Source organism: Leptopilina heterotoma, unplaced genomic scaffold (assembly GCF_015476425.1).
Source record: "Leptopilina heterotoma isolate Lh14 unplaced genomic scaffold, ASM1547642v1 Lhet_24, whole genome shotgun sequence".
Lineage (NCBI taxonomy): Eukaryota > Metazoa > Arthropoda > Insecta > Hymenoptera > Figitidae > Leptopilina > Leptopilina heterotoma.
Window position 1 is genome coordinate 567,702 of NW_025110956.1, and position 1,153,433 is coordinate 1,721,134.

Consider the following 1,153,433-nt stretch of genomic DNA (forward strand, 5'->3'; position numbering starts at 1 on the left):
CTTCGTTAAATGACATTGTTTTAATATTTCTATAAACCCTTTGTTCAGCTTCAATGTCGTTAATTTGTTAATAATCTTCTGACATTTGACCCTTAAATTATTCCCATTGTTTATCCGGACTATCTCGTTGGTTAAGGTTAAAATAATCCAGAAGTTTTGCATTTTTATTTAAATCGAAAGAAATGCCGTTACTATCTTTTTCTTCTCGAATAATAACATTCTTAGAACTTAGAATTCTCCAAACTGCCTCAACTGGACCAACATATCTATTTTCTTCTTAATGATGTATTTCATTGATTAACAGTCACCTTACCATTCGCAATTGTGATAACAAAAGATGCAGCATCATGCCCTTTGAGAATGTATTTATATTATAAATATTTAACAGACTTGATTCTCGAAACTATTTCTACATTAATATGGCAATTAAATATTTCTGAAAGTTAAGGGCAATACGGAACAACATTAGAATTATCAACAATAAATCCATTTGGTCGTTCATACGCTTTGTTATTATTTCTTCGACAACAATGAACATAGCAATTTTCTTCAATTGTAGTTTCTTCTTGTTAACTTTTTGGAAATTTTTTTGAACATTTCCCACCAATTAAACACTAATCTCCACAAGGTCTGTGAATATTATTTTGCATTATTATTTTATGTAAAATAGGATTGATATTTTCATCAGGAATTTCTGCAGAAATATAAATATAACGATCAACACTTTCAACTGTTAATATTTTAGAATTTTCTTTCAATATAACTAACAAATGAATTTGTGGCAATCCTCGTTTTTGAAATTCAATAACATAAACATAAGATTTGACCTCTCCAAATAATTTATTATTAACAATAAGTTTAAGTAGATGTTTTACTTTTAATGCGAAAACTCTAGTTACTATATCAGGTCTATCAGCAGCAGTTTGATACCGGAATACATTTTCCAGTATCTCTTTCCAATTTGGATTACACGTAATTGCAATAAATAAATCTGGTCTACCATGACGAGCACCAATAGCCATCGAATCCTGATATTGTTGCATCATATTGCGAGGTGATCCTATAAAAGTAGAAGGCTATATAAGCGTTTTTCCCACGTGTACATCATTTTCCAACTCATGATTGTGTAAATAATCCAACAGTCATTTATATGTTTCACTTCTCAATTGAGCTTGATTAGTTGCACAAAATCTTAATCTATCTTTTTGTATTTTTACATAATTGTCAACCACCTATTGTTAAAACAATCTACCACCATATAAAAATTGATTAAATTCTTTACCTCTAACAGCAATTTTGTATTTAATGTAGGCAGATCTAGAAATAGTATGATTTCTACTTCTGTAATCACTGTCGCTACGAATCATATTAATATTATAACCCTTATTTCCAAGTGGATAAAATATGGGATAAATCCATGGTTTAACATTCGGATCTAAATTACTAACCAATTTCAATTCCTTTGTAGATTTATTATAAACCGTTACATAAGATTCTGGTATTTCTCCTTCAGAGGTTGTATTAAAAATTGCAGTAACTTCATTAAAACTTTGAAAATTGTATCTATTTTTATCAAAGCCTTGTTTCAACGTGAACAATACTTGTAACTCAGGAATTTCTTTATTTTTTGTCTTGTTAACCCCTTCACAGTCGAGTGAAAATAAAGTTTTTGTGCCATAAGTGTTCAAAAAAAATTTTTTTTTTAAATCATGATATTGTCATATTATATGTTTTTGAGGTCACTGATTCAAAATCCGTGGTCGAAAAGTCAAAATTCAAAATGGCGGCTTAAAAATATTGACCAAAAAAATGGAAAAGTTAACGAATTCGTTAACTTAAAAATTTTTTTTGTCTCCTTTTTAAAGCTGCCATTTTAAATTTTGAATTTTTGACCACAGATTTGGAATCAGCGACCTCGAAATCCCCCGAGTAGGCATTTTAAAGCATTTTCACACAGATTCGTTAACTTAAAAATTTTTTTGGGCGCCATTTTGAATTTTGAATTTTTGACAACGGATTTGGATTCAGCGACCCCGAAAACCTCCGAGTAAGGATTTTTAGCCAGATTCGTTAACTTTTAAATGTCTTTTTTTTCGATGGCCCTATAAAGCCCATGGACATACAGGGCACGACATTTTTATGGCTCTATAGAGCCCACTGACAGTGAAGGGGTTAATTCAGCTTCTATTTGAATTACCTCTGACATCATCATGTAAGATTTTGTGTATGCATTAGAATTTCTCATAATATTTTCTATAGATTTTAAAACGTTTTCATCCAAATTTTCGTTACTTTTTAATCTGTATCTGATTGATTCCTCAGAGTCATAAATAAATAATTGACCAAAACATGGATCTTCACCTTTATCCGGTTATATAGCACTATTATTTTGATAGTAAATTTGACCTTGAATTTTGTAACAGAATGGTCCTCTTCTTCCATTAAAATTAATTACATTAGCTTTTAAAGATGCAAAAGAAAAAGAATTATTATACCGCCTTATATTCTTTTTAAAATGAACTGATTTTTTATGAAGCCCTTCTAGCAAAAGCCTTAATTCATCTGGATATTATATGGAAATTAAAACAACACCTCCATGACTACAACAATCATTAAAATTTACTTTTTTACCATCAATTTTTCATCTATAAAATGTTTAGCTTGACAATGTGTGCAGTAATAATTCATTAGACGTAGATCATTTTCATCATTATTTAATTTAACTGTTTTATTATCATCTAAATCTGTATTTAATATTTTTTTGGAACAAACATTCGAAGAATTTATACTATTATTTACCAGTTTCAACTCATTTTGAATTTGATGCTTTAATACACTTTCACAATAATTTCTTTGACATAGAGTATTCTTTGTTTTTGACAAAGACCTTGTATCACTACTTCTTTTTTTTAATTTAAGGTTTTCATAGCGAATTGCACGTTTAGCTTCATCGATAATTTTTTCAGTCAATATAAAATCGAACAACAAGTAGGGTTGATGCATCTTTGTTTTGCTCTTTTAACGCGACTAATAAAATCTTGTACCCCTATATCGTCTTTACCATTGAGGGTTTTAACTGTACGGATAATATCCTTATCAGGTAGCAAGCTAACAGGAACAACGTTCGTTTGAAGTACTGGAGACACTCAGTGTTACAGAGTAACAAATTGTAATTTTTAATATTTTTTTAATCATTTTATTTGTGGCTAAAAGTTTTAAATCTAAAATAAGAACAAAATTTGAAATGAAGAGTAATCAACTAAGGTAATCGACTAAGGGTAAACTTTATGTTTTTATTATGTTGCAAAAAAACCATCTTAAGGTATTACCACGTTTACAGAATTGTGTTAGATTTGTATAGAATTTTTAACTATCAACCAGATGCCTAATCCTACCGATCCTTAATATATTATTTTATTGCAGTAGCCTTTAACCCTCATCACTTTCATTACCTGCCTAAGCCACCTTTTTTTCCCACACCCACCTATCTCCATATTTCCAAAAAAGCATCGTTTCCAGATTTCTTAACTATTTTTCAAAATAACATTGTGGCCAAATGAAAACGACGAAAAGGTATTGTAACATCATTGATACCAAGTTCAGATTTCAAGTAACCACCGACGTTCGCACTACTAACGTCTGGTTACAACGCGCACAAAAGTAACAAAAATTCAATTTATCTTTTCTTTTAACTTTTTACGTTCACTTATAATGATAAATTAATACATTTTAATTAATTTAAATGTTTGTATTTTTTATCTCCTTTATTGTCACGATCCTAAACAAAATTTGGTCCTTCGAGCCGGATCTCATCAAAAACTCAGTGGTGAAGAATCCAGTGACTTGTGAAAGGAAGGAAGCAAACATTAAATAAACAAGTGAACGAGCCCTAGACATTAACTTTAATGTTTTGTTGTTTAAAAATGTGAACGCAAAATAGACATCAACGGCAATTCGGTATAGTTTCTAATACTACCGTGGCGTGAAGTGCTTAAAAACTGGTTCATATCAACTAAAGAGATTAATTACGGGCGTGTTACTGAGTCAGAAGATTAAAAAACGTGTGTGTTTTTTCTTTTCATAGACAAAACGACAATAACTTTATTTGTGCTTCAAGTGTGAATATTCAGTAAATTTTATTGTTCTTCAATAACACTAATTTTATAACAGATTTTAAAAGTTATAAACATTTGATTAAAACATTTCCAAAGTTAGAAAAGTGAGAACTTAGATAATAAGTTCACATAACCTGATAGAGCGGAACGAGTTCATCAATTAAGTTTCCTGCTTTCAACCAACGTCGTGCCAATCATCCCGAGAGTAGAAGTCCTGCCTTCAACCATCGATGTTCCAGTCATTGAGGGAAGTTAATGTAAGTCAAAGAACTATCCCTATCTATCCAATTTTCTAAAAAATCTAGTACTATTGCTTCAATTTCTATGATAATTTTATTGCCCACTTGAATTTTAAAATTTATCATAATGTCGGAAGAAGATCTTAAACCTTTAAGAAAAGAAAGGGGTAATATTAAGCGAGCTCTTACCGCGTCGGAAAATAGTTTATTAACAATAAATGAACAGACCGAATTTAAAACCCTTAATCTAGAAGTTTGATATGAAAATCATTTAAAATTGTGGGATCGATTCGAAGCTGTCCAAACTAAAATCGAATATTTAACTGATGAGTCCCAAATAAAGGCTCAATTTGCTGGGAGAACAAATTTTTGAGGACAGATTCCATCGTGTTAGCGGTTTGTTTAAAAAATACATAAAATTTCATTGCACGGTACAAGGTAATACCGTACAAGCTGTTTCATCGTCAGAGCGCGGTACTGAATTTTCTAATCACTCAACTAGTTCAAATCATGTAAACCATCAGGGTGAAATAATAGAATTAGACAATGTTACACAAAATAGTAATTCAAATCAAGCAATCAAAATTTTAATCCTTTACAATTACATGCTCGTTTCGAATTACCGAAAATTCAGACGCCAATTTTCCGCGGTACTTTTGACACATGGCTTTCATTTCACGATTCTTTTAGGTCTATGTGTCATGACAACCCTTCCATTTCGACCATTCAAAAATTTTACTATCTTAAGGCATGTTTACAAGATGAAGCTGCTGAAGTTATATCTTCGCTAGAAACCACTGCGGAAAATTATGACGTTGCTTGGAATCTTTTAAAGGAACGATTTGATAATAGAAAATTTATTGTAGAACGACATGTAAACGAGTTATTTGAAATTCCAAACGTATCAAAGGAATTTTCAGTTAGATCGTTATTGGATCATTGCGAACTAAACTTAATAATTATACTCGTGAAAAATGGGAAGAATCGGTTGGTAGTACTCAACTCCCCTCTCTGAAACGAATGCTCGAATTTCTTAAGCAGCGCGCTCTAATCTAAGGTTCTCAAACCCAATCTAAACAGAACAATTTAAAATTTCAATCAAAAAATTCTACCTCAAGAAATTTAACTTGCCTTACAAATTCAGTTGAACGTTCAAAGGAAAAATGTAAACAATGATGTCCATTGTATTCTAAATCACATATGTTTTACGCTTGCCAACAATTTCGAAATATGTCACCTCAGGAAAAATATGAAGTAGTTAAAAAATCTTCCATTTGTCATAATTGCTTTTACGCAAATCACAAAACTATCGAGTGTCACAAAAGAAATTGTTTTAAATGTGATCAGCGTCATCATACACTGTTATATTTTGAAAAGAAAAAAAGGTTGAAGAAGCTAGTCCAACTTCCACTACTGCTCTTGTTAATTTTCAAGATAAAGATTCTTCGCAAATTTTATTAGGAACAGCTATGGTAGATATTTTAGATAATAAAGGAAAATATCGCTCTTGTCGAGCACTTCTCGATTCGTGTTCCCAATGCAATGCAATAACCTTGAATTTTGCTGAAAGGTAAGGTCTTCCTAAAAGCAGGGTTAATATAAAATTAAAAGGAATAGAAAATCTTTAATCCAGTATCTCTCAGTCTGTTTCTGCTCAAATCAAATCTAGATATGACAATTCAAGCCTGCAATTAAAATTCTTTGCTTTTCAAGAAATTTCAGAAAATATGACGGGTCTCCCTATTGACAAAAAAATACTTGATATTCCTGATAGTATGTTTTTAGCAGATCCTACATTCCATGAGCCCGGACAAAAATATATTTTTCTTCATACCTCGGTCGAAAGTACGTATTTTCTGCTTCGATTTCGCAGCAGAAAGTCGAAGATTTGTGCATTGGTCGATGCACAAGCTCGCCCTCTGATACAGCGGGAGCAAAAGCTGTTAGCTGTTCTGCATTACCGGCAGAGAATTTAAAGCGCGAGTGATCCAGACGTATAGGGATTGACAGTTAACCTAAAAGCTTAATGTTTTTTTCTGGTGCTCTACTTTAAGAAAAAATGAATCAAAATGTAAAACTTTAGAATCTTTGAATATCGTAGAGAACATTCAATATGATCTCAATTTTGATGTAAACAAAAATTTATGTATCAAATACATAAATTGTATATTTCATAAAAAAATTATAAATAATTTTTGTACTCTATCAGATTTGAAAAATAGTTAATACAATTATTAAATAAAAAAACTTAATTACATTTGTTATTTATAGTATAAGAAATGAAGAAAAGGTTTTAAAAATTGACTATTTCTTTAAAAAAAAATTTTAGCTATATATTTGTCTATTAACATGGTTTTTCGATACCTGCTCCCGACATTTATTAATTTTGATGAATTAATTAATTTTTTTTTAGTTGTGACAAAAACTAATATTTTATATTAGAAGGTTGTTTTTTATTACTTTCATTTATTCCTTTAGTCATTTATTGCAATTAATTATTTATTTAGTTGTTAAAATTGTAGTTATATTTGGATTTTGCTTGTCTTTTCGATGCCGGCCCCCCCCCCGACCAGCAGCACTCGCTTCGCTCGTGCAGCAAATGTCGGGGCCGGCATCGAAAGTTAATAACGGCGTCTTTCTTTTAGAGAGAGATAGAGAAAAAGCCAGAGCTTCAGGAGTTGCCGATGACGGCGCTGAAGCGGGGAACAAAAGTAAAAGATGGCCGGCTGTCAAATCGAACGCGATTGCAAGATTTGTAATTAATAAATTATTAAGCGTACTTTCGGCCGGATATAAAGAAAAATAGTATACATTACACGGGCAAAAAGTTCGAAATTCCTGCATCGCGATGATGCCCTCGGCTTTGCCTCGGGGATCATTTCACGCGATGCAGGAATGTCGAACTTTCTGCCCTTATAATGTAATATACTATTAATTTTATACTCAAACTACAAAACGACTCGACTCAGGTAAATATGAGGTCGAACTACCTTTTAATGATAAAAAGAATTTATTAGTAAATTCGCGAGACGCAGCCTTTCAAAGATTTTATGCGATGGAAAGAAAATTTGCAAAAAATCCTGATTTAAAATCACAGTATGCAGAATGTATTCAAAGGTATTTATATGCAGGACATATGTCTCAATTAGATTTAGAAGATGCTTTGAAACCTAGATACTATCTGGCTTGTTGAAATCCTGCGCTTATATTGCGCCAATGTTACGATTATTACGTTCCCAAACCAGAAATTTTTTTTTACCTTTACATGTTACTTCAAACGACAAATGAAAAAATTTCTAACCGTTTTTGGGTGGGACAACATAACAGGGCGCTAGATAGGCAAATTCAAAGACTGTTATTTTGAATAAAACTAACGCCGGAACATGAAAAATGTTAAAACTCCAGTATGTGAATTGAAATAATAACTAATTCTTATTCCAATAGTGTTCAGACGGGACAACATAACAGGGCGCTAGATAGGCCAACTAGAAACCTGTTTTTTTAATAAAACTAACGCCGGAACATGAAAAATGTTAAAACTCCAGTATGTGAATTGAAATAATAACTAATTCTTATTCCAATAGTTTTCAGACGGGACAACATAACAGGGCGCTAGATAGGCCAACTAGAAACCTGTTTTTTTGAATAAAACTAACTACGGAACATGAAAAACTTTATTACTCCAGGATATGAATTGAAATGGTAACTAATTCTTATTCCAATAATTTTTAGATGGGACAACATAACCAGGCGCTAGGTAGGCGTATTGGAAATCTGTTATTTTGAATAGAACTAACTCCGGAACATGAAAATCTTTAATATTCCAGTATGTTAACTAAAATGGAAACTAATTCTTATTCCAATAATTTTTAAACAGGACAACATAAATTTAATACTAATTTTAATTTTTATAATTATAGGAAATTGAAATTGTTTCAATTTAAAATTCTTATAAAATTTCAATTTTAAATAAATTTAATAAAAAACAGAACTTACATTTTTAAAAAAATTTCAATAATTTAAAATCTTTTGAAGTAAGTTAAATTTTAATATGTATTTAATTAATTATTTAAAATAATGAATTTATAGAGTAATATAAATTAAAAACACTAACAAAAATTAACTTGTGGAAAAAATACAAATGATTGCAGAAATTCAATTATTTTTAAAAGTAATACAATTCTTTGAAAAACTAATTTAGCTATGTTTAAACATTAAAAAAAATTCTCGTTCAAATTTAAATTATTAAAAAATTTTTATGCATAAAATTCTTTTTAAGAATTCAATTATTTTCATATAGATAATAACACATAGGAATGAACAGTGTTAACTGTTTCTATTATGTCATTTGTTTTTTTAGTGAAACATTTACCATGTAACTTTCTGTCAAAGTAAAAAAATTTTTTTTATTTTAATTTTATCATGACAAACATCAATTCATCTTTGAAAGAAGTAAATATTGATAGACCGATTTCAAGTTGGGCTTCTGCAATATCACATAATGTAGAGAACATAAGTGAAGTAGACTTTTCGTGTTGTTCTCAAACATCTCTATGTGGAAAGGTTAAATTATTTTATTATTATTATTATTTTATTTTCTAATTTTGCTAGTCTGCTTTATTTTTAAAGCGATTGTTTTCAATAGTTGTACTTTTATTGAGTTTACTTTAATAACAAATGATTTTATTAAAAATATTTATTAAAATAAAATATCAACTTATTGTCTATTTAAAAGTTTGTTTTGTTTGAGAATCTACTTAAAATACACACGTATGGTTAATATTTTTCTATTGTTCCATGGTTAAATATTTTACTATTTAAAATTTAGGACTTTTAACCTTGAAAATATTAATTTATGATAATGTCATAAATTGAAAATGATTTTAATAATTCAATATGATTTTTAAGAGAAATTAGGAGATTTATAAATAATATTTGTAACATAAAATTATACAAAATGTATTGAATTAAAAATATTTTCTATTTTAATCTTTTATTTGTGTATAGATTTGCAAGCACTTGAAAAAACCTTATAACAAAAAATTCGTTAAACGAATCGTTCGTGCGTGGGAAAAAAATACATGTGGAATTCGTGAACTTACTTCAAACCTATTACAAGATCAAAGAAAAGTAATTGTAGATGATAATAAGGAGACTGTACATGGCAAGATTACAAGTGAGCCAGACAGTGAAGAACACTCTTTGACAATTAATAAACATTTAGTTAACAATTAGTAATATTGTAGTAAATTTATTTTTATTTTTTATAGTAACTAATATTTTGTTTGATATTGTCCAATTTTGTAACTTGCTGGGTTAAATAAGTAATTACTTATTTCACCTATTTATATTTTACTTTTATAATAATTATAATTAATATAAATTCATTAAAAGCAAACTTCTCTTTAGTGAGTTCTAAAAGAAACTCTGAGAAAAATATGACACAATAATATTTGCAGGAGATTTTCCTCGTAGTGTACATTATCTGTTTCTACAAAAATAAAACTCTTCTTTAAAATTTTTTTTTTCTATAATTGTTTTTTTGAGAATTCTACTTATTGAAAAATAATAGATTTATGATTATTATCTTGCTTAGAAAAATTAAAAACTTGAGAACTTCATGTTCTATCGATATCCCAAAATATCCGCAGAATATCTTAAGATATCCAAAGGTTATCCACATGATATCCTAGAATACCCCAATGTTATCCGCGGGATATCCAAACCGCCGATTTGTAGGATATTTTAAGGATACCCCTAGGACGTAAGTGGGATGTTCTCACATTATCCTGGAGTTATCATAATGATAACCTGGAGATATAAACAGGATAATTTGAAGATATCCTATATACGTCCTAGAGATATGATAAAATTATTCTACAAATCGGTGGTTTGGATATTCCGCAGATAACCTTTGGATGTACTAAGAAATCGTAGGATATCAAATGGTTATCCGCATGATATCCTAGTATATCCAAAGGTTATACATGGGATAAAATGTAGGATATTTTTAATATATCCTTAGGAGTTGTGTAGGATATCCTCAGGTTGCCCAGGAGTTATCATCAGAATAATCTGATAATATCCTGAAGATATCATCAGGATAACCTGCTGGGTATCCTACGCACGTCCTAGGGATATCCTAAAAGTATCCTAAAAATAGGGGAGACTAGGTGCGGTTGTTACGCTGTGCAGTTGTTACAAATGGAATATCTCAGAAAAAGTTAGTTATAGAGATAGGGTTCCAAAGAGAAAAATGTTAAGTTTTTATGTAAGAACTTACTGCAATATGTTTAAAAATTATGTGCAAGCTTTACAAGTAAAAAATAGGTACATTAGTTTTTTGAGGCCAAAAGTAAATATTTCTCTGTCTGATATTTTTTAAATAATTAATAGACCTTTATACTTAACAAAGTTTTTTTTAATATCAATTATATGAGGATTAAGCTTTAAAAAGCTTTTTTTACGGTTTTTTAGTAATTTATAATTTTCTAAAGACAACTATTGTAAATATTTTTTACTTTTTAACATAAAAAAGTCATTTTTATATTATTTTCATTCAATTCTTTTATTTTTACATATGTTACATAACAAAATTTAACGATTTTGAAAAATAAAAATTTTTTGAAAAAGTTGTCAACTAACAAATTTTTATAAAATATGAAGCTACTGAAAAGCTCAAGTTGTAATAACAACTTGAGCTTTTCAGTAGCTTCATATTTTACTATTTTTTTTATTATTTTTTCATATTTTACTTTGAAAAAAAGTTATAAGAAAAGAAAATTTTTGTAGCGGTCTATGAGACCGGCATATTAGTTTAAAGGTTAATGAAAGTTGTTATAAGAAATTATTTGTCTTCAATTTAGAAATGTTATAGATGATTCTTGGTATTGTCACAACCGACAATCACTTTGTGCAGTTGTTCCAATTTACAAGCTGTCACTTAAATGCTTCGAGTTAATTAAATAATAGATATAGAGCTAAATCAATTGTGGCCTTTTAAAACTAGATAATATACCTTTGATTTAATCGTTTAACCAAAGAAATTGGAGTTAAACTCTAAGCACAGTAACTGTTTTTATCAAAACTGTAACAACTGCACCTAGTCTTCCCAAGGTAGTTTGGATATCTCATGGATAACTTTTGGATATACTAGGAAATCATGTAGATAACCTTTGGACATCCTGAGATATCTGCAGAATTTCTGCAGATTTTTTTACTTGGGAACTAGATTGTATACTATGAGGAGAATTAACCATTACTCAATAATATTATCTCGTGTGGAAGATAAATTTTGGGCAAAATTTAACAAAATTCATCAAAATACATCAAAATATGGACGAAGTGAAGTACAGTACAACATATTATGATAATATTTCATACGGAAAGAGTTTAGCAAAGTTTGGGTGGAGAAATAAAAAGTTTTTTGTTAAGAGACTGATCCTTATACACAGAAAGAAATGTGTTAAATTCGTTACGTGTTGTTTTGAGATGGTTTTGTTTTCAGACAATTTTTTTTGTTGAAAATGCTGCGTGTAGTTTTAACACCACTCTTAATGTTAAAATAACATTTCTTTTTTCGGTTTTTTCATAGAAACCGTTGCACGGTAACGAATTTTAAACAACCACATAAAAAAACTTACCTACAATAACTGTTTGTAAACAACAAATTTTTAACAATGATCCTTTGAAGACCGTTTACGTTACGTCAAAGTATAGGTCAATTTTGACCTATTTTTAAACCTATGGATGAAAAAGAGGCCTCTGATTAGGGCCATATTTACCTCAGAATTTAGATAAAATTTGACCTATTTTGTTGCATTTTGCTTAAAGTTCCTTTTCAATGAGAGATGGAAAACATTATTGTGTTATTATAATAACCTCTATATGCTACAACGCCGATAGCATCCTGATATTCAGGATTTCCTGCAGATGTCCTAGAAATAATCATTAGTCCGGAAATTAGGATATTCCCAGGAGATCCCGTGTATATCCTAATTTCGGATACGCCTAAGACGTCCATAGGATATCCTGAAGTATCTGTTGCTAATAGGAGAATTTCTCATTTTACATATCAATAATTTTCATTTTCAGAAGATAATGAAGAAGTATTTAAGACATCAACTCCGAAAAATTTACCAGAAAATGGTGTCGAGAATTGCTTTCAAGATTTCTTTAAAGATAATTTTTCCACGGAACTTTCAGACATTACAGTTAATTTGCGAAATAATTCTTTTAATTCATTAGAAGAAACAGCTTCTAAGTATCAGAAAACACTAAATGAAATTGAAGATTGTAGAGATTTAAGTGAAGAAATTAATGAGAAATCAGAAGAATTATCAGAAGATAATAGCGTTAGTAATACTTCGTTTTCATCTACTGAATCTGAAAATTTTGAAGGTTATATTGAAAATGATAAGGAATCTCAAGCCAATGTTAATAAAATCAGGGACCATCACGGAAATCAAATTTTGATTTCGTTACGATATTCCAAAACAAAACGAAATTATTAATGTATTTTGATTTTGATTCGGTAAAGAAACAAAATTTACTTCCTGTTTCGATTCTGATACTGTAACGAAACAAAATTTACTTTCTATTTTGATTCCGATACTGTAACGAAACAAAATTCACTTTCTATTTTGATTTCGATACTGTAACGAAACAAAATTCACTTCCTATTTTGATTCCGATAATGTAACGAAACAAAATTTACTTCCTATATTGATTCTGATACGTTAACGAAACAAAATTTACTTCCTATTTTGATTCTGATATTATAATACTGCAATTCGGTTTTCTTATAGAAACAGAAGTCGATTCGAATTCTATTTCAGATTTCGTATGTAAAAACGATATTATCTTCTGATATATTTGACATTTGCAACAAAATTTAGGTTCAATGAGACTTATACACGCGCAGTAGTATTTTATCAAAATTAAAACAAAAAAGAATTTTGATTTTGATATTGGAATCAAAACTAAATAGAATGGAATTTTGATTTTGATATTGGAACCAAAACAAAATAGAATGGAATTTTGATTTTGATATTGAAACCAAAACGAAGTAGAGTTCAATTTTGATTTTGATATTGGAACCAAAACGAAATAGAGTTGAATTTTGATTTTGATATTGGAACCAAAACGAAATAGAGTTGAATTTTGATTTTGATATTGGAATCAAAACTAAATAGAGTGGAATTTTGATTCTGATACCCATATCCGAATCAAAACAAAAGTATTTTTTTTTTTTTTTTGATTCCGTGACGGTCCCTGAATAAAATGAAAAGACACGTAACTCCTAAAACGATACCAAAAACAGATGCGAAGTACAAATGTGAGTTAGGATATTTTGAAATATTGACTGAACTATTTAAAGATGAAATGGGTTATTTTTCTGATGAATATATGAAACAAGAATTGGATAAAGCGTTGATAAATTTTCTACCGAGCAGATGTCTTGTAAGGTATAAAAGAGGATTTAAACTTAATAAAAATGGAACCATGACAGGTTATGGATATTGTGCCTATGAGTCACACGATCAAGATTTTAGATTGATTTTGACAAATGTTTGGACTGAAACAACCAATGTATTTATTTCCTGTACTAAATGGAATACGGCAAAGCACTTAGGGCAACCAATATTTCAAACGCTCCGTGGTAAAGAACGGTTAAAGGTTCAACTATAGATGCAGAAAATGACTCCTAAACAATTACAATTGAAACTCAGCGAAGAAGTTGATCCAGAAGTAGCGCACAGTGGACACAATCAACACTTAAGAAGTTTAACAGTATACCATAAAGCAAATTCAGAATTTAGGCATCGAAATGATTTAGTTCTTGCATCTAAAGATTTAAGTAATTTATTTCAACAAAAAATTGAGGAGTTAAATAACAATAATGTTTATATCCAACAATGCAGTTTGCCAATAAACATTCAAATGTATTCGAAAAATCAATTAGAAATTCTTAGTCCTGAAGATGAGGTCCTATTTTTTGATGCTACCGGTGGAACTATAATGAAACCAAGAGATATCCCGGCTTGTAAAATTCTTTGGTATACTCTCGTCCTGAGAAAAAAACAAATGTTTATCCCCTTGGCTGAAATGATAAGCGAAAAGCATGATGCTACTACTATTGGGAACTTTATGGGAAGTTTTTTGTACTTTGCCAAAAGTAATGGATACAATTTGTCTAACGTAAAAGCAATTGTTGTGGACTGGAGTTGGGCCTCAATCATTGCAATAAATAAGGAGTGGAATGGACTGTCAACATCGCAATATTTAGATTTGGCTTTTAATTGTATCTTAGATGATGGTATTTTCCCTAAATCTACAAAAATAGTTCACATTTGCTGCTATTATATAGCAAACAACTTCAGGCTAACAATTCGAGCAAAATTTAGAAAATGTTGGCTAAATATTGATTTTTATTTAGATTGTTTATCACGCATGATACTTTGCACAACACTGGAAGAATTAGATGTAGTTTTCAAAGCGATTGTATCTGTCTTATTGACTACTAGCCGCGAAGAAGCTTCTGCTAGCATTGCAGTTTTAGCAGGTTTTGAATCTTTATATCCCTGAAAAAGTAATTGATCCTGCTATCTCAGATGAAAACAAAGTTCTTTATAGTGAAAATAAAAATGTACACAACACAATTTATCAAAACTCAGCATTTTGGAAGAGATATAAAAAAATATTAGATTCTGTACAAGAAAGTGTTTCAGCTGATGACGTTAACAATGAGTATCATTGCCCAGCATTAGCGCATTTTATAACAAATAATTATATACCATATGCTTGTATGTTTACAGCTTTACTTTTAAAAGGAAACCTCCCTTCAGTACCACGACTAAGTAATGGAACAGTCGAAGGATTTTATGGATTTGTGAAAACAAATTTATTTAAAAACCAATTACCTACGACTATTTCGGAGTTTGTGTTAGGAATGAAATCGTATACTAATCAAAACTGTCGTATATTTATAGAGAAATTGAGTTTAAAAGGAAGAAATCATGTAAAAGTAAATCAAAGGACAACAAAGGGCGAAAGGACTGAAAAAGAAACTAGTGACGAAGGAAAAAAATCTAAACAATTTAATAAAAACATTGAAACTGAAGGGCTGAACCGAAATGTGGAAGAAGAAGAACCAAACGAAGATAATCAGATCTTAGTACACCATCATCCTCCAGCAAATCCAAAAGAAGAATGGAACAAACCAAAGAAAAGAAAAATTCCTACACATTTTGATGGTCACACTCTGAAAAAAATTTGCAAGAATCTAGAAGAGATAAAAACTCGCCCTCTAGATAGAAGTGATTGCTCTACGCATCAAACAGCAATGAAGAATACTCTGTTTCATGACAGAGAGTATTATAACAAGTACACTTCGGACAATTACATAATTGGAATTTATCTAAGTACAAGGTCAATTGGTGATGTAAATTTTTATTTAAATGGCAACGCTTATCGAACTTTAGATACAAAAAGTGAAGGCAAATCAGCATGGATTGATGGAGATGTCATAGACTGCTTTGCTGTTCTATTGTAAGAGAATTTTCTAACAAAACTATGGACGAAGACAGTCCCATATATAACATCAGCCTACCAAAAAGTGGAAAAGTTTTCATGCCTTATCTATACGCAGACCATTGGAGAGCCATGATTATAGATGTAGACACAAGTGAGGTAATGGTTGTCAATTCTCAAAGCATTCAAAAATGTCTTGATAGTGAAAGAGCATTTACAGCATTTACAAACTACATTCAATCTGGAAACCACAAATTCAAATTACTCAATAAAAACTGGGTATCAAGTGATCCACCAAGAGGACGTCCTTTGCAGACAGATGGATATAATTGCGGCGTATACGTAATGAATTACTTAGATTGCATAAGAAAAAATAGAACTTTCAATTTTAACTTTAAACCGAACCAATACAGACTGAAAATAGCTGATAATCTACTGAAGAAATCGAAGAACTTAAAAGATAGCTGTCAATATTGCACAAACACAGACCCAAATAAAACAATAGTAATGTGCGATTTATGTAGAAGATGGGCACATACAATTTGTTTAAAACAAAAATTTAGAGACAATACAGACTACAAAAAAAAATCAACATTTTATACGTGTGAAGCTTGTACAAAGGCATGCAAAGTCTGTCCTCATGAATGGATGTATAAAAAATAGTTTCTACGCAATGCTATTAGGATTAATTTTAATTAATTTATAGAACTTAAAACATGTAAAACATTATTGATTGAATTAACAATTCATAATTATTAAAAAAAATCTTTAAAATGTATATATTCGCAAATCAAAAAATTTTGAAAATACAGTTTCGTTATGTTTAATAAATTAATCAAAAATAAAATAATAAGAGTTTTCTCATTGTGCTATAAAATCTGCCATTATAAAAACTAATTGTAACTTAATCATGTAATATTTAGAATAACGTACATTAGTCCTAAAATTTTAAGTTCTCGAATAGGTTTTAAACAAAAATAAATCATCTATAAGTCGACCATTTGAAAACTATTGAAATTTGAAAAAGTTGCCATTTGAAGTAATCTAGGGGAGTCTTGCAATTTTTCAAGTTATGAAGTTAGTTATGTACAAAATATAATGTCCACGGAATTAGTTGACCTAGCGCCGGTTGTCTTCCCTTCTAAAAAATATTGCAATAAAAATTACTCACCAATTAATTAAAATGCAGAGAACAATGTTTGTCAATTATTTGTAGAAATTTAATTATTGTATTATAAGTTAATCCAAAATTTCTACCAGTTTTTGGAGTTACAGTGAAGTCAAATTCGAACTAATTGTATCAGCTGGGAGTATAATAAATTATGGATTTATAATAAACAAAATTTACAACATAACTACTTTTTAAATATCCAAACAAAATTTCCATCCACAATTAATTGTATCATAATTGCTAAAATCTAAAATAAGACCTATATTGCAGGCTGAATTCACAGTTTTTCCCGATTAAATTAAATTCCTGCATATTTCCCGTTTTTTCCAGTTGGTAGAACCCCTGTTAACCCTTAAACCGCACCCTGGGTGTGCGACACCCATATTCTAGCTTTTTACTCTAATATTTCGGTAAAATTCGTAAAAATTGAACATGTGTCGTTATTGGTCGATACATTTTGTACTTAAGTTTATGTTCCGTGAGGGACATTAGTCTCCCAAGTGTCTTTGTGTATTTGATAACTTTATGAATTTGTCGGCGAAAAATTTCTGCTTGTTTGACACCCAGTTTTTGGTTTAGGGTAATTTCAGTAGTTTTAAAAAACTCTTTTTTAATTATTAAAATTAAATAAATCATTATGAAACTTATTTTCCTTCAAAATAGATGTACTGAGCTATATAAGATAATTTTTCCAAAAGATAATATCCTATTCCAGCTTGGAGAACATACTTAAAAGTCCCCGGGTGTCGCACACCCAGTGTGCGGTTTAAGGATGGATTCGGCAGTGTGCGGTTTAAGGGTTAAAAGTATTAGTAAAAACAAAACCCGTCGAAGAGTATTTTCATAAAATAAGTGAATTTTTGTAGCCATTTGTAGATTTATTTAATGTTAATTCTTCTCAAGAAAATTTATATTTGATGAGAAAAGATACACCTGTAAAAATTTGGACAAAGCTGGGAAAAACCGGATAGTTTGTTAAACAAAAATAATAATAGACACCTTGTTTAACTTTTGCCTTTACATAATGCTCAAAACATCCCTAAAAGTTAAATCAAGAATTAAAATAACAAAACTTTTTACTATCTAAGTTTTTTCCCAGTAGCATAATGCAAGTATCGTATCACAGGTATTCTTGAATTTCTGCAGTATCAATTTTATCATAAAAAATCTCCATTTTTAATATTTTCGAAATTTTTGCAATTGAAAATTGTTGATTAATTGGATAAACAAATAATTCTAAATTCCATTATTTTAAAGTCAAAAGTTTATCAGAGACCCCAAAAATACTACTGAATTAAGCTTGATAGTAATTGGTCTGTCAATTATAATTTTTCAATTTTTTTATATTAAAAACATTTTCATACTTATACTTCCATCTTATGGTTATAGGACAGTATTTTTTTCAAAATTATGCTAAAATATGACTTAATAACATGTACTATTTAATTACAGAAAGTTTAAAAGATATACAATAAAAAAAATAAAATTTGGAAATTTTCAATTTTTTGAAAAAATTGAATACCTCCCGTTCTAATTAATATGTTTAAAATCTGTAAATTTATTGTTTATATATATCTTATATATTGATACTGATTAATTTACAGCAATCTGTCAAAATTAAAAAAAAAAATTTCGAATTTTTTGGAAAATTTATAATTTTTTTTCATATTAATATTATTTTTTAATTCAATTTATTGTTATATATCTTTATAATCATTTGAATTATTAATAAATTAAAAAATGTCTGCCTATCTAGCGCCCGGTTATGTTGTCCCGTCTAAAAACTATTGCAATAAGAATTAGTTACAATTTCAATTCATATCCTGGAGTATTAAAGTTTTTCATGTTTCGGAGTTAGTTTTATTTAAAATAATAGTCTTTGAATTTGTCTATCTAGCGCCTGGTTATGTTGTACCGTCTAAAAACTATTGCAATAAGAATTAGTTACAATTTCAATTCATATCCTGGAGTATTAAAGTTTTTCATGTTTCGGAGTTAGTTTTATTCAAAATAATAGTCTTTGAATTTTCCTATCTAGCGCCTAATTATGCTGTCCCGTCTAAAAACTATTGCAATAAGTATTAGTTACAATTTCAATTCATATCCAGGAGTATTATAGTTTTTTATGTTTCGGAGTTAGTTTTATTCAAAATAATAGTCTTTGAATTTGCCTATCTAGCGCCCTGTTATGTTGTCCCTTCTAAAATCTATTGGAATTAGAATTAGTTACCATTTCAATTAACATTCTAGAGTTTTAACATTTTTATGTTCCGGAGTTAGTTTTATTCAAAGTAACAGGTTTCGAATTAGTCTATCTAGCGCCTGGTTATGTTGTCCCGTCTAAAAATTATTGCAATAAGAATTAGTTACAATTTCAATTCATATCCTGGAGTTTTAACATTTTTCATGTTTCGGAGTTAGTTTTATTCAAAATAATAGTCTTTGAATTTGCCTATCTAGCGCCTGGTTGTGTTGTCCCGTCTAAAAATTATTGCAATAAGAATTAGTTACAATTTTAATTCATATCCTGGAGTATTAAAGTTTTTCATGTTTCGGAGTTAGTTTTATTCAAAATAATAGTCTTTGAATTTTCCTATCTAGCGCCTAATTATGCTGTCTCGTCTAAAAACTATTGCAATAAGTATTAGTTACAATTTCAATTCATATCCAGGAGTATTATAGTTTTTTATGTTTCGGAGTTAGTTTTATTCAAAATAATAGTCTTTGAATTTGCCTATCTAGCGCCCGGTTATGTTGTCCCGTCTAAAAACTATTGCAATAAGAATTAGTTACAATTTCAATTCATATCCTTGAGAATTAAAGTTTTTCATGTTGCGGAGTTAGTTTTATTCAAAAAAACAGGTTTCTAGTTGGCCTATCTAGCGCCCTGTTAGGTTGTCCTGTCTAAAAACTATTAGAATAAGAATTAGTTACCATTTTAATTCACATTCTAGAGTTTTAACATTTTTTATGTTCCAGAGTTAGTTCTATTCAAAGTAACAGGTTTTGAATTTGCCTATCTAGCGCCCTGTTATGTTGTCCCACCGAAAAACTGTTGGAAATATCTTTATTTGTCATTTGAAGTAACATGTACAAGTAAAAAAAAATTCTGGTTCCGGAACCTAATAATCGCAACATTGGCGCAAATTATGCGCAGGATTTCAACTAGCCTACTATCTTCCTCATCATGCAGTGATAAAGGAAGACAGTATCACTACCATAACTCGAGTGGTCTACGATGGCTCTTCTGAAACTTCGACTGGAGTTTCGTTTAATGATACATTTTTCGTTGGGCCTACACTTCAAAGTGATTTGGCAACAATAGTTACACGTTTTCGTTCTCATCTATACGTCTTAACTGCTGATATTCAACAGATGTATCGTCAAATACAGATTGCAGAAAAGGATAGAGTCTATCAAAAAATGTTGTTGCGTTTCTCTTCCGAAGAACCTATCAAAATTTATTCCCTTAATGCAGTCACTTTTGGTACATCTTGTGCCCCTTTTCTCGCAATTCGAACACTTTATTAACTTGCTCAAGATGAGAAGGATAATTTTACAGAAGCTTGTTCAATTTTAAAGGATGATTTTTACGTTGATAACCTTTTAACAGGGTCAGAAACTGTAGAAGGCGCTCGCAAAATTCGAAATGATTTGAGTATTCTGCTGCAAGAGGGTGGTTTCACTTTAAGAAAATGGGTCTCAAATCATGCCGATTTGTGTAGTGACCTATCAAGTGACCCAACTGACAATTTTATGTCATTAGATCTTTCAGATACAATTAAAACTTTAGGATTGTATTGAGATCCGAAATCCGATAATATTTCATACACGGTGAATCAAGATAATTTTGAAAATAAAATTACTAAACGCGTGATCCTGTCTGAGTGTTCTAAATTATTTGATCCTTTAGGTTTGTTAGGACCCGTTGTTATTGTAGGAAAAATTCTCATTCAACAATTACGGAAACAACAATTAAACTCGGACGACCCAGTACCAAGTGATATTCAAGACTTTTGGCTTGAATATAATAACAATTTACCTCTTCTCAATCAAATAAAATTTCCGAGATTCATTAGTGTTGAAAATCCTGTTGAAATTCAATTACACGGATTTTGTGACGCTAGTGAAAAGGCTTATGGGACTTGCTTGTATCTTCGATAAACAGATGATCAAGGAAAGAATCAGGCTCACCTTATATGTGCAAAATCGCGAGTGGATCCCTTAAAAGTCATTACTCTTCCAAGACTGGAATTATGCTCAGCTGCGTTGCTTGTTAAGCTTTATACCTTTATTATTAACGCTCTTACTATTAAAATTCAAAAAAAGTTCTTTTGGACTGACTCGAGTATAGTTTTAAATTAGATCAATACACCACCTTACAAATTTCTCACATTTGTAGCTAATAGAGTATCAGAGATACAAGCAGGGACAAGTCCAGACGATTGGAAGCATATTCCTACTCAAGACAACCCTGCAGATTTTATTACTCGGGGTCAAGAAGTTTCTAAATTCATAGAAAACGATGTGTGGACAAAGGGACCGTCATGGCTTAGTAAAACTGAGGAATCTTGGCCTCAATTTGACATACAAATCCATGAAAATCCAGACACTCGTCAAAAACAAACCTTATCGATTCTTAAAATTACTCAATTCAGTAGCGATCTTTTAAGACGATATAGCTCATTGTGTAAATTGAAACGTATTATCGCATATTGTCAACGTTTTATTAATTCAAGCAAAAGCAAAAATTCTAATGATAGTAAAAAAGGTGCTCTCACACCACAAGAACTCGAAGACGCAATGAAATTAATAATAAAATTAGTTCAACTGGAGGCATTTTCTCCAGAAATAAATTTGTTAACAAAAAATCAAAGGATAGATAAGAAAAGTTCACTTCTTCATCTTGACCCGTTTTTAGAGGAAGACATCATCAAGGTAGGGGGAAGAATAAATAATGCAATGGTTCCAGAATCACAAAAACACCCAGTAGTTCTACCAAAACGTCACCCTATTACGAAATTAATTATTCGCGATGAACATATAAAAAAATGCATGCAGGTGTAAATGCCACTCTTTACGGTGTTCGGGAGTCTTTTTGGCCGATCGATGGTAGAAATGCGACCAGGCACGTCTTAAGAAAATGCGTACAGTGTTTTCGAGCGAAACCTCGCGAAGTAAATTATATTATGGGTATTTTACCAATAAAGCGAGTTTCATTGTCTCGACCATTCCTTCATTCTGGTGTCGATTTTTGCGGTCCTTTTTATACTAAGGAATTTCGTTTCAGAAATAGGACAAAGGTTAAAACGTAAGTGACAATTTTTGTATGCTTTGCTACAAAAGCTGTTCACTTAGAATTGGCCAATGACCTATCAACCGAAGCTTTTTTGGCATGTTTGAAACAATTCTTTGCTCGTCAAAGAGTTTCACAGTCAAAGCATTCTGACAATGGAACAAACTTAGTAGGTGCTAATAAAGAGTTAAAATCCTTGTTTCAACAAATCGATTCCACAATTGAAAATGATTCAGTTCAAAATTATTTAACAAATAAAGGTGTAACTTGGCATTTTAATCCACCTAGAGCCCCACATTTTGGTGGACTATGGGAAGCGGTGGTTAAATCCTTTAAGACGCATTTTACGCGAATCGCTGGTAACTCACTTCTTTCTTATGAACAATTACACACGTAAGTCGTAGAAATTAAATACTCAATTCACGTCCTTTATCAACACTATCCTCTGATCCAAATGATTTGATTCCTTTATCTCCTGTTCACTTCCTAATTGGCAGTTCTATGACAAGCATTCCACAAGATGATTTGCGTGACATAGCAGTACAACGTCTCAATTGTTGGCAAACTATCCAACTAATGCGACAACATTTTTGGGATTGATGGCATCAGGAGTAATGATTGCACGAAGCAAGTGGCAATCAGCAACAAATCAAGAAAATATCAAAATCGGAACTCTATGTGTGATCAAAGATGATAATTTACCTCCAATGAAATGGGCTCTGGGCAGAATCATCTCCACACATCCTGGACAAGATTTGAAATGAAGAGTTTTCAACTCAGGTAATCGACTAAGGGTAACCTTTTTTTTTATTATGTTTCAAAAAAACCATCTTGAGGTATTACCACGTTTACAGAATTGTGTTAGATTTGTATAGAATTTTTAACTATCAACTAGATGCGTCTAATCCTACCGATCCTTAATATATTATTTTATTGCAGTAGCCTCTAACCTTTATTACTTTCATTACCTGTCCAATCCACCTTTTTTGCCTATACCCACCTATCTCCATATTTCCAAAAAAACATCGTTGACAGATTTCATAACTATTTTTCAAAATAACATTGTTGCCAAATAAAAACGACGAAAAGGCATTGTAACATCATCGATACCAAGTTCAGATTTCAAGTAACCACCGACGTTCGCACTACTGATCTTCTGGTTACATCGCGCACAAATGTAACAAAAATTCAATTTATCTCTTCTTTTAACTTTTTACGTTCACTTATAATAATAAATTAATACATTTTAATTAATTTAAATGTTTGTATTTTTTATCTCCTTTATTGTCACGATCCTAAACACTCAGTGTCCTCATCTTTGGTTAGCAATGCGTTGTTTTGTCGCGCTAAAATTTTTATTTTCTCTGTGCGTTTTAGGTTTTTGACGTGGATCCCGAGGCTTGAATTTATTCTATTTTGGTTTTCCTAGATTACTGTTACTTTAGAAACAATTTCTTTAAGTCTTTTAGCCATTGTCTAAATTTACTGTTGTAATTTTTGTGTTAGAAAGATTAAAGAATTGGATTAAATTTAGGTTGATTGTACCACTGATTATTAGCTAATTTGTAGTCGGATAAATGCCTAATATAGGATTTAAAAGCCAGCGTAATAAAATTGTATTAAATATAAAATTTTCCTAAATTCTTTTATTATATATTTATTTTCGCAGCATAGACTATTTACGAAGTTAATGCAGTCTAGACCAGTTTGCAAGGGAAGTGTTTCCTGTGATAGTCAATACTATCCTTGAAAAAGAGAAAATGCAGCCCCATGTTACAGGAGAATACTCTTTTGAAAGATTCTGAAAATTTGGAAAAGTATTCTCTAATAAATTTTATTGAATGTGGAGAACATAAAATACTGTTGACGAGACGAATAATTAAATTTCACCTAACAAAGAGAATGTTATTCGTATATAAGGAGTATAATAAAATACGCAACGAACTTAAACAAAAAACTAGAGCCAACCGGAAAGATGCACACCTTATTACTGAAAAAGTTTTGATGTATCAAAAAATAATTGTTGCGATTCTTATGAAAAAAATGTCCAGAAGGACCCTCAATTGTGGGATGATTTTTAAACCGCGTGAGATCTCCTTATCCAACTTTATGGTTTTATTCAATTTAATGATTTCTCTTCTTCACGTTAAGTGGGTGAAATTTGCAAAATCATCATCGAGGTATAATGATGTGTACCGTTAATTATTGTCCGATACACACCATAAGAACTCGACTGTCGATAAACCGGTTGTACTCAGGAGAGGTTTTCTACAGTTTCCCTCTCCACTGGCGAGAAAACCCATTAGACGGGTGGTCCAGGCTAATGCGAGTACTCCTAATTTCAAGCCGTTCTGTAGACGCAAAATTTTTAGCATTTAAGTTTAATAAAGAAAAATTAGTAAAAGAGAATTACGAAAATGTAAAAACACTTGTATAGCCAAGTATGTAAGACAGGTGTATAAACCAATAAATAAATAATAAGTTACAATAAATATATGACAAAATACACATATATTTTGAAGTAATGTAACAATCGTTTTTGACCGTTTGTTGACTTATAATTCAAAAATTAGGTTAAATTTTGACATATATTTTGACCCTTTTTAACCTGTAGGTCAAAAAGATTTTGACGTAATGTAATAATCGTTATGGACAGTTTCTTGACGTATCTGTCAAAAATTAGGTTTATTTTGACATTTATTTTGACGCTTTTTAACCTGTAGGTTAAAAAGACGTCAAATTTAACATATGTGACTGTCCACGAGAAAACGCGGCTTAGCTTCCAAACGTGAATTTCACAGGGCGAGCGATAGAAGTACTACTATTAAAGTTAACTACGCTTGACATACCCATCTTTAAAACAATATATTGTCGAAGGTAATTGATATTTTTAACTTTTGACTTTTGCATTTGAAAAAGCAACATAAAATCTGTCGATTACTATAAAAAACTCAAATTGATATTTTGGACCTGAGTCGTGTTTTGTCGTGGACAGTCAACGATTGAAGTTAACTACGCTTGACATACCCATCTTTAAAACGATATATTGTCGAAAGTAATTGATATTTTTAACTTTTGCATTTAAAAAAGCAACATAAAATCTGTCGATTACCATAAAAAAACTCAAAATTGGTTTTTTGAAGTTTGCCATCTGACCTAACACTGCAAGGTAATTTTAAGGTTATGTTTGGTCTCCCACCTATCATTTTGACCAAATTTTGACGTTTTATTTCTGCTCTCTTATCTATAGCTTTTAAACTAATTTTGGAGTAATGTTTACTGTCTGAAATCTGACCAAATTTGATGTTATGTCACAGGTTATGTTTTCCCTGTGACTTATGATCTATGACCTAATTTTAAGGTTATGTTCGTTTCTTGACCTATGATCTTAACCTGGTTTGAGGTTATGTTCGTCTCTTGACCTATGATCCTTGACTTAATTTTGAGGTTAAGTTCGTCTCTTGACCTATGACCTATGATCTTTGACTTTTGACCTTTGACTTCAAAACACTGAATCCGGCGGCGAAATCTTTTTATAATATACAGAGAAATAAAATTTTATAAACAAATTAAGTTATTTTAACTTTGGGTATGATACATTTTTTTTAGAAAACATACCTGGAAATGCTAACAAGGTTTTGCAAAAAGCTTCAGAGTGGGCCTGACAAGTTTGATGGGTTTAAATAATTAATTAAGCTAAAATTAGAAAAATTTTGAAAATTCATAACTTTTTTTCCGGCCTTGGCTGCCTGCCAACTTAACGCGTTTGTATACTCTCGTGATATTTGTAAAGAAATAATATATTAAGTTCAGCGGTAATTTACCTTGTGAATTAGTTTCATTACTAATTCACTATAAAACATATTTGGATTGTGTGAATTGTAATTGGTGATAAAATTGGTGAATTTCATTGAAATTACTATTTCAAACTAACTTTTGTAACATCAAAACATGTGCTCCAAGGACAATATTTCCACGAAGTTATGTGAGTTGTGCAGAAAAAAAGTAACTGAGAAAAATGCCATTTTTTGCAATCTTTGTTCGGCTCCTTATCATCCTTCTTGTGCAACTCGAACTACTGAGATTCCTAATGGTGGATATTACAAATGCTGTGGACCAAAGTCTCCTCAGCCTTTGTCTCAGGCAGATCCGAGCACTTCTGTTTCATCACAGGACCGTATTAATACCCAGGTCATAACAATTGATAGCATAGAATCTATAGTCAACAGGGCAATTAAGGGTCTTCAGGTGGGACTGGATATGAACTTTTCAACAGTGTCAAAAACAATTAATGACTTGTCAATTAAAGTGGACAATATAGGTTTGAATGTTGATGAAGCTATGTCTATTGTTGCTGAACATTCGAAAAAAATCACAGTAATTGAAGGTACTCTACAAAAGCTTAACCTTAATACATTGTCTCGTAATTGCATGTCAGAGATTTGTGATCGTCAATCTCGACATCGTAATTTAATGTTTTTTGGTCTTGCTGAGGATAAAAATAATAATTCTCTCGAAAATTCTAAAGATATTACTTTTGATAAGGTTTCGCAACTTTTTTCAAAGTTTTCCTCTCTTGAACTTTTAGAGAACTCTAAAGTGTTTGGAATTGGTGTGTTTAAACAGACACAACAACATCCCAGACCTCTAAAAATTATATGCAGTTCGGTAGAGAATGCAAGACTGCTTCATAAGTCATTTTTGGAAGCAAAGAGGAATGATACCTACTCACTTCTACTTCAAAACATGCGTTTGTCGGCAGACTTGACGAAAATGCAATTGGATGAAATGGCAGCATTGAGAAAGGAATTGGAAGTACGACAACGTTCAGGGGAAAAAAACGCTCGCATTGTCCATCGCCATGGTGTCCCAGTGATCGTTTCAACTGCCCATCGTCGGAAGCCGTAGGACAGTGTATGGGTCTCATGCTATCTGATGATTTCAGTGTTGGTGTTGATATACAATGTGATACAGCTGATTCATTACGTATTTTTCTCCCGTGTTTTCTTTGAGATTAAGAAAAATTTCTAATTATTTCCCTAATTTTTTTCCTTCTCTATTATTCTTTCCCAATGGTAAAAATTATTATAATGTGTAATTTCAAAATTTGTTATTTAATTTCTTAATTCATACAACAATAACTTTATAACGCAGCCAAGTAACTATTTTCGTGCTAAATTGTGAATCTCGTTTAAATTAGTACTTTGTACGAAAGGGCTTTATGCCCGTATGTTTTCTAAATAAATAAATAAGCTTAAAAATTTGCCTTTCAAACAAATACGTATCTGTTTTTTTTCAATGCAGAATAGAAAAAAAATATTTTTGGCCGATCTTAAAAGGTCGACTGAAATCTCACTTGGAATTGCCCATATATTGAAAAAAATAAATCTGATGACAACAGTCTTTGAATCTTATTCATTAAGTTTAACTATAACTATTTTTTCTGTGCTTTTATTTAATTTTCCAGCGCTTTTTGAGACACAACTTCTTACTCCATATTGAGCATTTTTCGTTCCTGTTAGTCAAAGTTATTAATATTTAAAAATATAAACTTTGTTGATTTTTATATTGAATTAACATTTAATTTTTATGTATTAATTAACTAAATTAAGTTGAAAATGTATCAAATGACTTATTTTTTAATTGAATTGAAATAAGGAATGACAAAAATGCAACTTATAATATTCATAAAATGATAATATTTAAGAGGAAGCAAAATGTTCATGAAATGAACAAAAAAATTCATCTTTAATTTTGCAGCGGTTTCTTGTTTAATAACACAATGCAAAAAAGCTTTTAAATTAGCTGTTACACACGGAAAGTACAACGCACAATGATTTTTTGGAAAAAAGATAAGAAATTAAAAGAAGATGAAAAGAACTGTACCAAAGTTGAAGAAAGAGGGGTGAGTGTTTCGAAAACAGACGAGTTTGAAATCAAGACTGTTCTTCTAGCACAAGAAAAAGAAGTAAAAGGAAAATTGCGATTTTGCAGTTTCTAATAAATATTCATTTCTCCTTGCCGATGAATCAGGGAGCTCCAAGCTTGCGCTCCAGGCGGTAAGTCGCGTTAAGAGCGCTAACGAGCGACCCCTCTGAGAACTGAGAGGACGAATGACAATAAGAAAAACACAAGGAGAAAGATAGTCAGAGAAAGAAGTGAGGGCGGGGATGAAGAAAAGAGACTAAGTAAAGGGAGAAAATTGTCTCCTTACTCCATTCATTCTTTTATTTCCTTTCTTGCTCTAACTGATGATATACGTCCTTCAAAAAGGAGACCCTCTTCGAACTAATTCCGCAGCAACCACTCTCTCCGCTCTGAGTTGTGAGAATTTGTTTAATTAGAAGTTAGACTGGCGATACATTAGCAATGTAAATACCCAGCTTACCCTTTCTATAAAAACCTTCCACTTTGAAGAAAATTCTCGTCATCCCTTGAGAAAATGAAACACCTCTGACGACTAAATCTGTGCTCGTTTGAAAACCTCAGATCCTTACTTAAATTATTGTAAGCTCTTTTCCTGATAGAAAACAATTTGGAGTAAATAACTTGTGACAAGTTTGCAGTATAATTTTGGGCAACCTACACGTTAAGATTGCATCAATTCTGCGCCGAGAAATAAAATTAATTTCCATTTATAAAAATTTTCATTGCAAACTTACAGAAAAACTGTTAAAATTATTTAAAAAAGTGAATCTTAGAAGGAGCTAAAAAAATTTCATTAATTTTTTATTGATAAATTCTTTAAAGTTTAAATTTTTTAAAAAATTTCATTATAATGTACGAAATTTTTTCATCTTACATAATCTTGATTATATTAATATTCAATTTTGTCTTCTAGTTTTGGTTAATTTACTTATAATTTATTTTATAATTACAATTGCTTCCTCATAGAGGAAGGATTGTATTAGCAAAATTTACGATTGTGATTTTTTGACATATTTATAATTTTTTTTCATTATACCTAAATACCCCGATGTGAGGGTGTATGTGTGTGTACTAACATTACATTTGCCTCAATATCTCAGAACGAGAAAGAGCTGAAGGCCTCAATTTTTTTGAAGTTGTAAGTCTCCCTGGGGGACATAAAATGAGAGTATTTTCAGCCCGATTCATAAAGTTTAACTATATTTTTTGGCATTTTTCATTTTGTAAAAAAACGTTTGTTGCCCATAACTTAAAAAAAATGTTTGGACACCTACAAATGTGTTTCTTTAGTTTTGTAGAGTTTTTTCTGTCGCATCTTTTGAGCCTTCATTGAACATTTTTCGTCTATATTAGCCAGAGATATTAAAGTTTTAAATATCTAAATTTTTCAAAAATAACACTTTTTTGAAAATTTCTGTAGAAAAATATAAAAGTAACTTAAAAAGTATAATTACCAACTTGTAGAGCATTAAAAAAGGCTTCGATTAATCTATTTTTGAACTTGATTCGGTCAAAAATTATCAAATTATTGGTATTTGAAAAATAAGAAATTGTGAAAAATATCATTTTTTCAACATTCTTGTTTATTAACTTATGTGTAATTATTAAAGTATTATAACCCTCTTATATAAAATATAAAAACCATTTTTTGGACCAAGATTTAATGATTTTTAACTATTTTATAAAAATCAATTCTTATATTTCAATTATTATTATTTCTATATGAGGAAGCAAAGTGTTCATGAAATTAAGACCAAAATTATAAAAATTTACAACTTGGCAGCGGTTTCTTATTTTTTTATTACAATTTAACGTAATTGAAATATTTTAATATATTCGTCTTGAAATATGTCTCTGAATTTGACGCGATAGCTACTTATTTTTGTAATATAAAAGTTAGCCCTTCTTCAGGTTGTAAGTCTGAATATACATTCATTATGTACGTCAAAATTATCCCGAGAACTATTGTTAACGATCAATTTCGTGAACAACTCAATCTGATAGTTTAAGGAAAGGAATTAATAGACACAGTTTACTTAAACTTTAATTTATTTAATTTTATTTTTAAATAATGAATATTGGATAAAGTGAATTTAAAAGTGTGAGTTAATAAATTGAGAAGAGCTTACAATTAACGACTTGCTCTCTCAAGAGTGGCTAGGTAACTGTCGAATAAAAGATGGAGAAAAGTTTTCAAAGAGGTTAAAATGAAAAATTTGACAACGTTGTATACAATTTAGAAATTTGTCAACAACGCATACAATTTTGGAAAACGTGAGAAAATTTTGAAGATAGTAGATTTTGAGAAAAATTGATGTATTCCTTATGCCATCTTTTCCAGAATTCTTGTTGTTCTTTCTGGATAAGTTCCCAAGTTGATAACCTATTGATTGCTGTCTTTTCGAAGTCAGGTTCAGGTAAGCTCATTAGTGAATTGCCAGTTAGGAAGTGACCAGGAGTAAGTGCAATTAAATCATTAGGATCTGTGGAGATAGGCGTCAGAGGACGGGAATTTAGAATTGCTTTGATCTCGATTATTAACGTATTGAATTGTTCGAATGTAACTAATTAATTACAAATTCTTTTTAGATGGTGTTTGAATGATTTGACGCCGGCTTCCCATAGTCCCCCAAAATTTGGTAAAAGTGGTGGAATAAAATGCCAGTTAATACCTTTTTCGCTTAAATGTTGAAAAACTGTATCATTGTGCGTTTTCGATTGTAAAAATGGATACAATTCATTTATTTCGTTGTTTGCTCCTATGCAATTAGTCCCATTTTCCGAGTAGATATTTTTTGGTTTGCCACTCCAAGCTATGAATCGTTTAAAAGCTCCAAGGAATCCTTCTGTACTAAGATCTGAAACTACTTCCAAGTGTACTGCCTTTACAACTAGACAAACAAAGACACATACACTACTTTAATGCAGTTCTTGTTGCGATGTTTTTTCTCTTTGATATAAAAGTATCCACAATAATCGATTCCTACGTTGTGAATAGGTTTAGCTTCAGTGATTCTCACTTTTGGAATGTTGCCCATGATACTCTTCGGAGGATCGGTTCTAACACAAGTTTTGATAATTTTTCGAACTTGTTCTCTGCCATTTACAATCCAATAATTTTTTCATAGAGCATATAATGTAGTCTGTGAACCAACATGACAGTTTGTGATGTGTTCATTTCGTATTAACAATGTAGTGATGTAATGATCCTTGGGTAGTAACCGAGGGTGTTTTTCAGAGTCAGGTATATCTGAATTTTTTAATCGTCCACCTACACGTATGATACCATTATCATCGATGAACGGATTAAATCCTTTCCATTTATGGTTTGGAGATAGACCTTGTTTTCTTTTCAGCTCCTTTATTTCCTCAGAAAATACAGATTCTTGTACCGACTTAATGATTCTTTCGTTTGCTTTCAGTTGACATCCCTCCACCAGATTTTTTGATATTTTCTATCTTCGTTTCTGATAAAAAATTGACGATACATTTTGTCAATATCACAGGTTAAAACATACTGATGTGTAAGGAAACGAGTTAGCAACGAAAATATATCTGGTTGTATGACAGGTCCGATCATCAAAGTGTCGTTGAGAGAGAGAGAATTTTCATCTTCTGTCGATCCGTCATAAACAACTCTTAAATCCGTAGTGAGGCTAGACAGTTTTAAAACTGCATGATGTGGCAAATAGAAACCTTCTTCTTCGTAAAATTCTTCTTCAATTGCTGTCATGTGACCAAGGTCAATATACTCTTGCATTACAGCTGAGTATTTTTCATCAATTTTCGGATTACGTTTAAATTTTCACAGAAGAGATCTGAAGCGATTTAGAGCTGTTTGTTTTGATTTTCCTAAATTGGCTTCTTTTCCGTTGAAAGGTAAAGCAACAATATATTTGTTTTCAGCATCTTGTTTGACGTTTTTTATAGAGTGTTCTTCACATGTTTGCTCTTCTTTGGACCAAATTCTCATAGAAGAAATGTCATCCATTTCCCAAAAATTTTTTAATTTTTTTTCAATACCTGTTAGTTGATTTTGTAACAGGACCTTCGTGTTGTGTGCCGTACCAGATAATACACTTCCACCGATGATCCATCCAAGACGTGTTTTTTGTAATATCATGTCGTAGCAGTTGGATTTCGACGCCTCCCGTTCATATAATGCTTATTGAAAAACAAATGCAAGATCATTCTTATTCAGTTTTTAGTGCAAGACAATTCTTATTCGATTTTCCGTGCAATAAAATGCTTATTCAAAATTGTGTGCAAAACAATTGCCACTGACAGAACAATAAATGTAACCCTAAATCATCTTTTTAATATTAAATTGCAATTAAATATCTGAGAATTTCAGTGCGTATCTATTGTTATTAGAAAATTTAATACTTGATTATCTCTTACGTATTAAGAAATATTGTTTAAGCAATTGTAATTAAAAATTATATTCAATTGAAAATTTTATAAAACTCATAGTGTAAGCTAATTTCAGATTGTACTTTTTAGCATAGAATTTTGAATAAGCATTTTATTGCACGGAAAATCGAATAAGAATTGTCTTGCACTAAAAACTGAATAAGAATGATCTTGCATTTGTTTTTCAATAAGCATTATATGATCGGGAGGCGTCAATTTATTCAATCTAATTTGACCTTGACAAAATAGCGTAAGAGTCGTACCGACACTTAAAACATGTCTACAGGAGCAGGTTGATAAAATTTTGGATCGGCTAGTTGTAAACTCTTTGGAATATCAAGTTGTTCGCGAATGACTGGCTCGCTAGGAAACAAACTTCCAATTTTCGGAACAGTCAAAAAATTTAATGTTTTTGAATATTTGTTGACTCTAGAATTGATTGTTGCGGTGATTAGATAATTGGTTTTGGATTAAGAGTTAGCCATTCCTTCAATACAAAGTTCTAGTTTTTTCAAAGGTATGTTTAATCTTCTGGCTAGATTTTCTGTAATGAAGTTTGAACTAGATCCAGTGTCTAAAATCGTACGGCAACGAATTGGTTTTTGGTTTACATCCAATATAGTAATAAGTGCAGTAATAATAATATATCGGGACGGTAGATTGGCAACAAGAGCTGTGACTGCAGGAACAATGGATGGTGAATTTGATAATAGTCAAGATGAAGATTGTCTTGATTGTAATTGTTCTTCATTTAAATGAACAAGATCATTGTGTCTCTTTTTGCAAATTGAACAATGAGAGGCCTTACAAAAACGGGTCCGATGATTATTTTGAAAGCAATTTAAACAGAGACGAACGTTTCTTGCTGCTTGAATCCGATCAGGTGCATTTAGTGCGAGAAATTTATCACATTTATCCACTGAATGATTTCCATTACAAATAAAACACTGTCGTTCTTCGGTTGAAAAGAGAAGTGAGTGAATTTTTTCAGTGTTTTTGCTTTTATTAATCGTACCTTTATACTTAGTGTTTGGGTTATTTGGCAAATTAACATTTTGATTTACCGACGTTGTTCTGATAAATGTTAAGCGAGTACCTTGTTCTCTTAAAAAATTCAAAATATCTTTATAATTTGGAACTTTATTTCCCTGCTTTGAACGATTCCACTCTCTTTCCGTCTCTTTGTCTAAACTACGTAAAATGACACGCGATATAATAATATTCCAACTTTCAATTTTTTCACCGAATGCCTTCGTGGCAAGTAATTGTGTTTGAATGTGGTTAGTTAATTTTCGAATTTCTTCGGCTGAACTTTTTTTCATCACGGGAGTTTCTAACAGTAAATCGCAATGACGAAAAATAAGTACGTATTCTATGTCGTACGTTGATTCCAGCAATTTCCATGCAACAGGGTAATTTTCATCCGAAGGTTGAAACGCGTTTATTGTTTTTTTTACTTCTCCAGTGAGAGTTCTTTTTAAGTAGTCTAATCTTTACGCATCTGTCAAGTTTTTACGATTGTAAATAGTTTGAATGAACCAGTCTCGATACATTCGCCAATTTTCTAATGTGCCATCAAATTTTTTAGTCTCTATTTTTGGAAGAGAAGAGAGATAATCAGATGATGCTGATTGTGAATTGAAGTTGCACGGTTACGAAGCTCTGTTTCGAGGTTGGGTTCCTTGAGTTTTCTTATTAAAACCTTAATTTCTTCAAAATCAAAATAAATATTTTCTTCCTCTTCTTTATGATATTTGTCGGGCTCAAGTTGAATGAGTTCTAGTTGAATTTGTACTAATTTTATTAATTTCGAATCGATTATTGACATGTGACGTTCTGCATTATCCGCACTTGCATAGACTCCTCCTTCTTTTAAATAATTTAATAATTTCGTGATTCTACGCTTTAAGTTGCCGCGGTTTTGAACTAAAGTGCTCCATCTGGCCTTTTGAACTTCGGTTAATTCTGACATTTTTATTTATCGAGATCGAGAGGACAAAGGAGGAATAATGATAGATATGAAGGAAAGACAATTACAACAATATACTGAGCTTACTTTTGCTGGTCGTTGATGATTGTTGATAGGTGGATGGCGATGTTCCAATCTCAGCTCCTTCTCAATTCTTGACTGCAGCTGCTTCACTTGTAAATTGTCCTTTTTGTTAACAGTTAATATTCTCAATAAATTAATGAGAAACACTGTCCACTTTACACACTTGATTTCTTTCTCAGTAAATGATTTCGAATCTCAAATAACGAAAATAAAGTTTTACTAATTAATTTGTTCACTATCCGGCTGGAAGAACCATGATAAATATCTCTGAATTTGACGCGATAGCTACTTATTTTTGTAATATAAAAGTTAGCCCTTCTTCAGGTTGTAAGTCTGAATATACATTTATTATGTACGTCAAAATTATCCCGAGAACTATTTTTAACGAATCAATTTCGTAAACAACTCAATCTGATAGTTTAACAAATTTTAATTTTATTGCTCTCATTGGCCAGGATGTCGCGACGAGAGTCATAAAGGGCTTAAAATTCAGGCCTGAGTGGTACAGAAAAAATTGAGACTACCTGGATTCATTTCTAGCCTATTCCCGAAGTTTTCAGCTTTTTGCATTTTACACATGTTGACCAAATGTTCTTAAAATTTAACAAAGATATTTCATGTCCGTTGCCGAAGAAACGAAAATTCTCCTTTTACAATGTTTTTGAAAATAAATTGTTTAAAATGTAAGAAAACATAAAAACAAAGTAATCATTGTTTGAGATTAATTACAAAATTATTTATTTTGTGGTAATTTTAGAATTGAACACTGAACACGTCTTGTATATTAAATTAAGGAGGTTGTTTACAGGTATGCACACCTTCAAAAAAAATATTGAATTGACATTAAAGAATTTTTTAATATTATTGTTATTCGTATCTTCTGGAAGAAAAAATTTCAAATTTCAAGAAAAAAATTTGAAACTTACAAAAATGGTTTATTTAGTCATTTTGCATATGGGTCAAATTTTCTCAAAAAAATCAAAGTTGGTCATGGGTCTTTCAATTTTTGTGAAACTTGGTATAAAGGTAGTGTTTTATGACAAAAGATTTTAGGAAAAAAAGATTTTTAAAAATTTTCAAAATTGTGGATTTTACCGGGCATCAAACATTAAAGCACATTTTTTTAAAAAAACGAATAACTTTTATCCATTTTGTTAGATTTTGTTTATATTTTAGGTAATAATAGTTGATTATCTAACAATTTAAAGTGCAGTATTAAAAAAAAAAATCCAAAATTTGCCCGGAAATAAGTCAAAAAAATTTTTATTTCATTTTTTCGGGCATAAGCACCCCTTCGATTTTTTTGTAACTATAACTTTTGGATTCGTTATCTTCTCCAGAATTTTTTGCAAAAAAGAAATCCCTGCAGACTTTAAAACTAACCGAAATATCGAATTTTTTGTCTCGAGGTGCACAGATATCGATCTCTCGTAAACACGCCTGAGATGTGCACCAAACGTTCTTAATCGTGAATTTTCGCATTCTAATATTTTTTTGTTAATCTTTAGTAAAAAGGGAAGGTTTAAAAATTAAGTTTTGCAATTATAAATTTGTTTTTAAACAATTTTGAATCTCAAAATGTGTATGTAATATATAAGGGGCAAATTTTCTCAACTGTACCAAAGTTAAAATTGCAAGTTGTTAGATCGGGCTAATAATTTCACAGTATTTAGAACTATAAATGAGTACTTAGAACCACCAAGTAATTATGAAATTTTATAAAAAATTGTAGGCGGAGGGGGTTCAAGATTTTGGATAAGTATAAACAGTGAGTTTTATAAAAAATCGTAGCTTTTATATAATAAAGAAAAAGCAATTGTGACCTATATGTTTTTGGTAGGTTTTTTTCTGCTCTTTCAAATGGTGAGAATTTTTTTTCCAAAAATTCAAAATTGAACCCTTTTTAAAAAATTAAAAATTTTTTTGTAATTTTTTTTTAAACTAAACTTCTCGGCTTAATATTTTTTGACATTTTCTAATGTACTTTAGAAAATGTCAAAAAATATTCAGCCGAGAAGTTTAGTTTAAAAAAAAATTACAAAAAAATTTTTAATTTACTTTAGAAAATGAAAAGAAAGTACTTAGAAAGTACTTTAGAAAATGTCAAAAAATATTAAGCCGAGAAGTTAAGTTTAAAAAAAATAACAAAAAAATTTTTAATTTTTTAAAAAGGGTTCAATTTTGAATTATTGGAAAAAAAATTCTCACCATTTGAAAGAGCAGAAAAAAACCTACCAAAAACATATAGGTCACAATTGCTTTTTCTTTATTATATAAAAGCTACGATTTTTTATAAAACTCACTGTTTATACTTATCCAAAATCTTGAACCCCCTCCGCCTACAATTTTTTATAAAATTTCATAATTACTTGGTGGTTCTAAGTACTCATTTATAGTTCTAAATACTGTGAAATTATTAGCCCGATCTAACAACTTGCAATTTTAACTTTGGTACAGTTGAGAAAATTTGCCCCTTATATATTACATACACATTTTGAGATTCAAAATTGTTTAAAAACAAATTTATAATTGCAAAACTTAATTTTTAAACCTTCCCTTTTTACTAAAGATTAACAAAAAAATATTAGAATGCGAAAATTCACGATTAAGAACGTTTGGTGCACATCTCAGGCGTGTTTACGAGAGATCGATATCTGTGCACCTCGAGACAAAAAATTCGATATTTCGGTTAGTTTTAAAGTCTGCAGGGATTTCTTTTTTGCAAAAAATTCTGGAGAAGATAACGAATCCAAAAGTTATAGTTACAAAAAAATCGAAGGGGTGCTTATGCCCGAAAAAATGAAATAAAAATTTTTTTGACTTATTTCCGGGCAAATTTTGGATTTTTTTTTTTAATACTGCACTTTAAATTGTTAGATAATCAACTATTATTACCTAAAATATAAACAAAATCTAACAAAATGGATAAAAGTTATTCGTTTTTTTAAAAAAATGTGCTTTAATGTTTGATGCCCGGTAAAATCCACAATTTTGAAAATTTTTAAAAATCTTTTTTTCCTAAAATCTTTTGTCATAAAACACTACCTTTATACCAAGTTTCACAAAAATTGAAAGACCCATGACCAACTTTGATTTTTTTGAGAAAATTTGACCCATATAATCAAAGTTTTCTTCATATTAAAAGGTTAAACTTTTTCAAAACTGATTTGATTTAAGTCAATGATGGCTTATTTTTTTCAGAAAATGGTTCTCTATAACTTGACCGCTCAGATTCATAAACAAATACACCGTTTTGAAAATATGCTTATTTGTTAAAAAAAATTTATATTAAATTACTTTTTTTTTAAAAATAAGCATATTTTATAACCAAAAAGTTTAACCTTTTAATATGAAGAAAACTTTGATCATATGCAAAATGACTAAATAAACAATTTTTGTAAGTTTCAAATTCTTTTCTTGAATATTGATAATTGTTCTTCCAGAAGATGCAAATAACAATAATATTAAAAAATTCTTTAATGTCAATTCAATATTTTTTCTAAAGGTCTGCATACCTGTAAACAACCTCCTTAAAGTTCAGAATCAAACCAAAATATTCAACTTCTTCCCTCTTGTACATTTTCAAATATGATTCCATAATATTTTATGACATAAGTAGTCACTAATAATAGTAAAGTTTGTGGAAATATTAATCCGATTTTGACAACATTTACTTTTAAGTACAAATTCCTGAAGTGCCCCCCCCTATTTTTATATGATTGCAAAACATAAAATAAGTTTTTGTATTTTCAAGCACTATAGTATCCTTATTAATAAAATCAGACTTTTGTCTGTACATTGCATAGAATTCAAAATTTCTATTATATTCCTTATTTTTACACTCTAAGGAATGCGAAAATACTATTAAGAAAATTATGTGTGTATGTGTATATGTGTGTATGTGTGTATGTGTGTATGTGTGTATGTGTGTATGTATGTCCGCAAATTTTCGACCGCGTATCACGGAAAAACGGTTCGATCGTTTGAAGTGAAACTTGGCAGTCTTTTAGGCATTAGCCTAACTTAAAATCCTAGCGATAGTAGATTAAAAAATATTAATATGGACGAAAGTTATGCCATTTTTTCAAAAATTCGAAAATTCGAAATTTTTAGTTTTTTCATATACTTTAGTGAATTGTACTTAAACTTGGTACAGGGTTAATTTCAGTGTTTCTTATTAAGATTTAATCGTCAGAATAATAAAATTTTGAATAACAAATAAAAAGTGTTAGATTTAAATATTGAAAAATTAAAAAATTAAAAGTTTAAAAATTGAAATTTTTTTGTAATTAATTTTTATACGGTTGTATTTCTTAGGTCAATAATAAAAATTTGTTGTTGAAATCATAAGTTTACTTTCATAAAAAAATTTTATTAGGTCAGAATATTAACAATATCCATATAATTAATATGAGACTTTTGTCAGTATATTGCACAGAATTCAAAATTGCTATTATATTATATTAATTAATGATCAAAAAATGAAAAACTCAAATTTCATTCTGATGACTAAATTGTAATAAAAAATACTAAAATTAACCCTGTATCAAATTTAAGTAAAATTGATGACAATAATTATTTCAAAAGATTAATTTTGAATTTTAAAAATTTTGATAATATATAGCTTTTTTTGATTTTTCGAATTTTTTGGAAAAATGTCATAACTTTCGTTCAAGTTAATATTTTTTAATCGGATAAGGCTATGATTGTAAGTTACGTTAATACCTAATAGTAATATAATATCTTATTTAAAAGTTTTTATTTCGATCTAATAAAAATTTATTTCGTTTAAATAATTTTATTTAGTTAAATCAAATAAATCTTAATTGGATTAATTAAATAAATACTTGACTCTAATAAATGAATTTATTTAACACAAATAATTTCTAAATTTTATATTTTTTTATGGATTGCTTCTAAACTTTCTATAGTTGAGTATTACATGTTATTTATTAACATTTTAGCATAATTTTGCAAAAAATAATACTTATCAATTGAGCTGAAGAACGAAACGTTAAAACATTAAGGAAAACAAAAACGTGATTATTAGTGTCTATTAAAATGTGTTCCAACTTTCATTGCTACCATTCGAAAAAACGTCAAAAACTGAGGCAGAAACAGTTGGAACTGTTTTATTATAGGGCCAAAATAAGTGAAACCGTCCACTTAAAAAATTTTTATCTACAATTTTTAAGTTATCTATGATTTTTGCTAGATATATGAGTACACTTTTTCCTCCTACAATATTTTTCAAAGACAAATTTTATTTTTGAAGTAATAAGTTCAACGATCGCATTTTCAGTGTTATTTGTTACCCCTTTCCGATGCCTATAATGAACAGATCTAATCGTTTCTGACTCTTATTTTTATCGCTGTTTCAAATGGTACTAATAACATTTCGAACACATTTTAATAAACATTAATAATCACGTTTTGGTTTTCGTTAATATTTTAACGTTACGTTCTTCAGTTCAATAAGGTACTTTCTGATGCTTACATTAAAATTTTCAAAAAAAATGTTAACTCCTATTTTTCAAAATTAATTTTTATTTTTGATTTTTGACCGATTTGGGTCAAAGAAAAATTTTCCCCAAAAAAATGTGGTGTCGGTTTCGAACCACCCATTTTATAAGAAAGTTAAAAACGTAAATTTTCACTTTTTCTTTATATTTCTTATTAATGACAATGAGAAACCTCGGTAACCGTCAGAAAACATTGAAAAATAGTTCCTTTACTCAAAAAAATTTGACTAAGAAAAAGAAACATATTTTTGGCACATTTTTAGCCTTTGCAGTTTAGAGGGTCGGTAAGGGACCACCCTCTCTTATTCATTTTATAAAAAATCTCAAAGGAAAAAATGATGCACCTCTTTATTTCCTATAATGTAGAACATTTTAGAAATTAAAATTTTTACTTTTCATTTTTTCCACGTTTTTGTGCGATTGACTGGCATGGAGCCGTGTAGCCGAGCGTACGATCGGTTATTTCATTGACATGCTCAATTTTATAATAAAAAAAGTGAAAAAAATATTGAATTTTGGCGTAATTTGCGCATTTCTCATGTGGGATCCCCCTTAAACAACATGATTGTGATTACTAACTTTAACCCTTTAATAGCCGAGTTTTTTGCCGTTATTATTAATGTATAAGTTTAGTAAATTCGATTATTCTATTATTCAACACTGAAAGAATTTTGGGCAGGCTGCTGGCTTTCATGTCCGAAATTAGAGCTCCTGTCACAGGGCGTAGGTATATTACTACCAAAAAAAATTGATAATTAATCTAAGTTATAAATTAAATATTTTTTAGCTCCTGTCTGCTTTATAATTATTTATAAATATTCTCTGGTTGTTCAAAAATGAAAAATAATTATAAATAACCACTTGAACACCACCCTCAAAGTCAAATAGCCACCCCTTGACGATAATTGTTTTCGTAAATATTTAAAAAATCTATAGATTCTAAATGCATCTAAATTATAAAAAAATATTTCTAAGTGACACAAATATGGATAATAATATTAAACACCCCTCTTGGAACCCACCTCTATTTCATAATTATTCTTACATACTGTCAGTAGTTCTAAACAATTAAAAAAATAATTTTTATTGATTCTATACGTTTCGCAAAAACGAAAAAATATTTTTATGATGACTAGGTAATGATAGTAAATGTAAACTACTGTTACGTCACCGTAACCCATTTTCAATAATAATATGTAGAATAATAATTAATAATAATAATAATCATGATAATTAACAGTAATAATTAATATAGTAATAATCATAATAAAAGTTAATAACAAAATTGTTATTTACATATTATTATAAATAATAACTATAAATATTAATAGATAAATATAACAAACAATAACAATAAACAATAATAATCAATAATAAATTGTAATAATAAATATTAGCAAATAATAACAAAATGTAATAAATAGTTAAATATAACAATTTTAACAAACTTTAACAAATAATAATAAACAATAATAAATTGTAATAATAAACATAAACAATAATAAATTGTAATAATAAACATAAACAATAATAAATTGTAATAATAAATATCAACAACAACAGAATTGTAATAATAAATAATATAAAAAATAATATAATACGATCTATAGTCTAGAAAAGCAGTCAAGAAAATGTAGTCGTCAACATTATAAGTCTCAAAATGAGAAGTGGTGCTCTGCACAATTCAGTCTAAAAATTTTATCTATAACAAGTGGTTCTTCACGACACATGCTCTATATAAACCCAGTCTTAGTGGTGGTCATTAACTCTACGTGTATTTCAAAAGTGCATTTTTGAAAGTCAATCTGGAAGTCAAATTTGCTGTTATAGTTCCTGTCTCAAGTCACACAATACTACAACCACTTAGTCGACCATTATTTGACTAGTGCCATTATACCTCAACGACCAGGATCACCCATTGTTCAATGTACTAACCACTTATAGACTCATATTAGAAAACACGTGTTTATCTCTTATTTTTCATCAATTTTCTTATTTCAAAAAAAAATATATATATATGTATATCTGTTCAACTAAAATATTTTCTTGTTTTTACCAAACCCCATCCCTATTTTAATTAATATTAAAATAAAATCGGGAAAACACTAGGGATATAATAATTAGGATCGTAACACTACCCTTTAAAAACAACCCTAAGGTCAAATAACCACCCCTTGTTGATAAAAGTTTTTGTGAATGATAAAAAAAATCTATACTCTCTAAATGCTTCTAAATTATAAAAAAATGTTTCTAAGTGACACAGATATGGATAATATTAATAAGCACCCCCCTCGAAACCATCCCTATTGCTTAACAAGATTCAGGCGAATCTCACAACTTTTTTTATTTTTTTTGTCCGACATATTGGATCCGCCATTTTGAATTTTTGAAAACTGGCATCGGATTCGTAATCAGCGACCCCGAAAATCCCTGAGTAACAATTTTTAGACGAATCTGATGAATTTTCAATTTATCGTCTGCCATATTGGATCCGCCATTTTGAATCTTTGAAAACTAACATCGGATTCGTAAACAGCGACCCCGAAAACCCCCGAGTAACAAATTTTAGGTGAATTTGGTAGATTTTTTAATTGTTTCGTTTTTTGGGATAGTTTTCATTAATTTTTTTTACCCTCAGGTAAAGTTTTGTTATTATTTTTTTTACAAAGTTTACAATATTTTAAAACATGTTACTTTGAAAGCCGAAAAAAAAATTTTTCTGGAATTTATACCTTTTTTTTATTTTTGTCATTTTTGCGTTTTTTGAAGGGGTATATTTCATAAAGGGTAGTATTTTGTAAAATGGCATTCATATGTATTTGTTACTCTCGCTCACCCCTTCAAAATGAGACCTTAGCGGAGTTGATCCGTTAAGTTTTAAGAAAGTTATGCTTTTTTGAAGTAGCTCCACTAAAGGGTTAAGTGGTTAAGTGCTTTAGCTCTATTAAAGGGTTAAGGTCATATGCTCAAATTAATGCGATTATAATATTAAGGTCCTGTGTTCAGATTAATACTTAGTTAAGAAAGTACATGTTTGTTAATTTTGATTGTAATATTAAGGATTAGTGTTAGGATTAATATTTAACAAGAATAAACGTAATAGTTAGTTCTAGATTTTTAAATTCTAGAGACAAACAGATTTTTAAAAAAAAATTTAATAAATTTATTTTATATCATAAATAAATACCTTGTCTTCTAAACATCTACAAGAATATCTTCGAACAAGTGAAATATTAAACGAACTTCTTGTGAAATTTATTCTTTTTCCTGCTTCCCACTCTGCTTTAAACTTAAGTTGTATAGATGGGACAAGTGGTTTTTCATCTTCCTTATATATCTAAACTGTGGCGTCATCTGGTGACTAGTCGCGATACTACAAGTAAGAATTTCTTTTACTTTGTGATCAAATTTAGAGAGTATAATAGTTGAAGGGAGAAATTTTTTTAACTTTAAATTCCCTTGTCAGACACATCATCACAAAACTTTAAATCTAATTTATAAAGTTCAACTACGTTTTTTCATGTTTTCAAATTGAAAAGAACTATTTCTGCAATTATTTTCAGAGAAATGTTTTTTGCATACTTGTTCGAGGCCTTAACTAAAGGAAAATTAAATGTATTCTACTTACCACTTTATTTGTTATTCTTGAAGAAAAATATTTAAAATATGACGTTGCCCATTAGTTATTTAAATAATAAAAATTATATAATATTAGAAGTAGAATTAAATATATAATTTACTTTTCAGTTTTGAAAAAAGTTATAAATTATCAAACAACTATTTTTTAATTTGATTGAATTTAATAAATAAAAATTTCTCAACTTAATTTATATGCTATCAGAAAAGGTTTTATGAATAGGATACAAAATATTAGTTTATAACATATATATTTATTTGAGCTTTAATTGCATTTTAAAATACAACCGAAATAATTAAATAATGATAAATCTGGTAAAATGATTTCCAAGAGTCGCGTATACATGATGCATATCTTTGTGAATCCATGTGTAGGTACGTTCGTGTGTTTCATGTGAATGCGTTACCTTACTCGTATGAGTTTCGAGCGCGCGTTTTTTGACGCGTTTATTTATTTCCATCTAATTCTATTTCCATTTTTTATTCGTTCATCACACTCTCAGCAGTCGTATGTAATTACAATATTAATATTATTATGTTGATAAATACTTTAAAAGTCCGCGATGGAAGAAGTAGAGTTTACAAGAAATACGTATACAAGTGTTTGTCACTTCACCCTTCTCTCACTTTTTCTTTTTTATTAATCAAGAACCACACATTACTCTACACTTTCGTTACTCTGTGCTGTCTACTCGTACATTCATTCACAGTTTCTCTCTCATTTTTCCCCTCTATAATTTTCTACTTGCCTCTCCTTCAGTTTCACTCTTTTAAGTCTTTGTTTTTATTATTAATTTAATTTATTAATTATTTCTTGGAGTCTCAGTTTATTTTATTCATTCTGTAATACATATTCTTTCTTTGTTTTTGAATCATCTACTTTCTTTAATGTGTTACTTCGCTTACTCTTGAAATTTTTTCTTCTTTCATTCACTGAATGTTTCAAAAAACATTCATCAACATTCATTCCGATATCACCGTATCTCATTGATCTCCAATTTAAAATGTGTAATTAATTAATTATATAATATACACAATATCGCAATAATTCGAATGATAATAAATGACAATTTTTACACGTTAATGACACATGGCTCATTTTGTCGCGTTAATAAATATCATTTAAACAAGGAAAAATGTACAATTGTCATACATGACACTTTGCCTGTAAAAAGGCATGCTCCAAAAATTAAGGAGCGCTTGTTTCTATAAACGCAGAATAATATAGTTTAATGAAATTCGATATTGCACTGCGACGTGCGCTTTATTTACCGCTTCTCGCTCACCGGCTGATTATCACCCGGAAGACAGTAGACATATAAAACTAGTTCTATTTTTTAGAAATTAGCGAAGCGCATGATTATTCCCCAAAATGGCATTTGATTGAACTGACATTTTATCCAACTGCATTTGACCGATCTGTCATTTTAACGAAATGGCACTTAATCCAACTGTCTTTATGACGAAATGACAATTAACCGAATTTCCGTTTTAACGAATTGTCAGTCTTACGAATTGTCATTTGTTCAATGCGAAATTCTTACAAATTCTCTTGTTATATTGGCGATTCGTGTAAATGGTATTTCGCTATAAAAACTGTTCGGTTAATTGACATTTCGTTAAGATGACAGTTCGGTCAAATGTCATTTAGGGAAATATTCATGCGCCTCGAAATTAACAACGAAATATTATATATAAAAAAAGTAAATTTCTAAAATCTGTTGAATTAATTTTTTTTATATTTTAATCAAGATACGGAAAAAATGATTTCTTGTAAAGAAAATTTTATTTGACAAAATAGACAATCTATTTTTTTTGCACTTTTTGCGCAAGCTTTCAGAAATATTATGATATTTATATGAAGGCGAAAAAATATACAGAATATAATTCATATATTTACAATAATTTAAAAATGTAACTAATATGTAAATTCCTCATATATTCGATCTAGATTTATAAATCTACTAATTCCCGTGGTAATAAGTATCAACAAAAAAAATTCCTATACATGGGCAAGGAGCCTAATCTAGTCTATACTAATGACCTACAACTTATTCTACAGGTATACATGCTGACGATCGACCCTATGACAGGTGATAAATAAGCCTTTTTATTCCAAAAATTGTTATCTTTAGATTTATTGCTTCTTGTGCATATGCGCCGAGAAATTGTTATATTCCAATCTTGAAATTTGCGATTAAAAATTGTTTGACTATGAACAAGGGATTACAGTGTTTTAAAATTAGAAACTATAATTTTATATCAATTTCAGATCGCAATAATTCCAAGTTTGGAATTTTTTGCCTAGAATTTGAAAAAAGTGTCTTTTTATTTTTCATAAATATAAAGAAACAGATAGAGTATGAAAAATTTGCAAAATGGATGAAGTAAAATCGGCGCCTATTACATTTATGCTTTCGATTCCTGTTCCACTCACCTTATCGTCTGTATAACATAGAACTTCTTAAGAATTTATTATAAAATCACATACTTGGCCGCGCGCCGAGCCCCATGACTCAGCAGTGCCGCGAGATATGGTGGCATCACAATTAATTTAATCTCATCTCCTAACTAGCCGCTTATCGTCACTATCGTAGTCATCATTGAACCCCCAAAGTTTACATTGAACGTTGTAAAAATTCAAATTTTCGTAGACCGACATTTTGCGCAGTGACAATCACATTATAATTAATATGAAAAAAATCAATTCTCAAAGCATTGAGTTGACATTTTATAAAAGAAGGTCAATTTTCAACTTAAACCAAAAAATATATGATTGAATTTTAACAAAATTGAGCAACAATTTGTTCATACAGTTTTGTTATAAACTGATATGAAACATAATCAATGAAGATAGAAACCTTATGTATGGAAAAATATATTTACCAAATTTTTAAGTATATGCTTGCAGAATAATAAAACCTGACAATCAAGTACACAGCTCTTTATTACAAAAATTTATGAATTTATTATTTTAATACTTTATTCATCCCATCAACTACTTTTTTACTAAATGAAATTTTTTGTTATTTTACTTCGATAAGTTTCAAAAAGGCCAAGCATTTATCAGTAAAAGTCGAATACTTCATTTGAAATTAAAAAAAGTAATAATTTTATTCATGCTTTGTATTGATGGAAAAATTTCAAAAATATTGAAATATTTTTCTTTTTAATTCAGACTTTTCGTTTTAAATTCTTAAATAATTTGAGAAGAGGAAAAATGTATTAATTTTTTTTGAGTATTTAATTTTTTATTTATAAAACAGTAAGAAATGAAATTGTAAAATTTGTTATTTAAATTGGACAAAAGTGAGTCAAAACGACCAAAAAATGTATGCTTTCTTTAAATTTTTTTTCATAAAATAAAATTTTCTTATTTAAGAACTTTCGTATATTAAATTACATTATAATGTGAGTAACTTATTGAAATTATTTTTCAAAAGTATTAAAAATCAGGTCCATAATAATAGGTTCTTTGAGATCCTTTCCGAAAAAAGAACTTGTGCGTTGGTCACTATATCTTCAGATAGCTTTATCGAAAATTAAGAAACAAAATATTGTATGTTGACAGATTTTTTTGTTTAAGTTGTAATATTTAAGTCATTATAAAATATAAAAATTTGACATCTGAGAAAGCATGTTATTCAATTCTTAATTCTGGTCGTTTTGGTCTCTTGTAACCAAGTGTACAATGCTAACAGCATGAATATTTTTGAGATTTTATCAATACACAGCCATAATTATCAAAAAATAATAAATTGAAAACTTGTGTCTTTTGGTTTTTTCAACTTGATTTCTTTAAATGATAGAAAATTAACCTTCAAGTAATATAATTTTTGCCTTTTAAAGATTGAGGGGAGTCCACTAAATTTAAAATAATTTTTTTACAATGTTCCAGAAGTTGGAAATATCTTGTAAATACATGAACATTTTAAAAATTTATAAATCATGAATTCGACGAATAAAACTAAAAGAAAATTATATTTCAACTATTTTCGAATTTAATTAAAGATTTTCATGGAATTAGAATCAAGTAAATTCTCACACGACGTAAAAAATTGTTATTGATAATTTATTTTACAATTCAGTTAATCTCATTAAGACTTTGTCAATCTGCACGGAAAGAAATCTGTTACTAAAGGCGCAAAGTCTACTGGTTCACTTTTTTCATTAGCCACTATTGCGAATGCGCTTTTAGTAACAGATTTCTCTATATGCTTAAGTAAAACAGTAGAAGCAGAATAGAATTAATAAAACACCATTTGACTGACGATAGTCTTATTTGCTACTCAGGAACGAGAAGATGCGATAAGCATCGCATGGTCTTGATTGGAAGGTTTGTATTCTTTTTATAAATCGAAATTGTTTTTTTTAAGATACTAAATTGTTTTTAGATTTTCGACTAAAAACAATCAACCTTCCAACCGACAGTAACTTTTTCACTGGAAAATTTTTATTTTATTTTTTGGTAAAATGCGCTGATTATGTGTTTACACATTAATATGCTTTCAACATGTTGCACATATTAAAGTTTTAAAATTTAAATTGAAAAGACAAATTTACTCTACATAACTCTAGGATTATCATTTACAAATAGTATTTATGAATTATATAAATCTTAAGTTTTATCAATTTAAACTTTTTAGTCATTAAAAAATTTATCCGCTAAATTTCATAAAATTATATATATATATTTATGTATATATATTATAAAATTTTTTGTATTCATATGAATCAAAATAATTTTGATTAGTCATGATAATTATAATGAATTGTATAAAAAAATAAATAATTTCCATTAGATCAAATATTTAATACACAAATTTTACAAATAATTAAAAGCTTAGATTGAATATTACACAGGCAGACAAAATAAAAAAAATTTCGAGTGCGAAGACTGCCATGTGATAGGTTCTCTTCCTTATAATGTGTCTTAAGCAAAAAACGTAGTCTGACATCGAGTTTGGTGCAATTTTTATTTTACAAGTCGATATATTTTGATTTATGCTTTATATTTATAATTTTAGGAAAACTCTATTCTTAAATTAGTTCAACATAATTCTGAATTAAGGAACATTGTTTTTACAATATATACTTTATATACTTAAATCAATTTTTATGTAAATAATAAGATTTTTGATTCGTCTTCATATAAGAAATAAGATTTTATTTTACAGTAACATAATTTTTAAATTTTTACCCAATTTTGTTAAAACCTCTTCGAGTTATCGTTTTCACAAAAAGGGATCCACTCACATATGTACATCCGGACATTTTTCAAAATCTTATATAACATATTCCATCACTTTGGGGTTTTTGTTGTCGCTGAAGACGAATCTAATGTTGGTTTGCAATATTTCTTAAAAACGGATCCAATATGACATTAAAAAAATTATTCAAATAAACGAAATCAATTGAAATTTGTTATTCGGAGGTTTTCCGAATCGCTATGTTCGTATGTAACGCGAAATTATAAAAAACTCGAATGTCTAATACAAAATTTTATGTTATGCTAGATTTATGTCCTTGTGTTTTGAATACCTTACTCTTTGATGAATTTTTTATTTTTTATTCTGACATATTGGATGTGACATTTCGAATTATTCAAAACCGACATCAGATTCTTAATCAGCGACCCAAAAATCTCCGTAGTAACAAGTCTTAAAGTAATGCGAACAATTTTTTTTAAATCTGCTTTTTAGGACCGTCATTTTGAATCCAACATTTTTAATTTTGTTATATTTTTAGTTTTTACATAATTAGAGTCACTAAGTACAAATTATCAGTCAGATATAAGCGTAAAAGTTTTAGATATAAAAAGTAAGTAAACCATGCAAATCAATTTCTTCTTCTTCACACTCCAGGTTTGTAAAAATAAAAACAAGCAACAAACTCGATGTTAGACTACATTTTTCTCTTTAGATACATCAGAAAGAAGAGAACTTATGATATTTCAGTCTTCGTACTCGCAATTTTTTTATTTTATGCGCCGATGTTAATACATAATTTATTGAATAAATACTGAAATTTATAAATTATCTTCAAATTAACTCCTTTCAAGTACAAATTTTTTCACCTACAGGAAATATATTGATTTGCATTGCAAGAAAAGTATGTTAGTTTCAGATGTTTCGATAGTCATTTTAAAAATGCTTTTGCAGTTGTTTTTTAATTTTTGGAAATGTTTTTAAAATTTTAACTTCTTTACAATATATTACATATTTATGAGGAAAGAAATTTTGATGTTAGCTTTAGATGCTATGTACGATACCTTATGTATAATAATATTTTAATAAAATTTATTTCATTACTTAAAACATCTTATGACATGACAAACATATTAATCTAAATACTCTTGCAATTTCACAATGTAAATAACGAAATGACGAATTTTTATCCTGCCATTCAAAGTTGATGCTTGTCGAAATTATATATATTACTTTTGGATTAAATCTAGACAAATTAGTGTAAATTGAAATTTACTGAACGTTATACTTGAAAGTATTAATGAATAAGAGATTTATAATATTTGATACAAACTGTACTTTCTTCCAGTGAAAGAGTACTATAAAGACCTAAAGAAAACAACGAAACCGTATCGTCGTCGGCACGACGGACTTAGACTAATCTATCTTGACTTCTCTGAACTCATTACAATATAAATACACTTATGTACAAATGGCACCGCTACTTACGGGGCTCGGACTATACGTATTTACTGGACAATTGTTTAGCCAGTTCCGTATACTTAAGAAATTTTGAATGAGGACTTTCTTCAAGAGAAGAAGCTGCAGATTGAGATGGACTTCCATTTGCCTGATTTGGAATAGGAGGTGACTTGTTTCGCTGTGAAGGTAGAGAAGATGAACTAGGACCACTGGAACCTGATTGGGATAGTGCCGCAGCCGATGCTGCAGATCTTCCAATTGTCAGGGGATCCGGAATGACACCATCCTTAACGAAATGCATTTTTGACAAATGATGCCTGTAAGCACCCTTGGAAATGAATGGAGTATCGCAAAACGCACACTTCATTATTGAGTCCGCTGTCACGACAGCGTCATTGCAGGCCCAACTGAAGGCCAGAATTGCCCCAGGCGTAGGACCAGAACCTGCAGCGCTTGTACTGGTGCCATTTCCACTCCCGGCGCTTTGAGATGAGCCAGTGGAACCTGAAGCGTTCCTGCTGCTGACGGAAGTAGAGCCACGAGTTTCTGTTTTGTCACAGAGCTTTTGAAGAGCAGCCAAAGGATGACTGCTGGTTTTTCGGCCTTGGGAATCTGTATTGCTAGTGCTTGTCCCTCCGCCACCACCTGAGAGGTTATCAAACATAGAAGACAATGCTCCGAGGCTACTTGAAGCTTTGGTATCAGGAGTTCCTCTAGGTGTCACTGATCTATCACTACTTGCTGGACTACTTGTACTATTTCTACATGGACTTCTGGTCGAGGGTTCAACCTGTCCAGTAGACCTTGGTGTTGGAGGATTCATTGGTGGTGAAAGAACTTCTCGATTCTCATCTGACAATTCCTGTTGAACAGTTCTTCTATGATTAAAGTTTGTCTGATCTTCCTCTTCTCTCGACTCATCTACTACTTCTTTCTTCACTACAACTTCCCTCGAACCTTGCTGAGGCTGTTCTGTCTCGGTTGTCGCTAAGTTTTCTGCATCCTCTTCCCTCGGTTCCTTTTTCACAACAACAGTCTCTTCGTCTCCGGATTCTTCTTGTACGTGTCGGTTCGTTAAAGGCGTTTGCTTCTCAGGCGTCGATCGATGATGCGTGTGAGAAGACGAGACCGAAAGCCTTTCATGGCCAGAAGAAACTTCAAGACGCCTCTCAGGTGTCATAGCATCCGTCCTACCGCTCCCTCGTTCCGAAATTGAACTCGATTCACTTCCACTTCTTTCTCGCCTGGTTGCATTTGAACCAGTATTGTAATGATGCTGCTGATAGGAACGCAGGAGATTCATCGTTTGAGGGTCTACGAGGGGTTTGGTATAATCTACACTTTCGTCAATTCCTAAACGCTTTAGAATGCTAGAACCCATGGGTGCACCAGGTGGAGCATGATGCAGACCGGACGCGTTATGTCGAACCCTTGAGTCAAAACTTTTCTCGATAAGTTTTTCAATTGCATTCAACACTGAAGGAGATGATGTTCCCGTAGGTTCAACGGTATTTGGTGTAGAAGTGTCTTTTCCAGGAGTTGTGGCATCACTGGCAGAAGAGGGGGACCGATGATGCCTCGACGAGACTGGTGATGTATCTTCAGTCACGCTTTTTCTGCCAGATTCTCCGACTGGCAGCGCTGTTGACATGTTATTTGACATTAATGCATTTTTGAGAAAGTTCCGTTGATTAACACCCACTGTTCCAGCACCAATGCACTGACGAATATGCTCCACAAAAATAGTTGTTTCAATCTTGTCACCGCACTTTTCGCACGTGATCCTACCAGCATGTTTACTTAAGCTGTGTCCAATACTTGCTCCAGTGTCACCATTTTTAAACTCGTTCTGTGCCCGCTCCAGTTCTAATAACTTTCGCACAGGAAGGGACTTCTTTCGTTTTTCTCTAGTCTGTCTTCGTCGTCCTCCACTCTCCGTAATCGATCGCATTATGTGCTCTTTGTAATGCGAATTCTTTACCATATGATTACTTAATTCTTTTAAGGAACTAAAAGCCTGATCACAAACCTTGCAAGTCAAAACAGCACTAACGTGACTACTCGTTGCGCCAGCTCCCGGACCACTACCACCTCCATGTGGACCACTTCCACTTCCTAGAGGACCTCCGGGACCACCGGTGCCTCCACCGACACCGCCTCCTGTGCTTCCCGATCCCTTACTGTCATCCGAAGATTTCCAAGATATTATTTGTTCTTGGGAGATGATATTTGTATAATGTTGCGTTTGCTGCATATGTGAAGTCATTTCAGCCAAAGATCGGAAACTTTGACCGCACCACATGCACTTTAATATCTGTCTTGTTTGCTCTGCACCTTTCCCTAACCAGACATCTTGACCTCGAACAAGCTTCCTTGGTAATGGCATTGTTTCTTTAATAAGTAGATTCAGTTCGGAAGGACTTTGCTTACTTGGAGTGGAAGTTCCGTTATTTCCGCCGCTGGTTGAAGTTTGTGGTTGATGTTGAGGTGGGGCTATCGAAATGTTCTGATGATGACTAACCGAAGGAGGAGGAACCGGCATGTTAACGCCACAGTGTTTGGCTTCTTTCATATGTGTCGTCATGGCAGCGAGTGTGGGGAAACTTTGTTTACACCAAACGCATTTCAGTACGTCCTTCGCTTGGTCAGCTCCTTTGTTAAGCCAGTGAGACTGCCAGGCGCTGTGTCGACTCCCAGATGTGGCGGAAGGATTTCCAATTCCTCCAGGAGATGATCGAAACAAATCATCACCGCCAAGTTTGCTCAGTTCGCTCATTTTTTCGAGGGCTTTTGTAGCTTCACTTGGTTGATAAGATTTTTCCATTGCTGATGGTGGTTTCATCTTGCCATTCCAAAGTTGATGGTGATCCACTACTCCGCCTGTGCTTTTCGGCGAGAGTTGCTGTTGACTAGTAGCAGCTGCTGCGACCGCTGCAGCAAAATATGGGAAGTGTGACGCCACTACGGGTGACGTCCAAGGGGACACAACTGATCTACCATACGAGGATGCAGTTGATGAGGTATCCTGATGACCAGTGGGAGTTGATGACGCGTGCCTAGATGATTTACGTGGTGGAGGTGGCGGCGAATCTTCAGGACCAGGTCGTTTCCTATTGGAAACTGACAAGTCGAGCGGTCCATTGTTTGTTTCCGTTGAAGAAGATGGCGTGGGAGGTTTACTAAGATTTAAAATCTGCTCGTCTTCGTCTTCAGTTGATGAAGCCTTTCTCGTACTGAAGTCAAGAACCGCTGGTAAAGGAGTTGCAACGGGTGATGTTTCTCCACCACTCGTTGGTGAGATCAAGAGACCAGGAGTTGCGGCAGGTGGTGAACAAGAAGACGTAACCAGAGGTGACACAGATCCACGGGATAATGGTGAATGACCTAGAAGAAGACGCTGATGCGTTTGCTGAAGGTAGGCTGCCATCACTGCCGCCGAATGAGAAGGTAAGAGTGGATGAGTCCCAAGAGGTAGAGGAACAATGCTACTAGGACTGACGGGACTGGCGCTATTTCGGATTGCTGGTGGTGGAGGACTTCCGACAGCTGGACCAGACGATTCCCGAGAGTCTCTCGAAGGACAACGAGGACTCATTGGTTCCCTACAACAAAACAAAACAAGCGTTTATTTATATCATCAAAACTGCAATATTTTTCTATCTCATACAATTTTCAAGAGTAAATAAATTAAGTGCATTGTATTCAAATTTGTTCCTCTAACGATTTTAGTTTTTACGTCCAAAAATTGATAAATCATTTTTAAGACATATGTTTTCCTATCATTTATTATTAAAATACCTGCAGAATTACAATGCCTTTTTTTAAATAATGGTATAAATTTGAACAAAAAGCAATAAAAAATTGAGGGTAATAATAATCAAACTTGTCGATTGTGTTAGAGTTATTGTGAAAAAATTATGTATTCCAAAAACAATTTATAGAAGTTGATACTAAAGATAACGGATGTTATTAATTTAAACGCAAACAAATCATAGCTATTGAAGTGACAATAAATATGAACGGTCGTAAATCAAACTATCGGGCGTTATATGCCGATTTTACTGCTGCAGAGACAAAATCAATTCCTCTTTGATTCTAAAATAAATTTTTTTTATTTAGGTTTTCTTACAAAATATTTATACAATCAATGATTTTTATATATCTGGATAACGTAAAAATATATTTTAATCGAGTAAAATTAATGGATTTTGTTTTTATAAATTAAATCAATATCATTAGTGCGAAATTAGGTAATATATTACCTTATATGTAATGTTATGTTATAATATAATTTATTTGAATATAGTATATTATAATATAATGCAATATTGGGTCAAGTGGGGTCATTAGGAACAAGACGCAACACTAATTATTAGTGTTGTCTCGCAGGACGAGACAAGATGCGATTCTTTTCAATCTTGTCTCGTTTGGAAACGTCGAGATGAAAAAAGAGTCTTGTCTCTTGAATATACAGTAACTTTTACTATTTACAAAGTAAACCCAAAACTGTATGGGACTTCTATGCATTTCTATCAACTTCTACTATTTTCAAAGTGAATTTTGCTACACTCTAAGTGATTTCACTTCAAAAATAGTAAAAATTAAAAAAAATGTGCAGAAGTTTCAGTAAGTGTAAGTTTTACTTTGAAAATAGTAAAAGTTACTTTATTCAAGAAACAGGCCGGCGCAGCGAACGTTTATCTGTATGGAATCTCAAGTGACATTTAGCCACTAGCTTAACAAAAGCACATAGAAGAACTGTCGCTGCACCGGCCTGTTTATTAAAACTTAGATATAATAAATAATGAGGAATCTTTTTGAAACTTTACAGAAAACTTTCTTAAATAGTAATAAACAAATATCTCACTGAAAGTCAATATTGTTTTATTTGATATAACTCAAAAGAATGTTAGTGAAATTTTGTCTGATAAAACGAAGAGAAAATAATTAAAACTAAATGTGATTAAAATTAAAGAAAACTGAAATTTATTTCAACAATTTTTAATTTTCAATAAAGGTAATAATTAAAATTATAATATTTAAATAATTAATCATTGTAATGTTGAATAAAAAGAATATTTTATATTTCTTGCTTCATTGGATAAGCGACCTTGGTGACAATCTTGAGTTGAAACTATAACCTGAGAGTTAACCGTCGCCACCGATGCTGCTTGCTGTACAATGGACCGATATTGAGTAAAATGCATGAGATTCCAAAGAAAAAGTTAATTTACACTTATTAATATTTATTTAATAGTATTTATTTTTTATCTCATATATTTTACGTTATATCCCCCTATTGTTTAGTCAGCACCATCGGGGTGGGTTAAACAACAATTTATTGATTTATTAAGATAATGTTTTAATTAAGTACTTTTTACTCTAAACTTTTTATTATTATTATTGTCTTCTAACTTTTTAAATTACAAAATGTTATTTTATTATAAAAAAATGTTTATTGCTGCCTGCGTTGCATATGAATACTTTTTCACTATCACAGCAAATAGGTTAAACAGTTTTAGTTACACTTAACTAAGGGGTCGTCCATATACCACGAGGTCAGTTTTAGGGGGAGGGACGTTCAAAGCAATGTCCACGTGGAACCAGTAAAAAAGTCCGTTACATTTTATTTATCCTAATATCAAATTTCGCACCACTGTTTTTGTTCAATTTTAAAAAGATTTGTCATCAAAAAAATTATTTTTAGTAGTAAAAACTGTTAAAAAATTTGGAAATGTCGTAAATATTTCTTTTATTAAATGTCAATTTAATTACCATCATAAAATAAAAAAACCTTTTTTATAGTTATAAGTTTTCATATCCTACCAAAGATATTAATTTCTCACCAAAAAATTTCCATGTGGATAATTATATAGGAGGTGAGGGGGGATTGTCAAAAGGACATGATTATCTACAATAGATGAAGAGGGGGGGGTCAAAAATTAATAAAAAATTGTTCCTAAGATGATAAGTGTGGCCCCTTCCACTATTCGTTTTGGCTATAGTTAAAATAACAATTAAAACAGTAGTTTTCTAAGATACGATGTAATATTTATCAAAATATATTATGGAAAATGTAAATTTTATCGATTTGGAAAATTTTATGATGAATAATAAAATAATTTAGTTTTTAATGTATGAAATAGGAAAAATAATTAACAATATTTGAGAACGGCTTTCTATAAGCCAAAAACAATACATTTCAAATAAAATTACCTTAAATAGATTTTTGTAACTATTTTTTTAATTTTTCAGTGAAATTTTGAATGGTGGACACTTTGGGGCCACTTTTTTTAAGGCAAAATTTCATCTGTTTTTCCAAAGTCATCAAAGTTTTATTTTCCTTCGTAAAATAAAAAAAATTTTTTGCTAAAAAGTTAGCTAAGGAGATACAGTTTCAGGGTATATACTATTAATTATGTCATATAATACCGTTTAGAAATTACAGTCGTTCAAAAGACCTTTGGGCCCCTTACCCTACACAATTAAAAATTATTATTTATTCTTATATTTCGTAAATTTATATACTAATAATTTTCATAGTTAAGAATAAGTGAATATATTCATTATTTCTTCAAAGATTTGAATTTCTGAATTTTTATAAATTATTTGTAATTTATTACATAGTTTCTATTTATTAGTTAATAAACTATGAAAATATTTTTAATAATTTTTTGTTTGTTTTATGACAAGTCTCTAGCACGTCAAAGTCGCTGATTACAAAACTAAAGTTTTATGCAATTTTGAGAAATTTTGAAAAAAATGTCCGCCATATTGGAACCGCCATTTTGAATTTAGATAATCTAACGAGCGAACCTAAAAACCCCTGCGAAACAAGTTTTATGTAAATTTCAGCAATTTTGAAAAAAATGGCCGCCATATTGGATCCGCCATTTTGAATTTTGAAAATCTGACTTCGGATTCGTAAGTAGCATTTTTAAAAAATGGATTTCGTGTTAGCAACATGTAGTATTATTTTCGTTATTGACATGAAAAAGTAAAACATTTTATATTAACAAAAGATTAAAATAAATCAATTTTCGGATTATTTTTCCCATGCAAATAATGTGTCTAAATCAAAACCAAATCATTTTTAAAATATTTTGAAAAAATAATCTTTCGATGTTTTATTTTAATCCTTGATGGATTAAAAGCGTTGCAGATTATTTTAATCCATTTTGGTGATAAAATAGTACCCCACAATTTTCTGTATTATATTAAAATATTTATTTGAGGTTTGATACAATATGTACTACTTTAGTATTATTTTTTCATTATACATATTAATTGTAACCAAAAATTAATATATAAAATAAATAAAATCAAAGAGAACCGAAAAACAAACAAAAATCAGCAACTGTCCTATATGGTGCTGTTTTATCAGACTAAAACTGAAATAAAAAAAAACACTTTTTCATGTCAATGGCGAAAAAATACTTTATTTATTATGATAATTTCTATGAAATACTTGAATTTAAATTTAATCATATAAAAGCATAATGAACATTGTCTATCAACATGAACAATGTAATTTAATAACAATGCAATACAAAAAGAGGAACCAAAATAAATTTTATTAATTAATGAAGAAAAAGTTGCATCACTTGTGCGAAACAAAGTTACTGAAGAGTCATTTCAGAATTAAAAAGGGTAATAAACTTTTTACCTCTAAAACCGATTTTATGCGTCCGGTCACGTGGTTAAATCTTGGTTGGCGGACATTCCAAAATAAAAGTATTAAAAGTTTTATGACACAAATTTAAGTAGTAGACCTGTCGACGACTGGTTCGTAACTGAATGAGCTCGAATGCGTGCCAGGAGTTGTAAGGGGCCACAACCACGCATGCAGGGGAAGTTTTTGGACTTGCGGGGAGGGGAGTGTGTGTGATGCTATGCGAGGGTGCTGCTCTGCAATGTACCTTTTTAATGGGGGGTGGGAGAGACACGAGTGCTGCTGGAAACATGCGCCTATCTCTATTAGCTGAGTGACGCCACGCGGCAGCCACTGATATCACAGTCGCCTGACACGGCTGGCTTATTTATCCCATCCGCGGCGATTTGTTGGCCTCAAACAGCACGCAAACTTTACACTACCTATCTACCATTGTCGGATGCTTCAAAGACAGCCGTTCTTTCGTTGGCTTATTTTGAAATAAATCAAAAATCCATCATCTCATTAGGAAGTCCTTCACATTCATTGAATTAAGTGAAATTCATTTTATGTCACAAAACAATTTACCAACTCTTAATATTTCTAATTCCTAAAAACATAAAGTAACATTTTTCCATATCGTAAATTATTTGCATTTCAAGATCAAAATTTGGATCCAGATTTTAATATTTTTGGATATAAATAGTCACCAAAAGTAAATTACTCGGAATATTTCATTTTTTTAAAGGTTGACTATTATATTTTAAATTCCAAAAAAGCAATAGTAATTTAAAGAATAAAAAATTCTGTTTTTTGATTATTTCCACTACTTTTGGCTAATACTAGAAATTAAAAAACTATATTATCAAAAATTATAATCAAATTCTTCAAAACGATTCAATTATTTACAAAAAATATTCGAAATTCAATTATTTTTAATATCTATTATTTTCATAAAAATTCGCAAAAGAATTCAATTATTAAAAAAATTGATAAAATTCATTCAAAATTCAATTATTTTCATAAATAATAAAACTCATCGAAGAATTTCAATTATTTTTATATTATTTTAAATCAATTAATCGATCTACAAGAATTCAATTATTTAAAATAAAATTTTCATAATATTTATTATATTTCAAACAAATTAATTATTTAAAACAATGTTTATAAAATTCTTATGAAGAATTCTATTATTTTCGAAAATAACAAAAATGTTCACAGAAATTCAATTCTTTTTAAACATTTTAAAAAAATTTTTCGCAATAATTCAATTATTTTCATAAATAATAAACTTCTTCTTAGAAATTCTATTATTTTTAAAAATTTTAGTACAATTCTTTGTAACTACTATTTTCAAATATTTTATTTAAATTATTTGAAAATAATCGATAATTTTAAATACAATTTAAATGAAATTTTTTTGAAATAATTCAATTATTTTCACAAATATAGTTTTACTCAAAAATTCAATTATTTAAAATTAAATTTTCATAATACTTATTATATTTCAATAAAATTGATTATTTAAACAATGTTTATAAAATTTTTATGAAGAATTCATTATTATTCTTAAAAATAACAAAATTTTTCACAGAAATTCAATTCTCTTATTAAACATTTTAATCAAATTTTTCGCAATAATTCAATTATTTTCATAATTAATAAAATTCTTCTCAGGAATTCAACTATTTTTAAAAATTTTAATAAAATTCTTTGAAACTATTTAATTATTTTCATAAATAATTAAATTCATCGCAGGATTTCAATTATTTTTCATACAATTTTACAGGAATTGCTCAAAAAATGTAATTATTCTTTCAAAACTTAATTTCGAATCCTCGAAAATATCAATTATTTAAGAAATGTTTTTTTAAAATTCTTTATAAGAATTCAATTATTTACTAAAATGTTAGAATTTTTCAGAGGAATTCAGTTATTTTCAAATATTTTAATAAAATTGTTCGAAAAAAATCAATTATTTTAAATACAATTTTAATTAAATTTTTTTATTCTCGAAAATTCAATTATTATGAGGCATTTTAATAAAATTCGTTTTGCAAAATTCAATTATTTTCATAAATAACAATATTCATCACAAGAATTCAATTACTTTTAAAAGTAATAAATTTCTTTTCTGAAATTCAATTATTTTTAAAAATTCTTATAAAATCGTTTGGAAGAATTCTATTATATTCATAAAAAATAAAATGCTTTTTAGCAATTCAATTATTTTCAAAAAAATTTAATAAAATGCCACACAGAGATTTAATTGTTCTCAAACATTTCAATAGAATTTTTTGTAAAATTTAATTATTTTTAAAAACTTTTCGCTATTCAATGATTTTAATATCTACTATATTCATAAAATTTCCAAATAGAGTTCAAGTATTTGAAAGATTTTCTGTAAAAATCTTTGTAAGAATTCAATTCTTTTCATGAATAATAAAAATTTCTCAGGAATTTAATTATTTAAATTAGAATTTATAAAATTAGAATTTATAAAATTCTTCGCAAGAAGTAAATTATTTTTATAAATATTTAAATTCTTTCATGAATAATAAAATTCGTTGTAGGAATTAAATTTATTAGCAGAATAAGAAAGAAGTAAATATTTTTGATGAGAATTAGGAAAAAGTCAGGAAAATAAAATATAGAATGGAATTTTTGTCAGTTTTTTGAAGTGTCTAAAACGAGTTTTTTTGGTCGTCAAGTTTAATTTTCCGTTTGATACTTTTTTACTACTTTTTTTTAATTTATGAAAGCTGCTTTTTGCTACTTTTTTTAAATTTAATTATCAAGTGCGAAGTATGATATTGTAAATCAACATGCTCGTGAGCATGACAAATAGTTAAATAGAAGTCAATAAATAAAATGGATGTAGGCTAATCAAATTTTAGAGTTTTAACACCTTATCCTAATCTTGAGAAGTGATTTTTCGGGAGGATGTTTGCGAGTAGTAATAAACGCCAGACGGATAATATACTGTTATGAGGTGCGAGTTTGTTGTCGTAATGTTAATCTGACATGAACCAACATTAAATTATGCAATGACTTGTAAAGCGAGCAGTAACTTTTATAAAGTCGTACAATATTTACCTATCTGGAGGACCCGTATCTCTTATGGCGGCAGGGTTCAATCGTGCTGTGATAGAAGAAGGTGAAGTCAGGGGACAATTTCTTTCATCATCTTCTTCATCACTGACTTCTCCATTTTCGTCTTCTTTAACTGCTGGTGCTCCAACCCTTTCATTCGGACTATTCGGTCCATCTTCATCCATGCAGTCACCCTCCTCACCTTGCAGGTCTGTCCCGGGACCCGAACTTTCGACGCCGTCCTCCCCTAAAACGAAAAATAAAAAAACACTTAATTTAATTTCAAGTAGCTTTCAACAACAATTAATTATAGATATCAATATTTTAACATTAAAATTATTTTTTAAAAACGTTAAGAATATATTTTCATTAACATGATTCACAAGACGCTTCCTGATACATTTTGGAAATATAAATCAATTTTATTACCACTTTGGCCTGTACCGAAAAATGATTAATACACTAAGATTCGTAATTAGGTTTTTTCTAACAAAAATATGTTTTAAAAAATGTGTGGTTATAATAATAATTTTATATATCAAATAAAAGATTTAATAGGGACGACAAAATTTTTGTTGGCGACACTAAACAGTTTTGAGTGAATATATAATGTGTACACTTATCATAATGTATATACATATTTTTACTTGGACTCAAGTCATGAAGAAAGAAAGAGACTTTAAAGTCGCGGAAATGACGGCAGATGCAGTCTGTGATGAGAATTCATGGAAACGATATAAAGGTGCAGATGGCGAATAACAATGGTGCTATCGGTTCATTTATCAGCCGTTGCCACAACGATGTCATCTACCCAGCCGTCAGATGCATCTTCGATGAAGACGCAAAAGCATTGTGAAGCAAGTCAAGCTCTTCCGTCATTAACACTATGAGTTTTAATCAAGTCATTTCCATTTTCGTTTTAATCATAGGAAAATGCTTAAAATGAAAAGAATTATAATATTTACCCATTTCAATCTGACGTTTTCATTTTGTTTCTTTTCATATTGTTATTTTGAAAAATTAAATCAACTTTTTATTAAGAGACATAAATGGACTGATAATAGAACCCAGGGACCTGAACTCTTCTTAGGGACAAATTAAAAACAAGTTCTTGAAGAAATCAAGTGAAGGGTGACTCCCTCACAAGTCCCTCAACTTCCTCTGGCGAAAAATTTACGAATTATCCAATTCGATCACACCCACGTAAATGAGATTGATCAATGTAAATCAGATGCACCTGAAGATTTATAGCCTTTGTCCATCATCTTGATATTTTTTCTTATTTCCGAGACTCTTGTTCTCGGTGATTTACAAGGAGGTGGGACAGGTGTGCGATGCAAATAGATAAAAAAAAGGACGAGGAGATATAGGAGAAGAATAAGGGATATATAAAAGGGCTCCAAAAAAGAACTCCTCCCGGATGAAGAAGCCGATGAAGGAGCACGCGTGTCCGCCATCTTGCACCAATGCGTCCTCCTCCAGGAAGGAAGGGAGTGTCGTCCTTCACCGGTAGCTAGTACATACTTCAACTGGGACAGAAGGACGGACAAGACTTCTTCGGGTGGGGACGACGAGCACCGTCCTACCTTGCCAACTGACCAACCAAACGATCGTTTGTTCCCGGTCGAAACAGTCGAGGAGGGAGAGAAAGGAGATCGCACATTGATCCGCGGGGGCATCGGCAACTAATTACGCAGATTTATGTCCCCATTGTCCATTGTCTACTTAACTGACCGGACGAGAAAACCGAGAACGGAGGCAATGCAACTCTCCAACGAACGACCAAATGGAAGAACGTCTCGAAGAAGGACGGTTCGACTCCGAGCACGAAGAAAAAGATTGTTCATACAACACTTCAGGTTTTTCAATGCTCCTCGAGGCCATCGGAATACGTGACCCCACCCGAATCATGATCTTGAAAACAAAACAATCTTCATTTATATTCCAACTGTATTTATTACATTTATTATTCTGAATTTTAGTTCTAAAAAGTTCTGAAAATTTCACAAAGTAATTATGCTGCCATAGCGAATTAAAAATGTTTCTATATTATACCCTACGAAGGATTACCACAAACAATACGAACCCTTGAAAAATAGGATTAACTCCCAGAACCCAAATAATATTTTCTTTCTCCATTCATCGCATGGAAGACTATGGATAAAAGACTTGATATAAGAATATCTCTTTTCAAATTTTACCAATTCTTCCTTTTTCCAAAACGATAACATGTCTTTCTTTACCTTATTTGCATATCTACTCTTTTCATATAAGAAATTAAATAATTTTGGATAATTATTGTCAAAGGTAATTATTGACAAGAGAATTACTTTTCATACAGAGCAGAGTATGGTCTATGTGAAATCAATTGCGAAATTGACGAATGTTGATTGCTGGAAGTAAATGCCGGAGCACGAGGAGAATCGTGCCTCGATTGGCAATCCACTAACGAGGAACTATAAGAATTGGCTTCTCGTGAGCGGAAGACACGAGGGACTATGGTATACCTGGCAAAGAAGCGAGTGCTGACACCAGAAGATGCTGGAGCACGATATCCGTTTCCACTGTCCTTGACTCACACGGATTAGGTGTATGTTTCTTTTTTATTTATATCACTTCAAATACATAAAGTTGTGCCATATTCTCAATCCCCTTCACATCCCTCTTCTTCTATATGGATTAAAACAATTTTTAGGGTATGTCCTTTTGCTTTAAACTGATAAATTTTTTTCTATAATAATTCTGGGTTGGTGTTTGTTTAACAATCTAAGTTGAATAAGAACAGTCACAAATTTGTAAGGAGTTTTCAATTCCAAATATTTCGGAGACTATTATTCATAATATTTAAGTTTAATTAAACCCTTCAACAATTGGTTTTTAAATAATTCTTCGGATTTCTTTACGCTAAAACGCCAATATTACATCATAACTTGTGTGACTTGCAGAAGAAACAAAAGCGCGAATAAAAGAAGGTGATCATCAGTCGTGAATATAAGAGAGTAAAAGTTAGCCGCGAGAGAGAGAGAGAGACGAAATGAATTTCTAATACGAGAACTGACAGGAGACTGGATGAGAAGAATGACAGGAGGTAAAGGCGAGACGAACGGATGGACATACGGTCAGACTGATAGACGAACAGAAGGACGTAGGAAGAGAAGACTCGCATTGTGATTCTCTAACTGCCAGCGACTGACTGACAGATGAATCCTTGCCCATCCGTACACCCTTTTCTCCTGGACAGGATTTGAATCTTCATTGAGACAGACCATTACTACCAGGAGCTAGAGCTTTATTCTCTCGAGATTAAACAAATATTTTAATCTATAAAACAAGACATTAGACAATAAAGACTTAAAATTTTTGCAATTAAATTCTAGAAAAATGTAAATCCAACAAAAATTATAGTCTAGTATGTAAAAAGAAAATCTTAATTTCAAGTTTCTTTTTTTTATGAATAAAACTTGAAATTTAAAACAAGAAGGAAAAGTTTATAAAATGGTTTGTTGTCTACAATAAGAATGTAGAGTGAAAAGAGAATAACAGATGATAAAATAGACTTTCAGGTGTCCTATATTCAAACATGACTAACCTTCTCGATGAAAAATCTAAAATTATTCACATGACAGGTGAAGGCATCATATGTCCCAGTTATAATGATTGATATACACATGAGTTGATAAACAGACCACAATCATCGGGTTTCGTAGAGAGCCTACTTGTCATTTTGTTTTAATTTTTTTTTCCTTTATATCTCGAGGTCGTTGGAGTGTCAGCTAAGCAGATTTGTGAGTCACTTAGCGGTCTTACCAGAGGGTGAGTGAACAGGGCAAGACGTCAGAAAAAGAACCAAAGACAGAGTATCTACCTACCGTATTCTACCTGACTGATTGACCGATGAGGCGACTGTTATTCTAAGTCAACACTCAATCCATCAAGTAGCTGAATTCTCCTCTTTCCTTTACCTAATTCTAACCAATGAAGCAATCAAAATTGTTCGACATCAAATCCATGCTGTATATTCATTTCTTATCAATATTTTCAATTTGGTTCAAATCTGTTCAATAATATGTCTTAAAAATTAATTTATAAAGTCTCGTAAACTTTAGTGAATTTAATATTACTGTTTATTACATTTCCACAAGACGACAACACCGAATCAAGTAATATTAAATAACAAAAAATCTGTTTCTTTTTTTAATTTTTGATATTAAAATTTAGTTCAGGAGGTTTACTATACTAAATTGCAAAGATACAAGTTTTTAGATAGAAAATTAATTTTGTAATCGAACACGTAAATTAATTACGATAGAGGTGCAAAGAATGGTTAAAATTCAAAAGAGAGTAATTGACATAGAAAAGACAGTGAGTGATGGGTAGAACCTGTCGCAGAAACTAAACCAGTCGCTATGAAGAAATATAGTGTCGCAAAAGTTTTAGACGAAGAGTAAGTACAAATGACACATCTATCTCTAATGCCTTGACTTAAGTTAAAATTCCCTTACTTATACAAATCTCTTTTTAGTTTCACCTTCTAGATAAATTTTCTATAAAATAGTATCTTCTAATTTGAAGAAACAATATTTTAAAATTCAATTCATTACAAAAAAATATTCAATTATATACAAAGACCTTAAAACGAAGGAAAAAGAAATTCTGAAAAATGTCATTAATAAATTAATAAACCATAATCACCTATTGCATTTTTTTGTGGCAAAATGTTTTCAATAGAATGTGAGACGCATAGGGACAAAGAGCTAAAAGCTAATGATCTAATCGGTTGACTGACTGATGACGCAGTTTGCCGACAAACTCATTTTATTAATACATAAAGCATAGGGAGAGACAAGACCAGCCAGAAAGCATAGGCACGATGAGAGGATGATGGATGGACGTATGTACTTATGTCCAAACGTTAGTTCTATCGTTGCCTATGCAACAGGCTACGATGATGATCGATGTGAAACAAACTTCAAAAATGCGAAATTTTGCGAATTCTTTTTTTTAGTTCTGAAGAAACATTTTAAAAATTACTCTCATCGTATATATTGTACATTCCATCGTAATTTTCAATGTCTAATCTAATCTTGTTTGAATTTAATAATTAGTGAACTTCGACTATAACTTTTTAAAATCACATTTACAATTAATTTGAATGAGGTTTTAAAACTAAGTTATGAAAGTTAAGTTATGGAAAAAAATACAGGTAATTGCTTATATGCTGTCCTTCCGGTTTTCCCACTTCTTTAAGAACCGAGGCATTTCTATTACAATCTTATTAGTTCAGGACTAACGTCATAAATTTGACACGAACTAATATCAGTTTGGAGAAAAATGTAGTGGATTTCAAAAAGGCGTGTAAACCGGAAGTACAACATATAAGCAGTTACCTGTATTATTAAAACGATTAATAATAACACTAAGCCTATACTTAAAACAACGTCGAATAATAAAAATAAAGAACCACTAACTTCTTTCAGAAAATAAAACAAGTCACGAAATCTTGAAGCTATTGTTATAGCCTTTACTAACTCTGGTCTTGATTAAAAATCATAAATAAATTTTTTCGGATAAAAACTTCTTCCTACGACAATAGAAATTATTCGAATTGTTTTACACTCAGTCCGAAATCCGAATTTTCATTTTTCTCGTTGGAGAAAAATAGGCAATTACATTTAATTAATATATTCAATTCAAGGCAAATTACATTCATGGAACATTGTTTATGTTTCTAAGACGTAAATTTTTATTATAGTTGATAAAAATATTTTTTATAATGCTCCAGATATTTTTTTATATTGCACTTGAAGGTTTTTTTAATAAATTGGAATTTGACGATGAAGCGATTGGAATCGAATCCAATTTATGAGCGCGACAAGGAACGTCTTTCTAGATTAAACGAAACTGAGAGTTCTCAACTCGGACACAATTCTTTTCCTTAACTTCAATTTGCTATAGGTATAAATGACATCGGCGTCGTCTCAAGACGCAAGGTCTAAACCGGACACGAGTAGAGAAGAAGCCGAGAAAGTACAGATGTCAACGCGAACGAGAAAGCTAGAATTTCTGATAGAGAAAGAGCGTAGATGACAGGAGAACGCCTTCATCAAGATATATCTGTCAGTGTTTCATTTTATTTTTCTCTATTCATTTCATCTCTCACTCTTCTCTTTTCTTATTTTTTTGTTTTCTTCCTTATTTGTTACTTTTGTCAAAAGTGTCTCTCATTTCTTGTTCTTTTCTCAATCTATCGGACACCCAACTCTCAGGACACCTCTCTCTCTCATACATTTTCCGTTGCTGTCTTCCGACATGTCGTTTCTGTTACCGACTGCAAGTACCGTGACTGTATGATAATTGTTCGCGAAGTAACGTCTCTTGTGTGAAGAAAAGAGACAGTGATGGAAGAATCTGATAGAATTGGAGAAGGGGAGGAGAGAGCAAGAGAGTAAACCATAGAGTACGCGCTATTATGGGATAGCAACAAATACGAAGCAGCTGGTGTCAATCTGTTCTGTTATCGTTTGCTTGGGCTCACTAAAATTTCTCAAAGGAATTGCAAAATTCTCTCCTTCTCCTCCATCCTTGCTTAATATCACTCAAGATCCAAAGATATAACTGTATCACTAGACATCTAATTGAATCGCTTCAACTTTGAATGGAAATTCAATTTCACTTGACACATTATTTAACCCTTCGTACAAATCGGTTTTTATTCAATTTAAAATTTTATCCATTTTTAAAACAACCATTTTCTTCCCCGCATTTTTTTATTTTTTCAATGTTGAAGTTTGCAGAGAATAAAAACAATCAGTGTGATATATTTTCAAGAGCGATATAAAAATGATAAACCTAATATTGTAATCAGTTTACAAGGTAAATCACGTGGTCTTTGAACTCGCTGTAAATATTGGACTACAAATGATCTACTTGTACAAACACGACAGAGTAATTGCCATGATAAAGAGCCACGTTAAGATGTTCGTGTTTGCCGAAACCTTGTGGTTTATGGTAGACTCTCAAAATAATACAAACGCACTACACATTTTTTTGTTTATTTATATTCTCCTATTGGATTTGTGAATTAGATCAATGTTTTTGATTTTAAGAGTCTTGAATATCCCCACTTTTACGAATCTATCTTAATGGGAAATTCTCTATATCTTTTGATTGTGTTAATAGATTTCTGCATATCGTCTAATAAATCACTAAAAGGGCAAGTGGGAAAAGATGAATGATTATTGAAATGCTGATATAACTATTCTGTTGCAGACGAAGACATTTGAAAAGGTCGGTGCTAAATCGTTTCTTAATCTTGCAAGAGTCTATAGGTACATACGTTAAATCGTAAATTAGAAAAGTGCATCAAGAAAGAAAGAGAGGAAATCATCAACAAAAATGAAAAGAAAAAAAAAGCAGTGATGCTGTAGTCCGTTTTCTTCGTCGCTGCCCGAAATAGGATGGCGAGCCGTGCGAATGAGCCGACGCACCGATCCGTTCTAATAAATATTGTGTCAGCATAAATAAGTGTGATGCCTCGTGGGATACATGTGTATGTAGTTGAGTATAGCAGAATATAACGTTTCGAGGGGCAGAGTGAAGAGAAGCGAGTGGATGGAGAGGAAGAACATGAGCCGCCTTGTCGTCTGGATGACGGACGTTTGATGTAAAGGAGGACAGGTGCACCTTGCGGTCTTCCTCTTTGATTACCCGCATCCTCCCCTCATCCTAGAGAACCACCTATCACTCTCTGTCTAACAAAAGCACTAATAACTGTTTCTCTATCTGCTCACTTTCTTAAGTTGACTTTATAGTCACTTTATAGACACGAAAAACAGCCTTGTCACTAGTGTGCTTTTGTCTTACAGACATTTCAGATTTACTGCCTACCATAAAGTAAACGCCTTTTCAGTATATGAGAAACATATCTAACTGTTCGCAATAGGTTATACTATTCTAAAATAGGTTACACGACGTCCAATAGATCAAAAATAAAATCCTTAAAACATCTAATTTTTAAGACAAAACTTTAACAAATTTAAATATCATTTTTAATAGACTATATTGTTATTTATTCCTATTTTGTAAAGTACTTGTTGAATAACTTTTCTTGACAAAGCAATATGATTATGTTATCATTTGAGTATCGTTTTTTCGTATAGAAACCGCTACTGAAGAAGCACATTCCAGTGTAGGCTATACGTATACTCTTAAGTAGTAGGTAGGTACTCTCTAGTATAGTTTAGTGTTCCCTTAGAAGATCCACTCACACAGTGGACTGCTGTCTAAAAATAACAATTCTGTAATTCGCACTACTATGAGTTTCACCAAGAGTCATCATCCTACCAAGTTCCAGGATTGACACAATTAGCGAAAGAGCGGTTTTTATCGTATAAAGAAAAGTATTACTTTAATTAATGTTGAGATATGCATTTGGCTAAATATAACTTCTGAAAGCGACGACCGTGTCAGAAAATACAGTTGTACAATTTATGAGAAATAATTGTTGAATGATGTAACATTTATTGTAAAAATTCTGGATAATTTTAAAAAGATTCACATTTATCATGTCTGCAACATCTCATAAATCTTTTGTCACAGTTTATCATCCCGAAAACCTCAATTTAAAAAGCATTAAAAACATGATAGTGTTTAATAATAAAATAATAATGTTAATAATAAAATGCAACAAAGCATAGCCTTCAGGTGCAAACTAATTGTAATGAAAGGCGGATGAATTCGCGCGATGGAACATCGTGTCAATTTGATAAGATCTCTACTGAGAGAATCTTTGTGCAATAAAGAAAAAAAGAAAAGTTGAAAAGCAACAAAAAAAAGTGGAGTTGGAGAAGGTACAATCGTAAAGAGATGTAAGGGAGAGAACGGAGATGAAATAGAGGGCGATGAAGGATAGTAAAAGAGGAAGATGACAGTCAGTCAGTCAGTCCGCAGTTGCTTGAAGCGAGGTTCCAGCAAAGTTGTAAGAGAGGGCTGAGACCCAAGGTTGGAACAGATTTATGCGACACACATGCGACAAGGCGTATAACTCACTCGCTCGCCCATAATATCCTCCCTTCACCTTACTTTCCCCTCGCTAAACCATTAACCCCTCTACCCGCGCCATTCCCGTTCGATCCATCGCATCGAACCAGGATAAGAGACAGACGAACGCACCAATACTACGAACCGCCAGTACGATATTTATTACGTATCGAGATTATGTTTTCCAGAGGTTCTCATCTTCGCGTATGCTTCATAAGAGACTTTGTATAAATTCAAGTTCATTAACGAATCGCTTTAGGATGAACAAAAACAATTCTTGATGATATGGTATACAATCCAGTGTAACGATGTGCTGACTCTTATCAAGTTTTATTCTGATTGATCAATGTTTATTAGATATCAATACAAACCCAATAACTTACATAATAACTGACCTTTCTAATCCTACAACACAGTCACTAGTTTTTTCTGCTTTTCTATATTAATCACTGACACAGTGAAAAATTACCACCTCTCTAAAGAATCCAATTATTACAATTTAGGTAATCTGAAAATTCTTCTAATCCAATTAAAATTCTAGAAAGATTTCAAAAATTGTTTGATATAAATAGACATTTAAAAAGTAAAGGATTGTGATTTAGTCATTAATTTAAAGAGTGAATCAATTTTTTTAAAATGTGTTCTACAAAATACAACTTAATATGTTGATGCGTTACATATATTATTTGTATAAGAAATGAAATTGAACCATTTGAGCAGCAAATAATTGCTATACTTGTATAATAATAATAATGATAATAATAATAATGATAATAATAATAATAAGTTCTCGCAAAACCTGCTGTAACGATCGGTTTGTGGCGACACCAGCAATTATATTACCTCGACATAGGATGCAATTAATTTGCTCCTAATGCACGAATATAATTATGCGCTCGTTGGACACACCCTTTCAACGTTCTTCGTTATTCAACTCTGACGCGCTAAATACATAGAGATACCATAAATGAGTTAAATAATTTTTCAGGTTTTCCAACCAACAATGTAAAATTAACAAACAACCATAAAGTTTTCCGAAAAACCGTTTTGTGATGAATAATGATGACAAACGTTAATCAGAGAATCTGAGTGTGATCTTGAATTTTTTGTAATTCGATCCTATGATGCGAAGGGTCAAAAATAGTAAACTCAATACGGACAATTTGATACTTTTGCAAGTAATTATGAATGAAATGGTGTTCGTATATATAAATTTCTGCTTCACTTTCGTAGACCATTTATTTCACCTGTGAAAATAAAAGTGTCCGCAAACCAAATATATTGGGAGAGTGCGATAAATACGAAAAAAAAGTGTCAGTAACGGGATCAAAATATACTAGCATGAAATTGAGCACATCTGTTGATTGACAATCCGTTTGTTCTAAACATGATGTTAGGAATAACACTAACCTCATAAGTGTTAGGCTAAAATACAAGAAATTGATTATTTGTATCAAGACATTTCTTGGGATTTCTTAATTTTTAAAAAGCTAACCTTGGATTGGCAACCAATGACCTCGAAAACTCCTGAATAACAATTTCTAACGATTTTATAAAGCAGATATAAGATTTTGGTCGAAGGCGTCACGCGACACACGATCCTGGCTAGTTACACTCATGATAGTTATAAGCGTCAGTGACACTCAAAGGTTAATATTAAAATTCGATTTTCTTTTGCTTCTGGGGTAAAAGAATTATTTGGAAGTGTATTAAAACAACATGTTTGGAAGCAGTTGAAAAATGTTGAGCAACTTAGAAAAAAGTTAAAATTCAAGTTGAAGCAAAGAATGGCTTTGAGATCTGGACATTAGATCGAAGCCTTTGTTTGAGCAGATCACCCTCATAAGCACAACATCACCATCGGCAGTGTGCGACCATCGCCGTCGTAACACACACCATCAGATTCGTATACACGTACGCATATGCCTTCTATATAATACTCAAAGAGGCGAGCGTCCTCGTACTCACACCCTGTACCGCAGCAGTAGCCGTGGCATTATATCGTGAGCACAGAAGTAATTTATAGTTGCAATAATTTATTGGGTACCATGGGGTTTATAGTTGCCTGACGCGTAGCCATCCGTCACCGTCAGTGACGTCACCTCCCTCCACATAATGACTACCTAGGTCTCCCTCCCCTTACGTTCTATCCGTAACCCAAACTCCCTACCACGCAGTATGCTACAAACATACCCCTCTTCACCTCCCACTCCCAACAAAGACCAACGACTCGTTCACTCCGTTACAATTCACGTTTCTACCATGATTTAACAACAGACTTTAAGAAACCTATCGTTATCGGTTTTATATTGACGGGATTGGATTCGGTTGTCGAAAAACCAGCTACTCACGAAAACCTATGTTCAATGTCAAAAACATTCGATTGATTCTTTTGTGAAAATGTAGGTCTTGCAAGAATACAAAAATGTTTCAATCTAACTAGTTCTTTAATGCTACTATTGAAAACTTTAATTTTTCATTTTTAACTTGTATTATTTTTGCTAATACCAAAAACTTTAAACAATTGTACCAAAATTCATTCTCATTTTTTTTGGAAAAATTGTGTCAAAAATGAAATAAAATTAGAAAGCATTATTGATGCATGTTCATTGATTAAATTAGAATAGAAAAAGGTTGATAATTAAAGTTAACTTTTCCCCTGCCTCACAGTTATCATAACGGCATTAACATCGACAGTTCGTTACCATCAATTACAGTCGTCACACCCAGGTATTGATTTACAACCTCACTCAGTGTTTTATTACACTCTGCGTGACACTTTAGTGGCATACTATTTTTTCGGAGTATATCATCTCAATAGTTGAATCATCTAGTTTCTAAATAAATTAATACTTACGTAATCGAATAGATTAGATAAGAGATGCATTATAATTAATTTCGTTTACACTAATTAATAGCTACATTCCAACTAGAATGTAAAACAGAAGAAGAAAAAATAGAATAGAAGAAAGAATAGTTATTTATCAATTAACAGTAATTCGGTATATAAAAAATGTAAATGTAATTTAGCTGCGGAAATCCGAAACGAAGATGACAATTTAATGAATCTCATGAAACTTAATAACCGCCTTAGTTCACAAACATGTCTAGAATATTGTGCGCATTGATCAGCTCGTGCAGAAACTTGAGCCACAGGATTAATGTCCACTGAACGTCCAGTTAATCTATTTACGTTGGCAGATTCGTATATGAACCAAGACTGATGGTACATTATGGTAGATAGAAGGACGATCCTTTTGCGCGTTAGGTGGTCGTCACACCTACACATCTCCTCGGTTTTCCACCATTTTCATCTCAAGGGTGTCAGAGAACGGCTACAACTGTATAGCAAGCACAGAGAAGAGCGACGGTGGGTATTATTTGCCGAGGACAGTGACAAACGCCCGTCAACGTCACATCCACTCGTGTGTCTGCACTATCTCTCACCCTCTCTTCTCTTTCTCTCTTCTTCTTCTTCATCATCATCCCAGCTCCAGCGACTGTTGGCAGCGTCTTTCTTTCTCTTCTCCACTACCCCGTCATTTTCTCAGAAAGTGAACGAACCAGAGACGTGACGAACATGTCTAGATCTGGACCCGAATCGTCAGCATTGCAAGCCATCATCTATATAGGTTGGTATACGCTCTGGTTACATTGCTTTCAAGTTTGCTCGCTTCGCGAAGCTCTCTCAACCGTGGATGTCGTTTTCAAGTTGAATGACGTATCGTGACTCACGTCATTTTCCATCAATGTCCTCATGTGTCAATCGGCAGAATTGCAATAGTCAACTTTTCAAAACTTTTACAGAATACTAGCACTAATCGAACACATCCCCCTTGCAGAAATTTCTATACCTTTGTTCTTCATTTCCCGCACCTGGCCGCGATCCAATTTTCTGATTTTGTTCCGCGTTAGTAATTTTTAGGGGCCCCAAGAACAGAATTGAGTAAAAACAAACTTGGTACATGTTGTCATTAAGGGTTCATACCACTCTGTCAACACAGATAAAACCTTGACTTATTTTTGCTTCTTATCATTGTGAGTTCTGTATTAAATATTAGGTTAAATTATAGATTTTACATCTTTCTAAATCTGAATCACTTATTTTCACGTTTGAAAACTGTGCCACATTGAAATAAATGAATAATCAGACATCAAAAAGTGAATTGTATAACTTTGGATTTTTTCATTTTAATGCAAAGCATAACAGTAATGCTTTACAATTTTTGTGAACAATAATGGATACATTTTTTGTAACGTTAAAAATGTTATTTTATTATCTTTAACGGTAATGCACTTCGATTTTCAGACATGGGCTGACCTTGACTAATCACAGAAAATACAGGTGTTAAAATAACACGCAACAAATTTACTCTCATATAGGTATAGCTTAAGATTAAATAGCATCCAAAATATGTAACAAGATTATTATATACTAGTTAACTTCTTCCTTACTTTTTTGAAAATAAATTTATCAATTTTAAAAATAATAGAATTTAAAAACTTTGAATTAAAATTCTTTTTATAAAAATAAAATATGAATTGGAATATACTTAAATACTTTTAGTACTTTATGTACGAATGGGACTTAATGACCGTAAATGAATAAATAAATAAAATAAATAGTTTTAATACTATTACAACTATAATAATCATATATTCTAAGACGGAGAATTCAGACAAAAGTCATGGATTTTTAATAAAAGTACTGGAAAATATTAAATTTTTGGAATTCATAAGAAAATTCTAAATTTTGGTGTCTTTTGTTTTGTAAACTATTGTATTTACCACGAATTCTAATATGAAACCTTTAAATTTTTTTATTTTTGACAATAATTTAAATAAAAAAATAAATGACAATAAATAAATTATTTAATGAATAATTTTACTTAAATATTTCAAAATTAATTCAATTTTGAAAGAGTTGCGTTTACAGTTTTCATAAGTAGATAAACTTCAAAAAGGTTTCAGTTTGAAATTTTGAAAAATTTCCATTTTCAATTAATTTAATTAGAAATCTCAAAGAACGTTTATTTTTTAAAACATTAATAATTCAAATTCTTCTGAAATTAATTAAAGTTTGTAATATATAAATATTTAATTGATTATTAAAAAATAATGGATTTACAGAAGAATTCTAGTTGAAAACACTAAAAGAAATTGAATTTGAAAGCAATTACAAATGATTGCAGAAATTCAATTATTTTTAAAAGTAATAAAATTTTTCTCATAAATCCAATTATTTTCAAAAATTTAAATAAAATTCTTGGCAAAATTTCAATTATTTTTAGAAACTTTCCTTAATTTAATGACTTTTAATACCTATCTACTACTTTAATTAAATTTTACTAAAGAATTCAATTATTTAAAAAAAATTTAATAAAATTCTACGCAAACATTTAATTATTTTAATAAAGTTGAAATTATAAATTTGCCGAGTGATAGCTTTAATTATTATTTATTTAATTATTTTCATAAATAATAAAATTCTTTTTTAGAATTCAATTATTTTTATAAATAATAAAACGCATCACAGACTTTCAATTACTTTTAATATAATTTTAATTAAATTCCTTGAAAAATGTAATAATTCTTAAAATTTTTATTAAAATTCATTAAAGGAATTCAAGTGTTTTAAAAACCTTTGCTACAATTTATTTATTAGAATAATAAGCATTATTTTCAATACGTTTTTTACATAAATTTGTTCAAAGAATTAAATTATTTTCAAAAATTTTAATGAAATTCTATGTAACAATTCAATTTTTTAAACATAATTTTAATAAAATTCTTCGTAGAAATTTTGTTAGAAATTTAATTAATTTCAAATATTTGTCAAAATCCAATTATTTTCAATATCTACTATTTTAATACAATTTCACAGAAGAATTCAATTATTTAAAAAGAAATTGCAGAAATTCAATTATTTTCAAAAGTAATAAAATTCTTCTAACAAAAATTTATTCAATAAAATTTATTAAATAATTTAATTATTTACATTCGTATTTAAATAATTTAAATCTCGTACAATTTTCTAATAAAAATTGATTTAAAAATAAATTATAGTTTAAATTTTAGATAATAATCGAATATAAAAAGCATTAGGCATAGCGTGAATTTTTAGAAATCGAATTTTGAAAAATTTCCAAAATGAAATATTTGAAGATTTAAATTTTTCATACTTTTAATTGGCAATTTCTCTAGAATGAATTTTTTTTAAAGTTTATTGGGATTTTTTTTTAAATTATTTGAAGTTTTTATTTTTTAAATATATGTTTAATTGAAGAACTTTCGAATAATCAAAATTTGACCTAAAATTGAATTACAATCAAATGGATTTGAAAATTCTTAAAGAACTTTTTCAAAAACTATTAAAAATAGTTGATTTAGAGAAGAATTTTAGTTAAAAATTCTGGAAAATAATAATTGAATAATAATTTTGAAGAAGTTACAGTTTTCTTATATATATATAAAAAAAAAATTTATAAATTTATAAAAGTATTGTTATAAAACATAAAGAAATCGATCACTCCGAGTCGAAGACTCGGAACAAGCGATATCTTTATGTATTATAACAATACTTTTATAAATTTTTTAATTTCGAAAAAGTTTGAATTTGAAATTTTTGAAAATCTTAATTCCTGTGGAAAAATAATAATAATTAAATATTTGCTATTTCTAAATCATAATTTTTTATCAATGAACAATTTTATTTAATATTTTTATTAATAAAATAGAGAAAAATTTTTATAATTTAGATCAGTCAAATAAAATTTGTTATAGAAAAAAGCATATAATAAACAAAATTTATTTTCAAAGTGTGGACGGACAGAATGAATGAAAGAATGAAATACGAAGATTACACAAGCCTGCAAAAAAATAAAAATTTCCGTTGTCTGAGATCAAGAAGTCATTTCCCGCAGTATTTGGTGCGCTGAATCCGAATCTGGCAACAAAAATCTCCCATCACGTCAGGATTTTGAGAAAAGTGGGGGTAAATTTCCAAAAATCAGGTTTTTTGCTGTTTTTTAAAATTTCTACCGGGTAAATCCGACGTGCTAGAGACTTGTCATAGGAGTCAAATTAAAGCTTGAACCCTGTACTTTAAGAAAATAAAGCGATATTGCTGACAACCAACTAAATTAGCCGTCAAAAATGATGTTTTTAAATGTTGTCAAGCTTAGAAATTGACTGACACTGTCCGTAAATTAAACTATTTTGAAAAATGATTGGATTTGCTTAAAATTTGTTACTAATGGGTTTTTTGGGGCGCTAATTATAAATTTTTAAAAATAAAAAATCTGTAGATAGATTCATAATCAACGACCCAAAAAACCCCCGAGTAACAAGTTTTAAGTGAATTTGATCAATTTTGGAAAATAAGTCCGCCACATTGTATATATTTTGAATTTTAAAAATCTGACAACATATTTATAATCAGCGCCCCAAAAAACCCATTAGTAACAAATTTTTTAGCAAATCCAATCATTTTTCAAATTAGTTTAATTTACGGACAGTGTCAGTCAATTTCTAGACTTGACAACATTTAAAAACATCATTTATGACGGCTAATTTAGTTTGTTGTTAGCAATATTGCTATATCTTCTTAAAGTACAGGGTTCAGGCTTTAATTTGACTCCTATAAAAAGTCTCTAGCACGTCGGATTTACCCGATAGAAATTTTCAAAAACAGCGAAAAACTTGATTTTTGGAAATTTACCCCCACTTTTCTCAAAATCCTGACGTGATGGGAGATTTTTGTTGCCAGATTCGGATTTAGCGCACCAAATACTATGCGGGAAATGACTTCTTGATCTCAGACAACGGAAATTTTTATTTTTTTGCAGGCTTGTGTTATTATAGTTAATTATTTAACTAATAGACTATTATAAAGTACTAATTGACTTTTTGCTTTTGAATTAGTAAATGTTTCTAATAAGTAAGTATATTTATTAGTAAAATTTTCTAATTCAAAACCGAAAAATCAGTAAGTAATTCAAATTAGTTTTTACTAATTCAGATTTTAAGAGTGTAGTATAAATATTTTAGCTAACTTGCTGGCTCCTCAGTACTGGTGCAATACTACAAGTGTTGTAAATATCGACATATGACAAAACATTTTGTTTTCAGTATTACTTTTAATACCAATATATAAGATTAGAAGTTTCTTGAAAAAAGAAGGAAGCCGCTAAAATAAAGATGACTTTTTTTATCAAAGTTTGTTTCGATGTTTTTATATTACGAATACAGAACTACATAATTGACATAACAACATAATTGACTTTTCTATAATGGAAAGTCATTAAAAAATAAAGACCTTATTTTATAAAAGAATTTCTAATGTTACGCTAGTATATTTTACAGCGCGTTTTATGTAAAGGGACAAAAAATAATTCATTCACTTTATTGGTCCTTTATGAACGATAAAATGAATGTCCTTTAGCTTGTGACGAACAGAATTTGCGCTTTGTAGTTAGTGCGAAACGTTAATTTGAGAGTACGTTTCGAGCACCCCTAGCAAGAAAAGATCTAAAAGACAGGAGAGGGTTGTTTCAGGAGAAAAGAAACGGAATAGAGAAGGGAGAACAAGTAAGAAAAGTTCGTCGACAGCCGTCAATCGATTGTCAACTGGGTCAACTATCCTAACCTTAAATGTCGAATCTCTCTCTGTATTTCACTTCTTAAACAAACCACGATGTACAGAATATACTTTTCGCTTGATTCGCACAATGTTTCATAAAAAAAATACATCCAAACAGCTCTGTCCGCATTATACTAAAGTTGTTCACCTTTCAACAGATAATTGCTTTATCATTATATAATTTTCCCAAAATTTGTAGAAATATTAGATCTAAAATTCAGTTAGAGGCTTCATTATAATGACCATAAGGTTCATCTTTCGGAGAATTTCGTCTGGAATCATAAAAATCAAGGCTGTCATTAGGATTGCTTGATTGCTCTACGAGAGTTATATATGATTTTGCTGCGCGAAAATAACCCATGTGGATAGTTTCCACTTTGGTAAAAAATTATTCTCGCATTATGTCTCGCTAATCAAGTCTTAATTACCGAAAGGATAATAAGACCCTGATAGTTATTTTCAACCCTATTAATTTAATTTTTCTTGTTACATTACAATGCCATTTCTTTCCGAATAAGTATAAAAATAAAAAAATGTTTTCCTTTTTCCCATGTCGTCAAATGTTTATCTTTAAATCTGCTTTACAAGCTTCGTACCTGAAGAGGTTAATATTGATTCAAACTTCGAAAATTTGTTAAAAGTCTCTAAATAATGAAAAATTCTTTCAATTATCTACAACTTAAAGTTTGAGTTAGGGTTCATCCTCTACTTGTACCCTTTGTTTTCATGTACAATTTAAAGTAATTTACAATTTTAAGCTGAAGCATTTGAACCCGAGGAGAATCTACAAAAGATAAAGTTTAAGCCCCACCTCTCTAGTTTTATGAACACTTGGATTCCTCTTGAATTGCTTTCAACTTAGCTTTCAATGAGGATCAAAAGAAATCCAATCACTGTTGACTGATGAAATCTGAACTGAAATGCATTGATTAAGACCCACTGTATTGTAAAGTGTTTTAGAAGCAGAGTCTAGAGATAAAACGAAAATGAAAGTGAAGAGAGAGAGAAGGAAAAAGGAACTCTTTCATGGAGTGGTCTGTCGGGGGGTGTAATCAGTCCGGGATGGGACATAGGGTGACGAGCAGTCTCCTGAAGTGACGGGTCGCAGTTTCACCCCCTCCCGTTCCCCTCACACACAGTACCTTTTTAAAGCTGCTTCCCCGACAGCCGACACTGTACAGGACTCCACTGGATACGTTCCGAAAGGAGGTGAGTACCCCTCAACCACCTCTTTTCACCCCCAATATCAAGACTGCCGTCCGACAGATCAATGCCGTGAGCGGCGACGACGACAACGCCTAGGCGTCCACCACTCTCTAATCAACAATTGATATATTTCAATTCTAGAGTATTTTCACAGACTTTTAATAGACACACTTTTTAATAGAAGAATATGAATGTCAAAAAGTCAAACGAATAAAATCGATTTGTCGTACAAAAAAATATCTTTTTTATTTACATATAAAGAAATTTTCTCCTCTAATATTTTTTTACAAGCCTCAAGAGTCACAGATTTCTTACACCAGAGTGATTGAAATGATACTTTTATTATTCTTTCCCTACAAGAAGCTTATGCATATTTTCGGTTAGCAGAAAAATAAGGATTCTCTCCACAAAATGCAAATATTCAACCAACTTGGCAATAGTGTTCCAGTCTTGTGAATTTGCGTATAAGAAGCCACGCGGAAACCAATAAACTACCGTTCAATGTATAAAGCAGGAAAGAAGGAAGGACTCGAGAGTGACTGGATGTCGGATCCGTGAAAGTCTTTACGGAAGTGGAGAGGAATGAGACTCAAAACAAAATCCTCCAACTCTCGATGCCCGGCCGTTGAATATGCAATGAAGGCCAGGGGTAGGTGGTTTCGTTAGTTACATTCGTCTGTTTCATTCCTTCGATCGTTCGATCGCTGTCACCCTTTTTCATTTTGAATACGTTCTGTCAATTTTTACTTTCTCATGTAGCAGCATTGTACTGTTGAAGATTTTCTAAAAATAGGTTGTGACCTTATCCAAAAAGTATACGAGTTTTAATTTTTATAAAAAATATATCATGAAAAAAAATTTGTTCTCGATTGCTGAGAAATTGTTATGATTACATAATTCCCTTCTTTAACAGTTGAAGGAAACATCACAAAACACTGCATTTCTGAAGATATACTGGAGACCTCAAAACACGTTGTCACCCACAAAAACTATCATGTATCAGCTGACGGGGTATTACATTTCTCGAGGCATGTGCTAGAAAGTCTATGTCAGAAAAGTGATTAATTCCTGTGCACCTTGTATCAGGAATGACGACACCATTTACATATCGTCAGTCTGAGCACCTTGTTTTAAAATCGGGAGCCAGATAAACAGGTTTTTCATGAAACAAGAAGATGCTCACACATGAATGTGAGCTGTATCTATTATCGAATCTCCTGCTTCATGAGCTTGAATGACAGAATATGAGATTCAGTAAAAACATTCATACTCCCTCTTCCTCACAATTTAGCGTAATTTGCAAAAACCAGTTGCAAAAAGAAAAATGTTTTTTTCAAAAGCCAAATACAATTTAGAGAGTTGAGAATGAAAGAAATCCGGCAATGTTTTCGAACGGGTCGAATGGTTGGACATTCTAGTACGAAATCCGCAATGACGAGAGAGGAAGCTAAGTGAGAAAGAGGATTTAGTGGAAAGAGCGAGACGGGAGGTTGTTTCATCTGTCACCTGCAGACACCGCCTTCCTTTCCGTCATCGTCCCTCTCGCCCAACACCCATATACCCACCCCTTTAATAATAACAACAATAGAGCCGGGCTAGTGGCAGTCGCTCGTCGTCCCAGTCGTTGAGGCATGTGAAGGTGGACGAGAGGGAGCGGGTGAGTCAGGAAGAACTCGAGGTAGGGTGTTCTAGTTCAACGGGGGCTAGAGGGGAGTTGAGCGGGTCACAAGACGGCCGTGTCACGTCCGCTTCCAGCTTCAACCCACTCTCCATCTGGTCCACCCTGCTTGTCAACTTCACCAACTCCCTACCATCCCAATCTCTTCCTTCCTTGCACAACGACCAACTACCCACCTCACCCTCTCAATCCTCCTTTTCCCTCAGTATGTCCGTCCACGTCTCTCGGCAACCCTTATTACACGTCGCGGATCAACTTCATCAGAGGGATGTCACCACGCCATGTATACTGCCGACTGAGTCTCATATTAACATACATAATTCTACACTCTATGTGTACATACATGTGGAGAATGTTCGTTAACGAACATCACGGATTTTTCTTCTTGGATATTCATTAAGGCAAATGTAAAAATTACCAAGTAATGTTTTTACATTTTTTATACATGCATTGTGTTGTAAAACAGTTTATTAAAAATCATGCTCTTATGTTGATAGAGTCCTAGTCTGATGAACCTATCTGTAGTCGAGAACAAATCTTTTTATTTAAATTACTAGTTTAATATTTTACTAATGAAATAGTAGTTTTATGAACCTTGACTAATGAATCCGTAGAATGTCAACGCAAAAATATAACTAATTCAAATTAGTAAGAGTTTTTACATTTTTGATTAGAAGTTTTTACTTTTTGATTTAGTAAAAGTCACGTGACGCGAAGGAGCGCTCTTTGCGGTCAGTTTCGGTAATACTAAACAGCCAGTTGATACCTGTTCTGTAGTGTCAAAGGTTTTCCCACAGCAAGCTGCAATCTATTCCCAAGATTCTTAAAATTTACAAAATATTTATAAAAACAAGATGTGCGTAAAGTAATATAGAAATCATCCTTCATCACTTTTTTAGTGACTTGGTAAGTCTGTATACACATTCGAAAAGGAAAATTTTTTGAGGCTATTTTCTTTTTTTATGCGCCAAGAATTATTGCTTACTCAAAGAAAAATCATCAAATCGTTTTTGAAGAATCTTGTGTTATATTAAAGACGGTAATTATTCGTAATAATTGTTTTTATTTCAATCTAAACTGTAACATTAATAAAACTATTTTACTATTACAGAAAATCGACGTGCCTTGATCCTCTTCTCGGAAATTCTTTCTAATTCTAATTTCAAAACTGGATCCAAAGAAGATGACCGTAAAAAATGACAGGAAAAGAATTAAATTTATTTCTAGCTATAAGTCAATTAAAATTTTTGTTTTTAATTTTAGGAAGTAACTAATGTTGAACATGCGACAGCGGAATACAGGAAACAAAAGAAAACAAATGTTCAACCCTACATGATTTGTGTGAAAGGACAAGGGAAGGACACTTTTTTTGTTCAAGGCGACGGATTTTTAATTTCTTTGTCAAAAAATGCTGGTCCTCTTGAGGCATTTGATATTCTTTTTAAAATTCACTACATTTTAAACGTTCATTTCGCAGACTCGTTAGTCTACTTTTACAATTTCGTTGAATGCTTTTTGTATCAAAGTATCTCAGCCAAATGCGTAAAAAAATCAGTCTCTTCACTTCAAATAACTTTGAAAAATGTCTATCTTTAATTGACAAGTTCTACTCCTTGAAATAGCAAAGATGTTGAAGATGTGGAAAATTTAATTTATTTAAGAAAGCTTTTTGTATGAAAAGAGTTTGTTAAATGTTTAATACATTATTTTTATTTCATATTGAAACTTGACGTTCAAAGTTTTTAAAAAATTCTATAAGACTTTAAAAAACTAGAATACTTTATGGTTATAATAGCATTAAATGTTAAAAATAACAATCCGAATGTGTTCACACTATTTAAGTAGGTATTTATTTTTATTTAATAAGTACTAAAAGTAAACTGAACTTTTAAAAACTAAAATACTTTATAAATAATAATTAAAGCTATCACTCGGCAAATTTATAATAATAAAGTTAAAATTATCGATCACTCCGAGTCAGGTTGAAAAAAAATATAACAAATTTTATATTTTTTTTTATTTTACGTTTCAACGGCACAGCCGTCCTCATCAGAAACTAAAATTTTATTATAAACAATTATTAAATGAAATTACATACACAAAACGAAAAATGTTTTACAAAATAAACAATACAAATAAAAAATACATAAATGAAAAAAATTATTAAAATTTCTTTTACCAGTAAAAATATTTTTAAAAAAATAAATAATATTAAACATCTAAAAATTTGTCGTTCCGATCAATGCAAATTGCTACTTGACACTAATCAAATATAAAACTATTACACAGTCTGTCAATGATAAATAATCGTCGTCATTAAACTAATTACAATAAGTGAAAATAAATAGGAAACGTCACAGTACGATTAAACAGTGGAAATCACAAATATTTCCTATCGTTAAGAAAATGTATATAACAATTACTAAGATTTTGAGTGTCATCCTTTTTGTTTATCGAATTCTTTTGCAAATTAATATGAATCATTTCAGAAATTAGGCGTTTGCTTTCATTAGTTTCTTTGTCAAGTATATGAAATCTTTCCCAGTCAAAATTATGATTAAGTGAACTTCTATGAGTTGCAGTGACACCGACTTTTGAATTTTTGTGTTCATTAATTCGTACCCCCTACCATTCTTTTAGTTTCACCAACATACGATGCGGTACAATTTTTGCATTGAATTTTATAAACAACATTAGTTGTTTCGGATTTTATATTTTTATCCTTGCCTTTTTTATTAACACTTATTAACATTAAGGATCGCATTTTCGCTAAAAAATTAAATGAATCTAAAAATTTCTTAAAAAACAACGAAAATATATTGTTTACTACTGCTGATAAGGGAAACGTCACTGTCGCATTGGACAGGGATGAATATATTAAAAAAGCGGAAATATTATTATCGGATACTGAAACATACAAAGTTATAAATAAAGATCCTCTTTCGAAATTACGCACAAAAACCTATAATATTTTAAAATATTGGAATATTAATGGTTATCTTAATAAAATATACAACCATTATTCTCTTACTCAAACTAATACTAATCTTTCAAAATTTTATGGCTTACCGAAAATTCATAAAAAAGACTGCCCATTCAGGCCAGTTGTTTCTGCCATAGGTTCACCAACATATTTTTTATCTAAACATCTATATAATATACTAAATGAGTCACTTCCGAAACCTAAATCATATGCCCGCAACAGTTTTGATTTTATTGACAAGATGAGGAATTTTACTATTCCTGATGACCACATTTTGATTAGCTTAGATGTCAAATCCTTATTTGCGAATGTTGGATCGGAACATGTAGGTGATTCTATAGTCAGAAGATATTCTGTTATTTCACAAAGTTTAAACATACCTCTAGATGACTTGATTGATGCTTGTTCTTTTCTTTTTAATAATATATTTTTTAAATTTAATAATAAATTTTATCAACAAACCTATGGCACACCAATGGGTTCATCTATATCCGGCCTTTTTGCTGATATGGTTATGGATGACCTTGAGGTTGAATGTATTAACAAATTGTCATTTAAACCTTTATTTTTCTATAGGTATGTAGCCGATATATTATAATCACTTGCATCCCAAAAGATAAAATTTCTGAGACATTGGACTCTTTCAACAACTATGATGAGAGATTGCAATTTACTCATGAGATTGAAAATAACAACTCAATTAATTTTTTGGACGTTCTTATAATTAAACAAAATAATAAACTTATAACTAATTGGTATCGAAAACCTACATTCTCTGAAAGAACAATTAATTTTGACTCTAGACATCCTTTCTCTCAAAACATTGCCATTGTTTATAATTTAATTGACAGAGCATTAAAATTATCTAATAAAAAATTCGACTCTGAAAACATTCAGTATGTAAAAAAAATTCTCTTAAGAAATAACTACCCTATTGATTTTATTGATAAGTACATTTTGAAACGTATTCATTCTATAGAATCTAATACTCAAAAAAATAATGTTAATTCATTTTTATATAGTAGACAACCTAAAGTTTTTTTACCATATGTTCAAGACTTATATGAGAGAACGTCCGAAACGCTTAGAAAATATAATATTTTATCTGTTCCTACTAATAACCATGATTTTAGTCACAATTTAATAAAAAAAGGCAAGGATAAAAATATAAAATCCGAAACAACTAATGTTGTTTATAAAATTCAATGAAAAAATTGTACCGCATCGTATGTTGGTGAAACTAAAAGAATGGTAGGGGTACGAATTAATGAACACAAAAATTCAAAAGTCTGTGTCACTGCAACTCATAGAAGTTCACTTAATCATAATTTTGACTGGGAAAGATTTCATATACTTGACAAAGAAACTAATGAAAGCAAACGCCTAATTTCTGAAATGATTCATATGAATTTGCAAAAGAATTCGATAAACAAAAAGGATGACACTCAAAATATTAGTAATTGTTATATACATTTTCTTAACGATAGGAAATATTTGTGATTCCCACTGTTTAATCGTACTGTGACGTTTCCTATTTATTTTCACTTATTGTAATTAGTTTAATGACCTTTCGATTATTTATCATTGACAGACTGTGTAATAGTTTTATATTTGATTAGTGTCAAGTAGCAATTTGCGTTGATCGGAACGACAAATTTTCAGATGTTTAATATTATTGCGTATAATAATAAAGCGTTTATTATTATTAAAATACTTTATGTATAAAATACTCGACGTTAAAACGTTAAAAAAAACAATCATGTGTTCACACTATTTAAGTATTTTCTTCTGCGCTTGTGAGAATCGTTATAAATGAATATAACTTTATTGTTTTGACGAAATTTCTTCTTTAAATATCACCTACTATTTTCTTATGCTTAAGGTCAATTTTTAAATTAACAAAGAATGTCATAATTTAATTGAAAAAACGTTAACACTCAAAAAATACCTTGCACCCGATTCCAAGGAATTGACTATTTTACCATGATAGTAAAAGGGCCAAGTAGGAATAGTTAGTTAAAATCACAAGAAGTTTAGTTAGTTACCAAAAAATAATCGAAGTCCGATTCCGAGTACCTACTGACCCTTCAATTAAATGATAAACTATAGCAAAATATGCGTTGAACAAAAGTTTATAAAATAAAATAATAAAATTATTTTAAATCAAAAAAGGTTCACTGAAAGTATAGCTTTATAAAATCAAGAAATTCTCCAAATATATCCACACAAACCGTTTATTAGTGAACAAGTGCCGAGTTTAATTTAACGAAAAAAAAAAATTTCTCATTCTCCTTTTAAGTGAATTAGCACACATGACAATAATTTAAAGCGTTAATTTCTAAAAATTACAGAATATTTCACTGACGAATGATCCACGCGAATGTCGGGCTTAATAATTGAGTGTGTGCGAATAAATAGGGCAGTCGTTTGGTGTTTCAGCTATGGAAGGAGTCCATTAGCAGCGACGCGAGGGCAGTCCCGATGATAATTAACTCGGTCGACCTCGGACGGATTCACCCAACGAATACGAAATGTCGCGTGCGGCCAATTGCAACCGCGTTATATCCGCACATAGTCACACACATGAACACGTCAAGTCGTCATTTTCGACGATCAAAAGCTTCATATAAAATGGAAATAATTCGATATAAAACCAGTGCCTGCAGCTCTCATATAATGATGTGGCGTGATTTTCCACGACCCCCCCCTCCCACCCTCATTCTTCTCTCTTCATCCCGCGGCCCTAACTTTCAAGCCCGACTATATTTTTCCCCAAAAGATAACCCAATCGAGTACGATGATTGAATTATTAATCGAATGATCCGCGTGTATGGGGTCACACGAGATTTGTACTATATAAAAAAAGCTCTTGATGAATTTCAATATCTAGAAAAGAATGCTTCGACAGAAATATTTTTTTCATCAGTGTATAAAACTTTTTAAATTGTATATTTTTTAGTTTGGAAAAATAATTTTATCATTTTATATATGTGTACCATACATAACACAAGTCCTGCACTAATGATGGTTAAAGATTTACTCATGTTCATGATTTTTTTGTCTAACTTCCACTACAGGTATATCTTAACTAAACCCTAGAACACACCTATTTTCTCGATTACGGAGGACACTCTGGGTTAATTTGACCCAAAGGCTTTTTTTTACCAAGTATAATTACAAAATGACTGGATCGGTTGCTATAAAAATTCTCTGAGGTATACTTTGGAGGCAATACAAATAATTTATGCGATATACAGTATACGAATACAAAATTTTAAATGATATCCTTTTATGAATTTAATCCCTCGAAAAGGAACATCAAAAGTTTGAAACTAATTGGCAAAAATATTTGAAATCAAATAACCGCATTGGGCATTTTTATTACACACTTAATTCACTTTTAGAGTAGGCCTTCAAAAGAATATATCACTTGATCAAGTGGAATGTATTTAAATAACTTTAGTCGAAAAGTAAATCTTTGTAATTTTCTTCACAAAACCCACATATTTCGCAAAAATTTTGTAAATTATTTTCAGATGACTACAAATTCAAGAATAAAATGTTTAATATCAAAGATTGTAAAAAAATTTGATATTGTGAATGGAGTCCCAAGTTTTAACACCGATTGACCTTGAATAATCTCGTTTTTGGAAATTTGATCGATACTAGTCAAACTAGTTGAGAAAAGTTGACGAGATGTGCACTCAATGTTCTTTATATCGGGGAACATGGACAGAGGAGAATTCACGTATGAGAGATGGCCGCTGCCACTCATCGATGAAGACGAAGGAGAGATGCACGACCGGAATAACTCGAAAAGTGTCAGAACGATAAGCTGACGCTGGCGATGTGATGGATAGAGCGGACAGTCCTCGCTCTCCTCTTTGCTTATCCTCCTTGCTCACCTCCACCCTCTCTTTCTTCCACATCAACTCATCATCCACTCTTCACCGTACTTTCCTCTTCCTCCGCCAACCCAATCTATAAAGTTTCTTCGCATTTCTTCACAAGTCCATCAAACCTCGATTGAAATATTCATTTTAATTCCACTCTGCTTCTTTTGTATCTATAGTAGATTTTTGATTTTGAAAGATTGTATTTATAGTTTGATGCGATTTCGACACTGATTTTTATTTAGCCTTCGAAATTCATGTATTTTTGGATATTAATTGCGAATTATCATTCACAATGTCAGTGAATAAAATATGTTGTTGTTGTTCCCTTGGAATAAAAGTATTTTTGAACCTCTGGAATAAATCTTGTTGGTTTGAAAAGAAAAATCTTTTTGCATGTTAATATATTTTTACAAGGTTGTAAAATGATGGGTTTAAGTGAAATCTATGAGTGACGAGAAGAAAATTACAAGTTTATGACCGACACGAAGATCATTGAACTCGTCCCGAAATACCCTGGTGTCGTTCCGATTTTCAATCTACTCTGTATCTTGTCGTGGCTTGATGAGATCTTGGCCGATGAGTACCAGGTGCATCATCAGATCGGGTCGTCGCGAGAAGGATATTAATTGCAGTGTGGTGAGTGTGGAAGAAAAACCTACATCGAAGTGACATTCTCCGTCTTCCGTATATCTTTCATCACTTTCCATCTTCCGCAACAGAAATCATTCAGTTTCAGAGCAAAAGAAAAAAAGGAAGACAGTTTGCGCCCTAAAGGAGTCACTTTATGCGCATAGATATTTTGAACATTAATCATCCTGACGAAATCAACTAACTTCATCATTGAGGCAAACTTCACATTGATTTGTGGCAGCAAACTTGTGAAGCAAATTGGTCCTAGTAATCTGTTTGCGGCTGCCAAGTTCTAACGCTCGCAATATTCATCAACTGTTGCGCAAATCTTTATACCAAATATCCCTTCGATTCGCTAATTCCTTGAAACATCATTTTGAATAAATCGTCACAACCGCAAGTGTCTAATTCCCAAAGAAACACATTGCTCATGTGGATTAAGGTCATTAATTGTAGGTGGATGAATGAATTTGTATTTCTACCATTAGTAAATTTTTTTCGCAAATTAATGGAGGACACTTATGAGCAAAGTTAAAGATAAGATCTCCTACGAGATTAGTAAGTCCCCGTGGAGAATTAAAAATGAGATTGTCCTGTGGTATAGTGGAAAAACATTCAAGGGAAGAGTGAAGAGTGGAAGAAACAGGAAAAAGCAGAAGGACACCCGCCAGCAGGTGGAGGAGGACTGTATTATTCCTTATCACTCGTTCTCGCATAAATCTTCTCAGACACGCGAATGCCGTAGCTTCGTGATCAAGTGGTTGCTGCTCCTTTCATTCCCACTTCCCCGCAATCCTTATATGCACCCTAGTATCTACCACCTCACCTTCACCTTCTCTCATCCTTTTTCACAAAGTTTCTTTTATCCGTCCGTAAGCACCGACGAATTTTTCTCTCAGCTGCTGCTCGTTATTTACCGATGTGTCCGGTAAAACGACCCACCATCGGTCACCAACTCAAAGGACCGAGGAACATAACCTCTCACTACTTTTAACCCGCAGATCTCTCCATACTCGCTACTGACTCTAATTCCTATTCTTATACATGTCACATGTCAAAAAATGGCGAAAATTATAACCTGAGTTCTAGGTGCTTTGGGAATAGTTCTGTAATGGTAAAAAACGCAAATGTAACGTAACAGTCTTTTTGTAAAATCCAGAACTTTTAAATAAACGCATACATGTGTCATGAAATATAATTCTCTACTAATATTTCTTATGAATATAACATTTTTTGTACTTCTTATTTAAAAGTAATGAACGTCAGTGTTTGAACTGGATAATTAATTTTAAAAAAGTAGCAAAAAGTAGCTTTCAAACTAAAAAAAGTAGTAAAAAAGTAGTTATCAAAAAATTAAACTTGACGACCAAAAAAACTCTTTTTAGACACTTAAGAAAACTGACAAAAATTCCATTCTATATATTTTATCTTCCTGACTTTTTCCTAATTTTAATCAAAAATATTTACTTCTTTCTTATCCTGCTAACAAATTGAATTTCTGCAACGAATTTTATTATTCATGAAAGAATTTTTAAATATTTATAAAAATAATTTAATTCTTGCGAGGAATTTTTAAAAAAATTATAAATAAGTTTTAAATTTTTAAATTAAATATTAAATAAATTTTATTTTTCGACTAATTTACAATAAATGAAATGAAATAAAGTAAAATTCCTGAGAAATTTTAATTATAATAAAAAAAAATTTTTTATACAAAATTTTTTAATTAATTGAATTCTGTTTGGAAATTTTATGAAAATAGTAAATATTAAAAATCATCGAATTGAGAACATTTTTAAAAATATATCAATTTTACAAAAAATACTATTAAAATTTTTGACAATAATTAAATGTCTATATGTGGTATTTTATTAAATTTTTTTTAATATAATTGAATTCCTAAAAAGCATTTTATTATATTTATGAAAATAATTGAATTTTGCAAAGAATTTTATCAAAATTAAATTTTCGGGAATAATTTTGTTATTTATCGACATAATTAAATGCTTTCGAAGAATTGTTTATGTAAAATCATTGAAGTCTTAGAAAAAATTAAATTAAAATCTAAAAGAATAATTGAATTATTTCAAAAACATTTAATTAAAATTGTATTTAAAATAATTTATTTCTTTAAATCAATTCTTGTAAAATTGTATTAAAAATAATTGAATTCTTGTGAACGATTTTATTAGAATTTTTTTAAATAATTGAATTTCCAAGAAGAAATTTATTACTTTTCATTTAATTGAATTATTGTGATGAATATTGTTATTTATGAAAACAATTGAATTTTCCAAAGAATTTAACAAAATGCCTCAAAAGAATTAAATTTTCGGAATAATTTTGTTATTTATCGACATAATTGAAATCTTTCAAAGAATTATTTGTGTAAATAATTGAATTACGGGGAAGAATTTTATTAAAATCTAAATGAATAATTGAATTATTTCAAAAAAATTTAATTAAAAGTGTATTTAAAATAATTGATTTCTCTAAATCAATTCCTGTGAAATTGTATTAAAAATAATTGAATTTCTGTGAAAAATTCTAATATTTTTGTGAACAATTGAATTCTTCCAAAGAATTTTAAATAAACAGTTTTTAAATATTTGATTTTTTCAAGGAATTGAAATTAAATTTTTAAGAGTAATTACGTCTTTTGAGCAATTCCTATAAAATTGTATTAAAAATAATTGAATTCTTGCGCACGATTTTATTACAATTTTTTAAAATTATTGAATTTTTAAGAAGAAATGTATTACTTTTAATTTAATTTAATTCTTGTGATGACTATTGTTATTTATGAAAATAATAATTGAATTTAGCAAAGAATTTTATCAAAATGCTTCAAAATAATTGAATTTTCGGGAATAATTTTTTTATTTATCGACATAAATGAATTCTTTCAAAGAATTATTTATCGACATAATTCAGTTCTGAGGAAGAATTTTATTAAAATCTAAAAAAATAATTGGATTATTTTTAAAAAATGTAATTAAAATTGAATTTAAAATAATTGATTTCTTTCGAACAATTTTATTGAAATATTTAAAAAGAATTGAATTCCTATAATAAATTCTAATATTTTTTATTAAAATAATTTAATTTTTCCAAAGAAATTTAAATAAACATTATTTTAAATAATTAAATTCTTGAGGAAAACTTTATTTGTGAATATAATAATTGAATTTTTATGAAAATACTAGATATTGAAAATTATTAAATTTTGAATATTTTTTTAAAATAAATGAATTTTTTTAAAGAATTTGATTAAAATTTTTGACAATAGTTTCGATTTTTGCGACTTTGATCATATTTCTTTAAAATTCTGACAATTAACTGCTAAAAACGCAATATAGACAAATTGGTTTCTAACTTCATGTAGTACTATTATTTTCATAAAAAGATAAAATGTTTTAAGAGTATTCCTATATGGGGGTTCTGGTTAAATATCTGCACAAACATTGTTAACAATAAATAATTCTTAAACTAATAATTCGAATTTATCGAGTCGATGACATTCGGAAAAATAGTGACTAATTCAAAAAAGTAATGCTAACTAAATTTAAAGAAAAGTTTCTTCTCCTTTCTTACACTCCACAGGTTCTTTGATATTATAAAATGTATAAATTATGATAATGAAATGAATATTTTGCTTCAAGAAAACCTGTTTCGCTTCATAAGTAATGATAATTCAGAAATATATACAAAGTATCAAGCCAATTTATCTCTGAAATTAAAAATAAAATTTTTGTAAAACAGAAGAACTTGGCTAAAATTATAAACCGATCGCGTCTTATGTGTATAGTTTATCTGCGAGAATGAGTATTTTTTATGAGATCGATTTAAACCGCGTTCACTTTTTTTTAACATTTTTCGAAACAAAATTAATATTTATAATAATTAATTAAAAGTGCCACTCATAGTCAATTAATTAATATAGAGAATAACACCTTGAATTAAAAAGTTGTCTCAAAACTAGTTGTTCTTAAAATAAGTCTCTTTTATCAGTGTCTCAATTTTCAGATGAGATTTGACAATGCTGCATATAATTACTGTTATTATTATTATTATTATTATGTATAGCATAAGAAACGAGTCGCTGGAACGATCGAGCAAAAATGAAGCAAGATTCGCGGCGCGAGTAATAAAGAATTGGCGAGAACGATGTGCCTCCACGCCTGCAACTCGTTCGGTCTACTGTCAAGTCTTGACGGGCGCCCTTCACTCCTTAGATTCCTCTTGCAAGCCACTCGAGTAATCACCGCAAGGCCAGAGATTCGTGCGCTGAGCAGCGAACATTGACTCCAATGAGCAGATTGCTTGCGCTCGTTCATCTGTCTGTTTTTTCATGGCACATGCATTCTGCATAAGAGCGTCGAATCTCCTTCTCGCTGCCCCTAAATGTCAGTGATAAATTCCAACTTCGTGTTCACGGAATACAGAAGCAAGGATTAGCTGCATAAATATAAAATCTTAGCCTCCATACCTATTCGGCCTTTCACGCTTTTCAAATCCCGTTAATGTAATCATTAGTGGCCGATTTCATATTTTCGAGCCTATTATTTATAAACCCGTATTTATTTGTTTTAGTCACTTATTCAGTCTTCAAACATTATTTTAGTAGAGGAGTGTGTCCAGTTGTGAGACAGTCGATTTTTTTAACACGCAATATTAAAAAGCCAATTGCGTTTTTATAAAAACATTTCTTTTTATATGATCCAACTTTTTCGTGTACGCCGAAGCGGTTTAAATTTTAAATTTTTTAAGAATATTTTACTTCTTCAAAATTATTTTCATAATTACAAATCAATTATTATTTTTAAGAATTTTTCACTAAACTTTTTCTTTAAATCAATTAATTTTCAAAAAGTTCTTCGATAATTTTCAAAATCCATTTATTTATAATATTAGAAAATAAAAACTTGAAATAATTTAAAAAAAAATTCAATTAAACTTTTTCAAAAGAATTAATTTCAAAATTCAATTATTTCTAATATGTAAAATTTTAACTGAAATTCATTTTTAAATCAATTTTTATTACAAAATTCTACTAGAATTCAATTATTTAAATACAAAAATAAATAATTTATTGAATAATAAAATGTTTCTTAAAATTCGTTTCCCATAAAGAATTTTATCAACAAACTTTTAAATAATTGGATTCTTTCGACAAATTTTAATACATTTTACCAGAAATTTGATTAAAATTGTATTAAAATAAAAATAATTAAAATTCTGCGATAAGTTTTATTATTTGTGAAAATAATTGAATCCCTAAGAAGAATTTTATTATTTTTGAACAATATTGAAATTCAGCGAAGAATATTATTATTTTTGAAAACAATTTAATTTCTGCAACAATTTGTAACTTTTCCAAAATAAAAAATTTTTTTTCGTGTTTTTAACTAAAATTCTTGCATTATTTTTAATAATTTTTTAAAAAGTTCTTTGAGGATTTTCAAATTTATTTGTTTACAAATTAATTTTACAAAACTTCAATTATTCGTAAATTCTTCAATTAAACTTTCTCAGAAAAATTAATTCCACAGAATTATTAGTTAAAAATACGAAAAATTTAGATTTTCAAAGATTTTAATTTTAAACCATTTCAAAATTCAATTATTTCTTAAAATTAACACTATATTGCATTTAATATTCAATTATTATCTGAAATTTTAACTGAAATTCATTTTTAAATATCAATTTTTATTAGACAATAAAAAATAAAATAAATAATAATTTATTAAACAAGTGAATGTTTCTTAATATTCAATGCTTATAAAGAATTGAATCAACATATTTTTAAATAATTGAATTCTTTCGATGATTTTTAATAAAGTTTTTAAGAACAATAAAATTACATTTTCTGAGAAATTCGATTAAAATTTTATTAAAAATAATTGAAATTCTGCATTGAGTTTTTTTTTATTTATGAAAATAATTGAATTCCTAAAACTAAAATTTTTCTAAAAATCCATTATTTTTAATAATTTTTGAAAAAGTTTTTTGTGAATTTTCAGTTTAATTTTTTTTTAACTGAAATTAATTTTTAAATCAATTTTTATTAGTAAATTTGGAAAATTTTATTAAATATTAGATATTGAAAATCATTGAATTGAGTAAAATTTTTGAAAATAATTGAAATTTTGCCAAGAATTTTATAAAAATTTTTGAACATAATTGAATTTTTGCGAAGAATTTTATTACTTTTGAAAAAAATTGAATTTCTACAATAATTTGTAATTTCTCTAAAATTCTCCAAATTATATCGTACAATTTACGAACTTTTCGTTCTTTTTTGAGCAAATTACGTACTTTACGAACCATTTTTTATAAAAAAAATAACTTTTACGGACTTGAAGCAAATTTACGGATATATACTGGATTTTTAGACCTAGTTCGAGCCCTGTAGTAACCATATACAATAATATAATGTTAAACAAATTATTTCACGAAATTCATATTCTTTTTAATTGAAATTCACTAAAATTTAGTAGAATATGTAGAAATTCTATAGAATCGTTCTAGTGAAATTCTATAGAACTTTTTCTGCTTTTCACTACTGGCTTATAGTGAAAGTTAAAGTGAAAAGATAAAAGTTAGCGACATGGATCTATATTACTCTATTAATATTATTTTATTTCTAAAAATAAAACTGCTGACGCAAATTATATTTCCAATTTTAGTACGTGAAGAAAGTATATGGAGGATAGAATGAAAGTTTTTATTCGAAAAAGTCTGACGAGAATCAGTAGAGATGAAGAGCAATAAAACACAATCTCCGCCACTCAAGCATCCACTGGCAGAGAAACAGAAGGACAGATGAGTGACAGGTGGCAAAGCAGAGCTACATTGCATGGCGTTCACAAGTAGTACAGGCCAAGAATCGGCTAATTTACACGCTCTCTACTGACAAGCAAGACCAGATGCTATATGTTCTTATGAAATGTCATACACGAGGTTGCATACATGCTCCAAGCGTTCAAAGTCGGCCTGCCTGCCTGCCTGCCTGTGCGATGCGACCTGACATGTAATCAAGCATTTTACTTACCACCTCCTCATACTGCTACTTTATCGATACTTTGTTTCTTGCCCATAATCCACCTTCAACTATATATTAGAAGGGCAGTTCCATTCAAATATTCTTTAAAACAACTTTAAATTATTTGGCAGATTGGGTAGAAAATTTTTAACCCTCTCATGGGGTCATTCAGACCCCACGTTTTTTTGCGAAAAGCTTTCTATCTATTGTTTAATATTTTTTATAAGGATTTTAAAGTGTACAGACTTATTTTACAGGTTGATTAGATGAACAATTCAAAATTGGTTGAGCATTGAAAAATGATCTAAAAAAGAGGTGTGTTCTCCGAAGGTTAGCATTTAACAAAATTTTACTGCAAATAAAACGTACTTGAATTTAGTAAATGGATAAAGTCAGGGGAAGATGGCCATAATTTTTCTTAAGGATTGTTAAAATGATCAAAGAAACGATTTTTATCTAAACTTTTATTGATAATTAAACAGTGAACAGTTTACTTTAAAATAAAGAAAAATAAAAAAATTTCCATAAATTCAATCTTAAAATTTACATTTTTTAAAAAGTGTATATGGACATTTTTTCCGGAATGTCCAGGAGAGATGGTCAATATAGCCAAAAATGTCAAATACTGTATTGAATCCAAAGAAAATCGCTTTAGTCGATTAGAAATACAAAAAAAAGTCATTCACTTAATTCATTGTTATCACAAAAATTTTATTTTGTATCTCCCTGATTTAAAATGTAAATTTTTAAAAATTTTAATTTACTTTTTTCCAAAATAATTAAATCTTAAAAAATTATGATAATAAAACCATTCTAAGAATTAGTTTTTTAAAAATATTGTAATTTAATTTTCCGAAATTAATTGAATTTTTTAAATGGATTTTTGTATAACTTCAAACAAACTAATTTATTTTTTGAAGAATTTTAATTAAAAATTTTAAACATGATTCTTTTCTCCAAAATGTTAAAAATAATTTTATAAAATTTTAATATTTGTATTCTTTTTTGTACCTATGTATATGTATTTGAATATTTCGAGAAATTTGGTGTGACACACACTGCTGACATGAATATTACTACTCTTAAATGAACTTAACAACATCCTTTAAACTAAAAGACTGGAATCAAGAACCAACCACTACATTGCAAACATCACAAATATCAGACAAAATAATAAAGATCAACTGAAATGTGAATGTTTAAAATAATTGAAAGAAGACAATAAATAAGCACATTTTTACATCCTTTGACGTGTTTATTACACGTTTACTTAAGTCCACAAGAAAAATACTCAGGCGCTAAGGATTTAAATAGTCTGTTATTCTTTATAAAAAATAATATGAAAAAATACAAAACACAGTTAAAGTAAAGAGAGAGTTTGGATACAATTTTAACAATATTAAGATCTGCTTAGAAACAATTATTTTTATAGTAATTTTTTCCAAGGAATTCAATGGGCAGAGAATGTATTTGGTCAAAAAATTGTATCTAATAAAAATGTATTTTTATGTGTTTAAAAAAAATTATGGACAAAAAATTCTTATTTTTATTACTTTTAAAGCATTTGAAAACAGGTTCTTCGCTTAAATGCTTAAAATATAGTTATAATTAGAATTAGAGGAACTTGGAGCTATGGTTGTAACAGGGGTAAGAAGTAATACGTAACTTTTATCGGTATTTTCACTATTCTGAATTGAAATATTTGACTCAATCTTATCCTTATTACTCTCCGAAATACGTAGGAACAAATAAATTTCATTTAATGACGCAATGAGATAAAATATGCGAAAAGAAAAATAATCCTGATTTGGACATCCCACAAAAATTATTTTTAAAATGTATCTAAAAAAATGTATTTAAAAATCATTTTAAAAATAATTTTTGTGGCATGTCCAAATCAGGCTCATTTTTCTTTTTGCATATTTTATCTCATTGCGTATTTTAAAAACTATGGCCAAATGCATTTTAAAAGAACGTAAATTTTAAGACTGTTGTTATGAAAATATTATATATTTCAATGTTCAACGTTTAATTATCAATAAGAGTTTAAAAAAAGTCGTTTTTTAACATTTTTACAGGCTTCGAACTAATCTACTAAAACCTACTATATTTACTACTTTTTTTACGTTATGCTACTATTTAGGTACTTTCTTTAAATTTCAGCCACTAAAAGCTACTATTTCTGTTTTTTTTGTTGAGAATTTCCACTACTTTAAATTCGCTAATACTAGAAACCAGAAAACTATTAATATTCAAAATTTAATTATTTTCCATGACTAGTATTTTTATAAAATTTCGCAACAGAATTTAATTATTTGAAGAAAATTCATAAAATTCATCCAAAATTCAATTATTTTCATAAATAAGCAAATTTACACACTAGGAATTCAATTAATTTAAAACAGCATTTTCAAAATACTTTCGAAAAAATCAATTATTTAACAAAATCTTTATACAATTCTTCACAATAATTCAATTACTTTCACTAATATAATAACATTTTTCTTTGAAATACAATTTAAAAAAAAAAATTTTGATAAAATTCTAAGCAAGAATTCAATTATTTTCATAAATAATAAAACTCATCGAAGAATTTCAATTATTTTATTTATTTTCCGAATGTTTTCGTTTAATTTGCCTTAATTTATAAAGGATCTCGGATGTTAAAGAATATTTAACTAATTTCAATTATTTTTAAATACTAGGGGAGAGTGGGGCAAAATGGGGTAGGCGGGTCAAATGGGGTACCTCTGTTTTTCCATGATAGGTACTTTTAATTTTTTTTCCCTCGACATATATCATTCATGTTGATAAGAAACTGTTATTAACTATGAAGACACTCCAAAAAAAATTTTTTTTTGAAAGTTATACAACTTTTAAGTTTTAAGCAAAAAAAATATGAATTTTTTTCAAAATTAAAGTGCTCTCCAAACTTTTTGGGATAATGCATTTAATTTGGCAAGTGTGGGATCTTTTTCAGTACTTATTCTAGAGTAATTTCCAATAGAATAGATTGTTTAATTGTTTACAATAACTTGTAAACATTGCATTTTGTTTTAATATGCAGTGTGGGGCAGAATGGGGTACCTAAGTGTGGGGCATGCCGGATGCTACGCCGTTTCATTAAAACTATTTAAAAACATTATATTATGCATATTTAAAGGTTTCCTGCAGAAGAATCAATATTTTTGCTTTGAGGCATTTATACTATCGATGTTTCATTATCGATATATCGATATTTTGCAATATGTTAAATTCTAATAAATATTACTTGTTTTTTCATAGTAATAAAGAATCCTACTTTTTGTTTGTATTTATAATCTCATACAACAAGAATTTAATGAATTTTGAAAAAATACTCAATGTTTTGTATAGTTATTTGATGCCACCCCATTTTGCCCCACGGGTGGGGCAAAATGGGATTTTAGCACTTTCTTAGAAAATACGATATAAGTTCTTTCAAAAATTTTTTTCTCCGCTATAATCATAATTTCCTCAAAGCTAAGTGTACAAAGAAGAATTCTGAAGTTTAGCTGAATCGATTTATTCGTTTGGTTCTCTGTAAACAGCCAATTTCAAAAAGGTACCCCATTTTGCCCCACTCTCCCCTATGTTAAATTAATTAATCGAAAAATTCAATTATTTTTACAAATAAAGTTTTAATTAAAATAAAATGTACATAATAATATTTATTTAAAAAAAATTAATTATTTGAAACAATGTTTATAAAATTCTTATAAAGAATTCAATTATTTTCAAAGATAACAAAATTTTTCACAGAAATTCAATTCTTTTTAAACATTTCAATAAAATTTTTCGCAATAATTCAATTATTTTCATAAAAAATAAAATTCTTATTAGGAATTCAATTATTTTTGAAAATTTTAATGAAATTCTGAGGAACTATTCAATTATTTTCATAAATAATAAAATTCATCGCAGGATTTCAATTATTTTTAATACAATTTTACAGGAATTGCTCAACACAGTAAAAAAAAAGTCTGACTCCGTTTACACCTTAAATTCAGCCCATGTATTTCACATAAGTCTGTCCTTGTTTAACGGGGCTGACTCCGTTTACATCATAAATTCAGCCTCAAAAATAGGCTGAAAGTAAAACTTTTTTTTTAGTGTGAAAGAATGTAATTATTCTTAAAAATTTAATTTCAATTCCTTGAAAAAATGAATTATTTAACAACATGTTTTTTTAATTCTTTGGAAGAATTTAATTATTTACAAAAATTTTAGAATTTTTCCCAGGAATTCAATTATTTTCAAATGTTTTAATAAAATTGTTGGAACAAAATCAATTATTTTAAATAGAATTTTAATTAAATTTTTTGAAATAATTCAATTATTCTTTTAGATTTGAATAAAATTCTTCCCAAGAATTCAATTATTATTTACATAAATAATTCTTCGAAAGAATTCAATTATTTCGATAAATAACAAAATTATTCCCGAAAATTCAATTATTTTGAGGCATTTTAATAGAATTCTTTGCAAAATTCAATTATTTTCATAAATAATAAAATGCTTTTTAGGAATTGAATTACTTTCAAAAAAAAAAAATTTAATAAAATGCCACACAGATAATCAATTGTTTTCAAAAATTTTAATTGAATTATGTGTAAAATTTAATTATTTTTAAAAACTTTACGTAATTCAATGAATTTCAATATCTATATTATTTTCATAAAATGTCCAAACAGAATTTAATTATTTAAAAAATTGTTTGTAAAAATCTTCGTAAGAATTCAATTATTTTCATGAATAATAAAAATTTCTTAGGAATTCAATTATTTAAATTAGAATTTGCATAAAATTAGTAGAAAGAAATCAATTATTTAAAATATTTTATAAAATTCTTCACAAGAATTAAATTACTTTTCTAAATATTTAAATTTTTTGATGAATAATAAAATTTGTTGTAAAAATTCACAAGAATTAAATTATTTTTAATACAATATTAATAAAATTTTTCGAAAGAATTAAATAATTCTTAATAAATTTTAATAATATTCTATATATGTACGAATTGAATTATTTCCAATGCAATTTTAATTTAATTCGTCATAATTAAATAATTCATTTTTCTGTAATTTTAATAAATTCTTCGAAGAAATTCAATTGTTTTCATAAATAATACAATATTCTTTAGATGAATTCAATTATTTTAAATATAACTTTAATAAAATTCTTCGAAAGAATTCAATTATTTTTGAAATTAATAAAATTCTTTAGATGAATTCAATTATTGTCATAAATTGGAATAGAATTCTATGTAAAATTATATTATTTTTAAAAACTGTTTGCAATTCAATAATTTTCAATATCAGCTGTTTTCATAAAATTTCCAAACAAAATTCAATATTATTTAATTTTTTTTTTAAATTCTTTGTAAGAAATTAATTCTTTTCATGAATAATAAAAATTTCTCAGGAATTCAATTATTTCAATTAGAATTTGCATAAAATAAAAATTTGAAGAAAATTAGGAAAAAATCGTGTAAATAAAATATAGAATGGAATTTTTGTCAGTTTTGTAAAGTGTCTAAAATGAAATTTTTTGGTCGTGTTTTATTTTTCGATAGTTACTTTTTTACTATTTTTTTTTTTGTTTTGTTTGAAAGGTACTTTTTAATACTTTTTTAAAATTATAATTATCGAGTGCGAATTCTGTTTTTAAAATCCTTTAAAAAAACTATGGCCATCTCTCCGGACTGAGCCTATAAAATATTCAAGGTCAAAGGCAAATTCCTTTGATTAATCGTCCATGTCAGCGGCGTGTTTTTCCTAACTACCCGTAATTCTCGGGGAATCAAAGCTATCTCTTACTCGTCAAACCCCTTCCAGGGACTATTCGTTAACTCCTCGCAACCCCTCAACACTATATATAGTTGTACGACTAATATTTCGTTCTTTTGTTGCGTTTCACGGCAATTCTCTTGCTTCTGCGACTCGCAACAAATTTCGGGCTGATTATTCAGGGGCGACGAGTGACGTCGGTCGGTCGGGTGGATTAAAATTCTACGAGTGGAGACGAGATGGAGAGAAACGACTATGTATTAAGAACTAAGGAGAGAGAGAGAGAGAGAGAGAGAGAGAGAGAGAGAGAGAGAGAGAGAGAGAGAGCGCGAGAGAGAACTTGTTGTACGTTGAAGTGGGTGAACCAGAACTAGGAGAGAGAGAGATAGAGGGAGGACATCACCCGAGGGTTGAGAGTTTAGAGGGTTTGCTCGTGCCTTCATTTCTCCCTGCATCTTCCCCAACCACCTACATCTACTCGTTGCGTTCTGCTCTCGTTTCATGTGTTTTCTACTTTTTTTATTTTTCTTGCTCTATTTTTCGCGGTTTGTCGGCTTGATGCTTGTATACATTTTTTGTTGTTCCTGCTTTTTTTGTCAGAGTTAATGTAGACTAAGAATATATATAAAAAAAATACGCTTTAGGGGTTGACTACTAACTGAACTTTAGTAACATAATGACAATTTAAACAAAAATATAATGCAAATTTTTTTTTGCCATAGCACTTTTGATCTGTTGTATTATTTAATTTTCACTTTAAATTTAGTCGTGAGTAAACTTTAAAATTTTTCTTACAAAAACCTGAAGGAAAAGAAATATTTTGAAAGAATATGACAAAAATTGGATGTTTCTCTTTTTTTTAGAGAATGTTTTAATCTCTCAATACCGCGAGCTATGTTTTAAGAAACAAATATTGCCACATTTTTTACGTCCAGGCTAACAAGTCGTAGAATTTAAAATTACCTACAGTGTTTAACTTGCCTGGGATAATAGAGACGCATGTTGCATTTAAAGGGTGACTTTTCAAAAATAAAAAGAACAATGGCAAAATAAAATGTATAGTTATACGTATAAAAATGTGCCCACATTTTTACTGAGACTTGCTCTATAGTGAAATGTCCTCCTCTCATTCAAATTAGTAATTTTTATATTTCTCCGAAAAATTTATTTTCGATGGATTTTCTTCAAATTTTGAAAAAACATTTTCTCAAAATTTGAAGAAAATCTATCGAAAATCAATTTTTTCAAGAGCAGCAGCCGGAGGACTATCTTAAGACTGAAAAAAAGTATCAGAAAATAGCAAAAAAGTAATAAAAAAGTATAACAACTATCAAAAAATTTAATTTGTCAACTAAAAAACTTATTTTAACCGATTCAAAAAATTCATAAAAATGTCATTCTATATTTCTTTGACATTTTCTTGATTTCCATCAAAAATGTTTTTTCTTGATACTAACTTCAATTCTAAATTCTTCTAAACTTCAATTATTTTCTAAACTTTTAGTTAGAAATTTAACAAAGTTTAGAATTCTTCAAAAATTCGATTATATTTCAAAATAATTTTTAAAAGTTAAGAACAATAATTTTTGTAAGAAATAAAATTTATTTCAATTAAATTTGATAATATTTTCCATTAATTAGAAATTTAAATAAATATTTTTGATTTTTTTAAAATTTTAATTAAAATTTTTCAAAAGACAAATTTTTGTTTGATAATTATTAAATTAAATTATTCAAATTTCCAAATTTTTGTTTTACTTATTTATTTTTCCACAGGAATTGAAATTTGAAACAACTTTAATGTAAAACCTTTTTCAAATTTATAAATTTAAAAAAATAATTCAAATATTTCGAATAACTTAATTAAAATTGGATTAAAAATAATTGAATTTTTGCGATGAATTATTTTACTTATGAAAATGGTAATTTAACTATTGTAAACAAATGTTGTCAAAAATTTAGAATATAATTAATTTTTTACAAAGAATTTTATTAAAATTTTTAAGTAATTGATTTCTTTCGAAAAGAATTTTTGAAAATTTTATTTCACACAATTACTTTGGAAATTTTATTAGATGTGTTCATGATATTATTTGAATTTTTGCTTTGAATTTTATTAAATTTTTAAAAATAAGTAAATTAGTTTGAAACAGTTTGTGAAAATTTTCGAAAATAATTAAAACTAGCAACATATACCTCACTCGCTAACGCTCGTTCGGTTGTATTTAAACTTATTAGTTCTTACTTATTTTTTTTTTTTTATTTGAACTAAGTAAATATTTACTGGACATAAATATTTTAATTTATGGTATCTATTAAATAGTTATTTGAACCAAATACAAATTACTTAAGTCAATTAAATAGAATAATTTAATTTAATAAATATTGCTTTAAATCAATTATAAAAATTACTTGATTAAATAATGCATAGTTTTTAATTAAAATAAACATTTATTTGCATCAATAAAATAATTTTTTTGAAATAACTAAACTTAGAAGGTTAGATTTTGAATGTTAGCCTGATTCTCTGAATAATTAGTAAGAAAAGAGCGAAGATACGTCCATTCTTTTCTTACTAATAGGATTTTCTGTAGGTAATGATCAGGGTGTTTTTTTGAAATTTTTACTGCACTATTCTTACGCATGTCACCGTCACCAATATTGTTACAATATATATTGTAACAATATTGTTACAACAAAGTCTAGACTTTGGGTTTTTGCAAGTCTAGACAATATAGTTGTATAATAATATAAATTTTTCTTTCTAAACCAGAATTTGAACATTTACAAAATTAAAACCTTATAGTGGTTAGAAAATGTAAAAAATTATTAATATTTATAAAAATATAAATTATTTTATTTAAAATCATTGTGTAATAAGACAAAAATTATGAAGTGACATTTACAAAAAATGTCATTGTACATTATACGAAATGTTATTTTTACGTATTCTCTTACTAAACCTTTCATTTTCGTCCGCTATCCTGGATTCGCCATTTTGTATTTTTAAAAAGTGACTTTGGATTCATAATCAGTGGAATTTTACTGAAAATCAGTTGAAAAGTACTAAAATATCAGTCATTCTTCACTGATTATTATTTTATTGTGATTTATTTATTAATATTGTAAATTTCTGTCAAACAAATAATTTTACTAAAAGTCAGTTGAAAATTACACTTACAGTAGTGTTTCATTCGAGCAACACGATCCGAGAAACGAACAAAAAACGATTTTCTTTTTGTTTTGATAACCAAGCTGTCATGTTCGCTCGTCTTATTGAAGTAAATTTTCATAAATGTTTATTTACATTATTCGAAGATAATTAAATCTTAAAAAATTACTATAAAAAAATTCTAATAATATTAGTTTTTAAAAATATTATAATGTTATTTTTCGAAAATAATTGAATTTCTTAAAATAATTCTTATATCCTAATTTACCTTTAAAAATTTTTTTTTAATTTTTGGTAATTCAATTATTTTCAAAATTTGCAATTAAAATTCTTCAAAAAATTGTAACAAAATACTTGAAATAAATTAATTATTTTCAATTAAATTTTGCACAATTTCAACTATTCAAAAAGGTTTCTATTGTAGACATATTTGAAAAATTTAATTGTGTTAAAAAATTATTCAAAGAAATCTAAGTATACTTATTTTTAATTATCTATAACTTAATCTATTGAATTTAGAAAAATTACATCAAGAGGACAAAACTTTGTTCTTTCGTCTACTTTTGAATAATGTTTAGAAAACTAAATTTTTATTAATGTTTATTAAAAAATTATTTTATACCTAAAAATGTTAAATTTTTTTAATTTAGGCATGATTACAATCACAGGCACACAAAAAAAAAGTTGTCTGTTCATTGAACAAGACCTACATTAGAGTGGTCGTTAATTTGCGAAATTTTGAATTTCTTTCATTCCACCCCCTAATTCGCTTCCAAATGTGATAAAAATGAGCTACGCGAAAGAAGAGCTCATTTAATTAATATTAACCCGTGCCTGTAGAGGGTTAAAGTTTAAATGGGGTTTAACATAGGTTTAGTGCATTTATTCAGACTTTATATTCTAACTTTTGTTTTTATTGATTTTTTTGTTTACAACTCTGCATATTTACAGTTTAGGATGTGCTAAAACCGAATATGTAGCCAAAAATAAGTTTTGACAGGTGACAGCTGTCAAAAATGCTGTCAAACTTTTGACAAGGAGTATTTAAGTATTTTATTTAATTATTTTACATTCATTTAAATAAGTTTAAGTATTTTCTAGACAATTGAGATCAAACTAAGTGGCAACATGTCTTTTTGACAGTTGACAGCTGTCAAAAAATGTCAAACTTACAAAATTTTAGTTTTTTTTAGAAATTTTACCTTTCTTTTTTCAAATAAAATTATTCTTTAGACTACTGAGATCAAACCGAATAACGGAATATCATTTCAACAGATGACAGCTGTCAAATATGCTGCCAAACTTTTGAAAATGAGATTTTTTGAAGTATTATGCAATATTTTACTCAATTTTAATTTTTTTTAAACACTAAGATTTATTTAAATGGCAACATGTTATTTTGACAGATGACAGCTGTCAAAAATGCTAACAAAGTTTTAAAAACGAGATTTTTAAAAGATCCTTAGGTCAAATAGACAGTAATTATATTTTGCTATTTATTTACTTGGGAATATGTTGACAGTGGAAAATAAATGAAACGTAAGTTTAATATGATTTATAGTTTATTAGAAAACTTTACTAAAATAATAGAATTACATGGTATTGGGCTGCGCTATTTATGGTTAGTATTAATAGACCTAGCTATCAACAGTTGAGCCTTTTTTTTCTTTTAAAAATCTCGTTTTTAAAACTTTGTTAGCATTTTTGACAGCTGTCATCTGTCAAAATAACATGTTGCCATTTAAATAAATCTTAGTGTTTAAAAAAAATTAAAATTGAGTAAAATATTGCATAATACTTCAAAAAATCTCATTTTCAAAAGTTTGGCAGCATATTTGACAGCTGTCATCTGTTGAAATAATATTCCGCTATTCGGTTTGATCTCAGTAGTCTAAAGAATAATTTTATTTGAAAAAAGAAAGGTAAAATTTCTAAAAAAAACTAAAATTTTGTAAGTTTGACATTTTTTGACAGCTGTCAACTGTCAAAAAGACATGTTGCCACTTAGTTTGATCTCAATTGTCTAGAAAATACTTAAACTTATTTAAATGAATGTAAAATAATTAAATAAAATACTCAAATACTCCTTGTCAAAAGTTTGACAGCATTTTTGACAGCTGTCACCTGTCAAAACTTATTTTTGACTACATATTCGGTTTTAGCACATCCTAAACTGTAAGTATGCAGAGTTGTAAACAAAAAAATCAATAAAAACAAAAGTTAGAATATAAAGTCTGAATAAATGCACTAAACCTATGTTAAACCCCATTTAAACTTTAACCCTCTACAGGCACGGGTTAATATTAATTAAATGAGCTCTTCTTTCGCGTAGCTCATTTTTATCACATTTGGAAGCGAATTAGGGGGTGGAATGAAAGAAATTCAAAATTTCGCAAATTAACGACCAGTCTAACCTACATGTCTTATAGTATTTTGGCCCCCTGAATACGAATATGAAGTCAGAATTGCTCCAGCACCCTCTGTTTTTTTTAAATCGAAAAAAACTACCCTTAAGTCTAAAATTCAAGAATTAAAGTAAAAAAAAATAAAAACACGGCTTTCTTCGGAGTAGAAGAATATATTTGTGCGTTTTCTTCTTTCAACAACTCAAATAATGTCAAAATTGCTCCACCACCCCTGTTTTTTTAAATAGGAGAAACTACCCTTAAATCTAAAATTCAAGAACTAAAGTCAAAGAATGAAATAACCACTTTTTTGCGAAGTAGAAGAATATATTTATGCGTTTTCTTCCTTCAACCACTCAGAAATATTGTCAAAATTGCTCCACCACCCCTGTTTTTTTAAATGGGAGAAACTACCCTTAAATCTAAAATTCAAGAACTAAAGTAAAAAAATATGAAATAACCGGTTTTCTTAGGAGTAGAAGAATATATTTATGTGTTTTCTTCCTTTAACCTCTCAGAAATAATGTCAAAATTGCTCCACCACCCCTGTTTCTTTTAAATGGGAGAAACTACCCTTAAATCTAAAATTCAAGAACTAAAGTCAAAGAATGAAATAACCAGTTTTTTTGCGAAGTCGAAAAATATATTTATGCGTTTTTTTCTTTCAACAATTTAGAAATAATGACGAAATTGCTCCATCACCCCCTGCCCTTAAATCTAAAATTCAAGAATTATAGTAAAAAATGATATAACAGGTTTTTTCCAAAGTAGAAGAATATATTTATGTACTTTTTAAAAAAGCATCAGCATTGCTTCATCACCCTCTTATTGATTTATATTGAAAAAACTACCCCTTTAAGTATGAACCCAGAGTATACTAACAACAATAAAAACAATTAGTTTTAGACAAAAGCATACGTTCCTTTATTTTTGTTCTCATAACTAAAAAGCAGAATCAGAGTTAATTTATCATTATTTGTTGTTGAAAGAAGAAAACGCATAAATATATTCTTCTACTCCGAAGAAAACCGGTTATTTCATTTTTTTTCACTTTAGTTCTTGAATTTTAGATTTAAGGGTACTTTCTTCGATTTAAAAAAAAGTAGGGGTGGTGGAGCAATTTTGACATTATTTGAGTTGTTGAAAGAAGAAAACGCATAAATATATTCTTCTACTCCGAAGAAAGCCGTGTTTTTATTTTTTTTTACTTTAATTCTTGAATTTTAGACTTAAGGGTAGTTTTTTCGATTTAAAAGAAAACAGAGGGTGATGGAGCAATTCTGACTTCATATTCGTATTCAGGGGGCCAAAATACTATAAGACATGTAGCTCTTGTTCAATGAACAGACAACTTTTTTTTTTAATAATAAAAATTAAAAATAATTATTTTTAATTTTTATTATTTAAATACACAATTAAAAATAATAATAATACTCCGCAAAAAAGCCCAACTAATAGAAAAATAAAAAAGTAGGTTAATTTTAAATTTAGATCCAACTATTACAATGTTATAGATTTATTAAGTAATATATAACAAGTAATATTATATATATTTCTCTAAATAAAGATGTCTATTGACTTTTTAAAATTGATTTTCTTAAAAATTTCTTTATTAAAAGTATTAATATTTAAATTTTATAGTAATTGCTGTTTTAAAAAATCAATCCGGGAATATTTATTTTTGGTCCGGGAATTTAAAAATAATAATTCACTAGACACCTTGAATTAATTTTTAACTTGATATAATAATTTTAATTCACTAAAATGAATTTAATTTTAGTTTTTAATAGAATTAATAAAAAAGAATTTAAATGTTTTTGGATATCGATTTTTTTCAAAAAATAGGTTATTACTGTATTATTTTTAGTTGTCAGTTATGGGAAAGTCGAGAAGCAGTCGAGAAGTTCGGTCGATGACAATTAGAAAATTAGACGATACGATTTGACAATTAACAAAAGAATAAACAAGATGATCGTTTGAAAACCAAAGACGATAACCAAATAATCGCTCGAAAAAATGAAATTCGCGGATCGAAGTGAAACACTAACTTACAGAAATATAAGTCATTTTTCACTGATTATCCATTTAAAAAATTATTGTTGATGTCTGCCAAACAAATACAGGGTTGCCACGGACCTGGAAAACCTGGGAAACCCGGAATTGTCATGGAATTTTTTTTCAGTCATGGAAAACCTGAAAAATCTGGAATTGTCAGGGAATTTTATAAAGCCTGATACTAAAAGCTCAATTTTTTGTATTTGAGTCGTAAAAATTTCAAGTTTTCAAGTTGACATACAACTTTTTGATTTTAAATTTAGTGCTTACAATTGAAATCAATATGGCATTTCTAAATTTTAGTTTCTTTTGGTCTCTATCTTCCTTTAAATAATTTTTAAATTAATACATTTTAGAAACCCCAAAATGTTATGAAACTGAAGCTACCAACTTTTATGCAATGAAAATTTTTTCTTTTGCTAATTGTTTTTTAATGTAAGAAGCCCTTTAAAAAATTGCAATCGAAAAAAATTGCTTCTGAAGCAAGGAAATAATAATTTAGTTAAAATTTCGGGATATTTGGAAAATCTACGAAAAAATAATTAAAAATCACTAATTTCCTTGCCTTCCTTAGATCCTCTTACAATTTTTTTAAATGACTTGTCACATTAAAATAAATAATTTGTAAAAGAAAAAATTGCTTATGAGGTGAGGAAATAATAATTTTGTTTAAATAATATATGGATTTTTCGAAAATCTGTGTAAAAAATCAAAATTAATAATTTCCCCGACTTCGATCTTTTAAAATTTTTTAAAAGGCTTCTAACATTAAAATAAATAATTAGCAAAGAAAAAATTGTCATTGAATAAACGTAGGTAACTTCAGTTTCATAAAATGTTATTAAAATGCTTTTTAAAATACTGGTTTAATAATTGTGAAAAATTCTAAACTTAACTAAATTTTTAAATTTAAAAAGATTTGCTCCTCATCTTTCTTCGGAGCGTATCTCAAATAACCTTACAAATTTTAACTTAATTTTTTGTTAATAATGAAATTAAAAATTAATAACTTATTTTGTTAACAATTTACTTAAAGGATTTTATACTTTTTGTCGTAATTAGCTAAAAACATACCAAAACAATTTTATTTCTGGTTTGGAATTTTTTAAGAAATGGTCTGGAAAACCTGGAAAAGTCATGGAATTTTAAAATCGATGTCTTGTGGCAACCCTGAAATAAATAAGTAAATACACAAGTAAATAAATAAGTTCCATTACAACACAGACAGCGCAGCATTAGCGAGTGAGGTATTTACGTATATTTAAAAAAATTTCAACAGACACTACGTGCATCAACGAACCTTAAAAAATTCAACAATTTATATTATCAATCGTTTATTAAATCTATACATATATGTGATTTGTGTATATGTAGGAGTTTATATCTGCATATGAGCAGTATACATGTGTATGTAATTTATGAACATGTGTGAGTATACATGTACATGTGATTAGTGTATATGTGTGAGTATACATGTGTGGGTGTTATGCGCGCATGCTTGATATTCATAGAACACTACTGCGCATGCCTGATATTCATAGAACACTACTGCGCATTCCTCACATTGATAGAACACTACTGCGCATGCCTGACATTCATAGAACAATAGTGCGCATGCCTGACATTGATAGAACACTACTGCGCATGCCTGATATTCATAGAACACTACTGCGCATGCCTGATATTTAAAGAACACTACTGCGCATGCGTAATATTGACAGAACACTACTGCGCATGCGTAATATTGACAGAACACTACTGCGCATGCCTAATATTGACAGAACACTACTGCGCATGTGTAATATTGACAGAACACTACTGCGCATGCGTAACATTGACAGAACACTACTGCGCATGTGTGACATTGACAGAACACTACTGCGCATGCGTAACATTGACAGAACACTACTGCGCATGCGTAACATTGACAGAACACTACTGCGCATGCGTAACATTGACAGAACACTACTGCGCATGCGTAACATTGACAGAACACTACTGCGCATGCGTAACATTGACAGAACACTACTGCGCATGCGTGACATTGTGAATATGTATACATTTGTGTTAATATTATTTTTAAAAGATATACATATATATACGGCTAGGGTCGGTCGGTCGGTCGGTCGGTCGGTCGTTCTTCAACTTAATATAATAAGAGATATTTCATAGAATTGAATTAAAATTGTTTTGAAAATAATTGAATTTCTCTTGAGAATTTTATTATTTTTTAATATAATTGAATTCTTTCGAAGAATTCTATTAAAATTATTTTTAAAATAATTGAATTCGCATCTTAAGAATTGTATTATTTATGAAAACAATTGAATTTCTACGAAGAATTTATTAAAATTGAAAAAAATGAATATTTGTAAATTTTTTCGACGAATTAAATTAGAATCGCATTATATAGAATTTTATTAAAATTGTATTAAAAATAATTGAATTCTTGCAATGAATTTTATTATATTTATGAAAATAATTTAATTCCTGTAAACAAATTTTTAGAAAATAATAATCTTTTTAAAGAATTTTATTAAAATATTTAAATAATTGATTTCTATCAAAAAAATTTCTTTAATTTATTTCCCATAATTGAATTATTATGTGAAAATTTTATTATTCATATTATTTAAATTTTCGCTTTGAATTCTATTAAATTTTTTATAAATAATTGAATTCTTTGGAGACATTTTATTAAAATAGATATATAAATTTGAATATCTAAATAAATGTAAATAGAATTATTGAAAAAATTTGAATTTTATTATTTGTGAAAATAACTGAATTCTCGCAAAAGATTTTCGAAAAAATTTTTGAAATAATTGAATTGTGTCAAACAATTTTATAAAAAAAATTTTAATTGTTTCTAAGAAGAATTTTATAAAAATTTTCAAGAATATTTTTTTTATTATTATATTTCTTTAATCGCTATTAGCGAATTTAAACTCGTGAAAATTGTGAAAAATAAGAAAAAGTTGCTTTTAGTGGCACAAATTTAAAAAAAAAGGATATCCAAATAAGTAGCTACACGGAGAAAAATATAAAGTAACTTTTACTACTTTTATAGTAAAAAATTTCCGGTAAAGCATTTCTGGTAATTTTTACTACTTCTGGAGTAAATTTTGCTACGTTCGAAGTACATATTTGTAAAAATTAGTAAAATTTACTTCGAACGTAGCAAAATTTACTCCAAAAGTAGTAAAAATTACCAGAAATGCTGTACCGAAAATTTTTTACTATAAAAGTAGTAAAAATTACTTTATATTTTCCTCCAATTATAATCGTAAAAATAGTGGATGAGTTCGAAGCCTGTAAATACTTAAAATTTAGTGACTATTAGATAATTAATGGGATAGAATAATTATCGTATAAACTCTTTCTTTCAAATAAAAAGAGTAATTTTATTATGAAGGGAAATATTTTTGTTGCGAGATAACAGGAGAAGAGTAATGTTGTACATTTTTATATTAGTGCTTACATTTTTTCTGGATGTAGGATAAAAATGTAAGAATTGGAGAATTTAATCGATAAACCTGAAATATACATATCAGTTGGCTAATAAAATAAAGTTTCGAACTAAAATTATGGCGCTGGAAGAGGTTGAAGAATGTGATATAGGGATATCGAAAACATGGTCGATCGTCATGGAAGCAAAGTGCACGAAATGTTCACGCAAATCATGAGAATTAGTTTATACACTACAACCCACGAGTACATCTCGCAACGACCAGGCTCCATCGTTGGCAATAACAATAAAAATACGTGCCTCACTTTACGACTATCATAAAGCGGAAAAAGCCTCGAAAGTCTCTCGAGAAGACAGAAAGACAAGCGGTTGACACACGTGCGATGTCTCTCGTTTCGCGAAACGCGATACGAATACGATACAATACCTACACCTGTATACTCAATTTAAAAAAAAAATTTCGAAAAATTATAGCCATAACGTATTTTAATTTTAACCAAATATTCCTTTTTAATTAACTACATGAAAAATTCAGTTTATAACGAATCTCGAAATTATCTCTTCCACACATGTTTTATGATGAGAAATTGAATTTCGATAATTGCTCTCTTGTTAAAATGTTTACATTAGCAAATTATTTAAGACGAAAAATGATTATTTAATTGGGTTATTTTTAAAATTCAACGATTTTATTTCATTTCATATAAATATTTTATTGTATCATGTCTCGACCTCATTTATATATTCAAGAAAGTTGATAGAAATTATAAAAATAATTTAAAAAAGTGAAACGGCTCTTTTATGATAGTAGTAAAAACATTGTAATGGCCTATGATTGGACGATGACGAAGGTACAGACCAGTGACAGATCTGTCGGTTTGCTTAAATAGGAGTTAAAGGGTTAATGGATCACAACATAACCTAATTGCGTGCAAGCCCCGACTGGCATCTTAATGGAAGCGTTCGTGTTAGTCAGAACAATTTAACCATTAACGCAATTGCAAGGTTACAGACATTTCTAATTGTATCATTCAATTACATAAATATAAATATTATATTAACAATGTTAAATAACTGAAACTTTGTTTACAAAATTAATACAATAAAATAATCTTAAAACTATTACATGTCGCTTGTTTTTCATAATTAAATAAAATATTATGGTCTTCAAAATTTGTCAGTTATATCGGATTCTTTTAAAATTTTTAAAACTTACTTTGTAGTCCTATAATCAGCATCTAATGATTTATCAAATCCAAATTATAATTCGCAATTCAAGTCCTTAAAAATCTCTAAAAAAAAATTTCATACAGTTTGACACATTATAATTTAATATTACGTAATTTATTTAAATTTATTTAAAACTAACAACAATTCGCGCATTACGCGCGCGGCTAACTTCTCACTCACGTTTTTAAATAAAATTAGCAATTTTAAAAAATAAAAATAATAGAACGTAAAAATTTTTAATTCAAATTTTTCTTTATAAAAATAAAATATGAATTGGAATATAAAGTTTTAATATTATTATAATCATAATAATCATATATTCTGGCATAGGGAATTCAGGGAAAAGTCAGGAATTTTTATTAAAAGTACTGAAAAAAAATTAAATTTTTAGAATTCATGGGAAAATTCTGATTTTTTGTGTCTTTTTTGTTTGACTCGTAAACTATAAAATTACCACGAATTCTAATACAAAACCTTTAATTTTTTCAACATCTGACAAAAATTTCTCTTTAAATAACTTAAATCTTGAACAATTATCATGAAATAAATAAATTATTTAATGAATAATTTTACTTAAATATTTCAAAATTAATTCAATTTTAAAAGAGTTGCGTTTACAATTTTCATAAATGAATTAACTTCAAACGGTTTCAATTTGAAATTTTATAAAATTTCAATGCTGAATCAATTTAATTAGAAATTTTAATGAACTTATAGATTTTTGAAAAATTTTAATAATTCAAAATCTCAAATTAGTTAAATTTGTCAATATATATTTAATTATAATTATTAAAAATAATGGATTTATAGAAGAATTTTAGTTAAAAACACTAAAAAAATTGACATTTAAAGAAGTTGCGAATGATTGCAGAAATTCAATTATTTTCAAAAGTAATAAAATTATTATCACAAAATTCAATTATTTTCAAAAATTACAAAAAAATCTCGACAAAATATTAATTATTATCTTTATAAATAAAAAAATTATTCAAAATTCAATTATTTTCAAAAATTTTTATAAAATTCTTGTCAAAATTTCAATTATTTTCAAAAATTTTCCTCATTGCAACGATTTTAAATATTATCTATTTTAATAAAATTACCCAAAAGAATTCAATTATTTCGAAACAATTTTATTTATTTTTTTTTTTTTAATTTAATTATTTTCATAAATAATAAAAATTTCACAGGAATTAAAATATTTACAAATTTTTTTAAAGTTTTTTCTCAATAATTCAATTATTTTCAGAAATAAAATTTTTTACATGGATTCAATTATTATTTTCAGAAATAATAAAACTTATCGCAGAATTAGAATTATTTTTAATTTTAATACAATTTTAATTTCAATTCTGTTGAAATTAGTTGAATGTTTTAATATGTATTTAATATTATTTTTAAAATTTTAACGCAATTCTTAGAAAGAAATCAATTATTATCTTGATGAATATGGAAACTCTTCCTAGAAATTCAATTGTTTTCAAGAATTTTAATAAAATTCTTGGTAAAATGCAATTATTTTCATAAATAACAATACTAATCAGAAGAAAAAAATTATTTTTAGAAATTTAATTACTTTCAATTATCTTTATAAACAGCAAATTTCTTTTCTGAAATTCAATTATTTAAAAAAATTGTAATAAAATTCTATGCAAACATATTTAGTTATTTTCATAAATAATAAAAATTTAGCAAGATTTCAATTATTTACAAATTTATTATAATTTTCTTCGCAATAGTTCATTTTTATAAATAATAAAACTGTTCTCAGGAATTTAATTATTTTCATAAATAACACAACTCGTCGTAGAATTTTAATTATTTTTGATACAATTTTAATCAAATTCTTCGAAAAATGTAATTATTCTTAAAAATTTTTTGATAAAATTCTTTAGGAGAATTCAATTTTAAGAAACATTCAAGTATTTAATAAATTACTTACTTTTTTATTTAAATAATTCAATTCTCGTAGAATTTTCTAATAAAAATTTATTTAAAAATGAATTTCCTAATAAATGATTTATTTTTTTTATATAATTGAATTTTGAAATTTTGAAAATTTTAATTCCTATTGGAAAAATAATAATAATAAAATATTTAAAGAAGAAATTGTTTTCGAATAATTTTACAATTAAAGATATTCGTAAATAAATTTAACAGAACATTTTTTTCAATAAAATTTTTCCCTTTCTTTTCTAAAAATTCAAAAATTTTCAGTTTCATTTTCAATTAAATTTTCTAATTGACAAATATAATTTATAAGCATTTTTTTGCTTTATTTTTTAAAACTTTAAAATTTATTAAAACAATTGAAATTAAGAAATAGAATTGATGCAAAATATTTCTTTATGAAAATTGAGAATTTTCTACAAAAATATTAAGAAACGGGGAATATCTAATGTTTTTCTTCCTAAAAGAAAAAAATGAGTTGGTAAACAATATTGTTATTGAGAAATAAAAATTATGCATAAAATGGGTATATTTCCTACTTCTTAATCAAAATTTTTTAACAATTAACAATTTTCTAGTATTTTTTATAAATAAAAAGAAGAATCCCGTGTAGAAATCACCATGCTATGCCTAAAATGATTATTGGCCCTAGCTTGGACCTAACTTGGCAACCCCTTTTTATATATCCTAGGCTGGTCCTAACTTGGTACTAGCTAGGAGATCCAGTTATGACTTAGAAAAATTTTTAGGAAAATAAAGTGTCAAAATTGATACATGAAAAACATGTAAAAATTGATAAATATTCTCAATTAATATTTATAAAATTAATTGATAATCATATTTGTTTAAACAATTTATTGTTTGACATAAATGAGAAAATTATACAAATACTATAAAATAAAGTTAATTTATTAATTTATTAATTCAGCAATTGTTTAAACAAATAATTGTTATTTACTAACTTTTTACACAATCAACCTAGAAACTAGCAGTTTTTTCTAATTTTGCAATAAGTAAATACTCAGATTAGTTAATTGCAAAATTTTAAAAGACTACAAGTGTCTAGACGCTTTATTGTCTTAAGAATTAATAAATAACAACAATTTTTTGTTTAAACAAATGCTGAATTGTTAAAATTATAAATTATCTTCATATTTCACTACTCAAGTGTAATAATCGCGAAGTTAGATAAAAACTGCAAATTTTTAAGTAATTTGTTACAAAAGTTAATATAACAGCAAAATTTATTTATTTATTTAAACAGATACAGACTGCAATATAATTATCATTAGTAAAATATATTTCTAATTTCGTTCGCTGATTTTCAGTTTCGTTTAAGTTGGTGCTAAACACTAAGAGATATTGCAATTCGAATGTGGGCTGACCCACCCAGGTCCAACCCAGGACCTACCTGGGCTTCCTAGTTTCATTAGTAAAAATTTCTAAGTCCAAGTCTAAAAAATTTTTTGCAACAAAAAATTAATGCTTAAAATGATTTAGAATAATGAAAAACGTGTTTTTAACATAAATTTTTTTGACATTTTTTTAAAAAGTGGATCACCCGCTTAATTAATTAGGAAAAATTTCCAAGTCCAAAAGACGAATATTTTTTTTAGACCAAGAAATTAATGTTGAAAATGATTGAGAACAATGAAAAACCTGTTTTTAACGAAAATGTACAGATATTTTTTTTCTTGATATAATATAAAAATATTAATTTTTGAATTTTTATATTTGGATATTATTTTATTATTATTGTTGTTGTTAAACTATTTTTTTATTTATTATCGTGTATTAGTGTCAATAATTACTATATTGAATCATCAAAAGCAAGTTCACAAGTCACTGACAATAAAAATTTTGATCTCAACTAGTTTCATTAGCATAGTGGTTAGGGCGATGATGGCCAGTTTTTCTCCATGCGGTGTTTCTGGCTAAATAAATTCTTGCTTGTGGGCCATGATTTGGGTTATGCAATCTAGCATTATAGTGTGTTAATTTTTTTATTGTGGAAAAATATGTATTTTGAAGTGTCGTCGAGTTTTTGACCACATTGGTCCGAACGATGAAAAGGTGTTTTTATGTACTATTGTTTTGAAACGCTCTTTGTTTGTTTATTGCGTTATTTGTTTGTATATATGTATTTAAATTTTGTTACAAAAATAAATGAAAAAAAAAAAAAAAAAAAAAAAAAAAAAAAAAAAAAAGTGGTTAGGGCGTTAGTCTCGTAGTCCGTAGGTCGTAGGTTCGATTCCCGCGTGCGTTAGATTTTATTTACTTCTTAGGTTTGCGTTTATTCCGATTTTTCTGCGTTGTTTTCGTATAAGTAAGCAATTTAATGATTATATATACTGTAAAATAATTTAATTAACAAGTTTCTAATTTTTTTTATAATTTTTAATGTATATATTAGAGGAATATATATTAATCTCTACATATACTAACATTATTTATGAATTCGCTTTTGGTCATCACTTAATTAAAAAAAATTATAATTAATTAAAATTAATACTTATTATTAATAATTTAGGTTATTTCTTTAACAAATATTATTAACTAATTAAAATTATAATGAAATAGAAAATACTGTCTGAGATGGTCCTTTCTAGGTCCTAAAATGGACCCATAAACTGGTCCTAACTAGGCTCCCAAGTTAGGACCAGACTAGAATCGCATCACCACCCATTTTTGGTCCAACCTACACTGCCAACCTAGGACCAAGCTATTAACAGGGCAAAATAGGTAGGACCTGGCTAGGACCAATTTTCATTTTCCACACGGGATAATTTGCATAATAATTCAGATCAGTCAAACGAAATTTGTTGTAGAAAAAAGCATATAACAAACAAAATTGGTATATTTTTTATTTGTTAATCATAATTTTTTTTAAATTTTCTAATTTGTAATATTATTTTATTATAAATCATAAAAAAAATACCTGCATATTTTCAATTTGTCAAACAATATTTTTTTAAAGAAAAAAAAACAAAAGCATACACAGAAACTAACTTCAAACTGCGGACAGAATGAATGAAAGAATACGGAGATTAATATAGTTAATAATTTGTAATTGAACTTGATAAATTAAATTTTGAACCTTACGCGAATCGAACCGAACCCAACAAACTTACTTTGTACAAATGTTCAATCAAGAATATAAAATATATACATTTGTGCTGCAAATATTTGTGGCTTGTTCTTATATATGTTGAGTAATGACCTTGAATATTCATTTTTTTCCATGTAGATGCGACTACATCTGCGGAGCTATAAACTTAAATGACCACCATAAAGTTAGGTCAATGATAATTTTATTGCAAGGTTCCGTTCGTGGGAAAGATGCCAATTTTTTCAAATTTTAACAACATAATACTGGTGAAATGTACCTGCATATTCCAATTGTATTATAGTTACAAGCTACTCAATTAAACTTGATGATAAAGTATATATTTATCAATGTGCTTTCGCGTAAGTAGTAAATATATATTTCTTTTCATTTAATTAAATATTATATTAAAAATAATAAATTTCTCTTATAAATAACCTCAATATCCAATTAAAAAATATAGGTACTTTGTTAAAAATATGAACTTAAAAAAAAATATCAAAACGTTTTATATATCTTTCTAATAAAAAAAATAAGGAAAAATCATATTCGCAATCAGTAATTATTCTAAAATAGATACAATTAATTATAAAAATCTAGGATCAAACAATTCTTAATTCTCAAATTTTAAGGATTATTATACATACATAGGGTTGTCATTTTTCTTTTTACTGAATTCGCTTGAAAATCGTTACTCGAGGGTTTTTGTGGTCGCTGAATACAAATCTAGGGTCATTTTTTAAAAATTCAAAATGGCGGATCCAATATGGCGGACATGAAAGTTTAAAATCGACTGAATTCGTTTGAAAATAGTTACTAGGGGGTTTTTAGGGTCGCTGAATACGAATCTGTGGTTATTTTTTAAAAATTCAAAATGGTGGTTACGTGGCAACCCTGTTATAATATATTCTGATAAACTTTCTAATTTTAATAGAACATTCAAAAAAATAAATATCTAAAGTTCTACAAAAATTCCAGACCAAAAAGAAAATACCACCATCAGTAACCATGCAATCATTTGAAGCTATAACTTCTTTTTTTCTGTTTGAAAGATATTTTTCGATTACACAGTGCAGAATTATAATTGAGAAAAATAAGAGGCACATCGTTCTTTAAATGTATTGTGCGCAGAAAGTAAAGTAAGGGTATAATGTACAATAGTGTATGTGACAACAAGGTCGTCAAGAGACAAGTAAATTCACTTCCCTCCCTCTCTGCCGTCCTCAGTCCCGGGCACAAATCGAGTGAAACGCACCAGTGACATGACAAGTGAAATCCTGTATCCCTATACTATATTACGGGGGCGGAGGTCATAGGATATCGGTGCACGTCTAAATGAACCCTCAACCTTCTGCTTTGATTTCAAAGAGGTCTTTTCTAACAGCCGAGAAATATCCATTTAAATACCTGCCAATATTTGAGAATCTGCGATGAGAGAGCGGGGGTGAACTTACATATACGTGCCAATCTTTTTTGACCTTTCCATACATGCTCACCTATATTCCTGACAAAAGATAATTAAGTTCGTCTGAAAAAATTCATCTAGAAAAGACTGTATGTTCTCTACCGGTTAGTGAACACAATAAATACAGATATTGAAAGTACTCAACTTGTTTGCTGAACTGAACTGAATATTTGTGAAATTATTGTTGATGTTTCTCGTCATTATTATCCTATTATGAAGATGTCAGCAATACAATCCACGCATCAGGGGAATTTTCAAGCTTCTGACGATTGGATAAATATTGGACCATATTACAGAAAGAAAGTGTGGCGTCGTTTATGTCTGATGCAGTGAATTATACCAAAAAAATGAATTTTTAGCAATGTACATACAAAAATATGAACTCTTTGATAATTTAGAAATGGTTAATTTATTTCGAAAATATTTTTGAATTTCTGTTAAAGGACAGTTGTACTGTCGATATACATGAAACTGAGAGCTTCAAAGAAAAATTAATTCGGAGAGGCTGCTAACTTCGTCTTCCACCTTTGATAAATTCTTACCGAATAATAAATTCTTCCTTAAATTTCAATATCAATCATTTGAAAAATTTCAATTATAAATAATTTAAAGTGACTTAACAAAAGAGCTTAAGCGTTTATATTGAGCTGCAACAAAAATAAAACTGGGTGTTATTTTTTAAAATTTGAAATTTTTTCATGAAAAAATGAACTGAATTTTCATAATTTGTGTATTAAAAGAATTTTATTCTTAATTGAGTTTTTAAACAAGTTTCTAATAAAAATTAGAATCACAAAATAGCTTTATTTTTCACTTCCAATGCAACCCAAATGAAGAACAAAAAAATTTTAAAGTTAATATTAATAATAAGTTAACCCCGTGACAGTCCATGGCTCATATAAAGCCCCAGAGCTGAATCTAGTAATTTTAATAGAGGGGGAGGGCATGTTTTTAATTTGACGCCCTTTTCTTTAATAATTTTTTTTATGGCTTAAATTAGACCCAGTGTGTATTTTATTGCTAAGAGACTACAAAATTAAAAGCATTATGTTTCAAATTAGATATTAAAATATATTTGAACCAACAAATATTAGAACCTTTCTTGCTGTTTTTATAGCAAACCTGCCTAAGTTAAAATAAAAGAATTCATACACAACAAAATAAGGTTTGAGATAATTTTCACAAGAAATAGTTGCAAAAATTGCAAATTTTACATGGATGATTTTTCAAAACATTTAATATTTTTAAGTTTGGATAGATTTTTATATATTTGGACGTTTTAAAGATTTATTTTATGGTTTTTAACCATTAGGGTGTCCGTTATTTACCAAGTTAGCTATTTTCATTTGGGTATCGTCAAAATCGTTTCTTTTTGACCTAAAAACAATTTTAGAAACTAGAAAAAAAATTTTACGATGCTGTTTTCATATTGTCGCAAAAAATTCGTTACATATGTTTTAAAAAAGTCAAAATTCATTTTCGTTGATTTTTCTGGTTATTTTGCGCTTAATCTACTTATTAATTAATTTTTGCTCTGAATTTTAAGTGAAATATTTTATTTTGATCTCTTATTAATCATGCAAACTATAAATGTAAATTTTGACACACAAGTTATTATTAATTTTATTTAAATATGGGACATTCCACTCCAAGTCGGGAATCATTTTGCTTTTGCATCTTAAATTTTTTTCAAATATTTTTTTTCTTTCAGTGCTCTTTGAAATGAGCTACTATGATTTTTTCAAATTTTTTCATAAAGCCATTTAAGAGATAAAGATTTTTGAAAGATTACGTTTTTTAAGTAATTTTTTTTAATGCTTCTAACTCTGCCAAAAATTGATCAAATTTGACGTTCTTTTAACGAAAATTTTTGTTTTCACACGTAGTTTTTAATAAAAATATAAAAAAAATATTTTTTTATAAAATTTACGATAAGATTTAAAAATTTTTTAAAAAATTTTATTTTTAACAATGTATGTAACTATCAATTTTTTTCAAAATTTTTTGTAAGAAACTATAGTCCAATTGGAAGCATAAAACAAGAAACTTCCAATGAATTACCGAATAAAAATTAATTAGTGAGTAGATTTATCAAAATAATGAATAAAATTAATAACAATGAATTTTTACCTTTTTAAAACTTATGTAATAAATTTTTCGCGCCAATATGAAAATTTCTCTATCTGAAGGAATCATAATAGAAGCAAAATCAAGCATTGTTGGTAAATCAAAGAGTATTATAAACGAAATAAAAATTATTTTCTAAAAAGTGCAAAAATCCCATGTTATGTGAAACTTGCATCAATATTGTCAATGTTGCTGCAAGTTTAGATGCTGTGGGGGTTGATTAAATAAGAAAAAACTAATTTCCCAGTTTTTCTTTAAATTGCATTTTTTTGTAACAATTAATGATAAAAGAATACATGCGCTTTTGATTTTCGACCCAATATTTGTGCAATATACCTAAAAACGACACTTGGCACTGTTTTCTATATAGATTGGTAAAAACCAATGTCAGTTTAATCTAGGGTTCAAGGCTCTCAAAATTCGTTCAATCTTCCGTAAATAACACTTTTCTGACTGAGTAATTCTCACACATTGTATACATCGACAGTATTGACATCAAACATTATCCTATATTATTATTTTAGCGCCACCTGCCAAATTGGAAACATTCCTTAATTTAAAAATAATTCTAATTTCGTCTTCGCATGGCACTTAGATGTAAAGATTATAAGAGTTATCGGATGTATAAAAATATTATGAAGAAAACGTAACCCGAATGATATTTATAAAAGAAAACAAATAAATGAAAAATGCATTTGTAATTAAAGATATCTTTAAATTAAACACGAGCACTCACTGGTTAGATATGATTTTTTTACACATTCTTAATTATCGCTCTTGGTAAATTGCATCGCTCTGGAGCTCGTTAAATAAACTGTATATCGTGATTATTGAAAAATTGAATAGTTTACGACTCATTGGCATACAATCGTCAATTTAAAGTAGATAAAGATGTAAGCTGAAGATGGGTTAAGCCGATTGTCGTTATCAAATTAATAGTGCCGGTAATACAAGTGTAAAGGTAAACGGCCGAGCTACGCAACGTATGGTTGTGTATGTGTATTCTCACAACCATACGTTAGAAAATTTTTTTTTTTTTATAGATTCTCGTAGTCATACAGATCATTTTAAGTTGATATTTGTATTTCAAGTGGAAGTAGAGGGTACCGATTTCGAATGTCGTTCATTAAACGAAATCAGTTTATTAATTAAGTAATTAATAGTTTGCATCTTATTATTAGATTTTAAAAATATAAGTATGACATATATGCAATTAAATATGACATAATTAATAAAAATTTCAGGGACTAATTTTTTCTTTTTTTCGAACAATAAATTCTCAATGAGTTAGAAAGAAAATGAATCGGTTGTGTGAAGGTGCGTCTAAAACGAATAGCGGAAGTGATTGAGTTTAGAATAACTATACATTTACAGTGTTGCGTTTAAAAGCGTGTTACTTGAGTAAAGACTATTGCTAGTAGGGTCAGAATTCACAGTGATCAGAGTCGACAGTGGTGAATGGAGAACCATTGACAATAGCGAGCAGGGCAATAGAAGAGGGGAAAATATATCAAGTAGGGATAAAATCAGCGACAGGTAGATATCGTTACACGCGCCATATTTATTATACGGCAAAAATGTAAAGTCAACCATTTCACATCTCTGAGAGTCAATGCTCATCATATTAAAATTTTTACATTTTTATACAATAAATATATATCTGACTTGAATGCATATAACTTATGTCAGTGACGGTACATGCATACTATATATACGTAATTTGGATATTATGAACATTTATACTGCGAGGGTGCATTATTCATGTGACGTAACATTGTCCCATACGCACGCGAGTCTTTTGTTTCGTAACAAAATTGTGTAAATCACATTGGTTGCCAATATTTTATTTTTGATGGGAAGGAAACCGAGTGATCAGGGATCAGTTATCGCATAAGCTGTAATTTCGAGCCTCGTGACGCTTGTCAACGTTGACTTAATTAATGGCGCAGTTTGAATGCATGGCAATACTCATTATTTTGATATTTCGGTGTGTCTGGAGAGTGACGTGTTCTCTACCAGATTGCATCGATTGCAGAGATCGCATCGGCGTCGTGTGAAGAGCGACATAAATTACAGATTTACGGCTCGTTTCGGGGCCAAGAGGTGATACTTGATCACCTATACGACTCACCAATGCATGGTACAATGTTCACTTCACCGGTTTTGCACACGTAAATCTAAATATGATTGTAACCTTCGAAAAATTTATCTCATTACGTGAACTTAATACACACACACACCCAGTTGACACGAATATGTAATATTTTTTACCAAACATGTAACATGTTCTGTCAGAAGCTTGTACTGATCATGTAGTGAGAAATATCAGTTTTTAAAACTGTAACAAATTTTTAGAACTGTTACAACTGATCTGTAACAATTATGCAATAATAGACCGATCCTTGTTTTTCAATCTTCATGTAACAACATTATTATAACATTTACCCGCGTAGAAACGGAAAAATGGCAAATTCTAGCTAACTATGATCAAAGACTTAAACCAAAGTATAAACAAGCTCCGAGCCATACATTGAAACATTTGACCAACAACTAAAACACCATTTTTATCACCGTTTCCCATACTACAAATTAATATGTATCACTGCTTAAATATATAGTAAACCATAGGCAATAGCTAAATTGGTTTAAACCTTAAAATTATTGTTATATTTTAACTATGGTCAAAATCTTGTGAACCATTTCCTACTTTAAATTTGCTAATACAAGGAATCAAAAAACAATATTCTCAAAAATTATAATCAAATTCTTTAAAACTATTCAATTATTTTCAAAAAATATTCGAAATTCAATTATTTTCAATATCTAGTATTTTCATAAAATTTAGCAAAAGAATTCATTATTCAAAAAAATTGATAAAATTTATCCAAAATTCAATTATATTCATAAGTAATACAATTTTCACAGGAATTCAACTAATTTAGAATAGCATTTTTCTAAAAAATTTCGAAAAAATCAATTATTTAATAAAATTTTTATACAATTCTTCACAATAATTCAATTATTTTCTCTAATAAAAAATTATTAAATAAATGAAAATCCATGAAGAATCTTGATTCTTCATGGATTCTCAAATTTTTATACAATTCTTCACAATAATTCAATTATTTTCTCTAATAAAAAAATATTAAATAATTGAAAATCCATGAAGAATGTTAATTCTTCATGGATTCTCAATTATTTAACAAATTTTTTGATAAAATTCTAATCAAGAATTCAATTATTTTCTTAAATAATAAAACTCATCACAGAATTTTAATTATTTTTTATACCATTTTAAATCAATTAATCGAAAAATTCAATTATTTTCACAAATAATGTTTTTCACAAGAAGTCAATTATTTAAAATAACCCAAATTTTTATAATATTTATTACATTTCGAAAAAATTAATTATTTAAAACATTTTAATAAAATTTTTCGCAATAATTCAATTATTTTCATAAATAATAAAATTCTTCTCATGAATTCAATTATTTTGGAAATTATTTATAAAATTCTTATCAACTATTCAATATTATTTTCATGAATAAAAAAATTTATCGCAGATTTTAATTATTTTTAATACAATTTTACATGAATTGCTCAAGAAATGTAATTATTCTTAAAAATTGAATTTCGAATCCTCGAAATGTTTTTTAAAATTCTTTAGAAGAATTCAATTATTTTCAAAACTATTAAAATTTTTCTCAAGAATTTAATTATTTTCAAATATTTTAATAAAAAACTGTTCGAAAGAAATCAATTATTTTAAATACAATTTTAATTAAACTTTTTTAAAATAATTCAATTATTTTTTTAGATTTTCATAAAATTCCTCCCAAGAAGTCAATTATTTAAATAAATAATTCTTCGAAAGAATTCAATTATGTCGAGAAATAACAAAATTATTTCCGAAAATTCAATTATTTTTAGGCATTTTAATAAAATTCTTTGCAAAATTCAATTATTTTCATAAATAACAATATTCATTACAAGAATTCAATTATTTTTAAAAGTAATATATTTCTTATTGGAAATTTAATTATTTTTAAAAATTCTTATAAAATCGTTCGCAAAAATTCAATTATTTTCATAAATAATAAAATGTTTTTTAGGAATTCAATTATTCTCAAAAATGTTAATAGAATTCTTTGTAAAAAATTATTTTTAAAAACTTTTCGCAACTCAATGATTTGTAATATCTTTTATTTTCATAAAATTTCTAAACAGAATTCAGTTATTTAAAAAAAATTTTGGAAAAATCTTCGTAAGATTTCAATTTCTTTTTATGAAAAATAAAAATTTCTTAGAAATTCAATTATTTAAATTAGAATTTGCATAAAATTAGTAGAACGAAATCAATTATTTAAAATTTTTTTATAAAATTCTTCGCTAGAGTTAAATTATTTTTATGAATATTTAAATTTTTTCATGAATAATAAAATTCGTTGCAGAAATTCAATTCATTAGCAGGAAAAGAAAGAAGTAACTATTTTTGATAAAAATTAGAAAAAAGTCAAGAAAGTAAAATATGTACGAAGAGAGAATATATATTAAATTTTATAAAAGTATTTTACAAATTGGGGAAAAAGTATTGTGAAATTTAGTAAAGTTATATATTAGAATTTAATTAATATTCTTGATAATTGATATAATTATACTAAATTTCACATAAGTTTTTTTACAGTTTAGTATTTTTTATATCAAAATTTTACTTTGTTGCACTTTTTCCCCAATTTGTAAAATACTTTTACAAAATTTAATATATATTCTCTCTTCGTGTAGAATGGAATTTTTGTCAGTTTTATGAAGAATCTAAAACGAGTTTTTTTGGTCGTCAAGTTTAATTTTTTGATAGATACTTTTTTACCACTTTTTTTTAGTTTGAAAGATACTTTTTGATACTTTTTTAAAATTAATTATCGAGTGTGAAGTCTGTAAATTTTAAACATGATTAAAGTCTAGCAAACCTTATGGCCAATGAAAAAAATATTTAAAACCTTCAAAATTTCTATATTTTTCGACATAACTAAAATCTAGCAAGTCATGTCCAACTATTAAAATAGTTTAAATCATGAAAATTTATATATTTTGATTTTTGACAATATCCACATTCCTTGGCCCTTAACTATTTTTGCCTTTGACCACGGTTTGCTAGATTTTAGCAGTGATACATATTAATTTGTATAAATGGTGTAAAATAAGTCGACACATTTTGAAAACAAAAAATTGTTTTAATAAAAAAAAATTAGTGAAAATTTCACGTAGAATGACCCATATTAGATAAAATTAGATATTATAAAATGATTTTCGTAAAAAATCACAGGGTCTGAGAGAGACCCATCAGAATATGCTCCGAGGATTAATATTAAGGTTATAAAACACTCAGTTTGGAATTATTCCGATAGGAATCTATTTAACCGTTCACCATTGGTCGATTTAGGATTTAATCATCGATTAACATTAAATCAGGATTGATGAAACCATATCAGTACTAACAATGCAAGTAGAAAGTGCAATTACGTGAATTGGATGATATCACTAATTCTTCAAATTGAAAAAATTGTTAAAGCAAAAAAAAGACCAAAAACTATTTTAAAAAAAACACCGTTTCGCGAAGTTTTTTTTTAATGAATTTAACGAGGAAATAAAGGCACTGATAATAATAAAATAAAGAAAATGGCACGTAGCGTATAGAAGACTGTAAAAATGCAGAATCGGCGGAAGCTCGTTGGACTTTGAGAAATAATTATGGACTATTAACGTTATTTATGAACTACTTCGGAGAAGTGAATTACGTATGGTAGGATTGAGGGTGTGTAACTTTGAAGCAACATACTTGGAACACATTTTGTCCACAACCCACGCCGGTTCATCGAACGATCGCTACGCGTTACCGATCGCGGTTTACTCGCTTATGGACGCCGTAAATTACCGATTTACGACTCGCTCCAACTCGTCGGGTGATGATAATCGGTTAATGAGTTGCAATTTGCGAACGTGACAGTATCACAACCGATAGTATTGCACGACATTGTCATATCAATTTCAATCACAAAAAATGCATTTGTTTTGACTGCGTACACACAGTTTTTCTGCAGATAACAAATTGAGACAAAAAAACGAATCAAAAGTGTTGCGAGGCAACACTTTTGATTCGTTTTTTTGTCTCAATTTGTTATCTGCAGAAAAACTGTGCATAATGTGATTTTTTCACTGTAACCTAACCAAGTCCTATACTTTGAACCCAAATTGCGTATTTTATTTAAAATTTATTACTCAACCAAAATCAACAAACAATGATTCCCTGGCCTTTTCAAGTCTTTCAACAAATTTTTATAATTAAGTCAATATTTTTTATGTAAATTGCCAAACGCTTTAATAAATAAATGAGAAATATAAATAATATAAATAAATAGAAACAATAAATAAATTAAATAGAAAACACTTTATATAAACTTTATACTTGGAAAGATTCCCTAGAATCTCCATGGGGGCACTTTCAGAAAAAACTTTCCATGTAGGGATAAATAAAAAGTAAGAAAACTTTAAACATTAAACTTCTCTCATTGGTTTAATTTGTTCATTAATATAAACTGTTTCTATCGTTGCATTTTGAAACATTTATCTCTTAAATTTTGATATTGCAATCTTTTAGGGATTTGAATTGCAGGACTCGAACTAGGTTCGTAAATCTCGTAAATGTCCGTAAATTTGCTTCAAGTCTGTAAAAGTCAGTTTTTTGAAAAAAAAGGTCCGTAATTTGACAGAAAAAAGACGAAAAGTTCGTAAATTGTACGATATCATTTTGAAAATTTTGAAAAAGTTAGAAATTATTGTAAAAATTCAATTATTTTTAAAAGCAATAAAATTCTTTGTAGAAATTCAATTATGTTCAAAAATTTTTTTAAATTCTTATAAAAATTTCAATTATCTTTAGAAATAATGAAATTTTTTTCCAAAATTCAATTATATTCAAAAATTTTAATAAAATTCTTCTCAAAATTTTAATTATTTTAAAAAATTCACATCAAAATTTCAATTATCTTTATGGAAATTATTAAATTTTTCTCCAAAATTCAATTATATTCAAAAATTCTTGTCAAAATTTCAATTATTTTAAAAAATTCTCATCAAAATTTCAATTATCTTTATGGAAATAATTAAATTTTTCTCCAAAATTCAATTATATTCAAAAATTTGAATAAAATTCTTGTAAAAAATTCAATTATTTTAAAATTTTTTTCTCAATTCAATGATTTTCAATATATCTACTATTTTAATCAAATTTTTAAAAAGAAATTATTATAAAAAATTTTAATAAAATTCTACGCTTATTTATTTATTTTCATAAATAATAAAAATTTCACAGGAATTCAATTATTTATAAATTTTTCATAAATTTCTTCGCAATCATTCAATTATTTTCATAAATAATAAAATTTTTACAGATATTCAATTATTTTCAACAATAAAAAAAACTCATTGCAGAATTTCAATTATTACATTCTCATTTTTAATTCAATTTTAATCGACTTTCTCGAAAAATCTAATTATTCTTAAAAATTTTATTGAAATTTCGTCAAAAGAATTGAATTATTTAAAAAAAATTTAACAAAATTCTACTCAATAATTCAATTATTTACAATCTACAATCTTGGCTATACAAGTGTTTTTACAACCGTAGAACATTCCTTACAAACATTTCTTAATACTAAATTTTTGCGCCTACAGAGCGACTTGAAAATTAGGAGTACTCGCATTTGCCTGGACCACCCGTCTAATGGGTGTAATTTGAATTCTAGTAGAATTATTTAATAAAAACTGATTTAAAAATGAATTTTAGTTAAACTTTTAAATTATAATTGAATATTAAAAGCATTATATTAGAGCGTGAATTTTCAGAAATAATTGAATTTCGAAAAGGTTTTAAATTAAAATCTTTAAAAATCTGAATTTTTCTTATTTTTAACTAACAGTTCTGTGGAATTAATTTTTTTGAGAAAGTTTAATTGCGGATTTTTTAAAAAAACTATTTGAAGTTTTTTATTTTCTTATATATATTTAATGAAAGAATTTACGAATAATTAAAATTTTGTTAAATTGAATTGTAAGCAAATAAATTTGAAATATCAAAGAAATTTTTTAAAAATTGTTAAAAATAATGCTTATATAGGGGAGACTGGGGCGAAAAGTTAAATTGTGAAAACAGTTAAAATTCATTATCTTTCGAACGGAAATAGTTAGAGCATTGCAATTTTAACTATAGAAGGGTGTTATCACCCTAAATAAATGTCCGGAGTTATGTGACATTCTGCTAATTTTTATGGTGTCCATATTTAAAGTTTGCTTTCACCCTACTTTTGAAAATTTTTTCGTAAAAGAAAATATCAACTTTTAAGTATATTTTTTGCATTTATCCTCACCGCGATTTTTTTCTTCATTATTTGGGTCCCCTGAAGAGATACCTAAAGGTATTTGCTAAATATCTTTAGTCAGATTTTTTATATTTGTTGTTAAAGCCAAAAACGCACCCTGGGGCGAAAAGTTAAATGTATTTTTACATATTATTAAAAATTTTTTTTTTATTTTTCGTTTTTTGGGTTTATTTGTTTAAAAATGATTTATTTGACATTAGGCAAGTAGTTTATCAAAAAACAAGACTGCTCACGTGAAATAAACCAAAAAAAATTTTTTTTTTTTTTTGAAATTTCAATTTATTAACTTTATAATTATTCTAAAGCTTTTGTTAAGTAAACAAAGATCTTTTATTAACTAAATTACTTGTTTACGTATACTTTAACTTATCTACTACTTAACACCTATCAGAAAATAGTTTTAGTAGGCTAAAAATAGAATTGAACTTTTTGCCCCAGCCATTTAACTTTTCGCCCCAGCATGGGGCGAAAAGTTAAAAAAGACAAAATTTTCAAAAAAGGACATAACATGTATTGTATGCGAAAATATCAAAAACTTTTTTATTGAAAGTTGTAGGGGACAAGATGCCCTACCACGGTGGTCCTCGAATAATTTCAACTTTGACTTTCTTCTATACCTCTGATTTTCTTTTTGGGAATGTTAGGGGACTACTTCAGGACCATTTTGTAAGAAAAATTAAAATCGAAGACTGAGCACTTTTTTTAATCGAGATTTTTCGATTTTTTAATAATTTTTTTAAAGAAAAATCGTATTTACTCACCATTTACTCATTATGTGATTATATTTGTTTACTTAGAAGTACACATAACCCAAAATAAAGAAAATTATGTAAATTTTATTTTAAAAAAATTATATTTATTAATTAAAAGTAATTTAAATGAACATAACGAACATTTTCAGAAAACATAAATAATTTAAATGTGTTGTGAGTTATATTTCTAAGTAAACAAATATAATAATAAGTAAACAAATATAATAATAACATAATGAGTAAATAGAGAGTAAATACGATTTTTCCTTAAAAAAAATTATAAAAAAAAATTTTTAAATCTCCATTAAAAAAAGTGCTCAGTCTTCGATTTTAATTTTTCTTGCAAAATGGTCCTAAAGCAGTCCCCTAACATTCCCAAAAAGAAAATCAGAGGTAGAAGAAAGTCGAAGTTAAAATTATTCGAGGACCACCGTGCTACAATATTGATGTATAAATATTTGCATCTAAGCGGATTATATTGTCTAAAAAAAATCATTTATGCAAAATTTAACTTTTCGCCCCAGTCTCCTCTATAGAAGAATTTTAGTTAAAAACACGAATAAAAAATTTAATTTTGGAAAAGTTACAAATTATTGCAGAAATTCAATTATTTAATTTAATTATTTAAAAATTTAATATTCTTCAAAAATAATAAAATTCTTCTTACGGATTCAATTATTTTCACAAATAATAAAACTCATCGCAGAATTTTAATTATTTTAAAATTGTAATACAATATTTTAATCAAATTTCGCGAAAAATGTAAATATTTTTAAAAATTTTATTTAAATTCGTCGAAAAAATTCAATTATTTAAAAATTTGTTGATAACATTCTTTATGGGAATTGAATTTTAAGAAACATTCAATTATACAATAAATTATTTATTTTTGTATTTAAATAATTGAGTACTAGTAGAATTTTCTAATAAAAATTGATTTAAAAATGAATTTCAGATAAAATTTTATATAATAAGTTGAATATTAAAAGCAATATAGCGTAAACTCTTAAAAATAATTGAATTTTGAAATTAATTTTTTTGAAAAAGTTATTAAATTGAATTTTATTTATATAACAAAAACAGCCTCAAACAGCCTCAAACAGCCTCAAAAACATGGCTCCAATCCATAATTTTTTCAATTTTGAATTTTCGAAACAAAATACTTATAAGTTAGAGATTTAAATAATTTTTATTTATTAGATTTATGGAACATTACCAAAAACATTTTGTATATAAAAAAATAATCTGCAATGTGAAGAGGTACAAATATAGTATAACTTCTTAAAGGTCAATTACTCAGATGAAGCAGAAATTTGTTCGTCAAGAGATGTCCAAATAATTCACATGCATGAAATATTACACATTTGATGATCGGATTGAGTTGCAATTTGCAATAACTCGAGTGAAACTTGAAGTGAAACGAGACAACTTCAGTTGAACCCAGAAGTCCGACACTTTTCATGTAAAACTGAAATATTTCAAAGGAAAATTCAATTTTTAATTATTTCTATAAGAAGTAATAAAAATATAAATGTAATAATTTTTAGTTTTCGGTACGCTCATATTTAAGTACATATAGTAACTTTTAAAAATTTTATACTGATTCTTATTTATTCAAATATTATATAATATGTATTATTCAAAATGATATATTTTCTCGAATACGTACTCAAATAATAAAAAACAAATTTTCCTTAAATTGTAGCATTTTATTTTAAATGTTCATAAGAAGATATTAAATGAAACTGATGATTTTCCTTCAGTATAACTTTCAAACATATTGTTATACTTTATGAATTGAACCGCCGTCGACCAAAGTCCTTTTGGTCGCCGGCGGTTCAATTGTTTAAACAATCTGTAAAGAAAATATTTTTTTTAATAAAACTAAATGTTTTTGGTTTAAATATCCTTTATTATTCACTCTCTTTTTTTCAATATTTTAAACTAATTCGGTATTTTTAAAGATGAGAAAAATTTCATTTTATGAATTTACTAAATAGAAACTTATGGGTTCTTGTTGATAAATGGAAAAAATCGTTTACTGAGCGAGGTGTTTTCAAATACTTGTGTATTTACCGGTAATGTTATCGCCGCGCTGCTGCGGCCACCGGAAGGAAGGCCTTGGCTGTTGCTTGCTTCGCATATCTCCCGTCCAGTACCGGCAGGGTCAGTGGTTGGTTTTTCTGTACGATTGGAGACCACTACTTACCTAAAAAATAAAGAACAAACATTATAATGCGCTCCTTCAAAAAAATCCAGTCATTAAGGAATTTTAGGATCATTTTATTTTACTATATAGCTTTAGGAAAAAAAAATGTATCAAACATTCCTTTCAATACAATCCTGAAGAATAGCTTATAATTATACAATATTAAATATTATTAAAATTAAATCATTTATGTTTTCTAATAAATAATTGCAATTATATTTATTTTGGTGAAATATAAAACACGAGAATTGCGGATAGGGTGTTTAAAAATCGTTAGTTCCAAAAATTCGTTCAGTTCTTCAAATAAAAACAAGAACGTATCATTTACCAACCATCCTTATCATTAACTTACTGGTCTTATGTTACTATTTTTCCTCTTTTTCCCTCATTGCTCTGATAATTACAAATCAGTAGGATTTTTGAATGAGTAAATATTGCACAATTATTGAATAAAATTGATCGAAAATGTTCAATGAGTTATAGCTCTTTGGAAAGACAGCTAACCAAGTAGCGAGTGTGTCCAAAACACCTTTCATAATCTGCCATCTGCAAATGGCGGTACTGACAGCTTAAATTTTGTGTGTGACGTTCGTTCGAAATGACAAGTCTACAATGTGAACGGCATACCATTTGGACATAATTTCGTCTCACAATCAGAGACTAGCCATCACTATACTACTCTGAAATCAGTATTTATAAATTGTTATTTATAAATAACAACTTTCGTGTTTTACTGCACAAGCCGGAAAATTATTTTTTTCGCGTTGTCTGAGAACAGTAAGTCATCTTCTTCAGTATTTGTTGTGCTAAATCCGAATCTGAGGACAAAAGCTTTTCACCACTTCAGGTTTTTGAAAAAAAGAGTGGAAACTCACAAAAATAACTTCTTTAGCAGTTTTTGAAAATTTGTAACTGTTCTTGACCCGTCAGGCAAAGCGGTATTTTCTAGAGTTTCATTCTCACTTTTCTCAAAATTCTTACATGATGGAAAGTTTTTTTTTGGTAAATTCGGGTTGAACGAAACAAAAACTGTAGAAAGTGACATCCCGATTTCAGACAACAGAAAAAAAATTACAATAACCCTTCAAAAATTCAATTATTTTCTATAATTTTGAACTAAATTTCATCTCTAAATCAATTATTTATATTAATTTTTAATAACTTTTGGAAATTTTTTCGAGAATTAAATTATTTCAATACAAAAATTCAATTTTTTATAATAATTGAAACAGTTTATTTTTCTTTTTAAAAATATTAAAGTAGAATATTTCCAAAAATTTTAATAAAGAAATTCTTAAAATTAATTTTTTAAAAATATTTCTAAATAATTTTTGAAAGACTTAAAATATGTCCAAAAATTTAAATTTGGTAAAATCTTTTAAAAAATAATGGAAATTTGGTAAAATCTTTAAAAAATAATTGAAATTTGATAACATTTTTTAAAAATAATTGAGCTTTTAAAAAAAATATTCAACATTTTGAAGAATTTTAATTATAAATGACTTTTTCGAAATTTTAATAAGTCTGAAAAAGTAAATTTAAAAAAATTTCAATTTGCTTTGTTCGAAATTTATTGAATCTTAAAAAATTATGATAAAATAATTCGAAGAATTAGTTTTTTTTAAAAATATTGTAATGTAATTTTTCGAAAATAATTAAATTTCTAAACAGAATTTTTGTATTAATTTTAAAAAAAAGTAATTAATTTTTAGAAGAATTTTATTTAAAAAATTTAAATATGATTATTTTCTCCAAAATTTTAAAAATGATTCTAAAAAATTTTAATGTTATTTTTTGTATGTATTTGAATTGTCGGAAATATGTAATCGAAATTATTGAAAATAATTGAATTTTAAAAAAGTAGAATGAAACAATTCGGAGAATTAGTTTTTTTTAAATATTTTAATATTATTTTTACAACCTAATTTTCTTTAATTTTCATTTTTATTAAATTTACACTTGACGATTTTTGATTAAAATTTTTGAGAATTCAATAATTATTTCCAAAATTTTAAATTGAAATTTTTTAAAAGATATTTTTCAAAAATTGTAATAAAACACTTGAAAAAAATGATTTATTTTCAATTAAATTTTACAAAATTTCAATTATTCAAAACCTTTTTAATTGTATATTTCAAAAATTCAATTAGAAAAATTATTCAAAAATAAATTTCCAATGATTTGTCCATAGTTATACTTTTCACAAAATTTGAAAGAAAGGTCGAAAAAGTCGCAATTTTTTAATAATAATAATAATAATAATAATAATAATAATAATAATTTTAAGAAAATGTATACATTTAAAAAAAAAAATCTGTTTTAATTGTCAACAAAAGCTTTAAATCACTGAGTTAAAAAAAAGAAAAATGTTTTAAAAACAATAAATTTGATTAAAGGGTAGAATTTTTCTCTTTTCCATTGTTTTCGAGTTTTTGCTTACAGTTAAAAAAGGTATTTTTTTTAAAACACAAATTTCATTAAAGGCTAGAATTTTTCTCTTTTCCATTGTTTTCAAATTTTCGCCCATTACACTTAAAAAAGGAAATTTTTTTTAAAACGATATATTTCATTAAAGGGTAGAATTTTCTCTTTCTCATTGTTTTTGCCCACAGTTAAAAAAATCATTTTTTTTTAATAACTATAAATTTTATTAGTAAGGGTAGAATTTTTCTTTTTTTTTTTTGTTTTCAAGTTAAGAAAGAAAAATTTGTTTATAAAAGTAAAAAGTTTCATCAGGTGGAAGAATTTTTCTTCTATCCATTGTTTTCAAATTTTTGCCCATAATTTAAGAAAAGAAAAAATAATTAGTAGGGAATTCGCCTATTACCCAAAATATAACAGTTTTCCAAAATTTATTTATTTAAATTGTGGTTGAAGATGAATTTACAAAGACAAAAGAGATATTTTTTTTAACAACAAAAACAGGAGATGGAAAAACAGAAAATTTATTTTTAAAAAACCCACCAAGTAAAGCTATTTATTTTTCCATTTTAAGAATATATTTCAATTCACGGAGAATTTTGTGAATTTAAATAATAATAGAGAAAAAGCAGCTATATGGTTATGATGAATATTTGCATGGGCAAACAATAAACTATTCAAAATTGAGAAAAAAAAAGATGGAGTAGAAGAAAGAAAGAAATTTTATTGGAACGCCCTTATGCCTATTATCCCCTTACATCTCTCTCATTCTCTACGGGTCCCCCCAAAAGAGGTTGACGTTGAGCGCGAATTAAAATGTCTCATAAATATCTAAAACAAAGACAGCACATTTTGGAGGGCGTTCGTCCGAAAGATATACGGCTAGCTACGATAGCGACAAAGTGAGAATTCCCGGGATGAGAGTCCAGCTTTCCTCCTGACTTTCTGATTTTCCCTGTTACCAAACGTTACATAAATTAACCTAACGTTCACAGGCGTGGTGGATATGGATTAACAAGAAAAATAATAACGAGCAGCGATTCGTCTCTCCCTTGAATGCTCAATGTATTATTGTTGTCCTAAATATATTTCGTTTCAAAATTGCCGAGAAGCATTTTCCTTCTCGCATAACTGCTTATTTATTCCCAATTTTTTCATCTCAATTTCATTTTCGCCGAATTCACACAAAGTGTTACTAACTAGCAACAATTAGCTGACTATTCACTCATTTTTTTAAAAATAAAATGAGCAGTTTTAAAAATAATAGAACATAAAAATTAAATTTAAAAATTAAATTTTTAGAATTCTTAAGAAAATTCTTAATTTTTGTGTCTTTTTTGTTTGACTCATAAACTATAAAATTATCACGAATTCTAATACAAACACTTCAATTTTTCAATTTCTGACAAAAATTTCTTTTTAAATAACTTAAATCTTGAACAACTATCATCAAATAAATAAATTATTTAATGAATAATTTTACTTAAATATTTCAAAATTAATTCAATTTTAAAAGAGTTGCGTTTACAATTTTCATAAATGAATTAACTTCAAACGGTTTCAGTTCGAAATTTTATAAAATTTCAATGTTAAATGAATTTAATTACAAATTTTCAAGAACTTAGATTTTTGTAAAATTTTAATAATTCAAAGTCTTCTAAAATTAATTAAATTTGTCAATATATACTTCATTAATTATTATTAAAAATAATGGATTTATAGAAGAATTTTAGTTAAAAACAATAAAAATATTGAATTTCGAAGAAGTTACAAATAATTTCAGAAATTCAATTATTTTCAAAAGTAATAAAATTCTTATCACAAAATTCAATTCTATTGAAAATTTACAAAAAAATCTCGACAAAATCCCAATTATTATCTTTATAAATAAAATTTTTTTTCAAAATTCATTTATTTTAAAAAATTATAATAAAATTCTTGTCAAAATTTCAATTATTTTCAAAAAAATTTCCTCATTTCAATGATTTTCAATATCTACTATTTTAATAAAATTACCCAAAAGAATTCAATCATTTAAAAACAATTTTAATAAAATTCTACGCAAACATTTAATTATTTTCATAAATAATAAAAATTTCACAGGAATTTGAATATTTACAAATTTTTTGTAAGTTTATTCTCAATAATTCAATTATTTTCAGAAATAAAATTTTTAACATGGATTCAATTATTTTCATGAATAATAAAACTCATCGCAGAATTTCAATGATTTTTAATACAATTTTAATTTCAATTCTGTTGAAATTAGTTACACTGTAAAAAATTTGGGGATTTTTCCCTGAGGTTCCTTGTGGAATATTCCACAAATTCACGGGGAAAAGTATTTTCACTACGATTTTGGGGAATTTTCCACAAATTAGTGAAATTTTGAACAAACTTGGGGAAAAGTGATAAAATATTAGGGAATTTTCTACAAAGCGAAGGGGAAAAAATTTTCCACTACAATTTTGTGCAATTTTCCACATAATAGTGAAAATTTCAACAATATTATAGGGAAATTTGTATATAATTTTAGGGAATTTTCCACATATTAGTAAGAAAATGTCATTTTATGAAAGCTTTGTGGAATTTTCCCAAATTTAATGAAAATTTCCACAAAGTTGAAAAAACTTTTTTAAATTTTATAAAATGGGTTAATTTTTACTAAATTGCATGTACAAAATTATTAACATTTTTACAAAATGTATGATTTAGGGGCTAAAAAATTAATATTTATATTACAGTGAAATGTTTTTTTATAATACTTCATTAAATTAATGTTTTAAACAAATGAGCTTTGTCTAATTTATAATTTAAATAACAATTTTTACTAGAAAAAGCATTTAGAAGAAATGAAATTAATTAAACTTTACAATTATTATAATTTTAATAATTTAATAATTATATAATAAAAAATACTTTCACTATAAACTACATAAATTTTTTGTTCTACTTATAGTAAAAATTTTATCTTAAAAATACAATTAATACTTTGGTAAAAAATTTTTTAATAAAGCATGTTTAACAAACAATTATAAACTATTTTTTACTTATAAAAAGCATTGCCATAAATAGTTAGGTTTATTAAAAGATATATACTATGGGGGGCCTTAAAATTTTTTTGCTCTTAGTCAAAAGTATAAAATGTTTTGAAGCATTTTCTCATTTTGAAAGATTTGGCACATCTGGTTTGTCTTTGGATGACCAACAATACCTAAGGGTTTCTCGTTGCAAGGGGACGTATTTTATGAGTTTCTCGCAGGACCCGCTTTTTTCTTATAAATTTATTTAGCTAGAATGTTTGAGAAATTCTCAAGAAGTCTTCTTCGAAAAGTCTTTCAAGATGATATTACATGTTAGTTGCTTTTCAGCCTTCGTAAGAGTAAAACCTTGAGTGAAAAAAATATTCAAAGTTATTAAATATATAGTGATGGTTATATGTATAATAGTGAAGTGGACAATTCGACAATATTTAATAATATTCTAGAACGATATTTAAGGATTATTTAAAAATTATTAAAAAGGTAAATAATATTTAAAGATATATTATAATTATATTGTAAGTGTAACATATTGTATTGTTAAGTTTTTTAAAACTATGTAGTACTTTTAATTGAAGTACTTATCGTTCACTGACAGTACCTAATATAATAAACAGTATTTAAAAAATTTGTTCAAGATTTATTCAACCTTACAAACCAATCTTCCCAAATATGAAAGGATAAAATTTACTGAAAAATTCTGTACTATTTTACAGTAAAAATATCCCAACGTTCGAAGAGAAAAATTCCATAATAAGTAATTTAAAAGAGAAATTTTCTAAGAATTTACAAGAAAAATTTTCCAAGGTTGCAAAGGGAAGATTCCCCAAGATTTCAAAGGGAACAGTTCCCAAGGATGCAAAGGGAAAATTCCACAAGATTTTAAAGGGAAATTTCCTCGAGTTTCTTGGGGAAAATTCCCCAAGATTTCAAAGGGAAAATTCACCAAGATTATAAAGGGAAAATTCCCCAAGGTTTTAAAGGGAAAATTCCACAAGATTTTAAAGGGAAAATTCCTCTAGTTTTCTTGGGGAAAATTCCCTAAGTTTTCTTGGTGGAAATTTACCTTTTTTGGTTAAAATTGCGTCACCAAGATTTTGGGGAATTTTCCCCAAAAATTTTTTACAGTGTAGAGAGAAATCAATTATCTTGACAAATATGGAAATTCTTCCCAGAAATTCAATTGTTTTCAAGAATTTTAATAAAATTCTTTGTAAAATGCAATTATTTTTATAAATAACAATATTAATCGCACGAGAATAAAATTATTTTCAGAAATTCAATTATTTTCAATTATCTTTATAAAGAGCAAAATTCTTTTTTGAAATTCAATTATTTAAAAAAATTGTAATAAAATTCTGCTTAAACATATTTAATTATTTTTATAATTAATAATAATTTAGCAAGATTTCAATTATTTGCAAATTTATTATACTTTTTTCGCAATAATTCATTTTTACAAATAATAAAACTGTTCTCAAGAATTTAATTATTTTCATAAATAACACAACTCAACGTAGAATTTTAATTATTTTTGATACAATTTTAATCAAATTTTTCGAAAAATGGAATCATTCTTAAAAATTTAACTGATAAAATTTTTTATGAAAATTCAATTTTAAGAAACATTCAAGTATTTAATAACTTATTTATTTTTTTATTTAAATAATTTAATTCTCGTAGAATTTTCTAATAAAAATTTATTTAAAAATGAATTTCCTAATAACCGATTCATTACGTCTATTTATGAAAATAATTTAATACTTGCATCGAATTTTATTACACTTTTTTTAAATAATTTAATTCTTTTGAGAAGACTCGGAGTGATCGATTTCTTTATGTTTTACAACAAAATTTGAATAAGTTGTTAATTTCAAAAGTTTGAATTTAAAATTTTTGAAAATCTTAATTCCTATGGAAAAATGATAATAATTAAATATTTAAATATTTAAAAAAGAAATTATTGTTTTCGAATAATTTTACAATATTAAAGACATTCGTTAATAAATTTAACAAAACATTTTTTTCCTTTATTTTCTAAAAAATTTTTTAGTAAAAATTAAAAAATTTTCAGTTTTATTTTCAATTAAATTTTCTAACTGATGACAAATATAATTTTTAAACATTTTTTTCCTCTATTTTTAAAAAACTTTGAATTTTATTAAAACAATGTAAATTAAGAAATATAATTGACGCAAATTATTTCCTTATGAAAATTGAGAATTTTTTACAAAAATATTAAGAAACGGGAATATTTAATGTTTTTTTCCAAAAGAAAAAAATGAGTTTATAAAGAATACAATAAATTTTTTAAAAATTGGTCAGCCAGGTTGGATCCGCCATTTTGAATTTTTGAAAACTAACATGAAATTCGTATTCAGCAACCACAAAAACCCCTGTGGAACAAGTTTCAGGCGAATTGAAGGAATTTTAAAAAAATTGACGCCATATTGGATCCGCCATCTTAAATTTTGAATATTTACGAGTTTCTTTGATGGTTTAACATTATATAATATTTTTTCACTGTGTTAAAGTTGTTTTTATAGAATCTTCTTGTTTATTTTTATTTATAATCTTGTTTGCAATCAGTTTTTGCGAATTTTATTAATTTCTGAAAAAACTATAGACGTGATGGCGAAAACCTGAGTTCGGATTCGAATTCAGCGACCCAAAAAACATGATCCGGTCAATACTTCCTTTAAAAAACTTTTGTGATTCTGTGTAAATAGAATGGCGCTAAAATATTCAAATACTTTAATATTTCTGTCTTATGTTCAAAAATACGATTTTAGTCCCGATTTTCAATGTTGAAATTGTATAATAGCATTTTCTTGAATATGTTTTGCAAACAAAAAGGAAAATTTTGTGAGTCTTTATCTTTTTTGGAAGTTGTTGCGCGTTCACTCGAGGAAGGTAGATTTAAGAACCCACCGTTTCGATTTAAATTACAGCCGGCAGTTAGAGGCGTGTAACAGAATCTCTAAATTATGGTGACTTAATTCTGGAGGCTCTGACTGTTGCAGATAAGGCTTAATCGACGATAAATTAATTCGAAATGTTTCCAGCAACCCCAAGTCACTAAATCTTGAGGAATTATTATTATCGCCGTGAGAATATCGATCTAGAGTTTGGATTTTTTGAGCTGTGTGTGGCTGCTGGAGCGAACTTCTTCTCCACCCCCGGAAAAATCAGATCTGGAACACAAAAGGTCGAGTGATTTGTGTCGTTCGCCATTCTTTTGACCGTGCGGTGCGGTATTCGGTTTTACTGTGTCTTTTGGAGTGAGTCTCTCGCTCTCTTTCTAGTAGATATGGCTGGGTAATATACGATCCCTGCATCTGTTCCCAGAGTGACGCAACGTCCCGCTATAGATCACACCCAGGCTTTTAGAGAGTGAAGGCTGTTAAGGAGAGTGCGAGAGACCATGATAAAGAGAATGAGAGAGCGAGAGACTTTAGATGGGCAGTCTGCGGGAGAAAGAGAGAGGAAAAGAAAGAGCCAAGAGAGACGGACAGGATGACGTACTGTTACTGTTAAACTCGCTGCCGTCGCAACGTGTAAAGAAGAGCTGAGCGGATCGTTTCTCTCTTACCCTCCATTGTGCTTCTCCTCTTCTCTTTCTCTTTTAAGCTCTTTCTTTTTCCTTGTTCTTCCTATCCATACATCCGGAAATTGAGAAGGGTGCCCAGCACAGAAAACATTGGAGGAAAGACGCAAGCGCGCAGGCCTAAGTTTGCTCTCGATTCTGACACGAACATGTTCAGACACGTAAACTGGACAGGTGAATTTATCACTTCGAACCAAATGAGCTTTCTTGTCGTTGAAGATTTACAAAGAAATATATTGTCATGTTTAGGCTGAAATTATCACAATGGAATGGTCTTTCGGAATATCGCATTATTATTTCGAATAATAAAGGTTACTCTTTTAAATAACTTATTCAAACAATAAATCGTTACTTACGCTAAAAGACTTTTTGTCTCAAAATTTAATATAATTCATATCAAACTTTAAAATAGTTCATTTCAAACAGGGGAAAACGATGATTTTAGGTTATTTAATCGTACGAACGTATCAGCTTCTGACAAAATATTACTAAAAATTTGTATGTTCCGTACCAATCCGTATGAACCATATTAATAGTTGATACGTTCATACGATGAGGTAACATTTAAGATGGTAAAGAGCCTAAAGATTTTGTTTTAAGATGTTAAAAGTATCTTCATAACAACACTTCACACATTTTCAGCACATTTTTTAGGAAAAACATTTTGTGGTCAACTGTGGGCACATATGTAAAACACTTTATGTACATATCTCAGTTTTTAGTAACCAATATATTCAAAAGTTAGTTTTTGGCGCATTTCACTCATCTTATGATTCACGATGAGTATCTTATCTCCAAACATCTTACATATACCAGAAATGTCTTAATTTCAGATCCTTTAAAAAACTTGCCGAAGTAGCATCCTTTTCTAAGATGGAAGAAGTATTTTAACCATGCTGTTAAAACGTATAAAGCATCTTGGGTATCAATAAGCAACTTTAGAAAAAACATTTCTATTCAAGATGTAAAATGTCATTTTTCATTACGTCTCATTTTAGGATATCAAAAAAGACACCTATTTTTGCAGTGTAAAATCAATTCCTAAATATTTCTCTCAACATAAAAGGGATATTGAAATATTTTTCAGATCAAATTTCAAAAATTTTGTAGTGCACGAACAAAAATTAGTGTGCAAAATAGTGTGCAACGAATCATTACGAATTCCAACTCTAGAAAAACTAGAATACAGTCAACTAAACTTTCGTCAACTTCTTCCATACTTTCTGTATAGTCATACAGTCTTCCGTGAATTCGATTTATATTCAGTTGACAATATTCTAAAGTTTAAATTGCTTATAATACATATTAGATATACCTCTTAAAGGCCTATTTGTAAATATTGTAAATAGTTCGAAATTAAATCAGAAACAAACGTTCATAAACTGAATTTTAAAAATATGACTTATTGTTCTTAATATTTCAATCATGTTTTTCGGTTATTAAAAACATTATAAGGTAAAATGTGACGAAAAATCGATCGCATTTAAAAGATTTCGAGAGTAACCTAAAAAATGTCGAATTTTTAAATTCTTCAAAGTTTTCTAACTTTCGAGTTCTAAAGATTCGAGACTTTGGTATAAATTCAAGAAAAGTTTTAAAGCGCAGGACTTTATTGTATTGCAAAAGTGTAAAGAGTCATTGTAACAATCTCTAGAACACTTTATAATAATAGCAGAACTCTTATTAGGACTTATGGAACTTCAAGTAAAAGGAACCAAATGATAAAATTATAATTATGTACTAATAATATTACTAATAAATTAATTCATAACACTATAAGAGGGTAAATGTCAAATTGGAGCCAATTTTGGGTATTCAATCGTCATTTGGTTCCATTTTTATATTTTCTCGACTCTAATTTACCATATCTTTTTACAGTGAAAAATCTAATTTTTGCGAGAAATTTAATCTGCAACAATTGATATTCAATATTTTAATACAAAAAATTAAATCAACCAATATTTTGAACCAAATATTGGTATTAATTCGTTGCAATTTGGTATTTTCCAGTTGACAGTGAGAATATTTTTAAAAGTTAGATTAAATAAAACTTAAAGAAAAAAAGGGGGTAAATTTAAAGACCTCTAGTCATTATGGGCCTATTTAAGGATTTCTAGTATGTTTTAAAATTGACATACCTTTTACGTGATTTCCACGTTTTGTATAGATATCCAAATAGAAGCGTACACAAATCAGAATATACACAACGTAAATCTGAATTAGTCACTTTTAATCAATTAACAGCGCCGATTCGTTGATTAAATGAATTAGTTGTCGTTTTGATTCATTCTCGTATCGAAATTATGATTCAAAATATGTTTTATTAGTCTTTGAAATTTGGATAAAAATGGATATTCTTTAATATATCGTTATTTGTCATGTCTGTTGAATATAGCTACAAACATTGATTTTTATACCGCACTCAAATAAACTTAGAAAGAACAAAATTTCATTAGTTGAAAGTGACTAACTCAGATTTAGAGAGTATTGGAAACTTATATTTGTTTATTTGTTAAAAAGACAATAATTTGTCTATACAAAGAAGTTGCGACTATAAACTTATATATTAGGAACTTAAATGTAACTTAAATGTATGTTTACATTGTTAAATATGTACATATTCAAGTAATATTAGCACTTAGAAAGAGTAAAATTACTGGACTACTGTCACACCAGCATAAGTCCGGTTTTGACTCCTATCTTCAAGGAATTTGTACAGTTCACGTATCCCGCATGTAGTTTTGCCTAACATTGTAACAGCAGCCAAGCGTTATCTAGATGCTTTTAAATAGAAACAGATTCCTCTTTTTCCTAAAAAGAATAACATGTTCAAAAATTCTAACGATATAATTCCGTTGGTCGACGGATTTTTCAAGCCAGCAGCTACAAGTCGGACAGTAGACGAAATGGAATTTATGTTATTTATGATATTTTACAAACATAACCATAAAATTAGAGATTACTTTATATGACATTAAGTAAACATGACCTCAAAATTAATTTGCAAATCTGTAGTCAGATTTTGAAATTTCAACATGTCGGATCCAAGATGGCAAATTTTCTTTTTAAAAATGATAGTTTTTTATTAAGGTTGAAACCACTAGGTTGAAAAACCTAGGGGGTCCTTGTTTTTCCTAGAGGTTCCCTAATTTGAAAACTGATTTGCAAAATTAATGATGTCAGTTTTGAAAATAATACTATTTTTCCTTTAACTCTCGTTATGCTAAAGCACTCTTTTTTCAAAAGAGTCTTTGTAACGGTATTCTTTCTAAGTTCAGTTGGCTTAATACAATATCCCTTTTAAGCATCCAACAAAAGTCGACTATCATATTTATGTCGCATCTGCCTTGATAAGGGCGCTCCGTTTCTTTAAGGTCTTGATGGAATCGCTCTCGCTGTTCTTAACTGTCTCCTAAATTTTCGGGGAGGCAATCTAGATGTGAGTGTACGAAACGCAACCTTCAAGCCATCTATTCTTCCTAACTTTGTAATCATACTGTTTACCATCACTTTCCAATTCTAGGACTCTCGCTTTTGTGATATCCTAGAAAATTTTCAACAATTGCATTAAAACTAAGCCAAACGGCTTTTTCTCATTTTAATGACAAATGTCTTATTTAATATAATTTTAATATTTAATATCTTAACATTTTTCGAATTTATGGACCATCAAAAACCCCTATATTTAGTTTGGAGTATTGCACTTGCTGATTCAAAAACCTTAAATTCCTGCTGCATAAATGATACCAAAGAACATTTTGCAGAAGTTTTTAAATTCTTTAACCAAATGTTTACCTAATTTCACGTAAGTCTATCAATTCTTAAACAATATGTCCGCTTTGTTGAACCCGACATATTACATTTTGAAAATATGACTTTAGATTCATAATCAGGGACCCCTAACATCCCTAGGAACAAAGTTTGATGTTTATACTTCACATTCGTATAATCAACGACCACAGAAACAACCGATTAACAAGATCATAAAGAAACAATATTCGAATTTATCCGTCATGTTTAATTTTCAAAATCTGACATCAGATTCGTAATCAGTAACTCGAAAAACACCTATATACCAAGTTTCATTCAAATCCATCAATTTTTAAAACAATTCGTTCATATCACCAAAAATCTGATGTTTTTTGAGGTTCGGAAAAAATCCTGACGTAATGTTTTGTCGAAGAACTTTGGATTTTGTATTATGGAGGAACTGAGTGCGGGGGAATGAAGCCCTCCTAGTATATAAAAATATATATTTTTCTATGACGTTCTAAAAGTGCAAGTGGCCCACTTGACTATCAAGTGGCTTTCTGTCATAAGATGTAAATACTTGGGCGTTGATGTAGACAAGACATTGATACATATAAAAAGCAGACGCGTTTTTGTATAAAGTAAAAGTTAATTTTTTTGTAAACGATATTTTTTATTGTTATTACGCAATACTATACGTCCCTTAGAAAGAAACGATCATTTCCCATTAAGATATAAAAAAATACGAATAGCGACTAAAATAAACAGAGATCATAAAAACTCCCACTGCTTTTATACAAAACACACTCCTTCACATTCAATCAGTTTCGAAAATAAACTGAATATTTTTTGTGAAAAATAAAAATATAGGATACTATAGAAATAAAAGAAGAAGGCGGAAAAAGAATGTATCGTGACAACTCCATACTTGCTCCTCGAGTGTATGTACATAGCAGGGGTGATACTGCACATCAGCGTGTAATGATATCCTTGGTGAAGACACTAGCCAACTGCCTAAGAGACATGCGAGAGAGAGAGAGAAGAGCGTGGGAGAGAAAAGGAAGTGGAGAAAGAGACGATAGTTGATCCAAACGGGATGGAGAAGAGAATCCCACGAAAACGCGCGTTGGCAGGGTAGACGTTTCCAGAATCTCATAAATCAGGTCAGGGTTTGCTACGGTGGTGGCTGCGGCGGTGAAGGAAGCTTGGTGGGGTGAGTTGTGCGATGCGGGAGGGTCGTTAGGTAAAGGTCGACGCATAACAGAGCCACACTGGCGACGACCAAGACGGCGTCGCGGCGCATGCTCATAAAGTACTTGGCGCCAATTCCTTCAAGACCAAACATTTAAACAACTCGGAAAAATCTACTGCTATCACTCGAATTCGATATTTTCTCTTCTTCCTCTCCTATATTCCTAGCGCTATTTATTTTCTCCATATTCTTTTCCTCCTATATTCTTGGGTTTGGTATTTAATTTATTGTTATGGTTATTTACTGCTTACTAATGTCGTGAATTTTAAAGTCTATATGCAACAACAATTCTTGTTCAAGTATTCTATTAATCCATCTCTTTCTAAATTCTTCCTAAAAATATTCTACCGAATGGAAGCTTTTACTTACAGGAGTCAATACAAAGTCCTTTAAAACTATCAATTCCTATATAAACCTTTCTAATAACTTCTAAATGAATCAAAAAAAACCAGAAAACACGATTTCGTATCTTTGCTCAATGAATATTCATCGTAAATTATCGTTTCTAGCAGTAATGAACAAAAAGAGTGCAAGATGGCAACATATAGCATCAGTAAATTGTAAAGTTCGTCTCTTTGAATACTTGCTGGAGGTCGTAAATTCTATTCATGTTTCGGAAGAAGACGTTTGGTTATCTTAAAAAAGTACGGATACAAAGTATTTATTCATATTTCGGAGAAAATCAACTAAAATGACAAAATGTAAGACTATTTTCAATCTTGACAGGAATTCCACTTTTTAATACAGGGCTCGAACTGCAGTGAAAGTATTTAAAAGTACGAACTTAACGAACCAAAATTAAAAAATTACGGGCCAATTACTGACAAAAGTATAACCAGTCCGAGTCAAATAAGAGAATATTTTACTTAAAACATATAAATTCAATTTTTATAATTACAAAACATGAAGATATCGATAACTCCGAGTCTTCGACTCGGAGTGATCGATTTCTTCATGTTTTATAATAATTAATGACCAAGTGATAAAATCATTAATTCAAGTACTATTTACAAGAATTTTTAACTAAAATTCTTTAAATCGATTATTTTTAATAATTTTCGAAAAAGTTCTTCGACAATTCTTAAATACATTTGTTTACAATATTCAATTTTACGAAATTTCATGGCCAACGGGAAAACTAGTTTGTATTTGAAAATCTCTATATTTTAACTATAGTTACAATTTAGAAAACCATGGCGAACCACAAAAATATTGAAAAACCTGAAAATTTATATATTTTAACTGTGGTCAAAATCTGGCGAGCTATGGTAAATGACATAAATATTTTTAACTCACAAAATTTCTATATTTTGATTATGGTCAAGAACTAGCTAACCATGGCCAACGATAAAAATAGTTTAAATCATGAAAATTTATATATTTTCATTATATATTAAGGCTTCGTACTCAATAATCTGTTTTAAAAAAAGTATCAAAAAGTAATTTTAAGACTGAAAAAATTTATCAATAAGTAGCATTAAGACTGAAAAAAGTATGAAAAATGGAGCTACTATCCAAAAATTAAATTTGATTACTAAAAAACTTATTTTAGACCATTCACAAAATTTATAAAAATTCCACTCTTTAAAGAGTGGGAATAATTATTTCTCTGATATTTTCGTGATTTCTATGAAAAATGTTTTTTTTCAGGAAATAATTTCAATTTTAAATTCGTCCAAACTTTAATTATATTCCAAACTTTTAGTCAGAAATTTTAGAATTCTTCAAAAAATTCGATTATATTTGAAAACAATTTTTTAAAAAGAATTAATTTTTTTGAAACCAAATATATTTCAATTAAATTTGACAGAATTTTCCATTAATTGTAAATTTAAATAAATATTTAAAATTTTTTTTAATTTTAATTAAAATTTTTCAAAAGACAATTTTTTTATAATTATTAAATTATTCAAATTTTTGATTGATAAGTATATAAATATTTATCTTTAAATCAATTCTTATTCAAAAATTGTACAAGAATTCACTTATTTAAATACAAAAATAAATATTTGATAGAATAACTGACTGTTTTTTAAAATTAAATACTAAAAAAGAATTTTATCAAAATTTTGAACAATAATTCATTTCTTTCAAAGAATATTAATAAAATGTTAGAAAATAATTGCATTTTTCGAGAAATTAATTTCAAGCTGTTTTCAAAATAATTCAAATTCTTTAAAGAATTTTATTATTTATAAAAATAATTGAATTCTTGTAACTAATTTTTAAAAAATTTGTTTAAATAATTGAATTCCTGGGAAAAATTTTACAATTTGTAAAAATAATTAAATTCTTTTTTTCATTTTATAAAAATTAAAAGAATAATTCAAATATTTCGAATAACTTAATTAAAATTGGATTAAAAAGTAATTGAATTTTTGCGATGAATTTTATTATTTATGAAAATAATAATTTAACTATTGTAAACAAATCTTGTCAAAAATTTAGAATATAATTCATTTTTTACAAAGAATTTCATTAAAATATTTAAATAAGTGATTTCTTTCGAAAAAATTTCCTGAAAATTGTACTTGACACAATTGGATTACACTGTTAGAAAAGAATTGAAAATTCAACAACTTTTCAATTACATAAGTTATTGAATTTGAATTCAATTCAGCTTGAATTGAAAATTAAAGAACTTGAAGTGAATATTAATTGGTTTGTAATTGAAAATACAAACGCAGTTATTGAAAATTCATTACTGTTATTGAAAAAATGAAAATCCATTGGTTTGTAATTGAAAAATACAGACACAGTTATTGAAAATTCATGACTGTTATTGAAAATTCGATACTGTTATTTAAAATTTTTGTTTTGAAATGTTTGTCACATCTGGTTTGGAAAATTTCTACAATTTCTTAAAAGTTTTTGACAAAAGGTCCTTTTAGCGTCAGTTGCTTTATAGCATTTGCCATAGGAACTATACATCCGCGCGTGAAACTCTTCTTGTTTTTACAGTGTTTTAAATAAAAAATGAGTGTTTAAAATTTAATTCAAAATAAATATATTATAATATTATATTTTATAATTATTTATTGAACAGCAATAGTGAATTTTTAATTTACTTGTGTACATCAGTTAATTTCGACGAATTTCAATTTCTAGGGATAAGTAATTTTATTGTTAGTGTGGGTTATGATTAATATAATATTGATACTATTTTATTATTGTTCTACATAATTGTTTGTTATGGTTTGTGAAAAATATTTTGTTAAATAGTTTTGTAATCAAACATATTTTGTGAAATAAAACGAATCTCTATAAACTACAATTATTTTCTTCAATCTTGGTAAATATTCATCATTAATTGTAAAATTCACAGAAAAGAAGAAATTTTTGTGAATTTTCTCTAAAAAATTTTTTACAGTGTATGTACCTTTACACAATACTGGTCAAACTTACTTAATTTTCAATTTTATGTTATTGAATTTTCAATTCTATATTATTGAATTTTCAATTCTATATTATTGAATTTTCAATTCCATGTTATTGAATGTTCAATTTCATGTTATTGAATTTTCAATTCCATGTTATTGAATTTTCAGTTCCATGTTATTGAATTTTCAATCACAGTTGCTATTGAATATTCAACTAAAAATTCAATGACACGGATTGATATGGACTTAACTTACATGTTATTGAAAATTCATATAGATATTTCTAACAGTGTATCCTTAAAAAATTTTATTATATTCATGATATTATTTGAATTTTACTAACTTTCTGATATAATAAGTAAATTAGTTTAAAACATTTTGTGGGAATAATTTTTGAAAATAATTTAAAAATTTTAAAGAATTGAATTTTTGTATTTAAAATAATTGAATTCCTCTGAAGAATTTTATTATTTATGAACAAAATTAAATTCTTTCGAAGAATCTTATAAAAATTATATTTAAAGGAATTGAAATCATCTAAAAAATTGTATTATGTATGAAAACAATTGAATTTCTACAAAGAATTTAAATTAAAATAAAAAAAATGAATTCTTCTAAACTTTCTCGACGAATTAAATTAAAATTGCATTAAAAATAATGCAATTCGTATATAGATTTTTTTAAAAATTTGTTTAAAATAATTATTCTTTCTAGAAATTTTATCAAAATTGTATCAAAAATAATTCATTTCTTGTGATGAATTTTAATATATTTATGTAAATAATTTAATTTTTATAAACAAATTGTTAGAAAATAATTAATTTCTTTTTAAATAAGAATTTTATTAAAATATTTAAATAATTGATTTTTTTCAAGAAAAAATTCTTTTAATTTATTTCAGATAATTGAATTACTGTGAAAATTTTATTATTATCATATTATTTGAATTTTTGCTTTGAATTTTATTAAATTTTTTATAAATAATTGAATAATTTCTTTATTCCAACTATTAACGAATTTAAACTGGTGAAAATTCTCAAAAATAGGAAAAAGTAGGTTTAGTGTTTACTGAAAAAAAATTTAATTGATTCAAATAACCGATTAATTGACTATTATCAATTGAATATTTACTTGAATCAAATAATATTTATTGGAGTCAATTAAATGGTATTTGAACCAACAATTTTAGTATTTGAAGCAAATACCATTTATTTGACTCCAATAAATATTTTTTGATTTAATTAAATATTTAATTGATAATAGTCAATTAATCGGTTATTTGAATCAAATAAATTTTTTTTTTCAGTGTCACAAATTAAAAAAAAGTATTCAAATAGTAACTATAAATGTAAAAAAGTAGGGGAGTCTGTCCAGTTGTGAGACAGTCAATTTTTTTTAACATGCAATATTAAAAAGCCGATTGGTTTATATAAAAACATTTCTTTTTATATGAGCCAACTTTTTCGTGTACGCCGAAGCGGATATATGAACTGTTTTTGTCAAATACCAACACTGTGTGTGAAAATCGACTAAAAAGCGTATTTTCAATAAATGCAAAGTACTTTTTTTCTAAGTTAATTAATTGGAAAAGGTAAATGTAATGCATTTTCTTTTAGTGTTTTCCTTATATTTTGTGATTCAATATTGCATTGTTCCAATCTACGATTGAAAATAATCTAATTTTCCTTTTTCAAAATAGCGCCAATTTCTGGGTGTGAGACACAGCATATCACCAGTTGTAAGACGGTGTCGACACCCATCTGGGCAGCATAAAAAATACGACTTTGCAGGCATACTATTTAAATGTTGTTTTGATTTTTTTTCTAGTATTTTTGGTCATGTCAAGTGGAAAAAAGTCAATTGATTCAGAAGAAATAAATTTTAATGCTCTTGTTGAAGCTATTAAATTGTGTTTATTTGATAGTCATATTTTGCCGAATAAATATTATTATTTAATATATAATAATATATATTATTAATATATTTAATTATTTCTACTAAACTTAACGTTTTATGTCAAACTTTTTAAATTTTAGCAATTTTTAATAAGTGTCTCACAACTGGACACATTCTTTTTGTGGTGACAAAAGCGATGTGCTCGGAAAATTGATCATAACTTTTTTCGAGTCCATCTGAACACTATACTTTCTTGGAATAAAAGTTGCGTATTTAAGTTACTTTTCGAACGGTATATTGTATTTACAATTTCGTTTACCCATTTACAATTTATGGGTCAAAAACAAAACCCGTCTTATACCTAGACACACTATAGTAAGTATAGTAGGTTTTAGTAAATGTATGCGAACTGCTACATCCAGATTCTTTGGTCCTAAAATATTTTTGCCTTTGACCATGGTTTGATAGATTTTGGTAGTGGTACATATTAATTCATAGTATGGGAAACTGGCCATAATAGTGTTTTACTTGTTGGACAATGTTTCAATGTCTCAGAGCTTGTTTACTTTGGCTAAAGTCTTTGGCCGCATAATTAGCTAGAATTTACCATTTTTTTTGTTTCTACGTGAGATAGTATTTAATAAAGGATTAAAGTGTTTGACTAACGGCGATAATAAAAAAATCACTGGATGAATATAGTTGATTTTCACATAGCTATGTTTATGATAACTATAGTTTGAGATTTACAATCAACGACCAAGCTTTACTTTCGTGGGAGCTCTTCATTTCGCCGTTTTATAAATGTCCCCGAGCAGTAAAGACACAGGATGGATTAGCCGTGGGCTTGGCATTCCACTGTAGTGGATCTATTCTGGTGATTTGAAGCCGGCACGCGCGCCCAATGAATCAATCGAGTGCCATCCTCACTCACTCTTCTGTCCTCGGCGAGAGGTTCTACCCTCCAGAACCTCTTTGATCTATTGGTGAACCCTTAACCTCTCGCCCTTGCATGGTTGGACAATGTTCCTTCGTAATTTGTTGGGTATTTCAAGCAGCTTTTGGTAATTTCTTCTCGTCGATAATCAGAGATTGCAGCCTCTAACGATGTCATTGATAGAACTTGGATTTTCATAGTACGCTGCGCTGAAGAAAATAAGAATTAAATACTAAAGTTATACTTTCTGTGCGTCATTTGTAAAGTGAACATGTTTTAGAAGACAAGATAAGAAACACTAATTTTTTCTTATCAACCTGCTTGTCTCCTTTGTTTCTCCTTGAAACAAAAAAAACTTAAATTTTAAAAATGTTAATATTTTCTGGTAAATTCACTAAAATTCAGAACATATTATTTATGTGAAACATTATTTTATTTCTTTTTTGTAACTTATTTCTACTATTTCGAATTCATGGACTTTTGTATAAATTTACGAATACAAGACGAATGACATTCACTTCGGTATATCCAGTTTTCCTTCTGTGTTTTCAAGAAACCACGTACTCGTCATAAATACTGCCCCCTTCGTATTCCTCTACACTTGCCTAGTGTCATTGACGTTTTTCAATATTTCCAGCTACAAAACTCTTTACGATCTTTTCTTAACTTCCCTTCATAACATTTCTTTTATTTTTCCTTTCTCAGTCTTGCAGGGGACCATCACGAAACTTTACGCGATAACGATTTGAGAATCGTTTTCGCATTGAACACGATACTTTGGGGAATGCATGAAAGACCAAGACAATACTTTAGTATTGGTCGAAAAAATCGAAAAAGAATTATTTCTCTTTCGTAATTTTAAATTACAAAAAAACATGTTAAAAATAAGTGTATTTGTTACAGAGGTATTGAAAGATGTTGGTATTCTTGTCAATATATTGAAAATATTCTTGTAGTTTGTCATTTTAGTGGATTTTCTTTGAAATATGAATAAATGCTGTGTATCCGTACTTTTTTTTAGATAACCAAACGTCTTCTTCCGAAACTTGAATAGAATTTACGACCTCCAGCAATAATATTCAAAAAGACGAACTTTAGAATTTACTGATGCTATATCAGAGTTTCCATAGGTCAAGGAAATCAAGGAAATTCGTTGCAGGAATTCAATTCTTTTTATAAATAATAAAATTCGTTGCTAGAATTCAATTATTTTTATAAATAAGTAATAAAATTATTTGGAGAATAAGAATTATTTTTAATACAGTTTAAAATGTATTCCTCTAAAAATGTAATTATTTTCTAAAGTTTTATTAATATTCTTCGAAAGAAATAAATAATTGTGAAAAATTTTGATAAAATTCTTTTTTAGTATTCAATTTTAAGAAACAATCAGTTATTCTATCAATTATTTATTTTTGTATTTAAATAATTGAATTCTTGTATAATTTTTAAATAAGAATTTATTTAAAAGTAAATTACAATTCAAATTTATGGCCATCTTTCCTGGACTTAAGTACCCTAATTGATTTCTTTTGACTTATTTTATGCAAATTCTAATTTATTTAATTGAATTTCTATGAAATTTTTATTATTCATAAAAAGAGTTGAATTCTTACAAAGATTTTTCCAAAAATTTTTTTAAATAGTTGAATTCTGTTTGGAAATTTTATGAAAATAGTAAATATTAAAAATCATTGTATTGCTAAAAGTTTTTAAAAATAATTAAATTTTGCAAAGAATTCTATAAAAATTTTTGAAAATAATTGAATGCCGTCTGTATAGCATTTTATTAAATTTTTTTGAAAATGATTGAAATTCTTGCAAACGATTTTATAAGAATTTTTAAAAATAATTGAATTCTTCTGATTAATATTGTTATTTTTAAAAATAATTGAATTTTACAAACAATTTTATTAAAATACCTCAAAATAATTGAATTCTTTCGATAAATTATTATTGTGAATAATTGAATTCTAGGGAAGAATTTTATTAAAATCTAAAAGAATAATTGAATTATTTCAAAGAAATGTAATTAAAATTGTATTAAAAATAATTGAAATCCTGCAATAAATTTTATTATTTATGCAAATAATTGTATAATTGCAAAGAATTTTATTAGAATTTTCAAAAATAATTGAATTTACAAGAAAAAGTTTATTACTTTTAAAAATAATTGAATTCTTGTGATGACTATTGTTAGGTATTTATAAAAATAATTTAATTTATGCGAAAAATTTTATTAAAATTTTTAATTAATCGATTTCTTTTGGCTAATTTTATGCAAATTCTAATTTAAATAATTGAATTCCTGAGAAATTTTTATTATTCATGAAAAAATTTGAATTCTTACGAAGATTTTTACAGAATTTTGTTTAAATAATTGAATTTCTAAAAAGCATTTTATTATTTATGAAAATAATTGAATTCTTGCGAACAATTTTTAAAGAACATTTTTTTTTTGAATAATTGATTTTTTCAAGGAATCGGAATTTAATTTTTAAGAATAATTACATTTTTTTAGCAATTCATATAAAATTAAAAAAAAAATTCTAAATATTCTAAAATTCTAAATTCTATTGAAAATAATTGAAATACTGTGATAAATTTTATTATTCATGAAAATAATTGAATAGTTGCAAGGAATTTTATTAAAATTTGCAAGAATAATTGAATTTTATCATTTATGAAAAGAATTGTATTATTGCAAGAAATTTTATTAAAATTTTTAAGAAGAATTGAATTTCTGTGAAAAATTTTGTTATTTTTTAAAATAATTAAATTCTTCATAAGAATTTTATAAACATTGTTTTAAATAATTAATGTTTTCGAAATATAATAAATATTATGAAAATTTTGGTTATTTTAAATAATTGAATTCTTGTGGAAAACTTCATTTGTAAAAATAATTGAATTTTTCAACTAATTGATTTAAAATAGTAGGTATATTTATTAAAAATAATTGAAATTCTCCATTGGAAATTTTATTATTTATAAAAATAATTAAATTTTGGATGATTTTTATAAATTTTTTTTTAAATAACTGAATTCTTTTGCGAAGTTTAATGAAAATATACTAGATATTGAAAATAATTGATTTCGAACATTTTTTGAAATTATAATTGAATCGTTTTAAAGAATTTGATTATGATTTTTGATAATAGTTTTTTTATTTCTAGTATTAGCGAATAGTAGTGGAAATTTAAAAAAAACAGAAATAGTAGCTTTTAGTGGCTGAAATCTAAGAAAAGTACTCAAATAGTAGCATAACTTAAAAAAAGTAGTAAATAGTAGGTTTTGGTAGATGAGTGCGAAGCCTGAAATATAGAAATTTTCAAATATAAACTAGTTTTCTTGTTGGCCATGATTAGCTAGATTTTCGGACGTGGTCAAAATATGGATATTTGGAAGAGTTTTAAAATATTCTTTTCGTTGGAAAAGAATTGTTTTCTTTTTTTTTCGTTCTCGTTCACTAGATTTTGTCCATAGTCAAAATATAACAATTTTAAGGTTTAAACTAATTTATTTAAGGTTTTAACTATTTTTAAACTATTTTATTTATTTTATTTAATAACCATTGCCCAAGGTTTGCTTTATTTAAGCATTGATACATATTAATTTGTAGTATGGGAAACGGTCCTAAGAAATGGTGTTTTAGTTGTTGGTCAATGTTTCAAAGTATGGCTGTGAGTTTATTTACTTTGGCTAAAGTTGACTTTATGGTCTTTGGCCATAGTTAGCTAGAATTTGTCATTTTTCCATTTCAACTTAGATATGGATCCTTCTGCTTAAAAAACAGTGGATTTAATATAAAGTAATCTGAGATAGCGAATTATTTAACATCTTAAATATTTGAATGGCGCAAAGTTTCTGGAAGATCAGGTATTTTTCAAGCGTAACAATGATCTCGAAACAGAAAGGATATCAAGGGGTGAATGCATTCCAGGACTATTTCAGGCGAGGGTCATTTCGGAGACTGGTAGATAATTACATTCGGCTTCATCCGGCTCGTAGTTTATTTTGGAGTGAATACAGTCCGAGCGGAGAATACATACACCTACACAGAATAGCTCGACAGGCAGATAGGTCGGTGTATAGGTAGGTTTGGTAAAGCGAAGGTGTAGCGAAGATAAGGTGCTCGTTGCGTTGAAACGTCCCTTGGCGGCCGTCCCGGAGCATCCCGACACCCTCCCAACGACCCTTTCTACCCACCCTGCTTGTAACGACCAGTGGGTCTTTCTCAACTGCCTAACCTAACCCAGCTCTCGTTTTATATCACGCTCGCCCTCTTTCTACCAAAGTCATCGTCGTTATCCAGACTTCAATACCTATATACATTTGACAGTTATACATATACATAGATAAAATACTTTTCCCAGGCTTACAACTTCCCAGACAATATACATTAACTAATTTCGATTCGATTTTCTCATTATTAAGGGTCATTATTCTTTTTATCCCATGTGAAACTTGCAATTTTTTTTGCATACGAAACCAATTTGCTTTTCATGCGCAATTACCTACAACTGATACAATAATTAATATTCTTAAGAAAAGTATTTTTTTCTCTTTATTATAAATATAAATTCAGTACCTATACGAGAAATGCAATATTAACACAATACTGAGCTCAAATCTTCTCTATGAGAAACAAAATTCGCCACTACTGCTGAAATCGTGAAATGTCCACGCCGATTCGATGCCATTAAGAAACCAATAATAAAAAAATGTTTTTAATTATTTCATATGTTAGTTATATATAAAATATCAAGAAAATTATCAATCCTCCAAGTTAAATATTAAAATAATAAAAACACAGTTTTTTTTTATCCCAAAATGTACCAAAAAATGTTTTCAAAAAATTTATTATAAAATGGCACGATCCAGGGTCAGCTTTAAGCGATGACATTTTTTTGGAGGTCCAAAACGGGCGAATTGGCTATAACGCCTTATATTTAAACCTGGAATAAAAATTCAAAATTTTTTTTTAATATATGTCGCTATGGATTCGCCCATTTTGAACCTTTAAAAAACGTCATCGTTTAAAGCGGATCTTAAAGCGGGCAAATTTAAAATAAAAAGTTTGTTTAATATATTTTTTGGTAGGTACATTTTGGAATATATTATAAAGTACTGAATACAAAATTTTAAAAGCTATTAATATTTAACCGAGTCAAATAAGAGAACATTTTACTTAAAACATATAAATTCAATTTTTATAACAATTAAATTTAGCAAATTGATAAAATCATTATTTTATATTAAATATTAAATTTCTCAAAAAAATCTTAACTCTTTCCAAACGCGTGTACACCGAAACGGTACCGGAAACGGAAGCCTTGTCTAATTTTATTAAAACTTGCATGAAAATAATTACTTTTTTCAAGGAATTCAATTAAAATTGCATGGAAAATAATTGAAATTTAGCGATGCGTTTTATTATTACTAAAAATAATTGAATTTCTAAAAAGAATTTTATTACTCTTAAAAAAAATTGAATTTTTGAAGTAATTTGTAGCTTTTTCAAAATCAAATTTTTTTTCTAGTGTTTTTAACTAAAATTCTTTTATAAACCCATCATTTTTAATAATTTAAAAAAAATTGTTTGAAAAAGTTTTTTGTGAATTTTTAAATTCATTTGTTTACACTTCAATTTTACAAAATTTCAATTATTAAGAAATTCTTCAATTAAATATATATTAGAAAATAAAATAAAACTTGAAATAATTTTAAAAAAAAATTTAATTAAACTTTTTCAAAAGAATAATTCTATAAATTCGTTTATTAAAAATATGAAAAATTATGAATTTTAATGATTTTAATTTGAAACCTTTTTAAAATTCAATTATTTCTAAAAATCTACGCTATAATGCTTTTAATATTTAATTATAATCTAAAATTTTAACTAAAATTCATTTTTAAAACAATTTTTATTAGTAAATTCAACGAGAATTTTAATAAATTTTGTATTCTTTAAGAATAATTACATTTTTTGAGGAATTCAATTAAAATTGCATTAAAAAGTAATTGAAATCCTGTGAAGAATTTTGTTATTTATGAAAATAATTGAATTCTTGCAACGAATTTTATTAAATTTTTTTTAAATAATTGAAATTCTATAAAGAATTTTATTATTTATGAAAATAATTGAATTATTGTGAAGAAATTTTTTTAAAAAAAGTTGTAAATACTTGAATTCCTGGAAAAATTTGATTATTTATGAAAATAATTGAATGTTTGCGTAGAATTTTTTTTCAAATGTTTGAAAAAAGTTTTGAAAATAATTAAAATTTTTGCTAGTAATTTGATTAAAATTTTGGAAAATAATTAAATTTCAGAGAAGAATTTTATTATTTATAAAGATAATGAATATAATTGAAATTTTGACGAGAATTTAAAAAAATTTTTGAACATATTTGAATTTCTGCAATCATTTGTAATTTCTCTGAAACTCTCCAAATTAAATCGAACAATTTACGAACTTTTCGTCCGTCTTCAATCAAATTACGGACTTTACGGACCATTTTTCAGAAAAATTGACTTTTACGGACTTGAAGTAAATTTACGGACCTAGTTCGAGCCCTGTTATAATCTTTGAAAAAATTCCCAAATTTGGCTTTTTTTTATACGCGCATGTTGGCTTTATCCCTTAAAATCGCATTGTTTATAATGTATTTAAAAATACTTTAATTTTTATTTAGTTTCTTAAGTTAAATTAATTAAAATTGTATAAAAATTGCAACTCCAATGATATAAATTATAAAATCCGAAAAGCTGACTTTAAAAACAAACTTATGTATTGGTCTATTTTCCATAACAATACACAGAAAAAAGGAGGTGTTTTTTCATGCTTGTTTAACCAATGCTAATTCGTATAGACAGTAGCACCCTCAATGGGTGGAAAATTGTTGCGTGCACCGAAAAGAAACAGTCAAATAATAAACCCAACTCGTTGACTCTGAAAGCGCGATCCAATTAATTAGTAGGATCAACTGTTTCTTGGAAAAAACCGTAAAACGTCTTTAACTTCAAGGTCCTCTATCTACTTTCAGCTTTTCCCTATTTTATCCTCCTTGAATAATAAAAATTATTAGCAGAATTACAGTAATGAGTGTCTCAACTAAAAAAATGGTTGTGGTAACCATATAAAATGGACATTCCGCATATTTATCAGTACCTACATTATTTAATAATTGGATATTGTAACCAATTTATTGGGTTGCACTCCAGAGTCCAACGAATTGGATATATTATATCCAATCATAAAAAACCAGCCATTGCATAAGGATGCACAATCCATAACTATATCCAATATTTTACAATGTAATACGACCATTCCTTTTCTTCCTTTTTTCACTTAGGCTGTAATTTCTGATCTAGATTAATAATATCCCACTTCTTTATTGGCTTATTCATTTCTTTGTTCAAAGTGATTAATTTCTCGTGAAATTTGAATTGTAAAACTAAATATGAACTCACGCATTAGATACACTTTACTGAAAGTTAAGTGCTACTTAAATATGTTGTCAAGCAGCCTCATTAGTCAGGTTTGTCCCCAGTGAATTGTTCAAGTAGAAATGAATAACTCAAGTGTAAGTCATTTATGTATTTAACGAATTTGAAAAAAATGTATAATTTATCATTCTAACTTTTTAACTTTTTTTGAAATTTAAAATTATATCTATATACATATCAATATTTAAAAGTTACAATAATTTTTATATTAACAGTTTTTAATGAAAAATTACAGACTCGATAGAAAATAAGGTTGAAGATAACTTTTATTTTTGTCGTTAAAGTTATCTATCCGTAAAATTACATATAAATCAATGCAGGTTTGCACGAGTTTCTATGATTTTAGTTTTTGTTGCTCACATTTCATTAACCACAAGCCAGACTTGCACACGTCAGCCATGAATGATTGACGTGGCATTTTACGTTCCTATGTGGGTCACGTCAGTCATTCGCCAGACAGGTTTTTTTTTACTTAAATTCATATTTTATGCAAATGAAAGTAGAACAAAAAGCATTTCACTTATCAAATATTGATATGTATACGATGTATGATACGGGTATTCTAATGGCAAAATATTTTTGACACATTGTGAAGTTATTATTAAATGCAACATTTATTTTTCGATATCTCTCACATTTATTATCATATGTAATAATTTCATCTGATTATAAATATTGAACAATTTTTTTTCACTTAATATTTATTCAGCTAATGTTGTAGGAACAGCTAGAATTGTTGTTACTACCCGCGTGGAAATATAGAAATTTTCAGATGTTAGTTAGCTAGAATTTATAATTTTTCCGTTTCTACGCGAGTAAAGAGATAAATTTTGCAATGTTGGTTAAATTTTCTCCACAAGAAAAGATTTTAATCATTATACTGCTGGGATGGACTAAGCTGTTCGAATCTTATTATTAGAGGTTAGGTGAGGAGGGCTATATATATATGTGCGCGTGTCTTATTACACGAATGATTATTTGGCGAGACCAGGCAACATCCGACGAAGCGAACAACTCGAACACAAGAAAACGAAGAAGGAGGTGGAGAGTTGCTTAAGAGGGTTAGGAGCGAGGTAAGTAGGTATAAAGGAGCGTAACTGGACGTGAGTTCAATACGCGGCCCTTTAGAGCAGCTGTCACAGACATCGCCGCAATCCGAAACTGACCACGACAGCTAACCTCAGTGCTGCTGAACCACAACGGCGGAAACTTATACCCGCCTTCCGATTGATCCGTCCTGGCCACTCACCATACGCCAAAGGGGACGAAATACTCCACTTTCTCAAAGGTGGTCTCATTCCTACTATACTTCACATCATACCAACCACTATACAACACAACTATATACCAAAACTCTGAATCCCACAACAAGAATTCAACTTTCTTGTTATTGGAGGGACGAATATTATTTTCCTCATCTACAATTTAGATGGAAATATTAGCTTCACTTCTTTCGTCGCGTCTTCATTTATTCCACACATCGTTGCGGTTGTTGAATGAAAACTGGGGAATGGTATTTGTTTTTATACTCACGATACGGTTTTGGATATGTACGAGAAAGGTTGCCAACTCACCTGTAACAGAAAAGAAATACATTTGTTAATTCAGGTCCTGAGAATGATAAATTTAAGGCTTACCTAGTGAACACCCAAAAACAGTTCCATAACTGTTACAGATTTGTTCCATATTTAAGTCATCCTAAACTTGTTACAAGTTTAGGTTGACATAGATATGGAACAAATCTGTAACAGTTTTGGAACTGTTTTTGTTATGTTACAATATGTATCAGTTATGGAACTGTTTTTATTATGTTACAATCTGTAACAGTTATGGAACTGTTTTTGTTATGTTATAATCTATAACATTTATGGAACTGTTTTTGGGTGTAACAGATTTATTCCATATCTGTAATAGTTATGGAATTGTTTTTGTTAGGTCCCAATCTGTAACAGTTATGGAACTGTTGGGTCATCCTAAACTTGTAACAAGTTTAGGATGACATATTAGATATGGAACAAATCTGTAACAGTTACGGAACAACTGTTTTTGGGTGCTGCAGATATGAAACACATCTGCAACAGTTATGAAACTGTTTTTGGGTGTTACAGTCTGTAACAGTTATCGAACTGTTTTTGGATGTTTCAGATTTGTTCCATATCTCTGTCATCCTAAACTTGTAACAAGTTCAGGATGACATAGATATGGAACAAATCTGTAACAGTTATGGATTTATTTTTGGGTGTTACAGATTTGATCCGTATCTATGTCATTCTAAACTTGTAACAAGTTCAGGATGACATAGATATGGAACAAATCTGTAATATAGTTAAGGAACTGTTTTTGTTATGACACAATCTGTAACAGTTATGAAACTGTTTTTGGGTCATCCTAAACTTGTAACAAGTTTAGGATGACATAGATATGGAACAAATCTGTAACAGTTAAGGGGTTGTTTTTGGGTGTTACAGTCTGCAACAGTTATCAAACTGTTTTTGGGTGTTGCAGATTTGTTCCATATCTCTGTCATCCTAAATTTGTAACAAAGCTGTAACAGTTTTGGAAATCTTTTTGATATGTTACAATCTGTAACAGTTATGGAACTGTTTTGGGGTGTTCACTGGATATGCTTTAAATTAATAAAATACTAAAGCGAGAAATTCATCAAGTTGAACGAATTGCAAACCGAAGGTCATGGCGCAAGAGTATGGAAACGCCGAGTCATTAGCTCATGCAGAAAATGAAACTGAAAATCACGGTAACTTATAGTCCAGCCGTAGATTAGCCGGATGAGAAGGCAAGAGAGAAGCAGCGGTGCGGGATGCTCGCGGCTGAGAAGAAAGTAAAGGTGAAAGGCGCTTCTCAAACCAAGGGGTGGATAATAGCCAACGGCAACTAGTGCGATAATGGCGATGCAGCAACAATGACGCGCAAGGATTGAATATACCTTCAGGAAGGAATAAGAAATCGAAATGTACGCTAGAGAGGAAAAGGTCACTACTTCACCATGGGGGAAAAAAGAGCGAATGTTGATTGATGTAACGTCAGTCATGGCCGTGCCATCAATCACCGAATTCGGACGCCAAACTCTTGGAGCGCACACAAATACTGTCGAGTTCTATATTTATTATTCCCCTGACAAGGTGGCACTCCTCTTCTGGGGGTAGATGTGTTCGGCTTGTGCATTTTCAGCTCTACATCGGCTCTAGCAAAAGGATCTCGATGACGCAGCACTGCCCAGGTAGTACTTTGCATCTTTCCGATCGATGTGTGCCGCACACATTATATGTACACTGCACACGCTTTATAAGTGGGCACATCGCGCACACACAAAGACACAATTCTTTGATGGACAAGTATTGGCCATATACGTAAGTATAATGCCAGTCCACGAACTCGTCTGCTGCGTCATGAAACAAATATCCGTCTGGCCAATCATCGTATACTTCATAAACTGAATGTTGCCGACGACGATTAGGATGACTCTCAGCAACTGTCAGTTCTGGACACTGGGCAGTATCTCCTTTCAAGTTTCCTTTCAAAATGTCTTCAATATCTACAGTACAAAAAAAATAATGTACAGGATCTTCTTAAATTCTCTGCAATTTTGTACTTGAATTGAGAAAAACTCTGAGGGAAATGAATAGTTGTGACTACTATTTTGTTAGTAGTGTTGCATTCGAGAATCTCTACTTTCATAAAAGAAAAAAGACAGAACAGGTATTCATTTGTTTATACCATGTTTTTTTGACGAGATTCTCGTTTTAGTTAGTAATGTGTAACTTATTTAATAGGTAGACCAATAAAAACGTAGTTGCATCAACTAATAAAATAGCTAAGCTTACTAATAAAGATGGTAACCCCAACAATTTTTTTCTTTCAGTAAGTATTCATTGAAATTGAGTCTTAACCCAAGAGGATCAATCTGTAGAAAAACTGGTATTTTACCCCTTTTAAACCTTTTAAATCATAAACCATACTTTCTGCCCCCGCACTATTATACTTGGAAAATTTAGCACTTCTAATCATATGACAGAAATCTATTGCATAAATTGAGCAAAAACCATCTCAAAAATATTGCATCTCAAAAATACAAGATTATAAGTCATCGAAATCAGGGAATTCCCAAAAATACTACAGAAAGTAATAAATTTCTAGAATCGAAAAAAAAAATCTTGTTTTTTGGTATCCAAGGAGTCGATTGGGTAACTTATTATATTTCAGGTTCCAAATTTCATATTACTCCTTCTAGATCCCAAATTCCGCATTCATAATTACACATTCTGTATTTAACACTTCGAATACCGGATACCACATTCCGGTTTCCGGATTTAACATTCCGTTTCCTCGTTAATTGTTGTTAATTTTTCTCACAAAATAGGCGAATATCGACCAAAAATTAAGAAAATTTTTAAAAATACAGTAAATTTACTTGATGTGATATTTAATTATTTTTAATTTTAAATTTATTTTAAGGACTTTAATTATAATTTTTTGTGACCTTTGGTCCAAATTTAATTAATTTTATTATATTGTTAGTAAAACTAAACTGCTTTCTTGTTTCAGAATTACTAGCACAAATAACGTGGGCGTGAAGTTTCTTGTTTCACTTATTTGTTATTTTGTTTCTAATAGATTCCAAGTTAAAATTAATTAATATTATTTTCATATCAATAACATTTGAAAAATTCAATTATTCAGAAGAATTCTACACAAAATCACAATTTTTCTAAATTTATTCAAGGAATTCAGAAAAAAGTCAAGAAATTTTGTCAAAAGTATTGGAATAATATTCAATTTCAAGAACTCATGAGAAAATGCTGAATGTTATTCTTCAGCATTGAAAAGATTTGATTTATTTGAAACTCTTCTTATTTTTAACAATAATTGAACTTTACAGATTTAAAATTAAATTTTTTGAATAATTTAATTTTTGAAAAACTATCGAGAAAATCTCGTCCGTCAAAAGAAGTATTTAATTTATTATTATGTTAATTATGTTAATTACAAATTTTTCATTTTCAAATTTATTTGTGAATAATTTTCAATTTAAAATAAAAAAATTTAACTTTAATAAATTTCTTCAAAAATATTCAATTTTCTTTTAAATTTGATAACATTTTTTGCTTGAGATTCAATTATTTTCAATATAGTTTCAATAATTTCTCTATAGAATTTAATTATTTTTAATATAATTTTAATAAAATTTCTCAAAAAAGAATTGAATTTTTTTTTAATTTTTCATAAAATTTTTTTATTAGTATTTAATTATTCTCAATACAATTTTAATTGAATTACTCAAAAGAATTTGATTATCTTTACAAAATTTCAATAAAAAATTCTTTGAAAAATTTATGAAAAGTTACAAAAATGTTATCTTTTAAAATAGAAAAAACTTCACATATTAACGCAAAAGTTAAAAAAAAAAACTTCAGGCGTGAACAGAATGAAAGAAAGAATACGACGATTATCATTTAAATAATATTATTATTAAATAAATAAATAAATTATTATAGTTAATTGCTATAAAATTAACTACAGCAATAATTTCCTAATAAATAATAAATTAACATTTTTTTTTTTAAATTTAGGAAATAAATTTCAAATTTTAGGGTGAAAATATTTCCAAATTTTTGGAGACAATTATTATTTCTAAAAAGATTGGAATTTATTTTATAAACTTGGAAAAATTTCCTAATATATATTTCCTAATATAATGATTTTTTATTATCAAAAAGTTAGGAAATAAATCCCAAATTCTGTTGGAAAAATTTTCGAATTTTTGAACTATTACGAAAAATTTTTCCCAAAAAATCTTAGGGAACACTTAACAATTTATTGGGGAAATTTTTTTCCTAAAACTTGTAAGGAATTTTAACAAAAAGTTTAGTTTCTTTTGCGTCAACAGAATTTTTGGGAATTTTCCCCAAAAATTTTTTTACTGTGGTAGAATTCTATTAAACCTTTAAAAAAATTTAATTTTTCTTGGATTTTTTTTATTCACCTTTATAAATTTTAAGTCACCACGAATTTTATAAAAAAAACTTTCAATTTTTTCTATTTCTTACAGTAATAATTATTCTTAACAGAATTTATAAATGAATCCTTTATAAATAATTTAATTCTCGACAAACTTTCATATTATTATTATTTATAAATTATTTAGGAAAAAATTTTACTTAAAAAATAAAAAACTAATTGAATTTTAACATTGATGAAATTTAAATTTACGATCTCTATATTTTATTTTATTTTTATTATCTTTATATTTTTCTATTTAAATTTTTATAAAGTGTTTAGAAGTTGTTTGGCACATTTTAAGAAAGACTCATTTTAAGGCAAAAGCGAAGTCCACAGACTTCGCTTTTGCCTTAAAATAAGTCTTTCTTCACTGCGCTCTCTAAATTTGAATCAGTTAGAAATCATAGTTTTAACTAACAATCAGTGACTGACTTTTTGCTCCTAAATCAGTTAAAACACTCTTCCTAAATTTTAATTGTTTCAAAATCCTATTAAAATTTAGAGAGAGTGTTTTATTTTTAAGTTAGAAAGAAAGTCTCTATCACTCTCAGCTTAGGAGAATAATTTTTTATAATGGTAATAATATTCCGTTAAAAAATATTCTACGCTTTAAGCAAAATGATTAATCCCCTTAATCTTTATTGGAATATGCTAATGAAAGTAGGTGTGTTATAATATAATAAATATAAACTCTTATTTACTTGAGATAATTAAAATTTTCTCATATTTTTCTCCATAATAATAATAATAATAATAATCAACGGAAGAGCATATATACGGGTAACCCTCGATGACAGCCAATAACTTGCATCTATATTCCCCTTATATTAACATTGTCTTCTGATTAATTGAGCACAACACGCACGCCTATCTTGGAAGATTTACACCGATAACCTGATGAATGCAACTTTATTAATTTTAAGTCATCAATTGTGACACACGATATCCGATAATCGTAGCACACTGTGTGGGAAATTAATACTTTTCTTTCTCAGTCTGCTTTCTCAATTCAATTATAAAAAGAAGGAATAACCAGTAGTATGTGTTTAATATCAAATTTGATTAATCTTGATGAAGGTAATCCTTAAATATATACATTCTACTTGTTAAAATTATGTTTCTATTAAAAGGACTTGGTAATCAAGAAATGCACAACCTGAGAGTAAAGGACAAAAACTGAAAAAATAAAGAAATGGAAGTAAGCGAGTAATAGGGGCGGAAAAGTTGTCGGTTTAGGCGGTTCATGTTTCCTTGGGCATTCGAGAAGACATTGAGCAACTCGATCTTTCAAGCCGGATGCAGGAGATATCTGCACTTGAGCCTCTTTAACAATTTTTTTTTTTTTTATTGTTAAAACTGGTTGATCGATTGTCCACGCTTATAACTTTCAAAATGATCCATCAGATTTCTGCGCAAATTGGGGATTTGATTTTGAAAGGTTTTGTTATTCGCGTTCAAGAATCACCAACAAATAATTATAATCTTTGCGAATATATTTTCTTTTATCGAATCTCTCAGTTTAAAGTTCTTAAACCTCATGATGATTGCATAATTACTGACTGACTTTTTGCTTCTAAATCAGTTATTTTTAACTAATTCGTGTTTAGAGAGAAGGATCTTAAATCAAAACCTCAAACTGTATTCATTTGTTACGATGAAATGTTTTGATTCTGTTATTGGTCAACAATTTGAAATCTTTAGGAAAACTATGAGCCGAACGCCCAATTTACTTCTAAAAATGTATATCTAATTAAAAAGGGTTAATAAAAATAGAATGGTCATATTTATTTAGGTAAATTGACTTAAAAGTAATGGGCATTGTTATGTAGAGGTGAATGGATGTGAACGGCACGTGTAGTGTATAGTAGCACTATAATAGGTGTACAATTGTATACACATGTATGGAAGAGGTGGAAGAGGTTTGGACTCGAGTGTGTAAGGTAGGTCCGGGAAGAGAGAGAGAGAGAGAGAGAGAGAGAGAGAGAGAGAGAGAATATATATATATATATATATATATATATATATACATCAGTGCGTATAGCACGTTGAGTGTCGAGACGACAAATGCTTCTGCTTGATTCATACATGCCAAGCCAGACCTATAATACACCTATATATGTATATATGATATTGTATGCTTTCCATAGCGCGTGTGTTGCGTAAATAGCAACGTTCATGCTAAAGAGAGCAATCATTTCATAATGAAACCGATTAAATTATGATGTCCTCAAATGATATGGTGTGAAAATTATATTTTTCAACTCAGTTTTCATCATAAACATCATTATCTACTAAATTATCATTATTTATGTCATACTTATATGACAATAGAAATAAAAAATTTATTTATTTATAGAGCCTAATTGTAACATAATTTTATGTGCTATAACACAATTAGGCTCTATAAATAAATAGATTTTTAAATTAAACAATTAGGCCAGTTTTCACGAAAGTATAAAATTAAGATGTTTCTGGTCCAATAGGATGTTTAGCCATAGATTACTTGAGATTCGTAAGATGCGAAAAAAATGTAAATTATACTGAAAACTAAGATGCATAACTTTATGCTTTATTCTTTCCAAGAATTGAATTGTTTACATAAATAATTCTTCGAAAGAATTCAATTATTATAAATAACAAAATTGTTCCCGAAAATTCAATTTTTTTGAGGCATTTTAATAAAATTCTTTAGAAAATTCAATTATTTTCATAAATAACAATATTCATCACAAGAATTCAATTATTTTTAAAAGTAATAAATTTATTCTTGGAAATTCAATTATTTTAAAAAATTCTAATAAAATCGTTCACAATAATTCAATTATTTTCATAAATAATAAAATGCTTTTTAGAAATTCAATTATATTAAAAAAAAATTTAACAAAATACCACAAACATTCAATTATTCTCAAAAATTTTAATAGAATTCTTTGTAAAATTTAGTTATTTTTAAAAATTTTTCACAATTCAATGATTTTTAATTTCTACCATTTTCATTAAATTTCCAAACAGAATTCAAGTATTTCAAAAATTTGTTTGTAAAAATCTTCTAAAGTATTTAATTCTCTTTATAAATAATAAAAATTTCTCAGTAATTCAATTAATTTAAAATAGCATTTTCAAAAAAATGTCGAAAAAATCAATTATTTAACCAAATTTTTATACAATTCTTCACAATAATTCAATTACTTTCACTAATAATAAAATTTTTATGGAAATTCAATCATTTAAAAATATTTTTCATAGAATTCTAAACAAGAATTCAATTATTTAAACAAAAATAGAAACTCATCGAAGAATTTCAATTACTTATAATATTATTTTAAATTAATTATATCGAAAAATTCAATTATTTTCGCAAATAAGTTTTCCATAGGAATTTAATTATTTAAAATAAAATTTTCATAATATTTATTATGTTTCAAAAAAATTAATTATGTTTTTAAAATTATTATGCAGAATTGCAATATTTTCAAAAATACCAAAATTTTTCACAGAAATTCAATTCTTTTTAAACATTTTAATAAAAAGCGCAATAATTCAATTATTTTAATTAAATAAATTTTTATTAATATATTTGGGTCAGAATTCGTGAAATTTTCACAGAAAATAAAAAGTATTTTTTTTAATCGAAATGTTAAAAAAAACATTTCTATTTGGCCTTAAGAATGTGTCCGCCAAAACACAGAAAAAAAAATTAATTTTCATAAAAGTTATTGCAAAATTAATTTTTTTGCAACTTTTTAAACAAAATTTGATTTCTCCTAAATGAATAAACCAAAATCTGTTGAAAAAATTTTGGAGCGACAATTATTTTAAAAGTTATAATGAAAATTATATTGAACGGAGATGCGATTTTGATGATTTTCAGAATAAAAACATTATTTTTAACTACGAAATGAACAAAACACTGTAAAATTAACATTTTTATTCAATTATATAACCATAAAAATTGATAAAAATGATCAAAAACTAATTTCAGCGTTGATGCACTACACCGCGCCAATATAATTTTCATTATAACTTTTAAAATAATTGTCGCTCCAAAATTTTCTCAACGGATTTTGATTTCTTACAGTTTTAAGTGTATGTTAATATTTTTTTCAAATTTTTAAAAGGCGTAGAACATTAAAAAAAATTAATTGTTTATAAAAAATTTATTAAATAATTATTAATAAATAAAGTTTTTAAAAATTTTCTAATTCTTGAACAAAAGTATATTTTATCCCCTTTATATTCCCGCTTGGTTCAATTAAATCGGTTCATTCATTTAGGAGAAATCAAATTTTGTTTGAAAAGTTGCAAAAAAATTAATTTTGCAATTACTTTTATAAAAAATAATTTTTTTTCTGTTTTTTGTTGGACACATTCTTAAGGCCAAATAGAAATGTTTTTTCAACATTTCGATTTAAAAAAAATACTTTTTATTTTCTGTGAAAATTTCACGAATTCTGACCCATTTTCTATGATTTATTATTAATAAATAATAAATAAATAAAAAAATTCTTCTGAGGAATTCAATTATTTTTTAAAAATTTTAATAAAATTCTTTGCAACTATTCAATTATTTTCATAAATAACAAAATTCATGGCAGGATTTCAATTATTTTTAATACTATATTTTACAGAAATTGCTCAAAAAATGTAATTTTTCTTAAAATTTTAATTTCGATTCCTTGAAAGAATCAATTATTTAAAAAAATGTTTTTTTTCAATTCTTTGGAAGAATTCAATTATTATTTACAAAAATATTAGAATTTTTCACAAGAATTCAATTATTTTTAAATATATTAATAAAATTGTTCGAAATAAATAAATTATATTAAAAATTAAATACAATTTTAATAACATTTTTTTGAAATTATACAATTATTCTTTTAGATTTTAATAAAATCCTTCCAAAGAATTCAATTATTCACAATAATAATTTTTCGAAAGAATTCAATTATTATAAATAACAAAAATATTCCCGAAAATATCATTATTTTGAGGTATTTTAATAAAATTGTTTGTAAAATTCAATTATTTTCAAAAATAACAATATTCATCAGTAGAATTCAATTATTTTTAAAAGTAATAAATTTATGTTTCGAAATTCAATTATTTTAAAAAAGTCTAATAAAATCGTTCGTAAGAATTCAATTATTGTCATAAATAATAAAATGCTTTTTAGAAATTCAATTTTATTCAAAAAAAATTTTATAAAATACTACAGATATTCAATTATTGGCAAAAATTTTAATAGAATTCTTTGTAAAATTCAGTTATTTCTAAAAACTTTTCGCAATTCAATGATTTTCAACATCTACTATTTTCATAAAATTTCCAAATAGATTGCAATTATTTAAATTAGAATTTGCATTAAAAATAAGTCGAAAGAAATCAATTATTTAAAATTTTTTATATAATTCTTCGCAAGATTTAAATTATTATTTTTCTAAATATTTAAATTCTTTCATGAATAATAAAATTTGTTGCAAGAATTCAATTTATTATCAGGATAAGAAAGAAGTAAATATTTTTGATGAAAATTAGGAAAAAGTCAGGAAAATAAAATATCCCAATGGGAAATTTACAACTGGCGGAGTACTGCGCCAGCACTGGCAGTACTGGCAGCTACGCTGACAGACAGCACTGGCATAACTCTGGGATGATAACGCTGTCTAACGCTGACGAAGTACTGCCTGCCAGTGCTGCCAGACATCGCTGGCTGAGAATATTGCCGCAATAAATGCCGTATTGTTATTAATTAGTCGTAAATTCATAATTATAAATAATTTAACAACAAAATGGTAAATAATATTAATAAATAGTTATTATTCATAAAATATTTCTCTTCTCAAAGAAATTGTATTAAAGATGGAGACTAACAATGGATATAGTAAATGAAGTAGAAAAAAATTGTTTATAACATTTAAAAATTAAATAATAAACAATTACAGTAAGTGTGCATTAGATTTTCATATTTTAGTACCTAACAATTGGAATCTAGAAATATCGCAAACCTATGAAAATAAACAAAATTGCTGACGAGGGGAATCGAACCGACGACCTACGGACTAACAGACTAACGCTCTAACCACTGTGCTAACGACACATGTGTACAGTAAAGTATTAATATCTCAGTATCATTCAGACATACAACTATTGAGTCAAAGATGAGAAAAAAATTGGGACACGTTAGAAATAATAAATTGAAATAAAATAAATTAAACTAAATTTTTAATAATTAAATTAAATTACTTTACTTATTGCATTTAACATTTTACGTAATTCTTAAATTACGTGGTAATTTTTTAATAATTTTTTATTTATAGTAAGAAGTATAATAGTATTTTAATAGGAACCAAATTATTATTGAGATTAAAGTTTAAATTTTGTTTATAATTTTAATTTGTTTAAATAATTTATTATTTTCAAAATTAGACAATTATGTTAAATTATTATTATTATTAAATTTAATAAAAATAAAAAATGAACAACTGAAAAGTAAAATATTAATTGTTTTCAATAAATTTATATTTATAAACATTCATAAACTTTTTTTATAATTTTTCTCAAGTTTATGTCAAAAAAGCAATGTTGGCAAAGAGCGTCGTGAACAATTTTTCTATACTCAGCCAGCACTTGCCGCCGTGGCTTGTCCAAGCTTTGGCGAAACAAAAATTCTCTACTGCGCCAGCACTAATTGTCGAAGCTCGGCTAGACTACGCCGAACAATCGTCTGAGTACTAAGCCAGTGGTGAACATCGGCACTACACTGGCATTTCCCATTGGGATAGAGTGGAATTTTTGTCAGTTTTGTAAAGTTTCTAAAACTTTTTTGGTTTTTTGGACCAAAAAAGTTTTTTTGGTCATCAAGTTTAATTTTTCGATAGCTATACTTTTTTTAGTTTGATAGCTACTTTTTTAAAATTAATTATCGAGCACGGAAGTTTGCTATGGTGAACCATGGGAGGAAGCAAAAACTATTTTTTTCATATTTTCAAACTATGGATAAAGTATAATTCGCCCATTAGTGGAAAAAAAGTTTCCCAAATGCAGTGAAATTTGTCGTTATTCTAGGTGAAGCTTTTTTCCATGTCTCAGGTGTTAAATGCCTTGACTAACGTATGTCTAATCTGAGATATAAAAATTTACCATTTTGAATAATTTTTAGATGAAATAGGTGCGAGTTAAATAGTTTGAGAATTCTTGGTGAATGAAAACAGTGACGTTGGGTGACATTTTTATACCCAAAAAAGCCCTGAAAAATAGTTTTCCATGCCGAGGGTCGACGTCAACTTCAGAGACATCCATTCTTGACGATTGGGTCTTTTAATGAAATACCTACTCTTCCCTCTTAATTTGAAACAGAGTGAGAATTGCACTAATTTCAATTCAGTGAAAATCCTCACCGTTTTCAGATTAAGAAAGTTACGTTAGGTATTATAATTATTCCGCACGTCAAAATAAAAAGAAAGGATTTTTCAAAAACTCCGCATGTTTCGCAGTCTTCTTTATCTTGATGAGCAGTGTATAGGAATATAAAAAAAGGAATGCACGCGAACAGAGTTATTATATGATTCCGTGAAGATGAGCGGCTGTTCAAATTGATTGATTGGTTCGATGTTTGCTCCGATTCGTGAGTACGAACGACGCAACTCGAATTGTCACGTCAATCGATTATTTCTGACACGATTGATCGATGGCCTATACGAAAAGCGATTGCTTGACGAAGTTGACGAATAACGCCACTGGAACCTGCTCCACCTCCAATGATAAATATGGTTGTTCATTTTGAATTTACTCTCTTTTCTCTTTTTTAATTTGTTTCATTGACCAAAAATTCAATTTACTGTTTTAGTGCTACATCATTGATTAACTTTTTTCAAAGAATTGATGACACTGAAAACGACGCGACGCGGCTATATTTAGGTCGTAGCTAATTTTATTAACTTTTTTTTCGAATCCCTATTTAATTTTTCAGAAACTTTTCAGTCGCAATATATTTATTTGCCTTTAATCAAAATTTAAGGTAAATTTATCTATCTGTATAAACAGTATATGTATTAACTTAAACTGTTATTAACTAAAAGATTTATGAGAATTTGATATTTTTTAAATTTCAAATTTCCTCCCCCTTTTGTATCGATTTTATATTAGTGCAATCATATAAAAGAATCAAATGAATTCAAATTTAATTATTATGTTTCATTGCATTCATAAACACTGAAATTTATCATTTTATATTGCAATAAATACATTTTTCACTGCCTTCTTTTCTATATAAATAATAAACTTCACAATATAATGAATTTATAAATTAGTCCAGTGAATAATTTAAATTGTACATTAAAACATAAAATACAGCAAGGCAGATAATGAATTTATGATTTAATAAAGCATGAAATAATTAAGGCCAAACTGAGTAATTATTATTATTATTTGTGGCAAAGTTGAAGTTGACAAATAAAGCAGGTGAAAATTGAAACTATTATCCGGTAGAAACAATTTTTTTTTAAAATTATTATACTAAAAAAGTAGTTTTAGTTTAATTTCCAAATTAATATATCTTTTAGTTTAATTTGTAAATTAATATACTGTTATGATTAATTTTATTGTCCGTATGTATATAATCTAGAGTCGCGTATGAATAATTTATTGGGATTAGATACGATGATTTACACATTTTTTAGTAATAATTTGCATCGACTGAATTTTGTTTATTATGTATGAGTTGTTGAGAGAGATAATCGATCAATGTTTCGCGCATCGTTTCATAATTATTGAAACAGTCTTCTATTGTATTGATCGAATGAATTACACATATAACTGCTGATGTCTTGACTTTTAATGATCGTTGAAATGCTCGAAAAGCAAATGCTTCGATCACGAACGAAATGGCCACAATAACCAATTGTCCCCTTTTGCATTGGGACTACAATGATAATAATAATTATAATGAAAGAGCGTTGCAATTGCCACGCCAATCGGTAATAATTGACTAACGATTTGTAGTCGCATCGACGGCATGCGTCTCTACTTTACTCTTCAAAGATGTACAGCTTGACATATTAATTTATAAAAGTTGTATTATTCGCAGCCATTCTTACTCTGCTTCTATTCGCCAATCCGATTTATGGTTCATTTAATTTCATGTTCATAATTCATTAATAGGATAATAGGAATCTGACAAGAAAGTTCATATTATTCGCGAGCGCTTTGTAGGTAACAGTATGGCCTTTGGCGGCATTGCTAAAAATATATTTTAAAAAATTATTTGTATTATTTCGAATTCCCTGATTTTTTCAGGTTTAAAAAACGGAATTTTTCCAAATTTTTTGCCAACAAAAATTTTATTTTATTTTTCCCTGACTTTCCTTTGAATTCCAGACAAAATTCTTACTTTTCTTTGACTCTAAAGAATATTCTGATTCAGTTCAACAATTATTAATATCAGAAAAAATGTTCTATTACACTTCTTTTTTAAATAAATATTTAATCATTATTATTTTTCCATAAGAATTAAGATTTTAAAATTTTAAAATTCAAACATTTTTGAAATTAAACAATTTTAAAAAAATTGTTATAAAACATGAAGTCATCGATTGCTCCGAGTCGAAGACTCGGAGTGATCGATTTCTTCATGTTTTATAATAATTAAAGAAAACAAGTGAAAAAATCATTATTTTATACTATAAGAATATTGTTACTGTAACTTCTTAAAAATTATTTTCATCATTTCAATTCAATTATTTTTTTTTTAATTTTTAACTAAAATTCTTCTTTAAATTAATTATTCAAAAAAATTTTTAATAATTTTTGAAAATTTTTTTGTTTACAATTCAATTTTACCAAATTTTATCAATTATTCAGAAATTCTTCAAACAAATATATATATTATAAAATAAAAACTTTAAATTATTTCAAAAAAGTTCCGTTAAACTTTTTTTTAAAAAAACACAAATTTCTGTCACACATATTGAAAATTTCAGTTATTTTTTAATTGCGGCCAATCAGTGAAAAATGACTGAAATTTCAATCATTTTTAACTGATCTTCAGTGAAATTTCACTGATTCAAATCGCGAGAATAGAGTCACTGAAAATCAGTCAAATTTAACTGATTCAGTTTTAGAGAGCAAAATTCAATTATTTTTAAAAATTAACGCTATAATACTTTCTCTCTAAATTTGAATTAGTAAAAATGTTTACTAGACTGATTTTTTGCTTTTGAATTAGTAAATTTTACAATAGAAACGACTATTTATTAGTCAAATAGCTGCTAATTCAAAAGCAAAAAGTCAGTCACTAATTCAAATTAGAAGAGTTTTTTTTATTGAATAATTGAATGTTTTTTAAAATTGAACTCTCATAAAGAATTTCATCAACAAATTTTTAAATACCTAAAAATCTTTTGACAAATTTTTATAAAATTTTTAAGAATAATTTCATTTTTCAAAAAAATAGAATAAAATTGTATTAAAAATAATTAAATCTCTGTAAAAAATTTGATTGAATTGAGAAAAGTTTTTGAAAATAATTAAAATTTTACCAAGAATTTTATTAAAATTTTTGAAAATAATTGAATTTTCAAAAAGAATTTTATCATTTATAAAGATAATTGAAATTTTTACGAGAATTTTTTTTAAACTTTTGACCATAATTGAATTTGTGCGAATAATTTTATTACTTTTGAAAATAATTGAATTCTTGAGACGAATTTTAATAATATTTCTCTTTAAATAATTGAATTCTTTTGTGAAATTTTATTGAAATATTAGATATTAAAAATAATTGAATTTCGATAAATAATTGAAATTAATAAAATTTCTACGAAAAATTTTATTAAAATTCTTTTGAAAAAAATTGAATTGTTAAAAAGAATTTTATTAAAATTTTTGAAACTAATTGAATTTTTAAAAAGAATTTTATCATTTATAAAGATAATTGAAATTTTTACGAAAATTTTTTAAAACTTTTGACCAATTCTTGAGACGAATTTTAATAATATTTCTTTTTAAATAATTGAATTCTTTTGTGAAATTTTATTGAAATATTAGATATTAAAAATAATTGAATTTCGATAAATAATTTAATAATAATTAAATCTCTGTAAAAAATTTGATTAAATTGAGAAAAGTTTTTAAAAAAAATTAAAATTTTGTCAAGAATTTTATTAAAATTTTTGAAAATAATTGAATTTTCAAAAAAAAAATTTATCATTTATAAAGATAATTGGAATTTTTGCGAGAATTTTTTTAAACTTTTGACCATAATTGAGCCTTCCAATTCTATAACTCGCCCGACGCTCGGGCTGGTTTCTCTTATGACAGTCAGGGCTGTAAAAAAAATAAAAAAATGAAAGTTGAAATTTTTAACTTTTAAATACACTACCATACAAAGCATAAAAATGCGCAACTATTTTTCCTTTGACATTTTTTTCTAGGAATTATATTGTCAATAATAATGGACAAAAACTAAAAAATTGTGATTTTTCAATTTAATTAAATTTCGAAACATAAATCGTCATATTTTGAACAAATCTGCATGAAATTAATTGATATTTGGTACACTTACTGATTCAGGTCTATAGATGACGACAAAATGATAAAAAATTTAAAAAAAGCTATTGTTTTTTTATTTTGTAATAAAAATAGTGGTGTGTCGGTAAAAACGGTTTCTCAACTTCAATGAAAAAAAGTATGCGGTGAAGTTTCAAGTTAAAGGAACTTTCAGTGAGAAAGTTGCTTATTAATATGTAATGAAGTTTTCTGGAAGTTTTTAGACTGATTCATTCAAAATTAAGCGAAATATGGACCATTTACCAAAATGCGCCACGCCGCGTATTGACAAAGAGGAACCGCAAAAAATGCCTGTTTTTTGCCCGTTTTTTGTACATCGACAATTATCACAAAACGTAAGTAAAAAAATTCGACCAAAAATCTTCTTAATCTGCGTGAAAATTGTAGTTGATCATAATTTTTGGTTTTTATTTAAGGGTAGCCAAACTCGTAATTCAACCCTCTAAAAATTGACAAATTATGAAATTCATACCACCATAAATTCAACAAAAATAATTAATTATTAACGGTAAAACTGATAAATAACGAAAATAAAAAATCCATTTCATAAAAAAACATTCTAAATTACCTAAACATCCTCAAAATGCTTTTCAACCCCCAAAAAACTACCCCTATTTGAAAAATTGACCAAAATAAACACAAAAAAATTATTACTCCGCAAAATCTTCACGAAAATTATAAATAAAATCAACTAACTAGTCAGACTTTAATTCCATGCTAGAGTTAATCAATCAACCCCAAAAAACTACCCCTTATTAAAAATTTTATTATATTCCACATTTAAAAAATTATTACTCCGCAAAATCTTGACGAAAATTATAAATAAAATCAACTAACCAGCAAGACTTTAATTCCATGGTAGAATTAATCAATCAACCCCCAAAAACTACCCCTAATTGAAAATTTTACTATATTATACATTTAAAAAATTTTTACTTCGCAAAATCTTAACAAAAATTATAAATAAAATCAACTAACTAGCCAGACTTTTATTCCATGGTAGAATTAATCAATCAACCCCCAAAAACTACCCCTAATTGAAATTTTACCATATAACACATTAAAAAAATTATTACTGCGCAAAATCTTGACGAAAATTATAAATAAAATCAACTGATCAGCCAGACTTTAATTCCATGGTACAATTAATCAATCAACCCCCAAAAACTACCCTTAATTGAAATTTTACCATATTACACATTTTAAAAATTATTACTGCGCAAGATCTTCACGAAAATTAGGAATAAAATCAACTAACTAGCCAAACTTTAATTCCATGCTACAGTTAATTAATCAACATCCAAAAACTACCCCTAATTGAAAATTTTACCATATTACACATTTAAAAAAATTTTACTCCGTAAAATCTTCACAAAAATAATAAATAAAATCAACTAACTAGCCAGAATTTAATTCCATGCTATAGAAGATCAATCAACCCCCAAAAACTACCCCTAATTGATAAATTGACCAAAATAAACAAAAAAAAATTATTACTTTCCAAAATCTTCATCAAAAATATAAATAAAATCAATTAACTAGTGAGACTTAATTTTCTTGCTAAAGTAGATAAATCCACCCCTTAAAAACTACCCCTAATTGAAAAAAATACCACAATACATATTAAAAAAATTATTACTCCGCAAAATCTTTACCAAAATTATAAATAAAATCAACTAACTAGCCAGACTTTAATTCCATGCTACAGTTAATCAATCAACCCCCAGAAACTACCCCTAATTGAAAATTTTACCATATTACACATATAAAAATTTTTATTCCGCTAAATCTTCACGAATATCATAAATAAAATCTATAACTAGCCATACTTAATTAACTTGGAAAAGTAGATTAAGCAACTCTTTAAAAACTACCCCTAATTAAAAAATTTACCATATTACACATTTAAAAAAATTTTACTCCGCAAAATCTTCACGAGAATTATAAAGAAAATCAACTAATTCGCCAGACTTAAATTACTTGCTAAAGTAGATTAATCAACCCTCCAAAAACTACCACTAATTGAAATTTTACCATATTACACATTTAAAAAATCATTACTCATCAATCTTTTCACAAAAATTATAAATTTTATCGACTAACTAGTGAATATTTTTCAGAGTAATTATTTTTTAAATGTGAAGATTTTGCGGAGTAAAATTTTTTAAATGTGTAATATGGTAAAATTTCAATTAGGGGTAGTTTTTGGGGGGTTGATTAATTCACTTTAGCAAGTAAATCAAGTCAGGCTAGTTAGTTGATTTTATTCATAATTTTCGTGAAGATTTTGCGGAGTAAAAAGTTTCTAAATGTGTAATATGGTAGAATTTTTAATAAGGGGTAGTTTTTTGGGGTTGATTGATTAACTCTAGCAGGGAATTAAAGTCTGGCTAGTTACTTGATTCTATTTATAATTTTCGTGAAGATTTTGTGTAAAAGAAATTTTTTAAATGTGTAATATGGTGAATTATTTAATTAGGGGTAGTTTTTGAGGGGCTGATTAATCTACTTTAGCAAGTAAATCAAGTCAGGCTAGTTAGTTGATTTTATTCATAATTTTTGTGAACATTTTGCGGAGGAAAAAGTTTTTAAATGTGTGATATGGTAAAATTTTTAATAAGGGGTAGTTTTTTGGGGTTGATTGATTAACTCTAACATGGAATTAAAGTCTGGCTAGTTAGTTAATTTTATTTATAATTTTCGTGAAGATTTTGAAGAGTAAAATTTTTCTTAATGTGTAAAATGGTTAAATTTCAATTAGGGGTAGTTTTTAGAGGATGATTGATTAATTCTACCATAGAATTAAAGTCTGACTTTCCAGTTGATTTTATTTATAATTTTTGTGAAGATTTTGAGAAGTAAAATTTTTTTAAATGTGTAATATGGTAAATTTTTTAATTAAGGGTAGTTTTTAAGGGGTTAATTAATATACTTTAGCAAGTAAATTAAGTCTGGCTAGTTAGTTGATTCTATTCTTAATTTTCGTGAAGATTTTGCGCATTAATAATTTTTTAAATGTGTAATATGGTAAAATTTTCAATTAGGGGTAGTTTTTGGGGGTTTATTGCTTAATTCTACAATGGAATTAAAGTCTGGCTTGTCAGTTGATTTTATTTATAATTTTAGTGAAGATTTTGCGCACTAATAATTTTTTAAATGTGTTATATGATAAAATTTCAATTAGGGGTAGTTTTTGGGGGGTTGATTAATCTTCTATAGCATGGAATTAAATTCTGGCTAGTTAGTTGATTTTATTCTTAATTTTCGTCAAGATTTTGCGCATTAATAATTTTTTAAATGTGTATTATGGTAAAATTTCAATTAGGGGTAGTTTTTGGGGGTTGATTGATTAATTCTACCATGGAATAAAAGTCTGGCTGATCAGTTGATTTTATTTATAATTTTCGTCAAGATTTTGCGGAGTATTAATTTTTTAAATGTGGAATATAATAAAATTTTCAATAAGGGGTAGTTTTTTGGGGTTGATTGATTAACTCTAGCCTGGAATTAAAGTCTGACTAGTTAGTTGATTTTATTTATAATTTTCGTGAAGATTTTGCGGAGTAATAATTTTTTAAATGTGTAATGTGGTAAATTTTTTTAATTAGGGGTAGTTTTTGAGGGGTGGATTAATCTACATTAGCAAGGAAATTAAGTCTCACTAGTTAATTAATTTTATTTATAATTTTGATGAAGATTTTGGAGAGTAATAATTTTTTTTGTGTTTATTTTGGTCAATTTTTCAAATAGGGGTAGTTTTTTGGGGGTTGAAAAGCATTTTGAGGATCTTAAGGTAATTGAGATTGTTTTTTTATAAAATGGATTTTTTATTTTAGTTATTTATCAGTTTTACCGTTGATAATTAATTATTTTTGTTGAATTTATGGTGGTATGAATTTCATAATTTGTAAATATTTAGAGGGTTGAATTAGGAGTTTGGCTACCCTTAAATAAAAACCAAGAATTATGATCAACTACAATTTTCACGCAGATTAAGAAGATTTTTGGCCGAATTTTTTTACTTACGTTTTGTGATAATTGTCGATGTACAAAAAACGGGCACTTTTTGCGGTCCCTCTTTCGCCGCTGTGTGAGCCGCTGTGGCAATGGCGTAGTGAACACGGCGTATTTGTCAACAAAAAACATGTGTTTTTTGTTAACTTTACTTAATAAATATATATTCTTTAATATAATGTAATAAACAAATAAATATAAATAAAATTTAAAATTCTTAAAATGAACAATATTTTTTTTATTAATTTATGATTTAGTAATAATAATACTGAATAATAATTTAATACAATATATTTTACAGTAAAACATTATTTTTTTAAATTGATTTCAGGTTTTATTGTTTAATTTTATATATTTATTTTATTTTTGTGTTTTTTTATGTGATTTTTTAATAATTATGAATTAATAAAAAAATTAATGATTAAAATTAAATTAAAATTTTATTTATTTATTTATTACATTAAAATAAAAAATTATGTATTTATTAAGTTTTTTTACTAGTTTTCGATTTGGACATGATGCAAAACGTAGACGTAAAAATACGTTGAGCTTATTTCGTTGTAAATTCTTTGCCACGAAAATAAAACACTAAAGAAACATGAAAACTAAAAACTTTTGTTGTCAATCTATAAAATAAGCACAATTTAAAAACCCTTTAGCATTTTATCTAAAACAATTTTTGACTCACATGTTTTTTGTTTACAAATACGCCGTGTACACTACGCCATTGACACAGCGGCTCACACAGCGGCGAAATTTGTCAATACGCGGCGTAGAGCATTTTGGTAAAAAGTCCATATTTCGCTTAATTTTGAATGAATCAGTCTAAAAACTTCTACAAAACTTCATTACATATTAATAAGCAACTTTCTCACTGAAAGTTCCTTTAACTTGAAACTTCACCGCATACTTTTTTTCATTGAAGTTGAGAAACCGTTTTTACCGACACACCACTATTTTTATTACAAAATAAAAAAACAATAGCTTTTTTAAAATTTTTTATCATTTTGTCGTCATCTATAGACCTGAATGAGTAAGTGTACCAAATATCAATTAATTTCATGCAGATTTGTTCAAAATATGACGATTTATGTTTCAAAATTTAATTAAATTGAAAAATCACAATTTTTTAGTTTTTGTCCATTATTATTGACAATATAATTCCTAGAAAAAAATGTCAAAGGAAAAAAAGTTGCGCATTTTTATGCTTTGTATGGTAGTGTATTTAAAAATTAAAAATTTCAACTTTCATTTTTTATTTTTTTTACAGCCCCGACTGTCGTTAGAGAAACCAGCCCGAGCGTCGGGCGAGTTATAGAATTGGAAGGCTCAATTTCAAAATTCTTTTGAAAAAAATTGAATTGTTAAAAATAATTTCATTAAAAGTTTTGAAAATAATTGAATTCTTGAGACGAATTTTAATTAAAAATGTATTACCAATAATATTTAAATTCTAATAAACAAATTATAGCACTACTTTTAAAACAAATTGAATTTCTTTGATGAAGTTTTCATAAAATTTTTAAGAATAATTATATTTTTTGAGAAATTCCATTAAATAAAAGAATTTTATTATTTACGAAAATAATTAAATCCCTGTAAAGAATTGTATCATTTATAGAAAATAATTAAATTATTGCAAAGAAAATACAAAATTTGTAAATAATAGAATTCCTGTGAAATTTTTCATATTTAATTCATTCATTTAAAATTAAAATTTTCTAAAATTTCCAATTAAAATCTTTTGAAGTTTATCTATTTATGAAAATTTTAAACACAACTCTTTTAAATTTGAATTAATTTCGATATATTTAAGTAAAATTACATTTCAAGAATAAACACAAAACTTTAGAAAACAATAAATAATTTTCCAGGATTCGGATGAAAATTCCTTGACTTTTTCAGGTTTTTTCAAGGTTTATAAAATTCCCTGACATTTACAGGTTTTCCAGGTTGCGTGGAAAAAGAAGTTTTTAAAAATGATTCGATTTTAATATTATTTGCAAAAAAAAATAAAATTATTAATTGGTCAAACGTAGATGTCAAGTGTTAATATTTTTTCCCTAGTTGTTCTGTTTTGAACTTCCAGTTTTCTCTGCTAACTCAGTGGTTAAATTGAGTAACTAAATAAGTAGATTAACTGCTACCTGATCCTAAAAATACGGCAGTAATTTAATTCATAAAGCAGCATATTAGACTAAAACTAAACTATATTCTGCAGCAACCGTTTCTTTCACTACAGCGATAAATGCAATCCAGTTAATGTAATTTAGGCTATTACTTTATGCCTGTAGTGTTTATTAGATTAACGTTAGAAGCAAGACGTTAAATTTAAGAGGAAAATATCTTGAACGTGTCGTAGTTCACTATGACAGAGATGGACGTTCTGGGAAGAGTGTTTCGCAGACATTCTAATATAGTATACCATCGAGCTCCCAAGTTGGACCTAACTTAGGTACACGTAGGTCCCTCCTAGCTTCTCCTTAGAATGCAGTCCGTCACGAACAGAGTGATCTATGCGCGCGGTTGCATTCGAGCCGAGAATGCACTATATGCTGACGTAATGTGCACAATTATTACTCACAGTTATCACCGTCCGAGCATACGAGATGGCATAGTATGTAAGGGGACGTTCGTATAGCCGTCCAGATGAGGGTGCACGACACATATATAGAGACACTTGTATCCAAGATACTACAGTCTGTAATGGTCCACATGTAAGGTCTGGAGAATAGAATCGCATAGCCCGTCTGTCATTTGCTGTATAATTGAATGCTGAGATGAACATTGACGAGCGAAAAACCAACTGCTGTTGAAAACATTTGAAATTTTCATTGTTGGTAGGTTATATCATTTTCACTTTTGTTTTTGACTTTCATTTGTCAATAAAAAGAGCGTTCTCTGTTTTACTAATCCTTCATAAAAAAAAAAATCTGCTTTCACCAGTGGCTGCACATAACAGGCTTTGTATAAAATGACAAAACTTTTCAATACGTGTATACCGTCATTTCTCGTTCTCATTGATAATTAAAAATGTTCAAACGCACTTACACGTTTGAAATGAAGCTGCTCGGAACTCAACTGGAAGACCCTGGGGGCAATTTTGGGCAGTCGAACGAAAGGCATCGAGGTCAGTATGATGATTCAAAAAGAGCCAAGGGGAAGAGGAAAATGATAACGAGATGACTAAAATTACAGCCCGTGTGTGTGTGTGCATGTGTGATCATTAACTAGTGTATTATGACTCGGTGAATAGCAATTGATACCAAAAACACAATTTTCTGTACGAACGATCAAACCCGCATTTACTCTACTATCACGTACACTCGCACTCTGTATCTCTCTCACACGCAAATAGGGTCTCTTTTCTCCACCCTGTGCGCAATTCCGATTCACCCCTTTGCTGAATCTCTACGCACGACCGCATCGCGATACTCGTGCTACATGTTTGCATTTTGACGGTCGGCATTATTGCTACCATTGTTATCATTATTATCGAGCCTACGAATTTACATCCTACCGTAAAAGCCTCTCTACTCTACGATTTACTGGACCAAGTGCAACATATATATTCCAAAAGCAATCCAAGCCACACATTTCGTGTAAGCCACTTAACGATAGTCAATTATTGTCAAACAGTAAAAAGGGTTTCCATGAAAATTAATCAACCATTAATTTGACACATAGGATAAACATAGGATAGATACTGCCATTTTGGACAGTTTTTCTCCCTGACATTTATTAAGCTCCTGTGACTAATACTTGGAAGCTAATACCGAAAAATAACCCATTTGCTACAGATAGTTTTTATTGGATCTCTTCATAAATAAAATGAAAGAACTTAAAGTATCAAATAGTTCGACAAAGGAACCTTTGTTCATAGTTCGATCTGAACCGGGAAAAATAGTACCACCTTACTTTTTATTTCATCTCCTTGCTATATATACTAATTCTGCTCGACTTTATTACAAAATCCTATAATAAAATGACGAACATGCAATATCATGCTGAATGCTACTGTTGTTATGAGTGGTCGGTGCACCAGCAGCCGTATGTTGCACCGAAAAAATTTTCCGTAAAGTAGTGAGACTAAAAATTATAGCACAACTGTCCAATCCCTTTATAATTACTACGACAAATTTCTACTAGGGTGCTGAAACAGTTAAATTTAACTGATTTACTAACGCATATATACGATAATTGAAATTATAGTGGAATACTTATCGCTGTGAATCTGTGAAATTTCACTAATTCAAATTTAGATCGTATACATTACCTCACCTATTACAAATGACATTTTATCCCACCTCCCTCTATGCTATCATGTTCGTGCCGCGACACATAGATGTCCTTTGCACGTACATCCATCCTATACGCGAGTTATTTCTCGCAAAAGATTCTAATGAATAGTTTAAAAATTTGACTAATTGAAAATAAAATTTCTAAGTTTTAGACACAATTGGATTGATTTAGTAAATTGGATGAATTTAAAACTTTCATAAATTTTGAGACCTAACAGTATCAGATTCATTTTAGCATTGTTGGACGATGTCGCGTCTACATGATGGGAGCTCGCGGCTCATGAAAATAATAATCAATTCACGTGACGTGTTTGTTGGGTAAAAGACATTAATGTGGAGTGCGCACCCATACGATTATTTATCTGAAGCTACAGCATGATTATGTTGTATATATACAAAACAAAAGTTATTTAACGTTATTTACTTACATATTTGTAATGTTATTTTTTTTTTTTTTTTTTTTTTTTTTAGTAAGTCGAACAGTTACAACGAATAACATTTATTATATGTGTAACGTTATTAACTTTAAATGTCAGAATTAACATGTTAACTTTAACATAAAAATAGGCAATGAATAATTTGATATTTTGACCATCGATCGATGTAATTAAAATCATTAAGGATTATCATTGGGGTGCGGTGCGGAGCAGCAGGGGTAACAAATACTCGACGCAGGGTAGATAATACTGGTATATTATTGGCTGTTTTCGGCATTCACTCAGGGTTAACCCCGGGTTAACGATGGTCCAATCATCAATAACATTCTGTTGGATCTAGCCAATCACGACTAACGCGGACTTAAGCCGGAGCGAACGCCGAAAACAGCTAGGATTGTCAGAGGTTAACCTCAAGTTTCCGAGTTTTAAAAATACAAAAATTATGATGAACAAAACTAGAAAAAAATTATGTGACAAAAAAATCGTAATAGTCATGAATTTACAATACAGAAAATATTGTTAATTTCAAGAGCAATAAACACAATGCTTTTAATTTTTTTTTATTTTTGAACCAAATTGGTAAAGTGTGGCAAAGCATGGTGAGAAAAAAAAAATTTTTTTTTTAATATTTTAAAAGTTTATTGTCAAAACTTTTAGACAAAGTATGGCAAACCATAGGAAGAAGAAAACAAAATTTTTTCCTTTGCCCATAGTTTAAAAATATGAAAAAAAATAGTTTTGCTTCTTCCCATGCTTTGCCATACTTTATCAATGGTTTAAAATTTGCTTTCGCCATTCTTTAACCATGAAATTCGCTCATCACAGACTTCGCACTCGATAATTAATTTTAAAATACATAGTAGCAAAAAGTAGCTTTTAAACTAAAAAAATTAGCTATCGAATAATTAAACTTGACGACCAAAAAAATCCATTTTAGACACTTCACAAAACTGACAAAAATTTTATTCCATATTTTTTATTTTCCTGACTTTTTCCTAATTTTTATAAAAAATATTTACTTCTTTCTTATCCTGCTAATAAATTCAATTCCTACAATGAATTTTATTATTCATGATAGAATATAAATATTTATAAAAAAAATATAATTCTTGCGAAAAATTTTATAAAAATTTTTAAATAATCGATTTCTATCGAATAATTTTTATGTAAATTCTAATTTAAAATTTTAAATAATTAAATTCTTGATAAATTTTTATTATTTATGAAAAGAATTGAATTCTTACGAAGATTTTTACAAGAAATTTTTTAAATAACTGAATTCTGTTTGAAAATTTTATAAAAATAGTAGATTTTGAAAATTATTTAAAATTAAAAAGAATTCGATTACAACTTTTTAGAATAATTGAATGTCTATGTGGCATTTTATGAATTTTTTTTAAAAATAATTAAATTCCTAAAAAGCATTTTATTATTTATGAAAATAATTTAATTTTTGCAAACGATTTTATTAGAATTTTTTTAAATAATTGAAATTCCAAGAAGAAATTTATTACTTTAAAAAAATTGGGTTCTTGTGATAAATATTGTTGTTTATGAAAACAATTGAATTTTGCAAAGAATTTTATTAAAATGCCTCAAAATAATTAAATTTTCGGCAATAATTTTGTTATTTATCGACATAATTGAATTCTTGGGAAGAATTTTATTAAAATCTAAAAAATAATTGAATTATTTCAAAAAAATTTGATTAAAATTGTATTTAAAATAATTGATTTCTTTCGAACAATTTTATTTAAATATTTGAAAAAAATTGAATTTCTGGGAAAAATTCTAATATTTTTATAAATAATTAAATTCTTTCAAAGAATTTTAAAAAAACATTTTAAAAATATTTGATTTTTTAGAGGAATCGAAATTAAATTTATAAGAATAATAAATTACATTTTTGAGCTTCCTGTAAAATAATTAAAAATAATTGAAATCCTACGTTGAATTTTATTATTTATGAAAATAATTGAGCAGTTGTAAAAAACTTTATTAAAATTTTCAAATATAATTGGATTCCTCAGAAGAATTTTATTAATTATGAAAATAATTGAATTATTGTCCAATATTTTACTAAAATGTTTTAAAAAAATTGAATTTCTGAGAAAAATTTTGTTATTTTTGCAAATATTTTAATTCTGCATAACAATTTTATAAACATTGTTTTAAATAATTAGTTTTTTCGAAATATAATAAATATTGTAAAAATTTTATTCTAAATAATTGAATTCTTGTGGAAATTTTAGTATTTATGAAAATAATTGAATTTTGGATGAATTTTATTAATTTTTTTTTTAAATAATTGAATTTTTTGCGAAATTTTGTGAAAATACTAGATATTGAAAATAATTGAATGTCGATTATTTTTGAAAATAATTGAATCTTTTTAAAGAATTTGATTATAATTTTCGATAATGGTTTTTTGATTTCTAGTATTAGCGAATTTGAAGTAGTAAAAATTCTAAAAAAAACAGAAATAGCAGCTTTTAGTGGTTGAAATTTAATAAAAGTATCCAAATAGTAGCATAACCTAAGAAGAAGTAGTAAATAGTAGGTTTTAGTAGATGTTAGTTCTATAATTTTTTATATAACGAGTTATTATTTTATGAATTTCGCATAAATCGAACAGTCTGAGAATAAAAATATTCTATAGGTACATTTAAATGATTAAATATTATGCGCGCAAATTGAAGCTTTTCATTGAGCATTAGCATAAAGCAGCTCTATATGCGCAAGTCTAAAATCGGGATAGCAAACAAAATTTGAGGCAATACGAAATGAAAATGATTTTCACCGACAACTCTGTCGACGCGGTCGAACGTGAAAAATCACATCAAGAAACACGCTCATTGATAATTCAAAGCGGACGATAACTTTTCATGTTCATCCGTCGAGTACCGCGCGTGCTATCGGTGCGTGAAATGGAAATCGAGCGAAATGAATCCGTGCTTGCACAAGCTAGACAAGTGCAAGCGGGGAGGGTTGCGAGTGAGAGCGAACGATGGAGGGGTGGAAAAGTGTGAAAAGGACCGCAAGAGGCATGAGAACCGCTTTTCTCTCTCGCGAGCGCGCCAAATCAGAACCCATTCACTAATATACCTTTAATCGCTTTTTTTGCCTTATTTATTTAGGTAATTGTTTACATAAGCGGATTTTGCGAATTTCCATTATTCTCACTGGAGCAACATTTTTTTCCTACCTATTTTAGTATCAAAGAGTAAATATCAGATTATCAGGTGGGAGAGCCTGAAAAATTAATTATTACTAGCAACAATTCGCGCTCTTACGCACACGGCTGACTTCTCGCTCACTTTTTTGAATAAAATTAGCAATTTTAAAAATAATAGAACGTAAGAATTTTTAATTCAAAATTATTTTCATAAAAATAATATATGAATTGGAATATATAGTTTTAATATTATTATAATTATAATAATCATATATTCTGACATAGGAAATTCAGGGAAAAGTCAGGAATTTTTATTAAAAGTACTGAAAAAAATTAAATTTTTAGAATTCATAAGAAAATTCTGAATTTTTGGGTCTTTTTCGTTTGACTCATAAACTATAAAATTATCACGAATTCTAATACAAAAAAACCTTCAATTTTTTCAATTTCTGACAAAAATTTATTTTTAAATAACTTTAATCTTGAACCACTATCATAAATTAAATAAATTATTTAATGCATAATTTTACTTAAATATTTCAAAATTAATTCAATTTTAAAAGAATTGTGTTTACAATTTTCATAAATAAATTAACTTCAAACGGTTTCAATTTGAAATTTTATAAAATTTCAATCTTAAATAAATTTAATTAAAAATTTTAATGAAAAATTTTAATAATCTGTAAAAATTTTGGTTTTTGATTTATCGGTTGATAAAAAATACAATTGGTCTTATTGACTTATTTTAATCACAACTCAAAATGAAGCAAATAGAACGCGGCGCCACCTATACGAGGTTAATTTTTGTTGCGCTTCAAATAAGGAAGAAACTTAAGTTAAAAAATGTAAAATGTAAAATCTCAATTGAAGTGCAAAGAAAGATATGGTTTTAAAAGCAAAATGTTATAGAAACTAAGTAATTCTGGACATTTACCGCGTTCTTAGAAACATTTTATCGGAAGCTAATTTCTACTGACTTAAATCACCATCCTTAACTCAAAATTGCAGCGTTTAATAGCGGTACACATTGATAGAGCCGTCATATTTTTTCAAGAGACAAGAAATTATTTCCCCTTTCGATAATAATGTTCAATAACAAATTACCAATGTGATTACTAATGGAAAGTGCAATCGTTTAGAAAAGAGTAAGCAAACGAACCGAAAATGTGCAATCATGGCTACTGAAACATAAATCTGTCATGACGGTGTTTGAGAACGGAAAATTATTATTATTATTTTTAAATTATAAAAAAATTTAAAATCTCTAAAAGAAATCTCCTCTTTTTCTCACATCACTAATGTGTGGACCCACTTTATTAATTTTCTTATAAAATGAAAGATAATAGCCGCACTGTATAAAAATAAAATGAGGAAAGAAGATGTTTTAAAAAAAGGATGACTAATGCTCAACAGGTGTGAAGGAAGTTGGTTGAAAAGTTATCATAATCTCTAACTTTCAAAGTGCTGAAATTTAAACGATATTCGCTTTAATGGAGTAGAAATATATTAAACTTTTCAACTTATTTAAAAAATTTTAATTTTCTACTTTCAAACAAGATAATTATTTATAATAAATTCATAGAATTCTGCTGGGAGTGGTACATATTACTATAGAGGAGCTATTTCAGAAACTTTGTCTCATCGAACTTTCACACTTTTTCTTCGTTTTTAATAATAATGGGAATATTTATGGTCAATATTCTTAAGAGATGAAATAGCAATATAATTGACATGAATTTTCAGTAGAAAAAATTCATAGCATTAGCTTTGTCACACCCCAGAAAGAGTATAATCTCATATTTTGAAGAGAATTCTTTTCTAATATCCTCTCAAAATAAGAATATCCCATATTGGAAATTATGATTAATTTCATATTTACTAGATCTAATAATTAATTTCGAATTTAATTAAACTTACTTTTTATTAATTTAAAATCTTTACCTAATATAATCTATTCATTTGGAATTACGAATCTGAAGTCAGATTTCAAAAATTCAAAATGGCGGATCCAATATGGAGAACGAATTTTGTAAAATTCATGAAATTCAGTTGAAACTCGTTACTCGGGGGTTTTCAGAGTCGCTGATTACGAACGTGATGTCGGAAAATTGATAACTTCTTTAATAAAACTGAACATTTTAGAAAAATGATAATTTTATCAATATTATATCAAAAAAATAATTTAAATATTCGATAAAATTATTTTTATAGTAATTTCTTGGGAGGAATTATTAATGTCCATAAAATAAAATCGGTAAGAAAATGTTATAACCACTTTCAAAATTTTGTTTTTCTTTAAAAATTAGTACATTTTAAATCCAATGTATAATTTTTTGTAGAAAATATGTTTTTTATGTATTCACAAAAAAATTGACAAATAAAAAAATTTATTTTTACCATTTTTGAAGCATTTTTGAAAAAAAGTTTGTTTTTCGACTGAAAATTCTAATTAAATACCATGATTATTCAGTTTTTTAAATGAAAAGTTCATTTTTTTATTTTTCTAACTAATTTCAAAAATCATATTTTTATCATAATTCTTCTTTATTTTTAACTTTTATGTAAAAAATTGATTAATAATATTATTAATATATTATCTGAAATTACTTAGAAAAATAAACAAGAATTTAAAAAAAAATTAAATAACTTTTTTTTTAGCATTTTCAGCATAAAAACAAAGATTTAAAAAGAATGCTTCGAAAATAGTAAAAATCAAATTTTTATTGGTAAATTTTTTTTGTCGAGACATATTTTCTACAAAATATTTGCTGACCGATTACGAATCTAAAGTCAGATTTTCAAAATTTTCAAAATTCAAAATGTTTGACATTTTTTTCAAATCTGATCTAATTTGCGCTTAAAACTTGTTATTTTTAATAAAAAATAAAAAAAAAAAATTTTAATCTGACTTCAGATTTGTAATCAACGACCCCGAAAACCCCCGAGTAACAATTTTTATGTAAATCTGAGCAATTTTGAAAAAAATGCCCGCCATATTGGATCCGCCATTTTGAATTTAAAAAATTTGGAAAATCTGACTTCATATTCGTAATCAGCGACCCCAAAAACCCCTGAGTAACATATAAGTTTCAACAAAATCCAATCGCTGAGTTTCTCGGGCGCACGAAAGGGTTAAAAAATAACAAAATTTTAAAATAGTCAAAAATTAAGAACATTCTTTGTGTAATAGTAAGATTATAGAAAATTGGATAAAATATAGACTCTTTGGATATAGGTAATGAAAATTCACAATATTATGAAAACAAAATTACATAGTTGTTTGCAAAAATATTCTAATTTGTTGGAAAATGACTAATTATTGGGGTTTTGGGGTCACTGATGATGAATCTAAGGTCAGATTTAAAAAATCCAAAATGTCGGATCCAATATGTCGGACTTTGTAAAATTTGCTTGGATTCATTTGAAACTTGCTACTCGGGGGTTTTTGGGGTCGCTGATTACGAATCTATAAAGTCCAATTTTCAAAATTTAAAATGGCGGACAAATTAGTAAAAAAATGCTTATGGATTCGCTCAAAATTGGTTATGTTTCTAAAAACCTGGGAAAAAATGATGAAGTTAATAAGGAGGGTGAAACTTATAGGAAACTAATAAGGGACATTTCGCAGCGTCTTGGTTTAAATGGAGCTAAATAGGTCAATTTCTGCACGGGCGTGAGTGCTTAAGTGGAATTGTCCGTGAATTTAAATATAATTATAACTCAACCTTTCTTTTGCTTTGACCATGTCATCGCAGTTTTGAAATGGTGTAAAATTTCTTGTACATTTTGACAAGACTTTGAAGTTTAAATAACATTATATAGGTAATTTGTAGACTGTCTTTGAAAATTATGATGTGTAGGATTGTTGGAGGATGAATCTTTGCTTTTGGAAATTGACAGGTAAATATTGTGGGGAAAAAATGAAGTGAAATAAGTTTATAAAGGATTGAGTGGATATGATGAGGAAAGGTTTAGAATTGGCTGTGGATGAGAGAATAAGAGAAAAGCGTGCTTGGTACAGCTTCTCGCCGAAGGCCCGAATATCGATCTCATACATAATTAAATACCAGCTCGGCAAAGCATCACAAAGAGAGCTTACCTCAGCTTTGATCTGCTGACAGACGGGTCCCGTCATCGCAGACTTCAATAGATGGGCGCGGTGCTTGGAGAGCATATACAACGAACGCAACGGAGGGTGGATAGTAAAGTGAGAGAGAGAGAGAGTATCGGCTCGGCGTCTTTGCCTACGTGTTATTGGCTCTCTACTCGTTTGTACTTGCGTAGACAGATCAGGGGTTTTGCAAATGCCTATACGTGTACCCATCGCATTTCTGCATATTCATATTAGCTACAAACAGGCGTCATATACCTCTTTTGCATTTCATATTATCCATCTTCTATATTGCCGATGGGTTGCCGCTAACGAACGCTTCAGGCCCTCTTCGATTTGCACGCCACTGAAAATTGCTAGCTTATGCTTTATCACCGATATACAAAGATGTCAATATGTTCTCTACTCCTGGCGTTTTATCTCCACATAAGAATACCATTCTTTTCCAAAACAATGACTCTCCATTACCTTCCCAAACCTTTGCGACTACCTTTGCGTTACGGATTTCTAATTTTTACATCCATCGCAAGACATCCCAAGGGAATGAGACAATGAAAATTTCACATTACTTTGCTTCGCGAACAACATTTTTAAAGTTAGGAACCACTCATAAACTACGTTATACTTTTTCAACTTTTATACCACCCCCTCTCCTCCAATGATAACCTCCACCCCTTCCAAGAAAATAACATTGAACCTCGGAATACTCAACTCTTTTTTAAATCATTTATCAAAGCTCAACCGATTTCAAACTGTTAATCTATTCAAATTGAAGAATTTTTTAAAATATCGTCTAAACTTTGTAAAATAACACGGTTGCCACGCTTTTGCTTATATTTAAAATTCCCTGATATTTTTGTTAAAAACAAGTGTTCTCCGAGGGTTAAATTTTTAATTATTATACTATACTTACATGAAGAAAAAAGTTAGTTATTTTATCTTTTACTGAATTTATAATAGATAGTATTTTTTAATAAATTTTTATATAGGTATTCATAATTTACAATTCTCAATAAATAAATAATGAGTTATTTGCTTCTTATTTATAAATTATATACTCAGGGAGACAAGTATCTTGTACATTGTTCGCATCATAAAAGACTACTCAATGAAAGATAAAACATTTAATTGACGTATGGTACTATTGCAGTATGACTTTTATATCACATTTCTCCTACTTTATACAATTTATCTACGTTTTCTTGGTGGAAAACAAGGAAAGAAGAACACGGATAATAGTAGAGAATACAGGACATTGGATGGATCAGACATGCGTCATTTTTCTGACAGTTTAACATGTTCGCCTGTCCATCTATCTAAGATGAAATAGACCCGCGTATAACAAGTCACAGACTTGAATGACACTCGTTTAATTCTATCTTTTATATACCCTCGGGTACCTTAATCATTTTCTATAATCTCTTACAATTTAGAAATCGCACAAAAATAAAATTCGTTATTTGACGTCATTATAACTTTCTACAGATATTATTCAATTAATAAAAAACAGACTTTAAAACAAACAGTTTAAATAAACTGTTTATAAATAATAAGTAAATAATGTGTTTATAAATTTTAAACTAATTTTTTTTAAGTTTCCACAGTAGTTTCCATTGGGGAAGAGTGGAGCAAAAATAGTCCGAGACTCTATTTTATTGCCTAAACGGCTCATTCAAAAAGCCCACCATTCGTCATGTGTACTCGCCTTGATGACAGAAGACGACGAAAAAAAGTTCAAGCTTTTCCGGCCGCCATTTGAAAACGCTACATATTGATTTGTGTCAAACATCGTTATTGGTAAAAATATTATCCGATTATTTATACCTATCAGTTTTTTCTGCACATTTTCTTCCATATACATTTATTTTAGCAAGTGTATTCTAAAGTGAAATTTTGTGCTGAAATATAATGTTCGTTTAAAAAAGGATGGTAGTGAAAATTCGAGAAAAGTGACCAGTAAAATATTATTATTCTGGCATTATTAACCCTTTCGGGCCCCTGGAAACCCATCCAGTGAATTTTATTAAAACTTGTCACTTGCGGGTTCTTGGGGTCACTGATTACGAATATAAAGTCAGATTTTCAAAATTCAAAATGGCGGATCCAATATGGCGGACATTTTTATATCAAAGTTCTATAAGCCTTAAAAAAATCTCCCAACATTTTATTTTATACCTAAGAATACTTTATTGCCCTAGGCTAATATAATGGACACTTTATTACCCTAGGGCAATAATGGACACTTTATTGACCGCCGGACTGTAAGGGGGAACAATAAATGCGCGTAATTAGGTCAATTCTATGTACAGAACCCAAAAAAGAAGAAATACTTTAAGTTGAACCAAACATTAAAAAATATAAATTCCCAAAAACTGAAAAATCTGTAATCGAAAAGGCAGCGCGCTGTAGATAATGCGAAAGGCTGTAAAATCGCAAAACTGAAAAGTCCTCTTTCGACAACTGATCCACTGTGATCTCTACTGCTTGAAGACGCAATCACAAGCGGATATGACTCACGTCGATAGTATATGCCGCTTCTGAGTGATTGCACACACATTCAGTTTAAGCGTTGTGGAATGACGAATACATACAGAAAACTCCTCGGAATCGAGCCAGTTATGCCTTGTAAACCGAATTCGTATTTCTTACATAATTTCAATTTCTAAAATTCTTTATAAATCATAAAAATTATTATTATTAACAGTTTTGAATCATTTCAAAATTTTACCCGTATTATGACAAACAAATAATGTCAATCTTCAGTGTGTTACTGCATAAGTTACTTAAGAAGTGATGTACTAAAGAAGTGTAAAATAAAAAATGTAACAATTATATAATCATAATTTAAATTTTTTCTGAATTAAGACAAACAAGACATTCCTTATTTGTATACAAAGTTTTAATTTTAATTTGCTGGAAAATGATTCATTTAAAAAATTTTAAAATTAGAACCCTTGAACAAATCGGTTAGACCCTTACTAACAATGAGTTATATAATCATAAATTATCCTATTCACATTTAGAATTTCAGTGTGACAATTTTTTGTGAAAAAAAAAGAATATTTAAGTCCACGTGTCTGGGGTGCGTTAGAATATTAGCTCTTTGGTTATATACTGCCATTATTTGGAAACATTTTCCAATCGAATTTTAGGACATTTAGTCACAGACAAAAAAATGTGTGATGAATTTTTTCAGAGAATCATAAATTTCGCGAGGAAGGTATAAACGTCAGGATTAAACATACGAATATAAATGGCAAAACAGAAAGCACAATTTGTCACATAGGCATGATTTTGCCAGAAATCATCGGATACCCCGAAGCGACAATAACTATAGAGAGATATGTGTATATATATTTAAAAATATATATCTTCCGTATACTCCCACGTTGGTTTATCAATCATTCGCATGAAATATACAGAGTGCGTCATCGAGTATATATGATAGAATTCGAGACGACTAGAAAAAGTCACAAAAACACATGTAAAGGACTCGCAGGTAAAAATAAATTGTTGTTCAGTTACTTTTTCAAGTTTTTCTGAAGATACTATAGACAATTTCTATGGCAAAAGAAACTTTTGGAAAGTGTCTGCTCTGAATTGTAACACGTTGTAATTCGAAGCTTGCGAACAAGTTTTTTTGGTCAAAATATAATGACTACGCTTGAAAAATACTATTAAACAAATTTAACACATTTTTTTGTGTAAGTAGTATCAAATAAGGCTTAAAAAATAAAGAAGGAAAATAATAACTATAAACTCATAAAACTTATCTAATATTTTAGTTTTTTTTGTCAACGATTAGGTACTTTGAAGCAAGATGGTCACAAGTTTCAGTTTATCAATTTCCCTGACATTTCCCTGACAATTTACTGACATTAAAATTATTTTTCCTGACAAAATTCTTTTTACAGGAAAATATAAAAGTTTACGGAAAATGAGTAAAATTTATGAATTTTAATAATTTCTAAAAATTACAATTATACACTTCCTGAATTCAATTAATTTTTACAATTTTCAACTAAACTTCATCTCTTAATCAATCAATATAAATAATTTTCCAAAAGTTCTTCTAAAATTGAATTATTCAAATACAAAAACTCAATTTTTTATAAAAATTGTAACTCTCCATAGTTTTTTTAAGCTATTAAGGTATAAAATTTTCAAAAAATTATAAAGAAATTCTTACAATTAATTTTTTTAAAATATTTAAAAATAAGAAAATAATAAAGATAATAGCTTTTTAATTTTAACAAGTTTCCAAACAATTCAAATTTGGTGAAATTTTTTTAAAATAATTGAATTTTTGAAAAATATAATTAAGAGCAATCAAATTTTTGAAGAATTTTAATTTATAGACTATGATTTCAAGACTATGATTTCTCAAAAATAAGTCCAAAAAGTAAATTTTTATAAATTTTTATTTACATTGTTCGAAGATAATTGAATCTTAAAAAAATTATTAGAAAACAATTCTAATAATTAATTTTTAGAAATATTTTAATGTAATTTTTCGAAAATAATTGAATGTCTTAAAAGAATTATTTGTATAATTTAAAAAGTAATTAATTTTTTGATGAATTTTTATGAAATATTTTAAACATTATTTTTTTCTCCAAAATGTTAAACATAATTCTAAAATGTTATTATTTTTTGTATAATATTTGAATTTTCGAGAATATTGAATTGAAAATAGGTATTTAAAATATTGAATATTAAAAAATTAGAAGCTAATTTTTATTAGTTTTTATTTTTAAATTTACATCATTAACATTTTTGATAATTCAATTTTTTTCAAAATTTGCAATGATAATTCTTCAAAAACAATTTTTGAAAGATTTGTTTATAGTTATTTTTTGCATTATAAATATCAAAATAAGTTGCACTTTTTTACTAAAAATTGTGGTATTTTGTTGCAATGTTTGGAAGAATAGTCGAAAAAGTGGCAATTTTTTAAAATAAGTGGAAAAAAGTCTGAATTTTGAAGTCTATAATTTTCAACTAAAATTCATCTCTAAATCAATTATTTTAAATAATTTTCCAAAAATTCTTCGAGAATTAAATTATTTAAATACGAAAACTCAATTTTTTATAATAATTGTAACTATATGTCCATGTTTTTTTCTACATTTTATCAAGGTATAAATATTTTAAAAAAATAAATATGTAATCAAATTTTTGAAGAATTTTAATTGTAAATATGGTTATGATTTCTCCGACTAAGTCCAAAAAGTACATTTTTATTTGTTTTTAGTCGAAAATAATTAAATATTAAAAAATTATGATAAAAAACTTGTAAGAATTAAGTAGTTTTTAAAAATATATTAATTGAATTTTTCAAAAGAGTTTTTGTATTATTTAAAAAATTAATTAATTTGTTGATGAATTTCAATGAGATATTTTAAACATGATGTTTTTCTCCAAAATGTTAAAAATAATTCTAAAATGTTATTATTTAAATTAAAAAATTAGAAGCTAATTTTCATTTTTAAATTTACGTTTAAAGATTTTTCATTAAAATTGTTGATAATTCTATTATTTTCAAAGTTTGAAATTAAAATTCTTAAAAAGTTGTTTTTCAAAAATTGTAACAAAATACTTGAATAAATTAATTATTTTTAATTAAATTTTACAAAATTTCAATTATTCAAATTTTTTTTAATTGCCTATTTCGAAAATTTAAATAGAAAAATAATTTAAAAATAATTTTTGAAAGATTTGTTTATAGTTATTTTTTGCACTATAAAAATCGAAATGATTTACATTTAATACTAAAAAAATATGATATTTTGTTGCAATATTTGGAAGAAAAGTCGAAAAAAATCTCAATTTTCTAAATTTCCCTTAAAAAAAATTTTTTTTCCAGATATTTTCCTGACTTTACTGACTCTACTGACATGTGGCTACCCCTGAGGTCAAAATTCAAAATGTCGGAACAAATATGGCGGCCCAATTTATGAAAACTTAATGGATTCGTTTGAAACTTGTTACTGCATTTTTTTAGTGTACCTAATTCTTTATTTTTTCATAAAATAGTTTCCAACTTTTTCAAAAGAGGAGTTTGTAAAAAAATGGTGAAATAATTTTAATTTCTAGAGAAATCATGGTCGTATCCAAGATTTGAGAACGAAGTTCCCGACTTTTTGGTGATATTTTTTTTCGTGTAAACTTCCCTGTACGCAGAGAAAAGGTTTACTATGTTTAAGCTAAAAGTTCGCAAATTTTGTTATTTAGAACAGCTAAAAAGTTTGCTGTGAGATTATAAAGTTGTCCTCTAATAGTGAATTTACTTAAATTTTTACTGATGCCATTTGTCATAGCAAACTATTCGGCTGTCTTTGCTAACATTTTAAATGTGGTAGATAATTTCTAGGAAATTGACAACAAACATCCGTTAAAAGCAGACCACATTTTATTGTTTCTCGTGTGACTTCCCTGGCCGCTGGAGACCCTGAAAACTTAACAGAATTTTGATAAAAAAAATGTCAATACACTTAGTCTCTAATAATAGAGTTCACATATTATATTACTATAGTAAATCCAAAAGCTATACTAATAATCTATCTTTGGCATTCACGAAAAAAAAATTTTAAAACGAAAATTAATTATATGGAACTTTTTTTTATATAAATTAAATTATATAAAGAATTACTAAAGAGAAGATTGACAATACACAATAAAAGAAATTTTATGTAGCATATTTTTAAAAACTTTTGATTTTGAAAAGAAATCAAGGCTTCCACTATAACCATGAGAAACAAAAATTGTATAATTTTTAATATTTTTAGAAATTTTATCACACTGGAGTGAGAAATACAAATATTCTCCAATTTCGGGCCTCAGATCGACTTTAAGGCTCAAAAAAAGTCGCTTCAGTTAAGATAAAAAAAAAAAGTCGTTTATTTAATTCAGTGTTGTCCAAAAAATTTTATTTTGTATTTCCTTGACCTTTCACTAATTTCTAAATTAAATTATTCAAAACTTTAATAGTTTTGTAAAATATATATTTAAATGCTTCTAAAATAAAAATAAAATTTAAAAAATTCTGAACTTTAATAATTCTAAAATTCAATTATTAAAATACAGAAATTCAATTTTTTACAATAATTGTAACTGGGACTGTCCATGTTTTTTTTAAATTTATTAAGGTATAATATTTTCAAAAAATCATAAAAAAGATATTTTTAAAATTAATTTTTTTAAAAATATTTTAAAATAATTTTTTAAGGACGATAGTCATTTAATTACGTATACAATTGAAAAATTTCCAAACAATTGTAATTTGGTAAAATCTTTTAAAAATATAAAAACTAATTAATCTTTTTAAGAATTTTAATTATAGATTATTTGAACATGATTTCCGCAAAATTTTAATAAGTCAAAAAAAGTAAATTTTTAAAAATTCTAGTTTTATACTTTGTTCAAAGATGCTGGAATCTTATAAAATTATGATAAAACAATTCTTAGAATTAGTTTTTTATAAATATTGTAATATAATATTTCTCGAAAATAATTGCATTTCTTAAAATATTTTTTGACCTATAATTAGAAAAAACAAATTAATTTTTTTAAGAATTTTAATTCAAAATTTTTAACATGATTCTTTTCTTCAAAATGTTAAAAATAATTTTAAAAAATGTTAATGTTAATATTTTTTGAATGTATTTAAATTTTTAAAAAATTAATTCATATTTTGTTGAAAATATATATATATATCTTAATAACTTAAGAAAAAAAAACATAAATAGTTACAATTTATAAAAAATTGAGATTTCGTATTAAAAATTTAAATAGTTGAATTATTCTAGAAGAACATTCGGAAAATCATTTAAAATAATTGATTTAAAGATGAAGTTTAGTTGAAAATTGTAGAAAATGGTTCTGAATATGATTTTGATAACTTTTTAAACTAAAAAAGTTTATAAAATTATAATTTTTGTAATCATGTTGTGAATTAAGAATTCATTTGTGTATACTTGAAAGTTCAAATTTTTCAAACTTTATTTGTTATTCTGGGTATTTTTTTACATGTGTATAATTTGAAGCATTGATTTCTACAAATATAAAATTTTTTGCATTCAGCGATAGTAGGCCATTTCTATTATTTTTAAATCTTATCAAGCTCATACAATATATTGGAACAAGTTTTTAACTTAAGCTTATTACCAATTTTATTTTACACACATATATATAAACTAACTTTCGATTACAAATATATTTGTCATGCAAGAAGAATAGTTTGAGAATTAATTTAAGAGCACAATTGTGGTACACTTGTAAAATAAAAAGTTGTATGTATAATTAAGCTTCTAATATAATTTAAAAAAAGCTATTTCTGAAATTTCACCACGGACGATAACTGTTTCTTGTCAATAAGTATGTTTGCTTAAATAATTTATAGCGAGGATGAGAATGCGAAGTGCCCGTGCGTGATGGATCGATGAATTATTTGTTTATTTTTCTAAACTCGGTTTCTTAACGGCTAAATCTGTCTACAAGTTGGATTATTTTTTTGGAAATGCTCGTATTATGAAAGACTGCTCATTCAATTGAAATGTATAAAAACATTCATTTATTTAAAATTTTGAATATACTAAAAAATGAAATATCATAAGTTGTTGGAGAATGAAGTGATTAAGGAAAGAGAAATGTTCGTTAATGGTATAGGTCAGTTATTTTTCGAGTGCCACAAAATCGGACGACACTGCTCAAAAATAATTTTCATCGCGGTATTGTACTCTCTCTCTCTCTCTCTCTCTCTCTCTCGCGTGTGCCAACAATATCACACACACATGTTTAGATGTATTCAGAAGTGCGATCTCGAATACAACGTGACTGCAGTTCGTAGTTTACTGTGTGTTATCCGAATGTCACGCTCTCGTACCGTCCAAGCGTTCTGCAATTGATCATGTTTTCATGTTTCATCCACAATGCTTTGTGCTTGTGATCACTTCTTGGCTGTTTGTCAGTTGATCTTCATCTCTCTCACTCTTTATTTCCCTCGCGCCATTTCTCTTCATCGACTCAGTGCCACTTTGTTTTTAATTAAAAATAATAATACACAGCGAAAGTCAACGATAAAATCTATTTACTTTATAATATTAACCCTATATTGCGACTTTATTTTTAATATCTGTCGAGACAGTTCTATTTATTGCAAAAATATTTTTCGATGTAATAACTTCTTGTAAACTAGGAATTAGACCATTACATGGTTATTTTATTTCGCATAAGTTCTAAGTCATTTTTTCTTTTTGGAAAAGAGTTTGGTTTTGACAACAAAAACACTTGGTTTTTTAAATACCAACTAGAGATGTTTTGTTCTGTTTATTTTAATCTGCAAAAAGTGTGCAGACATTCCTCAGACTATTTCAGCTGTCACTATTATTTTGACTTTCAGTTGTTAGATTATTTTGACAGCTGTTGAGCATTAGTAAAAAAAGGAATAAAGCATTTTTAAAAAACTTAAATAATTGACCGGCAATAAACTATGTACGAGTTACTCAAAATGATCTTTACCTGATAAAGTGTCAAGTCTCAATATTGTTTGAGATTTTACAGTTCTAATTTTGGAACGACTATAGTATTAATTACTATACTATGTATTAATTACAATTGAGGGTCTCGGATATAATGATTTTTCGACTGTTTTAAAAAAATGCGACTTTTTCCGACTTATTTTCAAAAACTTAAGTTTAATTGAAAAATATTTTTTGCTTCATTTAAAGAAATAATATTTTTAATTATGTTATGGTAGATAATTTCTATATATTAGGATTAAGCTTACAAACTAATTTCAATTAAACAAAGTCACTTAAAATTATTTTTCTATTTGAATTAAGTATAATGTTTTCTCAGTGTAATTAAAAAATTGTTGAATAATTGAAATTTTGTAAAATTTAATTGAAAAGAATTGATTTTTTCAAGTATTTTATTACAGTTTCTGAAAATCAACTTTATAAGAATTTTAATTGCAAATTTTGAAAATAATTATTAAATTCTTAACAATTTTAATGAAAAATCTTTAAATGAATATAAACATTAAAATTAATGAAAATTAGCTTATAAAATTATACACGAAAAGAGAATATAATTATATTCAATTTTGTAAAAGTATTATATAAATTGGGGGAAAAACTAAACCTCTATGAAATTTAGTAAAGTTAAAGAAATTAATAAATATTCTTGATTTTTGATACCTATAATTATACTAAATTTCACATAAGTTTTTTTAAAATTTAGTATTTTTTATATCAAAATTTTGCTTTGTCGCACTTTTTCCCCAATTTGTAAAATACTATAACAAAATTTAATATATGTATTCTTTCTCCGAGTATTAAAATATATTTAAAAAAAGTGATTCTTTTTTAAAATTCGATTATTTTGAATGCTGTCGATCAGATATTTCCGAATATTTAAAAACAATTTTTGAAAAATTAATAGTTCTTGAATTATATATAATTGAATTTCCAAACAATTAAAATTTGGTAAAATCTTTTGAAAATAAATTAATTTTTGAAAAATATAAATAAAAATAATCAAATTTTTGAAAAATTTCAACTGTAAATAATATGAAATTTTTGCTAAATTATAAAAAAGTTAATTTTACAAAAATTTTAATTTATTTTGTTCGAAAATAATTGAATCTTACAAAATTATGATAAAATACTTCTAAAAATTCGTTTTTAAAAATATTGTAATGTAATTTTTCGAAAACATATTGAATTTATTACAAAAAATTTTTGTAGGTATAATTTAAAAAAAAACTAATTAATTTTTTGATGAATTTTAGTTAAAAATTTTGAACATGATTTTTTTTCTCAAAAAATGTTAAAAATAATTTTAAAATGTTATTATTTTTTGTATGTATTTTAAATTTTCGGAAATATATGTAATTGAAAACACTAAAGGTATTTAATTTTAAAAAAATTAGAAACTAATTTTCATTAATTTTCATTTTTGAATTTACAATGAATGATTTTTTATTAAAATTTTTGATAATTCTATTATTTTCAAAATTTGCTATTAAAATTTTTAAAAAGTTGATTTTCAAAAATTGTAACAAAATACTTGAAAAAATTAATTATATTCAATTAAATGTTATAAATTTTCAATTATTCAAAATGATTTTTATTATAGCTATATTTTACAAATTTAAACATGTTAAAAAATGATTCAATAATAATTTTAGAAAGATTTGTTTATACCTAGTTATTTTTTACACTGTAAACATTAAAAAAAAATGTTGCATTTTATACTGAAAAATGTTACATTTTGTTGCAATATTTGGAAGAAAAGTCGAAAAAAGTCTTAATTTTCTTAATTTGTTAATTTCCCTGATAAAAAATTTTTTTCCCTGATTTTACTGATAAAATTTTGTTTTTCTGACATTTTCCTGACTTGACTGACATGTGGCCACCTTGAATATTATTAAAGCAGTATAAATGAAGAATAATATAAAATCGACCGATTCCATAGATTTGCTTGGAATTTTTTGTTGTTTCATAGGCTACTCATTTCGAACCCAGGATTTTTCAGTGTATGGTTAATAGATTTTAGTGGCTTAGAGGGACCAAATATTAATTCATAAATTTTGAAAAATAAAAAATTCTTTATAGCATTAAAAAGTATCATTTTTATAATTTGAGTACGTATGTAGTGCAAATTTAATTGAAATTGGCTAAATAATAATTGAAAATTTATTAGAGAATAATTTAATACACACAGAAAACACGTATAGTGGAACTTACATCCAATATTGCTATTTGATTCAATCGTCAATGCACCTTTGTCAAGCATCAACAGACGTGTAACAAGTGACAGGACGTCTTCGATCAACTGACATACAATCCACTTTGTCTGGATCCGAAAGCAGGTTTATTATTTTTTCAATTCTTCAATCTACATTTCATCTCTGTGACCAAATTAAAAATAAAATAAAAATATACTTATTTATAAATTTATATTTTAGTTTAGTTCCATTTTCATGCTTATAATTGTAACAATTTTTATTCTCTACCCTAATAAGATTTTTTGAGAAAAATTTTTCCACAACAATTATTTGGAATATTCTCCAAATCTTTAGTAAAACTTTGTTCCAAAAATTTTCTAAATATTCTCCAAACTCTTGGGAAAAATTATTCTTCAACAATTTTTTTTCAATTTTGAAATTTTTGGAAAAGTACTTCCCAATAAAAATTTTCCTAATCGCATTTGAGAATTTCTTCTTTTTTTGTGAATTTTACAATTAATAATAAATTTTCCCAAGTTTTAAAAAAATAATTGTACTGCATAGAGATTCTTTTAATTCCAGAAAATATTTTTTATTAATACAAAACTGTTTTACAAAATATTTTTCCACAAACCATAATAAACAATTGTGAAGAACAATATAATAAAATAGCATAAATATTATATTGGATTAATTATAACTCACATCTTATAATTAAATGTAATTCCGAGAAATAGACAATCGTCAAAATAACTAATAATACACACAAGTCGATTAATTAATTGAAAAAATTAACTATTGTTGTTCACTATTGTTCACTAGATTTATAAATAAAATGTAACATTTTACATATATTTATTTTGAATTAAATTTTAAACACTTATTTTTTATTCAAAACATTCATGTTGTATTTTTTGTACTATTAGTAAAGGTGTCAGTAGTCAAAGACATTTGTAGTCAGACTTATAGAATTATCTTTCATAGTTTTAGTGCGTCAGTAGTATAATTCATTTGTGACGCTCCACGAGAAAAGGGACCTTATTTACTCTTGTCATAAGGTCCCTTTTCTCGTGGAGCGTCACATTTGTATTTAGACACAATTTTCCAAATTTTCGCACTCGTAAAAAAATTAATTTTAATTTAACAAAAAATGTATACTTGTAATTTCGTTATCAGTAGTAAAAGTCAATTATAGAGAGACTTAAAAACAGCAAAAAAAGTTTGTTGTAATATTTTAACACTAAAATAAATTAAATAATGAAAATAATTCATCAAGGAATTATTTTTCCAAAATGTTTTACAAATGATTTGGTTTTGAGTTAAAAAGATTTTTGTTATAGAAAAAATAATCTAAAAATACATTACATATTTTAATCTTTTTTGGTGTAAAATTCGAGCTGCAATGCTTCTTCATACTTTATCGGTTACTATAAGGATAAAATAAATATTATATTTAACACTTTTTTAAAATTCTATATAAAATTTTTTTTTTATCAAAATAGTATCAGTAATATTTGAATCTGAAAAGTTTGACAATTAACGTACCTAAATGGATTTCAATTTTAAATTCACTCTAAATTAATTTAAAATTACCTAACACCTTTTGTTGCTAAAAAAAACTCCTAAAATTACAAAAAAAATGTTAAAGCTCTTTCAGTTTAATATCATTTTTAAAAATTTTGTACAAAAGGGTTTTTGAGATGTCTGATTACGAAATTGAGGTTAGATTTGCCAAATTAAAAATGGCGGATTTATTATGGCGGTTGTATTTTTTAAATTTACTTGAAATCGCTTGAAACTTGTAAATCGGGGGTTTTTGAGGTCGCTGATTATGAATTTGAAGTTGTATTTACAAAATAAAAATGGCGGATTCGAAATGGAGACCGAAAATTTTAAAAAATCATCAGATTCGCAACAAAAGGGATAGTTTCAACCCTTAAATCATCTTCTTTGCCGATAACAAAAAATATATCTTTTATTTTTCCGAGTTCTAAGCATGTGCCAAGTTTCAGCCAAATCGGTCACTGACACACTTGAAAAGGTTCACTTGTTAGACTGCGATTTTGACTAAAAAAACTTACATTATTTTTATTTTAAGCCCAAAAATGAGTTGAATTCAAGAAGAAACGTGTTTAAGCTGTAAAAGATTTAAGATATTGCTTTTACAGTGCTCAGTTCATAAAAAATGTCAGGGAAATTGATGAATTTTCCGGATATTTTACTGACATTAAAATGATATTCTCTGACAAAATTTATTTTCACAGGAAGTAATGAAATTTTAAGAAATAAAAATCTATAAAAAATATATATCAAAATTGCATATATAAATAAAAAAGGACGTAGTTGATAAAATCAAGTTTATTCTATATTTTATTAGAAAAATCACATGTTTGGTTTGAAATAAATAATTTTAATTTTTGTATAATTTTAAAGAACTACCCTGACGGAATAAAATACCCTTTCCCTGACTGCTGAGTTTAAAATTTATCAAGGAATTAAACTCACAATCAAATATAAAACTTCATGAGTAAAAAAAAATACAATAATAAAATCGAATTTAAAAATTTAAACAGAATTATTTAATTAAATAAATTAGAATTACTTTACAGAATTACTTTAAACAAGAATTATTGCAACTAAAAAGAAGCAAAAAATTATGAAAACAGCGTTGAAGATTTTTCTGTTTCAGTTTGTTTTTCAGCTTTCTCTAAAGGAAGGATTAATTTAGTATTTGTTGACAACTACTTAGGATGTGATGATAGTAGGTTAAAATTAGGATGGATGATATAAATGTTAAATTATTAATTAACTTCGCAGAAGTTACACATCATTAATAGAGAATATGATACATCATACACTGCAAGTTAGGTGAGGTTGAAATCCAAAACATTTTAAAAGACAAAAAAAAGAATTTTTTCCAAGTTAACTTTTCTCCTATTTTAATCCACACATTTTTGAAGAAATTTAGACTTTCTTAGGAGATATATAGTTAGCAACGAATGCAATTTAAGAAAGTAGACATTATTAAGAATTGCTGTCAAGTTTTATTATTAACAGTTTTATCTTTGTGATCATTTCATTAACACTTTGCTTCTTATTTAGTTATTCAAATTATTATATTTTTAATATCACTAAATCAACAACTTTTCATAACTAATTCATAAAATGTGCAATGTCAGGTGAATTGAAGTATTTTTAAATGTTCTATAAGTTGATTTGTATTAGTTAAAAAATTAGAAAAAAATTTCAAGTAAAAATTTAAAAGATTCTCTATTTTTTTGCATCAAATTTTTAAATACCAATAATTTAACAATATTTGAAGGTAATAAGTTCTCCAATAGGTCAATCGATGCGTTTTCCTATAATTGCTTACGATTGTTAAAAAATTTAACAAAGATTTTTTTATCAAAACAAGTCATATTTAAATTTTTTGATTTTTAAAAATTTAATATCATTGGATATAACATAATTGGAAAATGTTTGTTAATGTGTCTAAATATGCATCTCAATAATCTTTTGTCAAATGAAAGAAAGATATTTAAAGTTGACTGAACATTTTTTTTTTAAAGTTATAAGGAACTTTTTTCACGCAATGAAAAATAAAAAAAATATAATTGAGTTATGAATCGAACTCAAAATGCTCTCATTTTATGTTCTCCATGGGAGATTTATAAATTTAAAAGAAATTTAGTCTTGTATTTCTTTTTTGCTGTGAGCAATTTCACGTGAACTGATCCAATCAAAAAAATTAGATATTAAGGCATATTTATTTATTCAAATTGACTAAAGTTCTAGAAAAGTTAAGCGACTTAAATTTCTATAAAGTGAATTTTATTGCAGTTTTTCTGAACTATTCAATTTTAAGACTCTTTTTTCAAAAATCAAAGTCTCCAGCAAGGATGCGAGAAAAAAATCCCATCACTTTTTCCCTGACTTTTTACTATGACCTTATTCCTGCTTTCTTGGGACAAAAAAATGGTTACTAAAAGATTTAACAATAAATTAATATCACATAAGAGTAACAAATATAATAAAAACCATTTAAGTCTTGTTAGATTACAAAATTTTTTAATTCACAAACAATTTTTTTTTTTATAAATTTATAGAAATTTTCCTGACTTCCTGACTTTCCATGACTTCTCTGAAAATAAACCTTATATTTCAAATTTTACAGAAACTATTTCTTTTCTTATTTTTTTATAATTTTCATTGGAAAGCTGAGATTCTGTCCAATAAATTATGTAAAGTTGCAAAATGGGACAACAATGGGGTTTTAATAAAATAAACGAAAAGTGTGTAAATAGGTTTTTTTATTTTTTTAAAACCCACTGTTGCCTTATTTTTTATATTTACACAATTTTCTAGAAAAAATCTCAGCTTTCCAATGAAAATGAAAAAACATTTGAAGAAGAGGTAGTTTTTATTAAATTTAAATAATAAGGTTTATTTTTAAAAAAAGAGGGGTTAAAATTTTTTTTTTTTAAATTGATAAATACACAAACAATGCTTTGAAACTGACTTTAAAAAATTGAAATCTGTCATGAAGTTCAAGTCCACAACGTTGATCAACAAAAATTTATTTAATACATTCAAATATTATTTATAAATTTAATATTTAATTGTTAAAAAATTATCATCAATTTTTTTTCTAAATATATTTGTGGCAATATTGCTGCGTTATATCTATAATTAATTTACTTAATAAACCATTTTTTTTCGTTGATCAATGTTGTTGACTTCAACTATTGGTATCTGTCAAGTTTTGTCGAAATTATATCTGATTTGAAATTAATATTTTTGCTCAAAATGGCATAACTGCAATCCCTATTATTTACACAATTAATTTTTATAAAAGTTAATATATTACGATTTTATTTTTCTTATGCCGAACAACAATTTAACAAAGTTTTAAGCTATTTCTAGAAAATTAAAATTTTTACTTGATCGTTTCACGTGGAATTGCGCTTTTCTGAGACACTGAGACTGTTGTAATGTAAACACACACATAATACGGACACTTAAAAAAAAAAAAATTTTTGCCTCCTTAGGTCAAATTACGTCGAAAAATATCAAAAAATCACTATCGAAATTATCGAAGAACACAACACTTTCTTTATGATGAAGCAATTTACATAAAAACACAATTCCGCACTATTAATTATGAGAAGAGTATTTTTTGCAAAATTTTCAAGTGCGGCAGGATATTGTTCGGAAAGTGATGGAGTAATTAAGTAATCGCTTCACTGTAAATTTGAAACTATATTTCCCGCAAGTTGTGTCAAACATGGAAGGGGAGACGTGCTAATCATTCCTAACTCAACGATAGTTACATGTGTATCAATCACTGCACTAGATCATATCTTTGTACCACCACGTTTCACACTGTTTACTACGAATTTGTTCAATATTTTTTTATTTAATTTTTTCTATTCTGTGTAAAGAAAAAACTTTTATTTTTTTCCCGTAAGCTTACAAAGCTAAACTTAGCTTAAAAACAAATTAATGTTATAGACATTTTTTTGTAGGTCTGTCCGCACTGATTATATTAAATTGTTTACGATTTTCACTAATTTTGTTTAGATTTGAAATATTTACAAACGTACACAAAGATTTTTCTTATTTCTTCATTGATTTGAACAGTTCAAGATATGCCGGTTTTTCATATTTCTTCATTGATTTCAACAGTTAAAGATATGATATGTTTTCATATTCATCAGAAATAGGTTGTGAAATTAGGAAAACACAAATAAAATAGAGTAAGGAAGGATTTTCTTTTGCCGTGTTTTGTAACTTTTTTCTAAAACAAAACAATTTTCACTTTCACAAATTTTGTCACCTGACGGAAGAACTTTCAAAAATTTCCAAAAGAAGGAAAAAGATTAACATGTCTAATTAGAAACCTGAAACCATTTATCGACTTCTGCAATAACAATACCCATTGTCCCCACACTTCCCCGAACTCACAAAAAAAAAAAATTGCGCCGAATCACTGGAAACGAAAAAACACGAGTGCATTGAGAGAGGCTTGTGAGTATTCTTCTAATCGTGAATGTGCATCTCTTCACTGTCACAATCAATTCAACACCACGCGACTACACGTCTACTCATTCCCGCCTTTAGCGTTTTTTTTTAAATTTCTACCGCACACCCTTCAAAATTCACCTTCCTTTATTCACTTTAATTTATTCACCTTAATTTGCAAGAACTCGCAACAATTCATTAAGAAATTCATATTTCTTCAGTTCTTTATACTGAAGCAGTTCACGTAATTATGGGAATAAAGGATCCGGATCTTAAAAGGGTACACATACCATTCGAAATCAATGCTGCATGTACCCTTTTCAGACCTGGAGCCTAAAAGATTTAATTTTGTTTCTAGAATTAATTTCTAAAAAGCAAACAATCGGTTGCTTTGTACTTCATAAGCTGATAAGCTAAAATTACAACGAAGCAAACTTTTGGACTTTTTAACTTCATACCGCAGAACTGCGACATTTTTCACATCGGACCAACTATAATCTATTTTGCGTGTGAGAAAATGCTGGTTGAAAAAAGGAACGATTGTATTGACAGTGTAAATATGACATCACTCACTCACACTGAAGATAAGTATGCATCACCACTTTTGAGTTACGTCAATCTTATCTAGTTACGATAACAGTATCGAGGTAACATGTTGAGGTTTAACATGTTTCGAATTTAGAATCCAATGACCGCTGATCATTGGGAAAATAAATTAGCGAAAATCAGGAAATTAGTAAAATGCGGTGGAATTCACTCACCACAAGTAGTGGTTCCAAGAATACGTAATCCGAAGTGATCACTGAAAAAAATTAACAGGTATCAGGCCAGGAAGCAAGTGACCCGATAGTGGGGACTCTAAATGCACATCATCCCACCACAGTGACACCATATCACACTATAAACTGTTTCAACACTGTATAAGCACATATCACGAACCGTTGCGTAGTATTTAAAAATCAAGTTTCATTGAATTATCCATGTTATGAAAATAAAATATGTCATCAACTTGAGATGAGAGATTGGCACTTGCGTCACAAAGAAAAAACTTTGTCAATCACAATATTTTGCACCCGGGATGTCGTCACCCGAGTGAATCGTGAAAAAAAGGATACACATCCTTACGCAACGGCAGCACGTGGCGCACTGACGGCTCGGATCGCTCCGCGGCTCGCACCCCCACCACCCGACTTTTTTCCACTCCCCACCCGTTTGGCAATGTTAGTTCTCCTTACCTCTCCCTCCCACAACCCTGACCTATCCCCACTACTAGGGTGGAGCGCCGCGTTTCTCCCCACCATCTGCTTTCCACCCACGCCCCCATCTCACTTATCGCTAGTCCAGTCCCGCTCTTCTCTCCTTCTCTCGCATTTACTCTCTTTCTCTCTCTCTCTCTCTCACTCCTTCCTTCTCTTTCTCCTCCCGTTGATCCCTCTCTTTTCACTTCTATCACGCCTTCTCTCCGATCCTTCTGTCTATCTTCGTCCGCGGATTTCCGCAAGTTTGCTGCAGCAATTTCCAAGTAGCAAGGTTCTGTCTAGTTTTCCCAACTTTTTTCTACGTCACGCTCCTCCTCGTACTTTTCTCTCATTCACCAACTTCAAGAAACAAGATTTAAGAGACACTACTGCGTATATTCGAAAATCTTAAGTAATCTGATTGATTGGCAATTTTTTTTTTTTGTTTTCAAACAAAAGACTAATTTTACGTAAGTACGGTTTACATATTTACTTACAGAACTTTTTGCAGAGGAAAAATTTGCCAAAGAAGAGAATCTTAAACCATGATTGAACTTTGACGTCAGAACTAAAGATTCGGAACTATCTTTAAGAGGAGTATGTATTTCTATCTTCCAAATTCTTTTGTTTGATTTTTTTTAAATGAATTCATATCTCAAGAATTTTGTGTTAAAATTTCAAGTCGATCGGAGAAAAATTGAGGAAGTTATATGAGAATTTGACAGTCCATTGCTTCAGATCGGATTTCTGTGTCTGTTCGACAGCAAGCGGCGCACGACATTCGGAGAAGGAAGCGTTTTGCGTAGACAAATGCAAAAAGATTCTCTAGATTATCTTGATGAAAGGTCTTTATAGGTCTGGCATCGAAAACTGTGTGTGTACGAATATAAAAGAAGAATTTTATTTTCAATTTTTTAGTGTGAAAAACTTTAAAGTGTTTTATAACCTAGTTTTGAAGTCCTTGCAACTTAATTAAAAATCTGTCCCTTATCCGCATCTTAAGAAATCAGAACTTTACCTAATAATAAAAATTTTGATTCTCACATTTTTAGTACCAGAAAAATTATTTTGTACAGCTGAGAGTCTATATTTTTATATAGTAATTGTGCTAACAGAATAATTTTGATCCAGTGCTAGAAAACAAATCAAAATCGCCTGTCCGTAAGTTTCATATTTTTAAGTAATTACCGCAAATTTTGAATATCATACCTGATTTTTAAATAACCTAGTGTAGATAATTGCCTTATTAAGCGTTAATAGTATTGTTGATATGTATAGTTTCTTAAAAAAAATAACAACATTCTATCACGTCTATAATTTGTATATACGGTTGGTGGCAAAAAGTAATAGTAACGCTTCGTCGAGCACACCATGTCAGTGCGGTATCCCCATCAAAAAATTGTTCATATTCTTAATATGTTTTAAATATTATTGTATCTCATTTTCAGTTATTACATGTACTTTGAACACCGTAACGATTTTAACTTAAAAATAAAGTCTTTATTTTTCGAAATTGAGAAATGAAGCAAAATCTCATTGATGTCCCCTCAAAATTCTGTTTCTTGCATCTTATTATTTTATTTTTAATAAATTTGTGTTAAATTTACTTCTTATATACAGTTAATGAAGATTTGATACTGAATTGTAATTTATAAGCTGATTTTATTCTCATGATTCAAAAAAAATTATCTGTGCAATCTTTGAAAAATGTCAGTGCGGTGTCCCTCAATGTTCATATGTTTTTTGGGTCTTCAAAAGTATATCATTTATGGTAAAACTCATTACAAATATTTTTTTAGTCGCATGTTGAAACATTCATTATTGTAATTTGAAATATTTCCACTTTTTAAAGTTGTAAGAATTTATTTGAGAAAAAAATAAATAACAAAAACAGAAAATTTCTTATCATTTCTGCCTATCGTTTTTCACCTGGTGAAAATTAAAATTTGCTTCCACCTGCTCGACCACTATTATTTTTGTCCATCATATATTCTAGTCAACCAAAATAGAGTATCGTTGAGTTCAAAAACCAACATTGAAAAATCAAACTTTAGGATTAAACATGACATTTTAATTTTAATCACCCGTACGCATATGATGCAAATATGCAATGTCAGTTTTGAAATTTAATGTACATTTTCATTAAGATTATATACATTAATATACACTTATATTAAACTAGCTGTCGTTTATACTAATACATTTAATTTTTGTCTTAATATTGCTCAAAACATCTTTAAAAAATAAATCTAGAAGTAAAATAACAAAACTTACTAAGTTTATATACCTAGTAGCATAATGATAGTATCATATCACAGATGACTAATAATTCTTGACATCCTGCAATATCATTTTTTAGTTTATTTATTAGATGACATAATCTTTATCAGGAATCCAAAAAATACCCGTTCGAAAGTTAAATGCATAATGATTTACAACTTTTAGTTTTTTGATTTACGTTCATCAAATTGAATAGTAAACATTATAATCTTGTATTTTGTAATTTCAATATTAAACTTTCAGATATTCGAATCTAAAAATTTTGAATTTGCAATTCTGAATTGCATTATTTTGACGTTAAAATCTTAATCAGAGACCCTAAAAATACTACTGAATTAATAAGCTTGACAGTAATTGGTATCAATTACATATAATTTTTTCGGTTTTTCGATTTCGAAAACATTTTTATACTTTTACATCTTAGTTAGAGGATAGTATTTTCCGCAAAATTATGCTAAAATGTTACTAAATACGATGTAATACTCAATTATAGAAAGTTTAAATGCAATCCATTAAAACATGTAAGATTTGAAACTTTTCGATGTTTGGAATGTGTCGAAAAAATTTAATATCTTCCGTTTTAATTAATATTTTTCTAAATCTGTAAATTTATAAACCTAACTTAGGTCAAGATCTAACACTCTCCAAAATTTGGTTTCAATCTGTTTAGCCGTTTTCATGTGATGCGTGAATAAAGATTCTGTGACATACATACATGAAACTTTTTTCTTTTAAACATTTATTTTAAACTCTCATGTATGAGTATACGATTAATACTGAGCAGATTTCACAAAGTGCTTGCAATTAACTATGAAAAAGTTATTACTAGTAAATTATATTAAACGTTTTGTTGTAATTTTTAAATAAGAAATCAAAACAGGATCTAATAACAAAAGATCTTTGTACTCTACAATAATTTAATGCTGTGGGAATTTTTATAACAAATTTCCAATCTCTGAGCCTTTCGTAGGTCGATTCATTATAGTATTCCTAAACTCAAAAAAATCATGTAAATAGAGTATTAAAAATTAAACAAATATCTCACATAAAAAATTGTCTGCGAAATTTGCCCAAATTTTGGTAAATCAAACGAATACATATGCATTTAAAGATCTTTCCAACGTTTTATTCAAGTTATTGCTGATATCATCATAGACAATGCAATCAGTAGTCAAACAACAAGAATAAGTACTTTAGCTAATAATAATCATGTAGATCTTAGTTCAATTTTAAATCTTTAAATATTTTTGAATAAAAATGTACAAAAATATTGTTCAAATATTGTCCTATTGTATAAAAATTGGTTAATAGTATAACACCCTTTGTATCAACACAAAAAATTCTTAAAAACACGCTTTTTCACCGAATTAACCTTATCCCCCACCCTTTTAATATTACATATGCTTTGACGTCATTAGAACCAAAGATTCTCAACCATCTCTGTATAACATCATTAACGAACTTGAGTTCTTATCTCCAATTCTGAATCAAGTAAAATTTTAACTTTTTTAAATTAATGATTGACTTTTTGCTTTTGAATGAGTTAAAATTTCCTGATTCATCAGTCTTTTAACTTGAAAGTATCAAATTGGAACGAATTATAAAAACAAAAATATGGATCATATCTTTTAACTCGATTCAAAATTTATGTTATCAATTTGATTCAAATTTATGGTAACAATTAAGAGGGACTTGTTTACGATATGTGCATTTTTTCCATTTGAAAAGTGGAAGAAGCAGAATTAACAAAAAACAGAAAGCAAGATAAGGTATAAGACTTCGAGTAAGGAAGCAACGTTTTTTAAAATAATTGAAAGAGTCCTGGGAAAGAAATTAAAATTCACTGCCGAAATTTCGGGAGGTAAATTTATACATAATTTTTGGTGTCGCAGATAAAAATTACTCACATATTTTGAAAGTCAACTCTTGAAAATTATTTAACCCTTGGGCGGGCAACGGGGTCCATTGGACTCCGGTTGTTGTTTGTTAAATTTAGAATCTCAATAATTATTTTTATACTCTAATGCTTTAAAATTCATAATATAATAAAAGAAAACCACTTATACAAAAATCTACGTTTTTTAATTCACAGAAGCATCTAAATTTTACAGGGTCCACTGGACCCCGTACTTGCCCACTTAAATTAATATTTTCAGCTTGCCCGCCCAAAGGTGCCCAAGTGGTGCCATCTTCAAGGTTCACTTTTGTTGCACCTCAAAATGAGTCATTTTCCCAACTCATTTTAAGCTCAATTTTTTTTGTCTGCTTTTTAAAGAATTACTATATATTTGTTGATATTCTAAAAAAAATCCTAATTTTCGGTAATCGACACATCCTGAAATATCCATTCACTATGTGAGGGATTTTGCCTGTAACTCAATATGAAGTTAAAACGGTATCATTTTTGCTGTCGTTTAAATTGATTTGAACCTGTTTTTTGTGTATGTGTGATAGGTGCCATTTATAAAACTGGATTTATTTATTAGAATATTGCCAGCACTGTGTAGCGCAGTTGGCTCTAAAAAACAGAAATGCTCTTTGGATCCATTGCGTTAAATGTAAACAAACCTATTTTTTCGACTTTTTCGTTCAGCTAGAACATTAAGTACATGTGACAGGCCACGTGATTCAACACGTAGGTTTTTTTTACGTAAAATACTTGATGGATTGAGCTGAAATTTTGTGGAGAAGTTAAAAACAATAGATGAATTCACTGCAAATATATATGAATGGTGAAATAATGAAAAGGCGTCTACTATATCAATCAGTAAAGATTATCGCACTGATAATAAATTTATTCAGTTTCATCAACTGTCAGTAATTTCTTTAAAAAAAATAAGTGTATTATTTTATTAAAAATAAGAAATATTGTATTTTTTATTTATGAAGCAAACTGATTCATTTAGTACTTGTACTGATTAGTGAATATTCATTAATAAAATTTTAGGCTGAAAGTTGGATAATATTTGTTGATAATCAATTATAAATTTCACTGAAGAAAAGTCCGCTGAGGATCACGCATTTATTAATTGCTAGTAGAGTTTCATCATCAAAAGATGATTTACAAAAATGTATTTCGGTATTTTTATACTTTAATAACCCCAGTAAGGCAAGGCCATAAATCTAAATACCGCACACAGACGTTGAAGTTAAAACTCTTGGAAAGCCAAAAATATTCCTCTTTCTAGACTTTTTCTTTTCTAAATCATTGTCAGATCAGTTTGAAAAAAAACCTTGAAAGTTGTAAATCACCAATAAGAATAGATTAATACTGCAAAAAAAGAAAAAAAAAGGACAGAGGCATACTGTAAAAATGCCTTCTTGTCAGTCACAGTCCAGGAGTGCGAGTAAGGCATTCCTGTGCGACCCACGCAGAAAAGTAGATGTTCCAGTGCTTAGGACCAGCAAGATACCTACTATGCAGTAAACAAAGACTCATACCGGTACCGGCAGATTAGTACTGAGTCAAATGTATAAAATAACGATCGACTTAGTGCCACCTCAGTTTTTCTTGTTGATAAATGCCGGTACGGAACCAGTACTTAGAATTTAACTATAAATTCTTCTTCAAGAGTTTTTCTTCGTCAAAAGAGTTTTTATGGTTAATTTTTTTTAAGAGTATGCAGTTTACAAAATTAAATTGATCAATAATTGTTTTCTAAATTTAAACTTTTCATTTTGATTCATAGAAAATATAGTAAAATTAAAAGTCATTTTTTCAAACTATTAAACAATTTCTTGTTTTTTGATTTTCATATTTCATTCACACCGCAAAATTACTCTAATGGGACCACGTCTGAAAAAATAGTGTTATTGACCTAAAAAAGTTTTGCAATTATTTAAACAACTTTAAAGAAATTATAAGTTTAATTTTATCACTTGATGGTATTAATAATTCAGAAACTACAATAAAATTGAAAAAAAATAATTAACAAATTTTTATTCTTGTTATTAACAATTGGGGATTTTTATTACTTTTCTTGAAGAAATTAATTTCAAAAAAACTTTTTAGCCGATTTCAATGATTCAACCGGCATTATTTTTGTCTTGAATCCAACTTTCAAATAAAAATTATTTTGTTTAAAGATATTAAATTTTAATAAACAAAAAAATTGTTTATTTATAAAAAATATGTAAAAAACCACTTTACCCTTGAAATTTTAATTTGAAAAAAGTTCTACTTATTCTTTAAACCTTTCTGAACAATATAATTTTTTTTCAAATTAAAATTTCAAGGGTAAAGTGATTTTTTACATATTTTTTATATAAACAATTTTTCTGTTTATTAAAATTTAATATCTTTAAACAAAATAATTTTTATTTGAAAGTTGGATTCAAGACACAAATAATGCCAGTTGAATAATTGAAATCAGCCAAAAAGTTTTTCTGAAATTAATTTAAAAAAAAGTAATAAAAATTTTCAATTGTTAATAACAAGAGTAAATTTTTTTTTGGAAAATCCTTTTATATATAGTGATTTTTTACATAAAATGGTACAGAAAAATTAACATTTTAGGAAAAAATAAAAATTTAAAAGTTTTAGTTGTCACGTTTCAGAAATTCTTACTCAAATAAGATATTTTTGACAAATTAACTATAGAGTATTAATGCAATGTCTATATGTTTTGGAGTTAAATCGTATTCACGACATGATTTAAATATTCCATAAAATTATTTTTATAGTAATTTTTGGAGATGAAATCAATGGTCAAAAAATAAGAACAGTTAGAAAATATTCTGACACTTTTTGGATATTTATTTTTCTTAAAAATTGATGGATTTTAAAATCCATCCATAATTTTGTAGAAAATAGGTTTTTGTTTTCACAAAAAAAATTGACGAATGAAAAAAATTATTTTGTTATTTTTGAGAAATTTTTTTAATAAAAAAACATTGTTATCAGGTTGAAAATGCTAAATAAAACCCATTGTTATTCAATTTTTTATATGAAAATTCACTTGTTTATTTTTCTAATTATTTTCAAAATCATAATTTTTATTAAATAAAAAGTATAAAATACACTAAAAAATTATGATAAAATAATGATTTGAAATTAGTCGGAAAAATAAACAAGTGAATTTCTATATTTTAAAAAATTGAATAACAATGGTTTTTAGCATCTTCAACCTAAAAACAAAGGCTTTTAAAAAAAATGATTCAAAAATAATAAACATCAATTTTTTTATTCGGCATTTTTTTTGTGAATACAAAAACATGTTTTCTACAAAATTAAGAATGGACTTTAAAATCTATCAATTTTTAAGAAAAATAAAAATCCACAAAGGGTCAGAATATTTTCTGAACGATTTTATTTTTTGACTATTGATTTCCTCTTTAAAAATGACAATAAAATTAATTTTATGGAAGATTTAAATCATTTTCTTAATATAGTTCAAAATGCAGTCGAAGTCTCCCCTTAATTTTTCAAAATTTTTTTGACGGTTTTAACCCCTTCGCTGTGAAGAGAAAAATCTTTAAAGTAGGTCCAAAATGTTAAGAAATTTTTTGGCAACCAAAATTTGTGAGATTCAGTACACTTAAGTTTTGGGGGTCGCTGATGACGAATCTAAAGTTAGATTTTCAAAATTCAAAATGTCGGATCCAAAATGGCGGACGTATTTTGTTGAATTCATCGGATTAGCTTGAAACTCGTTACTGTAACTAACACGCGTAATAAATAAACGAAAGGTAAACACTTAGAAGTCGGATTAATACCTATTGTTTCTCGAATCAATTTGAGTAAATTAAATCCAAAGAATATTATAAATGTACGAGTGTCCAAAATTTTAATAAGACGAATATACGATAATAAGACGATTTTATTATAGAAAAGTTGATTAATGTAAAATATCAAAACAAAAGACGATATGCCTTGTGCAAATTACATTCTAAGAATAGGGAGTGTTCAGAAATCATGTCTTTATTTTGGAAAATCTCTGCTTTTATAAAAAAAGAAAGACTCAACTTAGGTATTTACTTATTTATCATGTATTTTTAAAAAAATTCTTATTTTTTTCGTTTTTTTACGAGCGATTTCAAGCGTAACGACTAGTTTCAAGCGAATCTGATAAATTCAAAAAATACGATCGCCATTTTGGATCCGCCATTTTGAATTTCGAAAAACTAACTTCATATTCGGAATCAGCGACCTCGAAAACCCCCGAGTAACAAGTTTCAAGCGAATTTAATAAATTAAAAAAAAATTAGTCCGTCATCGAAATTCATATTCGTAACCAGCGACGTCGAAAACATTTTGATATAATTGTGTGAGATATTATTTTGATATGATAATGTATGCTGCCTGAGATTTAATATAATAAAAGTATCATTCAAAACAGTCTACTGTTGAGCAGCCATATTGGATTTTGGTTTTCGAATTTTCGAAATTTGACTTCAGATTCGGATTCAGCGTCGAAAATACCATAAGTAACGTATGTCTGACGTAAATTTACTTGTTTTTTCTGCCTTTTATCAATTTTGTTGTATGTACGTCTATAGACGTACCTCACACTGGAAGCCCACTTTCAAATGTACGTCTATAGACGTACCCTCACAGTCAAGGGGTTAAACAAAAAAAAATGTTTAACATTAAAATTTAATTTTTAAAACTAAATGGGTGATGATAACTGTTTCAGCTTCAGATTTTATTTTTACTTTTATTTTCTTTTTCACTTTGACAGATTTTTATTTTCGCTTTCAATTTGCCAGATTTTTATTTCATTTCCACTTTGACAGAGTTTTATTTTTACTTTTATTTTTAAACATTCGATAGATTTTTACTTTCACTTAAATGTACAATTTGATAGTATTTTATTTTCACTTTCATTCTCACTTTGATCATAGATTTGCAGTTTTTGCAGTATTTTTTTCACTTTTATTTTCTCGCCCGTCACCTTAATAAAATTTTATTTTCACTATAATTTTTACTTTGATATATATATGCATTAGATTAAACTTGATTATCTACTAATTTTTTTTTTTAATTACTAATGTGAATTTAAAACCTGTTTTTATTGAAGATATTGGATGAAATAAACAGTTTAACATAAATAATTTTTTAATAATAATTGATTCTTTTTCTGTATTTTTAGTCCAAAAGTTATAAACGTAACCTAAAAATTTTTGCTTCTTATATAACTTTCTTGACAGAGCGTCTCATATTTCTTCACTTTCATTTTTACATTGACAGATTTTTATTATTCTTTTTTTATAAAAATGAATGTGAAAATAATAATCCGTGAAAGTGAAAGTAAAAATGAAATTACATAATCGACACAATCTTATAAGAGAAAGTGAATGTGAAAAGTGAAAATGAAAAGAAAATTCTATTTAAGTTAAAATGAAAATTGAAAATGAAAGCGAAAGTGAAAAAGAATGTAAAAATAAAAGTCTGTCAAAGTGAAAATGAAATTGAAAATAAAAATTTGTCGAAGTGAAAGTGAAAATGAAAGTGAGAATAAAAGTGAAAATAGAAATGAAATTCTGTAAATCGATCCCCAGATTATCTTGCCAGTGACTAAGTACCCGGACAGAAATTGGACCATTTTCTGATGAAAATCTAGAATAAAATATAATTTTTCCTAGATTTTATTAACTTTATTTATAATTAATTATTTATTTTTGTGTTTATTTTAATATTTAAGACTAATTAACTCTACAATGAAAAATTCGAACGCATTTGGGATCGAACCCTAGACCTTGAAAACCCAACGCATATGAGTTACCACGCAGCCACGGTGACCCGATGCTAATTTATCATAACTATCAGTTTAAGGGACAATTTCACCAACTGTGATTAAGAGTTAATCAATTATAAAAATCAAATTAAACGTTCACTTTTGGACGGTTAAGGCTTTAATCTTTGATTAACTTCCAATCAGGGTTGATGAAACCTACCCTAAGAACTGAAGTTCTTATTCCGATTATGACCATAATTTCTGGTCAATGACTTGTCAAATACAATGATCAGAAATCATGACCAGATAAACTATTCAGTCTCTTATCAGTGACTTGAGAGCTTATCTTGTCAAGTAAGACTCGCTCTCAAATCGAAAGCTACTGCTATATATCTACAACGAATAATTTATGGTCAAAGTCGCGAAAAACAAAACTTTTGTAGCGTAACAGTCTCTTTGAAAGGATAATAAATTTCAAATAAAAAATACAAAAATTTTTGTATTAATTAATAGCATGTGACTCTTTGAAATTCAATGGGAATTTTTTCGATCATTTTTCTCTTTAAATATATTTAATAAATTGAGCTGAAATTTCGTAAGAAAGTCTAAAATATAATAAAGAAGGACAGTGATGTGCAAGAGTTTTATTAATTCAAAAATAAATTATAATAAAACACTTTGAAATCGGTAAAGACGAGAAATTGATTAGAAGTGACCGTGACAACTGATAATTTTAAAGTAATTTGTAATATTTAATTATAAAAATATTAAAACTTTTGCACATCATTGCCCTTCTTTATTGTATTTTAGACTCGGCTCAATTTATTAAATATTTCAAGAAAAAAGTGGTCAAAAAAAATATCATTGAGAACTTAACAATCACATGCTGTTAATAGTAGAGAATTTTAAGATATACATGTTTATTATTACAATAAGAGTTTTAAAAAGTGTGTTTTTTACTAATTCTGCACCAGAATGTCCCTTTAAAAATTATGAATGTAAATTTTTTTAATAACTGACTATAAGTGATTGACTATAAATGTTGGCTTATTCTTATTTTTTTCTCCGTTTCCATGAAGAGTTTTTAAATCGAGGTTTTTATTTCTATTGCACTGCAAAAAGAAGTATCTTATTTAAGATGTTTTGGTAGTCATTTTTAAGTTGTTTGAAATATCTAAATTTAAGATGTTTAAAGTATCTTCGTACACATTTTCATCATATTTTTTGGGAAAAAAGCTTTGAGGTTAACTATGGGCTTATATGTAGACATTTTATGCATCTTCGTTTTTAGTAACTTAAATTTTTTTCGCATCATACAATTCACAAGTATATCTTATCGCTAAACATCTTATTGAGACAGAAACATCTTAATTTAAGATACTTTAAAAAACTTACAGAAGTATCTTACTTTTTTAAGATAGAAGAAATATCTAAGACGTATAAAACATTTTAAAAATCAGTAAGATACTTTAGAAAACATCTTATTTTAAGATATCAAATAAGACACTTATTTTTGCAGTGTATAACTTTCTTGATTTTAAAAACTGAATATTGAAACAATAATTTTTGTCTAAAAACTATGCAGCCCACGATGCATTTTTGCACTATTTGGCGATCAATTAGTAGAAATAAATTGAAAAATCTATTCAATATTGATAGAAAGTCAAAATAAAATAAGTCTTTATATGAGACGTTCAATGTGACGTAGGAACGTTTTTTGAAATGTGTCTGGTCACTTTTAGGGTTAATTTAGATGGGTTTAAGTTTAAAAAAAACAAAGACAATGTAGGGGAGCGTGGGATAATGGGAGCTTTTAAATTTCAAGTACTTAGAGGCTTTGAAATTCGCGGAAACAACTCGGAAAACTTGGAGAACCATTGTTTATGTCACACGAAGACAAGACAAACGATCATACTCTTGACTTTCTAGTAATGACAAGGGAAAATGCAGTTTTTGAGTTTTTGTTCTTAAATGCAAAATATTTTCAGGCATCACAATAAGAAGTTAAAATTTTATTATTCACTTCATATTTTGTCAATATATTATAAGTAAATATACCAATGTAGACTTGGGTACCTACATATTTGAAAATACATTGTAATAATAAAATTTGTTTGTTTTCATTATTTTATTCAAATTATGGCCTGTAAGAATTCTGTGGGGGTAATGAAAGAATGTGCAACATTTTGATGCTATAATGATTTCATTATATATAATATTTGTCATCTAATCGTCCGGATATTCATCAGAAACACTTTAGCGTGAATTTCAGAATTGACCACTCGCAATTTCTTCGACAAATAAGCGTCTGGAACGAATAGCTCGCCCTACGCAAGGTCACACGCGCTAATATTAGTCAAGTAGCAGACAGGATCTCTCGGCTATATAATAATAATTTTGTTACTGAGCATTTCGGTCAAATGACAATGCGTTTAAATGTCGTTTCGGTTAATTGGTAACACTATATCGAATAACAAGTTACTAGTTAAGTGGCCATTCTGTTACATGTACTTCATTTAAATGACAGTTCGATTACTTGTCAACTGAGGAATATTCATGCATCAGCAGAACGTTAATTTTTTATTATTAATGATAGAACATGCAAGGGACCTAACTTGGACAGAAAATCTGCTAATAATCATAATAAGAATTTCTCTCCAGACACTGATTTGAAAAATTTTTCAAGATTCTACTTAAAAAAACTGACCCCCCCACTGATCAGAAAAACTGGCCAAATGTGTCATCACAGTCATCACAAATGTGACATCGCAGAGGTCCTCAAAGGGTTAAATATTGATTAATTCTTGCATTAAGTTGGTATTGATGTTTTCTGATTAATTAATTAATTTGTATTATTGCTAATTCTAATCACAATTTTCTCATAAAAATAGAAACAAATAGGAATTTTAAATCTGAAATTTAAAAGTTAAAAAATTTTTACCTACAAAAAAATGAAGCTTCTGAATAAGATGTTTTTTGTTTTTACAAATTATGATCCAAGATAATTTAGTAATACTAAATTAAATGTTGTTTAAGAAATTCGACATTTCGAATTTTGAAAAATGTTGTTCAGATTGTAATCACCGACCCCAAAAACCCCCGGATAACGAGTTTTATGCAAATTGGAAAAAACCGTCATATTGGATCCGCCATTTTGAATTTTGAAAATTTGACTTCAGTTTCGTAATCATTGACCCCAAAAACCCCATATAAAAAGTTTCAATAAAGTCCACTCTCTGGGTATCCCGTGGACACGAAAGGGTTAACTTCAATGCAATAAACGTTCTTTCTATTCGAACTTATAGTTATTTGTCATTTTGAAATTCAAGTAAATGGTTGTTTCAGATTTTGGAAAAATTTCATACACCCGAACCTGGAAAATATTTAAATTTTTGAAAAAACAGTTAATAGAGGCCAAAAATTTCCATTAGTACAAAATCATGTCGGATCGTGAAATAATTTCATTCGTTTAATATTCAGAAAATATTAAATAAATGTGAAAATTATGTTTTGCGAAGTTAATGTTTTCCACTTAAAATTAAAAATTGATATATTTGAGTATTATTGGTGGACATATATAGATCTTTTATTGTAATGCTTCATTGCCACATTTTACGAAAACTACAATTTAAATACTAAAACGAATTTTAAAATAAAAAAAGTATTCATCTATTTTTAATTTTTTTTATTTAGGTAGGGGAAGAGGTTCGGTTGTGGGCATAGTTTCGTTTTTGACTCATAATTTGTGACCTTGTAGATATTAAGCAAACATATGTATATATGTATTTAAAGCTAGGGACCTTAGCTAACTACTGATGAAAAAACTAAATAGATTCCATTGACTAGAAAAATTTTATTAAAAATTCAATAAAGTGGGCATTTTTCTAACAAAGAAAATTTTGGTTCGGTTGTGGGCACTCTTGAAAAATCAAATAAAAATGCAAAAAAATTAACTAAGTAACCATTCATTAACTACGTAAGGATGATTTTATCTAATTTTGACATTACTTCCTCCCCATGTAAGGACATATAAGATTTCTAACACTGAACCTCAGCAGCATAGTCACTAGCTACGAACGACGCATAAAAATCAAAGTCTTGTCATATTAATTTCCGTGCTAAACTACGAAACTTTTAAAATTCATAAAACACTATTAAATGTTGTAAGGAATTACTTATGATTATGTCGACTACGATATTTCACGATTTGTCAAGAATAAGAGTGGTGTCCAGAACCGAATCAATTTAGGTGCCCACAACCAAACTTTACCATCATTTTGAAACATCATGAAAAAAAATTTGCTTGTGAACATGGTTTTGATATTTGGTATTGGAGCACAAAATATAACATATTTACTGTGTAAATACGCATTGAACTTATCATTTTTTTTTAATTCACTTCGATTTGTTGAATATTTAACAATGTTTAAAAATACATTTTTGTTATATTCAACGTGTCGAAAAATTAATTTAGATATAGTAAAAAGCACAGTTGTCTAATCACTTTTGTATTCGCATATCGATAACTACGTTTGGTCATAACACACACGTGACATTTGTCAGATTAGAAAAATCTCATTTCTGTCAAAAGTTCTGCGGGGGTGTCCACAACCGAACCTTTTCCCTATAATATTTGATGTTTATTTATGCATAAAACACATATTATACCTAATGAAGAACACATTAGTTTTTCGAGGCCAAAATAAATTGTTCTAGGGAGGTGAAATAACAACTTAATGCAAACAACACCAAAATTATTTTATTTTTCAATTTTTTTTTAAACTTTCTACATAATTCTTTGTATCTCTTAACATTTGCATACTTGACATTGATTTTCCCTTATACATGTTTTTAGAAACAAAATGCCTGTTTTCAGGCAAACAATGCCCTAAATTTTAGGATATTAGAAAAATCCCTGGTGTAAGTACAAGCAATTAGTTTTATACGATTTAATGTTACCTATATTTTCTACTATCCCATTAAATTGTTTCAGAGAAGTAAAAGAACAACTTAATGTAAAAGGAAACTAAAAGTATTTCGATTTAAGAGAAAAAATCACCTGATTGGTGAAACTTAGTAATTGTGTTTGCATTTACCCCAACTGACCCTACATTATTAGGTCTTTATACGAAGATACTTTTTCTTGTATAATATTAAATATATTTTATTACTATTATTTCAAAAAAATTTTAGAATGTTATAAATTTCAGTATATTTTGTCAATAATAATTTGAGCTATGTTTTAATAGTTATTATTATTTTATAGCTTATTCTCTTATTCTAAATCAAATTTAAAAATTGTATGTTGTTGATTATAAAATTAAAATGTCAATTTCATGTCCAGTCCGAAAATCTGGTATATTGGATCCTATAGAAAAGTTTTTTAAGTCAATTATTAATTTTCTTAATAATTCTTTCTATTTAAATTAATACTTTTTAGTCGCTAGAAATTCTTTGAAAAAATTAGACAGAAACTTAAGAGCAAAAGAGCTCAAGTGGCCAAAATTTTTATCTTGATTTTCAATATGTCGGACAACTTTTTAAAAATATTTCATGGATTCGTATAAAAGTTGGTATTTAAGGGTTTTTCTGGTCGCTGATTGCGAATCTGAAGTTAGACTTTCAAAAATTCAAGATGGCAGATTCAATACGGTGGACAACTTTTTAAAATATTTTTTGGATTAATATGGTATTTAAGGGTTTTTCGGATCACTGAATACTAATCTAATGTCCGATTTTAAAAATTCAGACTTGCGTACAACTTTTTAAAATATTTTATGAATTTGCTTAAAACTCGATAAATAAGTGTTTTTGGGTTCGGTGATTTTGAGGTCGTGAAGCATTTTTATCAAAGACTACATTTTAAAAATGTTTTTTTTCAATTTTTGAGATACAAAATAATAATATGAAAAATTTATTCAACACTCAAGAATGCGAAGCAATTTGACTCTTCATCTATATACATGATAAAGAAATGAATAATTTACAATTTATTTATAAATAAATTGACAATCTACAACTATTTCAATATGAAAAAACATGGCGATTGTCATTTTATCGCGAGACAAATGTTAAACTTTTCGTTTCAATAAAATAACACTAAGGAGTAAATTTTTTTTCCAAATTGGTCATCAGAGATCAATGCTCCTATACATGTCAGCTAACATTTTCTACAATATATCTTTGAAAATTATTTTGTTTCATTTGAAAAAACCCGTGGGAATTATTACACGTACTCATTGAAGTTGGCTGCTTCCACATGGCCTTATTTTTTCGAATATTTATGTTCTTATAATCATTACGCAAAATTGCCGATTTTAGAATTTCAGAAAATAAATAAGGATGTGAAAGCCAAGTATCATTGATATTTAGAAAATAAAAATTTGCTTCCATGTATTCGACAACTATTATTTTTGTCCATCTTCCCACACAGCACCGAAAATTTCCTGAAAGTTGAAATTAACTTGACTGCAACCTTCGGAATCTTTAGTTGCGAAGCTCAAGAAACTTGAAGTTGTCCTTTAAATGCCCGATGTTATTCAATGTTTGACGCAAAAGTTGCGACTGAGCATTACATGAGAGTTTAAGAAATTTTAAAACTTTCATGCAATGTTCATCAGTCAACTTTCGCGTCAAACATTGAAAAACAGTCGAAATTTAAAGAATTATTTCATCTTTAATAAGCTTCGCAACTGAATATTCCTTAGATTGTATAGTCAAGCTAATTTCAACCTTCAGAAAAGTTTCGATGTTGTGTGAGTTACATTTTAATTATTCTAATCAAACCAATAAAAAGAATATCGATAAGTTGGAATTCCAACATTGAAAAATCACAGTAGGATCAAAAATGAAATTTTAATGACCCATGTATGTTGTAACTGTACCAATCCTCCAAAAGTCAAGAGTGTATGAATAAAACACATCTTTTAAGTATAAGAGAATTTATACAACACAATAAATTTTCCGCTGATAAAAAGATTGATTCGTTTATCTTAAGAAACTTGTATCAAAAATGAATGGAATTTCAAGAAATTATTAGTTGAGTTAGTCTATGATTAACTCACTCCTATAGTAGATATCTAATTATGTTCGTACAGTTGATATTTTTCGCCGCAGCGCTATCGCGTAGGCGGGGTACTGACATATTGGTGAAATTCTCGGCACAATGTGCCAGTGCGGCGATACTTTCTTTTAAATATGTAGGTATATCTGTTGGATGTCGTTCCCAACAATTACGGATGTATACATATATAAATAAAATTGAAATGAATGACTGTGCAAGTCATAAGGTACCAAGATAATTCTTGGTACACGTGCAGGCTGGGAATATGTAATTCGAAATGAAACGGATCTTCGACTGAAATCGATGGCGAGAAACTCGGAATGGCGTAGAAGTTCTCGGCTGATATAGTGCCTTGGAACGAGTAGTGACGACGTGAGTGCCGTGAGCATTGCGAAGGGGTTGGCAAAGAAATCGGCGAGAGGGGAATGGAAGAGAAGAAAAGGGGAGCGAACCCCTCATCACTCCTTCCATTCCTTAGAGCATTAGGAGTTCGGTAATAAATCTCGTTGAATAAACACACACATTCACCTATGCTCGCGTACGTGGATATACTTTGCTCTCTCACTCTCTCTCTCACATCTCTACTTCTATATCTCGTTCACTTGGTACATCTGTGCTCACTCACAACTCTTTTCTCCAATTGTCCTCTTTCTTTATCATTCATCTTTAATGCAACTCTTAATTTATTCTTTCATTTGCAATGAATATTCACTAATGCGAAAAGTCATTCAAATATATATCTATGCGTCACGTGGACAGCATGATTATTAAGCATTATCATTATATTGGTCTACGCTAAATATACTAAATGCGCGCATATTTCGCGTAGACCAGCGCATTATGCTGAAGAAATGCTTTCCAGAGCTCGTTCCAGAGTGATGCTATTTCCGCATCATTGAAGTTCAAAGGTCAAGGAAAATGATTTCCCCAGAATTTAGCAGCGAAATATAGTGAAGGACACAAAAGTTTTTTCATAGGGGGAGGGGGGGGATGAAAAGAGAGTGTTTTCTAGACGCACAGAATAGAGAGAGAGCAGATTTTCGAGTTTTTTATAGCAAAAGGGGGTAGGGAGAAGAAAAATAAGAGGGGACCAATGCGAATGGCAGAGCGAACGACGATGGTTACGTTCTACGGATCAGGGAGCTCGATAGCGTGCCGAAGTCGAGGAGTACGGCAATAAATCCATTTTTCGTGAAGGGTCGGCAAAGGGGCGAGAGCGGCCAGGGTCTGATTAGCAGCCTGACTCGGTCGTACAGGATGACAGCCAGTGAGTTATAATATTGCCCATCCATCTATTTATCTACTCCATCGCTCTTTCCCTCCTCTTCTCCAACTTTACCCCCCTCTCTTGCCCCCCTCAATGCCTCTTATCCACAACATTCCCATCATGGCATTTCGTAACTATGATCCCATTCTCTCTTCCTGCCCCCCCCCTCTCTCTTTATACAGAAACCATCTTCTACAGCAAGAAGAGAACCTCTATTGAGTCGAAAATCTTTACCAGCAAAACTGTAATTTAGTAAACTACGATAGTTTATTTTGTCAAATTGTTCCCTTGGCTAAATAAAACGTTTGCAAATTTAAATAAATAATACAATTTGAAGATAAAAAAAAAATTATTAGTTAGCAAGACCAGTTATCGTTATCGCTAATTATTACCATATACGAGTTTAGCCTACCATATACAAATATAAATTATCAGCAGCTATCCTAACTTCAAAGAATGTCAAAGACAAAAGGATCTCGTCACTTATGCTTGATGAGTAGGTAGTTTTGTCTCCCCAGGGAAATCGAGCAAGTAGAAAGAGTGGATGAGATGATCAGTTTTATTGTTTGATTGTCAGCCGGAGAAATTGAACTTGAAGATAAAGGATTAAAGTTTCTTGTTCTTTTTACAGGTTTAGATGTCTTGTGAAGATGAAAAAGATGAAAATTTACTACTACCCAATGGGAAATTTACAACTGGCGTAGTACTGCGCCAGCACTGGCAGCACTGGCGGCAAGGCTGAGAGCCAGCACTGGCATGGCACTGGGATGATAACGCCGTCTGGCGCTGCCGAAGTACTGTCTGTCAGTGCTGCCAGACAGCGCTGGCGCAGCACTGGACCAGTGCTGGCTGAGAATATTGCCGCAATAAATGCCGTATTGTTATTAATTAGTCGTAAATTCATAATTATAAATAGTTTAACAACAAAATGGTAAATAATATTAATAAATAGTTATTATTCATAAAATATTTCTCTTCTTAAAGAAATTGTATTAAAGATGGAGACTAACAATGGATATAGTAAATGAAGTAGAAAAAATTGTTTATAACATTTAAAAATTAAATAATAAACAATTACAGTAAGTGTGCATTAGATTTTCATATTTTAGTACCTAACGATTGGAATCTAGAAATATCGCAAACCTATGAAAATAAACAAAATTGCTGACTAGGGGAATCGAACCTACGACCTACGGACTAACAGACTAACGCTCTTACCACTATGCTAACGACACATGTGTACAGTAAAGTATTAATATCTCAGTATCATTCAGACATACAATTATTGAGTCAAAGATGAGAAAAAAATAGGGATACGTTAGAAATAATAAATTGAAATAAAATAAATTAAACTAAATGTTTAATAATTAAATTAAATTACTTTACTTATTGCATTTAACATTTTACGTAATTCTTAAATTACGTGGTAATTTTTTAATAATTTTTTATTCATAGTAAGAAGTATAATAGTATTTTAATAGGAACCAAATTATTATTGAGATTAAAGTTTAAATTTTTTTTATAATTTTAATTTGTTTAAATAATTTATTATTTACAAAATTAGACAATTGTGTTAAATTGTTACTATTAAATTTAATAAGAATAAAAAATGAACGACTGAAAAGTAAAATATTAATTTTACTAAAAAAATTTCTTTTAATTTATATTTATTAACATTCATAAACTTTTTTTATAATTTTTTTCAAGTTTATGTCAAAAAAGCAATGTTGGCAAAGAGCGTTGTGAACAATTTTTCTATACTCAGCCAGCACTTGCCGCCGAGCCTTGTCCAAGCTTTGGCGAAACAAAAATTCCGTACTGCGCCAGCACTAATTGTCGAGGCTCGGCTAGAATACGCCGAACAATCGTCTGAGTACTAAGCCAGTGGTGAACATCGGCACTACACTGGCATTTCCCATTGGGTATTAAGATCCTAATCCGAATATATATGTTTATATTCAGCAACTTTTTGGATTAAAATGTGAATCCCAAGTAGAATTCGAACCAAAAGGTAGTATATAAGAGAAATTTTTTCTAAAGCTTGAGTTGCTGTACAGGTATATGCGCATTCGACTTGCGCTCTCGAGGTCTAGGGTTCAATCCCCAGCAGGGGATAGAAATTTTTAAAAAGTACTTTAAATTCGCTAATACCAGAAATCAAGAAACTATTCTCAAAAATTATCATCAAATTCTTTAAAATGATTCAATTATTTTCGAAATTTAAATATTTTCAAATATCTAGTATTTTCATAAAGTTTCGGAAAAGAATTCAATTGTTTAAAAAAATTGATAAAATTCATCAAAAATTCAATTATTTTCTCCCTGTTACGCAATTTCATGCAATTTCACATGTAAAAATACATTGTGTCACGTTTAGTAGAGACCCCCCCCCCCTTCCCCCAAAAACGTGACATCATTTGTGAACGCTCCCTTTAAAAAATATATCGAAAAAATCAATTTTTTAACAAAATTTTTTACAATTATTCACAACAACAGGGTTGCTATACACTTTTGTTATTTTCAATTTCCCTGAATTTTCCAGGTTAAAAAACGGATTTTTTCCAGGTTTTTAAAATAAAAATTATTCAAAAACATCAATAACTTCATTTTTAAATAAATATTTAATCATTATTTTTTTATAAAAATTAAGATATTCAAAAATTTGAAATTCAATAACATATAATAATTAAAACTTGCTACTTTGTTGCTGTAACTTCTTCAAAAATTATTTTCATCATTATGCGATTATTCATTTCTAAAATTTTCAACTAAAATTCTTCATTAAGTCAATTTTTTAAAATAATTTTTGAAAAAGTCCGTTGTGAATTTTCAAATTCTTTTGTTTATAATTCAATTTTACAAAATATCTATTATTCTGACATTCTTCAATTAAATAATATTATAGAAATTAAAAACTTCAAATAATTAAAAAAAATTCCATTAAACTTTTTGTGAAAAATTAATTATACAGAATTCTTAATTAAAAGTATGAAAAGTTCAAATTTTTAAAGATTTTAATTCTAAAATTCATTCTTAAATCAATATATTTATTAGAAAATTTTACGAGAATTCAATTATTTAATTACAAAAATAAACATTTTATTAAAAAATTGAATGTTTCTTAAAATTGAATTTTCATAAAGAATTTTATCAAATAATTGAATTCTCTTAAAAATTGTTAATAAAATGTTTAAGAATAATTTCATTTTTCGAAAAATTTGATGAAAATTAGATTAAAAATAATTGAAATTCTGACAAAAATTTTATTAAAATTTTTGAAAATAATTGAATTTTGGAGAAAAATTTTACTATTTATAAAGATAATTGAAATTTTGTAAATTTTTAAACACAATTTGATTTTTGCAAAGAATTTCATTAAAATTATTTTGAAAAAAATTGAATTGTTACACAAAGAATTTAATTAAAATTTTTGAAAATAATTTTATTCTTTAAAGAAATTCAATTAAAAATTTATTGAAAATAATAGTTAAATTCTTATAAATAAATTGTAGCAAAGGTTATTAAAATAATTCAATTTCTTTCATAAATTTTAATAACATTTTTAAGAATAATTAATTTTTTCGAGGAATTCCATTAAAATTGTATTAAAAATAATTAAAATTCAGCTTTGAGTTTTATTATTTATAAAAATAATTGAATCCCTGAAAAAAATGTTATTATTTATGAAAATAATGAAATGTTTGCGTAGAATTTTATTAGAATTTTTTTTAAATAATTGAATTCTTTTGGAAATTTTTATTAAAGTAGTAGATATTAAAAATCATTGAATTGAGGAAAGTTTTTGAAAATAATTAAGGTTTTGACAAGAATTTTGGTAAAATTTTTGAAAATAATTAAATTTCTGAGAAGAATTTTACTACTTTTAAAAATAATTGAATTTCTGCAATCATTTGTAATTGCTTCAAAATTCAATTTGTTTTAGTGTTTTAACTAAAATTCTTCTATAAATCCATTATTTTTAATAATCAATTACATATACATATATTGACAAAGAGGGACCGCTAAAAATGCCTGTTTTTTGCCCGTTTTTTGTACATCGACAATTATCACAAAACGTAAGTAAAAAAATTCGGCCAAAAATCTTCTTAATCTGCGTGAAAATTGTAGTTGATCATAAGTTTTGGTTTTTATTAAAGGGTAGCTAAACTCCGAATTCAACCCTCCAAAAATTGACAAATTATGAAATTCATAACACCATAAATTTAACACAAAAAATTAAATATCAACGGTAACACTGATAAATAACGAAAATAAAAAATCCCTTTCATAAAAAAACAATCTCAATTACCTTAACATCCTTAAAATGCTTTTCAACCCCCAAAAAACTACCCCTATTTGAAAAATTGACCAAAATAAACAAAAAAAAAATTATTACTCTCCAAAATCTTCATAAAAAATATAAATAAATCAATTAAGGAGTAATACTTAATTGACGTGCTAATGTAGATTAATCCACCCCTCAAAAACTACCCCTAATTGAAAAAATTACCACATTACACATTACTCCGCAAAATCCTCACGAAAATTATGAATAAAATCAACCAACTAGCCAGACTTTAATTTCATGCTAGGGTTAATTAATCAACCCCAAAAAACTACCCCTAATTAAAATTTTACCATATCACACATTTAAAAAATTATTACTCCTCAAAATCTTGACGAAAATTATAAATAAAATCAACTAACTTTCCAGACTTTAATTCCATGCTAGAGTAGATTAATCAACCACCAAAAACTACCCCTAATTAAAATTTTACCATATTACACATTTAAAAAATTATTACTCCTCAAAATCTTGACGAAAATTATAAATAAAATCAACTAACTTTCCAGACTTTAATTCCATGCTAGAGTAGATTAATCAACCCCCAAAAACTACCCCTAATTAAAATTTTACCATATTACACATTTAAAAAATTATTACTCCTCAAAATCTTGACGAAAATTATAAATAAAATCAACTAACTTTCGAGACTTTAATTCCATGCTAGAGTAGATTAATCAACCCCCAAAAACTACCCCTAATTAAAATTTTACCATATTACACATTTAAAAAATTATTACTCCTCAAAATCTTGACTAAAATTATAAATAAAATCAACTAACTTTCCAGACATTAATTTCATGCTAGAGTAGATTAATCAACCCCTTAAAAAATACCCCTAATGAAAAAATTTACCATATTACACATTTAAAAAATTATTACTACACAAAATCTTCACAAAAATTATAAATAAAATCAACTAACTAGCCAGACTTTAATTCCATGCTAGAGTTAATCAATCAACCCCCAAAAACTACCTCTAATAGAAAATTTTACCATATTACACATTTAAAAAATTATTACTCCGAAAAAACTTCACTAGTTAGTTAATAAATTTTATAATTTTTGTGAAGAGATTGATGAGTTATAATTTTTTAAATGTGTAATATGGTAAATTTTTTAATTAGGGGTACTTTTTGATGGGTTGATTAATCTACTTTAGCAAGTAAATTAAGTCTGGCTAGTTAGTTGATTTTATTTATAATTTTCGTGAAGATTTTGCAGAGTAAATTTTTTTTAAATGTGTAATATAGTAAATTTTTTAATTAGAGGTAGTTTTTAAGGGTTGATTAATCTACTTTAGCAAGTAAATTAAGTCTGGCTAGTTAATTGATTTTATTTATAATTTTCGTGAAGATTTTGCGAAGTAAAAATTTTTTAAATGTGTAATATGGTAAATTTTTAAATTAAGGGTAGTTTTTGAGGGGTTGATTATTCTAATTTTACAAGTTAATTAAGTCTGGCTAGTTAGTTGATTTTATTTATAATATTCGTGAAGATTTTGCGGAGTAGAAATTTTTTAAATGTGTAATATGGTAAATTTTTTAATTAGGGGTAGTTTTTTAGAGTTAATTGATTAACTCTAGCATGGAATTAAAGTCTGGCTAGTTAGTTGATTTTATTTATAATTTTGGTGAAGATTTTGCGGAGTAATAATTTTTTTAATATGTAATGTTGTATTTTTTTTCATTATGGGTAGTTTTTGAGAGGTGGATTAATCTACATTATCAAGAAAATTAAGTCTTACTAGTTAATTGATTTTATTTATATTTTTGATGAAGATTTTGGAGAGTAATAATTTTTTTTGTGTTTATTTTGGTCAATTTTTCAAATAGGGGTAGTTTTTTGGGAGTTGAAAAGCATTTTGAGGATGTTAAGGTAATTCAGATTGTTTTTTTATGAAAGGGATTTTTTTTTCGTTATTTATCAGTTTTACCGTTGATAATTAATTATTTTTGTTGAATTTATGGTGTTATGAATTTCCTAATTATTTGTCAATTTTTAGAGGGTTGAATTAGGAGTTTCGCTACCCTTAAATAAAAACCAAAAATTATGATCAACTAAAATTTTTACGCAGATTTAGAAGATTTCTGGCCGAATTTTTTTGCTTACGTTTTGTGATAATTGTCGATGTACAAAAAACGGGCACTTTTTGCGGTCCCTTTTTAATTAATTTTAAAAGATTTTGAATTATTAAAATTTTTCAAAAATCTAAGTTTTTTAATCTTTCTAATTAAGTTCATTCAACATATTGAAATTATTTAAAATTTAAAATTAAAACCATTTGAAGTTCATCTATTTATGAAAATTGTAAACGCAGTTGTTTTAAAATTGAATTAATTTTGAAATATTTAAGTTATTTGAAGAACAAACACAATAATTTTAAAAAACAATAATTTTTCAGGATTCCGATCAAAATTCCCTAACTTTTTCAGGTTTTTTCAAGGTTTATAAAATTTCCTGACATTTCCAGGTTTGGCAGGTAGTGTGGCAACCCTGAATAATTCAATTACTTTTACCAATAATAACATTTTTCATTGTTATTCAATTTCTTAAAAAAAATTTTGATTAAATATAAGAGAAAAACCTGGACTCATTTTTGATGAGTATCAAATTGATCCAATGTTAAATTACAGAACGTGGCGCCACCTACGAGGTTCATTTTTTCTGCTTACCAAAATGAGTATCATATGGGGATCATTTGAAGCTCAGTTTTTTCCGTGCATTATTTAAAAAAAATAAACTGAAGTATGGTTACTAATAACTTTTTTTAATTAATCAGCATTAACCAATCAAAAACAAAATCTTCAAAATCGTTAATAAATCTACTAACAGATGCATCACAGCATCAGTTAAGAAGAAACAATAGATACTAAATTCACGCATCAATATGAAATAAATGTTTAATCACTTTTTATCACATTCTTGAATCAATTCGATTTGCAATCCTTTTTGCGATACCCCTAAATTAAATGTGTATAAAAAAATATATAAATTAAAAGTAACATAACTCCGAATGATTCTAAATAATGCAGGTGAAATTAATCTACTAGATTGAAATAATATATATTTATAGCAGTGTAGGAGTTGGGCAGCAAGTTTGTTGACAGAAGTAAGGATGCTGGAAAAGGGTGAAGGAGGCATCGAGATCGGTAAGGGGTTGGCAGACGGCGAACAGAACGAACGGACAGGTCGCTTATTTATGGCAACCATACTTCAGATATATGAACTGGTTCCCGTCGAAAGTTCGGGGTGCATCTTTCCAGTTGAAAATGTATAGAGAGGTGTCCTGCCGCTCGCTTTCAGCGTAAGATTTGCGAGAGGTCCCCTTAATGTAATATTGAATGAGCTTCATTTTTTCTCTGTCTCGTGTACAGTCCAACTTCTCGATCAACTTTACATTCGTCCATTTCAACTTTTTTTATGACCATTTTTCAAAGCTAAATTAAAATATCATTGGTCGTCAATTTAAATCATTGTACAGCACCAGTGAAATATTTTATTAATTTTAATTTCAAGTATGTTATTTTTTATTGAACCAATTTGTACTGATGTGAAAAATTTGAATTTCATTTTCAAATGAAAACAAAATTTAGTATCAAACAAAATTAGGATCCATCCCAAAATATCAGAAATCTAATACTGGCATAGTACTGACTACACGGAAAAAAAAGTACGTGAATCCTTCCTTGAAAGTGCTTGACTTTTGGATAGAACACAAAGTACAAGGCTGTATCATATACTTTTTATTAGAAAATATAGAAAAGTCCTAGAGTTATTTTAGTACTAGTATGGGCAACAGTGTTTTTTAAATTTTTACGAAAAGTCATTTGTTCAGTTTTATAAAGTACGTGAAAGATTAGTTGACTGCGCTTGAAAATTCTGTAGAGCATGCGCAGTGTGCGTTGCGCGTTTCTACCCAAGGTAAATGCCAGCTGATCGTCTGTTTCCGTTTGTGTTAATTTCAGATGTGAATATACTATTATTTTATGAAAAACAAATAGTGTTAATATATATTTGTCTTCAAGAATTGACTTTCAAAAAAATATTTTTTGTTTTGTGTTTCTCACAAAACAGAATGTTATGTAAGTCTCAGTTTTCAGTGAAATAGCATGTCTCAGAAGTCGTGAAAAATTTCACCATGTGGTATATAAGAACAATTCGAAACGTACTTTTAAGTGTTAAGTGTGTGTTTATATTTAAGTTATACGCGAATATATGTGTGTGTTATAGGTTAGTTCATAAGTGTTGACGAACGTCGAAAAGTGATACAATAATTGTTCTTTGTTTGTGTGATTAATTATCCAAATATGTGAATGAATGAGTGAATTTCAGAAAAACGGTGTGAACAAGTGGAAATTATTTTTTTTATTTTACAGTTTTTTTGAAAGTCAATGAAATTCTCAAGCAAGGTACTAGAAATTTTCATTGACTGCTTTTGAAACTCTCATGCAAAAGTACTAGACTGTTTTTAGTATTTTGTGTCGTATCCAAAAGTCAAGTACCGAGTCAATGAAAAATTCACGTACTTTTTTTTCCGTGTACCAGTGTTGAAGGACTGACTCAAGTATGATTAATAAATGACCATTAGTACCCTAGGGTAATAATGAGTACTTTAATGACCTGTGTCTATGGTCAATAAAGTGACCATTATTGCCCTAGGGTAATAATGAGTACTGTATTGATCAATGAGCATGATCAATAACCTTATACTTTATTATTACTTCATATTATAAACATTGTACACAGAACACTTAGAATCACAAACAGACTTTGCACTCGATAATTAATTTTAAAAAAGTATCAAAAAGTAACTTTCAAACTAAAAAAAAGTAGTAAAAAAGTAGCTATCGAAAAATTAAACTTAACGACCAAAAAAGCTCGTTTTAGACACTTTACAAAACTGACAAGAATCCCATTCTACATTTTCTATTTTCTTGACTTTTTTCTAATTTTCATCAAAAATATTTACTTCTTTCTTATCCTGCTAATAAATTCAATTCCTGCAACGAATTTTATTATTCATGAAAGAATTTAAATATAGTTATAAAAACAATTTAACTCTTGCAAAGAATTTTATAAAAAATTTTAAATAATTGATTTCTTTCGACTAATTTTATGCATATTCTAATTTAAATAATTGAATTCCTGAGAAATTTTTGCTATTTATGAAAAGAATTGATTTCTCACAAAGGTTTTTACAGACAATTTTTTAAATAATTGAATTTTTTTTGCAAATATTATGAAAATTGTAAATATTGAAAATAATTGAAAAGCGAAAAATTGTTAAAAATAATTAAATTTTACAAAGAATTTTATTAAAATTTTTGTCAATAATTAAATGTCTATGTGGCATTTTATTAAATTATTTTGAAAATAATTAAATTCTTAAAAAGCATTTTTTTATTTATGAATATAATTGAATTCTTGCGAACTATTTTATTACCATTTTTTAAAATAATTGAATTTCTGAGAAGAAATTTATTACTTTTAAAAATAATTGAATTCTTGTAATTATGAATATTGTTATTTATGAAAATAATTGAATTTTCTTAGAGAATTTTATTAACATGCCTCAAAATAATTGAATTTTCGCGAATAATTTTGTTAATTATTGACACAATTGAATTCTTTCGAAGATATATTTATGTAAAAAATTGAATATTTGGTAAAAATTTTATTAAAATCTAAAAGAATAATTGAATTATTTAAAAAAAAAATGTAATCAAAATTGTATTCAAAATAACTGATTCCTTTCGAACAAATTTTATATAGAATTGGAAATAATTGAATTCCTGTGAAAAATCCTAATATTTTTTTAAACAATTGAATTCTTCCAAAGAATATGAAAAAAAATATTGTTTTAAATAATTGATTTTTCGAGGAATCGAAATTGAATTTTTAAGAATAATTAAATTTTTTGAGCAATTTCTGTAAAATTGTATTAAAAATAATTAAAATCCTGCAAAGAATTTTATTATTTATGAAAATAATTGAATTCTGTTTGAAAATTGAGGCATTTTATTAATTTTTTTTTTTTTTAAATAATTGAATTTTTAAGAAGCTTTTTATTATTTTTGAAAATAATTGAATTCTTGACAACGATTATATTACAATTTTTTTTAAATAATTGAATATCCAAGAAGAAATTCATTACTTTTAAAAATAATTGAATTTTTGTGAAGAATATATTTATAGAAATAATTGAAGTTTGCAAAGAATTTTATTAAAATGCCTCAAAATAATTGAATTTTCGCAAATAATTTTGTTATTTACCGACATAATTGAATTCTTGGGAAGAATTTTTATTAAAATCTAAAAGATTCATTGAATTATTAAAAAATATAATAATATTTGTTGACATTTTTGTTTATAATCTTGTTATTTATACTCTCTAAATCAGAATTAGTAGAATTCCGCACTAACAAATAATAAAATTTTACTAAGTGTTTTTATCAAGGACGACTTTTTTCTTTTTTGATTAGTAAAATATTACCAATATTGTTACTATAGAATTTTACTGATTCTTTAGTAGATTTTCACTATAATGACTGGTCATCTAATTTACTAAACAAAATTAGTGAAACTATTTTTTACTTTTAATAAACTATCTCAACTTATTATTTTTTTTATAAAATATCAAAACAATTCTAACCATTTTTCGTAAAATAAAAAATCCTGAAACAATCGTGGAACAGAACAACAATAATTACCAAGTTTTAAGGAAAAAAGTTAAGCCTTGAGTTTTTGATGCGATAATGATAAAATCGGTTTTGCATTTTCGAGAATAATTTACAACTGATAAAAACTTAAAGATTGCTGGTGGATTTCTTGTCGCACAGGAGCAATTAGGGTTGGTTCTATTGATTAAAAGTTAATCAATGATTAATGCCAGTTTAGCCGCTCACGATTGGTTGGTTAAACATTTAATCATTGATTGAGTATCAAGCGATGTTGGTGCGGTACCAACTTCCAATGGGTGATTCTTATAATATGTTTCTTACAAACCATTATTCTTGACAATGATAAATAATAATTTTTTACTCTTAATTTAAGATTTACAAATTGGACTCCAACTTTACACCGAAAGATTGAAAATTATATACTTTCAATCTTAAAAGGTGTAAATATACTTTCATTTTATTGGATTCACTAAAAACTTTAAGCCAATGAAATGCAAGAATTCTTTGCTAGATTGATATAACATCATTTCAATCTTTTTGGTGTAAAGTTGGAGTCAGATTTTTAAATTATCTTTTTGCATAAAAATGACATGAATTATATTTTCATTATATTTCGATCACTTTTTCGAATCAATTTCATCTGCAACACTTTTTCAGACATCTAAAATAAATTAATATTTAATGTCATTAAACACACTTGACCCAAAGTCATTGCGACCTAAAATTACATCGAAATATGGATTCTAATGTTCTTCATATTATTTAATTACGGTTTCATTAAATTTTATAGCGTAGAATTGTAAAATACTTTTCTGTTTACTAATTTTGAAAAATTTCAACGACTTCGTTTTTCACGAAAGCATTATCTTTTGTGGTGGAGTTGAAGAAAAATATTTTTGACAATCTGAAGAATTCCTACAGAGCAGATAATGTGTGATCGATGGCAGAGCTGAGAAAGTCTTATAATATGGTTATAACCAGGAAATTATTCATCCTGTTAAGAAAGTAAATTAACCACTATAGCTAACGGTTTAAGTCAGGTAAACCCCAAAATACGCCAAGCTACTGTGCGGTGAAGTCGATGAATGAGCGACAATTTGTATGGCGATTCTTCGTCAGACCAGTCCATTGTGACCCTCACTTTGAGAAAGTAGGGTTATGTATACCTTGCTGCTAATTCTCTTTTAAAAATATTTTCCTTTTTCTTACTACAAGAGAGAGAGAGAGAGACTTCGGTGTCTCTGAAAACAGAAATCAGTGTCAAAAAACAGAAATCAGTGTCAAAAACAGAAATCAGTGTCTAAAACAGAAATCAGAAGTCAATGTATACCTAATAACAAAGAATTGTCTTTTTATTATCTCCGCACAAGTGAGACAAATAAATAGACTAAATTTGAGAAGTGAGAAGGATAAGACTAATAAAATAAAAGAGGAAATGAGATTCGCGAAGATATCTGCACGATCTATACAAAAGGAATCAAAGGTCGTTCCGTGCTCTGTTTGGAGCACGATTCCTCGATGTAAAGAACGTCCGAACGTTATTAGAAATAGGAAGCGCCTCTTTGACAAATGGCATAGCTGCATTGTTGCGCATTTGGACCTCCGGGCCAGGCAGGAGGCCCGCTCGTAAATCTAGGACTTGAAAGACACACCAAGCTGACGGATTGGTCCCCTTGCACGATACACTACAACTTCCACATAAGCTCAAGATAAAAAAGACTCGCTCAGAAACTGTTTTTCAATTCTTTGGGGGGAGATTCGGCCAGCAGCCCCGGACACTCAAGCATTTTACTGAATAAATCCTCTGCTTATTCTGGGAATGTTAATTAAATTGTTTTATGGCGAAGGGACGTCAACCTTCAACCTTTAACATAAATTCAAATTTGGAAAATAATTAAACCAACACACTGAAAGACTTTTTGTTTCAAAATTTAATATAATTCATTTCAAACTTTAATATGGTTCATTTCAAACAGGGGCATAGAAAAAAATGATAAACTAATTTTAAGAAGCGCCTACTTAAATAGGAGCCAAGAATATTCCCTACTTAAATTAAGTGGGAAATATTCTTACAATTAGAATATCAATCTTATTGTAAGAATATTATTCACTTAATTTAAGTGGGTCCACTTAATTTAAGCAGGGAATATTCTTGGCTCTTATTTAAGTAGGAGATTCTTAAAATTAAATTATCGTTTTTTTTGCGTTGATAAATAACAAAATTCTTTACAAAAATCAAAGTATTTTTAGGAATTTAAAAAAAAATTCTTTGCAAAATTCAATTATTTTCGCATAAATAATAATATTCATCACAAAAATTCAATTATTTTCAAAAGCAATAAAATTCTTCGAAGAAATTCAATAATTTTTACAAATTTTAACGAATATCTCGTCAAGAATTCAATTATCACATTATAAATAGCAAAATTTTTTGCTAAAAATTCAATTATTTTTGAAAAATTTAAATAAAATTCTTTTGCAAAATATCAATTATTTTCAAAAAAGTTTTTTGCAATTAAATGATTTTCAATATTTACTATTTTCATAAAATTTTATCAAATAATTTAATTATTGAAAAAACTTTTTGATACAATTCTACTAAAACATTCAATTATTTTCATAAATAATAAGATTTCATTTAGGAATTCAATTATTTTCATCGTAGAATTTTTACTATTTTTAATTATTTTCAATAAATTCATTGAAAAATGACATTATTCTTAGAAATTTTATTTAAACTTGACGAAAGAATGCAATTTTAAGAAACATTTCATTATTGAATAAAATAATAAAATTCGTTGCAACAATTAAATTATTATTTTAATAAATAACTTTTCATTTGTCGCAGGAAATGAATTATTTAAAAAAATTTTTAAGCAATTCTGCCAAAGAATTCAATTATTTTCATAAATTATTATTAAGGTCCTAAAAACATACCAATTTTATTATAAATTATTATTTAAACTCATCTCAGAAATTCAAGTATTTGAAAAAATTTTAATAAAATTCTTCAAAAAGTTTTCAATTATTTTCAAAAATTGTTATAAAAATCTTTAATATAATAAATTTCAGTAAAATTTTAATTAAATTTCTTAAAAGAAATTAATTATTTTCAAAAGTTGTTAATAAAATTCTTTGTAAAATTTGAATGAAACATTCAATATTATTAAATAAATTATTTATTTTTGTATTTAAATAATTAAATTCTCGTAGAATTTGCTAATAAAGATTGATTTGAAAATAAATTTCAATTAAAATTTTAGATAATAATTGAATATTAAAAGCATTAGTGAAATATACTATTTTTAAAAAATCTCCTTAAGGGTAGATCATTAAAAATGACAAAATCAGCATTTGAATCCTAACAAAAATTCAAAAATAAAATAGGGTTTTTACAAGACTTTCAATATTGTAACGCGTATTTTTTGATGTGTCCAGACACTTTTAATTTAATTAAGTTAGAAGATTATCGATATTCAAAAAAAGAAATAAAAAAGTAAGTCGATGTATTAAAAATACTAGTTAAAATGTATTATATATGCCACTTTTAATTTCTACTTTCAATTATGAAAATACATTATTATATATAAAAATAAGAGTGTCCGAAGCTACCCAATGCCTAAGAAGACTCGAATTTTTTCTAATTTTTAGAAAAATTTTACTACAAAATTTTCATATTCCTTAAAATGTTTAGGTCGCACAGTGGGTGAAAATGACAAAAAAAAGCGACTTAATTTTTATTGTATTTTAATGACCTTGAGCTTAAAATATAACTTGAATGTAGGATCATAAAACTGAGGTGCGACTATTTTCCTTTAACCTATATTGCTTTTTTACATTGCCTTCGACTCAGGCAAAAAATGATTCAATTTTGAGAAATGCTAAATAACTGACAATTTTTAACAAATTTAATAACCCTTTTCTTCTTAACTTGTTTAGAGATCCTGCATTAAAAATGTTGCACAACATATTCAAAATTTAAAATTATTAAATTAAAATTAATTAGAATTATTATTATAAATAAATTATAAATGAATTCTATTACCTAATTACAATAGTAAACGACCTTAAAACGTATGTTTTTTTTAATAATTTTTTTTCAAAAAATAAATAAATTATTTGTTTTCAAAATTTATAAATCTGCTGTCCAAAGTAAAAACCTAGAAACCGCATTTTCCGTAAGGTCGTGATTTGTTTAGAAACTATAAATGTATAAATGAACTTCGATATCACGAAAAATGCGGTTACTAGGTTTTTACTTTGGACAACAGCAGAAATGTGGTAAATGATTGTGTCAACTGCGATATTCGCTGTGTGGAGGTGATACAATTTAGATGCTGACACTTGAATGCTTTTAGTTAATTAAATAATATATTTGATTATTTTAAGCAAAAAGAATAATATCCTTTGATTCAGCACATTAAAGTCGCAAATTGGAATCTTTATTTTTGGAATGTTCGCGGTATTAATTCAAAACAATTCTTTTTTTTATAGATATCAGGATCTATATTATTCCATTTTCGTTTTTACTGAGACATGACTAAAACCACATGTGCCGTTTGTGAATTATTTTAACCTTCTTTTTTTATGGTTTTTCGTACGAATCGTCAAGTGTTAAAACATTAGATCCACTTATGTTTATTGTTGATTTATAATTGTCCTACTTTTCTACAATTTTTATTATATCAATGATCCTAACAATTTAAAAAAAAATGTTTTAAAACGTTTTTTTATAAGTCTCAAATTTTGTCTAATTGCGTTAATTCTCTCAACTTATGTCAGGTTAACTCGACCCCAAACAAATTCTTACATCAATTCTTTAATTTTCGTTAGTTATTTTCTAATTATGTTAATTGTATCAAATTTTAGTTACCCATAAATGGTCCACTAGGACTGCTGGAACAGATTTTGTAACCAAATAAACTCTTGTCGCTGTAAGTTGTTTTCTAAAAATTTCACCAACTGCACCCAAGTGAAGATGTTCATTCCAAACAACAAACAATTGCCCAAAGATCTTGATGAATTAGAAAAAATAATTAAACCTCGAAATAAGAATGAAATCGCAATTGCATGTATATTAGCAAGTGTGAGTTAAAATTCCGTAAAAATAAAATTTGCATACGTGAATGGAGATAAAAGGAGTGCTATTATAGAGTCGGAAGTGTCGCTAATGCAGCGTTTCTTGCTTATTCCACGGAATAGTGATCAAACGCAGTCCATCAATTGGTCCAGAAACCAAGAGAAAAACGAGAGGACCTCTCAAGATGGCCGACCAGATCGACTATATATAGATTACTGCATTAAACTGTATCGCACACATACAATATGGACAGGGTTCTCGGTTAGCCTCGGCATCAGAGACTTAGCATAAATCACTCCCGCTTCGCTCCACTCGCTCCTCAGAGCCTGGCTTCGCTCGTTGCCGTAGGCCGACTTGCAGAATGCGACCGCGTACAACGTCAATAGGCACTACGTCTACTTTTGCGTCTATATAGTTGGCCTCCAGGAGTTAGTTCCACAATGCGATCCATGCCATGGATCGAATTGTTTGGTTCGACTTGCATTCGCGATATGGCACTGATAGGGACCCATAGCTACCAGTGTCGCACAGTGTCGTGACGCGAAGTCTTCGAGTGATTAAAGAACACACTTTGCTATATATATTAAGCGACATATCGCATACAATGTGCGACAATATGCAACATTTCATGACATTCACACAACCACCTGTTTATTGCATGTTTCAAAAACTTGTTTCTACCAAGTGGATATCGCCTTCGATCTACATGTTAGTTGTTCTGAACACTGTGTTAGAAATGTTATTAATTTAGTGAAAAGAAAGGTGCAATCGATAAATTTTATTTATAGGTACGCAGTGTGATTTCGAATTTAGCACAAAAACACACAGAAAAATCGGTAATCTAATTTTAAGAATAACCTACTTAAATAGGAGCCAAGAATATTCCCTACTTAAATTAAGTGGGAAATATTCTTACAATAAGATTGATATTCTAAATGTAAGAATATTTCCCACCTAATTTAAGTGGGGTCACTTAGGGAATATTTATGGCTCCTATTTAAGTAGGTTCTTCTTAAAATTAGATTATCGTTTTTTCTGTGCAGGGCTCGAACCAGTGAAAGTATTTAAAAATACGGACTTTACGGACCAAAAATGAAAAATTACGAACCATTTACGGACTAAAAATGAAAAATTACGAACCATTTACGGACCAATTACTAACAAAAATATAAAGTGGTCCTAGTCAAATAAGAGAACGGTTTTACTTAAAATTACAAATTAAATTTTCCATAACTATAAAACATGAAGATATCGATAACTCCGAGTCTTCGACTCGGAGTGATCGATTTCTTCATGTTTTATAATAATTTGAGATGGCCTAGTGATAAAATCATTATTTTATATTAGGGGCTGTCCATAAATTACATAAAATATTTTTTTTGGAAATTTTGGGGCCTCCCCCCTAGTAAGATATTTTACATACATTAGCGCCATTTTTTCTATTGTTGGTAAGAATTTGCTTACCCCCCCCCCTCCCCCTAAATGTCTTACATTATTTATGGACAGCCCCTTATAAGAATATTGTACTTCTTCAAAATTATTTCCATCATTTCAATTCAATTATATTGTTTTCAAGAATTTTTAACTAAAATTCTTCCAAATCAATTAATTTTAATAATTTTCGAAAATGTTTTTTTTTTTAACTCATTTGTTTACAATATTAAATTTTAGAAAATTTCAATTAATCGTAAATTCTTCGATTAAATGTATACCTATATGAAAAAATAAAATCTTCAAATAATATAAAGAATACAATTACTTTTCCAAAAAAATTAATTTAAAAATTCAATTAAATTTCTAAAACTTCACGCTATTATTTAATATTTAATTATTATCTAAAATTTAAACTGAAATTCATTTTTAAATCAATTTTTATTAGAAAGATTCTATGAGAATTCAATTATTTAAATTGAAATAATATGAAAATAAATAATTTATTGAATAATTGAATATTTATACAGAAATTTATCAAAAATATTTTAAATAACTGAATTTTTCGGAAGAATTTAGAAGAATTTTAGAACTTGTGATTATGAGTGAATTCTTCTAACGAATTTTATTAGAATTTTTTTTTAAATAACTGAATTATTTGGAGAAATTTCATTGAACTACACATACTAGATATTAAAAAAAAATTAAACTTCTACATATTTTTGAAAATTAATTAAATTTCTACAAAGAATATTCTTATAATTACTGAAAATAATTGAATTTGGACGAAAAATTTCATTAAAAATGTATTAAAAATAGTTATTAAATTCTATTAAACAGATTATATCAAAATTCTTTTAAATAATTAAATTTCTTTAAAGAATTTTAATAAATTTTTATTGAATAATTTATTGAAATAATGGAATGTTTCTTAAAATTGAATTCTCATAAAGAATTTTATCAACAAATTTTTAAATAAATGAATTCTTTTGACGAATTTTCATAAAATTTTTAAGAATAATTACATTTTTCGAGAAATTTGATTAAAATTGTATTAAAAATAATTAAAATTCTACGATGTATTTTATTACAAGATTATTTTATTACTCCTTGAAAATAATTTAATTTCTGCAATAATTTGTAATTTCGCCCAAATTAATTTTTTTTAGTGTTTTTAACAAAAACTCTTCTGTTAATCTATTATTTTTAATAATTTTTGAAAAAGTTCTTTGAGAATTTTCATATTCATTTGTTTGCAATTCAATTTTATGAAATTTTAATTATTCGGAAATTTTTCAATTAAATAGGTATATGTATTAGAAAATAAAAATTTGAAAAAAATAATGTCAAGTAAAATTGAAAAAAATTTAAAAAGAATTAATTCTCTTACAAAATTTTTAGTTAAAAAATATGAAAAATTAAAATTTTCAATGATTTTAATATGAAACCTTTTCAAAATTCAATTATTTCTATAAAAATTCACGCTATAATCCTTTTAATATTCCATTATTATCTAAAATTTTAACTGAAATTCATTTTTAATTCAATTTTGATTAGAAAATTCTACGAGAATTCCATTATTTAAATAAAAAATAATAATTATTTATTAAATAATTGAATTCTCATAAAGAATTTTATCAATAAAAATTTTTAAATAATTGAATCTTTCGATGAATTTTAATAAAAATTTTAAAAATAATTATACTTTTTGAGGAATTTTTTTTAAAATAATTGAAATTCAGCATTGAGTTTTATTATTTATAGAAATAATTGAGTTCCTAAAAAGAATTTTATTAACGAAAATAATTGAATAAATATTTTATTATATTTATAAAAATAATTGAATTATTACAATTTTTTAATATCAAGTTCCGAAGAATTTTAATTCCGAAATTTTGAAAATAATTGAATTCATTCTAATTTTTTGAAATACAATTATTTTCAATATTTTCAATTTCACATATTTCCGAAAATTTAAATACATACCTACAATAAATAATAACATTCAAAATTTTATTAAAATCGTTTTAAACATTTGGAGAAAAAAATCATTTTCAAAATTTTTAATGAAAATTCTTCTAGAAATTGATTATTTTTTTTTATATTTTTCAAAAATTCAACCATTTTTAAAACATTTTAGCAAATTTTAATTGCTTGGAAATTTTTTAATTGCATAGGTATTATTTTTATTTCTCAAACTATTATTTTTCAAAAATTATTTAAAAATATTTTTAAAAGATTAATTTTAAGAATTTCTGTATTAAAATTTTTTGCAAATATTATACTAACTTTTCAAAAAAACATGAACAGTTCCAATTATTAAAAAAATAGAATTTTTGTTTTTAAATAATTGAATTCTCAAAAAAATTTCGGAAAATTATTAAAAATAATTGATTTAGAGATGAAGATTAGTTAAAAATTGCAGAAAATAATTGAATTTTAGAAGTTTTATGTTGTATACTATTTTTAGAAATTATCAAATTTCAAAAGGTTTTTAATTGAAATCCATTTCATGAAAAAACAAATAAATAGCATTTAAATATTTATTTAACAACATTATTCAAGTTTTAAATAATTGAATTTACAAATCGTAAATATTGTTTTAATAAATATTAATTTATTAACGAACATAAAATGAAAAACCTTATTCATTGTTATAAGTTTTCATATTCTACCATCAAAAACATTAATTTTTCACCAAAACATGTCCACGTGGATAGTTATGGAAAGGAGAGGGGGGGTATCAAAAGTCCACGAGGGGGGTAGGGGGTAAAAAATGATAAAAAAAGAACAAAAAAAAAGAATAAAAGTGATAAAAAATTGTATATGAACGACCCATTATCCAGCAGATTATAGAATTCCGTATATTTTATATTAATTTGTCACTGATTCATCAGCGGATTGAAAAATTTTACATAAAGAAGATTATAAGAAGCTGTGAGATGAAAAGTGACGCATTTGTTTGATTTTATGTCAATTTCCAAGTATTTGAAAATAAACCATAACAGCATCCGGGCATTCAGGATATTCTAACAATAAAAATCCGCATGTGTTGCGATGGAGACATAATTTTAAATAACATCTAACGTCAAATTCTGTGCAATATTTAAAGTAATTCAATTGTCCATTTCTCCTGGACTTTACTTTGAAATAACTCAATAATTTATATTCTATTTACATTCGAAAGCGCAGAGGCTTCTTATTTCAAGTGTATTATATATGAAATAAAATTCACTTTTTACCGTCAGAATATAAATTTAGGGATATTGACGCTTTTAAATAATATTTGTTTAAGATATTTGCAAAGACTGTGTTGCCAATTATTTCCAAATAAGCAAGCTTTCCTACAACTTTATTACACCAGTCATTTATTCTAGAATTCAAAGTGGGATTAACAATTTAAAAAAAAGTTGGAGGTTAAACTTTGAAATTTAATGACAATAAAAATATCAATTTAAAGCCCTTCTTCGTATTAGTACAATAAGAATAAGATTGCGTAATTTATATAAAGAAGAAGAAAACAAGGACATAAACTTGAGAAACTTGTTTCTTATTCGAGACGGGCCAAAAAGACTTCTGATTCTCAAACTGAATTGAATTAAAGAAACAGAAGAGGATTTATGAATATAATAATTTTTCAGATTCTTTCAGAATGTATGAGCGATTCTGATGCTGAAGACATGTTAGGGATCTTTGATTTATAGAACATCCAACGGTCGGAGACATTTTATATAAGGGGGAAGGTCACTGTGTATACAATTCTATAAAAAAATTATATGTGTATGTCAGTCGACATAACCAAGAACAACTGCCTGTTAACTTCACGCCGGTCACAGAAAAGGAATTTATTACGCGTGAAGTGTTAAATTCGAATAAACTTTTTACGACTCAAAAGTTTGTGCAGCTTGAGATTCTGATTCTGGAAATTGGATATGAATTTTTTAAGATTTCAACTTAACGATGTCATTGCACTTTTCGAGGCACTTTTCGCGCTAGCTTTATGCAAATTCAAATTTTCAAATACAATTTACAAATATTTTTGACAATTAAATTTGAAACTGATGTTCTGTTCGTAACACAATGTTTTACTTTTTCATAACATTTCAGTCTATTCTCTATATCAAAACACGTCTGTGAAGTATAAATAAATTCACTTCCCAGTTTTGAACATACTTTGAAATGAGTTACTTCTACACATCGCAGACTGAATTTGCATTATGATTGTATGAATTTACGAATAGTAAATCAATAATTAAAAAAACTTTCATTTACATAAATAGATAATTTAATTTATTATTTAATTATTTCTTTATCAAATTTTCTAAATGTTTTATTTTAATTAACTATATATTAATCTCCATATTCTTTCATTTATTCTGTCCGCAGTTTGAAGTTAGTTTCTGTGTATGCTTTCGTTTTTTTTTCTTTAAAAAATATTGTTTAACAAATCGAACATATACATGTATTTTTTCATCGTTTATAATGAAATATTATTACAAATTAGAAAATTTAAAAAAATTATGATTAACAAATGAAAAATATACACATTTTGTTTGTTATATGCTTTCTTCTATAACAAATTTCGTTTGACTGATCTAAATTATTATGCAAATTATTCTCATTTTTAATTATATAGAAAGTTAATTTATCATTCGGCAGTTATATATTAAAGGTGAAGAAGCTATCAATTTTCCGAATCAATTTTTAACAAATAAATTAAATATCTTAAATAAATCTCTATGTGTATCATATGAATATGATTATATATTATATTTTATTATATCATAAATTGATTCGAAAAATTAATAGCTTCTTCACCTTTAATATTCTCATTTTTATTGATAAAAAATATTAGAAAATTGTTAATTGTTAAAAATTTTTTATTAAGACATAGGAAATATACCCATTTTATGCATAATTTTTATTTCTTAATAACAATATTGTTTAAAAACTAATTCTTTTCTTTTTAAGGAAGAAAAACATTAGATATTCCCGTTACTTAATATTTTTGTAGAAAATTCTCAATTTTCATAAGGAAATAATTTGCATCAATTCTATTTCTTAATTTCAATTGTTTGAATAAGATTCAAAGTTTTTTAAAAATAAAGGAAAAAAATGTTTATAAATTATATTTGTCAATTAGAAAATTTAATTGAAAATGAAACTGAAAATTTTTTAATTTTTAGAAAATAAAGGAAAAAATTTTATTGAAAAAAATGTTCTATTAAATTTATTTACGAATATCTTTAATTTTAAAATTATTCGAAAACAATAATTTCTTTTTTAAATATTTTAAATATTTAATTATTATTATTTTTCCGTAGGAATTAAAATTCTTATCAAAACATTCAAATTAAAACCTTTTTAAAATTAATCAACTTTAAGAATATTGTTATAAAACATAAAGATAACGATTACTCCGAGTCTTTGACTCGGAGTGATCGCTTTCTTCTTGTTTTATAATAATTAAAGAGGATCGAGTGTTAAAATCATTATTTTATAGGTATTACAAGAATATTGTTACTGAAACTTCTTAAAAATTATTTTCATAAATTGTATTATTATCTAAAATTTAAACTAAAATTCATTTTCAAATCAATTTTTATTATAGAAAATTTTACGAGAATTTAATTATTTAAATACAAAAGTAAATTATTTATTGAATAATTGAATGTTTCTTAAAATTTAATTCTTATAAAGAATTTTATTAACAAATTTTTAAATAATTGAATTCTTTTGACGAATTTTAAGAAACTTTTTTAGAAAAGTTACATTTTTCAAGAAATTTGATTAAAATTGTATTAAAAATAATTGAAATTCTGCTATGAGTTTTATAATTTCTGAAAATAATAATTGAATTTCTAAAAAGAATTTTATTATTTATGAAAATAATTGAATTTTTGCGAAGAGTTGTGTTATTTATAATGATAATTGAATTCTTGCTCTGAATTGTATTACATTTTTCAATAATAATTGAATATCTGCGAAGAATATTATGAAAAGTTTAGAAAATAATTGAATTTCTGCGAAGAATTTTTTGTAGTAGGGGAGGATGGGGCAAGGATAGTTAGTTGCTGTTATGCTTAGACGGCTTGCTCAAAAATCGCGTAATTCATAGTATATATTCGCGTTTTAACACCAAAAGGTGATTGTAAAAATTGCAAGTCAATCTGTCACCATTTGCGAAGTTGGGAGATTATTTTTGAAAAAAGTCTGTTTTGCTAAAATGTCAACGTAATGTTTATCATATTGTTTTCTACATTAGAATTTCAGAATATTTTTTACGTAAAATGTTTTCCGGAGTAGAATTTCCTGCTGAACACGAATATCGTATTTATTTTCAAATTAATTCACGTCGTTCCTTAAAATTTGGAATAAACTGAAATATGGGCTCATGGGGCAAGGATAGTTAGAGATAATACGGCACGGTAAAAGCGTGTTAATACCATTGAAAATTTTAAAAAAGTGTTTAATTGTTCTTTTTAGGTTGATATACATAATGTTGCGTAATTATATACGGAAAACGAAGCTTATGACCAAGAAATAGGTGGTCGTCTGAAAGAAATTGGTTAAACTTCTGATTCTAGTTCAGATGAATTTTAATATAATAATTGCAATTCAGAAAATGTCCCATACATATTTTTAATACTTGGGATATCAATATTGAATAGTCTAAATCCAGTAAAATAAAAAAAACAAAAATTTACTGATTTTCTATAACATTTTTGGCATTCGAATTCTTTTAACTATCCTTGCCCCGGTACTGGGGCAAGGATAGTTAAAAATTTTTGTTTACTTTTTCATTCGTATCTCGTAGGGATTTGAGTCTACAGTAAAATAATGTACAGCAAAATTATAGCCAAATAACCAGGCTTTCCAAAAATACTTTTCATTTGCAGATACATAATCAAGTTTGGCCGCTAGATCCGAAAAGGTCTTACCTAACTATCCTTGCCCCATCCTCCCCTATATTTGAAAATAATTGAATTATGTGAAAAATTTTGTTATTTTTGAAAATAATTGAATTTCTGCGAAGAATTTTTATATTTATAATGATAATTGAATTCTTGACAATAAAATTGTTATACAATTTTTAAAAATAATTGAATTTTTTCGAAGAATTTTGTAAAAATTTTTTTAAATAATTGAATTCCTACTAAGAATTTTGTTTTTTATGAAAATAATTGAATTCCCTCGAAAAATTTTGTTATTTATAAAAATAATTGAATTCTTGTCAAGAACTTTATTAGAATTTTTTAAAATAATTGAATTTCCAAGAAGAAATTCATTACTTTTAAAAGTAATTGAATTCCTGCGAAAAATTTTGTTATTTTTGAAAATAATTGAATTTTTGCGAAGAATTTTATAAAAAATATTTAAATATAATTGAATTCCTGTAAAATTTGTATATTATTTATGAAAATAATGAAATGTTTGCGTACAATTTTATTAAAATTGTTCTTAAATAATTGAATTCTTTTGGGTAATTTTAATAAAATAGGTAGATATTGAAAATCATTGAAATGAGGAAGATTTTTGAAAATATAATTGAATTCCTGCAATCATTCGTAACTTCTTCAAATGGTAATTTTTTTAGTGTTTTTAACTAAAATTCTTCTATAAATCCATTATTTTTAATAATTAGTTAAATATATATTGACAAATTTAACTAATTTGAGAAGATTTTGAATTATTAAAATTTTTCAAAAATCCAAGTTCATTAAAATTTCTAATTAAATTCATTCAATATTGAAATTTTATAAAATTTCAAATTGAAACCGTTTGAAGTTCATTTATTTATGAAAATTGTAAACGCAAGTCTTTTAAAATTGAATTATGTTTGGAATATTTAAGTAAAATTATTCATTAAATAATTTATTTATTTTATGACAGTTGTTCAAAATTTAAGTTATTTAAAAAGAAATTTTTGTCACAAGTTGAAAAAATTAAAGGTTTTGTATTAGATTTGTGGTAATTTTACAGTTTATGAATTTCCTATATCAGAATATATGATTATTATAATTATACTAATATTAAAACTATATATTCAAATTCATATTTTATTTTTACAAAAAAAAATGTGAATTAAAAATTTTTACGTTCTATTATTTCTAAAATTGCTAATTTTATTTAAAAAAGTGAGTGAGAAGTCGCAGCTTGTTGCTAATAGTGATAAATAAATGATAAGATGTTTTTATATATCTATTTAAAGTCTTTTATAACTAATTTTGATTCGAGGAATAATTAGAAAATGTGTTTGCTCAATACCCGCACTTAACAGTGCAAAACAGTAGTGTGCCCACAACTCGAAGCTCAATGCGACAAGCAGACCCTTGCGCGCACTTACAGCGGTGATATTTATGCATTTCGATCTGCATAAGCTTAACACACTTTAAGTGTGATGAGCTTATGCACTGAGTCGTTTACAAACTTCAATGTGTGTAATATATTGTCTGTGTCGTGGCTGTCCAAAAAAGAATAACAATGAGTAACTTGAATGGAATCTAAAAATTACAAAATATATCAACAAAAAGAAAGAAATTTAAATCGATGACTTGGTCCAATGGTTATAACATTGCATCGATAAAAGTATATTTTTGAATCGAAACATATATTTGGTTCAAAGTTAAATTTTATTTTTTCTGTACAGTCAAAAAGGATGACTTGTGGTTTGATATATAAATATAACGGATGGATTTTTAAAAAAATGATCGAACTCACTTAAACCTTGTTCGCTGAATATGTGACATAAAATTATAAGTATTATAAATATATAAGGCTAAGAAGAATATTCTTGACTACATAAAGTTTTGACTTTGAACGACTATTTTGCATATTTGCCTCACTTGCATTCTAAGTCTGAATTATTGACAAGCCGTCTACTGATTTAAATTTGTAAAACTTTATACTAATTTTATTTTATTTTCACTACAATCCAGGTGCAAATTTTTGGTCGGCCCTAGGTTGGTCCAACTTAAACTGCCAATAGTTGGGCCAACACTGGCGGCCAATCTAAATTCGCCCCTGGAAAGTTAAGTAAAACAATTTTCAACTATTAATTAAAATCGTCAAATTCTACTCTCTAAATCTGAACCATTTTATCGGAAAACAAAAAGTACGAGTATTTGTTTGATTGAAAATGTAATTATTCGAATGTTTATATGGTGGAAAAATCAAAAGAACAAAAGTTCGAATTTCAATTTCATCAAAATTGCTCAAATGATCAGCTAGATATTTGTAGGATATCAATAATTTTCTCTGTATATTTTATAAATGTTCCAGGAATATAATTCTTTGTAAGTGTCAAATTTAAATAGTGCCTACTAAATGTATAACAGATTTTTTTTAACAAAAATATTTCTGAAATAAATAAATAAAATCATTAAGACATAAAATCATTACATAAAATTATGGGTTCTTTTTAAATAGGATTAATGTTGGCCTATTATAGAGATATTTGATATCTATTATATAATTATTAAAAATGATGCCTCGTTAACATGACCCAGTATCATTTTCAACAGGAATATTTATTACTCTGTGAGACAATTATAGGAAACATGTACTTCACTTTCTTGTTTTACTCCAACGAGAATATCAACATCATCGATATAATTATTCATCGATAAATCAATTCAAGTGACAAACATAAGGGTATTTTATTCCCGTCTTCAAAAATTGTCTGTATTAGAATTAAAAATAAATTCTTTAATTAAAGTTCTAAAAAGGGAATTTAAAAAAAATTTTAAGAACACTTTAGTAGACAACAGCGATGATGTGTACTTAGATATATAAAAAATCTACGTCAAAATTTAATTTTTTACGAATTTAATTATCTATTAATAATTTAATTTAATTGTTGAGACAAAACACAAAATTATACTTTTAAAAATTAAACTCCCATTTTGCACCAGACACTTCACTTTCACTTTACTTCACTTCACTCCAATTTCACTTCATTTTCACTTTATTTTTATTACACTCCCACATTACTGTCACTTCACTTTTATATCACTGTCACATTACTCTCACTTCACTTTCACTTCATTATCACTTTATTTCCACTTCACTTTCATTTCACTCTCACGTTATTCTCACTTTCCTTTCACTTTATTATCACTTTATTTTCAATTCACTTTCACTTCACTCGCACATTACTCTCACTTCACTTTCACAATATCACTATCACTTTATTTTTACATCTCTTTCACTTCACTATCACTTTATTTTTCCTTCTTTTTCACTTCATTGCCACTTTATTTTCATTTCTCTTTCACTTCACTATCACTTTATTTTCACATCACTTTCACTTCACTTTCAATTTACTCTCACTATACACTTTTATTAGATTTTTCACTTATATTTCACTTTGACATTCATTATACTTTCGCTTCTATCTTACTTCACTTTTACTTTTTTCACCTTAACTTTGCTCGTATTTCACTTAACTTTTATTTCACTTTAACTCCAATTCACTTCTTTCTCACTTCACTTTTGTATCATTATCAAAAGTGAAAGTGAAAATGAAGCGAGAGTGAAGTGACATTTAAAAATTGAAACACAACTTCTTATACAGTTAAAGGCAAAAAAGTTTCATCTATAATTGTTCCAACAAACAAAAAAGTCCCCACATATAATTTGACGAAATAAACACCATATTAATGAATAATCACTTCACAATAAAACCAATTCAAAATATATTTTTTTCTTCAACAGTCGCCACTATACATCCACGATGGAACAGCATTTCTGAGATTTTCGAGTCACTAGCTGTTTGAGTAGAAAATAGGTCACTCGGTTGTTTTCACTTTTAACTTCATAAGTAACAAAGGGGAACGAAGAAGAGAAGGAAACAAAATAAGGGTAGCGGAAGCGTGCCAAATCCAAGACATGAGAATCGAGTCAAGTGCAATAATATCCACTATAATGATCTATTAAAAATACACTAAAGAATTATCAACTAAATATTAAAAATTAAACTTAATAAATGGACTAAATATCCCTAATGGACTAAATATCCCTAGGAATGGTTGTAAATAGGTACTAGGATCACTGAAAAAAAAGAATTTTTAAAATATTTTTAATATTTATTGTAAAATAAGCATCTAAAGCATATGAGGTCTCAAAAATTGTCACTTTTTTACCTATTAGAAAATATTTTAAAAATCACATAATTTACTATGAAAATGTAAAAAAAAATTATTGGAATTTATTAAGAATGACTTAATTTATTATTATAAACTGATAGAGACAATTAATTATGAGAAATATTAAATGAAAAATTATTTTAAAGTTCACTTGTCAAATAACCTAATTTTGCAAATTTTATCCACTAAGTGGGAAAGAGAAAGAAATTGAATGAAACCTTACCAAATATAAAGTTCCTGTGATTAACTTTTAGTTTTTCTTAGCACTGTTTTCCTTTTTACTTTATATAAATGTGAAGAAACATACAATTAAAATTGGCACTTTTCTTATTTTCACGATTATTAAATGTAAATAACTTTCATGAAGAAAAATGAAAAATTGTAAAAGTTTGGGCAATGGCAAATTGATCATTAAATACAGACACTGGGAAAAAATTCGCCTTGGTCCCGAAATTACTTTTCGAGATACTGAACTTTAAATTCTACACTATTTTTATCAGGTTAATACATTGTGATATTTTTAAAACTGAAGTTGGTTCAAAATGATTAACCAAGAAAACCTAACTTCGTCCTTTAAAAATCACATGCATTAACCTATAGCTGATAAACATAGTGTAAAGTTTAAAAATCATTATATCGAAAAGTAGCTTCGGAACCAAGGTGAATTTTTTTCCAGTGTCTGTATTTAATGATCAATTTGCTATTGCCCAAACTTTTATAATTTTTCATTTTTCTCCATGAAAGTTATTTACATTTAAAAATCGTGAAAATAAGAAAAGTGCCAATTTTAATTGACTGTTTCTTCACATTTATAAAGAAAATAGAAAAAAAGTGCTAAGAAAAACTAAAAGTTAATCACAGGAATTTTATATTTGGTAAGATTTTATTCAATTGAATGATTTCTCTTTCTCACGTTTAGTGGATGAAATTTGCAAATTCAGGTTATTTATGAAACTGAAGTTACCAACGTTGATTCAATGAAAAAATTTGTTAAAAAAATTTTCTCTCTAAAAAGTTCAGGATACAAATTTTTTTTCTTTATTTTTAACCCAAGTAAACCCTCCAAACGCTAAAATAAAAAAAGGTAGGGAAACAATAGTTCTTATTTTTTTCTCACGGATTTTCTAAAAATCACGAAATTTTAACTAAATTTATAATACCTCGCCCGGAAGCAATTTTTTCCTTTTGATAATGACTTCTCCTAATGTCAGAAGCCATTCAAAAAAAATTGCAAAAGGTTCCAAGTCGGGAAAAACAGTGATTTTAGTTTTTTTGTCAGAGATTTTCCGAAAATCCAAAAATTTCAAGTAAATTAATAATTCCTCGCCTCGGTAGCAATTTTTTTCTTTTGATAATTGTTTAATTTAATATTAGACGCTATTCAAAAAAAAAAATTCGAAGTGATTCCAAGTCGGGAAAAACAGTGATTTTGGTTTTTTTTCACGGATTTTCCGAAAATCCGAGAATTTCAAGTAAATTAATAATTTCTCGCCTCGGTAGCAATTTGTTTCTTTCGATAATTGTTTATTTTAATATTAGACGCAATTTAAAAAAAAAATCCAAGTGATTCCAAGTCGGGGAAGGCAGTGATTTTGAAATTTTTTTGTGTCACGAATTTTCCAAAAATTTCGAAATTTTAACTTAATTAATAATTCTTCGACTCAGTAGCAATTTTTTTTCTTGATAATTGTTTATTTTAATATTAGACGCTATTTAAAAAAGATTCCAAGTAGATCCAAGGCGGGAAAACAGTGATTTCGTTTTTTTTTGTCACGGATTTTCCGAAAATCCGAGAATTTCAAGTGAATTAATAATTTCTCGCCTCCGAAGCATTTTTTTTCTGATAATTATTGACTTTAATGTCACAAGCCATTTGAAAAAAATTCCAAATGGCTCCAAGTCGGGGAAAGCAGTGATTTTGATTATTTAAATGAAATTCCGAGATTTTTGGAAGATTTACGATAGAAAAATTCAAAATCACTGTTTTTCCCAACTTGGAACCACTGGGAATTGTTTTAAATATGGCCTTTGACGTTGAAAAAAACAATTATAAAAAAAAATAGCTTCAGAGTCAAGGAGTCATTAATTAAGTTGAAATTTCGAAATTTTTGGAAAATTCGTGACACAAAAAATTCAAAATCACTGCTTTTCCCGACATGGAATCACTTGGATTTTTTTTTAATAGCGTCTAATATTAAAATAAACAATTATCAAAAGAAAAAAATTTCTACCGAGGCAAGGAATTATTAATTTACTTGAAACTCTCGGATTTTCGGGAAATCCGTGACAAAAAAAAAACCGAAATCACTGTTTTCCCCGACTTGGAAACTTTTGAAATTTTTTAAAGGCTTTCTTACATTAGAATAAATCATTATCAAAAGAAAAAATTGCTTCCGGGCGAGGAATTATTAATTTAGTGGAAATTTCGTAATTTTTGGAAAATCCGTGAAAAAAATAATTTCTGTTTCCCTATCTGTTTTTTTATTTTAAATGTTTGGAGGGTTTACTTGGGTTACAAATAAACAAGAAACATTTGTATCCTGAACTTTTTAGAGAAATTTTTTTTTTATTTTTTCGTTGAATCAACGTTGGTAACTTTAGTTTTATGGTTATTTGACAGGTGAACTTTAAAATCATTATTTATTAAATATTTCTTATAATTAATTGTCTCTAACAATTTATAATAATAAATTAAGTCATTTTTAATAAGTTCCAATAATTTTTTTTACATTTTCATAGTAAATTGTGTGATTTTTAAAATATTTTCTTATAGATAAAAGTGACAATTTTTGAGACCTCATATATTTTAGATGCTTATTTTACAATAAATATTAAAATCATTTTAACAATTATTTTTGTTCAGTGATCCTAGTACCTTTACAACCATTCCTGCAAAATATTATAATTTTTTTAAATTAGTCGGCGACGACTTTAGTCGAAACATAATAGGCTTCGGTATGTTATCGAGATAAGTGTTTTTCCAACTTCATCAAAATTGGAAAAATGTTATAAATTAAGAAAAAACGTTATTGACCTGGTGGAGATTTGTTGTCTTATGACCTATTAAACAATCTATGTCTGTATAACAACAAAATTGGATTATTTCCTGTTTTCTCCTTTCGATTAATCATCAATTTCCGAGTCTCAGCGTGGGTAAGTCGTGTTCTTGTAGGTCGTGTTTCAACTTTTGCGGTTGTGTTCAACAATATTCGAACAGATTAGAAAAGAGAGGAGCTTTAGAAAAAGGGATCCACTAATACTAAATTATGTACACCCGCACAATGTTGCCAGTATCTCACGATAACTTCTTTCAAGGTGGGTATATGTGACCGCGTCTGAGAAAAGGGACCTTATAACCAAAAAATATTTTTCCCAAGTACTAATTGCATTACATTTTAAGGACCTTAAAGTGCAAGGAATCGTCTAATTCTAAAAATTGATTTTTTTGGTCATACGATCCCTTTTCTCAGACGTGGTCACATATAGGTGTAAAAAAAAAGTTTGTAACAAATATTTAGTAAAGTGTGTTTAAATATTATTCCATTGTGGGTCAATCTATATGGTGAAGAAAGATTGAGCCTCTCAAGGTCACTGAAGAAATGAGCGAAAACTTTTTGGGTGCGGTGCACCTTACACGGGGTTATAAAATCGGATGCTGGGGAACTTGTTCATTCTTCTCCGGTTTATCTGGATATATGATATTATAAGAGAAATCACTTGAGGGCCGACGAATAGATGAACAGACGGATGGATAGAACGATAAGGTTTGGACAGCTGTCTGCAAGCACGTCACTCAAGTTCACTGTCGGTTTCGCACTAGAATGAATGCCTTTTCATTATGAACTTTATCCTTTTTCAAATCTTCTTATTCTTCTTTTTTCTTTTTTCTTCATTCTTTATTTCTTCCTTTATTTCTATCGTTTTCATTTTCATACATATCTTTGTCTCTCAGCGCCTATTCCTTTAAAAACTCTTTTCTTGCGGTTGTTACACCTTTCACCTAACTCTTTCCTTCACCGCCTCTATTCTGATATTACTTCCTTTTCTTCTATATATACATAAATGATTGCGTATCTCTTTGTCGTGTGGTTCAACACTCTCTCTCTATGTCATTTTATTTTCTGTTTATCTCGTTGCGGTCTCACTTTTACTCAACTCGGCGTTTTTTTTTTTTATTTTTCTTTAAAAAAAACCTGTTTTTTGCTCATCTCCGAAAGTAGACGAAAGAGTGCTTTATGCACACTTGACACAAAACGGGGATATTATCGTTCGATGAACCTGACCTCGATCAAGAAATTTATAATACACATAAAAATAAGTGTGAATGTTGTTTTAAATATCATTGGGTGTAAGACACACACATAATATAGTTTTAACATTATACATGAAATGCATTTCCATAAATTCTGCAAATGGAGATTCTCTTGTCGATATTTTTTTTCACTCCCACGGCAATGAAAACAAAAATAACTGAGAAATATTTAAAACTGAATTTTAAAAAATACATCAACATGCCACATATGAATATGATGTTTCGAGAAGTATTTATAGAAGAGATGTGTATATATTTGTATACTCACAAGATGGTTGAAATTGAGAGTCGACTTACCTGAAACCAAAAAATTAGTCATTGCATTAGATATTTAATTATAATTTTAATTTTATTAATTTTATATAATACATAATATCAGGGTTGCCATGCATGCTTTTGTTCATTTGAAATTTTCTGACTTTTTCAGGTTAAAAAACGGAATTTATTTTTTTAATTTTTTTTAATACTACATTTATTTTTTATTAAATTCAATATCTCTAATAAATTTTTAAAAATACATGGAACTTTTTTAAAATAAATATTATTTAAATCATTATTATTTTTCCATAAGAATTAAAATTCATCAAAAGATTAAAATTCAAACCTTTTTGAGATTCAACAACTTTTAAGAATATTATCATAAAACATGAAGAAATCGATCACTCCGAGAGTCTTCGACTCGGAGTGCTCGATATCTTCATGTTTTATAATAATTAAATATGACCGAATGATAAATTAATTATTTTACAATTTATATTATTAGAATATTGTTAGTCTAACTTTTTCAAAATTATTTTCATCATTTCAATTTAATTATTATTTTCAAGAAGTTTTAACTAAATTTTTTTTTTAAATCAATCATTTTTAATAATTTTTTAAAAAGTTCTTTGAGAATTTTCAAAAACATTCTCCGAAAAGACAATATTCTAAATTTAAGAATATAATCCTGGCCCCTGTATAAGTATATTTTCCATGTATTTTATTCTTAAAGTTAGAATATAATATTATTAAAATAGGAAAAATTTTCTTAAAATAAGAATATTTTTGAATCTAAGAACTGTTTCTTATTTAAGGAATATTATACTCTAAGTTTAAGAATAAAATACATGGAAAATGGTATCCGGACAAGAAGTCCAAAATAAAAAGTCTAAACTAAAAAAATCTAAAGTAAATAAAATCCAAAAAAGTAAAAAAAAATAGTTTCACTTTGGACTTATTTTTTGGATTTTTGGTCCTGCTCAAAAAGTCCAAAAAATTAAAAATCCAATGAAAAAATTGAGATATAAATTTTATAAATTTTCTCTGAATTGTTGAAAATAATTGTATTTCCTGGAATAATTGAGCTCCCGCGGGCAATAACTCGATCTGCGCTCGGACGCAAGCGCTAGTACCAGTCGGGGAGCAGTGAGCGCCTCTGCGCCACTCACTGCCACCCGACTGGTATTAGAGAGTGCGTCCGAGCGCAGATCGAGTTATTGCCCGCGGGAGCTCAATTGTTTAAAAAAAATTTTTTTTATTTATGGAAATAATTGAATTTTTGTAAAAACATTTTTTATTTATGAAAATAATTGAATTTTTGTAAAAAAAAATTTTATTTATGTAAATAATTAAAATCCTGCGATTTTAACATTAACATTTTAAATTTCGATTTTATAGCGTAAAAAGTAAAAACGTGACTTTTTCACATGTTTCATTATATTTATTTTGGATGTTTTTATTTATTTTGGATTTTTTGACTTTGGACATTTTTATTTTGAATTTTTTGTACTTTGAACTTTTTTTCTTGTATTTTTCGGTCTTGATTTTTTTGATTGGATTTCTTGTCCTGTAATCATGGAAAAAATAGTTAAACATTTTAGAATATCGTTTTTCCGGTGTTTGTCTATACAATTCAATTTTACGAAATTTCGACTATTCGGAAATTCTTCAATAAAATATATATTAGAAAATAAAAACTTCAAATAATTTCAAAAAAAATTACTTCTACAGAATTGTCAGTAAAAAGTATAAAAAAATAAAATTTTCAAAGATTTTAATTTAAAACTTTTTAAAAATTTAAAAATTCAATTATTTCTAAAAATTTACGCTATAATGCTTTTACATTCAATTTGTTATCTAAAAATTACACTAAAATTCATTTTTAAATCAATTTTTATTTGAAAATTCAACGAAAATTCAATTATTTAAAAAATAATTTATTGAATAATTGAATGTTTCTTAAAATTCAATTCTGATAAAAAATTTATCAACTATTTTTTATGAAATTGAATTTTTTTTGACTAATTTTAATAAAATTTTGAAGAATAATTACAATTTTCGTTGAATTCGATTAAAATTGTATTAAAAATAATTAAAATTCTAAAAAAAGTTAATAGGTATACTCTTTCTGGAAAACAAGCATCGAAAAAAACATTTTTCTGGAACACTTATATATTTTAGTAAATTAGCGAAATTTTTAGTTGTTTCAGTTAAAACTTTCGCTACTTTAGAGAAACTTATCGCTGTTCCAGGTGAGGCTTTTCTACCGTGAGGAAATAGATAATTAAATTTTTGTGTTAAGCCTGAATAAAATAGGTTACTTTTTTGCACAATGAATTGATGACTAAAACGAATTCAATATAAAGTGTAAAAAAGCACACTTATCATAAGTTAAATCCCATGAAAAACTTTTACCCTTTTGGGACACAGTTAATATTCATCCAATGGGCTGTCCTTGTACGTATCTCATTTTTTTGACAAAAGTAAATTTTTGTGTGAGAGCTCAAAAATTCCAACTTTTGTAAACTAAGGACCACCCATGTCAACTAAACATTCTTCCCTTTGGAATATTTGATGGCCTTAATAACAATTTCTACAAACTAAGTCAATTTTCAATAAGTATTTAAATAAATAACTTTGAATAAAAAAATAGAATAAAGAGCGTTTAAATGCTACAGATATATGTCTTTCTATATTTTGTTTAATATAATTCAATACCGTTGACGTTTTTCTCAGAGTTAACAATTTATTAATTCAAATTTGTTTCCACAACAAAATTTTGTCGAAAAAAGTCATTGCTAGTCTTTTTTTTTACAAAACGCTATGTTATAGTCTCGATTTTTTTTCATTAGAATAACTGCATGGAGCGGGGTTGATCTGGTTGCACAATATGGAAATTGTTTATCAATGATTTATGGCCAAAGTGGTTAATAAAAATATGAATGCGAAGCATGTTTTCAAGCGATCCCCGCTTATGGGTGTAACTAAAACTTTTGATAAACGTTTCCTAATAAATAATTGAACATATAATAAAAAATGAGAATGTAATAAATGGAAACATATATATACTTTCTCTAAAATAAAAATAGATATGCATCAACTTAGAGGATAATAAAGTATAGCAAATAAAAAAATAAAAATAAAAATTGTTCTCACATCAAAAAGGAAAAACTTATCACAAAGTTCCTGTAAAAAAGTTGAATAAACATAATTCATTATAAGTGTCGATTACAACGGCTTGATCCACCTTTAGTCTGACTCGTAACAAGATCGTCGAGAATCAAGGACGGGTCTTGGGTCGAGGACTTGCAATACTTGCAAGTATTCGACTTCCACATAAATCTGTACTATACTTATATTAGGTACACGACATGTATGCGCAACACGTTAACACGTATCCAAATGATTTTAATCTTTCCAGTCGATCGGCTACAGTCGATGCTGTGCGATCCGAGCGAGGTTGCCAACCTATCCATGAGCGCATCGCATCGGTAGCGTGCAATAATTCAAAACTTTAAGAAAAACTATATAGTCTCCTGAGTTGTGTTATCTTTTTGGAAAGTCATTCAATTTTTATACAATCTCTGTTAAACAACTTCACTTTTCTCAATTTTTCATATAAAACTAATTAATGTTTATTTCCTCGACTCTTATTTATTTGTACAAAATATTTATGGGTTGCCACGCAACCTGGAAAACTGAAAAACCTAGAAATGTCAGGAAATTTTATAAACCTTGAAAAAACCAGAAAAAGTCGGGGAATTTTATATTAAAAGTGGAAAAAATATTCAATTTCCAAAATTCATAAGAAAATTCTAAATTTTTATGTCTTTTTTGTTTGCCTATAAACTATGAAATTAGGTACCACGAATTCTATAATACAAAACCTTCAATTTTTTCTATTTCTGACAACAATTAATTGTCGAGGCGCATGATTATTCCCCAAATGTCATTTTACCGAATTGCATTTATCCGAATTGTTACTTTAACGAAAAGTCATTTTTGCGAAATATCATTTTTACGAATTGTCACTTTTGCGAAAAGTCATTTTTGCGAAATATCATTTTTACGAATTGTCATTTTTTCGAATTGTCATTTATGCGAACTGCCATTTTTTCGAATTGTCATTTTTGCGAAAATTAATATAGTAAATCTATATATGCACACAAGTCACAAAAATGACATTTCGTAAAAATGACAATTCGTAATAATGTCCATGGAGTTTCCATGGAAATTCTGCAAGTTTTTTATTTTAAAAATATTTTAACATTTCCAGGGTTGTCATAGGTCAGGGAAAACCAGGGATTTTTATTAAAGTACTGGAAAAAATTAAATTTAAAAGAAGTAACAAATGCATTGCAGAAATTCAATCTATTTTCAAAAGTAATAAAATTCTTCACAGAAATTCAATTATATTCAAAAATTTTTAAAAATTACACGTCAAAATTTCAATTATCTTTAAAAATAATAAAATTCTTCTGTAAAATTCAATTATTTGCCAAAGTTTTAATAAACTTCTTGGACAAAATTTCAATTATTTTCAAAAACTTTAATAAAATTCTTGGTTTCAATATCTATTTTACAATAAAATTTTTCAAAAGATTTTAATTCTTCAAAAAAAAGTGTTGATAAAATTTAAAGCAAACATTAAATTTTTTTCAGAAATAATAAAATTTTTTACCGTGATTCAATTATTTTCATGAATAGGTAATAAAACTCAATATAGAATTTCAACTATTTTTTAATACAATTTTAATCAAATTCGTCGAAAATATAATTATTCTTGAAATTTTTATTAAAACTCGTCGAAAAAATTCAATTATTTAAAAATTTGTTATTAAAATTCTTTATGAGGATTTAATTTTCAAAAGCATTCATTTATTCCATAAATTATTTATTTTTGTATTTAAATAATTGAATTCTCGTAAAATTTTCTAATAAAAATTGATTTAAAAATTGAATATCAGTTAAAATTTTACATAATAATTAAATACTAAAAGCATTATAGCATAAATTTTCAAAAATAATTGAATTTTAAATATTATTGAAAATAATTACATTTTTCGAAGAATTTACATAAAATTGTATTAAAAATAATTGAAATCCTGTAAAGATTTTTATTATTTAAGATAATAATTGAATTCTTGTAAAGAATTTTTATTACATTTTTTTTAAATAATTGAAGTCCTGTGAAAAATTTTATTATTTATGAAAATAGTTGAATACTTTAAACGACTTTTTATTAAATTTTTTTAAATAATTGAAATTATGTAAAGCATTGTATAATTTACGAAAATAAATGAATTTATGCAACGCATTTTATTACATTTTTTTTAATTGAATTCATTTAAGAAATTTTATTAAAATAGTAGGTAGATTTTGAAAATATTTGAATTTCAGCGAAGAATTTCATTATTTGTAAAATGTAATTGAAGTCTTGGAAAAAAATTTTTGAAAATTATTATATTTTTCGAGGAATTTATTTAAAATGGTATTAAAAATAATTGAAATCATATATGAAACATTTTATTACCTATTTATGAAAATAATTGAATTGGTGTGAAAAATTGTATTACTTGTAAAAAATAATTGAATTCTTGGGAAGAATTTTATTAAAATTTTTGTAAATAATTAAATTTTTTTTTTTTTTTGAAAAATTTTATAATAATATTCCTATAAGTTGTTGAATTTTATGAAGATTTGAATTTGAAATTTTTTGAAAATCTTAATTTCTGTGGAATAATAATAATGATTAAATATTTATTTAATAAAGAATTTATTGGGTGTTTTGGAATAATTTTACAAATAAAGAAATTCGTATAATTAAAATATGTTTTTTGAGTATCTAATCATTATTAGAGTGAATCAGAATATCCTTTAGGGTCAGGGAAAAATTCAAAATTTTATCTGTAAATCAGGGAATCTATTCGAATTCAGACTATAAAGTTTATAATTATAAAAACAAGTTTACAGAATTACATATTTGGAACTTTGAAACAAAAACCTTTTACCACAAAGTTACAAAGTAAACTCTCTTTCATAATTGTAAGGAGGGGGTAGAAAAACTGTTTTATCAAGGTCAAAAGCAGCGAAAGCAAAGAGTCAAAAGTAGCAAGAGATAAAGCTCTCCAGGGAGTAATTATAATAGCGGATAAGTGGAATAAGACGAGCAGGAAACAAGATTTTTTTCAAAATTTTGATGTCAATAAACCTTTTTCGTTTATACATAAACTGGAAAATTTGTGGAAAATGGAATTCAATTACGATAGTCGACTATGCAGTATAAACTAGTAAATAAGTTTACTATGGTAGTGATGTTATTGAAAATGACAAGCAATCGATTATTTCCTTGTTGATTCTCAACTGAACACGGTTAGAGGTGCACTTCCTTATTTCTTCATGTGCGGCGATGATAAAAATAACGGTAACAGGTGCGCGAATGCAAAGCAGACTTTGGTGCTATATGAGAATTTATGTGTGCGCGAAAGCCGTCAGTATATGAAACTCCTTGGCACATAAACCTGCACCAAACTCCCCACGTGGTTACATGAAGCAGAATCAAAACGTTGACCAGACTGGCTGCACTTGATGCCTTTGACGATAGTGGGATGAGAGGTCGACCGGGGGTTGAGAGAATGTGAAAAGGTCGTATTTCAGGTAGAGCGACTGTATAAAGCACGTTATCACGCGCGCTCGTAACTACCAACAGTCAATCGGCAACAGTTTTCCCAATAGCCATACATATATAGTTAACCAATTGGTCTCGTCGCATTTTCTTCGTCGTCTCTCTTCTGTCGAACCGTCACTCTAAACAATTGACTTTGATCCATCCGTCACACGTAACATTGAACGCAATTACGGTCAATTTAATGGCACTCGACGACGCCACCACCGCACCGCACCGTTCCGTCGACTCCAATTGGAATCGATCTCCTAGGTGGCAAATATACTGCATCTGCTTTACATCGCTTGTTTATGCAGTCGAACCAAGTCTGTGAAAGTCTTTATTTCTCTTTTATTCGAAAAATTCGAAAAATTCTCAATATCAAACGAAATTTAGTGCCTCAAGCCTAATCTTCTCATAATTTAATTTAGTCATTTATTCTTTTACTCGAATTCAAATATTAAATGCCTGCAAATTTTCCTATTAGATTATAGAAGCAAGTACCTAAATTTTAGTTGAATCTTCCATAAAGCATTTTGTTTCTACATTTATATTACTTGAAGGTATTGCACTCATCTACTAATATCTACTATTTACTACATTTTTATGATTTGGTAATATATTATTTGGATACTTCGTTAAATTTGTGTCACAAAAAGCTAGGAGAAAGTGGAGAGAATTGTCATTACAATGACAATTATTGTAATAGGTTTCAACTATTGTTAACTTCTTCTTTCGTTAAAATCTAACTTTTTTACTAGTACTCGTCACCCCAACAAGCATTTGTAGTTCTTTTCCAGATAGTGAATCAAAATGTGTTTTAAAAAGTTTTTTTGTCACTTTAGGTTTCGGACATTTGTAGAAAGTTTTTGAAGGTAATCAAAAATTAATTATGAGTGATTCGAATGTTTCTGGTATTATTGCAAGTAATTACACTGACACACAAAAAAAAACTTGATGCTCTGAGCTTTAGGTCACACTAGGGTGCCCAAAAAAATATCCGACTTTTAATTTTTTTTAATGCAACCTCGAAATATTGTTCTTCAATGAAAAATATTGAATACGTATTTTTTCTTTTTTAAATAAAATCATTTTTAAAGGTCGCGCTAGTCCATTTTTCATAAAAAAATTGATTTTTCCAGCTTTAAGTTCTGGAATAGTAAAAAACAATGTAAAAATTAGTTAATATGCACGTAAAATTATTTTCATACTTCTACCTTAAGTTTACAATGTTTCCAGCAAAGGAATAAATTACTTGCAAGGCATAAAGGACCTCAGAGTTGGCCATATTTTAGTTTTTCCGTAAAAATATTTCCAAAATACCCACAAATAAATTATTTAAATGTCAAACATTGGTGGGATTTTGTTGTGGGATAAACATGCTTTCTCTAAATACTTTGTATAAATAATTAATAAAATTTTAATGGACATAAATCATCAAAAAGTGTAAAAATTGATAGTTTGAAAATGACCCATCACGTCGGGATTTCTTGTGATATTGACATAAATTTCCAAAAAGTGTCTAATTTAGCCATTTCACGAAATTTTTTTTTGGTAACCAAATTTTTTTTTTCATTTTGAAAAATTTCATCGTATAATTTGAAATTGTTTTTATTTAGGCTACATTTAGATAAATGTAGGTATATCAAACTTTTGAAGTTTAAGGTAAGTATATGAAACGGAGTACAGGTAAAATAACACAATTTTTAACAAAAATATATAATCAATTTTTATATTGGTAATTCATTTAAAAAAAATTGTTTAAACAAGTTTTTATACACAAATTAGAAAATATAACTTTACTTTTTAAAATCATGCATTACATTATTCTATACATTTTGTTGTTCAAGGAAAACATTCATTACGTTTAAATTCAGGTAATCCTTTTTTTATTAAAAAAACTAATTTCAAAATTCAAAATACTTACCTCATCCTTCATTGTTTTATATACCTAAGGCAAATTTCTCAACTGCCCAGGTCAAAAAAAAATTATGTTGTTGAATTTTCTCGAAACTTTGCCAAAATGTTACTATTATAAGTGGAAGTGTAAATATAAATATTATTGAATTTAATAAAATGTTTTTTGACTTACGGAGTTTCAAAATTTTGACCCTTATCAAAATATATATTTTTTGATTTAATATATTGATAAGTCAAATTGAATGAAAACATTTTTTTTTCATCGCCAGCTTGTAGTTCGTAAAAAACCCTTTAAAAATCACTATTCACACTTATAATTTGATTAATTTTGCCTATCAATATATTAAATCGAAAAAAATATATTTTGAAAAAAGTCAACATTTTGAAACTCCGTAAATCAAAAAATATTCTATCAAATTAAAAAAAAATTATATTTACACTTCTACTAATAATAATAGTGACATTTTAGCAAAGTTTCGAGAAAATTCATTTTTTGACAAAAACAGTTGAGGAATTCTGACTCACCTCAAATTTGCTTAAATAAAAACAATTTCAAGTCTACGTAACTTTTTTTAAAAAAATCGTAAAACGATTTTAAAAAATAGGTTTTAAAGCTTAGACGATACAATTTTTTAAAATGAAAAAAAAATTGGTTAACCAAAAAAGTTTCGTGAAATGACCAAGTTAGCCATTTTTTGGAAATTTAGGGCAATATTACAAGAAAACTTGACGTGATGGGTCATTTTGAAGGTCGGATTCGTCTTCTACATCGAAAATGCGTAAATTTAATCTAGATGTGATCTTTTATGTAACAGAATTAAGTCAAAATTTGCAGGCCAGTGTTATTTGTATTTCATTTTCAAACTATCAATTTTTACACTTTTTGATGATTTATGTCCATTGAAAGTTTATTAATTATTTATCCAAAGTATTTAGAGAAAGCACTTTTATCCCACCACAAAATCCCACCAATGTTTGTCATTTAAAAAATTTATTTGTGGGTATTTTGGAAATACTTTTACGGAAAAACTAAAATATGGCCAACTCTGAGGTCCTTTATGCCTTGCAAGTAATTTATTCCTTTGCTGGAAACATTGTAAACTTAAGGTAGAAGTATGAAAATAATTTTACGTGCATAGTAACTAATTTTTACATTGTTTTTAACTATTCCAGAACTTAAAGCTGGAAAAATCAATTTTTTCATAAAAAATGGACTAGCGCGACCTTTAAAAATGATTTTATTTAAAAAAGAAAAAATACGTATTCAATATTTTTCATTGAAGAACAATATTTCGAGGTTGCATTAAAAAAAATTAAAAGTCGGATATTTTTTTGGGCACCCTAGGTCACACAGTGATTATTTTATGTTTTTAGGGTCGCTGAAACAGGATTTGAAGTTCATTTAACCCCATCACGTCAGTGTTTTGAAATAACCTCAAAAAACTCAAAATTTTACCCCAAAATTTTTGAATCCAGAAAGATTTTTATTTTTAAGCTTAGTATCACTGCTTTATGTTTTTGGGATCGCTGAAGCTGAATTTGATGTCTATTTAATCCCATTACTACAGAGTTTTGAGATAATCTCCAAAAAAAATCCAAAAATTTGACCCTAAACTTTTTAAATAGAAAACATTTTTTATTTTAACGTCTTAGTATCACTACCTTATGTTTTTGGGGTCGCTGAAGCTAAATATTTATGAAGTTTATTTAACCCCATCACGCCAGAGATTTGAAATAACCTCCAAAAAAATCAAGAAAATTTTCGGATTTTTTTTTGAGTTTATCTTAAAACTCTGTAGTAATGGTATTAAACAAACATCAGATTCAGATTCAGCGATCCATAAAACATAAGGCAGTAACACTAGGATTTTAAAATAAAAATTTTTTGTTGATTTAAAAATTTTAGGGTTAATTTTTTGTGGATTATTCTTTGAGGTTATTTCAAAACCCTGTCGTGATGGGGTTAAATAAACTTCAGATTCAGCTTCAGAAACCCCAAAAAACATAAGGCAGAGATACTAAGACTTGAAAATAAAATTTTTTCATGATTTACAAATTTTGGGGTCAAATTTTTGTATTTTTTTTAGATTATCTCAAAACCCTGGCGTGAAGAGGTTAAATAAACTTCAGATTCAGCTTCAGGAACCCCAAAGATATAAGGCAGTGATACTAAGACTTAAAAACAAAATTTTTCTTGATTAAAAAATTTTGGGTTCAAATTTGGAGTTTTTTGAGGTTATCTCAAAACCCTGACGTGATGGGGTTAAATGGACTTCAGATCCTGTTTCAGCAACCCCAAAAAAATTAAGTAGTCACTGTCTGACCTAAAGCTCAGAGCATCAAGTTTTTTTAAAAATGATTAAAATTTTAAACATGATTGTTTTTTTCAACGATTCTAAAAAATTTTAATTTTATTTACCTATTGCGTATATAATAAAAACAACTAAATTATTTTCATATATATTATTAGGGTTTTTATTTTTTAAACATAATCAAAGTTGGCCCATTGTCAAGGTAGGCCCATCGTTATTTTTTTTAGGTAAAATCAGTCAAGGTAAGCATGTAGGAGTATTTTGGAATTAATGATTGAAAAAAAAAGTAAAAAATCGAATGCCAAAATTTTCTTTTTGGTTAGAATAATTCGGTAATGGTACTTTTTGACAAGATTGGCTCCTTTGTACTGTCAAAGTTTGCCCACCATTTAATATAAATTTGACAGATACTTTTTAAATAAATATACAAATAAACATTAGCACTCACACACATTTGGCCAAAGATATTAGAAAAATAATATTAAATCCTATAAATTTTGTTTATTATGTCATCAAGTTAGTTTAAACTGGTACGCGTTGCTTTTTGTAACAGTATAACGTATTACTCTTTTGTTTTTTGTATTTGTAGCACCTTACAAGTTGTAAACAAAAGGATAAATTTTTCGTAATGCTAAACATGTTATTTTATTTTTTGACGGTAGTGCCCTTTAAATTTCAAACATGGGCCAACCTTGACTACAGAATTTTTTTTTTGATATCTTTATCATTTTTTTATTTTAAAACTAATCAATTTACCCTGTTCAGCAAAAGTGTTCCTATTACACAGGACTTTCCAACAATGTACTTTAATTGACCAAATTCATTTTTAAAAAAAAGTTATAAACATATGTCAAAAAATGGACCGGCCTTGACTATATGTTACCTAAATAAAAGAAATTTAAAGAGAGGTGCATGATTATTCCCCAAATGTCATTTGACCGAACTATCATTTTACCGAATTGCAATTATCCGAACTGTTATTTTAACGAAATGTTACTTTTGCAAACCCCGCATTCTTACGAATTGACACTTTTGCGAAAAGTCATTTTTGCGAAATATAATTTTTACGAATAGTCACTTTTGCGAAAAGTCATTTTTTCGAATTGTCATTTATGCGAACTGCCATTTTTTCGAATTGTCATTCTTACGAAATATCATTTTTGCGAATTGACATTTTTACGAATTGTCATTTTTGCGAAAAGTCATTTTTTCGAATTGTCATTTTTTGCGAAATGACTTTTCGTAAATGTGGCAATTCGTATAAATGACGATTTGCAAAAGTGACATTTCGTTAAAGTAACAGTTCGAATAAATGCAATTCGTTAAAATGACATTTGGGGAATAATCATGCGCCTCGTTACCTAAATAAAAAAAATTTTTTTTAAAATATTTTCAGCTTGGTTTATTAATTTGTGTTTGTTTTATTTTTATGATCCTTTAATGAGCTATGCCCTGCCTCATTTTTCTCCAACCTGGCAGCAGGCATTTCCAACAGCCACGTTTTGAAATCGCATGGAAATTTTCTAATGAACTGAAATTCATTACTTAATGATATTAAATTTCGTTCTGTAATCTGGAGTAAGGGGAAAACATTTCCTCTCTACGAAATTACTTATGCCTCGACGTTTGTAACTTATTCAAAGATCTTTGGTTAACTTACACAAAGTTGGCCGGACTCGCTAATACTTTCGTTAAGTCGTTAGGAGTCAGTTGGGGGTCAGAGTTTGCTCTCTGCTCGGAGGACCATAACGAAGATGCACACTGTTTCGGTTAGGTAAATGCCAAACGTTAATTCTCATAACCTGAACTTGGTAAACGCAAAGTTACGTACACACATATACATATATTTAAACTCTATACGCGCTAAGATGAGACGACTGTAAAGCGTCATAACCTGTGGGAGAGAGAAGAAGGAGGAGGAGGAGGAGGAAAAAAACAACGTTACAGCACAAGTAGGTGAGTTGCAAAGGAGGAAGGGGGTTGGGTTGCGAGTAAAAGCCAAAGCAGTAAGCAAGGGACGAACTGCAGCCTTGCGTTGCACGACTTGATAATAATAAACTGAAAAAGGAGCAAAAGACGTTATTTTGAAAGGGAAATGCAGAGCGCCGCATTTTTATGTCTTCGCCAGAACTTTTCATCTCTCCAGCGCGCTAAAAGGGGGTTGTGTTGGGGGGTTGGGGGGTGTTTTCACTCGCGATGGAGCGAAACGGGACCTTGACGGCGAAGGGACTGAAGGGAGGGTGATTGCATGCTTCTAGGGCAGGGAGAGGGGCGCTGCGCTATCCGGAGGCTGGAAGGAAGCTAAAAACGCGAAATGAAACGGCAGACTGCCGCTGATGAAATTCATAATTTAGATCCAATGCGCTCTTTGTATCTCGTTTAGAATACACTGCTATTTATAGTCGAAATTTTCTTCTTCGAAACGATCTCCCCATCTGAACTCCTCACTCCGCACTGGAGCGACCCCGGAAATGTAAACTCGACACCCCCAGCTTCTCTTTTTCAACAACTTTTTAGTTTGCCCGCGAAGACAAGGAAACACATGCCATTTTCCTGCTCTGCGAATTTTATCCATTCTTATGACCATCGTTCCTTTACCTTCTAACTTTCTGCAATGACTTTTAACTTACGAATAGCATTCTGATTGAACATCATGCACTTCTTTACAACTTTGCCACATCCAAAATAAACACAAAAATTTACTCTTACTTCCTAAACATTCGAATATTTAAGGCTGTTTTGTTTTAACAGGGTTGCCACAGGTCAGGAAAATCAAGTAATTCAGGGAAAAGTCAGGGATTTTTATTAACAGTAGGTACTGGAAAAAATTAAAAGTTTAGAATTTTAAAAAATATTCCAAATTTGTGTGTCTTTTTGTTTGCCTCATAAATTCTATAAAACCATCTCAAATTAAAAAAAACTCAAATTTTTTCTATTTTTGACAATGATTTATTTTATATAACTTAATATTCTATTGAAGAACTGACATAAAGTTATTACTTATATGAATCATTTAATGAAGTGTTTTTAGAAAAATTTTAATTTCAATTCTGTTGAAATTACATATTATGAAGTAGAATTTATCACTCGGTCAAAAATTATATATATATGTGAGAAAAAATCTGTTAAAATTAATTTCAATTTTTAAATTTTTAACTCAATTCTTTGAAAGAATTCAACTATATCTTAATAAATATTAAAATTCTTTCTAGAAATTCAATCATTTTCAAATTATCTTTATAAATAGCAAAATTATTCGCAAAAATTCAAATATATTTAGGAATTTTAATAAAATTCATTGCAAAATTCAATTATTTTCATAAATAATAATAATCATGACAAAAATTCAATTATTTTTCCAACTAATAAAATTCAATTATTTTTAAAAAATTTTAATAAAATTCATGGTAAAATTTTAATTATTTTCAAAAATAACAATATTCATCAAAAGAATCCAATTATTTTCAAAATAAATTAATAAAATTCTTGGCAGCAATTCAATTATTTTCCATTTCTAAAAAAATTGTCGTTAACATTTCAATTATTTTCATAAAGAAATAACAAAATTCTTGGACAAAATTCAATTATTTTCAAAAATTAAAAAAAAATTCTCGACAACATTTCAATTATATTTTTATAAATAGCAAAATTCTTCGCCGAAATTCAATTATATTTAGGAATTTTAATAAAATTAATTGCAAAATTCAATTATTTTCATAAATACTAATATTCATTACGAAAATTCAATTATTTTTAAAACTAATAAAATTCAATTATTTTCAAAATTAATAAAATTCTTCGCATAAATTCATTTATTTTCAATTTCTAAAAAAATTGTCGTTAACATTTCAATTATCTTCATAAATGAATAGCAAAATTCTTCGACAAAATTCAATTATTTTCAAGAATTTTAATAAAATTAATTGCAAAATTCAATTATTTACATAATTATCATAATATTCATCACAAGAATTCAAATATTTTCAAAAATTTTAATTAAATTCAAAGCAAAATTTCAATTATTTTCAAAAATTTTTCTTAAACCAATAATTTGTATATATATGTATTATTTTAATAAAATATCTTAAAAGAATTCAATTATTTAAAAACAATTTTGCCAAAGTTCTACACGAATATTCAATTATTTTTTAAAATAATAAAAATTTCCACAGGAATTCAATTATTAAAAATAGAATTTGAATAAATTTCTCCAAAAATAAAATTAGTTGTTTGAAGCTGTTTTATAAAATTCTTCGCAATAATTAAATCATTTTCATAAATAATAAAACCTATTGCAGAATTTCAATTATTTTTAATTCAATTTTAATCGAATTCCTCGAAAAATGTAATTATTCTGAAAAATGTTATTAAAATTCGTCAAAAGAATTCAATAATTATTTAAAAATTTCTTAATAAAATTATGTGTAAGAATTCAATTTTAAGAAACATTCAATTATTCAAAAAATTATCTATGCAATTTTTGGAAATATAGTTTAATTTTTTAAAGGTTTTAAATTAAAATTTTTGGAAATCTAAATTTTTCATAATTTTAATTAAAAATTCTATGGAAATTTTTTTTTTCAAAAAGTTTATTTGAAATTTTTTAAAATTGTTTCAAGTTTATATTTTTTAATGTATATTTAATTGAAGAATTTCCGAATAGTCAAAATTTTTTATAAAATTGAATAACTGTAAACAAATGAACTTGAAAATTCTCAGAAGAACTTTGTCGAAAAATTATTAAAATTAATTGATTTAAAGAAGAATTTTATTTGAAAATTCTAAAAACATAATAATTGAATTGAAAAAATGAAAGCAATTTTGAAGAAGTTGCCAAGTATTAAGAATATAAAATAATGATTTTATCACTAGGTCATCTTTAATTATTGTAAAACATGAAGATATGGATCACTTCGAGTCGAAGACTCGGAGTGATCGATATCTTCATTTTTTATATTAATATTCTTATAATAGTTATCGAATTTCAAAATGTTTGAATTCAAAAATTCAAAATTTTTGAAAATATCATAATTTCTATGGAAAAATATTACCTAATGATTAAATATTTATTTAAAAATAAAGTTATTGGCGTATTTGAATAATTTTACAATTAAAGCAATTCGTGAATAATTGTAATAGAACATTTTTTGAGTATCTAATAAATAATTTTTATAGTGAATCAGAATATTCTTTAGGGTCAGGGAAGAAGTCAAAATTTTGTCTGTACTCTGTAAATCAGGGAAAAACAAAATTAAATATTTCTGGCAACCCTGTTGAAATAATTCCTTTTTGAAAGATAAGATGAAACAAATTAAACCCTTCGATGTTTTCTATATTGCAGGGGTCAATTGAAAGGTTTAAAAATATTTTCAATAGATATTTACTGTTTCGCGTTTATTTTAAAAAGACAGTGAATTGTAACTACATAATATTTGAAAATAAATCCTCTTCACGAGATAGATATAAACCTCTCAAACGGTGCGTGAGAAAGGCGCTCAAATTAATATCAATTCCAGTTTCATCAAACACCCGATCCTGAATAGATGGTCGTCAATCGTTGAGTTTCGTGTCCGAAGACCGTTAAAGCTTACGAATTCAAGTGGTTGTGACTCTTCGTATAATATTACATCCTATTAGGGATGGAATAACTGCCGGATAAAACGCGACAGCAAACGATAAACGGAAGAGGCAGTTCCTCAAGATGCGTGCCACCCAGTCGTCACTCCACGTCATAGAGTCCTTAGTGAATAATACACTTTCTATTTGCTAAAGGAAAGGAAGGTCTATACTCTATACGTCTGTCGATTGTTCCAACAGTTATCAACTTTTAAGGCTCAAGAACGACTCCCTTTCAAGATGCCTTAAACCATTAGGTATATAATTTTCTTTTTTTATTACCGCAGTAGTGGAGGTATTACTTTTACTTCTTCGGGCAACAATCGTTCCAATACAAAACACAGTTATAACATGGGAATATTAGATTTTCAATGTTAATTTTTCGATCATTTTTCTCATCCTACTTTAAAATTATGCACCACTGCGTTATTTAATTTTAAAAAGATTTGATATAAAAAAAATTGTTTTTAATAATACCTATAGCCTTGGATATTATGACCTGCTCACCTTTTTTCGACTATTTTCAACAAAAAATGCGACATTTACAAATTATTTTCAAAAATTATCGGCCCACTTTTTGACGTATGTTTATATAACTTCTTTTTAAAAATGAATTTTGCCAATTAAAGTATATTGTTGGAAAGTTCTGTGTAATGGAAACAGTTTTGCTAAACAGTGTAAATTGATTAGTTTTAAAATGAAAAAGTGATAAATATTTCAAAAAAATATATATGTAGTCAAGGTTGGCCCATGTTTGAAATTTTAAGGGCATTACCGTTAAAAAATAAAATAACATTTTTTACATTACTTAGATTTAAAAAAAACTTTTAAAACTAAAATTCTTCTGCAATTAGTTAAATTTTTTAATATATATTTAACTAGTTTTATTGAAAATAATGAATTTATAGAAGAATTTTAGTTAAAAACACTAAAACAAATTGAATTTTGAAGCAATTACAAATGATTGCAGAAATTAAATTATATTCAAAAGCAGTAAAATTATTCTTCTCAGAAATTCAATTATTTTCAAAAATTTTAATAAAATTCTTGACAAAATTTTTATTATTTTCAAAAACTTTCCTCAATAAAATTCTACTGAAACGTTTAATTATTTTCTTAAATAATAACATTCCTTACAGGGATTCAATTATTTTCATAAATAATAAAACTCAATGCTGATTTTCAATTATTTTTAATACAATTTTAATAGAATTCCTCGAAAAAGTTATTATTCTTAAAAATTTTATTTAAATTTATCAAAGAAATTTAATTATTTTAATAACCTTTACTAGAATTTATTTATTAGAATTAAAATATTATTTTCAATAAATCTTTAATTAAATTGTTTTAAAGAATAAAATTATTTTCAAAAATTTTAATGAAATTCTTTTCGTAACAATTCAATTTTTTCCAAAATAACTTTAATTAAATGCTTCATAGAAATCCAATTATGTTTAAAAATTAACAAAAATTCTCGTCAAAATTTCAATTATCTTTAAAAATAATAAAATTTTTCTCCAAAATTAAATTATTTTCAAAATTATTTTTATACTTTTAATTACGAATTCTATAGAATTAGTTTTTTTCAATAAGTTTAATGGAATTTGTTTTTAATTATTTGAGGTTTTTAATTTCTAATATATTTAATTGAAAAATTTCAGAATAATCGAAATAAATTTCGTAAAATCAAATGTAATTATTCTTGAAAATTTGATTAAAATTCGTCAAAAAAATTCAAATATTTAAAAATTTGGTGATAAAATTCTTTATGAGAATTCAATTTTTAGAAAACATTCAATTATATTCAATAAATAATTTATTTTTGTACCTGTTTAAATAATTCAATTCTCGTAGAATTTTCTAATAAAAATTTATTTAAAAATGAATTTCAGTTAAAGTTTTAAATAATAATTGAATTTTGAAAAAATTTAATTGAATTTTTATTGTTGAAATTATTTCAAGTATTTATTTTCAAAATATTAAATTGAATAATTTCCGAATAATCAAAATTTCGTCAAATTAAGTTGTAAACAAATGGATTTGGAAAGTATTCTAGGAACTTTTTGCAAAAATTATTAAAAATAATTGATAATTGTTTATTTAGTTCTTTCAAAGAATTTTAATAGAATTTTTGAAATTAATTACATTTTTCGAAGAATTTACTTAAAATTGTTTTAAAAATAATTGAAATATTGTGAACAATTTTATTATTTATGAAAATAATTGAATTTCTGCGACGAATTTTTATTACATTTATTTTAAATAATTAAAATCCTGTGAAGAATTTTATTATTTTATGAAAATATAACTGAATTCCTGCAACGAATTTTTATAACATTTCTTTTAAATAATTGAAATCTTGTGAAGAATTTTATTTATTTATGAAAATAATTGAATTTTTGCAAACAAATTTTGTTACATTTTCTTAAATAATTGAATTCTTTTGAGAAATTTTATTAAAATAGTAGATTTTGACAATATTTGAATTATAGCGATGAATTTCATTATTTATAAAATGTAATTAAATTCTTGCAAAAAATTTTTGAAAATAATTACAATTTTCGAAGAAATCATTTAAAATTGTATCAAAAATAATTAAAATCCTATGAAAAATTTTATTATTTATGAAAAATAATTGAATTGTTAAAAGGAATTTTATTACATTTTTTTAAATAATTGAATTGGTGTGAAAAATTGTATTACTTGTAAAAATAATTGAATTCTTGCGAAGGATTTTATTAAAATTTTTTAAAATAATTTAATTTCTTTTTTTCTGAAAATTTATATTATTATAAAACATGAAGAAATGTTCCTGTTTTATAATAATATTCTTACATCTTATTGAATTTCAAATTTTTGAATATTAAGATATTCAAAAATTTGAAAATTTTTAAATAAATATAGTGTTACACTCAAGTCGAATTATGTTTTTTTTTTGAGGTGGCCATATTATATGTGGCAACTGCGACAAAGGTAGCACAACTTTTTTCTGTCCTTATATGGGTCCTGGGCATGTACAGAAGTTAAATCAAATATAATTTATTTGAGTCAAATAAAAGTATATATTTGTCACAGAGCGCATTTAATTATTTATTTGAAATAAATAATGAATTTAATATGCTCTGAGACAAATATATAGATTTTTTTCTGGGTGTGTTGAAAATACATTGGAAACCACTCTGCTATAAAAAAAAACAAAAAAACAGACCATGCAGTCCTGATGTGTTATCAGATGTTCTGATCGGCTGGAATTGCGAATTGTCCAAATGTCAAATCAATCTGGAATGCAGTTGTGTAATTTTATTTTAATTTTCACTGAAATTCAATGTCAAAATATATTTATATATCGCCAAGTATATAAAACTTTCGACAAGGAGAGCATTTTCTGTCCAGTAATATATGCGGTCTGGATGTTGAATCTTTAATGACAAATTGTCAACGCTAGTAAAGTGTTCCAATGTCGTCACACTTTGATTCATTTTTGGCTGCGCATTATTATATGTTATAGTGGTGAATGCGTCGAATATTATAATTTCTGGTTATAGGTATTTGCTAATTGCAAAGAATATTTCGAAAGACAAAAAAAAAAGTATAAAACATAAAATCATTAAGATTTAAAACCATTTTTAATTACCATGCATCTCTTAAAGTGCACATTTTAATACGAAATGACTCATTCTACCCAAGATCTTGGCAATCTGGGAATCATCCTGCAATAAATAAAGTGAGAAAAAATGGACTTTTCGGTTAGTCTAAAAGGACCGCTTTCCAATAAATAACGTGATAATCTTAGGTGAAATCAAACGAGTTATGTCCTCCATAAAGGTTCATCCCAACACACACAGACAAATACGGACAGCAAACAGGTATACTACATATGTGGTGACTGTGACGCAAGGTGGTAAAGATTGATTTATCGATGATTGGCGGACATTCCTGATTTCTGTTGTGCTCGAGACGATAAAGGAAGGATAGCACACACACACACACACACACACTAACACTCACGTTCATATATCGTAGGATTTAACTTGAGACGAAGCTCGACGTGAGATTTCACCTTCCATATTATCATCATAATATTGCTGATGGTATTTGAGGTTTTTCTGAAGACAACGTGATGTAACTTATAGAAGGGCAGAATATGTCAATACATTGAATGACCATATTACCACCGTTTTTCGTTTCCTTTTTGGTGTTTGAGCTGAAACCATATGCCTATAATGTGTCGATAAAAAGCCTAGCCTCTTCTATGTTTAATTCGCGTTCAATTCGGACCAAAGTTTTAGCTGTCTCAATATAAAAGACTTATGGAGTATAACGCGATAAATACTGAATCTATGGTAAATCTTATACATATTACTAAATAAAGGTTCTTTCTTTTGTTCAGAGGTCAACAATTTTTTCAAAGTTCAGATAAATATATTTTATATTTTAGTGCTCCATCTGATGACTGAAAGCTCCTGTGTTGACTACATATTCATGGCAGTACTTGACATTTCTTCTTTATTCAATAACTTGCAGGTTTCTCACTCATCTACTAAAATCTACTATTTACTACTTCTTTTTAGGTTATGATACTATTTGGGTACTTTTTTTAGATTTCAGTCACTAAAAGCTATTATTTCTGTCTTTTTTGAGAATTTACACTACTTTAAATTCACTACCGTCAACAGGGGTAATTATGGAACGAAAAAACGCGATTTTTTGAGTTTCTTCTTCACTACAAATCTAAAGTGTACAAAAAAATTTTATTAGCTATTCAAATATATTGTGAACATTCTTCTAAAGATTTCCTTCAAGTTCCATTTACAAAAAAAAAATTTTTTGACGGAGTTATTTAAACATAAATATTTCTCCATAATTGTGCCTCGCATTTGGGGCAATTATAGAACAAATTATTATAATTAATTATAAAAGCAAGTATAACAAATTTTCTTTTTCTGTAAATTAAGAGAACTTTATTTGGTACTGCAGAGTAAAATAATAATAGATAATAATAGTAAACTAAACGCGAATTTAATTTGAAGAAATTAGTAGATTTTTACACTTTCGTCATTTTGTGAAATAACCTTTCCACTTTTCCAATGTTTAATAATTATTTTCTCGCTGCCAATGACAATAAAAATAAAAACATTTGAGTAACTTTGTAGGCAATATATTAAACTATTATTTATACAACAAGAACCAAATTAAAATAATTTACCACAAAAATTTTACATAAAAAAGAATTACGCGTTTTATATTTACCTCTGATGTTCCATAATTATACCCCTGTAGACGGTAATACTAAAAATCAAAAAACTATTCTCAAAAATTAGAATAAAATTATTTAAAACGATTCAAATTGTATATTAAAAAAATATTCGAAATTCAATTATTTTCAATATCTAGTATTTTCATAAAATTTCGCAAAAAAATTCAATTATTGAACAAAAAATTTATAAAATTCATCCAAAATTCAATTTTATTATTTACATAAATAATAAAATTTCCACAGGAATTCAATTAATTTAGAATAGCATTTTCGAAAAAATTTCGAAAAACTCAATTATTTAACAAAATTTTTATACAATTCTTCACAATAATTTAATTACTTTCGCCAATTAATATAATTTTTCATTAAAATTCAATTTTAAAAAAAAAAATTTTGATAAAATTCTAAGCAAGAATTCAATTATTTTCATAAATAATAAAACTCATCGAAAAATTCAATTATTTTCAAAAATAAAGTTTTTCACTAAAATTCAATTAATGACAATATAAATCATAATTTAAATAACTTAATTCTATTGAAGAACTGACATAAAGTTATTACTTATAAATCATTTAATGAAGTATTTTTTTTAAATTTTAATTTCAATTCTGTGGAAATTAATTTCAATTTTTAAAATTGAAATCGAAAAAAATTTTGATAAAATTCTAAGCAAGAATTCAATTATTTTCATAAATAATATAATAAAATTCATCGAAAAATTCAATTATTTTCATAAATAAAAATATTCATAACAAGAATTCAATTATTTTAAAAAAATTTTAATAACATTCTTCGCAGAAATTCAATTATTTTCAAGAAATCTAAAAAAATGTCAACATTTCAATTATCTTTATAAATGAATAGCAAAAAAAAATAAATAAAATTAGTTATTTTTAAAAATTTTAATAATATTAATGGCAAATTTCAATTATTTTCAAAAAATTTTCTTAATTCAATGATTTTCAATATTCTACTATTTTAATAAAACTTCCTAAAAGAATTCAATTGTTTAAAAAAAATTCTGATTCAATTCTACGCAAACCATTTAATTATTTTCTAAAAGAATAAAAATTTTAAAAGAATTTATTATTATTTAAAATAGAATTTGCATAAATTTTTTCGAAAAAATCAAATATTTTTAAAAATTTGGTATTCAATTCTTCGTAGTAATTCAAATTATTTTTATAAATTTTAAAATTATTTTCAGGGATATAATTATTTTCATAAATAATAAAATCATTCGGAGGAAGTAAATTATTTTCGTAAATAACAATATTCATCACAAGAATTCAATTATTTTCAAAAATTTTAATAAAATTCATTGCAAAATTTCAATTATTTGCAAAAATTTTTCTTAATTCAATCATTTGTATATTATCTATTATTTTATAATAAAATTCTTCTCAGAAATTAAATTATTTTTGAAAATTTTAATAAACTTCTTAGCAACTATTCAATTATTTTCATAAATAATATAATTTATCGCAGGATTTAAATTATTTTTAATACAATTTATCAGGAATTGCTCAAAAAATATTATTATTCTTAAAAATTTAATTTCATATTCTCGAGAAAATCAATTACTTAAAGAAATGTTTTTTAAAATTCTTTGGAAGAATTCAATTATATAAAAATATTAGAATTTTTCACAGGAATTCAATTATTTTCAAATATTTTAATAAAATTGTTGGAAAGAAATCAATTATTTTAAATACAATTTTAATTACATTTTTTTAAAATAATTTAATTATTCTTTTAGATTTTAATATAATTTTTACCAAAAATTCAATTATTTACATAAATGTATCTTCGAAAGAATTCAATTTATTGTGTCGATAAATTACAAAATTATTCCCGGACTGTCTTCCTTAACCGCAATATCTACTTCGAAATGCAGTCTCCATATTGGCCAGGTCTAGTCCCCACCGCCGATTTTGAAGTAGATATTCCGATTCGGAAAGACAGCCCGAGCGTATAGCTGTTGTTATTGCACGCTGCGGCTTAATTTTAATAAAATTCTTTGCAAAATTCAATTATTTTTATAAATAACAATATTCATAACAAGAGTTGAATTATTTTTAAAAGTAATTAATTTATTTTTGGAATTTAAATTATTTTAAACCATTATAATAAAATCGTTCGCAAGAATTCAATAATTTTTAAAAAAATTGAATAAAATACCACATCTTGTGTTTATTTCAGTTAATTTAATGAAAAATTAATTTTATTGTCGCTCATTAGCAACACTGTGCTCTGCTTTGTCAAACTTAGTGCCATATTTCGCCATCCTTTACCCATAGCTTCCCACAGTTTGCCATATTTTACCCATACTTCTATTTCCAAGCGGGATTTAAAAAAACATTTTCATTTCATTTATAAATTGCATTTAACGATATTATTTAAAAATTACAGTTACAATTGTCTATAAATTACAACATATGTAGGTATATACATAAAGTAATAGACATAAAGTACATAAAGTATATAAAGTAACTTTTGAAGAAAATAACTTGAACGGTGTAATACGATGTATAGAGATATAGGTACTAGAAAATAGAAGTGCACAAGCCCTATTTATTGGTGATGTCTCGGCAAAAAAAATATAATATAAATGACTGGAGGGCGCTAAGTAAGCCTTTATAATTCAACGAAAAAGTGAGAGCTCGAAAAAAAGGAGTCATGAAAAAAAAGCGAGAAGCGGCTTTTTTTCTTATTTTATAAGCCAACGTTTGTGTGTTGAGTATCGAATAAAATGAGAAGAAGACAAGCGAAGAACAGAAAGATGAAGAGAGAATGAAGAAACCAAAGAAACACTGTCGATCAAACGTCGCGAACGTCCAAGCCGCGTCTGCCTGGAACGACGACGTCTCCATCAACCGTCAGATCGAACTTCTCTTTTCTTGTTTTCGCTTTTATTATGCGCCAGGGGCGTACTTTTCATTAGAAATATTTTTCTCCAGAATAATACTGAATTTTTCAGTTGCTTCATTTATTTGAAAAATTAGGCAAAGAAAATGATATAAATTATCAATAAAAACTAATTTTTTTAAATAAAACCAATATGTTTAATTTTACTTATACTTTTTAAATCTTAAATCAAATGGATATTTATATTTGGATTTTCAAAAAATTTGTACACACTAAAAAAATTAAATGTTTAGAATTTATTAGAAAATTCTGAATTTTTGTACCTTTTTGTTTACCTCATAAACTATAAACTTACCACGAATTCTAAAAAAAACCATAAATTTTTTTCTATTTCTGACAATACTTTCTTTAAAATATAACTTAATTCTATTGAAGAACTACCATAATGTTATTACTTATAAATCATTTAATGATTTTTAATTTTTGTAATTAGTTTTAAAAATTTTAATTTCAATTCTGTTGAAATTAGTTTCAATTTTAAAAAGTATAACGCAATTCTTTAAAAGAATTCAACTCTCTTAATAAATGTTAAAATTCTTTCCAGAAATTCAATTATTTTCAAAAATTAAAAATAAAAATTCTAGTCAACATATCAATTATCTTTATAAATAGCAAAATTCTTCGCCGAAATTCAATTATATTAAAGAATTTTTATAAAATTCATTGTAAAATTCAATTATTTTCAAAAATGTTAAATATAATATTCAAGACAAAATTGAAATTACTTTTAAAAATAACAATATTTATCGAAAGAATTCAATTATCTTCAAAAATAATAAAATTCTTGACAAGAATTCAATTATTTTCAATTTCTAAAAAAATTGTCGTTAATATTTCAATTATCTTTAGAATTCTTTAGAAAACAGTAGCAAAATTGTTTTATAAAAATCAATTATTTTCAGGAATTTTAATAAAATCAATTGCGAAATTCAATTATTTTCCAAAATCTTAATAAAATTCATCACAACATTTTAATTACTATTTTTCTTTTAGTAAGCCAGTATAAATTGTTAAATATATAATTATTGTCAAAAATAACAATATTTCAAAAGAATTCAATTATTTTCAAAAACAACAAAATTTTTCGCAAAAATTCAATTATTTTTAATTTCTAAAAAAATTTTCGTTAACATTTTAATTATCTTTATAAATAAATTGCAAAATTCTTCGACAAAATTCAATTATTCTCAGAAATTTTAATAAAATAAATTGCAAAATTCAATTATTTTCATAAATAACAATATTTATCGAAAGAGTTCAATTATTTTCAATTTCTAAAAAATGTGTCGTTAACATTTCAATTATCTTTATAAATGAATATCAAAACGAAATAAAATTTAATTATTTTCAAAAATTTCTTTAAAATTGATGGCAAAATTTCAATTATTTTCAAAAATTTTTCTTGATTCAATGATTTTTAATACATTCTACTATTTTAATAAAACTTCCTAAAAGAATTAAATTATTTAAAAACATTTTTGATTAAATTTACGCAAACATTTAATTATTTTCCAAAAGATTAAAAATTTCACAGGAATTCAATTATTAAAAATAGAATTTGCATAAAATTCTTCTTAGAAATTCAATTATTTTAAAAATTTTAATAAAATTCGTCACAAGATTTAAATATTTTCATTAATAAAAAAAACTCATCGGAGGATTTCAATTATTTTTAAAACAATTTTAAATAATTTCCTCTAAAAATGTAATTATTCTTAAAAATTTTATTAAAATTTGTCGAAACATTTCAATTATTTAAAAATTTGTTAATAAAATTTTTTATAATAATTCAATTTTATGAAACATTCAATTATTTAATAAATTATCTATGTTTGTATTTAAATAATTGAATTCTCGTAGAATTTTCTAATAAAAATTGATTTAAATATTAATTTTAGTTAAAGTTTTAGATAAATAATTGAATATTAAAAGCATTAAAGCATGAATTTTTTGAAATAATTGAATTTTGAATAGGTTTTAAATTAAAATCTTTGAAAATCTGAATGTTTCTTGCTTTTAACTAGCAATTGTGTAGAATTATGTATACTTTTTTTAAACGTTATTTTATTAAAATTATTTAAAGTTTTTATTTTCTAATATATATTTAATAGAAGAGTTTCCAAATAATCACATATAGTTTCGTAAAATTGAATTATAGACAATAATTAAATTCTTGCAACGAATTTTATTAAAATTCTTAAAAATAATTGAATTGCTAAGGAAAACTTCATTATTTAAAAAATTATCGAATTTTTGCGGAAAATTTTATAAACATTTTTTTAAATAATTGATTTTTTTTCAATGAGTCTTATTATTTATAAAAAAAATTGAATTCTTGCAATAAATTTTATTGAAGTTCTGAAAATTGTTTGGTTTTTTATTTTCTAATGTATCTAGGTATATTTAATTAAAAATTTTTCCAATGATTCGAATTTCACGAAAAATTGAATTGTAAACAAATGGATTTAAAAATTATCAAAGAAGAGTTTTTTCAAAAATTATTAAAAACTGATTTAATACTTAAAGAATTTTGTTTAAAAATTGTAAAAAATAATAATTGAATTGAAATGATTTTTTTGAGTGAATCATTTTTAGAGTGAATTAGAATATTCTTTAGGGTTAAGGAAAAAGTCAAAATTTTGTTTGGAAATCAGGGAAAAACAAAATTAAATTTTTGTTGCAACCCTGAGATTGGATTAAGTGCAATATTTGACATTTTTACTATATGAAAACTGCTCCGAATTCTAGGATAGATTTTCAAAATGCGACAAAAAGAAGAGAAAAATAATGAGAACGACTAAATTTTTATAAAAACTATAGTCAACTCCCACGTACTTTATCCCACTCGTACGACAAAATTTGCCATATCATTTTTTGTAGAGTACCTTTTAATTATAATTAAAATTTCTTAGAAAAAAATTTTGAAAAATCTATTTACAATCGTACATATATATATATATTATATGTATAATATATATAATGTAAACCTATACACATATATACTATATTCTTGATTTGGTTCATTAGTCATTAGTCATCTGCCAATAATTCACTTGGAGTGAGATAATGTCAATCAAACGTTCACAGAACATGAGACTCAGACTCTCATGCTTTCATGTCAATCATCATCAATGAATCATTCTTTTGAACATCATTTGTTACGAAAGAGCCGTGGTGTTTAATCTAAATATATTTAAATTCTATTGTAAATAGAATGAGCATTGTCTCGAAAAAGTTATAAAATTATTTCTCATATTTGAAATATTTAAAAAAGATACAGAAATTTTAATTATTATAGGTACATAAATAAAATACAAAACATTCTATTACAAAAGTTTGTTATTCTTAAAATCTTTAAAAATCATTTCTAATTTTTTAAATTGAAATAACTAAGTCAAGAACTTTTTTAATCGGAATAATTTAAAAAAATAATTTTTAGAAATTTTGTATGTAAGTGATTTGTCACACGAAGAGACTAGACAAAAAAAGAATTGTTAAAATACTAACTGGTCTAAAAATATGTTAAATCAATGTTAAATAAAGTTTTTTTTATAATAGCGTGATATTTATATTATGAAATGAAAATATAAAGAAATATAGTTTCTTATTTAAAAAAATGCATTTTAACAAGACAATAACTAATATTTTTAACTTTAATGAGTATAATATTACAATTTTACTGCACGTACTGTCAATTTTATAGCATCTACGTTTGAACGTATTTGAATACATAATAGTTTATAATAACAAAAGCACGTGCTATTGATTCAGAAGCATATTGCATCGTCTAAAATATACATCTATGCAGACTGTAAATTCTATTTATGAATTTAACAACATTTTATTTAAAATAATTGCAACATTTATTTCAAACTAATTAATATTTTTTCAATAAAATTGTATCAACCCTACTTGTCAACCATTTTAAATATTTTATTAGACAACATTATACTTCTAGTTATAAATTATCAATTATCATATTTTAATAATATATTTACTTAATTCAATACAGAAATTTTTGCTTCAAAAAAATTTAATTCAATAGAATTGAAGCTATTCAACCAAAAGATTTTTTCTCAGTGTATAGCAGGATTATTTTAACCCTTTCGTGCTCCCGGGTAACCCAGCGATTGGATTTTGTTAAAACTTGTAACTCAGAGGTTTTTGAAGTCTCTGTTTACGAATCTGAAGTCAGACTTTCAAAATTTTGAAAATTCAAAATGGTGGATCCAATATGGCAGAAATTTTATTCAAAATTGCTCAAATTTGCGCATAAAACTTGTTACTTGGGAGTTTTCGGGGTTACTGATTACTAATTTGAAATCAGATTTAAAAAAATTTAAATGCTGACCCCGAAAACTCCAGAATAACAAATTTCAAGCTAATTTTAGTAGATTCGAAAGAAATGTCCACCATTTTGAATTTTGAAAATTTGACTTTAGATTCGTAATCAACGACCTCAAAAACACCTGATTAAGAAATTTTAAGCGAATTTTTAAAAATTTTGAAAAATTAGATTTTGATATTTTCTTATAAATATTTTACCTATTGTTTATAGTAATTATAATTGTACTATGTAATTTTTTATTTTTTTACAAATAGTAGTAACGTTCAGCGCCAGTTGGATATTTCCATCTGGGAGCATACATAATGTCATCTATCATCAGCTGCAACTACAACTATCGTCTTATGAGACTACCCATCACTTTTACGTAGAATAAAACAGAAACATATTAAAATTTGAGACTAGTTTTATGAAATAGTAGTATAAAATAAAAACCGCTGCCAAGTTGTATATATTTTTCGTCTTAAAATTTTTATCAAGGTATGGCCAGAAATATTTTTTTACAACATTAAAAATGCAAAAACAATATAATTTAATTAAGCTATATTTTTTGCATTTTTTAAATTAACAATGATAATATTAATTAATAATATAGGCTGAAAATAAAATTTAAAAAAATTGAAGTCTATAGATCTTTGTGGTTCTGAGATATTGAGGCTAATTCAATCCTTTCTCTATAAAGAAATAAAATTTAAAATAATTATGTTTGTGTTGTGAGGAAGTAACAAAGTTTTTATAAGGATATCAAATGGAGACAAAAAAATATCGAAACGTTGAATGGCAACAATTTTAATACATTTTTTGTCTCAATTTGATATCTTTAGAAAAGCTGTGTAATAAACATTTAAAAAAGGCTTACTACAAAAAATATTTTATAATACATAGTCTAAAAAATTTGTGTACTTAGTATTTAGAAATAGGAAACATAAAAAACTTGTAATCGAAAAAAATTTAGAAATTAAATTTTATAAATAAATGTAATTTATTAATATTAACGTATAATTTTAAAAATTCAAAATAGTGAACTTAACCCTCCGTCACAAACCTAGGGAGGGATTTCTTCTACGGTTTCAGTATTTTTTAAATAACTTTTGTTTTCCTCATTGAAAAATAAAATCAGTTTCTATACCTTTCGACAATTTACTCCTCAACACATTTTTAAAAAAACATTTAGTTTAAACATAATTAATATTTAATTATGAAGCTCCAAAGCCAGAAAAAACTCGAAAAAGTGAGACTAATATGTTAAATAAAAAATCAAGTTTTCAAAAAATTTTTTGTTCCACCGTTGGTTAATGACAAAATTATATTATAAATATAATTAAAATGAATTGTTTAATGATTTTTTTTGCTTATTTGTTAATGTTACATTATTTTTACATGTCAAGTGGAATTCCTTCGAAGATGATGTGCATTCGTGTAATTAATTTTTATTTTTGAGACCGAAAATTAATTTTATTAATTTTATAATTTAGAATAATTTACTACATATTTGTAAGTTTGTGTTAAAACTAAATTTTTGTTGATTCCTTTGTTTATGTTGTAATGTCGCTTATTTTACAATGTGGTGAGAGATTCCCTCTAAACGTGTGTAAAGTCGTAATTTTTTCTAAGGTGTGTGACGGAGGGTGAAAAATGACAGAAGAATTTTAAAAAACTAATCAGCTTTAATGTAAACTTTTTATACTGTTTATCTACTGTTTTAGTAAATTTATTTACCATTTTTAGAGTGAAATTAATTGGAACAGGTAAAATGTTAAAGATGAATTTGAATATTTAATATTATTTACAAAGTTAACTAGAAAAACTCTGATGATCATTTCGTATGAACGTAATTGCTCTAAGGAAACAATAAATTATTTGAAGGTAGTGGATCCTTTTTCTAATTAACTTTATTAATTCAATTAATTGAGTGAGAGCCCGGAAAGAATTTAGGAGTTGACATATTTTTATTATTCAATTTAGAAAGGAGACAAAATATTGTCGTGTATAGGTTAAATCAATAAAATGTATTCACAAGATAAATATATAACATATGCAAATTATATTGATCACAAATAATAAAGATATCCTTACAGTTTATTTGTTTTCTTCTTACAAATAGATTACGAAGTAAACTTCGTGATTTCACTGCAAAAAGAAGTATATCTTTTGGTTTTGGTAGACACTTTTTAGTTATTTGAAATATCTTAATTTGAGATATTAAAAGTATATCTTCGTACACATTTTCAGAATTTAGTTTTTAGGAAAAAAGTTTTAAGGTTAACTATGGGTTCATATGAAAAACATTTTATGCATCTTAGTTATTAGTAACTTACATTTTTGTCGCATCTTACGATTCAGAAATATCTTATATCGCTAAACATCTTATTGCACCAGAAACATCTTAATTTAATATAAAATAAAATAAAATAATAAGAAAAAAAGTTTTTAAAAAACTTACAGAAGTAGGTAACTTGCTTTTCTAAGATGGAAGAAATGTCTTGGTCACTGATAAAACGTATAAAGCATCTTAGAAATCAGTAAGATACTTTGAAAAACATCTTATTTTAAGATGTAAGATTCCATTTTTCCATCTTACATCTTATTTTATAAAAAAGACACCTATTTTTGCAGTGTTTTAATCTTTTATCACTGGCCACTCTTGAATGGGATTCAAAATGTATAACTATAACTTTGAGCATACATGTCGGATTCATTTGAAAATAATTATCTTGTTAAAATTCACTTTGTTTTATTCCTTCTTTTGTAGAACTGACCACTTAGATCTAGATTCTCCACCGCGCATATCAAAGTAGATGTTGCGGTTCGGACATACAGTCCGAGTGCCTAATGTCGAGAATCCTCAATTATCAATTGATACAGCAGAAACAGATAGCGTGTGTGTGTATAATAAAAAAATAAAAGCCTTGCCAATAATGCAGTATCGTGGTTCGCACAATACGTACATAATTCCATAACAGAACATTTATAAAAAAAATAAGAAATGTGCAGAAAAAAACTTTTATAATGAATAATATTCAAAATTGCAATGTTTCTGTGTATAGTGTATTTCTGTACAGTGGAAGGTATGATTAGCTGATCTCAAGGGACCTGCTGTAGACCCTGAAACGCAGCTTTGGCAAGGCAGGACGGTTATTAGCCGTCGTTTTTATCTTCGAGCTCAATTAGCGAATATCATTCTGTAATGTAATGTGACGTTAGCTCTCTTTCTCTCTCTCCCTTTTTCTCATTTTTTTTGTCTCCTTCTCTTGAGAGTCTGTATATCGATATAAAAAGAACGAGAAGGAGATGTCGTTTAAAAGGTAGCGAGAAACGTGTGAGATATGTTACCCGTTCAGTTTTATTGGGTATTTTTGAACTGACCGGATAACGTAAAAGGACGTTTGTAATAATTATTGTCGTTATTGCTCGACCTACGGATCAGCGTACATCGAATCAATTATCGATTCAAGAGACCGTTCTTTAAATTTACAGTAGCCAATCAAGGATCCACTTTTTTTCCAACCAAAGAGTATAGCACTAATTATCTCTACTTTTAAATGTCTCGTATTCAAATTAAGAATTAACATATCACCTCTCTTGCAATTAATTATACTAGAAAAAATACTAATTAAAATTTATTTTTATATGCGAATAATTGTTTTGCAAAAAAATCGAAACTTCTCTAAGTCTCGTAATCTTTTTTTTGAAAAATTTGAGATTAATTCATCAAGTGTGTATTTTAGAAAGAAAAACCTACCTGACTCTACATTTACATGTAGAATTTAAGCGACTTGACAGTCACATATGTCCTTAAAACAGATTGAAATAAAAGTTGCTAAAAGAATGTGGTTTTAATTTAATTGATTGCTAAAAATTTAAGCTTATTCGTCTTAATGACATTTGCTTCATTTATATAAGTGGTTTAAATTGTATGATATAAATATATGGGGCGAATATGTATATACGTAAGACTAATTGAAAGCATTGCATGTGAGACTAATAAATAACGATCTTGTATATGTAAGTATAGAAACAAGAAGCACATGAATCTCGTGACAAGTTTGTTTGAATCACGTAAGGATATTTTACTCAAAATGAACAATATATGATCACAATGTTGAGAGCGTTGATCGGTAATTCAAAATTTGCGCGCGACAATATATTCGAAGTATGTTTTTCCATATATAATAGGTTTAACAATTTAAACATTTGTTTGTATACACACAACTTTAGTTCAGATAAATAATTAATAATTATTAGAAAAATCTGGAAATTTATGGGTAATTATGAATTTTTCCGTAATATTTTACTTTTTTATTCGACATTTTTAACTTTTCTATATCAAATTTAAAATAGATTTTTTGAAATAGGGGAAAACTCTGGCAAAATATGAGCAACGGATATAATCAATTTTTGAAAAATTTTTTACTTTCCTATCAAAATTCATAAATTTTTCGAAATATGGGACTTTAGAAAGTCCTTAGTACATACTTGGTATCTAACATCGATTATATGTTATACAGAATGCATTTTGTAACATATGATAGATTTTATGATACTTTGGAGTCAAAATTTCTGAACTGGGTTACCAAAAACAAACTTTTTAAATTTGCATTATGTCTATACATAATTTGTTACAGCCGGGTGGTACAAAAACATTCCCGGAATGCGTTCTCGAAAATTTTAATTTTTCAATTGATTGTTAGTTGTAAACAATTAAACTATAAAGTACCTTTTTAAAAAATGTACAATTGCTTCGTTCTTTTTTGATAAAATTTAATAATTAGATGATATAAAAAAAAATTAAAAAAAAAATTGGCCCAAAAAATAACTTAAATTAAAAATTTAATAATATTTGGTAGATATATACAAAAATAATGCCTTTATTAATATTAACAAGAGTTTAAAACATTCATGATTATTTATGCACAATAAATTGCTAATTACTAAAACAATTAAAGTTTCAAATGACTTCTGGAATAGTTACGAAAAAAATTAAAAAACTACAAAAATTTATGTTTTCTACACTTTGATTAAAAAAAAAAATTTTTTATACCTTTAAAAATTATTGAGCTAATGACATAATTTTAAAGAGCTACGTGCAAACACAATTTTTGACCGAAAAGATTTTTCTTTTTTCTAAATCTTCGTAATTAAATTCTCTATCGATCTTTCGAGGTCGATTATTAATGATTATTAAATATTATTAATTTAAAAATTTAACCAAAAAACCCTATTAAAATAATGCTTAAGTGTTTCTGATGTATGACAAGAAGTATAACAATTTATTAAATTGTTCAAACAATTAATTTTTGTTAACATTTGTTTTCAAAAATTGTACTTAGGGCAAGAAATTTCACAATTGAGAAAAAATCTCAATTATGAAATTTGTCATGAGTAAAACATCTAGTAATGATAAAAAATGAATTAATTAACAACAATTAAATGTTGCTATATTTTTATAAATTATACTTTAAGCTAGAAATTACTAGTTTCTTCTCAATTGTGTAATTTTTCATGAGTAAAATATCTACTGATGGTAAAAAATTAAAAATTATTTATTTAAAAATTGTTTGAACAATTAATTGTTATTACTTTTGTCGTAAACTGTACTTAGGGCTAGAAATCTATATATAGTTTTTTCTCTATTGTGCATTTTTTTGTATAACTAAATAAGTGCAGTTTATAAAAAAATGACGACAATACATTGTTTAGACAGTTTTAAAATAAATTATTTTTTATTTTTTATCATTAGTAGATGTTTTACTTATTAAAAATTGCACAATAATTGAAGAAAAACTAGAAATTTCTAGGCCTAAGTACAGTTTATAAAGAAAATAACAACAATGAATTGTTTAAACAATGTTTAATTAATTAATTTTTTATTGTTTATTATTAGTAGATGACTCATGACAAATTGCACAGTTAAGAAAAAACTAGAAATTTCTAGCCATAAGTAAAATTTATAAAAATTTATGAAAAAAATTATGAAATAAATAACAACAATTCATTGTTTAGACAATTTTAATAAATTGTAATATTTTTTTCATATATATATCAGAGACATTCAAACATTATTTTAATAGATTTTTTGATTAGTTTTCTTAATAAATGACGATAAAAAAATATATTTTACAATTTTATTATTTTTTTAATACTATTGTTATTAAAAAAATGTTTAAAAACAAAAATTCAAAAATCGGGCTCGAAAGATCGATAAAGAATTTAATTACGAAGATTTAGAAAAAAATAAAAATCATTTCGGTTAAATAATTGTAGAAGTCATTTAAAACATTAATTGTTTAATTAACTAACAATTTATTGTGCATAAATAATCATAAATTTTTAAAATTCTTGTTCTTATTAATAGTCATTATTTTTGTATATCTCTACCAAATATTATTAAATTTTATAAAAAAACAACGAAGCAATATATAGTCTTGTTTTGAAGAATGAATAAAATTTGTATAAAAGTAAAACAAATTTACAAAAATTAATTCTAGTTATTGCCCATATACTTTGCCAGAGATTTAAATTGACAGTTTAGTAGTTCGTGACTTATTTATTACTCTCTAAATTTGAATCAGCGAAAAGTCGCTGATTCACCAGCCCAGAGTATGCAGCTGATGAAATAGCGTATATATACACTAGGGTGTCCCAAAAAAATAAAAAGTTTTTTTTTATTGGGTCTCATCCCCTAAAAATCTTTCAATTTGTGTAAAAATAAGAACACAATATTTGGAAATAAAAAATTTTAATATTAACCCGTGGTTCAGAGCCTTTGGACCATAAAAGCGTTAAAAATTTAGTGTTTTTTCATTTTTAACATAAATATAAATGTAAAAATATAATGATTAGGGTGTCATTGTAAAGATAATTAAATTACCTTTCGATCCATATGTCATAGTATAAGATTCAATGAAAATTAAGAGTGTTACAGTTGATTAAAGATCAAATTTCATGAAAATTTTGATGATTTTTAGACACTTAAGTAACTAGTACTTTCGTCACATTAAACAGTAAAAAATATTTAGATTTTAATTTTTTTATTGAGAGTGTAACATTACAAAAATCCGTAATTTAATCGTCGATTAAATTCGTCTCAAAATCCGTTACCCGATTTTGAGACGAATTCGATCGACTTTTATGAAGTTCTCCGCCATTTTGAAATTTGAAAAACTGACATTGGACTCTAAATCAGCGACTTCAGTATTTTTTTATCACTGATTTTAGTAAGTTTAGTGGTTATATTTAAATTTATTGTTTCAATTTTTGCTCCAAATGTTGAAGGAATGATAAGAATAAAAAAAATAGTTTCGTTCACTAAATCTAGTGTATAATTGTCATTTTCAATCAAATCGAGGTCCACAAGGGCTAAAAATTTTCGTAATGTTACAGACTCTCAATAAAAAAATTAAAACCTAAATATTTTTTACTGTTTAATGTAAAAAAAGTACAAGTTACTTGAGTGTCTAAAAAATAAAAATCATCAAAATTTTCATGAAATTTAATCTTTAATCGACTGTAACACTCTTAATTTTCATTGAATCTTATACTATGACATATGGATCAAAAGGTAATTTAATTATCTTTACAATGACACCCTATTCATTATATTTTGACATTTATATTTATGTTAAAAATGTAAAAACACTACATTTTTAGCGTTTTTATGGTTCAAAGGCTCTGAACCACGGGTTAATATTAAAATTTTTTATTTCCAAATATTGTGTTCTTATTTTTACACAATTTGAAAGAATTTTAGGGGATGAGACCCAATAAAAAAAAACTTTTTATTTTTTTGGGACACCCTAATATACACTGATAAAACAGCGTATATGCACTGATTTTCCAGCGTATACGCTGTTTCATCAGCTGCATACTCTGGGCTGGTGAATCAGCGACTTTTCGCTGATTCAAATTTAGAGAGTAGAAATATGTGTTTAATTTTTTCGTTTTATTTACAAAAATACAATTTTTTAGCGCGTCTAAAGTGGGTATAGATGACCCCTTAACGTCTATAGATATTAATTATTATACTATACGATTCAGTTTATTTCACTGAATTAACAAATTAATCAAAAACTTATTTTAATATTTTTCACCATTTCTTTGCAATTCTTCACCATTTTAATTAAATAAATTAAATACACTTATAAATATTAAATAACTAAATTAAAGTTTACAAAAGCATTGTGTTCTTATGTAAAAGAATAATTAATAGTATTCGATTAACTATATATGTGAAACAGTAGTAAATTTAATTACGTTTTGAGGGACAACAGCGAGAGCGTTTGTGTCAAATAGAAATAGATATTCTGATAGTGAGATGAGAAGAACATGTCGGACATATTTGGTTAATCGCAAATTTTGTTTCTCCACAATTTCCAACTTAATTTGCATTTGCACTTTGTATTTACAATCATTTCAATATGAGCATAGAATTTGATTTACTACCGCAGTTATACGTTTCATTTTTAATAAACAATTTCAGAAAAATTGCGCATCATTAAATATTAAAAACAATTTTACGCAAAAATCATAAATCCAAAGAGATTTACTCGTGTGTTTTTCCATAATGTCTTCATGATACATTGACATATCCGCCATAACAGAACCATCAATCGTGATTTAAGCATCGTTTATCATCATAATGCATTAAGAGAATTCGAAGCTGTTGACTTGAAATGACTCACAATAAAAATGCATTTTAATTTTTTTTCACACTTTTTGATTCTCTCGTGTTCTGTTAGTTGAATTTATAATATAAGTGCGAGGAAAGAGTATATAAAATATAAAACATAATATGAAGAGTTTAGAGAATATGAAAGAGGTGTTTGGCTCTAAACGAGAATGTTCAGAGGTAATAGAAATGTATTGGCTACCATTTCAAGTTTAATGGATCATTGAGAATGGTGTTGGCCAGTAGGTAAAGTAGCTGTGAAGTCTCTTAACACATGAGAATATTATGGCGAGAAGCAGCGGGCGGTCCCTTCTGTTTGACGAGAGTCATTCATCCTAATCCACCTACGTTGAAATGTCTACATGGTGCGAGCGAGCGCACGTGTTTCACCAATGTGCATCCATCCATCCATCCATCCATCACATGTCAGAAATAACGTTCTGGGCATACGAGTTCGATCGGTATTATCATGATACACATATATATGTGTTGGCTACCGACGACCTGCGTCCTTCGAAACGTCTTGGTCAAAATCGATCGACCCACGTTCGTAATGCAACATATACGCCTCACTACAACAATACCCCCTCAACTCTAGACCTTCATCAGTGCCTACCACACTTCATCATTCTTCGCTGTTTATTTCGATTCTTATTTTTATCTTCGAATCAATTTCTCAACTTATGAGCTTGTCTCCTGGTAAATTCACTTCTATGCGCGATGATTCCACAAAAACTATATATTTATTCGACATATCTAATTTTACAGAAATTTTTCCACTAAGAATTTAAAGTAAAATTCTGTTTGAAGAATAAATTACACAGTTGCAAGTTGATACTAAAATGGATCAAATTGATGCCATATATTTGGATCAATTTTTCATTTGATCCAAAATTTTTAGTATCAATTCGTTGCAATTTGATACTTTTAATTTGACAGTGTAAGTAAAATTCTGGTTAAGGAATAAATTAAGTAAAAATAAGATTAATTACATCATACTAAAGAAATAATTGTTGAAAATTAATATAAATGAGACTTTTGTAGTCATCCCTGACTTATCCCCCATTTCCAGACAAAATTTTGACTTTTTCCCTAATGACCCTGAAAAATATTCTGATTCACTCTAAAAATTATTAGATACTCAAAAAAATGTTCTATTACATTTATTTACCAATTTCTTTAATTTTAAAATTATACGAAAACATCAATAACTTCATTTTTAAATAAATTTTTTAATTGTTATTATTTTTCTATTGGAATTAATATTTTCAAATTCAAAACTTTTGAAATTCAATAACTTATAACAATATTATTAGAAAAGACCGAGTGATAAAATCATTATTTTATATTATAAATTATAATATAAGAATATTGTTACTGTACCTTCTTCAAAATTATTTTCATCATTTCAATTCACAATTATTATTTTCTACAATTTTCAAATAAAATTCTTCTTTAAATCAGTTTTTAATAATTTTTGAAAAAGCTCTTCTTTGTCAATTTTTAAATCCATTTGTTTACAATTAAATTTTACGTTCAATATTTCAATTATTCGAAAATTCTTCAATTAAATAACAATTAGAAAATAAAAAATCTTAATTTTCATATATTTAATAAAATTTATTGCAAGAATTGAAATTTTTTTATAAATAATCAGACTTATCGAAAGAAATCAATTATTTAAAAAAATGTTTATAAAATTTTTCGCAAGAATTCGATAATTTTTTAAATAATGAAGTTTTCCTTAGCAATTAAATTATTTTTAAGAATTTTAATAAAATTCGTTGCAAGAATTCAATTATTGTCTATAATTCAATTTTACAAAACTGCGATTATTTGAAAACTTCAATTAAATATATATTAGAATATAAAAACTTGAAATAATTTTCAAAAAAACTAACTCTACACAATTGTTAGTTAAAAGCAAGAAACATTCAGATTTTCAAAGATTTTAATTTAAAACCTATTCAAAATTATATTTTTTCTAAAACTTCATGCTACAATTCTTTTAATATTCAATTAAGTAAAACTTTAACTAAAACTTTAACTAAAATTAATTTTTAAATAAATTTTTATTAGAAAATTCTACGAGAATTAAATTACTTAAATAAATGAATAATGAAATGTTTCTTGAAATTGAATTATTATAAAGAATTTTATCAACAAATTTTAAAATAATTGAATTCTTTCAACGAATTTTAATAAAATTTTTTAAAATAATTACATTTTTAGAGGAATTCATTTAAAATTGTACCTATTAAAAATAATTGAAATCCTCCGATGAGTTTTATTATTAATGAAAATATTGAAATCTTGCGACGAATTTAATTAAAATGTATGAAATAATTGAATTTCTGAGAAGAATTTTATGCAAATTCTATTTTTAATAATTGAATTCCTGTGAAATTTTCATTACTTTCGTAAATTCGAGTAGAACTTTCTCAAAATTGTTTTTAAATAATTGAATTCTTTTAGGAAATTTTATTAAAATAATAGATAAACAAATTATTGAATTAAGAAAAATTTTTGCAAATAATTAAAATTTTGCAATGAATTTTATTAAAATTTTTGCAAATAATTGAATTCTTGTGATGAATATTCTTATTTATGAAAATAATTGAATTAGGTACTTCGATGAATTGAATACCAAATTTTAAAACATTTGATTTTTTCGAAAAAATCTATGCAAATTCTATTTTGAATAATTGAATTCCTTTAAAATTTTTGATCTTTTGGAAAATAATTTTATTTCATAATTTAATTTTATAATTTTATTAAAAATTTTTTTAAAGAATTGCATTCCAATGAAAAAATTTATTTGCGTGAAAATAATTGAATTCTGGAGAAAAATATTATTATTTTTTATGAAAATAATTAATTTCTTGTGAAGAATTTTATTCAAATTTTTGAAAATAATTGAATTTCTCAGAATTTTTAAAAACTTTTTGAAAATAATTAAATTCCATTGAGAAATTTCATTAAAAAATTGAAAATAATTGAAATCTGACAAAGAATTTGAAAAAATTTTGTTTAAATAATTGAATTTCTTTGAAGATGTTTATTTTTAAAAAGAATTGAAATTTTGGAAAGAATTTTATTAAAATTTCTTAAATAATTTATTTGTTGCGAAGAATTTTATTTTTTACGAAAATAATTGAATTGTTTCGAAGATTCTTTTACAAACATTTTTGACAATAATTGTATTCCTGTAGGAAGAATGTTATATTTTACGAAAATAATTGTTTTCTATATAATCAATTTTATTATAGTTTTTCAAATTTATATAAAGCTATTTTATCCAAATTTTTTAAAAATAATTGAATTCTCGAGAAAAATTTTATTATTTATGAAAATAACTGATTTCTTGCGAAGAACTTTATTCCAAATTTTACAAAGAATTTAATTCTTAAGAAGAATTGTATTAAAAATAATTGAATTGTTTAAGAAAATTTTAATAAAAATTGCAATTTTATCAACTAAATCTTGTAAAGAATTTTGTCAACATTTTTTTAAGTAATAGAATTTTTAAAAGAATTTTATTTAAAGTTTTCGAAATAATTGAATTTCTCAGAACTATTTTTCTTTCGATTCTCTGAATATATTTGAATTCCTTGGAGAAACTTCGTTAGAAAATTAAAAATAATTGAATTGGTTCGAAGAAATTTATAAAAAATTGGTAAGTAATTGAATTCCTGTGAAACTTTTATTAAAATTTTGTTTAAATAATTGAATTCTGTTGGAAAATTATATTAAAATAGTAGATATTGAAAAAAAATTTAAATGAGAAAAATTTTTGAAAATAATTGAAACTTTGCCAAAAATTTTATAAAATTGTTTGAAAATAATTGAATTTCGGAGAAGAATTTTATTATTTATAAAGATAATTGAAATTTTTACGAGAATTTTAAAAAATTTTTTAACATAATTGAATTTATGCGAAGAAGTTTATCACTTTTGAAAATAATTAAATTTCTGGACTCGCAGTTGTTCGAATTTTTTTCCCAGTGTCTGTATTTAGTGATCAATTTGATAGTGCCCAAACATTTATAATTTTTAATTTTCTCCATGAAAGTTATTTACATTTGAAAATCGTAAAAATAACAAAAGTGACAATTTTAATTGTTGGTTCTTTCACATTTATGAAGAGAAAAGGAAAAAAATGTGCTAAGAAAAACTAAAAGTTAATCACAGGTACTTTATATTTGGTAAGGTTTTCATAATTTTATTCAATTTAATGACTTCTCTTTCTCAGGTTTAGTGAATGAAATTTGAAAAATCAGGTTATTTGACAGGTGAACTTTAAAATCAATTTTCATTGAATATTTCCTATAATTAATTGTCTCTATCAATTTATAATAATAAATTAAGTCGTTCTTAATAAATTCCAATAATTTTTTTTACATTTTCATAGTAAATTATGTGATTTTTTAAAATATTTTCTAATAAAATAGTAAAATAAAAACTATTTGTTAAAAATACCAAAAAATTTCACAAAAATTAATTTTATTAGTTGTCCATACTTTGCAAAACTCTTCCCATAGTTCAAAAAATGTATAAAATTTGATAGAAAAGTAAAAAATTTGGGAAAAATTAATTCTAATTATAGTTGCATTAGCTAACAATAATTACTCTCCATAATATATTAGCAGTTGAGTTAGCTAAAGAAAACAAAGAATTCTTTCAAAATGAGTTTTTTCAAAAACGGCTCGACAAGTTATGGGCAAAAAAATTTGTAGGCACTATTTACGACCAAAAAAAGTGAAATCCGAGAGAAAAAATGATGTGCTATGACCTTTGATTTAAGGTTGGTTCAAGCCCACCAAGATTGAGAAAGAAGCTGAGAGAGAGAGAGAGAGAAACAGCAGATAGAGAATGATAGTGAGGTTTAGAATAGATGAAGGGATGAATGAGTGTTGGTACTGGTTAGGAAAGGATGAGGTTGTGTAGAGTGTGTGGTTTCGGGTTGGAAGATTGGGGACATGTATTAGAGAGGTGTGCAAAAGGGTCTAGCAGTGTGGATGAGGGACAGAGAGTTAATGCACGAGTAAGATGGATATTGTATGAGAATGGACAGGGCGAGAAATGGATAAGTGAATTGGAAAGAATGAAAGGGGGAGAAGAGAGATTTCAAAGTTAAAGCGCGTAGACGAATAATAAAGTAGTTTTTAACCAAGTTAAGGAGGTAGAACAAGAAATAAGCCTGGACATTAGCGAATAACATTTAGGTTATAATATTTGTCTAAAGCGTAGGGAAATATTTGCTTTGGTAAATAAGTTACATTACTTTAAGTTTAAGTGGATTTACAAATTCTCTTTTGGAAAACCTCTCTTTATAAATTCGAGGCTTCGCACTCATCTACTGAAACCTATTATTTACTACTTTTTTTACGATATGCTACAATTTCGGTACTTTTTTACATTTCAGATACTAAAAGCTACTATTTCTGTAGTTCTTTTGAGAATTTTCACTACTATTCGCTAATACTAGATATAAAAAAACTATTCTCAAAAATTAGAATCAAATTATTTAAAACGATTCAATTATTTTCATAAATAATAAAATTTCCACAGCAATTCAATTAATTAGAATAGCATTTTCAGAAAAATTTCGAAAAAATCAATTATTTAACAAAATTTTTATACAATTCTTCAAAATAATTCAAATACATTCACTAATAATAACTATTTTTTTATGAAAATTCAATTTCTTAAAAAAAATTTTGACAAACTTTTAAGCCAGAATTCAATTATTTTCACAACTAATAAAACTCATTGAAGAATTTCAATTATTTTTAATACTATTTTAAATCAATTAATCGAAAAATTCAATTATTTTCACAAATAAAGTTTTCCATGAGAATTAATTATTTATAAAATTAATTATTTAAACAATTTTTTATAAAATTCTTATGAAAAATTCAATAATTTTCGAAAATAATAAAATGTTTCACAGAAATTCAATTCTTTTTAAATATGTTAATAAAATTTTTCGCAATAATTCAATTATTTTTATAAATAATAATAATAAATTTCTTCTCAAAAGTTCAATTATTTTTGAAAATTTTAATAACATTTTTTGTAACTATTCAATTATTTTCATAAATAATAAAATTCATCGCAGGATTTCAAATATTTTTAGTAGAATTTTACAGGAATTGCTCAAAAAATGTAAATTCTTAATAATTTCGATTCCTGGAAAAAATCAATTATTTAAAAAAATGTTCTTTTTAAATTCTTTGAAAGAATTCAATTATTTAGGTAGATACAAAAATATTAGAATTTTTCCCAAGAATTCAATTATTTTAATAAAATTGTTCGAAATAAATAAATTATTTTAAATTTAATTTTAATTACATTTATTTGAAAAAAATTCAATTAGAATTTAATAAAATTCTTCACAAGAATTCAATTATTTACATAAATAATTTGTCGAAAAAATTTAATTACTTCTATTAATAACAAAATTATCCCTGAAAAATTCATTTATTTTGAGGCATTTTAATAAAATGCTTCACAAGAATTTAATTATTTTCATAAATAATTCTTCGAAAAAATTCAATTATGTCGATTAATGACAAAATTATTTTAAAAATTCAATTATTTTGAGGCATTTTATTTAAATTCTTTGCAAAATTTAACTATTTTTATAAATAATAACAATACTCATTGCAAGAATTCAATTAATTTTAAAAGTAAGAAATTTTTTTCTTGGAAAATATCAATTATTTTTAATACAATTCGACAGGAATTGCTTAAAAAATGTAAAGATTATTAAAAATTTAATTTCATATCCTCGAGAAAATCAATTATTTAAAAAGATGTTTTTTTAAACTTTTTTCGAAGAATTCAATTATCTTCAAACATTTTAATAAAATTGTTCGAAATAAATTATTTTAACTACAATTTTAATTATATTTTTTTAAAAATAATATTAAATTGTTCTTTTAGATTTTAATAAAATTCTTCCCAAGGATTTTAATTATTTACATAAATAATTCTTCAAAAGAATTCAATTATTGCGAAAAATAACAAAATTATTCCCGTTATTTCAATTATTTTTAGGAATTTAAAAAAAATTCTTTGCAAAATTCAATTATTTTCATAAATAACAATATTTATAACAAGAATTCAATTATTTTTAAAAGTAACAAATTTCTTCTTGAGAATTAAATTATTTAAAAAAATTCTAATAAGATCGTTCGCAAGAATTCAATAATTATATTCATAAATAATAAAATTCTTTTTAGGAATTCAATTATTTTCAAAAAAAATTGTAATAAAATGCCACAAAGACATTTAATTATTCATCTCAATGATTTTAATAAAATTCTTTGTAAAATTTAATTATTTTTAAAAACGTTTCTTAATTCATTGATTATTAATATTTACTATTTTCATAAAATTTCCAAACAGAATTCAATTAGGAAAAATTTTTTGTAAAAATCTTCGTGAGGATTCAATTCTTTTTATGAAAAATTAAAAATCTCTCAGGAATTCAATTATTTAAATTAGAATTTGCATAAAATTAGTCGAAGAAAATCAATTATTTAAAATTTTTTATAAAATTCCCCACAAGAATTAAATTATTTTTATATTTAAATTCTTTTATGAATAATAAAATTTGTTGCAGGAATTCAATATATTGGCAGGATAAGAAAGAAGTAAATATTTTTGATGAAAATTAGGTATAAAAGTGAGAAAAATAAAGAATTTAGAATGGAATTTCTGTCAGTTTTGTGAAGTGTCTAAAACCTTTTTTTTTGGATCGTCAAGTTTAATTTTTCGATACCTACTTTCTAACTACTTTTTTTTAGTTTGAAAGCTACTTTTTGAAAATTAATTATCGAGTGCGAAGTCTGAAATTCTCATATAATTATTTTTCGAAAACTAAGGAACATCATAAAGGGATTTTGAAGGTTGTTCAGGAATTTATAAACGACATTGTTATTTCGAGAACACTGTTATCTCCCTTCTATCAGATATCCTGAAAATCCGCTGTAGATATCCATAGAAAATCCTGCTGACGTCCGAAGGAATTTTTTTTTTTGCTGATTCAACAAATGTGATACGCGCACAAATTACTCGTACACTAGCGTGTGCAAATCAACAGAATACTTACATATCTGTGCCTCCTGAGAAATTGTAATATTGCGTTAATTTTGTCATGCTACTTTATAATATATAAAGTATAATTGGCGGCAGAGTTGCATTTGTGTTATTCGGAGGGAGAGTAAAATTATTATTAAAAAAAAGCCTCCCTTGTCTCGCCATGAATCTAAGTATAATAAGTATTGCATTTTATTGGAGCTGTTAGGAATTGTCCTTGAATCTTGAATGTGTATTTTCGCCGCATTATAAGTGTTTATAGTGGTAGAGAAAGGTAGAGTCACATAGTTTATGGAAAGCATGTGAGGAGACTCAGTCACAATCCTCATGGGTATCTTTGGTAGGCGTTGTCGATCGAACTCGAAACAAGGAGTAAGGCACAAACTACGAGTCACAAAGATCTCAGTGGGTGTAATGAGAGGGTGTCCGTAGAAAGAAATAAAATAAAGCTGGCGTTGCAGAAAGTCGGGGAATAAACGAGAGGAACGAAGAAGAAGATGAAGAAGAAGAAGAAAGAGTGTATACGATTGCGATGAAGTAAGAGTTTGTAGAGAACGACGGAGGAAGAAGGGTGACCGGTTTGCTTCTACGGTGGTCAGTCAGCTCGATGTCAGCTCGCTAATTGGCAGCCGTGTCGCATAGAGCCGGTTTGTGTAGTTGGTTGCTTGTCGCGTAATTCGTAAGCGGTTCTTACCCCTACCTTTACTCTTCTTTCCCTCACTTTTCACATTCCTTCCTCTCTTTTCATTTCATTTTATCCTCAACCACTAATAATTTCATAGAATTATTAATTTTCCTTCAATTTCAAATGAAATTCTCAAATTCATGAATACAATTGCAAAAGAATAAAGTTTAAATATTTCCAAGGGATACACAATAAATTTTTAGCTGTTATTCCTTCGTCTAAAGAAAATATAAATTTCATTAGACTGAAGTCAAAATTAAATTTTGTTTTGATTTGCTAAACAGATGTAGAGTTGGATTTGCCCAAGTTTATCCCAAGGGATATTTATCATAATAAAAGATTCTTCTCTTCCGCATCTCACATTTAGAGTTTTGTACTCTTCTCATCTGTGAAGTCTCCTGAGTATCTTCTTTCGGCACCATTTCCCTTTATGCGTTGCACGTTAGTGACTACGACGTAATGCGTGGGTAGCTGACGAGATTCAAGTACTTTGCTTTAGTTCATGCATAATACTATATATTTTATATGAAATAAATGTTAAGTATGTGCAAAATAAACATATAGAACAATACAGTAAAACATCACGTGCATTATAGATCACTGCTAAAAATTCATAATCGCCTTTACCAAATCACACAACAACAACAAGTATTTTGTGTTCACAGCACTTTTTTATTTATTTTATAATTACGGTCAGCAAAAATCAACGTATACCCTATATATGGCTGTAGATCAGGAATAAAGTGTGGAAGAACAAATCATACCTAAATTGAATCGATTTTTAAAAAAGAGACCGCCATATTGGATCCGCCATTTTGAATTTTGTAAACCTGACATCAGAATCTTAATCGACGACCCTAAAACCTATAGATATTTATCACATATATGCAAATTGAACAAAGAATACAAATAAAAAAATTAAAATTAAACCGTATAAGGTCTCGTAAAATTTATTACACAAAAAAAAATAATACACAAAAATGTTTCAAAAACTTTAAACGGGTTTTGACACTGCTACTCTCTAAATTTGTAATTTATTATATAAAAGATTTTATTATTCATCGGAAAATATTCGAAAATAAGATAAGTTAACTTTAAACTTATTAGCAACTATATTTGTATTCTTTTAGTCTACTACTGAGACTGACTACTTGAAAACTACCTAACCTCAAATATTTTTTGTTTTATTCGTTTTATTTTTCTCTATTTTGTCATCATTCGATTATATACTTTCTATTTCTTTGCATTATTTCAGTCATTATTTTCCATAAATGTAAAATTATAAATAAAATTATGTATTTTTCTTTAAATACCACTTTAATTTTATTTCACTAAGTAAATGTTATCAGTAACAAATTTCAATATAAGAATGATTTTTTATTATCCCAATTAAGAGTGCTTTTCGCTTTAATTTTTTTAATCAAAAACTTTCTTACCACCTCATTTTAATAAGTTATAAACAATTTAAATAATTTAATATTTAATTATTTAGACATTCATATTTCAACAATAGTAATGCTTTAAAAACATTTTTTCTTCAAATTCGAACCATCGACAATTTTACAGAAAAGAAATTAAAAAATTTCACATTATTCAATATAAGTGATATTCTGTTTCACTGATTTAATCAGCGAATATTCACTAATTCCTAGTGGTATACTTATCGCTATTTTAAAAAGTGACTATTTGCTTAGTATATATCTTCAAAGTATTAAATTGCAACAAATTGATAACAAAAATGTGGATCAAATTCAAAAAATCTCAATTTTTCAATTTTCATTGAAGTATCAATTTGATCCACTTTAGTAATTAAAGATTACGAATTTGATGTCAGATTTTTAAAATTAAGAATGAAATAACTTAAGTAGGGAATGGAACATTAATAATTTTAACTATATCAAGAAAATAATTTAAATATTCCACAAAATTATTTTTAAAGTAATTTTTTCTGAGAATTTCAATGTATAGGAATAAAGTAAAATCGATCAGAAAATATTTTGACTCTTTTTGAATTTTCATTTTATTTAAAAATTAGTGGATTTTGAAAGTGATGACTAATTTTGTAGAAAATATATGTTTATGAATACACAAAAAAATTTCAAATAAAAAAATTGATTTTTACCATTTTTGAAGCATTCTTTCGAAAAAAATCTTTATTTTTAGGCTGAAAATGCTAAAAAATACAATTAATATTAAATTTTTGTATATATATGCAAATTCATTTGTTTATTTTTCTAACTAATTTCAGATCATAATTTTTATATATGAAAAATATAAAATACAAAAAAATTAGGATATAATTATGATCTGAAATTAGTAAGGAAAATAAACAAGTGAATTTCAATATACAAAAATTGAATATCAATTGTATTTTTTACCATTTTCAGCCTGAAAATGAAGATTTTTTTCGAAAAAATGCTTCAAAAATGATGAAAATCAATTTTTTCTTTTGGTAATGTTTTATGGATTCAAAAACAGATTTTCTATACAAAATTACGCATGGATTTTGAAATCCACCAATTTATTTTTTTTATGACCATTGAAAAAATTACTTTAAAAATAGTTTTGTGGGATATTTAAATTATTTTCTTGATATAGTAAAAATATCGGTGTACCCTCCCCTTAAGTGTCTTCATTCTTGACCTTTAGGGATAATTTTAGTCACTAATCAAAAGTTTAAAGTCACTTGAAGAAAATTCAAAATAGTGGTAAATTACACTGCAAAAAATGGCGTCTAAAAGTAAGACGTTTAGACGTTTATAAACGTCTTATGTAAATAAGCGTCTTATTTGAGCGTCTTAAATGAAAAACATAACCTCCAAATACATGCATTTTAGAAGGCAAATAAGACGCTTATAAACGTCTTCAATGTGACCACGTAAACGTCTTAAACCAAGACGCTCTTTTTTTACAGTGTAAAAATGGTATTATTTAATTTTCGTAATAAGCGAATAAAAACCATTGATACCATTATACTAGAAAATCAGAATTTTTAATTTCAAGAATTTGACATCAAATTCGTAATCAGCTGTTCAAAAACTCCTACATAAAGATATAAATTTATTACAGATATAAATTCATTAGAAAATTTTTATTTTTTTTTGAAAATATTGTCATTGCAAATTTTGAAAATCGGACATCAAAGTTCGTAATCAGCAGCGACTCAAAAAACCTCATCATATGCGGTAAGTTTGAAAAAAATTATAAAATTTTAAAACTCAGGTTGCCATTTTGGATCCTCCATTTTGAATTTTGTGAAATATGAAGTTTTGTGAAGTTTTCATCTAATTTAATGTTGAAGCTCTCGTAAAATTTTTGAAATTAGTTTTTGTTTCATTGTTAACCGCAGGAAATTAAATTGGAAACTACTTTCTGGTCTGTATTTCGATTGGAAGCTGATATTTTAGAAAAAACCCTACAGCATTAAAAATTTGATGTTTTTACTTTTAATTTAAAATGATTTCCATCAAATTTAAAATGGATTTTATTTTTACTGTTTTTTTTTAAATTAAAAACATTGAAAAAGTTCCATGGACTGGGCAAAGAGAAAAGACAAAAAATTACAAAGTAACAAGTTTCAAATAGATTTGATCGATTGTTTTGAAATTGCAACTATAGATTTCTGAACTGTCAAAAATGTAGGTATTTTTTCGAAACAATATTTTGGAATGTGGCGTAATGTAAGTGGAAAAACAAATTGACTGATTTTATCCTAAAGTTTTTTTTATATTTCATCAAAAATATTATTTTTTTTTACACTATCGAAATTTAAAAAATTACGATCCAAAATTATGTTTTTAGTGTAAAATAGCTCTAAAATTCATGTTAAAATTTCATTTTTGTTCTTTTGGCTTCACATCATTATAATAGAGAGTCTGTTTTCAAGATTTAAAGGAATCTAAATTTTACATTTTGACACTTTGCTATGAATCTAAAGTTAATTAATAAAACAAGAAGAAAAATAGTAAGTCAAAACTTTTCAGACTATGTCAATTTGAATTAAACTAAGACTCATTTCTTAAGAAACGTTATTAATTGTCATGAAAAATAATTGTGCTCTAAAAAATTAAAAATCGAGATAAATTGCATCTGGTTGAGTGAAATATGATTGATTGCAAGATTTAGATGAACGCATTTAAATATTAGTACTTTTACGTGTAGATATTTTTATTATCTTTGTAAAAGTCTTATTTTATTACTGCATAAGCTTATAAACATAGATAATATTAAATTTTAAATATAGAAGTTTATGTGTTAAGAATTATTGAACATACTTTCTTAATTTGGATCAGTTAAAAATCTTAGTTTTAAAACTGAAAATCAGTGACTGACTTTTTGCTTCTGAATCAGTTATTAAAAATAACTGATTTTCAGTGAAAAAATAATTGAAAAATTAATTATACTTGACCAATTGAATCAGTCAAAAAAGAAATTTACTGAAACATTAGTTATTTTTAATTATTTGTCAGCACCTATAGAAATATTACTATTTGATTTAGTGACTGACTTTTTGCTTCTAAATCAGTTATTTTTAACTGTTTAATATTTAGAGAGTATAATAATTACCGTTTTTGAAGTCAGTATAATTAAGGAAATAAGGAACAAGGAATATATTTAAAATGTCCTAAGAAGATTCACATCAGTACTAAAGACGTGTTTTAGCCTCAGCTATAGAACGACTTAAAGACCCTTTCTTCGTACCTAAGCCAATACAGTAAACAACAACTTTCAACCAGCAACTTTCAACAACTTTCAATTTTCTCTATTACACTACCATTCACATTTTCTACTTCTATTCCTAACTATCACCATTTTCGTTTCTCTCCACAGATTCCTTTCTTTCACGTATTACTCAAACCCTCTCATCATCAATCTCATTCCAATTTCATTCTTCCTTTTCCCAACAGGACTTCTCCTGCCCAATCTTTCTTCCATATTAGTCATTAGCAAGCTGAACAAAATCGGACTCAGCGGACACTCCTGTATCAATTCTCTCTTCTCTCTTTCTATCCATGTTATCTTACCTAGTTTTTCTTCCACCTTGACTATTGCCCTAACATTCACATATAATTCCTTCATCCGTTCCAGCAATCCTTCCTCTTTTTCCCTCCTTTTCAATTCCCTTTGTGGTGCACCTTAATTTACTGACTGCAAAATCGACTGCAAAATCGACAAATGGAGACAATAATTTTCTTCTCTTTCACCACGAATTCCTACACGCCAAATTGTTGATATTAGAAATACTGTGTTTGCTATGTTTGTACAATGTTTTCATTATTAATGTATTCCTCGGTTCGTTTTGAAGCTGAGCTAAATCCTATCAAACTGAACCAGGAGGATTCGCGTTTTGAGAAACAAAGAAAGAAAATAGAGAATATATTTTTGAATAATAAATAATTTTACTATCACAGTAAATCGTGAGGTATTAAAAAGTGTTGCAGATTAAATTAACACCAAAACAGATTAAAAATTTAAAATAATCAATTTTGGTGTTATTTTTTACAATGAATGAAATTTTAGTTCATTAAATTTTATAATAATTAAAGATGAATAAAATCATTATTTTATATTATAAGAATATTATACTTATTCAAAATTATTTTCATTATTTCAGTTCAATTATTATTTTCAAAAAATTTTAACTACAATTTTACTTTATGTCAATTATTTTTAATAATTTTCGAAAAAATTCTTTGACAATTTTCAAATCCATTTGTTTACAATATTCAATTTCACGAAATTTCAATTATTCCTAAATTCTTTAATTAAGTGCATATGAGAAAATAAAAACTTCAAATAATATAAAAGAAAATTCAGTTAAACTTTTTCAAAAAAATTAATTTCAAAATTCAATTATTTCTAAAAATTCACGCTATATTGCTTTTAATATTGAATTATAATCTAAAATTTTAACTGAAATTCATTTTTATAAAATAAAAATCAATTTTTATTAGAAAAATCTACAAGAATTTAATTATTTAAATGCAAAAGTAATTTATTGAATAAATGTTTCTCAAAATTCAATTCTCATAAAGAATTTTATTAACAAATTATTAAAAAATTGAATTCTTTTGTCGAATTTTATTAAAACTTGCATACTTTTTTCAAGGAATTCAATTATAATTGTATGAAAAATAATTGAAACGCTACGATGGGTTTTATTATTAGTAAAAATAATTGAATCCTTAAGAAGAATTTTATTACTCTTGAAAATAATTGAATTTCCGCAATAATTTGTAACTTCTCTAAAATTAAATTTTTTTTCTAGTGTTCTTCACTAAAATTCTTCAATAAATCCATTATTTTTAATAATTTTCGAAAAAGTTCTTTGAGAATTTTCAAATTCATTCGTTTACAATTCAATTTTACAAACTTTCAATTATTCGGAAATTCTGCAATTAAATATATATTGAAAAATAAAAACTTGAAATAATTTCAATAAAAATCCTATTAAACTTTTAAAAAGAATTAATTTTTGTTAAAAATTATGAAAAATTAAGAATTTCACTGATTTTAATTTGAAACTTTTTCAAAATTTAATTATTTCTAAACATCCACGTTATAATGCTTTTAATATTTAATTATAATCTCAAATTTTAACTGAAATTCATTTTTAAAACCATTTTTATTAGTAAATTCTACCAGAATTCAATTATTTAAATACAAAAATAAATAATTTATTAATTTCATTTTTCTTGAAATTAAATTCTCAGAAAAAATGTTGTCAACAAATTTTTTAAATCATTAAATTCTTTGGACGAATTTTAATAAAATTTTTAAAAATAATTACATTTTTCGAGGAATTCGTTTAAAATTGCATTAAAAATAATTGAAATTCTGCAATGAGTTTTATTATTTATGAAAATAATTGAATTCCTAAAAGAATTTTATTATTTATAAAAATAATTTAATCCCTGTAAAAATAATTATAATAATAATAATTATGAAAATAATTGAATTATTGCGAAGAAGTTTATAAAAAAAAATTTGTAAATAATTGAATTCTTGTAAAAATTTTTATTATTTATGAAAATAATTGAATGTTTGCGTAGAATTTTATTCAAATTTTTTTTAATAATGGAATTCTTTTGGAAAATTTCATTCAAGTAGTAGATATTGAAAATCATTGAATTTTAGAAAACTTTTTTAAAATAATAAAATTGAATAATCAAATTCTTTCTTTAATCAAATTCTTGTCAAAATTTCAATTTTATTATTTTAAAAAAGTGAAAAATTGAATATCAGAGAAGAATTTTATTATTTATAAAGAGAATGGAAATTTTGGCGAGAATTTTTAAAAATTTTGAACACAATTGAATTTAGTAACTATGTTACTATGTTAGTTAGTAAGTTAGTAACTAATTTACTAACTTACTATTCTCCCTGGAGAAGCTGAATTCGTTGAATTTTTACAAATCGTTGACTTTGGTGTTTTATTTAAAGTAAAATTTCACTCATAGTTAAAATAACACCAAAATAGATTCTTTTAATCCTTTCTGGTGTTAATTTAATCCTAGGGGGATTAAACTGTTGCAGATTATTTTAATTCATTCTGGTTTTATTTTAACACCTCACGTTTTACTGTGATGTGGTTATTAATTTTGGTTCTTTAATCCACTTTTTACTTTAGAAAAAATTGATATTTCTTTCAGAATTTTAACAATTAGTACTATAATTAAAAAGTCGATTTTATTGGAAGGAACGAAATGTAACAATAGTTTTATGTAATTATTTTTTACTTTCAAGTACTCTCTAAATTTGAATTAGTAAAAATGTTTACTAATTAGAATTAATGACTGACTTTTTGCTTTTGAATTAGTAACTTTTACTAATAAACTTTCCAACTTTAGAAAGTGTTTTCATATTTTCCGATGCAAATAATTTAATTCTATGAGGGTATATTTTAACTTTTTAACTAACGTAGATTTAAAGAGAAGAAATGGAGATTAGAATTTTTTGAATACAACTGGATAGTGATGATTGAGTCAGTTTTCGTTGGAAGATTATAATAGAATTGCCGCTCATGTTTCGATGGCATTTGGATGACTGAGAGAAGAACGTCATTATAACAGCCGCTCTACTGCAGAGATCGGTTACGATAAGTGAGAATTGTTGAGCGATAAAGCAAAATAAAAAAATCGATCCTTTTGAACGCCTGGCAGAATACCAGCTACAAATCAAACGAATTATGTTACTATTTCACGCAGACTCTGTCTTTCGTGATAAATCAAGCCGCAGCAGGATTCACAATAAACAATAACATTCTAAATGGGTCGAGTTTCGAATCTTGGTTTGCTAAATTCACTCGCTTCTCTTTTAGTCTTTTCGACAATTGATCGCAGATTGTATGAGACTTTTTTCCACTCCCGAACGTATGTGTCATCTGTGCAAGGTGACATTCCTCGGAGGTAATTACCTGCAAGGTCGAAACAAAAGAGCCCCCTGGTGAAGAGAGAAATCCTACAAGGCAATCCGGACGAATCAAAAAAATATCAAAATATATGGGTTAAAAATCGAATGTCCTGCACATGCATTATTTCTCATTGTCAGGTGTATACATTACAGACTTCTCACTCGATAATTAATTTTCAAAAAGTAGCTTTCAAACTAAAAAAAGTAGATAAAAAATAGCTATCCAAAAATTAAACTTGACGATCCAAAAAAATGCTTTTAGACACTTCACAAAACAGACAGAAATTCCATTCTAAATTCTTTATTATTCTGAATTTTTCCTAAATTTCATCAAAAATATTTACTTCTTTCTTATCCCACGCTAATAAATTAAATTCCTTCAACGAATTTTATTATTCATCAAAGAATTTAAATATTTGTAAAAATAATTTAATTCTTGCTGAGAATTTTATTAAATTTTTTAAATAATTAATTTCTTTCGACAAATTTCATGAAAATTCTAATTTAAAAAATTGAATTCCTGAGAAATTTTTATTATTCATGAAAAGAATTATTGAATTCTTTTACAAAGATTTTTACCAAAAATTTTTTTAAATAATTGAATTCTTTTTGGAAATTTTATGAAAATAGTAAATATTGAAAATCATTGAATTGCGAAAAGTTTTTAAAAATAATTAAATTTCATAAAGAATTTTATTTGACAAAAATTAAGGTCCTGAAAACATTCTAAGTTATTAAAATTTTTGAGAATAATATTGAATGTCTGTGTGTCATTTTAATAAATTTTTTTTTGAAAATAATTGAATTCCTAAAAAGCATTTTATTATTTATGAATATAATTGAATTCTTGCAAACGATTTTATTAGCATTCTTTACAAAAATTGTATTTCCAAGAAGAAATTGATTACTTTTAAAAATAATTGAATTCATGTGATAAATATTGTTCTTTATGAAAATAATTGAATTTTGCAAAGAGTTTTATTAAAATGTCTCAGAATAATTGAATTTTCGGAAATAATTTTATTTTTTATCGACATAATTGAATTCTTTCAAAGAATGATTTATGTAAATAATTAAATGCTTGGAAAGAATTTTATTAAAATCTAAAAGAATAATTGAATTATTTTAAAAATATTTAATTGAAATTGTATTCAAAATAATTAATTTCTTTCGAACAATTTTATTCAAATATTTGAAAATAATTGTATTCCTGTAAAAAATTCTAATATTTTTTAAAATAATTGAATTCTTCTAAAGAATTCAAAAAAACATTTTTTAAATAATTGATTTTTTCGAGAATTTGAAATTAAATTCTTAAGAATAATTATCTTTTTTGATCAATTCCTGTAAAATTGTATATTTAAAATAATTGAATAGTTTCTGAAAATTTTCTTAAAATTTTCCAAATAATTGAATTTCTGTTAAGAATTTTACTATATTTATGAAAACAATTGAATTATTGCGAGAAATTTGATTAAAATGTTTTAAAATAATTGAATTTCTGTGAAAAATTGTGTACTTTTTGAAAATAATAATAATGAAATAACTTATCGACATAATTGAATCCTTTCAAGAATTATTTATGTAAATAATTAAAGTCTAGGGAAGAATTTTTTAAATTGTAAAAGAATAATTGAATTATTTCAAAAAAATTTAATTAAAATTGTATTTAAAATAATTGATTTCTTTCGAACAATGTTATTAAAATATTTGAAAATAATTGAATTCTGTAACAAATTCTAATATTTTTGTAAATAATTGAATTCTTCCAAAGAATTTTAAAAAAACAATTTTTTAAATATTTGATTTTTTGAGGAATTGAAATAAAATTTTTTTAAGAATAATTATATTTTCTGAGCAATTCATGTAAAATTGTATTAAAAATAATTGAAATCCTGCAATAAATTTTATTATTTATGAAAATGATTGAAATGAGATTGAATAACTTGCTAAGAATTTTATAAAAATTTTCAAAAATAATTGAATTTCTGTAAAAATTTTATTATTTAAGAAAATAATTGAATTTGCGTGAAAAATGTTGTTATTTTTGAAAATAATTGAATTCTTGCGAAAAATTTTATTAAAATTTAATTTTTATAGAAAATTTTTTGTTGTTTTTGAAAATAATTGAATTTGACTAACTAATTTAAAATAGGATTAATAATAATTGAAATTCTTCAGAGTTTTGTTATTTATAAGAATAATTGATTTCTTGTTTAGAATTTTATCAACAATTTTTTAAAGAATTATTGAATTTCCATATGAAAAATGTTATTATTTTTTAAAAATAATTGAATTATTGTGAAGAATTGTAGTAAAATTTTCAAAAATATTTGAATTCCTGAAAAGAATTTTATTATTTATAAAAATAATTGAATTATTCAGAAAAATTGTATTAAAAATTTAAAATGTTTAAAAATAAATGAATTTCTGTGAAAAATTCTATTATTTATGAAAATAATTGAATTCTTACAACAAATTTTCTTACATTTTTTTAAATAATTGATAATTTAAAAATGAGTTTTATTATTTATGAAAATAATTGAATTCTTTTTTAGAATTTTATCAAAAATTTTTGTAAATAATTTATTTCCATGAAAAATGTTATTATTAGTGAAAGTAATTGAATTATTGTTAAGAATTGTATGAAAATTTTGTTAAACAATTGATCTTGTCGAATTTTTTTTTTAAATACTATTCTAAAATAATTGAAATCTTGCGATGAATTTTATTATTTATGAAAATAATTGAATTTTGTATGAATTGTATAAATTTTTTTAAAATAATTGAATTCTTTTGCGAAATTCAATGAAAATACTATAGACATTGAAAATAATTGAATCGTTTTAAAGAATTTGATTATAATTTTTTCACAATTGTTTTTTTATTCCTATAGTATTAGCAAATAGTAATGGAAATTCTCAAGAAACAGAAATAGTTGTTTTTAGTGGCTGAAATCTAAAAAAAGTACCCAAATAGTAGCTTAACGTAAGAAAAGTAGTGAATAGTAGGTTTTAGTATAGATGAGTGAGAAGTCTGACATTATCTTATGGGGGAATCAATTAAACTCTGAATATTAATTTCATATACTTTCTTTCCAATTTTTACTGACAAATATAACTAATTAAACGATTATCTATTATTTATTATTGGTAGTGAATGGCTAACGGTGAACCGCTTTAGAAAACAGATGCAGTTCTTAAACAACTTTCATATATAATAACTACTCACTGTATCTTTTGTGTAACAACTGTACATTACTTTATTTTCATTGATTCATTATAAGACAAATAAAAATAAAGAATCATTTACACTATAAATGTTAGTTGAATTATTCAAAGTTGATTTGTAGATATAAATAATTATTTTCGTATTTCATACAGTATTTTTTATATTTTGTTCGCTTATAAGTCTAAGGAAGTGAAAAAAATATGAAAAAAGTGATAAAATGAGAAGTGATTTGCAACCAGTTGGTTAAAATGATAGTGTTATGAGAGCGGCTGTTGGGAAAATTTGTTTATCAAATGCCACTTCTTTTAGCATTTGCTCGGCTTAGAAACTACCTACCGGCTAATTATAGCCTCCTATTTATTTTATTTACGCGCGCCCTCGCGCACACTGCGCACCGCCGTAGTCATAAATCAAAATTCCATTTCAACGTTCTAACGAAGGATCAAATAAAACACTTTAATTGACATTTTTACGGCGGTCAGCAGCCGAAGCCGAACTCCTGCTTGCTGGCTTGAGTTGACCCTGTTCGCCTACTCTACACGCATATAATATACAAGCGCACGGAAGGCGGATCCAACACACACGAGACATGTATATAATGTACCTTACATAGAGTCAAGATCGAGAAAACAATCCTTCACACCCTCTTGAATAGCGATTTATTCCTTCGCTTCACTTCTCTTCAGCCCTATCTTTTCTTCACTAAGGAACAAAAGATATTACTTCTCTACTTCCGAGCTTCATTTTCAAAATTTTATTTCATCTCAATTCAAAGAACGACTCAGAAATATAGCTCATAGCGCAGAATAACTGCTAGTGAATTGAGAAAGTACTGCCTTTTGTTTACTGCAATGAAATTTCATAAACAAGTAAATAAAAAACTTCACTTCACACATATTCATCATATTTTTCGGGCAAAAAATTACCAAATTGAAGTCCACAACGTTGATCAACAAAAAATTTCTTCAAATATATTATTCAAAGACAATGCAACAATATTGTTACAAAAATGTATTAAAAAGGTTAGATTTTTATTTTTGCTTTAACAATAATTGTTATCTTAGACTATTCACAAGTATCTTATAGTTGAACATCTTAATGTGCCATAGAAACATTTGAATTTAAGACATACTTTAAAAAATTTGCCAAAGTAACTTTATTTTTCTAAAATAGAAAACACATTTTAATCATCTTTAAAGTTTAGAAAGCATCTTAAACATCAATAAGATACTTTAAATAAACATTTAATTTTAAGATGGACACTGACATTTATCTATTTTACGTCTTATTTTAAGATATCGAAAAATTAAGATTTAATTTAAGATATCGATTCGCTTGAAACTGGTTACCTGGGGGTCCCGGGGTCGCTGGTCACGAATTTTACATTAGCTTTTATAAAATTTTTGAATGGTACAATGTTTAATTAACATTAAAATTTTAGACAAAAATCGCTTTTTAATCATTTTTACCTACAACTATTAAAAAAAATTTGTCCATATCCCTGGACTTATCACAAAGGCATATTCTGGGGTCACGAATTAACAAAATGTTATAAAATATAAATTCATCTGCTAATGTTAGGGTATTTATATAAATTTGATTTTATCAAAAAATATTATATAAGAACGAAAATTTTTTTTCAAATAATTATCATATTAAATCCACAGGGAAAAAATTGAATTTTGGGTAAAATTTAAAATTATTTTTAAAAATAATAAAATTCTTCTAGAAAATTCAATTTTTTTCAAAAATTTTTGATTGTTTTCAAAAATTTGTTCACAATTTAATGATTTTCAATGTCTACTATTTTAATAAAATTTTTCAAAAGAATTCAATTGTTTAAAAAAAAGTGTTAATAAAATTCTAAGCAAACATTAAATTATTTTCAAAAGTGATATAAATTTCACAGGAATTTTACAATTTTTTTTTTTAATTTCTTCACAATAATTCAATTATTATTTGCATAAATATTAAAATTTTTTACAAACATTTAATTATTTTCATGAATAATAAGACTCAACACAGAATTTCAATTATTTTTAATACAATTTTAATCGAATTCTTCGAAAAAGGTTGTTATTCTTGAAAATTTTATTAAAATTCGTCAAAAAAATTCAATTATTTAAAAAATTTGTTTATAAAATTCTTATTGAGAAATAAATTTTAAAAAACAATCATTTATTCAATAAATTATTTATTTTCGTTGTTAAATAATTGAATTTGCGTAGAATTCTTTAATAAAAATAGATTTTAAAATAAATTTAAGTTAAAATTTGAGATAATAATTGAATATTGAAAATATAGCATCAATTATTTTAAATAATTGAATTTTAAAAATGTTTAGGTAATTGAATTTTTTTAAAAATTATTTCAAGCTTTTATTTTCTAAATATTTAATTAATGAATTTGTGAATAATCGATATTTTATAAAATTGAATTGTAAACAAATGGATTTAAAAATTCTCAACAAACTTTTACAAACAGTATTAAAAATAATTGATAATTGAATTCTTTCGAAGAATTTTTTTAATATTTTTGAAAATAATTTAATTCCTGCAACGAATTTTATTACATTTTTTATTTGATAATTGAATGCTTTTGAGAAATTTGTTTAAAATGGTAGATTTTAAAAATATTTGAAGTTCAGCAAAGAATTTCATTATTTGTAAAATGTAATTGAATTATTCTTGCCAAAAATTTTAGAAAATAATTACATTTTTCTAGGAATTTATTTTAAATTGTCGTAAAAAGAATTGAAAACCTATGAAAAATTTTATTATTTATAAAAATAATTAAATTCTTACACCGAATTTTATTCAGTTATAATTTTTTTAATTAATTGAATTCATGTGAAAAATGTTATTACTTTGTAAAAATAATTTAATTCATGAGAAGGATTTTATTAGGATTTTTGTAAATAATTAAATTTTCTTTGAAAAATTGTATGATAATCTAAATTATTATAAAACATAAAGAAACCGATCATTTTGAGTCAAAGACTCGGAGTGATCGATATTTTCATGTTTTATATAATAATATTTTTTTGGGGTTCGGAAAAATTCAAAATTTTGTCTGGAAATCAGAGAAAAACCAAATTAATTGAGGCGCATGATTATTCCCCAAATGTCATTTGACCGAACTGTCATTTTACCGAATTGCATTTATCCGAACTGTTATTTTAACGAAATGTCACTTTTGCAAATCGCCATTTTTGCGAAATATCATTTTTACGAATCGTTATTGTTCCGAAACGTCATTTTTTCGAATTGTCATTTTTACGAAATGTCATTTTTGTGAATTGTCATATATGCTAACTGACATTTTTTCGCATTGTCATTTTTACGCAATGTCACTGTTGCGAATTGTCACTTTTGCGAAAATTGCTATAGGTAGTAAACTTGTATGCATATATAGATTTACTATATTAATTTTCGCAAAAATGACAATTCGCAATAGTGACATTTCATAAAAATGATAATTCGAAAAAATGACAGTTCGCATAAATGATAATTCGTAAAAATGATATTTCGCAAAAATGACTTTTCGCAAAAGTGACAATTCGTTAAAATAACAGTTCGGATAAATGCAATTCGGTAAAATGACAGTTCGGTCAAATGGCATTTGGGGAATAATCATGCGCCTCAATTCATTTTTTGTGGCAACTTTTAAAAACTGAAGTCAGATTTATAATCAGGGTCCTCGAGAACTCCTTGCTAACAAGTTTCAAGCCAATCCAGTTAATTGTTTTTATATTGTCGTCCGCTAGATTGGATCCACCATTTTGTACTTTCCTTTTTAGGTCTCTATATACAAAAGTAACTTGAATTTGAAAAACCATTATTTTAGATAACAAATATGCAATTTTTTATAAACTATATTTATCCAAACGGATCCAAGTTTGGCACATTTTTTAAGGGTTACGAGAGGTATATTTTTGGAGAATGTTAAAAGAATTTGTTAATTTTTGTAGGAATTATTAAAGAATTTAAAAAGTGCCATTTTTATGTGTTCAAATTAATTTGCAAGTAAACAAATGGACTAATTTCAATTTAAGAGTGTTATTTAAACGATATTTGCGACCACTGCAGTTTTCAATAACAATTTTTTTTTGTAAAATGTCATTGTAGAAAGAATATCGAAAAACTGTTTTTTGACACCTCTAAAATTGTTTATAACGCGCAGCCTGAGAAATCTCGAGTGGGAAGCATACACATTCATTCTTCCACCCCACACTATATACATGAATCCACAGTCAAAAGTCAAGTATCAATTTCGTCACGAAAAAACATAGGTCGGCTGGAGTGTTTGCACCTTACTCAAAAGTAAGCTGAAATTAAGACTTCGTGCTTTTCTAAACATGAAAATATGCTCATAAATAATTACAAATTCTAATAAAATTATTGAATGTATTACATTTATTAATGTTACTTCTGTTCTGATAAAATAAAATTGTTTTTAATACTTACAATACTAGGGTAACTAAAGTCAGTAATTAAACGGCTCTACTCACCTGAAACAAAAGAAAAAATTATTTGCTAGAGTAGAAAAAAATAGTCTACTTGACAATTATCTAAGATTGTTTAATAATATTGGAATTACGTAAATAAAAATTTAGTTCTTATATTAGTAAAAATTGAGCAATATCTGACGGACATTGGACACATGGTAGAACCTTGAAGATTTAGAGGAGAAAATGCATAAGCAATTATGTATGGGAAGGGATCGAGTTATATTGTTATGGGAATATAGATTGTTTTGACGGTTTGGCGTACAAAGTAGACGATTATTGGTAATTTTATACTTTTTTGGAGGATCTGGCGTAAACATAGAGGTTCTAACCGCTTTAATATCGCTCCTCGCCGATCAATAATAATAACAACGGAATATGGAGCTTGTCTCGACGCCACGACGGTATACCTCAGACGTATTATAGTAATTTTGTTTCGAGGGGTCCGCGCTTCATAGTTTTCCAGACTGTGAACACTGAAGCAGACAGTATTGCCAACATATTATATAAACGCTTGAAAATTGGAATTTCCTTTCTATCTGGCGTCGCCATATTATTATCCTCATTAATTCTTTTTTTTATCTTATACTCGTAAATATTTAACTCATCATCGATGCTTCATTTCAGTTTATACTGTAATATTAGGTACTGTGAGCCTATATAAAAGGTTAGTTTAATATTAGTCAATTATTTCATATAGTGTGTTAAAATACATTAACGCTACAGTTAGTTGTAACTTAAAGCAGTGAACCAATATTGAGACAGTACGCTCGTGATCGCACTTTTCTATAGAAGTCCATGAAATTTCTAATCTGAATAGTTAATAACAAGTTCTACGCATTTGCAAAATTTTTAAAAAATTGACCGTTTCTAAAACAAGATATTTAAGTTTAAAGTTTGTTATTTAAGGTAGCTCTTCGGCTGCTACTCTTGAAAAAATTGATTTTCGATCAATTTTCTTCAAATTTTGAGAAAATGTTTCTTTGGGTGCCCTTTAAATGTGATAAAAATTTCAAAACCCTTCGCGATGCTAAATTTTAAGTTATTCAAGTTCAAACTTTAACTTTTACATGCGATTATGTTAAAAATAAAAAATGTCAACCACAATATCTCGTTTTCTGACATGACAAAGGGTTTTGAAATTTTTACCACATTTAAAGGGCATCCGAAGAAACATTTTCTCAAAATTTGAAGAAAATCAATCGAAACTCAATTATTTCAAGAGTAGCAGCCGGAGAAATACCTTAACACGGTCAACCTATAAAGTGTGCATATAAACGACATATTTCCTTTAATAACTTTTTAAATTTTCTATAAATTGTTTTAAAAAAATAATTATTATATTAAAAATCAATATTTGAAAAATTAAGAACAAAAGACTGTTTCTGTAACGAACTTTATTATTCATGAAAGAATTTAAATATTTATAAAAATAATTTTAATTCTTGCGAAGAATTTTAAAAAAATTTTTAAATAATTAATTTTTTTCGACTAATTTTATGTAAATTCTAATGTAAATAATTGAATTCCTAAGAAATTTTTATTATTCCTGAAAAGAATTGAATTCCAACGAAGATTTTTACAAAAACTTTTTTAAATACTTGAATTCTGTGTGGAAATTATATATGAAAATAGTAGATATTAAAAATCATGAAATTGCGGAAAATTTAAAAAAATAATTAAATTCTAATTTTAGGGGAGAGTCTCCAGTTGTGAGACACCTCCAGTTGTGAGACAGTCAATTTTTTTTAACATGCAATATTAAAAAGCCGATTGGTTTATATAAAAACATTTCTATTTATATGAGCCAACTTTTTCGTGTACGCCGAAGCGGATATATAAACTGTTTTTGTTAAATACCAACACTGTGTGTAATAATCGACTAAAAAGCGTTTTTTCAAAAAATGCAAAGTACTTTTTTTCCAAGTTAATTAATTTGAAAAGGTAAATGTAATGCATTTTCTTTTAGTGTTTTCCTTATATTTTGTGATGCAATATTGCATTGTTCCAATCTACGGTTGAAAATAATTTAATTTTCCTTTTTCAAAATAGCGCCAATTTCTGGGTGTGAGACGCAGCATATCACCAGTTGTGAGACGGTGTCAACACCCATCTGGGCAGCATAAAAAATACGACTTTGCAGGCATACTATTTAAATGTTGTTTTGATTTTTTTTCTAGTATTTTTGGGCATGTCAAGTGGAAAAAAGTCAATTGATTCAGAAGAAATCAATTTTAATGCTCTTGTTGAAGCTATTAAATTGTGTTTATTTGATAGTCATATTTTGTCGAATAAATATTATTATTTAGTATATAATAATATATATTATTAATATATTTAATTATTTCTACTAAACATAACGTTTTATGTCAAACTTATTAAATTTTAGCAATTTTTAATGAGTGTCTCACAACTGGAGACATTTTTTTTTTTTGAAAAAAGCGATGTGCTCGGAAAATGTATCGTAAAATTTTTTGAGTTCATCGAAACACTATACTTTCTTTTAATAAAAGTTGCGTATTTCTGTTACCTTTCGAACGGTGTATTTTATTTACAATTTCGTGTACCCGTTTACAATTTACGGGTCAAAAATGAAACCCGTCTCACAACTGGAGACTCTCCCCTACATTTTACATATTTTATTAGAATTTTTTAAAATAATTGAATTTCCAAGAAGAAATTCATTACTTTTAAAAGTAATTGAATTCTTGTGATTAATATTGTTATTTATGAAAATAATTGAATTTTGCAAAGAATTTTATTAAAATGCCTCAAAATAATTTAATTTTCTCGAAAAATTCTTTATGTAAATAATTGAATTCTTGGGAAGAATTTTATTAATATTTAAAAGATTAATTGAATTATTTAAAAAAAATGCAATTAAAATTGCATTTAAAATAATTGATTTCTTTCGAATAATTTTATTGAAATATATGAAAATAACACAGGCACACAAAAAAATAAAAAAGTCAAAACCCAGAGGTTACACCCCCCTATCCCCATGTTTTTGGGGTCGCTGAAACCGAATATGACCATGAAAAATTTTTTTCATCGGCCATTTTCCCGCTACCAACCCCTTATACCTGCTCCAGGGGGTTGGAATTTCAGTTTAAAAAAAAGTGGAGTAGGGTGTCTATTCATATGTTTTTTGGGTCGCTAAAACCAAAAAAGACTACCAAAAACAAATTCTTCCCTCCCTTAACCCCCTACAACCCCCTTAACACCCGAAAGGTGGGGGGTCGAAATTCGAATTTTCACGAAAAGTCGATTTCTGTGTCTAAACCTACGTTTTTTGGGTCGCTGACACCAAAAAAGACTACCAAAATCAAATCCTTTCCATCCCGACCCCCTACAACCCCCTGCAATAATTTTTGATAATTAATATTTAATTTTCAATTTCCCAAAAATCGTTTCGTTTTATTTGAAAAAAATTATTGCAGGGGGTTGTAGGGGGTCGGGATGGAAAGGATTTGATTTTGGTAGTTTTTATTGGTTTCATCGACCCAAAAAACGTAGGGTTAGACACCGTAATCGACTTTTCGTGAAAATTCGAATTTCGACCCCCCACCTTTCGGGTGTTAAGGGGGTTGCAGGGGGTTAAGGAAGGGAAGAATTTGTTTTTCGTAGTCTTTTTTGGTTTTAGCGACCCAAAAAACATATGAATAGACACCCTACTCCACTTTTTTTTAAACTGAAATTCCAACCCCCGGGAGCAGGTATAAGGGGTTGGTAGCGGGAAAATGGCCGATGAAAAAAATTTTTCATGGTCATATTCGGTTTCAGCGACCCCAAAAACATGGGGATAGGGGGGTGTAACCTCGGGGTTTTGAATTTTATTTTTTTGTGTGCCTGTGTAATTGAATTCTTGTGAAAAAATCTAATATTTTTGTAAATAATTGAATTCATTCAAAGAATTTTAAAAAAACATTGTTTTAAATAATTGATTTTTTGGAGGAATTGAAATTAAATTTTTAAGAATAATTTCAATTTTTGAGCAATTCCTGTAAAATTGCACGGAAAGAAAAAGTTCACGAATCTCTCGTGAACTAGTATATCACTTTTGGATGGGACACAAAATTTCAAAATTTTCATTCACTTTTGATTAGAAATGGCGAACGTCAACGAAAAACTGAAACAAAGTTAATGAATTTTTGATGAACTGTTAATGAAGAGTAGTTCGTCAAAAGTAGAGGTACAAGTTCACGAAAAAATCGTGAACTCGCGAGTGTCAGTAGTATGCGCAGTTCGTAATGCGCATCAAATATGGCTGATCAAGCATTCATCATTCAGTCGGTGCCATCGGTGTTTACATTCGGGAAAATTCTTTGATGAAAGTTATTATTTAGAATCAGTGTTTTTTATTACTTAGTGAATATTTTTGTTTGCTAATTTCCTTTGTGAAACAAATAATTCATAAAATGAATTAAAAGTTACGATAAGGGACTTTTTCTACTTTGCACGGTCCTGAGTTTTACAGCAGACACAGCTAATCGTTTCGTTTGTCGAAGGACAGTGTATCTAGATTTAGCCGTGGCGGTTAGTTGTTAGAAATATTATGTTATAGGGTATAGGTACTAGGTTCGAATCCCGTGAAGCGAATTACGAATTTTAATGGCGATAAAATTGTGTATTCTGTGTAGTTGGGTGCGTAATAGGCATCAAGTTATCAAATAAAGTGAAATACTATAAAAAAGTAGTGTCTGGAAATTATTTTTTCTTGTTTTTAGCATTTTTTAAAAGTTCACGAATTTTTCGTTAACTTTGACGAAAAGTTCGGAAACAGTACTATGTTTCTAGTGAAGGAGTTGGTGAGATTTTGACGAACTGTGTTTGTTGATTTTGAAGAATTTTGTTTCCCATCCAAAAGTGATATACTAGTAGTTCACGAGAGATTCGTGAACTTTTTTTTTCCGTGTGTATTAAAAATAATTGAAATCCTGCAACGAATTTTATTAATTATAGAAATAATTGAATAGTTGCTAAGAATGTTATTAAATAGTTTTAAAATAATTGAATTTCTGTGAAAAATTTTGTTCTTTTGAAAATAATTGAATTTTGAAAAGAATTTTATTAAAATGCCTCAAAATAGTTGAATTTTTGGTAATAATTCTGTTATTCATTGACATAATTGAATTTTTTCGAAGAATTATTTATGTTAATAATAATTGACTTTTAATAATTGACTTTTTATTAAAATTTAAAAGATTAATTGAATTATTTCAAAAATAAGTAGGGGAATGTAGTCAAGGTTGGCCTACTGTCTAGGTAGGCCACTCGCGTTTTTTTGTCAAGTTCACTAGCGCCACCTACGCGCATTTTTGTCGAAGCTTGTCTTAGTGAAACCTAACTTTTTGTTCAATTACATTTTCGGAAAATCGAAAATTGTGTTTTCTGTGACGTCGGTACAAAAAAAGCTCAAAAAAAGTTTTGTGCATAATGTGAAAAACCATTAATAAAAGATAAAAAACAAATTGAATCGTCAAGGCAAGTATGCAGAAAATTTGTGGGACTCATGGTTGAAAGGAAAACAAAGTAAAAAATCGAATCCCGAAACGTATTTCTTTATGGTTACAACAATTCGGTAATGTTACTTACTGTCAAGGTCGGCCACTATGTGTTTAAAATGCGCAAAGTTGAGGACGAGCTACTTCATTTGCAAAAACTGCAATTCTGTATAACTCATAATATAATTGATCATCTTATTAATATTTTTATTTAATTTTATTAATATTTTAGTGCAAAATTTTTTTTTATTTATATTTACTTTTTTATATTGTTTATTTTTATTATTTTATTATTTCATTAAGTTACAAGCTGTAAACAATAAAGAATCAATTTTCCGTAACTCCAAACATGTTATTTTTTTTTTTAACGATTAATGCCCTTTGAATTTTAAACATGGCCGACCTTGACTGTAATGGCCAACCTGGACTACAAATTTTTTTTTTTTTAAATCTTTATAACTTTTTCATTTTTAAACCTGTCAATTTACTTTGTACAGAAAAAATGTTCCTATTAAACAGGACTTTCCAACCATATACTTCAATTGTCCAAATTCATTTTTAAAAAAAAGTTATAAACAAAAGTCAAAAAGGTGGCCGACCTAGACTATGTTCCCCTAATTAAAATTGTATTTAAAATAATTGTTTTCTTTCGAACAATTTTATTAAAATATTAGAAAATAATTGAATTCTTGTAAAAATTATAATATTTTTGTAAATAATATTGAATATATTCTTCCAAAGACTTTAAAAAAATCATTTTTTTAAATAATTGATTTTCTCGCATGATTTCAATTATTTTTAATACAATTTTACAGGAATTGCTCAAAAATGTAATGATTACATTTTTGAGCAATTCCTGTAAAATCGTATTAAAAATAATTGAAATCCTGCGATAAATTGTTTTTATTTATAAAAATAATTGAATAGTTGAAAAGAATTTTATTAAAATTTTTAAAAATAATTGAATTTCTGAGAAGAATTTTATTATTTATGGAAATAATTGAATTCCTGACAAGAATTTTTATAATTTATGAAAATAATTGAATTTTTGCGAAAAATTTATTAAAATGTTTAAAAATAATTTAATTTTTGTGGAAAATTTTTTGTTATATTTGAAGATAATTGAATTCGATTAATTAATTTAAAATAGTATTAATAATAATGGAAATTCTTCAATGAGTTTTGTTATTTATGAAAATAATTTAATTCCTGTTTAGAATTTTATCAACAATTTTTTGTAAAAATTGAATTTTCATGAAAAATGTTATTATTTATTAAAATAATTGAATTATTGTAAAGAATTTTATTATAATTTTCAGAAATAATTGAATTCCTAAAAAGAATAAAATTTCATTATTTATGAAAATAATTAAATTCTTGCTTAGAATTTAAAAAAAAAAATTTTTTTAAACTTGAATTTTTATGAAAAATGTTATTAGTAGTGAAATTATTTGAATTATTGTGAAGAATAAAATTGTATAAAAATTTTGTTAAATAATTGATTTTTTCGAAAGTTTTTTAAAAATTTTATTCTAAATGAATTAAGTTCCTGTGAAAATTTTATTATTTATGAAAACAATTGAATGTTGGTTGAATTTTATCAATTTTTTTTAAATAATAGAATTCTTTTACGAAATTTTGTGAAAATACGAGATATTGAAAATAATTGAATTTCGAATATTTGTTGAAAATAATTGAATCATTTTAAAGAATTTGATTATAATTTTTGAGAATAGTTTTTTTGATTTCTAGTATTAGCGAATTCAAAGTAGTGGAAATTCTCAAAAAAACAGAAATAGTAGCTTTTAGTACAGCTATAAAGAATCGCCTTGAAATTTGTCTAAAGACAATCAGTAAGATTTCAAAGTCAAAGTAAGAAACTTAAGGCTCTCAATTGATCCACCACTGCTGCAGTCACCCTATAATACTTATAATTATTTTTTCAATAAATTTATTTTTTCACATTTATCTCTCCAGATAGATTAAAATAGAACGCCTAGTATAATTATTTCTTTCAGTTGCGGCGAGAATTTAAAGCAGAAATAGTCTTCACAAAAAAGATGCAGTTTTATCAGACCACGTTTTTAAATTATGCATTTTAATTAAAATTTTTGTTGATTGGTGTTATACTTTAAATGCTAATAAATAATTTGTTTCACAGACTGAAACGAAGGGCAAGTCAGATAAATAGGATTAACAGTAATATAGGTTCTAATGACCAGTCGAATTTACAATTCTCTTTGTATGTTGATTCTGAAGCAGCAGTGAAGGTTGAATTTAATATTTATTAATTACTAATTTTAAGACCTGACTTTAACATGTGGTACGTATGCTCTCCTTTTGTAGTTACCACTACTTTGAAGTCACAAGAAAGCTTTACTTTATTCACCATTTTGACTCTAAACGCTTAGAAGAAAACTCCTTTAAAATCCACTTTTTTCCGCTTAAGACTACATTTAAGGCCATATAGTGACTATATTATTTCAGTTTATCGACTTATTTTAAGAATAATTTTTTTAGTTTAAAATTGAAAAAAGACGCTTTTTAAAAATTAAAATTTTTAAAATGTGTATTACAAAAATTATTTTTTTTAATTAGTCAAGCGCTTTCAGCATAGTATAGGATAGAACTTTTTTATAAAATAAATTTTCCATTTATTCAAGTTTATAAAATTTTTTCATTATTTAAAGAATCTTGTTTAAATTTTTAAATATCTTACAGTTGAGCCAAAAAGTTATGTATATTCTTTTGAAAGACGCTTTTAGAATTTCAAAATTGAACAGAATATGAACTTAGAAGAATCTTTTAATTCCTTCCACGTAATATGTAGCAATGTCGAAAAAGAATTTTTGCAATAACTATAATACTTTCTTCACCATAAAAGTTTTAAAAAGTGTTTTTGTTTTTTGTCAATTCTAAACCAGAAAGTCCCTTTAATAGCTTTTTCGTCGTGCTAATTTCAAGACAAAAGAAGTTTGCTTTTTAGTTACATTGTAATAAACTCGTTTGTGGTCTTAAGTAAATTGTCTTCTCCAGTGAAATTAGCAATGAATTTGCGTCTCTGATAAAGAGATTAACAATTTTTTTCGAAATTTTTCGAAAAATAATTTGCAAAATTATTTTCGAAATAATTTTGCAAAGGTGAGAAATTTTTTCGAAAAAAGTGTTAAAAAATTTTATTTTTTCGTTTATTATAAATTAACAATTTTAATTATAAATAAGACTGCAAATTATTACAATTAAATTATATTTATTTCACATAATTTTTTGATTTTGGTGAATAAATTTATTTTAAAATTTTCACATAAAATAAATCAAAGTACATCACTGGTTTATCAAACAAAAATAACTTTAAACAATTCACTTCACAACAAAAAAATTTTGACTTAAAAATATTCATTTCACCACAAAATTTCAGGACGAAAGCTTGCAAAAAATTAATTCACAACGAAATATTAACTTTAAAATAATTTTCTCACTTGTGATTTTAGTGTCTTTCTGACAAATGCTAAAGAGCAACTGACGCTCAAAAGTCTTTTGAAAGAAAATTTTTACAGTCAACATTTGAAATTTACGAATATTTCCTGTTTGTATTTCAAACTTTTTTTTTAATTAACAAACCTTTGAAAATTATGAAATACTTTAAAACATTTTATAACTTTGCTTGCAAAAGGAAACTTTTTTTAGTTATAATAATAAATAAAACTGTTTATTTTAAGTGTTTGTAAAATAATAATTATTTGTAAATAGACTAAAATTATAATAAAATAAAAACTGTTCAACTATACTTATAAAAATATTTCTGAATTTTCGACAGTCAACATTTTCAAATAAAATTTATGATGAAAATGATTTTTTATTAATAAAAAAAAATACTTTGTTTACTCAAAAATTAATAACAAGGAAGAACTATATAATCAATTAATATAAAATTTTTAAATGTTTAATAAATTCATTCTTATACATGAACAAAATTTAAAAAAATCGCTGAACCACAATTTGTTAAAAATAAAATCATTATAAACAAATGGATAACAGAAAAAATGTCCCTTTTACATAAAAAAAAATCATTTTCTATAGTAATCCTTTCCAACTGTTGAGATGTCAATTTTTTTCTTTACTTATTATATCCTAAACTAAATTTGTAAATTTTTTTTTGGTAAATTTTCACTATCATATTTAACAATAAATTTCTTTATTATCTAATATTTTTAGAGAAAATTATATCCTATTTAAAAAAAGTTTCTCGGGGGTATTTCAGGTCGCTGATTACGAATCCCTTATTTAATTTTAAAAATTCAAAATGTCGGATCCAATATGGCGGACATGAAAATTAAAAATCGACTGAATTTGGTTGAAATTCGTTACTTGGGGGTTTTTAGGGTCGCTGAATACAAATCTTAGGTCAGTTTTTAAATATTCAAAATAGCGGATTCAATATGCCAGCCATGGAAATTCAAAATCGTCTGAATTTGCTTGAAACTAGTTTTTAATTTTCATGTCCATCATATTTGATCCGCTATTTTGAATATTTTAAAAATAAGCACAGATTCGTATTCAGCAACCCTAAAAATTCTCGAGTAACGAATTTCAACCAAATTCAGTCGATTTTAAATTTTCATGTCCGACATATTGGATCCGCCATTTTGAATTTTTAAAAATTGACCCTCGGTTCGTATTTAGCGACCTTAAAAACCCCCGAGTAACTATTTTCAAGCGAATTCAGTCGATTTTAAATTTTCATGTCCGCCATATTGGATCCGACATTTTGAGTTTGTAAAAACTGACCCTTGGTTCGTATTCAGCGACCGGACCCTAAAAACCCCTGAGTAACGATTTTTAAGCGAATTCAGTAAAAAATAAATATGCGTGACTCATCAAAGGGGTAAAAAATAAAGAATTAGTTCTTAATAAATAAAATAATAAAAATGTCTAACTTTGTGTAGCAAAATCATTTTCTCAGCATTTTTCGAAATTTATTTCTAACTGTTTGGTTAAGAAAAATTTCTAAAAATTTTTACAGTGAGAAAACTGAAGGAGCTGACAATGTTAAAAGAAGGAGAATAAACATATTGTCAATTTGAAGGTGCACGAAAGCATTTTGTGAAATTTGTTCCTGGCACATCTGTACGTGATATCTTGACAGAGAGGATATCAAAATATGTGTAGCGAAGCGGTGATCTTTTGCAGAGGTCAGTAATATAGAGTTGGCAAGCATGTGTGCTCGTTGGAGGGATATGTCGTCAGTTGATTGGCGACGGAGTTTTACGATTGGCGGCGCCGACGATCGGCATTGTGGGTGAAAGAGGTGGAGTGGACTCTCTCTCTGCTCAAAGATAATGATACTTCACAATATTCGCTTTAACCCTATTTTTTTGTCTAGTCCTTTTTTTCCTGCCATACATAGCAGCATCACTTTAAATATAAACATACATTCATAGATGTTTATATTAGTAGACACTATTAGACTCACACTATTATTCAGCTTCCTTCATTTTTTCCCCTGCGTCTTGGTCGCCTATCCTCGAATCTCATTCTTTTGCGGTTTACGACGGTTCGCGTTACAACTGATTATTAGTCTCTCCCCTCTTTCTTTAGGGCTGCGGTCTTCCCGCTCATTCACTCAGTCGTGCCCGGTCAGTTGCTCGCTCCATTATTATACGCGGCCATATACGACCATTATACCCTGGCTTCCAACTATATAGATATATACATATATACTATATTCAACACAGTCTCACCATAATGTCAGCCATAAAATTAAATTAGGGTTATAACACAATTTTTCACAAAGGTTCCGAGAGAGCCATGCACGCTTTCAACAGGCACATTACCGGGTCTATCTCTGTGGAAGTTGCGATGCTTGGATTGTGTGTTGAGCTGGAACGTGCATGTGGACTACAAACATTTTCGTGGAGCTTAGACGGGAACAGGTGAATCGGAAGATACCTGTCTGACTCTTTATGATTGTCTACACGAAGCATCACTCTTCATCTTTTGAATAAGTTAACCTTCACTGAGAATATAAAGAAAACTTCTTCATTCAAAATAAATGCAACAAATTAATTGATTTATTTACTCTGTGAAAATGCTCTCTAATCTAAAAAAATTATAAGCATAGATTCCAATTAGGGAATGTACGTTGTGAATTACCGAAATTCCACTAAAATTTCACTGATCATGATTAAGTATAGCGCATATGCGCTTTTTATAGAGGAGCATAGTCAAGGTAAGCCCATCGCGATTTTTTGGACAAAATCACTAGCACCACTTATGCGCTTGTTTGACAAAGCTTGTCTTAGTGACACCTACCTTTTGGTTCCATTGCATTTGAGGGGCTGGATCTTAAAACAATACATAAAATTTCAACAGCTGTATTCGTTCGCTTTTTTCAAAAACTTATAAATATTAAAAAATCATGAGAAGCAAAAAGATGAGCAAGGAAATTTTATGTGTTGTTTTAAGATCCAGCCCCTCAATTTTGGAGAATCGAAATTAGTGTTTTTTGTGACTTCGGTACATTAACAAGATCAAAAAAAAAGTTTTGTACATCAGGTGAAAAAGCATTAAAAAAAGATTTAAAAAACATAGAATCGACAAGGAAAGCATGCAAAAGTATTGTGGGATTAATGATTGTAAAAAAAGTTAAAAATCGAATCTCGAAACGTATCTCTTTTTGGTTGGAATAATTAGACAATTTTTTTGTCAAGGTAGGCCCACCATTTATAATATGAATTTGACAGGCATTTTTCAAATAAATATACAAATAAACATTGACACACAGACAGATACACACATTTTGCCAAAGATATTTGAAAAATAATATTAAATCTTATAAATTTTGTTTATTATTTCATTAAGTTAGTTTGAACTGTTACGTGTTACTTTTTTGTTTTTTGTATTTGTAACCCTTTACAAGTTGTAAGCAATAAAGGATAAATTTTTTCTAACGCTAAAGATGTTATTTTATTTTTTAACGGTAATGCCTTATGAATTTCAAACATGGGCCAACCTTGACTACATAATTTTTTTTTGAAATCTTCATAACTTTTTCATTTTAAAACTGATCAATTTACTATGTTGAGAAAAAGTGTTTCTACTATATTACACAGGAATTTTCAACAATATACTTCAATTGACCAAATTCATTTTTAAAAAAAATTTATAAACATAAGTCAAAAAGTGGGCTGACCTTGACTATGTTCCCCTAAATATTCGACATGCAGCACATTTTTAAAGACGATGACAATTTCCATTTTGTTAAATATGTATGTTTTTCTTCAATATTTTTCGATCGGAACTAAATAATCTTATAACAATTATTAAAGAATTTTATTTTTGCATTTCAGAGGAATTATACCACAATACAAGAAATTTTAAATTCATCAAAAATATTAATTTTTGTAATAAGTTTGAAGAAAATTTCTTGCCATTCTCTGACTTTTCTCTGAACGTTAAACAACCTCAGTTTAGAGTTTTGTAATGAAATGAAATTAGTTGTCTGGGTTTGAAGTACACCCATTTTGGAACTACTTCGGCTTTTAACAGTTTTCAAACAGTGCCAAAATAAAAATGGAGAATATTTTTCCAGAACAATATACATACAACAATATACACAATATACAATATACTACAATATCTGAAGAATATTGTATTAAATTTTTAGACCATTCAGAGCAAAACTAACGAAGTTATACAGTAGGTTATGACCGTACCTCTAACTTAGTTTGGCGCGCCTTTTTTGACCAAAGAAGGCAGAATTTTACGTAGAAAGGAGAAAAAAGCTGCCTTAGATGACGTTCTGTATGGACCCAGCATCGATGATGATACGTACGTATTTTATAAGAAAGTCCAGCTTTTTAAAGATATTTTCATTTTTTTAGTGTACAAAACTTTAAATCTATTTTCCCAAAAGTGTAATTTTTAAAGTCGGTGACCAACCTACCGGAAAAACTACTGAACCGATCGTTTTAAAATTTTGTACACTTATTCTACATATAAATAGCTCTCAAGTGACGTCGAGTTTTAAAATTTTTTAAAATTATTAACAATTTTACAATAACAAATAGGTCGATTTTTTCGTCAAAAATCGTCATTTTGACTTCAAAATGGTGTCAAAAATTGAAAAATTTAAAAATTTAAAAAAACTCTTTGTCATTTGAGAGATAAAGTAATAAACTAAACAAAACATTTTCACTTTTTGGTTTTAGTTGATCCAGTGATGCTGTAGGCTGGTCACCGCACAAACACTTTTTTTCTAGGCACCTGCGGAGATCTGCAATAACTTCGTTATTTCTATCTATTTTTTAACAAAATTTTTTTTAATATTCTTCAAATGTTACACTATCATATAATAATATGTAAAATAAATCGACAGCAATAATTTCTTCTAAAAAAATTCATGAAAAAAGGTTTTTTTTAGACGAAACAAACCTTCCCCCCCCCTTAACCCCAAAACGGAAATATGATTTTTTACGCCCTAACAAATAAGTGAAGTGATTTGTCAATCCAAGTTTGAAACATTTGTGAAAGATTTCTACTTTACTGAAATACAGGTTTAGAACTGTGAATTTTTTCGTTTTTCAGTAAAAGGAAGACGAAGATATTATTCATTATTTAATAAAGTAAAAAAGATGTACACTCACTTAAAAAATTCCTATATGAATTTTTAAAAGCTAAGTAGATGCACATTAGGAAAAAATTACACAAGCCTGCAAAATTCGCCAATTTTTTATTTTTGTTATTGGAGTGATTTTCAATGTATTTTTGTCCTCTGAATAAGATCGTGGATTCCAAAGTTATCTATTAAGTCAGGATTTTAAGAAATCTAGAATAAATAGCCAAAAAAACGAATTTTTGGTGTTTCCCCCCCTTTTTTTCAACATCTTATTTTTATTTTTAGGTTTTCGTGCGTCTAAAAAGTGCACGTTTCAAGATTTATAATTTAGCATCTCATGAAAGCTAGCAAGTTAGGTTAAGGATATGAAGGACATTGAAAACCCCTTAAAACACGTTTTTTGGGATATTTACCCCACATTTTTTAAAATGTTTTATTTTCTTTTGGTCTACTCCAATATCAAAAATAAAAAAAACCAGACAGGCCTGTATTATTCGAATTTGATTTATTGCAAAGAAATATAATTATTTGAATATATGAGAAGTGGTTAAAATTAAAGATGATGCGCTTGGGGAAAATAACAAAAATCAACTTTAAAATAGATTTAGTGAGGTAAACTTTATTAAAAATAATTGTTATACAAGTATAGAAAGTTAAAATAACAAATTATAAATGACAAGTCAGTTGTCTGAAAAATTCATTTACTTTTAGTCGGTAAACTGTAAAAAAAGGTTCCAATAAATTAGAGCTGATTTTGGTATTAAAATAGAACCAAATTACGATTAAGTACCAAAATTCGTACTAAGTTAGTGCCCTTCTTTTTACAGTGTATACCACAGGAAGAGTTCTGTTTTGAATTGCAGTGAAGCTTCGGGTTTACTGTCCCTAATTCATCTAAACTTGCAATTTTCGAACAAGTTCTTCTCTGCACAGAGGCAATTTTCACAAAATCTGCCTACGAATCATCAACACGTATTTTATTAGTTACCTAAATCCAAAAGATTTTTTTAATCCATCGAGAAACGTCGTTGAAAAATGGGAAATACCACAGTAATGCAATATGATAGGCAGCAGCAAGACGTGTATTACAGAAAATTGCCATTAGAGGGCAGAAGCATGCAGAGAGATGAAGGCTCAGCTGTCAATATGATTCGCATTACATTACCATGGTATTTCCCATTTTGCAACCGTGTTTCTGCATGGTTTAAAAAAATCTTTTGGATTTAGGTAATTAAGAAGATAAAAGTGACGATGGTTCGTGGGCAGATTTTGTAAAAAGTGACTCTGTGGAGAGAAAAACTTGTTCGAAACTGACTACTTACCAATTTCACGTCATTTAAACCGGTCCCGCACTTTTGTGAGTAAAGTTGGAGTCCGATTTTTAACAGTGTATGGGTCATTTTTTTTCTTTGCAATATGTTACATTAGTTAATGTAAATTAATTAATTGGTGGATTTTATTTAGTTTTTTTAAATAATAAACAAAATGAAAAAAACTTGATAATCACATCTTTCTGAGGTCACTGATTACGAATCTGAAGTCAGTTTACTAAAATTCAAAATGGCGGATCCAATATGGCGGATCGTTTTTTTAAAAAGTTAACGGATTTTCATAAAAGTTAGTTATAGGGGGTTTTTGAGGCCGCTAATTGCAAATCTAATGTTAGTTTTTAAAAAAATTTCGTGGCGAATCCATTAAAGCGAACATAAATCGTATAATATTTCTGCATTCGCTTGAAACTCGTTATTTAGGAGTTTTAGTTATCATACTCATTATGAATTTGTTATTAGTTTTAAAAAATTCAAAATGGCGGGTCCAATATGGCGAACACAACTTGCAAAGGCCAACGCGCAACTATGCTTCGCGAACGCAATGCATGAGTTAGAAAAGGTTCTTTTCTATCTCATGCATCTTATTTGCGAACGACTTTCGCAAATCAATTGTGCATTGGTCTTAAAATATTAAAACTCATTTATAATTATACTATTTTATACTTATTATTTTATTGTTCGTTATTTTTATTTAAATAAAAGAATTATTTTTCCCATTCGTTTGTTATTTTATTTTACACAGAATTTTAAGAATATTTGGATATCCAATGTGTCAAAAAAAATAAAATAAAAAAGGAAAAAATTCAAGTCGAGAGAGAGACAGAGATCAACAAAAAGAATTCGAAAGGCCACAAATCACGTGGTGGCTGAAAGCGTAGGAGAACGAAGTGCCAGAGGATATAAAGGTTGGCTACCAAGTGGGGCAAGATAGTTTTTGGTGGGAAAAGGAGCGAAGGGAGCAAAAGAGGAGGGGATTGAGGGGGGGGAGGTGAGGAGAGAAAGCACAAGTAGAGCGATAACAGGGGGAGAAACGAGGGAGTGGTGGCAGAGTGGTAGACTGCAGACGCGGGGTGCGACATGTTTTATGACGTCTGTTCATCACTTTGCCCCAGGATCATAAATTAGAAATCACCCCTTAGATAGGCTCAGCTCTACGCGGGCGGCAACGTCTCAGCGGTAGAATCGTCTCTCGATACGCTCCAACGACGTCCACCACGTTCTCTACTAAAATTCTACTATTCAACTCGCAGGAAAATCCAACAGAAAATAATTTAACTTTAAATTCCTTTTCAACCTTTTCTATATATATATATATCACTGTATTTTACTTTATTCCAAAAATAATTAATATAAATTTATCTCTTATTTCGTTATTATAACAATATTATTGCTTATTTAAAATTAATTTTTTAGCTTTATATCCAAACTGCCTGATAAATATTTACTATATATGGAAAGAACTCTGAATTAATTAATTTAATTTATTGTAGTTATTAGACTGTAAAATTCGTGAGATTAATTTTCCACATTTGTGTACTGAATAAATAATTAAAAATTACTCAATCTATTGAATCCAATAATATTTAAAAATACAGTTAAAATACATAATAATTGAATTTCTAAAAACAAATGTATACCTTTTTGGCAGACGCCTTTTTACGAATTTGGGTAAATTTACAGACACGCTCTGAATAATTATTTGGAAATTATTTTTGGTTCTCAGAAGTTTAAAGTATAATGGAAAAAGCGTTATTGATTTCATCTTGACATTTGCTACAGATGTCGGTAATACAACAGAAACGTATGAATGAACTGATTAAAATAATAAAAATAATGCAAAAATATCATAAAATTATCGTCTACAAATTATTAATTATCATTATTATTAATTATTATTAACTATATTTATCTCCATATTCTTTCATTCACTCTGTCTGCAGTTTGAAGTTAGTTTCAGTGTATATGCTTTTGCTTTTTTTTCTTTAAAAAATATTATTTGACAAATCGAAAATATTCAGGTATTTTTTCATGATTTAAGAAATTAGAAAATTTAAAAAAATTATGATAAACAAATGAAAAATATATCCATTTTGTTTGTTATATGCTTTTTTCTATAACACATTTCGATTAACTGATCTAAATTATTATGCAAATTATTCTCCTTTTTATTTATAAAAAATGCTATAAAATTGTTAATTGTTAAAAAAATTTTATTAAGATAAACAATATTGTTTACAAACTCATTTTTTTTTTTGGAAAGAAATATTATAGATATTCCCGTTTCTTAATATTTTTGTAGAAAATTCTCAATTTTCATAAGGAAATAATTTGCATCAATTCTATTTCTTATGTAATTTCAATTGTTTAAATAAAATTAAAAGTTTTTTAAAAATAAAAGAAATAAATGTTTATAAATTATATTTGTCAATTAGAAAATTTAATTGAAAATGAAACTGAAAATTTTTAAATTTTTAGAAAAGAAAGGAAAAAATTTTATTAAAAAAAATGTTTTGTTAAATTTATTTGCAAATATCTTTAATTGTAAAATTATTCGAAAACAATAATTTTTTTTACATATGTTTTAAATATTTAATTATTATTATTTTTCCATAGGAAGTAAGGTTTTTAAAAATTTTAAATTCAAACCTTCTTGAAATTAAACAACTTTAAAAATATTGTTATAAAACATAAAGATAACGATTACTCCGAGTAAAATTTTTAAATAATTGAATTCTGTTGAAAAATTTTATGAAAATAGTAGATATTGAGATTTAAATAATTTTTTGGGAAATTCAATTAAAATTGTATTAAAAATAATTGAAATTCTGCTATGATTTTTTTTTATTTATGAAAATAATTTAATTTCTAAAGAGAATTTTATTATTTATGAAAATAATGGAAGATCTGTAAAAATTTTATTATTTATGAAAATAGTATAATTTTTACGAAGAAATTTATAAAAAAATATTGTAAATAATTGAATTCCTGAGAAATTTTTATTATTTACGAAATAGATTAAATGTTTACGTAGAATTTTATCAAAATTTTTTAAAAATACACTGTTAAAAATTTCGGGAATTTTTCCAAACTTTTGCATGGGAATTTTCCTAAAACGTGTTTAGAAAAAATGTTTTCCCAAAAAAATGGTAATTTTCCTGAGTGTTCGGAAATTTTTAGATACGAATTGAAATTTTTCTAAATTTTGTTCGGAAGGGGATTTTTCTAATCGTTTGAGGGAATATTTACAAATTTTTAGGAATTTTTCCAAATTGTTGGGAATTTTTCTACTTTATTACATGCACTGTAATGTAATTACAATGCAATTAATTAATTAATATAGTTAGTTATTTTTTACTGATTAAAATTTAAAAACTGCTAAATTAAATAGAAAAATATTTTTCCATAAAAAATTTTCTGTGTATAAAGCATTTTTTTAAATATTTCTCAAACATCTTATTACATGTCATAAATTTAACAGAAACATGAAGAGAAAAAAATTAAAGAATAAATCGGTTAGTGAAGAAGTTTGAAGATATTGGATCTTTAGAAATTTAGAAGAAGTCATAAAACAGGGTATGGTCCACATGTTTCTTACAACTGATTCTTTGCAAGAGATTTTCATAGCCTCCCTTGGTCGAGCGCGTCTAGGCTAATAAAGCTTTTTTTGTAAATTTACTTTCATTATAACATATCAGAAAACAATATAAACAGTTTTGATTTTTTATGTAAATATTCAAATAATATTCAAAATTTTCCCAAACTTTTGGGATTTTTTCTAAATTCATAGGAAGTTTTCTATAATTTTTTAGAAAAATTCCCTTATTTATGTTAGGGAATTTTTCTAAATAATTAGTGGAATTTGCTTCCTAAATTTTTTTGGGAAAATTTCCAACATTTTTCTTACAGTGTAATTAAATTTTATTGAAACTGAAATTCATTATTAAATCAATTTTTGTTACAAAATTCTACGAGAATTCAATTATTTAAATACGAAAGTAAATTATTTATTGACTAATTGAAATGTTTCTTAAAATTTAATTCTTATAAAGAATTTTATTTACATTTTTAAATAATTGAATTCTTTGGACGAATTTTAATAAAAAATTTTAGAATAGTTAGGAAGGAATTCGATTAAAATAATTGTATTTAAAAAATAATTGAAATTCTGCGCGATGAGATTTATTATTTCAGAAAATAATTGAATTATTTAGAAGAAACTTATAAAAAATTTGTAAATAATTGAATTCCTGTGAAATTTTTATTATTTATGAAAATAATGAAATGTTTGCGTACAATTTTATTAAAATTGTTTTTAAATAATTGTATTCTTTTGGGTAAATTTATTAAAATAGTAGATATTGAAAATCATTGAAATGAGGAAATTTTTTTAAAATAATTGAAATTTTGACAAAAATTTTATTAAAATTTTCGAAAATAATTGAATTTTGAAGAAGAATTGTATTATTTATAAAAATAATTAGGATTTATTGAGATTGTTTTGTAAATTTTGAAAATAATTGAATTTTGTGATAAAAATTTTATTACTTTTGAAAATAATTAAATTTCTGCAATCATTCGTAACTTCTTCAAATGTCAATTTTTTTAGTGTTTTTAACTAAAATTCTTCTATAAATCCATTATTTTCAATAATCAGTTAAATATATATTGACAAATTTAACTGATTTTAGAAGATTTTGAATTATTAAAATTTTTCAAAAATCTAAGTTCATTAAAATTTCTAATTAAATTCATTCGACATTGAAATTTTATAAAATTTCAAATTGAAACGGTTTAAGTTCATTTATTTATGAAAATTGTAAACGCAACTCTTTTAAAATTGAATTAATTTTAAGATATTTAAATAAAATTATTCATTATAAATAATTTATTTATTTTATGATAGTTGTTCAAGATTTAAGTTATTTAAAAATAAATTTTTGCCAGAAATTGAAAAAATTGAAGGTTTTGTATTAGAATTCGTGATAATTTTATAGTTTATGAGTCAAAGAAAAATGACACAAAAATTCAGAATTTTCTTATGAATTCTAAAAATTTAATTTTTTTCACTACTTTTAATAAAAATTCCTGACTTTTCCCTGAATTTATATTTTATGTTTATGAAAAAAAATTTGAATTAAAAATTTTTACGTTCTGTTATTTTTAAAATTGCTAATTTTATTTAAAAAAGCGAGTGAGAAGTGAGCCGCGCGCGTATAAGTACGCGAATTGTTGCTATAGTAAAGAGATTAAAACTCGAATACGAGATAAACATGGATATATAGAAAAGAAGCGGGAATCGAACCGGATATTGGAAAATTTCAGTGAGCTAGGAGTCCAAGTATGATTAGAGATCTGTAATGAGTTGATTGATCGGCTCTCTGTCTGAAAGCATCATCGTTACATGAACCTGACACGTTGCTTCGTCCTCTGGCAAGGCGTTCACCCGCGTCACTGTCAATCCGAGATGTCAGTCCACTTTTCGCTTTCAACCCTGCTCGACTTCTCTTCCCCAGGCTTCCTATATATATATACACACCTCCGACCTCACCTGACACATAGGAACGACAAGTGCCGCGAACTCTCACCGAGCCAAATATGTTCTCGTCTACTTCCCGTTTGTGAGTTTGTGACTTCCACTCTCTTATATTCGACCCTCTTTTTTCTAATTTTTCTTTTTCCTTTCGAAAAATTATTCTCCCTCGTCTTTATCTCTAATAATCGTGTCTTTCATCACGTATTACACGTGTATGCTATAACTGAAATGCAGTTTTCTCCCAAAACGATTATTATCCCTTATATAAGGTTTAAGAAAGCAAGTGGTCCGCATCATTGTATGAACAAGCTTGTCAGGAACTGGGTATCGATTGGTCTCGTGTCGTCAATGGGTCACTTTTGCACCCAGACGTCTACAATCCCTGCCAATAATACATATTATCTTGAGCTCTCTTCGAATCACTCATTTCTAATATGAATCAATGAATTAAATCAGTGAATACTAATTGTTAGTTAATCTCAGCATTATGCTAAGCGCGCATATCATAGAAACGTCCGATAAAGGCTTTTTTCTTACATTTTAAAAAATGTTTACTGTTACTAAACTGTTCTAGTACAATTTTTGCGCCCAAATTACCAAAAAATTGGCATACAGTTTTAAGATAACATTTTGTATCGACTTTTTTAACAAAAAACTCAAAATTATGATTAAAAGACGTGAAATTGTATAAAAATCATAGATTTTTCAAAATATAGGTTTCTATAGAAGGTTAGTTCTATAGGTTTCGAGTTATACATTCAGACTAAAATTTTGTTAATTGTTTTAAGTAAAAAAAAAAAGATTTTTTAATATACAAAATCTCTTGGAGACATTTAACAGATGCTTCTTCTTGCAGTGATATTATAACTCTTAATACTAAGATGTTGAACACGTTATTTTAATATCTATATCTTTTTCTAAGTATCTCCTTTAAATATCTAATTTTCTATATATCTAGAATTAAATTATACAATTAAAAATAAAAAATTAGTCACTTATTTTATTTTAAAATTGAATCAATTACCAAATTAAATTTAAAGTCATATCAGAAGAATAAAATGTCACTTGATAATGTGATCAGTTCCTTGAAACCGGTGCGAGGTCGTGACAAACCAAATTGTAATGCATGCACGCAATCAGAGGAAGAAAGGGTGGGGAGAGAGAGAGAGAGAGACAGCAGATCGTTTAAACTTCATCAACACCGACTACAGCTCGGTTAAGGGATTAAATGCGACGCTTGTTCAAACGAAAGTACACGCATCCCCGCATGAAAACACATTTTTATGTACTGCTTTTACTGGAAAACAATTTTTTGCAACAGTCAACTCTTCATCTAATCCAAATTATGTTTTCAATTTTTCACTATAATTTATTGAATATTTGAATTATGATTCAATTATGATTCAATCATGTATAAATTATTATATAATTAAATATTACATAATTTTTTATATAAATGATTTTATAATCATTATTTAACTTACTAAAATGATTAAACTCAGTGATTCAGTGACAACTTTTCTTAACATATCCAAATTTTTATTATCTTAACCAATTAAGGACTAATTCCACCAACTCCGATTAAAAGTTAATCAATGATTAAAGTCAATTTAACCGTTCATGATTGGTCGGTTAAGGTTAATCATCGATTAACTTTTAATCGTTGTTGGTGAAACTGGCCCTAAATCCAATTAATAGTTCACCAAACAATTATTTGGTTCAAACAATCAAATTCTTTCCTTGATTGAAAAATTTGTCAAACTACTTTAATGACAACGTTCAAGGGCCTAAGATGCTTCTATTTTAAGATGTGTTATAAAATTAATACGAATTCAGTTAAAAACAAAGTTAAATACATGGTTGGAATGGTAATTAAATAAGCTTTTCAGCATATTAAAGATCAAGCCTCTAAATTTAAATGCTATAGACCTGGGCAACTGAAAGAAGTTTAGAAGTCTATTTACATGCCTCCGAAACATTGAAATATTGTTTTGTGTTGTCATCAGTTTGAGTAGTGACATTAGCATGTTAATGTTGCCTCTTCTTCTGTTTTTGTAGCAACAATAAGGTGTTGAACTTTGTTTCATCATTTGTATGTTTAACGACGTTTACCTGTTAGATTTGTTTTGTATTTATTTTCTTTTGTAGCAACATTAAAGTGATAGATTTTCTTTCGTCATTATAATCATTGGTTTACGTTTAGGACTTTAACATGTTAGGTTTGCTTCTTCTTTATTTGTTTTTGTAGTAACAATAAGGTGTTAAACTTTTTTTAATTCCATCCATCATATTAGATCGGCCATTTTCAATTTTTAAATTCTGACATCAGATTCCTGATCTGTGACTTCAAAAACACCCGACTAACGAATTTTCAGCATATACAATAATTTTTTTAATCTATCGGCCACCATTTAAAGTTTTTAAATTCTTTTGTCAAATTCGTGATCAACGAACCTAAATACATCAATATCAGAGCTGTGACCAAAAAATTCATATGAATCTTTTAATAATTATTCATTTAATTAATTTACTTAATTTTATTATTTTAATTTAATTTTTTTTCAAATTTTGTTTTTGCAAAATATTTAATAAAAAGTTATGTCCCATCGAAGTGACGTCCTTCCGAAAAACATTATTTGCGGTGACCAACACTATGGAAATTAATAGTTGGTCTGAAATCAAAAATTGAAACGGATCGGGATTTTGGAAGCAACTTTCATCTGCGGAAAAACTACTACATGGCCCAAAAATTGATGACTCGATCTGATGTTTAAAAGCAATTTCATCTTATTCCTGTAAAAGTAAGTTCAAACTTTAAACACGTTTTTCTCAAAACTACATTTTTAAAGTCGGTGACCACTCTTACTCGAAAACTACTGAACCGATTGTCTTGAAATTTAACATGTTTTTTAAATACATAATAATCTAGTATTTAATCAAAGGATTCATTTTTTTATGCAAAACTTTTCTTTTTACAGCTGAAAAACAATCGCTTTTTTTACGAAAATCAAACGTTCAACTTTGACAAGTCGACATTTTGTCAAATATATTTTTTTTAATCCTTCTATTAAATAATAGATTATCTTTCAATAAATTTAAATGCGTTTCTAGTTTTGATTACAGACGAACCATATTTCCATAGTGTTGGTTACCGCAAACCATGTTTTTCGGAAGGACGTCACTTTGACTGGACATAACTTTGTAACTACTTAATATTTTTAACTTTTTTTTTAAATTCAAGTTTAAATGATGAACTTTTAGATAAGAAATCGATATATAAAAAAAATTTAATGGTTTACGAGAAAAGAAATTCGTGAAAAAGTCTATTTTTGGCGCTACAACTGCGAGTGACCCACTATTACACTTCAGAATTTTTTAAAAATTTATTTTTTTTATTATATTTTTTAACCCCTTAAGGCTTCAAAGAATATTTTCTAAAGTGTTCATAACCAATTGTAAACAATAAAAATAAATTTTTTAGAAAGTATTTAAGAAATATAAGGAGCCATTGACAAATTGAGTAAGGCTTCATGGTGGGGTTTAGCTATTTGTTACGACCAGCAGAAACAGTGGTGCTTATGCTTATGCTCCACTTCTTAGTGAAGGGGTTTCAATTTCCAAAAAAATTTAGGTATTTTATGGATGGCCTCTAACGATATACATATAAGGTTTAAAAACGTGTTTTTCTCAAAATAACGTTTTCTCAAATAGCAGACACTTTTTCTCTGAATCTACTGAACCAATTTTAATAAATCTTAGATCGTTTTGTTTGTTAGCTGGTCCTGTATGTGAATTCACCAAAAATAGTCAAAAAATTAAAAACAAACATTTTTGCAGACTTGAAAAATAGTGAAAAACATGGTGTATTTCGAAAAAAGCTATTGGAACATCTGCTAGTTTTTTATTTTAATCGATTTTTCATTAACGGTGATGGATTTCTATGCATGACACTTTTCTTTTTTTTAAAAAGCAGTTTGCATTTTTTTTTAAATTTGTCAATCTTGTAATTAACTGTCCGCCATTAGACAATTAACTTTTTGGAGGTTCGAATTTGATGCTATCTGCAGAATAGGATATTAAATAAAAATTTAAAACAAACCATTATTTTTATTTCACAAATATGTATACTAATATCGGCAAAAAGTTTTTTTTATAGATTTATAATAAAAGAGCTAAGAAAAAATTTTTAAAAATTTGGTCTTTTAAGGAGTCAGTCTGGGTCTTTTGCACATGTTTTGAAGAATTTTTTTTTCATAGTGCAAAAGACGAAATCAAAAAATTCAAACGGCATATTAAAATATAAGTAAGTGGTTATAGCCCGAAGTAAAATCATAATTTTTGACCTGTTTTTTATACAATTTTAGTTGCAAAAGAAGGGTTAAAGTAGTCAAAAGTCCACCATTGTGTTATTTTTGAATGAAAATTTTTTATTTCACTTCCGGCTATAACCACTTACCTATATTTACCTATATTTTAATATGCTGTTAGAATTTTTTTATTCCATCTGTTCTGACTGGAGATTAGGGTCAGAATTCGTAAAATTTTCACAGAAAATAAAAAGTATTTTTTTTAAATCGAAATGTTAAAAAAAATATTTCTATTTGGCCTTAAGAATTTGTCCGCCAAAAAACAGAAAAAAAATTATTTTTTATAAAAGTTATTGCAAAATTAATTTTTTTGCAACTTTTTAAACAAAATTTGATTTCTCCTAAATGAATGAACCGATTTAAATGAACCAAGCGGGAATATAAAAAGGATAAAATATACTTTCGTTCAGAATTAGAAAATTTTTAAAAACTTTATTTTTTAATAATTATTTAATAAATTTTTTATAAACAATTAATTTTTTTTAATGTTTTACGTTTTTTAAAAATTTGAAAAAAATATTAACATACACTTAAAAATATAAGAAATCAAAATCCGTTGAGAAAATTTTGGAGCGACAATTATTTTAAAAGTTATAATGAAAATTATATTGAATGGAGATGCGATTTTGATGATTTTTAGAATAAAAACATTATTTTTAACTACGAAATGAACAAAACACTGTAAAATTAACATTTTTATTCAATTATATAACCATAAAAATTGATAAAAATGATCAAAAACTAATTGCAGCGTTGATGCACTACACCGCGCCAATATAATTTTCATTATAAATTTTAAAATAATTGTCGCTCCAAAATTTTCTCAACGGATTTTGATTTCTTACAGTTTTAAGTGTATGTTAATATTTTTTTCAAATTTTTAAAAGGCGTAGAACATTAAAAAAATTAATTGTTTATAAAAAATTTATTAAATAATTATTAAAAAATGAAGTTTTTAAAAATTTTCTAATTCTGAACGAAAGTATATTTTATCCCCTTTATATTCCCGCTTGGTTCAATTAAATCGGTTCATTCATTTAGGAGAAATCAAATTTTGTTTGAAAAGTTGCAAAAAAATTAATTTTGCAATTACTTTTATAAAAAATAATTTTTTTTACTGTTTTTTGTTGGACACATTCTTAAGGCCAAATAGAAATGTTTTTTCAACATTTCGATTTAAAAAAAATACTTTTTATTTTCTGTGAAAATTTCACGAATTCTGACCCGATATCATGTACTTTAAGGGGGGGCTGCTATACATTAGAAAGTCAAAAAATGAAAGAAAAAAAATAAAAAAATCAATTTTTTTCAGACATTATTTCCTTCTATGTGAATCAAAAGATTTTAATCAAAATTGAAAATTTTACATGGCTTTTAACAAAAATTTGTAATTTTCGCAAGGGGTCGTCCATAAATTACGTAAGACATTTTGGGGGGAGGGGTGGGTCTGCTAAATCTTATACGAACTGTAGAAAAAATGGCGCTAATGTATGTAAAAAATCTTACCAAGGGGGGTGGGTGGTCAAATTTTCCAAAAAAGTGACTTACGTAATTTATGGACGGCCCCCAAAAAAAATCTCAGTTTTTCTTCAAAATAAAAAGTCAAATTCAATTTAAATGTATTCCAAAAAAATTTAATTCATACAGAAGAGAAACTATTTATCTTCAAAACAAGCCTAGATAGAGTTTAATCGGTCAATTAGAATTTTGTCTATCGTGTACGCAAATTCGAAAAATTGCGTGTTGAGACAAACGCAATTGAAGAACATATATAAGTGCTATTTATTAAAAAGTTATACGGTAACCACAGAATAATCATAGTAATGTCAATTACATATATTACCTAACATTTTAGGAAAGTATTCTCTGATATAGTTGTAGTATAAGTTAATACTACTTTTAAAAAAATCGATTTTTCTTTGACCCGATAAAGTATAGGCGCCCCCCTTAACCATATAGATTACAATTAATAACACCATATAGATTTTCTTCAGTGTTGAAAGCTCAAGAATATGCTATATAATCGTATCAGCTGTGTCAACTACATGGAGTAAAGCATGCGCAGTTTTGTGTGTTTCGATTTACTAACAGTTCGCACCGCAAGGTAGCAAATATTTATATGTTAAATTGCGATGGTGGGGATAACTGTATGCGTTTAAGTTCAATTTCGCACTAGTACAGTTAGATGTTACAGCAATTTCTTTTCCCCTTCTCTCAGGATATGTTTCACAGTTTTACAAGTAAAAATTCCATTAAATACAAGTAACCAAATTTTAAACTTAGGTTAAAGTAACTTTTCGAAAGATATAAAGTTTCAAAAGTTTGATATTCTCGCAAGAAAGACAATTGGGTATTTTCAACTCTTATATGAAAGGACCAATGCTCATGGATCCAACGGGGATGATGTGTATAGAATTTTACATAGATTGGAGTTCGACTCGGCGGCGGCAAAATAATATTCTTTAGTAAAGAATGAATAATAAATTATGTAGAGAGGGTGGGAGGGAGAAATGAATGACATGTAAAATAAATGTGCAGAGACAACCTGAAATGCTTTATATATTGCATGGATAACCTGTCCATCTCGCGGTACGACATAGCAGAACATCGTGAAAAAGGAGGGGGGGGGAAAGAAAGATAGTGATAAGAAATACTAGGAAAGAGAGAGAGAGAGAGAGAAAGCGTGTCTTGCTAGAGCATTAGGGGCAAAGTGACAAGAGCAAGAGAGATAAAGCGAAAGATGCCTGGCGAGTGAAAAGGACCGTTTGGTAAGAAGAAGAAGAAGAATGGCGGGGGTGCGGGGATTCCTGAAAATAAGGGGTGGGGGTAGCTGTCGCTCGCCCGGGCATCGGAGGCAGCAGACGTCTTCTGACCCGGCCGGTGGCTCGACTCGACTCCGCACTAGACTCTATCCGCTATAGCGCGAAAGCTTGATAACGAGAGGAGGGGGGGAGAGCGTTGGGCAGAGGACTGGAGAGAAAACGACGCTCGCGGTGTGGTGACTAGAGAGGAGAGGTGATGGGGTTGCAGGACGCAGAGTAGAGCGGAGGGAGGGGGGGGGGTTCAAGGAAGTCGGCCGAGTAGGTGCATTGCTTTTCACAAGAGAAGGTGGCGGCGGGTGGGAAGCGTATCGATCTGAACCTGAGCTTGGCTGACGGCTGACGAGGCCGTCACGCGAGACAAGTCGAGACGAGTCCGACGGACGGAGAAGTCTCCCGACACCCCCGCCACCCACCCATTACACCTATATCTCGCTTAGAAAGCGGGGAAGGTGGAGAAAGTCTGCGAATCGCAGTGCGCGGAGGCTCCGGTGGGGCGCGAGGAGACGCGTTCTTTCTTTCTCCCCGTGCACCCCCGCGTGTACACTTCTCTGTCGATGGAACGACAAGCGTATTTTGAGCTGGCCGAACTTTTTGAGAATGAAATTTGCGCCCATATGTAGACTGGATGTGGAAGTCCTTTAGGATTGTAAAGTGCGCTCTTTAGTGTGGGGTATTGGGTTGCTTTTCGTCGAGGATTTTTTGAGGAGGATGATAAGCGGTAGCAGCGTTCAGACAGGTGAGCAAGCTGTGAGAAGAAAATAACAAGGTGAAAGAAAGAGTATAATAGTCTTTCAGTCGAAACAAGTAATCAAGGTCTATAAACTTTACAGCAAGAGGTAATAATTAGTCTCTCTCTCTCTCTCCTGTCGGTGAATATATAAACTACAGTTTATATATTCACCGACAATATAATATAATAATATTTATATTTTAATGTATATCATCAATCTGATTCTTCAACTGACCCTAATTTAACCCCCTTCTGCAATGCTAATGACCGTTATCGTCAAAAATCGTCATTTTGGCCGCCTAGTGGTGACTATCGGAGTTACGTTCCATGGCGATAATAGAGTGGGGATAAGTTTGCATCAACAGAGGGTTAAATAAGGCAAAGCGAGCTATCCTATGAAAATAAACAGAACTATACATCAGGATAATGAATTTTCTTTTTTTAATATATTTTCCACCCTCATTTAACCTTAGAAAGTTCCACATAGCTGCCTCATACATGGAAGTACAATTGGGGTACAAAAGTACCCCAAAATTGTTTTGTTGCTAGAATGTTCATGTTCAACGCAAAATAACTTTATTATATATCATTTTCTTCCTTTTCTCATAAGGAAGAAGATGGTGCTTTCTATTTTTTGATGGGATGAAGACTATAGTCAAGAAGATACAACAACAACAAAAATTTGCGGAAAATGCCATAATTAGCATTTTTCTGTGGGATACTTTTGTACCCAAGTTGTACTGTTTAGGGTTAATGGAATAAAAAGTGTTTAATTTTTACTTGTGTTATAAATAATCGATTGAAGTAAAATATTGTACCCTATCCATTCAACAAGTAATAATTTTTAATATCATAATAAAAAGTTAAATTTAAATAATTGAAAAATCAGTTTATAAAACTATATGAAAAAATGACGGACTAACTCTGCTGCGGGGATCGAAACCCCAGGACCTATCAATTCTCAGTTGATTGCTCTTCCACTGAGCTACAGAGGTCCACATCCGACAAATTTTCATAAATTTTTATTAAATTGACAATTGTTTCGTGAAAAATTGAAATTTTCAATTTTGTAAAGACAAGTTTTTTTACCATAATTTTGACAACTATTAGGACACCTATAAATGCGTTTTTCTTCGCTTTTTATTGTTTATCAGACGTATTTTTGACCTCTTATTGAACATTTTTTGTCCATGTTATTCGCAGATATTAAATTTTTTAAAATCTAAAATTTGGAAAAGTAAGACTTTTTGAAAATTTTGTTAAAAAATGTATAAGTAACTTTAAAAGTCTTATAACCCAGGCACCTACATCTTAGGGAATTATTTTCAGTTAGGGAGAAGTCAGGAAATGTCAAAAAATTTTAATTAAAGTTTTTGCAAAGTTTTTTAAACGGGTAAAAAAATTTGCAGCACAATAAAACTTGTAGTAATTAAGTGTTGAGGTCAACGATCACTCCGAGTCAAGCCAATGGAAAAATTAAAACATTTCCTTTATCGTTTTCAACGTTAAATTTTTAATTTTTCGATTGGTTTGACTCGGAGTGATCGTTGACTTCAACACTTAATTAATTTGAAAACCTAGTGATGGAATCATTATTATTATTAAAACTTATAGTACATTTTCATGCGTATTGTAAGAGAGTAAAAAATATATTTTTAACATGATTTAATGAATTGTTAAAACGTTAACCACCCTTTTCTTAGAACAACTTGATTTTATAATATCCAACTGGCGCAGGAAAGATTAAAAAAAAATATCGACTTGGAGCGAACCAAAGCTTCTTCTCTTAATTCAGTATAATATTCTCTTCTATTTGAACTAAAGGCGTTGCAAAAGAACTATTTTAACAAATTCTATAACAGGTTAAATTGATTTTTTTTAATCAAATTTAAATAAAAATTGAGAAAAATAAGATTGTATCGTTTGGTTATCTTTTTAACAATTAATTAAATCATGTGAAAAAAATTTTGTACTTTTTTACAATATGCATAAAAATGTACTATAAGTTTTACTGGGTTGAACTTCTTTATCCATTTAAAAAACTGTGACGTCATAATAGTTCAAATGCCCTTTAGTAATTTTTAAGGTAATTATCACAAAAAATATTTTTAGTTATTATTTAACAAAAGAGAGTGCAATAATTTTAATCGGTCCTCTCAATCTGAAACATGTGGTATTGAAAAAGAAGGGTTTAAAGTTATACGAGCATTTATATTCTTGACAATTTCCCCCCACTAAATTGTAATACCTGCACCACACATTTGGCTATCCATATATTCATACTTTTATATTGATTGTTAATTATTTTTTAGCCAATGTGTGCCATCCTTTTTGACGCTTTCATTCGACACTTAAACGACTACAATTTCAAAATATTTGGCCTTTTCGAAAAGTGGAAAAATTAATAATAAAATAGGATTTAATTTTTTTTTATTATTAGAATAAACTGAATATTATTTTTATGATCCTAAAATGTTTAAAATTTTCCAAAGTGCTCTAAATACTGAGAGTGAAATACAATCAGTGAACAAGTAAATTTGAATAAAATTTTTTTTTTAAAAACCTGATATTATACATGCATATTTTCTGTTTTTGTGGTAAGATTACCAAATCTGTTATTTTTTCAAAAATCAAAATGTCGAATCTAATATGGCGAATACAATAAATTAATATTTAATCGGATTTATATTGTCCCGCATTGGAATTAATATATAATATTCGTATACAAAAATGTTCAGGTATTTTACTAAAAATTACAATACAAAAAACGTAAGTAAAATTAATTTTAATCAATGCGAGGAATGGACCAAAAATTGATTATAGTAGACAAACAGGGTTTATCCACCCTATCAAAGCAATACCGAATTGAATAAAATTGATAGCAAAATTTTATTGGTATCAATTCGTTGAAATTTGATACTTTCAAGTTAGCAATGTAGGAGTTCGAAGTACAAAACTTGGGTACTTTATTTTTGCTATTAACATGAAGCTGTTGAACGAATAAAATTTTGTTTCGAAGTTAAATCGATTAAAAATGCTAATTTTTAAGGACTAATGATTATTAAAATGTTTTTAACTGTTTCTATATGTCTACAAATAAAATAAAATAAAACAAAAAAGGTAAAAAATGAAAGATAATATTTTTAGCCAACCCTAGTTGGTAAAGCTGCACAGTACTAATCTTATACGGTCAGGAATAATACATTAGGCTAACGTTAGGCTAACGTTAATTTAACGACATTTTTTGGCCACTAATCTCAGATTATAACGTTAGCCTAACGTTATAGGCTAACGTTATAATCTAACAAAAAATGAAAAAATCGACCAAAAAATGTCGTTAAATTAAAGTTAACCTAACGTTAGTTAACGTTAGTAGCATTAGTTTACGTTAACTGACGTTAACTTTTCCACCTGGGACCTTAATATTTGTCAAATGGCAATTATTGTAATATGTTTCAACTATTGTTTATTCTTTATTTATTGTGCTTTTCCAGATAGCGAGTTAAAATGTGTTTCAAAAAGTTTTTTTGACATTTTGTGTTTCGGACGTTTACACAAAGTAAGTTTTTTTTAGTTTTTTTTTATTTTACTTTCGATATAGTAAATGCAATTTTGCATAAAAATTCGATGTTTAGGTAAATAATTATATGGCTGTTTTGAAAATGTAGGAAGTATGTGCAACACATCAGTTTTAAGTAATATTTTAACCTAATTCGAATTTTCCATAAATTTTTGGTAATAATTATGAATGATTCGAATGTTTCATGTAATATTGCCTGTAATTTAAATATTGTCCTTTAACCCCTTGACATTCTATGGCACATATACAACCCATTTAAAGTAGAGCCACCACGAAAATAAAATTATAAATCTAATTTGATTTTGGTACACACTAAAAAAAAGTTTTACTTTCAGCCTATTTTTGAGGCTGAATTTAAGATGTAAACGGAGTCAGCCCCGTTAAACAAGGAAAGACCGAAAACAAAACCTGTTGTACAACTCTTCCACTCTTCCCTATTTCTCAAAGCAATAGTTTTATGTTTTGGTGTTACTTGAAGTGACCAAAGTCGTACTCTACGCGTAGCATCAGCCATATATAGATTAACGGCAATTTATTTATCTAAATATAGTATATTTAAGATCGCAAAGGATAAAATTTGCCGAGAATCTAATCGAATGTGATCGAGTCCTTTTAAGAACAGACAAAACATTCTAGAAGAGTTGAAAGTGCAGGTGTGGGTACAGTGCCTACGACAATCAATGGCTCAGAGAGTGTTCCTTGACGCTTTCACAGCGAATGTTCACGAATGTTGGAAGGTCCGCAGGAAAACGAGAAGGTAAGTGGAATAATTCTTCTGTTGCGTTCTGGCTTACACATGCATCGTGGGTGCCGCGAAGTCTTAAGTGACTTTCGGTGTTTGGTCGAGTGCGGGCATCTCTGCCGACAAGCCAACTAGAGAGTTTAGCTCGCGATATATACACCTATAATTCAATGCTTTCCAGCAGATAGCTAAATCACAATGACAAACTGCTCGTAATGTGTAAAATGAACGGGCAAACGTCTCCGCCGTGTGACGAGCGCTGAGTTTCGAATAGTGCGAGGAGTGGGATTTGCTTCTTCTATGACAGGATCAACTGAGAGCTCGTGCAAGCTTTATTTCCCAGAGCAGACACTATCTTAATATTAGATATAATAAGAGCACAAAATTAGTACAAAATTATTCTCAAAGTTGCATTAAATACAGTTGTATAGTTTTGATTTGGAAAAATATTGTTTGGATAATTTATCTTCTAAACCGCTGTTTTATTTCCGTTATGTTGGTGATACAATCATATGTATTCCGGCTGACAACATTACTGAAAGTTTACAAATTTTAAACTCATTTGACGAACGTTTACAATTCACACACAAAATTCAAAAAAATGACTCAATTAATTTTTTTGATGTCCTTGCCATTAGACATAATACTATTTTATAATTACTGACTGATTTTATGAAACCTGCTTTCTCAGGTAGATTTTTAAGCTTTGCGTAGTCTCACATCCAATTTCACAAAAATGAAATTGTTTATAATTTGACTGATAAGGCAATCAAGCTTTCTAACCATATTTTTCATCAAAAATATTTAAATATCTTTAATAAACTATACTTTTTTTTATCCAAACAAAATAACATCACATAATATTAATAAACTACGTTTTGAGAATGGCTATCCCATTAACTTTATTTACACACATAAATAAACGTATTCATTTTATGAACTTAAATCAAGATGTACCTGATACAGAATCTATTTACCGTCAATTAAAAAAGATTTGTTTACCCTATGAAAACGGATTTTATGAAAATACCTCTTTTTTATTACGTTAAAGCAATATAACAACCATCCTATCCCATGTACCTATAATAACAATAACAATATTAGAAAAGACAAAGACTTAACAGAAAATGTGATAAGAATAAAAACTCAACTGTAAGGATTGTTCGTCGTATTACATTGGTGAGTCGAAAAAAATGACTAAACATATGAAATCAAAAACTAAGTGATTTATCAACACAAAATTATTTTTAAACATGATCTCGACTGTGACAATTTTCAAATTCTCGTCATTGAACCTTTATGGCAAAAGAGATTGATTTCTGAGATGATTCATATTAACTTATACAAAAGAGATTGATTCCTGAAATGATTCATATATTAACTTACAAAAGAAATCTATTAATAAAAAGACGACATTATTTATAATTTGAACCAAAATTATAAAACTTTTTTTAAAAAGTCAAAAAGTTCTATTGTATTTTTTCGTTGATTGATTCTTTTGTTTTTGGCAATAAGTTTACTAACCCTTCATTTTTGTCCATTTTAGACTTCGCACTCGATAATTAAGTTTAAAAAAAGTAGCAAAAAGTAGCTTTCAAACTAAAAAAAGTAGTAAAAAAGTAGGTATCGAAAAAAGACCAAAAAAACTCGTTTTAGAAACTTTGCAAAACTGACAAAAATTCCATTATTCTGTATTTTATTTTCCTGACTTTTTCCTAATTTTCATCGAAAAATATTTACTTCTTTCTTATCCTGATAATAAATTTAATTCCTGCAACGAATTTTATTATATTCATGAAAGAATTTAAATATTTATTATATCAAAATATTTTAATTCTTGCGAAGAATTTTATAATAATTTTTCAATAATTGATTTCTTTCGACTAATTTTATGCAAATTCTAATTTAAATAATTGAATTCCAGATAAATTTTTATTATTCATGAAAAGAATTAAATTATCACAAAGTTTTTTACAAAATATTTTTTAAATAAATGAATTCTGTTTGGAAATTTTATGAAAATATAGTAGATATTGAAAATCATTTCATTGCGAAAAGTTTTTAAAAATAATTAAATTTTACAAAAAATTCTATTAAAATTTTTGAGAATAATTGAATGTTTGTATGGCATTTTGTTAAATTTTTTTGAAAATAATAATTGAATTCCTCAAAAGCATTTTATTATTTATAAATATAATTGAATTCTTGCGAACGATTTTATTAGAATTTTTTTAAATTGTTGAATTCCCAAGAAGAAATTTATTACTTTTAAAAATAATTGAATTCTTGTGATTTATGAAAATAATTGAATTTTGCAAAGAATTTTATTAAAATCCCGCAAAATAATTGAATATTCAGGAATATTTTTGTTATTTATCGACATAATTGAATTCTTTCGAAGAATTAATTATGTGAGTAATATTGAATATTTGGAAAGAATTTTATTAAAATCTAAAAGAATAATTGAATTATTACATAAAAATTTAATAAAATTGTATTTAAAATAATTGATTTCTTTCCAACAATTTTATTAAAATATTTGAAAATAATTGAATTCCTGTCAAAAATTCTAATATTGTTGTAATTAATTGAAATCTTCCAAAGAATTTTAAGAAACATTTTTTTAAATAATTAACTTTTTGAGGAATTGAAAATTTTTAAGAATAATTAAAATAATTATCATTTTTAAAGCAATTCCTGTTAAGTCGTATTTTAAAGAAATTGAAATCCTGTGATGAATTTTATTATTTTTGAAAACAATTGAATAGAAATTGAAAATTAAATAAATAAATTTTATTAAAATTTTCAAAAATAATTGAATTCTTGAGAAGAATTTTATTATTTATGAAAATAATTGAATTATTGCGTAAAATTTTATTAAAATGTTTAAAAAGAATTGAATTTTTGTGAAAAATTTTGTTATTTTTGAAAATAATTGAATTGTTTAGAAGAATTTTGTAAATATTGTTTTAAATAATTAATTTTTTTGAAATATAATAAATATTATGAAAATTTCATTTTGTATCATTCAATTCTTGTTGTAAACTTTATTTATCAAAATAATTAAATTTTTCGATTAATTAATTTAAAATATGTACACGGAAAAAGTTCCAGCACGTCAGATGTACAGGTTGTGTCAAATTTTCTTCTACATTTATTTTGCACGCCATCTGTGCCAGTTTGGAGTATCTGACGTGCATTTGTACGTCTGATATCTCGAAATGGCACCTCCCCAATGGGAAATGCCAGTGTAGTGCCGATGTTCACCACTGGCTTAGTACTCAGACGATTGTTCGGCGTAGTCTAGCCGAGCCTCGACAATTAGTGCTGGCGCAGTACAGAATTTTTGTTTCGCCAAAGCTTGGACAAGCCACGGCGGCAAGTGCTGGCTGAGTATAGAAAAATTGTTCACGACGCTCTTTGCCAACATTGCTTTTTTGACATAAACTTAAAAAAAATGATAAAAAAAGTTTATCAATGTTTATAAATATAAATTTATTGAAAAAAATTAATATTTTACTTTTCAGTTGTTCATTTTTTATTCTTATTAAATTTAATAATAACAATTTAACACAATTGTCTAACTTTGTAAATAATAAATTATTTAAACAAATTAAAATTATAAACAAAATTTAAACTTTAATCTCAATAATAATTTGGTTCCTATTAAAATACTATTATACTTCTTACTATGAATAAAGTAATTTAATTTAATTATTAAAAATTTAGTTTAATTTATTATTTCTAACGTATCCCTATTTTTTTCTCATCTTTGACTCAATAATTGTATGTCTGAATGATACTGAGATATTAATACTTTTCTGTACACATGTGTCGTTAGCATAGTGGTTAGAGCGTTAGTCTGTAAGTCCGTAGGTCGTAGGTTCGAATCCCCTCGTCAGCAATTTTGTTTATTTTCATAGGTTTGCGATATTTCTAGATTCCAATCGTTAGGTACTAAAATATGAAAATCTAATGCACACTTACTGTAATTGCTTATTATTTAATTTTTAAATGTTATAAACAATTTTTTTCTACTTCATTTACTATATCCATTGTTAGTCTCCATCTTTAATACAATTTCTTTAAGAAGAGAAATATTTTATGAATAATAACTATTTATTAATATTATTTACCATTTTGGTGTTAAATTATTTATAATTATTAATTTACGACTAATTAATAACAATACGGCATTTATTGCGGCAATATTCTCAGCCAGCACTGGTCCAGTGCTGCGCCAGCGCTGTCTGGCAGCACTGACAGACAGTACTTCGGCAGTGCCGGACGGCGTTATCATCCCAGAGTTATGCCAGTGCTGGCTCTCAGCCTTGCCGCCAGTGCTGCCAGTGCTGGCGCAGTACTACGCCAGTTGTAAATTTCCCATTGGGTCAGACGTGTAAAATGAAATGTACTGCTGTTGACACTGTCCTCGGCGCATCTAATGTCCCGGAATTTTTTCCGTGTAGTATTAAAAATAATTGAAATTCTTCGATGAGTTTTACTATTTATGAAAATAATTGAATTCTTGCTTACAATTTTATTAAAAAAAATGCCCTTTGCCGTGCTCTGTTTTATATAGCGGGTATAATAATCTGTAAAAGTTACACTCTGTAATGTCATGCAGTACGGCACAGAACAGAGTATATCCGCAAGTGTGAGGTAAAACCGGAAACTATATGCTCTCTAAATTTGAATTAGCGAAAATTCGCTGATTTGCAACTATAAGTATGCAGTTGATACAAACAGCGCAGCGTATACACTCTGTTTAAATCAGCTGCATACTTACAGCTATCCAATCAGCGACTTTTCGCTGATTCAAATTTAGAGGGTGTCGCTTTATCCTTCATGTAGATAAAGTTATGGCTTATTTCAATTTGGTATTAAATTATTCATATTGTTATACCACACTTTTTAGTGGTAGGATTTTTAAAATTTCTTCTCAGATTTAATTGAAGAGAAAATTTTTATGCTGTTTATTTGTAGTTGTACAAAGTTCGTCAATCATATCGTATATATGCAATATAATCACAGCTTTTACAGAATTTGAAATATTTATTATTTCTTCATGAATTTATTTATATTTCATTAAATATTATTCTTAAACTAACAACATTTTTTGAAATCGATGATTGTAGTTGAGAGAATTAATATTTTAGTCGAAATTTGAAAAAAAATTAAACTAGAGTTTTTAGTGGACTTTAGACATTAAGATGATGTCAAAGTCGATGGGATTGACTTAAATGATCTGAAGAGGATGCAAGAAAGCGTCGAAACGTTGTCAAATTAAAAAGGTTTTTCCGATTGCTACTCTTGAAAAAATCGATTTTCGTTAAATTTTCTTCAAATTTTAAGAAAACGTTTCTTCGAGTGCTGTTTAAATATGGTACAAATTTCAAAACCCTTTACCATGCTAAACTTTGAGTTATTCAATTTCAAACTTCAACTTCTAGATGCGATTATGTTAAAAATTAAAAATGCCTGCCACAAGATATATGTAATTAAAAACCCCCAATAAAAAACTTCTTAAATTTAAATAAAAACAAATCCGTATAAGACCTCGTAAAATTTACTTGACAACATTATGAATAAACGGACGTAAAATATTTCTCTAATTAAATAATTGTTAATGTTATATTTTATTTTACCGGTATTTGATTTTACCGGCATGAAGCGACATCTGTTATAGACATCTTAAGACGCTTCGACTTAGAGTTGTAATTTTCAGGTGATAATGGTATCGATGGATTTATCGACAAAAAATTACTAAATAAATTAATTTTGTAATCAATAATCAACAAAATAATCCGAATGTACAATGCACCCAAAAACATGCAGTTTCTTTTTAATTTTGCAATTAACTAATCTGAAAAGTATTAAATTAAAAATATTTTATGATTTAAACAATTTAGAAATTGTTTAAACAAATATTTGTTATATACAATTATATAATTGTTATTATTTATTAACTTTTGACACAAACAACCTAGAAAGATGCAGTTTTTTTTCTAATTTTGCAATTACTACAACTACTCTGATAAGCTAATTGCAAAATAAGAAATAACCTGCATCTTTCTAGATAAGCTGTGTCAAGAGTTAGTAAATAACAATTATTTGTTTAAACATTTAATGAATTGTTTAAATTAATAAAATAACTGCATGTTTTACTACTTAGATTAGTTAATTGCAAAATTAGAAAAAAACTGCACGTTTCTAGGTGGTTTGTGTCAAAAGTTAATAAATAACAACAATTATTTGTTTAAACAATTTTTGAATTGGTCAAATCATAAAATATTTTTATTTCATACTTTTCAGATTAGTTAATTGGAAAATTAAATAGAAATTACGTTTCTAGGTACTGTGTGTCAAAAGTTAGTAAATAACAACAAATATTAAACAATTTCGTATTAGTTAATTGCAAAATTAGAAAAAACTCCAAGTTTCTAGGTTGTTTGTGTCAAGAGTTATTAATTAACAACAATTATTTGTTTAAATAATTATCAAAATGTATAAAAAAAACCGTTATGCCTTGATAAGTTAATAATTGAATAAATAAATTCAGCTGGATAATTTCAAAATTTCGGAAAAACTAATTGTCTGTTAGTGCACAACAATAAAAGTTAGTAATTAAGAACAATAAATTGTTCAAACAAATAATGATTTTTATTATTATGAATTAATTGTAGATTGATTTATTATTATCAATAGTTATATTTAATTTTAAGACTTTTTTTTTATTTTAATGTTAATATTTTTAAAAACTGGGAATTCCAGGTGGGGCCCAGCTGGCCCCTATTTTTTAACTGGGCTAAGGCTTCGTCTATATATTACGTAACGCGTTCGGGGGGTCAAAATTTTCAAAAATTAGCGTTACGTAATATATATAGACGATTTTTTTAAACAAATATTGCATGTTTTTAAAACAACATGATTGTTTAAAAATTTGAAAGGTGACGGTGTAGAGAATCATTATCTTAAAGAAAATAATCCGTATTACATTAAAATCTAATCATTTTTAAAAAAATTCTACAAAAACGATATATGACAAAATATTTGGATCCTGTATGTGAATTGTGTATAAAAAAATAAATTTTTTGTTTGTCAATTTTATCAACTATAATTCATTCAAACTTTTAAGACACAGTCGTAAGTGCTAAATTAAAATCTTATTTAAGGTTTAAATTAAAATTTAGATAGGAATCGGATCTAGGACACGCATGACCTAACCTAATACCTGACCTAGGGTATCAACAATCACGACCACCGAACTTACTTGAATATTTATATTCGATCCGTCTATATAAAGTATAACTATATTAATAAAAAAAAGATTTTATAAAATATTCAAACTGTGGTATTATAGGTATATTAATATTGGATTTGACACTTTTAATTATTTAGCTAAAACTAATTGAGATTTAGTCAAAAAGTAAAGTATACATTTTTCCTTAATAAAGTGCAATTTTTTACAACTTATGGGTAAAGCTATTTTTTAATAACAAAACAATCCCAAACTTTATATATTAAAATGTTGTTGAAGTCCGCCAAATAACTTTAAGACTAAAGTAGTAAAATCTACTATTGAATGCAGTAGTTTACAACATAAATGTTGCGGAAGATAATAATGATGTTATTGAATCATGAAAAGTAGTACAATTTACTGATACTTAAATTTTATTCAGTTCTACAACTCACATAAAGGTATAATTTGCTGAATGGTTTTTCTTTTTTTGGAAATAACCGTAAGTATAAGCATAGAAGATATACAATTTATATGTGCAGAAAATTACAGTCTAACCACTGATATTGTTTAATTGTAAAAACTAGTTTTTTATGATTTTTATTTCTTATCTATTTGTAGACCTTAATATTATTTTTTATTCCTTAATATATTGGTTGTAATTTTTCAAGTTTATGCAAAAGTAAAAAATCACTTGTGCAGCTTGTTTAAAACTATAAATATTTTGAAATTCATGTAAGAAAAAGAAGTTTCTAAACTGTTATTCAAGTTTAACTCAAGATGATCTATTGCGCATGTGCACGTTCGAACAAGACCAGTTGATCGTGCAGTAAAGAGGCTGTCTTGATGAAACATATAAAACGTTTATATTTAGTTAGGCGAATGAAATCTCATATATAGAACACAGAATGTCAAAATTAGTTGTTTAGACGACAGGAAACTATCACGAAAGTAAGTTTCACAGGTGGGGCAACAAAATTTTCGTTAACACTAAACATTTTTCTATTTGCATCGCGTTTTGCCCCACTTTCTCCTATATGTATATAGTAAAATGCCTTTAATGAATTATCATGATAAAAGTGTCCATCTGCCAAGCAACTTTACTTTTCTTTCCGCTGGAGACATAAGGTCGATTAATGAAACATACAAGGCAAGTTTCCACAGGACTTATTCATCAGTAACGGGCTGCGTCAAAGTGAACACCGATGTATCCGCAATGATTTATATGAGAACAAGCAGAAAACATCTTCCCGCAGTATAATGTACGGCATTAGATGGCACGACATTAAGCTGTGAATCGCGAGATTAATTAATTAAATTAACACATTAAAAATTTTGATACGATTGAATCAAACTCATTTCGAAAATTTCAACAGGATAACATAGTTTAGAATTAACACAAATTCTCTACTTTCCCAACATGAGAAACTATAGCATTTTTATATTATTAACTATATTAATTTCCGTATTCTTTTATTCATTCTGTCCGCAATTTGAAGTTAGTTTCTGTGTATACTTTTTTTTTTTCTTTAAAAAATATTCTTTGACAAATCGAAAATATGCAGGTATTTTTTCATGATTTATAATAAAATAATATTAGAAATTAGAAAATTTAAAAATCATTATGAATAACAAATGAAAAATATACCCATTTTGTTTGTTATATGATTTTTTCTATAACAAATTTCGTTTGACTGATCTAAATTATGATGCAAATTATTGAGTACTCAAACTATTCTCCTTTTTATTTATAAAAAATACTAGAAAATTGTTAATTGTTAAAATATTTTTATTAAGAAGCAAAAAATATACCCATTTTATGAATAATTTTTATTTCGCAATAACAATATTGATTACAAACTCATTTTTTTCTCTTGGGAAGAAAAACATTGGATATTCCCGTTTCTTAATGTTTTTCTAGAAAATTCTCAATTTTCTTAAGGAAATAATTTGCATCAATTCTATTTCTTAATTTCAATTGTTTTAATAAAATTCAAAGTTTTTTAAAAATAAATCAAAAAAATGTTTATAAATTATATTTGTCAATTAGAAAAATTAATTGAAAATGAAACTGAAAATTTTTTAATTTTTAGAAAAGAAAGGAAAAAATTTTATTGAAAAAAATGTTCTGTTAAATTTATTTACGAATATCTTTAATTGTAAAATTATTCGAAAACAATAATTTCTTTTTTAAATATTTTAAATATTTAATTATTATTATTTTTTCGTATGAATTGAAATTCTTCAAAACATTCAAATTTAAACCTTTCTGATATTAAACAACTTTAAAAATATTGTTACAAAACATAATGAAAACGATTACTCCGAGTCTTCGACTCGGAGTGATCACTTTCTTTATGTTTTATAATAATTAAAGAGGATCGAGTGTTAAAATTATTATTTAATATTATCAGAATATTTTTACCGTAACTTCTTAAAAATTATTTTTATATTCTATTATTATCTAAAATTTAAACTAAGATTCATTTTCAAATTAATTTTTATTAGAAAATTCTACGAGAATTCAATTATTTAAATACAAAAGTAAATTATTTATTGAATAATTGAATGTTTCTTAAAATTTAATTCTTATAAAGAATTTTATTAACAAATTATTAAATAATTGAATTCTTTTGAGGAATTTTAATAAAATTTTTAGAATTGTTACATTTTTCAAGGAATTCGATTAAAATTTTATTAAAAATAATTGAAATTCTGCGATGAGTTTTATTATTTCTGAAAATAATTGAAATTTTGACAATAATTCTATTAAATTTTTTGAAAATAATTGAATGTTTGTGTAGCATTTTATTAATTTTTATTTTAAATAATTGAATTCCTAAAAAGCATTTTATTATTTATGAAAATAATTGAATTTATTCGAACTATTTTATTAGAATTTTTAAAAATAATTGAATTTTCAAGAGGAAATTAATTATACTTTTAAAAATAATTGAATTCTTGTAATGAATATTGTTATTTATAAAAATAATTTAATTTTGCAAAAAATTTTATTAAAATGCTTCAAAATAATTAAATTTTTGGGAATAATTTTGTTATTTATCGACATAATTCAATTCTTTCGAATAATTATTTATGTAAATAATTGAATTCTTCCAAAGAATTTTAGAATTAAACATTTTTTAATTGATTTTTACGAGGAATGGAAATTAAATTTTTAATAATAATTACACTTTTTGAGCAATTCCTAATGTAAAATTTATTGTATTTAAAATAATTGAAATCCTGCGCGATGAATTTTATTATTTATGGAAATAATTGAATAGTTGTTAAGAATTTTATTAAAATTTTTGAAAATAATTGAATTTCTGAGAAGAATTTTATTATTTATGAAACTAATTGAATTCTTCAAATGAATTTCAAAAAAACATTTTTTTAAATAATTAATTTTTTTGAGGAATTGAAATTAAATTTTTAAGAATAATAAATTACACTTTTTGAGCATTTCCTGTAAAATTTTATTAAAAATAATTGAAATACTGCTATAAGTTTTATTATTTTTAAAAATAATTGAATTATTGAGAAGAAACTTATAAAAAATTTGTAAATACACTCGAATCTTGATATAACGAATCTCGTTACAACGTTCTCTCGTTACAACGAACATTAAAACTCTCGATACAACAACAAAAAAAAAACACGAACGAATTTAAGAATTTAATTTAACCAAAATTTTGGTTAACTCAAAAAAAACGACTAAGTTAATCAACCCTTAACTTTATTTAACCTAAAGAATCTAGTGATGTGATTATTATTAAAAATTCTTACTTTTTCTTTAAACTGATTCCATAATGCAGAAACTTTTAATATAAATAAACATACTTTACGAAAATTTTTACACTTATTTGACGTTTTGTTCTGTTAATCACAGATAAATTCATGTGTTTGAATATAACGTGAAGTAGGATTCCTCCTTCCGTCGTAATATCGAGATTTTGAAGTCCCGAGATCGTCGTTATAACGAGAATCGAGTGTATTTCAATTCCTGTTAAATTTTTATTATTTATGAAAATAATTAAATGTTTGCGTACAATTTTATTAAAATTATTTTGAAATAATTGAATTCTAATTATTAAAATAGTAGATATTTAAAATCATTGAAATGAGAAAAATTTTTGAAAATAATTGAAATTTTGAAAAGAATTTTATTAAAATTTTTGCCAATAATTGAATTTTGAAGAAGAATTTTTTTTATTTATAAAGATAATAATTTGGATTTTGTCGAGATTTTTTTCTAAATTTTGAACATATAATTGAATTTTGTAATAAGAATTTTATTAGTTTTTAAAATAATTGAATTTTTGCAATCATTTGTAACTTCTTTAAAATGCAATTTTTTAAGTGTTTTTAACTAAAATTCTTCTATAATCTATAAATTCATTAAAATTTCTAATTAAATTCATTGAACATTGAAATTTTATAAAATTTCAAATTGAAACCGTTAGAAGTCCATTTATTTATGAAAATTGTAAATGCAACTCTTTTAAAATTGAATTTATTTTGAAATATTTAAGTAAAATTATTGATTAAATAATTTATTTATTTTATAATAGTTGTTCAAGATTTAAGTTATTTAAAAATAAATTTTTGTCATAAATTGAAAAAATTGAAGGTTTTCTATTAGAATTCTTGTCAATTTCATAGTTTATGAGTCAAACAAAAAAGACACAAAAATTCAGAATTGTCTTAGGATTTCTAAAAATTTAATTTTTTTCAGTACTTTTAATAAAAATTCCTGACTTTTCCCTGAATTCCCTATGGCAGAATATATGATTATTATAATTATAATAATATTAAAACTATATATTCCAATTCATATTTTATTTTTATAAAAAAAATTTGAACTACAAATTTTTACGTTCGATTATTTTTAAAATTGCTAATGTTATTCAAAAAAGTGAGCGAGAAGTGAGCTAGTTGTTGCTAGTTGCATTTAAAAAATAAGATTTTTATTTTGAAAAGTGCAAATATCAAAGATTTAGGTATACTTTTTACGCGGAAGGAAATTATAAAATGTCACTCTTTATTATTTTTCGTTATGTAGGTATAGACTGACCTCATTTGATATTCACCAATCTTAAATGTCAATCAAAATCTTAAAACAGAAGTTGAAAGAGAATCACTGCAATGTTTCTCGATGAGTTTATTAAAAGATTATTTGATTTTTCAATAATTGAACAAAGCCAAAGAAAATAAATGGAAAGTAGGATACGTCAAATTATTGTAAAAGTTTATTTTGCCTCGTGGATTATTTTCTCTCGAAATGAAAGATATTGGGAGAAAACATGGACGATGCAGATTAAAAAAATATATTTAATTATTGTTTATCCGTATCCAATTGAGGTGTAATTGATAATAAGAAATTTATGAAAAAACTAAAAGGGAAGCCAGTAATTTAATTGGAGCATTTTCTCTTCGCTCGTAAATTTGAAGACAATAATAAAGTTCGAGGGAAACGTCACACTCAATGGAAGCAAGAAGAAGTTAGTGGAGGGCAATAAACAGTGGGCATCAATTAAATGTCTAAAGCATTGCGGCTCTGTGACTCTCTTTGATGTACCATCCGTTCACACCCCCTCTCCCCATCCCTCGTCGATACACAAGGTTTCCTTAGCAGTTCGCAGCAGTTCTCGCAGTGAGTGCAGCGTCTCTCGCGTCAGCCATCAGGCATCTGTCATCCAGCCATCTTTTTCTTCGGCAAATTTATTAGCTCCGCTTAGATGGCAGAGATCCGTTCATGAGGGGAAGTATCCGCGAACGCGTTCGTCAGGCACGTTCAGAATTACACGCGAACCAACTCCTACGTCTGCGAGCCTAATTTTATACGATAGGGAGACTCAGACAAATACAATAAATTATAGAGGATATATAGCCAAATTTAGATAATACATTTCCGTCAGTCGAGCTAATATCTTTCTAACTAAGTCGGCACTCGGAGGGTTATGCTGGTACCGGCCTGCCTGGTCAAAATCATTCTAACTTGGTCAATATTTATTTTAAACTTTTCATTACAACTCTTATAAGCATGCTGATATAGAGTTATAGACTTTGATCAAGTAATAAGGGGGGAAATATGGCTAATTATGGCCAAAGACTTTAGCCAAAGCTTCTAAACAAGGTCTGAGCCATACTTTGAAACATTGGACAACCATTAAAATACTATTGCTTACGGACCATTCTACAAAATAATACTGCTAAAATCTATCAAAACATGTCCGAAGACAAAAATACTTTTAATTTCACTATAAAAAAAGGTTCTAAGTCAGAGCTGTTTTCGGTATACTAAAATAAAACCAAATTACGATTTAGTACCAATTTTGGTACTAAATTAGTACCTTTCTTTTTACAGTGATATTCAAAGTTAACTATTTTCACCTATGGACAAAATTTGGAAAATCATGGAAAAAACAATATTTTTAAACATGAATTTTTTTAATTTTTATGTATAGTGAACCATGTAAAAAGGCAAAAATAGTTAAAAACTTAAAAATTTTTGACTATGGTCAAAATCTGTTGAACCATGGACAACGACAAAAGTATTTTAAACCCTCAAAATACACATATTATGACAACGTGCAAAAATCTAGCAAACACTGGCCAACGGGAAAACTAGTTTAAATCTACGAAAATATCTATAATTTGACTATAGTCACAATTTAAGAAAATATGTCGAACAAAAAAAATATCTTAAAAACCTCAAAAGTTATATGTTTTAAACATGGCTAAAATCTAGCGAGTAGCGAACCATAGCTAACGACAAAAATATTTAAAAACATGAAAATTAATTTATTTTACCTGTGATCAAAGTCTGCCAGTATCATGACCCCTGACAAAAATTTTGACTATGGCAGGCTTCGCACTCATCTACTAAAACCTACAATTTAATACTTTTTTACGATATGCTACTATTTGGGTAATTTTTTTTAAATTCAGCCACGAAAAACTACTATTTATGTTTTTTTTTGAGAATTTACACTACTTTAAATTCGCTAATACTAGAAATCAAAAAACTATAATCAAATTCTTTATAATTATTCAACTATTTTCAAAAAATATTCAAAATTCATTTATTTAAAAAAAATATTCGAAATTCAATTATTTTCAATATTTTGTATTTTCATAAAATTTCGCAAAAGAATTCAATTATTTAAAAAAATTTTGATAAAATTCATCCAAAATTCAATTATTTCCATAAATAATAAAAATTTCCACACAAATACAATTAATTTAGAATATCATTTTCAAAAAAATTTCGAAAAAATCAATTATTTAACAACATTTTTATACAATTTTTCACAATAATTCAAATACTTTCATTAATAATAACATTTTTCATAGAAATTCAATTTTAAAAAAAAATTTTTTTTTTTTATTTCTAAACAAGAATTCAATTATTTTCAAAAATAATAAAACTCATCGAAGAATTACAATTATTTTTAATACTATATTTCAAATTAATTAATCAAAAAATTAAATTATTTTCATAAATAAGATTTACTACAAGAATTGAATTATTTAAAATAAAATTTTCATAATATTTATTATATTTCGAAAAAATCTATTATTTAAAACAATGTTTATAAAATTCTTATGAAGAATTTAATTATTTTCAAAAGTAACAAAATTTTTCACAGAAATTCAATTCTTTTTAAACATTTTAATAAAATTTTTCGCAATATTTCAATTATTTTCATAAATAATAAAATTCATGGCAGAATTTCAATTATTTTAAATACAATTTTACAGGAATTGCTGGAAAAAGGTAATTATTCTTAAAAATTTAATTTTAATTCCTGGAAAAAATCAATTATTTAGAAAAATGTTTTTTTAAATTCATTAGAAAAATTCCATTATTTCCAACAATATTAGAATTTTTCACAGGAATTCAATTATTTTCATATATTTTAATAAAATTATTGGAAAGAAATCAATTATTTTAAATACAATTTTATTTAATTGAGGGGCTGGATGCTATAATGTGTTACGCGTGAACACACGGCCAGTCAGTTGGGTTATGGAGAGAAAATTTTGAAGTTGTTCAAAATGAATTTAAAATTATTGTTTCTTGTTTAGAATTTCAAGGCGAAACTTTTTTTCTAATAAAATTTTTTTATATAATTGTTTGTTTTTAAGTAAATTGAGAAAAGCGTGATTTTCTAACCTAAGAAATTTTAATGAATTTTTGACTTCAACTCGTGATTACTTCGTTAAATATTAATATTTTTCCACGAAATTTACACACAATATTCTTCAAACTAGTTCAAAAGTGAAACAATATTTAGTAATTTTTCAAAAAATTCTATGTCTAAGTAAATAATTATTTAAATAAATGTGCCGGAAAAATGATGCAGCTATTTTCAATTGAAAAAGTTGAGTGACGAATTTTCGTTTTCGGAAAACTTCCAGTGACAAAAATATTCATCAATATGTTAGGAAGTTTTTTTGAAAATTTTTCGTCATTTGATAGTAAATTAAAGAAAATAGAGCAATTTTAACAGCGTCGTGCTCTGCTGTAAACGTAAACATTGACTCACTGTATACATTGGTCTTGTAATGGCGGCCATTCCACACGTGCGCGGCCACGCCGTAATTTTACAGCAGAGCGCGACACTGTTAAAATTGCTCTATTTTCTTTAATTTATTATCAAATGACGAAAAATTTTCCAAAAAACTTCCTAACATATTGATGAACATTTTAGTCACTGGAAGTTTTCCGAAAACGAAAATTCGTCACTCAACTTTTCCAATTGAAAATAGGATAATCATTTTTCCGGCAAAATTATTTAAATAATTATTTACTTAGACATAGAATTTTTTGAAAAATTATTAAATATTGTTTCACTTTTAAACTAGTTTGAAGAATATTGTGTGTAAATTTCGTGGAAAAATATTAATATTTAACGAAGTAATCACGAGTTGAAGTCAAAAATTCATTAAAATTTTTTAGGTTAAAAAATCACGCTTTTCTCAATTTACTTAAAAACAAAAAATTATATAAAAAAATTTTATTAGAAAAAAAGTTTCGCCTTGACATTCTGAACAAGAAACAATAATTTTAAATTTATTTTGAACAACTTCAAAATTTTCTCTCCATGACCCAACTGACTGGCCGTGTGTTCACGCGTAACACATTATAGCATCCAGCCCCTCAATTTTATTTTTTGGAATAATTCAATTATTCTTTTAGATTTTAATAAAATTCTTTCAAAAAATTTAATTATTTACATATAAATAATTGTTTAAAATAATTCAATTATGTCAACAAATAACAAATTTTTTTTCCGAAAATTCAATTATTTTGAGGGATTTTAACAAAATTATTTGTAAAATTCAATTATTTTCATAAATATCCATAGACATCACAAGAATTCAATTATTTTTTAAAACTAATAAATTATTTACATAAATAATTCTTCGAAAAAATTCAATTATTTCGATAAATAACAAAATTATTCCCGAATATTCAATTATTTTGAGGAATTTTAATAATATTCTTTGAAAAATCCAATTATTTTCATAAATAACAATATTCATCACAAGAATTCAATTATTTTTAAAAGTAATAAATTTCCTCTTGGAAATTCAATTATTTTAAAAAATTCTAATAAAATCGGTCGCAAGAATTCAATTATTTTCATAAATAATAAAATTCTTTTTAGGAATTCAATTACTTTCAAAAAAATTTAATAAAATATCACACAGACATTCAATTCTGCTCAAAAAATTTAATAGTACTCTTTGTAATATTTCATTATTTTTAGAAACTTTTCACAATTTAATGATTTTCATAAAATTTCTAAACAGAATTCAATTATTTAAAAAAATTTTTGTAAAAAGCTTTGTGAGAATTCAATTCTTTTCATGAATAATAATAATTTCTCTTGTATTCAATTATTTAAATATTAGAATTTTCATAAAATTAGTCGAATGAAATAAATTATTTAAACATTTTTATAAAATTCTTCGCAAGAATTAAATTGTTTTTACAAATATTTAAATTCTTTCATTGTTAATAAAATTCGTTGGAGGAATTGAATTTATTAGCAGGATAAGAAAGAAGTAAATATTTTTGATGAAAATTAGGAAAAAGTCAGGAAAATAAAATATATAGAATGGAATCTTTCAACAGTTTTGTGAAGTGTCTAAAACGAGTTTTTTGGTCGTCAAGTTTAATTATTCGATATTGAAACTAATTTTCGATAATAATTTACATTTCAAATCTAATTCCACAAAATATATTTACATCAGGAAGAAATTATATGCACCTAAAAATAAATATATTTTACAATACTAAAACTAACAGCAATAATTTATCAATTTATAATAGAAAAAATACAAAGTTCGTTCTTTTACTATATTATCAGTTTTTTTTCAGCAACCAATTTTTCGAAACGATTCTTTTCTAAAATTGGACAAGGTATGTACAAGGATACAATATGAATACCTCTCTTATCCCTCTAACTCTATTTTGACGTATTTCAGGTCAATTTCCGTCCATTGCGCAAAACTTTCTCCTTGAACAAAAGCAATAGAATTTTCAGGGAGCAACTTTCCTAGAATTTGAAGAACCGCGGACGGCAATAAATTTTGTCTTGAGTCACGAAAATCTGACATGCCCTTGACTAACGTTTTCCATGACGAAACAACACTAGTATCTGGCACATGTTAAAGTAGAAAAAAAACAGGAAAAAAAAATACTTGGACTCAGGTTTCGGATGAAGGCTATGCAGAGACGTTTCCCTTAATTTTCAGTTGTAACAAAGAGTCATAACTCATACCGCATTTTAATTCCAGACATAAAATCGACAAAAGTTTTCTTGGATATTTATCTCTTTATATAATAATGAGATTTATTTTAGCAGAGACATAAAAATTATTAATTAATTCTTGTTTAGAAAAGAGAAAAAAAATTATTTTCAAAGAAAAAGTAAAATCGGAAAAATGATGAAAACGAAATTCTCTTCTTGAACATAAAATGTAATTGTAGTTGAATGGAATAAATTTACGTATGGGTTAATATTTGGCATTTGATGCTTGAAAGCCGTCAGAGGAAAAATTAGTTGCAATTAGATCTTGTTGACGGTAAGAGAACGAAAATTGTAGAGACATTTGCATATCTTGATGACGTTCCTTTGTCTATTATTATACCACAGGTCATATTTCAATCTCGTATTTGAATCGAGGTCTGAATAAATCTCATATAAAGTTTCCTTTACAAACTTGGATTTATTAAGCACTGTCGTCCGATAATAGTGTACACGCGTAAAGCTATATGTAAGACCAAGATTGCGACGTGAAATAAATTACCAACTGAAATACACGCCGAGCAAAGAAAAATGAAAATGATCGTTGACCAATCTTTAAACTTAAAACTCGATTGACCTCTCTCTTATATTAATTTCTCTCTAAGGAATCTTTAATTCAAAGAAACTTGGAATAAGTCACATTATTCTTTTATACCAATATTCCTTGTTGCTTTAAAACTTGGTTTGTAAAAAAATATATCAACTTAAGTATAGTCTACTTTGATATAAATTGATTAATTGCCTTGAAAGAAATTTTCCTTATAATTACTTCCGATATTCTGGTAAAGTTTATCATATTGCATTGTTGCAGTTGTTGCTGACATGCGGATGATGCTAGAAAAAATATAAAGTAATTTTTACTATACTTTTATAGTAAAACATTTCTAGTTAAGCATTTCTGGTAACTTTTACCAATTTCGGAGTAAATTTTTCTACGTTCAAAGAACATGTTTGTAAAAAAATGAGTAAAATTTACTTCGAACGTAACAAAATTTATACTACAAAAGTAGTAAAAGTTACCAGAAACGCTTAACCAAAAAAGTTTTACTATAAAAGTATAGTAAAAGTTATATTTCACAAAAATATAACCAGTCCGAGTCAAATAAGAGAAAATTTTACTTAAAACTAAAAATTAAATTTTTCATAACTATAAAACATGAAGATATCAATAACTCCGAGTCGAAGACTCGGAGTGATCGACTTCTTCATGTTTTATAAAAATTAAATATGACGGAGTGATAAAATCATTATCAATTTAATTATTTTTTTCTTTCAACTAAAATTCTTCTTTAAATTGATTATTTTTAATAATTTTCGAAAAAATTCTTTGACAATTTTCAAATCCATAAGTTTACAATTAAATTTTACAAAATTTCAGTTGAAATTCTTCAATTAAATATTATTATTATAAATATTAATTTTATTAAAAATGCTTTTAATTTATACATTAAAAACATTAAAGCGTGAATTTTTTGAAGTAATTGAATTTTGAAAAGGTTTAAAATTAAAGTCTTTGAAAACATAAATTTTTCATACTTTTACCTAACAATATTCTGTAGAATCAATTTTTTTGGAAAAGTTTAATTGAAGTTTTTTAATATTATTTGAAGTTTTTATTTTCCAATATTTATATTTAATTGAAAAATTTTCAAATAATTGACATTTTGTAAAATTACATTGTAAACAAAATGGATTTGAAAATTGTAAAAAATAACTGAAATTTTGTAAAATTTAATTGTAAACAAATGGATTTGAAAATTTGAAAAAAGAATTGAATTCTAGCAGAATTTTCTAATAAAAATTGATTTAAAAATGGATTTCAGTTAAAATTTTAGATTATAATTGAATTATAATAATTGAAAATAATAAATAATAATAATAAATAATAATAAATAATAATAAATAATAATAAATTATAATAAATAATAATAATATAAAAAAAAATTAAAATCTAAAATTTTAACTGAAATCCATTTTTAAATCAATTTTTATTAGAAAATTCTACTAGAATTCAATTATTTAAATACAAAATAAACAATTAATTGAATAATTGAATGTTTCTTAATATTGAATTCTCAAAATAATTTTATGAACAAATTTTTGAATAATTAAATTGTTTCGTCGAATTTTAATGAAAATTTTAAGAATAAATATGTATTTTTCGAGGAATACGATTAAAATTGTATTAAAAATAATTGAAATTCTGCAATGACTTTAATTATTTATGAAATAATAATTGAATTCCTTAAAAGAATTTTATTATTTACGATAATAATTCAATACCTGTGAAATTTTTATTATTTTATAAAAAGAATTAAAGGTTTGCGTAGGATTTTATTAATTTTTTTTTTGAATAATTGAATTCTTTTGGAAAATTTTATAAAAATAGTACTCTCTAAATCTGATTTAGTATTAGTTTTCTACAAATGAAATAGTGCGGATTCGTTTACCAATTGAATTAGTAACTATTTGTACTAATTTTTAGTAGTTTTTTACTAATTTGAAATAGTAAAAAATATACGTTCTACTAATTGAATTAGTAATTTTTCTACTAGCAATTAGTAAAAAAACTACTAAAAATTAGTAAAAAATGTTACTAATTCAAATTGGTAAACGAATCCGCACTAATTCAGATTTAGAGAGTAGATTTTAAAAATCATTGAATTGAGGAAAATTTTTAAAAATAATTGAAATTTCGCAAAAAATTTTATGAAAATTTTTTAAAATAATTGAATTTTAGAGAAGATTAATTATTTCTAAAGATAATTGAAATTTTGACAAGAAAGTTTACATACTATAAGCGTATATAAAAGACGGGAGATTATTGAGATTTTCATCTTCAAAATTCTCTAAAAAGTTTTCATTCCAACTTTAAAGATTTTATTGAGTATAGACTCAATAAAATATAAAAATAGAATAGAAAAATTTTTATTTATTTTTTCCGTCTTCCAGACAGAATTATGACTTTTTTCCTTGATTCCTATAAAAAATTCAAAAGGACTTCTATAATTTACAAGAAAGAATAAAATTATTAATTAAGCAATCATTTAATTTCTTCACCTATATTTTAAGAACGAAATTCATTATTGTGTCAAACTTCTCACGAATATATTGGATTATTCTGACTCTTCGTAAATATTTAACTATTTAACAATTCTTAAATTAAAACTCTTTGCAAATTCGTTTTTTTAAACTCTAATAAAATTCTTTAACTTTAATTCTTTTCAATACAATTTCATAAAAATTCAATTAATTTGATAATTGAAACCTTCTTAAATTAAATTATTTCTGCAGATTGCAACTATTTTTAAATAGTTTTTTCCAAAAAATAAGATATTAAATTAACTAAAATTTCAAAAATAATTCTAGGCTTCAGGATGTCCAGAAAAAATTCCCTGACTTAACCTTATTTCTGCTTTTTAAAAACATAAATATGGTTAATAATAACATATTTAACAATAAAATAAATTTCGAATGAGAGTAACAAAATAGTAATAAAAACCATTTTTGTTTTGATTACAAAATTTTTCAATTAACAAAAAATTTTAATTTCTTTATAAATTTATATAAATTTTCCTGCCTTTTTAATAAAATTCCCTGACCTCTCTGTCCGTTGGACACCCTGGACTTGTAAGTTTTTTAAAAATATTTTTGAACTTCTGGAAATATCTAGAATTTTTTATAGTAATTCTGGAAGGTTATTTTTCTAGTACAAATTTCTGATAAAATTCCATGTGGTAACGTAAACAATTCAAAAATGCGTCCTTAGTTCCTAACGGCCCCCATGGGGGTCGTTACGTTACGTCATAGCATCCGTTGCTAAAATTCTGGTTACCATAGCAACTGAATCGAAATATATAAAAGAGTTTACAAATAATCGCTCAAATTTATTAACGGTGTAAGCGTAAAAAAAAATTCTGCTCCCTAAAAATAAATGTTTAAAGTTCGAAAGTGAATGTTGAATTTCTTACATCTATATAACAAGGGAAATTGCCAAGGTTGCTAAGGTGAGAAAAACTAACATTATTAATCTTTTATTATTTATACATTGATTAACCTTCCGTAAATAATTGTAAGCACCGACTTGACCATGGTATACTGGAAAAATGGTTCAATTCATTTTTATCGTCGAGTAATATATTTTAGTGGCTGGATTCGTACCTTCGAATTTTTAACACGAACAGAAAATAATTATTAGATTATTGTGAATTCTTATAATCACATAATATGGAACAAATTGTCAGTCAGTATATGGAAGAAAGTAGTACCAAAACTAATTCAGATGAACTAATAAATTTTTAAGTCGAGCGAAGAAAAGCTTCAATGACGTTTTTTGTAAAGCCAACAAAATGTTTTTGAAGGAAAAATATTTTTCTTGTGTGTGTCATATTATGAAAAAATGGATTTTATAAAATCCCTTACATACATAAAATCCCTTAGTATACCTAGCTTTTGAGTTATGAAACGGATTTTTCTAAATTGACTATTATCATTTTTTAATCATTTTTAAAAATTTTTGTTAATAATTTTAAAAAATTGGTATTTAGTTTAATCAAAATTATCTTGTAGTACTAATTAAAACCATTGGTAGATTGAACGAAATGGTTTTGCCATTTCAAATTTTTGAAAACTAACACTAGATTTGTAATCAGCGACCGCTAAAACTCCCGAGTACCGCATGTTTCAAGTAAATTATTTTAAATTTAAAAATATCCGCCCATTTGGATACGAAATTTTCATTTTAAAAAATTTTGTCAAATTTTATCCAATTTTACCCTTCAAAGCAAAGTCTACGGTTGTAATTTAAAAAATAGCTTCTTTCAACACAGCTTTCAACTGAAAGTAAGTTTTTCGAGGTTAGAAAAACATAACTAACCTTAACCTGGATGCAAAATTCGCGCATGCACAATTAGGAGAACGCGCATAAGCCCGTTCATGAACATCTGCGCGTTTTTAGCTCATAAACACAATAACCAAAATTTTAGCAAGCATAACTTGTACTCATGTTAAATGGGTGAAAATCGACTATTTTTTAAAAATGAATTTCATTGAATTGTAAAAACAAAAAATTGTTAAGCGGTTAAATATCAATAGGATGGAAAGTTATAATGTATGAGGAAGTATTTAGGTTACATCTCGGGTAAAATCTGGATAGGTATGTCGACTCGTGGAGAATATTACTCTTCATCAGAGCCTGGAGAACGATGTATCAAGTGCCAAATATGCAATTCTTGGTGCCGTATGTATGGCTCGTGCTGTTGTGCCAAGCAATATTAAAAGATTTATTCGCCAGCTATGCTCAGAACGGATATACGTCCCTTAAATAATATACGCCACTTTAAAAAGGTATGGTATTTTATCCGAATGTGCAAGGGGGATATGACGCTTGAGCTTATATTTAATAAGCTTCTTTCTAATGACAATTTAAGGAGATTAATATCACATGCACCTTGCTTCTCGGAAAGTTTATAATTTTACACTTTCTTGTCCCTTATTATTATAGTCATTCGTTTGTTGCTCTTGTAGAATCAGCAGATATGTATCAATTAAGTGAAACACCGATAAAACAGTCTGTAAGCACATAAACACTGGAAAAAGAGGTATGCCTTCAACTATAGTATAAAATCTTTTCCATGATCTTTTAACACTACTTTTAGTATTAAAGTAACCCTGTTCTTTAAGTTCAGCTGTAAATTATGAGGAGCCGAATTGCAGACTTTGCACTCGATAATTAATTTTAAAAAAGTAGCTTTCAAAACTTAAAAAAGTGATAAAAAAGGAGCTATCGAAAAATTAAACTTGATGACCAAAAAAACTCGTTTTACACACTTCACAAAACTGTCATAGATTCCATTCCACATTTTATTTTCTTGGCTTTTTCCTAATTTTCATCAAAATTTTATAAAATTTTTTAAATAATTGATTTCTTTCGATTAATTTCATGAAAATTCAAATTTAAATAGATGAATTCCTGAGAAATATTTATTATAAATAAAAAGAATTGAATTCTCATGAAGATTTTTACAAAAATTTTATTAAATAATTTAATTCTGCGTTTGGAAATTTTATGAAAATAGTAGATATTGAAAATCATTGAATTGCGAAAAGTTTTTAAAAATAATTAAATTTTACAAAGAATTGTATTAAAATTTTTGACAATAATTGAATGTCTGGGTGGCATTTTATTAAATTTTTTAAAAATAATTGAATTCCTAAAAAGCATTTTATTATTTTCGAAAATAATTGAACTCTTGCGAACGATTTTATTAGGATTTTTTTAAATGATTCAATTTCCAAGAAGAAATTTATTACTTTTAAAAATAATTGAATTTTGCAAAGAATTTTATTAAAATGCCTCAAAATAATTGAATTTTCGGGAATAATATTATTATTTATCGACATAATTGAAATCTTTCGAAGAATTATTTATGTAAATAACTGAATTCTTGGGAAGAATTTTATTAAAATCTAAATAAAATGAATTTTTTCAAAAAAATGTATTTAAAATTGTATTTAAAATAATTGATTTCTTTCGAACAATTTTATTGATATATTATTTTCGGGAAAAATTTTGTTATTTTTTGACATAATTGAATTATTTTAAACAATTATTTATATGTAAATAATTGAATTTTCGGGAAGAATTTTATTAAAATCTAAAAGAATAATTGAATTATTCCAAAAAATAAAATTAAATAAAATTGTATTTAAAATAAGTGATTTCTTTCCAATAATTTTATTAAAATATATGAAAATAATTGAATTTCTGTAAAAAATTCTAATATTGTTGGAAATAATGGAATTTTTCTAAAGAATTTAAAAAAAACATTATTCTAAATAATTGATTTTTTCCAGGAATTAAAATTAAATTTTTAAGAATAATTACCTTTTTCCAGCAATTCCTGTGAAATTGTATTTAAAATAATTGAAATTCTGCCATGAATTTTATTATTTATGAAAATAATTGAAATATTGCGAAAAATTTTATTAAAATGTTTAAAAAGAATTGAATTTCTGTGAAAAATTTTGTTACTTTTGAAAATAATTAAATTCTTCATAAGAATTTTATAAACATTGTTTTAAATAATAAATTTTTTCGAAATATAATAAATATTATGAAAATTTTATTTTAAATAATTCAATTCTTGTGGTAAACCTTATTTATGAAAATAATATAATTTTTTGATTAATTAATTTGAAATATAGTATTAAAAATAATTGAAATTCTTCGATGAGTTTTATTATTTATAAAAATAATTGAATTCCTGCTTAGAATTTTATCAAAATTTTTTTAAAAAATTGAATTTCCATGATTCATTATTAGTGAAAGTATTCGAATTATTGTGAAAAATTGTATAAAGATTTTGTTAAATAATTGATTTTTTCGAAATTTTTTTGAAAATCCTATTTTAAATTAATTGAATTCCTGTGGAAATTTACTATTTATGAAAATAATTGAATTTTGGATGAATTTTATCATTTTTGCTTCCTCATAAAGGAAGCTTTGTATTAGCAAAATTTTGGATTGTCATTTTTTGACATATTTATAAATTTTTTTTTATTATGCCTAATACTTTAGTACTTTATATATGCACAGGAACTCCCCGTATAAATGTTCTAAATAAATAAAAAAAAATTTCGATGTATTTTGAACTCCGAAGTTCAAAAAACAGATTTTAAAAATTTGTCCCGATGTGTGTGTGTGTGTGTACTAACATTACATTTGCCACAATATCTCAGAACGAGAAAAAGCTAAAGGCCTCAATTTTTTTTTAAATTGTAGGTCTCCCTGGGGGACATAAAGTGAGAGTATTTTCAGCCCGATTCATGAAGTTCAACTATTTTTTTTGCATTTTTCATTTTGTAAAAAAACGTTTTTTGGACATAACTTAAAAAATGTTAGGACACTTATAAATCTTTTTCTTTAGTTTTGTAGAGTTTTTTCACACGCATCTTTTGAGCCCTAATTGAACATTTTTCGTCCATATTAACCGGAGATATTAAACTTTTAAAAATCAAAAATTTTGGAAAATAAGACTTTTTTAAAAATTTTGTTAAAAAATGTAGAAGTTTAGTTTTGCTTTGTATTTAGTTTTGTAGAGTTTTTTTAGACGCATCTTTTGAGCCCTAATTGAACATTTTTCGTCCATATTAACCGGAGATATTAAACTTTTAAAAATCTAAAATTTTGAAAAATAAGACTTTTATAAAAAAATTTTTAAATGATGTAAAAGTAACTTCAAAAAATTATTACCAACTTAAAGAGCATTAAAAAACGTTTCGATTGACCTATTTTTTAACCTGATTCGGGCATAAATTATGAAATTATTGGTATTTGAAAAATCAAAAATTGTGGAAAATATAATTTTTTCAACATTCTTGTTTATTAACTTATGTGTAATTATTCAACTATTATTACCATCTTATAGAATATATAAAAACACATTTTTTGGACCAAGATTTAATGATTTTTAACCCTTTTATAAATAGTAATTCTTATATTTTAATTATTATTATTTCTATGAGGAAGCAAAGTGTTTATGAAATGAACACCAAAATTATAAAAATGTACAACTTGGCAGCGGTTTTTTTAAATAATTAAATTCTTTTGCGGAATTCGATGAAAATACTAGATATTAAAAATAATTGAATTTCGAATATTTTTTGAAAATATAATTGAATCGTTTTAAAGAATTAGATTATAATGTTTGAGAATAGTTTTTTTATTTCTAGTATTAGCGAATTTAAAGTAGTGGGAATTCTAAAAAAACCGGAATAGTAGCTTTTAGTGGCTGAAATCTAAAAAAGTACCTAAATTGTAGCATAACGTAAAAAGTAGTTAAAAAAACTACTAAAAAGTAGTAGGTTTTAGTAGATGAGTGCGAAGCCTGGAATTGTTGCAATTGCTACAGGATGAACTAAAAATTTTCTATCAATTGAGTGCAAGATTTTTTTTATTTAATTTCTTATTTTGATATATTATCGATCATTTATGTCAATGTCTTTTTTCTGAAAGGATGACTGCAATACTGACATTTTCAGTTTAGATGAAAAAAATTTAGTTCACTACAAGTAATAATTCAATAACATTCAGATAAATATATTCTCTCGCTAATTTATCAAAGTATATAAATTGTCTCATAGAGAGAAGAAATTGTAATATTGTAAAACTTGTTTTTTTGCATCAACGTCTTTTGGTATCATGAAGTGAATATTTCACGTGTGTATAATTTTTTTTAAAAACAACACTTAATCATCGGTGTAAAACGAGATTTATTTAACACACAAGCTCTTTCATAGGTTTCCTATCGACAACTTTCGCTGATGACTTTATATCGTTTCTCACGAAAAAGATATTTTGTATTCACTTCCGGTCTATGGAAAAAGGGTCGAGGTCGTACGTAGAGTAACTCTTGAATTTCAAATCGAAAGTCAAATGCCGCGACAATATATTATTTTTTTTTTAACGAGTCGCATCACTTCATTGTAAAAACTTATTCATTTCCGCTTTGCTGTCCCGATGCCATAAAATATATTACAATGCTTTACGTAATAAATTTCACGTAATATAAATTATTGAAACATATAGTTACACTAATATTCAAAACTTTCTCTTATTTTACCATAAATCAGAGGAGGAAAAAAAAAGAATTTAAACAAAAAAGTAAAATTATTATTTTAAAGATGACGCGTGTACGTAAATCAAGAAATCTGTTATTCATGCGCGATATAATGAAATAAAATAGATATACATCTTTAATATACTTGGTAAAAAAACGGGAAACTAAAATCAATTTTTCTTTTATCTGGAATGAGAAAGTTGATTTGATTTTACCTACATATATGAATCTCAAGATCAAATCATTGAAAATGCTCGTTCGTGCCTTTAGCGCCCAGCGCGTGTAATCGCGTATACAGTGTACTTGTCGCGAGTGTGGCAATAAATTAACCTAAGTCGTAGTTGGAAAAGTTGCGCTTTGATTGGACCGAGGCCCGAAGGACTTAGTACGATAGTTAATTGCTCGGCGTGTCAACTAATAAATTACGTCCAGAATGAGAAGCTTTGGGACTTATTTCTAAATTAAACTTAAATATATGACGTTCGTGAAAAACATTATTCCTGCTTGCGAAAGTGCAAAGAACTGACTTTATTTAAGAGGTGAATGAGAAACTTGGACTGAAGAAAGTTAACTCAAAAATATAGTTAACACAAGTTTTTCTTTTCATTATACAAAAAATAAATTTCATTTTTGGGAAAATTAACTATAATAATTTCAATGTTCTTTCATTCTTTCACTTTTTCTATCCCTCACACTCTGAAGGGGCTGTCCATAAATTACGTAAGACATTTTTTTGGAAAATTTGATCCCCCCCTCCCCCTTGTAAGATATTTTACATAACACCATTTTTTCTATTGTTCGTAAGAACTTGCTGACCCCCCTCCCCCCTAAATGTCTAACGTAATTTATGGACGGCCCCGAAATTATTTTTTATTTTCAAATATAAATTTTTTAAGTAATTTCATAATCAAAGTTTAAAAAATTCACTTACAATATTAATCACTACTGTTCATATTTTCAAAAATTTAAATAAAATTTCACGAAAGAATTCAATTATTTTCTAAAATTTTATAAATCCTTCTAAAAACAATTCAATTATTTTTTTAAATAATAAAATCTTTAAAAAAATTCAATGATTTTCAAAACAATTTTAATTGAATTCCTCGGAAGAATTCAATTTTTCAAAAAAAATTTTAATAAATCCTTCGAAAAAATTCATTTATTTTTATAAATAGTAAAATTTTTCGCAAGAATTCAATTAATTTTATAAATAGTAAAATTCTTTGCGCAGGAATTCAATTATTTTCAAAACAATTTTAATATTAAATTCCTCGAATGAATTAAAATATTTAAAAATATTTCCATAAATTTCAATTATTTCCTAAAATTTTAATAAATTCTTCAAAACAATTCAACTAATTTTATAAATACGAAAATTCTTTGAAGGAATTCAATTATTTTTAATCAAATCTAAATAAAATTACACGAAAGAATTTAATTCAAAAATTCCCATGAAATTCAATTTCAACAAGATTTTTAAATTCTCTAAAAAAAAATGATTCAATTATTCTCAAAATATTTTTAAAAAATTCTATATAAATATTAAATTACTTTCAATGCAATTTTTTAATATATTCGTTAAAAAAATCAATTATTTAAAAAAAAAATAACAAAATTCTTAGCAAGAATTCAATTGTTTTCAATTGAATTTTAATAAAATTCTTCTTCATAAAATCCAATTACTTTCAAAATTTTCAATTAAAATTATTAAAAAAACTCCATTAGTTTAAAAAAAAATTCAAAGAAATTCTTCAAAAGAATTTAATTAGGGTTTTTAAAAATTTTAATAAAATTCTTTGCGAGAATTCAGTTATTTTCCTAAATAATAAAATTCTTTGAGGGAGTTCTATTATTATCAAATTTTTTGTTAAAATTCTCTGCAACAATTCGATAATTTTCAATACATTAATTTTAAAATTGAATATATTTGAAAAGGAAAATAATAAATAATTTAAGAAACAAAAACGGAAACAACAACTAACTGCAAACTGCGAACAGATTACCGTATAACATGTACTTTATTATTATTAATAATTAATAATGTGTTATAATTATTTTTATTTTATAATTAATTCAAAATTGTAATGACAAATAGAAATCATCAGAGTTTTTTTCCACTTCTTTTCATTAAAATACTAACATTTTGTTAAATATTATGTTTTGTCAAATTGGAATTATGCAGATTTTTGTTCTTTACTTCTAAGCAAAATTAGAAAATTGTTAAACTATTAAAAAATTGTGATTAAGAAATAGAAAATTTATTTATCTTGTATTATTTTTGTATATGAATCACAATTTTTTAAACAAAATTATTATTCTGTTTTGAAAAAAGAAGAAAAATATTTGCACAATTCCTATTTTTAATCTTATTTTTGGAACAGGATTTTCCACAGAAATTAAGAAATTCAAAACATTCAAATTCAAACCTTTATTAAATTAAACAACTTATAAAAGTATTTTGTTATAAAACATGACCAAGTAATAAAAATCATTATTTTATATTATAAGAATATTGTTACTGTAACTTCTTTAAAATTATTTTCAGCATTTTAATAAAATTATTATTTTCTAGAATTTTAAATTATTTGTTATAAAAACAATAAATGAATTCCTTAAAAAAATTTTAATATTTATGAAAATAATTGAATTTCTGTGAAATTTTTATTTATGAAAATAATTGAATTTCTGTGAAATTTTTATTATTTATGAAAATAATTAAATGTTTGCATACAATTTTTTTAAATAATTGAATTATTTTTGGGAAATTTTATTAAATTAGTAGATATTGAAGATAATTGAAATTAGAAAAATTTTTGAAAATAATTGAAATTAGGAGAAGAAATTTTTTGACATTTATGAAAATAAAATTGAACTTTGGGAAAGAATTTTGTTATTTTTAAAGATAATTGGGATTTTTACGAGAATTTTTTTTTTGAAGTTTTGAACATAGTTGAATTTTGTAAGAATTTTTTTTTTTTTAAATAATTGAATTTCTGCAATTATTTGTAATTTTTCCAAAATTGAACTTTTTTACTGCTTTCAACAAAAATTTAAATAAGAAAATTTTTAAATTCTTTTTATATAACTGGTAATTTTATTTAAAAAAAGGTATAGTAAGAAATTAGCCACGCGCTTTAGCGTGTGAATTTTTGCTAGTTATTTAATAAAAGTAGTAACTATTTACTAAAAAAAAAATTTTTACAATAATTAATTACATTATCGTTATAAAGAACATTAACAATAAACTTTGGAATTATTCAACTTTAAACTAAGCGATACGGTTATTTATTAATATGTAGGTGGAACCACATTCTACACCGCTTAGCATTGATGGTTCAATTTAGTGCGTACGAAACAAAAATGAGTCCAGCTTTTTTTTTCATCCTAAATGGATATATGTAGGTATAACAAAACCTCACTTTATCACCAACGCAAACAAAAATTCCCCAACCATAAATTTATGACATTTTTCACTTCAAAATATACTTCCTTCAGTGTGAGAGGGTTAGCTACTTGAAAATATCCATAACCAGTTTCGTATTTGGTCAAAAATCCAATGAATTAAAAAAAATTCTGAATAAAAAGAATACATAAATCTTTGACTTCATCAAGAAATGCAAATTTCACAAAGGTTTGTGAAAAAAAATCAATTTTTTAACACATATATATACACATCTAGGGCAGGATTCCTGAAATGTTCAGAATTGGGACTAAGAATAGCATATAAAGTTGCTGTTGTCACTTTCTACTAATTTCAAACTATAAAGTAATTTTTGGCAGATTTTTAAGAAATTTTTTCCACAATTCATTTATATTGTCACTGTATATGTGGGAAGGTGAAATAACATGCTGGTATGATATAAGAGAAATTGTACTTAACCTTTAAACTGCTATGCGCCAAAAAATCTCGCTTAATGCTTTCTCGGTCTGTCAAACTGCTATTACTTTTTTTTATACATATTTCTGGATCTTAGTTACATAATAACTGTCGTATATCCTTTTTAATATTTTACATTGAAAGAAGTTTTCTTAAAATAACTTCAGTTGATTTTCGTTTTGAATTATTTAAATAATTTATTTCATATAAGATGTTGAGGTCTGATGAAGTGTCAATTTTCATTTAATAAGTCAATATATTCTCATAGCAGTCAATTATATGATTTGACTTAACAAAAGTAGTTTCGATACTTCACGTACATATGTGAATATATTATTGATATACTTCACGTATATCAATACATAACATTCATATAAAATAGTTAAAGAACTTAGTTACATATATTATACAATTTATGTGAGTCAACATGGTCAGACAGTAAATAAATTAACGTATAAAAAAACATTAATAAATAAATAAACAGTAATAAATAGATGTGTAAAAATAAGTCAACTGATAAAAAGTCATATGTATTATAATGCAAACATGACACTGACAGGTAGTCTTAAAATATTTCATTTTAACCCTTAAAGCGCACTTTGGGCGTTTGACACCCATACTCAAAATTTGCACTTTAATGAATCATTTAAATTTTTAAAAGTTGAACATGTGGCGCTAGGACATTTTGTACTTAACTTTATGTTCCGTGAGTGACATTTGTCACCCTTTTTGTTCTAATAAATTGATTTTATAACATTAATTGCAAAGTTTTATTTTCTTTTGTAAAACGTGGTTTTTTTTCTTCTTAAAAATAAATATACCTTTTTAGAAACGGAACTGGTCGATTTTCACTTCAAAAGATAAAAATTTTTAAATTCTTAATACAGCTTTTCGTTAAGGTTAAAATTAAAAAAAAATAAAATTTCGTTGAAAATGTTAATTTTCTTCGAAATTTATTTGAGAAAAACATATTTGAGCAAAAAATTTTAAAAAATAAAATGTGATAAATTATATTTATTTATTTACGATAAATAATATTAATATATTTATGGTTAGGTAATGTAATACTTAATAACCTACAAGTTTATTTTGACATTTACCTATATTTTTATTTCTTTAAGGGAAATTATTCTAACCGGTAAATTGACATGACATTACTTACATATTGATTTTGACGCAAGTTTAAATAAATAACAAATGAAAAGTTATTTAATTTTTCACATTGACTGATATGTTTATAATGAACCAATTAAATTTATGGTAATGAAAAAATGTTTTTTTTAAATTTTTAGTTATTATAAATTAGAGATAGAATTTGACGTTTGCATATACCCATAGAGCACCGAAAATTTTCTGAAAATTGAAATTAACTTGACTGCAACCTTCTGAATTTGTAGTCCAAAAGCAAGCTCATGAAACTTGAAATAAATTTTTAAATGTCCACAGTTTTTCAATGTTGGGCGCAAAAGTTGACTGAATATTGCATGAAAGTTGGAATCTTTTTTTTAAATTTAAATGCATATTTTAACAAAAAAAGAAAGTTTAATGATAAGAATATTAACTTCGTTACCTATCCTTGTAATAACTTCAATTATATAAGTTTTTTAAAATTAAATTTGCCAAATTTTCAGTTAAAATTCTCCAAAGTACGATAACTTATTTAAAAATAATTTTTAAAAGTAAAAGATAAAATTTATTTCAATGAAATTTGACATAAACTTTTCCATTGTTTCAAACTATTCAAATTATTTTTGAAAAGTCAACTATATCTTGGAAAAATCTTAAATTATAATTTATTAAAAACCTAATTTTTTTTATTTTTAAATTAAATTGTTCAAAACTTTAATCATTTTTGTTAAATTAATATTTGAACATTTATTATTCTATTTTTTTCCACAGGTGAATAATTTTAAATAATTTCAGTTTAAAGCGTTTTGAAATTTTATTATTTTTAAAAATTACAATTGCACTTCCAAAATCAATTATTTTTTAGAAGTTAATAAATATTTAAATATTATTATACTTTTGCAACAATTTGTAAAACAATTTGTAAACAATTAAAATTTTCAAAGCTTTAAAATTATAAGCCTCATGAAAAATTATTTTTAAAAATTCCTACTATACCTAACGCTTCTAAAAATTCAATTATTTTTAAAAATTTTAACTTAAATTCTTTTTTAATTTAATTCTTATATAATAATAATTGATTTTCTCTAAAAATTGCAACTGTACCTCTATTTATATAGTATTTTTTTATAAGAAGCACACGAATTATAAGTTATATTTTTGTATTATAGATTTATCTCGATTTAAAGTTCCTTTTTAATTATGCAAATTTAAAACTATAGTTTTTATTAAACATTTTGGATGTAATGAAGACTTGAACATCAACAATTTGTGATAGTAACTTATTTACTCTATAAATTGTGAACATAGTAACCTAAAATTTTTTGCTTCCTATGTACCTTTTTGGTAGCGCGTCATATAAAAAACAACACCAATACCGTATCTTGAGTTTAAACTAAAATCCTAACCATATTCGTATGTCAGAATTAAGAGTTCATACCACTTTGTCAACATCAAAAAATCAAAATTTTTTTTTACTGATTTCGAAAGTAAAATATGTTAAAAATCTGGTGTAAAATTTTTAGAATGATCCCAGCACTCAAAATATATTTTTGCACTGCTTTAAACGTATTTTTCTCGAAACCACATTTTTCCATGCTGCGTAATGTCGTTTTTCTCGGAAACTGCTAGAACCGATTTTTAAAATTGTTTTACGAAAATCTTCGTCACTTGTATGAGTATCGCCGGAACTAGCATTATTTAAAAATATTAATTTATACTATTTTTTTAAACCAAAACCTTAATTTTCGAAAATCTTTGTTTAAAATGCCGCCATTTTGTTATTTTTGCATAAAAATGAAAAATTCTAGTTCGGACGATAAGCACTGTCCTACTGAACATAAATCAACTTGAATTTTGTGGCTCAAATTTTTCTAACCGGAGAAATCAATTACGCAGCTGGTATCGGTACTTTTAGCAGGTCTAAAAGTATTGTTAAATTTTAAATAAACAAATAATATTTTTTCAATGAAATAAGGTTTTTTGTAAAGTTAAAGAGTGTATTTATTGAACTAAAAAAGATGCAGATCAATATAATCCATAGGAATTGTAAAAAAATTTCTAGAAAATAGCTTTATTTTCAAGCGTGTCTTATGAACCCTTAACAATATAATTTTTTTAATCTGTCTGTTCAAAACGAATAAGTACCATATTTAAAAATTTTAATATTAACTAATCACCGCTAACGATATTGCATAAAGTTTCTAGAGATGTTATTATTCAAAAGCAATGAGTAACGCCACTTTCAACAACTATCATGTCTTTATAATTAAGAGCACATCATTTTTAGCCTTCAATTTTCTTCAATATAATTCACCATCGTTTGAAATTGTTTCGTTCTATGCCAAAAGAATTGAAACTTGTATATAGCTACGAGTAAGAGACACTTGCTAAAGTATAGTAAAAATATGAAAATAATTAATAGAATATTTTTCAAATAAGAAAGATTTGTCAGTAACATGAAATCGACCGGTTCAGTGCGGATTCATCCACTTTCTAAATCTGAATATGTAAAATTTCACTTATAAGTTATAAGTCGCTCTTTTGGTCAATAAGTGCTTGTACACTCATTAGTAGTAAGTGAATTTTTCACTTATTTTAAAAAATGTCACTTATTATAAGTTTATATTCACTTATTTAACGGGAGAGCAACTTATAACTTTTAAACATGAAAAACTTCACTTGTAAAAATTTAGGGATCATGTAAAATAAAGTATATTTGTCATATGGCACAAACATGAAATAAGTGACAGATCTAGTTTCTTTATTTCGATATATGTTTATACAGCCTCGTATACAAAACATAAAACAAAACTCAATATAATAACTCAATATAAAAATATTAAAATAATGCGATAAAGAATCTGAAGCTGGCATCCGCACTTCATTTTGGATATTCAATTTTACAGTCAAATATTTTTTTGTAAAACCAAGAAATTTTTTTTTAAAAATTAAGTAGCTTTTGATAATTAAGACGCTTATAAAAAATATTTAACTTTAAAATTTAATGTATCAAAAATTAAGGTGCTGATATGTTAGTTTCAGCTTCATAATATGCGATAATGATTATTATCGGGTGAAAACACTTGTGCATCATAACACTATTTTAATGAATATACACTAAATCTTATACGCGTACATTTTTCACGAGAACAAAAGAGACAAGCGTGTGTCTAATGCGCATGCTCAATTTAGTTAAACGTTATTAGAATAATACTAATAATTATATTTTTCTGTCATTATGCAGTTCCTCATTATATTTATATATGCTTTTTTGTCAAAATTGTTCGATTGGGTTTTCTCTAAAAATTTGCCTCCAATACACTAAGATGAATATAAAAATTGAGATATATAGATACTCAAAAGCGTATAGATGAGAATTTTGTTTGAACTGTCTGACTGAGAGAAAGGTTATGTTAGTCTTTCGCCTTGTTAGTACTGCCATGCGCATGATAATGTAAAATCCATATGGCTGAAACCACCCAACGCTATAATAGTATAATACCCAGCAATACAATAAAATAGAGTTAGCCGGAATTATATTAGCCAGTAATTATAAAAAATTACTTTTACTTCTAGCGCGCGCGTAGTGCCTCCTTTTAAAATAAATTAATGGATAATGATCTTGATGAGAAATATGATGTATCTTTTAATACTGACAGTGCCAAAATGTCAATGTGTATATATACACATACATATATATATATATATATATATATATATATATATATGTATATATATATATATATATATATATGTATATATAGAATTCAGGAGATCTAGTTTAATGGAATTTCAACGAGAGTGCGAGGAAAACTTGCGACTCTCTTGGATTTATTCGTGGTCGCGACTTCGACCTGATTTATAGTAGCTGAGTATACGAGTTTTCATACGCAAGTGGGTATAAAGTAAATCGTAAATGTTTCCGGCAAAACTTCTCTAAAATGGCGTTACAGTACAGGCTTGAACGGAGAGGAAGAAAGAAGTTTAGTTTCGTTTACGCCTCGTGGCTTATTCCCACGTGCGGGGTTGTAGGTAAATTAGAAATAAAAAGGAAAATTAACAGTAATTAATTATATCATTCTAGATCAAGAATATTTATAAAAAAAAATTGTTATTAGCCAAAAAGCGTTATTAAGTCACAGTTTTCTTGAAAGTATCAAATCGAATTCATACCAAAAAATTTGAATCAATTTATACGATCCTCCGTTCGTTGCTATTTACTTTCAAGTTTTAAAGTTAAAATATTATTCTTGACTTAAAAAAAAGAAATAATTTTAATAACCCTATTAGTGGTGATATTATACATCTTTAAGTTTTCAGAACTATAAAATTATCGTTATAGAAATTAAATGATATTTCACTTTATTTCTTAAGGAATATCTTACAAATATCAATTCAGAGTAGATTCCAGGTATTGAAGTATAAAAATAAATGGAGGTCTTATAATACGAAAAATCTGTTCTGAATGGATACCCCTCATGACATAGGGAGAAGTTACACGGTAACGACGCGTATAGGAAGGTGATTTTGCTTTGGATATTGCGTATACTTCTAATGGCTCATTTGTATTGCTATGACAACTGTTTTTTCGAAAAATAAAATTGCGTTTTGTGCACTACTTCGAGCCATCAGAGATACTTATCCGAAGCCACCTTCCTATTAAGTATCATACGCCATTACTGTGTTATTTTCTATCACTGTGTTTTTATAATTCAACCAAAATTTCGACCATATAATTTTATTATAAGTTATTATTATTATAATTGAAATTCACTACAAATTGTTTCGTAGAACCCTTTTACATTTTAAATTCGAAAATTTAATTTCGCGTATGTAATAAATAATTATCCAAGTCCATGATTTTTTTTCTAATTTTTAACTTCCATGCTAGTATTAATGCTTTTCAGAGCATATTTTTAGTTCTTTTTTCTACTAAAAAAATACCGCATAGTTATTTTAACTAACATTGATTTAAACACAGGGAAAACTGGGTGTTTTTTTAACACCGAATTTGGTATAAAGCATCTTAAATATCAGTAAGATGCTTTAGAAAACATCTTATTTTAAGATGTAAGATACCATTTTTCCATCTTACATCTTATTTTAAGATATCAAAAAAGACACCTATTTTTGCAGTGATCAATTGTCGACTAAATCATTTTTCTAAAGTTGCAGTACTTTATAAAAAAGTGGTTTATATGTTATTAAACTAATTTGAAATCCTTATAATTCTGTCTAAATGGACTAGAAATTTTTAAATTGCTTCCATAAAATCTTTATAGAATACAGAAAAAAATACGTTTTCTACTTTCTAAATATAAATTAGTAAAAATTTACCTACAATACACTGATTGTGAGAAAAAAATACTATATTGAATCTATATAACACTTCATGTGCATACATTCGAAAGCAAGTGCAATTTACTTGATGCAATATTTAGTTAATTTTATAGCACTGCTTTTAAATCACGGAGGCAGTTTTCGTTTCAATAGCAATGCTATAAAAACAATTAAATATTACATCAAGTAACTTACATTTGCTATAACTAATTTACATTTGAACGTATTTAAATAGTGTTATACAGATTCAACAGCATATTTTTTAAAGATGTCAAAGGTCTTCCATCCTTGAAGATGAGTTTATGTATATATATAAACTTATACATATTACTAACCGCACACTTATTTTTCACTTATATCTTATTTTCTTTGGCGAAAGACTTTTGATATATTTTACATGGAAAAAAATATTTCAAAATTTAATAAACATTAAAACCTCGGTTATTCGATGTCTGTTACAAAATATTAATGGTGTCACTAGCAAACTGTGTCTGTGCCTTACAAGTCATCACCTAATTTTCTTCCTTTTAAAATTAAAAGATATTAAAAATATCATAGGACTATGGTGAAAATAATCTGTTTGAACAAATATGTAACGAGAGGCGATTTTTTAAAGCTCTTTAAATATATAAAAAAAATTCAAAAGCAGAAAAGTAAGTCACTAATTAAAATTAGTAAACGTTTTCTCACTGATTTAAATTCAGAAAGTTCTACATAATAAAATTTAATAAACATAAGAATAAAAAATGAATCAAATTAACTAAACTATTTTAAAAAGGTGCTAAAATTCTACTCCTTATAAGCATTTACGAGGCAGAATTTTAACACCCAGTTTATTCAATATTTCACTTATACTTGACCATTTAAACATTTTTTTTTGTTATCTGATTGAAGCACTTGTTAAACCCTATCGTATTAGGTAAATGAAAACTATTGTCTGAATATCATTAACACTATCATTTTTTACCCATGTATGCGGAGAAGTATTGTCCTACTGGATCTACTTCACATGCAAGTGGAGATTTTATATATATAGGTTGTTTTTCAATAACTACTTGAAAGCTGATGAAAAGTTTTGGATGTTGAATTCAACAGGCGGAAAAGTTTTAGGTGTTCAGTTCTCAACAACAGGTCTTTCGCAGTTCACACACTGTTTAGCAATTTTTTTTTATTAAATTAAAAATTAAAGTTGGAACTAACAGAATTTTTACATTTAAAAAATGCTTATTTGGAAAAGTTTTTTTTTTTGTAAATTTTTATTCTAATTTTAAAAAAATCTTTTGAAGAATAAAAATGTAAAATACTTTAAATTTGAATTAGTGATAGAACCACTCAGTTTTCTCGAAAGTATCAAATTGATAATAAAGTGGATCAAATTAATGGCAAAAATTCGGATCAATTTTTGATTTGATTTAAGTATCATTTCGTTTGCTGACAAATAGGGAAATATAACCGATTGTCAGTGAAAACAGTTCCTGTTTTTAGTTGTTTTTGGTATTGACATTTAATTTTCAATTAATTGTCACAGTTTTTCTAAGGATATCAAATTGAGACAAAAAACGAATCAAAATGTTGCTTCGCAACACTTTTGATTCGTTTTTTGTCTTAATTTAATATCCTTAGAAAAACTGTGGTATAGACGCTTCTAAAATTTTCTTTTATGCTTAATGTGACCCAGATAGAAGAAAATATTTTTAAATAAAAATTTTTTTTGTTATTTAATTGCATGGCAATAGTGCAATTGAGGGTTCGAATCAAAGAACCAATTTTAAGTTTTTTATGCTCAAAATCATTGAAAAAAAAACCCTGTAAAGTCAAAAATTAAACTGTTTTTAATCCCAATTTTTTGAGAAACATTTTGGTTTCAAGAAATGTTTTCAAGAAATTGAAATTTTAAATCCTTTTTTTATTTAGAGGTCAAGAATATTCTAAGTCTCAAAAACTTATAACCGGTTCTTTGATTGGGACTCTCAATTTTTATTATTCATAAAATGAAAACTTTCAGTAGGAAACAAACACTGAGGAAATAAGGTCTGGAACAGTTTGTACACTTTACAACCAAAATGATTCAAAAGTAGCCTATTTTGAAGCTTAAAACTAGAATAAGTTTTAATTTATGATACTTAAAATTAAACTCTCAAGGCTAAAATTCGGTCAAAAATGGTTGTAATATAGAAGATTTAAATCAAAAGTGAAAGTGTTTTTTTTTTATAATTCCCCATAGCATCTAAACTTGCAACAACTTTGACAAAATTGCTGAAAAGTTTCACAATATTACGGCAATGTTGACAATGTTATTGTAGGTTTAGATGCTGTGGGGGATTAAAAATACGAAATCGTAAAAAAGTGAATTGAATAAAAAAATGTAAGCTTTAACTTATAGTAGCTTGATCTTAATCTGAATCAGTAAAAATTAGGAATTTCCAATTAGGAATCAACTTCTCATTTTAATCAGTGGAATTTGAGTCATTTTCTCTGCAAATAAATGAAATTTCACTGATCCAGGTAGCCAGAGGTTTATTACTATTCGGTATGTAGTAAAAATTCCGCACTGATTTAGATTTAGAGAGTGACCCCAGGTCTTAAATTAAGCCGGCAGGTTGTAAATAAAGGAAAATGAAGATGAGGACATTCACTCGAATAACAAAGCAGAAAAAATAGTGTTAGTTTTATTGAAACAAAAAGGAATTTTTCTACAAATATTCAGCAAACTACTTTTTTTTGATAAGCTTATTTCTAAAGAAACTATTTTTTAAAAATTCAATATTGTCCTTACATTTCATACGTTGCGGAGCGTGCTGTTTCCTGCGGGGCATCTGAGTCCTGCGGGGGGGCTCGATTTTCCTTGAGGCCTCCAGGTCTTCTCTATTAACAATTTGCAGTTTTCTTCTTGAAAAATCTTCTACCTTTACTTATTAATAGAACATTGAATTTCTTCCGGTTATTATCACTTTAAGCACATATCTAGCGTCACAAATAATTGATATAACCTCCAAACTCTCATCATTCACGAGCACTTCTAAAAACTTGTCATTCGTTTCACAAATAAACAAATGGAAAATTTTTTTTCACTAATTTTTTTTTTTTTCACCAACTTGTTATTTAAATCCAGGAGAAATTTTTTTGCACGTAACACACATGCCAAAGCATGTCTTTTCTGTTCCTATCACAACATGCGCTCTCTCTTGTAATTAAAAGGCAAACAAAAAAATGGCGGTAAAATCGTTAACCTTATTCACTGTGTTTTTGAAGAACTTCCACATTAAAGACGAAAATCCAGTCGAATAGAAGAAAATTGTTTCTTTTGAAATGTTTTTTCGCAAAAGCAAATCAACTGGTGTGTCAACTACTCGTAGGGATTCTTGAAAAGAGAAAAAATCGGAAAACAACCTAAAATGTTAAAAAGTCGAATATTGATCACTTGGGAATTGGGAAATTGTCAGGAGGATGATTAGACGTTATGAGGTCGGAATGACAGCTCTCTCTCTCTCTCTCTCTTTCTCTCTCTGAGTGTATATAGTTCGGTGGTTGTCACTCACGGGCGGGAAGCTCACAGTTTGATTTATTATTATGAGAAAGTGAAGACTCGACGTAAAATTCGAAATCGAGCGGGCGGCGGTCCAGCGCTGACTGACTACGGTCTGGCGTCGCAGCGGAAACGAAAGTGGTGGGGGAATACAATTACTCCCTCTCTCTCCCACCCACCCACCCGCATTTGCACATCCTCGCGATCTCACTTGCTCCGTCTTCGATTTTCTCTCTCGTTTCGCGATTCTTGTACTCGCTCTATATATCCCTCTCTTTACCCCCGCGCGCTCTCTCTCACTCTCTCTCTCTTTCTCTCGTGAAAGAGTGTCTCTCGCGATGGAGAAGAACCACGTCCACTTGGCGAGAAAGGGAGCTTTGCGGTGAGACGCCAAAGGGGAGGAAAGCCCCACGAGTGAATGAGCGGGAAGAACACGACGACGACCGTCGGAAACCTATGCAGACCTTTTTAACTTTCTCAGCTACTATGGGAGAAGTGGAAATGTTTCAAAAGATAAAAGTGCATTCTTCTTCATTTTATACTCATTTTCGTCATTGTTTTTTGAAAAATTTTTCATTTTTTTCTTGGCTGAGCAACTCCTTAAAGAATTAACTCTCCGAAGATCTGAAGCTTAAGAATTGGAATGAATTTCCGATTTTTTCTATAGATTCGATAAAGGGGTAGTTTGATTTATATAATAAAAAGATAATTCACGATTTAGATTCCTTATCATACGACTTTAAAACCCCAAACTTCTTACCGAACATTCTCGTCTCTTTTTACGAATTCAGGGTTCATTTCTATGCTAACTTGGTCTTTATATACATATATACCTACGTATCGTTAAAGCATCATTTCGAATATATGATTGAATTACTTAAAAACTGCCGTTTGGCTATAACTACACTGAAAAGAAAATTTATTTGCCTCAAATTTGTCTGTTATCAAATAATTATTTATTTGATTCAAATATTTTTAAATATTTTATTATTTAAAATATTTTTATTTGAATAAAATAAATTGTATCTGGTACAATAATTTCAGTATTTGAGTAAGGTAAATACCATTTAATTTAACTTACCCAAATAGCAAGTAATATTACACTGCAAAAAGAAGTAAATCTTAAAAGTGCGACTACAAAGTTACTTAAAACTTATACAAGAAGTTTCTGATCTAAACATCTTAATATAAAATGTTTTAAGTAACTTTGTAGTCACTTTTAAGATATACTTAATTTCTACAGTGAAGTTATATTAAAATGACCGCCTGATGGTATAATATTACATGGTTATATGGTTCAGATTTTTGTCCTTCTTTTATTGTTGAAAACCAAACAAAGTGCTCCACGTTAATTTATGCGCGTTAACCATGACTTTATCGTAAATAAAACAATTAATCTTATTTAATTAATAATAATTAATTTAAATTAACAAAATTAATTAATATAATTTAATTTAATTAACAATTTTAATTAAAATTAAATTAATTAAATTAATTAAATTTTTAATTTTAATTAACATTGCACTGAAAAAAATTCAGTTGAAATCTTCAACTACAATTATGTAGTTGAGTGGAAACTTTAAATTACTTTTTTAGTTGTGCTAACAATTTTTGTGTAGTTAATTTTACTATATTTTTGATGTAGTTAAAAAATAATAGTCCAGTTAACTAGAAAAATTTAAATTACAAAAAACAACTGCTAAATCAGTACAACTTTTTAAATTCAGTTGAGGACTTTATTGAATTATTGACAGTAGTTGAAAAGTATAGTCAAATCTACTAGAAATTTTTTTGAGTGTGGAACTAAACATGTTTGTGAAATTTTTAACTTAGATGGGTCTAAGGTCGCTCAAATTGTTCTAAATAAAAATTCTAAATAAAAGTTGCGTATTTAAGTTACTTTTCGAACGGTATATTTTATTTACAATTTCGTTTACCTATTTACAATTTATGGGTCAAAAACAAAACCTGTCTCATACATATATAGACACACTCCCCTACTCATAAGCAGATAAGTACAATATAGTGCCGAAGTGGTCCCTTTTGACGTACACATAAAAATTACAATAAAATGCATATCTAATGATTATAAAGAAGAAATTATGGTAACTTCTCGGTAATATGACCATAAGGCGGACATTTAAATATTACTGTAATATTACTTGCTAGTAGGGTATAAATAAAAGTTATTCGAAATAAATGTGTCGCGCTCCGAAGAAAAGTAACTAAGAAGCAAAAAATTTAAGGTTAAGTTTTTAATTTTTTGAGTAAAAAAGAAGGAAAAGAATCCATTATTATTAAAAGAAAAACTTTATATTCAAGTCTTCATTAAATCCAAAATATATTCAACGAAAATTGGTTTCATATTCAAATAATTAAAAATAAACGTTTAATCAAGATATAAATCTAACACGAACATAACCTTCAATTCATTTGCTTTTTAGGTACCTTTCTTTGGAGCGCGTCACAAATATGTATTTGATAAGGTAATTATTTATTTTTGAATCAAATAAATTTTTAGCTTAGTCTCTAAATTTTAATTAGATCAAGTTATTAATAACATGATGAAGAGTCGAGCACCAAATGATTCAAAAATAATTATTATACTAGCATTCAGTGAATATGATATGAAAATGTGTAAAGCATTATCAAGATACTCTTAACATCTTCAATTAAGATATTTTAAATAACTAAAAAGTTGAATCAAATGACTGTCAATTAGTGAAATTCCACTGCTAAAAAATTAATCCCCCCACAGCAACCGGATATTCAGAATATCCTATATGGATTCTATATAGGGAAACACTGTAAAAAGATATGGTTTTGCAGTATACGCTGTAACTCACAACAGAATCATTTAAAACAAAAAAATCAAAATGCATTTGTTTTAAGAGACATTTCTTGAGGATTTTTATTTTTCAATTTTTTGTAGGACTTGGAAGCCAAACAGACAATTTTCTTCATAAAAAATCTACTAATTTGTTATTATAAAATTATTAATTTAAAATAAAGAAAAAGCTCACAGGCATAGGTATAGGGGAGACTGGAGTAAACCCACTCCCCAATGGGAAATTTACAACTGGCGGAGTACTGAGCCAGCACTGGCAGTACTGGCAGCTACGCTGACAGACAGCACTGGCATAACTCTGTCGTAAATTAATAATTATAAATAATTTAACAACAAAATGTTAAATAATATTAATAAATAGTTATTATTCATAAAATATTTCTCCTCTTAAAGAAATTGTATTAAAGATAGAGACTAACAATGGATATAGTAAACGAAGTAGAAAAAAATTGTTTATAACATTTAAAAATTAAATAATAAACAATTACAGTAAGTGTGCATTATATTTTCATATTTTAGTACCTAACGATTGGAATCTAGAAATATCGCAAACCTATGAAAATAAACAAAATTGCTCACGAGGGGAATCGAACCTACGACCTACGGACTAACAGACTAACGCTCTAACCACTATGCTAACGACACATGTGTACAGTAAAGTATTAATATCTCAGTATCATTCAGACATACAATTATTGAGTCAAAGATGAGAAAAAAATAGGGATACGTTATAAATAATAAATTAAACTAAATTTTTAATAATTAAATTAAATTACTTTACTTACTGCATTTAACATTTTACGTAATTCTTAAATTACGTGATAATTTTTTAATAATTTTTTATTCATAGTAAGAAGTATAATAGTATTTTAATAGGAACCAAATTATTATTGAGATTAAAGTTTAAATTTTGTTTACAATTTTAATTTGTTTAAATAATTTATTATTTACAAAATTAGACAATTATGTTAAATTGTTATTATTAAATTTAATAAAAATAAAAAATGAACAACTGAAAAGTAAAATATTAATTTTTTTCAATAAATTTATATTTATAAACATTTATAAACTTTTTTTATAATCTTTTTCAAGTTTATGTCAAAAAAGCAATGTTGGCAAAGAGCGTTGTGAATAATTTTTCTATACTCAGCCAGCACTTGCCGCCGTGGCTTGTCCAAGCTTTGGCGAAACAAGAATTCTGTACTGCGCCAGCACTAAGTGTCGAGGCTCGGCTAGACTACGCCGAACAATCGTCTGAGTACTAAGCCAGGGGTGAACATCGGCACTACACTGGCATTTCCCATTGGGTCACAGGGTAAACCCGCTCACTAGCGATTTGACGCTAATGAACTCAACTTAAGATGGAGATATTGGTACTGTGAATAGTACTTAACATTCAACTTTATATTAACGAACTTTCGTTTAGTTTCATGAATTCAACATAGAATCAGAGGCGATCAAATGTTTTTAGAGGTGTCAGAAAGAAAACGTTTTTTGGATTTTTAAGTTTTTCGATCATTATTTTTGAGTCTTAATTTATTTGTCAAATTTTTTTGTTGCTATTGGATGTCCTTCTTCGAAGTATATATATAGTTTTGTCTTATTTTAAAAAGATTTAATTAAATTTATTCTGAAATGTGAGAAATACACTCGGGGTAAAGCCGCTCACTTAGTTTTGAATTTAAAATTTAGAATAAAATAATTTCACGTATTATATTTTAACAATAACAAAATTTATGACTTGTTAAAACAAAAATTGTAACTAAATTTCACTTTCTCTTAATAAAATATAACATTATTTAAATCCATAGTTGTAATTCATGAAACCTATATTCATTATTTATTAAACCAGTTTGTTGTTTATAGAATTGTTTATAGAACTCATAGTTTATCAATAATAAATCATACTTAAGACAGGAATAAGAAAAATTTTAATATTTAAAAAATAAAACTGTTCCATCTGGAAAAGATAAAGTGAGCGGATTTACCCTGTAAAATTTGTGATTTCAAAATTTGGTATATGTGTATTAAAAAGTTTCTCTAAGTAAAAATAAAAAAGATAAATCAAAAACTCATTATTATTTTTTAGTAGAAATTATAAGCTTTCAAATGATATAAATTAACTTGGATTTAGAGAATAATTTCCTAGATTTTTACCTATCTGAAAGAAAGTGTGCGGGTTTACCCCAGTTTCCCCTATACCTAAGGAATTATGTGAAGAAACAGTACCAAATTTCAGAACGATTGATCCAGCCGATTTTGTGTTGTGACGTACACGGACTTCAAAAAAAAGTTTCAGAAAAACGTTCCAACCATTAATAAGGATAAGAAGCACAATACTTGAAAAGATTGGCATTATTTTTAAACGTTAATACGCGTAATTTAAAAAATTTCGCAATGGACATTTCTTATGGCTCAGGAACAGCTCTTTCAAATGGTACACGGAAAAAAAAATCAGCCTAATAATGCATGGAGTCTATTGGTTCGATTTTTACATGAGCCCATTTTGCAAATATCACACAGGAGTTTACTAAAAATGCATGGCTTTTGTGACTTTTGCCACAGCACCATGCGAAAATAGGATGGATTCCAAGCTAATCACGCATGGTAGTGTGCGTGCAATATACACAACAGACGCTCATGTGTTTTTAGCCTAGTATTTTTTTCCGTGTACGTCAGAAAATATTTTAAATTTAAAAATAAACAAATTGAAGGGCTGGATGCAATAAGGGGACGAACGTGAGACTTGGAAGGGATACTACCAGTCGGGTAGCAGTGACAAGGCCCAATGGGAAATGCCAGTGTAGTGCCGATGTTCACCACTGGCTTAGTACTCAGACGATTGTTCGGCGTAGTCTAGCCGAGCCTCGACAATTAGTGCTGGCGCAGTACAGAATTTTTGTTTCGCCAAAGCTTGGACAAGCCACGGCGGCAAGTGCTGGCTGAGTATAGAAAAATTGTTCACAACGCTCTTTGCCAACACTGCTTTTTTGACATAAACTTGAAAAAGATTATAAAAAAAGTTTATAAATGTTTATAAATATAAATTTATTGAAAAAAATTAATATTTTACTTTTCAGTTGTTCATTTTTAGGGTTCCGTACACCTACGGTGTATCGGCGGAACCCTATTGGTGAGACTCTGTTGTCCGTAGCCAAATCGTGTCCCCCCCCCCTAGCGGCTAAACTATTTGACCTAAAGAGCTCAAATTTGGTCCAGATATGTATTTTCACTCGTAGATTACAGGAAAAATATAGCGAATGTGATTGGACGTGATGGTCATAGCGTTGTCAAGGAAATAACAAGATTTTTGGTCAAAAATGCATAAAAAGTGATCATTCCCCCCCCCTTAACTTCTAAACTATTCGACATGGAGAGCTGAAATTTTGCATGCTGGTGTATTTTTACTCGAATATTACAGGAAAAATATAGAGAACTTGATATGTAATGATGGCCATAGCGTTGTCAAGGAAAAACTAAAAAAATTTAAAAAAAAAATTTTTTTTCTCTAACTTTTACATTATTTGACCTAATGAGCTGAAAATTGGTATCCTAGTGTATTATTACAGTCTGACGACAAAAAATTTATTTAAGAAACTTTTTGAAAAAAAAATCAAAAAAAATTTTTTTTTAATTTTTTTTTCAAAAAAAGAAAAATTTTTTAAAATTTTTTTTAGTTTAAACACGTGGCATTAAATATTTTAAGGAAGAGAGTGAAATTTTAAGAGAATAAATGAGAGATTGTTTTCTGACTTTAATTTCTTAACTAAAAAAAAAAAAATTGGACAAGTGCGAGTTGTACTCGCACTGCAATGGCGGGTTCCGCACACAAATATTAAAACAATACTTGTAACATTGATCGGTAATTGGTAGAATTAAAATAAACAATTATAAAAATATATTAAAATCATTTGATAAAAAAAAATAACTAAAAAAAGTTAAAGTATTGTATATCTAATATTGTAAACAATAATAAGCAGAGGAATTATAATTTTGAAAATTTTGTTCCTCTGCTTATTATTGTTTACAATATTAGATATATACAATACTTTAATTTTTTTAGTTATTTTTTTTATCAAATGATTTTAATATATTTTTTTAATTGTTTATTTTAATTTTATCAATTACCGATCAATGTTACAAGTATTGTTTTAATATTTGTGTGCGGAACCCGCCATTGCAGTGCGAGTACAACTCGCACTTGTCCAATTTTTTTATTCTTATTAAATTTAATAATAACAATTTAACACAGTTGTCTAATTTTGTAAATAATAAATTATTTAAACAAATTAAAATTATAAACAAAATTTAAACTTTAATCTCAATAATAATTTGGTTCCTATTAAAATACTATTATACTTCTTACTATGAATAAAAAATTATTAAAAAATTACCACGTAATTTAAGAATTACGTAAAATTGTATATCTGAATGATACTGAGATATTAATACTTTACTGTACACATGTGTCGTTAGCATAGTGGTTAGAGCGTTAGTCTGTTAGTCCGTAGGTCGTAGGTTCGATTCCCCTCGTCAGCAATTTTGTTTATTTTCATAGGTTTGCGATATTTCTAGATTCCAATCGTTAGGTACTAAAATATGAAAATCTAATGCACACTTACTGTAATTGTTTATTATTTAATTTTTAAATGTTATAAACAATTTTTTTCTACTTCATTTACTATAACCGCACTGTTAGTCTCCATCTTTAATACAATTTCTTTATGAAGAGAAATATTTTATGAATAATAACTATTTATTAATATTATTTACCATTTTGTTGTTAAATTATTTATAATTATGAATTTACGACTAATTAATAACAATACTGCATTTATTGCGGCAATATTCTTAGCCAGCACTGGTCCAGTGCTGCGCCAGCGCTGTCTGGCAGCACTGACAGACAGTACTTCGGCAGCGCCAGACGGCGTTATCATCCCAGTGCCATGCCAGTGCTGGCTCTCAGCCTTGCCGCCAGTGCTGCCAGTGCTGGCGCAGTACTACGCCAGTTGTAAATTTCCCATTGGGGGCTTGAGCTGCTCACTGGTACCAGACTGGTATTATCCCTTTTAACCACGCGTTCGTCCCTTTATTGCATCCAGCCTTTCAATTACAGATGATTATTTAATAAAAAAACTTGAATCCTGAAGCCTGGACAATTTTAACTAAAATACTACCAACTTTGTTAATTTTGATTCGATTGGCTTGATATATTTTAACACAATATTATGGAAATATTAATTATTATCGGTTAACTTAAAATTTTTTGTTGAATATCAAAAGAAATTTAAATACCTTACCCCCCTCCTTAAGATCTTTTGGCAGTCATTACTTTTAATTTGTTTTGAAAAAGGTTATCAAAGCTTATATATAATGCATTGATATCTTTAAGATGGAAGATGAAATAAAATATATATTTTTAAAGTTTCCAAAAGGAAATTAAGTATTTAGTATTTTAAAATGCTTCTTTTTGTGGTGCACTGATGCAAATAGTAGTATAATGGAAATGCATAAAGAAACATTTCAGTAGGAAATGCTTCACTCTGAACCTAATATAGGACGTCCATATAGAATATACTGAAATATTCGCCACTATTAGGAAGAATATTCATTAACAATATTAATCACATTTCACTAATCAAAGTAAAGCAAAGTTGTTCGTGAAGTTTGATATATACAATTTTATGTTTGCTTAAACAGATTTATTGTTATCACAAAATTTAAATTCTTAAGGCAACAAAATAAATCTATTAATCTTATATATTAACAATTCGATTGTATAAGTATATGTTTTCTTTAAAGTTAACAAATGCACTGAGAAAACTGGAGAGTCAAATTCAGAGGTTCAAAAAGTGTATGTTTATTATCAAAAAATTATTTTCAATAGCATAAAACTTACAGATATTTTTGAAAGTGCTGTAAAACCAATATTACGATATTAATTAAGTCAAACAAATGTGATTGATTCAAATTAATATTTATTTGAAGAATTATCTTCGAATGCTTCTATACATATACCTCGACCCTTAAAATAAAAAATCCAACTCTATATGAAAAGAAAAGAACAATTTTCCTAAACGTATATTTTGACGAGTTTACAATTTTAAATAACCAAGTAGTACAACTCGACTTCATGACCATGTATATATAGTTAAGGAAAACAAGGTTCTGGAAAAGGGCGAGGCAAATGCTTTATAGCTTTTCTGGTGGTCTGGTTCAGTGTGCGACCTCTTTGTTAAAATGTAGAATTAAGAAATTGCGTGCTGTGCTAAGCAGACGGAGTTCCACTTCTTTACGGCAAGGTCACGCTAAACAGTCGACTATCAAAAAACTGGATAAAGCTTTCACTCTATTGTGGGGTTCTTTCTCTGCCCGTGAAATTCTATAAGGCCAATGCACAATCACCTCGTAAACTTTGGCGTGAGATAGAAAAACATGGACGATCTTTCTGGTTTTTTCTTTCTCATTCTCACTCTGCTTCTTCAAATTTACGATTTCTTTTTACTTTTTAGTCTTATTTGGAGATTTTTAAATTCTCTAAATTATTCATTTAGAGAATCAATAATTATTGATTTCGAGTCAATAATTATTGATTTCAAGTCAATGATTATTAATTTCAAGTCAATTAACTTGAAAACTGAAATATCACAGAAAAAAGAAAGTGTTATTTTAACGCCAAAAGTGGGTTTCTAACAATTAATATGGAATTTTTTTTTCAATTCAGAGCGCTACTGTTCATATGAATTCTGTGGTTGAAATAACACACTGAAGTGATAACCCCTTTTTTAGAGAATTGGCAGCGTAATACAATTATTCAATAAAGTTTGGGATTCATTGATTTTGGATAAAGCAAGAAATATATACAAAAATATTTGTTTAATGTATAATTATACAATTAAATTTTACAATTAAATAAAAAGTGGAAAAGTATTATAATCAGCTCCTTCACGTTCCGCAATATTTCTGTTATTAACTATACATTAATCTCTGTATTCTTTCATTCATTCTGTCCGCAGTTTGAAGTTAGTTTCTGTGTATGCTTTTGTTTTTTTTCTTTAAAAAATACTGTTTGGAAAATCGAAAATATGCAGGTATTTTTTCATGATTTATAATAAAATAATATTAGAAATTAGAAAATTTAAAAAAAATTATGATTAACAAATAAAAAATATATCCATTTTGTTTGTTATATGCTTTTTTCTATAACAAATTTCGTTTGACTGATCTAAATTATTATGCAAATTATTCTCCTTTTTATTTGTAAAAAATACTAGAAAATTGTTAATTGTCAAAAAATTTTGATTTAGAAATAGAAAATATACCCATTTTATGCATAATTTTTATTTCTCAACAACAATATTGTTTACAAACTCATTTTTTTCTTTTGGGAAGAAAAACATTAGGAATTTCCGTTTCTTAATATTTTTGTAAAAAATTCTCAATTTTCATAAGGAAATAATTTGCATTAATTCTATTTCTCAATTTCAATTGCTTTAATAAAATTCAAAGTTTCTTAAAAATAAAGAAAAAAATGTTTATAAATTATATTTGTTAATTAGAAAATTTAATTGAAAATGAAACTGAAAATTTTTGAATTTTTAAAAAAGAAAGGAAAAAATGTTCTGTTAAATATGTATTTACGAATATTTTTAATTCTAAAATGATTCGAAAACAATTTCTTTTTTAAATATTTTAAATATTTAATTATTATTTTTCCGTAGGAATTAAAATTCTTCAAAAGATTCAAATTCAAACCTTTTTGAAATTAATCAACTTTAAAAATATTGTTATAAAACATAAAGATAACGATCACTGCGAGTCTTCGACTCGGAGTGATTTCTTTATGTTTTATAATAATTAAAGAGAATCGGGTATTAAAATCATTATTTTATATTATAAGAATATTTTTACTGTAAAACTTTATAAAAATTATTTTCATATTCTATTATTATCTAAAATTCAAACTAAAATTCATTTTTAAATAAATTTTTATTAGAAAATTCTACGAGAATTCAATTATATTTATATAAAAAAGTAAATTATTTATTGAATAATTGAATGATTCTTAAAATTTAATTTTTATAAAGAATTTTATTAACAAATTTTTAAATAAATGAATTCTTTTGACGAATTTTAAGAAAATTTTTTTTAGAATAATTACATTTTTCCAGGAATTTGATTAAAATTATATTAAAACTAATTGAAATTCTGCGATGAGTTTTATTATTTCTAACAATAATGGAATTACTGAGAAAGAAACCTATAAAAAATTTGCAAATAATTGAATTCCTGTGAAATTTTTATTAATTAAGAAAATAATTAAATGTTTGCGTACAATTGTATTAAAATTGTTTTTAAATAATTGGATTCTTTTGGGTAATTCTATATTAAAATAGCAGATATTGAAATCCATTGAAATGAGGAAAATTTTTGAAAATAATTGGAATTTTGACAAGAATTTTATTAAATTTTTTTTAAATAATTCAATTTTGAAGAAGAATTTTTTTATTTATAAAGATAATAATTGGTATTTTGTCGAGATTTTTTTGTAAATTTTGAACATAATTGAATTTTGTAGTAAGAATTTTATTACTTTTGAAAATAATTGAATTTTTGCAATCATTTGTAACTTCTTCAAAATTCAATTTTTTAGTCTTTTTAACTAAAATTCTTCTATAAATCCATTATTTTTAATTATTAATTAAAAATACATTGACAAATTTAACTAATTTTAGAAGATTTTAAATTATTAAAATTTTTCAAAAATCTAAGTTCATTAAAATTTCTAATTAAATTCATTCAACATTAAAATTTTATAAAATTTCAAATTAAAACTGTTTGAAGTTCATTTATTTATGAAAATTGTAAACGCAACTCTTTTAAAATTGAATTAATTTTGAAGTATTTAAGTAAATATATTCATTAAATAATTTATTTATTTTATAATAATTGTTCAAGATTTAAGTTATTTAAAAAAAAAAATTTTGTCAGAAATTAAAAAAATTGAAGATTTTGTATTAGAATTCGTGGTAATTTTATTGTTTATGAGTCAAACAAGAAAGACAAAAATTCAGAATTTTCTTATGAATTATAAAAATTTAATTTTTTTCAGTACTTTTAATAAAAATTCCTGACTTTTCGCTGAATTCCCTATGTCAGAATATATGATTATTATAATTATAATAATATTAAAACTATATTATATTATTCAATTCATTTTTTATTTTTATAGAAAAAAGTTTGAATTACAAATTTTTAGGTTATATTATTTTTAAAATCGCTAATGCATGTAAAACATCTTACGAGGGAGAGGGGATTAAAAAATCTTAAAAATATCCTGACGTAATAACCCCGAGAGTGTAAGAAGTAATAATTAATCAGTAAAATTTTAGTATAATGATTTAATGAAATTTCTCTAATCACTAATTTCACACTCACTGCATACATACGCTAATTACAATCAGTGCAGTATATACTTATCGCTTTTTTAGATTTAGACAACACGCATTTTATATGAAGCTAAAAAACGACAAATTTATGACAATGAAAATTTCTCAAATGGAACACTTATACAGAAAAAATATTCTGTAACTTACAACACCAATTTGTGGAATGCAAAAAAAACCTTTAAGTTTTTGTGCTGTCTATAGCAAAATTTAGTATTTCGCGTATAAGCTGGTATGTGACACACCAACTGGCCAGTGGTAATCGCAAGAAATTTACGCATACACGTAAACGGTTTATATGTATATATGAATGTGTTATTTCTACCGATCGGAAAAAATAGAAATAAACCCGCTTAAATGTTGCAGTTTAGGTTAAAGTATTGTGCCCTCTCTCTTTCTCACTCTCGCTTGCTTTTATCCAAGCCACAGCATTTAAGCCGACATATTTCAATTTTTTTCCGACCGGGTGGAGACTATAACTCTGTTTGCAGAGCGCAAGAGTTTCTCTGAATTCCTCAGGAAACTTTTTTCCACGCGTTTTTCTGACTTCATACACTTAATTTTATTTTGATGTGACATTAAATTTTGTCCTTATGTTTTATTCTACCTAACATTTATTACTTTATTATTATTACTCCAAAATAATTATCAGAGAATTTGATTGTAATTATTCATTTTATTATTATAAGAATTTCCACTGCATTAAATTATCAAAATCTGATTTTTGTATTTTTAAAAAAATTTGACCTCCTATTTCAAAGTATAGACAAATTTGTTTTAAACTGATTTATAAAAAAAGCGATAGCAAAATTTTAAAAAGAAAATTTAATAGAGAAGTTTAAAATAATCCCAAAAATCTAGAAATGTCGATTGAATTGTAGAAAGTTAAAAATTCGAATATTTGAAAAATAAAAAAATTTCACATAACCATCTCGGGTGATTGTTCTTTCATTGATAAACATAATAAAAATGTGATCAACACGATTCTCTGGGGGAGAGGTCTTCACCTGAAAAAGTTTTCTAGAAAAATTTTCTGAAGAAATAGAATAAATATTTTTCTCTTTAATTCCGTTAATTTGTAATTACATGAAAAGGGAAATTGCATATTTTTAATGAAATAATGAACTAACATTTTTTCTCCTAATGCTTCGGATAAAATAAGTTCATTTAAATAAATGAAATAAGTACTCTAAAGGCAATCGGGATAAACAATAAATAAAGAGAACATAACAATGAAAATAAAAAAATTCATATATGAAACAGTATGAATTAAAATTTAAGATAAAAAGTTGGAATTTAAAAAAATTGTAAAATAAAGACACACTTGGAATACACTTTTCATATAAGTTGTTAATTAAATGACTATCCGTTGGGATATATAAAACCATGAAGAAGGAACTTTTGCTACTGGACCCAAACTCAAAAGGCCCATCAGGACAGATTAAACTCCATGAGAACACAAGTTGTGTGCATGGAAAGGAGGCGGGACTCAAATCCTGGCGTTTAAGAGAGAAAATCAGAAGAAGGGGGGGGGGGGAGAGAGAGGTGGACGACTGCTTCCTCCCAATGCATGACGCCTCCAGGGAAGGGGGGCGCTGAAATTTAGCGGACGTCGTTGGTACTACAGTCGAACGAAACGATACTCGTGAATTTCTCATTTCCAATAAACTACATCTTGTTCTTTGAAGATCTTCAAAGTTAGTGAGTACTTGATTCAATTATTAAATGTCTCCACTTTCTATAGACGTAAATGCAACATTGCAGGCAATGCGATTCTTCCACAATTGTCAAAATATTGAAACCTAACCTCAAAATACAGATTTTGTTTATTTTCTTATTTTTTCCTCTTTTTTCTTTTATTTTCACTGAAATTTTATGCATCGTACATTAGAATAAGGTAGTAGTTTATGTATTAAGATGTTATATGTCATTTTGCTTCGAAATGACATTTTAGGAATATTACATCAATTATACGAAAATTTACCAAGAAGTTATGAGAAGTTAGGGTAACTTCCAAATCTTTCGTTTGCTGTTCACAGTTATTAAAATTAGAAAAAAAAATTAAATTAGAATTTTTTTTTTAATTTTAATTATTTTAATTAAATTAGAAATTTTAAAATTAAAATTCATTTAATAATAATAATGATTCTATCACTAGGTTTTCAAATTTTCTTTATTTCTTTTTTAAATATGTACTTATAATTTAATTTTTCGCAATTTTTACGGTAATATTTAATAAAATTATTGTTCACAAAGCAATTCAATTTGGCAAAATTGCCATGTGAGAAAGTTTGAGTAATAAATAAATAAAAGTATTTTTAAAATAACAATCCTTTTATTAAATCACACTCCATTTGATTTAATATGAAACAAAAGTAATACAAATTTTAAATATTTTGATATAAAAACACTCCGTTATTAATTTTATGAATATATAAGATAATAGATATATAATAAGTTTCTTATTCGCCAGTCACGAGAGTACTGGCTTGTCGTTTCGTAAATTTTATTCGTCACTATATTTTTCGTCAACACTCGACAAAATTCGTCAATTTATTTTTATACATCTGATTACATTCGTTCTTCAATAATTACAGCTTCTGAAGAGGACAGCTTTGCTGTTGAAAACGTTAAAGGAATTGTTTTAATTTTTCCATTGGCTTAACTCAGAATGATCGTTGACTTCAATACTTAATTAAAATTCATTAAAAATTATTTTTTAATTTTATAAAATTCTAGAACATTAATTAAATTATTTTCATAAATTCTCGTCTGAGAAATTATATTAGGTAAAATTTAAAATATTTATAATTAAAAATTTGTTCCACCAGAGAAGTAAACAAAAACCAAAAATAGGCATCAAAAATTCTATTTTCGATAAATTAAATATATGTAAATCAATATTAAGTCATATTGACTTTAATATATTTAAAGAGCAATAAAATTTTATATCATGAAAAACAATAATTTTCTATAGTGTATAGCTAATTTTTACTTATGACAGCAATTAATTAGCTTTCGCAACAAAAAATTGTTGTGACTTGATAGTTGACACAAGTTCAAAATTTTTATTCGTTTGTCTCATCCGTTTAATTTATTTATTTGCTTATGTGTTTCAATTATTTATTTATTAATAAATAATTGTTTTGTGTGAAAAGAATGTTTTGTTTATTCATGAAAATTCTTTTTTGTGAATGAATTATATTTCCGTTGTTGTTAATGACTCCAACTACTATTGTTTTCCAACGTTTTTGGGTTTTAGGTATGTTAAAAATTAACAAATTTTATTTTTATGACGATTTGAAAAAGATGATGTAAACTGTATCACTGATTTATTTCGACTCCCTGAAGAGAAAATCGTTAAGATTTCGAAAAGTTGGAGAAAAAATAAACACTAAACATTTGGTCCAAATGACTTCGTTTTTATTAACGAATTATTAACGAAAAAATTAAAATTTTTTGTCCGGAACTTACAATGTTTTAAGGACCTTAATTTTTGTGTCAAATTCTGATGATATTGATGCCTTGGGTCCAAGAATTTTTGAAGAAGGTGTTAAATAAAATAAGTACTGAGTACTTTTCACTGTGAACACAGATCATCAGCTTATTTATTTATCACCTTTCGTTTGATTAATTGTAGTCTAAAAATGGGTACCCCTAAAAATTAATAACAGATTAGCTATTATGATGTGGAAAAAATATTCTTTACGCAAAGTGATACTTTAATGATGACAATAAAGTTTTTCTAATTCGAATAGCAGTTTTATACGTGTGCAATACTATTTTAGATGTATATAATTTTGGCGCGATTTCAAAGAGCTTACCTTCGGTAAGAATCGTGTTTAATCGCACCGAGTTGAAGTTCTCGAACCACCGGATGGTGGAGCTAGGAGACGACCTGCGTGATGTCGTACCGCCCACGAGAACTTGGCTGGGCGGAGTTGGAGTGATCTATAGCGTCATAGAATACCCCCTCTTTGAAGTGGCGGCCGTTTGTACGTTCCTCAAGGCCACGCCCGAGAAGAGGAATGCGCGGTCGCGGCCCCAGCCCCTTCAGCGATGTTTATGCTCCGTCGTCGTGTCTCTATCTGGTTCTGTCTGTTCCCTGTTCCGGGCTCTTTCTCTTCTGTCCACTTGTCCCTTTCTTTCCCTGCTCTATACTCCTCTCTTGTCCCACATGTTTGGCTGCTTCATTCCCTGTGCACTTTTCTGTCTCTCTCTCTCTCTCTTTCTCTCTCTCTCCCCCAGCCTCCCTGGCTTTTCCACCTCTACTGGCTGGCTGCTCTTTACCTCATGTCCATTTCTTATATTCGAGGCGTTCATTACCGCTAAACATTCCTGTCAATTAAAAGTGCACGACCAGTCCGATTTAGTGGCGATCTCTACATACTGGCGCTGCCGTGGACCAACCCTTCTCCGTGAGATACCAGCAAACTGTATGAATACAGTGGCCGAAATGGTCATACACACAGGAGGCTGATATCCGCTTTCAATTATCTGCATACGGCCCGACAAAAATGTTCCATAAATGGGTGGATACTTCAAGTTTTTCAGATTTCTTTTAATACTTTTTTCAATAATAAATATTCTCAAACAATGTTTAAAATAATCATCAAAGTATTTTAAAAATTTTTTAATTTATTTTCTTCTATATTTTCAAATTTTAATGTCTCATCGATTTCTATAAATTATGAAGTATTCATCATAATTGAAAATCTGGTTTTTATTTTTAATGATAGTCTCATTACTCATCTGTTTCTCGTTTGAAATCTTAATTAACAGAGGTTATTTAAAAAATATAACTATATTAATTTGCAAATCAAAATGTCAGAATATGAAATAAAAATAGAAGTCAGCTGAAACTATAATCTTGAAATCGAGAATAATGATATAGGATCAACTAGCTCCGAGTAATTTTTTTAATTCATATTCTCAATTAATTAAAAATTGTGTTTTTTAATTATTTATAAGTGTCTTTATAACTTGAGGTTCATTATATTTATATTTTAAAGTCTTTTATTAATATGTTGTCACTTATATTTGTTATTTAAATGAAATAAGTAAATTATTAATTAAAGTACCCTGAAAAAAAATGTATTTAATTCAAATAAGCATAATTAATTGACTATTATCAATTAAATGTTCACTTGAATCTAATAATATTTATTGGAGTTAGTAACTTAATGGTATATTTGAACCAGTAACTTCAGTATTTGAAGCAAGTACCATTTAATTGACTCCAATTATAAATATTATTTGATTCAATTAAATATTTAATTGATAATATTCAATTAATTCTCCATTTAAATAAAATAAATTTTTTTTTCAGTGTAATATCAATGTGAGTACACGTAGAGAGAATATATATATTAAATTTTGTAAAAGTGTTTTACAAATTGGGAAAAAAGTGCGACAAAGCGAAATTTTTTATAAAAAATACTATAAACATTAAAAAAACTGATGTGAAATTTAGTAAAGTTATATTAGAATTTAATTAATATTCTGAATACTTGATATAATTATTTCACTAAATTTCACATAAGTTTTTTTAAAATTTGGTATTTTTTATAAAAAAAATTCGCTTTGTCGCATACTTTTTCCCCAATTTGTAAAATACATTTACAAAATTTAATATTATATTCTCTCACCGTGTAGAAATTTAAATTCATCTCCGAAGCCAACTCCATTTAAAACATTCTCACTATCGATCAAAAAATTTTCAATTTCACGCAAAATTTTTTCATTATCATCACCAAAAAAAAAATCTTTACTTTTACTGTTAAAAGTTTTTCATTTTCACCAAAAATACTTTCACTTTCTATGAAAAAATTTTTACTCACAATTTCACCCAAAGAATTTTGACTTCTAAAAGAATTTCATTTTTGCAAACAAATTTTCACTTTTAATTTCCCAAAAAATATTTTGACTTTCAACTTCAGAAAATACGAAAAGAAATTTTCACTTCGAATCAAGAACTTTTTGCTTCGAATTTCACCAAAAATATTTTCACTTTGAATTTCACGGAAAATATTTTCACTTTCACTCAAAATATTTTAACTTTCATAGTTTCTACGAAAAAATTTTCACTTTACTTTAGAATTTTATCCAAAATGTTTTGATTGAAAGTGAAATATTTTTTGGCGAAATTGAAAGTGAGGATTTTCTAAGAGGAGGTGAAAACTTTTTAAGTGAAAGTGAAGTTTTTTTGTTTGAAAGTGAAAATATTTTAGATGTAATTTAAAGTGAAAATTTTGTTTGTTGAAATTGAAAGTGAAAATATTTTGGGTGAAATTGAGATTGAAAATTATTTGCGTGAAAGTGACATTTTTTTTGGTGAAATTGAAAGTGAAAATTTTTTGAGTGAAAGTGAAAGTTACGTGAACGCACAAAGTATTTAACAACCATACATAGTGTATCTGTTAAAACAATTGTCAATAATAGGTATACCTGTGAGATTTACAAGAAATCAATTTGTGAAAAGATTTACGATTCTTCTGATAATACGAACAACACTATAATAACGTTTGGCAACGTTTCGGCGTTGCCAAACGTTTACCGTTTCCAAGTAAGTCAAATCAGTAAATATTGCTCCTGTTTTGACCTATAGCTGCATCAAGCGAAGAACCTGCTTAATTATATTGTAATATTTTTAAATTAAAAAAATAATTTTTCATCAAAGATAATGAGTTTATCTTCGAAGCCTTTTTCATATTTTGTGCACATAGAGAAAAATGAGTTTGCTATTATATAGCTAAGCTAATTATTTTTAGCTATGGCAGCTAATAATTAGCTGTCACAGCAAAAATATTAGCTGTGAGACGTAATTATTAGCTGTGATAGGTAACAATATATTTTCTATCCATATAATTTCTCCGAGTAAACGTTTTCGTTTTGTTTAAAATTTTTTAATGATTGTTTTGAAATATCCTCCTCTCAATAAATTTTATTAATAAAATTAATTAATAAAATTAATTAATTAATTCATTATATAACATAATAAATTAGGAGTTTAATAAATTAAAAAATAAAAACTTATAATATTTAAAAGGAATACACTTGTATTTAAAGTTAATTTTGTGCAATTAACATTTTTATTTTTTAACGTTTTGAAATGTTATTTATAACAAAATTCAAAAATTTTAAAAACTTTTATTGTTTAGTTTTTTAGAAAAAAAGTATATATCTCTTTCAAAAGAATTACCCATTGTATGTATATATATATAAGGAAAAAGTTTTGGACGATTTGCTGTTCCAAGTTGGACGAAATTCCACGAGTATATCACAATTGTGATACGGTAAAGTTGCATTTCTAGTTTAGGTGAACCGATAGCCCAAGCTGACCCTGGGGGCGTTGATTATGTAATTTTACTTCTCTTTCCCATCGACTTCCACTTTTACTTTTGATTTCACTTTAATTAATTTTTGCTTTTCTTTCCATTTCCACTTTCACTTTTGATTTCACAGGGTTGCCACGGACCTGGAAAACCTGGGAAACCTGGAATTGTCAGGGAATTTTATAAAGCCTGATACTAAAAACTAAATTTTTTTGTATTTGAGTCGTAAAAATTTCAAGTTTTCAAGTTGACATTATACAACTTTTTGATTTTAAATTTAGTGCTTACAATTGAAATCAATATGGCATTTCTAAATTTCAGTTTCTTTTAGTCAATATCTTCCTTTAAATAATTTTAAAATTACATAATACATTTTAGAAACCCAAAAATTTTATGAAACTGAAGTTACCAACTTTTATGCAATGAAAATTTTTTCTTTTGCTAATTGTTTTTTAATGTAAGAAGCCCTTTAAAAAATTACAAGTGCATCCATATTAAGAAATAAACAATTAGCAATAGAAAAAAATTGCTTCTGAAGCGAGGAAATAATAATTTAGTTGAAATTTCGGGATATTTGGAAAATCCACGACAAACATAATTAAAAATCACTGATTTCCTTGCCATAGATCATCTTACAATTTTTTTAAATGACTTCTCACATTAAAATAAATAATTAGTAAAAGAAAAAATTGCTTATGAGCTGAGGAAATAATAATTTTGTTGAAATATATGGTTTTTTGGAAAATCCGTGTAAAAAATAAAAATTACTGATTTCCCCGACTTCGATCTATTGAAATTTTTTAAAGGGGTTCTAACATTAAAATAAATAATTATCAAAAGAAAAAATTGTCATTGGATAAACGTAGGTAATTTCAGTTTCATAAAATGTTATTAAAATGTTTAAAATACTTGTTTAATTGTGAAAAATTCTGAACTAAACTAAATTTTTAAATTTAAAGAGATTTGCTCCTCACCTTTCTTCGGAGCGTAATATCTCAAATAATCTCACAAATTTTAACTTAAATTTTTGTTATTAATAAAATTAAAAATTAATAACTTATTTTATTAACAATTTACTTGAAGGATTTTATATTTTTTGTCGTAAAGCTAAAAACATACCAAAACAATTTTATTTTTGGGTCTGGAATTTTTTAAAAAATGGTCTGGAAAACCTGGAAAAGTCATGGAATTTTAAAATCGATGTTTTGTGGCAACCCTGTTTCACTTTTATTAATTTTCACTTTCACTTTTAATTTCATTTTAATTAATTTTCACTTTTCTTTCTCCTTACGCTTCGACTTTTGATTTTATTTTAATTAATTTTCACTTCCCCTACCACATGTTTTTATACCTTCCCATGAAGAAATTTCCCTACGTGTCCCTATCAAATCTTAGATTCTGATTAGAATCACGCTAGAAAATCTAGTTTGGAAAAATCTGACTAGAGCCTGTTTAGATTCTTGTGAGGAAATTCGGACTAGAAATATCTAGCTAGATTACGCATAAAACCTAGAGAGGTAATTCAGATTAGAAATCACTGATTAGATACCCTTGCTAAATTCTGGTCAAAGATGCCCGAAGTCGGACTTAGATTATTTTTTGATGAGATTTTTTAATTAAATTATTATGACATTCTTTGTTAATTTAAAAATTGACCTTAAGTACACGGAAATAGAAGGTAACATTTAAAGATGAAATTTTGTGAAAAAATGATGAAGTAATAAAGAATATTGATTTATAACGATTCTCACAAGCGCAGAAGAAAGTGAGAAGTTAGTATATGAGTCAAAATACGTGAAGTGTACTAGCACAAAATAAACAATGTTCTCAACGTTTTAGAAAGTTCGTTCAAATTCTATTGGAAAGAGAATTTTATAAAGATTCAATACCCGTTTCCAAATTTCGTGAGCCGCAATTAGGAAAGAAGAAGTTACATTTTTTCTGGCGGGCGGTACGTCTTTTTACCGCGCGGCACGTTAACTGACAGCGCGTCCACACAGTCACAGTGTCACAGTGCTTTTACAATGTACTGTTCAAAATTGTCTACAGACTACAATTTTTAACCGATTTGAGTGTTCTTTGTTTTAAATTAAAGGGACATAAATTCTTAAGACATCCCTCTAGGCCGATTTTTCAGTTTTTAATTTTTTATAATTTTTTATTTAATAAAAGTTAACAAATTAATACAATTAAAAAAAAAATGTAATTACTTCTTTCCCAATTGCGACTCACGAAATTTGGAAATGGGTATTGAATCTTTATAAAATTCTCTTTCCAATAGAATTTGAACGAACTTTCTAAAACGTTGAGAACATTGTTTATTTTGCAATTAAACAATTAATTTTGCAATAACAATTAGTAATTTTTAACAATAAGTTTTTTTATTTTTTCAAATAAATCTATAATATTTAAGGTTTACAAAAATGCAAAGTTCATTAAAATCCATTGATTCTATCACGAGATATGAATTTTTTAATTAAGCATTGTAAAAAACTTTAATTGTTTATAACTCAGAGAAATTTTAATTTTTTTAAAAAATCCTTTGAACTGTTTAATAAACTCATAATGAAGCTTGGATTTTATGTGTTTTCAATAGAATTCAGTAAATTTGAAATTTGCTTGTACACTTCACGTATTTTGACTCATATAAGAGAGGTTCAAAATACGTGTTGTATCGCGTCAGTAATGCAGTGTTTTGTGTGTGTGTGTTAGGTTAATGATAGGATAGGTATACAAGCGAGTGAAAAAATTTTCTACACGAGATATAATTAAAACTAATATAATTTTAATTTATATATAGTTATAATTAATACTAATATAATTTTAATTTATATATAGTTATAATTAATACTAATAACAAATCTCTAAAAGGATCCGTTTATTCTACACTTGTGGGGTAGCAGCTAGTTTTACTTGTTAGTTCCCGACTAGATATTCTAGACTAGTACCCGATTTGACTATCGTTATGAAAGTATATGGGTTCCAACTATTTTCCCTAATCAGTTCCCCACTAGGACTTCTGACTAGAACCCCATCAAATTCCAATCTTAATTTCTACATGGGTTAAACAAACATCTCGTTTTAAGAGAAAAGAAAAAAATCCATATTGAGCACTAATTCTGTAGTTGTAATTTTTTTGTATGAATATGGAGATAAATAATTATCTTGAATTGAAGAATGAATTATAATTGTCTTTGCATTAATTTGTGAGTTAATTTCATATTGCACTTATTTCTGAGATGGATTAATTTTGAACTGACGTTATAGAAATAACATTTTTTCGACAGGAGGCGTCGAATTAATTAAAATTAATTAAAAATTGCAACTCCAATGTTTTAAAAAAGAGTAACTGTACCTCCATTTCTTAAGTGAATTTTTAAGGTACTAAATTTTAATTAGAATATAAGAGTTCGCTCTTATATTCACTTGTTACATTGTCAATGCAAATTTCTTATTTTTATATTTTCGGCCTTTTCTTGCAAAGGCTTTTTTAAGAATAAAGGGTAATTTTAATTTTTCCTTTCTACTTTCACTTCTAATTTTGATTTGACTTATTGCAAACAAGACTTTGAGCTAAAAGGAAACAGGTTAAGGAAGCTATAATGCTTAGATAAAAATAATGTGTCCTTTATTTATTTTTATGAGTACAACTCTCATTGACTTCGACACTTAATTAACTCTCGTTAAAATTGTCAGGTGAGCAGCTTTCCTCAAGATTGGATTAACTCACTGAAACCAGAATTAATCTTTAGTTTATAAAATGAAAGAATATTATATATAGGTAAATGGAAAATAAGGCATAGATTTACTTACAGATTCAAATTCCTTGAATGATTTTCCCCAGAAATGATTTCAGCAAATTTAAGATTGGGGGAAAACTGGTAGATGGTTATAAAATACGTTGGACCAACCTTGGCAGAAGGTTGTCAACTTTTTGGCAATAGGTAGGTGTTTGGTGAATCCCAGGTGGAAAAGTTAACGTTAGCTAACGTTAGCTAACTCTACTAACGTTAGATTAACGTGACTACCGTTAGACTAACGTTAGACTAATGTTAACTAACGTTATAATCTGACATTAGTGATCAAAAAATGTCGTTAGACTAACGTTAGCCTAACGTTAGTCTAACGTTAGTTAATGTTAGTCTAACATTAGTAGCATTAGCTAACGTTAACTAACGTTAACTTTTCCTCATGTAGTTGGCATGTGATGTGATTATTGCTCTATCTTTTTTTTCATCAGTGCATAGTATCTAAAGAATAGTCTTCTGGAATAACCATAGGATTTCCTATCCGTCAAAAGAAGAAAAGATATTACCACGATGTTCTAGGGATATACTTAATTGTTAGGATGCTCTTCCCCAGGCAGAAATTTCCAACTGGCACAGATCCTGGCCAGTACCGACGTCGGAATAACTACTGGCTGGGATCCGTCTGCCAACCGACAGAGAACGGGCATTATTCCGAAAGATAACTTTGGTGGGAGCGCACTGTCAACCAGCTCGGTACTGGCATTCTACCACCCGGCAATCGGGCGTGAAGAGCCGTCTTGTCCATAATTCAACCGGCTGAGAACTGGCATTGTTCCGACTGTGGATTTCCCTTCAATAGATTTGAAACGGACTGGATACTATAATTCAACCGACTGAGATTTTTTAATCTATTAACCAGCTGGGCGCTGGCATTCTACCGGCTGGGTTCCAAAACTATTGAAATGATATTTCAATACATATGAATAAAAAATATATTAATTAATTGAAAATTAAATATAAATTATTAGAATTTAGGGTCAAATTTTTAAAATATTAAAAAATAAAATTTATTATTGGACAGTTCATGAAAAACTCTTCCAGAACCATATTTAACAGAATTTTTGTTATTACATATATGGCACGTCCTCGCGACGTATATATTATAATATAATTATTAAATTAAGAAAAAGTCTCACGGTTGTTATCATATCAAACATACATAGGCCTACCTCTATATATCAATATAGTCCTAGCTGCCACCCACCACTCGTCTTCCAAAAATCATGATTATAAAAGCCACAGATTTTTGGAAAAGAGTAGTCTTAAAATTCGGTCCACATAACTATATCAGTTTAATTCCGGGTGCATACAACAGTCTCTTATCAAGTGTTACCCTTCTATATAAGTCATTTAACCAAGATATACAAATCTCTTCATTACAGAATTCTTACAAGTGTAAGAATTTTAAGACTCCCGCTACCAAGCGGTATCCCCGAAAACATTTTAATTAAGATTTATTTATCAACAGTTTATTATTTATTTATTTTTAAAAAAATATGTAATATAATTCGTGCTTATTATTAAACTAGTTTATAATCTAACTATATAGTATTTAATGTAATATGAAAAATATCAATAACAAAAAAGAAATAGTATTATAATAATCAATAATTAACTCAACAATAATTTATACTTTACGCTACCAATAAGTTAAATCAAATAATTTCCCATTATCTTGTAATAGGGAATTAAAAAACATCTTTTTAAAACTAAGACGATTCGACGATTCTCTAATTTTAATAGGTAACTTGTTCCATAGCCTTGCACCTCTAATAATAAAAGATCTTTGCATTTTGCAAGTTCTGTGGGCAGGTATTTTTAGAACAGTCTTTCTCTCTCGAAGTCTATTATAAACATTTTCATTCGCATTTTTAAATTCTAAAAATTCTTATAAGTAAGATGGAGTCTTATCCTTAAAAATTAAGTACAACATATTTCCTATAAAAAGCTGTCTTCTAGCTGCCACATTTAACAGACCTGCTTCAATTCTAAATTTTGTGATATGCTCAGTCTTTGGTAAATTATATATGAATCTAATACATGAATTTAAGGCTTTTTCTAATTTATGATTTAATTCATCAGTAATGTCATCATAAACAGGACAGCAGTAATAAAAAAAGGGAGAATCATAAATTTTACTAGTAACAATTTAGTTGAAGTTGGAAGCGAGTTCCTATTTCTGTTTAATTGTTGAAGAACTCTAAAAGTCTTACGTGTAATCTCAGAGACATGTTCGTTCCACGAAAACATTCTATCCAATGTTAGTCCCAAATCTTTAATTTTTTCACTACATAATATAGGTATCGATACACTGTATTGATACACTGTTATTCCTTCAATTTAGACTCCTTTTCCAATAATTGGGGTAAGGTAACCCTACGGATCATCTTGGACATCCCGGTGTCCAAGATGATCCTTTTGTAAGGTTTTAGAAAAATTAAATTTAATAGTAAAATATTAATTAGCTGCGTATATTTCAAATCAGAATAGTTAGATAGATTAATTATCTAGTGGTGCGTACAAAAAGAACTCGAATATGTTGATTTTTCTTTGAATAATAGGTTTTTTCCCTTAGGGGGATCATCCCGTACAGCTTTCCCCTACGTCTACTATTTCTGTCTCGATAGTGCTATTATCGAGTTTTCCTCTTTTATTAAATGCTTTGGATGATAGGACAATGATCTGCTCATATGGGGTACTGAATCTAAATTCTTTGATTCCATACTTGCTGTTTGCTAATTTTGGTCCATCTTGGAGTTACAACCACCTGGTGTACCCTATTTACCCTAACCGCCACACTAAAAGATGACCGGATCAGCAACCCCTCACGGGATTATTATTATTGCACGGTTGGCATCAACCTTGTCGACGTTCCTTTTTTACATAAGGAGCAGCTTAGTCTTCTTTCTCAAGACGTAGACATAATCGGCTTCATGCACCTAAAGCACTCTGCTGATTTGTCAATAACCAGTTTTAACCAACGTTTGTTAGACCCTAAGACCGCCAACTTTCTGACTTTTGCTAGTGTGTATATTAAAACTCTATCAAGGCCTCCTTGACTTTGGTTTCCTCAGTAAGACAATCCAGGTCGCAGATTTTTAGTATGAACATTCGATGCACCATCTGAACCTTACTGAGTTGTAATATGTATGTCTACGATCTTAGTCAGCTATTTCAGTATAACTGAGGAGCCTTCTATTTTCTGCATAAGCTTTCCATTCTTTGTGGGCCTCGTTCCCACCACTTGTGTTCGCCTGACTTCCATTTTCACTTCTCTATGAAGCCTTTCCAGAATTCCGGCGTAGGTAGCGTCTTTAGACACCTTTCGAATCATTGCTGTTCCTCTAGGTGACCTTGTTTTGACACTTTGATGTCTTCTTTTCTTTTGAGACTCTAGAACGACGTTTCTCATCGTAATTGCTTCTACTGATCAGACCAATCCTTGTCATAGACGATCGTTTTTCTCCTTCACTTCTACGTGCTTCGATCTGACTTCCTGTATTAGCTTTGTAAGATTTTGAAGTCCCACCTTGAACTTGAAGTAGTGGTTAAGTACTAAACCAACATATTAGTCATTTTGATCGAAATCAAAGGCGACTCTAACAAGAAGGCTTTTACCGCTTAGGTTGTCCAGGCGATCGAAAACACAATGTGCACAGGAAAATCATCAAAATGTTTATCAGATATAGTCAGATGTCAAGATCAATGATTTAAGTGGAACAATAGTTACGGATTTAAAACTAGCGAACATTTTAGCTGGTCGAATGACTCACAGCAGCTCTTTTCCATGTACCTGGTCCGATATTGATAAAAGCAGTCTTTGCAAAAGAGGGAATTTCAAAACGATTAAAAAAGTATTGAAAAATTACAGGGATTGGAAAGGTGCTGGAGCTAATAAAAAGCTAGCAAAGAATTATAAATGTTGCATCAATTCACCAATGTTTTCAAGTCTTTCTGAAGGTTTGGTTTTTGATATCATACCACCGCCTGAATTGCACTTAATATTGGGTGTTGTTAACTACTCACCTTCCTTCTGAATTTGAGATCGAAGCTTTAGATTGGGCAAAAAGTTGCTGTGTTCAGCGAGAAATCACTTACGGTAGTTCTTCTTTTAATGGAAATGCTTGTAAGACGCAGCTAGATGAAGTAGATATTCTAAGTAAAAAATGTTCTTTGGCTTGATTGAAATTTGTTAAAGTGTTTCAGAATTTTAAAGCAGTTGTCACATCGTGTTTTGGAAACCAACTGAATCCAGATTACAAGAAAAAAAATTGCAAGCTTTGAAGAAAGTTGCACTGTTTTAAATATTTATGTGACTCCAAAAGTTCATGCGGTGTTTTTACACGTAGAAGACTTTTGCGACTGAACACAGATCGGGTTAGGGGTTTTTAAGTAAACAGGCCCATTTTCTTGCCTGACGCGAAATCCAGGTAGCACCCAGAGATCCTTACTTCTTTGATATCTTTCACCAAGTAGGACCTTAAGTGTACGTGTCGAGGAATTAGGGAGTGAGGTTGTAGTCTTCCTTCCAGAGGAGCTCCTCGAAGCATCTTAGGCCATTAACTGAAGAGTTGGAATCGTGCAGCGAGATATAAAAAAAGATTCGCTCTGTAGCTACGCGAAGAGAGTCAGTGGTGGGACAAAGCTTTTCTTTTTTCATCTCAAGTAACTTGGATTTTGATTAGTCAATTTTTGTTAGTTTTCCACCAACAAGCATTTGATTTACAATTAATTAAAAGGGATTAGATATATCATAAATTTATTCCACTTTAAGTGATTAAAAACTATTCACTCTAATATTGTAAACTTTGAGCACAGAAAAGGATTCGCTTTACAGATGAACTTGCCTTATAATAGAAGTATTCAAATCTAGCAGACAAAAAAGGAATTCAGAAGTATTTATAATTTTCGTCTTCCTATTGACGATGAAATAATTTCTATTTTCTATTCAAGCCTTCCTACTGGGCAACACTGTACTTAACTTCGACGATCGCAAACTACTGACTCCAGTACTCACTCAGTATTGAAATGCTACTGTAATAGCAAAACATCGCCAAAGTACTGATTCGCAGGTAAAATTTAAGAAATTTGCAAAAAGCTATAACGCCTTCTCTAAAACAAAATTGATCTTTATAAGATTATATTAAAGTTCACTTCATAAATATCAAATACTGGGAAGGAATACAAAATTGTTTGTCAAGATTAGATTGAGTCGCAATAGCTCGGATGAAACTGGAGTTGATACAAGACAACTTCGGTTAGTGTCTGATGCATGACAGCTTTAAACATTAAACAAGTGATGCTTTAAAAGTGCATATTACTGAAAAGTGTATAGTTTAAAATGTGTTGAACACAATATTAGTTAATTGTAATTAAATTAACGCCTATTAAATTAATGATAATGGTTCTATAATTAATATTTCTTATAATGAAAACGTAACTTAAATAAAACTTTCCAACTCTTGGAGAAAGGAAAAAAATTTTTGTTGAATTCTCTTTTCTATTTTGTTAAAAGATTTTTTTAAATCAATAAACAAGTATTTTATTTACTTTAATATACTTTTTAAATAATATGCATTTAATGAACTGTAAAGAATTTTTACTACAATGTTAAGTTTTATACATTATCTAAATTAATAAGAGAAATTAGTAGTGGATAAAACGTGGGAATAAATTGTGGTTGTATTTAAAACGTTTGCAAATTTCTTCCAGAATCTAAAGTTTAATCGCCTTAACTGTCATTCTTTCAATGATTACTCGTTCGTCGCATTCAACATAAAACACTAAAAAAAGAACGTCTATAATATAGATATATTTTTATTAAACGCATAAAATATTAACAACAATCTTAAGCTGATATAAATCATTACTTTATTCGATCAGTTTTCATCGGTAAGAAAACATTTCACACATAAAACTCGTAAAAGTAATTTTCAATTTTATTGCAGGAACAAGAGATATTATTTATATTCGCATTTATTAGGTTTATCGAGAATTTGCAAGCACTTCGACAGCCATTCTTGCATGCGATGATATTCATACAATTATTGTTAAAGGCAGTTTTATTCGAAGTTCGCGACGTTGGTGGAACTGTTACCCCGTTTCTAAGTGCGTCAGACGATTCGAAGACGCCGTCGACGACGGGCACATTCGCGTCGCGACGTTTATAGGATCGTTTATTAGGTAACATTCGTAACGAAGGAAGCTTGGCTTCGATCTTAAATTCATGTATTTATTTCCAACTTTATGTTAAAAAAAACTTTAATCGTACTGTAAGTTACAAATCATTTTACTATACGAAACAAATTTTTACATTTAAACAAAAATAGCCTATGCAAAAATTTCCCGACTTTTTACAATAACATAACTGTCTAATTTCTTCAATTATGATAAATTCAGGATAGATTGAAAATTCGAAAAAACTACCCATAAAATTGAATGTGTTTTTCACATTTATAAATCTTTATAAAAACAGTTGTAGTTCATCTCATGTTTTGTAACTATTTGATTGGATACTTGATTATGTTATTGCAATCGAATAAGACAAAAGCGAAGTCAATTGGATAAATTTATTAGAATCCGATTAAAACTATGGTTATTTAGAAGCATTAGGGTTAACTTGAAACTTCTAACTCAGGATTTTTCGGAATAGCTTATTTCGAATTGTATCATCGGATTTGCGAAATTCATATTAATATTATCAAACGAAAATGGCGTTCAGTAAGTCACAGGCGGCAGTACAAGACTTGTGTAATCTAACTAATTGCTTACGCACAATTACGACCCTTATGGTCTCTCGATATTTATTGCAACAGTATAACGTTGGAACATGACACGGTTTTCCAAAACTACCTGGCAATATTGCGCTCTCTCGATACTATTAAATTTTAGAGAACTAATTAAAATAAAAATATATTGATAACATAAAGGTTTTTTTTTAATATAAAAATGTGAAATGAGAAGAGGATTATTATTCACTGCAAAAAGAAGTATCTTAATTTCAGATGTTTTTGTAGGCACTTTTTAGTTGAAATATTTTAATTTAAGATGTTAAAAGTATTTTCATTACAAAATGCTTTAGATATCCTTCAGTATATTTTTTGTGATAAATATCTTGAGGGCATAACTATGGGCACATATGTAAAACACTTTATGTTTATTTACAGATAAAAATTGCTTATTAAAAAATTATTGTTATGGACTAGATTTTAATGCAGTACTATAGCTACAATTCGCGCGCTGCTTACTAGTCACTAACTTTTTTAAATAAAATTAACAATTTTAAAAATAATAGAACGTAAAATTTGTAATTCAAAATTTTTTTTATAAAAATAAGATATGAATTGGAATAATTATAATGTTTTATTATTATTCTAATTAAAATAATTCTATAATCTGACATAGGGAATTCAGGGAAATATCAGGAATTTTTATTAAAAGTACCTGAAAAAATTAATTTTTAGAATTCATAAGAAAATTCTGAATTTTTGTGTCATTTTTGTTTGACTCATAAACTATAAAATTACCACGAATTCTAATACACAATCTTCGATTTTTACAATTTCTGATAAAAATTCCTTTTTAAATAATTTAAATATTGAACAACTATCATAAAATAAATAAAGTAGGTATTTAACGAATAATTGTACTTAAATATTTCAAAATTCATTCAATTTTAAAAGAGTTGCGTTTACAATTTTCATTAATAAATGAACTTCAAACGGTTTCAATTTGAAATTTTCTAAAATTTCAATGTTTAATGAATTTAATTAGAAATTTTAATGAACTTAAATTTTTGTTAAGTTTAAATAATTCAAGATCTAAAATTTGTTAAATTTGCCAATACATATTTAATTTATTATTAAAGATAATGAATTTGCAGAAGAATTTTAGTTAAAAACATTTAAAAAATTAAATTTTAAAAAAGTTCCAAATCATTGCAGAAATTCAATTATTTTCAAAAGTAATAAAATTCTTATTACAAAATTCAATTATATTCAAAATTACAAAGAAAATCTTGACAAAATCCCAATTATTATCTTTATAAAAAAAATTCTTCTTCAAAATTCAATTATTATCAAAAATTTTAATAAAATTCTTATCAAAATTTCAATTTTTAAAAATTTTCCTCATTACAATGGATTACAATATCTCTACTATTTTAATAAAAGTACCCAAAAGAATTCAATTATTTAAAAACAATTTTAATAAAATTGTATGGAAACATTTAATTAATTTCATAAATAATAAAAATTCACAGGAATTCAATTATTTGCAAATATATAATAAAATTGTTTGAAAGAAATTAATTATTTTGAAAACAATTTTAATTCCTAACAATTCAATTATTTACATATAAATAATTCTTCGAAAGAATTCAATTACGTCGATAAATAACAAAATTATTCCCGAAAATACAATTATTATTTTGAGGCATTGTAATAAAATTCTTGGAAAATTTAATTATTTTCGTAAATAACAATATTAATTACAAGAATTCAATTATTTATAAAAGTAATAAATTTCCTCTTGGAAATTTAATTATTCTCAAAAATTTTAATAGAATTCTTGTCAAAATTTCAATTATTTTTAAAAAAATTTCTCATTTCAATGATTTTTTATATCTACTATTTTAATAAAATTACACAAAAGAATTCATTTATTTAAAAACAATTTTAATAAAATTGTACACAAACATTTAATTATTTTCATAAATAATAAAAATTTCCCAAGAATTCAAATATTTACAAATTTTTTATAGGTTTCTTCTCAGTAATTCAATTATTTTCAGAAATAATAAAAATTATCTCAGAATTTCAATTATTTTGAATATACAATTTTAATCGAATTCCTGGAAAAATGTAATTATTCTTAAAATTTTATTAAAATTCGTCGAAAGAATTCAATTATTTAAAAATTTGTTAATACGATTCTTTATAAGAATTTAATTTTAGGAAACATTCAATTAATCAATAAATAATTTACTTTTGTATTGAAATAATTGAATTCTCGTAGAATTTTCTAATAAAAATTGATTTGAAACTGAATTTTAGTTTTAAATTTAGATAATAATAGAATGCGAAAATAATTTTTAAGAAGTTAAAGCTACAATACTCTTATAAATATTATAATATAAAATAACGATTTTAACATTCGAACCTCTTTAAATAAATTTAACAGAACTTTCAATAAAATTTTTTCCTTTAATTTCAAACATTGAAAAATTTTCAGTTTCATTTTCAATTAAATTTTCTAATTGACAAATATAATGTATAAATATTTTTTTCCTTTATTCTTAAAAAACTTTGAATTTTATTAAAACAAATGAAATTAAAAAATAGAATTGACGCAAATTATTTCCTTATGAAAATTGAGAATGTTCTACAAAAATATTAAGAAACGGTTATTTCTAATGTTCTGCTTCCCAAAAGAAAAAAATGAGTTTATGAACAATATTGTTATTGAGAAATAAAAATTATGCATAAAATTGGTATATTTCCTACTTCATAATCAACATTTTTTAACAATTAACAATTTTCTAGTATTTTTTATAAATAAAAAGGAGAATAATTTTCGTAATAATTTAGATCAGTCAAACGAAATTTGTTATAGAAAAAAGCATCTAGCAAACAAAATAAGTATATTTTTTATTTGTCAATTATAATATGAAATATTTTAGGAACGATGTTTTTTTTGCCCACTAGATAAAGATAAAATGTAAAAGCTTTCTTATTTTTTCTTAACCGCAATTAATTTGATAAACAACTACAATTAATTGCGATATTATATTGTTTGATGAAAATTCATAATATTAATTATTTAAAATATTTGATTTATGAGCTTTTTATTATTCAAACAATATAATATCTCACTAAAATTATAAATCCAAACAAAATAACAGCACTATAACTACAATTAATTGTTTAAACAATACTGAATAACTAAAGTGGCTATTCTAGGTGGAGCTAATTTTAGTACCATCTTATAATAGAACATTAACGGTTACTGCAAAGGTAGGATCGTCATTAACCCAATAATTATTATCAGTGCTACTTTGGTAAACTTCGTAATGCTAACAATCAACTATTTGTAAAAAAAATTTTTATGCAAGTTTTCTTAATTGATTTTTTTAATTTTTTACAAAGTTGGTTGATTTACTGTTTTAAAAAGAAAACTATGTGAACAAAAAATGGTTTTATTTCCTTGTGAACACTGAAAAAACTTGGATTCAAAATGAGTACCCTAACGAAACTCTATTTGAAACGGAAAAAAATTGAACCTTGTAGATGGAGCATTTTTATGGCGTTTAGCATGGGTTTATTTTGAGCTGCAACAAAAATGAACCTAAGTTTATTGTGTGAAATGTCATATTTTTTTAATCGTTTTGATCATAAGTGTTGTGATCTTCAATGCCAGGGATTGATGACAGTGTTCTGATGTTTCAATCTAAAAGCAAAATAAATAAAAATAAAAGATATCTTGTACAGAATTATAGTTTGATATAGAATTCGCGTTTATATCGTACTAGTACTGTAGGTTTCTTGAAAGTAAGGAAATGACGTTTTCTTGGCACAAGAGATGAACCTGCATAAACTCGTTGTGCTGTTTCCTGTGCCTCGGAAGCAGTTAAGCGTTGTATCCGCCTCCTTAAACTTTCAAATCAGACTCTGACCTTTTTGTGTATATTAAACCGATAAAAGCCATTCTCCTTCTGCGAACAAAGAATCGTTAATTTTTTAAAAACCAAGAACCAACACTACAGGCTGTACTTCCCATTTGAAGAAATTGAAACAAAGTTCATTAACTCAGACACAATGTTAATTTAATCAATAGTAAATTTGAAGCACAGTTTCTTTGGATAAAGTAAAATAATAAATTTCTGTGAAAAATAAATGGAACGTATCAAGTTGGTTGCCAAAAACACAGCGAGCCAAAAGAGCCGGTGAGTGACGAGTGTCGTATAGAATGTCAGGACGCGAAACGAACTTGGGTTGAAGCAAGTATTCGAGAGAGTTCAAATGGTCAGCGCGAGTGCCTGCGAAAAGCAGAAGTAGAGGAGTTTATTTACGATCCTCTTCATCGACGTTGTCGATGTTACCATCCAATTGCCCAAAGAAATGTGGTATAGATACCCCCGAAGCACTATAAACTAGAAAATATTTTGAAATCGTACCGTTATGCAATGACAATCTGGATCAGTACACAGCCACTGTCCGTGCGGATTCTTTTCCTCTAACACAGTCACCCTCTGGGATCTTGAAGTAAAGTGCACGTCGTAAAATAAAATACGCCAGGCACGCTTTCCTCAGATATCAGCTGCAGAAACCACCGTAGACAATTCTCGCCACTTTCTCAATCGATCGATACTCTCTTTAACAACAAAACAGTTCCGTTCAAACTATTATTTCACAACTCTTTCGACAATAATTAATTTTACGATATTTCCCATTTTATTGAAAACAAATACTATCACACTTATTTTTAATAATGACAATTTTTATTAATAATTTCCTCAGATGCACTCTACTTTCAAAATTATACGAGAATACTGGAAAATAAAAATATCCGGCAAATATTCTGACTCCAAAACTGAATCAATACTATGTGGGAGTGAAAAAAGTAAAAAGTATTAAAAACACTACTGGTAGAAAACTGGCGTTACCACAATATCAGTACTACGAAGGGGGTGAAAAACATAAAGAAATCTGTTATAATTTTTTTATATTCCATACCGAACCATATATTAATTAAAAAATCGTTAAATTCATTAACTATTAAAATATATTTTCCACGATTTTTAAAGACATTCTTCCAAACTCATCAAACATTTAATTAATTTATTATTTATTATTAATGAATGGGTATATTATAATAATATAATAATAAATTACCCAGACCTGGAAAATTTTGTCTTTGTCATCAGACTTAGAAACAGGATTAGTCATTTCCGATGTAATTTTTCTCGTTGAATTCAAAACTAACATCGTAATGGCTATATCACGTTAGGATTTTGAAATATTTTAATCTAAAAGCTAGAAAATGGCAATTTTTAGAACCCTTCAATAGTAGAATGTTGAATATTTTTGTCAAAAAATAGTGATGGTATTTCAAAATCAGCGAAAATAACAAGAAGAGTTCTGCAAGGAGAAGTCTGCAGTCATATTCTTTTCTCGCTCTTTATAACATATTTAGAAAACTTTTCTGAAAAATGAGGGAAATAGAAGAGTGGAGATACAAGACTTTGAATTTTTTGGTACTATTATTTTAAATCTGTAACTTCTGTTCCAATAATCCGATTAAAATTTTCAATATTGGAAATTACTATTTTAAAAATGTTGGGTTTTCAATTTTTTTTATTTTTATAGGGGTGAGTGGGGAGTTGTGCAATACCCTAATATTTGTCAAATGGCAATTATTGTAATAGGTTTCAACTATTGTTAACTTCTTTTTTCGTTAAAATCTAACTTTTGTACTAGTACTCGTCACCCGAACAAGTATTTATAGTGCTTTTCCAAATAGTGAGTTAAAAAGTTTTTTTCACTTTGCATTTCGGATATTTACACAAAGTTTTTGAAGGCAATCAAAAGGTTTGGTATACAAAAATAATTAGAAGTTAATAACCTTTTGATATACTAAATGCAATTATGCATAAAAATTCGATGTTTAGATAATTATATGGCTTTTTTGAAAATCTAGGAAGTGGACAGTTGTGCAACACATACATTTTAATAATGTTTTAACTTAATTCGAATTTCCCATAAGTTTTTGGTATTAATTATGAATGATTCGAATGTTTCATGTAATATTGCATGTAATTATGCATGTAATTTAAATGTTGTTCTTTAACCCCTTGACATTCTATGACAGATATACACAGCCCATTTAAAGTAGTGCCACCACGAAAATAAAATAATAAATCTAATTCGATTTTAGTATCGGTGCGTATTTTAAGGTTTTTAAGGTCACTGATTCTGAATTCGATATCAGATTTTATAAATTCAAAATGGCGGATCACATTTTTACCTATAATTTTAAATTTATTATTATTAAATGTTTATCACGAAGCTTATATTAATCAGAATAATTTTGCTGATTTCGTCAGGTTTAGTCCGTTTCCATGTCATTCACAAGGAGTATAAGATAAAGCTTCTCATCTTCATAAGGCTCACACGTACACATTTTTTGGCAATCATTTGAGGTGTGATTACAATCATATTACTATTGCTCTCGTAAACAATTGCTGCAAAATCGGAATTAAAATTCTCGTATTTGCATAAAAGTTCATAAATGATGTCAAATTTAAAACCAATGATGACATGTAAGAGCAAGTCGTTTTTTGTTTTAATACGTAATAGTGCTTTTATTGATATGACTGGCCATCTTTCATTTGAGCGATACAATTTACTCTTTTCGTAAGCCTTTTGTAAGAACTACTATGAAAAAGCTTGTGATTCGAAATAAATCGTTCGTAACATAATACATCTAGATTAATTTCGTCGTTTACAAATTGCTCTATGAGTAACTTTTCTAAATTTGTAAGAATTATTTTATTTCCACATCCAAAGAGTGTTAATTTTTCGTCGTATCTTACAGCATTTTTTACTTCGCATTCTTTCATTAATACTTGAAACAATGCCTTTCCTTTAATGCTAGACTCAGGTTTATTGAAAACTGCAGTACTGAGTTTAAGATACTTCAGTCTTGCGTTAAATTTCAGAATTTGGTCTGGGATATATTGAGTGCCTTTAAATAATTTGTTTATTACTTCATTGTATCCTTCATAAGAAAAGGTAGTCCTCGCCCACAGAGCTCCAAAATTTTTAACGCTGCAAGGAATGTGCAAAAGTAGATGGACATTGAAGGACATAAAATCTTTTCCGTACAGAGTCTCTAATCGTAGAACAAAAAGTCTGATTTCTGCACTTCCTGCTACAAATTCTTCTTCTGTAATTGTAGTTTTATGAAAAATCTGCAAACTGTGAACAAACAGAAATCAATGTTGGAAATATTTTACTCTTTTTCTATCACACATTAATAATTTGTAGCACACTGAGGAATAGTAAAGAAGAAAATTTTTCCACTCGAATGTTTTCCAATAAGAACGTTCTTTTATTCCTCGAGGACAACAGGTTAATTCTGAGGGTGGTTTAATATTCTGTGGAAGATGATCCATATCCTTAATTTTTTCCCCCAAATACCACTCCTCATCCTTGAATTTAGAATCTAAAAATAAGTTTGTCATCATTTTTACAACTCCTTCGCAGACAACATGAAGATATTTTGGCACAAAAGACCATATTATATGAAAGATTGGTAACATTAACACAACAGAAGCTCCTTTGACACCATTAATATGTTTTTTGTTTTCCTGTTTAAGAACTGTATCCAAATCTCTCATATGTTGTATATGGCTTCTATTTTCTTGAACATCTCCACTATACACTCTGTGAAAACTGTCTCCGTAGGGTAATTCTTCTCCGGGATGAAGACAAAACGGACATTCACATTCGCTATTATATTGCATAAGACACTGTATTGAACATTGTGCAGGAGAATCTACTGACGCAAGAAGTGTGCAAACTTTAATATTAATTTCTTCTTTGTGTCAAAAAGTTGTTGTGTCAAAATCGGAATGGTATAATTCCTTTAATTCCTTAAGGTCATGTTATTTAGTGGTCACGTGCTCCATATACTTTACTATGGGAACACGTGACCACTGAATAACATGACCTTAACAAAAGGTTTAAAAAATAAATTCATCGGGGTTTTTTTTCATTTAACCAGGCGAAGACGGAAAGGCAATTCATTGACCTGAACTAGAATTAGCCAAATCGATCGTTTTGAAGAATTAAATGTTTGTATGCCGTCTGTATTCCACTGAATAGTGAAAAGCTAAACGTTTTAATTTTTTTTCAGAAATAACCATGTCCAAATTTGGTGAGAGCAAAGATGTAAAAAAATTGTTTAGAATTTCTTTAAGAACAAAATTGAGCAATGCAAGAGGGCGAAAAGGGAAACCGTTGCAAAATGTTAATTAGCATTATATTATATAGGCTGTGTTGGCTAGGTGCATTGGTAGGCGTTAGTCCCGCGATAGGCAGATATTAATTGAGGTTCGAGTCCTCACAGATGCGCAGTGCAGTCGTTCACGCAGCTTATTTTTTCAGATCAAAAAAATTAAATTGAAAAATATAATTATTTTCCGTCAACCATATCGGAATAATTATCTTAAGAATTTTTGAGTTATATTCAAAATAAAAAAGCTGTGATTGCAGGAGCTATAAGTAACAAACTTATTTATTCAATAAAAATAGTACAAGTGAATTTTCACATAGTTCTCACGAACGATGTCGGAAGCAGACTGACTCATTTCGCAAAAAGGGCACCTAAGTGCTCTGTACATTTGTCTACCTGAATTACCTGAATCTCTACCAAAAATGAACCTTGAGGAGAAATACATTAATTTTATTATACGTCATATTTTTAGAGATAATCCCTTAATACGTTTTTAAGAAGTGGTAAAAACCCAGTTTTTCTAATCCCTTATAACTATTTACTAGACTATAGAATACAGAATATTAAACGCAGATGTTGAGTTTTCGCTATATCTACAACAAGAATAACACCTGACTCTAAACCAAAGAGTTCGATCGACATCTAATAGATGTCACTAATTGCTGATATAGTTGAAATCTTTCATAATTAAAATTATAGGTAAAAATATGATACTCCGAAAAGTATACAATTGTACTTGATTATAACTAATGTTATAATTAAACGTATGATTTTAAATGAATTTCTTCTTATTTAACCCTTAAACCGCACACTGCCGAATCCATCCTTAAACCGCACACTGGGTGTGCGACACCCGGGGACTTTTAAGTGTGTTCTCCAAGCTGTAATAGGATATTATCTTTTGGAAAAATTATCTTATATAGCTCAGTACATCTATTTTGAAGAAAGATAGGTTTCATAATGATTTATTTAATTTTAATAATTAAAAAAGAGTTTTTTAAAACTACTGAAATTACCTTAAACCAAAAACTGGGTGTCAAACAAGCAGAAATTTTTCGACGACAACTTCATAAAGTTATCAAATACACAAAGACACTTGGGAGACTAATGTCCCTCACGGAACATAAACTTAAGTACAAAATGTATCGTCCAATAACGACACATGTTCAATTTTTACGAATTTAACCGAAATATTAGAGTAAAAAGCTAGAATATGGGTGTCGCACACCCAGGGTGCGGTTTAAGGGTTAATTTGTTATATTATCCATATTATTATCATTGATTAGAATTAAAATTATTCAAGCAATGTTTTTCAAGTATCATTTTTTATGTCGTTTTTTAAGAATGGTAGCGAAATAACCACACTTAAAATACGACACTCATGAGTATAATTTTTTTCGTAAGGGTGGTGACCTAAAAATTTAAAAATTAACCAGATTCGATGGAACCTTTTTATTTTTACTTCAATGTTTTTAAGATTAAATGTAAATTACACTCCTTGCCAAAACCGGAGCCACTAAAGAGGACGTGGTAGTGCCTAATATACTCCATTTAATTTATTTTGTCTAAATTACATCCCTTTTTTAAGTTCTGTAGTTTAAATAAATGTGGACGTCCACATGAAAAGGGCACATTTTGGCACTATTGGAGTTATCTATATGGGCGTATTCCTGGAAAAATTGGAAAAATTTTGAGTGGTTTTAGAACTTTTTTGGTTAAAAATTCGCTGAGTTACGGAATTTCAAAGTTTAGAACCCAAAAAACCTCATTTCGAGAAAAACGGAATTAAAGATTGCGATACCAACTAATTGTTGTATCTCTGGTTCTTCTTGGAAGTTATTCAGATAAAAATATTGTTTCCAGTTCAGAGCACCTTGAAGATAAAAAACCAACAGGTTTTAAAATTTTAAAAACAACCCCCCTCCCTCTTACTTTTGAAAATACGAAAAACTGACAATATGGGCCCTTTTCTAAAAAGGACAGTTTTTCTATTAAAAACCATTTTTTTATAAGATTAATGATTAGGTACAATTTTATTGTGTCTTTTGAAGAAAAAGAATAGATATTAAACTTATTTAAAATTTTTTAACAGTCTCTATTATGAAAAAATTGACACAATATCCAAATTTTCATTTCGACAATTACGAAAAAAAGACTCTAACATCAATATTTCTGGTTCTTCTGGGAAGTTATTCAGATAAGAATTGTTTACAGTCCAGGACACCCTAAAGATGAAAAATCAAGAGGTTTTAAATCTTTCCACATCACCTTTTTTAAAATACTGATTACTTTTGCAAATGACCGACAAAATGGGCCCTTTTCATTTTTCTAAAGAACCAATGAAATCAAACAGTTAAATTATCGATAAATTAATGAAAACCGCATGATTCGACTTGTCAAAACATGTAGATTGATAATAAAAAATTTAAAAAAATTAAGATTTTGCTCCAAAATTACTAAATTGCGATTATCTTGAAAACTAAAGTCGACAATATGGGCCCTTTTCATGTGGACGTCCACAAATAATGCTTTTAAAATTATGTCATTTTCTTTCATTTTTATCGGTGTTGCACAACTCCCCATCTTTTTCTAAAAAGTCAAAACACAGTGTTTTTGAAAAACAAGCAAAATTTTGAGTCCGTTTTGAAGTTTATTAAATTAATTATGCCAAAAGATATGTTTTTTTTTTTGCTTAGGAAATTTTGGGAAATCTGCCTACAGATACCTTGGATTCCGCACTCCAAGGTTATGTGGGGTTGGTGTGATAAAACAAAAGGAAATAAAAAATAAATAAATAAATATATAAAATAGTAAATTTAATAAACTGGCGACCTACTGCCAGCCCGACCCACTAAAACCCGTAACCCTTCTTCTGGAGCCCTTTACCCTCCCTCGGAACTGTCGTAAGACTTTAGCCTTCGAGGGTGGCGCTCCAACTCTGTCGCCAATGCGACTTTCTGCCTTTCTCTGCGGTTATCCTGCGTCTTTAGTTAAAAATTTAAAACTATTTAAATAAATAAAATAAATAATTAAAAATTATTCGCTCCTTTTAATATTCCTTATTTACTTTTAGTCCTTGCGAGAGTCTTCTTCGCCTCCTCAAGGGCCGTCCTGAAGACTCCGCATCCTCCACTTCCTGCAATATGGGTGGTTGACACCTTATTGCCAATCTTTTCCTTGCACAAAAAGCAACTTGAGTTGTTTTTACAGTTGGAGAACCTGTGACCGGCCTCACCGCACTTAAAGCACGCAGCCGATCTGTCCTCCTTCTGGCATTTGGCTCCAATATGGCCGTATCCCAGGCATCGATGACACCGGACGACCATTACTCTTCTTTTGATTGGGCAACACATAAAACCAATTTTTACGTGTCCCAAATCCAAATCACGGATCTCGAGTGTAACTCTTCGATCCAATGACTGCACCTTACCCATGCTTCCAACCGCCTTGGTGACCTCAGCGGTGAAAGCGTCCTTATCGGAGTCTCCTCTGAACTTAATCAGAAGGTCCCCCTTGTTTGTAGCTTTTGCTGCTACTATTCTCGTATGGCTGTCCTCTGGGTTGACCTCTTTGCGAAGCTTACCCAGAACGTCAGCATACGTCAATCCTTCACCGACTCGGATTAGAACTGTGGATCTTTTTGACCCAATTCTTTCCAATTGAGGAATCTTTGGATCTGGTACTTCCGTTTCCATTGGAAGAGCTTCCTCCTTCTTCCTCTTATCGGTTTTGGTTCGAGTCTCTTCTGGACTGTCACCCTCTCTCTTCCGTTTCTGAGCATCTCTTAAGACGCTTTTGAGATTACGCCTATAGAAACGCTCTCTCTCTTTCTTACGGTCCTTGCGGTTGCATTCCGCACCGCTCAGAACGCATGCCAAATCGACGTCCGACTCATCGGCCACGGCATGCTTTGCCCTTGCCTCCTTTAGCAGGACGTCGATGACCTTGAGTCCATCCTTTACTCTCCTAAAATATTATTGCGAAATTCGAAGTAAAACAAAAGTTATACATCCTTATTCTTCGCCATGTCAAAGATGTTTTTGTATGCGAATAAGCAATCGAATGATTTAAATGTTTTCTCATTTGCATTTTTTAAAAAAGACAAAAAAAATGTATTTGGTGTTGCTGATCACAAATTAAATATCAAATTTTCAAAATTCAAAATGGCGGATCCAATATGGCGGAAAAGAAAATTTTTTTATTTTAATTTTTTTTCCTTTAATTCTTTTTTTCGTTCACCATAATGCATCCGCCATTGTTAATTTTGAAAAAATGATGTCATATTCGTAATCAGCGACCCCAAAAATCCCCCCGTAACGATTTTCAAGCAAATCCAATGATTTTGAAAAAAAATATCCGCCATATTGAATCCGACATTTTGAATTTTAAAAATCTGATTCCATATTCGTAATTAGCGACCTCAAAAACCCCCGAGTAACGATTTTCAAGCAAATCCGATGATTTAAAAAAAAAAATTCGAAACTTATGAACAAAAACTTTAAATGCGTTTTTCTCAAAATGTCATTTTTTGATCTGGTAAGAGTAATATCTCGAGTTCTTCTGAAGCGATTTTAAAAAATCAAACGGCTTTTGATTCAGCGTCATCATGCCTATAAGTGGAACCTCAAAAACTGGAAAATTTCCAACTCCCTTTTTTATAAGAGAAATTCTGAATAAAAACACCTTTTTTGCATATTTTATGAAGAAAGTACTCTAAAAAAAAGAAGGGAAAGAAAATTCCATTTTTTTAAGGTTCCACACCTAAAGAAATATCAAACGAAGAGAATGTCACTTCGTCTTTGGTTTTATCTGTTTTAGAAAGTTTGGAATCGATCTTACCACCGAAAATGGGCATTTTCGAAAATGGCGTATATCGCCGCCATTTTGAAATAAAAATGAAACAATTTTTTTTTACAAATTCTTAAATAAATTATTTATTACATGCAAAAGAAATTTTTTAAATAAATGTCTTAGTTATTTTAATAATATATACTAAAAAAGCCTTCTTTTTGCCTGTTTTGAACTGGAATGTCCCCTTAATAGAATTCGAAAAAAAATTTTATAATATTTTTGACTTGAAAACAAAACAAATTCAAAAAGGTAATAATCGAGTTATATTAATTAAGAGAATATATTACTCTAGTCCTAGTCAAATTTATAAAATTTTGGAAGAACACACGACAATATCGCGACAACAAGTTAGTGATGAGAGCTGACTAATCGCTTTTCATTTCTCTAAACACTTATCAGTGTTCCATGTCATTCTCTTCATCCCCCCACCCTTCAATTCCCCTAACTTCCTTATAAGCGTACGATCCCAAACACAATTTAGCCCAACTTATCTATACAGCTCCTACAATTCAAAGATTATTGATTTCGTCTCCCCTAATGAGATCTATAATTTAAAAAAAATTCATTCGTTTAGTTTTTCTGAAACTCGAAATATTTATGAAAATGTAATGTTTTCACATGAGGAAGTAAAACAATAAAATATTTTCATAGAAATAATCCTAAAATTTGCATTTGTCCGGAATCTGTCACGGAAATGTTTGCGAGTGATGGACACATGTGTGCGGTAGAGATGGACAATAATTATATTTTTTAGGTTTTAGCTTCAACTTAATATTTTCAGTCGTTTACATTATTTTTCTCTTTTTTTGGCGCATTTCGAACATTTATCATGGAACTCACTGCTGTTTTCATGTAGCCAAAAATGTCAAAAAATAAATAAATAAAAGTAATAATTATAATAATATAAATACAAAATAAAAAAATAAATACAAAATACGTATCATTAATTAAATATTTGAATTAATAAATATGACATTTAATAAATTACTTAGTGATACTTTTACTTTCAAAATTATAAATGTGAGTGTTTGTGAACTTTTTACATTTTTAAAATTATTTTTGCACTAATATAAAATTGTTTCATTGCAGTATAAGATTAAAATTTGGAAATCGTCATCAGAGTATTCTTCTTCAATGCCTATATGTAATAAAAAAATGCATTAAATAAATAAAATAATTTCTCCCTTAAATTCTTTGGTTATAGTGGTTAACAGAAAATTTGAAGTGTTGTTTTTGTTGTGGGTAATTGTTTGGTTGGGTAAAAAAATTTTAGAACCATATGCAAAAAAAAGAAGCTTTACATTTACTTTTTCAGTGTGTTTATCAACTATTATTTACATTTAATTTAAGTTACGAAAAGAAGAATGAATAATCTATAATATGTACCTAATATTTTTCTGTAAAATATTTAAATTGACAATCTTTTCCGAACTTTTACCCTATACGGAAAATTCCGGATTAAATACAAAAAGTTAGTTTTATGCGGTTTAATGTTACCTATATTTTCTACTATCCCATTTGTTTCAGAGAAGTGAAATAACAACTTAATGTAAAAGAAAACCAGAAGTATTGCGATTTAAGAGAAAAAACTCACGTTATTGGTGAAACTTAGTAATTCTGTTTGCATTTACCCCAACTGACCCTAATTTAACATTTAATGATTTTACGCTCGTTGAAACGACTAAAAGCAGACTGAGTACATAGATTGTTAGAGGTAATGTAAGGGAAAAGAATTTGAGAGAAAAAGTTGTGGGATGAGAAAAGGTAGTGTCTGACAAAACAGAAACAGATATAGAATTTATGAATTTCACGTATTTTAAGGATGCCTCATCCAGATGTGATTTTACAACTTAATCCAGGAGGCAAAATTATTGCAGATCGTCGTAAAAATTTGTATTTCATATATTTATTTCAAGTAACATCAAAATGGAATTTTTTGTTGAAGAATAGAATCACTCTGTCAACAAGATTGTAGACAATATTCCTTTTTTACTTAACTGGATGATCTGAAAAATAATTAATGAGTCTATCTGATGAAATCGGTTTTTGATACTAATTTGTAATAACTTTATTGTTGTCTCTAAGAAGCTTTAAGTAAAGAAAATTATTGGAATTTTCTTTTTCTACAGTAAATTGCAGTTTTTGATTATTAAAGTTAAAAATATCAATAACCAAATTAACATGTTCTTTTTTAACAGCTAAATTTGTGTAATCCACATACCTAAAATAGAACAGGGGGACAAAATTATGCTTTTCTTTTAATTCTTTTAAACATTCAGTTTCCAAATCATCAATAACAATATCTGAGACGACAGCTGAGATTAGAGAACCCATCGGTGTACTGTAAACTTGTCTGTAGTATTTTCTATCGAACGAAAAATAGGCGTTGTTTATAATTTATGTAAATTACAAAGTAAAAACACTACAGATTTTTTCATCAGTTTATTATAACTTTTATTATATTTTTACTTATATTATACACTACCTGTCAAAATTAAGAGAGCACTCATTTTCAGGTGAATAAAAAACATTTTAAAACATAAAATGTATGGAAACTAAAATTTTTTTCTTTCTGTTTTTTGAATGATGTTAAAATTTTGAAAAGCATAAAGTCCTTCAATGTTTTACAAGAACATTAATTACTTCTAGAACAATTAACGCTTTTTAATGATCTTATGCTTATTTTAAAAGTGATTTTCTAAAGAATGAAAATCACTTATAGGCATTAACGTGTAATTTTTTTTCTTAGAAGATGCATGTCGTCAAAGTTAGATAAAAAAATTCCAGAACTTTGAAATAATTTTTTTGTTCTAAAAACTATTCTAGAATATATATAAAACATGATGTGATGTAGATTTTTTAAGGTAGCTTAATAAAACATATGTTTGTATTTAAAAAATTATTTTTCTGTTAATAAGATTGTTTAAAACTTTTTAATTTTTAAATCCAAGTTTGAAGACCTGCATTTTCTAAGAAAAAAAATTACACGCTAATGCCTATAAGTATTTCTCATTCTGTAGAAAATCACCTTTAAAATAAGCCTTACAAAGATCATTAAAAAGCATTCATTATTTTAGAAGTTATTAAAATTTTTGTAAAACATTGGAAATGATGATTTTTTAAAAATATCTAAATAAAATATTGGCCAAATGACTTCTGAAAGATCTTGTCCTATTCAAAATTTTATCATCTTTTACAACATAAAACAAATTTTAGTTTCCATACATTATGTGTTTTTAAATGTTTTTCATTTACCTAAAAATGGATAGTCTATAAATTTTGACCGGTAGTGTATATTACATTTTTATTACAGTTTTTCTTATATTTAATATTGAAATAATATTAATATATATATATTACAAACCTTATTGTGTTCATAATATGTAAATTACAAAGTAAAAATTCTACAGATTTTTTCCATCAGTTTATTATAAATTTTATTATATTCTTACTAATATTATATTATAACATCAAAGATGTTTTTGTTGGGATTAAATTATTCTGTGATAAATGATTTATTACTATTATATTTATTAGTAAAATTAATATAATTTCGAAAATACTTTACATGTTTTAATATTCTACGGATAAAGCTGAAATAAGCATCCAGTTTATTTTAAAAATATTAATGTTTTTGTTTTAAAAACAAATATTTACCATTAAAATTTAATTCTAAAAGTTACAGATGCTAAAACTGTAATCCAATTATTATAGTACCTGTTTATTAACTTTCAGAGTTTAATAATTTTATACCTAAATATTCTTTTTAAAAAAACAACATAAATATTTTTAAAATAAAATCTGGGTTCTTGTTTAAGATTCATTAAAAAAGAATTTCAGAAATTATATTAATTTTAATATTTTAATTAAACAAGGCAAACTCAAGAATTTTTTAACTGATGCTTATTTATTAATTGCAATTACTTACAAAAAGAAAAAATTATTTTTATCACTAAAAAGTAGTATTTTACATAATTTTCAAAAACTTATTACCTATATATATATATCCTCCTTATCCTTATTTTAATCACAAAACTTTTTTCACTTCTTATCACTTATGATATTTTATATTTATATATATTTTTTATTGTTTTGTCATTTTTCACTTTTTATCATCCCATATATTAAGAATATTATTAAGAATGGTGAAGAATATTAAAAAAACACGTGTTCTTCACTTTGTAATCTGTAATATTCTGTAATACTCTGTAATATTCATCATGTATCATGTATAATACTCGCACTCGACATATTTGTCATTTTTTTACTACAGTCCAATTTTTTTTAAAAGGACTGTCTTGCTCCCCACTTCACTTTGCTCTTCACTGACTTACTAATTTGACGTACATTATAGATTCGATAATTTTTTTTGTTAATGTACCACTATTGGAAGTAAAACTATCCACCTTAAAGAAGCTTCCCCCCTGAAGGTCAAGGATAGATTCCTCTGGAACTCAAGGTTGTGCGAGATCCGGTATTAGAAATATATACCCTCATCTCTTATATGATGATAAGAGAGATTATATGTTTGATAATACATACATTGATAAATCGCAAATGGATTGCTTGGCTAAACCGTGGTTCAATACTGTTAAATAATGTAAATTCTAATAAAACTTTTTTCCATCAATTTCACCCATATGTTATCTATTAAAATCGAGCATTAAACAAGAGAGCAATGTACGAGGAATTAGAAAAACATGGGTTATCTACTTTCCCCTCAGTATCCTATGAAGTTGCCAGCTACAAAAAAATGAGGAAACGTTATCAATATACACTCATCAGTGACTTGACCGGCTGTAAAATGTTTGCAACTTCTAAAAGAAGATTTTCCGATCGTGTACGCGTGTTTGATTCATGAAATACTGGATTCAAATAGAATTAAATATCAACTGCATGTTAAAAAAATGTTCACTTAAACATTTATTTATCTTAACTCTCCGTCTGACAGCCGGGTCAAGTCAGACTCAAACGGTTTTCATATTTATTTAAACATATTTATAGATTAGTTAGAAACTTGTGCTTTCAGGTAGATTCATAAACTTTACATACCTAACGATCTAAAGAAACAGTCGAAACAGGGTCGAAAATGTCAAAACCTGGAATGTTATGTGAATCAGAGAAATACATGTTTCGATTAACATTGGAACATGTATCGGACGGAAGTTTAATTAACATAAAGCGTATAATACCATCTAAAAGTAACCAACAAAAATTTCTGTCAAAGGTCGGTATTCACAACAGGCGCAGTATTGCACTAATACTGGGGTACCAGTAGTTGACTCGACCGTTATCTCTAATAAAATATTTGTACCAAGCCATGACTGGCATGCAAGTTTTGAAAATATTAAACGTTTAGGGCTTTTGGAATTACATCAAAATTAAAAAATTTGAATATTGAAAATCGATCTTTTGTCACAGATTTTAATATGTTTTAACCCCTTGACTGCCAATGGCAAAGATCTTTGCCATTTCGGACTTTGCTCTGACTGCCGGAAAACTGACAATCTTTGCCATGATAAAAATTGATGTAAAAAAGTCAAAAATGGCTAAAAATTAACAATAAAATGATTTCTAAAAAGACAGCGCTATGCAGAATGCGACGCACGTTTCTGTTTTTAAATTCAATGAATTATAAAAATGTTATAAATTTTTAAAAACAACACTTTTAGCAAATTTTTCAAAATCTTTGCCATGGACAATACAATGCATTTTTATTTTAAAAATGTCTATAATCGCCTGAAATCTATTACTCGGGGGTTTTCGGGGTCGCTGATTACGAATATGATGTCAGTTTTTCAAAATTCAAAATGGCGGATCCAATATGTCGGACGACTTTTTTAAAATTGATCCAAATTACCTGAAATTTGTTAATCGGTGGTTGTCGGGGTCACTGATTACGAATATGATAATGGTTTTTCAAAATTCAAAATGGCGGATCCAATATGGCGGATGACCTTTTTAAAAATTGATCCAATTTACCTGAAATTTGTTACTCGGGGGTTGTCGGGGTCTCTGATTACGAATATGATAATGGTTTTTCAAAATTCAAAATGGCGGATCCAATATGGCGGATGACCTTTTTAAAAATTGATCCAATTTACCTGAAATTTGTTACTTGAGGGTTTTCGAGGTCGCTGATTACGAATTTGATGTCGGTTTTTCAAAATTCAAAATGGCGGATCCAATATGGCGGATGACTTTTTTAACAATTGGATCCAGTTTACCTGAAATTTGTTACTCGGGGGTTGTCGGGGTCTCTGATTACGAATATGATGATGATTTTTCAAAATCCAAAATGGCGGATCCAATATGGCAGACATTTTTTAAAAAAAATTTGGATTCGCGTGAAAATTATCATTCAGGGGTTTTCGGGGTCGCTGATGACGAATCCGATGTCAGTTTTTTAAAATTCAAAATTGCGGATCTAATATGGCATACCGTGGAGATCCACTTCACCCATGAACTTATTGGAAAGGTGAAATGCGTTAGGACATTTCAATGGAATTTCAATTTTTGCACTTTCTTTATAGCTGTTCTATGAAGCCGGCATTTGTAAAAAATTTTCTGCTTTTATGATAAAAACAAATTTTTTTTTAAAAAGCCGTCCGCCATATTGGATCCGCCATTTTGAATTTTAAAATACCGACATCAGATTCGTAATCAGCAACCCCGAAAACCCCCGAGTAGCAAGTTTCAGACAAATTGGACGATTTTTTATTTTTGGCATTATCGGCACATTTAGTGTTTTTCAGCCGGCAGTTAAGGGGTTAACGACAATTTTTTCCATGCATATTTACAATTTAAAACCATGCCAATTCAGCTGTGACTGGATTTTTGCTTTTGAATTGGTAAATTTTTCTAATAAATTAGCAGAAATGACCATTTATTAGTAAAATTTACTAACTTAAAAGCAAAAAGTTACCTATTTTGAAGGCTTCCTTTTTTACTTTTAACCCCAGCAATATACATTATATATTAGCAGAAAATTAAATTACACAATTTTTATTATTACAGGTTGCAATCCAGTAGTCAGATTTTCAAGATTAAAAATGGCAGATACGGACTTTGCCAAAAGCTGATATCCTGATGTGGAAGCACATCCCAAGGAAACTTTGTAAGTCCCTTATATTTTTTAAAGTAGGATATTCAATTACTGTATCTATGTGCACGCCAGTTAAGCCTATTCTATATTCAGTGACATAGTAACCAAGGTATACAATTTCTTTTCTTCCTTTTGGAAATTCTGAAATACAAAGCTAAATGTTTCTACCTGGTGCAATTTCAACAAACTCTTGAATTTATATTTTTTTGGTATCAATATAGGGTAGTCTGTACAATAATTGGCCCTTTTACAATGATTCTCCATCTCGTTAAAATATAAGTATAATAATAGATCTAGTCCCACGTTTGGGAGAAACTTTTCTTATAGGAAAAAATTTCAGCTTTCTTTCTAAATAAAAAATATTTTTTTAAATACCGATTTTACAAAAAAATAAAATTAATTAATAAATTAATTTTTATTTTTAATTTTCAAGGTTAATTTTTTTTTGAAAAACTAACATCGCCATTGTAAAGTACACAAAAAAACCTTTCTAAAACATATTTTGTGAAATTTTAATCTTTTTTTTAAGTGAACTATAAGTCATCAAAGTATGACGTGTAAATGCAGGAGCCCTGGACCACTTCACAAGAAATCTCGCCCCTGTCAGAAAAGACTAGAATCAATATTTTAAAAGTTTTTTTAGTTTTTTTCAACTTTTTTTCATTTTTCAAAGCATGGAAAGCGTCTGGGAAAAGTCTAGAGTCCATTTTTAAGTTTTTTCAAATTCTCTTCATTTTTAAAAGCTTCGAAATAGAGACTGCAAAAGTGTAGAAGAAAGCTAGAATCAATTTTTGTAAAATTTTTCAGTTTTTCTTCAAATCCTTTTCTTTTTAAAGTATGAGCAGAGTCTGCAAAAGTTTTGGAAAAGGCTAAAGTGGACTTTTGGAAAAATTTTTAGTTTTTTATAAAATATATTTTTAGTTTTTAAAGTATAAGAAGAGTCTGGAAAAGGGTATGGGTTATAGTTTTCCATAAATTTATTCTAGACTTTTCCCATACTTTGAAAAATGAAAAAAATTTGATGAAAAATGTAAAAATTTTTCGAAAAGTTAAATGACAGATTTTAAAAATACAAAATGGCGGATCCAATATGGCGGACGAAATAAAAAAATTATCGGATTACCATTTTTAAAGATTCACATTTCTTTTTTGAAAACTATTCTTACTTCTTTTCATTTTTAGTAAACTTTTCAACAACTTATAACTTTCTGATTTTCTCCATGTAAATGAGCGTCTCAAATTCTATCCAAATCGGTAGAAAAGTAAAAATGATTTTCTGACACCAAGCCCCCTTTTCCTAAAACAGAGGTGAGTTCACGTATCATTCACGTTCACTCAAAAATAAAAACATTTCGCATTCCCTACAAAATTTTCAGTTTCACTTTCACTCAATTATTTTTATTTTTACTTTTATTTAAAAATTCGCACTTTCCCTAAAAATTCTTAGGTACATTCACATCCACTCAAAAAATGTTTACTTTCATTCAAAAAATTCTTATTTTCCTAAAAAAATATAGACTTTACTCGAAAAGCTTAATTTTAATAAAAAAATTTCACTTTCCTTAAAAACTTCTTACTTTCATTTTCATTCAAGAAATTTTCACTTTCATTAAAAATAGATACCACCTTCATAAAAAAAATTTTGATTTTAACTCAAAAAAATTTTACTTTTATTTCAAAAATTCCCACTTTTTTTAAAAAGTATTAATTTCACTCAAAAAATTTATTTTCCTTATAAAATTTCTCAATTTGGATCAAAATATTTTCATTTTTGGGTCAAACCATTTTATTTCGCCTAATGTATTTTTGATCTTTATAAAAAATGTCAATGTTTCGGGAAAATATTCTTATATGTTTTGGGATTACGAAATGCACAATGATTTGTAAAAAATAATTTCATTTCATATAAAAAAAGATATTATAAATTGAGAGTACATGAAAAAAGGTTACATTGACAGGTATTACAAAATATTTAAAAAAGGAGTAATCTCTTTAAGAAATATGAAAAGAGCTATTAATATTTATTTTTAAAGACTGAATTTGTGATTTGAACTTAATAAAAGTATCAAATAATTTATAATAAACTGTAAAATATGTTATTTAAGTTTCTGTATGAAATGTCAAAAATCGATCATATTTAACAATTTTTTTTGACAAAGTAATTTAATTTTCGTAAATCAGAATTATTTAAATATAATAAGTATTTTAAATACACTTTATTATTATTTAAATACTTTTTTGATTATCAACTGAGAAATATAAAACAATTTACCTTAAAAATTAACCATTCTTCATTTTATCGGGATTTTGAATGTTTGTAACTTCGTTGGAGAAAAACCGATTCATGCCAAATTTTTGGAGCATGTTGATTGAAGCAATATGTTCCTGCTGGTAAAATTTCGCGATGGGTTTTGCACTAGTTTTCAAAAGAAATTGATTTAAAAAAAGTGTTTATTTTGAAGGTTAATGACAAGTATTATATAGCTGACTTGAAGTTGGTTTGTTTTAAACTGACTTTAAAAAAATCGTTTTATTTTGAATTTGACTTTTATTGCAAGTAGCAAACCAACTTCAAGTTAGTTATAATACTTGTCAATACCCTTCAAAATAAACACTTTTTTTAAATCAATTTCTTTTGAAAACTAGTGCAAAACCCATCGCGAAATTTTAGTAGCAGGAAGATATTGCTTTAATCAACATGCTCCAAAAATTTGGCATAAATCGGGTTTTCTCCAACGAAGTTACAAACATTCAAAATCCCGATAAAATGAAGAATGGTTAATTTTTAAGGTAAATTGTTTTATATTTCTCAGTTGATAATCAAAAAAGTATTTAAATAATAATAAAGTGTATTTAAAATACTTATTATATTTAAATAATTCTGATTTACGAAAATTAAATTACTTTGTCAAAAAAAATTGTTAAATATGATCGATTTTTGACATTTCATACAGAAACTTAAATAACATATTTTACAGTTTATTATAAATTATTTGATACTTTTATCAAGTTCAAATCACAAATTCAGTCTTTAAAAATAAATATTAATAGCTCTTTTCATATTTCTTAAAGAGATTACTCCTTTTTTAAATATTTTGTAATACCTGTCAATGTAACCTTTTTTCATGTACTCTCAATTTATAATATCTTTTTTTATATGAAATGAAATTATTTTTTACAAATCATTGTGCATTTCGTAATCCCAAAACATATAAGAATATTTTCCCGAAACATTGATATTTTTTATAAAGATCAAAAATACATTAGGCGAAATAAAATGGTTTGACCCTTTTACTAAAAAAATTTCACATTCCCTACTCAAATATTTTTATTTTTACTCAACAAATTTTTACTTTCATTCAAAAAATTCTCACTTTTACTAAAAAATTATTGACTTCAGTCAACAAAATTTTTACTTTACCCCTAAGAAAATTCTCAATTACGATCAAAAAATTTTCGCTGTGATTAAAAAAATTTCATATTCCCTAAAAAATTTTCACTTTCACTTCGACTCAAATAATATTATTTTTAATCAACAAATTTTTACTTCCATTCAAAAAATTCTTAGTTTTACTTTTATTAAAAAAATTTTCACATTCACATTCACTAAAAAAATGTTTACTTTCATTCAAAAAATTCTCACTTTCTGAAAAATAATATTGAATCCAGCCAAAAAATTTATTTTTCCAAAAAAAATTTTCAATTTCGATCCAAAAATTTCCACTTCTACTTTGACTCAAATATTTTTAATTTTACACAAAAAATTCTCACTCTCACTTAAATAATGTTCACTTTGACCATAAAAAAATTTTTTTTTTTAAATTAAAAGTGAAAATATTTTGAGTGAATGTGAATGCGAGAATTTTTTTAATGAAAGTGAAATTTGTTGTAGAAAATAATTTTTTGAAAAAAATAAGCCATATTACATTAAAATCAAATGATTTTAAAAAATGTTTAACCCTTTCGTGTCTCCGGGACATATATGTCCCACTTAGAAAAATTTATGTTATTCTTATAAAAGTCAAATAAGTAATTTGCGGTAAATTTCTTTCTATTCTGAAAGTCCGCTGCTACAGTCTAAAAAAATAAAAAATTACCTAGTACAATTATAATTATTATAAACAATATTAGACACAAAATATTTATAAGAAAATAGCGAAATCTAATTTCACAAAATTTTTTCTAATTCGCTTAAAACTTCTTACCTAGCAGTTTTTGGGGTAGCTGATTTCGAATCTAAAGTTAGATTTTCAAAATTCAAAATTGTAGACATTTTTTTCAAAATCTGCTCAAATTAGCTTGAAACTTGTTATTTGGGGGTTTTCGGAGGCACCATTTTGAATTTTTTAATTCTAACTTCAGATTCGTAATCAGCGACCTTAAAAAGCCCCTGAGTAACAAGTTTTTTGTAAATTTAAGCAATTTTAAAAAAATGTCCGACATATTGGATCCGCCATTTTGAATTTTGAAAATTTTGAAAATCTGACTTCAGATTCGTAATAAGCGACTCCAAAAACTCCTGAGTAAACAGTTTCAACAAAATCCAATCCCTGGGTTTCTCGGAGGCACGAAAGAAGCAATATGGAAAAAACTTTGTATAATATTAAAATTTTGCACAAAACCAGAACCCTTTTATTTTGATGGAAATGTAACTAAAAATTTTTCGCATACTTACATATAATTTTCCAAAGTAAGTATAGAAAAATTAAAAAAAAGGCAGATAGTTATTCCTACTTACGATGCATTATTATAGCTCGTAAGTTTGGTTTTGATAAACTAACATTCAGGTACATACGCTACTTCTTAAAATTCGTCCTGGTTTAGAAGATAAATCCAACTGTCCACTCGCCCCACGCTTTATGCTAATTTCTCTCTAAAGCGAAGAATATGTACAGTGCAGCCGTTTGAACTCCATATCCGGACATCGATAGTACATAAACTCAAAAATGAACCGAGCAAAGAAGGTCGTATGTATGTGCATAAATATTCAAGGAAAAGAGCAACATTGCGTTTGCCTCTCCAAGAAAAGATGTATTTAGCTAGATGCAGATGTAACCGAAATTACATATATAATCCATTTCACTATTTGTTAACAATCAAGTTTTTGCAAATATAATCAAAATATATTGTTGAAAAGAAAAAAACAAATTTCAAAACTTCTAAATATATTTATTGAAGAAAAGTCATCATTGTGAAATTCTTAATGTGACAATGACAAAAACTAATCTTCCACTACGACAATTGGACGTGGCCCATTAATCCTCGACTCTAAGAATAACGTTTTATGGCAATAAATTGTCGACAGATTGACGCCATACGATAGACGCGAGTTGTATATTAGCTTTATTATAGCTACACATCTCATTCTTCTAATGAAAACAAGTTTTCCATCGCGACAATTTATGTTCGCCTTATTGCCTTTTTCAGATTGACCCTATTGAATATTATGTCAAATTAATTCAAACTTTCCTTAAATTCCTCACATAAATCTTATGTAAATCTTAATTCAATGTTTTATTGCGCAAAACACCTTAAACAATTATAACTATTGTGAGTAATGTGAAAGGTAGTTTATTGTAACAATAAACACCAAGGTTCTGGAGAACTGTACAATTTCATCTCAAGAAAAAAATTGAGACAAAAATGCTCTTGAATTAATGATATATTTTTTGTCGCAATAAACGGCATATTCAATATTGTTTGAAATAGAAATACTGTAGGTTTAATAACATGTGCTATTCAATTACACAGTGCAACATTTTTGAGGTCATCGAATGTGCACTAAGTTTTGACTTCAGTTTCTGAAAGTACTTATCGAAACTAGCAAAAACCTATTTCAGTTTTGCTAGATTAGCTCGGATTTGAATTTTATCGACATTTGAATTTTTTTTTTGAATTTTCACATTTCTCAGTTTTCTGATACGGGCGGGTGGGAACACTGGCTATTAAAAGTTTATTAAAAAAATTCGCAATGGTTACAATTTGAAAAGCAATAATCCCTTTTTAATTACAGAGAAAGAAAAAAAATTTGGTCGAAAATTGTTCCAGTTATGAATTTTTTTTGACTTTTTTACATTTTTCGGTTTTCTGAAACGGGCGGATGAGAAAGCTGGCTATTAAAAGATTGTAAAAAAAATTCACAGTGGTCACCATTTGAAGAGCAATAATTCCTCTTTAATTTCTGACATTGAAAAAAAATTTGGTCAAAAATTGTTCAAGTTATGAATTTCTTTTGTACGTTTTCAAATTTTTCTGGTTTTTGATCCGGGCCACAGTGGTTTATAATCGAAAAAGGGGGTTCAAAATAGCGTAGAGAACGTAAATCTTAACAGATTTTTATTCTTTTTTTCCAAACACTCGTCATTAAATTCCTAAGAGATCGCTTGAGGCAGATTTTTTAAAAAAGGCTTCAATTTTTTTTTATTTATTTATAAACATTGAAAAAAACACTTTTTTCATAAAAGTAGTGCTCGTTTGTGATATAATATGTGCATTCATCGCTTATAGAAATAAATTAATATAAAATCATCAAAGAAACATTATCCAATTGAGCAAATAGAAAAATTTTTTTTTTGTATTTGTTATATAAACAATTTAGAGACTAAAAACTTGATTTTTTGAAATTTACTATATTTTATAGTTTAAAAGTTATATTTATGGGACAAAAGAGTATTTTATGATACCTGTAATTAAGATATTGGAAAAAAATTATTTGTTAATTAATTTAATAATTAATTAAACATTTTTAATGAACAAATAAATAACAGAAATGTTTCTTATAGCAAATTTTTTATTTTTCATGCAGTTGACTAGTAAAACCTTTCATTCTTTCAACATATTCCATTATAATGTTTAAACAATGAAATAACACCGTTGAATTATTTAAACAATTTTAATTAACAAATACCTAATATTGTTAAATTTTACAAGGAAGTAATCTTTTTTTACACAAAATCATTTTAATATTACCAACTTACATTTAAAAGTAGTAGAATAAAAATATAACAATTCAATCATCGATTATTTAAACAATCTTAATTAACAAATGCTAAAAAAATGTTAATTTCAATATTTCAACTTTTTAAGAAAAGTACGTTTTTTATAATTGTAAGAAAATGAAACGGCCTTATAATTTAATGTCATATCTATTTTATTTAAATTTATGCATTAGTTAATTGTCTACATCTTTATTTTTTTATTCATTTGATGAAACTTTAATTAACAAATGCGTCATTTTGTTAATTTCTTCTATACAGATCTCTTTCTCTAAAACTTATAATAGTAATATTAAGACTAATAACTAATAATAATTAAACATACGTAATTACATTTCTGTTATTTATTTGTTTATTAAAAATGTTTAATTAATTATTAAATTAATTAACAAATAATTTTTTTTCAATATCTTAATTACAGGTATCATAAAATACTCTTTTGTCCCATAAATATAACTTTTAAACTATAAATTATAGTAAATTGCAAAAAGTCAAGTTTTTAGTCTCTAAATTGTTTATAACAAATACAAAAAAAAATTTTCTATTTGCTCAATTGGATAATGTTTCTTTGATGATTTTATATTAATTTATTTCTATAAGCGATGAATGCACATATTATATCACAAACGAGCACTACTTTTATGAAAAAAGTGTTTTTTTCAATGTTTATAAATAAATAAAAAAAAATTGAAGCCTTTTTTAAAAAATCTGCCTCGAGCGATCTCTTAGGAATTTAATGACGAGTGTTTGGAAAAAAAAGAATAAAAATCTGTTAAGATTTACGTTCTCTACGCTATTTTGAACCCCCTTTTTCGATTATAAACCACTGTGGCCCGGATCAAAAACCAGAAAAATTTGAAAAAGTACGAAAGAAATTCATAACTCGAACAATTTTCGACCAAATTTTTTTTCAATGTCAGAAATTAAAGAGGAATTATTGCTCTTCAAATGGTGACCGCTGTGAATTTTTGTTTACGATCTTTTAATAGCCAGCTTTCTCACCCGCCCGTTTCAGAAAACTGAAAAATGTAAAAAAGTCAAAAAAAAATTCATAACGGGAACAATTTTCGACCAAATGTTTTTTTCTTTCTCTGTGATTAAAAATTGATTATTGCTTTTCAAATTTTAACAATTAAGAATTTTTTTAATAAACTTTTAATAGCCAGTGTTTCCTACCCGAAAACTGAAAAATGTGAAAATTAAAAAAAAAAATTTAAATGTCGATAAAATTCAAATCCGAGCTAATCTAGCAAAACTGAAATAGGTTTTGGCTAGTTTCGATAAGTACTTTCAGAAACTGAAGTCAAAACTTAGTGCACATCAAGAAGGCTAGAGACAGGAGGTGAAACTTCGGTAGTGGGGATGAGTCAAGAGCCTTTCTTTAACCAGGCGTTTTTCGTTTCGAAAAGTCGCCGGCGCGGTGCTTCTGCACATCACTCACACATTCAAATTCTTGTATACCGTGTTTCACATGTGCACTGTAAAAAAATTTTTCTGTAGATTTACAGTTTTTTACAGGAATTTGTAAAATACCACCTTTGAAAGTAGCGAATTTACAATCCCTTTAATAAAATTACTACTTTCAGCTTGTCAATTTTACAATTTTCTGTAAATTTACTACTATGAAAGTAGGTAATAATCAGTAATAATTTCGTCCTTTTATTACCTACTTTCATAGTAGTAAATTTACAGAAAATTGTAAAATTGACGCGCTGAAAGTAGTAATTTTACTAAAGGGATTGTAAATTCGCTACTTTTAAAGATGTTATTTTACAAATTCCTGTTAAAAACTGTAAATCTACAGAGAATTTTTTTTACAGTGTGTATGATATGATTTTAATTTGAGGTTAACTTTAAAGTGCAATCGAGACACAATGTGTGTCATAACGGATATATATAGAAATAATGTGAGTGATTATTAAATTAAGTGTTGTTCAAATAATTAAAAATTCCGAAAACGTGCTTTGTGAAAAGTTGTAACAAGAAGAAAGATAAACACAGCACTATGACTATTACTTTTTGTTAACTTTTAATACACTTCATGCTACAGTTTACAAATTTTTTTGTTTTTAAAACTTTTTTTTTTAATAACTAAAAGATGTTTGAAAATACAAACACTTATATTTCATATTGTATTTGTATAGAATATATTTTCTTGTGTTTACGTGTGTAGCTGCGCAGAAGTCCGTGTGGTCTATTGCGGCGAAAACTTTTTTTGAAAGTAAACGCCTGACCATACATCAGCTGAGCGACTCAGCATTGCCATACCCCCACTACCGAAGTTTTACCTCCTGTCTCTAGTCTTCTTGGTGAACATTTTATGTGTTGCACTGTGTTATTGAACTATAGATTTAAATTCATCTTGTATTATATTATTATTTTCATATTAATAAAATTCTTCTCACAAACTTGAATTCTGTTCAAAATTTTAAAAAAATTCTCCTTAAAATCACAATTATCTTTATAAATAACAAAATTTTTCTTCAATGTTCGATTATTTTCAAAAATGTCAATAAAATTCTTGACAAATTTCAATTATTTTCAGAAATTTTCCTCAATTCAATGATTTTCAATGTCTATTTTAATAAAAATTTTCAAAGGGAATTTAGTTAAAAAAAATGTCAAGAAAATTCTACGCAAACATTTAATTATTTTCATAAATAATAATTTCACAGGAATTTAATTATTTACAAATTTTTTATAAATTTCTTTGCTAAAATTCAACTATTTTCTTAAATAATAAAACTCATTGCAGAATTTGAATTAATTTTAATACAATTTTTATCGAATTCCTCAAAAAATGTAATTATTCTTAAAATTTTGATTAAAATTCGTCAAAAGAATTCAATTATTATAAAATTTATTAAAAAAATTCTTTATAAGAATTAAATTTTAAGAAACATTTAATTATTTAATAAATTACTTACTCTGGTATTTAAATAATTGAATTCTCGTAGAATTTTCTAATAAAAATGGATTTAAAAATAAATTTCAGTTAAAATTTTAGATAATAATTGAAAAGCATTAGGTACAGGATGAATTTTTAGGAATAATTGAATTTTCAAAAGGTTTCAAATTAAAATCTTTGAAAATCTGAATTTTTCATACATTTAACAAACAAATTTTGAAGAATTAATCTTTGAAAGAAAAATTTAATTTAATTTTTTTGAAATAATAATTTCATTTCCAATTATAATTTTTAATTGAAAAATAGAATTTATAAACATTTTTTTCTTTTATTTTTAAAAAACTTTGAATTTTATTAAAGCAATTGTAATTCAAAAATAGAAATGATGCAAAAATTATTTCCTTATGAAAATTGAGAATTTTCTACAAAAATATTAAGAAAGGGAAATATGAAATGTTTTTTTCTCCAAAGAAAAGAATGGGTTTGTGAACAATATATTGTTATTGAGAAATAAAAATTATGCATAAAATGGGTATATTTTCTATTTCTTAATCATTATTTTTTAACAATAACACTTTCTTTACATCATATCATTTTCACTACAAATAATTCTGGTCAATAACTAAAATACATCTTTCAACATTAGTTTTTGACAATTAACAATTTTATAATATTTTTTATAAATAAAAAGGAGAAAAATTTGCATAATTTAGATCAGTTAATCGAAATTTGTTTAAAAAAAACATAAAATAAACAAAATTTATTTGTTAATCAAAATGTTTTTTTTAGTTTTTCTAATTTTCTAATTTCAAATATTATTATATTATAAATCATGAAAAAATACTTGCATAATTTTGATTTGTTAAACAATTCTTTTTAAAGAAAAAAAAACAAAAGCATTCACAAAAACTAACTTCAAAGCGTGGACAGACAGAATGAATGAAAGAATGAAATAAGAAGATTATTATAGTTAATTCTATTTTAATATTCACTTAATCCAATACAGAAATTATTGCTTCAAAAAAATTAATTCAATAGCATGTGCGCTATTGAATCAATACTTTTATTCTCAGTGCGTAAATAATCTGTCTTTGTATAGACAAACTCTAATTATCTAATTTATTCCTTCCCGAACTGTGTGTCACGTTAGAGATCATACTCTACTCTGTACCGTATAATTTATAAACTAAAAATCTGAATGCTCTATATTTCAGTTGAATCCTAAATAAAAGTAACATAAGCACATTATTTAATTAGTAGACCGTCATAACGTCTCACAGTGGGAGTAGGTCATGCCGAGTCTTGGACGATAAAAACTTTCACGTCGACTGAAGTTAATCGTTTCATTTCATCGAGATACTAAAGCAGATATCACTTTTTAAAAATACAACTTTATTAATTTTTTATTTCATTTTTTACTACATGGAGAATATGAATATGGGTAGAAGAACAAAACGGTAGCTTACATTACTGACATAAAAAAATGGTCGAAAGATAAATTTATAATAAGACAAAATAATAGGCAGGTAAGGCTTTGTATAATATCATTGTACATAGACTGTCGCGTCCTTAAAAGGTGAAAATCCATTGCATGTTGCACCACTTTTGGTGTTAACATGGGTAGCGTTATACATAGATCTCACCTACACAAAGTAATTGTAATTTTGCTAAAAAATGTTAAGGGGGATGGGTACACCGATATTTTTATCTATATCAAGAAAGTAATTTAAATATTCTATAGAATAGATTTTGTAGTAATTTTTTAAAAGGAATTCAATTTTCAAATCAAAAATATAAGATTTTATTGTATAGTAACATAATTTTAAATTGGGAAAAAAAGGAGGGTGTTAAAGAAGTCCAAATTGTTAAATCGTTGTCCGTAATTAAAAATTGAAGATGGAGGATCAAATATGGCGGACGAAAAAATGAAAAAATCAATTTAATTAACGTGAAACTTGTTACTAGGGAGTTTTTGGGATCGGTGATGACGAATGTGAAGTCATATTTTCACAAATTTAAAATGGCGAATCCAAAACAGTAGGCATTTTTAAAAAAAAAATTTGATTAGTTTAACGAAAAACCGTCCTTCATATTGGGTCCAGCTTTTAAAATTTTTTAAATGTAACTTCAGATTTGAAATAAGGAAGCAAAAAAAAACACTCGAGTAATGAATTTGAAGCAAATCTATTAGATTTTTACTATTTTCGTCCGCCATATTGGATCTGCCATTTTAAATTTTTCAAATCTGTCCATACAGAAGAGATGACCAATTCCAATATTTTACAGAATATATAAGAAATATCACTTATTATGGGTTATTTTTCAAACATTTATGTCTAAAAATAAATGTAAATAATAATGAAAATGAGTTAAAGAATCAATTTGGGCAATTCAGTCATAAAGTTAATTCTGTTATTTTTAACTTCTTTATTTTCTTGCATGGTTCTATAAAAGTTTGAGAAAGTCAAATTTAGTATTGTTATTTTTTAAAATAATTTTAAATTTCTTTTTTTATTAAGTAGTAACCCTCATATAAAATATATTTGAAGTGATCATCTCAACTGTTAAATTTAAAGTGTTTTTAATTAATTTAAAAAATATTAAAACCTTTGCACCTCACTGCCCTTCTGCATCATATTTTAGAGTTATTCACAAAAAATTAGCTTCATTTATTTTATATTTCAGGAGAAAAATGATTGAAAAATTAACATTGGATATCTAACAGTAATATACTGTTAAAGAAAGACAAATAAAAAAATCTCTGATAACAAAATAATTGATTTAATTAACACCAGGTGGGGAACTATTTGTAGGTTGTGGCGAAACTTACAATCAAACGACATTGATTGAAGATTTGATTAAGTGCCCTCGACCTCTACTTGTGTCACAAAAATCACAGTAAACAAATGTCTGCCTTTTTCCCCAGATATGTTCAAAATGGGTCTCAAAACCTATTTGAAATGCTAAATACTAAATGGTTTCTCAAAAAGTATTTCAAATATAAAATAGTTTTAAAAAAGTTATTTCAAATGCAAAATTAGAAAATACGTATTTTCAAAATGGTTTTGCAAAATAAAATGATTTTCTTTAAATGAACTTTATTTTTATACATAACTATTTGACATTTTCATAAAATAAGATTGTACTTTAAATCAGAATATATAATTACAAAACACTTAAAATTTGAAAGCCTTTAAAAAGTCTCATAATCATGCCTCCAAAAGAGAAAAGTCAAAATGCTCTTTTAAAAAAGTGAGCATGGTAATCCCTTTTGAAACTGTTTTATATTATTCTATTAATTTGACTCTATAAAATAAACTTGTTTTTTGAAAAAATTGTAAGAAAGCTTTGTCAGCAATTAAATAAAATATTTCATTTTCAAATGCTTGAAATGCAATCCTATGTAAATATTAAAAGTTCTTTGAACCTGAAAATTTCCGTTTTTAGCATGCTAAGATGAATATTTTACCAAAGTTTGGTAAAATTTCAAAGAAAATGAATTTGCTGGAGAACCTCTTTAAAAGAAAAAATTGCTACAATTTAAAAAAAGTTTTCTTGTATTTTGCATTTTCGAATACTAAATAATGAAAAAATACCATTTTAAATCAGGGACCGATGCTGAAAGGAAACTAAATAGAAAATTACTTTCGTTTTAGTTCTTGAATAATCCAAAAACAAAAGTATTAGAAACTATTTAGTTTCGTGTCTACACGAAACTAAATTAACATCTAAATATTAGTTTAGTATTAACTTTAAACTAAATTAACTGATTGAATTAAGTTTCGTGTCGACTCGAAACAAAAGATTGAAAAACATAATTATTTAGTGCCAATCACAGAAAAATTGTTTTCCTTGACTTACGTAACTCGAGCAAATTAAGTAACACAGCCACACAAAAAAGTAAAAGAACCCTGGCCGAAGAATGAGACCACCCTTCCCTTATGTATTTTGATGCGCTGAACACGAATCTGAAGTCCGTTTTGCTCCATCACGTCAGGATTTTGACATAACCTCAAAAAACAGCGGATTTTAAGTGACAGGAGAACTTTTTAAAATCAGATTTATAAAATTCAAAATGGCGGACGAATTTTTAAAAATAGTTGGATTTTTACGAAAATTCGTATTTATAAAATCTGACATTAAATTCGTTATCAGCGACCCCAAAAACACCCAGATACTAATTTTTGTAAAAATCCAACTATTTTTTAAAAATTTGTCCGCCATATTGGATCCGCCATTTTGAATTTTATAAATCTGACGTTAAATTCGTAATCAGCGACCCCAAAAACCCCCGAGTAAAAAGATTCAAGCAAATCTGTCATGATTTAAAAAAGTTCTCCTGTCACTTAAAATCCGATGTTTTTTGAGGTTATGTCAAAAATCCTGACGCGATGGAGCAAAACGGACTTCAGATTCGTGTTCAGCGCATCAAAATACATAAGGGAAGGGTGGTCTCATTCTTCGGCCAGGGTACTTTTATTTTTTTGTGTGGCTGTGTAATTAATGTAAGTTACGTAACCAGAGTAAATTACGTAACTAGAGTAAATTACGTAAATAATGGAACTTACGTATGTTACGTAAACAGAGTAAATAACGTAACTAAAGTTACTTACGTAAAAAATAGAACTTACGCAAGTTAAAACTAAAATGTCTGGTAATTAAAAGTGGTATTAAAAGTGGTATTAAAAGTGGTAACTAAAATGTCTTTCGTAATTAATGGAACTTACGTAATTAAAGTAACATACGAAACTACGCGAACTTACGAAATTAGAATAACTTACGTATGTTACGTAAACAGAGTAAATGGAACTTACGTAACTTGAACAATTTAAGTAAGTTACGTAACTATAACACCTTACGTAAGCTGCGTAACTTGAACAATTTAAGTAAATTACGTAACTACAACAAATTACGTACGTTAATGTAGTTAAGTAAGTTCAATTACTCTGGTTACGTAACATATGTCAGTTTCATTAATTACGTAAGACATTCTAGTTACGTAACCTACGTAGGATCTACTTTTACGTAAGTTAAGTAACTTACGTTATTTACCCTGTTTACGTAACATACGTAAGTTACTCTGGTTACTTAATTTACTCTAATTACGTAACTTACGTTAATTACTTAAGTTGCTCGGGTTACGTAAGTCAAGGGAAACAATTTTTCTGTGATTAACATTAAACAATTATGTTTTTCATTTTTTGTTTCGACTCGACACGAAACTAAAATCACTTTGTTTATTTAGTTTAGTGTCGACTTGAAACTAAAGTCGCTTTGTTAATTTAGTTTCGTGTCAACTCAGAAACTAAAACGAAACTAAATTTTCGAGACGGTCCCTGTTTTAAATCAAAATGCAAAATGGGTTTTCGGCAAATGCAAATTTTCTATTTTGCATTTTAAATAGATTTATTTGAAATAGTTAATATCTGTGTTGCTTAATATACTATTTTAAATTTACGCAGCTTGACATTGTTGCTTTCCAAAATTCTATCCGGGCATTACGCAAAAACGGGTAAAATGTAAAATCCCATGTGGAAATTTTTAATAGGGATATGGAAAAATTATACCATACGGTTTTATATAGGAATCAATATGGTTTCCTTTATAAAAGTAGATCCCATGTAGATTTCCTGTTCAAATATATTAGTAGAAACTAAAACCCGTCGAAGACGGGTACGACAGCTAGTGTAAATATAAAAAAAACCTTACAAACTCAATGACCTCATTGTTTTGATTTAGATGTTAAGATCTCACTGTACCTGTTGACATACATGGTCAAGTGCATGATTATGCCCCCAGTTGTCTTATAGAGTAGAGATAGCAATGCACCAATACTGGTGAATATATTAAACAGTAGCAAGCTGGGCGTCAATTTCTGGCTTGGAGTAAATATTATAGGCATTAAAAAGATATTTTGCAAAACATCTTATTCTAAGACGGAAGAATAGCAATTTCCCATCTTATATCTTATTGTAAGATACCAAAGGCATTGTTGCAGTGTTGGTTTTTACAGCTGAAGTATGTATACATATATACATGTGAGCAATTGTATATGTGTATCTATGCCAGTTTCCAGCATACATCGTACGGCGAAATTACGGCAGGAAACACGAAAACCTCGATCCGTGGTCGTATAAATAAGCGTAATGCGCTCGTTAGGACGAATAAAAGTTTTACGGGCCGATCGAGAGCAGTGTACGAGGGTGCAGGACACGACAGGGAATTTCTTTTTTTCATCAAGTACAGAGCCGTTACTGCGAGACCTGAGTTCCACATATTGTTTTGATTCGATTGAAATCCCACACTGTTGGAGACTTCAATATAAATTGCAACTTTCGCGAAATATATTTTCGCCTTTATTGAGCTAAATGCCTAAATACCAATGGAAGAGTTTTAAAAGATCACATTAGCTACATTTTACTTTTTTATAGCACGTTGCATGTGTAGAATCCTTGAAAATTATTATAAGAATTCCTGGTTTATCATATTTGGTTAAGTTTCTCGAAGCATTCTATTCATTTATTTTGGGTAAATGTTTTTATAGAATAAAACAATCGAGAATCGTTCAGATGCAATTCCAGAAGAAAATTTACTTCCGGAAGTGGTTCACGGATATTTTCTCAAATTGGCATCATTCTGCTTCCAAATGATGAAATAAATGTCACTGAGTACTCTTATGTTCTTGGGTCGCATTTAATGTCAGGTTTAAAAAAATTAAAAATGTTGCATCTAATATGACAATCAAAAATATTTAAAATTATTCAGAGTTGCTTAAAACTCCCCGAATAAAAATCTAACACGGACTATGTAAATACTACGTAGGATTTATGTAGCCTTAAAATCGGCCTTCTATGTAGGCCAAGTTATGTACATTCTATGTAGAGTGTACGTAGATTTGCCTATGAAGGCCTATAAGATGTAGTATCTATGTAGGATATACGTAGGCCTTTCTATAGTCAATTGATGTAGGCCTTACAATGTAGTGTCTACATAGGTTTTGTGTAGACATATGTATGTAGGCCTGCAATTTCTGAATCTATGTAGGATCTACATCAACATTCCTATGTCTGACAGATATAGGTCGTCCAACATAGTATTGAGGTAATATTTGGGTAGGTCTTTCTATGTAGGCCCATATATATTAAATTTATTTAGGATCTACATCGGTATTCGTACATAGGAAAGATATAGGCCACCCTACGTAATGTTGAGGTAAGTTTTGTATAGGCTTTTCTATGTAGGCCTTTAATTCGTAAAATTTATGTAGGATCTACATCTACATTCGTATGTAGAAAAGACACAGGCCACCCAACGTAATATCGAGATAAGCTATGAGTAGGTCTCACTATATAGGCCTAGAGATGTAATATCTGTATAGGATATACGAACACAATATGATATTCATTAATATAATTTAGAAAAAACCCTGATTGCATTTGAGCAATCAAAAATCAAATAAAAAAAGCTATTTTTTTGTTAATAGAGAATCATTTTTATCCAAAATCTTATTAAAAAATGTTGACTGCCAAAGAGTTAGAAATATTTTTAGAAGTATTTAAAATATATTTAAAAATATAATTATTTAACAAACAATTAAAAGCAACTTTTTAATTTATTAATATTATTAAAACTGTAAAACATTTTTCATATGAAGGTAAAAATATAAAATGTTAAAAGAATTTTCTTGTTTTCAAGAGTTGTCACATCTGGTTAGTCGTAGTTGACCATCTTAAGGGTTCCTCATTGTAAGGGGGGACTATTCTATAGCTTTTCCAGTTCTCTTTTTTTCTTATAGATTTACTTAGACAAAAACTTAGAAGTTTTTCAGATTGAAATATACAGAGCAAATGTTAAAAGACTTCAAATATTTTCTGTAAAATCTTTTTCCGAAGGTCTTTCGAGCGTCAGTTGCTCTTTAGCATTCGTCACAAAGAGTCTAAAACCGTGTGTGACAATATTATTTTGAAGTTAATATTTTGTTGTGAAGTGAGTTTTTTTTGTGAATTGTTGCATTAAAATGGATATTTTTAAGTGAACAATTTGTTGTAAAGTGAATTGTTTAAGTGTTATTGTGTGATATCGAATTTTAAAGGACTGATACATTTTAATTATATTTTACAGAAATTATTAAATTGATTTATTCAATAAATTTAAAAAAATGTATATAAAATAATTATAAATAAATTGTGTATCATAAATACGAGTTTAATTTTTTTTATCTTATGAAAAACTGGAACTGAATAAATGTATATAAATATAATGAAATTGTTTTAATTTTATTCTTTTATTTAATTGTAATTTCTGTTTGTTTATTAGAACTAGAATAATAAAATATTTACAATTTAATTTTAACACCAAACTAAACTAAATATAAATCCCTTCTATTTGTAGAGAACAAATTACACTCTATATAGACTGCATATTATTTGGCCTAGATAGATACTATATACACATAGATTTGACATCAGTTTGTATATGTAGAGATGACATTTACACTCTATGTAGATTCTATATTATTTGGCCTTTATAAATATTACATTCCAATCCTACGTAGATCGTATGTATATTTACCTACATAGAGCCTATGTAGAACTTTTATGTACCCGTGTGGAAAAATATTGTGGCAGTCTAGAGTCCAATGATTTCCCGATTAGCAATCATCAAGTCCGTCTAATTCTAGACGGTCCATCATGTCCCGAATCAGTGACTTAACAGATGGGCTTATTAGAAAAAATCTAAGTCAAATATGTCCGTCTAATACGGTATTATTAAGACCGTCTAGATTTGATGGTCTATGATGTTATATGCGCATGCGTCGATGTATGCCCAGCTGTTAAGTAACATGGCGCCTAATGGCGTCGCGTCGTTTGGCGTCGTTAGATCAGTCAGCGTATGGTACATTTTCTTTGTGAATTTTAGAATTCGTTGTGGTTTCTGTTTTATGTGAATGTTGAATTTTATGTGCTATGTTGTTGCTGTTTTCTGTATAATTTAATTTTAAATGTGCACTGGAAAAAATAGATTTTGATGTGTTTCTATGTGTTTTGATTAGTCGGCTGAAGCTAGCAGTCGTACTCAGCATCAATGTTTAGGCGTCATCTACAAATATGCCTCTCCTTCAAATTTAGTAATACTTAATGATTTAAAAAACCATCGAGTATTGTTATTTGTGAATCAATATCCAGTAAATAGCAAATTTAGTAAGTTTTTATTTATTAATTTCATTAATTAGTGGTTGACGCCTAAAGATTGGTGCTAAGTACGACTGCTAGTTTCATCCGGCTGTTTTGATTAGCAGTAAATTTTATTTTACAAAAAGACTACTATCTCCAATGCCAAAGATTGGGAGGGACACAAAGCCTTACGCTTAAAGAAAGTTGAAGTGAAAAATACAGAAAGTTAAAATATTTTTTTATACTTTTTATGTAAAAAAAAGTCATTAAAATTATTTCAAATATAATTAAGTCTTATCATTCTAAGAATAGTTGTCGTAACATATAAAGGGAAATTTGGAATAGACGTATATTAGAATTTACTAGCACTGCTGATCAGACCAGAAACGCTGGTCTATTCTAGACGATAGCGTGGAAGTTTCGTTTCAGTTCTGAACAGCCGCTCGACAAGACCGTCTGCCCTGGGTCTAGAAAGACGTTAGACAGTCTATTAAGCGCTTGGTCAGCGCCCTAAAATTTTTCCACACGGGTAGGTCCTACATTGTTAAGCCCATGTATAGTCTATGTAGCCGAGCGTTACATTTCCGTCATAGACTGTATGTTAGTTTTAACTCGCAGGCCTATGTCGCACAGTAGGCCAGATGACATAGAGGCTACATAGATCGGAGCTTAATTTTTATTCGGGTCGTTGCACTGCAAAAATAAGAAGTATCTTAATTTTAGATGTTTTGATAGTTACTTATTAGTTATCTGAAATACCTTAATTTAACATTTTAAAAGTATCTTCATAACAATGCTTTACACATTTCCATCATATTTTTTGGGAAAAAAAATTCATGGTTAACTATAGAAACATTCTGATATCTCCAACTATTTTACAATAGAAAAAATATTTTAATCACTATTGAAACGTAAAAATTAGAAAATATTTTATTTTAAGATGTAAGATACAATTTTTTTTAACCTACGTCTTCTTTTAACCCTTTCACGCCTGCGGGACATACATGTCCCACTTAAAAAAACCATTGTAACTTTTTTAAAAATTAATATTTTTTAATCGGGTTTGACTTGATTTCTTCAGATTCGATCAAGGTACATGCAATGGCGGGTTCCGTACACAAATATTAAAACAATACTTGCAACATTTATCGGTAATTAGTGGAATTAAAATAAACAATTAAAAAAATATATTAAAATCATTTGATAAAAAAGAATAACTAAAAAAATTAAAGTATTGTATATATCTAATATTGTAAACAATAATAAGCAGAGAAACTATAATTTTGAAAATTTTGTTCCTCTGCTTATTATTGTTTACAATATTAGATATACAATACTTTAATTTTTTTTAGTTATTTCTTCTTATCAAATGATTTTAATATACTTTTTTAATTGTTTATTTTAATTCCACTAATTACCGATAAATGTTGCAAGTATTGTTTTCATATTTGTGTGCGGAACCCGCCATTGCAGTGCGAGTACAACTCGCACTTGTCCAATTTTTTTTTTTTTTTGTTAAGAAATTAAAGTCAGAAAACAATCTCTCATTTATTCTCTTAAAATTTCACTCTTCCTTAAAATATTTAATGCCACGTGTTTAAAGTAAAAAAAATTAAAAAAAATTTTTTTTTTTGACAAAAAAAATTAAAAAAAAAATTTTTTTTTAAAAAGTTTCTTAAATAAATTTTTTGTCGTCAGACTGTAATAATACACCAGGATACCAATTTCCAGCTCATTAGGTCAAATAATGTAAAAGTTAGGAAAAACAAATTTTTTTTTTTAATTTTTTAGTTTTTCCTTGACAACGCTATGGCCATCATTACATATCAAGTTCTCTATATTTTTCCTGTAATATTCGAGTAAAAATACACCAGCATGCAAAATTTCAGCTCTCGATGTCGAATAGTTTAGAAGTTAAGGGGGGGGGGGAATGGTCACTTTTTATGCATTTTTGGCCAAAAATCTTGTTATTTCCTTGACAACGCTATGCCCATCACGTCCAATCACATTCGCTATATTTTTCCTGTAATCTACGAGTGAAAATACATATCTGGACCAAATTTAAGCTCTTTAGGTCAAATAGTTTAGCCGCTAGGGGGGGGGACACGATTTGGCTACGGACAACAGAGTCTCACCAATAGGGTTCCGCCGATACACCGTAGGTGTACGGAACCCTAAAAAGTAAACTATAAACAAAGATTTTAATATAAACAAATAACAAATGTTTATGCAAATAGGAAAAATTGTTTTAAAAAGTCGCTTATAGCTCATGTACAGACGCTAGTGACATACAAATTTTTTTAAGCATACTATTTAAGGGGCCGTCCATATACCACGTGGACAGTTTTTCAAAGATTTTTGACCCCCCCCTCCCCCCTTGTGGACACCAAAATACATGGGATCGTCGACATTTTCAAACTTTTTTTAACCCCCCCCCCCCTCCCCCAAAAGTGTCCACGTGGTATATGGACGACCCCTAAAGTGTTTTGAACCAATGAATATAATTATGGTCCCAATTTTAAAACATTTGGAAAAATTTAAAAATGGCGAATTCGAGATGGCGCCTAAGACAAAGAACAAATATCTTACATTACCCGAACAATTTGACAGTTGACAGCTGTCAAAATAACTGACAACTTTTATAAGAAGTAATTTTGTTTTTGATAAAAATTACCGTTAAAGGATTTTTAAGGTTGCTGATTATGGATTTAGTGTCATAAACACAATCTGACAGTTGACAGCTGTCAAAATAACTGTCAAATTTTATAAGAAGTAATTTTGTTTTTGATAAAAATTACCGTAAAAGGCTTTTGAAGCTTGCAGATTATGGATTTAGTGTCATAAACACAATTTGACAGTTGACAGCTGTCAAAATAACTGTCAACTTTTATAAGAAGTGATTTTGTTTTTGATAAAAATTACCGTAAAAGGCTTTTAAGGTTGCTGATTACGAATTTAGTGTTATAAACACAATTTAACAGTTGACAGCTGTCAAAAAAACTGTCAACTTTTATAAGAAGTGATTTTGTTTTTGATAAAAATTACAGTAAAAGGCTTTTTGAGGTTGCTGATTACGAATTTAGTGTCATAAACACAATTTGACAGCTGTCAAAATAACTGTCAACTTTTATAAGAAGTGATTTTGTTTTTGATAAAAACTACCGTAAAAAGCTTTTTGAGGTTGCTGATTAGGGATTTAATGTCATTTTAATAAAAAATAAATTACTTCCTATAAATGTTGTCATTTGCTTTGACAGTTGTCAAAGCTGTTAACTGTCAACTGTCAAGTTGTGTTTAAAACACTAAATTCGTAATCAGCCACCCCGAAAACCCTTTTATGAACACTTTTATCAAAAATAAATCCTCATAAAAGTTGACAGTTGATTTGACACCTGTAAACTGTCAAATTGTCAGTTGGACACCAAATTTTAAATCTGAAACCCGTTTTAGAACATTTTTATATAAACAAAATCATTTTTATAAAAATTGTTAGTTGCTTTGACAGTTGTCAAATTGTCAATTTAAGTTCAAGTTCGTAATCAGTGACCCTAAAAACCCTTTGAAAGTCATTTTTATAAAAAATAAATCACTTTTATATAAATTGACAGTTTGTTTGACAGCTGTCAACTGTCAAATTGTCAATTTGTCATCAAATTTGTAATCAGCTACCTCGAAAACCTCAGAAATGGTGTCTCATTGGTTGATACGTTTTTATGTTTTGGAAATCAGGAAGCATTTTTAGACTAATACGTTAAATTTAAAAAAAATTTTGTCTCCATATTGAATCCATCATTTTGAATTCTTAAAATCTAACATTAAATTCGGATTCAGTGATCCTAAAAACCTTAAATGTGACTAAATAAAATTTTTTAGAAACTTTTTGTTGGACCGTTTTTTGCTGAAAAACGATTTTTTCATCAGACTACGAAGGGGTTAAAAAATAAAAAATCTAGAAGATTAACACTTGACCGAATTTTCACTTAGTCAAACTGTTATGTGACAGAACTTACGTTGAACAAAATTATCACTTAACCGAATTGTCATTTTATTTAACCGTACATACATCCTGTTTGATAATGAACACGGTTACAAGTCAGTGTGAGTAAGGACAATTAGAAAATTAATATCAATACTGCTCATTGTTCTTAATTTAAAAGATATAATGGAATCCCAATCCTTTAACTTCAAAACTAATGAGAATGAAATGAAACTCTTAAGCATGGTTTATCTCAAATCTAATGTTAAACTAATTAGAAACATTCTCAGGACTTTATTGTACTATGCATTTCTGCATTCAGAAATGCTCGAAGTTTTCTAATTTATTCTTTGTCAATTAAAGAAAAATTAGAATTTTTAATAATAATCTATACTTAAAAGTTTGCTTTTATATAGTAATACTATAGTAATACAAATTTTTTAGTTTTTATAGATTAAGTAGTAAATAGTTTTGCTATATTTAAACAAACCCAATGATAGAGTGGTTTTAAACTCGAATCTAGCTAGACAAAACTGTTTTCTCCAATTTGCTTCGACAGATTTTGATAAAATTGTTGTTTGGGTCGATGATTACAAATTTAAAGTCAGTTTTAAAAAATTCAAAATCTGAGATACAATATGGCGGATATTAAATTATAAAAAATTTAATGGATTTTAATACCACATGGTATTAAAAGATTTTTTTGGGTTACTACTTACGAATCGAAAGTCAATTATCAATTATCGGTAGGTACAGCTTCACGCGCTTGGTTCAAAAACATACCAAATATTTAAATCATGATTTTTCTGTAAAAACAAATGTCAGAAAATTAACAAATATATACTATTCGAAAGCTTATAATATTCTACGTTAAATATATATGATATACATTTGAAAATTTTAATAAATTACACAAAGATTCTAGCTATCAATAAATTAAAAAAAATATATCTATGATGGTAAATTATAATTTCCAGTAATGGAACGTAGCAAGCTCAATAATGGCACATTATTGGACAGTAGTTTAGCCTAATTAAAAACCATTTTAATTTTTTGGTTCCACGTCAGCGTGATAGTGTGGTTAGACTGATAGACTTAGGTGAGTTAATTTGAGGTGTTCAATTCCTGCAAGCGGTAGGAATTTTTCTAATGTTTTTAAGATTGCGTTTAAAGTAAAGATATAATCGGTATAAAAATTATAAATTAATTAGTCCTACCTATTTATTTTTATAAAGCATTGTGCAGCATAAACAATATGATGCAAATATTAATTAAAGGAGTATTTGATTTTGAGGTTGACATTCTCATGAAATGCTACGAGAAAAGCAACTCAAGCATCGTATAACACTTTGATCCCTTGGGACTCAATACGTTACTGGAAGTCATTCCCACTACTATGCAATGTGAACGGACACAATGAAAGGGCCACTTAGGGATAGCGTCGAATTTCAATACAGTTACTTAACTTGAGTCTATTTGTATTTGAAATAATTGTCTCAGTCGGTGAAGAACATTTGTAAAATCTTCTTGAACATTCATTAAAAAAATGCTTCATCAGATGCAACTCCCCAATGGGCATAAAAAATCATTTACGTTCAAGGAACATTCCTAATACTTCATTTCTTCATCTCTGCCAGATTAACATTTGGAAAACGTGTAAAATTCTAAAATCGTTTTTAGAACATAAAATTTTTTTAAAATGTTAATTCGTCAGTCATTTAATGTTTCAGGAACGTTCCTCGAACGTACATTTATTTTTTGCCCACTGGATCTTAAACTTTACGGTGAAAAAGCTGAAAACAATGAAGTTTTTCGACAAACTAACTACAAGTGCGTATATTCGGTTAAAATAGTTGATTATTACAGTAAATTTCCGAAATTAGGGAGATTAAATTTTATTCGTAAAGCAACATACACTTGAATAAAGACAATTAAGGAGTATTATTATTACCTTATTCTCCAGAACTGTTTCATTTAAAATTGTAACTAATTAAAAGTAAATTATTATTGCACGCAGCAGTGATAGGAACGAGGGTACAGTCGGGCCAAAAGTAGTAGCTTGTCGCAAGGGAAATGCCACTGTTCGTGTCAGACACAGCGGGTCACAAGTAATGGAGATAGACTAGCGCAAGAACTCGCGTTCGTCTAGCAACTTCAAACGATATCTCAAAAATTAATAAACGAATCGGGTCGCCGTTCTACAAGTTTATTTAGGAGAATAAATAAACATATTTCATTGAGTTTTTAAGATCTAGCAGACCCCTCCCTGCCCCCTAAATGTCATACGTAATTTATGGACGACCCCTTAAAGTTAGAATAAGTAAAAATAAAAGAAAACCAAAAATTCTTCTAATCACTCTCGGAAAATTTCTATTTCGTGGGAATTATGGCGCGAGTACCCTACGAGGATTTAGTAAGAACTTTTTTTGAAAACTAATTTTTCTTGTTACATTTGACAAATAATCATTTTAGGTTATATTTTTTTCATATGTTTAAGGATATATATATTTATTTCTTTTTCAAATTCGAATCTTACTATAATAATATTACGTGAAATTAAGTGTAGATTTTACATTGGTTTTCACATAAGGTGATTATTGCCCTTGGGTAATAATGAGTACTTTATTGCCCTAGGGCAATAATGGGCACACTATTGATCGTTGGGTTATAAGGGGGAACTTTGTCAATATAATATGTGTACCAATTGCTTAATTTTTTATTATAGAATAATTATTTTAAAGTGTTAAGAAAAAATTTCAAAAAAAAAAAAATTTGAATTTTTTGTGATAAATTGAAATAGCGGTTAATTTTATAAATTTTGATAAAATGTATACTTTATATGCATCAATCTATTCGTTTCCAATATCATTTTTCAGTATGAGAAAGTTCAACGCATAGAAGCATTGATGACACGTCATTACAAAAATAAAAAATAAAAACAAACACAAAATTAAATTATATTATTAAAACAAGATAAAATATTACCTCAACTTTGTAAATAATTGACTTCATCAGCAAGGAAGATTTGAAAGTAGGGAGAACACCAGTACCACATGAGTACTGTCATGTCGATAGTAAAAAGTCAAATTAGTTATATAATTTGACTTTCGTATTAGTATAGACTGCCTGCACTGGCATTAATTTACCATTACAGTCGTGGATCCCTTCTGAGTTGCTTTAAATTTTTAATTAAAACTCGTATTAAGAAGAATACTTTTAAATATGTAACACTATTGGGAATTCTTTGGCGGAAAGCCATGCAATATAAGACAAGCGTTGAGAACTGCATGTATATACATTCCTTCTTACGTTAAATGTAAAAGGTTTACATTTTTTTAACCTAAAACTATGCATTTCTAGTAGAAATATATTATATGTCATGACAGATTCATGCAAGTTCCTGGCTAGTTTTTCTCACGGACGCTGCTCCTGAAGACGTTAAATTTAAAGAAATCATAACTTCTGTGATTTTGATCAAATAAAGAATAAAAAAAACCGGTATTTACTTCTTTTTCATATACATAGAATTCGAAAAAAATTGTTTTCATAAAAAAAATGTTGATGTAAACAAAAAATGAAATGAAAAATTATTTTATTCATTTAATATTTTGATGTTTACTTTTATCATAAGTAGGGGAGTGTGTCTAGGTATGAGGCGCTTTTTGTTTTTGACCCATAAATTTCTATGAAGATATTTTATTTTATTTTTCGTTATTTTAAACTTTAAAGTTAAATGTTCAGTATTTAATTACACAGTGCCACAGCATTTTTATTTTTGAGATCGGATGGGGTGATTCTTATAGGTTTTTTGATGCCGATCGCGAATCCGTAATCAGAATTGTTCCATGACCCTAGGTTTTCGAGAAATTTGACCTTGAAAATTAAAAAAAATGCCGTTTTTGAAATACTTTTTTGTTTTTTATTAGGGTACACAAATTTTTCATAGGTTTTTCATGGTGAAAACCAATGATTGGAAAACAATTTGAAAATTATATTCATGTCATGAACATTTTTTGCTTTTTTAAGAAGAAATTTGTTTGTTATAATTAATACAAAATATGAAGTTACACGTAATATGAAATTGCACTATTATACAGTTGACTCTCAAATTATCCAATTTTTTTTGAAAAAATGTCTTTTAAAAAAAAGAATTCGTAAGAAACAATGTTTATTGGATAAATAATAATTTTGGAAATTTAGCATTTGCCATCGAAAAACTAATGTAGCCATTCTTTTACCTGTTCGAAATAAACAATAATTTTTATTCAATGCATAATTTAGTTTGATTCAATAAAAATTACGTTTAACTCAAATATAATATATGTTTAATTCAAACATATTTTTTTGGTGGGCTACGTATTTCTGGATTAAAAAAAATTTTCTCAGTGCAGATATTTCATTTGTGTCAACTGCACAACGTCTCAACCTCATCTTGTCTCGCATTAATGAAAATAATTTTTTTATAATCTTTATACGCAAACACAAGACTAATTATACTAAAGTATTTTATCTTAGGTAATTTCTTTCTTTTTATTTTAATATCGATGTATCGATTTCTTATGTTTTTCTGATTAATTAAAAAAAGTTTACAGAAAGTCAAAAACTTTCGCAGATATTGCATTTTCTGTCTTTGCTGACAGCTGTGCTCAACACATTGAGACAAAGACACTACGTGCAATCTACTGTTCAAGATTTCTCACAATAACCCATAAACCACATATTAAATTTTTCCTTCTGGTAAATAATTAGTGAGAAATAAAACAGAATTTTTTTTATTTATTTTTTAATTATTAACCAATGACAATTTATAAATTACTTGAAAAAAATTTAATTCTTACCTCAAAATAGGCGTAAAATCTATCGGCAATAAATTTTAGCCCATTTGAAGCCAACCACCATTTATGTAAATTGGGCAAAATTACCTGTAAGAAAAGTTATACTCCTTTTTTCTGGTGTATGTCAGAATGAAAAATAACTTCGTAACTTTTGTAATAGTTTTTATTTGCCTTGAATGGCTGAGAGGCTTAAGGTGCTGTTTTAAGACAACGTCTTAGGATTCAATTCTAGGTCCGTAAGAATGTTTTCTTTATTTCTGTCTAAGTTTAGAGAAAGAACAATCAAAATTAAAGCAAAAATTTATAAAGTTAATTCTTAAATATAATAATTTGGAGATATAGTGGGGTAAAAATAGTCAGGTAAGAAAGTTTTCATTTAGCAGCTAAACACGATGGTTGAAGTAAATATTTTATTTATTTAGTCTAAAAATTTTTTTTTTACCCTCTAACGAAAAAACTGAGGTAGTTTCGTACCCCAGATTTAAGACATTTGTGAAAGGTTTCTATTTTACATAAAAGAAAGTATTTAGTTTCTTCGTTTTTCTGTAAGAAAGATGATGGTATCCCAAAGGGAAATTTACAACTGGCGGAGTACTGCGCCAGCACTGGCTGTACTGGCAGCTACGCTGACAGACAGCACTGGCATAACTCTGGGATGATAACGCTGTCTAACGCTGGCGAAGTACTGCCTGCCAGTGCTGCCAGACAGCGCTGGCGCAGCACTGGACCAGTGCTGGCTGAGAATATTGCCGCAATAAATGTTGTATTGTTATTAATTAGTCGTAAATTCATAATTATAAATAATTTAACAACAAAATGGTAAATAATATTAATAAATAGTTATTATTCATAAAATATTTCTCTTCTTAAAGAAATTATATTAAAGATGGAAACTAACAATGGATATAGTAAATGAAGTAGAAAAAAATTGTTTATAACATTTAAAAATTAAATAATAAACAATTACAGTAAGTGTGCATTAGATTTTCATATTTTAGTACCTGACGATTGGAATCTTGAAATATCGCAAACCTATGAAAATAAACAAAATTGCTGACGAGAGGAATCGAACCTACGACCTACGGACTAACAGACTAACGCTCTAACCACTATGCTAACGACACATGTGTACAGTAAAGTATTAATATCTTAGTATCATTCAGACATACAATTATTGAGTCAAAGATGAAAAAAAAATTGGGATACGTTAGAAATTATAAATTGAAATAAAATAAATTAAACTAAATTTTTAAAAATTAAATTACTTTACTTATTGCATTTAACATTTTACGTAATTCTTAAATTACGTGGTAATTTTTTAATAATTTTTTATTCATAGTAAGAAGTATAATAGTATTTTAATAGGAACCAAATTATTATTGAGATTAAAGTTTAAATTTTGTTTATAATTTTAATTTGTTTAAATAATTTATTATTTACAAAATTAGACAATTATGTTAAATTGTTATTATTAAATTTAATAAAAATAAAAAATGAACAACTGAAAAGTAAAATATTAATTTTTTTCAATAAATGTATATTTATAAACATTCATAAACTTTTTTTATAATTTTTTTCAAGTTTATGTCAAAAAAGCAATGTTGGCAAAGAGCGTTGTGAACAATTTTTCTATACTCAGCCAGCACTTGCCGCCGTGGCTTGTCCAAGCTTTGGCGAAACAAAAATTCTGTACTGCGCCAGCACTAATTGTCGAGGCTCGGCTAGACTACGCCGAACAATCGTCTGAGTACTAAGCCAGTGGTGAACATCGGCACTACACTGGCATTTCCCATTGGGATTATTCATTTTTTAATAAAGTAAAAAGGAATGTAAAAAAGTTGTAATAACAAAATTTTAACCAAAAATTTCTCAAAATTGACATTTTTTATTAAAAAATATGGTAGTTTTTCCAAAAATTGACGAATTTAAAAAATTTCGGTGCATTTTGAAACATAAAAAAATAAATTTTGTATATTATATGCTTTTTTCTATAACAAATTTCGTTTGACTAATCTAAATTATGCAAATTTTTCTCCTTTTCATTTATAAAAAATATGAGAAAATTGTTAATTGTTAAAAAATTATAATTAACAAATAGGAAATATACCCATTTTATGCATAATTTATATTTCTCAATAAAAATATTGTTCAGAAAGTCATTTCTTTCTTTTGGAAAAGAAACATTACATATTCTATTCTATTTGTCAATTACAAATTTTAATTGAAAATGAAATTGAAACTTTTTAAATGTTTAGAAAATAAAGGAAAAAATTTTACTCAAAAAAATGTTCTGTTCTTTAATTGTAAAATTATACGAAAACATCAATAACTTTTTTTAAAATAAATATTTCATCAATATTAATTTTCCATAGGAATTAAGAATTTCAAAAATTTCAAATTCAAATCTTTTTAAATTCAATAATTATTTTTTACGAAAATAATTAAATTCCTTAAAATTTTTTTTATTATTTATAAAAATAATTGAATTATTGCGAAGGAATTTATAAAAAATTAGTAAACAATTGAATTCCTGAGAAATTTTTATTATTTATGAGAATAATTAAATGTTTGTGTACTATTTTTGTGAACTGGAAATTGATTTGAAAGTAATTGAACTTTTTAAAGTTCAAGAATTTTGTTATTTTTAAAGATAATTAGAATTTTGACGAGCATTTTTTTTAAGTTTGAAAGAGAATTGAATTTTATGAGAAGAATTTTATCACTCTTGAAAATAATTGAATTTCTGAAATTATTTGTAATTTTTCCAAAATTTGATTTCTTTAAATATATTCAACAAAAATTTGAGTTACAAATTTTTAAATTCTATTATTTTTAAAATTGCGTTTTTTTATCCCTTAATACAGTAATATTTGAGATATCGTTTCTCTCGATTATTTCTTTACTAAAGTGGTGTTTACATTTACCCCAAATTTTAGGAAAATTTTAAGATCTTCGGGTAGTATTTAAGAAATTAACACAAAAGTTTCAACTTTAAACTTCGCAGCGGCTTTTTAATATAAAATAAAAACCCTCTACCAAGTTTAAAGATGAATTTATTGTGTTCATTTCATCAACACTTTGCTTCCTCATGGAAATTTTTTTCGATTAATTTACTTTATTTTTATTTATTACATAAATTTATTAAATAAATTTTTATTGCAAGAAACACTTATAAGATTATTTTTACTATACATTTTGAATATGATATTTTCCAAAATTTTTGGTTTTTAAAATAACAATAATTTCGTATTTCTAATCGAATTAGGTAAAAAATAGGTGAATCAAAGATATTTTTAAAGTTCTACAAGTTATTTATTAGAGTTTAAAAGTTACTTCCACACTTTCAAAAAAAAAATTTAAAAAATAAGACATTGTTTTTTGTTTACAATTTTTGGTTTTTAAAAAACTAATAATTTCGTAATTTCTAATCGAATTAGGTTGAAAAATAGGTCAATCGAAACGCTTTTCAATGCTCTTCAAGTTGGTTATGCTACTTTTAAAGTTTCTCCTACATTTCTTAATAAAATTTTAAAAAGATTTTATTTTCCAAAATTTTAGATTTTTAAAAGTTTAATATCCCCGGCTAATATATACGAAAAATGTTCAATAAGGGGTTGAAAAAGATGTGTCTAAAAGAACTCTACAAAATTAGAGAAAAACATTTATAGGTGTCCTAACATTTTTTTAAGTTATGGACACAAAACGATTTTTTGCAAAATTAAAAATATGAAAATTATATAGTTTAACTTTATTAATCTATCTCAAGGAACTTTCATTTTATGTCCGCACGTGAGATCTACAATTTAAAAAATATTCATCCCTAAAGCTCTTCATAATCTCGGAATATTTTTGAAAAGCTAATGTTTAGGGTAAATGCACCATTTTTGGCCAACCATACACGTTTATCAATTTTACTAGTCTTCTGTTATCTTCACTGTCTATTTTTTTAAAAAAACGTCATTTTACAATTAATTTTCTTGACAAATTTATTGAATGTTTATACCTAATAATTGAATCGTAAATTTCGAAAAGGGCCCAACTCGGATTTTTTTCAAATTTCACTTTTTTGCATTTTTTGCATTATTACATATATTCATTGACGTTTTCTTAAAAGGAAAACTTCATCTAAAGTACGTTTAGCGGCGAAAAATGTATTAAAGTTTGTTTTCCTTTGACTTTCAACCTATGTAAGTTTGTTTGTTTTTTAACCTAATGTTGAATTGTTTTTGAGTTAAAAAAAACTTAATACGTTTTAAAATTAAATAAAAAATAAATTGTTTCTCGACAGTAAAACATTTAATTAATATATTTTTATGATTAAAACGATTATATTTTTTTCATGAATTTCGAAAAGGGCTCAACTCTGACAACTATAATATCAATTTTCTCGGATTCACTGTCATTAAGGGCAATTCTTTTATTATTTTCTCATATAAAATAGCATCTAGTTACTACGAAAAAAAGCTGGACTCTTTTAATTAAAACTGTTTAAAATAAACAGTTTTTTGTGTCTCATGTAAAATTTCAAAAAACCGATTGAAATTTTATTTTATTTATTAGTTTTGTTATATTTATTCTTTTATCTGTTGTTTTTGTTTGTTTCTACTATTTATTATATGTGTTTTTATTATTTACTATTTTTACAAAATGGATTATTAATTTATTTTTTGGTAAGTTTAAATTTTATTTATAATTATTTATTTTAATTTTTAACCTTACTTTTATGTTTATTTATTTAATTATTTTTAATTTATTTATTATATTCATTTATTTTCACTTTTTATTAACTTTTAATTTATTTTTGTTTTTTATATATTTTTATTTATAACACATTTTAAACTTTTAACTCCAATGAGATTCTGTATGGCTCCAATGTATGGGTGTGATGTTTTTATTTTTCTGACGAATTTTTATTTATTTTTGACTAATTTAAGTTCTGACTGCTGCTAAATTGGTAAGATTGTAATTTTTGTACTTATAGCATTATTTTTATTTTACGTACTATTTTTTATTTGATAATTGTTGGTGTTAATCTTTTAATTATTATTGTATAATATTTCGATTTCTTTAGTTTATTATTTTATGTTTCATTTTATTTTACGTTTTTTTGTATAATTTTATTTTATTTTATAAATTTTTGTACAATATTTTGATTATTTTATTTCTTATTGTGAAGGTGAACTAACATCTTTTTATTTTTTAATTGGTTTTTTATATATATTAGACTCCCTGAAGAAGAATTCTGTGGATTTCGAAACGTTGGAGTAACATTAAAGAAATCTTTGTCTGAATATCTTCATTTTTTCTGTCTTATTATTAAAACCACTCGGACACTCGGAAACTAAAAATGATAATTAATCTATTAACAAGTGGCAGTCACTTATTATTTTTTTATAGTTAGAATAAGAAAAGATGTCCTGAAAATAAGAAATTCCTTAAAGTGCGTGGCCAAAACTGGTGCATCTACCCTACACACACATACCCACGAAATGACATTTTTTAAAAATGTAATTTTTGCATTCCTGAGGTCAAATAACATAGATATGTCAGAAAATCGAATTCGAAACATTTTCGTATTACAAAACTTCCTCTATGAGAAAGCAAAATTTTAAAAACTATTTTCTATTTTCGAAAAAGAATTCGTTTCCTTACAAGTCATGTTCTAAAAATAATTAATTTTAATAAAACTTAGAAACTTTCATGCTTTCATTTTAAAAAAAAGTAATCCAGACATTTGGGTTACGATGCATCCTCAGCTTTTTTGTATCAGTTTTAATTTATCTTCGTAATCCGCTGAGCATTACAGGAGAATAGCTCGTAGACAAATACCATACTTGAGCCATTAATACGATTTTTATTGTGATATTCTTAAAGCTATTCTTGTCTAAAATCCGAACCTATATGAACAAAAAGGGTTTTCATTAGATTGCAAAAATCACTTAAAGCATACCTATACTGAACTTCTTTAATAGGGCGTCAAGAAACCAAATTTCTCAAGGAGGGAAAAATGGAGAAATTGGTTAGAGAGCGAAAAAGTACATGCCTCCTGAAAGTTACCTAAATGCTGCTTAGTTATCACGAACGCTTCAAAAAAGCTTTTCAGTAAAAGAGTGTCGAATTTTCGCTTGAGGGAATATTGAGTGTCGCGCATTGTACAATCAAGTTATTAAATTTTGACAATTTGTGGATAATTGCACAGATGCGAAACATGATCTTTCTGGATTTTTCTAAGAGACAGACTTGATAATTATTTGAGTTTAGAAGATGATCAGGACGAAGACGTTGTCGTTAGGGGTGAAACCCAGTGTTAGAACGTTGGAAGATATAGAAGAGTAGGAGAAAGCGGTGAAGGGTGAAAGAGAAGGTGGAGGAGGCTGCAGATGAGGGGTTGATGTCGGGAGTGTCAGGGCGGGGAGGGGGTGACTTGGTACAGAGTGCAGAGGAGACGAGGTCCGTCCGTATCGATCGGGCGTCTGCGGTAGATTGACACGTGTCATGGCCGCCTCGGTTCTCGGAGTGGAAGAGGTGGATGTGAGGATGGGGATGAGGTCGTTGGGTGGCGAGGGATGCCGGGGGGGTAGAGTTCACGCGGGTGAGAGGGAACGGGAGAGAGGACATTAAGGTGCGTAATAGCCAGCGGGTCGAGCGCGCACCGCCGCGGCATCGATTAGACAGAGGCTCTCTCTCTCACGTTCTCTCTCTCTTTCTCGTTATCTTCCTCTCATTTTCCCTCTCGCTCTCTCCGTCTGTCTCTCTCTCTCTCTCTCACTCTGCCCCTTTGCTTCATCCACCCTAAAACCTCCCGACGGGGGTCCCCATGACTCCATACCATCTCCTACGTCGAACTCGAGAACCGTAGTACGTGCTCTACATACACACTCCTACACTTATGTCAGTTTCTGTCCTGCTACTGGTACTAGAACTGCTGTTGTTGCTCTTACTGGTGAACCGAATGTGTATGTACGAACGCCAACACACGTCCAGGACACCGTCTAACGTCGTTATAAACATTAACGGAGCGGCTCAATATTCCCCGGACCCTCGGCCCTCACCCTCTTCTTTCATCCTTGCCTTGTATCCAGAGGGTCCTGGGTGTGGATGAGGACGAGGCTTGGACGATTCGTACATCCTCCTTGGTCCATTGCCCTCACTCGCCGTGTCTATTTCAATTTCGATAATTTCAGATTTATTTTTCGCAATAAGCACTTCGATTTTCAAAAATAAACTCGACACATAATGATGGTTTTGCTAAATACCTGATAAAAACTAACAATTCATTTTCCTTCATATCATAAAGTCTAGTTATAATAATACAAATCTTTAACTCAAGAGACGTCGAAGCAAATAACGGAACCCATATAAAATATCAACGCTAATCCATAGAATATTTATGTAATCATTCGATTCAACAGTAAACAAAACGAGGAATACTTATCAACATAAGATGATAAGATGACCAAACGCTTCTCAATCCTGCAAGAAAGAATCAGTTATTTTTAAATATTTATTTAACACAATAGTTGTATTAGATGGTATGGTCCAAAAGTTAATCACATTACAATTCAATTAGGCGAATTTCCTTTTTAACACAAAGGATGAGCATCGATGGCAAATTTCTACAGATTCTTAATAGGCGAATATAACACTCGCTTCAACTGTTCGGAAAAAATCGCTTGTTATATTAGTTGAGGAAACAGAAATAAAAGCTTAAATTGTTTGCTGTGGACAGTATATGTGAGACGAAAGAACGATGTATCAGTTTGGGATTCATCATATTGATGTATTTCAATCCTGGTATGGAATGTCCAGAGTGTTAACGTAACGAGAGCGTTCTAGAAGTATTGGCTCTCGTGGTGGAAGGTTGATCGACGATCGGCAATGACTAATCCTTCATTATACGCTTGACAGTCGGAAAAACTTATTGCACCTGATGCCTTTGGTGGGCAGGTGACTCGTGCCTTCATAAATGGATTATTTTTGCGAATTAAAAATATACATTCAAAGATATAGAAATCCAGTCATCATTTGTTCTATAAATCTAAAATGACACTAATTATATACATATTTCCACGCACTTATCAATTCAGAGTAAATATTTTATTCTGTTTATTTTCCTCCACAATTTACCAAAACTGATGCACATGTGATCTAATTGTGATTAATTACTGAAGATGTTTACTATTTAAATTTCTAATAATAAATTCTAAATTATAGCAATTGGTTGGATGCGGTTTTTATGGTATTGAAACGTAAAGAAGTATCAGTTTAATCCATCATTCCATCTCGGGGAAATCACGTTGCCAACTAATTATTGTATTTCAAAAGAAGATTTCATATATGAGAGTTCTTAATACCTCTCAAACCCGTGCGTGCTCATCCAAATTGATTGAGTATCGAAAGAATCGACGATACTTTTTTCATCACCGGGAATTAATTTTCTGAAATGATTTATAAACATGTTTGCATTTACTTTCTTTTCTTTCTGAAGCGATCGTTATATTCGGCTATTACGAATCTGTAGAAATTTGCCATCGACGCTCATATCCCTTGTGTCTTTTGAAAGGGAAATTCCCCTAATGTGATAATGACATTATTCGATTGTTTATATTTAGTTTATATTGAAAAATACGCGTCACACTCGAAAACCTTGGCTAGAGTTCTCGAGGTAGTTTTCTTTTTAAATAGAACAAATGTTTCCGCGCCCATTTAATTAATTTTTGGACCATACCATCTAATACAACTATTGTGTTAAATAAATATTTTGAAATAACTGATTTCTTCTTGCTCCATGTTTTACTAATTATTTTCCATGTAAACTTTTACAGAATTAAATAAACGTGAAAATTAAAAATAAAAGCACTTGACAATAGGGAACAACATGTATATTATCAACGATATATCCCATTGTTGTGTTATTTTGAAAATCAATAGAAAGGGGTTTCAAACATTTACCATCAAGTAAACACCAATCTCCACAAGGACTATGAATATTATTTTATGTTTTGTGGAATTGCTTAGTCTCTCCTGTACCAAGGAGGCAGTTTGAGGTTCAAAAAATCATAGGATTGAGAAGCGTTCGGTCATCTTGTCATGTTGATAAGTATCCCAAGTTTTGTTTATTGTTGAATTGAATGATATTTTACTTAAATATTTTTATGGAGGAGCGGTAATATTTTATATGAATTTTCTCATTTATTTGATCTGTTTGAGTTATACTTATAAAAATAAAGATTTGTATTATTAAAATTAGACTTGATTATAGAAAATGAATTTTACTAACAATATATTTAAGGAAGTGAATTGTTACATTACATTTATTTATTCCACGACTTATTGGAATATTGCTGGCGAATCTTTGCAGGGATATAGAGCTGAATTGTATATTAGAGCTAAATAGATCTGATTGCGAATGTAAGCTCTAAATTCCAAGGAGGACGCAATTTGTACCTTTGGGAAACGTGACTCAGAAAATTCCGATATATAATTCCCAAATTCCTATTCAAATAATTTTCGAGGAAATATGTATCTCCTGCTTCGCCTTTGACTAAAATGGAAACAGTATTATTAGAATAAAAATCAATTTGCCTCTTCATGTGTGTGTGTCATATGCAATTGAAAGTACGAAGCGATACTGGAGACAGAGGGCGAGAGAGAGAGAGAGGGTGGTTGGAAAAGTCAAAGAATCTCGAAGAAATTTGTAAAGAGTTTGTAGCTGAAGAGAGTATATATAAGAAAAAGGAAGCGAAATCTTGGAAAGGATAAAAAGTTGTCCGTGAGGAAGAAAAGCAAAGAACGTACGAAGGAGCTGGCATCCTATTTTTTAAAAAGAAGATGCGCGATCGCCGGCGGCACGCAGGCTTTGGAAAGGAGCAGAAAGGACGAAAGTGCGAGGGGTGATTGTAGCGGGGGTGTATGCGGGTGGGGAAGGCAGCTACACGACCGGGAGGCGAAGTGTCGTCGTCCGAATAACGGCCAAGCGGCATCGACCGATCTTTCTGCTGCCCTCGGCTCGTACACGAAGCGTCAACTTGTTTCCCTTCTATTCCACGAATATTGAGTTCAATTTGCCTGCTACCCTTCTCTCAAGTCCTCTTCTCTCTCTCTTTCTCTCTATCTCTCTTCCCCCCAAACCTTCTTCTCCTCTATCCGCACTCTGCGTCTGCGACGCTCTAATGCGATTGTCTTTACCTTTTGTCCTCGTGATCCCAAGTGAATCGTCCTTTTCCTCGCATCTTATTTTCTTCCTCCATGCGTTCAGATATTCTAACAAAGTTTTTACCTCTAGCCGCACATTTTCTGTTTATTAAAAATAATGAGAGAATGAAAAAGTCCCTTAGATCTTGTTTCCGAGCCTCTCGCCATATCGACGATTGAGCATTTGTAAAGATCCAATCTGTGATGCATCTCGAGTCTTGTTCGTGCAGACGCCGCTTTTTATCGAGATTTATGAACATACTCGTGTTATAAATGTGATGCTCAGATGCTCGTGAAAACGTGGTTATGAAGAGATAGGCTGGCATAACTAAGCATGGTTGTTATCGCTTATACAGGGTGTCTTGTAATCTTCCAACAGATTGCATGTTACCAAATAATCTTTCGGTTATTCCACACAAACTCGGAGTAATCGTTAACAGTTTATTTTCTCTTTTATTAGTATCCTTCAGTATCCTTGAATGGTTTCGAGAGTACTACAAGGTTATATCCACATTTATTAGTCGCTTTACATTAATCTCAACTTTTAAACAAGTTGCTAATTTCTTCAATCCTACTTTTAGTATAGGCATTTCTTTCTTAATCTGTACCCATGAAAATTCAAAGAGCCAAAATTGAAAAACTGCGGTAAAAGTAACGAAATTTTCATGATTCCGTCAGATGAAAACAAATTAAGTAGTTCAATTAGTAGAGCTAATGTTTAATTCAATTAAAATTATAAATAAACTAGCAAGTGCTACGCATTCGTTATTACATATGCAAATTACAAGATTTTTTTATTTTCAAATATGAATAATTGAATAGTTTCAGATTCAAACTTTAAAAAAATTCAATTATTAACTAATTTACTAATTAATTATTCTTGTTTATTAATTTCAAAAATTTTAATAAAATTCTTCGCAAGAATTCAATTATTTTCATAAATAATAACATTCTTCGTAACAAATCAATTATTTTTATAAATAGTAAAATTCTTTGCAAAATTACTTTTAAACAAAATTCTAATAAAATTTTACGAACGAATACAATTATTTTCTAAAATTTTAGTAAATCCTTCGAAACAATTAAATTATTTTTTTAAATTTAGTAAAATTATTTGCGAAAATTCAATTTCGATGAAACAATTATATTTATAAATAGTAATATTCTTTGGAAAAATTCAATTATTTCCAAAAAAAATTTCATATAAACATTCAATTTTTTTTAATTCGTTATAAAATCTTTGCAAAAATTCAATTATTTTCAAAAAAATTTCACGTTACAATTCAATTTTTTTCTTAGTTAGTTATAAAATATTTCGAAAAAATTCAATTATTTTCTGAAATTTTATAAAATCCTTCAAAACTATTCAATTATATTTATAAATTGTAAAATTCTTTGCAAAAAAAAAAAAATTCAAAAAAATTTTACGAACGAATTAAATTTTTTTCTTAATTCGTTCTAATAATATATTTCCATAGAATTTAATTATTTTCTAAAATTTTAATAAATTCTTAGAAAAAATTCAATTATATTTATAAATAGTAAAATTCTTTGCAAAAATCCAATTATTTTTAATACAATTTGAATAGCATTTCATGAAAGAATTCAATTTTTTTTAATTTTTAATAATATTTTTCGAAAAAACCCAATTATTTTCGAAAATTTTATCAAACCCTTCGAAACAATTCAATTACATTAATAATAGTAAAATTCATTGCCAAAATTAAATTATTTTCAAATAAATTTCACGAAAGAATTCAAATTTTTTTTCTTAATATCGTTATAAAATTTTTCAAAAGAATTCAGTTATATTCTAAAATTTTTATAAAATTCAATAATTATTTAAATGTTCAATTGCAATTATCAACAAACACGATTATTTTAAAAACTTGAAAGAAATTATTGTTTATAAAATTCAATTTTTTGCAAAATTTTTAATTAAAATTATTAAAAAAACTTCATTATTTTCAAAAAATTCAAAGAATTTCTTAAAAAAAAATTGAATTAGAATTCAAAAATTTTAACAAAATTCTTCGCGAGAATTAAATTATTTTCCTAAATAATAAAATTCCTCGAAGGAATTCTATTATTATCAAATTTTTTGATAAAATTCTTTGCAACAATTTGATGATTTTCAATTCATTAATAATTTTAAAATTAAAAATATTTAAAAAGAAAAATTATTAAAAAGATAAGAAACAAAAAAGCAAACAATAACTAAAACTGCGGATAGATTACCGGAATACAACGATTATTAATATAGATTCTTTACTTAAAATACTGTGTGAGGATAGGAAAAAAAATAAATTTTATTAAAAGAAGTGTCTGCGAAGATATTGATGCAATTATAAATTTGAAAAAGACCATCTGTGTATATCTATTAATAGAGAAAACACAAGTTTTTACATTAAATAGAAATATTTAAATGAAGAAAAATTTGTAAAGCAGTTTACTAAACAGTAGAATGATGTGGAAAATCCTTTAGTATTGTATAAAATAATAAAAAATTAGATTCAATTTATAGAGAAATTAATATTTCTCATTTACGACTCGCATAACACTTCGAAAACAATATAAACTTGGGTTGACATCATTTAATATTTGTTTGACATCATGAACTATAAAATGTTAATTAGCCTCAAACACATAAAATTGATTGTTTACATTACCCCAAGATTGTGAAATTTTCCTAAAAAAAGAAAAACGTTATCTCAAGTGTACTATTATATTAAGGGATGAAAAAACTGAAAAAAATTCGTATTAGATGTGTATAGTAATTCAACCAGTTGATTTATAAGACATCACATAACATCAACAAAAATCAACCTAAATTCTTTAGGTAAATGTGAACAGTTTATTATTTATTAGTTAAATTTACAAAAGTGAAAATAAATTTTTATTATAGCATTAGTCAGGAATAATTATAAATTTGACAAAATAATTCGTGCCCCCAGTGTGTATGACCGCTATAGCGGCATCGAAAAAAAAGATATATAAAAGTTAACGAATCTTGCTGAAAATGCCTACTCGGGGATTTTCGGGGTCGCTGAATCCAAATCCGTTATTGAAAATTTTAAATTCAAAATGGCGGCTTCAAAATAGCGACAAAAAATTTTTTTAAGTTTACAAATTTGTTTGAAAATGCTTATTCGGGGGTTTTTGAGGTCTCTAAATCCAAATATTTAATCAAAAATTCAAAATGGCGGCTCCAAAATGGCGACCAAAAATTTAAAGTTCTCAAATTAGTTCTTAAAACTTAAAGCAGAGGAATTAATATGTCCGGTGTTTTAAAACATTGTGAAATACTCAAAATCGATCTATATTAAAAAATTTAATAATAGTAATCAAATTAAATAGTTCGTGACTCCGGATTCGACTAAGAGCGGTGTTTTAAATAGTTTGTGTAAATATATATATATAAATATAAAAATATAATATATGTAAAATATATTATACATATATAAAAATATAAAAATATAAACCCCAAAAGACTCAAATAACTATTTATAACCACATTCGTAAACATTTAAATTTTTAGTTGAGATCTTGAAGTCGACATTTCGAATTATAACATTTTAACCCAATATTCTAATTCAGTGTCTCCAAAAACCCCCAAATGCTCATTTCTATCCAAATCCGAAAAATTTAAAATTTTTTCGGTCGCCATCTTGAAGCCGACATTTTGAATTTAAAAATTTTAACCAGATATTCGAAATCAGCGACCCCAAAAACCCCCAAGTGAGTACTTTTAGTCAAATACAGAAAGTTTTAAATTTTTAAGCCACTATTTTGGAGCCGCCATTTTGAATTTTTAAATTTTGATCAAATATTCGGATTCAGCGACCCCGAAAACATAAAATATAATAATATCAAGTAATTAAAAAAAAAAATTTTTTTTTGCACATTTGTGGCACGAAAAGCTTATTTTGACTACACTGCTAAGGGGTTAAGGGTCACTAAAAACGAATATGAGGTGAGCTTTTAAAAATTCAAAATGGCGGATCCAATATGGCGGACATGAAAATTCAAAATTGTCTAGAAATAGAGGGGACGCAAAGAGTTAAAATATTGTCGTTTTACTTAATTTTAAATCTTTAAATATTAATCTCAAATGGGGTCATATACAAACTAAGTCACACTTCTAGGGTGGGGGGGGGGGTGTCAAGCTGTGTGTGACGAAGTGTGAAAAAAAAGTTTTTTTGTATGTAAAAAATGTGACGATTTACATTTACTTTATAACCCTAAATGAAATTTGTATAATAAAGTAGGATTATACATTCTAATCTTAAAGTCACTGTATTAAAACGTTTTTTAAAGGAAAATAAAATAACACTTTTGTCAGAAATTGCTTGCCTGTAAAATTAAGTTACATCCTAAAAACTTTTCTCGGATGGTCAACTAAATTTGCGCATTAAATAATCAATCAAAAAAGAAATCTAAAATTTAATATTTCTCCCTTCGGCAATATAAATTATTCACATTGTTTTATTCATTGTTAAAAATTGCTTTACACCAAAAAGATTAAAACGATTTTGTTTCAATTACGCAAAGTAATGCTTGCATTTCATTGGATGAAAGAATTTTAATCAATCCAATAAAATGAAAGTATTCACATACTTTTCGAGATTGAAACTAATATATACCTATATAATTTTCAATCCCTCGGTGCAAGTTGGAATCTGATTATTAACAGTATACTCAGTTCAAAATCTGAATTTTTATTTTTCTGTATGATGATTAAAATTAATGAAAATAGTAAAGCAATCTTATAATATTTCATTATCTTAACAGTGTAAAATCAACTGCGCAACTGTAAATGCCCAAAAAAACTACTGCGCATCCTTCAAAGTTTCATCAAGAATCATTTACATATATGGTTTATAATCACAAATATCAAGCAAGTAGGTGTTATTTGTTTTTTTTTTGAATCCTTTCATAAAAGAAGTGAGGTGAAATTATAAAACTCACTGGTTTTAATTGTTATTTTGACGATATCATTGTCGATTTCGTCGAGAATATTTTCCCATCAGGATTCGCTCGACGGACAACACTTAAAACAAAAAATGTTGTTTCAGACTGGTGCAATTAGATCTGTATGAATACGTACAAGTTCCACAATGGAAAAATTTTTAAGTAATTAAGTACGATTTTAAGTACTGTTTTTTATTTCCCTTTTTTACTTATTGTTATAAGCTCCATAAATTGCAAAGTTGGGAATGAACTGCAACATTCTATAGGTGTACTGTATAATATATGAATAGAAAATTGTTAAAATGATGATTTTTGAAGTTTCATTATTATTCGTATAGGCACATTTAGTTCAAATAATTGCAAAACTAATAATAATGTAATTCTAGGCCCACTGTAAAAATGTTAGTTCGTGGCAATAATTATTTGTTCAAAAGAATTTGAATAACAGTTCCAAAAAGTTTAACTAAATGTATTTAACTATTTAAGTAAATATTCTTACTTTGGTAATAAATCAGTGATTAAACTAAAGATAGGTTTATGATTATACACGGAAAAAAAAAGTACGTGAAAGTTTCATTGACTTGGTACTTGACTTTTGGATACGACACAAAATACTAAAAACAGTCTAGTCATTTTGCATGAGAGTTTCAAAAGCAGTCAATGAAATATTCTAGTACCTTGCTTGAGAATTTCATTGACTTTCAAAAAAATTGGAAAATAAAAAAAATAATTTCCACTTGTTTACACAGTTTTTCTGATATTCACTCATTCATTCACATATATTGATAATTAATCACACAAACAAAGAACAATTATTGTATCACTTTTCGACGTTCGTCAACACTTATGAACTAACCTATAACACACACATATATTCGCGTATAACTTAAATATAAACACACACTTAACACTTAAAAGTACGTATCGAATTGTTCTTATATACCACATGGTGAAATTTTTCACGACTTCTGAGACATGCTATTTCACTGAAAACTGAGACTTACATAACATTCTGTTTTGTGAGAAACACAAAATAAAAAATATTTTTTTGAAAGTCAATTCTTGAAGACAAATATATATTAACACTATTTGTTTTTCATAAAATAATAGTATATTCACATCTGAAATTAACACAAATGGAAACAGACGATCAGCTGGCATTTACCTTGGGTAGAGTTAAGTTAAGTTAAATTTGATTGGCACTATACTGGCTTTATGCCTGTATATCCGGCCATGACCTGGTGAGTACCTTGGGTAGAATCGCGCAACGCACACTGCGCATGCTCTACAGAATTTTTAAGCGCAGTCAACTAATCTTTCACGTACTTTATAAAACTGAACAAATGACTTTTCGTTAAAATTTAAAAAACACTGTTGCCCATACTAGTACTAGAATAACTCTAGGACTTTTCTATATTTTCTAATAAAAAGTATATGATACAGCCTTGTATTTTGTGTCCTATCCAAAAGTCAAGCACTTTCAAGGAAGGATTCACGTACTTTTTTTTTCCGTGTAGATAGTGCTTTTGAGAAAGTTGACATCCTCACAGTTTTTCTAAGATTTTTAAATTTAGACCATTATAGCATCAAAAAGTTGAATCGCAACAATTTTAATAAGTTTTATTTATCCCAATTTGACCCCCATTTTTCTAATTACATTATTTTTACAAATTTCAAACGTGATTTTAAAGAGGACAAACCCACCTATACATGACCTAAGGAAAAAATTCAATTATACTCATGAGTAAACAAATTTTACTTCTCAACGTTCAAATGTGCATAATTTTGTTAAAAATAAATTTTTTCAAGAATAAAAGAAGAATATCAAAAGAAATTTTTTTATAAAAAACTACATATCTCTTTATTTTTTCATATAGAATAACATATTTGCGAAAATAGGTAAATCTACTGCTTGAAGTTAGTTGGTTTACCTGATTTGAATTGGATTCAGCCAATAGTTTAATTCAAGAGTAACATGAAATCGTTCCGGTTCTATAGATTTGCCCATATACTTATTAAAGTCGCTAAATTATTATAGCCCTGGCACTTAATGGTGTAAACTAAAATCTCATTAAGTTCGACGGAGTGAACCGCTGTGAAATCTATCAGAAACTAATTTTATTTAAGAAAAGAATCTTCAATCATGTTGACATCAAAAGATCATCATCCTGAGTTTTATTTTTATGCAATACCACTTTGCGGAAATTATCATTAATCTGCCTCACTCTTCCCAAGTGGTAAAAATTATAAAAAAGAAATTTTTTTTTCGAAATCAAGAACTTAATAACGTGGTATCACTTTGACTATTTGCAAAACTGACAAATTAAATGTCATATACAAAAATTTCATAAAAAATATTTATTATTTAATTTATTATAGAGTAAGGGGCTTCAAGGTGGCTACTCATCTTTTGAACGACTATAATTCCCAAACGGTATTAAATGACATAATTAATAATGTGTGCCCTGAAACTGTATCTCCTTAGCTAACTTTTAAGAAAATTTTTTTTTTATTTTGCTACGGAAAATAAAACTTAGGCGACTTTAGAAAATCAGTTAAAATTTTGCTTTAAAAAAAAGTGGCCCCAAGGTGGGTGCCAATCAAAAATTCACTGAAAAATTAAAAAAATAGTTGCAAAAATCAATTTAAGGTAATTTTATTTAAAATGAATTGTTTTTGGCTTATAATAATAGAATCAGTAGTTGCAAACTCTGTTTTTTGCTTATAAGAAGTCATTCTAATATATTGTTAATTATTTATCCTATTTCATACATTAAAAAGTAAATTATTTTATTATTCATCATAAAATGTTCCAAATCGATAAAATTTACATTTTCCATAATATATTTTTTAATAAATATTACATCGTAAAAAATTCAAAAGTGATTTTACATAAAAAAGCATGGTGGCCACCTTAGGGCCGCAGGGCGACATTTTTTTAAAAGTTATCAAAAAATTGTATAACACACAATTTTATCGATTTTCATTTATAATATTAATTGTATTATATGTAAACAGAATTACCACAAAGTTTAGAACTTTTAAACTATTAACTGTAACAGGGTTGCCACCACGCATCCTGGAAACCTTGAAAACCTGGAAATTTTAGGGAATTTTATAAACCTTGAAAAAACCTGGAAAAGTCAGGGAATTTTGATCGAAATCCTGGAAAATTGTTGATAAAGTTATTGTGTTTATTCTTGAAAACTAATTTCACTGAAATATTTTAAAATTAATTTAATTTTAAAAAAATTGCGTTTACAATTTTCATAAGTAGATAAACTTTAAAAGATTTTCATTTAAAATTTTGTAAAATTTCAATTTTAAATGAATTTAATTAGAAATATATAAAAAAAACTTAGATTTAAAAAAAAATTTAAAAACTAAAATTCTTCTGAAATTAGTTAAATTTTTTAATACATATTTAACTAGTTTTATTATAAAAATAATGGATTTATAGAAGAATTTTAGCTAAAAACACTAAAACAAATTGAATTTTCAAGCAATTACAAATAATTGCAGAAATTCAATTATTTTAAAAAAAAATAAAATTCTTCGCAGAAATTTAATTATATTTAAAAATTATTAAAAATTTTCATAAAAATTTTAATTATTTTTAAAAAGAATAAAATTCTTGTTCAAAATTCAATTATTTAAAAAAATATTATTAATTTATTCTTGTCAAAATTTAAATTATTTTCAAAAATTTTCCTAAATTCAATGATTTTCAAAATCTTCTATTTAAATAAAATTTTTCAAAAAAATTCAATTATTTAACAAAAAAATTGATAAAATTCTACGCAAACATTTAATTATTTTCATACATAATAAACATTTCATAGGAATTCAATTATTTACAAATTTTTTTTTTAAATCTTCCCAATTATTCCATTATTTTCATAAATAATAAAAATTTTTACAGAGATTCATAAATATTTTCTTAAATAATAAAAATCATCAAAGAATTTAAATTATTTTTAATACAATTTTCATCAAATTTCTCTAAGAATGCAATTATTCTTAAAAATTTTATTAAAATTTGTCAAGAGAATTCAATTATTTGAAAATTTGTTGATAAGATTCTTTATAAAAATTCAATTTTAAAAAACATTCACTTTTTTAATAAAATATTTATTTTTATAGTTAAATAATTGAATTCCCGTATATAATTTTCTAATAAACATTGATTTAAAAATGAATTTCAAATTACAATCTATGAAAATTTGAAGTTTTCATAGTTTTAATTAAGAATTCTGTAGAATGAATTTTTCTCAAAAAGTTTAATAAATTTTTTTTAATTTATGTAGTTTTTAATTTCTAATATATTGAAGAATGTCAGAATAATCGAAATTTCGTGAAATTAAATTATAAAAAAAAAATTTTTAAATTCATTAAGAATTTTTTCAAAAAATAATTTAATAAAATTTAACTTAAAGAAGAAATTTAATTTAGAAAATTCTAGAAATGAATAATCGTAATGATGAAAATATTTTTTAAAGAAGTTACAGTAACAAAGTAGCAAGTAAGCATAAAGAAAACATAAAGAAGTCGATCACTCCGAGTCGAAGACTCGGAGTTATCGATATCTTCATGTTTTATAATAATAATCTTTTATGTTATTGAATTTCAAATTTTCGAATATCTTTATTTCTATAAAAAAAGTTATGATTAAATATTTATTTAAAAATGAAGTTATTGATGTTTTTGAATAATTTTTGTTTTAAAAACCTGAAAAAATTCCGTTTTTTAATCTGGAAAACCTGGAAATGTCATCAGGAAATTTGAAAAGAGCAAAAGCGTGGCAACCCTGTGTAATCACAGTATCACTCTAAAAACAATGAAAATAACCTAAAGCATTCAGTGCTGCCAAATAATGCACAAGAATTTCTCTAGGGTGGCCACCTTGGGGTCCTTTACCCTATTATTTATTAAACTGTTATATTTACCTGAAAATTATATATTTTGTCACCTACTATTTCAGGGTTGGTTTTTACCCCTAAAAATCGTAAACGACTCGCTCTTAAAAAGTTAATGTTAACACAAAGGCTAGTCAGCAAAAAAATACGATCCTAGTGCATTTTGACGTAAAATAACATATTTTAGTCTCTCACACAAAGAGAAGAAGAGTGGGAGGTGAGGTGGCCCAAGGGAGTCCTGTGCAGAACTAATTGTGGTACTTAAGTGAACCATCGAATCGGGAAGTCTGACGGCTCATTTTGCGCGGTCTGACGCCGTATTTGTCCCCGTTAGAAAGGAGCAATGTTTAATGTCAATTTGGGACATCTGACCACCCGAACCAGACGAGCTCCATAGCCAAAGATATAGTGACAATGAGCAACATTTGGCGTCCACTTTCATTCCTTGCGCATCAATATTGCCAATATATTTAACAGACGCGTATTGGGGCTTTTAATATTCAGTGATATATTAATTGCCATATGGTTATAATATTAAGTTTTATTAATTGCTAAATTTTCTTACCCATGTAAGCATGAAATTTTTGTACATGGCTTAAATCAAGGAAGTTTAGTAGAAATATTAAATATGAAGCCACGCTGGAGGATTTGCAAGGCGGTCTTTTTATGTTACAAAACAACTAAAGAACGTGTTCAGTGGGTAGGGTGACCAGGGTTGTTTTTGACGTTCATGCTCTAAGCGCTCAGTGAGCACGAAAAGGTTCTCAACCGTTTCTTCTCTTTAGTTTGCCAATTGTACATGATAAAGGCTTAAAAATACTGTCACATTATCAGGGTTGCCACGCTTTTGCTTTTTTGAAATTCCACGACTCTTACAGGTTTTTCAGGTTGAAAAACGGAATTTTTCCTGGTTTTTAACACAAAAAATACTTTTTCATTACTTTTTTTTATAGAAATCTTAATTTCTATAAAAAAATAATGATTAAATATTTATTTAAAAATTTTCAAATTTTTAAATATCTTAATATTCAAAAATTTTAAATTTAATAACATATAAGAATACTATTATAAAACATGAAGATATCAATCCGAGTCTTCGATATCTTCATGTTTTATAATAATTTAAATTTTCAGAAAAATTTTCAAAAAATAAATTAAATTATTTACAAAAATTTCAATAAAATCCTTCGCAAGAATCCAATTATTTTTACAATACAATTTTTTACACAAATTCAATTATTTAAAAAAATGTACCTAATAAAATTTGTTGTAAGAATTCAATTATTTTTCATGAATATAATAAAATTTTTCATAGGATTTCAATTATTTTTGATACAATTTTAAATGAATTCCTCGAAAATTGTAATTATTTTCAAAAATTTTTTGCAACAATTTAATAACATTTCATAAATAAGGAAATTCTTCGTTGTAATTCAAATATATTTCTAAAATCTACTATTTTAATAAAATTTCTCAAAAGAATTCAATTATTATTTAAGACAATGTAAAAAATCCGTTTCCAAGAATTCAATAAAATAAAATTTCTTAAAATAATTTCAAAAAAAAAATTCAATTAAACTTTTTCAAAATTCAATTATTATCTAAAATTAGAACTGAAATTCATTTTTAAATAAATTTTTATTAGAAAATTCTACTAGGATTGAATTATTTAAACAGGTACAAAAAAAAATTTATTGAGTAATTGAATGTTTTTTAAAAATTGACTTCTCATAAAGAATTTTATCAGCAAATTTTTAAATATTTGAATTTTTTTGACGAATTTTAATCAAATTTTCAAGAATAATAACATATAAATTTTACGAAATTTTGATTATTCTCACATTCTTCAATTAAATATATTAGAAATTAAAATCTTTAAATAATTAAAAAAAATTCCATTAAAGTTATTGAGAAAAATTAGTTTTATAAAATTCTTAATTAAAAGTATGAAAAGTTCAAATTTTCAAAGATTTTAATTTGAAAATCATTTTTAAATCAATATTTTATTATACAATTCTACAAGAAATAAATTATTCAACTATAAAAATAAATATTTTATTAAAAAAGTGAATGTTTCTTAAAATTGAATTTTCATAAAGAATCTTATCAACAAATTTTCAAATAATTGAATTCTCTTGACAAATTTTAATAAAATTTTTAAGAATAATTGCATTATTCGAAAAATTTTGATGAAAATTGTATTAAAAATAATTGAAATTTTGCCAAGAATTTTATTAAAAGTTTTGAAAATAATTGAATTTTGGAGAAAAATTCTATTATTCATAAAGATAATTGAAATTTTGACGAGAATATTTGTTAATTTTGAAACATAATTGGATTTCTGTGAAGAATTTTATTGAAATTATTTTGAAAAAAATTGAATTGTTACGCAAAGAATTTCATTCAAATTTTTTAAAATAATTTTATTCTTTATAGAAATTTAATTAAAAATTTATTGAAAATAATACTTGAATTCTAATAAATAAATTGTAGCAAAGCTTTTTAAGATAATTGAATTCCTTTGATAAATTTTAATAAAATTTTAAGGAATAATAACATTTTTTGAGGAATTCCATTAAAATTTTATTAAAAATAATTTTAATTCAGCATTGAGTTTTATTATTTATAAAAATAATTGAATCCCTCTAAAAAATGTTATTATTTATGAAAATAATTAAATGTTTGCGTAGAATTTTATTAAATTTTTTTTTCTCTAATTGAATTCTTTTAGTAATTTTAATTAAAGTAAAGTAAATATTAAAAATCATTAATTTGAGAAAAGTTTTTAAAATCAATTAAAATTTTGCCAAGAATTTTATTAAAATTTTTGAAAATAATTAAATTTCTGAAAAGAATTTTACTACTTTTGAAAATAATTGAACTTCTGTAATCATTTCTAATTGCTTCAAAATTCAATTTTTTTTTAGTGTTTTCAACTAAAATTCTTCTATAAATCCATTATTTTTACTAAAACTAGTAAAATATATAATAAAAAGTTTAACTAATTTCAGAAGAATTTTAGTTTAAAATTTTTTTTTTAAATCTAAGTTTTTTTATGTTTCGAATTAAATTCATTTAAAATTCCAATTTTAAAAAATTTTAAATTTAAATCTTTTGAAATTCATTTACTTATGAAAATTGTAAACTCAATTTTTTTAAAATTGAATTAATTTTGAAATATTTAAGTGAAATTAGATTTCAAGAATAAACACAATAACTTTAGAAAAGAACAATTTTCTACGATTTCGATCAAAATTCCCTGACTTTTCCAGGTTTTTTTAAGGTTTATAAAATCCCCTGACATTTTCAGGTTTTCCAGGTTTCTAGGTTGTGTAGCAACCCTAAGGTTTAGGCCAAAGAATCCAAATTTTTCATTAAAAAACCCTAATTATGTAATGACACAACCGTATTCCTTCTTTTAGAAAATTACATAAATGGGACTAAAAATAACCCAAAATTTTTATTACAGTAATATAATTATAATTAATTCTTTAACTAAAATTATATTCTAAAATCAATTGAATTATTTACTGAACTCTTCGTCATTAAAGTGACGTTATTATTTATAATATTATTTTTATTCAATTTTTGCCATTTACCATATACTTTTCATAAGATAATTTGTGCATAAATTATTTCCAGCTGCCACAATACACAATGCAACGCGACGCTAAGAGTTCTTGGAACAAAAGGACAAAATGCGGTATGAACCCCACTAGTTCACTGTTATACTGTAAGAACATCCATTTTTACATAATCCCTTCAAAAAAAGTACTCGTATTTTTATATAACACCTTAATTTAAAACCTGCATCACACACACACACACACAAGTGTCTTTTGGGAGAAATTACCCTAAAAAAGCTGTTAAAAATTGGTTGAGAACCTTTTCGTATATTCTCTTCTCATATTATTCCTAAAAAATGTATATAGAAAATGTGTTTCATGAAGATTTTCGCAAATTTTGTCTAAACTATCTTTTAGAAACTTTTTTATATGCAATACTGAAATAAATGAAAAAAGCTATATATTTGTTTGGAAAATAGGACCATTCGTATGTAACAGAAGGTGTCGTAAGGGGAGAGCTAGGTCCAAAATGGTTCCAAAATAGCGTGACGTAGTTTAAAAGGAGATGCATTCAAAGGGGCGATTTATGATTCGCCACTAAATCGTGCGCACTTATAGGGGAGACCAGGGTGTAATGAATCATTTCAATTTATTCAAAAAAGGATAAGTCGAAATAATTTTGCACTATATATGATAATTTTTGAACTTTTAAATGTTACAAGCCCTTTGCTTTCTCCTCGACCTCGGGTTGTACTGCGGCCAATGTGTACTACCCCTAAAAGTATTGTTCTATAGTGAAGAAATTTAGAGTAATATTAGTCCTTTTATAGAATAAAATATTCTCTCTGAATCTAAATCAGTTAAAATTTTAACGTATTTAAAGCGGTGACATGATCTGGCTTCTTTACTTTTGAATCAATTAAAATTTATATGGATAAGTAAAAAGATTCTTTCTGCACGGGAAAATTTTGTTCAAGAATTATTCCTGAATTTATTTAGGATCTTTTATTACTTTTTGAAAAAAATTACTTTTGATTATTTTTAAAATTTTTTCAAAAAATAAAATTTTGAAAATAATTAAAAGTAACTTTTAATTGTTGTACAATTTTTTTTTCTTCAAAAAAATAATTTTTTGAAAAAATTTAAATTTCTGTAAATTTATATAGTTGATTGTTTTTAGTTTAGAAGAATGAAAAAAACGCATAAAGAAATGGACATTAAAAAATAATCAAAATTACAAAATAAGTTCAAATTTCAGTTTTGAAAATTTTGAATTTTACTTAAAAAAAAGTATTAACTAATTAATTATTGTTGTTATAATAATTTTTCAAAAAATATATTAAAATTTTCATAATTCAAAATTGTGAGAAAAAAATTGACCACCCATAAATAAAATTAATTTAGATGGTTTAAAATTTCACGGATCCCTCTGAGCTTAACCCTTTCGTGCCCCAGGGAAACACAGCTGGTGGAGTTTGTTGAAACTTGTTATTCGGGTAGGTTTTGGGATCCCTGATTATGAATCTGAAATCAGATTCTCAAAATTTTCAAAATTCAACATGGCGGATCCAATATGGCGGACATTTTTTTTTTAAATTGATCAAATTCGCATAATATTTGTTACTCGGGGGTTTTCGGGTCCGCTGATTACGAATTTGAAGGCAGAATTTCCAAAAAATGAAATTCAATTATGTTCAAAAATTTTAATAAAATTCTTTGTGAAATTTCAATTATTTTTAAAAACTTTCCTCAATTTAATGATTTTTAATATTTACTTTACTTTAATTAAAATTACTAAAAGAATTCAATTAGTTAAAAAAAATGTTGATAAAATTCTAAGCAAACATTACATTATTTTCATAAATAATAAAAATTTTACAGGAATTCAACTATTTACAAATTTTTTATAAATTTCTTCGCAATAATTCAATTATTGTCATAAATAATAACATTTTTAAACAAAAATTTAATTATTTTCATGAATAATAAAACTCATAGAATTTTAATTATTTTTAATATAATTTCAATTGAATTTCTCAAAAAATTTAATTATTCTTGAAAATTTTATTAAAATTCCTCGAAAAAATTCAAATTTGTCGATAAAATTCTTTATGATAATTCAAATTTCGAGAAACATTCATTTATTTAATAAATTATTCATTTTTCTATTTAAATAATTGAATTCTCGTAGAATTTTTCAATAAAAATTGTTTTAAAAATGAATATCAGTTAAAATTTTAGATAATAATTGAATATTAAAAGCATTAAAGCATGAATTTTTAAAAATAATTAATAACTGAATTCTTTCGAAGAATTTTTATAAAATTATTGAAAATAGTTAGGTACATTTTTCGAAGAATTTACTTAAAATTGTATTAAAAATAATTGAAATCGTGTGAAAAATTTTATTAATTTATGAAAGTAATTGAATTCTTGCAATGAATTTTTTCAAATTTTTTTTTTAAATAATTGAAATTAAGCAAAGGATCTTATTATTTATGAAAATAATTGAATTCTTTTGAGAATTTTTATTAAAATAGTAGATTTTGAAAATATTTGAATTTCGATGAAGAATTTCATTATATTCGTGAAATGTAACTAAATTCTTGCAAAAAATTTAAGAAAATAATTCCATTTTTCTTGGAATTTTCTTTAAATTGTATTATAAGTAATTGAAATTCTCAGGAAAATTTTATAATTATTTATGAAAATAATGGAATTCTTACAACAAATTTTATCAATTTTTTTTTAAATAATTGAATTCATGTGAAAAATTGTATTATTTGTAAAAATAATTGAATTTTTGCAACGAATTTTATTACATTTTCTTTTAATAATTAAATTCTTTTGAGAACTTTTATTAAAATAGGAAATTTTGAAAATTTTTGAATTTCAGCCAAGAATTTCATTATTTGTGAAATGTAATTTAATTCTTACAAATAATTTTTGAATTTAATTTCAATTTTCGAGAAATTTATTAAAAATTGTATTAAAAATAATTGAAATCCTGTGAAGAATTTTATTATTTATGAAAATAATTGTATTCTTACAACGAATTTTATTAGGTACATTTTTTTAAATATAATTTAACTTTTTTTTGAAAAATTTTATGGAAATTAAAATTTTTATAAAATATGAAGATATCAATTACTCCGAGTGTCGAAGACTCGGAGTGATTGATATCTTCATGTTTAATAATAATATTCTTAAGTTGTTGAATTTTAAAAATGTTTGAATTTGAATGTTTTGAAGAATATGCGTATAATAAAATAAATGTATTTTCTTTTCAGAAAAGGGACAGTAATATTTTCTTCGAAAAGTAAATGATGGAGGCATACGATGATGACGATGACGACACACACTTTTGCATTAAGTGCAATTCCACAATCCATGGTTTGGAGAATTACGTTCGTCACCGACAATCCGGATGTCGTGTTAAAACAGAATCACATGATGCACCTGCAACTCCAACGACAGTATCCTATCCAGAAATTTTAAACGCTGACGCTTTCTTCAGTTCTCTGGAGCTACAAAGCAGTTCGAAATCAAATTCACGTCGAATGACTTCAAGTGATCGTTCAAGAAAATCCGGAAGAAATGAGGATCGTAAAAAGAAGAATCAAAAGGACAAAAGTCCGGAAGACTCTTCAAAGGATAAATTACACAATCTTCTGCCAGTCGTAACTGATCTTGATGATCCGACAGATCATCTTGGAATTCCGTCATTGGTCGGATTTCCCGATATAGTCTCAACCAGTAAACCATCAACTTCCGTCAAAATATGCCTGGTTTCCTCAGGAAAAATAGAAGCATCTGAGTTTCATGGAAAACAAGATTCATTGGAGAGTGTAATTTCTAAGCAGCTGGATAGTAAACGGAATGATTCGCAAAGATTAGACCAAGATCATCAAAGTTGGTTGGATGATTCCCTTTTGGTTGATTTGGTGGTAAATCCTGTCAATAAGGACACTTCGAACTCGAGTCTGAGTAGATTTGAAGATTTCGACTTTCAGCAGGAGGAGGAAATGGAGGAAGAGAGTGGGGAAGATTATATAGAAGATGATGAATCATTCTCGGAATCAGATGATGAAGATCGTAGTTATCCTCCTGTTAGTCACACGGGGGGAAAGTGGAAACCAGGCAGCATATCACAAACCATATCACATGATCTTCATGAAGATGATATAGAAATTACAAATGAAGATGAAAATGAACATAATCATCATCATCATCATCCTCCGCCGTCGCACACTGGTGGCAAGTGGAAGCCTACCGAAAGTAATTCTATGGATGTAAGTGTTTTATAAAATTTGAGAATTTTCTACCAGGTAGTCGAAAATTAACAATCCTGTTTCAGTATAACAATAATTCTTTCCGTTATTTGCTTCCAGGATATAGAGTTGATGGAGCACAAAATGGATATAGACCAACCACCGCTGGGACATACTAGAGGAAAATGGGTACCCGGAGCACGTGCTGATATAAGCTCAGGATATTGGTGCAGTCCTTGTGGTAGAAATCTGGCTTCACGCGTACTCTACAACAGGCACCTGCGCTCTGACCTTCACGCCAGGAGAAACATGCAGGAAATCGATGGTGTTGTACAATTTCCTCAATCTGTCAACCGAAAAATGAAGCTTCAAGAGGTATTGATCAAAACTTTGTTTAACTTTCAAATTTCAAAAATCATATTTACTTTTGCAACGCGCAATATTTTTAGTTACATTCCTCTATTATTATTAATACCTATAGTTATTAATATTATATCTACTAATGAATAACATTAGATATGTTTATACATCGAAAATTAATTCTAATTAAAATTTTACTACTTAGAAAAATTGTTTAAAAAAAGATATACTTATTACTAATTCAAGACAAGATTTCTTAATACATTCGACGTTCCATTGCAGCTGCAACTGGTCGAGAACAGATTTTGTTCGTATTTCATTATTTTGAAGTACTCAAGATCCTCATTAAGTATGCCGACCAGTCTTTCAAAATTTCAATTATTGTCCAAAATATTTGCAATTAAACAATTTTGATTTCTACTGGCTTAAATTTGTGAACTAGATGGGAACCCCAATAGGCCCAACTTCCAAATTCACCTACAAAATTTTCACTTTCAATATCTTAAAAATATTTTTCACTTTCACGCAGAAATTTTTACTTTCACCCAGAGAAATTTCACTTTAACCCACAAAATTTTCATATCAATTTTAAAAAATTCTCTCTATCCATCAAAAAATTTTTAATTTCACCCAATATGTTTTCATTTTCCCAAAAAAATGTTCACTTTTACAGCTAATTAAGGGGAGGAATCGGTAAAATTTCAACCCTTCGATAATTACGTTGTTAAAAGGGGCCAATTTTTTTCTGGCATTATTTAGGATCTAAATTTATTCTATATAGTTAAAATTGAAAAAAAAAATTTCGAACATTTTGAAAATTTTATTTTTTGAAAAATTAAAATTTTTTAAAATCCATACGATTGATTATTCATCAGAATCATCAGAAAAGCCTTCAAAACATTTGGCAAGAAAAAATAATAAAAAATATGTAAGTAGTTGAATTTTTTAAGAATTACTAGTAAAATTTGAGCCAATCAAAAATGACCATTTTTAGGGGTTTCAAAATTTTTTTTTTTCTATTTCAGTACCTTAAATCATATTACACTAGAAAATGAATAAAAGTAATGTTTAACTGATTTACAATTTTTTATTTTTCAAAAAATTAAAATTTTTAAAAATCCATACTATCGATTGTTTAGAATTATGAAATAAGTGTATAAAAAAAATCAGCAATGAAAATTAATAAAAATTACGAGAGCAGTTCAAATTTTTATTTTTTGAAAATTTTGATACTTATTTAAAAAAATTTTAACAAATTTAATTTTTTTAATTTTTGGAAGCATTATTATAATTTAAAATACCAAAATTTGTTATAAAAAACATTAAGCACCCATAAACAACAAAATTTAGATGAACTGAAATTTCACAGGTCCCTTCCCTTAAAGAATTTTCAATTTCACCCAAAGAATTTTTCACTTTCAATTTCATAAAAAATATTTTTACTCTCACTCAAAATATTTTAACTTTCACTTTCTATTAAAAAATTTGCACTTAAAATTTCACCTCAAATTTGTTGATTAAAACACTGAGAAAACTGGAGTATTGGACTAAACATCTGAAGGGACAAATCGTTGATATTTGAGAGTTAGCTATTGGATAACAATCTAAATGTTCAAATACACCATTGACAGATATTCGTGCCATTTCTCTTGGAGGGAAAATGAGTTTATAACAGAGGGACAAATTAACCATCTTGAGAAATCCCTTCCTTATCCGGCGCGAAATGAATAAATATGGCAACCTAACCCCTATAAATTAAAACATAAAATGTCAGAAAAATAATTTCGCGCGCATCAGATCGTACACATTTTCTGCGCAACTTTTAACCCTCAGATATAATGGGAGAGAATATACAAGTAGATTTCCATTACCAATTCAAAATTTATTTTAGAAGGACTACTTAACTCTCTTCATAAGCAAAGAAAACATACACTTTTTGAACCTCCGAATTTGACTCTCCAGTTTTCTCAGTGAAGTGAAATATTTTTTGGCGAAATTTAAAGTGGGAATTTTCTGAGTGGAGGTGAAAATTTTTTGTTCGAAAGTGAAAATATTTTAGGTGTAATTTAGAGTGGAAATTCTGTTTGTGAAATTGAAAGTTAAAATTTTGTTGGTAAAATTAAAAGTGAGAATTTTTTAGGTGAAAGTGAAACTTTTTTGGGTGAAATTATAAGTAAAAATTTTTCCCGCGAAAGTGAAATTTTTTTTTGGTGAAATTGAAAGTGAACAATTTTTTAGTGAAAGTGAAAGTTATACGTGAACGCACCCCATTATTATAACATTAACAGACACTGAATACAAAAGAATAATTGTCGTCGACGTTGAAAATTATTTTAAATTTAATTTTTTCTTTTAATTGAAATAAATACTTCTTGTATCCGGATCTTGTTTTAAATAAACAATTAAAAATTGTTCAAACAAATTCTTGCAAAATAAAATTTATAAATTTCAAAAGACAATTTTTAAAATATTTTTTAAATATTATCTTATTTCTTTTCTCACAAAACAAAAACATAAAATTTTTACAAAATTTTTCATTATAAACTAGAAATTATACTAATTTTTTCTATTCATTTCTCAAAAAAAGTAGAAGTAATGTTAGAAAATCGTGATTCAAAAATATAATTTATGCAAAGTTTTTAACTCTTTTTTTAAATGCTTGAGATTTTGTTGCAAAATTGTGATGAAGAAATAAAAATTATGCAAATTTTTTTTATTAATTTCTAAAAAAAAATTGGAAATTTTGGTAAAGAAATTGTGATTGAAAAATATAAATATCGTCCAATTTTATTCTTTTTTAAACAGAAAATAACAGAATTTTCTATTAAAATTGTAATTATGAAATAGAAATTATGCAAGCTTTTCCTTAATTTAAAAAGTAAATTATAATTTCGTTAAAAATTATGATTAAAAAATTAGAAATCACAGTAATTTTTTTTACAAAAGAAACAAAGAATTTTGCAAAAAAATGTGATTGTCAAATTGAATCTTTTTCCTCTATTTTATAAAAATCTTTTAAAAATTATGTTTTATTTTCTATTAAAAACGATTAAAAAATTGTGATTGACATATAAAATTTATATTTCTTCTTCCTTTATTTCTAAAATACTTGCAGGTATGTTTAAAAGTTAAAAATTGGAAAATAGAAATGTAAATTATTCACTTTAAAAAAACAGAATTTTTTACAAAAATTATGATTTAGAAAATAGAAATTATGCAAATAGTTTTCTCCCGAAAAATACTTATATTACAATTTTGTGGACAATATTGTTAAAATTGAGGAATGGAGAATATGCAAAATGGGTTAAATTCTTAATTTCTTAATAATAATTTTTTAACAATTTTCTAATTTGTTTTATGAATAAAGAAAAAAACTCCATAATTTCGATCTGCCAAACAAAGTTTTTTAAAGAACAAAAATAAAAAAACTTTGCATGGTTTTGACTTTTCAATTACAATTTTTCTTACAAAATTCCAAATTTTTTTAAGAAAAAAAAAAATTTGGCATAATTTCTCTTTCTTAATCATAATTTTTTATCAATATAGGTACGAATTTTTCTTTGAAAATATAGGGACAAAATTTATTGCATTTTTCTTTTAGGAATGATTATAATTTGTACCTTATTTCAAAACTTGGCGCGTCAACGCAAAAAAATAATAAAATTATTATTTGACTATATATAATAAGTAAATAAATAGAAACCATAAATTTTTAAAATATTAATAATCATTTTTTCAATTAATTATAATATAAAAATAAAATAATATAAAAATATAATCTGTCAACATATTAAAAAAACGACAGCATAAGTATAATTGACTGACTTCAGGTGTGGACGATTAATTCTGAACACTTCAAAGCGACGAAATCTATTCTCGACCAGTCAGATGTGCCATGAAGCGTCCCATTTCCTAAATAATAATGATAATTACTAAGAGAGAAATATAACAAATATTATTCATTAAATTAAATTTTGTAGATATTTTTTAGATTAATTTTTAGATTCGTATCGTTTTTTATTATGTTTATGAATTTGATGGAAAACTTTATTAACAGCCGAGAGAAAATAATGAAGAGAATTCGAATGACGGGCATCAGATTGTCAAGAAACAGATTCGCAAAAGGGAAAAAGAGATTTTGACTTGTGAGATGTGTTGCGCTCGAGTGCGTCGCCCACAAATGGGAAAGCATCTACTTTCCCATTATCACTGCCGAGTAGCAGGTGCAAACCCTTTTAGAGCAAAAGCCCAGCAATTCCTTTTGGAGAACATGGAGAACGTTGTACGACAATGTCCTTTTCAATGTAGTCCCTGTAAATTTTATTGTAACACAGAAGACACCTTTTTATTACATTGGCGATCTTCCTTTCACCTGTCGATTATCAGCAAGGTAAATTTCAATTTTCAATCCTAAATAAATAAAACAAGTAGAACACTATTTATTAGATAATAATTATAATTGGAGAAATATAATATAAATGGAAATTAAAAATTAAAATTAAAATAATTAAGATTATATAGTGACTTAATGATTTAGGTTTGTAAAAAGGACTTAAACGCTAAGAAAAGAGTCTTTAAAAAATCTCGTTTTATTTTCAAATTAATTTTTAAAATTAAAACTCAATTAGGGTTCTACTATAGCTTTAAAATTGGATTTTACGTATAAAATGTGGTTTCTCTATAAACATTTACAAGTTTTTACTGTTTTATGAAGGTTTAATTTCGATTGTATATTTATTCCCCTTTCCTAATCCATGTCATTTAACGAATATTTTATTTAAATATTTTTAAAAAATCGTCATTTTCAATATTCTACAAAAATTTAAATAACTTCTAAAATAATGAACGCTTTGTAATGATCTTAAGCTTATTTTAAAGATTATTTTGTACAAAATGATAATTACTTATAGGCATTAGTGTAATTTTTTTTTAGAGAATGAAGGTTGTCAAACTTGAACCAAAAGAATTAAAAAAATTTGAAACAATCTTAACAGAATAATAATTTTTAAAATTCAAACATATTTTTTATTAAATTCTCTTGAAAAATCTACACCATATCATGTTTTATATATTTTGTAGAATAGCTTTAGTAGAAAAAAATTATTTCGAATTTCGGCTAGTTGAAATCCTGCGCATAATTTGCGCCAATGTTGCGATTATCAGGTTCCGGAACCAGAAAATTTTTTTTACTTATACATGTTACTTCAAACGACAAATGAAGAAGTTTCCAACAGTTTTTGGGTGGGACAACATAACAGGGCGCTAGATAGGCAAATTCAAAGACTGTTATTTTAAACAAAACTAACTCCGGAACATGAAAAATGTTACAACTCCAGTATGTTGATTAAAATAAAAACTAATTCTGATTCCAATAGTTTTTAGACGGGACAACATAACAGGGCGCTAGATAGGCAAACTCAAAGATTGTTATTTTGAATAAAACATACTCCGGAACATGAAAAATGTTAAAACTGCAGTATGTTAATTAAAATAAAAACTAATTCTTATTGCAATAGTTTTTAGACGGGACTACATAACAGGGCGCTAGATAGGCAAACTCTAAGATTGTTATTTTGAATAAAACAAACTCCGGAACATGAAAAATGTTAAAACTCCAGTATGTGAATTAAAATGGCAAGTAATTCTTGTTACGATAGTTTTTAGACGGGACAACATAACAGGGCGCTAGATAGGCAAACTCTAAGATTGTTATTTTGAATAAAACAAACTCCGGAACATGAAAAATGTTAAAACTCCAGTATGTTAATTAAAATAAAAACTAATTCTTATTACAATAGTTTTTAGACGGGACAACATAACACGGCGCTAGACAGTCAAATTCAAAGACTGTTATTTTGAATAAAACTAACTCCGGCACATGAAAAATGTTAAAACTCCAGTATGTTGATTAAAATAAAAACTAATTCTAATTGAAATAATTTTTATTCGGTACAACATAACCGGGCGCTAGATAGTCATTTTGAACATTTATTATGATGTATAAAACTAACTCCGGAACATAAAAAATGTTAAAACTCCAATATGTTAATTAAAATAAAAACTAATTCTTATTCCAATAGTTTTTAGACGAGACAATATAACAGTGCGCTAGATAGGCAAATTGAAAATCTATTATGTTGTATAATACTAACTCCGGAACATGAAAAATGTTATAACTCTAGTATTTTAATTAAAATGAAAACTAATTCTAATTCTAATAATTTTTAGATGGCACAACATACGCAAGATAGGCAAAGTCAAGGACAGTTATTTTGAATAAAACAAACTCCGGCAAATGAAAAATGTTAATTTTCCTGTATGTTAATTCAAATAAAACTCATTCTTATTCCAATAGTTTTTAGATGTTTCGGTGTTTGTTTTACTTAAAATAACAGTTTTGACTTCGCCTGTCTAGCACCCTGTTATGTTGTCCTGTCTAAAAACTATTGTAATAAGAATTAGTTTTTATTTTAATTAACATACTGGAGTTTTCACATTTTTCATGTTCCGGAGTTAGATTTATTCAAAGTAACAGTCTTTTAATTTTCCTATCAAGCGCCCTGTTATGTTGTCCCGTCTAAAAACTATCGTAACAAGAATTACTTGCCATTTTAATTCACATACTGGAGTTTTAACATTTTTCATGTTCCGGAGTTTGTTTTATTCAAAATAACAATCTTAGAGTTTGCCTATCTAGCGCCCTGTTATGTAGTCCCGTCTAAAAACTATTGCAATAAGAATTAGTTTTTATTTTAATTAACATACTGCAGTTTTAACATTTTTCATGTTCCGGAGTATGTTTTATTCAAAATAACAATCTTTGAGTTTGCCTATCTAGCGCCCTGCAACATTGGCGCAAATTATGCGCAGGATTTCAACTAGCCCGAATTTCTTGAATTTTTTTTTTTTTGTCTAACTTTGACGACCTGCATTTTCTAAGAAAAAAATTACACGTTAATGCCTGTAAATAATTCTCATACTGTAGAAAATGACTTTTAAAATAAGCCTAAAATTCAAATTTTTGTAAAACATTAAAAATGACGATTGTTTAAAAAATATGTAAATAAAATTTGGGCCAAATGACTTCTGAAAGATCTTGTAGACAGTGCTGCAAGATTGGAAGATTTTTCTTCAAATCTGTGGAAAATTAAAGCAATCTGCGATATTTGAAGAATTTGAAGAAATATTGTAAAAATTTGAAGATTTTTTGAAAATTTTTCAAAGGCTGTGTATATATCAAGTAATAATGAAAATATTTATAAACATTAAAATAATATTAACAAACCATTTTTTGAAAATAAATTATAATTTTTGTTCTTTACATTATTATGATTATAATAATAAATATAATAATTATTAATTACTACACAAAATGTTACTGTTCCATTTATTATTTTGCAAATTAAGAAACTTTATATTTTCAAATATAAACATCAATTTTTGAATAATTTCAGATTCAAAATTTAAAAAATTTACTTACTATTCTTTTTCGCAACAATTAAATTATTTGAAAAAATTTTTAATAAAATTCTTGATAAGAATTAAGTTATTTTCAAAAATTTTAATAAAACATTCTTTGGAAGAATTCAATTATTTTTATAAACATTAAAAATTCATTGCTCGGATTTAATTATTTTCATAACAATTTTAATAAAATTTCACGAAAAGATTCAATTATTCAATTATTTAAAAAAGTGTTTGATAAAATTGTTCAAATGACTCGAATTATTTTCAAATTTTTGGATAAAAACTTTGCAAGATATTAGTAATTTTCAATACATTAGTTTTAAAATTCAAAACATTGATAAAGAAAATTTATTAAAAAAAGTTGAGTAGCAAACAAAAACTAACTTCAATTTGCGAACAGATTCAAACACAACAATATTAATTTATTCCTTTAAAATTGTTTGTGAAATTTTATTTCATTTATCATATTTTAGAAAAAATTATTTAATTTAAAATTTTGTTTAAATTGAGAAATTTTTTTGACTAGTTTAAAGATTTCTGAAGATTAATAAGAAAAGTTTGAAGATTCGACATTTTAACCATTTGGCAGCACTGCCGGTAGTGTAAATGCGGCTAAATTTTCTCATTTTTGAATATTTTTCAGATTGATGGAAACTTTAAATGTGCTCCATGTGCCTTTTGGTGTGATGAAAACTCAAGTATGGAGTCACATCTTTTGAGTTCTTGTCATCGAGATTTGATTGCTATGATGAATGGTTCAATTCCTACTGTCATATCAAGACAAAGAAGCCTAATATGCATAACTTGCGAACAAACATTTAGGTAATCATTCTTTTGTTTATCAATTTTTTTAGTAACCTAAGAAAGGAAAATAATAATAGTATACTTTCATAGTTTATTAGAGTGGTCCTCATTTTGGGAAAGTTTCAATTTCTTAGGACACTAGACTAGACTTTACGAATGTGAAAAAAATGGCCTGTACACAAGTACAGCCCATTTAATGAATATTAACCCATGCCACCGAAAGGTTAGAGTTTAAATTGGGTTTAACATATACGTTTAGCGCCCACTCTTGTATATTATGCATGCTAATTTTTGTATTTATTAACATTTTGGTTTGATCTTATGTATATTTATGGTTTATGATGTGCTAAACACGAATAAGGTGTCAAAAAGTTGACAAACTTTTTAAGGCAAAAGTTATTGAATGATTATATAATTATTTTGTCAGATTTAAGAAATGTTTAGAACACTGTAATCAAACAAAATTGTCTACATCTTATTTTGACAGTTAACATGTCACTGATTATCAAAAATTACTAATAGGGCCTCTTTTGATCTGTAGGTTAAGAAATAAGTCAAATTTGACCTAAATTTTGACCTAGGGTATTAACTCCTTCGAAGGCCTCAATGGGGCCTCTTTTGGTCTGTAGGTTAAAGAGTAGGTTGCATTTAACCTAAATTCTGACCTAGGGTATCGGTCCTTTGGAGGACCCATAGGGACCTCTTTTTGACCTGTACGTTAAAAAAATAGGTCAAATTTGAGCTAAATTTTGACTCAACTTCAAAGGGTATGAAGATCTTTAAGGTCAACTTCTGAGCACTTAATCCGGCGGTAATATTACAGAAATATTACAGTGTAATATTACTATAATATTACATGCTACTTGGGTATATAAAGTTAATAAATAGAGAAGTTAGCATGCAAAATATAAAAACGTGTTTTAATTAAAAATTTACCTTCCGTGGACAAAGAAAGACGCCTTTTTCTGACGTTCCCATGCCCACTGGGTATTTCCTCTTACTTAATTTTTTTCAACTATTTCAGATATAACATAGAATTATGCCAACATGCAAAAAGTACTGGACATGAGGTTAATTTCACAGCTACTGACGAATACCAAAAAAGAATTAGATGTCAACTCTGTGATATCGTATTTAGATCATTAGTGGCACTACAAAGACATCAATTAACATTTCACAAGTCAGAACCTAATAAAGTTCCAAAGATGGATCTTGTTCCGTACTATTGCTCTTTTTGTTCTTTGAGTTTCAAGACAACAGAAGAAGCTATTTTGCACCGAAGAACTTTGGCCCACAAAGAAATAGTCAAATCGACGAAAGCTGATAATCCCTCGATTTCTAGAGAATGTCTTAATTGCAATAAACATCTGTCCAGCCTTTCAGAATTAAGAACTCATCTTCTCGAGCTACATCCAGAACTTTGCTTCAGGTTTGAATTTCGCAGAAAATATTTATGCTATAAAAGTAGATCCAAATTTGAGTGTCAATCATCCTAATATACACGATATCCCCCATGATAATGTTCCCGGGAATGGGATCAAAAAATTCCTGGGAGTGAAATAAAAATGGAAACTAAAAAATTCCTGTAATCACTCTCGGGAATTTCTGAGTCTCTTTCCCGGGAACTTTTTCACATGCATCATCATAATTAAATAAATAAATATAAATCATTTAATTTGCAGTTGTATTAAAAAGATGTAATTTTATGTTCAGGTGTCCAAAATGTGCTAAAATTTTTGCACTATCTCAAGATGTCTCAAGACATACCAAAGAAGGTGAATGCAATCCGCAAGAAATTCCAAATGTTTTTAACGACAATGTCGAATGGAAATGTAGCATATGTCCTTTTGCAACTGAGTTGCAGTCAGAATTCATTTTTCACGAAGCGCTACATGCGGGACCTGTTGAACCTAAAATTGGAGAAGCCGGAAGTAGTAGACCTGCGGTTAATTATCAGTGTACTCTCTGCAAAAAGTGTTACTCGAAAACAACTTTGAGAAATCACATCAGGGGTCACACTGGCGAACGACCATTTCCATGCAGCAAGTGCAGTCTTAGTTTTTTGAGACGAAATGACCTGAACACACATCGTAAAAATTGCAGGCAAATTCCTCAACATGAAAAATCAGATCGTCAAAGAAACTTTTCGTGTGCTGAATGCAGTTCTGCTTTCTTCACCAAGTAAGTGGATTTTTCATAATTTAAAAACTGGAAATATATATTAGTTGATTATATCAAGACTAAAGTAAGATATATAGTATTTGGAAAAAATGAATTATTTTTAAATAATCTCAAAAAACATTGGACTACAATATTGAGACAACATTGCCTGGCCTCAATATTAAGTAAGTTGAAAATTTTTAAAAATTTCATGACCATTTCGCTTCCTGATTATGATAACAGTATATAAATCAACAAGGAGACAAAGGCAGACAAGATTTTTGTCGCATTAAACTCATGGGCGCCTTAGGCTGGGAGTTAACCCTTTAACGGACAGTGGGACATATATATGGGTAATTCCACGTGAGATTTCAGTCGACCTCTTAAAATCGGCCAAAAATATTTTTTTTTCTATTCTGTATTGAAAAAAAACAGATACGTATTTTTTTATTATTTTTTTGGAGGCCAAATTTTTGAGTTATGAATTTTCAAAATTTTCGCTTTTTAAATGTAGGTATATTTTTAATGTCAGATAACTCAAAAAATATTGCTTCTTTTCATTTTTTGACAAGAGAAAAAAAGTTTTGTTTTTCTCTCTACTTTTGAATAATCATAACAAAAAAATTTTTTTTTTCATTTTTTATTAAAAAAATAAAAAAATTTTATAAACAAATTAATTTTTTTTAACTTTGGGTATGATAAATTTTTAATTTTCTTTTTTTAAAATATACCTGAAAATGATAAGAAGGTTTTGCAAAAAGTTTCAGAGTGGGCCTGACAAGTTTGATGGGTCCAAAAAAATAATTAAGCTCTCCGTGCAGGTCGCACGCACGTGGCACAATGGGATTTTTTTACAATTTATTATTAAAAATTGTTTAGAGTCTAAAAATTCAATAATAATCAAAATCCGATAAAATTTGTAGGCTCTAGACAATTTTTAATAATAAATTGTAAAAAAATCCCATTGTGCCACGTGCGTGCGACCTGCACGGAGAGCTTAATTATTTTTTTGGACCCATCAAAATTGTCAGGCCCACTCTAAAACTTTTTGCAAAACCTTCTTATCATTTTCAGGTATGTTTTAAAAAAAGAAAATTAAAAATTTATCATACCCAAAGTTAAAAAAAATTAATTTGTTTATAAAATTTTTTTATTTTTTTAATAAAAAATGAAAAAAAATTTTTTTTGTTACGATTATTCAAAAGTAGAGAGAAAAACAAAACTTTTTTTCTCTTGTCAAAAAATGAAAAGAAGCAATATTTTTTGAGTTATCTGACATTAAAAATAAACCTACATTTAAAAAGCGAAAATTTTGAAAATTCATAACTCAAAAATTTGGCCTCCAAAAAAATAATAAAAAAATACGTATCTGTTTTTTTTCAATACAGAATAGAAAAAAAAATATTTTTGGCCGATTTTAAGAGGTCGACTGAAATCTCACGTGGAATTGCCCATATACATCCCACGTACTTTAAAAAATCGTAACTTTGTTAGATCTCAATGGATCAAGTTCAATTTTGAAGGGGAGAGCAATAGGAATAAATATATTCATGTATTTTTAAAAAAACTACCATTTTTGAAATACAGTCCTTTAAAAAAGGCCAAAAATCATAAAATTTAAAAAAATGGTATAAATTTTGTAAAAAATTTTTTTTTTGAACTTCGATTATTACAAATGCTTAAAAATATAGTAAATATTGTAAAAAAATTAATAACAAAAAAATCACCCACGGGAGCGTTTACAAATGATGTCACGCAATTTTTGGAGATTTTCGACCCCACCCCCTCCCCCCTGTCACGCAATTTTTGCAATTTCACATGAGAAAAATACATTGTGTCACGTTTAGTAGAGACCCCACCCTCCCCCACTCAAAAAAAACATGACATCATTTGTGAACGCTCCCCACAGGGTAATAAAAAAATTACAGAAACTACCCCTGTAAAACCAAATTTTTTTAAATTGATTACAAATAATTGAAGATGGCGGACGACTTTTTCAAAATTTTCAAAAATGTAATATTTTTTTAATGGAAATATTTTTAGAGAAAATTATATGCTTTTTCAAAAAAAAAGTTACTCAGGTGTTTTTGGGGTGGCTGAAGGCAAAACTGAGGTCATTTTTTTTAAAATTAAAAATGGCGGATCCAATATGGCGGACATGAAAATTAAAAATCGAATGAATTAGCTTGAAATTCGTTACTCAGAGGTTTTTAGGGTTGCTGAATACGAATCTATGTGGTTAGTTTTTGAAAATTCAAAATGTTGAATCCAATATGGAGGACATGAAAATTAAAAATCGAATAAATTCACTTGAAATTCGTTATTCTAGGGTTTTTTGGGTCGCTGAATACGAAACTGGTTATTTTAAAAAAATTTTAAATGGCGGATCCAATATGGCAACATAAAAATTAAAAATCGTACGAATGCGCTTGAAAATAGTTATTCGGGGGTTTTTAGGGTCGTTGAATACAAATCTGAAGTCAGTTTTCAAAAATTCAAAAATTCAAAATGAAAATAAATTTTGATGATTCAAAACGGTTGAATAAAAATAGTTAATAGTTAAAAGATGTTTATACATATATAATTCCTGTACCAAACAATTTGTAATCTAGTAATCACCGAATAACTCTTTTTAAGCGGATTCAGTGCATTTTAAATTTTTATGTCCGCTCTATTGGATCCTACATTTTGAATTTTTTAAAACTAACTCCATATTCGTATTCAGCGACCTTAAAATCCTCCGAGTAACTCTTTTTAAGCGGATTCAGTCGATTTTAAATTTTCAAGTCCGCCATATTGGATCCACCATTTTGAATTTTTAAAAACTGACAATAGATTCGTATTCAACGACCCCAAAAACCACCGACTAACGATTTTCAAGCGAATCCGATCAATTTTTAAAAAAGTCATCCGCCATATTGGATCTGCCATTTTGAAATTCGAAAAACTGTTGTCAGATTCGTAATCAGCGACCCCGAAAACCTTAGGATACCAAGTTCAATAATTATTTGACATTAAGGCTAATTTTCTATGGGTAGTTAGTCATTGTTTTCATTTTTCAAGCATCAGGGCATATTAATAAACAATTAAAAACTAGAATAATTAAATTTGCTTTATATATAATATTCATAAATTAACGGAAGTTTCGGGTCTGTAGGGGTGCAATCTTATAAGCAGAACTAACCAATATGCCCCGGAAGTACTTTTGGCGAATATTTTGTCATTTTTTATCAATACAGTAAGTGTGATTCAAAAATTTCCAATTGTCCTTTTAAAAACATATGTTTTAAGTTCAAAACATGACATTAGTCGTTTGTTTAAAGCTATTTTTGAAAAAAATAGACTAAAAAATGATAATTTTAAAAATTAACATTTCTAAACGACATTTTGAAACATTCAGAAATGTTGCTACTTTAAAAGTACGTTTTCTGTTATACTTACGAAAGCTCAAGTCCAAGTATCCGTCCCCTTACCTTTTAATCCATTTTCGATTCTAAGAATCTATTAAACCTAAGTCAGTTAAACACAAACTTGAGTGTAACAGGGAAAGCTACGAAAGTTTAGTGCCGTTACAGTCAAGGGTCAGACAGGAATCGAAAAGAAAAGGCTGAATTAATTTTGGGTCATCCCAAAACTAAAGTAACAAACTGCATTTAGTTTCGAGTCAATCAGAAACTAAAGTAACATATTGAATTTACTTTCGTGTCAACCTGAAACTCAACCATTATGAAAACGTAATAGTTGTTGTTTAGTGTTCCATACAAAACTATTACTATAGTTATAGTTAACTATCTAAAGCAGTATTGCCGAGTAATATTCTGGAATATTAGTCTTGGACTGTAACATTAGGATAATATTGAGGTAATATTCAAATGACTTTTACTTTAAGGAAAGCATGGACTCAAGATAGAAATCGAACTCTGAACCTGAAACGCATGAGTCTCGAGTAAGTCTCGGGTTAAAACAAAGAGCCCAATTTAGGGGAGCGTGGGGTAATGGGAGAGTGGAGATAATGGGGGATTTTAAATTTCAAGAACTTTGAGGCTTTGAAATCAGCAGAAACTCGGAAAACTTGGACAGCCTTTGTTTATGTCATAAGAAGACAAACGATCACATTATTGACAAATTTTCATTTGGAAAAACCTCTAGGCCTTGGTTGGCCCGATGGTTGACAAAACTTCGAGAAACTTAGTTTAAGAGATTTAAAATTTTTGTCTGGCCGAACTCTGGACCATGGATGGTCCGACAATTGACAAAAATTTGTAAAAACAATTTAAAGAAGATTGAAAATCTATTAACAATTTAAAGTTTTGGTTTTATTGTAAAGTGAATCTCTTAAATCTACTATTATTAACATTTTTTAAAAACTAAACCTGAAACAAAAAAATTTAAATAATTTCCTAAAAACATAAAAAAAACTCTTGAGTTTGCCTTCTTCTTTTAATAAAATTAACATAATTTCTGAAATAAAATTTATGTGTTTTAATGTTCTTTGACTTGTTTTCAAGGTAATTTTGCATGCAATTTAAATATCCAATTGTTAGATATAACTCTCTCCAAAAATATGCCTTTTTGAAGTTAATTTAAGAAATTTGACAAATTTTCATGATTATTTTTAGAGGTAAACTTTTTTTCTAACACACCCGCCGAAAATACATCATTTCTAACCTGCATGTAGACAGAAAAATGAGTCTTTTCCGATGAGAGGGAGGAAATGTATAATTTTCCCTCCCAGTGATCTTTAATTCAAGCCCAAGAACATTAAAATATTTCAAGTATACTTTAAGAACTATATTAATTTTAACGAAACAATGAAAATTTAAAAAATTTTAAAATCGATTTTTAATCATAAATAAGGGGCTAATAGTAAAAGTGGTTTATAATAATAATAATGGGAGCAAAAGCGGAATAAGTTACGTGGCAGCAAAAACGGGTTAAAATTATTGATGAATTTAGCGATAAATTTATTGTACTAATGACTACAAAATATTAATTATAATAAAATAAGTCTTTTTTTTTACTATTTTTACTATTTTTTAAGCATTAATAATTTAATATAATTAATTATCAAGTAATTACACAATCATTTTAACCCGTTTTTGCACCTAAGTCACTTATTCCACTTTTGCTCCCGTTATTATTTTAAACCAGTTTTACTGCCAGCCCCTCAAATACAATCGTTTTTCATTAGGATAATTTTTCGACAAATTTTAATAGATTTATTATTAAGTACCTTTCAGAGAGAAATTATTGTATTTTTAAAATTTTTTAATTTACTAAATGGGTAATAAAATGAAGTCAGATTTTCAAAATTCAAAATAGTGGATCCAATATGGCGGACTTATTTTTAAAATTGATTAAATTCACTTGAAACTTGTTATTCAGGGGTTTTTAAGGTCGTTGATAGCTAATATGAAGTCAGATTTTCGAAATTTGAAATATATATATATAAGAATTTTCAATTAGGGACACCAAAAAAACCACAGCTACCAAAATTCATATAAATCAAATAAATTTTGAAGAATTTGTCGTCTAAAATGCATCAGAAATTTTATGTTTCTAAAAACTGATTTCATATTCGTAATCAGCAATCCCAAAAGAAACAAGTTTTAAGTGAATTCGATCAATTTAAAAAATTTGTCCTCCATATTGGATCCGCCATTTTGAATTTTGAAAATCTGATTCCTGGTCTTCATTAGGATGTCTATTGTTTGTGCGAATTTAAGGATATACTTTGCTATGGAAACTGGTTAAAAAATGTTATGCTATCTGGAAGGGGATAAATTTGAAGTACTTACCTTTTGACGTGATGGGACTTTTGAAAATTACGATCATCATTAAACGAATTCTTAAATATTATGAAATTGATCTGTAAGTTTTCAGCTAGCTTGCGGAAAATTTGCAAAACTTACATATTACAAGCATCCAATAGTGTTGAAAGTTAATTTTATGCACTAAAATCATGTCATAATGCATGAACTGTTAGCAAGTGTACTTTGTATAAATAAACGAACAAGCATTCGGAGAAAAGTGCAAGACAATAAACGCTTTGGAGTCACGAACTAGCCGCGAATGAAGCTCGTGTAGTAGTAAAAGTGTCCTCGCTGCATAACTGTAAAATAAAGGACCGTGTCTGAAGCCAAGGAAACAACCAGACTAAAAAAAAGACTAAAAAAAACCAAGCAAAAGAGAAAATAAGGGAAATATTTAGAGGTTTATAAAAGATCTTTACACTCTTTTATGCAATGAAAAAAATGTGTATACACAAAGGTAGATTGGAATGGTAGAATGGTAATCTAATTCAAATTAGATTGCATAGTTAGTTAAAATATTTATTTAACATATTCAGTATTTTTAACGTTCAGTGGATTATTTTCATCATCGAATTCTTAATTAATAATTCAAATTCATATCTAATTGTTTTTTGTGTATAGCTGGGTTAGTTGAGTCCATGAAATATGCAGTCATAAATAATCGGTATGGATGTGTATTATCTGAAAATCCATTTTTCTCCACGTCGAGAATTTAAAATCTTAACATATGGCTAAATATTGAAAAGAAGAGTAGAAAAAAGGGGGCAGATAAAGGGAAATAAAAAAACAAAGGAAGGGCGGAAGTTAGAGAAATTCAGTATGAAGAGCAGAATAGAAGAGACGCTCGAGTTGGGTTTAAAAGGGAAACAGAGGCGCACGCGCTCCCTGACACAAGTTCGTATTAACATCTCAGCCCGTGGGTCATTTTAGTATTTAACGGGTCTACATTATAGCTCCAGCAAGTACTTTCTATTCTGTAATACTATATACACACTGGCTCGTATGTACGACACTAGCTACATACACATTGCTCTATGTTGTGCTGCTTGGTCGACATAAGTATTAAAGCATTGCAGGGTTGTAGTGGGCGCTATAAAGCAAATGTTAACACCTTCGCTCTCTTCTTCGTCCTCTCTTCGTCCCACGTTTATTCCTCACTCTCTCTCACTCTCTCTCTCTCTCTCGTTTTCGTTCTCATTCTCGTTTCTGAGCGAGAACCAACCCTCCTCTCTATGTACTGGAAACAGAATCTATTCAACGCCCAGCATCCAACCTATTCCCATACCAATAGCAGCCTCGAACGAGGGCATGAATTTCGCTTCTCGAATGACTCCGAGCTTTTCATTTAATGTCATGGTTTCCAGCCGTTTCGGGGGATTTTGTTAGGCCGGCAGAGTTCAGAAGCCTTTTTATTGACACTACTCTAGCACACCGTAAGAATCTTTAATATCAGAATTGAATGACATTTGGTATATCAGGATTCTTCTGTTACGATCGGACGTGCTTTTCTCTATTCAATTTTTTTTACATTCCTTTCTTATTCTTCAAGTACTTGAAACTGTTTAAACAATACAGATGAATCACATTTTATAAAAGAAATGAATGAATAAATTTATCTATTTATTAGTTCTCGACAAAACCAATACCACTTTCATACGAAATAAATTTTCATGAATTTTTAAATTGTCGATTTTCCGTGTAAAACCTGCTTTAAAGGAAATTCTCTCTGCTACATTAGCGTTCACGTCGGGTGCGCCTGCAGTTAGTTGGTCTAATCATTTTGTATCTTTTGAAATTCGTTCCAAATTAGCGCATATCCAGGAATTTACGACTGGCGCCTTACTGTTGTAGTAGTTACCATTATTGGCCCCAGAGCTGGCGTAAATTTGGAATAACTTTTTGTCAGTATTAGTTACCAGAGAGTTGATACAGTACTAGAAATCACCACACATTTAGTATTGGTGAAATATATTCTTTGATTTTTGTTATATATTTAGAGGTTTTTTTGGACGTCGGGGGAAATATGTAATTTACAGCAGAGCGTATCTAATGTTTTTTAAAATAATATTTAATCAGATGGTCAATTATGTAGTTTCACTTCACATTCATTTTACTTTCGCTTCACTTTCACAACATTTTTTTTTAATTTTCACATTCACTTCACTTTCACCAAAATTTATTTTTTTGATGGGGTATTTGCTCGTGTATTAGAGTGTAAATTTTTCTGATGATAGTCATGTATTAGTCGCGTAATAACGTATAGTACAGTAGCGCATTATCACATTGTTGTAATACCACGTAATATATCTATAATATCTTATTAACAATGCGAGTTAACAATACCGAAGTTAACCCTTTTAACGCCCAAATGTACAAAATTTTGGCATGAAGTTTGAGGACTTATTGTGGTACTTAAAAATCAATAGAAAAATTCATCAATCATAATTTCTTATATTTTCATATGCGTTCTATCGAATGGTGTTATACAAAAAATCAAAAACTTTTAAAAAAGGTTATTAATGTTTTTTATAAAAAATATATAAGCTACAAGATAGGAAAGTATGAAATTGTTAAAAGTGTTTAGATTAAGTCGAAACTTGTTACTCAGAGGTTTTAGGAGTCGCTGATGATCACGAATCTGAAGTCCAGTTTTAAAAATTCAAAATGGCGGATCCAATATAGCGGACAATTTTTCTAAAAACTCATTAGATTCGCTTGAAACTTGTTATTCAGGGGTTTTTGGGGTCTTTGATTACGAATCTTATATATTTGGAATTATTATATTTTTATTTATGCTCAAAAAATTATTTAAATATTTTAATAAAATCTTGTAGTTTTTCAAGTTAGAAAAAATTATTTTAGTCTAGTTTGTGTTGTGGCAATACTTGTCGGTTTTACAATTGTTAATAGCACAGGACCACAAAATTTTTTTTAAAGGAAGTATTCACCGGACCATGTTTTTATGTTTTTTGGGTCGCTGAATTCGAATCCGAATTCAGTTTTTCGCCATCACGTCAAGTTTCTTTACAAAAGTTAATAAAATTCGCAAAAACTGACTGAAAACACGATATAAATAAAAATAAGCAGAAGATTCTATTAAAAATCAACTTTAACACAATGAAAAAATATTATATAATGTGAATGAATCAAAAAAACTCGTAAATATTCAAATTTTAAGATGGCGGATCCAATATGGCGTCGATTTTTTTAAAATTCACCAAATTCGTCTGAAACTTGTTACTCGGGGGTTTTTGGGGTCGCTGAATACGAATTTCACCTCAGTTTTTAAAAATTCAAAATGGCGGATCCAATATGGCTGTCGAATTTTTTTAAAAATTTATCAGATTTTTAATTTTTGAAAACTAAGATGAAATTCGTATTTAGTAACCCCAAAAACCCCTGTTAAGTTTCAGTCGAATTGTCAAATAAATTTTACAGAAAAAGAAGGAAATTTTAAGTGAATGTGAAACGTGAAAAAAAATTTGGTAAACGTGAAGTAAGTTTTCATTCGGAGAAGTAAATATTCAAAGTGATGAAACAAAAAATGTTGATGAAAGTGAAATGAAAGTGATGTGAATATTAAAAGTTAAGAAAAATAAAATTTGGTGTAAGTGAAGTACTTTGGTTCTAAAATTCACAAAAATTTTAATTTTATAAAAAAATTATTATTTTTTTAGAAGAATAAGGATTTCTGTTCAACTTAGTCTAATCTTCAAGTTTGATTCTTCTGATTTTGTGTCCCCCCAAGTCTAGTGAATCCTGATTATTATTCAACGTATCACGCGCAGTATCTTTGAACTTTTTTCTAGAAAGGATCAAAAATTCGAACCACAATATCAGCTAACTGTCCGTTAAGGTCACGTTTGTTTGATTCTTATATTTACATACATTTATCTTTCGCTTTTTAATAGTGCATAAATTCTATGTTCAATTGTTGAGCTTCTTTGATGGTATCACATCCAGTCAATGTGTCATCCACATAGAAATCCTCCTTTAGAACTTTAGCTGCCTTTCTGACAATGAGTAACATCTTTAAATAGTTCCCTCAGGAATTGAATTGCCAAGAAACTTAGTGTGACATAAATTAACCCTATCTCGTGGAGGGATTACGATTAACACTTGCACTAAAAAGCGCTCCTCGCTATTTAGAATGTTCCTGAAAATAAATTTCCATAAAAATCTCTCCCAATTTTATGTGCCACATAAAATTGCTAATCCTAATGATTAGAGATCGATTAGAGTCAACAATTAAGTAAAATTCTTACTTTTGCAAAACGTAAGTTAATGTTTCGAATTTTCTTGTTGACTTTGTGCACTCGCTCCTTTTCAAATATGCGAATTCGATTGATTAATAACCGTTTATTACCGAATCCCTCCTTCAATGAATTCCAGGCAACATTATAGATTGCTACTAAAATTCTATATTCTCAATCTCTTGCGTCTCTTAAATAAGATTTTAAATACCGTAATTTCTAGACCTTAGGGATGCTTTGATCATTAGGAATAATTGCAGAGAATAAATCCCTAAAACCCAGCAACTCCTCATAACCGTCTGCAAAAGTGGGAAGATCAAGTCTTGGCAATGGAAAGTAATTCCTAATTGTCGGTGATTCACTATTTGTCACAGACGTTTGCGAACTTCTTAATTTATAAGGGCTTAATTGCGTAAGATAAAAAACACATAATAATTAAATATTGAAGGTGAAGGAACATTTTTTTTACCAAACGAACAGATATTTATTTAGAAAAGTCCGCCATAGGTCACACTTTAAGGTGAAGTTAACACGATAATTATCAAACCTGGAATATTTTTATTTATTTATTTATTTATAAACGAACAAAGTGACAGTAAATCGTCAGGTATTAAAAAGTGTTGCAGATTAAATTAACACCAAAAAAGATTAAAATAATCAATTTTGGTGTGATTTTTTTACAATGAATTGTAACTACAATTTTACTTTATGTCAATTATTTTTAATAATTTTCGAAAAAGTTCTTTGACAATTTTCAAATCCATTTGTTTACAATATTCAATTTCACGAAATTTCAATTATTCCTAAATTCTTTAATTAAGTGCATATGAGAAAATAAAAACTTCAAATAATATAAAAGAAAATTCAGTTAAACTTTTTCAAAAAAATTAATTTCAAAATTCAATTATTTCTAAAAATTCACGCTATATTGCTTTTAATATTCAATTATAATCTAAAATTTTAGCAGAAATTCATTTTTATGAAATGAAAATCAATTTTTATTAAAAAATTCTACAAGAATTTAATTATTTAAATGAAAAAGTAAATAATTTATTGAATAATTGAATGTTTCTCTAAATTCAATTCTCATAAAAAATTTTATTATCAAATTTTTAAATAATCAAAATTCTTTTGACGAATTTTATTAAAACTTGCATGAACATAATTACTTTTTTCAAGGAATTCAATTATAATTGAATGAAAAATAATTGAAACGCTGCGATGAGTTTTGTTATTAGTAAAAATAATTGAATCCTTAAGAAGAATATTATTACTCTTAAAAATAATTGAATTTCTGCAATAATTTGTAACTTCTCTAAAATTAAATTTTTTTCTAGTGTTTTTAACTAAAATTCTTCAATAAATCCATTATTTTTAATAGTTTTTAAAAAAGTTCTTTTAGAATTTTCAAATTCATTCGTTTACAATTCAATTTTACAAAATTTCAATTATTCGGCAATTCTGCAATTAAATATATATATTGAAAAATAAAAACTTGAAATAATTCCAATAAAAATCCTATTAAACTTTTAAAAAGAATTAATTCTACAGAATGGTTTGTCAAAAATATGAAAAATTACGAATTTTAATGATTTTAATTTGAAACTTTTTCAAAATTTAATTATTTCTAAAAATCCACGTTATAATGCTTTTAATATTTAATTATAATCTAAAATTTTAACTGAAATTCATTTTTAAAACCATTTTTATTAGTAAATTCTACGAGAATTCAATTATTTAAATACAAAAATAAGTAATTTATTAATTTCATGTTTCTTAAAATTAAATTCACATAAAAAATGTTATCAACAAATTTTTTAAATCATTAAATTCTTTAAAAGAATTTTAATAAAATTTTTAAGAATAATTACACTTTTCGAGGAATTCGATTAAAATTGCATTAGAAATAATTGAAATTCTGCAATGAGTTTTATCATTTATGAAAATAATTGAATTCCTAAAAGAATTTTATTATTTACAAAAATAATTGAATCCCTGTTAAAATGTTATTATTTATGAAAATAATTGAATTTTTGCAAAGAAATTTATTAAAAAAATTTGTAATTAATTGCATTCCTGTAAAATTTTTATTATTTATGAAAATAATAATTGAATATTTGCGTAGAATTTTATTCAAATTTTTTTTGAATAATGGAATTCTTTTGGAAATTTTTATTGAAATAGTAGATATTGAAAATCATTAAATTTTAGAAAACTTTTGAAAATAATTGAAATTTTGACAAGAATTTGATTAAAATTTTGTAAAATAATGTAATATCAGAGAAAAATTTTATTATTTATAAAGAGAATTGAAATTTTGATGAAAATTTTTTTAAATTTTTGAACACAATTGAATTTAGTAACTAACTTACTAACTTAGTATTCTCCCTGAAGAAGTTAAATTCATTGAATTTTTACAAATCGTTAACGTTTTATCTAAACGAAAAAATGTCAAAATTACAAAAAAACGAAGTTTTGATGAAGAAAAAGATTAAATATCTCAGGCTCGTTGTAAAAAATGTATATCTCTTGCAGATAACACTTTTTTTTAGCTACTCTATAAACTCAATTGTTGTAAATATAGAAATTATCGAGTGCTAATATAAGGCCAACATGGCGGACGAAAATTTCAAAAAGTTTAACTAAGCTCATAAAAATGACTACTCGGGGGTTTTTGGAGTAGTCAAAGTTATGAATATTTGAATACAAAATTGGTTTCGATCGAAACCGTTGGGCGTTGAAGGGTTAAGCATCTACAATCTCATCTACATCTTTACCGAGAAAGAGGTGACAAAGATTTTCTATGAAACTTCATTTATAATAAATGCATAAAATGTGTTTATTAGATTTCAAGTTTAAAATTGAACAAGTCCCAAAATTATAGCAAAGTCCACTCCAACGTCTTTTATTAACAATAATATTCAATAATAATTAATACTATAATTTTATAAAAATTAAATATTATGTTATTCGTGTAGAAACTATAAACATGGGTCCAAGCTGTGGCTCTCAACAGACATTATTAATTTTCCATTAGAGATCCGACACTTAGTCTGCTGCTTCCAAAACCCACTTAAGCCTATCCTTGCAATAAAATAAGAAAATAATAATATTAAGAAAATTTCTCTCAGATATGGACATACCGTTTTACTTTAATAAAACGATTTTCTTAATTAATCACTGTTAACTTAAAAGTATCAAATTAATTCTTTCTGTCTCAATTTGATCCACTTTGGTATCAATTTGATACTTCCAGTGAAACTGTGATAATACGTTCGAGTCAGTTTTTAAAAATTCAAAATGGCGGATCCAATATGACGGACAAGAAATTTAAAAATCGATTGAATTTTTTGTTTTTTTTCCAAATTTCTTTATTTTACATAAAACAATCTATTTTAGTCAAAAAATTATACATTAGATTCAGTAAAAAAAGATAAATACTAACAATCTTGTAAATAAAAATATTGATGCTAATAAAAAGGCTTCCATTCTATACAAATTACCGAATTCATATTTATACCCAAAAATTTCTAAGTAAGTAGTTTCAAGCAAATACAGTCGTTTATGAATTTTCATGGCCACCATTTTGGATCCGCTATTTCGAATTTTCGAAAACTGACCTCAAACTTGTATTCAGCGACCCCAAAAACACTCGAGTAACTATTTTCAAGGGAATTCAGTCGATTTTTAATTTTCATCTCCGCCATATTGGATCCGTCATTTTGAATTTTTTTTAAATAATCACAAATTCGAAATTAGTGACCCTAGAAACCCTCGAGTAAAGAGTTTCAAGCTTAACGAGTTTAAAGCAAATTCAGTCGATTTTTAATTTTTGTTTCCGCAATATTGTTTAAACAATTAATTGTTGTTATTTTTTTCATAAACTATCCTTAGGACTTGAAATTTCTAGTTTTTTCTTAATTGTGCAATTTTCAGGAAAAAAACATTTACTAATGATAAAAAATAAAACATTTATTTATTAAATTGTTTAAACAAATTATTGTTGTTATTTTTTTATAAATTGTAATTAGGGCTAGAAATTTCTAGTTTTTTCTCAATTGTGCAATTTTTCATGAGTAGAATATCTACTAATTATAAAAAAATAATAATATATTTTAAAATTGTTTAAACTTTAAACAATGTAGGTACACGGTGAGTCTCGATAAAGTTCAACCCAAAAGTCTTGCCACTAAAATTTTTTTTACAGATATTTGTTTACACGTGAAATTAGAATATTTTTCGCCTAAAATGAAAATCATTTGTCGAGGGTTTTTAAAATGAACTCGATTTTTCTCGTTTTTTTTTTAGGTTAAATGCTGTTATTTCATTAAAAATTGAGATATTAAATTTAATATTTTTATTTCTCTCCTTTAATGTCTCGTGAACAATTTCCCATATATGAAGATTTATTTTTGTTATTAATTGTTTTTTAATTTTAAAAAATTCTTAAACAATCTTGTTTCTTTGCGATTTTCGGGTTATTTCTTAAAATAGGAGAGACTGGGCTTTTTTCAGAGCGGTAAAAATCTAGGAAATTATTCTCTAAATCCAAGTTAATTTATATCATTTGAAAGCTTATGATTTCTAGGGAGCGTTCACAAATGATGTCACGCTTTTGGAGGTAGGGGGGGTCTTACTAAACGTGACACAATGTATTTTTCTCATATGAAATTGCAAAAATTGCGTGACAGGGGGAGGGTTTGAAAATCTCAAAAAATTGTGTGACATCATTTGTGAACGCTCCCCTACTAAAAAAATGAAAAAGTGTTTTTGATTTTTTTTTTTAGTTTTACTTGGAGAAACTTTTTATACACATATACCAAATTTGTAAATCACAGTTTTCCATGGGAATCTCGCTCATTTTAACTTTTCAAGACGGAACAGTTTTATTTTTTAAATATTAAAATTCGTCTTATTCCCGTCTTAAGTATAATTTATTATTGATAAAATATGAGTTCTATAAAAAATTCTATAAACAACAAATTGGTTTAATAAATAATGAATATAGTTTCCATGAATTACAACTATGGATTTTTAAATAATGTTATATTTTATTAAGAGAAAATGAAATGTAGTTAGTTTATAATCTTTAACGTCCGAGATCCTTTATAAATTAAGGCAAATTAAACGAAAACATTCGGACAATGAATAAAATATTTATTTACTCCAATGTTTTAAATTTGACTTTGCAGTTTGCAATACGTTTCTACTCATTTTGACAAATTATTTTTCTATTTTATTTTATTGTGAATTATTGTATTGTGAACCTTTATTTATTTAATTGTTTATTATCTATGTGTTATTTACTATTATTTATGGTTTTATACCAAGACGGATTATTTATTTATTTATGATTCTACTCCATCGTCAGGGCATATGAAATTTAAGTCTTCGTATGTTTTAACTATTATTTTTTTGACTCCCTGAAGAGGAAATCATTTAGATTTCGAAACGTTGGAGTAAATAAATATTTTATTCATTGTCCGAATGTTTTCGTTTAATTTGCCTTAATTTGAAATGTAGTTACAATTTTGGTTTTAACAAGTCATAAATTTTGTTATTGTTAAAATATAATACGTGAAATTATTTTATTCTAAATTTTAAATTTAAAACTAAGTGAGCGGCTTTACCCCGACTTTACGTGAGCGACTTTACCCCGAGTCACATTTCAGAATAAATTTAATTAAATCCTTTTGAAATAAGACAAAACTATATATGTACTTCGAAGAAGGACATCCAATAGCAACAAAAAAAATTTGACAAATAAAATTAAGACTCAAAAATAATGATCGAAAAACTTAAAAATCCAAAAAACGTTTGATCGCCTCTGATTCTTTGTTGAATTCATGAAACTAAACGAAAGTTCGTTAATATAAGTTGAATGTTAAGTACTATTCACAGCACCAATATCTCCATCTTAAGTTGAGTTCACAGCGTCAAGTCGCTAGTGAGCGGGTTTACCCCATCAGTCTTCAAAATAAAAAAAAATATTAAATTTACTACAAGTGTCTAATAATAATTAGAGTACTTTTAAGCAGTAAAATTAAGGAGCCAATTTCGTTTCGAGGAAAGTAAATAGATATAGTAATAATAATATTTTTTTTTTATTTTGAAGATGGGAATACGTAATTTAAAACACATTACAATAGTAAGCAAGTATCTACATTTATTTTAAGAAATAACACAAAAATCGCAAAGAAACAAAATTTTTTGAGAATTATTTAAAATTTAACCACAATTAATAACAAAAATAAATCTTCATCTATGGGAAATTGTTCACGAGACCTTAAAGGAGAGAAATAAAAAAAAATTAATATTTCAATTTTTAATGAAATAACAGCAATTAACCTACAAAAAACGAGAAAAATCGAGTTCATTTTAAAAACCCTCGACAAATGATTTTCATTTTAGGCGAAAAATATTCTAATTTCACTTGTGAACAAATATCTGTAAAAAAAATTTTTAGTGGCGAGACTTTTGGGTTGAACTTTATCTTGACTCACCGTGTGTATTGTTGTCATTTTTTTATCTGGGTTCTTTTTATAAAGTGCACTTAGGGCTAGAAATTTCTAGTTTTTTCTAAGTACATTCAATTGAAAAATTAAAAATTGGATTAAAAATAATTGTTCAAATTTAAATTAAAAAATTATAAATTGTTTAAATAAAGTTTAAATCATTAATTTTTAATTTTTCTTCGATACTTGAATGTTGTAGTTATACAAGAAAATGTACAATACAGAAAAAAATGTCTAGCCCTACGTACAGTTTATAAAGAAATAACAACAATAATTTGTTTAAACAATTTAATAAATAAACAATGTTTTACTTTTTATCATTAGTAAATGTTTTTTTTCTAGAAAAGTTACATAATTGAGAAAAAACTAGAAATTTCTAGTCCTAATTACAGTTTATAAAAAAAAATAACAATATTTAATTGTTTAAACAATTTAAGAAATTTTTATACGTTTCTATAAATCAGAAACACTCGAATATTATTTTAATAATATCATTAGTAAATGTTGTTCTTCTGAAAAATTGCACAATATTGAGAAAAAGCTAGAAATTTCTAGTCATAATTACAGTTTATAAAAAAATAACAATTAATTGTTTAACCCATTAATGCCCATGGGCACAGAAACGCAGATATCAAAAAAGTAACTATTGGTATCCTGGCATGGGGCCTAATAATAATTTTTGACGTTAAAAATTTTGTTTAAAAAAATTTTTTTTTAATTTGTTATAAACAAATGAAGAAAAACTGATTTTTTAACAAAATTAAGTATTATATGTTCTCGTAGTATTTTTTCGCGTAGAATCGAATGGCGCTATCAGTTTTTTTATAAAAATCAATTTTTTTAAATTTGTTTATAACAAATTGTTTAAAAAAAATTTTTAACGTCAAAAATTATTATTAAACCCAATGCCAGGATCCCAATTGTTACTTTTTTATATCTGCGTTCCTGTGCCCAAGGGCATTAATGGGTTAAACAATTTAATAAATTGATATACTTTTCTTTATAAATCAGAAATACTCAAACGTTGTTTTAATATTGTTTTTTCATCAATTTTGCTAATTAATGAAGCTAATAAAAAATAATTTTGACCATTTCATAATTTTTTAATACTTATTGTTATTAAAAAAAAATGCAAGATTGTCATAAACTTGCGGCTAAAAATTTTTTTTTCTGATATTAACCTAGATAGCACAAAAGCTTACCGTAAGCTGGCGGCAAATTTACTTAAATTTAAATTTATTAGGTATGTTATTTATTAATTAATTTATTTTATATTTCCTTTTGTTTTGATTTGTCGTACATTATTTTCAATTATTTGTTTTATTTTGAAACATATATGAGAAATATTTTTGAGACAAATTCAAAGGGATTGAAAATCAAACCCGAGTTTAACGAACGCAAACAGTAGCCCCTAACAAAAAAACAAAACAACCAATTATTTTAATTTTTGTAATTAATATATTTGACTAGTATGGTTGAAAGGGTTGATCCACGTATTAGAAAAATAGTTAAAAACCAAAAGTCACATCAACAAAGAATTTTTGTGTATGTAAATAAAAGATAAGTACACGCCACGCCAGTATAGGGTCCATATATGTAAACATCTTTGGGAACGCATGAACCGCGAGATGGAGCAAACGAGAGAATAGGGAGGAGAATGAGATTGTTGGAAGGAGAGAAGGAAAGATAGAAAGAATGAGAAAATGGAAACAAGAAAGAGAAAGAGAGAGAAAGAGAGAGAGATACTTAGGTGAAATGTACGGTCAGTAGCTCGCGCGTATGTAACATACTATCTTGAATATGCGCATACATCTCGACCAGAACCAGGCCGCATATTCTCAGAACTGGTGAACGCGATCGGTGCGCGGGAGCTGCTCGTCTCGTAATTATCTTCTTTCTTTCATTCCGGCCCTCTCAACTGGACCAGTACACCCACCGTCACCAATACACATATATCGACTTCTCTTCTTGCTTTACCGACTACGAAATCACGTACCACCTTATCCACATTCGCCTTGTTCGCTAACGAGCGAGTTTACTCTCATTCGTGTCAAGAATTCACATCTCAAAAATAACTTTTCTTTATAAAACCAATTCCTTGTTCTTTTCTTTTGCAGCGAAAATTTAGTCTGTCAAACAATTAATACAAACATCTTGAGTTTTGTGTCTTACTGTCTTGATATTCTAACTTCAATGTTTCACAAATATTCAGGTTGAACGCTCTTGTGTTATTTAGAAGAGAATCGAAAGTTCCATTCCACGTTCTAGAATAACGCATAAGTGACTCTGGAATAACGCATAAGTCATATTAGCAATAGAGTTTTTTAAAATAGTAGACAATCTTTAATTGTCTTCTATGCTACAAATTAACTTCAAAGTAAAAAGAAAATCTTAATTTAAGATCAGTCTTAAAATCACTACCGCGTTTGCTTCACTGTAAAATCCCCCAAAATCCCTAATCTTAGAAATGTTGCGTCTTAATCTAAGACTGCATTGAAAATAAGACTTTCTTTTAGCAGAATTAACTATATTGATCTCCGTATTCTTTAATTCATTTTGTCCGCGCAGTTTGAAGTTAGTTTCTGTGTATACTTCTATATTTTTAATATTGTTTGACAAATCGAAAATATGCAGGTGTTTTTTCATGATTTATGATTAATAATATTACAAATTAGAAAATTAAAAAAAATTATGATTAACAAATGAAAAATAAACCCATTTTGTTTGTTATATGCTTTTTCTATAACAAATTTCGTTTGACTGATCTAAATTATCATGAAAATTATTCTCCTTTTTATTTATAAAACATACTAGAAAATTGTTAATTGTAAAAAATTTTTATTAAGAAGTAGGAAATATACCCATTTTATGCATAATTTTTAAAATTATTCGAAAACAATTTCTTTTTGAAATATTTAATTATTATTATTATTCCGTAGTAATTAAAATTCTTCAAAAGATTCAAATTCAAACCTTTTTGAAATTAATCAACTTTAAAAAAATTGTTATAAAACATAAAGATAACGATTACTCCGAGTAATTAAAAAGGATCGAGTGTTAAGAACATTATCTTATATTATAAGAATATTGTTACTGTAACTACTTAAAACTTATTTTTATATTCTATTATTATATGAAATTTAAACTAAAATTTATTTGCAAATTAATTTTTATTAGAAAATTCTATGAGAATTTATTTATTTAAATACAAAAATAAATAATAATTTATTGAACAATTGAATGTTTCTTAATATTAAATTCTCATAAAGAATTTTATCAACAATTATTTTTAAGTAATTGAATTCTTTCGAAAAATTTTATAAAAATAGTAAATATTGAAATTTAAATAATTTTTCGAGGAATTCAATTTAAATTGTATTAAAAATAATTGAAATTCTGCGATGAGTTATTTTATTATATTTATGAAAATAATGGAATATCTATTATAAAAAATGTTATTATTTATAAAAATAATGGAATATCTGTAAAAGAAATTTATTATTTGTGTAAATAATGTAATTGTTAGGAAAAAATTTATTTAAAAAATTTGTAAATAATTGAATTCCTGAGAATTTTTTATTATTTAGGAAATAAATTTTTTTTTAAATACTTGAATTTTATTGAAACTAAAATTCATTTTTAAATCAATTTTTATTAGAAAATTCTACGAGAATTTAATTATTTAAATACAAAAATAATTAATTTATTGAATAATTCAATGTTTCTTAAAATTGAATTCTCATAAAGAATTTTATCAACAAATTTTTAAATAATTGAATTCTGTTGACAAATTTTAATAAATTTTTTTAGAATAGTTACATTTTTCAAGGAATTTGATTAAAATTGTATTAAAATAATTAAAAATAATTGAAATTCTGCGATGAGTTTTATTATTACTGAAAATAATTGAATTATTGAGAACAAAATTATTAAAAATTTGTAAATTGAATTCTTGTGAAATTTTTATTATTTATGAAAATAATGAAGTGTTTGCGTACAATTTTATTAAAATTGTCTTTAAATAATTGAATTCTTTTTGGTAATTTTATTTGAATAGTAGATATTGAAAATCATTGAAATAAGGAAAATTTTTGAAAATAATTGAAACTTTTAAAAGAATTTTATTAAAATTTTTGAAAATAATTTAATTTTAAAGAAGAATTTTTTTTATTTATAAAGATAATAATTGGGCTTTTGTCGAAATTTTTTTGTAAATTTTAAACATAATTGAATTTTGTGACAAGAATTTGATTACTTTTGAAAATAATTGAATTTCATCAATCATTCGTAACTTCTTCAAATGTCAATTTTTTTAGTGTTTTTAATTAAAATTCTTTTATAAACTCATTATTTTTAATAATTAGTTAAATATATATTGACAACTAATTTGAGAAGATTTTGAATTATTAAAATTTTTCAAAAATCTAAGTTCTTTAAAATTTCTAATTAAATTCATTCAACATTTAAATTTTATTAAATTTTAAATTGAAACCGTTTCAAGTTCATTTACTTGTGAAAATTGTAAACGCAACTCTTTTAAAATAATTAATTTTGAGATATTTAAGTAAAATTATTCATTAAATAATTTATTTAGTTTATGATAGTTGTTCAAGATTTAAGTTATTTAAATAGAAATTTTTGTCCGAAATTGAAAAAATTGAAGGCTTTGTATTAGAATTCGTGGCAATTTTATAGTTTATGAGTCAAACAAAAGAGACACAAAAGTTCAGAATTTTCTTACAAATTTTAAAAATTTAATTTTTTTCAGTACTTTTAATAAAAGTTTCTGACTGTTCCCTGAATTCTCTATGTCAGAATATATGATTATTATAATTATAATAATATTTAAACTATATATTCCAATTCATATTTTATTTTTATAAAAAAAAATTCGAATTAAAAATTTTTACGTTCTATTATTTTTAAAATTGCTAATTTTATTTAAAAAAGTGAGTGAGAAGTCAGCCGCGAGCGTAATTGTTGCTAGTTATACAATAATGCTGATTTTTTAAATTGTTTAGTGACATAAACTTTAAATGAAAATAATATCCTGATCATCAAGATTAGATATACGAATAACACTAATACTCTCTCGACACCCGGTATTCAAAAAATGTTTCCACACACATGCAGGTGATGTTTTAATCAATAACACCTTCTAAGTGAGTATGTGTAAATATCTGAATTGAATTAATAATAAATTAATTCGAATTCTATAAACAGATTAATTAGAAATTTTGTATCAAAAAATTTACATTTTCAACTATATAATTGAATCATTGCTAATTTGATTTATTGTTAGACAAGTATTAATAATCTTAATGTGATCATTATTTAGGAAAAATGTAAAAATGATATTGATGAAGAAGACACCGAAGAATGTTTAAAAAATTTCTCGATTAATGATCGGAAAGTTTGGAGTTGTCAGTGGATGCAAACAGTGATCATCTACCTTATACACACTGAGAAACCTACTGAACCGGTTATCATAAAATATACCAGACATTTTAGTTCATGTGTTAATAAATATTCAACTGGTTGTGTCAACCATCGGGAGAAACATTTTCAAGCCTTTTCAAATTAACTTGCCTTAGAGTTTGCAGGTTTTCAGTAGCAGAAATGGCAATATAGGAATACTGGTCTCTGCGGTTTTGTAGTAAATAGTTACAACTATCAAAAAATACGAGTAGTTATCTATTCGCTACTAGTTTTGCTGTAGGTGCTACTGGAAGATGAAGAAATTGAAATTTAGAAATATTTTTAATTGTGGATTTTTGATTAGGTTACTTTAAATTCATTAAACAGTTGGACATCCCCTGACACATATTTTAAAAGTGACAAAATATTAAAATAAATGGTATGAAACTTAATGTACCTATAATTATTATAATTATTATAGATTTTTTACCTCCCCTGACATATATTTTAAGTGACAGAATATTAAAATAAATAGTATGTAATTTAATGTATCTATAATTATTATAGTTCTGAAAGATTCGAATTGATGTTACGTATATAAGCGTCAATCAAAGGCAAAGTCTTTTAAACTATATCAGCTTAAATTACGCCAACAGTCTTGTCAACGTTAACCCATATACAGTTTTGCTGACAAAGACTTAAAAACTTTGTTAAACAGTGTTTTCCAAAATTTTCACCATCAGCCAACATTCATTCATAAATAAATTAACTCACAGTGAATCCAAATTGTATTTATCAAAATTTTGCCGACGGTCTGAATAAGAACAGCCCATGACCCTATTAATTAACTCGAATTAAATATATTTTTCAATATCATTTCTCATTTCATCGAAAACGTGAAGTTTTCGAATTTTATGTTTTTGTTGATTAGAAATTATTAACTTTTTAACCCTAGACCGTACAACTGGGGTACAACATTACCCCAGTTTTAGAAAATTCTAAAAACGTCATTTTTTGCAAATTTTGTGTCTTTTGTTTTGGTTTTTAAAACTTTTTCACCATATTTGCCATTCTATCAAAAAAACAAAAAACGCTATCTTCTTTCTTATAAAAAAAAGAATAAAATGACTTATAATAAAGTTATTTTACGTTAAATACAAGCATTCTAGCAACAAATGAATTTTGGGGTTCTTTTGAACCCCAGTTGTATGTACTTCTACGTATTAGCCAGCTATGTTATACTGTTCAGGGTCAAAAAACCATTTTTAAAATTAATTTACATAATCCTTTGTTTATCTATTCATATATTACAAGTGGCTGATATTAGAATACTTAAAAATATATAAATTGGATTTTTCACGAACCTTCACTGAGAAAAATGTTTAACCCATGTAATAAAAATTTAGCAATAATTTTCAATTTGGATTTTTTCACATACATATTTTAATGTTTTTTGACCTCAGAAAACTCGAAAATCATATTTTCTTAAAAATGTCATTCCGTATTTAAAAATCTAAAAATTTTTGAAATTAAGACTTTTTTTGAAAATTTTGTTAACAAAAGGAGAAACTTTAAAAGTTGCTTAACCAACTTACGTACTTAAAAAAAATTTAATATCAAATTGAGTAAGAATCTGACTCAAAATGATACGCATCAAAAATGAGTAAGGCAGATGGCGCCACGTTCTGGGTCATTTAACATAAATTCATTTTGAGATGCGAAAAAAATGAGTCAAAGTTTTTTCTGTGTAGAGCATTAAAATCGCTTCCAGTGACCTATTTTTTAATATAATTGGATCAGAAATTAAAAAATTATTATAGTATTTTAAAAACCAAAAATTATGAAAAAAGTCCTATTTTTGAAAATTTTGGAAAAAAAAATGTGGATGTGACTTTAAAAGTAGCTTAACCAACTTGTAAAGCATTAAAAAATGATTTAATTGACCTATTTTTAAAGCTAATTCATTCAGAAATTACGAAATTTTTAATTTTTTAAAAACCAAAAATTATGAAAAATAGTTTCTCAACTTTTTTGTTTAGAAATTTTTCAAATTTGAAAGTAGTAAATTCAAAAAGTAGTAATATTTATTTTAAACAATATAAGGAACAAATGATTCAATTATTTTCAAAAGTTATAAAAATTTCTTGCAGAATTTCAATTATGTTCAAAAATTAAAAAAAAATTCTCGTCAAAATTTCAATTATTTTTATAAAATAATAAAATTCTTTATCAAAATTCAACTATATTTTTTTAAAATTTTAATAAAATTCTTGTCAAAATTTCCCAGGAATTCAATTATTTAAAATAAAAAATTTCATAAATTTTTTTGATAAATATCAATTATTTAAAAAAATTTTTATAAAATTCGTCACAAGATTTCAATTATTAAAAAAAATTTAATAAATTTCTTTTCAAGAATTCAATTATTTTTATAAATAATATAATCCTTCACCGAAATTCAATTATTTTTATAAACCTGAATAAAATTCGTTGCAAGAATTCAATTATTTATAAAAATAATAAAATTCTTAACAAAAATTCAGTGTTTTTTATAAACTTGATTAAAATTCGTTGGAAGAATTAAATTATTTTCAAAAGTAATTAAATTCCGTGCAGAAATTCAATTATGTTCAAAAATTAAAAAAAAAATTTTGGCAAAATTTCAAGTATCTTTATAAATAATAAAATTCTTCTCCGAAATTCAATTATTTTAGAAAAATTTTGATAAAATTCTTGGGAAAATTTTAATTATTTTTGATACAATATTTTAATCGAATTCCTGGAAAAATGTAATTATTCTTAAAAATTCTATTAGAATTTGTCAAAAGAATTTAATTATTAAAAAGTTTGTTGGTAAAATTCCATATGAGAATTGAATTTTAACAAACATTCAATTATTCAATAAATTATTAATTTTTTAATTTGAATAATTTAATTCTTATACAATTTTCTAAAAAATTTTATTTAAAAATGAATTACCGAATGATCGATTTATTTATTTATAAAAATAATTTAATTATTGCAACTAATTTTATTACATTTTTTCAAATAATTGAATTTTTTTCGAGAAATTTTACTACTTGTAGAAATAATTGGATTCTTGCGAAAGATAGCTTACTAGGATTTTTGTAAATAATTAACTTTATTTTGGAAAAATTTTATGGTAATTTAAATTATTACAAAACATGAAAAAGACGATCACTCCAAGTCGAAGACTCGGAGTGATCGCCTTCTTAATGTTTTGTAATAATATTCTTATAAGTTTGTTGAATCTTAAAAAGGTTTGAATTCGAATGTTTTGAAGAATTTTAATTCCTGCAGAAAAATAATAATGATTAAATATTTATTTAAAAAAGAAGTTATTGATGTTTACGAATAATTTTACTTTTAAAGAAATTTGTATAAATAAATATAATAGAACATCATTTTTTTGGGTATCTAATAATTTTTAGAGTGAATCAGAATATTCTTTAGGGTCAGAGAAAAAGGAAAATTTTTTTCTGGAAATCAGGGAAAAGTTAGGGAAAAATAAAATTAAATATTTGTGGCAACCCTGAACATTTAGTGAATATATTTTAACAACACTTTGTTTATTGGGGTCTGATTACGAATTTGGAGTCGGATTTAAAAAATCTAAAATAGCGGATTTAATATGGCAGGATTTTTAAATAAAAGATGATGATAGGTAAAAATAATAATAAGTTAATGTTAGCTAATGATACTAACGTTAGACTAACGTTGACTAACGTTAACTAACGTTAACTAACGTCAACTAACGTTAACTAAAGTTAGACTAACGTTAGACTAATGTTAACTAACGTTATAATCTGATATTAGTAATCAAAAAATGTCGTTAGACTAACGTTAGCCTAACGTTAGTTAATGTTAGTCTAACGTTAGTAGCATTAGCTAACGTTAACTAACGTTAACTTTTCCACCTGGGTAGCTAGTTTTTCCCAAAATAGGGCGTTGGTCCGGGACAGCGTTACAAAACTGGCCGGACACTGGTCAGTTTCACTCGCCAGAGCCACGCTAGAAATATGGCGTCTCAATTTTTGCAACGGAATTCTCTAAAAAAACAAAATACTCAATCATCTTTCTCAGTGTTTTAGACGATCAGAGAGTGAATAAATTCTCTTTAGTATATTTAATCGACAAATTTTTATCTCGTACAATCTCGTTTCATGCTCATGAAATATTGAGAAGATAGGGAGTCAAAAATAAATGCAAAGGTATACTGGAAGTTGACAGCGGGGTTTTTAATCCGAAAAGCGCAATATAGAAAATGTCAAAGCGAATTTAAACTAAGCATAGAATTTTACAAAAGATTTAAGAGCGAAAGTAGTGTGCAGTTCATTTCCCTGAGTATAGCAAACCACAAGCCGTCTCGGTTATTTATCTAGGCGTTGGCACGACTTGTCTGGTCAGTCCGTGTATAGACACCCTAGAGGATGCTTAAGTGCCATCCCTTTAATGGTATGCATGTTATGAATCTACAGGGAGTTCAGCGAACAATGCGACGCTGCTGCTTGCGGGTATTAGAGTCAAAAAGTGTTGGTGAGGTGTCCCTCGGACTTGGTACCGACGTTCGTTCGCGTACACCAGGGTGGATGGTAGCCAGCAGCAACACAACCATTGTGGTATTGGTACGGTTGGCTATGGCGGTAAGCATATATGCCCCGTATGCAGACAGTTTAGTGGTGACCGCCCCGCGGAGTACAGTTGTCGCGTGAAATATTGCGATTCATAAAATAAAACAGGCCTGCGGTCGAGGACGTGAAGATATAGCCGGCGGTCGCTAACCATCCTAACCGCCCTTCTCCACTGCCACCCCTGATCCCGCGTTCCTCTCGCTACCCATTCTTCGATGGATCGTGTACTGCCCTGCACGCCTCCTACTACCTACAACTCCACCTTCTCATTCTCCTCTATCCTCTGAGTTAAATCTCCATACTCTGCCCAGCGTCGTCCTTCCAACAAAATGTCCAGTTCTTTTAACAATATTTAATTTCCGAATCTTCATGCACTTCTTCTGTTGTGTTGTTATCTATCGCTGGATAAATATTTATTAAATTCTCCTCATTGAGAGCGCCACTATCTAATGTGTGAATTAGCATCGATTAAAACAACACGCAGCGGGAATAACACCTTTTTGTCTTTACATAAAACAGCTCGAATGTTTCGAAACAGGAATCTCCATCAACAGTAATTTTTTAAATCATTGGTCTTTATTAACCGAAAGTGAGATATTGTTTTTGATGTTTTAGATATGATTCGATCGGAACTCACACCCAAAAAAAGTAATCCCATCCCAAGTGGAAAAGTTAAGGCTAGTTAACGTTAGACTAACGTTTCATTAACGTTAATCTAACATTAGTGACCAAAAAATGTTGATAGATTAACGTCAGCCTAACTTTAGTCTAATGTTAAGTACCTAACGTTAACTTAACGTTAGTTAACGTTACTATCATTAGCTAACGTTAGTCTAAAGTTAATATCCTAAGCTAACGTTAACATTTCCACCTCTGGGATATTTAGAGGGAAATTCCTCTTCCTGGAAGCTTTCTGGAAGTTTAAAATATCCGCCCAAGAAAAGCTTTCACTAGAACCTTGACACAATTTTTCCAAGAATAACAATTTAAGTCAAAAAAAAACATACCAATATAGTATTGGAAAGCAATAGGTTTAAATACATTTTTTGTTTAAATTTGATAACTTTGAAGAAAAACTTCAGCTAGAATTTCAAAGGAAATTTAGAAAAGCATCGCCGAATCTAACTGATTGTGAGCAGAAGCTTGATTTTAAAAGTTTTCAAGTTTCTTTCCAGAATTTTTCCAAATTTTGTCCATTAGTAGGAATAAGGGATAAATTTCCTCTATTCCGGAATATTAACCCCTTAACTGCCAGCTGAAAAACACTAAATGAGCGCAGAATGCAAAAATTAAAAAATCATTCTATTTGTCTTGAAACTTGTTACACAGAGGTTTTCGAGGTCCCTGAGTAAGAATCCGATGTCGAGTTTTCAAAAATCAAAATGGCGGATCCAATATGGCGGACGACTTTTTGAAAAATCGATCCAATTCACCTAAAATTTATTACTCAGGGATTATCGGAGATGCTGATTACGAATCCGATGTCGATTTTTCAAAATTCAAAATGGTGGATCCAATATGGAGGACGACTTTTTGAAAAATCGATCCAATTTACCTGAAATTTGTTAATCAAGGGTTTTCAGGGTTGCTGACTACGAAACCGATGCTAGATTTTCAAAATTTTCAAAATCCAAAATGTCGGATCCAATATGGCGGACGACTTTTTCAAAAATCGATCCAATTCACCTAAAATTTATTACTCAGGGATTATCGGAGATGCTGATTACGAATCCGATGTCGATTTTTCAAAATTCAAAATGGTGGATCCAATATGGTGGACGACTTTTTGAAAATTTGAATCAATTTACCTAAAATTAGTTTCTGAAGGGTTTTCGGGTTTGCTGATTACGAATCCGATGGCGGTTTTTCAAAATTCAAAATGGCGGATCCAATATGGCGACGACTTTTTGAAAAATTGATCCAATTTACTTGAAATTTGTTATTCGAGGGTTTTCGGGGTCGCTGACTACGAAACGGATGCTAGATTTTTAAAATTCAAAATGGGGGATCCAATATGGCGGACGACTTTTTGAAAAATCGATCCAATTTACCTGAAATTCGTTGCTCGGGGGTTTTCGGGGTTGCTGATTACGGATCTGATGTCGGTTTTTCAAAATCTAAAATGACAGATCCAATATGGCAGACAACTTTTGGAAAAATTAATAAAGATAAATTAAAAACAGTTATTATTTTTATAAAATGACTTAATATTGAAAATTAGTGATATTTGAAATATATAAATGTATTATGATGTCATTATGATATCATACATGAAAGAAAAATATAATATAAATCACTTGACTTTTTTATGATAAGTCGATTTAGTAAGAATTTTACTGTCAATTAGTGAAATTTCACTAATAATTAGTAGGATTTTATTAATTGTTAGTAGAGTTTAACTAAAAATTAGTAGAAAATTTTTATTAAAAGTCGGTAAAACAATTTTACTAATGTATTCAGTTAATTAAATAACTAATAGCAATTAGTCAAATTTTATTAATGAAAAATGAGAAAAGTCGTTCATAAAAATTATACTAAGAATTAGTTAAATTTTACTATTTGTTAGTAGAATTCTATTAATTCAGATTAGGAGAGTCTATATCAGGAAAATTACTTTTTTTAGGGTGCAGTTAAAGGGGAAAACTCGATTTACATTATTTCGGTGATTTTTGTATAGTTTCTAAATTTGAATCAGTTAAAAAATTATAGTTTTAACTTCCAATCAGTGACTGTCTTTTTGCTTCTGAGTCAGTTAAAAATATCTGATTGTTAGCAAAAAAGGGCTGATTTTTAAAAAATTACTTAAAAATTAGTTGAACTTGTCTAATGCAGTCAGTTAAAAAAATCTACTAAAGCATCACTTATTTTTAACTGATAATAAATTTTAAACTGATAATCAGTTATTTTTAACTGATTCAAATTTAGAGATTTGGATTGGTATAGAGGTCAGAGAAATAAAAAATTTAAGGGAAAAGACAAAAAAAGTAAAATTGATCAGGGAGATTAGGGAAAAGTCAAGGAATTTATTAAAAGTATAATAAAATATTTAAAAAAAAATATTAAAATATTAAAATATTAAAAACATTTAATTTTTCTTAAATTTTTTTTATTCACCTTATAAACTTTGAAATCACCATACGCATTTCAATGCAAAACCTTACTAAAATTTTGTTTATTTCTGCCAATAACTGAATTTTACAAAATGTGACATTGAATTTATTTTAAATAATTTAATTCTTGACATACTTTCATATTCTTATTATTTGAAAATTATTTAGGGAATAATTTTACTTAAAAACTAAAAATTATCATTGAATGTTGACCTTTGGTGAAGTTTACATTCATTATCGAAGATTTATAAAATTTTCCTATTAAATTTTTTATAAATTTTTGTTTAGCAAATGTTTTACCTATTTCCTGATTAATTATTTTAAAAAGAAAGATTTGTAAACAAAAATGTTTACTATTTTCGCTTAAAAGGATTTTTTATTCAATCGATGATAATATAAATGTTGTCAATTTTTTAAATAAATTTGAAATTTTTCACAAAGAAATTTATTAGAAACATTTTCTTGCATGTCTAATCATTCTCACTAAATCTGATTTTGTAGAATTCTACTAACAAATATTGAAATTTCACTAATTGTTAGTATAGTTTTTATGGACAACTTCAAAGAAAAAATTTGGACCCATTTTTGTTGCATCTCAAAATGAGTGTGTTAAATGCCATAGAACGTGGCGCCATCTTCCTTACTTATTTTTTATGGGTATTAAATTGAGTCAGATTCTTACTCAATTTGAGATCGAGTTTTTTCAGTGTTTTTCTTTTTTGATTAGTAAATTATTACTGATTGTTAGTAAAATTTTACTAATTTTTTTGTAGCATTTCACTGATTTCTAGTCATTTAATTGACTAAATGAATTAGTGAAACTGTTTTATACTTTTAATACTAATTTTTCTAATTGTTTTTTAATTTTTTTTAAAATTTTTTAATTCTAATTTTTCTACTAATTGTTAGTAAAATTATTACTAAATCATTTCATGAACTACTTTTTATCATCTCATTAGTCATTTTCCACTAATTCAGATTTAGAGGGTTTTTAGAATGAATCAGAATTGTTTTTAGGGTTACGGAAAAATTCAAAATTCTATCTAGAAATCAGCGAAAATCCAATTCATGTAGCAAGCGTGTTCATTAATTTTTTATCAATGCACTAAAATAAGAATAAACTTGCTTTTTGGGATTAATTTTCACGTGATTAATTATCAGAATTGCATTAAAAAAGCATAAAAATTTATTAAATTACACATCATAAACGAGAAAATACATTATAGAAAACATTAGTGAGTTTCATTTACAATAAAGGGTTTTGGCTATTCAGCTTTAAGCGGCAAACGCATTTATTACAATACAACCCAATCCATATTTTGCACGATTACGCATTGGATGAATCCAACGTGAATGCGATAACCTTCCAACATTTCTTGTTTTTCGATCGTCAACACACACATGACTAACATAACAGAGTTGAAATTTGCAGAAAAAAATTGAGTGTGAAACGAGAAATCCTAAATTTTTCTTCTAATTGCACTTTATTTTAGAAATCCTAAATTTTTACTATAATTGCACTTTATTTTATATAGAATAAGGTTCGGTGGTAAAAGTATTGACATTACAATTAGATTTAATTAAACTTTTGCGATGCACGGAGTTAACTGCCGTAAGGACATATCCTTCGCTCCGACCATAATTCGCAATATGTGAACATTTCCCCAAGAAGAATGCTATTTTCTTTTACAGAAAAACGTTTCAAGAGTCGTTCATCCTACAGATTTGATGGCCCGGATATCTATCTAACGAGACCGGCGCCTGGAGGACGTTACTGAAACGGGATCGTCGTGAATAGCATCTCCTTTTCCACGGACGAAATTAGCGAGTGACATGTTTATTGTAAATGAATCCTAGCACGAGCGCCGAGTGGGTAAAGGAGAAGGAGTCACAGTAGGTGGCTTGGAGGGGGACAGATGGAACAGAGAGGAGAAAACAGGAGACTGGGAAGGCAAAGGCAACTTAGAGGTGGTCGTGTTCATGTTTCGGGTGCGAGAAGGTGTGAGTGGGTAGTTTTGCGCAGAGGCTCGAGCCCTCCGATTTATGCGCCCGTTACCGAGCCCTCTGGCGCAATTAAGCTCGCGTTATAATATTGTTGTTTATTCTGAACCTCGCCTGCGAAGCGTTAACCACCCCCGTTTCCACCCTCCCTTTTCACCCCTAATCTTACTGACGCGGCAACTACCCCTTCTCATTCTCCTACTCCCTTTTCCGTATTCCTGACACTTCATCCACTAACACCATCTCCCAACGCAACTGAGGCAATACTTGGCACCGAACGGCAGATGAAATTTTGTTTGCTGGTAGTGGTCGCTTATTCTTCTTCCTTGCACATGCTTCTCGTCCATGTTTGATTGGACTCAGTTAATTAGTTCCTAAAGATATGAAGCGCAATAAAAGGCATAAAAGCATTTTAAACATTGCAAAAAAGTTCACATTCGGATTTTAAAGAGTGGGATTCGAATTCGAGCTCAAAAAAGAGAATTGCACTGCTCGATACGCAATGCAATTAGTGGATTAATAAATAACGAAGGAGTTATTTTATATTCCATGATTAAGAGTCTTATCTAATCAGTTGTATTATATTCCTGCGCGAACCGTATAAGCGAATGACGACGACCCCGAGGGTTTGTCCTGCGACAAAACTTTGCTGATGGCGTCCTCGAATGAATAGTCGCAGGGAAAAAGGAAAGGAATGAGCATAACTATATGACAGACTCTGTATGAGAGAGGGAGAGCCGGGGAGAATGCGAGGAGATATAAAGAGATTGCAGGTGCAACCTGTATCGGAATGGACGGATGTTATACGGACATATACAGACGAACCAAGGTGGGATTGAGTTATGACAGCGGTTGCTCCAGGGGGCCGGCTCTGAACCTGGCGAAGCGGATATTCTTCTTATTCTTTATTTCTTCTCTCTTTGGCCTGGGCCGATGGGACGTCGGCCATGCATCACCTTCTGCTCAGTTTGGCCGGCCTCTTCGGCATCGTTCTACTACCACCACCACATCAACGCCATCGCCATCATCGACATTGCACGATCCGACGATCCCACCTCGACTTTGGATCGACGATTCCACCCACCGACACGATATATTTGCCAGCTCAGGTTTAACATTTAGTGCTCGGCTATGTCCCTTCATTCCTCCCCGAAAGATAAATAATTCAGACGAGCCCCTTTGTTAATTGCTCTTAGGCAGGTTGACACCCTGAGCAGACCTTGACCTTCCAAGACCATCCACCATGTCTGTCGGAGATACTTTCTCAACATCTCAAGGATGTGCAAAGGAGTATTCTTTCAATTCTTTTTTTTTTTAAATTTACTTTTCATTCCTTTTTCTCATCCTTTTTTCTCATGAAAGACTTGAATTCAAATCAATCATTGCATTCATGATTGTTATTTTCAGCATCTCTTGCATCTGCAGCTAAATTTTCATATGCAGATTGCGAATTTTTTCTTCTTGCAATTATCATCTAATGCGAAAGCATTAGATGAGGGTATTAAGTAAAATTTTACTATTTGTGGCGTTGCTAGTCATTCAATTGACTCAAGAATACAACGAAAAACATATCTAAGGGCCATTGACGTTTTGGTCAAAATTCCTATAGTTGTAACAAACAAAAATCAACCGAAGCTTCAATGACACACTTAAGTATGTTTTTTTACACAGTACGAAAAAGTGCATAATAAATAATAATATAATAGAGTAAAAATTATATATTCCGTCAAATAATGTTCGGAAACATTTTAAGAACATAGATGTTCAGATAATGTTCTAGAACTATTTTATATCAATTCTTCAGTCTGCTATGTAAAAATTTTTGTAATTTTTGTAATTTTTTTTTTTTTTTTTTTTAATAATGTAATTTTCTATAATGATTGTAATATTTCTACCAAGTATATTTAAAATCGAAAAAAAATTTACAAAAATCTTTACATAGCAGACCGAAAAGTTGATATAAAATAGTTTTAGAACATTATCTGAACATCCATGTGTTTTTAATGTTTCGGAACATTATTTGGTGGACATGAAACGTTCTAAAAACGTCATTAAAACTTTTTTGAGATACACTGAAATTAAAATTTAATTGATTGTAAAGTAGTAAAACGATTTTTTTGAACCAAATATTTCATTTATTCAATATGAATATATAATTGAATTAATTTTGGTTAGGGTGCAGTTTATCCTAAAACGTATTTTCTAATTTTTTATTTTCTGAAACTTTTTTTCTAATTAAAGTGAATTTCTAAAAAAAAATTTTCTAATGAAGGTTTCTAATTTTCTTTCTTCAAATAAAGGTCATTTTCTTGAAATTTCGTTTTCTTGTAAAGGTAATTTTCAAAATTTGTTTTTTTTTCTAACAATATTCAATTTTTGTAATGATTAAAAAATAAAATGAATAAAAATTTTTTAATTCTAGAGTTTTCGTTAATAAATTTTGTAATAAAAAAATAGAAATTATGCAAATTTTTTAACAAAGTTTTTAATATAATCTAGTTAAAACTCGTAATTAACAAATAGAAATTATAGGTATTTTTTTCCTAAAGATATTTAAAATTTTCTAAAAAAATGTTTTATACCTAAATATATTAAGGTATTTGTCGCGTAAATTCGTTTTCGACAGAATTTTTTTAAATTTCACATAATTATTCTTTGGATATTTATCTACAAAATAAGGCCTATTAAAATAAAATTGACCGTCTGTAAGTCTCAAAAAATGAAATCAAAGTTTCGATTTTTAACATGTACGATATAGGAAAACCATATGAAAACCACAGATTTTTAATTTTTGCACTTATACTAATCGACAGATTTTTTAGAAAAACTAAAGTTTTATTTATTGAACCAAAATGAACTTTTATAAAAAAAATGAAAATTTTTCACCGTCTTGTTTAAAAGATATTTAACATCAAACTTGAAAAATTATTTTAACATTTACTGTAAATGACAGGTGAATTCGTAAACGTGGCAATAGCGCTTGTTAAATACTACAGCTTGTCTGCTACTTTTGGCGCGAAATTTTAAAGACGGCCATACGCCAAACTTGCGACGTTGCCACGATCGTTTTTCATGCGAGAGGTTATGAATATACTTTGAGAACATCTGTGTGTCAAACTGTACGTCCGCAAAAGTTTTTCGGAAACTCGCATTCATAATCGTTTCATAAGTACAGTCAACGGATAAAAACTTTTGACAGTGACCAGTCGCGCGACAAATACCTTAATTTTGGAAATTTTTGTATAAAAATGATGCATATTATTATTTGTTTTCTTCAAAGTAGAACAGAATTTTGATAAGAAATAGGAATTTTATAAAATTTTTCCTCTTTTTCAAAAAGAAACTCATCATTTTGTGAACAGTATTGTGATTAAAAAGCAGAAAATATGCAAAATAGTTTCTATTCCCTAATCTTAATTTTTTAACAATTTTCTGACTTTTATCAAAAAATTATAGAATTTCATAAATTTCAGGAAAATAAATATTAGAAATCATAACATTTTAGAAAAACTTTTTTTAAAAATCAAAATATGTTAAAGAGACTTTTTTTAGAAAACAGATTACATCAGAAATTGCTTTTTTTAGACAAAAAGGTTTAGAAAATAATTTTTAAAAAAAGTGACCATCTACCGAATTAATTAACACCAATATTTTTTTTTATTGCATCGAATAGACCAAAAACATAATTTATTGCTTTTAAAAAAACGATTTTTTGCTCCAAATAAATGTAAAAGGACTTCAAATAAATAATTATTTAACTCAAGTAAACAAATATTTTCTTTAAGCCTTTATAACTTGTAAATCATGACTCAGAAAAACGTATAACACAATATAATTTATAGATTATACAGTAGAGCTACTAAGTTCATTTAATTTTTATAAAATAAAATTAGTTAACTAATTAGTTATTTAAATTAAGGCTTTAACTAATAATAAATATTATATTTTTAATTACCTCACAGGGTAATTAATAGTATAAACGTCTTTCTAATTTTTCAAAAGGAAATAGAAAATTTAAAAAAGAAAAAGAAATTAAATTTTAATCATTCTAATGTTTAAAAATAATATCAAGTAAAATTTAATTATTTTTAGTTTTTCTGTCCTATTATTCAAAAAGAGATCTTTTTTATTTGTATATTTAAATAATGTACGTGATTTGAAATCGTAAGTTACATAAATTGTATAACATTTAGTTTACTTAAATCAAAATAATAGTTATTGAATCATACAATATTCAATTATATCAAGAAACCAGATATTTCAATTAAAAATAAGAAATATAAGTGAAAAAGAATTGAATTATTTCAAATAACTGATAATTTTTTTGTATAAAAAATAATTATTTATTAAAATCAAATAATTAATTAGAATACATTTTTTTAGTGTATTGTGTTATAAATTATAAGGAGAATAATAATATAAATATAAATAAAATCTAAATAAGAAAAATTTATTTTTTCAACGTATAAAAATGATTCTAATTACTTAGGTTACTTTAACCATAGACAGTGTCAGTACAACATAGTTGGCTCATACGTAAAAGTACAACTGGGGTAAAAAAGCACCCCAAAATTGTTTTGTTACTAGAATGTTCATATTTAACGAAAAATAAATTTATAATACGTCATTTTTTTTCGTTTTTTCATAAGAAAGAAGACAGCTTTTTTTATTTTTTAATAGAATGACAAATATGCTCAAAAAGTTACAAAAACCAAAACAAGAAATACAAAATTTGCGAAAAATACAGTTTTTATCATTTTTTCTGGGGTACTTTTGTACCCCAATTGGACTCTCAAGGATTATTTATGTAATTTTAATAATTATAGTAATAATTAATTTTGGAAAAAATAATTATACACTGAGAGAAATGGATTCAGGTTAATACAACAAGAAAAAGGTGGTTAATGAAATTCAGTTACTGGACCAACTTAAAATTGTCTCTGTAACATGTTTTCTGGTTACAGTAACCAGAAATTTAGTTATATTAACTAAAATTTAAAAAAAAACAATCCTGGTTGTGACAACCAAGATTCATGGTGAAATTTGTCTTTAACTACAAACGCCTGGTTGTAGTAACCAGGCAGTTATGTTAGATTTCATTAGTCGGGAGCAAGCGCAGTACGTCTTTATACTTTCTGCTATAGTTTGACTTTTAACACAACGTAGAATGCTCTCGTCAAGTTTTTATTTTAAAGTACATACTTTATGTTTTTTCATCTATACTCTTATTAACAAAACTGTGTAAAATAAAAGTGAATGTATATGTGTTGATGCAAGTCGTTTTACTTATTTCAGTGACAGTATTTTTGACAATTAATTAGATTAATGTGATGAATGATTTCATATAACCTATATATTTTTGACTTTTAAAATTATTTTTTTGACAACGAAGGATGGATATTATGAAAATGAATTCTAAAATAAGATGAAAAAATATATCATTTTAACCTCTTAATTATAGATAATATACATTGTTGCCTATTATAGCTTTATAATCACATCCATAATTTCAGTGTCAACCAGGATCCTGGTTACTATAACCAGCAATTAAATTTATACTAACCAGGTTTTATCGTCAACGCAACTATGTTTAGTCATGTTCGAACAACTTCAATCGTAGTCAAAGACGTTTTTCACCACGAGAATCTGGTTGTATGAACCAGAAATTTCTCTCAGTGTAGGGCGTATACATATTGTGAAGTAATTTAAAGGGTAGGGGGATTTTTTCTTATGTTACCTAATGTGACAAGGGTGGGAGGGGATTAAATATGGGTAAAAAGTGTATTACGTAATTGTGGACGTAGCCTAATATCATTTTCAAGGCTTAGGATTCGATTTTATATTACAACGAAGCCAGGATAATTGTTGATACAAACACAGATAGTCATTTGGCAATTAAGAACAGGTGTCTATTCTCGAAAAGTAGGTCAAAATATCTCAAATAGGTATTCCATCACGTCCAGATCGATAAAAGTACCTATAATATCAACCTTTCCTACCTGGATTCGTGAACTTTTAATCAGATTAATTCGATAACTCCTCGAATAAGTGATGTATTATAAAACAAATTTAAAATCAATGCTTTCATTATTTAGTAATCGTACCAACAACAGTAGAAATAATTATTTTTCCCTGGAATTTTTTTGTTTTATTATATTTCATATTAGACTATTATAATACTATTTAAGTTCGTTCTAAAAATTGAAGTTTTGTATGTTATCAGGGGCACTCGTTGCTGATCACTAATTTGATGTTCAGTATATAAATTTGATATTTGACAATTTTCTAATCAATCACATGGTTGCCACTATAGTCAGGAAATTCAGGGAAAAGTCAGGGATTTTTATTAAAAGTACTGGAAAAAATTAAATTTTTAGAATTTATTAAACAATTCTGAATTTCGGTGTCTTTTCTGTTTGCCTCATAATTATAAAATTGGCAAGAATTCTAAAACAAAACCTTCAAATTTTTTTTATTGCTCACAATAATTTCTCGAAAGAATTCAAATAATATATTCAGATAATTGAAAAAAATAATTCTAAGAAATTCAATTATTTTGAAAAGTTTAAATAAAATTCTATTATTCAAAAAAATTTTGACAAAATTCTTTACAAGATTTAGTTAATAAAATTGGAATTTTAATACAATTTTCCTATGCAATTCAATTATTTTCACTATACAATTCTTCTTAAAAATTCAATTATTTTTACAAATAATACATTTTTTATAGGAACCCTAATATTAAAAAATTTGAATAAATTTCTTCGCAAGAAATCAATTATTTTCATAAATAATAAAATTTTTTACTAGAATTCAATTACTTTAAAAAATTTTGATAAAATGCTTTATAAATTTTAAAAATTATACCTAATAAAATTGATCATTGAATATAATTATTTTCTAAATTAAATTTTTTCACAGGAATTCAATAATTTAAAAAAATGTGAATAAAATTGTTTACAAGAAATTAATTATTTCCATAAATAATAATATTTTTCTCCGGAATTCAATTATTTTCACAAATTTTAATAAAATGCGTGGCGAAATTTCAATTATTTTCAAAAATGTTAATAAATTCTCTTGTCAAATTTCAATTATCTTTATGAATAATAAAATTCTTCTCCGAGATTAAATAATTTTTTATACAATTTTAAATAAAATGATAGAAAATTGTATTTATTCTAAAAAAATTTTTTTAAATTCGCTGATAAAATTCTAGTATTTTTAAAAATTTTGATAAAATTCGTTGTAAGAATTCAATTATTTTTTATAAATAACAAAACTTATCGCAAAATTTCAATTATTTTTTATACAATTTTAAATAAAATGATGGAAAATTGCATTTATTCTAAAATTTTTTTTAAATTCGCTGAAAAAGTTCTAGTATTTTTAAAAATTTTTTTTAAATTCTTCATAAAAATTTAATTATTTTCAAAAATTTTAATTATTTACAATATTTTTACTATTTTAATAAAACTACCCAAAAGAAATCAATTATTTAAAAAAAATTTTAATAAAATTGTACGCAAACATTTAATTATTTTCATGAATAATAAAAATTGTACAGAAATTCAATTATTTACACATTTTTTATAAGTTTCTTATTCTCAATAATTCAATTATTTTCATAAATAATAAAACTCATCGCAGAATTTTAATTATTTTTAATACAATTTTAATCGAATTCCTTGAAAAATGTAACTATTCTTAAAAATGTTATTGAAATTCGTCAAAAGAATTGAATTATTTAAAAATTTGATAATAAAATTCTTTATAAGCATCAAATTTTAAGAAACATTTAATTATGTAATTTAATTTTGTACTTAAATAATTGAATTCTCATAGAATTTTCTAATAAAAATTAATTAAAAAATTAATTTTAGTTAAAATTTTAGATAATAATTGAATATGAAAATAATTTTGAATAAGTTACAGTACCTAACAATATTCTTATAATATAAAATAATTACTTTATCTCTCGAACATCTTTAATATTATAAAACATGAAGAAATTGATCACTCCGAGTCTTCGACTCGGAGCAATCGATATCTTCGTGTTTTATAACAATATTTTTAAAGTTGTTTAATTTCAAAAAGGTTTGAATTTGAATTTTTTGAAAATCTTAATTCCTATGGAAAAATAATAATAATTAAATATTTAAAATATTTAAAAAAGAAATTATTGTTTTCGAAGAGTTTTACCATTAAAGATATTCGTAAATAAATTTAACAGAACATTTTTTTCAATAAAATGTTTTTCTTTATTTTTTAAAAATTCAAAAATTTTCAGTTTCATTTTCAATTAATTTTTCTAATTGACAAATATAATTTATAAACATTTTTTTGCTTTATTTTTAAAAAACTTTGAATTTTATTAAAACAATTAAAATTAAGAAATAGAATTGATGCAAATTATTTCCTTATATGGAAATTGAGAATTTTCTAGAAAACTATTAAGAAACGGGAATATCTAATGTTTTTCTTTCTAAAAGAAAAAAATGAGTTTGTAAACAATATTGTTATTGAGAAATAAAAATTATGCATATTTTCTACTTCTTACTTAAAATGTTTTAACAATTAACAATTTTCTAGTATTTTTTATAAATACAAAGGAGAATAATTTGCATAATAATTTAGATCAGTCAAACGAAATTTGTTATAGAAAAAAGCATATATTTAACAAAATGTGTATATCTTTTATTTGTTAATTATAATTTTTTTTAACTTTTCTAATTTGTAATATTTTATTATAAATCGTGAAAAAATACCTGCATATTTTCGATTTTTCAAACAATATTTTTTAAGGGGATTAAGCCTACATTTTCAACTATATGAAGAAAATATTTTAAATAATTAATAAAATTATTTTTACAGTAATTTTTTGAGAGGAATTCAATGGTCATAATAAAAATTGGTCAGAAAGTATTTTGACTCTTTTTGAATTTTATTTTTTTCCAAAAATTGATAGATTTTGAAATACAAACGTAAAAAATAATAATTTACAAAAGTTTTAGCATTTTTAAAAAAAAAGAATAGTTTTTAGGTTTAGAATTTAAAAAAATATGATTATTAAATTTTATTATACGAAAACTCATTTGTTTTTATGTTTTGAAATTAGTTAAAAAAAACAAATGGGATTTCGTATAATAAAATTTAATAATAATCATTTTTTTTTAATGCTAAAACTTTTGTAAATATTAATTTTTTCATTTGGAAATTTTTTTTATCGATACTAAAACATATTTTCTACAAAATTACATATTTGTTTCAATGAAAATAAGAGTATTTTGATTTTTTGAAAATCTGATTACAAAAATATCTACACTTGACAATTTGATGGTTGACAACTGTCAAGTCAATTGCAACCCTGATAAAAATTGATATTTTTAAAAAGAAAACCAATAAACTTTGATCTTGAATTTAATTTGTTAAACAATTAGAATTGGACAGTTGGAAGTCTGACAAAGTAAACTGTCATATAATAAATATTTGCAAATGATTCTTAAAAAAATAAAAAGTTGATTTGTATTACAAATGTCGAACATAAATATAACAGATTATGAAAATGAATGAAGATTCACAGTAAGAATCATCTAAAACATGAATGATATCGAACTAGTTTCTTTAGTTGTAAAAGAGAAATGTAGCTTTTCTATATATAAAATTTGAAAAGTGGATAAAGGTCTGCTGTTCTGATAAGCATCTAACCTCAGGGAAGCCATACGTTTCTACCTGCAGAACCATAGATCTTATCAGTTTCATCTGCACTCGTAGATAACAGAGCGAACACACACACACACATATATATATATATAAGATCTTATATTATAGGATTCTTAATATCAAGGATGTAAAAGATGGTTTCTTAATCACTCCAAGAATCTGGAAACTGGTATCAATTTAAAATTGAGCATAAAAGAAGAGAAACCGACAGAAGGTCAAGAGTGAAGAATTATGGCAAGGGAAACATTGAAGACTCTCGATCGGCAGAGAGCGACAAGTCCAAGAATCGAGCGATCGACGGATCGAGCGGAGCAACCGTCCGATCATAAATAGCTCAGCGCGTTCAGCCAATTAAAACAAATCATTTTAATGCGCAACCTTTTTAATTAATGCCCGTGCTGGTTCTCCCATCAGCTCTTCCTTGCCCCCCTTGCCTCTCACACTCTATCTCATATATTGGTACACGACCGCCTTACACGTTTCACCATTCCCGCATCTGTGCCTGATGCGAAAGAACGGACTATCGAGACTGTATTAACTCTAAATTATTCCATATATGTATATAGACAACCCCATTGGGTCGAGGAGAGAGAGAGAGAGAGAAAGCACTTTTGACTGTTGACTGTCGTTCATTCTTGTTCATTCTCCATCTGTTATCCTCGCGACGATACGATACGATACGATACGATACGATACGTGTTTGTATACACAAACACAAGCATTTTTTGACGAGCCACGGTTATACTTAGCTACTTGATTTTAATTACATGAATTGTCAATTAGATTTACGAGTTTTTTCATTGATTAGCCTGCAAGCTGAAGCTTTGAAATTTATATTTATTGACCCAGAGTCGGGGTGGCCCAGAGAGATCAGGGGGATGAGAGAATGGGACGTGAGAGGAAAAAGACGTGGGGAGAGAAGAGATAAAAGAGAATTTGTTCTTTTTAGATGGAATCTGGTCTCCAGAAAAACATCGCTGGCAATTTGAGGCTGGATCTTTTAAAAGATTTGAATGGCTTGTAATTTAAGAGCATTTGGGTATTTCAAAAGTGCTTCGGAAGGAAAGGTGATTGGAAAGGTTTTGCCATTTTTTTGACAATGTTCCTATATATACCTAATATTTTTAGAAGTGTTTTTTTTCCAATTTAAAAGAATAAAATTTCAAGTTAAAGAAATTCTTTTTTTTCAAATTTAATTTCTACACGCGTATTTTATTGTTCTCGCATATATATATATATATATATATATTCAAAATATTGAATATATATTCTTGTCCTTTTGGAAATTTAATTAAAATTGAAATCAATTATTTGTTCATCGAACTCTATAAAGATATAAGCGATATGTATACCGCTAATTACAAACAGCGTATATATAAACGCTATGAATCAGTAAAATCTCATTAATTCAAATTTAAAGAAAAATATATAAAAAAATATTCCATCAGATTTCTAAAATTTTAGGTAATATAATATGTGATATCATCGTTTATCAAAATTTATTGAGAAAAAGTATTTATTCTATTATCAAAGAAATTTTTATCATTCAGGTAATTTTTAGAACTAGTTTTTAAAATTAAACACAAGATTATTTTTAAAATTCCCAAGTTATTATGTACATCTATTTCATATAAATTATTTTATTTTTACATTATAAACTTAATAAACTAGGGTTGCTAGAAAAATCCTGAATTTTTCCTAATTACCAGACAAAATTTTAACATCTTTCCTGACACTAAAAAATATTCTGATTCACTGTAAAAATTATTAGATACTCAAAAAAACGTTCTATAACATTTATTTACGAATTTCTTTAATATTGTAAAATTATTCGAAAACATCAATAGTTTAATTTAAAATAAATATTTAATTATTATTTTTCCGTAGGCTTTAAAGTTTTCAAAAATTTCAAATTTAAACTTTTTGAAATTTTTTAAGAATTTCAAAAAACGAAAACTTTTGAGAATATTATTACAAAACATGAAGATATCAAGCACTCCGAGTTACTGTAACTCCTTGAAAATTATTCTTATCATTTAAATTCAATTATTATTTTCTACAATTGTTAACTAAAATTTTTCTTTAAACCAATAATTTTTAATAATTTTTAAAAAAGTACTTTGAGAATATTCAAATCCATTGTTTACAATTGAATTTTAAGAAATTTTGTTAATTATTAGGAAATTCTTTAAATATTAAGAAAAAATTAAAGTAATTTAAAAAAAATTGAATAAAATTTTTCAAAAAAAAATCAATTCAACAGAATTGTTAGTAAAAAGTATAAAAAAAATTCTGATTTTCATAGATTTTAATTTGGAACTTTTTCAAAATTTAATTATTTCTAAAAATTCACACTATATACCTAAAGATTTTTTATTGTTCACAATTGTTTTTTAAAATTTTAACTGAAATTCAATTATTATTTATTAAATTTATAATCAGTTCAATACAATAATAAATAATTTTTTGAAGAATAAAATTTTTCTCCAAATTTAATTCTCATAAAGCATTTTATAAATAAATTTTTAAATAATTGAAGTTTTTAGACAAATTTTAATAAAATTTTTACGATTAATTACATTTTTTGAGGAATTTGATTAAAATTGAATTAAAAATAATTGAAATTGTGCGACAAGTTTTATTATTTATGAATATAATTGAATTTCTAAAAAGAATTTTATAATTTACGAAAATAATTGAATTTCTGTAAAAAATTTTAATTGTTTATGAAAATAATGGAATTATTGCGAAAAATTTAAAACAAATTTGTAATTAAAATAGGTAGATATTAAAAATCATTGAAATGAGAAAAATTTTTTAAAATAATTGAAATTTTGCCAAGAATTTTATTAAAATTTTTGAAAATAATTGAATTTTGGAGAAGAATATTATTATTCATTAAAATAATTGAAATATTTGACAAGAAAATTTATTAACATTATTGAATAGAACTGAAATTTTTGACAAGAAAAATTATTAACATTTTTGAAAATAATTGAATTTCAGAGAAGAATCTTATAATTCATAAAAATAATTGAAATGTTTGACAAGAAAATTTATTAACATTTTTGAAAAGAATTGAAATTTTGCCAACAATTTTATTAACATTTTCGAAAATAATTGAAATTTTGCCAAGAATTTTATTAAAATTTTTGAAAAGAATTGAATTTTGGAGTAGAATTTTCTTATTCATGAAAAAAAAAAAAAATAAAATAAAAAAAAAAAAAAATGAAAAAAAAAAAAAAAAATGAATCTTATTATTCATGAAAATAATTAAAATATTTGACAAGAAAATTTATTAACATTTTTGAAAATAATTGAAATCTTGCAATCATTTGTAACTTCTCCAAAATGCAAATTTTTTTAGAGTTTTTAAATAAAATTTTTTATAAATTTATTATTTTTAATAATTAATTAAATACAATTAAAAGATTTAACTAATTTCAGAAGAATCTAAATTTAAAAAAAAATTTAAATCTAAGTTCTTTAAAATTTTCGAGAAAATTTCTAATAAAATTCATTGAAAAAGGAAGTTTTATAAAATTACAAATTAAAACCTTTTGAAGTTCATCCTACTTATGAATGAATTTATCTAAAATAAGAAATTATTGTCAGAAATAGACAAAAATTCTAAAAATTTAATTTTTTCTAGTACTTTTAGTAAAAATCCTTGACCTGTGGCAACCTTGTAAACTAAGTTTTAAATAAATAATAGAAATTAGTCTTAAGTCATGTGTAGGCTCAAAAGTGTTTTCAAAATAAAAAATTAGTGTTATTTCTGTTTCGAGCTGATTTTTAACACCACATTTAAGTATTAAAATAACACTTCCTTTTTTTCTGTGTTATCCAAATTTTTTTATTAATTGATTTTTCATTATATGTGATGCATATCAAATATTCCAGACAGCTTGATTGAATTACTTCCACTTACGTAATAATAGTTTATTTATTTATATCAATGTTGGAAAGGTGAACTCATTTCGAAAATAATCAAGTACTAGTAACACATTTAATAAACGTGATTTAATATTAAATATTTTTTCTAAAGAATAACAATAACAATTCTCAATTATTATTTGAAAACATCATAAAGGAATATTTCATGAGGACAGACAATTTTGTGCATTATTTAATTCCAACTATTTTGAATCGATTCCATAAGTATAAAATGGAGAATTAATTTGTCCTGGTTTCTTTGTAGATATTTTGCGCGCACAAAGGCCACTCACATCGCAAAATCCAATGAATCAGAGTAAATGTTTAGCCTTTTTCTTCTTTATTTTTAATGTCAGGTTTTGTTAATGGAGCCGACGTAGGAAATTGACGACCCGATACTTCGAAGGAACGGGTTTCTCTTTCTCTCTCTCTCTCTCTCTCTATCTTGAAAATGTCAGAAATCAACCGATCCTCTGATGAGGTGCGGTTATTGATGAAAATCATAAAGAACCGTAGATATTAGACTTTAAAATAGCGGCTAAGCACGCGTATTTCACAGGATGACGGTTTCTTAGGTAAATCACTAAGATTGACCGCATCCGGATAGTCGCCCAATCGACCAACTTTAACGGCCTCTTGTCACGCCCGTGACATTCCAAAAATGCGAACGTCTCATCTTGCCACTCCCTTTATCTTTTGCTCGTCTCTTTCTACTATTTTCGTCAAAATAAAAACCTCGTCGTAAATTAAACGTTTGTTGTGTAAGGCCAAAGTCAATTTAAATTATTATATCGATTACCTGCCCATGACAGAATATAATCTCGTTAATAAATATTGATGTCCTTCTTGGAGACACCAAGACTACAAAAATACACATCTCAGTGTGTTCAATATTTTAATTGAGCTGTCATTAATACGGCACAATACTGAAAGTCGTTTTTATAAATAATTATTAATATTCTACAAGTTTATTAAAATAATTCATTAGTACTGTTAGCATGATCGGCAACAAATTGTATCACATCATGCAACATTACGACATAGTTATATAATATAGCTTATATACGATATGTTAAACATGTTAACTTTTTGGTAATACACGGTCAAATTTTCCAAATTTAGACTGCAAAAAATATTATCACCAGTTTACATGATAACTGAATGTTATTTTTTTTTAAATTTATTAGGGAAAACTTAATGTTATTACAATTAAAACACATTCACAAGGAAAACCCAGGTGGAAAAGTTAACGTTAGCTAATGCTCGAGGCTAATGCTACTAATATTAGACTAACGTTAGGCTAACGTTAGTCTAACGACATTTTTTTATCACTAATGTCAGATTAGTCTAACGTTAGTCAAACGGTAGTCACGTTAATCTAACGTTAGTAGCATTAGCTAACGTAAGCTAACGTTAACTTTTCCACCTTGGAAATTTTCTGGTGTGTCACTCGCACGGAATCTGAATCTCTAAATCTGAATTTGTAAAAATGTTCACTAATTTAAATTAGTGACTGACTTTTTGCTTTTGAATTAGTAAAGTTTACTAAATAAATAGTAATTTCTACTAATTTATTAGTAAACTTTACTAATTCAAAAGCAAAAAGTCAGTCACTAATTCAAATTAGTAAACATTTTTACTAATTCAAATTTAGAGAGTAAAAGATGCTTATTGCCCTTTAAACTTGTTGCCATAATTCACAGGAAACAAAATGACGGACACAATATGGCAGTAAAATTTTAAAAAATTAGAATTTAATCAAATTTTCTTGAAAATTGATTGATTACTCTCTAAATCTGAATTAGTAAGTTTCTACTAATGAAATATAGTGCGGATTCGTTTACCAATTTGAATTAGTAGCAGTTTTTACTAATCTTTAGTAGTTTTTTACTAATTACTAGTAAAAAATTACTAATTCATTTAGTAAGTCGTAGTTTTTACGATTTCAAATTAGTAAGCTAATTTACTAAATGAATTAGTAATTTTCTACTAGCAATTAGTAAAAAACTACTAAAGATTAGTAAAAAATTGTTAATAATTCAAATTGGTAAACAAATCCGCACTATTTCATTAACTTACTAATTTATTTACAGATTTAGAGAGTAAATTTAAATATTTAGTCCACCATATTAGATCTACTGTTTTGAATTTTGAAAAACTGACATCGGATTCATAATCACAGACCTTAAAAAACCCTTCATTAACAATTTTCAAGCAAATTTTATTAAATTTTAAAATTTTAGTCCGCCATATTGCATCCGCCATTTTGAATTCTAAAGAACTAACATCGGATTCGTCAACAGCGACCCCAAAAACGCCTTTGTAATAATTTTCAAGCAAATTTTATTAAATTCTAATTTTTTTTTTAAATTTTACCTCCATATTGTGTCAGCCATTTTATTTTCAAAAATTTCGACTTTTTTTACATTTCTTCCAAATATTTTAACAAAATACCACATCTTCAAAATTATATTTTATTTGAATAGTTTTTTACAATAATAAACTTTTAAAAATATACGTGTAAATAAAAAATTTGAAAATAATTAAATTTTTGTAAAATTTAATTGAAAATAACTTATTTTTTAGGTATTTTATATTATTTTTTAAGTAGGCTATTTTATTACAATTTATAAAAATCAACTTTTGAAGAATTTTAATTGCTAATTTTGAAAATAATTGAATTCATTTCAATTTTTTTAAATTTAATTATTTCCAATTACACATTTTCAAAAATTCAAATACATACAATAAATAATAATGAATAACATTAAAATTCTTCAGAATAATTTTTAACATTTTAAAGAAAACGATTATGTTCAAAATTTTCAATTAAAAATCTTCAAAAAAAATGATTATTTTTTTAATTTTTCAAAAATTTCAATAATTTTTAAATGATTTCACCAAATTTGAATTTTTTGTGAATTTTCTAATTGTACTTAATTAAAAAACTTAATTATGTTTCAAAAATGATTTAAACCCTTTAACAATTTACAATTTTTTAACAATCCTTAAGAAAAACATTTTTTTTATATTAGGTATTATAAATATAAGATTGTTGTAAATTTTTTGCATTATAATTTTTTTTACAAAGTTATACAAATTTGTGGATCTTTGGGGTTTATAACTAAAAAATTGATTAATTTTTGACAAAGTTATGAATTTTCAAATACAAAAGTGGTTTCAATCGAACTTTAGAAGGATAATATTGTAATTTTTAGAAATTATTACATTTCAAACGGTTTTAAATTGGAATTCTTTTAATGGAAAAACAAATAAGAAGTATTTGAATATTTCTTTTAAAAAATTATTCAATTTTTGAATAATTGAATTTATAAATCAGTGAAAGGTCAAGGAAATACAAAATAAAATTTTTTCTGACAACACAGAATTAAATAAACGACTTTTTCGACTCTTTTTTATTTTTAATGGACTAAAGATACTTTTTTACGCCTTAAAGTCGATTCGAGGCTTGTAGTACAAAACTTTAAGATAATTTGAAATATCGTAAACATTTATTTTTGGAAAATATCAGTTTATTTGCTACTATGAAATAAAAAACCTTCTTTATTGTTATAAAAGTTTTCATATTCCATCAAAAATACTAATTCTTCACAAAAACATGCCCACGTGGACAGTTATGGGAGAAGAGTGTGAAAAGTCCACGATTGTCCACGTTGGGTTGAATGTGGGTCAAAAAGTGGTAAAAAGTTGACCTCGTGGTATATGAACGACCTCTTATCACAAGTTTACATGATAACTGGATCTTTTTTTTTATGAGGTATATTGAGGCAAACTTAATATTATTACGATCAATACACATATTCAGATTAATATTCTGATGAAAATTCACTTTGGACTTCTGCGGTGTCAAACTTTTGAAAACTATAAAACGAAAAATTTTTTTAGCAATTTTTTAAATCTGTAATTGTAATTTTTTTCATACTTTTCTATTTACTTGTATTAACACCTGGACATTGACACTTGACACCCTGTAAAATTTTTTAATTTCATCGAAATCAAAGAATTAGGAAACAGCTTTATTTTTGAGATATGGATGGGTCCATTTTATCAGTACTCCATAATTAATATGAAGTTTAAACAAACACAATTTCATCGATAAAAATCTCAGGACAGCAGGAAGTGAACACAAGTCCGCTGTATCGAAAATCGCTCGCTTATGCAACTCGATCGTAACTTGTTGGAGTTCAACAGTAGGAGATAGTATAATAGTTAGCTAGCGCCACTGAAGGTGCACATACTTTATCATTGAAGTGGATGTCAACTGTTTTATTTTTGTTAAGAATTCACCAATAGTCATTGTAAAATTTTCTATGTTAATGAGGAATTTAAACTCTTTTACAGAAATCACCTATACCGTATCTCACACAAACAGGATAAAGATAAGAAATTAAAAACTGTTTTAATTAAAAAAATGCATTATTATTTCTAATTTCTAGAAAATAGGAAACCGTCTACGCTTTTTCTTAATTTTTATATTTTGAATGGAGCAAATTAAAACAATTTTTTCATGAGGATATAGATTAAATACGTGACGCGTTTCCAAGAATGGTACCTCAAAAGCAGAAAATTTTATAATTTTTTAAGTAAAAATACAGAAAGAGAATCAATTATTATTAAAAATTATTGATGTTCAAGTCTTTATTACATCCAAAATATTTAATAAAAACTGATTTCAAATTTAAATAATCAAAAAGAAACTTTAATCAAGACAAATTTAACATTTCCCACTTTACACTACCAATTTCCACTTCTCATTACCCACATACCATTGTTTACTTTCCCATTGTTTACCCACTTCACATTTTCCACTATATTCATTACTCATCTCCTACTTCCTATTTCCCACTTTTCATTACCCACATCATATTTTCTTCTTATAATTTCAAAATCCCACATCCAACTTCCTATTTCTCACATTTCATTACAATTATGGATGATTCGAATCTTTCATGTAATATTGTATGTAATTTAAATATCGTTCTTTAACCCCTTGACATTCTATGGCACATATATATGGGGCATTCCAGGCCAAATCGGAAATTATTTTGCTTTTGCATCTCAAATTTTTTTTAAACATTTTTTTTCTTTTAGTATAGGGGAGGGTAGGCTACATTGAACCGGGTATTTTATAAAGTCCAAGAACTAATTAAATTTTACTAATTTCGATCAGGTTTTTGTATCAAAATTAAGCTGAAGTACTCCTTTAGTTAATACACACGTTACAAACACAAATTATTATGATTAAATAATTAAATTTAATTTTTTTCTAACAAGTCACACTTTTCTTATTTTGAAGGATGTGTGTCTACATTGAACCACCTCTAATAAAACACTACAATTTACTTCAAAAATAATATTTCCACTTACACATTGTAAAAAATCTTATTTTCCACTCAAAAAAGTAGAAAATTGTTATTTAATTGTTATTACTTGTTAATATAGGAGATTAATGTATTTTAATGTCAGGTTAGGTAGGTAAAGTGACAGTTTGAGTTTATCTCGTTCACAATTGTGATGAAAGCATGTCTTCCAGTATTTTTCTTACTAATTAGTAGAGCAGACAATTTTACAACTCTTAAAATTGAAAATTCTTTGCTTTTTCGGGTGGTTCAATGATGCCGCACTCACTGTATTCACATGACATTCACAACAAAAATTGTTTATAATAAATTTGTGTAAGATTTAAAGTTCTTTATCACATCGGAATATTGAAGTTGACACCCTAAGAGAAATAAATCGCAAGTTTACTAATTTTTAAAACTTCCTATTTCAATAAAAAAACGTCATTATAATTCCACCAAATTTTTTGTTTTGTACGTGAAAAACAGTTTTTTTAGTTTTTCTTTGTAAATAATAAACCTACGTGCCCGAAATTTTTGGACATAGTTTGTTTCAGTAAAACTAACTTATATATTAAATAAGAAAAAATTTCACTCAGTCATTTCTCAGAAAATTGAAGTGGTTCACTGTTGACGCTGGTTCAATGTAGCCTACTCTCCCCTACTCTTTGAAATGAGCTACCTTGATTTTTTTCAAATTTTTTCATAAAGCGGTTCAGGAGATACAGATTTTTGAAAAATGACGTTTTTTACGTAAATTTTTGTTTTAAATGCTTATAACTCGGTCAAAAATTGATCAAATTGGACGTTATTATAATGAAAAGTTTTATTTTCACGCGTATAGTTTTTAATAAAAATATTTTTAAAAAAATGTAAAATAATTTACAATAAGATTTTAAAATTTTTAAAATAAAATTTCATTTTTAACAATGTATGTATCGATCAATTTTTTTCAAAATTTTTTGTGAGAAACTAGCACTAAATTAACAATTTTTAAGCCTTGTCCGATCGTGGGCAAACGATGGGATCTATTTATTTAAAAAATTTTAATTTTTAAATACGCAGTGGTGGCCAATGACTAACTTGCCATTTGACAAAATCACTTCAATTTTTCACAGAAAATGTGTTTTCAGACTAAGTCTCTCCAAACTTAACCTTCTTTCTGTGTAAAATTGTGATTTGGTGAAATGACAAGTTAGGCCTACCGTTTTCACTGTGTACATAAAAATTAAAATTTTTTAAATAAATAGATCCCATCGTTTGCCCACGATCGGACAAGGCTTAAAAATTGTTAATTTAGTGCTATAGTTTTTTAAAAAAAATTTTGAAAAAAATTGATCGATACATACATTGTTAAAAATGAAATTTTATTTTAAAAGTTTTTAAATCTTATCGTAAATTATTTTAAATTTTTTTAAAAATATTTTTATTAAAAACTACGCGTAAAAATAAAACTTTTTATTATAATGACGTCCAATTTGATCACTTTTTGACCGAATTATAAGAATTTAAAACAAAAATTTACGTAAAAAACGTCATTTTTCGAAAATTGGTATCTCCTGAACCGCTTTATGAAAAAATTTGAAAAAAATCAAGGTAGCTCATTTCAAAGAGTACTAAAAGAAAAAAAATTTAAAGTAGTGTAATATTCTAAGCTTTTTGAGGTCGCTGATTCTGAATTTGATATCAGATTTTAAAAATTCAAAATGTCGGATCCAATATGGCGGAATTTTTCAAATTGATGCGATTCGATTGAAATGCGTTACTCGGGAGCTTTTGGGGTCTCTGATTCCGAATTTAATATAAGATTTCAAAAATTCAAAATAGCGAATTAATTAATAATTTTTTAAAAACAATGGATTTTCTAGAAACTGGACACTTACGGATTTTTGAGGTCGCTGATTACATATGTGAAGGTAGTTTTTCAATATTCAAAATGGCCGTAATATAATGTTTAAAATCAAATATGTAAGATAAAGTAATCAAAGTAAGCAATAACTTTTGGTGTGCTTTAACCTTAAATATATTTAGTTGTCAGAAAATGTGAAAATATCATTAATAAAGTTTAATAATTTTTATTTCTAAACTTTCTAATCGATGTATAATTTCATTTGATACGTACTTACCGCAATAAATGGTTTTAACCATATATTATAAACTATAAAACGGGAAATTAACAAAACAATATACTTAACTTATACAATAAACTGTAACATTAAAAAAGATCTCTAATTTTTCAACGCATTGCATGTTAAACTCGTGTCAATCGAAAACTGAGAATCAAAGAAAAATTTGTTACTCGCAAAAACACATTGTTTTGAGATAAATATAAGCTACATAAAATAATTTTTGGGTTCGTAGACTTCAGGACCTTTTTAAAAAAATACTAGAGATTATGTTTTCTTATGCATTAACATTAATTTATCGACTTTCATTTTTGGTATTTTGTCCACCTAGATTTGTAATCTATGCTACTGTGAAGTGGATCCAATATGTCGACCTAAAAATTAACCAGTTTCGATGGAAACTTTTTATTTTTACTTGAAAATTTTTAAGATTAAATGTGAATTACACTCTTTGTCAAAACCGGAGTCACTGAAGAGGACAATGGTTCACTGAGAAAACTGGATAGTCAAACTTAGAGAGTTAGGTTTTGAGTGTTAATAAGCCTGTTTCTCTGGATAGTTAACTTTTCCCTTCGAGTCAGTCAAATTGATCATCGGAGTGTCTATTTATCCCTCCGAGATGGTTACGAAAAACTTAACCTCATAAATATAGTCTGTTTGTTCCTCCAGATAGTTAGTTGAATACTCCACTTTTCTCCGTGTAGTACCTAATAAACTCCATTTAATTTATTTTGTCTAAATTACATCACTTTTTAAGGTTCCATAGTTTAAATAAATAATACTTTTAAAATTATGCCATTTTCTTTTATTTTTATCGGTGTTGCACAACTTCCCATACCTTTTGCTGAAAAGTCAAAAAACAGTGTTTTTGAAAAATAAGTAAAATGTTGAGTCCGTTTTGAATTTTAATGAATTAATCATACCAAAAGATATGTTAGTGGATGTACTAAAAGTTCTATATTATAGAATTCGAAAAAAAATGTTGTATAGTATTTTTTACCCGAAAACAAAACCCGTTGTACAACTCCTCACTTTCCCCTATATACTTTGTTGAAAAAAATAGTACTGGTAGCAACACGATCTCATTCAATCATATTCGATACCATAGAGTTGCCATAGTTATTCACAGTTCCATTTATCGACACTATAGTTAGTATCTTTTTTGATTGATGGAAGTTGGATAATAATTAGACCAATATTATAACTGGATTTTTTAAACACTTCTCCTGATTAGTCAATTGAATTGTAATTCAATTGACAATTCAATTTCACTATTGTACCCACATTGGACTGCACTCTTAATTGGTAATCTTAGGTGCGACATTTTTTGTTATTTTACGCCAGCTTGATTAGAGAAGGCGCTATCAAAGAATGGGAAAGGGGAAGTGAAATGTGGGAACATTTCACTTCCCATTTCCCATTCTTTGTAAGCATTGTTAAAAGTGGGTAATTAAAAGTGGGAATTGAAAAGTGGGAAGAGGGTAAAAAGAAATGGGAAGTGGGGAAGCTACAGAATCGACTCTCAGAGTGTTAGGCTTCGGAGCGTCTGGTTGAGGTATCGATCACCGCGAGTGGTAAGAATTTTCTAAATGTTTGTAATGCGTTCAATTTAAGGAAATAAGTTGTGTAAATATTATAAATTAATTTACCAATTGCACGCACGACGAAAGAATAATGAACAAGCCAATCTGAGGGATGTAAGCATTCTTAACAAAATATGAATAACTTCAAAATAATTTACATGTTTTGTTATTATAATGGTAATTTTATTTTAATGTTGCGATGTTATATTACTTGTAACGTTTCTTGGGTTCATTTGATTGATCATAGTGTTTCGAAAAAGAATAACTATTTATTTAGTATTATGATCTAGTCTTACTATGTTGACATATAAAAAATGTTGTTTTTAGTGTATGCACTAAAAACTAGTAGGAAAATAGTGGAAATCTGGGGAAAAATTGCCACAGGGAAAGTTTTAGTATGCAAAGTTTCAACAGGTGATTCAACGAAAGTGATGGGTTTTAAAAAATGTCACCTATCGACATTCTTGGATAAAGAAGATTGTAGAGGTTGTTTTTGTCGGTATTTTAAAGATTTAGAGTTTCAGGATAAGAGCGTGACCAGGACTTTTGCTGAGATCAGAGCTACCTACAAACTTACATGCAGGCATTATAAGTAAATATCGTGCGAGGGCGGGTATCCTGACAATGTGAATCTCTGCGTTACATTTGCGCGACCAATTGCGAACCAGCTTCCTTGAGGACGGCCCAGTCTTGCCACGATCCCTCTTCTCTTCCTTTCTCTTGCGGACTATGGTCTCTTGCTCTTCACATATTCTCTCGCATTTGCAGTGCTGCCTATCGCGATCCCGAAGAATTTCTTGCCAATGCCACCAGGAGAACAATTCAAAGTCATCGATCTTGCCAGCAGCTTCTCGCGTAGGAAAGGCTCCGGATAGCAGATCGTAATGCACAAGCAGATTTAGGACTTGGGATACCTTTCAGCCAAGAATTTCTCCCCCCCTTTCCTTTCCTTTATAGTCTTTCTTGGGAAACAGGGATAATTAACAATTGTTTGATATGCACACACGATACGCTCTGAAAAGTTATAAATTAATTTCTTTCCTATATACCAGCAGGATTCGAGAAATTTTTAAATATTCTCCAAGTTAAAAAAACGATTAGGTGCAAATGCTAAACTGCTTTTGTTAAATAAATACAACTTTTTTTTTTTCAAATATCCGTGTGTTTACAATGAAAGAAGTATTTCTTTGTCTTGGGGCTCTGATCGGGGCCTGATCGGGCAGTGCGTTTTCATTACAGATTTCGTTTCAGGTTTGCATATTTCTACAAGGGTATTAGTAAAAAAACATTCATTTTAATTAAATACTCCCAAATAACAACGAAGTAATGTACAGTGCATATTACTTTGTCATTATCGCGACGTGTGTGCAGTTTATGACTATAATAACGACAGCACGAAGTGATAGCCTTATAGCCGAGCACACTGTGCATCTCATAGCATCATTACATTAACCATAATGTAATTGTAGAAAAAATGCAATGCACATAAATTCGATTTTGTGATCTACTTTATGTTTCCAAAAAGCATATTTTTCGAAAATGTCGTTCCGAGTGTGTATAAGTGTACATTATATTTTTAAAAATATTTCGAGGCTCTAAATAGGGGGATGAATAGAAATCGAATAAAGATAATTTATTTTTCAAATTAGGGGAGATTATTAAAATTTATTTAAATGCGTTAAGTTCATTATTTCGCTTTATTTTCAAGTTGATGTCTTAGTGTTATTATTTCTTTAAAAATATTTAGAAAAAACAAGAAATATCCGTTTTTGAGCTTGACACATTTATTTTTAAGAAAAAAAATATTAATAATTACTAATTACTGTATTGATAAAAAATAGAAAAATATTTGATAACTACCATTGGGGCATATTGGATCAGGTGCAGAATGTTTTACATTTCTTTACCAGCGATTACTGTAAAATCAATTAATATTTATTTCAAAAACCACATAATTTTAATATTAATACGTACCAAACATGTTATTTTATAAAAACAATAACCAAAGAATATCTTTAAGAATTTGCGTTTTTAAATTTATTATAATTCTCTATAAGTTTAAAATTTTTAAAAAGTATTCGAAGTGTCAATATTTAATATGATTAATTTTCAATATTTATTTTATAAATTTACTATTGAAACTTTAATTGATAATATATAATAAAGTTTGAACTTTTAAATAATAATTATACTCTTTGATACACTACGCCTCAGGTAGTGATCCAATACGCCCCGGGCCGGGGCATATTGGATCACCTTTCTTCACTCTGAAAAAATGAAGTTGAGAAAAAAATAGTTTCCTTTTTTTTTATTAACTATCCTGCACATAATAAGTTGCAAATAAAAACTTAAGACTCAAAAATTGTCATACAATTCTTCAGAAGTTCATATTTATAAAATATTTGTTAATAAATAATAACTAAAATTAGTGTAAAAATGGGAAAAAATAAGCTCAAATTATTAATTTTAAAAGCTGATAAATTTTTTTTAAAAATATTGGATTTTTATATAAATAAGTATATAAGGGTTTTTTGGATCGCTAATTACATACATGAATTTAGTATTACAAAATTCAAAATGTCGGATCCAATATGGCGGACGAATTTTGAAACAATGATTGAATTTTCCTGCAATTTGGTATCTAGAGGTTTTCGAATTCGCTGATTACAAATCTAAAATACGTTTTTAAAAATTAAAAATGGCGGATCTAATATGGCAGACGAATTTTGAAAAAAATTATTTTATTTTCCTGCAACTTGGTATTTGTGGGTTTTTTGGGTAGTTGACTTTTTATATTTTTCAGTGACACACGACTAAATTTTAGTGAAATTTTGGTCCTTTCAATAAAATATTTAATTAAAGTAGTTCAAAATATTATTGAAAAAAACTGTTAAAATAAATTATTATTATTTACTCACTTTTTACACAAGGCAACCTGGATGATGCAGTTTTTTCCTATTTTACAATTAGATGAAGTTTATAAAAACACCTATAGATAAAAGGAAGAAAATTATTGTTTAAATAATTTTTAAACAAACTACAAAAAATTTATTTGTATAAAAATATTTAAATAATTGAATTCTTATTTGTTATATCGGTATTCATGAAAAGCTAATAACTTGCAAAATTAAAACTATTTGAAAAAATAATAAGAATTACTTGTTTAAAAAGTTTAAAAGTTAATAAATGCCAATAATTATTTTTTTTTTAAATTTAATAATTTTTTTTAAATTCGTCCATTATGTGAATTTTTAAATACTGACTTTAGATTTGTTATTAGTAACCCCCCCCCTTACACATAGATACCAATTTGCAGAAAAATTCAATAATTTTTTCAAAATTCTTCCGTCATATTGGATATGCCATTTTGAATGTCTGAAAATGGACTTCAGATTCATAATCAGCGACCCCGAAACTTCCAGATACAAAATTGCAAGAAAATTCAATAATTTTTTTAATATTCTTCTGCCATATTGGATCCGACATTTTGAATTTTTGAAAACGAACTTTAGATTCGTAATCAGAAAACCCGAAAAACGTCCAGATACAAATTTGCAGGAAAATCTATTGTTGTGAAAAACGTATGCATTTGGTAACCACAGTTCGGGTAGAAACTCATGCTCAGGAGAAATTTTAAAGCCATTGAATAAAATGATTTGTATCCCTATTACCTCAATTTTGGGGTAAGAAAATTATTTTTTTTAGTTATGAAATTTTTTTGTTTTTTTAAACCCAAAGAAATTTTTTGTCAAATGGAATAATTTCCCATTAAATTATTATTATCAACTCCGACGGATGCACCTATCGTCTCCATTCCTTCAGTTACATAATTTTGTTCTTTTATTCAATTCTCGATTAATTTAATTTTTTGCAATCATAACTATGTGTCGAATAGTACACTTTTACTAATTTTATTATATAGGGCCAAGTGGGGTTATTGGAAGCTAAGAATATCAAAGATAAATTTACAGATTATTGAATAAGTGCGACGTCGATATTTTAAACTCAGGTTAACAATAAGAGGTTCGCCAAAATTTATTTTTGTTTTTGTTAAATCCTTAGGGGTCGTCCATATACCACGTGGACACTTTTGGGGGGAGGGGGGGTAAAAAAAAGGTTGAAAATGTCCACGATCCCATGTATTTTTGTGTCCACAAGGGGGGAGGGGGGGTCAAAAATCTTTGAAAAACTGTCCACGTGGTATATGGACGACCCCTTATAGTGTACGGAAAACATGCTGTAACACAGCTTCAATTTAAAAGAAAAAAAAGTTGCAATCCATTTGGTACATTTTTTATACCACTTTATTTAAATCTGTGCTAAGTACGGCAAGCAACCCCGGCCTGGGGTTACCTGGCGAATAAGTGAAATTAATTAAATTAAAAGATTTGAAGTTCAAACAATATATGATATTATAGTAAAATAAGTTTTGGGCCATCATTTTACAATAAAAATATTTTTAATGTTCCTTGAAAATAAATGTTTAACCCTTTCATAGCTTCGGGACACATTACAAAAAAGTGGTAATATTTATTTTAAACAATAGGATGAACATTGACTGTTTTAAAAAAACAGTTATGTAACAAAATATTTATTTCATTAACATTAAGTGAATAATTTTTAGCAACTCTTCGTTTTTCTATATGTTTTAAAGGTAGCTGATTACGAATTTGGAGTCAGATTTAAAAAATTCAAAAAATTCAAAATGTATTTAATATAGCGCAATTTTTAAACAAATTATCAAAATATTTTTAAATTTCATTAAAATTTCTTGAAAATTGTCACTTTGGAATTTTTTAGGTAGCAGATTACGAATTTTTTGTCAGTTTTTGAAAATTCAAAATGGCGGATTTAATATAAATTAATCTTTTTCAGTTAAATAAAAAACGACCACCATATTGGATTCGCCATTTTGAATTTTATAAATTTTGAAAATCTGACATCAAATTCGTAATCAGCGACCATGAAAGCTTCAAATAGCAGTTTTGAAGCAAATTGAAGCAATTTTTTAAAATCTAGTCAGCCATATTGGATCCGCCATTTTAAATTTAGAAAAATTTGGAAAATCTGATATCGAATTCGTAATCAGCGACCCCAAAAAACCCCCCGAGTAACAATATTGAAGCAAATTCAAGCAATTTATGAAAATATCGTCCGCCATATTGAATCCGCCATTTAAAATTTTTAAAACCTGATATTGGACTCGTAATCAGCGACCCCAAAAATCCCTGAGTACCAATTTTAAAGGAAATCGAAACAATTTTTAAAAATCTTTCCGCCATATTTGATCCGCCATTTTAAATTTTGAAAATTATAAAAATTTGACATCTGATTCTTTATCAGCGATCCCAAAAACCCTGGAGTACAAATTTTCAACATAATCCAACCGCAGGAGTTCCCGGGGGCACGAAAGGGTTAAAGATTTCAAAACTTGATATTTGAGTTTTTTTAAAATCATTTTCGGTATTAAAATCAATTATTTGAATCCATACTCCTCAATAATTAATGAATAAAAATGAAATACGACAAATATATTATGGTAAAATCATTTTTAAAAAAATTTCATTTTTTCGGAAAGTAAAGTTAATAAAAAAAAAAAAAATAAATAAAGTTCATTTGTTTTTTTTAAAGCTCGTTGCTTAGATATTTTCATTTTCAGAATCACTTATTATAAATTTGATAATAGTTTTTCAAAATTTAAAATGGCGAATCTAATTTGACACCAGAATTTTTAAAATTCATCAGATTCGCTTTAAACTTGTTACTCAAGGGCTTCAAAAGGTGCTGGTTAGGAATCTGATATTAATTTAGTGATTATCTACCCCGAGGATCCCTGAGTAACAAGATTCAAGCGACTTCGATCACTTATTTTTATAAATTGCTTTACCTAATTGGTAATTTCCGCCATTTTGAATTTCGAAAATCTAATGCTACATTCATAATCAGCTATATAGTCCAAAAACCTTTGTGTATCGAGTTTGAAACAAACATAATAAACTTTTAAAATTGTCCGCCATATTAGGTTCATCATTTATAATTTCAATCAGCGATCCAGAAAGCCCTCGAGTAACGGGTTTCAAGCTATAATAACGTGCACTATGTATCACTAATAATAATGCCAGTAACTCATGGATATTTCTTTCGATATATCGCTAAATTCTCGTTTGCACGCATAGGTCAAAATAAATCATGATTAATTTATCAATGGCTAAAATTTTGTATGATGCCCAAGGAACAATAATGTCAGCCCTTGCCCATACTGCACCGTAACTTATAGCAATATTGACAACAAATGTGAATATTGCTGCAAGTTTCAATGGTGTCTGGGGAATAATTAAAATCTCGAAAATGATTTTTAAAAAAACAAAGAAACAAAAATAAAAAACAAATTAAAAATTTAGAAAGGTTTTTAATGTTATTCTAAATATCTAAATTTTTTTTTAAATAAATTTTTTATGCTTTTGATAACAGGCATGCACTTCGACAGCATATGATGAGGCATAATGGAAAGCAGTATAAATGCGAATTTCCTGGCTGTATTACTTCTTTACGTACTGAAGCTGAATTAAAACATCATCAGATGAGAGTTCACGGAACTCCGGAGCAAATCTATCCATGCAGTTACTGTAGTTATACAGCTAAATTTCGCTGGCAACTAGCAAGGTATTTATTAATATTTATATTAATTATATTAATTATATTAATTAATATTTTTAATTTGTGAACCGAGTGTAGCATACAAAACCAAATTTTTGTTTCTGTTTTTATGTACGGTTTGTGATTCAAAAGCTACTAGAAATTTAACCTTTTTAAACTATTAAAATTATAGTAATGATAGTTTTTATTTTAGTTTAGTTTTTATTTGTATTAAAAAGGCTGACTTCTTGAGTTATAAATTTAAAAATAATTCACTTGATGCATAATAATATCATAAGTATAATCAAATTTTTATAGTTCCGTATTTCCTTAGAAACAAATAATCAATCTTATCAAATACACAATAAATGAACACTAATTAATAATATTCTAATTTTTTTTATTCACTTCTTGCTTTGACCGGTATTGGACAAAATGTTGTAGATACTTTTTCAATCACATTTTCTGATACCAGTTATAAAAATTGTTTTAGTTCATTAATAGCAGTCGTAAAAAATTGCGAAATTTCCTTTCGAGTCAAGCACACGTAAACTTATTGAGACTTTTCGTTAGAAAAGAGTGTTAAGATAGACGAACTCATTCACAATTTCTCAACTGAAGAATTTATCATGATAAAGCCGATATTCATTTATCGAGATCCCCAACCGAGACGAGGTATTCCTGCGCCGTTTATCGCAGCAATGTTCACATGATCAATGCTTTCGAGGAAGCTGATAATTAATTGCCAGGACACCAATACAACCTGTGCACATACACCCTTTCACATATGAATATGATATTGTGTTCGTTTGTCGTCAATTTTGATCCATAACTACACCATAACACACGTTGCACTGAAAAAAGTTTTCGTATATTTCATGCGCATTCATTTTTATTCATTTACACTTGTCTGTGTAATTTAATATTCTTAATACAATTTATTTTGAATGATAAAATAATTATTAACTCTGTATGTTATTGGCCTTGTGATGTATCTGACTAAGGATGCATAACGCTTAAACGAACTTGAAGCGCAATCTTTTTTTTACATGCAGAGAAATTTTGTTAAAAATTTTTGATTTCAGTATACTATCCAGGTTCAGGTTTTATAAAGCTTGTTTGAGGATTGGACAATATTTGCTGCAATTAAAGCACGCTGCTAATCTGTCGACTATTTTATACACTTTTTGGGCCCCAACTGAAGTACTGATGATACCTTGTGGCAATCCCTTCTCTTCCTGATTGTGAACAACACAATATCCATTTTTATGTGACTTCGACAATTTGCAAAGGATGAAGAATGTAGTTACATTCTTCATTCTTTGCAAATTGGGCCTTAAGACCTCCTTCTGATTTGCAGGTACCTTGAAAATTATTTCCAGAACTTCCTAAAAGTTCTTTTTGGTAAGTAACTCAATCCAAGTCACAGATTTCAAGTGTTACCTTTTGATTCACCGACTGCAGCTCACTCATGCTCCCGACCGCTTTAATGACCTCTGCTGTAAATGCCACCTTTGATTTTAATCAGGAGGTCTCCCTTCCTTGTAAGTCTTGCTCCTACAACTCTCGTGTGCCTGACGTCTGGATTAACTTTCTTGCGAGGATTGCTCACCACGTCAGCATACGCCTTCCCCTTGGCGACTCTGATTACCATTGTTGATCTTCTCGTCACCTTTCTTGAAGTTGCTTTTTTCCTTCATCATTTTTTCAGTTGTTTAATTTTTTCCGGACTGCAGGAGCTTTATATCTTCTTTTACGTCTTGACAGCACGTCTAAATTGACACTGATGAAATCATTTTTTTTTTCGATTTGAGTTAGTTTCTACAAAGCGGCAAACTAAGTGCAGATCGCTTTTATTAGTCTTACCATGGTATACTTTCACTTTCTTCACTAATTTCTGGAAGGATTTTATTCCATCCTTTACATCCTGCTAAGGGACTTTAGTATGTTGCAGGACATAACTTTGCGACTGCTTCTTCGATCATTTAAAATATTTTGCCTTTTTGCCTTTTCTTAATCTAACATTTCTGCATCGTCAAAATTAAAAGAATGATTATAATCAATTTGATCGAGGTTTCTGTCTTTATATTCACTAATTCTTTTTTTCAAAGTACGTTTTGATTCACCAATATACATAGCTGGGCAACTATTACAATTAAATTTATAAACAATATTATTCCTATCCCAGTTTCTCGTCAAGTCCTTTCCCAATTTTATTACAGAGCTTGAGCTTTTTTCTACAATAGGAATAGACAGTAAATTATATTTTTTTAAATATTAGATAATTGATAATATAAATATCATTAAAAGGATTACAGACTTTAGGCATAGTTGTTGATAAATACTTAACGACATTGTTAGTTTGCTTTTTATCTATTGTTTTATGACTTAATGAATGTTTTCTTTCTTTATTATTTTTTCCTATAAATTCTAAAAGGTAATCGTTGTTTTCCACAATTTCAAAGTTTAATGTTTTTATTATGAAAGGACTGGTGAGACAATAAAATAGCTCTATCATATAAATTGTAAACAATTTTCTTCTTTTGTTGAATTGGATGACGTGAAAAACAATTTATTAATCTATTAGAAGAAATGAATTTTGATTTATAATTTTGTAAAATTTGAATTTTAAAAGAATTTAATTAGAAATGTAAAAATCTTACATTTAAAAAAAGTTTTTAAAAAAATAATGGATTTAGAAAAGAATTTTAGTTAGAAAACAATAAAACAAATTGAGTTTTGAAGCAATTAGAAATGATTGCATCAATTCAATTATTTTTAAAAGTAGTAAAATTCTTCTCAGAAATTCAATTATTTTCAAAAATTTTAATGAAATTCTTTGCGTAGCAATTCAATTTTTTTCAAAATAATTTTAAAAAAATTCTTCACAGAAATCCAATTATGGTTATAAAAATTACCAAAAATTCTCGTCAAAATTTCAATTATCTTTATGAATAATAAAATTTTTCTTAAAAATTCAATTATTTTCAAAACTTTTGATAAAATTCTTGGCAGAATTTCAATTTTTTTTAATACAATTTTCATCAAATTTCTTGAAAAATGTAATTATTCTTTAAAATTTTATTAAAATTTGTCAAGAAAATCCAATTATTTAAAAATTTGTTGAGAAAATTTTTTATGAAAATTCAATTTTAATAAACATTTACTTGTTTAATAATATATTTAATTTTATAGTTAAATAATTTAATTTTCGTCGAATTTTCTAAAAAATATTGATTTAAAAATGAATTTCCAATTAAAATCTTTAAAAATGCAGCTATTAAAGTTTCTTTTATTCTGTAAAACATACAAGTTATGGGCAATAAAAGCCTGTGTATTTTTGAATAAATAAATTAATAAATAAAAATTTTGAACTTTTCATACTTTTAAATAAGAATTCCATCGAATTAATTTTTCTTAATAAGTTTAATGGAATTTTTTTTAATTATTTGAAGTTTTTAATTTCTAATATATTTAATTGAAGAATTTTAGAATAATCGAAATTTCGTAAAATTAAATTGTAAACAAACGAATTTGAAAATTCATAAAGAACTTTTTCAAAAATTATTATAAAAAATTGACTTAAAGAAGAATTTTAATTGAAAATTCTATAAATGAATCCTAATCGTATAATGATGAAAATAATTTTTAAAGAAGTTACGGTAACAAAGTATCAAGTTTTAATTACTATAAAACATGAAGAAAGTGATGATATCTTCATTTTTTATAATGTAAATTTGGCCCAGAGAAATAACATCACAAACTTCTTTAGGAATGACAGTATATTAGTTAAATTAATTAACCAATTTTATTTTTTAGAATTAATATTACGAACAGAGTGTTTCTTATTAAGTGGTGAATTTTTTCTAATTAGTTTTTGGTTACAAAGTGAATGAATAGATGAAAATTTCTTCTCAGAAAACAGGAAAAAATTATTTAACATTGCTGAGTCAATAGAAGATTGTGAGATTTTGTTTTGAAAAAATCATAATTTTTTATTCAACACAGAAAAAACGATAATCTAATTTTAGGAAGCTCCTACTTAAAGAGGAGCCAAGAATATTCTCTACTTAAATTAAGTGGTCCCACTTAATTTAAGTAGAGAATATTCTTACAATAAGATTGATATTCTTATTGTAAGAATATTTCCCACTTAATTTAAGTAGGGAATATTCTTGGTTCCTATTTAAGTAGGAGCTTTTAAAATTAGATTATCGTTTTTTCTGTGAACAAATTAAGATTCTAACATACACGGAGAAAATTTGTTCCTTACATTTTACCGAATTTTTCAATAAACTTGGGATATAGTAGCATAATCGTAATTTTTAATAATTTTTATATTATTTTTTCGGTAACAATATTTAAAATCTAATGTGATATCTTTATTCCTTAAGAACTAGTACTGTAAAAGTTGAAAAAAAATTGAAACTGAACGTTTAATGTAAATTAAATAAATACCTCCTTGATGGGCACTAACGTTTCAGGAATAGTTCGGTAAAACTTTCTTGACTTGCCTAAAGTGTTAGTTTTCAGGAATAGTTCGGTAAAACTTCCTTGACTTGCCTAAAGTTTTAGTTTTCTGGATTGAAATACTTTATTTCAAGTGTCCCGCAGTCAAATGAAAGACTTTCACACTAATAGTTGATTTTTCCAACTTATTTAGACTTAATTAATAATCATTTTATTATTATTTAAATTAAAATTCAATTAATTAATTATTTTAAACACTTATTAATTGCCAAATATGTAATAAATGCTTTTAAATCATGTAAAAAGAAAATATAAAATGGTAATAACATACTTATTTTTTTAACATATAATTTATTCATTTTAATTAAATATGAATAATAGTAAGTAAGTAAGCAAATAAACATAAGTAAGTAAGCAAAAAGGAAATAAATAAGTAAGCAATTAAACATATAAGTAAGTATGTAAGTAAGTAAATAAGTAGGTAAGCAAGTAAGCAAAAAGGAAATAACTTGCTTGCTTACTAGCTTACTTTCTTATTTGCATACTTACTTGCTTATTTCTTTCTTGCTTACTTTGCTTACTTGCTTACCTACTTATTTGCTTACTTCCTAATTTCCTTCTTACTTACTTGCTTGTTTCCTTTCTGCTTACTTGCTTACTTTCTTATTTCCTTCTTGCTTACTTTGCTTACTTGCTTATTTCTTTCTTGCTTACTTGTTTACCTACTTATTTGCTTACTTCCTAATTTCCTTCTTGCTTACTTGCTTGTTTCCTTTCTGCTTACTTACTTCCTTATATGCTTACTTGCTTACTTTCTTATTTCCTTCTTACTTACTTTGCTTACTTGCTTACTTTGCTTACTTGCTTATTTTCTCCTTGCTTACTTTTCTTACTTGCTTATTTCCTTCTTGATTACTTACTTTCTTATTTGCTTACTTTCTTACTTGCTTATTTCCTTCTTGTTTACTTTATTCTTTATTTGCTTACTTGCTTATTTCCTTTTCGCTTTTTAATACCTCACAATTATTATTCAATATTTCAGAAAGATTAATTTTCTATTAATAAATTTAATAATTTCCAACTTGTACTTTTAATATGTATATTTTTAATTTTAAACACAAAAATTTGAGAATAATAAGGATTTTCATAAATTATTGTTTTATTCCATTAAATACAAATTTAAACATTTTTCTTTATAATAATAAAAACATAATTTAAAAATATTTCATAAATTGACCTTGAATATAGTTAGAAATGATTCATTAATATAAATAATTTTTAATTTTGTACAACGATAGTTTATTAATTTGAATCTTTCTCACAAGCGGTGAAATAAAATTGAGATTAATATATAAGGACAGTTGAAACTTCCTGAAGCATTAATGTAAAGCGTGCGATGTGTGTATTAGTGTATGCGTTTAGAATGTACTGTAGGCAGGTGTATCAATTAGTATTTGTTCGTAAACAATTGTAGGGGGTTTAGGTAGTGATTAAAGTAGGTAAATTGAGAGTTACGGCAGTATTAATATAGATCTACTGAAGTAACATTATTTTTTATTTTTGTTCTTCAAGTTTTACCGAACTTTCAGTAAATTGCAATTCGTCAGTTTTACCGAAGACTTTATCTTACGTTTTACCGAACTTTCAATAAATTGCAACTCGTCAGTTTTACCGAAGACTTTATCTTACGTTTTACCGAACTATTCAATAAATATGAATGTAGCGAGCACTTGGCTTACGTTTTACCGAACTGTAACTGAAGCGCTAATACATGTATCGTGAGCTTTATAAGCTTCTTAATAAGAAAATCGAAAGACTACATAATACTGTTCGTAAAAATTGTTGCTAAATTCTGTTAAGTTTATTAACCACAGTTGATAAAATTATTGTTGCCATAAATAAATTCTTATATTTTTATTTTAACTATACATGGCCAATCATTATAAGGTAGCCAATCATTGTATACAGATTACCCTAAAAGTGGGCTTAAAATAAAATTTATCTTCACAGTGTAATTAATATTCTAAACCCACACTCTTTGCAGAATATAAAATTCTTTTATTATTTGCAAAAGATTCTCCGAAGAAATATGTACTTTTTACCGCAAAAAACTAATGTGTCCATTTTTTACTTATAAAGCTCGCGTACGAGTTCTAACGATGTCGCAATAGGTTCGCATATATGAAAACCACATTTTTCTCCTTGGCCCTTCATCTCTATGATTAACTGTATTGGGAATGGCTAAACTGCAATACGCCACCTGGCAGTTACCTACTCCTCTCTCAGCCATTTTCATCTTTCTTTAATTAAGTCGATAGAAAGAGGGAAAAGGAAAAAAAGAGGGACCGACAAGAATATGTGAAAGTCACTTATTATTTTAATGTAATTGAACTGGAGCAATTAGCACTAGATATTAGTCGGCTTATGTTTTTCGCTTCCACCATTGCCAACCATGCACTTGTACATTCGCCCTGAGACCAAAGAAATCAAGTCATGTATTCTCAGAATTGAGATTAGTACAAAAAGCCAAAAAATAATAATAAAATATTAAAAATTATTTAATCAAACAAATCGGTATAAAAATATGAAATATTTTTTAAATCTAGGGGGCCGTCCATAAATTACGTAAGACATTTTTTTGGAAAATTTGACCCCCCCCCCCCCTCCCCCTCGTAAGATAATTTACATACATTAGCGCCATTTTCTCTACTGTTCGTAAGAATTAGCAGACCCCCCCCACCCCTCTAAATGTCTTACGTAATTTATGGACGACCCCTAGTTACTTAATGCTGAATAAAGAAAAAAAAAATTTTTAATTTTATTAAATGTCCCCATTTAATAAAATTTAATTTAGAAAAATTTTTTGGACAATTTAAAAAAATTTTGCTTCCCTTATTGGTTACGCCATTTTGAATTTTTTAAATCTAAAATTTTTGGATTCAGTTACCCCAAAAATCCTCCGAGTACACATTTCCAGACAAATACGATAACTTTTTAAAAATTTTCGTCGCCATATTAGAACCGCCATTTTGAATTTTTTAAACCTGATACTAAATTCGGATAAAAACCTAAGAATTGCCAGTGACACTCGAATCGAAGTGAATTTATTATTTTTTTCGTCCATGCGCCATGAAACAAAGGGAGCACGACATTTTATGGGCCATATGTGTGCTATGGACTGTCAAGGGGTTAATAAGTTACTATTATTACATAATACATGTGTTGTCTATATCCCCAGACAACACAACTTCTGGCCTGAAGCCTCACACGGTTATTGTAAATGGTAAGCTTGGTAATATTACACTGCAATAGCCAGTCAAATTGTCAAGATTGGAAAATTTAGCACCTCAACAGATTTGCATGGCAAGTGTAATGAGGGGACCACCGGACGTGGTGTTTTTTAAAAAAATTAATAGTTCCCTAAAATGTATTACATATGACCTACCTTTAATTGTCACAAAGCAGTTCGTTGCGCTTTTAAAATGTTTACGAGAAAAATGATTTTTAAATTTTTCATAAGATAGACGCTCAGTGGTGGTCTAGGTATAGTTAGTTCACTTTTTCCAAATTTTATTATTATTAACTATAATAATCTTCGTATTTTATTATTTCATTCATTCTGTCTGTCCACACTTTGAAGTTAGTTTTTGTGTATGCTTTTGTTTTTTTTTCTTTAGAAAATATTGTTTGACAAATCGGAAATATACAGGTACATGGAGAGAAAATTATATTAAATTTTGTAAATGTTTTTCACAATTTCGGGAAAAATTGCGACAAAGAGAAATTTTGATATAAAAAATACTAAAATTTAAAAAAAACTTATGTGGAATTTGGTACAAATATATCAAATATAAGAATTTTAGGTAAATTTTAATATAACTTTACTAAATTTCATGTTATTTTTTTCACTGTTCAGTATATTTTCTATGTCAAAATTTCGGTTTGTTGCACTTTTGTCTCAAATTGTAAAATACTTTTACAAAATTTAATATATTTTCTCTCCGTGTATTTTTCATAATATATAATAAAATATATTTGAAATTACAAAAAAATGTAATACACATGTTCCCGTTTATAATAAAATAATAAAGAAAAAAATTTTACTCAAAAAAATGTTCTGTTACATTTAATTACGAATTTCTTGAATTGTAAAATTATTCAAAAATATCAATAACTGATTTTTTAAATAAATATTTAATTATTATTTTTCCACAGGAATTAAGATTTTCAAAAATTTCAAATTCAAACCTTTTTAAATTTAAACAACTTATAAAAGTATTATCATTATTTTATATTAAGAATAGGATTGTTACGGTAAGTTCTTAAAAATTATTTTCATCATATCAATTCAATTATCATTTTCTAGAATTTTTAACTAAAATTCTTCTCTAAATCAACTATTTTTTATAATTTTTGAAAAAGTTCTTTGAGAATTTTCAAATACATTTGTTTAAAATTCAATTTTACGAAATTTCGATTATTTGGAAATTCTTCAATTAAATATATTAGAAAATAAACATCTTCAAATTATTTTAAAAAAAAATTATATTAAACTTTTTCAAAAAAATTAATTCTTCAAAATTGTTAGTAAAAGTATAGAAAATTTAAATTTTCAAATATTTTAATTTGAAACCTTTTTAAAATTATTTAATTATTTAAGTACAAAAGTAAATAATGTATTGTATAATTGAATGTTTTTTAAAATTTAATTCTTATAAAGAATTTTATCAACAAATTTTTAAATAATTGAATTCTTTTGACGAATTTTAATTAAATTTTTAAGATTTTTAAGAATAATTACATTTTTCTAGGAATTCGATTAAAAATTTACTTAAAATAATTAAAATTCTGCGATGATCTTTATTATTTATTAAAATAATTGAATTTTTAAAACAAATTTATTATTTATAAAAATAATTGAATTTTTAATAAAATTAATGAAATATATATTGACAGATTTAACTAACTTCAAGAAGAATTTGAATTATTAACAATTTGCAAAAATCAAAGTTTTTAAAATTTCTAATTAAATTCATTAAAAATTGAAATTTTATAAAATTTTAAATTAAAATCTGTTGAAGTTGATCTATTTGACGGGTTCCACGTTAAGTGACCCAGGTCAAAATTTTAAATGTTTGGGATCGGGTTAAAATTTTGCAGAAACAGTAGTCCTATTAGATACAATTAAAAATACCAAATATTATTAATTTATTTAAACGAATATTAAAACTGGAGGGGGTCAAAGTTTAAATTTTTGGTCTAACATGGAATATTTGAAAAATTTGTAGTTTCTTTAAAACAAAACGAAAATAAGTTTTCTATTTTGGGTTTTTCTGCTGTTTTTCAACACTCTCTAATGGTGTAAACAAATGTAGAGAAAAAAAATGTTAGACCTTGAAAAATTAAATTAAAAAATAAAATTTCATTTTTTCATCAAATGGACAGTTTTTATTTTTTAAAAAAAAATTTTATCATAAAGGTGACGTTTTTTCCTAAAAAAAATGTATAGGTCAAAACGTGGGACAAGAACTTTTAACTGGTCAAAATAAACATTTACTTCTGCAATCCACCGCCCCTGCTCGTTGTTGGGCTATATATTGTTTATAACAATTGAAATAAATTATTTTATGCTTTATTAATTATCTGGTGGTCATATTGGATGAATTTAAATTGATTTAGATCATGTGCATCAACGGAATAAGAAAATAAACCTCCTTTTTTAAAAAAGTGTATTAATTTGTTAACTTTGATTTAAAAAAAATTATAAATAATTAAAATCTCCAAAATCTGCCTCGAAGGATGTCTTAAGAATTTATTCCCCTTTAACTTAAGACAAAGAACACTTAAATCGGTTAAAAATTGTAAGCTATAGACATTTTTTAATAGTAAATTGTAAAAAAAATTCCACTGTGGGACGGTGCACGGCAGAAGTAAATGCTTAATTTGACTAGTTAAAAGTTCTTGTCCCACGTTTTGACCTATACATTTTTTTTAGGAAAAAACCTCACCTTTATGATAAAATTTTTTTTAAAAAAATACAAACTGCCCATTTGATAAAAAAATGAAATTTTATTTTTTAATTTAATTTTTCAAGGTCAAACAATTTTTTTTCTCTACATTTGTTCACACTATTAGAAAGTGTTGAAAAACAGCAGCAAAACCCAAAATAGAAAACGTATTTTCGTTTTGTTTTAAAGAAACTACAAATTTTTCAAATATTCCATGTAAATTTTTGACCTGGGTCACTTGACGTGGAACCCGTCATTTATGAACATTTTAAATACAACTCTTTTAAAATTGAATTAATTTTAAAATATTTAAGTAAAATTATTCATTAAATAATTTCTGAGACAAATAGATTTATTATACTTCTTATAAAACGTGTCAATCTACCGGAAGATCGCCGTAGACTGGAGTAATCGGGAAGAACCGATTCTCCCTTCATTTTTGCCGAATTGACAACGAACTCATGACTCATCACTTACAGATTATTGTGGTTATAATCTTTATTCCAATTCATATTTTATTTTTATAAAGAAAAGTTTTAATTAAAAATTTTTAAATTCTACTTTTTTAAAAATTGATAATTTTATTTTAAAAAGTTCATATAAGAAATTAGCCACGCGAATTGTTTCTAGTTTTGTAAAATAAAGATCCAAAGAACGTATCTAAAATGGTTACCCACATTACAACTCACCTAGCACCGAGGTGAATTGAAACACATGTCGAGGTCAGATGTAACAGTTGTAAATTTTGGGATTTTAATAAAGAAAAATTTAAATGCTACTATCAGTTAGCAAAAAAATTTTATTAATGGAAATGAATAAAACCATCATTTGAGTACATTCATTTATTTTTGGAATTAAGTTATCACTAATATTGGTTTCTTTAACACTATAGTCAGACTTTTTTTATATCAATCTTAGATATTCAATTACGTTCTATAAAAATAAAACTTTATAATAATTATTAAGTCACATCGTTAATGAGTATGGTCTGCATTCACTTAACTTTTTAGAATAAAAAAATATCAATGTCAGATTTTTTGGTTATAGGTTTAATTAAGGGGAGGCAGTGAGAAAAAACCGACCTGTATATAGACGCATACTAAGTTCCCTTATAGCCCAGCGGTCAATAAAGTGCACATTATTGTTCTAGGGCAATAAAGTATACCTATTATTGTCCTAGGGCAATAAAGTACCCATTATTACCCTAGGGCAAAAATTGACACTTTATTGACCAGCTGGAGCTTAGAATGCAGCGGCATAAGATAAGAAACGTAGACAAATTGCCATTTCAAAAGCGTTTAATATTCTTGAAACATTTCTGAAATATTAATTTGTTTGACATGAAATACTTAAGGAACGTTCTCGTAGCGAAAATCTGTTCATCGGTTGGAATAATAATTATTTATGTTAAATTTCGAGACTGACACGAAAAAAACAATATCATTTCATGATATTTTACTTTACTTTTGGCAATATTTTGTGGAGATGTATTAGTTATTAAATAATAAAATTGTGATACAAGTGCTGCTTTTTTTATGAGGTCTCTAAACTGGAGGGACAACATATAAGCATAATGTGCTAATGAAAAAATAGCCTTTTCATCAAATATAACAAGACGTCAAATATAACATCATATGAAACTTTATGAATATTTCGAAATAAAGACCTGCCTCACAATACAACCGCAATCTCCCCCTACCATTAAATTAGCTGCTGCATGAAACCAACGAAAAAAAGTTGAAAAAGCCGCATCAAATATGAAAACAATTGAAAATTGATATTCCAATCGTCAATTTTGTTGTCCTAATAAAAAAATGTCACATGTATGTATGTGCAGTGAATAATCTACAAGTTGCAAATTTTCATATCAGATTTTGACGCAAAAGTAAACATATTTCAAAGATAATGAAATTCAGTAAAATATTTTCTTTTTTGACATTAATGTTCACTGTATTGAATATGCTATTTTTAAATTCTAAAAACTGAAATCAAAATTTATAATCAGCGACCAGAATTTGAAAAAAAACTTTTTATACTTGGACCGGGATTTTCAATTTTTAAAAAATAACTTTAGATTTGTAATTTCAAGAATTATATTACATATTTTATTTTAGCTATTAAAATAGATTGATGCAATCAATTGATATTCATTTCTTGGGGGTTTTTGGGGTCCCTGAATCAGAATTTGATATCCGTTTTTAAAAATTTAGAATGGCGGATCCAACACGGCTACCCAAATTTTTTAATGTTGCTGGATTTGTATAAAATGTTAACTCGGGGGTTTTTGAGGTCATTAAATCCAAATTTGATGTCAAAATTAAAAGATTAAAAATTGATGTCGTCAATATGACGAGGCGCATGCTTATTCCGGAAAACTTTTTTGACACAATAGTTATTTATGATATAAAAACACTTAACTTAAATTTCACATAATTTGAACGTTATTTGTGAGAAATTTCATTGCACACAAAATCCATTTAATATAACTATCAATTGTCATAAAATTCATTTAACACAAATTTTATGTTACATAAAACTCATATAAAATAATTCCTATTTGGTATTTGACATAAAAATCATTAAACATAAATTTCTTTTGATATAAAATTCATTAAACGTACATTTTATTTAATATAAAATTCATTTGACATAAATTTATTGGACAAAAATTTCATTTGACACAAAATTAATTGAACATCAATTTCATTTGGCATAAAAGTCATTTAACATAATCCTCATTTGACATAAAATTATATATAACACAATTCTTATTTGACATAAAATTCACTTGATGTTAATTTTATTTGGCATGAATGTCATTTGACATAACATTTACTTGACATTAATGTCATTAATGACAATTCTCATTTGATATAAAATCCAGTTGACATAGATTTCATTTTACATAAAGATGATTTGACATGAAAATATAAGCGCGAATTTCAAAATTGGCTAATCACAATGTTGTTGATAATATCTAAATGGTTGTTTTAAAATTCGCTCCGATATTTTTATGTCAAATGTAATTAATGTAAAATACATTTCATGTCAAATGACAATTTTGTTGAACGACTTTTATGTCAATTAAAATTTATGTCAAATGAGAATTATGGTAAATGTCTTTTATGACAAATGAACTTTATGCCATATGAGAATTATATTAAATGACATTTATGCCAAATGAAATTTATGTCAAGTGAATTTACGTCAAATGAAATTTATAATAAATGAATTTTAGGTCAAAATAAAATTTACATCAAATGTATTTTATGTCAAATGACTTATATGTTAAATGTATAAATTTTATGTCTAATCTAATTGATATCATATAAAATTCCATTTATGCAATATAATTGTATGCCTATAATGAAATTTATGTCAAATGAATTTCAAAATAAATATCTTTTATACCAAATAGATTTCATGTCAAATTAAAATTTTTGTTAAATGGTTTTATGTCAAGTGACAATTATGTCAAATAAGATTTCGGGAGTATAGTCATGCGTCTCAATATGACGAACAAAATTTAAAAAATGAATTAAAATCTGATGTTAAACTTCAAAAATGCAAAATGGTTTATAAAATATATATCTAATCAGAAGTGTAGCGTACGCGTACGTTTCAGTAATTGAAAAAATAGAAAAAACAAATTTTACAATTTATAATTTGACATTAAATTCGAATTTAATAACTTTAAAAACTGCAGAGTAAATATTTTTAGAGAAATCCGTCAATTTTTAACAAATTTGATCACCATATTGGATCCGCCATTTTGAAATTTGAAAATCTGACATCAGATTTGTAATCAGTGACCCCGAAAACCCCCGAGAAATGAATTTTGGTCAAAACGCTTCAATTTTAAAATCAACCGCCATATTGGATCCGCCATTTTGAATTTTGAAATACTGATCTCAAATTTGAATTCAGCGATCCCAAAAATCTTATATATGATGAAATCACATTTTTTAAACTATTTTTAGACTATCGAGCGATTTTTAACTGGACAGCGAAGGTGTTAATAATGCAAAGATAAACGAAGAATTCAAAAATAATTAGATTAACTCATTAACGCCTGAATGCACAGAATTTTTAGTCTGACTTCAAACTTAAATATTTTTTAATAAACATAGTATTTTCTCTTCGAAAAATTTTTTTTTATGTATTAGAGTGTCCTCTACCCGAATATGATGTAAAAAATTGTTTAACAATATTTTTTTGTATGTAATTAAAAAAATTGCACAAATTTTTGAAATATTTTTTATTAAAAATTCTTAAATTTAATGGTCAAAAAAAAAATTTTAACAGCTAATATTTCTATAAATTGTGTACTCGATTATTACACTTTCAAAATTTACTCGGAGGTTTTTGGGATCGCTGCTGGCGAATCTGGAGTCGGATTTTCCAAATTCAAAATGGTGGATCCAATATGGCGGACGACATTTTGAAAAATCAGTCGGATTATCTTGAAAATCCTCACTTGAGGGTTTTAGGGGTCGCTAAATACGAATTTGATATTAGTTTTTCAAAATTCAAAATGGCGGAAGTCGGTTTTTCAAAATATAAAATGGCGGCTCCGATATGGCGGATGACAAATTTAAAAACTGTTTAGTTTTGAATGAAACTCGTTACTCGGAGGTTTTCCGTGTCTCTAAATACGAATCTGATGTTAGTTTTCCAAAATTCAAAATGGCGGATCCAATATGGTGGACGATATTTTCAAAAATCAGTCGAATTCTCTTGAAAATTCTTACTTGAGGGTTTTAGGGGTCGCTGATTACGGATTTGATATTAGTTTTTCAAAATTCAAAATGGCGGCTCCAATATGGCGGAAGGAAAATTTAAAAACTATTTGGATTTGATTGAAACTCTTCAAATAGGGTAAACTAGTGAGGTCCCCATTAAAATCCAACCACCATTTCTACCTGGAAATGATTCCGCAATATCGCCAACAATGAGGATACAAATACGAAGAAAATAAATCAAACATTTGAGGTAATTGAGTTAATGACACTCTCAATGAAAACAAAAATATTGATTTAAAATGTAAAAGCACTATAGGTGTCGTAATTTAAAAAAATTTAATTCCCTCCATAAAAATTAGCATGCACTCGGTTCCGATTTTGAGTCCGCATGCAAAATATTACTCTTATATTGAAATAAAACTTGAAAAAAAATGTTCTAGCCATAAAAGCTAGTAACTAGCAAATTAGAGTAATGTATATTACAATAATATATACTAGGCTTCGCAAGCGTTATCGTAATATCGTGCTGGAAAAGTCTAGACTTGGACGTAACTAGAGTTGAAAATTTTTCCACTGGGAGAACTTCCCATAGCACCATCAATAGGTAAATCGAGAAAATTTTCCCGATTTATTTGCTGCGGTTAATGGGTTTTTGTAATTTTAAAAGACGATTTAAATTTAAAGTTTTGTAAAATTGTTATTTGGAAGAGTTTATGTAAAGGGTTGAAAGACCGTGCGCGCAATAATGAAATATATGCATGCATATATAGGGAGAAATATACTGTATAGTGTGTAGGTAAAGAGGCGAGTTTCGCGGCCATTGATTATGAGTGATGCGATATGCGTGCGAGATATTACGATCTGTAGACCCAATGGTTCGAGTCATTGGCATTGCTACATGTATACCTACATCACTTTCGAAATGCGCGACACGTTTAATTAAAAACCCACGTGATTTACTCCGTCGCACTCAGGGAACTAAATATGAGAGAACTAGAGAGAAAGGGAGAGAGAGAGAGAGAGAGAAAAAGAGATGGTGTGAGAGAGAAAGAGAGAGAATGAGAGAGAGAGAGAGAGCTGAAAGTGTGTAAAGTGTGAATGAAGCAGCGGGAGGAAGGGCGACACTCTGTGGCTATGTTACGTTCGACTTAAGTACTCAATTCGCGATGAAATATCGCGACTACCATCGTCGATGATTATAACGAACCGTCGGGGTACCGGGTGGTGTACGCAGCTTCCTATTTGCGCCGTCCTTTTTTTTACCCTTCCGTATATTTCAATGTGCGCTGAAAAGATGATACGAATGAGAGAAAAAAAAGAGGGCTTGTGAAAACAGAGGGTCACTTAATTGCTGGAAAATCGCGCGAAGCTAACCCCTAACTGAAAATACTATATTGAGTAAATAAACTTCTTTTAAAAACAACCCTCGTTTTCGATTCCGTTACTCTTTTAGGGACAATTAGCACCAAAATTTACGGAATATGTTTATTTGTAAAAACATCACTACTGGAAATTATTGGCTGAAATAACCATATTTATGTGTATGCCTTCCATACGTATACTATATGTAAGTATAGTAGATAGTGCTATACATGTGCATACAAATAAATGGATTAATTTTAACTTTCCACGTGTCACAGAACATTTCACATACGTAGAAATTTCTCTAAGTTTCCATATTAAAAATTAAATTCTACACGGAGAAAAATTTATAGTAGTGGGGTAACATAATGATGGTTAGGGTACTCTTAAGTGTTACAATTACGGACAGCTATCTAGATAGTAACATTTACCATGAAGATTATGAGGAGTAACATCTTGATAGTACGGGGTAGCATAACTATATTTTTTGTAACATCTGTAACAGTAGCCAGTAGCATGATGATAGTATTGCTTAACATCATCTTTTTAATATCAAAATCTTACTATCCATTTCTCTCAGTGTAGTACGATTCTCGTAAGGAATTTAGGTAAATAATTGGGCTCAGGAATTTTCGGTGACACTCTGATCTTGTAAAAAATTGTATTATACAAGGAAATCTAGCAACAACCCCAACCTTTTAAAAAATATTATTTTTCCATCATTGTTTGTTCAGAGTTGACACAACAATTTAATTTTGTTTTTCCCTGATTTCCAGAAAAAATTTTTACTTCTTCGCTGATCCTGAAGAATATTCTGATTCACTCTAAAAATGATTAGATGTACTTAAAAAAAGTGTTCTATTGCATTTATTTACGAATTGCTTTAATTGTAAAATTATTTTAAAATATCAATAACTTAACTCCTTTTTTAATCATTATTATTTTTTCATTGGAAAAAAGATTTCAAAAATTTCAAATTCAAACCTTTGAAATTCAATAACCTGAAAGAATATTATTATAAAACATAAAGAAATGGATCACTCCGAGTCGAAGACACGGTGTGATCGATTTCTTTATGTTTTATAATAATTAATGCTGACCGCGAGTGATAATATTATTATTTTATATTATAAAATAGGAATATTATTACTGCAAATTCTTTAGAATTATTTTTATGATTTTAATTCAATTATTTTCTAAAATTTTTAAATAAAATTCTTCTTTAAATCAATTATATTTAATAATTTATGATAAAGTTCTTTTGAGAATTTTTAAATTCATTTGTTTACAATTCAGTTTTACGAAATTTTGATTATTCGAAAATTCTTTAATTAAATATACATTAGAAAATAAAAACTTGAAATAATTTTAAAAAATTTCAATTAAGCTTCTTGAAAAAAATTAGTTCGATAGAAATTTATTGATGAATTTTGCTATTTATTCATAAAGATAGGTAATTGAAATGTTGACAATTTTTTTTGGATTCTTTGAAAATAATTGAATTTACGAGAAAAATTTTATTAATTTTGAAAATAATTGAATTCTTGTGAGAAATATTGTTATTTATGAAAATAATTGAATTTTACAATGAATTTTATAAAAATTCCTGAACATAATTGAATTTCGGCAAAGAATTTTGCTATTTATAAAGATAATTAAAATGCTAACGAGAGTTTTATACAAAATTTTTGAAAATAATTGAATTTCTGGAAAGAATTTTAATATTTATTAAGATAGTTGAATTCTTTCATGTTTAAGTTTTTAAAATTGAAACTAATTTCAACAGAATTAAAATTAAAGTTTTTCGAAAAAATACTTCATTAAATGATTTATATGTAATAATTGCTAGTTCTGCAATAACATTAAGTTATTTAAAATAAATTATTGTCAAAAATAGAAAAAATTAAAGTTTTTTTTCAGTATTCGTCTGACATTTTTAATTTTTGTATAGACAAAAAAATAATAATATAAACAAAAATGTTAGAGTTAATTAATTGTTACACTTACAACTTCCATTTTCACTATCACTTTTACTTTCAATTTCACTTTGACAAATTTATATTTTTACTTTCATTTTCGCTTTGACAGATTTTAATTTTCATTTTACTGTCACTTTGACTATCATTATGACAGATTTTCATTTTCACTATTATAACACATTATTTCCACTTTCATTTGTATTCTTTGTCTTAACTTTGATATGATTATTTTTACTTTCAAATACACTTTGACGTTAATTTTAATAGAACTATACTTTAACATTCATTGTCCCATTTTTACTTTCACTTCGATGAAATTTTTTTTATAACCACTTTCACTTTGCAGTATTTTGTTTTCGCTTTTATTTTCACTCTCATTTCCACTTTAATATATTTGTATCTATCATTCTTACCTTCTACATATTTTTCTTTTCGTAAGCTGTGAAAATGTAATCAATTAAAAATGTGACAATGAAAGTTAAATACAATTCTAAGAAAATGAAAGTGAGAATAAAAATCTATAAAAATTAAGGAGAAAATGAGAATAAAAATGAAATGTCAAAGTAAACTTAAAAGTTAAAATAATCATATCAAAGTTAAGACAAAGAGTGCAAATGAAAGTGGAAATATTAAGTTATAATAGTGAAAATGAAAGTGAAAATCTGTCATAGTGAAAGCAAAAGTGCTAATAAAATGAAAATAAAAGTCTATCAAAGTGAAAGTGAAAATAAAAATTGTCAAAGTAAAAGTGAATGTGAAAATGAAAGTAAAAATATAAATCGGTGAAAGTAAAAATGAAAGTGAAAATATAAATCTGTTAAGTTAAAATGAAAGTGAAAGTATAAATTTGTAAAAGTGAAAATATAAATCTGTCAAAGTGAATGTGAAAAATAAAATATAAATCTGTAAAAGTGACAGTGAAAATTAAAGTGAAAATATAAATATGTCAGAATGAAAGTGAAAATAGAAATCGGTGAAAGTAAAAATGAAATTACGTAATTGACCCCCTGATTACGTTTAAAATGAAATATAAAAGTTACTGAATTATTATTATATTAGTATTTATTATTATAATAATAATTCAATAACTTTTACATTCTTGTTTTTAAAAATGTTGTAATTATTGTTTTTATATTTGAAAATTTATTACTATAATTTATTGCTAAAATTATAACTAATTATTATTCTGTGCCAATTATTAAAAAATCGTACAAGAGTATGAGATTAACTCATACTGAAACCAAGGGTTTCGTACACGTACTGAACTTTTTATTTAGTTGACAATTAATAATAATTATTATTCTTGATACTTATTTTTATAAAAATAATTAAAAATTTTTTTATATAATCGATACGTAAAAATACACCAGAACGCAAGGAAAAGGAGTAGTAAACATATTTTAAAGAATTCATTGAAAATTCCGAACTTTTCGATAAAACACAATGAAGATCAACTTCAATCATTTTCGATATATTTTTCTTATAATCTAAATATAAAAATAAATAAGTATGCAAATTTTTGATACTCTGGGTAATATACTGTAAGCGCTAGGGGAGGATATGAATTTTCAAGAAATTGGCCATAAATTTTGAATTTCTCCGCGGAAAACACTATAAAGAAACACTATTCTTTTAAAACTTTATAAGCTGTTGAATCAGTGAAATTCATCTGATTCAAATTAAGAGACGATGTTAATAATTAATTTGAAATCAATTAATTTTGTGCTACAAGAACAAATTTGTGTATGATTTTCTTGTAATGTTTAAGAGTCACGTATTTATGGCTGTGTCAATAAACGGAAATCCTTTCGGGATGAATGACATACACGCGATAAAAAGGACGCAAGTGAAAAAGTGTTCCGACACGCCACTTAACTTTTACTTACATCCGCGTGCGAGCGTGGGCGTTTTTATTGGGCCATACGGGCAATGTCACCTTAGTTTACTACAGTCACAAAACAACGGCAGTGAAAGTTCCATGACTCTTTAAATCGTCAATAAACATAATAAAAAGGATACCAATGAATTAATCTCTCCCGAAGAGCAAAAATATTTTTCCCTAACTCTTCAAGATTATAATTAGAGTAAACGTCTAACAATCGTCAATATCAATTTTTCTAACAATAAAAAAAATTCCTCTACAATAAAAGACTTATAGAAATTCCCACAGAAATTAATTATCTTTAACTATAAGTCTTGAATTTAAGACTTGCTAATATTATTACCAAATAATTTCAAATATGAATTTGAAATTTTAATAATTTTTTACTATAAATGAAATTACGGTTAAAGGACAAAAAAACAAAAAAAAAAGTTTTAGAAAAAAAAGTTCTAATAATATTCTTTGTTCCAAAAGCCAAAAGTTCCAATAATTCTTTGTTCCAAAAATAAGAAGGTAGAAAAATTCTTATTTCCAAATAACAAACAGTCCAACATTTTCTTTCAAATTCAAATTCAGAAACCTTTTCGGCTTGTATTCCGTCACTTCTTAGAATTACGAAAACAATATGGCGGCGAACAAATAAAACAGCTGATCCACTTGAAATTTTATAATTCGTCTAAATTCCAAATTAAACGGAATAAAATGACGGTATATTTTTAAAACAATTTTTCCCAATGGCAAGAATGTGATCTATGTGTAAATAATATTATTAAATTATAATTCATTTAAATAATTTAATTAATAAAGTTAAGCCATTTAATAGAATTATATTTCTTAAAAATTTACTATTTCATTAATATTTCTGGTCATTTCATTATTAATAATATGTACAATACAATTAATAATAATTATTATTAAATTAATTGTTCTAATGAAAGTTGAAGATAGCCATTTTGGATTCACCATTTTGAATTTCCACCTCATATTCGTAATCAGCAACCTCGAAAACCCCTGATTAGTCATTTGCAAATAATTTTAATCAATTTTCGAATGTTGATGAATGGGTGATATTATGGCGTGGTCGGATGCATCAGTAAACGGAGGGAATTCTGTTCCAATTCGTGCATGAGTAATAGTTATGAATATAGCACTCACACTATATAGTGTAATTTGCTCGGAATCCATGTTAAAAACGCTTGGCTTCGTTTTATAAGCTGTACAAGAGATTTTTTCAGTTGCGTTTTACGCACCATCTTTTGTCATTTTTCATACTATGAATTAAAAATCCTATAGTGATGAAAGTAAAAAAAAGTTTTCACATACACAATGCTGAATCGACTGTTGGATATTGGCGGTCATTACTGGTATTTTTTTAACATACACATCAATAAAATTTTCTGCAAGTTTGCTGAAAATTTGTGGCAAATAGGAAAAAATTCGTAAAATAAATTTGCGGAAAAGTTTTACAGCAAATTAATAACTTTTGCACGGTACTCTGGAACCAATTTAATAAATTTTTTCATTTTTCCGCCATATTGAATCCGCCATTTTGAATTTTTTGAAAACTAACATCGTATTCGTAATTAAAGATCTCAAAGACACTCGAGTAAAAAAATTTAGGCGAATTCAATAACATTTTTGTATTTTGAAATTATAGTGATCAAAACTTTCAAATTTTACTTTATATTTGACGCCATATTTGGACCACCATCTTGAAATTTTTAATTCTACTTTACGTTTCTTAAAAGTACACAATTTTTATGCACCTATGGTTGAGAGTTGAATTTCATTCACAAACGTTTCATGGGAAAAAAAATTATCAAATTTGAAGAAATGAAATTTTTTTGGTGTTTTTTTTAAAATTAAAACCGCCATAATTAATTTCGGGTTGAATGAAATTTCTTTTTCACACCAAAATCGAAAAGAACACACTCAAAACCTATAAGAAACATACTTTTTCTATTTGTTAATAGAAATATCAAAATTTAATTTAATACTTGTTTATAAAGCTAATTTGAAGAAAATAAATCTTTTGGAGTAAAAGTAAAAGAATATTTATTTTTAAACTAAAAACATAAGATTTTTCCCTAAACGGTAACACTGACGAAATTTTTTTGCATGAACTTGTTACTTCACTTTTCTAAATAAAATTTATAGAATACAATAAAATATTAATGAGCCAGAAACTTTTAAATTAATTTAAAAAATCAACTGTTTATATTTACCCCAAATAACCCTAATAATTTTGGATAAAAAATAATTGTATATTTACACGGAGTTAAAAATACCTGATCTTGGTATCATTTTAGTTAATAATACCAAATTATTGAGTATGAAATTATGAACTAATAATTTTGGATATATTAAAATTTTGAAGAAATTAAAGATGTTTGTCACTTAATTCCTTCTAATTGATCTTAAAATTATTCTACTAATGAATATTTTGAATAATTTCTGAACATTTAAAATATCAATAAATTCTTAATTAAATTCATATTATAAATATCCAAAATAGGTCATTCGATATATATTTATAAAGCGCCTATGCAATGAGTACAAAATATTAAAACTTAAATGATGATTTAATAAAAAAAACCATAAAGTCATTTTTTTGAAAATTGCTAATTTTTAAAATGTTATTTTTAATGACCCCAAGTAGAGATGTTCGATGCCCTACCAAAGTTTATTACCAGCATGGTAATGACAGTCAGTATTGACTTTCGGAATCAAACAATACTTGCATTACAATGGCATACACACCGAATCAGTACTATGTCAGTGTTAGAAGAGCAATAAAAACAGTCTTGGCAGTAAATTAATAAAAATTATTAACTACATCATTATTAATTTAGTACAATTGATTTTAGTTATTAATCAAATTTTGAGCATTGCGTGCATTTTTTATTAATCTACATGATTTGACACGTCAAATTATTCAATTTTCATTAATTTTTGTTTAATTTATTTTTTGTTTCAATATTGTACAGAAATGTTGTTGTAATATTGCGAGACAAAAAAGCTATAAATTTTCACATTTTTAATCCTTGTTACTTTTTATAGGAGTAAATTGTCTTAAAAATACTGCGTTTTTGTGATATTTCAATAATTTTTAACTTATTTTCAGTAAAATTGTATGTTAAATACACAAGTGATACATTTTTTAAAATTTATAACTTGGATAAAAAAATATACACTATATGTTTTAACATCCTAATCATTCTTTAAAAAATGAATCCTCATAGAATTAATGTTCAAAAGTGCACTTTGTAAAATTAAAAATCTCTTAATTATTATTTATAGAAAGATCAAACAGAAAACTGTTAGGCTTCGAAAAAAAGTTTTACAATTAAAGATTGTAAAAATTTTTTATTGCCTTTATTTATTCGAACTGCAGTGTGTTCGAACATAAAAACTAATCATTTTCCCCTTTAAACCCATATCTCTGTAATTAACTGCTTTAGGGATATTCAATTTGTACCCACTGCACAACATGTGAACCACACCTTGTCTCTCCTATTAAAGTAATAAAATAATTCATTATTATTAACTTATTATTTAATATCGCGAAAATAGAAAAAAATTTCATACTTTATTTACTATATCCGTTTAGAAATTGCCAAGGTATGCCTAAAATTAATATCGGGCCATACTGACGACATCAATTTTTTAATTTTGACATCAAATTTGGATTTAGTGACCCCAGAAACCCCCGAGAAATTAATCTCGATCGAATAGCATCAATCTTTCAACTATACACCATACTGGATCCGCCATTTTGAATTTTGAAAATCTGACATCATGTTCATAATCAGTGACCACAAAAACCCCTGAGTAACGGACTCTGATAGATGTAATGTTGTTACTCGTTTTTTGGGTTGCTGTTTACGAATCTGACGTTAATTTTTAAATTCAAAATGGCTGATGCCATTTAATTAATGGCATTAATTTATTATTAATTAAAAATTAATGGCCCATTAATTTTTTTAATTGAAATTATTGTGTCATTTTCGACAGAGATTTAATGATATTAATAAATAAATAGAAGTTAAACACTGTAGGAGATTTTTTTGAATTTTTATCAACTCTTCCCTACTTAAAAAAATTTTTTGAATACATATTTGCCTTCCCTCCCCGAAAAAAATACTTTTCTACGCGTCTGTGTACATTTCTGCTGCCGCTCGAAAGCTCCCTCCGCCGCAAACTATGTAAACATAAGCCTGGCGATAGGGCTTCTAGTATACTAGAATATACAATACAAAGAGATGTATCACTTGTATTTGGAATTTTTAACCAGAAGAGAGGGGAACTGCAGAAAATCTCAGCTAGTACAGCCGGTTTGTTGACTGTCGAGTTAGAAATGTACGTTTGGATAGTCATCGCAAATTCAGAAACACATCCTAAATGTCTAACTTATCGCTTAATATATTTCGACCGCAGTGAAACACTGTGTCTATAGCGGGAGTTGAGGTGCGGTCACCCATCTAAGTATTAACTCAGATAGAAGATGCTTAACACCGACACGACGATCCCGTAAGTCACTCGAATTATATCGTCGGTTTCACTCTATGTGTATAGGTGCGCATGTGAGAGAAAATCCTCTTACCCTGATCTTTCATCGAGAGAATATATTTCAAAATTCTAATTTTACAAAAGCGATGAGTAAAAGTTTTTTAATTTTCTTAAAGTTTCTTTTCCGATTAGAACTTTTGTCAAATGATTGATTTTGCCGCAATTTTTTCGGAAAAGAAATAAAAAAATCTCTTTACAAATTAGTATGTATATCACTTATAGTATAAGCAAACTGATGATAAATCACCAAAAAATTTATTTTATAAAAATTTAGAAATACATAAAAATTATTTTATTAACGAAAATTTTGCATTAAAATGAGTTTGTTGAAAGATTTAAAGTTTTTGATAATGAAAATTTCCTTTGTAATTAATCAAGTGAAAGTAATTACTTTACTGACCTTAGACTTAATCTTAAAATAAGTATCACGGTCGCTGATTACGAATTTAATATCAGATTTTCAGAATTCAAAATGGCGGATCCAATATGGCGGACGAATTTTTAAAAATTATTTATTTTTTATGAAACTTCGAATCCAGGGGTTTTCAGGGTCGGTAATTACGAATCCGATGTCAGTTTTTCAAAATTCAAAATGGCGGATCCAGTATGTTGGACAACTACTTTAAATATCGATTCAATTTACTTTCTCGCGATTTCTAAAATAAATATCGGTGAGTGTACCAAAATTTACACCTTAAATTTCACGAGATTTTTATGTTTCAGGCATGAAAAGAAACACAGGCCTCCAGATGACGTGAGTGATAAGCAGCATGCTTGTCCATTCGACGGCTGTCAATTTCGGGCAATTTCTACTGGACATATCAAACGCCACGTCCGTACTATTCACACAAATGAGAAGCCCTTCAGGTGTCGCTACTGCACCTATGCCAGTAGCACTCAGGTAACTATAGTTACCGTTTTCTAAAATTTGTTAATTATTTTCTGAAAACAACTTTAAAATTATGATTCAATAAGTTTTATTTTTTTTAAATTATAAAATATTATCTTTATAAAGATTCAGTGGAGAGAAAAGAATTGAAAATCAAAAGTGCCCATCTTTGAGAAATAATACTTTTTAAGTTTGATTTCAATTTTTTAGGTATTCCCATCACGGAGAAAACTGGATATTCAAAACTAGATATTCAAAAAATATATTAACTCTTAACATAAAAAATATTAAACTTTAATATCTAGATATTCAAATCACATGCTAGATATTGCCGCTTAAGATCCAGATATTTACTTTTAATATCTAGATAGCTGTCCCTATGTTAAAGAATAAAAATATTAAACTTTAACATCTAGATATTTACCTTAAATATCCATTTTTCTCCGTGATTGCAGATTCGTTATTTATAATTGCATATTTAAAATGTTCATGAAATTTCCAACAAATTCCAACAAATTTCATGTGGCACATTATTTTCTAACTTGAAATATTAAGGCCTATTTATCGATTAATTTTTTCAAAATTTTTCGTTAGAAACTATCACTAAATGAACAATTTTTAAGCCTTGTCTGATTGTGGGCAAACGATGGGATATATTTATTTTGAAATTTTTAATTTTTATACACACAGTGAAAACAGTAGGCCTTACTTGCTATTTGACCAAATCACAATTTTACACACAAAGAAGGTTAAATTTGGAGAGACTCAGTTTGAAAACATATTTGCTGTGAAAAATTTGTGTGATTTTGTCAAATGTCAAGTTAGGCATTTGGCCACCACTGCGTATATAAAAATTAAAAATTTCAAAATAAATATATCCCAACCTTTGCCCACAATCGGATAAGCCTTAAAAATTGTTAATTTAGTGCTAGTTTCTTACAAAAAATTTTGAAAAAAATTCATCGATACATACATTGTTAAAAATGAAATATTATTTTAAAAATTTTTAAATCTTATCGTAAATTATTTTTAAATTTTTTAAAAATATTTTTATTAAAAACTACGTGTGAAAACAAAACTTTTCATTATAAAAACGTTGAATTTGATCAATTTTTGACCGAGTTATAAGCATTTAATTAAAAAAATTTACATATAAACGTTATTTTTCAAAAATCTGTATCTCCTGAACCGCTTTATGAAAAAATTTGAAAAAAATCAAGGTAGCTAATTTCAAGGAGTACTAAAAAAAAATATTTAACAAAAATTTCAGATGCAAAAGCAAAATGACTTCCGACTTGGAGTGGAAAGCTTCATATAGATTATAAAATTAGATACTTACATTTTTATCATTTCAAATTACTCTTTGAGAGGATATTTTACTCTGGATTTAAGATCCTCTTATAATAAGAGGAATTACTTCTAGTAAAAGACATTAACTCTTAGTATTATTTTTTTCGGTGTAATAGGAACATTTCGTGATTAATCAGTGATTTTTGCTGATTCTGGATCTAGATGAGAGAAATAAATATTTAGAAACGGTCCAAGGAATAGAGATAAAGAAATAAGGGAGCTTTCGGAAAAGTTACAGTCGTAGAGTATAACATTTTGGTTGAAAAAACGATTATCTCAGCGCTAATGAAACTGGACATGCTCCAGCTGCATTCCCGCATCGCTTCATATAAAGTCTCTATACTTAGTATACCTTCGACTGGTAACGGTTGTAACGCGTTTCGAGAGGCCTCGTAAATCTCGTCTACGGCTTTGATTAACCCTATCGGGGTACTTGGGGCTTAAGACTCATTCATAAAAAGTCGAGGGACCTACCGCATTGCCTGTGACACACCTTATTCTTTCACTCGCGCGTGCATTTTCTTAAGGAGTGCTACCGGCAAGTGTTGCAATGTAACACGCATATATATAAGTGTGTGCCGAGAGCAACCATACTTTCCAGAACATGGAAAATCCGCTCACACTTATCACAAATAAGTGTATAAAGAAGTAGGCAATTTTTATACGGGGCAAGTTTTGGGGTGTAAATTAACCGAGGTACACCTTAATGTAGGGATCGAGAGGAGACAACCGCCGCCGCCGACACTGCGGCCAGAACGCGATAAGATAACGAGTTAATTGTGCTCACTGGATGCCCACACACGCTTATAGGGCCAGTCATACCGCGGCCGGTATGCTAATGCCCTTTGATGCTTTTGCTGAGACGCGCCTCGCATATACGAGGGCTTCGTGTCTCTTTGATAGCAACATAAACACATTTCAGTGGCTCTCAGACGCTCATAACCTCCGATTAGTTTACTTCTCATTGGTCTTGATTTTTTAAACTCCACATTTTTCTACTTCAACTTGTTTTGCCGTACTGAACAAGGACAAACCACGAAATCAACTAATTTATTATTAACAATCTCTTCTTTCGTGTGAAAAAAATAATAATTAGTACAAAAGATTCATTACTACATTTTTGGCGATTTTTTCTTTAATTAATCAAGTTTTCTTATCCAATGTTTATTATTGGAATATTTAGTGAAATCTGTACACGGATAGGAATCTAAACAATTGAAAATATCAAAATTTAATGAACAACATTTTTAAACTTAAGTTTAAAAAAGCGTCACACTGAATAACATGACCTTAACGTCCAAGCGAGACATTTTGAAAATTCAAAATAGCGGATCCAATATGTTATTAGTATTAATTAATTAAGAGTCTAGAATAAAGAAGCAAAAATTATTAAGCACTTTCGACTTCCTCAAACTACCCTTATTTCAAAAAACAACCCAAAGGAGTATGAATAGCAGTACTTATTGGAGAAAAATATTTATTTCATTTTAACATACAGAAAAAACATTCTTGTACATAATATTAATAATGACAAAGATCAACTAATTATAAACCACCCCTTACCTATAAAACCACTTTCAGATTTTTGTCCAAAAGGGTTGAAAATATATTTAATGATTCTGCTTACACCAAAATAATTTATAAACATTCTTTTATTGCTTTAAAATCTATAACAAAAGTAAATAACCCTTTAAAAACAACCCCTAAATGTTCAAAATTAGCACCGAATTCATAATAATCCACCCCAAAAATCCTTCAGTAACAAATTTCTAGCAAATTTTTTTAATTTTTCATAAATCGTCCGCCATATTGGATTTATATTGAATTTTGAAAAATTAACACCAGGTCCGTAATCAGCGATCTGGAAAACCTTCTAGTAATAAATTCCAATCAAATCCGTTAAGTTTTCCAAAAAATGCTGATTATTACGAACCGAATTCGTAATCAGCATTCTCGAAAACCTCCAAGTGCCAAGTTTCAAGCAAATTCATCAAATTTTAAAAAAATTGACAGCCATATTGAATCCGCCATTTTGAATTTTAAGAAATTAACACCAGAATCGTAATCAGCAAACCCAAAAACCCTTAAGTAACAAGTTTTAAGCAAATACGTTAAATTTTTTAAGACATCGTCAGCCATATTGGATCCGCCATTTTGAATTTTGAAAAATTGAACCGAATTCTTAATCAACATTCTCGAAAACTCTCGAGTGACAAGTTTTAAGCAAATCTGTCAAGTTTTTAAAAAGCTGGCAGACATATTGGATCCGCCATTTTGAATTTTGAAGTTCAGACTTAAAATGCGTAAATACCGATAAAGTTTGATGAATTTATTAATATTCTTAAATTAAGATTTAACGAATTTGCTTGAAACTTATTATTTAGAGGTTTTTGGGGTTGCTGATTACGAATTTGGTTTCAATTTTAAAAAATTCAAAATGGCGGATCCAATATGTCAGCTGATTTCTTAAAAAATTTAACGAATTTGCTTGAAACATGTTGCTTAGGGGTTTTTGGGGTTGCTGATTACGAGTCTGATGTTAATTTTTTAAAATTCAAAATGGCGGCCTTTTTTAAAAAAAAATATGTTAGGGGTTGTTATAATGGAAGAAGAAAAAATTATTGCAATTTTTAAAATGTTAAATAAATATTCTTGTACATTTTTGAAGTGTCTAAGATGTCATAATTTTTTTATGTGAATAAATAAAGTAAACATTTAGGGGTACTTTTGTAATTTAGGGGTTGCTTTTAAAGGGTTATTTACAAGTTAATTCGAGGATTTTTTTAAAATTCGTCAGCCATATTGGATCTGCCATTAAAATATAATAAAAATAAAATTTTTTCTCAAAAAATCCTGTTTAAAAAAAAAAAAAAATTTTATAACTTTTTTTATGTATGTTATAAGCAAATTCTAACTGCAGAATCTGAAAGATATTTTTTTTTGTCCGCTTAAGCATTTATGTGTTAATTCGTAGCGCATTGAAAAAAATTAATTACGTAATTTGTTGCTTTGTCCGAGAATTGTTAGAACTTACATGTTAACATAACCAAATTTGATAAATTTTTTTCATAAATTTTGCAACGTTGGATCTACTATTTTCAATTTTTTAAATTTATTTTCAGTTTCGCAATCAGCATTTCTCATTCTGTGCACTATTATATTTTTACCCTAGTTGAAATTCGTGCTTCGTACATTTTTAAACTGCTTCGTCCCCACACGTAAATACATTGAAAGGAATGCTTTGTCTAAAACTGTCACAAGTTTATGGTTGAGAATTTTTGTTTGGACTAATGTTTAACTGAGATTATGTTAACTGTTTATACGTATTTTAACTCGAGCTCCTATTTCTATCTCTCTCTATATATTAAGAGATATATCGGCCACACAACACAGGGAAAAAAGTGTTATTTCTGTTGTATGTTCTTTTACTTAATAATAATAATTTACATATGCATTGTTAATCTTATAAACAATATATATATATATTAAATATATATTTGTTTCAACTAACGCTTATAAAACTGTGCATCGCTTCCTTGAAGTCGATTTTTAATATACAGTTTTCAAAATTTTTTTTTATAAAAAATAAAAAAAAAATCTTTTTATACAACAAAAGACAATTAGTTTTGTTTTAATTTTAACAAAAGCAAAAAGTGATGTTTTAATTAAACCTCTGCTTTTAAGTTGTTAGAAAAAAAATAATTCTTCTGATGTTTAAAAAATTAATCTTTTTTTTATTGTTTTCTGTAGTCTGAGTTTATCTTTTTAAGGATAGTTTTTGTCTTAATTTTAACAAAATCAAAGGGTGATATTTCAATTCTAAATCTTCTTTTGAGTTGTTAAAACTAAAATACAGAGTCGTCTACTTTCATTTTAAAAATTCATCTTTTTTTTCTTTTTTTCCATTTACGGTTGCCTGGTGTCAATAATGGTTCAATAACGGGATGCTTTGAACGCCAATGCTGCCCACACAGTTTTTCTAAGGATATCAAATTGAGACAAAAAATTTATCAAAATTGTTGCCTTTAAAAAGATAATATCCTTATATAGAGAAACTGTGTAAGTTTTAGTATTTCTCAACTGACATTTCTCAGTCTATGCAGGGCCATAAATTTGAGAATTATAATGCAGAATTAGAAGACATAAATTACTAATTATTTATATTCTAGGGTCCATGTCAAAGTCGTGACACTTTTTCCATTAAAGCTCCGTGTAAAAATCTAAACGACTTTGACATGCCCTTTAAAGGAAGAAAGTTAGGGGGATATCAAAGGTAGGAAATAGTGTACTTTCGGTGCGTGTGTTAGAAAAAAAATTATTGCCTCGATCCCAGGTGCGACAAATATCTGTCTAGCACTCTCGGTATGATTGTTTGCTTGGTGCTTTAATAAAGAACGAACGTGAGAGCGCGAGACGATTTAACGAGGGGATTCCCCCGTCGAAAAGGCGCACGCTGCGTCAACGAGATTACACGCGCCACTTTCCCTCCTTTCTTTCTTCTTGCGTTCTACTCTACTGTTACAAAATATGATTTACTTCGACACGTTTTCGCCTTCTCTCTTTTCTTGTCTTTTCCTCCGCCGTCTAATCTGAAATCCATTCAAAAACAGGAAGTAAACTCTGTGTAGAAAAAATTTATTTTAAATTTCACTGACTCGCGTGATTATCTTCTGATAAAATATAATATATTATATTAAACTTTATCGCTTAACATTATTTAGAAGCTGCGCGCGAGACTTAAATATACCTTCTAACTTGTTTGGTGCCATTATTCTCTTTGAGGTTTCAAAGTACATACAAATTAAATTTACTGTACCTATATTCGTGCGACTATTATCATCTCAAGTTTAAGAGGATTCACGGTTGCCTGGTTATGCCCATCGTCTTTTATCATTGTGAGTATTTCTGAAGCCCTCATGGCGAGGACGTTGGACCGCGAAAAGATTTACTTATGGGAAATTAAATTTGATGATCGCCGTTGCCATCAACGGCTCGTATAAGCGAAGATGTTTACGACTATACGGTCGGCTACTTAACCGAGTGCCTTAATAGCACCATACGTTGGCCAATGAACGCGTCCGGTTTATTCCAACAGCATCAACTAATCTTCCTTCTCGTCCAATGAATACAAATACGATGACGAACTCAAGACAATGTTTCGTTTGCAGATCATTTTTTATTATTCTCACCTTTAACCACAAATAAAAATCATATAATCTTTTCTCTATTCAGGATTGCCACGCAACCTGGAAACCTGGAAAACCAGGAAATGTCAGGATATTTTATAAACCCCTTGAAAAAACCTGAAAAAGTCAGGGAATTTTGATCAAAATCCTAGAAAATTGTTATTTTCTAAAGTTATTGTCCTTATTTTTGAAACCTAACTTTACTTAAATACTAGCAACAATTCGCGCGATTACGCGCGCAACTGACTACTCACTCACTTTTTTAAATAAAATTAGCAATTTTAAAAATAATAGAACGTAAAAATTTTTATAAAAATAAAATATGAATTGAAATACCCAGGTAGAAATTTGTCAAGTATTACTTGTTTTCTTCCAGTAGCTGTAGAGTCGAGAGCAAGTTTTACTTGCCAAGGCAATCTGGCCAGTCCTGAATGAGTGACTGGCCAGTTTCACTGGATAAAAACAATTCCTCTTTGCAAACAGTACTTTTGTCAAGTCACTGACCAGAAATTCTGATCATTACAGTGATAAGAATTTCTTTCCAGACACTGGCCAGTCACTGATTTGAATAATTATTTAAGATTCTATCCAGAAAAACTGGTCCACCACTGATCAGAAAAACTTGCCGAATCATATTAAAGGAATTATTCTAGATTTTCCAAATCTCTAGCCAAAAAATCTTGACACTATTAAAAAAAGAAACTGCGGACTCAGAAACTTCCAGTTACTAAGGAAAAAAACAAAGCACTAGTCCCATAAAAATACACTCTTAGTCAATCATTTATAATTAGATATTAAAAATAATTTTTATGTTCCATACGGTCAAAAACAGAAAAGTCTAAAGTAACTTTATATAAAAATTATGATCGTTTCACTGTCACATTATTACCAAAGTTTACATTTTTCTAAATTTTGACAAGATAAGCTGTCAAGTCTCTGACAAGTGACTAAACAGTTTATCTGGTCATCATTTCTGATCATTCATTACTTCTGACAAGTCACTGGCCAGAAATTCTGGTCACAATCGGAATAGAACTTCAGTTCTTAAACTTCTAGTTATGATAAGTTACTATCTAGTCACCGTGGCTGCGTGGTAACGCACATGCGTTGTGTATCCAGGGTCAAGGGTTCGATCCCCCATGCGTGCGAATTTTTCATTCTTAGATTTAAGTGTTATTGGTAGAGTAATTGTTCATTAGTCTTAAATATTTGAATAATCACAAAAATATAAATAAATATGTAATTATAAACAAAATAAAAAGAGCCGGGAAAAATTATATTTTCTTCTAGATTTTGAGCAGAAAACTGTCCAGTTACTGGACAGTTACTTGCCAGTCACTGGCCAGATAATCTAACCAGTAACTGCTCAAGTAGCGCGTTACATTTCCAATCAATCACTTGCCAGATTTTCTGGTCAATTACTGCCCAGAATCTAGAAAAACTTCCCAGTGACTGGTCATTATAGAGTTGAAATTTCTACCTGGGTATATAATTTTAATATTATTATAATTATAATAATAATATATTCTGACATAGAGAATTCAGGGAACAGTCAGAAATTTTTATTAAAAGTACTGAAAAAAATTACATTTTTAGAATTCATAAGAAAATTTTGAATTTTTGGGTCTGACAAAAATTTCTTTTTAAATAACTTAAATCTTAAATAACTATCATAAAATAAATAAATTATTTTATGAATAATGTTACTTAAATAATTCAAAATTAATTCAATTTTAAAAGAGTTGCGTTTACAATTTTCATAAATAAATGAACTTCAAACGGTTTCAATTTAAAATTTTATAAAATTTCAATGTTGAATGAATTTCGTTAGAAATTTTAATGAACTTAGATTTTTGAAAAATTTGAATAATTCAAAATCTTTTAAAATTAATTAAATTTGTCAATATATATTTAATTAATTATTAAAAATAATGGATTTATAAAAGAATTTTAGTTAAAAACAAAAAAAAATATAATTTTGATGAAGTTACAAATGATTGCAGAAATTCAATTATTTTTAAAAGTAATAAGACTAATGACAATCTTATCACAAAATTCAATTATGTTCAAAATTTACAAAAAAATCTCGACAAAATCCCAATTATTATCTTTATAAATAAAAAAAATTCTTCTTCAAAATTCAATTATTTTCAAAAATTTTCCTCATTTCAATGATTTTTAATATCTACTATTTTAATAAACTTACCCTAAAGAATTCAATTATTTGAAAACAATTTTAATAAAATTGTACGCAAACATTTAATTATTTTTATAAAAAATAAAAATTTCACAGGAATTTAAATATTTACAAATTTTTTATAAGTTTCTTCTAAATAATTCAATTATTTTCTGAAATAATAAATCTCATCGCAGAATTTCAATTATTTTTTAAATACAATTATTTTAATCGAATTCCTTGAAAAATGTAACTATTCTAAAAAAATGTTCTTAAAATTCGTCAAAAGAATTTAATTATTTAAAAATTTGTTAATTAAATTCTTTATAATTAATTAAATCTTAAATTCAAAAAAAAAAAAATTTTTTCGGCTTTCAAAGATTAACAAAATTTTACCTCAGGGAAAAAAAATTAATGAAAACTACCCAAAAAAAACGAATCAATTTAAAAATCTACCAAATTCGACTAAAATTTGTTACTCGGGGGTTTTCGGGGTCGCTGATTACGAATCCGATGTCAGTTTTTAAAAATTCAAAATGGCGGATTTAACATGGCGGACGATAAATTTAAAAATCTACCAAATTCGCATAAAATTTGTTACCCGGGGTTTTCGGGGTCGCTTATTACGAATCCGATGTCAGTTTTCAAAAATTCAAAATGGCGGACAAAAAAAATAAAAAAAAATTAGCAGATTTTTCTAAATCGTGTTATGCAATAGGGGTGGTTTCGAGGGGGGTGATTATTAATATTATCCATATCTGTGTCACTTAAAAACATTTTTTTTATAATTTAGAAGCATTTAGAGGCTATAAATTTTTTTTTATCATTTACAAAAACTTTTATCAACAAGGGGTGGTTTATTGACATTAGGGTTGTTTTTAAAGGGTAGTTTACATTTACTATTATTACCTAGTCATCATAAAAATATTTTTTCGTATTTTCGAATCGTATAGAATCAATGAGAATTATTTTTTTTAATTGTTCAAAACTATTGACAGTGTGTAAGAATAATTATGAAATAGGGGTGGGTTCCTAGGGGGGTGTTTAACATTATTATTCATATTTGTGTCACTTAGAAACATTTTTTTATAATTTAGATGCATTTAGAATTTATAGATTTTTTTTAAATATTTACAAAAACTATTATCGTCAAGGAGTGGCTATTTGAATTTGAGGGTGGTGTTCAAGTGGTTATTTATCATTATTTTTCATTTTTGAACAACCAGGGAATATTTATAAATAATTATAAAGCAGAGAGGAGCTAAAAAGTATTTAATTTATCACTTAGATTAATTATCAATTTTTTTTGGGTAGTAATATACGTTAGGGGTGGTTTTAAGGGGTGGAACATGTTAAAAAAATTGTTTTCTCATATTGAATAATAGAATAATCAAATTTACTAAACATTATACATTTATAATAACGGCAAAAAACTCGGACATTAAAGGGTTAATGAATTTCCGAATAATCGAAATTTCGTAAAATTGAATTGTAAACAAAAAGAATTTGAAAATTCTCAAAGAACTTTTTTAAAAATTAATAAAAGAAAATTGATTTAAAGATGAATTTTAGTTAAAAATTTTAGAAATCAATAATTGAATCAAAATGATGAAAATAATTTTTGAGGAAGTTACAGTAAGAATATTCTTATAATAAAAATAATGATTTTAGCAAGTTTTAATTATTATAAAACGCAAAGAAAGCGATTACTTCGAGTCGAAGACTCGGTGTGATTGATATCTTCATGTTTTTATAATAAAATATTCTTGTATGTTATATTAAAATTGAAATTTTTGAACATCTTAATTCCAATGAAAAAAAAATGATTAAATGTATTTTAAAAATGAAGTTATTGATGGTTTCAAATAATTTTACTTTTGACGAAATTTGTAAATAAATTTGTAGTTCAAAAAACCTGGAATAATTCCGTTTTTAAACTTCTGGAAAACCTGGAAAAGTCAGGGAATTTGAAATGAGCAAAAGCGTGGCAACCCTGTTACTATTGCAACACTAAAACAATTGACAGAAAATTACCTTTTAATTCAAATGCAATCAGGATTAAGATTTTTGTCTTACTCATGAATTCTCGATTCTTTTGCGCCCTATCGAAGCGAACAATTTCTACAAACTAAATCTTAAGAGCTCGTAAAAAGTTTTATGATCGAATTGAGACTGTGAAGCGTCTCCCAAGGGGAAAGTAAACTATAACTTCTAGTATAACTTGCCAATTTGAGCGAATTATTGACCATTTTAATATTTTTTATCGCAAAGTAAATTAATTTGAAATAAAGTAAATTACAGATCATGTGAATAGTATTTATTTTGCATTTTTTAGGAGAATCTAAGGAAACATATTCTTTCAACGAGTCTGCACGTTGGCAAAACGATTTACGAGTGCGATGCTTGTAAGGAAAAAGGTTTGGAGCCATACTGCACTAACTTTGCCAAAGAACTTAAAGCTCATTTACTTGAAGAACATTCTGACGAATTTCCATCAATGGATGTTGTTAATAACTATGTGACTAATTTTTTTGACTTTGTACAAGAATGATAGTTTATATAAGGAAAATTTTCCTTTCAAACAGGGTATTTTAGTCTGTAATTTTGTATTCCTTAAAAGATTTTTATTTTTTTGTCACACTCCGCAGGTGCTAATTGTGATTTTACTTGCAGATCAACTGTTTTTGAACGAATCGTATGTACATATAGCATAAAAAAATAAAATTATATTTTGATCAATCGACTTTATATTACTAATATATATTTATTTCCTACCTTTAAGATTTCCCTTTCAAGATAATCTAAGAAAAAATTAAGTAACGACTATTAAGTTAGTAACTTAATTAGTTAGTAGACTAATTAAGTAACAAGATATCTCTACATATTTCATGATTCACATGATTCCTTTCAAAAAGAGAATAGCAAAAAATTTAATAAGTTAGTTTCAAATTAAAGTTTAAATTTTTATCGCACCATCAGTGTTTAGGTAAAAAAGTAAAAATTTATTGAAATAGTGTGGTAATTACTCTAAATACGCGTATTTTGTTGTCTACCTCCACTTTACTCAAAATTTGACGTGCTATGCAATACTTTTGATGCCAGAATTATTTCCTACATATAAAAGTGCATTGAAAACCAGTCTAACATAAGAAAAAGAATCATAATTTTACCGGCCATCTTTAAGGTTGATGTCGAGTACACGATTTGAAATGAAATATTAGGGAACCAATAGGACTCTTGCCTGCACTGACTGGAACCGTTATATGGGGTTTACTTTGCATACCTCATTATAATAATATAATACGGATGGTCTGATCATTTGGGCCACATTGGGACCCAGAGAGGAATCACGACTTTTTTTATTTAATGGTTGAGGGTAACTACTGTGATCCACGTAAATGCGCTATTATTATTAGAGCCACAGTAAATTGTGAGGTATTAAAAAGCGTTTCAGATTAAATTAACACCAAAAAGGATTAAAATAATCCATTTTGGTGTTATTTTTTACTATGACTGAAATTTTACTTTAAATTAAAACCAAGTCAACGATTACTAACAATAAAGTAACAAACTAATTAACTTGGTTACGAACTAACTAACAAACTTAGTTACTACCTAACTTATTAACTAACTAACTTACTAACTACCTTACTAACTAATTTACTTAACTTAGATACTAACTAACTTACTAATTAACTTACTAACTACCTTACCAACTAACTTACTTAACTTAGTTACTAACTTACTAACTAACTTTCTAACTTAATTACTAATATACTTACTCACTAACTTATTAATTAGCTAACATACTTACACAGAAAATCGTAATGTGTTAAAATAACACCAGAATGAATTAAAATAATCTGCAACAGTTTAATCTCTCTAGGATTAAATTAACACCAGAAAGGTTTAAAATAATCCGTTTTGGTGTTATTTTTGACTATGAATGAAATTTCACTACAAATCATAACCAAGTCAATGATTTGTCAAAATTCAGCAAATTTAGCTAAATCCAGGGATAATAGTAAGCAAGTTGGTAAGCAAGTAAGCAAGTAATAAAGTAAGCAAGTAAGCAAGAAGGAAATAAGCAAGAAAAAAGGGAATAAGCAAGTAAGTACATTATTAAGCAAGTAAAAAAGTAAGTAAGCAAGTAAGCAAGCTAGGAAGTAAGTCAGTAAAGAAGTAAATTATTAAGCAAGTAAAAAAATAAATAAGCAAAAAGGAAATAAGTAAGTAAGCACGCAAGGAAGTAAGTCAGTAAGTAAGTAAGTAAGTAAGTAAGAAGAAAATAACTTGCTTAATTCCTTACTTACTTACTTTTTTCCTTATAGCTTACTTGATTATTTGCTTACTTTCTTACTTACATACTTATGCTTACTTGATTATTTGCTTACATTCTTACATTCCTAAGTGGATTATTTACTTACTACCTTACTAAGTTAGTTATTAACTAAGTTAGTAATTTAATAAGTTAGTTAGTTAGTAAATTAATAAGTTAATAAGTTAATTAAGTTATTAGTAATTATGTTTGAAAATAAGTTAGAAAGTTAATTATTAAGTTAGTTAGTAACTAATTTAAGTAAGTTAATTAGTAATTAAGTTTGTAAGTTAGTTAGTATGTTAAGGTAGTTAATAAGTCCCGTGTGGAAATTTGTCACGTATCTGTACCGTAATGATATAGTTTCACTAGTTGCTATCTAGTTGCGATACCGTGAAATGTTGTAGTAACTATCTTGAAATGTAACGCTACGGACATCAAGTTTCTAGATAGTTTTATTATATCAGAACAATATAGTGAAATATTATAAAGCTATAACACGGGCTCTAGTATAAATTTCATTTTTAGAAACTTGTTTAATACTTCTATATTGATTTACGGTAAATATATTTGTAAAAATTAATAATAATAATAATTAATAACATATGTACAATATAATTATATAACAATATTAACAATATTAACAATATAACAATATTAACAAAGTTTATAATTATAATATATAAACTATTATTAATTTTTAACAATATTAAAGATTTTAAAAGGTGCAATAATTTCATTGAATTTAAAAAAAAATTTCGATTATTCGCTTTCTTCTTTTATACCATATTTTATTTTTAACAAGTCCAGTTATTTATTTGTTATTATTTTAAATTCTAATTAAGAATTTCAACCTATACTACACTTCACATTATTAACATAAATCACTTAAATTAAGACGGAAAAATATCGCACGCACGGGGGTTCGAACCCTAGACCTTTGGGACGCAATACGAATACACATACCACACAGCCACGCTGACTTGGAAGATGTGTTGCTTAAAATACCTTTTCAGTTTCGAGACTGCAATTTTTGCCTTTATTTATAATAAATTGTTTGTAAATGGTATATTTAAATCTATATACTTAATAACATTATTAATTACAATATGTAAATAATAATAGGAGAGAGTGGGGCAAAGGCGCTATGCGGGGTAAAGACGTTTTTTAAAATATCTCCTTAATTTTCTGTCTATTTCAATTGGTATTAAAAATTTAGTTGCAATGCAATCAGACCAATTGATTAAAAAAATAAAAACCTAAAAATATCAAATATTTTAAGAAATATAACAAAAAAATTGTTTTGCAAAAATAAATTGATAATTTTACTGAACAAACTTTTATTTTTTAAAGCATAAGTTTAAGTATTTAATTTTTAAAAACGTAACATGTAAATAAATTAAATATTTCTCTACACAACTGGCGTGGTGTTTTAGTTTAATTTTGTATCTAAATATTTTTAATTTAAAGTAAAAAAAAAGTTTGTTATGTGGGGCAAAGGCAATATTGAATATAATTTGTTTAAAAACAATTGAATATTCGAATTTTTCTATATATTTATCGTATTTATTCACAATAGAAGGTTAAAATCACTAAAAGTTTTTATTTTTTATTTAAATAGTTTAATTCTTTTAATAATATGTTGTTAACCTTATGTTTCGTAAATATTATACTAATAAATATCACTTGTTAATTTTTTTAAGGCTTATAAATTCTTTCTTTTAGAAATATAAGGGAAAACGTCGCTGCCTCATTGTGTGGGGCAAAGGCATTTTTTGCAATGTTTTTAAATTTCATTAAATAATGTATTTATAATTATAATTATAATATACTAAATAACAACTATTAAAATTTCTTGTTGATTAGTTTTAGAATAATGAAAAACAAAGACCGCATAAATTAATTGCTTAATTTAAAAAATATAGATCGATAAATGTAAACCTAGCGCCTTTGCCCCACTCTCCCCTAATAATATTATAAACATAAAGAAATTACTTGCAGATTATGATTGTGAAGTTTCACTAGGCAGAATTGATCTAGATCTACAATATGAAGTAGTTAATGTAGTGAAACTATACAAATTCTAGACCGTATCCCAATGTAAAGCAGTTGTAGTGAAACTATACAGATTCTAGAACGTATTCCAATGTAAAGCAGTTAATGTAGTGAAACTATACAGAATCTAGACCATTTCGGTATAGTTTTACGTGACCAGCTTTACGAGATGTTTGCGGTACAGTTTCTATCTCGTATATAATTTAACCAGACACTTTTCTGCACGGGGTTAGTAAGTTCCCAAGTGCGAAATGCCAATACTGCACAAACGGCCCATCATTGGTCCAGTAATGTCTGCCGAGAATTGGCAGTAGTTACTGGGCCATTTCTGGTGTTCAAAACGTCCCATTGATGGGCCAATGATGGCGCCGATGGTCAGATTTTCAAATTTTTTAAGACTGGGCCAGCTCTCGGCCCAATAATGGCACATTTACGGAAAAGTTGATCAATCTTTAATGTCAAAATTCAATTGCCAGTGATGTGGCGAAGATCGTCCCATTAATGGCACATTAGTGGCACTTTAATGGCAACAATTTTGTGTTTTTGATGGCAAAATATAATTGCCAGAATTGGGGTGTAGCTTGGCCCAGGAATAGCACATTAATGTCTATCATTTTGTATCTATGATGGCAAATTATAATTGCCAATATTGGGACGTAGCTTGGCCCAATAATGGCACAGTATCGGCCAGTGTAGTGTAGCTTATAAGAACCCTTTTGCTTCCTCGACTTCACGTCAGAGAAGCAGAGTGGTCAGAGTGTTAGGCTGTGGTGCGTCAGGTTCAGGTATCGATCCTCGCGAGTGGTAAGAATTTTTCAAATATTTGTAAGTTTGGGTTTAATTTAGGGAAATAAGCTGTATAAATATTATAAATTAATTAGTTAATTAAATAAAAAATATATTTTTTTTAAAATTTGTCAACACTGGGGAGCAATGGCAGCCAATAATGGGCCATTAATGTTTACCGACAATCGGCCGAAAATTGGCTGCCGACGGCCTACCGCGGTTAACCTCCCGACAGTCGGGCCACTATTGTCTGCCAAGAGTAGGCACTGACTATGCCATCACTGGGCCAGTTTTGGGCCGTTTTTAATTTCGCACTTGGGTTAGTATGCTTCTTAGTCAGTAAGTTAGAAAGTTAGTTAGTAAGTTAGTAAGTTAATTAGTAATTAAGTTTTTAAGTTCGTTAGAAAATTAGTAAGTTAGTTAGTAAATTAGAAAGTTAGTAAACTACTTAGTAAGTTAAATAGTTAGTTAGTTAGTATGTTAGTTACTAATTAACTAATGTCCCTGGTGTTAATTTTATCCTATAGGGATTAAACTTTTGCAGATTATTTTAATCCATTCCATTCTGGTGTTATTTTAACACCTCACGATTTTTATAAGAGCTATATATCGTTAAATTCGAAAAACAATGTTGTTTCTTTAGATTTTAAAAATGTATTCCTTTTATTATACACATTTCTTATAAGATGCAATAATTATATACAAAGTGTTATCACCTGAACTATATTTCAGTTTCAGACAAAATTATTTAAAGTAAAGCAGGTTGAAAAAATCCACCCTTTTTCTACATGGAAAAAATTATTTCTCTATATTTTATAGAACGAGTCTAGGAATAAGCGGATATGGAGAAGAAAATAGTATAGGTTAAATCCGACTCATTTGTAAGATATGGAGAATAATTTTTACGAAAATACTAAAAAATCGCTATTAAATTTAAAAATAGAGTCAATTTAAATTCCGTTGTAACCGGTTTGATATTTTAATGTAAGGGTCGATTTCTTAATTTCATTTCTACTTTCACTTTCATTTTCACTTTAAAAGATTTTATTTTTACATTACTTATGATACATTTTTATTTTCATTTTAATTTTCACTTTGATATATTTTTATTTTCACTGTAGTAGAAATAGTTTTAACATTCATTTTCATTTTCACTTTGATAGATTTTTACTTTCAGTTTTATTTACTTTCATTTTCACTTTCATTATATTAACAGATTATATGCACTCTTATTTTCGCTCTTTAATTTTATCGTTCTTTGAATTTTATTTTCACTACCAATTTCACTCTCATTTTCATTTTTATTTTGATATAATATTATTTTCCCTTTCGTTTTCATTTACAATTTTACAGAATTTCACTTTGACTTTGACGAAAGTTTATTTTTTTTCTCTTTTTACTACAATTTTCACTTAAGAGTATTTTATTTTTGCTTTAATATATTTTTAATTGCATTCTCATTTTCCCTTGCAATATATTTTTATTTTTTCTTTCATTTTCACTTTGACAGTTTTTTATTTTCTCTTTGTATTAAAACAAAAGTAGAAATAAAAGTAAAAATCTATCTATTGATTGATTTTTATTTTTACATTCATTTTGACTTTTATTTTGATACAATTTATTCCTTTCACTTTCACTATCGCTGTAATAGATTTTCATTTTCACTTTCACTTTTATTTTTATGAAAAGTGAAAATAAAAGTCTGTCAAAGTGAAAATGAATGTGAAAATAAAAATATAACAAAGCTAAAATGGAAGTGAAAATAAAATTCTATTAAAGTGAATGTGAAAGTAAAAGTGAAAATAAAATACTGCTAAGTCAAAGTGGTTGCAGTAAAAGGAAAAAAATTAAATCCCATCATAGGAAAAATTAAAATGAAAATAAAATCTTATAAAAGTTAAAATGAATGTGTGAAAATGAAAGTGAAAATAAAATTCTATCATAGTGAAGATTAAAGTGAAAGTGAAAATCTACCAAAGAGGTGTTATTCTGTAATTTCACTTCACATGACTTTCATTTTACTTCAATTTCACTTCACTTCATCTCGATTTCAACAAGTGAAATGAAAGTGAGGTGAAGTAAATTTAAGTAAAGTGAAGTGAAGTAGAAGTGAAAGCGAGGTAAAAGTGAGGTGATGTGAAAGTGAAGTGAAAGTGAGGTGAAGTGAAAGTGAAGTGAAATAGAAGTGAGGTAAACTGAAAGTGTGGTGAAGTGAATTAAAGAAAAGTGAAGTGAAATTAAGTAAAGTGAAGTGAAAGTGAGGTGAAGTGAATTTAAGTAAAGTGAAGTGAAATAGAAGTGAAGTGAAAGTAAGGTGAAGTGAAATTACATAAAAGTGTCCAACATACAGTTTCAAATTTTTTTATAGAGTATAACACTTTTCGAAGTTTTTTTCAAAATTGTTCTTTACAAATTAAGGAATTATTTTACATTAGGATCTATTTTAAAAATTACAAAACTATTTAAACGTTAAATAGTAGGGACTATTCTGCAAATTATAGTGTAATAATTTTTTTCGAGTATTTTGGTGGTTAACGATTATTTCAGTACAGATAGTTTTAAATCCCCCTTTAAATAAATTAATAATAATCTTTAGTATAAAATTTCCTCTCACCATAGCAAGCAGCTTTGCAGTTTGAATACATTCGATTCTAAACTAGCGAAATGACAAATGAGTATTAAAAGATGAGAATTTATTCAACGCTGAAAGTTTAGCTTTCCCATAACTTGTAATTTCTGTTCAAGTATATCGAAGGTAATGGATGCGCTGTTGATGGTTAAATATGGTTAAGGAGGATTTCATTTATCGGGGATCGATCCACATAGAGACAGGTTTAAAAAAAATTTTGCTACCAAAATGTGTATGGCGATAGAAGATATAAGTGTCGTAAAATTCGACTCTCGCGACTAAGCGAAGCGAAGGTATGGGATTGGCAAAAGAACAACAAGAAGGACGAAGAGTCCTTCTTCTGTACGGGAGAGCGGAGTGAGTGCTTCACGAGTGTCGAGTGTGAAGAATAATTTATTGACTAATTAACGAGGATGTCCTTCATTACGGGTCGAGTTCGCTTGCTTGGACCCTGCATTATTCGGCGCCCGAATATTTACGACCGGTCCACCTCGAAAGCCTTCGCTTCTATACATACACTGTTGTTGGACCCCATAATGATCTGTCCTGATCTTACGACGATTCGGCACCGTTGTTCGCGTGGAATTTCCTTCCGAAGGGCATCTTTCGACACCAAGATTTAATTCGACTTTGTCTCTTCTATACAAGCTCACCAAAATAACATTATATTCCGAGAGACCTTTATCTTGGATCTGTGACAAACTTGCGATTAACAAAAAGTGTAATTGTCAGTTATATTTATATTTACGTAAGCATGCTTTTAGATATTGTTATTTTAGATATTTATTTTTAAGCAGGAGATGAGCAAATCCAAAAACAGTAACTTTTTCGATGAAATCTTAACTTGGGGCCTTCGAAAGGTAAATAAAGTAAAATTCAACGAAAATAAAGTGACAGTCATAGTCAAGTTAGAGTTAGGTGAAAATGGAATGCGTTGTGAAAAACACAGTGAAAGTGAGGTGATAGTGAAAATAAAGTAAAGTGAAGTTACAGAATCGCACCCGGGGTTGATTATGTAATTTCACTCCATGTTCATTTTACTTTCACTCAAATTTTATTTTCACTCCACTTTCACATTAATTTCACTTTAACTAAAATGTTATCACTCCAATTTCACTTTTACTCAATTTTTATTTTCAATACACTTTCATTTCACTTTCACTTTTACTAAAATTTTATTTGCACTCCACTTTCACCTCACTTTCACTCAAAATTTACTTTTACTTCAGTTTTGCTTTCAATAAAATATTATTTTCACTTAACTGTTACTCTAATTTCACTTTTACTCAATTTTTATTACCAATCCACTTTCACTTCACTTTCACTTTTACTCAAACTTTATTTTCACTCCACTTTCACTTTTAATCAAATTATATTTTCAATCCACTTTCATTCCACTTTCACTTCACAGTCACTCTAATTTCACTTTTACTCAAATTTTATTTTCATTTCACTTTCACTTCACTTCCACTCTAACTTCACTTTTACTCAAATTTTATTTTCACTCCACTTTGACATTTATTAAAATTTTATTTTTACTCCATTTTCACTTTACTTTCACTTCACTTTCACACAAAATTTATTTTCACTCCAGTTTCACTTTCTCTCAAATTTTATTTTCAGTCCACTTTCATTTTCACATAGATTTTATTTTCTTTCCACTTTTACTCAAAGCTTACTTTCACAAACTACTTTTATGGTAACTAAAAATTTATTATCACTCCACTTTCACTAAAAATTTATTTTTTATTTTAATTTCACTTTCACTCAAATTTTATTTTCTCTACACTTTTACATTCATTTTCACTCCACTTCGATCGTGCTAGGACTCGTTCTTCAATATTTTTCTCGGCACATAAACTTGGTCTTACATCTCTCTAATTGTTGTACAATTATAGTAGGAAGTGGAAGTGAGTTAATGAAGTTAAAGTATAAGTGGAGTAAAAATGAATGTGAAAATGTAGTGGAACTAAAATTTAAATGAAAGTGAAACTGAAGTGAAAGTGGAATAAAAATAAATTTTGAGTGTTAATGGAGTGCGAGTAAATTTTGAGTGAAAATGGAAGGAATATATTTAAGTGAAAATGAAAGTGGTGTGAAAATAACATTTGAATGAAAGTGAAAATAGAGTAAAAATACATTTTTAGTCAAAGTGAAATGAAAGTGGAATGAAAATAAAATTTGTGTGAAAGTGAAATGAAAGTGAAGTGGTAATAAAATTTAAGTAAAAATGAAGTGAAAGTGGAGTAAAAGTGGAAGAAAAATAAAATTTGAGGGAAAGTGAAAGTTGAGCGAAAATAAAATTTAAGTGAAAGTGAAGTGTAAGTAGAGTGAAAATCAAATTGAAGTTAAAGTAAAGTAGAGTGAAAATAAATTTTTTTGTGAAAGTGGAGTTAAAGTGGAAGAAAAATAAAATTTAATTGAAATAAAAGTAAAGTGCAATAACAATTTGTGTGAAAGTGAAATAAAAATGGAGTGATAATAAAATTTAAGTAAATGTGAAGTGAAAGTAGAGTAAAAATAAATTTTTAGTGAAAATAAAATTTAAGTGATAGTGAAGTGAAAGTGAAGTAGAGTAAAAATAAATTTTGTGTGAAAGTGGAGTAAAACTGTAAGAAAAGATAAAATTTAAGTGAAAATAAAAGTGGAGGGAAAGTGAAAGTGGAGTGGAATTAAAATTTGAGTGAAAGTGAAAGTTGAGTGAAAATAAAATTTGAGGGAAAAGGAATGTGGAGTGTAAGTGGAGTGAAAATAAAATTTATGAGAAAGTGATCGTGTAGTGAAAATAAAATTTGTGTGGAAGAAAATGTAGAGTGAAAGTGGAGTGAAAATACATAAAAAAAATAAATAAATAAATAAAAGTGAAAGTGAAGTGAAAATAAAAATTGAGTAAAAGTGAATGTGGAGTGAAAATAAAATTTGAGTAAAAGTGAAAGTTGAGTAAAAATGGAGTTAAAATAAAATAAGAGTAAAAGTGAAATTTGAGTGAAAGTGAAGTGAAAATGGAGTGACAAAATTTAGACAAAAATCGCTTTTTTATAATTTTTACAGTACTTTAACAAAAACTATGGCTATCTCTCCAGATTTACCGTATAAGGATATTCAACGGATAATATCGGGATATCTTAGGGAACGGGGGTTTGGATATATCCAAAGGAAATCCTAAAGGAATCCTAAGATATCATCAAGATATTCATAAAGTAACTCTAGAAAGTAAAATACTATTATAATTTGAATAAGTTAATAAAATATATCTACGATATCTACAGTATATTCAAAATATAAGTGAAAAAATTTTCATATTATTTCACATTGACTCTGAAATGTAACCTATTTTTCAAATATCTGGCTGAAACAAAGTTTTCGAGACAATGCACTATGGGGCATTTTACCAAAATTGTGGCCAAAATTCAAATTAAATTTAAAATTACATAAAAATTTTTAACTCGAGGATTTCTGGTGACTCTGATCATGAATTTGATGTCAGTTTTTAAAAATTGAAAATGGCAGATCCAATAAGGCTGAAATTTTTTTTTAAATTACCAGATTTACGTAAATTTTGTTACTTGGGGGTTTCTGGGCTCCCTGATTATGAATACGTTGTCAGTTTTTAAAAATCCAAAATGGTGGATTTAATATGGCGGAAAATTTTATAAAAATTCATCAGATTCGTGTCTACAAAATATAAAATATTTTATAAATCGCAAAAAATCGCAAAATGGCGAAAGAACAGTAAATTCATAGTCAAATTTGTTATACATCTGCAAAAGAATTAAACCAATCAGAAGCACCCAAAATTTTATAAGTCTATTCAAAATTGAATAACTAAAAACGTTTATTATTTTTTGGTTAAGTTACAAATATCATGTTTATTTGTTTATTAAACTTGAACAAATATCATATTTACATAATGTAATTACTGCATTGATTATTTCCTTTTATTATTTTAACCATTTTTAATCAATAAATCTCACTTTGAAACTTACTTTTTAAAAGCTATATACTTTTGTATAAAAATTTAAGTATTGAAACATTCGGTAAGTTTGACAGTAAATATAAAAACATAAATAATTGTTTTCCCAAAATAAAACCCGGTTTCTGCTACTCTAATATATAAACAACCAATTTCCAATGAGAAAAAAATTTTTAAATCTATTGTAAAATTTAAATTTTGACCACAATTTAGGGAAAATACCCCATATAGTGCAATGCACATTCAAAATTTAATTGATCCAAGAGATATCTTTAGAATGCTAATTTTGTTGACGTTCTAGAAATATTCCCAGGGTATTCTAGTTAAATCTTACACGAAGAAAATTTGTTCCTTATATTTTACCGAATTTTTCAATAAAGTTGGGATATAGTAGCATAATCGTAATTTTTAATAATTTTTATATTATTTTTTCGGTAACAATATTTAAAATCTAATGTGATATAAGATTCCTTAAGAACTAGTACTGTAAAAGTTGAAAAAAAATTGAAACTGAACGTTTAATGTAAATTAAATAAATACCTCCTTGATGGGCACTAACGTTTCAGGAATAGTTCGGTAAAACTTCCTTGACTTGCCTAAAGTTTTAGTTTTCTGGATTGAAATACTTTATTTCAAGTGTCCCGCAGTCAAATGAAAGACTTTCACACTAATAGTTGATTTTTCCAACTTATTTAGACTTAATTGATAATCATTTTATTATTATTTAAATTAAAATTCAATTAATTAATTATTTTAAACACTTATTAATTGCCAAATATGTAATAAATGCTTTCAAATCATATAAAAAGAAAATATAAAATAGCAATAACATACTTATTTTTTTAACATATAATTTATTCATTTTAATTAAACATGAATAATAGTAAGTAAGTAAGCAAATAAGTAAGCAAGTAAACATAAGTAAGTAAGCAAAAAGGAAATAAATAAGTAATCAATTAAACATATAAGTAAGTATGTAAGTAAGTAAATAAGTAGGTAAGCAAGTAAGCAAAAAAAAACTTGCTTGCTTACTAGTTTACTTTCTTATTTGCATACTTACTTGTTTACCTACTTATTTGCTTACTTGATTATTTCATTCCTGCTTACTTCCTGCCTTATTTACTTACTTCCTAATTTCCTTCTTGGTTACTTTGCTTACTTTCTTGTTTCCTTTCTGCTTACTTACTTCCTTATATGCTTACTTGCTTACTTTCTTATTTCCTTCTTTCTTACTTGCTTATTTCCTCCTTGCTTACTTTGCTTACTTGCTTATTTCCTTCTTGATTACTTACATTCTTATTTGCTTACTTTCTTACTTGCTTATTTCCTTTTCGCTTTTTAATACCTCACAATTATTAGTTAATATTTCAGAAAGATTAATTTTCTATTAATTTATTTAATAATTTCCAACTTGCACTTTTAATATGTATATTTTTAATTTTAAACACAAAAATTTGAAAATAATAAGGATTTTCATAAATTATTGTTTTATTCCATTAAATACAAATTTAAACATTTTTTAATGTAATAATAATAATGTAATTTTAATGTAATTTTAATTTTAATTTAATGTATTTAATAATGTAATAATTTTAAACATTTTTCTTTATAATAATAAAAACATAATTTAAAAATATTTCATAAAGTAACCTTGAATATAGTTAGAAATGATTCATTCATTAATATAAATAATTTTTAATTTTGTACAACGATAGTTTATTAATTTGAATCTTTCTCACAAGCGGTGAAATAAAATTGAGATTAATATATAAGGACAGTCGAAACTTTCTGAAGCATTAATGTAAAGCGTGCGATGTGTGTATTAGTGTATGCGTTTAGAATGTACTGTAGGCAGGTGTATCAATTAGTATTTGTTCGTAAACAATTGTAGGGGGTTTTGGTAGTGATTAAAGTAGGTAAATTGAGAGTTACGGCAGTATTAATATAGATCTACTGAAGTAACATTATTTTTTATTTTTGTTCTTCAAGTTTTACCGAACTTTCAGTAAATTGCAACTCGTCAGTTTTACCGAAGACGTTTTTTACGTTTTACGGAACTATTCAATAAATATGAATGTAGCGAGCACTTGGCTTACGTTTTACCGAACTGTAAGTGAAGCGCTAATACATGTATCGTGAGATTTATGATTTTTACATTATTTTTCAATGCAATTTCTTTTACAGTCTAGTTCTTGAAAAATTACTGTTTTGACACTTCATCCCAGTTTTACCGAACTAAATTCAGTAAAATTTCAGGAATAAATTTTCTCCGTGTACGAACAGAAGAATAAATGGCGTTAATGTATATGTATGTCTTACGATGGGGGGGTCAAAATTTCTCAAAATATACCTTACGTAGATTGTGTATATCTTATCTTATTTTTAAGTGATTTGCTTTTTATTGTATGATTTTTTAGTAATTAAAATAAAGGTTATAATAATGCTGCAGGTCAACTATGCTATGCATTCAACATTGACCAGATTTCACAAACATTAAAAGACTCATCATCAACATTTCAGGTTTTACAGAAAACTGAATCCAGCTCTGAAAAAATCGAAGCAAGTTGGCAAATGTCTCGAATAGAAAGAATTTCCATAGCTATCAGGGCAGAGGTTAGGAATATACTTAAGCGTTAAATATGGCTCGGATTAATACTGAAATGAAATCAGTTTGCAGAAATAGTTTGTGGAATTTTATATGGTGGGTAGAAAAAAAATGAAAAAAATGACAAGAGATTAACGAGTGGAGAGGACACTGTGCTAAGAAGTCACGGAGGAAACCGTTAGGTACTGGTTAATGAAGATATAACGAGCCAGGAGTCCTGGGGGTGGTAGAACGGCACCCTCATTTCAGACGTAGACGTGTACGTTGTCCCACGAGCTGTACTAATACTTAGCTCACGAAAGCCTCGGATCTCGGTTTCGTTGCCATCCCCTCGTTCCTGTGGTACTTCTCTCGCAGTTGTTCTATCTCTTTCACTTAGGCACACTTCGCTCCTTTCCTTTCTCACTCTAATTCTAGTATACTCATCCCTGCTGGCGAAATTCTGTGGATTTCATTTCCCCAATTACACCTGGAAATTTGTCCCCGAAGATGGGAGGGGAGGGTCGCGCTGCGGTACCGTAAATACACTCTGCAAGACAAGCGAAGGGAAGCAAACCACCGGGGTTGATATCCACGTGCACACATATCTTCGCCCACATTTACACCGAGCATTATATACCGTTAAAAAAATTCACGTTACCACCGGCTTAACCGTGGAAACTCTAGGAACGTGTACGAGAGACGGTTTCTGAATTCCGTCCAGTTGAATGGAAGAATTTATTGCACTTCAAGTACTCCACCACAATTTAGAGGTACATTTTATTTAAAACCTTAATTTTTTTAGGGTTTCAACGTTTTATGCATAAGAATAATTCAAAAAAAAGAAACTGCTATTTTAAGCTGTGTTTTCATGAAAAATATTTCAATTTCACTTGTATGTGGCATAAAAACTTAAATTATTGAAATTGCAACTGGAAAATTCATTCAAATATTCTCTGGTGGTCATGGAGAATAATAAATATAGAATCTATAGAACACCAATAGGCCAACACCTAAAAATACCATCTTTTGATGATTTACTTCGATTTAAGTATTGTTTAGATAAGTTATCCTTTGATGCTCACTTAATTTAAGTAGGGAATATTCTTGTCTTTTATTTAAGTAGGAGATTCTTAAAATTAGATTATCGTTTTTTCTGTATACGAACTTTGATAACACAGTAAACTAAGAAGCATTAAAAAGCGTTGCAGTTTAATTTACACCAAAAAGATTGAATTAATCCATTTTTGGATTAATTTTTTCCATTAAAAAATGTGTCTAAAGCACAACCAAAACATTTGTGAAACATTTTGAAAAAATAATTCTTCAATGGATTATTTTAATCCTTGATGAATTTAAAGCGTTGCAGATTATTTTAATCTATTTTGGTGTTAAAATAACCATCCACAATTTTCTGTAATAATTTATCTACGAAATACGTTTGTATTCTGTTAGTTAAAATCATACCCAAAAGGACAACGATATTTGTAATAGAGTAAATAAAATCAGTCTCCTTATGTTCACAGAAAAAACGATAATCTAATTTTAAGAAGCTCCTACTTAAATAGGAGCCAAGAATATTTCCTACTTAAATTAAGTGGCCCCACTTAAATTAAGTTAGAAATATTCTTACAATAAGATTGATATTCTTATTGTAAGAATATTTCCCATACTTAATTTAAGTGGTGCCACTTGTGTTACAAATAATAATGTTTGTATCAGAAAATATATAAACCTATTTCTCTAAAAAGCAAGAAAAACTGCTTTTACAAAATTAAATGTACAGATTACTCAGTTACTTATATCGTCTTATCAAAAAAAAATTAAATAAACATAATATGAAATCAAAAACTAATGTCATTGTACCACATGAATGTGAATTTAAAAATAATTTCTTGTTTTGTGTTTTTTATGTATATTATTCACACCCAATTTCTTTATATATATTCCTTTCCAAAGTTATACTTTTAATTTCCATAAAATCTACATCAGTTCTGGACCCTCCATCAATCTTTTTTTTAATCGAAGAAAAGTGTAAGGAATTCAAAAATCAATGTTTCATTGATTTTGGATATGGCCAAATAAGTGAAAAACAAATTTCATAAATTTCTTTTTTTTATAGCATTTTATAGAACTAGTAAACTTTCACTGAAAAAAATTTTTTTTTTTATGGTTAATACTAATTTATTATCCTATTACCCTATGTCAACCCTAATGATTTCCTAAAGAATCCTGAAGTCAATATGAAGTAAATTCATTAAAATATGTCAAAAATATTGTACTTTAAAAAAATCCAACAATATGCGTAATCACAAGAAATATTTTTAATATTGAAAAAAAAAATTTTGTACAAAATATTTCTAATAAAATATTTCTATTATGAAATAGAAATTATGTAATTTTTTTACATAAATCATTTTTTGTTTTATTTCTAAAAAAATGTAATTGAGAAATAGAAATCGTGTAAATTTAGGGGGCGAAGAGATCCGGAGCCCCTTAAGGAAAATAATACAAAATCAAACTTATATTATTTTAATAATGTATATTGTTTCGATTATTTTTTACTTTTTTCATGATTTGTCTTTAATTATATTTAATTAGAAACTAAAAAAAACAAGTGCATTTGCAATACGTAATATTTAAAAAAATACATTTTCTCTTTGCGCATGATTTCGATTTATCAATTACAATTTTTGTTATACAAAATTTTAATTTCTTTTAGAAAAAAGGAAAAAAATAGCCAAATTTCTCTCATTCCAAGTTTTCATCAATTTCCTGAATTTCTATTTTCTGAATGATTATCAGAACGGTACAAAATCATGATTAAAAAAAAATAAATAAAATCCAATTTTTTTACTTGAGTCGGATTTTTTCAATATAAATCAAATTTTTTCTGCAGTTGGGTTTCTTAGTACCTAATGATAATAAAAAATTAATTTTATAATAGTTAAGCGACGAAGAATAGCTACTTTCATTTTGCTTAATAAACTATTTAACCGAACACATTGAAAAAAACACCTTCTTTAAATAAAAATATTTAATAAATTTACTTGATTAATAAAATTTTTTTGAATTAAAAAATAAAAACTAACTATAATTATTTTCGTATTTTTTATTTTTTTCATTTTGTTTATTATATATTCTTTTTTTCTATAACAAATTTCGTTTGACTGATCTAAATTATGCAAATTTTTCTCCTTCTTATTTATAAAAAATATTAGAAAATTATTAAATATTAACAAATTATGATTAATAAATAGGAAATATAATATAATATCCATTTTATGCATAATTTTTATTTCTCAATAACAATATTGTTCACAAACTCATTCTTTTCTTTTGTAAACAAAACATTACATATTCCCGTTTCTTAAAATTTTTGTAGAAAATTCTCAATTTTCATCAATTCTATTTCTTAATTTCAATTGTTTTAATAAAATTCAAAGTTTTTTAAAATAAAAGAAAATATGTTTAAAAATTCTAGTTGTCAGTTACAAATTTTAATTCAAAATAAAATTTTTTTTTTTTTAAATTTTAGAATTTTTTCAAATTTTTAGAAAATAGAGGAAAGAATTTTACTCAAAAAATTGACCTGTTACATTTATTTACGAATTTCTATGATTTGTAAACTTATTCGAAATCATTAATAACATCTTTTTAAATAAATATTTAATTAATATTATTTTTCCACAGGAATTAAGATTTTCATAAATTTCAAATTTAAACTTTTTTGAAATTAAACAACTTATTAAAGTTTTATAATAATATTAAAGAGCATCGAATGTTAAAATAATTATTTTATATTATAAGCATATTGTTATTGTAACTTCTTAAAATAAATTTTTAACCCTTTCGTGAGTCAGATATAAAAAATTTTAAACATTCGAGTTAGTAGACATTTTTTTTTAAATTGCTCATATTCGCTTGAAACTTGTTAATCGAGGTTTTTCCGGGTTTGCCATTTTGAATTTCGAAAATCAGACTTTAGATTCGTAATCAGCAACCCTGAAAACCCCTGAGTAACAGATTTTATGCAAATTTGAGGAATTTAAAAAAAAAATGTCTATTGTTTGGGTTTCTCGGGGTCACGAAAGGGTTAACCTCCTGGATATATGTGTCCCGCTTGTTAGAAAAATTTATGTTATTCTTATAAAAGTCAACCAATTAATTTGCAGTAAATTTCTTTATATTCCGAATGGTCGCTGCTACAATTAAAAAAATAATAAAATACGTAGTACAATTATAACTATTATGAACAATAGGTAAAATATTTATAAGAAAATAGCGAAATCTAATTTTCCAAAATTTCCTCAAATTCGCTTAAAACTTCTTACTCAGGGGTTTTCAGAGTCTAATTACGAATCTAAAGTCAGATTTTCCAAATTTTCCAAATTCAAAATGATGGACATTATGTTTGTCAATCTGCTCAAATTCGATCAGAACATGTTATTCGGTTTTCGGGGTCATCATTTTGAATTTTTTAAATCTAACTTCAGATTCGTAACACAGGTCAACAAAAAAAGACTTACTTTTTTTTATGAGATAGCGGAATGGTTTCCTATGTATTTTTGGACGCTGAACACGATCCCGACTTCCAAATTTGCCCATCACGTCAGGATTTTGAGAAAAGTGGGGGTAAAGACCCCAAAAACGCTTTTTTGAGGATTTTCAACATTTCTTTTCTCTTTAACCTGACGTGCTAGAGACTTCCACAAGGTCTTAAATTACAGCTTGTAATGTGCACTACAAGACCAATATCCATAAAATAAAAAAAAATTAAAATTTTTTTCAAAAAATGGGGTTGAAGACACCAAAAATTTGTGTTTTTGGATTGCTTTAATAGACTTCTTGCAATCGCTTGGATTCGCTTGAAAATGGGTACTTGGGGTTTTTGGGGTCGCTGATTACGAATCCAATATTTGTTTGCAAAAATTTAAAACGGCGAAACCAAGATGGCAGATGTAAGAATTAAGAATTGCTTGGATTCGCTTGAAAATTGTTATTTCAGGGTTTTTGGGGTCGCTGATTACGAATCCGCCATTTTTAATTTTTGCAAACTAATATCGGATTCGTAATCAGCGACCCCAAAAACCCCAAGTAACCATTTTCATGCGAATCCAAGCAATTGCAAAAAGTCTATTAAAGCAATCCAAAAACACAAATTTTTGGTGTCTTCAATCCCATTTTTTGAAAAAAATTTTAATTTTTTTTTATTTTATGGATATTGGTCTTTTAGTGCACATTACAAGCTTTAATTTAAGACCTTGTGGAAGTCTCTAGCACGTCAGGTTAAAGAGAAAATAAATGTTGAAATTCCTCAAAAAAGCGTTTTTGAGGTCTTTACCCCCACTTTTCTCAAAATCCTGACGTGATGGGCAATTTTGGAAGTCGGGATCGTGTTCAGCGTCCAAAAATACATAGGAAACCATTCCGCTATCTCATAAAAAAAAAGTAAGTCTTTTTTTGTTGACCTGTGTAATCAGCGACCCCGAAAACCCTTGAGTAACAAGTTTTATGTAAATTTGAGAAATTTTCAAAAAATAGTCGCCATATTGGATCCGCCATTTTGGATTTTCAAAATTTCGACAATCTGACTTTAGATTCGTAATCAGCGACCCCAAAAACCCCAGGTTTTTTCCGGATCGACATGGACATTTGCTTTGATCCCCCCCTGCCCACGTTTATATACAAAACGACCTCTAAGGTCTCTAATTAGCCTTAATAAACTCATTTCATAAAGTATTCCCTGAATGATATACACTTATTGACGCGTGTACTTAAATGCACATAATTTCCATGAGTATTTTCGATAAAATTGGACTTCCAAATCCTCGTTTTATTTTACCTATCGACTAAAGAGTATTTGCAATTACTTCTCCCGCAGGCAATTAAAAAAGAGAAAGAAGCCCAGGACGGAGAAAGATGATGCGGTGGAGAAAAGGAGAAAAAAAATCGCGCGTCTGATAAAAGGGACGGTAAGTTCCGATAGACATGCGGCACGGAAACACATTATACACGTTTATCCATAACGAGTAGGGTATATATGAGACTTGAAGTCGAACCTCTATGGAAGAGAAAGAACTAAAAACAAGAAGAGAAGGAATCAACTCTGTGGAGTTTCTCTCTACTTTTTTTCCTAAAAGAAGAAGAAAAGGAAAAAACTGAAAAGAGAAGAAAAGAGAAGAAAAAACTCGTTACACGCATGGACATACGCATCCAGGTACTTCATTGGGTTTCGGCGCGTCCTTTAATTCGTCGAGGATAACGCCTATCCTCGCGACTCACAGACACACAGTACTCTCCTGGGTCATGTGTGCACGCCTTGTGTGTATATTTACATATTTGCATTCCAGCCAAGTGCACGCCGACAAGACAGGAGGCATCGAATGTTTAATTCAAGATACGAGGCAAGAGAGAGAATCGCTAAATGAGAAAGAGAAGGCAGGAAGCCATAACGAGAAGACGAAGGAGAGAAAGAGAGAGGGTGGGGTAGCAATTGATGGGACAGGGTGGCGCGTTTGTTGAGCTAATTACTGTAAGGCGAGGCGCTTACGCGCGTTGCTACATACAAACGGCATTAAAGGTGGTGGCCATCAATCCCCGCAGCCCCTTTGGACCGCCGAGGCAAGCACCTCGCCAGTCAGTATTCCAATGTGCGTTCGCGTCTTCCTTCAGGATATAAGCGGATAGCTGGCAATTAATTGGCAGGACGAAGATGCTGACTGAAGAGCTTCGAGAGTATATCTTCCGCAGCGCGTGGGATAGTATTGGTCACTATACCTATACGCGAAGATGCACTATCGCGATATGCCCGTGTCTTCCTCCGAATACGTTAATCCGATGCGCTTATTCGTAATTATTCCCGATCGTAAATACGATAGAAAACGATGCCAATAGAATGCGATACTTTGATACGAGAGGGAGAAGGTCGTTTCTAAACTTTTATTCAGCGTTTGCACTTTTCTCACTTTCAACGACGAATTATCATAACGAGCAGCCCGAGACTCAACATCTGATTATGCGCAGGAGAAAAAAACCCCCGGTATGAGAGAAAGATAAGTGAATATGGATGGAATTCTGAATTATACGATAATTTCAGGTTTCCATTTAAATGGAAAATACAGCAAAAAGGCAGATGTTGAAAGAAATTAGCAAAATGTAAAATATACAATATAAATCATTTTGGGGGATATGGAAAAAAAATTATTTCAAAAATTCTATCGATGGCGCGGCGACGCCCCAGGACGATTTGCAGACGTGAACATTTAACGCGTTCGTTTTCGGTGCCCTTCATAATAGCATAAATAACCGCGCCTGATAATTAAGATGATGATAAAACACATACGAGCGTGGAGAAGCACCAGTTGAAAATGTGCGCTGACACCCGCTGGTTCACTTCACCGCGTGACATCAGATTCACACGTGTGGACACGCAACAGATCGCTGGAAAGGTTAGATGAAATATGTCGATATATTTACAACCTCTGGTGGATTTTAAGCGCAGAGCAGTAGATACATTAGTGTATTTTCGGGAATTTTATTAATAAAGATAACCCACAGTTCATCCTTCATTTTCCGTAAAGTCCAACGTATATAATCACTCAAGTAAAATGGCACTTAAATCCCAGAATATCTTTAAATGCATCCGCACGCGTAATTATTAAATCAAACCATTACAATTTTACAATTATTATTAATTATTTGCTATATTAATCTTCGTATTCTTTCATTTATTCTGTCTGCAGTTTCAAGTTAGTTTCTGTATATTCTTTTGTTTTCACAGAGAAAAACTGAACTCAAAATGAGTCGTAAAAGTGACTCATTATGAGCTGCAACAAAAATGAACCTCGCAGATGGCGCCAAGTTCTATGTCATTTAACATAGACTCATTTTGAGTTGCAACAAAAATGAGTCCGATTTTTTTCTGTGTTTTTCCTTTAAGGGGACCCGCACCCGAAATTTCAACTATAACAGAATATAATTGAAAAAATTTGGTATATTTTTTTTCTGACACTATTTGGATTCAGAAATAAGGTGAACAACAACAAAAAATTTCATGATTTTTTCGAAAATTAAAAAATTTTTTTTTTTGATTTTTTTTGTAACTTTTGACAAAATTAAAATTTTACAAAATCCATGCCCTTAATTGTACAGGGGGTTATAAGGATCTCATTAAAACAAAAACCATTAAAAAATAATAAAATTTGTGAAAGAAGAAGCATTTTTTATAAGTTTATGGTATAACATTATAACCCGTGTGGAAAAATTTTAGGGCGCTGACCAAGCGCTTAATAGACTGTCTAACGTCTTTCTAGACCCAGGGCAGACGGTCTTGTCGAGCGGCTGTTCAGAACTGAAACGAAACTTCCACGCTATCGTCTAGAATAGACCAGCGTTTCTGGTCTGATCAGCAGTGCTAGTAAATTCTAATATACGTCTATTCCAAATTTCCCTTTATATGTTACGACAACTATTCTTAGAATGATAAGACTTAATTATATTTGAAATAATTTTAATGACTTTTTTTTACATAAAAAGTATAAAAAAATATTTTAACTTTCTGTATTTTTCACTTCAACTTTCTTTAAGCGTAAGGCTTTGTGTCCCTCCCAATCTTTGGCATTGGAGCCCGTGTGGAAAAATATTGTGGCAGTCTAGAGTCCAATGATTTCCCGATTAGCAATCATCCAGTCCGTCTAATTCTAGACGGTCCATCAAGTCCCGAATCAGTGACTTAACAGATGGGCTTATTAGAAAAAATCTAAGTCAAATATGTCCGTCTAATACGGTATTATTAAGACTGTCTAGATTTGGTCTATGATGTTATATGCGCATGCGTCGATGTATGCCCAGCTGTTAAGTAACATGGCGCCTAATGGCGTCGCGTCGTTTGGCGTCGTTAGATCAGTCAGCGTATGGTACATTTTCTTTGTGAATTTTAGAATTCGTTGTGGTTTCTGTTTTATGTGAATGTTGAATTTTATGTGCTATGTTGTTGCTGTTTTCTGTATAATTTAATTTTAAATGTGCACTGGAAAAAATAGATTTTGATGTGTTTCTATGTGTTTTGATTAGTCGGCTGAAGCTAGCAGTCGTACTCAGCATCAATGTTTAGGCGTCATCTACAAATATGCCTCTCCTTCAAATTTAGTAATACTTAATGATTTAAAAAACCATCGAGTATTGTTATTTGTGAATCAATATCCACTAAATAGCAAATTTAGTAAGTTTTTATTTATTAATTTCATTAATTAGTGGTTGACGCCTAAAGATTGGTGCTAAGTACGACTGCTAGTTTCATCCGGCTGTTTTGATTAGCAGTAAATTTTATTTTACAAAAAGACTACTATCTATTTAATTATTTTATGATTGTTGTTCAAGATTTAAGTTATTTAAAAAGAAATTTTTGTCAAAAAGTGAAGGTTTCGTATTAGAAATACGTTTTGATAGATGATATTATATTACTAGCAACAATTCGCGCGACTAACTTCTTGCTTACTACTTTAAATAATTAGCAATTTTAAAAATAATAGAATTTAAAAATTTTTAATTCAAATTTTTTTTTATAAAAATAAAATGAAGTGGAATATAGTTTTATTACAATTATAATTATAATAATCATATAGTCTTACATAGAGAATTCAGGGAAAAGTCATAGGGATATTTATTAAAATTACGTGAAGAAATTAAATTTTTAGTAATTCATATGAAAATTCTGAATTTTGATGTCTTATTTGTTTGCTACATAAACTATGAAATTACCACGAATTCTAATATAAATCCTACAAATTTTTCTATTTCCGAAAAATAATTTCTTTTCAAAGAAAAATTTACTTAGATATTATTTAATTAATAATTTTACTTAAATATTTTAAAATTAATTCAATTTTAAAAGAATTGCGTTTACAATTTTTATAAATAAATAAACTTCAAACGATTTCAATTTGATATTTTATAAAATTACGAATCTAAAGTCAGATTTTCAAAATTTTCAAAATTCAAAATGGTGGATCCAATATGGCGGATATTTTTTTAAATTACTCAAATTTGCATAAAATATGTTACTCGGGGGTTTTCAGGGTTGATAATTACGAATCTGACGTTAATTTTTCAAGATTCAAAATGGTGGATCCAATATGGCGGCGAAAAATTAAAAAATTAATTAGAATGGCTTGAAATTGAATAGTCGGGAGTTTTCAGGGTCACTGATTACGAGTCTCGAATCAGTTTTTCAAAATTCAATATGGCTTATCCAATATGGCGGTCGATAAAATAAAAAATTAATTAAACATGTCCACGTGGACAGTTATAGAAGGGGGGGGGGGTCTCGAAAGTCTACGAAAACAATTTTCTAGATTATACAATTTTGAATATTACGATTGAATTCGCCTTTATTTTTGTTATCATCACAGCTTGGAAAGTTAAAGATTTATCTTCTCGCTCTCTTTGACTGAGGATCTTTGTGTTTAATAATCATTTTTGCTGGTAAACTTGGCGATTATTGCACTCGACAGGATGCAGACTATGGCGTGCTTGCACGTATGTGCTTCTCGTCCCTTCCTCTTTCAGCCTATTTCTATATGCTGCCCACATATGAGCCACGAAGCACAGACCATATTGCGATCTCTCTGATATTTACGATTGAAACAAGTCAAACGTTATCAAGCATTCCGGGACGACGATAAAGAACACACAACGAACGCTGAGGCATTCAACATTCCCGAGGGAGACATCACGGGAAAATCTTCATAAATAAAAAGCAAAATATAAGCCCAGATGCTGAAAATGATCAAACTCATATAAGAAACTTTAAGTTCTTAAATGGAAATTTTTATCAATATTGTGAAATCATCGCAAGTGAGCATATTGTGCCATTCCTTTATATTTTTTTGAGAAAAAGAAATTTCTGCTTTGTATTATTTACGATTGAAGGAAGAGCCAAATCTTATTAAGCTGGATAAATATATTTTTAGAATATTCTGTACTGTGAAAAATATCATTTTATTAAATTAACAATACTTCTGTCGTCAAGAGTATGAGAATTTTTTCTTCTAGAATATTTGATACAGAATTTATATTGTACGCTATTAAGAAATTGATTGACTTTTAATTATTAAAAGATATTTGAAATTATAGGAATACAAGTCCCTCTCTTTTAGTTCAAAAATATATTTTTAGTTTCTTATTTAAAAAAAAGGTAAAATAAAATTGCAAAATTGGATCCTATTTGATAGAATCTTTAAAATTTCATTTATTAATCTACTTATTAAATTTTTACGATTCAATATTTTGAACCTATTAAGAATAATTTGCATTTAAATTCGTCGATATGTCATAGAATACTCTATCAATGCTCAAGTAAATCCTGCAGAATCCTAATAAGTGAGAAGCCAGCTAGTTAATTAAATCGTATTTCATTGTAGAATATCCAGCAGACACTGCTACAGATCACTTACTGAATTGTTACAAATTTTTTAATAACAAGGTCTATAACTTGATAAGAACCTGCATATTGCGGTATACGCCTGCAGAAATTGCCATATTTTTTCTCGGTAGTAATATTGATGCAAAATTATAAAATTAAATACAAAAATAATTTTCGATGATTTTGTTTAATTGAAATTAGTTTGGAAGCTTAATTTCAATATATAGAAAATATATACTGCTTTGATTCAAAAGTATTATTTGTTTGAATAATTATATTCAATTCAAACATATTTTCTGTTTAAAAACTTTATGTTTGATTGGAATTTAAATGTTGATTATAAATAATTTAAAATCAACCATAACTTATGTTTGAATTAAATATATTTTTTTTTTTAAAATGAATTTGTTTTTAATGAATTTTTTTTTTAATTAAAAAGTATGTTTCAATTAAACTTAAATATGTTTGACTGTATAGCAAAAATATTTTAAGTTCTATTTATAAACAAAATTTGTTTGAATCAAATAAATCGTTTTCTCAGTGCAGAAAAACAGTTGCAAAATAAGTGTTAATCGAAGTAATATAATGACAGGTTCTAAGAGTAGAGTTACAGGCAGTCGCCAACAGAGGCCAGAAGCATGCAAAGAGCACAAAGTCCTAGAAGATACGTGTCCTTTGAACGTTGGCAGATTTTGTAAAAAATTTGGGTGTTATAGATAAAAAAAATTATTAATTGATTAAATAAATGTTTAGCTTGAAACTTTCCTGAACATTTATATTTAAATTTTCACCTTTATCGGATATAGGCGAAAAATAAATTCAAATGTTCGTCATTACAAATTTTAAGAATAAGTTTGGAGATACTATTTTCGTAAAAAAGTTAAGAAATTCTCAAGTGGATGTCACTATTCACTTTAACCCAAAAGTATTTGGCTATTTTGATATTTTCTTGACATTGTTTCTGATATGTCTCCTAATAATAATTTTAAGTCTAAAATAAAAAAAAACAATTGAACCCTTGATGGCAAAAGTCATTTTTTTAATTATTTAAAAGGGTTAATTAACATAATTTCACGGAACTATATTTAAATAAAATATCTATATGGATTTGAAACATTAAAACTTATGTATTAAAATATGCCTCAGGTGATGAAGATCTTGTAGTAACTTTAACTCATAAAAATTCATAAAATTTCCTAAAATCACGGGTGGAAATGGAAGTAAATTTATTGAATTTTTATTTTATATTTTAGTCAAAGTTGAAAATCACAATAATTTTTAATATAAAAACGAAAAAAACGATAAAAGTTGTTTTTCATAGGTAAGTCATCAGTAATGGATATTTTTTGGTTTATTTACAAAGTTTCAGTAGGTAGGTAGAAAAAAAATTCGAAATATATAATTTTTATTTTATTGAAATGATAAATTAGTGCAAATCTTCACTACAATTGTGACATTCATTGCATATTACTGTGCAGCCACGACTGGTACATTACATTCTTAAAGGTTCCATGACCAGGTCACTTGCCTTGACCCTGACATAGTCAATATGATTTTATAAGGTTCAGCAAGATGCTTATTGCGAAGAATACCTCTGATAATTTATGATGATAAAATTCTGCTTCTGCTTTGCTAAATATTTAAATGTGTATGCTAAATATTTAAACAATATAAATGTCAAACTCGCAATTTATTCTCCTCTTACTCTATTTAATCTTATTATAAAGTATAAAATATGTTCGGTATTTACTATTGCAAAAGGTATAAAGATAGAATGTTACATTTTTCTAATATAAATCTCTTACAAAATCTGTAAATTATTTTCAATCAACAATATTGAATAACATATCAAAGATATCTAATGATAAATTACTGGCAGCAATATCATTGAGAGTTTAAATTATTGTATCAATAGGATTATTGTGAGAAGTTACTTGAAGATATAAAAACAATTTGAGCGAGTGTAATGATGTGGAGGAAAGAATGAGATTTGAGATAGAAGATGAGGGGAATCGATGAGATTAAGGAACGTAAGGATGAATAGAGATAGACTCCTAAATCCTTAAAAGTATCAACTTTTTTCATCGCAGAGTGGTTAATGGTGTAAAAATTTATTGGAATGGTTAATGGTTAAAGTCTCTGTAGTCAAACTCATAAGTTTTAAGTTTAAACATTACTGTATAACGAATAAAATTTGGTTAATGATAGTACCTATTGTAAAAGAATGTTATTTATTCAAAAGAATTTATTTACTTAAAAGTTATTTATTTAAAATAACAAAAATTGTTGTTTATTAATTAGGGCATCTCTCGATAATTAAACTTTCGTTAAAAAGTAGTTAACATTGTGCCGCTACAAAAATTTTGGTACTAATTGAACATCAATGTATCTCATCTCGTCATTGAATAATGCATCTACATTTAATTTCCAAATCTGAATCTCGTATACAAGTTAAAAAATCTGTTACTAAAAATTGTTGTTAATAATTCAATTAAAAAGCTGATTATTGAAACAGAGTATCCAAAGCCTAACACATAAGATATAATGTAAAACAGTTTTTCCTGTTTAATCTCTTCTGGCGGTGATGTTTTTCCAAGTAGTACGTTATTTATAGAATAAACTTCATCAAAAAGCCCAAACTCTACAGCTCTTTGAATTATTTTATTGTAAAAATCTGAGAAAGGCGAATTATTAACACTTCCCCAGGACAAAAAGTGATAACCAACTGTTTCTGGCAATATTTTAACATTTAACTCTTTTCCTTTTGATGTTAAATATGCATTAACATAATTTTCAGCATCAGGAAGAATGCAGCTTATATTTCTATACCTCGTCAAATATTCTAAACAATGTTTCCTCTAGAACGAAGAATTATGTTCAAAAACTTCTGCTTTAGCTATTAACTTTTTAAGGTAAATAGAGTTATTTGTCCTTTAGTACTCCAATCCATTCGCGGTATTAAAGACGAATCAGCTAATTCTTGCAAAGTCGAAATTTCAGGTACCGGCTGTAGACTAATGTCCAAAATTATCGAAAAGATGAAACCTGTGTTAACAGTAGTGCATGCAATCAATAAAGAACGAAATACAATTCTTTCTAACCAGTTATTTGGTTCTCGATTTGCGGGCATTCCAATTATAATTTGACTGATGTTTAAAGGTTGCCATGTAGTTCTATTAAATTTTAAAAAGTAAGCTGTGAGTAGAATGATGACAATCGTACAAATTGTTGTCATTATCATGTGTAATAGTTGCAATGAAAAAACTATACCTTTTGTGATCTTTTCCGTTCTTGGAATTACAGCTTTAACTACATCAATTTTTTGAATTCGTAAATTATAAGCATTAATGGTCTTATAAATGTTTTAATCTCGTTAAGGAACATTGATTTCAAACCATTTATTAATTTTTGTGTTAGTTAAGAATTCATTACTCGAGCAAAAATTTCTTTAGTTCTTTTTTCCAACCACCGTTTTTGCTTAGGATCATTATTTCTACTATAATAACTGAAGTAGAAGTCCAATTTTTTCCCCTTAAGATTGGTTACTTTATCCGGAAACCATTGAATTTTAGATGTTAGCTTTTGAGCAGTGAAGGTTTTTGTAAAAGGATTTATATGACTCAAAAAGGTGTCTTTTGGTGTTTTATATTGTAACTCATAATTGTAACATCCAAATATTTCCATTCCCTACAGAATGCAATGTACTGTTAAGATACTCATGAGTTGAATTAAAAGAGTTCATAATTAAACATCTCGGTAGTGCTAATTCTGTTTTTAAATTGACCTCCTTAAGATGATTTTCAATTGAACTCATTGTGCTATTATTGTTTGCTTGGAAAACAAATAATGTCGAACTTCTATAATGCATTCGACCATAGTAGTAATAGTTTTCTAAATATATTCTAGAAAAGAAAGAAGTTAAAATTATTGTTTGCTTGTTAGAAAAATTGTAAATCTTTATTTTGATCTTGAGATTTTTTAAACATGAAAATGCCCTTGGCAATAAATAATTCTTTCTTTTTAGATGTATAGTAATCAAAAACTTTTTTTGTAGTTAATTAACTAAATGATTTTTTAACATATCTAGTTTACCTTTGATGCCAAGTGTAAATTTCATTGTAGTTGCTGCTGAAAGTTGGAAAATGTTGACTGACTTCTTTCATTAGCGAATTCAGCATTGAATCTGTATTTTCGAATTGATCTTCAAGAATAAACACAACTCGATACAATTTATATTCGTTTTTCAGATAATTTACAAATCCATCAAAGTAATCTGTTGTTGCAGGTTTTTCTAGACTAATTTTTGAACGTTCTGCAAGAATTTCTTTCCAGGAAATACAAATAATAAAACATATCCTATTAAAGTTCATATTCACAACCACTGACTACGATTGACAAGAAACGACTGCCGGGTATTTAACGAAAATTAAAAATATTTTTTTTAGTTGATTATTTATTGATTTTTTTAAATATAGTTAGATTATAATAGTTATTTATAAATTTAATATAATAAAATATTTGCAGGTCAGAAAACATAATGGGCTCAAATGATAGAATATTCATAACTTGAAAAATCACAAATAAGACTAAAACGAAAAATTAAAATCTAATATAATAAAATATAACCGTTGACTAAGATGCGAGAATCACACGAAGAGGGCAGAAGTGTGTAGGGAGCAGAAAGTCGCAGGTGTCATGTATATAGCTATATCATTATTTTTGTATTATAATCTTGGTTCTGCATGAATTTAAACAACCTTCCGGATTTTGGTAATATAGGTGATAAGGATCTTCAATAATTTTGCCGATTTTGTAGACATCGTCATTTTTACAAGAAAAACTGACTCTAAAGTGTACAAGTTTATCCCAACTTAACGTTATTTAAGTTTGTGAGCTCCATTTTTTTAGGGTGATAATTGGAGGTATTTTTTATTATAGGATTTCAGAGTTCATTGAACATCCTTAAATAAAGTATGTATAAGAAGTAAAGTGGGTTTACAATCCAAACGAAAGTTTATTTATTAACCCCTTTCGTGCTCTCGAGAAACCCAGCGATTTTGTTGAAACTTGTTACTCAGGGGTTTTTGGGGTTGCTGATTACGAATCTGAAGTCAGATTTTCAAAATTTTGAAAATTCAAAATGGCGGATTCAATATGGTGGATATTTATTTCAAAATTTCTCAAATTTACATAAAACTTGTTGTTCGGAGGTTTTCAGGGTCGCTGATTACGAATCTGAAGTTAGATTTAAAAAATTCAAAATTGTGACCCCGAAAACCCCTGAATAACAAGTTTCAAGCGAATTTGAGGAGATTGTTTATAATAATTATAATCGTAGGTACTAAGTAATTTATTATTTTCTTAATTGTAGCAGCGGACACTCAGAGTAGAAAGAACTTTACTGCAAATTAATTGGTTGACTTTTATAAGAATAACATAACTTTTTCTAAGTGGGACATATCTGTCCCAGAGTGGAGGCACGAAAGGATAATAGAAATATTATTGCAGAAATATAATATTGAGTTGAATAAAATATTCGTAGCAAAAATTTGCCTTTTTGCAAAGGCAGGTAAAACAAAAAAATGTTGTTACTGGAGAGATTTCCTCTTTTAATAGCTGAGGATGTATTTTTGTAGAAATCTCAATAGTTGGAGGGCACCAAAATGAGGTGAAGGAGAGTCAGGGGATGAAGAAAGGCAGTCAGACGGAGGGCTTTAGTAGGAATGATTTAAAGTCATCGTTGCGTGCATCGCACCGATTCGTCCTGGCTTTACTGCGTACGTAGGGCGATGAGGCCTCGAGACCGCATCGCATCCTTCCTTCGCGGTTGGTCTCACATAGATTCTGAATATGATCCTCCTGCATATAAAGGTGAAGTTGTGTATTAGCAATAGTGCGTCCTTCAATGACTATACTGTAGCGCATAGCATTTGTGTGTGTCTGCCACAGACCGCTAAGACACAGGACTTCTTTGTGGTCGTAGACGGTCGCGGCCAAATGCTTTATGAACCGATCATTTTGCTCCAACCCAGCGACGATACAGGCCCATAAACATCAAGAGTTTTTGATAAGCGACGTTAAGTTGGCGATTTAGTTCCTGTCAAATTTTGCTTCAACATATTTCTGAAACTGACATATTTCTCAACGTTCATTAATATAATGTTTTCAAAATTAATTGCAAAATATTTATCATCTGATTATATCTAAAGTACAAAATTGCAAAGACAGGAAAAAGTTTAACATTGGTCTAGTAATGTCTGCAGAAAAATTGCAAAAGTTACTGGGACAATTAGAGTCACTGATTACTAATTAATCCCTAAGTAGATTATTAATTATTATATATCAATTATATTATTATATTATATATTAATTATAATAATTAATAAATCAGTTTACTAATCTCATGATATTTTATTAAAATTCAAAACGGTGAATCCAATATGGCAGACATCAGTTTTAAAAACATAATTCAATTTGATTGTAACTTCTTATTCGGTGGTCTTTTGGGTCGCTGATTATAAATCTGATGTTGATTTTTAAAAATTCGTATTGAATCCATCATTTCTAATTTTAAAAAGTAACATCAGATTTGTAATTAGCGACTTCAAAAGCCTCCGAGTAACGAGTTTCATTAGAATCCGAAAGGTTTTAAAAAAACATCAATTTTAACAATTGTTTATATTTTTTTAAAGAATAGCTTTTAGATACTTTTGGTCTATATATTTTTGAAGTCGGCTCCTTGCTGAAGAAAACGCACCAAATTTAAATGAAAAATATTAATTTTGTTTATAGATACTGAGCTTTTTGTAAGTGGGACATATATGTCCCACTTACGTTAGAGGGATAAAAAACACACACAAAGTATCTGATTGTTAATTTACCGTTTTTGATAAGACAGTAAATTTACTGTAATATTACATTCAATATTATGAATATTCAATGTAATATTATAGTGGTATCAAAATACTTTTGCGTGCTGTTTAGGGAACATAATGTTTGAAAAAAAAATTTTTAAATGGCATCACCATATGGTTCTAAAATATTTTTATGATTTATTGAGATTCTTTAGGGATAATTTATAATTAAATAATTGAATATATTACATTTAATAAAAATTATACAAACGTTACAATCGATATATGACGATAATGATAATTACATCAGACCTTGAGAAAATTAAATCGTTCATTTATTTATTATTATTCCACACATATTCATCAGTATATTTTGAAAATTCTCATTTTCAATTTTATTTTCAGTTTGGCACATTTCTATTTTTACTTTCACTTTGACACATTTTTATTTCCACTTTCAATTTTACTTTCACTTTGATAAATTTCTATTTTCACTTGACACATTTTTATTGTCACATTAACAGATTTTTATTCTCACTTTCATTTTCAATTTCACTTTGGCTCATTGCTATTTTCACTTTCATTTTTACACATTTTTATTTTTACTTTCAATTTTACTTTCACTTTAATAAATTTCTATTTTCACTTTCTTTTTGACAGATTTTTATTTTCACTTTCATTTTCACATTATCATATTTCTATTCTCACTTTCACTTTCACAGATTTATATTTTACTTCATTTTCACTTTGATAAATTTTTATACTCATTTTTATTTTACCATTATTAAAGATTTATATTTTCCCTTTCATTTTCATTGTCAATTTAGCAGATTTATATTCTCACTTTCATTTTCAGTTTCACTTTGAAAGTTTTCTATTTTCACGTTCATTGTCACTTTCACTTTGATAGATACCTTTTAAGGCGAAATACCTTAAATGAAAATGAATGTGATAATAAAAGTGAAAATAAGATTTTATCAAAATAAAAATCAAAGTGAAAATCTAACAAAGCTGAATTTGAATTTTGAAAATAAATATATCTATCAAAGTGAAAGTGAACAAGAAGATTAAATGAAATCTGTCAAAGGGAAATTGAGAATATAAATAGGTCATAGTGAAAATGAAAGTTAAAATAAAAATCTGTAAATGCGAAAGTGAAAGCGGAAAAGAAAGTAAAAATAGAAAACTGTCAAAGTGACAGTGAAAATGAAAGTGGACATATAAATCTGTCATAGAGAAAATGAAAATGAGGATAGAAATTTATCAAAGTGAAAGTGGAAGTGAAAATGAAAGTGAAAATAGAAACTATAAAAATCTGTCAATGTAAAAGGAAAAGCGAAAAAGAAAGTAAAAATAGAAAACTGTCAAAGTGAAAATAAAAATCTATGATAATAAAAATTTGTCAAAGTGAAAGTGAAAATGAAAGTGAAATTAGAAATCTGTCGAAGTGAAAATGAAAATATGTTTATTCAATGTGAAAGTGAAAATGAAAACGAATGAAAGAGACATTAAAAATCTGTGAAAGTGAAAACGAAAATCTGTATCATAGTGAGAGTGCAAGTGAAAATAAAGTAAAAATAGAAATCAGTCAAAGTGAAAATGAAAGTGAAAATGAAAATACGTAATCTACCCCCTGTTGAAAACCAAATCTAAAGATATTCAGTGATATAGCGATAATCACTTCATTTCATCCTATTTTCATTTCACTTTGATGTGAAAGTGAAGTGAATTGTAGGTAACTTGTAGTGAAGTGAAATTTAAGAGAGGTGAGGTGAATGTCAAGTGAACATGAAGTGAAGATGGGGTGAAAGTGAATTAAAATTTCAAAATAGTAGCCCTGGACCAGTTTCAGGCCACTTCCATTTTCGCACTTAAGATGGTTCAAGTAGTTATTAAGAGTATAAAAAAGTACTTCCAGATAAAGATGAATAATTTAGTTAAATAAAAATAGTGATGCATTTAAGCGAGAAATCGTTCGAAAAGAGTAGAAAAAACGAGAATCTCATGAAAAATACTTGGAAAACAAATGAATACACATGTTATATATTTTTTCTCTCTTTTGAAAGTCGAGAGATTCTCGAATGCAGCAGCCACTAAATAAAAGTGTGGGAAAATTTATTCTTAGCTTTTAAAGAATATTGTCCAACTTGTTTGAAGAGAATTTAGTGCATAGAGATTGATACTGTAACTCTGAAATAAAGAGCCTTAAACAGTGGAGTTCTGAGAAAGAGTTGGGGACACGCGTTGAGTTCTTCGTACTTTAGGTCGTGGATCAAGACAAAGACGGAAAGGATTGAGGGTGACGAAGGAGCGAAAGAGGAGGTTGAGAATGGTTCCACAGTGGAAAAGCAAAAGAGAATCAGATGCCGAAGATCTTTGCTTGAGGCGATCCACCAAGTTCTGCGGTTCCTGATGGCAAACCTTCGTCGTCGTGGGTTCGATAATATATGCGCCGAGAATTCAGGAGACGATTCGCAGTGCGATACCAGGAGCTGGACTGACTTTTGCGCCGCTATATAGGCGAGGTTAGTCCAGCAGCTCTCGATGCTCTGCACCTGAGCAGAGAATGAGGAATTCTACGTAAACTCGCTCAAACGATACGATCTTCTTTGGAGCCCCAGTGCGTCCGATTCTCCATGAACTTCGATGCCCGACCACCTACACACTAACATATTCGGTAACGTATCGGAACTCCAGTCCCTGGTTGGAACTCAGAAGACTTGGAGATAAGGTCGAGAAGCTTGCCAACTATATGTGAACTACTAAGATCCTGAAGATCTTTAAAGTCGTCCTTTCTCATCAAGCCGTGCTATCCGATTCTCTCAAAAGTTTACCAATTTTACAATTTAAAAGTTCAACATTCAAATGTTTTTTGCATTTTACATTTGTAAAATATCAAAAATTGAACTAAAAAAACGTTTCTTTCGAGGTAAAATGGTGTATCTTTTGACATATTCGGCCATAACTATTCTAACTCTAGATGCACTTTGAAACTTTAACAAAGATATTGATATAGTTTTCGTTCAAGATAATTAACGGGATTACAAATTACCTTGTGATTATATCTCAATATAAATTTTTGTTTCTTTTAGATCTGTAAAAAAAAATTATCAAAAATTTTAACTTTCGCCACAACCCTCCATCTCTGGGGTCAATTAAATCAATTATTTTGTTATCAGAAATTTTTTAATTTGTTTTTCTTTAATATTTTTGAGCATCTAAAATTAACATAAAAGAATTAAAATAAAAGTCATTAATGGCCATCTCACCCAATAATACATGACAAAAATAAACATAAAAATATTAAATAAATGAAAAAAATTCTCCTTCAATTTTTTCGTTATATCAAAGCGTTGGTTATGAACTACTCAATAAAACATAAAACTATAAAAATTATGCTAACCCTTTGAGTCACGCAATTCAAGAAAAGTCGAAATGTTCCAAACAGAAAGGTATACTATACGTTTTCGGGGTCGCTGATTACGAATACGAGGTCAGATTTTCAAAATTTTCAAAATTCAAAATGTCGGATTCAATATGGCGAACGACTTTTTCAAAAATTGATGCAAATTCATTGAAAATTTGTAATCGGAGATAATTGAGGTCGCTGATTATGAATGTGGTGTTAATTTTTCAAAATTCAAAATGGCGGATCCAATATGGCGGACTTTTTTTTAAAAAATCGATCCAATTTGCCTAAAATTCATTACTCAGGGGGTTTTGGGGTCGCAAGATAGACATAACAGAATAGTAGTAGAACAAAGCAAAGAGTTCCATCCGCCATTTTGAATTTTTAAAAAATAACACCTGATTCGTAATTATTGCCCTTGAAAGTCCCTATGTTACGAGATTTAATCAAATTGAATCGATTTTTAAAAAAGTCATCCGCCATAATGGATTCGCCATTTCAAATTTTGAATATTTTGAAAATCTGACGCGGGATTTGTAGTCAGCGACCCCGAGAACCCCTATAAGTAATCAGTTTTGGGCAAATTGGATGGATTAAAAAAAATTGTCCGCCATATTGCATCCGCCATTTTGAATTTTAAAGGATTTTTGCCCATTCTGTAAATTTTTGTTTATATAGGATAGTTTTTAAAAAAATTTAATATTCTTGGGGTGAAATTTTATTATTTTTTTACAATTCCTATAATATTTTTAAGAGTATGGAATAATAGAAGAAGAGGAAAAATTTTTTTCTTAAAATTTATACAGAGAGAATATATATTAAATTTTATAAAAGTATTTTACAAACTGGAAAAAAAGTGCTACAAAGCAAAATTTTTGTATAAAAAATACTAAACTTTAAAAAAACTTATGTGAAATTTAGTATACTTATATCAAATATCAAGAATATTATTTAAATTCTAATATAACTTTACTAAATTTCACATAAGTTCTTTTAATGTTCAATGTCAGTCTTTTTAAAATATTTATAAATTCCTCTGATAACCCAGACACAACAAATTTTTTTTTTGAACGAGACACGACACTAGCATATTCTTTTTTTTCTGCTGAATGCAAAACCTCTATAGTATAAATCTAGAGTTAAAATTTAGTTTACTGAAAATACATGGTCTTAAATTGAATGCGAAATTCATACTCAATTTGATATACATGAAAAATGAGTCAAGCAGATTCTAAGTCATCTAACATGGACTTCTTTTGAGATGCTACAAAAATAAGTTGAATTTGTTTTCTATATCTTTCGCTCGGGATATACTTGTCGGAAATTTATTTCGCTTGTATCTGCAATCAGGTAGGATTGCCTCAGGTGGGCAACGCAATCATATGTCAAAGTCCCTGGGTAAACGGCGTTTATGTCATGACAGCTACAAGCAACAAATTTCAAACGTTGCAAGGTTTCGGAAGACCAGTATTGGTGGTTGGTCAGGGTGGGAAAGCAGGTTCGCAGTAGTCGTCATCCAGCAATATATAGTAAGCAAATACTAAAAAAAGTCCTAATATTACTCTAGTACTAGTATGGAAACAGTGTTTTTTAAAATTTTAACCAAAATTAATTTCCTTATAGTTTTACAAAGAAAGTAACTATTTTATTAATTGATTTTTTATAAAAAATTATAAAAAACCTCTATATTTTACAAACTACACTTTTTGAAAACTTGTTCTAAAAAATTCACTTTCTTTAGTATTAAAAGATTCATGAAAATTAAATATTTTTCCTTTGTACCCATTTTAGAGCTTTTTGTCAACTGCACGACGTATCAACTGCTCCTACAGTCTCCCCTATATGATCATTTACTTACGATTAGATTAACGGGATGTTAAAGTCGATTGGATTTTTCCAGAGAGCTTCAATGGAAAAGTCGCATAGACTTTGACAGTCCCTTAAATAGTGAAGCTAACCGATGTCATGATTGTTTCAATCTGTACAGTAAGTTACATATTTATATTTTTTTAATTTTTTAAGTTATAATTCAATTCATTAGTTCAAATAAATTGAAAGGAATAAATAAATAATTTTTTTTTTAAATTTGCATTCGACTACAACTATAAGAATTGGTAAGAACAATAATTAAACACACTATTAATACAAATAAATACTAATTTACATAGAGATCCAGAAATTCATCTGATTCGTAGTCATCGAGCCCAAGATACCCTCTAAGTATAAATTTATATGTGAATACACAAATTTTTTTAAATTTCGTCCACCATATTGAATCTGCCATTTTGAATTTTGGAAAACGAACATCGGAGTCGTAATCAGAGACCACGTTTTCGGTGTCAACAAAATTTTGTAGTTTCACACGAATCCGAACAAATTTTTTATTTTGTCCGCCATATTGGAACCGCCATTTTGAATTTTAAAAAACAAACAACGGATTCGGAATCAGCAACCCCGAAAACCCCCGAGTTGCAAGATTCAAGCGAACCCGAACAATTTTTAAATTTAATCCGCCATATTGGATCCGACATTTTGAATTTTGAAAAACTAACTTCGGATTCGTAATCAGCGACCCCGAAAACCCCCGAGTAACGAATTTCAAACGAATTCAAATAGTTTAAAAATTTTTCATCCGCCATATTGGATCCGCCATTTTGAATTTTGAAAATCAGATATCAGATTCGTAATTAGCGACCCTGGAAATCCTCGAGTTTTGGTTAGTATTATATATTGCTTAACATAAAAACATAATGGTGTCAGCACTGATTCTTTGATCTTACTGTAACCAAAGTGGTTTTATTGTTTAATTATTGAAAAATACAATTTCAATAAAAATATATTCAAACATAAATTATTCTTCAGTTTATTAAATGTATTTTTGAATTTTCAATTCTATTTTTAAAACCAAAAAAACTATTTTAAATAAATTCTAAGGTGGATTGTCGTGACAAAATATTATTTCCCTTAAACGCTGGGAAAGCAGGTTTGTTCTTTTATTTGTAACAGTATTTCCCCCAATGGAAAATACTCTTTCACTGGATGTCTCAGTGTCTGCGAGGGCAGGGGAACATTTAGCAAGTATGCTTAATCGTGGGAATGATGAAGCATTAGCTTTCCACAAATCAAGGGGGCTATTGTTCTCTCCTATAGTGGGCATTGTAAGATAAGCGTGCACTTGAAATTAAGATAAAAAATATTGCTCCTAACCTCTTTAAATCACTTTAAGACTAAAATATATTTGGGAACTTTTTTTCAAAAAACAATAAATGGAAATTTGTTTAAAGGGATTTGTTATACATATATTTATAAGTACAAACAGCAATATTTTATTTCAAATTTTAATTTAAATTGTCGCTTTCAGAACATTAGAGATGAGCCAACCGCTGTAGAGTGTAGACTATAAATTATAATAAAAAAGTACTATTTAGTTTTTATTACAATAAATTATAATGATGGATGCTTAGAAAATAGAAAAGATTAAAGTCCCTGAATGTAAACAAAAACTGATATCGATTGAATAATTTATTTAGGACGCAATTATTACTTGTACGAAAAATCATTTCTTTACAGAATTAGATAATTTGAACCCTTTAGTTTCAGAAATTGAAATAATTCTTCTTTTATAATAATAGAAAAATTTTCCAAGCTCAGTCAGTTGTGAGAATTTTTGATTTTTGAAATAATTTTGTTGGATTTTGCTTTTACTCCAATGCAAGTGTTTTTTTTCAACTTTGTAAATTTTGCATACACTTTCTTTCTTGGAGTTTTTTATGCGCTGATAAAATTCCAAATCTAGTGGAGTTTTCCTTGACAATAGAATCTGGCAAGCCATTACTAAGCGTCTTGACAGTTTAATTGGAAAGATATCCTTGCGCCTTCTTATCAGTACTTTTGTCAAGCCACTGACCAGAAAATCTGTTCAGAATCGAAATAAGAACATTGTTTTAGATACTTGTAAGTCACTAAATAGAAAAACTAATTACAAATTGTTTTTAAAAAAATATTTTCTAATAAAAAAAAATCTTCCTGCATAAGTGACAATGCCTTACGTTATATATCAATTACTTATGTCTAAAGATTGAACATTAGAATTTTCAATTTTTTCTACTATGAAATAGTAGAAAAATAATTCTAAATGTTACAAATAACGTGACAAAAATATATATAAGCTATAAGATGGGACTATAGAGAAAATTAAAAATTAAAATGGCGGCTAAAAATGCGGCGAACCGATGAGTTTTTATTTGAAAATTCGTCCGCCATTTTTAATTTTGAAAATTGGACTTTAAATTCGTAATCAACGACCCCAAAAACCCCCCGAGTAACAAGTTTCAGGCGAATCTAATGAGTTTTTTTGAAAATTTGTCCGCCATATTGGATTCGCCATTTTGAAAATTGAAAATTGGACTTTAGATTCATAATCAGCCATCCCTAAAACCCCCGAGTAACAAGTTTCAAGCTAATCTAAACACTTTTAACAATTTCGTGTACTTGCGGGTGAAATTTTGCAAAAAAATTTGAACTTTAGACTTCATTTTTGAGCTGCCATTTTAATATTTAATTTTCTCTATATTCCTATCTTGTGGCTTATATATTTTTGTCACGCTATTTTTAACATTAAGAATTATTTTTCTGCTCTTTCGTAGTCGAAAATTTTAAACTTTAAATTCAAAATGGCGTCCAAAAAATTTCAAAGTTAACGAATCTGTCTGAAAATGCCTTCTCGAGTGTTTTCGGGGTTGCTGAATACAAATCCGTTGTCACAAATTCAAAATTCAAAATAGCAACTAAAAAAATTTTAAAGTTAAGGAATTCGTTAACTTTTTAATTTTTATAGTCGCCATTTTGAATTTTAAATTTTCGACCATGAATTTTGATTCAGTGACCCCAAAATCATACAATATGACAATGTCATGTTTTAAAAAAAAAATTTTTTTTTGAGCATTTATGTCACAAAAACTTTATTTTCACTGGACTTTTTCTTTTTAAAAAAAGGAAAATAGTCCATCTTTACTGTAAAGAATGGCACCTTTTTTTAAAATACTATACGATAGTCACTTCTAAGTTGTTTCGAAAATGTTATCAAAAACATATATAAATATAAAAGTAAAAAATTAATTAAAAGATGTTTATAATTATCAATTTTACAATAACTACTTTTTAATGGGATATTTAAGTGTAAAGAAATTAAATATAATATTGTAAAATGGTTGGCAGTTGGACAATAGTTTTGATCTCAAGAATTTTTTGAAAAATTTGATGATGCCAAAAGAGGGAAAAATCATGCTGTCATTACCGGGAAAATTTGAATGTGATTGGTCGCAAAAATTGAACTTTTGTTAAGAAAGGGTTAAATCACCACGTAAAGAGTAAAAGGAAGACACCATTAACTGTACAAATGGGGAAATTTCTTCAAAAACAAGCCTTGCTGAATGTGCTGAGAAGCTCGCTAATTATTTGACTTTCAATCTCATAATCTAAATCCTTAAGGAGAAACAAAAGCAAATCGTAAATCTAGTAAATCGTCGCTTGGGGGCAGCAACATGCCGACTCAGCTAAACGGTGAAAAAGATGCCGTTTCAAAATGAAAAGTGAAAAACATGCCATTTCACGAAACCTATGGAAACTATGCCTCGCCGCGAAAGCGCTGAGAAACATACCATCTCCAGGCGAACGGTGAAGAACATGCCTTTTCATACAACTTTTCAACTTATTGACGGTTGAAAAGGCATGTTCTTCACCGTTCGTTTGGAGAAGGTATGTTTCTCAGCGCTTTCGCGGCGAGGCATAGTTTCCATAGGTTTCGTGAAATGGCATGTTTTTCACTTTTCTTTTTGAAACGGCATCTTTTTCACCGTTTTGATGAGTCGGCATGTTGCTGCCCCCAAGCGACGAAATATTAAAGATGATAATCTATGTCATTTTCATTGAATTAATTATATTTAGTTCATTTTCAGAAAAATAAATAAACTCTGTAATAAATTTAATCAAGGATTTAGGCAATTTTTCTCATAAATTTTATAATTTTAAAAGCATGCCATTATTCTTCAACAAATATTTATTTTGTAAAATTTATTTATTAAACGTTAAAAAAATTAATTTATTTGGAAACAGAAGAAAAACTTGATCTTAGATTTAACTGTTATTGTTATGACATTGTCCATTAGTTTTAAACATCTGAATAAACACAAAAATTAAAATATATAAATATAAATTAATAATTACATAAATAAAATAACAAAAACCAGGAAAAAATTATATTTCATTACAGATTTTGGCCGGAAAACTGTTTATATGACTACAGAAGAAACGCGTTACATTTTCAACCAATCACTTGTTAGATTTTTTGTCCAGTAACTAGAAAAATTCTCTACGGTGACTGGTCAATGCTGAGTTGAAATTTCTACCTAGGTAAATAAGAAAAAGAAAATAAAACTAGAGATTATTTTATTTAAATAATTTCCTTCATAAAATTCTACTACTATATTATGTAAATATAATCTTGTCTGTTCATTTAGTTTGACGCATGCTTCATTATAAAAAAGTCGTTAAATTCGGAAACAATGTCCCTTTAAATTCAGACAATATCAGTCTTTCTATTCAAACAATTATTACGATATGTAGATGAAAATTGTCTAATATTTACATATAAAGTGATTCTCACGTTATTGAACTTATTAATTTCACAGAACCTATTAACGTTAAGGTCAAAATTTAAGGGGGAAAAAATACAAATTTTCATATGCATATTCATATAGCTTGAGAGATTATTATAAATTTTTCTGATTTGACTGATTGTCTCTGCCATTTGTCATTTTATATAAACTAGCGTCGTTGTCCTTATTGAAATACGCTTATTTTTATATACTTGTTATAATTTAATATAATTATTTTTTAAATTAAGAGTATTTAACATTTTTTTTATTGGTCTATTCTTTTAATTCAATTATTTCATACTGTACTTTATGCAATGAAGGCGTATTATGGTTACTCTATGCTATCTGTGACGGTGCATGCTATGTTTCTCTATATAACACAGCTGGTCAATAAAGTGTCCATTATTGCCCTAGGGAAATAATGAGTACTTTATTGACCTGTGGGTAGCGGTCAATAAAGTACTCTATTGCTCTAGGGTAATAATGGGTACTTTATTGCCCTAGGGTTTTGTACGCGTCCTAATTTATTTTATAAGCGTTTTATTTTTATTTAAAATTTTACTTCTTATTTAAAAATCTACAGTGCATATTTAATTGTTAAAAAAAACATGATTGTGAATCGATCGGTCATTCTTCAACTTAATATAATAGAATGGAAGTTTTAATATAATTTTAAAAGCAATAATATCAATAGATTCTTGATCTTTAGTAACCAGAAGCCTGGAATGAACATTGCATGGGTGGAGCGGCGTAAGGTGATAGAAAGGCGGTCACGATCGAGAGGGTTACTTGTTGTCTTACCTGCAAAGCACGAAGTATAGCATCTTATTATCCTACCGACTACCTCAGAAGCTTATAATCCTTATAAGGTACACTATGGGTTCTGCTGCATACTGGAAAGTATGGCTCCACTTGTCTGGAGAAAAAAATCTCCTATCCCCATTAAGATCGAAGGTAGTCATTATAAAGCAAAAGTAATAGAACATTATGTCCCCATTGTCTGACGATACAACTTTTTCTGATGCATTATTGAGGAATACTATACAATTCTAAATTCCCATTTCAAAGAATTTCAAATTTTTTCTAATCTGTCGTGAATTTTAAAATATTCAGGAAAAATTGATCTTCAGAAATAACTTTGAAAATATGCTAACTAGTTTAATAGGGAAATTAATTTTTAAGTTCAATTAGATTTTGGTGCTTTTACAATGTGGACATGTACTCTACGAAAAAGTAAAAAATATATGATTTCTGTCCAATGAATATAACATTGTCCGTTACTAGTGACTTCTATTTAAAGGTGATCGGAGCGATGGAAAGATCGTACGATCACTAGAGACGTGTTTACGTGCTTGTTCAACTCATTACGTTATGCTAATCGCTACCTACACCTGTCGAGCAACGTGTCTCGACATTTAAACGGCTTCCTGAGACTGAGTTATCTGTTTCCCAACTATAATGGTCATTTTTTTGCATTAATCTCGTTTTTCTCGGTCAAGCTAATAGCTGAGGATAATAATTAAAGTGTCTCTTATTGATTGCTACTTATTTAATCATCTTATATCGTTCAATGGGTTAACAGAAAAAATTCAATTACCATAATACTTGACGTAAATATTTATTTTTTTCAACCATAATTTGCACGAATTTATAAAAACAATTATATAAATACATTCTTTATCTGTATCGCTTTACAATTTCATTTATATAATTCACTATTACTTTCTTACTGTTAGTTATTTCTCCGCGCAGCTAATTGCAATATTCCGTATTCTCTCTCTCTCTCTCTCTCTCTCTCTCTCTCTCTCTACTTTTACGAAACAAGAAAATATAAGCGTAAATTTTTATTTGAAAAAATGTATTTTTATCACCCTTAACAGACTAATTTTATTAAGGGTGATGAAAATGTGTCTTCTAAAGAAAAGCCGATTTTTTCAGTGCCATTAACCCTTATTGGCTACACTTCGCTTCTATAACATAGCGGCCACACGGGGTGATTAGCCACCCCGACGGCGTAAAAACGATTCCAAAGGGCAAATATGCAAATATTTCTGATCCACGAAAATTTATATGTAATATATACAAGGTTTATTTTTCATGATGCTATAGTTTATTAAAGTAAATTTGAAAATGTATCTCTTAAAGATTATAAAATTCATTGGTATATAAATTGTTTAACAATTAATTCACCACTGCTCTATTGGTAATAATTACTCGACATTCACATAGCATCGAAACTTTTATTAATATTGACAATATTTTGCTAATTATTGGAAACATTGAGGAAACGTTACGTTGTCAATGATGCTGCAAGTTTCAGCGCTAAATCTAAAAATAAATAATGTTTTGCACTCAATACTCAAATTAAAAAATTTCAAGTGCGGATATTTTTGTTTTTCCGGAAAGTTAAATAAATGAGATTTTTTAAGCAAAGACGCCTTTGGATGACAGATCAATAAATGTTTTATATTTTTTGCCTTCCATTTAGAAAATCAGAAGGATAGGACAAAGGAATTATTTACATCTAAAAAATACTATTTTCAATCAATTATAACCGTTTCTTTTAGCGAAAAGATAAAGTAATTAGAATTTTAGAATTAAAAAGGAACACAATTTTTTTGTCTTCATTAAAACAGACAGAAAAATACAGTAGTTTTCATCTCATTTGGAAGGATGCAACACAAATAACCCTATCCAATGTCATAATTTAATATTTTAAACGAAAAAAATTAATTAAAATTATAAATTTGCTTTAGTGGAATAGGAAATAATATAAATTCCAACAATTTAAACTATCAAAAATTGCATTTGAATAAAAATTACAATTTTTTTCAATAAGAAATATTTGCTAAATATTAGGTTAAATTAAATTAAATTTTTTCACTTCTATTAAATTGAATTTAAAATTTAATTTATCATTTTTATATAAAACACGAAATTATAAATTTATAACATTAGACTAACTTTTGTTCCTTTTCTTTGTCAGATACTTCAATAACTTTGAGACACAAAATTTCTCGTCATTCATATAATTATTCGTTATTTATAAATGAAAAAAGAAAAATATTTTTCATTTACTGAGAAAATAGAGATTTCCGGATGATCACAGGTCAGTAAATTCAGGGAAATGCCAGGAAAAAAATTTTTTGCCAGCGAAATTAAGAAAATTCAGACTTTTTTCGACCTATTTTCAATAATTGCGACTATTTTGACTTTTCTTCCAAATATTGCAACAAAATACCACATTTTTTAAAAATAAATTTCAATTTATTTCGATTTTCATAGTGTGAAAAATGACTATAAACAAATCTTTCAAAAATTATTTTTGAATCACTTTTTAAGATAATTAACTTTCTCATAAATATATATACAATAAAAATCTTTTTTAATAATTAAAATTTTCTAAAATTTAATTGAAAATAAATAATTTTTTTCAAGTATTTTGTTACGATTTTTGAAAATCAACTTTTAAAGAGTTTTAATTGCAAATTTTGAAAATAATTGAATTATCAAAAATTTTAATGAAAAATCTTTAAACGCAAATTTAAAAATGAAAATTAATGAAAATTATGTTCTAATTTTCTAAAATTCAATATTTTAAGTATTTTCAATTACATATTTGCAAAAATTGAAATATGTATAAAAAATAATATTTTAGAATTATTTTTATAACATTTTGGAGAGAAACATCATATTCAAAATTTGTAATTAAAATTCACCAAAAAATTAATTAGTTTTTGTAAATTAAACAAAAATTGATTTAAAAAATTCAATTATTTTCAAAAAATTAGGTATACATTAAAATATTTTTAAAAACTGTTTCTTAGAATGGTTTTATTAAAATTTTTAAAGATTCAATTATATTTGAACAAAGTAATTAAAAATTTATAAAACTTTACTTTTTTATTAAAATTTCGGAGTAATCGTCATATTTATAATTAAAATGTTTCAAAAATTTGATTATTTTTATTTATAATTTGCGAAAATTCAATTATTGTTAAAAGATTTTAACAAATTTCAGTTATTTGGAAATTTCCCAAATGTGTAATTAAAAAATTATTATCTTTCAAAAATTATTTTAAAATATTTTTCAAAAATTATTAAAAATTATTTGTTAGAATTTCTTTATTATAATTTTTTTAAGCATTATATCTTAATAACTTAAGAAAAAAACATGGACAGTAATTGAATTCTAGAAGAACTTTCGAAAAATTATTTAAAATATTTGGTTTAGAGATGAACTATAGTTAAAAATTGTAGAAAATAATTGAATTCAGGAAGGGTTATAATTATAATTTTTAGAAATTATTAAATTTCATAAATTTTACTCATTTTCCGTAAACTTTCATGTTTTCACTGTAAAAAAAACTTTGTAAGGGAAAATAATTTTAATGTCAGTAAATTGTCAGGAAAATTGATGAACTGAAACTTGTGACCACGCTGAATTTTTAATAATTAATTTTACTAATTCTTTAGTAAAATACTGATTTACTATTTAAATTAGTCAAATTTCTATTATTTTAGATTTAGAGATTATTTTAGATTTTTAATCTTTCAAAAATTATTTTTAAATAGTTTTCAAAAATTAATTGTAAGTTTTATTTATTTTATTTATTTATATATTAATTGTAAAAATAGTAAAGCCATCGCAGTGAAAATATGTAATCTTCATTTCTTATATGAAATTTCTTAGTTTTCAAATTTGTATTTTTCGGACAAAGAAAAATTGCAATAGTTTTTTTTAATAGGATCTTCACAATTTTCAATTTTTGTTGAAAATTTTAGGTCGTACTTGTTTCATTGGAGTTGCGAATTTAATTGACGGTCTTGAACATTGGTAATTCGATTTTCGGGGCTACTTATACTTTGAAGGAATTCGCAAGACTTCCGACTCCGACGGTGACCTTTGTTATAGAGCTGTGAGAATCTAATTTAATTTTCTCTATAGTGGAAGGAAAAGTAGTGCAAAATGTTCTTTTCTTTAATTATTGTTTCCTTGATTCTCTTATAATATTTCGGATGTGGAAGAAATTATTTTTAGTGAATCAAACGGTTTTGTAAAATGTTCCAAATTTTTAATACAATCTATTCCATAGTTTAATGTTTTACATATTTTAATACTTTTGCACATGGTGCTATAAAATTTTATAAAGTTTAAGACAACTTTTTTGAAAATTGCATGTAGAATTAAATTTTCAACATAAATATATTCAAAAGTATAAAAAGTATGCAAAATTGAAAAAATTCTTATTCAGTTCATAGTGATGATGTGTTCAGGAGTCGATGTAGTACAATGAAATATAAATTTTCTGGTTCACAATTATTATTATTAATATTATTATTATATTGACTTATTAAATGAAAGTTGAGACTTTAGTCCTTAACATCTTATGCCTAATAAATTATTATTATTTATCATTTTTATTGGCTTAAAAAATAAGTAGCTTATAATATTCAAATTAAATTAAAATATTCTTTAATAGAAAAAAGGTTGTTTATTTACGATATTTTGTCTCCACATATATTATAAATATCACTAAAAGTACTTATTTATTATATTTTGAAATAATAAACATTTGTTTTCCACTTTTTTCTTCTTCTTTTATTTTTCATATAATATAAAATTTTATTTTTGTTTGCTATCTGCTATTCAAAATCATGACATATATATTTTGATGCAGAAAAAACCTGGACTTATTTTTGCTGCATATCAAATAGAGTACCGTACGCGGGGATCATTTTGAGTTCAGGTGTTTTCTGTGTATTGTATATAATATATTTGAACTTATAAAGTTACACTGAAGCCTTTATATGCGGGAACAGAAAGATACTTTTCTTGAAGCTTATTTTTTCGCAGAGAGAGGCTGCTGTTCTAAATTTAAATTAGTGAAAAGTCGTCAACTAATTTAAATTAGTAAAAATTCTATTTTAGATAATATTTTTTCTTAATAAAATGGACAAAAGTGTTCTTCTTTAATTGTATTATAGTTTAATTGTCTAAATTAATATTAAAAATTTAATATCTAGCAGTGTTATATAAAAGAAAAACTATACTGCTATACAACCTAACCCAACAGTACAAATTGTTAAATTATTTAAATTAATATTAACTCATGTTGATATCAGTAAAAACAATGTAGCATATTGAAAGTAGAAGTTGTTATAAACTTATTTCAGACAAACTTTTAAAAAATAATAATGATAAATAAAAATAATAAAGGATGAATAATTATTTTAATAATAATTTTTTTAACATGTCGAAATTAAGTTTATTATTCTCTTTTGTACATTATATCTCATTGTGTCATTAAATTAATTTTTTTTTGTTCTTACGTATTTCGAAAAGTTATAAGAAAAAGATTGAGTCAAATATTTCAAATCATAATAGTGAAAATAATAACAAAATACAGATAAAAATGGCGTGTTACTTCTTACCCCGATTACTATACCAGCCCCAAGCTTCCATATTATATTTAATACAATATAGGATTTCATAAAAAAGGAGTTTGATTTTGAATTTTTATTGTCCGCCATATTGGATCCGCCATTTTGAATTTTTAAAATCTGACTTTAAATTGGTAATCAGCGACCCCAAAAACCCCCGAGTAATGCATTTCGATCAAATCGCATTAATTTGAAACATTCCGCCATATTGGATCCGCCATTTTAAATTTTTAAAATCTGATATCGAATTCGGAATCAGCGACTTCAAAAACTTTAGAATACCCACCGATACTAAAATCGAATTAGATTTATTATTTTATTGTCAGGTGTCACGACTTTAAATGGTCTGTATATGTGCCATAGACTGTCAAGGGGTTAAAGAAAAATATTTTAATTACATGCTTAATTACATGCAATATTACATGAAACATTCGAATCATTTATAATTAGTATCAAAAACTTATGAAAAATTCGAATAAGGTTAAATAGTTATTAAAACTGATATGTTGCACAACTCCCCACTTCCAACATTTTCAAAATAGTCATATAATTATCTAACCATCGAATTTTTATGCAAAATTGCATTTAGTTTATCGAAAGGTTATTAACTCCTGATTATTTTTGTTTACTAACCGTTTTGATTACCTTCAAAAACTTTGTGTAAATGACCGAGACGCAAAGTTTTAAAAAAACTTTTTGAAACACATTTCAACTCACTATCTGGAAAATCTCTATAAATGCTTGTTGGGGTGATACGAGTACTAGTACAAAAGTTAGATTTTAACAAAAAAAGAAGTTAACAATAGTTGAAACCTATTACAATAATTGCCATTTAACAAATATTAAGATGTTGCACAACTCCCCATGTTGCACAACTTCTCACTTTCCCCTAACAAACTTATAAATAAAGAAGAAAATAATTTTTTAATTTCAACGATAAGAAAAATTATTTCTTATGTATATAAGTTTATTTGTTTCGAACCACTGGTTCATACAAAGAGGGTTTCGATGAGTCTGCTTTACAATTTACACTTTGCTATTATCTTTATCTATTTTGTTTTTACATTTAGCTTTTATAAAAAAATGTATCGATTTAGCTTTTTCTACATCTGGGAAGTTTAGAAGGTCGATACAAAAATCCACTATTGAAATATCTTTACTGGAACATAAATATTACTTTCTATTATTTTTATAACATTCACACTCTTAAAACAGGAAACAATTATCTCCCTTTCAAAACTGATTTTCCGCAGCAATAATTGTTATTTAATTTCAAAATATTATTGTTATAAGTTATTCTTAAATTGTGATTAACAATTAAACGGATCTGTGCAAATATTTTAATAAATGTTAACGGTATTTTCAACCTTAAATAATTTTTCACACCATCTCTCAAAATAAGATGTGGAAGTTGTTGAAGAGACCTCGAATTTGAAAGGGAGTTAACATCTTTAGCTCGCAAAAAAGTTTTCGTAAGTATTGATTAGTCTCTCTTTATTTTCTTGAATAAATTCATAATTCCATCTAATATTTTCTTCTATACTTTTAAAAATTTTTCGACTTGGTTACAAATAAACAATAAGTTAGAGAAAATGGACTCAAATATACAAGACATAAAAAGAGGCAATAAAATACTAAAAACAGATTTGAAGATTTGTAACAGAAAATATGATACTCTATCAGAAGAAAACAAAGTACTAACTGAAAGACTGGATAACTGCGAAAGGAAACTGAATTATATTCTGAATAAAGAAATTATTTCTTTTTCCCTATTTGATGAGAATGTATAAAATACAAAAGAAAATAGATAATCCGTAGACTTTTCTTATTCCCGGTCTTAATTGTCTGTATTTAGCTATAAGCAAGCTGTAGATAGCATCGGGTATTGATTAGATTATCTGCTTTTTGTAGTCGGTCCGCATCGAGATTTAAAGATTCCGTAATGATCGTCGCGCGAGTCATGAACGTTCCGAATGGCTGTGCTGGGTATAGATGAGCGTATAGGCCAAGCGCAGGGTGAACTTGAGTCTGAACCAGTTGGACGTTTGCATTATATGCAGAACAGGGTGCACCGTACGAGAATAGGAATTAAGAGAAGGGGGTTTTTAAAGGTACGGAGAAAAGTGAGATAGAGAGGCTTGGACAATGAGAAGGGACATGGTGCGGGTGAGGACGGAGAGTATTGAAGTAGCGACTGGGCAGTCTCCTCGTGCCAGCCACAGGATTTATATTATGGTGTGTCCCCACTCACACACCTCTACACCTGACTTATGCAAAGCAAGCCCGTGCCCAAATAAATGTCACTAGGAAACAAAAACGTTCTCTTGTCTCCGCTACCACCTTCCTCTTCTCCCTCTACCTATCACCTCCCGTGTGCTTGGTCCCGGATTTCGTATCACTTCACCATACTTTTACCATGAATCTACTTGCCGAGCGGAGTACTTTCCACGGTCTCACACAGTTGGATTAAAAATTCCACCATATTTTAGCTAAGTCATATAGACAAAGGCATATGCACGCTGGATAAAAAGGAGGCTTCATTATTTACATACTCATTACAATATTTCGCTAAAAGCCGCACACGTTTCTTTGTTTATGTGAAGCGTCGCGTCGCAATTCTTTCCCGATGACTTAATAGTACTTACCCAATTGGACTAAAATCCCAAAGAGGCTTTTTTATAGAGTCTGATAATGGAAAAAAGAAACGGGAAAATCAGGAGGAAAGAGTGGACGGGGATAAGAAGGATGGTGCCAAAGATAGAGATGAACGGAGAAGAAAGGAAGGAGGGTAGAAGAAACAGTAGACAGGGCAGATTTATTCATGGCACCTTGCTTGCCTTCTCTTACCTGGATCTTTTTCTGCATCCTCTTCGCCTTTCCCGTCCACTGTTCCCCCCATTGCTTTCGATATGGAACCTGGTACCCATTGTTCTCTCGCTCTTTCGCGTCGTGCGCCTTCATCGCCTTCGTATTCCTTTTCTCTTCCACCCCTTCTTCATCTTCGTCCTCCTCTACTTATACACAAATACTCTTTCTTTTCTTCCAACTCGAAACAAGCGATTCTCGCTCTTCGAGTTCCGCAGGACCATTATCGACGAAGGTGAGATATAGGAAAGTCGATGTCCGATGCTGAAATGTCCTGCATAATTAAGTCCAGTCTGATTTAAAGCACTCGCTTGTGAGAATGGTTACATATTATCTGCTATTTTCAGGGAATAAAGAATGGCAGTCTTATTTTGAATTGTGTTGAACTGAACGTAAATCAAGTCAAGTTAAACAATCCCAAAAATTGATTAATTATATATAACATTTTTTTTACGTCCCAGAAAAATTTATCTTCATGATAAAAAGGTGTTAAAACGTATTACATTCTCATTTTTTTTAAAAATGTATATACTTTGAAAAATACTTGATGGAACAACTGATAAAGAATCTTACTTGGATAACTGGTATATTAGTATACTTAAATGATTTAATTAATTAGGTTAATTAAGCTCAAGATATTACATGACAGAGACAAGTGAACTGATGATCAAATGTGACTTCTTATTTACTTGCAATTGTAGAAATAAATCGTACAAAATAAAAGAGAATAAAATTAATTTACTGGAAAATTTAAATGGGAGCATATTAATACTAAAACGGTGTTAATAAATATTTTAAACGATTCAGAAGCTATTTTTGAATCTTAACATTCAATTGAATAAAGTAGGTATTACATTTTTTTTCTTCTTTTAGAAACATTTAATAATTTACACTGACGTTATTAATCATTTTGATTATTAGTTATATCCGTATATTTAGTTTAATTGATAAATATGAAGTGCATGATTTTTATTACTTAAGTTGACATCGGAATTATCCTGTTTTGCATTGGTGCCGCCATCTCTGAGATATGTCACCAACATTTATGCCAGCAGAAATCTATATTTCTCTAAATTCTAGTTGTTGGCTTCTTCCTACTCAAGATAACTGAATGTGTCTAGTATCGATTATTATTTTTTTCACGAAACATTTTTATCTTAACGAACATTTTACATTTTCAGATGTTAATAAACAATATAATTTAAGGAAAGTCGTTAAGAAATTGTGACTTGTTTCAATCTTTAGACATATTATAAGTTTTAAAAATTTAAATTTTACAAATATATTTTACTCCAAATCCACATAAAAATCTTTGATTTCTCCTAACTTTTTAATTTTATTTTTACTTTACTTAAGAAGTTATATTTGTTTGACAATTTTTTTCAATTTTTTTATTGGTTTAAAATATACTATAACATCCTTTTAGATTAATAATCAATAACATCCTTGCATGAAAACAATTTGTAAGTGTTCTTAATTTAATTTTTCTGGATCAATTCCGAAGTGGCAAAATAGAACATTTTAACTTCAAACGCGTCTTACTTAAAACCATGTTTTGCAAATCGTCAAGCAGTAGAATTCGAAAAGTTTTTGGCCGATTAGTCTGAAAATTTAACTGCAGCATCTTAGATATAGATAAAATTGATGAACAGGATTTTTTTTATAAATAATTAAAGTCGATATTTTTGGGTAAGTAATGCAATTTTTTTGCAAGTCTCACAATTTTACCAAAAAAATCTAAAATTATAATCATGTGTACTTCACCAGATAATCTTATGCAGTTTATGAAAAAAAACTTTTGTTGTTTCCAAAAGTCGATCCAGGGTACTTCTGCTGCTCGCCGCGAAGGTCTACAAAAAACTTAGCACTGTTTACAGAACCCAACAACCGTTATTTTGTAAAAATAAAATTTTTTCTTACTCTTTAAAAGTTGCTTAATCAAATGGTATATTAGTTGCCAACAATAATTTAAAACTGTGCATACAAAAAATTTTTGAAAAATACCCTTTTTTAAGCCTCCAAACAAGTATAAGCCCTTAAATACTTATTTAATTCATATAATTAATAAAAATTAGGTTTTTGTTATACAAAATACTTTGTCATTTGAAAAAATTGAAATTCACTAAAATTTTCAATAACATACGTTTTTTTTATTTTTTAACTAATAATTTTTTCAAAAACTTGACGTACTAGAGCACTTTTCTTTGTAGATTCGTAATCAGCGTGACAAAATCTATCGAAAGTGACCGGATTTATTGAAGGGGCAAAATCAGTGTCGGACAGGGTTATTTACAAAAGATCAAGCAGGAAAATAGTTAGTTTTAGCCTCGAAAAACCAATGTAGGAACTTATTTTTTTACCTGTAAAACTACTATATAGAATATCTTACGGAATTGCAATAAGTTTGACAAATTTTGGCCTTTTATTGATATCTTTATATTTACTATTATCCAAAGACTATTTTTTACCCGCAAGGAAAGAAACTAATTAATAATATTGTAAAATTCAGTGGCACTATTTTAATTAACATAGTTATAATATTTCATTTAGATTTAGTATTTAAAAAATACTTGTGTTTACGAGGCGCATGATTATTCCCCAAATGTCATTTGACCGAACTGTCATTTTACCGAATTGCATTTATCCGAACTGTCATTTTAACAAAATGTCACTTTTGCGAATCGACATTTTTAGGAATTGTCACTTTTTCGAAAAATCATTTTTGCGAAATATCATTTTTGCGAATCGATATTTTTACAAATTGTCACTTTTGCGAAAAGTCATTTTTCCGAATTGTCATTTTTGCGAATTGTCATTTATGCGAACTGTCATTTTTTTGAATTGTCATTTTTACGAAATGTCACTGTTGCGAATTGTCATTTTTGCGAAAATTAATGTAGTAAATCTATACAAGGGAAAATTCTCTAAGATTTGAAGGGGAAAATTCCTCAATATTTTAAAGAGAAAGTTTTCTAGATTTGACGGGGAAAATTTCCCAAGTTTTCTTAATGAAAGCTTACCTTTTTTGGTTAAAGTTGCCTCACCAAGATTTTGGGGAATTTTGCCAAAAAAATTGTTTACACTGTAAAGAGTAAGATTCTGTACTGCTACCTTGAAGGTCACTGCAGTATTAATTTTTTTCTTTAAATATATTAAATGCGACTAAATTCTTATTATAATTCAAAAAAAGTTTTTATACCTAAATTTTATGAAAAAACAATATTTCTTACAATTTTATTTTGTAAAAATTTGTGGAATATAAATTTTTATCAAGCTTAACGCAATCTTACATGCCATCTGGGTAATTTATTACTATAAGATATGTATTTCAAGTTAATAACAGAATTTGAAACAATATTGTCCAAATATTACCAATGGTATCTCAAGGCGACTATATTATTGTTATTAGCCAATTATCCTAATATTGCCGAGCAATATTAGCAAAAATATCGTTCAGTATTGAAGCAATATTGTGTCAAATGTGTTATTTTGAATAACTAATTACGAATGCTTTTGATTGTATAATAATACATTATTCCGTAGTTTCGTACATTTATTCATAAATCATTCTTAAATTAACATTTTTCTTTATTGAAAAATGGTTTTTTTGTATTTATGGAATTTTGAATACTGTGTTTAAAATTAAGTCTTAATTTTAATTAAAAGTTTGCCGCAGTCTTACCATTATAAATTTTGTAACTGTTGAGAAAAATGTATACAACGAAACAAAAGGCTTTAATATATATTACCTTAGAAACACCTTTGTATTGCTCAGAGCTGTATAATCGTAAAAAGCCGACTGAGCAGGTTTTACATCAATCCAACTCTTGGGATTGATACAGCAATATAAGACGAAATACATCAAGATTTAAAGAACTTCTTCGAAGTCATAAATTCCAAGCGCGGCAATAAATTCATCTCGTGAAATTTATCTGAAAAGTTGCACGCCTTAGGAGGCTTACGCCAATTAAACTGCAACATCTTAGGAGTTAATTTCAGTGGGATTTTGTTGATTAAAACGATACCCCTCATCCAAAGTATCGCCTCGTCGGGAATACATTTCGCTGACATGAGAGACTTTATTACAGGTTGTCTTAAATAATAATCTTAATTTTATGCAACGATCCTATTGCATCGTCGAGTATTCCGCACATCCTCCCCGCACGGGCTCTCTCTGTGAATCCACTCCATCTCTCTCTTTCTGAGGTGGACGTACACTGTCGTACAAGTATCGAAAATATAAAGACACGTTGTGTACAGGTAGTGTATGGATATGAAATACCCACGTAATAGGAATGATGTGGAGGATCGCAAGAACTCACGCGGTGCCCAGGTTCAGACTGAGCACCTCTCAGTTCGGTGCCATGCCGGTGCTCAGCCCCTGATGAAGATAACGCCAACCACCTTTGAATTACGATGCGGCCCGGCTAATAATAAATTCCGGCAAACATTCATTTTCGTACACGCAACTTTATGTCGCCCTTAGCAGGACTTAAGCGCCCTCCACCGACGTCATTTAGTATCCCGTTGATGGTCCTAATAGCCAGGGTCCTCTGACTCAATGGACAGATCATGGGATTTACAATCCCGCGAGAGCACTGCGACCAACATGAATGCTGCTGTACTGCCATGCTGCACCTTTACTTGCTCTTACTTAATGATCTTTATTCGAATTCGAGTTTATTATTTCTCTTTCCTATATTTTGCCTGACGCGACTCTCTAAATCTGAATTAGTAAAATACAACAGACAAGCAGTGAAATGTCACTAATTATTAGTTATTTTCATATATCGACGACTTCTCTTTACTGTAATTCGTGAAATATGAATAATACTGTTTGTGAATTTATTGACTTTTAGTAATAGTTTAACAGACAATATTGCAGCAAGCTTACAAGGCAAGCTTTCTAAAGGTGGGCTTTTTAAAGCTTATAAAACTTGCACCGTAATGTTGCAAGTGCTATATTAGCAGAATGGCAATCAGGGATTCCAAAAATATTACAAAAATAAAGAAAAAGTTTTGATCAGACACATTAATCAAGGTAGAGGTGCATGGTTATTCCCCAAATGTCATCTGACCGAACTGTCATTTCATCGAATTGCATTTTTCCGAACTGTTTTTTTAAAGAAATGTCACTTTTGAAAATCACCATTTATACGAATTGTCACTTTTGCGAAAAGTCATTTTTGCGAAATATCATATTTACGAATAGTTATTGTTCCGAAATGTCATTTTTGCAAAAATTGCTATAGTTATTCTATATATGCATACAAGATTACTATTGCAATTTTCGCAAAAATGACAATTCGCAACAGTGACATTTCGTAAAAATGACAATTCGAAAAAAATGTCATTTCGCATAAATGACAATTCCAAATAAATGTCATTTCGCATAAATGACAATTCGCAAAAACGACAATTCGAAAAAATGACTTTTCGCAAACGTAACAATTCGTAAAACTGACTGTTCGCAAAAGTAACAATTCGTAAAAATGGCGATTCGCAAAAATGAGATTTCGTAAAAATGGCAATTCGAAAAAACGACATTTCGGAACAACAACTATTCGTAAAAATGACAATTCGTAAAAATGATATTTCGCAAAAATGACTTTTCGCAAAAGTGACAATTCGTAAAAATGGCAATTCGCAAAAGGACATTTTTAAAAATTCATTGGATTCATTTGAAACTTGTTACTAGAGGGTTTCCGCTGATTACGAAAAACTTTTTAAATAATAGGAAATACCAAATTTTCCCCCCGCAGTCAGCTGGTGAGTTTGCTATGTTACTTACGACCCCAGAGTGTACCAGGGGGAGGAATGCGGTCGGATTTTACGCTTCTTTATTTTTTTTTGTTCTTACATTAGATCCGTTATTTTTAGAATCGATATTACATTTTTAATCTACAACATCAATAAACCCCAAGTAACAAGTTTTAAGTAAATATGATAAATTTTTTTAAATGGCGCCTGCCATATTGGATCCGCTATTTTGAATTTTTTAAATCTGATATCGAATTCGTAATCAGCGACCCCGAAAACCTCTGAGTAACAAGTTTCATGTGAAGCCGAGGAATTTTTGAAAATGGCGCCCGCCATATTGAAAACGCCACATTCAATTTTAAAAATCTGATGCTAGATTCGTAATCAGCGGCCTTGAAAACCCCTGAGTAACAAGTTTCAAGTGAATCCGATGAATTTTTATAAATGTCGTCCGCCATATTGGATCCGCCATTTTAAAATTTTTAAATCTGATATCGGATTCGTAATCAGAGACCCCGAAAACCTCTGAGTAATAAGTTCCAAGTCAATCCGATGAATTTTTGAAAATGTCCGCCATATTGGATCCACCATTTTGAATTTTTTAAATCTAATATCGGATTCGTAATCAGCGACCCCAAAACCCCTGAGTAACAAGTTTCAAGTGAATCCGATGAATTTTTAAAAATGTCGTCCTCCATATTGGATCCGCCATTTTGAATTTTCAAAATCTGATATCGGATTCGTAATCAGCGACCCTGAAAACCCCCGAGTATCAATTTGTGGACGAATCTGTTTGTTTTTGTAGCCAAAAATCTGCTTGCGTCTATACACGTCATCGACAGTTTGAGCCCACCTGCACTATGACGTGCGTATTCACGTCATCGACTGCCAAGGGGTTAAAAATAAATGTCTTTATAAGTGAAAATCGACCAATTACGTAGATTTTCCTATAGGGTAATCCTCTGGAGATGGCTAATACTATAAATTTTTGGCTTTTAGCTTAGACTTAATTTTTAATTATTCACATTACTTTTCTCTTTTTCTGATCGCATTTTGAACATTTATCATAAAATTCAATGCAGTTTTCATGAAGCTAAAAATTTCAAGTACACTCTACTGAATACAATCTTCAATCAATGTCGTTTGATTGTAACTTTCGCCTCAAACTATAAATAGATCTCCATCTCTGGTGTCAATTAGATAAATTATTTTGTTATCAGGCGTTTTTTAATTTGTTTTTCTTTAATATTTCATAAGCATCTCAATTCAACATGAAAAATTAAAATAAAAGTCATTAATGGCCATCTCAGTTAATTATATTTAATGAGACATTGTCCTTTAATGAACATATCTATTTTACTGTAAGTAAAGCTTTTAAAGTTTTCGGCTTCATCACCAGAAACTCTTATATATATTTAAAAAAACCATAAGTTTTTAAAATATTATTTTTCTCTTTGGTGAGACTGATATTAGAATTTGCTTCTCTAATCTGGTTTCCATACTATAAGGTGCACATTCAACGTATTGAAAGAGTTCAGAATCGCTTTCTTCAATTTGATGCTTATTGTTTGGGTATTTTCTACGACCGAAATAATCATGATTACACTAATATTATAACGGCCTTGAGTGTTCCTAAATTGTCTGCACGTTTTCTTTACATAGACTTATTAGTTTTTTGATGAAATAATTCAAGCTTCTATCAATTGCTCAGAATTAGTTTCGAAAGTCAACTTTTATTTGCTCCACCTGTAAATCTTCGTTTTTACAATTTAATTTGTGTACCATCCCATAGAACTAACTATGGTAAAAATTCAGCTATTTCTAGAATGTCTGCTGAGGTCAACAAACGTTGTAACGTAATCGATGTCGTTGAGCAAAACAAGAACATTTTACAACTAATTTATGAAAACAAGTTTTATTGACATATTAGTTTAGCCAGTGTAAGAGTCTTAAATAATATATGATATAACCCATAATAAGTGATACTTTTAACAAATTCTGTAAAATAATTAAATTTACCATCCTTCCCATATGGACATATTCTCGGTCTTTACCCTATACCAAGAAAAATTAAAATAAGATGTAATACAAAGTCATTAATTATCACTGAATTTTACACTAATACACCTTTAGGACATACTTAGGCTATAAAGTATAACAAAATATACATAAGTTTCATATAAACAGTAACTGTTTCCTACTACAATTAAAGTTAAATTAATAATTGCTATTACGATTTACTGGATTTTTTTACATCAAATTTTAGTTGCAATTGAATTTCAACTTAATTATAACTAATAAATTTAAGTATTATTTTATTAGTTTTTAATTAAGTTTTACGATATATCTCGAAAACATTTCTTCTTTTAAAGATGCAAATAAAAATCTATATTATCGTCAAAATTTATTAATTCTCGATGATTTTGAATGAGAATGAGCTTCATGTTATGAATATGGTGGTAAAGATACACAGAGAAAAACTGAACTCAAAATGAGTTGAAAAAGTGACTCATTATGAGCTGCAACAAAAATGAACCTCGCAGATGGCGCCACGTTCTATGTCATTTAACATGGACTCATTTTGAGTTGCAACAAAAATGAGTCCAAGTTTTTTTTGTGTAAATACGCAAACATCTTGCAATTATGTGTACGATTAACGTCTTTAATATGTATTTAGCGTAATTGCAGCCAATTACAATTTTCAATGATAAGTTAATCAACTGAAATAGCAACCAATGTCTTCAAATGAAAACGACGATGAGTATTTCACTGAATGTTGTAATAGAATGGTTTGTCAGTCAAAAATAAATAGTATATAAACGAAAAACATATAATAAAAAAACGAGGATAAAGGTTGATATTTAGAAATAGGGTAATGTCACATTGAGTGGACCGCCACTTTGAGTGGACCACCTGAGTTTTTAAGTTATCTGACAGCGGAAACGTGAAATAAATAAAACGAATAGCAGCACCGCACCTAGAAGCCGTAAGAATTTATGTTCTGCGATAATCATATACGTTATCGTTTCATGTAACGCATTTTTAAGAACACAAACTAAAAAAGAAGTCGCCCTTACAATAAGTAAAGTGATTCGGAAGTGTAAAAGTAGTGTAAAATTTAAGTTTTAAAAGGTAACTTATTTTTTTCCTACTACTTTGGACATTGAAATTGATTGTCTTAGTTTAATAAGGTGATAATTATGACAAAAAAATATTTTGGTGTCTGCCATAAAAAGTTGCATGTCACCATGAGTGGACCACAGTTTATAACCATGAGTGGACTGCCTGTTTTTTTATATTTTTAATGTCAGTTTAACATTTTTATGGAAATAAATTGGTTTGAAACTGTTTTATGCTCTTTATTAATTTTTTTGTGATTTTGAGGTGATATGTGCCAAAATTATTGAAAATGGTTTCACTTGTAAACATTGCGACACAAACATGGTCTGAAGCAAGCATAAATTTTGTTTCAATATATCAGAAATATTAAATAAATTAAAGAAAATAGAATAACTTTTACAATTTTTTAGGAGTGGTCCACTCAAGGTTACACTTTTTTCATTCCTTAAAAATGAGCTATTTTTTAAAGTCAATTGTTTTTTCCAAATAAAAATAAAACAAAGCTATTATGGTATAAACACTTATCTAGGGATCTAAACTAAAGCTTGGAATAGAAACCTCCGATTAATTTGCTGTCGTAAAGAATTTTTTAGAAAAAAAGCTTAGGCGGTCCACTCAAGGTGACATTACCCTAGATATTTTCTTATTTTCAATATCACATTAACATTTATAACACTTAATAAGCATAATACTAATCATTTTTTTGCATTTAAATTGTAATTTCATGTTAAAGCCAAAAAAAGAATTTGTTTACTCGATAAATAGGTACACGTTCGATAATTGGTTCGTATACCCTATTTCGGAAGATTTATTTTTCTAAATAGTTTAGAAATAATTTGGTTGTGATTTATGCACATTTTTGTCATAGAAAATATTAACCCAAAAATGGATTAATTTAATCTTTTTTAGTGCAAATTCAAGCTGTAACGCTTTTAAATACCTTGTAGTTTACTGCGAATTAGAATGATATACTTGCTCTTAGTTCACATGAATATTCAGAACATTGTATAGACATCTCAGGGATAACTCAAAAAGTTTTGTCAGTTTAAACATCCTTGAGAAGATCCTAGAATATGTATGGATATATGCGTAAGGGTAAGAATGCTTGTTTACATAAAAATCAATAAAATTCTTTGGTTAAAATATGGACTTATTCTAGATACATTAATTACTAATTGTTTCATCCTAAATAGCACATTATTTGAGCTCAATATTGCGAAGCGGTATTAAAAATATTATAATTATTTTAGTATTTTAATATTTTATATCATTGAGAGGTCATGTTGCTTCAATGTTGCGGAAATATTGCCAGACAATATTGCGTCAACATTGTCAGGGCAGACATAATCATTGTTTGTTGGCAATATTGTGCTCAATCGTTGTGCTATTTGGGATGAATTCACATAAAAAATAAAAATAATTGTTTGCAGTTGTGTAATAAATTGAAAGTTCTCACTAAAAAGAATATTTGAATTTGAAGAATTGAATTTAAATATTAAATACGCTTTATCAAAAGCAAGACATTTAACGACATGAAATCTTCTTGGCTATTTGATATCAGCGAATAAAATCACAGCGGGAAATTGAAGATACATGCACAATGTTGGAGCATTTGCTACTGCTGCTGGTATAAGCCTGGGTTCCACGCAGACGTGCTCACACTATGCAGTCTCTTCTCTTCTTCTTGCACCTGTGACGAGTGCCCTTTGTACTTAAACCCGATTACCAATGGTTGTATAGCTGGCTACATAATTTGCTGTGTGTTTTGTAAGATCGTGATGCGCTGCACTGCTCGGCGCGCGATTCTCATGTACAGTGACTATATTTCTAATTCGTTCGGCCTGGTCTCAACCGCAGGGGGTTCTCTCGCTTCCTTTACATATACATATCCTGAACCCTTAAATTCTCCCCCTTTCTGCCCCTATCGTAATACCTCCATCTCTCTCCCTCAACGTTTAATTCTCTGGACCCCAATTAAATCAAGACGGCTCCGCTTTCTTTCATTATCGGCATTATCTGCGGACCACGCTTTTCATAGTCCTATCAGTAAGTACTCGTAGCAGGTCGCGGCTTAGATCCACGATTCCGTGGAAACGACCGATTCCAGTCGTTAGCATACTCCAATTAGTGCAAGACCTTTCCGCGGGTGCTTTTTGCCTTCACTTGTGTAGTCGCACGCGACAAAAGTATTACAGACGAAGAAAACACTGAGACCACAAGTATCGTTAGGTTTCTAGAATATTTTTTCAAAAACCGCATAAAAAATAATGGGTCTGAGAAATTAAACTTAGACAAACTAACAATTTTTCTTCGAATTTTTTAATCTACCTATAAAATAAATAATCTAAACAGTAACTGAATTTGATACGACTGTATTTTAAAATTCGATTCGAACAATTAATTTAAATTGAAAGAAGTAGAGGATCCTCTCTATATACAATTATTATTCAATTGCATGGTTGAATACTATATTCTGGAAAAGTCAAATATCAAGGTTTATCTCCAGGATAAATAAAATAGAATCTGGTAATGATATCAGTTGACAGAAATACTGTACTAATAAAGAATATGATATTGAAAATATATTTATTTTTAAGAAATGTTTTTACAAGAATGATTACACAATTTTACAGGATATTGACTTTACTTTAGTTTGCAATACTTTATTTCTTTATTTTTTTTTTGCAAATTACATTAGAATATATATTGTTCGTGCATGTATGTGTTGTGACAATTGTAATTGAATAATACTCACTTTACAATCTTTGTATCTCTTGCAATATCGTTTGACAAACTTCTGATTCAAAGATCTTAATTCGAGAATTCAATCATAGAATGTTAAGACAAAGTGAAATTGTCTCACTTGTCTAGTCGTTCATATACAAAATTTTATAACCCAAACAAATTTTTTGTTTAAGTTATGGATTTTTAATTTAAAAAATTCATGGTGTTTTCATGATTTTGGGAACAATCTATTTTGAAAGCATGTAGCTTATTTACAAAATATCCAATCGACATAACGATTTTTTTCTATAATATTTGTATCTTTTTTAAATATGTAGTGGAGAAATTGTTTAATTAACTTTCGGAGATTATTTAAATTAAATATAAAAAGTTATCTCTTCTGCATTCTTGCGAACAGAAAAACATAGCTTTGAAATGAAATGCAAATTATATAGAAGTTTTTCCTTAGACAAAAACAAATTCAAACAATTTGTAAAGATAATTTTGTTTAATAATAATTATTTATGAATATTTTTTTCGTTTTCTGCTTTATAAGTTATAACACCATTAACCCCTTCGCAATCCAGTTAAAAATCGCTTGTGGTCCAAAAACGATACGAAAAAAAGTTTACAAAAAATATGATTTCATCATATATAAGATTGTTGGGGTCGCTGAATTCAAACTTGACGTTAGTTTTTAAAAATTCAAAATGGCGGATCCAATATGGCGACCTAATATGGTGGATAATTTTAAAATTAATGCGTTTCAAGGGAAATTCATTTCTCGGGGGTTTTGGAGGTAGCTGAATCCGAATCTGAAGTCAGAATTAAAAAAATCCAAAATGGCGGACCCAAAATGTCGACTTCAAAAAATTAAAACAGATTCGCTTGAAACTAGTGAGGCGCATGATTATTCCCCAAATGTCATTTGACCGAACTGTCATTTTACCGAATTGCATTTATCCGAACTGTTATTTTTACGAAATGTCATGTTTGCGAATCGTTATTTTTACGAATTGTCATTTTTACGAATAGTTATTGTTCCGAAATGTCATTTTTTCGAATTGTCATTTTTACGAATTCGTAAAAATGACAATTTGCAAAAATGACTTTTCCCAAAAGTGACAATTCGTAAAAATGATATTTCGTAAAAATGACAATTCGAAAAAATGACATTTCGGAACAATAACGATTTGTAAAAATAACAATTCGTAAAAATGATATTTCGCAAAAATGATTTTTCGCAAAAGTGACATCCGTAAAAATGTCGATTCTCAAAAGGACATTAACTGTTTAATTGTTAAAATAACAGTTCAGATATATATGCAATTCAGTAAAATGACAGTTTGGTCAAATGACATTTGGGGAATAATCATGCTCCTCAAACTCCTTACTCGGGGGTTTTCGGGGTCTCTGATTACAAATATGATGTCAGATTTTCAAAGTTAAAAATTGCGGGCTCGAATATGGCGGATGATTTCAAGATTGATGCGATTCGATCGAAATTCGTTTCTCTAGGGTTACTGGGGTCGCTGAATTCGAATTTGATATTCGTTTTTCAAAATTCAAAATGTCTGACCTAATAAAATGACCTAATTTTCTAAAAGTTGATGAATTTGTCTGAAAATATTTATACTTGGGAGTTTTTGAATTTAATTCGAAATTATGAACATGAGTAAGAATCTCGCATCGTTTCCCTGTCAGTAGAATAATGATATAGTGGTTAAAAAAAGTAGTATAAGGCCGATTCCAAAACTGATTTAGATTTAACTAATTGTTGATCAATTCAAGGCAAGGTGTCAGAAGATGTCGTTTTCAAAAAAGTGAAAAATTGATGAATCATTTTCTTGTTCGGAATCAGATGCACCATATTCTTGTGGATCTGATACTGAAGAAATATATTGTAGTACTTAGGAAAGTGATGCTCAATGAAATGAAGAGCAGGACATTGAAAATCCAAACACTAATGAAATTGAGCAACAATCTGATGATTCTGAGACAGAATCAAGCACGCCATTAAGTGCGCATTTAAAGAATATTCAGAAACATTTAAAATGGAGAGCAAACTCTACTTTTCAGCCAGTCATTCACGATTTTTCTGACCCAAAGGTAGGTATTCAATCAAAAAATGTTGATAGCACTCCTCTTGATGTTTTAACACAGTTTTATACTGACGAAATATTTGAAATGATTTGCTTCTAAACTAACAGTTATGTAGAAAAAAAACCTGCATTAAAAATGTATTGGAGCAATTACAAATTGTTAGAAACGCCTTTTTTTCTAATGCATAATGCATTGGCATATAAGAGATTCAGACTTTTATTATCATCTCTTAATTTCTCTGACGATGAGTTAGATCACGATGATAAATTAATAAAAATTTGTCCTCTTTTGGAGTCTGTGGTTGAAAACTTTCAAAAAGTTTATAGGCCTGCTCAAGATATTTGTGTGGATAAATCGTTAGTTGCGTGGAAAGGTCGTCTGCACTTTAAACAGTTGAACAGATTGAAACGAGCTCGTTTTGGAATCAAAGTATACAGTACGAAAACCTACCACGTCAGTCATGTCCCATGAGTGGGAGTGAGACAGACTTATGCGATTCCCATACTTTCCTATGACTGACGGATAGCTTTTCTTACTGTATAAGCTTTGTGAATCGAAGACGGGTTATGCCTATGATCTCAAAATTTATACAGGTAAAGATAGTGGGAAAAAAATCTAGTGGAATTAGTATATCTGGGAGTATCATTAAAGATTTATTAGGAGTTCTCAGTGATCAAGGTAAATCAATGTACATTTACAATTGGTACACATCTCCACTATTGTGCAACCAGCTGGTAAAGAACAAAACCAATGCCTGTGGAACTGTGCGCTTGAATCGTAAGTTTATGCCAACTGTAAAGACAAATAATTTAAAACTTGGTGAAATGCTTGTTATGCATACAACAAAAATCGCATTTATGGCATGGAAGTACAAGAAAGTTGTCACTATATTAACGAGCATGCACAATCCCACACTGGTTAGCATAAATAAAAAGAACCGTGTTACGAGTGAGTCAGTAATGAAACCCAATGTTGTCTCGCATAATAACAATATGGATGAAGTTGACAAAACTGACCAGACGATTTCCTCATACCAAGTGATTAGAAAAACGGTTAAGTGGTATCAAAAACTACAATTTCATCTTTTTGATCTTGCAGTTTTTAATGCTTCAATCGTATATAATCACTTGCAAGTTGATATTACAAAATATGTTAATAAAAAACATCCAAAACTGCTGAATATAACCTCACTTTTTTGTACATGTCGTATTAATTGAAGACCCACGTGCACATATTTAAGTAACAATTGCATGTATGTTAAAATGTGCAATAGATCATTATTCCGTGGAGGTCATAAATTAATTCATTTTCTTCCTAATTTTAATTTGCTTAAAACTCAGTGGATTTATTTGCCCTGCAGTATTTGGACGAAAAAACCCTTTAGATTTTAATACCTCGGCTTAGGCAGAGAATTAGATTCGAAAAACATTGGAAAGAGTGGGTAAGTTAAAATATTTTTACTTATTTTAATTTAAAAAAAGGAATTAGAAGGACTCCGACTGAAAATTTTTTTCAACAAAACTAACAATTTACCTTTTCAAATTTATTTCACACAATTTATAAAATTCAGTTATATAATTTTCTAAGAACATTATTTGACTTAAACTTTATTGTTAAAAAATAATGTAGTAGCGTTTTTTATCTTAAAAGCTAGGGAACAATTTTAAATTTCTTCAATTTTTATAACCATAATAGCTCATTTTACTCTCTGAAAAATTATATCTACAATTCTGTTCTAAAATTTTTAAAAATTGTGTTTAAAAGTTATTAAACAAAAAATATTTGTTTATTTATCATTTTTTAATAAAATTAAACGACCAAAATTAAAGATAATTTTTTTAAAAGAAAATAAGCTGTTTTTCAAAAAAATTGGATACAAATTACAATTGCTTACTAACTTTTAAGGAAAAATACAAATGTTTATTTAATATTATTATTAAACAACAAATATTAATTAAGATTATTCTTTTTTAATTTTATAACTTAATTTTTCAAAATTAATTGAAATCCTTTTTGCTAACAAAATTAATTCAAATGTAAAGAATTTCAGAAGAAAAATTTAAAAAAAATTGGATAATAAACGAGTATGTATTTAAAAGGTAAATTAAAAATAAATAAAAGAAAGGCATATCAGATTACAAAATATATTATTTTCCCCTCGATTTTCCCTCTCTTTAAAAATTATTTTTTGATTTTAGGTTAAACAATTTTATTCGGGAGCATCATGTTCTATTGATTTCAGTGCAAATGAAGCAAAGTCTTTATCCTGCTTGAATAATACAACCTTGGTAGATCTGCCATAGATTCTTCTAGATGTCGAAGAAATTGATAAAATTGATTCCTTCTCTTCCTCTAAATGTTATATCTGCCCCAAAGGAAGGTCTTTTTCTCATTCTGCGTTATCAGACATAAATTTATTAAGCAATTTTTTAAAAATTAATAAATATATAAATTTGTATAAAAATATAAATGAAATAAATTTCATACTAAATTATTAATTGATTTGATTATTTATATTAAATTATATATTAATTTAACGATTGTTAATGAAACAAATTGTTTTGTCAAAATGACAATCTAGATTTGTTCAATCAACTTATCCATAACAATTCTGCTTGTTCATCGAACAAATCTGAATAGTTTTCATAACAATTTTATTTTAACAATTATTCTCTGTCTCAACAACAAATAGAATTGCTAGTTCTATATTGACAATCCAGAATTGTTATGTGGACTTAATTTTTAGTTACCACAACAATTCCTTTCTCTCCGTGAAATCGTTTTGAGAAAACGAGTGTAACTATTACTACTGACTTTGAGTAGTCATCAGAAAAAATTCGCATAGAACATTTCAGATAAGAAACTTATTGCTCTTTCAGAAACTGAGGTTAGTATTTGTTTGTAACATACTTGAAAAAAGTTATAAACAATGTTACGTTACGTTTCTATTCTGCTTTGGCCTTTGGTTGAGTCCACATTAGCACTCTTGAACGGCAGAGGCCAAGTCTGCTCAATGCATCGAGTACTCGAAATTTTCGAGTATTCGAGTGACTTCGAGTACTCAAAAAATTCGAGCACTCGAATAAATTCAAGTACTCGATTCAATTCGCGTACTCGAGTGAAATCCAGTACTTGAATGGATTCGAGCTTTTAAATGACTGAAAAAACTATTTTTTTTTATTGTCTATACTCCTGCCCTATTGGCCTTACGCACTTCGACAAAAGAGTCCCCGAGAAATACTTTTTTTTTGGATTAAGCATAACCATTCTACATATGAAAATTCTATATATTAACCTAACTTTGCGTCTACAGCCGACTTTTATTAGGAGTACACATTCGCCTGGACCACCCGTCAATGGGTTTTCTCGCCAGAGAAGGGGGAAAACTGTAGAAAACCTCTTCTGAGTACAACCGGTTTATCGACAGTCAAGTTCTAATGGTGTGTACCGGACAATAATCGAGGGTGCACATCATTATACCTCGCCGTCAAACATCCCGCTCAGATTATCTCACGTGCCGGAAAAATACCAAGCCAAATGGGCGCGAACCAGGGGTACTTATACCCTTGGTCCTTAAACGACCGCCAAGCGAGGCATCTATCCGACTGAGCTAATCCGTCGGTTATAAAAAAACTATTAATAAGTGGAAAATTCCGAATTTATGCGAATTACTGCATCAATAAATTAAATAAGTCTTTAATTTTAGTTTGCTAATTATAATACATGCGAAGATTATCTGAATTTTCTTTAGAACTCGAATTTACTAAAAAACTCAAAAAAATTCGAATACTCGAAATTATTCGAGCTTTTTACATGGCTCGGCTCGAAAAATTTGAGCTCGAAAAAGCTCGATCGAGCTTCAAGTTTCGAGCTTTTTGCATACCTCTACTTAACATAAAAACAAATATTGTAGATCTTGCTTTAACCCCTTCGCAGTCAAGACAAAAATCTCATAAGTGGGTTCAAAATCTCGACAACTTTTTAGAAAACTAAAATTTGCGCAAACGAGCATACTATTGTATTTGAAGTCGCTGATTACGAATCCGATATCAAATTTTGAAAATTTAAAATAGCGGATCCAATATGGCAGACATGAAAATTAAAAATCGACTGAATTCACTTGAAACTTGTTACTCGGAGGTTTTCGGGGTTGCTGATTACGAATCCGTTTTTAGATTTTAAAAATTCAAAATTGCGGATCCAATATGGCGGACTATATTTTCAAAAATTCATCGGTTTCACTTGAAACTTTTTACTCGGGGGTTTTCAGGGTCGCTGATTACGAAATCGATTTCAGATTTTAAAAATTATATTGGATCCGCCATTTTTAAAACCGATATTATATTTTTAATCTACGACATCAATAAATCCCACGTAACAACTTTTAAGTAAATCTGATAAATTTTTTAAAATGGCGTAAGACATATTTGAAACGCCACATTGCTAGATTCGTAATCAGCGACCCCGAAAACCGCCGAGTAACGAGTTTTAAATGAATCGGAAGAGTTTGTAAAAATGTCGTCCGCTATATTGGATCCGCCATTTTGAATTTTTAAAATCTGAAATCGGATTTGCAATCAGCGACCCTAAAAACCCCCGAGTAACGAGTTTTAAATGAATCGGACGAGTTTTTGAAAATGTTGTCCGCTATAATGGATCTGCCATTTTGAATTTTCAAAATCTGATATCAGATTTGTAATCAGCGACCCCGAAAACCCCTGAGTAACAGGTTTCAAGTGAATCCGATGAATTTTTGAAAATGTCCGCCATATTGGATCCGGCATTTTGAATTTTCAAAATCTGATATCGGATTTGTAATCAGCGACCCCGAAAACCGCCGAGTATAAATTTGTGGACAAATCTGTGTGTTTTTGTAGCCAAAAATCTGCTTGCGTCTATACACGTCATCGACAGTTTGAGCCCACCTGCACCATGACGTGTATACACGTCATCGACTGACAAGGGGTTAATGGACATTGAGCCAAATGAAAATAATGTATGGAATAAAGAAGCAGTTGAGAGGTTTTCCAATTTTATGAGTAAAAGAACATTCATATTTTTGTTAATTTTTGGATAGGGGTCACCATTTCGATTGAGAATCATTAAATAGTTAAAATTAAGGTCAGTGGATGATTGGCTATTACAAAAGGACTTAACAAAAATAAAGGCTAATTTTGGGGAATTATACTTAAATTTTGATGAAGTAGAAATTGATTCCGATGACGAAATTGAAATCGAGGACAGCGACGATGATAGTGTAATAAACGATATTGTAGAGATTATGAATGAAGATCAGAATGTTATTCCTTTTCTTTTAGAAGGAATGATTGGTTTTGGGGGGCTTTGAAATGGTCTTAAATTCGATTTGAACTGTTTTTATGGATATTATCTGTTTCTCGAAACAAAAATCACCCATCATTGCCTCTTTCCAAATTCTTTGGTAGCCACGTTCCATGTACTTTATTTGCACGGTGAAAACGTTCATCATGTTCACCATGTTCATCACTAGTAAATTATACCGATTTCCTTATAGTTTGTAAGTAAGTCAACGATATTGTTTTCGTAATTTGGACTTTTGAAATTTCTAAAAAAAAGCCAGATACGGTCAAGCCGCGGCTGTGGGCTGGACTCTCGCACTTAGAGTACCGGATAGGGAGATAGGAGCTCCTCAAGCTCATCAGTTTAAACTGTGCTTTGGACTGGGCCAAATTACTTTAAGAGTGACTAGGCAAGGGACAGACGCAGCTGCTGAGCAGAGTACTCAGGGGGATGCGACTGAGGAGACCGTGAATCAGCTTTAAAATAGCTGCTTCCGGGATTCATTGTACCCAGATTAATTTGCATCATTATAAAGGCGCTTCGACGATTTTAGCCAAGAGCTTGACAAAGATGCAAACAGTTATATCTTTTATTCAAAAACCTTGGGTTTACAAGGAGAGAATTAGAGGTCTGTATGGCTGTGGAGAGCTAGTTAGTTTACCACATGAACCAGTTCCAAGTCTTTGTGTGATGGTGTGAGGGACTGAAGGGTGTCTGATGAGGATTCCCTCTCGAACCAAAGACTTATTACATTCAGAATGGAATTGACACATAGGTAACATAAATGGGGACGTAATCCTAGGAGTACTGATTGGGCCTCATATATTAAGGACATCAAGGCCTCAATTACAGCAAGCATACGATGAATATCATGCTGTATCAGCTGGAGGAGCTTTTGCGAGGGAATCGAAAGAGTACCAGTTGTGATTTCGGAAGGGATTGATTGGGCAATAGACATTTACAACCATTTAAGGCCTCAGGGAGACGGAATATATCTGGTTCTTTTGCAAAAGGGATTCGAATTTATTAGGATGACCGTGTGTAAAATTATGAAAGCGTGTATAGCTCTTGGTTACACACCGGTGTCTTGGAAAAATACGAGGTTTGTGTATATTCTGAAATCCGGTCGATCAGGGTATACGGTTGCAAAGGACTTCAGACCAATTAGTCTAACTTCTTTCATATTAAAAACGTTAGAGAAACTGGTGGATAATTTTATCAAACAAGAATGTCTTAGGGATTATTCTTTACACCAAGGAAAGCATGGTATTGCTCATAGAGCAGGTTGCTCAGTAAAAACAGCCCTCCATTCTGCAGTAGCTAGAATAGAGGGACAAATTAGCTGTGGTGACTATGTGGTTGGTACCTTTCTAGATATTGAAGATGCCTTCTCTAACACCTCTGGGAAAGCTTTCTGTAGGGCAGCTAGGAAGCGAGGTGTGCCTGAGCCGAAAATTAAGTGCATCGATAGCATGCTTCGCGAAAGGGCCCTAGAAGCAGAAGTGCCTAGTGGCAGATAAGCTGATTAGAAATCTTAATAGCTAGGTATATTATACGCAAAGTTATGCAGATGATTTCCTTATAATTATAAGAGTCTACTCAATTCAGACCCTCTTAGAGCAGGGTGGCCACTGACCGGGAATACCGAGAATTAGCCTGGAATTTTATACACCGGGAAAAAGCCTGGAAAAAGCCGGGATTTTTTAATAAAAACCGGTAATTCTGACATTTACAGACAAAATCGTTGAATCTATTAAATATGTTTCAAAATAATATAAGAAACATTTTGAATATACGGGCGTTATTTCTCTCTATGGTAAAGCATGCGCAGTATCGTTCGACCATAGGTGTTTTCGATATTCTCCATGCGATGTGATTCTTATTTTTCATTGGTCGAAATGAAAATGTAGTTGAGAGCTCTATACTTAGCATATTCACAGCATAACGTCGAAAACATCTTGTCTATCATCTTTGTAGTTTGTTGATAAACAAGATAATTCAAAGTTTAATTAAAGGCTCCTAAGAATAAAACAATATTTTTAATAGTAATGTGAAGAAGTATGGTTTTATAATTTTCTTGTAAGTATATAATGTTGATACTAAATTGATTTGTATATATGCATGTACTGAAAATATTGAAAAGTATCTTTGAAACCTAACCTCAAATTTGAAAACTGTTTATCACTTAAAAATATTTACGTGAAACTATAAAAATAATTTTTTCTTTACTTAGGAATCTTAATTATATCTATTAACATTTATTTTTACCCACATAGCACAATAGTATGAGGTAAGGTTATGTTGAATACTAATCGTAAGGCACATAAGGTTACACGATATTGCTGTGGTAGACCTAAGGTGAACTAAAAACTTCCGCCATGGAGGTGAGGTTACATGTTAGGGTGTGGTGACTATATATGATAAGGCCATGGTAACCTTACACGTTAAGGTTGAGGTAACGTTATATGTTAAGGTTGAGGTAAGGTTACATGTTAAGGTTGAGGTAACGTTACATGTTAAGGTTGAGGTAACGTTACATGTTAAGGTTGAGGTAAGGTTACATGTCAAGGCTGAGGTAAGGTAATTATTAAGTTGTAAGGTTGAGGTAAGGTTGTGATAAGTTTACCAGTTATAGAAAATATTGAAAAAATAATTAATAAATAAATATTCAATTAAAATGTTAAGTTTGTTGCTCTTCACTATTTTGGAAACCTGACATGAAGCAGAAAATTTTGAAAACAAATTTGGGGGGACTGGGATTCGAACCCGAGATCGACGCGCATAAACCTATCATTCTAACTAACTGAGCTAAGTAGAGAACTGGCAGAAGGAAAATTAATGTTGCCTTTAAGGTGAACCAAGAAGATGATTAACTCCTTAAAGGCAACATTAATTTTCCTTCTGCCAGTTCTCTTCTTAGCTCAGTTAGTTAGAATGATAGGTTTATGCGCGCCGATCCCGGGTTCGAATCCCAGTCCCCCCAAATTTGTTTTCAAAATTTTCTGCTTCATGTCAGGTTTCCAAAATAGAGAAGAGCAACAAACTTAACATTTTAATTGAATATTTATTTATTAATTATTTTTTCAATATTTTCTATAACTGGTAAACTTATCACAACCTTACCTCAACCTTGACATGTAACCTTACCTCAACCTTAACATGTAACGTTACCTCAACCTTAACATGTAACCTTACCTCAACCTTAACATGTAACGTTACCTCAATTTTAACGTGTAAGGTTACCATGGCCTTATCATATATAGTCACCACACCCTAACATGTAACCTTACCTCCATGGCGGAAGTTTTTAGTTCACCTCAGGTCTACCACAGCAATATCGTGTAACCTTATGAGCCTTACGATTAGTACTCAACATAACCTTACCTCATACTATTGTGCTATGTGGGTAGGTTAATTGAATAATGTCACCGAAAGGAAAATGTACTTTTCAGTCTGACTGGTTATTTCAACCAGAATTTAAATCCTGGATCGAGAAAGTTCCGAATAATAACTTCAATGCTCGTTGTAAACTATGCAATGCCGAGATTAATTTGAGTAGTATGGGAAGGCAATCTCTTATTAGTCATAGTAACGGTATAAAAAATCTACAAAAGGTAAACAGTGCTAATGAATCTATGTCTATAAATAAATTTGTGAATCTTTCAAAAAACACGATTTCAAATGAAAAAGTTCCATTAAATTCAATTGTCGAAAATACTTCAGATGTCAATTCACTTTATTCATCTGCCCAGCAAGTATCGTGTACTACTGGTACTCAAACGGAAACGACAAAATTAAGTTCGGAATCTCGAGGTTTGTCGAAATTTTTTAAGAACGATGACATTACTAAAGCTGAAATATTGTGGAGTTTAGAAAGTGTTATTACTCATAAGTCTATGAGAACAGTGGGTGAAGATGTTAAACTTTTTTCATTGTTGTTCCCTAATAGCGACATTGCAAAAAAGATGCAACTGCAAAGAACAAAAGTTGGATATACTCTACTGCATGCTGTAGCACCATATTTTAAAAGTAATCTCGTAGATCTGTTACTTACCTGTTCTTGCGTTGTGATCGGTTTTGATGACGCATTGAATAAAATATGTCAAAGATCTCAGATGGACATAAATGTAAGATATTGGCATAAAAGTACCAACGAAGTTTGTACACGATATTACGATTCAGCTTTTTTAAGTAGTTGCAAGGCTTCAGATCTATTATACGCATTTAAGCAATCTGTTTCAAGTGTAGGATTAGAAAAAATTCTTCAAGTGTTGATGGATGGTCCGAATGTGAATATGAAGTTCTTAAAAGATTTGAAAATTGATTTAAAAGAATCAGGAATTGAAACAAAAATATTGGATCTTGGAACTTGTGGTTTACATGTTGGAAATAATGCTTTTAAAGCTGCTATAACTGCTACAGGGTGGAATATCATCTCATTTTTAAGATCCTTATATTTATTTTTTAAAGACGTTCCAGCCCGAAGAGCACTTTTCACCCCGTGTACGAAGTCGCAAAGTTTTCCTTTGAAATTTGGTACTACACGTTGGCTAGAGAATGCAGACGTTTCCACGAGAGCAAGCGAATTACTTCCATTGCTGAAAATATTTATAAGTCATTTAAAAAAAAATAAATTGGAACCTGATTCAGTCAGTTATAAAAAATCGTGGAATTTTTAAAGGATCCTATGCTAGGTTCAAAATTAGCATTTTTTTAAAACTTTAGCAGGTGAAGTAGAACCATTTTTATGTGAATTTCAGTCGGACCTCCCACTTGCACCGTTTCTCGATTCTGCATTGAAATCAGTTCTTTGCTCAATAATGGAGCGTTTTATCAAATCGTCTAAAATTACATCAACAGTTGATGTTTATGATAAAGAAAATCTAATCTCTATAAAAGAAATTGACCTAGGATTCGAAACTTATATAGAAATAAAGAAATCTAAAGGTGCAACAGAATTAGACATTTTAAAATTGCGAAAAGATTGTAGGGTAGCTTTATAAAAGTTTATTGCTAAAATAATAGAGCGCTCGCCACTAAAATTTGAACTTTGTAGAGCTATCACATGCTTAGATCCTGCAATTGCTGTTCAAAACGATAAAGTTCTTGGAAAAAAGCGAATGAAGAAACTTTTAAGTATTCTATATGAACATAATTGGATACAAAGTAAAACAGCTGAGAGAGCAGCATTTCAATACAATTTAGTTTGCTCAAATTCTGCTTCTGAAAGCAGCATGAAAAATTTTAGGAGACAAGAGCGACGTTTAGACCAACAAAAAGTCTTATTTTCTCAGTGCGAAATGCTCATTCCCGATACGTTGAAGCTTTTAAAATTAAGAACACACTGAAAACGCAAGAAAAAGCTCAAGCAAACAAAAAAAAAATTAATAATACGAAAGTAAAAAAACTCACTACGAAAAAACAGAAGTTGTTAGAAAATGCACGAAAGGAAGTAGAAACGATTGATGAAGAAATAAAAAATTTAACATAGTCATCGATACTAAAAATTGGTCTGTTTCCTTTCCACTGTATATTCCAGACTTTAATATTATTATTTAAACTTATTATTTAACTTTCTTACTTTTAACAGACTTATTTCTTCAGGTAAAATATATTTTATATATTGTTATTTCTTCAGAGCTGTACAAATTCTATTAATTGCATAAGATTTAAAGTCAGTATTTTAAATAATAAAGATTATAATAATATATATATATACAGTCAACTCTACGAATAGTGCCGCTATCAATAGTGCCACTTCTCCTCTTTCACGCTCGAGCTCTATCCCCACTTTAGCGACTCTAGCACGGCTTCTGAATTTCGAGTTTCCCCTAAGAGAGAAATATACAAACAGTGGGGGTACTACAGTTCCAAGAAAAGTCGTAAACGCTGTGCAATTTTGCGGCACTATTCTATTATAATAATTTACGAAAAACAACGATAAAAAAATAGTTTAATACTTTGTTGTTACTCTTAAAAGTAGTTGATAGCTAACCGGGAAAAAAAATATATTAGCCTGGAAAACCGGGAAATAGCCTGGAATTTTTTTTCTAAATTTTAGTGGCCACCCTGTTAGAGCTTTCGGAGCGTGCATTTAAGACTGGACTTTCTATAAACTCAGAGAAAACGAATATAGTAGTTTTCACAAGGGAATATAAGGTACCAAATTTAAAGAAACCGATATTTTATGGAAGAGAAATCTTTTTTTCAGAATCGGATAAATATCTGGGAGTAATCCTGGACAAAAAGCTGATATGGAAGGAGCATTTCGAATATTAGTATAGAAGGTTCTGTACTGCTTTTTGGGCGTGTAGAAGGGCGATAGGGTCATTGTGAGGACTGAGGCCCAATATGGTCAACTGACTCTATCAGATGATTTTAAAACCCAGGTTTCTTCATGTGGTGGTTGTTTGGTGGACTAGGACTTAACTGGAATGATTAGAGTAAAACTGGGCCAACTCCAAGCAATGGTTCTTAGAGGTATTACGGGAGCTATGAGGAACATGCCAACAGCGGCTTTGGGATGTATACTAGCCGAAGTACCTCTGCATATTGCAGCAGTGAAAAAGGCTACTGTTACTATGAGCAGGCTAACCGTGTAGGGAAGGTGGAAGTTTGTCAGTAAACACACAAAGCTTCCACGTTCAATTCTATCAATACCAGAAATAAGTATGGTGCAAGATAGAATGATCAAAATGATGAAATTTAAACCCCGCTTTAAGACCTTCATACCTTCCAGAATGGACTGGAAAAAGGGTTTTCCATTTGGGGACAAAGTCTGGTATACAGACGGCTCCAAGATGGACTGCGGTGCAGGCTTCGGAATCTTTCGAAAAACTGACTGCATTAATGTGTCTGAGTCACTGGGACAATATGCTACGGTTTGACAGGCTGAGGTCTGTGCAATTTTAACTTGTGCCCAAATGTGCATTAAAAAAGGAACATAGGGCAAGAGGCTCTGAAAAATCCCACAATAGAATCAAAACTCGTTTGGTGCCATAGAGTACTAGATGAGTTGGGTTCAGCTAATAAACATTCGCTGATCTGGGTACCGGGCCACTCGGGGATTAATGGTAATGAAAGAGCAGACGTCTTTGCGAAATCTGTTCCGAGATGGCATTTATAGATCCTGAACCAGCAGTGGCAATAATGCCGTGCTGGGTTAAGGGAGGTATAGAGAGATTGTGTGAGACAAGTAACGGAACTTCGACTCAGATAATATCTGAATTCCCAGCGTTAGCTAGGATCAGTTGGGGTCAATCAATTATTTACTCTAAGCAGGTGAGTAACGTATCGATAGAAGAGATACTGGACTTCTGGAGAAGAACAAGATTGTACAGGGGTTGCTATAAACGAGCGAGCTGGAGTCTGGTTCAATGGGTTTTCTAATCTAGGTGCTTACTTTCCCCTCTTTATGAAAATCCAGCTCGATCTCGGTTGTTGGATTAGATTATTACCCCCTTAGAAGCCCCTCACGCCCGTGTGGGAGTATAAAGGGGGTGGTAGCGGGAAAATGGACAATTTAAAAAAATTTTCATGGTCATATTCAGTTTCAGCGCCCTTAAAAAACGTAGGAGTATAAGGGTCTGTTCTCTGGATCACGAAATTTTTTTCTGTTTGTGTGCCTGTGTAATGAGAAATTCCAAACAAATTCATAAATAGCTCCCAAACCGTTAATCCAATTAAAAAATATTAAAAATACGCATTTATGAGATATCTAAATTACCTTTAATTTCCTTAAAAAAATTGAAATCGATTAACTACATTCGGAAATAATAGTAAATTAGTGAATCCACTTTTTGTCGAGACTCAAAAAATTGAACACCCCTGATGAGGAACCATATATGGTTCGAAACTAGTTGGGATTTTAAAATAATAAATAACATCTAAACAAACCGTAAAATAGGCCTTTTCATTATCTTACAAATGAATCAATGTTCATAGTTTTACTAGACCTTTAACTTGTACTAGGTCTCTATAAAAGTGCAGGCAACTTTTTTTATTTTGGCACACAGTGTAATGAGGTGAAGTGGTTCTTACGTAATAAAAAGAAGTCCTCCTTCATCGACTTTTGCAATAACATGAATAAGTCCTCTGGGATGACACAGACTTGGACAAAAGTTAAGGCCTTCGCATCTTCCACCCAACCTCTTCGAACAGGCATCTTCAATGACCCGGACTCTACCATATTTAAAAGTCTTCAAAATGAACTAGTAAGAGAGGATGTCCTTCCTACTCATCTTCCCAAAACTTCTGATTTAAACTCTAATCTCCTCCTTTTACCGAAAATGAATTTTATCAAGCCTTGAATTATGGGAAGCCTGACTCCTCCCACGGTTTAGACTCTATTATTAATCTTACTATCAGAAAACTCCCTAGAAGAGCGAAAAGATTACTATTGTTGTTATTCAACGAGTTCTACCTTAACTCAACTTTCCCGGACGAGTGGAGAAATATTCGAGTAGTCTTTCTACCAAAACCCAATTGAAAGGGTTATAGACCGATTTCTCTCTCTTCAATGCTCTGCAAACTCTTCGAAAGAATGGTTCACAAAAAATTGGAACACTATATCGAAACTAAAAACGCGATCTTTCTCAACCAATACGGATTTAGAAGAGGCAGGTCTACTGCGGACTGCGTCTCGGCCTTAATTACTGACATTTCCAGTAGATTTACGAAAGAGGAACACACCATAGCAATTGCAGAAGATCTTAAAGGTGCATTTAATAATATTCTTCCTAGGGTTATTTATGATAGACTGGTTGAAATTCACACTCCCAACAAGATAATTAACTTTCTAGATTTCTTGATAACAGTGAAACATCTCTGTTTCTCAACTGATTATAACAATAGTAATGACTCTAATATAGGCGTTCTGCAGGGAGGTGTCCTCTCTCCCCTTCTATTCAACTTAGCAACTAGCAAAATCAACTATATAATTACCGAAACTATAAAATGGCTTTTTCATAACGCAATCATAAAAATGGAGTTATTTGTCTCTCCGTAGGCCAATGTAAAGTTATTCTTTTTAGTACGTAGTTATGAAAATACTGCGAATGACAGTTCAGTTCAAAAAAGAGCTTTGTTTGTGCTTGTTCGAGTATTTTTGTAACGCTCGAGTAGTTGCAATTCCGTCCAGAAGAGGCGTAATTATGTTTTCGTTCAGTTAACTACATTTACCGTGTCTTACAGCAGCAACACAGTATCTGTCAAATACTGAGAGTTTCTAACCTCCTTTTCGTGATCACTCGTGTGAAAAATTCTGTTTTTATTCTTTAATGATATTATTTTTATTAATACGTCGAAGTACACGACTAGGTTTCGGGGGGCTTCGCCCCCCGACGCGTCCGGTGGCTTGGGGTATTATAAAATGCGATTCTTTGAAATGTCGAATATTATTATTATTCTCTTGAGTTGGTTTTTTTGTAGTCGGGGGGCTTCGCCCCCCGAACCCCCTGACCGGGGCTCCGTCCCTGGATCCCGTCGGGGGGAGACCCCCCGAACCGCCCCGCGCGATCAGCTAGTAAGTACGCTTGACAGTGGTTCTGTGTTCCGAATCTTATGTATGCGTTTCTCAACATTCTTTTCAGTTATAGGTATATGTTTTTCAGTGTCAACACCTTTTTATGATTTTGTTATGAAAAGTATCGTGCGCAACACGTGTGGCGGCATTTTGGAACTCGCGCTTCTTTTTCGCAACTCGTTTCCGGTGAGGGCGCCTTCGGCGCCCTCACCTACGACTCGTTACGAAAACTTAGCGCTCGTTCCAAACAGGCCGCTAGTTCACACTTGTTACGCAATGTACTAATCTTTGCAGATTACTTATTATTATACGTTGTAACGATTGCTCTCACAAAATTTACTTTTATTTTATTAAATGTCATTCCAGTGGTTTTTTCTAATTAATTATATTTTACTTTTTGTATTATTATTATTAGCGCGACTTTTCAAGTGAAAAGTTGCAGATGGCGCATAATTCGCGCCTAGCAGACGACAAAAGCACATGTCGCTCGCCGGGCGAAATTAGCGCCAGAGAGAGATTAGCATCTCACCAGAAACGTACTCCGCGCATATATTGCGAATATTGTTTTGTAAACATTACTTGAATATTAATTAAAATTATTATATTAAATTATCTGTGGGATTTTATAAGTGAACCTTCCTGTGTCAATTTCCACCTTTGCAAGGAAATTCATCTTGCGCTGCTTGTTCCTGGCGAGAAATCAACTTCGGTAAATCCATCTTGATTCTCTCATTGGCTCACATAGAGAAGGCTTGTCATCTTGTGGGTTCTCACCTGTGGAAACTTTGCTCGCACCTTTTCTCTTGTGTGCCATCGGTTAAGTCGAACCCCTCTTTAATTATTTATTTATTCTCTAAATTAAATCTTACCCGGTTGCCCACAACGTAAACACGAAAAATCCTCAAAAAGCAATTAATCTTCTAGAAAAATCAATTAACGATCTTATCCCATGGTTGAAAGATATAGGCCTGTCAGTCTCTCCAACTAAATCACAACTCACTATTTTCTCAAAATCAAAACTTGATTTCTCAAACTGTTTCCTTGAGATCGAGAACACCCAGGTTGGAGTCCAAAATGAGATGTCCAGAATTTTGTGGGGGGCTAACCCGAATCTAATGATCACGATCTTTAAAGGATTGACTAGATCACATCATGAGTGGGAATCACAATGCATTTCCAACGCATTAGCCTCAAATCTCAAAACTCTTGATCAAATTCAGAACGAAGCATTAAGAGTGATCCTAGGCTGCATGAGATCCACCCCGATTGGTATACGAATGTCGGATGCTAATATTCCTCTTCTTTACCTAAGATCATTAGCCAATAGAAAATTCCTAATACGCAACCTCTCTGGGACAACTAATCCACTCATTCCAAAATTTAATAGTCTAAAAGAAAACACTGAAACAAATAAGAAGAAAAGCAACAAATCATCCTTTTCACGTTCACCATTATTAGACACATTTATGGATTTACAACAAATTATAGGGAAATCTATAAAAACAAAGAAACCTACCCTACAATTTGACATGTCCTGAGACGAACTAACGAGACCTCTTGAAGAGGACAACAAAGGAAAAAATGAGTTTTTTCAAAATAGTTATAGCTATTTTTACATTCTCATCACATGAGAAAGTATTAGTTTTGGTCGAAAACTAACTTTGGTTAATTTAATGAAATCTTGACGTTTTAGGGTACCTTGAGTCTAAATAACATTATCTACAAAAAGTGTCTGCCTGTATGTCTGTCTTCGTGTCTGTCTGTAGACACAATAATGTCGTGATGATAACTTTTGATAAACTTATTGTATCAACTTGCAACTTTTCATGTACAAAGTTAAATATATTTATTTATATAAAATTAATTGTTTCTTTAATAAAATAAAATCTTTAGATCTACAGTACCGTCCGAAATTGTCAGTCCACCCATTTTTAAAGGAATGAAAAAAATTTGTTAACATAAAATTCATGAAAACTAAATTTTTTTTGGTTTATATTTTAAAAGACGATTAAATTTTGAAGAGAATAAGACCTTACAGAAGTCATTTGGCCAAAATTTGTAGAAGATATTCTTAAAAATCGTCATTTTCAATGTTTCACAAAAATTTGAATAACTTCTAAAATAATGAACGCTTTTTAATAATCTTAGGCTTATTTTAAAGGTCATTTTCTACGGAATAAGAATTACTTATAGGCATTAACCTGTAATTTTTTACTTGGAATAAGCATGCCGTCAAAGTTGGACAAAAAAATTCAAAAAATTTGAAACAATATTATTAAAAGAAAAATAATTTTTGAAATTCAAACATATTGTTTTATTAAATTTTCTTGAAGAATCTACACCATATCATGTTTTATATATGTTCTAGAATAGTTTTTAGTACAAAAAATTTATTTCAAATTTTTCCAATTTTTTTGTCCAACTTTGACGTCATGCTTATTCCAAGAAAATAATTACAGGTTAATGCCTATAAGTAATTCTTATTCTGTAGAAAATGACCTTTAAAATAAGCCTAAGATTATTAAAAAGCGTTCATTATTTTAGAAGTTATTCAAATTTTTGTAAAACATTGAAAATGACGATTTTTTAAGAATATCTTGAAAAAATATTTGCCAAATGACTTCTGTGAGGTCTTATTCTTTTCAAAATTTTATCGTCTTTCAAAATATAAACCAAAAAAAATTTGAGTTTTCATACATTTTATGTTAAAAAATTTTTTTCATTCCTTCAAAAATAGGTGGACTGACAATTTTGGCCGGTACTGTAGTAATGGATAATAGAACAGTAAACCATTAAATAGAATCAAATAATTTTTATTTGACCCAAATACATTTTTCTGTGTGCAGTTTAAAGGCAACTGATACCGCCTCTTACATATATTTTCCAGCTCTATAGTTCATATATATACAACTTTTTCTTTTTAAATGCCATTGGAAGAAATGGTTATCGAAGAAGCGTTGACTTTATTAATATATAAATTCTTGCAAAATTTAAAATAAAAAAAATATTTTTTATTGTTTTTGAATTTATTTACAAACAATTGTCAATCATCAGCATTTTTATTAAATGTGAAGCTGAAACCTACTATACCGACCTAGTTTTAAATTCAAGGTATACGGTATCTAAACCCTGATGTCGTTAATTAATATGAATTGAAAAATTCAAAGTATAAAAAAATGGGGGACTAACTGAGGATCGAAATCAAAGACCTAATAATTGCCAGTTGATTATTTTTAAAGAATCTTGTTGAATAAAAGAAAATTAAGATTAATAATAATTTAGTTCTATCAAAATCTTATTTGTTGAACTTGGTTGTTAATATATATATAGAAATCTGACATAAAACATTTTGAAGTATTAGAATTTCGGACGAATGAGTTTTATGGAACATTCATGCTTTCCTCTGGAAACTTTACTCGTATAATATAAATATGTTGACACTCGCGTAGGTTTGCGTGGGTGTTCATGACTAATTTAAGGCGGCGAATAGTAACGATTCAATTTCACAAGTACCACTGGATGATCTACTGAAGAGTGTTTAATGAAGTAAAGAGTTTTAAGAAACACTCTTTGATGAAACAAAAGAAAATTAATAAAAGTTGATGAAATTTTCAATCTTTCCGTTCTGCACTTTAAATGAATCTTCAACAGTTTTAAAGATACAATATATTAAAACTGTTTTTATTTATAAACAATTTAAATAAGAAACAAACAAAATTACATAGAAAAAACGTGTCTAAAACTATTTACATATTAATACCAAAATTATTAAAAATTGGAATATTTTAAAGTTTAGAACTAGATTAAATCAATTTTAAGACTTTAAATCATAATCTCAAGTCTAAAATTACATCAAGAATGATTTTAATAAAAACGGTTTTAGTTAAAAGTGAAGTGAATGTCAGAGTGTTTTATAGTATAATAATTACTTTAATATAAGGTATACAAAAAAAATTAAATTAACATTAATGTTGACTATGAACTTAAAAACTAATTCGTGGAAAATTACGAAATCAATGTATCCAGTTTGTTTTACAATTAATGTGATCGGTATAAAACATACGTTTAGCGTTTGGTTAAAGTGTTTGTTTTTTAACGTAGGTTAAGATTTTTTAAATATTTGTATTACATGCATTTAATTATATATTTATTTTATATACGTAATAATTATGTATATGTTGATTTAATTTTTAATTACTTTTACATGGTACTACAAAATTACTATAATGTCTAACGATACCGATAATGAAAAGAATTTTATTTTTCTTCCTTTTTGTAAAAAGTAATATAAAATAGTGTTATACGAAAACAGAAATAAAAATCTTATCAACTCTGTATTAGTGGAGTTTATTTAAAGGTTATCATTAAGAAATTACTACAGACTCGGACAGTAAATTTTTGTAAATGCAGCTACCATGGCTTTCAATGGGATACGCCTCATTATTTTCGCAAAGCAACAGAAAGCTTTCATCGAACTCTTCAAGATAGGTGATTCCGTGCCAGAGAGCGTGTTAAGGATAAGCGTCTTATTTTTCCTGGAAGGAGGTTTTCGAAGGAGAACACGAGCACATCAAGGCGACAGATGGAAATAATTCGATTGGCAGAGTCGGATAACCGATCTAACGTGAGAACCGGACCAGTTGCCATAAGGTGAGGCATCCTGGCCGAAGGATCATATCATATATACCGACGAGGCGCTCCAGCTCGTCGGGGCTCATATAATTGCTGGCATTCATAACGCTGATGTATTTATGGCATTAACTCTCTCGTATACGCAGCTCGTCCACCGCCCCCGACCCACCACTCCACCCCTTTATCTATATATACAGTCCCATGCCCGTCATGCAACCACAAGTAGAAATAATTGGTTGAAAACAGCGCGCTCTCAGGCAGCAATATATTCAGCTTACTCCCCGCTGTCGCATCGCTTAGATCACTTCCCCGCCGCTATTTCCATCTTCTGCTTCTTTTGCGGTGTATCATCACCCCTTCTACCTTCCATTATCTCACACTTTTTCACACCGCCTCCCCTCGCTCAAAACTATCATCTATTCCTTATTTTTAATTTATTATTTTCGTTTCCAGAATTTTTTAATCATTTTCTTTTCAATTCTTTTTATTTCACAATCTTCTTGTGTTTCTCTCTCCTCTAAATCCACTTATACTTTTTTTACCTAATTACAGATTGCTTAGTACAATTCATAGACCTAATCAGTATATTTTACTGATTATTTATTTTGTCTCTTTCTTATTTGAATAGCGCTCTTATTTATGAAAATTAAATTGAATGCATCTCATTTATAATGGTAATTGGTACCTGTCAAGAGTCTCAGCTGCAGTTTATCCTACTTTATTGCAGATAAGCAGTGATAATTATTCTTACGATTGAATTTATTTGTGTGGGTTTTGTATTTGCCACTTCAACTACTGATTGCATATCAATATTCCTTGGTAAATATATGTATTACTTCCTCCTGGGGGAAGTATTGTATTTGTGAAAATTTTAGATTTTAATTTCTTGATTAATTTCAATGTTTAACGAATTGAATAAAAATTTAAATATGTATGTTTTTGAGGAAGTTTTCAATACGTATTTCTTTTGACTAATTTGACTTTGTAGAAATTTGGCTTATAAAACTTACTTATATTGCTGCAAGCTAACAATTTCTCACCCTTAAGATAAAAAAATATATAATATTTCATGCACTTTTACGTCAGCTTCTTTTTACAAATAATTAACTGTTCAAATGTTCAGCCAATTATACCTCACTTTTGTTGATATTTGTTTCTTTAATTTATGTGATCCTTCCTTAAGAAAGCATTGTTTTACCGAAAAATAAGTTATGGTTTATTCGCTTTTTAAATATTATATCAGACAAATTTATTAATATTTGAAAAAATTAAAAGTTTGAAATTTGTTAATTTTAGTGATTTCATTGTAGGTATTAAGTTGACATTTATTTTTAAGTATTTTATATATCTATTGAAAAGACACTTTAAAAACGCATCGAATAACCTACTTTTTAACTGTATACGTCCTAAAATTAAGGGAACTTTTGGTTCAATGTTGGTAAAATCATTAATATTATTAATTTATCGTTAAATTACACAATCATTTTAACCCGCTTTCGCTACTAGGTCACTTATTTCATTTTTAGTCCCGTTATTATTATAAACCATTTTTATACTATAACCCTCTCCTATAGGGATATTATGAGATACCTATTAATTGTGTGGATACACTTTCAACAAATTTATAGTTATGTCGATTTGCCAATTTTTAAAAATAATTTTTATAATTAAATTTTCAAGTGTGGTATATATATTTCGACATCAGGGACAATTGTCCGGATGTATGTGTTCTTTATGGACAAATTTTCTCTTGAACGTTTTTACGGATTGTCATAAAATTTTTAATTTTTGTAAAAAAGTCTTTCTTATAGTAATTTTAATTAATTCCAGTCAAAATTGTATTCCTATCATGAAAACAAATCGATTAGATCAATATAAAGTATACATACATTTTATGAATATTTATAAAATTAAAATTTTTTATTATTTTAAATTTATCTTAACACTTTGAAAGAATTATTCTACAATAAAAAATTAAGCGATTAGCATAGGTATATAAAGTTTGGATTTCATTAAAGATTCGTAAAACAATTTGAAAATTATATATTCATATCATGGACATTTTTGTCTTTTTTTAAATGAAGAAATTTGTTTATCATAAACAGGAAAAAAATGGTCATGGAGCGAACATCTTGATACTCTTTGAACTAAAACAAATCGTTAAATGCTTGTAGTATCAATTGCATTGACATTCAGAGAATTAATCAAAAATCACAATTAAACCAAAAAATTTGATTTTTGAATAAATGTTTTTCTCTTTATTCACAAATACGTTGCTATACAATAAAATCTTATTCTTTATTTATATTTTATTATTATTATTATTATTATTATTATTATTATTATTATTATTATTATTATTATTATTATTATTATTATTATTATTATTTTCTTATTATTATTATTAATTGTTATTATTAAATAAAGAAATTTAATTATAAATGAAGATAAGAAATTTGTTTCTTTACTAAATTTTTTTTTTATTCATAATTTTGTTAATATAGTATAAAATCTTATTATTTACATAAAAGTGAAACAAAAATCTTATTAAGTAGTAAAATGTATCACTCGGTAAAAGATAATATTATATGACTTGGAGGATTGATAAATTTCTTGACATTTTAATAAAAATCTTATTGTTTGCATTAATATGAATTGATTGCTTAAGTAATGAAATATATAAATTGAAAGGAATAGTGCAATGTTCTATATTATTAAAATGGAAATTTTCAGAAGGAAGCAAAGAGTTATTAAAGGAAACTTAAAAATTTCAGCTTTAACTTTGCAACGGTTTTTTTTAAATATTAAAGGTAAAAGAAGTTAACAATTTTAAAGTTTATTACTATTAATAAAAAATCGTGTAAAGAAAACAATTTGAGAACTTTTTTTCTAATAAAAATATTTAGAACTTCTAACATTTTAAAACAGAACTTTTAAGAGGGCGAATCAAGGAGTAAATTGTTCTATAAACACTTATTTTTATCGTTTTTATAACAATTATAGATTAACTCCCTCACAACAAAAGGATATCTTGAGGATATTTTCAGTATGTCCTGAATAAATGTAGGATATCCCAAAAAATCCACATTATATCGTAGGATATCGGAACTCTCTAAATCTGAATAAGTGAAATTTCACTTATTTTAAGTGAATATTCACTTATTCCATGTTTCAAAACTCTTCCACGTAGAATAAGTGAATATTCACACATGAAATAAGTGAATTATATTCACTTATAAATAAGTGAATTACATTCACTTATGAATAAGTGAATTACATTCACTTATGAATAAGTGAATATTCAATTATCAGATAAGTGAATACTCAGACATTAAGAAGTGAATGTAAATAAAGAATCAGGATCAATATTATATAAAAAAATATTTATTTACTATCAACAATTTAACACTCTCTTCTCTTCTCATTATCAGTCTGAAACTTATAAACATATCAATTTTTCAACTTTTTTAAGCTAAATTCCCAAACGGTCACCCATCCTAATATTAACTGCAAGCAATGTCGCTTAACTTTTATGATCAACGAGAAACACTACAATGCCACTTAATAAGTTGCCTTATACTCATAGAAAATTATTGGGTGATACTTATAAAGAGTTAGTTTATTGTGTTCTACTTTAACGTTTTGTTTAAGATTTCTCTTATTACATATGTATATAAATACTTAGTAAATAAAAAGTTAGTTATTAGATTACTGTTAATATAATATTTAACTGAATATTTTTTAAAAAATTTATTAAATTTTAAATGATAATTTTTATAATTAAATAAAATAAAAAATTTCTAATATATTAACTGAAATGATAAAAACATTGTTTTTGTCCTACATGCGCGATAAACTCGACTTTCCGTGCATGCAAAGCGGGCGGAAAGTAAGCTTTTGCCGCCCGACTACCAACAGCGGGCGGAAAAACGACTTTTCCGCCCGCTGCTTTAGCAGTATTAAATAAATACTACTAATTATTATATTATCACTTTCTATTACTTCAAATCAAAACGGAGTCAATTTTTAAGTAAAATTTATCAAAAATATTCGGACTCGCCTTAAGGCGCTTGCACACTTCCAAATTTTTAGGCGAGCAGCGAATTTTCACGGCCTTGAAATGCACATTACTAAATATGATTGGCTCTGACAAAAGTACATTTTCACGCAGCTTTTTGTAGAGCCAATCATATTTAGTAATGTGAGTTTCAAGGCCATGAAAATTCGCTGCTCGCCCAAAATTTTGGAAGTGTGCAAGCGCCTTTAGGCTTAATAAAAATGTTTCATACACATTTAATAATTAGTGCATATTCATTTTTGAATTTACGGATGTGTCTTGTTTATCGCGCATTTGGACAAAAAATATCGTGTGCAACTCGGGCGGAAATGTCAATTCTGACCTCATACGATTGCCGCCCTCGCTTCGCTCGTGCGGCAAATTTCGAACTCGGTCAGGAATTGACAACTTTCCGCCCTTGCCACACAATATACTATTTTAAACATTTAAAAGTTGGTATAAATAATAAATTGTAATATAATGCGCAGATGAATTTCTTTTTAACTAAATATTTTACTTATACATAAGTGCGGATTTCACTTATTGATAAGTGAAGACAAGTTCACACATAAAAAAGTGAATATTTCACTTATGTATAAGTAGATTCTACTTATTAATAAGTGAGAAAAAGGTTCACACATGAAAAAAGTGAAAATTTCACTTATTCAGATTTAGAGAGCATGTTTACTGGTCTTTAAAGGGCAATACAACATTACCTAGTATAAAAATTGTTACAAAGTTTGAAGTCGAAACTTTTGCCTTTATTTGATGATTAAGAATATATTTATTTTAAATTACTTCATTGCTATCATTACAGAAAATAATTTTCTATACATAAATTTTAGAAACAAAATTTATTTTTCTGCTTTTAAATTATTTCAAAATTATAAAATTCATTGACCTAAATTTGAATAAGTAGAAAAGTATATATTCCATTTAAATGGTAAAAATTTTTCTAATAAATAGTTTACAATAAAATATATAAGCACTTTGTAATAAAGGGTAGCTTATATTCAAAGTGAGTTTGGAACTTTATCTTCAAAAGAGCCACAAAAAAAGAATAATTCTTGAGCGATATCAATTTTGCTTAGAATATATAGTTTAGAAAGGCTGAACGAGAATAATCGTTAGTTCTGTCGCTTGTGGCAGCAATTAACGATTTCTTTTTTACCACTGACATTCGTCGGGAGACCAGACGACAGTCCGTTTATTTTCAGACGATCAAAGGGGCGCCCCACCAAAAGTTATTTCCTTTTGGCGCAGGTTGCTCGTACATAATTTTAATACACCATCATATCTCTAATTACTTTGAAGGTTCTCGTCATATGTTTGATTGTCTGAAAAAGAAATGTACTGTAGTAATCGCGTAAAAGCCAGACCCGCCAATCGCTGTCAGCAAACGCAAAAATTATCGCTCTCTGATTGCCACGATGTGTTATATCGACCTACCTTTATAATCACCGGTAGTTATGACAATTGGACGGTTGTAAAGTTTTCTACAACTCTCATAAAGTTCCCATTGACTTTCCTTAGCCATCGTGATAAGTCTACAACATGAATATTTTCTTGTATGTATTGTCGCTTTTTAAAATTGTTTTTAAAATAATCAAACTTTAGATTTAAAAATAAATATTCCCTTTTTACTTAAAAAATATTTTTGTCAGTATAAATATATAGAAATACTTTGAAGAACAAAAAGTGAAATCATGTCCTAATTGGATTTTTTGAGAATTAATAGGCCAATTCAACATAATTAACGAAATAAACATCACACTTAATTTTCACATTAAAGAAGATTCGTCTCATAAATCTTATCTTTCTCGAATCATGAAGTATTTCTGTTGTCTCCTAATACTTCTTTTGGACCGTTGAATTTACATTCAGCGTCCTAAAAGAGACAAGTCCATCTTTCTGGTTAGGGTTCCTTCCTGACAGCAAGGAAGAATCGTTTCTTTATTCTGAATCTAATTTTCAATGCTGATCGATATTTATGAGCAACCTGGAATATTCTTCTTTCCCATTTCTTTACGACCATTCCAACTTGTTTAGCAGGGATGCCTATTACCTGATACACTTTCACATATTTTTTAAATTCACCAAAATCAAGCCTTTTCAACTCGTTTTAAAATAAAACATTGCTCACTCATCTACTTTGCATCCTACGTCTAAACCAGTTCATAAATAATTGAGAAGGACTTCTATTATTTAAAAAGGTAAAATTAAAATGCGACATTGTGATATATAGCAAAAATAGTACATGTCATTGAACTAAAACCCATTTCTTTAAACCTGTCTTTATCATTAACGAAAAAATATTTCAATGCTAAAATTTTTTAAATTGTAAATTTTACTCGCTATTAAACTTTGAAAAATGTTTGATTAATATTTTTAAAATTTTAAATAGATTTAAAAATTTTAAATTAAAACTTAATGTATCATTATATTTGCTACATTATATAATATACATACAAAGTAACATTTTAGCTACAAAGAAAATGATAAGAAAGTGAAATTCATAATTTTAATTTTTTAAAAACATCACTGTAAAAAATTGTAAATTAGAGCTGATTTAGGTATTAAAATAGAACCTAATTAAAATACTATCAAAATTATTACTAAATTGGTGCGATTATTATTTGTAAATTAAATCTTTATAATAGAAACAGAAAATTGGACAAATAAATAATTTACAAAGACTTTTTAAAAAAGAATTAATAAGACTAAATGTTAACTATAACATCTAATTGGGTCAAAATTTTATGTCATATTGCTTATATAGAATTTTTTAAAAATGATTTAATTTTAGTGTAATGTGGTTTCTTTTCTTAAAAAAAATTCATTTTTCGACCAAAAAAACGACACTATTGTTTATAACACCTGTTAAACTCAACTCATAAAAAAACCTTTACTTATTTCTGTTCGAAATTCAATTTAAAAGTTGTAGTAAAAATCCCGATTGAAAATTGTTTGAGTTATGCTAACGTGCCGATTTAAGGGGTAAGAGTGTTTCAATGAAATCGATTTCTGAAATGTATAAAAACCTTTTGTCCCTAATTCTAAAAGGTTCAAAGAATTTTTTAAGATAAAACAAAGTTAATGAATTTTTGATGAACTGTTAATGAAGAGTAGTTCGTCAAAAGTAGAGGTACAAGTTCACGAAAAAATCGTGAACTCGCGAGTGTCAGTAGTATGCGCAGTTCGTAATGCGCATCAAATATGGCTGATCAAGCATTCATCATTCAGTCGGTGTCATCGGTGTTTACATTCGGGAAAATTCTTTGATGAAAGTTATTATTTAGAATCAGTGTTTTTTATTACTTAGTGAATATTTTTGTTTGCTAATTTCCTTTGTGAAACAAATAATTCATAAAATGAATTAAAAGTTACGATAAGGGACTTTTTCTACTTTGCACGGTCCTGAGTTTTACAGCAGACAAAGCTAATCGTTTCGTTTGTCGAAGGACAGTGTATCTAGATTTAGCCGTGGCGGTTAGTTGTTAGAAATATTATGTTATAGGGTATAGGTACTAGGTTCGAATCCCGTGAAGCGAATTACGAATTTTAATGGCGATAAAATTGTGTATTCTGTGTAGTTGGGTGCGTAATTGGCGTCAAGTTATCAAATAAAGTGAAATACTATAAAAAAGTAGTGTCTGGAGATTATTTTTTCTTGTTTTTAGCATTTTTTAAAAGTTCACGAATTTTTCGTTAACTTTGACGAAAAGTTCGGAAACCGTACTATGTATCTAGTGAAGGAGTTGATGAAATTTTGACGAACTGTGTTTGTTGATTTTCAAGAATTTTGTGTCCCATCCAAAAGTGATATACTAGTTCACGAGAGATTCGTGAACTTTTTTTTCCGTGTATTAGTTTTCAAAAATTCAAAATAGTGGATTCGTAATCAGCGACCCAAAAACCCTAGAGTAACAATTTTCAAGCGAATTCAAGCAGTTCTTAATTTTTACATCTGCCATCTTGGTTCCGCCATTTTTAATTTTTTAAAACAAATATCAAATTTGTAATCAGCGACCCCAAAAACCCCGGAAAAATATTTTCAAGTTAATCCAATAAATTACAAGAAGTCTATAAAAGCAATTAGAAAACATACATTTTTGATGTCTTCAAGCCCATTTTTTGAAAAAAATTTAATTTTTTATTTTATGGATATGGGTCTTGTAGTGCACATTACAAGCTTTAATTTGAAACCTTGTGGAATTCTCTAACACGCCAGATTAAAGAGAAAATAAATGTTGAAAATTCTCAAAAAAGCGTTTTTGGGGTCTTTACCCCACTTTTCTCAAAATCCTGACGTGATGGGCAATTTTGGAAGTCGGAGTCGTGTTCAGCCTCCAAAATTACATCGGAAACCATTCAGATATTTCATAAAAAATAAGTCTATTTTTGTTGACCTGTGTAATTATAAAGTCAAAAATGTTCAAAGGTTCAAAATAAAAAGTAATATTAATAATAATAAATGAATTCAAGCAGAAAACAAATATTTTATTCCGCTGTCTTTTGTTTGACATAAAGTTGTTTCACATGCATACTTAGTTTCCCAAAATTTGTCGTGCAGTTTACATTCAAATTTTCGTGTTGTCAAAGAAATTTATTTTGTTATTTAAAATTTTTTAATTTTTGTGGTACTATTTTTTTCTAAAATTGATAATTGTTTCATGATATTAAATTTACATTAAAGAAGATCGACATGTCTTACATGGAAGCACTTGAACACTATATCTACATTTTTTAAATTTTGATAATTATGTTATAACGCTTAAAATATTTGTTAATCATAATCCTCATTTCTATCTTCATAAAACTGGCTAAACATCAGTCAACCAAACTTTTATGCATTATATTTAAATAAAAATTTTTAGTTTTGGACTTTACATACTTTGGACTTACCAGACTTTGGATTTTTTTTCTTTGGACCTTTCGGCTTGGACAATTTGTCTTGGACCTATTATTTTAGACTTTTTGTACTGTAATAATTTGTAGATATAGTTGATCAATGCAGAATGCATTTCAATAGGATTAAAATGGCTTTTTTGAGGTTATGTTGTAAGTGATCAAAAAATTGTCAGTCAAGTCTTATAGCGCAAATCTTCCTAGTGCTTTAAGAAAAACTTTTAAATCCGTTAAGATTTGACTTGTCACTTTTTTCATTTACTATCTTAACTGACCCACTCTATACAAAAATGATGCCCAATAGGATATAAGGATACGTCTCTCTGAAAAACTCAAAAAATCTACCTCGTACATGTTTATACAGTAGGGGAAACCGGGGTAAATCCGGTCACTTTTGGCCAAGTAGGTAAAAATCTAAAAAATGATTTTCAAAATCCAAGTTAATTTATATAATTCGAAAGCTTATCATTTCTATTACCAAAATAGAAAAGAGATTTTGATTATCTTTTTTAATTTTACTTATAGATAATTTTTAATTTACATATACCAAATTTCAAAATGAAAATTTTTTAGGGTAAATTCGATCACTTGATTTTTTCAAGAATTTAGGGTAACATGGAACCTAAGAGTGTCCACCTTAGGATCCTCTACCCTATTAAAATTTTTAATTTTAGTAACAATTCAATTAGAGAAAACTTAACTTTAACCATAATATTGTATGTAATAATTTAATGTAACATAATGCTAAAATCTTTTAATATATATCTTGCTGTAATTAATTAATTATGTATATATATATGACGATTCCTACAAAAGCAATTTAATTTCTCTTTGTACCTCACCATAATAATTTAAAATGTATATTTTTCAAATTACGTTGCATAATATTAAAAACTCAATTGGTCATATTGAAAACACTCAAATGGTATTTTCTTACATGTTTATGATAAAAAAAATTATTGCTTCTATAATAATTTTATATGTAAAGAAAGCTTATTTTAATTATCATGAGGGCACATAGAATGTTTGTTTTTTTAGTAATACCCACTTATACATATATACAAATTTAAATAAGATATTCTGATTCAAAAATTGTTCAAACCTGGTCAATCCTTTACAACTATGTATGATATTCTTTCAGAAATTATTTTAAGATACTATCAACATGCGTCAGCACCTTACCTTCGTTAACAATCGTTTTTATTTTAATTTACCATTTATGCAGCCAGACAGTCTCAGAAAAATCTGCGGTGGTTAAGTAAATACTTAACCGGACTCACTTTAATAGTTATTGAAGGCGTCACACATAAAGAATAAAGTGAATTGCATTACTTCAAAAAAAAAATCATCACCCGTATTCTGTTAAGTGAACGAGAAGATAATGAAATTCTGTCAGCAACAAGGAGATTTAATTCGTAACAAATTGTACCGCATCAACGAATCTTCGATCTTATTGCATGCACGATGAGAGTATCTAATGCCTTAATCATCCTCGATAAGCGTAACCGTCGAATAAACTCGAGTTGTCAGATAATCGATTTCTTGTATATTAAATTGTTTTTGTTTGATTTTTAATTAATGTCCATGAATACGAAATCCCAGTTTTCAAATAAATTCCATGTTTGCTATCTAAAGCAGATCCTGTACTCACTTTTTAAATGTAAGTTGCCAAATTCAATAAGGTGTATGTTTTAAAATTAAATGTTCTAAATCAGTTGATATTTAGATATCAAATACATGGTAAGTATCAATTCCTGAAGGAAATATTTAGTTTTTAATGAGAAAATCTTAAGTATGTTTAAAATTCAGCTTACTTAATTAATTTACTAGTATTTCGAATATTTTGTTTCGTTAGTTTCATTATATTTTTTTTAAATGACAAATATTTCTTAATGAAAACAAAAATTTTGTATAGTACAAAAAATATTTCATATTTCTTAAATTTTTTTGTCTAACTTTGAACACCTGCATTTTCTAAGAAAAAAATTACATGTTTATACCTATAAGTAATTTACATTCTGTAGAAAATGACCTTTAAAAGAAATCTAAGATCATTAAAAAGCGTTAATTATTTTATAAGATATTCAAATTTTTATAAAACAATCAAAATGACGATTTTTTAAAAATATCTAAATAAAATATTGGCCACACGACTTCGGAAATATCTTGTTCTTTTCAAAATTTCATCATCTTTCAAAAAATAAAAAGAAAACAATTTTAGTTTCCATAAATTTTATGTTTTAAGATGTTTTTCATTCTCCTGAAAATGGGTGGTCTCTCAATTTTGACCGGTAGTGTAAGTCAGTGTAAGCAGAGGGTTAAGAGAAACATAAACTTCGAGAAGCTCAACTTTATTAAAGTAAGAAGCCTGTTTTGATAAAAAATGTAAACTTTTCATTGGAAAAGTTCTTTGCATTAATCACTCAAAAATTTCTATCTTTATAAAAGAAAAGATAAAATATACAAAATACTGTAACTCCCAGTTTAATTTTTTAACTTTCAGTACATCGGTCCAGAGTCGTGAGGTCGTAATCTTGATAAACATCGTTAGACACTATCGAAGCGAACATCAACTGACTATCTGGTTTCTCGTTTGGTAGGTCTCTGTTGCAAACTAATTCACTGATAGCGTCTATATTATTTAGGAAGTGTGTGTATTAAGGGTTAATGTTTATTTGCTCTTTGAATTATAAATACAATTTTTTGGTCAATATCAGTTTGAGTAGGTTTTTTCAGACGATTAAAAAAAAATTTTTATTTATTGCCGACTTTTTCAATCAAAAAAATATTTTTTTATCTGAAGTTTTGAAGCAACATATTCAAACTAATATTGAAAAAGAAAGTTTATTACTTTAATATAAAATTTATTTCACGTTACTCACACCATTTTTAAGAGTGACGATATTAGTTGAAACACAATCTATTTATTGTTATCTTTCATTTTTATTTTTAATACAAATTTTAATCTAAAATGAAAGTGACAAATTGTATGCCTCCGAAGTGGTATATTTTCAGCGCACTCGCCCAATGATATGTTTTTCACGACATATCTGAAATGGTATCGTTTAACACCCAAGCTACTAAATGAATCTTAATCTTGAAAAGCTCAATGATTTGTGATAAGCAACCCCTAAAACAATAAATCGCATTATTGCAAGTAAAAAAGTATTAATCTTTTAAAATCATTAACTTTAATGAACAATAAACAATGTTAGTCCACTGTAAAGTCGCAAAAATATGAAAATTACTTTTAATATTAAAAGTAAATAATTTGATGTTATTAGTTGAACATTTCTGGGAAAAAGTAGAGTTAATCTGAAAAAAGTATTTATTTTTGTAGATTTGATAGTAAATTTACGAAAAAGTGTTTTTTATTCCATATTTTAATATGTGTTAAATTTAAGGAATTACCACAATAAACATCCATAGAAACAAAATTTGATTCAAACAAAACTTCTCTAGGGAATCATTATGCAGCCTGTAAATGATCTAATGTAATGACATCTAGTAATTTGCAACACAATTTACGCTTGAAAGTTGTTAGCGTGATTGGATGATTCTGAAACTAAGCAAAAGTTTATTTGTGAAAATAAGATATTTTGCTTCCATTTACCCCATTTGACATTATTTATTCATCGTAAAAACTATTGATAATCAACAAGTTGATGGTGATAATAATTATTTCCTATCTATAGACCTACCATTCTATAATTATGAACTGCACTTAAATAATATATTACTTTCAAAGTCACATTATACAGTTTTTTGGTCTGAGGTAACATGTTCTTAAACTTTATAGTAGATTTCCAAGTTACATGTTAAATCGTATATATGCAGAAAACTGCAAATTGTCTTGTGGTTTCAAAGACTCGACAATTTTATATTGCATTCTGATAATAAAGAATCTAGAATATCGATTCTTATAGTGAACCTTGACTTGTATGCTTTGAGGTCGTTCATCTGATGACCAAGAGACAAACTTGCACATAAGCTGAACCTTTATCTAATATTTATCAGTTTCCTCATTTCAGGTGTGGTATTGACAAAACTTATTGTTTGTATAGCATATATATGTTTTCAAATGGTATATCATGAAAAGATTTTGGAACATGAAGTCGTTAAGAAGAAACTTTACTCTATTAGATGCAGTTTCTTCTACTACCAATATACGTCGAGGTGTATAAATGTTTCAATATTCACGTTAGTATCATCTTATTTTATTAATGTTGGTGTGTGCTCTAAAGCATTCGCTTGTTGATTCACAAGTGCTTGAGTGTGTTCTGTGCGAAACTCACGATGGCCAAGGAAAAGATACTGCAAGACCTTGCCATCACTGATGAACCAACCCACACCGGATGACAACGACAAACAGGTCAGCACCAAGCCAGAACCGAACAAGACAAGACGCCGCTCGGTATCAAGACTGTAAATCCGAGATTTTATTCGCCCGGTATCGAGGTTTATAGTGTCTTCAGCGCAGCAATGTATGCCAGTATACGTGTGCCTGAGTTATGTCCGAACGTCGTGAAGCAAGACATTTGCATCTCTGCGTGTAAAGAGAGGGACATGTAGAAAGAGGAAAGAAGAATTTTTTCACTCACTCAAGGTTGAAGCTTCCAGATATCCCCATGCCGTCAACCAATCTTTATAAGAGAGGAGACACATAAATATTCCTCCAAAAACTGTTTGACGTACATTTTATTTGACCGAAAATCAAGTTAACGAAAAAAATACGTATATATATTTGCTGGGCAAGAAAAACCGAAATGAATACAAAAATCGTTCTAAAACATATTTGCATACCTGTAAATTCTCATTCACTTGAGATAAAATATATTGATAATATAGTTTACAATTCCATTCTCTTAAATAGAAGAAATTTATAATAAATTTAATTTTTTTTATTCTGGGGACGCTTGAATATTCCCCAACTGACAAACAACCAAAAAGTCATTTAAAAGGAAAAATTATTTAACACAATTGACATGCAACAGAATTGATATTTAACAAAATGGTCATGCAACAAAATTGTCATGTAATACGAATTGACAGTCATTTATGTTAATATTAATAATTTTTTCCTTTTGTCATTCTACTTTTGCTTGAGAGAATTGATTTTATTTCGTTTTTAAGACTATGCTAAATTATTAAATGGGAATGTTTTATATAAGCTTTTAAGTTTTCATCATTGTTATTAAAATTTTGAAATTATTCATATATACCTAAAAGTCCTACTTGACGGATTTAAAAAACCGAATAATAAAGAATTTATTTATCATTTGCTTTGAGGAGACATGGCGCAATAAAGTACTTAAAAAGGTAAAAACAAAATATTAAAAATTATAGTAGATTATAATCTATTATTATTTTTTAAAGCATTTGAACATATTAACCCTTTCTGGACCCTGATGAATCCAGCTGTTGGATTTTGTTGAGAATTTGTACTCGGGGGTTTCTGGGATCGCTGAATACGAATCAGACATCAGATTTTTAAAATATTCTAAATTCAAAATAGCGGATCCAATATGGCAGACAAGATTTTCAAAAATTGCTTCGATTTGCTTCTGCATCTGATTCATAATCAGCAAACCCCAAATTTCCGAGTAACAATTTTGAATAAAATTCAAACAATTTTTGAAAATCTCGTCCGCCATATTGAATCCGCCATTTTTAATTTTCAAAAACTAACAACAGATTCGTAATCAGCAATCCCAAAAACATTCGAGTAACAGTTTTGAAGCAAATTTAATAAAATTTAAAAATATTTTGATAATTTGTCAAAAAATTACCTTTGACGTCCAGCGGTTTCGATCAAAACCACTTGAGGCGCATGATTATTCCCCAAATGTCATTTGTCCGAACTGTCATTTTACCGAATTGTATTTAACCGAACTGTTATTTTAAGGAAATGTCACTTTTGTGAATCGATATTTTTACAAATTGTCACTTTTGCGAAGAGTCATTTTTGCGAAATATCATTTTTACGAATTGTCATTTTTACTAATAGTTATTGTTCCGAAATGTCATTTTTACGAAATGTCACTGTTGCGAATTGTCATTTTTGTGAAAATTGCTATAGTTATCATGTATGCATGTATAATAGATTTATACTATAGAAATTTTCGCAAAAATGATAATTCGCAACAGTGACATTTCGTAAAAATGACAATTAGAAAAAATGGCAGTTCGCATAAATGACAATTCGCAAAAATGACTTTTCGCAAAAATGTCGATTCGCAAAAATGACATTTCGTAAAAATGACAATTCGAAAAATGACATTTCGGAACAATAACTATTAGTAAAAATGACAATTCGTAAAAATGATATTTCTCAAAAATGACTCTTCGCAAAAGTGACAATTTGTAAAAATATCGATTCACAAAAGTGACATTTCTTTAAAACGACATTGGGAAAAAATGACATTTCGGAACAATAACGATTTGTAAAATAGAAGAATTCGTAAAAATGATATTTCGCAAAAGTGACACTTCGTTAAAATAACAGTTCGGATAATTGCAATTCAGTAAAATCACATTTCGGATAAATGACATTTGTGGAATAATTATGCGCCTCAACCACTTTTGATTTCTAATATCTATAACTTCGACAAAAATTAAGATATTTTTGATTTCTAAACGCCCACGACCCACAAATTTATTTTACTTTATGAAAAAATAGTAACGAGTGACACAAAAATCATCGTAAATAAATTGGCAGCCTTTAAGTCCCGTGTTACTTACGATATTTTTTATTCCAAAGGCACAAAAGTGGCGATTTCAGATAGTAGACGACAGGGAGTAAAAGTCATTCACTTGTTCAACTTGTATGAAAATGGCGGCCTTTTCATTCAAGTGAACAAATAAATGGCTTTTAGTTCCTGTCGGCTGCTATCTAAAAGCGCCTATTTTGTGCCTGAGGTATGAAAATATACATTTCAATAAATAATTCAAAATGTTGTAATTGTTACTCGGGGGTTTTCGGGTTCGCTGATTACACATTTGATGTCAGATTTCAAAAATTAACCATTTAGCTTCCTCAATATATAAAAATTGCGGTTTTGCAAACTTTTGAAAAACTATGTACAAAAGGGTTCGTCTAGAAGATTTGTTAAAAATAAAATTATATAAATCATTTATAAGTTGTTGTATAAATATTTGGTGAAATTTACACTTTCATTTGCCAATTGCTTCTATTTTATGATAGAATAATCATTTCAAAATATTAATATTAATATTAAATTAATTATGAAGAAAATATAAAATTTGAATTTTTTGTAGAAAAGAAAAATATTTCTTAATTTTATAAATTTTGATAAAATATATACTTTGTATACATCAATCGATTCGTTTTCTTGTCAGGAATGTAATTTTGAGAATAATTAATAAAAATATTAACAAATAAAAAAATTATTTCAAAAAATACAAAAAAAAATTTTTTCTGAATTTAAAAAAAATTGTATAAAAAAAAATTTTGTAGATATTTTTGAAAATCCTTGTGTCAGATTTTAGGTATTAATGACTGCAATAAACCTGCAAAATTTCAGGACAATCCATCAAAATTTGTATGAGATAATTTTTACACAATTTTTGTGACATACACACACATACATCTGGACATTTGCTCATAATTGAATATACATATGTTCTAGATGAAAATGAGTCCATATAACCTTCTTTTGAAAAATTGAAAATCGTCACCAATGCAAAGCTTCCTCATGACGAAGCAAAAGATACAACTTTTTGTTGTGAAGATGTCTATAAATTTAGTACAAGTTATTTCAGTTTCTTGCAGAATCGAGATTGAAATAAAATTGTTGCAATTTGTGATAATCGAAAAAAATGAATATACAATAAAAAACCAGAAACCAGATAAGAAGAAACCAAAAAATAAGCAAAAATAAAAGAAACAGGAACGATATCCAAATGAAATAATTGTCGCTATTCGAGATAATTTGAAAAAATGTAAAAATAAAAACGAGATCAGAATAAAATGTTCGTCTACTTTCGTGACAATAGGAAAAACAACTGCCTAACGCGAAAATGGGGAGACTGGGGTAAACCCACTCACTAGCGATATGACGCTATAAACTTAACTTAAGATAGAGATATTTGTACTGTAAATAGTACTTAACATTCAACCTATATTGACGAACTTTCGTTTAGTTTCATGAATTCAACATATAATCAGAGACGATCAATTGTTTTTAGAGGTGTCAGAAAAAAAACGTTTTTTGGATTTTTAAGGTTTTCCATCATTATTTTTGAGTCTTAATTTATTTGGCAAATTTTTTTTGTTGCTATTGGATGTCCTTATTCGAAGTATATTTATAGTTTTGTCTCATTTCAAAAAGATTTAATTAAATTTATTCTGAAATGTAAGGAATACACTCGGGGTAAAGCCGATCACTTAGTTTAAAATTTAAAATTTAAAATAAAATAATTTCACGTATTTTATTTTAACAATAACAAAATTTATGACTTGTTAAAACCAAAATTGTAACAACAGTTCACTTTCTCTTAATAAAATATAGCATTATTTAAATCCATAGTTGTAATTCATGAAACCTATATTCATTTTTTATTAAACTAATTTGTTGTTTATAGAATGGTTTATAGAACTCATAGTTTATCAATAATAAATCATACTTAAGACGGGAATAAGAAGATTTTTAATATTTAAAAAATAAAACTGTTCCGTCTAAATAAGATAAAGTGAGCGGGTTTACCCTGGAAAATTGTGATTTCGAAATTTGGTATATGTGAAATAAAAATTTTCTCTAAGTAAAACTAAAAAAGATAAATAAAAAATTTTTTATTATTTTTTTAGTAGAAATCATAAGCTTTTAAATGATATAAATTAACTTGGATTTAGAGAATAATTCCCTAGATTTTTACCGATCTGAAAAAAGTGAGCGGGTTTACCCCAGTCTCTCCTACTCAAATTTTTCGAGCTGTTAAGTAAATTCGAGTTTTAGAGAAAAGTCATATAATCTTCGCATATATATTATAATAAGCAAATTAAAATACACTTTGAAATTCAAGACTTATTTTCTTTATTAATTCATTGCACTAAATTTTAATTGTTTGCTGGATAGCGGATAGCGAAATAAACTACTTAAAAGTTGAAATAAAATATTCTATTCTTCAGGATCCTGTAAGGCTTACTCCTTACTAAAAAATAAGGTGACTTTCCGGATACAGTAATATTAAAAATTAGAGAAAAAACATTTTTATGTTTGTTTCAATAAATTTTGATTGCCTGCTGGATGGCGAATAGGGATAAAACTACTTAAAAGTTGAAATAAAATATTCTATCCTTCAGGAACCTGTAAGGCTCAATCAATCAATGTACAAGATTCTAGTTTCAAAATCCCTGACTTTCTAAATTTCCTTTGTAGAAAATTCAATTTTTTTAAATTGTTATCTGTGTTGTAAGTCAGTTTGAACTCTAAATTATGGGCACCCTTAGTTGCACGAATTATTTTGATTTCATTGAAATATGTCTGAGATGACATTTATTTCAATTTTCAACAGAAGCAAAGTCTTTCCAGTCCATTGACTTCATAACAATGTTAGAATTTGATCTTCTGATGACTTCTACAAAATCCATGAAATCATAATGATTCTTTTGACGTTTTATTGATTTTTCTACTTGATGGTGGAATGAATGTCTAGAATTTTTCTAAATAATAAATTTCTAATAGTTCCTTTCAGTTTTATTTGAATTTATATAAATGTCAAAAGACACCAATTTTTATTTTGACCTGTTCAGTTGCCGAGCCAAATGATAATATGTTTTTTATCTCTGATAAAGAGAAAAAATGGTAGAACGTGCTAGCAAGGTCTTCTTTTTTTCTCCCAGCAATTGTTTCATTCCAATTAACAGAAAAAGGTTTACTTGGCTCGTTAGTGCTCTAAACAGAAATAAAGCTTTGATTGAATAAAATTGCTCGTCTTGTAAATATTGCAGTTTTAAATGAATCCATTTTTGGAAATGTAATCATTTGAAGGTTAAATGAATTAATTCCATTCAGAGTATCTGAAAGGCCTTTTGAACGTATTCATATTAAGAGCTTATAAGGACAAAATATATGAATATGATTTGGATATGGACAAATGTTTGCTGAAGAAAAGTCAATCGTTTGGTTTATTTTGTTAGTTTACATCAAACTCCTAAAGAATGTTAGGTGAGAAGAATTGGAGCTTTTATTTAAGTAGTCTTTTTGATACAAAATGACAAAACTTTTTAATGGTCACAAAAACCTCCAAGCAGTAAATTTCATTAGTAATTAGTACTAAAGTTTGTGGATATATTAGTTCGATTTTGACAACATTTACTTTAAAGATTGGTACACTTGAGAAAAGCGCCCTTTATACATTTTATTAATTATGTCTATAGGTTTATCAGTTTTGATTATTATATTTAAAAATAATCTAAAATGTGGTTAATTAAAAATTAATATCATGTTCTTAATACAACTGTTTATAAGAAAATCGCTCTGCTTTCTGAGGGAGAAACCTCATAGTGATTTGGACTTCTTGATTTGTCCGTACCTTGGGAGTTTCGTGCTTGGTTGTTCTGTTGTCTGGCACGAGCGGAATGATAAATAGCACGTCGTTCGTCCACATCAGGCTACAGAGCTATTCACCCTTGTTGTCAGGACATTAGCGACGTTTACCTCGAGACTACTCCATCAAGCATGTCAGTCGAGCTGAAGAGGATATCGAACTGTCCTCAGCACCTTGGGGAATCAAATGGTCAGTGTCTCACATTCTCTGCTGAGTTGCCCAAAAACACTCTTCACCCCTTAACTTATACACAACTGTCCTTCTTAATTTAAATTGTTTCCTTAATAAATTGAGTGCTCCTTTATGAAAATATATTATTTTAAATATTTTAAATAATAGGAATATATTTGTTATATTATTTTAATCTTTGAGTTTATTTTATTAATTAATTCACATCATTTTTATAATTTTAACATAATGGATTTTAAGAATAATTTAAAATCTAAGATTAGATTTCGTATATACATGATTTAACTACTAGGCTAACTGATATACTAAACACTCCATCGACTGCTGTTGAAAAATACAATTTTTTCCTTTTACTTTTTGGTTCTCAATGATTAAATTGAATTTTAAAATAACTTTGTCAAAATTAAAAATTGAGAAAGAAAAAACAAATGGCAAATCCATTCTTCTTTAATTTATTATTGTCAAAGATATGATTACATTATATTTTTGGGTTCCATTCCCTGTTGAAAATTTTTTTGTAGGATCTTACACAGGATCCTGTTCCAGGAATATTCGTAAGATCCCTTACAAGTTCCTACGAAATTTTGTACATAAGAAAGCTACTACCCATGATTCCCTAATGAAACTTTATAAGTTTAAAGTGTGGTATCCTTTGTACCGAAACAAACAACAACATAGTACCCTGGGCAGTTTCCTTTGTAAAATCATTTGTAGGATCTTGCATTAACAATATGCAAATAAAAACCTTTGAAAGATCCTACACATGTTATTGTATGTTTTCCTTTAAATGGTTTTTTGTTTTAACGTTGATGATGGAAGAACTCATGTCAAACTATTGTTATTTCATCTAATTCTGAAACTTAACAGAATTAGATAATAGCTCTCTCATAATACATAAACAGTATTTAAATACATCAGGAAATTAGAAATAAGACTCAAACAGTAACTTTTATATTTAGCAATTGAGCAAAAAATGTTTCTTGGTATTATTTGTAGTATATTTGAAGGAATTAAATAGTCAAGAACTATACAATCCAGGAGGATGTGCAGGAGCATTATACGACGAAAGGCAATAAATAAGGGGGTCGATCGTTCTCCTTCTTTCCATTCTCGAGGCGTAAACATGCAGTATCAGATTCTGTGAATGTACATATATAATTAAGTATGCCGCTTTTCTGAACTTTGTGTGTTGATCCACCTATGTTACCTCTTTCTGTTAAACACAATACCAATTTTTACGCTTTATACGATTTTGTATAGCAAATTCGTGTAAGTATTCCGTAATATAAATCCTTTGTATTACTTTGCAAAACCCATTGGAATCCAGAGCTTACGAATTAAAACAACAGAGGTCCGTAATGGAATTTTCATTCTTGGGTGTCTATTTTCAAACTTCATTTCCATTTTTTGGTACTTTAACTATTATAAGCAAATAGAAGGACAATAGTCATATGGGAGTGAGTAAAAGAATTTTTAAAAATATATTATTGATAACAGAATCTTTTAAATAAATTTTTAATTGATTTAAATAAAACAGACAGTTTTACCGTATAATGATGTTATCATAAACTCACTATGAATGCTTAGATCACATTTTTTATTATTTACATAAATGTGTGAAAATATTAACTTTTTAGAAAAGTCTGATTTTTGTCATACACCGTTTAATCATGCATGTCTATTAGGATAATAATTATGTACTAAAGTATTTAAAGCCACCTAAGTCAAATTCAGTCGCATTTTATTTTATTTAAACTTACCTTTATTCTGCAACATCCTAATTTTAACATTTCTAAAAATCGCCCAATAAATAGTGAATAATTTTTAATAATAAATTGAAACCGAGGAAGATCATTACTGATACCAAAGTGGATCATAGCTTTCAACGATTTGATCTACTTCTGTATCATAAAGTAATCCTTTGGGAAAAACTGATGGGACTAGGGGTTGGTATGATGGTATGGAATTGATTTATGGTAATAGTAGAGTAACTAGAAACACCTATATATAATATTCAATGCCTATTGGAGATAAGCCGAATTACATTTTGATGGGACATCGTTTGTTTTAACAATGGACCGTTAGCGCGTTGATAATTATGTTAAAGTAGAAAAAGATAAAATGAACAATTTGAGGAGCAATAAAACACAGAGTTTTTGACACTAAAAATTTATTTCGCTTATGCAAAAAGCAAAGAGACTTTAAAAAGTTAAATGTATAAATATTTTAATACAATAATGTTTTTCTCTTTCTTTCTTTAATTATATATTTAAAGACAAGGGAGAATCTGATGGTAAATCTTATATTTTAAAAGTGTAATATAGGTGAGTTTTTATATTTTCTAATATACATTCCTTTTATTAATATTTGGATATTTTTAAACTTTACAAGCATTTTTTACTATATATATTATATATATTTTAGCAAGTAACTGATATTTAAAATCTAATATATCTTGAGTGCTACTTTTTTAATAAGTATGATCTTAACTTTCGATAAAATTAATATTTTCAATTAAATAAATTAAATATAAATCGTTCTATAATATTATTTTAAATTTGTACGATGACAATGTTAAATTTCCACTACTTTTATTAAAATTCATTATTACTCTCTGTGTGTATAGCACGAAATTTGAATTGAAGGTTCAACAGATTAAATTTTGTTGATTACATTTAACACGTCAAGTGTGGCTCATTTCAAGGTCCATAGATGTATATGTTCAGGTAGGTATCTCCAGATAGACGCTCGCTTCTCCCTACCTTTATAACTACTGCTGACATGAGCGTTTATGTCTACATAAATTCTCATTTAAGCTCCGATAATAAAGTAAGCAAGAGGGGGATAGACACACTGGCCAGGTTTGGCGGATGATGCATGCATTACAAACTGCACTTAACTTAACGGAAGGGTTCAGATCTCTCTATGCTTTAAGCCTTCTAATTTTTTTTAATGTTGGAAAGAACTGAAAATATTAGTAAATATGTTTAATATTATAAATTAAATTCACCCAATTATAGCAGAAAATCACTTTAAAAGTTTGATGTATAACATTTTTGTAAAATTTAAATAAACATTTGATATATAAATTTGAACCGTAAATTGATAGAATCAATACAAATGCTTTTTCATAGAAGCACCGAAAGTTATTAAAATACATTTTTTTATCAATTTTAACTGTTTTTCGCGTTTTACAATTCTTTCAAAGCACGTTTCACATTTTTGAAGCTAAAAATTTTAAAGTAGAATAACTTTTTATGAATTTTTGATATTAAATTGTAACTTATTTTGAATTGAAATTATAACATTTACTTTAACTGCATATCCATGCACAATTTTTAACTTGATATAGATATGAATAATAATATAAGATTCAGAAACATTTAAATTATAATATATAGGTATGGTAAACAAATTTGTATTATTAATTGACAAATTAAAATGTTCTATCTAAATGATAGTTTCAAGCATTATTTATTAATTTAAAATTATAATTTAATAAAATTACAATTTAAATGTACGGCAAGCGTTCCATGCAATCTTGTCAACCTTACAGCGCAAGATTACCGCAAGCTTGACAGAGATGTCAAAATGTCCACTATATAGCAAGCTATCCTTGAAATGTTGTAATCTTGCTGTGAAAGCTTCCTGCAATCTTGCAACTAAAAATAATTTTTTTTAATTTGAAACATTAAATAACTTTTAAATCACTTAAAATATAGCAAAGTGAACCACACCACGGCATTCAGAAGACTCAAATCAATAAAAAATGCTTATTCTTAATTTTTATTTTTAGAAACCATTTGCAAAATATTGAGGCAAAATAAAAAAAAAGTTGTGAAACGAATTTCTATTTCACTTATCACACTGTTATTCGGCAGCTATATTTCCAATCGATTTGAAACTCGGGGCAAATTTGCACACTGCCATAAGTATAAATGATGTAGAAGATCAAATTTATCAGATGTAAAATACGAAAATAAAAGCGTAATTAGTGATCTTGCCCAATGCTGATTTCGCCCTAATCTACTAGAACGTTCTTAATAATTACAAAGAATTGTTATAAACAATTTGTCAAGAAATTATAAATCCAGATGTTCATTACATGAACATTTTGCTTCCTCTTTACGATCTGCAAAAATATTTACTTCCTCGTGGAGGAATAATTAACATTGAAAGAACAATTATAATAAATTGAGTTCTGAAATCCACAGTTATAGTGCCGCCATCTTTAAGGAAGTTAGAAGAGAAGAGTAAGTTTTATTTGAAGTGAAAATAACGTATAATAAAACGTGGGCATATATACCCTGTTAGATGTTTTGTACATTATTTGATACGAATATTTGTTTTAGAAAGAAAAAGTATTTACTCAGAATTTTTTTTTAGCAGAGCGTAATTACAAACATGTTAACGAATGAATTATCATCATGCCGAGGAAACAATCTTTGATTTACTGCAAGAGACTCATATTTGAGAGGATAGACGCAGATTCCCTGGCGCGGTGGGGTTCTCTGATAAGTGTCACCGATAATATGCTAATAATGATTTGTGGTGACGGGGATTCCGGGTTAATCTACCCAAACGGTTCACAAAAGCGATCCACGTTAAGAATTTCAAATCATATTCCGTCATATTTGAGAAAAATATGAACAGTTTAACGGCTTCTTAGTATTTTCCAATCTTAAAAAAGCAATATTTTTAGTCTTAGAGGATCATATTCGCTGAAGAGGGGTTGGTGAAATTTTTATCAATGAAGATTTACGTATGCTGTTGAAAGTTATTTTTTAAGCAATACTTGGCATAGAAGAAATCTTTGGTCTGACACAATTTTGCATAAATACAAATAATCAAACATTTTCCAAACTGAGGACCAAAATAAGCTACCCTTGTCTTACAGCTTTCCTAGATCAATTTATGTACTAATTTTGTGAATCACAACAAACTAGTAAATACAAGGAGATGAAATATCTTTTTAAAAGTTGTTGATTTATTGTGAAACTTATTACATAATTCACTGTTTAAATGACTAAATATGTAACTGACTTATTAAGTTCCTAGACTGACTGACTTTCAATATTGTATATGTTAGGCTCAAAAGCCGAAAACGGCCAATGGCCGAAAAAAACAGCCAAACCTAGTTTTGGCAAGTGCAGTTTTGCCAAAACTAGGTTTGGACGTTTCACTTCGGCCATTGGCCGTTTTAAATTGACAAATCTAGCTTTGGCAATTTAAATTTGGCCATTGGACGTTTCCAATTGCCAAAACTAGTTTTGCTTAGACTTTTGCCAAAACGAAGTGAAACGTCCAAACCTAGTTTTGGCAAAACTGCACTTGTCAAAACTAGGTTTGGCTGTTTTTTTCGGCCATTGACCGTTTTCGGCTTTTGAGCCTAACATATGTATATAGGATAATTTCATGGTCACATTTTATAGGACGTATTGATATTTACGCAATAACTTACAAATGAGTCAAATTCCTGAAAGGACCCTCCCAAAACCTTTTAATTTTCTTTTTCGTTGTTATGTGGTTATTTTAATAGTATTTTATATAAGAAATCATAATACCAAAGGATTTTGCAAACAAATTTTTGTTATTAACTAATGAAAATGCGGACCCAATATGACGACTAAATTTTTTAACCCTTTGAGCCACGTAATTCTGGAAGAGTAGAAATGTTTCAAACATATATACGGTATACTACCTTTTCGGGGTCGTTGATTATGAATGCGATGTCAAATTTTCAAAATATTAAAAATCCAAAATGGCGGAATTAATATGTCGGACAACTTTTCCAAAAATTGATTCAATTTCCTTAAAAATTAAAAATCGGGGGATTTGTAATCATGGATCCCCAAAAACCAAGGTATAATGAGTTTCAAGCGAATCTAAATGACTTAATTTTTAATAGATTTTTAAAAAAGTCATCCACCATTTTTAGTTTTAAAGATAATGAAATTCTAACACCGGATTCGTAATCAACAATGTTAAGAACCCCCGAATAACGAAGTTTAATCAATTTTTGTTTATTTGGGGAAGTTTTTAAAAAAAATTTATTCTTGGAGTGAAATTTTGTTATTTTTTTAAAGAAAATTATGACTTTTTGAAATAGGTGTGACCCTTGTGTCACGCTGTCTTAAGGGGTTAAAAATTGGCAGATTTGTCTAAAATCTAAAAAACACTCAGGAAGTTTTTAAAGTTATGGAATTCGAATTTAATGTAAATTGTAAATCAGAAAAGTAGCGTTCTACATACATACATAATATTTTCTATTGGCATTTTTGGAATTCTTACTACCCGAAACGAAAAACTAAACACGAATTTACAAATTCTAAGCAATGTACAGACAAAACTCTGATTTTATTTATATAGATTGTAATTCCTGTGACAAAATAAATAAGAATAAGTGTTTAAATTTTTGTTGAATAAAAAGTATTGAAATTTTGAATAATTTAATTTAGAAAGGGCATAGGGGCCCCCGTAACAATTCCTGTAAATATACATAGCAAATTAATTGTTGAAAATATTAAAGTTTTTCTTTTATAGATAAAATTGACTATGTTGCTCCAATTGATTAGTTTTATTTGTTTCCTGATTTTTTTAATAAATATACACACTAATATAATTCATAATAAAATTACACTGTTTAAAAAAATAATAATTTGCATATTTTAATACTAAATATATTCAGTTTGATTAAAATATAAATCTGTAGTTGATGGTTATTTAGGTTAATATTTTCAAATCAATGCAGGTAAATACAAAAAACAAAGGAAAAACTCGCACATTTTAAGGAAAATTATCAATTATTTAATAAAAACAAAGCTTCGGAGATGAAATTAAACTTTTACTCGGGCCAACTAGTAAAATTTGATTATTTATAAAAGCAATAATTAGTCGAGAAATCAAAAATGTCATTTTCAGAAGAAACACCCATATTCTTTAAAAAATAAATAATTTTCATCAAACAACAAGAAAATGTCTTAAATCAACAAGAGCAACAAACCAGAAATGACAAAATTACATGCTATTTTATGCATTAACTTAAAAAGTGGTGTTTAGCTCCAAAATAAAATTTTTGGGGGTGTTTAAGATCTTTTTTAACCTTCAGAGGGTCGGGATGGCCAGTATAGTGGCCACCATTTATTATGACGAATCTTTTTATCGAATTGACTTCTTATTTATAAATTTTTTTAAATAAAAAACTACTAAAATCTGTGAAAACTTACCAGCTCTCTAAAGGTTAACATTTAAAAGACATTGTCAAAAAATACTTTAAAGAATAAAAGCTCAGGAAACGAACTTTCAAAAATTAACTATGTTTTGGGGCAAAATTTCTCAAGTGTACTCGCCTTTCATAGAAGTAGTTTGGGTTGCAGTTTCACAGGGCACAGTGGTTGGAGAGGCTATATTTTATGCGAAAAATTAGAAAGACTGCACCGATTGCAACGAAACCTTAGGATATATTTAATTTTGTCGTACTAAATGCGAATGTATCATAAAATTTAAAATTAGACAGTTGACAGACGTCAAAGTGACTGTCAATTTTATCAAAAATGAGTGTTTCTGCACAAAGATAACACCATTTTAAAACTCACGGATAACAAATTTTATGTCAAATTAAAAATTTGCCAGTTGACAGCTGTCAAAGTGATTGCCAACTTTACCAAAAATGAATAAATCTTCACAAAAACTTCATCTATTAGATTTTTAGACCCGTTGATCTTGAATTTCACGTAAAAGTTATAATTAGACAGTTAACAGCTGTCAATTTTATTCAAACAAAATTTTATTTAACAATATACTTAAATTGACAGAATTCATTTTTAAAAAAGTTATAAACAAAAGTAAAAAGGTGGGTCGATTTTGACTATGTTCCTCTAATAATACCAAAGGATTATGCAAACAAATTTTTGTTATAATATTGAAAATTATATCAGATTTTCAAAATTAAAGATAGCAGACCCAATATGGCTACTAAAGTTTTTAAAAATTGGCATATTAGTCTAAAATATTTACTAGGGAAGTTCCTGAAGTTACGGAATTCGAATTTAATGTGATGAAATTGTAAATTGTAAAGTTGCTTTCTATCTCTTTCTTTTTTTTAATCACTGAACCGTATTATAACACTTCTAATTATAGTTATGTAGTTTACAAACAATTTTGCATTTTTTAAGTCTGACAGCAGATTTTCATCCATTTTCAAAATTTTGATCGCCGTATTTTAAAATTCTTTTGAAATTTTGAATTTCTTAAATCTGACTTCCATGTCAGATGATTAAATTTTAAAAAGAAAATGTTTTAAAGTAACAAGGGGAACGAACCAGAAATTACAAAATTACATATTTTATGCATTAACTTAAACGATTTTTAGCTCTAATATAAAAGTTTAGGGGTGTTTAAGCTCTTTTTTAACATTAAAAAATCATTTTCGCATTAAAAAACATTGTCAAAAAATACTTTAAAGAAAAATAGCTCAGTAAACGAACTTTTAAAAATCCACTGTTTTTGGGGCAAAATTTCGCAAGTGTACTCGCCTTTCACAGAAGTAGTTTGGGTTGCAGTTCCACGGGGGTGAAAAATAGGTATTAAATAATTTGAAGTAAAGTTTATTAAGGCATATGGAAATTTTTAAGTGAAAAAAGAAATATGTATTGTTTTTGTAATTTTTATGTAATACCTACTTGACGAAAAATTTTGAATATAAATTATTTCAATTTAAAATTGAAAGGGCAGTAATATCTACTTCTGATGCTAATTTCATAATTGAAATTTGACGTTTTTATTACCATTCAATATTATTATTGTAAAAGTTAAAAAAACCCATTTGATATTAATATTGCCCATGTGAAAAAAGTTCCCAGGAAAGCACTCCTAGGAAATTCCGTTAAAAATTTCATTAATTTATCGTAAAAATTAAATTTGTTAACATAAGGTAAACATGTTACAGTATGTTACAATATAAGGTAAACCGTTTCAGAGTTCATAAAATTTTATTACATTTTGATTGCATAATATACCATATATCAATAATTTAATATTGATGATGATCTTTTAATTTTTATTAGAGGTTAAAAATTATAACTTAATGTTCAGATGACATCTTAGAACATATTTGATAACTTCTTTCTGAATAAATTTTACAGAGGGTTTTTACAGTATTGCAAAAAAATTCTTTTGAAGCATTGTCTGAGAAGGTAAATTTTCAAGTACTCTTGAATACTCTTTGACGAAGTTAAACAAAAATATTCTGAATATCAGATTAACACCGATAAATGACATTTCTGATTTCCGAACGTTCTTAAAATGATCTACTATCTGATTTTGACTCCTTTGCTATGCAGCCCGTGTTACATCTATGAAAGGCGAGTAGTATAGTATTTAAGGTTGATTCAACACTGAAAGTAAAATTTAATCACTTATAGTTCAATTAATGATTCGACTCTTGCTTTCACACATCCCCTACTATTGAAATTTGTTAAAAATACCGGTTTTCTAAAATAAAACAACGTTAAACTGAACCTTAAACCCTTTAAAAATCGCCATGTATGTAAAATTACTCGTGCAAAAATTTCCACATTTGTTCATAATTTCTAAACTGTATATTTTAAAATAATAAATTAATATTATTTTTATTAATAATTATTATTAATTAATCGTCTGGATTTTCCCATGGACTATTTAATTTATTCTACAACTGTATAACATTCACAAATTATTTAAATTCAAGTATTTAATTTTAAATTCCATATCGTAACCTCCACATTTAAAATTAAGCAGTTTACTTAAAGTGAAAAAAAGAAAAATTAATTTAAAAAAAGGAGTTAAATTTTTTTTGGAAAATTTTCTTGTAAGCATCAGAAAGTACATCAAAAATGCTATAATATACGTTTTTTATAAATTAAAATCCATAAAGTTTTGTCCGACTTATAGGGTTTTAAAAATCTCAATGTTATCGGAAACGTAAAAACATTTACCTCCCCTACTTTTTACAATTTTTTAATATTTTAGGAATTTGTTATTCTTATAGAGAACAAAAAATTACCAAAGTTTGGTAATTGGTTTGTACCCCTAAAAGTTTTCAACAAACTATAATACGTTTAAAATATAAAATTAACTTGTTAAAAGTAGTTTATTGAATTTTTACCGACAAAATAGTACTTAGCTATCATTTTTGGATAGTTTATACATCATTTTATCCAATAAAAATAGAAAAAAATTATTATTAGACTACATACAGGTGTAAATTATCATCACTAATGAAAACAAAATAGATGCTCACAACCTACGTCATTTAGTGAAGAACAGAAGGGATAATATCCGTGTTTAAATAGAAGTTTTTAATGTTAAAAAAATGAATGTAATATTAAAGCCTAGATAGTTGTGTACATTATGCTTCTTTACACGTATTTAAAATTGTAAACCAGAAGCAATTCCACGAAACGATTGCATAATACTGTTTTTAAAGTAAATAATAATTAAAGTACATAATTAAATCAAATAATTGATAATTCAAATTTAAACTAAATGCGTCAAAAAATTGGAAATTAGGAAAATGCTCTTAATAAAAAGGGCTATGTAACAAACAATTCTCAGATTAGTTACAATTTAAATACGAAGATCATATAAGCGGGTGACAATGAGAAATCACACTTTTTCTATTTTGGTCCTTACTGCTATCATTCTTGGTAAGCTGAAATTAAATTTTCAATGAATAAACACTCTTTCATGGTATTTCAGTGTGTTTTTTCTTCAAATAAAAGAATTTTCTAGATTTAAAATGAAAAATTTTCTTAGTTGTGAATGCAGGGAAACCGCAGAAGATTGTAAGTGGACGAATTGTGACCTACAATGAATTTCCTTATTTAGTATCACTAAAACATATGAATGAAGAATCATTGGAACATATTTGTGGAGGTGCAATTATTAGCAAATGGCATATTTTAACTGCAGCACATTGTTTGGACAATAAAACTTCTAATGATCTATATGTAGCAGTTGGAACCAATCATCGCGATTTCGGTGGCGATATTTATCCAATTTCCGACTTCGCAGTTTCAAATGAATACGATGATGATGACGAATATTATCTAGGCGATATCGCAATTCTTCTCGTAAGTCGTTTATAACTTTAAGAATTAACTCTTTTTCGATGCCCAGTATCTACGTAGGACATTCATGTCCGTTCAAAGAAAATACTATGGAGACTTTATTTCTGGAGGAAATAAAACCAATAGCAGGATTTCAGTAATCAATTTATTATAAAAATATCGTTTCTTATATGATTTTAATAAACAATTATTTTTTATCACATATAAACAAAAGTATCGGATTTAGATATCTGCTATTTGCAATCGTCACTTTTGTGCATTTGGAATAAAAAATATCGTAGCTACGATATTATTTTGTTTCCATGTTACCTAGGTAACACGGAAAAAATGCACCTTAACTTGCTTACTTGATTGTATCAATATTCAGAAATATTTGTTATTAATATTTTAATGCAATTTTGTAAAAAATGTTATGTCCAGTTGGAGTATCCACTAGAGGTAAAATCTGATTCTTCCTGGAAAATTATTAAATTAGCAAGTGAAAGTTATCCTGTGGGTACTGAAGTTGTTGTTGCCGGATGGGGTGATACTTACTTTAATTCAACCGAAGGATCAGAAGATTTGTTGCACATTCACACACATCTTGCCGACGTTTCAGAATGCGAAAATGGTGCTAAAATTCGAGAAGAATATCATTTATGCACTCTCTCGACTAATGGAATGGATGCTTGTCAAGTGAGTCAATTTTGTTTATCTTAAGATTAACCAGCAAGAATTATACTTTTTACTTTACAAGGAATGTAAGAAATTGTAGCAAAATTTATTTAAAGAATGAAACTCACGCATTCATTTGTCTTTCATAAATTTTTTTCGCTCGCAAGATTCTTGTTCGATGTTCTTCCAGTGCTTTCTCGCTCGAATGCATTAATAATAAATAATCTTTTTCTATGGATAATACCTACATTTTTCTATTGACATAAAGACACATGTTGCATTACCGAAATCTTTAGAACTTCTCTTAATGTGTCTGCTCAAATAACCTCTTGAAGACGTCCTTTAGATATAAGACGTTTTTTGAAGAGACATGCACTTACAAAAGACACTCGATTACCTACATCTTCGTGTCTTCTAAACTGAGATTAAAACTGGTGACGAGTTCTCTCATTACCTGAATGCTGTAATAGATTAGTGATAATTGCTAAAAAAAATTTATTTTACGTTACAGGGTGACAGTGGTGGTCCATTAGTAGCTAACGGAGAACTAATTGGACTAGTATCACATGGAGAGGAATGTGGCATATATCCTGGAGTGTATACTAACGTGTTTAAATACAAAAGTTCTATTGAAGAAACAATTGCATTAAAAACGTGATATACTGAAAGATATTGACAAATGATTAATTATATATAAAAACTTAATTGATTAATAAAAAATAATATAATTTATTATTTTTTAATTTAATTCATCTTTTGGCTTTGCGTGAAAAGAAGCTTGACTCGCAGCTCTTTTAGTTAATTCACTGCTTCCTTTTCAGAATCCGCCATATTAGTTCCGCCAGTTTGAACTTTGAAAATCTGACATCAGATACGAAATCGACGACTCCGTCAATTCCTAATTACAAAGCTTCATAAATATCTGCCAAATTAAAAATTTTGGTCCGCTACATTGGATCCGCCATTATGAATTTTGTAAATCTGACATCAGATTAGTAATAACGACACACAGAGAAAAACTGAACTCAAAATTAGTCGAAAAAGTGACTCATTATGAGCTGCAACAAAAATGAACCTCGCAGATGGTGCCACGTTCTATGTCATTTAACATGGACTCATTTTGAGTTGCAACAAAAATGAGTCCAAGTTTTTTCTGTGGCATATCAAATAATAATTAAGAATTTATAGAATTATGTTTTATACATTACTTCGAGGATTTCAAGGTCACTAATTACAAATCTTAGATCATACAGTTTAAGAAAATGTTGCGCCTGTTTGCGAGTTTTTCTATTTAACTTAACCCGGGGAGCGTAAGGTTAAAAATTGTAACACACAGCGTAAGGATGAATGGAATCCACCTAGTAATAATTTGCTATTTAATTAATAAAAATTCTTGGGATCATTAAAGTTTTTTTATCATAATTGCTTTATATATACCAACAATATAATTTATCTATGTTTAGAAATTTTTTTTGTTATAACAATTTGCTATTGTTAATTATAAACATTCTAAAATATAGAGTAGAACGGGGTGAAATAGCCACATTTTTACATTTTAATTTATAAAATCTGAATTTAAAATTTTTTTCTCAAATTTCCAATTGGCATTGAAAGTTTAGTTATTAAGCTTGAATATTCTTGACGGAAATATTTTTTATCCCATGAAAGAACTAAGTTATAAGAGTTTTACGAAACCTCAGCAAATGGCTTTTTTGTACCACCTGGTGGGGAGAGAAAGCCACCTCGCGATTTTAGCAAAATATGTTATTAATTTTGATATTTTTATAGATTTCCTTTATTTACATGACAAATAATCTTATTTTTAAAATATTTTAATAAATTTTAAAGAGCTTTTATCAAGGAAATTTGAATATTATGTTAAGTTTACCTGTTTTCAATTTACACTGCCAAGTTTTTGTACCTTTTTTTAAAGTCTTCCTTAAATTTCACCACAGATGCCATATTTTGTTGCAACCGTTTTTTCGTTGTTTATTTTTAACGCACTTTATACCATCTTTTCGTCGTGTTTAATTAATTTTATTAAGTAAGCACGCGAAAATTTTGTAAAATTAGAAGGTTAGTTTAAGTAGAAACCAAATGAATTTCACATAATATTCAATGGCTTTTGTCCCTGGCTTTTTCACCCCCAAAACCAGTTTTTCTAAAAGCTAAAATAAATTTTAAATTCAGTTCAATTTCCAAAAATTAACATTGTATACGTTTTGAGTATAGTTTTCTCCTTATGTACAAACATTTATTTTTATTACCCGTTCACTTAAACAGGTTGTAATATGTTCGAAAAGTTCATCGAAATATTATACCAATCTCAACCCTCAACATTCTCCCTTTCAAAGATTCCTGTTGCAACTTGTTCAGGGTACCTCACTGAATATTTTTTAACAAGAAAAATCAAAATCCGTCGGGCGCTTTTTTAATATCAATTTTTGTGTTTTTAGCGCCAAATTGAAAAAAAACAGGTTTTTGTGATCATTTAAAGAAACAAGTTGTAAATCCAGATGTTCATTACATGAACATTTTGCTTCCTCTTTACGATCAGCAAAAAAAATTTGCTTCCTCGTGGAGGAAGCATTAACAATAAGAATATTTAATTTTTAAATAACTTTTAATACAATTTAACATTTATAAAATAAAGTGCATTCGTCTTAATAGAAAGAATAAAATTTTCTTAAACAGTAATATGAATCTAAATAAATAAAAAAAATTTTAGTAAAAAAGTGAATTTTTCAAATTTGATTGTAATTAATTCTATATTTTTCAATAGATTATATACTTTATATACATCAATCGATTCGTCTTGATGCAAAGAATAAGATTTTTGATTTATTTTTCAATAAATAATAACATTTTATTGTACAGCAACATGATTTTTAAGAAAAAATGAATTTCTATTAAAAGTGCAAATTTTTTGTCTATAATTGGTTTTAATTCTATAAATTTAAATACAATATATACTTTATATATACCAATCGATCCGTCTTGTTGCAAAGAATAAGATTTTAGAAATAAATGAGTAAGATTTTCTTATACGGCAACATAATTTTGCGGAAAGCACTCATTTTTTGATAAAAACGCGAATTTTTCAGCTTTAATTGTGATTAACTCTGCAAATTCTCATACAATTTATACTTTTTATATACCAATCGATTCGTCTTGATGCAAAGAATAAGATTTTATTATTTATTAACGTCAATAACCAACTTAAAAAAAATTTTTTGAAAAAAAATTTTTTTTAGAAAAAAGTCAAAAAAAAATTTTTTTTTGAGAATTTTTTAAAGTCTATCAATCCATTTCGAGATATTTTTAGGATAAACATACCTGGTAAATTTTAGCCAAATTCGTTAAAACCTCTTTGAGTTATCGTGTTCACAAAAATCGGGATCCACACACACACACACACACACACATACACACACACATACATACATCCGGACAATTGTTCAGGGTCTTATATAACATAGTCCCATATAGAAGAAAATTTGTTAAAAGGATTTTTAAAAATTTTGTAAATTAAACGACTACAAAGCTTCCTCACGAGGAAGCATAATTCAACTTCAACTGGTCAAAATTTGTTTAACAAATTATACAAAACCATAGTTCTGGTAGAAAATTTTCCGCAGAATCAGAATCTGACGTTGGCTTTCGAAATTAAATCAGCGGAATCCCAGAAAATCCGGAAAACTGTAAATATTCTAAAAAAAATCTCACCTTCGTTTTTTTCAAATTGTCTGTCAAATTTTATAAAAATAAGGGCAATTTCAAAATTTACAAAAATTTCCCAATAAGTAACAGTTACGTTTTTAAATTTGCAAAACAAATTATTATAAAATGAACATCTTTTTGTCAGTAATTAAAATTTTGAATTTAAAAGTTAAGAAAATCTAGGGTCTTTTTACAACGTTTTTACTGATTTTTAATTTTCTAATTTAAATTTTCTTTCAGTTATTAAATAAGAGAAAAGAAAACTATGAAGAGAAACTCCTAAGATCTGTGTGTGACTACAACAGTAATCACATGTAATCGTTTAATCTTGATATTTTTAAATGATGTTATTATTAAAACTATAATTTAAATACTAATTTCGGAAATTGTGAAACTGTTTATTATTAAAAGTTGTAATAAAAATCGAATAACAGAATTTTTACTATTTATATATTTAATAACTGAGAGAAAACTTAAATCAGAAAATTTAAAATCAGTAGGAACGTTGCAACGTGGGGCAAATAGCACTTTTCAGGGACAAAAATCTAGCGCTCTTACAATTTTTAACGGATTTTGTTAATTTTTTTTTAAATAATCTTGAGTTTCCGCAGTTTACAATACGTCTGCTAATAATTTATTTGAACTAATTGTTTATTTATTTATTTATTAACAATGTAGACGAAAATTATTTTCTAACTTATTTGATAGCCATTTAGTGTCCTAAATTTGAATTGCACTTAAAATTGACATTCAGAGATGTAATTAAATATAAATAATAAGTTTATACTTACTAGAATGGTAATAAAAAATGATAATATTGTTATAAACAAATTATATAAACAAATTATTAGTTTGAGAAATGACTGCACTAGATGTCGACGAAACTGACTACTTAGAAGGTTTTTGAGGTCGCTGATCACGAATCTGAAGCTTGTTTTTAAAAATTCAAAATGGCGGATCCAATATGGCGGACGACATTTTTAAAAAACGATTGAAATCACATGAAATTTGTTACTCAGGGGGTTTTTGTGGCTGTTGATTACGAATTGGTTATTGGATTTTGAAAAGTTAAAAGCGGGTTTTTAATATATTAGAGGATTTTTTTTCAAATTTTTTAAATTTGCATAATAAGGTTTTATGAATTAAATATTTTATAAAACATGTTTTAATTTTAAAAAAATAAATAATCACATGGTATAATTAATTAGTTTTACATAAATTTTTATTTAGTAAATGGTGTAGTATAATCATTCTAGGCACAAACATATTTTTTCGATTTTTTAACAAAAAAATGTAATTGCTTTAATAGAAGTTACTAAAAGAAACTCGAATTAAATGAAACGAATAAGATGTAACTGTCATTAATTATTAAAATTAAAAAAAACTTTTTTTTAGCAATAACAGTTATTAAATGTATTCTTTCAACATTCTTTTCTGTAGACATACCAGATAATAGTCGCGTGACAAAATAGAACTAAGGAATACTTGTTGCAAACTACAAATATACCTATATTTAACAATGTAATATGTATATAACTAGGGATGCAACTGCCCCCTTGCCCCCGGTTCATACGCCACTGAAAAAACGCCAGTGAGATTTTTTAGAGTATTTACAGTTTTCAGGATTTTCTGTAATTCCGCTGCTTTAATTTCGAAAGCCGACGTCAGATTCCGATTCTACGGAAAATTTTCTACCAGAATTATGGTTTTGTGTAATTTCTTGAACAAAATTTGCCCAGTTGAAGTTTAATTTTTCTTTAAATGATCATAAAAACCAGTTTTTTTTAAATTTGGCGCTAAAAACACAAAAATTGAAATTAAAAAAAAACGCCCGACAGATTTTGATTTTTCTTGTCAGAAAATATTCAGTGAGGTACCCCGAAAAAGTTGCAACAGGAATCTTTGAAAGGGAGAATATTTAGGATTGAGATTGGTTCCAGGGTACCGTGAATAGCTGATAAATCGGTTTAATAGTTTTCAAATAAAAGTCAAATGGCTTTTTTGCACCCTGGCTATTTCACCCCGTTCTACTCTAACCAGAAATTAGAATTTATTTTATCTAGGCAGAGGCAGTTTTTTCTAATTTTTCAATTTATTAAATCTTTGCCAATAATATATAAAGATAAATTGTAAAAACATAATCTCAATGATTATTTAAACAAATTATTATTGTTATTTACTAAGGTTTCTTACAGTCCCCTTTTAAAGATATATCTTTCTAATTTTGCAATTAACTAAATTAAATACTGTAGTATGAAGATATCTTATGAATTTATCAATTCAGCAAGCAATTGTTTAAACAATTGGTGGTATAATGATTTTATAATTAATCCCTAAATGTGGATGTCCGCATGAAAAGGGACCACTTTGTCAATTCTAGATTCCAAGATAATCACAATTTACTAATTTGAATAAAAATATCATCTGAATATACCTGCCCAGAAGAACCAGAGACATTCGCATTACAATTTATAATTTCGTTATAATAAATTACTTTGATCATTTGATGACTCTTTTACAATATCTAAATAACTAAGAAGTTAATATTTTACCACCTTGTGAAAACAATTTTTTTTAAACTTTGTTATTGTTCTAATTAAATTATACAAAATAATCAAATACCATTTGAAATTTCGAAAATCTGACTTTAAATTCATAATCAGCGACCGCGAAAACAATTAATAAAATAATTTAAATTTCTAAATATCTCGTTATTATGGAGTTAATATTTTTTGGCAAAAATGTTAGATTCTGAGGAATGTTCTATTAATTACAGTTTAAAATAATGTCCAACTTTGTGTCTTCATTCTATAAATAATAAAAAAGTTAAATGAATATAAAGTACAGTGAAACACAGATAATGTTAGGAAAGGTAAACTTTCAAAGTTATGAATATTTTATATATTAGATATTGACTACAAAATTAGAGCATTAGTATGTAATATTGTTTAGACAAATGTACGTCAACGATAAAAGAAAAATAAACATTGAAAATATATAGAAGTTGATGTATATCAGCTATTAACCAGAAAATGTTGATAAAACATTTCTAACTGTTTTAATGTATGCGTCTAAAATTGAGTAGCGTAATAAAGAGTTGATTAAAATGTAAACTATGTCTAAGATAATACTAGCCCGCAAGTAAGCAAGAAGAATATAAACAAGTAAGCAAGAATGTAGAAAAGAAAAACTTGCTTTTTTACTTACATACGTACTTGTTATTTGCATATACTTCCATGTTTAGGGGAGACTGGGGTAAACCCGCTCATTTTTTTCAGATCGGTAAAAATCTAGAAAATTATTCTCTAAATCCAAGTTAATTTATATAATTTGAAAGCTTATGATTTCTACTAAAATATAAAAAAGTTTTTTATTTATCTTTTTTAGTTTTACTTAGAAAAACTTTTTTATACACATATACCAAATTTCGAAATCACAATTTTCCAGGGTAAATCCGCTCACTTTATCTTTTCAAGACGGAACAGTTCTATTTTTTAAATATTAAAGTTCGTCTTATTCCCGTCTTGAATATGATTTATTATTGATAACCTTCGCGCTACCGGATGGTCACCTAGGGTGGCCAAACAATAAATAATGTTGTAAATCTGCTCGATTTTTGCATCAATCGAATCGCGATTTTAAGTCATTGAACAACATTTTATCTACTTTCGAAAAATAAAAAAAATAAAATTTTTTTTACATTTCTTCTTGTTTATTTATAACAATTAAAAAACTATGTTCAACACTACTGAAAAACGTTCGGATGTTATTTTGTATATTGCAAGAAAATAAAAATGAAATCATGAAAGTTTCACAATAAAATTGTTTTATGTCAATAAATACAACATATTTTGATGTTACAATGAATTTTCTATTTGTTTAAACAAATTATTGTTGTTATTTACCAACTTTTTACAGAATGCACTTAGAAAGTTGCAGTTTTTTTCTAATTTTGCAATTTATTAATCTTATATGATCACAAATAAAGAGTAAAAATTGAATTATTATTTAAACAATTTTTAAACAAATTATTGTTGCTATTTACCAACTTTTTACAGAATGCACTTAGAAAGTTGCAGTTTTTTTCTAATTTTGCAATTTATTAATCTTATATGATCACAAATAAAGAGTAAAAATTGAATTATTATTTAAACAATTTTTAAACAAATTATTGTTGCTATTTACCAACTTTTTACAGAATACACCTAGAAAGTTGCAGTTTTTTCCTAATTTTGCAATTTACTAAACCTTATATGATTATAAATAAAAAAATCAAAATTGAATTGTTATTTAAACCATTTTTAAACAAATTAATAATTCGTTTATAAATTGTAATATGTAATAATATAAGGTTTAGTAAATTGCAAAATTAGGAAAAACTGCAACTTTCTAGGTGTATTCTGTAAAAAGTTGGTAAATAGCAACAATAATTTGTTTTAAAATTGTTTAAATATTAATTCAATTTTTACTCTTTATTTGTGATCATATAAGATTTAGTAAATTGCAAAATTAGGAAAAAACTGCAACTTTCTAGGTGTATTCTGTAAAAAGTTGGTAAATAACAACAATAATTTGTTTAAATAATTTTTTACTAATATTTATGATTCGTTTCAATAAATATTTTCTTTAATTTATTGATTTAATACTAAGTAACGTTAAAAAAAGAAAAGTTTTCAAAAAATTTCTAATCTCTTTGTTTATTTGAAAATTATATGTCTTTGCAATAACAAATTTATTAAACAATTGCAATATGCATAAAACCTTTATTAAAATACAGCAATTGTATTAACACATAGTTATTTACAAAAAGTTTGATTAATTTTAATCGTTTTTGGAATATAAAAGTAAAAAAGCGTTTGGCCACCCCGGGTGGCCATCCGGTAGCCCGCGTATACAAAAATCTTTGGTAGCGCGAAGGATAAACTATGAGTTCTATAAACAACAAATTGGTTTAATAAATAATGAATACAGGTTTCATGAATTACAACTATGGATTTAAAAAGGTTATATTTTATTAATAGAAAGTGAAATTTAGTTACAATTTTGGTTTTAACAAGTCATAAATTTTGTTATTATTAAAATATAATACGTGAAATTACTTTATTCTTTTAAAACTAAGCTAGCGGCTTTACCCCGACGTCACGTGAGTGACATTACCTCGAGTGTATTCCTCACATTTCAGAATAAGTTTCAGGGACCGTCTCAAAAGTTTAGTTTCGTTTTAGTTTCTGAGTTGACAAGAAACTAAATTAACAAAGCGACTTTAGTTTCGAATCGATATGAAACTAAACAAACAAAGTGATTTTAGTTTCGTGTCAACTCGAAACTAAATTAACGTCTAAATATTAGTTTAGTGTGAGCTTGAAACTGAATTAACTCTTTGAATGAAGTTTCGTGTCGACACGAAACAAAAGATTGAAAAACATTATTATTTAGTGTCAATCACAGAAAAAATGTTTTCCTTGACTTACGTAACTCGAGCAACTTAAGTAATTAATGTAAGTTACGTAATTAGAGTAAATTACGTAACTGTAGTAACTTACGTAATTAATGGAACTTACGTATGTTACGAACTAATGATGCAATTAACCAATCTTACGTAATTAATGAAACTTATTTAAGTTACGTAACTAGATTAACTTACGTAATTTGTTGTAGTTACGTAACTTACGCAAGTTATTGTGTTTACGGAACTTACGTAAGTTTTATTAGTTACGTAATCTATGTAAGTTCCGTTAGTTACGTAATCTTTGTAAGTTCCGTTAGTTACATAACTTACGTAAGTTTCATTAGTTACGTAACTGACGTAAATTTGATTACGTAAGTTCCACTAGTTACGTAACCTATGTAAGTTTCATTAGTTACGTAACCTATGTAAGTTTCATTAGTTACGTAACTGACGTAAATTTGATTAGTTACGTAAGTTAATCTAGTTCTATTTTTTACGTGTTATTTACTCTGTTTACGTAACATACGTAAGTTCTATTAATTACGTAAGTAACTCTAGTTACGTAATATACTCTGGTTACGTAACTTACATTAATTACTTAAGTTGCTCGAGTTACGTAAGTCAAGGGAAGCAATTTTTCTGTGATGACACTAAATAATTATGTTTTTCAATCTTTTGTTTCGAGTCAACACGAAACTTAATTCAATCAGTTAATTTAGTTTCAAGTTGACACAAAATTAAATACTTTTAAATACTTTTGTTTTTGGATTATTTAAAAACTGAAAGGAAAGTAATTTTCTATTTAGTTTCATTTCAGCATCGGTCCCTATTAAATTTAATTAAATCTTTTTGAAATAAGACAAAACTACATATGTACTTCAAAGAAGGGCATCCAATAGCAACAAAAAAATTTGCCAAATAAATGAAGACTCAAAAATAATTATCGAAAAACTTAAAAATCCAAAAAAACGTTTTTTTCTGACACCTCTAAAAACATTTGATCGCCTCTCATTCTATGTTGAATTTATGAAACTAAACGAAAGTTCGTTAATATAAGTTGAATGTTAAGTAGTATTCACAGAACCAATATCTCCATCTTAAGTTGAGTTCATAGTTTCAAATTGATAGTGAGCGGCATGGAGGTTAGACTACAGGAGACCAATCTAATGTATTTCAAAGCAAGCACTTTTGCGTCTGAAGTTCAAGGTTTGAAAACTTCTCGATAGAGCGTGTCTGTATCGGTCGTGTTTGTTTGGAGTAAGGGATCAAGCAATTCATTAAATGTATACTTAACCTTTAAGGAATATTTATTTTATTTGTTCAATTTATAATTATAATTTTTTTAAATTAAATGAAAAACAAACAACAACCTCAAAAAATGAGTCTTTTTAACTGGGTAAAATTAAATATTTGAAGTATTTATCATTATGGAATGGAACTTATGCGTTTTTAAATTCTGAAATCAAATTTTAAATTGAAATAAATAATAAAAACGGATGGAATAGTTAATATAAATTAATTTTATATCAATTTCCAATATATATATATATATAATTTTTTATTTTAAAATCGTAAAATTTCTATAATATCGCATTTTTTCTTAATCTTTTAGTTTTTTGCTTGGATGGCATTATACTTTTTACTATGAAATGCGAACGGGTTATTAAATAAAAATTGACAATTCTTAGTAAATTCTAATTGATGCATATTACAACCAACTTTAGAAATTGATATGCATCTTAAATTGTTAAAAATATGGAGAAAAGTATCTTGGTTCAATTCTCCACAAGCCACAGTGCGTAAAATAATATTTTCTAGATTGTTGATTAAGTCAAAAAGTTGATTTGAAGGATAGTGCAGTCCTCCACGATTGTAGACATTAATTAATTTATATCTTTTATTATCACTTGTTTTTCCATCAGTTTGAACAGTTTCTATGCAGCTGACGCATTTTGTCATTTTCTTCGACTTAAAAGCGACATATCCTGCCATAAATCCTTGAACATTTTTGTACATTTGATACATTGTTCTTGCCTTAAATCTGAAAAATCCAACATAGATTTTAAGATTTGACTACCCTTTACATTACTACCTTTTCGGGGTTTAATGAGGGAGTAGCTACTCAGCAAACGGAAAATTTGCGAAAACTTCCTAGAATCAGGATGATCATTAGATCTACATGCTTCTCAAATTATCTTTTACTCACCTTCATCATTTCACTTCAATAATTAATAACAACTATTATAACATTAAACAATAAATGCACTAAACACCATGTGACTAGAAAATAATAGTATTTATAACCTATAAATATCACGGGCCTAGCGGACAGATATTTTCAAACAACTTACACGAACGATGCATACGCTTCAGGCAGGAAGTTTTTGCACTTCGAACTTTAGATGCAGAAATGTTTAGTTACAAGAAGTACACACACAATAGTTTGGTCTCCTGTAGTCTATACTCCATGGTGAGCGGGTTTACCCCAGTCTCCCCTACTTGTTGCTTCCTCGTGAGGAAGCTTTGTAGTCGTTTAATTTACAAAATTTTTAAAAATCCTTTTAACAAATTTTCTTCTATATAGGACTATGTTATATAAGACCCTGAACAATTGCCCGGATGTATGTATGTGTGTGTGTATGTGTGTGTGTGTGGATCCCGATTTTTGTGAACACGATAACTCGAAGAGGTTTTAACGAATTTGGCTAAAATTTACCAGGTATATTTATCATAAAAATATCTCGAAATGGATTGATAGACTTTAAAAAATTCTCAAAAAAAATTTTTTTTTGACTTTTTTCTAAAAAAAATTTTTTTTCAAAAAATTTTTTTTAACTTGGTTATTGAAGTTAATGTATAATAAAATCTTATTCTTTGCATCAAGACGAATCGATTGGTATACACTAGAACATCCAACGATTGCATCTCTATCTATTGCAGTTGTTTACGAAAGTTTGGTGGTCATCCGCTAGGGGGGTGAGAGGGGAGGACACCGCCATATTAATGCGAAGGCAGTATTGTACTAAGTTTAGTGTTCTTTTGCGCCCCGTTTTTTAAAGTTGTATTTTCATATTTCAACATGAGACTGAAAAAGGTCAAAAACGTAAAAGAACGCACTTAGACATTGAAACTAAACATAATATTTTTAAAAAAATAAAAAATGGCGAGGATAAAAATGACATTTTACGCCAATACAAAATATGTGAGGGTGTACGGCCCTGAGTGTTGACACTTTTATGGAAAGATGGCGCCAAGGTGAAAACCTCCATCTATTGCACACAAGAAGGTCACGCTGCAATCGTTGGAGGTTCTAGTGTATAAAAAGTATAAATTGAGCCTCCCAATTCAATAACTCGATCTGCGCTCGGACGATCAGTATGAAGGTTGTCAAAGGCTCCAAAATATGACAAAAATTAAAAGTTAAAATAAAATTTTTTTAAAAACACTATCTTATAGAGCATAAAAATACACATCTTTTTTCTTTTGGGAATTTTTTTGTAAAGTAAATATTGTAGTCACTAGAGACAAAAAACAAGAAAATTTTCATTACTCAATTTCATTGATTTTTAAAACATAAATCGTCATAAGTTGGACAAATATTAACAGATTTTTACAAAAATTGGTATGCATGCGTATTATGGTCTGCTAAAGACGATAAGATGATAAAAATATTAAAAATGACCCTTGGTTAAATAATATTTAATTATAAATCAATGAGTGTCGGTAATGACAGTTTCCTTTTTTCGTCGACAAAAAGTCTGCACGGAATTTTCGAATTGAACAAACTTTCAGTGAGAAATTTGTTCATTAGGAATCAAAGAAGTTTTTTGGAAAGTTTGGTGCAAATTTATGCAAAATTATCGAAAATATATTACAAAAGAAAAAGAAAAAAAATTAGAAAAACATAGCCATTAGAAAAATATCGCTCCAGTCACGACTTTCAGGTGTTTTCATGTAATGTATTGTATTGTACAACAATTATATTGTATAAATAAAATAAATATGAAATAAAATAAAATAATAAAATATGAATAAAATAAATAAATATATAAATAAATATTGTATAACAATTTATTTAATGATTTTAATATATTTTTTTAATTGTTTATTTTAATGCTACCAATTACCGATAAATGTTGCAAGTATTGTTTTAATATTTGTGTACGGAACCCGCCATTGCAGTGCGAGTACAACTCGCACTTGTCCAATTTTTATATATACGAGAACGATCGCGCGCTGCCGCGCGCGCGTTTTTTCTCTTGCATTTTTATTCTTTAAATTACAGTCTTTTGTTTGTTAAGGTATCAATTTGAGTGACAGTTTCTGATAATAGGAATTTTTAAATATTATTCAATTTAATAAAATAATAGCCTATGTTGTGCGTAAAACAATTTTTTATACCTTTACAACTCTAGTTCTGTTTTTATCTGTTTCTAAATGTATCATTTCTAAAGTTTATGGTTTTGATAAAAAAAACAACACTTTTCTTTGCTTAAAGAAAAGCGTATATTTCAAGAATGGCACATTTTATAAAAAGTTTTGTACGATGAAGTTATAGAAAACCTTTTTATAATCAAAGTAATCTATTTGTTAATTAAATTTTGTAACATTTAAAATCTTCCATAGTAAATTTATATTTTAAAAAATAGTGATGAAAGAAAAACGTTACTAAATAAACAATTTTCAACTATTTTTCACTTAGCTAGCAAAAAAACATCTCTACTGTCAAAGAAAGCCATAAACAGAGGATATTAAATTAAAAATTTACTTTTGTTTCTTAAAATCGTTCCTACTTTTGCTATAAAAAAGAAATATAAGTGTGGTTTCTGTAAATATTATACAAAAAATGTAAGTACTCCGTCATTTCGAAGAAAATAATTTATTTCAATATATGCTTTTCAATAAGATTCATGGGATGCAAAATTTCGTTAATAATCTTGAGAAATATTATGTTTAAACTTTTTTCAAAGTTCATTTGGATGAACTGGTTGGCAGTACATTAAAATACGTACAAATAAGTGTCTTAATTATCTGAAGTTTGAACTATTATTTGAAATTAGGAAATTAAAACGTCTTTGACGAATTGATAAGAAAGAAACGTGTAAAGAAATCTTACGTGTGAATCTTATTACAAAAAAATGACGTAATTTACCAATAAGAAGCGTCGAAGAAAGTCTTACGCGTAAAGACAGCCATACTGAGACACACTCCTTTTTTAAGAAAAAAAATATATAACGACTCAGACATTTTTATAGAAAAAATATTTACTTTTATTTCAATAATTCAGTGTAAACATAATTCTTGATTAGTAAATTAGGTCTTTGATTTCCTAAATATATAATTAATGATTCCTAAGATTTAACTCGTGAAAATGCAACATATACTTGCCCATGATTAAATACATTTTTACGAAGGTCTACAGCAATCTTGTCAAAAGTTTGTCCTTGGCTTTTATTTATTGTTATTGGGAATGCTAATTTTATAGGAAATTGCCGTCGTTTGAAAGTAAAAGGATAAATATCCTCACAATACAGCGTAATACGATTTATAAATACAATATCTCCAACCTTATCACCTGTTAAAATACGACAACGTAGCAGATTGTTTGATAGTTCTAATACCTGCATTCGCGTTCCATTACATAAACCTTCATTGATACTAAGATTTCGAAGTAGCATGACAATACAATTGGCTCTTAATCGTAATTCATAAGGCGGGAAATTTTATGTATTTAAAGTATTCAAATACTCTGGTATATATTATTATCATTATCATTTAAAGTACCATTTCCAACTGATAATAAATATTCTGAAAATTCTTTTTCACCAGGTAAAGTTCTCATATTTTCTGTTAATGATATCACCTTAAAATGACTCCATAATGTGCTAGATTTAATAGATAAATTAAATAATTTGCTTCTAGTAGCATTAACTTTAACAGGCAATAATTGTCTAAAATCACCACCCAAAAGCATAGTTTTTCCACCAAATGGCATATCAACATTCATAAAATCGCGTAATGTTCTATCAATTAATTCCATAGCATATCTTGGCGCCATTGGAGCTTCATCCCAAATAAAGACATCAACCTCTTTCAAAAATGTAGCTTCCTTAGATTGACTTTTAATATTTGATGTAGAATCATAGAACAATGGAACAGGCATCCCAAATGTTTTATGTACACTTTTACCACGGAGAAGTAATATTGCGGCAATGCCTGTAAATGCCATAGTACAAACACATTTTTCTTTACTTCTTAACAAATGGTATAAAGTTGTATAAACAAAAGTTTTTCCGCATCCACCTGGACTATCAATGTAATAACATGAAGAAGATGGTATTCTTTTATCTTGAATAACTACATTTAATACTTCATCAACAATATCCTTCTGTTTGGAATTCAGTTTCACATATTGCATTTCATCAATCTCTTTATGTTGTTGCAATGACATTTCGTTGTTCGCTTGATTTTCTGTTTCAATACTTATTTCATTTAACTGTATCATTTCAGGAAAATTGCTAATATTTGATCCTTCATGCAACAGAATAGTATATTAAGCAACAAGAGGAGAAAGGCAGCCATTTCTTTACGGTGATTTTTGTGACACGAGTGGAGGTCGAGGGCGCCGTAGGCGCCCCGAGACCGAACCTTTCAAACATTTACTATTATTATCTTTACACCAATTTCCACATGGGCCATGAATCATATTTTTCATAACGATGTCATGAAGGTGTTGTTATTTTATAATTTTGTTTCAAAGTCACTAATAAATGCATATGCGGCAATCCACGTTTTTGATATTCAATGACATACACATAAGCAATCACTTCGCCAAATAATTGTTCCTTTACAATAGTATTAATAAGTTTATCTTTTTTTATGGTAAAAACACGCGATACAATATCTGGTCTGTCAAAGGCAGTTTGGTTAGGTAATAAATTTTCCTTAATTTCACGCCAGTTTGGATTACACGTCATCGTAATAAAAAGATCAGGTTTACCAAATTTTCTCACAATAGCCATTGCATCTTGGTAATGCTGTAACATATTTCTCGGAGAACCTGTGAAAGATGATGAAAGTATTACAATTTTTCCAACTTCATTGTTCGAATCATCAGCTCTTCTTTGTAAATGATCAATTAGACCTTCGTAAGTATCTGCACGAAGTTTCTTTTGATTATTTCGACAGAAATTTGTCCTACCTTTTTAATTTTCACATAACTGTCGACAATCCATTGCTAAAATAATCTACCACCCTTTAAAAATACATTGTTGTCCCTAGAAGCCATTCTATGCCTGATGTATGCAGCTCTTGATACACGTTTATTTGTATTAGCGCAGGTCAGATTTTTGTCCCAACCTCTTGTTCCATGTGGATAAAATAAAGGATATATCCATGGCTCAACATTGAGATTCATAGAACTTATATATTGTAAACTTTTTGTATTCTTATTATATACGGTAACATATGATCACTTCGCCATGTTTACAACAATCATGAAATGAATTTTTTTTATTAAATACTCTTTCTGCTTGGAAATGTTTAGCATTACAATGCTCACATGAAATGTTCATCGCACCAGCAAAATGTTCTTCTATATGCGAGACTGAAATACTGTCAGAGAAATTTTGATTCTGTGCAAAATCCCGTTTTTTTTGGCTATGAGTTTTTTGATAAGCTACATTTTTTTGACGACCGGAAATATTAGTATTTGCTAAATTTGCTGTAACAGTTACATTATTTTTTGCCAAAGATGTAGTAACAGTTGTAGAGGATTTTTCTGAATTTATATTTGATTTTGACACTGTAATAATACTGTTCTTTGTTTGAAGTGATTGAGGGTTAAGAATTCTATTATTCTCTTGTTTTTTTTGTCGAAACTTTCTTTGATAAGCAGCTTTCTTTTGACGTTTCATGACTTGATGTTGTTCTTCTTCCTCTAAAGAACGTATTATTGATCTTTTTTTTACTTGATTTTCATTTTTTAAATTAGTATATTTTGTAACATTTCTTGAATCATTACAATCATCATTAGTTTTTGATTTTATAAATAATTCACTGTTAACTTTATGTTCACAAAGTTTTACATAAGAATGATCACGTGTAATGTTCATTTCATTACAATAACCCATCTCTATATGTGACTTTGAAATAATATCAGACTGATTTTGTTTTTGAACAGAAGTATGTTTATTTTGTCGAGAGGTGCGCTTGTAAGCAACATTTCTGTCACGAATTGACGTTTTAACTTTAGAAGTAGAAATATTTTCTTCTGCTGATGATAAAGCTGTAGATGTGCTTTGGGGTCTCGTATTTAAAGTTTGCTCTGCACTAATGAATTCATTAGAATCCAATGATTCAGAGCGAACAATTTTATTATTTTCTCGCTTTTTTTGTCGATATTTTTTTTGATAAGCAGCTTTTTTTTGACGTTTTATGATTTTATATTTTTCCTCTTCTTCAGGAAAATGAACCATAGCTCTTTTTTCTCCTTGCTTCTCAGTTATTATTAATCTTGTATCTTTCATTCCATTGCTTGAATCAATAGAAATATTATTAACATCATTTGCTGGAATTAAAGGCAAATCTTCCAAACAACTATCAACAAAATTTTTTTTACAAACATTGCTGGTTGAATTCAACGATGATAAATTATTGTCAACAATTTTATTTTCTTCATTTTGGAAACTTTTTTCTCTAGCTCGATTCCTAAGAAGACACTCCCAATTACATTCAACAGTCATAGTTCTAATATTAGTCGACCTTACTGACGGAAATTTACTTAAACGATTGTTTTTGAACATTAACATTAAATGATTTCTCATGTTATAATAATAGTAATTGACAGAGTAGGGCGTAATATTAAAAAATATCGATGTTGCGAATGCTATTGCATATATTCTACAAGCAAGACTATTGTTTGGTTGTTGATCAACAGTTGTGAAAACTACTGGAGGTTTAAAAGGATATAATCTACTTAAATATTTCCTTTGATCTTCATTTAAACATCCTTTATTAAGACTATCATAAATATAAAGTCTCATTCCATCATAATAAGTGCAAATCCAATGACCTTTCTTGATAGGTCCACTAAAAAGTATTTGAATATGCTTTTTACCTTTTTCAATCGGACTAATAAATTCAAGCGTATAAAAATACAAAGTGCTTTGCATGCTAAAAGCAGAATTTGATTCCCTTCTCAATAATTTTTCGAATTCATCAATATGAGTATCATTTAACATTCCTCCTTCAGTAAGTATAATATTAAAATCTGTAACACTTAAATTAACAGTTCCTTCCTTGTTCGACATGATTTCTTTCAATTTATTGAAAAGATATCGCTTCTAAAAAATAGTTTTTCATAAAATTAATTAATTCAGAACACATGTAAATAATGTTACTATTGTCACATTTAACAGTAACTGGAATTTTTATCTTATCCTTTCTTATTAAAGATTATTAAGAATGTAAAGAATGTATCTTCATCTATTAATATTATTAATATTATTAAATATAAGTATATTTTTGGTAAATTTTTCTGTTTTGTATCTGTTAATCTAGTATCTGTTAATAGAGTATCTGTTAATCTAGTACCTCTTGACTAAATCTCTGTTTATCAAATATCTGGTATCTCGTAATCACATGTTATTTTTAGTACATCTTTAATATTCATAAAGTTTTTTGCAAAATAATAACTAACTACCAAAATGTTAAAAAACAAAATGTTAAAAAATCAATAATTAAGATTTAAAAAAACAAATATTAATCAATATTAAATAATAATTATTACCACTATAATATAATTATGTACAAACATCAGAATTTAAAAAATCAATATTCTACATTTAGAAATCAAAATAACAGGCAAATGTCCTTTATTCCTTTAAACTTTAACTTTAATTAAATTAATGTATTTAACTTTAACCTTTAACTTTAATTAATAAAATTAATTAAATCCTTTAAATTAATAAATCAAATAATTTACACATTATATTTACAAACTCTTCCTAATAAATATATATACAAATAATATTAACAAAAAATTTAATTTGTATTTACATGCATTTTAATTTTAATACTTACGTACGTAACGTATGCAATGTACTTTAACTTTTTTCAAATGTACAAAAAAATTGCAACTTTTTTCAAATGTACAAAAAAACAAAACCACAAAATTCACAATCAACACTTTCAGAAAAAAATCACTCAGCAAATAACAGCCAATACTTCTTATCGAAACGATACACTTGTCACACTTTGCGAATGGCTGACAGTTGCTGACACTTGTAATATTTTGTAATTTTTCATACCAACCAAAAAAAACTATGCGTTTCACACTGTGGTGAGGTTACGTAGCGAACAAACAATTGTTTGGAAAAAAAGAAGCGCGCGCAACAATTTTGAAGCGTCTAAAATGAATCATAAAATTAAATATATTTTATTATTAAAAAACTTTTCATTTATTACAAACCAAATCATAAATAAAAATTATTTTTATCCTAAACTACTTTTGGTTAACTTTTAGTTAATAAATAAATTTTAATTAATTTATTTTAATTTTAAAAAAGAGAAAAACGAAAATTTAAAAGTGTGAGGTCACCATCATTATAAAATTCAGCCAATGAGGAACACTCATTATAAAATCAGCCAAAAATCAGCCAATGAGAAAAAAGTTCTACACTTGAAGTTAGCTGCTTTGACTTCAGTAAGTAATGTCGTCTCGATTATATCCAATCAAAATAAAGGATTTTGAATTTTATCCAATCAAAATAAAGGAATAAAGGATTTTGAAAAAATAGCCAATCAAGAAAAAGTTCTACACTTGAAGTTAGTCGATCTTACGCACCTCGTTTTTAAGAAAGGAAATCAGGGACCGCCACCGACACGATACGAAATTAACGTGCCGCACATGTTACATTAAAAAATACTTTTTATCAGCACATGACGCATATACGGCCATCTTGTAAAAATAAAAATATATATATTTTAAGTTGCGCAATATACTACCACTACACTGGTACATGCGCAATAGTCTAATTTAATATTAATTGATGCGCAGTAATCTAATTTAGTATTAATCGATGCGCAGTAGTCTAATGTAGTATAAATTGATGTGCAGTAGAGTAATTTGGTATTTATTGCTGCGCAGTATTGTAATTTGGTATGTATTGCTGCGCAGTAGTCTAATTTAATATTAATTGCTGCGCAGTAGTATAATTTAACATTAATTGATGTGCAGTAGTGCAATATACTATTTATTGCTGCGAAGTATATTAAACCTACATACTACGCAACAATTAATACTAAACTAGACTACTGCGCAGCAATAAATAATAAATTGCACTTTTGCGCATGTCCGTCATATTGAATTTGTTAATAAGGTATACCTAAGTTATTATATGTAATGTAATAACATAAATTACGTAAGACATTTAGGGGGTCTGCAAATTCTTACAAACAATAAAAAATGGCGCTAATATATGTAAAATATCTTGCATGAGGGCGAGGGGTAAATTAAGAAAAAATTATCTTATGTAATTTATGGATGGCCTCCAAATATTATTTTGTAAAATTATGTATAATATGATTGTCCATTTTTTTAATTGATTCGCCATATACTGTAGCCTTACATATTAAATGGACTGTAAGCTTACACAGTAAAAGTCACTAAAAGCTTACACAGTAAGGTCATTGTAAGCTTACACTTAAGGTTATGGTAAGGTTATACTGTAAGGTTGAGGTAAGATTTTGTTTGGTTTACAAATTATGGAAAATAATGACAAAATAATTAATAATGTAATTAATAAGTAAATATTAAAAAAAATTAATATTGTTGCTCTTCTAAATTTTGGAAACCTAACATGAAACAGAAAATTTTTAAAACAAATTTAGGGGCACTGGGATACGAACCCGTGATCGACGTGCATAAACCTAACACCATAAATAACTAAACTAAGTGGGAAACTAATAAAGAGAAAATCAATTTTGCTGGATCTTTTTAGTGCACATAAAAAAAATTGATTTTTTCTTCCTCAGTTCCCATCTGAGCTAAATTAGTTATGATGTTAGGTTTATGCGCGTCGATCCTGGGTTCGTATCCCAGTGCCCCAAAATCTGTTTTCAAATTTTTTTTCTCGTTAGGTTTTCAAAATTAAGAAGAGCAACAAAATTAATTTTGTTTAATATTTACTTTTTATTTATATTATTAATTATTTTGTTAATATTTTCCATAATTTGTAAACTAACCAGAACTTTACCACAACCTTACAGTGTAACCTTATCATAACCTTACATGTAAGCTTATAGTGACCTTACCATGTAAGGTTACAGTGACTTTAATACAGTGAACTTTAATGAAATTTTTAGAATACATCGTGTTTACCACACTCTTACTTGTTTACCTTACAAGCCCTACAGATGTCATGTCGTCTCAGGTAACCTTACAGTGAGAAGTTGTGCTATGTGGGTAATACTGTTTCAACTATACATCATAACCACATGAGTATGTAAAAATAAACAATATTTAAAAAATTAATGTTTACATAAGTCGGTTAATTAATTGTTAGAATTTTAAAATATATTTTTCGACATTTAAAATATAAATGTATGATTTTTAAAAATAACGACTACCAAGGTGCAAAAAGTTTGTCGGGCCATGGTAGCGCCGACCAAGTGGATAGTCGTGCCGACCTTGGCAACCAATGGTCGGCCGAACTAGCGAATTTTAACATCCGCCGTAAAGTGGCTGACATAGTCGGGCCGACCATGAAAAAGGAGGTAAGATTCACTTTGGCAACCTTAGTCGTGCCGACCTTGGCAGCCAATGATCGGCTGACTGTTTACAAAAAATTATTAATTATTTATTTATTTATTGCATACATCTTAACACTAAACACAATCTTACACATAAATACAAATTAAAATTTCTAAAGCTCGAAAGAATCAAACTCTCAACCTAGCGCACCAAAGTCTAACACGTTGACCATTACGCTACACTTACATGAAAGAATAAGAACAAAAATGATTTTATAAAGTACAACTTGAAAAAAAAGAGTTTGTAATTAATAACAATAAATAAATAAATTTTAATTTGTATTCATGTGTAAGATTGCGTTAAGTGTTAAGATATATGCAATAAATAAATAATGAATAATAATAATAAATAAATAATAATTTTTTGCAATCGGTCGGCCGACCATTAGCTGCCAAGGTCGGTACGACCATGGTTGCCAAAGTGAAGCAGACCTTTTTTCTTATGGTCGGCAAAACTTTGGAACCCCTGGTTGGCCCGACTTTGGCAACCATAGCCGGCACGACCAAGTAAGCCACTGGACTGTCCACTAGGTCGACTCGACCATGAACCGACCAACTTTTTACACCTGGGAACTAATAAACCATATCAATTCACTTGTTACTTTTTGACACTTCGAAAAGTACATGTATTTTTTAACTCGCTAAAAGGACGATTTAAACATTTTGCAACAATAAATGAATTAAAAGTTTACATAACCGGAAAAACGAGACTAGCGTAAAGTTTGATGCACAAGCAAAACGAGTGAGGCAATCAAACGAGTGGTGATTCCCTTATTTAAGCGCACTTGTAACGCACACTATTTTTTATAAAAGTTGCGTCAAAAACGAGACGCCATCAGCCAGACTAAGGCCAGAGTCGGACCGACCAATTAGAATTATGTTTCTTACACTCTGGATGCCATAGTTTTGCAGACAATCGGCCCTACTCAGGCCAGAGACTGACCGACCAATTGGAATTAGGTTTTTTACACTATGGCTGTCATAGTTTAACCTAGCATCAGCCAGACTAAGACCAGAGTCGACCCAATCAATTGAAATTAGGTTTTTTACACTCTGGCTGCCATAGTTTAATCGACCATCGTCCCGACTCAGGCCAGAGTCAGTCCGACCAACATAAAGTAGGGTTTTAAAAACTTTGGCAACCGTAGTCGGCCCAACCTTGAGTGGAAACAGTAATCAAAGTCTGCCCGACTTTGTCTGCCGACCTATTAGCAGCCATAGATGGGCCAACCTGTGCCCGACCTTCCAACTCTGGCGGCAGACAAAAATTTGCACCTGGATAAATTCTAAAATTTTTTTAATTAATTATTTGTACAATTTTTTTTAGAAATTTTATTTGAAAATTCCTACTTTTGGATGTTTGATCCTTAATATGAAACGAGTAGATATGCAAATTAGGTAAACAGAGACATTCTTATTTATGTTGCATTTAGAGAAAGAAAGAAACCAGAGCCGGCGTTACTGGCGCCGTTACCCAGACGTTACCTTTTGTGTTTCAATTATAAAAGTATATATATGGGGGATTTCACGGGAAGTGATACAGGCCTCATGCGTTTACACGTCACACTTTGATGACTTGTAGTTTGCTTTAAAAAAAAGATGAAAATTAGATAAAATATGTTTTGGAAAGGGGTTTTCGTGTACTTTTAAATAAAGATGTTAGTTTAAAAAAAAAATTTTTCGACCTTGAAAATTAAAAATTAAAATTTAATTTTCATTTTTTTGTACAATCGGTATTTTTAAAAAATTTTTTTTTATTTAGGATAAAAGCTGAGCTTTTTTCCTATCAAAAACATATCTGCCCAAAATGGGACTAGAATTATTAATACTAGTTAATTAATTTTACAAAAAAATTAAAATTCAATTTTAATTTTTAATTTTCAAGGTCAAAATTTTTTTTTTTTAAACTAAAATATTTATTAAAAAGTACACGAAAACCCCTTTCCAAAACATATTTTATCTAATTTTAATCTTTTTTTAAAGCAAACTACAAGTTATCAAAGTTTGACGTGTAAACGCATCAGGCTTGTATCACATGTTGTACAGGACTCATGCGTTTACACGTCAAACTTTGATAACTTGTAGTTTGCTTAAAAAAAGATGTAAATTAGATAAAATATGTTTTGGAAAGGGGTTTTCGTGTACTTTTTAATAAATATTTTAGTTTTTAAAAAAAAAAAATTTTTGACTTTGAAAATTAAAAGTTAAAATTTAATTTTAATTTTTTTGTAATATTAATTAACTAGTATTAATAATTCTAGTCCCATTTTGGGCAGATATGTTTTTGATAGGAAAAAAGCTCAGCTTTCATTCTAAATAAAAATTTTTTTTTTTTAAAATACCGATTGTAAAAAAAAATAAAAAAAAAATATTAATTTTTAATTTTCAAGGTCAAAAAAAATTTTTTTTTTAAACTAACATCTTTATTTAAAAGTACACGAAAACCCCTTTCCAAAACATATTTTATCTAATTTTCATCTTTTTTTTAAAGCAAACTACAAGTCATCAAAGTATGACGTGTAAACGCATGAGGCCTGTATCACTTCCCGTGAAATCCCCCATATATATATTGAGTTTTATCTATAGTTTTCCTTGCGATGAAGGAAGAAAGAAAATACAGCTCTAATATATATGTGACGTTCCACGAGAAAAGGGACCTTATTTTCTCTTGTCATAAGGTCTCTTTTTTCGTGGAACGTCACATATAATATAAGAACAGTAAAATTAATCATAGATACATTCATTCATGGGTATACTCTTTACACTGTATTCGGGTGGTCATTTTTTTTTATTGTTTATACTCCTGCCCTATTGGCCTTACGCACTTCGACAAAAGTCCCCGAGAAATACTTTTTTGGATTAAGCATAACCATTCTACTTTTAGAAATTGGGTGGTCATTTCATTTGATAGGATGTATTTGGGATTCTGTTACAAACCTTTTATTACATCTAGGTACTCAAGGATACACGAAAACAAAAAGCGAGAACCATAATTTTCAAAAAGACAAGGAATTAGAACAAATACAAGGTAACAGCAACACTAATCCTATAGCACCTGTATATCCGGTGGAGGAATTATCAAAAATAAATAATACTAACAATTTTCATATATAAAATAAAAGCATGAATCCTTTGGACAAAGTAGACGAATTAACAAAAATTCTTAAACTAACACCAATTGACTATAAATACAAAATCAAGAAAGACGATAAAAATAAAATAATCTTTGAAATCTCAATTGTGCATGAAAAAATTAACTATACAGCTATCGGACACGACCCAGACGAAGTAAAAGAATACGTAGCATCATTATACTTAAAGACCTTACCTAGAATTGACAAGATTAAAATCAAATAACAACCCATTGTAAAAATAGAAGAAGAATTAGAAAAAACTTGCAAAAATGTAGGAATACCACAACCTAAATATTCAAAATTAGTAATAAACACATCATCCACAGAATCAAACATTATTGTCATCTGCAAAGTAGACGGAATAAAAGAAAGTTCTCTATCAAAAAATATAAAACTAGCACAAACACAAGCAGCTTCAAAAGTTTTTCACAAATTATTCAAAAGACGGGAAGAATCATCAAATAAAGAATTAACATCCAGGGCAAATCTCAGATTAAATTTTACAACAAGTATAACAAAACCTCAAGTTCAATTTTCAACAACACTACCTCTAAAAAACGAATAATACAAAATATTTTTCTTGAAAAACCATTAGCAACCACATTCATTAAAGAAAACGCAAAAATAATTAACAAAAACATAAAACATGAAGCTCTCTTACAACCTGACCAAAATAAATTAAACAAAAATTATAAAAAATGTGTAAAATGCGAATTCAGACCTCTAAATCAATATTCTAAACTTAAAAAAAAGCATATTTGTTTCTTTCAACAGGAAAATGGAAAATTTTTACAACGAACCTCATCAATTCCCAAGATTCAAAAGAACAAAACAACATTCTTTTCAAAATATTAATCACATGATTATTTTAATGGATTTTACAATCAAATACGGACTTCACCCACCTCAAGTTTACACTTATGAAAGCTGTAACCATGCTTCAAAACCATATTTTGTATCGCAGATAATAGTTTTAGACCACTTAATATTAAAAACTGGAAAAACAAAAGAAATCGCGGAAAATAAATCAGCATTTAGTTTACTATTAACCCTAATCAGAAATTTCGACTTGTGTGATGAAGAAATTAATCAAGACAAAGACAATTTAAGAACAAGAGATCAGGAAACCCAAACAGACTCCCGCCCAAAACTCGTTGCTTGGGAAAAGTCTTGCAAGTATTGCAAAACGATCATGCACGATACTAAAGAATGTACTAATCACATTAGAAACATCATTAAACTATCAAACAAAATAACACAAACCTCAGACAAAAATCTATTTTCAAGACTACTTTCTCCATTAAGAAAAAAATCACTCCTAGACGAACTTACGTTTAAATTCTCTCTCTTTCTCATCTTCAACATAGACTTATTTTTCGATTTCTATATATTTCTTTTAGCATGTACCAAGACACTCTTGACCTTTCAATGAAAAGCAGATCAACACCAATACTAAAATCTAAAACTAAAAATTACATGGATTTACAACTTGATGACTTCAAACCATTACCGGGACAACATGATTTTATCCAACTTTTATGCTATTTTGTTTTTAAATATGATCTATCTCCTCCAAAAGTAACAATGACTATCGAAAAAACCAAAAATCTTTTACCAGTATACATAGTTCACATGTCAATAAATGACAAAGTAATTAAAAAACACGCATACTCTCAAAATTTGGCTGGTCAATACGCAGCCTTAGGCCTTTTAAAATACTTTGTAAATACACACGATTTAATTGATGAAACAATTATTATTGAAGAAAACTCTTAAAAAAACACATACTACTTACACTCGCATGCCAATCTACAACATACAAAGAAAGAAGTATTAATAAATTTTGTTTTCTCTTCTCTCTTTTCTATCTCTCTTTCTTGACTTTTCCACTTTCTTAGATAACCAAGAAATCAACATGATGTGGATAAAGTTAGTAGTTTTTATATTTTGCACCATATTTTGCAAACCATCACACTCATACACACAAATATTCTTACCTAATGAACCCAATATCATTTTTGAATCAGTCACAGATATCATCTTCCCAACTAATAAAAATCATCTGATTAGCTATGTAAATATAAACGATATATTAGAATTTGGAAAGTTATTAACAAATTTGTTTAAAGAAATAACTACACAATGCTCAAATAAATGTCCAAATGACCACATAACAGAACAAATCAAAAGTAAAGAATTTATATTGCAAAAAACTCTAATAGAAATTGAAAACATTCTTGATAATATCAGTAATGCAGACGAAAATAAACAAAATTTTCAAGAAATTACAAAAAAAACTATTTGGATCCAAGGTCATTTTGGATACAAAAAGATATAGACATTTTTCCGATAGAATTCTCTAATAATATTATTAAAATTACTCATATTAATGGAACATTAAAAAATTATACAAATTTGTTTTATGATTTTCCAAGTCAATTTAAAAAGAATTACGAATCATTCGTAAAATTATGGATAAAAGAATTAAGAAAACCTATATACGAATATATTTACTATACGCAAACTCTAATAAACATCATAACACATTTTAACAATAATCAATGGCATCATACATTACTAAAATCTATACCACGAGAAAATCTTAAAAATTGCATTCAAAACAACATTACATTATCAGATTTGCTTAAAAATTCAATAATTACACAATTTATTTTCAAAAACTAATTATATTTCTCATTTACAATACCTATTATTTCAAAACAGCAATATAATGTATACAAATTACATTCAATTCCTTCATTTTACAAATTCAATACAAACTCTAGTATATCTACACACATAAAATATAAAACACAATATATTGCTATAAGTATAAACAATCAAACATATTTTCATATAAGTAACTTTTCTTCATGTCATAACACAACAAGTGGTAAACTTTGCCTTAACACGCCTAATATTAAATTAACAATTAAAAATTTCATCTGTGAGATCGCTTTATTTTTTAACAAACAAACACATACTTGCACATTTTATTTACAATTGAACAAAAATACTGATTGGACTATTCTTGAATATTCTCAAGCATGGCTTTATTAAAACTTTTACCCTATTAACATTAATATTAATTATTAATATTAATAACACAAATACAAGAATCTAACAAAAATTACATATTATCAATAACAGAATATCAATTATTTCTAAATTATCTTTTACTATCGTTATTAATTTTAATAATTCTTTTAATAGGACTAAAATCTTATTCCTTAATAAAAAACAACATACTACAATATACAAAACTTACCAAGAACAAAATCTTTCACCACAAGAATGCATAACATTGCATGAATCCCCAGTATAATATATCTGAAACACAAATAAAAATTAAAAAATTTTTTTATTACTCCCCTTTTTTTTCTTTATATAATATTATATAAACAACACAAACATAAAGTACTTACTCTTTTTAAAAAAGCAAACTTTTCTTTACTTTCAGAAGGTAAAAATATCTTATACCTTCCATTGTTAAAAAGAAAAGGTGCATTAATTACTCCTCCATTTTTTTAATTAATCCTTTTATTTTTTCGGCCCATGCTGAGTTAGTACTTCTTTTATTAACTGACCAAGAACAAGGAAATCTTACTTTTAAACCATTATCAAGCTTAAAGAAAGAATATCGTCCTAAACTTATTTTTGTATGTGTCTTAAATTTAATCAAATGTCTGTCCACCTAAAAAGAAAATGCAAATATTTTTTTTTATTATTATAGATATACATACACATCCATGTTTATGAATATATAATATATTTGCTCATTTATACAAAAATTAATAATATTAAAAATTTTTTTACTTACAACTTTGAGGCAACGTCCTTTTATTACAAAAAAGTACCATCCATCTCATAAACACCTTTTAAATTGTCAACTTTTATCAAATCAATAACAGTTTTCCTTAACTCATTTTGTTGATTAATTGGAAAAGTATTCCACCAGTTGGGACCTTTAATCAATGTCTTATCAAATTTTATAAGAAAACTCTCTTTACATTTTCTTTTCTCCCAAATATTCTTCACAAAAACAGGTTCTAAATGCACATCATCACTTTTCTCATTTAAAATCGTAATTTCATAATTTCTTTCTAAAGACACATCAAACTTTTTACTTAAAACATTGTTTAATTCTTCTTCATTAGTTACCACAACATTTTCTTTTTCTAAAACATTATCAATTTCTTCTAAACATTGACTATCCGTTTCTGTATTAATTTCAACATCATCATTTTCCGCACTACATGAATCTACATTCCAATCTTCGGATCCTAAAGCTGTATTAAAAAACGCAATTGGATCAGGAAATAAATCCACATTTTCTATAATATTTTCAAAACTACTCGAAGACATTTCGAACTTTTCCATTTAAAACTCAAAAAGAAACTGAACTGATGCATAAATTCACCTGATCTTACACCCTGTACCTTTTTCATCAAAAGAAAACCCCACCACAGACAGACCACATACAACACTAGAAAAGTATACACATTTGTATAACCCTTAATATTTGTCAAAACTAGAGTATCAAAAGAAGACATGATAATGAGAACTGGACTAACTTTCACTTCTTCCCGAAAGACAAAATAGGAAGTAACTTAGTCGAGTCAGATAAATTTTCTTTTGCATGTGAAAATTTTGAATATTATACTTGAAAAATAAAATAATGTATAAATACGCATGTAAAATCTAGTAGACAATAGAAAAGCATAAATTAAAAAATCTTCAAATAATAAATTAATTAAAATTTTTCTTTTTCTTTTTCAAAAGATGCTACCAATAGACAACCAACCATTAGAAGCTCCCGAATGTGAAAACGAAATAAAAAAAGTATATTTAATTAAAGAATTATTAAAACGTTATGCGTGCGTAAAAAGGGTTTATTTTGATATAATAGGATTTTCAGACGAAAAAATAATTTGTCAAGACTGTATTTTAAAATTAGATGACTCAGAAATGGAAAATTACACTGTAGAATCAATGCAACATTTATATTTAGGAAATGTAGAGACGATAACGGAATGTATGGACTGTAAAATGATTTTATATAATAGTATGCAAAGAGCAAACGAGTGCATGGAGTGTACATTAAATATTTTAGAAAATGAAAAAGAAAAAGTTAAAGAATTTAAAGACGTTCGGCTATATTACGACCCTAGGTATTCTGACAAACCAACAGACTACGACTCCGACTCTGACACAATTATATATCTGGTTCGCTGCCAGATACGACTGACATCTTGGAAATGTTCGGTAGACCTTGCCGTGGTGGCGGGGCTTTTCACTAAAGGACAACCAACAGGGTCGTTCCCTGATTTTAAAACCAAAAAAAAAAATATGATATGAATCATAAATTAAATGAATTACCCCAAGGAGGAACCCCGAAAGGGGACAATACTCCCGACGGTGTCTCTTCGAACACCGCCGCAGGCCCCACGGATTTTTTTGGGGGGGGGCCAAAACAATAATCAGCCGATAATATATGAGACAAATGTCTCAGACCAGTTCGTGGCTATTCCGGGAATCTTCAAAAGCTTGCGCCAGGGATTCAAGCGCCAAAAGAACGTCAGTCGGGAAATCCAGGATGGCGTGACGGTTTTGGAAGGTGCGTTTGAGATAATCTGTAGGAATTTACGTTTTATCCCCAAGCCTTTCATAGACCAGGAGCCGCAACACCCAACTGTGGTAGCTCCACAGCAGACGGAGAGCACTACTGCACCTCTGAACGGCGCAAAGACATGTCCTAATAAGGCAAAAGGCGTTAATAAACGCCCCAGGGAAGGTACAAGCCCAGATGCGAGTCCGCGACGGGCGACTCAAGGCGGGAAGAGAATTAAGCGAAAGGAGGCTCCACAGCTTGGTTCTGAGTCGCTGGTTGGAGCAAGAGAGGCGCCCTCAAACAGTCCTGGCAAGTCGTATGCTGAGACCGTCTTGAGGGACGGAGCGGACAATGGAGACGGTTTCAAGGTTGTTAAAAACAAGGAGAAACGGACTCCAAAAGAGAAACCCTCAGGTAAGAAAAAGGAGCTTCCGAAGCCCCCTTTGAAGCTAAGGAGCACGGAAGCTGTTAAAATTACGGCAAGCGACCCAAAGTTTTATGAGGGTATCTTGCCGCTAATAAAAGCAAAGGTAAACCCAGAAGATACGGGTACCGTGATCCGGAAAATCAGGAGAACTTTTAAACAGGAGGTTCTCGTGATAGTGAAAAAGGGCGGAGAGACCTTAAAATTTGCAGATGCACTGTCTTCGGCCCTGCATGGTAAAGCTGAGGTCACACCTCTAGTGAATAAAAGGTCTCTAGAGATTAAGGATTTGGACGAAGCCACCTCAGAGGATGAGGTAAATGCAGCACTAAGAGAAAAGCTGGGTAAACCTGACCTAAAGATGGAGTGTCGACTTTTGCCGCGCTACAGAGGAACTAAGGTTGCTCTAGTACGTCTGACAGAGGCAGAAAGTAATACTCTGCTAAAGCTTGGTAAAATAAAAATCGGATGGATAAATGCTCCAATTCGCGAGCATGTTGAAGTAGCTAGGTGCCAAAAGTGCCTAGCATACGGACACTCAACCCGAACCTGCAAAGGCCCCGACAGAAGTAAAAACTGTCGGAGATGCGGCGGAGAGGGACACCTCGCGAAGAGCTGTAAAGTTAAGCCGAAGTGCCTTACGTGCTTGGACCTGGGGAAGCCAGAGACGGATCACGATTCCGGAAAGAGAGCCTGCCCGGTTTACAGAGAAGAACTGCAAAAGATTAAAAGGGCAAATCCTTAAAATTTTAGCAGGTCAACCTGCATACAAGTAAGGATGCACAGTTGCTCCTAATGCAAACAGCAAAGGAAAATGAGGTCGATATCCTGTTCTGCAGTGAGCAGTATCAAGGAAGCGACCTCGCCCCTTGGTATCAGCATAAGGCGAAGAGAGCCGCCATAAAGCTGTGCAACCCAGAATTGCGGGTTGACAAGTTTCTGGAGACGAGCAGTGGGTTCGTGTGGATAGAGGTAGCTAATATACGTATGTATAGCTGCTACTTCTTACCCAACGACCCACTGACAAACTTCGAAGCCAATATCGAAGACCTAGAAGCGAGCCTCACAGAATCCAGGCTGGATGTCATCCTCACTGGCGATTTTAACGCAAAGTCGCCAGAGTGGGGTGAGACGATACTCGACAAGAGAGGAATTCGTATTGGAGAAATGATCTCCAGAAACGACTTATTGGCTGTAAACCGAGGCAATACATGGACTTTTAGAAGAGGTGCGATCGGATCAATTATAGATCTAACGATCGCATCGTCTAAACTATTTAGCCGCATAACCGACTGGCGGGTCTCTGAGGAATATACCGCAAGTGACCACCAGTACATTGAGTTCTCAGTCTCGATGGGAGACACACGAGGAGGAAAAAGACAGGATGTTCCTAGTCGCAAAACCTCCTCGTGGAATATGAAGAGACTCGACAAGGAAAGGTTCGGCCGGTCCCTAAGAGAATCCCTTTTAATTGAGGACTTGGGCTGGGTGAAGAGGCCGAGCAGTCTGGATGGGGAGGTGCGAGCGGTGAGGAACATGATAGTCACCGCTTGCAATGCGTCAATGCCACGCAAAGGCGCCACTCCCGTAAGAAAATCCTTGCACTGGTGGTCAGAGGAGCTAGCCTCCTTGAGAAAGGAATGCCTCAAAGCAAGAAGGACATATACCCGATCTAAGGGAGATCCCTTGCTGAAAGAGGCTTTCAAGGAGGCGAAAAAGAACCTCAAGAAAGAGATCCGGAGGTCGCGACGCCATAGCTGGAAGGACCTAATCGAGGAAGTCGATAAGGACCCATGGGGTCTGGCTTTTAAAATCGTAACTAAGAAATTAGTGACGAGGCAAAAGACCCCCGGCCTGGACAATCCCGATTGGGTCAGAAAGATAATAAGTTCTTTGTTTCCTCCTGCGGAGCCATACCTTAGAAGGGACTGGAGTTTTTGCAAAGTCGAAGAGGAAGAACTCTTCACACTTAGTGAACTGCAAAAAGCAGGCAAAAGATTGAAAACAGGCAAGGCGCCTGGAATCGATGGGATAAGTAACGAGATCCTAAAGTTGGTAATCGACACTTCACCCCAGATTCTGCTTCGATGCTTCAATCTTTGCCTTGAGAGAGGAGAGTTCTTTCGCGACTGGAAGCGACAGAGGTTAGTCCTCCTAAGGAAAGGTGAAAAACCTCTAGATAAGGTTTCATCGTACAGGCCTATATGCCTGCTAGATACGATGGGTAAACTTCTAGAGGATATGGTTCTGCAGAGAATGCAAAGCCACTTGACCGAAGAGAATCGTCTATCCGATCACCAATTTGGTTTCCGTAAAGGCAAGTCCACGGTTGATGCCATCCAGGCAGTTGTGGACATAGCCAAAGCAGGAAAAAACAAATTGGGACCTGGGAAAAAGAAGAGCTTCTGCGCGTTGGTAGCAATTGACATACGCAACGCGTTTAATTCCGCAAGATTGAAAGATCTCATCGAGTCGATGGAAAAGAAAAACATGCCGCCCTACTTGTTGCGGATAATGGATAATTATCTTAGCGACAGGTGGGTTATATATGAGGGAGACACCTGCACTCTCAAGGAAGAGATGCAGCGTGGGGCTCCTCAAGGCTCGAGGGTGGGTCCATTTGTATGGAATGTATCTTACGATGATTTTCTGCGAATGGATCTGCCCGAAGGTGCGGTGATCATCGGCTTTGCGGACGACGCGTTATTCGTGTGCACTGCCGAAAGTGAGGAGGCTCTTGGGACATTGGTGAACAAATGTCTGCGACTAGCTAAAAGCTGGCTGGATACCAGAGGTCTTGAAATGGCCCTGGAAAAGACCGAGGCACTGCTGGTCACAGACAGACGTGGTTATGAGCTCCCACGAATCGTGATAGACGGATTCGAGGTCAAGTGGAGTAAGCAAATTAAATATCTTGGTGTGGAGTTAGATGGAAGGTTAAACTTCCACCACCACATGGCTACGGCGTCAAATAAGGCGATCGAGTGTGCGGCTAATCTTTCACGGCTAATGCCAAATGTTGGCGGACCCCGTGAACAAAAAAGAAGACTGGTGGCGAGTGTCGCCCACTCTAAAATGCTCTATGCAGCACCAGCGTGGGCCCCATCCCTGAGGAGTAAAAGATGTGTGACCATCTGTGAAAAGATACTGTCTGCGCAGAGATCGATAACAACGCGTATCATCTCTGCATATAAGACGGTATCTACGAGTGCTGTGCAGGTCCTTGCAAGTGTCCCGCCAGCAGATCTTTTGGCGAGGGAAAGGGAAGAAATGTTTCTCTTTTCTAAAAAAAGAAGTTCCTTGGATGAGGAAATAAGACCAAGCAAAGGCCTGATCCGCAAAGAAGCGAGGCACAGGCTCATAGAAAGATGTCAGGAAAGATGGGATGGTGAGGAAAAAGGTCGATGGACTTATCGCCTTATCCCGGCACTCGCCACCTGGATAAATAGGAAACACGGTCAGGTTTCCTATTATATGACTCAGGCGCTCACAGGTCACGGGTGTTTTAACTCGTACCTGTGTCGCTTTAAATGGCAACATGGCAGGCCATGTTCGAAGGTGTAAACAGTCAAGTTACACCGGAGAACATGGTATCGCTGATGACCCAGTCAGAGGAGAATTGGCAGCAAGTCGAGAACTTCATAATCTCGGTTATGTCGAGGAAGGATCTCGACGGCCGCCAAAAAGCGTAATTTAAACAGCTTTTAATTTTGTTCGTTTGCTTTTATTAATTTATTTTGTGATTTATTTGTCCTTATACAATTTTAATTTATTCCGTTTTATGTTTTTAATATTATATACGCGTTTATTATTTTTTTTTCTTTTTTTTTATATATCCGTTTGCAATTTTATCTTTTGACAGTTTACACTTGATTAAACATTTTTTTTTATTATTGTTGTGCTGTTAATTCCGCTTTTATATTGAAATAGTTTTAAATTTTTAACTATTAACGCAGGATAACCGCAGAGAAAAGCAGAAAGTCGCATTAGCGACAGAGTTGGAGCGCCACCCTCGAAGGCTAAAGTCTTACGACAGTTCCGAGGGAGGGTAAAGGGCTCCAAAAGAAGGGTTACGGGTTTTAGTGGGTCGGGCTGGTAGTTGGTCGCCAGTTTGTTAAATTTATTGTAACATTTATTTATTTTTCTTTTTTTATATTTCCTTTTGTTTTTTTTTATCATACCAACCCCACATAACCTTGGAGTGCGGAATGCAAGGTATCTGTAGGCAGATTTCCCAAAAGTCCCTAAGCAAAAAAAAAAAATAATAATAATAAACAATAATAAATTGTAATAATAAATATTAGCAAAGAATAACAAAATGTAATAAATAGTTAAATACGACAATTTTAACAACAACTTTAATAAACAATAATAAATTGTAATAATAAACATAAACAATAATAAATTGTAATAATAAATATTAACAAATAATAACAAAATGTAGTAAATAGTTAAATATAACAATTTTAACAACAAACTTTAATAAATAATAATAAACAATAATAAATTGTAATAATAAATATTAAATAATAGAATTGTAATAACAAATATCAACAATAACAAAATTGTAATAATAATAATAATAACAAATTTAAACAATTATAATTAACAACAAAGTTAAACAATTATAATTAACAAATTGTAACAAATTATAAACAATTAATAACAAAATTATAAAATAACATGAGTAATAAGGGAATGTACACGTGCGATCTAATAGTGAGTCACCACAAGTGTTCCTATAACAAAGGGTTTCTGAAAATGCATGGAAACTCGTACAATTCGTAAAATACATGAAAACTTGGACGATTCCTAAAATACATGGAAACACGTACAATTTCTAAAATACACCGGCAAATTTGGGTATAAGAAGGACCAGACCATCAAACGATCTTCAGTCTTAAAATTTTATCTATAACAAGTGGTTTTTCACGACACAGTGCTCTAAACCCAGTTTCAGTAGTTGTCCTTTACTCTACGTATATTTCAAAAGTGCATTTTGGAAAGTCAATCTGGAAGTCAAATTGCCATTTGAAAAGAGTGTTCCTGTTTCTCGAGACACAATACTGCATCCACTTAGTCAACCATTAACGGACTAGTGCCATTATACCTGAGCGACTAGCATCATCCTTTGTCCCAAGGTAAACAATCAACCACTCTAAGACTCACATTAGAAAGCCTATGTCCATCTCTTATTTTCATCAATTTTATCTTATTTCATAAAATACACATATATTTGTTTAACTAAAGTAATTTCTTGTTATTTACTACCCCGTCCCTATTTTAATTAATTTTAAAATAAAATCGGGAAACATTAGGGAAATTATAATAATTAGGATCGTAACATTTGGTTGCCTAAATTTTGTGTTTTTTCCTTGTCTTTTTGTAACTCCCTATATGTGAGCAAATTTTTAACAAATTTTTTATCAAATGAGAAGCATGATTTATTAAATGCTTAGAAATGTACAAGAAATGCCATCTGTCAAATATGTCTTCAATTCTTATGTTTTGAGAAATATTTATTTCTGTATTCAAAACGGACATGTGTCTCTTAAAAAAATTTGTATCATTAAATCTTTAAAATTTAATCTGTTATAAGACTCCACCAATTCTTGTCACTTTGTCTCTTGTCCTCCTGGAGTCTTTTTGACCGCCAACTCTGGTTGCATATTTCACACAGCCATATTTATCATGTTTGCGACAAATTGGCCGATTATCGTCCTCAGGATTTTGGCAAGGAGGTTTTCTCAATTTCCTCAAAATTTTTCTGCAATCTGCAGAATTGTAAATTTGATTACGCAAAGTATTCATTCTATTTCCTACATTTTTATCACCTCATTTGTCGCAAAATGCATTTTAATACTTATTGCAAAGGAAAGGTGAAAATTTTTGCTCCGTTTTTCGTTAAAAACCATTTATTGATTTCATAGAATTAGCTATTGATGAAACCGAGAAAGGTCTATCTTGTGAATCTGCGATTCGATTTTCATTGCATGCTTTTACTAAGTTGTCAGGAAAAAACCTAAAATAATATTTTGCTAATGTTTTTTGGGACAAGATGACTCTCTAACTTCGGAATATATAGTTACAAATTTACAATCATTTTGTGTACACTTATATATTATAAGATGTACTCCCATACTAATATAGACAACTCGATATTTGAATGTGATCCAACATTTCATAATTTGTTCTTAGATGCACAGAAGTGTTTAATTTTATTTAAATTTACAAGTACTAGTTCCAATTCACTATCGTCAAGAATTATCGGTACGGCTGCACGCGCACGGCAAAAAAACATACCAATCTTTAAATCACGATTTTCTTGTAAATTCAAATGTCAGAAAATTAATATATATACCATTCGAAGGATTATTAAATTCTACGAGTAATTACACATGACATGCATATTTTTTAAAAATTATAGAAAAATTTGAAACTTACATAGGTTTGATCATTCAAGTCTTATCTTCAATTTAAGACCAAAAAGTTTAAAAATCTTATGCGGTTCGTCCGATATCATTATAAATGATCACGCATATGTAAGTTTAAAATTTTTTCTGCAATTTTTAAAAAATATGCAGGTGTTGAAAAACTTTCCAAAAAATTTTATTTTAAAATTTTTTTTGTGAAATTTGTGGATTGCTGCAATCTTTGTTTAAATTATTGAGATTTTCAGTCATGTATCATTAATCGCTGAATTTAATAATCTTTCGAATAATATATATTTTAATTTTCTGACATATGTATTTACAAAAAAATCATGATTTAAAAAGCAATTCCAGTCATATATATGGGCAATTCCATGCAAGATTTACCTATGACCTTGAAAATTCGGTTAAACATATTTTTTTCTCAATCTGTATGGAAAAAAAAGAAATACGTGTTTTTTTATTTTTGTATAATCGCCAAATTTTCGAGTTATGAATTTTCGAAATTTTGGATTTGTAACTGTAGACATATTTTCAGTTAAGGAATTTAAGGGAATGTACACGTGTTTTTTTTAGTTTTCTTTCAACTTTTAATAAATGTAAAAAAAAATTTTTAAAATTTTTTATTTAAAAAAATTTTTTTTTATAAACAAATTAATTTTCTTTTAACTTTGGACCCGATTTTTTTTATTTTTTTAAAATTTATTTATACCTTATAATATACAGAAGATTTTCCAAAAAGTTTTGGAGTGGGCCGACGCGTTTGATGAGTTGTAAAAAATTTTCAAACATCACGTGCAAGGTGCTCGCCTTCTACGAAACGCCTCACAATGGGATTTTTTTACAATTTACTTCTCAAAAAATGTCTACAGACTAAAATTTTTAATCGATTTGAGTGTTTTTTGTTTTAAATAAAAGGAGAACAATTTCTCAAGATATCCCTTCATGCAAACCTAAAAATATTCAATTGTTTATAATTTTTTTTTTAAAAAGGGAACTAATTAATTGTGTAGTTTCCTTTAGAAATGAAAGATTATTTTCTTATTTTGCTACTACACATGTCCTAAATCAGATTCAATTAATATAATATATGACCACCAGATAAATAGTAAAACATAAAATAATTTATCGAAACTGTTGTAAACAATATTAGTTAACAAATAGTTAACTTTGGTTCCTGTCCATAAAAAAACTTTGTTCTTTCATATTCATATTGTACTTTAGGTTCATTTAATGAATACATCTCCCTTTCGTTAAAAAACAATGTTTAATTGTTATAAACAATAATAGTTAACAAATAATGAACTTCGGTTCCTCTGCACCAAAAAGAATTTTTTTCATAGTTTTCATTGAAGTTTATTACAAAGAATATATGTTAAAAAATTGTGAACATATAAAATAGTTATAAAATAGCGCAGGCAGCTCAGATACAATGAGAGTGAGGGAGAAAAAGCATAAATTTGATTTTCTTTTCTTTCTCTCTCACTCTCATTGTATCTCAGCTGCCTGCGCAGGTAGCAGCGACCTGTGGCAAAAAGTGTTAAGTGTTATAAATATGACGAATTATTTTTTTTTAACAATTTTTAAACTTTTAAAAAAAATGACTAGTGGCATGATGATGGTGTCAAACCAAGACACCGAAACGTTGCACAAGTGATATAAGTGTTGAGTCAAAATACGTGAAGTGTACCAGCACAAAATAAACAATGATCTCAACGTTTTAGAAAGTTCGTTCAAATTCTATTGAAAAGAGAATTTTATAAAGATTCAATACCTGTTTCCAAATTTCGTGAGCCGCAATTAGGAAAGAAGTAGTTACATTTTTTCTGGCGGGCGGTACGTCTTTTTACCGCGCGGCACGTTAACTGACAGCGCGTCCACACAGTGTTCATGCTTTTACAATTTACTGTTCAAAATTGTCTACAGACTACAATTTTTAACCCATTTGAGTGTTCTTTGTTTTTAATTAAAGGGGAATAAATTCATAAGACATCCCTCGAGGCCGATTTTCCAGTTTTTAATTGTTTATAATTTTTTATTTAATCAAAGTTAACAAATTAATACAATTTAAAAAAAATGTAATTACTTCTTTCCTAATTGCGACTCACGAAATTTGGAAACGGGTATTGAATCTTTATAATATTCTCTTTCCAATAGAATTTGAACGAACTTTCTAAAACGTTGAGAACATTGTTTATTTTGCAATTAAACAATTAATTTTGCAATAACAATTAGTAATTTTTTACAATAAGTTTTTTTTATTTTTTCAAATAAATCTATAATATTTAAGGTTTACAAAAATGCAACGTTCATTAAAATCCATTGATTCTATCACGAGATACACTGAGAGAAGACCGAGACGTAATAGTTCCCGCTAGACGTCGCTATGAGCTACTCTGCTTGTCGTGTTTGAGTTGTTCCGAATCGGGTGCTGAGACTCCCCGATCCAGTCAAACATTGTTCTCGCATGTGAGAAAACAACTGGTGGCAAAGACTGAAAGTTCTGTGTAATCTCGCTTCAGGACGTTCCACGTTTCGCATCGGGGCTTGAGACATCCCGATTCGAGGGTTCACATAAAAACATTCAAAAGTACAACTCAAGGCTCGCACGGGACGTATTAGTTCCCGGACTTGAATTTTATGTGTTTTCAATAGAATTCAGTAAATTTGAAATTTGATGGTACACTTAACGTATTTTGACTCTGTTTCATTTACTACTCTTCCGATAATCGATTAAAATTTTTAAAAAAAAGTACGTTAATACATTTATTAGAGCTGTGCAAAATTCGAACCGAACCGAGTTTTGTTCGGTTTTGGGGCGCCGAAATGTCGAATATTCGACATTCGAACTAGGCGACTGAAATGTTGAATTTTAGAATTCGACATTTTAGCGTTCCAAAACCGAACTCAACTCGGTTCGGTTCGATTTTTGTAGTAACTCGAATGTCGAATATTCGAGATCCGAACTGGGCTAGTTCGAATGTCGGATTTTCGACATTCGAACTCATATGTTGAATGTATATTATAATTGTGAACAATATATAATTAATTTTGCACACCTCTAATGTTTATTTAAATAATCTACACGGAGAGAAAAATAAAGTTGTAACTGCTTTCTTTCAAGTCATCACGCTAATCTTATAAAGTCAAGAAGTTTTAACCGGAGAGCCAGGCCGTTTTGACTTGGCTCTATAATTGTGCCTATAGTTTTCTCAGGCAATACCGACCAAGCGATTGACCTGTCAGTTTAACTTTAGCCGTGCGGCGCTTCTATCTACCTGTTTTCACACATGTGACTCGCGTGCAATCATTTATTTTATATGAGTTTCAAGATTCGTTTTTATTTTGTATTATTATAAGTGCCTATGAAGATACAAATAAATAGTGATTTGGTTTTTTCAATTTGAAACATGGACAAGTATGTTCAAAATATTCTAAAGGAGTGGAAATTGGAAAGTTTCATAGATAGATTTTCAAGTAAGTATATGACAAACTTAATCCTAACCTATAAATTGAAAATTGATAGAGGCAGGCATTGATGAAGAAATTTTTAGCAAAATCGATGACAGTTTAATAGATGAACTTTTCGAAAGATTAGAGTGCGGGTTTAAAAAAAATTTAAAAATAAATTCGAAGAATGGAAAAATTCGGTAGTACTGGAAGGAGAGGAGAAAGACGTTCCACAGCCGAAAATCGTTGAAACTATTTCAGCTAACGACAATTCGCAAAATTCAAATTCGCTTCAAAATATACTTGCGGGATCATTTTCCTTCCAAGCGCAAGAATTTATGCTTACCGACTCAAATACTAGTGAAGCTAATTATTAAAAAATAGATTGTTTCCGTAGGTTTTTAAAATTCACTTTAATTATAATACTTGATTATTTAATTTTTATGTTTATGTCACATTTTTTGATTTTCTATTACAATTCAATTGTTTGAATTATTTGTTTAAATTGTAATAGCCGAACCAAGGAAAAACGTTAGTGAATTATTACGGTCTACGACGCAAGAAAAACTTATAACGGAAATGTTTAGAAAGGACAATAATATTGATACTCGGTTAATTAGTAATTTATTAATAAATTACGAATTCGATTTTACTCGATCGTATAGGTAAATATTCAATTGTAGTATAAAGGAAAATGTTTATAAATACCTTTACATCTTAAACTGTCAAGACAACCTGAATTTTTTTAAATTATTAATTAATTAATTGTTATTAATATTACATTTAATATGTTAAATTTTTTTGGGAGATAAATATTGAAAAAATTTAGTTTTCAGTATTTTTAAATAATCTAAATTATTAAAAATATTTACAGGCCTCGGATTTCAATGATAAAAAATTGAATTTTTGTATTTAAATAATTTGAAAAAAATTAAATATTATTGATTTGGAAATGAAGTTTAGTTAAAAATTGTAGAAAATAATTTAATTTTGGAAGCGTTATAATTGTAATTTTAAGAAATTTTTCAATTTCAGAAGGTTTTAAATTGAAATTTTTCTAATTTTATTTCCCGTCGAAAAACAAACAAGAATTATTCAAATATTTATTTAACAAAATTATTTAAGATTTGAATAATTGAATTTAGAAATCAGTGAAAGGGAAAAATCAGGAAAATACAAAATAAAATTTTTTTGACATTACTGCATATAATTAAATAAACGATTTTTTCGCCTTTTTTTAATCGACTGAAGCGACTCTTTTTGCTCTTTAAAAGTCGATCCGAGGCCTATAATTAGAGACGTTATGTAATTTTTTTTTAATTAGAGATTTACAATTGTTATAAGTATAACGAAATAATTTCTCAAAATATTGAATTTACTACGAATTAAAACAAAATTCTACAAAATTTGTAAATGTTTTATTAAAATTTAAATTTAATTTCGAATACTTCATTTTCATAAATAAAATTTTATATTAACAGAATCAACAAGGAAAGATTTACACAACTGGCTGACGAATTAGGTTCAATCTTTGTAAATGAACCAAACAGAGCTACAGAAATAGCCAAACTTTTTTATTACCCATTTCAAAAAAGCACTAAAACTCGAAAATCTGTCAATACTGGTGGAGCTTTGTATGAAAAGTATCTAAATTACAGGCAAAAGTTAATTGCTTATGACATTATAAAAAGAACCGACCAAGACCAAGAAAGTTTGTATATTTACATATTCGTAACTTTAGTTCACAAGTTTTTAATTTACGGGTAAATACTTATTAGTAACAAAATTTAATTCATGACAATTCATTTATTAATAAAACTTTGTAAATATAAAGCGTATAACTAATTATTCATATTTAATTGTTTATTTTTCTTAATTATGTATCATTATATGATTGATTTATTTGTTATAAAAATTATTTTTATAGTAAATTTGCCGGCTTGTCCTCAAGAAAATATAATTAAATGGCTTCAAGAAAATGATAGCCCAGAAGAGGAAGTAGTTCAGAATTGGAAAAATTCATTTCCATATCGAGATAGATGCAAGAATTCTGCAAATTACTTGGCCGCATATAAATGTTTATGTTCTTCCTTCGGACACATTCTATTAGACTCCGATTTTAATTTAACCTATCCAACGTCTGCAGGTGTGGATTTAGAAAAAGAATGGGAAATTGTTGCTCCTTTGATAATATCCATTACCAAAAGAAAGAAGAATTTGATTAACATCGAGAACAAATTAATTAATGCAGGTAATATTCGCTTTTACTGTGTATGTGTATTTGTATACATAATCATGTACACTGTATACTTAATTCAACATCATGTTCTTTCTAAATAAATATTTGTTGTTTCAAAACTTTTAGATAAAGTGTTTTTATACCTCTTTCAAGTTGACAAAAATGGGTGCCTAAAGAAATTTAATTGTAATAAAACTGTTACATTTGATTTTTTACTATTACTTTAACAATTGACAATAAGGGCACGGACAGGTGAAATTTCATTCCATCTAAATTTTTGTTGTATATCAATGGTCCATTTTTCAGCAATTTTTTAAAATCTAAAATTATAATCTGCTTCAAGAAATTAAACAAAATTAATTAATTGTTAAAATTTTTTGTAGTTTTAATAATATAATGAAAATGTATATCCTAAATAGTAACATAAAAAAATGACGCACCTAAAGAACGTAAATATGGAAGGGTTGAAATACTGACGTCGAAATACTTGATTTACCATCTGGTTCATAATTTATAAAAAAAACTTGAATTTTTACCAAAAAAATATTAGAATTTATCAGTCTATATGAGCAGTTAAATGACCACTTGTATAATTTCTGTTTCAGGTTATATTATCTTTAATAATTGTAAAGGTGTGACGTCATTATCTACATTGGATCAGCATTCTTTAATCTGCGTTATAATCGACTATTATTTATTACTGTTATCCTCAAATTAAAATGGCGTCAATTATTGATTTAGAATCTGAAATGTTATTATTAACATTAAGTTTGTATAATAATCCTGCTTTACCTCGAAACATTGTGCAAATTTTCGTCGATAACATAATTAATTTTACAAACGTCACTTACAGAAATTATATAAATCAAAAATTGAATCTTACTTTGAGCAAAATTGATAAACAAATCGTTAATCAGATTCAATCTATTTTCGACGCCTCGAAAACAATTTTTGATAAATTTGCAACAGAGCATCAACGTTTTTCTTTATATCAAGAAAAAGGACTCATGATACAACCAATCGAATGCGAAATAGGATATCGATTCACACATAAAGTCGTCGATAACGTAGTGTCACGTGTAAGGGAAAAAGTATTTTTAGAATACATTCCATTAAAGTGGAGTTTAAAGTTGCTATTAGAATTGCCAGGGATGTTTGAATTATTAAAAAGTTACATGAATGATTTAGAAATGGAAACAGGTATCATCAGTAACTTTATACAAGGGAAACTTTGGAAGCAAATGCGTGAAAAATTCGAGAAAGGTAAATTCTACGTTCCGCTGATTATTTATTATGACGAATTTGAAACAGGAAACCCACTTGGTTCTCATGCGGGAATACAAAAATTAGGAGCAGTATATTGCCAAATACCATGTTTTCCACCCTATATTACAGCACTTTTGCGGAGCATTTTATTAGTGGCCTTGTTCCATGCAAGCGATCAAAAAATATATGGGAATGTCGTGTTTCATAAACTTATCGCCGAATTAAATGAAATAAATCAAAATGGTATTGATATAGTTATCGGTAATGAAGTCTTCAAAGTGTATTTCCAATTGGTTCTTATTACGGGTGACAATTTAGGATTAAATGAAATATTAGGCTTTATTTGTTCTTTTAATTCTAGATGTCCTTGTCGTGTATGTCGTGCTACTATTGAACAAATTCGAAATTTACAAAACAAGATAACAGCTTGTTAAGAACAATTGAATCTTATAATCAAGACTGCGAATTAAATAACCCATCTGTTACTGGCATTGTCGAAAGTTGTGTTTTTAATCAAGTAAGTGGTTTCCATGTTGCCCTTTCTACAATTTTGGATATTATGCACGACATCCTGGACATATATGTCAATTAGACATTTTAATTCCCGAATTTCTTTCTTCGTATAAATTTTTTTACGGTCTGTTGAAATATAAATTTCATAACATGTGTCATCTTCGAGACCTACTAGTTGCTAATGGACCTGCAGTTCATTATTGGGCCATGAGATTCGAGTCAAAAAACAGACAAAATAAATTAGCTGCAGTTAGCTCGAGCAATAAAATAAATATTTTAAAAACTGTCAGCATTAAAAGCCAATTGCAACTGGAATATTTAAAAGCAGCTAAAAAGTTTAAATTTGATGAACTAGTCTGCGAAAACATTGATGAACGAAGTAGGAGAATGTATTATCCGAATATTAATCCAGATGGAATAATCAGTTCAACAGAACATGCTTATGTTAAAGGTGTAGATTATGAAATTGATATGGTTTTTGTGATGGAAATGGGAGATAATGATTTGCTTGAGTTTGGAAAAGTTACAGAAATATTTGTAAAAGGCGATGACATTTACTTACTTATGAAACCTTTAATTGATATAGATCATTCAATGAGCATTTTTATGCTTATGAGGTTGAATCGTGTAAGGTATCAAGATTAAAGAAAGCTTCAGAATTACCAGATGTACATTAGGGTGGTTCTTATTTGGGGGATGTTTCCAAATCTTCGGTCTCACCCCAAAAAATTAATCAAGGTATAAAAAAAATGTTCCTGAAAGTTTGAAGCAAATCGAACAATATTAACACGTGCCTCTAGACGACTGAAATTTTAAATGGAACATATATGTAATTTTTCGTGGAAATCACAAAAAGTTTTTTCTAGCTTATTCAAATTTATTTACAATTCTCTAACTTTGGGTTCTTTTAGTACATGATAAGAGGTAAAACTTCCAATTTTTCCAAATTTTTTTGAAAGTATTTGCTCCATTTACAAGCTTGATGAATATGCCACTATCACAGCAAACAGGACTATAAGTATATTAAGGTCATGTTATTCAGTGGTCACGTGCTCCATATACTTTACTATGGGAACACGTGACCACTGAATAACATGACCTTAACACCTTATACATAGATGCATACATTTATTCATTCATTTAAATTTGACGAAACACGGTACTGGGAGGTTTTCGGGTCGCTGATTACGAATCTGAGGTCATTATGAAAAAAATTCAAAATGGCGGATCCAATATGGCGGACATAAAAAATAAAAAGTCGTTCAATTGGACTGAAACTCGGTACTTGGGGGTTTCTGGGGTTGCTGATTACGAATCCGAGGTTAGTTTTAAAAAATTCAAAATGGCGGATCCAATATGGCGGACATAAAAATAAAAAGTCGTTCAATTGAAATGAAACTCGGTACTCAGAGGTTCTTGGGGTCGCTGATTACAAATCATTTTAAAAATTGTCATTTTGAAGAAATTCAAAATGTCTGAGTCAATATCGCGGTTATTCTTACTCGTTCTGAGCTTTTCTAAGATTAAAAAAAAATTTTTTGAATGCCATTAAAGGCTGAGTATCTCTGCCTTTCAGAAGAGAGAAAATGTTTTCTGGAATTTCATATAAATAGTTGACTAAGAGGTCCTTCTTAGTTTTAATATCTGCCACAGAAAAGGGACTACAAACAAGCAAAAAAGCAAAAGAATTAAAAAACGAAAAAAAATAAAAACAAAAGAATAAAAAAAAATTAAAATGTGGAACTAAAATCTCGTCACGTCCTCGCCGCCAGTTCTGGGTAACGCTAAGAACGAGTAACAATATCAGCGATATTGGCTCCGACATTTCGAAATTTTTAAAACTGACCTTTTTTAAAATTATTCGTAATCAGCGACCCCAAGAACCTTTGAGTCCTAAGTTTCAGTTCAATTAAACAACTTTTTATTTTTATGTCCGCCATATTCGATCCGCTATTTTGAATTTTTTAAAACTAACCTCGGATTCGTAATCAGCAACCCCAGAAACCCCCAAGTACCGAGTTTCAGTCCAATTGAACGACTTTTTATTTTTTATGTCCGCCATATTGGATCCGCCATTTTGAATTTTTTTCATAATAACCTCAGATTCGTAATCAGCGACCCGAAAACCTCCCAGTACCGTGTTTCGTCAAATTTAAATGAATGAATAAATGTATGCATCTATGTATAAGGTGTTAATATACTTATAGTCCTGTTTGCTGTGATAGGGGCATATTCATCAAGCTTGTAAATGGAGCAAGTACTTTCAAAAAAATTTGGAAAAATTGGAAGTTTTACCTCTTATCATGTACTAAAAGAACCCAAAGTTAGAGAATTGTAAATAAATTTGTATAAGCTAGAAAAAACTTTTTGTGATTTCCACGAAAAATTACATGTATTTTCCATTTAAAATTTCAGTCGACTAGAGGCACGTGTTAATATTGTTCGATTTGCTTCAAACTTTCAGGAAAATTTTTTTTTATACCTTGATTAATTTTTTGGGGTGAGACCGAAGATTTGGAAATATCGCCCAAATAAGAACCACCCTAATATACATCCCTGTTTACTCATTAAAATGAATGAATGTGTATTTGTTGCTACAAGGTACATCTTATGAGAAGGACATTTTTATTTGTTAAACAATGTATTAATTTTAGTTTTCATTTAAATTTAATTGTTTAATAATTATTAATTAATCAATAAATTATTAAATTAAAAATTTTGCATTCTATTGTTGATTTAAAAACACCCTATTTAATATATTAAACAAAATTTATTTGCAAGCCTTATCTATTCTTTTTTTTATAATTTTTTCAATGTTAATTGAATTTTTCATTTACTATTTATAATTTAAAATTCCCTAATAATAATGTAATTAATTCATTAATTATTAAATTTATAATTAATTCTTAAACATTAGTGTCATGCATTTGTAATTGTGTTTCATAAATTTTTTTACTATTTAATAATATCAAATTTTTTCTTCGCAGAAGTGCTTTTGTAAAGAAAAAATTTGATTCTAAGCAAAAAACAAATTTTCAATATAATTTATTATTTATATAAACAAACAAATTATCATGCATTTGTAACTGTGTTTCATAAATTTTTTTACTATTTAATAATATCAAATTTTTTCTTCGCAGAAGTGCTTTTGTAAAGAAAAAATTTGATTCTAAGCAAAAAACAAATTTTTAATATAATTTATTATTTATATAAACAAACAAATTATTCATAATAATTAATTGCATTTATAGGTGCAACTGTTTCGCATTTATTGCTTTTCTGCAACCTGTGAATATTGCTTGTAACATAAGTAAATTAACTTTTCTCTGTTCAATTGATACTACTTGAGACAGCCAGGCCAAAACTGCCTGGCTGTCAAATTGTGCTGACTTGAGTATCAGCCGTTGTGTTAACGCCTGTGTCGGTCAAGCAGTTTTAACCAGGGTCTTCGGTTGGCGCAACTTATTTTTTTTCTCCGTGTATGTCGATTTTAGTAAAAAATGACTTTAAATTTAAAAATTATTTTTGTTATTGACAATTATTATGAACAATAATCAAGTTTCTTTGACATTTGTAAACATTTTAGGCATTTTATAAACATAAAATGTTTATATAATATGGACATTTTTTTAAAAACTTAAAAAATTTATTAGCACAAACAATTACATTTGTTATAAACAAATTATTTACTTTTTAAACAAATAAATGGCTTATTTCTGCAAAAAGAAAAATTATTTTTCGTATTTTAACGAGTTTAATGCTTCACGAGAATTCAACACTTTTGCAGTTCGAATTTATTTGAAATATTGGTATGTGTGTCCAAAACCTACATTAGCACCGTCGAATGATCTGAAACTATTAAAAGAACTTTTAGAGTATAAACAAATTAACTTGAAACTTGCTGAAGCAGCATTTAACAGCATGGCACGTTATTTGTGGTGTTTAAGTGAAAAATTGGTTAGGCTAGCATTTTTTGAGCCTTCAGTGCCGAATGAAATAAAAAACGCAATGGTAGCAGCATTAACAAAGAAGGGTACGGACAAACCTGTTCGAAGGATACAAATAAACAAAAATTCAATTTCAAAACAAGAATTACCCGATTTTGTGACACAAAATACTATACAGTTTTTCAAAACAATGAATATATCTGATGAGTTTTTAAAAAAAGAGCCTAGTGCATGGAATGAGGATACGAGCTATCTCGAAGCAAAGAATAAAATTGAAAAATTGAAAGTAGTTAAAGTCAAAGTGCCAAACAATAGCTTTTATGGCACTTTTTGAAGTACAATAAAAAAGAACGCAACGTGATAAAAAGCTCAAATATGGCTTATATGAGAGCTCAAAACTTCAACTTTAACATCCAAAAGCAAAAAACCATGTAGAAATAACTAAAAATTGTTGGAAACAACTTTTTACCGCTTGCGCGTAAAACAGCTATTATTTAAGCGATGATATAGGGTAAATTGGTAAAAAGTTGTTTCTCCAATTTCAAGTTATTTCTACATAGTTTTTTGCTTCTGGATGTTGAAGTTAAGGGTTTCAGCCCTCATTTAAGCAATATTTCAGCTTTTTATCACGTCGCGTTCTTTTTTCATAGTGCTTTAAAAAGTGCCATAAAAGCCATTTTTTGCACTTTAAACTCGTTTTTCTCAAAATTAAGACGTAATGGGACAATTTCACCTACAGTATCGTAATCTACGTCAAAAATCCTGTAAAAATCACTTTCGTTTATTCTTCTAGCAAGAAAAAACCTTAATTTTGTCCACCAGTGTTATTAATACATTAATTGAAATACTACAAACGTATAAAGTACTACAAATTAACAAATACTGTTCTGTAAATCTAAATTAGTTAAAAATAGTATTTGATAGAAAAAGTCATTTACTGATACAAATAGTAATAATATCCAAATGAAATAGTTAATGGTAACTAATTATTAGTTTTTCCCAGTCAAATTAAATTCCCGATTGGTAGACACCTGTTCAAATATATTAATAGAAAAAAAATTCTTAACAGAATTTATTCCTCTACTGCTTAAACGAAAGATGATGCATAAATTGACAAAAGAATTACCTAACATTAACATGCAGAAATAACATCTTCAACATGAAAATTTGCTTCAATTTTTGTTTGTCTATCGCTTAGGAAATCAGGGGGTTTGGTAGTTGTTAAATCTGCTTGATAATTGCACGTTGTGCAGAGCCATCTGTATTTAAAAATACGGTAATGCATCGTAGCGATTGCTTGCTGATGAACTTTAACTTTTAAATCAACGCTGGGTAATTTTACATTTAACCCTCCTGCGCATACGTTTCTACCCACAAAGTCGCTTGCAAATGCATACATTTTTCAGAATGTAGGATTTGCACGGCGATCGATTGTCCCTCGACACGGGACAAAGAAATGAAAAAAATGAATAAAATGGACAAAATTTTAAATGAAATACTCTAAGTGGGTACCTCGAAAGAGGGTAATCCCACCACCGATTCTGATCGGGTGCAAGCCCCGATAGTCGGTGCAGATGGCTCCAAGGATTTTGGAGGGAGCCAAATAGATAGCCAGCTGACATGCTACGAATCAAATGACGCAAATCAGTTCCTGGCTATTCCCGGGATTTTTAAGAGCGTGCACCAGGCATTCAAGTGCCAAAAGAACGTCAGTCGCGACATCCAGGATGGCGTGGCGGTTTTGGAGAGTTCGTTCTTAACAATTTGTAGGAATCTGCGTTTTATCCCTGAACCGTTCAGGGATCAGGAGCCACGGACTTCAACTGTGGGAACTCCAAGGCAAAAGAGGAGTGCTGCTGCAACTCTTGATAGTGCAGCAGCTACAGATTCTAATAAGGGAAAGAACGTAAATAAGCGCCCCAGAGAAGGTATTAGCCCGGATAAGAGTCCCCAACAAGTGACTCGGAGCGAAAAGAGGATTAAGCGAAAGGATGCTCCACCGCTTAATTCTGAGTCGCTAGTTGGAGAAAAAGAGGCGTCCTCAAGTAGTCCTAGCCAGACGTATGCTAAGACCGTCTTAAAAGAAGGAGCGGACAATAAGGACGGCTTTAAGGTTGTTGGAAAAAGAAGGGAACGGGCTCCAAGAAAGAAGCCCCCAGACGAGAAAACAGAGCTCTCAAAACGCCCTTTGAAGCTTAGAACCACGGAAGCGGTAAAGATCACGGCAAGAGACCCAAAATCTTATGAGGGTATCTTGCCGCTGATAAAATCAAAGGTTAAACCAGAAGACACTGGTACCGTGATTCATAAAATCAGGAGAACCTTTAAACAGGAGGTTCTTGTGATAGTGAAAAAGGGTGGAGATACCTTGAAGTTTGGGGAAGCACTATCCTCGGCTCTGCATGGCGCCTTGCCATGCGAGGTCACTGCTCTCGTAAATAAAAGGTCTCTTGAGATCAAGGAGCTGGATGAAACCACGACGGAGGATGAGGTGATTTCAGTTCTGAGAGATAAGCTGGGCAAACCCAATCTGAAGATAGAGTGCCACCTTTTGACGCGCTTTAGAAGTACTAAGGTGGCTCTAATTCGCTTAGCAGAAGCAGAAAGTGACATTCTGCTTAAACTTGGCCGAATCAAAATCGGCTGGATAAATGCTCAAATTCGCGAGCATGTTGAAGTAGCTAGGTGCCAAAAGTGCCTAGGTTACGGACATAGAACCCTATCTTGCAAAGGCCTCGACAAAAGTAAAAACTGTCAGAGATGCGGCGGTGAGGGACACCTCGCGAAGAGCTGTAACGTTAAGTCGAAGTGCCTTACTTGCTTGGACCTGGGGAAGCCGGAAACGGATCATGAGTCCGGAAAGAGAGCCTGCCCGGTTTACAGGGAAGAACTGCAAAAGATTAAAAGGGCAAATCCTTAAAATTTTTGCAGGTCAACCTGCATACAAGTAAGGATGCACAGTTGCTCCTAATGCAAACAGCAAGGGAAAATGAGGTCGATATCCTGTTCTGCAGTGAGCAGTATCAAGGAAGCGACCTCGCCCCTTGGTATCAGGATAAGGCGAAGAGAGCCGCCATAAAGCTGTGCAACCCAGAATTGCGGGTTGACAAGTTTCTGGAGACGATCAGTGAGTTCGTGTGGATAGAGGTGGCTAATATACGTATGTATAGCTGCTACTTCTCACCCAACGACCCACTGATAAACTTCGAAGCCAATATCGAAGACCTAGAAGCGAGCCTCACAGAATCCAGGCTGGATGTCATCATCACTGGTGATTTTAACGCAAAGTCGCCAGAGTAGGGTGAGACGAGACTCGACAAGAGAGGAATTCGTATTGGAGAAATGATCTCCAGAAACGACTTATTAGCTGTGAACCGAGGCAATACATGGACTTTTAGACGAGGTGCGATCGGATCAATTATAGATCTAACGATCGCATCGTCTAAACTATTTAGCCGCATAACCGACTGGCGGGTCTCTGAGAAATATACCGCAAGTGACCACCAGTACATTGAGTTCTCAGTCTCGATGGGAGACACACGAGGAGGAAAAAGACAGGATGCTCCTAGTCGCAAAACCTCCTCGTGGAATATGAAGAGACTCGACAAGGAAAAGTTCGGCCGGTCCCTAAGAGAAGCCCTTTTAATTGAGGACTTGGACTGGGTGAAGAGGCCGAGCAGTCTGGATAGGGAGGTGCGAGCGGTGAGGAACATGATAGTCACCGCTCGCAATGCGTCAATGCCACGCAAAGGCGTTCTTACTCCCGTAAGAAAATCCTTGCACTGGTGGTCAGAGGAGCTAGCCTCCTTAAGAAAGGAATGCCTCAAAGCAAGAAGGACATATACCCGATCTAAGGGAGATCCCTTGCTGAAAGAGGCTTTCAAGAAGGCGAAAAGGACCTCAAGAAAGAGATCCGCAAGTCGCGACGCCGTTGCTGGAAGGACCTAATCGAGGAAGTCGATAAGGACCCATGGGGTCTGGCTTTTAAAATCGTGACTAAGAAGGCAAAAGACAAAAAAGGCAAAAGACCCCCGGCCTGGACAATCCCGATTGGGTCATAAAGATAATAAGTTCTCTGTTTCCTCCTGCAGAACCATACCTTAGAAGGGACTGGAGTTTTTGCAAAGTCGAAGAGGAAGAACTCTTCACACTTAGTAAACTGCAAAAAGCAGGCAAAAGATTGAAAACAGGCAAGGCGCCTGGAATCGATGGGATAAGTAACGAGATCCTAAAGTTGGTAATCGACACTTCACCCCAGATTCTGCTTCGATGCTTCAATCTTTGCCTTGAGAGAGGAGAGTTCTTCCGCGACTGGAAGCGACAGAGGTTAGTCCTCTTAAGGAAAGGTGAATGGTGAATGTCTGCGACTAGCAAAAAGCTGGCTGGATACCAGAGGTCTTGAAATGGCCCTGGAAAAGACCGAGGCACTGCTGGTCACAGACAGACGTGGTTATGAGCTCCCACGAATCGTGATAGACGGATTCGAGGTCAAGTGGAGTAAACAAATTAAATATCTTGGTGTGGAGTTGGATGGAAGGTTAAACTTCCACCACCACATGGCTACGGCGTCAAATAAGGCGATCGAGTGTGCGGTTAAACTTTCACGGCTAATGCCAAATGTTGGCGGACCCCGTGAACAAAAAAGAAGACTGGTGGCGAGTGTCGCCCACACTAAAATGCTCTATGCAGCACCAGCGTGGGCCCCATCCCTGAGGAGTAAAAGATGTGTGACCATCTGTGAAAAGATACTGTCGGCGCAGAGATCGATAACAACGCGTATCATCTCTGCATATAAGACAGTATCTACGAGTGCTGTGCAGGTCCTTGCAAGTGTCCCGCCAGCAGATCTTTTGGCGAGGGAAAGGGAAGAAATGTTTCTCTTTTCTAAAGAAAGAAGTTCATTTGATGAGGAAATAAGACCAAGCAAGGGCCTGATCCGCAAAGAAGCGAGGCACAGGCTCATAAAAAGATGGCAAGAAAGATGGAATGGTGAGGAGAAAGGTCGATGGACTTATCGCCTTATCCGGGCACTCGCCACCTGGATAAATAGGAAACACGGTCAGGTTTCCTATTATTTGACTCAGGCGTTCACAGGTCACGGGTGTTTTAACTCGTACCTGTGTCGCTTTAAATTACGCGAGGACGAGGTGTGTGCATATTGCCAGTTCCCTGAGGACAATGCGGAGCACACCCTCTTCTCATGCAAGAATTGGGACTTGGAGAGGCGGCCCATGTTCGAAGGTGTAAACAGTCAAGTTACACCGCAGAACATGGTATCGCTGATGACCCAGTCGGAAGAGAATTGGCGGCAAGTCGAGAACTTCATAATCTCGGTTATGTCGAGGAAGGATCTCGACAACCGCCAAAAAGCGTAATTTAAACAGGTTTTAATTTAGTTCGTTTCTTTTTTATTAATTTATTTTGTGATTTATTTGTCCTTATACATTTTTTAATTGTTTGTGTTTTTTATTCATCTTTGTACAGTTTTATGGTTTCAATATTTTATACGCGTTTATTTTTTCTTTATTTTTATATATCTGTTTTTAATTTTATCTTTTGACTTTTTACACTTAATTACATATTTGTTATTTTTAATTATTGTTGTGCTGTTAATTCCGCTTTTATATTGAAATAGTTTCAAAATTTTAAACTATTAACGCAGGATTACCGCAGAGAAAAGCAGAAAGTCGCAATAGCGACAGAGTTGGAGCGCCACCCTCGAAGGCTAAAGTCTTATGACAGTTCCGAGGGAGGGTAAAGGGCTTCAGAAGAAGGGTTACGGGTTTTAGTGGGTCGGGCTGGCAGTAGGTCGCCAGTTTATTAAATTTTCTATTTTATATATTTATTTTTCTTTTTTTTTATATTTCCTTTTGTTTTATCACACCAACCCCACATAACCTTGGAGTGCGGAATCCAAGGTATCTGTAGGCAGATTTCCCAAAATTCCCTAAGCAAAAAAAATTATTATTATTATTATTATTATTTTTAGCCTTCGAGGGTGGCGCTCCAACTCTGTCACCAATGCGACTTTCTGCCTTTCTCTGCGGTTATCCTGCGTCTTTAGTTAAAAATTTAAAACTATTTAAATAAATAAAATTTATAATTAAAAATTATTCGCTCCTTTTAATATTCCTTATTTACTTTTAGTCCTTGCGAGAGTCTTCTTCGCCTCCTCAAGGGCCGTCCTGAAGACTCCGCATCCTCCACTTCCTGCAATATGGGTGGTTGACACCTTATTGCCAATCTTTTCCTTGCACAAAAAGCAACCTCTTTGCGAAGCTTACCCAGAACGTCAGCATACGTCAATCCTTCACCGAATCGGATTAGAACTGTGGATCAATAATAATAATATTAAAAATATTAATAGTAAAAATAATTATAATTAGAAATTAAAATTAATTTTTAAAGTTAAAATTGATCGTGACTGTAATATGTTAAGTGAAATAATATTCACATTAGCAGTGATTATAAAATTATAGTAATTATATTATAATTGTGTATTTGATTAATCAAATGTTCTAAATAAGATATATTTTAGAAAAGTTAAATTTTTTCAAGAATTCGTAAAAATATGTTTGAATACGATTTTAAATTACCGCGCCATTATTTAGTTAAAATGTTGCCGCTAGGTGGATGTCTTTCTCACAAGAGACATCGTAACTGGAATGAATATAAGGAAGCGAGCTTTAGTTGCAAGACTTTTTACATAATATGTCTACTTTTCGTTAAGATATATATTTGTAAGTTTCTAGTTTTTGCTTTATTTTAAGGATTTTCTCAGGTTGGTACTTTTTGCATTTTATTTTCTAGATATTTTTTCAGGTTTTTTCTCAATCTCTTTAGGAGTTTATTTAGTAATTTAGTAAGTATTTATTGAGTTTTTTTTTAAAGATATTTCTAGTTTAGATTTTTTTTCACACTCTTTTTAGGATTCGGGTTATATACATAGATTTTACTTTTTTTATTTGACAGAGCAATATAAATTATTGCAATGTCAGTCAATAGTACTGACAGTGATGATTTTTCCGATGATTCGGGAAATTTATCTTCCAATGAATCTGAGGAATCCTTTGATCAAGCAGAAAATGATTTTGATTCTGAGTCAGAAAATGACGAAAAAGAGTATTTATTGAAGGACTGGAAGCAAATTCCATTAAATAAGAAAATGGCTGCTTCACGATTTCCTTTCACGGGTACTCCAGGAATCACGATTCCTATAGAAGACTCTTGGAAGGAATTAGAATTTCTGAAGCTTTTTCTTGACGCCAATGTCATAAGTCATATTGTTACAGAGACAAACAGATACGCTGATCAATTTTTCAAAAATCAATCAAAAAAAAAAGTTTGGATACCAGTAACCACTGATGAATTTTGGATATTTTTGGGAATCCTGATTATCAAGGTGTCATTATTAAACCCAAGCAACGGTGGTACTGGTCCAAAAATAAAGTAATTGAAACACCTTTTGTAAAAAATTTGATTACTGTCAATCGATTTGAGGAAATTTTAAAATTTTTACATTTTTCGAACAATGAAACCTACGATCCACAGGCTCATCCTAACCCCAAGTTGAAAAAAATTTGGGAAGTCTATGAAATGATAAACGATAATTTTGAAAAGGTTTACATCCCGGAACGTGACATCAGTATCGATGAAAGCCTAATGGCGTTTAAGGGCAACATAAGTTGGAAACAAATTTATTCCCACAAAGCGGGCTAGATTTGGTTTAAAGTTTTTTATGATGTGCGAGAGTAAATCAAGTTACAACATAAAAACGATACTTTATACTGGAAAATCCACTGAAAAAAAATCTAACGACAAATGCTCTGTAACAACATCCATTGTCATAAAGCTTTGTGAAAAATTGCTTCACAAAGGATATTGTTTGACAATGGACAACTTCTACAACTCACCCGAGTTGTATGAGTTGTTGTTAGAAAACAAAACAGATACCTATGGAACTGTAAGGAGTAATAGAAAAGGTTTGCCCGATGGTCTTCGTAAAACGAAGTTTAAAAAAAACGAAGCAGTTTGCTGGGAAAAAGAGGGAATGATAGTCATGAAGTGGTGTGACAAAAAAGAAATTTCCCTCATTAGTACGTGTCATGATGCGACATTTCAAGAAGCGCAATCGAAATTTGGCTCCAAGAAAATGAAACCATCCATTGTTTGTAACTATAATCAAACAATGGGAGGTATAGACAAGGCTAATCAACAAATGGCTACCTACTCAATTATGCGATCCTAGCAGAAAAAGTATTACAAAAAACTGTTTCGGCACTTAGTAGATCAATGCTTATTGAATGCGTATGTACTACACAAGAAGTACAAAAATGAATCTCAGGAACACGTGAGTTTCATGATTTAGATTGTACTTCAAATTGTACAAACGCATTCAGCTGATTTACTAAGTAAACCAAAAGTGGGACGCTGCAGAATTGAGAGAAGCTTACTTGGAGACAGTACTCCTGCTCGATTAACAGAAAGACATTTTATAAAAACCATTCCGCCTACTGCAGGGAAAGAAAATCCAACTAGAAAATGTGTCATTTGCTGTCACAAGAAAAAAAATGTAAAGAAAATGCGAAAAGAAACGCGCTATTTTTGTAAACAATGCGATGTTGGATTATGTGTAGATCCTTGCTTTGAAATCTACCACACGAAAGAAGATTTTAAGTATTTTTAAAAGATTAAAAAGTATAACAACTCGCATCGTAAACTTTAAAATATTCCAATTACAAAATACCAAAAAAATTAAAATATAAAAAAAACAAAAAAAAATTTAAAAGAAACAAAAAAATATTAAAATAAAAAAAGTAAAAAAAAATAAAGGGATGTAAATCGAACTTTGGAGCCTCCACGTGGCACATCCTGGGTGTACCAGACTTTTTTTGTAAGGTATAGCAAATCCTAGTCGTTTTTAAGAAATAAATTTTTTGGTTAAATTTTCATAAAAAATAATATTTCTACACTGAGAAAACAATATATTTGAATCAAACATAATTATCTTTGTTATACAGTTAACTAAAAATTATTTTTGAATTAAATCTAATAATTTTGAATCAATACAAAATAAGTTTGATTCAATAAAAATTACGTTTCGTTCAATTATGAAATATGTTTAATTTAAACATTTGTTTTTGTTTGCCTACATATTTTTAAATTAAAAAAATTTTTTTCTTAGTGTGTAGTTGTTACTTTACTGACGTACAAAATAAAAACTTAATTAACTAAATTTCTCGGTAGGAACATTCTCACAACTGGATAGTTAAAAATCTATTTTAGCGACAGAGTATCTTAACTTTGCTTTAATTTTTTCAGCAGTATACATTTACAATTTAAAAAATAGAACTTTTCATTCATATTGACAGATTCCAAAGACGCTGAAAGCACCAAGATACCTATTTTTTGTGAAAATCAAAAAATTATATCAAAATTTATACACAATTTTTAATTATTAGTTTATATTCGTAATCAAAGACTACAATAGGAATAAATTTTTTAATTAGAAAATTTTATTTAAATTGTTTTTAACATATAGGATTGTCCATTTAGAATTTTTTAATTTAGACTCCATATTTGTAATTAGCGACCTTAAAAACCCCTAGATAGGGACAGACGGGATGATTAAAACATTTTATTAAAATCGTTGTCCGCCATATTGGGTCCGCCATTTTGCGTTTTGTAATTCTGACCTCGGATTCGTAATCAGCGACCCCGAAAACCTCTAGATAGCGATAGAGGGTCGGATTAATTTTTTTTAATTATCATCCGCCATATTGGATTCGCCATTTTCAATTTTGGAATTCTGACCTCGGATTCGTAATCAGCGACCTCAAAAACCCCTAGATAGAGATAGACGGGACGATTAGAAAACTTTTTTAAAAATTGTCGTCCGCCATATTGGATTTGCCATTTTCAATTTTGGAATTCTGACCTCGTATTCGTAATCAGCGACCTCAAAAACCCCTAGATAGAGATAGACGGGACGATTACAAAACTTTTTAAAAATTGTCGTCCGCCATATTGGATTCGCCATTTTCAATTTTGGAATTCTGACCTCGGATTCGTAATCAGCGACCTCAAAAACCCCTAGATAGAGATAGACGGGACGATTAGAAAACTTTTTTAAAAATTGTCGTCCGCCATATTGGATTTGCCATTTTCAATTTTGGAATTCTGACCTCGGATTCGTAATCAGCGACCTCAAAAACCCCTAGATAGAGATAGACGGGACGATTAGAAAACTTTTTTAAAAATTGTCGTCCGCCATATTGGATTTGCCATTTTCAATTTTGGAATTCTGACCTCGGATTCGTAATCAGCGACCTCAAAAACCCCTAGATAGAGATAGACGGGACGATTAGAAAACTTTTTTAAAAATTGTCGTCCGCCATATTGGATTTGCCATTTTCAATTTTGGAATTCTGACCTCGTATTCGTAATCAGCGACCTCAAAAACCCCTAGATAGAGATAGACGGGACGATTACAAAACTTTTTAAAAATTGTCGTCCGCCATATTGGATTCGCCATTTTCAATTTTGGAATTCTGACCTCGGATTCGTAATCAGCGACCTCAAAAACCCTTTGATGGACAATTTTTGGAAAATCCGATAAACAAACATTGATTTATAAAACAGAAATTTTTCAATTTGTTTAAACATTTTATATTCAATATTTATTGTTAAATAAATAATATATAGTGTGCTAAATAATTCAAATAGCTTCGTTTGTGCATTGAAAGAAATTTGCAACTTGTCCGATGTCTTAATATTTATTTAAACAAAAGTTATTAACAAAAATGTTTGGACGAGTATACTCGGCTTTATGCGCAGGAGGGTTAAGGATCACATACACTTCATGTATACTGATCCATGTTCTTGATATTCATCAACATTGGATGAATAGTTGATGAATATCCAAACATGGATCATCTCATGTAATAGTGTCTCCTTTAGATTTTTAACGTTCCTCTCCCATTCTGGTTATATGTGATGAATCGAACTGATTGTAAGCCTCCTATTACAGAAATCTGTTACACCTCTGTACAAACAGAGATTAGTGTAACCTTTTGTGAAACCAGCTGCTTTTAATTTGGAATCAAAATATCTACGCAAGAATCCAAGAATTGAGCTCCCGCGTCCAATAACTCGATCTGCGCTTGAACTGAAAAATTCAAGCCAGTCAAGCCGTCAGAAAATCGAAAAAAATAAGTTGGAATTTTTAATTTTAAAACATACTACCGTATAGAGCATAAAAATGCCCAACTTTTTTGTCTTTGAAATTTTTTTGTAGGACTTTTATTTTTAATAATAATGGACAAAAACTGAATTTTTCTTATTCTTCAATTTCATTGAATTTCAAAACATAAATTGACTTTTCTCAAACAAATCTTAATGAAATTAATTAAAAATTAATATACTTACTTATCAGGGTCTACCAAAGACGATGAAATGATTGAAACATTAAAAAATGTTTATTGCAAAATTATTTGTTAATATAAATACAGACCTGTCGCTAAATACGCTTTCTCAACTTTGACGAGAAAAAGTGTGCGGTGAACTTTCGAGTTGACACAACTTCCAGTGAGACATTTGTTTATTAACATGTGAAGAAGTTTTTTGGAAATTTTTATTTAAATCGGATGAAAAACAAAGAAGATACATAATGTTTAAAAAAAATATGCGTCGTGCGGCGTTATGACATTTTGACGCAAGAGGAGAAAACTATTGGAAACTATTGCTATTTTCTGTTGATTTATTTAAAAATAAGTTTATTCATGTATTATATTTAAAATAAAAACAATTCTATACATTTATAATATGATAGGCAGTAAAAGATTTATTTAGATTTACAACGATAGGAAGAAAAATAGGAAAAAATTAAACAAATGCGCGATACATAAAATTACCACCAGACGGCAGCACCTAATGGGCACATCTAATTTTCTCATTTTACTTCCTGACGTCGTGTATTAGATTGGATTTTCGATTCCTTGTGCACAAATAAAAGAACAAAATTTCAGGATAACTAGTATTTTTTCCTATTTTGCAATAATTGTCAAATTATTTTGAAGAAAATACAGTTTACTTTATTACTGCTGTTAAGTTTTTCAATAAACCACGTGTTTTAAAATTAAAAATTAATAGTAAAGTAATTATAAAAAATTTAATAATATTAAAATATAAAGTATAGAAATTGTACAATTGTATAGTATAGTTAGTTATAGTATAAATTAATAACAATTCTAAAGTACGGAATTGTTTTTATATTAAATATAATACATGAATAAACTTATTTTTAAATAAATCAACAGAAAATAGCAATAGTTTCCAATAGTTTTCTCCTCTTGCGTCAAAATGTCAAAACGCCGCACGACGCATATTTTTTTAAACATTATGTATCTTCTTTGTTTTTCATCCGATTTAAATAAAAATTTCCAAAAAACTTCTTCACATGTTAATAAACAAATGTCTCACTGGAAGTTGTGTCAACTCGAAAGTTCACCGCACACTTTTTCTCGTCAAAGTTGAGAAAACGTATTTACCGATAGGTCTGTATTTATATTAACAAATTAATTTTGCAATAAACATTTTTTAATGTTTCAATCATTTCATCGTCTTCGGTAGACCCTAATAAGTAAGTATATTATTTTTAATTAATTTCATCAAGATTTGTTTGAGAAAAGTCGATTTATGTTTTGAAATTCAATGAAATTGAAGAATAAGAAAAATTCAGTTTTTGTCCATTATTATTAAAAATAAAAGTCCTACAAAAAAATTTCAAAGACAAAAAAGTTGGGCATTTTTATGCTCTATACGGTAGTATGTTTTAAAATTAAAAATTCCAACTTTTATTTTTTTCCATTTTCTGATGGCTTGACTGGCTTGAATTTTTCAGTTCAAGCGCAGATCGAGTTATTGGACGCGGGGGCTCAATTGATAAGTTAGTTAATGATTAAAAAAATGTTAGTGTGTAAATGGAATAGTATAATTGTGCGCGTGCTAGATTGCGAGAATGAATAGTGTGTGAATGAAATAGTATAATTGTACACGTGCTAAACCGCGAGAGTGAATAGGGTGTGAAAGGAATAGTATAATTGTGCGCGTGCTAGTTTGCGAGGATGAATAATAAGTAAGTAAAATATTGGGAGACTGCGAAAATGCTTGTGTGAGTAATTGTGCGTAAGATTGGGAGAGTAAATGTGTACTATAGTGATTAAATGCGAGACTCCAAGAGTGAATAAATAAGTTAGTGATTTTACGCAAGACAGTGACAACGACAGCAGGCATTAAATGAAGAGAAATATTCCCTTCATGGTAAGATATTCACTCCGCCGCGGGCTGTCCACTGCCGAAAATCGTTGATGTCTTTAATGTTCTGGGCAAAGCCGGTCCACTGCCAAATTAAATTGATTTCTTTGATGTGCTGTGAGAAATAAACTATGTTTTATTTTCAGCGACAACGACGGTGTATATATAATATAATTATACAATATATTATATAAAATTTCATATAACTTCTATAAACAAAATTATTTAATTAGAAAAAAACATTTAAAATATTACATTAAACATATTATATATAATTTTTATATATCCACTCTGAAAAAAGTTTATTCGAAACAATCAACTAAAAACTTGACAAAAACTTATTGGAAATATTCTTCTCACTGGTACAAATTAAATATGCCCTAAGTCTTACAATGAACACAATGCATTTATTTAACCGACACTTATAATTTTGTTTCTTTGATTTACCGATTTAACTAATAAATTTGACGCGAACGCGGACTGTAAAAAAGTGAGATCGCCATTTTTAAATTCACACATGTACTTTTTGAGACAAGCAAATATTTTTGTTTCACTCAAATAAAATGATTTGGTTGAATCAAACAAATTTGTGTGTTGTGTCGAACAAACTTTTTCTCTGAGTGTATCGTTTGCCGGTTATGTAAGTTACTCACACAGATGTACTTGCGTAGTGCTTACTGCGCATCAAACGATTCTATTTTAGTTTTGTAATTTTCAGAAACGCATAAATAGAAATCTTATATAACAAAACATTTAAATACTTTCAAAAGAATTATAAAGAACTATTAAATCTTTTGAAAGAAATATAGAATTATTTCAAACATTCTCCGAAATTATTTCTGAAATTTCATTTATACCTTTTTCTAAAATATTAAAAAGGAATTATTTCCAGTTTCGTAAAAATAGAGAAAAGTTTCATTTATTATACAAAACATTTATAAACAGTCATAGAATTTTTTCCATATCTTCATTTCCTGAAGAAATTTTGTAATCTTTCTTGAACAAAGATTTTCCATGTAGTTGCCCCCAGAAATCTAGTACTTTTTCCTTTCGATTAATCGATTCTCAATACATTCTTTTAATTAAATTAATCGACAATCGTTTAGTCAATTAGTTGATTATTGGATTAGTCGATTAAACGATTAATTGATTACTCGACTCTAGTTTACTTGATTTTTAAAACAGTCGATACTTAGAGTATCGATATTTTTTAAAAATTTATATTAAAAATTGTTTTTTTTAATATCAACATGTTATTGTTTTTATTGAAATAAATTGTTTTTATATAGTTTATTTATTTAAATTTCGTATATTTTTTCTCATATAAAATAATAATTATAAAAATGCCAATTATTTTAATAAAATTAATGTAAATTTACATTTTTATAACATTAATTTTTATAATATCATTTTTAATTTTACCCGTGTTGCTAATTTTGGCAGTCTCTTGGTTGGACTCAAACCGGGCTTCCCTAAACTTGTGTGAAAGAATAAAGCCTTACGATGCCATTTTAAAAGCATTATTTCCATCCACAAATTTGCCGAGCTACCATGTCTCGATCCGTTCAGGTTTACTATTTTATGTTATGCTAGGGTTCTGGTATTTTAATTTAATAAAAACTCTATAAATTACTTCTTCTAATATTGAATCGTCATTTTTACTATCCATCCTCCTCTTTATTCTATTCACTTCATCCTCGTTAATGCATTTGATATTTGTACTTAAACTTTCTCGTCTTCTTTTTTTGCTATTAACGAGGATTGCGTCATTTTTCTCTTCTTTTAAATTAGAGGAAGTTGAAGATGATGATGTAGAGGCCAATTGTTTTTCTTTAAAATTATTTTCATTTATTTTTCTGTAAGTAAAAGAATTTTATTATTAATTTTAAATTCATTATTTTTATTGAAAATTTATTTTTCTTCTTCATAATATTAATTAAATAATTAATTAAATTATAGATTAATATAGAAATTGTTATACCTTTCATATTTAAGTTTCTCTTTTAATATTTTTTTTGTATTCTTAAATCGTTTATAATAATCCTTAATTCGTCATTTTCTGTTAAAATTAATTCTTTTATGCTGAAAAATAAAAATTTTAAAAATTTAATTTTAAATATAAATATTAATTAATCAATATCTTATCGTTATTTCTGAACTGTCACAAGTGCACGATTACTGTTTCTGTGCACGTGTACGTTCAAATAAGAATAACTCCTTTGAAAATAAAGTAATTTAAAAAACGAGTAGGGTTTTGGAAAGATCTTTTTACGTACTTAACAATGGTTTTATTAAAAATTTGTAAAAAAAAATTTCCATTTAAAAATTAAGAATGAAAAATATTTTTCTATTTTTGATCAATTCGGACATCTTCGATTTTTTTCGGAATACCTTCAAAAGAAAGTAAATTTTCTCACCTTTAAAATGATGGTTTGATCAAAATGGGGAGTTTAATAGTTTAAAAGTTATAAAACATTTTGTGAGCCGCTGCATGTCGTTACGGCGCGCTACAACATGCAGCGGCTCACAAAATGTTTTATAACTTTTAAACTATTAAACTCCTCATTTTGATCAAACTATAATTTTAAAGGTGAGAAAATTTACTTTCTTTTGAAGGTATTTCAAAAAAATCGAAGATGTCTGAATTGATCAAAAATAGAAAAATATTTTTTATTCTGAATTTTTGAATGGGGTATTTGATTTGTACGAGCTCAAATTTGGTACAGATATGTATTTTCACACGTAGATTACAGGAAAAATATAGAGAATGTGTTTGGAGATGATGGTCATAGCGTTGTCAAGGAAATAACAAGATTTTTGGCCAAAAATGCATAAAAAGTGACCATTCCCCCCCTTAACTTCTAAACTATTCAACATGGAGGGCTACAATTTGGCATACTGGTGTATTTTATCGCGAATATTACAGGAAAAATATAGAGAACTTGCTATGTAATAATGTCCATAGCGTTGTCAAGGAAAAACTAAAAAAAATTTTGAAATTTTTTTTTTCTAATTTCTACATTATTTGATCTAATTAACTAAAAATGGGTTTATTAGTCTATTTTTACAGTCTGATTACAAAAAATATATTTAGAAATCTAAAAAAAAAATTAAAATTTTTTTTTTTAGATTTTTTAACAAAAAAATTTTCAAAATTAGTTGCTCTACTTATTATTGTTTACAATATTAGATATATACAATACTTTAATTTTTTTATTTATTTTTTTATCAAATGATATTAATATATTTTTTTAATTGTTTATTTTAATTCTACCAATTACCGATAAATGTTGCAAGTATTGTTTTAATATTTGTGTACGGAACCCGCCATTGCAGTGCGAGTTCAACTCGCACTTGTCCAATTTTTTTTTCCTTGGGGGGAAGATGCTTGAAGGATTGCCTCAACGTGTTGAATTTGTGGTTCGTTGAATTCTCTGATCACGGAGTGGCCCAAATAACGCAGTTCCGTCTGCCCGAATGAACACTTTTCAAAGGCTCACGTGAGTCCGTGTAATTCCAGTCTCTCCAGGATCAACGCGAGGTGGTATAAGTGTTCTCTCCAGGTTCTCGAATAAATAATTATATCGTCTAGATAGACGATACAGAATTTATTTATGTAACCGCGAAGGACGACCTGACTCATGAGGCACTGGAAAGTAATTGGTGCGTTTTTAAGCACAAAAGGCATTACCTTAAATTGGTAAGTACCTCCATGCGGCGCGACGAAAGCTGTTAGTTTACGGGAATCAGGGTGCAAGAGAACTTGCCAATATCCCAACTGCAAGTCTATAGCGGAAAAGATAGTTGCTTTCCCGAGTTCCTTCAAAGTGTCTTGAATTCTCGGAAGGGTGACCGTCGCATCTTCAGTAATCGAGTTCAAACGCCTAAAGTCGATACAGAAGCGGTATCCTCCCTCTTTTCTTTTCGCTAAAACGATAGGTGAACTGTATTGCGAGTTGCAAGGCTCAATGACGTCCTCGGCCAACATCTTTTGGACCTGCTCCATGATGAACTTCCTTCGATCCTCGGAACATGGGTAGGGACGAAGTCGGAAGGGTTTCGAGGTGGTGACCTTAATTTCGTGTTGAGCTGAACGAGTTTGCGTGAGTTTCCCGTGGGAGTCCAATGTTCTATGAAAACGGGCGGCCAGATTCAGGAATTCGTCCTGATATTCCAAGGGAAAACCGTTCTCAATTTGCAACGTGGGTAACTTGAGAGTCGACCTTTCGGGATTAATTGTTGTTAGGTAAATGGGAAATCGTTTATCTATTCCTGCATAAAGGACACCATTCGGAACATCCATCACGACCTGTTGGCCGTAGATCCAAGGCAATCCCAAAATTAGGGTTTTCCTTAATTCTTCGCTGACAAGACATGTTATTCTCTCTTGATGTTGTCCCAACCGCAAAATAATCTCGATTTCTCCTTGCACCTTTAAAGCCGTACCTGTAACAGCCATTTCCACCTCCATAGCTTGTAGATGAATAAACTTTTTTTGTTCCTCCGTGAGAACCGCAAACTGGATAAAATTAGCAGTGGCTGCAGAATCAACTAGAGCTATTATAGCTTGATCGTTTAGCTCGCACCTTACTCGTGGCAGGTGGGGATATTCAGTTATTTCAGCAACCACGTTAACCAGGGCGATGCGAGGACAATCGGGCGAAACTTTGGAAACTAATTGGACGTTGTGGCGACAGTAGTCGGTACCGTCGCCTTTCTCCAGTTTTCCTGTGTATCCGTTGGTCTGGGGGATTTTTCGGCGATCATTTTCCTGTACACTTCGCAGTCTCGATGTAGATGATATTGTGGACAATACCAACAGCGGGGTCCTTTGGATACTTCCGGTTTGGGCTGTGGCTTTACCTCTTCCTTCTTCGGAGCTGCTTTTTTTAAATCTCTCTCATCGTGCTCAGCCTCCACTGATCTTGACAGCAACTCGTCGAATGTTCGTGGACCTGATGACCGGATGGCTTGACGGATCGTAGGACGGATCAGCTCTAACAGTGCGATTACTAGGTTGAGTTCGTCATCCTGGGGGTGTAGACGACGATACAGTAGGCTCTTGCGATGAAGGAAAACCCCTAGTGCCTCTTTATCACCTTGTCGTTCCGAGTAGAGTTGAGCTTGCAAGCGACCTCTTATCGTAGGTGAATCATATTGTCGACTCAGCAAAACTTGAAATTGTTCCCAGGAAAACTCCAGCCCGCGATAATCGCTCCACCAGCTAGTCGCATTTCCTTTTAAAGCAGCTGCGGCGGTTGCAGTGCGGTTTGCTTCGGGAATTCGCATGTTCACAAAATACTGCTTCATATTTAGCAAAAATGACAGGGGATTTTCATAGTCTTTTCCCCAAAATTCGGGACAAAGGCTTTTCGGAACCGTAAAAAGGAATTCGCGGAGTCCATTCCAGTCCGTGGCTGTTGGTCCTGGCAGAGGTGGCGTGAGTTGAGGTTGCACTATCGGTTGTTGATTTGCAGGAAAATAACCAAGCATCGAACCTGACCCAGGTTGATTTAATCCAGGTATAATGTTTTGATAAATATCGGACCTTGGACGATTCTCCGTCAAACGCGGGTCATCTGCTGGCATCCAGTTTATCGCGCTTTGATTCCGATAATCCCCAGTTGCCATTTAAACATGGTTTTAAGTCGGTGAAATGGTCGGCATTTGGAATTGGTTGAACTGTCCATAAGGCATCAGCGTACCTTCTAAGGGTAGGTTCATTGGTAATTGCCTAGTTGTTTCATTGGCAATTTGACTGGAAACGTAAGGAATTCCAGCAGTAGTTACTGAAGGATTGACGCTCGTTCCAAGGAAATTTGGGTTAATAACTGGTGGAACTAACACTTGTGATCCCTGGGGTGGCTGATTATGATAAATTGCTGTTCTCATGGATGGTGGGAACACTTGTAATCCACTTGGTCCCGGAACAGCAGGATCTGGGAGTAGGATGTTGTTGGAATTTGGAACCTTAACAACTGACGTTCTGGTACCTTGAGTTGATTTCCCGGACGTCATGGCACTCATTATCGGGGTTTGGGTGATCCAAGTTCCATTCACTCCAGCTGCCGACTGATTTATTTTTGGAATCATATTTGTGACTCCCGAGGTGTATGTGGGTAAGATCCAACTTGTAGGGCCGAAGTCATGCTTGTAAGTGTTCTTTGATTATCGCTAGTCGTCGATGAAACCGTGGTAACCGGGGAATTCTGGACGGAAGTCCTGATCACTGAACTGCTACTGAAATTGGGATTGATCGTGACAATAAAGCTAGTCGTAGCTACTAAGGAATTGATGACCGAATTATTCGACGAAGCCTCGCTTCCTCCATTTCCTTCCACCGTGCTTTCCGAACCGCGATCCTCTTCATTCGTCATTGTTAAAGGTGGGGAGGATGTAGTTGGATTTAAAGTGTTGATTATAGGGTCGTTAAGCGCCACCAGGTGTTTTCTTCCACTCCTGGAAGTGGGTAGATTTCTATCCACAATACGATTTCGTAATACTAAATTCTCCGGTAAAGGGCAATCGGTCATTAGACGATTCTTTCAAACCAAAAAAAAAATTGTCCTTTTTCCAGGAATCGAGAATAAAATCTTATTTCACAATTTTCTTTGATGAAAAAATGCCCCACGTTGGGCGCCAAATTGTTGTCAAAATAAATTGAATTTTATTAGACAATCTATCGTTTAACCTTGGACCCCTCTTGAAATTATTATCAAATTGTTGCAGCGTTGATTTTGCATACACATTAAATAAAATAAAACGAATCCCCAGTAAAAACAAAATAATGGCAAAAGACAGGCGATAAGTGGACAGAAAAAAATAGGACGTAGGACTCGTATCCCCAGATCCCGAGGAGGAATCCTAGAAAATCGAATAAAATAATTTAGATAGGCGAATTTTCCTTATCCCGTAGAGGGATCATGGAAAATCGTAAAAAATAATTTAGATAGGCGAATTTTCCTTATCTTGTAGAGGGATCATGGAAAATCGTAAAAAAAGGAAGACTGGGAGAAATTTCTCAGATCCCAGAACAGTACCTTGAAGAAATTCCAGTTCAGAATTGACTGAGGAATCAAGGACTTCTTGATCCCGAAGTTGGTTTTAAAGAAGTTCTATAGAGGATGAGGCCTTAGGGATTTTTCCAGATCCCGTAAAGGTATCTTGAGAAAATTCGAGAGATAAAGCTATTGGTTTTTTTTGAGGGGATTTTGTTCGCCTGAGAATTAATTTTTTTAACAAAAAATAATAAAAAGAAGATCAGTGGGAATTTAATAATTTATCAGATCCCCGGATCGGCATCTTGATAAAATGACAAATAATTCTAATTTATTTTTAATATTGAGATAAAAAGGAAAACGAGATCAAATTTTAAGGGAATATTACAGAGGAAAAGAATATTGTATTTGAACACTATTAACACTTTATTTGAACGTTAGAGTAGGGTGGATACAAAACGCGTCTAAGCTACGAGTGCCCTGCTCGGTGGCTCGGGAAGAAGTAATCATGCAGCCTGCGGTCTCGAGCTCGGTCGTTCGTACAGTGGGAATGCCGTGAGTGGGGCGTAGCGCTGTGATTGGTCGGCGGAAGGTCGCGTGCGCTAGTACGTTCCAGCATTCCCGTATCCTTCATTAGTGAGGCCCTCGACCATTGATAGAATTTATTTTTAATTGTATTTATTAATTTATTTTTTTGTTATACAACAAATTTATTAAAAACATTTGCCATTATAAATAACAGTAATGCCAAATGCAAATAAGTACCGAATAATAACATTACACCATTAAAACAAATACGAGACTTTTATACATAAGAACATTGTTTAAATATTTACTAGAAGAATAATAAAACAATAAAGAATATTTTAAGATACAGTCAAAAATGCTTCATGTCGGGGTTGGGACAAGTCACACCCAGAAAGTCTCCCCCGGACAAGTCTCCACAGAGACATAACTCCCCATGGGACAAGTCTTCCCAGGGACATCTCTCCCCAAATGTAAATATTAAAAGTAAATAATGCCATGGGTGGACAAGTCTCCCCGGGACATCTCTCCCCAGTAAAAAATTGTTTATTAAAACAGTGACAAATTAAGGAAAAGTTTTCCCAGGACAAGTCTCCCCGGGACATCTCTCCCCAGTTAAAGATTGTTTATTAAAATAGTGACAAATTCAGGACAAGTCTTCCGGGACATCTCTCTCCAGTATAAATTATTTATTTAAACGGTGGCACATTTAGGACAAGTCTCCCCAGTAAAAATTATTAATTTAAACGGTGGCACATTCAGGACAAGTCTCCCCGGGACATCTCTCCCCAGTGAAAATTTTTTTATAAGGGGGAAGTCTACTGTGACAAAGGAAAAAATAGGTTGATTTTTGAGGATTTTTTTTTCTAACAAAATACGACTTCGACGTTAAATTAAATTAAACTGTCCTATATTACACTGAGAGACCTTTGGGTCAGCAGCAGACTTTCGATAGGCTGCTACTGACCATTTTGGAGGAACGCTACAGGACTATACTTTTGGGTTGCTGCGGTAAAATCTTGAGCGCATGACAGTCCCAAAGTTGTTCAGCTGCAAACCAAAGGCGGCATTCCCACTACTTCGGTAAGCTGCTAACCAACTTTTGGGATTGTCACGCGCCCAAGATTTTACCGCAGCGCACCAAAACCATAGTGGAGCTGCTGTCACATACGTTGTTCCGCTACAGACCCAAAGGTCTCTCAGTGTATATATTCAAGTATTTGTAAAAAAAAATTAAGTCGAAATATTCAAAATTGCCGTCGTGGCACTCCTTTAAGCGCAATTTCGCTTCCTTTAAGCGCAAAAAAAATATGGTTATCATGTACATAGTATCAAATTTCGACTGACGAAAAATTTTGGCGCCGAAGAAAAGAATTCATGAAATTTTTTCAATTTTTGTTTTACATTTGATTTTATTATTGTTTATCCCTTTGCGGCATGCATAACATTATGACATTAATTTAAAAATCACAAATGCTTATGAGGGTTTTTAGGGTCACTGATTACGAATCTGAAATCCGTTTTCCAAAATTCAAGATGGCGGATCCAATATGGCGGACGAATTTTTTTAGAATTGATCGAAATCGCTTGAAAATAGTTACTCGGGGGTTTTCGGGGTCGCTAATCACGAATCTGAAGTCCGTTTCCCAAAATTCAAAATGGCGGATCCAATATCCCCAGTTCTGAGCGTTGCGGAATGCAACCGCAAGGACCGTAAGAAAGAGAGAGAGCGTTTCTATAGGCGTAATCTCAAAAGCGTCTTAAGAGATGCTCAGAAACGGAAGAGAGAGGGTGACAGTCCAGAAGAGACTCGAACCAAAACCGATAAGAGGAAGAAGGAGGAAGCTCCTCTAATGGAAACGGAAGTACCAGATCCAAAGATTCCTCAATTGGAAAGAATTGGGTTAAAAAGATCCACAGTTCTAATCCGAGTCGGTGAAGGATTGACGTATGCTGACGTTCTGGGTCATGTTCTGGATTCGTCCAGTTTTCTCTTCAAGTCGTCAATAATATTTAAATTTAGAAACAGTCGTATTGGACTGTTTCTGTCAGTTTTATTGCACAATGGGCATATTTTACTTCTCAAAATAAATATTACAATAAAATTATTTATTACATAATACAATTATTATATAATTTACTTATTTATTTAAAAAAAATTTTTTTACAGTACCTTAGTCTCCATTCCAACAGGCAAAAATAAAAAAAATTATATATAAAACGAAATTAATCTAACTTGATACATGGAATGATTGTCACTTCATTAGTTAATATTGAATCGCCATTTTTACTATCCTTCGTCCTCTTTATTCTATTCACTTCATTCTCGTTAATGCATCTGATATTTGTACTTAAACTTTCTCTTCTTCTTTTTTTGCTATTAACGAGGATTGCGTCATTTTTCTCTTCTTTTGAATTAGAGGAAGTTGAAGATGATGATGTAGAGGCTAATTGTTTTTCTTTTGAATTATTTTCATTTATTTTTCTGTAAGTAAAAGAATTTTATTATTAATTTTAAATTCATTATTTTTGTTGAAAATTTATTTTTTTTCTTCTTAATATTAATTAAATAATTAATTAAATTATAGATTAACTAGCTGTCGGACCCGTCTTTGACGGGTTTTAGTTTCGGCTAATACATTTGATAGGGTTTCTACCAACCGGGAAATAGCCGGGAATTAAATTTTACTGGAAAAAACTAATAATTAGTTACCATTAACTATTTCGTGAGAAAAATATTACTATTTCAATCAGTGACAGATTTTTTTCTATCAAATCTGATATTCAGGAACAGTATTTGGCAACTAGTAGTACTTTGTGCGTTTTTAGTACTGCAATTAATGTATTAAAAATTAATCCTAAATTTACACCAGCTTTTGGAGTCAAAGAAGAGTCTAATTATAAATAATTATGTCACAATTAGACAATTAGACAATAAAAATTAAAGTAAAAAGCAGTTTTTAAAATCAAATTAATATAATAAAACTTTTTTAATTTGATAAGAAAATTCCCGGTTTTTCCTAGTCAAATTAAACTCCCGGCTATTTATCGGTTTTCCCGCGCAATTGGTAGACACTATCAATTCTATTATGGTAAACTAAATCCCGTCAAAGACTGGTACTGGTATATAACATATTTTCTTAAAAAAGAGAATTTTCATAAAATAAAAATAACCCAAAAATACTACTGAATTAAACTTGATAGTAATTAATGACAATTATAATTTTTTCGATTTTTTGATATGGAAAATATTTTTATACTTACATCTTAGTCATATCATTTTTTGTGCAAAATTATGCTAAAATATGACTAAATTACATGTAACACTCAATTATACACACTAAGAAAACTGGAGAGTCAAATTCAGAGGTTCAAAAAGTGTATGTTTCCTTTGCTTATGAAGAGAGTTAAATAGTCCTTCTAAAATAAATTTTGAATTGGTAATGGAAATCTACTTGTATATTCTCTCCCATTATATCTGAGGGTTAAAAGTTGCGCAGAATATGTGTACGATCTGATGCGCGCGAAATTATTTTTCTGACATTTTATGTATTTAATTTAGGGGTTAGGTTGCCATATTTATTCATTTCGCGCCGGATAAGGAAGGGATTTCTCAAGATGGTTAATATGTCCCTCTGTTATAAACTCATTTTCCCTCCAAGAGAAATGGCTCGAATATCTGTCAATGGTGTATTTGAACATTTAGATTGTTATCCAATAGCTAACTCTCAAATATCAACGATTTGTCCCTCCAGATGTTTAGCCCAATACTTCAGTTTTCTCTTTGCAGAGTTTAAAAGCAAATCATCAAAACATGTAAAATTTGTGATTTTTAAAAATTTTTTGAAAACATTTTTATACTTTAATCTTAGTTATAAGATATTTTTTTTTTTGAAAAATTATGCTAAAATGTGACTAAATAACATGTAATGATTAATTATAAATAGTTTAAAAGCAGTCCATTAAAAAATATAAAATTTGGAAATTTGCGATTTTTTGAATTTTTCGAAATCATTTTTATACTTACATCTTAGTTATAGGACATTATTTTTGGCAAAACTATTCTTAAATGTGACTAAATAACATGTTATACTGAATTATAGAAAGTTTGAAAGCATTTTTTAAAAAAATGTAAAATTTGAAAATTTTTGGTTTTTGAATTTTTCGAAAAAATTGAATATCTCCCGTTCTAATTAATATTTTTCAAATCTGTAAATTTATAAACCTTCTTTGGCCCAAGGTCTAACATTCTGCCAAATTTGGTTTCAAATGGTTCAGCCGTTTTTAAGTGATGCGCGAACATAGATTCTGTGACATATCGACACACATACATACATACATACATACATACATACATACATACATACATACACGAAATTTTGTATTGGTATATTTGGAATCCTTGATGCCTAAAACGAATAATTATGTGCGAAATTTAAAGTTCTGAGCAATGTACAGACAAAAGTCTGATTTTATATATATAGATATAGAAATTGTTATACTTTTCATTTTTGAGTTCCTGTTTCAATGTTTTCTTTCTTATTATCAAATTATTTATTTTAATTCTTAAATAATTATTTTCTTTTAAAATTAAATCATTTATGCTGAAAAATAAAAATTTTAAAAATTTAATTTTAAATATAAATATTAATTAATCAATATCTTCATTATTGAAAAAAAATTTACGGACTAAATTTTACAAACTTATTACATTTGTATGTGACCTGGAATGTTAAAAGGTACCTTATGTCTAAAATGAAGTTTTCGAAAAAAATGTTCTTAAATTTAAAAACCCGATATTCATAATTCTGCATATTAATATGGTTAGAAATTCGTTACTTGAACGTTTTAAGGTTTAACGATTATCAATCTACTATCAGAATTACAAAATTTAAAATGGCGTATCCAATATGGCGCCAAAAGAAAAATTTTTACAAAAGAATATATTCGCTTAAAACAGTTAACGGTCGTTAGAATAAGCAGAGAGTTAAACATTTCATGTCATATATTTTTAAACAAATGTTACTTTAAAAAATTTTCTTTGAAAATATTACCATTTTAAATTAGCCTCCTCTTCTTTACTTTTTTCAAGTACTTCCTTCATCATCTTCTCGGATTCGTCCAGTTTTCTCTTCAAGTCGTCAATAATATTTAAATTTAGAAACAGTCGTATTGGACTGTTTCTGTCAGTTTTATTGCACAATGGGCATATTTTACTTCTAAAAAAAAAATTAAATTAAATTAGCCTCCTCTTCTTTACTTTTTTCAAGTACTTCCTTCATCATGTTCTCGGATTCGTCCAGTTTTCTCTTCAAGTCGTCAATAATATTTAAATTTAGAAACAGTCGTATTGGACTGTTTCTGTCAGTTTTATTGCACAATGGGCATATTTTACTTCTGAAAATAAATATTACAATAAAATTATTTATTACATAATATAATTATTATATAATTTACTTACTTATTTAAAAAAAATTTTTTTACAATACCTTAGTCTCCATTCCAACAGGCATAAATAAAAAAAATTATATATAAAACGAAATTAATCTAACTTGATACATGGAATGATTGTCACTTCATTAGTTAATATTGAATCGCCATTTTTACTATCCTTCCTCCTCTTTATTCTATTTACTTCATCCTCGTTAATGCATGTGATATTTGTACTTAAACTTTCTCTTCTTCTTTTTTTGCTATTAACGAGGATTGCGTCATTTTTCTCTTCTTTTGAATTAGAGGAAGTTGAAGATGATGATGTAGAGGCTAATTGTTTTTCTTTTAAATTATTTTCATTTATTTTTCTGTAAGTAAAAGAATTTTATTATTAATTTTAAATTCATTATTTTTGTTGAAAATTTATTTTTATCTTGTTAGTAGTAAAATAAATGATCCTGGGAAGCTGAAGAATTGAAAAAATTCAATGTATCGTCAAAATTGCGACGTTTCGTTGGCTAAGGTTTGCCAACCTCATCAGGCAAAATTTATTTAAACAGAAAAACACTTCAATATTTATAAAGGTTTAAAACAACACTATACACTATACTAAAAATATGTTTAAAGAATATCCTACCAGGTTCGTTAAAACATAAAAATCGCGTTCTAACTCGTCAAAATAAAAAAGATTTCATAGAGAAAAAAAAATATTTTTTTATAAAAATTTCCACATGTATTAAAAAAGAAAAGTTTCTTTATATGAGAGGAAGACATTTCAGCACACTAGTTCAGTGTCAACTGAAATAAATTAAAAATTTGCTATTTCGAGAAAGTCAAAAGAATCAAGATAAAGAAAAAGTCAATGAACCGAATGTAAACACAGTTTTATCATAGAGGGAGCAAGTTGTGTTATAGTTGTGTCATTATAGACAAGAGTCTAAACGTCTGAGAAGAGGAAAAAAAGTGGAATGATTTGTTTTTATATGGATCATTTCAGATATTCGTCGTTTTATAAAATTTCATAAAGTTCATTGTCCAAAATTTTGGCATTTTTCCAATCGAAGTCATGATTACAATTAATTCGATGGCGGTAAACTACAGAGTTATCATTTACTTTTTTATGTTCATTTATGCGAGTTAACAATGATCGTTTTGTTTCACCTATATATGTTGCTGGACAATCTTTACAGTCAAACTAGTATACAACATTTGTTCTGTCCCATTTTTTAGATGAATCTTTACCAAGTCTAATTATAGAATTGGAGTTTTTATTATTAAGTGGAGTCGCAGTAAAATGAAACTCTTTGAGAATATTTGACAACTTAAAGAAACATTTTTCATTGAACGGTAAACAAACCTTCGGGATTTGACTGTAAATACTAATTTTATTTTGATTATTGTTATTATTATTAACCTGAGAAAATTTTATATGGTTTATACGAATTTTTATATGTTTATCAATAAAATCCAAAGGATAGTTATTGTTTTTTAAGATGGATCTTATCTTCTTTAAGTTATCAAAATGAAACTCTTTGTTGGACAATGAAATCGCTCTATCAACCAGATTGTATACAATATTCTTTTTTTGTTGGATTGGATGATCTGAAAAATAATTAATGAGTCTATCCGATGAAGTCGGCTATTGATACCAATTTGTGACAATTTTGTTGTTTTTTCTAGTAAGTTTTAAATCAAGAAAATTAATTGAGTTATCCTTTTCTTTCTCAATAGTAAATTGTAATTTTGATTGTAAGCATTAAAAGTATTGATGTAAAGTATTAAACAAAGTAATTAAAAGTATTTTTTTCTTCTTAATATTAATTAAATAATTAATTAAACTATAGATTAATATAGAAATTGTTATACCTTTCATTTTTGAGTTCCTGTTTCAATGTTTTTTTTCTTATTATGAAATTATTTATTTTAATTTTTAAATCATTATTTTCTTCTAAAATTAAATCATTTATGCTGAAAAATAAAAATTTTAAAAATTTAATTTTAAATATAAATAATAATTAATCAATATCTTCATTATTGAAAAAAAACTTACGGAATAAATTTTACAAGCTTATTACATTTGTATGTGACCTGGAATGTTAAAAGGTACCTTATGTCTAAAATGAAGTTTTCGAAAAAAATGTTCTTAAATTTAAAAATCCGATATTCATAATTCTGCATATTAATATGGTTAGAAATTCGTTACTTGGACGTTTTTGGGTTTAACGATTATCAATCTACTATCAGAATTACAAAATTTAAAATGACGTATCCAATATGGCGCCAAAAGAAAAATTTTTACAAAAAAATATATTCGCTTAAAACAAATAATGGTCGTTAGAATAAGCAGAGAGTTAAACATTTCATGTCATATATTATTAAACAAATGTTCCTTAAAAAATTTTCTTTGAAAATATTACCATTTTAAATTAGCCTCCTCTTCTTTACTTTTTTCAAGTATTTCCTTCATCATCTTCTCGGATTCGTCCAGTTTTCTCTTCAAGTCGTCAATAATATTTAAATTTAGAAACAGTCGTATTGGACTGTTTCTGAAAATAAATATTACAATAAAATTATTTATTATATAATATAATTATTATATAATTTACTTATTTATTTAAAAAAATAGTATATTTCGTAACGAGTGCGAGCAGTTGTTGTCAACTGCTAGCACTAGTTACGAACGATATTTTTTATAACAAGGTGCAAAAAAGGGCACTTTTTTGCACCTTGTTATAAAAAATATCGTTATGAAAAAATTTTACAATATCTTAGTCTCCATTCCAACAAGCATATTTTATGGAAAATATGCCCGCAGTTCATTGTTACTAAGTCAGCTTTATTGTGCAAGTCGTCGAAACATGTTACATATTCCATGATTAAACTGAAAACAAAATGAGTAATATTACGTAATTTAATATATTTTAATGTAATAAAAATTTTATAACTTTTGAATTATTTAATTTAATTAACAATACTGGCATTAAGATTTTTCATTGCTATATTTTTAATTATTATTCAATATTTTGTATTAACTTTTTATTTTATAAAAAAAGTAAATTTATTAAAAATTTCTTAAAAATTTTATTAAAAATCTTCATCTTTATCTTCTTCATACAAATTATTTGAAAAATATTTCGAGACATCAAGTATAATTTCGATTTAATTTTCACTTTCAGTGAACCTATCAAAATTTTAAAATATCCGGAACTTTTAATTTTGAAAAATTAATATTAAATTCGTTATTAGTTATACTAGTCACTATTTTTGCGCGCTACGCACGCCCTTTTTCTTCCTGCTATTAAAAATGGAAATGTTTTTACACCGAAAAGTTTCTAATATTACTCTAAAGAGACACACATAGTTATTAAAAACATTTTATCTTTAAAGGATTAAATTTTGTATACCTATTCCCTTTTTGAATAATATGTTCTGGTAATATAACATTATCATCTGCATCATTTAATTCACCATTGACAACTTTAAGTAAAAAATCTACAAATTCCGTTTCTTGTGGTAAAGCTCTCATATTATCTGTTAATGTGTATTTTTTGAAATATTTCTATAGTTTACTATTTCTGATTTAGTACCCCGTTTTTTAATTGGTGAAGTTTGTCAAAAATCTCCGCCTAGAATTACAATTTTACCACCAAGAGGTTCGTTGGAATAGTTAATCCATAATTTCTAAAGCATATTTTGGAGGCATTGGTGCTTCATCCCAAATAAAAACATCTATATTTTTTAAAAAGAGGCCTTCTAAAGATTGAACTTTATAGTATATTTTCAGGGAGCTCAGTGAATCTCGGGGTGCATATAGCTCACTGGTCAGAGCAGTCTACCGGCAATAGAAAGGTCGTGGGCGCGTATCCCACCATGCTACCATTTTTTCTGAGTTTCTTGATAATTTTGAAATTGTTAATTGACTTCGAAAAATATTTTTCGGAAAAAGCAGGTTTCTGTATTCAGGCAGCAGTACTGTCGATACTTTAACTTATGAAGCTTAGAAAAATTGATTCGTAAAGATTATTAACTTCTTTCATCCTTTAATGTAAAAATTCTTTAAATTAAGACCAGTGAAAACAAAAACACTATTCTAACACTTTTCAATACAATTTAGTCTGGTCAACACCAATGTACATCGTCTAATATTGAACTTTAATGTTTGAAGATGAATCACTGTTTAATGGAACGGGTAAGCCTAAAACTTTATGAACAGTTTTTCCATTAGGAAGCAGAGTCGCAGCTGTACCTGTAAATGCCATGTTGCAAACATTTATTCCTTTACTTCTTAACAATTGCCATAGAACCATAAAAAGAAGCATCCTTTAGGGCATCAAGTACATAATCAACTACAAGTTTTTGTTTTACATTTAATTTAGCATAATTCTGTTCTCCTATGTTAATATGTTTTGCAATATTTATATCATTAACTTGTTCAGAAAAATTTCATCTTGTATATCTAATGACCCCTGAAAGTTAGTTAAATTATATTCTTCGTTAAATAACATTGTTTTAATATTTCTACAAGCCCTTTGCTTAGCTTCAATGTCGTCTATCTTTTAATAATCTTTCGACATTTGACCCTTAAATTGTTCCCATATATCTTTTATCCGGATGTACAGGATGACATTGAATTAAAATTCTTGTGAATAATTGACGAAGGGGTCGTTCACAAACTACGTCACGCTTTTTCGGAAAGATTTTTACCCCCTCCCCCCTTCGTCACATTTTTTACATACAAAAAAAAAATTTTTCCACACTTCGTCACACACGGCTTGATACCCCCCCCCACCCCTAGGAGTGTGACGTAGTTTATGAACGACCCCGAAGTGAATGAGGCATCATCCATGTTGCAGCTTCTTCGATTGTCCTAATCCACTCACTATCATCTGCTACAAGTCCTAATGCCAAACGAGCAGTTGTAAAAGATGCATGAACAACTACATTAACTGTTCTCAAACATTCAAAAGAAGTTGCTCTTTTTACTGTAAGCAACAATAATCTAAGATGAAATAACTCCAACTGATGTGGATTAACTGAATACATTCTTTCCTATACTTTTACTTTACGAATTCTTTGTTTCCATTCAAGAGATTTTGTTACCCATGTATAATGCTCTGGTATATCTGAATAATAATACTTTTGAGCATTACTATGTCGTTGGTTAAGTTTAAAATAATCCAAAAGTTTTGTATTTAAATCGAAAGAAATGCCGTTACTATCTTTTTCTTCTCGAATAATAACATTCTGTTCATTTGGCAAATATATGGGTAAGCGGTTAACGCTATGACTCTTTTTCTCTAAAGGCTTACTTAGAATTCTCCAAACTGCCTCAACTGGACCAACATATCTATTTTCTTCATAATGATGTATTTCATTATGATTAACAGTTACCTCATCATTCGCATTTGTGATAACAATAGATGCATCATCATGCCCTTTGCGAATATATTTATGTAAATATTTAACAAACTTGATACTCGAAACTATTTCTACATTAATATGTCAATTAAATATTTCTGAAAGTTTACGGCAATACGGAACAACATTAGAATTATCAACAATAAATCCATTCGGTCGTTCATACGCTTTATTATTATTTCTTCGACGACAATGAACATAGCAATTTTCTTCAATTGTAGTTTCTTCTTGGTAAGTTTTTGGAATTTTTTTGAATATTTTACCAGGAATTTCTGCAGAAATTTGACGATGAACACTTTCAACTGTTAATATTTTAGAATTTTCTTTCAATATAACTAACAAATGAATGTGTGGCAATCCTCGCTTTTGAAATTCAATAACATAAACATAAGATTTGACTTCTCCAAATAATTTATTATCAACAATAGGTTTAAGTAGATCTTTAACTTTTAATGCGAAAACCCTAGTTACTATATCAGGTCTATCAGCAGCAGTTTAATAGGGGATTAAATTTTCCTGTATCTCTTTCCAATTTGGATTACACGTCATTGTGATAAATAAATCTGGTCTACCATGAAGATCAACAATAGCCATCGAATCCTGATATTGTTGCATCATATTGCGAGGTGATCCTATAAAAGTAGATGGAAATATAAGCGTTTTTCACACGTATACATCATTTTCCAACACATGATTGTGTAAATAATCCATCAGTCCTTTATATTTTTCACTTCTCACTTGAGTTTGATTATTTGCACAAAATCTTAATTTATCTTTTTCTATTTTTACATCATTTTCAGCCACTCATTGTTGAAACAATCTACCTCCATATAAAAATTGATTAAATTCTTTATCTCTTACAGCAATTTTGTATTTAATGTAGGCAGACCTAGAAATAGTATGATTTCTAATTGTGTAATCACGATCACTACGAATCATATTAATATTATAACCCTTATTTCCAAGTGGATAAATATGGGATAAATCCATGGTTCAACATTCGGATCTAAATTACTAACCAATTTTAATTCCTTTGTAGATTTATTATAAACCGTTTCATAAGATTCTGGTATTTCTCCTTCAAGTTTGTATTAAAAATTGCAGCAACTTCATTAAAACTTTGAGAATTGTATCTATTTTTATCAAAGCTTTTTTCAACGTGAACAATAATTGTAACTCAGGAATTTCTTCATTATTTGTCTTGCTAATTCAGCTTCTATTTGAATTACCTCTGACATCATCATGTGAGATTTCGTGTATGCATTAGAATTTCTCATAATATTTTCTATAGATTTTAAACCGTCTTCATCCAAGTTTTCGTTACTTTTTAATCTGTATCTGATTGATTCCTCAGGGTCATAAATAAATAATTGACCAAAACATGGATCCTCACCTTTATCCGGTTATAAAACACTATTAATTTGGTAGTAAATTTGACCTTGAATTTTGTAACAGAATGGTCCTCTTCTTTTGCCAATAAAATTAATTACATTAGCATTTAAAGATGCAAAAAAAAGAATTATTATACAGCCTTTTATTCTTTTTAAAATGACCTGATTTTTTATGAAAACCTTCTAACAAAACCCTTAATTCATCTGGATATTGTATTAAAGTTAACACAACACCTCCATGACTACAGCTGTCATTAAAACTAACTTTTTTACCAGTAACTTTTTCAACTTTAAAATGTTTAGCTTGACAATGTGTGCAGTAATTACTTATCGGACCTAGATAATTTTCCACATTTAACTCATTTTGAATTTGATGCTTTAATACTCCTTCACAATAATTTCTTTAACATCGAGTATTCTTTGTTTTTGACAAAGAATTTGTATCACTATTTTTATTTTTTAATTTAAGGTTCTCAGCATATTCTATTTTGGATTTGACTCGAAGTTTTTTCTTAGTTGAAGTGTGTTTTTCACTTAATAATTTACGTTATCAATTGTACGTTTTAATTTTTGCCTCTCACGATAATTTTTTTGAATTTAAGCACTACTTTCTTTAAGTGTTTTTGATACAATATTTCTTTTTTTATTTCATTTATAATTCTCGGGAAAGAAATGGATGTGTATGCTTCCTCTAAATAATTTTCATTATCAATTTTACGTTTTAATTTTTGCCTCTCACAATAACTTTTTTGAATTTCAGCCCTACTTTGTTTAAGTTTTGTTGATGCAATATTTCCTTCATTTATTTCATTTATTATTCTCGAGAAAGAAATTTCTTTCTTAATAGAGTTTTTAGAAAAGTTTGATTCTCCATACTGAAGTTGAATATCTTTTTCATTTAAAAGGCAATTTCAGTTATACACAACTACGCAAGATTTACTATTAGGAAGTTGTACAGAGGGAAATTTACATAAACTATTGTTTTCGAACATTAACATTAAATAGTTTCTAATATTACAATAATAGTAATTGACAGAGCAGGGCAAAATATTAAAAAACAACGATGTTGCAAATGCTATTGCATATACTCCATAAGAAAGACTGTATTCTGGTTGTTGATCAACAGTTGTGAAAACTACTGGTGGTTCAAAATGATATATTCTATTGTTTGTAAACACAAAGTATTTTGCATATTATAAAAAAAATCTGATTGTCTTCCCAATAGCTTTTAAAATTCATACATATGACAATTATTTAGCATTGCTCCTTTAGTGACAACAATACTTAAATCCTGAGTAGACGAATTAACAGTTTCTGCTTTGTTAGACATTGTTCTTTTATTTTATAAAATTTACTTATATCAAGGAATTATAATTAAAAAAAATAGTAATATTACATTAGAATTGTAACATCAAGTTTTATACATTTAATTATAAAATTTATAATTTCCTTTTATCCAATGTTACCAAATTTTGCCTCTTATAGAAAATAGCAACAAATTTACAATTCTCTCCTTATTCAAGACTTTCAAATTTTTCCTTCTATCAAATATAATCAATGTCCAATTTTGTCTTTCATCCAATTTAACTAATTTCCAATTTTGTCTCTTATCCAATATTTAACCAATTTACAATTTTTCCTTTTTTCCAATTTAACCAACTTCCAGCTCTGTTTTAGCCAATATAAATAATTTACAATTTTTCCTTTTATCCAATTTAAACAATTTCCAGCTTTGTTTTTATCCAATATAACCAATTTCTAATTATGCCTTTTATCCAATTTAACCAATTTCCAGCTTTGTTTTTATCCAATAAAACCAATTTCCAATTTTGCCATTTATCCAATTTAAACAATTTCCAGCTTTGTTTTTATCCAATATAACCAATTTCCTATTTTTCCTTTTATCTAATATAACCAATTTCTAATTTTGCCTTTTATACAATTTAACCAATTTCCAGCCTTTTTATTCAATTTAAACAATTTGCAGCTTTGTTTTTATCCAATATAATCAATTTTCAATTTTTCCTTTCACCCAATTTAACCAATTTCCAGCTTTGTTTTTATCCAATAGAACCAATTTTGCCTTTTATCCAATATAACCCATTTCTAATTTTGCCTTTTATCCAATTACAGACGATTCCCAAATTATAACAAAATTTTTAATTTATTAATAAACATAAAATAATTGTAACAAATTTTTTAACTTTATTAATAATAATTAACATCAAAAACAAAACACAACTCAATTAATTATTTAATGATTGAAAAAATTTAGAAAACAGTATTTTAATATAATTCTATTATTATTTACTGTTCACTTATTATCACTCATTATATTCACTAATACTTACTATTCACTAAATCACTATTTACTAATTCTCGAAGTATTCACTAATAATTCACTTATTTAACTTTATATTCACTCACATATAGTGAGTGAATTCACCAGTGAATTATAAAGATTTTTTAATTTAATTTTCGTTGAAGATACGTAGAACGTGTCTCAAAGAAAATAATCTACGATATGATTCTTAAATTAAAAAAAATATTCGTTCATATATTTAGGTGGTCCTTCTCGCACTCGTAGATTGATTCTGAGGCCAATATATATATTATTACTATTCCTATAAATCCTGCACTAATAGTTCCAAAACTAGAAAGTGCTGTCCATACTTTATTCCAAGTTGATGCTGCTATTTTTTCCATTGTCTCTTCGTCTAATAAATTCATTAAAGATATGCCTTGCTTTGTGTTTGTCTGACCGGTAATTGTACGGGCTAAACTATTTAATACAGTGGGTTTTTCCTCCGGAAATATAATATGTTTGTGTAATTGATTTAAGTCTGCTTGTGAATAAATACCGCTTGTTGCTAGGGAAGATGGGTTAATGTAATTCCATGTTGGCTTTTTTAATGGTTTCATAATGGCAGGGGCTGCTGATTCTGCTGGTTTTGGTATCATTTTATACCAAGTATCTCCTAGGAAATACATTGTTGGTACGAAAGAGTTACAACTTGTTTGTATGCCTCGACTTGTGATTATGTGTGTTCTAGGTGTAAGAAAAAGTGAATTATTTCCTTTAAAAATCGGTAAATGTGTGTAGCATTCCTTTGTCTCTCTATATTTTACTTCTACAGGGACACATTTTATTATATGAGCCACCTCGCCTGCAAGGATGGCCATATAACCCGGTCCTTTCATTAAATTGAATGCAAATTCGTCAGGTGTTTGAGTTGCTAGTGTTAAAGTGTTTTTTAATACTTTTTGTTCCAGTTCGCATTTTTGTAATAGTACGTCGTAATATAGTCGGTTAATTTGCGTTCGTATATGTCTTTCTGTGTATACAAATTTAGAGTTTACATAAGTAAATAAGTCCATATTTTGAACCGTGGGTTTTGATTTTTTTATAACAAATGCTCCGTTGTTTGTTTTTATTACTAATAATCTAGGGTGTTCTGTTTTATACATGATGAGATGACAAATGGGGTTTTGGGCTTTTTGAGTTAATACAAAGGTTATGTCTTCTGAGTTTAAAGAATATAAAATTTCTGAATTATTTGAATTAATTTCGTGAATTTTCTTTGCTTGTCCTTCATAAAGTATTTCGTATTTATTCAATTTGCAAATGTCTTCGGGTAAGGGGTTCCAAAATGTTTGTCCGTCTTCCATATCAATACATCTTGCTTCGGATAATTGGCATGTTACTCCTGATTTTAAATGAATTTTGTTATTATTTAAACTAACTGTGGCATAGTATTCTTTTAAAGTTATTGATACTACGGCTTGGACGGTTACATCTTTCCAAGTTCCTAATGGGTCTGAATAATCTGCTCCTGAACATTTACCATCAAATGATACGGATCCTGCTAATAGTATGCTGTTAAAAGATGTGTGATTGACTTTTATACCTGTTATTTGTAAATTATGTCCTATCATTATTGTCCCTCTTTCATGAAGATCTGTGCATTGTTCGCAAGAAACATCTAGAATATATTCGCTTTGACCATTTGCCACGTTAGAATTATGAGAAAACATTCCGCATTGTGTAATTGTACGTCTGATTTTTATTTTACATTGTTTAACTTTAGCTAAGGAATAATCAGCAACTTGTATTAGTTGAATATAAATTGATTCTGAGTGTACCTCTGGTCTAGGTATATCACAGTCTCCTACTTCCAAAAGTGATATAGTAGTTAAGTTAAGGGTGTTGGCTCCGCAGTCATATCCGATGATAGCGTGTGTATGTGAATAGTATATTGTCATTATGATTAATATCATCCATGTTTTCGATCCGGAAAACATTTCTGAAAAATGAGTTTGTATATATTTTTTATTTATGAATTTATTATACGTATTTTATGTTTTATTTGTGTGATTTGTGTGTGTATATTGTTTGAAATAATAAATTTACTTGTTGTAAAAGGTCTGCAATATATTCTTGATTTATTTCATATAAGCAATTTAGAAAATTAGAATAAGCGTTAGGTCCCCTAGTTTTTATAGTAAGTATTATATCTTTCTATGTTTCTAAGTCCCTTAGATTATTTTTCCATCTATGTATGTTACAATCGTTTTTGTAAAATATTCCTGTGATAAATAAATATGGCCATAATTCAGTCATATTAATGTGATGAGCAATAAAATTGGTATGTAAGTCTATTTTTCTTCTGTGTCTATCGTCCATCTAAAAGTATATATTTTTGTTTTTACTCATTAGTTGTTTATAGTGTTACGTCCGTAACTTCTTAATATACTTAAATTATCTATAATATTTAGGTGTGTATTTCTTTTAAACATATTGAATTATACATATATATTATACTAACGTATTTGAAATACGTATTCATACAATCTCTTCATATTATTGCATTATATTCAATATATTTTATAAGAAGGTAATTGTTATTATAAATTTTATATGTATTTAAACAAACTTATAAATTATAACAAATCCAAGAAAGATGGGTAATACTTTTCATGTAAAAAGAATAACGATAATCCATCAGGCAGATTAATATAATCCCATAATCATTGGAGTGTATAAAACAAGCAGGCAGGTGTCAACTGAGAGAGAAAATAATCACCCCTCACGCCTCTTAGACAGTCTTCACGGCATTGCAGCCAGTCGCTCCAACCCTCCTTAAAATCCAAATACACGTGTATGATTCCAAAGAATTGATGAAGACAGTTTTATATAAAAGGGGATATGAGTTCTACTCAGATCAGAGAGTAACTATTTAGAAATCAACCTGAACACATCGTTCAGTACAAGAGATAGAGAGTAACTATTTAGAAATCAACCTGAACACATCGTTCAGTACAAGAGATAGAGAGTAATTTTTTGGGAATCAACCAGTTTACATCGTCCAGTCAACGTTAACACATCACATAATTTACAAGTGAATTCAAAGTACATCTTTGAAAGTGAACAGTATATCTCCAAGTATTCTTTTCAAAGTGAATTGTTCGAAAGTGAACAATATATCCCCAAGTGTTAAATTTGAAGTGAACTTTAAATCAACCTTTTAAAATACACCAATTTGCAAAGTATAAATTTAAAACAATTTCTAAAATTATTAAATTGGAAATAACCTCAACAATCAACGAATATCTAATATTGAAACAACACATTCCAAATTTCGAACCATCGAAATTTGCTCAAGAGGCGACAACCGTCTGGAAGAAAGCAGATATTTTCAAAATACAATACACTATCTCATGAGTGTAAACAAGAGGATTAATACCCAACCATTAAGGACAACAAGCGGAAGGCCACCTTTTCGTCTAGCGCTCAACACCATTGAGATTAGACAGGAGATTATCATCACATTACCAGTAATCGTTATTCTTTAAGTAAGATTCATAATTTTTGTACTCATTGTAATTTTGTCAACTCTTTTCTTTCTTGTTGATTTTTAAATAAATTATTCTCTCACATTTAGTAGGCTCATTGACTTATCCTCATCCCAAATTAGATTCATTTATGAAACTAATTTAAAACGAGGAACGCTAGTTATGTTTAAAAAGGTTTCTCGTTCTGACGTAACAGAAGCCCTTTTAAATTTTGGTGCATCGGCCCGGGAAAATTATAAAGTCGATCAGCCATATAATTTTGTCAAATTTTTAATAACATTCGAAAATTTCAATGGATATAATTTTTAAATTAATGAAATAATTCAATAAAAATAAATAAATCAATGAGTATACCAATTGTTTAAAAAAGGGGAAATTTTTTTTTGTAACAAATAATAATAACAAATAATATCAACATACAATAATTGAAAATAATCAGTATCATAAAAAAAATTTTTTAATTTTTTTTATTAATTTATCACATCTTATGCTAATTGATAACATTATACAAGATTTAAGTCGCAAGGTGCATTCATAAATATACATCTTATATTGGTATTGATGAATAGAGGTTCGAGTCCTCTTAACTTATAAATTTTTCTTTAATGTGCATGGTGCATTTATTAATTCAATTCTGTATTAATAAATAGAGGTTCGAGTCCTCTCAACTTATAATTTTTAAAGTTGCAAGGTGCATTTATCAAATTAAATCCTTTGTTATATTACTGAATAGGGGTTCAAGTCCTCTAGACTTATGGAATTTTTTGTCTTGTTTATGAATCATTTTTGACATTAAATTTGTGCTAAGACAAAATTTGTTTTGTTTATTTAATTGTGATTTGTTATTATTATTACATGTTTAAAAATATTTTATTATACTGAAGCAAGATAAAAATATTAACCACAAAGGAAAAGTGTATTTTATATTGAGGAGACAGGATTGACAATTTTACAATTATTACGTATATTATAAATTTTGATAATGATATTTTTTGAATGTCTTCTTCGAATAAAAATACTACCGATTCCTCACATTTAACTCGTTTACAAATAAAGAATAATCCAGAATTAGCATTGAATTCGGGAATTGCTAATTATAATATAAAACCATCAACAAGTACACCCAGATATTCTAAAGAAATCCCTAATCCCTTAGAATTACAAGAACAGTTTGACTCAGGGTATATTAAGTCCCAACTTTTTGATACTGACGATAATTCATTCGACAGTGACAGTAACGATAGTGAAAATACCATAACTGAAAAAACCTTAGTGAATCAGAATTCAAATAAAAGTTTAAATAAGTCTTTAACTGGCGAAATTGAAACAGACGATAACTCTGAAAATAATTCTCTTGATAACACTAGAGATAGTAACATTTTTGAGGAAAACATGGCTCTTCCAAATAATCAGCAAGTGTCTTTACGCGATGCTTTAGAAACAATACCAATGTTTGATGGAAAAAACACACCATTATCTGTATTTATTGAAAGTTGCTTAGAAGCAAAATCTATGCTTCCTGATAATGCACAAGTACAAACAAATTTAGTAAAATTGATTAGGAGTCGAATTTCGGGTGAAGCAAGAAGAATTATAATAAGAAATAATTTTAATACAGTAGAACAGTTAACAGAAAGATTAAAATAAATTTACGCGCCAGCAAAATCGGTATATCAGTTACAAGGAGAATTAGGAGCTATATGAGGCATTATTCCTGAACTGCCCCAAAAATAAAAACAAGTTCTTGGATTTCCTTTATACTTTGGAAATATGTTACCCTAGTAGGTAGAAGTTACTACACCAATTTACAGGTCCAACCCCCCACCCCTATCAAAAGGGTGGGGGGTTGAAATTTCAGCTTAAACTCGAACATGCGTTTTTTAAACATTTGTAGTTTCTACTTAAATTATTCGATTAAAAAAAGTAAATAGTGTTTTGGAAAGGTTTTTTTGTGTACTTTTAAAATATTTTATTTATTTAATAAAAAAAAAAATTTATGAAAATTTTTTTTAAAATAAATAGTTTTTTGCAATTTTGTGCAAGTTTGGCATTTTTTATTTTCTTTTTAATAATCTCAAATGAAAGCTTGGGATTTCCCCTGAAAGAAGATATAAGTCTGAAAATGGGCCGAAAAAGTTTGCCAAAGATATAGTGTAATAAGTAAAATTTGTCCGTCCGCTCGCGCACTCCAGCGCGATGAACAGTGAAATTTTTTTACAATTTACTATTGAAAATTGTCTAGAAACTACAAATTTTATCGGATAATGATGTTCTTGGTCTAAAATTACTAAGAGATCCATCAGAGTCGATTTTTGAATTTTTATTTGTTTATTTTTTTCCTGTTACTCAAAAAGTTGACAAATTACAATATTTTTAGAAAAAATCATGTTTATTTTTTTATTTTTCCATTGCACATGATCGAAATCAATTTAAATTAGTCTAGTATCACCACCGGACAATTATTAATGCATAATACAATTTTTTTAAATTGTTGCAAACAATGTTAATTAACAAATAGATTACTTCGGACCTTCTTCATAAAAAAAATTGTCTTTTTTGCAGACAAGTTTAAATTTAAGTCTAATTTAGTAAAAAATTATTTTAAAGTTAAAAATTATCATTGTTATTAACAATTATATAAACAATAATCAACTTCCTTTTGTATTTGTAAACATTTTCGTCATTTTTTAAACTATAAATATTGTGACGTTGCAAATTTTTCATAAAAATATTAACAAAATTTCATAATAAGTTTGCATAAAATTTAATTGTAAACAATCATTTTTTTTATAAACAATAATAATAACTAAAACAAAGCTTAAAATTAAGACTAGTTTGTTACATAAACACTAATTTAATACTATAAATATTATTTGTCATTTCGCTTTTGCAAATTTTTGTTTCTCGTATTCCCTGAATATTTCTAGTATTTGAAATCATCGAAAACGTCGTTCGTCGGTCAACCTGCAAGCAGAGTTCCCCTCTCGTCGTTAAGAATTTCCCCCTTTCTTCGTACGAATGAAGGAGAATTTCCCCTTTCTCGTAAGAAATGATTCCTCGAGAGTTGCCGCTTTCGCTATGTTTCCCCCGTTTTCGCTTTCCCCTACTTACCGGAAACTACTATGTCACCCAACTTAGCTTGAAATAATTTTGAAATTGTTACCTTTTTCTTGTACCTAACCCGAGAATTGTTATAAATAATAATAATACCCTGAAATTTATTAACTTTAACATTATTCCGAAATTTTTATTATTATTCCAGAGTATTATTTGTAAAACAAATAAGGGAGAATTTTCTCGTCAAATTTTCTCGTAGTGAAAACCTCTTGTCAATCAGGCCCGAATTAATCGTTGCTAAAGGCCCACTCTGATTTTCGTATTTTTGTATTTTTGGATATTTTATTGGATTATTGGTTGTTTATTTGGTTTGGAATCAGAGTAACTACAAATTAGGAACTAATTCCCTGAAACAAGTTGATGGCGAGAAAGACACGGGTCAAGATACCGAAATTTGGATGCCGACAGCTGTTCTTAAAGTTGAAATTGGCCTATGGCTTTTCCAGTGGTTGCGCTCCTTTTTCCGGCGTAAGAATACAAGATTGACCAAGGGCTACCGGTGGGGAATAACGAAGAAGGACCAGCAGGGTACGAGCCGGCACTCATCGTTATCATCGTTCTCTTTGAATCCTGCTTTTGACCTATTCAGACGTATTTTTCCAAAAGTTTTAAATTGATATTTTTTTTTGTTTCGTGCTTATTCAAAGTTCCTTTTTCCCTTTTGTGAGTGGACTAGTTTGGATTGTTGCTGCGATATTGTCTATTACTGCCGAGTATTGTAAGTTTCTAAATATTAATTGAAAATGTTATATTAAAATGTGAATTATTCAACTTTAGTTCAGCCACGTGTTGCCTTTTGCCACCCTTCTTCCCCTTTATTTTCTAAATTTATACAATAAATTCTTTCCTGTTACCCAAGTTACCAACCCCACAATAATTTATTATTATTAAACTATTGAAATTACCCATTAGCTTTCCCCAGTTACCAAATTCGTTACCCCTTTTAGGTACCCTTTTTTTATTTATGGCTGAACATTTTATTTAATTTATAATTTTGTTGTGAAAATCTGTGTATAATTTTGTAATTTTTGTGTGCCCTTTATGTATTTATTTGTAATATTTTATGTTTGTGAAATTGGAATTTTAATGAGATGTGACTCATATAATATATAAAACTTGTTTGTTACCCTCGTTTGTATCATTTTCATATTTCATTTTAAAATATATTTTATAATTTTACTGCTAATAATGGAGTATAATTTCTTCGACCCTCGACGCTTCCTTTGACCTTTTTGGTCCTAGCTAACCGGCAAAACTCTTTATATTTTATTGGTTTCTCAATTCAAAACCTCTTTTGCTCTTGTTTTGGAATTTTGTAAATTCAATTTTGGTATTCGAATTTGGAATATGGTCAATTTTATTTTATTTTTTTTGAAGAGACGATTAGTAGAGAATAATGGTCTTATTTCTCTCTAATCTAGGTACTTGTTTTTGGTTTGTGATTTGACTAAAGTTCATTTTAAATTTTGTTCGTTTTAAGAGACGATTACTAGAGAATCAATGGTCTTGTTTCTCTGTAATCTAGGTACTTGTTTTGTTAATAATTTTAGTATTATAAATTTTGAGGATTCAATGGTCTTGTTTCCTTAAAATCTTATTCGTTTTGTTAATTCTCTAATTTTCTTTTATAAGAAAATGTCCCTAGAAAGGACTGGCGCTCAACAAATTAGTTGAGTTGAGAAACTTATAAAGTATCCCTCTCTCCTTCCTTCCAATTGTATTGGGTATAAAGACTTTGGCTAAGTTTTAATATTTATTTTTGTTATTGTTAATAATTTATTTGTATTTATAAATTGGATTTTATTTACTGTTTGCTCTTTTTTTTAAAACAATAATTTTGTTGTTGTTATTATTATGATTGTTTATAACAAATTGTAATAATAAATTGTTTATAAGTTTTATAAATATTATTAATTGTTGGAAAAACCCATTACAATATTTATATCATATGTATATTTTTTCAAAAAATTCATCATTTTTAAACAAATAAGTAACTTTCTTCAACAAACAAAATTTTTTCCTTTTTTTATATTTACTATCATAAAAAAGAACTCCTTAATTAAATAGGAATACCTTAAATAATTCATATAATTTTAATAAACATTATAAGTTAAGAAATATTTACATTTTTAATTTTTTAGTTAAAACAGTATACATTTAAATGTATACAAGTAATTATATTTTGTCTGTGAATAAAGAAGAAATTTAAATATTTGTTAACTTATAATGTTTATTAAAATTAAAAGAATAATTTAATGTATTCCCATTTCATTAAGGAGTTCTTTTTTATGATAGTAAATATAAAAAAAGGAAAAAATTTTGTTTGTTGAAGAAAACTACTTATTTGTTTGAAAATGAAGAATTTGTTTATAACAAATGTAATTGTTTAAGCTAATAATTTTTTTAGGTTTTTGAAAAATATACATATGATATAAATATTTATAGTTTAAAAAATGACTAAAATGTTTACAAATACAAAAGGAAGTTGATTATTGTTTATATAATTGTTAATAACAATGATAATTTTTAACTTTAAAATAATTTTTTACTAAATTAGACTTAAATTTAAACTTGTCTGCAAAAAGGACAATTTTTTTTATGAAGAAGGTCCGAAGTAATCTATTTGTTAATTAACATTGTTTGCAACAATTTAAATAAATTGTATTATGCATTAATAATTGTCCGGTGGTGATACTAGACTAATTTTAATTGATTTCGATCATGTGCAATGGAAAAATAAAAAAATAAACATGATTTTTTCTAAAAATATTGTAATTTGTCAACTTTTTGAGTAACAGGAAAATAATAAACAAATAAAAATTCAAAAATCGACTCTGATGGATCTCTTAGTAATTTTAGACCAAGAACATCATTATCCGATAAAATTTGTAGTTTCTAGACAATTTTCAATAGTAAATTGTAAAAAAATTTCACTGTTCATTGCGCTGGAGTGCGCGAGCGGACGGACAAATTTTACTTATTACACTATATCTTTGGCAAACTTTTTCGGCCTATTTTCAGACTTATATCTTCTTTCAGGGGAAATCCCAAGCTTTCATTTGAGATTATTAAAAAGAAAATAAAAAATGCCGAACTTGCACAAAATTGCAAAAAACTATTTATTTTAAAAAAAATTTTCATAAATTTTTTTTTTTATTAAATAAATAAAATATTTTAAAAGTACACAAAAAAACCTTTCCAAAACACTATTTACTTTTTTTAATCGAATAATTTAAGTAGAAACTACAAATGTTTAAAAAACGCATGTTCGAGTTTAAGCTGAAATTTCAACCCCCCACCCTTTTGATAGGGGTGGGGGGTTGGACCTGTAAATTGGTGTAGTAACTTGTACCTACTAGGGTAACATATTTCCAAAGTATAAAGGAAATCCAAGAACTTTTTTTTATTTTTGGGGCAGTTCAGGAATAATGCCTCATATATATGTGAGAACACGAAAATGTAATTTCCTATGGTTCAAGAATCGCAGAAGCAGCAGAAAGAATATTAGACGCGCACAGAATTAGCAATGAAAATAGAGTAGATGATCAATTTAAAGCAAGTTTAGATAAAACAACTGTTGATTGTTTTTCGCGAGGACTTAGACCAGAAATTGAAATACGAATTGGAACAGTAGATACATTTCAAGATATAGTTAATAAAGCAGTAGAAATAGAAAGAAGATTGTTATCACACCGCAAACTAAGAAAAAATGAGCATAATACTGAATATAATTCTTATCTTAAAAATAATAAAGACTTTGCTAAGACAACAAAAATTAATGTCGCTCAAGATAATATAATAACTTGTTTAGTTTGTGGAAAGAAAGGTCATTTTGCAGTAAACTGTTTTCAACTTAATAAATTGATAGGACCAAGACGAGAAAACTCGTTTTATCCAGGATCACCACAAAATTTTTCAAACCAGAATCAAAATCGATTCAACAATCCAAATCCAACGTTTAATAGATTTCAAAGTCAAAACTTTTACAAAAATCCTCAACAAAATCACTTTCAAAATCAAATTAGAAACACATCACAAAATCAGTTTAGAAACATACCACAAAATCAATTTCGAACTCCATACCAAAATCAAAGACAAAATCAACAACAAAACATTTTCCAAAATCAACAAAGTAATTTTTCTCCAGAACCAAGAACTAACAATACTACAAACTTTGCGAATAGAAATCAAAGTATAACGTGTAATTATTGCAAAATATTAGGACACATTTCCACCAATTGTAGGAAAAAGATGTGGGATGATAACAATAGACAACAACAAACAAATTCACAAACACAAAATCAGGGAAACTCCAAAATTCCTCTTCAGTAGGGTGCTCTGAGGAAGAATTAAGAAGAAATTACTATGCATCCAGAAACATTAATTTAGCAAAAACTAATGCAATTCCATACATTCGAATCGATACTAAAGAGTTGAAAGTTCCAATAACAATGATGATTGACACAGGAGCAGGACCAAATTTATTAAAAATTCGCGCATTAAATCCTGATATAAAAATTGATGAAAATAAATGTCTTAAAGTAACAGGAATTAACGATCACGCAGTTTATACTTTAGGACAAGTAGAAATTAATATTTTCGGGATTCCAACAATTTTTAATTTATTACCTAATGAAGTTCCAATCGAACATGACGGTATTTTAGGAACAGAATTTTTTGTCCAGAATAAAGTAAAAATTAATTATGAAGAAGGACATCTAGAAATCAATAAACAAAAATTTAATTTTGAATCAAAAAATTATTTTACAATACCACCAAGGTCCATCTGTAACATTTATGCAAAGATTTTAAATAAAAATAAAAAAGAGGGTTTTATTCCAAGATTAGAAGTAAAAAATGGTGTTTACTTAGGTGATGCAGTAGTTTCAAACATAGAAGGCATAGCTTATTTAAAGGCAATCAACACACTGAATGAATCAATTGACATTCCAATATTTGAAATAAATTTAGAAGATTTTGATGAAATAAAACAAGAAACTCCAGTAAACAACTCTGATATTAAAAATGAAGACTCATCAATTAAACAAATAATTGATGTATTTTCAAAAAATATTAAATCAGAAAATGTTTTCAACATTACAGGCAACGATAGAGTTTAAGAAATTAAAAAATTACTTCGTCTTGAACACTTAAACAAAGAAGAATTAGAACACATCATGAACTAAGTAAAAAATTATTCAGACAGATTTCATATACCTGGAGAATATTTAGAAGGAACAGATCTCATAAAACATAGAATCATAACGACAGATGATACACCAATTATAACCAAACAATACAGATTTCCGCCTGTTCACAAAGAAGAAATGACACGCCAAGTAAACGAATTATTAAAACAAAAAATTATTAAAGATTCGGACTCACCGTACAATACACCAATATGGATTGTACCAAAGAAAAATGACTCACAAGGAAATAAAAAATGGAGATTAGTTTTAGATTTCAGGAAACTTAATAAACGCACGGTAGGTCAATTTTACCCACTACCTAATATTACGGACCTACTTGACCAACTTGGAAATGCCCAATATTTTTCAGTTTTCGACTTGGCGTCCGGTTTTCACCAAATCAAAATGGATCCTAGAGATTCTTATAAGACAGCTTTTTCAACTCCATTTGGACACTATGAATTCGACAGAATGCCTTTTGGATTGAAAAATTCGCCAAGTACATTTCAAAAACTTATTGATCAAGTATTATTAGGTCTACAAGGATCAGAACTATTTGTTTACTTAGATGATATTGTGATTTATGCAAACACCTTGGAGGAACATGAAGAAAAATTTTCTAAACTTATGGAACGATTACGTTTTGCTAATTTAAAATTGCAGCCAGACAAATGTGAATTTTTGAGATTAGAAGTAGGATACTTAGGACACATAATAGATAAAAACGGGGTAAGACCCGACCCGAAAAAAGTTGAAGCTGTAAAGAAATTTCCAACACCAAAAAATGTAAAAAATATAAAACAATTTTTAGGATTAGCAGGTTACTATCGAAAATTTATAGACGGATTTTCGAAAATCGCTAATCCTCTAAATCAACTTTTAAGAAAAGATATTCCTTTCCTTTGGACTGATAAACAACAAACAGCTTTTGATACGTTGAAAAGTAAACTATGTGAAGAACCACTTCTGAGAAGACCCGACTTTTCGCAACCATTTATACTGACAACAGACGCTTCAGGTTTCGCAATAGGAGGGATTTTATCGCAAGGAGTGATTGGAAAAGACCAACCAGTCGCCTACACGTCAAGAACTTTAAATGAATGCGAAAGAAAATACGACACGTATGAAAAGGAAGCCTTGGCCATCATATATAGTGTGCAACATTTTCGACCATACCTTTATGGTAGAAAATTTACATTGGTAACGGATCACAAACCATTAGTTTGGTTTCAAAATTCAAAAGATCCTTGCTAAAGAGTAACAAGATGGAAGCTAAAACTAGCAGAATACGATTTTAATGTGGACTACAAAGCAGGCAAAACAAATGTCAATGCTGATGCCTTATCCAGAAATCCATTTGAAGATATTATTGAAGAAAAAGTACAAGGAATAAAAGAAGAAAAAATTGAAGAAACTCAGGAAATACAAGAAAATATAATGAAATGTGTGCAAGAAAAAATTGAAAAATATATACATTGTGTAGCAAATGAAACTAAATACTACATGAATTCGGAGATAATAAGAAATCTCCATGATATGGAAAAAATATTTAAGGACAATGAATCCTATGAAAACTCGGAAATATTAAGAATTCTTCGATCTATTAAAAAATTATTTGAGGACAATGAATCCTACATGAATTTGGAGATAAGGAAAAGTCTCCAATCTATTGAAAGAATATTTAAGGAAAATGAATCCTATTTGAATTTGGAGATAAGAAAAAGTCTCCCACATATTGAAAAAATAATTAATGAATGCTACACGAATTTGGAGATAAGAAAAAGTCTCCCATTTATTGAAAAAATATTAAAGGACAATGAATCCTACATGAATTCGGAGATAAGGAAAAATCTCCTATCTATTGAAAGAAATTATTGTACAAGTAAAGAAACTTGTAATGTCATAACAAGAAATCAAAGGAAAATACAAGAAAATGAAAATCAAGAAAAGAATATACAAGAAAAGAAAAATGAAGAAATCGAAGAAATTGAAAATGAAGAAATAAAAGCACACAAAACAAAGAAACGAGGCAGACCGAAGAAAAATAGCACACGTTTGAATACCTCCTTTTCCAAGAAGAGAAGGGGAAGACCGAAAAAGGTATACAATACAAATAATAAGAGGAAAGAAAAATTCTATAATGAAGTTATTCCTGACGAAATTGAATCAGATCCTGAGTATATTAAAGAAAAATCAAAATTGAAGAAACACGAAGAAATTGACCAAGGCTACGAAAATTCGAATTCTGAAGAATCATCTGATGAAGAAGATAACTTAGTGGAAAATGAAAACTGTGAAAATTTAAATTATAATCAAGAAAAATATATTATCGACTGTAGAGACCAATTACCAATGCGAAGAGACAATCTAACCTATTTTCTTTCAGTTGAGGGAGATCCTCGAGATAATGGCTCCAGATCATTAGCCAAACGCGAAAAATTGCCAAATTTTGGTAAACTTCAATTAGGTTTAGTAGAAAAATTAAAGAGAGGTATATATTACCATATCTCTCTCCCTATAGAAAGTGAAATGAAAGAAAATTTATCTGATACAGTAAAAAGAATTAAATCTACAATTATTTCAATGAAAAACTTATGTGAAGAATTAAAATTGAAAAGTATCAGTATTGCAAAAACAGCCCAAATAAACAATGTAACTTGGAACGAAATCCTATCAATGATAAAATTAATTTTTGAAAATTCATTTGTAAAAGTTGTTGTATGTAATGGATATACAAAATATCCTACTAAAGAAGAATATATGCAGTTAATCGAAGAAGCTCATTCAAGCTCAGTTGGAGGACATAAAGGTGTAACAAAAACATATGGAAGAATACGTCAAAATTATTATTGGGAAAACATGAAAAATAATATTCAAAAATATATTCAAAGTTGTCTCCAATGCCAATTAAAGAAATTAGTTAGAGTTAAAACAAAAGACCCAATGATTATAACAGACACACCAGGTACAGCATTTGAAAAAATTGCAATGGACATTGTTGGCCCATTACCAAAAACTAAAAACGGAAGTGAATATATACTAAAAATACAAGATAATCTTACTAAATATTCTTTAGCAATTGCACTTCCAAATCATCAAGCTAGTACAATAGCTGATGCATTTATTAAAAAATTTATTTGTATTTTTGGATCACCTAAAGGAGTGTTAACAGATCAGGGAACAGACTTTTTAAGCAATTTAATGAGAAGATTAGCAAAAAGATTTAGAATACGTCAATTTAAAACAACTGCTTTTCATCCCCAGTCAAACGGATCAATCGAAAGATCTCACCATGTTTTAGGAGAATATTTAAAACAATTCATTAATAAAAACGAAGAATGGGATGATTGGTTAGAATTAGCCCTGTTTTCATATAATACAAGCATTCACGAAGGTACAAAGTGTACTCCGCACGAGTTAATTTTTGGGAAATTGGCACGATTACCATCAAGCGATCCGCCACTTGAACACGGAAAATTAGAAACATATGATCAATATTTAACAAATTTAATAACAAGACTTGATGAAATGAGAAACATCGCTAAAGAAAATTTAATTTTAGCAAAAGAAAAGTCAAAATTTTATTATGACAAAAATTGTAATCCACAAAATCTTAAACTCGGAGATGAAGTATTTCTATTACATGGAGGAAAAATTCATAAATTTGCTAATCAATACACAAGTCCACACAAAATACTAGAAATCCTAGATAAAGGAAACGTTAAAATACAAGTAAAAAATAAACAAAAAATAGGACATACGAACAGACTGAAACTTTCGCGAATTAAACAAGAGTAATAAAATATTTTTATAATATATAGTTTTATGTTTTAGGAAGCGACTTCAAAAGAAAAAGAAATTAATTTGTTTTTATTAAACTAAACTTTTATAAATGATAAGCAAATGTTTAATTATTTTTTTTTCACTATAACAATAATCTAATTTGAAGAAATATTTTTTTTAAATATTCGCAAGTTTAAATTAAATTTTTATAATATTTTATCAACTTTTGATTTTGTAATGATTTAATCTTAAATCTTAAACATTATTCTACATACTTGTTTTGCACTAAAAGAAATTAAAACTTTTCTTTTTAACACATTAAAATTAACTCTATACCTTATTTAATATAATTTTATTAAAGAAGAATTTAAAATGGTATTGTTCAAATTTATAATAACAAAACAAGGTTACTTCGAAATTTTACCCTATTATTGACTGAAGAGTATTATCAAGAAAAAAGCTATTTAAATAGAAACAAGTATTACAACCACAGTGTTTAACAAACGTCTTAAAAACGAAGTTTATCTGAAGCTTGAAAAAAAACAAAATTTCCTTCCTTCTCAAACACTTAATGATATATGTCTAAATGTAACTTGAGAACGAAAGAGAATCGCATAAATGAAATAACTAAGAGCGACGGAAATTAAGAAATAAACATTTAAAAATTGTCATGTCAAAAAAAATAAAATGTGTCATTAAATATTTTCTGTTTGTAAAAGTAGAAAATTTTTGCTTATAAAGGTTAAATGATTTTAAAAATATTTAATAAATAATAAAATATTTAAAAATTTTTAAATCTGCAATGAATTTCAATCATAAACAATTTTTTTATTTTAGAGCAAAAATTTTGACATAGTTTTAAATCATGCAAGACTCAAGTTTCAAAACCAATTTGTAAAAATATTTTTTCTTAAATGTAATTTCAAAGCAGACTATAAAAAATTTATAATTTGCATTTTATAAACATATTTTGTTAATTTCGATACAAAATGTTACGCAAAAGCAATCCTTTGTATAGAACAAATTATTTTTCTTTTTGTAGATAAAAATTGTAAGCATCAAATTGTATCAAACATAAAATTCATTATATAAAATTAATACATAAAATATTTACATAAAATTCATTATATATTGTAAATTTAGAAGATTGATTCAAAGAACATACATTAATAACAAAAATAATTATTGTAATGCAGATGAAAATATGAAAAATAAGATAAGTTTGAATGAAAATAATTTTTCCCAAATATTATGTAAAGAATATAAAGAATGGATAGAATGAAAATATAAAAAATAAGATAAGTTTGAATGAAAATAATTTTTTCAAAATATTATGTAAAGAATATAAAGAATGGATAAAATGCATGTATAAACGGTCATAACATTTCCTCTATAATATACGTTTTTGAATAAGTTTAAGCATGTTTCGTTTCTCTCCCATGCTCAATCTGAGAGGGGCACTTACGTCCGTAACTTCTTCATATACTTAAATTACACAGGCACACAAAAAAATAAAAAAGTCAAAACCCAGAGGTTACACCCCCCTATCCCCATGTTTTTGGGGTCGCTGAAACCGAATATGACCATGAAAAATTTTTTTCATCGGCCATTTTCCCGCTACCACCCCCTTATACCTGCTCCCGGGGGTTGGAATTTCAGTTTAAAAAAAAGTGGAGTAGGGTGTCTATTCATATGTTTTTTGGGTCGCTAATACCAAAAAAGACTACCAAAAACAAATTCTTTCCTTCCTTAACCCCCTACAACCCCCTTAACACCCGAAAGGTGGGGGGTCAAAATTCGAATTTTCACGAAAAGTCAATTACGGTGTCTAACCCTACGTTTTTTGGGTCGATGAAACCAAAAAAAACTACCAAAATCAAATCTTTTCCATCCTGACCTGTAATGATCCTGTAATGTCATAACAAGAAATCAAAGGAAAATACAAGAAAATGAAAATCAAGAAAAGAATATACAAGAAAAGAAAAATGAAGAAATCGAAGAAATTGAAAATGAAGAAATAAAAGCACACAAAACAAAGAAACGAGGCAGACCGAAGAAAAATAGCACACGTTTGAATACCTCCTTTTCCAAGAAGAGAAGGGGAAGACCGAAAAAGGTATACAATACAAATAATAAGAGGAAAGAAAAATTCTATAATGAAGTTATTCCTGACGAAATTGAATCAGATCCTGAGTATATTAAAGAAAAATCAAAATTGAAGAAACACGAAGAAATTGACCAAGGCTACGAAAATTCGAATTCTGAAGAATCATCTGATGAAGAAGATAACTTAGTGGAAAATGAAAACTGTGAAAATTTAAATTATAATCAAGAAAAATATATTATCGACTGTAGAGACCAATTACCAATGCGAAGAGACAATCTAACCTATTTTCTTTCAGTTGAGGGAGATCCTCGAGATAATGGCTCCAGATCATTAGCCAAACGCGAAAAATTGCCAAATTTTGGTAAACTTCAATTAGGTTTAGTAGAAAAATTAAAGAGAGGTATATATTACCATATCTCTCTCCCTATAGAAAGTGAAATGAAAGAAAATTTATCTGATACAGTAAAAAGAATTAAATCTACAATTATTTCAATGAAAAACTTATGTGAAGAATTAAAATTGAAAAGTATCAGTATTGCAAAAACAGCCCAAATAAACAATGTAACTTGGAACGAAATCCTATCAATGATAAAATTAATTTTTGAAAATTCATTTGTAAAAGTTGTTGTATGTAATGGATATACAAAATATCCTACTAAAGAAGAATATATGCAGTTAATCGAAGAAGCTCATTCAAGCTCAGTTGGAGGACATAAAGGTGTAACAAAAACATATGGAAGAATACGTCAAAATTATTATTGGGAAAACATGAAAAATAATATTCAAAAATATATTCAAAGTTGTCTCCAATGCCAATTAAAGAAATTAGTTAGAGTTAAAACAAAAGACCCAATGATTATAACAGACACACCAGGTACAGCATTTGAAAAAATTGCAATGGACATTGTTGGCCCATTACCAAAAACTAAAAACGGAAGTGAATATATACTAAAAATACAAGATAATCTTACTAAATATTCTTTAGCAATTGCACTTCCAAATCATCAAGCTAGTACAATAGCTGATGCATTTATTAAAAAATTTATTTGTATTTTTGGATCACCTAAAGGAGTGTTAACAGATCAGGGAACAGACTTTTTAAGCAATTTAATGAGAAGATTAGCAAAAAGATTTAGAATACGTCAATTTAAAACAACTGCTTTTCATCCCCAGTCAAACGGATCAATCGAAAGATCTCACCATGTTTTAGGAGAATATTTAAAACAATTCATTAATAAAAACGAAGAATGGGATGATTGGTTAGAATTAGCCCTGTTTTCATATAATACAAGCATTCACGAAGGTACAAAGTGTACTCCGCACGAGTTAATTTTTGGGAAATTGGCACGATTACCATCAAGCGATCCGCCACTTGAACACGAAAAATTAGAAACATATGATCAATATTTAACAAATTTAATAACAAGACTTGATGAAATGAGAAACATCGCTAAAGAAAATTTAATTTTAGCAAAAGAAAAGTCAAAATTTTATTATGACAAAAATTGTAATCCACAAAATCTTAAACTCGGAGATGAAGTATTTCTATTACATGGAGGAAAAATTCATAAATTTGCTAATCAATACACAAGTCCACACAAAATACTAGAAATCCTAGATAAAGGAAACGTTAAAATACAAGTAAAAAATAAACAAAAAATAGGACATACGAACAGACTGAAACTTTCGCGAATTAAACAAGAGTAATAAAATATTTTTATAATATATAGTTTTATGTTTTAGGAAGCGACTTCAAAAGAAAAAGAAATTAATTTGTTTTTATTAAACTAAACTTTTATAAATGATAAGCAAATGTTTAATTATTTTTTTTTCACTATAACAATAATCTAATTTGAAGAAATATTTTTTTTAAATATTCGCAAGTTTAAATTAAATTTTTATAATATTTTATCAACTTTTGATTTTGTAATGATTTAATCTTAAATCTTAAACATTATTCTACATACTTGTTTTGCACTAAAAGAAATTAAAACTTTTCTTTTTAACACATTAAAATTAACTCTATACCTTATTTAATATAATTTTATTAAAGAAGAATTTAAAATGGTATTGTTCAAATTTATAATAACAAAACAAGGTTACTTCGAAATTTTACCCTATTATTGACTGAAGAGTATTATCAAGAAAAAAGCTATTTAAATAGAAACAAGTATTACAACCACAGTGTTTAACAAACGTCTTAAAAACGAAGTTTATCTGAAGCTTGAAAAAAAACAAAATTTCCTTCCTTCTCAAACACTTAATGATATATGTCTAAATGTAACTTGAGAACGAAAGAGAATCGCATAAATGAAATAACTAAGAGCGACGGAAATTAAGAAATAAACATTTAAAAATTGTCATGTCAAAAAAAATAAAATGTGTCATTAAATATTTTCTGTTTGTAAAAGTAGAAAATTTTTGCTTATAAAGGTTAAATGATTTTAAAAATATTTAATAAATAATAAAATATTTAAAAATTTTTAAATCTGCAATGAATTTCAATCATAAACAATTTTTTTATTTTAGAGCAAAAATTTTGACATAGTTTTAAATCATGCAAGACTCAAGTTTCAAAACCAATTTGTAAAAATATTTTTTCTTAAATGTAATTTCAAAGCAGACTATAAAAAATTTATAATTTGCATTTTATAAACATATTTTGTTAATTTCGATACAAAATGTTACGCAAAAGCAATCCTTTGTATAGAACAAATTATTTTTCTTTTTGTAGATAAAAATTGTAAGCATCAAATTGTATCAAACATAAAATTCATTATATAAAATTAATACATAAAATATTTACATAAAATTCATTATATATTGTAAATTTAGAAGATTGATTCAAAGAACATACATTAATAACAAAAATAATTATTGTAATGCAGATGAAAATATGAAAAATAAGATAAGTTTGAATGAAAATAATTTTTCCCAAATATTATGTAAAGAATATAAAGAATGGATAGAATGAAAATATAAAAAATAAGATAAGTTTGAATGAAAATAATTTTTTCAAAATATTATGTAAAGAATATAAAGAATGGATAAAATGCATGTATAAACGGTCATAACATTTCCTCTATAATATACGTTTTTGAATAAGTTTAAGCATGTTTCGTTTCTCTCCCATGCTCAATCTGAGAGGGGCACTTACGTCCGTAACTTCTTCATATACTTAAATTACACAGGCACACAAAAAAATAAAAAAGTCAAAACCCAGAGGTTACACCCCCCTATCCCCATGTTTTTGGGGTCGCTGAAACCGAATATGACCATGAAAAATTTTTTTCATCGGCCATTTTCCCGCTACCACCCCCTTATACCTGCTCCCGGGGGTTGGAATTTCAGTTTAAAAAAAAGTGGAGTAGGGTGTCTATTCATATGTTTTTTGGGTCGCTAATACCAAAAAAGACTACCAAAAACAAATTCTTTCCTTCCTTAACCCCCTACAACCCCCTTAACACCCGAAAGGTGGGGGGTCAAAATTCGAATTTTCACGAAAAGTCAATTACGGTGTCTAACCCTACGTTTTTTGGGTCGATGAAACCAAAAAAAACTACCAAAATCAAATCTTTTCCATCCTGACCCCCTACAACCCCCTGCAATAATTTTTTTCAAATAAAACGAAACGATTTTTGGGAAATTGAAAATTAAATATTAATTATCAAAAATTATTGCAGGGGGTTGTAGGGGGTCAAGGGTGGAAAGGATTTGATTTTTGTAGTCTATTTTGGTTTGAGCGACCCAAAAAACGTAGGTTTAGACACAGTAATCGACTTTTCGTGAAAATTCGAATTTCGACCCCCACCTTTCGGGTGTTAAGGGTGTTGTAGGGGGTTAAGGGAGGGAAGAATTTGTTTTTGGTAGTCTTTTTTGGTTTTAGCGACCCAAAAAACACAGGAATAGACACTCTACTCCAATTTTTTTTAAACTGAAATTCCAACCCCCGGGAGCAGATGTGAGGGGGTGGTAGCGGGAAAATGGCCGATGAAAAAAATTTTTCATGGTCATATTCGGTTTCAGCGACCCCAAAAACATGGGGATAGGGGGGTGTAACCTCTGGGTTTTGACTTTTTTATTTTTTTGTGTGCCTGTGTTATCTATAATATTTAGGTGTGTATTTCTTTTAAACATATTAAATTATACATATATATTATACTAACGTATTTGAAATACGTATTCATACAATCTCTTCATATTATTGCATTATATTCAATATATTTTATAAGAAGGTAATTGTTATTATAAATTTTATATGTATTTAAACAAACTTATAAATTATAACAAATCCAAGAAAGATGGGTAATACTTTTTATGTAAAAAGAATAACGATAATCCATCAGGCAGATTAATATAATCCCATAATCATTGGAGTGTATAAAACAAGCAGGCAGGTGTCTAATTTCTGGAATCTGAACTGAGAGGTACAACGGTCGCCCCTCAACCCCCCTTAAACTATCGCTCTGGATTGCAACCTACCAGCCACAAAAGAGAGAGACAACAGTCGCCTAGCAGTCACAACTGAGAGAGAAAATAATCACTCCTCACGTCTCTTAGACAGTCTTCACGGCATTGCAGCCAGTCGCTCCAACCCCCCTTAAAATCCAAATACACGTGTATGATTCCAAAGAATTGATGAAGACAGTTTTATATAAAAGGGGATATGAGTTCTACTCAGATCAGAGAGTAACTATTTAGAAATCAACCTGAACACATCGTTCAGTACAAGAGATAGAGAGTAATTTTTTGGGAATCAACCAGTTTACATCGTCCAATCAACGTTAACACATCACATAATTTACAAGTGAATTCAAAGTACATCTTTGAAAGTGAACAGTATATCTCCAAGTATTCTTTTCAAAGTGCATTGTTCGAAAGTGAACAATATATCCCCAAGTGTTAAATTTGAAGTGAACTTTAAATCAACCTTTTAAAATACACCAATTTGCAAAGTATAAATTTAAAACAATTTCTAAAATTATTAAATTGGAAATAATCTCAACAATCAACGAATATCTAATATTGAAACAACACATTTCAAATTTCGAACCATCGAAATTTGCTCAAGAGGCGACAACCGTCTGGAAGAAAGCAGATATTTTCAAAATACAATACACTATCTCATTAGTGTAAACAAGAGGATTAATACCCAACCATTAAGGACAACAATCGGAAGGCCCCCTTTTCGTCTAGCGCTCAACACCATTGAGATTAGACAGGAGATTATCATCACATCACCAGTAATCGTTATTCTTTAAGTAAGATTCATAATTTTTGTAGTCATTGTAATTTTGTTAACTCTTTTCTTTCTTGTTGGTTTTTAAATAAATTATTCTTTCACATTTAGTAGGCTCATTGACTTATCCTCATCCCAAATTAGATTCATTTATGAAACTAATTTAAAACGAGGAACGCTAGGTATATTTAAAAAGGTTTCTCGTTTTGACGTAACAATAGGGGCAAAAATATCTAGTATTTGTAAATTTATGAGTCCTAGTTCTAAAGCGTTCTTTGATCCAATTATTCCATAGTTATTTTGAAAAGGATTTGTTGTGTTAGCATCTATAACTGAGAAATATAATATTGTGTTTTCTACTTCTATTTCTACACCTCCAATTATAAAAAATTGTTGGTTGCTTATTTCCACTTCTCTAGGTTCATGTAATTCATATGGTATATTTTAAATATTTCTTGATAAATAACTATTTTTTGTATTTAAATCTATTTGAAAGGTGAAATCTTCTGGTGTTAATTCTAGAGTTTTTAGTGTGAGATAAATCATCATTTTTTGTTTTGTTTGTTGATTTGTCTGGAAAAGAAATTAATTTTTGTTTACTTTAGAGATTTTAAGTCGATTAATATGTACTACTTTGGGTTTATTTTTTATTTCAATTTTTATGTTTCCTTTTCCTAATATTTCTAAAATTTTATGAGGTCCTGTATATTGATTGGCAAATTTATGAATTTTTCCCCCTTGTAATAAAAATACTTCATCCCCGAGTTTTAAATTTTGTTGATTAGTGTTTCTATCATAATAAGTTTTTGATTTTTCTTTTTCTAAAATTAAATTTTCTCTGGCAATATTTCTCATTTCGTGAAGTCTTGTTATTAAATCTGTTAAATATTGGTCATAAGTTTCTAATTTTTCGTGTTCAAGTGGAGGATCACTTGATGGCAAACGTGCTAATTTTCCAAAAATTAATTCATACGGAGTGCATTTAGTACCTTTATGAATACTTGTATTATATGAAAACTTTGCTAATTCTAACCAATCGTCCCATTCTTCATTTTTATTTATAAATTGTTTCAAATATTCTCCTAAAACGTGATGAGATCTTTCTATTGATCCATTAGATTGAGGGTGAAAAGCGGTTGTTTTAAACTGACGTATTCTGAATCTTTTTTCTAATCTTCTCATTAAATTGCTTAAAAAGTCGGTTCCCTGATCTGTTAATACTCCTTTGGGTGATCCAAAAATGCAAATAAATCTTTTAATAAATGCATCTGTTTTAGTACTTGCTTGATGATTAGGAAGGGCTATTGCTAAAGAATATTTAGTTAAATTATCCTGTATAGTTAGTATATATTCACTTCCGTTTTTAGTTTTTGGTAATGGGCCAACAATGTCCATTGCAATTTTTTCGAATGCTGTACCTGGTGTGTCTGTAATGATCATAAGGTTTTTTGTTTTCACTCTAACTAATTTTTTTAATTGGCATTGAAGACAACTTTGAATATATTTTTGAATGCTAATTTTCATATTTTCCCAATAATAATTTTGTCTTATTCTTCCATATGTTTTTGTGATACCTTTATGTCCTCCTATTGAACTTGAATGGGCTTCTTCAATTAATTGCAAATATTCTTCTTTAGTGGCGTATTTTGTATATCCGTTGCATATAATAATTTTCACAGATGAATTTTCAAAAATGGATTTTATCATTGACAGGATTTCGTCCCAAGTTACGTTATTTATTTTTGCTGTTTTCGCGATACTTATACTTTTTAATTTTAAACTTTCACATAAGTTTTTTAATGAAATAATTGTACTTTTTATTCTTTGAGTTGTATTAGTTAAATTTTCTTTAATTTCATTTTCTATGGGGAGAGCAATGTGATAAAATATACCTTTTTTTATTTTTTCTGCTATACCTACTTGGAGTTTGCTAAATTTTAGTAATTTTTCGCATTTAACTAATGATTTGGAACCGTTGTCTAAAGGATCTCCGTTGACTGAAATAAAGTACGTGAAATTATCTTTGCGCATTGGTAATTGGTCTCTACAGTCTATAATATATTTTCCTTGTTTCGCATTTAATTGTTTGCAATCTTCTTTTTCTTCTAGGTTGTCTTCATCTTCTTCCTCTTCTTCTTCGGAGTCTTCAAAATTGGAGTTTTCGTAGCCTTTATCAATTTCTTCATTTTTTTCTAATTTTGATTTTTGTTTAATATACTCAGGATCTGATTCAATTTTATTATCATAAACTTCATTAAAAAATTTTTCTTTATTTTTTGTATTACATACCTTTTTTGGTCTTCCTCTTTTCTTTTTTAAGGAAGTATTTAAACGTATGCTTTGCTTTTTAGGTCTTCCTCGTTTCCTTGGTTTGTGTGCTTCTTCTTCTTGAATTTCCTCGATTTCTTGCTTCTTTTTTACTTGTATTTCTTTTTCTTGATTAGTATTTTCTTGTAATTTTCGCTGGTTTCTTGTAATCACATTACAAGTTTCGTTACGTTACGTGTTACGTGTTGATTATTTTTAAACAAGCTAAGCCTTCTATGTTTGAAACTACTGCATCTCCTATGTAAACACCATCTTTTATTTCTAATCTTGGAATGTAACCTTCTTTTTTCTCTTTATTTAAAACTTTTACTTGAACGTTATACACTGACCTTGCTGGTAACGAAAAACAATTTTTTGAATGGAAATTAAATTTTTGTTTGTTGATTTCTAAGTGTCCTTCTTCATAATTAATTTTTACTTTATTTTTGCCAAAAAATTCTGTTCCTAAAATTCCGCCATGTTCAATAGGTACTTCGTTAGGTAATAGGTTGAAAGTTGTTGGAATCCCGAAAATATTAATTTCTACTTGTCCTAATGTGTATACTGCGTGGTCATTAATTCCGGTTAATTTAAGACATTTATTTTCATTAATTGCTATATCAGAATTTAATGCGCGAATTTTTAATAAATTTGGTCCTGCACCTGTATCAATCATCATTGTTATTGGAATTTTTAATTGTTTATTTTCTATTCGGATGTATGGTATTGTATTAGTTTTTGCCAATTTAATGTTTCTGGATGCATAGTAATTCTTTTTGCATTCTTCTTCGGAGCATCCTACTGAAGAGGAATTTTGGAGTTTCCCTGATTTTGTGTTTCTGAATTTGTTTGTCGTTGTTTATTATTATCGTCCCATATCTTTTTTCTACAATTAGCGGCAATATGTCCTAGTTTTTTGCAATAATTACAAGTTATTTGATTTCTATCTGAGAAGTTTGTTGTAGCGTTAGTTCGTGGTTCTTGAGAAAAATTTTGTCGATTTTGGAAAAAATTTTGTTGTTGATTTTGTCTTTGATTTTGAAATAGAGTACGGGATTGATTTGGGAAAGGAGTACTATATTTATTCTGGAACGGAGTGTGAAATTGATTTTGTAATGGATTGCGAATTTGATTTTGGAAAGGAATGCGGTTTTGATTTTGGAATGGAGTGCGAAATTGATTCTGTGGTACATTTCTAAATTCATTTTGTCTTTGATTTTGTTGTGGATTTCTAAAATAATTTTGATTTTGAAATTTAAATGTTGAATTTTGATTGTTGAATCGATTTTGATTTGCAAAATTTTGTCGTGGGCCTGGATAAAAAGAGTTTCCTTGTCTTGATCCTAATATTTTATTAAGTTAAAAACAGTTGGATGCAAAATGACCCTTTTTTCCACAGATTAAACAAGTTATTGGGTCAGTCCATTATATTTCACCTAAGGCCGTTGCGGCCTATTTTTAAAAAAATCTCATAATTTGCAACAATGATGTTGAATATCCATAGAATTCATTTTTGAGAATTATTTTATAAATTTTTTTTAATTTAACTTGGAATTTTAATTTTTAAATTGAGTTGGACTGATAAAAGGTTAGATTGACAGTTATGTAAATTTAATAAAAAAGCATGGAAATAATTTAGATAATAGAAATTTCTTGAATGATATTTGTTGAAAATGAGCTAATTTACTTGTATAAATAGATTATTATGCAAACATACTCAAAATAATAGATAAAAATTGATTTTAAAACTTAACTATGAAATGTCAAAAGTCACTACATTTTAATTACATTTTTCTAAAAAGTTTATAAATATAAAAAAATTTATTTCTATTTAATGTAAAGTATTTTCAATTTACTTTCATAATATGTGCTAACATTTTAATTTTATAATATAGAAATAGGAAAAATTTTACCTTTAATATTGAGTGTTTCATGATTTTCAGTGATTTTAATCACTTATTTCTTCTCAAGTGCAAGACTAAAAAATCCAATTTTTGTCTTAATATTTAAGATTGACCTTCTTTTCCATTATATTAAATTTTGGTGATAGAGAACGAGCTACTTTGTAGTTTTATTCATGTTTAAAAAATCTGCTTCCAAAAGCGAGTTTGTTGGTTAAAATGCAGGTAATTTTATAACACTGAAGTTGGCTATCTCAATAGTCATGCAAAAATCTACTTGCATTTTAACCAACAAATTCGTTTTTTCAGTAGATTTTTTCAACTAAATTTAAACTCAAAAGTAGCTCGTTCTCCATCACCAAAATTTAATAGAATGGAAAAGAAGTTCAAACTTAAATATTAAGACAAAAATTGGATTTTTTAGTCTTGCACCTGAGAAGAAATAAGTGATTAAAATCACTGAAAATCATGAAACACTCAATATTAAAGGTAAAATTTTTCCTATTTCTATATTATAAAATTAAAATGTTAGCACATATTATGAAAGTAAATTGAAAATACTTTACATTAAATAGAAATAAATTTTTTTATATTTATAAACTTTTTAGAAAAATGTAATTAAAATGTAGTGACTTTTGACATTTCATAGTTAAGTTTTAAAATCAATTTTTATCTATTATTTTGAGTATGTTTACATAATAATGTATTTATACAAGTAAATTAGCTCATTTTCAACAAATATCATTCAAGAAATTTCTATTATCTAAATTATTTCCATGCTTTTTTTATTAAATTTACATAACTGTCAATCTAACCTTTTTTCAGTCCAACTCAATTTAAAAATTAAATATCCTAAGTTAAATTAAAAAAATTTTATAAAATAATTCTCAAAAATGAATTCTATGGATATTCAACATCATTTTTACAAATTATGAGATTTTTTTAAAAATAGGCCGCAACGGCCTTAGGTGAAATATAATGGACTGGCCCTATTATATTATCTTAAATCATATTAATTTTTGTTGTTTTAGCAAAATCTTTATTATTTTTAGGATGGAAATGATGTTCGGTACTATGCTCACTTTTTCGTAGTTCATGATGTGATGACAATCTTCTCTCAATTTCTATTGCTTTGTTAACTATCGCTTGAAAAGTATTAACTGTTCCAATTCGTATTTCGATTTCTGGTCTAAGCCCTCGCGAAAAACAATCGATGCTTGATCTATCTAAACCTGCTTTAAATACTGGATCTACTTGATTATCATTACTAATTCTATGTGCGTCTAATATTCTTTCTGCTGCTTCCGCAATTCTTGCACCGTAAGAAATAACATTTTCGTTTTCCCACATAAATATTGCTCCTAGTTCTCCTTGTAGCTGGTATACGGATTTTTCTGGCGCGTAAATTTGTTTTAATCTTTCCGTTAATTGTTCTACTGTGTTGAAGTTATTTCCTATTATAATTCTTCTTGCTTCACCCGAAATTCGACTTCTAATTAATTTAACTAAATTTGTTTCTACTTGTGCAACGTCAGGAAGCATAGTTTTTGCTTCTAAACAACTTTCAATAAAAATTGACAATGGTAAATTTTTTCCATCAAACAGGTATTGTTTCTAAAGCATCGCGTAATGAGACTTGTTGATTATTTGGTAGGGCCATGTTTTCTTAAAAATTGTTATTATTACTAGTACTATTAAGGGAATTATTGTCAGAATTATCGTTTGTTTCAGTTTCGTCAGTCGAAGAATTGTTTATGCTTTTATTTGGATTTTGTTCAGTTAATGTTTTTTCTGTAATGGTATCTTCACTATCGCTTGTCACTGTCAGAAGAGTTATTGTCACTGCTAAAAAGTCGAGATTGAAAGCCTGAGTCAAATTCTTTTTGTATTTCTTCGTGATCAGGGTTTTCTTTCGAATATCTTGGCGTACTTGTATGCTGTTTTGTTTTGAAATTAGGAATTCCCGAATTTAATTCTAAATCTGGATTATTTTTTATATGAGAACGAGTTAAATGTGAATAATCGCTATTATTTTTATTCGAAGAAGACATTAAAAAATGTCATAATATTAATTTGATAATCTTGTTTTGAAAAAGAAGTTTATATTGTAAATTTGAATATTTTCTGGGAAATGACTATTAGTAATGTATATAGGGTGTGGGAAATTTATTTCTATTTGCTTTGCGTAGCACGTGTGTTTATTATTCTTAATTGTATAGGAATTATTTTGATAAAAAATATCTATATCACTTTCGTTTGACAATTGGAATATGGACAGTTATAAGAATGTTTAAATATGTAAATTTGAACTTATGCAGATATGCTCAGAGTAAATATTATAATGCAGTGAATATTATAAAATTAAGTGTGACAAATTTGTGTGAGTAATAAAATAACAATTTATAATTATATATATTTTTGCTGAAATTTTATTATATTTTTGTTAATAAACCATATAATTTATTATTTATTTGATTTTTATTATTATTTGTTATTATTTTTATTATTATTAATTTTATTTGTTATTTTTATTTACTTAATCTTTATTTATTATTTTATTTAATTTAAAATTATTAAAATGTAAAAATTTATAAAATTTTCGGATTATTATTGTTTTAAATAATTTATTATTACATGAATTAATTAATTCTGTTTAAAAAAATTTACAAAAAGGGTGAAAATTTATAACAATGTTACAAAATGTGAATATTTATTAATGTTATTTTTATTTAATTTTAAATTATTATCAGAATTATATAATTTTGGATTGAAAATTTTATAAAAATATTGCAATTTATTATTTATTTATTTTTGTTTTTAATTATTTATTATTTTTATTAATTTATTATTATTTTAATTTTAAGTTAGGATATAAATTATTTAATTTGGTTTTAAACTTTTTTTTATTCAAAAAAAAGAAAAATTTGAAAAATGTTAAAAAATTGTTATTATTATTGTTATTGTTAATTAATTTATTATTATTTATTTATTTAAAATTTGAATTATTTAATTCTGTTTAAAAAATAAAATTTTTGTCAGAAATGAAAAATTTGAAAAAATGTTAAAAATTGTTGTTATTATTATTATTATTGTTAATTAATTTTATTATTATTTGTTTATTTTAATTTTCAGATTAGTATATAAATTATTTTAATTCTGTTTTAATTTTAAGTCAAAAAATGAAAATTTGAAGAATGTTATAAATTTTATTATTATTTGAGGCATTTCACGTCAGAAATATCACGATTTGCAAAGGGTATGACGATTTCCGCAAAACTTCGTGGGATCATAGTTCTATATAAGAGACTTCTTTCCCCAAATTTAAAAAAAAATTCAAAATTGTTGAAGATACGCCATTTTGAATTTTAATATTAATTTTATAAAATTTTGAATTTCTCGAAATATTGTTTATAGATTTTTATGAAATTTACACATTTTTCAGGTAAAAGTATGTACTTTAAAATGCAAATAAAGTTAATAAAAAAAATTAATTTTTAATTAAAAAAATTAAAAAAAAATTTTTTAAACAATTTTTTGTTTATTTACTCCTCTCTGAGAAAAATGTTATTAACATATTTGGATTCCTTATGAATTCACCTTTAATTTCATAAAAAAAAATTGATGGAGACTCAACTGGTTCCGGAGATATTGAATTATTTGTAAAAAATAGTCATAGTTACAGCAGCAATGCACGACTGCGGTAACGTACTACGCGACTTGTGCAGTATGGTGCACAGATCGTTTGATGGTCTGGTCCTTCTTATACCCAAATTTGCCTGTGTATTTTAGAAATTGTACATGTTTCCATGTATTTTAGGAATCGTCCAAGTTTTCATGTATTTTACGAATTGTACGAGTTTCCATGCATTTTCAGAAACCCTTTGTTATAGGAACACTTGTGGTGACTCACTATTAGATCGCACGTGTACATTCCCTTATTACTCATGTTATTTTATAATTTTGTTATTAATTGTTTATAATTTGTTACAATTTGTTAATTATAATTGTTTAACTTTGTTGTTAATTATAATTGTTTAAATTTGTTATTATTATTATTACAATTTTGTTGTTGTTGATATTTGTTATTACAATTCTATTATTTAATATTTATTATTACAATTTAATATTGTTTATGTTTATTATTACAATTTATTATTGTTTATTATTATTAATTTTTATAGTTATTATTTATATAATAATATGTAAATATAACAATTTTGTTATTAACTTTTATTATGATTATTACTATTATTAATAATTATTATTATTTTTATTATTATTATTATTAATTATCATGATTACTATTATTATTATTATTAATTATTAAGATTAATTATTATTCTACATATTATTATTGAAAATAGGTTACGGTGACGTAACACAAATGCCAAAATTATTAACTGAAAATTAAGACAAAATATCCTTTGCACTTTTTAAAAATTTTTGTAACTTTTCCTTAAATCGCAGTTAAAAATTTTTAAAATTACGCATTGCTATTGGCCGCACAAACTCAGTGTTAGTAGAATAGAGTAGAATTAGAGTTGAATATATTTTTAACAGTAACTTTTGGTTTCCAGTTTTATATGGTGTTATTTTAAATTAATTTAATACTTATTTTTATTAGGTGTTTAAATGACACTAGACTTTTTATAAAATAACACCATTTAAAACTAGAAACAAAAAATTATAACTGCTGGAATAGTAAGCCCTGCCTACCGGGTCACTGAGTTTGCACGGCTAATAGCAATGCGTAGTTTTTCCCTTTTAACTGCAATTTAAAGAGAAAATACTAAAAAATTTAGAATAGTGCAAAGGACTTTTTGCCTTAATTTTTAAGTAGTATATGGGTGATTCTACGCGTAGCGCACGATTTGGTTTATTAAATTTAAGAAAAAATTTTTTATCGTTATGATTAATATCAATATATTTTTTTGAAGATAAAGGCTTTAGAAAGAAAAATCCATATCGGGACGGAAAAATTATTTATAATTTTTGTTGTAAACAAGTGTAGTAATTAACTAATTCACTGTTTGGACACATTCTGTCAAAAAAAATTTTTGCTGTAATTTAAACAATATTATAGCATAAATCTCATTTAAAAATTATTATTTCGGTAATTTATGGTAATTTTTGGAAATTTATGGAAATTTTTGCGATAATTCATAAAAATATGTAAAATTTAAATTATTATTAAAAATTTGGATTTTGGTAATTTATGGAAATTTTTGCGATAATTCATAAAAATATGAAAAATTTAAATTATTATTAAAAATTTAGATTTGGGTAATTTATGAAAATTTTTGGAAATTTATGGAAATTTTTGCGATAATTCATAAAAATATGTAAAATTTAAATTATTATTAAAAATTTGGATTTTGGTAATTTATGGAAATTTTCGCGGTAATTTATGGAAATTTATGGCAATTTGTTAGGTAATTTAAAGAAATTTTGTCGGTAATTTTCAAAAATATTAAAAGTAGAAATCACAATTTAAAATTTTTATTTCGGTAATTTATGGAAATTTTTGCGGTAATTTATAAAAATTTTCGTAGTAATTTATGGAAATTTATTTAATTAATTTATGGTAAATTCTTCTGAGCAATAGGTTTTTTTTATTCCTTATATATGTGGCACCATAACACTACATTTGCACTAGGTTCTTCGTAATACAAAGGTCGGTGGAAATTCTGATGCCGGTGGAGACTAAGGTCGGTGGAAACTTTTTTCAATCGCCTTCAGTTATTTTTATTTTTTTAAACAAAATATCATTAATTTTCAATCGGTTTCAAATGGACTTCATTTGTATTGCCTAAAACAATATAACTACGCTTTATTTAACCTTTTTTATAAATAATTGTTTAATTTGTAATAAAATATTTAAGGGTCGGTGGATGCCGGTGGAGACTATTTTGTGATTCCCTTTTCAAATTCCCATCATAAAATGAGTGAAAAATGAATAAATCAATTAGAACATTGATTCTTTTTCCTGAATTAACTTAAGGAAGTTATTTTTTGTGTTTACAAAAGTAATTTTAAGTTAACACTTGATTTTCATTTAAATAATTTACTGTTTGTTAATAAAATAATAAATAGCATCCAAATTTGCTGTCAAGCATAAACTGAAAAAAAACATTTATAAAATGAATTTAAAAAAAAATTATTATTCAACTGTACTAAAGTAGACAATACTAAAATGTCAATAGTAATGATATTTATTATTGCATATTACTAAAATTATTAACTTTTTTTTCTAAACTTCCTATGGGGACAGGTAAAAATTTGACGTTTTCAGCCTTAAAACCGCTTATTTATGAAAAATTATAATATTAGATACAAAAGTAATTATTGGTTTTTGTTTCTAAACATATAGATAACCTTTTTACGTTGGAATTGTAAAAATATATGAAAGTTATTTATTATTTTTCCATTACAACATGAAAAAACCAAGTTCTGCGCTACGCGGAGAATCACCCATATACCCCTTTAATATGCACACTCTCGACTAATTGTAAGACACTCTGTATATGGAATTTAAAATTAAGTCCCCCTGCGAAATTTCATTTATGAATAGTCAGTAAAATGAAAGAATTGCAAATAGTAAAGTATTTTATGGGTATTGTTCTGAAAAAAATCGCATAATCAAAATTATTATTTTCTGATTAAAGATTTAGAAAACAAGTACAAAACATTAATTTTAATCAGCAATAAGGAATTTCAATTACGACACAAGGAAACAGCAAATAGAAAGTACAAATAAATTAGAGATAAAGAGAGAAAGAAAGTGAAAGAACAGTTACAGGCTCATTTAACTAGAGATATAAATTATCAAATAATAAAGGAACGAGATCAGGATATATGAAATAAAGGACATCTTCAAAAAGTAGTAAATGTAGATACAATTAATGAAATAAGTTTTGCAGCAGGTAAAGAAAAGAGTCTTAAATGTAGTAAGAGCTCACAGGACATTGTGCAATTATTGATTGAAGAGAATAAACAAATAAATCCACATTTAGGAAAAATTGGATTTCCTCCAAAAGAAATTATGTATACAAAGAAACAATTAGAAATAATATGTAAGAACAACGTACTAATTTCACACTTGGATTCAACTGGATCTATAATACAGAGACTTTGATAATCTTTAAGGATTGATTACTACTGTCTTGTATGTAGACTACCTAAATCAATTATGCCTGTAGCAGAATACATAACGTGTGAAAAAGATATAAAAAGTAAAGATTAATTTCTGAAGTCTTCTATTGTTGCCATGAAAGATCTAAAAAAATGGTCAGTATTTAAAGCGATTTTCGTTGATTGCTCATGGGCATCAATTAACGCCATTTTATTTGAGTGGAATGGGATGTCGATAAAGGATAATTTAAATTTAACTTACATGTATCTTACTGAATGTCAGAAAATAAAACTTATGACTTTAGTTATTTTATTGACTTCTACAGCACACATTATCCATCGGACTTCTAATGCCATTACACGGAGAGAAGAGTTATAGTGGGTTGTACTATTACGCGTTTAGTAAGAAAATTTGAGTTTCAATAAATGAATATAAGGTAAAGGTTACAAAACAGCTTTCAATTTTTTTATTGTCGATCAAACTAAACATAGTAGTAAAGATGAATGTCTGCTTAGTCAAGCAAACAAAACTGATTCTATTTCAGATTTTTTAATCAGATTATTAATTTAGATAAAAAATATATTAAAATTTTAAATTAATTAAAAAACTTTTTAAAAAAATCAAACGAAATCTTGATAAGATGTCAGTTTAAAAAACATTTATATTTGCTATGATACTTATTATTTATACTTATTTTTACAATAACTATTAAATTGGGTTATTGTTATTATAATTATAAAAATTAATTGTAAAATGTTTATTTAATCATGCCACAAATATAAAAAAACATATATTTTTTAATGTTCTTTATTAAAGTGAACAATTATAACAATTATAGTTTTTAAATTAACTTAGTATTTTAACCTTATATCGCCGTCAGTTCTTTTTTGTAAAATATTTCTTGATTTTTATTGCCATCAGCATTAAACGAAAATTCTCGGGAAATAATTAATATTTAGTTATTTAATTAATACCATATTTGGTTTTTTGCGTTTTTGCAATAGTCTGTGTGCTACTATTCTCGATAAAAACGTCGACTCATGCTGTCCTTCTCACTTGGTTCATCGCAGTCGTTACATTATTTTGCTTTTTCGTACTCTGGGGTAGTCTTATTTGCACTCCGTACGAATAAGAGCTCTTATGACACTCTGTTCAAGAAAAGGCAGTTTTCTACTTATCTCCAGAGTACCAAAGAACGCCGTTTTTATGACTGAGTTAGAAAAAGTATTATTCGTTACTTGCGTGAACTGTTTTTTGAAACGCCATCAGTTCACACTAGTTACGAAATGTACTATTCTTCTCTCCGTGTAGAGATAAATTTCCAGAATGTGAAAACAATAAGAAAATGTATTCAGATTTCTTTGGATTTTTATTGCTTTGAAAAAATATTGCATTTCCCTTCCTCTTGTCTTTTAAAGAGCTAACTTTGATTCTTGACAAAATTTATAAAAGTCGATGAAAAAAATTGTTACTTTTACAGACTATTCCTTTTAATCTAAGCTTTAAATAGAGATCAAGAACAGCAAAAAATATAGAAAATAAATAGTGTAGAAAATGAATTTTTCCAAGTACATTCTTACTGGAATCCACTTTATAATTTAATTTATTAAATAATTATATTTAAAAAGTGGTTCCCAGTAAGAATGTACTTAGTCAGAAAAAAATTAAATTTCTTTTTGTTATAAACAATTAAAGATTTTTGCAGTGTTTTATTAAAAAATTAATATCTCGAAACAGAGTAAACGAATCGTTATAAAATTTGGTATGTATATTCAGAAAATGATGTAGTTTCAAATGAAATAATTAAAAAATTAAATTGTTTAATTTTTGTAATTGTTATTGCAAATTTAATTGTTTATTTGTAAAATAATCAATGTTTTTAACGTCGTAGGAAGTTCGTTCAAATTTCACCGTAAAGGCTTTTTTATAACGATTCCATACCCGTTTTGAAATTTAGTGTCCCGCAATTAGGAACAAAGTTATGAATTTTTTTCTGCCGGGCGACACGTTTGTTTACCGCGCGGCATGTCCCCCGTTACCGCCGCCACAGTGGGGCCAAATGTACTTTTTGTGTCAAAATCAGTCTAGAGGTCACAATTTTCATTTAAATTAAACAATTTTTTTTAATCTTCGTTACTAAATTTTTTACTGATTCCTCTAGGCCGATTTTTTAATTTTTGTTTATTTATATTTATTTGTTTATAACAAAGTACGAAAAAGTCAAACAAATTATTAATATTTTTAACTTTTAATAGAATCCACATACAAATTTACTAATTTACTTCATACTTTGTTATAAACAAATAAATATAAATAAACAAAAATTAAAAAATCGGCCTGGAGGAATCAGTAAAAAATTTAGTAACGAAGATTAAAAAAAATTGTTTAATTTAAATGAAAATTGTGACCTCTAGACTGATTTTGACACAAAAAGTACATTTGGCCCCACTGTGGCGGCAGTAACGGTAGACATGCCGCGCGGTAAACAAACGTGTCGCCCGGCAGAAAAAAGTTCTAATTGCGGGACACTAAATTTCAAAACCGGTATGGAATCGTTATAAAAAAGCCTTTACGGTGAAATTTGAACGAACTTCCTACGACGTTAAAAACATTGATTATTTTACAAATAAACAATTAAAGTTTCAATAACAATTACAAAAATTAAACAATTTAATTTTTTAATTATTTCATTTGAAACTACATCATTTTCTGAGTATACATACCAAATTTTATAACGATTCGTTTATTCTGTTTTAAGAATCATGTCTGCACATCAAAGAAATCAATGACATTTGGCAGTGGATCCGCTTCTTTTAGCATGTCAAAGACATCGATGATGTTCGGTAGTGGACAACCATCGGCGGGGATTATTATTATTACAAATAAATAACGCGCGCTGAAGCGCGCATGAAGTTTCTTTTTTTAATTCACATTAGAAAATTTAATTATTTACAAAACTTATACACAAAATGTACTTGGGTGATTCTCCGCGTAGCGCAGAACTTGGTTTTTTCATGTTGTAATGGAAAAATAAAAAATAATTTTAATATATTTTTACAATTTCAACGTGGAAAGGTTATCTATATGTTTAGAAACAAAAATTAATAATTACTTTTGTATCTAATATTGTAATTTTTCATAAATAAGCGGTTTTAAGGCTGAAAACGTCAAAATTTTACCTGTCCCCACAGGAAGTTTAGAAAAAAAGTTAATAATTTTAGTAATATGCAATAATAAATACAATTACTATTGACATTTTAGTATCGTCTACTTTACCCTACTAAAAATAAAATCAGGAATCGTCATGAATGGGCAGAATTTCTGAACAGTCTCACCACTTCTGACGTTTTCGAACGTTTCTCACCATTCCTAACCAAATACTTTCCAAGCTCCTCCCACTTTACTCCCACCATTTTCGAAGCTGTGACCATTTCTGAAATTCTTGACTATTTCTGAAATGTGTGAACACATAACCTATAAAAATTTTGGTACATCTTTCTAATTTTGGTAAAGTCTCATGAAAATTTATATATACATATAAAATCTTTCAAATTTATTTTTTACATTTCAGAATACTAAATACATATATATATATATATATATATATATATATATATATATATATATACATATATATATTAATTAATATTAATATTAATATTAATATTAATAAAAATTATTTAACAGTTTATTCTGATTTATTGATAATATTGGTAATTGAAGTTTACTATTTTACAGTTGAGGAGCAAGCGGCCAAAAGTTGATAAGTCCATTTTTTAAAAAAATTTTATTTTACACTTTCCTAGAGTGATAATTAATTGAATTTCCAAATAATCACTGTTACATTAAGAAAAAAAATTGTTAATAAAGAATTATATTAATTTAAAAATATTTGTACTTAACCAATAAGATTTAAAATTTTAGTTTTTTAACTAAACAAATGCCCAAAATTATAAATTTTTTTATTTATAATTCACTTTAATTAATAATGAGACTTCTAGGTCCAAAAAATTATTCTGATATAAATAATTCAGTATATATTTTTTATATTTTGAAAATTAACTTTGGTTATGTGTCAAATTGCATTTGTTTAAATTTCTCGAAATAGTAAAAAATGGACTTATCCACTTTTGGCCGCTTACTCCTCAGTTGCTCTTTATATAGACAGTTGAATTCAGAAATATGTAAGTCGGTTCGGTAGTCGCGGTCGTTAGGGCAGTTAGTTTAGGCACTAGGTTAGGTCATGCGTCGGGGTTCGATCCCCGTAGGGTCCAAATTTTAATTTAATTCCGGGAATTAGTTTCAAGTTGTTCCGTATATGTAAACAAATTGATATTAATTAATAAAATATATTTTTTAAAATTAATTTGTTGCAACTTTTTGCATATTGTTTAAATAAATAAAACAGAAGTGGCTTAAAAATATGGTCAAAAATGAGATACAAATGGTCTCAAATAGTCACCAAATATGGGCGGGGTCAACAAAGAGGAGGGGATAGTAGCAAACTTGTGACGACTTTAAACTTCCTCCTGATCAGTTGTGATAGATTTCTGACGAGATCCATCCAGAATCGTAAGAAAACTGGATTAAAGTGGTCAGGCGGCCTGACCATTTGTCTGACCATTCCTGATTTTATTTTTAGTAGGGTAGTACAGTTGAATAAAAAGTTTTAAAAAAAATTCATTTTATATGATTTTTTCAGTTTATGCTTGACAGCAAATTTGGATGCAATTCATTATTTTATTAACAAACAGTGAATTATTTAAATAAAAATCAAATGTTAACTTAAAATTACTGTTGTAAACACAAAAATAACTTCCTTAAGTTAATTCATTAAAAAGAATCAATGTTCTAATTGATTTATTCATTTTTCACTCATTTTAAGTTAGAAATTTGATAAGGGAATCACAAAATAATCTCCACCGACCCTTTAATATTTTACCATAAATTAAACAATTATTTATAAAAAAAGGTTAAATAAAGCGTAGTTATATTGTTTTGGTCAATACGAATGAGATCCACTTTAAACCGATTGAAAATTAATGATACTTTGTTCAAAAAATTAAAATATCCAAAGTCGGTTGAAAAAGTTCCCACCAGCCTGAGTTTCCACCGACCTTGGTATTACGAAGAACCTAGTGAAAATGTAGTGTTATGGTGCCACATATATAAGAAAATAAAAAAACCTATAGCTCAGGAAAGTTTACCGTAAATTACTTAAATAAATTTCCATAAATTACCACGAAAATTTTTATAAATTACCGCAAAAATTTCCATAAATTACAGAAATAAAAATTTTCAATTGTGATTTCTACTTTGCATATTTTAAAAATTACCGACAAAATTTCTTTAAATTACCTTACAAATTGCCATAAATTACCGCGAAAATTTCCATAAATTACTAAATTCAAAATTTTTAATAATAATTTAAATTTTACATATTTTTATGAAATATCGCGAAAATTTCCATAAATTTCCAAAAATATCTATAAATTACCATATATTTCTATAAATTTCCATAAATTACCAAAATAATAACTTTTAAATGAGATTTACGCTATAATATTGTTTAAATTACCGCAAAATTTCTTTTGACAGAATGTGTCCAAACAGTGAATTAGTTAATTACTACACTTGTTTACAACAATAAATAAAACTTAAAAAAATAAAAATAAAGAAGTTTAATATTATCTACCCAACCATTAAAAAATTAAAAGCATAATCATGATTATTTGTTTTTTTGAGGTTTAATCATGAAGGAGTATAAGGAGACATATCTCCAATGGGAAAATTTTCTGATATTCACTGTACTTCTCTGCAGTAAAATCGACAGGCACGCAAAAAGTAATAGCCTCATGTTCACTGATAACAGCGCCGCCAAACGGGAGAAATAAGTGCAATTTTACATTTAAAGTATTTTTATCTTTGACAGGTGATTGATATTTAAGGTTAGAGGATCCTCTGAGTGTTGTATTGTAAAATAGATGAACAGAATTAAATTGTTTTATACGTTATATAAATAGAAAGGACTCCAAATAAACAACCAAAAATCTTTGCATTAAATTCATAAATGTCTGTTGGTAAAAGTATAAAAACTTTTACCCTTACAAAATAGTATATTAAATAAACTTATCATTCTCGGTGCTTTGAAAAAACACTTTTTTCAGAAGCATTTTTATTTGCTTTATAAATAGGCATGCATTTTTTTATAAAACAATTCATATTACTTATTTTAATAATTAAAATTTAACGATCATTACGAGTCAATAATTAAAAAAAACACATTGGTTTTTACGTTTTACGTTTCAGCAGCGCTGCTGCCCTCTTCAGAAACGATTGCAAAAATATTTAAATTGTTTGAAGAGTCTCATAGGAGACGTCCTCGCCGTGGCGATTACAATTAGATTAGATTACAATTATTAGAGTGTCTAATTGTAATCGCCACGGCGAGGACGTCTCCTATGAGACTCTTCAAACAATTTAAATATTTTTGCAATCGTTTCTGAAGAGGGCAGCAGCGCTGCTGAAACGTAAAACGTAAAAACCAATGTGTTTTTTTTAATTATTGACTCGTAATTATCGTTAAATTTTAATTATTAAAATAACTAATACGAACGAGTGATAAAGTCATATTACCAATTCATATTACTATCATTTTATTGTTATTATCAACTTGGTACATAACCAAAAAACTACGTAAACAAAACTTTTATCATGGACTGCATAGAGGGTATATATTTTCTCCTGTAGGGGCGCTAATATCAGTAAACAAATTTCCGGTATGACAATTTGCGTGCATGGCGATTTGACGCAGTCAAGTACAGTCAAATGGGATACATATACATACTTCTCCTTATACTCCTTCATGGGTTTAATACAAAGAATCCAAATTTTCAATTAAAAAATTTTTGAAGAGAATTTTTAGTTAGTCAACATATTTATTATTAATATAATTGTCTCAACGTTTCGATAGTAGCCACCATCCCTTTCAAGAGAAAACATTCTAAAAATTACATTTATTCAAAACAAGTATGTAATCCCCGCTTTCTCGGCACGTTTTTGAGACGCAAAGTATGCCTTTACTTCAAGCAGCAGTTTTACTACTTACTACTTGAAGCAAAGCCATGCTTTACCTCTCAAAACGCACCGAGTAACCGCGGATTACATTCGCGTTTTGTATAAAATGTCGTGTGTAGCTCGGACGCACGCATTTCTCGTCCTCTCTTGTTTGCAGTACTCGGCTTCGCCTCGTACTACAAAATTAAGCTCGGACGAGAAACTTGCGCTTTGCGTCCTCGTTGCACAATGTACTATTAATTATAAAAATTATAAGTTATTAATTACAAAAATTATGGGGCAGTAGCGATACTACACATTTGAACTCTACATTGATGAACTGTTTTCGATTGTATACTGTTGAATTGTATACAAATATGTATTATAGAAATTTATCATTAAACTGCATAAATTTCAACTCTACATAAATAATTTTTAATAATTTTATTTTTTTAATATGTTTGTTTGAATACAGTCAGATTCTACACTACTGAATTTGATAAAATAATAATACAAAATTCTACACAGTTAGATTATATACATTAGAATTATATACCGCAAAATATTATAATAATTGTTGAACTGCATGAAGGTAAATTATATACAAGATAAAATACGATTAATTCTATACAGTTGTATTGTACATAGAAATTTTTTGCATAATATTATTCTTAAACTGTATACACTTCATCTCTACACAAATAATTTTTTATAATTTTATTTTTTAATATTTTTTAATACCCTATAGTTTTTGAGTTATTTTCAAAAAAAGTAATTTTTAATACATTCTTGTCATATGAGAAGGTATTAGTTTTGTGCAAATTTTGACTTTTGATAATTTTATGAAATATTCACGTTTTGGGGTCCCGTGAACCCAAAAAACATGGTTTGGCGATGGTGTCTGTCTGTAGACACAAAATGTTGTTCCAATGATAACTTTTGAAAAACTTATCGGATCGTTTTTAAATTTAACTCTCTTAAAGTTAGTGTGAAAATGAAAGCTAAGTTCGTTAACCAGCCATTTTCATTGAAAAATACAAAAACTACAGTAGTTTCAAAATTTTGAAAACTCCATTTTCTTAAATTTTAGAATTTTTAACTGTATATTATATTAGATTAGGAAAATAGAAACAACTTTTCTCTATGACATTTTTTCATAGAAAATTAATTTTTTTTAAGTTTTTGGGTCAGGCCAGCTGAACTGGGATAAAAAATTTTTATCGATTTTCTAAAATGTTATAACTAAAATATATTCATAAAAGTTTTAACATTTTAGAAAATCAATGAAATTTTTTTAACACAGTTGATCTGGTCTGACCATTTTTTACATTTTAATTGTTGGTCCTATCTTGTTGGAAATGGTTTTTTACATTCTCATCACATGAGAAGGTATTAGATTTGGTTGAAAATTGACTTATGCTAATTTTAAGAAATCTTTGTGTTTCTAATTTTTGTATCCTACCTTTGCTTTGCTTACAATTTCTAAGCGAAGAATACACGTTAATACCTAAAGTAATTCTCATACTCTTGAAATTGTCCTTTAGAATAAGAAAAATAGCATTAGAAAACGTTTCGTCGGGTTACTGCAATATCATACTTATTCGATAAACAAAGCAAGAACGTACTTATTCAGAGTAGAGCCAAGAACATGCTTATTCAAAATATATTCAAAATATAAAGTAAAAACAAACGAAGTCGCAAATTAACCTTTTTATTCAGATTTTAAATTTTACTTTTGTACAATTGTTTTACGAATAATAACTTTTATTTAGTTTCATTGAGAATAATTTTTTTAATATTTTGTTTTTCTAATATGAAAAGTATTATTGAAAGAAAATTATAATATTCTTGATAATTTAAAGTCTGACTAAAAGGGTTAATTTGCGAATTCGTTTGTTTTTACTTTATATTTTGAATAAGCATGTTCTTGTCTTGTTTGTCGAATAAGTATGATATTGCGCTAACCCGACGGTTTACTATTTTTTATAAGTTATTCAAATATTTGTATAGCATTAAAAATGGCGATTTTTTCAAAATCTCTAATTGAATTTCATGTTTAAGCTCAAAATAAAATATAATAACAATATTTGTAATATATTTAATAAATTATATATAAAATAATATATTATAATATTCTATAAAATTTAAATATTTTTTTAAAAAATAAATTTCGTCTTTTCTGAAAGATGGTTGCCGTACTGCCGACAAGACGCCGTAATGTGCAGAGGCGCGTTTTGCCGGAAGGCCGTTCCGAAAGTTTAGGCGCTTGGACGTTCTTTCAAAAAAATCAAGCAGAAAAATTTATCTAATTGTTCATTTTTAAACCTTCAGTAAAGTTGTTCGATTTAAATTTTAAAATATCTATAAAAAAGAAACTAAAATCGCGTCTTAAGCTTGAAACATTTTTTGAGGGTCAATTTAAAAATTTTTTATTCACACTTACTGTATTGATGAAAATTACAAAATATTTCCTAAGTACCCCTAGAGCGTGTTGGCTAATGCAACACGCTATACATAAAGAGCAACCTACGATATCGACGAAGTGTCCGTTCATTGTAGAAAGAAAGTAATAGTAATATAGGGACGTTCGTTTTTTCAAAAGAAAGCTGAGATATCAGAGTAACTTTTCTAAGAGAAAAACACTTAATTAAAACAAAAATTTCCGAGTAAATCAACAAAGAGTGAAAAGTTAGCTATTACGCTCCGGTCTACACTACACAAAAACTTGATACTAATATTTTAAGAATATTTTAGCTGCTTCTGCAAATCTTGTTTCTGTTAATAGACATTCAAAAATTGTGAAAAACGGCCTTCTTCACACATTAAGGTTAGAATATTTTATAATCCTTACGTGATGGAAGAATTTTAATGTCATTTTTGGATTCAGCACAAAAAATTGCATTAGAAATGATAGGATTGGTTTGTAGGTCTAACAGAATGCAAAATTTGAAAGGCCTTTGTAATTTAAATTTAGAAAGAATTTTTCAGAAAGTAATATATTTATATTATATATATTTTTTAGCAGTTGATCCACCACTGGTGGAATTACCCTACACGGAAAAAATCTTGGGTGACGTGCCGTTCCAAGTAGACCGAAAATGTACGAATGCGATACGACTTTAGTTTGGAGGAGCTGCATTTCCAACTTGGGCGTGCTGAACGCCCAAGATGCGGCTATTGCAGTCCCCAAGGTTTTGAGTCTCAAATCTTGGGTGTTTAGCGTCACCGACATGGGAACGTAGATTTCCCGAATTGAGAACGTAGCACATCCAAACTATAGTTCCCCCACTTTCCGACGATTGGGATTGCACGTCACCCAAGATTTTTTCCGTGTAATTATTTAAAAAATAATACTCTGACTGAACTGTTACAAGAACAAAAAATGGACGAAAATTAATAAACAATAGATACTCAAAATTTAAACATTTGTGTAATAAATTTTAAAGTTGGTACTTATACTGGCGTTGTACCATGTATATCCAACCAAGATCTGGTAAATGAATGTAAAGCCCAGACTCAATCTGAGAACAGAGTGTGACAAATACCTTTTGTTTAGTGCAAATGGTGGAAGTTTATCTCACTTCCGCCAAATTTCTCCTTAAGGTACACTCACAGCTCTAAAGGAGAGTCCAGAATAGAGTCGACGTAGATTGTAGGTATCAACGCGTTAATACTAAAGACGCTTGCACACTTCCACATTTTTTGGCGAGCGAGGTCGTGAAAATTCACGTTACTAAATATGTATGGCTAAGAGTACGGTCCCATGTTGAGCAGAAAACACTATGAAAAGCAGAATTTCGTGAGAGTGGAAAGGATAGTAATATCGGACTATCTCTCTTGCACTCACGAAATTCTGCTTTGCATTCTGTTTTCTGCTCAGCATGGGACTGCACCCTAAGACAAAAGTTTATTTATTTGTTTTATACACCCGTCTTAAGCCTACAATCTTGGCTATACAAGTGTTTTACAACCGTCGAAAATTTTTTCCTCACAAATAATTCTTAAATCACTTAATACTAAATTTTGCGCCGACAGAGCGACTTGAAAATTAGGAATACTCGCATTTGCCTGGACCACCCGTCTAATGGGTTTTCTCGCCAGTGGAGAGGGAAACTGTAGAAAACCTCTCCTGAGTACAACCAGTTTATCGACAGTCGAGTTCTAATGGTGTGTACCGGACAATAATCGACGGCGCACATCATTATACCTCGACGTCATAGTACAGTCAATCTAGCTTGAAAAAGCCGTTTTTTTGGAAAAAAATACCTTACTCGAGATTATTACATAAATCGTTAGTGGTATATGTGACTAGCTTAAAACTAAAAAGTTGGGACACCTCCCCTTGGGGAAGGGGGGGAAACTCAAAATTTCTTTGGATTCGGTTTTGTGCAAAAACCGTAAGTTTTACTACAAAATTTCTCAAACAAAAGTTGTAGAGAACATATTTCTCAACATTTTATCTCATTGGGCCACTACTGTACAACTTAATGTGCGAAAGCTAGAGGGTGCTAAAATTGCTAAGAATCAGTTTCTCCCCTTTTTCGTACAAAAAAATCATTTTTGCGTTTTGGTGTAAATAGAAAAGTTGTAGAGCTCAAAAAAACCTACAAAATTCATATACATAATTTTTTTCCACGTTGCACTCTTTCGAAGTTACAGGCTGTTTATTAATTGTTACGTATAGGTAATACATATAATTGGCGGGAATGGAATGACCAAAGTTCTATTTATTGTTCTCGAGGTTTGTGATTACAGCAAAATGTTAAATTAGGTTTACTAATTTAGCGGAAAAAAGTGTTTTAATAAAAAATGACAGTTATTTAAAAATCATCCATATATTATAAATATAAATATAACGCTGACATAAATAGTGTATTATGCACCAAGGGTGTAAAGCGCAGTTTAGTAACGTTCGCGTTGAAACCAGGCGAGTGTAAAGACGAGTTCGTAGAACATTGTTCAAAATCGATTATTAATTGTGCATTCTTTTCGAAAATTTACGATTGAGTCGAAATTCTTAGGTTAGGGTGACTTTACGATTTTGAGCATATATGACATAAAGTATTGTATAATCAAGGGTGAACGTCCTTTTTTTCTTTGAACAATGATCTACGAACTCGTCTTTACACTCGCCCGGTTTCAACGCAAACGTTACTAAACTACTACCCAGACGTCACACTTATTAATTTAGTAACTTTAAGTTACCGTTTTCAAGTTAACTTTTTGGTAATAGAAATTGTTAGCAAGAGCTTAACGAATTTGAATACTAAAAAGGATATCTTTGGAAAGTTCAAATATTGTTATCAAAATTTTGTTAATAATTTGAGGCATTACACACTTCAACAAAATGTTATTATAAATATATTTACAAATTGTCAACAATTTAAGGTTATCTATAAGATAACATGTTAAAGTTGACATTTTTGCATAATAAAATTGTAATGGACAAGATAACATTCTACAATTACTGTTTGTTAACAATGTCATGATAATATTTTGTTAACTATTTTCAGTTAATTTAATGATATATGCAAATAGTTAACAAAAATACAAAAAATAATTCCGACCGCGTTTATAATCTCTCCAGCATAAATGCGCGTATGTACGCAAACGGCTTGGATCCTCGCTTGGATACACATGTCCATGTGATGTGATATATGGTTAATTGCGGTTTAATTCAATAAAACTTTTGCATATGTGATGTGTGATACAAATAATTATGTTTATATTAATAAAAAATAAATTGTTCGAAATTGTCGCCTACTTTCCCCCTTTCACGGATTTTAAAAAGTATTCATTTTACGTGATGCTTTTCATTGAAAGGAACCTTAAGCGATAAAAAATTAAAGAATAAATTTTAAGGAAAGCTTTTGCTTTGATTTAAGATTCATGCTTATAATTATTTGAAGTCATTATAATATTTATTTTAAATATATAAAGACTGAATCCATTTCAAATCAGGCAGGTCGATTAACTTCAAGTTATTGATTTAGCTGTCGCTAAAATACGTTATTGTACATGAAAAATAAAGAGACACGAATTTTTCTATTTTTCAAAAAAGTTAAATTTAAAGAAGTTATGCACATTTGAACTTTGAGTGGTAAAACTCGAATGAATAGTGAAAAAAAATTGTTTTGCTTGTCATTTTTTTTCTTTTGAGTATAATTTAATTTTCTTTCTTGGGTCTTGTAGATGGTCTTGTCCTCTTCAAAATAGTTTGAAATTTGAAAAAATATTTAAAATTATAAAAATAGGGGATGATTTTCTGAAAATAAATAAGATCAATTTTCTCAAAAACACCACCTTTCTTTCTATCAAAATTTTTGCAACAAGTTCTTAAAATAATTATGAACATTTCCTATGACTTTCAAGCGGGCTAAACCATTCTGGCAATCAGGAGAATTGTCTTTTGAAATATTTATTTTCGCAAATTTTCAAATTGTTAACTTACATTTTTAAAAAGAAATGAATCGCTATAACATTGTTGACGTAAACGTTAACAATTTAAAAATTTGTGAAAATAAATATTTCAAAAAAAATTCTCCTGATTGACAGAATGGTTTAGCCCGCTTGAAATTCATAGGAAATGTTCATAATTATTTTAAGAACTTGTAGTAAAAATTTGGATAGAAAAAAAGGTGGTATTTTTAAGAAAATTGATCTTATTTATTTTCAGAAAATCATCCCCTATTTTTATAATTTTAAATATTTTTTTCAAATTTCAAACTGGATTTTGAAGAGGACAAGACCATCTACAAGACCCAAGATAGAAAATTAAATTATACTAAAAAGAAAAAAAACGACAAGCAAAACAATTTTTTTTCACTATTCATTCGAGTTTTACCACTCAAAGTTCAAATGTGCATAACTTCTTTAAAAACTTTTTGAGTCATTCCATTATATTTCGACTAAAGTCGTTGCTGACTAATTTAAAAAAATTGTAATATTTGGCAGGAATGATGTTAAAGATATTAGGATCACCGAACAAAAAGAATTTTTAAAATATTTTTGATATTTATTGTAAAATAAGCATCTAAAGTATATGAAGTCGTAAAAACTGTCACTTTTTCATCTATTAGAAAATATTAAAGAAAAGAGAAAGAGAAATCATTAAATTGAATAAAACCTTATGAAATATAAAGTACCTGTGATTAACTTTTAGTTTTTCTTATCACTTTCTTCCTTTCTTCTTTACAAATGTGAAAAAATAAGCAATTAAAATTGGCACTTTGCTTATTTTCACGATTTTCAAATGTAAATAACTTCTGCCTAGAAAAATGAAAAATTACGAAAATTGGGCAATAATTAATTGATCACTAGATTTTTTCACATTTGTAAAGAAGAAAGGAAGAAAGTGATAAGAAAAACTAAAAGTTAATCACAGGTACTTTATATTTCATAAGGTTTTATTCAATTTAATGATTTCTCTTTCTCACATTTAGTGAATAAAATTTGCAAATTTAGGTTATTTGTCAGGTGAACTTCAAAATCATTTTTTATTTAATATTTCTTATTATTAATTGTTTTTATCAATTTATAATAATAAAAAAATTCATTCTTAATAAATTATTATAATTTTTTTACGTTTTTATAGTAAATTATGTGTTTTCTTTAATATTTTCTAATAGATGAAAAAGTGACAGTTTTTACGACTTCATATACTTTAGATGCTTATTTTACAATAAATATCAAAAATATTTTAAAAATTCTTTTTGTTCGGTGATCCTAATATCATTAACATCATTCCTGCCAAATATTACAATTTTTTAAAATTAGTCAGCAACGACTTTAGTCGAAATATAATGGAATGACTCTTTTTGAAAAATAAAAAAATACGTGTCCCTTTATTTTTCATGTACAATAACGTATTTTAGCGGCAGCTAAATCTATAACTTGATGTTAGTCGACCTGCCTGATTTGAAATGGATTCCGTCTAAAATAATTCATAAAAATTTTATTGACTGCAAATAAATTATAAATATGAATCTTAAATCAAAGCAAAAGTTTATCTATTTTTATTAGAAAATTCTACGAGAATTTAAATATTTAAGGGGTTAAACCACTCTAGAGCGTCAAAAAGAGGTTCTAATTTCAACATTTTTTTAAAAGAAAAGTTTAAAAGTAATGAAAAATATGTTTACATATCTCTATCAGGTACACTTTAAAGAGAAAAAAATATACTTTATAAATTTTTTTTTGTTTAAAAACAGCAGATGTACATGCACGTGATTGAAACCCTTTGTAAAAAGAATTCATTCGCGGCCGGAAAGGTTTTTGGTACAATTTTCAACCTAGAACAGAAAACAAACTTTTTTCTATTTTTACATCTCAAAAGCTAGAGAAAGACGTAGGGGATTTTTTTAAATCGATTTTTGCAAAAATGGTGAACATTTTATGGAAAAACTGAGTTTTTAACTGAAATAAATAGGCACTAAAAATTGTTTATAACTAAAAAAATATGCAACATAAAAAAAATCCCCTACGTCTTTCTCTAGCTATTGAGATGTAAAAATGGAAAGAAATTTGTTTTCTGTTTTAGGTTGAAAATTGTACCAAAAACCTTTCTGGCCGCGAAGAATTTCTTTTTACAAAGGGTTTCCATCACGTACATGTACATCTGCAGTTTTTAAACAAAAAAAATTTATAAAGTATATTTTTTTCTCTTTAAAGTGTATTTAATAGAGATATGTAAACATATTTCTCATTACTTTTTAACTTTTCTTTAAAAAAAATGTTGAAATTAGAACCTCTTTTTGACACTCTAGAGTGGTTTAATCCCTTAAATAAAATTTAACTAAAAAAATAAGTAATACCTATGTATATTTAATAATTGAATTTTTAATTTAAAAAAAATTGATTATAAATTTATATTTTATATTTCTTTCTGGAAATTTTATTAAAATAGTAGACATTAAAATTATTGAATTAAGAAAGATTTTTGAAAATAATTGAATTCTTGCTATTTATTGAAATAATTGAATTCTTGAAAAGAATTTTTTTAAACAAAATTCTTTAAAAGAAGTAAATTATTTTTAATATAATGTAAAGAAATTTCAATTATTTCAAAAATTTTCAATTATTTGTTTATAAAACTTCAATTATCTTGAAACAACAGAATTAAAAAATTTTTAAAATCTTATTTTTCAAAATTTTCGAAAAAACTTTGCGAAAATTCAATTTTATTAAAAAATTTGAAGTGTGTATATTTCTTTAAATTAACAAATAAAAATTTTAATTATTAATCTTCGCACTAGAAAACATGAATACATTAGAATGTGACTCCTTATAAAATTTAATTATTTATCAATTATTATGTTAAAATATTTTGAAAATTCGATTTGTTAAAAAGTTTTCAATGAAATTCTTTAATGAAATTTATTATTTTCAGTTGAATTTCACGAAATTTTTATTAATTCGATAATTTTTTTGTAACTTATTTATTTACATACTATATTTAAATCAGTGACTGATTTTTAACAATCAAATTAATTATTTTTAACTAATTTAAATTTAGAGAACAGTATAAATATCCATAAAAATTGAAATAAAAAGCAATTTTTTAAACACAAATTAATATAATAAAGTTTCTTCTAATTTGGTGAAAAAATTCCCGGTTTGGAATATAATTTCTGACTTATTCCAGGTTATTTCCCGGATTTTCCTGTTAGTAGACACCCTGGAATACATGTATACTATTTTTTTTGTCATCGAGGCGACTATTTTCTCCTTTTTTGTCATCGAGGCTACTATTTACTAATTTTTTTTTCATTGAGGCTACTATTTCCTACTTATTTTTGTCATCGAGGCTACTTTTTCCTACTTTTTTTAAACTCATAATGGAGTGCGAAGCCTGTATTTATAAAAATAATATAATTTAAACATTTTAAAGTTTATCTATTTATTTTTAAAATTCAAACATATTTTTTCATTAAATTTTCTTGAAAAATCTACACCATATAATGTTTTATATATTATCTAGAGTAGTTTTTAGTAAAAAAAATTATGTCAAATTTTTCGAATGTTTTTGTCGAAATTTGACGTCCTGCTTTTTCTAAGAAAAAATTACAGGTCAATGCCTATAAGTAATTCTTATTCTATATAAAATGACCTTTAAAATAAGTTTAAGATTATTAAAAAGCGTTCATTATTTTAGAAGTAATTCAAATTTTTGTAAAACATTGAAAATTACGATTTCTTGAGAATATCTTTAAAAAATATTGGCCAAATGACTTCTGTAAGGTCTTATTCTTTTTAGAATTTTATCGTCTTTCAAAATATATACTAAAAAAATTTGTAGTCTTCACTTTTATGTTAGCAAATTTTTTTCATTTCTTTCAAAATGGGTGGTCTAATAATATGGTCAAGGACTGTACTTTAACCTCTATTAAGGACACCATACTTTTAAGTTTTTTAAGTAGAATTTAAGTTTTTATTTTATTTGAATTAAGATTACCAAAAAATGCACGGGTGTTGAAAAGAGTCAGTTATCCATGTCTATACTGAGAATTTCTTCCTGTGTAAAAAGAAAAATATAAACGACTTTATTTTCATAAACAATGACCAGAAAATTTGGTAATTTGCGCTTTTTAGTATATTTATGATTTCGAGATGTCTGGCGACATAAAAAACAAACATTCTGAAAAAACTAAGACAAAGAAAATAATGTACAACCAGTTTTTGCAAAAAATTTTATTTATATATTAGATTGCATAATTTTATACAATTTGGTAAATACCAAACGCTGCATTCTCGGATCAACTTTTCTGAATGAAGACAATAGTTTTGCTTTCATATAGTCATCATCATATAATGTTGGAGCAGAGTTATTATTCTGGAATAGACAAAAAAAATATATAAATCAAACTTTAGAAAACAAAATTATTGTTTCGAAGAAGTTATATTAAATTATATTAAACATAATTGAAATTACCCCTCACATTTCTTTAATTTCAAATTTACTCAAAAAAATCTATGGGAGAGTGAGGAGCGCTACTTTGAGTAAATTAAAATTAAAAAAAAATCTGAGGGGTAAAAAAACGATGGGACTTTTACAAATTGTAGTTTATACATCGCTGATAAATTTCCAAAAGTTGAACAAACACAATTGTTCTAAACAATAGCCAGCAGTCAGTTTTGTAAACAAAACGCCTGGGGGACCCAGCTGAAAAATCTTGCACAAGATCATGTACAGGAACATTGACGCGAACCTACACAAGATTAGCAAGTGAACTTGTGCAAGAAATTGAAACAAAGAACATGAACAAGAACGTGTACAAGAACATGCACGTGTACATTCTTGAGTGGCTCTTGAGTTCGAGAACATCTAGGCGAACATGCACTTGTTCATACACATGTTCGTGTGTGTATTAAAGAACCGTTGTTTTTAGGTTTAAAATTTAAAAAAATTTAAAGAAAATTTTTAGTAATAATCAAAAGGTGTCTCTGACTGAAGTTGCAAAAAACTACTGCGCAGCTGTAAAACACTTAGAAAACTACTGCGCAGCCTTTAAAGTATTTGAATGATCATCCACATGAACATGAACCAGTCAAAGTTATACACATACGAACATGTGCATTAACAGGTGCATGTTCGCCTAGATGTTCTCAAACTCAAAAGCCACTCAAGAATGTACACGTGCATGTTCTTGTACACGTTCATGTTCTTTGTTCCAATTTCTTTTACAAGTTCACTTGCTAATCTTGTGTATGTTCGCATCAATGTTCCTGTACATGATCTTGTGCAAGATCGTGTACACGATCTTATACACGATTTTTCAGCTTAGGAGGGTGCTGAGCGCGTCTGTTAGCTTCAGCCGGCTATTGAAATTCTTTGAAAAATTGTAATATTAATGAAAATAATTGTATTCTTACAGCAGAATTGTATTACTTTTTTTAAATAATTGAATTCATATAAAAATTTTTATTATTTTTAAAAATAATTAAATTCCTTACAAGAATTTAATTACAATTTTTATAAAATTACTTTTAAAAATAATTAAATTCTTTACAAGAATTTAATTACAATTTTTATAAAATTACGTTTAAAAATAATTAAATTCTTTACAATAATTTAATTACAATTTTTATAAAATTACTTTTAAAAATAATTAAATTCTTCACAAGAATTTAATTATAATTTTTATAAATAATTTTTTTTTCTGAAAAAGTTTATGGATATTTACTCTCTAAATCTGAATATGTGAAATTTCACTTATTGTACGTTATAAGTCGTCTTCTCAATGAATAAGTGCATATACACTTATAAATAAGTAAATTTATCACTTATTCTGAGAGAAAATTCACTTATTATAAGTGTGTATGCACTTATTGGACGAAAAGACGACTTATAGCGTACAAATATATGTGAATTTTCACATATTTAGATTTAGAGAGTAAATATTTAATATTGCAAATATTTGCAAAAAAATTTAATATTAAAAATATTTAATATTGCAAGTAGATGTTTAATAAATTTTTAGGAAAGTTGGGTGCTGTGGGGGTGAGGTGGGAACGAGCTGTTGTTGAATTTCAAAAAGGTTAGAATTTGAAATCATTGAAAAGCCTAATATCTATATAATAATAATTATTATTATTTATTTAAAAAAGAAGTTATCGATGTATCTAATAATTTTTAGAGTTAATCACAATATTCTTTAGGGTTAAGGAAAAAGTTTTCTGTCATTTACCGGTTTCACAGTCTAGGAGCTATCATGATTATTATTTAACAGAATTTCCTACAAGAACAATTTTCAATCAATTAATAATAAAAAATTTTCTCATGCATACTAAATAAATAAAAATGATCTTACTGCAATACAATTGCCAGTCGTAATTCGTAAAGTCGTAGTGGTGGCCTTCTTAAAAAAGATTTTTCCACACGGAAAAAAATTAATCTCTAAATTAGAGATTAAATCTGAGATTTAGGCATAAACTATCACTGGAATCGGACGTAAGATGTAAGCAGATCACTAAAACTGAAATTTGGTATTATATCTAATCCGAATATTAGTATTGTGAAAAACACGTATTTCTTATGCCTAAAAATGATATTAGGAATCTCAAATTTTATGACATATGGAACATATGTTCTAAACTATCAACTTACTTGATTAAATTCAAATCTAATATATTATTTGAATAAACAATATTAAAAATTTTAATCGTATATTTATATAATTCTTATTTTTGTAATAACTCGATGTAATAAGAATTTATAATTTATCACAATTTAGAGTGAGAATTATTCACAAAATATTTATATTGTTTTCCCTGTATGAACTATACATTGACAAGTATAAAAAAGTAGTTGGATTTTTTAAAACACAATACGAATTTTATATTTTTATTTCATTTTTTTGTTTTAACGGCGTTGGAAGGTCTGTAAAATTTGTAGGTTACAATTATCGCCCGACAAAATACGACACTGACTGATTTAAATGACGTGAAATAGGTAAATAAACATTTTTCAACCACTTTTTCTCTAAACACAGACACTTTTTACAAAATAGGCCAACATACAACGAGTAGGAATCTTCTTAATTACCTAAATTCAAAAGATGGTTTAAATTCATGCAGAAACGCGGTTGTAAAATGTAAAATTGGAAAGTGATGTAATGCTAAGAATATAACAGCTGGACCATTGTGCTCTCTGCATGCTTCTGATTAACTTAAAACACGATGTACCTAATTCATATAAAAAAAGTTGTGAAATTAACAAATCTCTAAATCAGAGATGTGAATTTATGGCGTTTTCTGGTATAAAGTTTGACAGAATCAAACACAACTTATCACAGTAATTGTGACTATAATGTTTAATTTAGATACACTTATATTTCATTAGACTTCAAATTAATATTATTTTAAGTTTAGAGATTAATTTTTTTCCGTGCAACTTATCCTTCAGAAGGCTGTGAAGAAATTTAAATTGAGCGACCGTCATTCTCATCATTTTAAAAAATTCTTCTTCATTTTTGCATTTGAAGTATAGAAATAAGATTTGGTATAATCCAAATTTATTTCTCAAGCCATCACGCAGATGAGGTTTTACTAACCATCTTCTAAACCTCTTTTTTCGCTTAATTAATTGTTTGTGCAATCGCACAAATCGCAACCATGAAAATGTTACTACTGCCACCACAAAAGGATCCATTTATAATAAAAAATAGTTCGTGTTCACTAATTTATTCATTACTATTTATTTTTCACACCAACTCAAGTCAGAATAGACAAACTAAATTCTTCCTTTACATACATTCAGTTTATACGTATAAAGAGATACGCGGACAAAATACGCATCAGTTTATACATATTATTTTCATACGCGTCTAGAGATCCGTATTTTATTTGTATCACGAGTAAAGAATATAATGAATATTTATTTTTATAAATAATAAAACTTATCGCAAAATTTCAATTATTTTAAATAAAATTTTAATGGAATTTCTCGAAAAATGTATCATTATTCTTAAAAGTTTTATTAAAATTCATTTAAAAAATTCAATTATTTTCAAAAGTAATAAAATTCTTGGCAGAAATTCAATTATGGTCAAAAGCTTAAAAAATCTATTGTCAAAATTCTAATTATCTTTATAAATATTAAAATTTATCTCCAAAATTCAATTATTTTCAAAAATTTTAATGAAATTTTTTTTAAGAAATTCAATTTTTTTCAAAAATTCACCTCTAGTAATAAAATTCTTGACAAAATTTTAATTATTTTCAAAATTTTTTCTCAATTCAATGAAATTTTTTTACAAAGATTATTCAATTATATTTAATACATTTTTAATCTAATTTTTGAAAAAATGAAATTGTTCTTAAAATTTTTATTGAAATTCGTTAAAAGAATTTTAATTACCTATTCAAAAATTTGTTGATAAAATTCTTTAAATGAGAGTTGAATTTTAAAAAACATTTAATTCTTCAATAAATTTTTTTTGTATTTAAATAATTGAATTGTAGTAGAATTTTCTAATAATAATTGATTCAAATATGAATTTCAGATAAAACTTTAGATAGTAATTGAGTTTTGAAAAGTTTTCAAATTATAATCTTTGAATGATTGAGTTTTTTATACTTTTAAATTAAAATTGTGTAGATTTAATTTTTTTTGTAGAAGTTGAATTGAATTTTTTTAAAGTTATTTAAAGTTTATATTTTCTATATATAGTTGATTTTTTCTTCCGTTTTTAAATTTTGTTGATATTCTTTAATCGATTATCGGAAGAGTAATAAATGAAACACTATTTCATTAGTTGTGCAACGTTTCGGCGTCTTGGTTTGACACCATCATCAGACCACTTTATTAAACAATGAAATTTTTTATAAACAATTAATTTACACATAAAATAAAATTAAGATTTTTAACACAAATTATACAAAATAATATCTACCTGGTCATTTAAAAAGAAAAAAAATTATATAAATTATTTAAAAAACAAATTTGTTACATTTGTAACGCGTCTAGAAATAAAAATGTCCGAAATTAAAACAAATAAATTAGGACAGAACACTAACATCTCGTACGGATGACAAAACAAGACTAAAATCTAAAGGAGACAATTTTGCACTATATATTGCACGTGTGGAGTCTATGAACTCAAATCAAAACAATCGAGATAAAATCATTCTTTCAGTTTTCTTAATAGAGGAAAATAAGTATTGCTTAGAAACTGTATATCTTCCTTCTTGTTGATCGTATGATCGTTAAATTTAATGAATAACATTTCTGAAATTAATCGTTTTTTTATAATTTGATTCTATGTCTATAATTTTGACTTCATTAAAATTGAAAGAATGATTAAGCGTAGTTTGATGTTCATTCACCACAGATTCAATTGTTTTGTTTTTATGTTCTTTAAATCTTTTTTCTAAACTACGCTTAGATTCACCGATGTAAGTGGCTGAACAATCATTACAATCAAAGAGTATCCTCGGTTATAATAGGTGAAATGCCCCTGTGTCTGGATTTTTGAATTAACTCTGTTAATTGGTATTTTAGGGTACACAAATAAGATAAATAGGGTTCATTTGGGAAAAAGCCCCCCTGCCCCCCCCCCCTGGGGGTAAAAAATGCGTTTTTTCGAAAAAAAATTTTTTCCTGGTTTACGAGTTGATGGAAAATTCTGCAAAAATTCATGAAGCTTGTGGTTGAGATGTACTTTGAACCTATTTTTTTTTTAATCCCAACTCTCTGTTTTTCTTGTTTAAAAAAATTCAAAAAGTTTAAAAATATTTTTTTTCTAACTTTTTAGACTAGGGCAAAAAAAATTTTTTACCATTTTTTAGAGGGTACTAAAAGCAATGTTCATGAATTTTTCCAGATTTTTTGGTGATGTGCGAAACCCTCAAAAATTGATTTTTTAAAAAATTTTAAGCGTTTTTACCATTTTTAGCCTTTCAAGACCATTTTTGCACTCCGTAAAGTATATAATGTAAATATTTTCTAGTAAATTATTAGCTTTTCTATTTATATAACCGCTCTGAATTGACCGAATTTTAAAAAACTAGGAACAATAAGTTTTAAAACATAAAAACTTTTAGAAAATGCCATTTTCTTTCAGTTGTGTTGTTTTTTACATTTAACAATTGATATGTTTCATTCTGACTACACTTTTTCTCATTTATACAGAACATGCATATGTAAGTATACAATCCTAAACAGGAAAAAGGATATAATACTAAAAAAACAACAGTTATTGGGTGAATCTCTCAAAAAAGGACAAATTCAGATTTATTATTTATCAAAAAATAAAAGTATCAAAGACATCGATATGACTGTTCTTATTAAAAGAGGAGAACTAAATAAATTCTTTAAAATATACGTTGTTACGATATTTATAAACATTATTGTTCATAAAATAATTATTTAATGTTTAGAAATTGCTTCATTTTTCTCGAAAGTGAAATATTTAAATTATCTAAAAAGACTCGATACTTCAGTCAGAGACACCTTTGGATTATAACTAAAAATTTTCTTTAAATTTTCTTAAATTTTAAACCTGAAAACAACAGTTTTTTAATACACACACGAACATGTGCATGAACAGGTTCATGTTCGCCTAGATGTTCGCAAACTCAAAAGCCACTCAAGAATGTACACGTGCATGTTCTTGTATACGTTCTTGTTCATATTCTTTGTTCCAATTCCTTGTACAAGTTCACTTGCTGATCTTGTGTAGGTTCGGGTCAATGTTCTTGTACATGATCTTGTGCAAGATCGTGTACACGATCTTGTTCAAGATTTTTCAGCTGGGTTGTCTTTAAAAAAATTTTTGGAAATGTTTTTTCGACGCATATAATGTATAAACAAAGTTAGTAAATAATAAACGAATTATTACTTTTTTATTCAGCAAAGAATTATTATTATTATTATTATAACTACATTCAAGCATTAAAAACAAAATCTATGAGTCTATATATTTAAGTAAAAAACAATAAAACTTCAATTTTTAACAAGTTTCTATAAATGTCACAGGCTTTGACAGTTAAAGAAATAGCAGTAAAATTTAAAAAGCAAAATTTTTTACCTAATATAAATTTTAACTTTTTCAATGATATATTATGTCTTTAATGAATTCATTCTAATTCTGACCTACAACGGTAGAAAATAAAAAAGTTTATAACAGTCATTTGTTGTAGGTTGTATGACGAAGACAAAAACAACCTTAAAGCAAATAGAATTTTTAACTTAGGAGTACAGAATTCCAGGCTCAACCAGTGACAGTCAAAGTAAATTTAGTTCTTACTTTAACTTTTATGTTATTTGATAATTTATTTATTTATTAGTTATTTTTATTTGTTATTTACTTTTATGTTTTATGATATTTTTATGTATGATTTACATAATATCATATTTTTCCACTATTTTCTAAAGGATAAAATCTTAGGTTCAATTAATTAATGTTTTAATGTAAGTATAATGATACTTCATTGATGAATAAAAAAGTTGACAATTCTTTTAATACGACTGTAAAATTATCCATTTTTATTTTATAAATTTTATTCATACATTATATGTGTCGAAAAAAAATTTCCAAAAATTTGTTTAAAGACAAAATCCTAGGTTTTAACCATCGTAGAAACCTAGGTTGCAACATAGGTTACTACCAGGTTTTTTCTAGGTAGTGTTAGGTTTTTTATTACGTTTTGTTGAGGTTAATGTAATGTGGGCGATATTCTAAAAGTATATTTTAAAATTATTAGCTACCTAAAAATCCCCTGAGTATCGAGTCTTTTTAGATAATTTAAATATTTCACTTTCGAGAAAAATGAAGCAATTTCTAAACATTAAATAATTATTTTATGAACAATAATGTTTATAAATATCGTAACAACGTATATTTTAAAGAATTTATTTAATTCTCCTCTTTTAATAAGAACAGTCATATCGATGTCTTTGATACTTTTATTTTTTGATAAATAATAAATCTGAATTTGTCCTTTTTTGAGAGATTCACCCAATAACTGTTGTTTTTTTAGTATTATATCCTTTTTCCTGTTTAGGATTGTATACTTACATATGCATGTTCTGTATAAATGAGAAAAAGTGTAGTCAGAATGAAACATATCAATTGTTAAATGTAAAAAACAACACAACTGAAAGAAAATGGTATTTTCTAAAAGTTTTTATGTTTTAAAACTTATTGTTCCTAGTTTTTTAAAATTCGGTCAATTTAGAGCGGTTATATAAATAGAAAAGCTAATAATTTACTAGAAAATATTTACATTATGTACTTTACGGAGTGCAAAAATGGTCTTGAAAGGCTAAAAATGGTAAAAACGCTTAAAATTTTTTAAAAAATCAATTTTTGAGGGTTTCGCACATCACCAAAAAATCTGGAAAAATTCATGAACATTGCTTTTAGTACCCTCTAAAAAATGGTAAAAATTTTTTTTGCATAACTCTAAAAAGTTAGACAAAAAAATATTTTTAAACTTTTTGAATTTTTTTAAAAAAGAAAAACAGAGAGTTGGGATTCAAAAAAAATAGGTTCAAAGTACATCTCAACCACAAGCTTCATGAATTTTTGCATAATTTTCCATCAACTCGTAAACCAGGAAAAAATTTTTTTTCGAAAAAACGCATTTTTTACCCCCAGGGGGGGGGCAGGAGGGCTTTTTCCCAAATGGACCCTATTTATCTTATTTGTGTACCCTAAAATACCAATTAACAGAGTTAATTCAAAAATCCAGACAAAAATCCAATCCATTTCACCTATTATAACCGAGGATACTCTTTGCGCAATTATTTATAAGTTAAAACATTTTCTAGGAGCTTTTCCGTATTTTTCCATAATGTATAGAAACTCAGCTTTCATGTACAACTTTTTTTATTTAATTATATTAACTCTGTCAAACGTTTTACGATTTTGTCACAAAAATCAAGTTTTTCACACTGCGCGGCGACAATGATATAATGTAGCACAAGCGTTACTAGCATATAGGGCAAAATTCCTCAACTGCCAAGGTCAAAAAATGAATTTTCTCTTAACTTTGATAAAATGTTGTTGATGGTTATCCACTGCCAAACATCATAGATTTCTTTGATCTGTTGGGCAATGCTTGTTCACTGCCAAATGTGACTGTCATCATGGATATATTCGGTAGATCTTGTCGTGGTGTTTTTTCTCTTTTTATCAACTTCTTGAAAACAATTTAAACTTGGGGAATTTGTTATTTTATCAAGTAGAAATGTGACTCAAAAAACATTTTTGACTTCTTTGAAAATTTTAAGAAGGTAGAGAGGGGTCAATTTTACCAATTTTCCTAACACGGGCTACTTTATTAATTTTTTTAACATACTTGTAATGGAAAAAATTTGGTAAAATATGTTTCTGGAACTTTTTTTTCAATGATGAATTATATTTTTTAATATTTTTAAAAATGGACCATAATTTTCTATATTTAATATTTAATTTTCTATTTCCCAAAAATCAGTCCATTTTATTTGAATATAAATTATTGCAAACGAAAGCTGAGGTTTTTTCCTATCGGCATGTAAATTTGCAGACTGCTCTTTTTTGGTTTTTGAGTTTTTAAATTTCAAGGAGTAAATTGCGGCGCGCAGTGACGCGATCGATATTAAAACAGTAGAAAATATTTTGAAGCATTTTAATTTGAAAATTGTCTAAAATGTTTTTTACAAAACGCTATTCTGTTAGAAACAAAGAAAATAACGAAAAATATAATATCATTAATAATTTTTTTTAATTATAAAAATATTTTTTAATTATGTGAGAAATAAAAATAATATAAAATTTGAAAAATAGTTAATAATAATGGAAAATTATAATATTATGTATTAGAAAAAAATCATGCACATTAGTTAAAATTATAGTGTAGACAGATTAAACAGAATACGACGATTATTATAGTCAATTAATATTATATATTGGGCATTTTTTCTGAACTGTCACAAGTGCTCGATTACTGTTACTGTGCACATGTACGTTCAAATAAGAATAATTCTTAAAAAATAAAGTAATTTAGAGAAATCAGTTTGGTAGTTATAAGAGATTTTGTAACAGTTCAGAAAAAGTGTCACATATATAATATTAATTAACTATAATAATCGTCGTATTCTGTTTAATCTGTCGACACTATAATTTTAACTAATGTGCATGATTTTCTTCTAATACATAATATTATAATTCTTTATTATTTTTAACTATTTTTTTATTATCATATTATTTTTATTTCTCACATAATTAAAAAGATTTTTATAATTCAAAAAAATGATTAATGATAATATATTTTTCGTTATTTTCTTTGTTTCTAACAGAATAGCGTTTTGTAAAAAACATTTTAGACAATTTACAAATTAAAATCCTTTAAAATATTTTCTACTGTTTTTAATATAAAATTATAAGTTAGATTAGATTATTGATAAAATTAATAAATAGTTTAGATTAAGAAAATATGAACTCTTTAATTTTAAAAACAGACTAGAAATGTGCGACATGGAACCAGAGCTGGCGGTATCGATAAAATTCAACGAAGTAGACAAACACTTTGTTCGAATTCACATTGATTTTCTTTTACCTTCTCATGGTAAAATGTATTTATTATTTATTGACGCTTTTTCCCGTTGGTCCGAAATTTTTAAAATGAATCGAATTGATTCAAAATCTACGACTTTAAGACTGCGTGAAGAATAAATTGTGGCTCGGTCGCCTTGCTTTACGCCGGATGCCATGCAGCTCAGTGCGATCGCGTCAGTGTGCGCCGCAATTTACTCCTTGATATTTAATAACTCAAAAACCAAAAAACAGCAGTCTGCAAATTTACATGCCGATAGGAAAAAACCTCAGCTTTCGTTGGCAGTATTTTATTTTCAAATAAAACGGACAGATTTTTGGGAATCAGAAAATTAAATATTAATTATAAAAAATTATGGTTAATTTTTAAAATATTAAAAAATAAAATTCATTATTGGAAAAAGGAAAAAAACTTCCAGAAACATATTTTACAAAAAATTTTCCATTATTACAAGTATGTTAAAAAAATTTAATAAAGTATCCTGTGTTAGCAAAATTGGTAAAATTGATCCTCTCTACCTTCTTAAAATTTTCAAAAAAGTCAAAAATGATTTTGAGTCACATTTCTACTTGATAGAATATCAAATTCCTCAAGTTTAAATTGTTTTCAAGAAGTTGAAAGAAAGAGAAAAAACACCACGACAAGATCTACCAAATATATCCATGATGACAGTCACATTTGGCAGTGAACAAGCACTGCCCAACATATCAAAGAAATCTATGATGTTTGGCAGTGGATAACCATCAACAACATTTTATCAAAGTTAAGAGAAAATTCATTTTTTGACCTTGGCAGTTGAGGAATTTTGCCCTATATGTTAGTAACGCTTGCACTACATTATAGCATTGTCGCCGCACAGTGTGAAAAACTGTTGGTTTTTGTAACAAAATCGTAGAACTTTTTACAGAGTTGATATAGGGCAGTTCCATATGAAAAGCAAATGGTGGATCACCGATTTTTCTTAAAGATTTTAATTTTGATGTACTAGCGGTACTAAATAACTGTGCCAAACAGTTTTGCAAAAAAAAAAATTTTTTCAAAGATATTTAGATTTGAAAAATTGGAAACTGAAAAAAATGACTTTTTTTGAGAATTTTTATTTCGAAAACTATTGATTATACAAGAAAAGTCATTTATTCAAAATTGTAGAGAAAATGTCAATTTTTTATAATATTAAAAAAAAGTTAGGAAAAATTAATTTTTCAATAATTTGTTTAAATAATAATTTTTTATTGTTAAAAAAAAGAAAAGGACATCCTGAAATTTTCTAGAAAAATTATTTTCTCTAAATTTAAACCTTCCTTAATAAGTGGTTAAATTTTTAAAGAAGTGATTTTTGATGCTTTTGAGAAAAAAATTTTGAAGTTTGCGCTACGAGTTTTTATGCGTTGCGCTAACTAACAATAAGCAGCGCCTATATCAGTGTATTTTAAAGATGATATGACCTTTACTGCTCGCCCCTAATACATTTATTAATTATATACTTATACATATATTATTATTATAAACAGTATAACAATATATTTTAAATTTTCTTATAAACATTATTTTCCTTTTTTAACCCATTAATGCTCATGGGCACAGGAACGCTGCACGGAGAAAAAAGGAAAATTAAGGATAATTAAACTTACTATGACGAATGTAAATTTAACACTCCTCAGGTTAAGTTCTAAACAGAAGAGTATCAACTTTTTCAAATTTGACACTCCTCAGGGTAAATTTGATTATTCTTTTTTCTCCGTGTGATATAAAAAGAAACTATTGGGATCCTGGCATGGGGTCTAATGATAATTTTTGACGTTAAAAATTAAAATTTTTTTTTAACAATTTGTTATATACAAATGAAAAAAAATTAATTTTCATAAAAAACTAATAGCGTCATTCGATTCGACGCAAAAAACTACTACGAGAACGTATATTACATCATTTAAAAAAATTCGACAATAAAAAATAATTAAGAAATGTGGTAGAAGTTCAAATTTATATTTTACAAAATTTTAAGGCATTCTTATATAAATAAATTGTCAAATAATTATATGTTATTCTTTATTTGAAGATTATAAAATAGATATGAATCCTAAATAATGTTTGAAAAACATTCACAAACTTAAACAATATAAATTATAGAAAAGTTAAAATTTAACCGGACCCCCCTCTAAATACGGACTCTGTCTTTATTTAAATCTATCAAAAACAACTTTGACATGCATGCCGTTTTAGTTAAACAATTAAATTTAGTGAACACAAAATTTAAAATGCCCTGATGTAAATTCCACAGCAAAATGGAAATATTTGTAACTTTGGGGAAAAATTTTTTAAATCTTAAAATTAACGTATCTCCCTCAATTTGTATTAAAATTTTTTCAAAAAATACTCATTTCACGTAGAATTAAGTATACTTTTAAGAAATTATTATGAAAAAATCTGTAAATTCGAATACTATCCTAAAAACCTCGTTGAAGTTGAAAAAAATGGAATGAAAATCAATAAATCGCAAATGTTTTTAACTGCGGTTTTGTCAATATTTACTTTGAGTAAACAAGCAATACACGGTTAAAAAGGTGTGCTTTTCCCCTTTAAAATAAAAGAACAATTTTGAAAATCGGTTAAAAATTACGGAAGTTACGAGTAATTCTTTACATGAATACACAAGAAACGATTTTTTGCCCCAAAAATTAAATTTTGGGGGCGTTTGGAAAATTTCAAACATACTACTTTTTTTAGTTTTTCAAGACGAACAAGATAGGATAGGTCCGATTTAAAGTGCCATTTTACTGTCACACAGTGATTTCTATTTTCTCGGAATTTCTTCCCCTTATTTTGACTCCTGTCAAAAATTAGAAAAGTTGATGAAAAAATTGTTACTTTCACAGACTATTCCTTATAACCTAAGCTTTAAATAGGGACCAAGAACAGCAAAAAATATTCACGGGTTCCTAAGATATTAAAAAAAGAGTCGGACCGTGCGAAGGAGAATTTTTAATCATCGATTTCTCTAATTCGCCCTTGAGTCAATTGCAGAGCTGTAAAAAAAGTTTTGAAAATTAATTTTACCAAGTACATTCTTACTGGGATCCATTTTTTCATTTAATTTATTATATTGAATATTATATTATTCTCTAACATAAAAGCCACCCTAAAAAAATTTCTTTTTGGAAGTGTTGGTATTTAACAAAAACAGTTACCCTAAAAAAATTTCTTTTTGGAAGTGTTGGTATTTAACAAAAACAGTTTATATATCCGCTTTGGCGTACACGGGAAAGTTGGCTCATATATAGTGATGCCGCAAGACTCGAGATTTTCGAGACGAGACAATCATCGTCAAGACCAAGACCAAGATGAACTTTTTTCTCGTCTTGTTTATTCAAGAAGAGACGAGACAGTAACTGTCAAGACCAAGACAAGATTCAAGACTCGTAAAATATCGTTAAATACAGTGTACGTTTAGAGAAATACGAAAACATGAAAACAAGTATGTATAGTAAGTTTTTAGGTCTGTGTAATGCGTGGTTGCCATGTTATCAGGGACTCAATTTTTTCAGTATTATTTTAAATGGCAATATCTTTTACCCATATCAATGGATTTTAAAGTTGTATAAGGGTCAGAATTTCTCAAACGGATTACCTAGAACTAAAAAATTTTCTTTTTGAACCAATATATTTTTTTACTCCTGATATGGTTAAGAAGAATCCCTAAAAATATTAATCCAAAAAAAATTTGTTGTAAAAGTTATTAACAATTGAATTTTTTAGTACTGCTAAATTAACAAATTTTTTTCTCGAGTTCCAGTTCACGGATTTAAAATTTAAAATATGGGTGTTTTTCGTCTTGAATTGCACTATTCGAATATATTTTTTGTTTTTAAATTTTTTTATTTTTTATAATATTTTACATTATTTGTTTATAAAATGTTAATAAACAAATATGTTCTTCACGCCCTAACAAAAAAATAAAAATTGTATTATATTCCTTAAACGTCTCCGAGTGTAAAACTGTTTTGAAAAAAAAATGAGCCTTAATTAGGAAAAAAGTTATTAATTAAAAACTGCAGCTGCGTAGAGCTTTACATGATAAAGAAAAGCTAAAATTTGATAATCGACTCTAAAAATTGTTTTAAAAAATTGTCAAGACCAACGCCCTTTTTCAAGACATAATTATTTTTGAAACCGAAATAAATTCTAAAAATGATCTGAGTACCTCTGTATTTCGGCTTATTATTAGACCCAAATCACAATAGAAATGTGAAAATATTAAAATAAAAAACTTGCAGTATTTCCATGGAATCTCAACAAAAAATCCATGGAATTTCCATAGCGTATTTTTCTTCATTTCAGAAAGATCTTTAACTTACTATTCAGTAAGGTTATAAGAGTAAGTAAAAGTTTTTTCAACTTGAAATTTCATGCTTAAAGTGCTTTTTTAATTTTTGTATATAAATAAACAAATTTTATTTTATTAAGATTTAATATTTTTCGTCACAAAAAATTTTTGTTTCAAACTTACCTTTTGAACACAAAAACAATGCTAGTAGGGTTTTAATTTTTATTCCCAATTACTTTTAATAATAATTACGATTCTCTCTGCGAGAATTGGGTACTTCAAGTTAGGTGGGGGAAATCCAATAGGGCTGTTTTATTGCAGGACAAGCAATGCATTGCAGTCAATGGAACAAAATAGGTTTTTCGTCCGTAAATTTTTAAATATTTATTTTTAAGCCAAAGTGTAATGACCAATTACAACGTGTCGTAAATATTGAAACATAGAAATGCTGCTTCAATTATTTGTTGGCAGCTCATGATGCTTATCCGCACTTCTTGTAAAAACAAAAATTTATTTATTTAAAGTTAAGCAGCAGATGTATCATAGTATACTACTGGGCACACATAAATAATATACCTCACTTCTGCGCATGGATAAATACTAAATTGTAAAACTACGCATATTTTAATATCATACTACACTTCTGCGTATGCGCAACGAAAGTACATTACTGCACATACGTAAATATCATACTATACAACTGTGCATGTATAACTACTAAATTGCACTACTGCGCATATTTTAACTACTAAATTGTACTACTGCGCATGTTTAACTAATAAATTACACTACTGCGCATGTGTAACTACTAAATTACAGTTCTGCGCATGTTTAACTACTAAATTATACTAATGCACATATTTATTTGTAATGCAAATGAACTTACCGTAAATAATACAAATCCTTCATCTCCTTTACGATAGAACTTAATAGTCTCGTTTTTCCAGACCCTGATGGTCCTATAAAGATGGTCACATTATCTCGAGTGTGATCATCTTGTATAACATCATTTATGGATGTGAAGACCTTGTCTAAAAGAAATTTGTTTAATATATAATTTTTCAAGTCAATAAGAAAATTATTTCATTAGTTTATTAAATGCTTGCGACATATATCTCACACGCTTGATCATATGTGCATTTATTGATATTTATTTAATTATTTACTTTTTTAAAATTGATAGCGATATAAATTTCGTTCACATAATATTTTCTAAAAGTAGGAAATCCGTACCTGCTTATTATGAAACGCAAATGACTAAACATTCAAAAATTCTCGAGGATATTTATAAAGAAGAAGTACTAGAATTCGATGTCAAAAGTTGTGCTACTAAACAAAAAAGCCTGTAATTTATGCCGATGCTGAAGAATTGCTAGACAGTATGATCACAAAACGAAAAATCATCGGGAATGTTAATGTTAAAGTAATGGCAGATGGAGGTCAAGGATTTTTCAAAGTTATCATGTCAGTGCTCTCAGACGATTATGGAAATCAAGAAAATGATACAAAAAGAAGACATTTATATCCGGAAGGAGGCACAACTGGACAAAAAAGTATGCTGACTACGTGTTAACAGATTAATTATCTTGTCCATAGTTCCTCAAATAGCAGAGACATACGACAATATTAAGATTTTATTTGATTTAACAAAGCTAAATAACATTCCATTCAAGTTTGCTTCGGATTTTAAGCTTTTGCTTATCGTTAACGGGCAGCAAACAGCATCAGCATCGTTTCCTTGTCCCTTCTGCTTCATACCATTAGCTAATTTACGAAATAAAGTGGAGGCTGAAGTAGCTTGCGATTGCAGTGTTAATCACGTTTCTTCTGATTTAAAAACTTATGGACATTTAAAGAAGGACTATGACAAGTTTTGTAGTTTGTGAGCTAATAAGAAGTTAGCAAAAAAATCCCATAGTACAGTAAATCCTCCATTGTTTATTGAAGACGATGATGTTTGCGTGATTCAGAAGTGCGTTATCCCCGAGCTGCATATTTTACAAGGTTTTGTGAATCACTTTTTTTGGAATGGACTTGTTAATTTGCTTGGTAAGGAAAAGGCATTGCTTTGGCCCTCTAAAATAAGGCGCGTGCCAAAAGAGTATCAAGGCGAAATTTTTTAGGTCAATGCATGCAGAAAACTATTGAAAGAGTCTGACAAACTAAATGATCCAGAAATTTATGGAAATCTTGCTTACAATTTCTGGATGGAGATGGTTTAGGTAACTGGTCAGAACAAAGTGGCGAATCGATACACCGAGTTTTTTTGGGTCCAATTTTGGAGTAAGTACAAAATTAACAAGATTGACCATAAATTGTATTCGAAGAAGTTGAAGCAGGCAGTGTGGAATTTTCACCTAAATACATTTGAGTTTTTTATAGTTTACTGTTCAAATATTGATTATTAATAAATACTTTTTAAACTTTTACTTAACTTTACTTTTTCTAACATCTGACAATAACCGTTTTTTCTGTTTACCTTTCACTCAATTAAATATATAAAACTCAAAATTATTCGTAACATTTTAATAAACAAAATTATTAATCAAAATATACATCTTTAATATATTTTTAATAAGAAATTTAAAAAAATCTTTAAAATTTTGTTGAGAAGGCGCATTTCGTCTGATTTAGAGCAAAAAGATTGAAAAACGGAAATGACGATATCTTGAGAAAAGGGGCTCTAGGATTTCGGTCGAAACGGATTTTTAAACTAGAAATAGTCACGAAAAAGATCCACATTGCACTTTTCATACCCATTTTTGCCATACCTGTGACTGCTTCTAGACCACCGTGGAATAGAGTCAGGTTATGAATTAAAAATATTAGAATTTAATTACTTAAATTAGTAGTAAAAGTAAAATATTAGAATATAACAAGTTGCTTGGAAATATTTATTTTAGAAAAAGAATTTGAAAATTTATTTCTGCTTACATTAACAGATACATTAGCATCACAAACATGAAAATTTTATGAAATTTCACGTAGTCTTAAAAATAAAAAGTTGCACAAATGGTATAAAATAACAAAATTTTTATTTAATTCTTTTTTGTGTTATTACTATGTTAGGTTGGTAACAGTGCTTTAGTAGCATGAAAGGTGGGAGGAACTATTCGAGAATCTGCTACCTCTCCTCTTTTCTCGCACTAGTGCGTCTAAAACGGCACTTTAGTCGAGTTTTTGAAATAAGGTGTTATAGAAAATATATTTATTGTAGATTGTTAAATTTTACAAAAAAATTTATATCATCGCCTATTTTTCGAAGCGTGACGAAATTAGACGTGCCCTGACTAATTTTCTTAATTTGCGCCTCACTAAACCTTACTGCATCCTGTTCCAAATTTTTACACAGGTAACCTTAAATTTTCATTAATTTTTGATAACTTTATTTTATTGTATTTTTAGATTTATTTAAAACAAAGTTATTATTTGAGAAAAATATAAGTTACACTAACATCGACTACTATTTACCAGAACAAGATTAAGATTAGAGACAAAAAACGATAATACTTACATCAGGTGTTCTTGGCATTGCTGTTCTCTTTTTAATACTGACTATTGATTTCAAGAACCTACTGTAACAGACAATAAAAATTATGGTTATTTAATATATAATATTAAAATAACAAATTTTCCAAACACAATTTTAATCAAAATGCCTGAAAATGGCTATACCACCGCTCGCTTATTGACAACACAATTTGACATTGAGTAGTAAAATTTGGTACACCTATGTATTTTCGAATTAAAATTACCCTAGAAATAAATCTTTTTTTCAATATAGAATATTTTTTACATGTTAAAAATTCTTAGAAAATAACAATTTTAGAAGTTATGAAAAAAATAAAATTACACTGAGAAAACTGGAGAGTCAAATTCAGAGGTTCAGTCTATGTAGACCGAAATTCTAGTTGGTAGAATCAATCATGTAGTATCAGTCTGTGAGTAATCAGAAAAGGTTGAACTGAGTCCCTGCCAAAATCACGTTAAAGCTTGAGTAGCTGTGCGGTTAGTGTATTCGACTTGTGTCCTCGGGGTCTAGGGTTCGATTCCCCGTGCATGCGATATTTTTCCGTCTTAGTTCTTAGTGTTTAGTGTAAAATTCTCAACAGAGTTACATCAAATAAAAATTTAAATAATTATAAACAATAATAATAATTTAGTAATTAATTTAAATAAATAAGATTGTCTAAATTAATAAAAAAAATAAGAAAAAATATTTTTTTAAACTTATTTCAATGAAAGCAATTTTGCTAATTATTTACATTTTTATTGTTACTCATAAAAGTTTATTTACTACAGAAATATTAATAAAAAGTATAAGTATTCAATAAATTACTCCCTATTTTTTAATATTCAAATATCAAATTCATATGAGCTTCTAAAGGTAAATTTTGTTTTAGAGAACGCGTTACAGTATTTACCAAATTTGTTAAATTTTACCTGCGAATCAGTAATTAGGCGGTGTTCTGCCAGTACTGCTATACTGTCAGTCAGTACTGGATCAGTACTATGCTGGTAGTATATTTCTACTTAGGTATAAGCATGCTGCAAGCTTTTGAGGCAAGTTTGCGGCAAGCTTAGTTGGCAAACTTGCTACAAGTTTGTATTGTAAGTTTGCCGTAAGCCTATTGCAAGCATGCTGCACAAGTATATATAATTTAATTGAATCAATTTTAATTTTTTCTGGAGATTTTCGTATAAATTTCAAAATATACACTCAGCAACATATGCAGATGACAAAGAAATTTACTGCTCAGACGTAAATGCCATAGAATTCAACTGCGCATCGTGTCAAGTTTCTTAATTTATCCGGCAGCTTGGAGCAAATTTGCCAAAGAAACTTGTCAAAAACTTGCCTTACAAGCTTACAGCAAGCTTATATCATAATCTTGTAGCAAGATTACAGTGCAAGCTTTCAGCAATAGGACATTTTTGCATACGCGGGTACTAATATGTAAAAATACATCACTAGGATTATTTACTGGTTAATAAAAGATTTTTTTTCTTACAAATTTTTTATGAAACTGAAGTTACCAACGTTGATTCAACGAAAAAATTAAAAAACGTCTTGAATTTAAAGTACGTAATTCTAAATAAATTATTGTTTCCCTGCCTTTGAAGAAAATTCTTTGTTTTGATAACTATTTATTTTAACCAGCTAAAAAATGCACGTTGAAGCGCGTATGTTGTTTCTCGTTCTTGCGTGAATATATAATTAACATTAATTGCTATCAATAATAAAAATAGGTGCACATGTGTAATCACAAAAAGTATTTCAAAAGTTTAAAAAACAGATAACTGTACAAAAATTCTAAGAAGATAAAAAATTTTTATTTTACCAAAATTTTTTGCCTGAATATGGATAGAAATTTTTTATGATTTAATTTATTTTTAGCAATTATTTGTCAAGTTAAATATATGAGGCATTCCATTTCAAAACGACCCCCTTCGTAAACAATTGCCAATGTAAGACAATTTTTAAATGAATACTTCTTCCATTCTGTAGAACCAAATTACTTTTTATATTAGTGATTTCGAGAGTAGAATTTCTGAACTTTCTGATAATAAAAAAATATATTTTTTTAATAATTTAATTTAAATAGAAAATTGAGTTTAAAAGTTAAACTTTAAAAAATCTCAAAACACGTTACCTCCGATTTTAATAAAATTCATATTAAACGAAAGCTTGAATATTCTTCTTTTTATTTATCAAACGACAATAATGGACATTTCAGTGGATTTTGAGAAAATAATTAAATTTCACAAACATTTCGAAGGTTATATTGAGAAAACCATTTATTAAGTATAGGGCGGCATTTGTTTTTCCCAATTTATGCATAATAACCTTCTAAATGTCTGTAAAATTTAGTTATTTTCTCAAAATCCACTGAAATGTCCATTATTATCGTTTGATAAATAAAAAGAAGAATATTCAAGCTTTCGTTTAATATGAATTTTATTAAAATCGGAGGTAACGTGTTTTGAGATTTTTCAAAGTTTAACTTTTAAACTCAATTTTCTATTTAAATTAAATTGTTAAAAAAATATTTTTTTTTATTATCAGAAAGTTTAGAAATTCTACTTTCGAAATCACTAATATAAAAAGTAATTTGGTTCTACAGAATGAAAGAAATATTCATTTAAAAATTGTCTTACATTGGCAATTGTTTACGAAGGGGGTCGTTTTGAAATGGAATGCCTCATATATTTTTATTACCTAATCGTTTTTGGGTTTTTTAGGGCCTACAGATACCTTGGATTCCGCACTCCAAGGTTATGTGGGGTTGTTATGATAAAACAAAAGAAAATATAACAAAAAAAAATAAATATATAAAATAGTAAATTTAATAAACTGGCGACCTACTTCCAGCCCGACCCACTAAAACCCGTAACCCTTCTTTTGGAGCCCTTTACCCTCCCTCGGAACTGTCGTAAGACTTTAGCCTTCGAGGGTGGAGCTCCAACTCTGTCGCTAATGCGACCTTCTTCTTCTCTCTGCGGTTTTCCTGCGTCAATAGTTAAAAAAAATTTCTTTTTTTTTGACTTTTTCAAAGTCTAAGCGGAATTTATAGCACAAAAATAATAAAAAAAAAATTTTCAAAGAAGTGTAAAAAGTCAAAGATAAAATTGTAAACGGATATAAAAAAGAGAAGAAAAAAAAGTAAACACGTATATAATGTTGAAAAGATAAAACTGTATAAAGACGAATAAAGAACAAACAAACAAATTAAAAGCTGTTTAAATCACGCCTTTTGGCGGCCGTCGAGATCCTTCCTCGACATAACCGAGGTTACGAAGTTCTCGACTTGCTCCTTTTAATACTTCTTATTTGCTTTTAGTTCTTGCGAGAGTCTTCTTCGCCTCCTCAAGGGCCGTCCTGAAGACCGCATCCTCCGCTGCCTGCAATATGGGTGGTTGTCACCTTATTGCCAAACTTTTCCTTGCATAAAAATCAACTTGAGCTCTTCTTACAGTTGGAGAATCTGTGACCGGCTTCACCGCACTTAAAGAACGCAGCTGATCTGACCACCTTCTGTCATTTCGCTCCAATATGACCGTATCCCAAGCATCTATGACACCGGACGACCATTACTCTTTTTTAAATTGGGCAACACATAAAATCAATTTTTACGTGTCCCAATTTCTCCAGCCTGTTCGCCTCATCCGGGTTGATGACTACAACCGCGAGCTTCATCCCTCGGCGGTTGGGTCCTAAGACCGTCACTCTTCTGTTTCCTGGCGTTCCCAGCGCCTCAGACAACACTTGTTGCACCTCAGCTTCTTGAGTAAGGCAATCCAAATCACGGATCTCGAGTGTAACTCTTCGATCCAACGACTGCACCTTACCCATGCTTCCAACCGCTTTGGTGACCTCAGCGGTGAAAGCGCCCTTGTCGGAGCCTCCTCTGATCTTAATCAGAAGGTCTCCCTTCTTTGTAGCTTTTGCTGCTACTATTCTCGTATGGCAGTCGTCCGGGTTGACCTCTTTGCGAAGGTTACCCAGAACGTCAGCATACGTTAATCCTTGACCGACTATTACTTAATCGTTTAAAAAAGGCCGAAAGTTAATAATTGAAAAATATTTGAATTATTCGAAAATAACAGAAAATTAAAGGTGTGCAAAAAGCCCAAGTCTTGAAGCTCGACCGAGAATTTTTGTTATTATATAATAATAATAATAATAATAATAATAATAATAATAATAATAATAATAATAAGCTGAAAGGACCTAATCGAGGAAGTCGATAAGGACCCATGGGGTCTGGCTTTTGAAATCGTTACTTAGAAATTAGCGACGAGGCAAAAGACCCCCGGCCTGGACAATCCCGATTGGGTCAGAAAGATAATAAATTCTTTGTTTCCTCCTGCAGAGCCATACCTTAAAAGGGACTAGAGTTTTTGCAAAGTCGAAGAGGAAGAACTCTTCACACTTAGTGAACTATAAAAAGCAGGCAAAAGATTGAAATCAGGCAAGGCGCCTGGAATCGATGGGATAAGTAACGAGATCCTAAAGTTGGTTATCGACACTTCACTCCAGATTCTGCTTCAATGCTTTAATCTTTGCCTTGAGAGAGGAGAGTTCTTCCGCGACTGGAAGCGACAGAGGTTAGTCCTCCTAAGGAAAGGTGAAAAACCTCTGGATAAGGTTTCATCGTACAGGCCTATATGCCTGTTGGATACGATGGGTAAACTCCTAGAGGATATGGTTCTGCAGAGAATGAAAAGCCACTTGACCGGAGAGAATAGTCTATCGGATCACCAATTTGGTTTCCGTAAAGACAAGTCCACAGTTAATGCCATTCAGGCAGTTGTGGACATAGCCAAAGCAGGAGAAAACAAATTGGGACCTGGAAAAAAGAAGAGCTTCTGCGCGTTGGTAGCAATTGAAATACGCAACGCGTTTAATTCCGCAAGATGGAAAGATCTCATCGAGTCGATGAAAAAGAATAACATGCCGCCCTACTTGTTGCGGATAATGGATAATTATCTTAGCGACAGGTGGGTTATATATGAGGGAGACACCTGCACTCTCAGGGAAGAGATGCAGTGTGGGGCTTCTCCAGGCTCGAGGGTGGGTCCATTTTGTATGGAATGTATCTTACGATGATTTTCTGCAAATGGATCTGACCGAAGGTGCGATGATCATCGGCTTTGCGGACGACGCGTTGTTCGTGTGCACTGTCGAAAGTGAGGAGGCTCTTGGGACATTGGTGAACGAATCTATGCGACTAGCAAAAAGCTGGCTGGATACCAGAGATCTTGAAATGGCCCTTGAAAAGACCGAGGCACTTCTGGTCACAGACAGACGTGGTTATGAGCTCCCACGAATCGTGATAGACGGATTCAAGGTCAAGTGGAGTAAGCAAATTAAATACCTTGTTGTGGAGTTGGATGGAAGGTTAAACTTCCACCACCACATGGCTACGGCGTCAAATAAGGCGATCGAGTGTGCGGCTAATCTTTCACGGCTAATGCCAAACGTAGGCGGACCCCGTGAACATATACGGAGACTGGTGGCGAGTGTCGCCCATGCTAAAATGTTTTATTCAGCACCAGCATGGGCCTTATTCCTAAGGAGTAAAAGATGTGTGACCATCTGTGAAAAGATACTGTCGGCGCAGAGATCGATAACAACGCGTATCATCTCTGCATATAAGACGGTATCTACGAGTGCTGTGCAGGTCCTTGCAAGTGTCCCGCCAGCAGATCTTTTGGCGAGGGAAAGGGAAGAAATGTTTCTCTTTTCTAAAAAAAGACGTTCCTTGGATGAGGAATTAAAACCAAGCAAGGGCCTGATCCGCAAAGAAGCGAGGCACAGGCTCATAGAAAGATGGCAAGAAAGATGTGATGGTGAGGAAAAAGGTCGATGGACTTATCGCCTTATCCCGGCACTCGCCACCTGGATAAATAGGAAACACGGACAGGTTTCATATTATATGACTCAGCCGCTCACAAATCACGGGTGTTTTAACTCGTACCTGTGTCGCTTTAAATTACTCGAGGACGAGGTGTGTGCATATTGCCAGTTCCCTGAGGACAACGCTGAGCACACCCTCTTCTCATGCAGAAAATGGGACTGAAGACAAAGTTTTAACATTTTTATCATTTATATGTATGGGTGATTCTCTTGAAAGGGACCCTTTTTTTGGTAAATTTCCAAAAAATCAAATTATTCTTTGTTTTACTTTTTTTTCATAAATGAGTTTAGAAGATGTTTAAAGATAAAAATATAAGTTGCGCAAAATTAATTTTCAGGAATAAGACCTCCAGAAGTAATAACCTCTCCTTTTATTATCATGTGTTCTAAAGGTTAAGTAGAAGTAATTATAACTTTTAAATTAATTATTTTGAAAAAAACTCGGTAAGAATATATTTTTTTATATTTGAATTTCACAGAATTTTTCTCAAAACAAATGTCAACCTATTAGTAAGACCCTTCACTAAACGTGAAGCTGAAATCTACCATATCGACCAAGTTTCAAATTCCAGAAACAGAACGATATTTAAATCAAGACGTCATCTACCGTCAAACAATAAGAATTGAAAAACAAATTTACGCTGTGAAAAAATGAGGAACTGACTCTGCTGGGGCTCGAAACCCAGGACCTATCAATTGCCGGTTGATTGTTCTTTCACTGAGCTACAGAGGTGTTTTTTTTAAATAATACACTGAAAAAAAATTTATTTCATTCAAATAATTCGAATTATTTGAAAAATAATAAATTGATTCAAATACTTTTTAGTTGGATCAAAAAAATATGTATATGATTCAAATAACTTGAATTATTTGAATCACACTTATTTGAACCAAATAAATCGTATTTGATTCAATTAAATAATTAATCGAATTGAATAAATGAATTTGTTTAATACAAATAATGAGTTGCCTGAAACTATTCTTTTATTTATTTCACTAAAAAAATTATTTGACACAATAAATTTATTTTATTGATTCTAATAAACTTAATTATTGAATCCGAATAGTTCGTTATTCAAAGCTAATACACTATTTTATCAAGACAAATAAAAAAATATTTCAATCACTTAAATAATTATTTGAAACGAAAATAATGAATTACTTGAAACTGTTCATTTATTTATTTCACTTAAATATTTCATTTATTCAATACAAATAAAAAATATTTAACCAAATTAATTTATTTTATCGATTCTAATTAACTAAATTATTTAATATACGAATAATCAATGAGTTAACATTAATACCCTATTTTATGAAGACAAATAAAAAATATTTCGACAAATAAATGTGTTATTTGGAAACAGAATATACGGCACTGGCATTGATATAGTAGATTAGCCCGAGTTCTCACCAAGTCTCAGTGGCCGAGCGGTTTAAATACGTGCGTTAAGAACTTCCGGTATGCGTATCTCTACTTACCTCGACATTGCCGCCTGCCACTGGAACAACCGAAGCACCAGGTCCTCTTTTGGGGTCAATAAAGGAGTATTCTACAACTGTGGTCTCATTACTCTCTCGCCCTGGGTGAGAGTATCTTACAACGTGTCCTTTCAGGACGGAAATTACCTACAATCTGCCCTTTTCAGGCAACCAAAATTTTTACGTAAAAATTACAAAGATAACTTGTCCTTTTCAGGATTAGTTTTCTTTATTTCAAACGTTGGAATATTTTGTGGCTTGTGACAGCTCGTGACAACCGGCTCTAGGGGACAGTGCTCAGAACCTTGCTCAGGTTCGAGTGCCCGATACCTAAGGTAGAACGGGTCTTCGGAAACGCGAACCCTGCTTGGGTTCTTTTTCTCGAACGACACCGATCGACACTGTGCACGGTGACTGCTCATGTTAGCCAGGTTCGACTGCGTCAAGAGACGCCGTCCAGGAAAGGCAGCTCGCGCGCGTGCCCATGCCCATCGTAGGATCCTCCGGGAACATAACGCCGAACTCGAGGCGTACTTTGCTAACGACCCGGAGCACCCTCAGCCACCGTCATCGTCGTATAGGTTTTTTGTGGAGTTGGTCCGTGGACACCCTCTGACTAGGGATCCCCGTCGCAGGTCGGAACGTGAACAACATCGTGGCGCACTGACGTTGCCGGCACCAAGATACACATCGGTTCGTGCCTCGTCCACCACGGCAGCCGTTGCGCCTCCTACTAGTGGACAGCGTCCGAGCTCCTCCGAGCCTCTCTCCAGGCCAACTCTTGCTTTACCCCGGGAAGTGGCACCGGTACTGCCAACTAGCCGTCGACAAGAGCAGCAATTCCAAAACCTTTTCGGTCTCAGCCCCAAAAAAGGTGAAGCCCTGTTGGCGACTCCTTCACGTCTCGCATCTGCCCCGGCTCCGTTCTCACCCGATACGCTCTTTATCCCCGTAGGCGTCTCACCCCGAGGCCTTTTCGCCGGATAAACGCTCACCACATGCGACGTTGGCGACCACTTCGCGCAGGCGTCTACGTTTCGAGCCCTACTAGCTCCTAACTGCTCTCAATCGGCCCTTTTCAGGGCCACCAAAGATTTTATCGTACGAATAATTTTCTTATTTACTCTCTCAACGAACTACTTCGCCTCGCCTTTGAGCTCGTCACTACCCTCGACACAGTGACCGGTATCATCTTTATGGAAATGGTGAACTAACGTATCGAATTTGGTTACTAAACTTTGCATAACTGAGAGCATGAGAAAACAACTAACTATCATTCAAAACAAAATGTTCACTTTCGTATGGTGCTGTCAATGCGTTCCTAGTACAGTCTGCTCATTTCCCTTTCCACATGTTGAAGTTCCAATCGCTGACATGGGACATCCGTGCGGTTGATATACTCAAACAGTTTATTTTTTGCGACGCGTTAAAAATGCTGTTTTACAGGTCATTTTAATTAGTTATTTTACTAATTGCCTTTTATTGCTCACAGTAAAAAATGATTTCATTGGACACTTTGACACTCTAATTTTCCATTTTTGTAGAAAACATTCATCCGGATCAACTAGCTATAATGATGGTGTACAGCTTGCCTCAAAGCTTCGAAAATTTTAGAATTGCCATTGAGACTCGGGATCAATTGCCTGCACCCGACAATCTACGCTTAAAAATTATCGAAGAATACGAGGCAAGGAAAGCTACAGCATCGAGTTCGGTCCACGATGCAATGTATGCCAAGAAGAAATTCATGAACGAGAAGAAGCCGAAAAACAATTTTGTGAATAAAGGTGATCGCGATTCGGACGATAATAACCAAAACAAAATGCGTTTTATTAAGTGTTACAAGTGTCATCAAAAGGGACATAAGGCCTCTGAATGTAAATCCCAAAAGGGGAAAGACAAATCTTCGTTCGTATCTCTTTTATCAACCGAAGTGAAACAAGATCAGTGTCAAGTTATGCACAATAGTTTCGTGGACTCATGGTGCCTCGATAGTGGATGTTCATCCCACATTTGTAGTGATAAAAGTTTATTTACGAAAATCGAGAACAGTGAAGTGAGTAAATTAAAACTTGCGAGTGATGCAACAGCTGACATTGTGTGTAGAGGTATTGCTCAAATCGAGACAATTGTAAACGATAAACAATGTGAAGTGACTTTACATGATACTCTACATGTTTCTGAGATGCGTATGAATCTACTGTCTGTATCGAAAATAACCGATAAAGGATACAGTGTACTTTTCGACGAGGGAAAAGCCGCTATCATCGACAAGCAAGGAGAAACAAAGTTAATCGCGAAAAGAAAAGATAACCTCTACTGTTTTGAACACAAATCTTTTGACAGTTGTCAACAAATAACGACTGAGAGCAGTGGAGAAGTTAAGTCGTCGACGATTTTGGTTTAAATTTGGCATGAACGAATGGCCCATCTCAACTTTGGCGATCTATTGTGTGCTGTGAAAAAGGGATTCATCCGTGGGATTAATATTAATCAGGACAGTGATCATAAAGCCTGTCAAAATTGTCTTCAAGGGAAAATGACGAGGTTACCATTTCCAAAGGAGTCGCATCACGTCATGAAGAAATTGGAGCTGATACACACGGACCTGTGCGGACCAATGAGAGTTACTTCGAATGGTGGTGCCAAGTACTTTCTAACGGCTGAAGGAATACAACATCGACTAACTACAACGTATACGCCGGAACAAAACGGTGTAGCGGAAAGGAAGAACCGCACCTTGGTGGAAGCAACACGATGTCTCCTTTTGCAGTCCGGTTTAGCATCTTCTTTCTGGGCAGAAGCGATGTCTACTGCTAATTTTATACGAAATCGTTCTCCCACGAAGAAACTTGATGGTCGAACACCCCATGAATTCTTTTTCGAGAAAATTCCAGCAGTTGGTTACTTTAGACAATTCGGTTGTAAAGTGTTTTGTTTAGATAAATCACCGGTCAAAGGGAAGTTTGATGCCCGTTCAAAGGAGGGTATCTTTGTCGGATATTCAGAAGTTACAACAGGCTTCCGAATCTGGTTACCTCACTCAAGAAAAATCAAAATCACTAGAGAAGTGAGATTTCTTAAAAACATCTTCCAGAAATCAAAAGCAGTATTCGAGGAATTCATCGATGATACCATGTGGGATGGCAGATTAGAAAATCACGACGAGAAGATTGTAAATATTGATATCGAATTAACATCTGAAAATCACAGAAGAGACGTGGATCTTCAACAGGAACTTCATGATAATCCAGTGGAAGCGGCAGAAGGTGTATAATTGGTTTATAATAAAATATATCTTTTATGTAATCAAGGTGATCTTAAATTATTGATCCTGGTATCCCCGAATTCTAACAATTTAATATTGAAAAAATCTATATTCTGGGCCACGTCAGGGCCCAATAGGGGCCATAAATCGGGCATCCCTATTTGGGCCAGGTCGGGCCGTGTGTTTCATTCTGATCTGGCCCCTAACCATCGCGGCCCTACTTCACCAGATCAGGACCAGAAAAGGACCATATCAAAATTTCTACACGAGATAAGGCAACGAGAAGAGGCATGTATAGCGAGCTTGCATATGTGACCGTAACATAAGGAGTCAGTGGATGCCATACATTTAATTATTTCTCAAATGGAATTATATTTTGCTTTTTAAATTATAAAATATGTGTACTGTATAAATTTTAAAACAGAAATAGAGCATTAATATTGGTTATAAATTTGTGAGCAATTTATATACAATATAATGTAATATGAAAAAAAATACGCATTCGACAAAATTCTGTCTAAACTTCTGTAGCGATAATAAGATATTAATAAAGAAATAGCTGTTAGGTACTTTGTGCGTAACATTAACAAAATAAATTGTTTAAACAATGTTTAAATAATTAATTTTTAGTTTTTCTTTTATACTTGAATACTTTACTTATAAAAAATTGCACAATTCAGAAAAAATTGAAATTTTTAACCCTAAGTACAGTTTATGCCAAAATAATAACTTTCTATTGTATAACAATGTTTAACTAAATAATTTTGCTTCCTTATAATTAATTTTTAGTTTTTCTTTTATACTTGAATACTTTACTTATAAAAAATTGCACAATTCAGAAAAAATAGAAATTTTTAACCCTAAGTACAGTTTATGACAAAATAATAACTTTCTATTGTATAACAATGTTTAACTAAATAATTTTGCTTCCTCATAAGGAAGCTTTGTATTCGTGACGATTTTCAATTTTTCAAAACAAGGTTATATGGACTCATTTTCATCTAGGATATATAAATATTAAATTCTGAGCAAATGTCCAGATGTATGTGTGTGTGTGTATGTCACAAAAAATTGTGTACAAATTATCTTAAACAAATTTTCATGGATAGCTCTGAAATTTTGCAGGTTTATTGCAGTCATTAATACCTAAAATCTTTTACAAGGATTTTTAAATTTATTCACAAAATTTTTTTTATACAATTTTTTCAAAATTTGAAAAAATAATTTTTTGTATTTTTTGAAATAACTTTTTTATTTCTTAATATTTTTATTAATTATTCTCAAAATTACATTTCTGACAAGAAAACGAATCGATTGATATATACAAAGTGTACATTTCATTAAATTTTATCAAATTAATCGATATTTTTCTTTTTCACAAAAAATTCAAATTATGTGTTTTTTGAAATATTACCTTAACATATTAAAATAATTATTTTATTATAAAAAATTGAGCAATTGGTTTATATTATATTGAGGAAGCGAAATGTTTATGAAATGAACAACTTGTTTTATTTTTAATGAATCAAACATTATTTTAATAGGTTTTTTCAAATAATTTTCTTAATCATTAAAACTAAAAAAAATATATTTTACGATTTTATGATTCTTTTAATACTTATTGTTATTCAAAAAATGTTTAAAAACTAAAATTTAAAAATAAGGCTCGAGAGATCGATAGAAAATTTAATTACGAAGATTTAGAAAAAGAAAAAGCGTTTTGGTAAAGAATTGTGACCTGTAGAGTGATATGAAACGAAACTTGCGCCTCCATAAGTGAATGCATGCACAATAGGGTGTCCGTAAAAATTCGACTTTCGAATTTTGTTTACGCCACCCCCCAGTTTGGTTCCAATAAAATAAAAAAAAATGTTCCCAAAATTTGAAGCCGATTGATTAATATTAACACGTGCCAGTAATAGATCGCAATTTCCCATTGAAAATACATGGGAAAAATGGACTATTTAAAAAAAATTCATAACTTTTTTAATTTTTATGCAAAAAATTCTCCAGGTCACATTTGTCTTCATTTTTAGCTGCACTATAAGATAGCACTTCGAAAAAAATTCAATTTTCAAAATAGCGGACTTTTACAATGGGTTATAAAAATGCACCATAATGTATTAGTGGTTTTATCACATAAATGTTGTCGGAAAATTAAAACATTTTCTTAATCGGGGGGGTTTCCGATCATTCGTCATGAATTTCATATCAGAAATAAATTTTTCAAATTTTTTATCCAAAATGGCGGATTCAAAATTTTGATTTTCCACATTTTTGAAAAAAAATTCTAAAACAACGTCAAGGGCGATTTTTGGAATCGCTATTTACGAATCTAATGTCAAAAATTTATTTTCAAAATTATCCGATCCAATATGGCGGATTCAAAATTTTTTTTTATACATTCCTTAAATAATCAATTTTAAGAGCGGAGGAAAATAATAAAAAATAAGATAATAATAATAATAATAAAGAAAATAATAAATAAATAACAAATAAATATTTAAATAATAATAATAAAATAAAAGAAATAAAAATAAATAAATAAAATAAATTTACATCGTGGATGTAAAGTATATGGAATAATTGTATATTATGGACTCAACCTTGTACTGTGCCATAATTATACAAATGTGCGCATTAAATATGCGCATGGCGTCTTAATACTAGCAATAACACACATGGCTAACATAACCTTATTTTTAACAAATTAAATGGAGTTATTTCTAAATAAAAGTTAAATTTCTAAAAAAGAGTTCCCAAAATATCCCAATAATTGTTTCTTGTAACTATTAATCTATCAATTAATATTCAGACTATTTACTTCAAAAATGTAGAAAATAAAAAATTTGAATCCGCCATATTGGATCGGGTAATTTTAAAAATAAATTTTTGACATTAGATTCGTAAATAGCGATTCCAAAAATCGCCCTTGACGTTGTTTTATAAATTTTTTTCAAAAATGTGGAAAATCAAAATTTTGAATCCGCCATTTTGGATAAAAAAATTTGAAAAATTTATTTCTGATATCAGATTCATGACGAATGATCGGAAATACCCCCGATTAAAAAAATTTTTTGAATTTCCGACAACATTTATGTGATAAAAACACTGATACATTGTGGTGCATTCTTATGACCCATTTTAAAAGTCCGACATTTTGAAAATTTTTGAAAATTGAATTTTTTTCGAAGTGCTATCTTATAGTGCAGCTAAAAATGAAGACAAATGTGACCTGGAAAATTTTTTGCATAAAAATTAAAAAAGTTATGAGCATTGTGAAACTCCACCTCTTAATCCCATTTCATTAAAAAGCAACATTTCCACATCTGTCAACAAATCTTCTAACTCTGACATCTTTACAACATTGTAATTTATATCGTTTCTCACAGATCCGATTACATGATAGATGTCGTTTACTTTAAATTCAACAACTTTGTTTACAGTATTCAAGTTTACTGCATCACTGTTGCTCTCAGCATTAGCTACGTTGCAAAGTTTCTTATTTTCAATATTAAAAACTCCTTCACCAGTCAACTTGAAACCAAGTCTTGGTGGACCTCGATTTGAAGTTTATGTGCTTTTAAACTGACGTCCGAATATATCGATACTCTCAATGAAAATGATAAAATTTTCTACAACTGTTAATTAATAAACAATTCCAGCTTCTCTGAACTCTTCAATAATTGATATAATCTCATTATTATGACTGGGATTTCCAGCTGCTTGAGATGCCAAGAGCAATCTTAAACGAACAAACAATTCATTAGGATCATCCTAAAAAAACATAATCAATTTTTGTATCTTCTTGTTGAGCCATATATTCTGGAATTAAACCTTCACCAGAATGTACTGCTATATAGTTTATATATTTTTAACTCTTTTTATCTCTAACAGCGCCATCTGCTTTGTAATATTTTTATTTAAGGGTAAGAATTCCTGAAGTGGCCCCCAATTTTATGGCAGTAAACTGCCATAAAAATTCTTTTTATGGTAGTTGTCCAGAACTGCCTTAAAAAGTGCTACTTTATTTGCTCAAAACAGGTCCCAAAAAGACACTTTTTCATGTCTACGGCGGAAAAAATAAATTTCCCATGTATCTTACGGACACCCTAATGCACAAGTCCCGGCACGCCGCGCTGGACACTTTATTTTTTTTCTCGTAAAGTTATTGTCCCCTAATTAAACAAATTTAAAGATACTTACTCGATGGATGACGTCACCATGACACTTTTAATATTGTTTTTTATACAAAAGTATACCGTTGTCGGTAACTTTTTAATAAGATACGTCACAAAATGTGGCACAGTCAGTTCCCCCGACATTTTTGGAGCCGTCAAAAGTTTGGAGACGTTGACTAACATGTTTCTCACTCTTGCAGATGTTTCATGCACATCGTGACTTTCGTCTCCAGGGAAATCGATAAAATACGATTTCGAATTATCCTTCTGCATTTCGATTACTATTAAACTTCGAGACGAATGGTTGTTGTTTTTCGTCTTCTGCGTACTTCGATTTTGCAAAATATTTATGAGCACATCCGTTGTTGATAATTCCGTCTTTTTGAATGAATTTTGTATGTGCTTATCTTTGATTTTTATTGGGAAATTGGAAACCTTGTCATTATTTTCTAAATAGAATTTGACTAGGTCTTTTGGTTTACTTCCCATTTCCATTACTCTATAAAAACAAATAAAAAAAACATATAATTTACAAATATATAATTTACTTACTCTCCCTGCAATCGGAGGGTTCAAGACTCCAAAGTGCATACATCAACGAGACGCATGCTTATTCCCGAAATCTTTTTTGACCGAATAGGTATTTAATATAAAACTACTTAACTTAAAATTTACATAATATGCACATTACTTGACATAAATTTCATAGCACACAAAAACCATTAAACATAAATATCATTTCTCATAGAATTCATTAAACAGAAAAATTATGTTACATAAAACTCAGATAACTTAATTCTTATTTGACATGAAAATTATGTACCATAAATTTCTATTGATATAAAAATCATTTAACATAAATTTCTTTTGACATAAAATTCATTTAACGTAAATTTTATTTGTTATAAAATTCATTTGACATCAATTTCATTTGGCATAAATGTCATTTAACGTAATTCTCATTTGACATAAATATCATTAGACATGAAATTAGCTTGACATAAATTTCATTTGACGTGAATATCATTTAACGTAATTATTATTTAACGTAAAATTAAATTTATATAAATTTCATTTAGCATCAATTTCATTTAACATAATTCTCATTTGGCATAAAATTTACTTGACATAAATTTCATTTGGTATAAATCCCATTTAACATAATTTTCATTTGACATAAAGTTCACTTGATATAAATTTCATTTGACGGATAACTCATTACACATAATTCTCATTTGACATAAAATTCAGTTGTCATAGATTTTATTTTACATACAGATCATTTGACTTGGAAATATAAGCGCGAATTTCAAAATTGGCGAATCACAATGTTGTTGATAATATCTAATTGGTTACTTTTAAAATTCGCGACGATATTGTTATGTAAAATGTTATTTATGCAAAATGATTTTTATGTCAAATGAGAATATTGTTGAATGGAATTTATGCTAAATGAAATTTATATAAATTTAATTTTACGTTAAATAATAATTATGTTAAATGATATTCACGTCAAATGAAATTTATGTCAAGCTAATTTTATGTCTAATGATATTTATGTCAAATGAGAATTACGTTAAATGACATTTATGCCAAATGAAATTGATGTCAAATGAATTTTATAACAAATAAAATTTACGTTAAATGAATTTTATGTCAAAAGAAATTTATGTTAAATGATTTTTATGTCAATAGAAATTTGTTACATAATTTTAATGTCAAATGGGAATTAAGTTATCTGAGTTTTATGTAACATAATATTTCTGTTTAATGAATTCTATGACAAATGATATTTATGTTAAATGGATTTTGTGTGCCATGAAATTTATGTCAAATAATTTGCATATTATGTGAATTTTAAGTTAAGTAGTTTTATGTCAAATAACTATTTGGTCAAAAAAGATTTCGGGAATACATATGTCCCAGCCACGTAAAATGGGCTGTCCCCCCTTAACTTTTACAAATCTCAACCTTATGAGCTAAAATTCGGCAGGGATCTTCAGTTTCAAGTGCAGATTACAGGAAAAATATAGCGAACCCGATTGGCCTACATATTTGCGAAATGGAAGAGAAAGAAATGGAATTTTTTCGAAAAAATTGCAAAAAATGACCCTGTCCCCCCCTTAACTTTTACAAATCTCAACCAAGTGAGTTGAAAATCGGCAGGGATCTTCAGTTTTAAGTGCAGATTAGAGGAAAATAATAGCGAACCCGATTGGCCTACATATTTGCGAAATGGAAGAGAAAGAAATGGAATTTTTTCAAAAAAATTGCAAAAAATGACCCTGTCCCCCCCCTTAACTTTTACAAATCTCAACCAAGTGAGTTGAAAATCGGCAGGGATCTTCAGTTTTAAGTGCAGATTACAGGAAAAATATAGCGAACCCGATTGGCCTACATATTTGCGAAATGGAAGGCAAAGAAATGACATTTTTTCAAAAAAATTGCAAAAAATGACCCTGCCCCCCCCTTAACTTCTACGAATCGCAACCTGGTGAGCTGAAATTCGGTAGGGATCTTCAGTATTAAGTGCAGATTACAGGAAAAATATAGCGAACTCAATTGGCCTACATATTTGCGAATTGGAAGGGAAAGAAATTGAATTTTTTCGAAAAAATTGCAAAAAATGACCCTGTCCCCCCCCTTTAACTTCTACAAATCTCAACATGGTGAGCTGAAATTCAGCAGGGATCTTCAGTTTTAAGTGCAGATCACAGGAAAAATATAGCGAACCCGATTGGCCTACATATTTGCGAAATGGAAGGCAAAGAAATGACATTTTTTCAAAAAAATTGCAAAAAATGACCCTGCCCCCCCCTTAACTTCTACGAATCGCAACCTGGTGAGCTGAAATTCGGTAGGGATCTTCAGTATTAAGTGCAGATTACAGGAAAAATATAGCGAACTCAATTGGCCTACATATTTGCGAATTGGAAGGGAAAGAAATTGAATTTTTTCGAAAAAATTGCAAAAAATGACCCTGTCCCCCCCCTTTAACTTCTACAAATCTCAACATGGTGAGCTGAAAATCGGCAGGGATCTTCAGTTTTAAGTGCAGATTACAGGAAAAATATAGCGAACCCGATTGGCCTACATATTTGCGAAATGGAAGGCAAAGAAATGACATTTTTTCAAAAAAATTGCAAAAAATGACCCTGCCCCCCCCTTAACTTCTACGAATCGCAACCTGGTGAGCTGAAATTCGGTAGGGATCTTCAGTATTAAGTGCAGATTACAGGAAAAATATAGCGAACTCAATTGGCCTACATATTTGCGAATTGGAAGGGAAAGAAATTGAATTTTTTCGAAAAAATTGCAAAAAATGACCCTGTCCCCCCCCTTTAACTTCTACAAATCTCAACATGGTGAGCTGAAATTCAGCAGGGATCTTCAGTTTTAAGTGCAGATCACAGGAAAAATATAGCGAACGCAATTGGCCTACATATTTGCGAAATGGAAGGGAAAGAAATTAATTTTTTTCGAAAAAATTGCAAAAAATGACCCTGCCCCCCCCCCTTAACTTTTACAAATCTCAACCAAGTGAGTTGAAATTCGGCAGGGATCAACAGTTTTAAGTGCAGATTACAGGAAAAATATAGCGAACCCGATTGGCCTACATATTTGCGAAATGGAAGAGAAAGAAATGGAATTTTTTCAAAAAAATTGCAAAAAATGATTTCATTGGACACTTTGACACTCTAATTTTCCATTTTTGTAGAAAACATTCATCCGGATCAACTAGCTATAATGATGGTGTACAGCTTGCCTCAAAGCTTCGAAAATTTTAGAATTGCCATTGAGACTCGGGATCAATTGCCTGCACCCGACAATCTACGCTTAAAAATTATCGAAGAATACGAGGCAAGGAAAGCTACAGCATCGAGTTCGGTCCACGATGCAATGTATGCCAAGAAGAAATTCATGAACGAGAAGAAGCCGAAAAATAATTTTGTGAATAAAGGTGATCGCGATTCGGACGATAATAACCAAAACAAAATGCGTTTTATTAAGTGTTACAAGTGTCATTAAAAGGGACATAAGGCCTCTGAATGTAAATCCCAAAAGGGGAAAGACAAATCTTCGTTCGTATCTCTTTTATCAACCGAAGTGAAACAAGATCAGTGTCAAGTTATGCACAATAGTTTCGTGGACTCATGGTGCCTCGATAGTGGACGTTCATCCCATATTTTTAGTGATAAAAGTTTATTTACGAAAATCGAGAACAGTGAAGTGAGTAAATTAAAACTTGCGAGTGATGCAACAGCTGACATTGTGTGTAGAGGTATTGCTCAAATCGAGACAATTGTAAACGATAAACAATGTGAAGTGACTTTACATGATACTCTACATGTTTCAGAGATGTGTATGAATCTACTGTTTGTATCGAAAATCCTTATTAATAAAATCAGATGTCTGTCTGTACATTGCTTAAAACTTCAAAATGTTAACATGATTAGTTATTATGGACATCAGGGATTCCAAAAATATTCTTAAAAAATTTAATGTATGTATGTATGTATGTATGTATGTCACAAAAACTTTGTACCCCAATCACACAAAAACATGTGAATCGATTTAAGTCCAACTTGGTAGGTTATTAGGTATTGACCCAAGGAAGGTTTATAAATTTACAGATTTAAAAAATATTAATTAGAACGGGAGATATTCAATTTTTTCAAAAAATTCAAAAAATCGAAAATTTCAAAATTTTTTATTTTTTATGGATTGCTTTTAAAGTTTCTATACTTGAGTATTACATGTTATTTAGTCACATTTTAGCATAATTTTGAAAAAAATAAAGTCCTATAACTAATATGTAAGTATAAAAATTCTTTCAAAAAATCGAAAATTTCAAAATTTTACATTTTTCATGGATTGCTTTAAATCTCCCTATATTTGAGTATTACATGTCATTTAGTCACATTTTAGAATAATTTTGCAAAAAATACTATCCTATAACTAAGATGTAAATATAAAATATTTTCAAAAACTTCAAAAAATGGAAAATTTCCAAATTTCACAATTTTTAATTAATAGCTTTTAAACTTTCTAAAATTGAATATTATATGTTATTTAGTCAGATTTTAGCATAATTTTGCAAAAAATACTATTCTATAAGTAAATATAAAAATATTATTTTGACGTAAAAATAGTGTAATTGAGAATTATTTCTCAAATTAATCTAATATTTACAAGAACTTCAGAAATATTGAAAATGCAAATTTTTTATGATTAAAATGATATTGCAGGATGTCAATAAATTGTAAGTCACCTGTGATACAATACAAGCATATTATATGCCACTAGGCAAAAACTTATATGTTAAAACGTTTTTTTTATTTTAACTCTAGATTTAACTTTTAAAGATGTTTTGAGCAATGTAGAGACAAAAGTTAACAAGGTGTCTATTTTTTTAACAAAATTTCCTGCTTTGACCAAATTTTTCACGGTTTATATTTTTTTTGTTAAATTTAAATTTACTTGATTTTATCCATAAATAAATCTACAAATGGCTATAAAAAAATTTACTTATTTTATGAAAATACTCTTTCTTAAGTTCATATAAATATAGATTATATTACTAGCTGTCGTACCCGTCTACGACAGTTTTTTGTTTCTACTAAAACATTTAACAGGGTAACTACCAAACGGGAAAAACTGGAAAAAGCTGGGAATTTTCCAATCAAATTAAGAAAAAGTTTCATTATATAAATTCGCTGTTAAAAAATTGCTTTTTACTTTCATTTTTATTGATGTATAATGTTTATGAAAACAGACCCGGGTCAAAATTTAAGCCCTACTTTCAGTCTAAAATATAGCACGGTGGTCCTCGAATAATTTTAACCTTGACTTTCTTCTACCTTTGATTTTATTTTTGGGAATATTAGGGAGCTACTTCAGGACCATTTTACAAGAAAAATTAAAATCCAAGACTGAGCACTTTTTTTTAATCGAGATTTTTAAATTTTTTAAAATAATTTTTACATTCTCATCACATGAGAAGGTCTTAGTTTTGGTCGAAAAATGACTTTCGCTAATTTTATGAAATCTCGACGTTTTGAGGTGCCCTGAGTCCAAAAATCATAGTCTAGAAAAAGTGTCTGTCTGTATGTCTGTCTTCGTGTCTGTCTGTAGACACAATGGTGTCGCCACGATAACTTTTGAAAAACTTAATGAATCAACTTGCAATTTGGTATGAACAAAGTTAGTGTTAAAATACAGATCGAGTTCGTTAGCCAGAAGATTTCGTTAAAAACTACAACAACTACAGAATTTTCAAAATTTTGAAAATCAATTTTTTGTGAATTTTTGACTTTATTTCCTATTTTTCTGTAAATGATTTATTTTCGCTTATTTATTCGATGGGTAAAATTATGAGATTGTTTTTAATTTGTTAGTTCAAATTTTTTTAAAATACTGCATAGCGGTTTAAAACTAAAATGTATGGTTCAAATGGCGTAAAGCCTACATATCTTAAGTGATTTTAAACTTTTTTTTCAAAATTTTTTAATGCTATGTATTTTGACTTATTCTTCTAGGTTTCTAGAGTCAATTATTAAAATACAAATTTCATAAACAAATATTTCCTTTTGATGATGGCTTTTAAGAAAGTTAATGAAACTCCCCTGTAACTAATTATTTTGAGAAAATTTGATCCATGTCCCACATTAATAAATGTTTGGATGGAGTGTAAACAATTTGATGTTTGTTTTAAAAAATTTATAATAGCGTATCCAATTTGAAGGACATAATATTAATAATACTCGTGATATTAGATCCACCATTTTCAATTTCGGAAAATTATCATCAGATTCGTAATAGGCGTCCCCAAGAACCCCTGAGTAAAGATTTTCAAGAGAATCTTACTGATTTTTGAAAATGTCGTCGCCAATTTAAATTTACCATCTTAGATTTTTAAAAAGTAACTTCAAAATCTTGATCATCGACCTTTAAAACCCTAAAATTACAAGTTTCTTAAAAATTTCATTCTTCTCATTTCGCAACTTTACTCTAGTATTGACCTAGTAGTATAACTATCACTGGTCCCAACATAAAAAGACTTTTATTGAGTGTTTTGGAAAGTTCTTGAACCATTCTATTCAACATTTATGTCCACTTAATCTTTCAATCATCAGCAAAGAAAAACATGTGATGAGAATGTTATCCTTAAAGTCGTAGTAACTTTAAGAAAAAAAGAATGTTTTTATAAAACATACTCAGAACACAAACAATGCAAAACAACGGTGAATAACTGCGAGCGAAGCGAGCCATTTGCGCGCGAAGCGCGGATGAGAATGTGTCCGCCCGAAGGGCGGGCAGATTTTTTTTAAAGAAAAATCGTATTTACTCACAATTTACTCATTATGTGATTTTATTTGTTTATTTAGAAGTATACATAACACAAAATAAAGAAAATTATATAAATTTTATTTTAAAAAAATTATAGGGGAGCGTGGTCCTAAGTTGGCCGTGGGCCTAAGTTGGCCACCCTGCATTTCTCAGAGATGGTATACTGGAAGAATATATAATTTTGTGGTATGATATATTGATAAACCATGATATAATTTATGGACCTAATTATAATCTAAGATTCTTCTACGCATTGTGAGGACAATAATATTGTTTACGACCAAAAAAATTTAATTTTTCTTGTTTCTTCGAGAGCAGCTCGGAGCTCTATTCCACGGGAACCACCAAAATTTCAAAAAAATCTATTATTCTGAATTGACTTCACAAAAATATGAAACGCGTATTCAAAAGAATCAGAATCTACAGCAAATCAGTAGAAATTTCTATTCCACTAAATTGACTCACTACCACTCAAGATTCCACAGGAAAGTGATGTTAGGTTTCAAAACTTAACGTTAAACATTGAACACATGAAAATTCCTTTCAGTAAGAGCATTTTATATTTTATCGTAAGCACTTTGCGTTTTTTAACCATATTTTCACTAGTTTTAATATTTAATTTTAATAGTTTAGCACTGAAATTACAATGAAATTCACACGACGCGAAACATAACTGTCACTGCGGTTTAGGACAATAACTAGAGGAGCTCCTACAGAAGATAATTGGAAAGATTAGGCTTTTCCAAATTGTTTGTCAAAAGTTGTATTCCTTTTAATGCGCTTCTGAAATTCGAAGCAGTCTATTGAGAAGAATAAACATTTCAGATTTACTCGTCGAATATTCTATTCTTTTGAATTGACTACCTAAAATCGTTAGCTGTCAATCCAGTCAATTCAAAAGAATAGAACTCCATATTTTTTTCAAGAACTTTTAATACCATAAAACTTTGCGTATTAAGAAAAATAGATAATTTTGATTCTTTTCTATCTGCAAATCGACGTGAACAATAGAGAAGAATTTACTTTTCTAAAATTTTGATGGTTCCCGTGGAATAGAGCATCGAGGTAAATTCTCGTATTCAGAATAATTCAAAATTCTCGTTTTCAAGCATATTTTCTGAAAATTGAATTCTTTTCTACTCTACGCTTCTTACCGGGAAGAGGTTCTGTTTATTTTTTAATTACATTATTTTTATTAGCGTAATAATTTGAAACTTGTAAAAATCTACATTGGTCCTAAGTTGGACACTTATTGTTTTTGTTTGTTTTTATTTATGTTTTACTTCCCTTTTGTGTTTTTCATCACGAGAAAAACCGTAAAAGTGTAACGTAGGAATTAAGCAAAAAAATGGTTTAAAAAACATTAGAAAAGACATAGTACAAAAACGCCTGTCTCCACAGCCATCCACCACTACAAATAAATAAAATAAAACAATGCTTCATTTTATAAACGAAAATAGTTAAATAATGCGTTTTTATTCTCCTAAATGTATCATATTTGTTAAATTTCTGCGTAATTGAAAAGAATATGCATTTCTTCCTGAAACACAAGCGAAAAAAGTGGTGGCCAACTTAGGACCGCTATTTCTGAAATGTCCAAAATGCAGCTTTTCACTATTTATTGTATTAAGACTACAAAATCCATTCTATAACGTTCTAAATACCACAAAATTATATCAGAACGATCTCTGAACACTGATATATACTTGTTGAAGTAATTAAATTTAATTTTGTTACTATTTTCGACCAATTTGCTTAGGCGGTCAACTTAGGACCACTCTCATCTATTTATTACCTAATTAAAAGTAATTTAAATGAACATAACGAACATTTTCAGAAAACATAAATAATTTAAATGTGTTGTGAGTTATATTTCTAAGTAAACAAATATAATAATAACATAATGAGTAAAAAGAACAGTAAATACGATTTTTCTTTTAAAAAAATCTGCCCGCCCTTCGGGCGGACACATTCTCATCCGCGCTTCGCGCTCCGGGTGTTGTTGCGCGCTTCGCGCGCAAATGGCTCGCTTCGCTCGCAGTTATTCACCGTTGTTTTGCATTGTTTGTGTTCTGAGTATGTTTTATAAAAACATTCTTTTTTTCTTAAAGTTACTACGACTTTAAGGATAACATTCTCATCACATGTTTTTCTTTGCTGATGATTGAAAGATTAAGTGGACATAAATGTTGAATAGAATGGTTCAAGAACTTTCCAAAACACTCAATAAAAGTCTTTTTATGTTGGGACCAGTGATAGTTATACTACTAGGTCAATACTAGAGTAAAGTTGCGAAATGAGAAGAATGAAATTTTTAAGAAACTTGTAATTTTAGGGTTTTAAAGGTCGATGATCAAGATTTTGAAGTTACTTTTTAAAAATCTAAGATGGTAAATTTAAATTGGCGACGACATTTTCAAAAATCAGTAAGATTCTCTTGAAAATCTTTACTCAGGGGTTCTTGGGGACGCCTATTACGAATCTGATGATAATTTTCCGAAATTGAAAATGGTGGATCTAATATCACGAGTATTATTAATATTATGTCCTTCAAATTGGATACGCTATTATAAATTTTTTAAAACAAACATCAAATTGTTTACACTCCATCCAAACATTTATTAATGTGGGACATGGATCAAATTTTCTCAAAATAATTAGTTACAGGGGAGTTTCATTAACTTTCTTAAAAGCCATCATCAAAAGGAAATATTTGTTTATGAAATTTGTATTTTAATAATTGACTCTAGAAACCTAGAAGAATAAGTCAAAATACATAGCATTAAAAAATTTTGAAAAAAAAGTTTAAAATCACTTAAGATATGTAGGCTTTACGCCATTTGAACCATACATTTTAGTTTTAAACCGCTATGCAGTATTTTAAAAAAATTTGAACTAACAAATTAAAAACAATCTCATAATTTTACCCATCGAATAAATAAGCGAAAATAAATCATTTACAGAAAAATAGGAAATAAAGTCAAAAATTCACAAAAAATTGATTTTCAAAATTTTGAAAATTCTGTAGTTGTTGTAGTTTTTAACGAAATCTTCTGGCTAACGAACTCGATCTGTATTTTAACACTAACTTTGTTCATACCAAATTGCAAGTTGATTCATTAAGTTTTTCAAAAGTTATCGTGGCGACACCATTGTGTCTACAGACAGACACGAAGACAGACATACAGACAGACACTTTTTCTAGACTATGATTTTTGGACTCAGGGCACCTCAAAACGTCGAGATTTCATAAAATTAGCGAAAGTCATTTTTCGACCAAAACTAAGACCTTCTCATGTGATGAGAATGTAAAAATTATTTTAAAAAATTTAAAAATCTCGATTAAAAAAAGTACTCAGTCTTCGATTTTAATTTTTCTTGCAAAATGGTCCTGAAGTAGTCCCCTAACATTCCCAAAAAGAAAATCAGAGGTAGAAGAAAGTTGAAGTTGAAATTATTCGAGGACCACCGTGGCAATACTTTTTAGGTGAGGATGTAATTTTCAGTACAAGCCGTCGTTAGTGCGACATAGGTGAGACGACAGCGAGACGAAGGCGAAACGCAAGCGAGCTGTAGTGAAGCCGTAGGCGAGTCGAAGTCGAGCCGAAGTCGCACAGACGGCGAGTATTGAAAGGATCCGAACCTAAAAATTGCTACGTGCGAGCCGCATACGCTATTTTTTCCGCCATAGATATGAAAAAGTGAATTCCGTCGAAAATCGGAATTTTTATTGGAATTCTTATAAGAATTCTGTCGGAATTACGATCTGGATTCTGAAAATTACGATGGGATCGGAATTCCGTTGAAAATCAGAATTTTGATTGGAATTCTTATCAGAATTCCGATCGGACTTATAATAATATATTAATAAATAATAATAATGTATTATTATTCTTTGTATTAAGAATTAATAAATGAATAAAAAAACAAAAGAAATTTATCAAACATCAACAGCCGTAAAAAGACTTTTTATGGCAGTAAACTGCCATAAAAAGTCTTTTTATGGCAGTTGTCCAGAACTGCCTTAAAAAGTGCTACTTTATTTGCCCAAAACAGGTCTCAAAAAGACACTTTTTCATGTCTATGGCGGAAAAAATAAATTTCCCATGTATCTTACGGACACCCTAATGCACAAGTCCCGGCACGCCGCGCTGGACACTTTATTTTTTTTCTCTTAAAGTTATTGTCCCCTAATTGAACAAATTTAAAGATACTTACTCTAACGATGACGTCACCATGACACTTTGAGTATTATTTTTGATACAAAAGTAGACTGTTGTCGGTAACTTTTTTATCAAATACGTGACAAACTGTGGCACGGTTAGGTCCCCCGACATTTTAGGGGCCTGCAAAAGTTTGGAGACGTTTAACAACATACTCCTCACACTTGCTGATGTTTTATGTACATCATGTCCTTCGTCTCCCGGAAAATCGATGAAATAAGATTTCGAGTTATCCTTCAGCAATTCGATTATTAATAAACTTCGAGACGAATGGTTGTTGTTTTTCGTCATCGTCGTAGTTCTGTTTTGCAATATGTTTATTAGCACATCTGTTGTTGTTAATGACGTCCTTTGGAATGTATTTGTAATCTGTTTATCTTTAATTGTTATTGGGAATTGTGACACCTTGTCATTATTTTCCCTATATAATTTTACCAAATCTTTTGGTTTCTTTTCCATTTCCATTACTCTATAAAAACAAATAAAAAAAACATAAAATTTACAAATATATAATTTACTTACTCTCCCTGCAATCGGAGGGTTCAAGACTCCAAAGTGCATACATCAACGAGACGCATGCTTATTCCCAAAATCTTTTTTGACCAAATAGGTATTTGAACTTAAAATTCACATAATATGCACATTATTTGACATAAATTTCATTGCACACAAAAACCATTTAACATAAATATCATTTCTCATAGAATTCATTAAACAGAAAAATTATGTTACATAAAACTCAGATAACTTAATTCTTATTTGACATAAAAATTATGTAACATAAATTTCTATTGACATAAAAATCATTTAACATAAATTTCTTTTGACATAAAATTTATTTAATGTAAATTTTATTTGTTATAAAATTCATTTGACATCAATTTCATTTGGCATAAATGTCATTTAACGTAATTCTCATTTGACATAAATATCATTAGACATGAAATTAGCTTGACATAAATTTCATTTGACGTGAATATCATTTAACATAATTATTATTTAACGTAAAATTAAATTTATATAAATTTCATTTAGCATAAATTCCATTTAACATAATTCTCATTTGGCATAAAATTTACTTGACATAAATTTCATTTGGTATAAATCCCATTTAACATAATTTTCATTTGACATAAAGTTCACTTGATATAAATTTCATTTGACGGATAACTCATTACACATAATTCTCATTTGACATAAAATTCAGTTGTCATAGATTTTATTTTATATAAAGATCATTTGACATGGAAATATAGGCGCGAATTTCAAAATTGGCGAATCACAGTGTTGTTGATAATATCTAATTGGTTACTTTTAAAATTCGCGACGATATTGTTATGTAAAATGTTATTTATGCAAAATGATTTTTATGTCAAATGAGAATATTGTTGAATGGAATTTATGCTAAATGAAATTTATATAAATTTAATTTTACGTTAAATAATATGTATGTTAAATGATATTCACGTCAAATGAAATTTATGTCAAGCTAATTTTATGTCTAATGATATTTATGTCAAATGAGAATTAAGTTAAATGACATTTATGTCAAATGAAATTGATGTCAAATGAATTTTATAACAAATAAAATTTACGTTAAATGAATTTTATGTCAAAAGAAATTTATGTTAAATGATTTTTATGTCAATAGAAATTTATGTTACATAATTTTAATGTCAAATGGGAATTAAGTTATCTGAGTTTTATGTAACATAATATTTCTGTTTAATGAATTCTATGAGAAATGATATTTATGTTAAATGGATTTTGTGTGCCATGAAATTTATGTCAAATAATTTGCATATTATGTGAATTTTAAGTTAAGTAGTTTTATATCAAATAACTATTTGGTCAAAAAAGATTTCGGGAATAAGCATGCGTCTCACATCAACTTATAATAATAAAATAGTTAAATAATATTAAAATAAAATAAAAGTAAAATTATACATTTACAACTTAACTTATCGCAACTTAACCTATTGTTAACATAACCTACTCGCATCTCTCTCAATCTCTTATTTTGTCAGTGCCGGGCTTCCGTCTCTAGTTTTTTTTTGCCCATTCTGGCTTCACTCTTTAAAGGCTTATATTATGGCTCAATACTTGCTTATGGATCAACGCTTGATAATGGCTCTTATCTGGATTATGGCTTGAAACTCGTTATGAATCAACACTTGATCATGGCGCTAGGCTGGATTATGGCTCAAAACTTATTTATAGATCAAGGCTTGATTATGGCTCGAAAGTCGATTATGGCTCTAGGACTATGAAATTATGAATTCTAAAAAAATCTTAAATTTTTTCTACTTTGGCAATAATTTATTTTCTATTTAAATAACTTAATTCAATTCAAAAACTGCTATAAAGTTATTACTTATAAATCATTTAATAAAGTATTTTTTTGAAATTTTAATTCCAATAATTCTGTTGAAATTAAATTAAATTTAAAAAATTTTAACCCAATTCTTTTACATAATTCAACTATTTTAGTAAATATTAAAATTCTTTCCAGATAGGGTAACTGCACCAATTACCGAGGGTGCACCAATTGTCGATGAGGATCATAAATTTCTTTTTTAGATAAATATGATAATATTATAATATTTAAGAACAAAAAAAATTTCTAAATAAACTTTGTATTTTTAACTGTATATTTATATATTCAAATTTTGTAGCGATTCTACTAAAATAATTATTTAATTAATATTATAATTCACTGCTGTGAAATTTACTCGAATCTCCATTTTTTTTATCATCCTGCCAACTGAGAGCAATTTTATTTTGTTTGACAGTAAATACTTCATGCTTTTTGCTGAGTATAAAGTGCTGAGATCGGATCAGGTTTTCATTTTCATTGAGAGTATGCTTAAAGTCATCGCATCCTTTTTTGTTTAATTGAATATTTTATCCCTTTTGCTTTCCTTTTAGCTTCCTCACCACCCCATAACTTGAATGCATATAGTTTTGATCTTAAACCTATAAATTCGTCTACAATTTTACCGTTATTTTCGTCTTTCATAAGACCCAGGTTTTTTTATTTGCAATTGGTATATTATAAATGTTGTTTTCAGGATAATTGAATGTATTGAATTTATGTAAATCTCTTTTAATATAATAATAAAAGTTTGGTACTATGATATGATAAACAAGACTATCAGTATCTGTGTAGAGTAATTTTGCAGAATCACTGAAAGTCTCTTTAATGTAATTGTAATGAAAGTCATATGTTATGTCATATCCTATGTAAATTGGTTTGTTAAAGTAAACCTGTGTTTTATTCATCTTAATAATAACCATATATTTATCGAATATGGTGCAACTATGAAAGTTTGGTTGAGCAATTAAATTTTTCGCGCAATACCTTCCCTCCCATTTTGTTATTAATCTAACATCTTTGTGTTTTCTAACATTTTCCATTGTCTTGCCAAATACGGAATTGTTCATTAGCTTGTAAAACTTCTTCTCAAATTCATTACTCGATTTTTTTCTAAGCTCGATATTTAAATCAATGTAGGGCTTTAACCACTGTTATTGCTTAAATTTTAAAACTATATGTATTTTAGTTAATTTCATTTCCAAGGATAAATATAGCTTTAAATTTCTGTAGTGAATTGTATAATTTTTCTTTGGTAATAAATTTGGAATTAATTTAGGAATTGTACATTTTAGGAGAGGAGGTATGAAATGTGCAATGCATTACGGCAAGTCTTTATGTGAATCATGAAGTTGAGTTAAATAATCTAAATCTACTTCAAGAATATATCCTTCAGGAGAATCATCTGGAATATTCAAGAAAAAGTCATTATACTATTATTTTCTAACCATTTAAAATCTGTACAAGGCAAGCTCTCGCTCATAGAAGTACCATACTGATTATTTATATCGAAATACAGAATGTAAGATTCTGGTATTAGGGGATTAAAATCTTTTTCCATAAATCTATTATTAGCTTTCGGGTATCTGTTTGAGCATTGTGAAACTCCACCTCTTATTCCCATTTCATTAAAAAGCAACATTTCCACATCTGTCAACAAATCTTCTAACTCTGACATCTTTACAACATTGTAATTTATATCGTTTCTCACAGATCCGATTACATCGTAAGCCCCGAGTAACAAGTTTTGAGCGAATCTGATCAAATTTTAAAAATTTTGTCCGCCATATTGGATCCGCCATTTTGAATTTTTAAAAAGCAACTTCAGATTCGTAATCAGCGACCCCAGAAACCCCCGAGTAACAAGTTTTAAACGAATCTGATCAAATTTAAAATTTAGTCCGCCATATTGGATCCGCCATTTTGAATTTCTAAAAAACGACTTCAGATTCGTAATCAGCGACCCCAAAAACCCCCGAGTAACAAGTTTTGAGCAATTGTAGTCAAATTTGAAAATTCTGAAACAATTTATTTATTTTTTTTGTTAGCATTTATTTATTTATAGTGCTATATTATTTAATACAAATTTTTAATTAAAAAAAGCCATACGGCAAAAGTAACTACATATTCCAAGCTGTAATTTTTCAAAAAGAATGGTCTTTTATTTTTAAACTCTTTCTGGGCAGAGGGGAGGTCCGTTTTACAGAGAATGCCCCATATATAAAATAAATATTATGTAATTATTTAAGTAAATAATTAATAAGACATAAGTAAAAATTGCAATAATAATTATACCAAATGTATAAAGGAATTCATTTATTACCTTTTATTAATACAAAGTATAATTATATATGGGGCGTTCCACGCCAAATCGGACAGTGTTTGACTTTTGCATCTCAGATTTTTTTCAAATATTTTTTTTCTTTTAGTGCTTATTGAAATAAGATACCATGATTTTTTTCAAATTTTTTCATCAAGCCGTTTAAGAGATACAGGTTTTTAAAGAATCACCTTTTTACGAAAATGTTTTTTTGAAATGCTTATAACATGGTCAAAAATTGACCAAATTTGACGTTCTATATATGAAAAATTTTGTTTTTACACGTAGTTTTTGATAAATATATAATAAAAAAGTTTTTTTTGAATTTTCAAAAAAAAAATTTGAATCTTTAAAATAAAATTTTATTTTTAAGAATGTATGTATCGATCACTTTTTTTCAAAAATTTTTGTAAGAAACTAGAACTAAATTAACAACTTTTAGGCGTTGTCTGATTGTGGGTAAACGATGGGATCTATTTATTTCGAATTTTTTAATTTTTATATCCATGTAATATAGCAAACAATAGGGCTTTTGAGCTAAAATTATTAATAGCACAGGTCAACAAAAAAAGGCTTACTTTGTTTTATGAGATATCATATTGTTTTCCGATGTATTTTTGGACTTTGAACATGATCCCGGGTCCCAAAATTGGCTATCAGGTCACGATTTTGAGAAAAGTGGGGGTAAAGACCCCAAAAAACGTGATTTGAGGATTTTTAAAATGTTTTTCACCTAAAACTGACGTTCCAGAAACTTCTACATTGACTTAAGTTGAAGCTGGAATTGTCCACTACAAGACCCATATCCGTAAAACCAAAAAAAATTAAATTTTTTTTCAAAAAATGGGGTTGACGTTACAAAAAAAATGTGTTTTTTTGCGTTACTTTAATGGACTTTTTAAAATTGTTTTGGATTCGCTTGAAAATTGTTACACGGGGGTTTTTGAGGTCGCTGATCATGAATCCGATATCAGTTTTCAAAAATTCAAAATTGCGGTTCCAAAATGGCGGATGTCAAAAATTATAATTGATCGGATTCGCTTGAAAATTGTTACTCAGGGGTTTTTGGGGTTGCTGCTTACGAATCCGATATCAGTTTTAAAAAATTCAAAATGGCGGATCCAAAATGGCGGATGTCAAAATTTATAATTGATCGGATTGGCTTGAAAATTGTTACTTGGGGATGTTTGGGGTAGCTGATTATAACCAGATTATAACATTTTATAAGTTTCTGGCACGTCAGATTATAATCAGCGACCTCAAAAACCCCTTAGAAACAATTTTCAAGCGAATCCAAAACAATTTTAATAAGTCCATTAAAACAACCCAAAAAACACATTTTTGGTAACTTCAACCCCATTTTTTGAAAAAAAATTTAATTTTTTTTGGTTTTACGGATATGAGTCTCGTAGTGGACTATTCAAGCTTCAATTTAAGTCTATATAGAAGTTTCTGGCACGTCACGTTTAAGAGAAAAAACATTTTGAAAACCCTCAAATCACGTTTTTTAGGGTCTTTACCCCCACTTTTCTCAAAATCCTGACGTGATGGCCAAATTTGGGACCCGGGATCGTGTTCAGCGTCCAAAAATACATCGAAAACACTATGATTTCTCATAAAAAAGTAAGCCTTTTTTTGTTGACCTTTGCTATTAATAATTTTAGCTCAAAAGCCCTATTGTTTGCTATATTACATGGATATAAAAATTAAAAAATTCGAAATAATTAGATCCCATCGATTACCCACAATCAGACAACTTCAAAAGAAACAAATACTTTTAACGTAAATTTAAAAAAAACATTAAAATAATCTAACATCAGTTGAATAGAATGAATTTATAAACTAAATGCAAACGCAATGAAGTGCGAAGTGTACATATTGATATATTCATTATGTTCAAATTGTCAACAAAAAATCAAAGACAATATGTCAAATCTATTTTTATTTAAATTTCCATAAAGTTGTGTATTTGTATTCAATATTAAAAACAACTGTATTATTAATAAAAGAAATTTTTTAATGTAATCAGTGCGATTCAAGCTGACGGAGATATAATAATGTCCGCATATAATAATGAAAAAAAGTAATCAACATTTGATAGATGGATTTTAAAAAATCATTCAAATTCGGAGTGAAGGAGATGAATTTCTTGGAATTTCAAAATAGAAGCGGTAAATAAAACTAAATTAATATTAATAATATTAATAATTACATATTATAAATAAAAAAGTTATTATTAAATAAATAAATATTTATAAATAAATAAAGTAATAAATAAATAAATTATTATTTATTATAAATATATATTAAATAAAAATAATAAATAAATTATTAATAAAATAAAGACTATTAGTAAAAACTAATTAATTACACGCTGTATATATTTTTGATTTTTCAATTTACTTCGACAAACCTTTTTTTAAAAATTTTTGTCCTTATTTTATACAATACACTGTGGTTAAAAAGTTTCAGTACATTTGTACCATTCGACAAAATCTATAAATGTGTAATTACTTGGAAACTGCTTGGGCCATGGTGTAGCCCGGGTCGAGGTATTTTTGTATTCAGCCAGGGTTTTGCCATGGAACAGAATCTTTAAATTGACTAAAGTATGTGACAACTGCTTAGGCCATGGTTTAGCCTTGGATCAGGTTCTTCTGTCTTTAGCCAGGGTTTAGCCATGGAAAATTTACTTATTTTTAAAGAAATGTTACAAGTTCTTTTGATGGTCTTCAGCTAGGCATTTTCCAGGCCCTGTGAAATGTTTATTAGCAAGGGTAGTGCCAGGGACAGTATTCACCTTGTCCCAGGGTTTCACCAAGCTTTCCAATGTCTGTTTGATACCTTTTGCCAGGCTATTCCCAGGCTTTGTCATTTCTACTCTTGCAACCATGTTCAACTCTGACAAAATATTTTTTAATTGCTTATATAATGATAAGTAAATGAATTAATTAATAATTAATAAATAATAATAAATAAGTTAATAATTGATTAATTTAAATTTTACTTTAAAAAATGAAGCCGGAGCATTCCCAGGCTTGATCCTTTTTTAATTTGATAAAAAAATTTCACTGTACGAAAGCCGCGGTTTAAGAGGTAAAAAGACTATAAAATAAGAAAAATATATAATTCACACAGTCATATAATTCACACAGTCGTGAAAATATGATTTCTCAATTTATTGATAAATGCAACCAAAGGTACACCGAAATTAATATTTTTACGGAAATCACTTTGGAAACTTTCCGATTTTTTACGGAAATCACTGCGGAAACTTTCCCTATTTTTCCCCATTTTGATTACTGCTGTGCTTCTTAATTCTTGCGTGAGATTTATATTTAATTTAAAAATTGAGGAACACATAACACCACATAGGTTAAGGCTGGGTTGCCTCAGCGTGCGAGTGACAGACATCTTTGGTTTGTTGGTTGTCTCACGCATATTATCTTATGAGGGAAGTCGACTGTGACAAGGGAAAAAACTGGCCGATTTTTGCGGAATTTTTTTTCTAACAAAATATGACTGGTACAGTAAATTAAATTATACCGTCATCTCCATTATATAATATTATATATCATCCTAAAACTAGTCTTAAATCAAGTCCTCAATCTGATCCAAAAACTAGTTTTAGGATCATATCTAGGACATAATTCAAGACTTGCTTTAGGATCAGATTTAGGACTTGTTTGAGTATTAGTTTTAGGATCAAATCTAGGACATAATGCATGATTTGATTTAGGATCAGATTGAGGACTTGATTGAGGACTAGTTTTAGGATCAGATTTAGGACTTGTTTGATGAGTACTTTTAGAATTATATCTAGGACATAATGCATGATTTCTCTTAGGATCAGATTTAGGACTTGTTTGATGACTAGTTTTAAGATCATATCTAGGACTTGATTCAGGACTAGTTTTTGGATCAGAGTGAGGATTTGTTTGAGGACAAGTTTTAGGATCATATCACGTCTTAATTTAAAACTAGTTTTAGGATAAGCTTTAGCGCTTGGTTGAGGTCTAGTTTTAGGATCATATATAGGACCTAATTCATGACTAGTTTTAGGATCAGATTGAGGACTTGTTTGAGGACTAGTTTTAGGATCAGATTAAGGACTTGTTTGAGGACTAGTTTTAGGATTACATATAGGACTTAAATAAGGACTTGTTTTAGGATCATATCTAGGACATAATTGAGGACTAGTTTTAATCGTAAAACTAATTCTTAATCTGATCCTAAAACTAGGCTCAAATAAGTCCTGAATCTAATCCAAAAAATAGTCTTCAAACAAGACCACAATCTGATCCAAAAAACTAGTCCTCAAAGAAATCCTTAATATGAGCCTGAAAGTAGTTTTCAAATAATTCCTTAATTCGACCAAAACGCAAGTCTTCAAAAAAATCCTCAATCTAATCATAAAACAAGTTCTGAAGTAAGTCTCAATCTGATCCTAAAACCAGTCCAGACATAAGGCTTCGATATGATTCTAAAACTTAGTCTAAAACAAATCCTTACTCTGATCCAAAAATTAATCCTAGCCGCGTGAAGCTAGTAGACAAGCAGCGGTCCGCAGCCACACGTGGCAGCTGAATATATGTGGCTGCGGACCGGTGTCAGTCTGCTAGCTTCACGCGGCTAATTAACCCTCAAACAAGTCCTAAATCTGATACTAAAACTAGTCCTTAAACAAATCCTCACTCTGATCCAAAAACTAGTCCTGAATCAAGTCCTAGATATGATCCTAAAACTAGTCATCAAACAAGTCCTAAATCTGATCCTAAAACTAGTCCTCAAACAAGTCCTCAATCTGATCCTAAAACAAATCTTGCATTATGTCCTAGATTTGATCCTAAAACTAATACTCAAACAAGTCCTAAATCTGATCCTAAAGCAAGTCTTGAATTATGTCCTAGATATGATCCTAAAACTAGTTTTTGGATCAGATTGAGGACTTGATTTAAGACTAGTTTTAGGATGATATTTAGAACTTATTCCAGGACTAGTTTTAGGATCAGGTTAAGAACTTGTTGTAGGTCTAGTTTTATGATTAGATTGAGGACTCTTTTGAGGACTTGCGTTTTGGTCTAATTATAAAAAAATAATAAATAATATAAAATAAAATATAAAATAATATAATAATAAAATTCAAATAATTCTTTAATTATTTGAAGACTAGTTTCAGGCTCATATTGAGGATTTCTTTGAGGACTAGTTTTAGTATTAACCTGTGTGAGATATACCTACCCACATAAAATTGACCATTTCTGAGTATAGCCTGGGAATATTTCCATAGAGAAAATCCGACCGGGGCCAGGTCGGAAATTGGGAACAAGGGTGGAAATTTCTGCACGGGAAATCATTAGAAAGAGGACCTAAAAAGATACGAATTTGACAAAATATTTTCTGACCTTAAGCGGGGCTTCAGTATTTTATTTAGCATTCTTAATACTTCATTCCCACACCAAAAAAAATCTCGATGGTATTATTAGCTATGACTCTATAGTTAATCTTAATCTATTAAAAGTAATAAGGATTCCTAATCATTATGGTTAGGATCGCTAGGTTGATTCAACAAATTCAAGCCTGGCAAAAACAACCCTGCAAATCCTAGTCAAATTGACTAGGATTTTAGTAATTTTGCCTATTTCCATAATGCGCACGCGTCTGCTTCTGTTCTGACAGTGTTTACCTCTATGTCTTTCGCGTCATTTATCGTGATTTCGTAAAACGATTTTTTTATCATTACTCGCGTCTATTTTTTGTACATAGAATGGAGTTCTTACATACATCAAAATTGCTGGTTTCTCGGAACCTCTGGAAATATAGATAGTCCATGTTTTAGAAAGTAAACTATTTAATTATATTAGTCAATTCTTTCAGACTTTTTTGGTTAGGTTTCAATATAAATTGTCGAAATTTTTACGCACGTGGTGACAACATTTTTACCATTTTACTATTTTAATCGCGCAGTGTGTTTGAAAATTTACCTTTGCAATAATTTGTGTATTTAAATTTATTTTCATTTGAATGTCATAAATAATTAAAAATAAATAGTTTTTGACAAGTGTATAAAATTGTGTACTCGAAAAGTATAAAACATCATCTGATTAAGTATTGTATTTTGACTTGAAAATCTAGTGTCTATTAAAAAATTAAAATACCAAGTCGTGTTTAGTGTAGTAGTTATCGTTCCCGGTTTCAAAGTGAGTATTCGTTAGGTTCAGGTGTTCGCGTCTCCCCGCCCTGCGTCAAACATTTATTTCATAAGTTTAAATTAATTCTTAGGTATATAAATACAACGTCAAATATAAATATGTTCAAATACAATAATTAATTTTTTTCTTTAAATTAGTTTTTCTCTTTTATTTGATAATAAGAATTTGATTATCAATTTCAAAAAATTATGATACACAGTGTAAATCTAATATTATTCTCCTAGTCACATTAACTAGGTTTCCTAGTCACTTTGACTAATTTTCCTGATCGCTATGACTATGCTTGAAACTTATTACTTTGACCAGGATTCTACACTGAAAAAAAATGTAATTGAATCAAGAAAATTTGAATTGAAATGCAGATTATATTAATTCAAGAACATTTGTGTATCAAATCAAGAAAATATTATCTTGATTTGAGAAAATTATAGATTTCTATCAAAAAAATATTTTCTCAATTCAAGTAAATTATTTACTTGAATTCTTCCCCCCCCTTACCCCCATCCCATCATTTCTAATACTTAGGTCAAACATTTTTATTATTTAATTAATTAACATTTAAATTTTTTATTTAAATAATTAAATAATTGTTATTTTACATATATATTTACATTTAATTAATACTTAACATAAATACAACAAATATACCTTGAAAGAAAATTTTCCACGGTCGGAGGAATTGAACACGGGTTGCACGCATCAGAAGCTGTACCGTTACCACTATGCCATCCAAGCCTCAATAGATAGTTTTCAAAAACTGCTATTTAGGTTGCACATCCATTTGAAGAGAAATATTTTCTTGGATCAAGAACACTGGCATTGTGTTAAGTAAAAAAAAGGTTCAAATCAAATGAATGAAATGATTTGATTTAAGAAAAACGAATTCTCCAGAGAATACTATACTATACTATAAAATCAATTTCCGGAAAGTTACCAAAGTGATTTGAGTAAAAAAAATTAATTTCCGGAAGATTTCCAGATGATTTCCGTTCAAAAAAATCAATTTCCAGAAGATTTCCGTTAAAAAAAATTAGTTTCCGGAAAAATTCCGTAAAATAAATCAATTTTCTGAACATTTTTTGAGAATCAGCCAATGACAGATTACAACTTGTCGTAAATATTGAAACATAGAAATGCTGCTTCAATTATTTGTTGGCAGCTCATGATGCTTATCCGCACTTCTTGTAAAAACAAAAATTTATTTATTTAAAGTTGGGCAGCAGATGTATCGTAGTATACTACTGCGCACACATAAATAATATACCTCACTTCTGCGTATGGATAAATACTAATTGTAAAACTACGCAAATTTTAATATCATACTACACTTCTGTGTATGCGCAACGAAAGTGCATTACTGCACATATGTAAATATCATACTATACAACTGCGCATGTGTAACTACTAAATTACAATACTGCGCATATGTAACTACTAAATTGCACAACTGCGCATATTTTACTACTAAATTGTACTACTGCGCATGTTTAAGGACATGTTATTGAGAGCAACGAAAAAAAATCGATATTTTATTCCGGGAGATTTCTCTTAACTGAGTAGGAATTTTTGAAAAATATTTTATGAAATGAAAGAGGGCATCATAATTTATGGTACTGTGGTATTAATTTTAATTATAAACAAAAAAAAATTTTTTTTTAATTATTGGTCGAAATTCTTTTCCGGGAGATATCTCCTAATTGAAAAAGAATTTCAAAAAAAAAATTATCATGAGGAAGAGGGTATATTCTTCTAACGAATTGTGGTATTTATTTTTCAATTTGATAAAAAAAAATTTTTATAGAAATTACAGATTTATCAAATTGTGTGTAAACATCGATGGTAACAAATGTACATGAACAATTTTGGTTTCCGGGAGATATCTACTAATTTGAAAGGAATTTAAAAAAAAAAATAGCATGAGAAAGAGGGTATTTTCTCCTAAGGAATTGTTGTATTTATTTTTCAATTTGATAAAAAAAATTTTTTATAAAAATTACAGATTTATCTGTAAATGTCGATGGTAACATATGTACATGAACAATTTGGTTTCCGAGAGATATCTCCTAATTTGAAAGGAATTTAAAAAAAAATTAGCATGAGAAAGAGGGTATTTTCTCCTAAGGAATTGTTGTATTTATTTTTCAATTTGATAAAAAAAAATTTTTTATAAAAATTACAGATTTATCTGTAAATGTCGATGGTAACATATGGGTGATTCTTCTGAAAGGGACTCTTTTTTGGTTGAATTTCCAAAAAATCAAATTATTCTTTTTTTGGTTACTTACCTTCATAAATAAGTTTAGAAAATGTTTAAAGATAAAAATATAAGTTGCGCAAAATTAATTTTCAGAAATAAGACCTCCAGGAACATTTTATTATCATGTGTTCTAGAGGTTAAGTATAATTAATTATAACTTTTAAATTAATTATTTTGTAAAAAAAACTAGGTAGGAATATTTTTTTTAAATAATAAATTGTTATGTTTTAATTTATTGCACTTTTTGATTGTATATTTTATTTTTATTAAATTAATAATTTAATTTGAGGGTTAAATATTTCAAAACAATGATTAAAAAATTAAAAACAAAAGAAAACGCCTATCAAATATAAAAAAGGCTTCGGAGATGAATTGATAATTTAATGAAAAAATTCTCATTTTTTCTAATTTTAAAAATATTATAATTTTTTAAACAATATTTTTAGTTTTAATCATCAAATATTTTCACATCGATTACATATTATGTTTAAAACGTTAAAAAATATGATGTTATTATATAGAAAATGAGGCTTCGGAGATGAATTTAATTTTTACTCTCATTGATAATACTATTTTAATTAATAATTTAAATAACTTTTTTTACCTTATTTTAAACAAATGTAAGTAAAAAATAATCCTTATATTCTAAACTTTAATTTGATATATATCATAAATATGTTGAAATTGTTTAAATACGTTAAAATATAATTATAAAATATACATTCTGTTTAACCAAAATTCGATGACAAAATTAAATATGTTTTTTAAATAGGAAGAAATTTAAATATAAGCAATAGAAGATTATATAAAGATAGATAAATCTTCGTAGATTATAAATAAATTTTTCAAAAAATTTAAACTTGATAAAATATTAATGAAAAATTAATTTAAATAATGAACCTCATGTTGGAGACACGTGAAGTGGTCCCTTTCAGGAGAATCACCCATATGTACATGAACAATTTGGTTTCCGAGAGATATCTCCTAATTTGAAAGGAATTTTAAAAAGAAAAATTAGCATGAGAAAGAGGGTATTTTCTCCTAAGGAATTGTTGTACTTATTTTTCAATTTGATAAAAAAAAATTTTTTATAAAAATTACAGATTTATCTGTAAATGTCGATAGTAACATATGTACATGAACAATTTTGGTTTCCGGGAGATATCTCCTAATTTGAAAGGAATTTAAAAAAGAAAAATTAGCATGGGAAAGAGGGTATTTTCTCCTAAGGAATTGTTGTATTTATTTTTCAATTTGATAAAAAAATTTTTTTATTAAATTTACATATTTATTATTCTTGTAATACTGAGAATTTAGAAAAGCGCCAACGGCGACTAATCGTACTACATAGTGAACGCACACAAGTGATCGGTAATTTAGGACGCTGTGTACATATAAAATGTATATAAGCATATGACACCAATGACAAAAAGAAATTTATTTTATAATTTAATTAGGTTTAGAGTGAAACGAAATATTAGAAGACATAATGAAAAAAATGATATTTAAATACTAATACTTAAAAATACAATATATGTATGCAAGTTCAGCAGCTATGTGATGTTTACCTTTTTGATACCGTTTACATGAAGGGAAGATAACCTCAAAAATGTTGTGACACACACTTTTCAAACCAAGTGGAATTTCATTTACCTATACGTACACAATTTCAAAAAAACCTTGCCAGGAAACTTTGACTTCTTTGCCCGTAAAAACTAAAAAATTAGAAAAAAATAAGAAAAAAAATTGAAAAATTACAATTATCTTTTGACCACAGATTTTCCTTTTGTTTATTACTTCTACACATTCCCATAATTTAGGTACATAATTTCAAAAAAATCGTCGCACGGAAACTTGGACTTTTTTGCCCGTAGAATATAATACAATTTTTAAAAACTTATAAAAAAAATTGTAAAAATTACACTTGTCTATTCACCAGATATTTTCTTTTTATTTATTGCTTCTACACACTCCTCTATTTTATGTACATAATTTCAAAAAAATCATCGCCCGGAAACTTTGATTTTTTGGCCCGTAAATATATGAAAATCTCAAAAAAATAAGAAGAAAAATTGTAAACATTTACAGTTTTCTTTTAACCAGAGATATTCTTTTTGTTTCCTAATTCTACACATTCCCCTAATTTAGGTATATAATTTCAAAAAAATCGACAAATTGAAACTATGATTTTTTGGCCCATAAAGATATAAAAATCTCAAAAAAATACGAAGAAAAATTGTAAAAATTTACAGTTTTCTTTTAACCAGAGATTTTCTTTTTGCTTCCTAATTCTACACATTCCCCTAATTTAGGTATATAATTTCAAAAAAATCGACAAATTGAAACTTTGATTTTTTGGCCCGTAAAGATATAAAAATCTCAAAAAAAGAAGAATAAAAATTGTAAAAATTTAGTTTTCTTTTAACCAGAGATTTTCTTTTTGCTTCCTAATTCTACACATTCCCCTGCTATAGGTATATAATTTCAAAAAAACGTCTCCCGGAAACTTTGATTTTTTGGCAAGTAAAAATATAAAAATCCCAAAAAAATAAGAAGAGAAATTGTAAAAATTTACAGTTTTCTTTTAACTCGAGTTTTTCTTTTTGTTTCCTAATTCTACACATTCCCCTATTATATGTACACAATTTGAAAAAAATCGTCTTCCGGAAACTTTGATTTTTTGGCCCGTGCAGATATAAAAATCTCAAAAAAATTAGAAGAAAAATTGTAAAAATTTACAGTTTTCTTTTAACCAGAGATTTTCTTTCTGTTTCCTAATTCTACACACTCCTCTATTTTATGTACATAATTTCAAAAAATTCGTCTCCTGGAATCTTTGATTTTTTGACTCGTTAAAATATAAGAATTTCAAAAAAATAAGAAGAAAAATTGTGAAAATTTACAGTTTTCTTTTAACTAGAGTTTTTCTTTTTGTTTCCTAATTCTACAGGGGCGCATGATTATTCTTCAAATTTCAATTTCCTAATGTTCAAGACATCGTAATTTTTATCATCGAAACATCATTTCGCATAATTTTCAATATGCGAAATTTCATTCAACATAATTTTTAATTTTTCGATTTATTCTTTATCCTATTATTTAAATAGTCGAATTGTTTTTTAAAATAATTTTTAATATGTCGAAAATTTTATTGACATACATTTTGTGTTTCCGAATGACTTTTTGTCATAATTATTAATCCTCCGAATTGCCATTTGACATAATTTTCAAACCTTCGAAATGTTATATTGCATAACTTTCATTTATCGAAATTTTATTTGTCATAATGTTCATTTACTCGAATTATCAAGTGACATAAAGCGCATTTACTCGAATTCTCATGTGACATAACCTTCAAATCTTCGAAATGTCATGTTTAAGATATATCATTTATCGAAATTTTATTTGTCATAATGTTCATTACTCGAATTATCAAGTGACATAAAACGCCTTTACTCGAATTCTCATGAGACATAACCTTTAAATCTACGAAATGTCATATTTCAGAAATTTTAATTTATAGAAATTTTAATTGTCATAATTTTCATTTATTCGAATAACCATTTAGCATAAAATTTATTTGTCCGAAATTCCATTTGACATAATTTTCAAACATCGGGATTTCTTTTTAACCTATAATGCAAGTCACAGAAAGTTTATTGGTCCTAAAATAACAATAGCAATGAGAAAAAAATTTGAAAATTTCATTGATAATTCGAGTAATGAACATTATGACAAATAAAATTTCGATAAATGATATATCTTAAACATGACATTTCGAAGATTTGAAGGTTATGTCACATGAGAATTCGAGTAAATGCGCTTTATGTCACTTGATAATTCGAGTAAATGAACATTATGACAAATAAAATTTCGATAAATGAAAGTTATGCAATATAACATTTCGAAGGTTTGAAAATTATGTCAAATGGCAATTCGGAGGATTAATAATTATGACAAATAGTCATTCGGAAAAACAAAATGTATGTCAAAAAATTTTCGACATATTAAAAATTATATTAAAAAACAATTCGACTATTTAAATAATAGGATAAAGAATAAATCGATAAATTAAAAATTATGTTGAATGAAATTTCGAAAACTGAAAATTATGCGAAATGATGATTCGATGATAAGAATTTCGATGTTTTGAACATTAGGAAATTGGAATTTGAGGAATAATCATGCGCCCCAATTCTACACATTGCCCTAATTTAGGTATATAATTTCAAAAAAATCGACAAATGGAAACTTTGATTTTTTGGCTCGTAAAAATATAAAAATTTCAAAAAAATAAGAAGAAAAATTGTAAAAATGTACACTTTTTTTTTAACCAGAGATTTTCTTTTTGTTTCCTAATTCTACACATTCCCCTAATTTAGGTATATAATTTCAAAAAAATCGTCTCCCGGAAACTTTGATTTTTTGGCCCGGAAAAATATAAAAATCTTAAAAAAATAAGAAGAAAAATTGTAAAAATTTACAGTTTTCTTTTATAGGAGTACAGTGTACAGTGTACAGTGACGTGAGGACAGGAGATACAGTGTAGTGTTAGTGTTTAAGTTTTATAGTGATAACATCAGCAATGGAGCAATCAAATTTGATTTGTATTAGTGTTTAGTAACACCAACGGTCCATTTAAAGAGACGCGTGCCGAAAGAAAAAAGGGCCAGTGGAAGGGGAACTAGAAGAGGGGAAAGTAGGAGAAAGAAACGACTAGACGCGTAAACAGGTAGCCACAGGTAGCCGGCACTAGGCTGTTTGCTTATGTAATGTGATCACCCGATCGTTAATTAGCTTGTTCGAACTTGTAAAAGCTCCTACCGTTTACAGACACTATAACCGGATGGTGTTTTGTATTGATAGTGGAGTTTTTTTAAGTAAAAAAAATATTTTTCACATCTTGGATGTGATATATTTTTTTTCTTCACATTTTTTTGTGAATAGAAAAACTTTACACATTATCTTAGATGTGAAAAAAGTTTTTGTTTACCCTGTTTTGTGATTTTGTAATAAGTGACGTGAGGACAGGAGGTACAGTGACGTGAGGACAGGAGATAAAGTGACGTGAGGACAGGAGATACAGTGTAGTGTTAGTTTTTAAGTTTTATAGTGATTAGTGATAAGATCAGCAATGGAGCAATCAAAAAAAGTGGTTTTAAATAAATGTGAAAAGAGGAGAAGCGGAAAATATCAGCCCAGTGGAAGGAGATTATCACAAACCAAAGCAGCTCGATTAAGGTAAGATAATTATAATCTTTTTATGTTAAAAAAGTTTGGGACGTTTATAACCAATATCAACGATTTCAAAGAATAAATATTTTTCTTTTTCAATGTTTGTCTAAATAATTTTAGCAACAATAATTAATAATCTAACATTTTTAAATAATAGTATATTATTTATTGCTTTAAAAAATATTTTCTCAACTAGTCGTTTGTTTATAAACGTTGTGAATTTTACAATTGCATATTATTTTTTTACAAAGTGTCTATTTTGTCAGTCATCAGGCTAAAAAAGAGAAATAGTTATTTAGCTCGTCAGTAAGAATTTTTTAAAAATTTAAATATGTGACGCGATCTGAAGAATGGGACCTTATGGAGCACTCACAGCTCTGCCTGCCTGCGCAGGCAGTAATTGGAGTAAGAGAGAAAGTCAATTAGAGTGAAAGAGACAGTAAATTCAAATTTGTATTGCTGCCTACTAGCTGTGAGTGCGCCTTTAGAAGCATAAAATTTTAGGTTATTTTTTAAATTTTTATAAATGAAAATAAGAAAAGGATCGACTGCACAAAAATTTTATTTTGAATTTTTTTACCCTTTGCTAATAATTGAATTAAATGAAATTGAAATAATTTTACTAACATAAAAAAATAAGATATTTATTTTTTCGAAATCATTAAAAAAATTTATTTTCCATTTAATTGTTTCTCAAAATTATAACTGCAATTTTTCCGATATTTAATTACGAAGTGGCTATTTCGCCAGATGTCGGGCGAAATAAGAAAATTTTTTTATTTCGCCCGTTGTAAAAATACACAGTGTCGGGCGAAATAAGAGAAATATTTTATTTCGCCCGTCAGAAAAATGTATGAAAATAAACGGGCGAAATAAGAGAAATAGTTTATTTCGCCCGTTGGGAAATAAAAATTTGCTAAATTAGAAACGAGCGAAGTAAAATAAAGTAGGTTAAAAAGGTGGGAATTTTGAACTAAGTAAGTGCAATCGAAAATTGAATTTATTTTTAAATTACAAGATTTTTTATTTATATTTATTCTGGACAATAAAAATAAACTCCTCCTATTTTCAAAATGCAATTTAATAATTGTTAGTTGAGTTAAATTATTATTTGAGAAATAAAACATAATTCCAACCCCTAAAAGAAAAAATGGATGTTCTAGACCAAGTAAAATAAAATTCAAACTCCTCCTTAAACAAAGCTATTTTTTATTTGTTGGTTCAGTTGATAAAATGGAAGAATATTTATAATTTGAAAAACAAAAAATTTAACAACAACCTCTCTCAAAAAAATAGACTGGTATTAGCCAATAAAAAAAGATTTTATACACATTTTTGTTAATTAATACACACCACTTATTGAATAACCGCATATTTACGAAATAAATTATTAACCGATGGGGGAGACACGAACCCTAGACCTAACGCATACTAAATTAATTACTACTAATTTTTTTTTGATGAAAAATTGTAATTAAATAAAAAAATATAAATTTTTTCCTTTTTAGAAAGAAACTCAGATTTTTTTAAAAAATTATGATTTGAAAATAGGAATAATGCAAATAATTTTTTTTTTGATAAAATTTGCTGAATTTTTTATATTTATTTAGAAATAAAGAGAAACAAATCTGCATAATTTTGATTTGTCAAACATTTTTTAACAAAATTTTAGATTTTCATTGAAATGCAATAAAACAGTTTGCATCATTTACATTTGTCAATTACATTATTTTTTAGCTTATATTTTTTTAAACTTATAAGGCCCTGATCAGAACCTTATTTGGCCTTTTTTTAAACACCACTTGAGGGCCTGATCAGAAAAGTGTTTCATTTCCAATTCAGGACCCTAATTAACCTGATCAGGGCCAGAGGACTACCACGTTTCATTTTCTACACGTAAAAATTTGATGATAAAATTCTTTATGAGAATTAAATTTTAACAAACATTCAATTATTCAATAATTTACCAGTGTTCGTATTTAAATAATTAAATTCTCATAGAATTTTCTAATAAGAATTAATTTCAGTTAAATTTTTAGATAATAATTGAATTTTTGGGAATTTAATAATAATTGCAATTTTTAAAAATAATTGAATTTTGTTAAGGTTACAAATTAAAATCATGAAAATCTGAATTTTTGTACTTTTAATTAAAATTTCTATAAAACTAATTTTTTCAAAAAGTATAATGGAAAATTTTTAAAATTATAATATAATAATTGCATTGAAATTATGTTACAAGTGATAGAAGAAATTTAATTATTTTTAGATGTAATACAATTCTTTGCAGAATTTCAATTATATTTAAAATATTTCTAAAATAGTCGTCAAAATTTAAATTATTTCTATAACAACAGGGTGTCTATTGGTATTGGAAGTCCTGGAATTCCTGAAAATGTTCTAGAATTATAAATTATATTTTCAGTAGACACCCTATATAAATAATAAAATTCTTCTTCAAAATTCAATTATTTTCAAAATAAATATAATACAAAAATTCTTGGCTAAATTTTTAATTATTTTCCAAAATTTTCTACTATTCAATGGTTTTCAATATATATCTACTTTTTTAATAAAGATTTCCAAACAATATAATATATCACTAAAAAAATTTTAATAAAGTTCTTTTTAGAAATTCAATTTATTATTTTCATAAATAATAAAACTTGTGGAATTTTAAATATTTTCAATTTAATCAATTTTTAAGAATAGTTTTTCTATAACATTTTATTTAAATTCGTCGAAAGAATTCAATTATTCAATAACTTATTTATTTTCTTATTTAAATAATTGAATTCTCGTTGAATTTTCTAATAGAAATTTAGTTAAAAATGAATTTTAGTTTAAATTTTGGATAATAATTCAAATTTAAAAAGGATTTTGGAGAAATTTGTAAAAAAAATAATTAAATTTTGAAAAGATTTCAAATTAATATATTTAAAAATCTGAATTTTTTATAATTTTTAATGAAGAATTATGTTTTTTGAAACATTTTAATTAGAATTCTTTTGGATTTAGTTGATTTTTGAAATTTAGTAAAAGAAGTAATTTTCTAATCTTTAAATAATTTTTTTAAATTCTTAATTAATTTAAATTTTTTAAACATGAAATAAGTACAGAAATTCTACTAAAACAATAGTAAAATCTTTTTAAAAATTAGTAATATTCAACTACTAAAAATTAATAAAATTGTACCATTTGCTAATAGAATTCTACTAATTCAGATTTAGAGAGTAAACGTCTTTATAAAAGAATCGTATATATTATATATATATTTTCTAAAAATAAGAGTATCTGTATTCTGAGGTCGCAGTTTATACGACCTTTACTTTTTTCGTTTAACTATGTGTTTTGATTTTGGTACGGAAAACGATAAAACTAAAACCAAAATACTGGACAACGATTAGTGGAGACATCCACCCTCTTGTTCGTATTTCCTCTCTCTCTCTCTCTCTCGCTCCCTTAGCTTTTGCGTTTTGACGATTTCGGATTACTTTAGTCATAAGGTTGATGTAGTGTCGACTGTCGTTGCTTGTAAGTCGTTGCTGGTCAACTTGAATCACCTCTGTATATGGTAAGTAAATTTGTTCATTTACATTTATTTTCTTTCTGTTTTTTCTATTTCTATTCTATTTTTTAAGTCTTTTTCTATTTAATTATTTGTGGTAAACTATTTTTCCAAAACTATGGAAAATATCCTGTGGGATCGGTAGGCAGAGAAAATGTACCAGAAGTATAAAATGTGTGGAAAACCCGAACGAGCTGCTATGTTGAGGACGAAGGGTTTCGTTCTTTTCCGGGGTTTTATGATAGGGACGGCTGACAAGCCCCTATTGAGCCAGGTCAAGGCAGATTACATTTGGGACTCGTACCGAGAGGTCTCATTTTCGCAGTATTGAAATATACATTCTTTAAACGAGTCGACGTGTATAAACTTTTAGACAATTACTATTTACAATAAACTTTAATCAAATACAATAAAGGTGTTAAATTTATTTACCACATATCAGAAGTGGGATATACCACCGCTTACTATACTTTAGCGGTATAATTCTAAAAAAACAAAAGTTTTTTTGAAGTGAGTGACTCTGTGACAGTTTCGGAAAACTATAAGTGAGTGCATAGTGTTGCTTACTGACTACTTGGGATTGTTATTCGTTTTTCTTTAAAATCAAGTGGTGACATGGGAAGAGATCGTTCCATTGATCGCAGATCGCGGAAGGAGCATGACAGGGGGCGAAAAAGGGACAGGGCGCTCTCGCATGAACGACACTCCTCCAGGAGGTTCAAGGAAAGGAGAGTGTCACGGGATCGAGGCTACAGCCCCGATCGTATCGAGGCAAGGTCGACAGCAGATTCTGTAACTAGTGTTGGTTTTGATTTTGCTAAATTGACCGAGGTGTTAACCAATATCGTTCAACTTTCTTCAAAGAAACAAGGTAACAATTTTTTGAATGAAAGATTTTTGGCGGAATTTGATCCAGCTGAAAAGAACCTGTCTGCAGGTGATTGGCTTGAGAAAATTAATACATGTGGGATTATGTATGACTGGAACGATAAAACTAAGCTCTATTTGGCTGTGTGTAGACTGCGGGGAAATGCTCAGTTGTGGTACAATGAATTGCACAATTCTCAGTTGTCTTGGCCGTCTTTTTCTTACGCGATAGTTAAACAGTTTCCGGGAGAATTAAATTTTGGGAAACTGTTAGAGGAAGCAGCCACTTATAAAAGCTCTCATGATCAGGATTTGCAAGCTTACTGTTTTTTAAAAATTGGCAAATTAAATAAGATTAAATTAGAGTTGTCCGAGGATAAATTAGTAGACTTTGTTGCACACGGTATACATGATGAACGTATTCGGACTACGGTTTTAGCCTCGAGATTTAAAACCTTGCATGAATTAAATTTATGTCTTAGCACATTTGACAGACCTCGCAAAAATAACGTGGGGACCGGTAGAAATGAGGGAAGTTCGAGTAGTTCAAAGTCGGACGCGCGAAAACCTAAAGGGAAATGCTATATTTGTCAGGAGGAGGGACATAGAAAAAGAAACTGCCCTAAAAATAAATTACCTGACGGATCATCCGAATCGCCAAAACCAAAAGTTAACGAAAATAATAAACATATAAAAAATTCTAAGCCAGAGTTAAAATGTAATTTTTGTAGTAAAATTGGACATTCGGAAGACCGTTGTTATATAAAAAGAAGGAAACAGGGTGAGAGTTCAGCATGACTAGAAAAAGGAACTGATACTATCGAAGTCTGTGAAGTTAAAAGCAATGCGCTCACAAATCCATTGAAGTCAGTAGAGTTGAATGGTAAGAAGTACGATTGTATTCTTGACTTCGGAAGTACCTGTTCTATAATAAAAGATTATCTCGCGAGGGATCTGGGGTTAAAATTAATACCAACATTCGAAATTTTAGAAGGGTTTAATCAAACAATGACCGCTCCTATCGCGCGTACTAGAATCCATTTAATTATTGATCAGACAGAAGTTGATGTTGATGCGTATGTTGTACCTGATAATCAGCTAACGCGGGATTTATTAATTGGCCGTGACGTTTTTAAAAACCCAGGGGTTACAGGAGTTGCAAATGCTAATGAAACAAAACTTTTGAAAATACCTACGAACTCTCCAAATACAAATAAACAGGAAGTGATGTCCGTTGAGAAAGCTCGTCGACAAATTACACGCGATGATGTTCATTGCGAGGGTATTGATGACCAGGTGGTTGATAAGCTGGTGACTTTATTAAATAAGTATCGTGATACTGTGTCACTGAACCTAGAAGAGTTAGGTAATGTGAACAGTTCCACGATGACTATTGAACTTACTGATCATACACCTGTACATTATCATCCTCAACGATTATCTTATATTGAGCGAGAAAAGGTTAAATTAAAATTACGCGTATTAGAACGCGCGAAAATTATACGTGAAAGCAAAGCATCGTATGCGAGTCCAATTACTTTGACCCAAGACAAGGCCGGAAATATTCGCGTATGTATAGATTACCGCGGTGTAAATGAGAAAACTAAAACCGACGCTCATCCGTTACCTCACATTGAAGATCATATTGATCGTCTTGCGGGTAAAAGAATATTCATCGCATTAGATCTTAAATCGGGTTTTTACCAAATTCCCATGGACAAAGGGTCTATTGAAGTTACAGCTTTTGTGACGCCTGATGGTCACTGGGAATTTTTGCGTATGCCTTTTGGATTAAAAAATGGTCCAGCCAATTTTCAAAGAGCGATTAATCGCGCCTTAGGCGAGTTAAGATTTTCCATTGCTCTTGTATATATAGGTGATATCCTTTTGCCAGCAACGACCATTGAAGAAGCTTTTCAAAATTTAACGCTGGTACTCGAAGCACTTAGGCAGCATAATTTTACTTTAAATCTTGAAAAGTGTAGGTTTTTCCAAAAAAAAATTGAATACCCGGGAAGGGAAATATCCGAGGAAGGGGTCCGACCCGGAAATCATAAAATTAAAGCAGTAGAGAATGCTCCCGAGCCAACTAGTGTAAAGCAAGTACGGTCGTTTTTGGGACTTGCGAAAGATGCCCCCTGGGTCTGGGGTCCCGAGCAAAAAAATGCCGTGTTTGAGGTAAAAAGAATTCTTATTAGCAGACCCGTCTTATCCATTTATGAACCATTTATGACCATCATCTATTTATGACCCTCGAAACAGACTTGCACACAGATGCTAGTTCAATTGGACTAGGTCCTATGTTAATACAAAAACAAGATGGCTTGAAACATGTGGTATCTTATTATAGCAGAAAGACCTCTGCTACGGAACAAAAATACCATTCTTACGATTTAGAGACATTAGCTTTTTTTAAGGCACTTAAAGCATTTCGAGTCTATTTATGAGGCATTATTCCTGAACTGCCCCAAAAATAAAAAAAAGTTCTTGGATTTCCTTTATACTTTAGAAATATGTTACCCTAGTAGGTAAAAGTTACTACACCAATTTACAGGTCCAACCCCCCACCCCAATCAAAAGGGTGGGGGGTTGAAATTTCAGCTTCAACTCGAACATGCATTCTTTAAACATTTGTAGTTTCTACTTAAATTATTCAATTAAAAAAAGTAAGTAGTGTTTTAGAAAGGTTTTTTTGTGTACTTTTAAAATATTTTATTTATATAATAAAAAAAAAATTTTTTTTGCAAAAATTTTTTAAAATAAATAGTTTTTTGCAATTTTGTGCAAGTTCGGTAGTTTTTATTTTCTTTTAATAATCTCAAATGAAAGCTTGGGAATTCCCCTAAAAGAAGATATAAGTCTGAAAATGGGCCGAAACAATTTGCCAAAGATATAGTGTAATAAGTAAAATTTGTCCGTCCGCTCGCGCACTCCAGCGCGATGAACAGTGGGATTTTTTTCAACTTACTATTGAAAATTGTCTAGAAACTACAAATTTTATCTGATGTTGAAGTTCTTGATTTAAAATTACTAAGAGATCCATCAAAGTCGATTTTTGAATTTTTAATTGTTTATTTTTTTCTTGTTACTCAAAAATTTGACAAATTACAATATTTTTAGAAAAAATCATGTTAGTTTTTTTATTTTTCCATTACACATGATCGAAATCAATTTAAATTAGTCTAGTATGACCACCGGACAATTAATAAAGCATAATACAATTTATTTAAATTGTTGCAAACAATGTTAATTAACAAATAGATTACTTCGGACCTTCTTCATAAAAAAAATTGGTTTTTTTGCAGACAAGTTTAAATTTATGTCTAATTTAGTAAAAAAACTATTTTACAGTTGAAAATTATCATTAATATTAACAATTATATAAACAATAATCAACTTCCTTTTGTATTTATAAACATTTTCGTCATTTTTCAAACTTTAAATATTTATATCATATGTACATTCTTTCAAAAACTTAAAAAATTTATTTGCTTAAACAATTACATTTGTTATAAACAAATTTTTCATTTTTAAACAAATAATTAGCTTTTTTCATCAAACAAAATTTTTTCCTTTTTTATATTTACTATCATAAAAAAGAAAGCCTTAATGAAATGGGAATACTATAAATTATTCATTTAATTCTAACGAACATTATAAGTTAACAAATATTTAACTTTGTTCTTTTTTCACAGAAAAAATATATTTATTTATAATAAATATATTTATTATAAATAAATATATTTTTTCTGTGAAAAAAGAACAAAGTTAAATATTTGTTAACTTATAATGTTCGTTAGAATTAAATGAATAATTTATAGTATTCCCATTTCATTAAGGCTTTCTTTTTTATGATAGTAAATATAAAAAAGGAAAAAATTTTGTTTGATGAAAAAAGCTAATTATTTGTTTAAAAATGAAAAATTTGTTTATAACAAATGTAATTGTTTAAGCAAATAAATTTTTTAAGTTTTTGAAAGAATGTACATATGATATAAATATTTAAAGTTTGAAAAATGACGAAAATGTTTATAAATACAAAAGGAAGTTGATTATTGTTTATATAATTGTTAATATTAATGATAATTTTCAACTGTAAAATAGTTTTTTTACTAAATTAGACATAAATTTAAACTTGTCTGCAAAAAAACCAATTTTTTTATGAAGAAGGTCCGAAGTAATCTATTTGTTAATTAACATTGTTTGCAACAATTTAAATAAATTGTATTATGCTTTATTAATTGTCCGGTGGTCATACGAGACTAATTTAAATTGATTTCGATCATGTGTAATGGAAAAATAAAAAAACTAACATGATTTTTTCTAAAAATATTGTAATTTGTCAAATTTTTGAGTAACAAGAAAAAAATAAACAATTAAAAATTCAAAAATCGACTTTGATGGATCTCTTAGTAATTTTAAATCAAGAACATGAACATCCGATAAAATTTGTAGTTTCTAGACAATTTTCAATAGTAAGTTGAAAAAAAATCCCACTGTTCATCGCGCTGGAGTGCGCGAGCGGACGGACAAATTTTACTTATTACACTATATCTTTGGCAAATTGTTTCGGCCCATTTTCAGACTTATATCTTCTTTTAGGGGAATTCCCAAGCTTTCATTTGAGATTATTAAAAAGAAAATAAAAACTACCGAACTTGCACAAAATTGCAAAAAACTATTTATTTTAAAAATTTTTGCAAAAAAAATTTTTTTTTATTATATAAATATAATATTTTAAAAGTACACAAAAAAACCTTTCTAAAACACTACTTACTTTTTTTAATTGAATAATTTAAGTAGAAACTACAAATGTTTAAAGAATGCATGTTCGAGTTGAAGCTGAAATTTCAACCCCCCACCCTTTTGATTGGGGTGGGGGGTTGGACCTGTAAATTGGTGTAGTAACTTTTACCTACTAGGGTAACATATTTCTAAAGTATAAAGGAAATCCAAGAACTTTTTTTTATTTTTGGGGCAGTTCAGGAATAATGCCTCTTATTAGGGATTAAGTTTACAATTGTAACCGACTGTATAGCCGTACGTGCTACCGCGACAAAGGAAGATATCCAACCGAGGGTTGCTCGATGGTGGGTCTATATGCAGGATTTTAATTTTAATATTGTCTATCGTCCTGGTTCTCAAGGCGCTCATGTCGATCATTTAAGTCGAAATCCTATTGAGGTCCTGCATATTGACATCACTGAAAGCGAATAGATAAAGGTCGCGCAAATACAAGATCCCGATATCGAGATTATTCGTAAAATTTTACAAGACGGTATTGTTCAACCAGATAGCAAACAGTATTTTGATTCATATGATCTGAAAGCAGGTGTTGTCTTTAGGCGTACTGAGGCGGGAAATAAGTGGGTGGTTCCACGTAATTCGCGTTTCAATATTGTAAAATTGTGTCACGATGACCAAGGTCATTTTGGGATTGACAAAACTCTTGAAACGGTTCAGGAAAATTACTGGTTCAAGGGTATGAGAAGATTTGTAAGCAAGTATGTGAAATCTTGTTTAAATTGTTTATATTACAAGTCTACAGCTGGTCGTAAGCCAGGTCTCATGCATCCAATAGAGAAAGTTGCTATACCGTTCCACACTATCCACATTGACCATGTTGGTCCTTTTACAAAAAGCAAACGAAAACACACACAACTTTTTAATCTTGTGGACGGATTCACAAAATTTTGCATCATCGAACCTGTGAAAGATACAAGGACAAAGTGGGCAATTAAAATTCTAGAGCAGGTTTTCGCTATTTTTGGAGTACCAACAAGAATAATAAGTGACAGAGGCACCTGTTTTACCTCTCTACGTTTCCGCGAGTTTTGCATTAAATACGGAATAAAACACGTATTAAATGCTGTTTCTACACCAAGGGCAAACGGGCAAGTGGAACGGATAAATTCCACTGTTGTAAATGCTATTGCAACTTGAAGTGCCGGACTTGAAGAGGACAATTGGGACCTGTGTGTTAAGCAGGTACAAAGCGGCATAAACAGCAGTACTAATCGAACCACGCGACAATGTCCTGCTAAATTGCTTTATGGGTTTAAGCCAAAGGAGACTGCGGACTCTCGTTTGTTATCAGCGATCCAAGACGCTTTGGATGGAGTAGATTTGTCAGAAATTAGAAGAATGGCGAAGGAGGCTATTGGCATTGACCAACAGCAACAAAAGGCCAGATTTGACGCAAAGAGGTGTAAACCACCAAAGTACAACGTTAAGGATGTTGTCATGGTGGAAGGGGAACCTCCAGCTGTTGACAAAATGCGAAGGTGGATCACCTTCGATGCCTTAGAATAAAGAAAGCGCAGGTAATAAGTTATGAGAGACAATGTTTACCTCTCTTTAATGGCTTTTCCTTTCTTAAATTCAGTGACAGCTAATGACTTCTTTTCTGGTTCAGAACCAAGGTGATCGCTAAAGGCGAAATAAAGTCCTGATGGTTCTGGCAGATTAGATTAGACAAACAATGATGGGAGTTGATTTTTATATATGTATATAAAATATTCCATTGATTGGTGATCTGATTAATCTGGTGAGATGAATACTGTTTAGTCAGTATAGACCGAGCATGGTGTTTGTGAGAGTTGATTCTCTTATGAGGTATTCCACGAAATAATGTCCACGCCGGTTTAATTTTGTTTTCCCTGTCCTTAACCTATCCTTAAAATGAATTCCAAATTGTGCGATTACTCACTCATTGGGGAGTTGGCCACTCCTTTTAAATGATGGATTATCGAGCAATTACGTGTTCATCTGGTTCCGATAACAATTTGATTGGGTTGAAATAATTAAAATAAATATTATATTCCTAATTTTCAGATTGTCAACAAGAGAAAACGTCGAGAACGACTTCGGTAGTCAGGAAGGTCGTCTGTGGTAAACTATTTTTCCAAAACTATGGAAAATATCCTGTGGGATCGGTAGGCAGAGAAAATGTACCAGAAGTATAAAATGTGTGGAAAACCCGAACGAGCTGCTATGTTGAGGACGAAGGGTTTCGTTCTTTTCCGGGGTTTTATGATAGGGACGGCTGACGAGCCCCTATTGAGCCAGGCCAAGGCAGATTACATTTGGGACTCGTACCGAGAGGTCTCATTTTCGCATTATTGAAATATACATTCTTTAAACGAGTCGACATAAACTTTTAGACAATTACTATTTACAATAAACTTTAATCAAATACAATAAAGGTGTTAAATTTATTTACCACATATTCTTTAATTTCTTTTCATTTTTTGTTTTGTTTATTATTTTAGATCTATTAATTTATTTTTTTTTATATTTTACTTTAATAATTTTAATTCTTTTCTTAATTTACTTCTTTTCCATCTTTTATTTTCTATTTAAACTTTTTTCTGTTCTTTTATTTGTCTTTTGTTGTAAATTTAAATAATTTTCCTTTTTGTTTATTTTTAATTTTTTAGGTTTTAATTGATTTATACTTTTATATTTATTTCGTTTAAATCATTGTTTATTTATATTTCCTTTATTTGTTTATACATATATTTTTTTTTTTTGTCTTCTTTTGTTTTACTGTCTCCACATTTCTTACATTTTTATATTTTATAAAAATTTTCGTTTTTTTCTCAATGAAAGATTGTATATTTCTGTTTTGTTGCCCAAAGTAAAAACCTTGTAAGTCGCATTTGTTATAAGTTTCAAAGTCGGTTACCGTTTAACCGACTTTCGCCTTAACGGCGAATGCGACTTACTAGGTTTTTACTTTGGGCAGTAGCAGTGTTTGTACGTTCTATTTCTTTTCTATTTTATTAAACGTTTTTTTATATTTTTAAGTGTTATTAATTTATTTATTTAATATATATTTTCTTATTTATTTTATATGATATATATTTTGTTGTCTATTAAAATTTTTATAATTTATTTATAATTTATTTCAGTAGTCTAATATTTTTCTTTACACTTATATTTAATTTTAGTATTACACATCAAATATTTTACTTAATGTATTATTATTTATTTTCTTTCTTTTAACTTTGTGTATATATTTTCATTTCTGTGTTTCTTATCTTATTTTAGATACGCTGTGAAATTCAAAATTTCTATTTACCATTTTGCTTGGCATGGTCATCTATCTTTCCATGCGTAAGTATATATTATATTCATATATTTTCTCTTATTACATTTTTTAACTTTTTCTATTATATTTTAAGTTTTTTTTCTATTTAATTATTTTTTTTTAATTTCTTATCAATTTTTGTTTTGTTTATTATTTTAGATCTATTAATTTATTTTTTTTATATTTTACTTTAATAATTTTAATTCTTTTCTTAATTTACTTCTTTTCGATCTTTTATTTTCTATTTAAACTTTTTTCTGTTCTTTTATTTGTCTTTTGTTGTAAATTTTAATAAATTTCCTTTTTGTTTATTTTTAATTTTTTCGCTTTTAATTGATTTATACTTTTATATTTATTTCGTTTAAATCATTGTTTATTTATATTTTTTTTTTTTGTTTATACATATATATTTTTTCTTTTTGTTGTCTTTTTTTGTTTTACTGTCTCCACATTTCTTATATTTTTATATTTTATAAAAATTTTCTTTTTATTCTCAATGAAAGATTGTATATTTCTGTTTTGCTGCCAAAAGTAAAAACTTTGTTAAGTCTCATTTGCCATAAGTTTCAAAGTCGGTTACCGTTTAAGCGACTTTCGTCTTAACGGCAAATGCGACTTACTAGGTTTTCTACTTTGGGCAGTAGCAGTGTTTGCATCTTTTATTTTGTTTCCATTTTATTATACGTTTCTTTATTTTTTTAAATGTTATTAATTTATTTATTTAATATATATTTTCTTATTTATTTTATTTAATATGTATTTTGTTGTATATTAAACTTTTTTCCTAAAGTCTAATGTTTCTCTTTACACTATATTTAATTTTACATCAAATGTTATGCCAAATATATTATTATTAATTTTCTTTCTTTTCAATTTGTATATATATTTTCATTTCTGTTTTTGTTATTTCAGATGTGTTGTGAAATTAAAAATTTCTAATTACTATTTTGCTTGGCATGGTCATCTATCTTTCCATGCGTAAGTATATATTATATTCATATATTTTCTCTTATTATATTTTTTAACTTTTTCTATTTTATTTCAAGTTTTTTTCTATTTAATTTTTCTTTAATTTCTTTGCAATTTTTGTTTTGTTTAATATTTTAGAGTTATTAATTATTTTTTATTTTACGTTATTAATTTTGATTATTCTCTTAATTTATTTTCATTTTATTCTATATATTTTTTTGTCATTTTTTTCGACCTTTTATTTTCTATTTAACCTTGATATTTAAACTTGTTTTCTTCCTTTATTTGTTTATGTTGTCAATGTATATATTTTTTCTTTTTTTTTTTAATTTTTATGTCTTAATTGATTTCTACTTTTATATTAATTTCGATGTACACATTATTTATTTAAATTTATCTTTTTTTGTTTATATATATTTTAATTTCAATTTTAATTTACTAATATTTTTAAATAATTTTTAGTTTCTTTATAATTATATTTTCTCAATTTATTTTATTTTGTTTACAATTTTTTCTTTAAAATTTTTAATTTTCTTTTTTTTCATATTTTGTATTGTTTATCTTTATCTTCCACTTGTATTTCTATTTTCTATTTATACCTTTTTTTGTTACTTATTTTAATTTTATTTTTCTTTTCATTATTCTCTTCTATTTTTTGAACTTCTATATCTTATTTTCTCAATTTTTCTTATAAAACTAAACCAACGTTTACTTAAAATGTTGAATCATTTGATTATAAAAATTCAATTATCTTAAAACAATCAAATTGAATTTTTATAAATAAATAATTCAACATTTTTGAAATAATTGAAATTTCTTTAAATTCTTTAAAAATAATTAAATTCTTTTAAAGAATTTGATTTAAATTTTTCAGAAATAATGAAGGAAAGTTAGTCACTGTAATTATAAATTTATTTTTAAAATGTAAAGTCCATATTAAAGTTTTAAATCTATTTTTTGCTTCTAAAGTTATATATTATTATTCAATAATTATAGTTTGTAACGCGGCATCTTATTTGCCGCGTACAAATTAAAAATTCTTGTCAATAATTGACTCTTAACTTTTTTCTTATTCACGTCAAATCGAGAATCGACATTTATTTTCTCCTTCCGAGAATTATTCTCTTATTTATCCACTTTCGCAAAATGCATAGTTTCAAACCTGTAAAATAGCGAACCGTCAGATCGCTGGTCAACACAATTATTGTAAACATAAGAAAACTGATACTTCGATATTCTTTCATGTAAAACTTAACACCGCGAGTTCTTGACTTCTCAACGCCCTGATTACTGCCGAGATATTGCTCCGTATTCGTCCAACATGGGAAATGTTTCCTGACTTATTACTGGAAATAAATGCCGGTCATATTAATTGGCAATAAAACTAATATCCATCGGTGGGGACATCAGCTGTCATTTATAACATTTATATTTATATCATTTATAATTTATTTATGCCATTTATAACGGGTGTCTTACTATTTTTATAATTATTAGTGAAATTACTCTTAATTTTGTTACTCTAAATGAAGTTATTTTATTTCAAGAATTTATTTATGTTTACTTCAGGATCAACTAATTAAATAAAACACACGTTACTTTGTTGTTTGAATTAATGCCCGAAAGCCAGAGATATTTTATGGAAAAATATTCAAACCTAAAATTTAATTGATTTTACGCTAGCTCAATCTTTTCAAGGAGAGCGCGGGGTAAGAGAAATCACCAGTTAGTTTGTTTCGTCCGGTAGCACAAGAGTTTCTTGCTCGAGTGTGAATAGCAAAATCCTAATTCATCGACTAACCATTCAATTAACCTGCAGTATTGATGTTTCAAGTTATTCTCTCCCACTGATGTCACTGGGAATCTGCATGCTGGACAGCATAGGTTGTCGTTCGAAGTTGATAAGAATATCAAACTCAGAATCTCGCTTGATGTCAATCTTTTGATAATCATTAATTTATGCAGTAATCTTCTTGGATTTTCTACTAACATAGCTTCATCTTCCTGATCTAATTGTCCAATCAGATTCATTTTCAGGGTTGTTGTTGCTTTTGAACAACTACTAAAGCATGAGCTTATAAGTAGTTTTGTGTTCTCTTCTCTGAAAATGCTACAAAATTTTGATTTTTCTTCTGAACTAATATGTCCTAATACGAGTTCATCCATGACTTTTGATGCCGGGTCTGCTGTTTCTAGAGCAAACTTGTCATTTTTAAAAGATAAAACGAATTTATCAAATTTGTCTAGATTTTCGAGACTTAACAGTTCTCTATCTGTGATCTTCTTAAAAATGAGTATCATAAATAGGTCTCGATCTGTGTCTGTATGCACATTATAATATTGCATCAATCCTAAAGCCTTTTTGTTTAAATGGATCAATATATCCTTAAACTCTTCAGTTTTGTTTTGTAGTGATCTTGCAGCTACATACTCTCTCACTAAAGCGTTCAGTTTTGATTTGACTTGTTCTTTTGATTTTTCAGATATACTCTGGATCAATTTTGGATACTTATAAAAAGTATCATCAATTTTTACGTCAATAACTGAATCGTAAGTGTGTTTTCCAATTGGTAGATCTTTAATAATATTATATTCAGAGTACTTCCGCGATGAGCTTCTTTTCCTCTTACTTGATCTTGTCCTAACTGGTGATCTCCTTGATGTTTTAGGAGTTTTTGTCACTGGCTGCTTCCTGCTATTTTCAATAGCTATTCGAAGTTTTTCGATTTCTTCTCGATCTTCTTCTAATGCAGCTTGTCCTCTCGCTCTTAGCTGGGCTAGAGTCGGTGGAGCTTTTGGTTTTTCGACATTTCCGGGAAATAACATCTGTTTTAGATCATCAATCAAAGTGATTCTTTCGTCTCTGAATTTTATATCAGTTTTGTTGAGATAACTCTTTGGTGCTGAGTAGGCTTCAACTTCATAATCACACGAAGTGATTTCTCGTCTAAGCTCAATTTCACTCATTCCCAATGTGACTTCTGAATCAGATCTAGATGATCTTCTTCTGTTGGCATCCATCTGCTCTTCGGTCCTTCTATCTCTAGAACCTGATGCTAATGAAAAACCAAACATTTTGAATGTTATTGTTTATGTAATGATAATTATTTGAAGAATTTAATCCTCTTTAGGCAACCGCCAACGTATAAAAGGTGCGACCTTGTATATTGCTTTTAACCTCTTGGTTTAAAGACTTTCTTCCACCGCGAATTATCTCACCTGCATGCAAGGATTGTATTGTAAATTTAACCGTGCCGTCACGAGTTCGGAAATGTTGGATAGAATTTACATGAACATGTTGCCGAGATTAAAACAATTTATTAAACGTCGCGAATTTAATAATTTAGAAGAGTTGTCTCTCATTGCGTCTGACGTTGAACGTATGTACAGCTCACTCGCGGTTGAGAGAAAGCCTCAAAAACCGGAAGATTCGTTCTTCCCAGAATTTGCCTTTTCGGGTAAAGAAAATTCAGTAGCTTCGAATAATACTAAAGACTTAGACTCGTCAATCGATAAATTAGTAAACATGTTCAGCGCGATGACTGAACAAATTAATAAAATCTCGAGAGGAAACAAAAATTCCCCTTCAGAGTCAAATTTTAAGAAACAAAATAACTCGAGTAAACCGAATCAATTAAATAATAAGTCTAAGTCTCACCAGGCAAGTAACGGTAAAGGTAAAATTAAGCGTACAGAATTTCGGGAAGCGGTTCAACAACCACCGTGTTTTAATTGTCAAGCTAATGACCATTCGTGGGATAATTGTAAATTAGCTTGGAAAAAATTCTGCCACATTTGCGGTAAACCGGAATTCACCAAATATGACTGTAATTCAGATTACTGTCAGGGAAACTAGTTGAGGAGAGCAGCGCTAGGGTCGATGCTTCTCCTTGTTCGTAACCTAGGACCCTGACTAACAATAAATCGAACATGAATTTAACTCTTAACGTAGAATCAGCGTTACCATCACCCCATTCAAGTAATTTAGTAATTGAAAATAAAGTAAACTCCTTAATAAATAAAACTGAAATTAAAATAAGTGATAGGAATATTAATTTTGGTAAGCCTCTGGTTGAGCCACCAGTAAATCAATCTGAATCAAGTTTAACCGATTCAGAAGTAACTTGTAAAATTTCAACTGACACAGTAAGTGTTCAGGAGAAAAATAAAAATAACTTAACTCTAGATTCGGACCCTATATTGAGCCCCGAATCTTATATTAACCTTGATAAACTGTGTGGAATCGGTTCTCAATCGAGACCATACATTAAATTGTTGATTGGTGGTACTGAAGTACAGGCACTGGTTGACACTGGCTCGACTGGAACTTACTTGAATTCTATTGGTAGATCAATTATTGAATCAAATGGTAATAAAATAAATGAACTTGAATCGGGTCACGTAATGTTGGCCAATGGTACGATTGAAACAATCATTGGTGAGGCAACTTTGCCTGTCACTGTCGCGGGAGTGACTCGCGATTTAACAATTAAAGTTTTTCCAGATTTAACAGATCAATGCGTGTTAGGAATAGATTTCTTAGCAAAGTTTGGGATAGTAATTGACACAAGTGTTCAACAACTTTGGTTAGCGAAAGAACCGATTCTTAGTATCGTGTTTTGTAAACCTAATAAACCAATTAACCTTGAGGAATGTGCAGGCCTCATGACACTCTCTCCTATTGAACAAGAGGAATTAAACTCGATAACTAAACGTTTAGCACGTCCTCTATCAGATAAACTACCAGCCGTTAAGTTGGTTGAACACGTCATTAACACCGAGGATCATTCGTCGATCCGTCAAAATAACCATGGAAATTGGGACTTTTATATAGTTGATCTTCGTTTCGAGTATAACAAGGCGCTTCACAGCACCAATCGAGTCCCTCTACGATCCTTCCGTCGCCTTGTGGAGGGGGAGGTCGAGTTGCCTCCTCCTGATGTCAATGAGTGGACAACTCGAATGACCAGATTGAGTGACCTAAGAGAGCGTTTTGTAATTGAAGATCTGGTCAAGAAATCACTCCATGTCCTCTTCAGTATACGTGATAAGTGGAAATTTCGGAAAATTAAAAACTTAGAATGTCGTATTAGCTCCTGTAGGGAGGGGAAATACCCCTACTTTAGAATTAAAATGATAAACAATTGATTTAACATGTTATTATTGTTGTTTCAAAACCTAAATCATTCCATAAAAATAATTAACTCCTTTTGATATTAAATCGACAAACTATATTCCATCATTTTGAATGTCACTTTAATGAATAACTTGAAACGTTCTCAATTATTTTTTTTGGTGAATTGATATTTGGGTTTTTATCGAATTAAATTAAAAATCTAGTCACGGAAATGAAAAATTATAATTATAATATTAAATCTGATGACTGTTGTGATCGATCGGTGATCTGACGGAGATGACTCGTTGAAGAGAGCTCATCGGTTCGCCTTCAAGCCCCCCCCCCAGGTTCACCCTTGGCAGGAGGGAGTTGTAACGCGGCATCTTATTTGCCGCGTACAAATTAAAAATTCTTGTCAATAATTGACTCTTAACTTTTTTCTTATTCACGTCAAATCGAGAATCGACATTTATTTTCTCCTTCCGAGAATTATTCTCTTATTTATCCACTTTCGCAAAATGCATAGTTTCAAACCTGTAAAATAGCGAACCGTCAGATCGCTGGTCAACACAATTATTGTAAACATAAGAAAACTGATACTTCGATATTCTTTCATGTAAAACTTAACACCGCGAGTTCTTGACTTCTCAACGCCCTGATTACTGCCGAGATATTGCTCCGTATTCGTCCAACATGGGAAATGTTTCCTGACTTATTACTGGAAATAAATGCCGGTCATATTAATTGGCAATAAAACTAATATCCATCGGTGGGGACATCAGCTGTCATAACACTGGCCGCAGCCATCTTGCGAACCAGTCGTCGTCGTGCAGTGCCCCTCGCGGAGACTAAACGAACTTTTATGAACTCTTCTCGACAGTCGGTAATTTACCTAATTACTGACTGGCGCGCAACGATTACCATCGGAAAATCTTTGTAACAAGTGCGCGTGAGACTCACCACGAAGGAGAGATGCGCGTCGACTTCGGCGTCCCCGTCGGCCATTTAATGCATTCTCGTTTTGGCGTTTGAAATTGACAGGTCGCAGTAGACCACTCTTTAATTAAAATTAATAAAATTAATTACTTGTTTGTGCCTTGTGCTGAGAGGATGAGCCGTGGGACAATGAGGGGACGTCGGCGTATCTCCGGTGAGTCTCTTAGTAATTGAATGTGTTGTCTCCTGACGAACAATCGATTTAAATTTAAAGTGTGTCAATTTTCTTTGTTTCACGACATGTCATTTTTGTAACTTTTGAACAGGTCCCGTCTGGACCTGTAATTTCTTGTGATTAAATCAAAAACGAAAACAAACGGTGATTTCTCTTACCCCGCGCTCTCCTTGAAAAGATTGAGCTAGCGTAAAATCAATTAAATTTTAGGTTTGAATATTTTTCCATAAAATATCTCTGGCGTTCGGGCATTAATTCAAACAACAAAGTAACGTGTGTTTTATTTAATTAGTTAATCCTGAGATAAACAAAAGTAAATTCTTGAAATAAAATAACCTTAATCAGAGTAATAAAATTAATAGTAATTTCTCAAATAATTAGAATAATAGTAAGACACCCGTTATAAGTTATTAAACTTCTCTTAAATTTTTATAACTTTTAAGTTTCTGAATGTGCAAATAAATTATATTTATTTCTTAAGTAAATGAAATTATGATTACTTTTTAAGTACATAATTTATTGTTACTGCTTATTATTTTCAATAGTTTTATTAAAATTCGTCACAAGAATTCAATTATTTTCATAAATAATAACATTCTTTGAAAGGATTCAATAAATTTTTTAAATAGTAAAATTCTTTGCAGAAATTCAACTATTATCAATACAATTTTAATAAAATTAAATAATCAAATTTTTAATTATAATTATGAACAGAAAGATTATTTTAAAATAAAAAATTAAAAAAATTTCTTTGTTTCGTTAATTCATTTTTAAAGTTGTTAATTATAATTATAAAAAATTTATTTTTTAACATTTCAAAAAACTAGTCAGAAGAATTTAATTATTCGTAAAAACTAATAAAAAATTTTGAAACCATTTGTAGATTTATTCAATCAATTTTAATCAAATCAATTAAAATTAAAATTTGATAAAAAAAACATTGAAACAATGTTTAGCCACACAAAATTCCAGGAAACATTTGGTTTCAACTTCCAAAACTCCTTCGTTAAAAATGTGCATCATGTCGTGTACTAAAATTTTTGTGACGTCGCAATCTGCAATGTCCAATATTGGAGACTTCCCGTTGATGCATTAAAATTTTGCCAATACTGCTGGCTTCTCTTGTTCAAATTTTGGTTTGAAATTATTTTCACTTGCTCTCGATGATTTTCGATGGACCGAAGAGAAAAATATTTTTCATTGATAAATGATTTCCAGCTCAAACTATCCGTATTACATCTACGGCACGGTTTACTAGCGCTAACAGATATTTTGAAGCCACCCATCCAATCTGCGGCAGGCGTGTCTCCTGCACCTAGTATAAGAGATCCTTTAAAATTTTTAATATCATTATTTACTTCGATGTCAATGCCAGTAGTTTGAAGAATGTTGATTTCAGTCGCAAATTTTTTTAAAATTTTTTCCTGTCCTCCGAACCTTTTTATGTCACGATACTTAGCTATTGCAAGTAAATTAGCATTCTGTAAAGTGGATCTGTACTCTGGATACACATTGGCAAGAGACCAATACCACATTCCGAGTTTATGATTTGCAGTGTATGAACCCAGTGGATTAGTTAATACTATTTCTTCATAATAAAGTATAATGCCAATAGCATTTTCATGTTGGCTGAAGAAAGGATGATTTTTATAATAAGATCCATCTAGTAACGAGTTCAATACGTCCCTTCCGTCTCAAGGATTTTCAACACAGAACCTCACTTCTTCGTTAAGAAGAAGTCTCTTTAGAGAATCTAGTAGCGGCACATAATGTCCAACAAATTTCTTTCTTATTAGTTTAGGTGTTGGTTTGCGCTTCCATACTCTTATCTCTCCAAGTTTTACTTCTTTTGGAGTAATAAAATTTAAATGCTCATGTAAATATTTATCTAATTTGAATTTGGTATCGACATGTGAAAAGAGCTCTGTAACAGGATGTATTTCCCTGAATAACATCTGAATATCTTCATGGTTTACGTTTCTCACTCTTTCCTCAAATAAATTATGTACCTTTTGCTGCAAAAATATATCAATATATAGAACATATTATGTACTAACAAAATATTAGGGTGCTCGCAAAATATTATTTTCAAAATTCCATCATTTTTTCTAATTATTTAACATTCATTAAAAATGTATTTCTAAATACTTTTTCTAACCATTATAAAAATATTATTAATTAACAAATTAATAATTCGTGAAAATTATCGTATTTATTTTAATGGTAAACAAACGGTTTTTGGTACAAATTAACAATATTAATTAATTTAAATATTTCAGAATTAATAATATAGAATGAATTTAGATATTAAATAATACCAGAAAACAATTGATGCACTTAAACAATACAAATATCGAAGGGTAAAAATTTTACCGGTCCCTCCCCTTAAAGATAAAAAAATATTGTGAGGTTCACTGAAAAAGAAGTTCTGGTTGGATTTACGAGAAAACCAGTTTTTAACTAGAATTTCGTGTTAAATATACCATAACTAGATTTTTTCTGGTTAGGTTAACCAGAATCCTAATTGTTTAAACTAGAATATTGTGTTAAATATAGCCTAACTAGAACTTTTTTTGTAGTGGTTAATTTGAAAAAATTCAAAGACAGAATTAAAAAAGGTTTCTCAAAGAAATCTCTTATTTGTACTAAAAACATTTATTTAAATTAAATAAGAATATAGTTTTCTCCGACCCTAATAAATATTCTTTGTTTTAAGAGAAATGTTTTATTACATAAAAATAAAGTTATATTTCGGGCAAATCAAATTTTTATTTGAAATAATTTAATATTTATTAGGCTCTGAGACAAGAACTCAGACAAAAGAACAAGAATATACACCCAAAGAAATCTTTAGATGTATAGTTTTTGGAAAATTGTAAGTAACATATATTTTTTTAATTTAAATATGTTTTTCTCTACATTCCTGCAAAATTCTACAATTTAAAAAAAAATTTTTTTTGTTTATCTCTGAATTTTATTAATTATCAAGGTTCCTTTACTACTTTTACATAATATAGGATTACGAAAATGTTGCCTACTGTTGAAATGAATCATCCTTTCATAGCACACAGATTAAAATTTTCACGAAGCAATTGGAAAGATAAAAGTATTTTTTTAATGAATTTAAATTATATTCATTTTTTAAATGAGAATAAAAACTTACCATCATAAAAGAAATATAACTTTTTAATAAATCTTTCACTCCATCCAAAATTTTTTTACTGTGCATTGAGGAACTTTATAAACGTCTCGAATAGTAACAAGAAATCTAGCAGCCATGTGTAAAATAGTATCATATTCATTTATGGGAATATTATCCCCGTCATGCTCTGTAATTAAATATTTCTAATTAGAACTATAAAATAAAATATTAACATACCAGAAAATATTTACCAAAAAAGTCTGGCAGCCTGTTATGTTGTTGATCATTGTTTTGAGGAAAGTCAACAAAGTTTTCTTGAAAATACTCTTCCACTATGTTCTCATCACCAACATCTATTTCTCATTTTAAAAAAATTAGGTTTTACTCATTTAAATAAATAATAGGTTTCTAACGAAAAAAATAAATATACATTCAATCCTCGATAAGAGAAACTCGAAGGGAGACCGAGCAAACTTTGGATTTATCGAATGTTTATAATATATAGGGAATGATCGGGACCCAAGAATTACTTTGACTTATCGAAAAAGTTGAGTTATCGCGCTTTGTCTCATCGAGAGTTGACTGTATGTGAAAAATGAAATTGTAAATATATGTATATGTGGAAAAGTGAATACTAACTCACCAAAAACTTCATTTCTCTCATTATTTTCCGGTAATACAATTTCCTCATTGCGATTTTCAAATTTATCTACACGTTCTTGATGGCTTCTATACAAATGTTTAGGAAAAGAATCCCAATTTCTGTATGTCACTCCACATCCAATTTTACTACACGTCACAGAAAAATTTGGATCTAGTCGATGACATTGGATATAATGTTTAATGAATTGTAATTCTACTTCTGTGCTAAAAAAACACATTGAACACTTCAATCGTCGAATATTTTCCATTATTATGTTTTTGACATTTTGAGGTTATGAATATATAATTTGATTATAGAATCAACAGTTTCTATCTTTCTTGAAAAGTGACCTCTTAGAACTGTATTTTTGATAAAGTTTAAAGTTAAAGTCAAGGTTGCTAGCAGTTGCCAAGTCCTTTCACTAAACGCAAGTGCGCATGATCTTCCCCTCCATGGTGAATTGTAACACATTAATTATTAAAGTAATAACAACAATTAAGAATATTTAATAACTTTTTGTATAATAATAATAATTAGGAAAAGTTTTTTGCATTTGACGCAGAGAAATATCAGTACTTGAATCCAACAGTAACCATAGATTTGAATTCTTCGAACGATTTTTCTCTTCCTCAAAACACTCCCTCAACATCAACTAAAAATGAACAGGATCAATTGTCAGAGACTATAAATCGGCAGAATCAAGTGTCAAAAACTACAGATCAGCGGGAACAAGCCTCAGCAACTACAAATCATCTAGATCAAGTGTCTGAAACAGATTCAGCTATCGAAGCAAAGAAGAAACTTTCAACACGCAGACCTAAGCAACTGAAAGATTTGTCCACGGTAAATTTATTTGAGTTCTATATACCATTTAACATTTTTATCTTTTGATTATAAAAATTAAATAAATTTTAATTAATTTATTAAAGTAAATACGTAAAAAAATTTAAATAAATTATATTTAAAACATCTTCTAAAAATATTCAATGACATCTTGGAGATTTATTTTAAATTCGTCAGGAAATTTTTTATAAAAATATTATAAATTATCAAAATTCTACTGCTCATTTTTTATTTATTTTTGCATGGATTTAAATTTTTAAACATTCAAATAAATAACTCTACAGAGATAAGAGAAAAAAATTACACATTTAATAAAGAAATAATTTATTATTTTACGCACGTAAAGTAATATTTTGTGATAGAATTCAAACTGAGAAAAATAGCAAAGACGGTTTTTTATTTGTATTTTTAATTACAAATTTGTTTGTCAAAGAAGTCAAGGAATTTTGAAAATACATTTTGGCAACAATTTTAAAATTGTGTAGAATAATGTCAGGCTTCGCACTCAAAAATTACTTTTAAAAAAGTAGCTAAAAAATCTCGTTTCAATCGAAACACAAAAACTTGATTAAGTATTACCCTGACTTTTGGAAAATAATAAATAATGAATTATTATTTATGTTAAATATTTAAATATAATTACAGTTTGACAAAAATCAAAGTTTTCAAAGGTAAACCATTTAAAAATCTTTTAAAATTTAATTATTTTTCAAAATTCAGATATATTATAACGCTTCTACTATTCAATTTTTATCTAAAATTTTTGTAAAAATTCATTTTTAATTCAATTCTTGTTAGAAAGTTCTAGAATTCAATTATTTAAATACAAATAAAATGCAAATAAATAATTGTATGAATAATAAATTTTTTTTCTTAACATTGAATGTTTATAAAGTTATATTATCAAAATTTAATAAGATAATGGAGTTTCGCACGTGCCGTCGAGGTATACAGACGTGTTTATTTTGCTCGCTATATTTTGAAAAAGCTAAAATTTTAAAAATTTGCTTTTCAACATTTGTTTAATTCTTGTACATACATAATTGGGCTTTGATTGTGGTGTTTGACTTTTTTATCATCTTCTTGTTTGTATACTAAAACGGTAATAATTTGCAGTTTTCTTTTTATTTTCTTTCTTTTTAATTTGAAAGATAACTGCTGATTGGCTTTATAAGTTGTCGTGATACTGTAATAGTGCTTTTGTGTGTGTCATCCATTGTTTATCATGGATACTAAAATGTCAACAATCGATGACAAATTTGCCCGAATCCTTGATTCAATTTCTGAACTTACAACGTCACATGAAAATCTTAGTGGACAAATTGTTAAAACTAATACATTTCTTGAATCTATGAACCATGCAATAAAAAATCATGAATCACGAGTGTTGAACGTGGAGGATAATCTCATATTTATGAATAGAATTCTTCGATCTAAGAACTTGATTTTGTTCAATTTGAAGGATTCTCCGGAAATCAATTCTATGCTGTTTGATGAAGTGATGAAAATTTTTAACAAGGTTGGTTTTCGAGTTCCTGAGGTTGCAGTGGATGATGTCTTTCGATTGGGAAAGACAGGAGGCAACAGACCTGTTTTAATAAAGTTCATCGGAGTCAGATGGGTCAAGGAGGCTTTCAAATTGGTCAAGGAGTTTAAGAAACTTGATTTAGTAATCACTAATGATCGCACCAAAGAGGAGAGAGAAAAGCGCCGCGTTTTACTTTTTCAAGTGAAAAAACTACAGTCCCTTAATTTCAGCGCCCGTTTGAGAGGGGATATTATCTTAATAGATGCTAAGCGAACATAAATCAAGGGAGAAGAACACCTCATATCAGCCTTCGAGTCGAAACACTCCTGAACTAGTGAGGAAGACACAGAGCCCTTCCTCATTATCCAAGAAGAGAGGCCGGCAATCTAAATTTGATGGAGACGCCCAGAAGGAACAGAAACGTAATAGGCTTATGCATGAATTCATAGCTTATAATAATCGCCCATCAAATTCGCAAACTACAGAGAAGGATGTGGATACGATCTCTAAGGTGACACCTCAAATGTCACTAAGTGGGGATGAAGCTTAGCAACGAGCAATCAACAGCGAAAAGAAGGGATACAAGCTTCCCCTACCTTTTGCAACTTTATCTACGCTTTCGAGCTTCGATATAGTATTCTGGAATTCTCATGGTAGTGGTAACCTGATAGATATACCTGTGAGTGGGGATGTCCCCCATATACTGTGCGCGTATGAAACATGGTGTAAGTTGGAAAATTTTAACTTGTTCCGTTCTGCAAACTTAAAAACAATATGCTCTCCGGCAAAGAGATACAACCCACTTGGAAGAGCTAGTGGAGGTATTCTGTTAGCTTATGATGAGGATCTTTTTGCTGTGGATGTAATTGAGATGGCTTGTAATTATATCTTTGTTAATATTAAATTTGTAGCAGGAAATTTTATACTAGGAATTATTTATGTTTCTCCTTCTCAGGATTTTGAATTGTTTTAGAAGATCTTTCAGTTATTTTAAATATTATTTGTGTAAAATATTGTGATAGTCCCATTATCCTAGGAGGAGAATTTAACAGTAGACTTGCAGACCTTAATCAGATTAATCCCGAGAGTTTTGACTTTAATTGTAACTTTCAATCGGACAGATATTCCCAAGATATGGTTTTAAATGCACGGGGTAGACGTCTGACCGATTGCATGGAACTTTTTGACTTTATTCTATTGAATGGTAAAGCGACAAGTGACAGCCCAGCGAATTTTACTTTTATAGGCCATCAGGGGTTAAGTGTGGTGGATCTCATATGGTGCTCAAAGAGTGCCCCCTTCCAATGTTGTTTGACCTTCATGTTAGGAATCTTACCACCTTCTCCGACCACTTACCTGTGTATTTGAGCGTCAATCTGCCTTTACATGTATCAAAAAATATTGAAGGACCTTTGATAAGTAAATTTATATTTGACATTGAAAAAACAGAGTTGTATGCATCCACGATGGCTTGGAGAGGGGAGGTGGGTGAGATTGGTAGAGGAGTAAATGTTATTGGTGATTTAATTGTATCAAGCATAAGGGATGTTGCGAGCAATCTGGGGATGAAGAAATCTTTTAATCCAGGTAGGAAATTTTTCAATAAAAAATGGCACGATAAAGAATATTTTATGTCAAAAAAAAAGGTAGTGGAGGCGTTGGCTGTCTGCAGGAACTCCGCATTTTTACCGGAAGCTAAATCCTTATATCTAAATGAAAAAAAGAAATTGCATAAAATGCATGTAGAGAAAAAAAAGCATATTTTCGTGATTTAATTGATAAAGCCTCTAATTGTAGAAACTCAGCGCAGTTCTGGAGGACTATTAACTCTTTCCGCCAAAAAAATAATGTGCAACCAAAAATTAATCTTGAAACCTGGTTTGAGTTTTTAAAAAATTTATTTCCGCAAGTGGGCCATGCTCCCCTTGAGGTGAAGTTTGCTGGTCAATTTCATCCTCTTTTGGATGGTGAAATTACTACGGAGGAAATTTTGAGTAGTTTATCTAAATGTAAAAATGGGAAGGCCCCTAGCCTTGATGAAATTAATTAATCTTTTTATAAAAATTTGCCCCAAAACTGGATCCTTTTCTTGGGACATCTTTTTAATAAGATTTTGAGCACTGAAAGGGTTCCAAAAAATTGGGGCAAGACGGTAACACTCATGTTCTATAAGGGGGGGGGGACCAGGGAGATCCGTCCAATTACAGACCGATAACCTTAGTTGTTTGCTTAGCCAAGATCTTTACACAGATTTTGTGTGATAGGATGGTCTCCTGGGAGGAGGAACTCAAGCTGATCCCAGAGTCGCAGTCTGGGTTTCGGAGAGGTAGATCGTGCTTGGATAACCTGTTCGTTCTGTCGTCTGCTATCCAGATCCATCTTGCTAATCCGGGTTCGGCAGTTTTTGCAGCTTTCATAGATTTCAAGGGGCCCTTCCCATCTGTATCACATAGTTTGCTATGGCACAAATTGTATCGCTTGGGTGTCAGTTCAAAAATGATTAATATTTTTAAGAATTTTTATGATATTGCGTCCACTTGCATAAGAACTACAAAAGGATGCACGAAGGAGGTTGGGATCTCTAGGGGTGTACTACAAGGAGAAGTCCTAAGTCCGTATGAGTTCATTTTATTTATTTTCGATATGGAAAACTATTTTATAGAACATGGCTGTAGGGGGGTTGCTATTAGTGGCTCAGAGGAAATTCAAATGATTGGGTACACAGATGACTATGTTCTCCTTGCAGATACGCCTCTGGAACTAGGAAAAAACTTGTCTGTATTACATGACTATTGCCAGAAAAATTGCCTTACAGTAAATGCTAAAAAAACGAAAATAGTTGTGTTTACTAAATCGGGAAACTCGAAAGCAAAAAGGTTCAAAACATTTAAATATGGGAATGAATACATTGAGGTTGAAAAACAGTATAAGTTTCTGGGGGTAATTTTCTCCGACTGTTGTTCCTTTCACTTGGCCTCAAAAAAGTTAATCAGTGCAGGCAAATCAGCGGTAGGAGCTATCCTGAACAATATCCTAACAATCGGTGTGAACTCTTGGCCAGCGTATGTAAAATTGTTTCAAAGTATAGTTCTGGGGATATTATTGTATGGAGCGCAGGTCTGGAGTCTAAATTTTTTGGACTTATTGGAAGGGGTTCAATTAGGCTTTTTTAAAAGACTTCTTATGCTGCCTATCTGCACCCCGAATTACGCGGTGAGAATGGAGACAGGCTCGTTGCACGCGTCGTTCTATGTTCTAAAAGGCATTCTGTCTTGGATTCGTAAAATTGCTTCAATGGAATCTTCAAGGTACCCAAGACGGTGCCTGGAGGAGCTTGGACGATTAGCTCAGCGATGCCCTAATAGCAAATTAAATTGGTTTGTTAAGCTCCGCTCATTCTTTACTGATTGTGGTTTGGAGTGCAGATGGATAGCGGAGTCTCCGCTGACATTGGCCGATGATATGGAGGACACCTTGGATCATTATGCAAGATGTCTCATATCAGCGGACAAGGAGCGTTTTCTTCTCTCGAAGAGCTTATTAATATATCCCAACCTCCAATTGGTGAATGGCACTCAGAAATATTTATTGCTTAAATGTCCATTGCGTTTTAGGAGAGTGATTGCCCAGATACGGCTGTTAAATTCGCATGTATGTAGAATTGTTGTTGATGGACGGAAGTATGTCTTGGATAAGGATCGTAAATGTACTCTGATACCGGTCACATGTATGTGAAAATTCCGCGAAAGAAAAACACCACTGCACAAGTTGAGAACCCTTCTTTTTGAAGGTCTCAACTTCGTGAAAATGTGGTATCTTCCCTTGGGTTGACTTTTTCGACATCGACATGTAGAAAAAATTAGTCTAGCTGGGCCTTACTCGTCGATTTCCCTGACCGCGCGCCTTTCTCTGTCTTTTCTATCTCTGTCTCTCTCTACTCCACGTTTCCGCTTTTCCTCTTTCGCATTCCTCCCCAGCAAAGATTCAAAGGGCCCAGCAGCCACTATATCTATATATATATATATATATATGCTTCGAGTTAAAATTCGTTTCAACAATTTTGAAATTAACAGGATATATTGTAATAATGATTTATTAATCATTTATACTTATACTTATATTGTTTTACTATGAATTAGTTTAACAATATTTGACTGATTAAGTATAAATATTATTATTCCTATTATTATAATTATTATTATATGAGTGTTGGTATTATTAATACTGTTAATATTATCAACATTATTATGTTTTATTGAATTGTTGTTCACTTTTATTAACAAGTTAATGTTAATTATTTTTTGGCTTTGAGAAATAATTCTTTTAATGTTTAAAAATAATAATTTTATTAGTAATACGTTTATATTATCTTGAGTATTAATTTCGATTATTGTTTAATTGTTTAATTAATAAATAAATTAGTATTAATTAAATAATTAATAAATCAATATTAAATTAAATAAAGAGATAAATATATTCTTTTATTTATAATATAATTATACAACGTTATGCAAATTATATGCATTATTATGTCTCAATTAGGGTAAAATGAATGTAAAATTAGATTTTTAAGTTTAATTAAGTTTATTTTATATTTTAATATTAAGTTAGTTATATGTAAACTGACTATAGCAAGTTCGTCTCTTGTTATCCCTCTTACATGTATAAAAAATCTTCCCCTTCCGAGAGGCAGATTTTTTATGCATAGAGTTATTGGGTATAAAAGGCGACGAAAATGCCCAGTCAGGGAGTCACTTCGCCGCCAACCCTTGTAACGGAACTACTTCCGTAGTCTCCTCCTAAATAAAACTTTAAATAAAATTTTAAAGACCAACTTAAACTGTTGTCCCTTTTTCTTTTACCTACACTACTACACCAGCTCTTGCACTATTACCGTACACACTGGCAATACGGGATTTATTTCCTGATTTTGCGCGTGAGTCGGTACTATAGTACTCATTTCACCCCGTACGAGAGTTACGCACAATCATACGTCACTGAGAGTTGCCACTTTTGACAGTGCTTTGCGGGAATTTTTTTCCTGTTCTGAGCTCTGTGCAGGAGGCAAACTCTCGACGAAACCCTTACACCCACAAGCTATTTAACCCCAATTTACTACCACACTGATTATAGCACTACGGGAAGAAATTCCTTGCTCTGCTTAATGCGTGAGGTGGTCGAACGGGACGATGGCTTTTGGGGTTAATGGGTCTGACGTCACTGAGAAAAACTACCACCTTTGACAGAACTTTGCGGGAATTTTTCCTGTTCTGAGCTCTGTGCAGGAGGCAATTTCTCAAGACGACAGCAGTATGACTATTGTGTAACTCTCTCCCTTCCCACTACAGTACACAACTTTATTTGTAAACTTTTCCTGAATTTTATGATTAATAACAATTAATTATTAACTTTCAGACTTTGCTTAATTTTGAACTTCTCTAATAAGTGAACCATTAACCAACATCCATTTACAGATTTATTAATTAATTCTGTGTAAATGCACATTTCCAACCCCAGAAATGTGAACAAACCATTCTAACCTTCAAGTTTGTTTACGTTTGTGTGTCTAAATTCCACATCGACTTGACGCATTTGTTTTGACAGAAAAGCTAACCTCTAAATTCGGCCTCCTTCTAAGTCTTTAAATCTCGAAGTGCCCAGTCGATTATCGATTATCGAACTTCGAGAGATCGATTCTCGATTATCGAACATCGAGAGATCGATATATCGCTGACGTCACTGTTTAACGCCGGCTACGGGGAAGCTGCCTTCCCCTAAGGCCCAGCTACTCTGACGTCACTGCCAAGGTGCTACGAAAATAGCAATCCGCTCTTTGCCCGGTCCCTTCCCTTCACACGGTGACCGGTAACAACTCTTTGTAATCTTGAGAAAGAAAATCTGCATCACATTTTAACTGTTTGTCCAGCATGTAAGCATATGTGGGAGCAATTGTCCCCTCAAGTTAAAAATTGCACTGATATCTGGGACTTTTGGCTAGCTATGTTATCTACGCCAAAACAGTCCGAAATATTTAAATTTGTAAAATTGCTGTTGAAAATATTGAATGAAAGAAATGATAATAGGGAAATTAATGTTTAAATCTCTTAGCGAAACACCGCTTGTATATACTGTATTGTATTGAGACAAGTGAATTAAATAAAAAAAAAAAAAATTTAATAAGATAATTACATTCTTTGAGCAATTTATTTTTAATTTTCAAAAAAATATTATGAAAATTGTATTTTAAATAATTAAAAATCATTGAAAATGTTATTATTTATGAAAATATTTAAAGTTTTTGTGAAGAATTTTATTAAAAAAATTTTTTTTAACTGAATTTTTTTTTGAAGTTGTATTAAAATAGTAGATATTTAAAGTAATTAATTATTTAGGAAAATAATCAAATTTTTGCCAAAAAAAGTTCTTAAAATTTTGAAAATTAATAGAATTGTTTCAGAAAGTTTTATTAATATTTTTGAGAATAATTTATTTATTTCAATTATTATTGACGGAGTTAAAGTAGTGGAAATTCTAAAATTTTAACTGAAATTTATTTTTAAATAAATTCTTGTTAGAAAGTTTTACGAAAATTCAATTATTTAAATACAAAGTAAATAATTGATTGAAGAATTCATGATTTCTTAAAATTGAATTTGATACAAATTTTAAAAAATAATTTTAAAAATTTTGAAAATATAATTGTATTTTTTCACTTAATTTATTTGAAAATTTCCAAAAAATTGAATGAAAATTGTATTTTAAATAATTAGAAATCTGTGAAAATATTATTTATGAAAATAATTGAAGTTTCTGTAAAGTCAATTTTATTAAATTTTTGTCTAAATAATGGAATTTTTTTGTGAAATTTTATTAAAATAGTAGAGAATGAAAATAATTGAATTTTAGCGAAAAAGATTTTGTTATTTGAAAAAATAATTGAATTCTTGACAAAAAAATTTTCTTAAAATTTTTGAAAATAATTGATTAAATTTTTTTAAATCTGTCTAAGAATTCTATTAAAATTTTTGGGAATAATTTTTGTATTTTAATTATTAGCGGATTTAAACGAATGTAATTTGTGAAAAAAGTAGCTTTTAGTTGCTGAAATCGAAAAAATACCCTAATAGTAGCATAACGTAAAAAAAGTAGTAAATAGTATGTTTTAGTAGATGAGTGCGAAGCCTGTAATGTGTAAATCTGAAAAGTGTACACCGTTTTAAATTTACTACATTATTTTTTCAGCATCTTTGTCGTTCATTGATAAGACAATTACCTGATCTGTCTCACAGTCTACAACAATACGTTAACGAAGGGCAAGTTTTGTTAGTAGCATCAAAATTTTATAACTTTTATGCCGAAGTTTTAAGAGATTGGACAAATGATAATGCAAATCATGCCGATTACGATATAATGGCAGAAGCCGTATGTAAACGTCATCCAGAACTTTTGGTTGAACAACAGGACCCCTCTTGGGTAAGAATACAAATCTGTTAATATATATTCTTAGACATATAATAAATGTTAATTTCATTTTCTTTTCTCCTTTTAGCGCTCTTGTCGCAGATTTTTGAGCGAATATTCAAGAAATCAACGCCAAGCGGAGAAAAAAGCAAAAAGGAAATCTAAGACTTCGATGGATGATGATCTACTCCCTAAAAATAAAAAGTATAAGTCAAAATGTCTTAATTCGATAGCTTTGCCTGAAACAAATTGCAAGTAAGTATATATGTACTTTTTTTTAAATCTGTTTACATTTTATGATTTAATAAATTCTTTAATTCTAGCAGAAATGAACAAAACGAAAGAGACATTAAGATTCTTTACGAAGAACTCAGTTCAGCATTACGCACAGGTCCACCAACTCATGTGTTACATCTGATTAAAGAAACGTATTCTCACAGAAGAAAATGGATTATCGAAATTCAAGATCCGCAAGACCATGATTCAAAAATTCCTTCAGACGATTTGCCAAAGGTATCCACAATTACAGAGCAATTCCCTCATTTGAAACAACCGAAATTGGTAAATATTTTAATAAATCTAATTAGATTTAATACCTTATTAATTAACCATGAATTTAAATTTATTAATAATTTATTTTAATAATATTTTTTAATATTTATTTATTAATAATTTTATTTTGACCTGTTTACACAGGTCAAAGAATTCAGGAAAAAGTTAGGGAAAATAGAATTCTATCATAACTTCTTCGAAATTTTTTTCGATTTCTGACAAGAATGAATTTTTTAATACTATTTCATTATTTCAATAGTTTTAACGCAATTATCTTGATAAATAAAATAATTCTTCACAGTAATTCACTTATTTTTAGGAATTTTAATAAAATTCTTTTAAAAATTCAATTATTTTCATTAATAATAATATCCATCACAAGAATTTAATAACTTTCAAAAGTAATAAAATTCTTTGAAGAAATTCAATTATTTAAAAAAATTTTAATGAATATAATAATATAATAAATTTAATGAATTCAATGATTTTCAGTATTCACTATTTTCATAAAATTTCTCAAAAAAAATTTTAAGAAACATTTATTTATTCAATAAATCAAAAGAATTCAAATATATTGATAAACAACAAAATTTCCCTGATAAAATCAATTATTTTCAAAAAATTTTTTAATTCTCTTCAAAAATTAAATTATATTTGTAAATAGGTTGTGGAATTCTTCTCAACAATAATATTTTTAAAAGTTATTCAATTTCAAAAAATTTAAATTAAAAATTTTGGAACATCTTAATTTTAATGGAAAAATAATAATTATGAAATATTTATTTTAAAAAAAAAGTTATTGATGTTTTCGAATAATTTTACAATAAAAGAAATTTTTTAATAAATTTATTAGAACACTTTTCCAGTGTCTAAATAATTTTTAGAGTGAATCAGAATATTCTTTAAGAACAGGGAAAAAGTTCAGGAAAAAGTCATAATTCTGTCTGGAATCAGGGATTAACAAAGTTAAATTTTTGTAACAATTCTGAAATACTGCTTTTTAATTCTGAAATTATAATAATTTTTTAGATTCTGTATGAACTCTCTTTAATTCATCAGGCACTAAATTACGAAAGTGCAATGGAAAATCTCTTTACGGATTTATCGAAGTTTTTTAAGATGCCATGCGATAATGATTCACAAAAATGTGATATCCTCTTGGAACTCAACAATCGTCTTAAACCTCCTCGCTTAGGAAAAAAAGCCAGTAATTTATTTACTGTCTTAGAGGTAACTTCAATTAATATATTTATTTTTCTTGCTATTCTAGGTTTACATAATTCTATTTGAATTCCATTTTTAGGCTATGACACCTTTAAATAATGAGCTGGCAACTGTTGAATTTGAACCACCAAGATTGGTTTTATTCATTAATGAAGATGCACTTGCCTCCACTTATATTGTTGCTGATGGCTGTATTGAGATTCAAGTGGAAGAGTCAACTTTAGTAAAAAGTCTATTATGCCTCTTAGGATTATATCACACTTGTTACATTGGATACGGATCAGCGTACAAAAACGTTTTAAGTTTATTTGACGAATTAGTTTTTCAAATGAAAAACTTAAAACCATCTGGATGCTATTCCAACTTTCTTCGTTCTTGGAGTAACAATAAGAAAATTCAAGATGAATAATAATTATCTTCCTTATTAAAGTAATAAGTGTTCGTATTCTACATAAAATGTAGAATACTTTTTTCTAAATATATTTTTTAATATTCGTTTCTTTATCATGATTTTAGTTTATTCACAAATTGTTTTTAAATTTTTTTTGTAATCGACAAATTTTATACTGTTTTTGTTAAGTATAATAACACAGTGCAACATTTTTCAGGTCATCGAATGTGCACTAAGTTTTGACTTCAGTTTCTGAAAGTACTTACCAAAACTAGCAAAAACCTATTTCAGTTTTGCTAGATTAGCTCGGATTTGAATTTAATCGACATTTGAATTTTTTTTTTGAATTTTCACATTTTTTAGTTTTCTGATACGGGCGGGTGGGAACACTGGCTATTAAAAGTTTATTAAAAAAATTCGCAATGGTCACAATTTGAAAAGCAATAATCCCTCTTTAATTACAGAGAAAGAAAAAAAAATTTGGTCAAAAATTGTTCGAGTTATGAATTTTTTTCTTTGAATTTTCAAATTTTTCGTTTTTTTGAGATTGGCAGTTGGAAACGCTGGCTATTAAAAGTTTATAAAAAAAATTCGTAGTGGTCACTATTTGAAGAGCAATAATTCCTCTTTAATTTCTGACATTGAAAGAAAAATTTGGTCAAAAATTGTTCGAGTTATGATTTTTTTTTTTGAATTTTCAAATTTTTTGGTTTTTTGAGATTGGCGGTTGGGAACGCTGGCTATTAAAAGTTTATAAAAAAAATTCGCAGTGGTCACAATTTGAAAAGCAATAACCTCTCTTCAATTTCTGACAACGAAAAAAAAATTTGGTCAAAAATTGTTAAAGTTATGAATTTTTTTTTTGAATTTTCATATTTTTTGGTTTTTTGAGATTGGCGGTCGGGAACGCTGGCTATTAGAAGTTTATAAAAAAATTCGCAGTGGTCACAATTTAAAAAGCAATAATCCCTCTTTTATTTCTGACAACGAAAAAAAAATTTGGTCGAAAATTGTTCAAAACTAGGAGATCAAAATATAGAAAACAAATTGATTTGAAAAAACTGCACGCACCTAGTGCCTCAAAGTGGACAAAATTTCTATAATTATCATCTTCTCCTAGTTTTCTTCACTATTTTTAGTTTATATTATAGGTCAACAAATTGATAACAAATAAGAAAAGTTATTAATCATAGAAAATTTAAATGTTGGAATTGTTGGAGAAATGTTAGGAAATTTTCGATTAGTTCAAGTATTTCATTGATTTGGTACTGCAATAGAGATTTTTTTTGAATTCTTGTCTTTTTGGTGGAGTATTTTAAGTTACATTAAGGATTATATAGAAATGTATATATGTTATATAAAAATTTAGCAGAATTTAGAAAATGATGATTGGAGTCTTTAAGCTGCAATAGATGCTGCTAATATAGTAGCTATTTCGGCTTGTAAACGCTGATGTTCGCCTAAATCATAAATAAATGAATTTTAAATATTTCTTTATACATATTCTTTCTAACAAATACTGTGATCAAAATAAAATAATATTTTAGTAGTATTAAGAATTGTTGTGTCGTTAAAATGGCAAATACTAAGTGCCCAAAAATAAATGAATTCTGTTACGTTTGTGGTCACATAGTGCCCAAAAGTGAAGGAAAAGTTCGAAAAGATTTGTTTACACTGGAATTTAAGTTTGCATATACGCAATATTTCGATGAAATCGATTCGAGTAATGAAGATTTTACGCCAAATACGGTGTGCAGTGTTTGCTACAGTAATCTTTTGCACTGGTTACATCGTCGTAGAGCAAGGTTACAATATATTAAGCCTGTAATCTGGGTAAATGATCAAAACGGACATGATGAATCCAGGTGTTATGCGTGTATTAATTTTGTTCTTGGAAGTAATAAAAAAAAGTTAAAGAACAAAAGATATGTTGCTGCTTTTACTGCCTCTCTTCCAGTGCCACTTTCTGCTGATATTGAACCACCTAATCCTCCGAGCCTGGATACTTTGTCTACATGGACAGCCACAAATGGTTTTACCATTGCATCCGATGTCAACGATCCCGATTGGATTCCCGATGAAGAAGATGATCAACCAAAACCGCTAATACAAAACGAAATGGATTATATTGTGGCTAAGTTTGGATTATCGCAACGGGATTCCGAAATGCTTACCTCTTTTTTGAAACGTAGAAAACTAACACAGCCAGATGTTAACGCCACGACATATAGAAAACGCCAAGCTGAATTTCAGAACTTTTTTACCGTTGACGATGAAAATACGTTCACTTACTGCAATAACATCGAAGGTTTAGTGAATAAATTAGGAATGAAGTATACTGCTAGTGACTTTCGATTATTCATTGATGGTTCAGTTTCAAGTTTGAAGGTTGTATTGTTGCACAAAACAAACGAAAAACCGTCCATTCCACTAGCATTGGGCACGAATATGAAGGAAACGTATGAAACTTTGAACAATATATTGCAGAAAATAAAATATGATGAACATAATTGGAAGATTTGTTGTGACCTAAAAGTTGTAAACATATTACAAGGTGTTATTTCTAAGGGTGGTTTTCCAAAATACTTTTGCTTTCTTTGTAATTGGGATTCGCGAAGCAAAGTTGATCAGTATCAGTGTAAACATTGGGTAAAAAGAACACCCGAGAACGAAAAACAGTTAAGATTGGTAAATAAACCTTTGATAAAAAATATTGCTAATATATTGATCCCACCGCTTCATGTAAAATTGGGAATTACTAAGAAATTCATCGAAGTTGCCGTCAAACATAATGATGAAGTCTTTGACTGTTTGAAAAATATTTTTCCAAAACTCAGTAACGAAAAAATTAAAAACGGTAAGATTGTCACTTAAATATTTAAATTTTTATTCACATCACTCTATTTGCATTAGTATAAGTTTTCCTCAAATATTTTCTTTTACTTTCTATAGGTGTGCTCAATGGTCCGGACATAAGAAAACTAATGAAAAATGAAGCGTTTACAGAAGTGCTAAAAGACAATTACAGGAAAGCCTGGGACGCGCTCAAAGCTGTAATAGAGGGGGTTTTATGCAAAAATCGCGTACCGCGAGAACAGGCACAAGAACTGGTGAAAACAATGCTACATTGCTTTCATGAAATCAAGGCATCTATGACCTTAAAATTGCATTTTTTGCATCATCACCTTGATGAGTTTTTACAACAATTGCCCACCGAATCAGATGAACAAGGGGAGCGATTCCATCAGGTCACCATGCCAATGGAAAAAAGATATAAGGGAAAAAAGCTGGATGCATTGCTTGCAGAAGTGTGTTGGTGGAGTCACAAAAAATCCCAATACGAACGAGAAGGTCTGGAAGATGAGGATGACACCAAGTATGAAGGAAATACTGCAGAAGATATGCCCTTAAATGTTCTCTCTAGCTTAGATCAATATGGAGATTCAGACCTTGAATATGAGCCACTGATAAAGAAATGCAGACCATCAACTTCAGAGGCGTAAGATGTTACATCTGGTAAAATTTTTCAAATTAATAAGTAGGTATTTAATGATATTTATTTGCCAAAAATTAAATTAAATAAAATTTTAAAATCAATAAATTAAAATTGCGAATTTTTAAATGTATTATTTTAAATATGTTTAAAATAATAAAACCTTTTTTCTTAGAAGCGAAATAAACTTTTAAAAAGTAGATGTTTAAAAAAAATCTCTATTGCAGTACCAAATCAATCAAATACTTGAATTAATCGAAAATTTCCTAACATTTCTCCAACAATTCCAACATTTAAATTTTCTATGATTAATAACTTTTCTTATTTGTTATCAATTTGTTGACCTATAATATAAACTAAAAATAGTGAAGAAAACTAGGAGAAGATGATAATTATAGAAATTTTGTCCACTTTGAGGCACTAGGTGCGTGCAGTTTTTTCAAATCAATTTGTTTTCTATATTTTGTTCTCCTAGTTTTGAACAATTTTCGACCAAATTTTTTTTTGTTGTCAGAAATAAAAGAGGGATTAGTGCTTTTTAAATTGTGACCACTGCGAATTTTTTTTATAAACTTTTAATAGCCAGCGTTCCCAACCGCCAATCTCAAAAAACCAAAAAATTTGAAAATTCAAAAAAAAAAATCATAACTCGAACAATTTTTGACCAAATTTTTCTTTCAATGTCAGAAATTAAAGAGGAATTATTGCTCTTCAAATAGTGACCACTACGAATTTTTTTTATAAACTTTTAATAGCCAGCGTTTCCAACTGCCAATCTCAAAAAAACGAAAAATTTGAAAATTCAAAGAAAAAAATTCATAACTCGAACAATTTTTGACCAAATTTTTTTTTCTTTCTCTGTAATTAAAGAGGGATTATTGCTTTTCAAATTGTGACCATTTCACCATTGCGGATTTTTTTTATAAACATTTAATAGCCAGTGTTCCCACCCGCCCGTATCAGAAAACTGAAAAATGTGAAAATTCAAAAAAAAAATTCAAATGTCGATTAAATTCAAATCCGAGCTAATCTAGCAAAACTGAAATAGGTTTTTGCTAGTTTTGGTTAGTACTTTCAGAAACTGAAGTCAAAACTTAGTGCACATTTTATGTGTTGCACTGTGTAATTGTTCACATTTAATTATTAATAAAGTATATACGTTATGTATATAGAAATACAATGATTTTATTACTTGAATACGAAGAAGTTTTGGTATAGTGCTGAAAATCTATGCATTTTAAGAAATGACGAACATTCAGTTATAATTATAATTTTACATTTGACAAAAAATTTTAATAAATCAGTGGAAAGTATTTCAAATATTGCTCAGATATTTGAGTACATAATATTTTATTATTTAATTAAGTAAGTAATAATAAAGACCTTATGCTTATTTGATTTTCAATTTCATATATTCGTTCAAATTTGAAACCAAATATCCGTATTAGGCCTTTATTATTATGAAATAAATTACAAAATATGATTTTAAGAATCAATTAATATTTACGTATTTAATGCACTATGAATTACATAAAGTTTATGCACTTTCAAGTGCATAATGCTCATGCACTTTGAAGTGCATAAAGGTTATACACTTTAAAATGCGTTCAGATCTGGGACATCATTTTATGCACTTGAAGTGAATTCCAGTAACACACTTCTTTTTACAGTGAGAGTGGTGTTTTTTGAAATTTTTCAGCGCATGTTGCTACGAAATATTTGGAATAAATGAAAAGAATGAAATAGAACAAAAGAGGGTGGATGCGGGTGGTTTTTGTTGTTTAAGAATATATTTTTGAAATTATAAACATTTAGAAATGTACATAATAATATTTCTATGTACCTATAGGAACGTACGGCAACAAAAATGTTAGAAATCATTTCTTAATAAAAGCAATAAGAAGGATAATTGTTCTTGTGGGTTCATATTTATTATTCCACATGTTTTATTGATATTTTTTTTTTTTTTTATATTGTTTATACTCCTGCCCTATTGGCCTTACGCACTTCGACAAGAGTCCCCGAGAAATACTTTTTTGGATTAAGCATAACCATTCTACTTTAGAAATTTTCTATATATTAACCTAATTTTGCGTCTACAGCCGACTTTATTAGGAGTACTCGCATTACGCCTGGACCACCCGTCAATGGCTTTTCTCGCCAGAGAAGAGGGAAACTGTAGAAAACCTCTCTGAGTACAACCGGTTTATCGACAGTCGAGTTCTAATGGTGTGTACCGGACAATAATCGACGGTGCACATCATTATACCTCGACGTCAAACCTCCCGCTCAGATTGTCTCACGTGCCGGAAAAATACCAAGCCAAGTAGGCGCGAACCAAGGATACTTATACCCTTGGTCCTTAAACGACCACCAACGCCAGGCACTTATCCGACTGAGCCAATCTGTCGGTGTTTTATTGATATTAATTATTTATTATGTTGTGTAATGACGTTTTTAAATTAAAATTTTCACTTAAATTTAAAGAAAATATCATAAAAACTTATTTTTATGTCAAATCTGACATTGTTCTGCAGAGCGGGATACTACATGGAATACTTGAAAGCAGTCAAAGAAAGGAAAAAACAACAAAGAGGGTGGTTATGGGTGGTTTTTGTTGTTTTTAAAAAATAATTTTAATTGTTAATAATAAAAATTTAGACAAATCTATATACAAGTATTTTTTATGAACAACAGTGTAGGACTTTAAGTAAATTTAAAAAAGTGCAATAATATAAATAATTTGTTCTTGCTATTTGTTATTAATTATTCTTTGTTTAAAGAATATTTGTTAATTTTTATATTTACAAAATTTTATGACTCTTCAAAAATTACCGACCAGAAAAACTTTCTTGGTCGGCAGAACTCTAGGCCTCGGTTGGAAAAACTTTATCAAATGAGGTTTAATTGACTTATACTTTCTAGGTCGGCCAAACTCTGAGCCACGGTTGGCCCGACTGTTGCAGCTTTTATATACATTTAACATTATATATTCCTATGAAAGAGTAGCATAGTGGTCTGTGTATAAGTCTTTGGTGCGTTAGGTAAGGGGTTCGATCCCAGCGAGAGTTATATTTTTTTGAAAATTTATGTATGAGAATGTGTTTAATAATAATAGGTAAAGGTTGTATCTGATGTTCCCGCTAATAATAACGTGTTAATTGTAGAAATAATTTAGTTTTTTAATAATTTTTTACCTTTGGCAGTTAAAGTTAGCCAAACTTTGAAAATTGTGGTTGGTTCAACTTACGCATCTAAAGTTGTGCCAACATTGGCGTCAGTCTTTGAACCAACCATTGAAATGTATGGTTAGCACAACATATGCATTTTAAGTTGAGCCAACTTCCTTATGACTTGTCGGGCCAACCATCGTCGCCATTAGACGGTGAACCGTTATCATCTGTATGGTAGGCCCAACCTCTGGCACAAGAAGTTAGACCGACTTTGTAAAAGTTGGACCAACTATAGGCCGACCAAAAAATCCCTTCAGGACCTGGTCGGGTCTATGACTAAAGAAGTTACATAATTGCAAAATTAGAAAAAAAACTGCAACTTTCTATGTGATATATGAAAAGATAATTACCAACTATTTATTTAAATAATACTAAACTGTTGCTATTATAAAACCTTTGCAAATTTTCTTAACATTCTTAGATAATTGCAAAATTAGAAAAAAATTGCGTGATTCTAACTGCATTTTATCAGAAGTTGATAAATAACAACAATAATTTGTTAGACAACCGTTATAATATTGAACTTATAAAATCTCTACTTTTTTTCTTAATATGCTTAGCTAATTGCAAAATTAGAAAAAAACTGCGTGATTCTAACTGCATTTTATCAGAAGTTGGTAAATAACAACAATAATTTGTTTAAACAACCATTATAATATTGAACTTATAAAATCTCTACTTTTTTTCTTAATATGCTTAGCTAATTGCAAAATTAGAAAAAAACTGCGTGATTCTAACTTCAGTTTATCAGAAATTGGTAAATAACAAGAATAATTTGTTTAAACAACCGTTATAATATTGAACTTATAAAATCTCTACTTTTTTTCTTAAAATGCTTAGCTAATTGCAAAATTAGAAAAAAACTGCGTGATTCTAACTGCATTTTATCAGAAATTGGTAAATAACAAGAATAATTTGTTTAAACAACCGTTATAATATTGAACTTATAAAATCTCTGCATTTTTTCTCAATGTGATTAGGTAATTGCAAAATAAAATTGTTTATATTGTGGCCTTGGGTCCAAAAGATTTGAGAAAGTTGTTAAAAATCAGCAATTATTACTTTATTTCATCGAATGCATTTTCACTGTGAACACAGCTCATCAGGACTACAGAAAAAATATAAAAAAGTTGAGTAAATAGAAAATATGAAATCAATAGCAACATTGTGTGTGGAATAGACCTACCACATTGTTCAATGATACAAATTTATAAAACTTTTAAAAAATTTAAATTCGAAACACAGTTTGTGTTGTGTCATAGACTTTACTATTGTATATTTTATGTTTTTTGAAATTGTATCACTGTCCTTTGTAATGATGAGCACATGTGTTATTTATTTTGTTTATTATTTTTATGTTTATTTATCAATTTGGAATGTTCTGTTGGATTTTTATTTGTTATAAAATGAAGGAAGTCTCGATGGTTCTTGTTCAAACAAGAATGCAGTAAATCCGAACAAATTTTATTCCATTTTTTGACAGGTCTCGACTTTGAGGTTATGTTGGCCTTTAAAAACTTTTCGAATTTAAATTTTTTAAAAGTTTTATAAATTTGTATCATTGAACAATGTGGTAGGTCTATTCCACACACAATGTTGCTATTGATTTCATATTTTCTATTTACTCAACTTTTTTATATTTTTTCTGTAGTCCTGATGAGCTGTGTTCACAGTGAAAATGCATTCGATGAAATAAAGTAATAATTGCTGATTTTTAACAACTTTCTCAAATCTTTTGGACCCAAGGCCACAATATAAACAATTTTATTTGACAAAAATTAAGGTCCTAAAAACACTCTACGTTATTAGGTAATTGCAAAATTAGAAAAAGTCGGCAAGTTTCTAACTGCATTTTATCAGAAGTTGATAAATAACAACAATAATTTGTTTAAACAACGGTTTAAAATCATCTGTATAATTTTTCTTTAAAATTATGTTCGAACCGACGGATAGTAGAAGAGTATATTGCCAATGTTATTCAAATGGTCTGCGTGTCTTTCTACGTTCCGTCGGTTATTTTTAGTTGAGCACAATCTTCCATAAGCAGCCGCACGGACCCAATTGGTGGCGCGCGAATCAGCGCAGCGTCTAGGGGACACGCTGTCGGTAACTCCGAAGATTAGAAAAAAAAAGAATTTATTTAAAAACGTTGTTTTTCATTGTTTTTATTCATTTTTTTCATAACTTTAAAGATTAACCTTTTTTTTATTATTTTTGACCATTTTTCATGTCATTTTCGAAAAAAAATCAGACCCGTAATATACGACCACTCAATAACATGTCCTTAACTGATAAATTACACTACTGCGCATGTGTAACTACTAAATTACAGTTCTGCGCATGTTTAACTATACTAAATTATACTAGTGCGCATATTTATTTGTAATGCAAATAAACTTACCGAAAATAATATAAGTCCTTCATCTCCTTTAGGATGGAATTCAAAAGACTTGTTTTGCCGGACCCTGATGGCTCTATGAACATGGTCAGATCATTTCTTTTGTGTTCATCTTTAATGACATCGTTTATGGATGTAAACACCTTGTCTGAAAGAAATTTGTTTAATATGTAATTTTTCAAGTCAACAAGAAAATTATTTCATTAGTTTATTAAATGCTTGCGGCATATATCTCACACGCTTGATCATATATGTGCATTTATTGATATTTATTTAATTATTTACTTTTTTAATATTAATAACGATATAAATTTCGTTCACATAATATTTTCTAAAAGTTAACATGAAGCATAATATACAATAATAGCATAATCTTATATCCCAGGCAGAAAAGTTGGATGTGCGCCAGTACTAACGACCGGCATAGTGCCGACCCGGTTGTAAAGTTGAACTTATGCCGGTAACAGCAAAATAATACCAAGCCGGATATGAAATAACGACCAGCCCGGTGGTAAATGTGGATTTGTGCCGGTACTGGTAATCTGTTTGATTAAGAGTATCTGGCCCGGTACTATAATTTATCCCAGGTAAAAATGGTTCGTACGAAATTCATACGCATTTCGTTCAGAATTCCGGTCAGATTTGTACAGAATTCCTATCGAATTCGTATGAAATTACTAGTGAAATTCGTGTGGCGTTTTGAAACGTTATTTCGCAAGAATATTCGTGCGAATAGTACCCAGATTTTTTTTAATGGATTTTCAAAACAAAAAATTTCGTTCGGAAATCCGTATGGAATCCGCACGAAATGTCAGCTAAAAACTCCTTCGAGAATTTACGACGAAATTTCTATACGAAATTCGTAAGAAATTGGAGTGAATTACGAACGCATTTCTTTCGGAAATTTTTTATAAAATTCTGCTCGAAAATTCCTATGGAATTCCGCACGAAATGTCAGCTAAAAATATCCTCAAAAACTTTCGACGAAATTTCTATATAAAATTAAAGTGAATTACGAACGCATTTATTTTGAAAATTTTTTATAAAATTCTGCTCAGAAATTAGGATGGAATTCTGCACGAAATGTCAGCTAAAAATTTCCTCAAAAGCTTTCGACGAAATTCGTATGAAATTCGAGTGCATTACGAACGAATTTAATATGGAAAATTTTTATAAATTCTGCTCGAAAATTCGGATGGAATTCCGTACGAAATGTCAACTAAAAATTTCTCCAAAAAAAATTCGGCCCTATTTCCTTACTAATTTCGTACGAAATTCGAGCAGAATTTTTTAAAAAATTTTCCAAGCTAAATCTGTTCGTAATTCGCTGGACTTTCATACGAATTTCCTTTGGAAATTTCGTCGAAAGTTTTTGAGGATATTTTTAGCTGACATTTCGTGCGGAATTCCTTACGAGTTTTCGAGCAGAATTTTATAAAAATTTTCCAAAATAAATCCGTTTGTAATTCGCTCGAATTTCATACGAATTTCGTATGGAAATTTGGTTTAAAGTTTTTGAGGAAATTTTTAGCTGACATTTCGTGCGGAATTCCATACAGATTTCCGAACGAATTTTTTTATTGAAAATTTTAAAAATAAATCCGGGTACTATTCGCACGAATATTCGTGCGAAAAAACGTTTCAAAACGCCACACGAATTTGACTAGTAATTTCATACGAATTCGATAGGAATTCTGTACGAATCTGGCCGGAATTCTGAACGAAATGCGTATGAATTTCGTACGAATCATTTTTACCTGGGTTAGTTCTGTTTTTATACCGCTAAAGAAGATTTGCCAGTGATAATATTTATACCGGCCCAGTGCCAGTCCGGAATCAAAATTTACTAAAGATTTTTTACCGGAACAGGAGTTCTACTGGCAATTATATTAGTATCGGCCTAGTACCTTCACAGAAAAACGTTTTACTTAAATGCAGTCGCACAATCTTACGGAATTTAAGGTGTGTTGCGAGTCTGTACACTCTGCATAAAAGTCAGAATTATGCCAAAAGTTAATGACTGAAAGTTAGCTACTGTTGGTAGTACAGTCTGACGTTATCTAAAAAAAGGAATAAAACTTTTACACTTCGTTTAGATAAAAAAGATAAATAGAAACGTTTACTGAAAATTATAAACAGAAAATGGCATGAAATTAACATAACTAGAGAACGTTCTTTTTAGTAAAAACAAAGAATGGTTAAAGAAGATCATGGAATTTCAGGTTTGTATGTCGAAAAGGAAACTTCTTAAATAAATGTTCAATAGCCTGCCCAATTTTGTAAAATTATATAATATCAATAAGTGCCGGGCTAAAAAAGTTTCCTTTTCATCTAAAAAACAAATACAAAAATAATAAAGTGAATGTGTGAATAATTAATGGACCCAAAAACTGATTGATTGTGAAAAAGAGATTTTATTGAATTTTTGCAGTAATTTTCAATGTTTCATTAAAGAAAATGGTTCTTTTCTGTATAGCTATACCAAACATATAATATATATGTATATAGGGGAGCGTGGGGTAATGGGAGCTTTTAATTTTCACCATTTTCACGTACTTAAAAGCCGTCAAATTCGCTGTAATGTCTAGAAAATCTTCTACAATCTACTTATATATAAGTGAAACATTCACTTTTATATGTGTTAACTTGTATTCACTTATCAATAAGTGAAATCCACTTATGCATAAGTGAAATATTTAGTTAAAAAGAAATTCAACTGCGCTAATGACGTGACCTTTTATTTCAATTATTTATAATTTTAAATGTTTAGAAACAATGCTTTTATCATTTTAGTTAATACGTTGAAAACATTTTATTTCTTTAATTATAAAAATTGTCATTATAAATTTAAATCATTTTTTAGAAAATATTCAATTAAATATTAGATTAACAATAATATAATAACCAATTTTTTATTTACTTATTATATATGGGCAATTCCACGTGAGACTTTAGACGACCTCTTAAAATCGGCCAGAAATATTTTTCTTCTATTCTGTATCCAAAAAAAAAGATACGTATTTTTTTATTTTTGTTTAATTGTCCAAATTTTTGTGTTATGAATTTTCGAAATTTTGCAATTTTAATTGTAGACCTATATTCAGTAGCTTATAAGTCCGAAAATATTGAGTCTAGAAAAAAGTTGTCAAATAATGAAAGTTTTAGTTTTCTTTCGACTTTTAGGAAATGAAAACAAAATTTTTTTTTTATTTTTTATTAAAAAAATAAAAAAAATTTATTTAGATTTAGACTTTATTTAGACTTTATTTATTGTTCATTAAATAGTGGTGCCAACGCTTGTGGAATGAATTAAACTGACTTTTGTAGTCTTTTGGAATGTTTGTCGTTTGACACCACTAATTCCTTCATTTTCTGTATGGATGACGGCGGCTGTGACTCAACTGGACTTGACGAAGACTGTGACGAAGACGCATAAATGTCTTTTTTTAATCTAGAAGTTCCATCATCATTGAACTTCACTGATGAGCCTGCCTGTGGTGGTGATGGCAGTCGCTGCAGCAACGGAAACATTGACTGAAATCGTGTGCGGGTCGATGAATATGATTGATTTAGTCCCGCCATCACCTCCTCTTTTTTTAGAGCAGAAGTTCCAGTCAAAAAGTTTTTCAAAAACATTCTGCAGCTTTCAAAGTGCCGTTTTCTTGGATCTTGTAGGTAAGTTGTAGCTAGACATTTACCGTCTTCGACGGATGGTATTGAATGATCTTTTAATTTTTTTGCTTTTAAAAAATTAACAAAAATAATCCTAGATTCTGCATTTCTCATAATAAACTTCCGAATATCCGGCATTTTCCTTGTAGGTGTGTAAAAAATTATATTTTTTCAATATTTAATGCACGTGTCGATGTAAAAAAAAGCTGTTGTAGAAGCTGCCCCAGAGATTTGCCCATATGTTTTGAAAGAAATTTCAACTTACCAAGTAAAAACTTATACGAAGTGTCTATACGTCCGGCTAGTCGGACAAGTTTAATGGGTTAAAAAAATAATTAACTGCCCGTGCAGGTCAGAGTCTACAGAGATCTTAGCTATTTTAACAATACTTTTATCTTTTTTCATAATAATATGATTAACAAAAGCTGTAATTTTTTTGGCGGCATTCTTATTAGGGTTGCTTAAAAGTTTTAACTATACTTCTCTCACTTCATTTACATCCTCGATCGTAGCTGTATATTGTTTTCTCTCAGAGCCAAATGATTGGCATTCAATTAGTACTTGATATACATACATGATAATAGTCTCTCTGCTGCATTGCTTTTTTATGTTTTGTTAACCATATCAATTTATTTTTCTGCAGTGATTCCCATTCCCCCTCTATCCCCGTCTCACGAAACAAACATTTAACCTGAGAGGCCCAGTTATACTTAATTGAGATTACTTTCTTCAAATCCATATTTTTTAATTGATTGTAACATTTGAATGGGTATCGTTCGTCTGTCATTTTTAATATTTTTTCTAAGAAATTTAGAGTCTTTTTGAATATTTGAACTGAAATGTGTTTAGTGCCCGTTTCGATTCTCACCGCATAATGTGGTGTATTATTAGGAATGTGAATAACACTTTTAAAGAATTTCGTCTGAATTTTTTCAATTGTTTCTAAGTAACTGAGGCCCCAGATTTGCGAACAGTACATAATTACATTTAATGTTAGGCTATCAAAGATTCTGTTGATTGAAATTTGTGAGTCTATTTGTGATTTATAAATTACAGACAGCGTCGAATTCAGTGCTATGTTACTTTTTTTAGGATTTTATTTTTGGCATTTGCAAAGAGAGTTGAATTAATAAATGTGATACCTAGATAAGTGTTATTCTTGACTTTTTCTATTTGTTTATTAAACAAATACTCGAAAATTACATTTTTTCCTTTTTGGGACCATGTCCTTCTCTCTTAAACTCCGTGATTTTTGTATTTTTTGGTATTTACGACTAGTTTATTAATATTACAATATTCATATAAGTATTTAAGTATAAGTTTCATATCTTTCACCGAGTCCGGGAGAATGACAAGGTCGTCTGCGTATGCTAAAATAAGAATTTCGGTGTTGTGATATATCGCTATTCCTCTTATTCCTTTACTTTTAAGAAATTTCTCTAAGTCCTCAGGACATCTTCCTGTAGTACTCCCCCTGTAATTTTTAGAGTTTCAGATGTACCATTAGAATTTTTCACTTTCATACTTGCGCTGTTATAAAAATCGGCCAAGATTCTGACAAGTTTTAAACCACAACCTTTTAAAATAATATAGTTTTTCCCACATCATACAGTGATTCACAGAGGGGAAGGCGCTCTGAAAATCAACAAATACTGCAATAACTCTATTTTTGGATCCGCCATATTTAATTTTTTAAATCTGACCTCAGATTCGTAATCAGCGACCCCAAAAACCCCTAGGTACCAAATTGTAGAAAAATCCAACAGTGTGAAAAATTTGTGCATTTGGAAACAATTTTATGGATGAAAATAGGTACGCAGGAGGGTTAATATCCACCGCCATTTCGTCATTTAAAGTCAAATATTTCTCAATGAAAAAAAAAATTATTTATTGCGGTAACAAAAAAATTTAACAAATTATTTATTTTTGCACGGATTGGCATGGTGGCATCGAAATAATTATTTTATAATTATTATATTTAATGTAAATTAATTTGTAATAGCAGCTCAATCGAGTACAGGTGGACAGGGTTACAAAAAATGTAACTGCAAAGCGACAAAAGAGCAGTGCTGTACTAAACGCTGTTCTTGCTTTAAAGCAAATATTATATGTGGTTCTCGATGCCATCATGCCAATCCGTGCAAAAATAAATAATTTGTTAATTTTTTTTGTTATCACAAGAAATAATTTTTTTTTCATTGACAAATATTTTACTTTAAATGACGAAATGGCGGTGGATATTAAGCTGACTAATAATAAAAATAAAATTTGTTTTTATTGGCCGCATTAAATAAATTATTTTGGTATAGATGAAATGAATTTATTCATTTAGCTATTTTACTCTAAATGTCCAAATGGCGGTGGACAGTAAGCTAGCTAACTGTCTGGACACTTAGCTTAAAGTCGGATTCGTCTAAGTGACCACGACATATATATAATAAGAGAAATCTTGAACAAAACGTTAAAGTATAAGACAATAAACTATAACTCTTTATAAGTAGCACCAAATAATTTTGTATGAATATAAGGCAACATATTAAGTGGCATTGTGGTGGTTCTCGTTGGATATGTTTATAACTTTCAGATTGAGAATGAGAAGAGAAAAGAGAAAAAAAAGTTGATAGTAAATAAACATTTTTTTTATAAAATATTGATCCTGATTATTTATTTTTATTTAAATAAGAAATATATTTTAACTTACATATATTCAATAAGTTAATATAATTCACTTCTTAAGGGGTCTACCCACTTTAGACGCGCTAAAAAAGGCTATTTTCATTCATTTTTAATAGGTTTATATTATAAATATTTTCATGTGAGGTATTACACACCTTAAATACACTCTCAAAGTGCAAAAAAAAAATATTTTGATATTTTTCAATTTGTTTTTTTATTTAAACGCGTTTTTCTCAAAAAAACGTTTTTCGACCGCTTGTTGATGATATTTCCGAAACTACTGAACCGATCCTTACCAAATTTATACCACATATTCTTTGGGACCATAGCTCTAGCGCATATCGAGGGATTTTCAAAATTTTGATTTTAAATATTTTTTGGGGCCCAAAACGGTCAAAAAACAACGTTTTTTTACATTTTTTTCGAAAAATGTCCGCCATTTTGTCAATTTTGAAAAAAAAATCGTATGATATGCGCTAGAGCTATTAACATGCAGAATCTAATACCGTTTCAATTTTTTTTTCAGATCATCCACGCCAAAAATTTCATCAACAGCGCACATCCCTTTCTTTTTTAAACATATTTTTTAACAATTATTTTTAAATAAAAAAACAAATTGAAAAAATCAAAATATTTTTTTTGCACTTTGAGAGTGTATTTAAGATGTGTAATACCGCACATGAAAATATTTATAATATAACCCTATTAAAAAAATTAATGAAAATAGCCCTTTTTTAGCGCGTCTAAAGTGGGTAGACCCCTTAATATGTGAATATTCACCTATTCATAAGTGAGTATGTACTTATATTATAACTTATATAAGTGAATATAATTCATTTATTTCATGTGTGAATATTCATTGATTCTACATGGAAGAGTTTTTAAACATGAATAAGTGAATATTCACTTAAAATAAGTAAAATTTTGGGTATATCTCCGGCTGCTACTCTTGCAAAAATTCATTTTCAATAGATATTCTTCATATTTTGAGAAAATGTTTCCTTGTAAATATTTAAATGTGGTAAATATATCAAAACTCTTTGCCTTGTCAATAAACGAGAAATTGTGGTTGACATACAGTACCGTCCGAAATTGTCAATCCACCCATTTTCAAAGGAATGACAAAAATTTTTTAACATAAAATTCATGAAAAGTAAAATTTTTTTTGGTTTATATTTTGAAAGACGATAAAATTTTGAAAAGAATAAGACCTTACAGAAGTCATTTAGCCAAAATTTGTAGAAGATATTCTTAAAAATCGTCATTTTCAATGTTTTACAAAAATTTGAATAACTTCTAAAATAATGAACGCTTTTTAATAATCTTAGGCTTATTTTAAAGACCATTTTCTACAGAATAAGAATTACTTATAGGCATTAACCTGTAATTTTTAACTTGGCATAAGCATGACGTCAAAGTTGGACAAAAAAATTTAAAAAATTTGAAATAATATTATTAAAAGAAAAATAATTTTTGAAATTCAAACATATATTTTTATTACATTTTCTTGAAAAATCTACACCATATCATGTTTTATATATGTTCTAGAATAGTTTTTAGTACAAAAAATTGATTTCAAATTTTTCCAATTTTTTTGTCTAATTTTGACGTCATGCTTATTCCAAGTTAAAAATGACAGGTTAATGCCTTTAAGTAATTCTTATTCCGTAGAAAAAGACCTTTAAAATAAGCCTAAGATTATTAAAAAGCGTTCATTATTTTAGAAGTTATTTAAATTTTTGTAAAACATTGAAAATGACGATTTTTAGGAATATCTTCTACAAATTTTGGCCAAATGACTTCTGTAAGGTCTTATTCTTTTCAAAATTTTATCGTCTTTCAAAATATAAACCAAAAAAAATTTTAGTTTTCATGAATTTTATGTTAAAAAATTTTTGTCATTCCTTTAAAAATGGGTGGACTGACAATTGCGGACGGTACTGTATTTTATTCTTAACATAATCGCATGTAAAAGTTAAAGTTTGAACTTGAATATCTCGAAAATTTTAGCATCGCAAAGGGTTTTGAAATTTTTACCACATTTAAAGGGCACCCGAAAAGATATTTACTCAAAATTTAAAGAAATTCTATGGAAAAACAATTTTATCAAGAATAGCAGCCGGAGGATTAGATTTTTTTAGCATCGACAAAGATTTTCTATGGTAAAAAGCACAGAAAATTACTGTAGGGCCTTGAAAATTTCCAAAATTGATGAAGAAATTGTCGGTTATCATCAATTTTTCAAAAATTTAGGAACCGTTTGCACCACAGGCCGACAGTACTTACTAAACAAGAATCAAACAATACTTTTCCGAAGGTTTTCAAGGTGATAATTCCGAATCCAGCGTCATATAGACCCTGCACGTCAGGTTTTCGAGGTATTTGACAATTATGTTACATGATACGTCGGTTAAATGACTATTCTGTTACATGACGGGTCGGTCAAATAACAATTCTGTTACATGACAGGTTGGTTGAATAACAATTCTGTTTAAATGACGGGTCGGTCAAATGACAATTATGTTACATGACAGGTCGGTTAAATGACAATTCTGTTACATGACAGGTCGCTCAAATGACAATTTTGTTACATGTCCGTTCTGTCAGATGACGATTCTATTACATGACGGGTCAGTCAGATGACAATTTTGTTACATGACAGGTTGGTTGAATAACAATTCTGTTTAAATTACGGGTCGGTCAAATGACAATTCGGTTACATGACGGGTAGGTTAAATGACTATTCTGTTACATGACGGATCGATTAAATGACAATTCGGTTACATGACGGGTCGGTGAAATGACAATTCTGTTACATGACGGGTCGATTATATGACTATTCTGTTATATGACGGGTCGGTGAAATGACAATTCTGTTACTTGACGGGTCGGTTAAATGACAATTATGTTACATGACGGGCCGTCCAAAGTAAGAAGATACATTGTCGCGTAGGTCAAAATTTGTAGAGTAAACATAAGAATTAACACCCAAACGACATTAGCGTTTATTGATCTTCTTATTTTGGAGGGCAGAAGAGGCGATTTCATTTCTTTGAATATTTTCTTATATTTCATTTCTTTTTTGATTGTTCTGTAACGTCCTGTAACTATTACGTCACGTGTATAGAATTTCTGTATTCAACAGAAATAAGTAGATATACAGGGAGCGTTTTGGATAGAGATTCCTGCACCGACATGTCACTGACAGTTTTAACCGAGACTCAAACGATTAGGGGGGTAATATTCAAACCGTTATGCTGAGCTGGATATGACGTCACACTTTCTAGAATTTTCTGGGGGCGGTATTGAGATCATGATGCAAATGTGATTTTTGGAATTTTTCTGAGTAATTTTTTCCACATGTGTAATTTGATACCTATTTATTTCTTGGAATTATTTTTATTTTTTAAACTATTGTTTATTAGATTCTTATCTAAGGAATTTCTACCATATGTTGTTTATAATGTCTTTGATTTATTACTTCCGGTCTTTTTTTATTGCTTGACTAATCTAAAGAATTTTTATTTAATTTCTGGTATTGTTCCTTTAACGATGACACATAATTTCTGTGCTTTTCGCAAAATGGGGTTGATGACTCATTATTATCATTGGCATTTTCTGTTTTAGTTTTTTTACAGGGTGCATTCTTTAACGATGACACATAATTTCTTTGTTTTTCGCAAAATGGGGTTGATGACTCAGAATTTAGCAATTTTTTTATTGATGACTCCTCATCATTGGTATTTCCTGGTTTTATTTTTTTACCAAAATTCTAAGAAAACCATAATTAACTTGAAGTCAAATTAGTCATAGTTTTGAAAATTTAAATTTAAGGGATAAAAATGAATTTCGATAAATTAAACAAAGCAAGCATAGTCTTTGTCACCGAAACAACAAACGAGTTAACCATCGAGGCATTCTATAAACTATCAGACATTCGAAAAATTGATACGAAATTTGGTCCGAAAATTGTTGCTAAAATTAATAGATGTGTGCAAAAAGCTCGAACAGACGATCCCGAGCCGGGCTCGTTGTATCGGGTACCCGAAATCACTCGGGTACTCGAATGAATTCGGGCACCATAAATTATCGAGTACTCGATTTAATTCGAGCTTTTAAATTAAAAAAATTATTTTTTAAATTTAATTAAAAATTAATGTAGAAAATTTTGGATTTTCTCGCAAGGGCTCGAATCAAATCGAGTATCAATTCGAGTTTCAAATTAATGAAACTCGAAAATTTCGAGTTCCTGAAATTATTCGAGCTTTTTATAAAGCTCGGCTCGTCCCGAGCTGGAACTGAATAGGCTCGGCTCGGCTCGAAAAATGAAAAGCCATGTGGAGAAATGTTATTGTCTAAAATTTACACTTAAATCCATCATTTACAAAGCAAGTTGTCGTTGGAGCAGAACTAGACATAAATGGGACTATAATACCAAAAATTCAACTAAGAAGCAGCCATCCACGAGTATCATTGTCTTTGGAGCTTCAAGAATGGGACCTTTCGTGTAATGCAGTAAAACATATCATGCGATTTTTCTATGGAGATGGTGACGCAACAGTTAGTGTTGGATTGTGAAACGTTTACAATACGTTTTAGCGTTACATATCGCTTAATATTAATTGAATTTAATATTAATTAATTTTAACATTTAGTGAAACGACATTTGCAATTTTCAATGACCTTATTCCTTGTATTAAACAAAAATAAAGATCCAATTTTTATGGATTTCAAAGGTTTTTGCTCTGAAAATATGTTTATTCTTCATTTTCTTTACCATTTTCGTATATACATATAAGTAAGTATATGTATGTATATGTAAGTATATGTATTTGTTATAAACTAAAAGTCGTTTGAAACATGTTTATAAAATTTCAATACTTATTGTGAGAAATGTAAAAAATGTTAATTTAATCTGGTTTATATTGCTTTTACGATAAAAATTAACTATCTAAAAATCCTTTCTACACGGAGAGACCCACATTTGTAAAAATGACTAAAAATGGTTGCAATGACCGGAAATAAGGGGACTTTTAGCATAATATACTACAGAATTAGATAAATTTACAAAAGAAATAGATAAATTTGCTACATTGAAATAGCAAGTTTTAATATTTTGTGTAAGAGTTCTAAATGTAGCGAAAATTGATTATATTTTTTTCTAATTTAATTAGACAAAATCTGACAAATGAAAACATTTTCCACTAAAACCTACTATCCACTGTAGTAATTTTTGGTGAGCAAGTGTGGCTAGCGAGTGCAGTCATATGGCGCCTGCATTTCTATTGGTTGCTAACTTCGTCAATCTCCGTAAATGAGCCGATGCCATCCGATCATTGACAGTGACTATGTTTCGCGTATGTAAAATAAATTTGGATATTATCTACAATAATTAAATATAAAGTGAAACGTAGGTCGTTCGTTATCTCAGAAACTGACCATTATAAATTAATAAATTTTGCATTTATTCCTGTCCCAAGAACTATGTCCCATAAAAAGTTGTTAAAAATAAACTGCTTTTTCGTAAGTGCTGTAAATTTTTATCATTCAATATATAAGGAAACGAAGATGTATACATTCAGTGAAATTCGTTGTCGTGAGTGCAGTTGTGTATTAGTGTATTAATTAACCGCGTCTATACATATAAGTGAAATAAACATGTGTGTGTCTTCAAATATTTATCCAACAAATATATAAGTGTGTGTGTGTCTGTGTATGTAAAAATCCTTCCAGTTTACCTCCATTAGTCAAGAATTGACGGGAAACCGGCGATAAAAATCCGTATTTTTTCTTTCACTCTTTCTTTCTGCATTTACAAACGACTATAGTAACACTGTGACAAAATAAAAAAAATTGCCTGCACTTTTATAGAGACCTAGTACAAGTTGTAGGTCTAGTAAAACTATGAACAATGATGTGTGAGAAATTTCCCAAACACCCCCAAAATTTAATTTTAGGGGCAAAAAACCGTTTTTGTGTTTTTATGTAGAGAATCATACGTAACTTCCATAATTTTTAACCGATTTTCAAAATTGTTCTTTTGTTTGAAAGGGAAAAAGCACACCTTTTCAACCGTGTATTGCTCGTTTAGTCAAAATAAAAATTGACAAAACCGCGGTTGAAAATATTTGCGATTTAACGATTTTCATTACATTTTCTTAACTTTAACGAGCTTTTTAGAATGATATTCGAATTTACAAATCTTTTTCATGATAATTTCTTAAAAGTATATACTTAATTCTGCGTAAAATGAGTATTTTTTGAAAAGAATTTAATACAAATTGAGGGAAATACGTGAATTTTAAGATTTAAAAATTTTTTCGCTAAATTTACAAATATTTCAATCTTGTTGTGGAATTTACATCAGGGCACTTTAAATTTTGTATTCACTAAATTTAATTGATAACTAAAATGGCATGCATGTCAAACTTGTTTTTGATAGATTTAAATAAAGACAGAGTTCGTATTTAGAGGGGGGTCCGGTTAAATTTTAACTTTTCTATAATTTATATTGTTTAAGTGTGACAATGTTTTTCAAACATTATTTGAACTTCTACCACATTTTTTAATTATTTTTTATTGTCAAACTTTTCATATGCTTTTTTCACAATATTGAACAATTTTATTATTTTGATAACATAGAATAGATTTGAATCCTAAATAATGTTTGAAAAACATTAACACACTTAAACAATATAAATATAGAAAAGTTAAAATTTAACCAGACCCACTATAAATACGGACTCTGTCTTTATTTAAATCTATCAAGAACAGGTTTGACATGCATGCCGTTTTAGTTAATCAATTAACTTTAGTGAATACAAAATTTAAAGTGCCCTGATGTAAGTTCCACAACAAAATTGAAATATTTGTAAATTTAGCGAAAAAATTTTAAAACCTTAAAATTCACGTATCTTCCTCAATTTGTATTAAATTTTTTTCAAAAAATGCTCATTTTACGCAGAATTAAGATTACTTTTAAGAAATTATCATGAAAAAAATCTGTAAATTCGAATATTATTCTAAAAAGCTCGTTAAAGTTGAAAAAATGTAATGAAAATCGTTAAATCGCAAATATTTTCAACCGCGGTTTTGTCAATTTTTATTTTGACTAAAGGAGCAATACACGGTTGAAAAGATGTGCTTTTCCCCTTTCAAACAAAAGAACAATTTTGAAAATCTGTTGAAAATTACGGAAGTTACGTATAATTCTCTACATAAAAACACAAAAAACAGTTTTTTGCCCCTAAAATTAAATTTTGAGGGTGTTTGGGAAATTTCAAACATACTACTTTTTTCAGTTTTTCAACACGAACAAGTTAGGATAGGTCCGATTTAAAGTGCCATTTTACTGTCACACAGTGTAATTTTACGTACACAATACTTCTGAGTTTACTACAGTTGTTTGGAACTATTGGACGAAATAGTAAGAAACTTTGCTAATTTGGTGAACATTTGTCGGATTAGTGACTTAGTGTAAAAAATACAAAAAGTTCCCTTATTTCCAGTGGTTGCAATGTGAAAATAGTAAATTCTAGTGTGATTTTATACAAAAATTAGTAATCTCGGTCTCATCAATTAAGTAATCAGCGTACCAAAATAATTAAGAAGGTTGTGTACTGAAATGAAAAAGGTTAAAAGAATTTGAAATATTTTTTATTTTATTCACTGGAACTGCACACAGGTGTACTTAAAATATGATAATGATTGACCGTATAGTTTTTGAAAAATTTGAGTAAAAGTTCCTATTTTATACATGGGTTCTTATGGGGCAGTGCGCTAAAGTCAGAGAAAAATATCAATAAATGTGCCTAAAAAAGGTTACACTCTTTTAAAAAACTTTGAATTGAATAATAGAAACATTTTTGGTAATAAATATTTAATAATATTGTGTCTTTACCGCATCGTATGAAAAATATTTAAAGAAAACGAACTAAAAATCATGCATTTGGCTAGCATTTTCCTCAGGGGCAATGAAACCGCGGCAACACTGTGAAATGATCAACGTGGGAATTTGACGGCGAGTATTCAAAAATACAGTAGAGGCATTCTATTTAAAAATGATCCCTTAAGGCATTAATTTTTAGGTATTAATTAAATAATAATAATAATAGAAATAATGTTTTTAATTGTCTGAATTCAAAAGATTTTGTTAATCCATGCAGAAATGCGGTTGCAGGATTGGAAATACAAAAGTAATGTAATGACAAGCTGCAAGACGTATGTTACAGCCACTTTGCCAGTAGAGGGCAGAAGCATGCAGGGAGCGCAAAGGCTCAGCTGTAAAATGATTCGCATTACATTGCTATGGTAATTCCAATGCTGCAACCGTGTTTCTGCATGGATTAACAAAATCTTTTGAATTCAGGTAATTAAAAACATTTGTAACAAATGTACGTTGTCAGATTTTGTAAAAAGTGTCTGTGAAAAGAGAAAAATTTGTTAGAAATTGAATGTTTACCAATTTCACGTCAATGCAACGCCCTTCAGCTACTCGGTAAGAAGCGAGGAATTGAAAAGAATTCAGAAGTTCATTTCTTTTGAATGGGCGAATTTCCAAAATAATCCAATTCCTCGATGGAGCAAGGAAAAGTAGCAAAATCTATTATTCTTAATTGACTTCACCAAAATATGAAACGCGCATTCAAAAGAGTTAGAGAGTACAACAAATCAGTAGAAATTTCTATTCCACTGAATTGCTTTACTATCACTCAATATTTCACTTGAAAAAAGGTTAGGTTTTGAAAACTTGACGTTAAACATTGAACACTTGAAAATTTCTTTCATTTATTTCAATAAGAGAATTTTTTATTTTATCGTAAGCACTGTGCGTTTTTAACCATATTTTCACTAGTTTTAATATTTCATTTTAATAATTTAGCACTGAAATCACAATGAAATTCACACGACGCGAAAAATTGCTGTCACTGCATTTTATTTTAAGACAATAACTAGAGGAGCTCCTACAAATAATTGGAAAGATTATGCTTTTTCAAATTGTTTGTCAAAAGTTCTATTCCTCTTAATGCGTTTCTAAAATACGAAGCAGTCAATTGAAAAGAATAAACAATTTCTATTCGTTTGAATTGACTACGTAGAATCGCTTAAAGTCGATTGAAAAGAATAGCTATTTCTAATTTTTTCAATTCGCTTTTACAAGATTTACTTTGTCGATTCAAAAGGATAGGATTCTGTATTTTTTTGGAACGTTGAGAAGCAGAAAAATTTTGCGCATTCAAAAAAATAGAAACTCTTAATTCTTTTTTATCATCTCATTGACACGAGCAATAGAGAGGAATTAATTTTACTGATATTTTGCTGTTCACAGAGGAATTGGGTTTTTTTTGGAAATTCGCCTATTCAGAAAGATTAAAAAGTCCTCGTTTAACAGAATATTTCTGGAAATTTAATCTTTTTCTACTCCTTGCTTCTTACCGGGTATGCACTGTTTTTCATTTTCACACACATTTTTAATTCTCTGTTTACCTCCTTCACTTTTTTAATACGTTTTTCTAATTGTTTTTTATAAGTCAATCTTCCTTTATATCTTAAAACTTTTTCCTTGTTTGTATACTGTAATTATTATTTTGGGGTTATGTTTATCGTTTGACGTACATAACGTTGTCGCGTACTGTGTCAAATTGTCAGCGAAAGTACTGTAAGAGTAAGCAAGAGAGCAATTGTTTACCCCAAGATAAAGAGAGACAACGAAACTGGTACTCATGTTAGCCAACACAAGACATTAAATACAGCGTTGCTAAGTAAACTACAGTCAAACCTTATTTTTCTTTTAAATTATTTTAACAATAAATTCAAATCTTTCACATTTATATGGAAGTATATATTAAAATTTAGTTAAAATAAATTTATTAAAGTGTATTTCAGTTCATTAAATACAAGTAAATGGAGAATTTCTATAATGTAATTTGGTTGGTATGACAGGAAAATTCGTATGCTAAAACATAGGAACTCCCCTTTCCCTGCCTGCCCCTCAAGTGCTGTAAACAACTTCCTTAAGTCCACGCAGTTTTAAGCAGATTAAAGCTCTGGTGCCTTAAAACTTAATTTTTCACAAAAATAAAAAGATTTTTACCCATATTTTAAGAGAGGGAACGGGTTGTTACATCCCGTGTAACTCTCTTTTTGAGGAATTTTAATTTTTACTTTAATTTTAAATTATATATTATTATAATTATTATTATTCTTATTATTAATTGTTATTAATTAATTACACAAATTCAATATTTAAATAATCAAATTAGGAAGTCTTAAACTCAATTAATATAACCGTAAGGATAGACTAAATAAAAATTTGCAAACGAATTTAAAATGTGTGCGTATCCTAATTTTGATCACGTTTCAGAAAAAGTATCTGACGATGAGTGGGAAAACTTTTATGAACACTTTGATAAAGAATTGGCAAATTACATGAAATGTTACATCGAAGAGTATGTGCCAGAAATTATACCGACTTCTGAAAGACTACCACCGCCCGAAAGTGAACCACCGTTTGAAAGTGAACTACAGCCCGAAATTCAATCAATGCCCGAAATTGAATCAATGTCTGTTACATCTCGTGTAACTCTCTTTTTGAGGAATTTTAATTTTTACTTTAATTTTAAATTATATATTATTATTATTATTATTATTATTATTATTATTATTATTATTATTATTATTATTATTATTATTATTATTATTATTATTATTATTATTATTATTATTATTATTATATTATTATTATTCACTATTTAAATAATTAAATTAGGAAGTCTTAAACTCAATTAAAATAAACAAAAATATAATTAATAATATAATTTTATGCATGCGTGAATCTAAAGATGACAATGCGTTTAGCAATTATATTATATTATATCTAAATTATGTCATCTTAAATTTATAGACAAAACTTATAATTCTATTATGTCAATTATTAATCGACAGGTAATCAATTGTCTAACTGTATAAAATGACAATAGATTTACAATTAAAGTATTATGAGAATAACTTTAACTTTATTATAGACAAAACTTATCATTTTATTATGACAATTAATAACCGGTAGGTAATTAATTGTCCAGCTTCTCAAAAGACAATAAATTTTCAATTAGGATATTATAATAAGAGGTTTTAACAGCAGTCATAGTACACAAGTATAAGTAAGGCAAATATATAATAAAGCACATAACCTATGACTGATGTTAAAATTTCCCTTTTAAATTATTTTATAATTTCAAATGAATAATCTGCCCCACATATGCAAATTGCCCTCAATAATTTAGTATATGGTGGATTCCACGTTAGTTCAACACACTTATTTTCATGACTTGTTGGGATTTGGCTGTAATTTTGTAAATTCATTACTTTTATAGTGATAAACAACTCCACCAAATACTTTTTCAAAATTTTGAAAATTACCAAAAATATGTCATTTTCAAAATTTTTGTCTTTTTTTTTGAAAGTGCTATAACTTTGGTTCTAATTAACCGATTTTGGATTTCAAAAAAAGAATTTCTTTGGTTTTAAGTATATTTTAAGTTAAAATTAAAATAAAAAAAAATTCAAAAATTTTTTTTTTTGAAATTTTGAAAAATTAAAAATCCGTTTTTAAAAAAACATCATCTTCGATTTTTTTCAAAATTTTACTAAATGTTTGGACAAATGTGCTTTACATGTCCTATAAGTTTTATCTTGGGATCTCAAAGGGATTCGGAGTAAAAAAATAAAACGTAACCATATATTACGAACATATGGGGCAAAATTCCTCAACTGCCCAGGTAAAACAATGAATTTTCTCTAAACTTTGCTAAAATGTTACTATTATTAGTAGGGGAGAGTGTTGATGGTTGGGCCGACGTGATGGTTGGGCCATCACGTTTATTTCGTTTTATCAAACTGGCGCCATCTGTTTTTGCATGCAAATAATTGTAAGTGATGGCTGTAAACTTTTTACCTAGCTTATAGTGAAGTGCTTGAACATTGGAGACCTGACACGTCACTGTGTGATTAGAGAGCTGACAGAAACTTTTTCAAAGTTTTTCTAAACGTGAAATAACCAAACAAAAAAGATGCAAACAATAAGGTAAGTTGAGTTTAACGTGGTAAAATCAGTATACAAAAGCATCGGCGATGTGAAAGACGAGGAATTGGAATTTACACTTAAACAGCATGGCACGTATGCTGCTTGTGGTGTAAATAAAGTAAGTCAGCATAAAAATTAAGATAAATAAGCAAATAAAATGAAAATTAATTTCGAAATACCTATTGATAAATGCTCTCTGTTAGGTATTTTCGGTGGAAGAAGAAGACGCGTTAGTCGTATATATTAAGAAATGCAGCGACTGCTATTATGGATTAAGTGTCAATGAGTTGCGTAACTTGGCATACCAATTGGCTTTAAAAAAAAATTGAATATCCTCCATCTTGGGATGACTTCAAAACGGCAGGACGGGAATGGTACAACGGCTTTATGAAAATACATCCGTCATTAACCTTGCGCACGCCAGAACAAACGAGCATTCATCGCATAAAATCATTTTCCCCAGAAAATGCAAAAACATTTTTCGGAAATTTGAGCACGGTTTTGACGGCAAATCACTTTGATGTTTCCGACATATGGAACATGAACGAAACGGGCTTTTCGACGGTTCCAACAAAAGTCGGAAAAATAATTTCAATGAGAGGGCAACGGCGAGTCGGGCAAATCGCCGCTGCAGAACAGGGCAGCATGGTTACAATGGCTTTAGCCGTAAATGCTGCTGGGATTTCTATACCCACATTCTTTCTGTTTCCGCGGAAAAATATGCAAACATATTTCCTAGACAACGCATCGCCAGGCGCTGTTGGTTATGCAAATGGCTCTGGATGGATGCAGCAAACAGAATTTGTTAAATATATAGAATTTTTTATTCGCTGTACCCATGCATAGAAAAACTCTCAAAAACTGCTTCTCTTGGATAACCACTCGTCACATCTATCGGTTGAAGCACTGGATAAAGCTGCCGAAAGTGGAGTCACCTTGTTATCGTTTCCTCCACACTGCAGCCATCGTCTACAACCTTTAGATGTGTCCGTAAACGGACCAGTGAAGAATTATTATAAATCGAAATGCGCAGCCTGGCAACTGCGCCACGCGGGAAAAGTAATAGAAATTCGACATATTCCAAGACTTGTCTCCGAAACTTTGGATCTCGCTTTGACGCCACGTAACATAAAAGCGGGTTTTCAGGCAACAGGAATTGTTCCCTACAATCCGGATATTTTCGCAAATTCCGACTTCGTACAGACTGTGCGCAACGAAGAAAATGAGCGAGCAGTTGAAGAGCCAGAAAATACAAATGAAAACATGCATCGCTGTATAGTGGATTTGGAGGTTCCTGAAGTTGGCGCCCAAGAAGAAATTACCTCATCCAATGAACCGTCGACTTCAAAATCAGAAGTAATGGATTTATCGTTAGTATTGTCTACCATTGGGCCAATGCAGTCAGCAACCCCAGCTGAAAAAAGCAATCGTGGCCGGCGAGCAATGACCAGCACTATACTAACCTCTCCCGAGAAACTTGCCGAGTTTCGAGAAAAAGAAGCTTCCAAATTAAATAAACTTTTGACTAAACCTAAAAAAGGAGCCAAAAAGACCTCTTCTAAAAAAGACGAGGACATTTACCCAAAGACCACATGTAAACGAAGCCGACCATCAAAAAATGGAGCCAAAAAGTCCTCTTCTGAAGAAGACGACGACTTTTGCATTATATGTTTGGAAATAATGCTGCAAAACCTTACCCGCTATAATTCGATTGCTTGTATCAAATGCAAGAGAGAGGTGCATTTGAAATGCGCCAACATGAAAACCAGTTTTTTTATATGCCATAATTACGAATCAGAATAAAGTTTCACTATTTCTGTTTTACTATTTGAAACAATATCTTACATTTTTAATTTTTCTTTTGCTATAGATAATAATAATTAGTTAACTTTCACTTTTTATATCTTTGTTCAAATAAAACATCAAATTCTATTTAAAATTGACAAAGAGGGCATTTTATTTCAAATTCAGGTTTTCTTTTCTTATTTTTAAACTTATTTCAACCTTTTCCTATCATTTACACTCCATATCTAATCATTTTCTTTCATATTTTATTAGTTTTCATCGGTGGCCCAACCATCAACATCTGACCCAACCGAAACGTAATTTTTTTCATTTTTCGAACGCCTACAACTACGAAACTTATGATCCAATAATTTTACAATGTATAGGAAAAACATTACATTTTAGTCGATCTTTCCAGACATGTGCGAGAAAACGTGAAATTCAAACTATAACGGAAGTTATAGGCAAAAGGTAAAAATTGACCCAACCATCACCACTCTCCCCTAGAAGTGTAAATATAAATTTTTTTTGAATTTTATAAAATATTTTTTGAGTTATGGAGTTTCAAAATTTTGATTTTTTTGAAAATATCTTTTTTCGATTTAATATATTTATAAGTAAAATAAATGAAATTTAAAGTATGAATAGTGATTTTTAAAGGGGTTTTCACGGGCTATTAGCTGGTGATGAAAAAAAAGTTGTTTTCTGTCAATTTGACCTTGAAATTCAAGGTCAAATTCTTAATTTCAATATACAGTAGAACCCGGTTAATACGATCCCGTTTAATACGATTTCCCGCTTAAGACGCTCATTTATGGTGGTCCTTGCAATTAAAGGCATACATTTTATTACCCACCTAATACGTTTTCCCGCATAAGACGCATTCTTAGTGCTGTCCCCACAGAATCGTATTAACCAAGTTCTACTGTATCTCAAAATCGGTGTTTTTTATTTTTTCGTAACCTATCCCAATCGAAAGCTTACCTTTTTTCATATGAGCCATGTAAAAATCAGAGTGGGACCATGGAACTTTTTGAAGAAATTAATTATAAATCATCATTTTCTATGTTAAATAATGATAAATTATTATTTTCTTCTAAAATTCTCATGGTCCCACTCTGATTTTTACATGGCTCACAGAAAAAAAGTCACCAGCTTATAGCCCGTGAAAACACCTTTAAAAATCATTATTCATACTTTAAATTTGATTAACTTTACTTATCAATATCCACCATATAAAGGCTTAAAAATGATGAGCATTTGTCAAATACTCCGGTGAGTTTCTACCCGAACGGTATCGTCGAGACGGCCCTTCAATTGTTAAATTCGTGTTAACTTAAAAGTAGTGTTACAGAAGTTAGTTTCTTTTATTTATCAGCAAGGAGGTAAATTAACATTAAATTTTGTTAACCATATTTACAATTGTCGTATAAATTTTATTACCTTGGTTTATTTTATTCTTTTAATATCAAATTTAATTTTTAATTAAATTAAATTATATTTTATTTCTATATAAAGGAGACTAATTTCTTAAACACTTTAGGTCTTATATATTGTGAAATAATATTCAAAAAAAATTATAAATTAACTAAACGTGATAGAGATTAATAGTCGTTTTTAAAAAGTGTAAAAACCTTAAAAACGAACTGAAAAATTGTTTAAAACCTACATCATCTACCTGTGCAACGCAACGTCCGTGCTAGACAGGTTGCTGTCTACTTATATTGTAAAATTTCAACGTTTCAATTATACATTGTAAGTAAATGGATAATTCCTTATATGAAATCAGCAGATATGCAAATTAGGTAAAGAGAGACATTCTTATTGACATTGCCTTTAGAGAAAGAAAGAAAGGTAGCCGTTACCAGAGAAAGCGTTATCGGCGCCGTTATCCAGACGTTATCGAGACCGTTACCTTTGGAGTTTCTATTACTATATATATTATATATATACATATAATAGACTTTTCTTTATATTTCCCTTGCGATGAAGGAAGAAAGAAAATATTACCTGGGTTCTCCGAGGTAATCCCCATTACAAAGGCTATTGTTTAAGGGTTCGTAATCCTTCTTAGGGTCGAATACAGGCCTATATATATATATATATATATCTATGAGTGCGAAGAGGACACTCACGTTTAGGGCCTACCACCTAAATATAAGAACGAAAATTTAATTTAAAAATCATATCGTCGATTATTTTCCTTGGAGCACGTTCTACGTGTCTTCAACGAAATTGAAGTATAACAATTTTTTTGGGAATTCACTCACTATAGGTGAGTGAATAAAAAAGTTAAATAAGTGAATTATCAGTGAATACTTCGTGAATTAGTAAATAGTGATTTAGTGAATAGTAAGTATTAGTGAATATAATTAAATAAGTGAATATTAAATAATAATAGAAATACATTAAAATACTTTTTTCTAATTTTTTTCAATCATTTAAATAATTATGTATTTGAGTTGTGTTTAGTTTTCGAAGTTAATTAATAAAGTTAAAAAATTTTTTTTTTATGTTTATTAATAAATTAAAAAATTTGTTATAATTTGGAAATCGTATGTAATTGGAATCCAAAGGCAAAATTAGAAGTTGGTTATATTGGATAAAAGGCAAAATTGGTTAAATTGGTTATATTGGATAAAAGGCAAAATTGGTTACATTGGTTTTATTGGATAAAAGGCAAAATTGGTTATATTGGTTTTATTGGATAAAAGACAAAAATTGGTTATATTGGATAAAAGGCAAAATTGGTTATATTGGATAAATATTGATTATATTGGATAAAAGGCAAAATTGGTTATATTGGATAAAAAGCTGGAAATTGGTTAAATTGGTTTTATTGGATAAAAGGCAAAATTGGTTATATTGGTTTTATTGGATAAAAGACAAAATTGGTTATATTGGATAAAAGGCAAAATTGGTTACATTGGTTTTATTGGATAAAAGGCAAAATTGGTTATATTGGTTTTATTGGATAAAAGACAAAATTGGTTATATTGGATAAAAGGCAAAATTGGTTATATTGGATAAATATTGGTTATATTGGATAAAAGGCAAAATTGGTTATATTGGATAAAAAGCTGGAAATTGGTTAAATTGGTTTTATTGGATAAAAGGCAAAATTGGTTATATTGGATAAAAAGCTGGAAATTGGTTGAATTGTATAACAGGAATATTGGATAAAATAAAAAATTAGAAATTGGTTATATTGGATAAAAGCTGGAAATTGGTTATATTGGATAAAAGGCAAAATTGGTTATATTGGATAAAAAGCAAAATTGGAAATGAATTATATTGGATAAAAAGAATGCTGGAAATTGGTTAAATTGGATTAAAGGAAAAATAGTAAATTGGTTATATTGGATAAAAGGCAAAATTGGTTATATTGGATAAAAAGCAAAATTGGAAATTAATTATATTGGATAAAAAGAAAGCTAGAAATTGGTTAAATTGGATTAAAGGAAAAATAGTAAATTGGTTATATATTGGATAAGAGACAAAATTGGAAATTTGTTTGTATTTTCTATAGGAGGCAAAATTTGGTAATATCATTGAATAAAAGGAAATTATAATATTTATAATTAAATGTATAAAACTTGATCTTACAATTCTACTGTAATATTGCTATTTTTAAATTTTTAATTCCTTGATATAAGTAAATTTTATAAAATAAAAGAACAATGTCTAACAAAGGAGAAACTGTTAATTTGACTACTGATGATTTAAGTATTGTTGTCACTGAAGGAGCAATGCTAAATAATGATCATATGTATGAATTTCAAAAGCTATTGGGAAGACAATCAAATTTTTTTTATAATATGCAAAATACTTTGTGTTTACAAACACTTGATTTGATAGTTCCAATCGAGAAAAATAAGCAGCACATTCAAAAAATTTTTAGTGGATATTATAAGTCTGGTCATTGGATTTGTACTTATTATGATGGAAAAAGCCTTTACATTTTTGATAGTCTTAATAAAAAATATTTAAATGACGATCAAAGGGCTTACTTAATTAGATTATATCCTTTTGAACCACCAGTAGTTTTCACAACTGTTGATCAACAACCATTAAACAGTCTTGCTTGTGGAATATATGCAATAGCATTCGCAACATCGTTATTTTTTAATATTATGCCTGATTCTGTCAATTACTATTATTGTAATATGAGAAATCATTTAATGTTAATGTTCAAAAACAATAGTTTAAGTGAATTTCCCTCTGAACAACTTTCTAATAGTAGATCTTGCATAGTTGTGAATGACTGGAATTGCCTTTTAAATGAAAAAGATATTCAACTTAAGTATGGAGAATCAAACTTTTCTAAAAACTCTATGAAGAAAGAAATTTCTTTCCCGAGAATAATAAATAAAATAAATAAAGGGAGTATTGCATCAACAACAGTTAAACAAAGTAGGGCTGAAATTCAAAGAAATTATCGGGAAAGGCAAAAATTGAAGCGTAAAGTTGATAATCCAAATTATTCAGAGGAAGCAAACACTTCCCTTTCTTTTCCGAGAGCAATAAATAAAATAAATGAAGGAAATGTTGAATCATCAACAACACCTAAACAGAGTAAGGCTGAAATTCAAAGAAATTATCGCGAAAGGCAAAAATTGAAGCGTAAAGTTGATAATCCAAATTATTCAGAGGAAGCAAACACTTCCCTTTCTTTTCCGAGAGCAATAAATAAAATAAATGAAGGAAATGTTGAATCATCAACAACACCTAAACAGAGTAAGGCTGAAATTCAAAGAAATTATCGCGAAAGGCAAAAATTGAAGCGTAAAGTTGATAATCCAAATTATTCAGAGGAAGCAAACACTTCCCTTTCTTTTCTGAGAGCAATAAATAAAATAAATGAAGGAAATGTTGAATCATCAACAACACTAAAACAGAGTAAGGCTGAAATTCAAAGAAATTATCGCGAAAGGCAAAAGTTGAAGCGTAAAGTTGATAATCCAAATTATTCAGAGGAAGCAAACACTTCCCTTTCTTTTCCGAGAGCAATAAATAAAATAAATGAAGGAAATGTTGAATCATCAACAACACCTAAACAAAGTAAGGCTGAAATTCAAAGAAATTATCGCGAAAGGCAAAAACTGAAATGTAAAAGTGATAATGTAAATTATTCAGGTGAAGTGCACACTTCAACTAAGAAAAAACTTCAAGTTGAATCTAAAATAGAATATGCTCAAAACCTTAAATTAAAAAATATAAACAGTGATAGAAGTACTTTGTCAAAAACAAAAAATACTCTATGTCCAAGAAATTATTGTGAAAGAGTATGAAATCATCAAATTCAAAATGAGTTGAAACTGGTAAATAATAGTATAAATTCAAATTTGAATATTTCTGTTCCAAAGAAAATATTAAATATAGATTTAGATGATAATGAAACATTTAAGTCAAATAATGTTGAAAATTATCTAGGTCCAATGAATTATTATTGCACACATTGTCAAGCTAAACATTTTAAAGATGAACAAGTTGCTGGTAGAAAAGTTAGTTTTAATGATTGTTGTAGTCATGGAGGTGTTGTTTTAACTTCCATACAATATCCAGATGAATTAAAGCTTTTGCTAAAAGGGCTTCATGAAAAATCTGGTCATTTTAAAAAGAATATAAGGCTGTACAATAATTCTTTTTCTTTTGCATCTTTAAATGCTAATGTAATTAATTTTAATAACAGAAGAAGAGGGCCATTTTGTTATAAAATTCAAGGTCAAATTTACTATCAAATTAATAGTGCTTTATATCCGGATAAAGGTGAGGATCCATGTTTTGGTCAATTATTTATTTATGACCCTGACGAATCAATCAGATACAGATTAAAAAGTAACGAAAATTTGGACAAAGAACTTTTACAAAATATAGAAAATATTATGAGAACTTCAAACGCATACACAAAATCTTACATGATGATGTCAGAAGTAATTAAAATAGAAACTGAATTAGCAAGACAAAATAATGAAGATGTTCCAGAGTTACAACTATTGTTCACGTTGAAAAAAGGTTTTGATAAAAAAAGATATAGTAATTGAGTAGAGTTAAATCCTTCCATAATTTAGTTGATATAGTTGTTGAATAAATGATCATGGGAAGGTGGAAATTGAATAAAATCCAATGTGTATTGTCAGTATAGCAGGGACGTTTCGTTGGCTAAGGTTTGCCAACCTCATCAGGCTGAATTTATTAAAAGAATAAACACTTCAATATTTATAAAGACTTAAAGCACTATTTTTATAAAAGTAATGACAATAATATTATCATACCTAATTCATTAAAACATAGAGACACGTTTTAACTTGTCAAGAAATAAAAAACAATAAATAAATAAAATACAACACATGTTCCACATTAAATAATTAAAAATAGAGTTAAAATTTAGAAAGGAAGACATTTCATTACACTGTCTCAGTGTCAACTGAAATAAAATTAGAATTTAACGATATAAGAAAGTCAAATTGATACGAGAAGGGGCAATGAACTTATATATAAACACAGGTTGTCAGAAAGTTATGTTATTGTTGTGTATCGTTATAGGCAAGAGTCTATACGTCTGAGAAGAGGAAAGAAGGTTTTGTTTAGAGTGAAAATATCTTCCTTTCTGTTGATAGTGGAACGATTAGTTTTAATATGGATCATTTCAGATATTCGTCGTTTTGTAAAATTTTTTTCATTGTCCAAGATTTTTGTGTTTTCCCAGTCAAAATCGTGATTAAAATTGGTTCGGTGTCGATAAACTACAGAGTTGTCATTCACTTTTTTGTGTTCATTTATGCGAGTAAGTAATGATCGTTTCGTCTCGCCAATATATGTTGCAGGGCAGTTTTTACAATTAAACTTGTATACAACATTAGTTCTATCCCATTTTTTCGTCGAATCTTTACCTAATCTAACGATGGAGTTAGAGTTTTTATTTATAAGGGGGATAGAAGTGCAATGAAACTCTTTGAGAATATTTGACAACTTGAAAAAACATTTTTCATTGAAAGGTAGACAAACTTTAGGAGTTTGGCTATAAATATTATTTTTATTATTATTATTTACATCAGAAAATTTTATTTTGTTCATACGAATTTTTATTTGATTTTCAATGAAATCGATAGGATAGTTATTATTTTTCAAAATAGTTTTAATTTTTTTCAAGTTATCAAAATGGAATTTTTTGTTGGACAATGAAATCGCTCTGTCGACGAGATTGTATACAATATTCTTTTTTTGTTGAATTGGATGATCTGAAAAATAATTGATAAGTCTATCCGATGAAGTCGGTTTTTGATACCAATTTGTAACAATTTTATTATTATCTCTAACAAGATTTAAATCGAGAAATTTAATAGAATATTCTTTTTCTTTTTCTACGGTGAATTGTAGTTTTTGATTATAAGAATTAAAAGTATCAACGACCAAATTAACATGTTCTTTTTTAACTGCTAAGATTGTGTCATCCACATATCTAAAATAGAACAGAGGGACACAATCATGTTTTTCTTTTAACTCTTTTAAACATTCAGTTTCCAGATCATCCATAACAATATCAGAGACAAAAGCTGAGATTGGAGAACCCATCGGTGTACCGTAAACTTGTCTATAGAATTTTCCATCGAACGAAAAATACGTGTTGTTAAATACGAATTTTGTAAAATCAATAATATCAGAAAAAGGGATCTTACATTTCTGATTTATAAAGTTAATTCGTCTATCCAAACTCTGAGTGGCAAGTTCACAAGACACATTAGTGAACATGGAACTTACGTCAAGTGAGATAAAAGTATAAGTATCGTCCATAGTAATATCATTCAATTTATTTTTGAGTTCTAAACTGATATTAATGTGTGACTGAGGTAAAGGTATGCAATTTTTTAAAGAATTATATAAAATTTTAGCAAGAAAATGAGTAGGACTGTTTATTAAAGAAATAATAGGGCGGAGTGGGACATTTTCTTTATGTATTTTTGGTAGTCCATAAGCCTTAGCCAAAACAGTGTCGGTCAAGGTCAATTGATTCGGGTGATAGTTTTTATCTAAGAAATCGTTTTCATTCAAATATTTAAGAATTGCTGATGTTTCTTTAGTGAGTTTTTTTAAAGGATTCTTTTTTATAAGTTCATAGGTAGAAATGTCAGAAAACATATTTGTCATTTTTTGGTTATAGTCAGATTTTTTTAGAAGGACTGTCACATTACCTTTATCAGCAGGAGTGAAAAAAAGGTCAGAATTGTTTTTTAAGAAAGTTTTGGTAATGTTTAATTTTTTACAAAAAGATTTATCTTGATTTTTAGATGGATTTTTATTATTTAGATTATTTGATAAAACATCAGAAAACTTTCCCCTTAAGATATTTTTAGAAGTTTCATTGATGTCAACTTTAGATAAACAGGACTCCAAATTCTTGATAGAATTTATAATGTCATCTTTGGAAATATCATTTGAAAAACAAAAATTAGGACCCAAAGATGCAACCTCCGCCACTTCCGATGGGACCTCAGTGTCAGTTAAATTTTTGAACCAATTTGGTTGATTAATTTGAATTTTTGTAGATTGTCCTTTTTTAATTAAAATTGCAAGTTTCTTTTTATGAGTAGTGTTGTTGGCGAATAAGAGACGATTAAATTTTTTTCGTGAAAGCTCAAAAAATCTATCACGAGATACATTATCAAAGTTTGAATTTACAATGTTTTGTTCGTAGTGATTTAAACGTTTTTTTAAAAATTCTACATGTAAATGAATATCGTCGATCTCCGTATTTAGTAGGTTTTTTAGAAAGGATTTTTTTAGTTTTGAAAAGGATTTTTTACAAGACTTACTGTAAAAAGATGTAATATTTAGACGCTTTTCTAAACCAATGATATGTTGAGGAAAGACGTTGTTGTTTCTACAGCTCAAGAGAAAAACCTTTTTTGATAGTGCAGTCGCCAGTTGTTTGTTAGTAGATGTCCATTTTTTTAAAAGATCTTTAAAGTGTTTGCCATATTTGTCACCGATATAGGTGAAAAAGGATGTTGACAATGAGAGTGAGTCTATCTCCGATCCAAGACTCGTATTTAGTAATTGAGTAGAGTTAAATCCTTCCATAATTTAGTTGATATAGTTGTTGAATAAATGATCATGGGAAGGTGGAAATTGAATAAAATCCAATGTGTATTGTCAGTATAGCAATGTACTGTACCAATGTGTACTGACAATACACATTGGATTTTATTCAATTTCCACCTTCCCATGATCATTTATTCAACAACTATAAAAAAAGATATAATTATCAAAGTTACAATGAAGTTGCTGCTATTTTCAATACAAACTCAGAAGGAGAAATACCAGAATCTTATGTAACAGTTTATAATAAGTCTACAAAGGAACTGAAATCAGTTAGTAATTTAGATCCGAATGTTGAACCATGGATCTATCCCATATTTTATCCACTTGGAAATAAAGGTTATAATATTAATATGCTTCGTAGTGATAGTGATTTTAGAAGTAAAAAACATAATATTTCTAGGTCTGCCTATTGTAAATACAAAATTGCTATAAGAGATAAGGAATTTAATCAATTTTTATATGGGGGAAGATTGTTTCAACAATGGGTAGTTGACAATTATGTAAAAATAGAGAAAGATAGATTGCAATTTTGTGCAAACAATCAAGCTCAATTGAGAAGTGAAACATATCAAGGATTAATCGATTATTTACAAAATAATGAGTTAGAAAATGATGTACATGTTGGAAAAATGCTTATATTGCCTTCCACTTTTATAGGATCACCTCGTAATATGATGCAACAATATCAGGATGCCATAGCTATTGTTGGTCGTCATGGTAGACCAGATTTATTTATTACAATGACGTGTAATCCAAATTGGAAAGAGATACAAGAAAATTTATTACCTCATCAAACTGCTTCTGATAGACCTGATATAGTAACTAGAGTTTTTGCATTGAAGGTGAAACAACTTTTAAATGTTATTGTTGACAACAAATTATTTGGAGAGGTTAAGTCTTATGTTTATGTTATTGAATTTCAAAAGCGAGGATTACCACATATTCATTTGTTAGTTATATTAAAAGAAAATTCTAAAATATTAACAGTTGAAAGTGTTGATCGTTATATTTCTGCAGAAATTCCTGATGAAAATATCAATCCTTCCTTGCATAACATAATAATGCAAAATAACATTCACGGACCTTGTGGAGATTGGTGTTTAATTGATGGTAAATGTTCAAAAAATTTTCCAAAAAGTTACCAAGAAGAAACTACAATTGAAGAAAACTGTTATGTTCGTTGTCGTCGAAGAAATAATAATAAAACGTATGAGCGACCAAATGGATTTGTTGTTGACAATTCTAATGTGGTTCCATATTGCCCTACACTTTCGGAAATATTTAATTGCCATATAAATGTGGAAATAGTTTCAAGTATTAAATCTGTTAAATATCTATATAAATATATTTTCAAGGGTCATGATGCTGCATCCATTATTATTACAAATGCGAATGGTGAGGTAACTGTTAATCACAATGAAATTAATCATTATGAAGAAAATAGGTATGTAGGTCCTGTTGAGGCTGTTTGGAGAATTTTAAGTAAACCTTTAGGGAAAAAGAGCCATAGTATAAATCGTTTACCCATACATTTACCAAATGAACAGAATGTTATTATTCGCGAAAGGAAAGATAATAACAATGTTTCTTTTGATTTACAGAAAAATACAAAATTGCTCGATTTTTTAAACTTAATGAGCGTGATAGTACTGCTCGTCAGTATTATTATACACAAATACCAGAACATTATACGTGGATAAAAAAAACTCTTGAATGGCAAAAAAGGAGTCGTAAAGAAAAAGTATTGGGAAGAATGTATTCAGTTAATCCACGCCAATTGGAATTATTTCACCTTAGATTATTGTTACTTACAGTAAAAGGAGTAACTTCTTTCCAAAGTTTAAGAACAGTTAATGGAGTTATTCATGAATCTTTTACATCTGCTTGTTTGGCATTAGGACTTATAGAAGATGATAGTGAGTGGATTAGGACAATGGAAGAAGCTACTTTATGGATGATGCCTCATTCACTTCGACAATTATTTGTAAGAATTCTAATTCATTGTCATCCTGTACATCCGGAAAAACTTTGGGAGAAATTTAAAGGTCAAATGTCAGAAGACTATTCAAAAATTGACAATATTGAAGCTGAAAAAATAGCTTATAGAAATATAAAATCAATGTTATTGAATGAAGGATATTGTTTAACCGATTTTCAGGGTTTATTAGATATAGATGAAAATTTTCCTGCGCAGGTTGATGATATAAATATTTTTGAACATATAAAAATAGGAGAGCAGAATTATACTAAATTAAATGTTAAACAAAAAAATATAGTTGATTATATACTTAAAGTAATAAAAGATTCTTCTTCTAATAGTTCTAAATGCTTATATATTAATGGTTGTGGAGGATCTGGAAAAACTTTTTTATATACTACCTTATGGCATTTATTAAAAAGTAAAGGAATAAATGTTTGCAACATGGCATTTACAGGCATAGCTGCCACACTGCTTCCTAATGGGAAAACTGTACATAAAGTCTTAGGCTTACCTGTTCCATTGTACAATGATTCATCTTCAAATATTAAAGTTCAGTCAAAAGAAGGACAATTTTTAAAAAATATTGATGTTTTTATTTGGGATGAAGCACCAATGGCTCCAAAATATGCCTTAGAAATTATGGATAAGTTATTAAGAGATATAATGAAATCAAATGAAGTTTTTGGTGGAAAAATTGTAATTCTAGGAGGAGATTTTCGACAAATTTTACCGATAAAAGAACGAGGTACTAGATCAGAAATAATAAATTTATCAATAAAAAATAGTCATTTATGGCAACATTTCACAAAATACACATTAACAGAAAATATGAGAGCTTTACCAGAGGAAACAGAATTTGTAGAATTTCTACTTAAAGTTGGTAATGGCGAATTAAATGATATAGATGATAACATCGAATTACCAGAACATATTATTCAACAAGGAAATATAGATATTGCTGAAGAAATGTATAGTCATTTGATACAACAGAAAAAATTTAAAGATTTGTCAATGTGTGCAATTTTAGCACCAAGAAATGTTGACGTTGATGATATTAATAAGAGGGTGGTAAATCTCTTAGACAGTAAAGGTGAAAAAATATATAAAAGTATTGATTCAACTGAAAGTTGTGATAATGGAAAATTTTCTGAAGTTTTATTACCAGAATATTTAAACACTCTCTCTCCACCTTCTTTACCACCACATGAATTACATTTAAGAATTAATTCTGTTGTAATGCTTATTAGAAATCTTAGTATTAATGAAGGATTATGTAACGGAACAAGGTTAATTGTTTTAGATTTATCACATAATGTTATTAAATGTAAAATATCAACCGGAGATAAGAGTGGAAATATTGTTTTTTTACATCGAGTAACTTTATATTGTGAAAACTTATATCCATTTACTTTTAAAAGACGACAGTTTCCTATAAAATTGGCTTTCGCAATGACCATTAATAAATCTCTAGGTCAAACATTTAATAAAATATTCATTGATTTAAGACGAGATGTTTTTAATCATGGTCAGATGTATGTTGCATTATCAAGAGTAAAATCATTTGATTCCGTAAAAATATTTTTAGGAGAAAATAGAAGTAATATATATATAAAAAATTATGTTTATAGAGAAATTTTGGACTTTTCTTAATTTAGTTTATTTTGTTATGTTGCATTCCTTTGGGATTTCAAATGTGAAACATTACATTGAAGGGAAAGATCAGTGTAAATTTTAAAAAATACAAATATTTCTCTCTGCTAACAACACCAAAAGATATAACTTGATTATACTGAAAGAGACTAGACTCTTAATAATAATAATTATATAATAAATAATAATAATTTTTTAAGAATAACATTTTTTAAGAATAATTGAATTTCTTTAAAAAATTTTATTACTTTTGAAAAAAAAGAATTCTTGTGACGAATATTGATATTCTTGAAAATAGTTGAATTACTCTGAATGAGTTTATTATATTTTATAAAAATAATCAAATACCTGAAAAAATGTTTAAAATTTAAAATTATGTTGTGGTATTGGTATAAAATTTAATTTGTAGCATAGAAGTTTATAGTTAAAAAAATTTGAATGGGCCCGCGCCGTGGTTTGGCACGACTCAAATTAGGCTTAGAAATTCGTGCCGTGCCTTGGCACGATACAAAGTTCGCTTGGTAAGGGGTCGTCCAAAAACGACGTTACCAATTTTTATTCTTTTTGGACACCCTCCCCCCTCGTTACCATTGCGTTTAATGCATTTTCGTAATTTTTGTACCCCCCCTCCCCCAAATTGGTAACGTAGTTTATGGACGACCCCTTATATTAATAATAAATATGTTGACTAACTAAAAATTCTCTTCAAAAATTTTTTAATTGAAAATTTGGATTCTTTGTATTAAACCTAAAAAAAAACAAATAGTCATGATTATGCTTTTAATTTTTTAATGGTTGGATAGATAATATTAAACTTCTTTATTTTTTAAGTTTAATAATATTTTTTTATTTTTATATATTTAAGTGGGTGATTTTTCGCGTAGCGCACGATTTGGTTTATGAAATTAAAAAAAAATTTATCGTCATGATTATTATCAATATATTTTTTTGAAGATAAAGGCTTTAAAAAGAAAAATCCATAGCGGGCCGGAAAAATTATTTATAATTTGTGTTGTAAACAAGTGTAGTAATTAACTAATTCACTGTTTGGACACATTCTGTCAAAAAAAATTTTGCGGTAATTTAAACAATATTATAGCGTAAATCTCATTTCAAAATTATTATTTTGGTAATTTATGGAAATTTATAGAAATTTATGGTAATTTATAGAAATTTTTGGAAATTTATGAAAATTTTCGCGATATTTCATAAAAATAAGTAAAATTTAAATTATTATTAAAAATTTTAAATTTAGTAATTTATGGAAATTTTCGTGGTAATTTATGGAAATTTATAAGGTAATTTATGGCAATTTGTAAGGTAATTTAAAAAAATTTTGTCGGTAATTTTTAAAAATATGCAAAATAGAAATCACAATTGAAAATTTTTATTTCTGTAATTTATGGAAATTTTTGCGGTAATTTATAAAAATTTTCGTGGTAATTTATGGAAATTTATTTAAGTAATTTACAATAAATTTTTCTGAGCTATAGGTTTTTTTAATTCCTTATATATCTGACACTATAACACTACATTTTCACTAGGTTCTTCGTAATACCAAGGTCGGTGGAAACTCAGGCTGGTGGGAACTTTTTCAACCGACTGTCAATAGTAATTGTATTTATTATTGCATATTACTAAAATTATTAACTTTTTTTCTTAACTTCCTGTACGGACAGGTAAAATTTTGACGTTTTTAGCCTTAAAACCGCTTATTTATGAAAAATTATAATATTAGATACAAAAGTAATTATTGGTTTTTGGTTCTAAACATATAGATAACCTTTTCACGTTGGAATTGTAAAAATATATGGAAATTATTTATTATTTTTCCATTACAACATGAAAAAACCAAGTTCTGCACTACGCGGAGAATCACCCAAGTACATTTCGTGTATAATTTTTGTAAATAATTAAATTTTCTAATGTGAATTAAAAAAAGAAACTTAATGCGCGCTTCAGCACGCGTTATTTATTTGTAATAATAATAATAATCCCCGCCGATAGTTGTCCACTACCGAACATCATCGATGTCTTTGACATGCTGAGAGAAGCGGATCCACTGCCAAATGTCATTGATTTCTTTGATGTGCAGACATGATTCTTGAAACAGAATAAACGAATCGTTATAAAATTTGGTATGTATACTCAGAAAATGTTGTAGTTTCAAATGAAATAATTAAAAATTTAAATTGTTTAATTTTTGTAATTGTTATTGCAAATTTAATTGTCTATTTGTAAAATAATCAATGTTTTTAACGTCGTAGGAAGTTCGTTCAAATTTCACCGTAAAGGCTTTTTTGTAACGATTCCATACCCGTTTTAAAATTTAGTGTCCCGCAATTAGGAACAAAGTTATGAATTTTTTTCTGCCGGGCGACACGTATGTTTACCGCGCGGCATGTCCACCGTTACTGCCGCCACAGTGGGGCCAAATGTACTTTTTGTGTCAAAATCAGTCTAGAGGTCACAATTTTCATTGAAATTAAACAATTTTTTTAATCTTCGTTACTAAATTTTTTACTGATTCCTCCAGGCCGATTTTTTAATTTTTGTTTATTTATATTTATTTGTTTATAACAAAGTATAAAGTAAATTAGTAAATTAGTATGTGGATTCTATTAAAAGTTAAAAATATTAATAATTTGTTTGACTTTTTCGTACTTTGTTATAAACAAATAAATATAAATAAACAAAAATTAAAAAATCGGCCTGTAGGAATCAGTAAAGAATTTAGTAACGAAGATTAAAAAAATTGTTTAATTTAAATGAAAATTGTGACCTCTAGACTGATTTTGACACAAAAAGTACATTTGGCCCCACTGTGGCGGCGGTCACGGTGGACATGCGGCGCGGTAAACAAACGTGTCGCCCGGCAGAAAAAAATTCATAACTTTGTTCCTAATTGCGGGACACTAAATTTCAAAACGGGTATGAAATCGTTATAAAAAAGCCTTTACGGTGAAATTTGAACGAACTTCCTACGAAGTTAAGAACATTGATTATTTTACAAATAAACAATTAAATTTGCAATAACAATTACAAAAATTAAACAATTTAATTTTTCAATTATTTCATTTGAAACTACATCTTTTTCTGAGTATACATACCAAATTTTATAACGATTCGTTTACTCTGTTTCGAGATATTAATTTTTTAATGAAACACTGCAAAAAACTTCAATTGTTTATAACAAAGTGAAATTTAATTTTTTTTCTGACTAAGTACATTCTTACTGGGAACCACTTTTTAAATATAATTATATAATAAATTAAATTATAAAGTGGATTCCAGTAAGAATGTACTTGGTAAAATTCATTTTCTACACTATTTATTTTCTATATTTTTTTGCTGTTCTTGATCTCTATTTAAAGCTTAGATTAAAAGGAATAGTCTGTAAAAGTAACAATTTTTTTCATCGACTTTTATAAATTTTGTCAAGAGTCAAAGTCAGCTCTTTAAAAGACAAGAGGAAGGGAAATGCAATATTTTTTCAAAGCCATAAAAATCCAAAGAAATCTGAATACATTTTCTTATTGTTTTCACATTCTGGAAATTTATCTCTACACGGAGAGAAGAAAGTATTTAATACTCAGCCCTTACACGGAGAGAAGAAAGTAGTTAATACTCAGCCCTGAGTCATAGTTACTAAACAATATGGTGACATTTTCGTTGAACAAAACAAAAAGTAAGCTTTACTAAACGGTAGTTTAGTTACCAAGACTACTAATTTGATAAGTAACGTCTACGATATGAACTGTCATATTGAAGTTTCTGTTTACAATTTACAAAAATAAAAATTAACCTCTTTTGTAATAAATATGAGAGTTATTAAAACTTGCTAAAAATAATTTTGTCAAATATGGTATTAATTAAATAATTAAATATTAATTATTTCCCGAGAATTTTTGTTTAATGGTGATCGCAATGAAAATCAAGAAATATTTTACAAAAAAGAACTGACGGCGATATAAGGTTAAAATACTTAATTAATTTAAAAACTATAATTGTTATAATTGTTTAGTTTAATGAAGAAAATTATAAAATATATGTTTTTTGATATTTGTGGCATAATTAAATAAACAGTTTGAAATTAATTTTTATAATTATAATAACAATAACCTAATTTAATAGTTATTGTAATAATAAGTATAAATAATAAGTATCATAGCAAATATAAATGTTTTGAAAACTGACATTTTATCAAGATTTCGTTTGATTTTTTTAAAAAGTTTTTTAATTAATTTAAAATTTTAATATATTTTTTATCTAAATTAATAATCTGATTAAAAAATCTGAAATAGAATCAGTTTTGTTTGCTTTACTAAGCAGACATTCATCTTTAGGGTCAGGCTTAGCCAAACGGATCGGATAAATTAAAAAAATTTTGTTTTTAATGAAATATCTTTTATTTTCATCTTTATGTGATGAAAATAATGTCATAAAAAATTTAAAGCAAAAAAAATTTTTGTTATAGTTATTAACAATTAAAGTTTATAACAATATTAAATGAAAATATTTTTTTCTTGAATTCTTTTTAACCGATTTTAAAAATAAAATATTCGATTTTTTCGTCTTGAAGCGTAGAATTTAAAAATATATTTTGTTTAAATTTTTTTTATTTTTTATTGTTTTTTAAATTATTTATTTATAATATTATAATAAAAAACAGTCTTCTTCACGCTATACGTAAAATTAAAAAATACTATCGTATTCTGCATACATTTTTGAGTAAGAAACAATTGAGAAAAAAATGGCCCGCTAATAGAAATAACAATATTAAATTATTTTTGTCGCCGTGTAAGTCGTTTTGATGGTGTTCACTGCCATCGCAGCGCAGACAAACATTAAAAAAAACAAATGAACCTCAAATTTAAACTTGATGTATAACGCGAAAACAGCGCAGCGGCAGCGAACACCATCAAAACGACTTACCATTTTTTTCTCAATTGTTTCTTACTAGTCACTATTTTTGCGCGCTACGCACGCCCTTTTTCTTTCTGCTATTAAAAATTGAAATGTTTTTACACCGAAAAGTTTCTAATATTACTCTAAAGATACACACATAGTTATTAAAAACATTTTATCTTTAAAGGATTAAATTTTATTTTAAATTTTGTGTACCTATTCCCTTTTTGAATAATATATGTTCTGGTAATATAACATTATCATCTGCATCATTTAATTCACCATTGACAACTTTAAGTAAACAATCTACCTCCGCCGCTGGTTGTCCACTGCCGAACATCATTGATGTCTTAGATGTGCTGGGAGAAGCGGGTCCACTGCCAAACATCATTGATTTCTTTGATGTGCTGGGAGAAGTGGTCCCGCTGCCAGACACGACGGGCATCATGGATATGTTCGGTAGACCTTGCCGTGGTGGCGGGGCTTTTTACTGAAGGGCAACCAAACAGCAAGAAAGAATGGATTCACAAAATTCAAAGAAAGTACCCCATGTGAGCAGGCCGGAAACGGGAAATCTCACCATCGGTTGCAAGACTGATGCTCAAGTGCGCGCGGATTGTGGGGGCGCACAATTTCTTGCAGTGCCACGGGTGATCGTGGAAAGATTGGATCCACAGAACATCGTGGAAGGAGGAAGATTAAGAAAGGGAAGCGCGTCGAGCCTTCTGAGTGTGTCAAGCTGCAGTAGCGGAAAGACCGTACATAGCGCTATCCACTCAGAAGTAGACGACGAGGCGATAGAAGAGACTCGCGAGATATGCTCGCGGCTCAGAAAGGAGGAGGCGACTTGCCTCGACAAAATGGAGTTGGAGGTCGCAAAGATGATAAAATCTTGCGACATTCAGAAGAACGTCAACAGGACAGTAAAAGATGGACTTAAAGCCATCGAAGTCCTGTTGAAAGAGGCAAAAGTAAAGCATGTCGAAGCCGATGAGTCGGACTTCGATTTAGCATGCGTTCTCAGCGGTGCGGAGTGTAACCGCAAGGACCGAAAGGAAAAGAGAGAGCGTTCCTATAAGCGTAATCTCAAAAGCGTCCTAAGAGATGCTCAAAAACGGAAGCGAGAGGGTGACAGTCCAGGGGAGACTCGAACCCAAACCGATAAGAGGAAAAAGGAGGAAGCTCCTCCAGTGGAAACGGAAATACCAGATCCAAAGATTCCTCAAATGGAAAGAATGGGGTCAAAAGGATCCGCAGTTCTAATCCGAGTCGGTCAAGGATTAACGTATGCTGACGTTCTGGGTAAACTTCGCAAAGAGGTCAACCCGGACGACTGCAATACAAGAATAGTAGCAGCAAAAGCTACAAAGAAGGGAGACCTTCTGATTAAGATCAGAGGAGGCTCCGACAAGGGCGCTTTCACCGCTGAGGTCACCAAAGCGGTTGGAAGCATGGGTAAGGTGCAATCGTTGGATCGAAGAGTTACACTCGAGATCCGTGATTTGGATTGCCTTACCCAAGAAGCCGAGGTGCAACAAGTGTTGTCGGAAGCGATAGGAAAGCCAGGATACAGGAAAGTGACGGTCTTAGGACCCAACCGCCGAGGGATGAAGCTCGCGGTTGTAGTCACCAACCCAGAAGAGGCGAACAGGCTAGAGAAATTGAGACACGTAAAAATTGGTTTTATGTGTTGCCCAATTAAAAAAAGAGTAATGGTCGTCCGGTGTCATCGATGCTTGGGATCCGGTCATATTGGAGCGAAATGCCAGAAGGTGGACAGATCGGCTGCGTGTTTTAAGTGCGGTGAAGCCGGTCACAGGTTCTCCAACTGTAAGAAGAGCCCAAATTGCTTTTTGTGCAAGGAAAAGTTTGGCAATAAGGTGTCAACCACCCATATTGCAGGCAGCGGAGGATGCGGAGTCTTCAGGACGGCCCTTGAGGAGGCGAAGAAGACTCTCGCAAGAACTAAAAGCAAATAAGAAGTATTAAAAGGAGCCAAAAAGCGTGATTTATACAGCTTTTAATTTGTTTGTTTGTTTTTTATTAATTTATTTTGTGATTTATTTGTCCTTATACATTTTTTTGTTTAATTTGTTTTGTGTTTTTTATTCGTCTTTAAACAGTTTTATCTTTTCAACATTATATACGTGTTTACTTTCTTTTTCTTTTCTTTTTTATATCCGTTTACAATTTTATCTTTTGACTTTTTACACTTCTTAAAATATTTGTTTTTAAAATTTTTTTTTTTGTGCTGTGAATTCCGTTTGGACTTTGTAATAGTTTTAATCATTTTTTTAACTACGGACGCAGGAGGACCGCAGAGAAAGGGAGAAGGTCGCATTAGCGACAGAGTTGGAGCGCCACCCTCGAAGGCTAAAGTCTTACGACAGTTCCGAGGGAGGGTAAAGGGCTCCAGAAAAAGGGTTACGGGTTTTAGTGGGTCGGGCTGGTAGTAGGTCGCCAGTTTATTAAATTTATTATAACATTTATTTATTTATCTTTTTTTTAATATTTCTTTTTGTTTCATTGTACCAACCCCACATAACCTTGGAGTGCGGAATCCAAGGTATCTGTAGGCAGATTTCCCAAAAGTCCCTAAGCAAAAAAAAAAAAAAAAGTAAACAATCTACAAATTCCGTTTCTTGTGGTAAAGCTCTCATATTATCTGTTAATGTGTATTTTTCAAAATATTCCTATAGTTTACTATTTTTTAATGATAAATTTACTATTTCTGATTTAGTACCCCGTTGTTTAATTGGTAAAGTTTGTCGAAAATCTCCGCCTAGAATTACAATTTTACCACGAAAAGGTTCGTTGGAATAGATAATCCATAATTTCTAAAGCATATTTTGGAGACATTGGTGCTTCATCCCAAATAAAAACATCTATATTTTTTAAAAAGAGGCCTTCTAAAGATTGAACTTTAATGTTTGAAGATGAATCACTGTATAATGGAACATGTAAGCCGAAAACTTTATGAACAGTTTTTCCATTACGAAGCAGAGTCGTAGCTATACCTGTAAATGCCATGTTGCAAACATTTATTCTTTTACTTCTTAACAATTGCCATAGAACCATCAAAAGAAGAATCCTTTAGGGCATCAAGTACATAATCAACTACAAGTTTTTGTTTTACATTTAATTTAGCATAATTCTGTTCTCCTATGTAAATATGTTCTGCAATATTTATATCATTAACTTGTTCAGTAAAAATTTCATCTTGTATATATAGTAACCCCTAAAAGTCAGTGAAATTATATCCTTCGTTAAATAACATTGTTTTAATATTTCTACAAGCCCTTTGTTCAGCTTCAATGTCGTTTATTTTTTAATAATCTTCTGACATTTGACCCTTAAATTGTTCCCATATATAGTTTATCCGGATGTACAGGATGACATTGAATTAAAATTCTTGTGAATAATTGGCGACGTGAATGAGGCATCATCCATAATGCAGCTTCTTCGATTGTCCTAATCTACTCACCATCATCTTCTGCAAGTCCTAATGCCAAACAAGCAGTTGTAAAAGATTCATGAACAACTCCATTAACTGTTCTCAAACTTTCAAAAGAAGTTGCTCCTTTTACTGTAAGCAACAATAATCTAAGATGAAATAACTCCAATTGATGTGAATTAACTGAATACATTCTTCCCTATACTTTTACTTTACGAATTCTTTGTTTCCATTCAAGAGATTTTGTTACCCATGTATCTCTGGTACATCTGAATAATAATACTTTTGAGCATTACTATCTCGTTGGTTAAGTTTAAAATAATCCAAAAGTTTTGTATTTAAATCGAAAGAAATGCCGTTACTATCTTTTTCTTCTCGAATAATAATATTCTGTTCATTTGGCAAATGTATGGGTAAGCGATTAACGCTATGACTCTTTTTCTCTAAAGGTTTACTTAGAATTCTCCAAACTGCCTCAACTCGACCAACATATATATTTTCTTCATAATGATGTATTTCATTATGATTAACAGTTACCTCATCATTCGCATTTGTGATAACAATAGATGCATCATCATGCCCTTTGAGAATATATTTCTGAAAGTTTAGGGCAATACGGAACAACATTAGAATTATCAACAATAAATCCATTTGGTCGTTCATACGCTATCTTATTATTTCTTCGACGACAATGAACATAGCAATTTTCTTCAATTGTAGTTTCTTCTTGGTAACTTTTTGGAAATTTTTTTCAACATTTTCCATCAATTAAACACCAATCTCCACAAGGTCCGTGAATATTATTTTGCATTATTATTTTATGTAAAATAGGATTGATATTTTCATCAGGAATTTCTGCAGAAATATAACAATCAACATTTTCAACTGTTAATATTTTAGAATTTTCTTTCAATATAACTAACAAATGAATGTGTGGCAATCCTCGCTTTTGAAATTCAATAACATAAACATAAGATTTGACCTCTCTAAATAATTTATTATCAACAATAAGTTTAAGTAGATGTATTACTTTTAATGCGAAAACCCTAGTTACTATATCAGGTCTATCAGCAGCATTTTGATAGGGGAATATATTTTCCTGTATCTCTTTCCAATTTGGGTTACACGTTGAAACGGTATTTCAATAGTCAAAATTAAAAATTTAATAATTATAAATAAATTAATATAATTAAATTTTGTAGATTAAAAAAAGAAAAGAATATAATTCTGTTAAATTTAAAAGTATAGGAAATTCAAAATAAGGTCAATTGAGTACAAATGTACTGAGATAAACACCTAAATATGAAGTAAGCTCAGCTGACTCAAGGCCAAGGTTAAGAAAGAGAAAAGAAAATTTGATATTTCAAATTTATAAAATTAATTAGAAATTTGAATAAATATTAAAAAGATAAATTATTAAAAATTAACACAATGTTAATTTTCTATTTAAAATGTATATAAATAATAATATAATATATAATATAATATAATAATAATATAATAATAATAATAATAATAATAATTAATAATAATAATTATAAAATAATAATTATATATTATATTATATAATTATATAATATAATATAATTATAATTAATTATTATTATAATTATATAATTATTATTATTATATTATAATAATTATAATAATAATTATAATATAATAATTATAATATATAATATATAATATATAATAATATATAATATATAATATATAATATATAATATATAATATATATTTTTTATAAATAATATTAATTTTATTAATTAAATTATTTAATTATATTATGTTAGAATAAATAAAGTTATGGTAAAATTTATATCAATAGAAAGATAAAAATTAATAGATATTGTTAACAAAATATAAAATGATGAAAAGTTTATTATTTAAAGAATTATTTAAGTTTAAAGAAATAAAATAATTTCATAGAGAAAAGTGATTGACAGCTATACAATGGTATTGTTTTCGGGATACGTTAGACACGTTGGAGACTAGAGAGAGAGAAAATATAGTTCTGTCTCTACTCGAGGAATTTAAATATTATTGGAGCGACGAATATGACGCGTTATGAATTTCCGTCAATAAAGAGAACGATAGCCTCGCGAAACGGAAGTCACGCGGATTTTTCCTATTAACCGGAAAGAAATAAGGACGGGTAGAAAATTCTAGAAGGTTCTAGAAGGTTCGGTAGCGTCTTTTGCAGGGTATATAAACAGCGAAATCAAAGGCTTCGCTCTCTCATTTCTATTCGAACACTTGAAAGGGTAAGCATTAACACTTATCATACAAAAAGATTTAATACTTGTAATATTCAGGAGTTCGTTGTTTTTCAACTTCTGACCTGTTATTGAAAGTTATAATTATTAACATTTAACACAAATACACTACAAATCGTAAAAGTTATACAAGAATTTGTTGTTTTACAACAAATATCTTGTTAATTACAAAATAATCTACAAAGTCAAGCCCTGGAATTAAGATTTGAGGAGCTCGTTGAATTCTTTTTAACTTTCAACCTCAGTTTTGATTCCTAAAGGGGTAACAAAAGCAAATCGTAAGTTTATTGAATATTCTTATGAGCTGTGTTCATATAGTAATAGGCTATATCAATGTGGCAGTTTGAAAGATTCAATAAATATTGATCCCAGACCACCAAAAATATTATTTACAATAGGAAATAATTAATTTATTTAAATTAATTATTTAGTCAATTTTTCAGAGAAATAAATGGATTTTATTATGTGAATTGAATTAGTTCTGATCATTTTTCGATATTATAATTTTATCATATCTAAAATAAATCAGAATTTAATAAAGTTTATAATTTTAAAGAATATTTATTTATTAATAGAATAGTTAATTTAGGGTTTCGAGAAAACTTAACCTTTTGTAGGCAGGATTTATTAAATTTTATTGTTAAATTTTGTTTGAATTTTTGTTTGTAGAATTGTCAAAGAGGAGAAATTAAGTAATTTCCGTTGATAAGTGAAAAGAGAAAACATTGCAAGGTGAATGAACTTTATTATTTTATTTTGTTTTGTTGATATTGAGTCAATTTATATGGAACATAGCAACCGAACTTACAAAATTATTTATGAATAAAAACTATATCATAAGAAAAGATTTCTTTATAGTTAAATAATTGTGTTAATTATTATAATTTAACTTTAATTTATTATTTTATATATTTATCCTACGAACAGAAGATAAAAATTATCTTATTTAGTAGTGGATAAATTAGAAAGAATAAAAAGCTGAATTACTGAATAATTATTGGAGCAGATTCCTCTAATTTGGTTACAAAGCGACAAATTTTCTCAAAAATAAAATATAATATTAAATTGAAGAGAAATATTGATTACATAATTTCATTCATAAAACCCTTTTACTATATGTTGTCAAAACAAGATCTTATCAGTTGATATAGTTTGTCGCGTACCTCATTGTTAGAGGATCTTTAAATTTGAGAACAATGTCCTTTTAAATTTAATAATAACATTCTTTCTATTATATCATTCATATGATATAAGAATGAGAATTATCGAATACGTATGTGTGAGATAGTTTTCATGTTTTGAAACACGTGGGTTAGCAGAATATTACCGTGCAGTGGGCTTTTAAATCAAAATAAAGGAAAAATATATAGATATACACTTCCCTCGGTCTGTTAACTAATACACACTTGTTTCAACGTCATTGTAATAAATAAATCTAGTCTACTATGACGCGCAACAATAGCCATCGAATCCTGATATTGTTGCATCATATTGCGAGGTGATCCTATAAAAGTAGAAGGCAATATAAGCGTTTTTCCGACGTGTACATCATTTTCCAACTCATGATTGTGTAAATAATCCATCAGTCCTTTATATGTTTCACTTCTCAATTGAGATTGATTATTTGCACAAAATCTTAATCTATATTTTTCTACTTTTACATAATTGTCAACCACCCATTGTTGAAACAATCTACCTCCATATAAAAATTGATTAAATTCTTTATCTCTTACAGCAATTTTGTATTTAATGTAGGCAGACCTAGAAATAGTATGATTTCTACTTCTGTAATCACTATCACTACGAATCATTTTAATATTATAACCCTTACTTCCAAGTGGATAAAATATGGGATAAATCCATGGTTCAACATTCGGATCTAAATTACTAACCAATTTTAATTCCTTTGTAGATTTATTATAAACCGTTTCATAAGATTCTGGTATTTCTTCTTCAGAGTTTGTATTAAAAATTGCAGCAACTTCATTAAAACTTTGATAATTGTATCTATTTTTATCAAAGCCTTTTTTCAACGTGAACAATAATTGTAACTCAGGAATTTCTTTGTTATTTGTCTTGCTAATTCAGCTTCTATTTAAATTACCTCTGACATCATCATGTGAGATTTTGTATATGCATTAGAATTTCTCATAATATTTTCTATAGATTTTAAACCGTCTTCATCAAAATTTTTGTTACTTTTTAATCTGTATCTGATTGATTCCTCAGGGTCATAAATAAATAATTGACCAAAACATGGATCCTCACCTTTATCCGGATATAAAGCACTATTAATTTGATAGTAAATTTGACCTTGAATTTAAAAACAGAATGGACCTCTTCTTCTGCCATTAAAATTAATTACATTAGCATTTAAAGATGCAAAAGAAAAATAATTATTATACAGCCTTATATTCTGTTTAAAGTGACCTGCTTTTTGATGAAAACCTTCTAACAAAAACCTTAATTCATCTGGATATTGTATTTAAGATAACACAACACCTCCATGACTACAGCAGTCATTAAAACTAACTTTTTTACCAGCAACTTTTTCATCTTTAAAATGTTTAGCTTGACAATGTGTGCAGTAATTATTCATCGGACCTGGATAATTTTCAACATTCAACTCATTTTGAATTTGATGCTTTAATACTCCTTCACAATCATTTCTTTGACATCAAGTATTCTTTGTTTTTAACAAAGAACTTGTATCACTATTTTCATTTTTTAATTTAAGGTTCTCAGCAAATTCAATTTTGGATTCGACTTGAAGTTTTTTCTTAGTTGAAGTGTGTTTTTCACCTAAATAATTTACGTTATCAATTTTACGTTTTAATTTTTGCCTCTCACGATAACTTTTTTAAATTTTAGCCCAACTTTGTTTAAGTGTTGTTGATGCAATATTTACTTCATTTATTTCATTTATTATTCTCAGGAAAGAAATTTCCTTCTTAATAGAGTTTTTAGAAAAGTTTGATTCTCCATACTGAAGTTGAATATCATTTTCATTTAAAAGGCATTTTCAGTCATACGCAACTATGCAAGATCTACTGTTAGAAAGTTGTACAGAAGGAAATTTACATAAACTATTGTTTTCGAACATTAACATTAAATGATTTCTCATATTACAATAATAGTAATTGACAGAGTGGGGCATAATATTAAAAAACAACGATGTTGCGAATGCTATTGCATATACTCCACAAGAAAGACTATATTCTGGTTGTTGATCAACAGTTGTGAAAACTACTGGTGGTTCAAAAGGATATAATCTAATTAAATAATCTCTTTGATCATGATTTAAACATTTTTTATTAAGACTATCAAAAATGTAAAGGCTTTTTCCATCATAATAGGTACACATCCAATGACCAGATTTATAAGATCCACTAAAAAGTATTTGAATGTGCTGCTTACTTTTCTCGATTGGAACTATCAAATCAGGTGTTTGTAAACACAAATTATTTTGCATATTATAAAAAAAATTTGATTGTCTTCCCAATAGCTTTTGAAATTCATACATATGATTATTATTTAGCATTGCTCCTTCAGTGACAACAATACTCAAATTTTGAGTAGTCAAATTAACAGTTTCTCCTTTGTTAGACATTGTTCTTTTTATTTTATAAAAAATGTTACTTGTATTAAGGAATTAAAATTTTAAAAATAGTAATATTATATTAGAATTTTAACATAAAGTTTTATACATTTAATTATAAATTTTACAATTTCCTTTTATCCAATGTTACCAAATTTTACGTCTTATAGAAAATAACAACCAATTTACAATTTTTCCTTTTATCCAATTAAACCAATTTCCAGATTTCTTTTTATCCAATTTAAACAATATCCAGTTATGTTTTTATCCAATATAACCAATTTCCAATCTTTCCTTTTATCCAATTTAACAAATTGTTTTTATCCAATATAACCAATTGTTTTTATCCAATATAACCAATTTCCAATTTTTCTCTTTTATCCAATTTAACCAATTTTGCCTTTTATCCAATAAAACCAATATAACCAATTTTGCTTTTTATCCAATATAACTAATATAACCAATTTTGCCTTTTATCCAATATAACCAATTTCTAATTTTGCCTTTGGATTCCAATTACAGACGATTTCCAAATTATAACAAATATTTTAATTTATTAATAAACATCAAAAAAATGAGAACAAATTTTTTAACTTTATTAATTAACTTCAAAAACTAAACACAACTCAATTACATAATTATTTAAATGATTAAAAAAATAGAAAACAGTATCTTAATGTATTTCTATTATTATTTACTATTCACTTATTTAATTATTATCACTAATACTTACTATTCACTAAATCACTATTTACTAATTCACGAAGTATTCACTGATTATTCACTTATTTCACTTTATATTCACTCACATATATTCCAGTGAATATACTCACATATATCCCAGTGAATTATAAGAAAAATTTATACTTAAATTTCGTTGAAGACACGTAGAACGTGCTCCAAGGAAAATAATCGACGATATGATTTTTAAATTAAATTTTCGTTCTTATATTTAGGTGGTAGGCCCTAAGCGTGAGTGTCCTCTTCGCACTCGTAGATTGATTCTGAGGCCAATATATATATATTTAAATTAAATTTTCGTTCTTATATTTAGGTGGTAGACCCTACGAAGGATTACCACAAACAATACGAACCCTTGAACAATAGCCTTTGTAAATGAAGGACCCAGGTAATAATATTTTCTTCTTTCCTTCATCGCAAGGAAAACTATAGATAAAAGTCTATATATTTATATATATATATGGGACATTCCACGTCAACACGGACAGAGCTCTAAACAAAAATTGCTTTGATGGATTTAAACGTTCTAGGGCTTAAAAGATTTCTACGTTCATGTACTTTAAGATGCCGATGGGCGTTTTTTGCAAAATTCTATTTCCGATGCCAATAGAACTGTCAAAAGTCAAAAGGTCCAAAAATCTAAAAATACTTTTATGAATTAAAAGCAAAAAACGAGGTAAATTATTCTGTAACTCATTCTTTATCAGTTTTTAGGGTTCCCGAATATAAATCTAAAGTTTTTTTTAAAAAATCCAAAATAGCGAATTCAATATGGCGGACAAAATTCAAATTTGATCAGATTCGCTGAAAACTTGTTACTCGGGGGTTTTTAGGGTCGCTGATTACGAATCTGATGTCACTTTTTAAAAATTCAAAATGTCGGATCCAATATGGCGGAAAAAATTTTCAAATTTGATCTGATTCCCTTAAAACGTGTTACTCGGGGGCTTTTGGGGTCGCAGATTATGAATATGAAGTTACTTTGTGTTTGAGACTTCAAATTCATAATCAGATACGCTAAAAACCACCGAGTAACACTTTTTAATTAAATCTGATCAAATTAAAAAATTTGATCCGCCATTTTGAATTTCTACAAAGTAACTTCATATTCATAATCTGCGACCCCAAAAGCCCCCGAGTAACACGTTTTAAGGGAATCGGATCAAATTTGAAAATTTTTTCCGCCATATTGGATCCGACATTTTGAATTTTTAAAAAGTGACTTCAGATTCGTAATCAGCGACCCTAAAAACCCCCGAGTAACAAGTTTTAATCGAATCTGATCAAATTTGAATTTTGTCCGCCATATTGAATTCGCCATTTTGGATTTTTTAAAAAAAACTTTAGATTGATATTCGGGAACCCTAAAAACTGATAAAGAATGAGTTACAGAATAATTTACCTCGTTTTTTGCTTTTAATTCATAAAAGTATTTTGAGATTTTTGGACCTTTTGACTTTTGACAGTTCTATTGGCATCGGAAATGGAATTTTGCAAAAAACGCCCATCGGCATCTTAAAGTACATGAACGTAGAAATCTTTTAAGCCCTAGAACGTTTAAATCCATCAAAGCAATTTTTGTTTAGAGCTCTGTCCGTGTTGACGTGGAATGTCCCATATATATATATATATATATATATGTTTCAGAATACTTAATATTTATTATTCTATTATAAAAATTGTTCTTTTAACTTGACAAAAGTTCTCATTTTTCAAATTGGTATAATTATTGAATTAATTATACAGCAAAAGTAGGTAAATAAATCAAAACATTCGGACCATTCTTTTAACATTATTTAATGTATTTATTTAATGTATATTTATAATATATTTATTTAATATATGTATATTTACTTGTAATTATTTAATATAGTTAATTAATAATAAATTTTGTTTCATACATAATAATAATTTGCTATTCCGTGAACAGAAAGTGTCGTCTTTTGTTTTTCTATATAATTAATGTTTTGATGATTGATGACAGATATGTTTTAAAGTGTTGTTTTTATTTTTGTGGTTAAAAATTCGGGGCGCATTACTTTCCCCAAATTCCACCCTATTACAATTACAATTCCTATTTAATAGAATTCCAAAACCTATAAACACCAATCACTCTTAAGGTGAGTGGCTATAATTTAATGACAACATTATTACAATTCTTAATATTTTAATTTTTTTAAATACAATCGTTAAAATATAATATTTATTTCTCATAATTTTTATGAATTATTTTTATTTATTTGAAATAATGATGGGTTTATAGGATATTTTTCAAATAACATAAATTTAAATACGCGAAATAATATTTTACATAATTTTAATTTAATGGAAGATTTAATTTTTTATACTTTTATACTTTCATTGATTCATAAAATATTCTACGAATTACGTATTTAGTGACATAAAATAAAAACTAAGCAATAATGTTAGCACCAAACCCCAGATATCCACCTTTTGAGTAAATAATCACAAATCCTAAAACTCCACGAAACAACAATTATACAGAGCTAAACCTGGGGAGAGTCATACGTCCCTAAATATTGACAATTTAGGGAATTAAAAATTTGTAATAATAATTTTTTTTTGTGCGCTATATTTAACAAAATTCCCGTTTTTTTTACCACTTTATCCTAATTATTTACGCAGAATTACTATTTTTTATTATAATTTTTTAACGAAATCTCAAGTATTTTTTTTAAAAGAATTAACAAATTTCTGTGAATTTTATTTTTTAATCATATGTACCTATTGATCGTGATTACAAAAATTGAATATTATTATAAAAAAGAAAATTTTGAAAATTACCTTTATTAGATAAATAAATTTTTAGAAAATTTTCTTTATTTTTATTTCATTTTATTTTCCTTTCATTTTCAAAAAGAAACTTATAATTTTGTAAACAGAAGTGTGATTTAGAAATTCACCTTTATTAGTAAAAATTTTTTTTAGAAAATATAATTTAGAAAAACTGTACTCCAACCATTATTAGAATCTTATAAGAATAAAAATTAAAAAATTTGAAGAAATTATAATTTAAATCTTTTGAGTTTGGATTTTATTACATTTATATGAGCTTAAAAAATGTTTAAGGGATTTCATAAGAAAATTACATATATAAAAATTACATTTGAAACTTGAGTTGAGTAGAGACATGTTTTTCACTTGGTAATTATATTTGTTTTAATAACAGAAGCCATTAAAAAAATCGCAAAAGGATCCAAGACAAGGAAAGTAGTAATATTTCTTTTTTTCACGGATTTTCTTAAAACCTCGGTATTTAAACTAAATTATAATTTCCACGCCTTGGAAGTAATTTTTTTCGTTTGCTAATTATTTATTTTAATGTTACAAGTCATTAAAAAAATTTGCAAGAGGATCGAAGGCGGGGTAAGCAGTGATTTTGATTTTTTTCAATAATGATTTATTTTGTATTTTAGGATTTATGAAAAATCCGTTATAAAAAATAAAAGTCACTGTTTTCCCCGTCTTAGATCCCCTTGCAATTTTTTTAAGTGGCTTCTGAGACGTGGAAATGATAATTTAGTTCAAATACCGAGATTTTTTTAAAAATTATAACTATTATAAACATGGAATAATATAAATTAAATTTATTAAACTTTTTCTGTGGAAGGCAGACGTAGACAGATTGCTACCGTGATATTTCTTTAAATCATTCACGCGCGCATCGCGCGCGTAGGATTTTGCTAGTAATATTAGTAATTTACTATACCAGTACTTATTATGAGAAGTATTTGCATTATAATTGAAATACAGTTAAATTTAAATTATTATAATTCATTAATAGAACAATTTATTACTATAATGATTATCTAATAATTTAAATTTAAAATTTATAAAAATTTCAATATTGCATTAATAATTCATTATTATTATAAATTATAATGTTAAATTAAATTAATATTAAATACTAAATTCATTTTAAATGCAGATATAATAATAATAATAATTATTATTAATCTGTATTCGTATTATACATTATTAAACATTCCAAATTGTAAAGTTAAGACTTAATTTATTATTCATTCAATTAATAATGTTAATTTTTATTAATTCACATAACCTATTATGACTAAATTGAAATATAATTAATTAATAAAAATTATTGAACAGTTTATTCTGATTTATTGATAATATTGGTAATTGAAGTTTACTATTTTACAGTTGCTCTTTATATAGACAGTTGAATCCAGAAATATGTAAGTCGGTTCGGTAGTCGCGGTCGTTAGGACAGTTAGTTTAGGCACTAGAGAATTGCCATGTATTTTTCTCGCGTTTCGCGTTTGCGTCGCGCGTTTCTCACTTTTTTTTCGTATTGTAGAGGCAGGTTAACATTGTGACGTCACACGTTCGCGTTCACGTTCACGTCAATGTAGAGTCAACTTAAAATATTCACGCGCGCATCGCGCGCGTAGAATATTACTAGTAAAGAATAATGTAAGCCAATGTACAAACTTTAAGAAGAAGTAAAGAATAATTTAATATGAAAATTTAAAAGATACTTACTTTATGCAGCCTGATACCATTATACTGTTTACATTATTTTTAATACAGAAGTAAACAGTGTTCGGATAATTTCGAATAAGGTTTGCCGCATATTGTGTCACTGTCATATTCGATGACTTTCTCTGGATTGTCAAATACTGAGACATCTCTAGCAGAATAGATCTGACAGTTTTTGATGTGAAGTGAATTTCGAATTGCTCATCGCCTGGGAAATCGAGAAAGAATGATGTCGATGTTAATTGTTCATCTTGGACTTCAATTATAACTAAACTCCTCGATGAACTATCATTATTTATCGTTCTTCCAGTTTGACGTCTTTTTAAGATGTCGAGTAGTATTTGTTTAGACACTAATGGTGTCTTAAGGAAATTATTTACTTTTTTGTTGTTTTTATCTACTGTTATCGCATATTTGTTGACCTTATCAGTATTCTGGTAATATGATCTTACAAGGTCGTGTGGTTTATCATCCGTTTCCATTACCCTATAAAAACAAATAAAAAAAGAACATAAAATTTACAAATATATAATTTATTTACTCTCCCTGCAATCGCAGGGTTCGAGACTCCCAAGTGCATAAATCGGCAGGGAGTCAATTCAACCTTTTCCAATCCTCCAAATACTCGATTTTACAGCCGACAGATTAGCTCAGTCGGATAGATGCCAAGATAAGGGCATTAATAAGGGTATAAGTACCCTTGGTTCGCGTCCATTTGGCTTGGTATTTTTCCGGCACGTGAGAAAATCTGAGCGGGATGTTTGACGTCGAGGTATAATGATGTGCACCGTCGACATAATAGTCATTCTGCTCTTTTCATTCTGATACAAATGTATGCAACCCGCTTTCTCCTCTCATGGGAATCATGAAACTCGCGCCAGCGTTGCCAGACCGTACCATAAGGTATGTTTTCGTTGCCTGACCCGCTACACTACAAAGTGTAAAGTGTGCACCTTGTCCAGAAGCAATTTGTCCAAAAACGCTGAAAGTGTACGTTGTCAAAGAAAACAGGAAAGTGTAGAAAGCATTAGGAGGGGATGAATGAATTCTGTTTGCGCACGAACATAAAGTTTGAAATTAATTTTCTAACCTTAAATAACAGACTAAAGATTAAAAAATGTTTAACTTTGAAAGAATAATGGAATTTATTGATAGTGATGAAGACTCATTTGAAGAAGAAATTGAAAATTTGCCAATATTGATGGACAATATTGATGATGAAAGTGATGATGATAATAAGTTATAATTTCAAAAATATTAATAAAAATGGAAGAAGTAAAATATATTCTTTAATTAAAGTGTTTGTTTTAAATTGAAAATTGTCGATCTATCTTTAAGTTTTTTCGAAAAATCAATTATTTATTTGGTAAATATACCTCTGGTAAAAGTAGATGAAAGATTGTTGCAAAACTCATATTTTTGTAAAATATAAGTAGATTTAAAAAATAAAAACCTTTTTATGTAGTTTACATTGTTTGTCTTAGATTATAATGCAGTTGAAATAATAGGAGCAAATATAAATGGGATTCAACGAATTCAGCACATTAAAGTTATAAACTACATCGAATCAATAGTAAGAAATTATATTGAGACAGATTTCACTATGCATTTTCGATTGTCGAGGGAAGTTGCTTACGACCTAATCGGTCGTTTTGAAATATCCCAAATTTATATGGATTTACAAGGTAATATTATGTGTGTAATAATTCTGAAATGAATAAACTATATTTTTTCAACTTTTCTTATTAAAATTATTTTCAATAGTCTTTGCAGGATATGAGCCAATGACAGCTGAAAAACACATGCTATGTTTTTTGTGGTTTGTTGGACACCAAACTGCCAGCTATCGCGATGTAGCTGATAGGTTTGGAATTTCTATAAGTGCTCTGCACAAATTGATAACAAGAGTTACTTGTTTCTTGGTTTCCCTATCTGCAAGAATTATTAGATTGCCTACAGTACAAGAAAGAGAAGTAACAAAACAATTTTATCTTGGAACAAAAGGTTTTCCTGGTGTTGTCGGTAAGCATTTAATTAAATATATTGTAAATGTTATAAAGAATACTTATAAATGTGTTTAAATTTATTCAGGTGCCATTGATGGAACCCACATTAGGATCGATAGACCTTCAGAAGATAAAGACTCGTATATTAATCGAAAACAATATTTCTCCATTCATATGCAGGGAGTAGTAGATCATAATAAAAAAATTATTGACATTTGTGTTGGTTATCCCGGCTCTGTTCATGATGCTCGAGTTTTTAGAGAATCGATAATTAGCACCAAACTTGAAGACTTTTGCGGTGGTATGTATACTACTGCGCATATAATTTGATATTTTAAAATTATAACTATAATTTTTAATTTGACATATTTAGTATAATACGATTATTTATAAATATAACATATAACCTGAAAAATTATATTAATGAACATTGTTTCAAATTGTAGACGATGGTTACATACTTGGCGATACTGCATATCCATGCTTGAAACATCTATTAGTTCCTTACAAAGATCGAGGACATATGACAAGAGCTCAAGTAAAATTTAATCAGAAATTAAGTTCATGCCGTGTCGTAGTCGAAAATGCATTTGGTTCTTTAAAACAAAGATTTCGACAATTGTATTATATGAAGTTAAAAAACATAGTTCGTTTGATTGAAATTATAGTTGCTTGTTGTGTGTTGCACAATTTAGCAAACGCTAATGATTTACAACTGTTTGAACCTCCTATAAATGATGAAGATCCCGATGATGAAGTACAAATAGTTCCAAATGCCAATGTCGATGAAAATGTTGCTAATGATAGCGACGACGGGAAGCTTCTTCGTGATGAACTATGTCGTCAATTTGCTATGCGAAATTGAACTGTATGCGCATTAATATTTTTTCACTTTTGTTGGACGTATAAACATTTCATACATGAAAGCAAAAATTTTATACAGAATACTTCGATCAAGAAATTGATTTAAATATAAACTGTATTTTATAAAAATTTTCTAAATAGAAATTCAATTATTAGTAATTTGACGCATCAGTAATTGTAAATATTATTTGACAATTGAAAATATGCTTTATTTAATACAGTCTTATACAAAACATAAATAAATAAAGACAATATGAATTTTACTTATTTGTATAATTACTTTTATATAATACTCCACATGTATAAAACTTTTTGGAAGATGTTTGGATAATTTGGTATATTTACTAAGCTAGTGAACACATTCTTTAACACATATCTTTAACTAATGTTTAAAACATTTTCATGTTGTCTATCTTCAACTAATGTTTAAAACATTTTCATGTTGTCTATCTTCAACTAATATTTAAAACATTTTCATGTTGTCTATCTTCAACTAATATTTAAAACATTTTTATAAGTATTATCTATCTTCAACTAATGTTTAAAATATTTTCGATTTTAATTTTAAACGACGTAGAAAAATTTTTACACTTAAATATTCTCAGATTTGTACTTCTTAAACGAAACCTGATTGTAACAATGGATTTATAAGTAGAATTAAGTAGATAACAATCTTCTATACTCTAAATCACAAATTGCATACCTTTAATTAATACTTATGACATTGTCAATTACAACTTTAATCAAGGAAGTAATAACTGAACCTCCAGAATATCATCACTCTTAACGATTTAAACATTTAAAGGAGTATAAACAGTTTTATATATAAAAATATAGCTTTTATAACAAATCTTAAAACAAGTGATATAACTAATAATTATCAAAACTTAATAATTAATATTGACTAATTATAGATCTTTTCTAGTTTACTTTTTTTTAGTTCAGTAATAAAATCAGACAACAACTCATTTCTCTGCCTCCTAAGCTCGTTCGCGAATTTTTTTTCTTCAAGTAGTTGCTTTTGTGAATTTAATAATTCGATTTGAATAGTTTGTCTTTGGGCATTGCTTTCATCTGCGCTATCCTTTATTTGCTTTAAAATGATTTGACAGTCGGTCAATGATTCCGATGTGGAAGGTCGTTTTCTTTTTTTCGGGGTCTCACTTACGGACTCGCTCACGGTAGACTCTCTGTATTAAAAAGTTGTGAATATAATTTATAATTAAAATACTTTTATTATGGAAAACAAACCGAAATATTAATATAACACTCACTTAAGACTACTAGTTTCAGAGGCTTCTAAATTAGAGTTGCACTCCACTTCCTGCACCTCCGTTGCCTTTTCAACTTTCATAGTTGCCGGTGTCCTCAAAACATTATTGTCAAAAATGGCGAGGGGTCTGATGTTGTGCTTTTGACCCATCATTTCGTCCAGTTCTCTGTAAAAAGAAAAAATAAAAGGTTTTAAATTGTGTATGCTTCTTTTAAATTGAACACATTTTTTTCTATTGGCCACGATATAACCAATTTAAAGAGTATTTCTACATCTTACCGTTCAAAAGAACATGTTTGTCTGGCTCGACCAGTCTTTTTATTATTTGATTTCACTTCTTTGTAAGCCCTGGTCATTGTTTTAAATTTATTTTCAGCTTGCAGAGCCGTAACCGGTACTCCACTATCTGTTAACTCTTGGGCAATGCGTTTCCACATTGCCGCAAATGTTTTCAAAGCAGAAGTGTTACCAATTTTCGACCGATATGAGCCATATAAACTGAGAAGCATTTTTACTGCATTCTCAGTCCAAATGAATTTTTTTGGTTTTTCTTTAAAATTATTTACACACTTTTTTAATGGGTATAAATCCTGAGCATAATGGGCCACATTAATTTTATACCACTTATTTTCAAATTCGCATTGGATTTCCTTTGCTCTTGGTGCTATTTCATCCAAGCAGATGAAAAATCTCAAATCTCCATCTATGGAAATAAGACAAGTTGACAATATATTTTTTGGCATAGAAAAGAATATATTTTACTTTAAAATTATAACTTGAGTAAGTAACAAAAGATTTTGCTTATTAAAACATTTAGAACTGTATTAGCAGGGTATTTGCACGAGAAAAATTGAATTTTGGTCCGTCACGACATGAAAAATAGGTATATCTTTGATACATTGTGCTATAAAATTAAAATCTAAATTGAACATTCGCTTATATTTATAACACATCATGTAAACAAAAAAATTACTCTTATAATAATTAACAAAACAGCGATACAGACAGTTATATATCATCGTGACGCATGGATGCAAAATATTTGCTTTTTCGTGGAAAAGGCAAACATTTACTTTGTCTTAAAAAAATATATAAATAATTTCGATAAAATTGACATATTTACCTTCACACAAACATGTGACCTGGTTCTCTTCATTAATGACAACCTTCCCATCATCGTCTGTTTCCAAAGTAGCAATAAACGTCTCCATTTTTCCTGTACGAAATGTTAAAGTCGTTAAAGTTTATAAATTCACTCTCACATGACTTTTAAAAAGATATTTATTCGTAAATATATTTGCATCTATAAAAAGTTAAATATATGAATGAAAAATATGTCTGCAATAGTAAACTATGTTGATATATATTATTTAAACATATTGTATAGAAAATCCTTGAAATTAAACAAATTCTATACATATTTAACCTAACAATCAGAACGTTAAGAAAACAAAATAATGAAATATATGTATAAAATATTGTGAAGTTCCCTATTTTAAAAACTACAATTTTATATTATATTTACTTTAACTACATACTTACTGAACAGGATTTATTGAATATATAAAATAATAAGAAATTTCAATTTACCTTTTGTATTAATTTCAAACAATCCAACTGTCGTTTTCAAAGTTACACTTCAACACTGGACTTGCACTACCTTTAGACCAAGTGTAGAAACCGCACTAAAGTGTAGTGAAAGGTTGCGTTCATAACAATTTTCGGTGCTGCACTATTGCGTCACATCCGGCAACGAGAACACCATAGTGCAGGTTAGGTGTTAAAGTGTAAGAAGTGCAGGCAACGAAAACATACCTATAATTATGTTTTTGTATCATAATTTTGATGCCTGTACCATGTACCATACCTGATCTACTATTGACCCCATTTTGTACCATAATTTTGCTATCGGCGATATTATGTTATATTTTGATTAGGAACTTTTAAGAAAGAAACACTTAAGCTACGTTAAAGGTATCATTATTTTTTAAATTATTATACGTCGAATTGCATTATCTTAACCCTCCGTCACACACCTAGGGAGGGATTCCCTCTACGGTTTCAATATTTTTTAAATAACTTTTGATTTCCTCATTGCAAAATAAAATCAGTTTCTATACCTTTCGACAATTTCCTTTTCAACACATTTCTAAAAAAACATTAGTTTAAACATAATTAATATTTAATTGAGGCTTCAAAGACAAAAAACTCGAAAAAGTAAGGTTATGTTAAGTAAAAAAATCAAGTTTTCAAGACATTTTTTGTTCCACTGTTGGCTAATGACAAAATTATATTATAAATATTATTAAAATGAATCGAATGTGATTTACAAAATAACAAAAAGTATTAATTAAAATTCAAATTTTTATAGTAAAATAAAAAAATATTTATAACAATTATCTCAATAAAAGTATGTAAAATTAGTAAAATCGCATGTTTCAATTCACTGTCATTGTGAATACACCTTTACTCATTTTTTCTCTCTCAGTTGCTCTCTTTTTTTCTTTGAACCAACTCTTACGCAGGCGTACCATAATTTTAGGGATGATTCCATAATTTTGATTCGTTAGTTCCATAATTTTCCCTGTAGGATCTGGCAACGCTGACTCGCGCAGTCTATTCTTATATGTCTATGCTCTAGGGTCTCTAGTCTTCTTCAGGTTCATTAGGGAAAAGGCATGTGCCTCAAAAAGTTTTTAAAATGTCTTGTTTTAATGAAAAATATTTTGAAAAAAATATTGCATCTTTAGTTGGTTTGCACGATTACTTAATTCAATTAAGTAATGAAGAAAGATCTGCTTTAAATTTAGAAAATTCGGAATGCTGCAAAAAACTCGTGTTAGGTGGCCTTAAATTAAATACGAACGTTTGCTTGAATCGGATTTTGACGATTGGAATTTTTTTAAAACGTTATAAGGGAGGTATTAGTGGCTTTTTACAGGAGCCACTATATGAAGCAAATAAACACATAGCAGCCGTATATTATTCATTATGGCAAGTATTAAAATTTTTTTTTTGCAACACTAACCTCGAAAGTTAAATTTTACAACTCGAAAAGTGTGTGTAAAGTACCTCTTTATAAAACGGTCCCTACTAAAAATAAAATCAGGAATCGTCATGAATGGTCAGAATTTCTGAACATTCCTGAACAGTCTCACCACTTCTGACGTTTTCGAACGTTTCTCACCATTCCTAACCAAATACTTTCCAAGCTCCTCCCACTTTACTCCCACCATTTTCGAAGCTGTGACCATTTCTGAAATTCCTGACCATTTCTGAAATTCTTGACTATTTCTGAAATGTGTGAACACATAACCTATAAAAATTTTGGTACATCTTTCTAATTTTGGTAAAGTCTCATGAAAATTTATATATACATATAAAATCTTTCAAATTTATTTTTTACATTTCAGAATACTAAATATATATATATATATATTGTAACGTGGTAAAATTTGGTCACACAACTTCTTGGTGTGGTCTCGATGGTCGCAACAGCTCGGAGGTCAAAATCGATAAAAATTGTAATTTCGACGTAAATATTAATATTGTAATTTCTTTTATGTAAAATCAACCGAGGATTTTCGAGAAGTATCAGCTGGAGCTTTCGGCCGAAATCACTTTTCCCAGGGGTCACCAGATTTGAATTTTTCCGTCACTTAACGAAGCCATTCCTCGATCCGCAATTTGAAATTTCACCGCCTGTCGGCCATTATAACGGAGGGCCAATCGCAAGCGACACGCTTCCACTGTACTCACCAATCAAAGGCTGTTGTGAGGTTTAAAGAGGATTTTCTTGGTTTCTCCAACTAATAAGGGGGAAAGTTACCACGGTTACGCTCCTGTCGATCCGAATATTCCGACAACATATATATGATTACGTCTTGCTGAGTGTTGAGGGTGAACAGTTTGGAAGCTTGCTTTTACCACGGACTCTGATTCAGCCTTTTATCTTTTTTGGATTTATAACAAGAAGTTGCTGACGACTGTTGTTTTCTTTTGGACGCCTTTGGGGCCCCTACTAGTTACGGACTACGAGTACGCACCATATGGCTAGTAACATTCTAGAGAATTTTGAATTTTGGTGACCAGGGAGGAAGGAGTGGAAAGCATTCACGGCACGCCGACGAACGACGCGAAGCATCGCTCTCATTCCTGCAGCGGCCACCGAGACGACCACCTGGAAGTGTTTAGAACATTGTTAGTTTGATTTGTGTTGTGTGAGGTGACCTGCGTTTCGTTGGGAACTCGGCGAATTGTTCAATCAAGGTATGACTCCTGTTTATTCCGTTTGAGTAATTGGTTTCCCAAGAATAATGTCCTCGCCTGATCGAGAGATTATCCGAGCTTAACATTGTAATTTTGGTGTAATATAGTTGTTGGTGGATTAACCTGGCGGTCTTGTTCCACCGAGACTATTTACTATTTTGCTGGTGTAGTATTTGTTAGATTCGTTCCTCGGGCTTGATTTTTATCTAGTCAGGATCGATTTTTATGATTAAATTTTCTATACTCGCGTTATTTTCTCGATCGGTCTTGGGCTAAGGTCACACATAATTATAAATTTTACATTATTCATTGTTCGGGTGATATTAAATACTGATTTTGTTCCTCTCTCCGATCTTTGTGTACGATCTCTGAGCTGGCAGGAAAAGCGTTCCCCCCTTCAATTTAATTTTATTAACAAGCTTTAATCGAGTATAATTGTAAAAAATCGAACTATGGTTACCTCTGATTTTTCCCCCTTTTACCCCCCTTCGTCGTAATATTTCGATTGTAATACCTGTTTAATCCTGTGTGATTTATGGTTACCAATTTCTTTAATAGATTGTTCGTATTATTAATCGAAATTATTATTGTTAATATAGTATTTGATAAAGCGATCTGTACTTTAGTATTAATTGATTAAATAAACATTTGTTATTATATTAATTTCAGTTTTTTAATGAAGAACCACCCCCCCTCTCCGCAATAAAGCTAGATTCATTTTGAGTTGAGAAGTTTCAGAATTACTAAATATTGAATTTTTTTGGTTCCTTTATTATTAATTTTATGGTGCTGTCGGTGTCCCAAGAAAGGACTGGCGCCCAATAAAATAATCACGGCCTGTAAATTTGAATCTTCTCATCTCCATTTTGAGCGAGAAATATATAAGTCTTTGGCAAAATAATTTTGTTTTTTTAACATATTCTGTAGTTGGTGAAATTTCTCGTTACAAAATGGCGCCCAACGTGGGGCAGCCAAAGCTATAAAAACTGACTATGTTTTGCTTTATTCCTGTTATCTCGGAGATTGCTCTGTTCCTTTGTTTGGTGACCCTCTACTGAGATAGAAACCAAAATACCGTGTTTACATTTTTTGCCTCTTCTCAGAAAATTAATTTCGAGAAATTGAAAGTTTTGTTATCATCACAACACATACTAAGGTCGTATTGTGTACATCTCTTGTGAATTCGATTTTAATTAAAATTTATTTTGAGAATTTTATCTATTTACCTATAAGTTGTTTACATTATTGCTACTTGTGGATTAAGTCTGAGTTTATTGAGCATGATTATTTTTTTTAAGAAATGAAAATAAAATTGTCTATATTTTGATTAATTGATAGTTCAAAACTGATACATTATATTTATCTGATACATGTAACAACCCAGACTCGTTATCATCGCTTAAATTTGTTGAAAATACTAACAAATTCCTATTTTGAAAATAAATAAATAAAATATTTTTGAAATCACATCCGACGAAATTATTAATTTTGAAATGGCTGATAACGACGATTGGATTAATAACTTAAGTAAGGAAGCCCTAAAATTGGAATTAGCTGCCCGAAGGTTACCTATAGATGGCGCGAGACCAGTTTTACGCGAACGTCTCAGACGACATGAACAAGAGAGACGAGGCGAAACCGACCCCGCGATCGAGATAGTAAATGCAGTGCAAGACACTGAATTAAATGAACAGGCAGCCAATACAAATCGTGAAGTTAGAGAAGACGTACACTTTCCAGAACGCGACCGTTCTCTTCGTACTAATTCTGCGACAGACCCGAATGCTAACACCAACCCAAGTAATAGTCGCGATAATACACAGCCATCAAATCAGACTAATCAACCTGACCGGGAAAACATACAGTTACCTTCTGAAACTTGTGGGAATGATCCCCCTAGGGAACGAAACTATTATAGCGATAACGATCGACAACATCGTTATAATCTAAGAGAACGACAAGGCGCGCGGAGCAAAACTACTGTCCCTAATAGGAATCTAGGACAAACAGACGATGTGCGCAGAAATTTGCACCCCCCTCCGAATAAGAATATGGCACCTAAATTGAATGTAGGACAAATAAACGTTCCCCGCGAGAATCTACACCACCTCCAAAAACAAAAGTTAAACAAGGCGCGTGGGAACGACGCGACTTTAAATAACTTAGATTAATCATTCCAAAATCTTAGATTACCTAATGAGCAAAGAAATTTTAATAAAAATTACGAAATTGAAAATCAACAAAATAGTTCCAGGCAAGTTATCGATAGCGGTTTCCACGAAATGACTCCTTCAAGGACCCGAACAGAGCAGTATAATCCCGTTAATTATGGGAACAACTACAAAAATTATTATCGTCCCCCGCGTGCCCCTCCGATGGAACCACGCAGGCTGTGGAATGACCAACCTACCGACCATTTTAGTAAAGACAATACTCGACGCCGTGCGATATACGATTATCATGATAACCAGGACTATAACCAACCTACACGCAGTCATAGGAGTCAACTGTACGAGAATTTTGACCCTATTTACGACAATAAAAATCAAAATAGCCCAGAGGGAAATGAATCCCTTGCACATGGAAGAAACAGGAGTCAAATGTACGAGAATTTTGACCCCGTTTACGAAAATAGATTTCAAAATAACCTAGAAGGAATCGAATATCGCGCTTGTAATAAAAGACGTCCTCAACAAGTGAATTTTGATCCTCCTCATGAAAGAAGATCACAAGACTACACGGACTCCGAAGATTATTCCCTACTAGAGAGTAGAAGACAAAATTATCGACCTCATATTAACACAAACTCCTTGTATAGTACCTTTAACATTATGCGTAAATGGAACATCAGTTTCTCTGGGGCCAGAGGAGAGGATCCGGATACGTTCCTAACAAGAATATCACAAGGTGTAGCAATGGTACCAGTACGAGATGACGATATTCTCAGGATACTTCCCTTCTTCTTAACGGGAATAGCGGCCCGTTGGTTTGACGGTCATCGGGACCAGTGGGAAACTTTCAATCAGTTCTCTCGAGCCTGTCGCGATAGATTCAGTGACCCGGACTTTCAATTCGAGCTGTCCCAAGAAATACACCGCAGGACCCAGGGGGAACACGAATCAGTTGCAGACTACCTTACATGTATGCTGTCGCTGTTTGACCGAGTATCTCCTCGATTCACCGAGAGTGATGAAATAAGCTATGCGCACCGCAATCTGCTACCACGCTTACACCTCACGATCCAGAGATCGACGATTAGGAGCTTTGCTCAACTTGAGGCAGTCGCTATGGCAGCAGAAAAGGCTTTTAGGGTGGCTAGGTCGTTCCGTCCTCCACCAAGACCAGATAGATCCCTTCTACCAGACTTGGCCTATCGCGCACCTCCAAATAAAACAATCATTCGCCGCCAAGACACTCTCCAAATGCTAGATGAGGAAGAAGAGGAGATACTGAAAGATGATGATTTTATCTTAGATGAGATTTTACTCATGGATAATAAAGGCGCTAAGAACTCCCAAACGTCCTCAACTAAACGCACGACAATAAACGCGAAACAAACAAACTCCAAATCACGAAATATTAAAGAAGCTCTTTCTGAAGACGAAAAAACCTCGTCAACTCCGAATATAAAAGACATTAGGCCAGAAGTCAAAATCGTCGCTCTTTGCTGGAATTGTGATAGGCAAGGTCACCGGTATCACAACTGCCCGGACCCTAGGCAAATATTTTGTTACTCTTGTGGTTTGAAGGGTGTGACAAGACCTAACTGTCCTACGTGTTCGGAAAACAAGCAAGGGAATCGCAATTAGGGCCTCTGTCGATTCCTACCGTTCCAAAGTTGCCCTTAATTTCAAATGGGTCTCAAAATGAAATACCTAACGTCCCTCCTGAAACACAAAATTTTGTAAAAACATCAAGAAAGAAGTCGAAGAGGAAATTAGAGCAAAGTAGGGTAGAAATTGAAATAGTAAATCCGGAAACTGATATATCGGAAGTAAATGGTGTTTATATTCCAATGGATTTAGACATCCCAATTTTCTGTAACTCAAACCGCTGTTATATTAATCAGAGTGACCTCGGAAAAATCAAAGGTAAAAATAATTATATTATTAAAAATCACGTTAAAGAAATACCGGAAATAGTCACAAAATCACCTACCCTTCAAGATCAATTACCCGAAGTTAATAATTTATTGACTGATCAACTCAGTGAGGTTAAGGTTGAGCATGTAAATTCTGATAAAGAGGTCCCAGTTCATTCTTTTTTCAAATTAGCCGAAACCCATTACCCTATATCTAACGCTTCGGAAAATCAACCCTTAATGTACGTGAAGCTTAAAATAAAAAATAAGACCATTAAAGCATTAATCGATTGCGGAGCCACTAGAACGTTTATTGGGCCTAAGGGTTTGGATCTTTGTAAACAATTGAAACTAAAAACTCACACTAAGAAGGGATCAGTTCAGATCGCTAATGGCGAAATAATTGTGACAAGTCAGTTAATGGATCTACCTATTGAACTCGAAAACAAATCGCATACTATCTCCGTTCGAATTTTATCTTCACTGCCAGTACCCCTAATATTAGGATTAGATTTCTTAAAAACCTTCAATATCCAAGTCGACTTCGGTAAGCGAAAATGGTCCTTTGGTGAAAACCCTAACGTACGATTTGATTTTGATAAAGGAGAAGCTAATTGGGACCAATGCCATGGCCTGAATGAATTAACTAGGAGCCAAATGGATGAGTTAAAGGAATTTTTAACTAAGAATTTACCAGAAATACCAACGAAGCCTGGAATCACGAATTTGATCCAGCATAAAATTGACGTGAATGGTCACCCTCCCATTAAACAACGCCACTATATGGTGTCTCCGAAGGTACTGGAAGCAACTTACTTAGAATTGGATCAAATGTTGGAAGACGATATTATTGAAATCTCGTACAGTGGATGGTCCAGACCAGTGGTGATGATTAGAAAGCCCGACGGAACTTATAGATTCTGTTTGGACTTCCGCAAATTGAATAGTGTAACCAAAAAGGATGCCTACCCACTTCCCCAGATGGACTCCATACTCCAGAAACTCAGGATCGCCAGATACATTACCAAAATAGATTTGTGTAAGGGATTTCTACAAGTTCCACTACACCCAGACAGTAGAGAATACACCGCTTTCACGGTGCCTGGGCGTGGCCTGTTCCAGTTTAAAAGGATGGCTTTTGGTCTTACCAACGCTCCAGCGACATTCCAAAGGTTGACAGATCTATTAATTGGACCCGAGATGGAGCCTTACTGCTTCGTCTACCTCGACGACATTATTATCGTAACGGAAACCTTCCAGGAGCATTTAGTTTGGCTAAAAAGGGTACTTGACAGGATATACCCATATCACCCACAGGCAAACCCTGTAGAGCGGGTGAACAGGGTCTTAAAAACGATGATCGTATCATTCATCGGTCAAGATCACCGTTCCTGGGATGAACATCTCGATGAGTTCCAGTTTGCTTATAACACAGCACATCACTCGACCCTTAAAACCTCTCCGGCATTCCTCAATTTGGGAAGAAACCCTCTCCCAACTAATTCGCTGCGTAGACGTAAAATAGACAATACAGAAATAGAGGCCTCGGAACCTAAACTCTGGGAAGAGCGAATGAAAAAATTACAAGTCATGCAGGATTGGGTAATAAAAAATTTAGACAAGGCTTTCCAAACACAAGCTCATTACTACAATTTGCGTCACCGCCAATTTAAACTTGCAGTAGGAGAATTAGTCCTAATCCGTAATCGCACCCTTTCCTCGAAATTGAAACAAGTATCCTCCAAATTGAATCCTAAGTATATCGGTCCCTATCGAGTCTCTAGAGTTATATCATCCGTAGTTTATGAAATAAGTGACCTCGCGAATAATTCTTTGGGAAAACATCACGTTAAAGATTTAAAGTCGTACATTAGCCCTAATGATCTTTCTGTTTAAGGTTTGAGGGTTAAGATTGGTAACCTAGTCTCCATCGTCGTCATCTGCGAGAGCCTGTTTCCACGATGTCCGACCCCACATTTGAAGCAGACAAAGAACATTTTATCCATGGCGTCAAACTTCTTATAAAGGAGTTAAAAGAGGTCAAAGATCAACTAATTTCTTCTCAAGAAGAAAATTTGGAATTGGAGGCGGAAGTCACATCTTTAAGAGACGAAGTGGAAAGATTAAAAAATGTTGAAGAGCTTGATGAAAATTGGGACTTGAACGACGCTGCCATACAGAAGATTAGTCCTGGTTGGAAATATATTAAGCCCTATAACGCGATTCTGAAGGACTTAGATGAAAAGTATCCGGGAATGGCCATCGCCGTACGCGAAGCCATGAATGCCGAATGGGACAAAAATTTGACCCCAGGAACTACTCGTGTAATCCCTTTCCCAACCGAGCAAGAATTATTGGCTGAAACGATACAGCGATTCGACCTAGTTGAAAGAACTCCCACTCCCGACCGAAGAAGCGTAGCGTCTCAAACCGAGTTTTATACGTATTCACAAGATGCCTCCATCCAAACAGACTCGCGAACTTATTTGCGCCACCACTTAGTGCAAACTGAACTAACTGGCGATTACAATAGTCCGGGAACTTCTGTTTCCACTATGACACAAACGGTAGATGCGTCAACTTCAGTTTCCACTACGACGCAAACGGCAGATGCATCAACTTCACATGCATCTAATAAAACCCTCCTAGCCCCTAACAAACGTAATAATTCTTTCGATAACGCCTCTTCCGTACAACTTACGTCCGATGATCATCCCATAATTAGAAGCAACTTTGTTAACTCAAAAAGAAGTTGTGTTAGAAAGGACCCACCGGCTCCAGTAGAAGCGACTCATTCACGACCAAATTCACCCATTGTTCCGATCGAAGATGTCTCGAATGGCGATTACGCACACGGAAACTACCCGCCACTTCAAGAACCCATGCCTAATCCTTTGGCCGAACCGATTCCGTGTCTACTCCAGATAAATGTGATCCCACCAAATAATATAGATCCTATTTTGTTAGGCTGGCTGCGCCGACAACCCCGTCACGGTTGTTGGAATTGTCATGGTAGGTTTCACGGACACGAGAACTGTCCATACCCTATTATGCGAATTTTCTGTTCAGAGTGCGGAGAAGAGAATACTACGAGCTTACTTTGTGAGAATTGTAAAATGAATAGGAAAATTTTGGGATACAATTGACACACTTACTCGAGTCGCGTTTAAGTCTTTATTATCATTTAAAAACTCAATTTTATTATTTCATGGATATAAAATTCCTGTATCCAACTTTATTGATGTTACTGTTCGTCATTGAGCGACAAAATGATTTATAACACAGATTGTTTATTTCTATTAGAAGAAATATTGCTATACTATTTTTAATTACTGATTGTTTAAAATTTTTAGTTTTTTGTTGTTACTTATTCGTAATAATCTTCGTTTTTCTTTTGTTTGAATACTCAATTTCACCAAGATGAGTGAATATTATAATCTGCGAACTTATGTTTAGTTGACATTTTGCTAAGATTCAACCGAACCCAATTTTTGTGATATAAGAATCGTCTGACGATATCAAACCATATCACGTACTTTACATTTGTCTTTACCTTCCGAGAGTTAATGGCATAACTTATTTAGAAAAGTTTTCCTGCGATTACTCGTCAATTTCGGCGTCGGAAGATTGACACCACAAATTTTATATTATTTTTGAAATTCAGCACTAGCTGACAAACTTTCTTATGTACTATTAAAGTTTATTTGATGTTAGCCCGCGGGCATTCACGATCAAACGTTTATTTAATTAGGACCGCGCGATTAGGCCGGATATTGTTGCTAAAATAACGGTTTAAGAGAATCCGTTTGTTTCTTTATTTTTTTAAGTTTTATATACTACAAGTATTACGTGAACTATATCATAAGTTCATTACCTGACCAATGTGATATTGAATAAATCTAAGTTTAGTTTACGGAAGGGTATTAGTTGAACTAGTCCACGAGAGATGTCTTGATAACAAATTTTTGCATAATAAAGAAATTCTATAATTTCATTTTTGAGTTTATTTTGAATTTTCATCCATCTATAGTTTTAATCTGAAAATTTATAATTAACTGGTTGTGATGAATTTACGTTTCCTAGTTTTAAGTTAAAAATTTTGGTTTCCTTCTCCATGGAGGTGGGCTTAAGTAAATTTAGTTATTAATGTCATAAACCGGATGAAAATGATTATGATAGACGGAGAGGCTTGGAGCTAACTCAGTAAGTATTTTGGTCCATTTTTTATTTTGTTTATGATTTATTATTGTATTTGATTTTGACATTCTGAGTTTTTGTGACTTGATCTTGGGAGGCTTTGCTTGCTTTAAACAGGAAGTCTGGTTAGACCTTCTCTAAAGAGGGAGGGGTTGTAACGTGGTAAAATTTGGTCACACAACTTCTTGGTGTGGTCTCGATGGTCGCAACAGCTCGGAGGTCAAAATCGATAAAAATTGTAATTTCGACGTAAATATTAATATTGTAATTTCTTTTATGTAAAATCAACCGAGGATTTTCGAGAAGTATCAGCTGGAGCTTTCGGCCGAAATCACTTTTCCCAGGGGTCACCAGATTTGAATTTTTCCGTCACTTAACGAAGCCATTCCTCGATCCGCAATTTGAAATTTCACCGCCGGTCGGCCATTATAACGGAGGGCCAATCGCAAGCGACACGCTTCCACTGTACTCACCAATCAAAGGCTGTTGTGAGGTTTAAAGAGGATTTTCTTGGTTTCTCCAACTAATAAGGGGGAAAGTTACCACGGTTACGCTCCTGTCGATCCGAATATTCCGACAACATATATATGATTACGTCTTGCTGAGTGTTGAGGGTGAACAGTTTGGAAGCTTGCTTTTACCACGGACTCTGATTCAGCCTTTTATCTTTTTTGGATTTATAACAAGAAGTTGCTGACGACTGTTGTTTTCTTTTGGACGCCTTTGGGGCCCCTACTAGTTACGGACTACGAGTACGCACCATATGGCTAGTAACATTCTAGGGAATTTTGAATTTTGGTGACCAGGGAGGAAGGAGTGGAAAGCATTCACGGCACGCCGACGAACAACGCGAAGCATCGCTCTCATTCCTGCAGCGGCCACCGAGACGACCACCTAGAAGTGTTTAGAACATTGTTAGTTTGATTTGTGTTGTGTGAGGTGACCTGCGTTTCGTTGGGAACTCGGCGAATTGTTCAATCAAGGTATGACTCCTGTTTATTCCGTTTGAGTAATTGGTTTCCCAAGAATAATGTCCTCGCCTGATCGAGAGATTATCCGAGCTTAACATTGTAATTTTGGTGTAATATAGTTGTTGGTGGATTAACCTGGCGGTCTTGTTCCACCGAGACTATTTACTATTTTGCTGGTGTAGTATTTGTTAGATTCGTTCCTCGGGCTTGATTTTTATCTAGTCAGGATCGATTTTTATGATTAAATTTTCTATACTCGCGTTATTTTCTCGATCGGTCTTGGGCTAAGGTCACACATAATTATAAATTTTACATTATTCATTGTTCGGGTGATATTAAATACTGATTTTGTTCCTCTCTCCGATCTTTGTGTACGATCTCCGAGCTGGCAGGAAAAGCGTTCCCCCCTTCAATTTAATTTTATTAACAAGCTTTAATCGAGTATAATTGTAAAAAATCGAACTATGGTTACCTCTGATTTTTCCCCCTTTTACCCCCCTTCGTCGTAATATTTCGATTGTAATACCTGTTTAATCCTGTGTGATTTATGGTTACCAATTTCTTTAATAGATTGTTCGTATTATTAATCGAAATTATTATTGTTAATATAGTATTTGATAAAGCGATCTGTACTTTAGTATTAATTGATTAAATAAACATTTGTTATTATATTAATTTCAGTTCTTTAATGAAGAACCACCCCCCCTCTCCGCAATAAAGCTAGATTCATTTTGAGTTGAGAAGTTTCAGAATTACTAAATATTGAATTTTTTTGGTTCCTTTATTATTAATTTTATGGTGCTGACGGTGTCCCAAGAAAGGACTGGCGCCCAATAAAATAATCACGGCCTGTAAATTTGAATCTTCTCATCTCCATTTTGAGCGAGAAATATATAAGTCTTTGGCAAAATAATTTTGTTTTTTTAACATATTCTGTAGTTGGTGAAATTTCTCGTTACAATATATATATATATATATATACATATATATATATATATATATATATATATATATATCAAATATCTTTCTATCTTCTTCTTTCTAAATAAATAACATATATCGTTCCCTGTTTATAACGCAGAAAATCTAACGCTATTGCTTTCTTCCTCTTTCCAAATAGAAATATCATAAATCGGTCTCTGTTTATAACGCAGAAAATCTAACGCTATTGCTTTCTTTCTCCTTCGAGGATAAGTAACATTAGACTGTCTCTCTCTACCTAATTTGCATATCTACTCGTTTCATATTAAGGAAGGATATATATAGAAAGAGAAACGAGAGGCCCGCTCGAGTACGTAGCCTATTGTTCGAAGGGTTTCTTTCAACCAGTGGGCAGTCTATTGTGTGTGTGTATATATATACATATATACTATGAATCAGTAGTAGGCATAAGTGCGAGTATTAAGATTCAAACAAATTACGTATAGTAGTGTTAGTGTACGTAACACTACGATATATTTACTATATATGTATATATTCTGGAATCAGTACAAGATATAAATTACACAAGCCTGCAAAAAAATAAAAATTACCATTGTCTGATATCGAAAAGTCATTTCCCGCAGTATTTAGTGCGCTGAATCCGAATCTGGCAACGAAAACCTCCCATCACGTTAGGATTTTGAAAAAAGTGGGGGTAAATTCCCAAAAATCCCGTTTTTCGCTGTTTTTGAAAATTTCTACCAGGTAAATCCGACGTGCTAGACACTTGTCATAGGAGTCAAATTAAAGCTTGAACCCTCTACTTTATGAAGATATAGCGATATTGCTAACAACCAACTAAATTAGCCGTCAAAAATGGTTTTTTTAACAGTTGGCAATCATAAAAATTGACTAACACAGTCCGTAAATACAACTATTTTAAAAAATGATTAGATTCGCTTAGAATTTATTGTTTTGGGGTTTTCGGGGTCGTTGCTTACAAATATGATGTCAAAATAAAAAATCTGTAGTTGGATTCATAATCAACGACCCCAAAACCCCCGAGTAACAAGTTTCAAGTGAATTTGATCAATTTTAAAAAATAAATCCGCCATATTGGATCCGACATTTTGAATTTTAATAATCTGACAACATATTCGTAATCAGTGACCCTAAAAACTCCTGAGCAACAAATTTTAAGCGAATTCAATCATTTTTCAAATAGTTTTATTTACGGACAGTGTCAGTCAATTGTTATACTTGACAACTGTTAAAAAATCATTTTTGACGGCTAATTTAGTTGGTTGTTAGCAATATTGCTATATCTTCATAAAGTAGAGGGTTCAAGCTTTAATTTGACTCCTATGACAAGTCTCTAGCACGTCGGATTTACCCGGTAGAAATTTTCAAAAACAGCGAAAAACAGGATTTTTGGGAATTTACCCCCACTTTTCTCAAAATCCTGACGTGATGGGAGGTTTTCGTTGCCAGATTCGGATTCAGCGCACTAAATACTGCGGGAAATGACTTTTCGATTTCAGACAATGGTAATTTTTATTTTTTTGCAGGCTTGTGTTATCCATATCTCTTCTAATTTTTTCGACGTTTAAGGATCGTTTCATAGAAGGATTAATTTTCTCTATCGAATTAAAAGTGAATTCTTCAATAATAAGAGTTTTTAAATTTTTGTTGATTCAAAATAAGATACTTTTCTATATTTAAGTGATTAAAATAAGTGACACCAACAATGTGAAGATCGAAAATTTCATGAACATTAAGTAAGTAATTTTATTATTAAAATATAATAGTTCAAATTTTTTTAAATTTAAGGGGTTTTTGAAAGAAGCAGTTTTTTCTCTATGTTTATTGATTTTTTTGTTCTAATAATATTAATAATATCAATTAAACCGACAGATTGGCTCAGTCGGATAGATGCCACGCATTGGCGATCGTTTAAGGACCAAGGGTATAGTATCCTTCGTTCGCGCCCACTTGGCTTGGTATTTTTCCGGCACGTGAGATAATCTGAGCGGGAGGTTTGACGTCGAGGTATAATGATGTGCACCGTCAATTATTGTCCGGTACACACCAATAGAACTCGACTGTCGATAAACCTGTTGTACTCAGGAAAGGTTTTCTACAGTTTCCCTCTTCTCTGGCGAGAAAACCCATTGACGGGTGGTCCAGGCGCAATGCTAGTACTCCTAATAAAAGTCGGCTGTAGACGCAAATTAGGTTAATATATAGAAAATTTATGTAGAATGGTTATGCTTAATCCAAAAAAGTATTTCTCGGGGAATCTTGTCGAAGTGCGTAAGGCCAATAAGGCAGGAGTATAAACAATAAAAAAAATATATCAATTAAAAATTCGTGAGGTATAGTCGTATAGATGCTAAAATAATAATGCTGTCAAAATTAATTTGCTAATTTCGTTATAAAAACTAAAAAGTTATTTCCACTTAATCAATTCAATTTTTTTTCAATTTATAGATAAAGCAGAAAAATATTTGTAGTAGAAAATTGATTGAATTTAAGAGCAGAAATTTTTTTTGTAGTACAAAAGTGACTGAATCTATTTATTGATTGAAACAATATAAAGTTTTTTGTGTGTGCAGTTTTCATATTTTTTCCTACGATAGAAAAATTGTCTATAGATAATTATAATAAAAAATTTATTGACATTTTGCAATTTTAATAAAGGTTAAATGAAAGGAAAATAGAAATTGGAAATTGATATTGGAATTGGAAATTGGAATTGAAAATTGATATTGGTTACAAAGAAATTGATATTGGTTACAAGGAAATTGAAAATAAAGAAAATTGGAAAAATTGGAAGTAAAAACAAATGATATTGGAATTGAAAATTGACATTAGTTACAAGGAAATTGAAAATAATAAAGAAAATTAGAAAAATTGGAAGTAAAAACAAATGATATTGGAATTGAAAATTGATATTGGTATTGAAAATTGATATTGGAATTGAAAATAGATATTTGAATTGAAAATTGATATTGGTATTGAAAATTGATATTGAAATTAAAATTGATATTGGAATTGAAAATTGATATTGGTTACAAGGAAATTAAAAATAAAGAGAATTGAGAAAATTGAAAGTAAAAACAAATAAGAAAAAACTAAAAAAATTTGACAGTCTTAACAAAGGATCTTTAAATGAGGATTAACTCAAGTATTTAATTAGATTATATCCATTTAAACCACCAGTGGTATTTTCAAAAGTTCATCAACAACCGTTAGGCAGTGTTGATTGTGGAGTATTTTCTATAGCATTTGCAACATCTTTATTTTTTAATGAAATGCCAAACACTGTCTATTATGGTTATTGCCATATGAGAAATCATTTGAAGTTAAGTTTTAAAAACAATCATTTATGTCGTTTTCCAGTTAAAAAAAATTCTATTAATCCACGTTTAGTTGTTAACTATGATTGGGAATATCTTTTAAGGAATCCCGTTAAAGAACTCCTATGTGAAAAAGAAACCCTAATAAAATTATTAATCAAAGTATTCCTTGTGAAAGAATTTAAAATAGTACAAAGGAAATCAATAATCTTCCAAAGACACAACAATATTCTGCCATACTCAAATTCAAAAGTAAAAAATTACAAATTTATTTCATTCAGATAAAGTAGAAGTTTTCTCTAAAAAAATTCAAACGAATCAGTTAGAATTCCAACGACAACATCCGGATAAAAGAAAATTTAAAGTAATCAATAATGAAAAAGACTCCTTGTGTAAGAAAACCAACATACAATATCAAAAAGAATGTAAAGAGGGATTACTTAAGCATAAAAATTTGTTAAGTCAAGTTAATGATTCAAATGATGATGATATGAATGAATTTGTTAATTTAGAAAATATCGTTGCTTCCGTTCCCACAATAAAGAATATTATCGACGGTTTAGAGTGCAAACCTGCAAACTCCACTTTTTATCAAATTTGAGATTCTTTTTGTATTTGATAGATAAAGAGGTGATACATCAGTCAAATAAAACAGTTTGACGAAATTATGTCTTTAAATTGCTAAAAAGTGTTGTAAGTAAAACAGCTAACTCCATACCTGTCAAATTGCACTGCTATAACTCCACATAATATATTGTATTGTATTGAAATGTGTCTATATTTTGAGTGTAAGAGATATCAATTAAAATATATTTCAAAAGGAAGTACTTATTATTATTAAGTAACATTGTGTTGTTCTGTTAATAAAACAAATATACTAAAAGTTTTGTTCTATAAGAATATAACCTAAAAATTCTTTTGAATAGTTTTTTGACTCTCCTGAAAAATTTCATAAATGTGAGTTAGCAGGTTTTTACTCTAAACCGTCGATATATATGATATTGTAAAGGAAACAAATTCTTTATTTAAAACTGTTCGAAAAAGTGCAGCGGAAAATCAAAGAAATTATCGTGCCAGATAAAAATTGAAAAGAAATATTGAAAATTTAAATCTTTCAGATGAAGAAGATCACTTGTCTATGAAAAGAAATAAAATTAATAGGTAAAATAACTTTTTACATGAATACATTCGGACAAGTGGTTTTTTAAAATAAAAAATGCTCCAACGTTTCGAAATCAATAAGATTTCCTCATCAGGGAGTCAATAAAATGTTTTACATTACATGTCAAAATAATTAAAAGATTTTTAATCCGAAAATTGGAATGTAACATTTGGAGTTAGTAACAAGGAAACGTACTCCATTGTTAAAAACAATCAAATAAATATTTTTCAATTTTGACTTCACAATTTACACATGTTTAATTTATTTTATATTATTTTCAGTGGTTTTTCTTATTGTAAATTGTTGATAATTTTTGTTCCTTTATTGTTTATTTATTTGTTTTGTGTATTATTTTTATTTTTATTATTTATTTGATTGTTTTTAACAATGGAGTACGTTTCCTTGTTACTAACTCCAAATGTTACATTCCAATTTTCGGATTAAAAATCTTTTAATTATTTTGACATGTAATGTAAAACATTTTATTGACTCCCTGATGAGGAAATCGTATTGATTTCGAAACGTTGGAGCATTTTTTATATTAAAAAACCACTTGTCCGAATGTATTTGTGTAAAAAGTTATTTTACCTATTAATTTAATAAAATAAACTCGGACGTAAAAGTTATTTCAATAAAAGAAATAAGATTTGGGCAGAATATCAAAAAATATATAGGGAAAAAATTAAATTAAAAAAAAGAAAATGAAATAAACACTTTTTTTGATTTAAAAAGTGTAAATTCTAATCAATCTGATTTAATAAATGCCATTAAAATTTCTTCTGTTCCAATAATAAATTCACAATTACAAGATAGTAGTGAAAAGAGAAAAAACTCTTCAATTGAAAAGATTCGAAAAAGTAGGAATGAAATTCAGAAAAACTATCAGGAGAGATAAAAATTGAAACTTAATACACAAAAATCTACTGTTATTCTGCCAAGAATATCAAAAGACAAGATTATTCATGAATCAAATTGTAATGAAAATTATTTTGGAAAATTGAATTATTATTGCAGTCATTGTCAAGCTAATCATTTTAAAGATGAAAGAGTTAGTGCCAAACAGGACAGTTTCAATGATTGTTGTGGTCATGGTGGTGTTATACTACATTCAGTGCAATATCCAGAAGATTTAAGATTATTGCTAGAAGGACTTCACACAAAGTCAGGTCATTTTAAAAAGAATATAAGACAGTATAATAATTCTTTTTCTTTTGCATCTTTGAATGCTAACGTAATTAATTTTCATAACACAAGAAGAGGACCAATTTGTTACAAAATTCAAGGTCAAATTTATTACCAAATTAATATAGTGCTTTATATCCTGATAAAGGTGAAGACCCATGTTTTGGTCAATTATTTATTTATGATCATAAGAATCAATTCGTTATAGATTTAAAAGTAACGAAAATTTAAACGAAGGACTTTTACAAAATATAGAAAATATTATGAGAACTTAAATTGCATAACAAAATCTTTTATGATGATGTCAGAAGTAATTAAAATAGAAACTGGATTAGCAAGACAAAATAATGAAGATATTCCAGAGTTACAACTATTGTTCACGTTGAAAAAAGGTTTTGCTAAAAAAGATATAATTATCAAAGTTACAATGAAGTTGCTGCTATTTTTAATACAAACTCAGAAAGACAAATACCAGAATCTTATGTAACAGTTTATAATAAGTCTACAAAGGAACTGATATCAGTTAGTAATTTAGATCCGAATGTTGAACCATGGATCTATCTCATATTTTATCCACTTGGAAATAAAGGTTATAATATTAATATGCTTTGTAGTGATAGTGATTTTAGAAGTAAAAAACATACTATTTCTAGGTCTGCCTATTGTAAATACAAAATTGATATAAGAGATAAGAAATTTAATCAATTTTTATATGGAGGAAGATTTTTTCAAAAATAGGTAGTTGACAATTATGCAAAAAAAAGAAAGATAGATTGCGATTTTGTGCAAACAATCAAGCTCAATTGAGAAGTGAAACATATCAAGGATTAATCGATTATTTATAAAATAATGAGTTAGAAAATGATGTACATGTTGGAAAAATGCTTATATTGCCTTCCACTTTTATAGGATCACCTCGTAATATGATGCAACAATATCAGGATGCCATGGCTACTGTTGGTCGTCATGGTAGACCAGATTTATTTATTCCAATGACGTGTAATCCAAATTGGAAAAAAGATACAGAAAAATTTATTTCCCTATCAAACTGCTGCTGATAGACCTGATATAGTAACTAGAGTTTTTGCATAGAAGGTGAAACAACTTTTAAATGTTATGTTGACAACAAATTATTTGGAGAGGTTACATCTTATGTGTATGTTATTGAATTTTAAAAGCGAGGATTACCACATATTTATTTGTTAGTTATATGAAAAGAAAATTCTAAAATATTAACAGTTGAAAGTGTTAATAGTTATATTTCTGCAGAAATTCCTGATGAAAATATTAATCCTTCCTAGCATAACATAATAATGCAAAATAACATTCACGGACCTTGTAGAGATTGGTGTTTAATTGATGGTAAATGTTCAAAAAATTTTCCAAAAGTTACTAAGAAGAAACTACAATTAAAGAAAACTGTTATGTTCGTTGTCGTTCAAGAAATAATAATAAAACGTATGAGCGACCAAATGGATTTGTTGTTGACAATTTTAATGTGGTTCCATATTTCCCTACACTTTCGGAAATATTTAATTGTCATATAAATGTGGAAATAGTTTCAAGTATTAAATCTGTTAAATATTTATATAAATATATTTTCAAGGGTCATGATGTTGCATCCATTATTATTACAAATGCAAATGGTGAGGTAACTGTTAATCACAATGATATTAATCATTATGAAGAAAATAGGTATGTAGGTACTGTTAAGGCTGTTTGGAGAATTTTAAGTAAACCTTTAGGGAAACAGAGTAATAGTATAAATTGTTTACCCATACATTTACCAAATGAACAGATTGTTATTATTCGCGAAAGGAAAGATAATAACAATGTTTCTTTTGATTTACAGAAAAATACAAAATTGCTCGATTTTTTTAAACTTAATGAGCGTCAGTATTATTATACACAAATACCAGAACATTATACGTGAATAAAGAAATCTCTTGAATGGCAAAAAAGGATTCGTAAATAAAAAGTATTGGGAAGAATGTATTCAGTTAATCCACGTCAATTTGAATTATTTGACCTTAGATTATTGTTACTTACAGTAAAAGGAGTAACTTCTTTTCAAAGCTTAAGAACAGTTAATGGAGTTATTCATGAATCTTTTACACCTGCCTGTTTGGCATTAGGACTTATAGAAGATGATAGTGAGTGAATTAGGACAATGAAAGAAGCTACATTATGGATGATGCCTCATTCACTTCGACAATTATTTCTAAGAATTTTAATTCATTGTCAACCTGTACATCCGAAAAACTTTGGGAGAAATTTAAAGGTCAAATGTCAGAAGACTATTAAAAATTGACAATATTGAAGCTTAAAAAGCAGCTTGTAAAAATATAAAATCAATGTTATTGAATAAAGGATATTGTTTAACTGATTTTCAGGGTTTATTATATATAGATGAAAATTTCCCTGCGCAGGTTGATATAAATATTTTTAAACATATAAAGATAATAATGGTTGCAGAGGATCTGGAGAAACTTTTTTATAAACTATCTTATGGCATTTATTAAAAAGTATAGGAATAAATATTTGCAACATGGATTATTGAAGAAATATTATTCTTAATTAATTTTATGATAATTATAAAAAATTAATTGAAAAATGGATTAATAGTCTATTAAAATTTTATTTCATTTAAAACATTGATAAATTTGAATTTACTACTGAATTAGAATGTATAGTTTATAATTATGAATTATAGATAACTTTAATGATGATTATTTAAATTACGATTACAAATCATTTTTGAATTTGAGTGTTTCTGACATAATAACTAGAAGTTCGTTTTGTCAAACGATTCAAAAGGACAGTTTGATTGTCAAGTTAACTGCAAAACAAAAATTTCGTTTGTTTAACGGTTCGTTTTGTCAAAATGAATCACTTGTGATTTGTCCCACTTTTTTATATGTCCCACAAAAATTACATTTTTTTCATAGGCTTATTTGTATCAAATTTTTTTATAGACTTGATATTTTTACAAGACTTTATCTACTTACATTCCTTTAGAAAATGCAAGTATAATGTATACAAATTTCAAAGTTACATTTACAATTGAATAATACTATTTGTATATAAAATATATATACTAGGTATAATTACAGTAGTGTTACAGTAATGTCACCGTAATGATACGAAAAAGATTACCAAATTCAATTCAAGAAGAATTGTTTTATCTTTCTTTGAGATAATACTTTCGCATTACTGCAATATTACAGTAAAGTCCTAAGCACAGTAGGTTCGCGAACGCAAAGCATGAGTTAGAAAAGGACAGAGATATATTTGTGTCCTTGTCTATCTCATGCGTCTCGTTCGCGAACAACTTTCGCGAACCTATTGTGCGTTGGACTTAATATTACCATGTAATCTAACTATGCAATAACTTAAAATATCACATTGGGGTGAACATAGTTTAGTTTAGGTTATTTACGGTATAATACATCTTTCTTCAATTTGATGTTACATTGGTATATTAATAACATTACATGGAACATTGCGGTCACATTACTGTAATGTCATGTGTTACTTAGGTGATATTTAAAAATACCCTGCATATTTTCTAAGGATGTTCCCTATTTCTATACAATTAGGGTATCCCTAGGATATTTGTAGGACGTCCATAAATAATATTATTACAGCTAATTGATATCTTAATTTCCACCCAATCAGCACATAAGCTTGCCACAAACTTGCATTAAGCTTGCTGTGCAAGGTGTGCAAGCTTACAGAGCAAGCTCGTGACAAGTTTGTGGCAAGTAACAAAATGTCCTATTGCCGCAAGCTTACACTGCAATCTTGATACAAGATTATGATATAAGCTTGCTGCAAGCTTGTGAGACAAGTTTTCGACAAGCTTATTTGGCAAACTTGCTACAAGTTTCTAGTGTAAGTTTGCAGTAAGCTTACTGCAAGCTTGCTGCACAAGTATATACAATTTAATTGAATAAATTTTAATTTTTTCTAGAGATTTTCTTCTAAATTTCAAAATATACACTCAGCAACATATCCAGGTGGCAAAGAAATTTACTGCGCAGCCGTAAATGCCATAGAATTCAACTGCGCATCGTGTCAAGTTTTTTAATTTATCCGACAGCTTGCAGCAACTTTGTAGCAAGTTTAACCGGCAAACTTGTAGCAAGTTTGCCAAATAAGCTTGTCGAAAACTTGCCTCACAAGCTTGCATCAAGCTTAAATCATAATCTTGTAGCAAGATTGCAGTGTAAGCTGGCAGCAATAGGACATTTTGTTACTTGCCACAAACTTGTCACGAGCTTGCTCTGTAAGCTTGCACACCTTGCACAGCAAGCTTAATGCAAGTTTGTGGCAAGCTTATGTGCTCATTGGGCAAAGACTAATAAATAATCTCAAGATGTCTATAGGAGATATCTAAGATATCCTACGATATCAGTAGGATATTAAAATTTTTTGCTCTACTGAATATTTGAAATTTAATCAAAAAGTTTGCTTTTTTAGTTAGAAGAACGTCTTTACCATATTTTTGAAAATTTATGATGTTCTGAATTAAATGGTCAATCAAAAATCTGTAAAGTACGTAATTAAACGTACTTTACAGATTTTTGATTGACCATATCATGAGTATTGCATGAGTATGGATGTGCAAAATAAATATATTATTTAAATTTAATTAAAAAATGGTGGCTAAGCTTTCATTAGAAAGCGTCTCGTTTCAGGATTCCATGTCCAGACAACTACATCTTTAATTTTTGATCTGGAAAAAAACGAAAATGTTGTAATTTTCTATACATCAACAGCTATCGACACACGAAGGTTTTTTTATATTACATACTTTTATTTTTATAAACAATTTTGTGAATTTTTTTTTTAAATTGTCACTTTCTTGTTTAACTACGCACCATTTTGCAAAAAATGGCAACATTTTTGTTTTTTTTAAATTAAAAAGTGAGGAAGTTAGTTGTTTGGCATGGAACCTTAAAAAAACAGACGCCTTCCAATAAAATGCTGCACCGCAGCCATTTTGTAATGAAATTTTTTTGAAAAAATTTAGTTTGCATATTAATACTCATGGAATAAAACGTACTTTACAGATTTTTAATTGACCATTTCATTGAGCCAAAAAAATTTCTAAAATATGCCTAACTTTCGTGATTTACCCCCTTAACATGTCTGCAACTACTACAAAAGCAAACTTTAAAAAAAATATGTATATTACATTGTCATAAGAAATGAGAAAGTCTTGGATTTGTGCCAGATGTATTCATTAAATGAACCTAAAGTACAATATGAATATGAAAGAACAAAGTTTTTTTATGGAGAGAAACTAAAGTTAACTATTTGTTAAATAATATTGTTTACAACAGTTTACATAAATTATTTTATGTTTTACTATTTATCAGGTGGTCATATATTATATTAATTGAATCTGATTTAGGACATGTGTAGTAGCAAAATAAGAAAATAATCTGTCATTTCTAAAGGAAATTTTACAATTAATTAGTTCCCTTTTTTAAAAAAAATTAGAAACAATTGAATATTCTTAGGTTTGCATGAAGGGATATCTTGAGAAATTGTTCTCCTTTTATTTAAAACAAAAAACACTCAAATCGATTAAAAATTTTAGTCTGTAGACATTTTTTGAGAAGTAAATTGTAAAAAAATCCCATTGTGCGGCGTTTCGTAGAAGGCGAGCACCTTGCACGTGATGTTTGAAAATTTTGTACAACTCATTAAACGCGTCGGCCCACTCCAAAACTTTTTGGAAAGTCTTCTGTATATTATATGGTATAAATAAATTTTAAAAAAATAAAAAAAAATTGGGTCCAAAGTTAAAAGAAAATTAATTTGTTTATAAAAAAAAAATTTTTTCATAAAAAATTGGAGATAAATTTTTTTTTTACATTTCTTAAAAGTTGAAAGAAAACTAAAACTTTCATTCCTTGACAAGTTTTATCTAAACTCAATATTTTCAGACTTATAAGCTACTGAAAATATGTCTACAGTTACAAATCCAAAATTTCGAAAATTCATAACTCGAAAATTTGGGCGATTATACAAAAATAAAAAAACACGTATTTCTTTTTTTTCCATACAGATTGAGAAAAAAATATGTTTAACCGAATTTTCAAGGTCATAGGTAAATCTTGCGTGGAATTGCCCACATATATGACTGGAATTGCTTTTTAAATCATGATTTTTTTGTAAATACAAATGTCAGAAAATTAACATATATATATATTGAGGGTATTTTGAGGGTATATATATTTTGAGGGTATTTTGAGGGTTATATATATATAAACTAGGGGGGCTTCGCGCGCCAACCCCCTATCTCTATTTTTATATTTATTTTAATTTTTATAAATTTAAAGTAATTTTTTCTTAATATCAATGCATCTTAATAAATTGCATACAATACATGACAAAATACACATAGATTTCGACGCAATGTAACAATCGTTATGGACCTTTCTTATCTATATGTCAAAAATTAGATTAAACTTTGACATATATTTTGACCCATTTTAACCTATAGGTTAAAAAGGCATCGAATTTTACATAGATTTTGACGTATCCTAGATACGTTTATTGTCCTTTATTGTCCCTTTTTAAGTTGTAGTTAAATAAAAGTCAAATTACACATAGATTATGACGTAACTACATGAGGGAGTAAAAATAAAACGTCCAAATTAGGTCAAAATGATAGGTGTAAGAGCAAACACAATTTTAAAATTACCTTACATTGTTAGGTCAGATGGCAAACTTCACCTCATCATTAAGTCTGCGCGCGGAAATTGTTTGACAAATGTTGACATCTAGGTCAAAACTGCCCTCAAAATTGACTTAAATTTTGAGGGTAGCGGGAATTCTTTGTCAAATTTTGATGTGTAGGTCAAAACTGCCCTTAAAATTGACCTAAATTTTGAAGGTAGCGGGAATTCTTTGTCAAATTTTGACGTCTGGGTCAAAACTGCCCTCAAAATTAACCTAAATTTTGAGGGTATCGGGAATGCTTTGTCAATTTTTAATGCGTAGGTCAAAACTACCCTCAAAATTGACCTAAATTTTGAGGGTAGCGGGAATTCTTTGTCAAATTTTGACGTCTGGGTCAAAACTGCCCTCAAAATTGACCTATATTAACGTAATGTGAGGCCGTTATTTATTCTCTTTTTGACCTATAGGTCAAAAAATAGGTCAATTTTGACATAAGTTTTGACGGCCCCTTTGGGATAGGGCGCCCTTACAGAATCTTGAAACAGCGGCGGCGGCGATATCTTTTTATAAGATAGACAGATTTTATATATTATATATAATAATATAATAATAATAATAATAATATAATAATAATATAATATATATATATATTATATATATTATATACTAGGGGGGCTTTGCCCCCCTGCACGCTTCGCGCGCCAGCCCCCATGTTTTTTTTTCTTTTTTCTTTAATAATTTACGTTAATAATATTTTTTAATATTTAAAAATTATAATTATTGGTTTTTAGCCAAATTCTTTAAAAAAATTAAAGTTTTTTTTATTTTGATTAAGAATTTAATGAAAATTATTTACGTGAATTTCTATAATTTCAAAGTAATTTGTTTCCAAAATGCACCACGGGGAGGTATAATAAAATTTAAATGCATATTTAAATTTTATTACAAACCAATTTAGCATCTCACCTAAACTAAAAATGTTTTAATAAATTTACTTACGAAAATTTATGAAGTATATTTGTCGCTTTTCAGTAAAAAGGACCTTACATATAAAGAATTATAGGTTATTTTAAAGTAAAATACTAAGATTTTTTAATTTAAAATTTATCTTAAATCCAACAAAAAATTTTTTTAATATAATTTGATACTTTTTAAGTAAAGTCTTTTTCACTTGTAAGTAACACGTATAGTAAGTAAGAAATTTAGAATTATTTAACAAATTATAGTGGAGTGGGAATAGAGGAGAGGGGAGATTTTGATGTTATGATTGTCCTGTGACCTGTGAGTGGGAAGAGGGGGTGTAATGTAATAATATAAATGAGGGTTTGAGGTTATGTTTCCAGCGAAATAAAATTGGGGAAGATGGGGAAGGGGGTTGACGTTATGTTTTCCCTGTGACCTATGAGTAGGGAGGGGGTTTAAAGTTATGTTTGCCATGTTACCTATGAGTGGGGAGGGGGTTTTGAGGTTATGTTTACCCTGTGACCTGTGAGTGGGAAGGGGGTTTTAAGGTTATGTTTGCCCTTTGACCTGTGAGTGGGAAGGGGGTTTTGAGGTTATGTTTGTCCTTTGACCTGTGAGTGGGAAGGGGGTTTTGAGGTTATGTTTGCCCTTTTACCTGTAAGTGGGAAGGGGGTTTTGAGGTTATGTTTGTCCTTTAACCTGTGAGTGGGAAGGGGGTTTTGAGGTTATGTTTGCCCTTTGACCTTTGAGGAGGGGGGATAGAATCTTGAAACAGCGGCGACAGCGATATATTTTTGTAATATACTCCCTATATTACAAAAATATATCGCTGTCGCCGCTGTTTCAAGATTCTGTAAGGGCGCCCTAGCCCAAAGGGGCCGTCAAATTTAAAGTTTATTACAAACCAAATTTAAAAAGATGTTAAATAATGTTTATTATATATGATAATTAAAAATTTCAGATTTGCCAAAATCATAAAATTGCATTTTACGATCGTTATATAGGGGATTGGCGCGCGGGGCGCGCAGGGGGGCGATGCCCCCATAGTATATATATATGGGGCATTCCACGCCAAGTCGGACACCTTTTGACTTTTGCATCTCCGATTTTTTTCAAATATTTTTTTTCTTTTAGTGCTGGTTGAAAGGAACTTCCATGATTTTTTTCAAATTTTTTCATGAAGCAATTTAAGAGATACAGGTTTTTGAAAAATCACGTTTTTTACATAAATTTTTTTTAAAAATGCTTATAACTCGGCCAAAAATTGATCAAATTTGACGTTCGATATATGAAAATTTTTGTTTTTACACGTAGTTTTTGATAGAAATATTTAAAAAAAATTTTTTTTAATTTACCAAAAAAATTTTAAATTTTAAAAATAAAATTTAATTTTTAAGAATGTATGTATCGATCGATTTTTTTTTAAATTTTTGTAAGAAACTGGTAATAAATTAAGAATTTTTAATCCTTGTCTGATTGTGGGCAAACGATGGGATCTATTTATTTTGAAATTTTTAATTTTTGTATACGCAGTGAAAACGGTAGGTAGCCAAATGCGTAACTTGACATTTGACCAAATCACGCAAATTTTTTAAACCAAAACTGTTTTCAGACTGAGTCTCTCCAAAATTAACCTTCTTACTGTTTAAAAAAGTGATTTGATCAAATTGCAAGTTAGGCATTTGGCTACCTACCGTTTTACAAAAATTAAAAATTTCAAAATAAATAGATCTTATCGTTTGCCCACAATCAGACAAGGATTAATAATTCTTAATTTAGTACCAGTTTCTTACAAAAAATTTTGAAAAAAATCGATCGATACATACATTCTTAAAAATTAAATTTTATTCTTAAAATTTTTTTTAATATTTCTATCAAAAACTACGTGTAAAAACAAAAATTTTCATATATCGAACGTCAAATTTGATCAATTTTTGGCCGAGTTATAAGCATTTTTAAAAAAAATTTATGTAAAAAACGTGATTTTTCAAAAACCTGTATCTCTTAAATTGCTTCATGAAAAAATTTGAAAAAAATCATGGAAGTTCCTTTCAACCAGCACTAAAAGAAAAAAAATATTTGAAAAAAATCGGAGATGCAAAAGTCAAAAGGTGTCCGACTCAAGTGTACCAATGTCAAAATTGCAAGTTGTTCGATCGGGCTAATATTTTCACAGTAGGGGAGAGTCTCCAGTTATGAGACGGGTTTCATTTTTGACCCGTAAATTGTAAATGGGTAAACGAAATTGTAAATAAAATACACCGTTCGAAAGGTAACAGAAATACGCAACTTTTATTAAAAAAAAGTATAGTGTTTCGATGAACTCAAAACATGTTACGATACATTTTCCGAGCACATCGCTTTTTTCAACAAAAAAAAATGTCTCCAGTTGTGAGACACTCGTTAAAAATTGCTCAAATTTAATAAGTTTGACATAAAACGTTATGTTTAGTAGAAATAATTAAATATATTAATAATATATATTATTATATACTAAATAATAATATTTATTCGCCAAAATATGACTAACAAATAAACACAATTAAATAGCTTCAAAAAGAGCATTAAAATTGATTTCTTCTGAATCAATTGACTTTTATCCACTTGACATGCCCAAAAATACTAGAAAAAAATCAAAACAACATTTAAATAGTATGCCTGCAAAATCGTATTTTTTATGCTGCCCAGATGGGTGTTGACACCGTCTCACAACTGGTGATATGCTGTGTCTCACACCCAGAAATTGGCGCTATTTTGAAAAAGGAAAATTAAATTATTTTCAACCGTAGATTGGAACAATGCAATATTGCATCACAAAATATAAGGAAAACACTAAAAAGAAATGCATTACATTTACCTTTTCCAATTAATTAACTTGGAAAAAAAGTACTTTGCATTTATTGAAAAAACGCTTTTTAGTCGATTATCACACACAGTGTTGGTATTTAACAAAAACCGTTTATATATCCGCTTTGGCGTACACGAAAAAGTTGGCTCATATAAAAAGAAATGTTTTTATATAAACGAATCGGCTTTTTAATATTGCATGTTAAAAATAATTGACTGTCTCACAACTGGAGGTGTCTCACAACTGGAGACTCTCCCCTATTTAGTACTATGTATGAGTACTTCAACCACCAAGTATTATGAAATTTTATAACAAATTGTAGAGGGGGGAGGGGGTTGAAGATTTTGGATAAGTATGAACAGTGAGTTTTCTAAAAAATCGTAGCTTCTATATAATAAAGTAAAAAAAAATTTGAACTATATGTTTTTGGTAGATTTTTTCACGCTCTTTCAAAAGGTGAAAATTTTTTTTAAAAAAATTCAAAATTTAACCCTTTTTTGAAAATTAAAAAATTTTTTGATTTTTTTTTCAAGAAGGACCCTTTTTTTTCTCTTTTTTTGTACCAAAAGAAAGCTTAAGATGTGTACTTTCAATAACTAAAACGAAAAAAATGACGTTTTTTTTGTTTTCGAATTATTAATTAATTAATTAATAAAAATTAATAAAAATTGAAATATTTTACAACAAAATAAAGTTAACGCAATTAAGTTACTACTGTAAAGCACTACAAAATCCGCATCCAACGAGTACAATATGAAGTATTTTGGATAAATTGACGTTTTATAAATAAATATTTATAAAAATTAATTAACAAATGAATATCATTTATAAAAATTAAGATAAAGTGTTAGTTTTTTTTTACACAAATGTTTATACAATTCTACTTTTAAAAAAATGTATTCCTGTTATTTGCAACAATTGTTTAAATAAAATATTCAACACCTTATGCGTGTGTTGCGCTGTATAACTATCTTCCCGGCTTAATATTATTTGACATTTTCTAAAGAATATATTTTATTTTTTACATTTTTCATGTAAGAGAAGATGGTTTCTTTTTTACATTAATAATTTTTTATTATTTTAATATCAACAAGAAATTTTTACGTAATTCCTAATAAATTAATTACAAAATAATTTAATAATAATAAATAATATTAAAATAATAAATAATTATTGATGTAAAAAAGAAATCATCTTTTCTTACATCAAAAATGTAAAAAAATATTCTATAGAAAAAGTGAAATAATATTAAGCTGGGAAGATAGTTATGCAGCGCAACACACACATAAGGTGATGAATATTTTATTTAAACAATTGTTGCAAATAACTGGAATACACTTTTTTAAAAGTAGAATTGTATAAACATTTGTGTAAAAAAAACTAATACTTTATCTTTATTTTTATAAATGATATTCATTTGTTAATTAATTTTTATAAATATTTATTTATAAAACGTCAATTTATCCAAAATACTTCATATTGTACTCGTTGGATGCGGATTTTGTAGTGCTTTACAGTAGTAACTTCAGAATTGTGTTAACTTTATTTTGTTGTAAAATATTTCAATTTTTATTAATTTTTATTAATTAATTAATTAATAATTCGAAAACAAAAAAAACGTCATTTTTTTCGTTTTAGTTATTGAAAGTACACATCTTAAGCTTTCTTTTGGTACAAAAAAAGAGAAAAAAAGGGTCCTTCTTGAAAAAAAAATCAAAAAAATTTTAATTTTCAAAAAAAGGGTTAAATTTTGAATTTTTTTTTAAAAAATTTTCACCATTTGAAAGAGCGTGAAAAAACCTACTAAAAACATATAGGTCAAAATTTTTTTTACTTTATTATATAGAAGCTACGATTTTTTAGAAAACTCACTGTTCATAATTATCCAAAATCTTCAACCCCCTCCCCCCTCTACAATTTGTTATAAAATTTCATAATACTTGGTGGTTGAAGTACTCATACATAGTACTAAATACTGGGAAAATATTAGCCCGATCGAACAACTTGCAATTCTGACATTGGTACACTTGAGAAATTTTGCCCCATATATTAGGGTGGCCGTTAAAAACGACATTTTGGAATTTTGTCCATTTCCGGGTCTCATTTTGTCACAAATTGAAAAAATTAGATACGTATTTTTTTATTTTGTTTTAAATTAATATTTAGTGGTGCCTGTAGGCTATTGAAATTTTGCATGTATTTTGCATGGAAAAAAAACTTTTTTTCGTAGATTTCCTGTAAAATCGTTGAAAATTAATATTTTTTGACCGGACTACTCTGTTTCTCTTCATAAATGTTCAAAGAATAATATACAATTTTTAAGATATGAAATTTGATAAGTTAAATATTTTTTACAGGGCCAAAAAGTTGACCAGAAAAAAACCAAAATAGGTTATTATTGACAAAAAATATTAATTCTAAAAAAAACAAGAAATTTAAACTGCTAATCATGGTTTCTAAAATATTTGAGGTCACTGATTACAAATCTGAAGTCATATTTCAAAAATTCAAAATGGCGGATCCAATATGGCGGCCATGGAAATTTTAAAATTAATCAATTTCTAGAAAACTTCGTATCAGGGGGTTTTGGGGGTTCCTGATTACAAATTTGAAGTCAGATTTCAAAAATTCAAAATGGCGGATCCAATATGGTCGCCATGCAAATTTTAAAATTAATTAATTTTTATGAAACTTCGTATCAAGGTGTTTTTTGGGTCCCTAATTACAAATCTGAAGTTAAAAATTTAAACAGGACCTTGCTGCTAATCAGAAATTAGAAGGTTAGTATTCATTAGCTGGATAAGGTTCATTCATAAATTAGATGATACGATTTTATATATATTTTGACTCCATCCTCTTTTGTTACACTTTCTACATAGTAAAAATTAGAAAATTACATGTGCTGTTACACTTAGATAGTTACACTTAGGAAAAAGGGTACATAAAAGTATGGTTTATTAGTTCACTTTAACTAATCGATTTTTTAGAAATATTACTATTTAAATCAGAGATCGACTTTTTTTATCAAAATAGTTATTTCTAATTAACTTAAATTTAGATAGAACTTTCACAAAAATTTTGTTGGCTAATGGGATAAGATATTTCATAATTAAGTTTCATAAAAAATTATTAATTTTTAAAACATTATGCCCGCCATATTGGATTTTTGAAATCTGACTTCATATTTGTAATCAGAGACCTCCAAAACCCCCTGATACGAAGTTTCCTAGAAATTGATTAATTTTAAAATTTTCATGGCCGCCATATTAGATCCGCCATTTTGAATTTTTGAAATATGACTTCAGTTTTGTAACCAGCGACCTCAAAAACAATAGAAACCATGATTAGCAGTTTAAATTTCTCGTTTTTTTAGAATTAATATTTTTTGTTAATAATAACCTATTTTGGTTTTTTTCTGGTCAACTTTTGGGTCCTGTAAAAAATAGTTAACTTAACAATTTGTATATATTAAAAATTGTATATTATTCTTTGAACATTTATGAAGAGAAACCGAGCAGTCCGGTCAAAAAATATTAAATTTCAACGATTTTACAGGAAATCTACGAAAGAAAGTTTTTTTCCCATGCAAAATACATGCAAAATTTCAATAGCCTACAGGCACCACTAAATATTAATTTAAAACAATATAAAAAAATACGTATCTAATTTTTTTAATTTGTAACAAAATGAGACCCGGAAATGAACAAAATTCCAAAATGTCGTTTTTAACGGCCACCCTAATATATATAGAGGAAATATGATTTATTAAATTTAACATATTTAAACCTATTGAGCTGAAATTCGGTATATACGTATTTTTATTACATGTACATTACAAAAAGAAAACTATAAAAATCCATATTAGATTCTTATGTTTGATTACAAATAACAGAAAATATATATTTTACCTGATTAGAGATAATATTTAAAATAAAGTATTGGATATAAAGTAACAAAAGCTATTTATATTATTAATTATAATAAATTTTTTAATGATTGGTATATTGACAATTTCATTGAGAAAGGCCGTAGCAGTATAAGCATGTAAAAAGTGCCCCCTCTTGGATTGGGTCCATATTTAGGGAATAATTTTGACCTATTATGAGACTTATTTTCACCAAGTTTTAACTCGAAAAAAAATTTTGTTTTTGAGTTATACAATTTTTTTGAAAAATACAAAAAAATTCAAAAAATTTTTTTCCCTCCAAAATGGTTGAACCGATTTTCATGAAAACATTTTTTTTGTACAATACAATATGAACAGTTAATAAAAAAAAATTTTCGACCAAATTCTAACAAAGAAAGTCAGTAAAAAGTCAGTAAAAAAAGATTTTTTTTTAATTTTTTTTTAAAAAACATTTTTTTTTATTGAAATTTTTTTTGCACCACTGCCATTTTTTTTCTATAAAATAATAGTCATTTCAAGAGTAACATATATTTTTTGCAAGATGATTGAAAGGGTACTTCATACTTTAAAAAATAAAAAACCGATGTTTGGACCCTAAATAGTAGGGGAGAGTGGTTCTAAGTTGGCCGCCTAAGCAAATTGGTCGAAAATATTAACAAAATGAAATATAATCACAAAAAAGAAGCGAAACATAAATAAAAACAAACAAAAAAAATAGGTGGCCAACTTAGGACCACTGTAGATTTCTACAAGTTTCAAATTATTACGCTAATAAAAAAAATTTAATTAAAAAATCAACAGAACCTCTTATTACAACATTAAATAAAGGAACTAGCGCACACACTCATTTAGAGTGTGTGTGTGTGAGATAATAATTTAATTATTTATCTCTTGTAGCTGCTCTCGAAAAAACAAGAAAAATCAAATTTTTTTGGTCGAAAACAATATTATTGTCCTCACAATGCGTAGAAGAATCTTAGATTATAATTAGGTCCATAAATTATATCATGGCTTATCAGTATATCATACCACAAAATTATAGATTCGTCCAGTATACCATCTCTGAGAAATGCAGGGTGGCCAACTTAGGCCCACGGCCAACTTAGGACCACTCTCCCCTACAGTTTCCTATATAAACGAGGGGCCAACATTTTTTAAAATTAAATTAAAAATTAATTAATACTTAAATTAAATTTCTAAAAAACTTAATAATATATGCCTGTTTATTGTAAATATTGATTTTTTAGTATGTACAAGGTTTATTAAAAAAGTAAATGGAGGTACACTACCGTCGGGAATTACCGGTACGGCTGCACGCGCACGGCTCAAAAACATGTCAATCACTGAGAAAACGATTTATTTGATTCAAAAAAATTTTGTTTAAATCAAACTTAAAATATCTTTGCTATACAGTCAAACAAATTTCAGTTTAATTCAAACATATTTTTTGGTTCATTTATAGAAATAATATATTCAATTCAAACAAAATTTATGGTTGATTTTAAATTATTTCTAATCAACATTTAAGTTTGGATCAAACATAACATTTTTAAACATATTCTTTGTTTAAACCAAAACAGAAAATATATTTAAATTAAACACAATTATTCAAACAAATATTATTTTTGAATCAAAGCAGTAGATATTTTCTATATATATTGGGATCTCACGAACTGATTAAGATTTTTAAACTCTTTTGGTCTTAAGTTAAAGATAAAACTTAAACCTATGTAAATTTCAAATTTTTTCTACAATTATTAAAAAATATGCCAAAGTTGAAAAAACTTCAAAAAAAACATTTTTTTTGTAAATTTTTTTGAAAAGTTGACTAAAAAATCAATATTTACAATAAACAGGCATATATTATTAACTTTCTTAGAAATTTAATTTAAGTATTAATTAATTTTTAATTTAATTTTAAAAAATGTTGGCCCCTCGTTTATATAGGAAACTGTAGGGGAGAGTGGTCCTAAGTTGGCCGTGGGCCTAAGTTGGCCACCCTGCATTTCTCAGAGATGGTTTACTGGACGAATCTATAATTTTGTGGTATGATATATTGATAAACCATGATATAATTTATGGACCTAATTATAATCTAAGATTCTTCTACGCGTTGTGAGGACAATAATATTGTTTTCGACCAAAAAAATTTGATTTTTCTTGTTTTTTCGAGAGCAGCTACAAGAGATAAATAATTAAAAATTTATAAATCAGTGTGTGCTTTAGTTCCTTTTATTTAATGTTGTAATAAGAGGTTCTGTTGATTTTTTAATTAAATTTTTTTTATTAGCGTAATAATTTGAAACTTGTAAAAATCTACAGTGGTCCTAAGTTGGCCACCTATTGTTTTTGTTTGTTTTTATTTATGTTTTACTTCTTTTTTGTGTTTTTCATCACGAGAAAGACCGTAAAAGTGTAACGTAGGAATTAAACAAAGACAAAAAACAAAAAAAATGGTTTAAAAAAAATTAGAAAAGACATAGTACAAAAACGCCTGTCTCCACAGCCATCTACCACTGCAAATAAATGAAATAAAATAATGGTTCATTTTCTAAACAAAAATAGTTAAATAATGCGTTTTTATTCTCCTAAATGTATCATATTTGTTAAATTTCTGCGTAATTGAAAAGAATATGCATTTCTTCCTGAAACACAAGCGAAAAAAGTGGTGGCCAACTTAGGACCGCAATTTCTGAAATGTCCAAAATGCAGCTTTTCACTATTTATTGTATTAAGACTACAAAAGCCATTCTATAACGTTCTAAATACCACAAAATTATAGCAAAACGATCTCTGAACACTAATATATACTTGCCGAAGTGATTAAATTTCATTTTGTTACTATTTTCGACCAATTTGCTTAGGCGGCCAACTTAGGACCACTCTCCCCTACTATTTAGGGGCCAAAAATCGGTTTTTTATTTTTTAAAGTATGAAGTACCCTTCCAATCATCTTGCAAAAAATATATGTTACTCTTGAAATGATATTTTATAGAAAAAAATGGCGGTGGTGCAAAAAAAATTTCAATAAAAAAAAATGTTTTTTAAAAAAAAATTAAAAAAAAATTTTTTTATACTGACTTTTTACTGACTTTCTTTGTTAGAATTTGGTCGAAAATTTTTTTTTATTAACTGTTCATATTGTATTGTACAAAAAAAATTTTTTCATGAAAATCGATTCAACTATTTTGAAGGGAAAAAAATTTTTTGAATTTTTTTGAATTTTTCAAAAAAATTGTATAACTCAAAAACAAAATTTTTTTTCGAGTTAAAACTTGGTGAAAATAAGTCTCATAATAGGTCAAAATTATTCCCTAAATATGGACCCAATCCAAGAGGAGGCACTTTTTACATGCTTATACTGCTACGGCCTTTTCATTGACTCGGTACTTGACTTTTGGATACGACACAAAATACTAAAAACAGTCTAGTTATTTTGCATGAGAGTTTCAAAAGCAGTCAATGAAATATTCTAGTACCTTGCTTGAGAATTTCATTGACTTTCAAAAAAATTGGAAAATAAAAAAAATAATTTCCACTTGTTTACACAGTTTTTCTGATATTCACTCATTCATTCACATATATTGATAATTAATCACACAAACAAAGAACAATTATTGTATCACTTTTCGACGTTCGTCAACACTTATGAACTAACCTATAACACACACATATATTCGCGTATAACTTAAATATAAACACACACTTAACACTTAAAAGTACGTTTCGAATTGTTCTTATATACCACATGGTGAAATTTTTCACGACTTCTGAGACATGCTATTTCACTGAAAACTGATACTTACATAACATTCTGTTTTGTGAGAAACACAAAATAAAAAATATTTTTTTGAAAGTCAATTCTTGAAGACAAATATATATTAACACTATTTGTTTTTCATAAAATAATAGTATATTCACATCTGAAATTGACACAAATGGAAACAGACGATCAGCTGGCATTTACCTTCGGTAGAAACGCACACTGCGCATGCTTTACAGAATTTTCAAGCGCAGTCAACTAATCTTTCACGTACTTTATAAAACTGAACAAATGACTTTTCGTTAAAATTTAAAAAACACTGTTGCCCATACTAGTACTAGAATAATTCTAGGACTTTCTTATATTTTCTAATAAAAAGTATATGAGGCATTCCAGGCCAAACCGAAATATCGTTTAATTTCACATTTTTGATTTGGCTCAAACATTTTTTATCTTTTAGTACTAGTTGAAAAAGAGCTTCATGATTTTTTTCAAATTTTTTTACCCAGCCGTTTACAAGATACGAATTTTTCAAAATTTTACGTTTTGAAAAAAAAAATTTTTTGAATGCTCATAACTTCTACAAATGTGGATCAATTTTAAACTTTCTTATATGAAAATTGTTTGTTTTTTCATGAACTTTTCAAAAATTTTATAAAAAAAATTCTTCAGAAATTTTTTACTGCATTTTTAAAAATTTTAAGATTAAAATTTAATTTTTAAATCTGTTTATATCCTTCGATTTTTTTAAAAAGAATTCTAAAAAAACTACTTCCCTTTACGCAAGTTTTAAGTCCTGTCCCGTCGTGGGGAAATGATTTTTACTATTTTTTCAGAATTTTTTAAATTATCGAAATTCAGTAATTTACTCATTCAGCCGCTGTATTGTGCAACAAACTGATTTTACAGGATTCAGTTTTGCCTAATATCAATTGAAATACGATTCCTCCAAAAGTCTAGTGATACAAAAGAATAAATTTTTAAAAATGTTATTTTATTGTCTTATGAAATTAAATTTTAACAAATTTTTAGTATAGGCACCTAATCATAAATATAAGAAACTTTTTAAATCATTTTTTTGACACTTTTTTAAAATTTCTTCTGAAACTTATGAGAAAACCAGTTTTCCATTGTACTGATAATAATAACTTAATAAAAATTACTAATTTAATTAAAAATTATTGAATTAATATAATTTATTCTTTATGAGTCAGTCCATTGACTTTCGTCTGAGAGTCGTTGCGACCACATTTTTAAAAAATCTAATTTTCATATATATGTGAAACTCGATAATTTTTAAGTTCATTAATCATAATATTATGTTACAAATTTTATTCCGTTTAATAATATATATTAATTATTATCAAAAGTATATAATTCACGTTCTAACGACCAAAATAAAATAAAAATTTTATTATTTGCAAACGAAAATTAATTTAAAAAATTTTTTTATCTAAAGAAATTACACTTTTTGTTTCACTTACAACTTTTATGTCGGACCTTAAAAAAATTTGCGGTTTTGCAAATATTTTTTGTAATATAATATTATGATTAATGAACTCAGAAAATCATAAAGTTTCACACATATGAAAATTAGATTTTTTAAAAATGTGGTCGCAACGACCACATTATTTTTATTAAGTTATTATTATCAGTACAATAGAAAACTGATTTTCTCATAAGTTTCAGAAGAAATTTTAAAAAAGTGTCAAAAAAATGATTTAAAAAGTTTCTTATATTTATGATTAGGTGCCTATACTAAAAATTTGTTAAAATTTAATTTCATAAGACAATAAAATAACATTTTTAAAAATTTATTCTTTTGTATCACTAGACTTTTGGAGGAATCGTATTTCAATTGATATTAGGCAAAACTGAATCCTGTAAAATCAGTTTGTTGCACAATACAGCGGCTGAATGAGTAAATTACTGAATTTCGATAATTTAAAAAATTCTGAAAAAATAGTAAAAATCATTTCCCCACGACGGGACAGGACTTAAAACTTGCGTAAAGGGAAGTAGTTTTTTTAGAATTCTTTTTAAAAAAATCGAAGGATATAAACAGATTTAAAAATTAAATTTTAATCTTAAAATTTTTAAAAATGCAGTAAAAAATTTCTGAAGAATTTTTTTTATAAAATTTTTGAAAAGTTCATGAAAAAACAAACAATTTTCATATAAGAAAGTTTAAAATTGATCCACATTTGTAGAAGTTATGATCATTCAAAAAAAAATTTTTTTTCAAAACGTAAAATTTTGAAAAATTCGTATCTTGTAAACGGCTGGGTAAAAAAATTTGAAAAAAATCATGAAGCTCTTTTTCAACTAGTACTAAAAGATAAAAAATGTTTGAGCCAAATCAAAAATGTGAAATTAAACGATATTTCGATTTGGCCTGGAATGCCTCATATGGAACAGCCTTGTATTTTGTGTCCTATCCAAAATTCAAGCACTTTCAAGGAAGGATTCACGTACTTTTTTTTCCGTGTACATTGCTGACAAAAAGTTCTAAAAAGCATTTAATAGTAAATTTTTGAAAAAAAATAATTACTTTTTTTGTTTTTTGTTATACAAAAAAGTTTATAAGGGGAAAGTTGTTTGTTTTTACAAAATTTAAGAAAAAAATTAGAAAAAAATATTTTTTTGAAATTTGTAAAAAAAGTCGCCCAAATTGCAAGTCGATTCATAAAAATTTACTCGAGTTATCGTCGAGATAAAATTTTTTACAGAAAAACTTTTTTCTTTGAATCAGGGGGTCATGAAACGTGAAGATTTATCAAAATTAGAAATTTCTCAAAACCGCACAAATCCAAGACTTTCTCATTTTTGATGGATAATGTAAAAATATAAAACATGTAATTTTCCTAGATTTGTTCACATTGGTAATTTTAAAAATTTTATATTGATTACAAATTAATAAATTGTACCTTAAAAGAAAGTAATTAGCAATTTTAATTTCTATATTCTATAAAAATATAAAGTAATGTACAAAAAATATAAAATTATATACAACAAAATATAAAAATAATATACAAATAATATACAAAAAAATATAAAATAATACATAAGGATATATACTTAACATTCGTCAATCAAAAAATTATAAAATTTAAAAATATATAGATTTCAAAACAAAAAAAATATATACCTATAATAAATTAATCACATTCATTCATAAAGAATAAAATAATTATAATAATATCTTACCAAAAAAATTAATAAATAAACATTCGTCAGCAGGAATTAAAAATAAATTCACCCATCAAACGTCGGAGAAAACATAGAGTTTGGAGTCACAACTAAAATAAATGAGAATCGAAATTATAATAAAGAATTTAGAATGAATAAAGTAAAATAAAATCTCAAAATTTTAAATTAAAAAAATAATTTAATTTAATGGATAGTTACTTAATTAAGATAATAAATAAAATAAAAAATTAAGTTGAGAATAACATACCTATAAAAGATTATAAAACCATTTTTGTAATAAATAAATAAACATTAACATCACAGTTAAATAAATAAAACACTGATAAACATGGACATTATGATGACACACATTTATAATAACACAACACAGAAATTTTTAAAAAAAGTACTTAAATAAATTATAACAAATTAAATTAATACTCTGCGTGTGAAGTCAAAATTAAAACTGAACTCCAAACACTATCTATTCTGTACATCAATCGTTAAATGAAGACCAAAACAAAAACAAATAAGAAACGAAGAGTAGGCAAATGAGCAATCAACAGTATTAATTAATGGAAATAATTCAAAATCATTTCGCATGAACTATCAATATTATCTAAATCAGTTACTTTATTTAAACTATTACTTCCTTCTTTTTTTATAAAAAACATTTCTGAGAAAAGTCTTTTACTAAGAGTAGGTTCAATATCTAGCACTTCAAATTCATCCCATTTTATATTTTTATAAACTAATTTTTTAAAAACTATTTGTTCGAATGTTTTCGTTTAATTCTCCTTCACTATAATCAAAATTTAAATAAATCAAAAATTTATTAAAATCTTTTTTTTCTTAATTTGACACATTTATATTATTTACATTTCTCATAAATAAAAATCCCTTTATTTGTGTTTTTATAATAACTTTCATTATTACAAAATATTGATTGAATTACTTGAGAAATATTGAATGACTAATTCCTTGTTTTTTGATACTGATTTTTATTAATTACAATTGAATGAATTGTACCTCTAGAGGTACTAATTAGCAATTTTAATTTTTAATCTCTTTAAAAAATTATTTTAATGAATAACAAAATTAATAAAAATGTTTTTCATATTTTTCGTTTTAATTTAACATATTTTAAATTACGTCTATTTTTATAAACAAAAATCTCTTTATTTATGTTCTTTATATTATAATTTTTATTATTGCAAATAATATTATTTTTATAATTTTCAACAAACTAAAAGTTACTGCTCTGTTTTATGATACTGTTATGCCTTTACGTAGGCAACCCGCTTTACTCCGCACCTTACATATAGGGTGGATATCACGTCAAAACTCCACCCAAAAAAAAAATGTTGTCCAATTATTCCCAAATTTTTTTTATGATATGCCCTATAGGTTAGTAATTTATCATATAAATTTTTTTGAATTTTATAAAAAATTGTCCAAGGGGGAGGGGGTAGAAGTTCTGAACTTTTGCGTGACGCGCTCCACTTTGATTATTTCTTATAATTAGAGGAAAAAATTTTAAAAAAAATTAGAATATGGGTTTTTTAGATTTTTTCATGGGCTTTCGAATGGCAAAGTCTATTTTCAAAAATTTTTTTATTTTGACATAAATTTCGAAAAAATAAAAATAAATTTTCACTTTTCGCATCTTTGGGTTCATTTTTTCTTTTTCCTTTTATTTTTAAATGAAAGCTGAGCTTTTTTCTGATGAAATACTTGTTTTCCAAAAAACCGTTTTTTTTTGTTTTCGAGAAATGAATTTTTGAATATAGCGCATCACGTCGTCGCGCCGCAATTTAATTTATAAAACGTTACAATTAACTATTTTCTGCATTTTACAGGGTTGAGACTGACATTAGAACAATATAATGCCTGCATTATAGTTTTTTTTTATTTTTTTAAATTAAAAAAAATATTTATTTTTTAAAATTTTTAACAAAATTTAAAAAAAATTTTTTTTAGACTTTTATTTTTAATTTAATACCTACAATTTATTTATTTTCATTTCTAAAGTAAAAAAAAGCGAACAGAAAAATAAAATACAGGCATTAAATTAAAAATAAAATTGCAAAAAAATTTTGTTAAAAATTTAAAAAAATAAATATTTTTTTTAATTTAAAAAAATAAAAAAAAACTATAATGCAGGCATTATATTGTTCTAATGTCAGTCTCAACCCTGTAAAATGCAGAAAATAGTTCATTGTAACGTTTTATAAATTAAATTGTGGCGCGACGACGTGATGCGCTATATTCAAAAATTCATTTCTCGAAAACAAAAAAAAACGGTTTTTTGGAAAACAAGTATTTCATCAGAAAAAAGCTCAGCTTTCATTTAAAAATAAAAGAAAAAAGAAAAAATGAACCCAAAGATGCGAAAAGTGAAAATTTATTTTTATTTTTTCAAAATTTATGTCAAAATAAAAAAATTTTTGAAAATAGACTTTGCCATTCGAAAGCCCATGAAAAAATCTAAAAAACCCATATTCTAATTTTTTTAAAAATTTTTTCCTCTAATTATAAGAAATAATCAAAGTGGAGCGCGTCACGCAAAAGTTCAGAACTTCTACCCCCTCCCCCTTGGACAATTTTTTATAAAATTCAAAAAAATTTATATGATAAATTACTAACCTATAGGGCATATCATAAAAAAAATTTGGGAATAATTGGACAACATTTTTTTTTTGGGTGGAGTTTTGACGTGATATCCACCATAGCTGTAATTTGTCATCGCAAAAATGATATTGTGGTTCTTAGAAACATTGTATAGAGACAAAATAAATTTCTACGAATTCTTTCTATAATTACTTCCTCATAGAGGATGTATTGTAATACCAAAATTTTTCGAGTACGATTTTTTGACATATCTTTATGTTATTTGACCTCAGGAGTTCAAAAATGACATTTTTTAAAAATGTCATTCCGTATGTGTGTGTGTGTGTGTGTGTGTGTAAACATCACATTTTCATAAATATCTCGAAATCATGAAGAGCTTTTGGGTTGAATTTTTTTTAAATTGTAGATCTCACCTGCAGACATAAAATGAGAGTACTCTGAGATAGATTAATAAAGTTTATAACTAAATTTTTTTTTGGCTTTTTAAGTTTGCAAAAAAACGTTTTTTGCCTGTAACTTTGAAAAAAGGTAAGAACACCTATAAATGTTTTTCCATAATTTTGTAGAGTTTTTTCAGACGCATCTTTTGAGCCCTAATTGAACATTTTTTGTCCATATAGACCGGAGATATTAAACTTTTAGAAATAAAAAATTTTGGAAAAGAAGACCTTTTTGAAAATTTTGTTGAAAAATGTAGAAGTACCTTTAAAATTATCATTACCAACTTGTAGAGCATTAAAAAACGCTTGGATTGACCTATTTTTGAACCTAATTCGATAATAAATTTCAAAAATATTAGTATTTTAAAAACCAAAAATTGTGGAAAATGACATTTTTTAAACTTTTTTGTTTAATTCTTAACTATTATAAGTATCTTGTAGGGTATTTAAAAATACATTGATTGACCCAAGATTCAATCACTTTTATCATATTTAGCGGTTTTTTATTTTACTGTAAAGTCAGTTTTCTCAGTGCATGTTTTGAAATATTTTGATTATTGAAACCTTTTAAAATTTCAATTATTTTTAAAAGTTTACACTATAATGCTTTTAATATTCAATTATTATCTAAAATTATAATTAAAATTCATTTTTAAATCAATTTTTATTAGAAAATTCTACGAGAATTCAATTATTTAAATACAAAAATAAATAATTTATTAACTAAATGTTTCTTAAAATTGGATATTCTCATAAAGAATTTTATTAACAAATTTTTAAACAATTAAATTCTTTTGATGAATTTTAAAAAAATGTTAAGAATAATTAGATTTTTCGAGAAATTTGGTTGAAATTGTATTAAAAATAATATTGAAATTCTGCGCTAAGTTTAATTATTTATGAAAATAATTGAATTCTAGCAACGAATTTTATTATTTACGAAAATATAATTGAATTCCTGTAAAAATTTTATTATTTATAAAAGTAATTGAATTATTGTGAAGAAATTTATAAAAAAAATTTGTAAATAATTGAATTCCTGTAAATGTTGACTATTTCATTAAAATAATTAAATGTTTGCGTAGAATTTTATAAAAAATTTTAAAAATTAATTCTATTTTTCTTTTTAATTTTATAAAACTATAGTAGATATCGAAAAACATTAAATTAATGCAAATTTTTGAAAATAATTGAAATTTTGCCGAAAATTTTATTTAAATTTTCGAAAATAATTGAATTTCAGAGAAGAATTTAATTATTTCTAAGGGTCAGGTCAGATCTTCTCATGCAAAACTTATGTATGCAGGTTGACATGGTAGCGTTCAAGAGTGAGAAAGATAGGAAATTATTCTATCTCTCTCACTCTTGAACGCTACTATGGCAACCTGCATGCATAAGTTTTGCATGCGGAGGTCTGAACCGTCTGAACGCTCCCTAAAGGAAATTGTAATTTTGAGGAGAATTTGAACTTTGATTTATATTAATAAAAATAATAATGTACACATTATTTAAATAAAATAAACTTAAATTCTCAATATTTTCTTTAATTTTCTTATATTCTCATGAAAAAATTATTACCGTAATTTCCTTATTGGTTATTTTAAGGCATAAGCACAGTATTGCTTCACGAACGCGCAAAGCATGGGTTAGAAAAGGACAGAAATATATTTTTATCTCTATCTATCTCATGCGTCTTGCATGAGACACATTGGAGTAAGAGAGACAGAATCTGTCTCTCTTACTCCAATTCATGTTAAAATCAGAACCACTTTGTCATAACTTTATTGAATATAAAATTATTTTTAAAAATACTTTATATCATTGGAGTTAAACTATAGAAGAAAATAAATGGACTTCTTTTTTAAAGAAGAAATTCCAGATGAAATAGTATAAGCAAGTCGTTGGCAGGTGTCGCTGCGTTTCTGGAGAGATGCAGCGATGTAGCCGGGTGTAGCCGCCGACCACTGATGCAGTAGCGCGTCGGTCTCCGCCATTTTTAGTTGACAAATTAAGCATCTGTAGAGATCTGTCTGATTGTGTTAAAAAAAAAGATAAAAGTCAATTTATATAAGTGTCTAATTAATAACATTTCTCTGTGTTCCGGTTACCGGACTTCCGCTATTTTTCATTAACTGAAAAACGGTAAGTGAACGGAATATTTGACGGGAATTTATCGGGGAAGGTGCTTGAAAAATATTATTCGTGTTTACGCTGGGTGTGTCAAAGCACTCGCTCTCGTCTATCGCCTCTCCCCCCTCCTTCCTCCCTCCTGGCCATCCCTTTGAAAAATCCCATTCCTCTTTCTTTACCCCCTGTATTTGATGCTGCAATATACGCATACTTCTGACAACTACCACTACTAATTGACAGAATACAACGATGCAATGCACACTTCGGCCCTTTGTCGTTTGATGCGTCGCCTACGCTTTAAAACTTTACATTTCTAAAAAATCGAACAATGAATTCTCTTGTATATTTTGCTAATTTCACTTTCTTATTTTTTCATTAAAAAAAATTATTCATGATTTCCTTTCAAGTGTTTGTGTTTTTTAAACAAGTTTTCGAGTGATTGTTTATAAACACCTCAGAGTATAAAAAGTGGAAAGAAATTTTCTTCCGTTCTCAAGATTTCTCCTCCACAGCTACATCACCGATTTGTTAGTGTAATGTTTTGTGTGGATGAGTCGTTTATTTTCTTAGAAAATTATCGCTCTATTAATACCTACATTTCTATTTTAATTTTTATTATTATTCAACTAGATAAATTATTCTTTTTGTAAAATTTTTAATTTTAGTTGTCTTTTTATTAAAATAAAACTTTTATTTTATTGAAATAAAAAATATGACATTTTAAAATATTTTGGTTAAAACAAAAAGAAGTGAAAATTTTACACTCACTGTAGTGACACGATGACTCAGAATTTACAATAAACTTTTACATTTATAAGAAGTGAAATAATTGTGTGATACTTTTTTTAAACAAAAGTTTGCTTTGTTAATTTACTATTACTTTTAAAATGCTTTTTCTCTTAGTTTGAATTTATTTTTTTAAAATAAAGATTATATTCTAAATTAATTCAAAATTACAAAACTCCAAAAATGTTGGACGTTTTTTGAAAATATTTTTTCAAAAATTAGTGAATGCAATAAAAAGGAAAATTAAATATTTTAGAACTTTATAAATTATTAATAAATAGTGTAATTTAACGATCAATCTGAGTCAAGGAAATTAAAATAATAGAAATCCTCTTCAGAAACTATTAAATTTATTAATAAAAAATGTTTTTAAAAAAGTTTTTACAATTTGTTAATTGAAACAATAAAAATTAAAAAATAAAGTATTTACCGAAAAAAAAGAAAATTAAAATATTGTAATTATAAATAAATGTTAAATATATATATAAATTATTTTTTATACTTGTCAAACTATTTTAAAAGAATTTGAATTTAAAAAAATAAAATAAGTTTCATTATCATGTGTTGCATAGAAACAAGAATTACTAAAAATTAATCTCAAAATATGATTTTTAAATAATAGAAGAAAAATGTTTTTCAGTTTTAGGTATATTAATATTATGATATATTTGAAATAGTAAATATTTAAGGGTAAACAATTATAAATATCATTATTAATGGCTCATAATTTAGAAAGTTAATTATTATCCTGCTTTTAAAGGGACAAAGAGATTTAGTGCTTAAATCTTAGGTACTAATGTCCTCAGCAGGATATTTCCTCTATCCAAATTTAAATACTTTTATTGATGTATTGTTTATCTACAGGTGGGGAAATCCGTCGGAACCATGAGTTACCAAATGGCATCAAATCAATCCCGACCCAGTGAGTATATTCAAAAAAGAATTTACGATTTTATGTAACACTTGATCCTTTATACAATAAGGGTCATTCTCTGGAGAAAACGAGCAAAAATTAAAATTTATTGACTCGAAACTCCAGTATAAATTGTTGCCCTATATAAGTGTAAAAAAATTCCTAAAAAATTAAGTTTAAGAAAGAAATGTAAATAGTAGTGGGGGGTTGAACTTTTCAAATTTGAAGTAACATTGTTGCATTCAAATCTTTATCAGGAAGCATTCGACAAAGAATCGAAAAAAAAGTTACTCCAATGTCATCAAAGATTTCAATTTGAAATTTAAAAAACTTCGCATAGATTCAATTATTTTCAAAAATTTGTTTAAATTCTCGTTAAAATTTCTATTATATTTATAAATTAATAAAATTCTTCTCCAAAATTCAATTAATTTAAAAAAATTTAAAAAACTTCTTGGCAAAATTTCAAATATTTTCAAAAATTCTCCTCATTTCAATTATGTTTAATATCTACTATTTTAATAAAATTTTCCAAAAGAATTAAAATATTTAAACAAAATTTTAATAAAAATTTCACAGGAATTCAATGAGTTACCAATTTATTATAAATTTCTTGGTACCAATTCAATTATTTTTATTTTTAATTTTTCAATGAAAGTTTCTCGAAGGAATTCGAATATATTCAGAGAATTGAAAAAATTAGTTCTGAGAAATTCAATTATTTCGAAAAATTTAAATAAATTTCTTTTAAAAATTCTATTATTTAAAAAAATTTTGACAAAATTCTTTACAAGATTTAGGGAATAAAATTGCAATTTTAATAAAATTTTCCTGTACAATACAATTCTTCTTAAGAATTCAATTATTTTCACAAATAATACATTTTTTATGGGAATTCAATTATTTCAAAAAATTTGAATAACATTCGTCTTAAAAAATCAATTATTTACATAAATAATAAAATTTTTCTCAAAAATTCAAGTATTCAAAAAAATTTTGATAAAATGTTTTATGAATTTGAAAAAATTATAATAAAATTGATCACAGAATACAATTATTATTTTCGTAAAATATAACATGCTTCCTAGGAATACAATTGTATTCCTATAGTCTATTCAATTATTTTCGTAAAAAATAAAATTCTTCGAAGCAATTCAATTACTTATTTACGAAATTTTAATAAAATTCTTCCCAAAGAATAGAATTTTTTTTAAAAATAAATTTTTTCACCGGAATTGAATTATTAAACAAAAAATTTAACAAAATTCTTCCGATTTCAATTATTTTCAATTTTCTTAATAAAATTTAATTATTTTCAAAAAGTTTTTAAAAAATCTGAAAAATTCAATTATTTGAAAAAATTTAAATAAAATTCTTCTCAAGAAATTAATTATTTTTATAAATAATATTTTTCTCCGGAATTCAATTATTTTCCCAAATTAAAATTCTTCATAGAAATTCAATTATTTTCAAAATTCTAATAAAATCGTTCTCAAGAATTCAATTATTTTCATAAATAATAAAATTCTTCACAGAATTTCAATTAAAAATTTTCAATTATTTAAAAAATATAAAATTATTTAGAAAAATTTAATAAAAATCGTTACAAGAATTCAATTAATTTCATAAATGATAAAATTCTTCACAGGATTTCAATTATTTTTTATACAATTTTAAACAAAATGATAGAAATATGCATTTATTCTTAAATTTTTTTTTTAATTTGACGAAAGGAGTCAATTATTTTTAAAAATTTTGATAAAATTCTTCATAAAAATTCCATTTTTAGAAATAATTGATTTTTGATAAGGATTCAAATTAAAATCTGTGAAGATTTGAATTTATATTTTCAATATTTCTTTGAGTATCTAATAATTTTTAGAGTGAATCAGAATATTTTTTAGAGTCAGGGGAAAGGTCAGGGACAAAATTTTATATCAGTAAAGTTAGGAAAATGTCAGAAAAAAATTTTTTTGGCAGGGAAATTAAAGAATTAAAACAGATAACTGTTTTAATTTCGAAGAAGCCTTTAGCTAATGAGCACCAGGTAGCAAAATTTAAATTTTTAAATACTTTCTATTATTCTAATGTTATAAATTTTATAATAATTTTTACCAGTAGTTCATACAAGAAACATGATTTTTCACTTTCAAACAAACATTTTTTTTGCTTTGAATAAACAAATTTTTGTCAGGAAAATTCGTTTTAATGTCAGGGAAATTAATAAAGTCAATCTTGCGGCCACCGTGGTTTAGTTAAATTAATTCAGTTTATTATTGAATTTTCCTTTTTTAACTTATTTTTCCCATTCCCCATGTTTTGTTTATTTTAATTTACAATTAAAAATATTTTTTAAATATTTACATTTTTTTATCTGATCCCCATATATGATTAAACTAGGTTAAATGTGAACAATTATTTTGTAGGTTAGACAGGGTTCCTACAGAATCTGGAAATCATGGAAATCATGGAAATGGTATGGAATTTTTAAAAGGCTTCTGGAAATCATGGAAAAGGCCTGGAATTTTTAAAAGTTTCTAAATTTTTCCTGTTTTCCATTTTTTCTCTTCAATATAAATTCAATTAGAAATTTTAAAATATAATATATATATACTACACGACGTGGAAATTAAATTTAAAATTCCACTGGAATTTCCTAAAAATTTGACCTGGAAATCATGGAAAAGGTATGGAATTTTAAATTCGGATTTCTGTAGGAACCCTGTTAGATGTACAGCCATATTGGAATGAAAAGACTCACGGTTTCTGTTATCTACACCAAAGTCAATTTAAAAATATTTTTTTTAAATTACAAAAAAAGAAAGTTTTTGGAGAATCTGCTTAAAGTCCAATACTTTATATCTTCAGTTATTAGGTGAAAGTTATTAAATTTTGGCAAAAGAAATTTAGAAGTTTTAAATAAAAGTTCTCTTAAACAAATATATCTTTAAAGGAAAATTCAGTTGAAAAACTCATTTAGATAGAAATTTTTTTTCTAGAAAATTTTATGAGAATTTAGGAGAAAAGTTTTATGCACCTGAAATTTGTAAAGACAGATCAAAGATAATGAAAAGCAATGCAGAGAATATATACTGAACAGACACAAGTCGCAAAGTACATACATATATGCTGAACCTCACATTTTCAATGATTTATATACAACTTTTAGTAAATACAGAAATGTGAACACAGGAAAAAGAACTGTTTGATGACTGAAAAAGCAGGAGAGTTAACATAGATTTCTTTCAATTTAAAAATACGACTGTAAAAAAGGGAGAAAAGAGGGGAAAATAAAAAAGAATTCTATTTATCATTTCCTAGAATGATAATGAGCTTGAATTGCAAATAGAGGAATGAGAAAACAGCAAAAATTATTTTCAATACTTTAAACTTCAAAATTAATACACTTATTCTGTTAATAGCAATTATACATTTGCCTTTTTTCGCAATTGTTTTCTTTTATCTTTAAACTACAGACTTCAAGTCTTAATTTTAAAAAAATGCATTTAATCATTTTCATTCGTTTCGGAGTAATAATGAAAATAAAATAAAATTACCTTAAACTTCAACATTTCATCACTTAACGGAGAAAAATATAAAGTAACTTTTACTACTTTTATAGTAAAATATTTCCGGTAAAGTATTTCTGGTAATTTTGACTATACTTTTGGAGTAAATTTTGCTACGTTCGAAGTACATATTTGTAAAAATTAATAAAATTTACTTCGAACGTAGCAAAATTTACTCCACACTGAGAGAAATGGACCCAAGTTAATACAACCAGAAAAAAGTGGTTAATGAAATGCAGTTACTGGACCAACTTAAAATTGTCTTTGCAACATGTTTTCTGGTTACAGTAACCAGAAATTTAGTTATGTTAACTAAAATTGCCAAAAAAAACAATCCTAGTTGTGACAACCATGATCTGTGGTGAAATTTGTCTTCAACTACGAACACATGTTATAGCAAAACTTTAGTGAAAAGTTGTAGGAAAATGAAACCTGGTAGTAGTAACCAGTCAATTTGTTAGATTTCAGTAGTCGGGAGCAAGCGCAGTACGTCTTTATACTTTCTGCTATAGTTTGACTTTTAACACAAATGAACACAACGAAGAATGCACTCATCAAGTTTTTATTTTAAAGTATTTTATGGTTTTCCATCTTTCTTCTTATTAACAAAAGTGTATAAAGTAAAAGTGAATATGATGCTGTTGATGTAAATCTTTTTACTTATTTCAGTGACAGTATTGTTGACAATTAATTAGATAAATGCAATTAATGATTTCATATAACCTATATGTTTTTGACGATTTTTAAAATTATTTTTATGAAAACAAAGGATGGACTACATTATTTATAAGTATTGTGAAAATAAATTCTAAAATAAGAAGATGAAAAAATATATAATTTTAACCTCTTAATCATAGATAACATACATCGTTGTCTATTATATAGCTTTACATTCCCATCCACAATTTCAGTGTCAACCACGATCCTGGTTACTATAACCAGGAATTAAATTTATATTAACCATGTTTTATCGTCAAGACAACTATGTTCAGTCATGTTCGAACAACTTGAATCGTAGTCAAAGACGTTTTTCACCACGAAAATTTGGTTGTATGAACCAGGAATTTCTCTCAGTGCAAAAGTAGTCAAAATTACCAGAAATTTTTTACTATAAAAGTAGTAAAAGTTACTTTATATTTTTCTCTGTGTTCCAAAATAAAAAAAAAATTTGATAAATATTTTAGAGGGTAAAATATTTATTTTTATATATCTAGCAAAAATCATAGATAACTTGAAAATCAGAGGCAAAAGTTTTTTCTATAGACGCTTTAAGACTTATCGATTGACCTTTTTTTAATTTTACACGACCTGAATTTCATTAGTTCTTAAAATTTTCAGAAGTCATAATTTTTTAAAAACATTATAATTTTAAGATTTTTTTTCTAATCATTTTAATTTAATCTCCTGAGAATTCATTGATTACATTTTATTTTCTAACCTTTTATGATTCTCTTGTTAAAAATATAATTTGCTTTGAAACATTCAGAAAGAAAGTAAATCTTTATAAAGAATTTCTTGGATGCTTAATTAATATTATTATTGTTATTATGTTATTACTTATCAATATTCTTTGCTTTTCATTATATTTATGTCAAATTTGATTTTTTAATCAATTATTTAAATATTTTTATAAAATTCTTTAAAAAGAAATTAATTATTTTCTAAAAATTTGTTTATGGGAATTAAATTATTTTCATAAATAATAAAATTCATCGCAAATTAAATTACTTTTAATATAATTTTAATAAAATTTCTCGAAAGAATTCAATTATTTTTAATAAATTTTAATAAAATTCAATATACGAATTGAATTATTTTTAATGCAGTTTTAATTTAATTCGTCGAAAAAATTTGCAAGAATACTTTTTTTTAAAATTTTAATAAATTCTTCATAGAAATTCAATTGTTTTCATACATAATACAATTCTTTAGATAAATTCAATTATTTTTAATATAAGTTTAATAAAATTCTTCGAAAGAATTCAATTATTTTCAAAAATAATAAAATTCTTTAGAGGAATTCAATTATTTTGAATACAATTGAGCTCCCGCGTCCAATAACTCGATCTGCGCTTGAACTGAAAAATTCAAGCCAGTCAAGCCGGCAGAAAATGGAAAAAAATAAAAGTCGGAATTTTTAATTTTAAAACATACTACCGTATAGAGCATAAAAATGCCCAACTTTTTTGTCTTTGAAATTTTTCTGTAGAACTTTTATTTTTAATAATAATGGACAAAAACTGAATTTTTTTTATTCTTCAATTTCATTGAATTTCAAAACATAAATCGACTTTTCTCAAACAAATCTTAATGAAATTAATTAAAAATTGATATACTTACTTATCAGGGTCTACCGAAGACGATGAAGTGATTGAAACATTAAAAAAAGTTTATTGAAAAATTATTTGTTAATATAAATACAGATCTGTCAATAAATACGTTTTCTCAACTTTGTTGAGAAAAAGTGTGCGGTGAACTTTCGAGTTGACACAACTTCCAGTGAGACATTTGTTTATTAACATGTGAAGAAGTTTTTTGGAAATTTTTATTTAAATCGGATGAAAAATAAAGAAAATACATAATGTTTAAAAAAATATGCGTCGTGCGGTGTTTTGACATTTCGACGCAAGAGGAGAAAACTATTGGAAACTAACAGTGGTCGCCTTTTAAAAATGGCTGCTTGAACGTAAACGTAATTTCAAAAGGATTTTTCTCCTAATTTGGACAGTTATTGCAAAATAGAAAAAAACCAGTTATCCTGAAAATTTGCTTTTTCATTTGTACACAAGAAATTGAAAATCCAATATAATACACGACGTTAGGAAGTAAAATATGAGAATTAGATATGCCCATTAGGTGCTGCCCTCTGGTGGTAATTTTATGCATCGCGCATTTGTTTAACTTTTACCTATTTTTCTTCCTGTCGTTGTAAATCTAAATAAATCTTTTACTGCCTATCATATTATAAATGTATAGAATTGTTTTTATTTTAAATATAATACATGAATAAACTTATTTTTAAATAAATCAACAGAAAATAGCAATAGTTTCCAATAGTTTTCTCCTCTTGCGTCGAAATGTCAAAACACCGCACGACGCATATTTTTTTAAACATTATGTATTTTCTTTATTTTTCATCCGATTTAAATAAAAATTTCCAAAAAACTTCTTCACATGTTAATAAACAAATGTCTCACTGGAAGTTGTGTCAACTCGAAAGTTCACCGCACACTTTTTCTCATCAAAGTTGAGAAAACGTATTTATTGACAGGTCTGTATTTATATTAACAAATAATTTTTCAATAAACTTTTTTTAATGTTTCAATCACTTCATCGTCTTCGGTAGACCCTGATAAGTAAGTATATCAATTTTTAATTAATTTCATTAAGATTTGTTTGAGAAAAGTCGATTTATGTTTTGAAATTCAATGAAATTGAAGAATAAAAAAAATTCAGTTTTTGTCCATTATTATTAAAAATAAAAGTTCTACAGAAAAATTTCAAAGACAAAAAAGTTGGGCATTTTTATGCTCTATACGGTAGTATGTTTTAAAATTAAAAATTCCGACTTTTATTTTTTTCCATTTTCTGCCGGCTTGACTGGCTTGAATTTTTCAGTTCAAGCGCAGATCGAGTTATTGGACGCGGGAGCTCAATTTTAATTCAATTCTTTAAAATCTTTTAATTACTTTCGAAAATTTCGACAATATTTTTCAAACTAATTTACTTATTTTCAAAAATTAAAATTTAATAAAATTCAAGGCGAATATTCAAATAATATCATGAATATAATAAAATTTTCAAAGTAATCTAATTGTGTAAAATCATTTATTTAAATATTTTAATAAAATTCTTAGGAAAGAATTAATTATATTCTAAAACTTTGAAAAAATTTGCTTATAATAGGTAAATTATTATTTTCATAAATAATAAAATTCATCGCAAAAAATCAATTATTTTTAATCCAATTTTAATTAAATTATTCGAAAAAAAGAATTTATAATTATTTTTACAAATTTTAAAATTTTTCCCAAGAATTAGATTATTTAAGAAAATTTAGTATAATTCATTACAAGAATTCAATTATTTTCAAAAATAATAAAATTCGTTGCAGGAATTCAATTATTTTTATAAATATTAAAATTCCTTTTCTAGAATTCAATTATTTTTATGAATAATAAAATTTTTCACAGAATTTTAATTGTCAAATTTAGTTGAAATAAATTTTGTTTTAAAAAAATAAGTTTCTTACTTTTAAAAATTATTTTAAAATGTAATCGAATTTTTGAAAAATTCTAAAAGTTTGGAAAATAATTGAAGTTTAGAAGATTCAATTTTTTTCAAAATAATTTTAATAAAATTCTTCGCAGAAATCCAATTATGTTAAAAAATTTACAAAAATTCTTGTCAAAATTTCAATTATCTTTATAAATAATAAAATTTTTCTCCGAAATTAAATTATTTTCAAAAATTTTAATAAAATTCTTGGCAGAATTTCCAATTATTTTTAATACAATTTTCATCAAATTTCTCGAAAAATAAAATTATTCTTAAAAATTTTATTAAAATTTTATTATCTAAAAAATATTGATTTAAAAATGAATTTCAAATTAAAATCTTTGAAAATTTGAACTTTTCATACTTTTAATTAAGAATTCTGTAGAATTATTTTTTCTGAAAAAGTTTAATGGAATTTTTTAAAATTATTTGTAGTTTTTAATTTCTAATAATATATTTAATTGAAGAATGTCAGAATAATCGAAATTTCGTAATATTAAATTGTAAACAAAAGAATTTGTAAATTCAGAAAAAACTTTTTCAAAAATTGACTTAAAGAAGAATTTTCAGGGTCGCCACATGTCAGTAAAATCAGAGAAATGTCAGGAAAACAAAATTTTTGTTAGTAAAGTCAGGGAAATTATAGGAAAAAAAAATTTTTTGTCAAGGAATTTAAGGAAATTTAGACTTTTTTCATTTACAATAAAAATCTTTTTGAATAATTGAAATTTTCTAAAATTTAATTAAAAATACTTTTCACCCGTTTATTTACCAAATAAAATAAAAAATAAAAATAATTAATTTTTTCAAGTATTTTATTACAATTTTTAAAATTCAACTTTTGAAGAATTTTAATTGCAAATTTTGAAAATAATTTAATTATCAAAAATGTTAATGAAAAATCTTTAAATTTAAAACTTAAAATTGAAAATTAATGAAAATTAGCTTCTAATTTTTTAAAATTCAATATTTTCAATTACATATTTTCGAAAATTCAAATACACACAAAAAATAATATTTTAGAAATTATTTTTAACATTTTGGAGAAAAAAATTATGTTAAAAATTTTTAATTAAAATTTCATCAAAAAATTAATTATTTTTTCTAAATTACATTAAAATATTTTTAAAAATTGTATCTTAGAATTGTTTTATCACGATTTTTTTAGAGTTATAAAAAAATTATAAATTTTAATAATTAAAATTCTTTAATAATTTGATTATTTTTATCTATATTTTTTAAAAATTCAATTATTTTTAAAAGATTTTACCAAATTTTATTTTTTTTTGAAAATTTGTCATTTATTTTTTCAAAAATATAATTAAAAAACTATTATCCTTCAAAAATTATTGAAAAATATTTTTTTAAAAATTAATTATAAGAATTTTTTATAATAATTTTTTGAAAATATTTTACCTTAATAATTTAAGAAAAAAACACGGACAGTTTCAATTATTATAAAAAATTGAGTTTTTGTATTTAAATAATTGAATTCTAGAAGAATTTTCGAAAATATTATTTAAAATAATTGACTTAGAAATGGAGTTTAGTTAAAAATTGTAGAAAATAATTGAATTCACGTAGGGTTACAATTATAATTTTTTAGAAATTATTAAAATTCATATATTTTACTCATTATCCATAAACTTTCATATTTTTCTGTAAAAAGAATTTTTATAAAAAAAATAATGATTATTTATTTAAAAATGAAGTTGTTGATGTTTTCGAATAATTTTCGTTTTGAAAACCTGGAAAAATTTCGTTTTTTAACCTAGAAAAGTCGGAATTTGAAAAGAGCAAAAGCGTGTGGAAACCTAAAAAAGAATAAATAATAGACAAAAAATTGTTACATGAACATTTATTTCAGTGTCGCATGGAAGTTATCAGGGTCCTGGGGACCTTCCCATGGGATCTGCTAAGGAACAAACACTTATGTGGCAGCAGAATTCATACATGGGTGATTCCGGTATTCATTCGGGAGCCGCCACTCAGGCGCCTTCCCTTTCTGGAAAGGAAGATGAAGAAATGGAAGGAGATCAGCTGATGTTCGATCTTGATCAAGGCTTCGCACAAGGATTCACTCAAGATCAAGTAGATGGTAAATATGTTTCATTTTCTATGCTTGAATTTAATTTTTGATAATTACCAGTTGACAAGGTTTACAATAACAAAATATTGCTATTTTATTGTAGAAATGAACTCTCAACTGAGTCATACTCGCTCTCAGCGAGTACGAGCTGCCATGTTTCCCGAAACGCTTGAGGAGGGAATCGAAATTCCATCGACACAATTTGATCCAGCTCAGCCGACTGCAGTTCAACGATTGGCGGAGCCAAGTCAAATGTTGAAACACGCTGTGGTTAATCTCATCAACTATCAAGATGACGCGGAACTTGCAACTCGCGCTATTCCCGAATTGATCAAACTGTTGAACGATGAAGATCAAGTCGTTGTCTCTCAAGCGGCAATGATGGTCCATCAACTCTCAAAGAAGGAGGCTTCACGTCACGCCATAATGAACAGCTCTCAAATGGTGGCCGCTTTAATTCGCGCCATTTCCAACAGCGACGATCTCGAGTCGACCAAGGCTGCAGTTGGCACTCTGCACAATTTGTCACATCACAGACAAGGTTTATTGGCAATTTTCAAAAGTGGCGGTATTCCAGCGCTCGTCAAGCTACTCAGCTCTCCCATGGAGTCAGTTCTATTCTACGCCATCACAACTCTTCACAATCTTCTCCTTCATCAAGAGGGATCAAAAATGGCTGTTCGGCTCGCTGGGGGCCTGCAAAAAATGGTCGCTCTTCTGCAGCGAAACAACGTTAAATTCTTGGCAATTGTCACCGATTGCCTGCAGATTCTTGCTTATGGAAATCAGGAGAGCAAACTCATTATTCTCGCTTCGCAGGGACCGATCGAATTGGTCAGAATTATGCGTTCGTATGATTATGAGAAGCTCCTGTGGACAACATCAAGAGTTCTTAAAGTTCTTTCAGTTTGCTCGAGCAATAAGCCAGCGATTGTTGAGGCCGGAGGAATGCAAGCATTGGCTATGCATCTTGGTAATCCGAGTCAGAGGCTAGTGCAAAACTGCCTTTGGACTCTCAGAAATTTATCAGACGCTGGAACTAAAGTTGATGGTTTGGGAGTTTTGCTTCAAGGACTGGTACAAGTACTTGGATCTAGCGATGTTAATGTCGTCACATGTGCCGCTGGCATCCTCTCCAATCTCACTTGCAACAATCATCGCAACAAGGTAAATCACTTGTTGCAGGCGGCATTGCTTTTTGCTTTTTATTTCAAAGACACAAAAGTGTCGATTTCCGTTATCAGATAACAGGGAGTAAAGTATTCTTCAAACAAAATATATATTTGAGATCTGTTATATATATATTTTGAGTCTTGTTTTGTCACTCGCAAGAAATGGCAGTGTTCAGTCTTAACGATATCTTATTTATATTGACGAATTTTAAGACGTGTTACAAATGTAACGAATTATTTGTTTCAACAATTTTTTAAACTTTTTTAAAAAATGACTAGTGGCCTGATGATGGTGTCAAACCAAGACACCGAAACGTTGCACAAGTGATACAAGTGTTTCATTTACTACTCTTCCGATAATCGATTTAAAAACTTTAACAAATTACAACAACGGAAGAAAATAAACGATTATTACTATATATTTGAGATCAATTCCGTTATATTTCGACTAAAGTCGTTGCCGATTAGTTTATAAAAATTCAGGGTATGGAAAACCTGGAAATAGTATGGAATTCAAAAAATATTATAGAAAACCTGGAAATGGTATCGAACTTAAACAAATTTCTCAAATTTTGCCCGTTTTTCAAAAATTTAAAAAAAAATTTGATTTAAAATTGAAAAATGTTTTTACATGACGGCCACACGTCAGTCAAGTCAGGAAAACAAAGTTTTTGTCCGTAAAGTCAGGGAAATGACAAGAAAATATTTTTTTTGCCAGGGAAATTAAGAAAATTGAAACTTTCTTCGATTTATTTTCAAAAATTGAGACTTTCGACTTTTTTTCTAAATATTGCAACAAATTTTTTAGTCATTAAGCCATTTTTTAGTCTAAAATGAAAATTATTTCGATTTTTATAGTGCGAAAAATAACTACAAACGTATCTTTCAAAAATTATATTTGAATCACTTTTTTAAGATAATTAAATTTTCAAATTATATCTATAATAGAAATCTTTTTGAATAATTGAAATTTCGTAAAATTTAATTGAAAATAATTCAGCTTTTTTTAAGTATTTTGTTATAAATTTTTAAAATCAACTTTTGTAGAATTTTAACAGCATATTTTGAAAATAATTGAATCATTTATCAAAATTGTTAATGGAAAATATTTGAAAATAAAAATTAATGAAAAGTAGCTTAAAATTTTTTGATCATAATTTTTTAAAATTCAATTATCTTCGAACAAAGTAAATAAAAATTTATGAAAATTTTCTTTTTTAGACTTATTGAAATTTCGGACAAATCATGGTCTTATTTATAATTAAAATTCTTCAATAATTTGAATATTTTTATTTATATTTTTCAAAAATTCAATTATTTTTAAAAGATTTTAACTTAAGAAAAAAAGGTGGAAAGTTACAATTATTATAAAAAAATTGAGTTTTTATATTTAAATAATTGAATCTTAGAAGAGCTTTCGGAAAATTATTGAAAATAATTAATTTAGAGATGTAGTTTAGTTAAAAATTTAATTATTCAATTATTTTTGAAATTTTTTATAAAATTCTTTGCAACTATTCAATTATTTTCATAAATAATAAAATTCATTGTAGGATTTCAATTATTTTAATCAATTATTTAAAAATATGTTTTTATAAAATTCTTCCCAGGAATTCAATTATTTACAAAAATAACAATTAATAATTATAATTTTATATCAATTTAAAAAATTAATTCATCACAAGAATGCAATTATTTTTAAAAGTAATAAATTTTTTTTTGGAAATTCAATTATTTAAAAAAATTCTATTAAAATCGTTCGCTAGAATTCAATTATTCTCAAAAATTTTAATAGAATTCTTTGTAAAATTTAATTATTTTCAAAAAGTTTTCGCCATTCAATGAGTTTAAATATCTACTATTTTCATAAAATTTCCAAACAGAATTCAATTATTTTCATAAATAATAAAATTCATCGCAGGATTTCAATTATTTTTAATCCAATGTTACAGAAATTGCACAAAAAATTTAATTATTCTTAAAAATTTAATTTCGATTCTTCGAAAAAATCAATTATTTAAAACAATGTTTTTTTTAAATTCTCTGGAAGAATTCAATTGTTTACAAAAATTTTAGGACTTTTCACAGGAATTAAATTATTTTCAATAAAATAATTAAAATTTCACAGACATTCCAATATTCTCAAAAATTTTAATAGAATTCTTTGTAAAATTCAATTATTTTTAAAAACTTTTCCTAATTCAATGATTTTCAATATCTACTATTTTCATAATATTTCCAAACAAAATTGAATTATTTAAAAAAAATTTTGTAATAATCTTCGTAAGAATTCAATTATTTTCATGTATAATAAAAATTTCTCAGGAATTCAATTATTTAAATTATAATTTGCATAAAATTAGTCGAAAGAAATAAATTATTTAAAATTTTTATAAAATTCTTCGCAAGAATTAAATTATTTTTATAAATATTTAAATTCTTTCACGAAAAATAAAACTCGTTGCAGGAATTGAATTTATTAGCAGGATAAGAAAGAAGTTAATATTTTTGATGAAAATTAGGAAAAAGTCAAGAAATTAAAAAATATGGAATGGAATTTTTGTCAGCTTTGTAAAGTGTCTATAACGAATTTTTTTTGGTTGTCAAGTTTAATTTTTTAATAGCTACTTTTTTACTACTTTTTTTTAATTTAAAAGCTACTTTTTGCTACTTCCTTAAAATTAATTATCGAGTGCGAAATCTGTGAAGCATTAATTTTTTACATATTTAAAGGAATTCCTTACTTAAAGATACAAATTTTAATATAAAATGAATTTGAAGATTGTTAAAGTTGGAAAAATAAATTTCGCAGTAATTACAATGTAGTTGAATTATTTTTAAATACAATTATTTTTGCAGGAAACGGTTTGTCAAGTTGGAGGAGTTGATGCTCTTGTACGCACAATTGTGAATGCAGGAGACAGAGAAGAAATTACGGAGCCAGCTGTTTGTGCTCTCCGTCATTTGACTTCTCGTCATCAAGAGGCAGAAATGGCACAAAATGCAGTGCGCATAAATTACGGTATCCAAGTTATTGTAAAACTTCTTCAGCCTCCTTCTCGATGGCCATTAGTGAAGGCGGTTATTGGTCTCATTCGGAATTTGGCTCTATGTTCTGCAAATCATGCTCCACTTCGCGAACACGGAGCTATTCATCATCTCATCAGACTTCTCATGCGAGCGTATCAGGATACTCAAAGGGTAAATTTTTATCAATTCATAAACTCATTTACTCATTTTTCGTACTAGAACTATAAACTAAAGTGAAAATATACGTATTATACGGTTTTAAATTTTTTCAAGTATAAAAACGATTTTATTTTAAGTTTTCATTTATAGTTGACATTGAAAAATTTGTTTTTTTCTTTCAGCAACGATCATCTGTAGCTAGTGCTGGAAGTCAATCGACACCTGGAGCCTACGCCGATGGGGTAAGAATGGAGGAAATTGTTGAAGGAACTGTCGGAGCTCTTCACATTCTTGCTAGAGAATCACACAATAGAAGTGTTATTCGATCTCAAACTGTCATTCCAATATTTGTTCAGGTAAACAAATTTTCAAATCTACTAGACTTTTTTTTCTCTAAAATTTAAATTTTCATTTTAGTTTTTCTCACGAATAGTTACAATCGATACAAGTTATCTATAGTTGAGTAAAACAACGAAGATTGTACATTTTAAATCATATATAGCCATTCCAAAAATAATCATCTATAAATAGAGTTACGTAACTTTTTTATCAAAAAAAAAAAAAAATAGGATAGAAAGTGGCAATAAAACACTCTCACGTTTAAAATTATTTTTCCAAGAATATAAATCGAATTTTAAATTAGCGAAAATTTTGCATCTGTTGGTAATCTTTCACGCAGATATTCTAAAGTGCAAATTTAATTTAATAAATTTAATAACTTGAATAATAACTTCATTCAAATAAATAAAATAAATATAAAATAAATAAAATAAATAAAATAAATAAAATAAATAAAATAAATAAAATAAATAAAATAAATAAAATAAATAAAATAAATAAAATAAATAAATAATAAAAAGAGAATTCTAATAAATTGCTATTGAAATTGTTTTTAAAAAATTCAAATTGTTCATTAAGTTTTAAAGTAAAACACTGAAATGAAACCAAAAAAGTAGTTTTATTAAAAATGTAATATTTTTCTTCAATTGTACACTTGTACAGTAATTTTGAAAAATTTAAAAAGAAATCTAATATACATAAATATATTGAATTACTTGAAAAATATGAACTGCGTCAATGAGGGCCGGCTTCAAGACTCAGGTGCTATGAGAAAAACGTGGAATTTCTTTTGATATCCCTCTAAAGAGAGTCAGGTAACGTTTTTCTTATTCAGGTAACGTTTGCTTTCATCCTCTGTCCTTGAAAGGAACTTAAGAATATCTTTGTTTAAATTTTACACATCTTTTTCTGTCAAAGAGAAATAACTCATAAAATCTCTTCCTTCGCCTAATTCGTACTTCTACTTATTTAAAAAATAATAATAAAACTTTAGCTATTTAAATAAACCATAAAACAATGTTTATAAATATCAGAGACTTTTTTAAAAATCGTGCAACTTGATTTAGATGATTTTTTTTTGGAATGACAATATTATAAATAATAAGAATAATAATATTAATAATAATAGTATTGTTATTAATAATATTATTAATAATTAAAAATAATTTTATACAAGGAGAGAGAATAAATATTTAATTTTTTAAAAGTATTTTACAAATTGAGGAAAAAATGCGACAAAGCGAAATTTTGATATAAAAAGTACTGCACTTCAAAAGAAATTATATGAAATTTAGTAAATTTATATTAAAATTTAATTAACATTCTTGATATTTGATATAACTATACTAAATTTCAGGTAAGTTTTTTTTAAGTTTAGTATTTTTTTAAATAAAAATTTCACTTTGTCGCATTTTGTTCCACAAATTGTAAAATACTTTTACAAAATGTAATATTTATTTTCTCTCCGTGTTAAGTTTTTTAAGATTCTTGAGAATCTTCATATTCTTCTTTTATACATTTACTCATTTTGTCCACACCTGAAGTGAGTCATTTATATTTATGATTTTTTTATACGCTTTGATAGATTATAATTATATTTTTTTATTTTATTTGTTACTTTTTAATTAATTGAAAAAATTGTTTATTAATTTAAAACTATTTATTGTTTTTATTTATAAAAAAAATATTAGAAAATTGTTTAAAAAATTATTATTAAAAAATGGAAAATATTTTGCCTATTTTCTGTTTTTTAATAACAATATTATTCACAAAATTATAAGCTCTTTTGGAAAAAAAATAATTTTCACCATTTCTATTTCTTCTTTTGATTTTTTTAAACAAAACTCCAAGTTTTTTTTAATAAACAAAGGGAAAAAAATTATAAATTCGATTTGTCAATCACAATTTTTTATTGAAAATGAAAATCGAAAATTTTTAAAAGATTTTTATAAAATGAAGGAAAAACTTCGACTTGTCAATCAAAAGAAACTAAAAATGTTGTAAAAGAAATGTGATTGACAAGTCGACTTTTTTCCTTCATTTTATGAAAATCTTTTAAAAATTCTCAATTTTATTTTCAATAAAAAATTTCCATAATTTCTATCTCAAAGTCACAATTTTGATAGTAAATTCTATTTTTTTTTTATTAAAAAAAGAATAAATTTGGACCATTTATATTTCTCAATCACCATTTTTTAACAAAACATCCATTTTTTTTAAAATTAATAAAAAGAAAAATTGCAAATCCAAACAAAATAATAATAATAAAAAGAAGTTTGCATAATTTCTATTTCCTCATCACAATTTAATTGATAATAATAACTTCTTTCAAGTATTTTGTTACAATTTTTGAAAATAATAATTGAATTATCAAAAATTTTAATGAAAAATCTTTAAATGTAAATTTATAAATGAAAATTAATGAAAATTAGCTTCTAATTTTTTAAAGTTCAATATTTTCAGCATTTTTAATTACAAATTTCCGAAAATTCAAATACAAAAACAATAATTTTTAACATTTTGGAGAAAAAATTCATGTTCAAATTTTTTTATTAAAATTCAATTATGTTCGAAAAATTACATTAAAATATTTTTAAAAACTAATTCTTAGAATTGTTTCTTCATAATTTTTTAAGATTTAATTATCGAACATTTTTATTTATATTTTTCAAAAATTTAATTATTTTTAAAAGATTTTAGAAAATTTCAATTGTTTGGAAATTTTTCAATTGTATATAATTAAAAAACTATTATCTTTCAAAAATTATTTAGAAATATTTTTATAAAATTAATTGTAAGAATTTCTTTATTAAAATTTTTTGAAAATAATATTTTCGAAAAATTATAATAAAGAAATTCTTACCTAATAACTTAAGGAAAAAACGTGGACAGTTACAATTATTATAAATAATTGAATTTTTTTATTTAAATATTTTTAAATTCTCGAAGAATTTTAAATTATTTTTAAAATTATCTAAAATAATTGATTTAGAGATAAAGTTTAGTTAAAAATTGTAAAAATTCTTCGCAAGAATTGAATTATTTTCATAAATATGTAATAACATTCTTTGGGAGGATTCAATTACTTTTATAAATAGTAAAATTCTTTGCAGAAATTCAATTATTTTCAATATAATTTTAATAAAATTGAATTATCAAATTTTCAATTATAATTATAAAGAGACAAGATTATTTTAAAAAATTGTAAAAATTCTTTGTTTAATTCAATTATTTTTCAAATTTTTAATTAAAATGATTAAAAAAAAACATTTTAAAAAATTTAAAGAAACTCGTCAAAAGAATTTAATTATTTATAAAAACTCTAATAAAAATTTTTGAAGCCATTTGTAGTTTAAAATTATTTTTTTATTATTTGGGTCAGTCCATTATATTTCACCTGAAGCCGTTGCGGCCTATTTTTAAAAAAATCTCATAATTTGTAAAAATGATGTTTAATATCCATAGAATTCATTTTTGAGAATTATTTTATAAAATTTTTTGAATTTAACTTAGAATTTTAATTTTTAAGTTGAGTTGGACAGAAAAAAGGTTAGATTGACAGTTATGTAAATTTAATAAAAAAGCATGGAAATAATTTAGATAATACAAATTTCTTGATTGATATTTGTTAAAAATGAGCTAATTTACTTGTATAAATAGATTATTATGTAAACATACTCAAAATAATAGATAAAAATTGATTTTAAAACTTAACTATGAAATGTCAAAAGTCACTACATTTTAATTACATTTTTCTAAAAAGTTTATAAATATAAAAAAATTTATTTCTATTTAATGTAAAGTATTTTCAATGTACTTTCATAATATGTGCTAACTTTTTAATTTTATAATACAGAAATATGAAAAATTTTACCTTTAATATTGAGTGTTTCATGATTTTCAGTGATTTTAATCACTTATTTCTTCTCAGGTGCAAGACTAAAAAATCCAATTTTTGTCTTAATATTTAAGTTTGAACTTCTTTTCCATTCTATTAAATTTTGGTGATGGAGAACGAGCTACTTTTCAGTTTAAATTTAGTTTAAAGAATCTACTGAAAAAGCGAGTTTGTTGGTTAAAATGCAGTTAATTTTATAAGACTGAAGTTGGCTATCTCAATAGTCATGCAAAAATCTACTTGCATTTTAACCAACAAATTCGTTTTTTCAGTAGATTTTTTAAACTAAATTTAAACTGAAAAGTAGCTCGTTCTCCATCACCAAAATTTAATAGAATGGAAAAGAAGTTCAAAATTAAATTTTAAGACAAAAATTGGATTTTTTATTCTTGCACCTGAGAAGAAATAAGTAATTAAAATCACGGAAAATCATGAAACACTCAATATTAAAGGTAAAATTTTTCCTATTTCTATATTATAAAATTAAAATGTTAGCACATATTATGAAAGTACATTGAAAATACTTTACATTAAATAGTAATACATTTTTTAATATTTATAAACTTTTTAGAAAAATGTAATTAAAATGTAGTGACTTTTGACATTTCATAGGTAAATTTTAAAATCAATTTTGCTTCCTCATAAAGGAAGCTTTGTATTAGCAAAATTTTGGATTGTCATTTTTTGACATATTTATAATTTTTTTTTTATTATGCCTAATACTTTAGTACTTTATATATGCACAGGAACTCCCCGTATAAATGTTCTAAATAAATAAAAAAAAATTTCGACGTACTTTGACCTCCGAAGTCTAAAAAACGGATTTTAAAAATTTATCCCGGTGTGTGTGTGTGTGTGTGTGTGTGTGTGTGTGTGTGTGTGTGTGTGTGTGTGTGTGTGTGTGTGTGTGTGTGCTAACATTACATTTGCCTCAATATCTCAGAACGAGAAAAAGCTAAAGGCCTCAATTTTTTTTTAAATTGTAGGTCTCCCCGGGGGACATAAAATGAGAGTATTTTCAGCCCGATTCATGAAGTTTAACTATTTTTTTTGCATTTTTCATTTAGTAAAAAAACGTTTTTTGGACATAACTTAAAAAAATGTTAGGACACTTATAAATCTTTTTCTTTAGTTTTGTACAGTTTTTTCACACGCATCTTTTGAGCCCTAATTGAACATTTTTCGTCCATATTAACCGGAGATATTAAACTTTTAAAAATCAAAAATTTTGGAAAATAAGACTTTTTTAAAAATTTTGTTAAAAATGTAGAAGTTTAGTTTTGTTTTGTATTTAGTTTTGTAGAGTTTTTTCAGACGCATCTTTTGAGCCCCAATTGAACATTTTTCGTCCATATTAACCGGAGATATTAAACTTTTAAAAATCTAAAATTTTGAAAAATAAGACTTTTATAAAAATTTTTTTAAATTATGTAAAAGTAACTTCAAAAAATTATTACCAACTTGAAGAGCATTAAAAAACGCTTCGATTGACCTATTTTTGAACCTGATTCGGGTAGAAATTATGAAATTATTGGTATTTGAAAAATCAAAAATTGTGGAAAATATCATTTTTTCAACATTCTTGTTTATTAACTTATGTGTAATTATTTAACTATTATTGCCATCTTATAGAATATATAAAAACACACTTTTTGGACCAAGATTTAATGATCTTTAACCCTTTTATAAAAAGTAATTGTTAAATTTCATCTATTATTATTTCTATGAGGAAGCAAAGTGTTCATGAAATGAACACCAAAATTATAAAAATGTACAACTTGGCAGCGGTTTTTATCTATTATTTTGAGTATGTTTACATAATAATCTATTTATACAAGTAAATTAGCTCATTTTTAACAAATATCAATCAAGAAATTTGTATTATCTAAATTATTCCCATGCTTTTTTATTAAATTTACATAACTGTCAATCTAACCTTTTTTCTGTCCAACTCAACTTAAAAATTAAAATTCTAAGTTAAATTCAAAAAATTTTATAAAATAATTCTCAAAAATGAATTCTATGGATATTCAACATCATTTTTACAAATTATGAGATTTTTTTAAAAATAGGCCGCAACGGCTTCAGGTGAAATATAATGGACTGACCCATTTAATTAATTTATTTAATTTATTTATTAATATTAATAATATAATAATATTAATATAATAAAATGAAATTAATAAATTTATTTTATTTTTATTTTTTATTTATGTTCGAACTCAAATAAATTTAAATTTGATGAGGGAAAAAATCGGGAATTTTGTGGTTATGTTCATTAAATTTAAATTTAATGTATTTAAAATTTTTGTAGTTATTGTTCAATGAGATTGAAAACATCCAGCGCGTGGCAGCCGGAGTATTATGTGAATTGGCAGCAGATAAGGAAGGTGCAGAAATGATTGAGCAGGAAGGTGCAACAGCGCCTTTAACTGAACTTCTTCATTCGAGAAATGAAGGCGTTGCCACATACGCTGCGGCAGTTTTATTCCGCATGTCCGAAGATAAGCCGCAAGATTATAAGAAAAGACTCTCCATGGAATTAACTAATTCACTGCTCCGTGAAGATCCCAATTTATGGAATGGCGGTGACTTTGGAATGGCTCCTGATTTACAGGTGAGAAAATTTCCTCTTACTTTCAAGTAAAGTTCAATATTTCTATAGATCTCTTACAATACGTACTTTTTATTATCCATAATAAGCTTTTATTATTTTATTTATTGCCGAATGATCGTAAAAGAATTATATTCCAGTGAGTGTTCTTTAGAAATTAAAAAAAAACATTCAAAGCACTGTTTATTTTTATAAATTTATTATTTTTCTTTCATAAATATTATTTTTATATATATGCTAATAAATATTTCATTGTTTTGCATTGTTATTTGATTCATTACGCACAACTAATTTTTAACCACCAGCACTCACAAGAATCACGCGATGTTTGTGTTTCTCTTCTCGAAGTAACATATTCACTTGTTAATCACGCTTTCGTATAAAAATGGCGCTTCTGTCAAACCATTTTCCAATAATGCACTACCGTCGTAAAGAGAATAACGAAAGCGCTATTGGAAATCAAGTTAAACTTTAAAGAGCGATTATTCTCTTAAATTAAGAGCTAAGGAAAGTTTTAATAAATAGTTGAAAAGTTCATTAAATTCTTTTGTGCAAAATACACTTCAGTAACTTTATTTTCAGTCATTCTGTTAAAAGACTTTGTGCATGAAGCATATGATGGAAATTAAGATATTTCAAGAATGTTACAACTTTTATGTTTATTTTTTTTAACAGACAATTTCGAGAACTTTTAAATTATCTTCTTAATTTTTTAAAATTTCTGTAGCTGATAATTTAACAGTGGTTAATCCTTCTTGAAACATAAAGTAAATTTTTCAGTAGTGTCTGTTATATATTTAACTACTTTATGACTAGAGTGTTCTTAAAAAAACGAGGGGAGGGTATTGCAAATTTCAAGCTTCTAGAATTAACAAAAAAGTCAAAATATGTTTGACTTCTTTCCTATAAAATGTACATTTACATTTAAATTTTATAGTACCTATCATTTGGGGTAAATGAAAACGAGGGATAAATAATAGTGAATGTAAACTTTTAATTTCGAGTTTCATATTTAAGTGGGTTTATTATTTTTTTATTTATATTTTAAATAAAGTCGTTGCGGACTAATTTTCTAAAAAATTGAAAAATTTCACTCTTTTAGCAACTACAGGGTTGCCACAGGGTCAGGGAAATCAGGGATTTTAGGGAAAACGCAGGGAAAGTAGAATTAGTCAGAGAAATGAAGGAAAAGTCAGGGATTTTTATTAAAAGTACTGGAAAAAAATTGAATTTTGGAAAAGTTACAAATGATTGCAGAAATTCAATTATTTCCAAAAATAACAAAATCCTTCTCAGAAATTTAATTATGTTCAAAAATTGAAAAATTTTCTCCTCAAAATTTCAATATTATCTTTTAAAATAATAAAATTATTCTCAAAAATTTTAATAAAATTTCAATTATACCTTTAAAAATAATAAAATTCTTCTCAAAAATTCAATTATTTTCAAAATTTTTAATAAAATTCTCGGCAAAATTTGAATTATGTTCCAAAATTGTTTAATTATCTCATCAAAATTTCAATTATCTGTACAAAAAATAAAATTTTTCTCCAAAATTAAATTATTTTGAAAAGTTTTAATAAAATTCTCGGTAAAATTTCAATTATGTTCAAAAATTAAAAAATGTTCTCGTCAAAATTTCAATTATCTTTAAAAATAATAAATTTCTTCTCCAAAATTCAATTATTTTCAAAAATTTTAATAAAAATCTTGGCAAAAGTCCAATTATTTAAAAAAAATTTCCACAATTCAAAGATTTTCAATATTTATTATTTTAAATAAAATATTCCAAAAGAATTCAATTATAAAAAACATGTTGATAAAATTGTAAGTAAACATTAAATTATTTTTATAAATAATACAATTTTACAGGAATTCAACTATTTACAAATTTTTTATAAATTTTCTTCTCAATAATTCAATTATTTTCATAAATAATAACATTTTTTACAGGGATTCAATTATTTTCATAAATAATAACACTCGTAGCAGAATTTCAATTATTTTTAAAAACAATTTTAATGGAATTTCTTGAAAAATGTAATTATTCTTAAAAATTTTATTAAAATTCGTCAAAAAAATTTTAAAAAAGGTTTTGAAAAGGTTTCCCACTTGAAATCATTGAAAACCTGAATTTTTTATACCTTTAACTGTGACAATTCTGTAGAATTATTTTTTTTGAAAAATTTTAATTGAAATTATTTCAAGTTCTTATTTTCTAAATATTTAATTGAAGAATTTCCGAATAATCGAAATTTCGTAAAATTTAATTGTAAATAAATGGACTTGAAAGTTTTAAAGAAACTTTTGCAAAAATTATTAAAAATAATTGATAATTATAATTGATAATTCAATGGTTTCGAAGAATTTTAATAAAATTTTTGAAAACAATTACATTTTTTGGAGAATTTACTTAAAATTTTATTAATTTTTATTTTAAATACTTTTGAAATCCTGTAAAGAATTTTATTATTTTTAAAAATAATTGAATTCTTGCAACGAATTTTATTAATTTTTATTTTAAGTAATATTGAAATCCTGTAAAGAATTTTATTATTTCTGAAAATAATAGAATTCTTGCAACGAATTTTTATTACATTTTTTTATATAATTGAAATCCTGTGAAGAATTTTATTATTTTTGAAAATAATTGAATTCTTGCAACGAATTTTGATACATTTTTTAAAAATAATTGAATTATTTTAAGAAATTGATTTAAAATAGTAGATTTTGAAAATATTTTAATTGTAGCGAAAAATTTCATTATTTGTGAAATGTAATTGAGTTCTTTCAAAAAATTTTTGAAAATAATTATATTTTTGGAGGAATTCATTTTTTTTAAAAATAATTTAATTCATGTAAAAAATGTTATTACTTGTAAAAATACTCAAATTTTTACGAAGAATTTTATTAAAATTTTTGTAAATTAAATTTTTTTTTAAATTTTATGGAAATTTAAATTATTGTAAAACATGAAGATAACAATCACTCCGAGTCGAAGACTCGGAGTAATTGATATCTTCATGTTTTATGAGAATATTCTTATCAGTTGTTGAATTTTAAAAAAGTTTGAATTTGACACTCTTTGAAAATCTTAATTTCTATGGAATAATAATAATGATTCAATATTTATTTTTAAAAAAATTTAATGTTGTTTTCGAATAATTTTACAATTAAAGAAAATTCGTAAATAAATGTAATATACATTGTTTTGAGTATCGAATCATTTTTAGAGTGAATCAGAATAATTTTTTAGGGTCAGGGAAGAAGACAAAATTTTGTCCGAAAATCAGGGAAAAACAAAATTAATTTTTTGTGGCAATCCTGAATTAGAAAATATGTAAAAAATACATTGAAAAATTCTTAAAAGTGCAAAAAGAATGATTGATTCTTGTTTAAAATTAGTTGATTAATTATTTTTAATAATTAAACTATTGAAAAAATAGTTTAAATTAAAACGAAAAAATACAGTGGATATTTTTCATTCTGTAAATACTAATAATTGTTGTGCCTGATGAACCAACTTTCTAGAAATAGAGAATTTATAAAATTATGTTTCTTACCTGCATGAGAATGCTCTTTAAAATGATATATACATTTATATATATTTTGTCATATATGTGAAAACTCGATTTTTATTAATTTTTGAAATGAGAAAAACATAGTTAACGTTCAATGTAGTAGTGAGTTAATCAGTTTTTCACTAGTTAATTGACACCACTGAGCTTCCTACAGCGATCCAAGGTATCACGACACGCTTGTAGTTAATAAATTTTGTGTTGACCTTTGCTATACCTACTCTCTAGGACATTCTTGGACCTGATCAACCGTATGACGGTATGTATGGACAAGGACCTCCAAGTGTTCACAGCAGTCATGGCGGACGAAACTATCAACAACAAGGTAAAAAAATTCTTTCGAAAATTCCCTACTTGCTTCATCTCTCACATAATTATTATTGTTGTTAGACTTTTCAATAAATTAGGTTAACAATTTTTCAATAGTCATAATAATTTTTCAAATTTTTAACTTACATGAAATTGTTTTTAAATTCTTTAATTGATGAGAAATATATGAGCGGTGTATATTTATTATTTATACACAAAGTACTAAGATTAGAAAAAGTTAGTAACTTAAATATAAACGTATCGTAATCATAACAATTCAAATTGATACTTCATTTCTTGAATCTATAGTGTACGTAGATTTTTGACTTTATTTTAAAAATAAAATTCTAATCAAGTTTTAATGATTTTACGACATTTATAATCGATTTTTTTAAAATAGTTTTAAGTGGAGGGTTCGTCTAAATTTTTAACTTTGTCAAGAAACTGATTTAAGGGGATTTGAACCTTGATGACGTCACAGTTTGTGCAAAGCATTAGTTTTAAATCTGTGACGTCATCATGGTTCAAATGCCCTTAAATCTTCCATAAAATTCTTTTTATAGTAATTTTTTTAGAGAAATTCAATGGTCATAAAATTGGCTTCGTACTCATCTACTAAAATCTACTATTTACTATTTTTTTAGCGTTATGCTACTATTTGGATACTTTTTTAGATTTCAGCCACAAAAAGCTACTATTTCTCCTTTTTTTTGAGAATTTCCACTACTTTTAATTCGCTTATACTAGAAATCAAAAAACCATTCTTAAAAATTATAAACAAATTCTTCAAAACGATTCAATTATTTTCAAATAATATTCGAAATTCAATTATTTCCAATATCTAGTTTTTTCATAAAATTTCGCAAAAGAATTGAATTATTGAAAACAAAATTGATGAAATTCATCCATAATTCAATTAATTTAGAATAGCAGTTCCAAAAAAATTACGAAAAAATCAATTATTTAACAAAATTGTCATACAATTCTTCTAAATAATTTAATTATTTTTACTAATAATATTTTTCATGGAAATTCGATTTTTAAAAAAAAATGTTGACAAAATTCTAAGCAAGAATTCAATTATTTTCATAAATAATAAAACTCATCGAAGAATTTCAATTATTTTTAATACTATTTTTAATTAATTAATCGAAAAATTCAATTATTTAAAATAAAATTTTCATAATACCTATTTATTATATTTCGAAAAAATTAATTATTCAAAACAATGTTTATAATATTCTTACAAAGAATTCAATTATTTTCAAAAATAACAAAATTTTTCATAAAAATTCAATTCTTTTTAAACATTTTAATAAAATTTTGTAATTTTTGAAAATAATTGAATATTCTTTATAAGAATTTTATAAACATTGTTTTAAATAATTAAATAATTGAATTATTGAGAAATTTTTCTTACTCATGAAAAAAATTGAATTCTTACAAAGAATTTACAAAAAAATTTTAAATAATTGAATTCTGTTTGGAAATTTTATGAAAATAGTAGATATTGAAAATCATTGAATTGCGAAATGTTTATAAAAATAATTAAATTTTACAAAGAATTCAATTAAAATTTTTGACAATAATTGAATTCTTGCGATAAATATTGTTATTTATGAAATATAATTAAATTTAGAAAAGAATTTTATTAAATGCCTCAAAATAATTGAATTTTTGGGAATAATTTTTTTATTTATCTTTAATAATTGAATTCTTGGAAAAAATTTTTTTTTAAATCTAAAAGAATAATTGAATTATTTCAAAAAAAAATTTAATTTAAATTGTATTTAAAATAATTGTTTTCTTCCGAAAAATTTTATTAATATATTTGAAAATAAACTAATACTTGTGGAAAATTCTAATATTTTTGTAAATAATTCAGTTTTTCGAAAGAATTTTAAAAAAATGATTTTTTTAAATAATTTATTTTTCCCCGGAATTGAAATTAAATTTTAAAAATTATTACAGTGCGATTCCATGGGAGATTTTAGTTTTTTCGGAGTAAGTAAACCAATTGCAATGAAATTTTGGAATTTAAATCTACACATAAAAAGACATATTTCCACCAAATATTACGTCAAAATATTCAGTAGTTTTTGAGATGTCAAAATTTTGGAAAAATTTTGAAATCGTTATATCTTCTTTCCATCTTAACCAAATCACTTAATTTTTTTTTGGAGAAAATTCAGCATAAAAAAACGAAAAAGTTTTTTATATTATGTTTATACAAAATTTTTATAAACAAAAAAGTTATTAAATAATAATTGAATAACTTTTTAATAGCTTCACGGAATTGAATGAAATAAACACTAAAATAATCTTACCTTTGATTTCTTTAAGATTCCGAAAAAAATATCTGGCAACGAGATTGTCTTCATATAATATTTTTAATATTTTTGTTCACTTATGAGCGTAAACATTAGAAGTTTCTGCTACTTTACGTGCAAATTCTTGTGCGCGCGCAGACCTCTCTTTCTAATCATCTCCGAATTTCCGGTTTCAGAGAGAGATGTCTGCGCGCGCACCTGAATTTGCACGTAAAGTAGCAGAAACTTCTAATGTTTACTCTCAAAAGTGAACAAAAATATTAAAAATATTATATGAAGACAATCTCGTTGCCAGGTATTTTTTTCAGAATCTTATAGAAATCAAAGGTAAGATTATTTTAGTGTTTATTTCATTCAATTCCGTGAAGCTATTCAAAAGTTATTCAATTATTATTTAATAACTTTTTTGTTTATAAAAATTTTGTATAAACATAATATAAAAAACTTTTTCGTTTTTTTATGCTGAATTTTCTCCAAAAAAAAATTAAGTGATTTGGTTAAGATGGAAAGAAGATATAACGATTTCAAAATTTTTCCAAAATTTTGACATCTCAAAAACTACTGAATATTTTGACGTAATATTTGGTGGAAATATGTCTTTTTATGTGTAGATTTAAATTCCAAAATTTCATTACAATTGGTTTACTTACTCCGAAAAAACTAAAATCTCCCATGGAATCGCACTACATTTTTCGAGCTATTCCTGTAAAATTGTATTAAAAATAATTGAAAACTTGATACGAATTTTTTTATTTATGAAAATAATTGAAAACTTGATACGAATTTTTTTATTTATGAAAATAATTGAATACCTAATTCAATTATTTTCATAATAATAAAATTCAAATTTTAAATTTGAAAATTAAAAATTCAATTTCAATTCCTCGAAAAAATAATTTATTTTAAATACAATTTTAATTAAATCCTTTTGAAATAATTTAATTATTCTTTTAGCTTTTAATAATATTCTCCCTCGAAAGAATTCAATTATGTCGATAAATAACAAAATTATTCCCGAAAATTCAATTATTTTTAAAAAATAAAAATAACAATATTCATCACAAGAATTCAATTATTTTTAAAAGTAATAAATTTCTTCTTGTAATTTCAATTATTTTACACAATTCTAATAAAATCATTCGCAAGAATTCAATTATTTTCGTAAATAATAAAATGCTCGAATTGACTTTAATTATTTAAAAATTCGTTGATAAAATTTTTCATAAGAATTTAATTTTAAGAAACATTCAATTAAATTCAATAAATTATTTATTTTTGTATATAAATAATTGAATTCTCGTAAAATTTTTTAATAGAAATTTATTAAAAATTGAATTTTAGTAAAAATTTTAGATAATAATTGACTATTACAAAAATTGTAGAGTAAATTTTTAGAAATAATTGAATTTTACGAACATTTTAAATTCAAAAATTAAAAAATTTGAATTTTTCATACTTTTAACTAACAATTCTGTAAAATTTATTTTTTTTTGTCTTATTGCACAAGAATTCAATTAATTTAAAATGTCATTTTTAAAAAAATGACATACATTGCGAAAAAATCAATTATTTAACAAAATTTTTATACAATTCTTCACAATAATTCAATTACTTTCAATTACTTTTTACAACATTGTTCGTGGAAATTCAATTTTTGAAAAAAAATGTTGATAAATGTCTAAGCAAGAATTCAATTATTTTCATAAATAATTAAACTCATCGAAGAATTTCAATTATTTTTTAATAATATTTTAAATTAATTAATTCAATTATTTTTAAAAACAGTAAGAAATTTTTTCTTGGAAATTCAATTATTTTAAAAAATTCTAATAAAGTTATTCGCAAGAATTCAATTATTTTCATAAATAATAAAATGCTTTTTAGGAATTCAATTATTTTCAAAAAAAATTAATAAAATGCCACACAGACATTCAATTATTCTCAACAATTTTAATATAATTCTTTGTAAAATTTAATAATTTTTAAAAACTTTACGCAATCCAATTATTTTTAATATCTATTTTTTTCATAAAATTTCCAAACAGAATTCAATTATTTACAAGAATTTTTGTAAAAATCTTCAGAAGAATTCAATTCTTTTTATGAATAATAAAAATTTCTAAAGAATTCAATTATTTGAATTAGAATTTACATAAAATTAGTCGAAAGAAATCAATTATTTAAAAATTTTTATATAATTCTTGACAAGAATTAAAGTATTCTTATAAATATTGAAATTGTTTCATGAATAATAAAATTCGTTGATTTTTTCAAAACAATGCTTCACAATTTTTAGGAAAAATAAAAATTCAGAAAAAGCACAAATATGTTCTGACCGATTTTATTTTATAACCATCGAGTTCCTCTCAAAAAAATACTATAATAATTATTTTATGCAGCAATTATTGAGTCATCATCCGTATACGTTATTTTTTCGCCATTGATATGAAAAAATGAAACTTTAAAAAAAAATGAAAATATATATGTGACGCGCTCCGAAGAAAGGTACAGAAAAAACACTTTTTTATGTTACTGGCGAAAATTTTTTTTTAAATCTGTATTTAAGATAAAACATTAATGTACAATTTTCTCTCTTCTAATAATTGACTTGAGACTAACACAAATGCACGGAAAATATTGATTTATTTTCAATCTAGACTTTGGTAACCAGACTACAATCCTCCTCAATTCTATGCACATAGATTTAACATTGTATTTATATATATATATAGAGAGATTATTTAAAAACATAAAATTCTTAACTCTTTGTTATTTTAACAGCAGCTTAACCCTTGGACTTAAATTTAAGTACATACATCTGTCACGAAAATCTCGCAGTAACATAGGTGAAATTTAATACTTACGTGGAATGTCATCCTGCATTTTGTTTATTCCATGTTAAATGCTTGTGTGTTAACCCAGTTTACTTTTGCATGCTTGATGGTCATTTTTTTCCGTCTCTCTTTTCTTCTATTATTCAGGATATCACACATGCTTTTTTTTAATTGCACAACACGATTAAATTTTCTCTTTCATACTTATCTTCGTCTGTAAATTGAATTTTTTTTTATATAAATATTTGTGATGAAAAAAATTGTTTTTATTTGCATATAAATTGTTAGTTTTCTGGCATTTAATCACTAGTTGACAACAAAATCATTTTAAAATTTTTAAAATTTATGACATTAAAAAAATTAATTAAAACTAACATTAATTAATTTAACATTAATTAAAACTAAAACCTAGACTTTCTTACGTAGCTGGTTCATACGTTAATCTATTGTTGGGGTTATGAAGTACCCCAAACTTATTTTGTTTGTTGGAACGTTTGTATTTGACAACACGAATTTAGTAAAAATTATTTTTTTTTTAAATTTCTTTTTAAAAAATTTTTTTAAAAATTATTTAACAATTAAAAAAATTAAAAATTATTTAACAATAATTAAATTTAGTAAAAAGAAAGCTTTAAAATAATTAAATATTTTAAAGCTTTTTTTTACTAAATTTAATTATTGTTAATACTGAATCTGAAATTATTCAAAAATTTAAAGTTGATATTTGAATATAAAAATAAAAAATGTTATAATTTGCATAATAGTAATGAATGGAGCACTGCATTTCGCGCGCAAAATTGGCTAGTCTGTTGATAATTAGAAAATGAAGAAAAACGATTTCCTAAAAGTCTATTACTGATTATCTATTAAAATGCAAAGTTCCGGCTAGATTTATGAGCTTTATGTAATTGAAGATCAATATTTTGAAAAGCCACAGAATTCTACTTTGAGTATTTAATTTGATTTTGTTGAAACCTCGGGGTTGAAACCAAGCACTATTTTTTAAAATGTATATCAGTTTTCAAATTTTCCTAATAAATTAATTAAATTGAAATTAATTTAATGTATTGAATTAAATGCATAATGGATTATTATAAATTAATTTGCGATTTAAATAAGGAAACTAAGAAGCGAAATAATTGATTGAGAAAATTAAATCTAAAACCTTTTTCGCTTTTTCGAATGTCTAATATTAGACGACGTTGAATTTATTTATTTTTATTAAAAAATGAAATTTAAATAGGTATATTTTGAAAAAGACATTTTGACTCTAAGCGAAATACTATTTTTGTAGTGATGAAAAAAATTGAGGGAAGCCACCACCCTTAACTTTGACCTCTTTAATTTTTAATTATCAAAGAAGGTTGTATTTTTCTTCTTGCGTCATTTTCAACCCAAAAACACTGGATGGCCAAAGATTTGAAATTTTAATTTTTGAAATGGTTAGGATTTTTATTTTTGCATCCGTTGCATATTTTTGCAAATACAAAAATAAAAGAAGGAAATAAAAATTACATCTTCAAAAATTAAATTTTTAATTTCTTGACCATCCTATGCATTTTATGGTTAAACAGAGTTGCCACGCAACATGGAAATTTTCATAAATAGATCAACTTCAAAAAGTTTTAATTTGAAATTTTAGAAAATTTAAATCTTGTATGAATTTAATTAGAAATTTTAAGGAACTCAGATTTTTGAAAAATGTTAATAATTCTAATTCTTTTGAAATTATAGTTAAATTTTTTAATACAATTTAATTGATTATTAAAAATAATGGATTTATAGAAGAATTTTAGTTAAAAACACTAAAAGCAAAATTCAATTTTGGAGAAGTTATAAATTATTGCGGAAATTCAATTATTTTCAAAAGTAAGAAAATTCTTCGCAAAAATTCAATTATGTTCAAAAAATTTTTAATTTTCCTGTAAAAATTTCAAATATTTTTAAAAATAGTAAAATTTTTCTCCGAAATTCAATTATTTTCAATAATTTTGAGAATTTTTCATAAATAACTCAACTGATCGCAGAATTTCAATTACTTGTAAAATATAATTTTAATCGAATTCCTCGAAAAATGTAATTATTCTTAAAAATTTTATCAAAATTCGTCGAATGAAATTAGTTAAATTTTTTATACATATTTAATAAATTACTCAAAATAATTGAATTTGTGCGAAGAATTTTTGTTAACCCGGCGAGTATGTGGTTGGGCATGTCATGCCCCACATTTACTTACATCCTTTTAAATCCTAAAATTTCCACTGTAACGTTTTGAAACTTCGAGTAGCTGAAGTTATGGGTTCATAAGAGAAGATGATGGTATGGTGATAGTGTTATGTAAATTATATTTTAAATTACTTGGACGTAAACGTCAATTTTGCATATTTTTGGCGAATTTTTTTTTCCTAATTTCTACTAAATTAATGACAACTGAATTGAGATATATTCTAAAAAGCAGTATTATGCTCCTCATTTACTAATATTTAAAGTCCTGCCTTTATAAAAGTGCAAATTTGATTTTATAAAAGTTTTAAGTTTTCATTGTTTTATTTAATCATATGATAAATCTTATGACAAAGAGTTGATTTTATCTTTATAAATAAATAAATAATTAAGAAAATATATTTTATTACATGCCTTTTTATAATATAATACCAGAAATTAACTTAATATAGCTATATGTAACATTTATAAGCAATTTTACATTTTGGGCATGTCATGCCCACCACATAGTCGGTGTAACAGTTTCCCGCCACATACTCGCCGGGTTAAAAACCCTAAAAAAATTTAATTTTAAAGAAGTTTCAAATGATTGCAGAAATACAATTATATTAAAAATTTTTCGAAAATTCTTGGCAAAGTTTCAATTATTTTTAAGAATTTTCCTCAATTCAATGATTTTTAATGGCTACTATTTTTAAAAAAATTAATAAAATTTCATTATTTTCATAAGAAATAAATTTTTGACAGGAATTCAATTATTTTCACAAAAATTCAATTATTTACAAATTTTTTCTCAATAATTCAATTATTTAAAAAAAAAATAAATTTTTGACAGGAATTCAATTATTTTTGTAACTAATAAAATTCTTTTCAGAAATTGCAGAATTTCAATTATTTTCAATACAATTTTAATCGGATTCCTCAAAAAATTTAATTATTCTCAAAGATTTTATTAAAATTCGTCGAATTGACTTTAATTATTTACAAATTCGTTGATAAAATTCTTCATGAGAATTTAATTTTAAGAAACATTCAATTAAATTCAATAAATTATTTATTTTTGTACATTAATAATTAAATTCTCGTAGAATTTTTTAATAAAAATTTATTAAAAATTGAATTTTAGTAAAAATTTTAGATAGGTAATAATTGACTGTTACAAGAATTGTAGAGTGAATTTTTAGAAATAATTGAATTTTACGAACATTTCAAATTCAAATATTTGAAAATTTGAATTTTTCATACTTTTAACTAACAATTCTGTAAAATTTAATTTTTTTTTGTCGTATTATTTTGTCTTATTGCACAAGAATTCAATTAATTTAGAATGTCAATTTTAAAAAAATGACATACATTGCGAAAAAATCAATTATTAAACAAAATTTTTATACAATTCTTCACAATAATTCAATTACTTTCAATTACTTTTTACAACATTTTTCATGGAAATTCAATTTTTGAAAAAAAAATTTGATAAATGTCTAAGCAAGAATTCAATTATTTTCATAAATAATTAAACTCATCGAAGAATTTCAATTATTTTTTAATAATATTTTAAATTAATTAATTCAATTATTTTTAAAAGTAAGAAATTTTTTCTTGGAAATTCAATTATTTTAAAAAATTCTAATAAAGTTATTCGCAAGAATTCAATTATTTTCGTAAATAATAAAATGCTTTTTAGGAATTCAATTATTTTCAAAAAAAATTTAATAAAATGCCACACAGACATTTAATTATTCTTAAAAATTTTAATAGAATTCTTTGAAAAATGTAATTATTTTTAAAAACGTTTTGCAATACAATGATTTTAAATATCTACTATTTTCATAAAATTTCCAAATAGAATTCAATTATTTAAATTTTTTTTGTAAGAATCTTCCTAAGAATTAAATTCTTTTCATGAATAATAAAAATTTCTGAGGAATTCAATTATGTATTTAAATTAGAATTTGCATAAAATTAATAGAAAGAAATCAATTATTTAAAAATTTTTATAAAATTCTTTGCAGGAATTAAGTTATTTTTATAAATATTTGAATTCTTCAATGAATAATAAAATTCGTTGCAGGAATTGAATTTATTAGCAGGATAAGAAAGAAGTAAATATTTTTCATGAAAATTAGGAAAAAGTCAGGAAAATAAAAAATATGGAATGGAATTTTTGTCATTTTTGTGAAGTGTCTATAACGAGTTTTTTTGGTCATAAGTTTAATTTTTCGATAGTTACTTTTTCACTACTTTTTTAGTTTGAAAGCTACTTTTTGCTACTTTTTTAAAATTAATTATCGAGTTCGAAGTTTGAAACCTCTAAAAATTCTATTTTTTAACCTGGAAAACTTGGAAAAGTCAGGGAATTCTCTAAATCCTCTCTCTGACTTCTCTTCTTTTTTTTAAAAAAGGGAGGAAGAGAACAAATAGAAACTTCTTTGATAGTTAAAATTTAGAGGGGTCAAAGTTAAAGGTGGGCCTCTCTTTAAAATTTTTATTTTTGAAAAAAGTAAACAGACTTTTTGGAAACTATTTATATGCAAGTTAAAATTTTTAAAAAGGAATAAGAAAAAAAATTGAGTTCTCTCTCAAAACATCGACATACGTATTAAATTTGAAAATGATAAATAACATTGTATTCTTTCTTCAGGTTATGACCAGATACCAATAGATTCAATGCAAGGATTAGAGATAGGCGGCGGTTCTACTTATGGTGCGATGGACACTATGGATGTGGCACCAGAAGGTGATCTAAGTTTCGATCATCTTGAAGAGCTTCCAGCACCACCTCAAGATAACAACCAGGTAGCAGCCTGGTATGACACTGATCTTTAAAAACCAACCATTCTCTCTCTATGTAGGAGGAAGGACACTCTGTGGATTTGTCTCGAAATTTTAGTTGACCATTTTATTATCAATGGTCTTTTTTTTAAGTGCGATTCTGTTTTTACTTCAAACCGCGCCTTATATTCTTTCAATTTTTTATTATATAAAAAAAGTAGTTTTTACGAATCCGCATGAAATTCTCAACAGTAGTAGTTTCTTTGCACTGTTGTTGAATGAATGAATTTTTAGATTAAAGAAACAATTTCTTTTGAGCAGAGATAGGTAACACGACTGCTCCATAGCGATCTATACTCGCTTATTCAATACCAATCCCGTAGTCTAGAGACTAAAAAAATAATATTATGATAAATAATTGAAAAAAAAGAGGATTGAGTATAAGTTAGTTTCCAAAGCCATTGTTTGGATCGAATAGTACAATGGCAAGTACTTTTGTACGCTGTGCATTTCTAGAAATGTAAATCCTGCAATATCTTTGCGATCAAATGAATACAATTTTGTACCTTCTTTTTTTACATGAGTTTTGAATTGTTAATACACTCGCGTTATAGTTAATATAACACGAAAAATATTGTAGTTTTTAACAAAAAAAAAAAAACTAACGGACAGGGTCGAAAAGATTCTAAATACGAAGGCTGCTATATTTCGTATTTAACGAACATTTCAGTATTTTATTTAAAGTATCATCGCAATCGTGCGTAGATCTGTCATTAAGAAAATATTTTATACCGCGAACGAGTGACAAAGTTTTAAGTAGAAATTTTATCGGCACCTATGTGAAAAATTTGATCTTTTAGATTATATATATATTTACATATATATAGTTAACATTGCGTTAGGGACCATTTCTTTTGATTCATCGACCAGAAATTTTTAAATTTATTTAAATAATAGAAAGTATGTAGCACAAATAATGTAAAGTGAGGAGTTGATTTGATTTGTCCGATTCGAATCAAATCTAATTTGTTTGTATTTCTCAGATTGACTCCCATCGGACTTATCAATCACTCCTTGACTTTTGAAAATTATTATTTTTATTATTATTATTATCATTATTATTATACATATATTATTATTATTATTATATTATTATTATTATTATTATTATATATTATACCTTATAAATTTTTTATCAATATTATAATTATACATATATTATTATCGATATACTAACATTTATAAGCCTTACTAACCAGAAGTACTACTTAGGCTAAAGTGTTCTGTATTACATAAGTAGGAAAAAATTCACTTTGGTATTGCGATCTCGACTTCAAACTCTGACTGATCGACTTCTTTAAAAAACAAATTCCGATATTTTCCCAAAAAAATAGAAGAGCACTCGTTTTAAAAACAAAAATTTTTCAGATTAAATTTATAAAATTATTCAATATTAAAAAATCAACGGCTTTCTGAAAAAAAGTATTATAATTGTTATTTTATAAATTGTAATCGTGCAATAATAATTCATTTTGTGCTTTGCTTAATTATGAGAAGTATCATCTTCTCAGGAAGTGAAAGACGAGTGAAATCCCGATCCATTTCACATTGCTTCCCTTGAAACGTTGATGTCATTCGAATATTGATGAAATACAATCATATACGTGTAGGCATAACGATATCATTGAAACTCTGCATTATGCATTATACAGGGTAGTAACACTTAATTTTTATTATCTAATATCGTAGCTGCGACGGTATTAGCCATTCATTAATGTTATGAATTGGTCGACCGTTTCGCACGTTGTCGATGTGTTAGATTTAAGTGAGAGACGTAATTCGTACATATGTACTATGTATTGTTTAATTGTCTATACAAATAAAGTAAGTAAATAAGTAATTGAATTTTCTGGATTCTTTCATCTTTCTTTCAAGTCTTGAAAAATCTGATAAAAATTTAAAAAAAAAGAATTAAAAAAATTAAAAATTTACTCGGGGTTCTAAGATTATTGTACGTTTTTTAAATATGTTTATCTTTTGACTCAGTCAAGAACAATTTTTGTCAATTTTCATTTATTTGGGGTAACAAATTGTTGTATGGATTTTTTTTAGAAATATTTAATTAAAAGAAGATCAAAAATACCGCAGTGCGACGTATCTAATATAAAATGAGGTAAAGTCGATTGAAAATTAATTAATAAATTCCTTAAGTCGACTTTTTAAGTTCTTTTTAAAAATCTCATGAAAAAATTTACAATAATCGTCAATAGTTATTTATATTATTTAATATTTATTTTCTGACTTCTTTTTAAGATCTTTATGCGATAAAAGTAAATTTCTTCGTGGATAGTTTATTATAGACCACTTTGTTATGAATTACTTTTCCTCCAAATTCGAGGTGAAGTCGGTCCGTAAAAGTCAGTTTTTTTGGAAAAAATGTCCTTAAAGTCCATAAGTAATTGGTTTGAAAAAGTACGAAAAGTTCGTAAATTGTACGATATAATTTGGAGAATTTTGGAGGAGTTAAAAAAGATTGCAGATATTCAATTATTTTTAAAATTTATCCTAAAATTCTTCTTCGAAATTAAATTATTTTCAAAATTTTTCTTCAATTCAATTATTTTCAATATTTACTATTTTAATAAAAAATCGAACAAAATTCAACTATTTAAAAAAATTTTTGATAAAATTCTACGCAAACATTTAATTATTTTCATAAATAATAAAAATTTCAGAGGAATTTAATTATTTACAAATTTCTTCGCAAAAATTCAATTATTTTTAAAAATTTTAATAAAATTCTTGGCAAATTTTCAATTATGTTAAAAAATTAAAAACTGTTCTCTTCAAAATTTCAATTTTATCTTTTAGAAATAATAAAATTCTTCTTCGAAATTCAATGAATTTTCAAAATAATATCAATAAAATTTTTTTGCAAAATTTCAATTATTTACAAAATTTTTTCGATATTCAATTATTTTCAATATCTACTATTTTAATAAAAAAATTCCCCAAAAGAATTCAACTATTTAAAAAAAAAAATTTATAAAATTCTTTGCAAGCATTCAATTATTTTTATAAATAATAAAATTTTCAAAGAAATTCAATTATTTAAAGCAAAATTTTCATAAAATTTGTCAAAAAAAAAAATCAATTATTTAAAAAGATATTCATAAAATTTTTCGTTAAAAAATCAATTATTTTAAAAAGATTTTAATAAAATTCTTTGCAAGAGTAAAATTATTAAAAAATTAATAATGTTCTTCGCAAGAATTTAATTAGGATTTTTAAAAGCTTTAATAAAATTCGCTGTAAAAATTAAATTATTTTCATAACTAATAAAACTCATCGCAGGATTTCAATTATTTTAATACAATTTTAAATTAATTTTTCGAAAATTGCAATTATTCTCAAAAATGTTATTAAATTTCTTCAAAAGAATTCAATTATTTAAAAAAATTTTGATTTAATTTTGTTTATTAGAATTTAATGATTTATTTTCAATACATTTTTAATTAAATTTCTTAACAGAATTAAATTATTTAAAAAAATTTTAATGAAATTCTTCGTAAGAATTGAATTATTTTCAAAAAATATTACTAAAATTCTTCGTCGTAATTTAATTAATTTCAAAAATTTGTCGAAAGTCAATTATTTTCAATATCTACCTAATATTAAAATAAAATTTTCCTAAAGAATTGAATTATTTTTAAAAATTGTGATAAAACTTTCACATGAATTCCATTATTTAATTAATTTAATTTAAATTATTTTTAATAGAATTTTAAATTAATTTAAAAAATGCAATTATTCTTGTAAATTTTATTAATGTTTATGTCAAAATAATTGAATTATTTAAAAATTTGTTGATAAAATTTTTTATGAGAATTCAGTGGTAAGAAATATTCAATTATTCAATAAATTATTTATTTTTGCATTTAAATAATTAAAGTTTCATAGAATTTTCTAATAAAAATTGATTTGAAAAAGAATTTTGGTTAAAATTTTAGATACCTAATAATTGAATATTAAAAGCATTTTGACGTCAATTTCTAGAAATAATTGAATTTTGAAAAGGCTTCAAATTAAAATATTTGAAAATAAAATTTTTTTATACTTTTAACTAACAATTATTGCGTAAAATTAATTTTTTTCGGAAAAGTTTAATTGAGTTTTTTTGTAATTATTTAAAGCTTTTATTTTCTAAAATATTATTTAATTGAAAAATTTTCCGAATAGAAATTTTTAGTCAAATTGAATTGTAAACAAATAGATTTGAAGATTCTCAAAGAACTTTTTCAAGAAATTTAAAAAATTTATAAAATAATTGATGTAAAGAAGAATTTCAGTTAAAAATTATAAAAAATAATAATTGAAATTGAAATGATGATAATAATTTTGAAAAAGTTACAGTAACAAATTCTTATAATATAAAATAATGATTTTATCACTCGGTCATCTTTAATTTATTCTAAAACATGAAGAGTCGAAGACTCAAAGTGATCGATATCTTCATGTTTTATAGTAATGAAAAAATTTAATTTATAGTTTTTAGGAAAATGTTCTCTTATTTGACTCAGACTGGTTATATTTTATCAGTAATCGGTCCGTAATTTTTTAGTTTTGGTCCGTAAAGTCCGTATTTTTAAATACTCCCACTGGTTCGAGCCCTGTTGAGTATATTTTATTTATATAATATAAACTGTTTAATATAAATCATTTAACAACGTCTAAAACACAACAAGAAGATCACAAGTAAATATTAGACTCGCCCATTGCGCAGCTTGGAATCATATAGACATGTGTTATTCTTGTTTCTACACAAAACGAAAATTTTATTATTTTTTTAAAGGGTTTACAGTTTACCAACTTATGTAATATTTAACCAGATCGTAAAGCTTCATTTAAAATTAAATTTTACATAAAAAAATGATTTTTAAAACTAAAATGTACTTGTGTGGTTTCTGCACAAACAGATTCATTTTTTTTTTGACTCAAAAAGAGTATTTGAATTAAATTATAATTAAACAAAATATAAATTTAAATAAAAGGAACATGTTGAAGGACAACTTAAGTCTCAAAGGATTTTACTGTTTCTTTTTTTAAATTCTCAGGAGGGTTTGTACTATTATCCTATTAGGATGCCACTTTTTAAAAATTCTGAATCATAATCCTGACAATTTTGAAAAAAGAAACTTTTTAAATAAATTCTGCTAATGATTCACATCTCAATGGATTAAAATCCATTTTATAATAATCAAAGATAACCGAGGGATAAAATCATTATTTTATATTATAAGAATATTGTTACTGTAACTTCTTTAAAATTATTATCATCATTTCAATTTCAATTATTATTTTTTATAATTTTTAACTGAAATTCTTCTTTATATCAATTATTTTATAAATTTTTAATAATTTTTGAAAAAGTTCTTTCAGAATCTTCAAATAAATTTTATTTATTTATTTATTTATCACAGTTTTTAAAAATAAATGAATTATATCAACAAATTTCGCTAACATTTTTTAAAAATAATCCAATTCTTTAGGAAAATTTTATTTAAATTAGGTAGTAGATATTGAAAATAAGTGAGTTTCGAAAAATTTTTGAAATTAATTAAATTTCTACGAAGAATTTTAGTAATATTTTTTGAAAATAATCCAATTGTTGCGAAGAACTTTATTAATTTTTTAAACAATTGAACTTATGCAAAGAATTTTATTAAAATCTTTTTAAAATATGTAATTGATTTTTTAAGAAAAATTTTATTAAAATTGTGTTTTAAATAATTGAATTACATTGAACATTTTTTTTATTCGTTATAAAAATAATGGAATTTTTGCAACGAATTTTATTAAAATTTTTAAAAATAATTTAATTCTTGAGAGTATTTTTATTATTTATAAAAATAATTAAATTCTTACGAAAAATTTTCTGAAAATCTTTTTAAATAATTGATTTTTTGGGAAAAATTTTATAAAAATGTTGTTTTAAATAATTGTATGTATTCCTGTGAAAATTTTATTATTTATAAAACTAATTAAATGTTTGCAAAGAATTTTATAAATTTTTTTTTAAATAGTTGAATTCTTTTGGGGAATTTTTTTATTAAAATAATAGATATTGACAATAATTGAATTTCGAAAAAATTTTGTAAATAATTGAAATTTTGCAAAGAATTTTATTGATATTTTTGAAAATAATTTAATTTCTGAGAATAATTGTATTATTCATAAAAATAATTCAATTCTTAGGAAAAATTTTATGAAAATCTGTTTAAAATATTTAATTTTTGTGGAAATTTTATTACTTATGAAAATAATTGAATTTCGAAAATTTTTTGTAAATAATTTAATCAATTACTTACTTAAAAAGATTTTTATAGAATCCTTCCCAAGAATTCAATTTGCGTAGAATGTTATCAAAATGTTTTTTAAATAATTGAATTTTTTCTTGGACGTCAAATTCATTTTGATTTCTAGGCTTAGAGATGTTAAGGGAAGTAATCGATGATTTAAAAAAGGAAAATATACTCTTGAAAAATTCACGCATCAAGAGGAAGAAACACGCCATCTGCAGTTGCTGAAAAAATGACACTTGTGGAGGATTTAGAAAGAGTTAATAATTTTTTCCGAATGTTTTAAGCTTCTTCCAACGATGAGTTCAATGCAGGAACTCCATTCAGTGCAGTTTCCAAATTAACTCAAAGTATTACTTCCTCATAGAGGAAGTATTGTAATACCAAAATTTTTCGAGTTTAATTTTTTGACATATCTTTATGTTATTTGACCTCAGGAGTTCAAAAATTACATTTTTAAAAAATGTCATTCCGTATGTGTGTGTGTGTGTAAACATCACATTTTCATAAATATCTCGAAATCATGAAGAGCTTTTGGGTTGAATTTTTTTTTAAATTGTAGATCTCACCTGCGGACATAAAGTGAGAGTACTTTGTGACAGATTAATAAAGTTTAACTAAATTTTTTTTGGCTTTTTAAGTTTGCAAAAAAACGTTTTTTGCCTGTAACTTTAAAAAAATGTTAGGACACCTATAAATGTTTTTCCATAATTTTGTAGAGTTGTTTTAGACGCATCTTTTGAGCCCTAATTGAACATTTTTCGTCCATATTAACCGCGGAGATATTAAACTTTTAAAAATCAAAAATTTTGGAAAATAAGACTTTTTTGAAAATTTTGTTGAAAAATGTTGAAGTAATTTTAAAATTATCGTTACCAACTTGTAGAGCATTAAAAGACGTTTCGATTGACCTATTTTTGAACCTAATTCGATAATAAATTTCGAAATCCTTATTAATAAAATCAGACTTTTGTCTGTACATTGCATAGAATTCAAAATTTCTATTATATTCCTTCTTTTTACACTCTAAGGAATGCGAAAATACTATTAAGAAAATTATGTGTGTATGTGTATATGTGTGTATGTGTGTATGTGTGTATGTGTGTATGTATGTCCGCAAATTTTCGACCGCGTATCACGGAAAAACGGTTCGATCGTTTGAAGTGAAACTTGGCAGTCTTTTAGGCATTAGCCTAACTTAAAATCCTAGCGATAGTAGATTAAAAAATATTAATATGGACGAAAGTTATGCCATTTTTTCAAAAATTCGAAAATTCGAAATTTTTAGTTTTTTCATATACTTTAGTGAATTGTACTTAAACTTGGTACAGGGTTAATTTTAGTGTTTCTTATGAAGATTTAATCGTCAGAATAATAAAATTTTGAATAACAAATAAAAAGTGTTAGATTTAAATATTGAAAAATTAAAAAGTTTAAAAATTGAAATTTTTTTGTAATTAATTTTTATACGGTTGTATTTCTTAGGTCAACAATAAAAATTTGTTGTTGAAATCATAAGTTTACTTTCTTAAAAGAATTCTATTAGGTCAGAATATTAACAATATCCATATAATTAATATGAGACTTTTGTCAGTATGTTGCACAGAATTCAAAATTGTTATTATATTTTATTAATTAATGATCAAAAAATGAAAAACTCAAATTTCATTCTGATGACTAAATTGTAATAAAAAATACTAAAATTAACCCTGTATAAAATTTAAGTAAAATTAATGACAATAATTATTTCAAAAGATAAATTTTGAATTTTAAAAATTTTGAAAATATATAGCACTAGCTGTCATGTCGTACCCGTCTTCGACGGGTTTTAGTTTCTACCAATACATTTAACAATGTTTCTACCAATCTGGAAAATCAAAAATACCCGGGATAAATTAATTATTAATTAATAATTAATAATTAATAATTAATAATTAATAATTAATAATTAATAATTAATAATTAATAATTAATAATTAATAATTAATAATTAATAATTAGTTAATTATTAATTAGTTAATAATTAATTAATTAATAATTAGTTACCATTAGCTATTTCGGTAGTATAATTATACTATTTGAATAGTCTCCACCCTTTAGCAAAAAATCAAAAATTATCAAAAATTCGAGAAACCGAATTTCTTAAAATTTAACATTTTTTTCTTCTCTTTTATATCATTAAGCTTCATTATTTTTGTACTCTTAAAAAATACTTTACTTATATTTAATAGTCTCCACCCTTTGGTAAAAAATCTAAAATTATGGAAAATTATCAAAAATTCGAGAAACCGAATTTCTTAAAATTTAACATTTTTTTCTTCTCTTTTATATCATTAAGCTTCATTATTTTTGTACTCTTAAAAAATACTTTACTTATATTTAATAGTCTCCACCCTTTGGTAAAAAATCTAAAATTATGGAAAATTATCAAAAATTCGAGAAACCGAATTTCTTAAAATTTAACATTTTTTTCTTCTCTTTTATATCATTAAGCTTCATTATTTTTGTACTCTTAAAAAATACTTTACTTATATTTAATAGTCTCCACCCTTTGGTAAAAAATCTAAAATTATGGAAAATTATCAAAAATTCGAGAAACCGAATTTCTTAAAATTAAACATTTTTCCTTCTTTTTATGGCATTTAGCTTTATTATTTTTGTGCTCTTAAAAAATACTTTACTTATTCAATAGTCTCCACCCTTCGGTAAAAAATCTAAAATTATGGAAAATTATCAAAAATTCAAAAAACCGAATTTCTTAAAATTCAACATTTTTCCTTCTTTTTTATGGCATTTAGCTAATTATTTTTGTTTAATGTAGCAAATTTTTTACTTTACATACTGATCTTTAAATAAAAAACTTTAATAACTTTTCCTGAAAAGCTTGCTTAAAGATTAAAAATCACTATTTTCTTCGAAAAAAGTTGATCTAAAAAAACGAAAAAAAATTTCAAAATACATCTTTTTTAAAAATTTTATCGTAGAAATGGGTTGTATTTATCTGAAAAAGTTAGCTAAGGATAGTTTTTTCATTCATTTTACAAAAGATAAAAAATTTGCATTTTTTTGTTTTTTTGAATTTTTTGGAAAAATGTCATAACTTTTGTTCAAGTTAATATTTTTTAATCGGATAAGGCTATGATTGTAAGTTACTTTAATACCTAATAGACTGCCAAATTTCACTTTAATTGGTTGAACCGTTTTCAATTGATGCGCGAACAAAGTTTTGCATACAGACAGAGACAGACAGACAGAAATTTTTTTTACATTTTTAGAATTCTAATGTCTCAAAACGAAAAAATATATAAAAATTTTCAAGTTTGGAGCAATGTACAGATAGTAATCTGATTTTATTAATATAGATAATGTTCGTTCACATTAATAACTTTTAGTTTACTATAGCTACACTAAAAAAAGTTATATGATTCAAGTAATTATAATTATTTGAAAAATAATATCTTATTTAAAAAGTTTTTATTTCGATCTAATAAGAATTTATTTCGTTTAAATAATTTTATTTAGTTGAATCAAATAAATCTTAATTGGATTAATTAAATAAATACTTGACTCTAATAAATGAATTTATTTAACACAAATAATTTCTAAATTTTATATTTTTTCATGGATTGCTTCTAAACTTTCTATAGTTGAGTATTACATGTTGTTTAGTCACATTTTAGCATAATTTTTCAAAAATACTTTCTTATAACGAAGATGTAAGTATAAAAATGTTTTGAATATCAAAAAATTGAAAAAATTATAATTGATACCAATTACTATGAAGCTTAATTCAGTAGTATTTGTGGGCTCTCTGATTTAACTTTTAGAGATATCTTGATCAATGTAAAGACAAAAGTTAAACACGGTGTTTATTTTGGTTTAAAACAATTTCCGGCTTTGTCCAAATTTTTCCTGGTTTACTCGACGGGTTTTTTTTAATAATACATTTAACAGGGTGCTTACCAACCAGAAAAGACGTAAAATATCAGGGAATTTAATGTAACCGAGAAAAACTGGATCTACTTGCTATACAATTAGTTCGAATTAGACTGTACTATAACTCAAAAAACTGGAGGAAATTTTAGATTGATTTTAATACATTATATTGATTGAAGTACTACAAATTGAGAAATATTGTTTTCTGCATTTGAATTAGTTAAAAATAACTAATTTGATAATAAAAAGTCGGTCACTGTTTCAAATGGTATTATTTTCCTAATGAAATAGACAATAGTAACTAATTATTATTTTTTCCCTGTCAAATCAAATTCCCGGCTATTTTCCGGTTTTCTAGGTTGGTAGATACACTGTTAAGTGCATTATCAGAAACTACAACCCGTCGAAGACGGGTACGACAGCTAGTTATTGATATTTTAAAAGCCAAAAATTGTGAAAAATGACATTTTCTCAACTTTTTTGTTTGAAAATTTTTGTATAACTATTAAATTATTTTAACTATCTTATAGGGTATTTAAAAATACATTGATTGGCCCAAAATTCAATCACTTTTACCATATTTATAAAAAGTTATTCATATATTTCTATTATTTTTATCTCTATGAGGAAGCAAAGTGTTCATGAAATGAACACCAAAATTATAAAGAAAATATACAACTTGTTAATTTATAATTGTATCATTAATTGGAGCTCTAGACCTTTTGATATATTGACGTAAACGCACGGACAAGTCATCATGACACTGTAGAAATAACTTTATCCATTATTCACTTGGTTTATTATTTGTAAAGCTTTCTGATTTACGTCCCAGTTTAATTAGATATATTTGAATATAACATTGTTTACATTACTAGAAGCTGAAATAACCCCCAATAATCCACTAGAATTAGAAGATAAATAGCTGATTTTGGGGGAAAAAGGCATCCAGACAAATCAGAATTTATAGATTCTGACAATTTACATTATGCGGCTTATCGAGAATAAAAGACAGAATTATACTTGTCAAAACTTTATGAAACGATAATTTTATTTATTTTGCAATCGAATCTATAAATATATTGATTAGTTTGCAATGACTTGTCGATGGAGAAAGATTTAGAGAATCTTCTCCAGAAAATAGCGTCTCTAGGGCACAAGGGTGCAATTTTTTTTTTTTTTTTTTTGTAAATTATGTCAGATTCTGATATTTGAAAGTATTTTTATTGATTATTGGCCTCTGCCTATATTACCAATAATTATTAATTGTATTTTAAATAATTGAATAAAATAAATATATAAATATAAAAATACTTTCAAATGTCAGAATCTTGTAAATAATTATATTCTCCAAAAAATATATTTATTTTTTTGACAATATAATTATTTTACAGGGTTTGGCAAAATTTCAATTATTTTCAAAAATTTCCTTCATTACAATGATTTTCAAAAACTATACTATTTTAATAAAATTATTCGCAAAAAAAAATAATAAAAATTTCCCAGAAATACAACTATTTACAAATTTTTTATAAATTTCTTCGCAATAATTTAATTATTTTCATAAATAATAAATTTTTTACAGAGATTCAATTATTTTCATGAATAATAAACATCATAGAATTTTATATATTTTTAATACAATTTTAATCAAATTTCTCGAAAATGTAATTATTCTTGGAAATTTTATTAAAATTCGTCGAAAAAATTCATAAAAAAAAAATTTTTCGTCAAAAAAATTGAAAAAATTCTTTATAAGAATTCAATTTTGAAAACCATTCATTTATTCAATAAAATATTTATTTTTGTATTTAAATAATTGAATTCTCCAGGAACATTAAAATAAAAATTGATTTAAAAATGAATTTCAGTTCACAGTTTAGATAATAATAATTGAATATTAAAAGCATTATAGACTGAATTTTTAAAAATAATTGATAATTGAATTCTTTCGAAAAATTTTAATAAATTTTTTGAAAATAATTACATGTTTCGAAGAATTTACTTAAAATTGTATTACAAATAATTGAAATCCTGTGAAAAATTGTAATATTTATGAAAATAATTGAATTCTAGAGAAGAATTTTATTATTTTTGAAAATAATTGAATTCTTGAGAACGATTTTATTAGAATTTTTAAAATAATTGAATTTATAAGAAGAAATTTATTACTTTTAAAAATAATTGAATTCTTGTGATGAATATTGTAATTCATCAAAATAATTGAATTTAGCAAAGAATTTTATTCAAACGACATCCTAATTGAAATCTTGGGAAGAATTTTATTAAAATCTAAAAGAATAATTGAATAATTAAAAAACAATTTAATTAAAATTGTATTTAAAATAATTGAATTCTTGTGAAAAAATTATAATATTTTTGTAAATAATTGATTTTTTCGAGGAATTTAAATAAGATTTTTAAAAATAATTACAATTTTTCAGCAATTCCTGTAAAATTGTATTAAAAATAATTAAAATCTTGAGATGAATTTTATTATTTATAAAGATAATTGATGTTTTATTATTTATGAAAAAAATTGAATTCTTACAATGAATTTTCTTACATTTTTTTTAAATAATTGTAATCCTGTAAAGATTCTTATATTATTTTTGAAAATAATTGAATTCATGCAACCAATTTTATTTAATTTTTCTAAATATAATTGAATTCGTGTAAAAAATTGTATTACTTGTGAAAATAATTGAATTCTTACAACGAATTTTTGAAAACAATTACATTTTTCGAGGACTTTATTTAAAAGTATTAAAAATAATTAAATTCTTGTGAAGAATTTTATTATTTATGAAAATAATTGAATTCTTACAACGAATTTTATTACAGCTTTTTAAATAATTGAATATTCATGTGAAAAATTGGGTTTCTTGTAAAAATAATTGAATTCCTGCAACAAATTTTATTAAAATTTTTGTAAATAATATAATTTTTTTGAAAAATGTTATAGAAATTTAAATTTTTATAAAATATGAAGAAATTGATCACTCACTAATTTGTGTTATAAGTTGTTGTATTTCATAAAGGTTTGGATTTGAAATTTTTTGAAAGTCTTAATTTATTGATGTTTTCGATTAATTTAACATTAATCATTAACATTACGAATTAAAGAAATTCGTAAGTAAATGTAAATTGTAATAGAATTAGTTAAATAATCTTTAACATTCGAGATTCTTTATACTTATAGTAATAAAATAATAGAATGTTGTTTGAGTATCTAATTATTTTTAGAGTGAATCAGAATATTCTTTAGGGTCAAGAAAATAGTCAAAATTTTGTCTGGAAATCAGAGAAAAACAAAATTTATTTTTTGTGGCAACCCTGTTTTATTTAAATATCTATTATTTACAATTTTCTACTTTAGTCTCATTATCAATATTAAAAATAAAAATAGAATAAATTTGCTTTTACTTTGTGCTTTGTAAATACACTTTTGACAGCTAGAGTAAGTTTAGCAATGAGATAAACCTAAAAATTTTCTTAAGAGGCCAATCATTGTACCGATTACCCTATTTTAGATACTTTCCTAAAATTATTGATTTTTTCATGGCTGAAAAATTGAAATGGTTGCGGTATCATAAATACAATTTTATTTTTCAAAAAAAAGCTAAAAACAAATATGAAAATTTATAATAAATTTTTTCGTTTGCTAACAAGGTTCAACTATACATTTCTGTAAGGAGTAGATTTCCGTTTGTGTGCCTGCGTAAATAACTTATGACGTCAACTTGTTAACTGTTAACGCATCTTCTACATCGTGTTTACCTCTAGAATTGATTTTGATACCGTTAGTGCATCTCTTGATTACACAGTACCTAATTACTTGAGGTATATTAAACCGTTTTTTCGCAGCTTCTGCAATTTATAGACGTTTCAAAATAATATGGAAAATTTATTACTTATTAAGTGAAAATTTACGCTTGCCATATATATTCTTCCTTGATTAGAGCTATAAGAAATTCTACGGTTTATAGTCTTTTCTTTGATTTTAGTTCGTGTGAAAACTCCAATACACTTTCGTAAAAAACATTTTAATTACTTTCTTAATTATACTTTTACTTATTATGTTGATACTCTCTAAATCTGAATTAGCGACTGATTCCCAGCGACAAGTGTACCACTAATTTCAAAAAAAGTACCTTCCAAATACGAGATTTGCTTACTCCAAATCACTATTATTTTTATTTTTTTTATTCGTTAAGAATTCAGTAATTTTTTGCGGAACCTGAGTTTACATACCATTAAAATACGCTGTAAAATAATAGTAATATTTGTAGTCTTAAATCTAAAAATGCTATTTCCAGGCTTCGCTCTCAACTACTAAAACCTATTATTTACTACTTTTTTATGTTATGCTACTATTTGGGTACTTTTTAACATTTCAACCACTAAAATTAAGTTCAAATAATTAAACTAATTATTTTCAAAAATAACAAAATTTTTCACAGAAATTCAATTCTTTTTAAACATTTTAATAAAATTTTTCGCAATAATTCAATTATTATTTTTATAAATAATAAAATTCTTCTCAGGAATTGAATTATTTTGGAAAATTTAAATAAAATTCGTAGCAACTACCTATTCCATTATTTTCATAAATAATAAAATTCATGGCAGGATTTCAATTATTTTTAATACAATTCTACAGGAATTGCTTAAAAATTATAATTATTTTTAAAAATTGAATTTCAATTCCTCGAAAAAATCAATTATTTACAAAAATATTAGAATTTTTTACTCTGTAATTCAAATATTTTTAAATATTTTAATAAAATTGTTCGAAAGAAATTAAATATTTTAAATAAAATTTTAATTCAATTTTTTGAAATAATTCAATTATTCTTTTAGATTTTAATAAAATTCTTCCCAAGAATTCAATTATTTACATAAATAATTGTTCAAAAAAATTCAATTATGTCGATGAATAACTAAATTTTTCTCGAAAATTCAATACTTTTGAGTCATTTTAATAAAATTCTTTGCAAAATTCAATTATTTTCATGAATAACAATAGGTATTCATTACAAGAATTCAATTATTTTTAAAAGTAATAAATTTCTTGTACATACATTCAATCATTTAAAAAATTCTAATAAAATCGTTTTCAATAATTCAATTCTTTTTAAATATTTTAATAACACTTATTGCAATAATTCAATTATTTTCATAAATAACAAAATTCTTTGCAACTATTCAATTATTTTCATAAATAATAAAATTCATTGCAGGATTTTAAATACTTTGGAAGAATTCAATTATTTACATACAAAAATATTAGAATTTTTCACAGAAATTCAATTATTTAAAAATATTTTAATAAAATTGTTCGAAAGAAATCAATTTTTTGAAATACAATTTTAATTACTACATTTTTTTGAAATAATTCAATTATTCTTTTAGTTTTTAATAAAATTCTTCCAAAGAATTCAATTTATTTTAATAAAATTCTTTGCAAAATTCAATTATTTTCATAAATAACAATATTAATCACAAGAATTCAATTAATTTTAAAAATAATATATTATTTCTTGAAAATTCAATTATTTAAAAAAATTCTAATAAAATCGTTAGCAAGAATTCAATTATTTTCATAAATAATAAAATTCCTCAAAGGAATTCAATTATTTTTAAAAAAAATTTAACAAAATATCCCACAGACATTCAATTGTTCTGAAAATTTTTAATAAAATTCTTTGTAAAATTTAATTATATTTTTAAAAAAATTTCGCAATTCAATGATTTTCAATATCTACTATTTTCATAAAATTTCCAAACAGAATTCAATTATTTAATAAATTTTATGTAAAAATCTTCATAAGAATTCAATTCTTTTCATGAATAATAAAAATTTCTCAGTAATTCAATTATTTAAATTAGAATTTGCATAAAATTTGTAGAAAAAATCAATTATTTAAAATTTTTTTTATAAAATTCTTCGCAAGAATTAAATTATTTTTATAAATATTTGAATTCTTTAATGAATAATAAAATTCGTTCCAAGAATTCAATTTATTAGCAGGATAAGAAGGAAGTAAATATTTTTGATGAAAATTAGGAAAAAGTGAGGAAAATAAAAAATATGGAATGTAATTTTTGTCAGTTTTGTGAAGTGTCTAAAACGAGTTTTTTGGTCGTCAAGTTTATTTTTTAGATAGCTATACTTTTTTTTTAGTTCGACAGCTACTTTTTTAAAATTAATTATGTGCGAGGTTTGAATACGTATATTGTAACAATTTATTAAAATTTCAAAATTTTTTATTTTTAACATTTTCCTAAATACCGCCAAGTCCAATTTTTTAGCAAAGCAAATTTATGATTATACAACAAAACATCTTCATTATGTGGGACCTGAAAAACGCTCGTATCAAATTTTTAAGTAAAAAATGTTCAATTATTGAGTTTTTGTTTTTTTTAGCCTTAAATATTTGAATCCAAGAATTTGAATTTTTAATTCGCAGTTTGACTGACGACAAAATCTTAATAAGAATAAAAAATATTCTCAATTGAAGATACGAACACTTTAGCGATGATATTTACTTTGAAAAGTATGCATATAAAACCTACTATTTTCTTATACGTTCACATCGGTACTATAACTAATTATTTGATACTTTCTTCACTCATCGCATAAAGGTAAGTGAACACTGACTAAGCGGTAAATAAGCGGATCCTTCTCGGGGTTCGAATTAACGAGACGAATTAACAACCGGTACAGCTGTGGACTGTTTAGGTCGCCTGTTGTCCATGTGTTGAATCTAATTCGTGGAAACAGACTGAATTCAGAAGTAGAAGAAGACCTCCTAGGAAACAACGAGGATCGTTTACATCAGATGCCTCGAGGAAAAACACGAGCAACTCGACAATCCCTTCGTAAAGAAAAAAAAAAATTCTCCAACGTCGGTGGTAATTTCATCTCTTCCAGCAGGTTTATTGCATGTCCTACATTGATCCAAGTAACTAATCGATCAACTGTATCCACTCGTGTTTTACTCTGGTGTTAGCAAATAATACCTACACGGAAAAAATCTTGGGTGACGTGCAATCCCAATCGTCGGAAAGTGGGGGAACTATAGTTTGGATGTGCTACGTTCTCAATTCGGGAAATCTACGTTCCCATGTTGGTGGCGCTGAACACCCAAGATTTGAGACTCAAAACCTTGGGACTGCAATAGCCGCATCTTGGGCGTTCAGCACGCCCAAGTTGGAAATGCAGCTCCTCCAAACTAAAGTCGTATCGCATTCGTACATTTTCGGTCTACTTGGAACGGCACGTCACCCAAGATTTTTTCCGTGTATATACTACATTCATAATCTATCTGCTTTAATCCCTCTTCTCCTTTTTCTTCCCAAAGCATTACTTTATTTTTATTCTTTCTTTCTTTATAGATTATCACAAGGTTAAATGGACTGTTAATAATATGCTCTGGGGAATATATTTTTATTTTCTATTTTTCAAAGCCGGAAATAATATTTGAAAACGAAATTGTTCAATAGAAATATTTTTATTGGAAATTTTTTTAATTCTTTAAATTTTTACCTTAACAATTTTTTTAAAGTTAAATATTCTACTCTATTTTTTTAAATGCTTTATATTAATTTTTATTTCAAAACTCAGGCATCCAAAGTTATAAATGTAGCTCATAATTGCAGCCAAATACTCAAATGATGTCAAAAAATGTCTTTAGATATTTCTTCTCTATACCATTTTTTTTAAGGCTATGCAAGGTGATCCATTACGCCCCACCCCGGGGCATGTTTTAACCAGTACTTGAGGTAAAGTAAATCAATTATGATTTAGAACTTCAAACATTATTACATGTCAATTTAAGTTTCAATTATAAATTTATTAAATAAATATTGAAAATGAATCATTAAATTAAAAATTTTATCATTTTTCAAAAATTTTTAAATTATAGAGAATTATAATAAATTTAAAACGCAAATTCTTAAACAGGGTTGCCGCAAATATTTAATTTTATTTTTCCCTTACTTTTCCCTAATTTCCAGACAAAATTTTCACTTTTTCCCTGACCATAAAGAATATTCTGATTCACTCTCAAAATTATTAGATACTCAAAAAAACATTTTATTACATTTACTTACGAATTTCTTAAATTGTAAAATTATTCGCAAACATCAATAACTAAATTTTTAAATAAGTATTTAATTATTATTTTTCCATGGGAATTAAAATTCCTCAAAACATTCAAATTCAAACATTTTTAAAATTCAACAACTTATAAGAATATTATTATAAAACATAAAGATATCAATTACTCCGAGTCTTCGACTCGGAGTGATTGATATCTTTATGTTTTATAAAAATTTTAATTTCCATAAAATTTTCCAAAAAAAAAATTAAATTATTTACAAAAATTATAATAAAATTCGTTTGCAAGAATTCAATTATTTTCATAAATAATAAAATTCTTCACATGGTATCAATTATTTTTAATACAATTTTAAATAAATTTCTCGAAAAATAAAATTATCTTCAAAAATTTTTTGATGCAAGAATTAAATTAGGTACATTTCACAAATAATGAAATTCTTCGCTGAAATTAAAAAATTTTCAATATTTACATTTTTAATACAAGTTTTCAAAGGAATATAATTATTTAAATAAAATGTAATAAAATTCGTTGCATAAATTCAATTATTTTTACAAGTAATAAAATTTTCCACATGAATTCAATTATTTAAAAAAAAATTGATAAAATTCGTTGTAAGAATTCCATTATTTTCATAAATTATAAAATATTTCTGAGGATTTCAATTATTTATAATACAATTTAAAGTAAATTCCTAGAAAAATGGAATTATTCTCTTAATTTTTTTTTAAGAATTTAATTACATTTCACGAATACAATGAAATTCTTCGTTGAAATTCAAATATTTTCACAATCTACTTTTTTAATAAAAATTCTCAAAAGAATTCAATTATTTAAAAAAATGTAATAAAATTCGATGCAGGAATTCAATTATTTTCATAAATAATAAGATTCTTTACATTATTTTAATTATTTAAAGAAAAAATTTGAAAAAATTCATTGCAAGAATTCAATTACTTTTATAAATTAATAAAATTCTTCACAGGATTTCAATTTATTATTTTTAATTCAAGTTTAAGTAAACTCTTCGAAAAATGTCACTATTTTCAAAAATTTTGTTAAAATTCTTCGAAAGAATTCAATTAGGGACCATCCATAAACCACGTAGCCTGGTTTGGGGGAGGAGGGGTTTCGGTAATGTGCTACGTTAGACCACATGGGGGGAGGGAGGGTTTTGAGTCTAAGCAACGTAGCTTTGTATTTTTATTTGACATACATTTTTTTGAAATTACGGGGGCAGCTCGAAAGTCAATTCGAGAGATATATGTGGACGTCCACTTTTTTTTCTAAAAAGGACAGTTTTTCTATTAAAGAACCATTTTTTTACAAGATTAATGATTAGGTACAATTTCATTGTGTCATTGAAGAAAAAGAATAGATATTAGATAACTTATTTAAAAATTTTTGACAGTTTCTATTATGAAAAAATAACGTAATATCCAAATTTTCATTTCGACAATTACGAAAAAAAGACTCTAACATCAATATCTCTGGTTCTTCTAGAAACTTATTCAGATAAGAATTGTTTACAGTCCAGGACACCTTAAAGATGAAAAATCAAGAGGTTTTAAATTTTTTCCACACCTCCATTTTTAAAATACGGATTACTTTTGCAAATGACCGCCAAAATGGACCCTTTTCATTTTTCTAAAGAACTAATGAAATCAAACAGTTAAATTATCGATAAATTAATGAAAACCGCATGATTCGACTTGTCAAAACATGTAGATTGATAATAAAATTTTTTTAAAAATTAAGATTTTGCTCCAAAATTACTAAATTGCGATTATCTCGAAAACTACAACCGACAATATAGGCCCTTTTCATGTGGAATAAATATATATATATATATATATATATATATATATATGAAAAAAAACTGACCTTGAAATTGACATAATTTTTGAGGGCAAAGGGAATTGTTCGTCAATTTTTTCCGTTAAGGTCAAAACTGCCCTTAAAATTGACCTACATTTTGAAGGTAAAGGGAATTGTTTGTCAATTTTTTACCTGTAGGTTAAAACTGCCCTTCAAATTAACCTAAATTTCGAGAGCAGAGGGAATTGTTTGTTAATTTTTGACCTGTAGATTAAAACTGCCCTTAAAATTGACCTACATTTTGAGGTCAGAGGGAATTATTTGTGAATTTTTGACGTTTAGGTCAAAACTGCCCTTAACATTGACCTACATTTTGAGGGCAGAGGGAATTGTTTGTCAATTTTTTACCTGTAGGTTAAATCTGCCCTTAAAATTGACATAAATTTTACGGGCAGAGTAAAACGCAATTTTTAACGCTTAGGTCAAAACTGCCCTTAAAATTGAACTAAATTTTGAAAGCAGAGCGATAAGTTTGTCAATTTTTAACTTTAAGTCATAACTACTCTTAAAATTGACTTAAATTTTGAGGGCAGAGGGGTTAGTTTGTTAGTTTTTTACCTGTAGGTTGAATCTGCCCTTAAAATTGACCTAAATTTTGAGTAATTTTGACCTGTAGGTTAAAACTGCCCTTAAATTGACCTGAATTTAGGTCAAATATAACTTGTTTCTGACGATGGACCTACCTTGACAGTGGGCCAACCTTGAATATGTTCCCCCTACTATAAGGGTCCCTTAAAACTTTCTGAAACAGCGGCGGCGGCGATATGATTTTATATTAATAGGGATAGATATTGATTAAAATTAAGAATTAGTCTTGTATCAAACTCTTACTTGTCAAAACAAAAAAATAAACTGTGATTTAAAAACATTTAATATTGTTTACTATGTTTCAATACGATTTTATTGATTATTTTTAGAAAAGAGATTTTAATATTCAAAAAAAGAAAAAGCTACGTTCCATTAGGTAGGGGGGAGGGGGTTCGGTAATATGCTACGTTAAGCTACGTGGGGGAGGGGAGGGGTCGAAAAGTTCAAAAATCGGAGCTACGTGGTTTATGGATGCTCCCTTATTTAAATACAAAAATAAATAATTTATTGAATGAATGAATGTTTTTCGAAACTAAATTATCATAAAGAATTTTATCGACAAATTTGATTTTTTTTCGAGAAATTTTAATAAAATTTTCAAGAATAATTAAATTTTTCGAGGAATTGAATTAAAATTGTATTAAAAATAATTGAAATTCTATGATGAATTTTATTATTCATGAAAATAATTGAATTTTTGTAAAAAATGTTATTATTTATGAAAATAATTGAATTATTGCGAAGTTTGCTTAGAATTTAAAAAAAAAATTTTTTTTTAAATAATTGAATTCTTTTGAAAAATTTTATTAAAACTATAGATATTGAAAATAATTGAATTGAGAAAAATTTTTTGAAAATAATTGATTTTTTGCTAAGAATTTTATTAAAATTTTTGAAAATAATTGAAATTTGGAGAAGAATTTTATTATTTTTAAAGATAATTTCTCGGGGGCACGAAAAGGTAAAAAAAAAGCTGAAGTTAAAAGAAAAAGTAAAAAAAAATCTTTAAAATAAATTTTATGCGATAATACAATAATTTTTACTTAATTTAAAAATCCCCTTTTTGAAAAATAAATTCCCCTTTTTATCTAATATTACATATATGAAAATATTACTGTGATCCCTGTCTTTGGTTATTCTTTTAAAAAGGAATATGTTTAATACGTAATAAAATTAAAATTATGTGGATGAATAGTAATGTTCAAATCGATATTAATTAATTCTGCAGTATAATTATAAGTAAAAAATGTACAACCTGTGGCATTTGATTCAATACGCCCCAGTGGAAGGTGTCAAATATTTTTACATTTTTATCAAAATAATATTCATTATAATTACAAATAATTTATTGTTATTTAAAAAGAAATGTTTCAAGTTTGCAATGGGATATTCCTAATTTTTGTAACTATTATTTTTAAAGAAGTTACAAGAAAAAAATTGAAAATTGTAAAAAAATCCTATGAGAAAAGAATAAATTTTTGCGTGATTCATTTTCTTTAAATGATGAAAAAGTTATATTATAGGCAAGCAAAGGCCAAAAATTTCTTATCACAAAATTAATTTTTAAAATCGAATAAAAATATAATAATAAAGATTAATAAAATTATAAAAATTACCATTTTTTACTTACCCATATGGCGTATTTTATTTTTTCCAAACTCAAAGTTGTTCTTTATTTGAATTTTTTGCAATACAGACTTATCAAATGCAAAACAAATGAAACACAAAACTACCTTTCATCATTGATAAAAATTTGGAACAATTTTTGTAATATATTTTTTTTTAATGTTTCTTGATAATATTATTGGAATAAATATTTATCATTTTTAAATAAAAATATTATCTACCGATCACGTATGATTTCATTTCAATTTTTTTACTCTATCAATGTGCCAATAAAAAATAACGACATTTAATGTTATTCACGCATAAACATTTCCAGATAATATAGTCGTTATATTTTCTTTATTTTTAAAGTCACACACCTTTATAGGGTCTTATTTCTTTCCTTTATATGCAAATAATATATGGATGGAAAAATAAAAACGATTGAGTAGTTAAAGTGCAAATAGAATGGAAAGAACTTTAAAATATTGCTTTACTGATATATGAGTAACAATTTTTAAATTGTTTTTATGATTATTTTAATGAAGAAAGTGTACTCAAAGTAACACGTTAAATTTTTTATAAATTTGACTTAATTTGACTCAATTTTTTATAAAAATTAAAATTATACTAATAATATATAAAATTGTGCCTCGATTTATCAAATTATTCGCTTCAAGTTATTAAATTATGCGGTATATATGCTCAAACTAGATTATGCTGCTTTGCAAACATAATTATGGTTTTTAATATATATGCTTCCGCAAATTGCAATTATTATTATTAAAAAATATTTTTATAGTAAATTTTAACACTAGACAACATTTTCGCAATTTATGCTTTTTATGCTTGAGCATAAGTTTCCAAAATCTATATAAAAAAATGTTGCCAACACAAAATAATTGTTACTACTTGGCAGTAGCTTTATTCAGAATAATTTACATTGTAAAGAAAAGAAATCACTTTTTCTCATTTTATAAATTTCTAAGTAAATGTAAATGTTTTGTCATACTTAGAGTAGAAATTATATACAATAGTTGAATTATTCAGAAATAATGAAATATGATGAAATAATATATTTATTTTATATTGCAAAGTTTTCTTGTGTAATGGATTCATTTTCTTACAATTATTACAGAATCGAATTTGCATCACGACTTTTTATAACCACTATACTCATCCACAAAAATTCACTTTCCAGTAAAGAGAAAATATTTACTCTGTCATTCATTCCAACAAAGTCTATATACTTTCTTCTTAAATGAAAACTCAGGTGTTGCTTTTATAAAATTTATAATTTTATTTTGCCTTTTAAAGTCGAAACATTATTAGTTTTCTTCTGTGATGCTAACAGATCAGAAAAGATTGATATACATTTTTTTATTCCTAAAAGATGGTTCTACATTGAGTTCAAAAAGACTACTTGTACTTGAACTATAGTCTTTCTTGGCTCTTTGTAGAACCTCCTTTAAAGTCTTTAATTTCGTGCAGATAAGAAAATTTAAACCTCAAACCTTCCTTCCTCTCTAGAGCAATATATTTTACATCTCTATAACTACTGTAATAAAACCGAAGTAAAATTTAATTAAAAAGACTAATACTAGGTAATTCCTTAAATTTTCTCGTATTTTTAATTTCACGTGTATAGAATATGAATAAGTAAATTTTTTATTTTGTACCATGCACGTGCAAAGTGCCAAGACTTTCAAAACGGGAAAAGTTACTGGGCCAGCACTGGATGTTTAAAAATCCCATTACTAGGCTTTAAGGCTTGGTTTTGGATTTGGGACAAACAGTGGAATCGAAAAAATAAGGATAAGAAGTAAGTATTTTTGTATGCTTTTAAAAAATTTATTAAATTGAAGAATATTTTTTAAAAATACATTAATAAAATGATCATGGAACACTTTAAGAGAAATTTGTTGACTTGTTATTATACGGAACACAATATGAAGCACATTATACTTTTTTCAAAATCCTAAATTTTCAGTTCTAACTTGCTGGATGGACTATAATTAATGAAATTGTTGTTTATTAGACAAAATTATTATGAATTGAAAAATACATTTTGTTAAAAAAAACTTAAATCAAAGAAATTTGGTGAATTAAGTAATTCTCAAAGTTTAAATTATAATGACCTATATAAGAAAATCTGCCTCCGTGTCAAAGAAATTTCTTGATTTTTGTGCATATTTAGTACCTCTCTCCATGAATGTAAATAAGGTTCATTCTTCATTGTAACGTGTAAAGTTTTTCATATTAAATTGTTGACTTATAAAGCTTTCTTATTTTGTGACGTTAAACCTCTTGAATATACATTAAATATATAACTTAAGAAACTTTTGTTAGCGTACTATTTTCTTCATATACTCGAGAAGAATTTCTAATTCAACAGAGCAAACAAATTTTATTAATAGTTTTAAAAAAGTATATATTTTTTTTATTATGACTTTATTATAAGAAAATTTATATAGGTATGATCATATAAATAAAAGAAACAGGAAAATATACCTACTAAAAATTCGCTCTAAATCTGAATTAGAAAATTACTAATGAAATGATGAAAATTCGTTAGTTCGGGGTCATTCAAAGAATGCGTAACGTTTTTACAAAGGAGCGACCAAAAAAGCCACCGAATTACGAGTTTCAAGCAAATTCTATCAATTCAAAAAAGTCTTCCGCCATATTGGTTGATGAAATTTTTGTTGAACAAACCATTTTTTTAAATATGTTATCAAAAACCGTTTTTTGAAAAATTTTTAAAGCAAAAAAGTGTATTAAAATTAAAACTTAAACAATTAAATTCATAGACTACTTTATAAAATTTTAAACTTAGAGAACGTAGACTTTGCACTCGATAATTGATTTTAAAAAAGTAACTATTGAAAAATTAAACTTGATGACCAAAAAAACTTGTTTTAGACACTTCCAAAACTAACAAAAATTCCATTCTGTATTTTATTTTCCCCACTTTTTCCTCATTCACATCAAAAATATTTACTTCTTTCTTATCCTGCTAATAAATTGAATTCCTGCAACGAATTTTATTTTTCGTGAAAGAATTTAAATATTTATAAAAATAATTTAATTCTTGCGAAGAATTTTATAAAAAATTTTATAAAATTGATTTCTTTCAACTAATTTTATGCAAATTCTAATCTAAATAATTGAATTCCTGAGAAATTTTTAGTATTCATGAAAAAAATTAAATTCTTACGAAGAAATTTACAAAAAATTTTTAAATAATTGAATTCTGTTTAGAAATTTTATGAAAATAGTAGATATTAAAAATCATTGAATTGCAAAAAGTTTTTAAAAATAATTAAATTTTACACAGAATTTAATTATATTTTTTTGAAAATAATTGAATTCCTAAAAAGAATTTTATTATTTATGAAGATAATTGAATTATTGCGAACGATTTTTATTAGAATTTATTACTTATTTATTTATTTCTCCATTGTACACTTTACATAAGTTTTACAATATACTTTCCCGCAATACTTAAATTTAAAATATCTTATAAATAGTAGTATTAATTCTCTATACATTAAATCACATCAGTTATATTTAACTTCATTTAACAAATCATTTCTTAATTATAAATTACAACATGTAGTCTTTGATTTTTCTACAAATTCTTTCGCGTACTCGATGAGGACGAGATTCGGCTCTCCACTCAAAGTTCTTAATAACAAATCTTCAAACTGAGTCCCTGTTTTCCCTTCAGCCCACCTTAGTACACCATCTACCCATTTCTTACTTAAGATTTCCCTTGCTTTTCCACAATTCCAGATATGAAAAATATTTTCCTCCTCAACCTCACATAATCTGCACATGGTATCCAGAAACCCTTTATTACCCGCCTTCCCCACATTTCCACACCTTAGTCGAGCCCATTGTTCTTTTATTTCCCCTTTAATTTTTTTATCTTCCCAATACTTTTCCCTACCTGGTGCCTTTTTTAAGATTTTGTATTCCTTGCAGTATTTTGAATCCCTGATTCTACCCCAATCGTTTTGAATTTCCTGATCTAGTGTAATTCGTACTCCGTTCATCAATTTATTTTTAACTTTATCATCTTGTCCTCCTTCCCATAGCCATTTTAATGTTTCTCCATCTCCAACATCCTGGCAAATTTTCTGCAATGATTTTCCCAAATTTGAAGGGTTTGCATTAATTATCCCCCTTAACTCCTCTCTTAGACAAATTTTTGGCCATCTTTCCTCTCCCATTTTGACAATTGTCATTAGATAATTAATTGCTCTCTTTCTTGCCTCGATTTCAATTCTATGTCTGCCTGCTTCCATCCTCCATATGTAGTCTGGAGTTGTGACATTAATACCCATTGCCATCTTGACGAATCTTCCTTGTAATTTTTCTATTTCTTCCCTCCTTTTCCACCCCCAAATCTCTACCCCGTACAATCCTCCTGCCTTCACTAAAGTATCCATTAAATACAATCGCTTCCCTAAATTATTAATTCTAGCCCTTTTTAGTATTCCCCATGCTGAGTTTGTTGCCATTCTTGCTTTTCCCGCCAATTTTTGGACATGTTTTGAGTACGAATTCTTTGTGGAAAACCAAAATCCTAAATATTTATATTCGTTAACAACTTCAAGTGCTTTACCCTCTATTTCCCATTTATCCGCTTGCCGTCTTCTACCCCCATTTCTGAACACCATTACTTTAGACTTATCTGCATTTACCTCCAGTCTGTTTTTACTTACATATTTTTCGAGTTTTTTCAGCATTTCCTTCAGTCCCTCCGCCCAGTCTGCTACTAAAGCCAAGTCGTCAGCAAATTTTAGCACGAATATTTTCTTTTTCCCTATGACCGTTCCCCCTATATTTTCTTTTTCCCATATTTCGTCCATATCTTGAATGAATATATTAAAAAGTAGTGGACTAAGTGGACACCCTTGTCTGACCCCTCTAATTGTAACAAAATGCTCTGTTAACCCCTCTCCAGTAATGACCTCATTAAGTGTTTTGCTATAAATTGCTTCAATCATTTTGAACATTCTTCCTCTTATACCCAATTTCCATATTTTGTTCAATAATATACCCCGGTCCACTGTGTCGAAGGCTTTCCTCAAATCTATAAAGGCTACATGTAATTTTCCCTCTTTACTTTTCAGCTTATTGTTAATTAACGAATTTAAAACCCAGATGTGATCACGCGTGGCTCTTTTCCTTCTAAATCCTCCTTGACTTTCCTCGAATTTTCCTTTCTTTTCCATCCAAGTTCTTAACCTCTCATCCAAAACAGCAGCTAGAATTTTATACCCCACATCCAGCAATGATACACCTCTGTAATTTCCCGTTACATGCTCTTCTCCCTCTTTGTGAATAGGGAATATTCTTGCTTTTTCCCAGCCAGGTCCCAGCACCCCATCTTTCCACATTCCATTTAATACTCTATGGACCTCTTTGGCCCAAACTTCCGGTAATCCTTTAATAAAATCAATAGAAACTCCATCTTCTCCTGCTGCTTTTCCCTTTTTTAGCCTATTAACGACCTTACCTAGCTCTTCGAATTCGATGTCCTCATTTAGCTTGATGTCCCATTCATCCTCCTCTGCATCAAACCCCTCGATGTTTTCTGAAGGTAATTCTGAAGTTGAAGTTTGAATATCTTCTTCTTCTTCTTGCTCACCCTGAAAATTCTCCTTTTCCCCTTCCATTGGTGTATTTTCTGAATTCTGATCTTTCCCACCTAGGAGTTTCATAAAATGTTTTTTCCAATCCTCTTTTTTGATGCCCATACCTTTACATTTTCTCCTCGGCCTGAAACCATTCAATGATTGCCAAAACTCACTCATATTTTTACTTTTGATTACCCTTTCCCATTTTTCCTCTTTTTCTTGCTGTTTCTTATTTCTTCGCCATTCCCTTAACCTTTTCCTACTTTCTTTAAACTCTTCCCTTTCTTTAACCCCCTTCTTTTTCAAGTAAGCTTTCAAGCATTTAAAAGCCTCTTTTTTCAGCTTCTGTTCCTCTTCATTCCTCTTTCTACCCTGATTTCTCCCTCCCCTCTTTATTTTTCTAATCATTCCTACCTGCTCTGCAGCTAATTTAATTGCTCGATTAACTTCATTCCATGCATTTGACCATTCCCCTTCATTAACTATTACTTTTTGTTCCCACAACTTCTCTAATGCCTCTCTGTACTCTTGCGTCTTTTTGTTGTCCCATACCAATCGATCTTCCTGATTCTCGCAATCTGTGTTTACCGTGTGTTTATCGTTACCCTTCATTATACCCTTCTGTCTTCGCTTACTTTTAACTTGCAATTTAAATGTCACTGGAAAATGATCTGACTCTATCCTTGGTAGTATTTTGATTTCTTTCACCTGAGAATCGCCAATTCCATCAGACTCAATTATTAAGTCAAGGACCGAACCTCCTTCCTCCCCTACACGCGTCAGTTTTCCTTGAGTGTCTCCGTTTATTCTTCCATTAAGAACCCTTAACCCCATTTCCTCACAAAACCTTAATAATTTAACTCCTTCACCGTTTACAGTTCTATCCTCTGATGTACGCACTCTATAATAATTTTTACTTGGAGCCTCTTCATCTATTTCGCTCCCCCCGAGTTCCTCTCCTATCCTGGAATTCAAATCCCCTAAGATTATCAATCCCTCCCCTTTGTCTTGAAAACTGTCTAATACTGGTCTCAAACTATCTACAACCTTGGACGTTCCGACATTATTGTAAACTGTGATCATGTTAACAGTATTACCCCACTCACCAAATTCATGCGCTTTTATTACAATTCCATACTCCCATTCGTCCAAACTCACAGCTTTGCATGCATTCTTTTTTATTCCCACCAACTGACCCCCTTTTGCCCTCCCTTTATTGTTAGTTTTAACAGCACATTTCGTTTCCCATATATAATCTACATCTAAAATTTTTAAAAAGGATTCATTTTTCTCCTCGGTGATCCAGGTTTCTTGTAAAATGACGATGTCGAATTGTTTTAAAAAGTCCCAAGTCTCTAATATCTTCATACCTCCGGCGATGTTCCAGACCACTCCGTTAATCGAATCTGTTATTATTTTCGAAGCGCCTCCCCTCCTGGTTACGAAACCCCTCGATTACACCTTTTTCTTCATTCCAGGTGAATTCTCTGTCATTAATTGTCCACTTCATATACGAAAATTTGCTTACAGCTCCCACTTCACTCGCTAACATGACTTCCTCCTTAATTCGATTTTGTATCTCCTGTTCTCTCCAAGTCAAGTCGTCCTCTATTGTTATCTTCGTGTTTCGCAACTTATACTTATTCTCCATTAATCTTCGCTTTGTTATCCACGAATTAAGCGTGATCAGTGACCCTCCCGCTACATGCCTTAAATTTTTAATCTCAATATTTACACCTGTCAGGTCAAACAACACTGATCTTATTTGTTCTCCTAAATGTTTCCCTCTTGAGCGAAATCCTCTTACCATGATACAATTCTTTCTTGATTTCCTTTCCTTCATTTCCCACTCTAATTCACTACTACTAATCATTGATAAAACTTTTACACCCATTGCATCTTTATTTAGCACTTTCAAATCACTTACTTCTATATTCGTGTCCACTGTGTCATTATTATTATTATCATCCTCACATTCCTCTTTATCGTTTGAGATATTCCTTGAAGCAACAATTATTGGCTCACGATAATCCTGTGTCACATCAACTGTGTTCCTTAAAATCCCTTGTTCTTTAATTCGCGCAGACATCGTTGCTAACTCTTCTTTCAATGATTCTATTTCTTTCTGATATTCTTTCTCTCGCTCCCTAGCTTTAACTAATGCGGATTCCACTGCCTCATCTCTTATAACTCTATCCCTTAGCTCTGAAATTTGACCCTTGACCTCCCTGAACTCTCTTTCCACTTTTTTGTCCCACCACTCATTTAACATTTTTTCAAAAACTTCTCTTTGTAAATCTTTTAACACTTCGGCTCCACTTGTATTCCGACCTTCACTAGAAATAGATACATTCCCGTTTTTTCCCCTAGAGGTTTGCACTTGTAGATAATTTCGCAACAACGATTTACTTTTTATCTTACTGCTTGTCAGTTGATTTGACATTTGTTTAGAGGGCCTTCCACGTCCCCGCTTTTGCGGTGTTTTCCATTCAATAACCTTCTGGTTTTTCTGATTGTTTACTCTTTCGGCCATGTTTGTTTTCCTCACTCGTGGTTCACTACTGCTCGCTGAGGTGGCACTACTGTTTTCGTTCGGCAGCTCCATCTCCCCATCTTTCTCCGAATTTCCACCGGAAGCTTTGCCATTTTGCTCCTCTGGTTTCCTAACCTCTTCACCTTCCATTCCTATTTCTCTTGCCCCAAATAACACAAGAAAAAGGCTAAAGTTCGTAAAGATAACACTTCCACCTAAACACTAAATGTTTCCCTCTTCAAACAACTCCTTTTGAAACTTGTGCACTCACTAAATTGATAATTATTCCCGAAATAACGCTCACCGAAATGACGCGCGTACGTTCAGTTCGCTATCCCAACCGGAACCCTCGAATTTATTACTTTTAAAAATAATTGAATTCTTGAGATAAATATTGTTATTTATGAAAATAATTGAATTTTGCAAAGAATTTTATGAAAATGCCTCAAAATAATTGAATTTTCGAGAATAATTTTGTTATTTATCGAAATAATAGAATTCTTTTGAATTATTTATGAAAATAATTGAATAATTGCTAAGATTTTATTCAAATTTTCAAAAATAATTGAATTCTTGAGAAGAATTTTATTATTTATGAAGATAATTGAATTATTGCGAACGATATTTAATAGAATTTTTACAATAATTGAATTTCCTTTTAAAAATAATTGAATTTTGCTAAGAATTTTATGAAAATGCCTCAAAATAATTGAATTATCGAGAATAATTTTGTTATTCATCGACATAATTGAATTCTTTCGAATTATTTATGTAAATAATTGAATTCTTGGGAAAAATTTTATTAAAATCTAAAAGAATAATTGAATTATTTCAAAAAAATTTAATGTAAATTGTATTTAAAATAATTGATTTCTGTCGAACAATTTTATTAAAATATTTGAAAATAATTGAATTCCTGTGAAAAATTCTAATATTTTTGTAAATAATTGAATTCTTACAAAGAATTTTATAAAAACATTTTTTTAAATATTTGATTTTTTCGACGAATTGAAATTAAAGTTTTGAGAATAATTACATATTTTTAGCAAACCCTATAAAATCGTATTAAAAATAATTGAAATCTTGCATTGAATTTTATTATTTATGAAAATAATTGAACTATTGCGAAAAATGTTATTAAAATGTTTTAAAAAAATTGAATTTTTGTGAAAAATTTTGTTATTTTTGAAAATAATTGAATTTTTTATAAGAATTTTACAAACATTGTTTTAAATAATTAATTTTTTCGAAATATAATAAATATTATGAAAATTAATAATTAAATTAATTAATTAATTAATTAATTAAAAATAGTGTTAAACAAACTTGAAATTCTTCGATGAGTTTTAATATTTATGAAAATAATTTAATTCTTGCTTAGAATTATATCAAAATTTTTTTTAAAAAATTGAATTTCAATGAAAAATGTTATTATTAGTGAAAGTTATTGAATTATTGTGAATAATTGTATAAATATTTTATTAAATAATTGGGTTTTTCGAAGTTTTTTTTTTAAAATGCTATTCTATAATTAATTGAATTCCTGTGAAATTTTTTTTGTTTATGAAAATAATTGAATTTTGGATGAATGTTATCAATTTTATTTTAAATAATTGAATTTTTTTGTGAAATTTTGTAAAAATACTAGATTTTGGGAATAATTGAATTTCGAATATTTTTTGAAAATAATAATTGTATGGTTTTAAAGAATTTGATTAGGTAGTGGAAATTCTAAAAAAGACAGAAATAGTAGGAAATAAGGAAAATAATAAAAAAATAAAAATAAAATAGTAGGAAATAAGTGGATGAAATCTAAAAAAGTACCCGAATAGTAGTATAACGTAAAAAAAGTAGTAAATATAGGTTTTAGTATAGATAAGACCAAAGCCTAAAAACGTAAAAAAAAGTGGAAAATTCTATTTTGAAAATTTTTGGTAAAACAATGTTTGCATGGGGAAGCAATTTCTTTAAATAAATATTGTTTACCTATGATAAAATTTCTCACTCGGTTATGCGATTTTTTTTAAACACATTCTTAAAATACATAAAACTATAATTCCATAATTTCAGTACCTTTCACAAGAAACCTATCTTTTATATTATATATTAAAACAGTTTTTACATTCTTTAGCTGTATTATTTTCATATTACTAAATTTGAAAGTAGCAAATGTCAGAAATTATGAATGCAAAGTGAGGAAACTTATCACCATGCGACTAACCGCGTGCAGTCTACTTGATATGTTATAATTTTTTTATTTTGAAAATAAACAATAAGAAAGGTTAATTTAACATTTAATTAAAAATTCGTGTACTTAGTTAACAGATACATTTTAAACTTTTAATTTACGTCAATTTTACACTATTCTTTAAATGTAGAAGTTAACATATAATTATTATACTTCTTTTTTAATAACAATAATACAACTATCTTTTCAGTATACCGTTTAAATGTGTATTTCTACAGAAATAACGTTATATCCTCGTTCACTATTCGCTTTTTGGAATATTAAGTATATAATATCAAATCTTCCAAACATTCTCCGTATAAGAAATGTATACTTATTTTAAGACTTTTTTTAAGACTATGCAGAGGTATTCAAGAAATTTCAAATTACTGTATAAAACTTCGTTATCACAATTTTAGAAACAGTCGCTCTTTTTATTAATTACGGACTTTTATACATAAACCTCAAAGTCATCATTCGTTACTAATCATAAAAGTTTTTGACAAATCATCCCCTTTTGTTATAAATGTATAGTAAAACTACAAAGATACAATTCATGTTACATAATAATTATAACTCTTATATAATGCTTGCATAAATCATCATCAAAAATGTAAATATGCGTTATTCTTTTGAAGAAAACTCATTAGTGCTTCTGAATTTTAAATATATTTGCAAATTAAATGAGTTTAAACAGATTGTTCTTATTTCATAAATCTTCAATTAAAAATTCACCAAAGTTTTTTAATTGTCCCAAGTTTCTTTTATAATTCGTACATCAAGACTATAAAAGAATCTAAAG

The 1,153,433-nt window shown here is 28.1% G+C and overlaps 7 protein-coding genes and 2 long non-coding RNA genes across 16 annotated transcripts; 6 read left to right on the forward strand and 3 right to left on the reverse strand.

Moving 5' to 3' along the window:
• Positions 1-47,118: 47,118 nt before the first annotated feature.
• On the reverse strand, positions 47,119-404,139 carry LOC122502830 (protein tiptop-like). 5 transcript variants are annotated; one of them, XM_043613102.1, is made up of 4 exons: positions 403,253-404,138; positions 134,490-134,622; positions 61,324-61,567; positions 47,119-54,175 (listed from the first exon to the last, which is right to left on the reverse strand). In XM_043613102.1, exons 2-4 carry the CDS (start codon positions 134,554-134,556, stop codon positions 50,611-50,613), a joined length of 3,876 nt encoding a protein of 1,291 aa, XP_043469037.1. In that variant the 5' UTR covers positions 134,557-134,622; positions 403,253-404,138; the 3' UTR covers positions 47,119-50,610. The 5 variants fall into 5 exon arrangements, with proteins under 5 accessions (XP_043469037.1, XP_043469036.1, XP_043469038.1 ...); XM_043613101.1 differs by lacking the exon at positions 403,253-404,138 and adding an exon at positions 214,550-215,052; XM_043613103.1 differs by lacking the exon at positions 134,490-134,622 and having other exon boundaries at positions 403,253-404,139.
• A 13,770-nt stretch (positions 404,140-417,909) lies between these two features.
• LOC122502950 (oocyte zinc finger protein XlCOF7.1) lies at positions 417,910-619,472 on the forward strand. 2 transcript variants are annotated; one of them, XM_043613310.1, is made up of 11 exons: positions 417,910-417,997; positions 454,323-454,422; positions 509,235-510,236; positions 510,336-510,590; positions 514,633-514,965; positions 518,686-518,864; positions 519,871-520,275; positions 520,560-521,027; positions 581,968-582,159; positions 607,868-608,045; positions 619,081-619,472. In XM_043613310.1, exons 3-11 carry the CDS (start codon positions 509,268-509,270, stop codon positions 619,294-619,296), a joined length of 3,195 nt encoding a protein of 1,064 aa, XP_043469245.1. In that variant the 5' UTR covers positions 417,910-417,997; positions 454,323-454,422; positions 509,235-509,267; the 3' UTR covers positions 619,297-619,472. The 2 variants fall into 2 exon arrangements, with proteins under 2 accessions (XP_043469245.1, XP_043469244.1); XM_043613309.1 differs by having other exon boundaries at positions 417,916-417,993.
• A 77,410-nt stretch (positions 619,473-696,882) lies between these two features.
• On the forward strand, positions 696,883-736,067 carry LOC122502986 (chymotrypsin-1-like). Its single transcript, XM_043613361.1, has 4 exons — positions 696,883-696,940; positions 734,442-734,758; positions 735,176-735,430; positions 735,921-736,067. Exons 1-4 carry the CDS (start codon positions 696,883-696,885, stop codon positions 736,065-736,067), a joined length of 777 nt encoding a protein of 258 aa, XP_043469296.1.
• Positions 736,068-887,463: 151,396 nt separating this feature from the next.
• On the reverse strand, positions 887,464-905,240 carry LOC122502980. The gene is made up of 3 exons (XM_043613354.1): positions 904,907-905,240; positions 890,044-890,104; positions 887,464-887,560 (listed from the first exon to the last, which is right to left on the reverse strand). Exons 1-3 carry the CDS (start codon positions 905,152-905,154, stop codon positions 887,540-887,542), a joined length of 330 nt encoding a protein of 109 aa, XP_043469289.1. The 5' UTR covers positions 905,155-905,240; the 3' UTR covers positions 887,464-887,539.
• Positions 905,241-948,320: 43,080 nt separating this feature from the next.
• On the forward strand, positions 948,321-970,437 carry LOC122502987. The gene is made up of 7 exons (XM_043613363.1): positions 948,321-948,357; positions 958,983-959,263; positions 968,034-968,264; positions 968,341-968,456; positions 968,576-968,813; positions 969,834-970,034; positions 970,108-970,437. Exons 1-7 carry the CDS (start codon positions 948,336-948,338, stop codon positions 970,435-970,437), a joined length of 1,419 nt encoding a protein of 472 aa, XP_043469298.1. The 5' UTR covers positions 948,321-948,335.
• Positions 970,438-978,425: 7,988 nt separating this feature from the next.
• On the forward strand, positions 978,426-978,917 carry LOC122503021. The gene is made up of 2 exons (XR_006301693.1): positions 978,426-978,718; positions 978,797-978,917. It is a non-coding gene; the product is annotated as an uncharacterized LOC122503021 (long non-coding RNA).
• A 54,210-nt stretch (positions 978,918-1,033,127) lies between these two features.
• On the forward strand, positions 1,033,128-1,034,920 carry LOC122502988 (putative nuclease HARBI1). The gene is made up of 5 exons (XM_043613364.1): positions 1,033,128-1,033,212; positions 1,033,474-1,033,674; positions 1,033,754-1,034,011; positions 1,034,081-1,034,296; positions 1,034,442-1,034,920. The coding sequence occupies exons 1-5, from the start codon at positions 1,033,128-1,033,130 to the stop codon at positions 1,034,858-1,034,860; spliced, it is 1,179 nt and encodes a 392-aa protein (XP_043469299.1). The 3' UTR covers positions 1,034,861-1,034,920.
• A 42,742-nt stretch (positions 1,034,921-1,077,662) lies between these two features.
• Positions 1,077,663-1,078,227, reverse strand: LOC122503022. The gene is made up of 2 exons (XR_006301694.1): positions 1,077,909-1,078,227; positions 1,077,663-1,077,750 (listed from the first exon to the last, which is right to left on the reverse strand). It is a non-coding gene; the product is annotated as an uncharacterized LOC122503022 (long non-coding RNA).
• A 4,435-nt stretch (positions 1,078,228-1,082,662) lies between these two features.
• LOC122503023 (armadillo segment polarity protein) lies at positions 1,082,663-1,121,639 on the forward strand. Of its 3 annotated transcripts, none has more exons than XM_043613416.1 (9): positions 1,082,665-1,082,853; positions 1,084,492-1,084,549; positions 1,094,255-1,094,485; positions 1,094,580-1,095,643; positions 1,098,508-1,098,849; positions 1,099,020-1,099,193; positions 1,105,389-1,105,691; positions 1,109,495-1,109,591; positions 1,119,604-1,121,639. In XM_043613416.1, exons 2-9 carry the CDS (start codon positions 1,084,513-1,084,515, stop codon positions 1,119,786-1,119,788), a joined length of 2,433 nt encoding a protein of 810 aa, XP_043469351.1. In that variant the 5' UTR covers positions 1,082,665-1,082,853; positions 1,084,492-1,084,512; the 3' UTR covers positions 1,119,789-1,121,639. The 3 variants fall into 3 exon arrangements, with proteins under 3 accessions (XP_043469353.1, XP_043469351.1, XP_043469352.1); XM_043613417.1 differs by lacking the exon at positions 1,082,665-1,082,853 and adding an exon at positions 1,083,135-1,083,368; XM_043613418.1 differs by lacking the exon at positions 1,109,495-1,109,591 and having other exon boundaries at positions 1,082,663-1,082,853; positions 1,119,604-1,119,767.
• The last annotated feature ends 31,794 nt before the right edge of the window (positions 1,121,640-1,153,433 follow it).

Bases quoted from the DNA above. Each gene is read 5' to 3' on its own strand.
- LOC122502830 (XM_043613102.1), bottom strand. From the start codon at position 134,556: ATGCGAAGCAAGCAACAGCCAAGGCCTTCCTTCCGGTGGCCGCAGCAG. The intron at 61,568-134,489 runs GTAAATACACAA...TTTTCGTTTTAG, and splicing joins GCGCGGCGATAACATTACCG to GGGAGGACGGCGTCGAAAGT. The intron at 54,176-61,323 runs GTAAATATTGTA...GTTTTGTTGTAG, and splicing joins GATACGGGTCCTCCAGATAG to GGAACCAATGAGTCCTCGTT.
- LOC122502950 (XM_043613310.1), top strand. From the start codon at position 509,268: ATGATGGAGGCATACGATGATGACGATGACGACACACACTTTTGCATT. The intron at 518,865-519,870 runs GTAATCATTCTT...CAACTATTTCAG, and splicing joins ACTTGCGAACAAACATTTAG to ATATAACATAGAATTATGCC. The intron at 520,276-520,559 runs GTTTGAATTTCG...TTTTATGTTCAG, and splicing joins CATCCAGAACTTTGCTTCAG to GTGTCCAAAATGTGCTAAAA.
- LOC122502986 (XM_043613361.1), top strand. From the start codon at position 696,883: ATGGCATTTATAGATCCTGAACCAGCAGTGGCAATAATGCCGTGCTGG. The intron at 696,941-734,441 runs GTATAGAGAGAT...AAATTTTCTTAG, and splicing joins GCCGTGCTGGGTTAAGGGAG to TTGTGAATGCAGGGAAACCG. The intron at 734,759-735,175 runs GTAAGTCGTTTA...TGTTATGTCCAG, and splicing joins GCGATATCGCAATTCTTCTC to TTGGAGTATCCACTAGAGGT.
- LOC122502980 (XM_043613354.1), bottom strand. From the start codon at position 905,154: ATGCAGAAGGATAATTCGAAATCGTATTTTATCGATTTCCCTGGAGAC. The intron at 890,105-904,906 runs GTAAGTATCTTT...TGTCTGTTACAG, and splicing joins ATGGTGACGTCATCCATCGA to TAGGTTCTTGAAATCAATAG. The intron at 887,561-890,043 runs GTAAGTATTATC...AATTTCTTTTAG, and splicing joins CAATGCCAAGAACACCTGAT to ACAAGGTCTTCACATCCATA.
- LOC122502987 (XM_043613363.1), top strand. From the start codon at position 948,336: ATGGTCATCTATCTTTCCATGC. The intron at 968,457-968,575 runs GTATAAGTCAAA...CTTTAATTCTAG, and splicing joins CTACTCCCTAAAAATAAAAA to CAGAAATGAACAAAACGAAA. The intron at 968,814-969,833 runs GTAAATATTTTA...ATAATTTTTTAG, and splicing joins ATTTGAAACAACCGAAATTG to ATTCTGTATGAACTCTCTTT.
- LOC122502988 (XM_043613364.1), top strand. From the start codon at position 1,033,128: ATGGAATTTATTGATAGTGATGAAGACTCATTTGAAGAAGAAATTGAA. The intron at 1,033,213-1,033,473 runs GTGATGATGATA...TGTTTGTCTTAG, and splicing joins GGACAATATTGATGATGAAA to ATTATAATGCAGTTGAAATA. The intron at 1,034,012-1,034,080 runs GTAAGCATTTAA...AAATTTATTCAG, and splicing joins AGGTTTTCCTGGTGTTGTCG to GTGCCATTGATGGAACCCAC.
- LOC122503023 (XM_043613416.1), top strand. From the start codon at position 1,084,513: ATGAGTTACCAAATGGCATCAAATCAATCCCGACCCA. The intron at 1,098,850-1,099,019 runs GTAAATTTTTAT...TTTTTCTTTCAG, and splicing joins CGTATCAGGATACTCAAAGG to CAACGATCATCTGTAGCTAG. The intron at 1,099,194-1,105,388 runs GTAAACAAATTT...AAATTTTTGTAG, and splicing joins TCATTCCAATATTTGTTCAG to TTATTGTTCAATGAGATTGA.